General features: G+C 39.2%; 1 protein-coding gene and 3 long non-coding RNA genes across 4 annotated transcripts; 2 read left to right on the top strand and 2 right to left on the bottom strand.

Annotated features, from left to right (window-relative positions):
- Window positions 1-133,027: 133,027 nt before the first annotated feature.
- On the bottom strand, window positions 133,028-134,375 carry LOC147622837 (pentatricopeptide repeat-containing protein At3g24000, mitochondrial-like). Its single transcript, XM_086822618.1, has 3 exons — window positions 134,181-134,375; window positions 133,623-133,950; window positions 133,028-133,515 (listed from the first exon to the last, which is right to left on the bottom strand). Exons 1-3 carry the CDS (start codon window positions 134,373-134,375, stop codon window positions 133,028-133,030), a joined length of 1,011 nt encoding a protein of 336 aa, XP_086678744.1.
- Window positions 134,376-177,742: 43,367 nt separating this feature from the next.
- Window positions 177,743-184,029, top strand: LOC147622836 (uncharacterized). Its single transcript, XR_015269587.1, has 2 exons — window positions 177,743-178,532; window positions 183,053-184,029. It is a non-coding gene; the product is annotated as an uncharacterized LOC147622836 (long non-coding RNA).
- A 338,793-nt stretch (window positions 184,030-522,822) lies between these two features.
- On the top strand, window positions 522,823-528,409 carry LOC147622835 (uncharacterized). Its single transcript, XR_015269586.1, has 2 exons — window positions 522,823-523,624; window positions 528,248-528,409. It is a non-coding gene; the product is annotated as an uncharacterized LOC147622835 (long non-coding RNA).
- Window positions 528,410-585,245: 56,836 nt separating this feature from the next.
- Window positions 585,246-586,270, bottom strand: LOC147622834 (uncharacterized). Its single transcript, XR_015269585.1, has 3 exons — window positions 585,698-586,270; window positions 585,547-585,630; window positions 585,246-585,450 (listed from the first exon to the last, which is right to left on the bottom strand). It is a non-coding gene; the product is annotated as an uncharacterized LOC147622834 (long non-coding RNA).
- Window positions 586,271-1,153,433: the final 567,163 nt, after the last annotated feature.

Genomic DNA, 1,153,433 nt, shown 5'->3' with positions numbered 1-1,153,433 from the left:
AGGTATGCAGAAAATATGTGAAGCATGCCAATTTGGGAAGCAAACAAAGCATGTGTTTCCACGTAACAGATATGTGAGCAGAAATGCACTAGATGTTGTGCATTCAGATGTATGGGGTCCTACGAAGACCGTATCTATGGGAGGCTGCAGGTACTATGTCACTTTCATTGATGACCACACAAGAAAAGTGTGGGTATATTTCATGAAGGAGAAGAGTGAGGTGTTCACTCACTTTCAGAATTTCAGAGTTTTGGTTGAAAAGCAAACAGGGAAATATGTAAAGTGCCTAAGGTCAGATGGAGGGGGAGAGTACTTCTCCAATGAGTTCTCTGAATTTTTGAAGAAGAATGGTATTCGGAGACAATTCACATGCAGATATACTCCGCAGCAAAATGGAGTTGCTGAGCGGAAAAACAGGCACATTGCTGAGATTGCGCGAGCATTGATGGAAGAGAAGAATATGCCGCATTGCTATTGGGCTGAGGCTGTTTCTACAGCAGTATACATCATGAACAGGACTCCAACTGCAGCCATACATGATGTAACTCCAGAGGAGAGGTTTACTGGCAGAAAACCAGATTTATCTCATCTAAAAGTCTTTGGATGCATTGCATATGTGCATGTGCCAGATGAGCTGAGAACTAAGCTGGATCCGAAAGCTGAAAAATGTGTGTTTATTGGATATTCCCTTGAGCAAAAGGGATACAGGTGTTATAACCCTGCTACACGTGAGTTGAGGGTAAGCAGGGATGTTGTATTTGATGAGATGAGCAGCTGGTATGCTGCTGAAAAAGAAGCTGTTGGGGCTGATTTGAGTGGAAGCGTGGTTGCACAGAATGCAGGTCAGCAATCACAGTCTATGAGTGGACCGGGAGAGTCCTCATCTAGTGGGTCTGTTGATAGACCATGGAGTGGCAGGCTGCTTCATAATACCAGCCCTGCAAATGTGATTACTACATCACGTAAAGGAAAAGAGAAAGTAGTTGAGCCCCTTGGTATGCCTGACATTTCTGCAGGGCATTCTCATGTTGATGGAGAGTCTAGTGGCTCAGATATGAGCCTTGATGAGGAGCTTGGGATCCCAGCTATGAGAACACCTGGTGTAAAGAAGGCTATGGAAGCCATGAATGAAAAGCTGCGAAGATCAGGGAGAGTGAAGAACCCTGTGCAGAGATTTACATATGATGGTTATGTGGCACATCACTATGCATATATGGCAAAGGTTGTGCAGGTTGTTGAGCCCACATGCATTGATGAGGCTATTGGAAATGTGTGTTGGGAGAAAGCTATGGATGAGGAGATGGATGCACTATATGGAAATGAAACTTGGGATTTAGTGCAATTGCCAGAAGGCAAGAAAGCCATTGGATGCAAGTGGGTGTACAAAGTTAAACATAACAGTGATGGAAGCATAAACAGGTACAAGGCTAGATTGGTAGCCAAAGGATATGCGCACACATATGGGATTGATTATGAGGAAACTTTCAGCCCAGTTGCCAAGATGGCAATGGTGAGAGTTGTGATAGCAGTGGCTGCATCAAAGCAATGGTCTTTACATCAGATGGATGTAAAGAATGCATTCTTGCATGGGGATTTGCAAGAAGAGGTGTATATGTTGCAGCCACCTGGTTATGAGGATGTGGGTCATCCCGAGCATGTTTGCAGGTTGAAGAAAGCCTTGTATGGCTTAAAGCAAGCACCAAGAGCATGGTCTGACAAGATTTCTGAATATCTTGTCACTATTGGCTTTCATGTAGCCAATGCAGATTTCTCATTGTATGTGAGACATGGTGATAGAGGGGTTGTGCTTGTTGTCATCTATGTAGATGACTTGATCATTACGGGGGACCATGATGCAGAGATCTTTGATGTAAAGATCTTGCTTAGACAGAAGTTCGAGATGAAGGATCTGGGGGAGCTCAGATATTTCTTGGGCATTGAGGTGATTAGGTCACCACATGGCATTGGATTACTGCAGAGACAGTATGGCTTGGACATGTTGTCCAAGTATGGTATGATAGGCTGTAAGTCTATTTCTGTGCCATTGGATCAGAATGGCAAGTTGAGTGCAGATTTAGGAGAGATCTTGGAGGATCCTACTATGTACAGGAGCATAGTAGGAAGTTTGATCTACATGACGATCACCAGACCAGATTTGAGCTATGCTGTTGGGTTGGTGAGTTAGTTTATGCAGGTTCCACGGAAACCGCATTTGGATGCTGTGAGACGCATACTGAGGTATGTGAAGTCTACTTTACATTGTGGACTATTCTATGAGACTGGGACAGAGATATGTGTACATGGGTACACAGATGCTGATTGGGCTGGTAGTATCTCAGACAGAAGATCTACCAGTGGATTCATGTTTTCTTTGGGGAGTGCTGCTGTGACTTGGAGCAGCAAGAAGCAGCCTACGGTTGCTCTATCGAATACGGAGGCCGAGTACAGAGGAGCTGCTATGGCAGCATGTGAGGTAGCTTGGTTGAGAAAGCTACTTGCAGATTTGGGTCTATCAGTGGATAGACAAGTTGTCATTTTCTGTGACAACATTAGCAGTATACAGTTGGCCAGGAACCCAGTCTTTCATGCTCGTACAAAGCACATAGAGGTCCACTACCACTTCGTCAGAGAGAAGGTCTTGGCAGGAGACCTTGACCTTGTCTATGTCAGCACAGAGGATCAGGTAGCTGACATCTTCACCAAAGCATTGGGTACAGAGAAGCTCCGCAGATTCAGGGCTTCGCTTGGTGTACATGAGATGGAGTTGAGCTCGAGGGGGAGTGTTGAGATATCGAGCTCTAGTGAGGTGGTGGACACTGATGACCCGCCTGGGGGATAGGCCCCGCACTTACACCACTGGCATGGTTGGTGAGATCTTGGGTAATATGCGGCCAGTGGGATGACAGGCTGTGTGACAGCCACTCTAGAGACTGGCATAGTTATAGCGCCAGCTCATTTAGTCGGGTTCACACTATAGAGAACCCGTGTATGTATTTGGTTGAGTACCTTTCATATTGTGTGTACTCTTATTCTTGTATATGGTGTGTTGAGTGTTGAGTAGAGAAGAAGAAGATTTTCAGCCTCTCACCTTGTGTGTTCTCTATTAGGGTTTTGTGAGTGTGTGTGTGTGCTTGCAAGAGCTCAAGCTCTCTTCCCCCCTGCATCTTTTCAAGGGCCACGTGTCTGTCATTCATTCAGACAGGGCACATGCCTTACAAGTGGCACGATGCATGTGTCTGCATGTGCTCACGCGTGGGAGGAGAAAAAACTGTTGGCTATCGGTCTAATCCATCGCCAAGCTGCATGGATTCTTTCTACCTCGTTCAGCTTTGCAGCTAGCTCTTCAGCTTCAACCTTGGTCGGAGGCGCCCCGAGAACTGGATGGCATCCATGGTAGCTAGTAGGTGCATCTCCTTTGTAAAACAGTCACCCCGGCCAGCATGATACATTTCTGCATCTTCTACACGGCCTTGCAAGGGAGGATGGTGCGACCTGAGAAGCCTCCGCTGAGCAGGACCGCTTCTCATCTTCCTTCCTATTGTCTATCGGTCTCCTCCACACTTCCTTCTCTCGCGATCATCCGACCTTGCGGAAAGCTCCTTCTTGCTCGTCGCCCTGAGCGATGGAGGGAGGCTTGGTGAGGAGTACCTTCTTGCTGATGGGCGATTATCTTCATCCTGCATCTCTTCCAGTGGCGAACAGCCTTCGTCTCGGTCTTCCTACCGCTTCATGGCGTCGTCCCCAGTCAGGTGGTGGAGGCTATCTCTAAGGTACTTGTAGTTTTCAACTGATCTTGGTTGTGGGTCTTTACCTGGTTATTCGAATTCGTCCCTTCTGCAGACACCCTCAATAGGACGCTGGAGGGCTCTCCATCGGTGTGGAGCCTTCTTCTTTCTTGGTCCACCAATACCGCAGGAGGAGGATCAGCATCACCTCTAATGTACAGGTTGAGCATAATCAGGGCTTCTCTGTTCTGATACTTTCCACCGTCCTTGCAGGAGGAACCGATGTAGACGCGGTGGCGATTATTGGACTCTTCTTGTTGTTGTGTACCTGCATTCGATTTTGGAGAGGGATGTAGACGATGGTATGTCTGTGGGCCATGAGTTTCTTTGGTCAGAACTGAACTGCTCTGTCGACCTTGCAGGGGGCTCCCCCGATTCAGTGGCGGTCTGGCGATAGGAGCCACTCTGGAGCTATGGAGCACGCCAGGGTTGGATCCTGATACCTGTATGCATGTTGTTACTCTTCTACTCCTGTAAGGGGAAGAGATAGGTTTGCTTACTGAAGACTGCATATTGCTTCTATTAATGCTCTGTCCTTAGAAAGGATTAGGATAATCTTATCTCTGGTTTTTTCCAGTTTTTCCTTGGTGTAATCTGAGGCTCTCTTTTGTAATTTAATCAGTAACCTCTTCTCAAGCTTGAATAGGACTTGTGTTTGTTTGTTCCAATACCTGATGCATGTTGTAATTAAACAAACAGAGAGAGGAGGGCCCTTGATTTCGGGGTTGTCAAAAGTGACTGCAATCCTCTGTAGCCAGGCATGCCATAGATACTCGCATCTTATTACATTCCATAAAGTTGTTGAGCATCCTATGTTTTCTCCTAATATTGTATTCTTCCCAATTTACATCTTTTCCCCAACTAAGAATAGCTGCATGTAGCTCTTTGAAAGTATTTGAGATGTGTTTGCAATGTATAAAAATGTGGAGATCGTCCTCAGGTAGGCCGCATCTTGCACATTGATCTGAGGCAATGTTAAACTTGGCAGCCCTACTCTGTGTCCAAATGGCTCTGTAGGCAACCATCCAGGTGAGGCAAGATTTCTTGGGTTCAATGTGTGTGCTCCACAGCTCCTTGAGACTATTGTACCATCTTTTCCTGTCCCAGGTGATATTCCATCTGCGGTTAAGAGTAACATGAATTGGGGGGAATTTTCAAGATTAGGGATGGGGAGGAGGGGTTTATTCTTTGACCAGTGAAAGGCTAGGATATTGAAGGTGGGGGATCTGCTGATTTTCCAGATTTCTTGAGTGTTCCATTGGAATGCTCTGCTTTGGATTAGGTCTAGTTCAGGGGTTCTGCAGTCGAATTTGGCTACCAGCTCTGCTCTTGTGAGCCAGGTACCGTAGTAAGGGTTGAACATATCTGCCCAGGTTGCTAGACCTTTTTTGTGCAGATTAAGGGCTAATTTCTCTTCTTCTGGCTCAAGGAGGGTATGAGGGAGAATAGACCACCAGCAGGAGTCAGTGGCTAATATACCTTCTGATTTGTTGTCATTGAGATTGATGGGGACAGAAAACTTTTAGTTCTGAACTAGGCCTTCCATATGGAAGTAACAAGTTGGCTCCCTTTAGGGGTAATGGGGTGCTTGGAGGCTACTATGGTGCTAGGGATGTCCTTGACCAGTAGCTGTGCCCAGTCTTCGGTGGGGTTCTCCATAGCTCTGATGATCCATTTAGCGGCCATTCTGTCAGCATACAGGCGAATGTCTTTAATCCCCAGCCCTCCCTTGGTTTTGGGCACCGTGCAGGTGTCCCATTTTACTTTAGGTCTGCTTCTGTTCCATGGGTCACCTCCCCAAAGGTAGTTCCTGCAGAGCTTGGTGAGATCATTGAGGTCAGCATCGGGGGGTCTCTAGCAGCTGAGGAAATATATCGTAGAGGGGATGATGAAATGGTTAAGTACCATAATTCTCCCTGCTAGTGATAGTTGCTTCCTTTTCCATCTCAGTAGCTTGCTTTCTATTTTCTCCATTACCCATTGCCATCTTTGTTTCAGAGACACCTTGAAGCCCATGGGTATGCCGAGTAGCCTGAATATCTCACCATCCTGAATGCTATGACAACATGTGTCCATGAGCCAAGAGGGAGGGGGTTCAATGAGGGTTTTGATACCTGTTTTGCTGTGATTGATTTTGGATCCTGAGGCCTCACAGTAAGTTTAGAGATAGCTCCAGAGTACCTTGATGTTCTCTTCTTCGTTTGCTATAAGACTGTTAGTGTCGTCCGCAAACATCTGAGTGCACATTTGATCTCCATTGGGAAGTTTGATACCAACTAGTTCTCCTTTGCTTATCTTGTCCTTTATTAGCCAATTAAGACCATCTGCAGCTATAGCATAGAGCAGGGGAGCTAGAGGGCATCCTTGTCTGATACTTTTTTCAAGGGGGAATGGGTCTGACAGATCTCCATTGAAGATAATTTTAGCTTTGGCATTTCCTTTGCTTATCTTGTCCTTTATTAGCCAATTAAGACCATCTGCAGCTATAGCATAGAGCAGGGGAGCTAGAGGGCATCCTTGTCTGATACTTTTTTCAAGGGGGAATGGGTCTGATAGATCTCCATTGAAGATAATTTTAGCTTTTGGATCCTGAGGCCTCACAGTAAGTTTAGAGACAGCTCCAGAGTACCTTGATGTTCTCTTCTTCGTTTGCTATAAGACTGTTAGTGTCGTCCGCAAACATCTGAGTGCACATTTGATCTCCATTGGGAAGTTTGATACCAACTAGTTCTCCTTTGCTTATCTTGTCCTTTATTAGCCAATTAAGACCATCTGCAGCTATAGCATAGAGCAGGGGAGCTAGAGGGCATCCTTGTCTGATACTTTTTTCAAGGGGGAATGGGTCTGACAGATCTCCATTGAAGATAATTTTAGCTTTGGCATTTCCAAATAGTGTTTTAACCATATGAGAAAACTGGGGTCCCAAGCCCATGTCTCTGAGGGATTGGAGGATGTAGTCCCACTGAATTCTGTCGTATGCTTTCTCAAAGTCAATCTTGATAAAAAGGAAGTCCTGGCTGGTTTTTTCTGCATAATCAAAACCTTCCCATAGGGCGATTATGGAGTCCACCAAGATGTACCTGCCTTTGATGAACCCTTTTTGTTCCTTTGTTATCCATTGTTTCATGTGTTTATTCAGCCTAATGGCTAAAGCTTTGGCAAAGATTTTGTAGACACTGTTGAGAATAGTGAGGGGTCTCCAGTTTCCCATGATCTCCTTGGGGCCTTTTTTATGGATTAGCTTGATAAGGCCTTCATTGATTTGTGATGGCAGTGCTCCATATTTCAGTGATTCTTGCCATACTTTGAGAATGGGACCTGTTAGCACATCACAAAAGGATTGGAAAAACTCAGCAGGCAGTCCATCCTCACCTGGACTCTTATTGGGTTTGAGGGAGAAGATGACCTCTTTGATTTCTTCGTGAGAGAGATCCTGCTCGAGAGTAGCAGCTATGTTGGCTGGGACTGTTCTAGGTCTGACTAGTTTGATTTCATCCATTGCGGCTGCCTTAGTTGAGGAGGGGGGTCCTTCTTCCTAGAAAATGCTGCGGTAGTAATCAGTGATCAGCTTTTTGTTCTCGGCTTGGTTCATAGCCTGGTTTCCCTCCTTGTTTTTAAGCAAGGGGATATGCTCTTGCCTTTGTTTGACCTTGAGCATTTTAAACATTTCCTGGCATGGCCTGTCTGATTTTCCTATCCATCATTCCCTGGTAAAAAGCTTGTTATGTTGTAGAGCTATTTCTTCTTCTCTTTTGATTTTGGCTGTGATCTAGTTGGTATTAGCTGGGTTAGTAGAGGACTCTTGTTCTTGCAGTTGCTCTTGGAGTTTTTTGAGTCTGCTAGATCTGTGGGCTGAAACCTCCTTTCTGACCTGCCTGAGTAGGTTTTGGGTAGACTTGACAGCCAGACTCCAAGCTTTGGCCGGGGAGAGGTTGTTGCTGAAGAAGGAATCCCAGATGTGTTTGACTTCTTCTTGAACTAAGGGCAGTTTAAATAGAGCTGGATCTGTGTGAAACCAGCTTGCTTTGTGTCTGAAGTCTTGATTGTCCATTGTAGTGATGATGGGGTAGTGATCTGAGATGCATGTGGTATTGTCTACAACACATTCGCACCTATTGTATTTGGAGTAGATTTCACCACTTGCGTATGCTCTATCTAGCCTGGCTTTTCTGGAAAGATCTCCTGCAGAGTAGTTTTGCCATGAGAAGCTTCCTTCTTGACCCAGATCTTGCAGATTGAACTTGTGTTTATTAACCTTTTCCCATGCTTGTTTCTCTGAACCAGCAAGGGATTGACCTTTGGATTTGAATCTGCCTTTGAGGGTTTCCACCACTGCGAGGCCCCCAGTTCCATGAGAATGAAGTGAGAACACCCAAAAGTGTTCGGGGGAGATGGTGTAAAGCCTTCTCTTCAGTTCCTCTCCTGAAGTCTTAATCTCCACTAAGGAGATGATATCCAGGTGTCCTTTTGCTTTGAGCCATTGTTTTACTAGCTCTGCTTTCTTAGGATCTGAAAGACCTTTGACGTTGAAGCTTGCAGTTTTCATTATCTTTTACAGTCCTCCTTTAGTGATTGACTGGGGGGTGGAGCCCAGGTGTGCTCTGCCTCTCTTGAGTTCTTTGCTTATCTCCATGTCATTGGGGTTTCCTGTTTGTGGAATGGAGCTCTTTTCAGTAGCTGGTATGACTGTTGTGTCCATATCTGCTGCATCCAGGTTGTAGACTTCCTTATCTAACCTCAGTTTGTTGATAGGGGTATTTTCAACACAGTCATTTTCTTCTTTCGTGTCACCTGGATCTGGGACAGCAGCTAGAACTGAATATCTGTTGGGTTTGGGCTTGGAAAAGGGTTTCCTTCTGCTGACTTGTACGAACTCAGGTTCTTTTAGGCTACCGTTAGACGGGGGGACAAGAGTTCGGGAGGGCTTGACTAAGGTTGGGGGGGTCTTTTTCAGCTATTTGGGGGAGGATGAGCTGTGGGTTTTTGATGGGACAATTTCTGATGAGGTGCACTTGTTTCCCACCACAATGAAAGCATGAGTTTGGAAGGTGTTTGTAGAGGATTGGCTGAGTGTGAGAGAACTCACCACACCCTATTTCTATCTTGTCTGGGAGAGGGAGGGATAGATCAAGTTCGACGAGGACTTGGGGGTGCCACGCTGGGTTGTAATCCGAAAAGGCTTTGGTACCTAGGACTTGACCGAGGGGAGCTAAAATAGATTTGATCCAAGGATTTAAGTGGATGGGTAGATTAGGGAGCTCGACCCACACTGGATACGCTGAGGATTTGGGGCCATCTGGATTGAAGTCCTTTGTCCACCTCATGAAGCAGAAGGGGAGATGTCTAAACATCCATTGGCCAGAGCTGATGACCTTCATTGCCATGCTTGGATCTTTGAATAAAAAGAGGTAGTAGCCTTTGGGCACAGCTTGTGTAAGAGTTACCTCTATTCCAAGAGGGGACCAGCTTTCCCTTATCTAGGCTCTCATTGCTTCCTTAGATGGTCTCGGCCCAAAGAGAAGGCCAACCAGACATCTTTCGGTATAGTCTTCTACTTTGCTTGTGACCTATTCTATTGGCATACTTACGTGTACAGAGAAGGCAGAGTTATTACCTGGGGTGGTGATGTTGGCTGCCTCTTTCTGAGGGGCTGCTTCTGTTGCTGTCTGGTCTTTTGCTGACAAACGGGAGGCCTCTTTGTAATGTTCCTTGTTCTTCATGTTTAGAAGTTGTTCTTTGGCTTCTTTTAATTCCTGTACCAATTTGGTGTTTTCGTCCATTACTTCTTCTATGATGGAATCTCCACTCCACGGTTTTTCAGGGATGGGGTTCCACGGGGTTGGGTGAGGGGCGAGATGAGAGGTTGAGGGAGAAGCTACAGTGAAGTGACTGCTGAGCATTGGGTTTACTTTTGCAGGTGAAGCTGAAGAAGTCTGAGGTCTAATAAGGGACGGGCTCCTCCGCTCAGTGCCCATGCACTTGGGAGGGCATCCGCCCGCAGAAAAGGAAAGCCTACGCTGCAGTTTAAAGAAGGGCGGGAAGCAGGGGAAGACGAAGCGTAGACTTTGAAAAGCGCTTTTCATGGTTGTGATCTTTTTCTCATCCTTTAGGTGAATGCATTGAGTTTCCTCTTGAAGGTGTGGTAGCCCATAACATCCATCAAGGTAGGAATATGATCAACAAGATCACTGTAGACCTCATCATCATTGGAGATGGATAGAGTGTCCACACATGAGAGGTAAGTAGAGTAACAATCCTCGAAATCTCCAAGAGGGAGGTCACCCCTATAGGAATGATCTATACCAATCCATGATGCCTCTATATGATCTAGATCCCAAGATAGATCTATCTCTGATAACAATGGATCTAAGTAGATAACAATGGATTTAAGTAGATATTCTATGGCTTGAATGGACTATTTGTTGAGATATCGAGCTCATCTAGTGAGGCGGTGGACACTGATGACCCGCCTGGGGGATAGGTGATAAAAAACAGAAGCAGGAGGGAGCACACACAAGAGAAGCAAACCCTAATCCATATCCATCAATCATAAAGGAGAGAAGCCATAGTCACCATCTCTCTCACACACACAAAAGAGAACACAACATAGTGTTGTGTCCACACTACAAAGTAAACCTAATGTAATGTCCACACCACACGACCAGCTGGACGCGGTCATAAACACACCACACGATATCTATCTACCATACTGTCACTCTGTCAGCACCCATGTGCTATCCTCCAGCTGTATCCGAGCTTGACATTTCAACACTCCCCCTCAAGCTCGACATGTCCATCTCTAGGACTGCCAATCTAGTACGGAAATACTCGAACTTATCCTTACCAAGTGCTTTGGTAAAGATATCTGCAACCTGCTCATCTGTTTGTACATATGTCAAATCAACATGCCCATCTAGCACTTTCTCTCTGATGAAATGATAGTGGACCTCAATATGTTTGGTCCTGGCATGATAAACTGGGTTGCTAGCAAGCTGAATACTACTCATGTTGTCACAATGAATGACAACTCTCATATCACTCTGTAACCTGACATCGTCTAGCAACTTCTTCAACCACATAGCCTCACATGCAGCTATGGCTGCTCCACGATACTCTACCTCTGTGGTAGATAAAGCAACTGTAGGTTGCTTTTTACAGCTCCAACTCACAGCTCCACTACCAAGGCTGAAAACATAGCCACTGGTAGACCGCCTGTCATATGCACTACCGGCCCAATCTGCATCTGTATATCCATAGACATGCATGTCTTTTCCTGCCTCATAGAAAAGACCATAATGCATGGTAGTTTTGACGTATCTCAGAATACGTCTCACAGCATCCAAGTGAGGTTTACGAGGACTCTGCATAAACTGACTTACCAAACCAACTGCATAGCTGAGATCTGGCCTCGTAATGGTCATGTAGATAAGACTACCAAACCATTTTCCTGTACATGGTGATATCATCAAGCTCATCACCCAAATCAGCCCTAAGCTTCATGTTTTGATCTAATGGTGTCAACATTGGTTTGCATACTGTCATACCATACTTTGCCAGCATGTCAAGTGCATATTGCCTTTGCACCAGCCATATACCCTTGCTTGTTCTTATCACCTCAATGCCAAGAAAGAACCTTAAATCTCCAAGGTCTTTCATATCAAACTCTTTGCATAAAGAGGCCTTAACCTCATCAATGCCTTTCCCACAATCACCTGTGATAATCAAATCATCAACATAAATGACTATCATCACGATACCATCATGTGTCTTCTTCACATAAAGTGAAGAATCTGCATTTCCAACCACAAATCCAATACTGACAAGATATCTGCTGATCTTGTCACTCCAAGCACGAGGTGCTTGCTTCAAACCATAGATTGCTTTCATTAACCTGCAAACAAAAGTAGGATATTTTGGATGTACGTATCCTTCTGGCTGTTCCATGTACACCTCTTCTTGTAGTTCACCAATCAAGAAAGCATTTTTTACATCCATTTGATGTAAAGCCCAACCTTTTTGTGCTGCTAGTGCAATGATAGACCTCACTGTAGCCATCTTAGCCACTGGGCTGAAAGTTTCATCATAATCAAGACCATAAGTTTGTGCATATCCTTTAGCGACCAGCCTTGCCTTATGTCTCTCTAGGCTGCCATCTGCTGACTTGCACTTTACCTTATACACCCATTTGCAACCAATTGCATTCTTTCCTTGAGGTAACAGCCAACTCCCATGTATCATTTTTGTCCAAAGCATCCATCTCTTCATCCATGGCTTTCTCCCATACATGCTCTCCAATAGCCTCTGTATAGCATGTAGGTTCCACATGCTTTACCATAGATGTCATGTATGCATAGTGCATAGCAAAATCTTGATATGTCAATCTTTCAACTGGATATCTGACTCTCTGGGATCTCCGCAATGTATGCGGGTCACTCTGTACACCTGTAACTCTAGCATGTGGTGGCACATATCTGTCCTGCCTAGCACCAGCAGGTGTGCGTAAAACAGGTATGCCGAGCTCCTCATCCAAACTCTCAGAACTAGATGACTCATAACCTGTGATGATTCCAATTCCTTTGACTTTCTTCTTGCCTTTATCCATAGCACTACTCCCAGTGCTCACACTCTCATGCCTCAAACGTCCTGACCATGGACGTACACTGCTACTCTCAGCTTCTGCTACTACTGGCCCAAACATAGTAGTAGAACTAGAACTTGCTTGTGGCAAGTTCACAGGCACATCTGCCTCAAGTGAGTCAATGACTCCCTCATCTTTTGCTTTGTACCAACTAGCAAGCTCATCAAACACCACATCTCGTGAGATGACTACTTGTCTAGTTTGAGGATTATAACATTTGTAGGCCTTTCGATCCTGTGCATATCCAACAAATACACATTTCTCTGCCTTAGGATCCAACTTCCGTCTTCTTTCATCAGGCACATGGACATAAGCTACGCATTTGAGATGTCCAATGTCTGGCCTGTAACCTGTAAGCCGCATCTCTGGCGTGCTTCCATGAATGGCTGCTGTAGGTGTTTTGTTCAGGATATACACTGCAGTAGCACATGCTTCTGCCCAATAGTAATCTGGCATGCTCTTTTCATTGAGCATTACCCTTGCCACTTCACATATGACTCGATTCTTTCTCTCAGCCACACCATTCTGCTGAGGTGTATACCTGCATGTCAACTGTCTTCTTATCCCATGCTTCTTCAAGAAATGCTCAAAAGCTTTTGAGGTGTATTCACCACCTCCATCTGTTCTCAAACATTTAATCCAACAGCCATATTGCTTTTCTACAAGAGCTTTGAAATCCATGAACTTTTCCAACACTTCACTCTTCTCTCTCAGAAAGTATATCCATGTCATCCTGCTGAAATCATCTATAAATGTCACATAGTATAGACTGCCTTTGATAGATGGATTTTGTGCAGGGCCCCATACATCACTGTGTACTATCTCAAGTGGCCTGTTACTCATATTTCCTTCTCTAGGAAACCTCAACCTTGCCTGCTTTCCAAACTGACAGGCTTCACAAACATGCATATGTCCATCATATTTGAATCTAGGTAATCCACCGACAATGCCTCTTGTTTGCATGTTCTTTAATCTTTGTATATTGACATGTCCAATCCTCTTGTGCCACATGTCAATGTCCTGCACAATCCCATTGCTCTTTGAAAACATGGCTGAGCTCAATTCTGGTATGCCTGCATCCAATTTGAACAACCTTCCTTCCTTCTTGCCCTTGGCAATCAATCTACAGCCATGCTTAAAGTCTTCCACAAAACAACCATTCTCATTGAATCTTACTTGTAGTCCTTGCTCAACCATTTGGCCTACTGATGCCAAATTCTTTGTAATGGATGGTACATATAGTACCTCTGACATATTTTTCACATTTCCATCATGCATCCTCAAAGGCACACTGCCAACATGTGTTATAAGATGCTGCGTATCATCTCCTGTGACCACATAACCATTTGTACCCAATGGTTGCATCTTCTCAAACCACTCACCATGACGTGTCATGTGGTTTGAGGCACCTGAATCCATATACCATGACTCATCTCCAGTATTCTGAGAATCCATTGTCCCCATAATGTGCTTCATCGCAAAAAGATGATTTGAACTCCCATCATTGTTACTAGTAGATGCATAATTTCCATGTTGTGGTCTTCCATTCCTCACATCATTCTGCTTTTTGTAACAATCTTTTGCCATATGTCCAAGTTTGCCACAATAGTGACATTCAATCCCATTCAAATTTTGTTGAGGACCTTGCCATCGTCCTCTACCACGAGCACCTATTCCAACTCTCCCCCTATGGGATTGAAATCCACGACCTCCACATGATCCAAATGATGACTGTGAATTCTGAAAATTCTGATTTGATTGTGGTTGAGTAGACCTGTCATTCCAACCACGTCCTCCACGGCCTCGAGAAGTAAATCTCCCCCTGCCTCGAAAGCCTCTAGATGAGTAAAAAACCTGATTCCTTGCATGCTCATCATTACTGGATGAGGATGCACCACCTGTAATATTCATACCAGCAAGTCCAAGCTTCAATTCTTCCACAATGAGCAATGACACAAGCTCATTAAAGTCTGGCATTCCTCCCAACCTTACTGAGATGGAAGTGTCAAAAGATTTGTATTCTTTGCCTAAACCATGCAATGTGAGGGCAACCAAATCATCATCATCCATTGGGGCATGGATTGATGACAAGGAATCTGCATAACCCTTGATTTCCTGAACATACTCATGTATACTCCTATTCCTTCGTGTTACACTGTGAATCTGTTGCTTTAGTTGTATCTTCCTTGCACCAGTGTCTGTCTCATACATTCGGCACAATATACCCCATGCTTCTTTCGGTGTATCTGCATCTTGGATGTGAATAAGCAAGGCATCTGTTACACATATTGAAAAATAATGCAACACTTTCGAAGACCGCTCTACCCATTGCTTGTGAGCCAGCAAACAACTGAGCATTATTTGGTTGAGGAGGTAGGAATGGCTCCGGGTCTTTATCCGACACGAGACTCCATAAACCTTTGCCTTTCAAAAAACTCTTCATTCGAAACTTCCACACTTGAAAGTTAGTTCTGTCAAGCTTCTCTCCAACAATTTGTATCGGACCATCTCCCATGTTGGCAAGGTAGTAGATGTACCCCTTTGATCACAATGTATGAAGTACCTGTAATGCTCCAAATCTCTCCAAATCACATCAAATGATTGCAATATATGTGCTTTTGGATCCCACAATGCTTCATCAACAATGTATACTCAATCAAGGTTGAAAACAAATGATACTTCTTCACAAAAAATTTTCTGGTTTTTTTTCTCGCCAGAGAACCAGTCAAAGATCTTGCTCTAATTCCTTCAAATCTTGTTCAAATTTGATGTTTATGCATTCATTGGCTTCATAACACATTGCTCCAACATATCCTAGAAGGGTTTGATCAAATTCTTCAAGGTTAATGAGAACCACCAATTTTTGTAGCTCCCTGGTTTGCCTTTTTCTGCATATGTCAGGTACCACCTCTCACTAAAAGTGCTCTATCTCCTTCAAATCTTATCCAAATTCAAAACTTTTTGAATCAAAAGTTTAGCAACTCATAGGAATCTACTTGTACCAAAGGAATTAGGCCAATTTGATATAGACAAGGATTAATGCCTTGATTAATAATGCTATATTTCTGGACAGACTTTCTGCAAACCTGCACACCTCTGATAAATGACTTCAATGAGCTCCAAATACATCAAATGAGCTGCAACCAAGATTCACAATGCCTTAGCAATGTCTTTGCTAAACTCCCCAAGCTTTGAATGGCATCAAATGGAGTAGTAATGAGTGAATTAGACCAAAAAGTATTCAACCTGTCCAAGAACCTGCACAGAGATGCGCTGCCTGCTCTAGAGGGTTGTAGAAGAGGGGCAATTCACATTTGAGTGGATAGGTCTCTTAGAAATGACCTAATCTATCATGGGTATAAAGGGCAAGCTCCAGTTTTGAGTAGAATTTCCACATTTGATCCTCCACCACGGGGCATGTATTCTCTGGTTTGCAGGAGTCAAAAAAACCAGAATTTTTCTTTCACAAATCTCCTGAAATACATCAATGTTTCATGCAATGGTTTGCTCCAGTGTTGCTAATACATGTGCCCTTTCACAATACATGAGAACCTCTGTGTTTCCTTTGTATTTGCCCCAATACATTTGACAAAATACATTCCTTCACAAGCTTTCCATGAAAGCTGCAAAACCAGAAATTTCCTGCTTGCTTTATGCACTTCAATCTTTAGTGAACTTGCTCTTTGGCACCTGCAATCCGCTCAAGGGAGTTTTGCTACTCTTACCAGTTAGGCCAAGCTTCAGAGGTGAGCTCCACAGCTTTCTTTTGCTCCACAACTTCAATGGAAATCTTCACAGCTTCTTCTTCTTCTTCCCTCTTCTCTCACTCACTCTCACAACACAACTAATGAGCTCTAGGCTCTGATACCATGATAAAAAACAGAAGCAGGAGGGAGCACACACAAGAGAAGCAAACCCTAATCCATATCCATCAATCATAAAGAAGGAGAGAAGCCATAGTCACCATCTCTCTCACACACACAAAAGAGAACACAACATAGTGTTGTGTCCACACTACAAAGTAAACCTAATGTAATGTCCACACCACACATGACCAGCTGGACGCGGTCATAAACACACCACACGATATCTTTCTACCATATTGTCACTCTGTCAGCACCCATGTGCTATCCTCCAGCTGTATCCGAGCTTGACATTTCAACAATAGGCCCCACACTTACACCACTGGCATGGTTGGTGAGATCTTGGGTGATATGCGGCCAATGGGATGATAGGCTGTGTGACAGCCATTCTAGAGACTTCGGCATAGTTATAGTGCCAGCTCATTTTAGTTGGGTTCACACTATAGAGAACCCGAGTATGTATTGGTTGAGTACCTTTCATATTTAGAGTACTCTTATCTTTGTATATGGCATGTTGAGTGTTGTGAAGAAGAGGAAGAAGATTTTCAGCCTCTCACCTTGTGTGTTCTCTTTCAGGGTTTTGTGAGTGTGTGTGTGCTTATAAGATCTCAAGCTCTCTTCTCCCCTGCATCTTTTCATGGTATCAGAGCCTGGTTCATGCTAAGGCCTGAGCTGCAAGCAAGAGAAGCACAGGAAGCGGTACGAGGGTAAGAGCTTCAACTACTCTTCCCTATTTGTGTTGGTGACTACACCCTTGTCAGGAGCTCTACAGAAGGCACCGGCAAACGATCTCTGATTGAAGAGATTTCTTCGCGGGAGTAAAGCTATAGGGCAACTATATCGTCCTATTGGACAAAATTTTACGGGCCGAAAATGCGTTTCGGGCGCGTTAGGACCTCCATTTTTCAGAAAGCAGACGATTTCAAGCACTTCGGGTAAGTCATCGATTCTCTGCAGAACTCTATTTTAAGAACTGCAAGAAGATAGATTAGTTGTGCATACATTGTGTGTGCTGCAAGGAGGTCAACAGTTGCCATTGGGTGTATGTATGCACATTGAGGTCACTCGTTTTGTGACATTTGAGTGTAGTACAGTACCGCTGCTGTGCAGAAAATACAGCAGTTTGTGTAGGACAAATCAGAGTGCTGTTTCTGGTAAATTTGTGTGTCTGGCAAGATGTCAAATGATGGAATAAACCAGATAGTTGCTGAGAAGCTTGATAAGAACAACTTCTATGCTTGGAGGTTCAGGTTGACAAATTTCTTGATGGGAAAGGGTGGGACTATATAGAAGGTGAGCATGAAGAGGCATTGGAGATACTGGCCGACTACTGTAGATGTGAAAGAGTACAAGGATTGGAACCAAGGAGCTAGAAAAGTTATGTATTGGCTCTCTGTCAGTATACAGGACACCATGATCAGGCACATACAGGAGGCCAAGTCCCCCAAGGAGGCATGGGACACCTTGGTAAAACTCTATGAAACGAATACCAAGGCACGAAAGATACAATTGAAGAATGAACTTCATACTGTTAAGAAAAAGAGTATGTCTGTGAATGACTATGCATTGAAGATCAAGGGTATTGTGGAGTCCCTTGCATCTATTGGCGTTTCAGTAGATGATGATGATAAGGTGGAAGTCTGTCTACGTGGTCTCGGGCCACAATACAAGGCGTTCAAGACGTCTATTCAGACTCAGGAAAACATTCCCAATTTCACAAATTTGGTGTCTATGTTGATTATAGAAGAGAAGAGCTTGGGTGAAGACCAACACCCTTCACAAAACAAAAACAGTTCAGAGAGCAACAAGCCTTCTACACAAGTTCAGGAAGAGGACGAGGTAGAGGAGGCCGTGGACGCGGCCAAGGAGGTGGCCAAACAGGTAATCAGAATTATGGCCAGCACCAGCAACAACAATAGTCCCAGAATTCACAACAACAACAACACGCAGGTGGAAGAGGCCAATTCAGAGGCAGGGGGAGTCAAAGAGGTCGTGGAAATTGGCAAAGGCAGTATAATGATACACGTGGATGCTTTTATTGTGGTAAGCCAGGACATGTGCAGGCAGATTGTTATAAGAAGTAGACTGACATGCAAAATGGGAAATTGCAGCAAAACAACTATGCATCCTCGAGTAGAAACAATAAGGATAATGAAAGGTTGTTTGTTATGCAGCATGTCGTTAATGCCATGTTTGAAAATGTTGAAGCAGCACATAAAGATGATGTATGGTACGTTGATTCAGGTGCTTCGAACCACATGACAAGTCATGGGGAGTGGTTCAAGGAGATGAAAAACCTTGAAAGACCATGTTTTGTGGAAACATGGGATGACACTGCTCATCCAATTGCCCATGTTGGAGATGTGCCGCCATTATCTATGCAGGATGGCAAAGTGAAGTACCTTGCAGATGTACTTCATGTTCTGAACATAACAAAGAATCTGGTTTCAGTTGGCCAAATGATTGAGCAGGGTTTGCAGGTTCGGTTTAACCCTGATGGTTGTTATGTTGAAGACTTTAAAGACAAGTGCAGGTTGGTTGTTGCAAAAGGTAATAGAGTGGGCAGAATGTTTACATTGAATGTAAACATGCCTGAAGTGAGTGCTGCGATGTTTGCAAATAGTTCAAGAATTTTTGCAGACATAGACATTTGGCATGAAAGAATTGGACATGTGAATGTGCAGAGAATGAAGTCTATGCAGACTAAAGGAATTGTGACAGGGCTGCCAAAGTTTAAAGTTGAAGGTATGCAGAAAATATGTGTAGCATGCCAATTTGGAAAGCAAACAAAGCATGTATTCCACGTTACAAAAATGTGAGCAAAAATGCACTAGATGTTGTGCATTTAGATGTATGGGATCCTACGAAGACCATGTCTATGAGAGGCTGCAGGTATTGTGTGACATTTGTTGATGACCACACAAGGAAAGTGTGGGTATACTTCATGAAGGAGAAGAGTGAGGTGTTCACTCATTTTCAGAATTTCAGAGTTATGGTTGAAAAGCAAACAGGGAAATATGTAAAGTGCCTAAGGTCAGATGGAGGGGGAGAGTACTTCTCCAATAAGTTCTCTAAATTTTTGAAGAAGAATGGTATTCAGAGACAGTTTACATGCAGATACACTCCGTAGCAAAATGGAGTTGCTGAGCAAAAAAACAGGCACATTGCTGAGATTGCGCAAGCATTGATGGGAGAGAAGAATATGCCACATAGCTATTGGGCTGAGACTATTTTTACAGCAGTTTACATCATGAACAGGACTCCAATTGCAGCCATACATGATGTAACTCCAGAGGAGAGGTTTACTGGCAGAAAACTTGATTTGTCTCATCTGAAAGTCTTTGGATGCATTGCATATGTGCATGTGCCAGATGAACTGAGAACTAAGTTGGATCCAAAAGCTAAAAAATGTGTGTTGATTGGGTATTCCCTTGAGCAAAAGGGATACAGGTGTACACGTGAGTTGAGGGTAAGCAGGGATGTCGTTTTTGATGAGATGAGCAGCTGGTATGCTACTGAAAAAGAATCTATTGGGACTGATGTGAGTGGAAATGTGGTTGCACAGAATGCAAGTCAGCAATCAGAGTCTTTGAGTGGACCAGGAGAGTCCTCATCTAGTGGTTCATGTTTGGGGTAGACCTTTTGGCGGATTACCTTAAGTTATATGTATGGATTTTTGGTATTTTTGGAAGTTGGTTAGCTTTGGGATCTTGGAAGGTAGAGAGTTGTGGGAAGTCTATATAGTTGGAGCCGTTTTGTTCAGTGGTACACGAATATGGTTCTTGGCGGATTTTATGTGTAGCTATGGCGGATTCTGTAATGACAATACAGTTTGACAGATTTTGTGCTTCATCTCTTCTAGTCATTTCATTCTGTATTCTGTGTTTTTGAGAGTGGTGCAAGTGCAGCAGTGTTGTGTGAGACGTGTGTAGAGTTGTAGTGAAATTCGGAGTAAGATGAAACTGTGTTGGTTTGTCAGAGTGAGTGTCATTGTTGTGAAATGTCAGACCTAGGAATGGAGAAAAAACTGCTCTGCTCAGGCAAAAATAAACACTGGCGATCACGGTGCTTATGATGTGTGTTCATGGTTGAGTTTGCTTTCTTCTGTTAGAAGGACGGGTGCCAAGAAGATGCAAAGCAGCAGTAGAAGTGATGGTTGTAGAGGTGGTTATGTTTTCTTCAAAGTCAAATGCTAGTAGGAGGTAGTTCAGCTGGAGATTTCGTAGCAATTTCTTCATTCATATTTCACACGGTGGGCAGCGAGGTGGCAAGGTTTGCAGCAAGCAGAAGATGATTGGAATCAAGAACGAGGTGACGAAATTGGAGTCAGAGGGTCAACAAATCTGATTTGCACAGATAGAAGTCAGAATTTGTAGTGAGTTCTGCAATCAAAATTCAAAAACAATATCTGAATCACAGATGACATTTGATTTGCAGACTGAATCTGCTTTGCAGCCAGAAGGTAACTTTTTATGGTAAATTTTTCAAGGACAAATCATAATATTATCAATTTAAAATATTTCAATCAATTTTAAGCAGCCAATTAAATGAACTTTGCAGATCCCGATACAGCATCCGTGGCTCTCCGTTTAGCAAATTTAATGGGTCTCGGATTGGTGTGGTGCATCTTTCTTGAGGGCTGAATATGATTGTTGTATTTTAATTATGTGAGTGTGTCATGGGGGGTAAAAGAAGAAGAAAAAATGTGAGGTTTGCATGAGTCGGAAGCATGAGGTAGAGTGTAAGATCCCTGTCTCCACCGCGCAACAAATTCAGGGGTGCTAGCAGCGGAAGTAGCACTTCTTGCATGGGATAGGGTCCCACACTCGGGGCCTCGCCCATGGATATCCGGACAAGATACTAATCCATCGGTTTTTTCCAAAACCGAACCCGAAAAAACTTCCTTTACTCGGAAAGCATGGGTGATTCCACCAGGATAACTTTTCCCTAACATAGTCAAAAGCCTTAGCTAACTGAATTGATCTGACCGAACTCGTAAGTTGCATAGTCAGATCAAGGGACAGATTGCACTTGGATCATAGAGACCAACGCTTTTTTCCTCATCGAGAGGCACAGCCGTTGATTCTTTTCCATAGAACAATTTTTGTCCGAGATTTACTTCATCTATCGAACTAAACAAAAATTGAGTCTCGATTTACGGATCCATCAGTCTAGCCTAACCCCATCCAGTCCCATGGGTTAGCCAACCGCTGTAGTGATGGGATCCAATTAGGAATTTGGTTAGGTTTTGTCCTGGGTACCAGGGAAAAGAGTTCCCAGGCCCCCTGGCCGGATGTTCATGCAAACATAAAACTAGTCACACCACTTACACACCCAATATGAAATTGTCTTTTTCTCAATATCAGCTATCTTTAAAACAATCCTTTAATGAAACCATTGTGTCACTGATCACAATCCTCAAAATCTCTAGTTGAATCCTTATTTCCAATCATTCCTTCATCGGTGTGCTTATGGCGTCATTGGCAACCAGAACGCTCACCACCTATTCACTCACGGGCCTTTTTGATAGTTCCTAGCTCATAGTAACCGGCAATATATTCACATATAAAAATCAAGATGGAATCCTCGTTGAAGATCAGCAAAATCAACCAACAGATCCATAGCCCACCAATCACCAACTCTAGTCACACACGCTCCTTGATGATGGTCGCCAGCCTGAACCCCCAGCGCCAACCTTTCTCTCTCTCCTTGTCTCTGTCTCCTTTGCTTCCAACCAGCTCACACGTCTTGATGCCAGCTGTGCCTCACAGCGCTCCACGTTCACCTGCACACGGGAGGGCCCTATGTATACACGACGGCCACCAGCTACTACACCAACGTCTCTTGCCTTTTCTCTTCGCACCAGTCACCGGCTTTTCGACGCCCGCCAGCTAACCCACAAGCCGTGCTCTCCACGCTCAGACACGGTTGCGCCCACTCAAAGCTCCAGTCGCCAGCCAGTAGCTGCGCACCATGCTCACCTCTTTCCTTGGCTTGCAGAGCTGCGCCTCTGAGCCCCCCACTCAAATCAAGGCGGCGACCATTAGCTTATCTGTAGCCCACGCCGACTCCACAACTCGCCAGCTTCTAGAACGCTGCGTTGGCAGCCCTTCAGCGCTCCACGCTTTCGTTACCAGTTGGCACGTTAATTTTATCTTTATTAAATTCCCAAGGCCTACAAAATGGCCATACTCTCCTTTTCACACCAAACTAAAGGCCAGCTCATCAATTGCTCGCCGATGCTCCACACACCTCTTTCTCAAGGCAACAAGGACCCCCCCAGTCTTTAATGCCCATGCTTTCCACACTTTCAAACAAACCGGCTAGTGCCCATGCATTTCTTTGGGACGCCCACATATCAAGCCATCGACCAGCTTAAATCAACCCAGCAAACCGCTCACCGGACAGGCCTGCAACCAGCCCAAAACCAAATCCGTCCACCCTGTACACCTGGCAACGCTCTCCTGAGCAAAACTCTGCACAACTGCCATGCACCCATATGTACACTGACCAAAAAGACCACTCAGAAAAACGCCTGACACCATACATCCACTTTCTCATCCGCATTCACATTCATACATCCACATTCACATTCACATCCATACATACACATCCATATCCACATCCATACATCCACTTTCTCATCCGCATTCACATTCATACATCCGCATTCACATTCACATACATCCATATCCACACCCACATCCATACATCCACTTTCTCATCCACATTCACATTCATATATCCACATTCAGATTCACATACATCCACATTCATACATCCATATCCACACCCACATCCATACATCTACTTTCTTATCCATATTCACATTCATACATCCACATTCACATTCACATACATCCACATTCTTACATCCATTCTTTCACATACATACATCTCCATCTATTCCTCGTTCATTTTCATCTATCTGATTTGTTTCACATCCTCATATCTATTTATAGAATACAAGAGAATTCTTATTTTTGATATAAGATTACTTTATGCATCTATTTATGAATAAATTCCATTTTAAGGAGAATAACACTTTTGAAATAAAAATCAATCTTTTATGCATCTTCTTATGCATAAATTCATTTTAAATGGATAAAAATAAATTCTTTATGCATCTTTCCATGAATAAATCTAATTTAGTAGGAATTACACTTTTAGAATAAAAGAATTTCTCTTATGCATCTAATTTATGCATAAAATCCATTTATGATGAGAATCACACTTTTAATATAAAAAATCTTTTATGCATATGTTTATGCATACAAATCATTTATGATGAAAAAATCTTTTATGCATATGTTTATGCATACAAATCATTTATGATGAAAATCACTCTTTTAATATAAAAGAATTTCTTTTATGCATCTAATTTATGCATAAAATCATTTATGATGAAAATCACACTTTTGATATAGAAAAATATCTTTTATGCATATGTTTATGCATACAAATCATTTATGATGAAAATCACTCTTTTAATATAAAAGAATTTCTTTTATGCATCTAATTTATGCATAAAATCATTTATGATAAAGATCACACTTTTAAAATAAAAAAAAACTTTTATGCATATAGTTATGCATACAAATCATTTATGATGAAAATCACTCTTTTAATATAAAAGAATTTCTTTTATGCATCTAATTTATGCATAAAATTATTTATGATGAAAATCACACTTTTAATATAAAAAATATATTTTATACATATGTTTATGCATACAAATCATTTATGATGAAAATCACTCTTTTAATATAAAAGAATTTCTTTTATGCATGCATAAAATCATTTATGATGAAAATCACACTTTTATTATAAAAAATATCTTTTATGCATATGTTTATGCATACAAATCATTTATGATGAAAATCACTCTTTTAATATAAAAGAATTTCTTTGATGCAACTAATTTATGCATAAAATCATTTATGATGAAAATCACACTTTTAATTTAAAAAAAAATATCTTTTATGCATACAAATCATTTATGATGAAAATCACTCTTTTAATATAAAAGAATTTCTTTTATGCATAAAATCATTTATGATGAAAATCACTCTTTTGAATTAAAAAAATAAAATTCTTTATGTATCTTTCCATGCATAAAATAAAAATTGATGAAAATAACACTTTTTGGATTAATTTAAATTCTTTATGCATCTATCCATGCATAAATCCAATTTAGTAGGAATTACACTTTTAGAATAAAAAAGTAAAACTTATTTTTACACAATTTTAGAAAATTTTGCCATAACCTCCTTTGTATGGCTGACCAATTTTAAATTTTAAATTTTTCTAAAATCAACTAGAATTTCACCAAGAGTATTTAATTCATTTTAATGTAAGAAATTTCTACTTATTCAAGAGAAACATTATGAAAAACTTGATTTTATCCATTAATCATTTATCTAGGATAAAGAATGGTTGGATTTACTAAAGAAGAGGGGAATGCCTTTTTTCAATGAGGCATAACATCATTTTCAATTTAGAGAAGACAAAAATCATAAAAAACCATAAAATTAAGCATAGATGGAAATTTATGCATTTCCTTACTATCATTCATCAATTAACTTCAATAGCATTAATAGCTATTCCAATTAAGCTTCTAAAGCTTGAGAGGGGTTGAGAAGAAAGAAACATCGAGAAATTGTAGAAAAGATAAAAATTCACCCATACCCTTACAAATTGCTTGATTCTTTGATCACGGTAGAGGCCCCCAACCAATCAATTGGTTTGGTATGTTGATGGAGCCACCAATGGAGATTGAAGAAGGAGGGAAGCTCCAATTTCTTCAATTTGGAGAGAATTTTAGAGAATAGTAAAAATTATCATTATTTCAGCATAATTATGGCATAGTATAATTCTCATATTTTTTTACTAAGGGCTGAGGTTCTATTTATAGGAGAGGGAGGCTAGGAGAGGGAGGCTCTAACCAAGACCAACTGATTTCTAGAATTTTCTAGATTCAGTTTGGTCGAATTTGGACCAGATTTGGACTAGATTTGGACCTAGTTTGGTTCCTTTTTGATTCGGTTTGATCCAAGAGAGAGGAGAGATAAAAATATCACATTATTTTTTAGTTTAAAACTCATTCAAGAATGCGAAGTAGGCGCCTCCTTGAAGGGACTCCCCTTGCTTACACATGTATCAAAATGGAATCATTATACCCAAAATATCTCATTTTTAAAGTAATACTCATAGTTTTTTACTAATAAACCTTATACATAGTCAACTCTTCATCTTATGTGACCATTTACTCATTTTTGGGTATTTTCTTTTACAAATTGGATTTATCTCCTCTCCACACATGGATTGATCTTATTGGCCCATAGGAACCTCAATTTAAAATTTCAAAAAAATCTTGACCCTCAAGATAATGCCCCTTGAACAGATTATACTTGATTTCTAATGCACCTTCTGGAAATCTTTTTGAACTTGTGTTTCAGGGGAACTTATATTAATAAGATGAGAATTTTTTCTATCCAAAAATATTCAAAATCTGAATAACCTCTCTCTAGAATATTTTCTCTCAAGATACTGGATATCCTGAGAAGCTGGGGAGGAATCTTACATTCTACCCCACTTAAAAAACGTGAGATGTCCTCATCTCGCAAAACTAGAGGAGAATTCTTTTTCTTAAGATCTATTTGATTATGGGTTCCTTATATTCTGGTGAACCCAAACAGAATCCTGGGATAAAGATCTCTTATATAAAACTTATCATTAAATAACAATTCACTCAGATCATAACATTCAATTCCTTATCACAATAATGATTCATTAGACCAAAATTTCTATTTGGACAGTCCTTCATGGAAATTTTTCATTTATGCAGATTTTTAATTTGACCTCCTTTAACTTGATCCAGTGGGTCAAGTGTTAACAGTAGTAATCTGCCAGCACAATCCACTAATCTTATAGTGATTTGCTGGAGTCATTAACGTCATTCTAACTACAAACATTATCACAGGGACTCGTCCCATTCATCCTCATTGAGGTTTTGCTTAGTTATTACAATTCAGCCCCCCAACCAAAATTCAGAAATCTTCATTTTTCAATCAGAATCCAATTCAACTTATCATTTCTCAATCAGAATTTAAAATCATATCAACCACATACGAATTCATCATCTGGATAGCATTAATGCTTATAATTCCAAGTCTTAGATCTACTCGTATATATTGCCAGTAAAGAGCTGCAGTTATACCCTCGGTATATACGGGTAGTCATGGTTCTTGGAACTATAAGGTAAATACCATCATGTCTAGGCCTCAAGCAAGTCAAGGATTCCATACAATTGCGGTACTTCCATTTGAAGACTCAATTACTAATTTACGAATTTCAGTTTGAATATCAAATTGTATGAATTTTATCACACAATTACAACCTTTTAGTGCTTCTTGATAAATTTTTGACATTTTTGGCTTCTCGGTTGATCCTCATTAGCCACATAGCTCTGATACCAACTGTAAGATCCCTGTCCCCACTGCGCAACAAAAATTCAGGGGTGCTAGCAGTGGAAGTAGCACTTCTTGCACAGGGTAGGGTCCCACACTTGGGGCCTCGCCCACGAATATCCGGACAAGAGACTAATCCATCGGTTTTTTCCAAAACCGAACCTGAAAAAACTTCCTTTGCTCGGAAAGCACAGGCGATTCCACTAGGATAACTCTTCCCTAACGTAGTCAAAAGCCTTAGCTAACTGAACTGATCTGACCGAACTCGTAGGTTCCATAGTTAGATCAAGGGACAGATTGCACTTGGATCATAGAGACCAACGCTTTTTTCCTCATCGAGAGGCACAGCCGTTGATTCTTTTCCATAGAACAATTTTTGTCCGGGATTTACTTCATCTATTGAACTAAATAGAAATTGATTCGGATCCATCAGTCCCCAGCCTAACCTCATCCAGTCCCGTGGGTTAGCCAACCGCCCAACCACTGTAGTGATGGGATCCAATTAGGAATTTGGTTAGGTTTTGTCCCGGGTACTAGGGAAAAGAGTTCCCAGGCCCCCTAGTCGGATGTTTATGTAAACATAAAACTAGTCACACCACTTACACACCCAGTATGAAATTGCCTTTTTCTCAGCATCAGCTATCTTTAAAACAATCCTTTAATGAAACCATTGTGTCACTGATCACAATCCTCAAAATCTCTGGTTGAATCCTTATTTCCAATCATTCCTTCATCGGTGTGCTTATGGCATCATTGGCAACCAGAACGCTCACCACCTGTTCACTCACGGGCCTTTTCGATAGTTCCTAGCTTATAGTAATCGGCAATATATTCACATATAAAAATCAAGATGGAATCCTCGTCGAAGATCAGCAAGATCAACCAACAGATCCATATAAGAGAGCTATGGACTCATCGAGGACCAGCAAGGTCAATCAACCAGATCCATACTCAGTTTCAGAAAACAACTCTTACTCCTTGTTCCAATATCTGCCCGACGCACGTGTGGGTATCTTCGGCGACCCAGAGCCTGAGCACCGTATGGTTAGCACCCTCTAGGATCCTTCGCAGGTCACCTAGCGCTTCACTCATAGGCCGCTTCCTTGATAATTAACAATACAAGAAGCTCACCATTTAAATCGAACCGAGGCTGGTCAAGACCTCGGCCGACCTTGCTACACGAGACGTCCTCCATTGACTCTCCGTCTCAGCAGTTGCAACTTTATCAGTTAAGTCTCCACGACCACATTCTCAAGACAGTCAAAATGCTTCCCCAACATTCTTGACATAAAACTGGCATTTATAAACAGTTCACAAATACAGTTTCTATAATGAACTCACATCTTTCCAGATTGTTCCACATCAATCCATATAACTTAACCCAAATCCAATTCATATGTGTATCCATTCATACACATCCATATTCGTACATCCACATCCTCATCTATATCCATACATCCATTTTCATATCCACGTTCATACATCCACATCCATATCCACATTCATACATCCACTTTCACATCCACATCCACATTCACATCTACATCCATACATCCATTTTCACATCCACATTCATACATCCACATCCACATCCACATCTACATCCATACATCCATTTTCACATCCACATCCACATTCATACATCCACATTCACATCTACATCCATACATCCATTTTCACATCCACATCCACATTCATACATCCACATTCACATCTACATCCATAGATCCATTTTCACATCCACATCCACATCCACATTCATACATCCACTTTCACATCCACATCCACATTCACATCTACATCCATACATCCATTCTCACATCCACATCGATACATTCCACATCCATATTCATACATCCACATCCACATCCACATTCATACATCCACTTTCACATCCACATCCACATTCACATCTACATCCATACATCCATTTTCACATCCACATCCACATCCACATCCATACATCCACTTTCTCATCCACATTCACATTCATACATCCACATTCACATTCACATACATCCACATTCTTACATCCATATCCACACCCACATCCATACATCCACTTTCTCATTCACATTCACATTCATACATCCACATTCACATCTACATCCATACATACACATCCATATCCACATCCATACATTCATTTCCACATCCACATTCATACATTCACATCTACATTCATACATACACATCCATATCCACATCCACACATCCACTTTCTCATCCGCATTCACATTCATACATCCACATTCACATTCACATACATCCACATTCTTACATCCATATCCACACCCACATCCATACATCCACTTTCTCATCCACATTCACATTCATACATCCACATTCACATTCACATACATCCACATTCATACATCCATATCCACACCCACATCCATACATCTACTTTCTCATCCACATTCACATTCATACATCCACATCCACATTCACATTCACATACATCCACATTCTTACATCCATTCTTTCACATACATACATCTCCATCTATTCCTCGTTCATTTTCATCTATCTGATTCGTTTCACATCCTCATATCTTTTAATAGAATAAAAGAGAATTCTTATTTTTGATATAAGATTACTTTACGCATCTATTTATGCATAAATTCCATTTTAAGGAGAATAACACTTTCGAAATAAAAATCAATCTTTTACGCATCTTCCTATGCATAAATTCATTTTAAATGAGAATGACACTTTTGAATTAGAATCAATCTTTTATGCATCTTTCTATGCATAAAATAAAATTGATGAGAATAACACTTTTTGGATAAAAATAAATTCTTTATGCATCTTTCCATGCATAAATCCAATTTAGTAAGAATTACACTTTTAGAATAAAAGAATTTCTCTTATGCATCTAATTTATGCATAAAATCCATTTATGATGAAAATCACACTTTTAATATAAAAAATCTTTTATGCATATGTTTATGCAGACAAATCATTTATGATGAAAATCACTCTAATCTTTTATGCATATGTTTATGCATACAAATCATTTATGACGAAAATCACTCTTTTAATATAAAAGAATTTCTTTTATGCATCTAATTTATGCATAAAATCATTTATGATAAAAATCACACTTTTAATATAAAAAATAACTTTTATGCATATAGTTATGCATACAAATCATTTATGATGAAAATCACTCTTTTAATATAAAAGAATTTCTTTTATGCATCTAATTTATGCATAAAATCATTTATGATGAAAATCACACTTTTAATAAAAAAATATCTTTTATGCATATGTTTATGCATACAAATCATTTATGATGAAAATCACTCTTTTAATATAAAAGAATTTCTTTTATACATCTAATTTATGCATAAAATCATTTATGATGAAAATCACACTTTTAATAAAAAAAATATCTTTTATGCATATTTTTATGCATACAAATCATTTATGATGAAAATCACTCTTTTAATATAAAAGAATTTCTTTTATGCATCTAATTTATTTATAAAATCATTTATGATAAAAATCACACTTTTAATAAAAATTATCTTTTATGCATATGTTTATGCATACAAATCATTTATGATGAAAATCACTCTTTTAATATAAAAGAATTTCTTTTATGCATCTAATTTATGCATAAAATCATTTATGATGAAAATCACTCTTTTGAATTAAAAAAAATAAAATTCTTTATGCATCTTTCCATGCATAAAATAAAAATTGATGAAAATAATAATTTTTGGATTAATTTAAATTCTTTATGCATCTATCCATGCATAAATCCAATTTAGTAGGAATTACACTTTTAGAATAAAAAAGTAAAACTTATTTTTACACAATTTTAGAAAATTTCGCCATAACCTCCTTTGTATGGCTGACCAATTTTTAATTTTTAATTTTTCTACAATCAACTAGAATTTCACCAAGAGTATTTAATTTATTCTAATGTAAGCAATTTCTACTTATTCAAGAGAAACATTATGAAAAACTTGATTTTATCCATTAATCATTCATCTAGGATAAAGAATGGTTGGATTTACTCAAGAAGAGAGGGGAATGCCTTTTTTCAATGAGGCATATCATCATTTTTAATTAAAAGAAGACAAAAATCATAAAAAACCATAAAATTAAGCATAGATGAAAATTTATGCATTTCCTTACTATCATTCATCAATTAACTTCAATAGCATTAAAAGCTATTCCAATTAAGATTCTAAAGCTTGAGAGGGGTTGAGAAGAAAGAAACATTGAGAAATTGTAGAAAAGATAAAAATTCACCCTTACCCTTACAAATTGCTTGATTCTTTGATCACGGTAGAGGCCCCCAACCAATCAATTGGTTTGGTGTGTTGATGGAGCCACCAATGGAGATTGAAGAAGGAGGGAAGCTCCAATTTCTTCAATTTGGAGAGAATTTTAGAGAATAGTAAAAATTATCATTATTTTAGCATAATTATGGCATAGTATAATTCTCTTATTTTTTTTACAAAGGGCTCAGGTTCTATTTATAGGAGAGGGAGGCTTTAACTAAGACCAACTGATTTCTAGAATTTTCCAGATTCAGTTTTGTTGAATTTGGACGAGAATTGGACCAGATTTGGACCTAGTTTGGTTCCTTTTTGATTCGGTTTGAGAGAGGAGAGATAAAAATATCACATTATTTTTCAGTTTAAAACTCATTCAAGCATGCGAAGTAGGCGCCACCTTGAAGGGACTCCCCTTCCTTACACATGTATCAAAATGGAATCATTATACCCAAAATATCTCATTTTTTAAGTAATACTCATAGTTTTTTACTAATAAACCTTGTACATAGTCAACTCTTCATCTTATGTGAGCATTTACTCATTTTTGGGTATTTTCTTTTACAAATTGGATTTATCTCCTCCCCACACATGGATTGATCTTATTGGCCCATAGGAACCTCAATTTAAAATTTCAAAAAAATCTTGACCCTCAAGATAATGCCTCTTGAACAGATTATACTTGATTTCTAATGCACCTTCTGGAAATCTTTTTGAACTTGTGTTTCAGGGGAACTTATATTAATAAGATGAGAATTTTTTCTATCCAAAAATATTCAAGATCTGAATGACCTCTCTCTAGAACATTTTCTCTCTGTAGGCCAAAACAGGCAGAAACAAGATCTTTTATATTTTTGAAGAGGGGAAATGTTACAAGGGAAGATACTGGACATCCTGAGAGGCTGGGGAGGAATCTTACATAGAGGATTGTCCACGTGCAATTGATGAGTACTCAAAGGGAGATGCATGTAGAAAATGGTGTATGGTTGACCTATGCACAAAGTTTCATAAAATTATCCAGAAAGTGCATACAGCATCAGCTTGGGGGGAAATGAAGAATGCATTGGGAAGGTTAGATGACTTTGAGGATGTCTTGGAGAGTGCATCTGAATGGTTAGCTGATCACAAAGGAGACGTGCGAAAGTCATGTTCCAGTAGGAAAAGCATTGGGAAGTTACAAAAAGCATGTGAGAAGTTGAGAGATGCGGATGAGTTTGAAGGGGAGTCAAGTGATGATGATGACATTTGGATTTGCATGGAGTGTGAAAGTCATCAAAGATGGTGGAGAAGGAGGTGCAAAAGGAGCTTGGCCAAGAAAGTCTCAAAGAGCCCTTAGATACCCCTAATCTACCACTAGAGTATGCTCATGTAGTGACTGTGGAATTTCTGTCAAACATATCTACACAAGAGAATTTACAGTTGGAAGATGTTGCGGGATCGATATACATGAATCCCATAAATAGATTTTGAACTTAGAAACCCAATGTGCTGAACAAACCTTACAGGAGTTTACACATGCTGATTGTGATGGTTTGCGAATTCAAGCAAAAAGTCAGACCATTGTGTCTGATGTTGCCGATGATCATCACGGAAATCAAATTTTTGATTTTGAATGTTTTGAAGGACATATTTTGATGTCACAGGTTGATATTCAACAAGGAGATGTTTCAATTGTAGAGAATTTGAACAAGAGGATTGCTTTTTGTTTTGGATTGAATTGGGCTGAATTAGGTAAAGGTCTTATTGATCAGATTGAGGAGGGGGATTGTCAAGAACAAGTCATTGAAGAGTATAAAGCAGGTTTGACAAGTTTGGAGGATCAGCATATGATGTTTGACATGCAGGATGATGCAATTTCAAGCTTTAGCTAGATGGATGTGCATTCTGAACGAGATGTGGGATAGGTTGTTGTCAACCCAAACATACTTTTGTCAGAGGATGTGTGTTTTAAAGCTGATAAGCCAATAGAAGTAGATTTTTACAGAATGGGTTGTCAGATGTGGATGACGGGTTGTCAGAATTCAGATTTTCATATGTTTCCAATTTTGTGGTTGCAAGTTGGGTTTAAAAGAATGGATTACAAGGTGCAATGTGATCAGAATTCATTGTTTTCAAATCAGATTTCACAGTTTCAGAGTCAAATTTCAAAGGATGTCGAGGAGGAAATTCTGTCAGGTTCATAAAAATTGCACAAAGGTGTGAAATATGTAGATGACACTTTGTATAGTCAGAACTAATGTCAGATCATTTCAGACAGAAAAAACAGATCTTGGAGGATTTTTTGATTGTCAAGGCGGACTTGTACCTAGTTTTGCAGAGGACAAAACAACTGAAATATGCTATTTCAAAGGTGGAGGATAGTCTGAGGATTGCTAATCCAATCTTAGATCATGCAAAAGTGTTAAATCGAATTCAGGAGGATTTTCAGAAAAAGATTTTACTGAATGATTCGATAAAAGTTCTGCCAGGTGTTCAGGTGTTTAGAAAATTCCACCCCATGTTTTGGAAGTATTTAGAAACTTCTTCTTTTCAAGAAGATTTAGATCAGAGACTGAGAAGTGCAGGGAGGAGGATTCAGAATTCAGATTTTCATGTGTTGTAGACTTTAAAGTTACTGATTGGGCAACGAAGAATGCATTATAGGATGCATAGTGATCAGTTTTTATGGTTTGTGGATCATATCACATCTAAACAGGTTCAGAGGATTCCATAGGATTATATGCAGATTATTTGCCTGATTTTTATGGAATTTTTAGATTTCAGAGTAAACTTGGTTTGTATACATCTGAGTAGGTTTCTTGCATATTGGTGTCACATTTTCATAGATGGCAGATGGCCAAATAAACCTACAGGAGTTGATTGAGGATGATTTTGATGGTTGGAGGATTCAAGCGAAATGCCAAATTCATTAATGGGAAGTTGCAAAAGTTGTTGAGGGTCAAAGTTTTGGTTTTGAAGTGTCTTAGTCTCTGATTTTGATATCAAAGGTTCAATCTAATCTTAAATATGTTTTCATTGTGAATAAAGTTGGTGATCAAATTGACTATTTGGCAGATTTGGGTTCATATTTATTTGACAAAGGTAGTTTTGATAGCATTCAACTTGGAGGATGTCAAGTGCAGATATTTGATGGTGGATGTGAAGCAAGTTTTACAAATCTGACTATGTCACAATAGGTGTGGAAGATTAGATCGGATTCAAGGCAGAATTATGTGGTGAAATTTTCAAGTGTTTCAGAAGTGTTGTCTAATTTGCCAATCAAGTTTCTTTCATTCAGCTTGACAAGGGAGTATGGTCCGATTTTCAAAATGCGGAGGAAGCAATATTTCAATGAACAGATAGGAAGTCAGATCAGAAAAAAGTCAATAGTGCAAAATTTCAAAGAGGAGGATGTTCTGATGGCGTTTATGCTGATTTTCTTTTATCTTTGCAAGATTCTTTACGGATCAAGGGATTGTGGGTCCGATGTCAGCCTTTGGCTCAAGCCACCGAGCTGTGCTAGGTGTTTGGGGTAGGTGTTTGGGTCCGATGTCAGCCTTTGGCTCAAGCCACCGAGCTGTGCTAGGTGTTTGGGGTAGACCTTTGCTTGTCTAGTTTACGGATCAAGGGATTGTGGGTCCGATGTCAGCCTTTGGCTCAAGCCACCGAGCTGTGCTAGGTGTTTGGGGTAGACCTTTTGGTAGATTACCTTAAGTTATATGTATGGATTTTTGGTATTTTTGGAAGTTGGTTAGTTTTTGGATCTTGGAAGGTAGAGAGTCATGGGAAGTCTATATAGTTGGAGCCGTTTTGTTCAGTGGTACATGAATATGGTTCTTGGTGGATTTTATGTGTAGCTATGGCAGATTCTGTACAGATTTTGTGCTTCATCTCTTCTAGTCATTTCATTCTGTATTGTGTGTTTTTGAGAGTGGTGCAAGTGCAGCAGTGTTGTGTGAGACATGTGTGTAGAGTTGTAGTGAAATTCGAAGTAAGATGAAACTATGTTGGTTTGTCAGAATGAGTGTCATTGTTGTGAAATGTCAGACCTAGGAACGGAGAAAAAGCTGCTCTGCGTAGGCAACAATAAACAGTTCAGTTGATAGACCATCCATGGAGTGGCAGGTTGCATCATAATACCAGTCCTGCAAATGTGATTAGTACATCACATAAAGGCAAAGAGAAAGTGGTTGAGCCCCTTAGTATGCCTGACATTTCTGCAGGGCATTCTCATGTTGATGGTGGAGAGTCTAGTGGCTCAGAGATGAGCCTTAATGAGGATCTTGGGATACCAGCTATGAGAACACCTGGTGTAAAGAAGGCTATGGAAGCCATGAATGCAAAGTTGTGAAGATCTGGGAGAGTGAAGAACCCTGTGCATAGGTTTACCTATGATGGTTATGTGGCCCATCACTATGCATACATGGCAAAAGTTGTGCAGGTTGTAGAGCCCACATGCATTGATAAGGCTATTGGAAATGTGTGTTGGGAGAAAGCTATGGATGAGGAGATGGATGCACTATATGGAAATGAGACTTGGGATTTAGTGCAATTGCCTGAAGGCAAGAAAGCCATTGGATGCAAGTGGGTGTACAAAGTAAAACATAACAGTGATGGAAGCATAAGCAGGTACAAGGCTAGATTGGTAGCCAAAGGATATGCGCAAACATATGGCATTGATTATGAGGAAACTTTAAGCCTAGTTGCCAAGATGGCAATAGTGAGAGTTGTGATAGCAGTGGCTGTGTCAAAGCAATGGTCTTTACATCAGATGGATGTAAAGAATGCATTCTTGCATGGGAATTTGTAGGAAGAGGTGTATATGTTACAGCCACCTGGTTATGAGGATGTGAGTCACCCCGAGCATGAACTTTCAGGTTGAAGAAAGCCTTGTATGGCTTAAAACAAGCACCAAGAGCTTGACAAGATTTCTGAATATCTTGTCACTATTGGCTTTCATGTAGCCAATGCAGATTTCTCGCTGTATGTATGAGACACAGTGATAGAGGGGTTGTGCTTGTTGTCATCTATGTAGATGACCTGATCATTACGAGGGACCATGATGCAGAGATCCTTGATGTAAAGATCTTGCTGCTTAGAGAGAAGTTTGAGATGAAGGATCTGGGGGAGCTCAGATATTTCTTGAGCATTGAGGTGATTAGGTCACCACATGGTATTGGATTACTCCAGAGACAATATGGCTTGGACATGTTGTCCAAGTATGGTATGACAGGCTATAAGCCTATCTCAGTGCCATTGGATCAGAATGGCAGCAAGTTGAGTGCAGATTCAGGAGAGATTTTGGAGGATCCCACTATGTATAGGTGCATAGTAGGAAGCTTGATCTACATGACGATCACCAGACCAAATTTGAGCTATGCTGTTGGGTTGAGGAGTCAGTTTATGTAGGTTCCTTGGAAGGTGCATTTGGATGCATTGAGACGCATACTGAGGTATCTGAGGTCTACTTTGCATTGTTGACTATTTTATGAAACTGGGACAGAGATATGTGTACATGGGTACACAGATGCTGATTGGGCTGGTAGTATCTCAGATAGAAGATCTACTAGTGGCTTCATGTTTTCTTTGGGGAGTGCTGCTGTGACTTGGAGCAGCAAGAAGCAACCTATAGTTGCTCTATTGAGTACAGAGGCTGAGTACAGAGGTGCTGCTATGGCAGCATGTGAGGTAGCTTGGTTGAGAAAGCTACTTGCAGATTTGGGTCTATCAGTGGATTGACAAGTTGTCATTTTCTATGACAACATTAACAGTAAACAGTTGGCCAGGAACCCACTTTTTCATGCTCGCACGAAGCATATAGAGGTCCACTACCATTTTGTCAGAGAGAAGGTTTTGGCAGGAGACGTTGACCTTGTTTATGTTAGCACATAGGATCAGGTCGCTGACATCTTCACCAAAGCATTGGGTACAGAGAAGCTCCACAGATTCAGATTCAGATTCAGGGCTTCGCTTGGTGTATATGAGATGGAGTTGAGCTCGAGGGGGAGTGTTGAGATATCAAGCTCATCTAGTGAGGCGATGGACACTGATGACCCGCCTGGGGGATAGGCCCCACACTTACACCACTGGCATGGTTGGTGAGATCTTGGGTGATATGCGGCCAGTGGGATGACAGGCTGTGTGATAGCCATTCTAGAGACTGGCATAGTTATAGCGCCAACTTATTTTAGTTTGGTTCACACTATAGAGAACCCGAGTATGTATTGGTTGAGTACTTTCATATTTAGAGTACTCTTATCTTTGTATATGGCGTGTTGAGTGTTGTGAAGAAGAAGAAGAAGATTTTCAGCCTCTCACCTTGTGTGTTCTCTTTTAGGGTTTTGTGAGTGTGTGTGTCTCTTCTCCCCTGCATCTTTTCACTATCTCCTCATCATGTGAAATAGATGATGAAGGATTTGACGGTGGTCGAAGTCAAGATGTCCCAACACAATGGGCTGACCCATTGTACACGCCCCTTAAGAGGAGATGGACTCCACTAGAGTTTGAGGAGGCCATGCGATGCGATCTCCATGTCTGCTACAACTTCCCAATCTTCATGCCAGCAACATTTCTAGACAAACGGGAGCAAAGGAAACAAATGCTTACATGTATACAAGCATGGTGACGTATCCCGGACCCAACAATCATGGCAAGTGTTAGATTTTTGAAATTGCTGGTGGTCCTGATTCATCAACTTGAGGAGCCCTATGATGGCTATGAAGCTTTGAGAAACTGAAGTTGACATGAATCAAGGGCTATTTGACCGAGACATGATGCTGTATAATCATCGTCTAAGGTGTCTTCCAGATTACATGCATGTCACGTTCGAATACATGGTGGACATAAGATTTTGGCACTCCCACTCAGCCTTCAGATGCACCTTCAAGAAGCTTCAGTCACGATAAAATTTCTACTGACATGAGTTTGGTGACCAGGTCCCTCGGTAAAACAGGTTCTGAGGACAAAACCTACATCAAGACAGGGGGGATGTTAATCCCGTTTTGGATTAACAAACATGCTCCTCCAATTGAGGACATAATAAGAAATGGCACTACAAAAGTTGTACATTATGAGATATTGGCCACCCAAGGCCTAGTTAAGTAGGTTTTGGGTGCCCAAGTGTGAATAAGGGCCAAATGTATAAAGGCATTTTCTCATAATGAAAAGACACAATGATCCCCTTTTGTTCTATAGAGAGCTCTTCTTTGTGTCTTGAGAGAGATTGAGAGAGAGAGCATTCTAGCATTGTGCCTCTTCTATGCTTGTATGATTCATGCTTGTGTAGGAGAGTGAGAGAGAGTGATTGCCTTATGCGACGGTGATGACACGGAAGCGGTATAGCTGTATATGCCTTTATAGAGTGTCACACTTCCACACACTGATACAAACGCGCCCAGAACACTAGACCCAAGAGCATAAACAAAACTTTATTTCAGAACAAGTCTTCGTCTCTACAAAGTTAGACATCCATTACATCCTCAGAACCATCTTCATCTAGCACCCATTCACAATCAGCCCACTCCAGCTCCAAGTCACAATAAAAACAGGCCACTTCTCTTCCTGGCTTCTCCTGGCCACAAATACAACATGCACACACTGGCATTTTGCACTCATCAGAGGCAATAATACAAACAAGAACGACCACCTCTCTCCTTTGCAGTAGCAGCAGCAACCCAATGAAGCAGCACCATCACACTTTGTGCTCAAAGGCGGCACCTTCAACAAGAAACTCGCTCTCTGCTGCGGCAATAAGTGCAACATGACACATTCTCCCTCTCTGTGCCAATCCCAAACACAGCTACACACCCATTCTCTGACGTCGTCAGCTTCAGACACCAGCTCCGCTCGCTATCGACTCTAAACTCTGCAGCAGCTGTGGCAGCAATACGACATGCTAGCTGCAAGGCCACAATCATCATTCCCAGCTGTTTTGGTGACAAATAGCAACACCTCCCCACTACCAGAGGTGGCAACCCTACGAAAGACTCCCTCTCTGACGTCGTCACCAGCCGACCTTCTCTATCTCCATGCCTGTGGTGGTCGACGCCACCCCTTCATTCCTCTCTACTCTGCAGTCCATGCTCTCTATCTCTCTTGCACTCTTTCGCTGTAGTCGGCACCACCACCTCCTTCTCTGCAGATGATGTGCTCTCCCTTTCTCTCTTTTTGTTGTGCTCTCCTTCCTGGCCTGCAGTCGCCACCACCCCTTCATGACTTCACTGTAGTCAATGCCAACCTCTCCTTCCTACCAACCGTTCCGGCGACAAAACCCTTCCTCTGTTTCCCTACAGTCCCCCGGCACAGCGAATGCCCCACCTCTGGAAAAAGACCGCCGCCTGGCCTGAATCGGCATCTTCCTTTCGTCGAATGCTCTTGTGCCATCTCCTTCACTACCATGCACACACGTAGCCACCTTCTCGAATCTCCTTAAACCTTGGACATTTTCACCCTTCATACACATATAATATTGGCCCCCTCAACAATTAATTGCCCTCATGCCCATGCACATGCCCCCTCAACAATTAATTGCCCTCATGCCCATGCACACTTTCGAATACAACCTACAAGTGCCCATTTTATTTTTTTGGGACACGCACACATACGGAGCAACCGAATGACTGACACCATTACCAGCAGACCACGCTCCGGACAAGTCTGCGCTTCCAAGATTTCTTCATTTTCCTTGGATATACACTTCCATCAAAGCCTAAGCCTGATTGCCACATACAACCACACATCCATGATGCCCACACTGAGTCAATGGTGGGTGCTCCATGACTTTATTGCAATACGGAACATCACTCATGTACACATGTACAAGTTGAGTTTGGGGTTTTCACACACATATTTAGCAACTCCCTATCTCTGCTGAGACATTCATGTCCAGCAGCAGCTGTACAAACAGAGACTATTTATCCTCCTGGATCAAACAAAAATCTCGGTGCATACACCTTCCAATTCTTCAAGCATTTTCCTCTGTCAAATAACCATTGATGCATCCTGTTATGATCTTCCACTTTCAGCAACCCCCTAGGTTCCTTATATATGGCATCATCATTGGTTTCCAACTCTTCATCTGGGCAAACTGCCAAACTAAGACTATAGCCAAACCACTCCATCCATATGTTGAGCATTAACATGAGGTGTGTCCACCATAAACTCATTTCCCTTCAGCCCATCAACATCAAACATTGCAACTTCATGCACTATAGACTCATCATTGCCACTTCCTTGACTGCAGTTTCTCCAGCTTCAAGACCATTGGTGATCCTTCAAGATTCTCCACATCTTGCACAGGCATCTCTACCAAGTCTAAGCTTCCTAAACTGCCAGGCAAAGCATCTTGGTCCCCTTGAGCAACAACAATAGCCTCACATGCATTCTCACTCTACTGACAACTGACTCATTCTCTTGGGCATGACAAGAAACACACCTTATGATCAGCAACCGCACATGCAAAATCTATCACGTCATCATCCAAAATAGTACCTAACTCATCATTAGTCACACCATCACTCCCTTCCTGCACAACTGGTATGCAAGTATTTGTTATCTTCTCCAAGGAAGCAAATTCTAATAGGTCATCCAATGCATTATCAAGAATACAGTTCAGCTCATCATCCAAATTCTCACAAGCTGCAATATCCAACTCATCACCCGGATCATCAATATGTACATCCATAGTATCTTCATTAGTAACATTTTGATCATCACACTCTACCTTGATTGGCTGAAGTACTGGCACATGCAAGTCATTACTCATTTCTGAATCAAAGAGATCATCCAAGTCATATCCATACTCAAACACATCAGGTTCCTCAGCATTAGCATCACTCTCACAATCCACAACATCATCAATAATTCCATCCTCCTCATCCTCATCTTCTGAAAACTCCTTAGGGCTGATTCCAAAAACCTCACCCTTCTCCATTTTCAACAGATTAATCTGTCCCATATCCTGCTTTACAAATGTGACCTTACGGACTTCATGAACATTGGGCTGAATTGCATCCTTCATCTGCATACTAGAGTCAATCACCCTATCATTCATTCCTATAGATAGTTTATACATACCACCATTAGCTTTGGCTGGTTTCTCACATTGCGGACTGATATGACCCCACTCACCACAATTCTGGCATTGCACATCACTCGAATACCCTCTCCCTCTTCCAATATCTACTGAACTTCCTTCAGAACCAGATGATGCATCAGTCTTCCTTCCCATAACACCTATGCCTCTTCCTCTTCCTTCAATTCAAGCTTAAAAACTTCATGAGCTCCACTGCCTCATGACCCTCTTTCTTCAATGAATCCTCTTGTTTAGGAACAACATCAGCTTCTCTTTCAGGATGCATACTCTCAATCTCTGGCATCTTCACAAACTTCTTCGGCTCTTCGTGTATTCCCAACTGCCTCAAACGCTTCACCTTCCACTCCTTCTCAGGAGCAACTCTGACAGCCTCCTCAAAGCTATCCAGGTTCTTCAGCTCCACCTTCAGACAGAGGGTTGGCTCCAGACTAGCCACAAATAGGTCTCCCTTTATCATCTGCAGGGGTACTTCAAGAATCAAAGCCTCACACCATAGACTCCATAGTCTACCAAACTCTATCAGATACTGATCCACATCCTGACCATCCTTCTGCTGAATTTTACACAACTCCTTCCACACTTCATTCGGACTTCTCACATGGACAAACTGTGTCAAAAATGCAGCTTTGGCTACACGGTACTCAGGATCCTGTTGATGAGCATTCCTGTGTGTGTACATGGCCTCAAAAAGGTTCTGTACAAGGCATTAACAAATAATACTCACTCAACACCATTCAGAGCACATCAGAGCACAGACTCTGATTTATCATGACAGCATAATGATTGCACAAACATCAAGAAAGACATAATAAATACTGAGCAACGACATAGCAGAACTTCTCCTTCATTCATTAGCGAGATCAAAATCAGTGCATTCCCTAGATGCAACTGTCAGGGAAATAACTACTTAATTCAGATCCCAAAAGGTACATCCACACATAACTAACCCCCAAGCCCTTTGACTAAGGTCTAAGAATAACATAAGAAAGCCCTAACACTTGGTGGCTAAATGTTTCCCAAAAATTTGACCTGAACCCCCCAATCCCTGATCAGCAGAATCTGATTTCTGCAGTAGACCTCTGATCATGTAAAGAGAGTGTCTAGAACAAAATGAAATTTCCCTAAAAAGAAAATGCCTAATGTTTGTCTGTTTTTATTTTTATAACTAGTGTTGAAAAACACTGTGGTAAACATTCCGAGCATCACTATGCCTGACCTAGTTGGTCAGTCTGAATCTCTAAGACCTGCTCCTGCTGAGCTTCCACGTCCATTTGGACCTCCTTTGCAATGTTGATCACCACCTCAGGGTCCTCATCATCTGGTAAAGCTTTATCCATACCCATCAGCAAGCTCACGTGCTCATCAGAGCTCTTTTTCTGAACAGCTCCAGATGCTTGTCCTTCAGTAGCACCTACTCCTTCTTCCTGTGTCTGAAAAAGGGCTCTAATCTTCTTCAGCTTCCCTGCAGGACGATTTCAACTTAACAAGCTTAAAAGGATTAGAACTAGGACTTTCTATCCCCATCATATGGGACTCCTCTGGCTTGATTGTGCCTTTCAGAGCAAAACCACCCGGTGTCTTATATTCCAGCATATCCTCTGTTTCATCTACCTTGCTCTGAAATTTGGACTTTTCAGCTACAAGCTATACCACCTCAGCTTCCAATGCGCTTCAAATTCACCTCTTGCTCCATTGTGTTCACAACTCCTTTGAGGTTCTGGTATGGCTTGAAAACAAACTGCCCAATTCTTTCTCTGATCTCTTTCCATATCACTGATCCTTGCTGAATCATTTCTGATTTGACTCTCCCCACATTTGCTTCAGAGACCAGAACACCTCCTACAGACAGTTCTTCATGCTCACTTAATATTTGCTCCTTCATCTGTTCTAAGGGTTCCAATCTATTGAAAAGCATCCTATTCTCTGTTTCAAGCTCCACCTCTCTTTCAAGAAATCTTTGCATCTCTGACTCTACACTATCCTTCAAAGATGTTGTCCATTCTTCAAACAACTTCAGAGACAATCTATTCTTAACCAACTGACTAGTCTGTTCAGAGATCTCCTTGGCTGAAGAAACTTTCAACTCAGCCATGTCAGCCTTCAGGGCTTTGATCTGATTCTGCAACATTTCCACTTCTTGAGCTTTTTCTACAAGCATTAGTCTAAGTTGATCGTTAGCCTTTTGCAACTGCTCTTCCACATAGGCTCTATTTTGATATTCCCTAATCTTTTCAACTTGTTGCAGACAAAACTTCCTCAAAAATACAAGAGTATCTCCCACATTTTCTGTAGTGACAGTCCAAGACTGCTCTGATGAACCGGATTTTGGTGCCAACGGAGTCACCTTCGAAGGCATCCCTTGCATCTTCAATAGGTCATATCCCTTGCTGCCTCCTGCCACATGTTCCTTTTCAATCAACTGTATCTTCTTCCCCAACTTGGTTTGAGAAGGTGTCGGAGATTTCCCTATCCCAGAGACTTTTGCCCCTAGAAATGATTCATCATCTTCATCTATCCCAGACTGCAACACAAAAGTTGTAGCCTCTTCCAAACTATAACCTGCCTCCACGAGACACCCTACTATTTTCTGCTCCTCCTCTGTCAACTGTCTATCCCTAAGTTTCCTCTTCAGAGTCAGAGCCAATGTATGTGAAGAAAGTCTAGGGTCCACAGGCTTTGCAGGTATAGCTGTTGGAAAAGAGTCATAATCAAATAAGGCCTTAAGGAAAGGGCCAAGCCTGCTCTTACTAACTGCTCTCCTTTTATCCTTCTCTCCCACTTCAATCATAATCCTCTGATGTACCACAGTGGCCCAATCCACATCCACTCCTGCCTCTGCTCTGCAGCTAAAGGGGTATAAGAGTCCTTTGACATGTAGTCAACCTTCTGAAGTAAAAGAACACGCTCCATAAACCATCGCAATTGCTGCTTCCTGGCGGCCTCTACTATCTTCAAATGATAATAATGTCTGGAGCCCACAGGATTCCCAAATTCTCTCTCCATATCCTCATCAGAAACTAAATTCAAAGCTTCCAAACTTGGGTTAAAAGGTAAGTCAAATACCTGAGAAATCACAGCTGGGGCTACCCTTGTACCTCCTTTGAGTACTCCCTCTGTCTTTCTCAGCAGAGCTAGCTGTGTGGGAGCATAGATATTGTCTTGCCACTCAGCCCAGGCTAACTTTGCATACCCGATCAACCGAATTGAAGTAAGCCACTGAACATTTGCATTATTCTCCAAATCCATGCTATACTTGAAGGGTGCAAAGTTCTCCATTAGGCTACCCACCATAGCAGTAGAAATATGCTTCGTAGAAGTCTCCTCTTGTTGTCCCGTCTCTTTAGAATCCGAGCTAAAATACTGCTCCACTTCTTTGCTTGGTGCTAAATGCTCTCACAGGGACCGTCGAACTGATGTGGTCTCCACCTTAGGTCACCCTTGCTGCATAGCCTGCTTACCCTTCACCATGGCCAACCTCTGCCTAATAGTATTTAGAGCAAGAAGGTCTGGCCTAGTGGTAGAACTATGGGGCATGTGAACAGGGGGATAAGGAGAACAAAGAGAAAAAGAATGAGGCACACAACACACAGCACAATGAGGCGCACAACACATAGCACAATGAGGCTTCTGGAATGGACGCCTCTGAAAAGCAGATCTCGTTCTTACCTACAAAGGTTGGAGGTGGAATAAAGTCTCCTTTATCCACATCTTCTTTTTCTTTTTGTTGTTGTTGTGTCTTTTCCTTGACTTTCTGTTTGCGAAACTTTCGGTGACTCTTGCAAAACTTACGTTTCGGTTTGTCACTAGGAATACTCAGCAAGACCTCTCTGCACTTTAACAACAGTCTTATCTTCTCTAACTCTGATTTAGGGACTATGGTATCGTCATCAGAATCCTTCCCATCAGAGGATTCTAAGCATCTATCCTCATCTCCTTCATCAGCTGAGCTGTACTCAAGAGGGGATACTTCCTCTACAGATACCATATCTCCTAGCAATAATGATTTGTTTGCTTCATACCTAGGGGCTTCTTGAGGTTCCTCTGCATAGATTGGTCTTAGCATTCTTACGGGAATAATGTCATACCCATCTGGATCACAGAACTGTGTTTGCCTTGGCAATGCACAAGTGTCTATGGTAGCTAAACATGGTTCCATTCTAAGGGATCTATCAAGTTCTTAGGAAAAGGTATAGGGATATACGCCTCATCTGTCACACTTCTGTCTATGGTAACATTTCCAGGTTACAAGACTCGACAAGATGCTCCACAGATCCATAGATCAGCTCTTCCTTTAGACATAGTTGCTCCCGATGCTTCTGAAGAAGCGGAATCAAACTCATCCACAGGAGAGTGCGTCACATCTCGATAAGCATGGTTTTTCAGATTCACCCTCGTGGTTACATTCTCATGTCTGAGGTACAAGTAATTGTAATCCCAGTCTTGAATCATTTTGAATTGGCGCATGAATGGCCTTCCTAGGATCACTTCGTAATTTGTGTTCTTGCCAAAGTCTACGATAGCAAAGGTATGTCCGTACTCAATGCCACATGACTTGACTATAACATTCTCAAGCAATCCTATGGGACTCTCTAGATTTCCGTCTGCCAATTGCAAACTCATCCTTGTACTTCTAACTGCAGGTTTTCCACCTTGAGTGGAAAAGCTGGAGATTGGTATCGAACTTTAAGGGTTGAAGAGCGTACTCACTATCCCACTCTCAAGAGATTGTTCTTAAAGGAATACATACGATGTGAGGGTGTGCTTTGGGGTGTAGCATCCCAACTCCAAAAAGCTGAACGCGAGGAAGGAGAGTCAGTGAGAGACTTTATTAGTTGACTAAAGCATCTAAATTCTCGCTGTATTCCCGATGAGAGCTTCAATAACAACCAACTTCTTGATAGATTCATCCGAGGATTGCACCATGAGGACATATACAATGGCGTAGTCATTAGAGGTCTTACAAAATGTGGGAAAGAAGCAGTCACTGCTAATGCAATCCAATTAGAAACAACTTGATGATTGCAAGTAAAAAGGTGTCTTCGGAGATAAAGTTTGTTAGCTCACAAGTATCTGGGCACGAGCCAATGACTGTAAAACCTATTACCAAGGAGCCCAAGATATCCGAAAATGTCTAGCTGACCTTACTAAGGCTCTCCAAGAATACTTTGGGGGTAATCGAGCTCCTCAAAATAGCCATATGTACACAAGAAGAGAGCAACAATGGTGTTCGGTTTGCTTAGGATCACATAGCACGAGTGAATGTCCCACATTCAGAGTTAAATTCAATGGGACTTGCAATACATGTGGTAAGTATGGCCATCAATCTAAGGATTGCCTAGTATGGATTGCCTAGTATTTAGCAAATTAGGCACCACTAGTAGCCTGGTCAAACACACCTCAAGTACCCGCACTGATGCCTGCACCACCTCTCGAGCAACCGTCTCACAACACATAGTTCCAAGGAACCCAAATTTAGTCCAGTCTCTCTGTGCCGTTACCACCGCTAGTGCTAGGACCACAACCTCCACATCCGAGGATTACCCCTATAAACCAGATGGGTTGTGAGTCACATAGTGCGTGTGGGGATTGTGAAGAGGATATAGACCCCACTGTTCCATATGGGATTGATACGCTTGAAATGACTCCCCTGTATTACATGGAGGATCATTTCACGAAAGTCAAGCCTGTATATCAAGCGGCTGCTCTCGCCAAGAGGAAAAAACGTTAATACCTTTGCCAGGAGACCACCTCTTTAATGCTACGATTATGGTGGACCGCATCGTTCGTATAGCGGAGTGCCCTAATAGGCTACAGAAGATTGCTACTCAAATGCAACCAAATCAAGGGAGCATGTCGGGAATGCCGGTACTTACATGTAATCGTTGTGGCATAGATCATTTGATTGCTCAATGTCCACATAATCCAAGTGTACCCAAGATTATGCCATTGAATTTGGTTGAGGTCACCAATGAGGCACTACGAACCACACCTGTTGTGCCCACAAATGTAGTCACACGGTCGATGCTTCAAAATCAAAACTACATTCTTGAAGAGAGGGATACTACATCAATTGCTTGAGCAAAGAAAAAGAAAATGTGATGGAAGAGATTGCTTAATGCCACAAGCTCCAAACCTAGTTCAAAGACTAATATAGGGACACGAGACGACCCTATGTATATGAATGATCCTGTAAGATTCCTCCCCAGCCTCTTAAGATGTCCAGCATCTTCCCCTGTAATCAAATCCCTCTTCCAAAATATAAAAGATATTTTTATATCAAAAGTGTGATTTTCATCCATAAATGATTTTTATGCATAAACATATGCATAAAAGATATTTTTAAATATCAAAAGTGTGATTTTCATCATAAATGATTTTTATGCATAAACATATGCATAAGAGATATTTTTATATCAAAAGTGTGATTTTTATCATAAATTATTTTTATGCATAAACATATGCATAAAAGATATATTTTTTTATATTAAAACTGTGATTTTCATCATAAATGATTTTTATGCATAAACCTATGCATAAAAGATATTTTTTTATATTAAAAGTGTGATTTCATCATAAATGAATTTTATGCATAAACATATGCATAAAAGATATATATTTTTATATTAAAAGTGTGATTTTCATCATAAATGATTTTTATGCATAAATGGGTGCATAAAAGATATTTTTTTATATATCAAAAGTGTGATTTTCATCATAAATGATTTTTATGCATAAACATATGCATAAAAGATATTTTTTTATATTAAAAGTGTGATTTTTATCATAAATGATTTTTATACATAAATATATGCATAAAAGATATTTTTTATATATTAAAAGAGTTATTTTCATCATAAATGATTTTTATGATGATAAAAGTATGAATTTCATCAGAATTAGATTTTATGCATAAATAGATGCATATAGAATGATTATATTTAAATAAGGGTTCTCATAATCCTCTGTTTAATTTCTGTAAAAATTGGAAAAATGAATAAGTAGATAATCTGTGAGAAGAAATGCTACCGTTTCATATTCACTAAGATGGTAATGAGAAAATTCAATTAAACTATCGAAGTCTGAGATCGAGATAAATGAATATTTTATTCCTCATAAGAAATTCATGTTTTAGAAATTTGTATAAGCAAAGAAATTGAAATAGTACCTTTTGAGAAAGATAGTTTAGGAAGAACCTTTCCAGACCCAAACTCTGGTTCAGACTATTGACCAAGACCTAATTGAGGGGAAGTAATTCAGACCTAATTCAGACTTTCCACCCCTGAAGAGGCAGCAAGGCCCGAATCAGAATCAGGATGTAGGAAGATTCCAAAGTGAAGGAAGACCCTTCCCCCAGAATACTTTCTCAGGAGCCCCCCCTCTTTCAAGAAATGAGAAGGATGAACTCAGAAGTGAAAATCAATGTTTTGGATGCCAAGGTTTTGGTCACCAACTGAAAGACTGCTCGACTCCTGCCATGTCAAGGGGACAGGGAAGTCAAGGAGCCCAAATTCAGAGACCAACCCCTTTATACCAGTCTAATCAGGGTCCGTCTCGCCCAAGCCAGGGAAACCCCAGAAGAACTCCAGCTCAGCCATCTGCCTCTGTGCAGAGTAACCTCAGAACTCCTTCCAAGAACTGGGGGCAACCAAAGAGAAAGAACCTCAGATTGCAGCAGGAGTTTCGAGATCCCCAGACCTTCAGTTAGTAAAAGCTTCCAGGTTGCTGAAAGGACTTAGGAAGAAGCAGCAAATTTATGTTGTCAAAATGAACCCAGTAGACTCAAAGCTTAAGGCTAAAGAACTAGAATGGTTAAGTGAATTTGATGATCTATTCCCAGCAGAGCTAACTGAAATGCCTCCAATTCGGGAAGTAGATCATGTGATAGAATTAACCCCTGGAGCTCAGCCAGTAGCCCTACGCACGTACAAAATGCCAGTTCCTAAAGCCATCAAACTCAAGGAACAGCTTAGACAGCTGTTAGAACAAGGGTTTGTAAGACCTAGTGTTTCACCTTGGGGTGCGCCAGTTCTCTTTCACAAAAAGAAAGATGGAATGCTTAGACTCTGTGTGGACTACAGAGGTCTAAATCAGCTGAATAAGTATCCTATCCCAAGAATTGATGAGCTTCTGGACAGGCTAAATGGAGCCAAGATCTTCACAAAGATAGATCTCAAATTCGGGTATTACCAAATCAGGATCAATGATCAACATATACCAAAAACAGCCATCAATACTCGCTATGGGCATTATGAATTTACTGTCATGCTGTTCGGATTAACTAATGCCTCAGCCACATTCAATCGCCTAATGCAGGACATCCTCAGAGAATACTTGGATGATTTTGTCCTAGTTTTCTTTGATGGCATTCTAATTTACTCAAAGAATGCAGCTGACCATGAGACTCATGTCTGAAAAGTCCTTGAAATTCTAAGGAAGAACCAACTCTTTGCAAAACAGAGCAAATGCACTTTCTCTGCCGACCATGTTGAATACTTGGGCTTTCTAGTATCCAAAGATGGAATTTTTCTAGATTCCGCAAAAGTCCAAGCAGTCATAGATTGGCCTGAACCAAAGACAGTGAAAAAAGTCAAAGGATTCTTGGGATTGACTGGTTGGTATAGGATTTTTATACCAAAGTATGCTCTCATAGCTTCCCCCCTGACTAACCTTCTCAAAAAGAATACCCCATTTCAATGGTCTGCCAGGTGCCAGAGTGCTTTTGATAAGCTGAAGACCACCTTGGTAAATCAGTCCCATTCTGAAGCTGCCAGATTTCTCTCTACCCTTTGAGGTAGTAATTGATGCAAGTGGTTTTACCCTAGGAGGTGCACTCATGCAGGAAGGTCATGCAGTGGTCTATGAATCCCAAAAGCTCAGAATGCATGAGAGAAATTATGCTGTCCACGACCTGGAATTACTTTCAATAGTCTATGCCTTAAGGTTGTGGAGACATTACCTACTGGGAAAAAGATCATCAGAGCTTAAAGTGGATCTTTACTCAGAAGGACATCAACATGCACCAAAGAAGGTGGATGTAGACCTTACAGGAGTTTGATTTTGAAATCAAGTACCGCCCAGGCAAAGAAAATGTGGAAGCAGATGCCCTCAGCAGAAAAGCCTCCTTGCTTGCAATTACTGTAGTATCAAATCCTTTGATTATTGAAGCAAGAGAGAAGATCATGCATGATAGATTCTTTGGCCCTATTGCTATCCTACTTATGTAGGAAAGCAAAACTCCACAGGAGTTGAACAGAGTTCAAGGGTATAGCCTGGATGATGGCATTATGTATTATAATCACAGGCTATGCATCCCCAATGATGAGGGAACCAAGGATCAAATTTTGAATGAAGCCCATGTGACAGCCTTATAGCAGGACATCCGGGTTTCATCAAAACCTACATGTCTGTAAAGAAAAGCTTCTTTTGGCCTAGTCTGAAAAAGGATGTACTGAATCATGTACGTCAATGTCTGACATGCCAGAAAGTCAAAGATGAAAGAGTAAAAATGCCTGGGAAGTTACATCCATTGGACATCCCCCAGATGAAGTGGGAATGTATCAGTATGGACTTTATTACTGGATTACCTTCAATGCAATCAGGTTACAACTCCATTTTTGTGGTAGTTGACAGACTAACCAAAGTTGCCCATCTGATCCTAGTAAAAGAAACCTACACTGCAGTGGATGTGGCCAGAGTGTTCCTCAAAGAAATCTTCAGATTGCATGGCCTACCCAGGAGAATAGTAAGTGATTGAAATCCCAAGTTTACTTCAAGGTTTTGGACTGCATTTTTCGAAGCAGTGGGAACTTTCTTGGATCTCAGCACAGCTTATCACCCTGAGACCGATGGTCAAACTGAAAGGGTAAACCAAGTAATCAAAGATATACTTCGGTCATGCTATGGCAGGGAACCCAAGAAGTGGCTAAGCTATCTGCACCTAGTCGAGTTCGCCTACAATGCTTCTTATCACCAAAGTATTGGGATGAGCCCTTTTAAAGCTCTGTATAGACAAGATTGCTTAACTCCATTAACTTGGTCCGACCAATTGATTAGGGTTGAGATGTTTAGACAGATGCGTGACGATATGGAGCAGCAAATGCAGTCAATTCGTAAAAGATATTAAAGCTGCCCAGGAGATTGGCAGAAGCAGTATGCAAATAAGAAGAGGACAGACAGAAAGTTTGAAGAAGCAGATTTGGTCTTCATTAGAGTACGGCCCAAAAGAAGTTCTCTATCTCTTGGGAAGTACAAGAAGTTATCCCTTTGTTGATATTGTGGGCCATATCTAATTACAAAGAAAGTAGGTGACTTAGCCTACGAGCTTCTTTTGCCTCATCATCTCAAAGTTCATAATGTATTTCATGTAAGACTTCGAAAGAAATATGTGCCAAGCCCAAATCATGTACTTGATGATGAAATCCTAACCTCTTCAACCCAAGGGCAGATGGAACTCCAACCTGAAGAAATTCTTGATGTTCAAGAAAAGATTCTCAGGAACAAAATTCTCAGAGAATTATTGGTAAAATGGAAGTTCTATCCTTTTCAAGATGCCACCTAGGAGAATGAAACCGATCTGTGCGGGATTACCCCCAGTTTGCGAGATGAGGGCATCTCGCATTTTTCAAGTGGGAGAGAATGTAAGATTCCTCCCCAACCTCTTAAGATGTCCAGCATCTTCCCCTGTAATCAAATCCCTCTTTAGAAATATAAAAGATATTTTTATATCAAAAGTGTGATTTTTATCATAAATGATTTTTATGCATAAAAGATATTTTTTTATATCAAAAGTGTGATTTTCATCATAAATGATTTCTATGAATAAACATATGCATAAAAGATATTTTTATATCAAAAGTGTGATTTTCATCATAAATGATTTTTATGCATAAACATATGCATAAAAGATATATATTTTTTATATTAAAAGTGTGATTTTCATCATAAATGATTTTTATGCATAAAAGATATTTTTTTATATTAAAAGTGTGATTTTCATCATAAATGATTTTTATGCATAAAAGATATTTTTTATATTAAAAGTGTGATTTTCATCATAAATGATTTTTATGCATAAACATATGCATAAAAGATATATTTTTTTATATTAAAAGTGTGATTTTTATCATAAATGATTCTTATGCGTAAATGGGTGCATAAAAGATATATTTTTTAATATCAAAAGTGTGATTTTCATCCTAAATGATTTTTATGCATAAACATATGCATAAAAGATATTTTTTTATATTAAAAGTGTGATTTTCATCATAAATGATTTTTATGCATAAAAGATATTTTTTTATATTAAAAGAGTGATTTTCATCATAAATGATTTTTATGATGATAAAAGTATGACTTTCATCAGAATTAGATTTTATGCATAAATAGATGCATATAGAATGATTATATTTAAATAAGGGTTCTCATAACCCTCTGTTTAATTTCTGCAAAAATTGGAAAAATGAATAAGTAGATAATTTGTGAGAAGAAATGCTACCGTTTCATATTCACTAAGATGGTAATGAGAAAATTCAATTAAACTATCGAAGTCTGAGATCGAGATAAATGAATATTTTATTCCTCATAAGAAATTCATGTTTTAGAAATTTGTAAGCAAATATTCGTCGAACGAAATTTAGAAAAAGAGAAATTGAAATAGTACCTTTCGAGAAAGATAGTTTAGGAAGAACCTTTCCAAACCCAAACTCTGATTCAGACTATTGTCCAAGACCTAATTTCTTCGTCAATGACGATGTGCTTAGTTCAGGAAAAAATGCACTCAAAACACCCACCGAATCCGAAACTAAGTTAAGACCTTTGATTTTGATCTGAGGATCAAGTTAACAGAATTTGAGGAATTCTATCTGGAATTCAGACCTGGACCTATAAGTATTGGGATACGGATTTAAGATTTATTCATGGTATTCAATCAAAATCAAAACTGAAAACTTGCATAGAAACCCTGTTTTCTTAAAGGACTGTCTTACACCAGAATGCTGGAGGGAGCATTTGGCATATATGTTTATCTAAGGGAAGTTCGGTTGCAACAGCTCGCGGGGAGTGTTTGAGGGAGAGCTCACACGACAAAAACCTGCCCAGGTCTTGACCAGCCTGGGTATGGTGAAAAATGGTGTGCTTCCGGTACGATGGGCGAGGGACGACGAAGCGGTCCTTGAGTGAAGTACCTGTTGAAAAGAACGGTAGAGGGGGAGGAGACACACACACAGGAGAAAACCCTAATGTATATTGCAAACCCTAACCATAGAGGGAAGCCATCTCCCTTCTCACACAATGCATAAAGCCATAATCCATAACCACTGGACTAAAAGTTTCATCATAGTCCAAACCTTGGGTTTGTGCATAACCCTTAGCTACCAATGTTGCTTTATGTCTTTCAATGGAACCATCAGATTTGCACTTGACTTTGTAAACCCATTTACATCCAATAACATTTTTGTCCTTTGGTAATGCAACCAAATCCCATGTGTCATTATGAACCAATGCGTCCATCTCAACATCCATTGCTTTCTCCCATACATGCTTTCCACCAATAGCCTCTGTATAGCATGTAGGTTCCACATGCTTCACCATAGATGTCATATATGCATAGTGCATAGCAAAATCTCGATATGTCAATCTGTCAACTAGATATCTGACTCTCTGTGATCTCCGCAATGCCTGCGGATCACTTTGAATTTGAACACCTGTCACTCTAGCATGTGGTGGCACATATCTATCCTGCCTAGCACCAGGTGTGCGTAAAACAGGTATGCCAAGCTCCTCATCCAAATTCTCTGAACTAGATGACTCATAACCTGTAATTCCAATGCCTTCAACCTTCTTCTTTCCTTTATCCACAGCACTACTCCTAGTGCTCACACTCTCATGCCTCAAACGTCCTGACCATGGACGTACAGTACTACTCTCAGCTTCTGCTGGCCCAGACATAGAAGTAGAACTAGAACTTGCTTGTGGTAAGTTCACAGGCACATCAGCCTCAAGTGACTCAATGACACCCTCATCTTTTGCTTTGTACCAACTAGCAAGCTCATCAAACACCACATCTCGTGAGATGACCACTTGTCTAGTTTGTGGATTGTAACATTTGTATGCCTTACGATCCTGTGCATATCCAACAAATACACATTTTTCTGCCTTAGGATCCAACTTCCTTCTTCTTTCATCAGGCACATGTACATAAGCTATGCATCTACAAACTTTGAGGTGTCCAATGTCTGGCCTATAACCTGTAAGTCGCATCTGTGGCGTACTTCCATGAATGGCTGCTGTAGGTGTTTTGGGGAATCAGTATACATGTTGCCTTTGAAAGTGTACATCAAATAGTGTTTGTTGATGAACTTCATATGTCCTATGATGGATATATTTCTTTTGATATAATTATTCAATGTAGGGAATGGATCATAAACATGATGGTCATGTATTGGCAAACTATGTAACTTTTAGTAGTGATTGCTTTGCACGTATAATGCAACTGAGCAGGTGTGCAGGTCACCCACGTTGCTACAATCTAGAGTGCCTACATATTGTGGTAGCTTTAGTTGTGAATGAGACTCACTGGATTGGGAGATTGCGGAAGGTGCCTCAAGTTGGGAGATTAGGAGAAGAGAGTGGAACTATTGTGTGTAGTGATTATAGTGTGTAGTGATTGTAGACTTCCACCTGAGTGTGTGAGGCAGTGTCCTCCTGTCATATATTATTGTGTTGCAAATGATCAGGATAATTATACTAGATGTGCAATGCATTTGTGTTACCATGACCATCCATTCATGTGCAGAGGGTATTAGTAGGAAGAAAAAGAGAATAATTGAAGATAAATTATACTCGCATAGCAACACCTACAAAAGTAAAAGTGCGTGTGGACCAAGAGATGGTCTTGGACATTTTGATTAAAGAAAGTGATGGAAAAGAAGGAGATTTTGGTGACAAGGAGCTAAATTACCTACTTCATTATAGGTGCTGAGCCAGAGCTTGAGCTACCCCAACAACCTACACAGCAGCAGGTTATAGCTCACAAGCAATGGTCAGAAAGAGCATTCAAAGTGTTGCATTATCTGTCTATATGTATTTCGGATGCTATGCTCATACACATACAGGATGCTGAGAATCCCAAAGATGCATGGGATACTTTGGTAAAGATGTTTGATACAGACACGAGTGCTCGCAAGTCTCAGTTGCGACAGCAGATTCATAATGTGAAAAGGAACAAAAGGAGCATCCATGATTATGTGCAAGAAATAAAGAAGTTTGCAGATGCATTGGCAACAATAAATGCCCCCATGCCTGATGATGATTTGGTGGATATTACCTTGCGTGGTCTTGGCAAGGAATATAAATCATTTGATACATCTATCTTGGTTTGGAGTACAGGTTTACCAGACTTTGATGAGTTGGTTTCACTCTTGCTTGTTGAAGAAATTAAACTCAGTGATTCTTTTCTGGATGCATCTACTAGCCATGATGATAATGGTAGAAATCAGGCTTTCTATTCGCAGAGAGGTTTTAGAGGCAGGGGGAGATTCACATCACGTGGCCGTGGTGGTAATGATCGTGGATGGCAGGATAGGTCATCACAACAAAATTTTCAGCCCACATATGGTGCTAGAGGTGGTCGTGGATATGCACCTCAGAGAGGCAGAGGTAATCCTTGTGGTAAAGGACGTTGGCAAGGCCAACAAACATCTATGCAAGATATGGAATGCCATTATTGTGGGAAATTTGGTCATATGGCAAGAGATTGTTTCCGCAAACAGAATGATTTGAGAGGGGGTAGAGCATAACGTGGTGGACACTATGGTGGAAATTATGCACAACATGGTGGTGGAAATTATGCATCAAGCAGTAATGATGGCACTGCAAATCACTTGTTTGCCATGAAACATGTTGTGGGATCGATGATGACAAATGCTGAGAATGATGATACTTGGTATATGGACTCTGGAGCATCAAACCATATGACTTGTCATGGTGGTGAATGGTTTGAGCATATGAAGCCTATGGATGTGAAAGGCTATGTGGAGACAGATGATGATACCCAGCATGTCATTACACATGTTGGAAGTGTACCATTGGTTATGCATAATGGTCAAACACAATCTATGTCTGATGTATTGTACGTGCCTTCTATCACAAAATCTATGTCTGATGTATTGTACGTGCCTTCTATCACAAAAAGCTTGGCCTCAGTTGGTCAAATGGTGGAACAGGGATTACAGGTTTGTTTCAACGAGCATGGTTGCTTCGTTGAGGATTTCAGACATGGATGTAGAGTCATTGCTAAAGGCAAGAAAGAAGGCAGGTTGTTTAAGCTGGATGCTGGGATTCCTGAGTTAAAATCAGCCATGTTCTCTAAAAGCAGCCATGTTCTCTAAAAGCAGAAATGTGGTACAGGACATTGATATGTGGCATAAGAGGATTGGACATGTCAATATACAAAGATTGAAGAACATGCAGGCAAGAGGCATTGTTAGTGGGCTGCCTAGATTCAAGTATGATGGGCATATGCATGTTTGTGAAGCCTGTCAGTTTGGAAAGCAGGCAAGGTTGCGGTTTCCTAGAGAAGGAAACATGAGTAGCAGGCCACTTGAGATAGTACATAGTGATGTATGGGGTCCTGCACAAAACCCATCTATCAAAGGCAGTTTATATTATGTGACATTCATAGATGATTTCAGCAGGATGACATGGATATACTTTCTCAGAGAGAAAAGTGAAGTGTTGGAAAAGTTCATGGATTTCAAAGCTTTTGCAGAAAAGCAATATGGCTGTTGGATTAAATGTTTGAGGACAGATGGAGGTGGTGAATACACCTCAAAGGCTTTTGAGCATTTCTTGAGAAAGCATGGTATAAGAAGACAATTGACTTGCAGGTATACACCTCAACAAAATGGTGTGGCTGAGAGAAAGAATAGAGTCATATGTGAAGTGGCCAGGGCAATGCTCAATGAAAAGAGCATGCCAGATTATTATTGGGCAGAAGCATGTGCTACTGCAGTGTATATACTGAATGAGTATCCATTAGTAAACAAGTCTAGTTTATCGACACTGTTGTCCAAGATGTCTGAGTTTTACAACACCCAACACCAACTATGTAGGTTGAGCACAATAGGGTGTAATGGATAGAAGAATACATCTTTGGGATCAGCTAGTACTAGGTCCCCCCGGAAAATACCCATAATAATGGTAGTAAGGAATGTTGCAAAATTCTGGTGGAAACTCAAAGATCATAGAGAATTGACCATAAATGAAAATGTAAGTATTATTTCACGTAATACATGTTAGTCTCTTTGATTGGGAAGTCACATCTTGTCAAAAAAGACTAGGGTCGACATCGCATTCTATATTCTGCCTAATTAGTGTTAAATCTCCTAGGCTTAAGTCTTTAGACATAATTATTTCATATTGAAGTAAAGAGAGTGTTAGTGTAGAAAAAAAGAGAGTAAGAGTTTGAGGAGGGGACCGAGGAGTCACCGGCAACCTATCTCCGAGGCTCGTTCAAGAGAAGCAAGTGCAACTCGTCTGTAGGTTCTCCTGTCTTGCACTTCATTCCCGAATAGCTAGTTGTGGCGCTCTAGTTCTTGTATCCTTGAGTCTTCCGTTGTTAGAAGATATGAAATTATTGTTTCTCTAACCATTTTGGCTACATATCTAATTCCTCAAATCTTCTTGTGCCCTTCTAGTTGATGCTTCCAACTCGTGAAACTCTTCAATCTTCTTAAGCCTTTTAGCTACCAATGCTTGGCTAGCTTGGAGTTGATGAGTAATCTGTAGCATTTCTTGTTTGTGAGTATTGATCAGCTTCTCCATCTCCAAAGATTTGGCATTGATTGTCTCATTCAAGGCCTTGACTTTCTCTACATTTGCTTTGTTTGTTCTTGTTCTGTATGAAGCTGGAGCACTTTGTGGTCAGTGTCTTTGAGGGCTGTAGATATAGATTTCAAGTTCTTTGTGAATTCCTCTTCCTTGGCTTGGAATGTACTTTGTACCTTCTGAAGATTTTGAGCATGGATGCTAGTATATTCCTTAGTGTGCGCAACTTCTTAGTTCTATATTTTCTTTAATTCTTTCTACTATTATTTGGTTGAAGACTAGATTATTTATCTCTAGTACCTGCTATCTTGCTTCTTGCTCTTCGGCAACCTTTAAGCTTTTTAAGATCACATCTCTATGGGTTGCTTCTTCTGATGTTGCCAAGTGTTCCTAGAGCATCTAAATTTGGTTTGTGGCTTCCTGGACCTGTCTCAATAGTGTTTCATTTCTGTCATTAAGCATGTGTGTGGTCAACACATGATTGTGCCACACCCTCTGTTCATGTTCCCAAATAGAGGCACTTGTTGCAGCTGCACCTTCTAATTCATGGTGTGGTAATTATAATAAAAATTGTCCATGCCCTCCATAGTCTCATTGAGGAAGTGCTCGTAATCTAGATTATGTAAGAAGGAAGTTGCCAGGATGCTGTTTGCATCATCCAGCCTTTGGCATTTGCTTGGGATGGTTGCTTCCTCAGTTCTCTTTCTCTTCTCAGCTTCCAAAATTTCTTTATGGACCTCTATAGGTGCTGAGGTTACCTCTTCATGTCTTTGATGCCCTTTCTCTTGCAACACCTCTTTTCATGCTGCTTTCTCTATACCAAACTCAACTGATGCATTTAGATATGATATAATGGAATTTTAAAGTGGGGAGAGGTTTCTGAAAATGATCTGTGCTGGGCTAGGAGGGGGGGTTTGTTGAGGTATTTATGCTGCTATGCTTACTGGAGTTTCTGATAAACTTATGCCCTTGGCTTCCTTTTTCTTCACCACTTCCTAATAAAATAAGAAGCTATTTCTTGGGCCATTTCTACTTCAGGCATTGCAACTCTTCCAGCGACACCAGGTATGATACCCCTCATTTTCCTTTTGGTTTTCTTATTTCTACTCTTCTTGAGCTCCTTCATGATTTCCTTTATGTCTTTTAATAATTTCTTCCCTTCTTGCAACTCTCCAGAGGTGAATGCTACTGGTTCTACCTGTGCTTCTTGTTGTTCCTGTTCTTCGTGCACTGGATCTAGAATAGGAAGCTATGCTACATGGCTTAGCAACTTGGTAAGTAAGTAGGGCTCGCAAACCTGTTATTACTGGTGTGCCTTTAAGTAGTTTTCCATCTCCCTATAAATATAACAAGCTCGAGGGGTGCACTACTAAGAAACCCTATGTATCACGTGCATTCAAGGGGTATTTAAAAACATCCTTACTTGTGATTTTTTCATGAATAAAATGACTCCTTTTTCTTTATGGACTTATGAAGTTTTTTTTAAAAATCAATTAAAAAAGCTCTTCTGTAAATGTATTTTTGTAAATTTACTTTGAAATTTTGAATTAAAAAACCCCTTCATTTGAGCTCACGTGCTGTACTTACATATTTTTAGGTGACCCCCCCAATATAACAGGCCCAATCATCTTCTTTTTCTTCATGCACCTTGGTAATTTTGTCAAGAGGAACCCTGTTATAATGGTCAACGGGTTTTACCTGCATAATGAGAGACATGGCTCTGCCAGCTTTCTCTTTCACCTCATCCTCCCAATATTTTCATATTCAGCCCCGTTGAAATTATATAAGATTTTCTTCATCATTGCATATCCAAAGGCATCTTTTCAAAGTTTTGAGTGTGGATCTTTATTAGTGGTGGTAGCTGTAAGGCTTCCCGGGATCAAGTACTCTGAGAGTAAGACCTGTTCCGTGGTTCCATCTGCTTTCGTTACTTTTCCTCTCTTAGTGGCTTTGTCGTAGGACTTTACTGCACATAATTACTGATAGTGCGGGAGAGACATTCTACCATTCGTTTGGGGCCTACCTTTTCTAGGGTAGTTTGGATGTCCTTGCTAATGATTGAGCCATGAAACATCTGTGCATAATGTCCTTGATAATGATTGAGCCATGAAATATCTCTGCATAATGTCCTAAATAGCTAGATTTTGGACCTCATGATGGTCTCTTCTTCCTATCTATAGGTGATCTTGTAGCACTAGCTTGTGTGACAGCCGAAGTCTTCCGGTTCTGAGGTTGCGGAGGTCGACATCTCAAACCAAAGTTGCAGGATATGAGGGCAGGTAAGCACTTCAAAATTGACAGTGATGAATGGCCATGAGCGATGCAAACGTTGAAGAATTTGCAAAAGCGGAATGCTCAAAAGAGGAAAAATTTATATTTTATTATGCAATCTCATCGACCTTGGCGGCTACCTTAATGAAGTATGCTACGTGGCATTCCATGATTGGCCAAGCGAAGGTGACTCTTTCATGCCGTGAAGTAGTAAGGATTAAGATATAGGCCTTGGAGCCTTAGTAAACAAGGGTGTAGAAGGTGTGTGGGTGTGAATGGTCCTAAGGGCCACCTAACCCTAGGCCACTAGAGCAAGCCTATTTAAAGGCACATGCCAAAGGCATTTGTATGGTGCAAAGGCCAAGTTGTATGCATAAGCAACTTAATAAACAAGTTCATTTCTTGTATTTTTGGGTCTCTCTCCTCCACATCTTTTTGATCTAGCATAAGCACCACGTTTTCTCAACATGGTATCAGAGCAACTTGCAAGGTGTAGACTAGATCAAAAAGTTGTTTCTTGAGTGCATCTCATCTACCCCTAGCCAGTGGAAGCCTTCCAGCAGCTTGAGGAAGCCGAATCTCGTCGAGTTTTCAACTAAGGAAGTGTGAAGGACCTCAGGGCAATCAAATCCGTACAACCAATTTGTTGTTTTTGCCTGTCTCTGAGTAGCGACATTACAACTGGTTCAAGTCGACGCCTATTTTCTGCAACGTTGAAGTCGTACAGTCCATTCGACATCTGTAGGCAATTAGGGGCTATGTGGGCTTAGGGTTTTTGAAGCCCATAGTCTTGAGTATTCTCTACTTGAGTTTTAGCCCACAAGGAGTAGTAACGTGCTGGAACATAAAAGACCACTGGGGCCTGCCTTTTCCATGGTAGCTTTTATAAAAGCTTCAAAAATTAGTCTTTTTAAACACTAATAATGTTATTAAACACTAATGATGCAACAAATCCAGCAAAGGGGAGCCATTACAGAGTGCTTCTAAGCACTAAGAGTGTTCTTAAACACTAATGGTGCATCTAATCACCAATGCAAGTGTCATTTGACACTAAAAAAATATGCTCTTAAGCACTAATAGTGTTGCTAAACACTAATGGTGATCTTAATCACCAAAGAAAATGTTTCTTTAACACTAAGGAGGCTCTTCTTCATCAATATTGGAGGTCGGGAACACACCATAAGTGCCACATTATAAGTCTTCATCACCAACCCGCTTCTATGCTTACCTTGGCAAGCTTCCAAGGAGAAATGGTGCAACCATAAGCCATTGTCTTCATCCCATAAGCCAAAGAGGTTGAAGTTTGCTAGTTTTTCATCATCAAACTCAGTTCCTTGAGTGGTTTAAAGTTGGGCACATGTACACCAAGTGCTCATCTTTAATGTTTTTGTGTATCACCCTTGAGGCTCTTGTTTGTAAGAGGCATAGGCATGTCATAAGCCATATGCTCTCATTTCTCAAGTGGGCACATGTACACAAAGTGCTCATCTTTAATGTTTTTGTGTATCACCCTTGAGGCTCTTGTTTGTGAGAGGCATAGGCATGTCATAAGCCATATGCGCTCATTTCCCAAGCCCAAGGCATGTTATTCCACTGCATACTCAGCATTTTCATCTTCTAAGATAAGTTTTAAGGTTGAGCATAGCATTTCTAAGTGCTCTACCTTGTTGATTGTCATGTTTTTGATAAACATTTCTTGGCATTGTCTTTGTAAGAGGCATAGGCAACATTATGAGCCATGCCCTCACCTTGTTGGGCCAAGAATGATGTACCTTATTGGTTTGAGCATTTACCTCAACCACTTGCTCACTTTCATTAAGCTTGTACTTTCAAACCATAATGGGTATCATGTAACCAACATGCATAAAAGCTCTTGCTATAATTATAGAGTAGACACTACCCTTGACCAATCTATAAGGCAAGTGGTAAGACCCTCCCTTTCTCTTTCCCATATAAATCTACCTTATAACCATTACTCTAAGGAATGCCCTCATTGCCCATGGAGGAGGTATGGTATGCAGAGAAGCATCCAGCATGTTGAAGGAACATCTATGTGCAAACCACTTAAGCAAGTGTGGCAGCCTTGTTTTGACCATTGTGTGAGAATGGTCAAGGTGGAAAGCATGTGGAAACAATGGCATGTATGTCCAAAGCATGTCAACTACAAGAGGTCAAGCAAGCACAAAGAGTGGGGTGCACCATCATTAAGGTGTACATCTTAATCGACATCAAATAAAGACTAAGATGGCATCATTGTATTAGCCTCTAAAGCTCTAGGAACATAGTTGTAAGTCCTAGATACACACCACCATGAACATTCTTGTAAGCCTAATGTTATAAAGGCACATTTTTTTTTTCATATGTCCAATACCACCCATTCCAAGCACATTTGGCTGGTATTGAGAGGGGGTATTAAGATATAGGCCTTGGAGCCTTAGTAAACAAGGGTGTAGAAGGTGTGTGGGTATGAATGGTCCTTAAGGGCCACCTAATCCTAGGCCACTAGCAAGCCTATTTAAAGGCACATGCCAAAGGCATTTGTATGGTGAAAAGGCCAAGTTGTATGCATAAGTAACTTAATAAACAAGTTCATTTCTTATATTTTTGGGTCTCTCTCCTCCACATCTTTTTGATCTAGCATAAGCACCATGTTTTCTCAACAGTATGGAGGTTCATGACGTGAATTGTTTTGGATTGTTTCACACAGTGACCTATTTTTTATTTGATGTGTGCAAGGTTGATACCCTATGTTCCTTTCATGCTCAAACACTCAATCATGTAGTCAAAATTGGTTGAATACACATGAAACGAATGATCATGTTTCATGGCATGAAGATTAAACATTTATACCTTGTATCCATTTTTGAGTAATGCATACCTTTTGTACTTGTTTTGTGCTTATTGCCATGGAAACCAAGGTGGTACTTTGGCACTTGTCGGTATTTTTTGTTGCAATTGTTTTAGCTCCGTGTGTGAGTGCTTGATATTTCCCTCCATCTAGCTATAGAGCGCCTCTGCTAAATTGTGTTGATTGGGATTTGTCTCTTTCACATTTGTGTTGCAACCCTAACCCTTATTCCAACAATTGGTATCAAAGCTAGTTTCCTTGACACTTGATCTAGTAGTCTGCCTCCCTCCTCATGACCCTGTTTTTTTGTCTCTGATTAAGATACCCTCTTAGGAGAAGAAGGTATATACTGTAGTGTGCTGTATACAAAGTTTTAGGCATCGCGACGTGATTCGGGCACATTTTGGGCACCACAAGGTTTTTTGTAGACGTTCTGGAGAGGCATCATTTTAGGTTGGTTCTGCTCAATTTTGGGTGTTTGGGCTATGTAGTGGCAAAGATTTAGTGTGTAGCAGCATCTACAATGTCGTCAAACAACATCTACCATTATACACCACCAGTAACACTCTATTCTCTACTCTGTGTTATTTTTCATACACTTTATAGGTGATTCAGTTAGTTGGCAGCCATCCAGGATTGCATTCATCAATGAATACTGAGTACTTATAATGTGTTGAAAGATTTTGCATTTGGTAGACAGTCATGGCTGGTAGTCATTAGGAAAAAAGGGAGCTCATTTTGGGGCCTTTTACGGTTTCGAAAAATAAGCTCTCAACCAATCAACAGAGGGCCAACGTAACGTTGGAAATTCACAAAAATAAGAGAAAATAGATAAAAGAAACAATACTTTATGTAGGTACAAGCGTGCTACATTAATGTGGAGATTGGTTTTTTATTCTCACAAGATCTTTGGACATGAAGATAGAATCTAGTCTGACATTTTCTCTGACAAGGGCCTTCCCGCTTCCACCTTCCTTTGAACTTTGAAATGTTGTGCTGCCTTTCCTTTGAAAGGTCTACCATTCTACACCACTGCCTCATTGTGCAGCAGACTCTTCTTTTCCAAAACTGCTCCCTTGATCCTGTTTGGCTTAGAGTAAGATGTTTCTTGTCAACTGTCTGTCTGCCCCCACTTTCTCTTTCTTGAAACTTCACTTTGTTATCTTGTTTACATTACTTTGTTGTTGTTACCCTATTGTTTCATATTGCTTTTTTGCAGGTGCTCAAAAGAAGAGAGAGTTCAATAAAATGCAGGTGCTCAAAAGAAGAGAGAGTTCAATAAAATGCAAAGACATTGAAAATTTGAATATTGAGATAACATAGACTCCATAAACAAAGGTATTATATTTAATAAAGTAAAATTTTATACAGAAGTGTTTAATTGTATATGTAGAACATATTCTTGACAACCATTTTCTATTTATCTACAGCCTGATCGAGAGGCTGCTCTACATGGTCCAAGCTCACCGTATCATCTTTTTTTGGAGAATCTATTTTTTGCTACTCCATCCTGTCGTGTACAATCTCTTGGTGCTGCTCCATTGTCTCCTCTACTGCCCCTGGAGCATCTGTTTGCTGCTGCTCCATCTTCTCTCCTCAATAACATCAGCAGCAGGTCCTTGTTCATGTGGCTTCTCCTCATTAGCACTAGGTCCTTGTTCATGTGGCTTCTCCTCATCAGCACTAGGTCCTTGTTCCTGTGGCACCACATCAGCATCATCTGTGTCATCAAGGTCTATGACACCTTCTCGGACTTTAGAGCTCTCACCCAACTCGACAGTAGCTGGTACAATAGGTTTGGGAGAGGCATACTTCAAAAACTTCCAAATTGTATCAGCTCTGAAACTATATACATAGTTCGAGCTGAAGCTATCTTCTCTCATCTACAATGGCATATGATGATTTAGAACACTTTGTACCAATATCAATTATTTTGAAGCTAAATGAAAATTATTTTTTCTTACAAGGTCTGGTTGTCCTATCTCAAAATAGCTTGAAAGTATATATTTGGCACTGATCAGCACTCTCTAGCCACAGTTACTTGAATCATCTTGTTGTGGTGTCTGTACAATTTTGGAAAAATATGTTAGAAACTGTTAATATCTGAACAAAACAAAATTATTCAATAAGTTCAAAGGCATAGCATGAAATAGACATTAGTAGAGGGAACGACTTTCTACCTCTAAATCTATTGGCTCTATTGAATCCAAAAGATTGACATTAGGAGGACAGTGATCCAATGCATCTAGAAGCCTTCTAATATAACTACAATACATATAATTCAGTTAGTGTGCATTAAATCAAAATAATGAAGTTTAAAGTTAAAAATAGCACACACACCACTTACAATTTCAGCTCTCTGTGTGTGTTTTTAAGAGAGTTGAATAAAAAGCATTGCTTCTGCTAGATGTCAATAGAAGCAAAGCTCCAGTGGTCACTGCATAAGGAAAAAAGCATTAAGAAATCAAAGGCTACAAGAGTTCTCAATCTTAAAGAAGAATTGCAAAAGAAGCTCACCCACATACTTGTTATGGTATGGAAGTAGCAAAACATCGACAACATCAAAATCGCAGTGTGTGAACCAATTGGAAATATCCATGGGAGATTCCTTTGCATCTCTTAACTTGAAGAAAATTGTAGGATCAATAATATGAACTGTATGCTGTACAGCATGGTTAAGCCAGCTTCTCATCATGCTGCATTAGACCAAACAATAATTAGGGTAGGGTGTAAAGGAGGTACAAGAAGGATTGTTCTGCAAACAAATGTAAAATAAAAGACACTTACTAGAGCATTGCAAGAATGATAGTATCTGAGCAATACTCATTCTTATGAGCCAATGCTGCCAAGCATGGTTTTGTCAAGTCAAAATTATTCCCTGAAGTTTCATCCTCAATATGGACAACTATGTTAGTGCCCAGCTCCTACAACCTTCTCTATATCTGCAGCTCCATCTGTACAGTCTCCACATCTATAACAGATTTGGATTCTTTTATTTGCTGCTTCAGTGACTCCTCATAAGCAGCTTTCCCTCTGGTGTTCTTTGAGTGGGTTACGTCAACAACCTTAACCTCATCTACCTTCAACTTTCTTGTAAGTAGAATTAATAATATGTCTCTCATTTTGATGTCCTGCCATTCCACGGGATGGACCAGCTTGTCATACCTCCATCTCACTCTGGACAAAGTGTTGAAGTCTTTGGCCATCAAAGTTACCTTGTGAGCATGGGCTGCTACCAGCATTGCATCTTCAAAATATTTCTCCAAGTAATCCTCTGCCATTTCCTGTAGAGAAAGAATGGCAGTCCTGTTTCACCTGAAACCAAGGTGCCAACAATCACATGTCTTTCACTAGTCTCTGAAAGGTGCCTTGGGGATTGCAAAGCCTATAGCTTTCTGTTGCTTCCTGATCTCCTTTAGCACACCTACACCATGTTTCAATCTCTTGGCCTTTTACTGGAGCAGGCTCATTGGCTTCCCCTTCCTGCCATGTGTAACTCTTCTCTTTGGAGGCACACTAAATTCCTTGATACCTGTCCCAGCTGCTGCTGCTGCAAGCCCTGGCCCCTTGCCAGCACTCCTTGCAGTTGACTTGGTTCTTGCCATCGCTCTGACAAGCTGCATACAAATCAATGGAAAGAGATTACAGCCATGGAGAACATGGAATGGTACAAGAAGGCAATGACAGGGGTGGATGAAGCAACATTTATAAATTTGCAACAAAACGTGATTTCGACAGTTTGAAATTCCTAACAGCTCACTCTCGCGTTTTCTTGCAAATACCTGAAGTAACATGCTGGTACATTCCTAGAGTGATTTCTCTGTCTTTACAACTAAATACAATATGGATTGAGTTTATGCAAGGAGTGTATAGCCATGGATAACTTGGAAAGACACAAAACCACAATGATAGGGGTGGATGAAGCAACAGTTTTATATTTGCAACAAAACGCGATTTCGGCTGTTTGAAATTCCTAAAGCCTTCTCCTCGTGTTTTCCTGCAAATTCATGAGGCAGCATACTGGAACATGCCTTCAGTCATTTCACTGTGTTTGCAACTTGGTGCAGGATGGTGGATTGAGTCTATGGAAGGCAAGAAGTGATCAATCTCTCACTCAACCAGCCCAATTCAAAAGTCTTCCTGCTTGTGGTTGCAGTGGAAAAAGCTAAGGAATGCATATAATATTTATCCTAATATCTAAGCTACATCACATCCCAAAAGTATGTGTGTTATACTATTAAACAAGAAGATAAGGATATAGAGAGTTTTAACACACATCCCAAAAGTATGTGTGTTATACTATTAAACAAGAAGATAAGGATATAGAGAGTTTTACTGACCTGGAAGCTATCTGTGGGTGTGCTATGCTGGTGATGAGTACCCTGTGCTGGGGATGAACCTGTGCTGCTGGTCAGGATGCTGATGGTACAGAGTAGGGAGGTAGAGAGGCAAGAGACCTGAGAGGGGAGGGCCAAGACAGGAGAGATTAAATAGGAGGGAAAAGATTAGTGTAAAATACAAACAAAGCAGCTACTAAATACCACACGTGTGGAATGGAATCGTTTTTCACACGTGTGGATGGGACCCAGATCTCTTGGAGTTTGAAACTTGGCACGTGTGAATGGGACACTTTTTACCTTAGAACTTCTGCCAATCATTATTTCATAATCAGATCCATAACCACTCTTCCCTCCCCGTCTTTCATCCCTGCCAGCACCCTCCCATCATCCTTTTCCTTCCCTCTCTGATCCCTTCCTACCCAACACACTCCATCTAGACTGTAACCTGCCTGAAGACTACTACCACTGCCAGATCTCTAGGCTACCTAGGCTGCAGCTCAAGTTTGGAAGAGAGCAGAAGATTCACCAATGCAACTCCAACAGCATGGAAAAGGAAAAGAAAGGTTAGATATCTATATTCTTTTCAATGTTTTTTGAAATATATTTCTTCCATCCATAGAATTCTTGAATCTGACTGTGCCAAGGAATCTGGTACATCACCCTAGGATTTGATTGGAGATGGATATCAATAGAACCTAGAAGTTTGCAACAAAATGCGAGGAAGTGCTTAACATTTTCCAAATGGCCCTATATCGCGTTTTCCTGTAAATTCTTATATTCCTTTTGGTTTTCATTTCTTCCTCATTGTTTTGCTTTCTTTGGCCCTGGGGAATTCTTCCTAGTATCAACTATTGTCCAGGAATCTGTGAGATGATCCTATCATTTGATTGGAGATGGATATTAATAGAAATGGAAAATTTGCAACAAAATGCGAGGAGAGTACTCGACATTTTCCAAATGGCCCTACATCGCGTTTTCTTGCAAATTCCTGTGTCCCTTCTGGTTTTCACTTCTTCTTCATTGTTTTGCTTTCTTTGGCCCTGGGGATTTCTTCCTTGATGTGATGAGAAAATTTTTTGCTTTAGAACAGTTGATTCTCAGGCCCCTCCTTTCAAGAGGAAGCTGGACTTTTCTGCTGCTATACTTAGACCACAGCAATCACCAGGTGAGTCATGTGTGCTCATGAAGGGAGTTGTTTGGTGATATCCTATACATTCCCTGATTGCATATGTGAGCATATAGAATTCATGATATATAAATTTTTGTTCAGGCAAAAGGAAGAGACTGAAGCAGAAAGCTGAGTCTTCCCTCTCAAAACAAAAGGAACTAGAAGAGGACAAATCTCCAGATTTGCTCCTATTTGACTTTCTTCACAAATGCAAGGCTTAGAGGAACTTCCACATATACCACAGTATTTTCAACAGGGAGTTCACTAAGAGCTATCACAGAGATTTTCTTTCAGACCATTGGGATACCTTCAAACAACTGACAGAGGTAGGAAGAATTGTGGAAGGTGAAAAGGTTTTTGTGCATATAAATCATATTGTCTCCATTGACAGGCTGAGGAATATAAATTCAACTATAACTTGCACACCAGAAAGTGTAGAGTGCTTGAGGAAACCATGGCATTCCTTATGTACATTGTCTTCCATCAGCACTCTCTAGAAGAGCAAGAGAGCAGGAGGCTGAAGAAGAAGACACATCTGAAGCAGAGGAAAAAGAGGGTGTTCCTGTGGCAACAGAAATGGCAGAGCAGGAAGAAGATATAAACCTCCAGGATGAGGGGCTACAAGTGGTTGCTCTTGACCTTGTTCAACTGAGGACTGAAACTCTTAGGGCAGCACAGCCAGTTGAAGATTTTGATGTTCAGAGCAACAACTATGCAGTGCCCATGCTTCGAGGTGTCTTGATTGGTGGTAAAGATTATGTTTTCCTCCATGATACAGAGTGTATGTTCAATTTGAGGGAGGACTATGCCATTTCCCTTATTGCCCAGGCTTCAAGGCTTGACAAGGAGGTTGGCATAGAGGATGACCATTCACTACTGGCTTTGGAAACAACTTCTGATCCTGCAGAGGCCCTTACTATTTGTTTCAAAGAGGCTGAAAAGTTCCAAGAGCCAGATGAAGCTGCCTTCCAGCTCACACAGGAAGCTATGAATCTCTCAGCACTATACAAGGGAAAGCTTAAAGAAGAGGCTGGACTGGAGGAGAGAGGAATAAATCTTTGGAAAGATGAACTTCTTGTTGCTAATGAAAATGAGAAGGTATGATCTTGTTACTTCAAATCAAATACTTTATCTTGTGTTTAAATGTTTTGTAGTTGTGTATTGTCTCACTCCAATCTTTTGATATGTGGCAGCTACAAATTTAGGATGACACATTCCTCCAGAGAATAAGTGGAAGCAGGCCGGCTGGGTTTGGCGAAATGTCAAACCTAGCTCATTATATTCATGATCTAGGCAGTGCTAAGATCTTGATTTACCATAGGCAGTTGAGCAACAATGGAGAAGCCATTGTTTACTTCTTTAAATGTTTGTCTAGGGTTTTAGGTGGACATGATCTTTCTTTCATGGCAAAGGAAAAGATCATTTTGATAGAGAGGTTGTCTGCCATAGATATATTTGGGGATTATGTGAATAAGCAGGCCTCTAGGGCCTCTTACTTTTTGTCGTACACTTCTTATGCATTAGCATGTGGTGTTAAGGAGCCCAAATGTCTGGAGGGCTATGGAAAACACAAGCTCATAAGGTTTTGAGAGCCACCCATGATTGCATCGCGACACAATCCAAGAAGAAGAACACGTGGAGATAGCTGAAGACAAGGAAACCCCTCCCAGACAAGCAACAAAGGCAAGCATTGATAAATAGACAGTCGACATCAAGCCACAACAAGGAAGAGAAAGAGTCCAATCAAGATCAAAAAGAGAGTTCGAATTGGCAGGCCCTGGGAGTAATAGGATTTAGTCATCAAATATAGCACAAACATTATGTTGAAGTTGAACTGATTTGTACAAAGTCTTTGATCCTCATCAGTTCCTTGTCCATACAGACGATCAGTACCCTTTTGCATTTGTCCCATCACCGTACGACACTTCAGTACTCTTCCCACACTCAGTAGCTTCTAAAAGCGTCTAACACTCATTGGTAAGGATCAATAGTGTGTCTAGCATAATTAAGTAGTATTGATTGAATTTTTTGTGTGTAGCTCATGGATGTATTGATGCTTGTTAATATAGATCACATGTTTCACAAAAGAAATACTTTTGATGGAGTCTCAAAACATATAGGCATAACACCGAGTCACTTGTTCCACAAAATAAAAATCTATTGATTGAGTTTGAAAATATGTGGACATAACACCAATAAGTTACAAACTGCTATTCATGTTTACTTGTCCATTTATGGTTTCTAAATATCATCGAATCCCTCCATTGTCTATGTCTCTCTGTTGCTGCCATTGAATTGTCCAAAGTTTGTCTTCGTCTTTGCTTTTGGGCTAGAATAAAAGCAAGCTTGACTTTGGAACTAGCAACTTTTCTTTTAGCATGCAGCCTCTGGAGAATGCCTCGGTAAAACCATTGGAAGACTTCCTTCAGACTATTTGCCTTTTGACTCCCTCCGTAGTGTTGTGTGTGTCTAAAAAATGCATTACGTGCCATGTAGTGAGGCTTCTCCATGCCTTGGGTAGACCAAATTGCTGGGCATCCATACTTTTTGACAAAATAGGGAAGGTGGTTGTAGATGATATGCTGTTTTCACAGAGACATAAGAATGCATAGTAAGTTTTAAAAAAAAAGAGGATCACACTTAAGTAAAAGAAGAAGACAGAACTTTACCATGTAGTGAGTTATATTGCAGGTTGTCCACGCGTCTTTCATTGACTTCCCAAAATGTTTAATTGCCTCTTCAAAGTTCTTGTAATCACTCTTTGTCCATGTTACATTGTCACAGAACATGAAGAGTTGATCAAGAGACCTCCACACCTCTGCCTTCACATTTCGTGCTTCCCCATCTGCCTCATGATCTTTCACGGCATTATGGACTTGCTTCCACAATCCATAATTAATCCTTGAAACTGTTCTACCTTGCCTTACTTGCTTACTACTACTGTGTTTGGGTCGAGACAAGAATCTTCTTGCCTTAACACCACCAATAGAGGGCTTGATTGGTACCTCCTTTGCCATTGGTAGACTTTTTAAGATCCTTTGTGATATGAACATCACCTTCATGCAGACCTATATCGGATAACACTTTTTCCAATGCTTGAAGAGTATCCTTTCTATTTTTTTCGGGATGGAGTTTCCAAGCAAATCCAATATACAAAAATACCAATTTCTTAATAATTCGACATAGACCATGCAATGTGCATATGTGAACATTACATAGTGGAATGTCAGGAATGGCCTTGAAGTCAGGGTCAACTTTATCTCTATTAGGTGCTCTCTTCCACCATTTGGAATCCATTACTTGAGCTGATTCTTTGCAGTAAAGACAAGGAGACTTTGAGTTGCCTCCTTTACTAACATTATACATGCACTTAAGTGTTTTAAGATCCCCCGCCATGTGCCACTCTACTTGAAAATCACCTTTTTCTTGCAACATGAAGATTCTCTCCTTGCACTTGTCTTTTAATTATTCTTGGTATTTTCGTGTGGTGAAACACCCAATCTAGTGTTTCATGGTCTTCTGTCTTCACCTGTGATTATAGAAAACAAAAGTCTCACTATAAGAGATTTGAAAACAATGACTAAAATCAAGTACGAAACAAAAAATAATCATACCTGGAACGAGCCTAACCACCATATATCCAAAATGTCTAGTAAAAAACTTTACACCTCCATTTGTCAATCCAACCACACTACCGAGGTTTGCGGTGGGCGATGGACAAAATGGACTTCTTGGTTATATTTTAGCGCAGTTTGCATTTGCAGAAACATATAAAATCATGTACCTACAAGAAAAGGGGGCCAAGATGCAAGAGATAGCCATTCGTGCAAAATTGGAGCAGCAGTTGCAGAATGAAATTGAGGAGCATTCAAAGAGTAAAAAAGAGTTGACAAGAGCAAGAAGGAAGAGAACCGTGCTTGGAGACAGACTACGAAGCAGGAAGATTAAAAACATTGCAAATTTGAAGGCTGGGACTGGTGGATGCAAGCGAAGAATTCAGGAAGCAAGGCTAGTTTGAAATTTTTCATTTTTTATACTCAAAAAGGCTCTCAAATGACTATATCTATTTTGTCCATTAATGAAAAACAAGAATGGAGGTGTTGAATGATATAGGCATATTGTGTTGTTACTATAGGAAACTATTGGAGCCTGCAAAAGAAAATATGGATCCCAACCTTCTTCTTGTTAAACAAATGAAAGGATTGCTTTCTTGTGGTGTAGCAAAAGGTTTGATTGAAGAAAAAAAATACAAAACAATCAAACGCAATGTTGTAGAGGACTTTATATCCAATAATCAAGTTGATGGCACTACAATCCAAGAGGCTCTTGATGTTAGTGGAGTTAGCAGGAAGGGATATAGTTCGATTTTCTATGCGATATCCTCAACTTTGAGAGATCAAAGGATTAAACGATGTTAGTGGAGTTAGCAGGAAGGGATATAGTTCGATTTTCTATGCGATATCCTTAACTTTGAGAGATCAAAGGATTAAACGAGTTTTACTGCCAAATCTAGCAACCGTGTGGAGGATAAGAGGTCATTTGAATGAAAGTATAGATGAGTTTATTGGGCAATATATCCATATTGAAGAAATATTTCATGGTGGTAAAGGAACCACTGTGTATGACCCTTGGAACAATATATTTGTAGATCTACAACAACTTCAAAGAAGAATGGTCGAGTTTTATGGAATAACATTTGAGGAGTGCAAAGGCATTTTGAAATTTGTTATCAAACTGGATGAGTGTGAGGTTGTAAAGGAAAAGAAAATGGAAAGGATTACTATTACATTGATGAATGGAGCACTTGATACATCATTGACTGAAGCGAGTTCGAAGTATTTTAGTGTGCACTGGAGCATATTGTTCTTCTAAGTCGATGGTGTAATCGCTTCTTCTGAGATTGTGACTCACTAGTATCGGCCATTTTTTGTGCTTCTGAGGTTGCAAAGTTTGCTTATCAATCTCATAGTCTTTTTGTAACATGAATCGTGGAAGTGTGGCTGTATCCATGTAAATATTTTGAAAAAGTGCAATCATCAAGTTCAATGATGGATTCTTTATGAGAGGCCTGCACACGTCGTCAAAAGAGATGTAGAATCTTTGGGAAACAAAAAAAAAACTAAGGAGATATTTAATGCAAAATCGTGTTAGTTAGATTATCTTATTCCTTTCTGAACTGACAGTTCTGTAGTCCTTACTGACAGTTCTGAGCCACGTTTTCATACTTTACTATTTTTGAGGTCTTTTAGGAGAGAAATAAATAAAAAAATAGTGAATTTCTTACAGGGCCCCAAAATGAGCTCCCTTTTTCCCTAATGAGTGATGTATCAACATGTCTACTGAGGACAAACTTGATGGGACTAACTACCCATTGTGGTCCTATATAATGAGGCATGTACTGGTTGCTCTAAGACCTGTGGAATGTGATCAGTGGGGTAGTGAAACTTGTCCTATTTCACAACTCATTGTGGTCCTATATAATGAGGCATGTACTGGTTGCTCTAAGACCTTTGGAATGTGGTGAGTGGGGTAGTGAAACTTGTCCTATTTCACAACTACCAATGCAACTAGGTGCTGCAAGTACATCTGAAGTAGAATCTAATACAGATGTGGCTCCTCCACATGCACCACCAGTACTTCCCACTACTGCTCAAAAACGAGATAGGATGGAAAAGATGCATAGGCACATGCATTGCTTCCACTTTCTATGAAGCGAAGCATTATTCCTCATATTCGGTCATGTAAGACTTCAAAATAGGAATGGGATGCACTTGCTGCATTATACCAGGTGCGTAATGAAGCACGCTTTGCATATCTATGCAAACAGTTGGAGTCTGAGCACATGAATGAGGAATACTTAGTGGACAGCTTCTTGACCAAGATCAAAGATTTTAAGGAGCAACTCGCTAGTGTGGATCAAATATATCTTGATAGTACATTGGTGCCCATAGTTCCTAAGGCATTGCCAGATTCTTTATTAGAGTTTTGCCTCTACCCTTAGACTTGATGAAGGGAAATCCAAATGCCCTTACATTTGATGAGCTAGTTTCAGTACTCTTGCAAGAAGAGCACTCTAAGCAAAATGGATCTGTTATACGAATGGTTAACGTTGCCAGTCTCATAAAGGCAAAGGTAAAGCTTCTTCTCAAGGCAGTTATAAGCCAAAATCAAAATCCTCAGGTAAGGATGCAGAGAAATAAGGTGATAAGCCTAAAAAGAAGGTCAAGTGACACAATTGTAGGAAACCAAGGCAGTACATTAATGAGTGCAGGAAAAGTCTAGAGAAGGAAAAAAAGAAAGAATCAGGCATGGCTATGGTGGCTGATGCATCTGCACCAAGTGTAGAGAAGAAGGAATATGCAAGTTTTTCTCAAGATGATTGGGCATGGGCTGTACATTACAGTTATAACCCTTCTGTTCATGATGTATTCTTTTTTTCCTTCTCTAGACTTTTCCTGCACTCATTTATGTACTAGCTTGGTACTTTGACAGTGGTGCTAATAAGCACATTACTTCACAAAAACAAATGTTCTCATCTCTGGAATTTGTCCCAAGTGCAAGAACCATCACATGTGCAAATGGTTCCTCATATCCTGTCAAAGGAGTTGGTAGAGTTTTGCTTACTGCTACAAATAGGAGCACATTTTCTCTTTCTAAAGTTTTATATGTGCTAGGTATTAAGAAGAACTTGCTGTTAGTTTCACAGCCTTAGCCTTGTCAGGCTTGATTGGTGAAATTTTTGGATGACGGATGTATAGTTCAAGATAGAAATGATGGTTATTCTATCATTGCCTTGGGTACCTTGTTTCATGGCCTATACAAGATGGATGTATTTAAGAAGTTGTAGCATGATGCTTGCTTAGTCTCTACAAGTCATGCTATGAGTGATGCGGAATTATCGCATGCACAATTTGGCCATCTGAATTATGGCCGTTTGTTACGCCTTCAAAGGCATGATATGGTGTCTGAGTTGCCAACTCTTGATACCCCTTCTAGACATGTATGTGAGGGGTGTATTCTTTGTAAAGTGCATCAGGCATCATTTCCAAAGGATGGATCTGTGAGAGCTATTAATAAATTACAACTTATACATAGTGATGTATGTGGTGCTATGAGGACACCATCTATTGGGGGATATATGCAATGCTCGTTGCATGCCTTTTGGTCGTAGAGACTTTCACACTGAGCCACGCTAGCTCAATATCCAGGTCATCTTCTTCAAGGAAGGTTAGCGAAGCCATGTTTACATGCAATACTCTTTCCTTGAGTCTCTGTTTGCCCTTGGCCTCTCTTGCCTTAGCTTCTTCCTAGTTTATATTAAAAGTGTGATTTTCATCATAAATGATTTTATGCATAAATTAGATGCATAAAAGAAATTCTTTTATATTCGTATAATTTTTTAAGCTTGCTTCCATTAACGTAACTCTCCATTTGCACACCCTCAATAGTTTCAATTCTGACTGACCCTTGAGGTGTGATTTTGGACACTTGAAAAGGTCTTAACCCTTTGTACTTTAGTTTCTTTTCTTCTTTGGTGCTTCCGGCACCATACATGAGGATGAGGTCCCCCATTTTCAATTCTTTTTGTTTTAGGTTATGGTAAACCAACGCTTCCTTCACAATTTCTTGACCATAAGCCCATGTGATGCAATTGGTTGGGTTTCATCAAGCTTCTCTAAGTCAACTGACCTTTCGGCTAATGCATTTTCAGTTAATCTCTCGTGCACCGCAATTTGCAGGCTTGGGACTAAATACTCCATAGGTAGTACCGCCTCAACACCATAAGCTAGATGGAAGGGAGTATACCTCATCGCTACCTTATATGATGTTTGACATGGCCATAAAGCTGCAATCAGCTTGTTCCCAATCCGTTGATGGCACGGAAGCGGTAAAGCTGTTTACGCCTTCATCTCGACAGAATTGGATATCCCAGACACCAGCCACAACTGATCAACAAAAAAAAACAACACCTCTTGCCTGAAACTTCAGGAGGTAGTAACCCACAAAAAGAACCACACACACACTCTCTCTCTCTCTCGCTTCTCAATTAGATCTACATAGCTATACACAGCAACCCCCTTGTTACCAGACACTGCAGAAGCAATTCTATCATCACTCTCCGCTTCACTGCTACACTGCTCCCATGTTTTTTCACTGCTTGAACTCCTGGCTGCCGTGTGGTTGCTGCCAGCTCAATCTTCCTCTCAGCGTGTTTCCACTTCAAACTGGCGGTCCCAACACCACCGCTTGTTTCCGTCACCACCAGCCTTCGCCAAGACAAAAGCAAGGCAACTTCCTCTTCGGCGTTAACAGCTACACCAACCAATACTTTCTTTGCTCACCTTCTCGCTCCCTTTCCTTTTGGTTGCCAGAGGCAGCTCCTTCATAGTACCACCCTTTGCTTCCTCTGCTTCCAAGAAGTCGACACGATGTGCTCCCTCATGCAATTACGGCGTTCAAGCCTTAACCACCATTGCAACCCCTCTATCCTCTGTTGCCAGCACACACACGCTCCCTCGGCTCTGTTCCTGCTTACTTGTCGCTCCAGCCACCAGTCGCAGCAACACCTCTTAGGTCCCTCTGTATCCCTCGGCCTGCTGTCGACGCCCCACTCTTGTCATCACCATATCCTTCGCTGCGTCAGCCACACTGTAGGTGACCAAAGCCAAAAACAAGGCAACGTCTCCTCCTGCGCACACCCAGAGGCCGCCACCTTTTCGAAAAAAATCTCCTCCTCGCCAGCAACTACACCAGCCCCGTCCGTAGCAAGCCCAACGTGCTCTTTTCTTCCCTTCACTCCCAGCTCTTCTACAGCAAACAGCGTGCTCTCTTTTTAGCAGCTACGCCAACCAGGCGCTCCCACTCCTTGCGCTCTAGAAAGCCACTGCTCTCCTTTCCTCTGCAGCAAAGTCACGGTCCTTCCAGCAGGTGGTCCACCTTTTCTTAAATTTCTCCCGCAGCCAAAAAGCAGCCACCAACCCCACCCCTAAAAGAAAATGGCGACCCCCTCCTCTGTACAGACAGCCCATCTCCCTCTCTCTCACTCTCTCACTCCCTTCTTCAGAAAACCCACTCTCCTGGCCGCCACTCTGGAAACTTCTCCCTTCGTCATTCCTCTCGCGCCGGTGTGTGCTGGCGACAGCGTTGGCTACAGCGCACGCAGCCAAGTGGCTATTCAAAAAGATGGCCACATTAATATTTATTTTTTATTATTTTTATTAAGCTCAAAAGTGGCCACAATGCTTAGAGTGCCCTTTCTACCATTCCCTCATATGCTTCATCAATATACATGGTGTCAACACTTTCCCAATATGAACACAAGAGCTGCATCCGCTATTTTCATCAATACTGATGGTTATGCCTTCACTTCCCTTACTCAGCAAATTTTATCTCAAATAAAACTCAAAGCTGACCCAAACTAGTTACATATTTCGTGACACTCTCAGTACTCTACACAGTATGTACACATTATCAGCCTCTATTTTTGTCCACACATATTTAGCAACCCCCTACTTCTGCTAAGACATTCATGTCCAACAGCTGTACAAATAGGGATGAAATATTTAGATCTTCCTCTGTACTCTCCACAACCTCCTGGCATGCATCACAAGCTTCCTGATGTTCTTCTTTCAAGGCTAACATCAATCGAGCAAAATATTTCTTCAGTCGTAAACCATTCACTCTCCTTTTATGCTTCTTTCCATTCAAATAAGCAAGCTGATAACTCCCATTATCAAATTTTCTCTCAACTTTGTACGGACCTTCCCACTTTGTCTGGAATGCAGTATGAAAAGTACTATCCAGCTTGCTATTATACATGAGAACCAGATCACCCTCTTCAATTTCTTTCTGCTTTACCTTCTCATTCTCTCTCTCTTGTCTTTTCAATTGCATAGCCACATAATGATCAAATGCTAGCTCTCTGTCCAACTGGACTGTTTGCAAGGCCAGTAATCTTTCTCTGTAACAATTAATAGGTTCATGCCCTTCTTCAACCAGAAATTTCAAAGCTGGAATTTCCACATCAATAGGCATGAGTTCTTCTTTCCCATAGACTAAATGAAAGGGTGAGAATTGTGTACCAGATTTTACTGCAACTCTATATGCCCATAATACTCGATTCATCTCTGTATCCTAATTCTTGATATGACCTTCTGTCATTTTGGTTATCATCAGCTTGAATTCATCATTAAATCTTTCATTCAAGCCATTGCATTGAGGGTGATAAGGAGTGGAGTACTTGTGGTTGATATTCAATCTTCTGCATAAATGGTCAACTACCTCTCCTCGAAATTCAGGACCATTATCTGATAATATCTCCAGAGGAATACCAAATCTGCAGCATATATATTTATACACAAAATCAGCCACCTCTTTACTATCTACTCTCTTCACTACCTTTACTTCTGCCCATTTTGATAGGTAATCCACTGCAGTAAGCACATAACACTTTCCTCTGGCCGTCCTGGGAAGTGGTCCAACTGCATCCACTCCCCATCTTTCAAAAATGTCATATACCAGCATGATATTTCTCGGCTCCATTTTTAAGATTCTCTTCCCCATTCTCTGGCACTCATGGCAAGACCTGCACCAGTGCTGAATATCCTTATGGATGGAAGGCCATACATAACCCTCCAGTAATACTTTCTGCAAGGTGATCTTAAATGCATAATGACCCCCACATGCTCCCTCATGATTTGAAGATAGAATATAATAAATTTCTTCCCTCCAGGGAATTCTTCTTAATACCTGATCAGCTCCTTGCATGTATAATTCATCTCCAATCATGACATAATGCTTACTTTTCCTGATAAAATGATACTTTTGGCCTTTTTTGAGCTCTTCAAGCAAGCGACCTAAGAGTAAGTAATCCACTACTCTGGACAGGTATTCCCTCCCTCTGTATAATGGCTCTTCAATTTTTGCAATTACTGGATCCTGATTAATTGCCTCCTGGGCCAACTCATGTGCAATATGATTTTCCTCCCGCCGCACATGTTGAATACTCCATGCTGTAAATTGATGTAGCAGCCTTCTAACATCAGCCAGACATTCTTTTAATCTTGGATTCTTTGCAGCTACCCAAGACTTGCTTTACTACTAATAGAGAATCTCCCTTTATGATTAGCTTTTGAATTTTCTATTTTAAAGCAGCCTGCAGCCCTTGAAACAATGCTGTGTATTCAGCCTCATTGTTACTTTCAGCTTCTAGAAGTATCCCATCCTTTAGAATCAGCCCGCCTTCTGAATCCTGGATTATATAACCCCCGGTGGCTTGATGTATACTCCTCTTATACGAACCGTCAAAGAATAACCCCTGCCGGTGGCTTGATGTATACTCCTCTTATACGAACCGTCAAAGAATAACCCCCGGTGGCTTGATGTATACTCCTCTTATACGAACCGTCAAAGAATAAAACATGAGCTCCGGGAATGATAATTTGTTCCTCTTTTTCTATCTTTGAATCCACTTCCTTCACCAGTATCGGGCCATCCTTGTATGTTAGAAGATCTGCCCCAAAGTTGCCTTGCAACAAGTATCTTCAATCAAAAATGAGAAATCATATTCTTGAAGCTCCACTAACCATCGCATCATACCTTTTGAGAGTGAAGTACCATTCACCAGCTGAGGGAGTAGAGTATAGTTTGTCAGAACCACAAATGGTCTCATCAGGAGATATGACCTGAATTTCCTGCAAGCATACACCAGACTTGACAAAACCAATTCAGCCTCAGTATATTTCCTCTCTGCTTCTGTCTTCACTCTACTTGCATAATACACAGGCTTCATATATCTGGATTCATCTCTTCTCTGCATCAAGATTGCTCCAATTACATCCGGGCCAAAAGAAGGATTCACATAGAAGACGAGAGAAATCTGGGGCTTTTACACTGGAAATACCTCCCAATACCTCTTTCACTTTCTCAAACACTTCCTCGCATTCTTCATTCCATTGCAATGGTTCTTTCTTCTTTATCCTTCTTAGTTTCTGAAACACTAGCCTCACACCCTCTTTCAATACTATAGGCATTGGTTCACATTTGAATCCTCGGATCTCTTCGTATGAAGTAATGAACAAATGAGGGAATTTATGTATTACCTTCATATACTCTTCTTTTTCCACTAGCTGCAATTTAGGATTCAGCATGCCCTATAACAGCTTCTCTTTCTCTGTACTGGGTGATGGAGGCTGCATCAGACTGTCCATATCTTCAAGTCTGCTCTCTTCTTCCTCCCTTAACTCCTCTTCAGCTTGCATTATACGCTCATTTTCTTCTTTCATCAAAAATGATACCTGGCTCTCATCATCAGAAGTAGAACTTTCTTCCTCAGTTTCATTGTCTGTATACTCATCAGCACTTGTTTCTTTAGGCTCACTCTTCATTTCCCGCTTACTACTCATATTGAACTTCCTGGCTCTTCCTCTCTTATTATGCACAGTTATAGTCCCCCTCCTCCAATTTTGGATGGCACCCACCTGTCTGCCCAAAATCAGTGGATAAGCTCCCAAACCAGCTGGCATAATATGACAATTTATGCTGCAGACCACACCAAAAGCACTCACTGGCACTTCTATACATATACCCAGACACTTCACTTTTGCATGATTTGCCAAACGAGTCTAAAATCTGAACTAGCATTCAGCTTTAGCCCCAATCTCTCCATGCAGGACTGAGTCATTACACTGATTTGTGCACCGCCATCTACATATGCTTCTCCAACACTCACACTTCCACACCAAGCATCAACCAATGGACAAATATCAGGAAGGTCTTCCACAGACATCAGCTCCATTTCGCCTTGTGTGGGCTCCTCCTCATTCGTTTTCCTCGGATTTGCAAACTTCTTCCACTCTCTCTTAAGCTTCGGAAACAATCCAAGCAATTGGGCAAAAGTTATATTGGCTACCCTTCCCTTTAAATCTCCCATCAATGTATACTCCTCCTGACCTTGACCAATATGCAAATCTGAAGTTTTATAATGTCTTCTTGGCTTCCTCTTCCTCTTCTCTGGTTGAGGGCTTATATCAAATTGGACATGTTTTCTTTTCTTAGAAGATGGTTCAGGTTCTGCCATTGTACTTCTCGTCCTCTTTGCCACAGGCATAATCTCTGGAATGGCCTCTACTCCTATCAGGCTGAGAGCCGGTCCCTTTCCTTTATCCTCCCATTTAACTCCACTAGTAGAGAGTTGATTTGGATCTTTTACTTCAACACTATGATCCCCCGATCTATCATTAGTCCTCTGCATCACAGGATACATTCCACCACCTGCTCTGGGCGGTTTGTCACATTGAGGACTGATAAGTCCCCGCTCCCCACAGTTCCAGCATTGGACATTGCTTAAATAATAGCCTCGTCCTCTCCCTGTTCCTCCCATATTCCCTTCACCTGTTGACATATTGTCTCTTCTATTACTTGGTGCACCTCGGCTCCTTCCCTTTCCACCTGCTTCCATCCAATTCAAATTTAGAGACTTCATGAGCTCCACAGCATCATGTATGTCCCTCTTCAAAGTGTCCTCCTATTCAGGAATAACAACAACTTCTCTTTCAGGATGTATACTCTCAATCTTTGGCATCTTCACAAACTTCTTCGGCTCTTCCTGTATTCCTATCTGCCTCAGACGCTTCACCTTCCACTCCTTCTCTCGAGCTACTCTGACAGCCTCCTCAAAGCTATCCAGAATCTTCAGCTCCACCTTCAGACGGAGGGTTGGCTCCAGACCAGCCACAAATCGGTCTCTCTTTATCATCTGTGGGGGTACTTCAGGAATCAGAGCCTCACACCATAGACTCCACAGTCTACCAAACTCAATCAAATACTGATCCACATCCTGACTATCCTTCTGCTGAATGTTACACAACTCCTTCCATACTTCATTTGGACTCCTCACTCGAGCAAACTGTGCTAAAAATGCAGCTTTGACTACACAGTACTCAGGGTCCTGTTGAGTGATGAACATTCCTCTGTGTAGTCACAAACATCTGTAGCCATGCTTTTGCATCACCTTGCAAGCAATAAGTCAAAATCTGAGAAAGGATCTCCAGGGTTGCCCTGTCTTTCATCAAAGCTATAAATTCCATCTTTTCTAGAAACCTGATTGCACTCTCATGTGGCAATCCCTAATACTCCGGAAAATCCTTAGCCATCTTCCCAACCTTCTTCACACAAACCTTTGTCCCCTTTCACAAACCAGAGGAAATCTGCTCCTCTGTGGAGGCACCAAAAAGTGATGGCACGGAAGCGGTAAAGCTGTTTACGCCTTTATAGAGTGCCACACTTCCACACACGCACACAAACACACCAGAACACCAAACCCAAGAGCATGAACAAGATTTATATTTCAGAACACACTTTCATCTCTACAGAATTGGATATCCCAGACACCAGTCACAGCTGATCAACAAAAAAAACAACACCTCTTGCCTGAAACTTCAAGAGGTAGTAACCCACAAAAAGAACCACACACACACTCTCTCTCTCTCTCTTGCTTCTCAATTAGCTCTACATAGCTATACACAGCAACCCCCTTGTTACCAGACACTGCAGAAGCAATTCTATCATCACTCTCCGCTTCACTGCTACACTGCTCCCATGTTTTTTCACTGCTTGAACTCCTGGCTGCCCTGTGGTTGCTGCCAGCTCAATCTTCCTCTCAGCGTGTTTCCACTTCAAACTGGCGGTCCCAACACCACCGCTTGTTTCCGTCACCACCAGCCTTCGCCAAGACAAAAGCAAGGCAACTTCCTCTCCGGCGTTAACAGCTGCACCAACAAATACTTTCTCTGCTCACCTTCTCGCTCCCTTTCCTTTTGGTTGCCAGAGGCGGCTCCTTCACAGTACCACCCTTTGCTTCCTCTGCTTCCAAGAAGTCGACACGATGTGCTCCCTCATGCAATTACGACGTTCAAGCCTTAACCACCATTGCAACCCCTCTATCCTCTGTCTCGCCAGCACACACACGCTCCCTCGGCTCTGTTCCTGCTTACTTGTCGCTCCAGCCACCAGTCGCAGCAACACCTCTTAGGTCCCTCTGTATCCCCCGGCCTGCTGCTGTCGACGCCCCACTCTTGTCGTCACCATCTCCTTCGCTGCGTCAGCCACTGCAGGTGACCAAAGCCAAAAACAAGGCAACGTCTCCTCCTGCGCACACCCAGAGGCTGCCACCTTTTCGAAACAAATCTCCTCCTCGCCAGCAACTGCACCAGCCCCGTCCTCCGTAGAAATAGCAAGCCCAACGTGCTCTTTTCTTCCCTTCACTGCCAGCTCTTCTGTAGTAAACAGCGTGCTCTCTTTTTAGCAGCTACGCCAACCAGGCGCTCCCACTCCTTGCGCTCCAGAAAACCACTGCTCTCCTTTCCTCTGCAGCAAAGTCACGGTCCTTCGAGCAGGTGGTCCACCTTTTCTTAAATTTCTCTCGCAGCCAAAAAGCAGCCACCAACCCCACCCCCTGAAAGAAAACGGTGACCCCCTCCTCTGTATAGACAGCCCATCTCCCTCTCTCTCACTCTCTCACTCCCTTCTTCAGAAAACCCACTCTCCTGGCCGCCACTCTGGAAACTTCTCCCTTCGTCATTCCTCTTGCGCCGGTGTGTGCTGGCGACAGCGTTGGCTGCAGTGCACGCAGCTAAGTGGCTATTCAAAAAGATGGCCACATTAATATTTGTTTTTTATTATTTTTATTAAGCTCAAAAGTGGCCACAATGCTTAGAGTGCCCTTTCTACCATTCCCTCATATGCTTCATCAATATACATGGTGTCAACACTTTCCCAATATGAACACAAGAGCTGCATCCGCTATTTTCATCAATACTGATGGTTATGCCTTCACTTCCCTTACTCAGCAAATTTTATCTCAAATAAAACTCAAAGCTGACCCAAACTAGTTGCATATTTCGTGACACTCTCAGTACTCTGCACAGTATGTACACATTATCAGCCTCTATTTTTGTCCACACACCGTGCAACTAGCTTCTAATGTTTTTGTCAAGATAGTACACAAAATCTTATTTGTACTCTCTACTTGACCATTTTCTTGTGGATAATAAGGGAACAACTTCCGATGGACTACAAGGAATCCAGCAACAAGTAAGTGATCAATCACCTCATTAATGAAATGTGAACCGCGATCTCACTGACTAATTCCAATGGGCAACCAAACCGCGAAATGATTTGTTCATACAAGAACTTCGCCATTGTTCTTGCTTTAGCTCGCTTAGAGGCTCTTGCCTTTTCCCATTTCGTGAAATAGTCTTTGGCCCACGATCATATATCGGGCTTGTGATGGATGTGCAGCTAGACTAATGGGTCTAACAAAATCAATTTCCCATTTCTCAAAAGGTTGTCTTCTTACAATCACATGGGTAAGTGGCATCCTATCTCTTTGTTTGCAGAATAGCAAATCATTGCACTCTTCGCAGTTTTTTAGAAACTACATGGCATCCCCGAATAATGTAGTCCACCATAGTCCCACTTGAAGCACTTTGCAAGCTGTAATTTCCCTAGCGAATGTTAAACAATCCTAAAATAGAATTGATCATGGTGAAAGACATAGATTAAGCAACATAATTAGGGTGGATTAAACCACACTAAGAACTCCATAATAAGAGAGAGAGAGAGAGAGAGAGAGAGAGAGAGATTACACACTCAACACTCAATTATATTTCACTATTGCATTCATAATGAACCATACAATGATATAGGCCCTCTAGTCTTATTCCACTTTACACATCATCATCCATGTGGCACTCCCATTTCCACTCTTTTGCTGGTCAACACTCACACACCATTCAATATTACATGTGGCATTCTTATCTTGCACCTCTAGGGTGCTTTCCCACACATGCACACAACACCATGATTACATCTCTCAATACCCCCTCTTAATCGAGGTGCTCCACAACTTCACCCATATCAATGTAGCATTGTACAACCGCAATCGCTACCTCTCAATACTCCCCCTCAATAATACATTATTGGAGTGTTCATCAACCAAACATGTGTGCGTGTATCTACCATCTTAGACACCAAGTCCATTTTGAGCTGACTCGCTTAAGCAGAACCACTGAGTCCAATTTGAACATAGAAGTTTGGGTGTGGGAAGCGCATGCACCTCACATGTGCATCGCTCATGCACATATCATGACAACCATTTCGAGCTTCTCGGTGAGCTCAAGCTAGGCAACCCTCATACCAATGGGTGAGAGATAAAAATACATATCTCGTTTTGAGTACGTAAGCTTGGGCACAATTGCCCTTCTCATACATGGGTGATAATCTAATTATAAATTACATTTTGGTCGAAGTCGGGTAGGAAACCGGAGAGCGAGAAATAAACCACCGCTTTTTTTCCAATGAAGTCGATATTTTCGTGGTATTTCAAGGTGACACGAAGTTTTGTGTGTGTGATATACATTTTCCAAGATTTTCAACTCTCCTTTTGGCCACAACTAGGTAGGGTACCATGTGTGTAAAGCTTTCCTTAAAATATTATTTGAAAAGTTATTTAAAAAATGAAAGTCCCCCCTTGGCACGGCTCCTGCCACCATTCACTTCACATGGCCTGCAGCTTGGGTCCCTCTTCCTCATCTACAATCTTTGTCTTCTTGCGTTGTGTTGCTATTACTGTTGTGCTAATTGCTTGTCTTCTTGCATGTTGCTACTGCTGTTGCGGTTTATCTTCCCTCTTTGCTCTCTACTCTTGGCTGTAGACGACGAGTGTGCATTGTGCAAAATCTCCTTGAGTCCACCTACCATGCCACATACGATAATTGTAGGAGGTCACGTGGGCCTCGTGCAGGAGTACGCGGGTGCTGGTGCCTGTGCTCAGCTTGATCTCCTTTATAGTCATCCCACCAACATCCATGAATTGTAGGCTCTTGGACCCGAACTTGGTGTGCAGTTGCGAGGCATCCATGGGCTTTTGCTGCTTGACTGCAGCTTGGCCCCTCGCCATGCATCTTACTCGCATAAAGGAGGCCGCCATCTTGCATGCGCGATCTAGCTCCTACTTGCCTTGGGCATACAGAAACAAGACCATTTCTGCAGGTCTACCGCAAACTGTTGTGCGTCTACTGCTTGGTGCTCTTCTTGCCATAGCTTCACCAAAGCTTTCATGGCTTGGTGCAACCTCTACTTCCCATCTACGCTTATGATGGAAAACTGTGTTTTCTTTCAAGAGATTATTTGTTACTTCTCTTCCATGCAGTAGCTTCTTTCTGCCTTACAACAATGCCATTCCTAATGTATGAGAACTTTCTCAAGCTCTTGCCATGTAAGAGCTCTCTTCTCTAATGCTTAACCTCGTATTGCTTGCTGTTATTGTGATGCTCTAGTAAGGGTGCTTTTATGCAAGGTTTCTCTTTTGAAAACCAAAGGTGCATATCAAAATGAAAGCCTTAAATGGCCTCCACACCATTTTACTCATCTTCCATGACTCCATGAGAAATGCCGTTCAGGCATGCTCCATTATGAGCTACAAATCAGCTCATCAGAGCTTGCCATCACTTAACAAGCACTCACCTCCTCCACTCTTTGCTTGTGTAAGAAAGGAACCTTGGGATTCTTACCTCCCATCAAGAAACCCTTCATACTTGAGCATTCTTCCATGCTCCAATACCCAAATTACGAGGTAAAACATCACAATTTACCTTCTTCTTGAGACTTCATGGCGGAGGAAAGTTTGGGCTTTTAAATGCGGACATGATAGCTTCACGACTTTGGAGAAGCTAAATATGTTGGCCTTGTGTGATGCTTCAATTGAAACAAAAGTGTTTTGGTTATCTCTCTTAGAAGCTAATAAGGTAACAAAAGTAGCTGATGGGCTTACTCGTGGGGATCATGTATTTAGAAAGTAAGTACCTTAATCATTAAAGTGTGTTTGAAAATCATTGCTTGACTTATACATTGCCAATTTCTCAATGAGTTTCTGCATTTGATGTAGTTAGTTACAAAGAGAGGGCTTGCTTGAAAACGTGTATCAAAGAGCACAACGTGTTCTTGGTGATTATGTTAATGTTCTTGGAGGGATTCTTATTCCACCAGATTGCCCTATGTTTGACTATTTTGAAGAGGTGAAACTTGAGGCTAGGAAGTACATTTTTTCCTATTGAGGGGAGAATTGAGACAAAGGAAAAGAGCCTTGAATTGAGAGCTCTTAAGAAGCTTGACCTCATTCAAATGGCAGCTTAAAGGCTTGTTTATAGGTACTTTTTTTGCTATGGCAACCTAATGAGCCATGTGCATCTTTATGGCAAATTAGTGGATTGTTCTTCTTATTGTGTAGATTCTTTTTGTGGTTGAAAGAAAAGAGCCACATTCCCTCGGTTCCTATTAGAGCAAGAAAATGGCTCTTACTTAACAATAATGAGGAGTCTATGTATCCACCACGCATGCACAACCTCTCTCATTGGGAGTTGGATAACTGCCCATGGTGGATAGATATGGTGCCGGGGCATGTGCTTGAGAGAGAGGGAGCTTCATTACCAAATGAAGCGCAATGACTCTATTGAAGAGCCTTCTCTACAAGGATATAGACTCCTGGAGATATAAGTTTTATAAATTCTTATTTTGTGAGGTTTCTTGTTTCTTGTTTTGGTGTTGATTATATGTCCAAAAGGATGATGTGTGTGCTTTCAAGGTCACCCTTCTTCTTCTTATGTGGAGAAACACAATTGGAGGGGTGCATCATGCACCAACCACACACCCTGTTTGGGATGTGTGTATAGAGGACCATGTCTGTTATGGTGTGGCCCTTTGTGCTTTAGCACTATCAAACTCTGGTTGTTTGCTTATTATGGCATCATTGGGATGTATGTCTATAACTTTTGTTTGGAAATTGAGTGTATTTGATATTATGTCCGCTTGAATCATCATTCTGCTCACTTTGCTATAGGAGATTCGATAGGGTGGGTGGAGAGGTTCTGTCAAGTTTCAGACTTGGTGATAGTAAATCACATTGTTGTGCTTCACCACAATGTATATGGCTACCTTGAGACTGTTGGGCTACATATCGAGGCAAGATTGGTGTGTGCCTGTGGTCTTTTGTTAAAAATGTGTTATTTGGAGTCATGCTAATATTCATTATATCTCTTGACGTTTCAGTGTGACACTTCTATGCTTTTGATGGTGCATCATCCTGGGATGCATCTGCCATCTTACATTGGTGATAGTCTGCACCCTACTTTAATTGCTTATGCATGCAGCCCGTGAGACATGGTGTTACATCACTACATGCCGAATGCCGAATGCATATATGGCATTGTTTGACGAGGGAGTATTGATAGGAGCTAGAGCTTTCTTGGTTATTTTCTGGAGTTGCTATGACAACGAGGAGGTATTTTCCTTGAGTTGGGATGTGGAATAGCTCCCATCCTCAAGGCATGTTTGCTTATAGGGTGTGTTTGTGCATCCATTGACATGGATGAGAAACCTATGTCTTCTTATGTTCATCACCCTTTGCTTCGCACTAGGAAGTGGACTAGGGAGGATGATTCTAATTCTTTTGGAGATGAAGATGTGGAAAAACATGTGGGCGCAAACCCATTCGATGATTATAGTGAGCCCTGCACCTTCACTAGAGCTACACATTTCTTGCTGCTTATGGATATTTATTATAGGGTTTTGATTTCTATGAGTTTTTAATGTGGTGTATATTTTGACATACCATGGACATATATGACACGGTTCAGGTTTTGATGCTATTAGTTTGTCTCTTGGGTGGTGATTTCTAAAAGTTGATGTATCTTTTGGTTTCTTAGAAAAGTGTGTTGCCAACGCTTGCTGTAGCAATGGCATATGATGAACGGTGCCAAAAGGATGTCCAACAACATCGACTAAGGCACAAAATCTTCACTAATGATGAGTGTGAGTCATCTTAGTCATTAAGATTACCTCTTATATTTGTGCTTCGATTTTTGTTGTTGCGAAAGATTTTTTTTCCTGGTATCTTGGTTGATTGTTAGTCTTTTGATATTAAACTCATATAAGCTCTTATATTTGTGCTTCGATTTTGCGAAAGATTTTTTTTCCTGGTATCTTGGTTGATTGTTAGTCTTCTGATATTAAACTCATATAAGCTACAAATATACCGAGGGTCTTTTGTGTTCAATGCATTAAAAAATAAGAAACTAAATTGTCTATTGTAATCTATTGTTGTGGATGCAAAATCTCCATTGGGGATAGGTGCAACTTGTCTTTGTCTTTGTTTTTATGTTTTGTTATATAGCGAGAAAGTACCCTCGTATCTTGGTTGATCGTGTGTTATTTGGAAAACAAGTCACATTAAAGATTTTTTGAACATTGTATTCACTAGACAAAAGCACTAATTGCTATATTGTAATTTTATAAATTCCACCAATGATAAATTTTTGGCTCTTTTCTTTAGTTATGCAATTTGATAAGTTAAGCTGTTTTGATGGGTTCTACTTGGATATTTTGGTTCACTCGAAAAAACTCGCTTGGTGTTTGGTAGAGCTCTCCCCCCACTTGCATGGTGGCTTCTCTCATGCAAGTGCACTCAAGTGATTTTATTGCATGGTGGCTTCTCTCCCCCCACTTGCATGGTGGCTTCTCTCATGCAAGTGCACTCAAATGATTTTATTGCATGGATTCCACTTGGCCAAAGTTTACATCATGTGGGAAGCTTCTTTACATATGGCATCTAGAACTTTATTTTACTTTACACCACTACAACTTTCTAAATATAGCTTACATGACTACTTCTAGCCTAACTCTTCCATTTACTTTACGCCACTACAACTTTCTAAATACAACTTACATGAATACTTCTAGCCTAACTCTTCCATTTATTTTACATAAAATATATGTTACGTTATTGAGAGAACTAGAGGTAGAAGCCTCAAGAATCCCCGCCCAACTATTGAGAAATGCCACCCTACTAGACATGTATAGGGCCTACCCACCCACATCCCATGTCTAGCAACCTAGGGTGCTACAACCCTAGCCCCTCACCCCAGAACCCAGACATGATTTCTAGACACACTATAGTGTCCATACTTGACGTTTGGTTGAGCTCCACACCGCTACTATGGGCTAATGACATTTACCCCCCCCTTTCAAGAGAGTTGTCCTCGAAAACAAATTGGGGAAAACTTTTGGTTAGTGTACTAACACATTCCCGAGTTGAGGCTTTCTCTAGCCAATCATTCCACTTCACTAAAACCTTTCTATACATAGTATGCCTTGTGTGCCGGTTCTAAAACCCTAGAACATGTTAAAGTTAATATTTTATGGAGGGTGGCTCAATGTACTAAACTGATAAATTGAGAGTGATGAGATTATCTTGCTCGCCAGCTATCTTATGTAGTAGACTAACATAAAAAATAGGATGAACTTGAGAGCTCTAGACAAATTGAAGGTTAAGGATGGAAGAGAAGCATCAAGGCATGGGCATGGTCATCTCTACTCTCGTAGAGATGAGCATGCAAGATCTCTACCCTCGTAGAGATCTGGTATGGTGTTCTATGTACAAAACGAATCACACCACCACTGAATGCCCTCAATTAAGAGTAAGGCCATTACTCTATTGTTCTCATTGTGTAAAATTAGGGAACCATTACACTTCCATGTGCAAGTATCCGAGGTTCCAAACCATAGCACAACTGCCAGTACTACCTAGAGCACCATTGGCCCCTTAGGAGCACCACCAGTGCAAATCATTGTGGCTACTATAGGAAAACCAAGCCCATCCTATTTAGTTGGGGGGATGTTTTGAATATAGTACACGTCACCTATGTCCCCACATGTTCTACCGCCACAACCACCACAGGCTAAAATCAACCAAGTACTGATTGAGGAGCCATCAGATGAGGGTGAAATGGTGTGTGAGGTAGAAATTAATAGTGAGTACTACAAGGAAGTTGTAGAGATTGCACCAGAATTTTATGTTTTACAAAATAGCACACCAGTGTTCCAAACCATGGTACAATGGAAAGGTAAGGACATAAACACAAATATGAGAAGGGGTCCACTATAATGTTTTGGTTGTGGTTGACCTCATAAAATAGCAGAATGTCCTAACAAGAATGTGGTTCATGCGTATCAAACTCAGCAAATGGCTACACCACCTAATGACATGCTAGTGCTTACTTGTACTAAATTTTGGGTTGATCATTTAATCAAAGACTGCCATATCATGCAAGTGTTTCTGCTCCGACTTCTAACCAGGACACTATCAGGACCATAAGTGTGCAGCCTGAAAACATCATGCCAATAAATGTTTTGACATGAGCCCAAGACCAACTAGGGGACAAAGGGAAGAACCCAGCAGATGCCACCACTTCTAGAACTGGCAGATGGAGAGTGAAAAAATTGGGTAAAGGTTACACTAGGGTCACAATTTAGGATGGATATGAATGTAAGATTCCTCCCCAGCCTCTCAGGATGTCCAGTATCTTCCCCTGTAGTCAAATCCCCTCTTCAGAAATATAAAAGATCTTGTTTATGCCTGTTTTGGCCTAGAGAGAGAAAATGTTCTAGAGAGAGGTTATTTAGATTTTGAATATTTTTGGATAGAAAAAAAATCTCATCTTATTAAAATAAGTTCCCCTGAAACAGAAGTTCAAAAAGATTTTCAAAAAGGTGCATTAGAAATCAAGTATAATCTGTTCAAGAGGCATTATCGTGAGGGTCAAGATTTTTTTGAAATTTTAAATTAAGGTTCCTATGGGCCAATAAGATCAATCCATGTGTGGGGAGGAGATAAATCTAATTTGTAATAGAAAATACCCAAAAATGAGTAAATGCTCACATAAGATGAAGAGTTGACTATGTACAAGGGTTATTAGTAAAAAACTATGAGTATTACTAAAAAAATGAGATATTTTGGGTATAATGATTCCATTTTGACACATGTGTAAGGAAGGGGAGTCCCTTCAAGGAGGTGCCTACTTCACATGCTTGAATGAGTTTTAAACTAAAAAATAATGTGATATTTTTATATCTCCTCTCTCTTGGATCAAGCCAAATCGAAACCGAATCAAAAAGGAACCAAATCAAAACGGAATCTCTCCTCTCTCTTGGATCAAACCGAATCAAAAAGGAACCAAACTAGATCTAAATCTAGTTCAAATTCAACCAAACTGAATCTAGAAAATTCTAGAAATCAGTTGGTCTTGGTTAGAGCCTCCCTCTCCTATAAATAGAACCTGAGCCCTTTGTAAAAAAATAGGAGAATTATACTATGCCAGAAATAATGATAATTTTTACTATTCTCTAAAATTCTCTCCAAATTGAAGAAATTGGAGCTTCCCTCCTTCTTCAATCTCCATTGGTGGCTCCATCAACACACCAATTGATTGGTTGGGGGCCTCTACCGTGATCAAATAATCAAGCAATTTGTAAGGTAAAGTGTGAATTTTGATCTTTTTCCATAATTTCTCAATGTTTCTCTCTTCTCAACCCCTCTCAAGCTTGAGAAGCTTAATTGGAATGCCTTTTTAATGCTATTGAAGTTAATTGATGAATGGTAATAATAAGGAAATACATAAATTTCTATTTACACTTAATTTTAATGGTTTTTATGATTTTTGTCATCTCTAAAATGATTATGATGTTATGCCTCATTGAAAAAAGGCATTCCCCTCTCTTCTTTAGTAAATCCAACCAATCTTTATCCTAGATGAATGATTAATCGATAAAATCAAGTTTTTCATAATGTTTCTCTTAAATAAGTAGAAAATGTTTACATTAGAATGATTTAAATACTCTTGGTGAATTTTTAATTAATTTTACAGAGTTAAAATTTTAAAAATGGTCAGCCATACAAAGGAGGTTATGGTAAATTTTTGTCAAAAAACTTGAAAATAATTATTATCTTTTATTATTCTAAAAGAGTAATCTTTATGGTTTCTATATTCTAAAAGTGTCATTTTCATGCATAGAAGATGCATTTTGATTATTTGCATAAAACAATAATTTTTATTATGAAAGTGTTACTTTCATCAAAATGGATTTTTATGCATGAAAGAATATTTTTAAAAGTATTATTTTGATCATTATTGATTTTTATGCATAAAAGGATGCATAAAAGAAATTTATTATTCTTAAAGTGTTACTTTTATCATTATTGATTTTTATGCATAAAAGTATACATGAAAGAATATTTTTATTATAAAAGTGTGATTTTCATCATAAATGATTTTTATGCATAAATGGATGCATAAAGGAAATTCTTTTATATTAAAAGAGTGATTTTCATCATAAATGATTTGTATGCATAAACATATGCATAAAAGATATTTTTATATTAAAAGTGTGATTTTCATCATAAATGGATTTCATGCATAAATTAGATGCATAAAAGAAATTCTTTTATATTAAAAGAGTGATTTTCATCATAAATGATTTGTATGTATAAACATATGCATAAAAGATATTTTTTATATTAAAAGTGTGATTTTCATCCATAAATGGATTTTATGCATAAATTAGATGCACAAAAGAAATTTTTTTATATTAAAAGAGTGATTTTCATCATAAATGAATTGTATGCATAAACATATGCATAAAAGATATTTTTTTATATTAAAAGTGTGATTTTCATCATAAATGGATTTTATGTATAAAAGAAATTCTTTTACATTAAAAGAGTGATTTTCATCAAAAATGATTTGTATGCATAAAAGATATTTTTTATATTTAAAGTGTGATTTTCATCATAAATGGATTTTATGCATAAATTAGATGCATAAAAGAAATTCTTTTATATTAAAAGAGTGATTTTCATCATAAATGATTTGTATGCATAAACATATGCATAAAAGATTTTTTTTATATTAAAAATGAGAATCATAAATGGGATTTATGCATAAATTAGATGCATAAGAGAAATTCTTTTATTCTAAAAGTGTAATTCCTACTAAATTGGATTTATGCATGGAAAGATGCATAAAGAATTTATTTTAGTTCAAAAGTGTTATTCTCATGAATTTTGATTTTATGCATAGAAAGATGCATAAAGAAATCTATTTTTATTTCAAAGAGTTATTTCCATCAATTTTGATTTTATGCATAGGAAGATGCATAAAAGATTATTTTTAATTCAAAAGTGTCAACTCATTTAAATTGAATTTATGCATAGTAAAATGCATAAAAGATTTATTTTTATTTTGAAGTGTTATTCTCATTAAAATGAAATTTATGCATAGTAAAATGCATAAAAGGTTTATTTTTAATTCGAAAGTGTTATTTTCCTTAAAATTGAATTTATGCCTAAATAGATGCATAAAAGGATTTTTATAAAAGTGTTATTCCTACTAAAATGGTCTTTATGCCTAATTAGATGAGTAAAGAATCTTTATATCAAAAAAATAAAATTCTCTTACATTCTATAAATAGATGTGATGAGATGTGATAGGAATCAGATAAATGTAAATGGATGGATAGAAGTGATATGAATCAGATAAATGAAAATGGATGAATAGATGTGATGTCCTGTGAATTAGGATGTGAATGAATGGTATAGGATGGGAAGAAATGTGAATCGTGATATGAATGAATGATAAGGGATGTGTATTAATGACGGCATGTGAATTAGATGTGAAGGGATGATGTGGTCTGATGTGTGAATGATGTGGATTGATGTAGATAGATGAATGGATGATGTGGTTTGATGTGTTAATGATGTGGATTGATGTAGATGGATGAATGAATGATGTGGTTTGATGTGTGAATGATGTAGATTAATGTAGATTGATGCATGGATGATGTGGTTCGATGTGTAAATGATGTGGGTTGATGTAGATGGATGAATGTATGGATGCGGATGTGGATGTGGAAATGGATGTATGGATATGGAAATGGATGCATGAATGTATGAATGTAGATGTGGATGTGGATGTATGAATGTGGATGTGGATGTGGATGTGGATGTGGATGTATGAATGTGGATGTGGAAATGGATGCGTGTATGTATGAATGTAGATGTGGATGTGGATGTATGAATGTGAATGTGGATATGGATGTATGAATGTGAATGGGGATGTGGATGTATGAATGTGGATGTGGATATGGATGTATGGATGTGGATGAGGATGTGGAAATGGATGTATGGATGTGGATGTGGATGTGGATGTATGAATGTAGATGTATGGATGTGGGTATGGATGTGTATGTATGAATGCGGATGTGGAAGTGGATGTATGATGTGGATGTATGAATGTGGATGTGTATGTAGAATAATGAATGCGAATGTGTATGTGAAATGATGTGACGTCGATATGAGTGAATGGATGAGATGTGATGACATGTGAATTGGGATGTGAATAAATGATATGTGATGTGAATGAATCTGAGGTGATGAGATGGAAAATGATTTGATTGGATGAGAATGAGTACACATATGAATGGAATGTGGAATAAGTAATGTGGATTGATGTTTTAATGTGGAAAGACGAGAGTTCAATATAGAAACTGTATTTGACCTGTTTGTAAATGACTGTTTTACGTCAAGAATGCTGGGAAAGCATTTTGACCGTCTTGTGATTAAGGTCGTGTGGAGACCTAACTGATAAAGTTGCAACTGCTGTGACGGTGAGTCAATGGAGGACGTCTCGCGTAGCAAGGTCGGCCGAGGTCTTGACCAGCCTCGGTTTAAATGGTGAGCTTCCGGTATGGTGGATGAGGGACCAAGGAAGAGCCTATGAGTGAAGCGCTAGGTGACCTACGAAGGATCCTAGAGGGTGCTGACCATACGGTGCTCGGGCTCTGGGTCACCGAAGATACCCACACGTGCATCGTGGAAGATATTGGAATAAGGAGTAAGAGTTGTTTTTTGAAACCGGGTATGGCACTGGTTGATTGACCTTGCTGGTCCTCAACGGATGAGTCCATGGCTCTTTTATATGGAGCTGTTGATTGATCTTGCTGATCTTCAACGGAGATTCCATCTGGATTTTTATAAACGAATATATTGCCGGGTACTATAAGCTAGGAACTATCGAAAAGGCCCCTGAGTGAATAGGTTGCTGATCTTCAACGGAGATTCCATCTGGATTTTTATAAACAAATATATTGCCGAGTACTATGAGCTAGGAACTATCGAATAGGCCCTTGAGTGAGCATTCTGGTTGCCAATGATGCCATAGATACTCCGATGAAGGAATGATCGGAAATTAAGATTCAACCGGATACTTGGAAGTTTATGATCAGTAACACTATGATTTCATTAAATGACTGAATTAAATACAGTTGAATCTGGGAAAAAGGCAATTTCATATTGGGTGTGTAAGTGGTGTGACTGGAGTTAAATTTACTTGAAAATCCGGCGAGGAGGCCTAGGAACTCTTTTCCCTGGTACCCGGGACAAAACCTAACCAAATTCTAAATTGGATCCCATCACTACAGTGGTTGGGTGGTTGGCTAACCCATGGGACTGGATGGGGTTAGGCTGGACTGATGGATCCGTAAAATGAGACTCAATTTCTATTGTAGTACGCTAGATGAAGTAAATCCCAGATAGTAATTGTTCTATGGAAAAAGGAATCAACGGCTCTACCTCTCGATGGGGAAAAAAGCGTTGATCTCTATGATCCAAGTGCAAGTTTCTTCCTTGATTTGACCAAGTGACTTTAGGTTCGGTTGGATCAGTTTGGTCAGTAAATGACCCTGACTACGTTATAGGTAAAATTTTATCCTGGAGGAATCGCCTGTGCTTTCCGGGCAAGGGAAGTTTTTCTAAGTTCGGTTTTGTGAGATCCCTGTCCCCACCGCGCAACGGATTCGGGGTGCTAGCAGCGGAAGTAGCACTTCTTGCGCGGGGCAGGGTCCCACACTCGGGGCCTCGCCCACGGATATCCGGACAAGAGACTAATCCGTCGATTCTTCCAAACTGAACTCGGAAAAACTTTTCTTGCCCGAACGCACGGGCGATTCCACCACGATAACTTTTTACTCTAACGTAGCCAAGACCATTACTGATCAAACTGATCCAACTGCACCTATAAAGATACTCATCATATCAAGGAAGAAACTTGCACTTGGATCATTGGGATCAACGCTTTTTTCCCCATCAAGAGGCACAGCCGTTGATTCCTATCCATAGAACAATTTCTATCTGGGATTTACTTTATCTATTGTAATAACAGGATTTGAGTCTCAATTTACGGATCCATCAGTCCAGCCTAACCCCATCCAGTCCCATGGGTTAGCCAACTGCCCAACCACTGTAGTGATGGGATCCAATTAGGAATTTGGTTAGGTTTTGTCTGGGGTACCAAGGAAAAGAGTTCCAAGGCCCCCTAGCCGGAAGCTCATGCAAACATAAAACTAGTCACACCACTTACACACCCAATATGAAATCGCCTTTTTCTCAGCATCAACTAACTTTAAAACAATCCTTTATTGAAACCATTATGTCACTGATGACAATCCTCAAAGTCTCTGGTTGAATCCTTATTTCCAGTCATTCATTTATCGGTGTACTTATGGCATCATTGGCAACCAGAACGCTCACCACCTGTTCACTCAAGGGCCTTTTCAATAGTTCCTAGCTCATAGTACCCGGCAATATTTTCACATAAAAAATCAAGATGGAATCCTCGTTAAAGATCAGTAAGATCAATCAACAGATCCATATAAGAGAGCCATGGACTCATCCGTTGAGGACCAGTAAGGTCAATCAACCAGATCCATGCCCGGTTTTCAGAAAACAACTCTTACTCCTTGTTCCAATATCTTCCACGACGCACGTGTGGGTATCTTCGGTGACCCAGAGCCCGAGCACCGTATGGTCAGCACCCTCTAGGATCCTTCTCGCAGGTGACCTAGCGCTTCACTTATAGGCCGCTTCCTTGGTCCCTCATCCACCGTACCAAAAGCTCACCATTTAAATCGAACCGAGGCTGGTCAAGACCTCGGTCGACCTTGCTACGCGAGACGTCCTCCATTGACTCTCCGTCAGCAGTTGCAACTTTATCAGTTAGGTCTCCATGACCTTAATCCACAAAACGGTCATAATGCTTCCCCAGCATTCTTGACATAAAACAGTCATTTACAAACAGTTCACAAAATACAGTTTCTGTACCAAACTCTCATCTTTTCACATTATCCCTCCTCGGTCCTCATTACTCAATCCACATTCCATTCATATGTGTACTCATTCTCATCCATTCCCTCATATCGACGACATTATTTCACATACACCTTCACATTCATTATTCTACATACACATCCATATCCACATCCATACATCCACATCCATACATCCACATCCACATCCACATTCACATCCATACATCCACATCTACATGCATACATCCATTTTCACATCCTCATTCATACATCCACCTTCACATCCGAATCTACATCCATACGTCCACATCCATATCCACATTCACATTCATACATACACATCTACATGTATACATCCATTTTCACATTCATACATCCACACTCCCATTTTCACATTCACACATCCACGTTCACATTCATACATCCACATCCACATACATATATCCACGTCCGTATCTACATCCATACATCCATATCCACATTTATTTTTCATACATTCATTTCCACATCCTCATTCATACATCCACATACGCCTTCACATCTATTCTTTTACATCACATCCATTCTCGCCCTATCACAACCCATATACATCTTATCTTATCCCATCACATACACTTCTTACCTCATCCCATACACATCTTATCACATCTTAACTCATCTTATCACATCCTAACTCATCTCATATGCATCTTATCACATCTCATACACCTCTTATCACATCCTATCACATCTCATATGCATCTTATCATATCCTATCATTTCTCATATCTATTTATAGAATACAAGAGAATTCTTATATTTGATATAAGATTTCTTTACGCATCTATTTATGCTTAAATTCTGTTTAAGGAGACTAACACTTTCGAAATAAAAATCAATCTTTTATGCATCTTCCTATGCATAAATTCATTTTAAGTGAGAATGACACTTTGAATTAAAATTCAATCTTTTATGCATCTTCCTATGCATAAATTCAATTTAGATCAGAATGATACTTTTGAATTAAAAATCAATCTTTTATGCATTTTCTTATGCATAAATTCAATTTAGTAGGAATTACACTTTTAGAATAAAATAATTTCTCTTATGCATCTAATTTATCCATAAAATCCATTTATGATGAAAATCACACTTTTAGTATAAAAATATCTTTTATGCATACCTCTATGCATGAAATCCACTTATGATAAAAGTAACACTTTTATAATAAAATAATCCTTTATGCATACCTCTATGCATGAAATCCAAATATGATAAAAGAAATATTAATAAAATAATCATCTTTTATGCATACCTCTATGCATTAAAATCAATTATGATAAAAGTAACACTTTTATAATAAAAATTTATCTTTTATGCATACTTCTATGCACTAAAATCAATTATGATAAAAGTAACACTTTTGATATAAAAAGTTATCCTTTATGCATACTTCTATGCATTAAAATAAAAATGATAAAAGTAACACTTTTGATATAAAAATTTATCCTTTATGCATATTTCTATGCATTAAAATAAAAATGATAAAAGTAACACTTTTGATATAAAAATTTATCCTTTATGCATACTTCTATGCATTAAAATCAATTATGTGTTAAAAGTAACACTTTTGATATAAAAATTTATCTTTTATGCATAGTTCTATGCATGAAAATAAAAATGATAAAAGTAACACTTTTGATATAAAAATTTATCCTTTATGCATACTTCTATGCATGAAAAATAAAAATGATAAAAGTAACACTTTTGATATAAAAATTTATCCTTTATGCATACTTCTATGCATGAAAATAAAAATGATAAAAGTAACACTGTTGATATAAAAATTTATCCTTTATACACATAATCAAAATGCATCTTCTATGCATGAAAATGATACTTTAGAATATAGAAACCATAAGGATTGCTCTTTTAGAATAAGAAAAGATGAATTTTATTTCACTAATTTCTAAAAATTTCACCATAACCTCCTTTGTATGGCTGACCATTTTTTAATTTTCTAAGTCTTTAAAACTAATTAAAAGTGCACCAAAAGTATTGAAATTATCCTAAAGTAAATATTTTTTCACTTAATTGAAACAAACACAATAACATTAATCAATTAACCATTCACCTAGGATAGAGAATGGTTGGTTTTGTTAGAGAAGAGAGGGGAATGCCTTTTTGTAATAAAGTATAACACTTTTAGAGAAGACATAAAGCAGAAAAATCATTTAAAGCCATAAAAACCATAAAATAAGTGAAAAGAAGGATCACCAACTTACTAATGACTTTGAAAGCTTTTCTTTGGCTTGATGGTTTGAGGGTTCAACTCTTGTTTGAACAAGAGTGGCCAACCAATCTTTGGAAAAGGGAAATGTCAAAAACTAGTGAATTATTAATAAATTCACAGTTCTTGACTTGGGTGGAGTAGAGTAACAGTGCATAAAACACTATTGTTTTTGAACAAGGGGGAGGCTTCTATTTATAGGAAAAATTGAGCTCCTAACAAAACAAACTGATTCTAGAATTTTCCAAATCAGTTTGGTCAATTTTTGACCATTTTTAGGTCAGTTAAGCTAACTTTTTGGAACTAGACTTGAATTAGGAGAGAGGAGAGAATGAAATATCTCAATTTTTGATGATTTAAAACTTAATTTGCACATGTGAAGTAGGCGCCTCATTAAAGGGCCTCCCCTTCCTTACATATGTGTCAAAAATGGAATTATTATACTCAAAATATCTCATATTTTTAATATTGCTCATAGTTTCTTACTAATAAACCTTGTACATATTCAACTCTTCATCTTATGTGAGCATTGAAGGGACTCCCCTTCCTTACATATGTGTCAAAATGGAATCATTATACCCAAAATATCTCATATTTTTAATATTGCTCATAGTTTCTTACTAATAAACCTTGTACATAGTCAACTCTTCATCTTATGTGAGCATTTACTCATTTTTGGGTATCTTCTTTTACAAAATTGGATTTATCTCCTCCCCACACATGGATTGATCTTGTTGGCCCATAGGAACCTTAATTGGACCATAATCTAATTTTTTTTGAAAATCTAGACCCTTAGGCTAAGGTCCAGGGATTTCACTGACGTAAACGAGAACATGTGAACATGTGAATAACATATGTTAATAACACAAAAAATCTTGTGATCACATGTTATATTCATAAAGCTTTCACAAGGGCCTAAAAAAATTATCTTTGTCGGGCATAAAAAATCTTCTTAGGTGGCCACTGACCTGCTATTATGTGAAGATGGTAACATGAGAACATGTGAATAGCTTATTCCCATGTGTAGCCAAGCTTTTAAGGGGTTCCCAAATGGCAAGTGACCTATTATTTTTGTGAACGGTAACATGAGAACATGTGAATAACTTATTCACATGTGTTATTATCACAAAAAATCTTGTGATCACGTGAATATTAAATCCCTGCTAAGGTCCTTTATACCCATTTCCAATTTATTCCAATTGCACATTGGAAAGTTCTTTTTGAATTTCTGTTTCAGGGGAATTCATTTTAATAATATGAGAAATTTTTCTATCTAAAAATATTCAAAATCTGAATATTCTCTCTCTAGAATATTTTCTCTCTCTAGCTTAAAACAGTTAGAAATAAGATCTTTTATATTTCTGAAGAGGGGATTGATTACAGGGGAAGATGCTGGATATCTTGAGAGGCTGGGGAGGAATCTTACATTCTCTCCCACTTGAAAAACGCGAGATGTTCTCATCTCGCAATTTGGGGGTAATTTCGCAAGATGCACAAATATGAGACTAAGAGAAATTTTAATTAAAAGTAACCATAAAAAAAAGTCTCAAAGAGAGCAAGACTCAAGACAAGAACAAAGATTTCAACTTTATTCACTCTTGGAACATATACAGCAAGATAGAAGAACTTTTTACAATTCCATAAGCCCGTCCATCATATGGTCACAAAAGCAACATTCACAAGCTGCACACGTATAAGGTAGCTCATCTATGGGAATAATTCGACCGGTTATTGCAGCACCTATCTTATTGGTATGAGGTGACCTATTAAAAGGACCTCTAAGAGGCAAGCCAAAAATGGGATAAAGATATATCTTCTGGTGTGAGGAAGAAAACACGCTAGTAAGAAGACTCGCTCAGAAAACCCAACATGCCTTGATCTCATCACGCAATAGTATCGGGGACCCAAACCCAAAGCTTCAGTGACCATAGCCAAGCGGACATTGTTACGAAAGTGCTGCTGACCCCACACTGTTACCCTAGTTATGTCTCGATAGGTCCGCCATTTGGTCTGAGCTACAGAAGTTCCCAAGTGAGGAAAAAGTGAGCGCTCATACAGTTCTATAAAATCCTTCTTCACAGACTCGCTTGCGTCTTGAAGGTGAGAAATCATCATGGATAAAACCAAGTCTTACTGCCAAGCCATAAAAGAGATTAAGAAAAAAAGGAGATCGATGGAAGTAAGATTACTACGACTCTAGCGACAAGTAAGAGTTACGACTTATATAAAAGAAGGAGCAGGCGTAACCTACAAGCCGACGGTGTATCTTACCACTGAAGTTTTACCGTCTTTCGATGAATTCGGTTTGGTACATTTTTCTTTAGAAGGTTTACATGAATTACATTATGAACTTTGAGATGATGAGGTAGAAAAAGTTCGTAGGCTAAGTCACCTACTTTCATTGAAATCCGATATGGCCCACAATATCTGGGGGATATTGCCTGCATCTGCTGCTCCATGTCGTCAAGCATTTGTTTGGACATCTCGATCCTAATCAATGGGTCGGACCTAGTTAATGGAGTTAAGCAATCTTGTCCGAGACGGACCCTGATTAGATTGGTATGAAGGAATTGGTCTCTGAATTCGGGGTTCTTGACTTTCTTGTGCTCTTGACATGGCAGGAGTCGGGCAGTCTTTTAACTGATAACCAAAACCTTGGCACCCAAAACACCGATTCTCACTTCTGAACTCATCGTTCTAAATCCCTAAAACAGGTGGGCCTCCTGAGAAATTATTCTGGGGAAAGGGTCTTCCTTTTTTAAATAGAATTTTTAACCTCTTTTCCCTCTCTAGCAAACCATCCATGTAGTCACTATAGCTTGCCACACAAATGATGATGAATTTGCTGAAATGCTTGACACTGCTACCCCACTCTCAAAGAAGTAGAGGATTGAAAGAAGCTTGGAATATGCTAAGAGATCAAAGAGCATAACAAAAAAAAGGTCTGGAGGTTGTTCTTGACATCAAGAGCGAATGCGGATACTCGTACATCCACAATGTTTTAGTCCCTGGTCAATTGGATGAAAAGCACCAACAAATGTCAACAAAGGGTCAAGACAGTGGATTGGATTTGGTCAACCGTATGCAGCCTAGTGGGAATATTCAAGATATGTGGATTCACTTTGATCATGTTCATAGGGTCTCGGGATGGCCAACAATGTCTGCACATGTTTACGACCCATATGTCTGCTGTGAACTTCTAACAATAGCCACCTACAAGTGGAGGGTAGACATGCCCAGATTGAATTTTAGAAGATGCTAAATGAAGTTTTAATGAAACAAGGCTATGATAAACCAAATTTAGAGGCTTCATGGCAGATGAGGCTGCTAATGTAAACTAGATTGTTATGTGTGCATTGTTTACTTTGGGGGGGCAAACAAAATGCCACCTAACAAAGAGAGATCTTGTGTTTTCCATTGGGAACAAAGCATGGTGTATTATATAAACAAGTGTATATGACCATCATACCCAAGAGGATCATAAAGTGTTGCATCGTAAATGGAAAAATGTACCATCAAAGAATGTAGCCGAGATATGCAAAAATGAATCTAGAAAATTTTGGCTATTGGGTCATGCAATACATGGAGAGATTCTGACCTTGGAGACTTGGTTAGCTTGGTGGGATGTAAGGGCATCTCATTGGGGTGCTTGGTTCGTGACTCAAGATGCTTCTGGTGTTTTTGTATCGACCACAAACCTCACTGAAACTAAACATGCAAGCATGTGAGCTTATGTGGGGTATAAGTCTCATATCTCATTGTATGAAGCTACAAGTGCAGATATGGCATTGGCCATGTTGCAAAGTGTTAAGTATAATGCATACCTTAAAGGGTTGTGAATATCAATTGGGCTGAGAATTCATGATTTAGTAGGAGATTAGTGGACACGGCACATTCATCGATGCACGAGATGGGTATAAATAGTCCAAAGATGAGTCATGAAAATATTAATCAGCGTAGTGTTTTCAAGAAAAGACCAATCTTTGTTGATCCTAGTGTGATCTTGGAAGATGATAGTCATAGACCAGAGTACGTGTGAAAGTAATAGTGTCCAAAGGAACGAGGAATCAAGAATGTGCGAGAGGTGGACAAGAGACCTTCTAGCCCGAGACAAAGCTAGAGAAAACAATGTGGGAAATTTGAAGAACTGAGGCAGGGAAAAAATGACTTGTTTTGGCAAATTAGGAGGGCAAAGTGAGAGATGTGGGAGAAACATTAATGAGGGTGCAGGTGGTGGTGGTCAAGGAGTGGTTGCACAATGATTTTGGGGCCATAGAAAGTACCCTGTATATCAGGCTCACACCCTAGCGGGGTGGTGGAAGGTTACATCTGGTTCTGCAACACTTCAAATATGCATGCGTGGGATGTTCATGATGTTGTGGTTGGACCACTGGGACCAACACCAAGAGTGTGGCCAGTTGAAGAGGGGATATGTTTACTGCTTCATGAAGTACAATTGTTTCAAGGTAATGGTTTTGTGCTACAGGGGGGTGGACCCCTAAAGCAGGCCGGTAATGGGAGGTGGAAGCAGAGTTTTGAGTGGTTTTTGCCCAAAGTACAAAGATGGCAAGATTGGCAAGTGGAGATCAAAGTTGACAAAGGAATTTCATGATAGAATTGAGAATGGGAGAACCATGCGTGCACAAGTTGCTCGTGAGGCCATTGTACTAGGCAATGAGTCCCATATCTTCTATGTTAGTATAGAGGGATCCATTTCTAAGGGTGTGAACTATTTTATGACAATATCAGATTTTCCATGATGTAGCTGCGAGCAAAGACTTTTAGATGAGGGATAGCAAAAGCTTGACATATGTGCCTTGTTAACATCTCTACTATGTGTTCTTACAAGTTTTGGGGTTGGATTCTCTCATGAATTCATGCACCAGGAAGCACTCACCAAGGTTGAATTGTACCAAGCCCTGAGTGGGAGAAGATGCATTGTTCAGGCATATCGGAGTTGATATGGGATTCGGTTATTGATGTCGAGTAGATTTTGTTGTGGAAGCATAATCATAAGCAGAAGTTTTTCTCGAAAGGCATGGTGGTACAGGTTACTTCTTCTTTGGTTAGCAACTTTGGTGTTATGCTAGGTGGCGTGTGCCTTTTGTGGCATGTGTCTACTTTCTTTGTGACAATGTAATATTTTGATGAACTATTTTTTGTTGTGGAATCTACGTCATATGCAACACTGTTGGATTGAAATCATTGTACGACTTCATTGTTTTGAACTCTAGTGTTTTGTGAAATGCAATTATAACAAGTCTAATATTGGTAGAAAAATAAATTTCTCCTTTTTTTGTATTTTGGAATGTTCCACTTAGAGTTCGAAAAATCTTGCTCGAGGTTTGGGAATCCTGGTGGGTGAGGGGGTAATTGCACCCAATCTGTGTGTGTCACCTCTTTTGATCTTTTCATTTTTGCTAGTCCCAATTAATCTAAGTTAAGATATGCTTAATTTTTTTAAATTTTTCCATATCTATGTTAGCCGTGTGTGTGTGTGTGTGTGTGTGTGCACGTGCGTGTGCATGTTCATGTAGTGTAATGATTTATTTCCTCTCCCAAAAAGGTCCCTGTTTCAAGTTTTGTTGATTTCATGAAATCTTTTATATGATGCCCTTGCAAAGTTTAATCGTTAAGAATGGGACAATTGATGGTAGTAGTAGCTTGATTATATGAGCAAGCAACATGCTAGATCAAAACTGCTATAAGTTGTTGGCCTCCTTTCTTAACATGATGAAAATCAAGAAAGGATGCTTGTTCTCTCCTACATTGTTTGGCCTACTACATAGATTAGCTTACTAGAAGAGGTTCTCTCTCATATTACAAACAATCAAGGACTCTAAGGATCTTATCTCTTCCACTATATCATGTTACTTTTGTATCTGAATGGCATTTTTCTATATGTATATCACATTTGGACACACTATAAAGTCTCCTAAAGCCTCTGGCAACCGAGCGAAAAGTTATGAGCATTTTACTACAAGACTATAAAATTGTCAAAATTCGCCTAAAAGTTAGCAACTTTGGGAGAAATTCTAATCATTAATGAAGTAAAGGATTAAGAAATTAGTTATATGAGTGGAAAGAGAATATAAAGAGCTTCCTAGCCATATGATCAATTTTATAAACCAACACCCGAGTGATGAGTATTACCGGTTGAAATTTGGGTATTGGACCACAAAAACTACACTTCCCTCTCTTTGCATGAAACCTCAATTTTCACATAGCCTCTTGCCTCTCATCTCCTTCATGATTCAAGCTAGAGGGTAAGGGTTAACATTGCTCAGCGGACAATTGTAAAGATTTACTTATGGTCTCCAAAGTCTTTCCACATGCTCATTACTGGAGCTTGAATCTCAACAGCCCCTCTCAAGCTCATGATGTACTGCCATAGATGAAGATGTAGATGAGCTTGGGATATCAAATCAGAACGGTAGAGGGAGAGGAGACACACACACACAGGAGAAAACCCTAATGTATATTGCAAACCCTAACCATAGAGGGGAGCCATCTCCCTACTCACACAATGCATAAAGCCATAATCCATAATACACACAACACTATGAGTTCTGTCCACACACATCTAACCCTAGCTAATGTCCACACACTATGACCAGCTGGACGTGGTCATTTATGTCTCACACATGTTTCTACCTACATGTCAGCACATAGCATAGCTGGCTCACACTGACATTGAGCTTGAATCTCAACAGCCCCTCTCAAGCTCATGATGTACTGCCATAGATGAAGATGTAGATGAGCTTGGGATATCAAAGCTCTCAACACTCCCCCTCAAGCTCATCCCATGTACTCCCAACATAGTACGGAAGTACTCAAACTTCTCCCTGCTAAGTGGCTTTGTAAAGATATCTGCCACCTGCTCATCAGTCTTCACATACTGTAGATCAACTGTACCATCCAGCACCTTCTCTCTGACAAAATGATAATGGACCTCTATGTGTTTGGTCCTCGCATGAAATACTGGATTCTTGACCAACTGTATACTGCTCATGTTGTCACAATGAATGACAACTTTGCCATCGATAGGCTCACCCAAATCTGCCAAGAGATTCTTTAACCATACTGTCTCACAAGTAGCAATGGCTGCACCCCTGTATTCAGCCTCTGTGTACTAGATAAAGCAACTGTAGGTTGCTTTTTGCTACTCCAACTCACCACGGCACTTCCAAGTGTAAAAGCATATCCACTAGTAGACCTCCTGTCATATGAGCTACCTACCCAATCAGCATCTGTGTAGCCATGTATATCCAAGTTTTTACCACTCTCATAAAGTAAACCACAATCTGCAGTGGTCTTTACATATCGCATAATACGTCTCACTGCATCCAAATGAGGTTTTCTGGGACTCTGCATAAATTGGCTTACTAGCCCAACAGCATAACTCAAATTCGGGCGTGTGATAGTCATGTAAATGAGACTACCAACCATCTTTCTAAACATAGATGGATCATCCAACTCCTCACCATAATCAGCCCGCAACTTCACATTTTGCTCCAAAGGTGTACTCATAGGCTTACATCCTGTCATGCCATATTTTCCCAACATATCCAATGCATATTGGCGTTGCACTAACCATGTACCTGCATGGTCTTTGATCACTTCAATTCCAAGAAAGTATCTCAACTCACCAAGGTCTTTCATGTCAAATTGCCCACTCAAAGCTTTCTTGACATGCATCACATCTGTACCATGATCACCTGCGATAATCAAGTCATCCACATAGATGACAAGTAAAATAATCCCATGATCTGTCTTCTTCACATAGAGTGAAGAATCTGCTGTAGAAATCTGAAAACCAAGTGAGATAAGATATCTGCTCATCTTATCACTCCAAGCACGAGGTGCTTGCTTCAAACCATATAATGACTTTTTCAATCTGCATACATGAGTAGGATATCTTGGGTGTACATAACCTTCTGGCTGTGCCATATACACTTCCTCTTGAAGATCACCATTTAGAAATACATTTTTGACATCCATTTGATGCATTTCCCAACCATTAGCTGCAGCCATAGCAATGACTGCTCTCACTGTTCCCATCTTTGCCACTGGACTGAATGTTTCATCATAGTCCAAACCTTGGGTTATAACCCTTAGCTACCAATCTTGCTTTATGTCTTTCAATGGAACCATCAGATTTGCACTTCACTTTGTAAACCCATTTACATCTAATGACATTCTTGTCCTGTGGTAATGTAACCAAATCCCATGTATCATTATGAACCAATGCGTCCATCTCAACATCCATTGCTTTCTCCCATACATTCTTTCCAATAGCTTCTGTATAGCATGTAGGTTCCACATGCTTCACCATAGATGTCATATATGCATAATGCATAGCAAAATCACGGTATGTCAACCTGTCAACGCGATATTTGACTCTTTGGGATCGCCGCAATGCATGCGGATCACTCTGAACACCTGTCACTCTAGCATGTGGTTGCACATATCTATCTTGCCTTGCACCAGGTGCGCGTAAAACAGGTATGCTAAGCTCCTCATATCCAAACTCTCTGAACTAGATGACTCATAACCTATGATTCCAATTCCTTCAACCTTCTTCTTGCCTTTATCCATAGCACTACTCCCAGTGCTCACACTCTCATGCCTCAAACGTCCTGACCATGGATGTACAGTGCTACTCTCAGCTTCTGCTGGCCCAGACATAGTAGTAGAACTAGAACTTGCTTGTGGCAAATTCACAGGCACATCTGCTTCAAGTGACTCAATGACACCCTCATCCTTTGCTTTGTACCAACTAGCAACAAGCTCATCAAACACCACATCTCGTGAGATGACCACTTGTCTAGTTTGTGGATTGTAACATTTATATGCCTTTCGATCCTGTGCATATCCAACAAGTACACATTTCTCTGCCTTAGGATCCAACTTCCTTCTTCTTTCATTAGGCACATGTACATAAGCTATGCATCCAAAAACTTTGAGGTGTCCAATGTCTGGCCTATAACCTGTAAAGCCGCATCTCTGGCGTGCTTCCATGTATGGCTACTGTAGGTGTTTTGTTCAGTATATACACTGCAGTAGCACATGCTTCTGCCCAATAATAATCTGGCATGCCCTTTTCATTGAGCATTGCCCTGGCCACTTCACATATATTCTTCCTCTCAGCCACACCATTTTGCTGAGGTGTATACCTGCAGGTCAATTATCTTCGTATTCCATGCTTCCTCAAGAAATGCTCAAAAGCCTTTGAGGTGTATTCACCACCTCCATTTGTCCTCAAACATTTAATCCAACAGCCATATTGCTTTTCTGCAAAAGCTTTGAAATCCATAAACTTTTCCAACACTTCACTCTTCTCTCTGAGAAAGTATATCCATGTCATCCTGCTGAAATCATCAATGAATGTCACATAGTATAAACTGCCTTTGATAGATGGGTTTTGTGCAGGACCCCATACATCACTGTGTACTATCTCAAGTGGCCTGCTACTCATGTTTCCTTCTCTAGGAAACCGCAACCTTGCCTGCTTTCCAAACTGACAAGCTTCACGAACATGCATATTCCCATCATATTTGAATCTAGGCAATCCACTGACAATGCCTCTTGTCTGCATGTTCTTTAATCTTTGTATATTGACATGTCCAATCTTCTTATGCCACATATCAATGTCTTGTACCACATTTCTGCTCTTAGAGAACATGGCTGATTTTAACTCAAGAATTCCAGCATCCGGCTTAAACAACCTGCCTTCTTTCTTGCCTTTAGCAATGACTCTACATCCATGTTTAAAATCCTCAACAAAGCAACCATGCTTGTCGAAACAAACCTGTAATCCCTATTCCACCATTTGACCAACTGAGGCCAAGCTTTTTGTGATAGAAGGCACATACAATACATCTGACATAGACTTTGTTTGACCATTGTGCATAACCAATGGTACACTTCCAACATGTGTAATCGCATGCTGAGTATCATCTCCTGTTTCCACATAGCCTTTCACATCCATAGGCTTCATATGCTCAAACCATTCACCATGACAAGTCATATGGTTTGATGCTCCAGAGTCCATATACCAAGTATCATCATTCTTAGCATTTGTCATCATAGATCCCACAACATGTTTCATGGGCAAACAAGTGATTTCCAGTGCCATCATTACTGCTTGATGCATAGTTTCCACCATGTTGTGCATAATTTCCACCATAATGACCACCACGTTGTGCTCTACCCCCTCTCAAATCATTCTGTTTGCGGAAACAATCTCTTGCCATATGACCAAATTTCCCACAATAATGGCATTCCACATCTTGCATAGATGTTTGTTGTTGGCCTTGCCAACGTCCTCTACCACACGAGGGTTACCTCTGCCTCTCTGAGGTGTATATCCACGACCACCTCTAGCACCATATGAAGGCTGAAAATTCTGTGGTGATGACCTGTCCTGCCATCCATGACCATTACCACCACGACCACATGATGCGAATCTCCCCCTGCCTCTAAAACCTCTCTGCGAATAGAAAGCTTGATTTCTGCCATTATCATCATGGCTAGTAGATGCATCCAGAAATGAATCACTGAGTTTGATTTCCTCAACAAGCAAGAGTGAAACCAGCTCATCAAAGTCTGGTAAACCCGAACTCCGAACTAAGATAGATGTATCAAAAGATTTATATTCCTTGCCAAGACCACGCAAGGTAATATCCACCAAATCATCATCAGGCATGGGGGCATTTATTGTTACCAATGCATCTGCAAACTTCTTTATTTCTTGCACATAATCATGTATGCTCCTTCTATTTCTCTTCACATTATGTATCTGTTGTCGCAATTGAGACTTGCGAGCACTCGTGTCTGTATCAAACATCTTTACCAAAGTATCCCATGCATCTTTGGGATTCTCAGCATCCTGTATGTGTATGAGCATAGCATCATAAATACATATAGACAGATAATGCAATACTTTGAATGCTCTTTCTGACCATTGCTTATGAGCAATAACCTGCTGCTATGTAGGTTGTCGGGATAGTTCAGTAGGCTCTGGCTCAGCACCTGTAATGAGATTCCAAAATTCTTTTCCCTTCAGAAAACTTTTGATCTTGTACTTCCATGCCTGGAAGTTCTTCCTATCCAGCTTTTCACCAACAATCTGTACTGGTGGATTATCCGACATATTGCTCAATGTGCACCTTTTGCACTCATCCAAATCTGTAAACGAGCCTTCCTTAGCTCACCACACTCCAATGAATGTTCCAGATACTCCAAAGTAGCCAACAATCTTCAAATTTGATGTAGAAAATCAACCTCTATGCATCCCAAAATGAACTGGCTCACGCAGTCCAAGATACCCTATTTTGATGCACCTTCCAAGGCTCCAAATCACAATGTAGTGGTTCAATCAAGTATGGGTAACTTGCATTGACATCTAAACAACCTCAATGTCGAGTATCAACACCATCTGACATGTGTACATATCAATTTTTGAAAACCCCTTTCTCTGTTTTGGGAAAAACCAGAAAAACCAGTAGTAACTTTGCTCTAATTTCTTCAATCCTTGTCCAAATTGAGCAACCAGGCATTCATTAGCAATGATGTCCACTAACTCCATGTAAGAGGAATTTTTCCAATTGTTTAAGACCAAAGATTCATTGCTCGATTAAACTCACTCTGTTTCTCTGCAACAACCAGTGGACAAGCTTTTTAATCAGCTCATTCCCAGCTCAATTAAGCATAATTGATCAAACCAACTGTCAGGCGTTTTTCTGAGTGGTCTTTTGGGTCAGTGTACATATGAATGCATGGTGTGAATAAAAACTTGGCCGTGGAATGCCTTGCCAGGTGTACAGGGTGGACGGATTTGTTTTGAGGCCGGTCCGGAACATGGTCAGCTTGAGTCGATATTCAGCACTCGGTCGTTTGAATTTGTGTGGGCATCCAAGAAATACAACGGGCACTGGAGAGTTGCAATTGAAGATGTGGAAAGCATCGGCAAGCAATTGATGATGGGCCAATGTAATCTAGAGCATAGGTGTGAATGAAGTGAGGGTGGCCATCTTTAGGCCTTAGGAAAAATAAAAGATAATAATATATATAATAAAGTGCTAGCTCGTAACGTTGAGCGTGGAACGCTGAAGGGCTGCCAGCGCTTCTTCCAGAAGATCGAGAAGCTGGCAGTTCGTGGAGGTGATGCGCAGCTGGCAATAAAAGGTGTGGCCGAGTTGTTTTGAGGGGGGGTTCCCAGGCGCAGTGCGGCAGCTGCAGGAGACAAGAGCTGCATGGAAGAGCTGACGGGCTTGGGTTTGTGGACGGGGGGCCTCTTAGGTGAATCTGCAGAGGAGCTGAAGCACCGTCTGAGTGATGCGCAGCTGCAGTTTCAAGCCAGAGGGGGCGCGGTTGGAAGACAGAGCAAAAGAGACTCTTAGGCGCAACCTTGTGTGAGCGTGGAGAGAAGAAAGCAAGCAGGCGCAGCTGTGGTGTGGCCGTCGTGTAGCAGCTGGAGACGCCGTTGTGGCAAAGGCTGACAGGCTGCTGCAGATGCGAGAGGCATGGAGCGCAGCTGGTCGAAAGTAGATGGGCTGCAGAAGTGTGGGAGCCTCCCTGTGTGAAGAGCCGACAGTTGAAGGCGTGTAAGAAGCCGACTGTGTGCAGGTGAGCGTGGAACGCTGTGAGGCTGGTGGTGGGCCGGCGTGGTAAGAGAACAGTCGTTTGGGCTAAAGAGTGGATGCCGACTGACGGGCTGGTGTACTGAAGATAAGTGGAGCGTGGAGCGCACAAGCCGACGTGTAGATGGCTGGCAACGATTGGGGAGCAGCGTAAGGTAGCTGGCGGCGACCAAGTGAAGAGAAGGCCGCCTGTGGGGCTGGTGTACTGAAGATACAGCAGCTACTGTTATTAGGTGACAAGGGCTGAGTTACGGGCTATGCAGAGTGTGGCCGGTGGGCGACTGGAGACTGTAAAGATGGCCGCCCTGGGGTACGAGAACTGGTGAGTGTGGAGGACACACACAGAGAGACAGGTGGGCAGTGACCTTGAAGGCACAGGGAGCCTGTGAAGTGAGGAGCAGATAAGCTGCATTGAAAAGGTGGTTGGTGTGGGCCTTGGAGACAGGACAGTGGACATAGTGGGTGCCGAGTGAAGCAGAGAGACATGTGTTGCTGCTTGGTGGTGGGCCGGTAGCAAGGCAGATAAGCTGCCTGGGTTTGTTGCGAGCTGACAGAGGATCAGCACAGAGACTGAGAGAGAGATGATGGTGCAGCTACTGCTGACGACACATGCAGAAGTGATGGGCTGTAGAGGACTCGAGGGTTAGCTGGTGTGGGCACCTTTTGGAGTGAGAGTGGCCAGGTTCATTCTGGTGTGATTGGTACAGCAGACAGGCGAGAGGAGTTATCAGGGATGTGGTGTATCCTCGACAGGCCTGAGTGAGTGTGTGTATGGTTGTGTGAGTAAAGCTTCTGTGTGTCGGGAGAAGCTTGTATGAAGTGTTGATTTGGAAATATATTGCTGGGTCTTTGCTTTGTCTATGGTGCCCCTGTTTTTTGCTGTCTGTCTGGCGTGGGTTGGGTGGTGAGCGTGAGAGAGTGTTCCAGCTTGTGGCTGGTGGTGCCCCCGTTCGTGTTGTTATTCCAAGTTTGCGAGGTGGAAGGGCTATAGAGGCAGGCTTTTCTTTCTTTTTTTCACCTCACATCCTTCTGGTGCCCCCACTGAGGATTACTCTGGCATTGTGCTTTGGCGTGTGTTCCACTGAGGAGAGCTCAGGGATTGGTACAGGTTGTCATGATGTGGTCTTATCCAGAGTTTCATGGCGGTAAGGGTGAAGATGTGGTTGACTTTTTGGAGCAGATGGAGTTGGCATGCATTAGCAATCATGTCACAGATGAAGAGCAGGTTCTGAGGCTGATAAAGATTTTCTTGAAGGGAGATGCCCGAAGCTGGCTGAAGGATTTTGAAGCACAGGATGCTGGTGTTTTGACCTTGGACAGGTTGAAAGAAGGCCTTTTGGAGCGTTTTCAGCAAGTGGAGGATTCTAGTGTGCTTTGGCAGGAGTTGAGCATCTTGAAGCAGGGACATGGGCAATCATTGGACAATTTTGTGAAGGTATTTACATGTTTGTGGAGTAAGTGGTGTATGACATTAAAGCAGGAAGTTCCTCCAATGTTTTTGAAGAAGAGCTTGTTTATTGATGGTTTGCTACCTCATTTGAGGGTCAGGGTTGAGTTGAAGAATCCCAGGTCATTTGATGATGCTGTTAGGGTTGCTAGGGAAAAGGAAGGCAAGATTTTGAAGCAGATGGAGATGGGTATTTATCCGTATGAAGATGTTGTGTCTGCGAGGGATAAGCAGGTGAATTTGGTTGAGGTGGATAAGAGTCCTATGAAAAGTGTGATTAGACAGGAGCCTCAAAGGCCGATACAGGTGCAAAGGGGTATGTTTTATATGCCTTCTGATTTTTTTCCAAAGTTTTCAAAGCATGTGCAGGTGGATGAAAAGCAAGTGCAGGTTGAAAGTGAAGATGAGGGGTTGCCAGTGGATTCTTTTTTGGACGTCATAGCTGTACAGGACAGTGATCTGGAAGGTACTATTGAAGATCATTTGCATTCGGATCTGGATGATATGCATGCACAGGGAAGCAAAGAGGATGATGCCTTGGGATTGGCTAATGATGAGAAAGAAGAGGAGCTGGATACAGGGTGCTTTGAGGATGATTCTTTGCTGGATACAGAAAGGGAGGAGGATGGGGTAGAGACTTGTGCTGAACTGAAGATGGTCTGTGATGCAGATGTGGAGAGTGTGGAGGAAGATCCTATTATTATGGATTTTCTTGGACAGCTTGATGGTGATATGGTACCTGCGATGAAAGGTATGGATGTTGTTCCATTTGATGCATTATGTGCTGAGGAGTCTTTGGACGATGATACCAGGGGGGTTGGCAACATTGAAGAAGGTATGCATGTGGATTTGACTGATAAAGAGCGTTGTGTGGTGAGTATTGTGCTTGAGGATGATATCTGGGAAATTGCTAGCCTGGATGAACAGGAGCCAGAGGTGGAGATGGATGCAGATATGATCGAGAATGTGGCAAAGGCTTCTTTGCGGATTGCTGAAATGCTGAAGGCAAAGTCCCTGGATGACAAGGATTCTAAGCTAGTTGAGCTGAATGGTTGTGAAGAGATGCCTGAACCAGTGGAGCTGGAAGTGTTGGTGGACAATGCTGATGGAGAGGATCTGGATTTTGGTATGAAGAAAGGTCAAGATGCTGAAACCTGGCCTTCACTGATGATGAATGGGATGCTAGATATTGTAATGCCACAGGTTTTGAAGACAGGGAGGTTTGTTGTGGATGAAGTGGATGTGAGTAATTTTCTGGTGCATATGGTTGATCTTTGGTGTGCAGTGATGCAGCCATGGTGTTTGAGGGATGCTGGGGACTGGGATGGTCACTTGCAGATGTTCCCTTTTGATCCTGGCGGATAGCTACTGGAATTGTCTTTTGCTGCTGAGCATGAATGCTTTAGCAGATGGGGGGGTGGCAAAGTATGTCAGGCGTTTTTCTGAGTGGTCTTTTGGGTCAGTGTACATATGAATGCATGGTGTGAATAAAAACTTGGCCGTGGAATGCCTTGCCAGGTGTACAGGGTGGACGGATTTGTTTTGAGGCCGGTCCGGAACATGGTCAGCTTGAGTCGATATTCAGCACTCGGTCGTTTGAATTTGTGTGGGCATCCAAGAAATACAACGGGCACTGGAGAGTTGCAATTGAAGATGTGGAAAGCATCGGCAAGCAATTGATGATGGGCCAATGTAATCTAGAGCATAGGTGTGAATGAAGTGAGGGTGGCCATCTTTAGGCCTTAGGAAAAATAAAAGATAATAATATATATAATAAAGTGCCAGCTGGTAAAATTGAGCGTGGAACGCTGAAGGGCTGCCAGCGCTTCTTCCAGAAGATCGAGAAGCTGGCAGATCGTGGAGGTGATGCGCAGCTGGCAATAAAAGGTGTGGCCGAGTTGTTTTGAGGGGGGGTTCCCAGGCACAGTGCGGCAGCTGCAGGAGACAAGAACTGCATGGAAGAGCTGACGGGCTTGGGTTTGTGACGGGGGGCCTCTCAGGTGAATCTGCAGAGGAGCTGAAGCACCGTCTGAGTGATGCGCAGCTGCAGTTTCAAGCCAGAGGGGGCGCGGCTGGAAGACAGAGCAAAAGAGGCTCTTAGGCGCAACCTTGTGTGAGCGTGGAGAGAAGAAAGCAAGCAGGCGGCGCAGCTGTGGTGTGGCTGTCGTGTAGCAGCTGGAGACGCCGTTGTGGCAAAGGCTGACAGGCTGCTGCAGATGCGAGAGGCATGGAGCGCAGCTGGTCGAAAGTAGATGGGCTGCAAAAGTGTGGGAGCCTCCCTGTGTGAAGAGCCGACAGTTGAAGGCGTGTAAGAAGCCGACTGTGTGCAGGTGAGCGTGGAACGCTGTGAGGCTGGTGGTGGGCCGGCGTGGTAAGAGAACAGTCGTTTGGGTTGAAGAGTGGATGCCGACTGACGGGCTGGTGTACTGAAGATAAGTGGAGCGTGGAGCGCACAAGCCGACGTGTAGATGGCTGGCAACGATTGGGGAGCAGCGTAAGGTAGCTGGCGGCGACCAAGTGAAGAGAAGGCCGCCTGTGGGGCTGGTGTACTGAAGATACAATAGCTACTATTATTAGGTGACAAGGGCTGAGTTACGGGCTATGCAGAGTGTGGCCGGTGGGCGACTGGAGACTGTAAAGATGGCCGCCCTGGGGTACGAGAACTGGTGAGTGTGGAGGATACACACAGAGAGACAGGTGGGCAGTGACCTTGAAGGCAGAGGGAGCCTGTGAAGTGAGGAGCAAATAAGCTGCATTGAAAAGGTGGTTGGTGTGGGCCGCCTTGGAGACAGGACAGTGGACAGAGTGGGTGCCGAGTGAAGCAAAGAGACAGGTGTTGCTGCTTGGTGGTGGGACGGTAGCAAGGCAGATTAGCTGCCTGGGTTTGTTGCGAGCTGACAGAGGATCAGCACAGAGACTGAGAGAGAGATGATGGTGCAGCTGCTGCTGACGACACATGCAAAAGTGATGGGCTGTAGAGGACTCGAGGGTTAGCTGGTGTGGGCGCCTTCTGGAGTGAGAGTGGCCGGGTTCATTCTGGTGTGATTGGTACAACAGACAGGCGAGAGGAGTTATCAGGGATGTGGTGTATCCTCGACAGGCCTGAGTGAGTGTGTGTATGGTTGTGTGAGTAAAGCTTCTGTGTGTCGGGAGAAGCTTGTATGAAGTGTTGATTTGGAAATATATTGCTGGGTCTTTGCTTTGTCTATGGTGCCCCTGTTTTTTGCTGTCTATCTGGCGTGGGTTGGGTGGTGAGCGTGAGAGAGTGTTCCAGCTTGTGGCTGGTGGTGCCCCCGTTCGTGTTGTTATTCCAAGTTTGCGAGGTGGAAGGGCTATAGAGGCAGGCTTTTCTTTCTTTTTTTCACCTCACACCAACCATGTAGCATTCTTCTCTAATGTGTATAGCAACCAATTGCTAAACCAATTTTGGAAGTAATCAAGCAACCAAGTGATAATCGATCTCCTCGTGCCAAAAATATCACAAAACTGCCCTGTTTCTCTGTGCAGAATGCGCCGCCTGTTGTAGGGGGCTTTGGGAGTGCTTGAGTTGCTAATTGATGAGTTAAATAAGTACCCAACACACTTAGGTATGTGTGCAACTAATCAATGCCTTGATTTTTGCCAAAAACATGCTCCAAATGCATCAAATTTTGAGTTGCTTTTCTCTGTTTTGTGAGAGCTCAAAAACCAGAATTTTTCACACATTCAAATGCTTCCAACTTGCTCCAAAATCATAGTAGGGCTTGCATATGAGTTGCCAATACATTCCTTCTTGTCAGATACATGTGTCTTTTGCCAGATTTACATGTATTTCCATTATACATCAGTGCTTCCAAGCTTTAATGGAAAGCTTCCAAAAACCAAAATTTTGCTTTGCTTTGAGTTGCTCTAATTTGCTTTGTTTTTGCCTGTATCACCTGCAATCCGCTCAAGGATGTTTAGAAGACCTTACCCTATAGGCCAAGCTCTCAGATCTGATAGTAATCGGTGTGCTCCAAGCTTCACAGCTTCAATGGCAAGCTTCACAACTTTTCTTCACAGCTTCTTCTCCCTCTTCTCTCACTCACTCATAAACCCTAATAGACAGCACAAGGCTCTGATACCATGTTGAAAGAACGGTAGAGGGAGAGGAGACACACACACAGGAGCAAACCCTTATGTATATTGCAAACCCTAACCATAGAGGGGAGCCATCTCCCTACTCACACAATGCATAAAGCCATAATCCATAATACACACAATGTGAGTAGGGAGCCATCTCCCTACTCACACAATGCATAAAGCCATAATCCATAATACACACAACACTATGAGTTGTGTCCACACACATCTAACCCTAGCTAATGTCCACACACTATGACCAGCTAGACGCGGTCATTTATGTCTCACACATGTTCCTACCTAACATGCCAGCACATAGCATAGCTGGTTCACACTGACATCGAGCTTGAATCTCAACAACTCATTGCCTTGGACCAAGTCCAGCGCTGGTTGATGGACCCATGCCCGTAGATTGTGCTTCTTTGTCCATGACTAGTTTGGAGACCAAAAACTCCTCGGGCGATATTAATAATACCACTGGATCTGGTTGGGGAGGGTGGTTTCTCCTCTTCCCCAAACCCAAAGTACCTCAGCCGCTCTTCCATGGATTCTTCAATGGTGGTCAAATTCCTTAAAACACTCAAGTGAGTGCTTACTGACTGGCTTGAACCCACACTTTTTTGATAGGAAGATCTTGGGTGATTTGATGCACTATCGTTAGGTGTAAGATTGTCTCTGATGATCTTTCTAGACCTTAAGTGCATGTATGTATGATTTGATAAGCTATTTTGTTGTCCCAATTAAGTTTTAATCAGATTTAGTCGACCTATTTCTAAGGCCGTGAGATTACAAGAGAACAGCTCACGGCGTGAAGTGTTAGAAAATAGTTCACGTCGTGAACGATTTTTTGCACTTTCACGTGTTTAAATTTTTTGTCCTTGGGATCAGAATTCCATGTTACCTTATTATGGGTGTCAATTTCTAACCTTAATGTGACTATACCTAGCTTGTGAGTTTGTTTTGATTAAGGCATAATATTGTAGAAAATGTTCATGTCGTGAAGAGATAAGGTATCATGTTGTGAAAAATAATGACACCTCCAAGAGGGAACTCACACTACAAGAGAATCACTGTTTTTCGACGCTTCGATATATGCGTCAAAATGAGCATCTAAATATTCATGGAAATACGCGTGGAAAAAAGCATCGAAATAAGAGTGAAAATTTTATTTTTTTTTAAATTTGAATTTATATATAATATTTGCTAGTTCCCACCCTGGGGTGTGTTTTAGCCTTCTCTTTCTACCTCTTTGCAAAGCATATGTGTCTATGAGAGAGAGAGAGAGAGAGAGAGAGAGAGAGAGAGAGAGAGAGAGAGAGAGAGAGATCAGAGAGAAAGAGTGATAGATAGATAGATAGAGAGAGAGAGAGAGAGAGAGAGAGAGAGAGAGAGAGAGAGAGAGAGAGAGAGAGAGAGAGAGAGGGATGAGGGAGAGAGGAGGGTAGAACTTCCATCACGCTCTTTGAAGGAGGACAAATGCTAGCCCCTCCTCCTCATCACTAAGGTGCAATTAAGAAAGTTCTCTGTTTTACAATGAAATTAAAGTTCATCATCAACTTGCTCGTCCAGCGAGATCCATGGCTCCAAATAAATCTATTTCTAAAAATACTTCTTCATTGTTGTCAGTTGGTGGAACCAGTTGTCTTGTGGTAGTAGAAGGTAATTCATCCATCTTGTCATTCTCTTCTAACTCTAGCATGAGAGCTGTTGATGCATCATGATCATACTCAACTTGAATCTCTTCTTCTTCTAGATTATCTCTTGTGTTTATTTCTCATTCAAGATGTACTTGTTCAATGAGTACACCTTCATCCGATCCTAATCCAGTGTGAGCCTCACCTACTTCCTCAACTATTATGTCTTCTTCTTGTTCTTCTTGTTGTTCAATATAGGGGCTAGTGGTGTATGCTCAACCATCACATGATCGAGGTGGAGTTCCTCAGCATCTGGCAATCCATCAACTGCTATTTTCACCTCTTCAGATATGTGTTTACCACGTGGATTTATTTGGATCACAAAAAACCATTTATGATCTATCGGGTCTTCCACAAAGATGACTTGCTCACAGTGATCTAGTAGCACAAATGTGTCCCTTTGGTCAGTCCATATCTGCTATACATGTACCTCTGTGTGTGGACACAAAGATTGTCTTCCCTATGCCATAAACATGACCTTTCCCTTTCAATCATCTCCTTGCCGTCGTTGAAGACACGTTCACTGCATTCCAGTTAGCGCCAGCCTCATCTGCCATAAACCCAAAAAAATTTGCTACCTTCCCTGTGTGCTCCACCATTACCAAATTCATGTTTTCCCAAAACATGACTTGAGCATCCTCATCCTCTTCTCTAAATTCACAAGTTGCTATTGTCAACACCTCACCAATCCGGCATGCCGCAAATGGAAACAGAGTTATATTAAAGACACAAAACAAGCAATGCTCTCTACCACTTGTAACTTACATGTGGTCATAAACATGTGCTCCCATTGTATGCCATCCAGTATCCGATGCACATGATCAAAGCAGACCCATGCTTGATGAAGATCCCCATTACCATCCTTGTCCATTCACCGAACAATGTCAATCCCAGAACCAGGTCTAGTAGTAGACATCTTAAAGATAAAGCAACGCTCAGTAGTAGTGGTGGCTTGCAATGGAAATCAAGAACCATGGAAGAACTCAAAATGGCATGTTCTTTTTAGATTAAGAATGGCTTCATATCCTTCACCCAGAGGCTGTGAGATGTTTTTCGTGTTTGCATTACCATCTGCTTCACCCTGCATTCATAAAGCATACTTAGTGTATTAAAGATGATAATTGCATACTATTCTTTGCTAAATTGCACTTCTTACATACTTTTTGACATTTATCAAACTTTGCAACTCTTGCGACATCTCCTGCAGCTCCCTCTCTATCATGAATTCTCCCTGTGCCTTGTCATCATAAGTGAACGCTCTTAGAACCACCTCCCTGTGCCTTGTCATCATCAGTGAACGCTCTTAGAACCACCTCCCTTGCCACAATCATTTGTACCTTTCTGGGCCCAACGTTGTGGTCGATGCCCACTACACGTGCTACAAAGGCCTTGATATTTTGTATCGATGCTCGGCACATTCCCTTGGAAACCATGTGTGTATGTTTGCCATAATAAACAAATAGTCTACTCTGCATTGATTCTTTTGGCATAAAATAATAGACACAAGCAGGACATTCTTTAAGACACATTGGCACATGCTTGCAGAAAAAACACTCAAGGTTCCGGAAGCTCCCAATTGCTAAATTCCCATCTTTTGGAGATTTTATCAGCTGCCCATTCCAATGGGGTTTGTTTGTTTGATTCATACGTGTCCTAAAGGAGAAGTGCTCATTCATGCTCTGGAAGGTTCCCCCGTAGAAGCTCTTCCTAAGAACAAAAGTTTTATTGGCCCTAGTTTGCGTTTGTGGCTTTGTCCAAATGTTGCCCTCGTATTTTTGCTCCATCCCTTCCATACCTTTTCCACCTTCAATCTCGTATACGTACTGAACTCTGGGTACACCTTGGGAAGCTCTTTTAGATTGCCTTTGTAATCACAATCATGGATTAAAGTGTGCAAGACATCAGTAGGAGGTAACATGCGGATTATTTGAAAGCAAGAGACCGCACTATCAAACTGAACATCTTCCTCTTCCAAATGTTGAAAGCACTTTTCCACAGGAGAGACCTCTACCTCCTCTTGCAATGACCCATGTGCTTGGACATTGATTTCTTCTATCTCTTTAGTGTCCAAGTCACTGCAAAGCACAATGCTCTCTAATTCAATGCACAATGCAAAACAAAAAATGTCAGTCAAAGTTAATGCCACTTACATTGGAGTACTCTTTCAAGAACCGGGAGGAAATATAGTTGAGGGGCCTTGTTCTGGGGTCTCAAAATAATTATCTGATTTGGCAATATATACAGAGGAAAATGAATGCTCCAGGATAAAACATGCTGAGTGGGTTAGAGGTATGCAGAAAATGGAAAAACCAAGTTATGTAAAAACTGGTGCTGATACTGTGCATCCCATTACGCATGTTGGTAAAGTGCCATTGTCTATGCAGGATGGCAAAATGAAGTACTTGGCTGATGTACTTCATGTTTTGAATATTACAAAGAGCCTAGTTTTCGTTGGACGTATGGTTGAGAAGTAGGGTCTACAAATGAGGTTTAATCCTCAAGGATGTTTTGTGGAAGACTTCAAAAATAAGCGTCGCTTGGTTGTAAAGGGTAATAGAAATGGCAGAATGTTTACTTTGGATGTGAACATGCCTGAGGTAAAGGCTTCCATGTTTGTGCATGGAACAGGTGTCATTGTAGATATTGACATATGGCATAAGCGCATTGGTCATGTGAATGTACAGCAACTGAAGTCTATGAAGGCCAAAAATATTGTGGAGGTTTGCCAAAGTTTAAGGTTGACGGTATGCATAAGGTATGTGAAGCATGCCAAACATGCTTTCCCACATGAAAAGCATCTCAGTGTGTGCAAGGCCATTGGATGTCGTACATTTAGATGTATGGGGACCGACCAAGACTGCAACAATTGCAGGTTGCAGATACTATGTTACATTCATTGATGACCACACTAGGAAAGTGTGGGTTTATTTCATGAAGGAGAAAAGTGAGGTGTTTTCTCACTTTTAGAGATTTAAAGCCTTGGTCGAGAAGGAAAAAGGCATGCAAATAAAATACCTAAGATCAGATGGTGGGGAGAATATTTCTCCAATGCGTTCAGCGATTTCTTGAGAAAGCAGGGAATCAAGGGTAATTTATGTGCAGGCACACTCTGCAATAGAATGGTGTTGCAGAAAGAAAAAACAGGCACATTGCAGAAGCGGCACGTGCCTTGATGGCTAAAAAGAATATGCCACATTACTTTTGGACAGAAGCAGTAGTAACTACTGTGTACATTATGAATAGGAAACCCACTACAACTTTTCATGGTATGACTCCTCTGAACAAAAGTTTACAGGCATAACACCAGATGTGTCTCACTTGAAAGTGTTTGGGTGTATTGCATATGTACATGTTCTTGATGAAGTGATAACAAAGTTGGATCCAAAGGCACAGAAATGCATCTTCATTGGTTATGCTATGGAGCAAAAAGGTTATAGATGCTATAACCCTACCACTCGTGAGATGCGAGTAAGCAGAGATGTTGTGTTCGATGGGATGAGTAGCTGGTATGCACAAGTAGTGAAGGCAACGAAAGATACAGATGTAAGAAGTGATGATGTTGCATCACATGTAGAATAGCAATAACACGTGTCAAGTGGACCTGGGAAGTCCTTGGATCCAATGTTAACCCATGGTCAGGTAGGTTGAGGAATGATGCAAGTACACATGTATCACGAAAAGGGAAGGAAAAGGCAGACCAACCTTTTGTGCCTGATCTATCAGCCTTGATGAGATGAGGAGCTTGGCATTCCATCTGTGGTTACCCGTGGTGTAAGGAGAACTAGGGCTGTTTTGAGGACACCTGATAGTGATCCAAGTGTATGCAGGTCTACAAGGGTTAGATACCATGTTCAGGTTGAGATATGATGGATATACAACCCATCACTATGCTTACATGGTAAAAGCAATATAGGAGGTTGAGCCCACTTGCTTTGAGTAAGCAATTCAAAATAAGAAATGGGAAGATGTCATGGATGAGGAGATGGCAGCATTGGATGCAAATGCAACATTGGAGTTAGTGCCTTTGCCTAAGGAAAAGAAGGCAATTGGATGTAAGTGGGTGTATAAAGTCAAGCACAATGTTGATGGTTCAATGAGCAGCTACAAGGCAAGATTGGTTGCCAAGGGCTATGCGCAGACTTATGGCATAGACTATGAGGAGATATTCATCCCTCCCGGTTGCAAGAATGGCAATCGTGAGAGATGTCATTGCTATGGCTGCAGCGAATGGTTAGTCTTTACATCAAACGGATGTAAAGTATGCTTTCTTGCATGGTGATTTGCAAGAAGAAGTGTACATGATGCAGCCACCAGGTTATGAGAGTGATGCACATCCAAATTTTATGTTCAGGTTACACAAAGCCTTGTATGGCTTAAAGCTGGCACCCAGAGCATGGTCAAACAAGATCAAGGAGTATCTTGTTACCATTGGATTTTAGGTATCAAATGTAGATTTTTCACTATATGTGAAAAAGATAGATAAAGGGATCATGCTATTAGTCATCTATCTGGATGACTTCATTATCATTGGTGATAGTGATGCAGACATACATGGTGTCAGGATGCTTTTGAAGCAGAAGTTTGAGATGAAGGATTTGGGTGAGCTGCAGTATTTCTTGGGCATAGAGGTGGTGAGATCACCTCTCATGACATTTTGCTATTGCAGAGGTAGTATGGCCTTGACATGTTGTCCAAGTATGGTATAACAGGCTGTAAGACTATTTTAGTGCCATTGGAGTAGAAGTACACAAAGCTTTCCGCAAATACATATGAGCTTTTGGAGGACCCCACTACATACAGATACTGGGTAGTTTGATCTACATGACCATTACAAGGCCAAACTTGAGCTATGATGTTGGACTTGTGAGTCAGCTTATGCAAGCCCCTAGGAAGCCACACTTGGATGTGGCTAGACGAATACTAAGGTACATAAAGTCCACAGTTGATTATGGACTTTTCTATGAGGATGGTACAGAGATACAGTTGCATGGGTACACAAATGCTGATTGGGCTAGTAGTATTGTAGACAAGAGATCTACCAATGGTTTTATGTTCTCATTTGGGAGTGTTGTTGTGAGTTGGAGCAATAAGAAGCAGCCCCAATAGTTGCCTTGTCGAGTACAAAGGCAGAGTACAAGGGTGCTACTATGGCAGCTTGTGAGGTAGCTTGGTTTCAGAAGCTACTTGGTGATATGGGAGAGCCCGTGGATAGGGAAATTGTCATATATTGTGACAACATGAGCAGCATATAGTCGGCTTCTTGTAACCCAGTATATCATGCTAGAACAGAGCACATTAAGGTGCATTATGACTTTGTGTGAGGGAGAAGGTTCTAACAAGAGATGTAGATTTGGTATATGTCAGCACAGAGGATCAGGTGGCTAAAATCTTCACAAAGGCATTGGGCACAGAGAAGCTCCACATGTTTATGAGCTTACTTGGAGTGCAGTGTGTGAAGTTGAGCTCAAAGGAGAGTGTTGAGATATCGAGCTCAACTAGTGCTACGATAGACATTGATGACCCGCCTGGGTGATAGCTTTCGTATCTACGCCACTGGCATGGTTGATGAGATTATGGGTGATATGTGGCCATTGGGATGATAGGCTATGTGACAGCCATTTTGGATTACTAGAGACTGGCATAGTTATAGCGCTAGCTCATTAGGTTGCATTCACATTATGGACTAAGCCTTCTATGTTGTAGTAGTTGAGTACTAACCCATATAGTGCGTACTCTTATCTTTATGTTATGTTGGTTGAGTAGAGAAGAAGAAGATCAAAGAAAATTCAGCTATCCATCTCTCTTATGTCCCCTCCTGCTAACTACTGGACTTGGCCAATATGTCAATGATGATAAGGTGATGTGGGAGTGTCATCAGGTGATACCACTCTCCTTGTTATAAAGTGTTTGGGTATACTACACACATTAATTAATTTGATTATGAATGTTCTTATTAGTAAAAGAAGCCTCAGTTCATAACCGTTGGAACTAGCAAGATTTGAAGATTTGGTGTGTGATAACTTGATGACCTGTGAAGTACCTTGCAGAGCTTTAAGAAGCATCCAATTGATGAGGATAGCGATGATGATGAGGGAGAAGATCATGTCACTACCTTCATAAGTCTTTGTGCATATTGTGCAAAATAATTTTTGCCTCTTGCTTCTATTCTGGGTTTTAATGTGCTGCACTCTTTCCAAATGTAGACAACAAGTGAGGAGAAGAGGGAGGATGTACCTTTGCCTAATAGAAGAAACACTACAAGAGTAGAAGCCTTTAGCGACCCTTACGGGGGTCGCTACAGAAGTCGTTCCAAAGGTCGCTTTTGAACATCGTTTAAACGACCTCTATAGCGACGTTTTTGCGATGCATAAACGACGCTATTTGGGTGGCATAAACCACGTTTTTAGGGTGGCATATGCATCGCATTTGGGTGGCATAAACGACGTTTCGAGGGTGGCATAAACCACGTTGTTTGGTGGCATAAACGACCCTTTTTTGAGTGGCATAAACACTTAAGTTTGGGTGGCATAAGCGACCTTTTTTGAGTGGCATAAACGACCCTTTGAAGGTGGCATAAACGACCTTATTTTGGGTGGCATAAACGACCCTGTTTGGGTGGCATAAACGACCCTACGAAGGTGGCATAAACGACCCTATTTTGGGTGGCATAAACGACCCTGTTTGGGTGGCATAAACGACGTTACGAAGGTGGCATAAGCGACCCTATTTGTATTATTTTTTTTAGCTGTTGGGGTCGCTTAAAAGACCTTTGTTCTGAACGTTTTTTTTTAGCCGATGCGCATTCTCTCTCGCTCTCTCTCTCATACACATTATCTCCACTTGTATCTCTTGCACACACATTCTCTCTCTCTTTCTCCCTCTCTCTCTCTCTCTCTCACACACACACACTTCACATAAACATTAGTCTCTCTCTCTCTCTCTCTTTCTCCCTCTCTCTCTCTCTCACACACACACACACTTCACATAAACATTGGTCTCTCTCTCTCTCTCTCTCATACACACTTGCCTCTTTATCACACACACATCGTACGTATACAAACATCATAAAAAATCTCTCTTTCTCTCTCTCTCTCTCTCTCTCTCACACACACACACATACGCACGCGCATTCGTGTACGACAAAAGACCCAAGAATCGATATACATCGACTTTTGAAAAAGCAATGGCCGACATCGATTACGGTAAGTATAAATTAATTTTTGTAATCAATTAACATTTAAATCTATAGATTTGGGAGGTAGACACTTCAAGAAACTCTTGATAGATATAACACATGTGCATCATGGCCAAAAACACACATACATAAAGAAAATGGTAATGAAAGAGCGCCATCATTCTGAATGAGCGACTATATGTATCAAAAAATTATGTCTACAAACTCAGCACTAAATGGCTCTATCATTAATCGGAGTCATCGGAGGAAGAGTCCTCCTCTTGTACATTCTTGGGTGGTTGCGATGATAACCCTGCTGCTACCTGTCGAGCAACCTCGTCAATGTCGTTCTCACCATGTTGCTCCTGCAATTAAAAATGTCTATTGGCTATTTGAGTATAAAAAAAACCATATAACATATAACACATGCAGATCTTGATTGGCATAAAATAATATTTGATAGAATTACTTACAAAAGCATTGGGTGTCGGCATCTCCTTTTGTAGCGCTCTGTAGCCGTAAATTGTGGCTCTCCGTATCTCGTCTGCAGATGGTGCTCGACCATAATCCTTTCTCTGTCATTTAAACATTGCATATATATAAGTAAGAAGTGAATTGAATGCATATGAGATCATAGATACATGGATACATATATATATATATGTATGTATATACAAATACCTATAGATAGTCGAACAAAAAATTTGTGCACTTACAAAGAGTGCTCGAAAGCCATTAGAGCCCATCCGGCCAAGCCGAGAGGTGTGCCCTGACTGGACACGAGCCTGTGCTGCCTCCTGCAAATTAAATGCGCTTTTATATGAATATATAATTAATGCTATTCGAGAAGTACCTATTATATGCATTGAGTGAATTAACTTTGTGTACCTTCTGTTGAGGCCATGTCACTCTCAAGCGAATCTCTTTCCTGAAGTGCCGCCAAGAATCTTTGCACATCGCAGGTGGGCGTGTATGCTCAGGGACGACTGCAAATTTCCTAAGCATTTAACAACAGTGTGTTATTACAAGGTTTCACAATTTACGATCAATAAACATATAGATGGATATATAAACACATATACATAGGTAGGTGGATAGATAAATAGATAAATGTAGCGGTCAGTATGTGCTATGGATGCTCAATTGGGTGCATTTGGAGAGCGTACTAGCTCTCCGAATGGACCAATTGCACATCCATAGTGCATACGGACCAGCTGACGGTCCGTATATGCTATGCTGACGCATTTGGGTGCATGTCAATTACACCTTGAAGAACTATTTTGTGCAAGGTTACTGTAAACCTCTAATATGGACATAAGTACAGTAAGAAGGTATGATTACAAATTAACTAGTTTCTGCTGAGGGAAGAACATTATTCCTAACCTGGGGATAAGCAAATATGCATTGTGCGCTACCATAGCATTTACAAACACTTCTAGGATGATTTTGTATGTGTATTATTTTTGTTCAAGTTTTCTTTGATTTTTAATGACATTAATATTTTATGAATGCAGATTCCGGATCATCCTCTGGGACACCGCCTCCTCCCACTCTTCCTGTGCGTCCATCTGTAGTTGCGAGAGGAGATGGTTCCTCTTCTTCCACATCATCTACGACACTAGGCGACTCACAAACATATTACGTTGAAAGAATCCCATGTTGGTGTGCAGCATGCCATGGCACTCATTGACGAATGCGACGCATATGTTTTGCCCATATGGAGCAGTATGGTCCATGTCCTGATATGCCACCACAAGAGGAACGGGAGCATCCCATGGTAAGTGATGTCATTTTAGAACTATGTATAAATTCATATCCAAGTTTACTCCGCACTATTAATCGTGTTTCATGTGTGTCTCACCCTTCATATAATCAACAATGATGCATTATTCAGCACGTACCAGTTCTACATCCTCGATTTCATGAGGATTGTGAAGACCATGGAATTGATCCTTCATTCCTTCCACGCACACGATATGGTCAAGCCATTTTTCAGTTGCAAATGGAGGCATCATCAACTTCTTTGCCCCTCGGTGCCCAATCAGAGACATTGGGTGATCATCCATTGCCTGATCGGCTTCTATCTCTCATTCAAACGTACGATCGTAGACGCTATGGAGGATGGTTGGGAGCAGCCCTTCCAGCAGACGGAGAGGTTTTCAGCTTTTGGGGTGCTCGATATGTGATTGCACCATCTACCATTCCCAATGGTGGACGAGGTCTCTTTATTACACAGGATTTACGCGTGCCCGCAAACTCAGAGGTGACTCTTATGTCATTTTGTGGGCCCATTTATGGTTGGGGCGCATGGCATGCACTTGTTCGCTTTATCAGAAGTATGACAACATATGGGCTTTGTGCTAATGCGGCCTCACTCACCGAAAGAAACATTAGATATAATTGTGGATCACGGCTTTATATTGATGGAAGACCCTATGCTCAAGGAAATATAGCAGGGCTAATCAATAGTAGTAGAGGGAGAAATGAGAGAACAAATTGTAACTTTATGGAGTGTGAGAATAGTCACGAGCCATGTTATATGATTAGAGATGTACCCATATATATAGTAGTGTGTGCTACAAGATCATTACAAGCTGGCGAGGAATTATTTGTAAATTATGGATGGCGTCGGCCATCACTAGCCCCTCTTTGAGAATGAAATTTGAGATAAAGTGTTGGCCTCTTAAATTATGTATGTTTCAAATAATGTATCCAGCTTTGTAGCCCAATCAGCATTTAATTTTGACAAATATTTGATGATATATTTCATTGTCTCGTCAGTAATACAACTAAGGGTATTTTAGTGTCTTGTCTAAGGTTATCTTGAGTATAGATTTTTGCTGCTAATATGCTTGAATTGTGTTGTAAAAAGGGTTTTAATGTTATGATTATATCACTTAATAATTCGATTGTTGTTACTTTAAATCATTTCTTCATGTAGACTATGTTTATACATGCAGTGTCCAGATGTTGAGGGTGTATCTAGCTCTCACCGAGGTCACCATATCTTGCCAGAGGAGTACATGAGGCTTTTACGTACACAAGATCCAAGTACATATCAACGACTTAGAGATGAGTACAATGCAAAATGCACAGAAAAAGCGACCAATGAGGGACATGTTGATGATGACATCAATGAGTTTATCGACGATTGGTTCCAAGCAAGTAGTGAAGAAGAAACTTGTCCGGATGAAAATTTTCTACGAGAACAAGCTTCAGGGCCCATCTACGATGGTGCATCCATATCAAGATTGAGTGTGACCTTACTCATCTTGAATCTCCAAACACGCTACCAATGGAGTAATGCATCAGTTTCTGCATTACTATTGTAAGTTATATTTGTATTTTGTTTGCATAAAAATAATGGCTCTCAATCACTTTTGTGCTCATTAAATATTTACAATTGAGTGGTAGGCTTCTTTCGAACAAGATTCTACCATCAAACAATGTGATGCCAAAGTCGAGGGACGAGGCAAAGAAAATGATCGCATCCCTTGGACTCGAATACAACACAATTCATGCATGTGTCAATGATTGCATTTTGTATCGTGGAGAGTATGAAAATGCAACCACTTGTCCCAAATGCGGTATTGCTCGTTTCAAGGCAGGAACCTTGAATGTCCCTATGAAAGTTCTGCGACACTTTCCCTTGGCACCACGAGTTGAACACATCTTCCGCAGCCCCGAAATAGCCAAGCTTATGGATTGGAGTTCGAGAAATGCAAGTATAGACGGAGTCATGAGGATTCCAAGCGATAGCAAAGCATTTAAGCATATCGATGCTACATGGCCAGAGTTTCATTGGGAGCCTCGCCATATAAAATTTGGAGTTGGCTTGGATGGAATAAATCCCTTTTCCATGCGATCGAGCAAGTGGTCAACTTGGCCCGTAGTTCTTATCAACTACAACATCCCACCATTCATGTCAATTAAGAAAGAGCATTTAATATTGTCTTTGTTGATTCCTGGTATGTGACAAATATTCTCATTTCTAAATAGCACACTCATTTCTATTTGAAAAATGTCAAATTTAAATGATGCATCAATGTAGGGAAGCGGCAAGTTAAAGACATCAACGTATATCTTGCACCGCGGGGGGGCCGGCCGAGAGGGGGCGTGAGGGCACGGCTCCGGGGGGTGTTCGGGCGGGCACGGCACCGCGGGGGCCGGGGAGGGTGGTCGGGCACAGCACCGCGGGGGCCGGGGAGGGTGTTTGGGCTCACCGGGGTGACGGCACGGCACGGCTCCGTGGGGGCCGGGGGAGGGTGTTCAGGGCACGGCACCGCGGGGGCCGAGGGAGGGTGTTCGGTCACGGCACCGCGGGGGCCGGGGGGCGTGAGGGCACGGCTCCGAGGGGCCGACCGGGGGGTGTTCGGGCACGTGGGGGAACGGCCGGGGAGGGTGTTTGGGCACGGCTCCGGGGGGCTGGCCGGGGGGTGTTCGGGCACGTTATCTTCAGCTTTTTCATCCTCTGAACCCACATTCTCATCAAGGCTTTCCTGACTGGTTGAATTTCCTGTATTGATCATCCTGCTCATAAGAAGCCTATTTTCAAGGGTTGTTAAAACTCCATCTCCATTCTCTTTGCCAGCTAATGCAACTTGCACAAGTGTTGGTTTGGCATCCCCCTAGTTGAAATTCTCACAGCTTTTACTTTCATAAGATACAGTTTGATTGTTCTCAGAGCAGTCCACAACTGTGTTTCTAGATTCCCCATGCGTGTCGAGAATATCTGCAAAAGATAGCATTGCATCGTAGTATTGCCCATCTTGCATGGTTAAGCCAACATCATCCTCGTTCAAACCTTCTAGTGATAATGGGGTTGAACCCCCATTGACATTAACCTTCCCTGTTGTCTTAGAGGCTGGTGCCTTACGCTGAGGGTAGTCCATATCTCTTATCTTTGATATGCCAAGTTTTGAACACCCTGGCTGCACTCTCCAGACTCCCACATTTCGTATACATATTGATAAGGGCAATCCCAACCACTACATCTAACTCAAAGCCACTAGCCATCAAGCGAGCATGGACTAGCTTGCCTTGGGAAAGGGCAGCTATACTTGAACATGCATTCAAGGCACTGATAAGAGTAACATTATTGGGCATTTGCCTCTCCTGTTGCATTTTGTTCAAAAAGTCCTGCTTGTCCATGTCCATGTTGAGAATATCCTACAATCATAGTAGTCCATGGCACCACACCTTCTTGTCCTAAACTGTCAAACACTCTTTGAGCTTCCTCAAGAGACCCAAGTTTTGCAAGCATATCAATTAGCATACTACTGACGCATGCATCCAAATCATAACCACTTTCGACAACATATCCATGAATGAAATTACCCCTATGATCAGCTGATGTACTGGCGCAAGCTTTCAAAGCACTAACAAAAATGGTATCCTTTGGCTCCATCCCTTCCCACAGCATTTGCTCAAAAAGGTGGAGAGCCTCCTCACCCCGCCCATGCTGAACATACCCTGTAACCATTGCACTCCATGTCACCTGGTCATGTTTTGGTAGCTTTTCAAACACACTCTGTACATCTCCAGGCCTTCCACATCTGGCATACATGCCAATAAGGATACTCCCTACAAATACATCAGTTTCAAACCCACTCTCAGCTACATAGGCATGAGTAAGCTTGCCCTGCCCTAAACTTGCCATATAGGAACATGCTTTCAAAACACACACGAACGTAATTGCGTTGGCTTCATGCCATGTTGTTGCATTTCCTGAAAGAGAAGGAGAGCCTGGTGACCATGCCCATGCTGAGCGTAACCTCCAATTATTGCATTCCATGTCACCGCACTTGAAATGGGCAATCTCTTAAACACTTTATATGCATCATACAGGCTACGACATATGGCATACATGCTAATAAGGGTATTGAAAACAGTAATGTTTGAGTCATGACCACTCTCAAGTAAGTGTCCATGGACCAGCTTACCCTCATGAAGAGTTTCCATACTTGAACATGCTTTTAAAACAGCAACATACATGTAATTCCCTGGAATTACACTTGTCTGTTGCAATTTGCTGAACAAATGAATCACATTTCCACCATATCCAAGCTTTGCATGTGCTAGAATCACAGCAGTTCATGCTAAGACATTCGGATTCGAAAGCTTAGAGAACACATCATTTGCTTCCGGTAAACTACCACACAACGCATACATTCTAATGAGATTCTAATCAAGTGGCTTCCCAAGAAAGTGTTGAGCTCATATCTTCTTCTCCTTATAAGAGAATGCACTGTTCTGCCAGTATCCAGGTCCCTTTTGTCAATGCACCCTTGTAAGAGATAGTAAAACATAGTGGTAGAAACATGAGAGCTGTGCCCGTCCACTGTCAGGTTGTCCACAGTCCGTATGGCTTCATGAAGGCTACCCTGATTACAAAGCTTTTTCAATCCTTCAACAAATTGCTGTGGGTTATCATGCTTTGCCATCCTGCATCACATATGAAGCCTAGCCTGCCTTCCCCTTCCACCGATGCCCTGTACTGCTTCAAATCACCATGAGCTTCTTTTCAAAGACTCTAACTGGTTGCAGCCTTTAACTGGCACATAGTTTATTCATGTATTACAAATGAGCATTCCATGTGTACATATAATGCCATCATATATGGCTTTCCTGAACAACGAGTAGAGCTTTAATCTCCATGTTCATACACTCAATTCTACAGCATTCTGCATTGGCATTCCTTTTATTCTTTTGATGTTTTGGGCTTTCTCTATGTCGAACCATTCATTCAGATTATCATTGCATACATTTAGCCCTGTTTTTCAAGAGTTTCTTTCAGATATTCCGACAATTAGAGTACAAAGAAGTGTCCACCTTTCCGGCATTCATAAGTTCTTGAGCATTCTAACTGTTTTGCAACTTGTAGGGAAGACCTCAAGTCAATACAAGCTCCTCACCTTCCTCAGCTATCAAAAAGGTCGAGTGTCGTAAGCCCTTGAGACAAAGGTTTAGCTTCAAGTCACTACAAGCTCCTCTCTATCCTTGGTTATTGGAATAGATGAGTGTCATAGGCCCTTGAAGTGGCAGGAATGGATCAAGTCATTGCAAGCTCCTCTCCTTCCTCAGCTGTCGAGAAGGATGAGTGTCACAAGCCCTTGTTGCCCATTCTACAGTCCTAAGAGAGAACTACAAGTCTATACAAGCTCCTTATTACCCCCTTCTCTTGAGGTGAACAAGTGTCATAAGCCCTTGTAATCCTTCTTCTTCCCTAATCCACCTGGGTCAAATGGTACCAACAAATCATACAGGCTCTGCTGCTTGTACCCTTAAGGAATACCCTCTAGATCATAGGCCATCAAGGTTTTCTACCTCATACATATGCTGAAATCATCACATACATAGTTCACGGGGATTTCACCACACTCTCACCCCATCAATTTCACGTCGGGTTCACCAAAGAATGTCGTGACGTGGCGGTGTCGCTGGGAAAGCACGGGACTTCTGGCTGTGAGAGTAGCTTCCAAAATCCCAGGAAGGAAACAGAATAGATAGCTCCTCAAGGAGCATAAGACATTAACATTTTTGTTGACATGTACAAATGCGAATTCACTTCAATTCTCGAAGGTTTGAGATTAGTATCATTCTCCCTTTCTCTTCCTTGGTTACAAGTTCATCATCACACATGCACTCCCAAAATCACACATACAATTACCATCATAATCATAGCACACATACTAGCAGAGAATATCCGAGCTCCGGATCAAGAGGTAGAAATCAGCTCAACAACAAATGCACAGCCTATTGGAGCATACCCCAAAGAAGAGGCTAATCAAAGAGTAGTAGAAAATCTATGAATTGGTTTCACTGCTGAGAAAGATCTTAGATGCTGCATACGATACTGAAGCAGTGCTATGATGATTTAGTTTAAGAAAAAAAAGAAAAGAGGATGGCAACAACTCGAACAGATATCTTGGAAATAACCACTTGACTTGCATGTTCCTTTCATCAGATCACAAGCCTCTAGAAGCATTTTGCCAAACCTTAAGTCCTCATTTGTGAGATTGATACCATTGGCTTAGAGAGCTTGGAGTGTAACCCCCAGCAGCAGCAGTTAAGTGCACAATGCTAATTTCTCAAGTGGTGGCATGATCGTCAAGCTTGTAGCCAAGACAACAGACAACAAAGCTGATTGGGTTTTCTTAGAACATGTCTGAAGACAGCAAAAACTTTGGGGATACTATCTTCTCATGAGTGATGCAGTGTCCAAGAAAAGCAGATTCATACCCACAAAAATCGATTCGTTGTCTTTGTTGACGGCTGACTCCTCTGGCCTTCGCTTCCACGCTTATTTTCCTTCGCTGTCAGCCCGACCTGCCTCAGCTGCAGTTCACCACACGTCAAAAGGCACCCCTTCGTCTTCCGCTCCCGAGGCCCCTTCCCCGAGCCCCCCCCCCCATCCACACACAGCTACTCTCTGTACATTCTACAGAGAGCCCCCGGTTCCCTCCGAAAAGCTCCCTGCTTATTCTTCCATACCCTTTCGAAGCGCCCCCCCCCCCAACTCTGGTTATTTCTGGATCCTGCCGGCAAATCGGGCCTCTCCACACCTTTTTCAGCTGAAAACACGTTTATTCCGTTTTGAAATTCCACACTGCCCTCATTTTTCTCCCATTTTTCTTGGATTGATAAGTATCACATTCTTTATGGCTCCTTTACACCATATCTTTGCTTAGGGGCTGTTCCCATGCATAACATCAAAAAGACTCATTTGGCCTCATTTAACATTTGCTATCCCCGCATTATTTTCACTGCCATCAATACTCATTTAGTCAGGACCATGGCCATGACCTTGACTAATCATACTGCCTTCATGCCCATGCATCTGAGTTCATATGGGATGGTCTATGAGCTTCTTTCACTACATGGATGTGCCACAGCACGACAGCGGTAAGATGATCCAAGTATCTGAGAAGTGGGTGAGTGGCAATGGCATATAAGAGGGCACTGAGTGGACACCCTTGTCTGACCGAACAACCCAAGGACCAAGATTGAGAAAGATGATTACCAAGGATGCATTGGGCTGTAGAGTCAGCATACAAGCAGGAGATGACATTAGCCATTTTTGGCCCGAATCCCATCTGAGCCATTGTCTGTGAGATAAAATCCCAGTTGACCGTGTCAAAAGCTTTAGCAAAGTCCACTTGCATAATAAAAACATCTTGGTCAGAATATTTTGCATATTCAATAGCCATGAGAGCATTGCCAATATTATCATGGATCTGCCGCCTAGGAACAAAGCCATATTGCAAGGGATGCAGACCCTCATGAAGCACTTGCAACAGGCATCAATGTGATGGGCCTCCAATCCATGAGATGCTCACACAAATTCCGCTTGGGGATGAGTTTACCTATGCCATGCTTCCATGATTGGGGGAGTACTCCTATATGCCAAGCCTCATTAATCATTTGCAGGATAACACCTTTAAGGTCTTCCCAAAAGTGTAAGAAAAATTCCACCGTGAGGCCATCATATCCTGGTGCCTTACCAGTGCTGAGATGGGACAAGGCATCATCAAGCTCCACATCAGTGAAAGGCATATCAAGTTTGAGAGCTTCCTGTGGGTTGAGAATGGGAAGAACATGCTGTAAAAGAGTATCCCGAGCTTGTAATTCGTGCAAAGAAGTGGTATAGCAGGGGGTGCAAACAGTTTCTGAAAATAAGAAAAGCATTCATGTTGGAGCTCTGAGAAAGACCGAGTCCATTCACCATCCAGTTTACGAACTCTGAGGCAAGAGGTCTTCCTCCTGGAAGCATGTAACCCTTGAAAGAAAGATTTTGAAGAGCAGCCTTTATCCATGAATTGAGTCATCCTTGCCCGAACCTGCCACTTGACCAATTTCCATCGGTCATTAGCTTGCAAGAGAGCTGTTGTGACTGAGAGAGAGTGTCCATTTGTTGAGAGGAGAGGGACTGCAATTGGGAATGTGCAGTCAAGGACTGAACTACTGCTTTGGCATGCTGAACTTTAGCTCTCCAGTCAGGCATGAAATTACTCCCATATTCATGAATAGCATGCTGAAGCCTGTCCACAAGGCGTTGCCATGCAAAATTACAGTCATAATGGACATGGGCTGTAAGAGGAATTATGGCATATCGGATCAATTGTTGAAATTGTGCATGCTGCAGGTATTCTTTATTGTTATGTTTCATCCGAATGGAATGTAAAGGCATGTCATCCCAGGGCTGCCAAACTGAATATTCAGCCATAAAGGAGCATGGTCAGAGAGACCAAGAGAGTGATCAACCTCAATATGAAGACTGAAATCTGTATATTGTTGAGCCTACAGTAAATACCATCTATCCAAGCGAGCCCAGTAGTTAGTAAAGGCATTATGATGATAGGTGTAGCCCACTATTCCAGTGTGCATGGTTGTCCATAAATCTTGTGCATGTGTCGTGGTAAGTAACTCCTCCCATGATCGCTTTTCAGAAGGGATCATATGAGATCTATGAGTAGTGTTGTCTGATGGCATGGGAGAGTTATTAAAGTCTCCGCCAAGAAGAGCACAAGATCGCCATGGGTAAGAAGCAATGGCATGCCACATGGAAGCTCTGGAAGCAGAAGTTTGCAAGGCATAAATAGAGGCAAATTCCCAAATATCACCATTGACATCACATTGAATCACCATCCATCTGCCATCACAATCAGGCAAGCTGGGGCTGCAGTTCATGTCTGACCAATATGCAAAGACCCGAGAAATGCTTAGTACCTGCATAGTGGATATCATAGCCCCCAAAATAGCCAGCCTGGCCAACCATAGAATGTTGGTTATGTTCTTGCAAACAGAGAATGTCCGGCTGCCTAGTTAAAACATAATTCCACACTAGCCTCCACTTTATAGGATTGCAGAGGCCCTGTACATTAAGAGTGACACAATGGAGTTTGTCAAGCATGAGGATATATACAAAGGAGGAGACCAAGAATATACAACCAAAGAGTGCTTAAGCATCAGCCATCATGGGCTGCAGCCCTTCCTTCCCTGGGTCAAAGGATAGCCCTTCCTCAGACTCACAAACAGGAATGTGTTTTTTGAGAACTCCAACCCAATTGAGAAGAACCGGGGGAGTGGCTGAGGTAGAGGCTTGGCCTGGAGTAGGAGTAGATGCATCCTAGTGGCGAGATTGAAGGGGTCTTTGCCTCAACACCCTCTTGGGCTGTAAAAAACCATCATTATCAGGGGTCTTCTCTTTCTCTTTACCTTTGTCCTTGCCTTTATCTATGGCTAGCATTTGCGAAGCCACTTTCCCAACTTTGGAGGCATTTTTATCCAAATTCTTGGACCCAGTAGTCTCTTGCTTATGAGTGGGCTGAACCAGGGGAGAAGGTATAGCAGTGGCTAGAGGGGGATGCAAGACAGTAGGGCATGCAGAGGCCAGATGCCCGTACTTATGGCATGAAAAACAAGCACCTGCAAAAATTTCCCATTTCAATTCAAAGTACTTTTGGCCCATTGGCAAACCTTCAACCTCGACTGCAATGGAGGGGAGGGTAGGGGTATCTGTGTCCCACAAAACAAAATCTATTACGATTCCCAGCAGGGCGAGGGGGGCAGATAACTTGGCCCGGTGCAGCGGCCAATCCTGGCAATTCTTCTCGCATATAGTCTGGGAAATTAACCACCTCCACCCAGACAGGACAATGATGTCGTATGAGACTTTGATAGTCCTTATTGGGGAACCATGGCATAGCATGTACCATTTTCCTACCATAAAATAAAGGAGAAAATTCAAGCACACGCTGCTTCTGCAAGGCATCGGTGAGGTGAACTTCATAAAACCCACGGGAGGCAAAGTACACCCCCTCCACAAAAGAGCCACCAAGGATAGACTCGTTGTACCAAAGATGGTAGCTGCAATTTATAAGTAACCTGAGGAATAGGCTTGCTCCAATCCTGGCGAGATTGATGGAAGTCCTCTTTCAGAGTATCAAAAACATATTGAGCCTCTTATGGTGCGACATTGTATAACCTATGAGAGAGGGTTGAATCCATCTTGAGACAATGAAATCTCCCTTGAATCAAATAATAGGGTGGGCATCTGAACATATAATGCTTCTCAATCTGCACCTCCCTAACTGTGTACCTTGCATAACTATGCCTCTCAAGTAATGCCCTTTGCTCTACCAAATTCAATCTGATTCAATCTACACATAGTGGGACGATACTCTTTATTGGCCGATGATAATATGGCATGTGATCTTCCGATGAGGGTATCTAGGGCTGACAATGAATCCATCCTCAAAAACTTGCAGGAAGTGCTCTTTATAAAATTAGAGTTTTATAGGGAGATATAGTGGTAAAAGGAATCAAAAGATATTGATATCTAGATTACCTATCATCTTCTTGGAGATTTCAATTGTGTGCCTCAAGGCCACGTGATCTACTTGCAAGGCTGCCAGAATGTGAGGAAGGGAGCTGGTCGGCCAGTCCAGAAGGCTGTTGGCTAGAGAACACCTTGAGATATTTAAAGAAGATGAAGAACTCCTTAAGCTTAGGGTTCCCAATACAATAGAGGATGAAATGATGGGCTCTTAAAGCGAATGTTGAAATATAGTGTTGCATGGATGATGACCTATAGGAAGCCTAATCAATGCATAACCAGCTAGATTCATCTCATTCATAGATGTACAAGCCATTGGAAATCCTAAAGCTTCATTCCATTGTCAATGGTCACCTACTTTATCTAGCTCAGAATCCTAATTCTAATGGTCACTTCATAGAGAGGGACATGTTAGCTACCCACAAATAATAGTGGAAGAGGAACTCATTGGAGGACCTATCTAATTAGAAAGTCACATCATGTGTGGCCTAAAGAATGGGATATGATAGATGCACAAATTGTGTTGACCACACTGACTGTCCCACCATAAACTTTGCATTCATTATTTTACTTGCAAATAAATAAGGATGTTGAGGATCTTCAAAGGTAGTTGCTGCTAGAGAATATAGATTACATTAACATATTTCACAGATGCAAGACAGTGGTGGTACATCATCTTGAAGATAATATCTTTGACAGCCTAGAATCTTGGGAATATGACTTCATCACATGAGGCAAGATCCATCAAAGGCCAGATCTTTTGTATAGGGTTGTAAGCGCATATAAATAAGTGTGACAGGTTCATTCTTGACTAATAGAATGCTTATTATTGAAGCAGTGTTGAGACTGATACAGTGCTTATTAAAGTAATGTTGATAGAAGGAGGGAGAGTTAGGCTCAGTACTGTCTGAATCGGATCATATTGGAGGAAGAAGAGTCCAGATAGGAGTCGACAAATTTAAAGCTGGTCAGGAGCTATCAGATTTGAGTCTACTTGAGTCATATACAGATTTGAGTCTGTTTGAGTCAAATACAGATTTGAGTCTGTTTGAGTCAAATACATATAATTTGGGAGCTAGTTAAGATTTAAGTGTCTTGGTCTGTGCTGCTAATTGAAACGATGCTGACTGAATCAGTGTTGTCTAAACCACAACTGAATGGAGAAAGAAAAGGAACGAAGCTAACAGGTTGAGAGCTGTGTTTGATTGAGAAACTGTCTGAATAAGAGCTGATAGAAATAAGTGCTGACAAACCTGGCCGCCGTGAGCGTGGATTGAGAGACGAACTGCGCGCAGCGTGGAAAAATTTGCAGATGCTACAAATCGCGCGAAACGGGGAAGAAAATGAACACTTTTAGTTTTTTTAAAAAATTGCGATGCATAAACGACTCCAAAAAAAAAGGTGGCTTATGCATCGCAAATCCGATGCATAAACCACTCAATTCGTCATTTAGAAGGAAGCTCCTACTAATGGTTCGAGAGGTATGCGGCCGCAGAGGCCCATGCATTCGCAGCAGTGTCGACCAGCTTCTGGTCCTCATACCCAGTCGATGCGCGCGGAGTACCCAATCGAGTATTCACATTTTATTTTTTAAAAAATTTCGGGTGGCATAAACGACCCAAAAACAAAAGGTGGCTTATGCATCGCAAGTCCGATGCACAAACCACTCAATTCCCGTTTGCAAGGGTCGCTACAATGGTGGCATAAACAACTGCAATTTAAACGTCGCATAAGCATCCACAAAAGCGACCCCCGCTATTTTCTTCATATTTATATGAGGGTCGCTATGTATAGACCATTCTTGTAGTGATCCATGGATGCCACACTTTTGCAGATTTGCTTCTAAAAACAAAACCCTCTCCTATAGGTCTAGGGACATATCTTACCCGCATCCTAGAACACCACAAACTACTAATGGAAACATCTACAGATGACACGAATCACACCCCCGCAAGGGGAGACTATTTGTAGACATGAGGGTCCCATGGGTCATTTTTGGTCCCCCGCGGACGTAAATACCAAATCAAATCAAATCAAATCTCTCTCTCTCTCTCTCTCTCTCTCACACACACACACACACCCCACACACCACACACGCACACACACTCGGCAGCCCCCCCTTCCCTCTCTCTCTCTCTCTCTCTCTCACACACACACACACACACACACGCACACTTGGCAGCCCTTCTCTCTCTCTCTCTCTCTCTCTCTCACACACATGCACACTTGGTAGCCCTTCTCTCTCTCTCTCTCTCACTCACACACTTTTTTTTTTTGATTTGATAGGATGATACAATCAACCCATAAAGAGAGAGAGCCTCTGCAAAGATGAGAATAAGAATCATGCCCACAAACAGCTTTGGCTGCTATGCATTAGCATTTGAACTATTGTAACGTCCAGTGCCATCCCTTCAGGCATAGCACTTCTAAGCCGAGCAAGCGTTCAAACAGCGTTGGGTACAAAGCCACCCTAGAGATCTATGAAACACTACCCTTGCAATGGCTTTTGTATCATCTCAATGTTCATAGTGGCAAGGTGATGCCTCTTCTCTACGACAGAGCAACTGGGTTCAACACGAAAGAACATGCAAGGTTCAGCTGGGCCATGAGAGCTGCGACGAGAAGCACCTCTTGGAACAGATCTCAAATCCTTACCTCGCACTTCTATGGCTTCATCATCGTTCTCAAGGCTTAGCCAACTCATCGCTCAAGGCTCAAGTAATTGGTAGCAGGCGCTTATGTTTTTTTCTAGTCTTTCTCTCAGCCAGAGCTTCATCGCTTTTGGCTCAGCCAACTTGCAAGCGTATCCTTGCTTCATATTCTTTTCAGTTCAGCAAGAGTATCATAACTTTGGCTATAGAGACAGTCATCGCTTCTACTAAGTACCAAGAGAGCCATCGCTTCTAACTGCAGCCGAGTACCAGACAGCCATAGCTTGCAACGCTCTTGCTTTGTTTCATCTCAGCTCAGAGGCTGCATTGCACTATTGCTTCATTTCATCTCAACTTAGTAAAGACTGGAGGGAAAAAAATAAAAATAAAAAAGAGAAAAAAAAGCATGGAACGCATCATTTTTTTGGCTGAGGTCGCTTCATGGCCTCAGCGTTCACTACGCTGAAGGCTCAGCCCTCGTTTCAATCACCTTAACAAGGAAGCAGTAGCTTTATCGCAACCAACCAACAATTGCTTCACCGCCTGGGCAGCGTTCACTACGCTGAAGGCTCAGCCCTCGTCATCACAAGCACCTTAAGAAAGTGCTTTTAGCAAGTGCACCACACAGAGCATCGATACCCCAACACACACACACACGTTACCTGTGCTGGCCGTGAGCTTGGGATTGTGAGACGAATCAAACGTTTGAAGCTGCTACAGTTGCTACAGTGCGTGCGAAACGGGCGAAAAGAAAATGAATACACGTTTTATTTTTTTTAAAGATTTGAGATGCATAAACGACCCTAAAAAAAAGGTGGGTTATGCATCACAATTTCGATGCATAAACCACTCATTTCTAGTTTGCTAGGGTCGCTACTACGGTGGCATATACAACTGCATTTTAAAGGTCGCATAAGCATCCACGAAAGCGACCCCCGCTATTTTCTTCATATTTATATGAGGGTCGCTATGTATAGACCATTCTTGTAGTGAAAGTGTGATGCTTCCTCCCTACTATGGACGAGAGAATCTCTACGTGATTCTCCTATCCTTGTTGTGGAACGATAATATTTTCCATGTAGGATCTTAATTCATTTCACTCTTCCCATTGTAGAGGGTTGATGTGCCTGTAGTTTCATAAAAGACACATATGACAAGAAAGTTTGATGCTTCGTCCCTTGCTACACTGGACTTGGCCAGCATGTTGATAACGAGAGAAGATGATACGAGAAGGGAGGAAGCATCAAACTTTCTTCTCCTATCCTTGTTTGTGGACGATAGTATTTTCCATATAGTATCTTAATGCATTTCACTCTTGCCATTGTAGAGGGTTGATGTTCCTATAGCTCCACAAAAGACACATAGCAGAAGAAATTTTGATGCTTCCTCCCTTGCTACTAGTGGACTTGCTGTTGTAGAGGGTTGATGTTCCTGTAGCTCCACAAAAGACACATAGCAGAAGAAATTTTGATGCTTCCTCCCTTGCTACTAGTGGACTTGGCCAGTATGTTGATGACGAGAAAATGATACGAGAGTGTCGTCAAGTGATTCCCCTCTCCTTGTTAGAAAGTGGTGGGTTTACTATGCACATTGATTAATTCTATTATGATTTTTTTTTGTGAAAGAAGCTTGAGTTTCATGAGGGCAACAAAGGTTCAACTCCCATCAATGTCATGTCTTCAAGTGGGAGAGTCAAGTGGGAGAAGTGAAGAAAACAATGGTGACTTTTTGGTCGGCCCTAGGAAATTTGAATGTCAAAGTCCTCTCTCAAACTATATGGCCTATTATTTAGAGAGGTGCCTTTTGTCATAGCTTGCACCTCAATGTATTCTCTTTTTGTAATTTGAACTCCCTAAGTTAGACTAGAGAATGATATTCTTGCAAATTTAGAATTGGCCTGGTCTTCCACTTTACGATGCCAAGTTGGATGTCCCAGAATGCACTAATATTTTAAACATATTTTCATTGTGAGGATCTATATATGTCCTTGAAAATTGGCCTAATCCTTTTATCACATCATATTCATATGGAATAGCACTACTCAAGAAATTTCATGTAGGTGGATGAAGAACACCTTGCCGAAGAACATCATTGATTGGGTGTGGTTTGCCAATAGTATATGGTATAGTTATTTAACCCAAAAGTCACCTAAGCTACACCACTTCAAGAATGTCTTCGCAACACCAGACTTGGCTACTCGTATGTTAACATTTTTTCCTATCATTGATAGGTATATAGTGTGAAAGAAAAATTGGCTGCTCATAAACTTCTTTTTCATGCATGATTATAACGGTTGTCATTTCTAGATCACATTAGATGCTTGTGGTCTTTTACAATGAACACTTGACATGTGTACATGGATTGCCAAGAAAATGGTATGCTATACTTTACTTTGATTCTTTGTCCATTCACTCTTTGATAGACTATTCACCCCCACTCCATAGGTATGCAACTCACATTGTTGTGCTTTTCTTTGATTGTTTGTTTTCTCTTTGCATTGACATGACCATGTTCCACTAGGGTTTTGCAATACTTCTCTAAGTTTTGTTCTAGTCCAAATGTGAAGAGTGAGCTTGAGAGCCCAAAAGACCAGTGCGACGTCACAACGGTGGAGGTACGCTAATATGTTCATCCTTACGGTGTTTTTGAGCTTGATTGTCGTCTTTATTCTATTAATGTGGTTATTGTCTTATGTATCAGATGCCACGGCAAACTAATGGCATCGATTGTGGGATATTACACAATGGCATGCATTATGTTCCTGATCGAGGGATGATTACAAGGAAAGAGGGTAGAGAATTGGGTGAGATTTGAAGCCTTTAATTTGTTGGAATGAATGCATACAATGTCTAAGTGATAAAATGTCTTGGTGCAGCTTACGAGGGCTTGGTTTACACATGCGGATGTGGAGACCATGAAGGACAATTTCCTTCAATGGATTCATGGCCCTTTTAGTAGCATGGAGCTTTGATGTTTATCTACTTCTTAGCAACAGTCCATGGAATGCCCAAAAATTGATGCACAAGTCGTATGAAGTTGTAAAAAGTTTGCACTCAGAAGCTCTGGTACTTCCTTGGTGAGATAGCTATACATTTTCCGGATACTCCACCTTTGTTGTGTGGCATTTAAATAGATGCTAGCACCTACAACAAAAACAAAGAGTGAATGTCAAATCTAACAAGAAAACTCACACACAAAATTTCCCAAGGAGTATTGAACATCACTATTTCCAATGACAAATACATGTGTCGATTCACCTCAATACATCCTTGAATTCATCCTGATGATTGCACAAAATTGCATGAAATCCTTTGAACCATTCACATGTAGGCATAACAAGGCCTTCCAATTTTTCCAATATACATGTGACCAGTTACATCCTTTACATCCAGTGCCATCAAAACCATTATTTCGAGATGCACTTTATCACCTGAAAACCTGCCTTAATATTCTAACATCTCACAAGCAAAATAGCATAGCATATGTACCACATAATTTTGTAATTTTTGAAAGTTCCCTATCTTGCACTCTAAAGCCCAGCTAAATAGAATTTGAAATTCAAGCTTTAAGGTTCTCCAAAGTATTAAAAAAAAAAACTATACAAGACCTCATTCCAAAGCTTTTTGGAGGGAAACCTTTTTAGAAAAAAAAAAAATTTCGCTTATCTCTTAAAAAGAAAAGAAGCGATTTTCAGTTTTCGTTTCTTCCCTTTTGTTCGCCACCTTGCTGTAGGCGTGAGGACAGAGTATCATGAAGCTTGAAGGTTTTTCTGGGAAACGTATCTCCTTATCACTCTTCAATTCCTCTTTAATTTGAGACCCAAGACATCATGTACAGTCGCCGCCGTCAAGAAAATAGGAGCACTGGTCATCTTCCCCTCTGGTTATATTTTCTGCAGACTGGTTTTCTTTTGCGCCCACGAACTGGTTATATCTCACCGATTCCCGCAAGAGATGCGGCGTCCCCTCGCCTTTTGCAGCTTAGAATTCGGCTTTCCATTTTAAAAAAAGCTGCGCATTAATGCTTGTATTTCTTCGAGAGGTTATTACACGTAAGCTGCCAGCCAGATGTATCATATTTACTCCTTTCATTTCCAATATGGTGAAGCAAGTATGCATGTTCATCCGTCGACACCAATGATGCCATCATGTAAGCGGTTACATCATCCATTAAGGCACCCCATGATTTGGCGCCATATCTTCCCTCTTAGCTGCTACTCCGCATGATATACAGGCATTATTTTCTAGAACACGTTGGAGACTCTCACTTCCAAAAGAATGTCCACATAGAAGTATGGTTGCATCATGGTGCTCACCCTCTTGTAAAGCTCTAGCGAAGGCCTCATCATTTTCATAAAAGGGATCCATCAACCGCCTCTTACTCCTCCTCCTCTTGTTCATCTTTATCCTCCGGGTGGCTTGCAAGCTAGAGACCAAACTCAAGTGGTGGTTGCACTGAAGCCAACTTAGAGACACATCCACTTCCTCATCCTTCTTATTAACATACTCATAGTCAAAGCTGCCACTGCCAGCTCTGGACCAACAAGCTGAGAGAAGCTCTTTTTAATGGCTCGACAGACTTGGATGAGTTCTCACAACACTGGCTCCCACTGAATTTCTTTTAACTCATCTGGCATCAAACCTTTGCGTTTTCATACATGTTAAGAAGGATGTTCCCTACTACAAGGTCCATCATATGCATAAAACTCCATAATTCACACCACACTCATGTACAAAAACTCCTAGATCTTGCTCTGCCTCAACTCATCTTATTAAACCTCATTTACAATATGAACATATGTACATGGCATCATATAATGACTCGTCATGGCACTTAACCCCATGCATCTGGATGTGTATTTGATGGCCTCACATGCACGGTTTCACATCATAGACGTGCCATGGCACGACAACGCATGGAATGCAGCCAGTTTATCGATGATGAGTGCGACTCAATGCAGTCTAATGGATGCTCAACAATATTGCAAAGTTTTATCAATTCTTTTCAGTCTAGATTCTCTCCAAATCTAGCTTTGGCAATAAAAAATATTTTCCATACTTCTAATATACCAAGGCCTCTACATGCTACTGCTATGAATTGCTTGCTCCAAAAGACATTGTTGATGGCATTGTCTTTTCTTTTTTGGGATTGTGTTGATAGGATTTGCTCATTCTTTATTTCTCTCGTTCATTCTTTATTTCTCTCGTTCCCACTCGCTGGTTGTTTGGTATAGGCTCCGGTGGGACTACAACGACCACATGAGAACATCGTACACACCGTATCAACTAAGCGTACACTCCATCTACTGCAACACACACATCCAAGTCGTTGGGGCGGCTCAGTCTTGCATTCTCTACCCATCGCGCAACATACGTTTCCACAACACGCAATAGAGAGGACTGCAAGCGTTCAAGACCACACATTTCTGCGGGCAGTAGCAATCATTAGCAGCTTGAGACTCACCAGAAATATCACCTACCAGACGCAGCAAGCAGCAAAACAGACGGCAACAAGTAGAAAAACAGATGACAACAAAATCGACGGCAATAGCAGTAAGAAAATCTTCGTAGACGGCAACATGGATAGCAACGCGCTACTGTTATATATATAAGCAAGAAATCTGTGACATTTAAGTAGCTCAACAATGTCTCTATGCCGTCTCTTACACTGAGTAGCTTCGTCAGTACCATCACCTTCAAAGGCTCAGGCTATTGTTTCAACTTCGCTTTCTGCAGTTCATCATATCCTTTGTAAGGCTTAGGCTTTAGCCGTTTTGACTTTGCTTTTTGTAGTTATCATAGCCTTTGTAAGGCTCAAGCTTCAGGCGTTGTTTTGCATTTAAAAGAGAGAGAGAGAGAGAGAGACTCATTGCCTTATTCTTTGTTAAGGCTGAGCCAATCAACACTAAGAGAGAGATGTAAAAAAAAAGAGAAGAGAGTCTCATTGCCTTCTTTTTCAAGGCTTAACCAACCCAACAAAGGAAAAAAACACAGCTCCCAGCTCTAGGTGCTAATGTGAGAAGGAAGAAGAGAAATCTCGGGGAAGATTACTTTAATCTCAAGGTGTCTTGACTTTTCACACTTTGTGACCCCTCACATTAGCTCCTTCCACACCCTTACCCATTCGTTGTATTCTCTACCTTTTGGCCCATCCATATTTTTTCTAGCCCTTACCTCTTCACCCATATTTGGACCTTAGGGAGATTTATGTGCCTTTGAAACTATTTGGGTTTGTTCACATGCTTTTGAGCATTGCGAGTTTTATTCACATGCCTTGAGCTTCCTTGATGACTTTTCATGCATGTGAGGTGTGCCACACATGTTGATGCATTATTTGGACTTGTTGACACACGATATGTGTTTTGTGCACTTTTAGCATTGGTTCATGCATACTTTGGCATTGCTAGCACTACTTGTGCTTTTATAGCCTTGATCATACGTGTTAGCACATTGTGGGCTTGTATCACACATTAAGGATATTTTGTGAGTTCATATACACACCTTAGGCCTTATTAATCTTTGTTCACACATGCCTCATACTTTGGGCATTTTGGATGCTCATATGGTGCCACAGTGCAACATTGTGTAGGTATGCCATGTAGGCAAGCTATATGCATATCATGATTTTTAGATGTATGGGACCAAATGAAGAGATATGGTGCCTACTTGGATTTCATTGGTTGATTCGGGACCCTTTGCACATACCAACACTTCTAGGAGGAGTGGTGCATGTGCAAGTATGGGTTTGATCCATGCCATTCCATCGAGGGTGATGATAATGTTCATGATGCGACCATAGATGATTATATGGGTGATGATGATCATGGTGATCATTCGTGGAGAGCATTCATAGAGCCTTATCATAAGACGTTTCCAATTTTTTGACACTTTCACTACTATCACAATGGTGTTCGGATGGGCCTCGATAGCTTCTACGACTTTCCCTTGACATCGACTAGCAATCATCGCATTTATTCTCATATACTTAGAGAAACTCATTCATTGTATTATAATGGGGGTGGTGATGATGATGATGTATTGTACGCACACACACATGACAATATTGATGTACTGCACACACATGCACATGATCATAGTGATATACGTGCACATGATGCTACTAACATAGATGCACATGATGATAATGTATGTGATAATGATGTATGTGAGTGAGATCATGTGGGCATGGTCTTGAGGGTAGATATGGCATCGAGCACATTGAGCATCGATTCCTCTACATCAAGCGGCATTGATTCCTCTTTGCATATCTTACTATGCATTGGTTCCTCTACACCTATCCTTCAATAGTGGGTTCATTCTAGAGAATAGTGTGCATTTGACTAGTGATGCATCCATTAGCACACTTGAGAATAGTGATGCCCTGCATATACGAGTGACATAGACACCTATGAGCATAGACCTAAGTTCCTAGTGCTAGATGCATCAGGATATTCTTCTAGGATCTCTATTTGTGGAGATATCACTGATACAACAACTACTCCTAGTATTTCATAGCATTTCTGGTAGTGTTCGTGTGGATAGAGTTCAAGGATAGTGCATCAAGGTCGTGATGATTTTTCTTAGGTTAGACCTCAGTTCCTAGTGCTAGATGCATCAGGATATTCTTCTAGGATTTCTATTTGTGGAGATATCACTGATACAACAACTACTCCTAGTATTCATAGCATTTCTGGTAGTGTTCATGTGGATAGAGTTTAAGGATAGTGCATCATGGTCGTGATGATTTTTCTTAGGTTAGACCTCGTAGGAGAGGTAAGATTGTGCATATGGATGATTTGGGAATATTCCTAGATCCAATGATTTGAGAGGTTGATCTATATTGGGATATAGGTTATATATATATATTTGATTAAGATAAACCATGATCATGATCATGATGACTTTGGAGATTGTGAAGATGACATGGTAAGTGATTTGATGAATGATGCCACTTTCTTCTTGACATGTGTGGAGACCCTATTAGTATTCAGTGTTGATGATTCTTACGGTGATCCTATTGAATATGCTTTTGGAATTTGGAGGACCACACATATGAGGAGGGTATGTTGCATATTTTGGAGCGTGCCTATATACACATTGATGAAGTGGATCATGCCCTAGATGATTCGAGCTATGCTATAGAGGATGACATCATTGATTCACATGAGCTCCTACACGATGCTCAATTTGAGATGTGTTTCTGTGGCTTGCATGATTGTTTGCATGACCCTAGTGTCTATGGAGTTGGGACATTATTATTTGGGTACATAATATACCACTTGGGATGTATGGTAGATGATTATATGGCATACCAATCAGATGCACTTGGCACATCTCTTGGTCTTTATCTACATGGACCATTTGACATTCCATTTGGCAGATACCCTGGATGTCAGTTCCATATTATGGTCACCTTAGACTTGAGCTTTCCTTTTGACCGCGGAGCTATTGTCACATTGGATTTAAGGGTCCATGATGTATACTACATTTTAAATTATCCATTTGACCCAAGAGGACTCATACCTAGCCTTGTCACATCGACATTGACTTCTTGCACTTTCCATTTACCCTAGGGAATATTTGGCTATCTAAATCATTGGCAGTGGTCTTTCACACTTTCCCTTTGATCCAGGTGGGAGATTTCTTATCTTAAAGAGTGGCTTCTAGAGTCTTCTCCACATTTTCTCTTTGATCCGGGTGGGAGATTGCTTAGCTTCATAATGACGGGAGTCCGCCTTTCTCTTTGGCCATGGAGGTCAGGCTACTCATGTTGTGGTATTTAGGTCTTCCATGACAGTGACTTATGCCATGATGTTTTGCTTTTGTATATAGCCTTTGTATATGTGTACACAACCACCCTTCGATTTCAAGGAAGAAATCATTTTGGGAGGGGATGGTTTGTAATGAAGGGATCTTAGTGAGCACATTCATATGGGGGATGGGCCTAGGTACATGGGGCCTAGGGGCACTTGTACATTAGTTGTGTAGGGCGTATGGGGGAATTGAGAGTATAAAAGGAACTAGTCCTTGGATATTGTACCCTTTTGATACCTTTTAACATATTAAACATTTGGTTATCTTCTTGACTTTGGTGAGCTCTCCCTCTTGAGAAGCTTTGTGTGCAATAGGTGCTACTAGCACCCTATGATGAGTGAGACATGTGTGCACTCCATGCTAATGAGTGTAACCCCTATGTCCCCTTCATTGCATGTGCAACCCCTATGTCCCGTTCATTGCATGGATCTAGCTAAGGATCAGAGAGTCAATAATGAGCTATAACATCATATTTCTTTTCTATTTGACAAGAAATATACATTTCTGTCATAGTTTTCTTGTTTGGGACCAATAATGCAAGATCTGGGAGATAATTATCATGATTTTTTGTAAATATTACTACACATATCCTTGAATTTAGGATAATTAATGCAAGCTTTGGTAGACAATTATCATATTAATTTCTTATAAATATTGCTACATATATCTTTTTATTTTTTTGAAAGTAACTAAAAATTAGGTTGATTAGGACTATGAGAACTAAAAACACTTGAACTTCTTTCAAAAATCACACCAAATAGAAAAAAAATAGGTTTTCAACGCTTTTATCGACCTTTATATAGATGTTGACATCAATGCATATTTTGACGATTTTTTCGATCCAAATATGGAATGATATTTCGACAATTATTTCGATGCCGTTGAAGGCTAAAGATCTTGTAATAGTTAGTGACAGTTGTAAAGGTCATTTCTAGCTTGTTTTTTATGCAATGTAGGTAATTTGTGCGGCATGGTATTAGCTTAAAGTGGCATTGAACTATCTATACACATTGCCTTGTCTCTTTATGTTCTCACACATGGATGCTTTTTGCTAACCATGTTAGACATTTTAGGCCAGTTTAAAGTGGCATTGAGCTATCTATACACATTGCCTTCTCTCTCACACATAGGGATGCTTTTTAATGGTTTTTTTATATGCTTTAGGCCTTTAAAAAAAGTTTTGAAAGGGATAAAAAATTCCCGCCATCACTACAAGGTGAATATTCAGAGCATCGTAAAATCAATGTGCAGTTTTTTAGTCTCTAGTCCTTACCACTTGACTCCAGTCCCATCACTCTCTCATTAAATTTGATGCCTTTTTATCGATTAATACTTTATTAACTATTAATCCACGCTTAACATCCATATTAATGATCACTATTAGCAAATTTTGACTCATAATTTGGAGCCCTTCTATCAATGAATACTTTATTAACTATTAATCCAAGCCTCGGGGGGGGGGGGGGGGGGGTCACTCATAAATACGTAAGCATAGCACGAGGGTTCAACAGAAGGGGTTTTTTTAATACCTTTTTTACACATTTTTTACATACAGAAGGGTACCAATTAAAGGGGGTAATTACAAATTCAATAGAAAAAGGGTGTGTTCTATTCATGAAAAATTTATAGATAAGGGGTTTTTAAATTAGGCCTTGAACGCACGTGATATAGAGAGTTCACATATACTGCACCCCCCGAGATCCAAGCTTAAAATCCATATTAATGTTTACTATTACCAATTTTTATATACTCTCTTCCTAACTTGAGTCCACATAACTCAATCTTTTTACTTTAGTTCACTCCTTCCAAGTTAATAGTAGCCATTTGCTAATACGTTTTATTGCCTTCTTTAATTTAGCCATTTTCTAATACTTTTTTTCTTATTATCCTTTACGGTCATGAATTACTCTAATATTAATTCTCAAGAGTATTGATAGGATGCTTTCATCAAGCTTATTTCACATTCGCATTTGGAGAACTTTCTTGATCAAGTTTCTACCATTTTGAGGACTAGTTCATGTTCTCACTTTGCCTCAATAAGCCTAAAGTTGGACTCATAACATCCACATTCCAAGCATTGAGGTATTTATGAAGCTTTCTTATTTTTAGCCTTTGGATAAATTTCTCTATGATTTCTTATTTGTTTATACAAAAAAAGCTTAGAAGATTTTTAGACTTTATTTTTATGAATCAATAATAAATATATTATTTTATATTTTTTAGTTATGATTTTTTAAGGGTCTTGCATACGGATCAAGCAAACTAACATCCAAGCCTACGTCAACATTGGCAATCTCTTTACCTAAACTTTCTTGACAAGTAAGATTTGATCGAACTCTCTTTATCTCTTTTTGCCTCTTCACTCACAAAGCATTACTTTAAGTTTTTATTATTTTATTAATAGACTAAAACATGTATAATTTTTATATAGATTTATTTTAGTAAATAATATATATTAAACTTATAAATACGTATATTTGGATTAGGTGACGGTTAAAAATCTTACATGGCTCCCAAAAAGAAGAAGATAAATACAATTAGTGCAACGTTTGGATGCAATATTCCCTCTAGAAATATTCATGAAAATGTAGATCCCAAAATTATAAGCAATGAAAGAGACTTCAATTTGAATGAGGAAGTAGATGAGAACTTAGAGTTTAATGGTATTGATTTGGCTAGTCTAGAATCATGTGAAGCAAGTAGTTCTCAAAAAGAAGGTCCAAAAAGAAATTTTCATAAAGAGTGAAGGAACAAATTTCTTTGGCTAAGAGGTACTTTGCAAGAAGACAAAACTTTCATGAAATGTAGTTGGTGTGAATATTATGAAATTCCTAGCCCTTGGAGAGTAGGGAATGGTTGTGTTACTATTTACTATAATGCCATAAAATTCATTCCACTTGTAATGACCACAAAACCAAAATGACCAAATAGTCATGTGAGATAAATAAACAAACTAAACCCATTGCTATGCATGTAGCTCTGTGATGGATGATGATAACAAATCTCGATGAAACTCATGCACTTTATCACACCAAGGGATCTATCCATAGCTACATATGAAGACTTATGTAGTCTTGCTATGTGTTTGAAGTTTCTAACATGCCAAAAAGTATAGATATACAAGTCGATATGCTAGATATCAATTTCTTTATGCCATAGCCATTCTAGTAGAGGTGCAAACAATCTACGAGAGTACCAATTGTGGATTAGTATTGCATTTTATTGTTTATACTAGTTAATATGAAAAACAAAGGTTTACGATCAAAGCATTCACAGTACTAGGGTCTCTTGATAATTTCAGATAGAAAAGATATCACCATTTATAATTGTTTACATGATTTTCTATGCAAATGACATCTATGTGCACAAAAGATGGTAGTGTGGCTATACTGATGGTGCCCCCACCATGGCAGGATGTGAAATTGGGTTTGTAAGTCTGTTGAAGTATAATGTGCCTAACCTGATACCAATGCATTGTAATGCACATTGTGAGGAGGCATTGGATTTTGCATATGTTTCCAAAAGATCTCCTGAGCTCATGTTGGTGGAAAAGATTGCTAATAAAGTATAATCTTCGGTTAATAATTCATCAAAGAGGAATGGTGAGTTAATGAATCTTTTAGACATTATGCAAGTTGATGCATAATGTCATGTTCTCCAAATCCATAGCATAAGGTCGTTGTCCCATGGTCAAGTTATCAAAGGACTTGGTTTGATACCTACTATTTTGACTATATGGAGAAACAAAAAGGTCATTAAATGGTACAAGGCAAGGATTTCCAATGTGCAATTTTGTCTGCATGTGCTAGCATATGTATTGAAAAAATTAAACTTTCTAATTAGTTTGAAATAACATGAAGATAGTGTGGACTTGACTTCTATTAGTAGTGCAATTTGATATTACCCCATTAACAATCTAAAGCGCTCTTTCGTAAGGGGCTCTTTTGCTCAAGGTACAACATGTCTTTTAACATTCTTGAAATGTGCTACATTTGGATATTAAAAAATAGAAGACAAGGATGGTAATGTTCTATGCTTCAAAGAAATTACAAAAATAATGAGAAGAAAGATGAATTATTTGAGAGTGACAAGAGCACAAATACAAGGTCACGAATAGATGGATCCATGGAAAGTTGCATTACATTAATTAAAGAATATATTCAGGCACTTGTGGATGGATTGAATGATCATTTCCTTAACCTCCCTCTATTTAATGTAGCCAAGTTGTCTAGTCCATGTCGTTATGCACAAGATGCCATAAGAGAAGGAAATATAAAGTATTTTGATAAACTCTTGCAGCATCTTCAATATAGTAAGGAGAAGTCATTCTTATTAATTGATGTGAAAAGGCATGTGAATGGGAATTGTATACATTTAGTAATAGTTTGTATTTAAATTGTTAGGGTTTTACTATGAGAGGTGCATGGGGAACATTTTGGAAGATAAAAGATTGGCAAGATAACTTTCCCAACATGTTGAAGCTATGGTAGGCAATTATTGTTATCTTAGTATCCTAGTATGCATGATGGCATGTGAGAGATGATTTTTGTTGGAGCTATATATATAGCTAGACCACTTACTCTAGGTCTTACCTATATATATGTGACTTGTGACTAATATGATTCATTCTTGTGGAGCGTATGTGGTGTCTCTTGTCTCGTCTCTCTCTATCTCTCAACTGTTGGAGCTCTATATATGGCTCACTCTACCTAACTTGGTCTCACCTATATATATGTATCTTGTCCTCAATATGAATCAGTCTTTGGGAGCGTACATGAAGTGTCTCTTGTCTCGTCTCTTTCTCTCTACATTTCAACACTTTCTCTCTACATTTCAACATGGTATCAGAGCGTCTATGAGGGAAGCATCTATGTCTTCTTGTTAAATTCATGATTATAATTTGATGTCTTACAAGATTGTTCTTTGATTATGTGTTGTCTACATGATTTTATAGCTTAACTTGTTGTAATTAGAATTGTTCCTTAATCGTGTCCTTAAATCCTATCAAAAAAGTTTGTTAAACGGAGTTGTGAGTCAAAAGTTATGACAGTTCAGGCAAACTGCATCTGTAACAGCAAAACAGCTTCTTTGAATAAGCAAACAGGTTCTTTGTGTGAGCACACAGGTTTCGTCTTCGTCAAGCGTTTTTAGCAAACCGCCAAATCTAGCTTCTTCGTCAAGTGTTTTTAGCAAACCGCCAAATCTAGCTTCTTCGTCAAGCGTTTTTAGCAAACCGCCAAATCTAGCTTTTTCGTCAAGCGTCTCTTATTATTTTGCTATTTTTAGCAAAACGACCAATCTAGCTTTTTCATCAAGCGCCTATCAATGAATCTTGCATCCCAAGTCTCGCTATTTTGAGGACTCATTTCTTATTGACGTCTCTTATCTCTTGCGGTCGTCCTTGTCTATGGTGTGCAGATTTTGTGATTTTATCTTATACGTCTTCTCGCAAATAGATATGGCTATGACTGTTCTCGTCAATGGTTTTCCTTCTGGCCAACGTTCCATTCCTTCTTTTCAAGGCCAAGGGTTTCCCGGTTGGAAAGCAAAGATGCTGTTAATTCTTGAAGGTGATGAGCTCTCAGATGTTGTTATTGGCAATTCTCTATGTCCGTCTCAGCCTACTATTCCGAATTCTGACAACGTTTTTATCACGGAAGGCCGTGTTTTTGATGCATGGCGTCTTGCTTATATGGATTGACAGAGGCATGATAAAGCAGCTCGTCGGTACATTCTTTCTGCTCTTAGTGATTCTCTCATGCTTGATGTGTATGACTTTCCTACTTCCCATGACGTATGGGAGTATCTTATAGCAAATTTTCAGAAAAAGTCTATCACAGAAACACTTTATTTGAGAGGTTTGCTTTCAAAGTTACAGTATGAAGTTGGTACTGCTATGACGGGGCATATTGATTCTTTCAAATCTATTATTAATCAACTTGCTGCTGCGGGTGATCCTGTTCCACGAAAGCAACTTATTACAATTCTTCTTGATACGATAAAGGATCCGTCTTATGACAACATTGTTACTATTCTTTCTAACAAGGACGGTCTTGATTTTGACCAAACTTGCATATCTTTGATTGAGTATTCTCAACGTCAACAACGACGTAGCATTGGTCATGATGCAGCTATGTTTTCACAACAAGAGGAGCCTGAGTCACAACAGTTGGAACACGCCTTTAATGTGCGAAGGCGTCCTTTTCAACGAGGCAACCGTAGAGGTGGTCGTCATGGTGGTAGTTTCTCTCGTCTCAAATTTCCTAACAAGCATTGTTCTTACTGCAATAGGAATGGTCATACTGAAGATGACTGTTGGGCACGTCAATATGATGAAGAACACAACATTACCACAAAACAACCACGTTTATCTAGAGATTCTTTTTCTTGTGATTATTGTGGAAAATCTGATCATCCCTCTTCCATGTGCTTTAAGCGTCGATTTGATGTAGATCGAAATCGAGCATATGCAGCCGAGCATCATGATAATGTTGTGCCTGAAACAAGTTGTGTTTCATGTTCAGTTCCCCCCGACAGAATACTTCATGTACGTGATGGTTCACTTTTCATTATTGATTCTGGTGCTACAGGAAATATGACATATGAATCTAAGTGGCTACATAACTATCATTCTTTACCTGTTAAGCGTGTTGTTTATCTTGCTGATGATACAACTTGCCAAGTCAAGGGCATTGGAGATTTATATCTTGGCACCTTATCTTCTTCAACTCGAGTTTTACGAGGGGTTTTACATGTCCCAGAACTTCAACGTAATCTTCTTTCAGTTGCAAGACTTGTTGATCTTGGTTTGTTTGTTGGATTCGACCACACTAAATGCCGCATTGAGAAAGATGGACAGATTATTGCAACTGCTTCTCGTAATGGCAATTTGTTTGAGCTCTCTCTTAATGATGCTGTAGCAAATGTTGTCACTGCTCTAGGTGATCATGATTGCAAGATATGGCATCATCGCTTTATTCATGCTGATTTCTCAAAGCTTCTTAATCTTCATCGTCAAGGTCTTGTACGTGGAATGGATCTTAAAGCTCATCCTCATATGGGAATCTGTGAGTTTTGTGCTCTTGGCAAACACAATCGTAAACCCTTTCCTCTCTCAAATTCAGTTCATTCTCATGATTTGTTGGATCTTGTTCATACCGACATTTGTGGACCTTTGCCTCCATCGAGAACACAACATCGTTATTTCATTACGTTTATTGATGATTACTCACGATATACAGTTGTTTTCTTGCTTCGACAAAAATCTGAGGCGTTATCTGTTTTTAAGCAATTTCACAAGGCTGTCGAGCTTCAAACTGGTCGTCGCCTCAAGAAACTTCGCAGCGATAATGGTGGAGAATATGTGTCTCAAGAGTTTGAGAGTTATTGTACGGACCATGGTATTCATCATGAACATATTATTCCATATTCACCTCAACAGAACGGTGTTGCAGAACGTAAGAATCGCACTATTATCAATGCTATACGATGTATGCTGATTCATTCTGGGTTATCTCGTGTTTTCTGGAGTGAAGCTCTCTTGACAGTAGTCTTTGTTCAGAATCATCTTCCTACTACTGCTCCTTCTGGTAAGATACCCATCACAGCATGGACAGCTGAAATTCCTTCTGTATCTCATTTTCGAACCTTTGAAGTCAATATTAGATAAAATGGAAAAAATCCCTCAAAATGGGAATGTATTTTAAAAATTTGTTTTGGCCATAACTTGAACATGCAAACTCCAAATTTGTCGAACAAAGTAGATCTAGATTCTACTTTTCAAGATCTTTCCAATGATATGTCACATGAATATGTTTTGACAAACTTTTGGATGAGTTTACCATACCCCCACTTTTTTCATGGGAATGGGATTTTTCCCACTTTATCTAATATTGACTTTTTGGATGCATTGCTTATATTCATGTTCCTAAAGAAACACGAGCAAAGCTTGATGCTCCCGGGCTTAAAGTTATTTTTATTGGGTATTCTGACACTTCCAAAGGCTACAAATTCTATGACCCGTCCTCCAAGAAAGTGCTTGTGAATCGTGATGCTATTTTCAATGAACAGCTTGTGGGCGGTACATGGTCCATGGATGATTCTGATGATACTAAATCTTTGCTTCAAGCTTTTCCATTCTTGTGTGATGATGAATCTTCTTCTATAGAGCAACTTTCCTCTTCAGAACCATCTAAAGAGCAACTTTCCTCTTCACAACCATTGATTCCGAATGCTGTCATTGATGATGTTGACATTTTTATTGATCTGCCTATTGATTTTGAGCATGGTTCTTGTCATGTTTATGATGAAGATTTTGATGCTGATGTTTTCTCTACTTCTGAAGATCCGGCCACGTACAGTGATGCTATATGTTCTCCACAAAAGGATCAATGGCAAGAGGCTATGGAAGCAGAGTACGATTCTCTTATCTCTAAAGGTACATGGATACTCACTGAGCTACCTCCTGGCCGTACTGCCATTAAGTGTAAATGGGTATATAAGACAAAATTTAAAGCAGATGGATCCTTTGACAAATTCAAGGCACGTTTAGTTGCCAAAGGTTATTCTCAAGTTGCTGGCGTTGATTATCATGAAACCTTTTCACCAGTTGTTCGCATTACTAGTATTCGGGTTTTATTGGCATTTGCTGTTCAATTCGACTTAGAAATTCATCAGATGGACGTGCGCACAGCTTTCTTGAATGGAGATTTGAATGAAGAAATTTACATGGAGCAGCCAGAAGGATTTGTTATTGCAGGTAAGGAAGATCTTGTTGCTCGTCTTCATAGGGCCTTATATGGTCTTAAACAAGCTTCACGGGCCTGGTACATCAAGTTTGATCTTTTTCTTACCTCCCATGGCTTTCTCTCTTGCTCTTCTGATCCCAACTTATTTACCAAACACCAAAATGGTAGTTTTGTAATCCTTGCCCTTTATGTGGATGATACAATCCTTGTTTCCAATGATTTGGGATTTCTACACCAAAATAAGCAGTTGTTATCTTCGGCATTTGATATGGTGGATCTTGGAGAGCTTCACTCGTGTCTTGGCATTCAGATTCAAAGGGATCGCAGCAAAGGTATTTTATTACTTCGACAGTCAAAGTTTATTGAAGATACTATTAAGAAGTTTGGTTTGGAATCTGCACATTCAGCAACTACTCCTTGTCTTGCGAGTTCCATGAAAAACACTTCTGATGGTGGTGGCCAGCTTGTTACAAATCAACCATATGCTAATTTGGTGGGATGTCTTCAAGTTGTTGGTTTGAACACTCGTCCTGACATTTTGTTTATTGCTAACTATCTCGGGCAACATCTTGCATGTCCTTCTCTTAAGCATTGGTCTTCAGCAAAGCGCGTGTTGAAATACTTGAAAGGCACTGCAGATTATGGTTTGGTTTATCAACGACAATTCACATCCGACTCCATTCCATCTCTTTCTCTTTTGGGTTACACAGATGCAGATTGGGCCAACTCACATTTATCTATGCGATCTACTAGTGGCAATTGTTTCTTCATTAATGGTTGTCTTATTTCTTGGACCAGCAAGAAACAACGTTGTGTTGCAGTTTCTACAACCGAATCTGAATATGTTGCGGCATCGCTTGCAGCTCGTGAACTCATTTGGCTTCGACAAGTGTTGACAGATATTGGCCATTCTCCTCTTTCTAGTACACCCTTGCGGTGTGATAATCAGAGTGCTATTAGTCTTGCAAAAGACTATGTCCAACATAACAAGTCAAAACATATTGCTGTGCATTACCATTATGTTCGATACGAAGTACGCAAAGGCACTATCATGATCGAACATTGTCCAAGTGACCAGATGATTGCAGATATTCTTACCAAAGGTCTCAATGAGTCACGCTTCATTCTCTTGCGCTCAGAGCTTGGAGTTGCCTCGGGCTCACTCTTTCTAGATTAGGCTCTTTACTCTTATGGTAGCTTTGTACATATATCGTTGTAATCTTTTGGACACCATGCACTTTGCACATTTCACAATTGCACACTATGACCTCTTGGTCCATTTGTATATTTGTACATAGATGCACAATGCACTTTCACATCATTACTTCTGGTTCATATTTTCACATTTGTATAGGGGCTTGGGTTTTTCCCTTGTACTCCCCAAGGGTTTTTTCATCCATAGCTAGAGACCCTTGTTTGAGTGGGGGTGTTGGAACTCTATATATGGCTCACTCTACCTAACTTGGTCTCACCTATATATATGTATCTTGTCCTCAATATGAATCAGTCTTTGGGAGCGTACATGAAGTGTCTCTTGTCTCATCTCTTTCTCTCTACATTTCAACACTTTCTCTCTACATTTCAACATCAACATGGTATCAGAGCGATTCTAATCATAAGGGAAGCATCTACGTCTTCTTGTTCAATTTATTATTATGATTTCATGTCTTACAAGATTGATCTTTGGTAACAGTTTTATGTAGGGTTGATTGGTTCTTTGATTATATGTTGCCTACATGATTTTATAGCTCCACTTGTTGTAATTAGAATTGTTTCTTAATCGTGCTAGTGCGTAGATGGTACAGTGTTGGTGAATCCTATCAAAACGGTTTGTCAATCAAAGTTCTGAATCAAACGTTAGGACAGTTCATGCACTGCATCTAAAACAGTAAAACAAGTTCTTTATGAGAGCAAACAGGTAGTTCTCTCTGAGTCGTAAGCAGGATTTGATCGTCAAAAGATTTTCGTGAAAGCTTTAGATGGATGCTTGCTATACAAGCTACAATTAGATATAAAACTTGCCATGCAAGTTGCGTCATAACGTGGTGCTTTTTCTTAACGCGATCCCTTTTCTTATTATTATTTTCATCTTTTATGGACCTCTAAGTTTGCTTATGTGCATGAGACATGGGTCTCCACTTTTAGAGTTCTAATTTTGGTTCACGTTCTAATCCTTACACGATCACTTTATGCTCGTCGTCTCGTGCATGCCTAATTTTGGCTATGTTTCTCATATCTCGTACATGGTCTGCAAATTCTGCGATCTTATCTTGTACGTGTTCTCACAAAACCGGACATGGCAAACACCATACTTTTTAACAGATTTCCTTCTGGGCAGTGTTTTGTTCCTCTTTTCCATGGCCAAGGATTTTCTGGTTGGAAATACAAGATGCTATTAATTTTGGAAGGAGGCGAATTGGCAGATATTGTTCTTGGTATTCTTGCATGCCCTCCTCAACCTATTGATCCACTTCAGAATGATATTGTTATTACCGAAGGTCCTATTTTTGAACAGTGGAAAATTGATCATGCACACTGGATTCATCGTGATAAGGCTGCTCGTCGGTATATACTTTCTGTCCTTAACGATTCACTTATGCTAGATGTTTATCCGTTATCCACGTCATATGCTATATGGGACTATCTTATCACTATGTCTGAGAAGAAAACTGTTACAGAGATTCTGTATCTTCGTAATCTTCTGGGCAAGCTTCAATTCAATGCAGGTACATCCATGTCTACTCACATTGAATCATTCAAAGGTATTATGAATCAACTTTTTGATGCAAGGGATCCTATTCCTTGAACTCAATTGGTTACACACCTTCTTGATACGGTGAAGGATCCTTTGTATGATAATACGGTCACTATATTATCTAACAAGGATGGAATTGACTTAAAGATTACATGTATTTCTTTGATTGAATATTCTCAACATCATGATCGTCAGACGTCGGTAACTCATGAAACGGTCATGATTACCCAAGAGTACACAGAATCAGAGACATCCTTTGCTGTCCAGAGACATCTATTTCAGCAACACCCTTCTTCCTCCTCCCAATTTACATCTCGTGGCTTCCAAAGAGGAGGTAATTCTTCTCGTGTGAGATTTCCTCAAAAGCGTTGTTCTTATTGTGACAAAACTGGTCACTTGGTAGTATCTGAATGTTGGGCACGAGAGTACCATGAAGAACACGGTATTACAAATAAGCAATCTCGTTTATCAAGGGGTTCTTCCTCTTATGCAACCTGTGAATATTGTGGGAGCGTAAGGCATTCATCTAGTCTATGCTTCAAGAGGCGTTATGATGAAGCTTGAAATCAAGCTTATGCTACTCAACAAAATCCTCATGAGATGAAGATAATGTTCATCAAGAGGCTAATTTGGTTCATTATAATGTCTCTCTAGAAAAGGTACTACATGTTCGTGATGGTTCTCTCTTTATTGTTGATTCTGGTGCTACTAGTAGTAACATGACATATCAATTGCAATGGTTACACAATTATCATCCAATTTCTATCAAGAAAGTGGTTTATCTTGCTGATAATACAACTTGCCAAGTAATGGGTATTGGCGACTTGAATTTGGGAACTTCTTCCCCAACCAAAATACTGCGAGGAGTTTTATATGTTCCTGATTTACAAAGAAACTTACTTTCTGTTGCGCGGCTTATGGATCTTGGTCTATTTGTTGGATTTGATAATACAAAGTGTCACATCAAAAAGGATGGCACCACTATTGCGGTTGCACCTAGACATGGTAATCTCTTTGAACTTTCATTGAATGAGGATGTTGCAAATGTTGTTGTTGAGGTATATTGAGCTCACCTAGTGAGGTAGTGGACACTGATGACCCGCCTGGGGGATAGGCCCCACACTTACACCACTCGCATGGTTGGTGAGATCATGGGTGATATGCGGCCAGTGGGATGACAGGCTGTGTGACAGCCATTCTGGCATAGTTATAGCGCTAGTTTATTTAGTTGGGTTCACACTATAGAGAACCCTAGTATATATTTGGTTGAGTACCTTTTCATATGTGTGTACTCTTATCTTTGTATATGGGGTGTTGAGTGTTGTGTAAAGAATAAGAAGATTTTCAGCCTCTCACCTTGTGTGTTCTCTTTTAGGGTTTTGTGAGTGTGTGTGTGCTTGCAAGAACTCAAGCTCTCTTCTCCCCTGCATCTTTTCATGGTATCAAAGCCTGGTTTTATGCTAAGGGCTGAGCTGCAAGCAAAAGAAGCACAGGAAGTGGTACGAGGGTAAGAGCTTCAACTACTCTTCCCTATTTGTGTTGGCGACTACACCCTTGTCGGGAGCTCTACGGGAGGCACCAACAAATGATCTCTGATTGAGGAGCTTTCTTTGTGGGAGTAAAGCTATAGGGAAACTATACCATCCTATTGGACAACATTTTTCAGACCGAAAACACGTTTTGAGCGCGTTAGGACCTCCCTTTTTCGGAAAGCAAGCGATTTTAAGCACTGCAAGTAAGTCATCGATTCTCTACGCGCAGAACTCTGTTTTAAGAACTGCAGGAAGACAGATTGGTTGTGCAGACATTGTTTATGCTGCAAGGAGGTCAACAGTTGCCATACATTGAGGGTCACTGGTTGTGTCATTTGAGTGTAGTACAGTACCGCTGCAGAAAATATAGCAGTTTCTGCAGGACAAACCAGAGTGCTGTTTCTGGTAAATTTGTGTGTCTGGCAAGATGTCAAATGATGGCATAAACTAGATTGTTGCTGAGAAGCTTGATAAGAACAACTTGCATGCTTGGAGATTCAGGTTGACAAATTTCCTGATGGGAAAGGGTTACTGGGACTATATAGAAGGTGAGCATGAAGAGGCACCGGAGATACCGGAGATCAATCCAATTGCTCTGCAGATGTGAAAGAGTTCAAGGATTGGAACCAAGGAGCCAGAAAAGTTATGTGTTGGCTCTCTATCAGTATAGAGGACACCATGATTGGGCACATACAGGATGCCAAGTCCCCCAAGGAGGCATGGGACACCCTGGTAAAACTCTATAAAACGAATACCAAGGCGCAAAAGATACAGTTAAAGAATGAACTTCATACTGTGGAGAAAAATAGTATGACTGTGAATGACTATGCATTGAAGATGAAGGGTATTGTGGAATCCCTTGCATCTATTGGCATTTCAGTAGATGATGATGATAAGGTGGAAGTCTGTCTAAGTGGTTTTGGGCCACAATACAAGGCGTTCAAGACATCTATTCAGACTCGGGAAAACATTTCCAATTTCACAGATTTGGTGTCTATGTTGATTATAGAAGAGAAGAGCTTGGGTGAAGATCAACAGTCTTCACAAAACAAAAACACTTCAAAGCAACAGGCCTTCTACACAAGTTCAAGAGGAAGAGGACAAGGTAGAGGAGGCCGTGGACCCAGCCAAGGAGGTGGCCGAACAGGTAATTAGAATTATGGCCAGCGACAACAACAACACCAGTCCGAGAATTCACAACAACAACAGCACGCAGGTGTGGAGGAGGCCAATTCAAGGGCAGGGGGAGTCAAAGAGGTCATGGAAATTGGCAAAGGCAGTATAATGATACACGTGGATGCTTTTATTGTGTTAAGCCTAGACATGTACAGGCAGATTGTTATAAGAAGCAGGCTGATATGCAAAATTTAAAATTGCAGCAAAACAACTATGCATCCTCGAGCAGAAACATTGAGGATAATGAAAGGTTGTTTGTTATGCAGCATGTTGTTAATGCCATGTCTGAAAATGTTGAAGCAGCACATAAAGATGATGTATGGTACATTGATTCAAGTGCTTCGAACCACATGACAAGTCATGGGGAGTGGTTCAAGGAGATGAAAAACCTTGAAAGACCAGGTTTTGTGGAAACAGGGGATGACACTGCTCATCCAATTGGCCCATGTTGGAGATGTGCCATTGTCTATGTAGGATAGCAAAGAAAAGTACCTTGTAGATGTACTTCATGTTGCGAACATAACAAAGAATCTGGTTTCAGTTGGCCAGATGATTGAAGGTATGCAAAAAATATGTGAAGCATGCCAATTTGGAAATCAAACAAATCATGTATTTCCACGTAACAGAAATGTGAGTAAAAATGCACTAGATGTTGTGCATTCAGATGTATGGGGTCCTATAAAGACCATGTCTATGGAGGCTGCAGGTATTACGTGACATTTATTGATGACCACACAAGGAAAGTGTGGGTATAGTTCATGAAGGAGAAGAGTGAGGTGTTCACTCATTTTCAAAATTTCAGAGTTATGGTTTAAAAGCAAACAGGGAAATATGTAAAGTGCCTAAGGTCAGATGGAGGGGGAGAGTACTTCTCCAATGAGTTCTCTGAATTTTTGAAGAAGAATGGTATTCGGAGACAGTTTACATGCAGATACACTCCGTAGCAAAATGGAGTTGCTTGAGCAGAAAAACAGGCACATTGCTGAGATTGCACGAGCATTGATGGGAGAGAAGAATATGCCACATAGCTATTGGACTGAGGCTATTTCTATAGCAATTTACATCATGAAAAACAGGCACATTGCTGAGATTGCGTGAGCATTGATTGGAGAGAAGAATATGCCGCATAGCTATTGGACTGAGGCTGTTTCTACAGCAATTTACATCATGAACAGGACTCCAACTGCAGCCATATATGATGTAACTCCAGAGGAGAGGTTTACTCGTGGCAGAAAACCTGATTTGTCTCATCTGAAAGTCTTTGGATGCATTGCATATGTGCATGTGACAGATGAGCTGAGAACTAAGCTGGATCCAAAAGCTGAAAAATGTGTGTTTATTGGGTATTCCCTTGATGAGCAAAAGGGATACAGGTGTTATAACCCTGCTACACGTGAGTTGAGGATAAGCAGGGATGTTTTTAATGAGATGAGAAGCTTGTATGCTACTGAAAAAGAAGCTGTAGGGGCTGATGTGAGTGGAAATGTGGTTGCACAGAATGCAAGTCAGCAATCACAGTCTTTGAGTGGACCAAGAGAGTCTTCATCTAGTGGTTCAGTTGATAGACCATGGAGTGGCAGGCTGCGTCATAATACCAATCTTGCAAATATTATCAGTACATCACATAAAGGCAAAGAGAAAGTGATTGAGCCCCTTAGTAAGCCTCACATTTCTGCAGGAGGGCATTCTCATGTTGATGATGGTGGAGAGTCTAGTGGCTCAGAGATGAGCCTTGATGAGGATCTTGGGATACCAGCTATAAGAACACCTTGTGTAAAGAAGGATATGGAAGCCATGAATGCAAAGCTACAAAGATCTGGGAGACTGAAGAATCATGTGCAGAGGTTTACCTATACGATGGTTATGTCACACATCACTATGCATACATGGCAAAAGTTGTACAGGTTGTAGAGCCCACATGCATTGATGAGGCTGTTGGAAATGTGTGTTGGGAGAAAGCTATGGATGAGGAGATGGATGCACTATATGGAAATAAGACTTGGGATTTAGTGCAATTACCTGAAGGCAAGAAAGCCATTGGATGCAAGTGGGTGTACAAAGTAAAACATAACAATGATGGAAGCATAAGCAGATACAAGGCTAGATTGGTAGCCAAAGGATATGTGTAGACATATGGTATTGATTATGAGGAAACTTTCAGCCCAGTTGCCAAGATGGCAATAGTGAGAGTTGTGATAGCAGTGGCTGCATCAAAGCAATGGTCTTTACATCAGATGGATGTAAAGAATGCATTCTTGCATGGGGATTTACAGGAAGAGGTGTATATGTTATAGCCACCTTTGTTATGAGGTGTGAGTCACCCCGAGCATGTTTTGTAGGTTGAAGAAAGCCTTGTATGGCTTAAAACAAGCACTAAGAGCATGGTATGACAAGGTTTCTGAATATCTTGTCACTATTGGCTTTCATGTAGCCAATGCAGATTTCTCGCTGTATGTGAGACATAGTAATAGAGGGGTCGTGCTTGTTGTCATCTATGTAGATGACGTGATCATTACGGGGGACCATGATGCAGAGATCTTTGATGTAAAGATCTTTCTTAGACAGAAGTTTGAGATGAAGGATCTGGGGGAGCTCAGATATTTCTTGGGCATTGAGGTGATTAGGTCACCACATGGTATTGGATTACTGCTGCAAAGACAGTATGGCTTGGACATGTTGTCCAAGTATGGTATGACAAGCTGTAAGCCTATCTCAGTGCCATTGGATCAGAATGGCAAGTTGAGTGCCGATTCAGGAGAGATTTTGGAGGATCCTACTATGTATAGGCGCATAGTAGGAACCTTGATCTACATGATGATCACCAGGCCAGATTTGAGCTATGCTGTTGGGTTGGTGAGACAGTTTATGCAGGTTCCTCCTCCGAAGCCGCTTTTGGATGCATTGAGGCGCATACTGAGGTATGTGAGGTCTACTTTGCATTGTGGACTATTTTATAAAACTGGGACAGAGATATGTGTACATGGGTACACAGATGCTGATTGGGCTGGTAGTATCTCAGATAGAAGATCTACTAGTGGCTTCATGTTTTCTTTGGGGAGAGTTCCTGTGACTTGGAGCAGCAAGAAGTAGCCTATGATTTCTCCATCGACGACGAGTAGTATAGAGGCCAAGTACAGAGGTGCTGCTATGGCAACATGTGAGGTAGCTTGGTTGAGAAAGCTACTTGCAGATTTGAGTCTATCAATGGATAGACAAGTTGTCATTTTCTGTGACAACATTAGCAGTATACAGTTAGCGAGGAACCCAATTTATCATACTCGCATAAAGCATATAGAGGTCCACTACCATTTTGTAAGAGAGAAAGTTTTGGTAGGAGATGTTGACCTTGTTTATGTCAGCACATAGGATCACGTCGCTGACATCTTCACCAAAGCATTGGGTACAGAGAAGATTTGCAGATTGAGGGCTTCACTTGGTGTACATGACATGGAGTTGAGCTTGAGGGGGAGTGTTAAGATATCGAGCTCATCTAGTGAGGCGATGGACACTGATAACCCGCTTGGGGGATAGGCACCACACTTACACCACTCACATGGTTGGTGAGATCATGGGTTATATGCAGCTAGTGGGATGATAGGCTGTGTGACAGCCATTCTAGAGACTGGCATAGTTATAGCACCAGCTCATTTAGTTGGGTTCACATTATAGAGAACCCTAGTATGTATTTGGTTGAGTACCTTTTCATATGTTTGTACTCTTATCTTTGTATATGGGGTGTTGAGTTTTGTGTAAAGAATAAGAAGATTTTTGGCCTCTCACCTTGTGTGTTCTCTTTTAGGGTTTTGTGAGTGTGTGTGTGTGTGTGCTTGCAAGAACTCAAGCTCTCTTCTCCCCTGTATCTTTTTATGGTATCAGAGCCTAGTTTTATGCTAAGGACTGAACTACAAGCAAGAGAAGCACAGGAAGCGGTATGATGAGGGTAAGAGCTTCAACTACTCTTCCCTATTTGTGTTGGCGACTACACCCTTGTGTCGGGAGCTCTACGGGAGGCACCGGCAAATGATCTCTGATTGAGGAGCTTTCTTTGCGGGAGTAAATCTATAGGGCAACTATACCATCATATTGGACAACATTTTTAGACCGAAAACGGGTTTCGGACGCGTTAGGACCTCTGTTTTTTGGAAAGCAAGCGATTTCAAGCACTGCGGGTAAGTCATCGATTCTCTGCGCAGAACTCTGTTTTAAGAACTGCAGGAAGAAAGATTGGTTGTGCAGACATTATGTGTGCTGCAAGGAGGTCAACAGTTGCCATTGGGTGTATGTATGCACATTGAGGTCATTGGTTGTGTCATTTGAGTGTAGTACAGTACCGCTGTAGAAAATACAACAGTTTCTGCAAGACAAACCAGAGTGCTGTTTCTGGTAAATTCGTGTGTCTAGCAAGATGTTAAATGATGGCATAAACTAGATTATTGCTGAGAAGCTTGATAACAACAACTTCCATGCTTGGAGGTTTAGGTTGATAAATTTCCTGATGGGAAAGGGTTATTGGGACTATATAGAAGGTGAGCATGAAGAGGCACTGGAGATACCGGAGATCAATCCAACTGCTGTAGATGTGAAAGAGTTCAAGGATTAGAACCAACGAGCTAGAAAAGTTATGTGTTGGCTCTCTATCAGTATATAGGGAACCATGATTGGGCACATACAGGATGCCATGATTGGGCACATACAGGATGCCAAGTCCCCCAAGGAGGCATGGGACACCTTGGTAAAACTCTATGAAACGAATACCAAGGCACGAAAGATACAGTTAAAGAATGAACTTCATACTGTGGAGAAAATTAGTATGTCTGTGAATGACTATGCATTGAAGATCAAGGGTATTGTGGAATCCCTTGCATTTATTGGCGTTTCAGTAGATGATGATGATAAGGTGGAAGTCTGTCTACGTGGTCTTGGGCCACAATACAAGGCGTTCAAGACGTCTGTTCAAACTTAAGAGAAAACATTCCCAATTTCACAAATTTGGTGTCTATGTTGATTATAGAAGAGAAGAGCTTGGGTGAAGATCAACAGTCTTCACAAAACAAAAACAATTCAGAGCAACATGCCTTCTATACAAGTTCAGGAAGAGGACGAGGTAGAGGAGGCCGTGGACGCGGCCAAGGAGGTGTTCGAACAGGTAATCAGAATTATTGCCAGCAACAACAACAACAACAGTGCCAGAATTCACAACAACAACAACAACACGCAGGTGGAAGAGGCCAATTCAGAGGCAGGGGGACTTAAAGAGGTCGTGAAAATTGGCAAAGGCAATATAATGATACACGTGGATGCTTTTACTATGGTAAGCTTGGACATGTGCAGGGAGATTGTTATAAGAAGAAGGCTGACATGCAAAATCGAAAATTGCAGCAAAACAACTATGCATCCTTAAGCAGAAGCAATGAGGATAATAAAAGTTTGTTTGTTATGGAGCATGTTGTTAATGCCATGTCTGAAAATGTTGAAGCAGCACATAAAGAGTACGTTGATTTAGATGCTTCAAACCACATGACAAGTCATGGGGAATGGTTCAAGGAGATGAAAAACCTTGAAAGACCAAGTTTTGTGGAAACAGGAAATGACACTGCTCATTTAATTGCCCATGTTAGAGATGTGCCATTGTCTATTCAGGATAGCAAAGAAAAGTACCTTGCAGATGTACTTCATATTCTGAACATAACAAAGAATCTGGTTTCAGTTGGCTAGATGATTGAGTAGGGTTTGCAGGTTCAGTTTAACCCTGATGTTTGTATTATGTTGAAGACTTTAAAGACAAGTGCAAGTTGGTTGCAAAAGGTAACAGAGTGGGCAGAATGTTTACATTGAATGTAAACATGCCTAAAGTGAGTGCTTCGATGTTTGCAAATGGCTCAGGAATTGTTGCAGCAGACATAGACATTTGGCATAAAAGAATTGGACATGTGAATGTGCAGAGAATGAAGTCTATGCAGACTAAAGGAATTGTGACATGGCTGCCAAAGTTTAAAGTTAAAGGTATGTAGAAAATATGTGAAGCATGCCCATTTGGAAAGCAAACAAAGCATGTATTTCCATGTAACAAAAATGTGAGTAGAAATGCACTAGATGTTGTGCATTCAGATGTATGGGGTAGTACGAAGACCATGTCTATGTGGGAGGCTGTAGGTATTATGTGACATTTATTGATGACCACACAAGGAAAGTCTGGGTATACTTCATGAAGGAGAACAGTGAGGTGTTCAGTCATTTTCAGAGTTTTAGAGTTATGGTTGAAAAGCAAACAGGGAAATATGAGGTCAGATGGAGGGGGAGAGTACTTCTCCAATGAGTTCTCTGAATTTTTGAAGAAGAATGGTATTCGGAGATAGTTTACATGCAGATACACTCCGCAACAAATGGGAGTTGCTGAGAGGAAAAACAGGCACATTGCTAAGATTGCGCGAGCATTGATGGGAGAGAAGAATATGCCGCATAGCTATTGGGGTGAGGCTGTTTCTACAGCAGTTTACATCATGAACAGGACTCCAACTACAGCCAACCATAAAAGTCTTTGGATGCATTGCATATGTGCATGTGCTAGATGAGCTGAGAACTAAATTGGATCCAAAAGCTGAAAAATGTGTGTTTCATTGGGTATTCCCTTGATGAGAAAAAGGGATACAGGTGTTACCCTGCTACATGTGAGTTGAGAGTAAGCAAAGATATTGTTTTTTATGAGATGAGCAGCTGGTATGCTACTGAAAAAGAAGTTGTAGAGGCTGATGTGAGTGGAAATGTGGTTGCACAGAATCAGAGTCTTTGAGTGGACCAGGAGAGTCCTCATCTAGTGGTTTAGTTGACAGACCATGGAGTGGCAGGCTATATCATAATACCAGTCCTGCAAATATGATTAGTACATCACAAAAAGGCAAAGAGAAAGTCATTGAGCCCCTTAGTATGCTTGACATTTCTACAGGGCATTCTCATGTTGATGGTGGAGAGTCTAGTGGCTCAGAGATGAGCCTTGTGATGATGAGGATCTTGGGATACCAGAGAACACCAGGTGTAAAGAAGGCTATGGAAGCCATGAATGCAAAGCTGCAAAGATCTAGCAGAGTGAAGAATCCTGTGCAGAGGTTTACCTGTGATGGTTATGTGGCACATCACTATGTATACATGGCAAAAGTTGTACAAGTTGTAGAGCCCACATGCATTGATGAGGCTGTTGGAAATGTGTGTTGGGAGAAAGCTATGGATGAGGAGATGGATGCACTGTATGGAAATAAGACTTGGGATTTAGTGCAATTACCTGAAGGCAAGAAAGCCATTGGATGCAAGTGGGTGTACAAAGTAAAACATAACAGTGATGGAAGCATAAGCAGGTACAAGGCTAGATTGGTAGCCAAAGGATATGCACAGACATATGGCATTGATTATAAGGAAACTTTCAGCCCAGTTGCCAAGATGGCAAAAGTGAGAGTTGTGATAACCAGGGATTTAATATTCACGTGATCACAAGATTTTTTGTGATAATAACACATGTGAACAAGTTATTCACATGTTCTCATGTTACCGTTCACAAAATAACAGGTCACTTGCCATTTGGGAACCTCTTAAAAGCTTGGCTGCACATGGGAATAAGCTATTCACATGTTCTCATGTTACCATCTTCACATAATAGCAGGTGAGTGGCCACCTAAGAAGATTTTTTATGCCCGACAAAGATAATTTTTTTAGGTCCTTATGAAAGCTTTGTGAATATAACATGTGAGCACAAGATTTTTTGTGTTATTAACATATGTTATTAACATGTTCACATGTTCTCGTTTACGTCAGTGAAATCCCTGGTGATAATAGTGGGGCTTTGTCAAAGCAATGGTCTTTACATCAAATGAATGTAAAGAATGCATTCTTGCATGGGGATTTGCAGGAAGAGGTGTATATGTTACAGCCACCTAGTTTTATGAGGATGTGAGTCACCCCCAGCATGTTTGTAGGTTGAAGAAAGCCTTGTATTCATATGCGTAGACATATGGCATTCATTATGAGAAAACTTTCAGCCCAGTTGCTAAGATGGCAAAAGTGAGAGTTGTGATAACAGTGGGGCTGTGTCAAAGCAACGGTCTTTACATCAGATGGATGTAAAGAATGCATTCTTGCATGGGGATTTGCAAGAAGAGGTGTATATGTTACAGCCGCCTAGTTTTATGAGGATGTGAGTCACCCAGAGCATGTTTGTAGGTTGAAGAAAGCCTTGTATGGCTTAAAACAAGCACCAAGAGCATGGTCTGACAAGATTTTTGAATATCTTATCACTATTGGCTTTCATGTAGCCAATGCAGATTTCTCGCTATATGTGAGACATAATAATAGAGGGGTTGTGCTTGTTATCTATGTAGATGACCTGATCATTACGGGGGACCATGATGCAGAGATCTTTGATGTAAAGATCTTGCTTAGACAGAAGTTTGAGATGAAGGATCTGAGGGAGCTCATATATTTCTTGGGCATTGAGGTGATTAGGTCACCACATGGTATTGGATTACTGCTCCAGAGATAATATGGCTTGGACATGTTGTCCAAGTATGGTATGACAAGGTGTAAGCCTACTATCTGAGTGCCTTTGGATCAGAATGGCAAGTTGAGTGTAGATTCACGAGAGATTTTGGAGGATCCTACTATGTATAGGTGCATAGTAGGAACCTTGATCTACATGACGATCACCAGGCCAGATTTAAGCTATGCTATTGGGTTGGTGAGTCAATTTATGCAAGTTCCTCCTCGAAAGCCATATTTGGATGCATTGAGACGCATACTGAGGTATGTGAGGTCTACTTTGCATTGTGGACTATTTTATGAAACTGGGACAGAGATATGTGTACATGGGTACACACATGCTGATTGGGCTGGTAGTATCTCAGATATAGAAGATCTACTAGTGGCTTCATGTTTTCTTTGGGGAGTACTGCTGTGACTTGGAGCAGCAATACAAAGGCCGAGTACAGAGGTGTTGCTATGGCAGCATGTGAGGTAGCTTGGTTGAGAAAGCTACTTGTTGCAGATTTGAGTCTATCAGTGGATAGACAAGTTGTCATTTTTTGTGACAACATTAGTAGTATACAGTTGGCAAGGAACCTAGTTTTTGATACTCGCATAAAGCATATAGAGGTCCACTACCATTTTGTTAGAGAGAAGGTTTTGGTAGGATATGCTGACCTTGTTTATATCAGTACACAAGATCACGTCGCTGACATCTTCACCAAAGCATTGGGTACAGAGAAGCTCCGCAAATTCAGGGCTTCGCTTGGTGTACATGAGATGGAGTTAAGCTCGAGGGGGAGTGTTGAGATATCGAGCTCATCTAGTGAGGCGGTGGACACTAATGACCCGCTTGGGGGATAGGCCCTACACTTACACCACTGGCATGGTTGGTGAGATCATGGGTGATATGCGGCAAGTGGGATGACAGGCTGTGTGACAGCCATTCTAGAGACTGGCATAGTTATAGCACCAGCTCATTTAGTTGGGTTCACCCTAGTATGTATTTGGTTGAGTATCTTTTCATATGTGTGTACTCTTATCTTTGTATATGGGGTGTTGAGTGTTGTAAAGAATAAGAAGATTTTCAGCCTCTCAGCTTGTGTGTTCTCTTTTAGGATTTTGTGAGTGTGTGTGTGCTTGCAAGAGCTCAAGCTCTCTTCTCCTCTGCATCTTTTCAGCTCTAGGAGATCTGGACTGTAAGCTATGACATCATCGGTTTTCTCACTCAAATTTCTCAAAGCTTCTTGATATTCATCATCATGATCTTGTGAGAGGTATGGACCTCAAATCTCACCCGCATATGGGGATAAGTGAATATTGTGCTCTAGGCAAACATCATCGTAAGCCATTTCCAATGTCTATAAATATTCATTGAAATAATCTTCTAGATCTCATTCATACTGATATTTGTGGACACTTTCCTCCATCCAAGTCTTGCTATCATTACTTCATTACTTTTATTGATGACTATTCACGGTATACAAATGTCTTTTTGCTATACGACATAAATCAGAAGCATTGGACACATTTAAGAGGTACTAAATATTTGTGGAGAATCACACTGGTCGAAGAGTCAAAATTCTTCAAAGTGATAATGGTGGTGAATATATTTCCAACTTATTTCATGATAATTGCATCAACCAGGGCATCCACCATGAGTATACCATTCCATATTCTCCCCAACAGAATGGAGTTGTAGAGCGAAAGAATTGTACAATTTTGAATGCAATCAGATGCATGCTTATTCATTCTGGATTATCTCGCTCTTTTTGGGCAGAAGCAGTATTGACAGCCGTTTTTGTTTAAAATCATCTTTCAACTACTGCACCTTCGGGTAAGATTCCAATCACAGCTTGGACAGGCCAAACTTCTTCTGTTTCACATTTCAAAGTCTTTGGGTGTATTGCTTATATTCATGTCCCAAAAGAGACATGACACAAGCTAGAACCTTCAGGTTTGAAGGTTATTTTTATTGGTTATTCTGACAACTCAAAGGGTTACAAGTTTTACTATCCAAGTTCTCAAAAGGTAATTGTTAGTCGAGATGCTATATTCAATGAGCAATTGATGGGAGGTTCGTGGTCCACAGATGATGCTAATGATACAAAAACATTACTCACTTCTTTTTCTTTTCTACTTTTGGTGGACAATGATTTGCATGATGACAACACTCTTTTGATGGATATTGGAGACAAGTCTATTGATGTTCATCCTACGGTTTCAAAGAAGACTGCTATAGATCTTGATATCTATGTTGATGTTCCTATTGAACTTGAGCACGGTGCAAATCATGTATATGATGATGATCTTGAAACCTTTAATCACGTATTGGCTGTTTGTGAAGATCCTTCAACTTATGCAGAAGCCATTTAAGGACATGATGTGAACTAGGCTAATAATTAAGACTCTCAATGATCTAATGAGAGTATCATTGGCAAGTCCAATGTTGGAGAATGTTGAGTGCGATTGAGTCTTTGAAATTTAGAAGGATGCAAAGGAGCGAAGGAATGCATGATCTATGATGTTTGATTTTGATGGATTGTTATGAAAAAACTATGCTTGGATTTCTTTCAAGGTTATTCCTTTTCCTACTTTTGAGTGAAATTCTATGATAGAATCCACACATTAATGTCTATTTTTATTTCGATGTATATGTATATACTTTCCCTTACTAGGAGGAAAGATTTTCAGTATTTTGAACGTGTTGAAAATACTATCAGCCTCCATTTGCTTTGCGAGGGGCGTGCAACGCGTAGCTGGAAGTCAAAAGCCCATACTACCTATCCAACTCCCACTAAAGGACTGTGCGAATGGAAAGCGCTAAACGATTCAGCGGAAGGGTATGTACGCAATAACAACTCCATGATGCTATCTATTTCTTAGCCCAAATTATTGTAATTTGTAAAGTTTTTTCTATTTCGATTCAAGGATTTAAACTTTGTTTGTATATATATACAAGATGTATAAAAGATTTTGCTTTTGGGGCAAATTTTATTATACCAATTTAGCTTTATTATCTATAAGGTATACTAACATTTTTTGAAGGGTACTTTTATTTTGCGAAAGACAATAATATTATTATGGTATAATAATTCATGTGACTTTTACATGACCGTAGTATGTACACTGTTCTCTCTCACTCTCTCTCTCTCTTTTGTACAGTCATTTCATCTCATGCCACTCCCTCTCACACATGGTGACAGTACACAATACACACACACAGAAGGACACACTTATCCAGCCATCTCACCTCGTGTCCACTCCGGCCGCATTGGTTGAACTTTTCTCTCTCTCTCTCTCTCTCTCTCTCACACATGGTGACAGTACACAATACACACACACACACAGAAGGACACACTTATCCAGCGGTCTCACTTCGTGTCCACTCCGGCCGCATTGGTTGAACTTGTGCTGTATGGCGTGGGTGGGCTGATCATTCTACGGCGACATGAATTTCGAGCTAATTTGGGCTAAACGCAGCTTTCAATGTGCAGAAACAGTGTACCCAATTCGATAGATCTGGTATTCGGGTGTCTCCAAGGGCCATACTTGGAAAACGGGGAAGTGCAGGTATGCGGCCCAGCTGGCGGCAGGAGTCGCCATCATAAGAGACTGGCTTGCAGATCAGTGTGCATTACAGCTATGGCGACCTGCCTGCTTGTCGAAACGTGTGTAAGCTTATCCTCTCGGGTTTGCATACCCTTTCCCTTATTAGAGTTTCAAGAGCTCCCTCGCTCGCTGCTATTGTGCTACTATGAGACTTCATTTTCGAAATGCTCCAGCATGAGCAGCCAGCTACACCTGGCCCGTGTCTCTGCAATTGTCCATGCGCGTCGAAGAGGGCGTCTCCCAGCAAGATGGAACGTGGCCCAGTGGCCGGCCTCCCAAGCTGCTGAAGCTGCAGCTGGCCTGGAGCCTGCTGGAAGAAGGCTGCAGTAGTCGAAGACCTCCAGCACGTTCACGAGGATCGTCATCCGAAGCACTGAGAAAACCACCAGCACGCAGCCCACCTTCCTCATCAAGCTGGCTCTCGGTCTGCTCTGACGTTCGCGAGTCTCGCCACAGGTTTCGGAAGCTCCAGGTTTTTTCACCGTCCTTATCTTTTTGCTTCTTTTCGTCTCCTTTCTTTTATTCTCTTCCTTCTGACTAATGCCCAGCAGGCCTAGAATTTGAAGGCACCCTATTTTTTCTTTTCAAGGGCTTTTCTTTTACTAGCTTTTCTTTATGAAGACATTGGAAGGGTATATAACTAAATTTTTCAAAACCTTTCTCTTCTTTAAAAGGGTAATTGTGTTTTCACCCTTCTTGTGAAGGTTTTAACCCCCTTAGAAGCGTATTGCAACCTTCAAATTCTAGCACCGATGCCCAAGCCCAATGGAGGGTTTCATCCAAAAGTTTTTGAAACCTTTCTTATTTACTTTGGACTTCAATATGGTGTTTTCCTATTTGTTTTAAGCTTCAACACATTACGCTAACCACACTAATCACGAGTTCATTTAAGAAAAGCAACCCAAAATACTATGCTAGGGTCCACAGCAAGCTTGTTTTGGAAAATAATATGATATTTGGTTTCAAAATGACAACCTGAACTTTTTGGCATTAATGGTATCAATTTGTCGACAAGTTATACACTTCGACATTGCTATTCAGAGTGACAATTCAAGGTTACCATTTGGGAAGAACAAGGGTACTTTTGAACAAATGTTGCGAGCAAGAGTACAATGTCACACTTTTGAAATGAGTTGCTCGAGTTTAGATAGAAATGCAATATTTACACATATATGTTTTGTTGTTGTTATTATTGTGTATGTGTGTGTGTGTGTGTGTGTGTGCATGTGTGTATCAAGAGATAATATCTACATATACAAACAGTATTAATCTCTATGTAGACATATTTCACTTATCCTCGTATCCACATACTTTGCGGGCCAACGTAAATAAATATTTTCATCATTTAAAAGGTTAAAGTACAAAGATTAGAAGACAGAGTTCAAGCAAGAAAAGCCAACAAGTACAAGCTTGCATAGCCTTTCAATGTAGACCTTTGGATCTCACATGAAACTTCTCACCCCCGCATCCCAAACAGGCACAACAGGAGGTCGCATGCACAAAACGCCCGTAACTCGAACATGCACAATAAAAAATCGTGGTGACGGAATCCTTGCAAGTGAAAGCACAAGCTAAGCTCCTTGTGTCCATGTTCGCACGAGACCTAGCACTTGAGGGCATTGTGCCATCGATTTGTCTAAGCTAAGGGAGTTAGTCATGATAACAAAGGCTAGCTCTTGCATCTGATGAGATTCTTGACATGGCTCTGGATTCTGTTTTCAAATAGGAGTCATGTTCGGACACGAATGACATTGGACTCAGATTTCGGTTAGAAGACATAGCCATACAGAAAGTACTAACATAATCTAGTAATCAAATAGAATTGCAAAATACAGAGAATGGAGAATTGTACCAACAATCACTGTATCATTCTATCATTCGAGTGAAAGTCTAGTACCAAGTACAACGTAATAGTGAGCACAGATCACACTCTCTATTTTCTTCTCTTTTACATATGCCCGGGTACTAATCGTTTGGCAAGATTCAGTTACAAGATTGTTACAAGAAAGTTGTTGCCCAACGAATATACTAGGCGGTGAATCTAGCCGCAAGGCTGGGTGACGACCAACGGTTGGATGATCCCCAACACCTGGTGATCATGCTGGATGTTGCACCAGCAACGAAGCCCACATGATTCCTTGTCTTCCGGACTGCTTTAGTTTTAAAAAAAATCATCTTTGGAATCTGGGTTTGAACTTGTGGCCTGTTCTAATTCCCTTTATCCGGTCTTTTCTCCGTGGCAAGGCCTCTAGAGACAAACCTTATTAGCTTGTCTTGAGCGTACCTTGGCTCATAATCCCTCTTGGTGTTCCTTACCCGTGTAGGCCAGAGCCAAATCTTAGATGAAACTTCACCTTGTGGTCTTAGCATCTGGAAACTTCTTTCTCACTTTCTCTATTGCATCAATAGCCATTTATGCTACAAAGACATGCGGCTGAGTTTGCTCTGGGACAATGGTTGCATCCTCAAAAATAGTTTGCTCTGGATCTCTTGATCTTCTTCTTTTCCCTTTACTCCATTTTAACCCATAAGGTGGGTTTCTTGTTGGTTCCGGAATGGGTCTTGCCCTTTCTTTTTTTGCCAGGAGACTTCGTTGGTGAGAGGCACTAGAAGTCTTTCTCTATGCATGAGCTATTATCTCTTCACCCTGATCCACAAGTCATGAGATCCCATCACTTCATCGTACAATCTGGGACTCGGATGAGGACTTAATCTATATATTGTCTATCTTATCTGGGAGTTGCTTTGTCCTTATTTCTTCACTACAGTGGTTCATAAAATTTGTGATATCATTCATATCATTTTAATTCGATAGTTTTACTTTTCTCACTTGTTGAGTAGCTTGGATTGAAATCCTCATATGTCTCAGGGTTGTCTCTTTGCAAAAGCTTGTGCCTCTTTGTCCCTTCTCTTCATGGAGCTTTTGCTGCATCTCTTCTTTTTTTGCCTTCTCCCTTTTCGCCCATCCCTAGAAGTCTTCTATAATTTTCTCTTTGTTCCGCATTTCTGTGGCATGTGATTTTCTCATGGCTCTTCCACCTACTCTTGTCTTTTCTTGAGCTCAGCCTTGGATGACTTCAACTCTTCTGTATGTATCTTTCTCAAATCATCCATCTTCTCATGTCTCTTCTTTAGATTAGCATGAGCTATTAATAGATGGTCAGAGCGACATTAGCTCATTGATCATCATTCTGTCTCTTTTTTCTCTTGTCACCTTGGTGTTGTTCTTGATTTCCTCTTTAGATTTTTTATTATTTCTTCATCTTGTCTTTTCTACTCGTTGTATTCTTTCACTAAACCTTTATATTCTTCAATTTGAGCCCTTAGGGTAGCTTCATAATTGGTCGTTTCCTCTGCTTCTTCTTAGTTGTTGCCCAAGCATGCTCTCGCAGCTCATCATCGGGGATTATGTCCATTGATGATCCTTTTTAAATTACCAACTCCTCGCCCTTCCCCTTCAACTACTCAAGACATTTCTTGCAATCACCCTTTAAAAGCATGAAACACTTTTTCTAGGCCTCTACTTCTGTTTTCAATTGCTTAATTTGTGTCTGCAGCTTCGTTTCTTTAGTGGCCTCTTCCTTGCCATGTCCCATCCCCACGCCCCTTTGGCTATGTCTTGCAGTCCCTGTTGCTCCTGTTAGGTGTGTTTTTGTTGGCTTTGAAGTGTCTGCATTTCTAGACCCTCTATTCGGATTCTTGTCTTGATTCTCGAGCGGAGCTATTTGCCTGCAGGTAGGTGTGAGGGGAGCTATTTGCCTGCAGGTAGGTGTGAGGGCTTGCATTGCCACATTGTCAACTTCCTCAAGTATTCTCCCCACACCTCCTTTAGATCCTCTATTGCATGGCTCTTCCATTGCTTCATTTTTTATACCTCCAGCTCGTAGACATATGATGGGAATTCTTCGGTGTCTAAAACTGCTAGCTGGAGTTTTGCCCTGACCAACTCCCCTTTGTCCTTGTCCCTCCCTATCATGTACTTATCTCATGTTCTTTCAGTTCTCTACTTTGATAATGTTAATATGACCTTTCTGCCCTTGCTTGGCTTATAATGGTCCTATCCACCTCGTCTTGTAGCTGCTTTTTTGATTGTTCTATTTGGGCCAGGGCTTCTCTTATCATTCTCATTTCTTTTCTTGTTCTTTCAGTTCTCTACTTTGATAATGTTAATATGACCTTTCTGCCCTTACTTGGCTTATAATGGTCCTATCCACCTCGTCTTGTAGCTGCTTTTTTGATTGTTCTATTTGGGCCAGGGCTTCTCTTATCATTCTCATTTCTTTTCTTGTTTCTTCATTTGTCTTCTAGGGCCTTGTTATTTGACTTTGCATCTCCTTCATATGATCTGGCTCCACTTTTCTTCTTCTTAACTCTTCCTAGAGTGGTTCCTCATGATTTCTCAATTCTTGGATGGTGGTCTCCTTTTCCCTGACCTCTGCATGTAGTGTGGTTATCTCCTTTACTCCATCCATCATACACCAAGGTAGTTGAGACTCCCCCGTATTTTGAAATGTGTAATGTAAAATGAATTGGTTATTTGGTTGAGTATGTAGAAACACACCTTAGAGAGGTACAAGATAATATTGTGTATTGTGAATGTTGAGAGTCACATAAAAGGATGTGAAAAAGGGATTGCCACATGGCATGATGATGTGTAAAGTGGGATAAGGCTAGAAGGCCTATATCATTGTATGGTTTACAATATATGCATTAGAGCTATTGTTGAGTGTGCAATCTCTCTCCCTAGTCATGGAGTTTCTTGTGTGGTGTAATCCACCTTAATTATTATGCTTAATCTTTTATCTATCACCATGATAAATCCCATATTAGGATTGTTAACATAGTATTAGAGCTAGGATGGGCTCTTGGTCATGGTGAATTTTTATGTATAATTTTTTTTTGTTGTGTTGATTTGATTAAGCATATTTTCTATTTTAGTATTTCTATTATGAAAAAATTATGCACACTTCTCATTATGGATTGCATTTGGAGACTTAGAAGCGGCTCAAGGAGATTTTGAGATCATGGTGCTTCCATGGAAGTTGAAAATGAAGATTTCAGCAATATGAAGACTATGAAGTCTTTATCAAAAACAAAGGAGACATCCAAGAGAGTTGCAAATGGGAGTTTTGCAACATGGAGATATTTCTCATCATCAGAGAAGCTGAAATAAGGATTTGTAGCAAGTATGAAGGCTATGGAGTCTTCGGTGTCAACAAAGGAATTGTTGCAACTACATTGTTTCGGTATGGTTGCAAGTTTCATTTCAAATTTTTTATTGCAAATGCTATTTGGTGCTCATCTTGGTTGGGCACATGGAAAGTGCTTCAATGGGAAGCACTGTGCTACTGCAAAATGTTGGTTATTATTTTTTGATGCTCATAAAGGGGTGAGCATATGGTGAATGCTTCATGGAAGGAAGCATAAAGGAGTGCAGAAAATGGGTGCATGTTGGAATCTTGGATAGCAAATTTATGAAAAGAGAGTAGACTCTCTCTAATAAGCAGTTATGTGAAGGCCACAGTGGCCTTAAGAGCCTTGACACAAAGGCTATTGGAGCTTGAATCTCAACCAAGGAGAAGATCAAGAAGTTTACAACAAAATGAAAGGCTTTGAGAAGCCTTGGGATCTCATGGAGCTAAGTCCAAAAGAGGAGAATTTTAGAGAAGGCAATTGGTTGGTTTGTAAAGGTCTGAAAAGACCTTAGAAGCTTATGGGAAAGACCTTTTTTACTATTTCAAGAACACCTAGTAGAAGTTAGAAATAGAGGGACAATAGTTATGGTGGAGAGCTATTGATGAGAAAGAAACAACATAGTAGCAACCTCGCTTGTGCAAAAATCAACAAGAATGGCATAGCCTAGTCTACAATCATCACTCATGGCACTTAAGTGCACAACAACAGGTTGAGAAGCACAAGATAAGTAACTATATTGCTCAGAAATGACAAGGAGAGATGGAAAAAGATTTAACAGCTATACAGGAAAGTGCTTTCAAATGGTAGTCCCTACTAGCAACGAAAGAAAGGCACCAATAACTCGTTTCACAGAGTGAGTGAGTGTTGGCGACTCCATTAGTAAGAGTTTTGGGATCAAAATATACGGACACTAGGCCTCCAAAGTCAGCTCCACCATCATACACAAGCACGGCACTGTAGTGAGCTTGAGAAGCTTAGACTAGACAGAAATAAAGCCAGAGTTAATCCAAGTGGAAGAAGAAAACAATACTAACAATAGAAAAGTGAAAAGGCATGAGTTTGTTCGCCTTATAATGTGCGAAGACCTAGGGGTGTTGGGGCCATTTTGCAGTACAGCATGGGAGAAATAAAGCATTCCCACCCATAAGGAGAAAGATGAGGCAACCAACTTAGTAGAGTAAGGCAACCTTCATAGGTGCACGTTCATGATACAAGATGTCATGCATGTCGTGCTAGAGTCAAAGATACATAGAGAGAGAACCAAGCTCCTATAGCAAAGCTCATTGTGAGCACAATTCATTAAGATAAGAAGATAGCCAAAACGATAAGTTTTTTGTGGCTATTAAGAAAAACCTAAGGATATTAAGGTAATGCTTTAAAAAAACAGCCTATTTGAGCGTGGTTGTATTAGTCGCGTCTCCTTTGGAGCCGACTAGGTTGGAGATGCGACTAGGTGGTTTGGAACCACGTAAGTGCTAAGTCAGAGAGACAGAGAGAGAGAGAGAGAGAGAGAGAGAGAGAGAGAGAGAGAAAAGAGATTTGTTTTAATGTTTTAGTGATATTTAAGGATGGATTAGATTAGGTAATTCTAACAAAGAAACAAATATGTAGAATTTCATGCCAAATCAAAAAAAATTCAAGACAATTGAAAATATAAAGAAAATCATTTACATTCTACCAAACTACCAAAATACAAGAAATTTTCTTTACATTGGAAAAGAGCAAGAGTACATTGATACCCTAATGTATCTAGCAGATATGTAGTTACACATATGCTTCTAGCATATATATATATTGTTTAACCATGTAACATTAATTCAAATATCAAGAGTTAGATATTGGACCATGTAACATTAATTTAAGGCTTGTACTTCTGATTGGACTAGATGATCCTTTTGTTTAGAAGAAGGGCCTTATCTTCATCTTCTAGATTTGATTTTCTTTGTGGAAACATAGGGTAAAATTTTCACTAACATTCAAAGATGGTTAAGACCAAGCAATAATAACAGAGAATTTACTATCAAGAATTTCATGCCAAATCAAGAAAAAATGTAAGACAATAAAATATAAAGAAAATCATTTACATTTTGCCAAACTAATAAGAAAATACAAGAAATTTTCTTTACATTGGAAAATAGCATGAGTACAAGACCTTGATGCTTCTCCCATACATATAAGTTGTTTAACCATGTAACAATAATTTAATATCAGAAGCTAGTACTTCTTATTGGATCATGTAACATTAATTCAAGGCTAGTACTTCTTTTTGGATGGGGTGAACCTTTTGTCTAGAATAAGGGCCTTACCTTTATCTTTTATATTTCATTTTCTTTGTGGAAATAGAGAGTATCCATAAATATCCAAATTGAACAATTTCTATTCCTAAACAAATGCATACAACTGACTATAAATGTTTTAGACAACATGGTGAACAAATTTATACATCGGATTTTAAATTTATTTTTTAAAATTTAGTGACTTGCAAAACATTCGTGAGCTATGAAATACAAACACATTCTAGACTTGCAAGGCTTAATAATCATCAACGGTAGGGCTATTTTTATGTTTCTTCTTGAAGAGGTTCATTCTTCTTAATGCATTGTTGACATTCATTTCTTTTCTTCTTATTCAGAAACCATTTCACTATGATACTATGATAGAACATAGGGGAGACATTTAGTCATCATATTTCTTAGAGTCTTCTTGCTTTACCATCACTATATTTAAGGCCAAAATTGCCTCTATCACTAGAGAGTTCTTCATGCATCACTATAGGCCGCCTAAATTCTGACATTTAAATGAACTACGATGAAAATATACGAACATACATATGCATGTCAGTTCTCTCGCATTGGTATCTTATCGTCGATACAGTCGTCTAAAAAAGCGTGTGAATAAGTGTCTATATATCAGTCTAAACACTAGTTGAGAAGAAGAATTAGTTAATATAGATATTCCAACACTTTTTGAGATGACTATTTAGTTGTCGCATATTCTGACAAGAATTGAGACATTTTTTTTGACGTTTTCTCGATGCTATTAGAGACTGACGTAGTTTTGTTTTTTTGCATAATGGTGCATCAAGGTAGAGATGTGTACCTAGATGCACCATTATGCCAAATGTATATAGACCTTGCTTCAACTAGTATCAAATGAAGAATTTTACACAATTAAACATTTAAGACAAAGATTCATTAATACAAAGATATAAGTAATTTTCGATCGGATATCAAACATTATACAAAAATTGTTGTATACATAAATGTTGCCGTATAGGCAAGCAAATTATACACTGCCAAAAAGGGTGCAAAATGGATCTATACAACCCCAAAATGGATATATACAATCCCATATAAATGTCTAAGAAAAACGAAGCTCGTATAGATGCTAGCTACTAAGTGGTATCTATCTACGAGCTAGCCTTCTCTTGGGGGCTCAGGTATTGCTCTCTGCAAAAACAATGCAATAATAAAACAACAAATCAGTCCTTGCAAAATAAAATGATCTACAAGCTCATAACATATATTAAAAAGGTACAAAAGTACTTACCAAAATCATAGTTTCCCAATTCACATTCTCACCGTCGTGCTCCATTCACTCAAGCAAGGCGGCATAGGTTCCATGCTTGAATGCATAGCATTCACATGAAAGGCTATGAAAAGCATGGATACTTACAAAATACTCATAGAATGAGTTCCATTCACCGCTCCTGAGGTATGAGCTCCCCACGCTCTCCGTCCGCTTCACCCGCTACACGTACTCTCGCTTACAAATACTCATAGAATAAGTTCCAGCCCGAGGTGTGAGCTACCCATGCTCTCCATATTCTCTCTCTTATTCCACGTACCATTAGGGGTTATCAACGTGCTTCCTCACCTCCTCATCTCATTTTTCTTTGTCCACATTCTCCCCCTATTTTGACCTCTTGGGTAATATCAAACTGCTTGTGCTTCATACAATCTCTCATGAGATTGTAGATCCATCTATCTGGTACCTTCTCATTACCTGAGGCTATCTTGAACTCATTCTTGATTTGATTGCATATACGGGTTTTCTTCTCCGATAAGAGGTGGGGGAATCTGGTCATAGTGTCGTGGGCTAACACTATGCCACATAGTTGCCTTATGTAACTCCGTATCTCCTGTCCTACCGCATCAAGAACTACACGCCCTTCCCGCACCGAGCCCAAGATCAACCAAGGAGCTTATGAGTTTTGTTCAAAATATCTGAAATTGGTCTAGGTCTTTTTGTATGCTTGCAGGACATGTTTATCCTTTGAAAAAGGCCAGTCAACAAGATCCATTTATGTGGAGTCAAGTGGAAGAGAATGCCTTTGCAATCAGAAATTCTTTTCGATCTTCCAATAATGATGCTCCGAGATTGGACCCAACAATTCTATTTGAGTCTTAGTGTTAGAAAGCATGTAGTAGGAGCAGTGCTTATGCAGAAAGCTACAAAACAATTATACATGAGGCCTATCTTTTGTATTAGCAAGACAATGGGTGTCATGGAGAAGTCATGGCCTGAGGTTGAGTTACTAGTATGGACACTTGTGTAAGCCACTAAGAGATTAAAATCTTATTTGATTTATATATCTTTTGTGCTACTTACCTCTTGTAATTTGTTACCTCATGTAATGAGATATCCATGAGATAATCCAAAGGTGTAGAAGTGGATTTATGACTTTGCAAAAATTTGACATGAGTTTCATCAGACGATAATGTGAAAGCTCATATAATAGATATGCTCACCTCTATAAGGAGGTCCAAGTTAAACTCAAACTTATTAAAGACATTGAAAAGAAAATTATTCCTAATCCTAGCATGCATAAGGAGTTGCAAGATATAGATAAAACTTTGTTTTTTGATGGAGATTTTGAAAGAAGTGTTCGCAAAGGAGGTGCTAGGTTTGTTTTTATTAACAAACACGGACACGAATTGTGGTTTGGTAGTCAAGAGATACATGTTAAAAGAAATAACGAGGATGAGTATTTTAGCCTATGTTTGGGTCTTAAGGAGTGCAAACAAAGAAAAGTTAAGAGACTAATTATAAAAGGCGATTCTATGCTTATCACAAGACAAGTATAGGGCAGAAAAGTTAAGAGACTAATTATAAAAGGCGATTCTATGCTTATCACAAGACAAGTATAGGGCACTTGGAACGTTGATGAGGATGAAACGACAGGCTAGTTTTTTAAGGTAAGAAAACTTCTCAATTTTTCTCAAGCTTTTTAGGTTTGGCATGTATCTAGGAATGACAACAAAATGGCACATGAATTGGCATAACAAGTTTACCAAAGATGTGCATGCTATGGTACTCTAAAAGCCTTTGTATGAAGGATGAGAGTCTCTTTATGAGGAGGAGAGTGTTGTTCTTATAGGTTTTGTAAGAAAATATTAGGATTTGTCAAAGAGAAAAGTAGTTGTAAAGAAAGCCATGAGGTACACGTTAATTGGTAACATCCTTTATCATAAAGGGACTCATGGTGTTATAAGGAAAGTTTTGTGTCAAGATGAGATCTAGGATTGCTTTGAGAACTTTCCATGAAGAAGGATGTGGAGGTTACTATGCAACTAATATCACAAAAAGGAAAATTTTAACTCAAATCGTATGTGGCTAAGCATGAACAAGGATATCAATCACTGGTGCAAGAGTTGCCATGAGTGCCAAGCCTTCTTTCATAAAATAATACTAGTTCTAGAGTCTATGCATCATATTTTGAGCTATGAAGCCTTTGAAAAATGGGGAGTAGATGTTATTGGACCTCTTCTAGGAACTCAAAGCAAGAAACATTATATTAACACTACATTAGACTACTTCTAGGTGGCCAGAAGCTAGAGCAACAAGCAATGCCACAACACAATAGGTTTGTAAGGTCATTTATGAAATGATTTATTGTCATTTAGGTGTTTCTTTAGATCTTGTTAGTGACCAAGGAAGAGAATTAAGAGTTGATGTGGTAAAAGATCTTTCGAAAAGGTTGGATAGAAAGCATAGGTTTGCCACTCCTTATCACCCCTAGTGCAATGGGCTTATGGAAAGTCTTAATGGTGTTCTACACACCCCTAGTGCAATGGGCTTATGGAAAGTTTTAATGGTTTCCTACATAAATTGTTGTTCAAAATGGTGGAGGATCACCCGAATGACTAGGACTTATATTTGGATAGGGATTTATGGGCATATCAATTTTTTGAGAAGAATTCCATAGGATTTACTCATTATCACTTGGTTTATGGGTGAAGAATGTGTATTGCCACTAAACATTATGCTTCCTTCACTTGACTTTCTTTTGCACCATAATGTGACACAACAAGAATAAGAAAAAAGGAGATGGTTTAATTATCTACACTCTATATTTTAGATCGTGAAGAATCCATCAAATGGTATGAATAAACTAGTCAAAAAATAATCAAGGCCTTCAATTATAAGCTAGGTAATAAAGACTTAAATAAGGGTAAACATTGTGGCAGGCAAAATAGGCAATGGAGGAGGGTTACCTAAAAATATTCCCTCCAAAAATACATGAAAGCTTTAAAATAGCTTAAAAACTCACTTTTTTTAGAGCACATCTAGAATTCCGTGTGTAGATTAAAAAACTACATGAATTTTGACACTTTTTTCAAGAGAGAACACGTGGTGACCTTCATAGATTTATAAACTAATAATGTTTGACATAAAAACAACTTGACTTTCAAATGGGATAGAAGAAGTCCCTGCAACTTAAAGAAATGCCAAATTTTTTTAAATTAAAATTTATTTTATAAATTTCATGAATGTAATAGATCTTTTTAATGAACTTTCTTGGAACAAAGTTTACCACTATACATAAATATACACATTATTTAACAAGTGATTAAAAAAAGATTAGAATAGATAACATCATAAGCTCTATAGTTTATAAAAAACCCTACCATAAGGCCTGAATGTATTTCTAAACCCAAATAGTAAAGAAAATACAAATAATATGAAATAAAAGTTCTTCATACAAAGATGAGATGAAACTTCTTGAAGGTTTCTAGAGCAATAAACTAAAGTATGTAAAGTAGGAGAGTCATGATAAACTAAATTATGTCAAGTAGTAGACTCAAAAATCTAAATATATAAGACTTGATCTGGATATTCGTCTGCTTCTTTATTGGATTGGTGATCATTTTCTTCTCCTTGGGGACCAGCGAGCATCAAAGTAAGATTTTCATTTTCTATTAGAGATGCTAATTCCCCAGGCTCAGCAGAGAGGGGAGGCATAAGTTCTTTTGATCCTGATTGGAACTTCTCATTAGCATCAATGGAGAGTGCTCCCATCTCTTGATCTTTATTTGGTAGTTCCATAGCACCCTTTACATGGATAGGAATAAAGGCTGCTTGGATCTCATCCTTTTCAACTGTAATCTAGTTTCTCTTTCTCTTAACTACACATGTCACAGTTGTACCTGTAATTTTTTTAAAATGAATATAAAAACTAACATACAATCAATAATAAGAAACTATATATTTAAATATAATTTTTTAAAGAAAAAATGAGTGTATACCAGTTCTAGAAAACAAGTCAAGTATCCAATCATCTGGCATAAAAAATAGGTCGATCAAACGATTAATCAAGCATTAAGCTTCTCGTAGGGATTCACCAAAGCTTTGGACTCAGTTACATGCCTTAGTTTTCTAGTTACTGCGGGAAAAGAAAGCACATTGGAGCATCCAGACTCATTGACATGTGCTTTAACACGTCTTTTCTCAATGTCATCCCAACAGCCAACCGTGCTCATTTCGAAGGAACTTTTGAAACAAAAACCAGGAATATGATCTATGTTTGTTTTGACCCTACAATCAAATTTATTGAAACATAAATTTAGAGTGTTTGAATAATAATGAAAAGAAACTCAAAACATAAGTTCTTGAAACCATACCTCACAAGAGACTCAAGACCATGTGTTTCTTCTCTCAGAGCTACAGTTAATTTATTGATGCAGCTTGGCTAGTGCTATGAAAGATCACAAATCTCGACATATTCGATGTAGTTACCACTTTAAAATTTTGTAACATCTTTTGAATTTCTTGATAGGTATATGATCTCTCATCATTTATAGAACCACTCATATTAAAACCATATGGGATATCAGCAATAACAAGACTGTAATCTTTCTTTGGAATGATATTCAGAAGATTATTTACATCCCCACAAATCACTTTATAGGATGCTTCTTTACTAACTATTCTAGTTCATCTACTTCAGTTGGAGCAGCATTTCGTAGTAGGCATCTTGCTTTCTCTTAACGAGCTCTTTCAAGGTGCACAAGAAATTTTTGTGGACACTCTGATTCTTCTTGAAAGAGTGACTTTTTTCCTTTTTTAGTTGGAGGCTTCTGTTGTTAGTAAAAAGTTAATATACAAGAATATAATATTTAGTGGCTGGTTTCTTAAGACATAACAACAATACTAGCATACCATCACATTTGAATCTTTAATACAAAAATAAAAGAATATTTACCCAATCTCTGAAGGACAATAAAAAATCTTTTAAAATTGCCTAAGAGCGAGACTGGGGATACTCTACACGTACGTCGTCCTAAGTGGTGCAGTTTAATTTTTTTATCATGACCTCTTGCATCTTCATATAATCTTTATGGCTGTAAGACACATGTAAAGACAATACATCAAGAAGATAAAAATAATAATAATTAAAAACTTTACTTACTTTTGTAGCTCCAAAGATATTTCATCAAGTGATAGCACCTTTGAAATGCCACGCGATAAGACAAAAACTAGCAGTGTTTGATCCTTCACTCCTTGAAGTGCTCGCCATATGGATTAAGCTTCATATCTTCTACAAGGTCTTCAATTGATGTGTCGAGCTTCTTACCACAACTTTTAGCCAAGCCACTAGATTCATTTAACCCTTTAGAGGTCTTCTTCCCTTTCAAAGCTTTATTCTCCCACATTGAAAAGATTCTATTATGAAGATCCCAAATCTGTCCTATATGAAAAGCAAGCTGAAATACAGGATCGTACTTTCTAAGTCCAAAAGAGAGCTCCTCTTTCTCCACAAGAATCATAACCTCTCCAAAAGATAGTGTATTTGTAATTTGATGCCACACATCGATATGGTTGCCAGATCATTGAGGGAAGAAGAGAAGGAATAAGAATACTTGTCAAAATCAACGATAGAGATAAATCCTCTTAGGAGAAGATTGAGCGTAGATTGTTCTCAACGTTCAATTTTTGTGCAAACTCAATGCACTACATCGAGTTCATGGGAAATTAGATGCTTTATAATGGAATCAAATAAATAAAAAACTGAAAAAGTTTGAATGGAGAAGAAGATCTCACCTTAGATGAAGGTCGCCTTCTCTTCTTTCCACCATATTTGTGTCAACAAATCTCAATAGTTACAGTGTGGTATAGAAAATGTAGAGAAGTGGCATAGCATAAAATTAGGCAAAGATATTGCCCTTTATGTAGAAAAATGGATATCAAGAAGATATGCGCAAGCGATAAAGTGCCCAAGGAGAAAGCGATGGTTTCTTTGGGCTGAAGTACTTTTTGGGCGATTTTACTAGTAAAAAAAAGATACTTTTGAATGATTATATCATGCTCACTATTTTTGGCATGCTTGTGTAAACAAAGTTGATGCACCGCATCAACTTCTCCTCACAAAATCAATGTCATGCATCGAATTTGCATGGAGAAATTGATACAGTGATGAAACTATGCTTTTTTAGGCCCAGAACAATAATTGTCTCTCACATAGCCACTGTGCATGCTTTTTTGGACTCAAGGTCACTATATGAGTACTAATTACACTATCAGATAGGTGGAAGAAACCAATGAGGTTTTACTATAACGGCCCCAGACCCCCTAAGAAGGGGGCGTGCCCCCTCCCTCACCCCCTGGCTATGCACCCTATCGGGTGTCTATAAGTTGTTGGTCTAATTTCGCGAGGTGACAGTGCCTCTAGATATAGCTCTTCTATGGTTAGGTTTAGAAATAACTTACCGCACATACATGTAACCTAACTAACAATGTGCTAGCTTAATGAAAAACCATCTCATATGACTTTCCTAAAAAATAATGAGTCCTTGCATTGTACCAACTTCTCCACCGAAACTTGATGTTGTGCATCAACTCGATGCATAACATCAAGTTTGTGTAAAAAAGTTTATACAACTTTGCATAATGGTTTTTAAAGTTGATGCACTACATCAACTTTTGATGTTGTGCATCAACTCGATGCAAAACATCAAGTTTGTGTGAAAAAGTTGATACAGTGTATCAACTTTGCTGTTGATGCAATGAACCTTTATTGCAACATAAATTTAAAGTGTTTGAATAATAATGAAAAGAAACTAAAAACATAAGTTCTTGAAACCATACCAAACAAGAAACTCCAGACCATGTGTTCCTTTTCTCAAAGCTGCAGTTATTGATGCTGCTTGGCTAGTGTTATGAAAGATCACAAATCACCACATATTGGATGTAGCTACCACTTTTAAATTTTGTAACATCTTTTGAATTTCTTAATAGGTATATGCTCTCTCATCATTTGTAGAACCTCTCATATTAAAACCATATGGGATATCAGCAGCAATAACAAGACTGTAATCTTTCTTTGGAATGATATTTTGAAGATTATTTACATCCCCACAATTTACTTTATAGGATGTCGCTTTACTTTCCTCTCCAGGAAGAAAAAACTCTTCTAATTCATCTCCTTCTCAGTTGGAGCAGCATTTCATAGAAGGCATCTTGCTTTCTATTGACGAGTTCTTTCAAGGTGCACAAGAAAGTTTTGTGGACACTCTGATTCTTCTTGAAAGAGTGACTTTTTCCCTTTTTTAGTTGGAGGCTTCTGTTGTTAGTAAAAAGTTAATATACAAGAATATAATATTTAGTGGCTGGTTTCTTAAGACATAACAACAATACTAGCATACCATCACATTTGAATCTTTAATACAAAAACAAAAGAATACTTACCCAATCTTTGAAGGATAAGTAAAAATCTTTCAAAATTGTCTGAGCGCTAGACTGGGGATACTCTGCACGTACGTCGTCCCAAGTCCTGCAGTTTAATTTTTTTATCATGACCTCTTGCAACTTCATATATAAACTTTATGGTTGTAAGACACATGTAAAGACAATATAAATATTTCATTTACATCAAGAAGATAATAAATAAATAATTTAAAACTTTTACTTACTTTTGTAGCTCCAAAGACATTTCATCAAGTGATAGCTCCTTTGAAATGACACGCGATAAGACAAAAACTAGCAGTGTTTGATCCTTCATTCCTTGAAGTGCTCACCATGGATTAAGCTTCATATCTTTTGTAAGGTCTTCAATTGATGTGTCCAGCTTCTTACCGCGACTTTTAGCCAAGCCACTAGATTCATTTAACCCTTTAGAGGTCTTCTTCCCTTTCAAAGCTTTATTCTCCCACATTGAAAAGATTCTATTATGAAGATCCCAAATCTGTCCTGTACGAAAAGCAAGCTGGAATACAGGATCATACTTTCTAAGTCCATAAGAGAGTTCCTCTTTCTCCACAAGAATCCCAACCTCCAAAAGACACTATCTTCGTAATAGGAAGCCATCAACCTTTTGGTGTCGTGCCATATATTCCTTAAACTCATGGTGAAAAAACCTCATTTTCTCAACCTGGGACATCTTTGCACGGTAGTCATTATCATTATTATGATCCCATGTATGAAGTTTTTAATCTTCAACTATGAGAGCAGCATAGAATTTGCAATCTACTATGCTGCAGTAAGGACTATTTGGATTTTTCTTTAATAGTTCTCTCCCAGCTTCAGTAGAGTGTGCATCCCCAATGGCATAATAGTTATAATTCTAACATTCTCCCTTTTTAAAGCTATTTTTATTGGGACAATCTTAGGGGTCTACCAAAAAAATATAAATGGAACCACTGTAGTATGGGGATTTACCTTCATTTTCTTCTTAAGATTATTGACATGTATTGTGTGAGGTTCTCTAATCTCCATTGATCTTCTACCAGATGGTGTATCAACAGGTGGTCGATGTATCTTTTCGATTAGCAAGTTTAAAATCCTACCATTGAGCATAATTTTTTGCTGTTGAATTATCTCCCTAATTTTATTTTGTTGAGCTGGGAGTGCACTTATGCCAAGCTCACCAATAGGAGTGATGATGTCAAGATCCTTGTTATCATCTGAAGATACAAAATGCTCCTCGCTTGACAAATTGATGTTTTTATATGATGTTCTCTCATCTCGAGAGCTTGTAGATATAGAATTACTTTTAACTTCTCTTTGTTTCCCTCCTTTCCCATGAGAGTCAAGTGCAAAAGACCTTGGAGGCTCTTGAGGGGTGACCTCTAAGCTAGCAACATTAGCGGTTGCAGTAGTCAGAGAGTCAAGAAAGGTCCTAAGCTCACTAACAAATTGTCATTTTTTTCCAATGCACAAGCTAGTTGCACAGGACCACAAAGACCCACTTGAAGATTATTTTGGCTCACTAGAAATTCTCTAATGTTGTTCGTATCATCAACAATAAAAGAAACAACATCATCTCTATCTTCCCCCTGTATAATCCACCTTTAACACTGCCACAAAGGCTTTTGACCTATGAGAAGATTACCCTTGCCAGAGTTCCTAGAAATGATGAGAAAAAGACACCCATCGACCCCAGAAAGACTCCACTCATGTTGAAGATAAGAAAGAGTTTTAATTGATGTACCTGCTGAGAGTTGAGGTCTATCTTAGTGCATTTATAAAACCATGAGGTCTATCTTTTAGTGCATTTATAAAACCATGAGGTCTTAGGGGTACATAATAAGTTGTTGTCTTTGTCTTGGCTCTTACTGGAATAGGCGTAGGTTCATCCTCCTTCTGATTCTCTTCTTCATCTTCATCAACAGAGGATGGGGTGATGAAGCTATAATTTTTTTTTGAGTGAAGGCTTCAGTCGTCGTCACAGTACCCCGGGGAGGAAAAGTGGCAATGGTCCCAAAACCTGGTCGAGTTTGAGTTTGTACTTCTTTCTTTGCAATAGCATCCAACATTGTGTTGGTATGCTTGACACCTGCAACACCATATCTCTTCTCATGTTGTGAAGCCTCCACTTGTTGGAAGAGGCATCTTTTCCGAGGTAAAGTAGCACCTTGGGCTTCCTTTGCAAATTTTTTAGAACGTTCCTTTCTTGCCTTCTGTGTAGATTGTATTTGAGGAGGTGAATCAAATTCTGGAGCTTCAATGGCAGGCCTCTTAAGAGGACTTCTTCATCTCGTCACCCCTACTTTATAGATAAAAAGAAATAGATTTAGCAAAATAATTATAAGTTGGTTCAATCAATCAAATCCAAGAAAAATCAATAAGGTGGAGCTAACCATTAAAGTGAGGAACAACAAGGCTATCATAAGCAAATCAAAACAAAAATATGTAAGAAATAGAGCAAAACAAGCTTCTATATATAAGACAAGAAAAGGAAATCAGAAGACATTAAAAGTATAATAAAATTATTCTACTTCTATATGATTAAAAAAAAAGAATTTAAGAATAAATTAAGAAATAAACTAATTTTTACAAAAAAAGGCAACAAGCATGATAACATTGAAAGAGAGCTTACATTGTTGTAAAGTGGTGTGGAAAACCAAAGGGAGAGATGAGAAGGGATGAGCTTGTGGGCCTAGATTTTGATGCAAGACATCGATATGGTTGCCAGATCATTGAGGGAAGAGGAGAAGGAATAAGAATACTTTTCAAGATGCACGGTAGAGATAAGTTCTTTTATGAGAAGATTGAGTGTAGATTGTTCTCAACATTTAGTTTACGTGCAAACTCGATGCACTACATTCAGTTCATGGGGAATTGGATGCATTATAACACGGAATCAAATAAATAAACAACTGAAAAAGTTTGAATGGAGAAGAAGATATCACCTTAGATGAAGGTCGCCTTCTCTTCCGTCCACCATATTTGTGTCAACAAATGTCAATAGTCACAGTGTGGTATAGAAAATCTAGCTCTAGAAGTGGCGTAGCATAAAATCAAGCAAAGATATTTTTCGTTGTGTAGAAAAAGGGATAGCAAGAAGACATGCGCAAGCGATAAAATGCTTAAGGAGAAAGCGATGGTTTTTTTGGGCTGAAGTGCTTTTTGGATGACTTTACCAGTTAAAAAAAGAGACTTTTCAAGTATTATATCATGCTCACTACTTTTGGCATGCTTGTGTAAGGAAAGTTGATGCACCACATCAACTTCTCCACACAAATGCAATGTCGTGCATCAAGTTGGCATGGAGAAGTTGATACAATGCATCAACTTTATGTAAGAAACTATGCTTTTTTAGTCCTAAAACAATAATTCTCCCTCACACAGCCACTATGCATGATTTTTTGGGCTCGCGGTCACTATGTGAATACTAATTACACTGTCGGATAGTTGGAAGAAACCATTGAGGTTTTACTATTAACGGCCCACCCCCCAAACCCCCTAAGAAGGAGGCATGCCCCCCCCTTCACCCCCTAGCTATGCACCCTATCAGGTGCCTATAAGTTGTTGGTCTAATTCCGGGAGGTGATAGTGCCTCCAGATATAGCTCTTCTATGGTTAGGTTTAGAAATAACTTACGGCACATATATGTAACCTACCTAACATTGTGAAAAATTCATAAAGTTGATACACTACATGAACTTTGCTACGTAAACTTGATGTTCTATATCAACTCAATACAAAACATCATGTTTATGTGGAAACATTGATACAATGCATCAACTTTGCATACATTGTTTTCTTAATAAAGTTGATGAAATGCATTAACTTTACATTAATAAACAAAACTTCTTAAAATAGATACATTGCATCAACTTTGCCACGTCAGCTTAATGCTGTGCATCTTCTTAAAGTTGATACATGGCATCAAGTTTGCGAAGCCACCTTGATGTTGTGCATCTTCTTAAAGTTGATACATTGCATCAACTTTGCCAAGACATCTTGATGTTGTGCATCAACTTGATACAAAACACCAACTGTTTATACAGAAACTTGATACAAAACATCAATTGATGCAATGCATTAACTTGGAATTCACGACCGGATTTCGGATCATGAAGTGTATCTAGATAGAAACCACAATGAGTCATTGTGGGCCTCACTGCTGGTGTACCATTTTTGAGTACTGTGTAAGTTTATTTGATTTCTAGTCTATGTTAGTACTTTCCAATTTGTACATGTCTTATAACTGGAATTTCGGTCCAGAGTGATTCCTATCTGGACGTGACTCCTATCTGGAAATAGGATCACGAGCCATGTCAGGACTCCTATCAGATGTAGGAACTAGCCTTTGCGATGTCATGACTAACTCCCTTAGCTTAGGTAGATTGGTAACGCAATGCACCAATGTTGTCTTATCTCATTGGGCGCGGTTGTATTAGTCGCATCTCCTTTAGAGCCGACTAGGTGGTTTGGAACCACATAATATCATGAGAGAGAGAGATATTGGGGAGGCGTGCATCACGAGAATGGCCAGATACCTCTCCATCAAAGGCCTAATTTGCAAGTCACTTTTGTGCAAAAATTCCTTGCCATGATGTGCTCTCAACTCTTCTTCTACTAAACTCTACTTTCACCCCCACCTTCTGTCCCTCAAACCCAACACACCCGAGACCAAAAAGAAGGTGGAATTCTAGTACCTCTCATCCACCTTATATAAGGAGGCAGATAGGCATGCCCAGTGGCATGCATGGCTAGAAACAATGGGATTATAAGAATTTGTGGAGCTACCCTAGAAGGAGCTCCGAACACAACTTCAAGGCTGCGGAGTAGTTGGAGAAGGCAGAAGTCAATCATGCTCCCATCAGGTGAGAAGAGAATGTTCAACCCTCTATATGTTTGCTGAAGTATTAAAATTGCTAGATGAGGGGGAGGCTAAGATAAAGCCACCCGATGATGAAGATCTGATTAAGGAATTCGGCTTACTCGAACCAAGGCGCGAAGGAGTGTAAGATCACGGGCACTATAGATGAAGACCGAGAAAAGCAAATGTGTTTTGAGGTGGATATGATCAATCTCACCCCAAACCATATTTCATGTCAAGGAAGACCTTCAGGATAGTGAAGGCCACAAAAACTGGAACAACGAAGGTAGCATGGACAGAGATATTGTATCACAACCTGAAGGACTAGTTAGGGAAACTCAACCACCTAAACACAAAGACTAAAATTGGCCCGTATATTACAACCGTGTTTAAAGTATAAGCAGGAGCCAGAAAAGACGAGGAAGTCCAGAAAGAGGATGCAGGACAAAAGAAGAGTGTAGGTCATAGGGAGGTTACAGGGAGGATGCAGGCCGCCCCAAAGAAGATGCGGCTGAAAAGCCCTAGGAATAGGCAAGTTTCGCATAGGAAAAAACTAGGTGACATTGGGGAAGAAAAGAGTCTTTGAATTCGAGGAGAAAAAGACCTACAAGAAGGGGGGGATTGCCAAGGAAGGTACGAGTGGGGTAATAGAAGCAAAGAGCATTCAGCAACATAAGGAGGAGTTGGCGCCAACATTAGCAAGTCTATCCTATCACAAAAACTAGAGCAGCTAGCAGGATGAGGCTGTAACCATTGTAAGCTTGCAACTTGAACAAGTACAATATGGTCTCTATGCAACCAGTTTTGGAAATTTTCTAAATTCCATTGACAAAGACTGGGTGCAAGGAGCTCTCAACTACCTCCAATGCTACATGAAAGATGGGTTCAAATAAATGATCAAGCTACAGGTAGTAATTAAGAAAATGTATGCTGTCATCTCCAGATGGTGAGAAGCCGGAAGCAAGAAGAGCTGCGTAGGAGGAGGATGGAAGCACGATGCCTAGAAGAAATGCAGAGGTAAATCAAGGATCTCCAGAAGGCCAACTGAGGGATAAAAATGGAAATCTAGAAGATGGAGGCAATGGCTTCGAAAGAACAAATGATTGTGCAACTGCAAATCAGCTTGGGTAGGGCCCGGGAAATCCAAGAAATAACAGAGGGCCAAGTTTCCTTTATCAGAGAAGAGAACCTCAAGGTCAGAAAAGAAGTGTAGGCCAGGACCAACAAAGATGAGGTAGAGCTAGTCAAGGCAGAAGCAAGGCTGGTGGTGCTAGATGCAAAAAACATTTTGGAGGTCTATGAGCTTGATGCGGAAAAGATGGAGAAATGGGAGGGGCACACATTTGAGGACCTGAAGGAGGTGTGGGGAGAGTATCTCAACAAATTGACCAGCCGTAATACAAGATCCCACACCTTCCTGGAAATAAATGGTGCCCTACCATTCACAGGATGGGAATCTGGACAGAGGATCTGGAAATTCGAATCCAACCCAGTTAATAGGCCGAGAACCTATAGAACCTACAGAAGTCGTGGAAGCAGCTACACCCAACCTAGTGGACAAGGAGGGCGGAAACAATGGTGCCAGCAAGAGCTGCAACAAAAAATGAGCAGTTGTGGCATGATTTAGAGGTCTAGAAAAGGAGGTTTATCATCCTGAAGGGATACAAAAATAAGCCAGCCATGCAGTGAGAAGGGAAGGGGAAGGAAATTGATTTATGGAAAGGTTCATCAATGGACCTGATCCTCGATGAAGAGATGAAAGAACACGTGTGGGAAGCTACAAAGAAAGTAGAGGAAAAGGAAAACGACAAGGCCATGCTAGACTCCACGTTAAAGAGCTAGAGGTGCTCATCAAAGAATTCAAAGAGCAGTAGAAACAGAATGGATAGACAATAAAGGCCCTCAAAAAGGAGGTAGAGGCAGCTATGCTTGTAAGGGTGACAAGAGGAAAAGGGGGAAAAATGATAAGTGAATGAGCTGAGTGTCGCCTTGACAACACACAGAGGAAGTGCAAGCAAAGGACAAAATGATAGAAGACTTCCAAGGCTGGGAAAAAAGGAAAAAATGGCAAAAGAAGACTTGCAGAAAAGAATCCAAGAAGAAATGGGCCAAAGGAGCATCAATGCCTAGAAGGACAATTCTCTTAAATGTATGCAAATCTAAATCTAGACAGCACAACAGGCAGGTTCCCTGAGACCTTCCAGCTAGGAAAAAATTACAAAATTCATGAACTAGTTGGAAGCACCTATAGAGAGACAACTCTTCGTAAGGAGCATCAAGACATGGAAGAATCCCCTCCCCGGATACAGAGCAGTGCGTGGAAGTAGCAGGCTCTTTATGACTTGTGGATCCGGGTGAGGAGGCAATAGCCCATTCCAAGAGAGACTCTGCTAATGTTCCTTTCCACAATAGAGTCACAACACAGTCACAAGTAGAAAGGGGAAGGCGAGTGCTGAAGACACAACCTACATGCATACCACCCTATGGGTGGAAATGGAGTCGGGGCAGGAAAAGAAGGCCAAAGGAACTTCAATAGCCATCTTCGAAGAAGATATCATCATCAAAGAGAAAAAATAGCCCCATGCCTTCGTTAGAGTAGGCAAGGGTGTGGACATAATAAAGAGGGCAAGGCCAAGGTTTCCAGAGGTGCAGCCCATTGATGTGCAATTCCAATGGGCTAGCGAGAGGATATACATAAGGCATGCTTGGGTAAGCAGCATGAAGAGGGCTTAGGGGCCAAGATATGCCCTGGATCGCCCCATCAAGTTCATCTCAAGGGTCATAGTAATAGAGGAAGTACCAAACTTAGGTGGTTGAAATAGGCCATAAGGCGTCTCGACTAGAGAATCCAGACTCAAAGAAAATTCAGATACACAATTTTTCCATAACAACAATTGTGGGCTTCACCGCCAAGAAGTAAATTATGGGAGAACAAATTTTTGAAACTAAAAATTGCTCTAAATTAAGACGAGACAAACTCTAAATTAGTCCTTAGGGTAAATTCTGAGTGATAGGATTTAATTAGACAATTATTATTTATTTTCAAATTTAGGGTTAGTCCTAGGCATAGAGAGAGAGAAAATAATATTAATTAAGATGAAAAACATATATTAAATTAATTAGTAGTTCTTAGGATAAATATTTAGAAATCTTTTATAAAATTGGTGTAAGTACAACCAAATAATTCTAGAGAGAGAAAGAGAATTGACCTTCTATGCATGTAGGATTAAGATCAAGTATAGGTCAAAGCCCTAGAGTGATTCTCAAAAACCAAGCCATATAAAATATGGTTAGATTAGATAAATATCTCCTAAGAAAAACATATTTCTAGAGAGATAAACTCCTAATTTACCCTTAAATTATGAGATAGGAATAGCTCAATGAACTGCAGGGTTACATCTCAAAAATAAAGTCTTGAGTTTGCTACTAGAGGTCGTATTAAATGAATTTTAATGCTGAATAAGAACCATGATCAAATGATCAAATTCAAGAACATACAAAGTAATGATTTATGGGCTTAATTCAATCAGGACAAATCCTTAAGATTGGTGTAGATGATATCAAGGACTCGTGTGTATATTTTTTCTTCCAAGGAGCTCAATATCTCCCTCTTCACCGCATTCTTCTCATCCACCTCTTAGGAGAGGTATAATACACAAAATACAAAAGATTTGGCGACTTAAGAGAGGATTCAATTAAGTGTAGCTACTATGATAATCAAGGCTACCTAGCTAAAGTGTATTAGAGCGGAAATCAAGGAGAATAGAAAAGTAACAGACTCAAAAATTGTCATCACAAGAGAAAGAGTAAAGGGTGGGGTAGGAAGACGAGGTGGAAAAAGAGTTATCAAAGGATGAATGAGGAGGGATATTTCCTAGAGAAAGTAGGAGCAAGTGAAAAAAAGGGCCAGGAGTGCACTTGGTAACTCAAGACATTTGAGAGCTAGAAGCCAAGGTAATCACTTTTACAATTGCATTATTGAGAACAGCCACGATAACTAGAATCTCATGTAATTTGAGAACTAGAAGCGAAGGTAATCAGTCTGACAATGCCATTGAGAACAACCACGATAGCTAGAAGCTAAGGTAATTTGAGAGCTAGAAGCCAAGGTAATCACTTTGGCAATGGAAAGAACAAGAACTAGAGATGAGTCTTCCTAAAGGAGAAACAAAAAGAAGACATGGAACCAATAATAGAAAAGTTTCAAGAATGGGTACCAAAAAGAAAGTATCAACAAAAATATTTTCGCAAAGAAGTACATGTGTGAATTTTATTTTAAGTGGTGTGTGTGAGTAAAGTGCCAAGTTTTATTATGATTATGTGAGTTTACAATGACTCCATAGGGCCAGCAGGCAAAAGGCTTAACCCATAGGATTCTATGGGGCTAGGCTGAGCCTATGGAGGTAGTCAAAGTAGAATAAGGACTAAATAGTGATCTGGGCATTGAGTGGACTTGAGTTGTAGATACATTCCAATAGAAAACAACTTGGTATGGGTATATTAGATGGTAATCATAAATAAGGATAGAAGAGTTGTCTTCATAATCGAGGAGATAGGAAACCTTGTTGATCCTTGAGGAGCCACTTTATTTTTCCTACTTGTGAGAATGATGAAGGAGAAAACACAGAGAGGAATAATTCTTCTTCCATGTATAAGGATTATTGTAGTTAAAATGAGAGGAACCAACGAAATAGCCACCAAATACTAGGATATTATGATATGAGGCCTAGAGTGAGTTGCTCTACCCTTGTTTTGATTCCTTTCTCGTAGAAAGAGACCTAGCTTAACACTTTCAGAGCCTCCACTTTCCAACCAATGTTGATCGGAGGCATAAGTGGTACTTGGAATTGTGGAGCATGGCAACCTATAGCTAAGATAATAAATTAATGGAGAACATTGCCTTGCAATGATCCTAGTTTTGACTCGATGTTGTGAGAGGCATAGTTCTTTAGGAACCACTTTTGGTGAGACCTTAGAGATTATAGAGACTGATGTATAGGACTCTTAGACATTGTATTCCTCAAAAAAGGATCTTGTGAATACTCGAAGAGCCCTTGATCACATTTAATATGCATGTCGTTTGCATGTATCATTGCTCCATAAGAACTAGGCTTGGTCATTTAATGACCTCTTTTCAAATTATTTTTTAAGAATAAAATAAATATTAATTTTTCTACTGCTTGAATCTTATCTTTTATTTTGAGTAATGTTGTGAAAAATTAAACATGCAGTGCAACATTACTAGGTCTTATTAGAAAACCACTGCCTTCTAGAGAAGAGCTTCTAGAGAAGAGGTACATGTAAGGTGTTATATCCCATACAAAGGTGTAAGTGCACTAAAATGTGATGGTTGGGTAGTAGAAGTTTAAATTGTGCAGTTTCTTATTCCACCAATCTTTGCCAATGACACATTTTTCATTACACTTTAAAATAGTAAACCGCTTAACTTCCACTATAAGGTAGATTCCAACAATCGTGACATCCATGGTAGATTTTAACATTGGAATCTGCAAGGTAGATTCCAAACAATTTTGACATCTATGGTTGTGCCTTACCCACTACAGGAAGGTAGTGGGGAATATACAAAGTAGGTTTCAATTGCTTGATTGTGACATCTATATATGTCACAATCATGGCAATCTACCTTGTAGTGGGAAAGACACTCAAAAGACTTAACTTGAGCTTGAATTTCACAATCATTGAATATATATGTTGTAGTAGGGAATGCATAACTTGATCATATCAATGCAAAATTTGTCAAAGGTGATAGACTTAGAATCTCCTTGAGTTTCGATGTAAGATACATATGATACAGCACGATCCCCCTTTTTTAAAAGAAAAGTGATGACATGGCCTAGAAGACTCTTTTTTAATTCAATCTTTTTCTATTGTGATGATCCAATACACTACTAGAGATTAAGTGCATCCACCCATGGAGATTTGATGAGATATATCATTTTTTATCTTATCAATTTGTTTGAGATTATTAGAGAGTTTTAATAAGCAAGGTTACACATGACTTGGGTATTTAGATTTCATCTTTATTAACTATTACACAATAAATTGATCACTTCTTAAAAAGATTAAGGATTAATTTACCACTTATTATTACACTATTAATTATCACTTAAAAGAAGTCAAGGATCAGTTAATGACATTATTGTAAATAAAATAACACTTTTCTAGCTTTTAGAGAATTTGGGGATTTTTTTCCTCTTTAAGTTTATCATTTCAAAGAAATTTTCCTATAAGGGAATTACCCCAAGGGATTCACTCACTATAAATGGGGACTTCACTTGCATGCATGAATCTCTATAAAACCCCCTATATATAAAGCTCATAAGATGGTAACACCTCTCTATTTAAGCTTATAAGGATACCTTAAAAAATGACAATGTCAGTCCCTTCCTTATATCTATGATTTTTCTCTAGCATTTACACACCCTCTCTCCTTAGATTAAGGTATGTTACTTTGAACCTTATTGATCAAACACTCATCAAACATAAGTACTTCATGCATGTTACAAAGAAATAGATGTTAAGCACTAGTTAATCATCATCACTCTAAATCACCACAACTTGTTGAATCAATATTGTAGAATGTTGTGATTTCTCCCCAATTTAATACAAGTGAATGGTGTTTGGAATATTTATGTTTTCAAATAATTTCATTGCTAAAAGTATTGTTAGAATGCTATCAAAACATTGCAAGATTTTTGTACAACTATGTTCATCAAAAGTACTTATAACATATCCTTAATGTTGTTATACCCCTTCCCATCCCCCCATCCCCAAGCCCCCCTCCCCCTAACTTAAATTTGAGATTAAATGTTCACTTAAATACATGTCCTTACCACTACCTTATAAGCTTATGCCTCATTTCAAAAAAACAAAACCCTCTTATATACTCACATGACATCATAAGTTTTTAAAGAGTGAATCCCTCAAGCGGAATTACTCTTAGCAAGACAAGATAAAAGTTAAAAAGTAATATCAAGTACTAAGGAGTTTTAAGAAAAATATTCTTCCCCATGGTCATCATTTAGGTCTTTTTTAAGAAAAAAGCAAAGAAGCTTTGCTTTAAAAACATCTCACATATTTTTCAAACACACTAAAATGCAATACAAAAAAATTCATATATATATATTTAATCCACTGGCACTACCTTATATCAATAAATTTATACTTTTGTATTCACATCTCCTTAAAAATAAGGCTATTACAACATTTTTTAGCAATCTTAAGATTTATACAGTACTAGGTCCTTTTATTGTAGGTCGCAAATGCATGCTAAATAAACATCTTCAATAAGTTCCATGGAATTTGAAGGTGATTTGGCTCTTGAGTTCTTGAATTTTCATAAAAAAAGTCTAAGTCCACTTTTGTGGCTCAAGATACTTTTAATGGTTCAATTACATGATTAGTATTAACAACTACAATTTTGAACTAACATACATGTGATATCAATAATTCATTAATTAAATAGAATACTCACCAAATAAAATACCAAGTTAGTCACCAGTCAAGTAGAAATATTATTGATGATCTTTCTCTTCATTCAACCTACAAAAAAAACTTAATTAGTGTGAGTGATAAATCATTGCATAGGAAGAGGATTATTGAACACTCTATTTAAGTTCATTAGTAGTATAAGGTGATATTTTAGGATAAAAATGATTTTTGAGGTGTATGAGTACAATGGCTAGATCAGGAATAATACTTTTAAATTAAGAGTAGTTCATCGATGTATCTAGTATATAGAACTAAACTAGTTATAAAGATAAGGTGATTGGGTTTTTTCATTTAAAACCTTGAAAGATTAGTAAATTAAAAGTGATATTTCTTATCACATTTCCACCTTTAGATACACTTACTTTTTACCACATTCAAATACCATGTGTTACTGATTTTCACCAAAATGTGTATCCTCCTTCCACTAAGTAATCTAACCTCATTTTTTCATGTGATTCTCGTGAATGACAGAATCTCTTTCCATTATGTGATGCAGTCCCCTTCATTCTAGTGTCACCTCTCTTCTCATAATAAAATCCAAATATTTCATTTTTCAAGTGGCACACCTTCCTTCTAGCAAAATTGAGATTCTTAAATAGTTTTTATAAGAAAGAATACAAATATATTAGCCTTTTTATATTTTCTAATAATTACATGATTAATTAACAACTTGCTTGAAGCAAATCAAGGTTTTAATTAACATATATAATTAGCCAATTTTAGACCATCAATACATGTGATCTTAATATTTAAATAGACTATCTACTCAATAAAATGTTAAGCACATCAATCAATTAAATAAACCATTGCTAAGTTATTTATTCATAAAAAACACCATTTTTTAGCCTTTTTTTGAAAGAAATTTAACCGTCAAAAATGTCAATTAGTGATGATTAGTCCTTGGATCAAAAGAGTCCTTTGTACACTCTCTTCATCATTTTTTGTAACAAAGTGAAATGGTCTCATATGAATAATGGGCCCAAGGCTAATATAGCATATGTCCATGGACAATACTTATGATAGTGTGAAAGGGGTGGTCATGTATATATATGTCAAACAGGCCATATTTAGGGTATCTTTTGATAACCATCATAATACAAGGCAATTCCTCTCTTTCTCTCTAAAATTAGGTTAATAAACGTAATCTAAGACTAATTATAATAATCCAAGGCTAATCTAGAAGCTCCTTTCTTGCATTGGTAGTAGAGCTCAGTTTTTAATCCACTTTCATCGCAGTTTCAAGAAACTTTGAGAAATTCTTGGGTTGCTTGGTTTTGTTAATCAAGAAAAGGGACATTGTGATCTTGATTGGGTGAATATTCTCTCCTTAATTCATTTTTCTAAGCATTTCGAGCCGTGAGGACCAAATTTTGAGAGAGCTGCTTCTAATTTCAAATCCTAGGACCAAAATTGAAAAAAAATCTTCTAATCAAGATTAGTATTATTCTAGAACGTTTTTCCATTTTCCTCTTTTTTCTTGATTTATTTTGTAGTGATATGGGGCTCAAATCTCTCGTTACAGCTTGCCATATCTTAAGGCTTTGACTTCGGAGGTAACAATGGGCCTAGTTTTGGTGACATTCATGGAGGATTTTTATCCATGAGGGCACTCGATGGCTACATGCATCTTCTCATCTATTGGATCCAAATCCCTACCATTGGAGCTTGTCAAGGCTTGTGTAAGGCATTTAACATTGATTGGGTACTATAATGGTGAAAAACGACAGCTATACACTACTTTATGGCAAATTTGTGTAGTTGGCCACCTACGACTGAGGAAAACAAATCCAAAAACCATAAGTTTTAATCTTCATAATCTCTCAATATTATTCCATAATGTCATTCTTCCATGTTTGAGAGCTTGTATGGGCCACAAAAGACAAAACAAGCTGCATTTCTCGTAACATGGACCTCTATGTAAATGTCAAGAGACAAGGGTTGTGAAGGATTTATGGCAACCATAGCACTTACTGTGAAGCTTCTTCCTTGGCTATGATATAAAGGAGGTGCTAAAAGTATCAAATGCAAGGGGATTCACGTATGGTTATGCTCAAGAATGGAGTGATTCCATGAAATCCTAAGACTAATGAGGCATTTGAGCTTTCTTCTTGCCCATATAAGCACCTAATGGCAATTGATTACATTTATAAGAGATTAATGCATGCTTAAGGGCTTTTATATAGCATTGAGGAAATCTCTCATATGAGCCATTGAACCCTAGAGCAATAATTTAGGGATTTGGATCCATTTTCATCATTTCTTTGTGATTACTACATGTCATTGGGAAGTTCTAGATGCCATTCATAGCCATTTCCATGCTATGATGTCACATGACATGTATGAATCATGTGATGGTTTCTTATGGAATGAAGATGTATGCCATTGATAATGTTTGATGCAAATGATATAAGGCATTGCCATTATATGCTTTTGCGAAGAGGTACATGTTTTGAGCATTATGAAGGGAAAGTGATTGAAGTTGCAAATGGGAAGACATCCTTTTGAAGCTCACTTTTGCAATCATCATCATCACCATTAAAATTTTGTATTGCTTGAGTTGGCATGCATCTATAAGTGCCATTTTTTAAGTGATCTATGCTCTCATCCATTTTTAATCTTTCATTTGATTCTTGCATAATTAGAAAGCTATATATGTGATGAGGGTACCTTGGAAATAAGGAGAAGAGGCCAAGGAGAGTGCGTCTGGAACTCACCATGCCATGAGTGTCATGGTAAAGTGATATGGTGAGGGATTAGGTACAATGGTGGTGAAAACTTGGCCCGATCCCTTGCTCTTGGATTTAAAACTTGAGTAAGAGGGTTGGAAGAGTTTGTAAGGGATATTGGAAAGCTTCAAAGAGATGCATATACCCCCAAGTGTTCTCAATGGATGCATTTTGATGGACAACAATTTGGCAAGAAATCGATATAGTATTGCAAGTGAAACTCAATTGAGTTTATGTTGAGATTTTGTTGCAATACAAAGGAGATGTCATCAAATGTTTTGTAAAAAGAACATATGCAAGGAACTTGGAATTGAATTGGATGCCAAAAGATGCAAATTGATGTGGTGCATGCCTTTTAATGGGTTGGATACATTACGAACGCAAAGGAGAAGTGTGGATAGTAATTGAAGACAATCTTGACAATTTTCTATTGCGTACTAAAACCTAATTCAGTCCAAGAGGGATGGGGATGTTTTCAAGTGGTTTACATAGCTTCATTCTACTCTCAAATGGATACATTTTGATCCCTCAAGTGCTCCATTATGACTCGATTTTCTTTTCCAATCAGCAAGTCTCCACAAGGCAAGACTTTGTTTGTTTTTCTAATTGGGGCAAGTCTCCCCGCCAGGCAAAAGTGGTATCCAGTCAAAAACATTGAATTAAGTTTGAGATTTGAGAATGTGGGGGTATTTTACATGCCATTATATCTCAACGAACCAAAGGGCTCTTTATTTTGGCACCATTGACTTGGTCAATGGTGCCAATAGTTGATTGGTCAAAGGGGTCAAAATGATAATAGTTGATTGGTCAAAGGGGTAAAAACCAGAGGAATGTTGCCGATCAAATTTGTTCAAGGAATTGACATGGATGCATAGGGGTTGTTTAAAGAATTCCATCAAGACAAACACTTCCAAAAGCGGCTCCATTTGATCAAGATTTGGTTCCCTTTATGTTGAATTTGACTTTTCCAAAAAAAAAATAGTAAAGGGTCAAATGCAACTATATAAGTGGATAGAGAATTGAAATACCTTTCTATAGAGCTAAAGAACATTCAATTTAGATTTTGGTAAACCTTTCAAAATTCTTTTGAGTAATTGATATGATACCGAATGCCAAACTCAACAAGGGGAACTACAATGAAGCTCTTGATATGAAGCGGGCACAAGAAGCAAATTAGGATGCTCAAGGAGCTATGTAAGAAGAAATTTGTGGAAATATTAGTGAAGGGGTGAATAAAGAGGCAAATTTTCCACAAATACCTAGAGAAGGTGGGGACATGAACATGAACAACATGATGTATCTCATGCAAACTATGATTGAAAGGATGGACCAAAGATTTTAGTTCATGGTGGACAGGTTTGACTCTATGAGAAAGGAGTTTCATGATGGGATCACAATCTTGAGGCACAATGTGGATAAAGGAAAAGAATCTTATGATGGATCTATGCTGCATCCATATGCACCAAATAAGTTTCCACCAATGGGGCCACAAGCTTATGGATCTTTTGCGGAGTCTTCACATGCAAATGCATTACATACTCCTCAAGTTAGTATGCACCATGTTGATGGGAATCATGGTTCTATTCTTAGAACAGATAAGAATCCTCTGTCTCATTGATACATCAAGATGGAACAAGGATGGCCGGTATGTCTATGCATGGTCTTATGAATGGGGTTTCATCAATGCATGGGAGAAATGTGGACAAAAGAAAAGGCATAGTTTTGGAATAATCAAAGGTGAATGGAAATTAGAATCATCCACACGTGAAGTGTCATCACTTTGATGAGATGTGTCATCATCCTTCACACATGCACGTGGTCATCTTTTTGATGAAATGTGTCATCATTTTAATGGGATGGAACCTAATCATGGTATATCTCATCACTTCAATGAGTTTGAGGGAAATTATGTTGGACCATTTGAGCATAGACCACATGTTCATCATCAAGGTGGTGATGATGAAGATGAGTTTGAGTGAAGGACAAGTTGACTTTTACTAAGTTCAAGGGTGAAGGCTCAACCAATGAGGAGTTTGAAGAATGGATTGATAAAATGGAGCTTTACTTTGGACTTAGCCTTTGTAGTGAAAGTGACAAGGTTTTGTTTGCTATTTTGCATCTGGAAGGTTATGCCCATGCATGGTGGCGGCATTTGAATGCTCATGGCTATTTGATTTACTACTTTGGAATATTTCAAGAATGATATTAGGAGAACCTCTCTTCTAGCCCTTAATAGATCAAGGATGATGGAGAAATGGGATGATCTCACTCAAATGGACAATGTTAAGGAATATGTACACAAGTTCATGAATTTTTCACTTCATGTGGAAGGCTTAAGTGAGGAGTACAAATTGAGGAAAGTTTATCAAAGGGTTACAAACAATATCAAGGTTGATGTGGATGCTCAAAGACATGAAACCGTTAAGTATGCCATGTTTCTTGCGGGCGGATATCTATAAGGTAGAGAATACACCTCCCAATCGCCTATGGAAGAGATGAAAGAGGAAATTTTAGATTTAGTAACTCATTTCCTCGACATACAAATGTTGATGGGAATATCGTATGAATGATTTGAAGGACAAGGGTTTGTGCTTCAAGTTCCATGACAAATAGAATAAGAATCATTGGAAGGTTTGTAAGGCCAGGAAGATGATCCCCTAAGCATGATTCTCACCGAACCTTGCCATGAAGACATTAAGAAAGATATGGATGAATGTGAGGAGTATTTTGAAGAGGCCAACAATGAAGTTGAGGATGTAGAAAAGGATGGTGAATTCCCTTTTAACCCGGGTGGATCAAATAAGGGAGATGTTGACTATGATGATGGGTGTCCATTGCCTAAGTGTGCTTATCATGATAAGGACAATATGATGATGGGTGTCCATTGCCTAAGTGTGCTTATCATGATAAGGACAATATGGCTACCCTATGCAATATCTCAAAGTGATGTCTATTATGGTCACAAAGGGGGAAAATAAATTAAGATTTAAGGTATGCATCAATGGAAAGGTTGGCACATGTATTGACTGATAGTGGAAGCACACAGCTTTATCAACACCAAATCCATCTCTAGTCTCCAATTAGAGCCCATAGCTTTATCTTTGTGATAGGAGGTTCAAGTGGCTAATGGAGCAAAGATGGATTGCACAATAGTATGCAAATATGTGAGGTTGGAGGTTGATTCTCACAAATGATTATACTCACTCGCAAGGCTGATTTACTTGTATTGGTTATGGGTTCCATTGACATTATTGTGGGATATGATTGGTTGGCAACTCTTAGGTTATTTCACATGAATTTACATCAAGGGTATATGAGTTTCATGCATGATGATGGAAACCATTCGGTTCCATTGACTGGAACGCATGTGCCGCATATCAAGATGATCAATGCAACACAGCTCAAGAGGGAGGTAAAGCAAATGGGATGCATATATACTATGCATATATACTTTACAGCTTTGCAAGGAAGGAAGCAATGAGGAAAAGGGTGAGGTTATGCATAAAGGTATGAAGGAATTGTTAAATTAGTATGAAAATGTGTTGTAAATGCCAAAGTGCTTGCCCTGCCAAAATGGGAGGTGGATCATGGAATAGAGCTTGAGTTGAATACCAAGCCTATTAACAAACCACCTTATATATTGTTGAAAGGGGAGAAAGATGAAGTGCAAAGCAAGTACAACAGCTTATGGACATGGGATGGGTTACTTTTAGTTAATCACCATGCTCTTGGTCAAGAAGAAGGATGGTTCTTTTTTGCATATGTGTGGACTATAGAGATTTGAATAAATCTACAATCTACAATAGGCTCCCTATTCCATGAATTGATGACTTACTTGATGAGTTGACAGGTGCATGTTTCTTCTCCAAGATTCATTTAAGATCGAGCTATCACCAATTAAGAATCAAGGAAGGTGATAAGTACAAAACGGCATTTCAGACCAAGAGAGGTCTCTACCATTATTTGGTTATGCCGTTTGGATTGTGCAATGCGCCGGCAACATTTCAAGCCCTAATGAACAAAGTGCTTGGTCATTTTATCTATAAATGGGTGCTTGTATTCTTTGATGATATATTGATATATAGAAAGGGGGAGAAGGAGCACTTAATGCATGTAAGGGCTATTTTGGATGCTTTAAGAGCTAACAACTTGTATGCAAAGGAGAGAAAATGTACATTTATGACACAAAAGATTGATTATCTTTGACACATAGTGAGAAAAGAAGGCATTATGGTGGATCCTAAGAACATTCAGTGTGTTAAGAATTGGCCCACGCCTACAAATACCACTCAATTAAGGGGATTCTTGGACTTGTCATCATTTTATAGGAGGTTCATTAAGAGATATTGTCATATTACCTCTACTCTTATCGACAATCTTATGAAAGAATCTTGCCTTTGGGATGTTATAGCCGATAAGAGCTTCCAAGAGCTCATAGAAATGCTCACCTCAGACCCTATACTTGTATACCCAGACTTCACAAAACCATTTGTGATTCAAGCGAATGCATGTGGAAGAGTCATTAGGGATATTTTGTTCCAAGATCATGTAGTGATTGCATTTGAGAGCTGAAATCTCCATGAGAAAGCAATGGTTATGCATGTTTATGATCAAGAGATGTGGCCAATACTTCATACAATAAAGAACTATGTAACATACCTCTCTGAGATTAACCAAGTTATGATTAAAGATAATATTATGTTTTGGATTCTATAGAGTTTAGTAATGAATTCCTGCAGGTTTTCAGTAGTAAATATTGTAAGTGTTAAAATTAAGTGAGAATTTAAGATTGAGTTTTCAATTAGTTAGTATGCTCAAAGAAATCCTTTAAGTGTGTAGATGGACATGCAAATCAAAATTTGATAAAAAGTAAAATGTGACCTATTTTTTGAGTTGACTTTCACATACACCTGATTTTGGCGATTCCGCCATGTTAGGTTGTAGATTGCACATATTCTGGTAATTTTAAGTGCCCACACAACTAGTTTCTGATAACTATGCACGAAGTTATACCTGTTTGCAGGTTGCAGCCCTGATATCATATCTGAGAGGCTTGCCAAATCTACAAATAGCTCTTCCACAACTTCTGGACAGTACACATGGATTCTTGATTAATCAAGACATCTTCAAATATATCAGGAAAGTAAACAAACTCTCTTTTAATTATTTTGCTTTAAATTATTTTGAGATTAAATAAATAAACTGATAAGTATATACATGAGAGAATCTGAGTTGAGATATGGCATGCTTAACGGTGAGTAATTGTTGAGTTTATTATTTATAAATGATCACCTTAGTCTAAAGACTCATAGAATAAACACTTTTGGAGGTAAAGAATAATTAGAAGATAGAATATTTGACTATTTTATGACTAGATTCTAGGTATAACCTTCATTAGGGGCTATTTTGCAAAGAGTTTATCTATCCGTGTGTTTAAAATCAGATGTTAAGGTAAACATGAAAGTTTTAGAGAACAAGAAACTATACAAGAGTGTATGAGGCTCTAGAAAGCCAAATCCCTTTTGTTTCTGAGTTATTCAAGTGTGCAAATTGGGGCACTTGGCTTTTTTTTTACAATTTTATGTTGAAAACACAACTTTGGTTATTTTGAATGCTCTCAAAGAGACCTTAGAGCTCATGTTTAGAGAACCATCACTAAGACATGCTTATAGAGCATTAGAAGTCCTAAAACTTTGTAGTTTGACTCTTCTCTGATTTTAAATAGATTGAAAGATATCACTCTCCCAAAGAGACTAGTTATTAGGCTTTTCCTTAGAAATTTAAATCAAGATTAACTACCTTGTCTATATAGACTGGATGGACTAATACAGAAGCATAGTTAGGACTTAGCTATAGCAACTAGAGATGATCTTATTGGTTAGAACATGATAATCAATTATATTAAAAATAAAGATTCATGTATGACTTGAAAGAATTAAAAGACTAAGAGAAGTTAAGGACTATTTGAATTAAAAGCTTATTTTATAGTTGAAGTTGATTGATTTGAATATGCATGCCTTGAAAGATTATGGACTAGAGATGAGTGTGAGATGATATGTATGACTTGTGATTGTTTTGTTTTAGAATGAATGATTGATATGCATGTGTATGATGAGACTCGACATGAGATTTTAAGATCTGGGCCAATCGTCCCCTTAGAGAGGAGGGAACACCGGATAGAGAATGAGATTTATACCCTTTGGGAGCCATGTGGTGGAATCTAGAGAGGACAAGATTCAAAAAAAGGCATACTTGGGAAAGCTGCGATATCCACCAGTGTGGAGGTTGGTTGGACGGGCATTGGAGAAAGCCTAGATTGATTGGATTTTAATCTTCATGACTAACCATGTTGTCGAGCATGGTGATGACAACATAATGTTTGAGATAGACACATATATGGTGATTGATTGAGATGTTACATTTTAATTTATAGATATTTCTATTATGTGAATGTTTGTCTAAGATTCTATGATTCTTTGCTTATGTGATAAGAATCTTGGATATGGCATGCATGCTTATTTTGTTATTTGAGAGGATTTACTTAATTTTATTACTATATAGAAATAGCACGATTAAGTGAGTTTCAATGTTTTCTTAGGTGAAGTTATACGATTAAGATATATGGCTAGATTCAAGACCGTCACAAAGTGGCATCATTACTTGTATGGGAGTCATTTCTTTGTGAAGAGTGATCATAGAGTAGTTCAATACTTCTTATCTTAACCTACACTATCTCCCAAGCAAAAATGGTGGGTGGTAACATTGAGAAATTATGATTTCTAAATCTCTTACATGAAAGAGAAAGAGAATGTTGTGGTAGATGCATTATCATGTATATGGACATGTGGATGCATGGAAATTTTGGAGGTACATAAAGATTGGATTTTGGATATCCAAGAGGAGTACCTATTGGATGAGGAAGTGGCACCATTGTGGAAAAAAGTATAGGAAGGGTCTCATAATGATTGGCTACATTTTGAACTTCATAATGAACTCATTTACTACAAAGGCAAAGTCTAACTTATGCCTACATCAAGCTACAAGAAGATGGTGTTAGAAGAGATGCATACTTCTCCATTATTGAGAAACATGGGGCTATTTAAGACCTTTGAGAAGGTGCAAAATAATTTTTATTGGAAAAGAATGTGGAAAGATGTGTATACTTTTGTGACAAGTTGATTACCTCGTTAACAAAACAAGGATCCCACACATAAGCACGGTGGTTTCCTTCAGCCTTTGACTATTCCTGATGGACAATGGACACACATCTCTATGGGTTTAATCATGAGGACTTGTCATACAAGGAGGGGATGTGATAGTGTATATGTGTGGTAAACCGTTTGACAAAAGTGGCACATTTTATTTCTTCTAATATCAAATTTTCAACATCTATGGTTGCAAAAGAGCTTGTGGATCATTTGTTCAAGTTGCATGGAGTGCCACAAAAATTTATATTTAGTGACCAAGATGTTAAGTTTATGAGTTCATTTTGGAGAACATTGTTTGAGATCATGGGAACTGTTTAACACCTATAGTTCCACAAAATACCACTTAATAAATTGAGCACTAAGAAAGTACACAAATTATAGACTCTACTCTCTTCACATAGCTCTTAGTTAATGAGTAGAATACAATATTTATATAGGCTTGAGAGAGGGGGGCTCCTAGAGGCTTAGAACTACTCCACCTCCCCTACGATCCCTCACCTGATTCACCTAAATGGTGGTGATTGTAATCAAGGAGTCACCTACAAGTTGACCTACACATGGTAATCAAGTAAAACAAGGATCTTGTAACCTTAGACCGCTTATTCGAAGGTACCACTAAGAGTTTCCCTCGGGGGGGTCACTCATAAATATGTAAGCATAGCACGTGGGTTCAACAAAAGGAGTTTTTAAATTTCTATTTTTACACATTTTTTACATACAGAAAGGGTACCATTTAAAGAGCGTATTTACGGATTGAATAGACAAAGGGTGTGTTTTATTCATGCAAAATTTTTAGATAAGGGGTTTTTAAATTAGGCCTTAAACGCACGTGATATAGAGGATTTACATATATTAGTAGTGAACCCCCCAAGGAGTTTCCCACTAAGGATGGATGCTAGATCACATACTTTCAAAAACCCTCCCTTGATCAAGCATCCATACCATCCAGGGTGTACTTGGATCAGTGTACCAATAAGATCAAATCACTAAGACATAAATAAGATACAAATGTCGAATGGGCTATAAAATTTCATACATAGAAACTACTAGAATAATGTGTCAAAAACATTAGCCACCTCCTTCTCTGGTTGTTTTTTATTTCCCTTCTCTTTCTCCTCTTCAACCTTTTTTCTTTTGTAACAATCCTTGATTATGTGTCCCTTATTTTTGCAATCATAGCAAGTCCTAGGAGACTTGTTCTTCTCATGTTTATCCTTGACTGTGGCTTCTGACTGTGGCTGAATAGGCATGATTCACTAGAACTTTTGTTGAAGAAGTTGAAGGCTTGGAAACCTCCACGTGGGTTTCATCTAGAATGAGGGCAGAAGTCATTGAGGTAAGAGTATGATTTGTTTTATTTTCTATTTGTGAATCACACTACTCATAAACAAGGACACATGCTAGAGAGCAACACATATATAGCCTCCTCTTCAATCAATGGTAACACATGCACCACTTAGTTGATCAATCATTCATCTAATATCATTGACATCAGAAGAAACATTAGTTTTGTCATTCTTGTCCATCTTGTAGAGTTTCTTCCTTAAGAAGAACTTGTAGCTACATTTGTTTGCCCTAAATACGATTTGAGCCTAATCCACGCTTCATTAGAAGTCTTTGTTGAGCTCGCCTGATGGATTTGGTTATCCCCTAGCCTATAAATGATGAGGTATAAATCTTTGGAGTCTAGATTAATCTATTTGGTAATAAGTTCTTGATCTCTATGTGGCCTCTTTTCAACCCCATTGACCACTCCCCACATGTCTTTCTGTATAAGACACATTTCCATTTTGATGTACCAAGTATGGTACTTGAATCCATCAAATTTACCTATTTTATCAAATATTTTTACCACCATATTTGCCATGGTACTCAACTTTATACACATAGTGTTCCCAAATTACACAAATAGGGAAGTCATTTATAGGTCTAGGACTTTACAAAAGAGCTTGTCTTTCACACAGAGACACTCTACTCAAGCACTTTTTCACCAACAAATAAATGAATGTGTCTCTCACACAAAGACACTCTACTCAAGCACTTATTCACCAACAAATAAATCAATGTGTGTGAATATGAACTCTGACCAGTCCAGGTATATGATCTTTTTATATATTTCTCAATATTTACATGATTAATTAACGACTTACTTGAAAGAAATCAAGGATTAGCTAGCATATATGATTAGCCAATTTTAGACCATCAATACATGTGATCTAAATATTTAAATAGACTATCCACCCAATAAAATACCAAGATAGTCACTACTCAATTTAAAAAAACAATGCTAAGCTATTTATTCATTCAAAACACCATTGCTAACCTATTTCTTCATTTAACCACTGAAAGCTCAATTAGTGAATGATTAATCCTTGGATCAAAAGAGACCTTCGTACACTCTCTTCATCATTTTCATATTTATATTTTCCTTTCCCTTAATTAAGAAAGTTAACATGTACTCAGTACTATAAATAATATCTATTGGCTTAATAGCTACATAATGAGTACTAACTACTAGTTTTACATGAACTTTATATTCAATGGTCAAGAATAAGTTTTAATTATTTATTAATTAAAGTTTTTATTACTCATTTATTAGTCTTTTTTCACAAAGATCAAGAAATCTCTTAGTAAATTAGTATAATTAAGAAATCAATGGAGTTTTATGTGCTATCAATTACATAAATATCAATGTGAGTCAAATTAGGGAGCTTACGTTGTAATTTATGCAACTTTTGGCATAACAAAGTCCATTGGAATTCTCATTTAACTAAATTCAAGAGGTTTTGTGGAATCTAGAGTGATTAAAGGCTAGTTGATGAAAGTAATAACTTTCATTAGTGATTAATTAGCACTCCGTTCTTATATCTAGTTGAAAACAAAGTTCTGTGAAAAATCGAGTTAGTCTTAACTGTGTAATTACAAAGCTAGTAGAAAACATTTGAGTTTTTTTTAACTTTCTTATTTTTAGAAAGAAAAATGTTATTGAAAAATGATGAAGAAAGTGTGCTAAGGTTCCTTTTAATACAACGATTAATTACTCACTAATTGAGCTTTTGGTGGTCTACTAAAGGAATAGTTCATCAACAATTTTGCTACTCTATTGTTAGTTATCTCATCAATTAAATGGTGAATATTCTATTTAGTTTTTGAGATAAAAACAAATTACTAACATAAGGTAATTGGGGTTTTCATTTGAAAACCTTAAAAAGTATTAGTAAATTAAGAAAAATATGTTTTATCACATGTCAACCTTTGGATATACTTAAATTTCAGCATTCAAGTACGATGTGGTGTTATCACTTTTTACTAAGTTGTGCATCCTCACCCACTTTCTTAAAAGTGATGACACTATTCTTAAAAGTGATGACATACTATTCTTCCACTATATGAGTAGCTTGTTGGTGAAAACATTTTCAATAGATTTGCCACTAATACAAAATTTTGTGTCTCTTTGTCTTTATTTTCTTTTAAAAAATCTTTGAAATTTCTTCAGTAGATTTAGGTTGATATTCAGTCTTGCTATCTTTAATCATCTTTAAGTATTACTTTGGAGGCCCACTTTGGAGGCTTATTAACTACCTTTGGAGGCGACTACACTTTCAAGATAATTTTACTCTTCCATTGGGCTATTTTTTGACTAAATTTTGAAGTGATATCACATCGTCTTCATGTATTAAAGCATTCACATTATTACCAATCTAAATAGCTTCATAATTCATATCATTCATCACCATTAAACTAAGAAATAGAGTTTGTCTTGTTTTTTATGTGAAAATTCAGCATTCATATGCTCATTGAAATTGACATCATGACTAACGATAATATTTTTCTCATGAGGATCAAACAACCCTTGAATTCACTGAACTAAGATTAAGAGTTTATGTATTGTTTTTTATGTCGTGTTCATTGAAATTGACATCACAACTAACTATAATCTTCTTTCTAATGAGGATCAAAAAATCCTTGAATCAACTAATATGCACTTTTCATAGATATTTTGTGCCCCTTAAACTCCTATTATATACACATACGCATCACATTCGAAAACATTACATTAGTCTTTCTTCTCCTTGATCTAGTATTTGTAAATATGCATCACATTTAAAAACTCTCAAATGTGAAATGTATTCTTTAATACCTAAGAAGGCTTTGAGAGGATTCATACCTTCTAATAGTTTAGTTTGGGAAGATTTAGTTTACAAATACACAGCTATTTGGATTGATTCATCTCCAAAAAAATTATCACTAACCTTAATTACTTTTAAATTTCTCCTTGCACATTCAAGTAAAGTATGATTCTTTCTTTTAGTTGCACCATTTTGTTGTGGAGTCAAGGTAGTTTTTGTGAGTTGATGGTGAGTTCCATTCTCTTTACAAAAAGCTTTGAAAACCTTTCAATCATACTCAAGGATTGATGATAAATTACATGATGCTCTTTCCACAAATTATTTAAATCCCTTCAGTTATACTCAAGGGTTTAATGTGAGATCCATGCTCTTTTAGAAAGTCATTTAAATGGGTAATTCTATTTTCTTTACAAAAATTATGGAAATTTCATGAGCTACACTCACCTTCTCTATATGTTCTCAAAGCCTTGATCTGCTTCAAATTAATTTCTTAAGATTGCTTTGGTCTCTTAAAAACATTCATAAAAGCTTGTGAAGAAATACACCTATCATGAGTAATCATCGATAAATGTAACTAACATTAATGAACCTACAAAAGATTGTGTTGGTGATGTTCCCTAAATGTAATGAAGCAAAGCTAAGGTCAAAATATATAAACAATGGGCCATGAAAAAGGCTACTATAAATAGGGCCTTGGGTTCATTGTAGGGATATTTGGTCATTCATATCTTGGACTCTTACATGTGACTTTGGCTCCTTTCTTGAAAATGGTCATTCATGGTCTAGGGCTCATAGCAAGCATGATAGCCATCCTCATGGTGGTGAGAGGTTAAATTACTTAGGCCTTATACACATACCTCTTTTGCTACATGTGCATGTGGATTTTTGCTAATTTCATCATAATCTCATGACTTTCTCATGTGTGTTTGTTACCCATCAAATGGATGCTAGATTTGGAATTTATGCATTGATTTCTAGATATTTGTTCTAGATCCATTTCAATTGATATCATAGATTTGATTTTGATGCACTCTCTTTAATTTTCTTGAAAATCTTTTGAGTTTTCTTGATTTTTTTGATCAAGAAAATGGATATGGTGACTTTTGATGGTTGAATCTCTTTGTCTTTGTGTTTTCCTAAGCATTTGGGGCCATGGGTTGGATGGGGACCAAATTCTAGGGGAGGCGGACCAAATTCTAGGCTAAAATTGGAGAAAATTTTACTAATCTTGCTTAGTGTCATTAATCCAAACGTTTTCCTCTTCTTGCTTGACCTTGGAGTGATTAGGTGCTTCAATTATTTGTTGAAACTTGGTCCAAGACTAGGGTTTTGATTAGGTGCATGACCTAAGCTTCACAAAGACTTCTCTAATGGCAGATTTAATGGACGTTCATAGTCGTGAAGGTCGCTCTGCTTGTATCGATTTTTGCTTCCATTCCATGGTTTTGTGACTTACTTTAAGCTTTTATAAGCTAAGGTGTGCAATAGCAAAGATTATAGTTTATGATTAGCATCAAAATTGAGCCTATGATGTCGTTATGGCCATGAAGACATCCAACAGAACTGCAGTAGTTTTCCTCTCTACAATCCATGGCTTGTTGCTTATAATGTGTTAGCATAAGCTTAAGTGTGCTTTGTCTAATCTTATGTTATGTTATTAGCATGGCAATGGAGACTATTGAAGTGATTTTGGTCATGAGGATGTCCAACAAATAGCGCATGTTTTCATGGAGATTGGGAAGCTTAATATCAATCATTGGCCACCATAATGCTTGGTGATGATTCTTCAATGAGTAAGCAAGACCTAAATGTCTTCCATGCTTGTAATTTTTTAATTTCTTGCTTCCTTTGAATATTGGGGATTCCACAAGAAAATTTAGGGTTTCTCATGATTGATTTAGATGTGATTAATGCCTAATTTCACTCCACATTGCATCACACACTACAAGAGGCAGGGCCATTATCCATGCTGTTTTTGACGCTTTAGAACTAAGCTTAAAATCCCTAAACGTCGAAATACTCGTCGTCAAAAAAAGCGTCAAAATGGAAATGTTCAATATATGCGATGAAATAATAGTCAAAATACTTATGTTTTCCATGCTTTTTTCAACATCCTTTTCGACCCCGATTTCGAATGATATTTCGATTGCTATTTTTCGACAGATGCAGGAAAATTTTGATGCTATTTTCAATGGATGCAAGAAACTTTCGATGCTTTTTTCCACTACAAGGGATCGGGCTCATACCCGCGCTCCTAGCTGCTAAAAATGACTTGTGGAAAAAAAGCAACGGGCCCATGTATCAGTGCATGTAGCACTGTGGCCAGAGACATGCATGTAAAAGTGCGTGTATAGAAGCAGTTAACCGCGCTGATACACGGGCGTATACACGTGTTTTGTCAGTTTAACTGCACTTAGACGCGCTGATACGAGGGTGTATACATGCGTTTTGTCAGTTTAGCTGCAATTATACATGCGCATTTCATAGTGTATCCGCGTATATGCACGTGTATTTCATAGAGTATCCGCGTATATACACGCATATTTCTCAAATATCCACGTATATACACGCGACTTTTTGTAGAGTTGACGCGTCTATACACGCGAACAAAGAGCAAAAAAAAAATCCAGAGAGTGCTATTTGGTACCTGAATGCTGTTCCAGCATTCCAGCACCCAATAACACTCTCTACATTTGTTTTTTTCGGTGCATTGCACCATCCACGAGGAAGATTTAAGACAAGAACGACATGAATGCATACATTGTCAATACACGCGATTCAAGACGGACATGAATGCAATACTATCAATTCACGATTCAATATTACTATCAAAATTTTATGTGTACACATATATACAAGGGAGTCCATATGTCAAAGTAGCCCATGGCTTCAGTTACAAAAATATATATACAACCACATCCTCAATATGGAATGTGATACTATAATTCTGAGTACTACTCAGACCCAAATGATGACTCGCTGCTCCCTCCATGATCAAATGAGCTCACATCGGTCGGAATGTCCGATGAGTAGTGCTCACGTCCACCCTCTGTAGTGGCGACGGGTGGATCATCAGCAGGTGCAACAACAGCTTGTGCCTGTTCAAGTAATATATAGTATATAAGTATATATATATGTAATTCAATAGACCAAAATCATTCGTTTAGAGTTTTCAAGTACCTATCGACTGTATGGTCTCATGGCCATCTCAAACTGCGCGTCCGTAATACATCCCTCGGCTCTGAAGAGGGCCCACGTGTCACGTTTGCTATGCTGGCGAGCATACCCAGTATCATGGGCTGTGGGCTTCCTCCCCGTAACCCGTTCGCTGTATCATAATCAACACAATTTGTAAGATCAAAACAATCATAGAATCAATGAATTAAGTAAACAATCAAATCAAGTGGCAAGATACTTACGAACTCTGCCTCCCATGACGACTCGACGCCGCCAGATCCAAAATACAAAGATCCAATGGTCTCCATCTGGATTTGTCGTGCCTCCACATGCTGCCTGCTCTTCACGCCACCCTCTGCTTGTTTCTTTGCCTCCTTCCACTCACGTTTGTGCACAGTGGCAGGTTTCTCGGCAAGATAGCCACCCGCAGCTACATTTAGCCCATCATCATACGCGAGTTTCTTAAGGTGAGATCTTTTATTACTTAAGATCTCCCTTATTCGTGTCCTTCCCCATACATCCGAGAATGTCGCATGTGGGGGATTGGGGTACCGACTATGTACAGTATCTATCACCTCCCCAACTAATCGGCTATTTTGATCTTTAAATCTAATAAAATAATTTTTATACAAGTTTGATACTACCCCACGCATGTACTCCATTACCTCTTTCCCCCTCGCATCCATCACTATCCTGCCCCTATCCGTCACATCATAGCAGATCACTCCCTCCATCTCTCTCATCTCCTCCTCATCCTCACTATCTCCTCTAACTCTTCTCCCTCTATCTCCTCTCTCACCGCGTGCCCTACTACCTCCCTCACCAAAGCACCCGCCGCATCCTCCACCCCCACTCTTCCTACTGCTGCGGGTGGAGTCACGACTGGGGGATTGTCTACGTGATGGTGGCTGTGAGCCCTCACATGACGATGGCTCTGAGGGAGTACGTGATGGTGGCTATGAGCCCTGACGTGATGGTGCCTAGGAGGATGTGCGTGAGTGTGTCTGGGACAAGGTATGTCTCCTCGGTGGGCGTGGAAGAGGAGAAGCTACTGTTTACTGCTTATCACATCTTTCACAAACTTCAAGGAAAATTCAGACTTTCTGACTGACAAACTGACAAACTGTTTAACTATGTATCACTTCCCAAACACACAACAAACTAATCCATAACACAAAACTGCATTACACAGAATACTTCCAAAACATCTTCATCACATCAGTCTTCAAAATAAACTACAGAATGACAATGCCACAGTGATAACCAGATTGACAAAACACACTGCATCTTCATTGTCAAAATAACTGTCAACTATCCGATTACATAAATCTCCATATCTGCGAATGAAAAATCCCTCTTCTTCTATTGCAGATAACCACTACTACTTCGCATGACATTTCTAACTTCCATCCAGATTTCAAAAGACACTTCACACTACATCCGATTATGACAAATTGAAATACAAAAAAGTAGACAAAAGTAGCATCTAATTTTCAGCCTTAAACACTTGGCACAGCTCGGTGGCTTGAGCCATAGGCTGACTTCGGATCCACAATCCCTTGATCCGTAAACTAGACAAGCAAAGAATCTTGCAAAGATAAAACAAAATCAGCATAAACGCCATCAGAACATCCTCCTCTTTGAAATTTTGCATATCCCCCGCTGACTTTCCATTTGAAACATAATCCTCCACTGATTTCTGACTAATATGCTGCACTGCCGACTGTCTATTGATCTGACTTCCTGCCTTGTCATTGAAAACATGCTTCCTCCACATTTTAAAAATTGGACCATGCTCCCTTGTTAAACAGAATGAAAGAAACTTGACTATCAAATCAGATAACACTTCCAGAACACTTAAAAATTCTGCATCATAATTCTGCCTTGAATTTGATCTAATCCTCCACACCTGTTTTGACATAATTAGATTTGTAAAACTTGCTTCACATCCATCAAATATCTGCACTTGACATCCTCCAAGTTAAATGCTATCAAAACAAACTTTGTCAAATAAATCTGAACCCAAATCTACCAAATAGTCAATTTGATCACCAACTTTCTTCACAGTGAAAACATTTTGAAAGTTAGACTGAACATTTCTCATCAACATCAGAGATTCAGATACTTCAAAACCAAAACTTTGACCCTTGACAACTTTCACAACTTTCCTCTTTTGACATTTCGTTTGAATCCTCCAGCGATCAAAATCAGTCTCAATCAACTTGTGTAGGTCTATTTGGCCATTTGCTATGAAAATGTGACACCAATATGCAAGAAACCTGTGTTGATACACACATACCAACTTTGCTCTAAAATCTAAAAATTCCATAAAAATTAGAAAAATAGTCCGCATATAAGCCTCTGGAATCCTCTGAACCTGTTTAGATGCAACTTGATCTACAAACCATAGAAATTGATCATTATGCACCCTGTAATGCAATCCTCTTTGACCAATTTGCAACTCCAAAATCTGCAACACATGAAAATCTGAATTCCACCGACAATATGCCATCATCTGTATTTTAGAATTTGTCATCCACATCTGACAAAATACCTGACAACCACATTGTCTATCCAAAAACTTCTTTCCCACAAACATTACGATTCCGCTTCGGCTTGCCATTAACTTCCCCTGGAAACCTGGTTGCCAAATTACTTTCCTCCTCACTAATTCTGCTCTGCCTTCTAATTCAACTTCCACATGCTTCACAGCAATGTCTTCAGCCTTATTTATCATCCATCTTGGAATTTCAGGAATCTTGCCATAAAACTTCTTCAGTCGGAATCCATTTACTGGCTTAGGGATAGGAGTTCCAAACACATCTATCAATCTAAAAGTTCCTTGCCCCAATTCTTGCACAATCTGATATGGACCAAAATATCTAAGCTTCAACTTTCCCGGGTGTGGCCCTAGTTTTGAATTGTACATCATCATCCAATCGCCTTTCTGAAAAATTTTGAATTTGACCTGCCTTGTCATCCATGCTTGCCTTCTGTTTTGACTTACTTCTTCCACATAAGCACTGTAAATTCTATCTTCTTCCAACTTTAACAATTCCTGTTGCCTATGCATCACTGAGAATCTTCAAGGCTCAATCTATGCTGAACTGCAAGCCTCAAGCTAGATATCACATATTCCATAGGGACAACTGCCTCAATCCCATAAACTAGCTTAAAAGGTGTCATGCCTTGATGCCACTTTGTATGCAGTCCTGAATGACCACAATGCTGAATCCAATTTCTCATCCCAATCTGCTCTGTTTTCAGAAACAATCTTCTTCAAAATCCTCACTAGCACCTTATTTGTGCTTTTCGCCTGCCATTTGCTTGCGGATGATACAGGGTAGATTTCTTATGAAGAATCATGTGCTTGGATGTCAATTCCTTAATGACTAAATTTAGAAAATGGACACCTTGATCCGACACCAATTCTATCGAACACCCAAATTCGGTCATCATTTTGTACAGGAACCTAGCCACACTGGCTGCCTTGTTATCCTTCAAAGCCACTGCTTCCACCCATTTGGTGGCATAATCTGTTGCAACCAGGATGTACCTTGCTCCTGTTCTTCTTGATTTTGGCTTAATCAGCCCAACAAAATCAAGACCTCATTTTTGAAATGGTTCAAGGGGTAATATCGGATGATCCTACATCCGATCCATGGATTTTGGTTAGCCCATCTTCTGGCATTTCTCTTGCAAATGAATAACCGTCCCTCAGCAATAATGGCCACCAAAGTCCAGCTTGCATAATCTTCCTACCAGTAATCTCTCTCGAAAAATGATCTCCAGCTACACCAAAATGTGCTTCTTGTAAAATTGCCTTCTGTTCTTCATCTGGCACACATCGCCGAATGATTTGATCTGCTCCTCTTCTATACAAAGATCTGGCAATTATCAAAAATGGTCTGCTCCTTAGAACAAACTTCTTCCTCTGATCAGCTGTCATGTTGAAAGGTAATTCCCCATCTGTCAAAAACTGAAGCATTTGGTCAAACCAGTTGTCATATGCTTGACCTTGAACCTGAAACAATTCCGCATCTGGCAATTCATCAGACACCCCTGGTGCATCCAAGACATTTTCTAGCCTGCTCAAATAATCCGCCACTGCATGCTGATTTCCAGGTGTATGTACTACAGTGTAATCAAATTCCTGCAAAACAAAAGCATCCATCTTGCAAGCCTTCCTTCCAGCTATGGTTAATTTACCAAAAACAATAGAGCTTGATGATCCACATGAAAAACAGCTTTGTTTCCCAACAAATAATGCTGGAATTTTTCTAATGGGAAAATCATTCCCCTGGCTTCTCTCTCTGTGACAGTGTAGTTCCTCTCACTGGATTTAGCATTCTACTTGCATAGTACACTGGTCTAAACCATCCTCAAACCTTGTCTTGAATCAAAGCTGCTCCGACTGCCGTATCCGATGCATCCACATAAATATGAAAAGGTAACTCCCAATTTGGTGGTTGAAGGATAGGTGAAACTACCAACATTCTTTTACTAATGTGGTTCCTTCTGCCTTTACAGGAGTGTGTTCTTTTTGAGATGAACTTATCTACATTTTTTTTTATAGGGATTGTAATGATGGATATGAGTGTATAAAGTTTGAAGTTTCTAAATTTCATTGTTCTACGCCCAGATACCTCCTGATGGATACTTGGCGAGATACATGTCCACCATGCATTAACCCTTATAGTACTCAACCTGAACATCGCGGGGGTTATAGTGCTCCTCCTTTTCAAACTCATTCTAGGTACTTTTATGCTCCCTTAGGTGAAATTTACTATGGGCATCACTTTGTCACTTTATTCTATCAACAGCATCATCCATTTCCACATTATCAAGAGTGTGCACGACTTGCATTAGGGGAAGCTTCACACATTTGTTGGCTATGCCGCTCTTACTTTCGACGATATGGCACCGGCTTAATGAAACAAATTGTGGGAATTACACCAACGCCATAACCTTCTTGATGTGAGAGTACCAGACCGAGGACCAAATCAACAAAGATTACTTGAGGAGGTTCAAGCACAACAATGGAGGGATACATGCATAAATGACTTGCAACCACCTATCTTGCAAGCCCTTCTTCCCCTAGCCTCAACATGTCAATTTGGATCACTATGAGCACCTATATTGAGCAATTCCAAAATTGGCATTGTCTGCTTAACCTTCCCATAGAACCAATGCCATATTTTAGTGAGGAAGCACTCCTTCCTCTACCACCTTCCCTAGAGGCCGGCTTTTGTATAGGGTTGTCCTTGCATCCTGAAGTGATTGATACAATCTTTCCAGTAGAAGTGGACACGGATCCACCGCCAGTGCAAGATTAAGATCATCAACTCCACAATAAGATCAACAAGCCAGGGCACTTTTCTCCCACTGGGTTTTTTCCCTCGGCTATATTCGGTGATTGTTGGCACCAATAACAAATTTTATTCTTTTCTTTTCTTGTTTGTTAATAAGACATTTTGCAGAGATCTAGAGCATACAAACACGCTCCAATAGTCCACCTACCGTGCACACAAATTAGGAAGGGGGGAGACATGCAATGCCTACAAAGAGCAAAGAGAAGCAATCTGCACATCAGCAATGCATCAAGACAAACGTGCCACATCAACGACCACTACAACAGGTGTATTCAAATCATAATCTTTTGTTCTTTATGTGCTTTTCACTTTTGCATATATTGTTTGCATGCTCACAAACAGTTGGCTAGTTTAAGTTTTAAATTAGTTGTTACTATGTGGTGAGTGATTTCTAGATTCTTAGAGGACTTAGTAGAAGGTATTTCTATTTGAAGACGGTGTAAGACATATACCAACAGAGTATGCTAAGCTCTTATGCTCTAGAAGTATATTAGTTATCCCTAGTGGTAGCTACCTCTTAGGTATGGGCTAGGTGCTACGATAAACAAAAATTTACGAAACACATGCCCTAAAAAATATATAGAAGTGACTTGAGACATGACGTGTCTACGGCCATGCGGAATGGTTGTTTTAGCACCTTGGGACCGATGCCTTGGTTTCCATGGGGTGAACACTGACATCTAAAAGATTAGGAAGAAGACCTACAAGGACTCTATCGCCTTGATAGATGCTTGATAGATGCTGGTAGGACTCTTGGGTACATTATGGGCCCTCGAGACCGATGCCCTTATTTTCATGGGGTACTCCTTATGTCAAAAAGAAAGAAAAGGGTCTGTCGCCCTTGAGATACTTAGCGGCCTTTAGATTCTCTTGGCGGAGGTCTCTTGGCCATTGCTTGGGTCTCATTGGGATGGAACCTTCCTCTTTATCAAGCTAAAAATAATAATTCTCTTTAATCTTCTGCTCTTTACAAAAAAAAAAACCAAAAAGAAAGAAAGAAAGAAAGAAAGAAAGGTCCAATCACCATGGCTTATATTTAGGAGTAGGGTTGCCACTTAGGAATAACTTAAACACTTGTAGGACATTGGGACTGCGGTCATAACCTGCAGTGTATAAGCACACTTGCCTTTGCATAGCACTATCTACCACTTAGTCTCACTTTGACTAGTCTTTACTTGATTCTTTTAGCACTATTTAAAACTCTAATTGGCCTTTCACTTGCATGCTCACGTGTGAGATTGTCATTGCTGGTTTTTTTTCAATAAAAGGCTTTACTTGTCTTCCATTATTTTTTGCAGCTTTTGTTTCTACCACGCTTGAGGACGTGTGCAATTTAGGAAGGGGGAATGTTCCACGGGAACACTTATAGGAACACGGATTATGGAAGGAGGCCGGAAGCAATTAATGCGAGAGAGTGGGATTGTAGCCATGGGAACATAAAGACGCATATAATTTTTCTATATTTTTGTGCTGAAGTGTAATGTAAATCATTTTAGGCCAATATGGGTTCTAAATGAGAGTTTTTAAGCAAGGCTCACTTATGGGGTTGTCCGCTCATGTGTGAAAGAGGCCTAGGGTTAGTGACATCTCTATAAAAGAGATGTTAGCTAAAGAAAGAGGACATTTTTTGGCCATTCTCATAAGCTATTGAGTGAAGCTCTTGAGCTCTCAAGCTATGGCAACTCTCTAACTCTATCTCTATTGTACTCTAATGAGCATCAAGCTCCAATGAGTATAGCTCCACTTCTTTCTCTTAATCTGTTTTAGCATCATTGAAGTAGATTAATCTATGATTAGTTGAATGCTTCTTTCTTTCTCTTGTGTATGCATGCTTGTAGTGTGTGTGTGTGTAGTCTCCATTGATGCAAGCTCTTGCCCACTTCATTGGCAATGAGTTATTCATGGATAGACTCTCTCTATGAGCTTGTGGGTTTGTGAATGTTACATTCTATGCTTGCTTAAGCTTGTAGGTTAGTAGATGCACGCTTATGGGTTTGCTTGCATTAGGGAAAGCTAAGATTTAATCAATGTTTGAATGGGATTAAGAGATTGCCATGCATTGCTTGTTCTCTTGATTATTGTAGTGGGTTTAAGGGATTGAGAGATTGATTGAGATGTTGAATGGTTGAATCGTCAAGTGGTGGTTCGTGTATGTGAGCTCTCCCACAACAAGGGATAAGCCTTCATGCGCTAATCGGGTCGAGTCCTCGGATTGACATTGTGTTTCTCAACACATTTGTTGGCCGGTAGTACTCTATGAGCACTATATTGCACGGTAGAGAGAACCGCTCTTCAGTATCCTCCCGGATCAAATGGGAAATCTATGAGTATCGCCTTGAATATGAGGTAATCCATACAACTGCAACCACATCGACAAATTGTAAATCCAAGCCATGTAGAATCCAAAGCAATAGCTACAAAATCGTTGATCAAATAGAGAATAAATAAATTCCATGTCGATACTGTGACTAGCCAATCCACCTAAGTTGAATGGATAACCACAACGCAGATCCTCCAACCATGAAACAAATGTGTGACCTCCTCGATCAAAAGGAAGAAATAAGGGCACATCCAATGATCCAAGACCACCTGGTCATGAAGAACTCCATCATCAATGGTCATTACACACCAAATCCTCTTATCTCATAGGAATCTTGACTAACAGCCACACCATGTTGTGGTATACCATGGCATGCCACATAATCATATATCGTGAATCTCAAGTGACATAAGTTGCATGTGAAAGTGAATGATCCATTCCCATAGATCATAGGATCATGTTGGCATCCACAACAAAATGAAAAGGCATGTGCCTCATAACTAACATCCCCATAAGCATAGGTGTCATCTTCAATATTGGCATAGAATCATGTTAACATCCACAAAATGAAAAGGCATATGCCTCATTACTAACATCCCCATAAATATAGGTATAATCCTCAAGATCGGCATGTTTGCTACTACCAATGTATACTTCATCATCAACATATAGCAAGCGTAAAATCCATGTGATAGTCATGATCAATAGAAGTAGAATATGTCACCTGAAGAAAATCATCATCTCCATAAAACACATGTGTACTACCCATATATGCATGATGATCAACACATGTATAGACAATCTCTTCATGATAAATTCCTCTCTCATATGCATCAAGATCCACATCCTTCAAGTCCCCATAATCAAATAATAGACCATCATATGTTGTACAGTCCGGACTCAAGAATGGATCATACAATGCATTTGCATAGACCTTACATGAGTCTCTCAATGAATAATCATCTAATACATAATCATCATATATGTCATAAATACATGAGTCATCATCCCTTATGTCAACAACAATTGTATGCACATCTAAAACATCATCAATGATCATATCTTCATCATTTTTTGGCATCATATCATAAGCTAAAAATGTATCAATCATCAAAGAACTTATGAAAGTTATCTAAGAATTTGAATTTTCAACTTGTGTATTCCCATTGGCCACAAACACATTGGCGATGACTTGTCGAGAAAGAACCGGCATCGAGATATCCTTATTTACTTGTTGTCCACAAACTATAGCAAATGTCTCATCCACTTCAACACCCACAATGTGTGCGTAAATACCCACATAGTCATACACTGCATGCAATGACCAAATGTAATAGTTAATGGAAGTCCCCTTTTACATTTTCTTAAGCCAAAATCTTGCAACATTGAGTGCATAGTAGATCTTCTATCTCCACTCAAAGCAAGAGCAAGACCAAGTGTAGGTACCAACAATTCACATATATTACCCTTGGTTTTAACATCAATCATTGCACATTGTCTTCTTCCAATCACTTCTTTTGAAGCAAATACTGTTTGACTATGTGTCTCATCATGTGCACCAACTTGATACATAGGTATATCAAACTCATTTGCCCCACCTTGTTGCATAGGCATCCTCAATGAACTTGTCCGCTTTTGTTGTATAGGCATCCTCAATGCACTTGTACCCTCTTGGTGCATTAATGGTGGAAGTGAATTTTAATTACTAACAATAGAATCAAAACTCTGATCACCTTATTGTAAATTAGCTTGAAGGATATGTATTTCATTTGCACATGAAGTGTTACTAAGAGATCAATAAGCTTGAGGCTTGACTATCATATCTTGAGACCTTTATCTCCTTGTATTAAAGAAGTCTTGACTAGAGGACATCTAAGTGATCATTTATCCTCCACCATTAGGTATTGAAAATGCATCACTCCTTGCTTGCATTGTATCAACATCCTCTTCATCAATATCCTCATCAATTCAGAATTTCATGTAAGAATTGAATTGAGGAAAGTCTTTATACTCCTTAATAAAAGAAAGTGTTTCCACCCATATAATAAACTTTACTATGCCTTCTTTCGGTGAATGACATATGCTCCCAATCATGTTCCACCACATCATCATCAACATACAACTCTTCATCAAAAATAGAAGATTGATTTTCCTTGTAATGTGAAGATACTCTTCTCCAAAGGTTTGGTTCCAAGTGTTTAGACCAAGATGTATGTTGCTTTCCATGTAGTTGAGAGGGACTGGCTTGGAAAGATGTAGGTGTCATTTCCCTCATAAGAAGTCTTCTAGCCTTCGCCATGAATCCACTTATGGCATTCTTTGTATGATTTTCATGGATAACCCTTGTACAAGCCTCTTGGATATGTTACTTGCCTCTGGTCTTCAAAAGAGATCTAATGAGAGGTTTTCTTGTCTCCTTGATGACCACCATGACCATCATCATGCCTAATTTGATAGCCACCATGACCATCATCATGCCTAATTTGATGGCCACCATGACCATCGCTATGACCACCGTGACCATCATCATGCCTAATTTGACCCATTAAATGGGCTAAAGTTTATTCCATCAATCCCATTCTTATAGCCATAGTGTCAAATTTTGCATTCATTTCCATCAATATTTGGATAAGAGTGTCACTTGAAACGGTATGTGAGGATTGGTGGGGGATATGCTTATGGTGGGCACTTGCAATATTCACTTGTTCTTCAACTTCTCTTGAAGGTTTTCCAAAATTATCCTATGTAACCTCCATGTTACCATGTTCCACTATCTCTTCACCCTCCATATCCTCAAGACTCAATGCATTATTCCTTGGCCTTCCTTTAGGCATGGGTGCCAGTAAAATTTACCATTTTTTGAAAAGTTGGCTATAACATGGGGTATGGATCTCGGATTGGAGACATATAATTCTTTATAAGAATCTTATGAGATTCCCTATCCAACCATGCAAAGACCCAATTAATATGAGTTGCCCTCATATCCTCTGTTTTAGGGTTCTCACCTCGTATATAGGTGGAAAATGGAGTTTAGCCTATAGAATACTCAAAAATCACCGGAATTGGTGCAAATTGGTGTGTGAGATTCTAATGATGAGTACTAACTATGCCTAAGATTGTTTGACTAAAGTCAAAGTGTAGGTATGCTCTATTTTGACTTTTTGGTCAAAGTCAACTACCTACATTTGAATACCTAAACGATGTTGAAACGGAGAGGGTAAGTTCTTGTTGTTTAGTTCTAAGGGATTACTATGATCTTATGTAAACACCTAAACTTCAGTCCTAATGGGCTTTGATTGAATTAGGGTTTAGTGCCTATACAAATTGCCATGAATGGTTCCATTGGGCTCATATTGCACTCCAACTTGCAAATGCATTGCCTCTTGCTCTCCCCCAAGTGTAATGAACATAAAAATCAACTCCATTCACTAATTTTGTGCCATCAATTCACTCCATGCATCAAAAATTTTGGAGAAATTTTGCCATACTCTCCTTTTTATTATGGACACAATTTCTATTTCCCAAGCAATCAAAATGGCGTTACCACAATATCCTTTGCATTTTCCAGTGCACTTATCACATCAAGGTATCATTGACCATCATTGCGTAATGTATTTGGCATCAATTCCATTGAAAAACCAATCCATTGTCCCAATTCATATGCATAAGATAGTGTTGGCCATTATGACCTCTTGCATTCCATATGTCATTGAAGCTTGAGTGTCGAGGGAGAGCTTTTGCTTTGCCGATCCATTACCAAAGTTCCAAATCCAATGGTAAGATTTGAGGCCATGTCTTCACTCGGTGTACCTAATCCTGCGATGTATCACTTTCCCAAGGCAATCATGGCACACGGGATTCATGACATTCTCCCCTTTGCCACTCCAGCAATTGCCAAGGTACCCTCACACATACATTCTCACCATGCCACACAATTGAAGTAATTTTTTTTAAAAAAAGACAAGGAATAGTGTAGGAGGGTACTCACAACATGGAACTTATAGTTGCATTCCTCAATCACTTGATACAAGAGGTTAATACCGGTCATGGTTTGGGTCAATGTCAAGTCCAGTTCTTCATGGGGTTATTTTCTCCAACACTTGAAACTAATACCTCCAATGGCTTATACACTCTCAAAACTTACTTGATAGAAGTTTATGTCTTCATTTGTTGATGCAAATAATCTCCCATATGTAACCATAGTGTGGCATATGCATACAAAATGTAAATGCAACCAAATGGAAAGCAAATAACTAAAATAGAAACTATGCAATTGCAATAGGATTAGAAGAGACTTGATCAAATGCAAGTCATCAAGATTTCTCAAGGCTTAGTGATGAATAAATCATTCAAATCTTGATTATGGCTCTCAAAACCCTAATCCTTCAAGTAACCCCCAAAAGTATGAAGAAAATTAAGATTAAACTTTGATGCATAGAGGTTATGTCACTACAAGAGAATCATTGTTTTTTGACGCTTAGTTTCCATGCCTAGTGGCGTTGTCGATATGTGCGCAAAAATGACGTCGAACTATACATGGAAAAAGGCATCGAAATATGCCTCAAAATATACGTGGAAATAGTCGAAATAACAATCAAAAATGTTTTTTTTTAAATTGAATTTATATATAATATTTGCTAGTTCCCATCCTAGGGTGTGTTTTAGCCTTCTCTTTCTACCTCTTTGCAAGCATATGTGTCTATGAGAGAGAGAGAGAGAGAGAGAGGGGGGGGCAAGGGAGAGAGAGAGGGGGGGGCAAGGGAGAGAGGAGGGTATAACTTCCATCACGCTCTTTGGAGGAGGAAAAATGCTAGATTCTCCTCATCATCACTAAGGTGCAATTAAGAAAGAGCTCTATTTTACAATTAAATTAAAGTTCATCATCAACTTGCTCGTCCTCCGCGAGATCCATGGCTCCAAATAAATCTATTTCTACAAATACTCCATGCTTGTTGTCAATTGGTGGAACCGGTTGTCTTGTAGTAGTAGAAGGTAATTCATCCATGTCGTCAATCCTCTTCTAGTTCTAGCATGAGAGATGTCGATGCATCATGATCATACTCATCTTGAATCTCTTCTTCTTCTTAATTATCTCTAGTGTGTGTTTCTCGTTCAAGATGTATTTTCTCAATGAGTACACCTTCATCCGATCCTAATCCCGTGTGAGCCTCACCTACTTCCTCAACTAGTATGTCTTCTCGTTGTTTTTCTTGTTGTTCAGTAGGTGCTAGTGGTGTATGCTCAACCATCACATGATCTGGGGTGAGTTCCTCAGCATCTGGCAAATAGCCAACTCCTATTTTAACCTCTTCAAATATTTATTTTTCACGTGGATTTATTTGGATCACAAACAACCATTTATGATCTGTCGGGTCTTCCACAAAGATGACTTGCTCACAGTGCTCTGGTAGTACAAATGTGTCCCTTTGGTCAGTCCATATCTTTGTGTGATCTTCTTAAAGAAAACCACACTTGTCTTTGCGTACAGTTACTTGCGCCCCTTGAGTTACCAACTTGAACCATTTCACATAAAAAATGAACAAATCAAACTTTCTGAATCCAACCTTGATAATATCTTGCATTGTTCCACAATAATCTAGCATGTCTACTTCAGTATTGCCATCACTTGCACTTGAACGACTTTCTTGCATGAAATTAGCTTTCATACCATAATTAAATGTTGTTCTCTTTTTATCTATTCCTTCTACTCGAAAGTGACATCTGTGTGACCAAATTTTTCCAAACCTACAACACTGTAAGCATAATAAATAAATACTTTTATTATATAAATTCACAAAAGCACAACATAAAAGACAATGCGTAGATACCTTTAGCTCACATACATGGAAATCACAACCATATGCAAGCTCCTCCTCCTCATCACTTATTGATTCACCATTGTGTTTAGCTTGTAGGATGGTTTGCTGGAGCCATTTATTAGAAGGAAAGTCTAGAAGAAGTGCAAGTTCTCTTGGGTGGTACGGTAGTGTGCGGGTTATTTAACTCCTTCTAAAACTCAAACGAGTTTGGTCCCTTTCATCCTTCACCAAGTTATATCTCTCAATCCATTTCTCCATAGCATGTGAGTTTAAGATGCAAAATTTATTGATCTTCAGGTAAGATTGTGCATATGGATGATTTGGGAATTTTCCTAGATCCAATGATTTGAGAGGTTGATCTATATTGGGATATAGGTTATATATATATATTTGATTAAGATAAACCATGATCATGATCAAGATGACTTTAGAGATTCTGAAGATGACATGGTAAGTGATTTGATGAATGATGTCACTTTCTTCTTGACATGTGTGGAGACCCTATTAGTATTCAGTGTTGATGATTCTTTCGGTGATCCTATTGAATATGCTTTTGGAATTTGGAGGACCACACATATGAGGAGGGTATGTTGCATATTTTGGAGCGTGCCTATATACACATTGATGAAGTGGATCATGCCCTAGATGATTCGAGCTATGCTATAGTGGATGACATCATTGATTCACATGAGCTCCTGCACGATGCTCAATTTGAGATGTGTTTCTGTGGCTTCCATGATTGTTTGCATGACCCTAGTGTCTATGGAGTTGGGACATTCTTATTTGGATACATAATATACCACTTGGGATGTATGTTAGATGATTATATGGCATACCAATCAGATGCACTTGGCACATCTCTTGGTCTTTATCTACATGGACCATTTGACATTCCATTTGGCAGATACCCTGGATGTCAGTTCCATATTATGGTCACCTTAGACTTGAGCTTTCCTTTTGACCGCGGAGCTATTGTCACATTGGATTTAAGGGTCCATGATGTATACTACATTTTAAATTATCCATTTGACCCAAGAGGACTCATACCTAGCCTTGTCACATCGACATTGACTTCTTGCACTTTCCATTTACCCTAGGGAATATTTGGCTATCTAAATCATTGACAGTGGTCTTTCACACTTCCCTTTGATCCAGGTGGGAGATTTCTTATCTTGAAGAGTGGCTTCTAGAGTCTTCTCCACATTTTCTCTTTGATCCGGGTGGGAGATTGCTTAGCTTCATAATGACGGGAGTCCCTCAGCCTTTCTCTTTGGCCATGGAGGTCAGGCTACTCATGTTGTCGTATTTAGGTCTTCCATGACAGTGACTTATGCCATGATGTTTTGCTTTTGTATATAGCCTTTGTATATGTGTACACAACCACCCTTCGATTTCAAGGAAGAAATCATTGTAGGAGGGGATGGTTTGTAATGAAGGGATCTTAGTGAGCACATTCATATGGGGGATGGGCCTAGGTACATGGGGCCTAGGGGCATTTGTACATTAGTTGTGTAGGGCATATGGGGGAATTGAGAGTATAAAAGGAACTAGTCCTTGGATATTGTACCCTTTTGATACCTTTTAACATATTAAACATTTGGTTATCTTCTTGACTTTGGTGAGCTCTCCCTCTTGAGAAGCTTTGTGTGCAATAGGTGCTACTAGCACCCTATGATGAGTGAGACGTGTGTACTCCATGCTAATGAGTGTAACCCCTATGTCCCCTTCATTACATGTGCAACCCCTATGTCCCATTCATTGCATGGATCTAGCTAAGGATCAGAGAGTCAATAATGAGCTATAACATCATATTTCTTTTCTATTTGACAAGAAATATACATTTCTGTCATAGTTTTCTTGTTTGGGACCATTAATGCAAGATCTGGGAGATAATTATCATGATTTCTTGTAAATATTACTACACATATCCTTGAATTTAGGATAATTAATGCAAGCTTTGGTGGACAATTATCATATTAATTTCTTATAAATATTGCTACACATATCTTTTTATTTTTTTGAAAGTAACTAAAAATTAGGTTGATTAGGACTATGAGAACTAAAAACACTTGAACTTCTTTCAAAAATCACACCAAATAGAAAAAAAAATAGGTTTTCAACGCTTTTATCAACCTTTATATAGATGTTGACATCAATGCATATTTTGACGATTTTTTCGATCCAAATATGGAATGATATTTCGACAATTATTTCGATGCCGTTGAAGGCTAAAGATCTTGTAATAGTTAGTGACAGTTGTAAAGGTCATTTTTAGCTTGTTTTTTATGCAATGTAGGTAAGTTGTGCGACATGGTATTAGCTTAAAGTGGCATTGAACTATCTATACACATTGCCTTGTCTCTTTATGTTCTCACACATGGATGCTTTTTGCTGACCATGTTAGACATTTTAGGTCAGTTTAAAGTGGCATTGAGCTATCTATACACATTGCCTTCTCTCTCACACATAGGGATGCTTTTTAATGGTTTTTTTATATGCTTTAGGCCTTTAAAAAAAGTTTTGAAAGGGATAAAAAATTCCCACCATCACTACAAGGTGAATATTCAGAGCATCATAAAATCAATGTGCAGTTTTTTAGTCTCTAGTCCTTACCACTTGACTCCAGTCCCATCACTCTCTCATTAAATTTGGTGCCTTTTTATCGATTAATACTTTATTAACTATTAATCCACGCTTAACATCCATATTAATGATCACTATTAGCAAATTTTGACTCATAATTTGGAGCCCTTCTATCAATTAATACTTTATTAACTATTAATCCAAGCCTCGGGGGGGGGGGGGGGGGGTCACTCATAAATACGTAAGCATAGCACGAGGGTTAAACAGAAGGGGTTTTTTTAATACCTTTTTTACACATTTTTTACATACAGAAGGGTACCATTTAAAGGGGGTATTTACAAATTCAATAGAAAAGGGGTGTGTTCTATTCATGAAAAATTTATAGATAAGGGGTTTTTAAATTAGGCCTTGAACGCACGTGATATAGAGAGTTCACATATAGTGCACCCCCCGAGATCCAAGCTTAAAATCCATATTAATGTTTACTATTACCAATTTTTATATACTCTCTTCCTAACTTGAGTCCACATAACTCATAGTCTTTTTACTTTAGTTCACTCCTTCCAAGTTAATAGTAGTCATTTGCTAATACGTTTTATTGCCTTCTTTAATTTAGCCATTTTCTAATACTTTTTTTCTTATTATCCTTTACGGTCATGAATTACTCTAATATTAATTCTCAAGAGTATTGATAGGATGCTTTCATCAAGCTTATTTCACATTCGCATTTGGAGAACTTTCTTGATCAAGTTTCTACCATCTTGAGGACTAGTTCATGTTCTCACTTTGCCTCAATAAGCCTAAATTTGGACTCATAACATCCACATTCCAAGCATTAAGGTATTTATGAAGCTTTCTTATTTTTAGCCTTTGGATAAATTTCTCTATGATTTCTTATTTGTTTATACAAAAGAAGCTTAGAAGATTTTTAAACTTTATTTTTATGAATCAATAATAAATATATTATTTTAAAATTTTTAGTTATGATTTTTGAAGGGTCTTGCAAACGGATCAAGCAAACTAACATCCAAGCCTACGTCAACATTGGCAATCTCTTTACCTAAACTTTCTTGACAAGTAAGATTTGATCGAACTCTCTTTGTCTCTTTTTGCCTCTTCACAAAGCATTACTTTAAGTTTTTATTATTTTATTAATGGACTAAAACATGTATAATTTTTATATAGATTTATTTTAGTAAATAATATATATTAAACTTATAAATACGTATATTTGGATTAGGTGACGGTTAAAAATCTTACATGGCTCCCAAAAAGAAGAAGATAAATACAATTAGTGCAATGTTTGGATGCAATATTCCCTCTAGAAATATTCATGAAAATGTAGATCCCAAAATTATAAGCAATGAAAGAGACTTCAATTTGAATTAGGAAGTAGATGAGAACTTAGAGTTTAATGGTATTGATTTGGCTAGTCTAGAATCATGTGAAGCAAGTAGTTCTCAAAAAGAGGGTCCAAAAAGAAAGTTTCATAAAGAGTGAAGGAACAAATCTCCTTGGCTAAGAGGTACTTTGCAAGAAGACAAAACTTTCATGAAATGTAGTTGGTGTGAATATTATGAAATTCCTAGCCCTTGGAGAGTAGGGAATGGTTGTGTTACTATTTACTATAATGCCATAAAATTCATTCCACTTGTAATGACCACAAAACCAAAATGGCCAAATAGTCATGTGAGATAGATAAACAAACTAAACCCATTGCTATGCAATTATGCACAAAATGATGCCATACGAGAAGGAAATATGAAGTATTTTGATAAACTCTTGCAGCATCTTCAATATAGTAAGGAGAAGTCATTCTTATTAATTGATGTGAAAAGGCGTGTGAATGGGAATTGTATACATTTAGTAATAGTTTGTATTTAAATTGTTAGGGTTTTACTATGAGAGGTGCATGGGGAACATTTTGGAAGATAAAAGATTGGCAAGATAACTTTCCCAACATGTTGACGCTATGGTAGGCAATTATTGTTATCTTAGTATCCTAGTATGCATGATGGCATGTGAGAGATGATTTTTGTTGGAGCTATATATATAGCTAGACCACTTACTCTAGGTCTTACCTATATATATGTGACTTGTGACTAATATGATTCATTCTTGTGGAGCGTATGTGGTGTCTCTTGTCTCGTCTCTCTCTGTCTCTCAACATGGTATCAAAGCGATTCTAATCATAAGGGAAGCATCTACGTCTTCTTGTTCAATTTATGATTATGATTTCATGTCTTACAAGATTGATCTTTGGTAACAATTTTATGTAGGGTTGATTGGTTCTTTGATTATATGTGCCTACATGATTTTATAGCTCCACTTGTTGTAATTAGAATTGTTTCTTAATCACATCCTTAAAATCAAAACCAAGTGCTGGTGCGTAGATGGTACAGTGTTGGTAAATCCTATCAAAACGGTTTGTCAATCGGAGTTCTGAATCAAACGTTAGGACACTTCAGGCACTGCATCTAAAACAGTAAAACAAGTTCTTTGTGAGAGCAAACAGGTAGTTCTCTCTGAGTCGTAAGCAGGATTTGATCGTCAAAAGCTTTTCGTGAAAGCTTCAAATGGATGCTTGCTATACAAGCTACAATTAGATATAAAACTTGCCATGCAAGTTGCGTCATAACGTGGTGCTTTTTCTTAACGTGATGCTTTTTCTTATTATTATTTTCATCTTTTATGGACCTCTAAGTTTGCTTATGTGCATGAGACATGGGTCTCCACTTTTAGAGTTCTAATTTTGGTTCACGTTCTAATCCTTACACGATCACTTTATGCTCGTCGTCTCGTGCATGCCTAATTTTGGCTATGTTTCTCATATCTCGTACATGGTCTACAAATTTTGCGATCTTATCTTGTACGTGTTCTCACAACCGGACATGGCAAACACCATACTTTTTAACGGATTTCCTTCTAGGCAGTGTTTTGTTCCTCTTTTCCATGGCCAAGGATTTCCTGGTTGGAAATACAAGATGCTATTAATTTTGGAAGGAGGCGAATTGGTAGATATTGTTCTTAGTATTCTTGCATGCCCTCCTCAACCTATTGATCCACTTCAGAATGATATTGTTATTACGAAAGGTCCTATTTTTGAACACTGGAAAATTGATCATGCACACTGGATTCATCGCTCGTCGATATATACTTTCTGTCCTTAACGATTCACTTATGCTAGATGTTTATCCGTTATCCACGTCATATGCTATATGGGACTATCTTATCACTATGTTTGAGAAGAAAACTGTTACAGAGATTCTGTATCTCCGTAATCTTCTGGGCAAGCTTCAATTCAATGCAGGTACATCCATGTCTACTCACATTGAATCATTCAAAGGTATTATGAATCAACTTTTTGATGCAGGGGATCCTATTCCTTGAACTCAATTGATTACACACCTTCTTGATACGGTGAAGGATCCTTTGTATGATAATACGGTCACTATATTATCTAACAAGGATGGAATTGACTTTGAGCATACATGTATTTCTTTGATTGAATATTCTCAACATCATGATCGTCAGACGTCGGTAACTCATGAAACGGTCATGATTACCCAAGAGTACACAGAATCAGAGACATCCTTTGCTGTCCAGAGACATCTATTTCAGCAACACCCTTCTTCCTCCTCCCAATTTACATCTCGTGGCTTCCAAAGAGGAGGTAATTCTTCTCGTTTGAGATTTCCTCAAAAGTGTTGTTCTTATTGTGACAAAACTGGTCACTTGGTAGTATCTGAATGTTGGGCACGAGAGTACCATGAAGAACACGGTATTACAAATAAGCAACCTCGTTTATCAAGGGGTTCTTCCTCTTATGCAACCTATGAATATTGTGGGAGCGTAAGGCATTCATCTAGTCTATGCTTCAAGAGGCGTTACGATGAAGCTCGAAATCAAGCTTATGCTACTCAACAAAATCCTCATGAGATGAAGACAATGTTCATCAAGAGGCTAATTTGGTTCATTATAATGTCTCTCTAGAAAAGGTACTACATGTTTGTGATGGTTCTCTCTTTATTGTTGATACTAGTGCTACTAGCAACATGACATATCAATTGCAATGGTTACACAATTATCATCCAATTCCTATCAAGAAAGTGGTTTATCTTGTTGATAATACAACTTGCCAAGTAATGGGTATTGGCGACTTGAATTTGGGAACTTCTTCCCCAACCAAAATACTGCGAGGAGTTTTATTTGTTCCTGATTTACAAAGAAACTTACTTTCTGTTGCACGGCTTATGGATCTTGGTCTATTTGTTGGATTTGATAATACAAAGTGTCACATCAAAAAGGATGGCACCACTATTGGGGTTGCTCCTAGACATGGTAATCTCTTTGAACTTTCATTAAATGAGGATGTTGCAAATGTTGCTGTTGAGGTATATCGAGCTCACCTAGTGAGGTAGTGGACACTGATGACCCGCCTGGGGGATAGGCCCCACACTTACACCACTCGCATGGTTGGTGAGATCATGGGTGATATGCGGCCAGTGGGATGACAGGCTGTGTGACAGCCATTCTGGCATAGTTATAACGCTAGCTTATTTAGTTGGGTTCACACTATAGAGAACCCTAGTATATATTTGATTGAGTACCTTTTCATATGTATGTACTCTTATCTTTGTATATGGGGTGTTGAGTGTTGTGTAAAGAATAAGAAGATTTTCAGCCTCTCACCTTGTGTGTTCTCTTTTAAGGTTTTGTGAGTGTGTGTGTGCTTGCAAGAACTCAAGCTCTCTTCTCCCCTGCATCTTTTCATGGTATCAGAGAATGGTTTTATGCTAAGGGCTGAGCTGCAAGCAAGAGAAGCACAGGAAGTGGTACAAGGGTAAGAGCTTCAACTACTCTTCCCTATTTGTGTTGGCGACTACACCCTTGTCGGGAGCTCTACGGGAGGCACCAGCAAATGATCTCTGATTGAGGAGCTTTCTTTGTGGGAGTAAAGCTATAGGGAAACTATACCATCCTATTGGACAACATTTTTCAGACCGAAAACACGTTTTGAGCGCGTTAGGACCTCCCTTTTTTGGAAAGCAAGCGATTTTAAGCACTGCAGGTAAGTCATCGATTCTCTACGTGCAGAACTCTGTTTTCAGAACTGCAGGAAGACAGATTGGTTGTGCAGACATTGTTTGTGCTGCAAGGAGGTCAACAGTTGCCATACATTGAGGGTCACTGGTTGTGTCATTTGAGTGTAGTACAGTACCACTATAAAAAATACAGCAGTTTTTGCAAGAAAAACCAGAGTGCTGTTTCTGGTAAATTTGTGTGTCTGGCAAGATGTCAAATGATGGCATAAACTAGATTGTTGCTGAGAAGCTTGATAAGAACAACTTGCATGCTTGGAGATTCAGGTTGACAAATTTCCTAATGGGAAAGGGTTATTAGGACTATATAGAAGCTGAGCATGAAGAGGCACCGGAGATACCGGAGATCAATCCAACTGCTCTGCAGATGTGAAAGAGTTCAAAGATTGGAACCAAGGAGCCAGAAAAGTTATGTGTTGGCTCTCTATTAGTATACAGGACACCATGATTGGGCACATACAGGATGCCAAGTCCCCCAAGGAGGCATGGGACACCTTGGTAAAACTCTATAAAACGAATACCAAGGCGCAAAAGATACAGTTAAAGAATGAACTTCATCCTGTGTGGAGAAAAATAGTATGACTGTGAATGACTATGCATTGAAGATCAAGGGTATTGTGGAATCCCTTGCATCTATTGGCATTTCAGTAGATGATGATGATAAGGTGGAAGTCTGTCTAAGTGGTTTCGGGCCACAATACAAGGCGTTCAAGACATCTATTCAGACTCGGGAAAACATTTCCAATTTCACAGATTTTGTGTCTATGTTGATTATAGAAGAGAAGAGCTTGGGTGAAGATCAACAGTCTTCACAAAACAAAAACACTTCAAAGCAACAGGCCTTCTACACAAGTTTAGGAGGAAGAGGACAAGGTAGAGGAGGCCGTGCACCCAGCCAAGGAGGTGGCCGAACAGGTAATTAGAATTATGGCCAGCAACAACAACAACACCAGTCCGAGAATTCACAACAACAACAACACGCAGGTGTGGAGGAGGCCAATTCAAGGGCAGGGGGAGTGAAAGAGGTCATGGAAATTGGCAAAGGCAGTATAATGATACACGTGGATGCTTTTATTGTGTTAAGCCTAGACATGTACAGGCAGATTGTTATAAGAAGCAGGCTGATATGCAAAATGGAAAATTGCAGCAAGACAATTATGCATCCTCGAGCAGAAACAATGAGGATAATGAAAGGTTGTTTGTTATGCAGCATGTTGTTAATGCCATGTCTGAAAATGTTGAAGCAACACATAAAGATGATCTATGGTACATTGATTCAAGTGCTTCGAACCACATGACAAGTCATGGGGAGTGGTTCTCAAGGAGATAAAAAACCTTGAAAGACCAGGTTTTGTGGAAACAGGGGATGACACTGCTCATCCAATTGCCCATGTTGGAGATGTGCCATTGTCTATGTAGGATGGCAAAGAAAAGTACCTTGCAGATGTACTTCATGTTGCGAACATAACAAAGAATCTGGTTTCAGTTGGCCAGATGATTGAAGGTATGCAAAAAATATGTGAAGCATGCCAATTTGGAAATCAAACAAAGCATGTATTTCCACGTAACAGAAATGTGAAGAGAAATGCACTAGATGTTGTACATTCAGATGTATGGGGTCCTATAAAGACCATGTCTATGGGAGGTTGCAGATATTATGTGACATTTATTGATGACCACACAAGGAAAGTGTGGGTATAGTTCATGAAGAAGAAGAGTGAGGTGTTTACTCATTTTCAAAATTTCAGAGTTATGGTTTAAAAGCAAATAGGGAAGAGAAATATGTAAAGTGCCTAAGGTCAGATGGAGGGGGAGAGTACTTCTCCAATGAGTTCTCTGAATTTTTGAAGAAGAATGGTATTCGGAGACAGTTTACATGCAGATACACTCCGTAGCAAAATGGAGTTGCTTGAGCAGAAAAACAGGCACATTGCTGAGATTGCACGAGCATTGATGGGAGAGAAGAATATGCCACATAGCTATTGGACTGAGGCTGTTTCTAACAGGCACATTACTGAGATTGCGTGAGCATTGATTGGAGAGAAGAATATGCCGCATAGCTATTGGACTGAGACTGTTTCTACAGCAATTTACATCATGAACAAGACTCCAACTGCAGTTTACATCATGAACAGGACTCCAACTGCAGCCATATATGATGTAACTCCAGAGGAGAGGTTTACTCGTGGCAGAAAACCTGATTTGTCTCATCTGAAAGTCTTTGGATGCATTGCATATGTGCATGTGACAGATGAGCTGAGAACTAAGCTGGATCCAAAAGCTAAAAAATATATGTTTATTGGGTATTCCCTTGATGAGCAAAAGGGATACAGGTGTTATAACCCTGCTACACGTGAGTTGAGGATAAGCAGGGATGTTTTTAATGAGATGAGAAGCTTGTATGCTACTGAAAAAGAAGCTGTAGGGGCTGATGTGAGTGGAAATGTGGTTGCACAGAATGCAAGTCAGCAATCACAGTCTTTGAGTGGACCAAGAGAGTCTTCATCTAGTGGTTCAGTTGATAGACCATGGAGTGGCAGGCTGCGTCATAATACCAATCCTGCAAATATTATTAGTACATCACATAAAGGCAAAGAGAAAGTGATTAAGCCCCTTAGTAAGCCTCACATTTTTGCAGGAGGGCATTCTCATGTTGATGATGGTGGAGAGTCTAGTGGCTCAGAGATGAGCCTTGATGAGGATCTTGGGATACCAGCTATAAGAACACCTTGTGTAAAGAAGGATATGGAAGCCATGAATGCAAAGCTGCAAAGATCTGAGAGAGTGAAGAATCATGTGCAGAGGTTTACCTATACGATGGTTATGTCGCACATCACTATGCATACATGGCAAAAGTTGTACAGGTTGTAGAGCCCACATGCATTGATGAGGCTGTTGGAAATGTGTGTTGGGAGAAAGCTATGGATGAGGAGATGGATGCACTATATGGAAATAAGACTTGGGATTTAGTGCAATTGCCTGAAGGCAAGAAAGCCATTGGATGCAAGTGGGTGTACAAAGTAAAACATAACAATGATGGAAGCATAAGCAGGTACAAGGCTAGATTGGTAGCCAAAGGATATGTGCAGACATATGGTATTGATTATGAGGAAACTTTTAGCCCAGTTGCCAAGATGGCAATAGTGAGAGTTGTGATAGCAGTGGCTGCATCAAAGCAATGGTCTTTACATCAGATGGATGTAAAGAATGCATTCTTGCATGTGGATTTGTAGGAAGAGGTGTATATGTTATAGCCACCTTTGTTATTATGAGGCTGTGAGTGACCCCGAGCATGTTTTGCAGGTTGAAGAAAGCCTTGTATGGCTTAAAACAAGCACCAAGAGCATGGTATGACAAGGTTTCTGAATATCTTGTCACTATTGGCTTTCATGTAGCCAATGCAGATTTCTCGCTGTATGTGAGACATAGTAATAGAGAGGTTGTGCTTGTTGTCATCTATGTAGATGACGAGATCATTACGGGAAACCATGATGGAGAGATCTTTGATGTAAAGATCTTTCTTAGACAGAAGTTTGAGATGAAGGATCTGGGGGAACTCAGATATTTCTTGGGCATTGAGGTAATTAGGTCACCACATGGTATTGGATTACTGACAGTATGGCTTGGACATGTTGTCCAAGTATGGTATGACAAGCTGTAAGCCTATCTCAGTGCCATTGGATCAGAATGGCAAGTTGAGTGCAGATTCAGGAGAGATTTTGGAGGATCCTACTATGTATAGGCGCATAGTAGGAACCTTGATCTACATGATGATCACCAGGCCAGATTTGAGCTATGCTGTTGGGTTGGTGAGTCAGTTTATGCAGGTTCCTCCTCCGAAGCCGCTTTTGGATGCATTGAGGTGCATACTGAGGTATGTGAGGTCTACTTTGCATTGTGGACTATTTTATGAAACTGGGATAGAGATATGTGTACATGGGTACACAGATGCTGATTGGGCTAGTAGTATCTCAGATAGAAGATCTACTAGTGGCTTCATGTTTTCTTTGGAGAGTGTTGCTGTGACTTGGAGCAGCAAGAAGTAGCCTACGATTGCTCTATCGATGACGAGTAGTATAGAGGCCAAGTACAGAGGTGCTGCTATGGCAACATGTGAGGTAGCTTGGTTGAGAAAGCTACTTGCAGATTTGAGTCTATCAGTGCATAGACAAGTTGTCATTTTCTGTGACAACATTAGCAGTATACAGTTAGCGAGGAATCTAATTTTTCATACTCGCATAAAGCATATAGAGGTCCACTACCATTTTGTAAGAGAGAAGGTTTTGGCAGGAGATGTTGACCTTGTTTATGTCAGCACACAGGATCACGTCGCTGACATCTTCACCAAAGCATTGGGTACAGAGAAGATTTGCAGATTGAGGGCTTCACTTGGTGTACATGAGATGGAGTTGAGCTTGAGGGGGAGTGTTGAGATATCGAGCTCATCTAGTGAGGCGATCGACACTGATAACCCGCTTGGGGGATAGGCCCCACACTTACACCACTCGCTTGGTTGGTGAGATCATGGGTGATATGCGGCTAGTGGGATGATAGGCTATGTAACAGCCATTCTAGAGACTGGCATAGTTATAGCACCAGCTCATTTAGTTGGGTTCACACTATAGAGAACCCTAGTATTTGGTTGAGTAAATTTTCATATGTGTGTACTCTTATCTTTGTATATGGGGTGTTGAGTTTTGTGTAAAGAATAAGAAGATTTTCAGCCTCTCACCTTGTGTGTTCTCTTTTAGGGTTTTGTGAGTGAGTGTGTGTGTGTGTGTGTGTGTGTGTGTGTGCGCTTGCAAGAACTCAAGCTCTCTTCTCCCTTGTATCTTTTTATGGTATCAGAGCCTGGTTTTATGCTAAGGGTTGAGCTACAAGCAAGAGAAGCACAGGAAGCGGTATGAGGGTAAGAGCTTCAACTACTCTTCCCTATTTGTGTTGGCGACTACACCCTTGTGTCGGGAGCTCTACGGGAGGCACCGGCAAATGATCTCTGATTGAGGAGCTTTCTTTGCAGGAGTAAAGCTATGGGGCAACTATACCATCCTATTGGACAACATTTTTCAGACCGAAAATGGATTTCGGACGCGCTAGGACCTCTGTTTTTTGGAAAGCAAGCGATTTCAAGCACTACGGGTAAGTCATCGATTCTCTGTGCAGAATTCTGTTTTAAGAACTGCAGGAAGAAAGATTGGTTGTGCAGACATTATGTGTGCTGCAAGGAGGTCAACAGTTGCCATTGGGTGTATGTATGCACATTGAGGTCACTGGTTGTGTCATTTGAGTGTAGTACAGTACCGCTATAGAAAATACAACAGTTTCTGCAAGACAAACCAGAGTGTTGTTTCTGGTAAATTTGTGTGTCTAGCAAGATATTAAATGATGGCATAAGCCAGATTGTTGCTGAGAAGCTTGATAAACCAGATTGTTGCTGAGAAGCTTGATAACAACAACTTCCATGCTTGGAGGTTTAGGTTGATAAATTTCCTGATGGGAAAGGGTTATTGGGACTATATAGAAGGTGAGCATGAAGAGGCACCGGAGATACCGGAGATCAATCCAACTACTGTAGATGTGAAAGAGTTCAAGGATTAGAACCAAGGAGCCAGAAAAGTTATGTGTTGGCTCTCTATCAGTATACAAGACACCATGATTGGGTACATACAGGATGCCAAGTCCCCCAAGGAGGCGTGGGACACCTTGGTAAAACTCTATGAAACGAATACCAAGGCACGAAAGATACAGTTAAAGAATGAACTTCATACTGTGGAGAAAATTAGTATGTCTGTGAATGACTATGCATTGAAGATTAAGGGTATTGTGGAATCCCTTGTATTTATTGGCGTTTCAGTAGATGATGATGATAAGGTGGAAGTCTGTCTACGTGGTCTTGGGCCACAATACAAGGCATTCAAGACGTCTGTTCAAACTTAAGAGAAAGCATTCCCAATTTCACAAATTTGGTGTCTGTTGATTATAGAAGAGAAGAGCTTGGGTGAAGATCAACAGTCTTCACAAAACAAAAACAGTTCAGAGCAACATGCCTTTTACACAAGTTCAGGAAGAGGACGAGGTAGAGGAGGCCGTGGACGCGGCCAAGGAGGTGTTCGAACAGGTAAAATCTGAATTATTGCCAGCAACAACAACAACAACAGTGCCAGAATTCACAACAACAACAGCAACACGCAGGTGGAAGAGGCCAATTCAGAGGCAGGGGGACTCAAAGAGGTCGTAAAAATTGGCAAAGGCAATATAATGATACACGTGGATGCTTTTACTATGGTAAGCTTGGACATGTGCAGGAAGATTGTTATAAGAAGCAAGCTGACATGCAAAATCAAAAATTGCAGCAAAACAACTATGCATCCTTAAGCAGAAACAATGAGGATAATAAAAGGTTGTTTGTTATGGAGCATGTTGTTAATGCCATGTCTGAAAATGTTGAAGCAGCACATAAAGATGATGTATGGTACGTTGATTTAGATGCTTCAAACCATATGACAAGTCATGGGGAGTGGTTCAAGGAGATGAAAAACCTTGAAAGACCAAGTTTTGTGGAAATAGGGAATGACACTGCTCATTTAATTGCCCATGTTAGAGATGTGCCATTGTGTATTCAGGATAGTAAAGAAAAGTACCTTGCAGATGTACTTCATGTTCCGAACATAACAAAGAATCTGGTTTCAGTTGGCCAGATGATTGAGTAGGGTTTGCAGGTTCAGTTTAACCTTGATGGTTGTATTATGTTGAAGACTTTAAAGACAAGTGCAAGTTGGTTGCAAACGGCAACAGAGTGGGCAGAATGTTTACATTGAATGTAAACATGCCTAAAGTGACAGACATTTGGCATAAAAGAATTGGACATGTGAATGTGCAGAGAACGAAGTCTATGCAAACTAAAGGAATTGTGACATGGCTGCCAAAGTTTAAAGTTTAAGGTATGTAGAAAATATGTGAAGCATGCCCATTTGGAAAGCAAACAAAGCATGTATTTCCATGTAACAAAAATGTGAGTAGAAATGCACTAGATGTGCATTCAGATGTATGGAGTAGTATGAAGACCATGTCTATGGGAGGTTGTAGGTATTATGTGACATTTATTGATGACCACACAAGGAAAGTCTAGGTATACTTCATGAAGGAGAACAGTGAGGTGTTCAGTCATTTTCAGAGTTTTAGAGTTATGGTTTAAAAGCAAACAGGGAAATATGTAAAGTGCCTAAGGTCAAATGGAGGGGGAGAGTACTTCTCCAATGAGTTCTCTGAATTTTTGAAGAAGAATGGTATTCGGAGATAGTTTACATGCAGATACACTCCGCAACAAAATGGAGTTGCTGAGCGGAAAAATAGGCACATTGCTAAGATTGCACGAGCATTGATGGGAGAGAAGAATATGCCGCATAGCTATTGGGCTGAGGCTGTTTCTACAGCAGTTTACATCATGAACAGGACTCCAACTGCAGCCAACCATAACTCCAGAGGAGAGGTTTATTGGTGGCAGAAAACCTAATTTGTCTTATCTGAAAGTCTTTGGATGCATTGCATATGTGCATGTGCTAAATGAGCTGAGAACTAAATTAGATCCAAAAGCTGAAAAATGTGTGTTTAATTGGGTATTCCCTTGATGAGAAAAAGGAATACAGGTGTTACCCTGCTACATGTGAGTTGAGGGTAAGCAAAGATGTTGTTTTTGATGAGATGAGTAGCTGGTATGCTACTGAAAAAGAAGTTGTAGGGGCTGATGTGAGTGGAAATGTGGTTGCACAGAATCAGAGTCTTTGAGTGGACCAGGAGAGTCCTCATCTAGTGGTTCAGTTGATAGACCACGGAGTGGCAGGCTACATCATAATACCAGTCCTGCAAATATGATTAGTACATCACAAAAAGGCAAAGAGAAAGTGATTGAGCCCCTTAGTATGCTTGACATTTCTACAGGGCATTCTCATGTTGATGGTGGAGAGTCTAGTGGCTCAGAGATGAGCCTTGTGATGAGGATCTTGGGATACCAACTATGAGAACACCAGGTGTAAAGAAGGCTATGGAAGCCATGAATGCAAAGCTGCAAAGATCTAGCAGAGTGAAGAATCCTGTGCAGAGGTTTACCTGTGATGGTTATGTGGCACATCACTATGTATACATGGCAAAAGTTGTACAGGTTGTAGAGCCCACATGCATTAATGAGGCTGTTGGAAATGTGTGTTGGGAGAAAGCTATGGATGAGGAGATGGATGCACTGTATGGAAATAAGACTTGGGATTTAGTGCAATTACCTGAAGGCAAGAAAGCCATTGGATGCAAGTGGGTGCACAAAGTAAAACATAACAATGATGGAAGCATAAGCAGGTACAAGGCTAGATTGGTAGCCAAAGGATATGCGCAAACATATGGCATTGATTATAAGGAAACTTTCAGCCCAGTTGCCAAGATGGCAAAAGTGAGAGTTGTGATAACAGTGGGGCTTTGTCAAAGCAATGGTCTTTACATTAGATGGATGTAAAGAATGCATTCTTGCATGGGGATTTGCAGGAAGAGGTGAATATGTTACAGCCACCTAGTTTTATGAGGATGTGAGTCACCCCCAGCATGTTTGTAGGTTGAAGAAAGCCTTGTATTCATATGCGCAGACATATGGCATTCATTATGAGAAAACTTTCAGCCCAGTTGCCAAGATGGCAAAAGTGAGAGTTGTGATAACAGTGGGGCTGCGTCAAAGCAATGGTCTTTACATCAGATGGATGTAAGGAATGCATTCTTGCATGGGGATTTGCAAGAAGAGGTGTATATGTTACAGCCGCCTAGTTTTATGAGGATGTGAGTCACCCGGAGCATGTTTGTAGGTTGAAGAAAGCCTTGTATGGCTTAAAACAAGCACCAAGAGCATGGTCTGACAAGATTTCTGAATATCTTATCACTATTGGCTTTCATGTAGCCAATGCAGATTTCTCGCTATATGTGAGACATAATAATAGAGGGGTTGTGCTTGTTGCCATCTATGTAGATGACTTGATCATTACGGGGGACCATGATACAGAGATCTTTGATGTAAGGATCTTGCTTAGACAGAAGTTTGAGATGAAGGATCTGGGGGAGCTCAGATATTTCTTAGGCATTGAGGTGATTAGGTCACCACATGGTATTAGATTACTGCTGCAGCGATAATATGGCTTGGACATGTTGTCCAAGTATGGTATGACAAGGTGTAAGCCTACTATCTAAGTGCCATTGGATCAGAATGGCAAGTTGAGTGTAGATTCACGAGAGATTTTGGAGGATCCTACTATGTATAGGTGCATAGTAGGAACCTTGATCTACATGACGATCACCAGGTCAGATTTAAGCTATGCTATTGGGTTGGTGAGTCAATTTATGCAAGTTCCTCCTCGAAAGCCACATTTGGATGCATTGAGACGCATACTGAGGTATGTGAGGTCTACTTTGCATTGTGGACTATTTTATGAAACTGGGACAAAGATATGTGTACATGGGTACACACATGCTGATTGGGCTGGTAGTATCTCAGATATAGAAGATCTACTAGTGGCTTCATGTTTTCTTTGGAGAGTGCTGCTGTGACTTGGAGCAGCAATACAAAGGCCGAGTACAGAGGTGTTGCTATGGCAGCATGTGAGGTAGCTTGGTTGAGAAAGCTACTTGCAGATTTGAGTCTACCAGTGGATAGACAAGTTGTCATTTTTTGTGACAACATTAGTAGTATATAGTTGGCGAGGAACCTAGTTTTTGATACTCGCATAAAGCATATAGAGGTCCACTACCATTTTGTCAAAGAGAAGGTTTTGGTAGGAGACGTTGACCTTGTTTATATCAGCACACAAGATCACGTCGCTGACATCTTCACCAAAGCATTGGGTACAGATAAGCTCCCCAAATTCAGGGCTTCGCTTGGTGTACATGAGATGGAGTTAAGCTCAAGGGGGAGTGTTGAGATATCGAGCTCATCTAGTGAGGCGGTGGACACTAATGACCCGCTTGGGGGATAGGCCCTACACTTACACCACTGGCATGGTTGGTGAGATCATGGGTGATATGTGGCCAGTGGGATGACAGGCTGTATGACAGCCATTCTAGAGACTGGCATAGTTATAGCACCAGCTCATTTAGTTGGGTTCACCCTAGTATGTATTTGGTTGAGTATCTTTTCATATGTGTGTACTCTTATCTTTGTATATGGGGTGTTGAGTGTTGTTTAAGAAGATTTTCAGCCTCTCAGCTTGTGTGTTCTCTTTTAGGATTTTGTGAGTGTGTGTGTGCTTGCAAGAGCTCAAGCTCTCTTCTCCTCTGCATCTTTTCAGCTCTAGGAGATCTAGACTGTAAGCTATGACATCATCGGTTTTCTCACTCAAATTTCTCAAAGCTTCTTGATATTCATCATCATGATCTTGTGAGAGGTATGGACCTCAAATCTCACCCGCATATGGGGATAAGTGAATATTGTGCTCTAGGCAAACATCATCGTAAGCCATTTCCAATGTCTATAAATATTCATTGAAATAATCTTCTAGATCTCATTCATACTGATATTTGTGGACCCTTTCCTCCATCCAAGTCTTGCTATCATTACTTCATTACTTTTATTGATGACTATTCACGGTATACAAATGTCTTTTTGCTATACGACATAAATCAGAAGCATTGGACACATTTAAGAGGTACCAAATATCTGTGGAGAATCACACTGGTCGAAGAGTCAAAATTCTTCAAAGTGATAATGGTGGTGAATATATTTCCAACTTATTTCATGATCATTGCATCAACCAGGGCATCCACCATGAGTATACCATTCCATATTCTCCCCAACAGAATGGAGTTGTAGAGCGAAAGAATTGTACAATTTTGAATGCAATCAGATGCATGCTTATTCATTCTGGATTATCTCGCTCTTTTTGGACAGAAGCAGTATTGACAGCCGTTTTTGTTTAAAATCGTCTTCCAACTACTGCACCTTCGGGTAAGATTCTAATCACAGCTTGGATAGGCCAAACTTCTTCTGTTCCACATTTCAAAGTCTTTGGGTGTATTGCTTATATTCATGTCCCAAAAGAGACATGACACAAGCTAGAACCTTCAGATTTGAAGGTTTTTTTTTTGTTATTTTGACAACTCAAAGGGTTACAAGTTTTACTATCCAAGTTCTCAAAAGGCAATTGTTAGTCGAGATGCTATATTCAATGAGCAATTGATGGGAGGTTCGTGGTCCACAGATGATGCTAATGATACAAAAACATTACTCACTTCTTTTTCTTTTCTACTTTTGGTGGACAATGATTTGCATGATGACAACACTCTTTTGATGGATATTGGAGACAAGTCTATTGATGTTCATCCTACGGTTTCAAAGAAGACTGCTACAGATCTTGATATCTATGTTGATCTTCCTATTGAACTTGAGCACGGTGCAAATCATGTATATGATGATGATCTTGAAACCTTTAATCACGTATTGGCTGTTTGTGAAGATCCTTCAACTTATGCAGAAGCCATTTAAGGACATGATGTGAACTAGGCTAATAATTAAGACTCTCAATGATCTAATGAGAGTATCATTGACAGGTCCAATGTTGGAGAATGTTGAGTGCGATTGAGTCTTTGAAATTTGGAAGGATGCAAAGGAGCGAAGGAATGCATGATCTATGATGTTTGATTTTGATGGATTGTTATGAAAAAACTATGCTTGGATTTCTTTCAAGGTTATGCCTTTTCCTACTTTTGAGTGAAATTCTATGATAGAATCCACACATTAATGTCTATTTTTATTTCGATATATATGTATATACTTTCCCTTACTAGGAGGAAAGATTTTCAGTATTTTGAACGTGTTGAAAATACTATCAGCCTCCATTTGCTTTGCGAGAGGTGTGCAACGCGTAGCTGGAAGTCAAAAGCTCATACTACCTATCCAACTCCCACTAAAGGACCGTGCGAATGGAAAGCGCTGAACGATTCAGCGGAAGGGTACGCACGCAATAACAACTCCATGATGCTCTCTATTTCTTAGCCCAAGTTATTGTAATTTGTAAAGTTTTTTCTATTTCGATTCAAGGATTTAAACTTTGTTTGTATATATATACAAGATGTATAAAAGATTTTGCTTTTGGGGCAAATTTTATTATACCAATTTAGCTTTATTATCTATAAGGTATACTAACATTTTTTGAAGGGTACTTTTATTTTGCGAAAGACAATAATATTATTATGGTATAATAATTCATGTGACTTTTACATGACCGTAGTATGTACACTGTTCTCTCTCACTCTCTCTCTCTCTCTCTCTCTTTTGTACAGTCATTTCATCTAATGTCACTCCCTCTCACACATGGTGACAGTACACAATACACACACACACAGAAGGACATACTTATCCAGCCATCTCACCTCGTGTCCACTCCGGCCGCATTGGTTGAACTTTTCTCTCTCTCTCTCTCTCTCTCTCTCTCTCTCACACATGGTGACAGTACACAATACACACACACACACAGAAGGACACACTTATCCAGCGGTCTCACTTCGTGTCCACTCCGGCCGCATTGGTTGAACTTGTGCTGTATGGCGTGGGTGGGCTGATCATTCTACGGCGACATGAATTTCGAGCTAATTTGGGCTAAACGCAGCTTTCAATGTGCAGAAACAGTGTACCCAATTCGATAGATCTGGTATTCGGGTGTCTCCAAGGGCCATACTTGGAAAACGGGGAAGTGCAGGTATGCGGCCCAGCTGGCGGCAGGAGTCGCCTTCATAAGAGACTGGCTTGCAGATCAGTGTGCATTACAGCTATGGCGACCTGCCTGCTTGTCGAAACTTGTGTAAGCTTATCCTCTCGGGTTTGCATACCCTTTCCCTTATTAGACTTTCAAGAGCTCCCTCGCTCGCTGCTATTGTGCTACTATGAGACTTCATTTTCGAAATGCTCCAGCATGAGCAGCCAGCTACACCTGGCCCGTGTCTCTGCAATTGTCCATGCGCGTCGAAGAGGGCGTCTCCCAGCAAGGTGGAACGTGGCCCAGTGGCCGGCCTCCCAAGCTGCTGAAGCTGCAGCTGGCCTGGAGCCTGCTGGAAGAAGGCTGCGGTAGTCGAAGACCTCCAGCACGTTCACGAGGATCGTCATCCGAAGCACTGAGAAAACCACCAGCACGCAGCCCACCTTCCTCATCAAGCTGGCTCTCGGTCTGCTCTGACGTTCGCGAGTCTCGCCACAGGTTTCGGAAGCTCCAGGTTTTTTCACCGTCCTTATCTTTTTGCTTCTTTTCGTCTCCTTTCTTTTATTCTCTTCCTTCTGACTAATGCCCAGCAGGCCTAGAATTTGAAGGCACCCTATTTTTTCTTTTCAAGGGCTTTTCTTTTACTAGCTTTTCTTTATGAAGACATTGGAAGGGTATATAACTAAATTTTTCAAAACCTTTCTCTTCTTTAAAAGGGTAATTGTGTTTTCACCCTTCTTGTGAAGGTTTTAACCCCCTTAGAAGCGTATTGCAACCTTCAAATTCTAGCACCGATGCCCAAGCCCAATGGAGGGTTTCATCCAAAAGTTTTTGAAACCTTTCTTATTTACTTTGGACTTCAATATGGTGTTTTCCTATTTGTTTTAAGCTTCAACACATTACGCTAACCACACTAATCACGAGTTCATTTAAGAAAAGCAACCCAAAATACTATGCTAGGGTCCACAGCAAGCTTGTTTTGGAAAATAATATGATATTTGGTTTCAAAATGACAACCTGAACTTTTTGACATTAATGGTATCAATTTGTCGACAAGTTATACACTTCGACATTGCTATTCAGAGTGACAATTCAAGGTTACCATTTGGGAAGAACAAGGGTACTTTTGAACAAATGTTGCGAGCAAGAGTACAATGTCACACTTTTGAAATGAGTTGCTCGAGTTTAGATAGAAATGCAATATTTACACATATGTTTTGTTGTTGTTATTATTGTGTATGTGTGTGTGTGTGTGCATGTGTGTATCAAGAGATAATATCTACATATACAAACAGTATTAATATCTATGTAGACATATTTCACTTATCCTCGTATCCACATACTTTGCGGGCCAACGTAAATAAATATTTTCATCATTCAAAAGGTTAAAGTACAAAGATTAGAAGACAGAGTTCAAGCAAGAAAAGCCAACAAGTACAAGCTTGCATAGCCTTTCGATGTAGACCTTTGGATCTCACATGAAACTTCTCACCCCCGCATCCCAAACAGGCACAACAGGAGGTCGCATGCACAAAACGCCCGTAACTCGAACATGCACAATAAAAAATCATGGTGACGGAATCCTTGCAAGTGAAAGCACAAGCTAAGCTCCTTGTGTCCATGTTCGGTCAAGACCTAGCACTTGTGTAGTTTCAGACCAACTAGTCGGCATTAGGGGAGACGTAACTAATGTAAGTGTGTCCAGCACGATAAGCCAACACGATTAATGCAAGTGTGTCCACAATACAATAAGGCAGCGTCAGGGCATTGTGCCATCGATTTGTCTAAGCTAAGGGAGTTAGTCACGATAACAAAGGCTAGCTCTTGCATCTGATGAGATTCTTGACATGGCTCTGGATTTTGTTTTCAAATAGGAGTCATGTTCGGACATGAATGACATTGGACTCAGATTTCAGTTAGAAGACATAGCCATACAGAAAGTACTAACATAATCTAGTAATCAAATAGAATTGCAAAATATAGAGAATGGAGAATTGTACCAAACTGTATCATTCTATCATTCAAGTGAAAGTCTAGTACCAAGTACAACGCAATAGTGAGCACAGATCACACTCTCTATTTTCTTCTCTTTTATATATGCCCGGGTACTAATCGTTTGGCAAGATTCAGTTACAAGATTGTTATGAGAAAGTTGTTGCCCAACGAATATACTAGGCGATGAAACTAGCGACAAGGCTGGGTGACGGCCAACGGTTGGATGATCCCCAACACCTGGTGATCATGCTGGATGTTGCACCAGCAACGAAGCCCACATGATTCCTTGTCTTCCGGACCGCTTTAGTTTTAAAAAAATCATCTTTGGAATCCGGGTTTGAACTTGTGGCCTGTTCTAATCCCCTTTATCCGGTCTTTTCTCCGTGGCAAGGCCTCTAGAGACAAACCTTATTAGCTTGTCTTGAGCGTACCTTGGCTCATAATCCCTCTTGGTGTTCCTTACCCGTGTAGGCCAAAGCCAAATCTTAGATAAAACTTCACCTTGTGGTCTTAGCATCTGGAAACTTGTTTCTCACTTTCTCTATTGCATCAATAGCCATTTATGCTACAAAGACATGCGGCTGAGTTTGCTCTGGGACAATGGTTGCATCCTCAAAAATAGTTTGCTCTGGATCTCTTGATCTTCTTCTTTTCCCTTTACTCCATTTTAACCCATAAGGTGGGTTTCCTGTTGGTTCCGGAATGGGTCTTGCCCTTTCTTTTTTTGCCACCAGGAGACTTCGTTGGTGAGAGGCACTAGAAGTCTTTCTCTATGCATGAGCTATTATCTCTTCACCCTGATCCACAAGTCATGAGATCCCATCACTTCATCGTACAATCTGGGACTCGGATGAGGACTTAATCTATATATTGACTATCTTACCTGGGAGTTGCTTTGTCCTTATTTCTTTACTACAGTGGTTCATAAAATTTGTGATATCATTCATATCATTTTAATTCGATAGTTTTACTTTTCTCACTTGTTGAGTAGCTTGGATTGAAATCCTCCTATGTCTCAGGGTTGTCTCTTTGCAAAAGCTTGTGCCTCTTTGTCCCGTCTCTTCATGGAGCTTTTGCTGCATCTCTTCTTTTTTTGCCTTCTCCCTTTTCGCCCATCCCTAGAAGTCTTCTATAATTTTCTCTTTGTTCCGCATTTTTGTGGCATGAGATTTTCTCATGGCTCTTCCACCTACTCTTGTCTTTTCTTGAGCTCAGCCTTGGATGACTTCAACTCTTATGTATGTATCTTTCTCAAATCATCCATCTTCTCCTGTCTCTTCTTTAGATTGGCATGAGCTATTAAGCGACATTAGCTCATTGATCATCATTCTGTCTCTTTTTTCTCTTGTCACCTTGGTGTTGTTCTTGATTTCCTCCTTAGATTTTTTATTATTTCTTCATCTTGTCTTTTCTACTCGTTGTATTCTTTCACTAAACCTTTATATTCTTCAATTTGAGCCCTTAGGGTAGCTTCATAATTGGTCGTTTCCTCTGCTTCTTCTTAGTTGTTGCCCAAGCATACTCTCGTAGCTTATCATCGGGGATTATGTCCATTGATGATCCTTTTTAAATTACCAACTCCTCGCCCTTCCCTTTCAACTACTCAAGACGTTTCTTGCAATCACCCTTTAAAAGCATGAAACACTTTTTCTAGGCCTCTACTTCTGTTTTCAATTGCTCAATTTGTGTCTGCAGCTTCATTTCTTTAGTGGCCTCTTCCTTGCCATGTCCCATCCCCACGCCCCTTTGGCTATGTCTTGCAGTCCCTGTTGCTCCTGTTCGGTGTGTTTTTGTTGGCTTTGAAGTGTCTGCATTTCTAGACCCTCTATTCGGATTCTTGTCTTGATTCTCGAGGGGAGCTATTTGCCTGCAGGTAGGTGTGAGGGCTTGCATTGCCACACTGTCAACTTCCTCAAGTATTCTGCCCACACCTCCTTTAGATCCTCTATTCCATGGCTCTTCCATTGCTTCATTTTTTATACCTCTAGCTCGTAGACGTATGATGGAAATTCTTCGGTGTCTAAAACTGCTAGCTGGAGTTTTGCCCTCACCAACTCCCCTTTGTCCTTGTCCCTCCCTGTCATGTACTTATCTCATAATCTTTCAGTTCTCTACTTTGATAATGTTAATATGACCTTTCTGCCCTTTCTTGGCTTATAATGGTCCTATCCACCTCGTCTTGTAGCTGCTTTTTTGATTGTTCTATTTGGGCCAGGGCTTCTCTTATCATTCTCATTTCTTTTCTTGTTTCTTCATTTGCCTTCTAGGGCCTTGTTATTTGACTTTGCATCTCCTTCATATGATCTGGCTCCACTCTTCTTCTTCTTAACTCTTCCTAGAGTGGTTCCTCTTGATTTCTCAGTTCTTGGATGGTGGTCTCCTTTTTCCTGACCTCTGCATGTAGCGTGGTTATCTCCTTTACTCCATCCATCATACACCAAGGTAGTTGAGACTCCCCCCTATTTTGAAATGTGTAATGTAAAATGAATTGGTTATTTGGTTGAGTATGTAGAAACACACCTTGGAGAGGTACAAGATAATATTGTGTGTTGTGAATGTTGAGAGTCACATAAAAGGATGTGAAAAAGGGATTGCCACATGGCATGATGATGTGTAAAGTGGGATAAGGCTAGAAGGCCTATATCATTGTATGGTTTACAATATATGCATTAGAGCTATTGTTGAGTGTGCAATCTCTCTCCCTAGTCATGGAGTTTCTTGTGTGGTGTAATCCACCTTAATTATTATGCTTAATCTTTTATCTATCACCATGATAAATCCCATATTAGGATTGTTAACATAGTATTAGAGCTAGGATGGGCTCTTGGTCATGGTGAATTTTTATGTATAATTTTTTTGGTTATGTTGATTTGATTAAGCATATTTTCTATTTTCGTATTTCTATTATGAGAAAATTATGCACACTTCTCATTATGGATTGCATTTGGCGACTTAGAAGCGGCTCAAGGAGATTTTGAGATCATGGTGCTTCCATGGAAGCTGAAAATGAAGATTTCAGCAATATGAAGACTATGAAGTCTTTATCAAAAACAAAGGAGACATCCAAGAGAGTTGCAAATGGGAGTTTTGCAACATGGAGATATTTCTCATCATCAGAGAAGCTGAAATAAGGATTTGTAGCAAGTATGAAGGCTATGGAGTCTTCGGTGTCAACAAAGGAATTGTTGCAACTACATTGTTTCGGTATGGTTGCAAGTTTCATTTCAAATTTTTTATTGCAAATGCTATTTGGTTCTCATCTTGGTTGGGCACATGGAAAGTGCTTCAATGGGAAAGTGCAGAAAATGGGTGCATGTTGGAATCTTGGATAGAAAGTTTATGAAAAGAGAGTAGACTCTCTCTAATAAGCAGTTATGTGAAGGCCATAGTGGCCTTAAGAGCCTTGAGACAAAGGCTATTGGAGCTTGAATCTCAACCAAGGAGAAGATCAAGAAGTTTACAACAAAATGAAAGGCTTTGAGAAGCCTTGGGATCTCATGGAGCTAAGTCCAAAAGAGGAGAATTTTAGAGAAGGCAATTGGTTGGTTTGTAAAGGTCTGAAAAGACCTTAGAAGCTTATGGGGAAGACCTTTTTTACTATTTCAAGAACACCGAGTAGAAGTTAGAAATAGAGGGACAATAGTTATGGTGGAGAGCTATTGATGAGAAAGAAACAACATAGTACCAACCTCGCTTGTGCAAAAATCAACAAGAATGGCATAGCCTAGTCTACAATCATCACTCATGGCACGTAAGTGCACAACAACAGGTTGAGAAGCACAAGATAAGTAACTATATTGCTCAGAAATGACAAGGAGAGATGGAAAACGATTTAACAGCTATACAGGAAAGTGCTTTCAAATGGTAGTCCCTAGCAACGAAAGAAAGGCACCAATAACTCGTTTCACAGAGCGAGTGAGTGTCGATGACTCCATTAGTAAGAGTTTTGGGATCAAAATATACGGACACTAGGCCGCCAAAGTCAGCTCCACCATCATACACAAGCACGGCACTGTAGTGAGCTTGAGAAGTTTAGACTAGATAGAAATAAAGCCAGAGTTAATCCAAGTGGAAGAAGAAAACAATACTAACAATAGAAAAGTGAAAAGGCATGAGTTTGTTCACCTTATAATGTGCGAAGACCTGGGGGTGTTGGGGCCATTTTGCAGTACAGCATGGGAGAAATAAAGCATTCCCGCCCATAAGGAGAAAGATGAGGCAACCAACTTAGTAGAGTAAGGCAACCTTCATAGGTGCACGTTCATGATACAGGATGTCATGCATGTCGTGCTAGAGTCAAAGATACATAGAGAGAGAACCAAGCTCCTATAGCAAAGCTCATTGTGAGCACAACTCATTAAGATAAGAAGATAGTCAAAACGATAAGTTTTTTGTGGCTATTAAGAAAAACCTAAGGATATTAAGGTAATGCTTTAAAAAAAACCTATCTAAGGAGTTGTTCTCATGCACATTTTGTATGCAGCTAGTCTACATGATGTATTTTATGGAATCTTACATGCAAAGTCACATCGGTGTGAAGGTTCCCAAGGAGAGGCAGGGAGTGGTCGAGAAAGTGACAACTTAACGAAGAGTCCCAAACCCTATCCATGGAAGACACATGGAATTATACATTTTTATTCTCTCCTTAGCTCTAAAAATCGACAGATATCGGCTTCGTGAAAGTCGTGGATTTTGATCACATTTGACGAGCGCTCTTTCCTTGTTTGCATGCATAAAAAGGATTGTATTTTCTCACCCAAATTTCATGAGGGTTCCTCACATGAGTCCATGGGTACTCGAAAAGGTAATTGTGGTGTGGATCGAGTTGTGTATGCATAGGTGTTGCAATTGATGGGATTTTGATCACATTTGACGAGCGCTCTTTCCTTGTTTGCATGCATAAAAAGGATTGTATTTTCTCACCCAAATTTCATGAGGGTTCCTCACATGAGTCCATGGGTACTCGAAAAGGTAATTCTCGAGATAATTGTGGTGTGGATCGAGTTGTGTATGCATAGGTGTTGCAATTGATGGGTTGGTTTCCACCTGAACATTTATGTTCAAAGTGGACTCAGTGGTTCCATTGTGAGCAAGTGGGCTCAAATGGACTTTGTGTCTAGGACGGTAGACACATGCACACACTTGTTGAACACTCCAATTTGTATTGAGGTGGAGTGTTGAGATTGGTAATGTAAAATTGTTGGGAGTGAGAGTTGAGTTGGTCAAATTGATTGGAGAGATTGTATGCACACACCAAAGTTTACATTGAAGAGGGGTGTTAAAATGTGAAATGTAAAATGAATGGGTTTTTTGGATGAGTATGTGGGAAAGCACCTTAGAGGTGAAAGATAATATTATGTGGTGTGAATGATGAGAGCCACATAAAAGAATGTGGAAGAGGGAGTGCCACACGGCATGATGATATGTAAAGTGGGATAAGGATAGAAGGCCTATATCATTGTATGGTTTACAACATATGCAATAGAGATATTGTTGAGTGTGCAATCTCTCTCTCTCTCTCTCTTTCTCTCTCTAGTCATGGAGTTTCTTGTGTGGTTTAATCCACCTTAATTATTATGCTTAATTCACCTTAATTCTTGTGGTTTAATCCACCTTAATTCTTATGCTTAATCTTGTGACCGTGATGAGTTCCATATTAGGATTGTTAGCACTGTACCCAGCTTGCTTCAATGGTTTTTGGAAAAATTGCAGGGCAAGGTTTCCAAAAGTCTACGAACAGGAAACAGATAAGATGGAACAGTGAGAACGTCACACCATGGAGGACCTAAAGGAGGCGTGGGGTAAATATCTAAAGAAACTAACACTGGTGGCAATGCAATCCCCACACCTACCTATAGGAAAATAGATCCTTTCTAGAAGCAATATGAAAATCCAGATGGAGGACTCGAAAAGACGGACACAAAAAAACTAATAGGATCGGATCCTACAAAAGCACAGGGAACTATAGAACATATCCAAGGGGACAAGGACACAGAACCCAAAGGAGTAGACAACAACAAAGAAAAGGATCTCCAAGCTCAAAATTAGTAGCTTAGACTAAAATTAAAGACATGGAAGAAACGATTCACCCTTCTTAAAGGTGATGGGAAGAAGGTGCAAGAGAAGCTTGTGGGGAAGGGAAAGGAGATGGTGTTGTGAAAAGGATCATCAATGGATATAATCCCCAATGATGAGCTACGAGAGCATGCCTAGAGATGGCCACAAAAAAGCTAGAATAAAGGGCAAGTGATGAGGTAGCTCTTAGAGCCCATATCAAAGAACTAGATGGTCTGGTGGTAGACTGCAAGGAACATCAAAGGCAAGGAAAACACATGCAGAAGAGCTGAAGCCATGAACTCGCGAAAAGACAAGAGCAAGTGGAGACCATGAAAAGAGATTATGCTGCCAAGATACATAGTAAAGACAAGATGGTTGAAGATTTCAAAGGGTGGGCCAAAAGGGAGAAGAGGAAAAAGGAATCCCTACAACAAAGACTCTAGGAAGAGAGGACACATAGAAACACAGTTGTCTACGAGGAGTCGAGCTTGATTTAGGCTACCAAGCAAGCAGGAGCCATGCAATTGTCTAACTAGGACAAGATTGCTAAATTTATGCACTTAGACATGTCACAAATAGAAAAAAAAGGGCAGAGAAGCTCCGAGGCAACATAGTCAGTGCCAAGAAAACCCCCTCATCCAGATCGTGAGTAGTGCAAGGAAGTGGTAAAATCTTATGACGCGAGGATCCAGGTGAGCAAGCAAACAACCCATGCACAGGGGAGGATTGCTAGTGCCCCTTGCCAATGGAGTGACCTATTAAAAGAAGAGAGGGCACATGCTAGATAGGAAGTGGATCCAAGGAGGGAGAAAAAAACTAAGAGAGTCCAAGCAAACCATGTTCAAAGTCATGCCATCATCCCAAAGAAGACATAACCACATGGTTTTGCAGCAGGGATGGCCATTAATGCAATGAAAAGGGCCAAGAAAAAGTACCCAAATGCCAAGCCCATGATGTGCAACAAATGGGCTGATGAGAGGACTGGACTTGAGCATGACTGGGTGAGTAGCACAAAGAGGGCTTACAAGCCCAGGTATGCCCAAGACAAGCCCATAAAGTTTCTCTCAACAAGCCTTGCCATGGAGGGAGAACCGGATGAAGGGGGCTGGAATACCCCTTAGAATTTAGGACCGGATTTCGGATCTAAAATTCTATTTTTTCAAGAATGAAGTGGATCTAGATAGAAACAACAATGAGTCATTGTGGGCCTTGTTGCCATTTTTCAGTACTGTGTAAGTTTATTTGATTTTTAGTGTACATGTCTTATAACTAGAATTTCAGTCCAGAGTCATTCTTATCTAGACGTGACTCCTATCTGGAAATAGGATCACGAGCCATGTCAGGACTCCTATCAGATGTAGGAACTAACCTCTGCAATGTCATGACTAACTCCCTTAGCTTAGTCAGACTGGCAGTGCAATGCACCAACGTTGGCTTATCTCATTGAGCGTGGTTGTATTAGTCACGTCTCCTTTGGAGCCGACTAGGTTGGAGATGCAACTAGGTGGTTTGGAACCACGTAGGTGCCAAGTCAGAGAGAGAGAGAGAGAGAGAGAGAGAGAGAGAGAGAAAAGAGATTTGTTTTAATGTTTTAGTGATATTGAAAGATGGATTAGATTAGGTAATTCTAACAAAGAAATAAATATGAAGAATTTCATGCCAAATCAAAAAAAATTCAAGACAATTGAAAATATAAAGAAAATCATTTACATTCTACCAAACTACCAAAATACAAGAAGTTTTCTTTACACTGGAAAAGAGCAAGAGTACATTGATACCCTAATGTATCTAGCAGATATGTAGCTACACATATGCTTCTAGCATCCATATATATGCTTCTAGCATATATATATATTGTTTAACCATGTAACATTAATTCAAATATCAAGAGCTAGATATTGGACCATGTAACATTAATTTAAGGCTTGTACTTCTGATTGGACTAGATGATCCTTTTGTTTAGAAGAAGGGCCTTATCTTCATCTTCTAGATTTGATTTTCTTTGTGGAAACATAGGGTAAATTTTTCACTAACATTCAAAGATGGCTAAGACCAAGCAATAATAATAGAGAATTTACTATCAAGAATTCCATGCCAAATCAAGAAAAAATGTAAGACAATAAAATATAAAGAAAATCATTTACATTTTGCCAAACTAATAAGAAAATACAAGAAATTTTCTTTACATTGGAAAATAGCATGAGTACAAGACCTTGATGCTTCTCCCATACAAATAAGTTGTTTAACCATGTAACATTAATTTAATATCAGAAGCTAGTACTTCTTATTGGATCATGTAACATTAATTCAAGGCTAGTACTTCTTTTTGGATGGGATGAACCTTTTGTCTAGAATAAGGGCCTTACCTTTATCTTTTATATTTCATTTTCTTTGTGGAAATAGAGAGTATCCATAAATATCCAAATTGAACAATTTCTATTCCTAAACAAATGCATACAACTGACTATAAATGTTTTAGACAACTTGGTGAACAAATTTATACATCGGATTTTAAATTTATTTTTTAAAATTTAGTGACTTGCAAAACATTCATGAGCTATGAAATACAAACACATTCTGGACTTGCAAGGCTTAATAATCATCAATGGTAGGGCTATTTTTATGTTTCTTCTTGAAGAGGTTCATTCTTCTTAATGCATTGTTGACATTCATTTCTTTTCTTCTTATTCAGAAACCATTTCACTATGATACTATGATAGAACATAGGGGAGACATTTAGTCATCATATTTCTTAGAGTCTTCTTTCTTTACCATCACTATATTTAAGGCCAAAATTGCCTCTATCACTAGAGAGTTCTTCATGCATCACTATAGGCCGCCTAAATTCTGACATTTAAATGAACTACGATGAAAATATACGAACATACATATGCATGTCAGTTCTCTTGCATTGGTATCTTATCGTCGATACAGTCGTCTAAAAAAGCGTGTGAATAAGTGTCTATATGTCAATCTAAACACTAGTTGAGAAGAAGAATTAGTTACTATAGATATTCCAACACTTTTTGAGATGACTATTTAGTCGTCGCATATTCTGACAAGAATTGAGACATTTTTTTTGACGTTTTCTCGATGCTATTAGAGACTGACGTAGTTTTGTTTTTTTGCATAATGGTGCATCAAGGTAGAGATGTGTACCTAGATGCACCATTATGCCAAATGTATATAGACCTTGCTTCAACTAGTATCAAATGAAGAATTTTACAGAATTAAACATTTAAGACAAAGATTCATTAATACAAAGATATAAGTAATTTTCGATCGGATATCAAACATTATACAAAAATTGTTGTATACATAAATGTTGCCGTATAGGCAAGCAAATTATACACTGCCAAAAAGGGTGCAAAATGGATCTATACAACCCCAAAATGGATATATACAATCCCATATACATGTCTAAGAAAAACGAAGCCCGTATAGATGCTAGCTACTAAGTGGTATCTATCTACGAGCTAGCCTTCTCTTGGGGGCTCAGGTATTTCTCTCTGCAAAAACAATGCAATAAAACAACAAATCAGTCCTTGCAAAATAAAATGATCTACAAGCTCATAACATATATTAAAAAGGTATAAAAATACTTACCAAAATCATAGTTGCCCAATTCACATTCTCACCGTCGTGCTCCATTCACTCAAGCAAGGCGGCATAGGTTCCATGCTTGAATGCATAGCGCTCCTCCACCCAAGTAGGTTGGCATTCAATCACTCTCTCATACATGCATGCAAACAACACATAAAAGCATACAACTATACACTTTACATACACATGAAAGGCTATGAAAAGCATGGATACTTACAAAATACTCATAGAATGAGTTCCATTCACCGCTCCTGAGGTATGAGCTCCCCACGCTCTCCGTCCGCTTCACCCGCTACACGTACTCTCGCTTATAAATACTCATTGAATGAGTTCCAGCCCGAGGTGTGAGCTACCCATGCTCTCCATATTCTTTCTCTTATTCCACGTACCATTAGGGGTTATCAATGTGCTTCCTCACCTCCTCATCTCATTTTTCTTTGTCCACATTCTCCCCCTATTTTGACCACTTGGGTAATATCAAACCGCTTGTGCTTCATACAATCTCTCATGAGATTGTAGATCCTGTTGAACCAACGTGAGAGAGAGAGAGAGACACGTCATATGCATCCCCAAAGGTGTGTGGAATACACACAATAGATGAGTATATATAGAGGAGATCCTAGGGCTATATATATAGAGACATTCTATATATAGCCAACACCCCCGCTCAAAGAAGGGTCTCTAACTGTGGATGAAAAAACCCTTGGGGGCTCAAGGGAAAAACCCACAACTCTATATACACCTACCGCTATATTAAATTATTTTATAGTTACAAAGTATTATTCAAAGGAGCTACATCACTCCCATATATACAATAGCCATGAAGGTTGCGAAGGAGCTACATCACTCCCATATATACAATATCCATGAAGGAGCTACATCACTCCCATATATACAATAGCCATGAAGGAGCTACATCACTCCCATATATACTTCATCACTCTTATGTGTACAATAGCCAAACGAAGGCTTTGAAGGTCATCCATTTTCATGTTGTCTTGATCCATTCATGTAGGTTGGGTGCGAGTCTATCTTCGTGGGGTGACGATGCCAAATAATATTTTTGTAGTCTCTTCTCTATATTGAAGCTCAGCAATATCCAAATACAATCCTGATCCATAAACCCTGTAATATGGAAGAAGTCTCCATAACAAATGGAAAACCATAATTTTGTTATAGAAATATGAGATGTACACGAAAAGATGTACATAAAGAAATAGACATAAAGGTATCTATTATATGGTTGCTTAGGAATATAGTCCATCTGCAAGGACATGCATGGCAATGTCAACTTGTGGAAGATCATCCAATCAATGGCAAATGAACTAGATTTGGTAAGGGAATCTGGTTACTTGGAGAAGTTGACTTGGAAGATTGACCTGTCACTAAAATAGAAAATGACACTCATTCTAGTTAGTAAGGATATCATGGAAAGCTAGAATCATATCTTTGCCATGGGAAAAATCTATGACATAAGATCAAACCTCCAATATTATGAGTCAAGATAATGAGACAACTATAACTTGGATCAAACCTCCAAGATGACATGATATGAAAGTAAACCTCATAAGATGACAAGACGAGAAATCAAATCTCTTACGTCCATAGGTAGGATAACCAGACATGATGAAAAAGCAAACCTCTGACATGAAACAATAATTAGGATGTAGACACCTCTGACAGGATGAAAAAGCAAACCTCTGACATGACGTACTTGAAAGTAAACCTCATAAGATGATAGGCCGAGAAATCAAACGTGTGACATTCACAATCAGGATAGTAAACCTCATAAGATGATGGAACAAGAAATCAAACCTTTGACATCCACAAGCAGCATGTAGCTAGGATGACATGATGTGAACATAAAGCTCATAAGCTGATAGGACGAGAAATCAAACCTCTGACAGGAAGAGAAATCAAACCTCTGACATGTAGTCAGGGGATGACATGACGTGAACGTAAACCAACCTCGTAAGATGACGGGACAAGAAATCAAACCTCTATCATGTAGTCAGGATGACATGACGTGAACATAAACCTCATAAGCTGACGGGACGAGAAATCAAACCTCTCGGGAAATATGCTCGACGGAATTTCTTGTTAGTTGCCATAGATTGAATTCCAAGACTTGACCACCATTATAGCCATTTAGACCTGCATGGTTGCATTGTCGACCACAAAAGACATTGATAGACTTAAATAAACCTAGTCAATCTGATGAGCCAAAGCTAAGGCACGGTGCATCCAAACACCATGGCGTCATGGATACAATCCATGGAAACGTAGTCAACCATCATTCACGAAACATGTAACCATCATCATGAAACAACACCATGGCATCATGGATAAAATCCATGGAAACACAATCAACCAATATAGATTAGCCAAGTGAACCAACATCAACGAAACATGTAGCTTGGAATGACCAACATCAACGAAACATGTAGCTTGGAATGAGCAACATCAACAAAACATATAGCTTGGAATGCCCAACATCAACGAAACATATAACCATCATCATGGAACAACACCATGGCATCATGGATACAATCCATGGAAACATAATCAATCATCATCTACTACGAAACATGTAACCATCATCATGGAACAATGCCATGGCATTATGGATACAATCCATGGAAACGTAGTCAACCATCATTGACGAAACATGTAACCATCATCATGGAACAACACCATGGCATCATGGATTGTAGTGAGTGAATTACATCAATGCAATGAACACATATACATATATCAATAAAATGTGTAACCATCACCACCATGGCATCATACCAAGGCACCAAAATTACAAACTCACCAAACCTGTCAGAATCACCGAGGCTTGCATGCTTAAAATAATAATTGTCAAGTCCGTGAGGCTGGTTGTAATGTAACAAGCAAAGGTAGAACACATGGCACCTTTAACTATTTCTTGCAAAGGCTCGCGAGAAATAGTTGCATGCTTACAAAGCCTCTCGAGTAGTAACAGCATGCTAAGCATCAATAAAGTCCTCTTTACACATAAGACAAACTTCCTCAAAGCCATAGAAAGAACAAATACACAACTTCCTTGTGAGAACAATCAAACGAGGGATCAACATCACCGCCGAGATAAAAGGATGATGAGATCATCACCAAGATGACCATGACCAAGTAACTGTAACGATTCTGAAGTCATGAGATAATCATCACCAAGATGACCATGACCAAGTAACTGTAACGATTCTGAAGTCATGAGATAAAACAATCAAATCATCACCGAGATGACCACGAGCAAGTAACTATAACGATTCCTAAATCATGAGTTAAAACTATCAAATCATTACCGAGATGACCATAAGCAAGTAATTGTAACGATTTTGAAGTCAGGATCATTGAATTTACCACAAGCATTTCATGGGCACAAATTAGAACCAACCTATTTCAAACAAACTAATGCACACCTTTGGTTTGGTATGCGGGATTTTTGCTCACACGCACAGGGCTACGAATTGATATTTAGAGAAGGAGTAACCATTCAATAAGTAAGATCCAACATCAGATATGTAAGTAATATCAAGCAGACATACACCAAAAGGATAGCAAGCCAAAACCATGACATCATGGATAAAGTCCATGGAAACGTCATCAACGAATATAAAGAAATCATCATAATGAGCATCACAAAATAAAACCATGGCAGGATGAACAAAATCCATATACATAACATCAGTCGATCGAAAAGAAAGGCATAATTACCATCATGTGATAATACCTTGGATTGTCAATAAATACATTATGAACGTCCAAGCTTAATCATGTGATTCCTGTAGCTAGCACTAAAACAAGATCACAACATATTAGCTCATGAAGCAATCAAAAAGATCAAGATTATTGTAGAAGTACATCATGGTAGCATAAGAGATATACCAGACCATGGCATAAGTCATGATCAATGTGAGTTGCATAAGATACAAAAGATCTTCTTCTACTTACATCATGAAAGAAAGAATCAAATATGTTGATTATCATGGACAAACAACTCTAAGGAATATGCATCTCATCAATATCAAATACCATCATGATGATGACTAAACTCTATGCATGATGCGAGAGATCTTTTAACGCTAAATATGAATTTTCTCTTAGTTTTAATAAAACTGCCATGAGCCGTCGTAGGAAGTAAACCACTGTAGAAGCCATCGTAGGAAGTAAACCACTGTAGAAGCCGTCGTATCAACCTATAAACTATCTTCAAAGTTGAAATGATTCAAGGGAATTCACCTGAAACTTCTTGAGGGGATCTTGCAACCATGAAAAACATACAATATATTCTCTTTCACAAGTATGAAGAAATATATACATACAAACATATACTCATGAAAGATCTTCTTTCTCCTAGAAACCTTTATTTTCTATGAGAAACAAACGATATTTTCTTTTTCACAAGTATGATGCAATCTATACATGAAAATCGATGCTCATGAAATATTTTATTAGTTTCACAAATCTCTATCTAATACGAACATCATACATATAAGGGATAACGAGATCTTCTCTAAAAAATTTCTCATGCATAACATACACATAATCAAGCAATAAATCATTGTAAAGATTGAGAAAACTAAATCACTTATCTTCTTTTGTCCAGACAGAAGTTTTGATAGCCAACGGTCAAAAGATTGCTATCAGTCTGCTGCAGATTACAATCGGTGTAGAATTTGATAAATCTGATATGCTAGACAGCTCGGAAACGCACCATATACCCCCAAAACGACTTCAAAAACACTGAATTCCGAGTCCGGAGCAGAAAATTATGACGATTTTACGTTTCGCAGAATTGCAGATTTTTCTGCGCGCGCTGCGCGGAGCCGCGCGAAGCCGAAAACGAATGCTTTTCATAGCGAAAAAGCAACCACGCTCTGATACCATGTTGAACCAACGTGAGAGAGAGAGAGAGACACGTCATATGCATCCCCAAAAGCTGTGTGGAATACACACAATAGATGAGTATATATAGAGGAGATCCTAGGGCTATATATATAGAGACATTCTATATATAGCCAACAGATCCTAGGGCTATATATATAGAGACATTCTATATATAGCCAACAGATCCATCTATTTGGTACCTTCTCATTACCTGAGGCTATCTTGAACTCATTCTTGATTTGATTGCATATACGGGTTTTCTTCTCCGATAAGAGGTGGGGGAATCTGGTCATAGTATTGTGGGCTAACACTATGCCACATAGTTGCCTTATGTAACTCCGTATCTCCTGTCCTACCGCATCAAGAAGTACACGCCCTTCCCGCACCGAGCCCAAGATCAACCAAGGAGCTTATGAGTTTTGTTCAAAATATCTGAAATTGGTCTAGGTCTTTTTGTATGCTTGCAGGACATGTTTATCCTTTGAAAAAGGCTAGTCAACAAGATCCATTTATGTGGAGTCAAGTGGAAGAGAATGCCTTTGCAATTCTCAAAGAAATTCTTTTCGATCTTCCAATAATGATGCTCCGAGATTGGACCCAACAATTCTATTTGAGCCTTAGTGTTAGAAAGCACGTAGTAGGAGCAGTGCTTATGCAGAAAGCTACAAAACAATTATACATGAGGCCTATCTTTTGTATTAGCAAGACAATTGGGTGTCATGGAGAAGTCATGGCCTGAGGTTGAGTTACTAGTATGGACACTTGTGTAAGCCACTAAGAGATTAAAATCTTATTTGATTTATATATCTTTTGTGCTACTTACCTCTTGTAATTTGTTACCTCATGTAATGAGATATCCATGAGATAATCCAAAAGTGTAGAAGTGGATTTATGACTTTGCAAAAATTTGACATGAGTTTCATCAGACGATAATGTGAAAGCTCATATAATAGATATGCTCACCTCTATAAGGAGGTCCAAGTTAAACTCAAACTTATTAAAGACATTGAAAAGAAAATTATTCCTAATCCTAGCATGCATAAGGAGTTGCAAGATATAGATAAAGCTTTGTTTTTTGATGGAGCTTTTGAAAGAAGTGTTCGCAAAGGAGGTGCTAGGTTTGTTTTTATTAACAAACACGGACACGAATTGTGGTTTGGTAGTCAAGAGATACATGTTAAAAGAAATAACGAGGATGAGTATTTTAGCCTATGTTTGGGTCTTAAGGAGTGCAAACAAAGAAAAGTTAAGAGACTAATTATAAAAGGCGATTCTATGCTTATCACAAGACAAGTATAGGGAACTTGGAACGTTGATGAGGATGAAAAGACAGGCTAGTTTTTTAAGGTAAGAAAACTTCTGAAGTTTTTTCAAGCTTTTCAGGTTTGGCATGTGTCTAGGAATGACAACAAAATGGCACATGAATTGGCATAACAAGTTTACCAAAGATGTGCATGCTATGGTACTCCAAAAGCCTTTGTATGAAGGATGAGAGTCTCTTTATGAGGAGGAGAGTGTTGTTCTTATGGGTTTTGTAAGAAAATATTAGGATTTGTCAAAGAGAAAAGTAGTTGTAAAGAAAGCCATGAGGTACACGTTAATTGGTAACATCCTTTATCATAAAGGGACTCATGGTGTTATAAGGAAAGTTTTGTGTCAAGATGAGATCTAGGATTGCTTTGAGAACTTTCCATGAAGAAGGATGTGGAGGTTACTATGCAACTAATATCACAAAAAGGAAAATTTTAACTCAAATCGTATGTGGCTAAGCATGAACAAGGATATCAATCACTGGTGCAAGAGTTGCCATGAGTGCCAAGCCTTCTTTCATAAAAGAATACTAGTTCTAGAGTCTATGCATCATATTTTGAGCTATGAAGCCTTTGAAAAATGGGGAGTAGATGTTATTGGACCTCTTCTAGGAACTCAAAGCAAGAAACATTATATTAACACTACATTAGACTACTTCTAGGTGGCCAGAAGCTAGAGCAACAAGCAATGCCACAACACAACAGGTTTGTAAGGTCATTTATGAAATGATTTATTGTCATTTAGGTGTTCCTTTAGATCTTGTTAGTGACCAAGGAAGAGAATTAAGAGTTGATGTGGTAAAAGATCTTTCCAAAAGGTTGGATAGAAGGCATAGGTTTGCCACTCCTTATCACCCCTAGTGCAATGGGCTTATGGAAAGTTTTAATGGTTTCCTACATAAATTGTTGTTCAAAATGGTGGAGGATCACCCGAATGACTAGGACTTATATTTGGATAGGGATTTATGGGCATATCAATTTTTTGAGAAGAATTCCATAGGATTTACTCATTATCACTTGGTTTATGGGTGAAGAATGTGTATTGCCACTAAACATTATGCTTCCTTCACTTGACTTTCTTTTGCACTATAATGTGACACAGCAAGAATAAGAAAAAAGAAGATGGTCTAATTATCTACACTCTATATTCTAGATCGTGAAGAATCCATCAAATGGTATGAATAAACTAGTCAAAAAAGAATCAAGGCCTTCAATTATAAGCTAGGTAATAAAGACTTAAATAAGGGTAAACATTGTGGCGGGCAAAATAGGCAATGGAGGAGGGTTACCTAAAAATATTCCCTCCAAAAATGCATGAAAGCTTTAAAATAGCTTAAAAACTCACTTTTTTAGAGCACATCTAGAATTCCGTGTGTAGATTAAAAAACTACATGAATTTTGACACTTTTTTCAAGAGAGAACACGTGGTGACCTTCATAGATTTATAAACTAGTAATGCTTGACATAAAAACAACTTGACTTTCAAATGGGATAGAAGAAGTCCCTGCAACTTAAAGAAATGCCAAATTTTTTTAAATTAAAATTTATTTTATAAATTTCATGAATGTAATAGATCTTTTTTAATGAACTTTCTTGGAACCAAGTTTACCACTATACATAAATATACACATTATTTAACAAGTGATTAAAAAAAAGATTAGAATAGAAAACATCATAAGCTCTATAGTTTATAAAAAACCCTACCATTAAGCCTGAATGTATTTCTAAACCCAAATAGTAAAGAAAATACAAATAATATGAAATAAAAGTTCTTCATACAAAGATGAGATGAAACTTCTTGAAGGTTTCTAGAGCAATAAACTAAAGTATGTAAAGTAGGAGAGTCATGATAAACTAAATTATGTCAAGCAGTAGACTCAAAAATCTAAATATATAAGACTTGATCTGGATATTCGTCTGCTTCTTTATTGGATTGGTGATCATTTTCTTCTCCTTGGGGACCAGTGAGCATCAAAGTAAAATTTTCATTTTCTATTAGAGATGCTAATTCCCCAGGCTCAGCAGAGAGGGGAGGCATAAGTTCTTTTGATCCTGATTGGAACTTCTCATTAGCATCAATGGAGACTGCTCCCACCTCTTGATCTTTATTTGGTAGTTCCATAGCACCCTTTACATGCATAGGAATAAAGGTTGCTTGGATCTCATCCTTTTTAACTGTAATCCAGTTTCTCTTTCTCTTAACTACACATGTCACAGTTGTACCTGCAATTTTTTTAAAATGAATATAAAAACTAACATACAATCAATAATAAGAAACTATATATTTAAATATGATTTTTTAAAGAAAAAATGAGTGTATACCAGTTCTAGAAAACAAGTCAAGTATCCAATCATCTGGCATAGAAAATAGGTCGATCAAATGATTAATCAAGCATTAAGCTTCTCGTAGGGATTCACCAAAGCTTTGGACTCAGTTACATGCCTTAGTTTTCTAGTTACTGCGGGAAAAGAAAGCACATTGGAGCATCCAGACTCATTGACATGTGCTTTAACACGTCTTTTCTCAATGTCATCCCAACAGCCAACCGTGCTCATTTCGAAGGAACTTTTGAAACAAAAACCAGGAATATGATCTATATTTGTTTTGACCCTACAATCAAATTTATTGAAACATAAATTTAGAGTGTTTGAATAATAATGAAAAGAAACTCAAAACATAAGTTCTTGAAACCATACCTGACAAGAGACTCAAGACCATGTGTTTCTTCTCTCAGAGCTACAGTTATTGATGCAGCTTGGCTAGTGATATGAAAGATCACAAATATCGACATATTCGATGTAGTTACCACTTTAAAATTTTGTAACATCTTTTGAATTTCTTGATAGGTATATGATCTCTCATCATTTATAGAACCACTCATATTAAAACCATATGGGATATCAGCAATAACAAGACTGTAATCTTTCTTTGGAATGATATTCAGAAGATTATTTACATCCCCACAAATCACTTTATAGGATGCTTCTTTACTAACTATTCTAGTTCATCTACTTCAGTTGGAGCAGCATTTCGTAGTAGGCATCTTGCTTTCTCTTAACGAGCTCTTTCAAGGTGCACAAGAAATTTTTGTGGACACTCTGATTCTTCTTGAAAGAGTGACTTTTTTCCTTTTTTAGTTGGAGGCTTCTGTTGTTAGTAAAAAAATAATATACAAGAATATAATATTTAGTGGCTGGTTTCTTAAGACACAACAACAATACTAGCATACCATCACATTTGAATCTTTAATACAAAAATAAAAGAATATTTACCCAATCTCTGAAGGACAATAAAAAATCTTTTAAAATTGCCTAAGAGCCAGACTGGGGATACTCTGCACGTACGTCGTCCCAAGTGGTGCAGTTCAATTTTTTTTATCATGACCTCTTGCATCTTCATATAATCTTTATGACTGTAAGACACATGTAAAGACAATACATCAAGAAGATAAAAAATAATAATTAAAAACTTTACTTACTTTTGTAGATCCAAAGATATTTCATCAAGTGATAGCTCCTTCGAAATGCCACGCGATAAGACAAAAACTAGCAGTGTTTGATCCTTCACTCCTTGAAGTGCTCGCCATGGATTAAGCTTCATGTCTTCTACAAGGTCTTTAATTGATGTGTCGAGCTTCTTACCACGACTTTTAGCCAAGCCACTAGATTCATTTAACCCTTTAGAGGTCTTCTTCCCTTTCAAAGCTTTATTCTCCCACATTGAAAAGATTCTATTATGAAGATCCCAAATCTGTCCTATATGAAAAGCAAGCTAAAATACAGGATCGTACTTTCTAAGTCCAAAAGAGAGCTCCTCTTTCTCCACAAGAATCCTACCCTCTCCAAAAGATAGTGTATTTGTAATTTGATGCCACACATCGATATGGTTGCCAGATCATTGAGGGAAGAGGAGAAGGAATAAGAATACTTGTCAAAATCAACGATAGAGATAAATCCTTTTAGGAGAAGATTGAGTGTAGATTGTTCTCAACGTTCAATTTATGTGCAAACTCAATGCACTACATCGAGTTCATGGGAAATTAGATGCTTTATAATGGAATCAAATAAATAAAAAACTGAAAAAGTTTGAATGGAGAAGAAGATCTCACCTTAGATGAAGGTCGCCTTCTCTTCTTTCCACCATATTTGTGTCAACAAATCTCAATAGTTACAGTGTGGTATAGAAAATGTAGAGAAGTGGCGTAGCATAAAATTAAGCAAAGATATTGCCCGTTATGTAGAAAAATGGATAGCAAGAAAATATGCGCAAGCGATAAAGTGCCCAAGGAGAAAGCGATGGTTTCTTTGGGCTGAAGTACTTTTTGGGCGATTTTACTAGTAAAAAAAGATACTTTTGAATTATTATATCATGCTCACTATTTTTGGCATGCTTGTGTAAGCAAAGTTGATGCACCGCATCAACTTCTCCTCACAAACTCAATGTCATGCATCGAATTTGCATGGAGAAGTTGATACAGTGACGAAACTATGCTTTTTTAGACCTAAAACCTCACATAGCCACTGTGCATGCTTTTTTGGACTCAAGGTCACTATATGAGTACTAATTACACTATCGGATAGGTGGAAGAAAGCAATGAGGTTTTACTATAACAGCCCCAGACCCCCCTAAGAAGGGGGCGTGCCCCCCCCTTCACCCCCTGGCTATGCACCCTATCGGGTGTCTATAAGTTATTGGTCTAATTTCACGAGCTGACAGTGCCTCTAGATATAGCTCTTCTATGGTTAGGTTTAGAAATAACTTACCGCACATACATGTAACCTAACTAACAATGTGCTAGCTTAATGAAAAACCATCTCATATGACTTTCCTAAAAAATAATGAGTCCTTGCATTGTACCAACTTCTCCACCGAAATTTGATGTTGTGCATCAACTCGATGCATAACATCAAGTTTATGTAAAAAAGTTTATACAACTTTGCATAACGGTTTTTAAAGTTGATGCACTACATCAACTTTTGATGTTGTGCATCAACTCGATGCAAAACATCAAGTTTGTGTGAAAAAGTTGATACAGTGCATCAACTTTGCTGTTGATGCAATGCACCTTTATTGCAACATAAATTTAAAGTGTTTGAATAATAATGAAAAGAAACTAAAAACATAAGTTCTTGAAACCATACCAAACAAGAAACTCCAGACCATGTGTTCCTTTTCTCAAAGCTGCAGTTATTGATGCTGCTTGGCTAGTGTTATGAAAGATCACAAATCACCACATATTGGATGTAGCTACTACTTTTAAATTTTGTAACATCTTTTGAATTTCTTAATAGGTATATGCTCTCTCATCATTTGTAGAACCTCTCATATTAAAACCATATGGGATATCAGCAGCAATAACAAGACTGTAATCTTTCTTTGGAAGGATATTTTGAAGATTATTTACATCCCCACAAATTACTTTATAGGATGTCGCTTTACTTTCCTCTCCAGGAAGAAAAAACTCTTCTAGTTCATCTCGTTCTCAGTTGGAGCAGCATTTCATAGAAGGCATCTTGCTTTCTATTGACAAGTTCTTTCAAGGTGCACAAGAAAGTTTTGTGGACACTCTGATTCTTCTTGAAAGAGTGACTTTTTTCCTTTTTTAGTTGGAGGCTTCTGTTGTTAGTTAAAAGTTGATATACAAGAATATAATATTTAGTGGCTGGTTTCTTAAGACATAACAACAATACTAGCATACCATCACATTTGAATCTTTAATACAAAAACAAAAGAATACTTACCCAATCTCTGAAGGATAAGTAAAAATCTTTCAAAATTGTCTGAGAGCTAGACTGGGGATACTCTGCACGTACGTCGTCCCAAGTCGTGCAGTTTAATTTTTTATCATGACCTCTTGCAACTTCATATATAAACTTTATGGTTGTAAGACGCATGTAAAGACAATATAAATACTTCATTTACATCAAGAAGATAATAAATAAATAATTTAAAACTTTTACTTACTTTTGTAGCTCCAAAGACATTTCATCAAGTGATAGCTCTTTCGAAATGACACGCGATAAGACAGAAACTAGCAGTGTTTGATCCTTCATTCCTTGAAGTGCTCACCATGGATTAAGCTTTATATCTTCTGTAAGGTCTTCAATTGATGTGTCCAGATTCTTACCATGACTTTTAGCCAAGCCACTAGATTCATTTAACCCTTTAGAGGTCTTCTTCCCTTTCAAAGCTTTATTCTCCCACATTGAAAAGATTCTATTATGAAGATCCCAAATCTGTCCTGTATGAAAAGCAAGCTGGAATACAGGATCAAACTTTCTAAGTCCATAAGAGAGTTCCTCTTTCTCCACAAGAATCCCAACCTCCAAAAGACACTGTCTTCGTAATAGGAAGCCATCAACCTTTTGGTGTCATGCCATATATTCCTTAAACTCATGGTGAAAAAACCTCATTTTCTCAACCTGGGACATCTTTGCACGGTAGTCATTATCATTATTATGATCCCATGTATGAAGTTTTTAATCTTCAACTATGAGAGCAGCATAGAATTTGCAATCTACTGTGCTGTAGTAAGGACTATTTGGATTTTCCTTTAATAGTTCTCTTCCAGCTTCAGTAGAGTGTGCATCCCCAATGGCATAATAGTTATAATTCTAACATTCTCCCTTTTTAAAGCTATTTTTATTGGGACAATCTTAGGGGTCTACCAAAAAAATTTAAATGGAACCACTGTAGTATGGGGATTTACCTTCATTTTCTTCTTAAGATTATTGACATGTACTGTGTGAGGTTCTCTAATCGCCATTGATCTTCTACCAGATGGTGTATCAACAAGTGGTCGATGTATCTTTTCGATTAGCAAGTTTAAAATCCTTCCATTGAGCATAATTTTTTGCTGTTTAATTATCTCCCTAATTTTATTTTGTTGAGCTGGGAGTGCACTTATGCCAAGCTCACCAATAGGAGTGATGATGTCAAGATCCTTGTTATCATCTGAAGATACAAAATGCTCCTCACTTGGCAAATTGATGTTTTTATATGATGTTCTCTCATCTCGAGAGCTTGTAGATATAAAATTACTTTTAACTTCTCTTTGTTTCCCTCCTTTCCCATGAGAGTCAAGTGCAAAAGACCTTGGAGGCTCTTGAGGGGTGACCTCTAAGCTAGCAACATCAGAGGTTGCAGTAGTCAGAGAGTCAAGAAAGGTCCTAAGCTCACTAACAAATTGCCATTTTTTCCAATGCACAAGCTAGTTGCACAGGACCACAAAGACCCACTTGAAGATTATTTTGGCTCACTAGAAACTCTCTAATGTTGTTCGTATCATCAACAATAAAAGAAACAACATCATCTCTATCTTCCCCCTGTATAATCCACCTTTAACACTGCCACAAAGGCTTTTGACCTATGAGAAGATTACCCTTACCAGAGTTCCTAGAAATGATGAGAAAAAGACACCCATCGACCCCAGAAAGACTCCACTCATGTTGAAGATAAGAAAGAGTTTTAATTGATGTACCTGCTGAGAGTTGAGGTCTATCTTTTAGTGCATTTATAAAACCATGAGGTCTTAGGGGTACATAATAAGTTGTTGTCTTTGTCTTGGCTCTTACTGAAATAGGCGTAGGTTCATCCTCCTTCTGATTCTCTTCTTCATCTTCATCAACAGAGGATGGGGTGATGAAGCTATAATTTTTTTTTTGAGTGAAGGCTTCAGTCGTCGTCGCAGTACCCCGGGGAGGAAAAGTGGCAATGGTCCCAAAACCTAGTCGAGTTTGAGTTTGTACTTCTTTCTTTGCAATAGCATCCAACATTGTGTTGGTATGCTTGACACCTGCAACACCATATCTCTTCTCATGTTGTGAAGCCTCCACATCTTTTCCCAGGTAAAGTAGCACCTTGGGCTTCCTTTGCAATTTTTTTAGAACGTTCCTTTCTTGCCTTCTATGTAGATTGTATTTGAGAAGGTGAATCAAATTCTAGAGCTTCAATGGCAGGCCTCTTAAGAGAACTTCTTCATCTCGTCACCCCTACTTTATAGATAAAAAGAAATAGATTTAGCAAAATAATTATTAGTTGGTTCAATCAATCAAATCCAAGAAAAATCAATAAGGTGGAGCTAACCATTAAAGTGAGGAACAACAAGGCTATCACAAGCAAATCAAAACAAAAATATGTAAGAAATAGAGCAAAACAAGCTTCTATATATAAGACAAGAAAAGGAAATCAGAAGACATTAAAAGTACAATAAAATTATTCTACTTCTATATGATAAAAAAAGAAGAATTTAAGAATAAATTAAGAAATAAACTAATTTTTACAAAAAAAAGGCAACAAGCATGATAACATTGAAAGAGAGCTTACATTGTTGTAAAGTGGTGTGGAAAACCAAAGGGAGAGATGAGAAGGGATGAGCTTGTGGGCCTAGATTTTGATGCAAGACATCGATATGGTTGCCAGATCATTGAGGGAAGAGGAGAAGGAATAAGAATACTTTTCAAGATGCACGGTAGAGATAAGTTCTTTTATGAGAAGATTGAGTGTAGATTGTTCTCAACCTTTAGTTTACGTGCAAACTCGATGCACTACATTTAGTTCATGGGGAATTGGATGCATTATAACACGGAATCAAATAAATAAACAACTGAAAAAGTTTGAATGGAGAAGAAGATATCACCTTAGATGAAGGTCGCCTTCTCTTTTGTCCACCATATTTGTGTCAACAAATGTCAATAGTCACAGTGTGGTATAGAAAATCTAGCTCTAGAAGTGGCGTAGCATAAAATCAAGCAAAGATATTTTTTGCTGTGTAGAAAAAGGGATAGCAAGAAGATATGCGCAAGCGATAAAATGCTTAAGGAGAAAGCGATGGTTTTTTTTGGGCTGAAGTGCTTTTTGGATGACTTTACCAATTAAAAAAAGAGACTTTTCAAGTATTATATCATGCTCACTATTTTTGGCATGCTTGTGTAAGGAAAGTTGATGCACCACATCAACTTCTCCACACAAATGCAATGTCGTGCATCAAGTTGGCATGGAGAAGTTGATACAATGCATTAACTTTATGTAAGAAACTATGCTTTTTTAGTCCTAAAACAATAATTCTCCCTCACATAGCCACTATGCATGATTTTTGGGGCTCGCGGTCACTATCTGAGTACTAATTACACTGTCGGATAGTTGGAAGAAACCATTGAGGTTTTACTATTAACGGCCCACCCCCCAAACCCCCTAAGAAGGAGGCATGCCCCCCCTTCACCCCCTAGCTATGCACCCTATCGGGTGCCTATAAGTTGTTGGTCTAATTACGGGAGGTGATAGTGCCTCCAGATATAGCTCTTCTATGGTTAGGTTTAGAAATAACTTACGGCACATATATGTAACCTAACTAACATTGTGCTAGCTTAATCAAAAACTATCTCATATGACTTCCCTAAAAAATAAAGAGTTCTTGCATTGCATCAACTTCTCCACACAGAAACTTGATGTTGTGCATCAACTCGATGCATAACATCAAGTTTTTGTGAAAAGGTTTATACAACTTTGCATAATGGTTTTTAAAGTTGATGCACTACATCAACTTTTGATGTTGTGCATCAACTCGATGCATAACATCAAGTTTGTGTGAAAAAGTTGATACAGTGCATTAAGTTTTTTGTTGATGATGCAATGCACCAACTTTGCATACACAAAAAAGTTTTAAAAGTAGATGCATGTCATCAAGTTTTCCACACCAATTACATGTGTATCAACTTGATGCATAGCATTAAGTCTATGTGGAAAAGTTGATGCAATGCATCCACTTTTAAAATCTTTGTTTGTGTATGCAAAGTTGATGCATTAAATTAACTTTGTGTATGCAAAATTGAGCATCACGTTAATGCACAAAATCAAGTTTGTGTGGCAAAGTTGATGGAATGCAACATCTTTGTACACACAAACAAAAATTCATAAAGTTGATACACTACATGAACTTTGCTACGTAAACTTGATGTTCTATATCAACTCAATACAAAACATCATGTTTATTTGGAAACATTGATATAATGCATCAACTTTGCATACATTGTTTTCTTAATAAAGTTGATGAAATGCATTAACTTTACATTAATAAACAAAACTTCTTAAAATAGATACATTGCATCAACTTTGCCACGTCACCTTAATGCTGTGCATCTTCTTAAAGTTGATACATGGCATCAAGTTTGCGAAGCCACCTTGATGTTGTGCATCTTCTTAAAGTTGATACATTGCATCAACTTTGCCAAGACATCTTGATGTTGTGCATCAACTTGATACAAAACATCAACTGTTTATACAGAAACTTGATACAAAACATCAATTGATGCAATGCATTAACTTAGAATTCACGACCGGATTTCGGATCATGAAGTGTATCTAGATAGAAACCACAATGAGTCATTGTGGGCCTCACTGCTGCTGGTGTACCATTTTTCAGTACTGTGTAAGTTTATTTGATTTCTAGTCTATGTTAGTACTTTCCAATTTGTACATAACTTATAACTGGAACTTCAGTCCAGAGTGATTCCTATCTGGACGTGACTCCTATCTGGAAATAGGATCACCAGCCATGTTAGGACTCCTATCAGATGTAGGAACTAGCCTTTGCGATGTCATGACTAACTCCCTTAGCTTAGGTAGATTGGCAACGCAATGCACCAATGTTGTCTTATCTCATTGGGCGCGGTTGTATTAGTCGCGTCTCCTTTAGAGCCGACTAGGTGGTTTGGAACCACATAATATCATGAGAGAGAGAGAGATATTAGGGAGGCGTGCATCACAAGAATGGCCGGATACCTCTCCATCAAAGGCCTAATTTGCAAGTCACTTTTGTGCAAAAATTCCTTGCCATGATGTGCTCTCAACTCTTCTTCTACTAAACTCTACTTTCACCCCCACCTTCTGTCCCTCAAACCCAACACACCCGAAACCAAAAAGAAGGTGGAATTCTAGTACCTCTCATCCACCTTATATAAGGAGGCAGATAGGCATGCCCAGTGGCATGCATGTCTAGAAACAATGGGATTATAAGAATTTGTGGAGCTACCCTAGAAGGAGCTCCGAACACAACTTCAAGGCTGCGGAGTAGTTGGAGAAGGCAGAAGTTCCCATCAGGTGAGAGGAGAATGTTCAAACCTCTATATGTTTGCTGAAGTATTAAAATTGCTAGATGAGGGGGAGGCTAAGATAAAGCCACCCGATGACTCAAGACATTTGAGAGCTAGAAGCCAAGGTAATCACTTTTACAATTGCATTATTGAGAACAGCCACGATAGCTAGAATCTCATGTAATTTGAGAGCTAGAAGCGAAGGTAATCAGTCTGACAATGCCATTGAGAACAACCACGATAGCTAGAAGCTAAGGTAATTCGAGAGCTAGAAGCCAAGGTAATCACTTTGGCAATGGAAAGAACAAGAACTAGAGATGAGTCTTCCTAAAGGAGAAACAAAAAGCAGACATGGAACCAATAATAGAAAAGTTTCAAGAATGGGTACCAAAAAGAAAGTATCAACAAAAATATTTTTGCAAAGGAGTACATGTGTGAATTTTATTTTAAGTGGTGTGTGTGAGTAAAGTGTCAAGTTTTATTATGATTATGTGAGTTTACAATGACTCCATAGGGCCAACAGGCAAAAGGCTTAACCCATAGGATTCTATGGGGCTAGGCTGAGCCTATGGAGGTAGTCAAAGTAGAATAAGGACTAAATAGTGATCTGGGCATTGAGTGGACTTGAGTTGTAGATACATTCCAATAGAAAACAACTTGGTATGGGTATATTAGATGGTAATCATAAATAAGGATAGAAGAGTTGTCTTCATAATCGAGGAGATAGGAAACCTTGTTGATCCTTGAGGAGCCACTTTATTTTTCCTACTTGTGAGAATGATGAAGGAAAAAACACATAGAGGAATAATTCTTCTTCCATGTATAAGGATTATTGTAGTTAAAATGAGAGGAACCATTGAAATAGCCACCAAATACTAGGATATTATGATATGAGGCCTAGAGTGAGTTACTCTACCCTTGTTTTGATTCCTTTCTCGTAGAAAGAGACCTAGCTTAACACTTTCAGAGCCTCCACTTTCCAACCAATGTTGATCGGAGGCATAAGTGGTACTTGGAATTGTGGAGCATGGCAACCTATAGCTAAGATAATAAATTAATGGAGAATATTGCCTTGCAATGATCCTAGTTTTGACTCGATGTTGTGAGAGGCATAGTTCTTTAGGAACCACTTTTGGTCAGACCTTAGAGATTATAGAGACTGATGTATAGGACTCTTAGACATTGTATTCCTTGAAAAAGGATCTTGTGAATACTCGAAGAGCCCTTGATCACATTTAGTATGCATGTCGTTTGCATGTATCATTGCTCCATAAGAACTAGGCTTGGTCATTTAATGACCTCTTTTCAAATTATTTTTTAAGAATAAAATAAATATTAATTTTTCTACTGCTTCAATCTTATCTTTTATTTTGAGTAATGTTGTGAAAAATTAAACATGCAGTGCAACATTACTAGGTCTTATTAGAAAACCACTGCCTTCTAGAGAAGAGCTTCTAGAGAAGAGGTACATGTAAGGCGTTATATCCCATACAAAGGTGTAAGTGCACTAAAATGTGATGGTTGGGTAGTAGAAGTTTAAATTGTGCAGTTTCTTGTTCCACCAATCTCTGCCAGTGACACATTTTTCATTACGCTTTAAAATAGTAAACTGCTTAACTTCCACTATAAGGTAGATTCCAACAATTGTGACATCCATGGTAGATTTTACATTGGAATCTGCAAGGTAGATTCCAAACAATTTTGACATCTATGGTTGTGCCTTACCCACTACAAGAAGGTAGTGGGGAATATACAAAGTAGATTTCAATTGCTTGATTGTGACATCTATATATGTCACAATCATGGCAGACTACCTTGTAGTGGGAAAGACACTCAAAAGACTTAACTTGAGCTTGAATTTCACAATCATTGAATATATGTTGTAGTAGGGAATGCATAACTTGATCATATCAATGCAAAATTTGTCAAAGGTGATAGACTTAGAATCTCCTTGAGTTTCGATGTAAGATACATATGATACAGCACGATCCCCCTTTTTTAAAAGAAAAGTGATGACATGGCCTAGAAGACTCTTTTTTAGTTCAATATTTTTCTATTGTGATGATCCAATACACTACTAGAGATTAAGTGCATCCACCCATGGAGATTTGATGAGATATATCATTTTTTGTCTTATCAATTTGTTTGAGATTATTAGAGAGTTTTAATAAGCAAGGTTACACATGACTTGGGTATTTAGATTTCATCTTTATTAACTATTACACAATAAATTGATCACTTCTTAAAAAGATTAAGGATTAATGTACCACTTATTATTACACAATTAATTATCACTTAAAAGAAGTCAAGGATTAGTTAATGACATTATTGTAAATAAAATAATACTTTTCTAGCTTTTAGAGAATTTGGGGATTTTTTTCCTCTTTAAGTTTATCATTTCAAAGAAATTTTCCTATAAGGGAATTACCCTGAGGGATTCACTCACTATAAATGGGGACTTCACTTGCATGCATGAATCTCTATAAAACCCCCTATATATAAAGCTCATAAGATGGTAACACCTCTCTATTTAAGCTTATAAGGATACCTTAAAAAATGACAATGTCAGTCCCTTCCTTATATCTATGATTTTTCTCTAGCATTTACACACCCTCTCTCCTTAGATTAAGGTATGTTACTTTGAACCTTATTGATCAAACACTCATAAAACATAAGTACTTCATGCATGTTACAAAGAAATAGATGTTAAGCACTAGTTAATCATCATCACTGTAAATCACCACAACCTGTTGAATCAATATTGTAGAATGTTGTGATTTCTCCCCAATTTAATACAAGTGAATGGTGTTTGGAATATTTATGTTTTCAAAGAATTTTATTGCTAAAAGTATTGTTAGAATGCTATCAAAACATTGCAAGATTTTTGTACAACTATGTTCATCAAAAGTACTTATAACATATCCTTAATGTTGTTATACCCCTTCCCATCCCCCCATCCCCAAGCCCCCCTCCCCCTAACTTAAATTTGAGATTAAATGTTCACTTAAATACGTGTCCTTACCACTACCTTATAAGCTTATGCCTCATTTCAAAAAAACAAAACCCTCTTATATACTCACATGATATCATAAGTTTTTAAAGAGTGAATCCCTCAAGCGGAATTACTCTTAGCAAGACAAGATAAAAGTTAAAAAGTAATACCAAGTACTAAGGAGTTTTAAGAAAAATATTCTTCTCCATGGTCATCACTTAGGTCTTTTTTAAGAAAAAAGCAAAGAAGCTTTGCTTTAAAAACATCACATATTTTTCAAACACACTAAAATGCAATACAAAAAAATTCATATATATATATATTTAATCCACTGGCACTATCTTATATCAATAAATTTATATTTTTGTTTTCACATCTCCTTAAAAATAAGGCTATTACAACATTTTTTTAGCAATCTTAAGATTTATACAGTACTAGGTCCTTTTATTGTAGGTCACAAATGCATGCTAAATAAACATCTTCAATAAGTTTCATGGAATTTAAAGGTGATTTGGCTTTTGAGTTCTTGAATTTTCATAAAAAAAAGTCTAAGTCCACTTTTGTGGCTCAAGATACTTTTAATGGTTCAATTACATGATTAGTATTAACAACTACAATTTTGAACCAACATACATGTGATATCAATAATTCATTAATTAAATAGAATACTCACCAAATAAAATACCAAGTTCGTCACAAGTCGAGTAGAAATATTATTGATGATCTTTTTCTTCATTTAACCTACAAAAAAAACTTAATTAGTGTGAGTAATAAATCATTGCATAGGAAGAGGATTATTGAACACTCTATTTAAGTTAATTAGTAGTATAAGGTGATATTTTAGGATAAAAATGATTTTTGAGGTGTATGAGTACAATGGCTAGATCAGGAATAATACTTTTAAATTAAGAGTAGTTCATCGATGTATCTAGTATATAGAACTAAACTAGTTATAAAGATAAGGTGATTGGGTTTTTTCATTTAAAACCTTGAAAGATTAGTAAATTAAAAGTGATATTTCTTATCACATTTCCACCTTTAGATACACTTAGTTTTTACCACATTCAAATACCATGTGTTACCGATTTTCACCAAAATGTGTATCCTCCTTCCACTAAGTAATCTAACCTCATTTTTTCATGTGATTCTCGTGAATGACAGAATCTCTTTCCATTATGTGATGCAGCCCCCTTCATTCTAGTGTCACCTCTCTTCTCATAGTAAAATCCAAATCTTTCATTTTTCAAGTGGCACACCTTCCTTCTAGCAAAATTGAGATTCCTAAATAGTTTTTATAAGAAAGAATACAAATATATTAGCCTTTTTATATTTGCTAATAATTACATGATTAATTAACAACTTGCTTGAAGCAAATCAAGGATTAGTTAACATATATAATTAGTCAATTTTAGACCATCAATACATGTGATCTTAATATTTAAATAGACTATCTACTCAATAAAATGTTAAGCACATCAATCAATTAAATAAACCATTGCTAAGTTATTTATTCATAAAAAACACCATTTTTAAGGCTTTTTTTAAAAGAAATTTAACCGTCAAAAATGTCAATTAGTGATGATTAGTCCTTGGATCAAAAGAGTCCTTTGTACACTCTCTTCATCATTTTTTGTAACAAAGTGAAATGGTCTCATATGAATAATGGGCCCAAGGCTAATATAGCATATGTCCATGGACAATACTTATGATAGTGTGAAAGGGGTGGTCATGTATATATGTCAAACAGGCCATATTTAGGGTATCTTTTGATAACCATCATAATACAAGGCAATTACTCTCTTTCTCTCTAAAATTAGGTTAATAAACGTAATCTAGGACTAATTATAATAATCCAAGGCTAATCTAGAAGCTCCTTTCTTGCATTGGTAGTAGAGCTCAGTTTTTAATCCACTTTCATCGCAATTTCAAGAAACTTTGAGAAATTCTTGGGTTGCTTGATTTTCTTAATCAAGAAAAGGGACATTGTGATCTTGATTGGGTGAATATTCTCTCCTTAATTCATTTTTCTAAGCATTTCGAGCTGTGAGGACCAAATTTTGAGAGAGCTGCTTCTAATTTCAAATCCTAGGACCAAAATTGAAAAAAAATCTTCTAATCAAGATTAGTATTATTCTAGAACGTTTTTCCATTTTCCTCTTTTTTCTTGATTTATTTTGTAGTGATATGGGGCTCAAATCTCTCCTTACAGCTTGCCATATCTTAAGGCTTTGACTTCGGAGGTAACAATGGGCCTAGTTTTGGTGACATTCATGGAGGATTTATATCCATGAGGGCACTCGATGGCTACGTGCATCTTCTCATCTATTGGATCCAAATCCCTACCATGGGAGCTTGTCAAGGCTTGTGTAAGGCATTTAACACTGATTGGGTACTATAATGGTGAAAAACGATAGCTATACACTACTTTATGGCAAATTTGTGTAGTTGGCCACCTACGACTGAGGAAAATAAATCCAAAAACCATAAGTTTTAATCTTCATAATCTCTCAATATTATTCCATAATGTCATTCTTCCATGTTTGAGAGCTTGTATGGGCCACAAAAGACAAAACAAGCTGCATTTCTCGTAACATGGACCTCTATGTAAATGTCAAGAGACAAGGGTTGTGAAGGATTTATGGCAACCATAGCACTTACTGTGAAGCTTCTTCCTTGGCTATGATATAAAGGAGGTGCTAAAGGTATCAAATGCAAGGGGATTCACGTATGGTTATGCTCAAGAATGGAGTGATTCCATGAAATCCTAAGACTAATGAGGCATTTGAGCTTTCTTCTTGCCCATATAAGCGCCTAATGGCAATTGATTACATGTATAAGAGATTAATGCATGCTTAAGGGCTTTTGTATACCATTGAGGAAATCTCTCATATGAGCCATTGAACCCTAGAGCAATAATTTAGGGATTTGGATCCATTTTCATCATTTCTTTGTGATTACTACATGTCATTGGGAAGTTCTAGATGCCATTCATAGCCATTTCCATGCTATGATGTCACATGACATGTATGAATCATGTGATGGTTTCTTATGGAATGAAGATGTATGCCATTGATAATGTTTGATGCAAATGATATAAGGCATGCCATCATATGCTTTTGCAAAGAGGTACATGTTTTGAGCATTATGAAGGGAAAGTGATTGAAGTTGCAAATGGGAAGACATCCTTTTGAAGCTCACTTTTGCAATCATCATCATCACCATTAAAATTTTGTATTGCTTGAGTTGGCATGCATCTATAAGTGCCATTTTTGAAGTGATCTATGCTCTTATCCATTTTTAATCTTTGATTTGATTCTTGCATAATTAGAAAGCTATATATGTGATGAGGGTACCTTGGAAATAAGGAGAAGAGGCCAAGGAGAGTGCGTCTGGAACTCACCATGCCATGAGTGTCATGGTAAAGTGATATGGTGAGGGATTAGGTACAATGGTGGTGAAGACTTGGCCTGATCCCTTGCTCTTGGATTTAAAACTTGAGTAAGAGGGTTGGAAGAGTTTGTAAGGGATATTGGAAAGCTTCAAAGAGATGCATATACCCCCAAGTGTTCTCAATGGATGCATTTTGATGGACAACAATTTGGCAAGAAATCGATATAGTATTGCAAGTGAAACTCAATTGAGTTTATGTTGAGATTTTGCTGCAATACAAAGGACATGTCATCAAATGTTTTGTAAAAAGAACATATGCAAGGAACTTGGGGTTGAATTTGGATGCCAAAAGATGCAAATTGATGTGGTGCATGCCTTTTAATGGGTTGGATACATTACGAACGCAAAGGGGAAGTGTGGATAGTAATTGAAGACAATCTTGACAATTTTCTATTGCGTACTAAAACCTAATTCAGTCCAAGAGGGATGGGGATGTTTTCAAGTGGTTTACATAGCTTCATTCTACTCTCAAATGGATACATTTTGATCCCTCAAGTGCTCCATTATGACTCGATTTTCTTCTCAAATCAGTAAGTCTCCCCACAAGGCAAGACTTTGTTTGTTTCTCTAATTGGGGCAAGTCTCCCCACCAGGCAAAAAGTGGTATCGAGTCAAAAACATTGAATTAAGTTTGAGATTTGAGAATGTGGGGGTATTTTACATGCCATTATATCTCAACGAACCAAAGGGCTCTTTATTTTGGCACCATTGACTTGGGCAATGGTGCCAATAGTTGATTGGTCAAAGGGATCAAAATGATAATAGTTGATTGGTCAAAGGGGTAAAAACCAGAGGAATGTTGCCGATCAAATTTGGTCAAGGAATTGACATGGATGCATAGGGGTTGTTTAAAGAATTCAATCAAGATAAATACTTCCAAAAGCAGCTTCCATTTGATCAAGATTTGGTTCCCTTTATGTTGAATTTGACTTTTCCAAAAAAAAAATAGTAAAGGGTTAACTAAATCAAAGGCAAGTATATAAGTGGATAGAGAATTGAAATACCTTTCTATAGAGCTAAAGAACATTCAATTTAGATTTTGGTAAACCTTTCAAAATTCTTTTGAGTAATTGATATGATACCGAAGGCCAAACTCAACAAGGGGAACTACAATGAAGCTCTTGAGAATGAAGCGGGCACAAGAAGCAAATTAGGATGCTCAAGGAGATATGTAAGAAGAAATTTGTGGAAATATTAGTGAAGGGGTGAATAAAGAGGCAAATTTTCCACAAATATCTAGAGAAGGTGGGGACATGAACATGAACATGAACAACATGATGTATCTCATGCAAACTATGATTGAAAGGATGGACCAAAGATTTTAGTTCATGGTGGACAGGTTTGACTCTATGAGAAAGGAGTTTCATGATGGGATCACAATCTTGAGGCACAATGTGGATAAAGGAAAAAAATCTTACGATGGATCTATGCTGCATCCATATGCACCAAATAAGTTTCCACCAATGGGGCCACAAGCTTATGGATCTTTTGCGGAGCCTTCACATGCAAATGCATTACATACTCCTCAAGCTAGTATGCACCATGTTGATGGGAATCATGGTTCTATTCTTAGAACGGATAAGAATCCTCTGTCTCATTGATACATCAAGATGGAACAAGGATGGCCGGTATGCCTATGCATGGTCTTATGAATGGGAGAAATGTGGAAAAAAGAAAAGGCATAGTTTTGGAATAATCAAAGGTGAATGGAAAATAGAATCATCCACACATGAAGTGTCATCACTTTGATGAGATGTGTCATCATCCTTCACACATGCGTGGTCATCTTTTTGATGAAATGTGTCATCATTTTAATGGGATGGAACCTAATCATGGTATATCTCATCACTTCAATGAGTTTGAGGGAAATTATGTTGGACCATTTGAGCAGAGACCACATGTTCATCATCAAGGTGGTGATGAAGATGAGTTTGAGTGAAGGACAAGTTGACTTTTACTAAGTTGTTCAAGGGTGAAGGCTCAACCAATGAGGAGTTTGAAGAATGGATTGATAAAATGGAGCTTTACTTTGGACTTAGCCTTTGTAGTGAAAGTGACAAGGTTTTGTTTGCTATTTTGCATCTGGAAGGTTATGCCCATGCATGGTGGCGGCATTTGAATGCTCATGGCTATTTGATTTACTACTTTGGAATATTTCAAGAATGATATTAGGAGAACCTCTATTCCAGCCCTTAATAGATCAAGGATGATGGAGAAATGGGATGATCTCACTCAAATGGACAATGTTAAGGAATATGTACACAAGTTCATGAATTTTTCATTTCATGTGGAAGGCTTAAGTGAGGAGTACAAATTGAGGAAAGTTTATCAAAGGGTTACAAACAATATCAAGGTTGATGTGGATGCTCAAAGACATGAAACCGTTAAGTATGCCATGTTTCTTGTGGGCAGATATCTATAAGGTAGAGTATACACCTCCCAATCGCCTATGGAAGAGATGAAAGAGGAAATTTTAGATTTAGTAACTCATTTCCTCGACATACAAATGTTGATGGGAATATCGTATGAATGATTTGAAGGACAAGGGTTTGTGCTTCAAGTTCCATGACAAATAGAATAAGAATCATTGGAAGGTTTGTAAGGCCAAGAAGATGATCCCCTAAGCATGATTCTCACCGAACCTTGCCATGAAGACATTAAGAAAGATGTGGATGAATGTGAGGAGTATTTTGAAGAGGCCAACAATGAAGTTGAGGATGTAGAAAAGGATGGTGAATTCCCTTTTAACCCGGGTGGATCAAATAAGGGAGATGTTGACTATGATGATGGGTGTCCATTGCCTAAGTGTGCTTATCATGATAAGGACAATATGATGATGGGTGTCCATTGCCTAAGTGTGCTTATCATGATAAGGACAATATGGCTACCCTATGCAATATCTCAAAGTGATGTCTATTATGGTCACAAAGGGGGAAAATAAATTAAGATTTAAGGTATGCATCAATGGAAAGGTTGGCACATGTTTTGACTGATAGTGGAAGCACACAGCTTTATCAACAACAAATCCATCTCTAGTCTCCAATTAGAGCCCATAGCTTTATCTTTGTGTGACAGGAGGTTCAAGTGGCTAATGGAGCAAAGATGTATTGCACAATAGTATGCAAATATGTGAGGTTGATTCTCACAAATGATTATACTCACTCGCAAGGATGATTTACTTGTATTGGTTATAGGTTCCATTGACATTATTGTGGGATATGATTGGTTGGCAACTCTTAGGTTATTTCACATGAATTTACATCAAGGGTATATGAGTTTCATGCATGATGATGGAAACCATTCGGTTCCATTGACTGGAACGCATGTGCCACATATCAAGATGATCAATGCAACACAGCTCAAGAGGGAGGTAAAGCAAATGGGATGCATATATACTATGCATATATACTTTACAGCTTTGCAAGGAAGGAAGTAATGAGGGAAAGTGTGAGGTTATGCATAAAGGTATGAAGGAATTGTTAAATTAGTATGAAAATGTGTTGTAAATGCGAAAGTGCTTGCCCCGCCAAAATGGGAGGTGGATCATGGAATAGAGCTTGAGTTGAATACCAAGCCTATTAACAAACCACCTTATATATTGTTGAAAGGGTAGAAAGATGAAGTGCAAAGCAAGTACAAGAGCTTATGGACATGGGATGGGTTACTTTTAGTTAATCACCATACTCTTGGTCAAGAAGAAGGATGGTTCTTTTTTGCATATGTGTGGACTATAGAGATTTAAATAAATCTACAATCTACAACAGGCTCCCTATTCCATGAATTGATGACTTACTTGATGAGTTGACAGGTGCATGTTTCTTCTCCAAGATTGATTTAAGATCGAGCTATCACCAATTAAGAATCAAGGAAGGTGATAAGTACAAAACGGCATTTTAGACCAAGAGAGGTCTCTACCATTATTTGGTTATGCCATTTGGATTGTGCAATGCGCCGGCAATATTTCAAGCCCTAATGAACAAAGTGCTTGGTCATTTTATCTATAAATGGGTGCTTGTATTCTTTGATGATATCTTGATATATAGAAAGGGGGAGAAGGAGCACTTAATGCATGTAAGGGCTATTTTGGATGCTTTAAGAGCTAACAACCTGTATGCAAAGGAGAGAACAACTTGTATGCAAAGGAGAGAAAATGTACATTTATGACACAAAAGATTGATTATCTTTGACACATAGTGAGAAAATAAGGCATTATGGTGGATTCTTGGACTTGTCATCATTTTATAGGAGGTTCATTAAGAGGTATTGTCATATTACCTCTACTCTTATCGACAATCTTATGAAAGAATCTTGCCTTTGGGATGTTATAGCCGATAAGAGCTTCCAAGAGCTCATAGAAATGCTCACCTCAGACCCTATACTTGTATACCCAGACTTCACAAAACCATTTGTGATTCAAGCGAATGCATGTGGAAGAGTCATTAGGGCTATTTTGTTCCAAGATCATGTAGTGATTGCATTTGAGAGCTGAAATCTCCATGAGAAAGCAATGGTTATGCATGGTATGATCAAGAGATGTGGCCAATACTTCATACAATAAAGAACTATGTAACATACCTCTCTGAGATTAACCAAGTTATGATTAAAGATAATATTATGTTTTGGATGCTATAGAGTTTAGTAATGAATTCCTGCAGGTTTTCAGTAGTAAATATTATAAGTGTTAAAATTAAGTGAAAATTCAAGATTGAGTTTTCAATTAGTTAGTATGCTCAAAGAAATCCTTTAAGTGTGTAGATGGACATGCAAATCAAAATTTGATAAAAAGTAAAATGTGACCTATTTTTTGAGTTGACTTTCATATACAACTGATTTTGGCAATTCCGCCACGTTAGGTTGTAGATTGCACATGTTCTGGTAATTTTAAGTGCCCACACAACTAGTTTCTGATAACTATGCACGAAGTTATACCTGTTTGCAGGTTGCAGCCCTGATATCATATCTGAGAGGCTTGCCAAATCTACAAATAGCTCTTCCACAACTTCTGGACAGTACACATGGATTCCCGATTAATCAAGACATCTTCAAATATATCAGGAAAGTAAACAAACTCTCTTTTAATTATTTTGCTTTAAATTATTTTGAGATTAAATAAATAAACTGATAAGTATATACATGAGAGAATCTGAATTGAGATATGGCATGCTTAACGATGAGTAATTGTTGAGTTTATTATTTATAAATGATCACCTTAGTCTAAAGACTCATAGAATAAACACTTTTGGAGGTAAAGAATAATTAGAAGATAGAATATTTGACTATTTTATGACTAGATTCTAGGTATAACCTTCATTAGGGGCTATTTTGCAAAGAGTTTATCTATCCGTGTGTTTAAAATCAGATGTTAAGGTAAACACGAAAGTTTTAGAGAACAAGAAACTATACAAGAGTGTATGAGACTCTAGAAAGCCAAATCCCTTTTGTTTCTGAGTTATTCAAGTGTGCAAATTGGGGCACTTGGTTTTTTTTTTACAATTTTATGTTGAAAACACAACTTTGGTTATTTTGAATGCTCTCAAAGAGACCTTAGAGCTCATGTTTAGAGAACCATCACTAAGACATGCTTTATAGAGCATTAGAAGTCCTAAAACTTTGTAGTTTGACTCTTCTCTGATTTTAAATAGATTGAAAGATATCACTCTCCCAAAGAGACTAGTTATTAGGCTTTTCCTTAGAGATTTAAATCAAGATTAACTACCTTGTCTATATAGACTGGATGGACTAATGCAGAAGCATAGTTAGGACTTAGCTATAGCAACTAGAGATGATCTTATTGGTTAGAACATGATAATCAATTATATTAAAAATAAAGATTCATGTATGACTTGAAAGAATTAAAAGACTAAGAGAAGTTAAGGACTATTTGAATTAAAATCTTATTTTATAGTTGAAGTTGATTGATTTGAATATGCATGCCTTGAAAGATTATGGACTAGAGATGAGTGTGAGATGATATGTATGACTTGTGATTGTTTTGTTTTAGAATGAATGATTGATATGCATGTGTATGATGAGACTCGACATGAGATTTTAAGATCTGGGCCAATCGTCCCCTTAGAGAGGAGGGAACACCGGATAGAGAATGAGATTTATACCCTTTGGGAGCCATGTGGTAGAATCTAGAGAGGACAAGATTCAAAAAAAAAGGCATACCTGGAAAAGCCGCGATATCCAGTGTGGAGGTTGGGTGGACGGGCATTGGAGAAAGCCTAGATTGGTTGGATTTTAGTCTTCATGACTAACCATGTTGTCGAGCATGGTGATGACAACATAATGTTTGAGATAGACACATATATGGTGATTGATTGAGATGTTACATTTTAATTTATAGATATTTCTATTATGTGAATGTTTGTCTAAGATTCTATGATTCTTTGCTTATGTGATAAGAATCTTGGATATGGCATGCATGCTTATTTTGTTATTTGAGAGGATTTACTTAATTTTATTACTATATAGAAATAGCACGATTAAGTGAGTTTCAATGTTTTCTTAGGTGAAGTTATATGATTAAGATATATGGCTAGATTCAAGACCGTCACAAAGTGGCATCATTACTTGTATGGGAGTCATTTCTTTGTGAAGAGTGATCATAGAGTAGTTCAATACTTCTTATCTTAACCTACACTATCTCCCAAGCAAAAATGGTGGGTGGTAACATTGAGAAATTATGATTTCTAAATCTCTTACATGAAAGAGAAAGAGAATGTTGTGGCGGATGCATTATCATGTATATGGGCATGTGGATGCATGGAAATTTTAGAGGTACATAAAGATTGGATTTTGGATATCCAAGAGGAGTACCTATTGGATGAGGAAGTGGCACCATTGTGGAAAAAAGTATAGGAAGGGTCTCATAATGATTTGCTACATTTTGAACTTCGTAATGAACTCATTTACTACAAAGGCAAAGTCTAACTTATGCCTACATCAAGCTACAAGAAGATGGTGTTAGAAGAGATGCATACTTCTCCATTATTGAGAAACATGGGGCTATTTAAGACCTTTGAGAAGGTGCAGAATAATTTTTATTGGAAAAGAATGTGGAAAGATGTGTATACTTTTGTGACAAGTTGATTACCTCGTTAACAAAACAAGTATCCCACACATAAGCACGGTGGTTTCCTTCAGCCTTTGACTATTCCTGATGGACAATGGACACACATCTCTATGGGTTTAATCATGAGGAATTGTCATACAAGGAGGGGATGTGATAGTGTATATGTGTGGTAGATCGTTTGACAAAAGTGGCACATTTTATTTCTTCTAATATCAAATTTTCAACATCTATGGTTGCAAAAGAGCTTGTGGATCGTTTGTTCAAGTTGCATGGAGTGCCACAAAAATTTATAGTTAGTGACCAAGATGTTAAGTTTATGAGTTCATTTTGGAGAACATTGTTTGAGATCATGGGAACCGTTTGACACCTAGCACCGCCTATCACCACGAAATCGATGCTGCCAAAAGAAGACTATAGTTCCACAAAATACCACTTAATAAATTGAGCACTAAGAAAGTACACAAATTATAGACTCTACTCTCTTCACATAGCTCTTAGTTAATGAGTAGAATACAATATTTATATAGGCTTGAGAGAGGGGGGCTCCTAGAGGCTTAGAACTACTCCACCTCCCCTACGATTCACCTAAATGGTGGTGACTGTAATCAAGGAGTCACCTACAAGTTGACCTACACATGGTAATCAAGTAAATCAAGGATCTTGTAACCTTAGACCACTTATTCGAAGGTACCACTAAGAGTTTCCCTCGGGGGGGTCACTCATAAATATGTAAGCATAGCACATGGGTTCAACAAAAGGAGTTTTTAAATTTCTATTTTTACACATTTTTTACATACAGAAGGGTACCATTTAAAGAGCGTATTTACGGATTGAATAGACAAAGGGTGTGTTTTATTCATGCAAAATTTATAGATAAGGGGTTTTTAAATTAGGCCTTGAACGCACGTGATATAGAGGATTTACATATATTAGTGAACCCCCCAAGGAGTTTCCCACTAAGGATGGATGCTAGATCACATACTTTCAAAAACCCTCCCTTAATCAAGCATCCATACCATCCAGGGTGTACTTGGATCAATGTACCAATAAGATCAAATCACTAAGACATAAATAAGATACAAATGTCCAATGGGCTATAAAATTTCATACATAGAAACTACTAGAATAATGTGTCAAAAACATTAGCCACCTCCTTCTCTGGTTGTTTTTTATTTCCCTTCTCTTTCTCCTCTTCAACCTTTTTTCTTTTGTAACAATCCTTGATTATGTGTCCCTTATTTCTGTAATCATAGCAAGTCCTAGGAGACTTGTTCTTCTCATGTTTATCCTTGACTGTGGCTTTTGACTGTGGCTGAATAGGCATGATTCACTAGAACTTTTGTTGAAGAAGTTGAAGGCTTGGAAACCTCCACGTGGGTTTTGTCTAGAATGAGGGCAGAAGTCACTGAGGTAAGAGTATGATTTGTTTTATTTTCTATCTATGAATCACACTACTCATAAACAAGGACACATGCTAGAGAGCAACACATATATAGCCTCCTCTTCAATCAATGGTAACACATGCACCACTTAGTTGATCAATCATTCATCTAATATCATTGACATCAGAAGAAACATTAGTTTTGTCATCCTTGTCCATCTTGTAAAGTTTCTTCCTTAAGAAGAACCTGTAGCTACATTGGTTTGCCCTAAATACGATTTGAGCCTAATCCACGCTTCATTAGAAGTCTTTGTTGAGCTCGCCTGATGGATTTGGTTATCCCCTAGCCTATAAATGATGAGGTATAAATCTTTGGAGTCTAGATTAATCTATTTGGTAATAAATTCTTGATCTCTATGTGGCCTCTTTTCAACCCCATTGACCACTCCCCACATGTCTTTCTGTATAAGACACATTTCCATTTTGATGCACCAAGTATGGTACTTGAATCCATCAAATTTACCTATTTTATCAAATATTTTTACCACCATATTTGCCATGGTACTCAACTTTATACACAGTGTTCCCAAATTACACAAATAGGGAAGTCATTTATAGGTCTAGGACTTTACAAAAGAGCTTGTCTTTCACACAGAGACACTCTACTCAAGCACTTTTTCACCAACAAATAAATGAATGTGTCTCTCACACAGAGACACTCTACTCAAGCACTTATTCACCAACAAATAAATCAATGTGTGTGAATATGAACTCTGACCAGTCCAGGTATATGATCTTTTTATATATTTCTTAATATTTACATGATTAATTAACGACTTACTTGAAAGAAATCAAGGATTAGCTAGCATATATGATTAGCCAATTTTAGACCATCAATACATGTGATCTAAATATTTAAATAGACTATCCACCCAATAAAATACCAAGATAGTCACTACTCAATTTAAAAAAACAATGCTAAGCTATTTATTCATTCAAAACACCATTGCTAACCTATTTCTTCATTTAACCACTGAAAGCTCAATTAGTGAATGATTAATCCTTGGATCAAAAGAGACCTTTGTACACTCTCTTCATCATTTTCATATTTATATTTTCCTTTCCCTTAATTAAGAAAGTTAACATGTACTCACTACTATAAATAATATCTATTGGCTTAATAGCTACATAATAAGTACTAACTACTAGTTTTACATGAACTTTATATTCAATGGTCAAGAATAAGTTTTAATTATTTTTTAATTAAAGTTTTTATTACTCATTTATTAGTCTTTTTTCACAAAGATCAAGAAATCTCTTAGTAAATTAGTATAATTAAGAATTCAATGGAGTTTTATGTGCTATCAATTACATAAACATCAATGTGAGTCAAATTAGGGAGCTTACGTTGTAATTTATGCAACTTTTGGCATAACAAAGTCCATTGGAATTCTCATTTAACTAAATTCAAGAGGTTTTGTGGAATCTAGAGTGATTAAAGGCTAGTTGATGAAAGTAATAACTTTCATTAGTGATTAATTAGCACTCCGTTCTTATATCTAGTTGGAAACAAAGTTCTGTGAAAAATCGAGTTAGTCTTAACTATGTAATTACAAAGCTAGTAGAAAACATTTGAGTTTTTTTTTAACTTTCTTATTTTTAGAAAGAAAAATGTTATTGAAAAATGATGAAGAAAGTGTGCTAAGGTTCCTTTTAATACAACGATTAATTACTCACTAATTGAGCTTTTGGTGGTCTACTAAAGGAATAGTTCATCAACAATTTTGCTACTCTATTGTTAGTTATCTCATCAATTAAATGGTGAATATTCTATTTAGTTTTTGAGATAAAAACAAATTACTAACATAAGGTAATTGGGGTTTTCATTTGAAAACCTTAAAAAGTATTAGTAAATTAAGAAAAATATGTTTTATCACATGTCAACCTTTGGATATACTTAAATTTCAGCATTGAAGTACGATGTGGTGTTATCACTTTTCACTAAGTTGTGCATCCTCACCCACTTTCTTAAAAGTGATGACACTATTCTTAAAAGTGATGACATACTATTCTTCCACTATATGAGTAGCTTGCTGGTGAAAACATTTTCAATAGATTTGCCACTAATACAAAATTTTGTGTCTCTTTGTCTTTATTTTCTTTTAAAAAATCTTTGAAATTTCTTCAGTAGATTCAGGTTGATATTCAGTCTTGCTATCTTTAATCATCTTTAAGTATTACTTTGGAGGCCCACTTTGGAGGCTTATTCACTACCTTTGGAGGCGACTACACTTTCAAGATAATTTTACTCTTCCATTGGGCTATTTTTTGACTAAATTTTGAAGTGATATCACATCGTCTTCATGTATTAAAGCATTCACATTATTACCAATCTAAATAGCTTCATAATTCATATCATTCATCACCATTAAACTAAGAATTAGAGTTTGTCTTGTTTTTTTATGTGAAAATTCAGCATTCATATGCTCATTGAAATTGACATCATGACTAACGATAATATTTTTCTCATGAGGATCAAACAACCCTTGAATTAACTGAACTAAGATTAAGAGTTTATGTATTGTTTTTTATGTCTTGTGTTCATTGAAATTGACATCACAACTAACTATAATCTTCTTTCTAATGAGAATCAAAAAATCCTTGAATCAACTAATATGCACTTTTCATAGATATTTTGTTCCCCTTTAACTCCTATTATGTACACATATGCATCACATTCGAAAACATTACATTAGTCTTTCTTCTCCTTGATCTAGTATTTGTAAATATGCATCACATTTAAAAACTCTCAAATGTGAAATGTATTCTTTAATACCTAAGAAGGCTTTGAGAGGATTCATACCTTCTAATAGTTTAGTTTGGGAAGATTTAGTTTACAAATACACAGCTATTTGGATTGATTCATCTCCAAAAAAATTATCACTAACCTTAATTACTTTTAAATTTCTCCTTGCACATTCAAGTAAAATATGATTCTTTCTTTTATTTGCACCATTTTGTTGTGGAGTCAAGGTAGTTTTTGTGAGTTGATGGTGAGTTCCATTCTCTTTACAAAAAGTTTTGAAAACCTTTCAATCATACTCAAGGATTGATGATAAATTACATGATGCTCTTTCCACAAATTATTTAAATCCCTATACTCAAGGGTTTAATGTGAGATCCATGCTCTTTTAGAAAGTCATTTAAATGGGTAATTATATTTTCTTTACAAAAATTATGGAAATTTCATGAGCTACACTCACCTTCTCTATATGTTCTCAAAGCCTTGATCTGCTTCAAATTTAATTTCTTAACATTGCTTTGGTCTCTTAAAAACATTCATAAAAGCTTGTGAAGAAATATACCTTTCATGAGTAATCATCGATAAATGTAACTAACATTAATGAACCTACAAAAGATTGTGTTGGTGATGTTCCCTAAATGTAATGAAGCAAAGCTAAGGTCAAAATATATAAACAATGGGCCATGAAAAAGGCTACTATAAATAGGGCCTTGGGTTCATTGTAGGGATATTTGGTCATTCATATCTTGGACTCTTACATGTGACTTTGGCTCCTTTCTTGAAAATGGTCATTCATGGTCTAGGGCTCATAGCAAGCATGATAGCCATCCTCATGGTGAGAGGTTAAATTACTTAGGCCTTATACACATACCTCTTTTGCTACATGTGCATGTGGATTTTCGCCAATTTCATCATAATCTCATGACTTTCTCATGTGTGTTTGTTACCCATCAAATGGATGCTAGATTTGGAATTTATGCATTGATTTTTAGATGTTTGTTCTAGATCCATTTCAATTGATATCATAGATTTGATTTTGATCTACTCTCTTTAATTTTCTTGATAATCTTTTGAGTTTTCTTGATTTTTTTGATCAAGAAAATGGATATGGTGACTTTTGATGGTTGAATCTCTTTGTCTTTGTGTTTTCCTAAGCATTTGGGGCCATGGGTTGGATGGGGACCAAATTCTAGGGGAGGCAGACCAAAAACAAATTGAATCACATGACTAAAATTGGAGAAAATTTTACTAATCTTGCTTAGTGTCATTAATCCAAACGTTTTCCTCTTCTTGCTTGACCTTGGAGTGATTAGGTGCTTCAATTATTTGTTGAAACCTGGTCCAAGACTAGGGTTTTGATTAGGCGCATGACCTAAGCTTCACAAAGACTTCTCTAATGGCAGATTTAATGGACGTTCATAGTCGTGAAGGTCGCTTTGCTTGTATCGATTTTTGCTTCCATTCCATGGTTTTGTGACTTACTTTAAGCTTTTATAAGCTAAGGTGTGCAATAGCAAAGATTATAGTTTATGATTAGCATCAAAATTGAGCCTATGATGTCGTTATGGGCCATGAAGACATCCAACAGAACTGCAGTAGTTTTCCTCTCTACAATCCATGGCTTGTTGCTTATAATGTGTTAGCATAAGCTTAAGTGTGCTTTGTCTAATCTTATGTCATGTTATTAGCATGGCAATGGAGACTATTGAAGTGATTTTGGTCATGAGGATGTCCAACAAATAGTGCATGTTTTCATGGAGATTGGGAAGCTTAATATCAATCATTGGCCACCATAATGCTTGGTGATGATTCTTCAATGAGTAAGCAAGACCTAAATGTCTTCCATGCTTGTAATTTTTTAATTTCTTGCTTCCTTTGAATATTGGGGATTCCACAAGAAAATTTAGGGTTTCTCATGATTGATTTAGATGTGATTAATGCCTAATTTCACTCCACATTGCATCACACACTACAAGAGACAGGGCCATTATCCATGCTGTTTTCGACGCTTTAGAACTAAGCTTAAAATCCCTAAACGTCGAAATACTCGTCGTCGAAATGGAAACGTTCGCCGATATATGCGATGAAATAATAGTCAAAATACTTATGTTTTCCATGCTTTTTTTGACATCCTTTTCGACCCCGACTTCGAATGATATTTCGACTGCTATTTTTCGACAGGTGCAAGAAAATTTTGATGCTATTTTCAATGGATGCAAGAAACTTTCGACGCTTTTTCCCACTACAAGGGATCGGGCTCATACCCGCGCTCCTAGCCGCTAAAAATGACTTGTGGAAAAAAAGCAACGGGCCCGTGTATCAGCGCATGTATCACTGTGGCCAGAGACATGCATGTAAAAGCGCGTGTATAGAAGCAGTTAACCGCGCTGATACACAGGCGTATACATGCGTTTTGTCAGTTTAACTGCACTTAGACGCGCTGATACGAGGGTGTATACACGCGTTTTGTCAATTTAGCTGCAATTATACACGCGCATTTCACAGTGTATCCGCGTATATACACGTGTATTTCATAGAGTATCCGCTTATATACACGCGTATTTCCCAGATATCCACGTATATACACGCGACTTTTTGCAGAGTTGACGCGTTTATACACGCGAACAGAGAGCAAAAAAAAAATCCAGAGAGTGCTATTTGGTACCTGAATGCTGTTCCAGCATTCCAGCACCCAATAACACTCTTTGCATTTGTTTTTTTCGGTGCATTGCACCATCCACGAGGAAGATTTAAGACAAGAACGACATGAATGCATACATTGTCAATACACGCAATTCAAGACAGACATGAATGAAATACTATCAATTCACGATTCAATATTACTATCAAAATTTTATGTGTACACATATATACAAGGGAGTCCATATGTCGAAGGAGCCCATGGCTTCAGTTACAAAAATATATATACAACCACATCCTCAATATGGAATGTGATACTATAAGTCTGAGTACTACTCAGACCCAGATGATGACTCGCTGCTCCCTCCATGATCAGATGAGCTCACATTGGTTGGAATGTCCGATGAGTAGTGCTCACGTCCACCCTCTGTAGTGGCGGCGGGTGGATCATCAGCAGGTGCAGCAGCAGCTTGTGCCTGTTCAAGTAATATATAGTATATAAGTATATATATATGTAATTCAATAAACCAAAATCATTCGTTTAGAGTTTTCAAGTACCTATCGACTGTATGGTCTCATGGCCATCTCAAACTGCGCGTCCGTAATACGTCCCTCGGCTTTGAAGAGGGCCCACGTGTCACATCTGCTATGCCGGCAAGCATACCCAGTATCGTGGGCTGTGGGCTTCCTCCCCATAACCCATTCGCTATATCATAATCAACACAATTTGTAAGATCAAAACAATCATAGAATCAATGAATTAAGTAAACAATCAAATCAAGTGGCAAGATACTTACGAACTCTACCTCCCATGACTCGATGCCGCCAGATCCAAAATGCAAAGATCCAATGGTCTCCATCTGGATCTGTCGTGCCTCCACATGCTGCCTGCTCTTCACGCCACCCTCCGCTCGTTTCTTTGCCTCCTTCCACTCACGTTTGTGCACAGTGGCAGGTTTCTCGGCAGGATAGCCACCCGCAGCTACATTTAGCCCATCATCATACGCGAGTTTCTTAAGGTGAGATCTTTTATTACTTAAGATCTCCCTTATTCGCGTCCTTCCCCATACATCCGAGAATGTCGCATGTGGGGGAATGGGGTACCGACTATGTACAGTATCTATCACCTCCCCAACTAATCGGCTATTTTGATCTTTAAATCTAATAAAACAATTTTTATACAAGTTTGATACTACCCCACGCATGTACTCCATTACCTCTTTCCCCCTCGCATCCATCACTATCCCGCCCCTATCCGTCACATCATAGCAGATCACTCCCTCCATCTCTCTCATCTCCTCCTCATCCTCACTATCTCCTCTAACTCTTCTCCCTCTATCTCCTCTCTCACCGCGTGCCCTACTACCTCCCCCACCAAAGCACCCGCCGCATCCTCCACTCCCACTCTTCCTACTGCTAACGGGTGGAGTCACGACTGGGGGATTATCTACGTGATGGTGGCTGTGAGCCCTGACATGACGGTGGCTCTGAGGGAGTACGTGATGTTGGCTGTGAGCCCTGATGTGACGATGCCTAGGAGGGTGTGCGTGAGTGTGTCTGGGACAGGGTATGTCTCCTCGGTGGGCGTGGAAGAGGAGAATCTGCTGTTTACTGCTTATCACATCTTTCACAAACTTCAAGGGAAATTCAGACTTTCTGACAAACAAACTGACAAACTGTTAACTATGTATCACTTCCCAAACACACAACAAACTAATCCATAACACAAAACTGTATTACACAGAATACTTCCAAAACACCTTCATCACATCAGTCTTCAAAATAAACTACAGAATGACAATGCCACAGTGATAACCAGATTGACAAAACACACTGCATCTTCATTGTCAAAATAACTATCAACTATCTGATTACATAAATCTCCATATCTACGAATGAAAAATCCCTCTTCTTCTATTGCGGATAACCACTACTACTTCGCATGACATTTCTAACTTCCCATCCAGATTTCAAAAGACACTTCACACTACATCCGATTATGACAAATTGAAAGACAAAAAAGTAGACAAAAGTAGCATCTAATTTTCAGCCTTAAACACTTGGCACAGCTCGGTGGCTTGAGCCATAGGCTGACTTCGGATGATCCACAATCCCTTGATCCGTAAACTAGACAAGCAAAGAATCTTGCAAAGATAAAACAAAATCAACGTAAACGCCATCAGAACATCCTCCTCTTTGAAATTTTGCATATCCCTGCTGACTTTCCATTTGAAACATAATCCTCCACTGATTTCTGACTAATATGCTGCACTGCCGACTGTCTATTGATCTGACTTCCTGCCTTGTCATTGAAAACATGCTTCCTCCACATTTTGAAAATTGGACCATACTCCCTTGTTAAACAGAATGAAAGAAACTTGACTGTCAAATGAAATAACACTTCGAGAACACGTAAAAATTCTGCATCATAATTCTGCCTTGAATCTGATCTAATCCTCCACACCTGTTTTGACATAATCAGATTTGTAAAACTTGCTTCACATCCATCAAATATCTACACTTGACATCCTCCAAGTTGAATGCTATCAAAACAACCTTTGTCAAATAAATCTGGACCCAAATCTACCAAATAGTCAATTTGATCACCAACTTTCTTCACAATGAAAACATTTTGAAAGTTAGACTGAACATTTCTCATCCACATCAGAGATTCAGATACTTCAAAACCAAAACTTTGACCCTTGACAACTTTTGCAACTTTCCTCTTTTGACATTCCGTTTGAATCCTCCAGCGATCAAAATCAGTCTCAATCAACTTGTGTAGGTCTATTTGGCCATCTGCTATGAAAATGTGACACCAATATGCAAGAAACCTGTGTTGATACACACATACCAACTTTGCTCTGAAATCTAAAAATTCCATAAAAATTAGGAAAATAATCCGCATATAAGCCTCTGGAATCCTCTGAACCTGTTTAGATGCAACCTGATCTACAAACCATAGAAATTGATCATTATGCACCCTGTACTGCAATCCTCTTTGACTAATTTGCAACTCCAAAATCTGCAACACATGAAAATCTGAATTTCGCCGACAATCTGCCATCATCTGTATTTTAGAATTTGTCATCCACATCTGACAAAATACCTGTCTATCCAAAAACTTCTTTCCCACAAACATTCTGATTCTGCTTCGGCTTGCCATTAACTTCCCTTGGAAACCAAGTTGCCAAATTACTTTCCTCCTCACTAATTCTGCTCTGCCTTCTAATTCAACTTCCACATGCCTCACAGCAATGTCTTCAACCTTATTTATCATCCATCTTGGAATTTCAGGAATCTTGCCATAAAACTTCTTCAGTCGGAATCCATTTACTGGCTTAGGGATAGGAGTTCCAAACACATCTATCAATCTAAAAGTTCCTTGCCCCAATTCTTGCACAATCTGATATGGACCAAAATATCTAAGCTTCAACTTTCCTGGGTGTGGCCCTAGTTTTGAATTGTACATCATCACCCAATCACCTTTCTGAAAAATTTTGAATTTGACCTGCCTTGTCATCCATGCTTGTGTTCTGTTTTGACTTACTTCCGCCACATAAGCACTGTAAATTCTATCTTCTTCCAACTTTAATAATTCCAAGAGAAACTTGTACTTCATTAAAGATAACAATTTCAATAATACAACATCACACAATTCATAACTTTGTACAACTTTATGTCATTACTTTAAAAGGAGAAGATACACATTTATTAGTACTAATAAGAAAAAAAGGCTTCTTTAAAATATAACCAAGCTAACCTGGCCACCATTTACTTGAGGATCTTGTAGCGGGAGGGTTGGATCCGCATCGGGAGCATCTTCCCTAATTTCATTGTTGCGTACTCCTCTCAGGGCAATATTCTGACGTTTTCGGGATGGGGTCATTTTGGATGTCGACTTGTAGAGCTCGCTGCTGCGGTCGAAATGCTTCAGTCGGATCTCAATCATGAGATCGTTTGCTCACCGTATGAGCAAAAGACTATAGCGTATGAACTCTATCTAAAGGCAAAAATCCCTTATTAAAGTCTACGCAAATTGGGGGGGGGGATTGTGAGATGTCCTTAAGGCCAAAAACGTGGAGAGGGCTGTGAGGGGCTACTGTAAGTCTATTCACAGGGGAGGGGGGGAGAAGAGTTAAGGACACTGCCTCTAGCAAAGAGGGGGATGGAGGAAAATTGGCTTATCTGAAAAGAGGCAAATGAGGGGGTGTGAGAGGGGTGGCTGCAAGGGCGGCTGTACTGCAGCAAGTACGCTACACAGGGACGGTACGGACGGTATGGACGGCGATACAACAGGGCATATGCTACACAGAAATGTGTGCTGCCTGTGGAGCACCCCGGGGGTTTATATAGCTGAGGGGTGAGGGTACGGGCGCTGCGCAAAGCAAGGACGAAAGGATGGTGTACCGTCAAAGGCTATGGATCAGTGGCCTACATGGGTCTAGGGAAAAGGTACTGTGTCAGTTGTCCGGGAAAGGAGTGGTACGCATGTACCTTATCTGGTCTGGGGCAGCATGGGTGTCCACGTAAGGGTACTTGTGGACCACATAGTGGGCAGCCATCCTTTGGTCCTTGGGCGGCCATCGTATGAGCGTCCTAGTAAGTGTGTACGAACCAAATTTTGGGGCGGGATACCCAAATTTGGGGCGTCCGTCTCGAAACTTTTTCTTTGTCCGGGACGTTCTCTTGGTCGTTGGGGTTCAGACCGTTCGTCAATCGGATGCCCGGTCGTGCATTTATTAAGGTTTGAAGGTCGCCGTTTTTTAACTAAAATGACTGAAATTTGCGTATAGGCTTGATCCGGTGTCCGTTTTGGATGCTGTAAAATCCTATATTAGGGTAAAATCGCACGCAAATTCCAAATTTGGGCTCAAAATTTGAAGATTCTAAGTAGAAATGACTCAAATAATAAAATCATTGATTTTTATACCATAAAAACTCATAATTACATGGACATTTCTTTATTAGTGAAGATGGGTATGTTACATCCTTCCCCCCCCTTAAGGAAATCGAGATGTCCTCATCTCCTCATGAATTGGGGATAATCCCTTAAGAGTGTAGCTTCATCTTCCCACGTTGCATCTTCTTCAGGGTAATCTTTCCACTGTACTAGATGTTCTACAAGAGTTCTATTTCGGAGTTGCCTTTCCCTAGAATCTATGATGCTATTGGGATGTAATTCAAGGACTCCTTGAGTAGGGATTACAACTTGTTCATCATCAACAATATGATCGAGACTGGGTACATATGGTTTTAATAAACTTACATGAAATACATTGTGGACCTTGATATGGGCTAGGAGTTCGAGTTTATAGGCACTTTTACCTAGACACTTGATAACTGTATAGGCACTTTTACCTAGACACTTGATAACTGTATAGGGACCACAATACCTAGGACTAAGTTTCTTATATTTCCCAAGTGATAGAGAACTTTGTTTGGGTCGCACTCGTAGAAGAACTCTATCTCCTTCCTTGAAGATCCTTTCAGACCTCTTGGTGTCAGCATAATGCTTTTGGCGATCTTGGGCAGCTTTAATATCCTTTTGGATTGCCTTGGTTTGTTCCTCCATCTCTTCAAGCATTTTCCTGGATTCCTCAACTCTTATGGTCGGGTCCGAGAAATTTAGAGGAGACAAGCATTCTTGCCCATAGAGTGCTTTGAACGGTGACATTCCTATGCTTTGATGATAAGATGTATTGTAGGCAAATTCTACCAGAGGAAGGTATTGAATCCACCTTCTTGGTTCCCGTCCACAGTATGCTTTGCGAATGTCTTCAATTACTTGGTTGACTCTCTTAGTTTGGCCATCGGTCTCTGAATGATAAGCTGTGCTAAAGCAGAGTTGAGTTCCCAGGGCTTGAAATAAGGACTGCTAGAACTTTGAAGTGAAGTCAGAATCCCGATCACTTACTATCCTTTTTGGTAGACCATGAAGTTTGAGGACTTCCTTGATGAATATTCGAGCAACATCAGAAGCTTTGAAAGTCTTCTTTGCTGGTATAAGGTGAGCTACTTTGGTAAGTAGGTCCACTACTACCAGAATGGAGTCATATCCTCCTTGAATAGTGGGGAGACTTGTGACAAAATCCATACTAATGCACTCCCACTTCATTTGGGGAATATCTAAGGGTTAAAGTTTTCCAGGCATCTTGACCCTTTCAGCTTTGATCCTTTGGCATGAGAGACATTGATTCAAGTACCGAAGCACATCATTTTTCAAGCCTGCCCAATGAAAGCTCCTTCTTATGGCATTTAAAGTTTTTGTATAGCCTGGGTGTCCTGCAGCAGGGCTATCATGAGCTTCATGGAGGATTAGTTTCTTTAAAGCAGGATCCTTAGGGATACATAGCCTGTGATTGAAGTAGAGGCTTCCTTCATGAGTGGAGTATCCCTTGATTAGATTCTTCTCTTTCTCTGAATGTCCTCCTTCTTCTACTAACTTTATCATCCTCTGATAATTTGGATCATGAGAAGAGACTTCTTTCACCTTGACCAGTATGGGATTATTTGGCATTGAAATTGCACTCGAAAGATTTGCGGCTAAGTGCATCTGCTACCACATTATCTTTCTCAGGGCGGAACTTGATGTCGAAGTCATATTCTTGTAAAATTTCAATCCATCTCCTTTGCCACATGTTGAGGTTAGGCTGGGTGCTCCAAATCATGGGTGGCATAATTGGCTTCATATTGCTTCAGCTTGCGGTAAGTATAAGCGACTGGTCTTCCTTCTTGGCCTAAGACACCACCAAGTGCTAGACTACTAGCATCGGTAACCACTTCAAATTCCTTGGAGAAATCAGGAAGATTTAAGACTGGGACAGAAGTAATATTGACCTTCAGCTGATCAAAGCTGTTTTGATGGATTGGCAGCCACACTATTTTGCAATCCTTCTTAAGAAGATCCGTCAAAGGTGCAGCTACCAAGGCATAATCTTTGATAAAAATCCTATACCACCCCGTGATTCCTAAAAACCCACAAACTTTACGAACTGATTTAGGAGGTGGCCATTCTAGAATATCCTTGGCCTTGGTGGGGTCTACTGAAATGCCATCTTTGGAGACGATGAATCCAAGATACTCAATTTGATAAGTAAAGAAGGTACATTTTCTTTTCTTGGCATAGAGTTTGTGTCTGCGCAGCAATTGCAAAACTCTACGCACATGCTCCTCATGCTCGTCCATTGATTTGGAGTAGATTAAGATGTCATCAAAGAAAACAAGCACAAATTCATCCAAGTAAGGACGGAATATATCTTGCATTAGGCGGTTGAAGGTTGCAGGAGCATTAGTTAACCCGAATGACATTACAGTAAACTCATAGTGGCCATAACGGGTATTGAAGGCTGTCTTGGGTATATCTGCTTCCTTGACTTTGATGTGATAGTAACCAGACCTCAAATCTATTTTTGAGAATACTTTGGCCCCATGAAACCTGTCAAGAAGTTCATCGATGCAAGGGATAGGATACTTATTCTTGACAGTGACTTGATTTAGTCCTCGATAATCTATGCATAGAGGCGGAGAGTTCCCTCCTTCTTTTTTTGGAAAAGAACAGGTGCCCCCCAAGGAGAGCTACTGGGGAGTACGAATCCTTGCTCAATGAGTTGGGAAAGTTGCTCTTTAAGTTTGATGGCTTCAGGAAGGGACATTTTATAGGGCGTTTTTGAGACGGGTTGAGCTCCAGGGATCACCTCGATTTCATGATCGACTTCTCGAGGAGGCAGTAGCCCTGTAAGCTCGTCAGGGAAGATGCCAGAGAATTCTTGGAGCCAAGAGGGTTCTGTCTCCATACTAGGTTCAATGGCTTTGTTAAGCTTGACTAAGAAAACTTGCTGACCCTTACGTATTCCCTTGAGAAGATGTTTTGCCTTGACTACCCTAGGTTTAGGTTTTCCTGTTATCCCCTGAAAACACCATATTAGTGAATTTGGGAATTTTCCAATTCTCATTTTTGAATACTTAAAAAAGGGGACATGAATAACATGTTTGTAAGTTTCTCAAAACCCTATCATATGACCTATCGTTGGAAAGCGCTTGAAAAATGGAATCTAAAGAGCTATAAAGTGCTCATTTTGGATTAGTGGTGTTCAAGTTATGGTTAATCCAAACTTTTGACCACGTATCTCAAACTTGTGGGAAATTCCCATATTCCCCAATATGGTGTTTGAACATATGTTACTTGGCCATGCTCATTTTCAAAAGTGATACTCCCTTGGTTACAATGAATGCTAGCTTTGTTTGCATTTAACCAATCCATCCCACGGATTCCATCATAAATTCCTAATGGCAAGACTCTAAAGTGACCATGAGTTTGCTCATTACCCAGCTCAAAATCAAGGTTTCCTATAGAGTGGCGAGATACTACTTCTTTCCCACTGGCTAACTCTACAATCATTCTTCTAGCTGTTTTTTGACCCAAGTTTAATTTTTGCTAACACCTAGGAGAAAGGAATGAATGGGTACTGCCACAATCAATCAAAAGCTGAAATGGCTTACCGTGATGAGTGGCAGGGGTTTGGATTACACCAAATTGTTTATTCAGACCTTGGTGTTCTACTGCCGCATGGACGGTGGCGCGCTCTTCTTCAGCCGTTTCCAAGGTCGTTTCTTCACTTATAACACAGGCAGTCCTAGCAACTGCTCCTCCGCGGCCTCTGCCACGGCCACTGCCTCTTGCACCTTGGTGGATAGGGGTTCTGTTAAAAATATGGCAAACACCTTCACTAAAATGATGTGTAGGGCACATACCTTGTAACTAGCACTATGCACTAAAGTCATAGATTATGGGCAAATGGATACAAAGGTTATTATGAAACCTTACCATGATGTAAAAGAGTCATTTAGGAGCTCAACATCAGCCAAAGGGGTCGTGATCCCTTGATTAGGTAGCATTGGTGTGATTAGCAAGATTCTAGGGTTGGTGGTCACTTTTAGGTGCTTGAATCTAGGAGGGAAGGTGGAGATGATTTAGATGATGATTAACACCTAATCTTGAGCTTAATCCTCATGTACTTCAGCCTATATAAAGAGGCTCTCATCTATTGAAATCAACACATTTTATTGCCCCTCACTTATGTTGTCATTATGCTCATCATTATGCTAATTACTTCTTGATTAGTAGCTTAACTTCATCTTCTTCATTTCTATTCAACTATGCAATGGAGCTAGTGTTTGATCCTCCTTAGGATGGTTTTTAACATGGTATCAGAGCTAGTACTAGCCCATTCATCTAGAATCAAGCCCCATCTTATTTGCTTAGCAAGAGATTAGTGAAAATTAGGGTTTCATTAGCTTTTATGGGTTTCCTAGAAAATAGGATCTAGAATAGCAGCTGAGTGGAGGCCTTGGTGCTCACAAACCACGTAACCATTGCCAAAATCCTTTTTTGGGCACTTCACCAGCAATATTGCTAAGGGGCATGGCACCTCAATTGCACCATTCATAGCTCCACGTCGCCGGCAGCTTCGTTTTCCCCAAAACAGGCACGTTTTTGATAGGCGACCACCAAAAGTATTGCTGCAGCTCACACACATCAAATTGGTCTAATTCCTCTCAGGTGTGGCTTCATTGGAACCTAAACTTACTCCTCCTAAGAGGGTTTTGCAAATGATTGAGTGTGCTTTACACACCAAGCAAAAAACCAGGGTGCTGTCCAGAACTGCCATAGCCAGAAAAGGTACTTTGGTAAATTTGAGATTACTCATTGATTAAGTTGCTTAAGCAAGTGTTTGTGGGCTCTAAAATCATCTAGACATACTGCTATTCAATGCCCTTGAAGCTTTTTAGCTTATTCTTTGTGCAACTCCTTCAAATATTGACTCCAAGTGAGCTCATTTCTCTGCATAGTGAGCAGAATATTCAACTCCACTAATCAATGATTAATCTATCCTAATCCTTATCATTTGGTGCAATAAGTGGTTCATACATGTCATTAGGGACTTGCTACATCCCCTTATTACTTCACACTTAATTTGCCCCTTGATTAGGTGTCTCCCTTGCTTCCCACAAATCAATATATTTTCTGGTTTTATCTTTTGGAAAGCATATGCTAAATAACTTGATTTAGCACTATTCTTTGGTCTTAATCTCTCTTGTAAAAGGGTAGACACTGCCTCAATCATCAGAGGTAAGACCCCCTTCATTCCATATCATAATGGCTACCAAGGATTCTCCATCAATGCGCTTTAAAGGTCATGGTTTTCACACATGGCAAACCCGCATCAAGTTAATGCTCATGAAGAAGGGGCTCTTCAACATAGTAAATGGGAATGAGAAGAAGCCAAGGACTCTTGCTGATGTTCCTTGTTGGGAAGTAAGAGATGACAAAGCTCGTGCCATCATCACATTGGAGCTTGATGACACTTACATTCATCATGTGGATGGATGCGAAACTTCCAAGGAAGTTTGGGACCAACTCACAACTCTATTTGGGGCTCGATCTAAAAGTTCAAAGTTTGGTTTGCTCATTGAATTTTTTAAGCTAGAAATGAAGTCTGGCACATCCCTAGCCTCACATTTGAACTACATGAAAGGCCTATTAACACAACTTGCAGGAATAGGTCTTAAGATGGATGAAGATGTCTCCATTGGTGTATTACTTAAATCTTTACCTGAAGAATATGACCATGTGGTCACAACCTTGACCAATATGCCAATATCAAAGCTTGTGGACATTGAAGCATCTCTTCTTGAGGAGGAGAGAAAACTAAAGACCAAGCAAATGGAGTCTCCATCATCATCAACCTTGTCTACTGAAAATGCTTATTATGCAGGATCTAGTAGGTATGGCAAGAACAAAGGCAACTACAACAAGGGCTACAACAAAGGCAACTACAACAAGGGCTACAACAACAACAATCTCATTTGTGACTTTTGTCACAAACCTGGCCATGTAGAGAAGAATTGTTTTGCCAAGAAGAAGATGCAACGAGTCTACATCATGGAAGAAGTGCAGCAAGAAGAAGACCAAGAAGAAGAAAAAGATGAAGACAAGGGCCACCATCATGAGGCCCTATCTATGATTAGATCAAATCATTTATTCTAAAGTGCTAAAAGCAAGGGCATGCCCTATACACATGGGTGTCCTCTTCACTCATACATGTAGCCACGTCTTGTCACACTCTTCTAAAGTCGTCCCATATCTCTTTTGTACGCATGACTAAAGCCTCTGAGTTCACATTGGCATAACCTATGTATGGCATTGCTAGTCAGACCACGCTCATGCATGCTATCACTGAGCATTGGGTGGTTAATTAGGCTCATGAGAGTCAGCATGACCAACTGCATCATTGAGTGGATTCAGTGTTTGAGGAGGGGTGTTAAAAATATGGCAAACACCTTCACTAAAATGATGTGTAGGGCACATACCTTGTAACTAGCACTATGCACTAAAGTCATAGATTATGGGCAAATGGATACAAAGGTTATTATGCAACCTTACCATGATGTAAAAGAGTCATTTAGGAGCTCAACATCAGCCAAAGGGGTCGTGATCCCTTGATTAGGTAGCATTGGTGTGATTAGCAAGATTCTAGGGTTGGTGGTCACTTTTAGGTGCTTGAATCTAGGAGGGAAGGTGGAGATGATTTAGATGATGATTAACACCTAATCTTGAGCTTAATCCTCATGTACTTCAGCCTATATAAAGAGGCTCTCATCTATTGAAATCAACACATTTTATTGCCCCTCACTTATGTTGTCATTATGCTCATCATTATGCTAATTACTTCTTGATTAGTAGCTTAACTTCATCTTCTTCATTTCTATTCAACTATGCAATGGAGCTAGTGTTTGATCCTCCTTAGGATGGTTTTTAACAGGTTCCACAGCCTTGATTTCCTCTGCTACCTTGGGGAAATGATGTTGCCATCTTGGGACAATTGGCTCTAAAGTGTCCCGGCTCATTGCACTCAAAACACAGAGGGCCTTCTCTGGAAGAAGCAGCATACGAGCGGGGGACAAAAGAGTTGACTTGTCGCCCTCTGTTGTAGTAGGGAAAATTCTGTTGGGGTTTCTTGTAGGGTTGATCTTTAAGATTTGCCTCAGGGTAAGATCTCTTTTGATTCTTCGGTTTGTTAGCCTTCATTTCTTTCACAAGGGGCTTTGCTCATATGAGAGCATCCTGTAATGTGCTTGGCCTCATTGCTTCAAGGCGGGAATCTAAGGGTTCATTTAGCCCTTGGCATAAACGAGCCACTTGGTGGGAAGTAGTCATAGCTGGGGCATACTTCCAAAGAGTGAAAAATTTGGAATAGTAGTCCTCAAGAGTTAAGTTGCATTGCCTAAGACTAAAAAACTCATTCATCTTTATGGATTCATGGGATGGGGGAAGATATCTTTCCTTCACTGCCTGCTTGATGTCTTCCCACGTTTGAGAATGCTCGGTGACCTCCTTGTCACGGCACCACTGTTTCCACCAGAGTTTAGCATCTCCAATGAGGCGAAAATGTGCAAGCATAGATTGATTTGCTACTCCAGTACTGGCGGCAAAGAAATAATCGTCCATCGCCTCAATCCAGACTTCAGCATCCTTCTCAACCTTTGAACCTTCTCCTTTAAAGGAGGTAGGTTGCATTTGCTTGAGCAGGAGCTTCTTCTCCTGGGTATTAGTGTAAAGTGCATTGGGAAGTGGAGGGTGATCATCCTGGCCATATTGTAAAACAATTTTAAGATTACAAGATTCATATTTGCACAACGCTTATTTTTGGAGAGTAAAACATTGAAATTACTTTATTTCTAAATATTTACAAGGACGAGTTTTATTACAAAGATCTAAGACTAATATAATTAGTCTTATTTGCTATCAAGGGAAATTCCTAGGCTTGACTATGACATAAGGGTCGAGCGGTCCACAAAGGTGAAATATGGGGGTTCCGCTGTAGTTTTTAAGACTCTAAAAACTGATGGTAAGGGTGGTAGACTTTGGATTGGGGTAGATCCCAACACAGCTAATCTATCAGCAGGTAAGACTTGCATCACTTTGCCATACACCCAGCGATCCTGAGGTATGCGAGCCCCATCTATAGTCACAGAGGTGTCGGCCTTGGGGGTACCGACGAGCCAAAATAAATAGATCATCTTCAACTTTTCAATCCAACGAATCTGCTTAAGGTCGGTGGTGAGGTTCCCAATTTGATCTGCTCGGATGAAGAAATATCTCGGCCCACGACTCCAGAAATCTCTACCCCATCCTCTTTGAATACGAGAGAAATGAGGAAGGGACATTTTCTCTAGTATCTGCACCATGGTGTCGCGGAACTCAAAATTCGAGGAGTGACTAGCAGTCTCGAAGATGCATTGGAAAACTAGAAACTTGGAGTAGGCATCTTCCTCTTCCTACAATCATTCAAAACTTCAATTCAACTTATTTGTTTTAGTAGGATGTTTTTATTGATTAGCATTATGTTAGGTAAAACATTCATTGCAAAACAATCCCTAAATGACAATTCCTAGGAGCTAAACTCGGGCTCTGATACCAATTGTAAGGTTCCCCCTTCTAAAATAGGGAAAACACTAAAGATAGTCCACTAAGTCTTAGCTTGGAGAAAATTTTCCTATTTATCGACACCTTGACCATGTAGAGATGCAAGGATACGATTCATAGGTAAGACCTAGTCCTATCCCACAGGGGAAGCGTGATCTTCTAAAAGTCAAATCACCCATAGGGTAATTTATCATAAATTGGGCAACTACTAGACTTGATTTCTAGAGGCAACGCTTTTTTCCTCATCCATGCAAGGCACAGCCGCTGACCTAGTCTTCTAGAATAGAGTTGCCCAAGAACCTAATTATCTAGCGTAGGGCTTTCACTTAATCTGTTGGAAAGCTACCCGACTAATCGGGTCCACCCGTCCGTAGGATGGTGCCATCGGGGCATTCCATCCTCCCACTTTCCACCCTACTCACGCGTCAATTTGTTTTCTAATTAATCCTACCACACTGTTTGACATAAATAAACATGTTCCTTAATTACGACCCTTTTCACAAGGTTTGTTAAAACAGCCTTTTTACACAATGCAATCATGCCAAAGACAATATATATTTATATAAAAAGTTTATACATGAGTCAATTCCATACAAGCCAAACTGGCTCTCTTATTCTTTTCCTTTATTCTGCTGATGATCTAGAATTTGGCCTTCTAGCCTCTACATGCAGGGCAAAACCCTACGGGACTATACACCTCATCGTCGGCCGCTAGAGGTAGCGAGGACTCAAGCCGGCCTGTCGCCCTCTCAGGCTCCATCGCTCAATCCTCTTGCCTCTCAGAGGGATGTCTGTGCACTAGGGTGGGCTTATTCACTGCACTAGCCTGGGCCCTTAGAACTAGGCAGCATCATAACCTCTCGCCTCAATCGGCGAACCTTATTCTTCCAATGGTATGAGGGATACCTTGGGCCAATCCCGGGCTTTGCTAACGACGCTGCTCGGCTACACAAGCACGGAACGGAGTTAGCGCTGAAGTCAGGAGAAACTTGTACTTCATTAAAGATAACAATTTCAATACCATTTATTAAATACAACATCACACAATTCATAACTTCGTACAACTTTATGTCATTACTTTAAAAGGAAAAGATACACATTTTTTAGTACTAATAAGAAAAAGAATGCTTCTTTAAAATATAACCAAGCTAACCTGGCCACCATTTACTTGAGGAGCTTGAAGCGGGAGGGTTGGAGCCGCATCGGGAGCATCTTCCCTAATTTCGTTGTTGCGTGCTCCTCTCGGGGAAATATTCTGACGTTTCCAGGATTAGGTCATTTTGGATGTCAACTTGTAGAGCTCGCTGCTGCGGTCGAAACGCTTCAGTCGGATCTCAATTCTGAGATCGTTTGCTCATCGTATGAGCAAAAGACTATAGCATATGAACTCTATCTAAAGGCAAAAATCCCTTATTAAAGTCTACGCAAATGGGGGGGGATTGTGAGATGTGCTTAAGGCCAAAAACGTGGAGAGGGCTGTGAGGGGCTGCTGTAAGTCTATTCACACGGGGGGGAGAAGAGTTAAGGACACTGCCTCTAGCAAGAGGGGGATGGAGGGGCCATCCTTTGGTCCTTGGGCGGCCATCGTACGGGCATCCTAGTAAGTGTGTACGGACCAAATTTCGGAGCGGGATACCCAAATTTAGGACACCTGCCTCGATTTGCGTGCCGGACCGCCCCGGGGGGCTAATTTTTTTTTTTGTCCGGGAGGTTCTCTTGATCGTTGGGGTTCAGACCGTTTGTCAATCGGACGCCCGGTCGTGCATTTATTAAGGTTGGAAGGTCGCAGTTTTTTAACTAAAATGACTGAAATTTACGTATAGGCTTGATCCGGTGTCCGTTTTGGATGCTGTAAAATCCTATATTAGGATAAAATCGCGCGCAGATTCCAAATTTGGGCTCAGAATTTGAAGATTCTAAGTATAAATTACTCAAATAATAAAATCATTGATTTTTATACCATAAAAAACTCATAACTACATGGACATTTCTTTATTAGTGAAGATGGGTATGTTACAACACACACACACACTACATGTCACTAACCCTAGGCCTCTTTCACACATGGACGGACAACCCCATAAGTGAGCCTTGCTTAAAAGCTCTCATTTAGAACCCACATTGGCCTAAAACGATTTACATTGCACTTCAGTACAAAAATATAGAAAAATTATGTGCGCCTTTATGTTCCCATGGCTACAATCCCGCTCGCTCGCATTAATTGCTTCCGGCCTCCTTCCATAATCCGTGTTCCCATGAGTGTTCCTGTGGAACAGATACATACTTAGCCTTGCCTCGTTTTGATAATTTCCAAGATTGGCCATTTGATATGCATTATATGAGCTTTTATGACTCCTACAATGGAAGATATGGATTCTGGAATTTTCTGGGATTGATTTGGTAGAGACACTTTTTGGGGTCTTTTGGTCATCTCAATGAGCCCTAATGGTTATTATAATCGTATTTTATGATATATAGTTGATTTGGCATCATGCACATGTCATTTGGGGCTCGTTTGTAATTGTTCTTATGAGATATTGCAAGTGGTTTTGACATTGACATGGGCTGCCCATAACAGTCCATGCTTTTAAGAGCTCTTCTTTCATGATTTGAGGGTCTAGTTCTACATTGACATGGGCTGCCCATAACAGTCCATGCTTTAAGAGCACTTCTTTCATGATTGGAGGGTCTAGTTCTACATTGCTCATGGATGAGGCTACCGAGGAATATTTTGGAGTATGTGCAACAATATGGCCTAATTGAGGAACATGTTTCTTGACCAAGTGGCATGATGTTTATGGAGAAAATGGGCAATACTTGGGATTATAGGCATGCTGTAATTTTCCATTGTTGGGGTCGATGCTCTACTTCAACAAGATTCAATGTTCATCACAATGGAAGAATACGATATGGGACATGTTTGGCTATGTGTATGCATCATTTGAGGCCTATTTCATGGAGTTTTCATGAAAATTTCTCAAAGGATTTCATCTATAACAAGGACTACCATATCTGTTCTGCACATATGCATTGCCAATGAAATCTCATGGACTTCTTCCATTTGGACTTCCATTTTGAGAGCATTTTTGGCACCCTCACCACTTCCCTTTGAATTTATTTAAGGCTATGTTGAATTGTAGATATCTTGTATGATTTTGAGGACAAAATCTTTGGGAACGGATGGTTTGTAATGAAGCAGAAGCTAAGGTCAAAATATGTAAATAATGGGCCATGAACAAGGCTAATATAAATAGAGCTTTAGGTTCATTGTAGGGATAGTTGGTCATTAATATCTTGGACACTTACATATACTTTTGGCACTTTTCTTGGAAATGTCCTTTCATTGTCTAGGACTCATGGCCACCTTGATAGCCATCCTCATGGTGAGAGATTAAATCACTAAGGTCCTATATGCACATACCTCATTTTCTACATATGCATAGGGATTTCCTCTAATTTCATCTCATAATCTTATGAACTTCTCGTGTGTGTTTGTTACCCGTCAAATGGATGCTAGATTTGGACTTTTTGTGTTGATTTCTTGATCTTTGGTCTAGATCCATTTCACCAAATATCACTATGGACCGTGCCAAGTTGTTATTTATGCATCATGGTTTAGAAATGCATCTCCTGATTAGTTCTATATAGAAATCACATTCAAAAACTCTCAATTTTTTAATGTATGGTTTGATACCTCAGAAGAATTTGAGAAAAGTCATATCTTTTAATAGTTTTGTTCTAGATCTAGTTTATAAATACACTTCTCTTTGATTAATCCCAAAAACCACCATCACTAAGCTTACTTGATCCTTGACCATTCAAGTAAAGTATAATTGTTTCTTTTTGCTACACCATTTTATTGTGTAGTATAGGTATTTTAGAGATTTGAGAATCATGGATCAATCTCTCCTACTGACAGAACATTTACCTTATCATGCATTGATCCTATGCTAATCACACCACTACTCTAAGGTGGATAGAAATGAACGAAACTCATGAGTGTGACCTAATTAAGTTGTACTTAAGTATAATTAGACACTAAGATGAATTGGCTTGGATACATAAAGAGACTTGGGATAAGCGCAAGTGATATGCTCATTTCTTGAAATGGCCCCCTTTTATATGAGGTACACCCTTGGTCTTGTAAATCAATGGCCCCCTTTTATATGAGGAGGTACACCCTTGGGGGCTTGTACATCAATGTGACATAATTCACTTTGTTCATATTTCTTCATGCTAGACTTTATTCTTGCTTGGCTACTCATTATCACTCCCTACCTCTTCCTTGTGCTACATAATAACACCACATTTCTCAACACCCCCCTTGGTTCTACAACATATTTCCAACCCCCCTAATTTCTAACTTGGCTAGGTAACTTAGAGGCTCTTTGACTTGGTTACTCTCCAGCTCATAGATTATTTTAGAGATGTTTGGATTGTTTTCACTCCCCCATGGTGCTACTTTGGCTACTCTCTGGTGGTCAAGTTCTCTCAAAACATATCAATTTGCCTATTTATTTGGTGTCTTTTACAACAAATGATTTAGGTTAGGGTAGTGGTTGGTAGCTACTTAGTGTTGTTATTGGCTCAAGATCTAGTTGCTTTTACTTGATAAAGATCTCTTAGTGGTTGGTAGCTACTTAGTGTTGTTATTGGCTCAAGATCTAGTTGCTTTTACTTGATAAAGATCTCTTTTTTCTTCCTTCATTCTTCATGTCGATGTTATGTTGTTCTTCACATTGTTTAATGCTTCCTGGCTCTTTATCTTTTTTCTTTGGCTTGATACTTGGCTCTTTGACAAGTTCTTTGATGTGCAAATGATTCTTCCTGCTATCACCCACATTGGGCTTGGTATTTTGATTCTTCTTCCTTAAGTGCCAATTGTGCATCATTTCATATGCTTTCATGTGTGAGTGCCATACATTTGGTCACTTCATGCATGTGTGCTTTTAACTACAAGAGAATCATTGTTTTTCGACGCTTAGTTTCCACGCCTAGTCGCGTCATCGATATAGGCGTCAAAATAGGTGTGGAAATATGCATCGAAATAACCGTGGAAAAAGTCGTCAGAATAAGTGTCGAAATAACAGTCGATTTTTTTAAAATTTATATATAATATTTGCTAGTTCCCATCCTGAGGTGTGTTTTAGCCTCCTCTTTCTATCTCTTTGCAAGCATATGTGTCTATGAGAGAGAGAGAGAGAGAGAGAGAGAGAGAGAGTGAGAGAACTAGAGAGAGAGATGATCAGAGAGAAAGAGATAGATAAAGAGAGAGAGAGAAAGAGAGAGATGGGGGGAGCTGAGGGAGAGAGGAGGGTATAACTTCCATCACGCTCTCTAAAGGAGGAAAAATGCTAGCTCCTCCTCCTCATCACAAAGGTGCAATTAAGAAAGTGCTCTATTTTACAATGGAATTAAAGTTCATCATCAACTTGCTTGTCCTCAGTGAGATCCATTGCTCCAAATAAATCTATTTCTAGAAATACTTGTTAAATTTGCAGCAATGTGATGAGCTATGGTGGATCAAATGCTAGAATCAACATCATAAACAAAGAGATTAGATCATAATTAAGACATAATAAGTGAGGAATTAATTGATAGCTGAATGTAGGCATGGATACTAAAAAACTAGAAAATTCTCATTAGCCCAATGCTTCAATTTATAGAGTTTACATCCAAGCATCAATCCCACTGATTTCTCCTTGATTCATTCCACCTCTTTTGCTTGATTCTCTCCACCTCTTTCTAGAATATCTCCACACCTCCTAAATCTCCTCATGTTACCCTTTATTCTCTCCTTGTAGATACTTCTCACATTTTCACAGGTTCTCTCACATTTACAGATTCTCTTTTATAGCCTCTTGCTAAGGGCTTGTTCTTGTTGAAAAATAGGTTAGAGGGAGAGTAGACACACACACAGGAGCAAACCCTAATGTATACTGCAAACCCTAACCATAGAGGGAAGCCATCTCCCTTCTCACACAATACATAAAGCCATAATCCATAATACACAACACACACTGTGTGTTGTGTCCACACACAACTAACCCTAGCTAATGTCCACACACTATGACCAGCTGGACGCGGTCATTTATGTCTCACACATGCTGCTACCTAACATGCCAGCACATAGTGCAACTGGCACAAGCTGACATCGAGCTTGATTCTAGGCATAACCACTAGTAGACCTCCTGTCACATACGAGCTACCTGCCCAATCTGCGTCTGTGTAGCCATGTATATCCAAGCCTTTACCATGCTCATAAAGAAGACCATAATGTGCAGTGGTCTTTACATATCTCATAATGCATCTCACTGCATCCAAATGAGGTTTTCTGGGGCTCTGCATAAATTGGCTTACTAGTCCCACATCATAACTGAGATCCGGGCATGTGATAGTCATGTAAATAAGACTACCAACCATCTTTTTATACATATATGGATCATCCAACTCTTCACCAAAATCAGCCCTTAACTTTACATTCTGCTCCAAAGGTGTACTCATTGGCTTACACCCTGTCATTCCATATTTTGCCAACATATCCAATGCATATTGGCATTGCACTAACCATGTACCTACATGGTCTTTGATCACTTCAATCCCAAGAAAATATCTCAATTCACCCAAGTCTTTCATGTCAAACTGCCCACTCAATGCCTTCTTGACATGCATAACATCTGTAGCATGATCTCCTGTGACAATCACATCCACATAGATGACAAGTAAGACAATCCCATGATCTATTTTCTTCACATAGAGCAAAGAATGTGCTAAAGAAACCTAAAATCCAAGGGAGATAAGATATCGGCTTATCTTATCACTCAAAGCACGAGGTGCTTGCTTCAAAACATATAATGCTTTCTTTAATCTGCGTACATGAGTGGGATACCTCGGGTGTACATATCCTTCTGGCTGTGCCATATAAACTTCCTCTTGTAGATCACCATTTAGAAATGCATTTTTCAGATCCATTTGATAAATTTCCCACAACCATTTGCTGTAGCCATTGCAATGACTGCTCTCACTGTTCCCATCTTTGCAAGTGGACTAAATGTTTCATCATAGTCCAGGCCTTGGGTTTGTGCATAACCCTTAGCTACCAATCTCGCTTTATGGCGTTCAATGCAACCATCTGACTTGCATTTCACCTTGTAAACCCATTTGCAACCAGTGACATTTTTGCCTTGTGGTAAGGCAACCAAATCCCATAAAAGACTTATACTCCTTGCCAAGACCACGCAAGGTAATGTCTACCAAATCATCATCAGGCATGGGGGCATTGATTGTTGCCAATGCATCTGATTACTTCTTTATCTCTTGTACATAATCATGGATGCTCCTTCCTTTCCGTTTCACATTATGAATCTGTTGTCTCAACTAAGACTTGCGATCACTAGTGTCTGTGGGTGGTAGAGCTAGACCTCAAAGCTTTCTACCTCTACGATTCTAGCTCCACCACATGGTAGAGCTAGACCTCAAATGCAATTCTAGCTCCACCACATGGTAAAGCTAGACCTCAAAGCATTCTATCTCAATTACTCCATCTTGGAGCTCTCAATACATTTATTAGTCTTGCTCTACCACATGGTAGAGCTAGATAAATGCATTCTAGCTGGACTTCAAAGTATTCTAGTGCTGGTTTTTCAATGGATTATATCTCTACCAGGTGGCAGAGCAAGATTAATAAATGACCAGAATGCTTTAAAATCTAGCTCTACCATGTGGTGGAGCTAGAATGCATTCTTCTAGCTCTACCATGTGGTAGAGCTAGACTTCAATGAATGTTACCGACTGAGGTTGAATGTGACATTAGTAGAGTTGTATTCTACCTAAACCACATTGTAGAGATAGAATGCTTTGAGATCTAGCTCTACCATGTGGTGGAGCTAGAATTGCAATTGAGGTCTAGCTCGACCATGGGGTGGAGCTAGAATTGTAGAGGTAGAAAGCTTTGAGGTCTAGCTCTACCATGTGGTGGAGCAAGAATGCATGGATCTAGCTGTGTTCCATACACATCAACAAAACCAATTACTCCAAGAAGAGACATACTTCACATGACAAGAACCAAGGAGCTAGAATTGCATTTGATCTAGCTCTACCACGTGGTAGAGCTGTATTCTACCTAGACCACTTCGTAGAACTGAATGCTTTGAGGACCAGCTCTACCATGTGGTGGTTCTAGAATTGTATTTGAGGTCTAGCTCTACCATGTGGTAGAGCTGTATTCTATCTAGACTACATCGTAGAGCTAGAATGCTTTGAGGTCTAGCTCTACCATGTGGTGGAGGTAGAATGCATTCTTCTAGCTCTACCATGTGGTAGAGCTAGACTTCAATGAATGTAACCGGCTGAGGTTGAATGTAACTGTGGTAGAGCTAGACCTCAAAGCTTTCTACCTCTACGATTCTAGCTCCATCACATGGTAGAGCTAGACCTTAAATGCAATTCTAGCTTCACCACATGGTAAAGCTAGACCTCAAAGCATTCTATCTCAATTACTCCATCTTGGAGCTCTCAATACATTTATTAGTCTTGCTCTACCACATGATAGAGCTAGATAAATCCATTCTAGCTGGACTTCAAAGTATTCTAGTGCTGGTTTTTCAATGGATATTATCTCTACGAGGTGGCAGAGCAAGATTAATGAATGTATTGACCAGAATGCTATGAAATCTAGCTCTACCATGTGGTGGAGCTAGAATGCATTCTTCTAGCTCTACCATGTGGTAGAGCTAGACTTCAGTGAATGTAATCGACTGAGGTTGAATGTAACTGTGGTAGAGCTGTATTCTACCTAAACCACATTGTAGAGATAGAATGCTTTGAGGTCTAGCTCTACCATGTGGTAGAGCTAGAATTGCTTGTAACCGGCTGAGGTTGAATGTAACTGTGGTAGAGCTGTATTCTACCTAAACCACATTGTAGAGATAGAATGCTAGAGGTCTAGCTCTACCATGTGGTGGAGCAAGAGTCGTAGAGGTAGAAAGCTTGGAGGTCTAGCTCTACCATGTGGTAGAGCAAGAATGCATCAATCTAGCTATGTTCCATACACATCAACAAAACCAATTACTCAAAGAAGAGACCTACTTCACATGACAATAACCAAGGAGCTAGAATTGCATTTGATCTAGGTCTACCACGTGGTAGAGCTGTATTCTACCTAGACCACATCGTAGAGCTAGAATGCTTTGAGGTCCAGCTCTACCATGTGGTGGAGCTAGAATTGCATTCTTCTAGCTCTACCATGTGGTAGAGCTAGACTTCAACGAATGTAACCGGCTGAGGTTGAATGTAACTATGGTAGAGCTGTATTCTACCTAAACCACATTGTAGAGATAGAATGCTTTGAGGTCTAGTTCTACCATGTGGTGGAGCTAGAATTGCATTTGAGGTCTAGCTCTACCATGTGGCGGAGCTAGAGTCGTAGAGGTAGAAAGCTTTGAGGTCTAGCTCTACCATGTGGTAGAGCAAGAATGCATCGATGTAGCTGTGTTCCATACACATCAACAAAACTAATTACTCCAAGAAGAGACCTACTTCACATGACAAGATCCAAGGAGCTAGAATTGCATTTGATCTAGCTCTACCACGAGGTAGAGCTGTATTCTACCTAGGCCACATCGTAGAGCTAGAATGCTTTGAGGTCTAGCTCTACCATGTGGTGGATCTAGAATTGCATTTGAGGTCTAGCTCTACCATGTGGTAGAGCTAGAATGCATTGATCTAGCTGTGTACCATGCAAACCAACAAAACCAATTACTCCAAGAAGATACCATGACGAGAACCAAGGAGCTAGAATTACATTTGATCTAGCTCTACCACGCGGTAGAGCTGTATTCAGCCTAGACCAAATTTTAGAGCAAGAATGCTTTAAGGTCTAGCTCTACCATGTGGTGGAGCTAGAATAAATTTGAGGTCTAGGTCTATCATGTGGTGAAGCTAGAATGCAGCGATCTAGTTGTGTACCATGCGGATCAACAAAATCAATTACTCCAAGAAGAGATCTACTTCACATGACAAGAACCAAGAAGCTAGAACTGCATTTGATCTAGCTCTACCACGTGGTAGAGCTGTATCCAACCTAGACCACATCGTAAAGCTAGACTACTTTGAGGTCTAGCTCTACCATGTGGTGGAGCTAGAATTGCATTTGAGGTCTAGCTCTACCATCATGTGGTAGAGCTATGTATTGATCTTGCTGTGTACCATGCAAATCAACAAAACCAATTACTCCAAGAAGAGACCATGAGGAGAACCAAGGAGATAAACAAGTGTGTTGAATGGCGCTCGGACCCAACTTTGACGCGCTCGGAGAAGTGATTGCACTGCCAAATCCGTGCACGGAGTGATGTGGACATAGAGCAACTTCCCTAGCACAAGTCCGTGTGGTCCGTTCTCTGATGGGGTCCCGGATCCTCAACTTCTAAACTGTTCGAATTCGGGTTCTTGAAGAAAATGATGCACGAGCGTGCCAAATGGTGAAAATTTCCAACCGTGGGCCCAAACAGCACCGAAGAGGCATGAAATTTGAATCATGCATGGATAAATGTGTGGCAGCCAACCCGGATCTTTCTTGTTGTGTTCAGATGCGATTCGGACTCATTTCGGATCCGAAACTCTGTTATGGCAATTTTGCACTATCTTCGCCGCCGGGACCCACCTTTGACGCGGTGGGAGAAGTGATTGCGATGCCCAAATCCGTGCACGGAGTGATGTGGACATAGAACAACTTCCCTAGCACAAGTCCGTGTGGTCCGTTCTCTCATGGGGTCCCAGATCCATTTTGCATCTTTCTATGCAAAGAAATTAATTTTAATAATTAATATCAGTGGTATCCATGCATATTTATAGGTGAATATGTACATGGAGTAAATTAAAAATTTTCTATAGAATGCACAAACAAGGGGAATTACTCTTTTGGAATAACATAAAAACAAACTTTCTTTTCCACAAAAATATGAAAAATTTTGCCATAACCTTCTTTGTATGGCTGACCATTTCTCATTTTTATCATTCTAATTCTAACTTAAATTAACCCCAATTAGATGTATAGTACTCTAATCTACACAATTTTTAATTTCCAAGAGAATAAACAAAAAGAAAAGTTTAATTAAATTTTTTGTTAATCATTCTAGGATAAAGAAAGGCTGGAATGTAAAGAAGAGAAGGAGGTGGCCTATTCATCAAGGCATAGCATTAGAATTTACTTTAATCAACTATAAAACAAGAAAATCAAGAAAACCATAGATTTAAAATTTAAAAAAAAAGAAAAATTAGCTTACATGGAGTTGTAAGCTTTCCTTTGTCTTGAGGGATTGAGGGTTCTACTCTTGTTTTAAGCAAGAGTGGCCACCAATTACTTTGGACATAGAGCAACTTCCCTAGCACAAGTCCGTATGGTCCGTTCTCTGATGGGGTCCCGGATCCTCAACTTCTAACTGTCCGAATCCGGGTTCTCAAAATAGATGCACGAGCGTGCCAAATGGCGGAGAAGTCCAACCGTGGCCCAAACGGCACCGAAGAGGCATGAAATTCGAATCATGCATGGACAAATGTGTGGCAAGCAACCCGGATCTTTCTTGTTGTGTTCAAATGCGATTCGGACTCATTTCGGATCCGAAACTCTATTATGGCGATTTTGCACTATCTTTGCTGGGACCCAACTTTGATGCGCTGGGAGAAGTGATTGCGATGCCCAAATCCGTGCACGGAGTGATGTGGACATAGAGCAACTTCCCTAGCACAAGTCTGTGTGGTCCGTTCTCTCATGGGGTCCCAGATCCTCAACTTCTAACTGCCGAATCCGGGTTCTCGAAAAAGATGCACGAGCGTGCCTAATGGCAAAAATTTCCAACTGTGGCCCAAACGGCGCCGAAGAGGCATGAAATTCGAATCATGCATGGAAAAATGTGTGGGAAGAAACTCAGATCTTTCTTGTTGTGTTTAGATGCGATTCGAACTCATTTCGGATCCGAAACTCTGTTATGGCAATTTTGCACTATCTTTGCTGAGACCCAACTTTGATGCGCTGGGAGAAGTGATTACGATGCCCAAATCCGTACACGGAGTGATATGAACATAGAGCAACTTCCCTAGCACAAGTCCGTGTGGTCCGTTCTCTCATGGGGTCCCAGATCCTCAACTTCTAACTGTCCGAATCCGGGTTCTCCAAAAAGATGCAAGAGCGTGCCAAATGGCAAAAATTTCCAACCGTGGCCCAAACGGTGCCAAAGAGGCATGAAATTTGAATCATGCATGGAAAAATGTGTGGGAAGAAACCCGGATCTTTCTTGTTCTGTTCAGATGTGATTCGGACTCATTTCGGATCCAAAACTCTGTTATGGCGATTTTGCACTATCTTCGCCGGGCCCAACTTTGACGCACTGGGAGAAGTGATTGCAATGCCCAAATCCGTGCACGGCGAGTGATATGGACATAGAGCAACTTCCCTAGCACAAGTCCGTGTGGTCCATTCTCTGATGGGGTCCCAGATCCTCAACTTCTAACTGTCCGAATCCGAGTTCTCGAAAATGATGCAGGAGCATGGTAAATGGCAGAAATTTCCAACAGTGGCCCAAACGGCGCCGAAGAGGCATGAAATTCGAATCATGCATGGACAAATGTGTGGCAAGCAACCCGGATCTTTCTTGTTGTGTTCAGATATGATTCGGACTCATTTCGGATCCGAAACTCTGTTATGGCGATTTTGCACTATCTTGGCCAGGACCCAACTTTGACGCGCTGCGAGAAGTGTTTGCGATCTCCAAATGCGTGCACGGAGTGATGTGGACATAGAGCAACTTCCCTAGCACAAGTCCGTGTGTGGCCCGTTCTCTGATGGGGTCCCTGATCCTCAACTTCTAACTGTCCGAATCCGGGTTCTCGAAAAAGATGCATGAGCATGCCAAATGGCAAAAATTTCCAACCGTGGCCCAAACGGTGCCGAAGAGGCATGAAAATGGAATCATGCATGGAAAAATGTGTGGCAAGAAACCCAAATCTAGCTCTGTACCATGTAGATCAACAAAACCAATTACTCTGAGAAGAGACCTACTTCACATGACGAGAACCAAGGAGCTACAATTGCATCCGATCTAGCTCTACCATGTGGTGGAGCTAGAATGCATCGATCTAGCTGTGTATCATGCAGATCAACAAAATCAATTACTCCAAGATGAGATCTACTTCACATGACAAGAACCAAGAAGCTAGAATTGCATTTGATCTAGCTCTACCACGTGGTAGAGCTGTACCAACCTAGACCACATCGTAGAGCTAGATTGCTTTGAGGTCTAGCTCTACCATGTGGTGGAGCTAGAATTGCATTTGAGGTCTAGCTCTACCATGTGGTAGAGCTAGAATGCATTGATCTACATGTGTACCATGCAAATCAACAAAACCAATTACTCCAAGAAGAGACCATGACGAGAACCAAGGAGATAAACAAGTGTGTTGAATGGTGCTAGGACCCAACTTTGACGCGCTAGGAGAAGTGATTGCGATCCCCAAATCCGTGCACGGAGTGATGTGGACATAGAGCAACTTCCCTAGCACAAGTCCGTGTGGTCCGTTCTCTGATGGGTTCCCGGATCCTCAACTTCTAACTGTCCGAATCCGGGTCCTCGAAAAAGATGCACGAGCGTGCCAAATCGCGAAAATTTCCAACCGTGGCCCAAACGGTGCCGAAGAGACATGAAAATCGAATCATGAATGGACAAATGTGTGGCAACCAACCCAGATCTTTCTTGTTGTGATCAGATGCGATTCGGACTCATTTCGGATTCGAAACTCTCTTATGGCGATGTTGCACTATCTTCGTCGGGACCCAACTTTGGCGCGCTGGGAGAAGTGATTGCGATGCCCAAATCCGTGCACGGAGTGATGTGGACATAGAGCAACTTCCCTAGCACAAGTCCATGTGGTCTCTTCTGTGATGGAGTCCCGGATCCTCAACTTCTAACTGTGTGAATCCGGGTTCTCGAAAAAGATGCACGAGCGTGCCAAATGGAAGAAATTTCCAACCGTGCCCCAAACGGTGCTGAGAGGCATGTAAATGGAATCATGCATGGACAAATGTGTAGCAAGCAACCCGGATCTTTCTTGTTGTGTTCAGATGTGATCCGGACTCATTTTGGATCCGAAACTCTGTTTTGGCGATTTTGCACTATCTTTGTCGGGACCCAACTTTGACGCGCTGGGAGAATTGATTGCGATGCCCAAACCCGTGCACGGAGTGATGTGGACATAGAGCAACTTCCCTAGCACAAGTCCGTGTGGTCCGTTCTCTCATGGGGTCCCAGATCCATTTTGCATCTTTCTATGCAAAGAAATGAATTTTAATAATTAATATCAGTGGTATCCATGCATATTCATAGGTGAATATGTACATGGAGTAAATTAAAACTTTTCTATAGAATGCACAAACAGGGGGAATTACTCTTTTGGAATAACAAAAAAACAAACTTTCTTTTCCACAAAAATATAAAAAATTTTGCCATAACCTCCTTTGTATGGCTGACCATTTCTCATTTTTATCATTCTAATTCTAACTTAAATTAACCCCAATTAGATGTATAGTACTTTAATCTACACAATTTTTAATTTCCAAGAGGATAAACAAAAAGAAAAAATTAATTAATTTTTTATTAATCATTCTAGGATAAGAAAGGCTGGAATGTAAAGAAGAGAAGGAGGTGGCCTATTCATCAAGGCATAGCATTAGAATTTACTTTAATCAACTATAAAACAAGAAAATCAAGAAAACCATAGATTTAAAATTTAAAAAAAAGAAAAATTTAGCTTACATGGAGTTGTAAGCTTTCCTTTGTCTTGAGGGATTGATGGTTCTACTCTTGTTTTAAGCAAGAGTGGTCACCAATTACTTTGGACATAGAGCAACTTCCCTAGCACAACTTCTAACTGTCCGAATCCGGGTGAAAAAGATGCACGAGCGTTCGTGTAATCCACACAAACCTTGAGCTTCTAGTTCTTCTCAGGAACGATCACAATCGTGGACAACCACATCGCCCAATCAATCCGATATATCAATCTGATATGGAGAAACTTATCAAGTTCCTCCTTGACCCGTCTTGTATAGTTGGGACTCATCCAGTATCTTTGTTTCTAGATGGCAAAGAAAAAAACTAAGGGAAAAATTTAGCCTAAAGGCTAATTTTCAAGGGTCTTCCAAAAGTACTGGGCTATTTTAGACCCAAAAAGATGGTGACTTTTTTAATATATTAACCCAAGGTAGTATTTTTGGGGTAGATTTTATAGAAAAGCTGCCAAATTTACACTAGATTTTTCAAACATTTGCCAAATTTTGCTAGCTCTAGACTATACCTTCTATCAAAAAAAGATTCGCTAAACCATCTCTACTTTGAGCGTAGGATATAGTCCTTATTTTTTACCTTGTTAAATGGGGACTACATCTTCTCTGAGATTAATCCAATGTTGGTAGAATCAGGGGTCAATCCCTTTCATTTTGGTGTAGCTCCATGTAAAAACATTCTTCAAGGACGTGAGCATTGAAAAGATGCAGGGGGGAAGAGAGCTTGAGCTCTTGTAAGCATACATACACACTCACAAAACCCTAATAGAGAACACACAAGGTGAGAGGCTGAAAATCTTTTTCTTCTTCACTCAACACTCAACACACCATATAAAAGAATAAGAGTACACACAATATGAAAGGTACTCAACCAAATACATACATGGGTTCTCTATAGTGTGAACCCGACTAAATGAGCTGGCGCTATAACTATGCCACTCTCTAGAATGGCTATCACACAGCCTGTCATCCCACTGGCCGCATATCACTCAAGATCTCACCAACCATGCCAGTGGTGTAAGTGTGGGGCCTATCCCCCAGGCGGGTCATCAGTGTCCACCGCCTCACTAGACGAGCTCGATATCTCAACACTCCCCCTCGAGCTCAACTCCATCTCATGTACACCAAGCGAAGCCCTGAATCTGCGGAGCTTCTCGGTACCCAATGCTTTGGTGAAGATGTCAACTACCTGATCCTCTATGCTGACATAAACAAGGTCAAGATCTCCTGCCAAGACCTTCTCTCTGACGAAGTGGAGCATGAAAGACTGGGTTCCTGGCCAACTGTATACTGCTAATGTTGTCACAGAAAATGACAACTTGTCTATCCACTGATAGACCCAAATCTGCAAGTAGCTTCCTCAACCAAGCTACCTCACATGCTGCCATAGCAGCTCCTCTTTACTCGGCCTTTGTACTCAATAGAGCAACCGTAGGCTGCTTCTTGCAGCTCCAAGTCATAGCAGCACTCCCCAAAGAAAACATGAATCCACTGGTAGATCTTCTATCTGAGATACTACCAGCCCAATCACCATCTGTGTACCCATGTACATATATCTCTGTCCTAGTCTCATAGAATAGTACACAATGCAAAGTAGACCTCACATACCTCAATATGCGTCTCACTGCATCCAAATGCGGTTTCCGTGGAACCTGCATAAACTGACTCACCAACCCAACAGCATAGCTCAAATCTGGTCTGGTGATCATCATGTAGATCAAACTTCCTACTAAGCACCTATACATAGTAGGATCCTCCAAGATCTCTCCTGAATCTGCACTCAACTTGCCATTCTGATCTAATGGCACGGAAATAGGCTTACAGCCTGTCATACCATACTTGGACAACATGTCCAAGCCATACTGTCTCTGCAGTAATCCAATACCATGTGGTGACCTAATCACCTCAATGCCCAAGAAATATCTGAGCTCCCCCAGATCCTTCATCTCGAACTTCTGTCTAAGCAAGATCTTTACATCAAAGATCTCTGCATCATGGTCCCCCGTAATGATCAAGTCATCTACATAGATGACAACAAGCACAACTCCTCTATCACCATGTCTCACATACAGCGAGAAATTTGCATTGGCTACATGAAAGCCAATAGTGACAAGATATTCAAAAATCTTGTCAGACCATGCTCTTGGTGCTTGCTTTAAGCCATACAAGGCTTTCTTCAACCTGTAAACATGCTCGGGGTGACCCACATCCTCATAACCAGGTGGCTGCAACATATACACCTCTTCTTGCAAATCCCCATGCAAGAATGCATTCTTTACATCCATCTGATGTAAAGACCATTGCTTTGACGCAGCCACTGCTATCACAACTCTCACCGTTGCCATCTTAGCAACTGGGCTGAAAGTTTCCTCATAATCAATCCCATATGTCTGCGCATATCCTTTAGCTACCAATCTAGCCTTATACCTGTTTATGCTTCCATCACTGTTATGTTTAACTTTGTACACCCACTTGCATCCAATGGCTTTCTTGTCTTCAGGCAATTGCACTAAATCCCAAGTCTCATTTCCATATAGTGCATCCATCTCCTCATCCATAGCTTTTTTCCAGCACACATTTCCAACAGCCTCATCAATGCATGTGGGCTCCACAACCTGCACAACCTTTGCCATATATGCATAGTGATGTGCCACATAACCATCATAGGTAAATCTCTGCACAGGATTTTTCACTCTCCCAGATCTTCGCAGCTTTTCATTCATGGCTTCCATAGCCTTCTAGCTGGGATCCCAAGCTCCTCATCAAGGCTCATATCTGAGCCACTAGACTCTCCATCAACATGAGAATGCCCTGCAGAAATGAAAGTCACATAATACCTGCAGCCTCCCATAGATATGGTCTTTGTAGGACCCCATACATCTGAATGCACAAGATCTAGTGCATTTCTACTCACATATCTGTTACGTGGAAACACATGCTTTGTTTGCTTCCCAAATTAGCATGCTTCACATATTTTCTGCATACCTTCCACTTTAAATTTTGGCAGCCCTGTCACAATTCCTTTAGTCTGCATAGACTTCAATCTCTGCACATTTACATGTCCAATCCTTTTATGCCAAATGTCTGTGTCTGCCAACAATTCCTGAACCATTTGCAAACATCGCAACACTCATTTCAGGCATGTCTACATTTAATGTAAACATTCTGCCCACTCTGTTGCCTTTTGCAACCAACCTGCACTTGTCTTTAAAATCTTCAACATAACATCCATCAGGGTTAAACCAAACCTGCACTAAAACCAGATTCTTTGGTATATTCGGAACGTGAAGTACATCTGCAAGGTACTTCACTTTGCCATCCTGCATAGACAATGGCACATCTCCAACATGGGCAATTGGATGAGCAGTGTCATCCCCTGTTTCCACAAAACCTGGTCTTTCTGGGTTTTTCATCTCCTTGAACCACTCTCCACGTGACTTGTCATGTGGTTCGAAGCACCTGAATCCACATACCATACATTATCTTTTTGTGCTGCATCAACAGTTTTAGACATGGCATTCACGACATGCTGCATAACGCATTCACGACATGCTGCATAACAAACAACCTTTCATTATCCTCATTATTTCTGCTTGAGGATGCATAGTTGTTTTGCTGCACTTTCCTATTTTGCATGTCAGCTTGCTTCTTATAACATTCTGCCTGCACATGTCCAGGCTTACCACAATAATAGCATTCACGTGCATCATTATATTGCCTTTGCCAATTTCCACGGCCTCTTTGACTCCCCCTGCCTCTGAATTTGCCTCTTCCACCTGCGTGTTGTTGTTGTTGTTGATTTTGGGACTGTTGTTGTTGTTGCTGCTGCATAATTCAGATTACCTGTTCGGCCACCTCCTTGACCGCGTCCATGGCCTCCTCTACCTCGTCCTCTTCCTGAACTCGTGTAGAAGGCCTGTTGCTCTGAACTGTTTTTGCTTTGTGAAGACTGTTTGTCTTCACCCAAGCTCTTTTCTTCGATAATCAGCATAGACACCAAATCTGTAAAGTTGGGAATGTTTTCCCGAGTCTGAATAGACGTCTTGAACGCCTTGTATTGTGGCCCGAGACCACGTAGACAGACCTCCACCTTATCATCATCATCTACTGACACACCAATAGATGCAAGGGATTCCACAATACCCTTTATCCTCAACGCATAGTCATTCACAGACATGCTCTTTTTCTCCACAGTATGAAGTTCATTCTTCAACTGTATCTTGCGTGCCTTGGTATTTGTTTCATAAAGCTTTACCAAGGTGTCCCACGCCTCCTTGGGGGACTTGGCATCTTGAATGTGCCCAATCATGGTGTCCTGTATACTAATGGAGAGCCAATACATAACCTTCCTGGCTCCTTGGTTCCAGTCTTTAAATTCTTTCACATCTGCAGTAGTCGGATTTATATCTGGTATCTCCGGTGCCTCTTCATGCTCACCTTCTATGTAGTCCCAATAGCCTTTTCCCATCAGGAAATTCGTCAACCTGAACCTCCAAGCATGGAAGTTATTCTTATCAAGCTTCTCAGCCACAATCTGAGTTATCCCATCATTTGACATCTTGCCAAACACACAGTTTTACCAGAAACTGCACTTTGGTTTTTCTACACAAACTGCTGTATTTTCTGCACAGCGGTACTGTAGTACTCTTAAATGTCACAACCAGTGACTTCAATGTGCATACATACACCCAATGGCAATTGTAGACCTCTTTGCAGCACCCACAGTGTCCGCACAGTCAATCTATCTTCCTGCAGTTCTTAAAACAGAGTTCTGCAGAGAATCGATGACTTACCCGTTGTGCTCGAAATCACCTGCTTTCTGAAAAACGAAGGTCCAGACGCGCCCGAAACGCATTTTCGGCCCAAAAAATGTTGTCCGATAAGATAGTATAGTTGCCCTATAGCTTTACTCCCGCGAAGAAAGCTCCTCAATCAGAGATCGTTGCCGGTGCCTCCCGTAGAGCTCCCGACAAGGGTGTAGTCACCAACACAAGTAGGGAAGAGTAGTTGAAGCTCTTACCCTCGTACCGCTTCCTGTGGTTCTCTTGCTTGCAGCTCAGCCTTTAGCACGAATTCACAGCTTTCTTCCTGCCTTTTCTCAAATGACCTACATTTAGTGTAGTCTCAGCAATGCGAAGGCTTTAGCTACAAAGCTTACACTTAAGTGAGTAGAGGTTTTATTACCTGAGTTAAAACCTACACTTCAAAGAATGAATTAAAGGCTAAAGACATCTTCTCACCTAAGTTTGACAGAATTTATTAAAAAACATCAAAACAACAAAGTAGGCAAGACTTGTAGGTGAGTGAGTAAGATGCTTGAAATGATACCCCAACAATTTAGCTTAATGGAATTCGTCAGACATAACACTTCCCTCCTTTTAGTCGAAGTAGTGGCTCTCTTTCAACTACCTTTGTACAAATTTATTTTTTACTTCTTTCGTCAACTTGCAAAAGTCTTAACGTGAGAAATCACCTTTACTATATTGAATCTTGCAAACCACCTTCAGTATGCGCAACACACCTTTACAAGATACACCCCGAGCCTTTCACCCTCACTAATTCCTTGTAGATGCGCAAGCACTCCAAGAGCCCGGGAGCTTGTTCTTTTTCTTGCTCTCACCACCTCTCTCTGCCCTTTTCTCAATCACTTCTCCTCCTTTTATAGATTTTCCAACCAACCTTCTACACAGCTCGATTACGTCTTCTTTGATGTTGCCTTCCCTAGCTCTACATCCTGATGATTATAGCGATGGCCACCTTCTTGCCAGCTTCCTTCCATCTTTAGAAAAAGTCCTTCGTGGTTGACGGGTGTCGTAGAGACTATCGCTATATCAGAGCCAACACTAATAATCTACTCGTGTCGTGAATACATGATCAAAGACTACTTTCACGAGCTTCATCATTACTAGCATTGTCGAGTTTCCTAATACATTAGGGGGCATTTGAACATATTTTGGGCCTTTTGCTAATGAAAGTAATTAGCAACAAACCAATAGAAATAGAGGATTATGCACATTTTGTCTCCTTTGAATATGAGGGAGACTAGGATGTTTGGAGGGGGACTAGGCTTTCAGTACTAATAATTATACTTGTCCCTCTAAAAAAGTAGAGGGTTTAGTGTAGGTATGTTCCCACCATTTTCATGGCTCAAAAAATCCTTAAATATTTGAAATTTTTCAAGATTCCCCCAAAACTCACTTTTTCCCCCAAAAACCCATCTTAAATTTCATTGTAGTCAAAAATTTCATTTTCAAGTCCGCTTTCCCTCTTGAACATCCAAATTAAACTCTTCTTCCCTTCCTCTTCCATCTCTATCTCATTTTCCCAACCCTAATGAAACCTTCAAGCTCGAAACCCTAATCCGTATAGCATCTTCGCGTTCTCTTTCTCTATCTCATTTGCACAACCCTAATCTTACTACTATAGCTTCGTGGAAATTGTAAGTGCAAGCAACCATTGGAGTCTACTAAATATTAGGGAGCACCTCAATATCATGTGAAATGAAGATAATAAGTGGGGCACAGTTCAAGCGGAAGAATAGAAAGATTCGAATGCGAATGGAATCGAAGACCTTGATCGATGTTGATTGGGAATGCGATTATATAAGCATGACTTAATAAGAAAGCTTTGAAGTTTTTTTATGAAGTCTATTTACTCTTTGGATTTTGTAAATTTACATATGTAATTCATCAATGAAAAGTTTTATCTTGTAATTGATGTGTCTTTATAATTTTTTAGGTTGTTCTTCTAGAATTACAATATTCAAACCTCTTTTTATGAATCCCTTTGAGAGTTCTAATATTTTCCTTTTAGAGATGTACTCGAGTCACAAAATAACAATTATGGCATAATATCTCAAAACCATTACAAACTCAAGTACAAATGTGTTTTGAGTAAAAAACATCACAACATGAGAATATAAATTTACATGCAAGATTATAAAATTAGAAGAAAATTTATAACTATTTACAATGATAAATAGGGAGCAGAATGAAGCTTTCTATTTTGTCTCCATCTCCTTTGGTTTTGTCTCCATGTCCCCCTTTGTCTTCTCTGGTTTTGTAGCCTCCTTTGTCTCCATGTCCCCCTTTGTCTTCTTTGGTTTTGTGGCCTCCTTTGTAAACTTGAACTTGAGTTCCTTCTTAGCTTTCTTGCCAGCACCCTTCTTGGCACCTACTTGAGGACCACTTTTCTTTGAGGTATTTCTTGTTCTAGTACCTTTGGTTTCTTTATGTGTGCCTTGTTGAGGAGAATCCTCGGTTTCTTTTTGTATAGTTCCTTGCTTAAACATAAAATGATTTATAAGTGAATGTAAAGGCATTTTCTTTGTCTTCTTAGATGGAGATGCTTTCTTTGGGGGTGGTGGAGAATTTGGATCATTTGGAGTAATTGAATTATTCAAAACTATATTGATAGCTCTTGCATGAACACTCCACATCCAAAACTCATGAGATCCGAGAGTTTGTTAAACTAAAAAAACTTTTCAGGTTTAAGAACTAACTATAGAAAATAAGTTCAGAAATTAAGTAAAAATTTACTGCAAAAATAGTGGGTTTTTAATTTAACCTACACCGCTATTAATCTTTGTATATTTAGATAGAAGATATTTCCACACATTGGCAATAACATGCCATCAACATGAGGTAGAATATTTTTGTAAAGCCACTGGTGGCTGATTCAAAAACTTATACTCTGCCTCCTTTTTGTAATTTGGATATTCATCTTCAATAGCTGTAATAGCTCTCTTACGTGCCCTATTAAAAACCAAATTTGAATATATGTAAAAATAAAGAATAAAGCTCCATATTCAAGTTATCAAGGAGAACTACTTACAATTTGAATATAAGGAAAAATAGAGAATAAAGCTCAATATTCAAGTTATTAAGGAGAACTTACAATTTAATCTGCCCATGCATGCAAGTTAGACTGTTTGTGAACGTAACAGTCTTTCTCAGAAGATTAATGACTCAAGCACTCCAATACCCACTAGAAAAAAGAAAAATATATAAAAAAGCAAATACATGATGTCAAATATTTGCGACACACAAAGGAATCATTAGTTAGAGACGAACCTCTCTACATATGGAAAAACAACAAAACAAATGTTCTTATTTCTCATTGGCCTAAAATAGGATGCCATCTCGGAAGTCTTCTTCTTCATATCAATCAATGCAAGCGACACTAAAAGATCATAAATAAATATTTTGTTGACTTGATTTGGAAGCAATTCCTTTATAAGTGCCCTATAAGAGTTTATGAAGGAATGAGCAAAATATGAGAAAATATTAACATACGAGAAAATAAACATATAAGAAAATATACATATGTGAAATGTAATATCTTATACACAAGAAAACAACACTCTCATTGATCTCCCCCTATCCTTCTCTATAAGAATTTAGAGGTCCCCACGTGCAATATAGAGATAGTATTCCTCCACTGTCCCAACATTGCAGATTAGTTGCCTTGGTACTTGGGCAAGCCTCTAAGTATTGGCCTTCTCCAACTGCACAAGGCTCTCTAAGCTATCCCACACATGTGAGACCTTTTCAATCACCCCCTCCGCCTTTTCCTTCACCTCCTCTTCCTCCTCCTACTCCTCAAAACTCTTATCATCTAGCTTAGATTTCTTAACCAACTTTCTTTTCTTTTTCTTCTTGGGAGGGGAAGTAACTTCTTCAACTTTAATATCATCTGCCTTTGATTTCCTTTTGAATGCTACAATAATTGCAAGGATCTCAAAGGCTCTCCTATCCTTCATTGGTAAGGGATGAAGAACTTTTTCAAACCTGTACGTCACCCTACCAGCAAGTGTCATGTCTTTGTCCATCAAAGTGACTCTATGAAGCTATCATTCATGAAGTCTATAATAAAGTCTTCACAAGATTCTTGAAGACATGGCAGTGCACTGCTCTGCCATCTATAATGTATTTGCCCTTTAATTTTGTCACTACTGTTCTTACAATTCTAAGGAATGGTGCCCTAGGGATGAGCTGATGTGTAGCCTCCTCCTGTGCTTGCCTAATCTCACCAAACAATTTCTTTTTTCTCTAGAACAAAGTTCTTGCTTTTGGATAAATTAGTTCTTCCCTTTACTTGTTTCTTCTCTAATGGTTGCTTTGAAGTGGTTGCCTCTCACTCCTGCTCTGGCTCTTGCTCTGGCACTAAATCTTTAGGAAGAGAGGGATCTAGGTAAACCATCCTCACAATCTCCTTTGTAAGAGCCATACTCCGAGAGGAAGCCATGGTGCGATAGGAGAGAACAAATCGTACCGAATGTGTCTACTCGCACCATGGGAGGAGGGCGAGAAGGCGTTGAGGGCAAGAGGCTAGCCATCCACAGTGCAATAGAAGGTTCTGGAGCCTGCCGGATGTGTCTACTCGTGCCGTGGGAGGAGGTCGCTTTCGAGGGAGGACACGGTCCACAGTGCAAAATGCGTGATTGGAACCTACTAGACGAAGCTATTCGCGTCGTCGAGGGAAGACGCTATCCACGGTGCGAAAAGCGTGCTGACGGATGGTAGTACTCATGCCGTAGATGGAGATTATGCAATGGTACCCGACAAAACTTTCGCGTCGACTAAATTTTTTTAATATTTTACCCATTTTATAGAATACGATGTCATCATTGTAAGTGTGACGTAAGCCCTACAACGTGTCACTCCAATGATGATATCAACCCTACACATGGCGCTCTTTTTTTTTTGAATATTTTACCCATTTTATAGAATACGATGTCATCATTGTAAGTGTGATGTAAGCCCTACAACATGTCACCCGATGATGATGTCAGTCCTACATGTGTCACTCTAATGATGATGTCAACCTTACACATGGCACTCATGTGATGATGTCAGCCCTACACATGGCACAACAACACAATTTGTTGACGTCGACCCTACACTTTTGTCGTACATGTATGACATCAACCCTAAAAGATCTATATATATTCGTGCCTTGTTTAAATTTTTATTTATTTTTTATCCTTTTTCCCCTTCCACATGCGCTTTATAGTTGTGTCACCATGTGATAAGAGGGTTTGTTTTATAGTTGTTTCTTCATCCTCGTGCCATGGATTGGCTTCTCTCGCGTCTGCAGTTCACCCCGTGCGATAGACAGTTCTGCTTCTTACTAGTTATTTGTCATTGCGTCGTGGGGCGAGCATGGAGCAAGTGGTTCACCTTATGATCCTTTGGAAGATGTAGAGGCTCTTGAAGAGGTAAAAGATGAGCCTAGTGCTAATGAGAGCATATTTGATTTATTAAGGAGAGCTCGCCATGATGAGCGTCTTCCAGATGTTAAGCTTATATTTAATGTGCCCTTTAATTTAGAAAAAAATATTTAAGGACATGGCAAGCTCCATGTTAGAGAAAGAGTGGGAGGCATATAGCATACAAAGAGGACTACACAAAGGATGTACTGGAAGTTCAGAAGGATCAAATGGTTGCACAAGCTTCATTTATCACAGAGATTGAATCTAATGATGATGAAGTTATGGACCTAGTTTTTGGTGATGAGGAGAAGCTTATAAGCACAGGTTTTGATGTGGTAGATTTTAAGGCATCCACTGTTATTGATGAGGGATCATATGTGCATGGAGAACACTTGAAATCAAACTTCATCCTCCCTAGGTTGCCCTCCTTTCTTATTAATGGCAAGAATTTTATTCTTCTCTCCCACATACAAAAGATTTATAATTTAAGGGAGGATTATTGCCTTATAGCAGATGGTTGTAAAGTTGCCAGGAGTTTACAGGATGTGGAAAATGAACATAAAGAGGAGTTTCCTGAAATTGGACACTAAAGTGACAGAGACCTTCATTGAAGCCCCTAGAGCCATGTCATTGTACTTTGAAAAAGATAAGGAAACTGAATCTTCTCTTCCCATAGAGCTAGAATTTCAAAATCTTCAAGAGGAGTTAGGATTTACTGAAATAGGAAGAGAGCCCTTGCCCACCCTTGATCAAGGAAATGAAGAAGGGTCCATCAACCTTTGGGATGCATCAAAGTTGGAAGAGGATGAGAACCAAAAGATAATTTATCTATTCTTGCGTGAATTTATATTTTGGTATTGACTGAATTTATGTGAAAGGTTATTATTTATTTATTGTAGATTGAGCTTGATGATGCCGATGGTTTCCTTGGACGTGAAGGTGCTACTCGTGCAAGAGTTGGCCAAGATGTTTCTCTTGCACAATACATCCCATCTATTGACAAAGAAATATTTATTGTCTACCATAATAAATATTCTAGTGATGCTGAGATTCTACTTCTCACACTCAAGGCACTATCTAGATATACAGGCTATTTCTTTATCCCTTACAATACACATAAGGTCATGCTGATAGAGAAGTGTGCTACTATTTATATCTTTGGATACGGTACAAGATTTTGGCCTTCTAGAACTGGATACTTTCTCTGTTATGCTAGCTATGCTCTAGGTGCTGGACTAGAAGATGTAAATGCATTGAAGGGTTATAGTCGCAAGAAGTTTTTGCGTTTTAGAGGGAAAAAGCCCAGCGAAGAGGAAGATCAAGTACAGAAGAGACTCAAGAGCAGTTAATTATTTTGTCATTGTAAATATTTTGTTATATCTTTTATGTAATGAAATTATACAAATAAGTTTTAATTAGAAGTCTGTATTAAGCAAAAATGTTTACAACACTTCAAAATGTTATAAATTTTGCATACAAAATTTCTCTACACTAAATCCAAATTCTTCCTTCTTGTCTTCTTGATAATCTCCATGACGCGTGACGTGTTGGTCCTGTTCTAGCTTTCCACTTTAGTGATCTCCTCATTTTGGCTTGATTTCTTGCTGCCTTTACTAAATCACTCATACGAGCCTTTTCCATTAATAGTTTTTGACCAAAAGTATATCTGTAGAACCAATTGAACATTTCTTTGAGGTAATTTCTACGAGTCTTTCCTCCTCCATGTCAAGTGTTTTTAAAATATACTCCTCTATCTCGGTAGTGAGATTTTTTTATTCCTTAGGTGCTCCACATGTCAAGAGAACCATATTCATTCATGAAGTATGCACCATGTGCATACAAAATGTGCTGCAAAAGAATACACGACCAATTTAGAAGCTATACTTTATACCTTATAATCATTTCAAATTGATGAGTAGAAAGAAACTCGTTTACCATGTAATCATCCCATGTATCGACCATGGCAAAGAGAATCTTAGAGAGAATCCTAGTTCAAGATTTAGAGAGATCCCCTACTTTTAGGCCCAAAGGTAGGCGTCATTATGAGCTTTATCTCCTTAACCCTCAATAAAATAAGTCTTAATTCCTTAAAATTAGGGATCCTTGAGGGCCCTTTTATGCTCAAATGCCCCCTAATGATGTGTGCCACATAGATTGTCGATGCGTCAGTGTTGCCATACCAACCTGCCTATTGTTTATTGCCTTAACTCCCTCAAACTTATAAGATCTCAACCCTTAACATTCTTGTGAACTTAAGATATTGTTCCCACGCTTGGGGTTTGGCCACCATAAAAGTATACCTTATGCCATAGGCTTAGCAAGACAAGAAAACATCTTTTGAAATTAGTGAGAGTACATGTATAAGGGCTTTGCCCACATCCATGATTTCTTAAAAACGTTGTATAAGAGCCATTTCATAAGCGATCAACTTCCTATATTTATCTCCAAGGAATCCACATGCCTCTGTGTTGTCTTGGTTTTTGTGCATCATTAAATACATACATACAAAGAATATTTATCCAATCAAAGAGCTCCCACAACACATTATCAAGATGTTATGAACCTATTACAAGTTTCCATTGAGGAATAGTGCATCAATTTCTACTTTCATATTGCATCTTTGTGGGGTTGTACCTCCTTAACACTAACTGTTGTTGATTCCAAATAGCCAAAGCTAAGCAAGATAAAAGAGATGAACCTTGTGTCATCATTCCCCCACAGCTCACATCAATAGATGCAAACCATGACTAGCATATTGGCAATTATGCTATATTTGTACAATGATATGTGGCAATAACAAATGGAAATATCTATCTCAAGCCAACAAAGCTACACCACACAACTTAATATGCAAGCACAACTCAAACTACATTACATCACCTCTAAACTTTCACACATACATTTCTATCTTTCTGGAGTTGTAGACAGATCATTTGTATGGAGCACAAAAACATATGTCACTATGTGCACCATGCTAAAGAGGCGTACGAGCCACCCTACGTAACTCTTGCTCTTCTCTCAAGTCCTGCTCCACGCATCGATGGAGCCACTTCTCATTTCATGTGTTATTTCTCACTCGAGATTCCCTACATCATGTAGGGTGTCTAACAAATCATCCATGTCTTAATCGAGAGATGCCAAAGAGTCCACCATAGTCTCATCTTCACCATGAGGCTGAGTAGTACTTGCTTGTGTCATTGCTCGTCTACTCCGCTCAGGTCGAAGATCCAAGTAGTTGATCGGTTCAAATTTGTGAGGGTACATATTCACAACACCAAGTAAAGCATTTAGACGCTCAACTGGAAATATACCGTTCAATATTACATGGTCGTTGCAAACAAATTTGTTGTTGAGAGATTTGGTACTTGTATCGGTTGCAAGGTCACAAGCATTTGTCCTCATCATTCGAACGAGATGACTTGTTTGCAATAGTTTTTTCATGGTCCATGATCGATTTGGGAGGGGGAAATAGCCCAATTTGTGTTTTTTTGGGAGAGGGGAATGGTCCCTTATATATTAGGTGTCGGTCTAGTCAGCCAAAAGTTTAAATTCAAGTGGAAAAGGTGTCGAGGCATGAAACACATTTGAATTTCAAAGGTCTTTTAATTTTTTTGAATATAAAATCCTCGTCATCCTTATAATCATTGAGAACAACATCGAAAACAATGTATACAAAAGTGTTGGAATATATCTTTTATGGATCTTTTTCTGATGTTTTTACCAGCACTATTTTTGACATATTTTCCCAGGCTATTTTGACGCTTATTTTGATGGTTTGAAAATTTTACATCGCCAAAAACCTGCTTACTAGTTTGTTTTCTTATAAAAAATTGAAAGCTCTATGGTGGTGAAGGTGAGTTGCACCTACATCTCCCCCCCCAAAACCCTTCCTTCTCCCCACACCTTTCCTTCTCACCCCCCACACCCTTCCTTCTCACCTTCGAGCAGTCAGCTGTTTTTCTTCTTTTATACAATCATGTACAAATTATTGCATGTAAGTCTAACCTAATTTTTTGGGGATTTTTTGTAGGTCTTGGCTCACAACCATCTTCTTTGATACCTGCAAAGGTAAGCCCTTCTTAGCTCACAACCATCTTCTTTGATACTTGCAAAGGTAAGCCCTTCTTAGCTCTCCCTAATATTTGTTTTTTTGTTTAATATTTTCATATCGAGTTCTCTTTACATCTCCCTAATCCTTGTTTATTTGCTTGATTTTGTCATACAGGTACTCTAAAGCTTTCCCCATCCGCTATTAGAGGTAATCCCTCTTATTTTATGTTTTTTTTCCCTTATTTATTTTGCAAATATATGGCCACATGGCCTTGGGTGTTATGTTACAGATACATATGAGAACCCTAAACCATGTTTATACATATCAAGCCCTTTTTTACCTCTCCTCCCTAAGACTTGTTCATTTGCTTAATTTTGTCATGCAAGTACTCTACACCTTTTTACATCCTCTATTAGAGGAAAGCCCTCTTATCTTATGCTTTTTTTCCTTATTTCTTTTTGCAAATATGTAGCCACATGGCCTTGGGTATTATGTTATAGGTACATATGCAAACCCTAATACATGTCCATGCATGTAGATCATGGACGGGGGATATAGCCCACCGGTAATAGTCCCCGACATTACCCCGACCACCTACTCCATGTATTCCGAGCCTTGACCAATTTTTCTCTTTCATTTCACAAGACACTGCCCAGCAACAAGACATGGATTGAGCCTACTTCACCCAAGACATGCCGGCTCACCTACTCGATCGTATAGCAAAGCATACATACAATCACACCCATGCCATCCTCTACTCACACCCCACCCTCCAACCGTATAAGACACTCGCATTGCAGTGGTGGTGGTGGTTGTTGTAACTGTGGTTCCACGGATGCAATTATCCCTTCACGAGAGCAGCCACCCATACATTAGATTAATTGCATTAATCTTATTTTAATCACTATTTAATTACTTGCTAATCATGTTGATTCTTTCATTTGAACCACCATAGCTCATCACATTGTTACAAATTCAACAAGAATCCCATGAAGTTATGGTTCCTGATTTCTTTGTACAAAATGCAATGAAGCTCTACATTAAGAAAAAGCTAAAGCTTGATCTGATCTGATATATAATAAAGATGATGAGGAGCTGAGTGAAGAAGATGAGTGAGGAAAAGAGGGTTATGGAGACCAAAAACAAAATTGGATTATCAATTCTTAAAACTATTAGTTTTGGCTTTTATAATAGAATCCTTTTATACAATTTGGTTATTTGTTTGTGGTGGGGATGTTTTGAGCTCTTTAGTAAACATTAAGAGGCAAGGTTATGCACTTTTCTCTACATCAAATACATTTGATATGCTACAAAGGCGGTTGGAAGAAACACAGATATTAGAAAGAGTGGACTCAAATACAGATTGAAGAGAAAGAAGAGTTTAACCATGAAGAACTCTATAGTGATAGAGGCAATTTATGATGGGGAATTACAAATTAAAGAGAAAGAAGGGTTAACCCATGAATCACTCTCTAGTTGATAGAGAAAATTTGTGATGGGGAATTACTAGCAGATGTAGATATTGTTACCTTAAGCTAATACTTCTTACTGGACCAAGTCATCCTTTTGTCCTGTGAAGAGGTGACTTATCTTTATCATTTATATTTGTTTTTCTTTGTGAAAATAGAGAGTAAAATTTTCTGTGAAATTCAAAGATGGCTAAGACTAAGCAATAATAACAGAGAATTCAGTATCAAGAATTCCATGCCAAATCAAGAAAAATTAAGATAATCAAATATAAAGCAAATCATTTTCATTCTCCCAAACAAATAAGAAAATACAATAAATTTTCTTTACATTGGTAAACAGCAAGAGTACAATATCTTGATGTTTCTAGCATACATATAGGTAATTTAACCATGTAACATTAATGTAATATCAGAAGCTAGTACTTCTTATTGGACCATGTAACATAAATTCAAGGCTAGTACTTCTTATTGGACCAGGTGATTCTTTTGTCTAGTAGAAGGGCCTTACCTTTATCTTCTACATTTGATTTTCTTTGTGGAAATAGAGAGTATCCATATGCATCCAAATTGAACACTTAATCATCATATTGAGGACTAGTCAAGAATATACAAGAAAGGGGACTACTCAAGAATTAAGTAGACCAATGGAAGGAAGTGAGGGAGAGGAGACTCGTTAACATGGAGCCTAGAGACACGTAGACCTTTTTTACATGGAGTCTAAGGCATGGGAGGAGGTCTCCATGAAAGCTTAGGCATAAGATCCAAGAAGGTAAGTGTATATAATATGTCAAAGCATGATAGAAGGGTTCATATAATAGCCTAGACCAAGATCACTTATATAGTGCATGTTGGCCACTACACACTAACTAACAGTATACCCATGCCCCCAAGCCTATGGCAAGGGACCCAAGGTCTATGTGCCTAGGCTCATGCCCATACATATACATGTGCATATATAATTATATACGAACCATAGATTTTAGCAACCCTAATTCCTACACAGATTTCATAGAATCTTAATTTTCTTATAGTTTTAACAAATATCTCTTAAAGAAACATAAATTTTCTTTACGATAAATGATCATGATTATGAAAATTTCAATTAAGAACCACTCACTATTTCTTCAAGATTTGATTTTTCTACTATCTTTGCATTCCTTTATAAATATGCACTAAGAAACTTGTAAACATTACTCTACACAACAACTTTTTCTAGATTTACTACACAATTATGTACTACACCACTCTACACAACATGTTTAGTAATAGAACTGTAATCTCAACTATAATCTGCTCAATATAGAGATCAGAACTCTAAACTACACTGAAATCTATTTAAAATCTTCCATCTGCACAACAACCTTCAATATCCTCTACAATTACTAAGATTTTCCAAAAACAAGGCAAATATAGAAGAAAACTAAGGTTTACAAATAGATTTGATCTCACGAGAAGCACTAATCAAGGAGATTTAACAAGAAAAGTCCATGAAAAACACTCTGAAACTGGTTGAAAACCTTACTTCAAAATCAAGATTCTCCCAAATCTATGTGGAAATTAGGGTTTTTGAAATCTATGATTAATATATATCCAAAAATGATTTTCATTAATCCCATTACTAATCCACTCAAAATACAATAAAAAATCCACTCAAAATACAATCAACAAAAAATAAAAAAAACTATCTAAAAGTACTAATACAAAAATAAATTATTAATCACTCCCTGATAAAAGCATTAAGATCTAAGCCAAGAGCTCTCATACCAATGCAAGAAAGGCAACTACTCAAGAATGGAGTAGTTCATTAGAAGAAAGAGAGGGAGAAGAGACTTGTGAACATGGAGTCTAGAGACACATAGATCTTGTTTACCTGGATTCTAAGACATGGAAGAAGTTCTCCATGAATGTTTGGAAATAAGCTCAAAGAAGGTAAGTGTATATGATATGTCAAAAGATGATAAAAGGATTCATACAATAGCCTAGACTAAGGCCACTTATATATATTAGCTAACAATATGTCCATGCCCGTAAACCTATGCTGATCAAGGGACAAAAGGCCATGTGCCTAGGCTCATGCCCATACACATGCATGTGCATATATAATTACTTTATTACATTGTAGTTAGTCGTGATTTCATTTTTAACAAACACAAGAATGTAAAATTTTCACTTAAAAAGGAGAACATAAACTCTTTAACTTGGTTTAATGGTCAACAGACTGTTAATTATAAAGTTTTTTAGCTTGGTGATAATGTGAATGGTTTATCACATGATCAAGATGTGAAATCACTTCAAAACTCAATCAAAAATACCCCAATGGAAAAGGCAAATGATCGTGAAAAATCTAGTCACCTTTAAAGGTAGTGAAGGAGTCTCTAAGTGGTACTTAAAGATGATTCAAGGTAGCAAGCTTGAATATCAACCCAAATCCAGGGAACAAGATAGAAAGCATGTCTTAATCAAAATAAAGACAAAGATGTACAAAACATTTACATTGATGGAAGATCTCATAAAAATTGTTGCACCTACATCCTATGTAGAGAATATGTCAAAGAAAAAAATGGAAAGAAGCACTAAATAAAGAACACAAATACATCTTCAAGAAGAGGCTCAAGAATAAATTGGATGAAAGTACTATTAAATACATGGTGCAGTTCAAGCATAAGAGATGGACATAAGATTAAGTTTGTTATAGATATTCTTACAGAGCCACTTAGAAATTTAAATTTTTAGTATTTTAAGAGATATTTTAGGTGTAAAGGAAAATGAGTTGATCGTTGAGGAAAATATTGAAGGATAATATAATGTTCGCTTACATTTAGCACCTAGGTCACCTAGCTAAGATACATAAACATTTGTTATATATTATTTCATTATATGATTCTAGACTAAGGCAAGCTCATATATGCTAATTATAATAATGGATAGAGGACATTAATATTTGTGCTTAATCCAAACGATAGTCCAAAGATCAACATATAAAAAATTATTGTTATTTTAAAGGGTGGTTGTTCCTAGTCTCGAGAAATGAACAATTGTAGTTGGTCCAAATTTGAAGACTTTTAAAATTGCATTAAACACCAATAGAAAAATATTTAAGAAAATCCTAAATTAATTTTAATTAAGATTAAATTAGAGGAGATAATATATCTCACTACTATGCCTATAGTAAATTTGAAATCTCTATATCAAAGGAAAGAGCTAAATATGGAGCCTTACTATACAAGAATTATACCGGCACTATGAGTCCTTAGTATGCAATACTCATACTATGGTACCTTACTATGCAAGAATAATACCGGCACTATGAGTCCTTAGTATGCAATACTCATAGTGGTACTATGGTACCTTACTATGCAAGAATCATAGTGGTACTATGGTACCTTACTATGCAAGAATCATAGTGGTATTCAATGACCACTAATCTACTATGGGGCCTTACTATGTAACAATCATAGTGGTACTCAATGAGTACTGATCTACTACCACTCAAGTGGCTTACTATTTTCGAGCATAGTAGTGAGATAATATATCTCACTACTATGCCTATAGTAAATTTGAAATCTCTATATTAAAGGAAAGAACTAAATATGGAACCTTACTATACAAGAATAATACTAGCACTATGAGTCCTTAGTATGCAATACTCATAGTGGTACTATGGTACCTTACTATGCAAGAATCATAGTGGTATTCAATGGCCACTAATCTACTATGGGGCCTTACTATGTAACAATCATAGTGGTACTCAATGAGACTGATCTACTACCACTCAAGTGGCTTACTATTTTCGAGCATAATGGAAAACATGTAACTACGAATTCTCGAAAGAATTTAGGAGCTCACGTGACTCAACCTCCCAATACTAAAACACCACATTACCCTACCAAGATGTCCCACTATTGAGAATCTAATAAATTGATAATGTCTATATTAAAGGAGAGAAAACTACATATGGGGCCTTACTATGTAGGAATCATATCGGTACTTGAATCAAGGTCAGCTACATTACCACTGAAGTAGTTCTCAAGCATTAATGGAAAACATGCAATTATAAATTGTTAATAATTTAGAAAATCTTTAGAATAAACCTCCCATTACTCAAACACCACATTGTTTTACACTTAGAAAATCACTAGAATAAACCTCCCATTACTCAAACACCACATTGTTTTACAGGTTTAGAGGGTATCAAGTACTATGCATCATGTCCTCTAGGGTTACTAATGGAAAGTGGTGATTGTCTAAGTGCACCAATGACCCAAAGATTTGAGAAACTCTTGGTGTACATTAAGCAAATAAATTATTTTATTATTTGATGCACATCAGAGTGGGAATATACATACATGAAAATGTGCCACTAAATTAGTCTTATAGAAGAACAAAACATGTGTTACTCATGTATTACTTTGGTGGTGGTGGTGGATGAAATGATCTTATTAAGGTTTAAATTTTTTTACAACCACACCTTCCTCCAATGTCTTCTTAAAAACATCTTCTTTAAATTTGCATTCCATCATGGTTTTTTAATTAGTGTGTTCAAGTAATATGTGATACATTAAAAAATAAATTTCACAACTTGGGAAACAATGTCATGTCAATTGCTAGATGGACATTACGTCACTTGGCGCAAAAGGAGAAGTAGGACACTAGGAAGAAGAAGACTACATCATATGATGGAAGAATAGTGTGCATCGCTTTGAAGAAAGTGGGGTGAGGGTGCACAACTTAATGGAAATAGATAACAACACATCATATTCGAATGGTGAAAATTAAGTGTATCCAAACGTGGATATGTGATAAAAGATATCCAAATGTGGATACATGATAAAATATATTCGTCTTGATTTATTGATACTTTGAAAGGTTTTCAAAGGAAAACCCCAATTACTTATTTTAGCAATTTATCTTTATCCCAAAAACTAAATAGAGTATTCACCCATGAATTTGATGAGATAACTATCAATCAATTGGAAAAAGTGTTGCTGGACTATTCGTTTGGTAGACCACCAAAAGCTTAAATAGTGTGTACTTAATAGTTGTATTCAAAAGAACGTTAGCACACCTTCTTTGTCGTTTTTCAATAAAATTTTCCTCTCTAAAAACGAGAAAGTTAAATAGAATCTCAAATGTTTTTTACTAGCTTTGTAATTACATAATTGAGACTAAATGAAAGTTTCAAATAATGAGGCCGGTGAAAATTGAATTGTAGTGTGCTCTGTTTATTTTCCTGGGAAGCGTAGCCCAGAAAAAGAACGATCAACTCGCTGCTAATTAATCACTAATAAAAGTTATTTATTACTCTAAAAAACTAGCCCTTAATCACTTATAAGATTCAAGAAATCCTTGCAAAATTAGTTAAATGAGAACTCCAATGGCCTTTGTTATGCTAGAAGTTACATAAATTACAATATATAAGCTTATTTTGACATACATTGCTAGTTTTGATAAAATATAAAATTCATTAAATTCTCAATTCTATTACTTTACTAAGAGCTCTCTTGATCACTGTGAAAAATACTAATAATTAAGTAATAAAAACTTAAATTAATTAAAAATTAGAACTTGATTCTTTGCAATTGGATATAAAGTTTATGTAAAACTAATAGTTAAAAATGAGTTTATAGCTATTAAAGCCAACATATATTATTTGGAGTGAGTACTTGTTAACTTTCTTAATTGAGGAAAAGAAAATTTAAATTAAAAAATAAAGAGAGTTTACAAAGGTATCTTTTGATCTAAATTTAATCATTCACTAATTCACCATTTTTTATGAATAAATGAACAAATAGATTTGCAATGGTGTTTTTGATTGATTGGTGACTAGCTTGGTATTTTATTGGGTGGACATTCTATTTAAATATTGAGATCACATGTATTGATTGTTCAAAATTGACTAATTATATCTATTAAACTAAAACTTTATTTCTTTCAAGTAACTGGTTACTTAATCACGTAATTATTAGAAAATAATTAAGAAAAGTATTTTTTTAAAAGCTAATATATGTGTATTATTTCTTGTAAAACTCTTTAAAATTTTTAATTTCTAAAATTAAGGTGTGACACTTATAAAAATGAAAGATTTGATATTTACTCTAAGAAGAGAGGTGACACTAGAATCAAGGAGGTTGCATCACATGATGAAAAGATAATTTGTAACTTGAGAAAGAGAGGTAGAAGAATGTTGTGCCACATGGAAAAAATAAGTTGGATTGCTTAGTAGAAGGAGGATACACATTTTGGTGGAAAAGAGATTACAATACATGGTATTGTAATATGGTGGAAAAGAGATTACAATACACATTTTGGTGGAAAAGAGATTACAATACATGGTATTTGAATATGATGAAAATTAAGTGTATCCAAAGGCAAAAATATGGTGAAACGAGATGACAACATATAGTGTTTGTTGCTGAAAACAAGTGTATCGAAAGGAAAAAATGTGATAAGAAATATCAATTTTTATTTACTATTTTTTTTTAGTTTTAAAAGAAAATATGCAAATCCCTTAGTTTTTTAATTAGTATCGATTCTCTACTAATTATGTTGCTAAAATACCCTTAATTAAAAGTACTCATACATATCAAAAAATAAATTTCATCCTAAATGATCACCTTTATTAATTAATGTGATTATATTTAATTAATTATATCTCAAAAATTTTAATTTATTCTAAAAACTAAATAAAATATTCATATGTATAGTTGTTCAATTAACTATCAATCGATTGGACTATTTTATAAAAAAAAGAAACTTCTAGATTAGCCTTGGATTATCCTAATTAGCCTTGGATTAGAGTAGATTAGCATGATTACCTTGGGTTTAGAGAGAAAAGAGAGTAATTGACTTATATTATGATGGTTATAAAAAGGTGCCCCAAATATGGCCTGTTTGACATATATACATAACCATCCCTTTCCTGAACACCACCATAAGTGTTGTCCGTGGCCATGTCTATTGGCCTTAGGCCCATTATTCATATGAGACCATTTCACTTTATTACAAACCATCCCCAACCCAAAAGGTTTCGTCCTTCCATTGATCTGTGTACAATCACAATCCACATGGATGGAGTATATGTTAATGGACTCATGTCAAACTTGAAGCTCATTCTCACACCATGTACGAGAAGCCAAAATTGCATGTCTATGGCTGTAAACTACTCAATATACCCTCAAAACAAGCCATAACATCTATCCCATAATGGCATGAAAACCTTGAGTAGCTTCCAAACATTATAAATGCAATTTCCAAGGGTGTAGGGCTATCCACATTAAATTTACGCGAATTTCTAGCAGGTTAATTCACTATTATTGACCTTTGTTGGACTTCCAAAATGCATCCAAAAACCCTTCAAATCATTCCAATGTAGAGGTGGGTTGCCAAGAAGCTTCTTCCTTTGGTAGCCCTTGCCATTTGACCACATACTCCACTAATGTATGGCTACGAACTCTTTCTCTTCTACCCAAAATTACTTCCATCACACACTCAATCATCCCCTCCTCATTCACTAGAGGTAATTAATCTTACACAAATACCTTCAGCCTACGGTAAGCTTTGAGATGTGACACATGGAACATATGATGAATCTTTGAGGTTGATGGAAGTGCCAATTGATAAAAAACTTCACCAATACACCTCGATGGTCCATAGTAGCGATGAGCTAACTTGGTATTTGTGTTGCCCTTGAGAGAATTGTTTCCTGTGTCATCTTGGGAATCCTCAAGAATACCCAATCACTCTCCATGACCTCCAATGGCCTCCAATGAGCATTAGTATAATGTTTCATCCTTTCTTGATCTTGCTTCATATTAGCTTTGCATTGTTGCAAGAGTGCATTGTTGCAAGAGTGCATCTAACTTTTCCATCTCTTTTTCATTAGGATTCAATCCCTCTTCCTTTTGAACCATCATTGGAATATTCACTTTGTACCCATAAAGTGCCTTAAAAGGTGACATGCCAATTTTGTCATCATGCGTACTATTATGAGAAAACTCGACAAGCGGAAACCACTCATCCCAAACACCTTGAGTATCATGGCAATAGTGTCTCAAGTAAGTTTCCACCCACTTTTTTCACCCTCTCGGTTTTTCCATCAATTTTGAGGTGATAGGTGATGTTAGGTGTCAAAACAGTCCCCATGATCTCAAACAATGTCCTCCAAAATGAACTCATAAACTTCACATCTCGGTTACTAGCAATTTGTTGCGACACTCCATGCAACTTGAACACACAATCCATAACTGTTCTACAACCTAGACACTGAAAATTTGACCTTGGAAGGAATAAAATGTGCCACTTTTATTAAGCGGTCTACCACCACATATATACTATCCCATCCCCTCCTTGTATGAGGAAGCCCCGTGATGAAATCCAAAGAGAGATCTGTCCATTTGCCATTAGGGAATAGGCAAAGGCTAAAGCAAACCATCGAAATTAAGTGTGGGATCCTTGTTTTGTTGACAAGGTAAGCAAGTTGTCACAAAAGAGTTTGGCAAAGGTCAGAGGAGGTAGAAAATAATTAAACCCAAAAGAGAATTCCTATAGAGGAATAGCCTTCTAATAAGAAGGCCTTAGCTTGGCTGGCATGGGATAGGTTGTCACTTCCTAAGGAAGAGGGGGGTATTGGTATATTGTATTTGTTTCGTAAATGTCTTCATCACGAGGAGATATAGACAAAGATGCCGAGAGAACTAATTGAAGGTGCTTGTGTATGCTTTGAAGGAAGATGGCATAACCTGGGATGGAAAGATAAGATATTCTCTTTTGTCCCAATGAAGGTTACAGGGTCATCTTTGGGAAGAATGTTGTGTAATAGTTGGAAAGAGGCTTTGGGGTTGATGCTTTGGGAGGGGTGCACTAGAGTCTCAGGGAATTCCTTAATTTTCTTAGGAATCTAGTGGTCAGATAAATTTAATCCTCCCTTGGCCTTGTAGGACCCCATAACTGCTAAAATATGAATAATAAAGATTTTAAGAAACTAGCTAATTGTTGGGATAGGGCTTTACTGGGGTGGAAGGATCCTTAAAAACTTGATGAGGAGTTCAATTTGAATTTTAGGGAGTGCTTAGGGTTGTGTTGGGAAGAGGTTCAAAAAGGTTGGTATTCTAGTGCATATGATGAATCTTGCTAGGTAAAAGATTGGGTTTGGTATAATGGGGCTAAACTGGACAAGGGGTCTACTAAGGAGCTATACATGGAACTAAGAAGGACTGAGGAGAATGTGACCTATTGCAACGGGATTTGGAGGACAAACCGGGGGACCAATACTCAAAAAATGAGATGGAAAAGCATCTGGAAACTGGAAATTCCTACTAAGTCTTAAGTATTTCTCTGGAGAATATGTATGGGTGCTCTTCCCTTAGGGAGAAAATTGTTGCAGAGGAACTTTACTAATGGGTGTTGCCCAAGATGCAAAACAGCTCTAGAAGATGGAAACCAAGCACTGGGTCCATAATTTGCAGATGGGTACATAGGTGTATTGGTTTGGAGGGTTATTGGGAGGATTGGTTGCTAGGGAAATGGACATTCAGTGGGGGGAGAATGTAGATTTTATCTTGAACATGGTTAGATTCTTTTGTCTTTGGGAAATATGGACTACCAGAAATTGTATTCTATTCCAAAAAGCAGTGGATACAGGGCTGGATGCTATAGGACTGATGTATAAATGTGTACATATGTGTTGGTCTATATATCTAGTTAATAAATTGAATAAATATGGGATAATAAAGATGATTCAGGCATTGTAGGCAACCATCTCTTGATTTTCTATTTGGAAGGGGATACTTTCAGGCATACTAGGCTGAGCCTAACTATTTTTCTGATGTATATTCAGGTAGCTTCATAGCTTAAATGAAGGAGCAGACGAGTGAAGTTTAGTCCAAGGACCAAAAGATGGTATAAGAAAGTTAAACCAGTGGACCACACTTTTATGGCATTTATTGAAAACACATTTGACACTAGACCACTGGTTAAAGTGTGGTAAAAAAAAGGGAGATGTCTTGGAGAAGCAATCACCTAAGGCATGCACATATGAGGTCCTGATTGAAGCGTGTATTCAGCTGGGATTTCAGATTTCATGAGAAAATTCCTTTCTTGTATTTGAAGATGAGAGGTAGACTCTGATATGTAACTTGTTGAATGAGGTTTGATGGTATTGAAATATATATATATTGGTTAAAAAAAAGAATTTGGTATACGAGTGAAGGCTACTTTTATTTTGCAAGTCACATGAAAGACAATAATAACATACCTACCCTTCAAAATCGACCCTGCCAGTCTCTCACACACTGACCGTAGTACGTACACAGTGCTGTCTCTATCTCTCGTATAGGCATTTCATCTCAGGTCTCTCTCTCTCTCTCTCTCACACATGGTGATAGTACACAACACACACAGAAGGACACACCTATACAACCGTCTCACCTGGTGTCCACTCTGGCCGCATTGGTTGAACTTGTACTGTATGGCGTGGGTGGCCTGCTCATTCTACGGCGACATGAATTCGAGCCAATTTGGGCCAGACACACAGTTTTCAAGCCGTCCATGTCAGGCCTGCTGCAGGCAGTCTGGGGCCTGGGCAGTGGTATGCAGAGAAAGAGTGTACACAATTCGATAGTCTGGCGTTCGGGGGTCTCCAGGGGCCAAACTTGGAAAACGGGGAAGTGCGGTCATGTCTCGTGTCGCAGGCCAGTTGGGGGCAGGACTCGCTCGCTCGGTTGCTGCTGCTATGCTACTATGAGATTTCATTTTCGAAATGCTCCAGCATGAGCAGCTAGCTACACCTGGCCCGTCTCCCTGCTATTGTACGTGCTCGTCGAAGAGGGTGTCGCCCAGCAAGGTGGAGCGCGGCCGGCCTTCCAAGCTGCTGAAGCTGCAGCTGGAGCCTGCTGGGGAAGAAGGCTGCAGTAGTCGAAGACCTCCAGCACGTTGACAAGGATCGCCATTCGAAGCATTGAGAACCACCAGCACGCAGCCCACGTTCCTGATTAAGCTGGTTCTCCGTTTGCTCTGACGCTTGCGAGTCTCGCCACCGGTTTCGCAAGCTCCAGGTCCTCTCACCTTGTCTTTTGCAGCTTCTTTGTCTTTTTTCCCTTCTTTTTTTCTCTTCCTTTTGACTAATGCGTCTACTCTTTGAAAAACAATTATCTCTCAATTTAGAAAGAGGAAAAACAAAAATAAAACCACAAATGTTTTTATTTATGATGACAGAAATTCTTATAGATTCAAAATTGAAAAAAGAAATATTAGAAGTGTCAACTTTTATTTTGGGTCTATAAACAAGTCCAACTTCATCCACCTTTTTAAAAGGAACACTTATAATTAAGGTTGAAAAGCTTGGTGCTCTCCGCCACACGTCGTCGCTGGCCACTTCACCATCGCCCGCCTCTCTTTTCCAACTACCACTCCTACCTTCCCCCAAACCATATTCTGTACATAACAATAAATAATAATGTGATTTGAAATGCTGTACATAACAATAAATAATAACGTGATTTGAAATGCTGTGAAGTTTTCAAGATACTACTATAAATCTCATATCTTTTTCTATCCTTAGTCTATAGTGTAGGCAGTGTTCTTTGAATAAATACATTATTAAGCTTCATGCTTAGTATGCCAACGATTTCATGTCTTGTGCAAGTAGTCATAGAATTCACAAGTAAGGATAATGCGTGAAAAGAAGACCAACCTTTAGATCTTGGAGATAATGTGGTGGTTGTAATCAATGTCGTCTCAAGACTCGATGACTCTTGAATGCCTTGGATGATGTCTTTGGTCCATATAGATTGTGTTCACTATTTGAAAGACTTAGAACTAGAAGTTAGATGACTCCAGATGATGCCGTGGATGAAGCTTGATTGTGTTCTGCAAAGCATGAAACCCAAGTTTGAGAGAGGGCGACTTTCAAGTTTCTACCATGTAGGCGACTCAAGCGAGAGAGAGAGAATTTAACCTACATAGTACAGGCTACAGCCTACGACTCACGCTACACGCAAGGCTCATACGACTCGTCTAACGGACTACAGTGCACTACACAGTCTACCCCTAGTACCGCCTTGAGAAGAAAGTCAAAAATGGTGGTGGGCAATGGGCATGATACGAGAGCTTGCGACTCAGGCGAGAGAGAGAGAATTTAACCTACATAGTACAGGCTACAGCCTACGACTCACGCAGTCGGTGTTGCATGCTGCAATATTCTTTTTGAACACTTGGTAGGAAAGAGGTCCTCAAAACAGAAACAAGACCGAAATCCCTAATTAATCCCGGTTGTCCCGAGAACCTTACGTAATCTCTATAAACATAATCAGCCTTAGAGCCCTAATCATCGGCAGTCTCAGAAAAACAGAGAAGCGAAAATTGTACGGACCTAGAGACATCGGGATTCGGCAGTGAATGCTGATGGAATACAGAAACCCTAGCCCTAATACAAACCCTATACAAAGGAGCCATTTTTAAAAAACCCACAAACGTAATCGAGACAAAGAGAGTCATGGCAGACCTTTGGTTGGAGCTACGACGGGGCAAAGGCCTTCCGTGATGGCAGTCCAATCGAGGGTAAGAATCACGCTGCACGCAAGGCTCATATGAGAGGGAGAGAGAGAGAGGCAGCTGTTCGGGATTGGGGAATGGGCGTTCGACGTTCGCTTTTCAAATTTCCAAGTTTCAACTTCCAACTACCAATTTACCAAAATTAGCAATGACAATGAGTTATCAATGACATTAATTTAGCATGCAGGGCAGGCTGGCCGCTGCAGTTGGCTTTTTCTTTTAATATTCTTCAAGTTGCTTAAGGCCCAAGGGCCAAGGGCTTATTCTCACGGGAAGGAGTAAACCACCCTTGCGCAATACCAACATATAATTTTAAATTTTGTTTTTGAAGGGCATTTCAAAAAGTTGTCCTTCTTTTGACATGTGTATAAATTTTTTGCACATCCTTATGGAAGGGAAATTTCTTGTCTAGCTCGTCCTTTGACAAGTTTCGTCTCAAGTTGGCCTTCGTACGATGAGTAGACGGCCCTCGAAAGGGAAGATGGGCGTCAAATCCTATTGTTGCGTCTCACCTGGTGTCCACTCTGGCCGCATTGGTTGAACTTGTACTGTATGGCGTGGGTGGCCTGCTCATTCTACGGCGACATGAATTCGAGCCAATTTGGGCCAGACACACAGTTTTCAAGCCGTCCATGTCAGGCGTGCTCTGCTGCAGGCAGTCTGGGGCCTGGGCAGTGGTATGTAGAAAGAGTGTACACAATTCGATAGTCTGGCATTCGGGGGTCTCCAGGGGCCAAACTTGGAAAACGGGGAAGTGCGGTCATGTCTCGTGTCGCAGGCCAGTTGGGGGCAGGACTCGCTCGCTCGGTTGCTGTTGCTATGCTACTATGAGATTTCATTTTCAAAATGCTCTAGCATGAGCAGCTAGCTACACCTGGCCTGTCTCCCTACTATTGTACGTGCTCGTCGAAGAGGGCGTCGCCCAGCAAGGTGGAGCGCGGCCGGCCTTCCAAGCTGCTGAAGCTGCAGCTGGAGCTTGCTGTGGAAGAAGGCTGTAGTAGTCGAAGACCTCTAGCACGTTGACGAGGATCGCCATTCGAAGCATTGAGAACCACCAGCACGCAGGCCATGTTCCTCATTAAGCTGGTTCTCCATTTGCTCTGTCGCTTGCGAGTCTCGCCACCGGTTTCGCAAGCTCCAGGTCCTCTCACCTTGTCTTTTGCAGCTTCTTTGTCTTTTTTCCCTTCTTTTTTTCTCTTCCTTTTGACTAATGCGTCTACTCTTTGAAAAACAATTATCTCTCAATTTAGAAAGAGGAAAAACAAAAATAAAACCACAAATGTTTTTATTTATGATGATAGAAATTCTTATAGATTCAAAATTGAAAAAAGAAATATTAGAAGTGTCACAACTTTTATTTTGGGTCTATAAACAAGCCCAACTTCATCCACCTTTTTAATAGGAACACTTATAATTAAGGTTGAAAAGCTTGGTGCTCTCCGCCACACATCCTCGCTGGCCACTTCACCCTCGTCCACACCATCGCTCGCCTCTCCTTTCCAACTACCACTCCTACCCCCCAACCTTCCTTCCAGGTTGAGGATGCCCGACGTCTGGTATTGTTGTGAAGCTGTTGCAAGGCTCGGACGGTCTGACTCCCACTTTGGCAAGCTCAAAGCTCGTCTACCGCCCCACCCGCTAAGCCATCTCCTCTTATGTTGATCTTGAAGCTAAATGGCTTAGCATAGGATGGTCTAGATAGCTCGACAAGCAACCTAGCTGCATCCAATTTCACAAGGGCTACTCCTCAAACCATCTTACCACCCTTCCTACCAACTTGAGCAGTCTCGTTTCTGATGAGAGAGATCTTGGATGGTTTGGTTGCAAACGAAGGAAACATGAGAGCGGCCAAGAGCTCCTAGGGCCATGTGAACCTGAAGCTTCAACGCAGTTATCATTATTTAGACACTGTTTCTCCACAGAAACACCAAGGCAATTATTATTTAAACCTAGTCATGGACGAATTTGGAATCGAACATTATCCTGGCAGGTGGCATGTGAAGCTGAAGCTTCAATGCGGTTATCATTATTTAGACACCGTTTCTCCACAGAAACACCAAGGAAATTATTATTTAAACCTAGTCATGGACGAATTTGGAATCGAACATTATCCTGGCAGGTGGCAACTCGTTTCTAAAAATAAACACCTGCCAACTCGTTTCTAAAAATAAAGTACTCCTTTCAATCTTTAATAAAATTTCTAATTTCTTAGGGTGCATATTTGGAGAGGGGACTCAAATTTGTAAGGTCAAATGATTTAATTTTTAGGCATTTACCTCTCTAATTAACTAAAGAAGCCTAAAAAAACATTTTGGGTGCTTGTTATTGTACTTTCATGTGATGACAATACCAATATTAAAGTGCTTGCAGTAGATGCTTGAGCAAATCTACAGCTAATGCAATGCTCGTACAGGTAGCCACATTGCTTGTTTTCTACGGTGATTAGTATCCTCTTCAATGAGTCGATTGGGAGCGACGATTTGGAGGTTGGCACAAGTAGATAGGACAATATATGTAGAAATTACTACTCTTCGCGATCTATAAAACGTAGATTACCATCAATGGAGCGAAGAACTTGTTGGACAGAGCCTTTCCAAGGTTGACTATTAGGTTGACCACAACCCCCTCACACAGGCCATTGTGCATGTCTTAGGACCCTCACACCTTCTTCCATGCCTTATGCCTCGCCAAGCTCTCCCTCTTCAATGCCCTCACTGGCTTCCAAGGCTAGATCCTCCATAACTGCTAACAAGATGTCTCTATAATGGGTTGTAATGTTCATTTTTTTAAAAACAATCTAGGAGTAAGTTTTAGATAGAGAAACCTTAGTTTTAGAGAAACCTTACTAAACATATCATTTAACAAATATGTAATGAAAAACTTTCGCATGTTTTTCATTGAAGAAGTATTTATAGTATATTGTTTTCATTAAAGTTATAAAGATTAGATTATTGCTTATAAATTGGACAATGGTGGGATATGAAAAGACTTATTTGAGATACTTACAAGCTCTTACAAAGAGCATTGGCATTTGATAACATTGTTAAAAGTAAAAATCTAATATGATGTGTTTAAGATGGAATCCTGTCAAAACTTCATACGAGACATGAATTTTAAATAGGAAAAAATAATAAATATATAATTTGTAAAAAGAGCTACTTTTATTAGAGTTAAAATTACACATGTTCAATATAAAATAAGATTGATAATGATGCATTATGTGGCAAGTCAAATAAGATTGATAATGATGCGTTATGTGGCAAGTCAAGAGCTAACAAGCAAAGGAGGTCAATGAAAAGTAAGCAATATGTAAAGGAGGTCAATGAAAAATATGCACATGGGAAGAGTTGAGTGAGAGGACTAATGTGATTTATGTTATTGGGAGGTTGGTGAACTGTACATAGAAAGAGATGTCAAAAGAAAGAACAACAATGATGAAAAAATGATCGAATAATATTTCATAGCATGTATGTACAACGGTGGTTGGATAAATCCCTTGTTTATATATATGAAGGTTGTCTTTAACTTCAAGTGAAAATTTCCTACATCTACTTTGGAATAGGATGCAATGAATATACTATAAAATAGTCATTCGATCCTCACTGCTGTGAAGTTCCTCTTTAACTTGAAATGAAAATTCTCTACATTTATAGAATTGGATGCAATGAATATACTATAAAACCGTTTCAAGGATAAGAATGCAAATTTTTCTCACAATGATGTAAATGCTTTATCTTATTTGCATTATGTATTACATCTATTCCAATGTTTTGAAGATGAATAAAGTTCTTCTATTCTCTAACTATGAAGGTTCTCTTTAACTTAAAATGGAAATTTTCTATTCTCTAACTATGAAGGTTATCTTTAACTTTAAATGAAAATTTTCTATCTCTATGGGATGGGATGCAATGAATATTATATTAAAAAAATTTCAAAGGATAAGAACGTGAAAACACTAAACAATATTGAAATTACTTTATATTTTTAGCATCATACATTACATCCATCCTAATGTTTTTAGGATTTTGTAGAAAGTATCATTACCTTTTTAGTATCATGTATTACATCTATCTTCATGTTTTCAAGGTCTTGTAGAAAGTATCATTAGCATCTTTAATTCCATGCATATTACATGTTAGTCAGACAATGTACTTTATCTTTTGTAATTAAAAGAATCATCAATGTAGCCAATACTTTTAACTTTTCTTATCCTCAATAATATATCTCATAGTTCTTGTTACTATTATATCTCTATTGCTTTAAAGTCTAAAACACCATACCATTTGATTATGACAATTTGGATTTTATTTATTGTTGTATATAATCTTAAAATAATTTTAGGATGATCCATTTTTTAGATCCATAATGTTATGTTCACTTTATTGAGCAAATATAAATCCCATAGTTTTTGGCATGGAGTAAGAGTGGCATTCAAAATGATTTATTTGTTTCTAGCAGCAAAGTCTATCTGCTAGATCAAGTTAGGAGAATATAATTTTATTCTTCTTAGAAAAATTTAGTTTTGTGGCTTTCAAATACTGTTGTAAAAATAGTCTTAGCTTAAGTAAATTTAATCTAGGAAATATTCTAAACACAAGATAGTAGTTAAAAGAAAGTTAAAAGAAAATATAGTGTATCAAACGAGACTTTATTTTTTCATTATCCTAATTTATAATAATTTTATAAATGTGTTTAAGTTTATGAGTTTTACTTTAACAACACTCATTGGAGAAGCTCAAGGGGTGTAGGTGCACTACTAATAAATCCTATACATCACATGCACTTAGGGGCATTTAAAATGTCTTCTTCGAGTGGAGAAATCATTGGTATGCATTTTTTTAAATAAAAGATATATAATGTTTTAATTTTTTAATTTTGTTATTATTAATATAATGTTTTAAATATATAAAAGAATTAAATTATAAATTTTTTTACCTCTTATGTTCTAAGATCTTTTTATAACTACAAAACTATATTCAATTATTTTTCACATAGATATTGTTCGCATCTAACACTAGTCTTGTAATTGCGCCAAAAACGTAACTCAACAAAAAATAAACCAACAAGAAGACAAATAAACTAAAAAAGAACATCTAACAGTAGTCTTATAGGTGAGCCAAAAACGTAACTTCAACAAAAAATGAACTAACAAGAAGACAAAAGAAAATGAAATTAGTTAAGCATGTTTAACTAGCATACTATGATAAGATTCACGATTATGTATAAGGGAGGTTAATCAAATTGGCAGAATCTTGACCAAGGGTCTTTCAACCAAGGACTTACTCTCCTAAATATTCAAGATGAGACAAAAGAGGATACAAAATCTCTTCATTGGATAGTAAAATTGAGAAAGAGGAAGGAGAATACTTGGAAACTAGAACTAGCATTACTAGTAAACGGGCTAGCTTTAGTGCTTATAACATTAACATCATATAAGAGTTATATTACGCAAACAAAGTATCAATATATTTCTCGTGAAAATATTGGCTCTTAGCATAGTGTAAAATTGAAAAATTAATTTGGAAGGTTTTTTCTAATTTGCTTTGAATTTGAATTATAATTTATACAAAATTATATAAATATAATAAAAAAACATTAATCAAATGGAAACATAAAATTTGAATAATACTTCTTAAAAGATAGTGTAAAGGCAAAGATATAATGATCTATTGGCGCAAATTTAAAAGTTTATGGTATAGAAATTTTTTATAATCGAATGCTTTTTTTTAATGAATAAAAAGGATAAATATGTTATCAATAAAAGATGAAAAGTATAAGCTCAAGCATCATAAAGAATATTTTTTTTCATCATCTAAAATTAATAGTCCTCAATGAAATCATCATTTGAACTATATATAATTAATTTATTATAGGTACTAGGATGTAGAAGTACTTATACAAATCATCATTTGAACTATATATAATTAATTTATTATAGGTACTAAGATGTAAAAGTACTTATACATCAGGTCATATGTAATGATTTTATATTCACGTAATCATAATTTTTTTTTGTTAATAATATGTGTTAACATGTTATTAACATGTTAACATGTTAACATGTTTCCAAAAAAGCCGGTGGGAGATTCTTTGGTAACCGGCTAAAATCTCGTCGGGATTTTTGCAATACCCGGCGGTTTCGTCGGGAATTTTAAAACCCCGGCGGGCCCGTCGTCGAGGTCGTCATTTAGCCCGACGGGCTATATTTTTGTATATATACGAGCTCGGAGGGCCCTTTGGGAGTTCATTGCTGACAGTATACACAGGTAATGACAGTTGTGGGTGTGTGGGTGTGGGTGTGTGTGTTCGTGCGGACAGCCGTCCATGGTCACAATGCGCGGCAGGATGTGGGTGGTCCGTCACACGAGGGGTGTGTGTGTAAGGCCATTCTTCGGAATGGTGCTTATTGTGGGGCACATAGTCGATAACGCAACTGGTTTGTGTCTTATGGTAAGTATGGCACGCCGTAGCGGTACTAGTCGGTAACGCGACAAGCATAGTATCGTTATGGCGATGTCACCTTCCATTCCCTTTCCTTTGTCAAATGCGGACATATGGTCGGTAACACAGTCAGTGTATGTCCATATCTTATTCGTATTTTCATAGATTCGGGCGGCATTTTGTCGTTAACGCAGCAAGTTGGTGTCGTCCGCTAGTGCATATATTGTTTTTTGCATATTGCGGTATTTGATCGTTAACGCGGTCAAAAAAATGTCGTAAATTTGCTTGATGCGGCTTGTATTGTTTTTATTGTGTGTGATCCATGCGATACTTGGTTGGTAACGCAGCATGAGTATTTCATGGATCAAAGTTTACATCATATTGTCCTTAATTTCATGATGTCGTGACTCGTAAAAATGAATCTCTCTCTCTTCCTCCTCCCCTCTCTCTCTCTCTCATGATACACTTCACAACTCTCTCTCTCTCTCATGATACACTTCACAACTCTCTCTCTCTCTCTCTCTCTCTCTCTCTCTCTCTCTGTCACGATAGGTGTGTAGATGAGTTCTTTTTTTCTCTTAAAATATACATAATCTCTAATAAATTATCTTTTCTCCCTGTATTTTCTTAAAGTATAATACTAAACATTATTTTCCTCTCTTTAGGAACTCAAAAAACTATTGAAAATGTCATCTAATGTTCTCTCTCTCTCTATCTGTCTCACGACTCTCTCTTCCTCCTCTCCTCTCTCTCTCTCATGATACACTTCACAACTCTCTCTCTCTCTCTTCCTCCCCCCCCTCTCTCTCTCTCAATACACTTCACAACTCTCTCTCTCTCTCATGATACACTTCACAACTCTCTCTCTCTCTCTTTGTCACGATAGGTGTGTAGATGAGGAGTGCTTTGTTTTTCTCTTAGAATATACATAATTTTTAATAAATTATTTTTTCTTCCTCTATTTTCTTAAAATATAAAACAATACTAAACATTATTTTTCTCTCTTTAGGAACTCACAACACTATTAAAAATGTCATCTAATGTTTCTTCTCTCTCTATTTGTCATCACGACTCTCTCTCTTCCTCCCCCTCTCTCTCTCTCATGATACACTTCACAACTCTCTCTCTCTCTGTCACGGTAGGTATGTAGATGGGAGTTCAACATGTATAAGACACTCTAAAATCTAACGATAGCTTTTATTATGTAAGTGTAGGTTTTTGGGTATGGTACTTTCTTGTCAAAAATAGACTTTTGAGATACATAGAAGATGTTTACAAAGTAAAATAACTGTAGTAGAAAGAGAGAGGAGCAGGCACACGAAAAGAAGATAGAGAGAGGAAGTTGGGTAAAGTGTGTGCCACTCACTCTAGCAAGATCCTCTTTTAAACACTTTTACAACTTGTCTTAATGTATACTATTAGTTGCATTAACTTTGGCTTTATCATCTCTCTCTAGTCACTCAATGTTGACTCTCATCTGCACACCTATTGATACACACGAGTCCATAACTCTCTCTCTCGATTCTAGTAATGAAGCTCATGTATGATGCTCTCTAGTGATTGTGTATAGAAGCTTATGTCTGATGCACTTGTTCATTGATAAGTAATGATACACTTGTTGCGATTGTCTCACGTTCGATGAACATTGATAAGTAATGATGCACTTGTTGCGGTTGTCTCACGTTCGATAATGTATTGCATGATGTTGATTTCAGTAATATTGTTTGATATTCCGTTTTTGTTGGATCATTGATAAGTAATGATACACTTGTTGCGGTTCTCTCACGTTCGATGATGTATTGCATGATGTTGATTTCAGTAATATTATTTGATATTTCGTTTTTGTTTGATCATTGATGATAAGTAATGATACTCTTGTTGCGGTTCTTTCACGTTCGATGATGTATTTCTTGATGTTGATTTCAGTAATGTTGTCTGATATTCCGTTTTTGTTGTGTTTAGTGATATTTGCTAGATTTGCGAAGACCATCACCATGCTTTCCCCTTAAGAGCGTAAAATCGTTCTACGAGCAATTTGCATTGAAACAGTCATCGCAGTGTCATAATGTTCAAACAACATTACTGAAATCAACATCAAGAAATACATCATCGAACGTGAGAGAATAGCAACAAGAGTATCATTACTTATTGTGAGGCAGCTTAGGAACACAGGAAGGTCGCTATAGCTCGCCGACTCACCACGTTCGGAACACTCACAAGCACAAGGGACACCACCATCTCTCTCTAGCTGGAAAGAAAATCAGCAAACAACAGATCACACCTTTCCTCATATCTCTACTCCTGTACCCTCATCCATCCACCATCATTACACACTACAGGCTCAAATCGAAAAAGCAAGACACCTCTATTGCTTAATCTGCAACTCAATCGGCGGAGTACAGAGGGGAACTTACAATTGTCCAAACACAAACACAAAAAATAATGACAGAAGCTTGTCGAGTTCCAGCCTGATCACATCAGCAGGTGAGCAATCACACAAAGACAAGTTCACGACTGCCACCACTTCCGTTATTAACACATCGCACACTCTCTCTCATAGCTCATACAGCATCACCTGTCAGCCAGCCTCTACCAAACCACAGTTAAGGTGATCCTCTCTCTACTGCAGTAACAACACCCCAGAAGGCGATTCCACTGTCCTCGCTGACCACCAGTGCCAAGGCTCTTGACTTCAGCACCCTTCAGCTTTCCCAGCCGGACGCCCTCCACACCAGCCCATCGTCTCCCACTTCACAAGGCGGCTCCTTAGCTCCACACAACCTGTCGGCTCATCTACGCTCCACTTCTCTGGCTCCCTCTCATACCCGCAAGGCGGTCATCTTTCCAGGCAGCGCTCGACAGCTTCCCTCTTCTGCAGCTCTCCTTCGTCGGTGCTAGCCATCTCTCTTACTCGGCTCTTCACACATGGGCAGCTACCCCGCTCTTTATCCGTCTCTGCAGCTCTTCTTTATGGACCCGTCAGCTCCCCAGGAAGGCGGTCCTTTTCTCTCACCTCTAGCTGCTGCAGCACCTCTGCATGCGGTCTCTCCAACCACCTATGCACGCTTTCCTCTCGCCTGCCACTAACCCAACACACAAGGCAGCAACCTCCTCTTAGGTCTCTGTAGCGCCACAGCAAGCCTTCTCACCTGGACCCCCGGCTCTTGGCTAGCTTCATGTCTGGCTCCGTCTGTAGCAGCAGCACCTACGCAGGGTGATTTTTTCTTTCTCTGCACGGCACCCTTTTTTTGGCGACCAATATCTCCATGCTGTCGTGACTGCAGAGTTCCCCTTATCCTTCACACACACCAGGCGGCTTTCCTTCCTCTATAACCACCTCGCTCCTCGCCAACCGCCTTATCACCAGCGACTACCATCTCTTTCTCTCATCCCTTCTAGACATTGAGGTGGCGGCCCAAAAAAACTTTTATTGGCCACGTGTATTATGTTTTTTATTTTATTTTTTTTAAAGCTTCATAATAACCACACCCCTCTACATCACCTTGTGCCTCAATTTCACGTGCAGTACTCATGACCTTCTAGAACTGATAAGAGCTGCCCACGGCTTTGAATCATCAGTTACATCAACTTACCAATCATGAGTTGCCATTCAGTCTCGGTGCCATGCATTTAGTAACCATCCGCTCACCATATGTTGCAATAAACTTCCAGATCTCCAGCATTTGTTCCCTTAAAAAAAACACGTGCATATACCAGCTCACAACAAAACCACTCAGTCTGTACATTTGCCAGGGCATTTAGGGAAAAGTTTTATTGCACCCATGCGTCCCATATGTACACGGACTTAAAACACCTTTACAGAAAAATGCCTGACATACTTTGCCCAATCCCCAGCCTGCTGAATCATTCATGATCAGCAGTAAAAAGCATTTCAAGACCTAAATTCATATCCATAAACTGCCCTTCATCTGAAATCACATCTTCAGACACTGCATCCTGCACAATCACCATCAAACGTGCATAATACTTCTTCAGCCTGTATCCATGTACCCTGGAAGCATGCAAAGTCCCATCTAAATCTGCCAATTGATAGGTACCATTTGCAAATCCTTGCATCACCAAGAAAGGTCCTTCCCACTTAATTTGGAACTTCTTATGAAAGGAATTATCCAGCCTGATATTATAACGTAATACCAAATCATCCTTCATAATTCCTTTGCTTTTAATTTTCTTGTTAAACTTCTCCAATGTCCTTGCCTGCATATCTTCATAATGCTTCAAAGCATTATCCCTATTCAGCTGTGCTTCTTGTGAATATAATAGCCGCTCTTTAAGGGCATCTTTAGGTTCTTTCAAAAGCTTTTCCAACATTTTAACAGCTGGTATTTCCACCTCAATAGGCAATAAAGCTTCTTTCCCATAAACAAGATGAAATGGAGTGAAACCCGTACCAGTCTTAATTGCTGTCCTGTATGCCCACAAGGCAGCAGGCAACTCCAGATCCCAATTCTTGCCTTGTTGTTCTGTCACCTTAGATAAAATCTTGATCAATTCACCATTGAAACGCTCATTCAGGCCATTACACTGTGGATAGTAAGGTGTGGTAAAACTGCGACTGATCTTCATCTTTGTACACAAATAGTCCATAAGCTCTGCTCTGAAACCTGGACCCTGATCAGAAAGCAATTTCAATGGCACACCAAATTTACAACAAATATCCTAAGATACAAACTTTGTCACCTCCTTAGCAGTAATTTGTTTCACTGCCTTTGCTTCCGCCCATCTAGAAAGGTAATCAACTGCAGTCAAGATGTAGCACTTCCCTCGACTAGTAATAGGCAATGGTCCCACAGCATTAATTCTCCATTTTTCAAAAACATCATAAGCAAGAATTGTCTTTCTCATCTCAGGGCTTAATATCCGTCTACTGTGAGCTTGGCATTGTTTGCATGACCTGCACCAATGATTAACATCCTTATGTACACTTGGCCATACATAACCTTCCTGCAATACCTTATGCAAGGTAATCTTTGAGGCAAAATGTCCACCGCATGCTCCTTCATGGTTTTCCTTAAGAATTTTATAGATTTCTTCCTTCCAAGGTACCCGTCGCATTATCAAATCAATTCCTTTCAAATACAAAGCATCACCAACCATCACATACCTTGCAGCTTTCCTGATGAAACCATATTTTTTTGATTTTTCAATACCATTAGGAATCATCCCTGTTAACAAAAACTCCTCAATATCGTGTAAATTCTCCCTGCCACAATAAAATGATGCATGAGCTTTAAGAACAAAAACTTCACCAATCATTCCATGGGCTGCTTCATGAGCCTCCTCATTATGGTCTCGATCCACATGCTTAAGACTCCAAGCTTCAAATTCCTTCAGCAAACCTTTAATCTTGAAACACATTTCTTTGAGTAACATATTCTTTGACTTCCAAACTCCCAATACCTGTTTTACCACAAGCAATGCATCTCCTCGAATGCGAATCCTGTGTACACCATGCTTCAAACATATTTGCAATCCAACTTCTAAAGTCAGATACTCCGCTTCATTGTTGCGATGTGCATCCACCTTAACACCCTTTTTAAAAACAAGGCAACCCTGTGGATCATAAAGCACCAAACCTCTTGAGGCTACATCATGGCTTTTCATGTAAGAACCATCAAAATATAATAAGTGTGCATTCACCAACTCAGCTGCATCCTCAACTGGCTTCTTGATGGTTTCCTCCTTTATAAGAAGAGGACTCTCCTTATATGTCAGTAGATCAGCTAAGGTAGCCTTGGTACTCTATTCCACCAAGAATGAGAAGGTAAACTCCTGCAACTCAATCACCCACTTCATCATAGCCTTGGATAAATTTGTGCCATTTATCAATTGAGGCAAAAAATTGTAGCTCGTCAAAAACACAAAGGGGCGAGGCAACAAGTAATGGCGGAACCGCCTACATGCATATAGTACACTAACCATAACCAGTTCCACCTCTGATAACAACCTTTCTCTAGCAAGTTTTACTCTGCTAGCATAGTAGACTGGTTGCATATAATGTGATTCTTTCCCCTTCTGTAACAACATAGCTCCAATTGCATCTTCACCTACTGAAGGATTGACATAAAATACCTGTTCCCAGTTAGGCGCCTGCATTGTAGGAATAGCTCCCAACACCTCTTTCACTTTTTAGAAAACTACCTCACACTCCTCCATCCAATGAAAAGGATCATGCTTTGCTGCTTGCTGCAAAGGATATAACAACTGTGAAGATAGAGAGATGAATCGAGCCATATACTTCACCTTTTGCACAAAAGTAGCCAGTTGCCTTGTATTCTTTGGTGTAGGAAGAAGAAGAAGAGACTTGACTTTATCAGGATCCAGATCAATACCATTCTCTGAAATAACATGGCCCAAGAGCTTCACCCTTGGTTGAGTCAAAAAACACTTTTTTGGATTTAATTGACCACCACAATCATCATAACGCTGAAAAACTGTAGCCAGCTTATCACAATGCTCTTGCCTCGAGCTGTATATACAAAAATCATCAATAAAGTCCTTCACAAACTTGTTCAAAAAAGGAGATAATATCCAATTTGCCCTTTTCTGATAGTAGGCTAGTCCATTCATCAATCCAAAAGGAAGAACTTTGTAGATCGTTTTGCGCTGATCTTCTTCTGCAATCTTTAACTGGAAATAACCTGAATACCCATCACAAACACTATACCTTTCATATCCAGCTACAGTATCCAAGATCTCATCCAAAAAAGGTAGGGGTAGGAATCCTTCTTTGTAGCAGCATTCAAAGGCTTGAAATCCACACATATACGCCACCTGCCATCCTTCTTTGGACTCACCACCGTAGGACTTACCCACTCAGCTGTATCCACTGGTGTAATGAAACCTGCACTCAACAGCTTATCAACTTTCTCTCTCAGGGCCTGCATTTGTTCTCGTCCCAACCTGCGAAGCTTCTGTCTAACTGTTTTTACACCTTCTTTTAATTCAATCCTCAAATCTGGCCCTTTAAATCCTCGAATCTCCCTAAAAAGAGGTGATGAACAATTCTGGAAAATGAGACAGCATATTAATATATCTAACCTTTTCTCCACTCGAGAGATCCGGACTCAGCATTCCTTCAATCAGCTCCTGATTCTTCTTCACTTCTATCTTTGGTTGCAGTAATTCCTCGATCACTTCATATGACCCCATAGTATCTTCTCCCTCAGCACCCACTTCTTGCACTTCTTTATCTTCATTGCCTTGTTGCTCTGATATTAGGAAGGCCACATCTGCCTCTTCTCCACTAGAAATAGTGGTCGATGAATCCATCTCCGATTTAGACGTACTGGTAGTAGTTTCCTCTTCACTCGAATCCTGTGGCCTCTCCCACACATCATTCAAAGATCTCCTACTATGCATCTCAAAAGATTTTTTATTACCCTGCTTATTATGCAAAGAAATGGTCCCATACCTCCAATCCTATACTGCACCCACCACTCGCAACTAGGGTCGTCCAAGAATAATTGGAAAAGCACCAAGACCCACAGGCATCACATGAAAATCTACAGTAGCTTTGACATTAAAAGCTTCAATTTCCAATTCCTTTATCATACCAAGACATTTTACCTTTTGATGATTAGCCATCCTGATTCGAAAACTTGAAACCCGAGACACCCTCAAGCCTGACTGCTCCACACATGATCGGGTAATCACACAGATTTGAGCCCCTCCATCTATATAGGCCTGACCAAGGTTCCTACCTTTACTCCACACCTCCACAATAGGGCAAATATCTGGAAGCTCTTCTAAAGATAGTACTTTGACTGACCTCTTCTCTGACTCCTTTTCCATTGGATTCACAAGTCCCTTCCATTGCCTTCTCAATTTTGGCACCATCTCCACCAAGTGCCCAAAGGTGATATTGGCCTTCTTGTTCACCAAATCAGATTTCAAGTTATAGCTGGTTTGCCCATCCCCCAGTGGAAAGTTTGACACCTGGAACCTTCTACGAGGCTTCCGTTTCTTTTTAGCTTTCACATCTTCTCCTTCTTGCTGCTTCCCCTTCTTACGGCTGGGTCCAGCCACCCCTTTTCCTTCTCTTTCATCCGTTGTGCGCTTGCCAACAGGCATCACATCCCCTTCTTCTCTCACCTGAACATTCTCCAGAGTAACAACATTCATGACCTTTGCCTTCCCCTTCTCCTCAGCTGTGATTCCACTGGGGCCTGCTTGATCCCTGATATCAATACCATAATCATTTGACTTGTCAGGTAACTGTGAAGGTAGTGGGTACATATCACCACCCATTCGCTGAGACTTATCACAATCTGTACTCAGAGCTCACCACAGTTCCAACATGTAGGGATGAAATGACGGCCCCTACCACGACCACGTCCATACCCTGCTTGTCCATCTCCCCCTTCATGATTATTGCCTCTGCCTCTACCACGTCCACCACCTGTACTTCCCATTAAATTTAAGCTCAAATTCTTCATAAGATCAACCATCTGTTTCATATCCTGTCGCAATCCCTCATCAGAACCTGCAGGAACCATAGGTACTCCTTGACTAGCTTGTGGCACCATCTGCATAGCTTGGGCTTTAGTGGGCTTCATCCTCTCAATCATTGCATTCATGGGTGTAGCCTCCACTCTACAAATCTCCGATTGTGCTATAACTGGAATCATCCCCAGCTGATTCATGCGTTGCAACTTCCAATCTTCTGATTTAGCAATTTCCACCGCATCCTCAAAAGACCTGGGCTTCTTCAATTCCACTTTCTAGCGAATACTCCTCTTAAGCCCGGCTACAAACTTGTTTTTCTTCATATGTCAGGGGGTACCTGGTCTTCCCCTAAAGCCCTGCATAAAGTCTCCCACAACAACGAAAATTTCTTCAAATAATCATCAATTGATTCCAACTCACCTTGTGTAAGAGCTTGCACCTCATGCCAAACCTTGTCGGGGTCTTCTACCTTCTTGAACCTGTTTCTTAGTGCTGTCTTTAATCCATTCTCAGTCATATCAAGATGTGGAACAGCAACCCTCAATGACTCCTCATAAGTCCTGTACCAGGTCCTTGCATCCCCTTTCAAGCAAATGCTCAGTAGCCGCAACACCTGTACCGACTCATTGATGTGGTTGCTTATGCATGCAACCTCCATCCTTTCCAGGAAATCTGCCACATCCTCATTAGGGCTACCATAAAACTCTAGATAAGACATCATTTTAACCCCCAAACTTCACCTCGAAACCCAAGGAAACACCTTCCCTGAAACTCTCAACTCCTAGGGCACACACCCTGATAAATTGAAGAAATTAGCAGAGCAATCCTCAGTCGACAATGCCAGAGCAACTCCTCAGTGGGGGCACCAGAAAGACGGGAGGCAGCTCAGGAACACAGGAAGGCTGCTATAGCTCACCGACTCACCACCTTTGGAACACTCACAAGCACAAGGGGCACCACCATCTCTCTCTAGCTAGAAAGAAAATCAGCTCAACAGACCACACCTTTCCTCATATCCCTACTCCTGTACCCTCATCCATCCACCACCATCACACACCACAGGCTCAAATTGAAAAAGCAAGACACCTCTATTGCTTAATCTGCAACTCAATCGGCGGAGTACAGAGGGGAACTTACAATTGTCCAAACACAAACACAGAAAATAATGACAGAAGCTTGTCGAGCTCCAGCTTGATCACATCAGCAGGCGAGCAATCACACAAAGACAAGTTCACGACTGCCACCACTTCCGTTATTAACACATCACACACTCCCTCTCATAGCTCATACAGCATCACCTGCCAGCCAGCCTCTACCAAACCACAGTTAAGGCGACCCTCTCTCTGCAGTAACAACACCCCAGAAGGCGATTCCACTGTCCTCGCTGACCACCAGTGCCAAGGCTCTTGACTTCAGCACCCTTCAGGTTTCCCAGCCGGCGCCCTCCACACCAGCCCGTCGTCTCCCACTTCACAAGGCGGCTCCTTAGCTCCACACAACCTGCTGCCGGCTCATCTACGCTCCACTTCTCTAGTTCCCTCTCATACCTGCAAGGCGGTCATCTTTCCAGGCAGCGCTCGACAGCTTCCCTCTTCTGTAGCTCCCCTTCGCCGGTGCTAGCCATCTCTCTCTTACTCGGCACTTCACACCTGGGTAGCTACCACGCTCTTTATCCGTCTCTGCAGCTCTTCTTTATGGACCCGCCAGCTCCCCAGGAAGGCGGTCCTTTTCCCTCGCCTCTGGCTGCTGCAGCACCTCTGCAAGCGGTCTCTCCAACCACCTACGCACGCTTTCCTCTCGCCTGCCAGCTAACCCAACACACAAGGCAGCAACCTCCTCTTGCGTCTCTGCAGCGCCATAGCAAGCCTTCTCACCTGAACCCCCGGCTCTTGGCTAGCTTCATGTCTGGCTCCGTCTGTAGCAGCAGCACCTACGCAGGGTGATTTTTTCTTTCTCTACACGGCACCCTTTTTCTGGCGACCAATATCTCCATGCTGTCGTGGCTGCAGAGTTCCCCCCTATCCTTCACACACACCAGGCGGCTTTCCTTCCTCTGTAACCACCTCGCTCCTCGCCAACCGCCTTATCACCAGCGACTACCATCTCTTTCTCTCCTCCCTTCTAGACATCGAGGTGGCGGCCCAAAAAAACTTCCAAGTGGCCATTGATTTTATTGGCCACGTGTATCATGTTTTTTATTTTATTTTTTTTAAAGCTTCATAATAACCACACCCCTCTACATCACCTTGTGCCTCAATTTCACGTGCAGTACTCATGATCTTCCAGAACTGATAAGAGCTGCCTACGGCTTTCAATCATCAGTTACATCAACTTACCAATCATGAGTTGCCATTCATTCTCGGTGCCATGCATTTAGTAACCACCCGCTCACCATATGTTGCAATAAACTTCCAGATCTCCAGCGTTTGTTCCCTTAAAAAAAACACGTGCATATACCAGCTCACAACAAAACCACTCAGCCTGTACATTTGCCAGGGCATTCAGGGCGAAGTTTTATTGCACCCATGCGTCCCATATGTACACGGACTCAAAACACCTTTACAGAAAAATGCCTGACACTTATCATCAATGATCAAACAAAAACGGAATATCAAATAATATGACTGAAATCAACATCATGCAATACATCATTGAACGTGAGAGAACCGCAACAAGTGTATGATTTGCGAAGACGATCACCATGCTTTCTCCTTAAGAGCGTAAAATCGTTCTACGAGCAATTCGCATTGAAGCAGTCATCGCAGTGTCATAATGTTCAAAAGACATCGTCAAAAAGATCAATGAGTTTAAGATATTCATGCGAGATCTATTAGAGCAGATATGGAAAAATGCACAGTGTCGACTTCGAAGCGGAGACAACGTTGAGTTGCTTGATAGACAAAAGATAGCAGACTTCAACCATCAACATATAACACGAACTATTTTGGGGAGCATGCGTGTAGCATGCAATGATCTTAGAGATGCTGTCCCGCCTGAAGCTAAGATGCATCGTCTACAGTTATGACGCTGTATGGAGCGAGCAAAGAGCCAAGAGCAAGCGCATGAAGGTGCTGGATGCAGAGTCACTCCCCAAAAGAGTGCGCATTGCCCAGGATGTCGCTGCAACGTTCAGCCAGCCAGATGCGAGTGGGATGGGTGCCATTAATCGCACAATCTACAATTCTATGTGCACACACCTCATTGGCGTCCCGCACGAGGCTCTGGTCGAAGGGCAAACAATAGGCTCTGGTGTTTTTGGCACAGTAAAAGAGTATACAGTTAGAGGTATATCATTTTTGTCAGAGCACATTACTTTTTGCGGAAAGCACTACAAAGGAGAAGGCAATGCCAAGTTTGAGAGCTTCCAGGCAGAGCAGGGCATGTAGGTTCTACACCCATCAATTGTCAGGTGTATTGCCTTCACAAAAGAATCTCCTTGGATCACTATTTTTTCATACTATAATGGCGGCTCGCTTGGTGATACTCTTCTGAAGGTCCCCTTCAAATTCAGTGAGTTCACCAGAGCAATTTTTCGTTTGGATCGAGGATGGAGAAAACCCCTGTCCGATAATATTCCTTTAAGTCATCTAGAACTTTCTAAAATAAAAAAAATAGTAATAACCATGCCACATATTATGCATGCCCTGGTGGAAGGCCTAGCGGTAGCACATTTGACAAGAATTGTACATACCGACCTACATCCATTCAATGTAGTGTTGGATTTTACAAAAGAGTTGAAGTCACGCGTAAGTATTATCGATTAGGGGTTACTGTTGAGAGTGTCCAAAAAATGGATGTCTCAATTTTATATTTGAAGCAGACAAGAACCCTGAGAAGGTGGCAGAGGCGGTCTCCTACGCAGACAGAGAGCGAAATTTGGTCTCCTACGTAGACAGAGAGCGAAATTGCATAGGAGACCACCTCTGCCACCTTCTCAGGGTTCTTGTCTACTTCAAATACAAAATTGAGAGACATCTATTTTTTGGGCACTCAGCAGTAACCCCTAATCGATAATACCTACGCGTGGCTTCAACTCTTTTGTAAAATCCAACACTACATTGAATGGATGTAGGTCGGTATGTACAATTCTTGCCAAATGTGCTGTCGCTAGGCCTTTCACCAGGGCATGCATAATATGTGACATGGTTATTACTATTTGTTTTATTTTAGAAAGTTCTAGATGACTTAAAAGAATATTATCGAGCGGGGGTTTTCTCCATCCTCGATCCAAACGGAAAATTGCTCTTGTGAACTCACTAAATCTGAAGGGGACCTTCAGAAGAGTATCACCAACCGAGCCGCCCCATTGTAGTATGGAAAAATAGTGATCTAAGGAGATTCTTTTGTGAAGGCAATACACCTGTTGACAATTGATGGGTGTAGAACCTGCATGCCCTGCTCTGCCTGGAAGCTCTCAAACTTGGCACTGCCTTCTCCTTTGTAGTGTTTTTTGCAAAAAGTAATGTGCTCTGGCAAAAATGATATACCTCTAACTGTATACTCTTTTACTATGCCAAAAACACTAGAGCCTATTGTTCTTCCTTCGATCAGAGCCTCGTGCGGGACGCCAATGAGATGTGTGCACATAGAATTGTAGATTGTGCGATTAATGGCACCCGTCCCACTCGCATCTGGCTGGCTGAACGTTGCAGCGACATCCTGGGTAATGTGCACTCTTTTGGGGAGTGACTCTGCATCCAGCACCTTCATGCGCTTGCTCTTGGCTCGCTCCATAAAGCGTCCCATAATTGTAGACGATGCATATTAGCTTCAGGCGGGACAGCATCTCTAAGATCATTGCATGCTACATGCATGCTCTCCAAAATAGTTCATGTTATATGTTGATGGTTGAAGTCTGATATCTTTTGTCTATCAAGCAACTGAGCGTTGCCTCCGCTTCGAAGTCAACGCTGTGCATTTTTTCATATCTGCTCTAATTAGATCTCGCATGAGTATCTCAGACTCATTGATCTTTTTGACGATGTCTTCTGAACATTGTGACACTGCGATGACTGCTTCAATGTGAATTGCTCGTAGAACAATTTTACGCTCTTCAGGGAAAAGCACGGTGGTCGTCTTCGTAAATCTAGCAAATATCACTAAACACAACAAAAATGGAATATCAAACAACATTACTGAAATCAACATCAAGCAATACATCATCGAACGTGAGAGAATTGCAATGAGTGTATCATTACTTATCAATGATTAAACAAAAACGGAATATCAAATAATATTACTGAAATCAACATCATGTAATACATCATCGAACGTGAGAGAACCGCAACAAGTGTATCATTACTTATCAATGATCAAACAAAAACGGAATATCAAACAATATTACTGAAATCAACATCATGCAATACATTATCGAACGTGAGACAATCGCAATAAGTGTATCATTACTTATCAATGTTCATCGAATGTGAGACAATCGCAACAAGTGTATCATTACTTATCAATGATCGAACAAGTGCATTAGACATAAGCTTCTATACATAATCACTAGAGAGCATCATACATGAGCTTCATTATTAGAATCGAGAGAGAGATGAGAGAGTCAACATTGAGTGACTAGAGAGATGATAAAGCCAAAGTTAATGCAACTAATAGTATACATTAAGACAAGTTGTAAAAGTGTTTAAAAGAGGATCTTGTTAGAGTGAGTGGCACACACTTTACCCAACTCTCTCTCTATCTTCTTTTCGTGTGCGTGCTCCTCTCTCTTTCTACTACAGTCATTTTACTTTGTAAACATCTATGTATCTCAAAAGTCTATTTTTGACAAGAAAGTGCCATACCCAAAAACCTACACTTACATAATAAAAGCTATCGTTAGATTTTGGAGTGTCTTATACATGTTGCACTCCTCATCCACACACCTACCGTGACAGAGAGAGAGAGAGAGTTGTGAAGTGTATCATGAGATAGAGAGAGAGAGGGGGAGGAAGAGAGCCGTGATGACAGATAGAGAGAGGAAACATTAGATGACATTTTTAATAGTTTTGTGAGTTCCTAAAGAGAGGAAAATAATGTTTAGTATTGTTTTATATTTTAAGAAAATAGAGGGAGAAAAGGTAATTTATTAGGGATTATGTATATTTTAAGAGAAAAAAAAAGTACTCCTCAAATATACACCTATCGAGAGAGAGAGAGAGAGAGAGAGAGAGAGAGAGAGAGAGTTGTGAAGTGGATCGAGAGAGAGAGAGAGAGTTGTGAAGTGTATCGAGAGAGAGAGAGAGGGGGGAGGAAGAGAGAGAGAGTCATGATAGATAGAGAGAGAGGAAACATTAGATGACATTTTCAATAGTTTTGTGAGTTCCTAAAGAGAGGAAAATAATGTTTAGTATTGTTTTATATTTTAAGAAAATAGAGGGAGAAAAGGTAATTTATTAGGGATTATGTATATTTTAAGAGAAAAAAAAGAACTCCTCATCTACACACCTATCGTGACAGAGAGAGAGAGAGAGAGAGAGAGAGAGAGAGAGAGAGAGTTGTGAAGTGTATCGAGAGAGAGAGAGAGAGAGAGAGTCGTGAAGTGTATCATGAGAGAGAGAGAGGGGGGAGGAAGAGAGAGATTCATTTTTACGAGTCACGACATCATGAAATTAAACTTAAAGACAATATAATGTAAACTTTGATCCATGAAATACTCATGCCGCGTTACCAACCAAGTATCGCATGGATCACACACAATTAAAACAATACAAGCCGCATCAAGCAAATTTACGATATTTTTTCGATCGCGTTAACGATCAAATGTCGCAATATGCAAAAAACAATATATGCACTAGCAGACGACACCAACTTGCCGTGTTAACGACAAAATGCCGTCCGAATCTATGGGAATACGAATAGGATACAGACATACACTTGTCGCGTTATCGACCATATGCTTGCATTTGGTTGACAAAGGGAAGGTGATATCATAACGATACTATGCTTGTCGCGTTACCGACTAGTACTGCTATGGCGTGCCATACTTACCATAGGACACAAACCAGTCATGTTACTGACTATGTGTCCCACGATAAGCACCATGGGGAAGAATGGCCTTACACACACACCCCTCGGGTGGCGGACCACCCACATCCTACCGTGCATTGCGACCATGGGCGGTTGTCCGCATGAACACACACCCACACACACCCACACGCACATACCCACAACTGTCATTACCTGTGTATACTGTTAGCAATGAACTCCCAAAGGGCCCCCCGGGCCCGTATATATACAAAAATGTAGCCCGCCGGGCTAGATGATGACCTCGACGGGCTCGCCGGGGTTTTAAAATTCCCGGCGGGACCGTCGAGTATTGCAAAAATCCCGGTTAACCAGGGAACCTCCCACCGGCTTTTTTGGGAACATGTTAATGTGACATGTTAACATGTTAATAACATGTTAACACATGTTATTAACAAAAAAAAATGTGATCACGTGAATATAAAATCATTGGTTGTGGCGGTAGAACATGTGGGGATAGAGGTGACGTGTCCTATATTCGAAACATCCTCCCAGCTAAATCGGATGGGCTTGGTTGTCCTACAGTAGCCACAGTGATTTGCACTAGTGGTGCTGCTAAGACCAGTGGTGCTCTAGGTACTGGCAGTTGTGCTATGGTTTGGAACCTCGGATACTTGCACATGGAAGTGTCATGGTTCCCTAATTTTACACAATGAGAACAATAGAGTAATGGCCTAATTGAGGTCATTCAGTGGTGGTGTGATTCGTTTTGTACATAAAACACCATACTAGATCTCTATGAGGGTAGAGATGAGCATGTCCATGTCTTGATGCTTCTCTTTTATCCTTAACCTTCAATTTGTCCAGTATGGTATTACTGAGTTCATCCATAGTCATGTTCCCTACTTACTTACTCCGCGTTTCTTTGTCTTAGTGACTCAAAACTCGTGAAGTCATTGCTATTGAAGCTACCTTGACATCTTCAGGTTGTGTAAATTCAAAGCATATTATCTTCGTATTCGATTGCCAATGTACATCATGCATCCAGAGTAGCTGGTCGGGCTAACACTAGATAATCATGCATTTTGTGATCTCGGACTTCTCTCCAGAAGCAAGGCAATAACTGATCACTCTCTTGTAGTTTACATCTCGAATTTAAGTGTTTTAGCCGGGATACATAGTCTCAAATTCAAGTGCTTTAGCGGAGATACATAGTCTCCCATAGAATCATTTTCTTTCTGTTTGATATTATGCATCTGTGGCATAGGGATCCATCTATCACCACTTCGGGCAAAACTTGGCACGAACACATTCTTGAGCTGAGTGAAAATGATCTTATCTTCGAGCTTAAGGGTTTAAAACCATTGATGAGCATTTTCTTCTAGGGTCAGTGTCAGAAGGCATGAATCATGGTTTCACATGTGGACTCAAAGATTTCAACATGTTGGATTGGGTCCGCATTCCCTCTGAGAACTTTTGTATGAGCTTTGAAATGTTGTGTGGCTTCATTAGGGATGGTTTGGATTCTAGAGCAGTGCCTAGTTCCCTAACCATATCCCGCCCATTTCTGCAGCCATATTCAGCAAATATGTCCTTGTGGACGCATTAATATCTACATTTGGATCCATCATTGTTCTTTGAGGAGCTACTCCCCCCCCTTCGCTAGAACTCGTTCTCTTCTTGCATTGGCTCTTCTAGGCATTTCGGGTCTATGGGTAAGTCCGGCCACCTCATTATGGTCTGGCTCATTATTAGCAACTTCCGCTCATCCTTGTTGAATTAAGAGCTCCATGTTCTACAAAAATGTGGGATGGTTTATCATTTTCTCTATGTATGTGTATAGGTGGTCCTCTACTTCCTGTGTATAGGTGGTCCTCTACTTCCATAGTTTTCCTAGAGGTAGGTTATCCCCTTTGTTATGGGTATCAAATCCTTCCTCCCCTCTTGGATCTTCGTTAATGGGCTCTAAATTTGTGATGTCTCCTTCAATCCTGTCCATGACCATTTCTAGTTCCTTGCCACGTGATTGAAATGGATTCACATTTTCCATTTCCTTTTGTTGAGCCCTTGCTCTTCGAGTATCAATCTCTTGTTTCCTTAAGCTCAATTCACGCAGTTGTCGTTCTACTTCAGTCCTTTTACATCGTACGAAACTTACCAATTCTTTGAGCTTGTTTCCCTTGAGGTCTCCAAGCTCACTTTGAGAAGCTTCAATCCTCCAAGTTTCACCTCCACGTTGTCATCGTAGAGTCGCTCACACCACCACACAAGGAAGTCTCTCTCTCTCTAACTTCTCTACACAAGCATACAAGCATAGAGAAGGCAGATGTACTAGTGTACACTCTCAGACTCTCTCTCAAAACAAGGCAAGAGCTCTCATAGCACAAAGGGGGATTGTGTCCATTCGTTATGAGAAAATACCTTATATACAATTGGCCCTTATTCACACGTGGGCACCAAAAACTTACTAACTAAGGCCTTGGGTGGCCAATATCTGATAATGTTAACTTTTATAGTGCCTTTGCATGACACTTATTAATGTACTCAAATGGAGGAGCATAATTGTTAATCTTAATTGGGATTAACACCTGTCGCATTTTAAAGCAAGAAGCTTGATCGTGCCCAATGAAATTATTTATCTTTTGAGTGTAAATTACCTATGATAGCTCGTTCTCTTATAAGTAGTGATGAAATTACCTATATGGCATTTGTTTTTAAGGTTATAATTGACTAGGAAAGTTTGAAATGGCTTTTTTGTCAGACGAAGTTGAAAGCTAGGAAAGCTTGTTGGGTTGAAATGCTTCCCTTTTTGGTACCAAGTGGAAGCATGCTAACTAGCATCTGTCCACGTTAACATGCTTCCATCTGGTACCAAAAAGGGAAGTACAACAAAGTGGTTGATGCAATGAGTCACAAGAAGGCATGTTTTATCATATTACGAGAATGCAATAGCAAGCAGTTTCCTTTTGGTAGATGACATGGGACTAATCCAAAGATATCATGTGTTGATTTGGAAAGTTTTTTGGGAGTAGACCATGTGATGTTAGCTAATCTACTCGGAGAGAGTAGATAAAGATCTAAATAGGTGTATTGCTGATCTAGAGCAATCAAAGGTAGATCCTTCACATTCTTTAGTCAATGTTGATATGGTTTAAGAGGATGATAAACTTTATTAAGGAGAAAGCATGTCTCACTAGTTTTCCATTGATAAGGGTATGGTTTTTGTACCACAAGATGGTGATTTCAAGGTACAAATTTTCTTAGGTTGGGCACTCTTAGGAGGACCTTCATATAACGTGCTTTCAAAGAATATTAAAAAATACCCATTTATATGAGCTTTGAATTAATAAAGTGACCCCTCTTTTTTTCAAACTTATGAGTTTGTTTTCAATATTTTGTTTAAAACCCCCTTATGTGAATAGCTTTTTGTAAATTTTTCTCAATATCTTGGTTCTAAAAATCACTTCTATTGAAAACACGTCGTAGATGTACATATTTTTAGGTGACCCCACCAAGCATATTGGAGTCACGTCGGCCCAAATGCACATCATCTTGGTGTGAAAAAGACATGCAATTGTGAAATGCCAATTTTATTGGCCAAGTTAGTTGAAGGATGTTCAAGATTTTGTGCTAAAATGCTAAAAGTGCCAGGTCAATAAACATGAGAATTTGAAGGTTGGAGGCCTTCTACGTCCACTAGAAATCCTCAAAGAAAAGTGGGGAAGACTTCTTATGGATTTTATCGCAGACTACCTAGGATGCATCAAGGGAGTGATGTGGTTTGGGTAATTGTAGATTGGTTGACTAAAATGATGAGATTTATACCGAGTACAAAGGATATTAAAGGGCCAAAGCTAGCTAAGACTTTCAATCTCCATCTTTATAGACTTTATGGTCTATCTGCTGCCAATATAATGTCAGATAGAGATCACAAGTTTGGCAGTCATTTTCGGAGGGACAACTTCAAAAAGTTGAACACAAATAAATCATGTAGGGCCTCTTTCCTTCAAAAAAGGAGATTGAGTGTACTTGGTAGTTCCTACAAAGTCAAAAACTCTCAAGATGAGAAAGTGCCAAAGATTTCTCTGCAATATTGTGGTTCATTCGCGATGTTGTGAATGATTGGTGGTGTAGCTTATGAACTTGAATTACCAAAGAGTTCCCAAGTTCATCCTATTTTTTATGTTAGTCTACTACGTAAGATAGCTCGCGAGCAAGATAATCTCATCACTCTCAATTTATGAGTTTATTACATTGAGCCACCCTCCATAAAATATTAACTTTAACATGTTCTAGGGTTTCGGAACCGGCACACAAGGCATACTGTGTATAGAAAGGTTTTAGTGAAGTGGAATGATTGGCTAGAGAAAGCCTCAACTTGGGAATGTGTAAGTACACTAATCAAAAGTTTTCCCTAATTTATTTTCGAGGACAACTCTCTTGAAAGGGGGGGGGGGGGGGCTAGGTTGCTAGACATGGGATGTGGGTGGGTAGGCCCTATACATGTCTAGTAGGGTGGCATTTCTTCAATAGTTGGGCAGGGATTCTTGAGGCTTCTACCTCTAGTTCTGTCAACAACGTAACATATATTTTATGTAAAATAAATGGAAGAGTTAGGCTAGAAGTATTCATGTAAGTTGTATTTAGAAAGTTGTAGTGGCGTAAAGTAAATGGAAGAGTTAGGCTAGAAGTAGGCGTGTAAGCTGTATTTAGAAAGTTATAGTGGTGTAAAGTAAAAGAAAGTTCTAGATGCCTCTCTATATGTCATGTTGTGCCTGACTAATTTATGGGTTTTCTAGCACAAGCCACGCCCGAGCAAAGAGTGATGGCATAACAATTTTTTGGTGGAGAGGCGGGCACTTCGGCCGCACCATCAGGCACCACCATTGTTAACCTTAGTTAACCAATAGAAACTCCACGAAGAGCTATAAGAACCCCTCCCTCAGGTCGCTTGTCCAATGCTTGTAGAGGACAATGCTCGAGTGGTGGAGGTGGAGGCGGTTGTTGTAGTAGTGTAGGCACTGATGGGTCTACGCCCCCACATGAGCGTACTTCCATATCTAGCGCCAAAAGCACTCCACGCTCGCAATCATCGTCGTGATGTTTCGACACACATCCCATACCTCATGGAAAAAATTATTATACAATTTTCAATGGCAATGTGGTTTTGGATGATGTCCGGCAAGAGATGAAGAGGCGCATCCGTAAGCTTTGCCACATTGTCTTTGCTAATGACTTTGACTTTATGGCCAAAGTTGGATAAATCTAAGAAACAAAGAATCAATAATCAAATCAAGGATGAGTACAAGCCGGTCGTTTGGTAGCGATGTCATCCCCATAAATTGTAAAAGGAACCACATGGTGGATGTCATGAAACATTGGCGAGGAGATGTGACCACCACGAGAGTGAAGGCAAGGGATGAGAAGCCTTGGTACATCAGCATCGAGTATTGGAATGAGGAGAAGTAAAATTATGCAAGAAATCCCCAATGCTACAAGCAACAAGAGGATGCGGCGAAAGCCCAAATGGAGAGCGTAGGAAGCTCTCACCTTGGAAGTGGTAGTTGGGACCCATTCTATGTCTACTTTGTAAGTATCACAACACTTATCTTGTATGTTTCATTTGATGCTATGTTATGATTATTGTTTCTATGTTATGGTACTTTTAGAATCAAGTGGTTGGTCAACCGGCAACGGGAGAAGAGGAGGACATTGCTCGCTACCCAGAACACGTACTTTCTTTTGGAGAAGCTTGAGCGAGAAGGCATCAATCTCAATTGGGGGTAATGTTGCAGATATGGTGAGCAAGCCTTAACCTTATGATTTATATACTTGCTTTGCCATTGCATGTTAGATCGTTGTTTTGTATACCAAAAGAAAACATCTTGTTTGGTTTTTACAGGGACCAATACCTGACCCTAGGTCAGGGCTTCAAATAGAGTGGCCTTGCCCATGTCTTTCCTCTTGTACATACGTATTTTAGTCTACTCACATATTTGTTTGAGCTTGTATGCAACTACTTTATGCAATTTTGGTCATCGAGTATAAAAACCATTTTGGCTTTCCATACCATACTGTGGTCTTTTGTCAGCTCATCTCATCAGAGCTTGTAATATGGTGTTTGATATGTAAATTTCACATCTTGCAATTAAATTAGGCCATTTTTTGCACTTGTGTACAATGTACATACTTTGTAATGTCAAAAACGTTCTGGCACTCCAACTTTTTCAACAAATTTGCTCCATTCTTCACATCAGAGTACAGTTGACTTTGGTACTCTATTAGTTTGGCATATTGGTGTATCTAGATACAAGCTTGTAGCTGCATGCACCATTATGCAAAAAAAAAAATATACCTGCACATGTCAAAATAAACGTCGAAAGTTTCTTGCACACGTCAAAATAAGCGTCGAAATAGCAGTTGAAATAATGGTTAAAATAATTGTCGAAATAAGTGTCAAAAACTCCGTGCTCGTTCCCACGATTATTTTGACGCGTATTTTGATGTATACTTTGATGGTTCCATTTTGACACGTATTTCCTTGAATATTTTGACATTTTGGGATTTTTGAGCTTAGTTCTAAAGTGTCAAAAAATGCATCGATAATGGCCCGTCTCTTTTAGTGTCAATGCATTCACCTAAGGGAAGAGAAATAGATCACAACTGTCGTAGGGCACTTACCACTGCTTAGAACTTGAGTCCCTTGAGGCTTCCAAGCTCACTTGTTAAGCTCCAAACCTCAAAGATCCACCTCCACACTATCATTGTAGAGTTGCTCACACCGTCGCATCATAAGGCAATCACTGTAGAGTCGCTCACACCGCCGCATCATAAGCAATCACTCTCTCTCACTCTCCCACACAAGCATGAATCATACAGGCATAGAAGAGGCAAAAATGCTAGAATGCTCTCTCAATCTCTCCCAAGACATAAAAAAGAGCTCTCAATAGCACAAATGAGGACTGTCTTTTCATTCTGAGAAAATGCCTTATATATATTTGGCCTTTTTTCACACTTGGGCACTCAAAACTTACTTAACTAAGGGCTTGGGTGGCCAATATCTCATAATGTACAACTTTTATAGTGCCTTTTCATGACACAAGTTTATTAATGTCCTTAATTGGAGGAGCATACTTTTTAATCCAAATTGGGATTAACAAAGAGAATTCAGAGATATATTCAAGAAGCTAAAGGGAGCAATGTGTGTGGCCCGAAAGGACTTGAAGCCATTATGGATTTGAAAAGAAAGATTGGTTATCTGTTTTCGCATAACATTCTTTTCCCAAGGCAATTGGGTTTGAACATGAAACCACATGTTTTCAAAATGTCAACTCTCAATCCTGGGAGTGGAGTAGACTTGGTAAACAGAATGAGACTGTGGTAACTTCCAAGAGATGCACGTGCATCGTGTTCATGGTCGGTCTTCAATGGGAGATTTTTTTACAATCCTTTCCTCGAGAAACTTCTAACCATTGCTACATGTGAATTTAAGGTTGAGGATAGATATGCTCAAAAATAATTTTGAAAAATGTCAAATGCTATTGTACAAGAATGTGGTTATGTTAAACTTGAGTTCAAGGGTTTTATGGCTGGGATGAGGCCAGTGAAAATTGAATTGTAGTGTGCTCTATTTATTTTTCTAGGAAGCGTAACCCAAAAAAAGAACGATCATGCGCTTTTCATTAGGATCAGAGTATTCGACCACCTTTCTCGATGAGGAGCACAAGGTCTTGTGTGTCGAAAGTGGAAGAATGCAAGCTCGGATGTTGAGGCAAAAAAATGTAAACAAGCTTTATAGTAGTGGTGGAGAAATGGACATGATGTGGAGGGTGAGTTACCACTGATGGAAACATGGCTTGCATGGTGGGAAGTGCATGCAATGCATTGGAGTTCTTAGATTTTGACACAAGACAAAGATGGTCCTTTCTTACCAACCATGAACCTTTCTGAAAATAAGCACTCTAGCATGATAGAAGTTATTGGTTATAAGAAGAAATTATCTTTGTATGAGGCTACTGCAGTTGACCTTTCAATGGTTGTGTTGCAGAGAGTGCACACAGTAATGCATACTTGGTGGGTGGTTATACTAAGACTAGACCCGTACTGCCAAGAAATCAAGGAGCGCGTGCAATGGCAGATGCTAATCTAGATTTCCCAAAAGTGGACCAGGAACATAAATCTGTGCAACGTAAAATACCTATCTTGGCATCTCCATGTGTTATGCTAGAGAATGATAGCCATAGGCCATAGTACATGATTGTGATAATTAACAAAAGAGGACCAGTTGTTCTGACAGCTCCAAAATCCATGTTGCCCAACATTCAAGAGAAGAAACTAGTGAAAACACTATGGGGGATAAGATGGATAGAACCTAAGTCTAAAGTTACATGCTTTGGATTTCTGCAAGACACAAAGCAGCTTTGCAGTGCCCTGATTAATCCACAGGGTGGTGGACCATAGCAAGGTGGTGTGCTTGCACCTTGTTTTTTGGGACAAAGTACGTACCTGGGACATAATGGTACCTAGAGTGGCATAAGGGAGGTATTTTTATGGTTTTGTGATAATGTAAATACACATTGCTAGCACGTGGAAACCAAGTGGGTGGTTGCACCACCTAGATCAGGTGTTTGGCCAGTTGCAGAAGGTAAAAACCTTATGGGGCCGAGGAGGTAGCCAATCTGGAGACATTAGGGATTATAATGGAGACAAGCAACACCATCCCACATAATCTAAAGTCGATAGTAGGGTCAGGCCTACCACCAATACATGTAAATTCATGCAGGCCTAAGTACTAGGCTGGTAAGGTTGTACTTTGGTGCAAGAGGCTCTATAAAGAAATCCAATCGAATGTACATAAAGGTCATTCGATTTTAGCTTGCATGGTTTGAGAAGACATTGTCATCTGTAATGAATTGCGCATGTTTTATGTGAGCATAGAGGGGTCACGTGCTGTTGGAGTGAATTATGTGGTGAATGTGTCTGAGTATCCAAGTTGCTCTTGTCCAGATTTTCAAAAGAGAGAAGAAAAGCATGAGATGTACCTCCCTTGCAACATATGTATTATGTTTTTTTTCAAGTGGTGAATCTTGATGCGGTTGTGCATGAGTTTATGTACCAGCAAGCTTTGAAAAAAGTGGAGTTGTTTCAAGCATTGTCTGGTCATTGCTATTATGCAAATGTTCTAGAGCTATAGAGCATTGTTGGATGTTCGAATATGCAACATTAACAAAGTTTGGGATACTAACTACAAATGCTACTGGTCACCCGTTTTTGGGTCTTGGGAGGAGAATATGCATAGCATTTATTGTGGGTGTTTAGATTTTTTGGGTTTCCTGGTTTAGGTTTTCTTATTGTCGTCATACCTTTTTCTTTAATAAAAGTTAAGATTCATCGTTTGACGTTTCTTGTTATGGTCGAGCTTTTTTTCCTTGTATAAAAATTAAGTTTGTGGTTCGACGATCTAACCGTGATATATTCACAAAAAAAATACGTGTCTTCATGTTCATTACAAATCATTGCCCCATCGCTCGGAACACGTTCTCTCTCATGAAATGGCTATCCTCAAATATGTCCACGAACACTTTTTTGTCGTATTACCAAATTAGTGTTAAAAGAAGAGTAAATTGAATAAATAAAAAATTAAAGTTAAATATTTGGACCCCAGGAGGGACAATAAAATATTATGTTTGTCATGAGAAACAATCGTTGACTTATGAAACACCTACTTTGAGGAGGTACTTGCAAATGGAAAGGCGGTCCATCAATGTCGTGTTTTTCAAGATTGTCTCAAAAGAAACATGAATATGCGAAGAGACCAAATATTCTTATACCAAATAAGTATTTCATATACGTTTCATGAACATTGGGCTCAAGATTAAAAATGCATAGAAGAAGTACCACAAGGGTGTAGTAAGCAAACTAGAATTGGCATGGGATCTTTGTGAGAACAAGGGTGGAATGACAAAGAATGAGTGGGAAGATGCTTAGATAAAGAAGAAGATGGACAAGTGGGAAAGGCAAATTCCAACCCGTGTCACCCACATAGAGAGAAGAATCCAATGCAGCTATATGCAAGCAATAAGAATAACATGTTAAGCATTAGAGCTAGTAGGAGTTGAATATGGCGTGTGCATAACTTAATGAACTGTAAAGAACCTTGGAGAGCCATAAGAAGCATCTACGTGATGAGAATAGCGATGATGATGAGGGAGAGGATGATGTCCCTACCTTTGTAGGTCTTTATGCATATTGTCCTGACTAAATGATTCCTCTTGCTTGTGCTATGCGTCTTAATGTGTTGAACTCTTTTGAAGGTAAACAACAAGTGAGGGGGAGAGGGGAGATGTACTTGTTGATATATCAAGCTCAACTAGTGCTACAACAAACATTGATGACCCACCTCGGTGACAGCTTCCGCATCTACACCACTGGCATGGTTGGTGAGATTATGGGTGATATGCGGCCAGTGGGATGCCATGCTATGTGATAGCCATTTTGGATTACCAGAGGCTGACATAGTTATAGTGCCTGCTCATTTAGTTGGGTTCACATTATGGACCGACCCTTATATATTGTAGCAGTTGAGTTCTAACCCATGTAGTATGTACTCTTATCTTTATATTATGTTGGTTGAGTAGAGAAGAAGAAGATAGAAGAAAATTCAGCTATCCATCTCTTTCTAGTGTCTTGCTCTCTTTTATGTGTGTGTATTTGCTTGTTAGGGCTTGAATCTCTCCCTCTCTCCCACATTCTCTTTATGGTATCAAAGCCTGGTCCATGTGAGAGCTAAGGAGGCAAGCAAGAGGCAAGAACAAGCAAGGAAGGAAGTGATATTACATGGACAAAGAGCACCATCATCTCTTTCCCCTTCTTGGTTTAGATACAACACCCTCAGTAGCACTAGGAGCTACACATCTCCGATTGGACAACATTTGTTTGCTAGATTCGTGTTTTGGACACATTACGGGGCCCATTTCTTCACCGCAGGATATTTTCGACAGTTTTTTGAAAGTTCTGGTAGAGAATTGGTTCTGCTCGAAATCTGGTTATTGCAATGCAGCAGTGCATTTTGGAAGTGCAGACAGGGTTTACACATGTATTGTTGATACTGGGTGTATGTACATGTACTGTGGTCACATTTGGTGACACAGGTTGTGCTGAAGTACCACTGTTGCAGCAGTTTTACAAGAGATAATGTTGTATTACATGTTGCATATAGAAGTTTGTTTGCAGGTTATTTGATTGTTGTAGGAAAACATGTCTAATGAAATTAATCAGATTATTAGTGAGAAGCTGGATAAGAATAAATTCCATGCTTGGAAGTTCATAATGACTAATTTCTTAATGGGTAAAGGGTTTTGGGATTATGTAGAAGGAGACAATGAGGAGCCTCTAGAGTTATCTAAGGAGAATGTCACTCCTGCGAGATAGATATAAAGGCATTCAAGGATTAGAATCAGGGTGCAAGAAAAGTCATATACTGGCTTTCAATTAGTGTCACAAACACTATGATAGGATACATACAGAATGCAAACACTCCAGCAGTTGGCAGAACCTAGTTCACATGTTCCAAACTAACACAAAGGTAAGGAAGTTGGAGTTAAAGCAAGAGTTGCATACTGTGGAAAAGAAAAGAATGTCCACCAATGAATATGCCTTAAAGATCAAGGGCATTGTTGAATCCCTTGGGTCTATCAATGTATCAGTGGAGGATGATGATTTGGTGAGTGTTTGTCTGAATAGGCTTGGCAAAGAGTATAGGCCATTCAAGACCTCCATTGTAATTAGGGAGATTATTCCCAACTTTTGTGACTGGATATATATGTTGATCATAGAATAAAAGGCATTAGGTGAGGATTTTTCTTCACAAAGCAAGAACACATCAGAACAATCCTTCTACTCTAATTCAGGTAGAGGCAAAGGTAGAGGCCGTGGTCGAGGGTGGTTGAACCCACTTACTTTGAGCAAGTAATTCGAAATAAGAAATGGGAAGATGTCATGGATGAGGAGATGGCAGCATTGGATGCAAATACAACATTGGAGTTAGTGCCTTTGCCTAAGGAAAATAAGGCAATTGGATGTAAGTGGGTGTATAAAGTCAAGCACAATGCTGATGGTTCAATGAGCAGGTACAAGGCAAGATTGGTTGCCAAGGGCTATGCGCAGACTTATGGCATAGACTATGAGGAGACATTCATCCCGGTTGCAAGAATGGCAATCGTGAGAGATATCATTGCTATTGGCTATAGCGAATGGTTGGTCTTTACATCAAATGGATGTAAACAATGCTTTCTTGCATGGTGATTTGCAAGAAGTATACATGATGCAGCCACCAGGTTATGAGAGTGATGCACATCCAAATTTTGTGTTCAGGTTACACAAAGCCTTGTATGGCTTAAAGCAGGCACCCAGAGCATGGTCAAACAAGATCAGGGAGTATTTCATTACCATTGGATTTCAGGTATCAAATGTAGATTTCTCACTATATGTGAAAAATACAGATAAAGGGATCATGCTATTAGTCATCTATGTGGATGACCTCATTATTATCACTGGTGATAGTGATGCAGACATACATGATGTTAGGATGCTTTTGAAGCAGAAGTTTGAGATGAAGGATTTGGGTGAGCTGTAATATTTCTTGGGCATAGAGGTGGTGAGATCACCTCATGACATTTTGCTATTGTAGAGACAGTATGGCCTTGACATGTTGTCTAAGTATGGTATGACAGGGTGTAAGCCTATTTTAGTGCCATTGGAGTAGAACACAAAGCTTTCTGCAAATACATATGAGCTTATGGAGGACCCCACTACATAAGGACACATAGTGGGTAGTTTGATCTACATGACCACCATTATAAGGCCAAACTTGAGCTATGATGTTGGACTTGTGAGTCAGTTTATGCAAGCCCCTAGGAAGCCACACTTGGATGTGGCTAGACGGATCCTGAGGTACATAAAGTCTACAGTTGATTATGGAGTTTTCTATGAGGATGGTACAGAGATACAGTTGCATGGGTACACAGATGCTGATTGGGCTAGTAGTATTGCAGACAAGAGATCTACCAATGGTTTTATGTTCTCATTTGTGAGTGTTGTTGTGAGATGGAGCAGTAAGAAGCAGCCAATAGCTTGTTCAGTACAAAGGCAGAGTACAAGGGTGCTGCTATGGCAGCTTGTGAGGTAGCTTGGTTTCAGAAGCTACTTGGTGACATGGGAGAGCCCGTGGATAGGAAAATTGTCATATATTGTGACAACATGAGCAGCATATAGTCGGCTAGTAACCCAGTATATCATGCGAGAATGGAGCACATTAAGGTGCATTATCACTTTGTGAGGGAGAAGGTTCTAACAAGAGATGTAGATTTGTCAGTATATCATGCTAGAACGAAGCACATTAAGGTGCATTATCACTTTGTGAGGGAGAAGGTTCTAACAAGAGATGTAGATTTGGTATATGTCAGCACACAGAGGATCACGTGGCTGACATCTTCACGAAGGCATTGGGCACAGAGAAGCTCCACATGTTTATGAGCTTACTTGGAGTGCAGTGTGTGGAGTTGAGTTCAAAGGAGAGTGTTGAGATATCGAGCTCAACTAGTGCTATGATAGACATTGATGACCCACCTGGGTGATATGTCATTGGCATGGTTGGTGAGATTATGGGTGATATGCGGCCAGTGGGATGACAGGCTATGTGACAGCCACTGGTGACATGGGAGAGCCCATGGATAGGGAAATTATCATATATTGTGACAACATGAGCAGCATATAGTCGGCTAGTAACCCAGTATATCATGCTAGAATGGAGCACATTAAGGTGCATTATCAGTTTGTGAGGGAGAAGGTTCTAACAAGAGATGTAGATTTGTCAGTATATCATGCTAGAATGAAGCACATTAAGGTGCATTATCACTTTGTGAGGGAGAAGGTTCTAACAAGAGATGTAGATTTGATATATGTCTGCACAGAGGATCAGGTGGCTGACATCTTCACGAAGGCATTGGGCACAGAGAAGCTCCACATGTTTATGAGCTTACTTGGAGTGCAGTGTGTGGAGTTGAGCTCAAAGGAGAGTGTTGAGATATCGAGCTCAACTAGTGCTACGATAGACATGGATGACCCACCTGGGTGATATGCCACTGGCATGGTTGGTGAGATTATGGGTGATATGTGGCCAGTGGGATGACAGGCTATGTGACAGCCATTTTGGATTACTAGAGACTGGCATAGTTATAGCGCCAGCTCATTAGGTTGTATTCACATTATGGACTGAGCCTTACATATTGTAGTAGTTGAGTACTAACCCATAGAGTGTGTACTCTTATCTGTATGTTATGTTGGTTGAGTAGAGAAGAAGAAGATCGAAGAAAATTCAGCTATCCATCTCTCTCTTATGTCTTGCTCTCTCTTGTGTGTGTGTGTTTTCTTGATAGGGTTTGAAGCTCTCCCTCTCCCCCACATTCTCTTTAGTACCTTTGCCTAAGAAAAGAAAGTGTGATGCTTCCTCCCCTATTAGTGGATGAAAGCATCGCCACACAGGTGATCCCCCTATCCTTATTGTGGGTGTACTATGCATGATAATCCATTCCATGTAGTATCCTAATTCATTTCACTCTTGTTGTAGAGGGTTGATGTGCCTGTAGCTCCACAAAAGACACATAAGAGAAGAAAGTTTGATGTGTCTCCTCCTCCTACTGGACTTGGCTAATATGTCAATGATGAGAAGGTGCTGTGGGAGTGTCATCAGGTGATACCACTCTCCTTGTTATAAAGTGTTTGGGTATACTACGCACATTAATTAATTTTATGAATGTTCTTAGTAAAAGAAGCCTGAGTTCATAAGCGTTGGAACTAGCAAGATGATTTGAAGATTTGGTGTGTGATAACTTGATCATGACTTGTGAAGTACCTTGCAGAGCTATAAGAAGCATCCAGTTGATGAGGATAGCAATGATGATGAGGGAGAAGATGATGTCACCACCTTCGTAAGTCTTTGTGCATATTGTGCAAAATAATTTTTGCCTCTTGCTTCTATTATGGGTCTTAATGTGCTGCACTCTTTCCAAATGTAGACAACAAGTGAGGAGAAGAGGGAGGATGTACCTTTGCCTAATAGAAGAAAGTGTGAAGCTTCCTCCCTACTAGTGGACGAGAAAATCTCTACATGATTCTCCTATCCTTGTTGTGGAACAATAATATTTTCCATGTAGTATCTTAATTCATTTCACTCTTCCCATTGTAGAGGGTTGATGTGCCTGTAATTCCACAAAAGACACATATGACAAGAAAGTTTGATGCTTCATCCCTTGCTACTGGACTTGGCAAGCATGTTGATAACGAGAGAAGATGATACGAGAAGGGAGGAAGCATCAAACTTTCTTCTCCTATCCTTGTTGTGGACGATAATATTTTCCATATAGTATCTTAATGCATTTCACTCTTGCCATTGTAGAGGGTTGATGTTCCTGTAGCTCCACACAAGACACATAGGAGAAGAAATTTTGATGCTTCCTCCCTTGCTACTAGTGGACTTGGCCAGCATGTCGATGTGACAAGAAAATGATACGAGAGTGTCGTCAAGTGATTCCCCTCTCCTTGTTAGAAAGTGGTGGGTTTACTATGCACATTGATTAATTCTATTATGCATGATTTTTGTGAAAAAAGCTCGAGTTTCATGAGGGCAACAATGGTTCAACTCCCATCAATGTCATGTCTTCAAGTGGGAGAAGTGAAGATGGTGACTTTGTGGTCAACCCTGGGAAATTTGAATGCAAAATCCTCTCTCAAACTATATGGCCTATTATTTAGAGAGGTGCCTTTTGTCATAGCTTGCACCTCAATGTACTCTCTTTTTGTAATTTGAACTCCGTAACTTAGACTAGAGAATGATATTCTTGCAAATTGAGAATTGGCATGGTCTTCCACTTTACGATGCCAAGTTGGATGTCCAAGAATGCACTAATATTTTAAACATCTTTTCATTGTGAGGATCTATATATGTCCTTGCAAATTGGTCTAATCCTTTTATTACATCATATTCATATGGAATAACACTACTCAAGAAATTTCATGTAGGTGGATGGAGAACACCTTGCCGAAGAACATCATTGATTGGGTGCGGTTTGTCGATAGTATATGGTATAGTTATTTAACCAAACATTCACCTGAGCTACACCACTTCAAGAATCTCTTCGCAACACCGGACTTGGCTACTCGTATGTTAGCATTTTTCCTTATCATTGATAGGTATAGTGTGAATTAAAAATGGGGTGCTCATAAACTTCTTTTTCATGCATGGTTATAACGGTTGTCATTTGTAGATCACATTAGATGCTTGTGGTCTTTTACAATGAACACTTGACACGTGTACATGGATTGCCAAGAAAATGGTATGCTATACTTTACTTTGATTCTTTGTCCAGTCACTCTTTGATGGACTATTTACCCCCACTCCATAGGTATGCAACTCACATTGCTGTGCTTTTCTTTGATTGTTTGTTTTCTCTTTGCATTGACATGACCATGTTCTACTAGGCTTTTGCAATACTTCTCTAAGTTTTGTTCTAGTCCGAATGTGAAGAGTGAGCTTGAGAGCCCAAAAGACTAGTGTGATGTCACAACGGTGGAGGTATGCTAATATGTTCATCTTTAGGGTTTTTTTGAGCTTGATTGTTGTCTTTATTCTATTAACGTGGTTATTGTCTTATGTATCAGATCCCATGGCAAACTAATGACATCGATTGTGGATATTACACAATGGCATGCATTATGTTCTTGATCGAGGGATGATTACAAGGCAAGAGGGTAGAGAATTGGGTGAGATTTGAAGCCTTTAATTTGTTGGAATGAATGCATAGAATGTCTAAGTGATAAAATGTCTTGGTGCAGCTTACGAGGGCTTGGTTTACACATGCGGATGTGGAGACCATGAAGGACAATTTCCTTCAATGGATTCATGGCCCTTTTAGTAGCATGGAGCTTTGATGTTTATCTACTTCTTTTAGCAAATAGTCCACCCATGGAATGCGCAAAAATTGATGCACAAGTCGTATGAAGTTGTAAACAACAAAAACAAATTAGTAATCGAGCTTGGTTTGTAAATCCTAAAACATGTACTTAAGTAAAGCATGACGTCCATACTAACTTTTGGGCCATCACCGGTGAGTCCCAGCTGAATCTCAACACACATGAGATGTGCCGCAACACATTGACTAGGAGAAGGCTAGATGTCCCCACCAAGTGAGCCCCTTTTAGGAATTATGTTGTGTGGAATTTAAATAGATGCTAGCACCTACAACAAAAACAAATTAGTAATCGAGCTTGGTTTGTAAATCCTAAAGCATGTACTTAAGTAAAGCAAGACATCTATTACTGACTTTTGGGCCCTCACCAGTGAGCCCGAGCTGAATCTCAACACACACGAGATGTGCTGCCAACAGATTGACCAGGAGAAGGCTATATATCCCCACCAAGTGAGCCCTTTTATGAATTTAGCGAGCAGATTCCAAAAAGATTCTTGGTAACGATTTTTACTCGAGCCATAAGCGCCTGCCAAGAGGCGCTCTACCTCTGTGTCATCAGCTCTAGTGTCTTGCTTCTCGTTGTGACTAGCTGCTCTACACGATCCTCATCAATGGATCCATGTTGTTGTTTCTTTTTCTTCTTTGATGTTTTTTTTCATGACGTCTTATTCCATTCCTAGTCGCACATGAGAATTTAACTCAGCTACACACACACAACTAACTCATACACACCCGCGTACCACAAGGGGATACCACCCTTCGAAGTATTGGCCACTTTATAGGCAGTGCACAAGCTACAAGACAAACTCCACAAGTTAGTCACTTGGTCAATTGGAGTGAACACCCTCCACAGCTTTGGTAGAACTGGGTGTCGCAAGTTGAGTCACGATCTTTGATGTCCATGGCAACCATCGTCCCTAATCCAGAGTGTAAGCTTGAAGGGCAAGCATTGCACACTGTTACTACCACAAGATTGCCAAAGAGGAAGGTGAAAAAAGTGCCATGATGATTGAATGATGACAACAGCCTAAGGTGTGCAGATGGCTGCCTACGTGCCCACTTGCACGTGAACACACGCTTAGTATAAGATGTCCCTAAGAAGATTTGAACCTAAGACTCCCATAGAAAGTCCAAAGTCTTATCCACTAGGCTATTGCCTTGGAGACTTCTTTGATGATTTGGGACTTGCGGGCTCTGGTTCCCCCCTCTTTCCTTTTCTTGGCTTTGCATGTGTGTTGGCCTCATGTACCTCTCCCTCCTCACATCTCAAGGGTCCCATCTGCTATTTTCTCTATCACTTTCGATGGGCCAACCTCCTCATTGGCCTTCACACCTTCTCCTTTTGCGTGACCCATTAAATCTATAAAAAGAAGTTGCATTTCTCATTCTTTTCTCACTCTTGAAAAACATAAAAGATGCTACACAACAAACACTATGGTGCATCTTTCCAAAGTTAGGCCTTGCTTGTTAGGAAGCGTCCTTTTAGATAGTCTATCCACCAAAGGCACTCTCTCCAGACCTTTCCTTTCATATGTCACACCTCAATTTGGTCCTCCCTATTATGTATGGCCGATAGTAGACGGCACTGCATGTGTCAGTGTACATGCGCACTCAATGTAATCATATGTATACTATTGTAATAGTCTTGTAACACAATAAATATTCTTGTATAATAGAAACGCCAACGAAGAGACAAGCAAGAGGGTCCTTTCAAGATAGTAAAGTAGGAAACAACTAGGATTACGGGATAGAGATATAGAGTGATAGAGAGAACATTCGAGGCAGAGTTTTTTTGACATAGTAGCATTGTATGAGTTTGAAAAGTACAGTAATAGAAAGTGTCTGAACGTTATTCATTGTGTACTGTTTGAGTGAGCAAGTGAGAGAGTGAGATTATGTGTTTTCTCTGTGTGTATTCTCTTATCAGTTTGTGAACTTGGGAGTTCTAAACCCATTGGGCTTAGGCATTGAGAGAATTTCTTTCAACCGGTAAGTGTCTGTCTTGTAAGTGTCTGTCTTGTAAGTCTGATTAACCCATGAGATTATGTGTTTTCTCTGTGTGTATTCTCTTATCAGTCTGTGAACTTGGGAGTTCTAAACCCATTGGGCTTAGGCATTGAGAGAATTTCTTTCAACCGGTAAGTGTCTGTCTTGTAAGTTTGATTAACCCATGACATTTCGCGATCCTGCTCTATTCACTTTCACCATTTCTCTCACTAAGACACCATTTTGGCATAGCACTCCAAAAGGGAAGATGAACTTCTTGTAGAAGCAATAGTAAGGCAACTTATTGCCCACTTAGTGTGAAATCAACTATGTAGCAGCATGCCTCGCTAGGATTGGTAAATACTCCCCATCAAATGGCTAACCAAGGAGCAAACAACAAGTACCCCACCTAAAGGGTAAGAAGGCTCAATACCCCACCTAAAGGGTAAGAAGGCTTAATACCCCAACACACACATCATGAAATTTGAGGCTACCTGGAAGGTGAATCACACTTGTGCAAATGTTCTAGATGAAAGAAAGCACGACCAGTTCTAGGCCACATTCGGGGATACACCAACTCAATGGGTATCCCACCATGACCAAGACCACTTCCACCCCTTCCATGTGCTTAAAGAGGCATTCCTCAGAAGATTTATGATTTTTAAAACTAACTCTGAACCATAAGACAAGCTAAGAAGTCGAAAATAGAAGATGTTACGAGTGAAAGACTATGTAGCCAAGTTCCGCACTCTATGTGCAAGGCTGTATCTAGTAGACATACCATCAGAGGGAGTTCTTACGGATTGGTTCCTGCATGGTCTACCAAGAAACTAAAATAAATTATGGCAGCCACCAACATCGACCATGAAGGGTTTGATGAGCTCGTGGAAGCACCTCAACAAGCAAAACGGAATGTGGGCTTAGAAAAGAAGTCCAAGAAAAATAAAAGAAAGAAGTATGACTCTTTAGACAGGGACTCTGGAAGCGAGTAGTAATCACAAGACTCAGAATCTAAGTGAGATAATGCTGAGGAGGAGACCTGAGGGATTCACAAGCCATATCTTATGGTATAATGTGAGTGTAAGGAAGGGGGTTTATAGAAGGGGAGGCCTAATCTTATAAGTTAGGGGATGAGAGGTATTTATGGTGGTTGGGGGGTGACAAGGAAGCAAGGGAAAATGAAACTAGGAGTTCTGTTTCCTCTTGTAGTTTACAATATGTGATCTAGTGGTGTAGTTTGAAAACTTGATTAGTTTACTACTCTTTTGAGCTAACCACACATGGAAAAAATTTTGGAGCGTACATGTAGGTCTTTGTGCTTCTAGCACCTACATCCATGCTACTTTTGTTTTTGAGATGTAACCTTGCAGTTCATTGAGCTATTCCTATTTCATAATTTAAGGGTAATTAGGAGTTTATCTCTCTAGAAATATGTTTTTCTTAGGAGATATTTATCTAATCTAACCATATTTTATATGGCTTGGTTTTTGAGAATCACTTCTAGGGCTTTGACCTATACTTGATCTTAATCCTACATGCATAGAAGGTCAATTCTCTTTCTCTCTCTAGAATTATTTGGTTGTACTTACACCAATTTTAAAAAATATTTCTAAATATTTATCCTAACAACTACTATTTAATCTAATATATGTTTTTCATCTTAATTAATATTATTTTCTCTCTCTATGCCTAGGACTAACCCTAAATTTGTAAATAAATAATAATTGTCTAATTAAATCCTATCACTCAAAATTTACCCTAAGGACTAATTTAGAGTTTGTCTCGTCTTAATTTAGAGCAATTTTTAGTTTCAAAAATTTGTTCTCCCATAATTTACTTAAATGATAAAACTATCCTTGTCAAATTGAGGTGAAGACTTGATGCGTACGTGGTTCTGGACCACTTAGTTGACTTTCGAGGAGTGGTGAATAATTCATCTTTGCCCAATGCAATAAGCCAACGCTAGGACGTTAAGCTATATGTCTGTCTAAGCATAGGAGGATTGATCATGACTGCAAAGTAGGTTAGTTTCTAAGTCTACTGTCCTGAATCCGATCAGTGATCTACACCACTTAAAAGAAAATTCACACATGCACTCCTTTGCAAAAATATTTATACTTTCTTTTTGGTACCCATTCTTGAAACTTTTCTATTATTGGTTCCATGTCTGCTTTTTGTTTCTCCTTTGGGAAGACTCAGCTCTAGTTCTTGTTCTTTCCATTGCGAAAGTGACTACCTTGGCTTCTAGCTCTCAAATTACCTTAGCTTCTAGCTATCATGGTTGTTCTCAATGGCATTGTCAGAGTGATTACCTTGGCTTCTAGCTATCATGGTTGTTCTCAATGGTATTGTCATAGTGATTACCTTGGCTTCTAGCTCTCAAATTACCTTAGCTTCTAGCTATCGTGGTTGTTCTCAATAATACAATTGTCAAGAGTGATTACCTTGGCTTCTAGCTCAAATTTCTTGAGTTACCAGGTGCACTCCTAGCCCTTTTTTTCACTTGCTCCTACTTTCTCTGGGAAATATCTAGAAAAATATCCCTTCTCATTCATCCTTTGATAGCTCTTTTTCCACCTCATCTTCCAACCCCACCCATTACTCTTCTCTTGTGATGATAATTCTTGAGTCTATTACTTTTCTATTCTCCTTGATTTCAGCTCTAATAGACCTTAGCTAGGTAGCCTTGATTGTCATAGTAGCTACACTTAATTGAATCCTCTCTTAAGTGGCCAAATCTTTTGTATTTTGTGTACTATACCTCCTAAGAGGTGGATGAGAAGAATGCGGGGAAGAGGGAGATGTTGAGCTCCTTGGAAGCAAAAATATACACACGAGTCCTTGATATCATCTACAACAATCTTAAGGATTTGGCCTCATTGAATTAAGCCCATAAATCTTTACTTTGCATGTTATTGAATTTGATCATTTGATCATGGTTCTTATTTAGCATTAAAATTCATTTAATATGGCCTCTAATAGGAAACTCAAGACTTTGTTTTTGAGATATAACCCTGCACTTCATTGAGCTATTCTTAATTTCATAATTTAAGGGTAAACTAGGAGTTTATCTCTCTAGAAATATGTTTTTTCTTAGGAGATATTTATCTAATCTAACCATATTTTATATGGCTTGGTTTTCGAGAATCACTTCTAGGGATTTGACCTGTACTTGACCTTAATCCTACATCCATAGAAGGTCAATTCTCTTTCTCTCTAGAATTATTTGGTTGTACTTACACCAATTTTAAAAAATATTTCTAAATATTTATCCTAACAATTACTAATTAAGCTAATATATATTTTCATCTTGATTAATATTATTTTCTCTCTCTATGCCTAGGACTAACCCTAAATTTGTAAATAAATAATAATTATCTAATTAAATCCTATGACTCAACATTTACCCTAAGCACTAATTTAGAGTTTGTCTTGTCTTAATTTCGAACAATTTTTAGTTTCAAAAAACTATTCTACCCTTATCTGACTAGTCCCCCTTTTTTCTTCACCACTACACGGATACTACCCACTCTTCAAGAAGCTATTACAAGTTTGTTACAAAACAATAAGGCTCCGTTTTTTGCACAATGGTCAGTCTGGGCGGCAATCCGGGCGGTGGACAAACAAGCTAATTGGCTACCAACACTTGGCGGTGAATCCGACAATTGTTGTTATGGAAAAATTGTGTATCTGAATTTTCTTTGAGTCTGGATTCTCTAGTCGAGACGCCTTATGGCCTATTTCAACCACCTAAGTTTGGTACTTCCTCTATTTCTATGACCCCTGAGATGAATTGCACATCAATGGGCTGCACCTCTGGAAACCTTGGCCTTGCCCTCTTTATTATGTCCACACCCTTGCCTATGCTAACGAAGGCATAGGGCTATTTTTTCTCTTTGGTGATGATATCTTCTTTGAATATTGAGGTTCCTTTGGCCTTCTTTTCCTGCCCCGACTCCATTTCCACCCATAAGGTGGTATGCATGTAGGTTGTGTCTTCAGCACTCCCCTTCCCCTTTCTACTTGTGACTCTCTTGTGACTCTATTGGAAAGGAACATTAGCAGAGTCTCTCTTGGAATGGGCGATTGCCTCCTCACCCGGATCCACAAGTCATAAAGAGTCCGCTACTTCCACGCACTGTTCTGTATCCGGGGAGGGGATTCTTCCATGTCTTGATGCTCCTTATACGAAGAGTTTTCTCTCTATAGGTGCTTCCAACTAGTTCATGAATTTTGTAATTTTTTCCTAGCTGGAAGGTCTCAGGGAACCTGCCTATTGTGCTGTCTAGATTTAGATTTGCATACATTTAAGAGAATTGTCCTTCTAGGCATCGATTCTCCTTTGGCCCATTTCTTCTTGGATTCTTTTCTGCTGCAAGTCTTCTTTTGCCATTTTTCCCTTTTTCCCCAGCCTTGGAAGTCTTCTATCATTTTGTCCTTTGCTCACACTTCCTCTCTGTGTTGTCAAGGCGACACTCAGCTGATTCACTTATCATTTTTCCCCCTTTTCCTCTTGTCACCCTTGCAAGCATAGCTGCCTCTACCTCCTTTTTGAGGGCCTTTATTGTCTATCCATTATGTTTCTACTGCTCTTTGAATTCTTCGACGAGCACCTCTAGCTCTTTAATCTGGCGTCTAGCACGGCCTTGTCGTTTTCCTTTTCCTCTACTTTCTTTGTAGCTACCCACACGTGTTCTTTCATCTCTTCATCTAGGATTAGGTCCATTGATGAACCTTTCCATAAATCAATTTCCTTCCCCTTCCCTTCTCACTGCATGGCTCGCTTATTTTTGTATCCCTTCAGGATGATAAACCTCATTTTCTAGACCTCTAATTCATGCCACAACTGCTCATTTTTTGTTGTAGCTCTTTTTCGTTGCTGGCACCTCCCCCATTGTTTCTGGCCTCCTTGTCCACTAGGTTGGGTGTAGCTGCTTCCACGACTTTTGTAGGTTCTCGGCCTATTAACTGGGTTGGATTCGGATTTCCAGATCCTCTGTCCAGATTCCCATCCTGTGTATGGTAGGGCACCATTTGTTTCCCAAGAAGGTGTGGGATCTTGTATTACGGCTGGTCAATTTGTTTAGATACTCTCCCCACACCTCCTTTAGGTCCTCAAATGTGTGCCCCTCCCATTTCTCCATCTTTTGCACATCAAGCTCATAGACCTCCAAAATGTTTTTTGCATCTAGCACCGCCAGCCTTGCTTCTGCCTTGACTAGCTCTACCTCATCTTTGTTGGTCTTGGCCTACACTTCTTTTCTGACCTTAAGGTTCTCTTCTCTGATAAAGAAAACTTGGCCCTCCGTTATTTCTTGGCTTTCCCTGGCCCTACCCAAGTTGATTTGCAGTTGCACAATCATTTGTTCTTTCGAAGCCATTGCCTCCTTCATCTTCTAGATTTCCATTTTTATCCCTTAGTTGGCCTTCTGGAGATGCTTGATTTACCTCTGCATTTCTTCTAGGCATCGTGCTTTCATCCTCCTCCTATGCAGCTCTTCTTCCTTCTGGCTTCTCACCATCTGGATATGATAGCATACATTTTCTTAATTACTACCTGTAGCTTTATCATTTATTTGAACCCATCTTTCATGTAGCATTGGAGGTAGTTGAGAGCTCCTTGCACCCAGTCTTTGTCAATGGAATCTAGAAAATTTACAGAATTGGTTGCATAGAGACCATATTGTACTTGTTCAAGTTGCAAGCTTACAATGGTTGCAGCCTCATCCTGCTAGCTGCTCTAGTTTTTGTGATAGGATAGACTTGCTAATGTTGGCGCCAACTCCTCCTTAAGCTACTGAATGCTCTTTGCTTCTATTACCCCACTCGTACCTTCCTTGGTAATCCCCCCTTCTTGCAGGTCTTTTTCTCCTCGAATTCAAAGACTCTTTTCTTCCCCAATGTCGCCTAGTTTTTTCCTATGTGGAACTTGCCTATTCCTGGGGCTTTTCAGCCGCATCTTCTTTGGGGCGGATCCTCCCTGTAACCTCCCTATGACCTACACTCTTCTTTTGTCCTGCATCCTCTTTCTGGACTTCCTCGTCTTTTGTGGCTCCTGCTTATACTTTAAACACGGTTGTAATATACGGGCCAATTTTAGTCTGTGTTTGGGCGATTGAGTTTCCCTAACTAGTCCTTCAAGTTGTGATACAATATCTCTGTCCATGCTACCTTCGTTCGAGTTTTTGTGGCCTTCACTATCCTGAAGGTCTTCCTTGACATGAAATATGGTTTGGGGTGAGATTGATGATATCCACCTCAAAACACATTTGCTTTTCTCGGTCTTCATCTATAGTGCCCGTGATCTTACACTCCTTCGCCTTGGTTTGAGTAAGACGAAATCCTTAATCAGATCTTCATCATCGGGTGGCTTTATCTTAGACTCCCCCTCATCTAGCAATTTTAATACTTCAGCAACATATAGAGGGTTGAACATTCTCTTCTCACCTGATGGGAGCATGATTGACTTCTGCCTTCTCCAACTACTCCGCAACCTTGAAGTTGTGTTTGGAGCTCCTTCTAGGGTAGCTCCACAAATTCTTATAATCCCATTGTTTCTAGCCATGCATGCCACTAGGCATGCCTATCTACCTCCTTATATAAGGTGGACAAGAGGTACTAGAATTCCATCTTCTTTTGGGTTTCGGATGTGTTGGGTTTGAGGGATAGAAGGTGGGGGTGAAAGTAGAGTTTAGTAGAAGAAGAGTTGAGAGCACATCATGGTAAGGAATTTTTGCACAAAAGTGACTTGCAAATTAGGCCTTTGATGGATCCGGCCATTCTCGTGATGCATGCCTCCCCAATATCTCTCTCTCTCTCTCATGATATTATGTGGTTCCAAACCACCTAGTCGGCTCTAAAGGAGACGCGATTAATACAACCGCGCCCAATGAGATAAGACAACATTGGTGCATTGCGTTGCCAATCTGCCTACGCTAAGGGAGTTAGTCATGACATCACAAAGGCTGGTTCCTACATCTGATAGGAGTCCTAACATGGCTCATAATCCTATTTCCAGATAGGAGTCACGTCCAGATAGGAATCACTCTGGACCGAAATTCCAGTTACAAGACATGTACAAATTGGAAAGTACTAACATAGACTAGAAATCAAATAAACTAACACAGTACTGAAAAATGGTACACCAGCAGCGAGGCCCACAATAACTCATTGTTGTTTCTATCTAGATACACTTCATTCTTGAAAAAATAGAATTTTAGATCCAAAATTCGGTCGTGAATTCTAAGTTAATGCATTGCATCAATTGATGTTTTGTATCAAGTTTCTGTATAAACAGTTGATGTTTTGTATCAAGTTGATGTACAACATCAAGGTGTCTTGGCAAAGTTGATGCAATGTATCAACTTTAAGAAGATGCACAACATCAAGGTGGCTTCGCAAACTTGATGCCATGTATCAACTTTCAGAAGATGCACAGCATTAAGGTGATGTGGCAAAGTTGATGCAATGTATCAATTTTAAGAAGTTTTGTTTATTAATGTAAAATTAAGGCATTTCATCAACTTTATTATAAGAAAACAATGTATGCAAAGTTGATGCATTGTATCAATGTTTCCACATAAACATGATGTTTTGTATTGAGTTGATATAGAACATCAAGTTTACGTAGCAAAGTTCATGTAGTGTATCAACTTTATGAATTTTTGTTTGTGTTCACAAAGATGTTGCATTCCATCAACTTTGCCACACAAACTTGATTTTGTGCATTAACGTGATGCTCAATTTTGCATACACAAAGTTAATTTAATGCATCAACTTTGCATACACAAACAAAGTTTTTAAAAGTGGATGCATTGCATCAACTTTTCCACATAGACTTGATGCTATGCATCAAGTTGATACACATGTAGTTGGTGTGGAAAACTTGATGACATGCATCTACTTTTAAAAAAAATTTGTGTATGCAAAGTTGGTGCATTGCGTCAACAAAAAACTTAATGCACTGTATCCACTTTTTCACACAAACTTGATGTTATGCATTGAGTTGATGCACAACATCAAAAGTTGATGTAGTGCATCAACTTTAAAAACCATTATGCAGAGTTGTATAAGCCTTTTCATAAAAACTTGATGTTATGCATCGAGTTGATGCACAACATCAAGTTTCTATGGAGAAGTTGATGCAATGAAAGAACTCTTTATTTTTTAGGGAAGTCATATGAGATAGTTTTTGATTAAGATAGCACAATGTTAGTTAGGTTACATATATGTGTCGTAAGTTATTTCTAAACCTAACCATAGAAGAGCTATATCTGGAGGCACTATCACCTCCCGTAATTAGACCAACAACTTATAGGCACCCGATAGGGTGCATAGCTAGGGGGTGAAGGGGGGGCACGCCTCCTTCTTAGGGGGTTTGGGGGGTGGGCCGTTAATAGTAAAACCTCAATGGTTTCTTCCAACTATCCGACAGTGTAATTAGTACTCATATAGTGACCGTGAGCCCAAAAAATCATGCATAGTGGCTTTGTGAGGGGCAATTATTGTTTTAGGACTAAAAAAAGCATAGTTTCTTACATAAAGTTGATGCATTGTATCAACTTCTCCATGCCAACTTGATGCACGACATTGCATTTGTGTGGAGAAGTTGATGTGGTGCATCAACTTTCCTTACACAAGCATGCCAAAAATAGTGAGCATGATATAATACTTGAAAAGTCTCTTTTTTTTACTAGTAAAATCATCCAAAAAGCACTTCAGTCCAAAAAAACCATCGCTTTCTCCTTGGGCATTTTATCGCTTGCGCATATCTTCTTGCTATCCCTTTTTCTACACAGCGATATATTTGCTTGATTTTATGCTACGCCACTTCTAGAGCTACATTTTCTATACCACACTGTGACTATTGGCATTTGTTGACACAAGTATGGTGGACAGAAGAGAAGGCGACCTTCATCTAAGGTGATATCTTCTTCTCCATTCAAACTTTTTCAGTTGTTTATTTATTTGATTCCGTGTTATAATGCATCCAATTCCCCATGAACTCAATGTAGTGCATCGAGTTTACACGTAAACTAAATGTTGAGAACAATCTACACTCAATCTTCTCATAAAAGGATTTATCTCTACCGTGCATCTTGAAAAGTATTCTTATTCCTTCTCCTCTTCCCTCAATGATCTGGCAACCATATCAATGTCTTGCATCAAAATCTTGGCCCACAAGCTCATCCCTTCTCATCTCTCACTTTGGTTTTCCACACCACTTTACAACAATGTAAGTTCTCTTTCAATGTTATCCTGCCTTTTTTTGTAAAACTTAGTTTATTTCTTAATTCATTCTTAAATTCTTCTTTTTTTTCATATAGAAGTAGAATAATTTTATTGTACTTTTAATGTCTTCTGATTTCCTTTTCTATGAGTATTTTGTAAGTATCCATGCTTTTCATGGCCTTTCATGTGTATGTAAAGTGTATAGTTGTATGCTTTTATGTGTTGTTTGCATGCATGTATGAGAGAGTGATTGGATGCCAACCTACTTGGGTGGAGGAGTGCTATTCATTCAAGCATGGAACCTATGCCGCCTTGCTTGAGCGAATGGAGCACGACGGTGAGAATGTGAATTGGGAAACTATGATTTTGGTAAGTACTTTTGTACCTTTTTAATATATGTTATGAGCTTGTAGATCATTTTATTTTGCAAGGACTGATTTGTTGTTGTATTGCATTGTTTTTGCAGAGAGCAATACCTGAGCCCCCAAGAGAAGGCTAGCTCGTAGATAGATACCACTTAGTAGCTAGCATCTATACGAGCTTCGTTTTTCTTAGACATATGTATATGGGATTATATATATCCATTTTGGGGTTGTATAGATCCATTTTGCACCCTTTTTGGCAGGGTATAATTTTCTCCCCTATACGGCAACATTTATGTATACAACAATTTTTGAATAATGTTTGATATCCGATCGAAAATTACTTATATCTTTGTATTAATGAATCTTTGTCTTAAATGTTTAATTGTGTAAAATTCTTCATTTGATACTAGTTGAAGCAAGGTCTGTATACATTTTAGCATAATGGTGCATCTAGGTACACATCTCTACCTTGATGCACCATTGTGCAAAAAAACAAAACTACGTCAGTCTCTAATAGCATCGAGAAAACCTAAAAAAAAATGTCTCAATTCTTGTCAGAATATGCGACGACTAAATAGTCATCTCAAAAAGCGTCGGAATATCTATACTAATTAGTTCTTCTTCTCAACTAGTGTTTAGGTTGACATATAGACACTTATTCAGACGCTTTTTTAGACGACTGTATCGACGATAAGATACGAATGCGAGAGAACTTACATGCATATGTATGTTCATATATTTTCATCGCAGTTCATTTAAATGTCAGAATTTAGGTGGCCTATAGTGATGCATAAAGAACTCTCTAGTGATAGAGGCAATGGTGGCCTTAAATATAGTGATGGTAAAGCAAGAAAACTCTAAGAAATATGATGACTAAATGTCTCCCCTATGTTCTATCAGAGTATCATAGTGAAATGGTTTCTCAATAAGAAGAAGAGAAATGAATGTCAACAATGCATTAAGAAGAATGAACCTTTTCATCAAGAAGAAACATAAAAATAGCCCTACCATTGATGATTATTAAGCCTTGCAAGTCTAGAATTTGTTTGTATTTCATAGCTCACGAATGTTTTGCAAGTCACTAAATTTTAAAAAATAAATTTAAAATCCGATGTATAAATTTGTTCACCAAGCTGTCTAAAACATTTATAGTCAGTTGTATGCATTTGTTTAGGAATAGAAATTGTTCAATTTGGATATTTATGGATACTCTCTACTTCCACAAAGAAAATGAAATATAAAAGATAAAGGTGAGGCCCTTATTCTAGACAAAAGGTTCACCCCATCCAAAAAGAAGTACTAGCCTTGAATTAATGTTATATGATCCAATAAGAAGTACTGGCTTCTAATATTAAATTAATGTTACATGGTTAAACAGCTTATATGTATGGGAGAAGCATCAAGGTCTTGTAGTCGTGCTATTTTCCAATGTAACGAAAATTTCTTGTATTTTCTTATTAGTTTGGCAAAATGTAAATGATTTTCTTTATATTTTATTGTCTTACATTTTTTCTTGATTTGGCATGAAATTCTTGATTGTAAATTCTCTATTATTATTGCTTGGTCTTAGCCATCTTTGAATGTTAGTGAAAAATTTACCCTATGTTTCCACAAAGAAAATCAAATCTAGAAGATGAAGATAAGGCCCTTCTTCTAAACAAAAGGATCATCTAGTCCAATCAGAAGTACAAGCCTTAAATTAATGTTACATGGTCCAATATCTAGCTCTTGATATTTGAATTAATGTTACATGGTTAAACAATATATATATATATGCTAGAAGCATATATATGGATGCTAGAAGCATATGTGTAGCTACATATCTGCTAGATACATTAGGGTATCAATGTACTCTTGCTCTTTTCCAGTGTAAAGAAAATTTCTTGTATTTTGGTAGTTTGGTAGAATGTAAATGATTTTCTTTATATTTTCAATTGTCTTAAATTTTTTTTGATTTGGCATGAAATTCTTCATATTTATTTCTTTGTTCGTATTACCTAATCTAATCCATCTTTAAATATTACTAAAACATTAAAACAAATCTCTTTTCTCTCTCTCTCTCTCTCTCTCTCTCTCTCTCTCATGATGTCCGTGTCCATTGGCACTTACATGGTTCCAAACCACCTAGTCACATCTCCAACCTAGTCCGCTCCAAAGGAGACGCGGCTAATACAACCACGCTCAATGAGATAAGCCAGCGTTGGTGCATTGCGCTGCCAATCTGACTAAGCTAAGGGAGCTAGTCATGACATCGCAGAGGTTAGTTCCTACATCTAATAGGAGTCCTGACATGGCTCGTGATCCTATTTCCAGATAGGAGTCACGTCTAGATAAGAATGACTCTGGACTAAAATTCTAGTTATAAGACATGTACACTAAAAATCAAATAAACTTACACAGTACTGAAAATTGGCAGCAAGGCCCACAATGACTCATTGTTGTTTCTATCTAGATCCACTTCATTCTTGAAAAAATAGAATTTTAGATCCGAAATCTGGTCCTAAATTCTAAGGGGTATTCCAGTCCCCTTCATCCAGTCCTCCCTCCATGGCAAGGCCTGTTGAGAGAAACTTTATGGGCTTGTCTTGGGCATACCTGGGCTTGTAAGCCCTCTTTCTGCTGCTCACCCAGGCATGCTCAAGTCCAGTCCTTTCATCAGCCCATTTGTTGCACATCATGGGATTGGCATTTGGGTACTTTTTCTTGGCCCTTTCCATTGCATTAATGGCCATCCCTGCAAAATCATGTGGTTATGTCTGCTTTGGGATGATGGCATGACTTTGAACATGGTTTGCTCGGACTCTCTTAGTTTTCTTCTCCCTCCTTGGATCCACTTCCAATCTAGCATGTGCCCTCTCTTCTTTTAATAGGTCACTCCATTGGAACGGCAATCCTCCCCTGTGCATGGGTTGTTTGCTTGCTCACCCGGATCCTCGCGTCATAAGATTTTACCACTTCCTTGCACTACTCACCTTGCACGATCCGGATGAGGGGGTTTTCTTGGCACTGACTATGTTGCCTCGGAGCTTCTCTGCCCTTTTTTTTCTATCTGTGACATGTCTAAGTACTTCATAAATTTAGCAATCTCATCCCAGTTAGACAGTTGCACAGCTCTTGCTTGCTTGGTAGCCTAAATCAAGCTCGACATGTGAGTAAGGGTTGTCTCCTCGTAGACAACTATGTTTCTATGTGTCCTCTCTTCCTGGAGCCTTTGTTGTAGGGATTCCTTTTTCCTCTTCTCCCTTTTGGCCCACCCTTTGAAATCTTCAACCATCTTGTCTTTACTCTATATCTCGGTAGCATAAACTTTTTTCATGGTCTCCACTTGCTCTTGTCTTTTCGCGAGTTCATGGCTTCAGCTCTTCCGCGTGTGTTTTCCTTGTGGCATCCAACTGATCCTACCTTTTCTTTACATCGGCATGGGCTATGATTGTCAAGGCGACATTTAGTCCATTGACCATCATTTTGCCTCCTTGTCCTCTTGTGTTCTCAGCAGGGAGTTGTGGATTCAATCTCCTTTTTTAGTAGAGATTTTATTGTCAACGCATCATGCCTTTGATGTTCCTTGCAGTCTACCACCAGACCATCTAGTTCTTTGATATGGGCTCTAAGAGCTACCTCATCACTTGCCCTTTATTCTAGCTTTTTTGTGGCCATCTCTAGCCATGCTAGGCATGCTCTCGCAGCTCATCATTGGGGATTATATCCATTGATGATCCTTTTCACAACACCATCTCCTTTCCCTTCCCCACAAGCTTCTCGTGCACCTTCTTCCCATCACCTTTAAGAAGGGTGAATCGTTTCTTCCATGTCTTTAATTTTAGTCTAAGCTACTAATTTTGAGCTTGGAGATCCTTTTCTTTGTTTTTGTCTACTCCTTTGGGTCCTGTGTCCTTGTCCCCTTGGCTATGTTCTATAGTTCCCTGTGCTTTTGTAGGATCCGATCCTATTAGTTTTTTTTTGTCCGTATTTTCGGATCCTCCATCTAGATTTTCATATTGCTTCTAGAAAGGATCTATTTTCCTATAGGTAGGTATGGGTATTGCATTGCCGCCACTGTTAGTTTCTTCAGATATTTACCCCACACCTCCTTTAGGTCCTCCATGGTGTGACGTTCTCATTGTTCCATCTTATCTGTTTCCTGTTCGTAGACTTCTCGAAACCCTGTCCTGCAATTTTTCCAAAAACCATTGAAGCAGGCTGGGTACAGTGTTAACAATCCTAATATGGTACTCATCACGGTGATAGACACAAGATTAAGCATAAGAATTAAGGTGGATTAAACCACAAGAATTAAGGTGGATTAAGCATAAGAATTAAGGTGGATTAAACCACACAAGAAACTCCATGACTAGAGAGAGAGAGAGAGAGAGAGAGAGAGAGAGAGAGAGAGAGAGATTGCACACTCAACAATATCTCTATTGCATATGTTGTAAACCATACAATGATATAGGCCTTCTACCCTTATCCCACTTTACATATCATCATGCCGTGTGGCACTCCCTCTTCCACATTCTTTTATGTGGCTCTCATCATTCACACGACATAATATTATCTTTCACCTCTAAGGTGCTTTCCCACATACTCATCCAAAAAACCCATTCATTTTACATTTCACATTTTAACACCCCTCCTCAATGTAAACTTTGGTGTGTGCATACAATCTCTCCAATCAATTTGACCAACTCAACTCTCACTCTCAACAATTTTACATTGCCAATCTCAACACTCCACCTCAATACAAATTGGAGTGTTCGACAAGTGTGTGCATGTGTCACCATCCTAGACACAAAGTCCATTTGAGCCCACTTGCTCACAATGGAACCACTGAGTCCACTTTGAACATAAATGTTCAGGTGGGAACCAACCCACCACAAGTGCAACACCTATGCATACACAACTCGATCCACACCACATTTACCTTTTCGAGTACCCATGGACTCATGTGGGGAACCCTCATGAAATCTGGGTGAGAAAATACAATCCTTTTTATGCATGCAAACAAGGAAAGGGCGCTCGTCAAATGTGATCAAAATCCACGACTTTCACGAAGCCGATATCTGCCGATTTTTAGAGCTAAGGAGAGAATAAAAATGTATAATTCCATGTGTCTTCCATGGATAGGATTTGGGACTCTTGATTAAGTTGTCACTTTCTCGACCACTCCCTGCCTCTCCTTGGGAACCTTCACACCGATGTGACTTTGCATGTAAGATTCCATAAAATACATCATGTAGACTAGCCGCATACAAAATATGCATGAGAACAACTCCTTAGATAGGTTGTTTTTTTAAAGCATTACCTTAATATCCTTAGGTTTTTCTTAATAGCCACAAAAAACTTATCGTTTTGGCTATCTTCTTCTCTTAATGAGTTGTGCTCACACAATGAGCTTTGCTATAGGAGCTTGGTTCTCTCTCTATGTATCTTTGACTCTAGCACGACATGCATGACATCCTGCATCATGAACGTGCACCTATGAAGGTCGCCTTACTCTACTAAGTTGGTTGCCTCGTCTTTCTCCTTATGGGCGGGAATGCTTTATTTCTCCCATGCTGTACTGCAAAATGGCCCCAACACCCCCAGGTCTTCGCACATTATAAGGCGAACAAACTCATGCCTTTTCACTTTTCTATTGTAAGTATTGTCTTCTTCTTCCACTTTTGGATTAACTCTGGCTTTCTTTCTGTCTAGTCTAAACTAGGGCCATTCTTCCTCATGTTGTGCATGAAAACAAATGGCCCTATGGCCATTCTTGGATGCCCCCATGGCCATCGCACTACAGTGCCGTGCTTGTGTATGATGGTGGAGCCGACTTTGGCGGCCTAGTGTCCATATATTTTGATCCCAAGAATCTTACTAATGGAGTCGCCGACACTCACTCGCTCTGTGAAACGAGTTATTGGTGCCTTTCTTTCGTTGCTAGGGACTACCATTTGAAGGCACTTTCCTGTATCCATCTCTCCTTGTCATTTCTGAGCAACATAGCTACTTATCTTGTGCTTCTCAACCTGTTGTTGTGCACTTAAGTGCCATGAGTGATGATTGTAGACTAGGCTATGCCATTCTTGTTGATTTTTGCACAAGCAAGGTCGCTACTATGTTGTTTCTTTCTCATCAATAGCTCTCCACCATAACTATAGTCCCTCTTTCTAACTTCTACCAGGTGTTCTTGAAATAGTAAAAAAGGTCTTCCCCATAAGCTTCTAAAAAGCCTTTCATTTTGTTGTAAACTTCTTGATCTTCTCCTTGGTTGAGATTCAAGCTCCAATAGCCTTTGTGTCAAGGCTCTTAAGGCCACTATGGCCTTCACATAACTGCTTATTAGAGAGAGTCTACTCTCTTTTCATAAATTCGCTATCGAAGATTCCAACATGCACCCATTTTCTGCACTCCTTTATGCTTCCTTCCATGAAGCATTCACCATATGCTCACCCCTTTATGAGCATCAAAAATTTTAACCAACATTTTGCAGTAGCACAGTGCTTCCCATTGAAGCACTTTCCATGTGCCCAACCAAGATGAGCACCAAATAGCATTTGCAATAAAAAATTTGAAATGAAACTTGCAACCATACCAAAACAATGTAGTTGCAACAATTCCTTTGTTGACACTGAAGACTCCATAGCCTTCATACTTGCTACAAATCCTTATTTCAGCTTCTTTGATGATGAGAAATACCTCCATGTTGCAAAACTCCCATTTGCAACTCTCTTGGATGTCTTCTTTGTTTTTGATAAAGACTTCATAGTCTTCATATTGCTAAAATCTTCATTTTCAACTTCCATGGAAGCACCATGATCTCAAAATCTCCTTGAGCCGCTTCTAATTCTCCAAATGCAATCCATAATGAGGTGTGCATAATTTTCTCATAATAGAAATACTAAAATAGAAAATATGCTTAATCAAATGAACACAACCAAAAAAATTATACATAAAAATTCACCATGACCAAGAGCCCATCCTAGCTCTAATACTATGTTAACAATCCTAATATGGGATTTATCATGGTGATAGATAAAAGATTAAGCATAATAATTAAGGTGGATTACACCACACAAGAAACTCCATGACTAGAGAGAGAGATTGCACACTCAACAATAGCTCTAATGTATATATTGTAAACCATACAATGATATAGGCCTTCTAGCCTTATCCCACTTTACACATCATCATGCCATGTGGCAATCCCTTTTTCACATCCTTTTATGTGACTCTCAACATTCACAACACACAATATTATCTTGTACCTCTCTAAGGTGTGTTTCTACATACTCAACCAAATAACCAATTCATTTTACATTACACATTTCAAAATACGGGGGAGTATCAACTACCTTGGTGTATGATGGATGGAGAAAAGAGATAACCACGCTACATGTAGAGGTCAGGGAAAAGGAGACCACCATCCAAGAACTGAGAAATCAAGAGAAACCACTCTAGGAAGAGTTAAGAAGAAGAAGAGTGGAGCCAGATCATATGAAGGAGATGCAAAGTCAAATAACAAGGCCCCAGAAGGCAAATGAAGAAGAAAAGAAATGAGAATGATAAGAGAAGCCCTGGCCCAAATAGAATAATCAAACAAGCAGCTACAAGACGAGGTGGACAGGACCATTATAAGCCAAGTAAGGGCGAAAAGGCCATATTAACATTATCAGAGTAGAGAACTGAAAGATTATGAGATAAGTACATGACAGGGAGGGACAAGGACAAAGGGGAGTTGGTTAGGGCGAAACTCCAGCTGGCAGTTTTAGACACCAAAGAATTCCCATCATACGTCTACAAGTTGGAGGTATAAAAAATGAAGCAATGGAAGAGCCATGCAATAGAGGATCTAAAGGAGGTGTGGGGAGAATACTTGAGGAAGTTGACAGTGTGGCAATGCAAGCCCTCACACCTACCTGCAGGCAAATAGCTCCCCTCGAGAATCAAGACAAGAATCCGAATAGAGGGTCTAGAAATGCAGACACTTCAAAGCCAACAAAAACACACCCAACAGGAGCAAGAGGGACTGCAATACATAGCCAAAGGGGCGTGGGGACGGGACATGGCGAGGAAGAGGCCACTAAAGAAACGGAGCTGCAGACACAAATTGAGCAATTGAAAACAGAAGTAGAGGCCTAGAAAAAGTGTTTCATGCTTTTAAAGGGTGATTGCAAGAAACGTCTTGAGTAGTTGAAGGGGAAGGGCGAGGAGTTGGTAATTTAAAAAGGATCATCAATGGACATAATCCCCGATGTGATGAGCTATGAGAGCATGCTTGGGCAACAACTAAGAAGAAGCAGAGGAAACAACCAATTATAAAGCTACCCTAAGGACTCAAATTGAAGAATATAAAGATTTAGTGAAAGAATACAAGGAGTAGAAAAGGCAAGATGAAGAAATAATAAAAAATCTAAAGAGGAAATCAAGAACAACACCAGGGTGACAAGAGAAAAAAGAGACAGAATGATGATCAATGAGCTGAATGTCGCTCTGACAATCTATTAATAGCTCATGCCAATCTAAAGAAGAGACAAGAGAAGATGGATGATTCGAGAAAGATACATACAGAAGAGTTGAAGTCATCCAAGGCTGAGCTCAAGAAAAGACAAGAGTAGGTGGAAGAGCCATGAGGAAATCTCATGCCACAGAAATGTGGAACAAAGAGAAAATTACAGAAGACTTCTAGGGATGGGCGAAAAGGGAGAAGGCAAAAAAAGAAGAGATGCAGCAAAAGCTCCATGAAGAGAAGGGACAAAGAAGCACAAGCTTTTGCAAAGAGACAACCCTGAGACATATGAGGATTTCAATCCAAGCTACTCAACAAGCGAGAAAAGTAAAACTATCGAATTAGAATGATATCACAAATTTTATGAACCACAGTGAAGAAATAAGGACAAAGCAGCTCACAAGTAAGATAGTCAATATATAGATTAAGTCCTCATCCAAGTCCCAGATTGTACGATGATAAAGTGATGGGATCTCATGACTTCTGGATCAAGGTGAAAAGATAATAGCTCATGCACAGAGAAAGACTTCTAGTGCCTCTCACCAACGAGGTCTCTTGGCAAAAAAAGAAAGGGCAAGACCCATTCCAGAACCAACAGGAAACCCACCTTATGGGTTAAAATGGAGTAAAGGGAAAAGAAGAAGAACAAGAGATCCAGAGCAAACTATTTTTGAGGATGCAACCATTGTCCCAGAGCAAACTCAGCCACATGTCTTTGTAGCATAAATGGCTATTGATGCAATAGAGAAAGTGAGAAAGAAGTTTCCAGATGCTAAGACCACAAGGTGAAGTTTCATCTAAGATTGGGCTCTGGCCTACAGGGGTAAGGAACACCAAGAGGGATTATGAGCCAAGGTACGCTCAAGACAAGCTAATAAGGTTTGTCTCTAGAGGCCTTGCCACAGAGAAAAGACCGGATAAAGGGAATTAGAATAGGCCGCAAGTTCAAACCCGGATTCCAAAGATGATTTTTTTTGAAACTAAAGCAGTCCGAAAGACAACAAGGAATGCAACATCCACCATGATCACTAGGTGTTGGGGATCATCCAACCGTTGGCCGTCACCCAGCCTTCTCGTTAGTTTTGCCGCCTAGTATATTCGTAACAACAACTTTCTTGTAACAACCTTGTAACTGAATCTTGCCAAATGATTAGTACCCGGGCATATGTAAAAGAGAAGAAAAAATATGCAAGATACGGGAGAGAGAAGGGAGTAGAGAGTGTGATCTGTGCTCACTATTGCATTGTACTTAGTACTAGACTTTCACTCGAATGATAGAATGATACAGTAATTGTTGGTACAATTCTCCATTCTTTGTATTTTGCAATTCTATTTGATTACTAGATTATGTTAGTACTTTCTGTATGGCTATGTCTTCTAACCGAAATCTGAGTCCAATGTCATTCGTGTTCGAACATGACTCCTATTTGAAAACAGAATCCAGAGCCACGTCAAGAATCTCATCAGATGCAAGAGCTAACCTCTTTGTTATCGTGACTAACTCCCTTAGCTTAGACAAATCGATGGCACAATGCCTTAACGCTGGCTTATCGTATTGTGGACACATTTGCATTAATCGTGTTGGCTTATCGTGCTGGACACACTTACATTAGTTACGTCTCCCCTAGAGCCGACTAGGTGGTCTGGAACCACACAAGTGTTGGGTCTCAACCGGACATAGACACAAGGAACTTAGCTTGTGCTTTCACTTGCAAGAATTCCGTCACCATGATTTTTTATTGTGCATGTTCGAGTTACGGGCGTTTTGTGCATACAACCTCCTGTTGTGCCTGTTTGGGATGCGGGGGTGAGAAGTTTCATGTGAGATCCAAAGGTCTACATCGATAGGCTATGCAAGCTTGTACTTGTTGGCTTTTCTTGCTTGAACTCTGTCTTCTAATCTTTGTACTTTAACCTTTTGAATGATGAAAATATTTATTTACGTTGGCCCGCAAAGTATGTGGATATGAGGATAAGTGAAATATGTCTACATAGATATTAATACTGTTTGTATATGTAGATATTATCTCTTGATACACACATGCACACACACACACACACACATACACATACACAATAATAACAACAACAAAACATATATGTGTAAATATTGCATTTCTATTTAACTCGAGCAACTCATTTCATAAGTGTGACATTGTACTCTTGCTCGCAACATTTGTTCAAAAGTACCCTTGTTCTTCCCAAATGGTAACCTTGAATTGTCAATCTGAATAGCAATGTTGAAGTGTATAACTTGTCGACAGATTGATACCATTAATGCCAAAAAGTTCAGGTTGTCATTTTGAAACCAAATATCATATTATTTTCCAAAACAAGCTTGCTTTGGACCCTAGCATAGCATTTTGGGTTGCTTTTCTTAAATGAACTCGTGATTAGTGTGGTTAGCGTAATGTGTTAAAGCTTAAAACAAATAGGAAAACACCATATTGAAGTCCAAAGTAAATAGGAAAAGTTTCATGGATGAAACCCTCCATTGCGCTTGGGCATCAGTGCTAGAACTTGAAGATTGCAATACGCTTCTAAGGGGGTCAAAACCTTCACAAGAAGGGTGAAAACACAATTACCCTTTTAAAGAAGAGAAAGGTTTTGAAAAATTTAGTTATATACCCTTCCAATGTCTTCATAAAGAAAAGCTAGTAAAAGAAAAGCCCTTGAAAAGAAAAAATAGGGTGCCCTTCAAATTCCAGGCCTGCTAGGCATTAGGAAGAGGATAAAAGAAAGGAGACGAAAAGAAGCAAAAAGAGCTTCCGAAACCTGGAGCTTCCGAAACCTGTGGCGAGACTCGCGAACGTCAGAGCAGACCGAGAGCCAGCTTGATGAGGAAGGTGGGCTGCGTGCTGGTGGTTTTCTCAGTGCTTCGGATGACGATCCTCGGGAACGTGCTGGAGGTCTTCGACTACTGCAGCCTTCTTCCAGCAGGCTCCAGGCCAGCTACAGCTTCAGCAGCTTGGGAGGCCGGCCACTGGGCCACGTTCCACCTTGCTGGGAGACGCCCTCTTCGACGCGCATGGACAATTGCAGAGACACGGGCCAGGTGTAGCTGGCTGCTCATGCTGGAGCATTTCGAAAATGAAGTCTCATAGTAGCACAATAGCAGCGAGCGAACGAGCTCTTGAAAGTCTAATAAGGGAAAGGGTATGCAAACCCGAGAGGATAAGGTTACACAAATTTCGACAAGCAGGCAGGTCGACATAGCTGTAATGCACACTGATCTGCAAGCCCGTCTCTTATGATGGCGACTCCTGCCGCCAGCTGGGCCGCATACCTGCACTTCCCCGTTTTCCAAGTATGGCCCTTGGAGACACCCGAATACCAGATCTATCGAATTGGGTACACTGTTTCTGCACATTGAAAGCTGCGTTTAGCCCAAATTAGCTCGAAATTCATGTCGCCGTAGAATGATCAGCCCACCCACGCCATACAGCACAAGTTCAACCAGTGCGGCCGGAGTGGACACGAAGTGAGACGGCTGGATAAGTGTGTCCTTCTGTGTGTGTGTGTATTGTGTACTGTCACCATGTGTGTGAGAGAGAGAGAGAGAGAGAGAGAGAGAGAGAAGTTCAACCAATGCGGCCGGAGTGGACACGAGGTGAGATGGCTGGATAAGTGTGTCCTTCTGTGTGTGTGTATTGTGTACTATCACCATGTGTGAGAGAGAGAGTGACATGAGATGAATTGACTGTACAAAAGAGAGAGAGAGAGAACAGTGTACATACTACGGTCATGTAAAAGTCACATGACGACTTATACCATAATAATATTATTGTCTTTCGCAAAATAAAAGTACCCTTCAAAAAATGTTAGTATACCTTATAGATAATAAAGCTAAATTGGTATAATAAAATTTACCCCAAAAGCAAAATCTTTTAGACATCTTGTATATATATACAAACAAAGTTTAAATCCTTGAATCGAAATAGAAAAAACTTTACAAATTACAATAATTTGGGCCAAGAAATAGATAGCATCATGGAGTTGTTATTGCGTACCCTTTTGTGCTGAATCGTTCATAAGCATTTTCCATTCGCACAGTCCTTTAGTGGGAGTTGGATAGGTAATATGGGCTTTTGACTTCCAGCTACGCGTTGCACGCCCCTCGCAAAGCAAATGGAGGCTGACAGTATTTTCAACACGTTCAAAATACTGAAAATCTTACCTTCTAGTAAGGGAAAGTATATACATATATATCGAAATAAAAATAGACATTAATGTGTGGATTCTATCATAGAATTTAACTCAAAAGTAGGAAAAGGCATAACCTTGAAAGAAATCCAAGCATAGTTTTTTCATAACAATCCATCAAAATCAAACATCATAGATCATGCATTCCTTCGCTCCTTTGCATCCTTCCAAATTTCAAAGACTCAATCGCACTCAACATTCTCCAACATTGGACCTGTCAATGATACTCTCGTTAGATCATTGAGAGTCTTAATTATTAGCCTAGTTCACATCATGTCCTTAAATGGCTTCTGCATAAGTTGAAGGATCTTCACAAACAGCCAATACGTGATTAAAGGTTTCAAGATCATCATCATATACATGATTTGCACCGTGCTCAAGTTCAATAGGAAGATCAACATAGATATCAAGATCTGTAGCAGTCTCCTTTGAAACCGTAGGATGAACATCAATAGACTTGTCTCCAATATCCATCAAAAGAGTGTTGTCATCATGCAAATCATTGTCCACCAAAAGTAGAAAAGAAAAAGAAGCGAGTAATGTTTTTGTATCATTAGCATTATCTGTGGACCAGGAACCTCCCATCAATTGCTCATTGAATATAGCATCTCACCTAACAATTGCCTTTTGAGAACTTGGATAGTAAAACTTGTAACCCTTTGAGTTGTCAGAATAACCAATAAAAATAACCTTCAAACCTGAAGGTTCTAGCTTGTGTCATGTCTCTTTTGGGACATGAATATAAGCAATACACCCAAAGACTTTGAAATGTGGAACAAAAGAAGTTTGGCCTGTCCAAGCTGTGATTGGAATCTTACCCGAAGGTGCAGTAGTTGAAGACGATTTTGAACAAAAATGGTTGTCAATACTACTTCTGCCCAAAAAGAGCGAGATAATCCAGAAAGAATAAGCATGCATCTGATTGCATTCAAAATTGTACAATTCTTTCGCTCTACAACTCCATTCTGTTGGGGAGAATATGGAATGGTATACTCATGGTAGATGCCCTGGTTAATGCAATGATCATGAAATAAGTTGGAAATATATTCACCACCATTATCACTTTGAAAAATTTTGACTCTTCGACCAGTGTGATTCTCCACAGATATTTGGTACCTCTTAAATGTGTCTAATGCTTTTGATTTATGTCGTATAGCAAAAAGACATTTGTATACCGTGAATAGTCCGTGAATAGACATCAATAAAAGTAATGAAGTAATGATAGCAAGACTTGGATTATTTCAATGAATATTTATAGACATTGGAAATGGCTTACGATGATGTTTGCCTAGAGCACAATATTCGCTTATCCCCATATGCGGGTGAGATTTGAGGTCCATACCACCTCTCACAAGATCATGATGATGAATATCAAGAAGCTTTGAGAAATTTGAGTGAGCAAACCGATGATGTCATAGCTTACAATCCAGATCTCCTAGAGCTGTAACTGAAAAGATGCAGGGGAGAAGAGAGCTTGAGCTCTTGCAAGCACACACACACTCACAAAATCCTAAAAAGAACACACAAGCTGAGGAGTTGAAAATCTTCTTATTCTTTACACAACACTCAACACCCCATATACAAAGATAAGAGTACACACATATGAAAAGATACTCAACCAAATACATACTAGGGTGAACCCAACTAAATGAGCTGGTGCTATAACTATGCCAGTCTCTAGAATGGCTATCACACAGCCTCTCATCCCACTGGCTCCATATCACCCGTGATCTCACCAACCATGCTAGTGGTGTAAATGTGGGGCCTATCCCCCAAGTGGGTCATTAGTGTCCACCGCCTCACTAGATGAGCTCGATATCTCAACACTCCCTCTTGAGCTTAACTCCATCTCATGTACACCAAGCGAAGCCCTGAATTTGCGGAGCTTCTCTGTACCCAATGCTTTGGTGAAGATGTCAGCGACGTGATCCTGTGTGCTGACATAAACAAGGTCAACGTCTCCTGCCAAAACCTTCTCTCTGACAAAATGATAGTGGACCTCTATATGCTTTATGCGAGTATCAAAAACTAGGTTCCTCACCAACTATATACTGCTAATGTTGTCACAAAAAATGACAACTTGTCTATCCACTGATAGACTCAAATCTGCAAGTAGCTTTCTCAACCAAGCTACCTCTCACATGTTGCCATAGCAACACCTCTGTACTCGGCCTTTGTACTACTCCGATAGAGCTGCTTCTTGCTGTTCCAAGTCACAGCAGCACTCTCGAAAGAAAACATGAAGCCACTAGTAGATCTTCTCTATCTGAGATACTACCAGCCCAATCGTGAACCATCTGTGTACCCATGTACACATATCTCTGTCCTAGTTTCATAAAATAGTCCACAATGCAAAGTAGACCTCACATACCTCAGTATGAGTCTCAATGCATCCAAATGTGGCTTTCAAGGAGGAACTTGCATAAATTGACTCACCAACCCAACAACATAGCTTAAATCTTGCTTGGTGATCGTCATGTAGATCAAGGTTCCTACTATGCACCTATACATAGTAGGATCCTCCAAAATCTCTCGTGAATCTACACTCAACTTGCCATTCTGATCCAATGGCACTGAGATAGTAGGCTTACACCTTGTCATACCATACTTGGACAACATGTCCAAGCCATATTATCTCTGCAGCAGTAATCCAATACCATGTGGTGACCTAATTACCTCAATGCCCAAGAAATATCTGAGCTCCCCCAGATCCTTCATCTCAAACTTCTGTCTAAGCAAGATCTTTACATCAAAGATCTCTACATCATGGTCCCCCATAATGATCAGGTCATCTACATAGATGACAACAAGCACAACCCCTCTATTACTATGTCTCACATATAGCGAGAAATCTGCATTGGCTACATGAAAGCCAATAGTGACAAGATATTCAGAAATCTTGTCAAACCATGCTCTTGGTGCTTGTTTTAAGCCATACAAGGCTTTCTTCAACCTACAAACATGCTCGGGGTGACTCACATCCTCATAAATCTAGGCGACTGTAACATATACACCTCTTCCTGCAAATCCCCATGCAAGAATGCATTCTTTACATCCATCTGATGTAAAGACCATTGCTTTGACGCAGCCCCACTGTTATCACAACTCTCACTTTTGCCATCTTGGCAACTGGGCTGAAAATTTCCTTATAATCAATGCCATATGTCTGTGCATATCCTTTGGCTACCAATCTAGCCTTGTACCTACTTATGCTTTCATCACTGTTATGTTTTACTTTGTACACCCAATTGCATCCAATGGCTTTCTTGCCTTCAGGCAATTGTACTAAATCCCAAGCCCATATAGTGCATCCATCTCCTCATCCATAGCTTTCTCCCAACACACATAACCAACAGCCTCATCAATGCATGTGGGCTCTACAACGTGTACAACTTTTGCCATGTATACATAGTGATGTGCCACATAACCATCACAGGTAAACCTCTGCACAGGATTCTTCACTCTGCTAGATCTTTGCAGCTTTGCATTCATGGCTTCCATAGCCTTCTTTACACCAGGTGTTCTCATAGCTGGTATCCCAAGATCCTCATCAAGGCTCATCTCTGAGCCACTAGACTCTCCACCATCAACATGAGAATGCCCTGCAGAAATGTCAGGCATACTAAGGGGCTCAATCACTTTCTCTTTGCCTTTTTGTGATGTACTAATCATATTTGCAGGACTGGTATTATGATGCACCCTCCCACTCCATGGTCTTTCAAACTGAACCACTAGATGAGGACTCTCCTGGTCCACTCAAAGACTAGGATTTTGTGCAACCACATTTCCACTCACATCAGCCCCTACAGCTTCTTTTTCAGTAGCATACCAGCTGCTCATCTCATCAAAAACAACATCTTTGCTTACCCTCAATTCACATGTAGCAGGGTAACACCTGTATCCCTTTTGCTCATCAAGGGAATACCCAATTAAACACACATTTTTCAGCTTTTGGATCTAGCTTAGTTCTCAGCTCATCTAGCACATGCACATATGCAATGCATCCAAAGACTTTCAGATAAGACAAATCAGGTTTTCTGCACCAGTAAACCTCTCCTCTGGAGTTATGGTTGTAGAAACAGCCTCAACCCAATAGCTATGCGGCATATTCTTCTCTCCTATCAATGCTCGCGCAATCTCAGCAATGTGCCTATTTTTTCGCTCAGCAACTCCATTTTGTTACGGAGTGTATCTGCATGTAAACTGTCTCCGAATACCATTCTTCTTCAAAAATTCAGAGAACTCATTGGAGAAGTACTTTCCCCCCTTCATCTGACCTTAGGCACTTTACATATTTCCCTGTTTGCTTTTTAACCATAGCTCTGAAATTCTGAAAATGACTGAACACCTTGTTGTTCTCCTTCATGAAGTATACCCAGACTTTCCTTGTGTGGTCATCAATAAATGTCACATAATACCTGCAGCCTTCCATAGACATGGTCTTCGTAGGACCCCATACATCTGAATGCACAACATCTAGTGCATTTCTCCTCACATTTCTGTTACGTGGAAATACATGCTTTGTTTGCTTTCCAAATGGGCATTCTTCACATGTTTCCTGCATACCTTCAACTTTAAACTTTGGCAGCCATGTCACAATTCCTTTAGTCTGTATAGACTTCGTTCTCTGCACATTCACATGTCCAATTCTTTTATGCCAAATGTCTGTGTATACAACAATTCCTGAGCTATTTGCAAACATCGCAGCACTCACTTCAGGCATGTTTACATTCAATGTAAACATTCTGCCCACTCTGTTGCCTTTTGCAACCAACCTGCACTTGTCTTTAAAGTCTTCAACATAATACAACCATCAGGGTTAAACCGAACCTGCAAATCCTACTCAATCATCTGGCCAACTGAAACCAGATTCTTTGTTATGTTCGGAACATGAAGTACATCTCCTGCAAGGTACTTTTCTTTGCTATCCTGAATAGACAATGGCACATCTCGCATGGGCAATGGGATGAGCAGTGTCATTCCCTGTTTCCACAAAACTTGGTCTTTCAAGGTTTTTCATCTCCTTGAACCACTCCCCATGACTTGTCATGTGGTTTGAAGCACCTAAATCAACGTACCATACATCATCTTTATGTGCTGCTTCAACATTTTAAGACATGGCATTAACAACATGCTCCATAATAAACAACCTTTCATTATCCTCATTGTTTCTGCTCGAGGATGTATAGTTGTTTTGCTGCAATTTTCCATTTTGCATGTCAGCGTGCTTCTTATAACAATCTCCCTGCACATGTCCACGATTACCACAGTAAAAGCATCCACGTGTATCATTATATTGCCAATTTTCACGACCTCTTTGACTCCCCATGCCTCTGAATTGGCCTCTTCCACCTGCATGTTGTTGTTGTGAATTCTGGCACTGTTGTTGTTGTTATTGCTGGCAATAATTCTGATTACCTATTCGAACACCTCCTTGGCCGCGTCCACGGCCTCCTCTACCTCGTCCTCTTCCTGAACTTGTGTAGAAGGCATGTTGCTCAGAATTGTTTTTGTTTTGTGAAGACTGTTGATCTTCACCCAAGCTCTTCTCTTCTATAATCAACATAGACACCAAATTTGTGAAATTGGGAATGTTTTCCCGATTCTGAATAGACGTCTTGAACGCCTTGTATTGTGGCCCAAGACCACATAGACAGACTTCCACCTTATCATCATCATCTACTGAAACGCTAATAGATGCAAGGGATTCCACAATACCCTTGATCTTCAATGCATAGTCATTCGCAAACATACTATTTTTCTCCACAGTATGAAGTTCATTCTTTAACTGTATCTTTCGCGCCTTGGTATTCGTTTCATAGAGTTTTACCAAGGTGTCCCATGCCTTGGTATTCGTTTCATAGAGTTTTACCAAGGTGTCCCACGCCTCCTTGGGGGACTTGGCATCCTGTATATGCTTAATCATGGTGTCCTGTATACTGATAGAGAGCCAACACATAACTTTTCTAGCTCCTTGGTTCCAATCCTTGAACTCTTTCACATCTGCACAGCAGTTGTATTGATCTCCGGTATCTCCGGTGCCTCTTCATGCTCACCTTCTATATAGTCCCAGTAACCCTTTTCCATCAGGAAATTTGTCAACCTAAACCTCCAAGCATGGAAGTTGTTGTTATCAAGCTTCTCACCACCAATCTGGTTTATGCCATCATTTGACATCTTGCTAGACACACAAATTTACCAGAAACAGCACTCTGGTTTGTCCTATAGAAACTGCTGTATTTTCTACAGCATACTGTACTACACTCAAATGACACAACTAGTGACCTCAATGTGCATACATACACCCAATGGCAACTGTTGACCTCCTTGCAGCACACATAATGTCTGCACAACCAATTTGTCTTCCTGCAGTTCTTAAAACAGAGTTCTGCGGTGCAGAGAATCGATGACTTACCACAGCAGTGCTTGAAATCCCTTGCTTTCCGAAAAACGGAGGTCCTAACGTGCCCGAAACGCATTTTTGGTCTGAAAAATATTGTCTAATAGGATGGTATAGTTGCCCTATAGCTTTACTCCCGCAAACAAAGCTCCTCAATCAGAGATCATTTGCTGGTGCCTCCCGTAGAGCTCCCGACAAGGGTGTAGTCGCCAACACAAATAGGGAAGAGTAGTTGAAGCTCTTACCCTCGTACCGCTTCCTGTGCTTCTCTTGCTTGCAGCTCAGCCCTTAGCATAAAACCAGGCTCTGATACCATGAAAAGATGCCGTGGAGAAGAAGAGAGCTTGAGTTCTTGCAACAAGCACACACACACACACACACTCACAAAACCCTAAAAGAGAACACACAAGGTGAGAGGCTGAAAATCTTCTTATTCTTTACACAAAACTCAACACCCCATATAAAAAGATAAGAGTACACACATATGAAAAGGTACTCAACCAAATACACACTAGGGTTCTCTATAGTGTGAACCCAACTAAATGAGCTGGTGCTATAACTATGCCAATCTCTAGAATGGTTGTCACACAGCCTATCATCCCACTAGCCGCATATCACCCATGATCTCACCAACCATGCGAGTGGTAAGTGTGGGGCCAATCCCCCAAGTGGGTTATCAGTGTCCACCTCCTCACTAGATGAGCTCGATATCTCAACACTCCCCCTCAAGCTCAACTCCATCTCATGTACACCAAGCGAAGCCTTAAATCTGCGAAGCTTCTCTGTACCCAATGCTTTGGTGAAGATGTCAGCGACGTGATCCTGTGTGCTGACATAAACAAGGTCAACATCTCCTGCCAAAACCTTCTCTCTGACAAAATGGTAGTGGTTTATGCGAGTATGAAAAACTGTGTTCCTCGCCACTACAGAAAATGACAACTTGTCTATCCACTAATAGACTCAAATCTGCAAGTAGCTTTCTCAACCAAGCTACCTCACATGCTGCCATAGCAGCACCTCTGTACTTGGCCTCTCTACTACTCGATAGAGCAATCGTAGGCTGCTTCTTGCTGCTCCAAGTCACAGCAACACTCCCCAAAGAAAACATGAAGCCACTAGTAGATCTTCTATCTGAGATACTACCAGCCCAATCAGCATTTGTGTACCCATGTACACATATCTCTGTCCCAGTTTCATAAAATAGTCCACAATGCAAATTAGACCTCACATACCTCAGTATGCGCCTCAATGCATCCAAATGCGGCTTCCGAGGAGGAACCTGCATAAACTGACTCACCAACCCAACAGCATAGCTCAAATCTGGCCTGGTGATCGTCATGTAGATCAAGGTTCCTACTATGCGCCTATACATAGTAGGATCCTCCAAAATCTCTCCTGAAGCTGCACTCAACTTGCCATTCTGATCCAATGGCACTGAGATAGGCTTACAGCTTTTCATACTATGCTTGGACATGTCCAAGCCATACTGTCTTTGCAGCAGTAATCCAATACCATGTGGTGACCTAATCACCTCAATGCCCAAGAAATATCTGAGCTCCCCCAGATCCTTCATCTCAAACTTCTGTCTAAGAAAGATCTTTACATCAAAGATCTCTGCATCATGGTCCCCCGTAATGATCACGTCATCTACATAGATGACAACAAGCACAACCCCTCTATTACTATGTCTCACATACAGCGAGAAATCTGCATTGGCTACATGAAAGCCAATAGTGACAAGATATTTAGAAACCTTGTCATACCATGCTCTTGGTGCTTGTTTATAGCCATACAAGGCTTTCTTCATCCTGTAAACATGCTCGGGGTGACTCACATCCTCATAACAAAGGTGGCTATAACATATACACCTCTTCCTGCAAATCCCCACGCAAGAATGCATTCTTTACATCCATCTGATGTAAAGACCATTGCTTTGATGCAGCCACTCCTATCACAACTGTCACTGTTGCCATCTTGGCAACTGGGCTGAAAGTTTCCTCATAATCAATACCATATGTCTTCACATATCCTTTGGCTACCAATCTATCCTTGTACCTGCTTATGCTTCCATCACTGTTATGTTTTACTTTGTACACCCACTTGCATCCAATGGCTTTCTTGCCTTCAGGCAATTGCACTAAATCCCAAGTCTCATTTCCATATAGTGCATCCATCTCCTCATCCATAGCTTTCTCCCAACACACATTTCCAACAACCTCATCAATGCACGTGGGCTCTACAACCTGTACAACTCTTGCCATGTATGCATAGTGATGTGCCACATAACCATCATAGGTAAACCTCTGCACATGATTCTTCACTCTCCCCAGATCTTTGCAGCTTTGCATTCGTGGCTTCCATAGCCTTCTTTACACAAGGTGTTCTTATAGTTTGTATCCCAAGATCCTCATCAAGGCTCATCTCTGAGCCACTAGACTCTCCACCATTATCAACATGAGAATGCCCTCCTGCAGAAATATCAGGCTTACTAAGGGGCTCAATCACTTTTTCTTTGCCTTTATGTGATGTACTAATAATATTTGCAGGACTGGTATTATGACGCAACCTGCCACTCCATGGTCTATCAACTGAACCACTAGATGAAGACTCTCCTGGTCCATTCAAAGACTGTGATTGCTAACTTGCATTCTATGCAACCACATTTCCACTCACATCAGCCCCTACAGCTTCTTTTTTAGCAGCATACAAGCTGCTCATCTCATTAAAAACAACAACCCTGCTTACCCTCAACTCACGTGTAGCAAGGTTATAACACCTGTATCCATTTTTCTCATCAAGGGAATACCCAATAAACACACATTTTTTAGCTTTTGGATCCAGCTTAGTTCTCAGCTCATCTAGCACCTATGCACATATACAATGCATCTAAAGACTTTCAGATGAGACAAATTAGGTTTTCTGCCAGAGTAAACCTCTCCTCTGGAGTTACATCATGTATGGCTGCATTTGGAGTCTTGTTCATAATGTAAACTATTGTAGAAACAGCCTCAGTCCAATAGCTATGCGGCATATTCTTCTCTCCCATCAATGCTCGCGCAATCTCAGCAATGTGCCTGTTTTTCATGATGTAAACTGCTGTAGAAACAGCCTCAGTCCAATAGCTATGCGGCATATTCTTCTCTCCCATCAATGCTCGGGCAATCTCAGCAATGTGCCTGTTTTTCTGCTCAAGCAACTCCATTTTTCTACGAAGTGTATCTGCCTGTAAACTGTCTCCGAATACCATTCTTCTTCAAAAATTCAAAGAACTCATTGGAGAAGTACTCTCCCCCTCCATCTGACCTTAGGCACTTTACATATTTCCCTGTTTGCTTTTAAACCATAACTCTGAAATTCTAAAAATGAGTGAACACCTCACTCTTCTCCTTCATGAACTATACCCACACTTTCCTTGTGTGGTCATCAATAAATGCCACATAATACCTGTAGCCTCCCATAGACATGGTCTTTGTAGGATCCCATACATCTGAATGCACAACATCTAGTGCATTTCTACTCACATTTGTGTTACGTGGAAATACATGCTTTGTTTGCTTTCCAAATTGGCATGCTTCACATATTTTGTGCATACCTTCAACTTTAATCTTTGGAAGCCCCGTCACAATGCCTGTAGTCTACATAAACTTCATTCTCTGCACATTCACATGTCCAATTCTTTTATGCCAAATGTCTGTGTCTACAATAATTCCTGAGCCATTTGCAAACATCGCAGCACTCACTTTAGGCATGTTTACATTCAATGTAAACATTTTGCCCATTCTGTTGCCACCTGCACTTGTCTTTAAAGTCTTCAACATAACAACCATCAGGGTTAAACCGAACCTGCAAACCTTACTCAATCATCTAGCCAATTGAAACTAGATTCTTTGTTATGTTCGGAATATGAAGTACACCTACAAGGTACTTTTCTTTGCCATCCTGCATAGACAATGGCACATCTCTAACATGGGCAATTGGATGAGCAGTGTCATCCCCTGTTTCCATAAAACCTGGTCTTTCAAGGTTTTTCATCTCCTTGAACCACTCCCCATGACTTGTCATGTGGTTCGAAGCACTTGAATCAACGTACCATACATCATCTTTATGTGCTGCTTCAACATTTTCAGACATGGCATTAACAACATGCTGCATAACAAACAACCTTTCATTATCCTCATTGTTTCTGCTCGAGGATGCATAGTTGTTTTGCTGCAATTTTCCATTTTGCATATCATCCTACTTCTTATAACAATCTGCCTGTACATGTCCAGGCTTAACACAATAAAAGCATCCACGTGTATCATTATACTACCTTTGCCAATTTCCACGACCTCTTTGACTCCCCCTGCCCTTGAATTGGCCTCTTTCACACGTGCATGTTGTTGTTGTTGTGAATTCTCGGACTGATGTTGTTGTTGTTGCTGGCCATAATTCTGATTACCTATTCGGCCACCTCCTTGGCTGGGTCCACGGCCTCCTCTACCTTGTCCTCTTCCTGAACTTGTGTAGAAGGCTTGTTGCTTTGAAGTGTTTTTGTTTTGTGAAGACTGTTGATCTTCACCCAAGCTCTTCTCTTCTATAATCACCATAGACACCAAATCTGTGAAATTGGGAATGTTTTCCCGAGTCTGAATAGACGTCTTGAACGCCTTGTATTGTGGCTCGAGACCACGTAGACAGACTTCCACCTTATCATCATCATCTACTGAAACGCCAATAGATGCAAGGGATTCCACAATACTCTTGATCTTCAATGCATAGTCATTCACATACATACTATTTTTCTCCACACAGTATGAAGTTCATTCTTTAACTGTATCTTTCGCGCCTTGGTATTTGTTTTATAGAGTTTTACCAAGGTGTCCCATGCCTCCTTGACATCCTGTATGTGCCCAATCATGGTGTCGTGTATACTGATAGAGAGCCAACACATAACTTTTCTGGCTCCTTGGTTCTAATTTTTGAACTCTTTCACATCTGCAGCAGTTGGATTGATCTCCGGTATCTCCGGTGCCTCTTCATGCTCACCTTCTATATAGTCCCAGTAACCCTTTTCCATCAGAAAATTTGTCAACTTGAATCTCCAAGCATGCAAGTTGTTCTTATCAAGCTTCTCAACAACAATCTAGTTTATGCCATCATTTGACATCTTGCCAGACACACAAATTTACCAGAAACAGCACTCTGGTTTGTCCTGCAGAAACTGCTGTATTTTATGCAGTGGTACTGTACCACACTCAAATGACACAACCAGTGACCTCAATGTGTATACATACACCCAATGGCAACTGTTGACCTCCTTGCAGCACACACAATGTCTGCACAACCAATCTGTCTTCCTGCAGTTCTTAAAACAGAGTTCTAAGCAGAGAATGGATGATTTACTCGCAGTGCTTAAAATCGCTTGGTTTTCGAAAAACGGAGGTCCTAACGTACCCGAAACGTGTTTTCGGTCTCAAAAATATTATCCAATAGAATGGTATAGTTTTCCTATAGCTTTACTCCCGCAAAGAAAGCTCCTCAATTAGAGATCATTTACCGTTGCCTCCCGTAGTGCTCCCGACAAGGGTGTAGTCGCCAACACAAATAGGGAAGAGTAGTTGAAGCTCTTACCCTCGTACCGCTTCTTGTGCTTCTCTAGCTTGCAGCTCATCCCTTATCATAAAACCAGGCTCTGATACCATGAAAAGATGCAGGGGAGAAGAGAGCTTGAGTTCTTGCAAGCACACACACACTCACAAAACCCTAAAAGAGAACACACAAGGTGAAAGGCTAAAAATCTTCTTATTCTTTACACAACACTTAACACCCCATATACAAAGATAAGAGTACACACATATGAAAAGGTACTCAACCAAATACATACTAGGGTTCTCTATAGTGTGAACCCAACTAAATAAGCTGGCGCTATAACTATGCTAGAATGGCTATCACACAGCCTCTCATCCCACTGGCCGCATATCACCCATGATCTCACCAACCATGCAAGTGGTGTGTGTGGGGCCTATCCCCAGGCGGGTCATCAGTGTCCACTGCCTCACTAGGTGAGCTTGATATATCTCAACAGCAACATTTGCAACATCCTCATTCAATGAAAATTCAAAGAGATTACCATGTCTAGGAGCAACCGCAATAGTGGTGCCATCCTTTTTGATGTGACACTTTGTATTATCAAATCCAAAAAATAGACCAAGATCCATAAGCCGTGCAACAGAAAGTAAGTTTCTTTGTAAATCAGGAACATATAAAACTCCTCGCAGTATTTTGGTTGGGGAAGAAGTTCCCAAATTCAAGTCGCCAATACCCATTACTTGGCAAGTTGTATTATCAGCAAGATAAACCACTTTCTTGATAGGAATTGGATGATAATTGTGTAACCATTGCAATTGATATGTCATGTTGCTAGTAGCACCAGAATCAACAATAAAGAGAGAACCATCACGAACATGTAGTACCTTTTCTGGAGAGACATTATAATGAACCAAATTAGCCTCTTGATGAACATTGTCTTCATCTCATCATGAGGATTTTGTTGAGTAGCATAAGCTTGATTTCAAGCTTCATCATAACGCCTCTTGAAGCATAGACTAGATGAATGCCTTATGCTCCCACAATATTCACAGGTTGCATAAGAGGAAGAACCCCTTGATAAATGAGGTTGCTTATTTGTAATACCGTGTTCTTCATGGTATTCTCGTGCCTAACATTCAGATACTGCCAAGTGACCAGTTTGGTCACAATAAGAACAACGCTTTTGAGGAAATCTCAAACGAGAAGAATTACCTCCTCTTTGGAAGCCACGAGATGTAAATTGGGAGGAGGAAGAAGGGTGTTGCTGAAATGGATGTCTCCGGATAGCAAAGGTTGTCTTTGATTCTGTGTACTCTTGGGTAATCATGATCGTTTCATGAGTTACCGACATCTGACGATCATGACGTTGAGAATATTCAATCAAAGAAATACATGTATGCTCAAAGTCATTTCCATCCTATCCTTGTTAGATAATATAGTGACAGTATTATCATACAAAGGATCCTTCACCGTATCAAGAAGGTGTGTAACCAATTGAGTTCGAGGAATAGGATCCCCTGGATCAAAAAGTTGATTCATAATACCTTTGAATGATTCAATGTGACTAGACATGGATGTACCTGCAGTGAATTGAAGCTTGCCCACAAGATTATGGAGATATAGAATCTCTGTAACATTTTTCTTCTCAAACATAGTGATAAGATAGTCCCATATAGCACATGACGTGGATAACGGATAAACATCTAGCATGAGTGAATCGTTAAGGACAGAAAGTATATACCGACGAGCAGCCTTATTCACGACGAATCCAGTGTGCATGATCAATTTTCTACTATTCAAAAATAGGACCTTCGGTAATAATAACATCATTCTGAAGTGGATCAATAGGTTGAGGAGGGCAATATCTGCCAATTCGCCTCCTTCCAAAATTAATAGCATCTTGTATTTCCAACCAAGAAATCCTTGGCCTTGGAAATGAGGAACAAAACACTGCCCAGAAGGAAATCCGTCAAACAAGTATGGTGTTTGCCATGTCGGGTTGTGAGAACACGTACAAGATAAGATCGCAGAATTTGCAGACCATGTACGAGATATGAGAAACATAGCCAAAATTAGGCATGCACGAGACGACGAGCATAAAGTGATCGTGTAAGGATTAGAATGTGAACCAAAATTAGAACTCTAAAAGTGGAGACCCATGTCTCATGCACATAAGCAAACTTAGAGGTCCATAAAAGATGAAAATAATAATAAGAAAAAGCATCGCGTTAAGAAAAAGCACCACGTTATGACGCAACTTGCACGGTAAATTTTGTATCTAATTGTAGCTTGTATAGCAAGCATCTATCTAAAGCTTTCACGAAAAGCTTTTGACGATCAAATCCTGCTTACGACTCAAAGAGAACTACCTGTTTGCTCTCACAAAGAACCTGTTTTACTATTTTAGATGCAGTGCCTGAAGTGTCCTAACTTTTGACTTAGAACTCCGATTGACAAACCGTTTTGATAGGTTTTGATTGTAATGTCGTGATTAAGAAACAATTCTAATTACAATAAGTGGAGCTATAAAATCATGTAGGCAACATATAATCAAAGAACCACAATCAACCCTACATAAAACTGTTACCAAAGATCAATCTTGTAAGACATGAAATCATAATCATAAATTGAACAAGAAGACGTAGATGCTTCCCTTATGATTAGAATCGCTCTGATACCATGTTGAGAGACAGAGAGAGACGAGAGAAGAGACACCACATACGCTCCACAAGAATGAATCATATTAGTCACAAGTCACATATATATAGGCAAGATCTAGAGTAAGTGGTCTAGCCATATATATAGCTCCAACAAAAATCATCTCTCACATGCCATCATGCATACTAGGATACTAAGATAACAATAATTGCCTACTACCATAGATTCAACATGTTGGGAAAGTTATCTTGCCAATCTTTTATCTTCCAAAATGTTCCCATGCACCTCTCATAGTAAAACCCTAACAATTTAAATACAAACTATTACTAAATGTATACAATTCCCATTCACATGCCTTTTAACATCAATTAATAACATTAGGACCTCAATGGAAGGCTTCTTGGGCCCTTTTATTTGGCAGTTTAAGGAGTCAAACCTTTTCTCTTAAGAAGAAACGTTTTCTAATTAGAAGCTTCAAAACGGCTACTTTATTCGAATTTGAATTTTGGGAGGAAAATGGAATTTAAAATCTAGCGGACAAAACCATATCATGTAACATATCTATGGAAAGCTCTTGATGCGTAGATCACGGATCTATAATCTCCGCTCAAATCGAAGCTTGTATGTAGAAGTTATGGAGGTCCAAAAATTGTAAAATTGCCTCCCCCCCTTTTTGGGAGAAAAAGTGCACCCTTTGACCACTCTTACACCTCTCTTACAAACCCAACATTTCAGTCCACATGGCAACCCCCCATTTGGCTATTCCTTAATCACCTTGATTAGGCTTGGGCAAATTAAAGGGCCCAAGAAGACCCCATTCACTTCCTAATGGAATGACTTCTCCTTACTATATTGAAGATGCTGCAAGAGTTTATCAAAATACTTTATATTTTCTTCTCTTATGGCATCATCTTGTGCATAATGACATGGACTAAACAACTTGGCTACATTAAATAGAGGGAGGTTAAGGAAACGATCATTCAATCCATCCACAAGTGCCTGAATATATTCTTTGATTAATGTAATGCAACTTTCCATGGATCCATCTATTCGTGACCTTGTATTTGTGCTCTTGTCACTCTCAAATAATTCATCTTTCTTCTCATTATTTTGGGAATTTCTTTGAAACATAGAACATTACCATCCTTGTCTTCTATTTTCTAATATCCAAATGTAGCACATTACCATCATTCTCTTCTATTTTTTAATATCCAAATGTAGCACGTTTCAAGAATGTTAAAAGACATGTTGTACCTTCTTGAGCAAAAGAGCCCCTTACGAAAGAGCGCTTTAGATTGTTGATGGGGTAATATCAAATTGCACTACTAATAGAAGTCAAGTCCACATTATCTTCATGTTATTTCAAACTAATTAGAAAGTTTAATTCTTTCAATACATATGCTAGCATATGCAAACAAAATTGCACATTGGAAATCCTTGCCTTGTACCATTTAATTACCTTTTTGTTTCTCCATATAGTCAAAATAGTAGGTATCAAACCAACAAGTCCTTCGATAACTTGACCATGGGACAACGACCTTATGCTATGGATTTGGAGAACATGACATTGTGCATCAACTTGCATAATGTCTAAAAGATTCATTAACTCACCATTCCTCTTTGATGAATTATTAACCTAAGATTGTACTTTATTAGCAATCTTTTCCACCAACATGAGCTCAGAAGATCTTTTGGAAGCATATGCAAAATCCAATGCCTCCTCACAATGTGCATTACAATGCATTGGTATCAGGTTAGGCACATTATACTTCAACAGACTTACAAACCCAATTTCACATCCTGCCATGGTGGGGGCACCATCAGTATAGCCACACTACCATCTTTTGTGCACATAGATGTCATTTGCATAGAAAATCCTGTAAACAACTATAAATGGTGATATCTTTTCTATCTGAAATTATCAAGAGACCCTAGTACTGTGAATGCTTTGATCGTAAACCTTTGTTTTTCATATTAACTAGTATAAACAATAAAATGCCATACTAATCCACAATTGGTACTCTCGTAGATTGTTTGCACCTCTACTAGAATGGCTAATGGCTATGGCATAAAGAAATTGATATCTAGCATATCGACTTGTATATCTATACTTTTTGGCATGTTAGAAACTTCAGACACATAGCAAGACTACATAAGTCTTCATATGTAGCTATGGATAGATCCCTTGGTGTGATAAAGTGCATGAGTTTCATCGAGATTTGTTATCATCATCCATCACAGAGCTACATGCATAGCAATGGGTTTAGTTTGTTTATTTATCTCACATGACTATTTGGCCATTTTGGTTTTGTGGTCACTACAAGTGGAATGAATTTTATGGCATTATAGTAAATAGTAACACAACCATTCCCTACTCTCCAAGGGCTAGGAATTTCATAATATTCACACCAACTACATTTCATGAAAGTTTTGTCTTCTTGCAAAGTACCTCTTAGCCAAGGAAATTTGTTCCTTCTCTCTTTATGAAACTTTCTTTTTGGACCCTCTTTTTGAGAACTACTTGCTTCACATGATTCTAGACTAGCCAAATCAATACCATTAAACTCTAAGTTCTCATCTACTTCCTCATTCAAATTGAAGTCTCTTTCATTGCTTATAATTTTGGGATCTACATTTTCATGAATATTTCTAGAGGGAATATTGCATTCAAACATTGCACTAATTGTATTTATCTTCTTCTTTTTGGGAGCCATGTAAGATTTTTAACCGTCACCTAATCCAAATATACGTATTTATAAGTTTAATATATATTATTTACTAAAATAAATCTATATAAAAATTATACATGTTTTAGTCCATTAATAAAATAATAAAAACTTAAAGTAATGCTTTGTGAAGAGGCAAAAAGAGACAAAGAGAGTTCGATCAAATCTTACTTGTCAAGAAAGTTTAGGTAAAGAGATTGCCAATGTTGACGTACTAGGCTTGGATGTTAATTTGCTTGATCCGTATGCAAGACTCTTCAAAAATCATAACCAAAAATTTTAAAATAATATATTTATTATTGATTCATAAAAATAAAGTTTAAAAATCTTATAAGCTTCTTTTGTATAAACAAATAAGAAATCATAGAGAAATTTATCCAAAGGCTAAAAATAAGAAAGCTTCATAAATACCTCAATGCTTGGAATGTGGATGTTATGAGTCCAACTTTAGGCTTATTGAGGCAAAGTGAGAACATCAACTAGTCCTCAAAATGGTAGAAACTTGATCAAGAAAGTTCTCCAAATGCGAATGTGAAATAAGCTTGATGAAAGCATCCTATCAATACTCTTGAGAATTAATATTAGAGTAATTCATGACCGTAAAGGATAATAAGAAAAAAAGTATTAGAAAATGGCTAAATTAAAGAAGGTAATAAAACGTATTAGCAAATGGCTACTATTAACTTGGAAGGAGTGAACTAAAGTAAAAAGACTATGAGTTATGTGGACTCAAGTTAGGAAGAGAGTATATAAAAATTGGTAATAGTAAACATTAATATGGATTTTAAGCTTGGATCTCGGGGGGTGCACTATATGTGAACTCTCTATATCACGTGCGTTCAAGGCCTAATTTAAAAACCCCTTATCTATAAATTTTTCATGAATAGAACACACCCCTTTTCTATTAAATTTGTAAATACCCCCTTTAAATGGTACCGTTCTGTATGTAAAAAATGTGTAAAAAAGGTATTAAAAAAACCCCTTTTGTTGAACCCTCGTGCTATGCTTACGTATTTATGAGTGACCCCCCCGAGGCTTGGATTAATAGTTAATAAAGTATTAATTGATAGAAGGGCTCCAAATTATGAGTCAAAATTTGCTAATAGTGATCATTAATATGGATGTTAAGCATGGATTAATAGTTAATAAAGTATTAATCGATAAAAAGGCACCAAATTTAATGAGAGAGTGATGGGACTGGAGTCAAGTGCCAAGGACTAGAGACTAAAAAACTGCACATTGATTTTACGATGCTCTAAATATTCACCTTATAGTGATGGCGGGATTTTTTTATCCCTTTCAAAACTTTTTTTAAAGGCCTAAAGCATATAAAAAAACCATTAAAAAGCATCCCTATGTGTGAGAGAGGCAATGTGTATAGATAGCTCAATGCCACTTTAAACTGGCCTAAAATGTCTAAAATGGTCAGCAAAAAGCATCCATGTGTGAGAACAGAGAGACACAAGGCAATGTGTATAGATAGTTCAATGCCAATTTAAGCTAATACCATGCCACACAAGTTACCTACATTGCATAAAAAAACAAGCTAGAAATGACCTTTACAACTGTCACTAACTATTACAAGATCTTTAGCCTTCAACGGCATCGAAATAATTGTCGAAATATCATTCCATATTTGGATCAAAAAATTGTCAAAATGTGCATTGATGTCAACATCTATATAAAGGTCGATAAAAGCGTTGAAAACCTATTTTTTGTTTTCTATTTGGTGTGATTTTTGAAAGAAGTTCAAGTGTTTTTAGTTCTCATAGTCCTAATCAACCTAATTTTTAGTTACTTTCAAAAAAATAAAAAGATATATGTAGCAATATTTATAAGAAATTAATATGATAATTGTCTACCAAAGCTTGCATTAATTATCCTAAATTCAAGGATATGTGTAGTAATATTTACAAGAAATCATGATAATTATCTCCCAGATCTTGCATTAATGGTCCCAAACAAGAAAACTATGACAAAAATGTATATTTCTTGTCAAATAGAAAAGAAATATGATGTTATAACTCATTATTGACTCTCTGATCCTTAGCTAGATCCATTGTAATGAACGGGACCTAGGGGTTGCACATGCAATGAAGGGGACGTAGGGGTTACACTCATTAGCATGGAGTACACACATGTCTCACTCATCATAGGGTGCTAGTAGCACCTATTGCACACAAAGCTTCTCAAGAGGGAGAGCTCACCAAAGTCAAGAAGATAACCAAATGTTTAATATGTTAAAAGGTATCAAAAGGGTACAATATCCAAGGACTAGTTCCTTTTATACTCTCAATTCCCTCATACGCCCTACACAACTAATGTACAAATGCCCCTAGGCCCCATGTACCTAGTCCCATCCCCCATATGAATGTGCTCACTAAGATCCCTTCATTACAAACCATCCCCTCCTACAATGATTTCTTCCTTGAAATCGAAGGCTGGTTGTGCACACATATACAAAGGCTATATACAAAGGCAAAACATCATGGCATAAGTCACTGTCATGGAAGACCTAAATACCACAACATGAGTAGTCTGACCTCCATGGCCAAAGAGAAAGGCTGAGGGACTCGCGTCATTATGAGGCTAAGCAATCTCCCACCCAGATCAAAGAGAAAATGTGGAGACGACTCTAGAAGCCACTCTTCAAGATAAGAAATCTACCACCTGGATCAAAGGGAAAGTGTGAAAGACCACTGTCAATGATTTAGATAGCCAAATATTCCCTAGGGTAAATGGAAAGTGCAAGAAGTCAGTGTCGATGTGAGAAGGCTAGGTATGAGTCCTCTTGGGTCAAATGGATAATTTAAAATGTAGTATACATCATGGACCCTTACATCCAATGTGACAACAATAGCTCCGCGGTCAAAAGGAAAGCTCAAGTCTAAGGTGACCATAATATGGAACTGACATCCAGGGTATCTGCCAAATGGAATGTCAAATGGTCTATGTAGATAAAGACCAAGAGATGTCCCAAGTGCATCTGATTGGTATGCCATATAATCATCTACCATACATCCCAAGTGGTATATTATGCACCCAAATAAGAATGTCCCAACTCCATAGACACTAGGGTAGTGCAAACAATCATGGAAGCCACAAAAACACATCTCAAATTGAGCATCGTGCAGGAGCTCATGTGAATCAATGATGTCATCCACTAGGGCATAGCTCAAATCATCTAGGGCATGATCCACTTCATCAATGTGTATATAGGCACGCTCCAAAATATGCAACATACCCTCCTCATATGTGTGGTCCTCCAAATTCCAAAAGCATATTCAATAGGATCACCGTAAGAATCATCAACACTGAATACTAATAGGGTCTCCACACATGAGAAGAAAGCGGCATCATTCATCAAATCACTTAGCATGTCATCTTCACAATCTCCAAAGTCATCATGATCATGATCATGGTTTATCTTAATCAAATATATATATATAACCTATATCCCAATATAGATCAGCCTCTCAAATCATTGGATCTAGGAAAATTCCCAAATCATCCATATGCACAATCTTACCTCTCCTACGAGGTCTAACCTAAGAAAAATCATCACGACCCTGATGCACTATCCTTAAACTCTATCCACATGAACACTACCAGAAATGCTATGAATACTAGGAGTAGTTGTTGTATCAGTGATATCTCCACAAATACAAATCGTAGAAGAATATCTTGATGCATCTAGCACTAGGAACTCAGGTCTAACCTAAGAAAAATCATCACGACCCTGATGCACTATCCACACGAACACTACCAGAAATGCTATGAATACTAGGAGTAGTTGTTGTATCAGTGATATCTCCACAAATAGAAATCCTAGAAGAATATCCTGATGCATCTAGCACTAGGAACTCAGGTCTATGCTCATAGGTGTCTATGTCACTCGTATGCAGGGTATACTATTTTTAGTGTGCTAATGGATGCATCACTAGTCAAATGCACACTATCCTCTAGAATGAACATACTATTGAAGGATAGGTGTAGACGAATCAATGCCGCTTAATGTAGAGGAATCGATGCTCAATGTGCTCGATGCCATATCTACCCTCAAGATCATGCCCCCATGATCTCACTCACATACATCATTATCACATACATTATCATCATGTGCATCTGTGTTAGTAGCATCATGTGCACATATATCACTATGATCATGTGCATGTGTGTGCAATACATCAATATTGTCATGTGTGTGTGCGTACAATACATCATCATCATCACCACCCCCATTATAATACAATGAATGAGTTGCTCTAAGTATATGAGAATAAATGCGATGATTGCTAGTCGATGTCAAGGGAAAGTCGTAGAAGCTATCGAGGCCCATCCGAACACCAGTGTGATAGTAGTGAAAGTGTCAAAAAATTGGAAACATGTTATGGTAAGGCTCTATGAATGCTCTCCATGAATGATCACCCTCGGGGGGGTCACTCGTATAAATATGTAAGTATCACGTGGGTTCAATAGAAGGACATTTTAAATATTTAAAACTTACAGAAATATATTTACAGAGGGGATTTATTTATTGTATTTTTAAAAAAAATTATAGATTTGAATAGGAAAGGATACATTATATTCACTAAAAAATTCATAGATAAGGGACTTTTTAAATAGGCCTTGAACGCACATGATATAGAGGATTTACATATAGTGACCCCCCCGAGTGATCACCATGATCATCATCACCCATATAATCATCTATGGTCGCATCATGAACATCATCATCACCCTCAATGGAATGACATGGATCAAACCCGTACTTGCACGTGTACCACTCCTCCTAGAAGTGTTGGTATGTGCAAAGGGTCCCAAATCCACCAATGAAATCCAAGTAGGCACCATATCTCTTCATTTGGTCCCATACATCTGAAAATCATGATATGGATATAGCTTGCCTGCATGGCATACCTATACAATGTTGCACTGTGGCACCATATGAGCATCCAAAATGCCCAAAGTATGAGGCATGTGTGAACAAAGATTAATAAGGCCTAAGGTGTGTATATGAACTCACAAAATATACTTAATGTGTGATACAAGCCCACAATGTGCTAACACGTATGATCAAGGCTATAAAAGCACAAGTAGTGCTAGCAATGCCAAAGTATGCATGAACCAATGCTAAAAGTACACAAAGCACATATCGTGTGTCAACAAGTCCAAATAATGCATCAACATGTGTGGCACACCTCACATGCATGAAAAGTCATCAAGGAAGCTCAAGGCATGTGAATAAAACTCGCAATGCTCAAAAGCATGTGAACAAACCCAAATAGTTTCAAAGGCACATAAATCTCCCTAAGGTCCAAATATGTGTGAAGAGGTAAGGGCTAGAAAAAATATGGATGGGCCAAAAGGTAGAGCAGACAAAGAATGGGTAAGGGTGTGAAAGGAGCTAATGTGAGGGGTCACAAAGTGTGAAAGTCAAGACACCTTGAGATTAAAGTAATCTTCCCCCAGATTTCTCTTCTTCCTTCTCACATTAGCACCTAGAGCTGGGAGCTGTGTTTTTTTCCTTTGTTGGGTTGGTTAAGCCTTGAAAAGAAAGGCAATGAGACTCTCTCCTCTTTTTTTTTTACATCTCTCTCTTAGTGTTGATTGGCTCAGCCTTAACAAAGAATAAGGCAATGAGTCTCTCTCTCTCTCTCTCTCTCTTTTAAATGCAAAACAACGCCTGAAGCTTGAGCCTTACAAAGGCTATGATAACTACAAAAAGCAAAGTCAAAACGGCTAAAGCCTAAGCCTTACAAAGGATATGATGAACTGCCGATAGCGAAGTTGAAACACTAGCCTGAGCCTTTGAAGGTGATGGTACTGACGAAGCTACTCAGTGTAAGAGACGGCATAGAGACATTGTTGAGCTACTTAAATGTCACAGATTTCTTGCTTATATATATAACAGTAGCGCGTTGCTATCCATGTTGCCGTCTACGAAGATTTTCTTACTGCTATTGCCGTCGATTTTGTTGTCGTGCCGTCTGTTTTGCTGCTTGCTGCGTCTCGTAGATGATTTTTCTGGTGAGTCTCAAGCTGCTAATGATTGCTACTGCCCGCAGAAATGTGTAGTCTTGAACGCTTGCAGTCCTCTCTATTGCGTGTTGTGGAAACGACAGAGAGAACGTATGTTGCGATGGGTAGAGAATGCAAGACTGAGCCGCCCCAACGACTTGCATGTGTGTGTTGCAGTAGATGGAGTGTACGCTTAGTTGATACGGTGTGTACGATGTTCTCATGTGGTCGTTGTAGTCCCACCGGAGCCTATACCAAACAACCAGCGAGTGGGAACGAGAGAAATAAAGAATGAGCAAATCCTATCAACACAATCCCAAAAAAGAAAAGACAACGCCATCGACAATGTAAGACAATGCCATCAACAATGTCTTTTGGAGCAAGCAATTCATAGAAGTAGCATGTAGAGGCCTTGGTATATTAGAAGTATGGAAAATATTTTTTATTGCCAAAGCTAGATTTGGAGAGAATCTAGACCGAAAAGAATTGATAAAACTTTGCAATATTGTTGAGCATCCATTAGACTACATTGAGTCGCACTCATCATCGATAAACTGGCTGCATTTGTGTTGACAATCTCAGCATCCGTGATCATATCGGAGATCACCTACCATGCGTCCTACAATTGCCTCACCATACTTTGGTAGTATACTTCACATAGACAAAAAATAGCCATAAGAAATTTTAGGCCAAGTCATCATCTATGTAAAAAATAACAAGAAGAAATTTAAGGCCAAGAAAATGAATAATTCCATCTCCCTTCAAAGCATCTTTCAATCAACCACCAACCAAAAAATGTTGATATATGAATCCATGATGGAAAAATAAAAAGCATTAAAAGGTGCCAAATACAATAAAATAGCACCACTGCACCTAATAAAATAGCACCACTGCACCTAATATTCCTATGACATTCACATAGCACCACTGCAAGGACCCAAAACAAGACAAAGAACATATTCATTAGCTAATGTATGCAAAAGTACAAAGAATCATTGAACACCAAAAAAAGAGTAGACATACCTCTATCGTAGATCCTGCAAGCTCTACATGCTTGCTGGATTCTTCCTTGATGGCTTTTAACTCCTGTTGGGTTTCCTAGGAGGTAAACTTGGAGTTTTCTTTATTTAAACTACATAGCTGCTATAACTTCTTTATGTTAATGGATTCCTATTGCATTGTTGTTGTGTTTGAGTTCTGTCGGGACCTTGCCTTTGGGGAGGTTTTCTTCTTCTCTGAAGGCTTACTCTTCTAGTTGAATCAGTTTGGCTTTTTACTTGGCTAGCTTTGCATAAGCCTGCGGGACTACCTTGTCTGTGTTTTTGAACTCTTCCTCGAGCAGCTCGAGCATGGTAATTTGTATGGATGTGTTCTCATCTTGTTATACAATCATTTGTTTCTCTAAGATAATTATTTGCTCTTGATTTGTGGCATGCATAGTCCCAACTATTATTTTCTTTATGGGCTTCAACCGCTGTACTTGTTCTTTTCCCTTAACGAATTCCAAGTTTGTTTTTGGCTATGTCATATAGCGGCTTTGGCTCATAGATATTTCTGTAGTAGTTCAAGCTTGATCTCCAGTTTCTTCTTCTCATTCAGTTGCTCTATCAACGTTTGTACTTTGTTCTCGAGGTCCTTCACCTCCTTTGTTGACCTGTTTGTGCATTTTCTCCAGTGCTAGTGACTGTCGAAGTCGTAGTGGTTGAAATTGTGCTGAGCTTTGTTGTGGCTGTGCAAATGTTGATCCACCAGCTCTTCCTCTAGCTATATCTTTGTTGTAAGCTGGAATTGGTGCTAGCAACATATGGCATGTGGGAGTTGGCAGAACCATGTATTCTTTCCCAACATGCTTTTGGAGAGATTGTAAGTTCCTCTTTCCACTATGCCATCGTTTTAACTACATTTAGACCCAGGGATTTCTTCATAAGCCTCCATGGCCTCCTATATCCACAAGTTGCTTTTTGCAAGGAGTAATTCCCTGTAATCTTTCTCTTGTTTCTAGCTCCACATTGCACATCATCTAGGTTGCAAGGTCCATCATGTGGGCTGTTGACTGAGCCACTTGATCCGCCTAATGTAGCTTACTTTTTGGACCTCATGGTTTGTCACTTTGAGCTAGGAGATCACCATTTTCAATGCATCCCCTCTCCTATGCAATATTGTTGCTTCCTCTTACAGTCTTCCAATGATGTCTTGTTGTTGCTACCTTATCAATTCCTAAGCAGTAGCTTGCTGATTGTGTTACTAGACCCGAGCTGAGAGCTGGTTGTTGAACTTGCTCTTTTACCTGATCTACCATGGCTAGTGTCTCTTCATAGGCTCTATCTTGTCCATAACACAATTTGCTATGGTTTCTCATGTTGTGAGAATATTCTGAGTGGCTAGTTCAGTTCTCTACATCATTCTATTCAGCCTGTCACTCAGGTTTGATGATGGTTTGGTGATTGTTGGATTTCCTTCTATGTCGTCACTTCTATTGGCTTTTCTATGAAAGGGAACAATCCTCTTATCATGAGATTTTTACCTATCTCTTCAAGTTATTGCTTCTTTTATTCCTCATTTTCTTGGGCCTCCTTTTTCTTCTTTTACTTGAGAGTGGTGATGTGCTAATACCAATCAAACTTTCTTTTGTGCTGCGGATCTATTTTACTAGAGGCAGCTTTATGAGTCTTCTTTTTAGCTCCACTCAAGGCCACTTCTGCTTTACCCTTTCTCTGAGGATTCTTTCATCATCCTCTTCAATTCCTTCTAGCATGTTCACTCCTTCTACAAACAATGGTTTGAGCGAGGGATTCACTTTCCTCTTGGGGTTTGTGGAGAACTTAAATTATTTTTCTCTTTTGTGATTGTGATCTAATCCCTGTGCTAGTTATGCTTGATCCTACCTTGCCTTAGCCAAGGTCTTCCCGACAGCATCGGATATGATCCCTCATTCTCCATTCAGAGAAGTAGAAATATGATTGGGAATTCATAGCTGGCAATCTGAATGTGTTCCCCTCAGACTGATCCTAGGGGTTGGACTATACACTTATCCGCCATCTCCATAGTAAATGGAGCATGGTCATATTTTGTGAGGCTGAGTTCTATTGATGTAGATTTTTATACTATATTGACTCTCGAGCCTCTGTCTAGTATTGCTTCTTGGATCTGTTTCCCTTTTAACATTACTTTATCTGAGATACATGATTATCCGTTATTGGTATTTCTATTGTCTTGGCTTTTGAGTCACTGCTGGAGGAATGAGACGAGCTATTGTCTATTTCCTTGGACTTCAGCAAATTGCTCAACAATTTCCTCTTGCAATTGGGCGGCACTAAGGATATGGGTTGATTAAGAGATATGTCTAGTTTTAAACCTTTTGTACCCTCCCATATGTCATATTCTCCTATCTTTTCTTGTGGCTTGATGTTCCATTTAGTAACTTCTTTTGTGGTTTTTGTGTTGTCTCTTTTCTACAGCACCTGAGGATTTTGCCTCATTGTTGCTTCTTGTTGTTGATTTAGCTCTTTTTGTGGACTTTTTTGTCACGCCATTCTAATATTTTTGGGCAAGATGTGCCTACTTTGTGAGCACACTTTCTTCTATTGATTGCCTAGGCTCCTCTTGTCCCTTCAATTCCTCATGATCCTTGTACCTTGTGAGGCTTACCTTCCTGTAGTCCCTTATTCCACCATCACGGCCATCATGTGAGGACTATCCTCCTATGAAACTTCTTCATCTCACCCCTTGCGAGGCTTATATTCTCATAGCTTTTCTTATTTTTCCTCCTCTGGGATTTCCTTAGTTCAACATTGGCTGGAGGTGTGTGGCTAGGCGCAGCAGGAAGGCTTCTCTGGGAAGGACAGAGCAAGTACAGGGAATGTGGCCGTTTTTTCTTGGTGTTGAGCGGGCGAAGGCGTGCAGAGGAGCCGCCTTGGTGTTGTGTTGTGGGCTGGCTGTTGTGCTGGTGACAGAGAATTAGGTTGCTGTGAAGCCGGCAGGGGCTGGTACAACTAGTGGTTTGCAGCGAAGAGGAGCTGGTAGCGAAGGAGACTGTCCTCGCTGTGCAGCTTCAGAGGAAGGAGTTGCCTTGGTTTTGGTAGGCTGCTGTGGTGACTGATTGGTTCCAGCTGGACAGGGAAGCCGCCAAAGAGAGGAGCTGCCACTTTTGAGGTGGTGTGGCAGACTTTACAACTGGATGCTGCTGAAGAGAAGGATACAGAGCAAAGGTGATTACTGGGGTATACATATATATTTTGTTGGAGTGCAGTTTTACTTTCATGTATCTAGTCCTAGAATTAGGTCCAGATGTTGATGAGTTGTACTTTGAAGATCCCACACTCTTCGAAGTTGTATTTTCCAATAGTTCTTCTGGTTATTGGTCAGTGGTAATTTATATAAAAGAGGGGGAGTGGGCAGATTGTGAATGGATATTAAAAGAGGACGGTTCGGAGGACATCTTGGATGTCCAGTTATGTAAAGATGAGGATTTCTACTGAAATATAGGTTTTGTTTTGTGTCGTCTGTCTGGCGTGGGTGGGTGGTAGAGAGAGAGTGATTTCTGTTTCCAGCATCGTGCTGGTGGTGCCCCTTGTGTTTGTTGTGTCTTCCAAGGCTACTGGGTAGATAGCTATAGAGGCATTTCTTCTTTTCCCAGCCTCCCGACACTTTGGTAAGTAAGTCCACTACTACTAGAATGGAGTCATATCCTCCTTGAACAGTGGGGAGACTTGTGACAAAATCCATACTAATGCACTCCCAGTTCATTTGGGGAATATCTAAGGGTTGAAGTTTTCCAGGCATCTTGACCCTTTCAGCTTTGATCCTTTGGCATGAGAGACATTGCTTCAAGTACCGAAGCACATCATTTTTCAAGCTTGCCCAATGAAAGCTCCTTCTTACAGCATTTAATATTTTTGCATAACCTGGGTGTCCTGCAGCAGCAGCAGGGCTATCATGAGCTTCATGGAGGATTAGTTTCTTTAAAGCAGGATACATAGCCTGTGATTGAAGTAGAGGCTTCCTTCATGAGTGGAGTATCCCTTGATTAGATTCTTCTCTTATTCTGAATGTTCCCCTTCTTCTACTAACTTTATCATCCTCTGATAATCTGGATCATGAGATGAGACTTCTTCCACCTTGACCAGTATGGGATTATTTGGCATTGAAATTGCATTCAAGAAAGATTTGCGGCTAAGTGCATCTGCTACCACATTATCTTTCCCAGGGTGGAATTTGATGTCGAAGTCATATTCTTGTAGAATTTCAATCCATCTCCTTTGTCGCATGTTGAGGTTAGGCTGGGTGAAGATCCACTTTAGACTTTTGTGGTCAGTTACAAGCTGGAATTTGCCCCCTAAGAGATAATGTCTCCATAATTTAAGGCAATGAACAACTGCTAAGAGTTCCAAATCATGGGTGGCATAATTTGCTTCAGCTTGCGGGAAGTATAAGCGATTGGTCTTCCTTCTTGGCCTAAGACACCACCAAGTGCTAGACTACTAGCATCAGTAACCACTTCAAATTCCTTGGCGAAATCAAGAAGTTTCAGGACTGGGGCAGAAGTGATAATGACCTTGAGCTGATCAAAACTGTTTTGATGGATTGGCAGCCACACTATTTTGCAATCCTTCTTAAGAAGATCCGTCAAAGGTGTAGCTACCAAGGCATAATCTTTGATAAAAATCCTATACTAACCCATGATTCCCAAAAACCCACGAACTTCATGAACTGATTTAGGGGGTGGCCATTCTAGAATATCCTTAACCTTGGCGCGGTCTACTGAGATGCCATCTTTGGAGATAAGGAATCCAAGATACTCAATTTGATGAGTAAAGAAGGTACATTTGCTTTTCTTGGCATAGAGTTTGTGTCTGCGTAGCAATTGCAGAACTCTATGCACATGCTCCTCATGCTCTTCCATTGATTTGGAGTAGATTAAGATGTCATCAAAGAAAACAAGCACAAATTCATCCAAGTAAGGACGGAATATATCTTGCATTAGGTGGTTGAAGGTTGCAGGAGCATTGGTTAACCCGAATGATATTACAGTAATCTCATAGTGGCCATAACGGGTATTGAAGGCTGTTTTGGGTATATCTGCTTCCTTGACTTTGATGTGATAGTAACCAGACCTCAAATCTATTTTTGAGAAGACTTTGGCCCCATGAAGCCTGTCAAGAAGTTCGTCGATGCGAGGGATAGGATACTTATTCTTAACAGTGACTTGATTTAGCCCTCCACAATCTATGCAGAGGCGGAGAGTCCCGTCCTTTTTTTGGAAAAGAACAGGTGCTCCCCAAGGAGAGCTACTGGGGCGTACAAATCCTGTTCAATGAGTTGGGAAAGTTGCTCCTTAAGTTCAATGGCTTCAGGAAGGGACATTTTATAGGGAGTTTTTGAGACGGGTTGAGCTCCAGGGATCACCTCGATTTCATGATCGACTTCTCGAGGAGGCGGTAACCCTGTAAGCTCGTCAGGGAAGATGTCAGAGAATTCTTGGAGCCAAGAGGGTTCTGTCTCCATACTAGGTTCAATGACTTTGTTGAGTTTGACTAAGAAAACTTGCTGATCCTTACGTGTTCCCTTGAGAAGATGTTTTGCCTTGACTACCCTAGATTTAGGTTTCCCTGTGATCCCCTGAACAGATATTACTTGACCATGCTTATTTTCAAAAGTGATACTCCCCTGGTTACAATGAATGCTAGCTTTGTTTGCAATTAACCAATCCATCCCAAGGACTCCATCATAAATTCCTAATGGCAAGACTCTAAAGTAACCATGAGTTTGCTCATTACCCAGCTCAAAATCAAGGTTTCCTATAGAGTGGCGAGATACTACTTCTTTCCCACTGGCTAACTCTACAATCATTTTTCTAGCTGTTTTTTGACTCAAGTTTAATTTTTGCAAGCACCTAGGAGAAAGGAATGAATGGGTACTGCCACAATCAATCAAAAGCTGAAATGGCTTACCGTGATGAGTGGCGGGGGTTTGGATTACACCAAATTGTTTATTCGGACCTTGGTGTTCTACTGTCGCATGGACGGTGGCGCACTCTTCTTCAGCCGTTTCCAAGGTCAGTTCTTCACTTATAACACAGGCAGTCCTAGCAACTGCTCCTCCGTGGCCTTTGCCACGGCCACTGCCTCTTGCACCTTGGTGGATAGGGGTTCCACTGCCTTGATTTCCTCTGCTACCTTGGGGAAATGATGTTGCCATCTTGGGACAGTTGGCTCTTAAGTGTCCCGGCTCATTGCACTTAAAACACAGAGGGCCTTCTCTGGAAGAAGTAGCATACGAGCGGGGGACAGAAGAGTTGCCTTGTCGCCCTCTGTTGTAGTAGGGGAAATTCTGTTGAGGTTTTTTGTAGGGTTGATCTTTAAGATTTGCCTCAGGGTAAGATCTCTTTTGATTCTTCGGTTTGTTAGCCTTCATTTCTTTCACAAGGGGCTTTGCTCGTATGAGAGCATCCTGTAATGTGCTTGGCCTCATTGCTTCAAGGCAGGAATCTAAGGGTTCATTTAGCCCTTGGCAGAAACGAGCCACTTGCTGGGAAGTAGTCATAGCTGGGGCATACTTCCGAAGGGTGATAAATTTGGAATAGTAGTCCTCAAGAGTTAAGTTGCACTGCCTAAGACTAAAAAACTCATTCATCTTTATGGATTCATGAGATGGGGGAAGATATCTTTCCTTCACTGCCTGCTTGATGTCTTCCCACGTTTGAGAATGCTCGGTGACTTCCTTGTCACGGCACCACTGTTTCCACCAGAGTTTAGCATCTTCGATGAGGCGAAACCGTGCGAGCATAGACTGATTTGCTACTCCAGTACCGACGGCAGAGAAATAATCGTCCATCGCCTCAATCCAGACTTCAGCATCCTTCTCAACCTTTGAACCTTCTCCTTTAAAGGAGGGAGGTTGCATTTGCTTGAGCAGGAGCTTCTTCTCTTGGGTATCGGTGTAAAGCGCATTGGGAAGTGGAGGGTGGTCGTCCTGGCCATCATTGTAAAAACAATTTTTAAGATTACAAGATTCATATTTGCACAACGCTTATTTTTTGGAGAGTAAAACATTGAAATTATTTTATTTCTAAATATTTACAAGGACAAGTTTTATTACAAAGATCTGAGACTAATATAGTTAGTCTTATTTGACATCAAGGGAAATTCCTAGGCTTGACTATGACATAAGGGTAGAGCGGTCCACATAGGTGAAATATGGGGGTTCCGCTGTAGTTTCTAAGACTCTAAAAACTGATGGTAAGGGTGGTAAACTTTGGATTGGGGTAGATTCCAACACCGCTACTCTATCAGCAGGTAAGACCTGCATCACTTTGTCATACACCCAGTGATCCTAAGGTATGCGAACCCCATCTATAGTCACAGAGGTGTCGGCCCTGGGGGTACCGACGAACCAAAATAAACGGATCATCTTCAGCTTCTCAATCCAACGAATCCGCTTAAGATCGGTGGTGAGGTTCCCAATTTGATCTGCTCGGATGAAGAAGTATCTCGGCCCACGACTCCAGAAATCTCTATCCCATCCTCTTTGAATACGAGAGAAATGAGGGAGGGATATCTTCTCTAATATGTGCACCATGGTGTCGCGGAACTCAAAATTCAAGGAGTGACTAGCGGTCTTGAAGATGCATTGGAAAACTAGAAACTTCGAGTAGGCATCTTCCTCTTCCTACAATCATTCAAACATCAATTCAACTTATTTGTTTTAGTAGGATGTCTTTACTAATTAGCATTATGTTAGGTAAAACATTTATTACAAAACAGTCCTTAAATTGCAATTCCTAGGAGCTAAACTCGCTTTTATACTAATTGTAAGGTTCCTCCCTTCTAAAATGGGAGAAACACTTAAGATAGTCCGCTAAGTCTTATCCTGGGAAAAATTTCCTATTCATCGACACCTTGACCCTGTAGAGATTCAAGGATACAATTCATAGGTATGACCTAGCTCTATCCCGCAGGGGGAGCGTGATTTTCTAAACATCAAATCACCCATAGGGCAATTGATCATAAATTGGACAACTACTAGACTTGATTTCTAGAGACAACGCTTTTTTCCTCATCTTATGCAAGGCACAGCCGCTGGCCTAGTCTTCTAGAATAGAGTTGCCCAAGAACCTAACTATCTAGCATAGGGCTTTCACTTAATCTATTGGAAAGCTACCCGACTAATCGGGTCCACCCGTCCGTAGGATGGTGCTGTCAGGGCATTCTATCCTCCCACTTTCCACCCTACTCACGCATCAATTTGTTTTCTAATTAATCCTACCACACTGTTTGACATAAATAAACATATTCCTTAATTAAGGCCCCTTTTCACAAGGTTCGTTAAAACAGCCTTCTTACACAATGCAATCATACCAAAGACAAGATGTAATTATATAAAAAGTCTATACATGAACCAGTTCCATACAAGCCAAACCGGCTCTCTTATTCTTATTCTGTCGATGATCTAGAATTCGGCCTTCCAGCCTCTACATGCTGGGCAAAATCCTACGGGACCATACACCTCATCGTCGGCCGGCTGGCGAGGACTCAAGCCGGCCTGTCGCCCTCTCAGGATCCATCGCTCGATCCTCCCGCCCCTCAGAGGGATGTCTGCACACTAGGGTGGGCTTTTTTACCGCACTAGCCTGGGCCCTCAGAACTAGGCAGCCTCATAATCTCTCGCCTCAATCGACGATCCTTATTCTCCCAAAGGTATGAGGGATACCTTGGGCCATTCCCGGGCTTTGCTAACGACGCCGCCCGGCTGGCCACCGTTTCCTTGAGGAGCTTGAAAAGGGAGGGCTGGAGCCGCGTTGGGGGCATCTTCCCCCATCTCGTTGTTACGTACTCCTCTTGAGGCAATATTTTGTCGTCTTGGAGAAGAGGCCATCTTAGGCGTCACCTTGTAGAGCTCGCTGCTGCAATCGAAACGCTTCAGTCGGATCTGAATTCTGAGCTCGTTTGCTCACCGTATGAGCAAAAGAGTATGACACATGAACCCTTTTTTAAGGCAAAAAACCCTTATTAAAGTCTACGCAAATAGGGGGGGGATTTGTGAGATGTCCTTAAGGCAAAAAACGTGGAGAGGGCTGGGAGGGGCTACTGTAAGCCTCTCTGTAAGTCTCTTCACACGGGAGGGAGAAGAGTTAAGGACACTGGCCCCTATCAAGAGGGGGATGGAGGAAAATTGGCTTATCTGAAAAGAGCCAAATGAGGGGGTGTGAGAGGGGTGGCTGCAAGGGCGGCTGTACTGCAGGCAAGTACGCTACGCAGGGATGGACGGTGGTACAACGGGGCATACGCTACACAGAAATGCGTGCCTGTGGAGCACCCTGGGGGTTTATATAGCTGAGGGGTATGGGTACGGGCGCTGCACAAAGCAAGGACAAAAGGATGGTGTACCTTCAAAGGCTATGGATCAGTGGCCTGCATGGGTCTAGGGGAAAGGTACGGTGTCAGTTGTCCGGGAAAGGAGTGGTACGCATGTACCTTATCTGGTCTGGGGCAGCATGGGTGTCCACGTAAGGGTACGTGTGGACCATACAGTGGGCGGCCGTCCTTTGGTTCTTGGGCGGCCATCGTACAGGCACCCTAGTAAGTGTATACGAACCAAATTTTGGGACAGGGTACCCAAATTCGGGACGCCCACCTCGATTTGTGTGCCGGACCGCCTCGGGGGCGAAATTTTTTTTTGTCCGGGAGGTTCTCCTGGTCGTAGGGGTTCAGACCGTTCGTCAATCGGACGACCGGTCGTGCATTTATTAAGGTTTAAAGGTCGCCGATTTTTAACTAAAATGATTGAAATTTGCGTATAGGCTTGATCCGGTGTCCGTTTTGGATGCTGTAAAATCCTATATTATGATAAAATCACACGCAGATTCTAAATTTGGGCTCAGAATTTGAAGATTATAAGTAGAAATGACTCAAATAATAAAATCATTGATTTTTATACCATAAAAACTCATAATTACATGGACATTTCTTTATAATTTAGTGAAGATGGGTATGTTACAACACTCAATTATATTTCACTATTGCATTCATAAATGAACCATACAATTATATAGGCCCTCTAGCCTTATTCCACTTTACACATCATCATCCATGTGGCACTCCCATTTCCACTCTTTTGGTCAACACTCAAACACCATTCAATATTACATGTGGGCCTGTGGCATTCTTATCTTGCCACAATATCTTATACCTTAGGGTGCTTTCCCACACATGCACACAACACCATGATTACATCTCTCAACACCCCCTCTTAATCGAGGTGTTCCACAACTTTACCCATATCAATGTAGCATTGTACAACCGCAATCGTTACCTCTCAATACTCCCCCCTCAATGATACATTGGAGTGTTCATCAGCCAAACATGTGTGCGTGTGTCTACCATCTTTAGACACCAAGTCCATTTTGAGCTGACTCGCTTACACCAGAACCAGTGACTCCAATTTGAACATAGAAGTTCAGGTGGGAACCAACCCATGCGCATGCACCTCACATGTGTATCGCTCATGCACACATCATGACAACCATTTCGAGCTTCTTGGGTGAGCTTAGGCTAGGCAACCCTCATACCAATGGGTGAGAGCAAAAAATACATATCTCGTTTTGATCACGTAAGCTCGAGCACAGTTGCCCTTCTCATACATGGGTGATAATCTAATTATAAATTACATTTTGGCCGAAGTCACGGGTAGGAAACCGGAGAGCGAGAAATAAACCACCGCTTTTTTTCCAACAATGAAGTCGATATTTTCCTGGTATTTCAAGGTGACACAAAGTTTTGTGTGTGTGATATACATTTTCCAAGATTTTCAACTCTCCTTTTGGCCACAACTAGGTAGGGTATCATGTGTGTGAAGCTTTCCTTAAAATATTATTTAAAGAGTTATTCAAAAAATGAAAGTTCCACCTTGGCACGGCTCCTGCATTGCTGCCCACATTCACTTCACATGGCCTGCAGCTTGGGTGCCTCTTCCTCATCTAGTCTTTGTCTTCTTGCATTGTGTTGCTATTACTGTTGTGCTAATTGCTTGTCTTCTTGCATGTTGCTACTGCTGTTGCGCTTTATCTTCCCTCTTTGCTCTCTGCTCTTGGCTGTAGATGAGGAGTGTGCGGAATCTCCTCGAGTCCACTATGCCACATACGGTAATTGTAGGAGGTCATGTGGGCCTCGTGCAGGAGCATGCACGTGCTGGTGCCTGTGCTCAGCTTGAGCTCCTTTATAGTCATCCCACCAACGTCCATGAATTATAGGCTCTCGGACCTGAACTTGGCCTGCAGCTGCGAGGCATCCATGGGCTTTTGCTGCTTGACTGCAGCTTGGCCCCTCGCCATGCATCTTACTCACATAAAGGAGGCCGCCCTCTTGCATGTGCGATCTAGCTCCTACTTGCCTTGGGCATACAGAAACAAGACCATTTCTGCAAGTCTACTGCAAACTGTTGAGCGTCTACTGCTTGGTGCTCTTCTTGCCATAGCTTCACCAAAGCTTTCATGGCTTGGTGCAACCTCTACTTCCCATCTACGCTTATGATGGAAAACTGTGTTTTCTTTCAAGAGATTATTTGTTACTTCTCTTCCATGCAGTAGCTTCTTTTTGCCTTACAACAATGCCATTTCTGCTGTATGAGAACTTTCTCAAGCTCTTGCCATGTAAGAGCTCTCTTCTCCAATGCTTAACCTCGTATTGCTTTTGCTGTTATTGTGATGCTATTAAGGGTGCTTTTATGTAAGGTTTCTCTTTTGAAAAACCAAAGGTACATATCAAAATGAAAGCCTTAAATGGCCTCCACACCATTTTACTCATCTTCCCTGAGTGAACTCCATGAGAAATGCCCTTCAAGCATGCTTCATTATGAGCTACAAATCAGCCCATCAGAGCTTGCCATCACTTAACAAGCACGCACCTCCTCCACTCTTTGCTTTGCAAGCAAAGAACCTTGGGATTCTTACCTCCCATCAAGAAACCCTTCACACTTGAGCATTCTTCCATGCTCCAATACCCAAATTACGAGGTAAACCATCACAATTTACCTTCTTTGGGACTTCTCAAATCTCCATGGTAGCTTTTCTTTATGACACCGAAGACTTCATAGTCTTCATACTTGTTGAAATCTCCATTTTCGGCTTCTTTGATGATGAGCAGGCTCTCCATGTTGCAAAACTCCCATTTCAACTCTCTTGGTGGGTAGCTTCTATGCAACCTCCTTCTTGCAAATATCCTCTCAAACTTGAGAATGGCATCTCCAAATCTCTCTCAAATCCTCACAAATGCAAATCCAAATGATAATATGAGTGTGCTAATTCTTTTTCATAAATAAATTGAAAATAATGCTTAATCAAAGAACTCATAACCAAGAAAAACTATACATAAATATTCACCATGACCAAGATCCCACCCAAGCTCTAATACCATGTTAAACAATTCTAAAATGGGATCGATCAATGTGATAGAGTAACATAATTAGAGTGGATTAAACCACACTAAGTTCTCTATAACAAGAGAGAGAGATTGCACACTCAACACTCAATTCTATAGCACTATTGCATTCACAACAATGAACCATACAATGATATAGGCCCTCTAGCCTTATCCCACTTTACACATCATCATCCATGTGGCACTCCCTTTTTCACTCTTTTGGTCAACACACACACCATTCAATATTACATGTGGCATTCTTATCTTGCCACAATATCTTACACCTCTAGGGTGCTTTCCCACACATACACACAACACCGTGATTACATCTCTCAACAACAAAGTATCCTCCAGCTATTCCTGAGTGTGATTCATCTAATATTGTGACAAATTTATCTTCCCGTACACATCTCCTTAAGGCATTGTCCTTACCTAGCTTGTATAATTCTCTAGCATTAATTGATAAAGGTGTAGCCAACTTAATAAGCTGACACATTTTACCTTTGTTCAAAGATCTTTCTTGCAGAAAACCATAAACTAGATAGTCTGATAGTACTTCACTCCATTCAGGCACCATGTCTAGTTTGAACAAACAAGCATCTGGGAGGTCATCATCAACACTAGTTGGCTGGTTCTCCATTTGGAATTCTCGACATATGATCAACCAACACATGTTGAATTCCAATAGTAATAACAACCAGCATATGATTCTTCCCTTGGTGCAAGGCTTATTCACCAGGTATAATAAAGCGTGATGGTCCATAAAGAATAAAAATTTGTTGGCCAATAGGTAATGTCGATACTTCTTGATAGTATAAACCATGGCCAAACCCGCTCGTTCTATGGTGGTATAATTTACCTCTGCATCATTCAATTGGCAACTAGTGAAGCAGACTCGGTAGTCTAATCTGAATTCACCAGGCTGTGCCAATATGCATCCTATAGCAAAGTTCGATGCATCGATGTGTACATGGAATATAATATCCCAGTTGGGTGGCCTCAGAATTGGTGTAGTGGCCAGTGCTTGTTTCACTTTATCATATGATTCTTGGCATTCTTCAGTCCATTAAAAGACAATGAATAACCTATATAATGGTCTAGCAATTTCGCATAAACCTCTGTACACCTCTATAATTAGTGGGCGGTGGCAGTTCCAAGATCAATTTTACTTTGCTTTTATCTATGGAGATACCATTCTTAGAGACAATGTGTCCCAAGATCACACCATGTTTGACCCAAAATGTGCATTTCAAAGGGTTTAAGATATGCGGTACAATCTGTATCACTCAAACACCTTTCTAAAGTAAGCCAAATGGTCCGACCATCGTGAGTGTACACACAGATCATCAATGAATACCTCTAACCACTTTTTCAAGTAGTATTTGAAGGATGTGCACATCAATCGTTGGAATGTTGATGGGGCATTAGTGAGACCAAAAGGCATAACTTTGTAAGCAAATGTCCCCCACATTGTATTGAAGGACATTTTATGCTAGTCTTCGAGTGCTATAGACACATGACTGTAACCTGAAAATCTATCTAAGAAGCTGTAAGCTTCTTCACCAGCAGCTGCCCTTTCCAAAATGTGTTCAGTATAAGGCACTGGATAATGGTCCTTCCTAGTACCTGTATTGATCTGAGATCAACACAGACCCTAATTTTCCCATTCTTCTTTGGCAAATATCATGATTGGTGATAGCCATTCAGTGTGCTCAAATTTGTAGATGAAATCCGCAACAATGAGTTTATCATTTTCTCCTTTAAAATTGTTGCATACTTTGAATTCATTTGGTATGGTTTTTTCCTGGTTGGTCTTGATCCTTCCATGATTGGGATCATGTGTTGTACCACTTTAGGTAGTACACCCTTCATCTATTTGTAGTTCTAGGCAAAACAATCCATAAATGCCTTGAGGAGAGCAACAAGTTTTTTTTTCCTCAGCTGGAGTCAAGTCCTTAGCGATATAAATAGGTTTTGTTTCCTTCCCTGGCTCTGTAATATCGATTTCCTTGACCTCAACTGGGCCATCGTATGCTGTGGATAAACCATCTTCTTTAACTCTTTTGGCCGTCAATTGGACCACTTTTCATTTGTCAATTGTGTATGTCTTGAAATGGTCTGGCATTGAGAGTAGATCTGGTTTATCCTCATCCTCTTCTTTTGTTTGAGCCATCAACTTCTTAGCCTCGTGATTGGCTTTTGCCAAAGCCTTGTTTCATTTTCGGTGCCCTACTTGTGTAAGCTTAGGCATTTTCGGTTCTTGAAGGGTAACTTCCTCCCTTGTGTTTTCCTTGAAGGGATATCTTGCTCAACTCCTCACCCCAATTCTTAGAAAACTCATCGTGTACCTTAGAAGCTTCGAGGTATCTCAGCCACACTGTGTTATGGCAAGCACCCTAACCCTCCTTGAAACATATCCAAAAAGAGATTACCTCGTGAACCACAATTGTCGTGAGGATATTTCCAATGGCCCACGATCGTAACCCTTGAGGTCTCCAAGATCTATAACTCCTTGAGAAGCAATTCCACCGCACCTTCCACGAGCGTTTCACACTGTTGCATTGCACTATGGGTACTCGTCCCTCCTCTCACCTAAATTCACTCACACACACTCACTAGCATGTATTAGGGAGAGAGATTAGCAAGAGGATTAGCAAGAGCAAGACTGAATTGTACAATGGGAGAGTATCTTGTATTATGAGAGATATTCACTTATATACATAGCCATAAGTGTTCACATTCACTTAAACTATGGTCGATCAAGCACTTTACACTCATAAGAGGACTAATGAAATTACAATGATTATTCTCATAATACATCCATGAATTACATCACTTAGGACTTCATCCTTGCTTGCTACCACATGCTCTTGAAGCAGGAATCGCCATAAATATTCCCTCACACCATTACGGGCGCCCGTCCAGGTTATAGTTTTGGACACTTTGCTTCATACCTTGAATGTATGACCCTTTGGTGTATCTACCGTGACTCCTTGATGTAAGATAATGGCGGTAGCTCTTGTTAACCCTAGAATTGGTTTAACACATTGGGCATTTATGGTTTTTTTGTAAGCAAGGCATTTCATCGAGCGATATTCCATTTCTGCTTTCACCATCTTCTAAGACGTTGGGAACTGGTGCAGCCTTGTGATCTAGTCCCTTCTATGCTAGAGGCTTCCTCCTCTGATTCCTTTTCAATTGGTTGCACATTGACCATACAGAAAAAGGTAGTGGGAACATTCCCAGACTCAACATATTGGATTCCTCGGGGCTGTATAACATCTATGGTGGCCAGCACATGCATCCAATTTTCACTGAAATTTAGAGGGGATAGCAATGCATACATTTTAGCTTCTTCTTGCTCCTTTGAAAATTCCACCGTGGGCTGGCATACTTGCATGGACGTGGTTTGCTCAGTTATGACCGAGTCATTACCAAACAGTCTCCCTTCCATGGGGTGTGCTTTCCACATTTGTAGATCTATCTTTAGGATTTGTGAGTCCCTTCAAACATACACATGGTCTAATGCCCAATCGTGCACCAATTTGGATTCCCTCATGAAGGGTCTCCCCAAGATTATGTCATATGAGTTTGGTTGGTGTGGAGAAGTCTATTACAACAAATGTATGATGGTAGTGGAACGTAAAGAGTTTAGGTTGTACATTCTTCAAAAGCCCCATGGGTCTTTAAGATGTTCCATCTACCATTTTAATGATAAGATCCACTCTTTCTAGATTGGGTTTTCCTCAATTCTCCCAATATAGTTTTGTGATGATGACTCCCACTCCACCATCCAAGATGGCCATTGCTTGCTATCTGTTATAATGAATTGGGATTGTAGCATTAGTGTCATCACTTTCATAATACCTCCCCAATTAATTGACTGGTATCTTGACGAATCTAGGTGTACTTTCCCCTGTGTGTTTTAGGTTTATTTTTGTTAGAGGTGACTTGATCTCCTTTGCAGTGGTCATCGGCTTAGTCCTCCCTCTACCCATTATTTTATGTCTGCCCACAATGTTGGTGATCTGCATATTAGTTGTCCCAATGACATTTGTACGGGAGTGGACAGTACAGCTATGAGATTACCTATGTCTCTAGGCTCTCTGGCACGTGAGGGTTCCTTTCATGTGTGCATCTCATATCCACTCCTAGGGAATGAATGAATGGACACATCCTGCTCAATCTCATTGGGATTAACACCTGTCGCATTCGAAAGCAAGAAGCTTGATCGTGCCCAATGAAATTATTTATCTTTTGAGTGTAAATTACCTATGATAGCTCGTTCTCTTATAAGTAGTAGTGAAATTACCTATATGGCATTTGTTTTGAAGGTTATAATTGACTAGGAAAGTTTGAAATGGCTTTTTTGTCAGACCAAGTTGAAAGCTAGGAAGGCTTGTTGGGTTGAAATGCTTCCCTTTTTGGTACCAAGTGGAAGCATGCTAACTAGCATCTGTCCAAGTTAACATGCTTCCATCTGGTACCAAAAAGGGAAGTACAACAAAGTGGTTGATGCAATGAGTCACATACCAATGGTGAAAGAGCTTAGCTTCACTCCCTTTAGGAGTGCATTCCTAAAGTCATTACATGGATTGTGTGATCATGATCCTAGTTATTAGAAGGCATGTTTTATCATATTACGAGAATGCAATAGCAAACAGTTTCCTTCTGGTAGATCACATGGGACTAATCCAAAGATATCATGTGTTGATTTGGAAAGTTTTCTGGGGGTAGACCATGTGATGTTAGCTAATCTACTCGGAGAGAGTAGATAAAGATCTAAATAGGTGTATTGCTGATCTAGAGCAATCAAAGGTAGATCCTTCACATTCTTTAGTCAATGTTGATATGGTTTAAGAGGATGATAAACTTTATTAAGGAGAAAGCATGTCTCACCAATTTTCCATTGATAAGGGTATGGTTTTTGTACCACAAGATGGTGACTTCAAGGTACAAATTTTCTTAGGTTGGGCACTCTTAGGAGGACCTTCATATAACGTGTTTTCAAAGAATATTAAAAAATACCCATTTATATGAGCTTTGAATTAATAAAGTGACCCCTCTTTTTTTTCAAACTTATGAGTTTGTTTTCAATATTTTGTTTAAAACCCCCTTATGTGAATAGCTTTTTGTAAAATTTTCTCAATATCTTGGTTCTAAAACTCACTTCTATTGAAAACACGTAGTAGATGTACATATTTTTAGGTGACCCCACCAAGCATATTGGAGTCATGTCGGCCCAAATGCACATCATCTTGGTGTGAAAAAGACATGCGATTGTGAAACGCCAATTCTATTGGCCAAGTTAGTTGAATGATGTTCAAGATTTTGTGCTAAAATGCTAAAAGTGCCAGGTCAATAAACATGAGAATTTGAAGGTTGGAGGCCTTCTACATCCACTAGAAATCCTCAAAGAAAAGTGGGGAAGCCTTCTTATGGATTTTATCCGCAGACTACCTAGGATGCATCAAGGGAGTGATGTGGTTTGGGTAATTGTAGATTGGTTGACCAAAATGATGAGATTTATACCGAGTACAAAGGATATTAAAGGGCCAAAGCTAGCTAAGACTTTCAATCTCCATCTCTATAGACTTTATGGTCTATCTGCTGCCAATATAATGTCAGATAGAGATCGCAAGTTTGGCAGTCATTTTCAGAGGGACAACTTCAAAAAGTTGAACACAAATAAATCATGTGTAGGGCCTCTTTCCTTCAAAAAAGGAGAGTGAGTGTACTTGGTAGTTCCTACAAAGTCAAAAACTCTCAAGATGAGAAAGTGCCAAAAGCTTTCTCCACAATATTGTCGTCCATTCACGATGTTGTGCATGATTGGTGGTGCAGCTTATGAACTTGAATTACCAAAGAGTTATCAAGTTCATCCTATTTTTTATGTTAGTCTACTATGTAAGATAGGTGGCGAGCAAGATAATCTCATCACTCTCAATTTTTCAGTTTAGTACATTGAGCCACCCTCCATAAAATATTAACTTTAACATGTTCTAGGGTTTTGGAACCGGCACACAAGGCATATTGTGTAGTATAGAAAGGTTTTAGTGAAGTGGAATGATTGGCTAGAGAAAGCCTCAACTTGGGAATGTGTAAGTACACTAACCAAAGTTTCCCCAATTTATTTTCGAGGACAACTCTCTTGAAAGGGGGGGGGGAATGTCATTAGCCCATAGCAGCGGTGTGGAGCTCAACCAAACGGCGAGTCTTCTGGACACCATAGTGTGTCTAGAAATCACGTCTAGGTCTTGGGGTGAGGGGCTAGGGTTGTAGCACCCTAGGTTGCTAGACATGGGATGTGGGTGGGTAGGCCCTATACATGTCTAGTAGGGTGGCATTTCTTTAATATTTGGGCGAGGATTCTTGAGGCTTCTACCTCTAGTTCTCTCAACAAACGAAACATATATTTTATGTAAAATAAATGGAAGAGTTAGGTTAGAGGTATTCATGTAAGTTGTATTTAGAAAGTTGTAGTGGCGTAAAGTAAATGGAAGAGTTAGGCTAGAAGTAGGCGTGTAAGCTGTATTTAGAAAGTTATAGTGGTGTAAAGTAAAAGAAAGTTCTAGATGCCATATGTAAAGAAGCTTCCCACATGATGTAAACTTTGGCCAAGTGGAATCCATGCAAAAAGCATTTGAATGCACTTGCATGAGAGAAGCCACCATGCAAGTGGGGGGAGAGTTCTACCAAACACCAAGCAAGTTTTTCTGAGTGAACCAAAATATCCAAGAAGAACCCATCAAAACAGTTTAACTTATCAAATTGCATAACTAAAGAAAAGAGCCAAAAAATTATCATTGGTGGAATTTATAAAATTACAATATATCAATTGGTGCTTTTGTCTAGTGAATACAGTTTTTAAAAAATATTTAATGTGACTTGTTTTTCCAAATAACACACGATCAACCAAGATACGAGGGTACTTTGTCGCTATATAACAAAACCAAAAAACAAAGACAAAGACAAGTTGCACCTATCCCCAATGGAGATTTTGCATCCACAACAATAGACAATTTAGTTTCTTATTTTTGAATGCATTGAACACAAAAGGCCCTCGGTATATTTGTAGCTTATATGAGTTTAATATCAAAAGACTAACAATCAACCAAGATACCACGAAAAAAAATCTTTCGCAACCAACAAAATCGAAGCACAAATATAAGAGGTAATCTTAATGTGACTAAGATGAGTCACACTCATCATTAATGGAGATTTTGTGCCTTAGTCGATGTTGTTGCACATCCTTTTGGCACCGTTCATCATATGCCATTGCTACAGCATACGTTGGCAACACACTTTTCTAAGAAACCAAAAGATACGTCAACTTTTAGAAATCACCACCCAAGAGACAAACTAAAAGCATCAAAACCAAAACCGTGTCATATATGTCCATGGTATGTCAAAACATACACCACATTAAAAACTCATAGAAATCAAAACCCTATAATAAATATCCATAAGCAGCAAGAAATGTGTAGCTAGTGAAGGTGCAGGGCTCACTAATCATTGAATTGGTTTGCACCTGCATGTTTTTCCACATCCTCATCTCCAAAAGAATTAGAAGCATCCACCCTACTCCGCTTCCTAGTGCGAAGCAAAGGGTGAACATAAGAAGACATAAGTCTCTCATCCATGTCAATGGATGCACAAACACACCCTATAAGCAAACATGCCTTGAGGATGGGAGCTATGCCAAATCCCAACTCAAGGCAAATACCTCCGGGAGACAATGCCATATATGCATCCGGCATGTAGTGATGCAACACCATGTCTTAGACTGTATGCATAAGCAATTAAAGTGGGGGAGACTATCACCAATGTAAGATGGCAGATGCATCCCACGATGATGCACCATCAAAAGCATAGATGTGTCACACTGAAATGTCAAGAAATATAATGAATATTAGCATGAATCCAACTAACATATTTTTAACAAAAGATAGCCTGAGGCACACACCAATCTTACCTCGGTATGTAGCCCAACAGTCTCAAGGTAGCCATATACATTGTGGTGAAGCACAACAATGTGATGTACTATCACCAAGTCTGAAACAACTCGACAGAACCTCTCCACCCACCCTATCGAATCTCCTATAGCAAAGTGAGAAGAATGATGATTCATGCGGACATAATATCAAATACACTCAATTTCCGAACAAAAGTTGTAGACATACGTCCCAATGATGCCATAATAAGCAAACAACCAGAGTTTTATAGTGTTAAAGCATAAAGGGCCACACCATAACAGACATGCTCCTCTATACACACATCCCAAATAGGGTGTGTGGTTGGTGTATGATGCACCCCTCCAAACGTGTTTCTCCACATAAGAAGAAGAAGGGTGACCTTGAAAGCACACACATCATCCTTTTGAACATATAACCAACACCAAAACAAGAAACAAGAAACCTCACAAAATAAGAATTTATAAAACTTATATCTCAAGGAGTCTATATCCTTGTAGAGCAGGCTCTTCAATAGAGTCATTGCACTTCATTTGGTAATGAAGCTCCCTCTCTCTCAAGCACATGACCCGGCACCATATCTATCCACCATGGGTAGTTATCCAACTCCCAAAGTGAGAGGTTGTGGCATGGGTGGTGGATACATACACTCCTCATTGTTGTTAAGCAAGAGCCATTTTCTTGCTCTAATAGGAACCCAGGGAATTTGGCTCTTTTCTTTCAACCGCAAAAAGTAAGAAGAACAATCCACTAAGTTGCCATAAAGATGCACATGGCTCATTAGGTTGCCATAGCAAAAAAAGTACCTATAAACAAGCCTTTAAGCTGCCATTTGAATGATTGGGTTACCATATTGATTGGAGAGGATAGCACTCGCTTCATCAATGTTCATTCCTTGAATGCCGCAAGTAAATCCCTCTTTTGGAGCACAGTCTGGCAGGCCCTTCCCCAAGCTAACTTTTGGTACATGGGTGGTGATTTCAACATGATAGAGGCAGCATAGGAAAGACTTGGAGGAGGCACGGCCACAGTATTAGGGGAGTAGAGTACTCTACCTGGGAGGAGATGATATTGGTACTTAGGGCACAAGACCCTTGGCATCTTCTAGAGTTTGGTGGGTGCAATCCTAGGAGCCATTTCTTCTTGCGATCGGATATGAGGAACACTAGCCCAAACCTCTCATACTTGAAAGATTTTACATTGATGATGAGTGGGCTTGCAGCTGTGGGGCATGATTGGTATCTTGGCAGCACTACTTTTTCAGACCACACACCGGTTATTCTTTCCCTAGAGGACCCCTAGAGGCATAACAGGAAAGCGAGCTCTAGGATTTCGGATAGCCTCATTTAGGACCTCAAGATCTATAGGATAGAGAAGATTTGGGCAGAATTGAACTTTTCGGTAGGCTCTGCTGCATGCACATTAGATGCTGGCCTAGGGGAGATGAGTCGTTTCTTGCAAGAGAAAGCCCAGAGCATATTGGAGGGATTTAGGGAGCAGGAGCGGAGTCTGAGGAGCCCGGTGTGGCCTCTTTAGAGTGGCTTTAGGAGTGTTCTCCAAATAGTCGATGAATCGAGAGTCATCTTACTTCTACCTCCCACATCCATTGACGACGAAAGGAGGACGGAGGAGTACATATACCATGCCAAAGCTTCATTCGAGACCTAGGCAGGTGAAAGAGTCATAGGGGATTTCTTTGAGATAATCGGCCCCATAGGAGGAGATATGGTATTCATAGGCTGCGTGGCTAGGATGGAACTATTGTTTCTGATCCCCCCATGTGAGAGCCATTGGCACTATAACTTGTTGAGATATCTTCTCATAGGTGCCCCATTATCCCCACAGGTGATAGAGGCGCGCGAGAGGGTCATGCGGCACACAAGAGATGTGGTTCCCCTCTCTTTTTGTTTCTTCTTATTGACTCCACTCACCATGGAGGAGTTGGTAGAGGTAGTGATGGCACTACCCATGGGAAAATGCTCGAGGGTAGACGGGCTTCCAGCCTCTTTCTTTCTTTGTGACACTAGGACCTCTTAGAAGAAGGTGTCCTTTGAGCTACCTTAAATGAGATTATGATCATAGATGCCACGTAGAGATACTCTTAGAGGATTTTTGATACACTTGATTCCTAAGGAGGGTGGCGTAAGATTGGAGATGCGGCATGGAGACCCATCACTCTTCTAGGGACCACCTATAAGATCCTGGCCAAGGCCATTAGTAGGAGACTTCACCCCTTTCTCACGGACTGTGTCGGTGGCCACTAGGTGGGTTTTGGGCACCCACATTGCCGTATTATCTTGGTAGTATCCTTGTGCTAGTAGTAAATCCTTTTAGACCCATTGCTTATGAATGCCTTGTGGGGTGTTGGTTTGTCTAGAGTACTGCCAACCTGCTTGTAAAGGCCATTTTTTATTTTTGGCCCCTCTTTGAATCCTTCTTATGGGTTTCGTATTTACCTTGTTATCCTCCTTGTGGGGCTGGTTTTTGAGTTGAACCTTAAGCATCCATTGTTATGTACCCTGTGACTTTGGATATTGTTTGTGTGGGGTTTGCGGAACTGATGCTTTTTTTACTTCATGAGTTGATGTCACCGTGCTGCCTGGTGTTGTTTTCTCCCCAATTATGGCACATTTCCGTGTGTTTGTTAGGATCCATAAGGGTATGGACATGACATTATCGCCCTCGTTCAGTAGTGTTGTCCTCTTCTCCCATTGGATATTACAATTTCTGGCGCAAATCCAAGATCGTCCTAGGATCGTTTCCTCCTTCCATGGAACCTGCAGGCATGATAAACACCTTTCTAATCAAGGAGTTATTTCTGATGGAAATGTTAACACTTAAAAATCCCTTAGCTTTTGTAGTTATGAAGTGCACACTCCATACTTATGCATTGGCGGGTTTAAGGTGCGGTCTGTCTAAGGCTGCCCATGTCTCATATGAGATGATGTTATAACTTGATCCCGTATCTATTAGTGAAATGCTTGTTGCATGGCATTTAGCCGTAGAGAGTTCCACCCTGAGGACTCGTGCTGGCTCAATGTTCAATTCCTCTTTGTCCCAGGAGAGTCAAGGAAGCCATGTTCATGTGCAACGTTCTTTTCTGGAGTAATTGTTTTGCTTTGGCCTCCTTTGCCTTAGCCTCTTCTTGATCTTGTTGGATTTGTTCCTTTGCGAGCTGTTCTTGTTGTTTTAAGAGATGTTCTTACAAGAGAATCTCTTGGGTCAGTGGTCTAAAATATTTTTTGAGTTTTCTCCCATTGACGTAACCGTCCATCTGTACGTCTTAAATTGTCTCAATTCTAACTGACCCCTGAGGTGTTATCTCAGACACTTGGAAGGGTCCTAGGCCTCTGTATTTGGGTTTCTTTTTCGTGGTGCTTCCTACACCATACATGAGGACAAGGTCCCCCGTTTCCAGTTCTTTTTATATCAAGTTTTTGTCGAACCAATGCTTCCTACGTAGTTTCTCGACCATGAGTCCATGCAATGCAATTCGTATGGTCTCATCAAGCTTCTCTAAATCGATTAGCCTTTTTCAGCTAATGCATTCTCTGTCAGATGTTCTTGCACTGCAATCCTTAATCTTGAAACTAGGTATTCCATAGGCATTATTACCCTAATGTCATAAGCTAGACGGTAGGGAGTGTATCACGTCACTACCTTATATGATGTTCTCGATATGCCCATAGGGCTGTTGTCAGCTTATGCTCCCAGTCCGTTTGACTTGCTTCCAATGGTTTCATCAAGATAGTACCCCAAAATTTGTTTGTACTCTCTGCTTGACCATTAGCCTCTAGATAATAAGGTGATGATTTTTGATGGACTACTAAGAATCCAACAACTAAATGATCAATGACCTCATTAATGAAATGTGAGCCATGATCACTAACTAATTCTAATGGGCAGCTGAATCTCGAGCTAATTTTCTCATATAAGAATTTTTTTGTTGTTCATGTATCAACTTGCTTCGAGGCCCTGGGTTCTGCCCATTTGGTGAAATAATCCATGGCCACACGATCACATATCGGGCTTGTGATGGATGTGTTGGCACTAGACTAATAGGTCCAACAGAATCTACTCCCCATTTTTCAAAGGGTTGTCTTACAATAATAGGGGTGAGCGGCATTTTGTCCCTTTGTTTGTGGATAGCAAATCGTTGACATTCCTCAAAACTTTTGACAAATTCTATGGCATCCCCGTACAATGTAGGCCACCATAATCCTTCTTGAAGTACCTTGCGAGTTGTAATATCTCCACCAAAATGTCATGCTATTCCTGAATGATCTTCATCCAATATCATGACGACCTCATCTTCTCTTACACATCCTCTTAGGACATTGTCTTTAACTAGCTTATAGAGTTCTCTTGCAATTGATTGATAAGGTGCAGTAAGCTTGATAAGCCGTCGCATTTTATCTTTGTTCAAGGGTGTTTCTTGTGTAAAACCATAAGTTAGATAGTCCGATATCGCCTCGCTCCATTCGGGTACCATTCAATGACAATGAATAGCTTTTACAATGGCCTCGCCATTTCAGCATAGAAAATTATGAAGCCCATAAATCTTTACACACCTTTGTAATTAGTGGGGCGGTGGTAGCTCCAAGATCAACTTGACCTTGGTGTTATCCGTGGATATACCGTTCTTTGAGACAATGTGTCCCAATACCCAAAATTGGCACTTTAAAGGTTTTAGGGATATACGATATAATCAACATCGCTCAAACACCTTCCTTAAGAAAGTTAGATGGTCTGCCGATTGAGAGTATGCATGTATATCGTCAATGAATACATCCAACCAATTTTGCAAGTAGTCCTTGAAGGCTGTGCACATCAATCGTTGGAATGTTACTGGGGCATTGGTGAGACCAAAAGGCATAACTATGTATGCAAACATCCCCCACATTGTATTGAAAGATGTCTTATGCTGGTCTTCTGGTACTATTGACACCCGATTGTAGCCTAAAAATCCGTCCAAGAAGTTATAAGCTTCTTCACTAGCCACTCTCTCCAAAACATGTTCCGTAGTATAGGGTAGTGGTGGATAGTGGTCTTTCCTCGTAGCTACGTTGACCTTTTTAAGGTTGACACATACCCTAAGTTTTCCTCCTTTAAAATTTCTGCATACTTAGGATTCATCTGGCTGTTTTTCTACTTGTTGCCGTCTGTTTTGCTGCTTGCTGCGTCTGGTAGATGATTTTTCTGGTGAGTCTCAAGCTGCTAATGATTGCTACTGCCCGCAGAAATGTGTAGTCTTGAACGCTTGCAGTCCTCTCTATTGCGTGTTGTGGAAACGACAGAGAGAACGTATGTTGCGCGATGGGTAGAGAATGCGCTCATCATCGATAAACTGGCTGCATTCCATGCGTCCTACAATTGCCTCACCATACTTTGGTAGCATACTTCACATAGACAAAAAATAGCCATAAGAAATTTTAGGCCAAGTCATCATCTATGTAAAAAATAACAAGAAGAAATTTAAGGCCAAGAAAATAAAAAATTTCAACTCCCTTCAAAGCATCTTTCAATCAACCACCAACCAAAAAATGTTGATATATGAATCCACGATGGAAAAATAAAAAGCATTAAAAGGTGCCAAATACAATAAAGACACATATCACCACTTCAAGGACCCAAAACAAGACAAAGAACATATTCATTAGCTAATGTATGCAAAAGTACAAAGAACAACATAGCAAAGCATCATTGAACACCAAAAAAAGAGTAGACATACCTCTATCGTAGATCCTGCAAGCTCTACATGCTTGCTGGATTCTTCCTTGATGGCTTTTAACTCCTGTTGGGTTTCCTAGGAGGTAAACTTGGAGTTTTCTTTATTCAAACTACATAGCTGCTATAACTTCTTTATGTTAATGGTTTCCTATTGCATTGTTGTTGTGTTTGAGTTCCATCGGGACCTTGCCTTTGGGGAGGTTTTCTTCTTTGAAGGCTTACTCTTCTAGCTGAATCAGTTTGGCTTTTTGCTTGGCTAGCTTTGCATAAGCCTGCGGGACTACCTTGTCTGTGTTTTTAAACTCTTCCTCGAGCTCGAGCATGGTAATTTGTATGGATGTGTTCTCATCTTGTTATACAATCATTTGTTTCTCTAAGATAATTATTTGCTCTTGATTTGTGGCATGCATAGTCCCAACAACTATTATTTTCTTTATGGGCTCCGACCGTTGTACTTGTTCTTTTCCCTTGGCGAATTCCAACTTTGTTTCTGGCTATGTCATATAGCAGCTTTGGCTCACAGATATTTCTGTAGTAGTTCAAGCTTGATCTCCATTTTCTTTTTCTCATTCAGTTGCTTTATCAACGTTTGTACTTTGTCCTCGAGGTGCTTCACCTCCTTTGTTTACTTGTTTGTGCATTTTCTCCAGTGCTAGTGACTGTCGAAGTGGTAGTGGTTGATATTGTGCTGAGCTTTGTTGTGGCTATACAAATGTTGATCCACCAGCTCTTCCTCTAGCTATATCTTTGTTGTAAGGTGGAATTGGTGCTAGCAATAGATGGCATGTGGGAGTTGGCAGAACCATGTATTCTTTCCCAACATGCTTTTGGAGAGATTGTAAGTTCCTCTTTCCACTTTGCCATCGTTTTGACTGCATTTAGACCCAGGTATTTCTTCATAAGCCTCCATGGCCTCCTACATCCACAACGTGCTTTTTGCAAGGAGTAATTCCCTGTAATCTTTCTCTTGTTGCTAGCTCCACATTGCACATCATCTAGGTTGCAAGGTCCATCATGTGGGCTGTTGTGATTGAGCCACTTGATCTGCCTAATGTAGCTTACTTTTTGGACCTCATGGTTTGTCACTTTGAGCTCAGAGATCACCATTTTCAATGCATCCCCTCTCCTACGCAATATTGTTGCTTCCTCTTGCAGTCTTCCAATGATGTCTTGTTGTTGCTACCTTATCAATTCCTAAGCAATAGCGTGCTGATTGTGTTACTGGTGAGAACTGGTTGTTGAGCTTGCTCTTTTACCTGATCTACCATGGCTAGTCTCTCTTCATAGGCTCTATCCTGTCCATAACACAATTTGCTATGGTTTCTCATGTTGTGAGAATATTCTGAGTGGTGAGTTCATTTCTCTACATCATTCTATTCAGCCTGTCACTCAGGTTTGATGATGGTTTGGTGATTGTTGGATTTCCTTCTATCTCATCACTTCTATTGGCTTTTCTATGAAAGGGAACAATCCTACCTATCTCTTCAAGTTATTGCTTCTTTTATTCCTCATTTTTTTGGGCCTCCTTTTTCTTCTTTTACTTGAGAGTGGTGATGTGCTAATACCAATCAAACTTTCTTTTGTGCTGCGGATCTATTTTACTAGAGGCAGCTTTATGAGTCTTCTTTTTAGCTCCACTCAAGGCCACTTCTGCTTTACCCTTCCTCTGAGGATTCTTTCATCATCCTCTTCAATTCCTTCTAGCATGTTCACTCCTTCTACAAACAATGGTTGAGCGAGGGATTCACTTTCCTCTTGGGGTTTGTGGAGAACTTAAATTATTTTTCCCTTTTGTGATTGTGATCTAATCCCTGTGCTAGTTATGCTCGATCCTACCTTGCCTTAGCCAAGGTCTTCCCAGCAGCATCGGATATGATCCCTCATTCTCCATTCGGAGAAGTAGAAATATGATTGGGAATTCATAGCCGGCAATCTGAATGTGTTCCCCTCAGACTAATCCTAGGGGTTGGACTATACACTTATCCGCCATCTCCATGTAAATGGAGCATGGTCATATTTTGTGAGGCTGAGTTCTATTGATGTAGATTTTTATAGTATATTGACTCTCGAGCCTCTGTCTAGTATTGCTTCTTGGATCTGTTTCCCTTTTAACATTACTGTATCTGAGATACATGATTATCCGTTATTGGTATTTCTATTGTCTTGGCTTTTGAGTCACTGCTGGAGGAATGAGACGAGCTATTGTCTGTTTCCTTGGACTTCAGCAGATTGCTCAATAATTTCCTCTTGCAATTGGGCGGCACTAAGGATATGGGTTGATTAAGAGATATGTCTAGTTTTAAACCTTTTATACCCTCCCATATGTCATATTCTCCTATCTTTTCCTGTGGCTTGATGTTCCATTTAATAACTTCTTTTGTCGTTTTGGTGTTGTCTCTTTTCTACATCACCTGAGGATTTCGCCTAATTGTTGCTTCTTGTTGTTGATTTAGCTCTTTTTTGTGGACTTTTTTGTCACGCCATTCTAATATTTTTGGGCAAGATGTGCCTACTTCGTGAGCACACTTCCTTCTACTGATTGCCTAGGCTCTTCTTGTCCCTTCAATTCCTCATGATCCTTGTACCTTGTGAGGCTTACCTTCCTGTAGTCCCTTGTTCCACCATCACGACCATCATGTGAGGAGTATCCTCCTATGAAACTTCTTCATCTCACCCCTTGCGAGGCTTATATTCTTATAGCTTTTCTTATTTTTCCTCCTCTGGGATTTCCTCAGCTCTCCTCTTAGACCCTGTCCAATTTGAGGGTTTTCTTCCAACTTTCCTTCTTTGCGTCTTACACCTCCTTTGTCCACATAGTCTGTAACTATCTTCATTTCATCTAGTTTCCTTATGACTGGTTCATCTGATATAGCCAGCTTCTCTTTCCCCTTTTGGGATCTGGTAATTGCGATCACAATTGGTTGTATATCTTCGAGCTCTTTGATTTTGATCACATTCATGGATGGCGCTAAAGCATCCACCCCTCCCGATTTTTTGTTCAGCTCTTGTTGGTGCTTCTCAGACATTTGACAGTCATTTCTCTTTTTTGCTAGGCTTTCGATAGTAATAATATTGGCACCCGTCTAACTGCCCAATGCCACCCCTTCTTCTAACTTTCCCTTGGCCATACTAAGGTTTGTAAGGTGTTAGTGCAGCAGCCATGGGTGTTGCACTATTCGTGTGCTGCATTGATAGCTGTGCTTTCCCTATTTGTGACAATATATCTACATTTGGATGTCAAGTGTGTGAAGGTTTGAGAGGTGGCACAGGTTAGTTGCATCTTGCATTACTCTTCAGATGTCTCTCATTCTCGCATATTGGGTAGAAGACACCTGCTTGGTAGTCATATGAGTTGGAGGTCTTTCCAGATCACACAACATGCTTCTCTTCAAACCTTCTTGGCTAGGACATTGTAAGAAGAAAAATGAGCCCCTCCTAAATATAATGTGTAGATGGAAGAAATGGATATAATGTGATGTGTAATGGATCATAGGTGGCGAAAGACGCATGGCGACTAAGGTGATAAGGTGCAAGTGCACAAATTTAAAATAGAGACTGCATGGAAGAGCATGTAGGCCACTGATGTAACAATCTAGAAGAAGGCAAGGTGGCAAGATAGGTTGAAGAGACACAAGGGAGATCATTTGAGAGGACTCTCCATGTGGAGGTGTGGTTGGAGTTCCCACCAAAGATAGGAGAGAAAGAGATTGACTGCAGTCGAGTGGGCTCCTATAAGTCAATTGTTTTTGTTCCAAGATGGAGTATCTGTGGTCATTTTTTCAACTTTGCAGAAGACACAGCACAGCGTGAGCAGAATTGTTCAAATCAGAGCAGAGGCCCATAGTACCTTTGTTAGAGACTTGATCCTATTCAAATCAGAGCGAAGGGAGAGGAACTCCATTAGAGACTTGATCCTGCTCAAATTAGAGCGGAGGGAGAGTATCTCCGTTAGATACTTGATCATGTTCAATTCATCTTTGATTGTAGTTGTTTTTCTATCAGCTCAGAGATGTTTGTTTGTGAGAACCAGGTATGTCATGTGTGGTAGTGTATTCAAAGCTTTGAAGTGTTTCTGTGATCCACATGTGTGGAATCTTTATGTTTCTTGTGTGTTTTCTTTTGATATGTGTATGCCCAGTTCTTTGGCTGCTTCTGGAGACCCTATTATGTTATTGTTTATCTGAAGCAGAAAGAGTGTTTGGGCTTTATTTGTTGTCTTAATGTTTTGTGTTGAGATATGTGCGGTTTTGGATAATTTTATGGAGATGAAGCACCTGAAAGTGTGAGTTTGATGACTTGTGAACTGATTCTGAGTCAGAATCAGATGGGATAGAGTACAAAATCAATTGAGAGTCACCTGAGCTTTAGAATTATCAGTTGAGGGTGTATCGGTCTTATTCTGGCTTGTATGACTGGGTAAGAAGTTTTTGTGTGTCTGGTCTGAAAATTTGAGAAGTCACAGCAGCGAGGAGTCAAAAGGACTAGTGAGCTTGAGGTGTTTCTGTGGCAGTCATAAGTCAGCTCTGCTCTTAGGTTCAAATCTTCTTAGGGACATCTTATACTAAGCATGTGTTCACGTGTAAGTGGGCATGTAGGCAGTCATCTGCACACCTTAGGCTGTCATCATTCAATCATCGTGGCACTTTTTTTCACCTTCCTCTTTGGCAATCTTGTGGTAATAACAGTGTGCAATGCTTGCCCTTCAAACTTACACTCTCGATTAGGGACGATGGTTGCCATGGATATCAAAGATCGTGACTCAACTTGCGACACCCAGTTCTACCAAAGCTGCGGAGGGTGTTCACTCCAATTGACCAAGTGACTAACTTGTGGAGTTTGTCTTGTAGCTTGTGCACTGCCTATAAAGTGGCCAATACTTCGAAGGGTGGTATCCCCTTGTGGTACGCGGGTGTGTGTGAGTTAGTTGTGTGTGTGTGTAGCTGAGTGAAATTCTCATGTGCGACTAGGAATGGAATAAGACCTCATGAAAAAAAAAACATCAAAGAAGAAGAAGAAACAACAACATGGATTTATTGATGAGGATCGCGTAGAGCAGCTAGTCACAACGAGAAGCAAGACACTAGAGCTGATGACACAAAGGTAGAGCGCCTCTTGGCAGGCGCTTATGGCTCGAGAAAAAATCGTTACCAATTAATGCTTTCTTTATATGTTGTTTAATGATGATGTTTTTCAAGCGATAGTTATATTGTTTGTAGAGAGGAGTTTGGAAGTTAGGGCATCTACCATTGTGTCTGAACCTTTGCAAGATTTTCGATGCAATTTGCGAGGGAGTGCGAAATATGTAGACGCACACTCTGATGCTTACACATACAATCTCGTACACGCATACACGTGCTCATGCAAAGGTTTCCAAATTGTCGCACTCACTCTCATGCTTACACATACTCATAATCTCGTGCACACATACACGTGCTTATGCAAAGGTTTCCAAATTGTTTGTGTGACAGACATCTAGATGCGATGAGAAGGCTGTTTGGAGGACTCACAAAGCACGGGGACATCCATCCCGAGGGTGCTTTGGAAGGGGCAACACTCGTATGGGCAGACTTCCATACGGGCATTGTAATATCTTGTAATAGCCTGCTGGAATGCATTTAGCGAACGCAGCATGCCATCTTGCTTTTGAGCTCATGCTGTTGAGTTCATGACTTGCAGAGACACATTCGTGACTACCTGCATGCGAGGGGAGCACCTTTCGTGCATCTTAGATGTGATGGCAGGCGTTGCGTGAGCTTGAGTCGGATGAGGTCTACCATACAAGGTGCCTGAAGTTAATGAGCTCTTGCCTAGAGATCTCGGGGACGTGTGGTACATTGGTCCAATCACAAGACAATTCTTTGATAAGAATACCGCTTAAAGAGAGAGACAGGCGGAAGAAGGCCTTCGTATGGGTAGCAGACCTGGCTTCAACTCTTCACGTCATAGAGAGGCCATAGAGATGCGTCATTAGAAGCGTCCATAGGCCCTCGCTTGGATTGCCAAGAGCAAACCATTGTATGCCATGTTACTCTTAATATTCATGTCATTTTGTGTCATTCTTTGTTCTTGTGTATTGTTGGTCTTTAAAGTCTTTTCTTATACAAATGCTTATATTCTTGTGCTTGGATTTAACATTGAGTAAGTGTCATTGTGACAAGCTATACTTTTCTAAGATTTTAAATTATTTGGTTAAAATGGTAGTCACCATCTTCATGCTTAATGGCACACCCTTTGCAATCATTGTATGTTTGAATTGACCACCATTCAAAGGACTTGTAATCTTAAAGAATTTTTAATTTTTAGTAGTTGTCATCATATTTTGTGGCACACCCATTGCAATCATTTAATTTTAGTAGTTGTCATCATATTTTGTGGCACACCCATTGCAATCATTTAAGGTCTGATTTGACTTTTTTGCAGTTTTTCACCATACTCAAAATATATTTTTGGATGATTTTAAGCCACGCATTAAAGTGGAGTAGTGGTGGTGTCATTTCAATAATTTAAAAAAGTGAGGATACTTGAAAGCATGTATTTGCATTTGTAGTCTATAAATAGAGACAATGTTCATTTGCAACATCAAGCACATCTACTCCCTTTTAAGATTAAGAATGTCTACTTTGTTTATTTCACCTTTATTTCATCTAGAACTAATAGTGATGGCCTCAAACAATCTCTCTAAGAAGTCAAATTTTGAGAATAGCCTAAATAAATCTCTAGTAACTTCCATGCATCTTAAGAAGAAAGAACCAAACTCTAGTCTCCTTCACACACAGGGGAAGTGCATGTCCTCGATAACTAGGCGAAGGCAAACTTTGGGTGGTTGCAAGATGAGGTTATCTAGTTTCATGTAGTGGGCGCCCTTGGCTTTAGCTGGAAAACATGCATTTTTTCAAGAAGAATAGACAATCTCTCCTAGTTAGCCAAGGAGTTTCACTTCAAGGTCTTCTAATGAAACATCATATGCAAAGTTGGGCACCTAAAACTATAATCTGATCGAATATCCAACAATTGCAAATCCCCTTTTCTTTGGGAACCAAGTTTGTATACAGGCCCTGTCGTAGGTTTAGACAGGTACAGTGAATGTGAGTAAATTGCCTATAACTTTTACATTATTACTCATATGATGTTCCCACTTTGCATATCACAAATACAAATAACATAGAGCTTAACTTGATTTATCGAGTAATTTTTGATGTGTTCTACTATTTTCTATATTATTTAAAAAGTATTAGAATTGTTAAAAAACATACTATTTTATCCTCCCACCACCTCTACCATTTAAAATGCTCAAATTATATGGATCTAGTGATGATTAGATTGGGAAAGATTAGTATAATGTGGGTATAAGGTAAAATTACAAATCTAACGGTTGGATTTTTATAGATTTACTTTGGAAAATTTGTTATGACTGTTAGAGGCCCATTAAATCAATTGTAATTTAATTCTAGAAAATTAAATATTGAATCTTTCAATCTAAAAACTCTAGGGATCAATACTCTTGTTGCCATGAATTTATTAAAGAAAATTTGGCTTAATTTGAGGATGGGAAGGTCCATTTTCAATCCTCCCAAGTGAAAATTCCCATATTGTGTCCACTCTCCCCTTTTCAAGTCTAAAACCAATCCTAGTTAGGTTTGGAAATCTAGGCTTGGTAAACTTCAAAGCTTAGGTTTCATTCCATGTGTGAGGCTTGGGTAGGCACAAATCTTGTATATGCATGCCACTTTATGTCCACATGAGCTTCGAGAGGATCCACATAAGCAGCTTGCCACCTTAGCTTGCCACCTCCACCTTCCATGTCAACATGGTCAACCTAGTTAATTCCCCACCTCATCATCCTAGTCATCATTAATGCCACATCTTCTTGCCACCTCGCACTTGGTGACATGGCATGCCACATCATGGAATTGCCACATCAACCATAATAGTGCCACATGTCAAGATAATGCCACGTGTCATGCACGCATGTGACACGTGGCACCTCCTTCGCACCTCCCCTTTTTTTTCAAAAACATATTTTTGAAAAAGTTAATTTAGTAATTTAGAGAAATAGAATATAGAATTTTAAATAATAAAATATATAGAATATATAACTTATTAAATAAAAGAATTTAAAATCACTAATTTTAAAGGATTATATTTTGGGATTAGATCAATAATATTATTAATAAAGTTCATATTATTTAATTTAAAAAAAATTAAATTTAATATTTCTTGAAAATTTTTTATGTAGAATAAACCTTTGAATAAAATTTAAAAAAAAATACTTTATTAAAAAAAAGTAGTTATATAATTATAAAATAAAAGATATATTTAAAGATATATTTATATATCTAGTAATGATAAATATTTAGACTTGCTAATAAATATTATTAATAATATTAATTTTTAAGTGGATAATAGTTTATCTTTAATTATCTTTATGTTTATCTTAATTATCCAATCAATCTTAGATAGGAAATCCAATGAGATTTGAAGTGGATAACCTATTTTTCCTATATAATCACACATCTCTAGTACTATCCCACACTTATCTCTAGTACTATTCCATCATTGAGCCTTTATAATATTTTCTCTCTTAGCTTCCTTGAGAATGGGTTCTCAAAGTCGTAGGAGTCGGAAACGTGATAGGACTAGACTTCCCCCCGTCCACCAAGTTCAAGAGGAGGAGAGGAGAAGGGTAGCTCGTGAGAGAAAGAGAGAGTGGAGAGCACGTCAACGAGCAACACCTTCCGTTGGTGATGATCCAAGCCTTGCTCCTCCTCTTCCACTTCCTCTCCCTCCGCCCTCTTCCCCCCCACTACCCCTTAGTTTAGATAATCCACATGAACCCGCCCTTCCTAAGTCCCCTTCTCTTCTACAAGAACCCACCCCCCCACTACCCCTTAGTTTAGATAATCCACATGAACCCGCCCTTCCTGAGTCCCCTTCTCTTCTACGAGAACCCACCCCCCTACTTTGGGTGCCCTTCGTGTGGATAGGAAAGAACTATCAAAGTCAGGGGCACATCGTCATGCCCATGCAATCTTCCATTCCTATTTCAAAGACCTCACGCCTTCATCATAGGCATGTGTGCTTGATGCTTTGATTGATCTGCCCAACATGGCCAACTGCAGGGCGCTTTCTGACATTGGAGGTCGAAGAGAGAGGAGAGCTGGCATGGCGGTGCTACAAAGTGTTCATCATTCCTATATAGTTAACAAGAAGAGGAACTCTGCGGATGCTTTGGCTGCTCGATGGGCTATTGTGGCAGCCATAAGTAGCTCCTAAATGAAGGGTAAGGTTAGTGCCACATCTCGCATCCTTTCCATAGCACCACACGCACTTAGAGTTGGGTCTATTAGACGACAAAGTTTAGATGCCAATGAGGTTGGTGCTTTGTGGGCGAGTAGTGGTCGTGTAGCTAGGCATGATCGCCTACTAGATGAAACCACTAGAACCTTGATAGAAAGTTTTTGGAAGGAGAATTGTCGTGCCTCGCCAGTTTTCAAGAAAGCTTTGCGTAAGAGAGTGACAAGAGGAGTGTTCATTGAGCACAGTGCTTGCTTTCTTGAAATGACCCAAACTGAGTTGTATTCTCAGTTTGTGGCTTCGTATCCAGAGCTTAAAATTGGGCAAAGGTCATTTGAGGGGTGTAAGCCTTGGTTTGTGAGGTACTCACGTCAGCGTGACACATGTTGTTGTCGCTACCATGCTGAGTTCAAACTTTTTTATTATGTGTTCCGTTCTCTTAGTGGGCATAGAGAGCTGCCTCGTAGTCCTCGTGATTTCATCCACTCTCTTTTGTGTGCATGCACGGAGGATGCCCAGTTCCATAGGATGCCTTGTGTGCACATCATGTGGTTCACTTGCACATCTACAGATGGTAGATCTTGATGCAAGTGACCAAGAGATAGTGGCATGGCAACATTATATGTGACACACCAGCTCCAGAGTGGTGGACAGTCCAAGAAGTTGCAGCTCGTGGACAAACATATACCACGTTGTCACTTCACAGCCACATTTAGGGAGCAGATCTACCCCTATATACGGCACAGTCATTGTGCCAAGTGGTAGGATCGTCAGTTCCGAGCATGCCTGGCAGAGTTTCCTATTGGTGTGGTCATCTCTGTGATTGATTTTGCAGAGAACTACACCTTCACACCTTTTCAGGAGATACAATCTGAGTATTACTTCTCAGAGCAGGTAATGGTTATATTTCATAATATTTGTTATGTGTTTGAGTTACATTACTTATTTGATTTTTTGTATCCTAAACATCTGTATTGCTTACCTCACTAGGTTGCTATTATGGTCCACATTAGCTATCGACATGCAGAGGCTCATGTAGATGGGATAGCGAGTACCGTCGAGACCCGTGTCATTATTCGAGAGTATCATTTCTATATCAGTGATGATCGTTCACATGATGCACATTTTGTGCAACACTGTTTTTGTCTCCATGATGATTTTTTAGGAGATTGTGGGATCATACGTGGCCAGCGATGGGTTTGGTCAGATGGTTGTGGCGCACAGTTCAAGTCATCACGATGATTCTATTGGCTCTACAGGTAGTACTTATGGTTCTCTTACATTTGCAATTAAACTAAATTCACTAGAACATCTTAAAGAAAACAATAACTAAGACTATCTTTTATGGATTTTTAGGTGGCATGTGCAGTCTAGTATCCCAGTGATTTGGTCATTCTTTGAGACTGGTCACGGCGGGAAGGGAGAGCATGATGGTGCGGCGCGTGTGTGAAACGTGCCCTGAGGCATCATCAGCTGCAGCAGGATGCTCAGCGGTTCAGAGATGCGGGCCACGTAGTCGAGTGGTGCTCCCAACATTTGTGTGGGAGTGTAGCATCATTGTATCCCAAACGTGATGCTCGGACTGTCCGGAGATTTTTTTAGCATATGGATGGTGGCATGATTGACCGTAGAGCCTCCCATGATTGTGACACAGTACTACCTGGCACCTTGGGCTTACATTCCATCAGGAGCACGTGCATGGCGGCCCCTGATAAAAAACAGAAGAAGAAGGGAGCACACACAAGAGAGGCAAACCCTAATCCATATCCATCAATCATAAAGAAGGAGAGAAGCCATAGTCATCATCTCTCTCACACACACAAAAGAGAACACAACATAGTGTTATGTCCACACTACAAAGTAAACCTAATGTAATGTCCACACCACACATGACCAACTAGATGCGGTCATAAACACGATATCCATCTACCATACTGTCACTCTGTCAACACCCATGTGCTATCCTCCAGCTGTATACGAGCTTGATATTTCAACACTCCGCCTCAAGCTCGACATGTCCATCTCTAGGACTCCCAATCTAGTACGGAAATACTCGAACTTATCCTTACCAAGTGCTTTGGTAAAGATATCTGCAACCTGCTCATCTGTCTGTACATATGTCAAATCAACATGCCCATCTAGCACTTTCTCTCTGATGAAATGATAGTGGACCTCAATATGTTTGGTCCTGGCATGATAAACTGGGTTGCTAGCAAGCTGGATACTACTCATGTTGTCACAATGAATGACAACTCTCATATCACTTTGTAACCTGAAACCACATAGCCTCACATGCAGCTATAGTTGCTCCACGATACTCGGCCTCTGTGGTAGATAAAGCAACTGTAGGTTACTTTTTACTGCTCCAACTCACAGCTCCACTACCAAGGCTGAAAACATAGCCACTGGTAGACCTCTTGTCATATGCACTACCGGCCCAATCTGCATCTGTATATCCATAGACATGCATGTCTTTTCCTGCCTCATAGAAAAGACCATAATGCACAGTAGTTTTGACGTATCTCAGAATACATCTCACAGCATCCAAGTGAGGTTTACGAGGACTCTGCATAAACTGACTTACCAAACCAACTGCATAGTTGAGATCTGGCCTCGTAATGGTCATGTAGATAAGGCTACCAACCATTTTTCTGTACATGGTGATATCATCAAGCTCATCACCCAAATCAGCCCTAAGCTTCATGTTTTGCTCTAATGGTGTCAACATTGGTTTGCATGCTGTCATACCATACTTTGCCAGCATGTCAAGTGCATATTGCCTTTGCACCAGCCATATACCCTTGCTTGTTCTAATCACCTCAATGCCAAGAAAGAACCTTAAATCACCAAGGTCTTTCATATCAAACTCTTTGCATAAAGAGGCCTTAACCTCATCAATGCCTTTCCCACAATCACCTGTGATAATCAAATCATCAACATAAATGACTATCATCACGATACTATCATGTGTCTTCTTCACATAAAGTGAAGAGTCTGCATTTCCAACCACAAATCCAATACTGACAAGATATCTGCTGATCTTGTCACTCCAAGCACTAGGTGCTTGCTTCAAACCATATATTGCTTTCTTTAACCTGCAAACAAAAGTAGGATATTCTGGATGTACATATCCTTCTGGCTGTTCCATGTACACCTCTTCTTGTAGTTCACCATTCAAGAAAGCATTTTTTACATCCATTTGATGTAAAGCCCAACCTTTTTGTGCTGCTAGTGCAATGATAGACTCACAGTAGCCATCTTAGCCATTGGACTGAAAGTTTCATCATAATCAAGACCATAAGTTTGTGCATATCCTTTAGCGACCAGCCTTGCTTTATGTCTCTCTAGGCTGCCATCTGACTTGCACTTTACCTTATACACCCATTTGCAACCAATTGCATTCTTTCCTTGCGGTAACTCAACCAATTCCCATGTATCATTTTTGTCCAAAGCATCTATCTCTTCATCCATGGCTTTCTCCCATACATGCTCTCCAATAGCCTCTGTATAGCATGTAGGTTCCACATGCTTCACCATAGATGTCATGTATGCATAGTGCATAGCAAAATCTCGATATGTCAATTTGTCAACTGGATATCTGACTCTCTGGTATCTCCGCAATGCATGCGGGTCACTCTGTACACCTGTAACTTTAGCATGTGGGAGCACATATCTGTCCTGCCTAGCACCAGGTGTGCGTAAAACAGGTATGCCGAGCTCCTCATCCAAACTCTCTGAACTAGATGACTCATAACCTGTGATTCCAATTCCTTCGACCTTCTTCTTTCCTTTATCCATAGCACTACTCCCAGTGCTCACACTCTCATTCCTCAAACGTCCTGACCATGGACGTACACTGCTACTCTCAGCTTCTGCTGCTGGCCCAGACATAGTAGTAGAACTAGAACTTGCTTGTGGCAAGTTGGCACATCTGCCTCAAGTGAGTCAATGACTCCCTCATCTTTTGCTTTGTACCAACTAGCAAGCTCATCAAACACCACATCTCGTGAGATGACTACTTGTCTAGTTTGAGGGTTATAACATTTGTATGCCTTTCGATCCTGTGCATATCCAACAAATACACATTTCTCTGCCTTAGGATCCAACTTCCTTCTTCTTTCGTCAGGCACATGTACATAAGCTACGCATCCAAAGACTTTGAGATGTCCAATGTCTGGCCTGTAACCTGTAAGCCGCATCTCTGGCGTGCTTCCATGAATGGCTGCTGTAGGTGTTTTGTTCAGAATATACACTGCAGTAGCACATGCTTCTGCCCAATAGTAATCTGGCATGCTCTTTTCATTGAGCATGGCCCTTGCCACTTCACATATGACTCTATTCTTTCTCTCAGCCACACCATTCTGCTGAGGTGTATACCTACAAGTCAACTGTCTTCTTATTCCATGCTTTCTCAAGAAATGCTCAAACATAGTATATTCACCACCTCCATTTGTTCTCAAACATTTAATCCAACAGCCATATTGCTTTTCTACAAGAGCCTTGAAATCCATGAACTTTTCTAACACTTCACTCTTCTCTCTCAGAAAGTATATCCATGTCATCCTGCTGAAATCATCTATAAATGTCACATAGTATAGACTGCCTTTGATAGATGGGTTTTGTGCAGGACCCCATACATCACTGTGTACTATCTCAAGTGGCCTGTTACTCATATTTCCTTCTCTAGGAAACCTCAACCTTGCCTGCTTTCCAAACTGACAGGCTTCACAAACATGCATGTGTCCATCATATTTGAATCTAGGCAATCCACTGACAATGCCTCTTGTTTGCATGTTCTTTAATCTCTGTATGTTGACATGTCCAATCCTCTTGTGCCACATATCAATGTCCTGCACAATCCCATTGCTCTTTGAAAACATGGCTGAGCTCAATTCTGGTATGCCTGCATCCAATTTGAACAACCTTCCTTCCTTCTTGCCCTTGGCAATCAATCTACAGCCATGCTTAAAGTCTTCCACAAAACAGCCATTCTCATTGAATCTTACTTGTAGTCCCTGCTCAACCATTTGGCCTACTAATGCCAAATTCTTTGTAATGGATGGTACATATAGCACTTCTGACATATTCTTCACATTTCCACCATGCATCCTCAAAGGCACACTGCCGACATGTGTTATAAGATGCTGAGTATCATCTCCTGTGACCACATAACCATTTGTACCCAATGGTTGCATCTTCTCAAACCACTCACCATGACATGTCATGTGGTTTGAGGCACCCGAATCCATATACCATGACTCATCTCCAGCATTCTGAGAATCCATTGTCCCCATAATGTGCTTCATTGCAAAAAGATGATTTGAACTCCCATCATTCTTACTAGTAGATGCATAATTTCCATGTTGTGGTCTTCCATTCCTGACATCATTCTGCTTTTTGTAACAATCTTTTGCCATATGTCCAAGTTTGCCACAATAGTGACATTCAATCCCATTCAAATTTTGTTGAGGACCTTGCCATCATCCTCTACCACGAGCACCTGTTCCAACTCTCCCCCTATGGGATTGAAATCCACGACCTCCACGTGATCCAAATGATGATTGTGAATTATGAAAATTCTGATTTGATTGTGGTTGACTAAACCTGTCATTCCAACCATGTCCTCCACGGCCTCGAGGGGCAAATCTCCCCCTACCTCGAGAGCCTCTAGATGAGTAAAAAGCCTGATTCCTTGCATGCTCATCATTATTGGATGAGGATGCACCACCTGTAATATTCATACCACCAAGTCCAAGCTTTAATTCTTCCACAATGAGCAATGACACAAGCTCATTAAAATCTAGCATTCCTCCCAACCTTACTGAGATGGAAGTGTCAAAAGATTTGTATTCTTTGCCTAAACCACGCAATGTGAGGGCAACCAAATCATCATCATCCATTGGGGCATGGATTGATGATAAGGAATCTGCATAACCCTTGATTTCTTGAACATACTCATGTATACTCCTATTCCTTCGTGTTACACTGTGAATCTGTTGCTTTAGTTGTATCTTCCTTGCACCAGTGTCTGTCTCATACATTCGGCACAATATATCCCATGCTTCTTTTGGTGTATCTGCATCTTGGATGTGAATAAGAAAGGCATCTGTTACACATATTGAAAAGTAATGCAACACTTTTGAAGACCGCTCTACCCATTGCTTGTGAGCCACCAACTGAGCATTATTTGGTTGAGGAGGTAGGAATGGCTCCGGGTCTTCATCCGACACGAGACTCCATAAACCTTTGCCTTTCAAAAAACTCTTCATTCGAAACTTCCACACTTAAAAGTTAGTTCTGTCAAGCTTCTCTCCAACAATTTGTATCGGACCATCTCCCATGTTTGCAAGGTAGTAGATGTACCCCTTTGATCACAATGTATGAAGTACCTGTAATGCTCCAAATCTCTCCAAATCACATCAAATGATTGCAATATATGTGCTTTTAGATCCCACAACATTTGCTTCATCAACAATGTATACTCGATCAAGGTTGAAAACAAATGATACTTCTTCACAAAAAATTTTCTGGTTTTTTTCCTCGCCAGAGAACCAGTCAAAGATCTTGCTCTAATTCCTTCAAATCTTGTTCAAATTTGATGTTTATGCATTCATTGGCTTCATAACACATTTCTCCAACATATCCTAGAAGGGTTTGATCAAATTCTTCAAGTTGAGTGAGAACCACCAAGTTTTGTAGCTCCCTAGTTTGCCTTTTTCTGCATATGTCAGGTACCACCTCTCACTAAAAGTGCTCTATCTCCTTCAAATCTGATCCAAATTCAAAACTTTTTGAATCAAAAGTTTAGCAACTCATAGGACTCTACTTGTACCAAAGGAATTAGTCCAATTTGATATAAACAAGGATTAATGCCTTGATTAGTGATGCTCTGTTTCTGGATAGACTTTCTGCAAACCTGCAAATCTCTGATAAATGACTTCAATGAGCTCCAAATACATCACATGAGCTGCCCCAAATATAATACAACTCTCAATAACATTTTTGCTAAGCACTCCAAGCTTTAAAGCTCCCAAATTGATGTAGAAATGAGTGTGCTAGGCCAAAAACACCATAATCAGTCCAGAATACTGCATGAATTAGCGCCGCCTGCTCCTGGGGCCTGTAGAGAAAGGGCTTTTGCTCATTGACAACATCAGCACCTTAGCAATGACCTAAGATACTTTGTTCTTGAAGGGTTTGGCTCAATTCTTCCTCTAGCTTCTGCAATTGTGAAAAACAAGAAACTTTTGCATAAATTCACTTCCACTTGATTTTGCTCAAATCTGTATGCATCAATCTGCTTCAAGATTCTGTATGTTGCTTGTGCCCACTTTGCTAATACATGTGCAAGCTCAAATACATGTGCCTTTGTGTATACATTTGCCAAGAGTATATTCACTTCAAGCTTTCCATGAAAGCTTAGAGAAAAACTAGAAATTTTCACTTGCTTTATGCACTTTAATCTTCACTGAACCTGCTCTTTGGCACCTGCAATCCACTCAAGGGAGTTTTGCTACTCTTACCACTTAGGCCAAGCTTCAGATCTGTAACCGAGGTGAGCTCCACAGCTTTCTTTTGCTCCACAGCTTCAATGGAAATCTTCACAGCTTCTTCTTCTTCTTCCCTCTTCTCTCACTCACTCTTACAACACAACTAATGAGCTCTAGGCTCTGATACCATGATAAAAAACAGAAGGAGGAGGGAGCACACACAAGAGAGACAAACCCTAATCCATATCCATCAATCATAAAGAAGGAGAGAAGCCATAGTCATCATCTCTCTCACACACACAAAAGAGAACACAACATAGTGTTATGTCCACACTACAAAGTAAACCTAATGTAATGTCCACACCACACATGACCAGTTGGACGCGGTCATAAACACACCACACGATATCCATCTACCATACTGTCACTCTGTCAGCACCCATGTGCTATCCTCCAGCTGTATACGAGCTTGATATTTCAACAGCCCCCATGATTTACACATGACGGTTTGCATGCTTCTGTGGAGCATGTATGGATGGCGATTGGTCACATTGTGCCTCGAGAGGATGGGCAGATGCATGGATACAGACATTCCTCTCCCCCGAGCATCCTTCACATCCCAGTGTTGTCTGATGAGCACACAGGTCCTGCGTTCATGGTCGGTTATGATGACCTGACAGATTTGCTATAGGAGGGTGATGTATTTGCTGTTATTGCTAGTGAGGGAAATAGCGAGGGAGTAGACTACTATGTGATGAGTTGCACTAAGTCAAAGTACATCCTTGACCAGGATACAGTGGATGATCATGGGTTTTCTTATGATGCCCATAGCATGATTGTGGCAGGCTGGTTCTACCAGCAGATTCGACTTCATCGGGGGAGTCTTGAGTTCCAGCACTGGAAGTGGGAGTTAGAGGCATTTCAGTTCTCTCATCTAGTGGTTGCTACCAGGCTCACTCTTGATCGAGTAGAGCTGAAAACACAGTTCTCACCCTCGTTTTTGGCTTCGAGTGGATGACCATGAGAGCATTCTAAAGCAGTTAGCTAGAGGGGGTGCTGTTGACTAGATCTCTATCTTGATAGTGACTAAACTCAGACTAGCTCGGTTAGCTCACTTACATTTACTTAGATTTTTTGGGAGTGACTAATCTCAGAATAGCTGGGATAGCTCATTTTCAAAATACCTTGATCTTTTGAGTTAGTGGCTAAACCCAGAGTGGCAGTGTTAGCTCACATTATGATGTACTTAGTTGATGTTTATATCATTATGAGTTTTCTCATTATTGAGGATCATTGCATTTTAGTTGATGTTCATGGTTCTTTGATTTTTTTACACTTTGGCTATCATATCGTTTGTTGAAATTCACCATCACCATGTCCCCCCCACATGCTTGCAAAGTTTGGTTCCCATTGGAGCATGTTTAAGGTATGATGGTATGGGGAAGACCCGGATTTTCCATGGCCTCCTAAGCACCAAGAGACTTGAAAAATCCACTGGGTGCTAATTACCAATCCAAACATGCCCCGATTGTGACCAAACTTTGCAAGCATGTGGGGGTGGGTCCCCCCCACATGCTTGCGAAGTTTGGTTCCCATCGGAGCATGTTTGGGTACGATGGTATGGGGAAGGCCCGGATTTTCCATGGCCTCTTAAGCACCAAGAGACTTGAAAAATCCGCACTGGGTGCTAATTACCAATCCAAACATGCCCCGATTGTGACCAAACTTTGCAAGCATCTGGGGGTAGGTCCCCCCCACATGCTTGCAAAGTTTGGTCCCCATCGCGGCATGTTTGGGTACGATGGTATGGGAAAGGCCCGGATTTTCCATGGCCTCTTAAGCACCAAGAGACTTGAAAAATCCGAACTGGGCGCTAATTACCAATCCAAACATGCTCCGATTGTGACCAAAATTTGCAAGCATGTGGGGGTGGGTCCCCCCCACATGCTTGTGAAGTTTGGTCCCCCCATCAGAGCTTGTGTGGGTCCCCCCCATATGCTTGCGAAGTTTGGTCCCCATCGGGGCTTGTTTGGGTACGATGGTATGGGGAAGGCCCGGATTTTCCATGGCCTCTTAAGCACCAAGAGACTTGAAAAATTCGCACTGGGTGCTAATTACCAATTCAAACATGCCTTGATTGTGACCAAACTTTGCAAACATGTGGGGGTGGGTCCCCCCCACATGCTTGCAAAGTTTGGTCCCCATCGGGGCATGTTTGGGTACGATGGTATGGGGAAGGCCCGGATTTTCCATGGCTGCTTAAGCACCAAGAGACTTGAAAAATCCACACTAGGTGCTAATTACCAATCCAAACATGCCCCGATTGTGACCAAACTTTGCAAGCATGTGGGGGTGAGTCCCCCCCACATGCTTGCAAAGTTTGGTCCCCATCGGAGTATGTTTGGGTACGATGGTATGGGGAAGGCCCGGATTTTCCATGGCCTCTTAAGCACCAAGAGACTTGAAAAATCCGCACTGGGCGCTAAGTACCAATCCAAACATGCTCCGATTGTGACCAGACTTTGCAAGCATGTGAGGGTGGGTCCCCCCCACATGCTTGCAAAGTTTGGTCCCCATCGGAGCATGTTTGGGTACAATGGTATGGGGAAGGCCCGGATTTTCCATGGCCTCTTAAGCACCAAGAGACTTGAAAAATCCGCACTGGGCGCTAATTACCAATCCAAACATGCCCCGATTGTGGCCAAACTTTGCAAAGCATGTGGGTCCCCCCCACATGCTTGCAAAGTTTGGTCCCCATTGGGGCATGTTTTGGTATGATGGTATGGGGAAGGCCCGGATTTTCCATGGCCTCTTAAGCACCAAGAGACTTGAAAAATCCACACTGGGCGCTAATTACCAATCCAAACATGCTCCGATTGTGACCAAACTTTGCAAGCATGTGGGGGTGGGTCTCCCCCACATGCTTGCGAAGTTTGGTCCCCATCGGGGCATGTTTGGGTACGATGGTATAGGAAGGCCTGGAATTTCCATGGCCTCTTAAGCACCAAGAGACTTGAAAAATCTGCACCCACACTGGGCACTAATTACCAATCCAAACATGCCCCGATTGTGACCAAACTTTGCAAGCATGTGGGGGTGGGTCCCCCCACATGCTTGCAAAGTTTGGTTCTCATCGGAGCAGGTTTGGGTACAATGGTATGGGGAAGGCTCGGATTTTCCATGGCCTCTTAAGCACCAAAAGACTTGAAAAATCCGCACTGGGCGGTAATTACCAATCCAAACATGCTCTGATTGTGACCAGACTTTGCAAGCATGTGGGGGTGGGTCCCCCCCACATGCTTGCAAAGTTTGGTCCCCATCAGAGCATGTTTCGGTACGATGGTATGGGGAAGGCCCGGATTTTCCATGGCCTCTTAAGCACCAAGAGACTTGAAAAATCCGCACTGGGTGCTAATTACCAATCCAAACATGCCCCGATTGTGGCCAAACTTTGCAAGCATGTGGGGGTGGGTCCCCCCCACATGCTTGCAAAGTTTGGTCCCCATCGGGGCATGTTTGGGTACGATGGTATGGGGAAGGCCCGGATTTTCCATGGCCTCTTAAGCACCAAGAGACTTGAAAAATCCACACTGGGCACTAATTACCAATCCAAACATGCTCCGATTGTGACCAAACTTTGCAAGCATGTGGGGGTGGGTCTCCCCCACATGCTTGCAAAGTTTGGTCCCCATCGGGGCATGTTTGGGTACGATGGTATGGGGAAGGCCCGGATTTTCCATGGCCTCTTAAGCACCAAGAGACTTGAAAAATCCGCACTGGGCGCTAATTACCAATCCAAACATGCCCCGATTGTGACCAGACTTTGCAAGCATGTGGGGGTGGGTCCCCCCCACATGCTTGCAAAGTTTGGTTCCCGTCGAAGCAGGTTTGGGTACAATGGTATGGGGAAGGCCCGGATTTTCCATGGCCTCTTAAGCACCAAGAGACTTGAAAAATCCGCAGTGGGTGCTAATTACCAATCCAAACATGCTCCGATTGTGACCAAACTTTGCAAGCATGTGGGGTTGGGTACCCCCCACATGCTTGCAAAGTTTGGTCCCCATCGGAGCATGTTTCGGTACGATGGTATGGGGAAGGCCCGGATTTTCCATGGCCTCTTAAGCACCAAGAGACTTGAGAAATCTGCACAGTGGGCGCTAATTACCAACCCAAACATGCTCCGATTGTGACCAAACTTTGCAAGCATGTGGGGGAGGGTCCCCCCCACATGCTTGCAAAGTTTGGTTCCCATCAGAGCATGTTTAGGTACGATGGTATGGGGAAGGCCCGGATTTTCCATGGCCTCTTTGTTGAAATTTGAGCTAAATGATGAGCTATGGTGGATCAAACACTAGAATCAACATAATTAACAAAGTGATTAGCAAATGATTAAGATATAATTAGTGAATAATTAGCACATAGATTAATGGAGGCATGGATACTCAAGAACCAGCAAATTCTCATTAGGGCTATGCCTCAATTTATAGAGTTTACATTAAGCATCAAATCCCATTGATTTCTCCATGATTCACTCCCGGAATATCTCCACCTCTTGCCTGATTCTCTCCACCTCTTCTCTTTTCCAGAATATCTCCTAGAATATCTCCACACTCCTAAATTCCCTCATGCTACCCATTATTCTCTCCCAGTAGATTCTTCTCACCTTTTCACAGGTTCTTTCACAATTACATCTCCTCTTTTACAACCTCTATCCAAGAGCTTGTTCCCACACACACCCTATTCACTTGTATTTTCAACACCTCCCCTCAAGTGAATAATCCTAGCACACCTGGACCCTGTATCAAGTTTCCCTCTTACTTGATAGCCCGCGACCAGTGCCTCAAGTCCCTAAACTCCATAGTCCTTGACACTCTCTCTCTCAATGTATCCAAGGCTACTATAAGTGCCCGCAATCTTGACTAAAGTGCTCACACATACATCTACCACTTGGCCTACATCATCGGTGGCTAAGAGGTGGTTTTACTTTGTTGGGGCAGGTTACATTGGGTTGTGGGGTCTCTCTCTCTCTCTCTCTCTCAGAAAAGATGATCCGACTCCACTTCCCTTGGAGCCTCCATGAAGTTTGCCGATGTCGTTCCTTCTTCACTGGGTTTGCTGTAGCAGTCTCTCGCCATGTGTCCTGGCTTTCCACATTTGTGGCAAGTGAAGGTCCTCCCTCCTACTCTGCCTCTTCCTCGTCCTCGTCCTCGAGAGAATCCTCCTCGGGTGAAGAATGCTTTTTCCTCTCCTACTGTTGAGTCGAGCCCTTTCTTCTCTTTGCCTCTGCTCTCTTGCTCTAGTAGAGCTGCTTCTATCTCGTGTATCTTCAGTTCAGGTACATTCTTTAGTGTTGCTACAATGTTTTCATAATCTTCTTTGTCCACACTCTTCAAAAGTACAGCTAATGCTTCATCATCTTCTACCTTTTTGCCAATAGCTGCCAGTTGTTGCTTAATGCTTTTATATTTGTTCAAGTGTGTGACTAAGGGTTCACTTTCCTTCATGTCCAATTTGTAGAATTGCATTAATAGATTTATCTTTGAATTTTTTGCTTGTGTACCAAATAACTTATTGAGTTCATCCCATGCATCTTTTGCCCACTGTATCCCTGTGATATGATGAATGATTTCATCATTTAAACTGAGTGCAATAAGTCCCAATGCTTTTTCATTCCTACTCTTCCACTCATTTTCTCCTCTCTATGGGCATTCATCTCTCCCTTCAACTAATTCCCACAGATTTTTCCTCATCAGCAAATACATGGTTTTTGTCTGCCATGTATAAAACTGTTCTCCACTAAATTTGGCTATTTCCTGTGCTGAATTCATGGTGATGTGAAGGGGGTCTTACCTCTTGATCCAAATTCAAGATTCAAGGGCAGTGTCTACCCTTTTACAACTCAATCTGGTGTTTAATAAATGATTACAATAATTTTATCAGCATAAAATCACCAGAAATTACATTAAATTGAGGGTAACCAATTTGTACGGGATGGTTGGAGTATCAAACCAACTCCGATTTGAAATCTGAAGTTATAGGGATCTGTATCAGATACCTAATGGTTAATTTGAACCCTCAATTGCACCAAAGTACAGTGATTAGCACTGATTAGCAAATTAATGCTCTGGTTTGTGTGCAAAAAACAGAGTATGCGGGGAGCTCAAATCTGGTGCCTTCCACTTCAAATGAGCTCAAATGCTTTCAAAGGCATCAATAGCAATGAGTCTAGTAGAGGATTAAGCCAAGAAACACAAGATTTGACCAAATATTGAAAGCTTAATCTCTGTTTTACCAAAGTCACCTGCAGATTTGATGAAGAGCTTGGATCTCACTGTAGACTTGATGAAATTGATTTCTGTCTTCACCAGCTTGTAGAGCATGCTTGATTACCCCTTGGGCTAGGAGAAATTGAAGCAATTTGGCTTGATGAGCACAAGATCTGCAAAACTGTCAGAAAAAACTGCGCTGAAGAAAACGTCGATTTCTCCTCAATGCTTTCGCGTTTTGCTGCACCGTTTGATGAGCTTGTAGCTAGGTATGTAGGCTAGCTTGTATTAAAAGGGCAAGACCTAATGTTGATTGTGCATGGAGAATGGAGTCCTCCACTGTGGCTGGGGGTGAAGGGGAAGATGAAAACTCACTAAAAAACTTGATTTCTTTGCTAATTACCTACTAATCCTGATTAATCAACTAATGGGGTCATAAACCTAGTTGATTCTAGGCATGGCTCTGATACCATGTTGAAATTTGAGCAAAATTATGAGCTATGGTGGATAAAACACTAGAATCAACATAATTAACAAAGTGATTAGCAAATGATTAAGATGTAATTAGTGAATAATTAGCACATAGATTAATGTAGGCATGGATACTCAAGAACCAGCAAATTCTCATTAGGGCTATGCCTAAATTTATAGAGTTTACATCAAGCATCAAATCCCATTGATTTCTCCATGATTCACTCCCAGAATATCTCCACCTCTTGCCTGATTCTCTCCACCTCTTCTCTTTTCCCTGAATATCTCCCAGAATATCTCCACACTCCTAAATTCCCTCATGCTACCCATTATTCTCTCCCAGTAGATTCTTCTCACCTTTTCACAGGTTCTTTCACAATTACATCTCCTCTTTTACAGCCTCTATCCAAGAGCTTGTTCCCACACACACCCTATTCACTTGTATTTTCAACACTCTTAAGCACCAAGAGACTTGAAAAATCCGCACTGGGCACTAATTACCAATCCAAACATGCTCTGATTGTTACCAAACTTTGCAAGCATGTGGGGGTGGGTCCCCCCCACATGCTTGCAAAGTTTGGTCCCCATCGGGGCATGTTTGGGTACGATTGTATGGGGAAGGCCCGGATTTTCCATGGCCTCTTAAGCACCAAGAGACTTGAAAAATCCGCAGTGGGCGCCAATTACCAATCCAAACATGCTCCGATTGTGACCAAACTTTTCAAGCATTTGGGGGTGGGTCCCCCCCACATGCTTGCAAAGTTTGGTTCCCATCGGGCATGTTTGGGTACGATGGTATGGGGAAGGCCCGGATTTTCCATCGCCTCTTAAGCACCAAGAGACTTGAAAAATCTGCACTGGACACTTGCATGCATGTGGGGGTGGAGTCCCCCCCACATGCTTGCAAATTTTGGTTCCCATCGGGGCATGTTTGGGTACGATGGCATGGAGATTTTCAACAAACAATATGATAGCCAAAGTGTTAAAAAATTTAATAAAATCAAGGACATCAACTAAAATGTAATGATACTCAATAATGAAAAAACTCATATTGATATAAACATCAAATAAGTATATCAGAATGAAAATGAGCTACCCCAGCTAGTCTGAAGTTAGTCACTGCCCATAAATCTAAGTACAATGTAAGTGAGCTAACCCAGCTAGTCAGAGTTTAGTCACTATCAACGGCAACCCAATCAAAATCGTCATCTCTAACTGCCGGTCGACGTGCGCGTCGAGGCTGCTGTGCACGTCGAGGACGCTGTGCCAGCTGCGAGGGTCGTCGAATGTCTGCGGGGAGGCCTGCCTCAAAAGGCAGGATCGTGAGCTGGTGTCGGTGTACTCGGGAGCTCACAAGTCCCAAAAGCTGCTATAGCCCTCTCTCTCTCTCTACGTCATGCTAATGCAAGACGTCTCTGCCTGTAAACTCAAAATCTATAATCTGCGATGGTACGTGTCTGCCACTCTGCTCGTGTAAGCTCCCCTGCTGTAAGGACACGCTGCTCATGAGAAGCAGCACTGCTGCTAGCACCATCACCCGAGGTGCCACTAGGACCAGCACCACCCACACGCTCATATGCTGTGATCTAGCTCTCATGTAGGACTCTCTGGTATGCATCAAACTCATGTGAGCTCCACTCAATCTCAGGAGGCACCTCAGGCTCCTGATCTCTATCATCGCTGGCGTCGAGTCCCAAGTCAATAGCTGATGTAAAATCAATAGGCCTGCCAGTCCTAGCATCTACTCGAACAAGGCCTGGGTGAAGATCATCAATGCCCAAAACTCTGTATGTCGCTAGGTCGACGCGTGCACGGCAAGAGGGACATGCTGAGAACCGTACTAGCTCCTGGGTGATGCAAGACAAATGGAAAAATGTCCACATCCCAGGGCATATCCACTAGTAGTGTCAATGTCCTCGATACATAAAGCGCAGCACGCATCACGTAGGAAGGGTGGTGCATCTTGAGGGAGAGGTCATCAAAAAACCTCTGTAAACAGGCCGTGGATATAAAGGTAGGTAAGGCATTGTCACGTCCGAGGATTTGCCAAACTCTCGAACATGCAGCATCAACTGCTCTGCCCTATGCTGGGCAATCCGCTCCATAATCTGGTGATGCTGTGCCTCAGCTCTAGAGCTCTCTTCCTCGGTCCGAGCCTACGCAAAAAAGTAAAGCATAAAAACAATTGATTAGTCTCTATTTTCATGTGAAGAGAAGAAGAGAAGAACGGAAAAGAAAGAGAAGACATTGGCAACAAAGAATCAAAAGCGAATTTTTGGTGGAAAGCAAAATCCTAATTTCACATTCACACATTCATATAGCCACATATTAGAAAACCCTCGTAATTGTTTGTATTTTAAAATTTCAAAGCATTGTAAAATTCAACCCTCGAGGATCGTGAGGGAATTGTTCATCGTGGAGACATCATCGGAAAGCACACAAAGGTTTCATCAAGATCAACATCAAGAAGAAGTAGCCAGATAAGATTTCCTCGCTCTTTCTTTTTCTCATCATAAAGAGCTTCATAAATTTGTCTTGTAAATCAAACACTTGCACACCAAATCCAATAAACAAAGCGTATTTCACACTACATTTTGCTTCCATTGTTATCGTAGTATTCTCCCATTGTTATCGTAGTATTCTCCCATCTTTTGTCATTTGTCAGAAAAGTTCATAGCACACGTTCGTATTTACTAGTGTCTTCTCCATTGAGGTATTGGGAGAGGGTAGCATTATTCCTTGTTGGATATCTGGAGGCCTTTGCTTCACTTGTCCAAATATTTCCTAAACAACATCATATTTCTTTTCTATTTGACAAGAAATATACATTTCTGTCATAGTTTTCTTGTTTAGGACCATTAATGCAAGATCTGGGAGATAATTGTCATGATTTCTTGTAAATATTACTACACATATCCTTGAATTCAGGATAATTAATGCAAGCTTTGGTAGACAATTATCATATTAATTTCTTATAAATATTGCTACATATATCTTTTTATTTTTTTGAAAGTAACTAAAAATTAGGTTGATTAGGACTATGAGAACTAAAAACACTTGAACTTCTTACAAAAATCACACCAAATAGAAAAAAAATAGGTTTTCAATGCTTTTATCAACCTTTATATAGATGTTGACATCAATGCATATTTTGACGATTTTTTTGATCCAAATATGGAATGATATTTCAACGATTATTTCGATGCCGTTGAAGGCTAAAGATCTTGTAATAGTTAGTGACAGTTGTAAAGGTCATTTCTAGCTTGTTTTTTATGCAATGTAGGTAAGTTGTGCGGCATGGTATTAGCTTAAAGTGGCATTGAACTATCTATACACATTGCCTTGTCTCTTTATGTTCTCACACATGGATGCTTTTTGCTGACCATGTTAGACATTTTAGGCCAGTTTAAAGTGGCATTGAGCTATCTATATACATTGCCTTCTCTCTCACACATAGGGATGCTTTTTAATGGTTTTTTTATATGCTTTAGGCCTTTAAAAAAAGTTTTGAAAGGGATAAAAAATTCCCGCCATCACTACAAGGTGAATATTCAGAGCATCGTAAAATCAATGTGCAGTTTTTTAGTCTCTAGTCCTTACCACTTGACTCCAGTCCCATCACTCTCTCATTAAATTTGGTGCCTTTTTATCGATTAACACTTTATTAACTATTAATCCACGCTTAACATCCATATTAATGATCACTATTAGCAAATTTTGACTCATAAATTGGAGCCCTTCTATCAATTAATACTTTATTAACTATTAATCCAAGCCTCACGGGGGGGGGGGGGGGGGGGGGTCACTCATAAATACGTAAGCATAGCACGAGGGTTCAACAGAAGGGGTTTTTTTAATACCTTTTTTACACATTTTTTACATACAGAAGGGTACCATTTAAAGGGGGTATTTACAAATTCAATAGAAAAGGGGTGTGTTCTATTCATGAAAAATTTATAGATAAGGGGTTTTTAAATTAGGCCTTGAACGCACGTGATATAGAGAGTTCACATATAGTGCACCCCCCGAGATCCAAGCTTAAAATCCATATTAATGTTTACTATTACCAATTTTTATATACTCTCTTCCTAACTTGAGTCCACATAACTCATAGTCTTTTTACTTTAGTTCACTCCTTCCAAGTTAATAGTAGCCATTTGCTAATACGTTTTATTGCCTTCTTTAAATTAGCCATTTTCTAATACTTTTTTTCTTATTATCCTTTACGATCATGAATTACTCTAATATTAATTCTCAAGAGTATTGATAGGATGCTTTCATCAAGCTTATTTCACATTCGCATTTGGAGAACTTTCTTGATCAAGTTTCTACCATTTTGAGGACTAGTTCATGTTCTCACTTTGCCTCAATAAGCCTAAAGTTGGACTCATAACATCCACATTCCAAGCATTGAGGTATTTATGAAGCTTTCTTATTTTTAGCCTTTGGATAAATTTCTCTATGATTTCTTATTTGTTTATACAAAAGAAGCTTAGAAGTTTTTTACACTTTATTTTTATGAATCAATAATAAATATATTATTTTAAATTTTTTAGTTATGATTTTTGAAGGGTCTTGCATACGGATCAAGCAAACTAACATCCAAGCCTACGTCAACATTGGCAATCTCTTTACCTAAACTTTCTTGACAAGTAAGATTTGATCGAACTCTCTTTGTCTCTTTTGCCTCTTCACAAAGCATTACTTTAAGTTTTTATTATTTTATTAATGGACTAAAACATGTATAATTTTTATATAGATTTATTTTAGTAAATAATATATATTAAACTTATAAATACGTATATTTGGATTAGGTGACCATTAAAAATCTTACATGGCTCCCAAAAAGAAGAAGATAAATACAATTAGTGCAATGTTTGGATGCAATATTCCCTCTAGAAATATTCATGAAAATGTAGATCCCAAAATTATAAGCAATGAAAGAGACTTCAATTTGAATGAGGAAGTAGATGAGAACTTAGAGTTTAATGGTATTGATTTGGCTAGTCTAGAATCATGTGAAGCAAGTAGTTCTCAAAAAGAGGGTCCAAAAAGAAAGTTTCATAAAGAGTGAAGGAACAAATTTCCTTGGCTAAGAGGTACTTTGCAAGAAGACAAAACTTTCATGAAATGTAGTTGATGTGAATATTATGAAATTCCTAGCCCTTGGAGAGTAGGGAATGGTTGTGTTACTATTTACTATAATGCCATAAAATTCATTCCACTTGTAATGACCACAAAACCAAAATGGCCAAATAGTCATGTGAGATAAATAAACAAACTAAACCCATTGCTATGCATGTAGCTCTGTGATGGATGATGATAACAAATCTCGATGAAACTCATGCACTTTATCACACCAAGGGATCTATCCATAGCTACATATGAAGACTTATGTAGTCTTGCTATGTGTGTGAAGTTTCTAACATGCCAAAAAGTATAGATATACAAGTCGATATGCTAGATATTAATTTCTTTATGCCATAGCCATTCTAGTAGAGGTGCAAACAATCTACGAGAGTACCAATTGTGGATTAGTATTGCATTTTATTGTTTATACTAGTTAATATGAAAAACAAAGGTTTACGATCAAAGCATTCACAGTACTAGGGTCTCTTGATAATTTCAGATAGAAAAGATATCACCATTTATAATTGTTTACAGGATTTTCTATGCAAATGACATCTATGTGCACAAAAGATGGTAGTGTGGCTATACTGATGGTGCCCCCACCATGGCAGGATGTGAAATTGGGTTTGTAAGTCTGTTGAAGTATAATGTGCCTAACCTGATACCAATGCATTGTAATGCACATTGTGAGGAGGCATTGGATTTTGCATATGTTTCCAAAAGATCTGAGCTCATGTTCGTGGAAAAGATTGCTAATAAAGTATAATCTTAGGTTAATAATTAATCAAAGAGGAATGGTGAGTTAACGAATCTTTTAGACATTATGCAAGTTGATGCACAATGTCATGTTCTCCAAATCCATAGCATAAGGTCGTTGTCCCATGGTCAAGTTATCAAAGGACTTGGTTTGATACCTACTATTTTGACTATATGGAGAAATAAAAAGGTCATTAAATGGTACAAGGCAAGGATTTCCAATGTGCAATTTTGTCTGCATATGCTAGCATATGTATTGAAAAAATTAAACTTTCTAATTAGTTTGAAATAACATGAAGATAGTGTGGACTTGACTTCTATTAGTAGTGCAATTTGATATTACCCCATCAACAATCTAAAGCGCTCTTTCGTAAGGGGCTCTTTTGCTCAAGGTACAACATGTCTTTTAACATTCTTGAAATGTGCTACATTTGGATATTAAAAAATAGAAGACAAGAATGGTAATGTTCTATGCTTCAAAGAAATTACAAAAATAATGAGAAGAAAGATGAATTATTTGAGAGTGACAAGAGCACAAATACAAGGTCACGAATAGATGGATCCATGGAAAGTTGCATTACATTAATCAAAGAATATATTCAGGCACTTGTGGATGGATTGAATGATCGTTTCCTTAACCTCCCTCTATTTAATGTAGCCAAGTTGTTTAGTCCATGTCGTTATGCACAAGATGATGCCATAAGAGAAGGAAATATAAAGTATTTTGATAAACTCTTGCAGCATCTTCAATATAGTAAGGAGAAGTCATTCTTATTAATTGATGTGAAAAGGCGTGTGAATGGGAATTGTATACATTTAGTAATAGTTTGTATTTAAATTGTTAGGGTTTTACTATGAGAGGTGCATGGGGAACATTTTGGAAGATAAAAGATTGGCAAGATAACTTTCCCAACATGTTGAAGCTATGGTAGGCAATTATTGTTATCTTAGTATCCTAGTATGCATGATGGCATGCGAGAGATGATTTTTGTTGGAGCTATATATATAGCTACACCACTTACTCTAGGTCTTACCTATATATGTGTGACTTGTGACTAATATGATTCATTCTTGTGGAGCGTATGTGGTGTCTCTTGTCTCGTCTCTCTCTGTCTCTCAACATGGTATCAGAGCGATTCTAATCATAAGGGAAGCATCTACGTCTTCTTGTTCAATTTATGATTATGATTTCATGTCTTACAAGATTGATCTTTGGTAATAGTTTTATGTAGGGTTGATTGGTTCTTTGATTATATGTTGCCTACATGATTTTATAGCTCCACTTGTTGTAATTAGAATTGTTTCTTAATCGCGTCCTTAAAATCAAAACCAAGTGCTGGTGCGTAGATGGTACAGTGTTGGTGAATCCTATCAAAACGGTTTGTCAATCAGAGTTCTGAATCAAACGTTAGGACAGTTCAGGCACTAAAACAGTAAAACAAGTTCTTTGTGAGAGCAAATAGGTAGTTCTCTCTGAGTCGTAAGCAAGATTTGATCGTCAAAAGCTTTTCGTGAAAGCTTCAGATGGATGCTTGCTATACAAGCTACAATTAGATATAAAACTTGCCATGCAAGTTGCGTCATAACGTGGTGCTTTTTCTTAACGCGATGCTTTTTCTTATTATTATTTTCATCTTTTATGGACCTCTAAGTTTGCTTATGTGCATGAGACATGGGTCTCCACTTTTAGAGTTCTAATTTTGGTTCACGTTCTAATCCTTACACGATCACTTTATGCTCGTCGTCTTGTGCATGCCTAATTTTGGCTATGTTTCTCATATCTCGTACATGGTCTACAAATTCTGCGATCTTATCTTGTACATGTTCTCACAACCGGACATGGCAAACACCATACTTTTTAATGGATTTCCTTCTGGGCAGTGTTTTGTTCCTCTTTTCCATGGCCAAGGATTTCCTGGTTGGAAATACAAGATGCTATTAATTTTGGAAGGAGGCGAATTGGCAGATACTGTTCTTGGTATTCTTGCATGCCCTCCTCAACCTATTGATCCACTTCAGAATGATATTGTTATTACCGAAGGTCCTATTTTTGAACAGTGGAAAATTGATCATGCACACTGGATTCATCGTGATAAGGCTGCTCGTCGGTATATACTTTCTGTCCTTAACGATTCACTTATGCTAGATGTTTATCCGTTATCCACGTCATATGCTATATGGGACTATCTTATCACTATGTTTGAGAAGAAAACTGTTACAGAGATTCTGTGTATCTCCGTAATCTTCTGGGCAAGCTTCAATTCAATGCAGGTACATCCATGTCTACTCACATTGAATCATTCAAAGGTATTATGAATCAACTTTTTGATGCAGGGGATCCTATTCCTTGAACTCAATTGGTTACACACCTTCTTGATATGGTGAAGGATCCTTTGTATGATAATACGGTCACTATATTATCTAACAAGGATGGAATTGACTTTGAGCATACATGTATTTCTTTGATTGAATATTCTCAACATCATGATCGTAAGACGTCGGTAACTCATGAAACGGTCATGATTACCCAAGAGTACACAGAATCAGAGACATCCTTTGCTGTCCAGAGACATCTATTTCAGCAACACCCTTCTTCCTCCTCCCAAAGAGGAGGTAATTCTTCTCGTGGCTTCCAAAGAGGAGGTAATTCTTCTCGTTTGAGATTTCCTCAAAAGCGTTGTTCTTATTGTGACAAAATTGGTCACTTGGTAGTATCTGAATGTTGGGCACAGGAGTACCATGAAGAACACGGTATTACAAATAAGCAACCTCGTTTATCAAGGGGTTCTTCCTCTTATGCAACCTGTGAATATTGTGGGAGCGTAAGGCATTCATCTAGTCTATGCTTCAAGAGGCGTTATGATGAAGCTCGAAATCAAGCTTATGCTACTCAACAAAATCCTCATGAGATGAAGACAATGTTCATCAAGAGGCTAATTTGGTTCATTATAATGTCTCTCTAGAAAAGTACTACATGTTCATGATGGTTCTCTCTTTATTGTTGATTCTGGTGCTACTAGCAACGTGACATATCAATTGCAATGGTTACACAATTATCATCCAATTCCTATCAAGAAAGTGGTTTATCTTGCTAATAATACAACTTGCCAAGTAATGGGTATTGGCGACTTGAATTTGGGAACTTCTTCCCCAACCAAAATACTGCGAGGAGTTTTATATGTTCTTGATTTACAAAGAAACTTACTTTCTGTTGCGCGGCTTATGGATCTTGGTCTATTTGTTGGATTTGATAATACAAAGTGTCACATCAAAAAGGATGGCACCACTATTGCGGTTGCTCCTAGACATGGTAATCTCTTTGAACTTTCATCGAATGAGGATGTTGCAAATGTTTCTGTTGAGGTATATCGAGCTCACCTAGTGAGGTAGTGGACAGTGATGACCCGCCTGGGGGATAGGCCCCACACTTACACCACTCGCATGGTTGGTGAGATCATGGGTGATATGCGGCCAGTGGGATGACAGGCTGTGTGACAGCCATTCTGGCATAGTTATAGCGCTAGCTTATTTAGTTGGGTTCACACTATAGAGAACCCTAGTATATATTTGGTTGAGTACCTTTTCATATGTGTGTACTGTTTTTGTGAGTGTGTGTGTGCTTGTAAGAACTCAAGCTCTCTTCTCCCCTGCATCTTTTCATGGTATCAGAGCCTGGTTTTATGCTAAGGGCTGAGCTGCAAGCAAGAGAAGCATAGGAAGTGGTACGAGGGTAAGAGCTTCAACTACTCTTCCCTATTTGTGTTGGCGACTACACCCTTGTCGGGAGCTCTTGTTGCTGAGAAGCTTGATAAGAACAACTTGCATGCTTGGAGATTCAGGTTGACAAATTTACTGATGGGAAAGGATTACTGGGACTCTATAGAAGGTGAGTATGAAGAGGCACCAGAGATACCGGAGATCAATCCAACTGCTCTGCAGATGTGAAAGAGTTCAAGGATTGGAACCAAGGAGCCAGAAAAGTTATGTGTTGGCTCTCTATCAGTATACAGGACACCATGATTGCGCACATACAGGATGCCAAGTCCCCTAAGGAGGCATGGGATACCTTGGTAAAACTCTATAAAAGGAATACCAAGGTGCAAAAGATACAGTTAAAGAATGAACTTCATACTGTGTGGAGAAAAATAGTATGACTGTGAATGACTATGCATTGAAGATCAAGGGTATTGTGGAATCCCTTGCATCTATTGTGGCATTTCAGTAGATGATGATAAGGTGGAAGTCTGTCTAAGTGGTTTCGGGCCACAATACAAGGCATTCAAGACATCTATTCAGACTCGGGAAAACATTTCCAATTTCACAGATTTGGTGTCTATGTTGATTATAGAAGAGAAGAGCTTGGGTGAAGATCAACAGTCTTCACAAAACAAAAACACTTCAAAGCAACAGGCCTTCTACACAAGTTCAGGAGGAAGAGGACAAGGTAGAGGAGGCCGTGGACCCAGCCAAGGAGGTGGCCGAACAGGTAATTAGAATTATGGCCAGCAACAACAACAACACTAGTCCAAGAATTCACAACAACAACAACACGCAGGTGTGGAGGAGGCCAATTCAAGGGCAGGGGGAGTCAAAGAGGTCATGGAAATTGGCAAAGGCAGTATAATGATACACGTGGATGCTTTTATTGTGTTAAGCCTGGACATGACAGGCAGATTGTTATAAGAAGCAGGCTGATATGCAAAATGGAAAATTGCAGCAAAACAACTATGCATCCTCGAGCAGAAACAATGAGGATAATGAAAGGTTGTTTGTTATGCAGCATGTTGTTAATGCCATGTCTGAAAATGTTGAAGCAGCAGATAAAGATGATGTATGGTACATTGATTCAAGTGCTTCGAACCACATGACAAGTCATGGGGAGTGGTTCAAGGAGATGAAAAACCTTGAAATTAAGACCAGGTTTTGTGGAAACAGGGGATGACACTGCTCATCCAATTGCCCATGTTGGAGATGTGTCATTGTCTATGTAGGATGGCAAAGAAAAGTACCTTGCATATGTACTTCATGTTACGAACATAACAAAGAATCTGGTTTCAGTTGGCCAGATATTGAAGGTATGCAAAAAATATGTGAACCATGCCAATTTGGAAATCAAACAAAGCATGTATTTCCACATAACAGAAATGTGAGTAGAAATGCACTAGATGTGCATTCAGATGTATGGGGTCCTATAAAGACCATGTCTATGGGAGGCTGCAGGTATTATGTGACATTTATTGATGGACCACACAACAAGGAAAGTGTGGGTATAGTTCATGAAGGAGAAGAGTGAGGTGTTCACTCATTTTCAAAATTTCAGAGTTATGGTTTAAAAGCAAACAGGGAAATATGTAAAGTGCCTAAGGTCAGATGGAGGGGGAGAGTACTTCTCCAATGAGTTCTCTGAATTTTTGAAGAAGAATGGTATTTGGAGACAGTTTACATGCAGATACACTCTGTAGCAAAATGGAGTTGCTTGAGCAGAAAAATAGGCACATTGCTGAGATTGCACGAGCATTGATGGGAGAGAAGAATATGCCACATAGCTATTAGACTGAGGCTGTTTCTACAGTACTTTACATCATGAAAAACAGGCACATTGCTGAGATTGCGTGAGCATTGATTGGAGAGAAGAATATGCCGCATAGCTATTGGACTGAGGCTATTTCTACAGCAGTTTACATCATGAACAGGACTCCAACTGCAGCCATATATGATGTAACTCCAGAGGAGAGGTTTACTTGTGGCAGAAAACCTGATTTGTCTCATCTGAAAGTCTTTGGATGCATTGCATATGTGCATGTGACAGATGAGCTGAGAACTAAGCTGGATCCAAAAGCTAAAAAATGTGTGTTTATTGGGTATTCCCTTGATGAGCAAAAGGGATACAGGTGTTATAACCCTGCTACACGTGAGTTGAGGGTAAGCAGGGATGTTGTTTTTAATGAGATGAGAAGCTTGTATGCTACTGAAAAAGAAGCTGTAGGGGCTGATGTGAGTGGAAATGTGGTTGCACAGAATGCAAGTCAGCAATCACAGTCTTTGAGTGGACCAGGAGAGTCTTCATCTAGTGGTTCAGTTGATAGACCATGGAGTGGCAGGCTGCGTCATAATACCAATCCTGCAAATATTATTAGTACATCACATAAAGGCAAAGAGAAAGTGATTGAGCCCCTTAGTAAGCCTCACATTTCTGCAGGAGGGCATTCTCATGTTGATGATGGTGGAGAGTCTAGTGGCTCAGAGATGAGCCTTGATGAGGATCTTGGGATACCAGCTATAAGAACACCTTGTGTAAAGAAGGATATGGAAGCCATGAATGCAAAGCTGCAAAGATCTGGGAGAGTGAAGAATCATGTGCAGAGGTTTACCTATACGATGGTTATGTCGCATATCACTATGCATACATGGCAAAAGTTGTACAGGTTGTAGAGCCCACATGCATTGATGAGGCTGTTGGAAATGTGTGTTGGGAGAAAGCTATGGATGAAGAGATGGATGCACTATATGGAAATAAGACTTGGGATTTAGTGCAATTGCCTGAAGGCAAGAAAGCCATTGGATGCAAGTGGGTGTACAAAGTAAAACATAACAATGATGGAAGCATAAGCAGGTACAAGGCTAGATTGGTAGCCAAAGAATATGTGAAGACATATGGTATTGATTATGAGGAAACTTTCAGCCCAGTTACCAAGATGGCAATAGTGAGAGTTGTGATAGCAGTGGCTGCATCAAAGCAATGGTCTTTACATCAGATGGATGTAAAGAATGCATTCTTGCATGGGGATTTGCAAGAAGAGGTGTATATGTTATAGCCACCTTTGTTATGAGGCTGTGAGTCACCTCTTCTTGCATGGGGATTTGCAAGAAGAGGTGTATATGTTATAGCCACCTTTGTTATGAGGCTATGAGTCACCTCGAGCATGTTTTGCAGGTTGAAGAAAGCCTTGTATGGCTTAAAACAAGCACAAAGAGCATGGTATGACAAGGTTTCTGAATATCTTGTCACTATTGGCTTTCATGTAGCCAATGCAGATTTCTCGCTATATGTGAGACATAGTAATAGAGGGGTTGTGCTTGTTGTCATCTATGTAGATGACGTGATCATTACGGGGGACCATGATGCAGAGATCTTTGATGTAAAGATCTTTCTTAGACAGAAGTTTGAGATGAAGGATCTGGGGGAGCTCAGATATTTCTTGAGCATTGAGGTGATTAAGTCACCACATGGTATTGGATTACTGCTGCAAAGACAGTATGGCTTGGACATGTTGTCCAAGTATGGTATGACAAGCTGTAAGCCTATCTCAGTGCCATTGGATCAGAATGGCAAGTTGAGTGCAGATTCAGGAGAGATTTTGGAGGATCCTACTATGTATAGGCGCATAGTAGGAACCTTGATCTACATGATGATCACGAGGCCAGATTTGAGCTATGCTGTTGGGTTGGTGAGTCAGTTTATGCAGGTTCCTCCTCCGAAGCCGCTTTTGGATGCATTGAGGCGCATACTGAGGTATGTGAGGTCTACTTTGCATTGTGGACTATTTTATGAAACTGGGACAGAGATATGTGTACATGGGTACACAGATGCTGATTGGGCTGGTAGTATCTCAGATAGAAGATCTACTAGTGGCTTCATGTTTTCTTTGGGGAGTGTTGCTATGACTTGGAGCAGCAAGAAGTAGCCTACGATTGCTCTATCGTCGACAACGAGTAGTATAGAGGCCAAGTACAGAGGTGCTGCTATGGCAACATGTGAGGTAGCTTTGTTAAGAAAGCTACCTGCAGATTTGAGTCTATTAGTGGATAGACAAGTTGTCATTTTCTGTGACAACATTAGCAGTATACAGTTAGCGAGGAACCCAATTTTTCATACTCGCATAAAGCATATAGAGGTCCACTACCATTTTGTAAGAGAGAAGGTTTTGGCAAGAGATGTTGACCTTGTTTATGTCAGCACACAGGATCACGTCGCTGACATCTTCACCAAAGCATTGGGTACAGAGAAGATTTGCAGATTGAGGGCTTCACTTGGTGTACATGAGATGGAGTTAAGCTTGAGGGGGAGTGTTTAGATATCGAGCTCATCTAGTGAGGCGATGGACACTGATACCCCGCTTGGGAGATAGGCCCCACACTTACACCACTCGCATGGTTGGTGAGATCATGGGTGATATACGGCTAGTGGGATGATAGGCTGTGTGACAGCCATTCTAGAGACTGGCATAGTTATAGCACCAGCTCATTTAGTTGGGTTCACACTATAGAGAACCCTAGTATGTATTTGGTTGAGTACCTTTTCATATGTGTGTACTCTTATCTTTGTATATGGGGTGTTGAGTTTTGTGTAAAGAATAAGAAGATTTTCAGCCTCTCACCTTGTGTGTTCTCTTTTAGGGTTTTGTGAGTGTGTGTGTGTGCTTGCAAGAACTCAAGCTCTCTTCTCCCCTGTATCTTTTTATGGTATCAGAGCCTGGTTTTATGCTAAGGGCTGAGCTACAAGCAAGAGAAGCACAGGAAGCGGTATGAGGGTAAGAGCTTCAACTACTCTTCCCTATTCGTGTTGGCGACTACACCCTTGTGTCGGGAGCTCTACGGGAGGCACCGGCAAATGATCTCTGATTGAGGAGCTTTCTTTACGGGAGTAAAGCTATAGGGAAACTATACCATCCTATTGAACAACATTTTTCAGACCGAAAACGGGTTTCGAACGCGTTAGGACCTCTGTTTTTTGGAAAGCAAGCGATTTCAAGCACTGCGGGTAAGTCATCGATTCTCTACGCAGAACTTTGTTTTAAGAACTGCAGGAAGAAAGATTGGTTGTGCAGACATTATGTGTGCTGCAAGGAGGTTAACAGTTGCCATTGGGTGTATGTATGCACATTGAGGTCACTGGTTGTGTCATTTGAGTGTAGTATCGTACTGCTGTAGAAAATACAGCAGTTTTTGCAAGACAAACCAGAGTGCTGTTTCTGGTAAATTTGTGTGTCTAGCAAGATGTTAAATGATGGCATAAACCAGATTGTTGCTGAGAAGCTTGATAACAACAACTTCCATGCTTGGAGGTTTAGGTTGATAAATTTCCTGATGGGAAAGGGTTATTGGGACTATATAGAAGGTGAGCATGAAGAGGCACCGGAGATACCGGAGATCAATCCAACTGCTGTAGATGTGAAAGAGTTCAAGGATTAGAACCAAGGAGCCAGGAAAGTTATGTGTTGGCTCTCTATCAGTATACAGGACACCATGATTGGGCACATACAGGATGCCAAGTCCCCCAAGGAGGCGTGGGACACCTTGGTAAAACTCTATGAAACAAATACCAAGGCACGAAAGATACAGTTAAAGAATGAACTTCATACTGTGGAGAAAATTAGTATGTGTGTGAATGACTGCATTGAAGATCAAGGGTATTGTGGAATCCCTTGCACTTATTAGCGTTTCAGTAGATGATGATGATAAGGTGGAAGTCTTTCTACGTGGTCTTGGGCCACAATACAAGGCGTTCAAGACGTCTGTTCAAACTTAAGAGAAAACATTCCCAATTTCACAAATTTGGTGTCTATGTTGATTATAGAAGAGAAGAGCTTGGGTGAAGATCAACAGTCTTCACAAAACAAAAACAGTTCAGAGCAACATGCCTTCTACACAAGTTCAGGAAGAGGATGAGGTAGAGGAGGCCGTGGACGCGGCCAAGGAGGTGTTCGAACAGGTAATACGAATTATTGCCAGCACAACAACAACAACAACAGTGCCAGAATTCACAACAACAACAACACGCAGGTGGAAGAGGCCAATTCAGAGACAGGGGGACTCAAAGAGGTCGTGAAAATTGGCAAAGGTAATATAATGATACACGTGGATGCTTTTACTATGGTAAGCTTGGACATGTGCAGGGAGATTGTTATAAGAAGCAGGCTGACATGCAAAATCGAAAATTATAGCAAAACAACTATGCATCCTTAAGCAGAAACAATGAGGATAATAAAATGTTGTTTGTTATGGAGCATGTTGTTAATGCCATGTCTGAAAATGTTGAAGCAGCACATAAAGATGATGTATGGTACGTTGATTTAGATGCTTCAAACCACATGACAAGTCATGGGGAGTTGTTCAAGGAGATGAAAAACCTTGAAAGACCAAGTTTTGTGGAAACAGGGAATGACACTGCTCATTTAATTGCCCATGTTAGAGATGTGCCATTGTCTATTCAGGATAGCAAAGAAAAGTACCTTGCAGATGTACTTCATGTTCCGAACATAACAAAGAATCTGGTTTCAGTTGGCCAGATGATTGAGTAGGGTTTGCAGGTTCGGTTTAACCCTGATGGTTGTATTATGTTGAAGACTTTAAAGACAAGTGCAAGTTGGTTGCAAAAGGCAACAGAGTAGGCAGAATGTTTACATTGAATGTAAACATGCCTAAAGTGAGTGCTGCGATGTTTGCAAATGGCTCAGGAAGTGTTGCAGACACAGACATTTGGCATAAAAGAATTGGACATGTGAATGTGCAGAGAACGAAGTCTATGCAGACTAAAGGAATTGTGACATGGCTGCCAAAGTTTAAAGTTGAAGGTATGTAGAAAATATGTGAACCATGCCCATTTGGAAAGCAAACAAAGCATGTATTTCCATGTAACAAAAATGTGAGTAGAAATGCACTAGATGTTGTGCATTCAGATGTATGGGGTAGTACGAAGACCATGTCTATGGGAGACTGTAGGTATTATGTGACATTTATTGATGACCACACAAGGAAAGTCTGGGTATACTTCATGAAGGAGAACAGTGAGGTGTTCAGTCATTTGCAGAGTTTTAGAGTTATGGTTGAAAAGCAAACAGGGAAATATATAAAGTGCCTAAGGTCAGATGAAGGGGGAGAGTACTTCTCCAATGAGTTCTCTGAATTTTTGAATAAGAATGGTATTCGGAGATAGTTTACATGCAGATACACTCCGCAACAAAATGGAGTTGCTGAGCGGAAAAACAGGTACATTGCTAAGATTGCGCGAGCATTGATGGGAGAGAAGAATATGCCGCATAGCTATTGGACTGAGGCTGTTTCTACAGTAGTTTACATCATGAACAAGACTCCAACTGCAGCCAACCATAACTCAAGAGGAGAGGTTTACTGGTGGCAGAAAACCTGATTTGTCTTATCTGAAAGTCTTTGGATGCATTGCATATGTGCATGTGCTAGACGAGCTGAGAACTAAATTGGATCCAAAAGCTGAAAAATGTGTGTTTAATTGGGTATTCCCTTGATGAGAAAAAGGGATACAGGTGTTACCCTGCTACATGTGAGTTGAGGGTAAGCAAAGATGTTGTTTTTGATGAGATGAGCAGCTGGTATGCTACTGAAAAAGAAGTTGTAGGGGCTGATGTGAGTGGAAATGTGGTTGCACAGAATCAGAGTCTTTGAGTGGACCAGCAGAGTCCTCATCTAGTGGTTCAGTTGATAGACCACGGAGTGGCAAGCTACATCATAATACCAGTCCTGCAAATATGATTAGTACATCACAAAAAGGCAAAGAGAAAGTGATTGAGCCCTTTAGTATGCTTGACATTTCTACAGGGCATTCTCATGTTGATGGTGGAGAGTCTAGTGGCTCAGAGATGAGCCTTGTGATGATGAGGATCTTGGGATACCAACTATGAGAACACCAGGTGTAAAGAAGGCTATGGAAGCCATGAATGCAAAGCTGCAAAGATCTAGCACAGTGAAGAATCCTGTGCAGAGGTTTACCTGTGATGGTTATGTGGCACATCACTATGTATACATGGCAAAAGTTGTACAGGTTGTAGAGCCCACATGCATTGATGAGGCTGTTGGAAATGTGTGTTGGGAGAAAGCTATGGATGAGGAGATGGATGCACTGTATGGAAATAAGACTTGGGATTTAGTGCAATTACCTGAAGGCAAGAAAGCCATTGGATGCAAGTGGGTGTACAAAGTAAAACATAACAATGAAGCATAAGCAGGTACAAGGCTAGATTGGTAGCCAAAGGATATGCGCAGACATATGGCAAAGTGAGAGTTGTGATAACAGTGGGGCTTTGTCAAAGCAATGGTCTTTACATCAGATGGATGTAAAGAATGCATTCTTGCATGGGGATTTGCAGGAAGAGGTGTATATGTTACAGCCACCTAGTTTTATGAGGATGTGAGTCACCCCCAGCATGTTTGTAGGTTGAAGAAAGCCTTGTATTCATATGCGCAGACATATGGCATTCATTATGAGAAAACTTTCAGCCCAGTTGCCAAGATGGCAAAAGTGAGAGTTGTGATAACAGTGGGGCTGCGTCAAAGCAATGGTCTTTACATCAGATGGATGTAAAGAATGCATTCTTGCATGGGGATTTGTAAGAAGAGGTGTATATGTTACAGCCGCCTAGTTTTAGAAGGATGTGAGTCACTCGGAGCATGTTTAAAGGTTGAAGAAAGCCTTGTATGGCTTAAAACAAGCACCAAGAGCATGGTCTGACAAGATTTCTGAATATCTTATCACTATTGGCTTTCATGTAGCCAATGCAGATTTCTCGCTATATGTGAGACATAATAATAGAGAGGTTGTGCTTGTTGTGCTTGTTGTCATCTATGTAGATGACATAATAATAGAGGGGTTGTGCTTGTTGTCATCTATGTAGATGACCTGATCTTTACGGGGGACCATGATGCAGAGATCTTTGATGTAAAGATCTTGCTTAGACAGAAGTTTGAGCTGAAGGATCTGGGGGAGCTCAGATATTTCTTGGGCATTGAGGTGATTAGGTCACCACATGGTATTGGATTACTGCTGCAGAGATAATATGGCTTGGACATGTTGTCCAAGTATGGTATGACAAGGTGTAAGCCTACTATCTGAGTGCCATTGGATCAAAATGGCAAGTTGAGTGTAGATTCACGAGAGATTTTGGAGGATCCTACTATGTATAGGTGCATAGTAGGAACCTTGATCTACATGACGATCACCAGGCCAGATTTAAGCTATGCTATTGGGTTGGTGAGTCAATTTATGCAAGTTCCTCCTCGAAAGCCGCATTTGGATGCATTGAGACGCGTACTGAGGTATGTGAGGTCTACTTTGCATTGTGGACTATTTTATGAAACTGGGACAGAGATATCTGAACATGGGTACACACATGCTGATTGGGCTAGTAGTATCTCAGATATAGAAGATCTACTAGTGGCTTCATGTTTTCTTTGGGGAGTGCTGCTGTGACTTGGAGCAGCAATACAAAGGCCGAGTACAGAGGTGTTGCTATGGTAGCATGTGAGGTAGCTTGGTTGAGAAAGCTACTTATTGCAAATTTGAGTCTATCAGTGGATAGACAAGTTGTCATTTTTTGTGACAACATTAGTAGTATACAGTTGGCGAGGAACCTAGTTTTTGATACTCACATAAAGCATATAGAGGTCCACTACCATTTTGTTAGAGAGAAGGTTTTGGTAGGATATGCTGACCTTGTTTATATCAGCACACAAGATCACGTCGCTGACATCTTCACCAAAGCATTGGGTACAGAGAAGCTCCGCAAATTGAGGGCTTCGCTTGGTGTACATGAGATGGAGTTAAGCTCGAGGGGGAGTGTTGAGATATCGAGCTCATCTAGTGAGGCGGTGGACACTAATGACCCGCTTGGGGGATAGGCCCTACACTTACACCACTGGCATGGTTGGTGAGATCATGGGTGATATGCGGCCAGTGGGATGACAGGCTGTGTGACAGCCATTCTAGAGACTGGCATAGTTATAGCACCAGCTCATTTAGTTGGGTTCACCCTAGTATGTATTTGGTTGAGTATCTTTTCATATGTGTGTACTCTTATCTTTGTATATGGGGTGTTGAGTGTTGTGTAAAGAATAAGAAGATTTTCAGCCTCTCAGCTTGTGTGTTCTCTTTTAGGATTTTGTGAGTGTGTGTGTGCTTGCAAGAGCTCAAGCTCTCTTCTCCTCTGCATCTTTTTAGCTCTAGGAGATCTGGACTGTAAGCTATGACATCATCGGTTTTCTCACTCAAATTTCTCAAAGCTTCTTGATATTCATCATCGTGATCTTGTGAGAGGTATGGACCTCAAATCTCACCCGCACATGGGGATAAGTGAATATTGTGCTCTAGGCAAACATCATCGTAAGCCATTTCCAATGTCTATAAATATTCATTGAAATAATCTTCTAGATCTCATTCATACTGATATTTGTGGACCCTTTCCTCCATCCAAGTCTTGCTATCATTACTTCATTACTTTTATTGATGACTATTCACGGTATACAAATGTCTTTTTGCTATACGACATGAATCAGAAGCATTGGACACATTTAAGAGGAACCAAATATCTGTGGAGAATCACACTGGTCGAAGAGTCAAAATTCTTCAAAGTGATAATGGTGGTGAATATATTTTCAACTTATTTCATGATCATTGCATCAACCAGGGCATCCACCATGAGTATACCATTCCATATTCTCCCCAACAGAATGGAGTTGTAGAGCGAAAGAATTCTACAATTTTGAATGCAATCAGATGCATGCTTATTCATTCTGGATTATCTCGCTCTTTTTGGGCAGAAGCAGTATTGACAGCCGTTTTTGTTTAAAATCGTCTTCCAACTACTGCACCTGCGGGTAAGATTCCAATCACAGCTTGGACAAGCCAAACTTCTTATGTTCCACATTTCAAAGTCTTTGGGTGTATTGCTTATATTCATGTCCCAAAAGAGACATGACACAAGCTAGAACCTTCAGGTTTGAAGGTTATTTTTATTGGTTATTCTGACAACTCAACGGGTTACAAGTTTTACTATCCAAGTTCTCAAAAGGCAATTGTTAGTCGAGATGCTATATTCAATGAGCAATTGATGGGAGATTCGTGGTCCACAGATGATGCTAATGATACAAAAACATTACTCACTTCTTTTTCTTTTCTACTTTTGGTGGACAATGATTTGCATGATGACAACACTCTTTTGATGGATATTGGAGAAAAGTCTATTGATGTTCATCCTACGGTTTCAAAGAAGACTGCTACAGATCTTGATATCTATGTTGATCTTCCTATTGAACTTGAGCACGGTGCAAATCATGTATATGATGATGATCTTGAAACCTTTAATCACATATTGGCTGTTTGTGAAGATCCTTCAACTTATGCAGAAGCCATTTAAGGACATGATGTGAACTAGGCTAATAATTAAGACTCTCAATGATCTAATGAGAGTATCATTGACAGGTCCAATGTTGGAGAATGTTGAGTGCGATTGAGTCTTTGAAATTTGGAAGGATGCAAAGGAGCGAAGGAATGCATGATCTATGATGTTTGATTTTGATGGATTGTTATGAAAAAACTATGCTTGGATTTCTTTCAAGGTTATGCCTTTTCCTACTTTTGAGTGAAATTCTATGATAGAATCCACACATTAATGTCTATTTTTATTTCGATATATATGTATATACTTTCCCTTACTAGGAGGAAAGATTTTCAGTATTTTGAACGTGTTGAAAATACTATCAGCCTCCATTTGCTTTGCGAGGGGCGTGCAACGCGTAGCTGGAAGTCAAAAGCCCATACTACCTATCCAACTCCCACTAAAGGACTGTGCGAATGGAAAGCGCTGAACGATTCAGCGGAAGGGTATGTACGCAATAACAACTCCATGATGCTATCTATTTCTTAGCCCAAATTATTGTAATTTGTAAAGTTTTTTCTATTTCGATTCAAGGATTTAAACTTTGTTTGTATATATATACAAGATGTATAAAAGATTTTGCTTTTGGGGCAAATTTTATTATACCAATTTAGCTTTATTATCTATAAGGTATACTAACATTTTTTGAAGGGTACTTTTATTTTGCGAAAGACAATAATATTATTATGGTATAATAATTCATGTGACTTTTACATGACCGTAGTATGTACACTGTTCTCTCTACTCTCTCTCTCTCTGTCTCTCTTTTGTACAGTCATTTCATCTCATGTCACTCCCTCTCACACATGGTGACAGTACACAATACACACACACAGAAGGACACACTTATCCAGCCATCTCACCTCGTGTCCACTCCGGCCGCATTGGTTGAACTTCTCTCTCTCTCTCTCTCTCTCTCTCTCTCTCTCACACACACATGGTGACAGTACACAATACACACACACACACACAGAAGGACACACTTATCCAGCCGTCTCACTTCGTGTCCACTCCGGCCGCATTGGTTGAACTTGTGCTGTATGGCGTGGGTGGGCTGATCATTCTACGGCGACATGAATTTCGAGCTAATTTGGGCTAAACGCAGCTTTCAATGTGCAGAAACAGTGTACCCAATTCGATAGATCTGGTATTCGGGTGTCTCCAAGGGCCATACTTGGAAAACGGGGAAGTGCAGGTATGCGGCCCAGCTGGCGGCAGGAGTCGCCATCATAAGAGACTGGCTTGCAGATCAGTGTGCATTACAGCTATGGCGACCTGCCTGCTTGTCGAAAGCTGTGTAAGCTTATCCTCTCGGGTTTGCATACCCTTTCCCTTATTAGACTTTCAAGAGCTCCCTCGCTCGCTGCTATTGTGCTACTATGAGACTTCATTTTCGAAATGCTCCAGCATGAGCAGCCAGCTACACCTGGCCCGTGTCTCTGCAATTGTCCATGCGCGTCGAAGAGGGCGTCTCCCAGCAAGGTGGAACGTGGCCCAGTGGCCGGCCTCCCAAGCTGCTGAAGCTGCAGCTGGCCTGGAGCCTGCTGGAAGAAGGCTGCAGTAGTCGAAGACCTCCAGCACGTTCACGAGGATCGTCATCCGAAGCACTGAGAAAACCACCAGCACGCAGCCCACCTTCCTCATCAAGCTGGCTCTCGGTCTGCTCTGACGTTCGCGAGTCTCGCCACAGGTTTCGGAAGCTCCAGGTTTTTTCACCTTCCTTATCTTTTTGCTTCTTTTCGTCTCCTTTCTTTTATTCTCTTCCTTCTGACTAATGCCCAGCAGGCCTAGAATTTGAAGGGCACCCTATTTTTTCTTTTCAAGGGCTTTTCTTTTACTAGCTTTTCTTTATGAAGACATTGGAAGGGTATATAACTAAATTTTTCAAAACCTTTCTCTTCTTTAAAAGGGTAATTGTGTTTTCACCCTTCTTGTGAAGGTTTTGACCCCCTTAGAAGCCTATTGCAACCTTCAAATTCTAGCAACGATGCCCAAGCCCAATGGAGGGTTTCATCCAAAAGTTTTTGAAACTTTTCTTATTTACTTTGGACTTCAATATGGTGTTTTCCTATTTGTTTTAAGCTTCAACACATTACGCTAACCACACTAATCACGAGTTCATTTAAGAAAAGCAACCCAAAATACTATGCTAGGGTCCAAAGCAAGCTTGTTTTGGAAAATAATATGATATTTGGTTTCAAAATGACAACCTGAACTTTTTGGCATTAATGGTATCAATTTGTCGACAAGTTATACACTTCGACATTGCTATTCAGAGTGACAATTCAAGGTTACCATTTGGGAAGAACAAGGGTACTTTTGAACAAATGTTGCGAGCAAGAGTACAATGTCACACTTTTGAAATGAGTTGCTCGAGTTTAGATAGAAATGCAATATTTACACATATATGTTTTGTTGTTGTTATTATTGTGTATGCGTGTGTGTGTGTGTGTGTGCATGTGTGTATCAAGAGATAATATCTACATATACAAACAGTATTAATATCTATGTAGACATATTTCACTTATCCTTGTATCCACATACTTTGCGGGCCAACGTAAATAAATATTTTCATCATTTAAAAGGTTAAAGTACAAAGATTAGAAGACAGAGTTCAAGCAAGAAAAGCCAACAAGTACAAGCTTGCATAGCCTTTCGATGTAGACCTTTGGATCTCACATGAAACTTCTCACCCCCGCATCCCAAACAGGCACAACAGGAGGTCGCATGCACAAAACGCCCGTAACTCAAACATGCACAATAAAAAATCGTGGTGACGGAATCCTTGCAAGTGAAAGCACAAGCTAAGCTCCTTGTGTCCATGTTCGGTCGAGACCTAGCACTTGTGTGGTTTCAGACCAACTAGTCGGCATTAGGGGAGACGTAACTAATGTAAGTGTGTCCAGCATGATAAGCCAACACGATTAATGCAAGTGTGTCCACAATACGATAAGCCAGCGTCAGGGCATTGTGCCATCGATTTGTCTAAGCTAAGGGAGTTAGTCATGATAACAAAGGCTAGCTCTTGCATCTGATGAGATTCTTGACATGGCTCTGGATTCTGTTTTCAAATAGGAGTCATGTTCGGACACGAATGACATTGGACTCAGATTTCGGTTAGAAGACATAGCCATACAGAAAGTACTAACATAATCTAGTAATCAAATAGAATTGCAAAATACAGAGAATGGAGAATTGTACCAACAATCACTGTATCATTCTATCATTCGAGTGAAAGTCTAGTACCAAGTACAACGCAATAGTGAGCACAGATCACACTCTCTATTTTCTTCTCTTTTACATATGCCCGGGTACTAATCGTTTGGCAAGATTCAGTTACAAGATTGTTACAAGAAAGTTGTTGCCCAACGAATATACTAGGCGGTGAAACTAGCTGCAAGGCAACGGTTGGATGATCCCCAACACCTGGTGATCATGCTGGATGTTGCACCAGCAAACGAAGCCCACATGATTCCTTGTCTTCCGGACTGCTTTAGTTTTAAAAAAAATCATCTTTGGAATCCGGGTTTGAACTTGTGGCCTGTTCCAATCCCCTTTATCCGGTCTTTTCTCCGTGGCAAGGCCTCTAGAGACAAGCCTTATTAGCTTGTCTTGAGCGTACCTTGGCTTATAATCCCTCTTGGTGTTCCTTACCCGTGTAGGCCAGAGCCAGATCTCAGATGAAACTTCACCTTGTGGTCTTAGCATCTGGAAACTTCTTTCTCACTTTCTCTATTGCATCAATAGCCATTTATGCTACAAAGACATGCGGCTGAGTTTGCTTTGGGACAATGGTTGCATCCTCAAAAATAGTTTGCTCTGGATCTCTTGATCTTCTTCTTTTCCCTTTACTCCATTTTAACCCATAAGGTGGGTTTCCTGTTGGTTCCGGAATGGATCTTGCCCTTTCTTTTTTTGCCAGGAGACTTCGTTGGTGAGAGGCACTAGAAGTCTTTCTCTATGCATGAGCTATTATCTCTTCACCCTGATCCACAAGTCATGAGATCCCATCACTTCATCGTACAATCTGGGACTCGGATGAGGACTTAATCTATATATTGACTATCTTATCTAGGAGTTGCTTTGTCCTTATTTCTTCACTACAGTGGTTCATAAAATTTGTGATATCATTCATATCATTTTAATTCGATAGTTTTACTTTTCTCACTTGTTGAGTAGCTTGGATTGAAATCCTCATATGTCTCAGGGTTGTCTCTTTGCAAAAGCTTGTGCCTCTTTGTCCCTTCTCTTCATGGAGCTTTTGCTGCATCTCTTCTTTTTTTGCCTTCTCCCTTTTCGCCCATCCCTAGAAGTCTTCTATAATTTTCTCTTTGTTTCGCATTTCTGTGGCATGTGATTTTCTCGTGGCTCTTCCACCTACTCTTGTCTTTTCTTGAGCTCAGCCTTGGATGACTTCAACTCTTCTGTATGTATCTTTCTCAAATCATCCATCTTCTCATGTCTCTTCTTTAGATTAGCATGAGCTATTAATAGATTGTCAGAGCGACATTAGCTCATTGATCATCATTCTGTCTCTTTTTTCTCTTGTCACCTTGGTGTTGTTCTTGATTTCATCTTTAGATTTTTTATTATTTCTTCATCTTGTCTTTTCTACTCGTTGTATTCTTTCACTAAACCTTTATATTCTTCAATTTGAGCCCTTAGGGTAGCTTCATAATTGGTCGTTTCCTTTGCTTCTTCTTAGTTGTTGCCCAAGCATGCTCTCGTAGCTCATCATCGGGGATTATATCCATTGATGATCCTTTTTAAATTACCAACTCCTCGCCCTTCCCCTTCAACTACTCAAGACGTTCTTGCAATCACCCTTTAAAAGCATGAAACACTTTTTCTAGGCCTCTACTTCTGTTTTCAATTGCTTAATTTGTGTCTGCAGCTTCGTTTCTTTAGTGGCCTCTTCCTTGCCATGTCCCATCCCCACGCCCCTTTGGCTATGTCTTGCAGTCCCTGTTGCTCCTGTTAGGTGTGTTTTTGTTGGCTTTGAAGTGTCTGCATTTCTAGACTCTCTATTCGGATTCTTGTCTTGATTCTCGAGCGGAGCTATTTGCCTGCAGGTAGGTGTGAGGGGAGCTATTTGCCTGCAGGTAGGTGTGAGGGCTTGCATTGCCACACTGTCAACTTCCTCAAGTATTCTCCCCACACCTCCTTTAGATCCTCTATTGCATGGCTCTTCCATTGCTTCATTTTTTATACCTCCAGCTCGTAGACGTATGATGGGAATTCTTCGGTGTCTAAAACTGCTAGCTGGAGTTTTGCCCTGACCAACTCCCCTTTGTCCTTGTCCCTCCCTATCATGTACTTATCTCATAATCTTTCAGTTCTCTACTTTGATAATGTTAATATGACCTTTCTGCCCTTACTTGGCTTATAATGGTCCTATCCACCTCGTCTTGTAGCTGCTTTTTTGATTGTTCTATTTGGGCCAGGGCTTCTCTTATCATTCTTATTTCTTTTCTTGTTCTTTCAGTTCTCTACTTTGATAATGTTAATATGACCTTTCTGCCCTTACTTGGCTTATAATGGTCCTATCCACCTCGTCTTGTAGCTGCTTTTTTGATTGTTCTATTTGGGCCAGGGCTTCTCTTATCATTCTCATTTCTTTTCTTGTTTCTTCATTTGCCTTCTAGGGCCTTGTTATTTGACTTTGCATCTCCTTCATATGATCTGGCTCCACTCTTCTTCTTCTTAACTCTTCCTAGAGTGGTTCCTCATGATTTCTCAATTCTTGGATGGTGGTCTCCTTTTCCCTGACCTCTGCATGTAGTGTGGTTATCTCCTTTACTCCATCCATCATACACCAAGGTAGTTGAGACTCCCCCGTATTTTGAAATGTGTAATGTAAAATGAATTGGTTATTTGGTTGAGTATGTAGAAACACACCTTAGAGAGGTACAAGATAATATTGTGTGTTGTGAATGTTGAGAGTCACATAAAAGGATGTGAAAAAGGGATTGCCACATGGCATGATGATGTGTAAAGTGGGATAAGGCTAGAAGGCCTATATCATTGTATGGTTTACAATATATGCATTAGAGCTATTGTGGAGTGTGCAATCTCTCTCCCTAGTCATGGAGTTTCTTGTGTGGTGTAATCCACCTTAATTATTATGCTTAATCTTTTATCAATCACCATGATAAATCCCATATTAGGATTGTTAACATAGTATTAGAGCTAGGATGGGCTCTTGGTCATGGTGAATTTTTATGTATAATTTTTTTTTGTTGTGTTGATTTGATTAAGCATATTTTCTATTTTAGTATTTCTATTATGAGAAAATTATGCACACTTCTCATTATGGATTGCATTTGGAGACTTAGAAGCGGCTCAAGGAGATTTTGAGATCATGGTGCTTCCATGGAAGCTGAAAATGAAGATTTCAGCAATATGAAGACTATGAAGTCTTTATCAAAAACAAAGGAGACATCCAAGAGAGTTGCAAATGGGAGTTTTGCAACATGGAGATATTTCTCATCATCAGAGAAGCTGAAATAAGGATTTGTTGCAAGTATGAAGGCTATGGAGTCTTCGGTGTCAACAAAGGAATTGTTGCAACTACATTGTTTCGGTATGGTTGCAAGTTTCATTTCAAATTTTTTATTGCAAATGCTATTTGGTGCTCATCTTGGTTGGGCACATGGAAAGTGCTTCAATGGGAAGCACTGTGCTACTGCAAAATGTTGGTTATTATTTTTTGATGCTCATAAAGGGGTGAGCATATGGTGAATGCTTCATGGAAGGAAGCATAAAGGAGTGCAGAAAATGGGTGCATGTTGGAATCTTGGATAGCAAATTTATGAAAAGAGAGTAGACTCTCTCTAATAAGCAGTTATGTGAAGGCCATACTGGCCTTAAGAGCCTTGACACAAAGGCTATTGGAGCTTGAATCTCAACCAAGGAGAAGATCAAGAAGTTTACAACAAAATGAAAGGCTTTGAGAAGCCTTGGGATCTCATGGAGCTAAGTCCAAAAGAGGAGAATTTTAGAGAAGGCAATTGGTTGGTTTGTAAAGGTCTGAAAAGACCTTAGAAGCTTATGGGAAAGACCTTTTTTACTATTTCAAGAACACCTAGTAGAAGTTAGAAATAGAGGGATAATAGTTATGGTGGAGAGCTATTGATGAGAAAGAAACAACATAGTAGCAACCTCGCTTGTGCAAAAATCAACAAGAATGGCATAGCCTAGTCTACAATCATCACTCATGGCACTTAATTGCACAACAACAGGTTGAGAAGCACAAGATAAGTAACTATATTGCTCAGAAATGACAAGGAGAGATGGAAAAAGATTTAACAGCTATACAGGAAAGTGCTTTCAAATGGTAGTCCCTACTAGCAACGAAAGAAAGGCACCAATAACTCGTTTCACAGAGTGAGTGAGTGTTGGCGACTCCATTAGTAAGAGTTTTGGGATCAAAATATACGGACACTAGGCCGCCAAAGTCAGCTCCACCATCATACACAAGCACGGCACTGTAGTGAGCTTGAGAAGCTTAGACTAGACAGAAATAAAGCCAGAGTTAATCCAAGTGGAAGAAGAAAACAATACTAACAATAGAAAAGTGAAAAGGCATGAGTTTGTTCGCCTTATAATGTGCGAAGACCTGGGGGTGTTGGGGCCATTTTGCAGTACATCATGGGAGAAATAAAGCATTCCCGCCCATAGGGAGAAAGATGAGGCAACCAACTTAGTAGAGTAAGGCAACCTTCATAGGTGCACGTTCATGATACAGGATGTCATGCATGTCGTGCTAGAGTCAAAGATACATAGAGAGAGAACCAAGCTCCTATAGCAAAGCTCATTGTGAGCACAACTCATTAAGATAAGAAGATAGCCAAAATGATAAGTTTTTTGTGGCTATTAAGAAAAACCTAAGGATATTAAGGTAATGCTTTAAAAAAACAGCCTATCTAAGGAGTTGTTCTCATGCATATTTTGTATGCGGCTAGTCTACATGATGTATTTTATGGAATCTTACATGCAAAGTCACATCGGTGTGAAGGTTCCCAAGGAGAGGCAGGGAGTGGTCGAGAAAGTGACAACTTAACGAAGAGTCCCAAACCCTATCCATGGAAGACACATGGAATATACATTTTTATTCTCTCCTTAGCTCTAAAAATCGACAGATATCGGCTTCGTGAAAGTTGTGGATTTTGATCACATTTAACAAGCGCTCTTTCCTTGTTTGCATGCATAAAAAGGATTGTATTTTCTCACCCAAATTTCATGAGGGTTCCTCACATGAGTCCATGGGTACTCGAAAAGGTAATTGTGGTGTGGATCGAGTTGTGTATGCGTAGGTGTTGCAATTGATGGGTTGGTTTCCACCTGAACATTTATGTTCAAAGTGGACTCAGTGGTTCCATTGTGAGCAAGTGGGCTCAAATGGACTTTGTGTCTAGGATGGTAGACACATGCACACACTTGTTGAACACTCCAATTTGTATTGAGGTGGAGTGTTGAGATTGGTAATGTAAAATTGTTGGGAGTGAGAGTTGAGTTGGTCAAATTGATTGGAGAGATTGTATGCACACACCAAAGTTTACATTGAGGAGGGGTGTTAAAATGTGAAATGTAAAATGAATGGGTTTTTTGGATGAGTATGTGGGAAAGCACCTTAGAGGTGAAAGATAATATTATGTGGTGTGAATGATGAGAGCCACATAAAAGAATGTGGAAGAGGGAGTGCCACACGGCATGATGATATGTAAAGTGGGATAAGGATGGAAGGCCTATATCATTGTATGGTTTACAACATATGCAATAGAGATATTGTTGAGTGTGCAATCTCTCTCTCTCTCTTTCTCTCTCTAGTCATGGAGTTTCTTGTGTGGTTTAATCCACCTTAATTCTTGTGGTTTAATCCACCTTAATACTTGTGTTTTAATCCACCTTAATTCTTATGCTTAATCTTGTGACCGTGATGAGTTCCATATTAGGATTGTTAACATTGTACCCAGCTTGCTTCAATGGTTTTTGGAAAAATTGTAGGGCAAGGTTTCCAAAAGTCTACGAACAGGAAACAGATAAGATGGAACAATGAGAACGTCACACCATGGAGGACCTAAAGGAGGTGTGGGGTAAATATCTGAAGAAACTAACACTGGTGGCAATGCAATCCCAACACCTACCTATAGGAAAATAGATCCTTTCTAGAAGCAATATGAAAATCCAGATGGAGGATCCGAAAATACGAACACATAAAAACTAATAGGATCGGATCCTACAAAAGCACAGGGAACTATAGAACATAGCCAAGGGGACAAGGACATAGGACCCAAAGGAGTAGACAACAACAAAGAAAAGGATCTCCAAGCTCAAAATTAGTAGCTTAGACTAAAATTAAAGACATGGAAGAAACGATTCACCCCTCTTAAAGGTGATGGGAAGAAGGTGCAGGAGAAGCTTGTGGGGAAGGGAAAGGAGATGGTGTTGTGAAAAGGATCATCAATGGATATAATCCCCAATGATGAGCTACGAGAGCATGCCTAGAGATGGCCACAAAAAATCTAGAATAAAGGGCAAGTGATGAGGTAGCTCTTAGAGCCCATATCAAAGAACTAGATGGTCTGGTGGTAGACTGCAAGGAACATCAAAGGCATGATGCGTTGATAATAAAATCTTAAAAAAGGAGATTGAATCCACAACCCCCCTGCTAAGAACACAAGAGGACAAGGAGGCAAAATGATGGTCAATGGACTGAACGTCGCCTTGACGATAGCCCATGCCGATCTAAAGAAAAGATCTAAAGAAAAGGTAGGATCAGTTGGATGCCACAAGGAAAACACATGCGGAAGAGTTGAAGCCATGAACTCGTGAAAAGACAAGAGCAAGTGGAGACCATGAAAAAAGATTATGCTGCCGAGATACATAGTAAAGACAAGATGGTTGAAGATTTCAAAGGGTGGGCCAAAAGGGAGAAGAGGAAAAAGGAATCCCTACAACAAAGACTCCAAGAAGAGAGGACACATAGAAACATAGTTGTCTACGAGGAGACAACCCTTACTCACATGTCGAGCTTGATTTAGGCTACCAAGCAAGCAGGAGCCATGCAATTGTCTAACTGGGATGAGATTGCTAAATTTATGCACTTAGACATGTCACAAATAGAAAAAAAAGGGCAGAGAAGCTCTGAGGCAACATAGTCAGTGCCAAGAAAACCCCCTCATCCGGATCGTGAGTAGTTCAAGGAAGTGGTAAAATCTTATGATGCGAGGATCCAGGTGAGAAAGCAAACAACCCATGCACAGGGGAGGATTGCTAGTGCCCCTTGCCAATGGAGTGACCTATTAAAAGACGAGAGGGCACATGCTAGATTGGAAGTGGATCCAAGGAGGGAGAAAAAAACTAAGAGAGTCCGAGCAAACCATGTTCAAAGTCATGCCATCATCCCAAAGAAGACATAACCACATGGTTTTGCAGCAGGGATGGCCATTAATGCAATGGAAAGGGCCAAGAAAAAGTACCCAAATGCCAAGCCCATGATGTGCAACAAATGGGCTGATGAGAGGACTAGACTTGAGCATGCCTGGGTGAGTAGCACAAAGAGGGCTTACAAGCCCAGGTATGCCCAAGACAAGCCCATAAAGTTTCTCTCAACAAGCCTTGCCATGGAGGGAGAACCGGATGAAGGGGGCTGGAATACCCCTTAGAATTTAGGACCGGATTTCAGATCTAAAATTTTATTTTTTCAAGAATGAAGTGGATCTAGATAGAAACAACAATGAGTCATTGTGGGCCTTGTTGCCATTTTTCAGTACTGTGTAAGTTTATTTCATTTTTAGTGTACATGTCTTATAACTAGAATTTCAGTCCAGAGTCATTCTTATCTAGACGTGACTCCTATCTGGAAATAGGATCACGAGCCATGTCAGGACTCCTATCAGATGTAGGAACTAACCTCTGCGATGTCATGACTAACTCCCTTAGCTTAGTCAGATTGGCAGCGCAATGCACCAACGTTGGCTTATCTCATTGAGCGTGGTTGTATTAGTCGCGTCTCCTTTGGAGCCGACTAGGTTGGAGATGCGACTAGGTGGTTTGGAACCACGTAAGTGCTAAGTCAGAGAGAGAGAGAGAGAGAAAGAGAGAGAGAGAGAGAGAGAGAGAGAGAGAGAGAGAAAAGAGATTTGTTTTAATGTTTTAGTGATATTTAAAGATGGATTAGATTAGGTAATTCTAACAAAGAAACAAATATGAAGAATTTTATGCCAAATCAAAAAAAATTCAAGACAATTGAAAATATAAAGAAAATCATTTACATTCTACCAAACTACCAAAATACAAGAAATTTTCTTTACACTGGAAAAGAGCAAGAGTACATTGATACCCTAATGTATCTAGCAGATATGTAGTTACACATATGCTTCTAGCATATATATATATTGTTTAACCATGTAACATTAATTCAAATATCAAGAGCTAGATATTGGACCATGTAACATTAATTTAAGGCTTGTACTTCTGATTGGACTAGATGATCCTTTTGTTTAGAAGAAGGGCCTTATCTTCATCTTCTAGATTTGATTTTCTTTGTGGAAACATAGGGTAAATTTTTCACTAACATTCAAAGATGGTTAAGACTAAGCAATAATAACAGAGAATTTACTATCAAGAATTTCATGCCAAATCAAGAAAAAATGTAAGACAATAAAATATAAAGAAAATCATTTACATTTTGCCAAACTAATAAGAAAATACAAGAAATTTTCTTTACATTGGAAAATAGCATGAGTACAAGACCTTGATGCTTCTCCCATACATATAAGTTGTTTAACCATGTAACGTTAATTTAATATTAGAAGCTAGTACTTCTTATTGGATCATGTAACATTAATTCAAGGCTAGTACTTCTTTTTGGATGGGGTGAACCTTTTGTCTAGAATAAGGGCCTTACCTTTATCTTTTATATTTCATTTTCTTTGTGGAAATAGAGAGTATCCATAAATATCCAAATTGAACAATTTCTATTCCTAAACAAATGCATACAACTGACTATAAATGTTTTAGACAACTTGGTGAACAAATTTATACATCGGATTTTAAATTTATTTTTTAAAATTTAGTGACTTGCAAAACATTTGTGAGCTATGAAATACAAACACATTCTAGACTTGCAAGGCTTAATAATCATCAACGGTAGGGCTATTTTTATGTTTCTTCTTGAAGAGGTTCATTCTTCTTAATGCATTGTTGACATTCATTTCTTTTCTTCTTATTCAGAAACCATTTCACTATGATACTATGATAGAACATAGGGGAGACATTTAGTCATCATATTTCTTAGAGTCTTCTTGCTTTACCATCACTATATTTAAGGCCAAAATTGCCTCTATCACTAGAGAGTTCTTCATGCATCACTATAGGCCGCCTAAATTCTGACATTTAAATGAACTACGATGAAAATATACGAACATACATATGCATGTCAATTCTCTCGCATTGGTATCTTATCGTCTAAAAAAGCGTGTGAATAAGTGTCTATATATCAGTCTAAACACTAGTTGAGAAGAAGAATTAGTTACTATAGATATTCCAACACTTTTTGAGATGACTATTTAGTTGTCGCATATTCTGACAAGAATTGAGACATTTTTTTTGACGTTTTCTCGATGCTATTAGAGACTGACGTAGTTTTGTTTTTTTGCATAATGGTGCATCAAGGTAGAGATGTGTACCTAGATGCACCATTATGCCAAATGTATATAGACCTTGCTTCAACTAGTATCAAATGAAGAATTTTACACAATTAAACATTTAAGAAAAAGATTCATTAATACAAAGATATAAGTAATTTTCGATCGGATATCAAACATTATACAAAAATTGTTGTATACATAAATGTTGCCGTATAGGCAAGCAAATTATACACTGCCAAAAAGGGTGCAAAATGGATCTATACAACCCCAAAATGGATATATGCAATCCCATATAAATGTCTAAGAAAAACGAAGCTCGTATAGATGCTAGCTACTAAGTGGTATCTATCTACGAGCTAGCCTTCTCTTGGGGGCTCAGGTATTGCTCTCTGCAAAAACAATGCAATAAAACAACAAATCAGTCCTTGCAAAATAAAATGATCTACAAGCTCATAACATATATTAAAAAGGTACAAAAGTACTTACCAAAATCATAGTTGCCCAATTCACATTCTCACCGTCGTGCTCCATTCACTCAAGCAAGGCGGCATAGGTTCCATGCTTGAATGCATAGCACTCCTACACCCAAGTAGGTTGGCATTCAATCACTCTCTCATACATGCATGCAAACAACACATAAAAGCATACAACTATACACTTTACATACACATGAAAGGCTATGAAAAGCATGGATACTTACAAAATACTCATAGAATAAGTTCCATTCACCGCTCCTGAGGTATGAGCTCCCCACGCTCTCCGTCCACTTCACCCGCTACACGTACTCTCGCTTACAAATACTCAAAGAATAAGTTCCAGCCCGAGGTGTGAGCTACCCATGCTCTCCATATTCTTTCTCTTATTCCACGTACCATTAGGGGTTATCAACGTGCTTCCTCACCTCCTCATCTCATTTTTCTTTGTCCACATTCTCCCCCTATTTTGACCACTTGGGTAATATCAAACCGCTTGTGCTTCATACAATCTCTCATGAGATTGTAGATCCATCTATCTGGTACCTTCTCATTACCTGAGGCTATCTTGAACTCATTCTTGATTTGATTTCATATACGGGTTTTCTTCTCCGATAAGAGGTGGGGGAATCTGGTCATAGTATCGTGGGCTAACACTATGCCACATAGTTGCCTTATGTAACTCCGTATCTCCTGTCCTACCGCATCAAGAACTACACGCCCTTCCTGCACCGAGCCCAAGATCAACCAAGGAGCTTATGAGTTTTGTTCAAAATATCTGAAATTGGTCTAGGTCTTTTTGTATGCTTGCAGGACATGTTTACCCTTTGAAAAAGGCCAGTCAACAAGATCCATTTATGTGGAGTCAAGTGGAAGAGAATGCCTTTGCAATCAGAAATTCTTTTCGATCTTCCAATAATGATGCTCCGAGATTGGACCCAACAATTCTATTTGAGTCTTAGTGTTAGAAAGCATGTAGTAGGAGCAGTGCTTATGCAGAAAGCTACAAAACAATTATACATGAGGCCTATCTTTTGTATTAGCAAGACAATGGGTGTCATGGAGAAGTCATGACCTGAGGTTGAGTTACTAGTATGGACACTTGTGTAAGCCACTAAGAGATTAAAATCTTATTTGATTTATATATCTTTTGTGCTACTTACCTCTTGTAATTTGTTACCTCATGTAATGAGATATCCATGAGATAATCCAAAGGTGTAGAAGTGGATTTATGACTTTGCAAAAATTTGACATGAGTTTCATCAGACGATAATGTGAAAGCTCATATAATAGATATGCTCACCTCTATAAGGAGGTCCAAGTTAAACTCAAACTTATTAAAGACATTGAAAAGAAAATTATTCCTAATCCTAGCATGCATAAGGAGTTGCAAGATATAGATAAAACTTTGTTTTTTGATGGAGATTTTGAAAGAAGTGTTCGCAAAGGAGGTGCTAGGTTTGTTTTTATTAACAAACACGGACACGAATTGTGGTTTGGTAGTCAAGAGATACATGTTAAAAGAAATAACGAGGATGAGTATTTTAGCCTATGTTTGGGTCTTAAGGAGTGCAAACAAAGAAAAGTTAAGAGACTAATTATAAAAGGCGATTCTATGCTTATCACAAGACAAGTATAGGGCACTTGGAACGTTGATGAGGATGAAACGACAGGCTAGTTTTTTAAGGTAAGAAAACTTCTCAATTTTTCTCAAGCTTTTCAGGTTTGGCATGTATCTAGGAATGACAACAAAATGGCACATGAATTGGCATAACAAGTTTACCAAAGATGTGCATGCTATGGTACTCCAAAAGCCTTTGTATGAAGGATGACAGTCTCTTTATGAGGAGGAGAGTGTTGTTCTTATAGGTTTTGTAAGAAAATATTAGGATTTGTCAAAGAGAAAAGTAGTTGTAAAGAAAGCCATGAGGTACACGTTAATTGGTAACATCCTTTATCATAAAGAGACTCATGGTGTTATAAGGAAAGTTTTGTGTCAAGATGAGATCTAGGATTGCTTTGAGAACTTTCCATGAAGAAGGATGTGGAGGTTACTATGCAACTAATATCACAAAAAGGAAAATTTTAACTCAAATCGTATGTGGCTAAGCATGAACAAGGATATCAATCACTGGTGCAAGAGTTGCCATGAGTGCCAAGCCTTCTTTCATAAAAGAATACTAGTTCTAGAGTCTATGCATCATATTTTGAGCTATGAAGCCTTTGAAAAATGGGGAGTAGATGTTATTGGACCTCTTCTAGGAACTCAAAGCAAGAAACATTATATTAACACTACATTAGACTACTTCTAGGTGGCCAGAAGCTAGAGCAACAAGCAATGCCACAACACAATAGGTTTGTAAGGTCATTTATGAAATGATTTATTGTCATTTAGGTGTTTCGTTAGATCTTGTTAGTGACCAAGGAAGAGAATTAAGAGTTGATGTGGTAAAAGATCTTTCCAAAAGGTTGGATAGAAAGCATAGGTTTGCCACTCCTTATCACCCCTAGTGCAATGGGCTTATGGAAAGTCTTAATGGTGTCCTACACACCCCTAGTGCAATGGGCTTATGGAAAGTTTTAATGGTTTCCTACATAAATTGTTGTTCAAAATGGTGGAGGATCACCCGAATGACTAGGACTTATATTTGGATAGGGATTTATGGGCATATCAATTTTTTGAGAAGAATTCCATAGGATTTACTCATTATCACTTGGTTTATGGGTGAAGAATGTGTATTGCCACTAAACATTATGCTTCCTTCACTTGACTTTCTTTTGCACCATAATGTGACACAACAAGAATAAGAAAAAAGGAGATGGTCTAATTATCTACACTCTATATTTTAGATCGTGAAGAATCCATCAAATGGTATGAATAAACTAGTCAAAAAATAATCAAGGCCTTCAATTATAAGCTAGGTAATAAAGACTTAAATAAGGGTAAACATTGTGGCAGGCAAAATAGGCAATGGAGGAGGGTTACCTAAAAATATTCCCTCCAAAAATGCATGAAAGCTTTAAAATAGCTTAAAAACTCACTTTTTTTAGAGCACATCTAGAATTCCGTGTGTAGATTAAAAAACTACATGAATTTTGACACTTTTTTCAAGAGAGAACACGTGGTGACCTTCATAGATTTATAAACTAATAATGCTTGACATAAAAACAATTTGACTTTCAAATGGGATAGAAGAAGTCCCTGCAACTTAAAGAAATGCCAAATTTTTTTAAATTAAATTTTATTTTATGAATTTCATGAATGTAATAGATCTTTTTAATGAACTTTCTTGGAACAAAGTTTACCACTATACATAAATATACACATTATTTAACAAGTGATTAAAAAAAAGATTAGAATAGATAACATCATAAGCTCTATAGTTTATAAAAAACCCTACCATCAGGCTTGAATGTATTTCTAAACCCAAACAGTAAAGAAAATACAAATAATATGAAATAAAAGTTCTTCATACAAAGATGAGATGAAACTTCTTGAAGGTTTCTAGAGCAATAAACTAAAGTATGTAAAGTAGGAGAGTCATGATAAACTAAATTATGTCAAGTAGTAGACTCAAAAATCTAAATATATAAGACTTGATCTGGATATTCATCTGCTTCTTTATTGGATTGGTGATAATTTTCTTCTCCTTGGGGACCAGCGAGCATCAAAGTAAGATTTTCATTTTCTATTAGAGATGCTAATTCCCCAGGCTCAGCAGAGAGGGGAGGCATAAGTTCTTTTGATCCTAATTGGAACTTCTCATTAGCATCAGTGGAGACTGCTCCCACCTCTTGATCTTTATTTGGTAGTTCCATAGCACCCTTTACATGCATAGGAATAAAGGCTGCTTGGATCTCATCCTTTTCAACTGTAATCTAGTTTCTCTTTCTCTTAACTACACATGTCACAGTTGTACTTGCAATTTTTTTTAAAATGAATATAAAAACTAACATACAATCAATAATAAGAAACTATATATTTAAATATGATTTTTTAAAGAAAAAATGAGTGTATACCAGTTCTAGAAAACAAGTCAAGTATCCAATCATCTGGCATAGAAAATAGGTCGATCAAACGATTAATCAAGCATTAAGCTTCTCGTAGGGATTCACCAAAGCTTTGGACTCAGTTACATGCCTTAGTTTTCTAGTTACTGCGGGAAAAGAAAGCACATTGGAGCATCCAGACTCATTGACATGTGCTTTAACACGTCTTTTCTCAATGTCATCCCAACAGCCAACCGTGCTCATTTCGAAGGAACTTTTGAAACAAAAACCAGGAATATGATCTATATTTGTTGTGACCCTACAATCAAATTTATTGAAACATAAATTTAGAGTGTTTGAATAATAATGAAAAGAAACTCAAAACATAAGTTCTTGAAACCATACCTAACAAGAGATTCAAGACCATGTGTTTCTTCTCTCAGAGCTACAGTTATTGATGCAGCTTGGCTAGTGCTATGAAAGATCACAAATCTCGACATATTCGATGTAGTTACCACTTTAAAATTTTGTAACATCTTTTGAATTTCTTGATAGGTATATGATCTCTCATCATTTATAGAACCACTCATATTAAAACCATATGGGATATCAGCAATAACAAGACTGTAATCTTTCTTTGGAATGATATTCAGAAGATTATTTATATCCCCACAAATCACTTTATAGGATGCTTCTTTACTAACTATTCTAGTTCATCTACTTCAGTTGGAGCAGCATTTTGTAGTAGGCATCTTGCTTTCTCTTAACGAGCTCTTTCAAGGTGCACAAGAAATTTTTGTGGACACTCTGATTCTTCTTGAAAGAGTGACTTTTTTCCTTTTTTAGTTGGAGGCTTCTGTTGTTAGTAAAAAGTTAATATACAAGAATATAATATTTAGTGGCTGGTTTCTTAAGACATAACAACAATACTAGCATACCATCACATTTGAATCTTTAATACAAAAATAAAAGAATATTTACCCAATCTCTGAAGGACAATAAAAAATCTTTTAAAATTGCCTAAGAGCGAGACTGGGGATACTCTACACGTACGTCGTCCCAAGTGGTGCAGTTTAATTTTTTTATCATGACCTCTTGCATCTTCATATAATCTTTATGGCTGTAAGACACATGTAAAGATAATACATCAAGAAGATTTAAAAAATAATAATTAAAAACTTTACTTACTTTTGTAGCTCCAAAGATATTTCATCAAGTGATAGCTCCTTTGAAATGCCACGCGATAAGACAAAAACTAGTAGTGTTTGATCCTTCACTCCTTGAAGTGCTCGCCATATGGATTAAGCTTCATATCTTCTACAAGGTCTTCAATTGATGTGTCGAGCTTCTTACCACAACTTTTAGCCAAGCCACTAGATTCATTTAACCCTTTAGAGGTCTTCTTCCCTTTCAAAGCTTTATTCTCCCGCATTGAAAAGATTCTATTATGAAGATCCCAAATCTGTCCTATATGAAAAGCAAGCTGAAATACAGGATCGTACTTTCTAAGTCCAAAAGAGAGCTCCTCTTTCTCCACAAGAATCCCAACCTCTCCAAAAGATAGTGTATTTGTAATTTGATGCCACACATCGATATGGTTGCCAGATCATTGAGGGAAGAAGAGAAGGAATAAGAATACTTGTCAAAATCAACGATAGAGATAAATCCTCTTAGGAGAAGATTGAGTGTAGATTGTTCTCAACGTTCAATTTATGTGCAAACTCAATGCACTACATCGAGTTCATGGGAAATTAGATGCTTTATAATGGAATCAAATAAATAAAAAACTGAAAAAGTTTGAATGGAGAAGAAGATCTCACCTTAGATGAAGGTCGCCTTCTCTTCTTTCCACCATATTTGTGTCAACAAATCTCAATAGTTACAGTGTGGTATAGAAAATGTAGAGAAGTGGCATAGCATAAAATTAAGCAACGATATTGCCCGTTATGTAGAAAAATGGATAGCAAGAAGATATGCGCAAGCGATAAAGTGCCCAAGGAGAAAGCGATGGTTTCTTTGGGCTGAAGTACTTTTTGGGTGATTTTACTAGTAAAAAAAAGATACTTTTGAATTATTATATCACGCTCACTATTTTTGGCATGCTTGTGTAAGCAAAGTTGATGCACCGCATCAACTTCTCCTCACAAACTCAATGTCATGCATCGAATTTGCATGGAGAAATTGATACAGTGATGAAACTATGCTTTTTTAGGCCTAAAACAATAATTGTCTCTCACATAGCCACTGTGCATGCTTTTTTGGACTCAAGGTCACTATATGAGTACTAATTACACTATCGGATAGGTGGAAGAAACCAATGAGGTTTTACTATAAGGGCCCCAGACCCCCTAAGAAGGGGGCGTGCCCCCCCCTTCACCCCCTGGCTATGCACCCTATCGGGTGTCTATAAGTTGTTGGTCTAATTTCGCGAGGTGACAGTGCCTCTAGATATAGCTCTTCTATGGTTAGGTTTAGAAATAACTTACCGCACATACATGTAACCTAACTAACAATGTGCTAGCTTAATGAAAAACCATCTCATATGACTTTCCTAAAAAATAATGAGTCCTTGCATTGTACCAACTTCTCCACTGAAACTTGATGTTGTGCATCAACTCGATGCATAACATCAAGTTTGTGTAAAAAAGTTTATACAACTTTGCATAACGGTTTTTAAAGTTGATGCACTACATCAACTTTTGATGTTGTGCATCAACTCGATGCAAAACATCAAGTTTGTGTGAAAAAGTTGATACAGTGTATCAACTTTGCTGTTGATGCAATGAACCTTTATTGCAACATAAATTTAAAGTGTTTGAATAATAATGAAAAGAAACTAAAAACATAAGTTCTTGAAACCATACCAAACAAGAAACTGCAGACCATGTGTTCCTTTTCTCAAAGCTGCAGTTATTGATGCTGCTTGGCTAGTGTTATGAAAGATCACAAATCACCACATATTGGATGTAGCTACCACTTTTAAATTTTGTAACATCTTTTGAATTTCTTAATAGGTATATGCTCTCTCATCATTTGTAGAACCTCTCATATTAAAACCACATGGGATATCAGCAGTAATAACAAGACTATAATCTTTCTTTGGAATGATATTTTGAAGATTATTTACATCCCCACAAATTACTTTATAGGATGTCGCTTTACTTTCCTCTCCAGGAAGAAAAAACTCTTCTAATTCATCTCCTTCTCAGTTGGAGCAGCATTTCATAGAAGGCATCTTGCTTTCTATTGACGAGTTCTTTCAAGGTGCAAAAGAAAGTTTTGTGGACACTCTGATTCTTCTTGAAAGAGTGACTTTTTTCCTTTTTTAGTTGGAGGCTTCTGTTGTTAGTAAAAAGTTAATATACAAGAATATAATATTTAGTGGCTGGTTTCTTAAGACATAACAACAATACTAGCATACCATCACATTTGAATCTTTAATACAAAAACAAAAGAATACTTACCCAGTCTAGCTCCTTCAAAGATTGGGTAAGTATTCTTTTGTTTTTGTATTAAAGATTCAAATGTGATGGTATGCTAGTATTGTTGTTATGTCTTAAGAAACCAGCCACTAAATATTATATTCTTGTATATTAACTTTTTACTAACAACAGAAGCCTCCAACTAAAAAAGGAAAAAAGTCACTCTTTCAAGAAGAATCAGAGTGTCCACAAAACTTTCTTGTGTACCTTGAAAGAACTCGTCAATAGAAAGCAAGATGCCTTCTATGAAATGCTGCTCCAACTGAGAAGGAGATGAATTAGAAGAGTTTTTTCTTCCTGGAGAGGAAAGTAAAGCGACATCCTATAAAGTAATTTGTGGGGATGTAAATAATCTTCAAAATATCATTCCAAAGAAAGATTATAGTCTTGTTATTACTGCTGATATCCCATGTGGTTTTAATATGAGAGGTTCTACAAATGATGAGAGAGCATATACCTATTAAGAAATTCAAAAGATGTTACAAAATTTAAAAGTGGTAGCTACATCCAATATGTGGTGATTTGTGATCTTTCATAACACTAGCCAAGCAGCATCAATAACTGCAGCTTTGAGAAAAGGAACACATGGTCTGCAGTTTCTTGTTTGGTATGGTTTCAAGAACTTATGTTTTTAGTTTCTTTTCATTATTATTCAAACACTTTAAATTTATGTTGCAATAAAGGTTCATTGCATCAACAGCAAAGTTGATACACTGTATCAGCTTTTTCACACAAACTTGATGTTTTGCATCGAGTTGATGCACAACATCAAAAGTTGATGTAGTGCATCAACTTTAAAAACCGTTATGCAAAGTTGTATAAACTTTTTTACACAAACTTGATGTTATGCATCGAGTTGATGCACAACATCAAGTTTCAGTGGAGAAGTTGGTACAATGCAAGGACTCATTATTTTTTAGGAAAGTCATATGAGATGGTTTTTCATTAAGCTAGCACATTGTTAGTTAGGTTACATGTATGTGCGGTAAGTTATTTCTAAACCTAACCATAGAAGAGCTATATCTAGAGGCACTGTCACCTCGCGAAATTAGACCAACAACTTATAGACACCCGATAGGGTGCATAGCCAGGGGGTGAAGGGGGGGGCACGCCCCCTTCTTAGGGGGTCTGGGGCCGTTATAGTAAAACCTCATTGGTTTCTTCCACCTATCCGATAGTGTAATTAGTACTCATATAGTGACCTTGAGTCCAAAAAAGCATGCACAGTGGCTATGTGAGAGACAATTATTGTTTTAGGCCTAAAAAAGCATAGTTTCATCACTGTATCAATTTCTCCATGCAAATTCGATGCATGACATTGAGTTTGTGAGGAGAAGTTGATGCGGTGCATCAACTTTGCTTACACAAGCATGCCAAAAATAGTGAGCATGATATAATAATTCAAAAGTATCTTTTTTTTACTAGTAAAATCACCCAAAAAGTACTTCAGCCCAAAGAAACCATCGCTTTCTCCTTGGGCACTTTATCGCTTGCACATATCTTCTTGCTATCCATTTTTCTACATAACGGGCAATATCGTTGCTTAATTTTATGCTATGCCACTTCTCTACATTTTCTATACCACACTGTAACTATTGAGATTTGTTGACACAAATATGGTGGAAAGAAGAGAAGGCGACCTTCATCTAAGGTGAGATCTTCTTCTCCATTCAAACTTTTTCAGTTTTTTATTTATTTGATTCCATTATAAAGCATCTAATTTCCCATGAACTCGATGTAGTGCATTGAGTTTGCACATAAATTGAACGTTGAGAACAATCTACACTCAATCTTCTCCTAAGAGGATTTATCTCTATCGTTGATTTTGACAAGTATTCTTATTCCTTCTCTTCTTCCCTCAATGATCTGGCAACCATATCGATGTGTGGCATCAAATTACAAATACACTATCTTTTGGAGAGGTTGGGATTCTTGTGGAGAAAGAGGAGCTCTCTTTTGGACTTAGAAAGTACGATCCTGTATTTCAGCTTGCTTTTCATATAGGACAGATTTGGGATCTTCATAATAGAATCTTTTCAATGCGGGAGAATAAAGCTTTGAAAGGGAAGAAGACCTCTAAAGGGTTAAATGAATCTAGTGGCTTGGCTAAAAGTTGTGGTAAGAAGCTCGACACATCAATTGAAGACCTTGTAGAAGATATGAAGCTTAATCCATATGGCGAGCACTTCAAGGAGTGAAGGATCAAACACTACTAGTTTTTGTCTTATCGCGTGGCATTTCAAAGGAGCTATCACTTGATGAAATATCTTTGGAGCTACAAAAGTAAGTAAAGTTTTTAATTATTTTTTTTTAATCTTCTTGATGTATTGTCTTTACATGTGTCTTACAGCCATAAAGATTATATGAAGATGCAAGAGGTCATGATAAAAAAATTAAACTGCACCACTTGGGACGACGTACGTGTAGAGTATCCCCAGTCTCGCTCTTAGGCAATTTTAAAAGATTTTTTATTGTCCTTCAGAGATTGGGTAAATATTCTTTTATTTTTGTATTAAAGATTCAAATGTGATGGTATGCTAGTATTGTTGTTATGTCTTAAGAAACCAGCCACTAAATATTATATTCTTGTATATTAACTTTTTACTAACAACAGAAGCCTCCAACTAAAAAAGGAAAAAAGTCACTCTTTCAAGAAGAATCAGAGTGTCCACAAAAATTTCTTGTGCACCTTGAAAGAGCTCGTTAAGAGAAAGCAAGATGCCTACTACAAAATGCTGCTCCAACTGAAGTAGATGAACTAGAATAGTTAGTAAAGAAGCATCCTATAAAGTGATTTGTGGGGATATAAATAATCTTCTGAATATCATTCCAAAGAAAGATTACAGTCTTGTTATTGCTGATATCCCATATGGTTTTAATATGAGTGGTTCTATAAATGATGAGAGATCATATACCTATCAAGAAATTCAAAAGATGTTACAAAATTTTAAAGTGGTAACTACATCGAATATGTCGAGATTTGTGATCTTTCATAGCACTAGCCAAGCTGCATCAATAACTGTAGCTCTGAGAGAAGAAACACATGGTCTTGAATCTCTTGTTAGGTATGGTTTCAAGAACTTATGTTTTGAGTTTCTTTTCATTATTATTCAAACACTCTAAATTTATGTTTCAATAAATTTGATTGTAGGGTCACAACAAATATAGATCATATTCCTGGTTTTTGTTTCAAAAGTTCCTTCGAAATGAGCACGGTTGGCTGTTGGGATGACATTGAGAAAAGACGTGTTAAAGCACATGTCAATGAGTCTGGATGCTCCAATGTGCTTTCTTTTCCCGCAGTAACTAGAAAACTAAGGCATGTAACTGAGTCCAAAGCTTTGGTGAATCCCTACGAGAAGCTTAATGCTTGATTAATCGTTTGATCGACCTATTTTCTATGCCAGATGATTGGATACTTGACTTGTTTTCTAGAACTGGTATACACTCATTTTTTCTTTAAAAAATCATATTTAAATATATAGTTTCTTATTATTGATTGTATGTTAGTTTTTATATTCATTTTAAAAAAAATTGCAGGTACAACTGTGACATGTGTAGTTAAGAGAAAGAGAAACTAGATTACAGTTGAAAAGGATGAGATCCAAGCAGCCTTTATTCCTATGCATGTAAAGGGTGCTATGGAACTACCAAATAAAGATCAAGAGGTGGGAGCAGTCTCCACTGATGCTAATGAGAAGTTCCAATTAGGATCAAAAGAACTTATGCCTCCCCTCTCTGCTGAGCCTGGGGAATTAGCATCTCTAATAGAAAATGAAAATCTTACTTTGATGCTCGCTGGTCCCCAAGGAGAAGAAAATTATCACCAATCCAATAAAGAAGCAGATGAATATCCAGATCAAGTCTTATATATTTAGATTTTTGAGTCTACTACTTGACATAATTTAGTTTATCATGACTCTCCTACTTTACATACTTTAGTTTATTGCTCTAGAAACCTTCAAGAAGTTTCATCTCATCTTTGTATGAAGAACTTTTATTTCATATTATTTGTATTTTCTTTACTGTTTGGGTTTAGAAATACATTCAAGCCTGATGGTAGGGTTTTTTATAAACTATAGAGCTTATGATGTTATCTATTCTAATCTTTTTTTTAATCACTTGTTAAATAATGTGTATATTTATGTATAGTGGTAAACTTTGTTCCAAGAAAGTTCATTAAAAAGATCTATTACATTCATGAAATTTATAAAATAAATTTTAATTTAAAAAAATTTGGCATTTCTTTAAGTTGCAGGGACTTCTTCTATCCCATTTGAAAGTCAAATTGTTTTTATGTCAAGCATTATTAGTTTATAAATCTATGAAGGTCACCACGTGTTCTCTCTTGAAAAAAGTGTCAAAATTCATGTAGTTTTTTAATCTACACACGGAATTCTAGATGTGCTCTAAAAAAAGTGAGTTTTTAAGCTATTTTAAAGCTTTCATGCATTTTTGGAGGGAATATTTTTAGGTAACCCTCCTCCATTGCCTATTTTGCCTGCCACAATGTTTACCCTTATTTAAGTCTTTATTACCTAGCTTATAATTGAAGGCCTTGATTATTTTTTGACTAGTTTATTCATACCATTTGATGGATTCTTCACGATCTAAAATATAGAGTGTAGATAATTAGACCATCTCCTTTTTTCTTATTCTTGTTGTGTCACATTATGGTGCAAAAGAAAGTCAAGTGAAGGAAGCATAATGTTTAGTGGCAATACACATTCTTCACCCATAAACCAAGTGATAATGAGTAAATCCTATGGAATTCTTCTCAAAAAATTGATATGCCCATAAATCCCTATCCAAATATAAGTCCTAGTCATTCGGGTGATCCTCCACCATTTTGAACAACAATTTATGTAGGAAACCATTAAAACTTTCCATAAGCCCATTGCACTAGGGGTGTGTAGGACACCATTAAGACTTTCCATAAGCCCATTGCACTAGGGGTGATAAGGAGTGGCAAACCTATGCTTTCTATCCAACCTTTTGGAAAGATCTTTTACCACATCAACTCTTAATTCTCTTCCTTGGTCACTAACAAGATCTAACGAAACACCTAAATGACAATAAATCATTTCATAAATGACCTTACAAACCTATTGTGTTGTGGCATTGCTTGTTGCTCTAGCTTCTGGCCACCTAGAAGTAGTCTAATGTAGTGTTAATATAATGTTTCTTGCTTTGAGTTCCTAGAAGAGGTCCAATAACATCTACTCCCCATTTTTCAAAGGCTTCATAGCTCAAAATATGATGCATAGACTCTAGAACTAGTATTCTTTTATGAAAGAAAACAAAAGAATACTTACCCAATCTTTGAAGGATAAGTAAAAATCTTTCAAAATTGTCTGAGAGCTAGACTGGGGATACTCTGCACGTACGTCGTCCCAAGTCCTGCAGTTTAATTTTTTTATCATGACCTCTTGCAACTTCATATATAAACTTTATGGTTGTAAGACACATGTAAAGACAATATAAATATTTCATTTACATCAAGAAGATAATAAATAAATAATTTAAAACTTTTACTTACTTTTGTAGCTCCAAAGACATTTCATCAAGTGATAGCTCCTTTGAAATGACACGCGATAAGACAGAAACTAGCAGTGTTTGATCCTTCATTCCTTGAAGTGCTCACCATGGATTAAGCTTCATATCTTTTGTAAGGTCTTCAATTGATGTGTCCAGCTTCTTACCACGACTTTTAGCCAAGCCACTAGATTCATTTAACCCTTTAGAGGTCTTCTTCCCTTTCAAAGCTTTATTCTCCCACATTGAAAAGATTCTATTATGAAGATCCCAAATCTGTCCTGTACGAAAAGCAAGCTGGAATACATGATCATACTTTCTAAGTCCATAAGAGAGTTCCTCTTTCTCCACAAGAATCCCAACCTCCAAAAGACACTATCTTCGTAATAGGAAGCCATCAACCTTTTGGTGTCGTGCCATATATTCCTTAAACTCATGGTGAAAAAACCTCATTTTCTCAACCTGGGATATCTTTGCACGGTAGTCATTATCATTATTATGATCCCATGTATGAAGTTTTTAATCTTCAACTATGAGAGCAGCATAGAATTTGCAATCTACTGTGCTGTAGTAAGGACTATTTGGATTTTCCTTTAATAGTTCTCTCCCAGCTTCAGTAGAGTGTGCGTCCCCAATGGCATAATAGTTATAATTCTAACATTCTCCCTTTTTAAAGCTATTTTTATTGGGACAATCTTAGGGGTCTACCAAAAAAATATAAATGGAACCACTGTAGTATGGGGATTTACCTTCATTTTCTTCTTAAGATTATTGACATGTATTGTGTGAGGTTCTCTAATCTCCATTGATCTTCTACTAGATGGTGTATCAACAGGTGGTCGATGTATCTTTTCGATTAGCAAGTTTAAAATCCTACCATTGAGCATAATTTTTTGCTGTTTAATTATCTCCCTAATTTTATTTTGTTGAGCTGGGAGTGCACTTATGCCAAGCTCACCAATAGGAGTGATGATGTCAAGATCCTTGTTATCATCTGAAGATACAAAATGCTCCTCGCTTGACAAATTGATGTTTTTATATGATGTTCTCTCATCTCGAGAGCTTGTAGATATAGAATTACTTTTAACTTCTCTTTGTTTCCCTCCTTTCCCATGAGAGTCAAGTGCAAAAGACCTTGGAGGCTCTTGAGGGGTGACCTCTAAGCTAGCAACATTAGAGGTTGCAGTAGTCAGAGAGTCAAGAAAGGTCCTAAGCTCACTAACAAATTGTCGTTTTTTTCCAATGCACAAGCTAGTTGCACAGGACCACAAAGACCCACTTGAAGATTATTTTGGCTCACTAGAAATTCTCTAATGTTGTTCGTATCATCAACAATAAAAGAAACAACATCATCTCTATCTTCCCCCTGTATAATCCACCTTTAACACTGCCACAAAGGCTTTTGACCTATGAGAAGATTACCCTTGCCAGAGTTCCTAGAAATGATGAGAAAAAGACACCCATCGACCCCAGAAAGACTCCACTCATGTTGAAGATAAGAAAGAGTTTTAATTGATGTACCTGCTGAGAGTTGAGGTCTATCTTAGTGCATTTATAAAACCATGAGGTCTATCTTTTAGTGCATTTAAAAAACCATGAGGTCTTAGGGGTACATAATAAGTTGTTGTCTTTGTCTTGGCTCTTACTGGAATAGGCGTAGGTTCATCCTCCTTCTGATTCTCTTCTTCATCTTCATCAACAGAGGATGGGGTGATGAAGCTATAATTTTTTTTTGAGTGAAGGATTCAGTCGTCGTCGCAGTACCCCGGGGAGGAAAAGTGGCAATGGTCCCAAAACCTGGTCGAGTTTGAGTTTGTACTTCTTTCTTTGCAATAGCATCCAACATTGTGTTGGTATGCTTGACACCTGCAACACCATATCTCTTCTCATGTTGTGAAGCCTCCACTTGTTGGAAGAGGCATCTTTTCCCAGGTAAAGTAGCACCTTGGGCTTCCTTTGCAATTTTTTTAGAACGTTCCTTTCTTGCCTTCTGTGTAGATTGTATTTGAGGAGGTGAATCAAATTCTGGAGCTTTAATGGCAGGCCTCTTAAGAGGACTTCTTCATCTCGTCACCCCTACTTTATAGATAAAAAGAAATAGATTTAGCAAAATAATTATAAGTTGGTTCAATCAATCAAATCCAAGAAAAATCAATAAGGTGGAGCTAATCATTAAAGTGAGGAACAACAAGGCTATCACAAGCAAATCAAAACAAAAATATGTAAGAAATAGAGCAAAACAAGCTTCTATATATAAGACAAGAAAAGGAAATCAGAAGACATTAAAAGTACAATAAAATTATTCTACTTCTACATGATAAAAAAAGAAGAATTTAAGAATAAATTAAGAAATAAACTAATTTTTACAAAAAATGGCAACAAGCATGATAACATTGAAAGAGAGCTTACATTGTTGTAAAGTGGTGTGGAAAACCAAAGGGAGAGATGAGAAGGGATGAGCTCGTGGGCCTAGATTTTGATGCAAGACATCGATATGGTTGCCAGATCATTGAGGGAAGAGGAGAAGGAATAAGAATACTTTTCAAGATGCACGGTAGAGATAAGTTCTTTTATGAGAAGATTGAGTGTAGATTGTTCTCAACATTTAGTTTACGTGCAAACTCGATGCACTACATTCAGTTCATGGGGAATTGGATGCATTACAACACGGAATCAAATAAATAAACAACTGAAAAAGTTTGAATGGAGAAGAAGATATCACCTTAGATGAAGGTCGCCTTCTCTTCCGTCCACCATATTTGTGTCAACAAATGTCAATAGTCACAGTGTGGTATAGAAAATCTAGCTCTAGAAGTGGCGTAGCATAAAATCAAGCAAAGATATTTTTCGCTGTGTAGAAAAAGGGATAGCAAGAAGACATGCGCAAGCGATAAAATGCTTAAGGAGAAAGCGATGTTTTTTTGGGCTGAAGTGCTTTTTGGATGACTTTACCAGTTAAAAAAAGAGACTTTTCAAGTATTATATCATGCTCACTATTTTTGGCATGCTTGTGTAAGGAAAGTTGATGCACCACATCAACTTCTCCACACAAATGCAATGTCGTGCATCAAGTTGGCATGGAGAAGTTGATACAATGCATCAACTTTATGTAAGAAACTATGTTTTTTTAGTCCTAAAACAATAATTCTCCCTCACACAGCCACTATGCATGATTTTTTGGGCTCGCGGTCACTATGTGAATACTAATTACACTGTCGGATAGTTGGAAGAAACCATTGAGGTTTTACTATTAACGGCCCACCCCCCAAACCCCCTAAGAAGGAGGCATGCCCCCCCCTTCACCCCCTAGCTATGCACCCTATCAGGTGCCTATAAGTTGTTGGTCTAATTACGGGAGGTGATAGTGCCTCCAGATATAGCTCTTCTATGGTTAGGTTTAGAAATAACTTACGGCACATGTATGTAACCTACCTAACATTGTGAAAAATTCATAAAGTTGATACACTACATGAACTTTGCTACGTAAACTTGATGTTCTATATCAACTCAATACAAAACATCATGTTTATGTGGAAACATTCATACAATGCATCAACTTTGCATACATTGTTTTCTTAATAAAGTTGATGAAATGCATTAACTTTACATTAATAAACAAAACTTCTTAAAATAGATACATTGCATCAACTTTGCCACGTCAGCTTAATGCTGTGCATCTTCTTAAAGTTGATACATGGCATCAAGTTTGCGAAGCCACCTTGATGTTGTGCATCTTCTTAAAGTTGATACATTGCATCAACTTTGCCAAGACATCTTGATGTTGCGCATCAACTTGATACAAAACACCAACTGTTTATACAGAAACTTGATACAAAACATCAATTGATGCAATGCATTAACTTAGAATTCACGACCGAATTTCGGATCATGAAGTGTATCTAGAAACCACAATGAGTCATTGTGGGCCTCACTGCTAGTGTACCATTTTTCAGTACTGTGTAAGTTTATTTAATTTCTAGTCTATGTTAGTACTTTCCAATTTGTACATGTCTTATAACTGGAATTTCGGTCCAGAGTGATTCCTATCTGGACGTGACTCCTATCTGGAAATAGGATCACGAGCCATGTCAGGACTCCTATCAGATGTAGGAACTAGCCTTTGCGATGTCATGATTAACTCCCTTAGCTTAGGTAGATTGGTAACGCAATGCACCAATGTTGTCTTATCTCATTGGGCGCGGTTGTATTAGTCGCATCTCCTTTAGAGCTGACTAGGTGGTTTGGAACCACATAATATCATGAGAGAGAGAGATATTGGGGAGGCGTGCATCACGAGAATGGCCGGATACCTCTCCATCAAAGGCCTAATTTGCAAGTCACTTTTGTGCAAAAATTCCTTGCCATGATGTGCTCTCAACTCTTCTTCTACTAAACTCTACTTTCACCCCCACCTTCTGTCCCTCAAACCCAACACACCCGAGACCAAAAAGAAGGTGGAATTCTAGTACCTCTCATCCACCTTATATAAGGAGGCAGATAGGCATGCCCAGTGGCATGCATGGCTAGAAACAATGGGATTATAAGAATTTGTGGAGCTACCCTAGAAGGAGCTCCGAACACAACTTCAAGGCTGCGGAGTAGTTGGAGAAGGCAGAAGTCAATCATGCTCCCATCAGGTGAGAAGAGAATGTTCAACCCTCTATATGTTTGCTGAAGTATTAAAATTGCTAGATGAGGGGGAGGCTAAGATAAAGCCACCCGATGATGAAGATCTGATTAAGGAATTCGGCTTACTCGAACCAAGGCGAAGGAGTGTAAGATCACGGGCACTATAGATGAAGACCGAGAAAAGCAAATGTGTTTTGAGGTGGATATGATCAATCTCACCCCAAACCATATTTCATGTCAAGGAAGACCTTCAGGATAGTGAAGGCCACAAAAACTGGAACAACGAAGGTAGCATGGACAGAGATATTGTATCACAACCTGAAGGACTAGTTAGGGAAACTCAACCACCTAAACACAAAGACTAAAATTGGCCCGTATATTACAACCGTGTTTAAAGTATAAGCAGGAGCCAGAAAAGACGAGGAAGTCCAGAAAGAGGATGCAGGACAAAAGAAGAGTGTAGGTCATAGGGAGGTTACAGGGAGGATGCAGGCCGCCCCAAAGAAGATGCGACTGAAAAGCCCTACGAATAGGCAAGTTTCGCATAGGAAAAAACTAGGCGACATTGGGGAAGAAAAGAGTCTTTGAATTCGAGGAGAAAAAGACCTGCAAGAAGGGGGGGATTGCCAAGGAAGGTACGAGTGGGGTAATAGAAGCAAAGAGCATTCAGCAACATAAGGAGGAGTTGGCGCCAACATTAGCAAGTCTATCCTATCACAAAAACTAGAGCAGCTAGCAGGATGAGGCTGTAACCATTGTAAGCTTGCAACTTGAACAAGTACAATATGGTCTCTATGCAACCAGTTTTGTAAATTTTCTAGATTCCATTGACAAAGACTGGGTGCAAGGAGCTCTCAACTACCTCCAATGCTACATGAAAGATGGGTTCAAATAAATGATCAAGCTACAGGTAGTAATTAAGAAAATGTATGCTGTCATCTCCAGATGGTGAGAAGCCGGAAGCAAGAAGAGCTGCATAGGAGGAGGATGGAAGCACGATGCCTAGAAGAAATGCAGAGGTAAATCAAGGATCTCCAGAAGGCCAACTGAGGGATAAAAATGGAAATCTAGAAGATGGAGGCAATGGCTTCGAAAGAACAAATGATTGTGCAACTGCAAATCAGCTTGGGTAGGGCCCGGGAAATCCAAGAAATAACAGAGGGCCAAGTTTCCTTTATCAGAGAAGAGAACCTCAAGGTCAGAAAAGAAGTGTAGGCCAGGACCAACAAAGATGAGGTAGAGCTAGTCAAGGCAGAAGCAAGGCTGGTGGTGCTAGATGCAAAAAACATTTTGGAGGTCTATGAGCTTGATGCGGAAAAGATGGAGAAATGGGAGGGGCACACATTTGAGGACCTGAAGGAGGTGTGGGGAGAGTATCTCAACAAATTGACCAGCCGTAATACAAGATCCCACACCTTCCTGGAAACAAATGGTGCCCTACCATTCACAGGATGGGAATCTGGACAGAGGATTTGGAAATTCGAATCCAACCCAGTTAATAGGCCAAGAACCTATAGAACCTACAGAAGTCGTGGAAGCAGCTACACCCAACCTAGTGAACAAGGAGGCCAGAAACAATGGGGGAGGTGCCAGCAAGAGCTGCAACAAAAAATGAGCAGTTGTGGCATGATTTAGAGGTCTAGAAAAGGAGGTTTATCATCCTGAAGGGATACAAAAATAAGCCAGCCATGCAATGAGAAGGGAAGGGGAAGGAAATTGATTTATGGAAAGGTTCATCAATGGACCTGATCCTCGATGAAGAGATGAAAGAACACGTGTGGGTAGCTACAAAGAAAGTAGAGGAAAAGGAAAACGACAAGGCCATGCTAGACTCCACATTAAAGAGCTAGAGGTGCTCATCGAAGAATTCAGAGAGCAGTAGAAACAGAATGGATAGACAATAAAGGCCCTCAAAAAGGAGGTAGAGGCAGCTATGCTTGTAAGGGTGACGAGAGGAAAAGGGGGAAAAATGATAAGTGAATGAGCTGAGTGTCGCCTTGACAACACACAGAGGAAGTGCAAGCAAAGGACAAAATGATAGAAGACTTCCAAGGCTGGGAAAAAAGAAAAAAATGGCAAAAGAAGACTTGCAGAAAAGAATCCAAGAAGAAATGGGCCAAAGGAGCATCAATGCCTAGAAGGACAATTCTCTTAAATGTATGCAAATCTAAATCTAGACAGCACAATAGGCAGGTTCCCTGAGACCTTCCAGCTAGGAAAAAATTGCAAAATTCATGAACTAGTTGGAAGCACCTATAGAGAGACAACTCTTCGTAAGGAGCATCAAGACATGGAAGAATCCCCTCCCCCGATACAGAGCAGTGCGTGGAAGTAGCAGGCTCTTTATGACTTGTGGATCCAAGTGAGGAGGCAATAGCCCATTCCAAGAGAGACTCTGCTAATGTTCCTTTCCACAATAGAGTCACAACACAGTCACAAGTAGAAAGGGGAAGGCGAGTGCTGAAGACACAACCTACATGCATACCACCCTATGGGTGGAAATGGAGTCGGGGCAGGAAAAGAAGGCCAAAGGAACTTCAATAGCCATCTTCGAAGAAGATATCATCACCAAAGAGAAAAAATAGCCCCACGCCTTCGTTAGAGTAGGCAAGGGTGTGGACATAATAAAGAGGGCAAGGCCAAGGTTTCCAGAGGTGCAGCCCATTGATGTGCAATTCCAATGGGCTAGCGAGAGGATATACATAAGGCATGCTTGGGTAAGCAGCATGAAGAGGGCTTAGGGGCCAAGATATGCCCTGGATCGCCCCATCAAGTTCATCTCAAGGTTCATAGCAATAGAGGAAGTACCAAACTTAGGTGGTTGAAATAGGCCATAAGGCGTCTCGACTAGAGAATCCAGACTCAAAGAAAATTCAGATACACAATTTTTCCATAACAACAATTGTGGGCTTCACCGCCAAGAAGTAAATTATGGGAGAACAAATTTTTGAAACTAAAAATTGCTCTAAATTAAGACGAGACAAACTCTAAATTAGTCCTTAGGGTAAATTCTGAGTGATAGGATTTAATTAGACAATTATTATTTATTTTCAAATTTAGGGTTAGTCCTAGGCATAGAGAGAGAAAATAATATTAATTAAGATGAAAAACATATATTAAATTAATTAGTAGTTCTTAGGATAAATATTTAGAAATCTTTTATAAAATTGGTGTAAGTACAACCAAATAATTCTAGAGAGAGAAAGAGAATTGACCTTCTATGCATGTAGGATTAAGATCAAGTATAGGTCAAAGCCCTAGAGTGATTCTCAAAAACCAAGCCATATAAAATATGGTTAGATTAGATAAATATCTCCTAAGAAAAACATATTTCTAGAGAGATAAACTCCTAATTTACCCTTAAATTATGAGATAGGAATAGCTCAATGAACTGCAGGGTTACATCTCAAAAATAAAGTCTTGAGTTTGCTACTAGAGGTCGTATTAAATGAATTTTAATGCTGAATAAGAACCATGATCAAATGATCAAATTCAAGAACATGCAAAGTAATGATTTATGGGCTTAATTCAATCAGGACAAATCCTTAAGATTGGTGTAGATGATATCAAGGACTCGTGTGTATATTTTTTCTCCCAAGGAGCTCAATATCTCCCTCTTCACTGCATTCTTCTCATCCACCTCTTAGGAGAGGTATAATACACAAAATACAAAAGATTTAGCGACTTAAGAGAGGATTCAATTAAGTGTAGCTACTATGATAATCAAGGCTACCTAGCTAAAGTGTATTAGAGCGGAAATCAAGGAGAATAGAAAAGTAACAGACTCAAAAATTGTCATCACAAGAGAAAGAGTAAAGGGTGGGGTAGGAAGACGAGGTGGAAAAAGAGTTATCAAAGGATGAATGAGGAGGGATATTTCCTAGAGAAAGTAGGAGCAAGTGAAAAAAAGGGCCAGGAGTGCACTTGGTAACTCAAGACATTTGAGAGCTAGAAGCCAAGGTAATCACTTTTACAATTGCATTATTGAGAACAGCCACGATAACTAGAATCTCATGTAATTTGAGATCTAGAAGCGAAGGTAATCAGTCTGACAATGCCATTGAGAACAACCACGATAGCTAGAAGCTAAGGTAATTTGAGATCTAGAAGCCAAGGTAATCACTTTGGCAATGGAAAGAACAAGAACTAGAGATGAGTCTTCCTAAAGGAGAAACAAAAAGCAGACATGGAACCAATAATAGAAAAGTTTCAAGAATGGGTACCAAAAAGAAAGTATCAACAAAAATATTTTTGCAAAGAAGTACATGTGTGAATTTTTTTTTAAGTGGTGTGTGTGAGTAAAGTGCCAAGTTTTATTATGATTATGTGAGTTTACAATGACTCCATAGGGCCAGCAGGCAAAAGGCTTAACCCATAGGATTCTATGGGGCTAGGCTGAGCCTATGGAGGTAGTCAAAGTAGAATAAGGACTAAATAGTGATCTGGGCATTGAGTGGACTTGAGTTGTAGATACATTCCAATAGAAAACAACTTGGTATGGGTATATTAGATGGTAATCATAAATAAGGATAGAAGAGTTGTCTTCATAATCGAGGAGATAGGAAACCTTGTTGATCCTTGAGGAGCTACTTTATTTTTCCTACTTGTGAGAATGATGAAGGAGAAAACACAGAGAGGAATAATTCTTCTTCCATGTATAAGGATTATTGTAGTTAAAATGAGAGGAACCAACGAAATAGCCACCAAATACTAGGATATTATGATATGAGGCCTAGAGTGAGTTGCTCTTGCAATGATCCTAGTTTTGACTCGATGTTGTGAGAGGCATAGTTCTTTAGGAACCACTTTTGGTGAGACCTTAGAGATTATAGAGACTGATGTATAGGACTCTTAGACATTGTATTCCTCGAAAAAGGATCTTGTGAATACTCGAAGAGCCCTTGATCACATTTAATATGCATGTCGTTTGCATGTATCATTGCTCCATAAGAACTAGGCTTGGTCATTTAATGACCTCTTTTCAAATTATTTTTTAAGAATAAAATAAATATTAATTTTTCTACTGCTTGAATCTTATCTTTTATTTTGAGTAATGTTGTGAAAAATTAAACATGCAGTGCAACATTACTAGGTCTTATTAGAAAACCACTGCCTTCTAGAGAAGAGCTTCTAGAGAAGAGGTACATGTAAGGTGTTATATCCCATACAAAGGTGTAAGTGCACTAAAATGTGATGGTTGGGTAGTAGAAGTTTAAATTGTGCAGTTTCTTATTCCACCAATCTCTGCCAGTGACACATTTTTCATTACACTTTAAAATAGTAAACCGCTTAACTTCCACTATAAGGTAGATTCCAACAATTGTGACATCCATGGTAGATTTTAACATTGGAATCTGCAAGGTAGATTCCAAACAATTTTGACATCTATGGTTGTGCCTTACCCACTACAGGAAGGTAGTGGGGAATATACAAAGTAGTTTTCAATTGCTTGATTGTGACATCTATATATGTCACAATCATGGCAATCTACCTTGTAGTGGGAAAGACACTCAAAAGACTTAACTTGAGCTTGAATTTCACAATCATTGAATATATATGTTGTAGTAGGGAATGCATAACTTGATCATATCAATGCAAAATTTGTCAAAGGTGATAGACTTAGAATCTCCTTGAGTTTCCATGTAAGATACATATGATACAGCACGATCCCCCTTTTTTAAAAGAAAAGTGATGACATGGCCTAGAAGACTCTTTTTTAGTTCAATCTTTTTCTATTGTGATGATCCAATACACTACTAGAGATTAAGTGCATCCACCCATGGAGATTTGATGAGATATATCATTTTTTATCTTATCAATTTGTTTGAGATTATTAGAGAGTTTTAATAAGCAAGGTTACACATGACTTGGGTATTTAGATTTCATCTTTATTAACTATTACACAATAAATTGATCACTTCTTAAAAAGATTAAGGATTAATTTACCACTTATTATTACACTATTAATTATTACTTAAAAGAAGTCAAGGATTAGTTAATGACATTATTGTAAATAAAATAACACTTTTCTAGCTTTTAGAGAATTTGGGGATTTTTTTCCTCTTTAAGTTTATCATTTCAAAGAAATTTTCCTATAAGGGAATTACCCCGAGGGATTCACTCACTATAAATGGGGACTTAACTTGCATGCATGAATCTCTATAAAACCCCCTATATATAAAGCTCATAAGATGGTAACACCTCTCTATTTAAGCTTATAAGGATACCTTAAAAAATGACAATGTCAGTCCCTTCCTTATATCTATGATTTTTCTCTAGCATTTACACACCCTCTCTCCTTAGATTAAGGTATGTTAATTTGAACCTTATTGATCAAACACTCATCAAACATAAGTACTTCATGCATGTTACAAAGAAATAGATGTTAAGCACTAGTTAATCATCATCACTGTAAATCACCACAACCTGTTGAATCAATATTGTAGAATGTTGTGATTTCTCCCCAATTTAATACAAGTGAATGGTGTTTGGAATATTTATGTTTTCAAATAATTTCATTGCTAAAAGTATTGTTAGAATGCTATCAAAACATTGCAAGATTTTTGTACAACTATGTTCATCAAAAGTACTTATAACATATCCTTAATGTTGTTATACCCCTTCCCATCCCCCCATCCCCAAGCCCCCCTCCCCCTAACTTAAATTTGAGATTAAATGTTCACTTAAATACATGTCCTTACCACTACCTTATAAGCTTATGCCTCATTTCAAAAAAACAAAACCCTCTTATATACTCACATGATATCATAAGTTTTTAAAGAGTGAATCCCTCAAGCGGAATTACTCTTAGCAAGACAAGATAAAAGTTAAAAAGTAATATCAAGTACTAAGGAGTTTTAAGAAAAATATTCTTCCCCATGGTCATCATTTAGGTCTTTTTTAAGAAAAAAGCAAAGAAGCTTTGCTTTAAAAACATCTCACATATTTTTCAAACACACTAAAATGCAATACAAAAAAATTCATATATATATATTTAATCCACTGGCACTACCTTATATCAATAAATTTATACTTTTGTATTCACATCTCCTTAAAAATAAGGCTATTACAACATTTTTTAGCAATCTTAAGATTTATACAGTACTAGGTCCTTTTATTGTAGGTCGCAAATGCATGCTAAATAAACATCTTCAATAAGTTCCATGGAATTTGAAGGTGATTTGGCTCTTGAGTTCTTGAATTTTCATAAAAAAAGTCTAAGTCCACTTTTGTGGCTCAAGATACTTTTAATGGTTCAATTACATGATTAGTATTAACAACTACAATTTTGAACTAACATACATGTGATATCAATAATTCATTAATTAAATAGAATACTCACCAAATAAAATACCAAGTTAGTCACCAGTCAAGTAGAAATATTATTGATGATCTTTCTCTTCATTCAACCTACAAAAAAAACTTAATTAGTGTGAGTGATAAATCATTGCATAGGAAGAGGATTATTGAACACTCTATTTAAGTTCATTAGTAGTATAAGGTGATATTTTAGGATAAAAATGATTTTTGAGGTGTATGAGTACAATGGCTAGATCAGGAATAATACTTTTAAATTAAGAGTAGTTCATCGATGTATCTAGTATATAGAACTAAACTAGTTATAAAGATAAGGTGATTGGGTTTTTTCATTTAAAACCTCGAAAGATTAGTAAATTAAAAGTGATATTTCTTATCACATTTCCACCTTTAGATACACTTAGTTTTTACCACATTCAAATACCATGTGTTACTGATTTTCACCAAAATGTGTATCCTCCTTCCACTAAGTAATCTAACCTCATTTTTTCATGTGATTCTCGTGAATGACAGAATCTCTTTCCATTATGTGATGCAGCCCCCTTCATTCTAGTGTCACCTCTCTTCTCATAATAAAATCCAAATATTTCATTTTTCAAGTGGCACACCTTCCTTCTAGCAAAATTGAGATTCTTAAATAGTTTTTATAAGAAAGAATACAAATATATTAGCCTTTTTATATTTTCTAATAATTACATGATTAATTAACAACTTGCTTGAAGCAAATCAAGGTTTTAGTTAACATATATAATTAGCCAATTTTAGACCATCAATACATGTGATCTTAATATTTAAATAGACTATCTACTCAATAAAATGTTAAGCACATCAATCAATTAAATAAACCATTGCTAAGTTATTTATTCATAAAAAACACCATTTTTTAGCCTTTTTTTGAAAGAAATTTAACCGTCAAAAATGTCAATTAGTGATGATTAGTCCTTGGATCAAAAGAGTCCTTTGTACACTCTCTTCATCATTTTTTGTAACAAAGTGAAATGGTCTCATATGAATAATGGGCCCAAGGCTAATATAGCATATGTCCATGGAAAATACTTATGATAGTGTGAAAGGGGTGGTCATGTATATATATGTCAAACAGGCCATATTTAGGGTATCTTTTGATAACCATCATAATACAAGGCAATTCCTCTCTTTCTCTCTAAAATTAGGTTAATAAACGTAATCTAGGACTAATTATAATAATCCAAGGCTAATCTAGAAGCTCCTTTCTTGCATTGGTAGTAGAGCTCAGTTTTTAATCCACTTTCATCGCAGTTTCAAGAAACTTTGAGAAATTCTTGGGTTGCTTGGTTTTGTTAATCAAGAAAAGGGACATTGTGATCTTGATTGGGTGAATATTCTCTCCTTAATTCATTTTTCTAAGCATTTCGAGCCGTGAGGACCAAATTTTGAGAGAGCTGCTTCTAATTTCAAATCCTAGGACCAAAATTGAAAAAAAATCTTCTAATCAAGATTAGTATTATTCTAGAACGTTTTTCCATTTTCCTCTTTTTTCTTGATTTATTTTGTAGTGATATGGGGCTCAAATCTCTCGTTACAGCTTGCCATATCTTAAGGCTTTGACTTCGGAGGTAACAATGGAGTTTTGGTGACATTCATGGAGGATTTATATCCATGAGGGCACTCGATGGCTACATGCATCTTCTCATCTATTGGATCCAAATCCCTACCATTGGAGCTTGTCAAGGCTTGTGTAAGGCATTTAACATTGATTGGGTACTATAATGGTGAAAAACGATAGCTATACACTACTTTATGGCAAATTTGTGTAGTTGGCCACCTACGACTGAGGAAAACAAATCCAAAAACCATAAGTTTTAATCTTCATAATCTCTCAATATTATTCCATAATGTCATTCTTCCATGTTTGAGAGCTTGTATGGGCCACAAAAGACAAAACAAGCTGCATTTCTCGTAACATGGACCTCTATGTAAATGTCAAGAGACAAGGGTTGTGAAGGATTTATGGCAACCATAGCACTTACAGTGAAGCTTCTTCCTTGGCTATGATATAAAGGAGGTGCTAAAAGTATCAAATGCAAGGGGATTCACGTATGGTTATGCTCAAGAATGGAGTGATTCCATGAAATCCTAAGACTAATCAGGCATTTGAGCTTTTTTCTTGCCCATATAAGCACCTAATGGCAATTGATTACATTTATAAGAGATTAATGCATGCTTAAGGGCTTTTATATAGCATTGAGGAAATCTCTCATATGAGCCATTGAACCCTAGAGCAATAATTTAGGGATTTGGATCCATTTTCATCATTTCTTTGTGATTACTACATGTCATTGGGAAGTTCTAGATGCCATTCATAGCCATTTCCATGCTATGATGTCACATGACATGTATGAATCATGTGATGGTTTCTTATGGAATGAAGATGTATGCCATTGATAATGTTTGATGCAAATGATATAAGGCATTGCCATTATATGCTTTTGCGAAGAGGTACATGTTTTGAGCATTATGAAGGGAAAGTGATTGAAGTTGCAAATGGGAAGACATCCTTTTGAAGCTCACTTTTGCAATCATCATCATCACCATTAAAATTTTGTATTGCTTGAGTTGGCATGCATCTATAAGTGCCATTTTTTAAGTGATCTATGCTCTCATCCATTTTTAATCTTTCATTTGATTCTTGCATAATTAGAAAGCTATATATGTGATGAGGGTACCTTGGAAATAAGGAGAAGAGGCCAAGGAGAGTGCGTCTGGAACTCACCATGCCATGAGTGTCATGGTAAAGTGATATGGTGAGGGATTAGGTACAATGGTGGTGAAGACTTGGCCCGATCCCTTGCTCTTGGATTTAAAACTTGAGTAAGAGGGTTGGAAGAGTTTGTAAGGGATATTGGAAAGCTTCAAAGAGATGCATATACCCCCAAGTGTTCTCAATGGATGCATTTTGATGGACAACAATTTCCTGCAGGTTTTCAGTAGTAAATATTGTAAGTGTTAAAATTAAGTGAAAATTCAAGATTGAGTTTTCAATTAGTTAGTATGCTCAAAGAAATCCTTTAAGTGTGTAGATGGACATGCAAATCAAAATTTGATAAAAAGTAAAATGTGACCTATTTTTTGAGTTGACTTTCACATACACTTGATTTTGGCGATTCCGCCACGTTAGGTTGTAGATTGCACATATTCTGGTAATTTTAAGTGCCCACACAACTAGTTTCTGATAACTATGCACGAAGTTATACCTGTTTGCAGGTTGCAGCCCTGATATCATATCTGAGAGGCTTGCCAAATCTACAAATAGCTCTTCCACAACTTCTGGACAGTACACATGGATTCTTGATTAATCAAGACATCTTCAAATATATCAGGAAAGTAAACAAACTCTCTTTTAATTATTTTGCTTTAAATTATTTTGAGATTAAATAAATAAACTGATAAGTATATACATGAGAGAATCTGAGTTGAGATATGGCATGCTTAACGCTGAGTAATTGTTGAGTTTATTATTTATAAATGATCACCTTAGTCTAAAGACTCATAGAATAAACACTTTTGGAGGTAAAGAATAATTAGAAGATAGAATATTTGACTATTTTATGACTAGATTCTAAGTATAACCTTCATTAGGGGCTATTTTGCAAAGAGTTTATCTATCCGTGTATTTAAAATCAGATGTTAAGGTAAACATGAAAGTTTTAGAGAACAAGAAACTATACAAGAGTGTATGAGGCTCTAGAAAGCCAAATCCCTTTTGTTTCTGGGTTATTCAAGTGTGCAAATTGGGGCACTTGGCTTTTTTTAAACAATTTTATGTTGAAAACACAACTTTGGTTATTTTGAATGCTCTCAAAGAGACCTTAGAGCTCATGTTTAGAGAACCATCACTAAGACATGCTTATAGAGCATTAGAAGTCCTAAAACTTTGTAGTTTGACTCTTCTCTGATTTTAAATATATTGAAAGATATCACTCTCCCAAAGAGACTAGTTATTAGGCTTTTCCTTAGAAATTTAAATCAAGATTAACTACCTTGTCTATATAGACTGGATGGACTAATACAGAAGCATAGTTAGGACTTAGCTATAGCAACTAGAGATGATCTTATTGGTTAGAACATGATAATCAATTATATTAAAAATAAAGATTCATGTATGACTTGAAAGAATTAAAAGACTAAGAGAAGTTAAGGACTATTTGAATTAAAAGCTTATTTTATAGTTGAAGTTGATTGATTTGAATATGCATGCCTTGAAAGATTATGGACTAGAGATGAGTGTGAGATGATATGTATGACTTGTGATTGTTTTGTTTTAGAATGAATGATTGATATGCATGTGTATGATGAGACTCGACATGAGATTTTAAGATCTGGGCCAATCGTCCCCTTAGAGAGGAGGGAACACCGGATAGAGAATGAGATTTATACCCTTTGGGAGCCATGTGGTAGAATCTAGAGAGGACAAGATTCAAAAAAAGGCATACCTGGGAAAGCCGCGATATCCAGTGTGGAGGTTGGGTGGACGGGCATTGGAGAAAGCCTAGATTGGTTGGATTTTAGTCTTCATGACTAACCATGTTGTCGAGCATGGTGATGACAACATAATGTTTGAGATAGACACATATATGGTGATTGATTGAGATGTTACATTTTAATTTATAGATATTTCTATTATGTGAATGTTTGTATAAGATTCTATGATTCTTTGCTTATGTGATAAGAATCTTGGATATGGCATGCATGCTTATTTTGTTATTTGAGAGGATTTACTTAATTTTATTACTATATAGAAATAGCACGATTAAGTGAGTTTCAATGTTTTCTTAGGTGAAGCTATACGATTAAGATATATGGCTAGATTCAAGACCGTCACAAAGTGGCATCATTACTTGTATGGGAGTCATTTCTTTGTGAAGAGTGATCATAGAGTAGTTCAATACTTCTTATCTTAACCTACACTATCTCCCAAGCAAAAATGGTGGGTGGTAACATTGAGAAATTATGATTTCTAAATCTCTTACATGAAAGAGAAAGAGAATGTTGTGGCGGATGCATTATCATGTATATGGGCATGTGGATGCATGGAAATTTTGGAGGTACATAAAGATTGGATTTTGGATATCCAAGAGGAGTACCTATTGGATGAGGAAGTGGCACCATTGTGGAAAAAAGTATGGGAAGGGTCTCATAATGATTTGCTACATTTTGAACTTCGTAATGAACTCATTTACTACAAAGGCAAAGTCTAACTTATGCCTACATCAAGCTACAAGAAGATGGTGTTAGAAGAGATGCATACTTCTCCATTATTGAGAAACATGGGTCTATTTAAGACCTTTGAGAAGGTGCAGAATAATTTTTATTGGAAAAGAATGTGGAAAGATGTGTATACTTTTGTGACAAGTTGATTACCTCGTTAACAAAACAAGGATCCCACACATAAGCACGGTGGTTTCCTTCAGCCTTTGACTATTCCTGATGGACAATGGACACACATCTCTATGGGTTTAATCATGAGGACTTGTCATACAAGGAGGGGATGTGATAGTGTATATGTGTGGTAGACCGTTTGACAAAAGTGGCACATTTTATTTCTTCTAATATCAAATTTTCAACATCTATGGTTGCAAAAGAGCTTGTGGATCATTTGTTCAAGCTGCATGGAGTGCCACAAAAATTTATATTTAGTGACCAAGATGTTAAGTTTATGAGTTCATTTTGGAGAACATTGTTTGAGATCATGGGAACTGTTTAACACCTATAGTTCCACAAAATACCACTTAATAAATTGAGCACTAAGAAAGTACACAAATTATAGACTCTACTCTCTTCACATAGCTCTTAGTTAATGAGTAGAATACAATATTTATATAGGCTTGAGAGAGGGGGGCTCCTAGAGGCTTAGAACTACTCCACCTCCTCTACGATCCCTCACCTGATTCACCTAAATGGTGGTGATTGTAATCAAGGAGTCACCTACAAGTTGACCTACACATGGTAATCAAGTAAAACAAGGATCTTGTAACCTTAGACCGCTTATTCGAAGGTACCACTAAGAGTTTCCCTCGGGGGGGTCACTCATAAATATGTAAGCATAGCACGTGGGTTCAACAAAAGGAGTTTTTAAATTTCTATTTTTACACATTTTTTACATACAGAAGGGTACCATTTAAAGAGCGTATTTACGGATTGAATAGACAAAGGGTGTGTTTTATTCATGCAAAATTTATAAATAAGGGGTTTTTAAATTAGGCCTTGAACGCACGTGATATAGAGGATTTACATATATTAGTAGTGAACCCCCCAAGGAGTTTCCCACTAAGGATGGATGCTAGATCACATACTTTCAAAAACCCTCCCTTGATCAAGCGTCCATACCATCCAGGGTGTACTTGGATCAGTGTACCAATAAGATCAAATCACTAAGACATAAATAAGATACAAATGTCCAATGGGCTATAAAATTTCATACATAGAAACTACTAGAATAATGTGTCAAAAACATTAGCCACCTCCTTCTCTGGTTGTTTTTTATTTCCCTTCTCTTTATCCTCTTCAACCTTTTTTCTTTTGTAACAATCCTTGATTATGTGTCCCTTATTTTTGCAATCATAGCAAGTCCTAGGAGACTTGTTCTTCTCATGTTTATCCTTGACTGTGGCTTCTGACCGTGGCTAAATAGGCATGATTCACTAGAACTTTTGTTGAAGAAGTTGAAGGCTTGGAAACCTCCACGTGGGTTTCATCTAGAATGAGGGCAAAAGTCACTGAGGTAAGAGTATGATTTGTTTTATTTTCTATCTGTGAATCACACTACTCATAAACAAGGACACATGCTAGAGAGCAACACATATATAGCCTCCTCTTCAATCAATGGTAACACATGCACCACTTAGTTGATCAATCATTCATCTAATATCATTGACATCAGAAGAAACATTAGTTTTGTCATCCTTGTCCATCTTGTAAAGTTTCTTCCTTAAGAAGAACCTGTAGCTACATTCGTTTGCCCTAAATACGATTTGAGCCTAATCCACGCTTCATTAGAAGTCTTTGTTGAGCTCGCCTAATGGATTTGGTTATCCCCTAGCCTATAAATGATGAGGTATAAATCTTTGGAGTCTAGATTAATCTATTTGGTAATAAGTTCTTGATCTCTATGTGGCCTCTTTTCAACCCCATTGACCACTCCCCACATGTCTTTCTGTATAAGACACATTTCCATTTTGATGTACCAAGTATGGTACTTGAATCCATCAAATTTACCTATTTTATCAAGTATTTTTACCACCATATTTGCCATGGTACTCAACTTTATACACATAGTGTTCCCAAATTACACAAATAGGGAAGTCATTTATAGGTCTAGGACTTTACAAAAGAGCTTGTCTTTCACACAGAGACACTCTACTCAAGCACTTTTTCACCAACAAATAAATGAATGTGTCTCTCACACAGAGACACTCTACTCAAGCACTTATTCACCAACAAATAAATCAATGTGTGTGAATATGAACTCTGACCAGTCCAGGTATATGATCTTTTTATATATTTCTCAATATTTACATGATTAATTAACGACTTACTTGAAAGAAATCAAGGATTAGCTAGCATATATGATTAGCCAATTTTAGACCATCAATACATGTGATCTAAATATTTAAATAGACTATCCACCCAATAAAATACCAAGATAGTCACTACTCAATTTAAAAAAACAATGCTAAGCTATTTATTCATTCAAAACACCATTGCTAACTTATTTCTTCATTTAACCACTGAAAGCTCAATTAGTGAATGATTAATCCTTGGATCAAAAGAGACCTTCGTACACTCTCTTCATCATTTTCATATTTATATTTTCCTTTCCCTTAATTAAGAAAGTTAACATGTACTCACTATTATAAATAATATCTATTGGCTTAATAGCTACATAATGAGTACTAACTACTAGTTTTACATGAACTTTATATTCAATGGTCAAGAATAAGTTTTAATTATTTGTTAATTAAAGTTTTTATTACTCATTTATTAGTCTTTTTTCACAAAGATCAAGAAATCTCTTAGTAAATTAGTATAATTAAGAATTCAATGGAGTTTTATGTGCTATCAATTACATAAATATCAATGTGAGTCAAATTAGGGAGCTTACGTTGTAATTTATGCAACTTTTGGCATAACAAAGTCCATTGGAATTCTCATTTAACTAAATTCAAGAGGTTTTGTGGAATCTAGAGTGATTAAAGGCTAGTTGATGAAAGTAATAACTTTCATTAGTGATTAATTAGCACTCCGTTCTTATATCTAGTTGAAAACAAAGTTCTGTGAAAAATCAAGTTAGTCTTAACTGTGTAATTACAAAGCTAGTAGAAAACATTTGAGTTTTTTTTTAACTTTCTTATTTTTAGAAAGAAAAATGTTATTGAAAAATGATGAAGAAAGTGTGCTAAGGTTCCTTTTAATACAACGATTAATTACTCACTAATTGAGCTTTTGGTGGTCTACTAAAGGAATAGTTCATCAACAATTTTGCTACTCTATTGTTAGTTATCTCATCAATTAAATGGTGAATATTCTATTTAGTTTTTGAGATAAAAACAAATTACTAACATAAGGTAATTGGGGTTTTCATTTGAAAACCTTAAAAAGTATTAGTAAATTAAGAAAAATATGTTTTATCACATGTCAACCTTTGGATATACTTAAATTTCAGCATTGAAGTACGATGTGGTGTTATCACTTTTTACTAAGTTGTGCATCCTCACCCACTTTCTTAAAAGTGATGACACTATTCTTAAAAGTGATGACATACTATTCTTCCACTATATGAGTAGCTTGTTGGTGAAAACATTTTCAATAGATTTGCCACTAATACAAAATTTTGTGTCTCTTTGTCTTTATTTTCTTTTTAAAAATCTTTGAAATTTCTTCAGTAGATTTAGGTTGATATTCAGTCTTGCTATCTTTAATCATCTTTAAGTATTACTTTGGAGGCCCACTTTGGAGGCTCATTCACTACCTTTGGAGGCGACTACACTTTCAAGATAATTTTACTCTTCCATTGGGCTATTTTTTGACTAAATTTTGAAGTGATATCACATCGTCTTCATGTATTAAAGCATTCACATTATTACCAATCTAAATAGCTTCATAATTCATATCATTCATCACCATTAAACTAAGAATTAGAGTTTGTCTTGTTTTTTATGTGAAAATTCAGCATTCATATGCTCATTGAAATTGACATCATGACTAACGATAATATTTTTCTCATGAGGATCAAACAACCCTTGAATTCACTGCACTAAGATTAAGAGTTTATGTATTGTTTTTTATGTCTTGTGTTCATTGAAATTGACATCACAACTAACTATAATCTTCTTTCTAATGAGGATCAAAAAATCCTTGAATCAACTAATATGCACTTTTCATAGATATTTTGTTCCCCTTTAACTCCTATTATATACACATACGCATCACATTCGAAAACATTACATTAGTCTTTCTTCTCCTTGATCTAGTATTTGTAAATATGCATCACATTTAAAAACTCTCAAATGTGAAATGTATTCTTTAATACCTAAGAAGGCTTTGAGAGGATTCATACCTTCTAATAGTTTAGTTTGGGAAGATTTAGTTTACAAATACACAGCTATTTGGATTGATTCATCTCCAAAAAAATTATCACTAACCTTAATTACTTTTAAATTTCTCCTTGCACATTCAAGTAAAGTATGATTCTTTCTTTTAGTTGCACCATTTTGTTGTGGAGTCAAGGTAGTTTTTGTGAGTTGATGGTGAGTTCCATTCTCTTTACAAAAAGCTTTGAAAACCTTTCAATCATACTCAAGGATTGATGATAAATTACATGATGCTCTTTCCACAAATTATTTAAATCCCTTCAGTTATACTCAAGGGTTTAATGTGAGATCCATGCTCTTTTAGAAAGTCATTTAAATGGGTAATTCTATTTTCTTTACAAAAATTATGGAAATTTCATGAGCTACACTCACCTTCTCTATATGTTCTCGAAGCCTTGATCTGCTTCAAATTAATTTCTTAAGATTGCTTTGGTCTCTTAAAAACATTCATAAAAGCTTGTGAAGAAATATACCTTTCATGAGTAATCATCGATAAATGTAACTAACATTAATGAACCTACAAAAGATTGTGTTGGTGATGTTCCCTAAATGTAATGAAGCAAAGCTAAGGTCAAAATATATAAACAATGGGCCATGAAAAAGGCTACTATAAATAGGACCTTGGGTTCATTGTAGGGATATTTGGTCATTCATATCTTGGACTCTTACATGTGACTTTGGCTCCTTTCTTGAAAATGGTCATTCCTGGTCTAGGGCTCATAGCAAGCATGATAGCCATCCTCATGGTGGTGAGAGGTTAAATTACTTAGGCCTTTTACACATACCTCTTTTGCTACATGTGCATGTGGATTTTCGCTAATTTCATCATAATCTCATGACTTTCTCATGTGTGTTTGTTACCCATCAAATGGATGCTAGATTTGGAATTTATGCATTGATTTCTAGATGTTTGTTCTAGATCCATTTCAATTGATATCATAGATTTGATTTTGATGCACTCTCTTTAATTTTCTTGAAAATCTTTTGAGTTTTCTTGATTTTTTTGATCAAGAAAATGGATATGGTGACTTTTGATGGTTGAATCTCTTTGTCTTTGTGTTTTCCTAAGCATTTGGGGCCATGGGTTGGATGGGGACCAAATTCTAGGGGAGGCGGACCAAATTCTAGGCTAAAATTGGAGAAAATTTTACTAATCTTGCTTAGTGTCATTAATCCAAACGTTTTCCTCTTCTTGCTTGACCTTGGAGTGATTAGGTGCTTCAATTATTTGTTGAAACTTGGTCCAAGACTAGGGTTTTGATTAGGCGCATGACCTAAGCTTCACAAAGACTTCTCTAATGGCAGATTTAATGGACGTTCATAGTCGTGAAGGTCGCTCTGCTTGTATCGATTTTTGCTTCCATTCCATGGTTTTGTGACTTACTTTAAGCTTTTATAAGCTAAGGTGTGCAATAGCAAAGATTATAGTTTATGATTAGCATCAAAATTGAGCCTATGATGTCGTTATGGCCATGAAGACATCCAACAGAACTGAAGTAGTTTTCCTCTCTACAATCCATGGCTTGTTGCTTATAATGTGTTAGCATAAGCTTAAGTGTGCTTTGTCTAATCTTATGTCATGTTATTAGCATGGCAATGGAGACTATTGAAGTGATTTTGGTCATGAGGATGTCCAACAAATAGCGCATGTTTTCATGGAGATTGGGAAGCTTAATATCAATCATTGGCCACCATAATGCTTGGTGATGATTCTTCAATGAGTAAGCAAGACCTAAATGTCTTCCATGCTTGTAATTTTTTAATTTCTTGCTTCCTTTGAATATTGGGGATTCCACAAGAAAATTTAGGGTTTCTCATGATTGATTTAGATGTGATTAATGCCTAATTTCACTCCACATTGCATCACACACTACAAGAGGTAGGGCCATTATCCATGCTGTTTTTGACGCTTTAGAACTAAGCTTAAAATCCCTAAACGTCGAAATACTCGTCGTCAAAAAAAGCGTCGAAATGGAAATGTTCAAATAAGCACCGATATATGCGATGAAATAATAGTCAAAATACTTATGTTTTCCATGCTTTTTTCAACATCCTTTTCGACCCCGATTTCGAATGATATTTCGATTGCTATTTTTCGACAGATGCAGGAAAATTTTGATGCTATTTTCAATGGATGCAAGAAACTTTCGATGCTTTTTTCCACTACAAGGGATCGGGCTCATACCCGCGCTCCTAGCTGCTAAAAATGACTTGTGGAAAAAAAGCAACGGGCCCATGTATCAGCGCATGTATCACTGTGGCCAAAGACATGCATGTAAAAGCGCGTGTATAGAAGCAGTTAACCGCGCTGATACACGGGCGTATACACGTGTTTTGTCAGTTTAACTGCACTTAGACGCGCTGATACGAGGGTGTATACATGCATTTTGTCAGTTTAGCTGCAATTATACACGCGCATTTCATAGTGTATCCGTGTATATACACGTGTATTTCGTAGAGTATCCGTGTATATACACGGGTATTTTTCAAATATCCACGTATATACACGCGACTTTTTGCAGAGTTGACGCGTCTATTATTTTTTGCACCTTTTGTTTCTACCACGCCTGAGGACGTGCGCAATTTAGGAAGGGGGAATGTTCCACGGGAACACTCATAGGAACACGGATTATGGAAGGAGGCCGGAAGCAATTAATGCGAGAGAGTGGGATTGTAGCCATGGGAACATAAAGACGCATATAATTTTTCTATATTTTTGTGCTGAAGTGTAATGTAAATCATTTTAGGCCAATATGGGTTCTAAATGAGAGTTTTTAAGCAAGGCTCACTTATGGGGTTGTCCGCCCATGTGTGAAAGAGGCCTAGGGTTAGTGACATCTCTATAAAAGAGATGTTAGCTAAAGAAAGAGGACATTTTTTGGCCATTCTCATAAGCTATTGAGTGAAGCTCTTGAGCTCTCAAGCTATGGCAACTCTCTAACTCTGTCTCTATTGTACTCTAATGAGCATCAAGCTCCAATGAGTATAGCTCCACTTCTTTCTCTTAATCTGTTTTAGCATCATTGAAGTAGATTAATCTATGATTAGTTGAATGCTTCTTTCTTTCTCTTGTGTATGCATGCTTGTAGTGTGTGTGTGTGTAGTCTCCATTGATGCAAGCTCTTGCCCACTTCATTGGCAATGAGTTATTCATGGATAGACTCTCTCTATGAGCTTGTGGGTTTGTGAATGTTACATTCTATGCTTGCTTAAGCTTGTGGGTTAGTAGATGCACGCTTATGGGTTTGCTTGCATTAGGGAAAGCTAAGATTTAATCAATGTTTGAATGGGATTAAGAGATTGCCATGCATTGCTTGTTCTCTGGATTATTGTAGTGGGTTTAAGGGATTGAGAGATTGATTGAGATGTTGAATGGTTGAATCGTCAAGTGGTGGTTCGTGTATGTGAGCTCTCCCGCAACAAGGGATAAGTCTTCATGCACTAATCGGGTCGAGTCCTCGGATTGACATTGTGTTTCTCAACACATTTGTTGGCCGGTAGTACTCTATGAGCACTATATTGCACGGTAGAGAGAACCGCTCTTCAGTATCCTCCCGGATCAAATGGGAAATCTATGAGTATCGCCTTGAATATGAGGTAATCCATACAACTGCAACCACATCGACAAATTGTAAATCCAAGCCATGTAGAATCCAAAGCAATAGCTACAAAATCGTTGATCAAATAGAGAATAAATAAATTCCATGTCGATACTGTGACTAGCCAATCCACCTAAGTTGAATGGATAACCACAACGCAGATCCTCCAACCATGAAACAAATGTGTGACCTCCTCGATCAAAAGGAAGAAATAAGGGCACATCCAATGATCCAAGACCACCTGGTCATGAAGAACTCCATCATCAATGGTCATTACACACCAAATCCTCTTATCTCATAGGAATCTTGAATAATAGCCACACCATGTTGTGGTATACCATGGCATGCCACATAATCATATATCGTGAATCTCAAGTGACATAAGTTGCATGTGAAAGTGAATGATCCCATTCCCATAGATCATAGGATCATGTTGGCATCCACAACAAAATGAAAAGGCATGTGCCTCATAACTAACATCCCCATAAGCATAGGTGTCATCTTCAATATTGGCATAGAATCATGTTAACATCCACAAAATGAAAAGGCATATGCCTCATTACTAACATCCCCATAAATATAGGTATAATCCTCAAGATCGGCATGTTTGCTACTACCAATGTATACTTCATCATCAACATATAGCAAGCGTAAAAACCATGTGATAGTCATGATCAATAGAAGTAGAATATGTCACCTCAAGAAAATCATCATCTCCATAAAACACATGTGTACTACCCATATATGCATGATGATCAACACATGTATAGACAATCTCTTCATGATAAATTCCTCTCTCATATGCATCAAGATCCACATCCTTCAAGTCCCCATAATTAAATAATAGACCATCATATGTTGTATAGTCCGGACTCAAGAATGGATCATACAATGCATTTGCATAGACCTTACATGAGTCTCTCAATGAATAATCATCTAATACATAATCATCATATTTGTCATAAATACATGAGTCATCATCCCTTATGTCAACAACAATTGTATGCACATCTAAAACATCATCAATGATCATATCTTCATCATTTTTTGGCATCATATCATAAGCTAAAAATGTATCAATCATCAAAGAACTTATGAAAGTTATCTAAGAATTTGAATTTTCAACTTGTGTATTCCCATTGGCCACAAACACATTGGCGATGACTTGTCAAGAAAGAACCGGCATCGAGATATCCTCATTTACTTGTTGTCCACAAACTATAGCAAATGTCTCATCCACTTCAACACCCACAATGTGTGCGTAAATACCCACATAGTCATACATTGCATGCAATGACCAAATGTAATAGTTAATGGAAGTCCCCTTTTACATTTTCTTAAGCCAAAATCTTGCAACATTGAGTGCATAGTAGATCTTCTATCTCCACTCAAAGCAAGAGCAAGACCAAGTGTAGGTACCAACAATTCACATATATTACCCTTGGTTTTAACATCAATCATTGCACATTGTCTTCTTCCAATCACTTCTTTTGAAGCAAATACTGTTTGACTATGTGTCTCATCATGTGCACCAACTTGATACATAGGTATATCAAACTCATTTGCCCCACCTTGTTGCATAGGCATCCTCAATGAACTTGTCCCCTTTTGTTGTATAGGCATCCTCAATGCACTTGTACCCTCTTGGTGCATTAATGGTGGAAGTGAATTTTAATTACTAACAATAGAATCAAAACTCTGATCACCTTATTGTAAATTAGCTTGAAGGATATGTATTTCATTTGCACATGAAGTGTTACTAAGAGATCAATAAGCTTGAGGCTTGACTATCATATCTTGAGACCTTTATCTCCTTGTATTAAAGAAGTCTTGACTAGAGGACATCTAAGTGATCATTTATCCTCCACCATTAGGTATTGAAAATGCATCACTCCTTGCTTGCATTGTATCAACATCCTCTTCATCAATATCCTCATCAATTCAGAATTTCATGTAAGAATTGAATTGAGGAAAGTCTTTATACTCCTTAATAAAAGAAAGTGTTTCCACCCATATAATAAACTTTACTATGCCTTCTTTCGGTGAATGACATATGCTCCCAATCATGTTCCACCACATCATCATCAACATACAACTCTTCTTCAAAAATAGAAGATTGATTTTCCTTGTAATGTGAAGATACTCTTCTCCAAAGGTTTGGTTCCAAGTGTTTAGACCAAGATGTATGTTGCTTTCCATGTAGTTGAGAGGGACTGGCTTGGAAAGATGTAGGTGTCATTTCCCTCATAAGAAGTCTTCTAGCCTTCGCCATGAATCCACTTATGGCATTCTTTGTATGATTTTCATGGATAACCCTTGTACAAGCCTCTTGGATATGTTACTTGCCTCTGGTCTTCAAAAGAGATCTAATGAGAGGTTTTCTTGTCTCCTTGATGACCACCATGACCATCATCATGCCTAATTTGATGGCCACCATGACCATCATCATGCCTAATTTGATGGCCAACATGACCATCGCTATGACCACCGTGACCATCATCATGCCTAATTTGACCCATTAAATGGTCTAAAGTTTATTCCATCAATCCCATTCTTATAGCCATAGTGTCAAATTTTGCATTCATTTCCATCAATATTTGGATAAGAGTGTCACTTGAAATGGTATGTGAGGATTGGGGGATATGCTTGTGGTGGGCACTTGCAATATTCACTTGTTCTTCAACTTCTCTTGAAGGTTTTCCAAAATTATCCTATGTAACCTCCATGTTACCATGTTCCACTATCTCTTCACCCTCCATATCCTCAAGACTCAATGCATTATTCCTTGGCCTTCCTTTAGGCATGGGTGCCAGTAAAATTTACCATTTTTTGGAAAGTTGGCTATAACATGGGGTATGGATCTCGGATTGGAGACATATAATTCTTTATAAGAATCTTATGAGATTCCCTATCCAACCATGCAAAGACCCAATTAATATGAGTTGCCCTCATATCCTCTGTTTTAGGGTTCTCACCTCGTATATAGGTGGAAAATGGAATTTAGCCTATAGAATACTCAAAAATCACCGTAATTGGTGCAAATTGGTGTGTGAGATTCTAATGATGACTACTAACTATGCCTAAGATTGTTTGACTAAAGTCAAAGTGTAGGTATGCTCTATTTTGACTTTTTGGTCAAAGTCAACTACCTAAATTTGAATGCCTAAACGATGTTGAAACGGAGAGGGTAAGTTCTTGTTGTTTAGTTCTAAGGGATTACTATGATCTTATGTAAACACCTACACTTCAGTCCTAATGGGCTTTGATTGAATTAGGGTTTAGTGCCTATACAAATTGCCATGAATGGTTCCATTGGGCTCATATTGCACTCCAACTTGCAAATGCATTGCCTCTTGCTCTCCCCCAAGTGTAATGAACATAAAAATCAACTCCATTCACTAATTTTGTGCCATCAATTCACTCCATGCATCAAAAATTTTGGAGAAATTTTGCCATACTCTCCTTTTTATTATGGACACAATTTCTATTTCCCAAGCAATCAAAATGGCGTTACCACAATATCCTTTGCATTTTCCAGTGCACTTATCACATCAAGGTATCATTGACCATCATTGCGTAATGTATTTGGCATCAATTCCATTGAAAAACCAATCCATTGTCCCAATTCATATGCATAAGATAGTGTTGGCCATTATGACCTCTTGCATTCCATATGTCATTGAAGCTTGAGTGTCGAGGGAGAGCTTTTGCTTTGCCAATCCATTACCAAAGTTCCAAATCCAATGGTAAGATTTGAGGCCATGTCTTGACTCGGTGCACCTAATCCTGCGATGTATCACTTTCCCAAGGCAATCATGGCACACGGGATTCATGACATTCTCCCCTTTGCCACTCCAGCAATTGCCAAGGTACCCTCACACATACATTCTCACCATGCCACACAATTGAAGTAATTTTTTTTAAAAAAAGACAAGGAATAGTGTAGGAGGGTACTCACAACATGGAACTTATAGTTGCATTCCTCAATCACTTGATACAAGAGGTTAATACCGGTCATGAAGTTTGGGTCAATGTCAAGTCCAGTTCTTCATGGGGTTATTTTCTCCAACACTTGAAACTAATACCTCCAATGGCTTATACACTCTCAAAACTTACTTGATAGAAGCTTATGTCTTCATTTGATGCAAATAATCTCCCATATGTAACCATAGTGTGGCATATGCATACAAAATGTAAATGCAACCAAATGGAAAGCAAATAACTAAAATAGAAACTATGCAATTGCAATAGGATTAGAAGAGACTTGATCAAATGCAAGTCATCAAGATTTCTCAAGGCTTAGTGATGAATAAATCATTCAAATCTTGATTATGGCTCTCAAAACCCTAATCCTTCAAGAAACCCCCAAAAGTATGAAGAAAATTAAGATTAAACTTTGATGCATAGAGGTTATGTCACTACAAGAGAACCATTGTTTTTTGACGCTTAGTTTCCATGCCTAGTGGCGTTGTCGATATGTGCGCAAAAATGACGTCGAACTATACATGGAAAAAGGCATCGAAATATGCCTCAAAATATACGTGGAAATAGTCGAAATAACAATCAAAAATGTTTTTTTTTAATTGAATTTATATATAATATTTGCTAGTTCCCATCCTAGGGTATGTTTTAGCCTTCTCTTTCTACCTCTTTGCAAGCATATGTGTCTATGAGAGAGAGAGAGAGAGAGAGAGAGGGGGGGGGGCAAGGGAGAGAGAGAGGGGGGGGGCAAGGGAGAGAGGAGGGTATAACTTCCATCACGCTCTTTGGAGGAGGAAAAATGCTAGCTTCTCCTCATCATCACTAAGGTGCAATTAAGAAAGAGCTCTATTTTACAATTAAATTAAAGTTCATCATCAACTTGCTCGTCCTCCGCGAGATCCATGGCTCCAAATAAATCTATTTCTACAAATACTCCATGCTTGTTGTCAATTGGTGGAACCGGTTGTCTTGTAGTAGTAGAAGGTAATTCATCCATGTCGTCAATCCTCTTCTAGCTCTAGCATGAGAGATGTCGATGCATCATGATCATACTCATCTTGAATCTCTTCTTCTTCTTAATTATCTCTAGTGTGTGTTTCTCGTTCAAGATGTATTTGCTCAATGAGTACACCTTCATCCGATCCTAATCCTGTGTGAGCCTCACCTACTTCCTCAACTAGTATGTCTTCTCCTTGTTTTTCTTGTTGTTCAATAGGTGCTAGTGGTGTATGCTCAACCATCACATGATCGGGGGTGAGTTCCTCAGCATCTGGCAAACAGTCAACTCCTATTTTAACCTCTTCAAATATTTATTTTCCACGTGGATCATTAGGAAAAAAGGGAGCTCATTTTGGGGCCCTGTAAGAAATTCGCTATTTTCTCATTTATTTGTCTCCCAAAAGACATGAAAAATAGTAAAATACGGAAACGTGGTTCAATACTGTCAGTAAGGACTACACATCTGTCACTTTAAAAAAGAATAAGATAATATTTTACATAACTAACAAAATATTGCATTAAATACATTCTTAGATTTCTTTGTTTCCCGTAGATTTCGCATCTCTTTTGACGACGTGTTTAAGCCTCTCATAAAGAGTCCATCACTCAACTTGGTGATTGCTTGTTTTTTTGAATATTTGGATAGATACCGCCACACTTCAACAATTCAAGTTACAAAAAGCATATGAGATTAACTGGCAAAGATGCAACCTCAGAAGCTCAAGGAATGGCCGACACGCTAGTGAAGAACAATCTCAGAAGAAGCGACTCCACCATCTTCATATTGACTTAGAGGAACAATATGCTCCAGCACAGAAACGAAAGGGTGCACTGTTGAATGCTCAGCACAACGGGAAAACATGAGAAGAGAAGGCTTGCAACACATTGACTTATGGTGCGATGGTGGCATATATCCAAAATGTCCAGTGAAAGACTCTACACCTCCGTTTGTCAATCCAACTACACTACTAAGGTTCGTGGTGGGCGATGGACAAAATGGACTTCATGGTTATATTTTGGCACAGTCTGCCTTGGCAGAAACGTATAAAACATTGTATGTACAAGAAAGGGTGGCCAAAATACAGGAGATAGCCATTCGTGTAAACTTGGAAATGCAGTTGCAGAATGAAATAGAAGAGCATTCGAAGACTAAGAAAGAGTTGGCAAGAGCAAGAAGAAAGAGGACAGTACTAGGAGACAGAAATCGAAGTAGGAAAATAAAAAAACATTGCAAATTTGAAGGCTGGCACTGGTGGATGCAAGCGAAGAAACCAGCAAAGCAAGGTTAATTTGAATATTTTTCTTTTGTATTATCAAAAGCGCTTTCAAATGAATATGTCTATTTCTTCCATTCATACAACACACAAGAACTGAGGTATTCAATCATATAGCCATCATTGTGTTGTTACTGTAGGAAACTATTGGAGCTTGCAAAAGAAAACATGGATCCCAATCTTCTTCCTGTAAAGCAAATGAAAGGATTACTTTCTACTGGTGTTGCAAAAGGTTTGATTGAGGGAAAAAAGTTCAAAACAATCAAACGCAATGTTGTAGAGAACTTTATATCCAATAATAAAGTTGATGCCAATACAATTCAAGAGGCTCTTGATGTTAGTGGAGTTAGCCGGAAAGGATATAGTTCTATTTTCAATGCAATATCCTCAAATTTAAAAGATCAAAGGATTAAACGTGTTTTACTACCAAACCCAGCAACTGTGTGGAAGTTAAGAGGCCTTTTGAATGAAAATATAGATGATTATATTGGACAATATATCCATATAGAAGACATCTATCATGGTGGCAAGGGAAGCACTGTGTATTCGATAAAGTTTCTGATGTCTGGTATTATTTGTATAAATATGCTATTGCTTTTCAAATTATTGCTCTCCCTTGTGAATTACTTGTTTCCATTTCAGTAAGTATTTATTTATCTTTAATGATGTCTTCTAGCAAAAGACTAAATGGACATTGGAAATCATCAATACAGGTGAGTCTCTAAATTAAGTAGTATTGATTGAATCTATTGATGCTTGCTAATAGGGCCCTTGCCCCTAAAGGGGACCCCTCAATTGCCATATTAGCAAACATCAATAGAACCATGAGCTTGCTGACCCATTGATAGATCACATGTAAACATAACACCAAAGCATTGATCGGGTCTCAAAACACACCAAGGTTTATAAACTGCTATAATTGTATACTTGTCCATTTATGATTTACAAATATCTTTGAATTCCTCCATTGCATATGTCTGCCTGCTGCGCTAGAATTATCTAAAATTTGTCTTCTTCTTTGCTTCTAGGCTAGAATGAAAGCAAGCTTGACTTTGGAGCTGGCAACTTTTCTTTTAACATGAAGCCTCTGTAGTATGCCGCCTCGGTAAAACCATTGGAAGACTTCTTTCATACTGTTTGCCTTATGACTCCCTCCGTAGTGTTGTGTATGTCTGAAAAACGCATTACGTGCCATATAGTGTAATTTTTCCATGCCTTGGGTGCACCAAATTGCAGGGCATCCATACTTTTTGACAAAATAGGGAAGGTGGTTGTGGATAATATGCTGTTTTCACAAAGACAGAACAACGCATAGTTAGTGAACAAAGAAAAGAGGAACAAGCATTTAAAAAAAAGAAAGAGAGAACCCTACCATGTAGTGAGTTATGCTGCAGGCTGTCCACGCGTCTTTCATGGACTTTCTGAAATGTTTAACTGCCTCTTCAAAGTTTTGGCAATCACTCTTCTTCCATGCCACATTGTCACAGAACATGAATAGTTGATCAAGAGACCTCCACACCTCTGCTTTCACGTTTCGTGCTTCCCCATCTGCCTCATGATCTTTGATCGCATTATGGACTTGCTTCCATAATCCATAATTAATCCTTGAAACTCTTCTTGACATAATCCATAAAGACATATGGCAGGTGATCTGAAAACCTGAGCTGATTTTTTACAGTAAAGACAAGGAGACTTTGAGTTGCCTCCTTTACTTATGTTATACATGCACTTAAGGGTTTTCAGATCACTTGCCATATGCCACTCCACTTGAAAGTCACCTTTGCCTGCAACATGGAGATGCTCTCCTTGCACTTGTCTTTTGAATATTGTTGGTATTTCTGTGTGGATAAACACCCAGTTTAGTGTTTCATGGTCTTATGTCTTTACCTGTGATTACAAAACCAAAATGTTAGCATACCTCAACGGAGCCTAACCACCATATGTGTTTTTCAGATTGCACACACTGAAATACTTTGAACTCACTTCAGTCAATGATGTATCAAGTGCTCGATTCATTAATGTAATAGTAACCCTTTTCATTTTTTTCTCCTTTACCAGCTCGCACTCGTCCAATTTGATAACAAATATCAAAATGCCTTTCCACTCTTCAAATGTTAAACCATAAAACTCGAGTATCTTCGACTGCAAGACAACTTAGTATTCAGCATCATGAAAGGTGTGCAAAGGGTCACATGACCACCTCACACCCAAATCCAGGTCAGGAAGGTGTCAATTTTGAGAAACTACTAATTAGGAAAAAAGGAAGCTCATTTTGGGGCCTTTTAGAAGAGAGAGAAAATAGGCTCTCAACCAATCAGGAGTGGGCCAACGTTATGTTGAAAATTCAACAAAAGAAGATGAAAATAAGAAAAAGAAATAGTACTGTATGTTCGTAGAAGCGTGTCACATTAATAAGGTGATCCAATTTGAATCTTTAAAAAATTTATTTTCTGTGCAGAATTTGGTGATTCTGACACCGCAGACGCGTCCGGAACGGCCCAAAACCCCAAAAACGGCACTGGAAACGCTGGAATCGGACATCCGGAGGCCCGGAAACGGCCAAAAAAGGCCCCAAAAGTGGATTTGCAGAAAAACGCGATTTGGTACCTTCTTCCCGGAACGGCCAAAAAAGGCCCCAAAAGTGGATTTGCAGAAAAACGCGATTTGGTACCTTCTTCCCGGGAAGAAGGTACCAAATCGCGTTTTTCTGCAAATCCACTTTTGGGGCCTTTTTTGGCCGTTTCCGGGCCTCCGGATGTCCGATTCCAGCGTTTCCAGTGCCGTTTTTGGGGTTTTGGGCCGTTCCGGACGCGTCTGCGGTGTCAGAATCACCAAATTCTGCACAGAAAAGTATTGCTCTTATATGAATATTGAATGTAAAGCATGTGAAAGAGCGGCATAAAAACTAAAATTAGCAAGAAAATGCGATACGGATTCTTAGGGAAAAGCAAAACAGTCTCTACGCGTTTTCATGCTAATTCCTCTATTAACATAAATGCAGCTTGATATATTATTTCTCAACAAAATTCATGACATTAAGGTGACAATTTTGTCAAACTGCACTAAGACAAAAAATTAGCAACAAAACGCGATTTGGGATCTTTAGGAAAACTAAAACTCTCTCTACGCATTTTCATGCAAATTTTCCAAAAGAAGAAATAGGGACATTTGAATAACCCTCCAGACATTCTCTTGTGTCCTAGCAAACACCAGGTCATTGGATCATGCATCATGCAGGGAATTCATGTGTAGATGAGTGAGTCGATCTTTGCAGGAAGGGACTGTCAAGAAATTTAACTTGGTTAAGAGAACATAGATCTAGAACAGCATGCATAGATATAGAATAACATTGAAAAACCTACAACTCTGACCTGTTTTCTTCTTCTCCATGCTTTCGGAGCTGTCTTGCTGACCCTCGTGCATAGTGGGAAGGATGAGGATGGATGATGAGGAGGAGAAAGAAAGTATGCAGGGAAGTGTGGGCTGAGCAGGGAAGAGTGAGGCGTAGGAGGGAATCCAAGAAGCATTTATAAATGGCACAAATTCCAAGGCAGTAAGGGTCACATCCAGACATGTCAGAATTCAATTTCCTAGGGTGCGTGGGTCCCACCCACAGAGTGAGATACGACTTTTACCCCCCACCACGTGTGGTATTTATTAGAGTGTCTCCCTTCCTACTCTCCGTCATCAGCATCCTCTTCATCACAGAGTACACTCAGATTACAGAGGCATCACTGAGACTACAGAGGCACCACTAAGACCACAGAGAAGCATTACTCAGACTACAGAGGCAGCACCTTCATCGTCTAGCACATCCAAAGATAGCCTGCAGGTTAGTACAACTCAAACTTTCTTGTCCTGCATACTTTTAACTATTCAAACAAGTTTCTGTCTGAATGGGGAATAGCCAAAATCTGCGTCATTGAAATGGCCTCGTTTTTCCATACACTTACAAACACAAACCATTAGGAAAGCCCAAAGTTCCTTTTTGTAGGCATGCAAGACACCCTTTACATATTTTTTACAACATGATCAAGTAGAAGATCTCAAGAATAGGGCTGAGGGGTTGCCCTTTTGGTTATTTCCTGCTCATCATACAAATTTGCATGAAAACGCGAGGACTGGTGTTTGCTCTTCCTTGAGTGTCATAATCGCGTTTTCATGCAAATCTGCATTTTGGCCTTTTCCTTGATGTAGGCATGAAATAAACCCTCTTCATAATTTGCAACACCATCCTCAGGTATAAAATCTCAAGATTTGCATGTAAATGCGAGGGAGAGTGTTTGATGTTTTTGAAGTAGCATAATTGCGTTTTCAATCAAATGTCTAAATGAAATTTTTTTGTGTCACTTTGGGGACTTTTTTGATGCATTCCAAAGGGTGCAATTGGCCTGTGATGCCATGCCAATAGATCCAGATTGCTGCAAAGGTCCTAAATTTAGGGAAGTTTTAAATTTGCATGAAAACGCGAGGAGAGGCCGTTTAGATTTCCATACTGCCCATATCGCGTTTTCATGCAAATAACTGCTAGATTGCTAGATTCTCTTGACCATTGCCCCCCAAATGTGAATCTTTTAGATTCAATTGAACCAGCAGTTTTAGAGGTAGAAATCTTTTCCTTATAAGGATCCTTATTTCAGTTTTATTTTTGATTTGTTTCAATCTTTAATTTCTAACCTATCTTTTCAAATTTTCAGGCTCCACAACAAGTTGATCCAAATAGTTGTGGCTAGAGACTATTGATCCATGCTAAGTACGTGCTTGCAAGCTACTTTGAGCTTCATCAGCCAGATATTGTAAGAAGCTTATTCCTCTGAGCTTAAATATAATTTATAGTGGCACAAAGTAGTTAGAAGTATATGTAAATGCTCATGTCTTTTATTGCAGATGAGGAAAGACAGCTTTGGCTTTGACTATGTGTATAGTTTTAGAGGAGACACAATTTTGAAGCTCTTGAACCATCCCTCCTCCAAACCAGCTGTGCAAGATACATTTGAGGTTGGTGAGAGTTCTAAAGACCATGGTGGTGTCATTCATCTAGATGTAGATTGTTTGGAGGAGAAGACACAAGGACATGGAGATGTAGGTATCCCACCAAATTTTGTAAAGGAAAAGGTGGAGGAGCAGCAAACAAAAGTTGAAGAGGCAGCTCTGCTGGTCAGGAACAAGATGAGGAGGACAAACAACCAAGTGGACTTGGAGTGGAGAGCTTCCAGATCCCAGGCCTTGAGACCTCGGGGCTCCAAAATCTTAGTGGGGATATTGACCAAGGACAACCTGATGATCATTTGGGATGATTTGGAATGATTATTTGTATAACATTCTTTTAATCTAGTGATGCTTATATGATTTGGGATGACTATGTATAAAATTAAAATGGAAGATGCTTTGCAAATGAATCCCTCTATCTCCATAGACTTGTCATGATATTTATAAATAGATTTAAATGTATGAAAAGAGAGAGAGAGAGAGAGAGAGAGAGAGAGAGAGAAAGCATGTAGTAATTTGGTTTAAAATTGATCAATATATTAACAATGTCATTGTAAATCTTAACAAGTGGAGATCCTAACCAAGAGCAGCTACAAGATCATTTGAGATGATTATATGTATGGACTTCTTTGAATCTAGTAATCTATTAATCAAATGAAAGATGTTTTGCAACTGATACCCTCTATCTCCATAGACTTGACATGATATTTATAAATGTACGAAGAGAGAGAGACACTTTGAAAGCATGTAGACATTTGGAATAAAATTGATCACTTTATTAACAATGTCATTGTACAGATCCCAGCCGAGGACCAAAAGGTCATTGACTCTTTCCTGTACTCGCTCTTCATTCGAGCTTACAAAGAATGTTGAGCAGTCCAATGTGTCTGACTGTCACAAAAAAAAAAGCATTTGTAGACTCAATGCAAGAGCTTTCCCTCGCAGGATCGTCCACATCATCAATTGTTGTCTCCATAGCAACCTAGAGAGAAAGGGTTGATAAGGTTTGAGAATCAATATATTATTTGACTTTCATAGCAGTGTAGAAAAACTGAACAAAATATATGTTCTTTAGTACCTCCAATGATCAATTTAGCTGGATGTCAATAATCCCATCGGGGATATCTCCGCATTGAATTATACTTTCCCTCCTTTGAAGAACCTGTTAAGATGGTTGTTAAAAAATCACTAGAGTTGATTAATGAATTAAATAAACACAGTAAGTTTACCTTCTTGTTGTTGAGCACGAATGCAAATCCTGCTGAAATTGTTCTGTTTGCCTCCATATGAATGTCGTGCCGCAATTGAGCAAGTGTACATTTCTGTCTGACTGATATAAAACTCACCAAGTTTCCATTCTCATTCACAGTAATGTCAATTGATACATTGTCAGGGAGCAAACCCCGTTTAGGTCTTGATCTAACAGAACAAGTTTATTTTCAATCATGGCAACAGGGCTAAGGTAAAAGTTAAGAAAACACCTAGATATTTGTGGCTTTTTGGGTTGTCCTCACCACTACCTCCTTCCAAGCCTGTCGAGAACACAATCCAATCTAAATTCCGAGCATTAAAAAAATCAAAAGCAGGCTTCTTCCAAACCTGTCGAATACAATCCAATCTAAAACCTGAGCATCAGAAAAATCAAAAGCAGGTACCTTTTACAAAACAATACAATTTAAAATGGAAGCGCTTATAAAATGAAAGTGCTCATCTTGGCGAAGCAAAGTGCTCATTTCGTATAAGGATATGCAGCAGTTGCACTATCGTGTCGGCACTCAAAGTATACAGGCGAGTGGATCTGATTCAAAGATTGAACATTGAAAATAATTAAAAATCGTATAGATAAAAATAAAGAAATACAAGCATGAGAATCATTTTGACAAAGAACGCAAACTTTTGTCCTTGAATGTTTCAAATTGGAGGGCTAGCCATGCCTCTAGGTGCAAGATGAAGGTTGGAAGAGAGCAGGTGAGAGAGAGAAGGAAGGGCGCCGGAAGACTAGTTTGGGAGGGGAGACTAGTTTGGGAGGGAAACCTAGTTTCAGTAAGTAGTTTTTTTTGAAAAAGACATCAATGTCAGACTCAAAATCGTGATAGTATCTTTAGTTTTTTTTTAAAAAGACCTTGTCAGACTCAAAATCGTTATAGTATCTTGAACATTAACTATGGCACGCTTCTACGAACATAAAGTACTATTTATTTTTCTTATTTTCACTTGTTTTTGGTGAAATTTCAACGTTACGTTGGCCCTCTCTTCATTGGTTGAGAGACTATTTTTCCAAATCCTAAAAGGCCCCAAAATGAGCTCCCTTTTTCCCTAATGTTATTTGGATCACAAACAACCATTTATGATCTGTCGGGTCTTCCACAAAGATGACTTGCTCACAGTGCTCTGGTAGTACAAATGTGTCCCTTTGGTCAGTCCATATCTTTGTGTGGTCTTCTTAAAGAAAACCACACTTGTCTTTGCGTACAGTTACTTGCGCCCCTTGAGTTACCAACTTGAACCATTTCACATAAAAAATGAACAAATCAAACTTTCTGAATCCAACCTTGATAATATCTTGCATTGTTCCACAATAATCTAGCATGTCTACTTCAGTATTGCCATCACTTGCACTTGAACGACTTTCTTGCATGAAATTAGCTTTCATACCATAATTTAATGTTGTTCTCTTTTTATCTATTCCTTCTACTCGAAAGTGACATCTGTGTGACCAAATTTTTCCAAACCTACAACACTGTAAGCATAATAAATAAATACTTTTATTATATAAATTCACAAAAGCACAACATAAAAGACAATGCGTAGATACCTTTAGCTCACATACATGGAAATCACAACCATATGCAAGCTCCTCCTCCTCATCACTTATTGATTCACCATTGTGTTTAGCTTGTAGGATGGTTTGCTGGAGCCATTTATTAGAAGGAAAGTCTAGAAGAAGTGCAAGTTCTCTTGGGTGGTACGATAGTGTGCGGGTTATTTAACTCCTTCTAAAACTCAAACGAGTTTGGTCCCTTTCATCCTTCACCAAGTTATATCTCTCAATCCATTTCTCCATAGCATGTGAGTTTAAGATGCAAAATTTATTGATCTTCTCAGGCAATGCTACATCCATTGTTCTCACAAGGCCTTTCCCTTGTGGCTCTTCCCCAACTAGTCGATCATCTTCTTCTTGTGTCCATAATCTTGGCATATCGAGATCAGACGTACTCAGAAATTCAAGTATATATACAAATGATTCTTGAACAAGCCATCCTGCTGCCATACTATCTTCAGGATGAGCTCTTTGACGTGTCTTCATAAATCTCTCCAAGAAAAATATCTATCGGCTATGGACAATCCCAGCCATAGCAACTTCATCAACCACATGAACTAGGAAGTGCAATTGAATGGTTAAAATACTTGTTGGAAAGTTTTCTCAGCCATTGTAACAGCCCCAATGTAGTTTAACCGTGTTGCTTCCAATGTGTCTCTACTAATCTCTTTCCTTGATATCCAATGCACCACTGCACCAACTTTGTAAATTGTTACTCTATTGTCATCATTGAGGCAATCCTTGATGACTATAGGAAGCATGAATTGCAAGAATTTGGGCCAATCATGACTCTTCAAGCCACTAAGCTCATCATCCTTTGTAAATGCTCCCTTCAACCAATGTATGCATCCTGTGGAGGTACGAAACTCACAAATGCACTTTTTAACATGCCGTTTTGTCATGACCCAAGGTGCTTTTGGTAGCTTCACCTTTCCATCTGCTCTATTTTGGACCCATAAGTGGTGCATGCTTTGAACTTCTTGTAAATCATCTCGTTGTGCCTTGCTCTCCTTTTCTCCTATGATGATGGTTTTCCAAAGCACCCCGGCTATATTCTTGAAAATGTACATTGGGTCAAGAAGATGGTTCACTAGAAGGTCATTCTAGTATGGAAGTTGATGGAAAATGGATTGTAAGATTCCTCCCCAACCCTCAAAATGTCCAGTATCTTCCCCTGTAATCAATCCCCTCTTCAGAATAATAAAAGATCTTGTTTCTACCTATTTTGGCTTAGAGAGAAAATATTCTAGAGAGAGGTTATTCAGTTTTTAGATATTTTTGGATGAAAAAATATCTCTTCTTATTAAAATAAATTCTCCCAAAATAGAAGTTCAAAAAGAATTTCAGAAGGTACAATAGAAATAAATTATAATCTATTTAAAAGGTCTTAGCCTAAGGGTCCAAATTTTAAAAAAAAATTTAGATTAAGGTTCCTATGGACCAATAAGATTAATCCAAATGTAGGGAGGAGATAAATTAAAAAATAAAAGAAACTCCTCCAAAAAATGAGGTAATGTTCACATAAGATGAAGAGTGGACTAAGGACCAAGGAAAATAGTTAAAAAACTGATTTTTGACACCACAGGATAGGGATTCCCCCTCATGAAGTAGGCACCTTTTCCTCATCATTGCTTTTCAATTTTAAATCATTAAAATTAGATATTTCATCTCTCCTCTCTCCTCATTCAAAACTGGATCCAAAAAGTGAACTAAACTGACCCAAAAATGGTCAAAAACTGACCAAACTGATCTCAAAAATTCTAGAATCAATTTGCTTGGTTAGAGGCTCAGTTTTTCCTATAAATAGAAGCCTCCCCCTTTGTAGAAACTTAATAGTGTTTTATGCACTATTACTCTACTCCTCCCCAGAGCCAAAAACATTGAATTCATTGATAATTCACTTGTTTTTTACTAATTCCTCTACAAAGAATTGGTGGTCACTCTTGATCCAAGCAAGAGTAGAACCCTCAATCCCTCAAGCTAAAGGAAAGCTCACAAAACTCCATGTAAGCTAGAAATTTCACTTTTTTTAAAATTCTATTCTATGGTTTTCTAAATTCTTGTTTTCTTTAAATGTGAAATTGAATATTATGCCTTGATGGTGGAAAGGCTTCCCCCTTCTCTTCATTGAATTCAGCCCTTCTTTATCCAAGATGTGTAATCAAATAAATAGAGTTAAACTTTTTGTATTGTTTACTCTTAAAAAAATGAGAATTCATTAGATTAGAGTGTTAAATTCATCTTGGGGTAAACTCTAAGTAGATTTAGAATGTAAAAATTGAAAAATGGTCAGCCATACAAAGGAGATTATGGCAATTTTTTTTTAGAATTTTGTGGAAATACGTTTTATCTTTATGTTATTCAAAAACAGTAATCCCCTCCGTTTGTGTATTCTAAAAGTGTTATTTTCATTCTATGCATAGAAAGATGCATATTGGAAATATTTTTATTATAAAAGTGTTACTTTCATCAATATTGATTTTTATGCATAAAAGAATTTTTTTTATAAAAGTGTTACTTTCATCAATATTAATTTAATCCATAAAGTGATGCATAAAAGTTTTTTTAAATTATAAAAAGTATTACTTTCATTAACATTGATTTTTTTGCATAAAGTGATGCATAGAAGAATTTAATTATTATAAAAGTGTTACTTTCATCAATATTCAGAATTTAATTATTATAAAAGTGTTACTTTCATCAATATTCATATTTATGCATAAAGTGATGCATAAAAGAATTTTTTTATTATAAAAGTGTTACTTTCAATATTGATTTTTATGCATAAAGTGATGCATAAAAAAATTTATTACAAATGTGTTACTTTCATCAATATTAAATTTTATGCATAAAAGAATTTTTTTATTATAAAAGTGTTACTTTCATCAATATTAATTTTTATGCATAAAAGAAATTTTTTAAATTTAAAAGTGTTACTTTCATCAAAATTAATTTTTATGCATAAAATCATGCATAAAAGAATTTTTTTCTATATAAAAGTGTTACTTTCACCAATATTGATTTCTATGCATAAAGTGATGCATAAAAGAATTTTTATTATTATAAAAATATTACTTTCATCAAAATTAATTTTATGCATAAATTGATGCATAAATGATTTTTATATCAAAATTAGAGTTTGCTTTAATTCTATGTTTAATTTCCATGAATAATTGATAAATGAATAAGTAATTACTCTGTGAGAGAAAAATTCTATCGTTTCATATTCACTTGGATGGTAATGAGAAAACTCAGAAAAAAAAAACTATAGAAGTCAGAGTTTTAGATAAATGATTAATTTATTCTTCATAGGAATTCGTGGATTAGTTTAGAAATCAGTAAAGCAAATATTCAATGAATGAAATTCAGAAAAAAATAGAAATTAAAATATCACTCCTTTTTTAGAAACATGGTTCAGGAAGAACCTTACCAAACTCAAATACTGAATCAGGCTATGACGAAGACCAAACTCGTTTGTCAGTTTCAAGGAAAGACGATGTGACCAGTTAAGGAAAAATACACCCACCGAATTTGAAACTAAGTTAAGAAAGGCATTCAATTGTGGGTGGGTGTGTTATTGTTTGGTTCTACCAATTCCAGTGGTAGGGTGGTGGCTAACCCATGGGCCGGATGGGGTGGAATCAATAGAGTTTTAATAATGAAGTTGAACAATAGGAATACACTTAGAATTCGAATAGTTAAATAATAACCTAAAGACTTCTGAAATGAATAGATCAACGGCTCTGCCTGATCTTGAATTAGGAAAAAAGCGTTGATTTCTTCAAGTCAAGTCAGTGATAGTTTTCCTTCTATCAAGTTTACTCAGGTGAAGGATATTTTAGTATCTTGAACTCGTTAGAAAAATTCATTAAGAAAATAAAAATGGTGGAATCGTCCCCGTTTTCCATGCATGGAAAATTTTCCCAGTTTCAGTTTTCAGAATGGCCACCAGCTTAGTCTCGTGCCCGGACATTCGAGGGCGAGGCCCCGAGTGGGAAACCCTGCCCCGTGCAAGAGGGAGATGCTTCCGTTGTGCCAGCAATCGAGAACTCGGTGTGCGAAGGGGACAATGGGATCTCACATGGATAGACACTTCATTCCTGGAGGTGTACAGGTTGGATCCAGCTCCCATAAGGTCCTCCAATCACTGCTCTTTCATATGTGAGCAGACCTCCCTAGAAATCCCTCACGCAAAGGATGGTCCACTAGGAGATACTTCTTGTGGCCCTCGTATACTATTTTCTTCATAGACTTTGAGTATCAAGCCTCAAGTTGCAGCCCACATAATGGACATCCATTATACCCTGACACTGAAAGCCCTATAGAACACCAAAAAAGTTTGTAGCAGGTAAGTTTGGATGACAATTATGGCTTAACATAATATGTTAACAAGCTACAGTATTACCTGAGCACTCTCCATAGCTAGGCCAATCATGCATAGTCCACATAAGTATTCCTCTCAATGTTAGCGCACGTTGTCCAAACCTCTTGGAAATATCATGAACTTCAATGACCTCCCATAGAACACAAAGCTCCTCAACTAAAGGGGCTAAATACACATCCATGTTCTTCACCTTGTACTTTCCAGGAACTATCAAAGACAATACAAGATGCCCTTTTTTTATCGCTAGCCATGGTGGAAGATTATAGTTAACTAGACAAACAGGCCATGTAGTACATGATGAACTTCGTAGACCAAATGGATTCACTTCGAAGATTATAGTTAACTAGATGAACATGCCATGTAGTACATGATGAACTTCGTAGACCAAATGGATTCACTCCATCCATCGCTAGTCCAAGTTGAATATGACGAGCCTCCTCCTGAAAGGCTACCCACTTCTCTTCAATGTGGTTCCATGTAGGGGAATCTATGGGCACACGCATAACACCATATGTGGACCTAGTGTTATGGTGCCAAGTCATCAATCCTGCAATGGATTTGCACTTGAACATTGTTTTAATCCGAGGGATGATGGGAAAGTGTCGTAAAACTTTTGTTGGTACTCTTTCTCCTTGCACATCTTGTCTATATCTCAATGTACCACAATGCGGAAATTATACTACGTTGTTATATTCTTGTCAATAAAGAATACAATCATTTGGATGGTGTGTGTTGTAGTCCATGCAAATCGAGTGCAACATTGCTTTTGCTCACTCGCATCTCATTATCTTCTAGAAATATTTGATGTTTCAATAAGCTGTTACACAAAATAGTCAGGCTAAGAAAATACATATAAAGGTACATAACTCACTAATTGCATATGATATCATCACTTACGTAAAAAGTTTTGATACGCTCATATCAGACCATTGAAAAATCGATTACATGTTCAATATGGATAGGCAAGCGCATAAAACAGACACATGTACTCCACGATATAGTGAAAGACGAGCAAGCCTACATAGCTATTTCTCTTCTTGGGAAGCGTATTCCACATGTCGTGTGCTTTCTTCTACCCCTTCGTGTTCCAAACCTTAATCTTATGTTCCATCCTGTAAGGCATTTATCATGTCATCCGTCATGTTCTAGTATTTGATCCGAATCCGCCTCAAGTTCCTCCGTTTGTTGGATCAGCTCGTTTGTGGCTACTGTTGTTGGTCTCCATTGTTCAGACCGGATATCCACTAGTTCGTCATTGTTGAAGCGTGCATTGCCACTAATTAGATGTTCCAATCGCTCCACCGAGAAATATTCTCCATTTTTTTGTATGATCATTGCAAATTTGTCGACGTCCAGTACATGGGCAAAGTGTCTTCTCCTCTAAATCAACAAAATTTGAGGGTGTGGCGTCGTCCATGGTTTCCATATTGATTTACAATGGGAAGGAATGCTTATTTTTGGAGGGGAATCCTCCCTTAAGTATTTGTGGAGGGTAGTAGTAGGTGATAGGTAATTTGAAATGTCGAGGGTGCACAAGATCTGGAAAGGTTTTGAATTTGAATGAAAAGTAGCAATCATCGAAATAAGCACCGAAAAGGTCGTTGAAAGAACGTCGAAATAAGCATCGAAAAGAGCGTGGAAAATTTATTTTTTTAATGTTTACTTCCACACTCTTTTTGACGCTTTTTTCCACCCTGATTTCGACGCTTATTTCGACACATATATCGACGACGCAGGTTTTTACGGTAAAACAGAACCTCTCTTTTTTCTGTGTTTTTGTTCGTGCTCATGTGTTTTGCTTCCTCATCAAGTATGCCTTCTTTGCCTCACTCTCCCCTCTCCTCTTGGTTACATGTACATGTGTAGTAGAATGTATGTGTGTCCTCTTTTTTATGATTGAATACATTAGAGTGCTCAAAGCAAGCCTATGCTCTGAATACATTAGCATGGAATAACGCGATAGGACTCTGGTCCTATTGTGTTGGTCTTCGGGACCGGAGTAATGATTAATAGGGACAGTTGGGGGCATTCGTATTTCATTGTCAGATGTGAAATTCTTGGATTTATGAAAGACGAACTACTGCGAAAGCATTTGCCAAGGATGTTTTCATTAATCAAGAACGAAAGTTGGGGGCTCGAAGACGATCAGATACCATCCTAGTCTCAACCATAAACGATGCCGACTAGGGATTGGCGGATGTTACTTCGATGACTCCCCTCTTTGTGTCCTCTTGGCTTACATGTACATGTGTAGTAGAATGTATGTGTGTCCTCTTAGTGGGCAGCTCTCTATGCCCACTAAGAGAACGGAACACATCATAAAAAAGTTTGAACTCAACATGTGTCACGCTGATGTGAGTACCTCACAAACCAAGGCTTACACCCCTCAAATGACCTTTGCCCAATTTTAAGCTCTGGATACAAAGCCACAAATTGAGAATACAACTCAGTTTGGGTCATTTCAAGAAAGCAAGCACTGTGCTCAATGAACACTCCTCTTGTCACTCTCTTACGCAAAGCTTTCTTGAAAACTGGCGAGGCATGACAATTCTCCTTCCAAAAACTTTCTATCAAGGTTCTAGTGGTTTCATCTAGTAGGCGATCATGCCTAGCTACACGACCACTACTCGCCCACAAAGCACCAACCTCATTGGCATCTAAACTTTGTCGTCTAATAGACCCAACTCTAAGTGCGTGTGGTGCTATGGAAAGGATGCGAGATGTGGCACTAACCTTACCCTTCATTTGGGAGCTACTTATGGCTGCCACAATAGCCCGTCGAGCAGCCAAAGCGTCCGCAGAGTTCCTCTTCTTGTTAAGTATATAGGAATGATGAACACTTTGTAGCACCGCCATGCCAGCTCTCCTCTCTCTTCGACCTCCAATGTCAGAAAGCGCCCTGCAGTTGGCCATGTTGGGCAGATCAATCAAAGCATCAAGCACACATGCCTATGATGAAGGCGTGAGGTCTTTGAAATAGGAATGGAAGATTGCATGGGCACGACGATGTGCCCCTGACTTTGATAGTTCTTTCCTATCCACACGAAGGGTGCCCAAAGTAGGGGGTGGGTTCTCGTAGAAGAGAAGGGGACTCAAGAAGGGCGGGTTCATGTGGATTATCCAAACTAAGGGGTAGTGGGGGGGAAGAGGGCGGAGGGAGAGGAAGTGGAAGAGGAGGAGCAAGGCTTGGATCATTCGCCAACGGAAGGTGTTGCTCGTTGACGTACTCTCCACTCTCTCTTTCTCCACTACAAGGACTAAACAACTCAGGTATCAAGTACTTTGGCATACTACATGACCCGGGAGACGTGGATGTGCACAGGCACTACAAACAAGCACAAATCCACCAAATTTGGGCGACTTTGAGCTATTTCTTTCCCTTGGGACATTGATTCTCATCAAGGGTTTCAAGGCTATCAACAAAGCTCCATCAAAAGCTTTTGCATTTGCTCAATTTTGACCTCCAAAGTTTGATGTTGTTTATCACTATTTTTTGCTCTAATCACTGTAATTAAGAGGATAATGAAAAAAATTTGGCCTAATTAAATGTTAAAATTGAATTCCTCAGGTTTTATTATCCTTGTTTGAGTGTCAAATCTCTCATTTACCCTTCTCCTCTCCTCCTCTTGAACTTGGTGGACGGGGGGAAGTCTAGTCCTATCACGTTTCCGACTCCTACGACTTTGAGAACCCATTCTCAAGGAAGCTAAGAGAGAAAATATTATAAAGGCTCAATGATGGGATAGTACTAGAGATAAGTGTGGGATAGTACTAGAGATGTGTGATTATATAAGAAAAATAGGTTATCCACTTCAAATCTCATTGGATTTCCTATCTAAGATTGATTGGATAATTAAGATAAACATAAAGATAATTAAAGATAAACTATTATCCACTTAAAAATTAATATTATTAATAATATTTATTAACAAGTCTAAATATTTATCATTACTAGATATATAAATATATCTTTAAATTTATCTTTTATTTTATAATTATATAACTATTTTTTTAATAAAGTATTTTTTTTAAATTTTATTCAAAGGTTTATTCTACATAAATTTTTTTTAAGAAATATTAAATTAAAAAATTTATTTTTTTTAAATTAAATAATATGAAATTTATTAATAATATTATTGATCTAATCCCAAAATATAATCCTTTAAAATTAGTAATTTTAAATTCTTTTATTTAATAAGTTATATATTCTATATTCTATATATATGTTATTATTTAAAATTCTATATTCTATTTCTCTAAATTATTAAATTAACTTTTTCAAAAATATGTTTTTGAAAAAAAAGGGGAGGTGGGAAGGAGGTGCCACGTGTCACATGCGTGCATGACACGTGGCATTCTCTTGACATGTGGCACTATTATGGTTGATGTGGTAATTCCATGATGTGGCATGCCATGTCACCAAGTGCGAGGTGGCATGCAAAGGTGGCAAGAAGATGTGGCATTAATCATAACTAGGATGATGAGGTGGGGAATCAACTAGGTTGACCATGTTGACATGGAAGGTGGAGGTGGCAAGCTGCTTATGTGGATCCTCTCGAAGCTCATGTGGACATAAAGTGGCATGCATATATAAGATTTGTGCCTACCCAAGCCTCACACATGGAATGAAACCTAAGCTTTGAAGTTTACCAAGCCTAGATCTCCAAACCTAACTAGGATTGGTTTTAGACTTGAAAAGGGGAGAGTGGACACAATATGGAAATTTTCACTTTGGAGGATTGAAAATGGACCTTCCCATACTCAAATTAAGCCAAATTTTCTTTAATAAATTCATGGCAACAAGAGTATTGATCCCTAGAGTTTTTAGATTGAAAGATTTAATATTTAATTTTCTAGAATTAAATTACAATTGATTTAATGGGCCTCTAACAGTCATAACAAATTTTCCAAAGTAAATCTACAAAAATCCAACCGTTAGATTTGTAATTTTACCTTATACCCACATTATACTAATCTTTCCCAATCTAATCATCACTAGATCCATACAATTTGAGCATTTTAAATGGTAGATGTGGTGGGAGGATAAAATAGTATATTTTTTAACAATTCTAATACCTTTTAAATAATATAGAAAATAGTAGAACACATCAAAAATTACTCGATAAATCAAGTTAAGCTCTATGTTATTTGTATTTGTGATATGCAAAGTGGGAACATCATATGAGTAATAATGTAAAAGTTATAGGCAATTTACTCACATTCACTGTAGCTGTCTAAACCTACGACAGGGCCTGTATACAAACTTGGTTCCCAAAGAAAAGGGGATTTGCAATTATTGGATATTCGATCAGATTATAGTTTTAGGTGCCCAACTTTGCATATGATGTTTCATTAGAAGACCTTGAAGTGAAACTCCTTGGCTAACTAGGAGAGATTGTCTATTCTTCTTGAAAAAATGCATGTTTTCCAGCTAAAGCCAAGGGCTGCCATGTTACTCTTAATATTCATGTCATTTTGTGTCATTCTTTGTTCTTGTGTATTGTTGGTCTTTAAAGTCTTTTCTTATACAAATGCTTATATTCTTGTGCTTGGATTTAACATTGAGTAAGTGTCATTGTGACAATCTATACTTTTCTAAGATTTTAAATTATTTGGTTAAAATGGTAGTCACCATCTTCATGCTTAATGGCACACCCTTTGCAATCATTGTATGTTTGAATTGACCACCATTCAAAGGACTTGTAATCTTAAAGAATTTTTAATTTTTAGTAGTTGTCATCATATTTTGTGGCACACCCATTGCAATCATTTAATTTTAGTAGTTGTCTCATCATATTTTGTGGCACACCCATTGCAATCATTTAAGGTCTGATTTGACTTTTTAAGCCACACATTAACGTGGAGTAGTGGTGGTGTTATTTCAATAATTTAAAAAAGTGGGGATACTTGAAAGCATGTATTTGCATTTGTAGTCTATAAATAGAGACAATGTTCATTTGCAACATCAAGCACATCTACTCCCTTTCTAGATTAAGAATGTCTACTTTGTTTATTTCAGCTTTACTTCATCCAGAACTAATAGTGATGGCCTCAAACAATCTCTCTAAGAAGTCAAATTTTGAGAATAGCCTACATAAATCTCTAGTAACTTCCATGCATCTTAAGAAGAAAGAACCAAACTCTAGTCTCCTTCACACACAGGGGAAGTGCATGTCCTCGATAACTAGGCGAAGGCAAACTTTGGGTGGTTGCAAGATGAGGTTATCTTGCTCTTGGCAATCCAAGCGAGGGCCTATGGACGCTTCTAATGATGCATCTCTATGGCCTCTCTATGACTTGTGAAGAGTTGAAGCCAGGTCTGCTACCCATACGAAGGCCTTCTTCCGCCTGTCTCTCTCTTTAAGCGGTATTCTTATCAAAGAATTGTCTTGTGATTGGACCAATGTACCACACGTCCCCGAGATCTCTAGGCAAGAGCTCATTAACTTCAGGCACCTTGTATGGTAGACCTCATCCGACTCAAGCTCACGCAACGCCTGCCATCACATCTAAGATGCACGAAAGGTCCTCCCCTCGCATGCAGGTAGTCACGAATGTGTCTCTGCAAGTCATGAACTCAACAGCATGAGCTCAAAAGCAAGATGGCATGCTGCGTTCGCTAAATGCATTCCAGCAGGCTATTACAAGATATTACAATGCCCGTATGGAAGTCTGCCCATACGAGTGTTGCCCCTTCCAAAGCACCCTCGGGATGGATGTCCCCGTGCTTTGTGAGTCCTCCAAACAGCCTTCTCATCGCATCTAGATGTCTGTCACACAAACAATTTGGAAACCTTTGCATAAGCACGTGTATGTGTGCACGAGATTATGAGTATGTGTAAGCATGAGAGTGAGTGCGACAATTTGGAAACCTTTGCATGAGCACGTGTATGCGTGTACGAGATTGTATGTGTAAGCATCAGAGTGTGCGTCTACATATTTCGCACTCCCTCGCAAATTGCATCGAAAATCTTGTAAAGGTTCAGACACAATGGTAGATGCCCTAACTTCCAAACTCCTCTCTACAAACAATATAACTATCGCTTGAAAAACAACATCATTAAACAACATATAAAGAAAGCATTAATTGGTAACGATTTTTTCTCGAGCCATAAGCGCCTGCCAAGAGGCGCTCTACCTCTGTGTCATCAGCTCTAGTGTCTTGCTTCTCGTTGTGACTAGCTGCTCTACGCGATCCTCATCAATAAATCCATGTTGTTGTTTCTTCTTCTTCTTTGATGTTTTTTTTTTCATGAGGTCTTATTCCATTCCTAGTCGCACATGAGAATTTCACTCAGCTACACACACACACAACTAACTCACACACACCCGCGTACCACAAGGGGATACCACCCTTCGAAGTATTGGCCACTTTATAGGCAGTGCACAAGCTACAAGACAAACTCCACAAGCTAGTCACTTGGTTAATTGGAGTGAACACCCTCCGCAGCTTTGGTAGAACTGGGTGTCGCAAGTTGAGTCACGATCTTTGATATCCATGGCAACCATCGTCCCTAATCGAGAGTGTAAGTTTGAAGGGCAAGCATTGCACACTGTTATTACCACAAGATTGCCAAAGAGGAAGGTGAAAAAAAGTGCCACGATGATTGAATGATGACAGCCTAAGGTGTGCAGATGACTGCCTACATGCCCACTTGCACGTGAACACATGCTTAGTATAAGATGTCCCTAAGAAGATTTGAACCTAAGAGCAGAGCTGACTTATGACTGCCACAGAAACACCTCAAGCTCACTAGTCCTTTTGACTCCTCGCTGCTGTGACTTCTCAAATTTTCAGACCAGACACACAAAAACTTCTTACCCAGTCATACAAGCCAGAATAAGACCAATACACCCTCAACTGATAATTCTAAAGCTCAGCTGACTCTCAATGGATTTTGTACTCTATCCCATCTGATTCTGACTCAGAATCAATTCACAAGTCATCAAACTCACACTTTCAGGTGCTTCATCTCCATAAAATTATCCAAAACCGCACATATCTCAACACAAAACATTAAGACAACAAATAAAGCCCAAACACTCTTTCTGCTTCAGATAAACAATAACATAATAGGGTCTCCAGAAGCAGCCAAAGAACTGGGCATACACATATCAAAAGAAAACACACAAGAAACATAAAGATTCCACACATGTGGATCACAGAAACACTTCAAAGCTTTGAATACACTACCACACATGACATACCTGGTTCTCACAAACAAACATCTGTGAGCTGATAGAAAAACAACTACAATCAAAGATGAATTGAACATGATCAAGTATCTAACGGAGATACTCTCCCTCCGCTCTAATTTGAGCAGGATCAAGTCTCTAATGGAGTTCCTCTCCCTTCGCTCTGATTTGAATAGGATCAAGTCTCTAACAAAGGTACTATGGGCCTCTGCTCTGATTTGAACAATTCTGCTCACGCTGTGCTGTGTCTTCTGCAAAGTTGAAAAAATGACCACAGATACTCCATCTTGGAACAAAAACAATTGACTTATAGGAGCCCACTCGACTGCAGTCAATCTCTTTCTCTCCTATCTTTGGTGGGAACTCCAACCACACCTCCACATGGAGAGTCCTCTCAAATGATCTCCCTTGTGTCTCTTCAACCTATCTTGCCACCTTGCCTTCTTCTAGATTGTTACATCAGTGGCCTACATGCTCTTCCATGCAGTCTCTATTTTAAATTTATGCACTTGCACCTTATCACCTTAGTCGCCATGCGTCTTTCACCACCTATGATCCATTACACATCACATTATATCCATTTCTTCCATTTACACATTATATTTAGGAGGGACTAATTTTTCTTCTTACAATGTCCTAGCCAAGAAGGTTTGAAGAGAAGCATGTTGTGTGATCTGGAAAGACCTCCAACTCATATGACTACCAAGCAGGTGTCTTCTACCCAATATGCGAGAATGAGAGACATCTGAAGAGTAATGCAAGATGCAACTAACCTGTGCCACCTCTCAAACCTTCACACACTTGACATCCAAATGTAGATATATTGTCACAAATAGGGAAAGCACAGCTATCAATGCAGCACAACAATAGTGCAACACCCATGGCTGCTGCACTAACACCTTACAAACCTTAGTATGGCCAAGGGAAAGTTAGAAGAAGGGGTGGCATTGGGCAGTTAGACGGGTGCCAATATTATTACTATCGAAAGCCTAGCCAAAAAGAGAAATGACTGTCAGATGTCTGAGAAGCACCAACAAGAGCTGAACAAAAAATCGGGAGGGGTGGATGCTTTAGCGCCATCCATGAATGTGATCAAAATCAAAGAGCTCGAAGATATACAACCAATTTGATAAAAAACAGAAGCAGGAGGCAGCACACACAAGGGAAGCAAACCCTAATCCATATCCATCAACCATAAAGAAAGAGAGAAGCCATAATCTCCCTCTCTCTCTAGTTATGGAGTTCTTAGTGTGGTTTAATCCACCTTGATTCTTATGCTTAATCTATGTCCTTAACCATGACCAATCCCATTTCTAGAATCTTAACATGGTATCAGAGCCAAATGGGCTCTTGGTCATGGTGTTTATTATGTATATTAGTTTGATTGTGTGTTTGTTTGATTAAGCATTATTTTCAGCTTATTATAAAAAAAAATTATGCACACTCATATTATCATTTGGATTTGCATTTGTTTGATTTGCACACTCTTTTTGTGGACTTTTTTGTCACGCCATTCTAGAATCTTAACACAATTGTGATCGCAATTACCAGATCCCAAAAGGGGAAAGAGAAGCTGGCTATATCAGATGAACCAGTCATAAGGAAACTAGATGAAATGAAGATAGTTACAGACTATGTGGACAAAGGAGGTGTAAGACGCAAAGAAGGAAAGTTGGAAGAAAACCCTCAGATTGGACAGGGTCTAAGAGGAGAACTGAGGAAATCCCAGAGGAGGAAAAATAAGAAAAGCTATGAGAATATAAGCCTCGCAAGGGGTGAGATGAAGAAGTTTCATAGGAGGATACTCCTCACATGATGGTCGTGATGGTGGAACAAGGGACTACAGGAAGGTAAGCCTCACAAGGTACAAGGATCATGAGGAATTGAAGGGACAAGAAGAGCCTAGGCAATCAGTAGAAGGAAGTGTGCTCACGAAGTAGGCACATCTTGCCCAAAAATATTAGAATGGCGTGACAAAAAAAGTCCACAAAAAGAGCTAAATCAACAACAAGAAGCAACAATTAGGCGAAATCCTCAGGTGATGTAGAAAAGAGACAACACCAAAACGACAAAAGAAGTTATTAAATGGAACATCAAGCCACAGGAAAAGATAGGAGAATATGACATATGGGAGGGTATAAAAGGTTTAAAACTAGACATATCTCTTAATCAACCCATATCCTTAGTGCCGCCCAATTGCAAGAGGAAATTATTGAGCAATCTGCTGAAGTCCAAGGAAACAGACAATAGCTCGTCTCATTCCTCCAACAGTGACTCAAAAGCCAAGACAATAGAAATACCAATAACGGATAATCATGTATCTCAGATACAGTAATGTTAAAAGGGAAACAGATCCAAGAAGCAATACTAGACAGAGGCTCGAGAGTCAATATACTATAAAAATCTACATCAATAGAACTGAGCCTCACAAAATATGACCAACCCCTAGGATTAGTCTGAGGGGAACACATTCAGATTGCCGGCTATGAATTCCCAATCATATTTCTACTTCTCCGAATGGAGAATGAGGGATCATATCCGATGCTGCTGGGAAGACCTTGGCTAAGGCAAGGTAGGATCGAGCATAACTAGCAGAGGGATTAGATCACAATCACAAAAGGGAAAAATAATTTAAGTTCTCCACAAACCCCAAGAGGAAAGTGAATCCCTCGCTCAAACCATTGTTTGTAGAAGGAGTGAACATGCTAGAAGGAATTGAAGAGGATGATGAAAGAATCCTCAGAGGAAGGGTAAAGCAGAAGTGGCCTTGAGTGGAGCTAAAAAGAAGACTCATAAAGCTGCCTCTAGTAAAATAGATCCGCAGCACAAAAGAAAGTTTGATTGGTATTAGCACATCACCACTCTCAAGTAAAAGAAGAAAAAGGAGGCCCAAAAAAATGAGGAATAAAAGAAGCAATAACTTGAAGAGATAGGTAGGATTGTTCCCTTTCATAGAAAAGCCAATAGAAGTGATGAGATAGAAGGAAATCCAACAATCACCAAACCATCATCAAACCTGAGTGACAGGCTGAATAGAATGATGTAGAGAAATGAACTCGCCACTCAGAATATTCTCACAACATGAGAAACCATAGCAAATTGTGTTATGGACAGGATAGAGCCTATGAAGAGAGAATAGCCATGGTAGATCAGGTAAAAGAGCAAGCTCAACAAGCAGCTCTCAGCTCGGGTCCAGTAACACAATCACGCTACTGCTTAGGAATTGATAAGGTAGCAACAACAAGACATCATTGGAAGACTGCAAGAGGAAGCAACAATATTGCGTAGGAGAGGGGATGCATTGAAAATGGTGATCTCCGAGCTCAAAGTATTGAAAATGGTGATCTCCGCGCTCAAAGTGACAAACCATGAGGTCCAAAAAGTAAGCTACATTAGGCAGATCAAGTGGCTCAATCACAACAGCCCACATGATGGACCTTGCAACCTAGATGATGTGCAATGTGGAGCTAGCAACAAGAGAAAGATTACAGGGAATTACTCCTTGCAAAAAGCACGTTGTGGATGTAGGAGGCCATGGAGGCTTATGAAGAAATACCTGGGTCTAAATGCAGTCAAAACGATGGCAAAGTGGAAAGAGGAACTTACAATCTCTCCAAAAGCATGTTGTGAAAGAATACATGGTTCTGCCAACTCCCACATGCCATCTATTGCTAGCACCAATTCCACCTTACAACAAAGATATAGCTAGAGGAAGAGCTGGTGGATCAACATTTGTATAGCCACAACAAAGCTCAGCACAATATCAACCACTACCACTTCGACAGTCACTAGCACTGGAGAAAATGCACAAACAAGTCAACAAAGGAGGTGAAGGACCTCGAGGACAAAGTACAAACGTTGATAAAGCAACTGAATGAGAAAAAGAAACTGGAGATCAAGCTTGAACTACTACAGAAATATCTGTGAGCCAAAGCCGCTATATGACATAGCCAAAAAGAAAGTTGGAATTCGCCAAGGGAAAATAACAAGTACAACGGTCGGAGCCCATAAAGAAAATAATAGTTGTTGGGACTATGCATGCCACAAATCAAGAGCAAATAATTATCTTAGAGAAACAAATGATTGTATAACAAGATGAGAAGACATCCATACAAATTACCATGCTCGAGCTCGAGGAAGAGTTTAAAAACACAGACAAGGTAGTCCCGCAGGCTTATGCAAAGCTAGCCAAGCAAAAAGCCAAACTGATTCAACTAGAAGAGTAAGCCTTCAAAGAAGAAAACCTCCCCAAAGGCAAGGTCCGGATGGAACTCAAACACAACAACAATGCAATAGGAAACCATTAACATAAAGAAGTTATAGCAGCTATGTAGTTTGAATAAAGAAAACTCCAATTTTACCTCCTAGGAAACCCAACAGGAGTTAAAAGCCATCAAGGAAGAATCCAGCAAGCATGTAGAGCTTGCAGGATCTACGATAGAGGTATGTCTACTCTTTTTTTGGTGTTCAATGATGCTTTGCTATGTTGTTCTTTGTACTTTTGCATACATTAGCTAATGAATATGTTCTTTGTCTTGTTTTGGGTCCTTGCAGTGGTGATATGTGAATGTCATAGGAATATTGGCTATGTATTAGGTGCAATGGTGCTATTTTATTGTATTTGGCACCTTTCAATGCTTTTTATTTTTCCATCGTGGATTCATATATCAACATTTTTTGGTTGGTGGTTGATTGAAAGATGCTTTGAAGGGAGCTGGAATTTTTTATTTTCTTGGCCTTAAATTTCTTCTTGTTATTTTTTACATAGATGATGACTTGGCCTAAAATTTCTTATGGCTATTTTTTGTCTATGTGAAGTATGCTACCAAAGTATGGTGAGGCAATTGTAGGACGCATGGAATGCAGCCAGTTTATCGATGATGAGTGCGACTCAATGTAGTCTAATGGATGCTCAACAATATTGCAAAGTTTTATCAATTCTTTTCAGTCTAGATTCTCTCCAAATCTAGCTTTGGCAATAAAAAATATTTTCCATACTTCTAATATACCAAGGCCTCTACATGCTACTTCTATGAATTGCTTGCTCCAAAAGACATTGTTGATGGCATTGTCTTTTCTTTTTTGGGATTGTGTTGATAGGATTTGCTCATTCTTTATTTCTCTCGTTCATTCTTTATTTCTCTCGTTCCCACTCGCTGGTTGTTTGGTATAGGCTCCGGTGGGACTACAACGACCACATGAGAACATCGTACACACCGTATCAACTAAGCGTACACTCCATCTACTGCAACACACACATGCAAGTCGTTGGGGCGGCTCAGTCTTGCATTCTCTACCCATCGCGCAACATACGTTCTCTCTGTCGTTTCCACAACACGCAATAGAGAGGACTGCAAGCGTTCAAGACTACACATTTCTGCGGGCAGTAGCAATCATTAGCAGCTTGAGACTCACCAGAAAAATCATCTACCAGACGCAGCAAGCAGCAAAACAGACGGCAACAAGTAGAAAAACAGATGACAACAAAATCGACGGCAATAGCAGTAAGAAAATCTTCGTAGACGGCAACATGGATAGCAACGCGCTACTGTTATATATATAAGCAAGAAATCTGTGACATTTAAGTAGCTCAACAATGTCTCTATGCCGTCTCTTACACTGAGTAGCTTCGTCAGTACCATCACCTTCAAAGGCTCAGGCTATTGTTTCAACTTCGCTTTCTGCAGTTCATCATATCCTTTGTAAGGCTTAGGCTTTAGCCGTTTTGACTTTGCTTTTTGTAGTTATCATAGCCTTTGTAAGGCTCAAGCTTCAGGCGTTGTTTTGCATTTAAAAGAGAGAGAGAGAGAGAGAGAGAGACTCATTGCCTTATTCTTTGTTAAGGCTGAGCCAATCAACACTAAGAGAGAGATGTAAAAAAAAAGAGAAGAGAGTCTCATTGCCTTCTTTTTCAAGGCTTAACCAACCCAACAAAGGAAAAAAACACAGCTCCCAGCTCTAGGTGCTAATGTGAGAAGGAAGAAGAGAAATCTGGGGGAAGATTACTTTAATCTCAAGGTGTCTTGACTTTTCACACTTTGTGACCCCTCACATTAGCTCCTTCCACACCCTTACCCATTCGTTGTATTCTCTACCTTTTGGCCCATCCATATTTTTTCTAGCCCTTACCTCTTCACACATATTTGGACCTTAGGGAGATTTATGTGCCTTTGAAACTATTTGGGTTTGTTCACATGCTTTTGAGCATTGCGAGTTTTATTCACATGCCTTGAGCTTCCTTGATGACTTTTCATGCATGTGAGGTGTGCCACACATGTTGATGCATTATTTGGACTTGTTGACACACGATATGTGTTTTGTGCACTTTTAGCATTGGTTCATGCATACTTTGGCATTGCTAGCACTACTTGTGCTTTTATAGCCTTGATCATACGTGTTAGCACATTGTGGGCTTGTATCACACATTAAGGATATTTTGTGAGTTCATATACACACCTTAGGCCTTATTAATCTTTGTTCACACATGCCTCATACTTTGGGCATTTTGGATGCTCATATGGTGCCACAGTGCAACATTGTGTAGGTATGCCATGCAGGCAAGCTATATGCATATCATAATTTTCAGATGTATGGGACCAAATGAAGAGATATGGTGCCTACTTGGATTTCATTGGTTGATTCGGGACCCTTTGCACATACCAACACTTCTAGGAGGAGTGGTGCACGTGCAAGTATGGGTTTGATCCATGCCATTCCATCGAGGATGATGATGATGTTCATGATGCGACCATAGATGATTATATGGGTGATGATGATCATGTGATCATTCATGGAGAGCATTCATAGAGCCTTATCATAACACGTTTCCAATTTTTTGACACTTTCACTACTATCACAATGGTGTTCGGATGGGCCTCGATAGCTTCTACGACTTTCCCTTGACATCGACTAGCAATCATCGCATTTATTCTCATATACTTAGAGAAACTCATTCATTGTATTATAATGGGGGTTGTGATGATGATGATGTATTGTACGCACACACACATGACAATATTGATGTACTGCACACACATGCACATGATCATAGTGATATACGTGCACATGATGCTACTAACATAGATGCACATGATGATAATGTATGTGATAATGATGTATGTGAGTGAGATCATGTGGGCATGGTCTTGAGGGTAGATATGGCATCGAGCACATTGAGCATCGACTCCTCTACATCAAGCGGCATTGATTCCTCTTTGCATATCTTACTATGCATTGGTTCCTCTACACCTATCCTTCAATAGTCGGTTCATTCTAGAGGATAGTGTGCATTTGACTAGTGATGCATCCATTAGCACACTTGAGAATAGTGATGCCCTGCATATACGAGTGACATAGACACCTATGAGCATAGACCTGAGTTCCTAGTGCTAGATGCATCAGGATATTCTTCTAGGATTTCTATTTGTGGAGATATCACTGATACAACAACTACTCCTAGTATTTCAGAGCATTTCTGGTAGTGTTCGTGTGGATAGAGTTCAAGGATAGTGCATCAAGGTCGTGATGATTTTTCTTAGGTTAGACCTGAGTTCCTAGTGCTAGATGCATCAGGATATTCTTCTAGGATTTCTATTTGTGGAGATATCACTGATACAACAACTACTCCTAGTATTCATAGCATTTCTGGTAGTGTTCATGTGGATAGAGTGTAAGGATAGTGCATCATGGTCGTGATGATTTTTCTTAGGTTAGACCTCGTAGGAGAGGTAAGATTGTGCATATGGATGATTTGGGAATTTTCCTAGATCCAATGATTTGAGAGGTTGATCTATATTGGGATATAGGTTATATATATATATTTGATTAAGATAAACCATGATCATGATCATGATGACTTTGGAGATTGTGAAGATGACATGGTAAGTGATTTGATGAATGATGCCACTTTCTTCTTGACATGTGTGGAGACCCTATTAGTATTCAGTGTTGATGATTCTTACGGTGATCCTATTGAATATGCTTTTGGAATTTGGAGGACCACACATATGAGGAGGGTATGTTGCATGTTTTGGAGCGTGCCTATATACACATTGATGAAGTGGATCATGCCCTAGATGATTCGAGCTATGCTATAGTGGATGACATCATTGATTCACATGAGCTCCTGCACGATGCTCAATTTGAGATGTGTTTCTGTGGAGTCCATGATTGTTTGAATGACCCTAGTGTCTATGGAGTTGGGACATTCTTATTTGGGTCCATAATATACCACTTGGGATGTATGGTAGATGATTATATGGCATACCAATCAGATGCACTTGGCACATCTCTTGGTCTTTATCTACATGGACCATTTGACATTCCATTTGGCAGATACCCTGGATGTCAGTTCCATATTATGGTCACCTTAGACTTGAGATTTCCTTTTGACCGTGGAGCTATTTGTCACATTGGATTTAAGGGTCCATGATGTATACTACATTTTAAATTATCCATTTGACCCAAGAGGACTCATACCTAGCCTTGTCACATCGACATTGACTTCTTGCACTTTCCATTTACCCTAGGGAATATTTGGCTATCTAAATCATTGACAGTGGTCTTTCACACTTTCCCTTTGATCCAAGTGGGAGATTTCTTATCTTGAAGAGTGGCTTCTAGAGTCTTCTCCACATTTTCTCTTTGATCCGGGTGGGAGATTGCTTAGCTTCATAATGATGGGAGTCCCTCAGCCTTTCTCTTTGGCCATGGAGGTCAGGCTACTCATGTTGTGGTATTTAGGTCTTCCATGACAGTGACTTATGCCATGATGTTTTGCTTTTGTATATAGCCTTTGTATATGTGTACACAACCACCCTTCGATTTCAAGGAAGAAATCATTGTAGGAGGGGATGGTTTGTAATGAAGGGATCTTAGTGATGAGCACATTCATATGGGGGATGGGCCTAGGTACATGGGGCCTAGGGGCATTTGTACATTAGTTGTGTAGGGCATATGGGGAAATTGAGAGTATAAAAGGAACTAGCCCTTGGATATTGTACCCTTTTGATACCTTTTAACATATTAAACATTTGGTTATCTTCTTGACTTTGGTGAGCTCTCCCTCTTGAGAAGCTTTGTGTGCAATAGGTGCTACTAGCACCCTATGATGAGTGAGACATGTGTGTACTCCATGCTAATGAGTGTAACCCCTATGTCCCCTTCATTGCATGTGCAACCCCTATGTCCCGTTCATTGCATGGATCTAGCTAAGGATCAGAGAGTCAATAATGAGCTATAACATCTGTTGCATTTTTTTTCGCCCTATCCTTCACGTCGTACCCTCACTTGTGTTTCACGCGCACAACATTTTTTTTTGCAAGAAGAAACCTTCGTCGAGGCACCGTAATCAAGGATGTGTGGGTTGAAGGGGCTTGGCCCACTTTAAAATATTATAAACTTTGCTTGGCCCATTTTCATTTTTAAAGAGGCAATAAACCTTAATGGTTTAACCCACTTTAATCTCTAAAGGCTTTAAACCTTAATGCCAATACTAAAGGTTTTAAACCTTAATCCCAATTTTAAAGGACGCTTGAAGTGAAGCGCCGCCATGCACGAAAGAATCGAAACGAAGAGTCGCCAGCCCGCGTGCGTCTGTTGAAAGGAGAGGAGATGCCATCATTACCTTTTCCGGCCCTTAGTGCTGTGAGCTTAAGAAATAAAACAAAGACAACCCTTGCTTACTTTTGCGGTCGCCGACCTCTGTGCTGTCGAGCAGAAGAGAAATAAATTTAACGTTGTCAGTCGTTGTAGTTGCCAGCCTACCTGCGCTGTGAGCAGAGAGGCTGTGGAAAAGAACTAGGCCCTTGGCGCTGTGCGCACAAAAAAAAAGAAGCAACCCTTGCCAATCATCGTTTTATTCCAGTGCAGAGGAGGCGACATAGTCCCACGCGCTCCCTGACACAAAAAGGAAGGAAGAAAGCGATCCATAACGCCTAGATCGCTGAAAAACGGCACGATCGCAGGAAAAAAAATCCCCATATCATTCGTTTTTTTAAATTAAAAGGTTTCCTTTAAAAGAGAAAAAAGTATCATTGAAAAAAAAAAGAATGTTTCCATTCTCATTTGATTAGGGAAAAGGAGTTTAAAAAAAGGGGTAAAAAAGAAAAATATTTAAAACATAACCACATTCATTTCTTTTCATGTGAAGAGAAGAAGAGAAGAACGGAAAAGAAACAGAAGACATTGGCAACAAAGAATCAAAAGCGAGTTTTCGGTGGAAAGCAAAATCCTAATTTCACATTCACACATTCATATAGCCACATATTAGAAAACCCTCATAATTGTTTGTATTTTAAAATTTCAAAGCATTGTAAAATTCAACCCTCGAGGATCGTGAGGGAATTGTTCATCGTGGAGACATCATCGGAAAGCACACAAAGGTTTCATCAAGATCAACATCAAGAAGAAGTAGCCAGATAAGATTTCCTCGCTCTTTCTTTTTCTCATCATAAAGAGCTTCATAAATTTGTCTTGTAAATCAAACACTTGCACACCAAATCCAATAAACAAAGCGTATTTCACACTACATTTTGCTTCCATTGTTATCGTAGTATTCTCCCATCTTTTGTCATTTGTCAAAAAAGTTCATACCACACGTTCGTATTTACTAGTGTCTTCTCCATTGAGGTATTGGGAGAGGGTAGCATTATTCCTTGTTGGATATCTGGAGGGGTTGTCAGTTTTGTCCCCTTTGCTTCACTTGTCCAGATATTTCCCAAACAACATCATATTTCCTTTCTATTTGACAAGAAATATACATTTCTGTCATAGTTTTCTTGTTTGGGACCATTAATGCAAGATCTGGGAGATAATTATCATGATTTCTTGTAAATATTACTACACATATCCTTGAATTTAGGATAATTAATGCAAGAATTGGTAGATAATTATCATATTAATTTCTTATAAATATTGCTACATATATCTTTTTATTTTTTTGAAAGTAACTAAAAATTAGGTTGATTAGGACTATGAGAACTAAAAACACTTGAACTTCTTTCAAAAATCACACCAAATAGAAAAAAAAATAGGTTTTCAATGCTTTTATCGACCTTTATATAGATGTTGACATCAATGCATATTTTGACGATTTTTTGATCCAAATATGGAATGATATTTCGACGATTATTTCGATGCCGTTGAAGGCTAAAGATCTTCTAATAGTTAGTGACAGTTGTAAAGGTCATTTCTAGCTTGTTTTTTATGCAATGTAGGTAAGTTGTGCGGCATGGTATTAGCTTAAAGTGGCATTGAACTATCTATACACATTGCCTTGTCTCTTTATGTTCTCACACATGGATGCTTTTTGCTGACCATGTTAGACATTTTAGGCCAGTTTAAAGTGGCATTGAGCTATCTATATACATTGCCTTCTCTCTCACACATAGGGATGCTTTTTAATGGTTTTTTTATATGCTTTAGGCCTTTAAAAAAAGTTTTGAAAGGGATAAAAAATTCTCGCCATCACTACAAGGTGAATATTCAGAGCATCGTAAAATCAATGTGCAGTTTTTTAGTCTCTAGTCCTTACCACTTGACTCCAGTCCCATCACTCTCTCATTAAATTTGGTGCCTTTTTATCGATTAACACTTTATTAACTATTAATCCACGCTTAACATCCATATTAATGATCACTATTAGCAAATTTTGACTCATAAATTGGAGCCCTTCTATCAATTAATACTTTATTAACTATTAATCCAAGCCTCACGGGGGGGGGGGGGGGGGGTCACTCATAAATACGTAAGCATAGCACGAGGGTTCAACAGAAGGGGTTTTTTTAATACCTTTTTTACACATTTTTTACATACAGAAGGGTACCATTTAAAGGGGGTATTTACAAATTCAATAGAAAAGGGGTGTGTTCTATTCATGAAAAATTTATAGATAAGGGGTTTTTAAATTAGGCCTTGAACGCACGTGATATAGAGAGTTCACTTATAGTGCACCCCCCGAGATCCAAGCTTAAAATCCATATTAATGTTTACTATTACCGATTTTTATATACTCTCTTCCTAACTTGAGTCCACATAACTCATAGTCTTTTTACTTTAGTTCACTCCTTCCAAGTTAATAGTAGCCATTTGCTAATACGTTTTATTGCCTTCTTTAAATTAGCCATTTTCTAATACTTTTTTTCTTATTATCCTTTACGATCATGAATTACTCTAATATTAATTCTCAAGAGTATTGATAGGATGCTTTCATCAAGCTTATTTCACATTCGCATTTGGAGAACTTTCTTGATCAAGTTTCTACCATTTTGAGGACTAGTTCATGTTCTCACTTTGCCTCAATAAGCCTAAAGTTGGACTCATAACATCCACATTCCAAGCATTGAGGTATTTATGAAGCTTTCTTATTTTTAGCCTTTGGATAAATTTCTCTATGATTTCTTATTTGTTTATACAAAAGAAGCTTAGAAGTTTTTTACACTTTATTTTTATGAATCAATAATAAATATATTATTTTAAATTTTTTAGTCATGATTTTTGAAGGGTCTTGCATACGGATCAAGCAAACTAACATCCAAGCCTACGTCAACATTGGCAATCTCTTTACCTAAACTTTCTTGACAAGTAAGATTTGATCGAACTCTCTTTGTCTCTTTTTGCCTCTTCACAAAGCATTACTTTAAGTTTTTATTATTTTATTAATGGACTAAAACATGTATAATTTTTATATAGATTTATTTTAGTAAATAATATATATTAAACTTATAAATACGTATATTTGGATTAGGTGACGGTTAAAAATCTTACATGGCTCTCAAAAAGAAGAAGATAAATACAATTAGTGCAATGTTTGGATGCAATATTCCCTCTAGAAATATTCATGAAAATGTAGATCCCAAAATTATAAGCAATGAAAGAGACTTCAATTTGAATGAGGAAGTAGATGAGAACTTAGAGTTTAATGGTATTGATTTGGCTAGTCTAGAATCATGTGAAGCAAGTAGTTCTCAAAAAAAGGGTCCAAAAAGAAAGTTTCATAAAGAGTGAAGGAACAAATTTCCTTGGCTAAGAGGTACTTTGCAAGAAGACAAAACTTTCATGAAATGTAGTTGGTGTGAATATTATGAAATTCCTAGCCCTTGGAGAGTAGGGAATGGTTGTGTTACTATTTACTATAATGCCATAAAATTCATTCCACTTGTAATGACCACAAAACCAAAATGGCCAAATAGTCATGTGAGATAAATAAACAAACTAAACCCATTGCTATGCATGTAGCTCTGTGATGGATGATGATAACAAATCTCGATGAAACTCATGCACTTTATCACACCAAGGGATCTATCCATAGCTACATATGAAGACTTATGTAGTCTTGCTATGTGTCTGAAGTTTCTAACATGCCAAAAAGTATAGATATACAAGTCGATATGCTAGATATCAATTTCTTTATGCCATAGCCATTCTAGTAGAGGTGCAAACAATCTACGAGAGTACCAATTGTGGATTAGTATTGCATTTTATTGTTTATACTAGTTAATATGAAAAACAAAGGTTTACGATCAAAGCATTCACAGTACTAGGGTCTCTTGATAATTTCAGATAGAAAAGATATCAGCATTTATAATTGTTTACAGGATTTTCTATGCAAATGACATCTATGTGCACAAAAGATGGTAGTGTGGCTATACTGATGGTGCCCCCACCATGGCAGGATGTGAAATTGGGTTTGTAAGTCTGTTGAAGTATAATGTGCCTGACCTGATACCAATGCATTGTAATGCACATTGTGAGGAGGCATTGGATTTTGCATATGTTTCCAAAAGATCTGAGCTCATGTTCGTGGAAAAGATTGCTAATAAAGTATAATCTTAGGTTAATAATTAATCAAAGAGGAATGGTGAGTTAATGAATCTTTTAGACATTATGCAAGTTGATGCACAATGTCATGTTCTCCAAATCCATAGCATAAGGTCGTTATCCCATGGTCAAGTTATCAAAGGACTTGGTTTGATACCTACTATTTTGACTATATGGAGAAATAAAAAGGTCATTAAATGGTACAAGGCAAGGATTTCCAATGTGCAATTTTGTCTGCATATGCTAGCATATGTATTGAAAAAATTAAACTTTCTAATTAGTTTGAAATAACATGAAGATAGTGTGGACTTGACTTCTATTAGTAGTGCAATTTGATATTACCCCGTCAACAATCTAAAGCGCTCTTTCGTAAGGGGCTCTTTTGCTCAAGGTACAACATGTCTTTTAACATTCTTGAAATGTGATACATTTGGATATTAAAAAATAGAAGACAAGAATGGTAATGTTCTATGCTTCAAAGAAATTACAAAAATAATGAGAAGAAAGATGAATTATTTGAGAGTGACAAGAGCACAAATACAAGGTCACGAATAGATGGATCCATGGAAAGTTGCATTACATTAATCAAAGAATATATTCAGGCACTTGTGGATGGATTGAATGATCGTTTCCTTAACCTCCCTCTATTTAATGTATCCAAGTTGTTTAGTCCATGTCGTTATGCACAAGATGATGCCATAAGAGAAGGAAATATAAAGTATTTTGATAAACTCTTGCAGCATCTTCAATATAGTAAGGAGAAGTCATTCTTATTAATTGATGTGAAAAGGCGTGTGAATGGGAATTGTATACATTTAGTAATAGTTTGCATTTAAATTGTTAGGGTTTTACTATGAGAGGTGCATGGGGAACATTTTGGAAGATAAAAGATTGGCAAGATAACTTTCCCAACATGTTGAAGCTATGGTAGGCAATTATTGTTATCTTAGTATCCTAGTATGCATGATGGCATGCGAGAGATGATTTTTGTTGGAGCCATATATATAGCTAGACCACTTACTCTAGGTCTTACCTATATATGTGTGACTTGTGACTAATATGATTCATTCTTGTGGAGCGTATGTGGTGTCTCTTGTCTCGTCTCTCTCTGTCTCTCAACATGGTATCAGAGCGATTCTAATCATAAGGGAAGCATCTACGTCTTCTTGTTCAATTTATGATTATGATTTCATGTCTTACAAGATTGATCTTTGGTAACAGTTTTATGTAGGGTTGATTGGTTCTTTGATTATATGTTGCCTACATGATTTTATAGCTCCACTTGTTGTAATTAGAATTGTTTCTTAATCGCGTCCTTAAAATCAAAACCAAGTGCTGGTGCGTAGATGGTACAGTGTTGGTGAATTCTATCAAAACGGTTTGTCAATCAGAGTTCTGAATCAAACGTTAGGACAGTTCAGGCACTAAAACAGTAAAACAAGTTCTTTGTGAGAGCAAACAGGTAGTTCTCTCTGAGTCATAAGCAGGATTTGATCGTCAAAAGCTTTTCGTGAAAGCTTCAGATGGATGCTTGCTATACAAGCTACAATTAGATATAAAACTTGCCATGCAAGTTGCGTCATAACGTGGTGCTTTTTCTTAACGCGATGCTTTTTCTTATTATTATTTTCATCTTTTATGGACCTCTAAGTTTGCTTATGTGCATGAGACATGGGTCTCCACTTTTAGAGTTCTAATTTTGGTTCACGTTCTAATCCTTACACGATCACTTTATGCTCGTCGTCTTGTGCATGCCTAATTTTGGCTATGTTTCTCATATCTCGTACATGGTCTGCAAATTTTGCGATCTTATCTTGTACGTGTTCTCACAACCGGACATGGCAAACACCATACTTTTTAATGGATTTCCTTCTGGGCAGTGTTTTGTTCCTCTTTTCCATGGCCAAGGATTTCCTGGTTGGAAATACAAGATGCTATTAATTTTGGAAGGAGGCGAATTGGCAGATATTGTTCTTGGTATTCTTGCATGCCCTCCTCAACCTATTGATCCACTTCAGAATGATATTGTTATTACCGAAGGTCCTATTTTTGAACAGTGGAAAATTGATCATGCACACTGGATTCATCGTGATAAGGCTGCTCGTCGGTATATACTTTCTGTCCTTAACGATTCACTTATGCTAGATGTTTATCCGTTATCCACGTCATATGCTATATGGGACTATCTTATCACTATGTTTGAGAAGAAAACTGTTACAAAGATTCTGTGTATCTCCGTAATCTTCTGGGCAAGCTTCAATTCAATGCAGGTACATCCATGTCTACTCACATTGAATCATTCAAAGGTATTATGAATTAACTTTTTGATGCAGGGGATCCTATTCCTTGAACTCAATTGGTTACACACCTTCTTGATATGGTGAAGGATCCTTTGTATGATAATACGGTCACTATATTATCTAACAAGGATGGAATTGACTTTGAGCATACATGTATTTCTTTGATTGAATATTCTCAACATCATGATCGTAAGACGTCGGTAACTCATGAAACGGTCATGATTACCCAAGAGTACACAGAATCAGAGACATCCTTTGCTGTCCAGAGACATCTATTTCAGCAACACCCTTCTTCCTCCTCCCAATTTACATCTCGTGGCTTCCAAAGAGGAGGTAATTCTTCTCGTTTGAGATTTCCTCAAAAGCGTTGTTCTTATTGTGACAAAACTGGTCACTTGGTAGTATCTGAATGTTGGGCACGAGAGTACCATGAAGAACACGGTATTACAAATAAGCAACCTCGTTTATCAAGGGGTTCTTCCTCTTATGCAACCTATGAATATTGTGGGAGCGTAAGGCATTCATCTAGTCTATGCTTCAAGAGGTGTTATGATGAAGCTCGAAATCAAGCTTATGCTACTCAACAAAATCCTCATGAGATGAAGACAATGTTCATCAAGAGGCTAATTTGGTTCATTATAATGTCCCTCTAGAAAAGGTACTACATGTTCATGATGGTTCTCTCTTTATTGTTGATTCTGGTGCTACTAGCAACGTGACATATCAATTGCAATGGTTACACAATTATCATCCACCAATTCCTATCAAGAAAGTGGTTTATCTTGCTAATAATACAACTTGCCAAGTAATGGGTATTGGCGACTTGAATTTGGGAACTTCTTCCCCAACCAAAATACTGCGAGGAGTTTTATATGTTCCTGATTTACAAAGAAACTTACTTTCTATTGTGCGGCTTATGGATCTTGGTCTATTTGTTGGATTTGATAATACAAAGTGTCACATCAAAAAGGATGGCACCACTATTGCGGTTGCTCCTAGACATGGTAATCTCTTTGAACTTTCATTGAACTTTCATCGAATGAGGATGTTGCAAATGTTGCTGTTGAGGTATATCGAGCTCACCTAGTGAGGTAGTGGACAGTGATGACCCGCCTGGGGGATAGGCCCCACACTTACACCACTCGCATGGTTGGTGAGATCATGGGTGATATGCGGCCAGTGGGATGACAGGCTGTGTGACAGCCATTCTGGCATAGTTATAGCGCTAGCTTATTTAGTTGGGTTCACACTATAGAGAACCCTAGTATATATTTGGTTGAGTACCTTTTCATATGTGTGTACTGTTTTTGTGAGTGTGTGTGTGCTTGCAAGAACTCAAGCTCTCTTCTCCCCTGCATCTTTTCATGGTATCAGAGCCTGGTTTTATGCTAAGGGCTGAGCTGCAAGCAAGAGAAGCATAGGAAGTGGTACGAGGGTAAGAGCTTCAACTACTCTTCCCTATTTGTGTTGGCGACTACACCCTTGTCGGGAGCTCTTGTTGCTGAGAAGCTTGATAAGAACAACTTGCATGCTTGGAGATTCAGGTTGACAAATTTACTGATGGGAAAGGATTACTGGGACTATATAGAAGGTGAGCATGAAGAGGCACCAGAGATACCGGAGATCAATCCAACTACTCTGCAGATGTGAAAGAGTTCAAGGATTGGAACCAAGGAGCCAGAAAAGTTATGTGTTGGCTCTCTATCAGTATACAGGACACCATGATTGCGCACATACAGGATGCCAAGTCCCCTAAGGAGGCATGGGACACCTTGGTAAAACTCTATAAAAGGAATACCAAGGTGCAAAAGATACAGTTAAAGAATGAACTTCATACTATGTGGAGAAAAATAGTATGACTGTGAATGACTATGCATTGAAGATCAAGGGTATTGTGGAATCCCTTGCATCTATTGTGGCATTTCAGTAGATGATGATGATAAGGTGGAAGTCTATCTAAGTGGTTTCGGGCCACAATACAAGGCATTCAAGACATCTATTCAGACTCGGGAAAACATTTCCAATTTCACAGATTTGGTGTCTATGTTGATTATAGAAGAGAAGAGCTTGGGTGAAGATCAACAGTCTTCACAAAACAAAAACACTTCAAAGCAACAGGCCTTCTACACAAGTTCAGGAGGAAGAGGACAAGGTAGAGGAGGCCGTGGACCCAGCCAAGGAGGTGGCCGAATAGGTAATTAGAATTATGGCCAGCAACAACAACAACACCAGTCCGAGAATTCACAACAACAACAACACGCAGGTGTGGAGGAGGCCAATTCAAGGGCAGGGGGAGTCAAAGAGGTCATGGAAATTGGCAAAGGCAGTATAATGATACACGTGGATGCTTTTATTGTGTTAAGCCTGGACATGTACAGGCAGATTGTTATAAGAAGCAGGCTGATATGCAAAATGGAAAATTGCAGCAAAACAACTATGCATCCTCGAGCAGAAACAATGAAGATAATGAAAGGTTGTTTGTTATGCAGCATGTTGTTAATGCCATGTCTGAAAATGTTGAAGCAGCAGATAAAGATGATGTATGGTACATTGATTCAAGTGCTTCGAACCACATGACAAGTCATGGGGAGTGGTTCAAGGAGATGAAAAACCTTGAAAGACCAGGTTTTGTGGAAACAGGGGATGACACTGCTCATCCAATTGCCCATGTTAGAGATGTGTCATTGTCTATGTAGGATGGCAAAGAAAAGTACCTTGCAGATGTACTTCATGTTGCGAACATAACAAAGAATTTGGTTTCAGTTGGCCAGATATTGAAGGTATGCAAAAAATATGTGAACCATGCCAATTTGGAAATCAAACAAAGCATGTATTTCCACGTAACAGAAATGTGAGTAGAAATGCACTAGATGTGCATTCAGATGTATGGGGTCCTATAAAGACCATGTCTATGGGAGGCTGCAGGTATTATGTGACATTTATTGATGGACCACACAACAAGGAAAGTGTGGGTATAGTTCATGAAGGAGAAGAGTGAGGTATTCACTCATTTTCAAAATTTCAGAGTTATGGTTTAAAAGCAATCAGGGAAATATGTAAAGTGCCTAAGGTCAGATGGAGGGGGAGAGTACTTCTCCAATGAGTTCTCTGAATTTTTGAAGAAGAATGGTATTTGGAGACAGTTTACATGCAGATACACTCCGTAGCAAAATGGAGTTACTTGAGCAGAAAAACAGGCACATTGCTGAGATTGCATGAGCATTGATGGGAGAGAAGAATATGCCACATAGCTATTAGACTGAGGCTGTTTCTACAGTACTTTACATCATGAAAAGCAGGCACATTGCTGAGATTGCGTGAGCATTGATTGGAGAGAAGAATATGCCGCATAGCTATTGGACTGAGGCTATTTCTACAGCAGTTTACATCATGAACAGGACTCCAACTGCAGCCATATATGATGTAACTCCAGAGGAGAGGTCTACTCGTGGTAGAAAACCTGATTTGTCTCATCTGAAAGTCTTTGGATGCATTGCATATGTGCATGTGACAGATGAGCTGAGAACTAAGCTGGATCCAAAAGCTAAAAAATGTGTGTTTATTGGGTATTCCCTTGATGAGCAAAAGGGATACAGGTGTTATAACCCTGCTACACGTGAGTTGAGGGTAAGCAGGGATGTTGTTTTTAATGAGATGAGAAGCTTGTATGCTACTGAAAAAGAAGCTGTAGGGGCTGATGTGAGGGGCTGATGTGAGTGGAAATGTGGTTGCACAGAATGCAAGTCAGCAATCACAGTCTTTGAGTGGACCAGGAGAGTCTTCATCTAGTGGTTCAGTTGATAGACCATGGAGTGGCAGGCTGCGTCATAATACCAATCCTGCAAATATTATTAGTACATCACATAAAGGCAAAGAGAAAGTGATTGAGCCCCTTAGTAAGCCTCACATTTCTGCAGGAGGGCATTCTCATGTTGATGATGGTGGAGAGTCTAGTGGCTCAGAGATGAGCCTTGATGAGGATCTTGGGATACCAGCTATAAGAACACCTTGTGTAAAGAAGGATATGGAAGCCATGAATGCAAAGCTGCAAAGATCTGGGAGAGTGAAGAATCATGTGCAGAGGTTTACCTATACGATGGTTATGTCGCACATCACTATGCATACATGGCAAAAGTTGTACAGGTTGTAGAGCCCACATGCATTGATGAGGCTGTTGGAAATGTGTGTTGGGAGAAAGCTATGGATGAAGAGATGGATGCACTATATGGAAATAAGACTTGGGATTTAGTGCAATTGCCTGAAGGCAAGAAAGCCATTGGATGCAAGTGGGTGTACAAAGTAAAACATAACAATGATGGAAGCATAAGCAGGTACAAGGCTAGATTGGTAGCCAAAGAATATGTGAAGACATATGGTATTGATTATGAGGAAACTTTCAGCCCAGTTGCCAAGATGGCAATAGTAAGAGTTGTGATAGCAGTGGCTGCATCAAAGCAATGGTCTTTACATCAGATGGATGTAAAGAATGCATTCTTGCATGGGGATTTGCAAGAAGAGGTGTATATGTTATAGCCACCTTTGTTATGAGGCTGTGAGTCACCTCTTCTTGCATGGGGATTTGCAAGAAGAGGTGTATATGTTATAGCCACCTTTGTTATGAGGCTCTGAGTCACCTCGAGCATGTTTTGCAGGTTGAAGAAAGCCTTGTATGGCTTAAAACAAGCACCAAGAGCATGGTATGACAAGGTTTCTGAATATCTTGTCACTATTGGCTTTCATGTAGCCAATGCAGATTTCTCGCTGTATGTGAGACATAGTAATAGAGGGGTTGTGCTTGTTGTCATCTATGTAGATGACGTGATCATTACGGGGGACCATGATGCAGAGATCTTTGATGTAAAGATCTTTCTTAGACAGAAGTTTGAGATGAAGGATCTGGGGGAGCTCAGATATTTCTTGAGCATTGAGGTGATTAAGTCACCACATGGTATTGGATTACTGCTGCAAAGACAGTATGGCTTGGACATGTTGTCCAAGTATGGTATGACAAGCTGTAAGCCTATCTCAGTGCCATTGGATCAGAATGGCAAGTTGAGTGCAGATTCAGGAGAGATTTTGGAGGATCCTACTATGTATAGGTGCATAGTAGGAACCTTGATCTACATGATGATCACCAGGCCAGATTTGAGCTATGCTGTTGGGTTGGTGAGTCAGTTTATGTAGGTTCCTCCTCCGAAGCCGCTTTTGGATGCATTGAGGCGCATACTGAGGTATGTGAGGTCTACTTTGCATTGTGGACTATTTTATGAAACTGGGACAGAGATATGTGTACATGGGTACACAGATGCTGATTGGGCTGGTAGTATCTCAGATAGAAGATCTACTAGTGGCTTCATGTTTTCTTTGGGGAGTGTTACTATGACTTGGAGCAGCAAGAAGTAGCCTACGATTGCTCTATCGTCGACAACGATAGAGCAAGAGTAGTATAGAGGCCAAGTACAGAGGTGCTTCTATGGCAACATGTGAGGTAGCTTGGTTAAGAAAGCTACTTGCAGATTTGAGTCTATCAGTGGATAGACAAGTTGTCATTTTCTGTGACAACATTAGCAGTATACAGTTAGCGAGGAACCCAATTTTTCATACTCGCATAAAGCATATAGAGGTCCACTACCATTTTGTAAGAGAGAAGGTTTTGGCAAGAGATGTTGACCTTGTTTATGTCAGCACACAGGATCACGTCACTGACATCTTCACCAAAGCATTGGGTACAGAGAAGATTTGCAGATTGAGGGCTTCACTTGGTGTACATGAGATGGAGTTGAGCTTGAGGGGGAGTGTTGAGATATCGAGCTCATCTAGTGAGGCGATGGACACTGATAACCCGCTTGGGAGATAGGCCCCACACTTACACCACTCGCATGGTTGGTGAGATCATGGGTGATATACGGCTAGTGGGATGATAGGCTGTGTGACAGCCATTCTAGAGACTAGCATAGTTATAGCACCAGCTCATTTAGTTGGGTTCACACTATAGAGAACCCTAGTATGTATTTGGTTAAGTACCTTTTCATATGTGTGTACTCTTATCTTTGTATATGGGGTGTTGAGTTTTGTGTAAAGAATAAGAAGATTTTCAGCCTCTCACCTTGTGTGTTCTCTTTTAGGGTTTTGTGAGTGTGTGTGTGTGTGTGTGTGTGTGCTTGCAAGAACTCAAGCTCTCTTCTCCCCTGTATCTTTTTATGGTATCAGAGCCTGGTTTTATGCTAAGGGCTGAGCTACAAGCAAGAGAAGCACAAGAAGCGGTATGAGGGTAAGAGCTTCAACTACTCTTCCCTATTCGTGTTGGCGACTACACCCTTGTGTCGGGAGCTCTACGGGAGGCACCGGAAAATGATCTCTGATTGAGGAGCTTTCTTTGCGGGAGTAAAGCTATAGGGCAACTATACCATCCTATTGGACAACATTTTTCAGACCGAAAACGGGTTTCGAACGCGTTAGGACCTCTGTTTTTTGGAAAGCAAGCGATTTCAAGCACTGCGGGTAAGTCATCGATTCTCTACGCAGAACTTTGTTTTAAGAACTGCAAGAAGAAAGATTGGTTGTGCAGACATTATGTGTGCTGCAAGGAGGTTACCAGTTGCCATTGGGTGTATGTATGCACATTGAGGTCACTGGTTGTGTCATTTGAGTGTAGTACCGTACTGCTATAGAAAATACAGCAGTTTTTGCAAGACAAACCAGAGTGCTGTTTCTGGTAAATTTGTGTGTCTAGCAAGATGTTAAATGATGGCATAAACCAGATTGTTGCTGAGAAGCTTGATAACAACAACTTCCATGCTTGGAGGTTTAGGTTGATAAATTTCCTGATGGGAAAGGGTTATTGGGACTATATAGAAGGTGAGCATGAAGAGGCACCGGAGATACCGGAGATCAATCCAACTGCTGTAGATGTGAAAGAGTTCAAGGATTAGAACCAAGGAGCCAGGAAAGTTATGTGTTGGCTCTCTATCAGTACACAGGACACCATGATTGGGCACATACAGGATGCCAAGTCCCCCAAGGAGGCGTGGGACACCTTGGTAAAACTCTATGAAACAAATACCAAGGCACGAAAGATACAGTTAAAGAATGAACTTCATACTGTGGAGAAAAATAGTATGTGTGTGAATGACTATGCATTGAAGATCAAGGGTATTGTGGAATCCCTTGCATTTATTGGCGTTTCAGTAGATGATGATGATAAGGTGGAAGTCTGTCTACGTGGTCTTGGGCCACAATACAAGGCGTTCAAGACGTCTGTTCAAACTTAAGAGAAAACATTCCCAATTTCACAAATTTGGTGTCTATGTTGATTATAGAAGAGAAGAGCTTGGGTGAAGATCAACAGTCTTCACAAAACAAAAACAGTTCAGAGCAACATGCCTTCTACACAAGTTCAGGAAGAGGACGAGGTAGAGGAGGCCGTGGACATGGCCAAGGAGGTGTTCGAACAGGTAATCAGAATTATTGCCAGCACAACAACAACAACAACAGTGCTAGAATTCACAGCAACAACGACATGCAGGTGGAAGAGGCCAATTCAGAGGCAGGGGGACTCAAAGAGGTCGTGAAAATTGGCAAAGGCAATATAATGATACACGTGGATGCTTTTACTATGGTAAGCTTGGACATGTGCAGGGAGATTGTTATAAGAAGCAAGCTGACATGCAAAATCGAAAATTATAGCAAAACAACTATGCATCCTTAAGCAGAAACAATGAGGATAATAAAAGGTTGTTTGTTATGGAGCATGTTGTTAATGCCATGTCTGAAAATGTTGAAGCAGCACATAAAGATGATGTATGGTACGTTGATTTAGATGCTTCAAACCACATGACAAGTCATGGGGAGTGGTTCAAGGAGATGAAAAACCTTGAAAGACCAAGTTTTGTGGAAACAGGGAATGACACTGCTCATTTAATTGCCCATGTTAGAGATGTGCCATTGTCTATTCAGGATAGCAAAGAAAAGTACCTTGCAGATGTACTTCATGTTTCGAACATAACAAAGAATCTGGTTTCAGTTGGCCAGATGATTGAGTAGGGTTTGCAGGTTCGGTTTAACCCTGATGGTTGTATTATGTTGAAGACTTTAAAGACAAGTGCAAGTTGGTTGCAAAAGGCAACAGAGTAGGCAGAATGTTTACATTGAATGTAAACATGCCTAAAGTGAGTGCTGCAATGTTTGCAAATGGCTCAGGAAGTGTTGCAGACACAGACATTTGGCATAAAAGAATTGGACATGTGAATGTGCAGAGAACAAAGTCTATGCAGATTAAAGGAATTGTGACATGGCTGCCAAAGTTTAAAGTTGAAGGTATGTAGAAAATATGTGAAGCATGTCCATTTGGAAAGCAAACAAAGCATGTATTTCCATGTAACAAAAATGTGAGTAGAAATGCACTAGATGTTGTGCATTCAGATATATGGGGTAGTACGAAGACCATGTCTATGGGAGACTGTAGGTATTATGTGACATTTATTGATGACCACACAAGGAAAGTCTGGGTATACTTCATGAAGGAGAACAGTGAGGTGTTCAGTCATTTTCAGAGTTTTAGAGTTATGGTTGAAAAGCAAACAGGGAAATATATAAAGTGCCTAAGGTCAGATGGAGGGGGAGAGTACTTCTCCAATGAGTTCTCTGAATTTTTGAATAAGAATGGTATTCGGAGATAGTTTACATGCAGATACACTCCGCAACAAAATGGAGTTGCTGAGCGGAAAAACAGGTACATTGCTAAGATTGCGCGAGCATTGATGGGAGAGAAGAATATGCCGCATAGCTATTGGACTGAGGCTGTTTCTACAGTAGTTTACATCATGAACAAGACTCCAACTGCAGCCAACCATAACTCAAGAGGAGAGGTTTACTGGTGGCAGAAAACCTGATTTGTCTTATCTGAAATTCTTTGGATGCATTGCATATGTGCATGTGCTAGATGAGCTGAGAACTAAATTGGATCCAAAAGCTGAAAAATGTGTGTTTAATTGGGTATTCCCTTGATGAGAAAAAGGGATACAGGTGTTACCCTGCTACATGTGAGTTGAGGGTAAGCAAAGATGTTGTTTTTTATGAGATGAGCAGCTGGTATGCTACTGAAAAAGAAGTTGTAGGGGCTGATGTGAGTGGAAATGTGGTTGCACAGAATCAGAGTCTTTGAGTGGACCAGGAGAGTCCTCATCTAGTGGTTCAGTTGATAGACCACGGAGTGGCAGGCTACATCATAATACCAGTCCTGCAAATATGATTAGTACATCACAAAAAGGCAAAGAGAAAGTGATTGAGCCCTTTAGTATGCTTGACATTTCTACAGGGCATTCTCATGTTGATGGTGGAGAGTCTAGTGGCTCAGAGATGAGCCTTGTGATGATGAGGATCTTGGGATACCAACTATGAGAACACCAGGTGTAAAGAAGGCTATGGAAGCCATGAATGCAAAGCTGCAAAGATCTAGCACAGTGAAGAATCCTGTGCAGAGGTTTACCTGTGATGGTTATGTGGCACATCACTATGTATACATGGCAAAAGTTGTACAGGTTGTAGAGCCCACATGCATTGATGAGGCTGTTGGAAATGTGTGTTGGGAGAAAGCTATGGATGAGGAGATGGATGCACTGTATGGAAATAAGACTTGGGATTTAGTGAAATTTCCTGAAGGCAAGAAAGCCATTGGATGCAAGTGGGTGTACAAAGTAAAACATAACAATGATGGAAGCATAAGCAGGTACAAGGCTAGATTGGTAGCCAAAGGATATGCGCAGACATATGGCAAAGTGAGAGTTGTGATAACAGTGAGGCTTTGTCAAAGCAATGGTCTTTACATCAGATGGATGTAAAGAATGCATTCTTGCATGGGGATTTGCAGGAAGAGGTGTATATGTTACAGCCACCTAGTTTTATGAGGATGTGAGTCACCCCCAGCATGTTTGTAGGTTGAAGAAAGCCTTGTATTCATATGCGCAGACATATGGCATTCATTATGAGAAAACTTTCAGCCCAGTTGCCAAGATGGCAAAAGTGAGAGTTGTGATAACAGTGGGGCTGCGTCAAAGCAATGGTCTTTACATCAGATGGATGTAAAGAATGCATTCTTGCATGGGGATTTGTAAGAAGAGGTGTATATGTTACAGCCGCCTAGTTTTAGAAGGATGTGAGTCACTCGGAGCATGTTTAAAGGTTGAAGAAAGCCTTGTATGGCTTAAAACAAGCACCAAGAGCATGGTCTGACAAGATTTCTGAATATCTTATCACTATTGGCTTTCATGTAGCCAATGCAAATTTCTCGCTATATGTGAGACATAATAATAGAGAGGCTGTGCTTGTTGTGCTTGTTGTCATCTATGTAGATGACATAATAATAGAGGGGTTGTGCTTGTTGTCATCTATGTAGATGACCTGATCTTTACGGGGGACCATGATGTAGAGATCTTTGATGTAAAGATCTTGCTTAGACAGAAGTTTGAGATGAAGGATCTGGGGGAGCTCAGATATTTCTTGGGCATTGAGGTGATTAGGTCACCACATGGTATTGGATTACTGCTGCAGAGATAATATGGCTTGGACATGTTGTCCAAGTATGGTATGACAAGGTGTAAGCCTACTATCTGAGTGCCATTGGATTAAAATGGTAAGTTGAGTGTAGATTCACGAGAGATTTTGGAGGATCCTACTATGTATAGGTGCATAGTAGGAACCTTGATCTACATGACGATCACCAGGCCAGATTTAAGCTATGCTATTGGGTTGGTGAGTCAATTTATGCAAGTTCCTCCTCGAAAGTTGCATTTGGATGCATTGAGACGCATACTGAGGTATGTGAGGTCTACTTTGCATTGTGGACTATTTTATGAAACTGGGACAGAGATATCTGAACATGGGTACACACATGCTGATTGGGCTAGTAGTATCTCAGATATAGAAGATCTACTAGTGGCTTCATGTTTTCTTTGGGGAGTGCTGCTGTGACTTGGAGCAGCAATACAAAGGCCGAGTACAGAGGTGTTGCTATGGCAGCATGTGAGGTAGCTTGGTTGAGAAAGCTACTTGTTGCAAGTTTGAGTCTATCAGTGGATAGACAAGTTGTCATTTTTTGTGACAACATTAGTAGTATACAGTTGGCGAGGAACCTAGTTTTTGATACTCACATAAAGCATATAGAGGTCCACTACCATTTTGTTAGAGAGAAGGTTTTGGTAGGATATGCTGACCTTGTTTATATCAGCACACAAGATCACGTCGCTGACATCTTCACCAAAGCATTGGGTACAGAGAAGCTCCGCAAATTCAGGGCTTCGCTTGGTGTACATGAGATGGAGTTAAGCTCGAGGGGGAGTGTTGAGATATCGAGCTCATCTAGTGAGGCGGTGGACACTAATGACCCGCTTGGGGGATAGGCCCTACACTTACACCACTGGCATGGTTGGTGAGATCATGGGTGATATGCGGCCAGTGGGATGACAGGCTGTGTGACAGCCATTCTAGAGACTGGCATAGTTATAGCACCAGCTCATTTAGTTGGGTTCACCCTAGTATGTATTTGGTTGAGTATCTTTTCATATGTGTGTACTCTTATCTTTGTATATGGGGTGTTGAGTGTTGTGTAAAGAATAAGAAGATTCTCAGCCTCTCAGCTTGTGTGTTCTCTTTTAGGATTTTGTGAGTGTGTGTGTGCTTGCAAGAGCTCAAGCTCTCTTCTCCTCTGCATCTTTTCAGCTCTAGGAGATCTGGACTGTAAGCTATGACATCATCGGTTTTCTCACTCAAATTTCTCAAAGCTTCTTGATATTCATCATCATGATCTTGTGAGAGGTATGGACCTCAAATCTCACCCGCATATGGGGATAAGTGAATATTGTGCTCTAGGCAAACATCATCGTAAGCCATTTCCAATGTCTATAAATATTCATTGAAATAATCTTCTAGATCTCATTCATACTGATATTTGTGGACCCTTTCCTCCATCCAAGTCTTGCTATCATTACTTCATTACTTTTATTGATGACTATTCATGGTATACAAATGTCTTTTTGCTATACGACATGAATCAGAAGCATTGGACACATTTAAGAGGTACCAAATATCTGTGGAGAATCACACTGGTCGAAGAGTCAAAATTCTTCAAAGTGATAATGGTGGTGAATATATTTTCAACTTATTTCATGATCATTGCATCAACCAGGGCATCCACCATGAGTATACCATTCCATATTCTCCCCAACAGAATGGAGTTGTAGAGCGAAAGAATTGTACAATTTTGAATGCAATCAGATGCATGCTTATTCATTCTGGATTATCTCGCTCTTTTTGGGCAGAAGCAGTATTGACAGCCGTTTTTGTTTAAAATCGTCTTCCAACTACTGCACCTTCGGGTAAGATTCCAATCACAGCTTGGACAAGCCAAACTTCTTATGTTCCACATTTCAAAGTCTTTGGGTGTATTGCTTATATTCATGTCCCAAAAGAGACATGACACAAGCTAGAACCTTCAGGTTTGAAGGTTATTTTTATTGGTTATTCTGACAACTCAACGGGTTACAAGTTTTACTATCCAAGTTCTCAAAAGGCAATTGTTAGTCGAGATGCTATATTCAATGAGCAATTGATGGGAGGTTCGTGGTCCACAGATGATGCTAATGATACAAAAACATTACTCACTTCTTTTTCTTTTCTACTTTTGGTGGACAATGATTTGCATGATGACAACACTCTTTTGATGGATATTGGAGACAAGTCTATTGATGTTCATCCTACGATTTCAAAGAAGACTGCTACAGATCTTGATATCTATGTTGATCTTCCTATTGAACTTGAGCACGGTGCAAATCATGTATATGATGATGATCTTGAAACCTTTAATCACGTATTGGCTGTTTGTGAAGATCCTTCAACTTATGCAGAAGCCATTTAAGGACATGATGTGAACTAGGCTAATAATTAAGACTCTCAATGATCTAATGAGAGTATCATTGACAGGTCCAATGTTGGAGAATGTTGAGTGCGATTGAGTCTTTGAAATTTGGAAGGATGCAAAGGAGCAAAGGAATGCATGATCTATGATGTTTGATTTTGATGGATTGTTATGAAAAAACTATGCTTGGATTTCTTTCAAGGTTATGCCTTTTCCTACTTTTGAGTGAAATTCTATGATAGAATCCACACATTAATGTCTATTTTTATTTCGATATATATGTATATACTTTCCCTTACTAGGAGGAAAGATTTTCAGTATTTTGAACGTGTTGAAAATACTATCAGCCTCCATTTGCTTTGCGAGGGGCGTGCAACGCGTAGCTGGAAGTCAAAAGCCCATACTACCTATCCAACTCCCACTAAAGGACTGTGCGAATGGAAAGCGCTGAACGATTCAGCGGAAGGGTATGTACGCAATAACAACTCCATGATGCTATCTATTTCTTAGCCCAAATTATTGTAATTTGTAAAGTTTTTTCTATTTCGATTCAAGGATTTAAACTTTGTTTGTATATATATACAAGATGTATAAAAGATTTTGCTTTTGGGGCAAATTTTATTATACCAATTTAGCTTTATTATCTATAAGGTATACTAACATTTTTTGAAGGGTACTTTTATTTTGCGAAAGACAATAATATTATTATGGTATAATAATTCATGTGACTTTTACATGACCGTAGTATGTACACTGTTCTCTCTCACTCTCTCTCTCTGTCTCTCTTTTGTACGGTCATTTCATCTCATGTCACTCCCTCTCACACATGGTGACAGTACACAATACACACACACAGAAGGACACACTTATCCAGCCATCTCACCTCGTGTCCACTCCGGCCGCATTGGTTGAACTTCTCTCTCTCTCTCTCTCTCTCTCTCTCTCTCACACGCACATGGTGACAGTACACAATACACACACACACACACACACACCGAAGGACACACTTATCCAGCCGTCTCACTTCGTGTCCACTCCGGCCGCATTGGTTGAACTTGTGCTGTATGGCGTGGGTGGGCTGATCATTCTACGGCGACATGAATTTCGAGCTGATTTGGGCTAAACGCAGCTTTCAATGTGCAGAAACAGTGTACCCAATTCGATAGATCTGGTATTCGGGTGTCTCCAAGGGCCATACTTGGAAAACGGGGAAGTGCAGGTATGCGGCCCAGCTGGCGGCAGGAGTCGCCATCATAAGAGACTGGCTTGCAGATCAGTGTGCATTACAGCTATGGCGACCTGCCTGCTTGTCGAAACTTGTGTAAGCTTATCCTCTCGGGTTTGCATACCCTTTCCCTTATTAGACTTTCAAGAGCTCCCTCGCTCGCTGCTATTGTGCTACTATGAGACTTCATTTTCGAAATGCTCCAGCATGAGCAGCCAGCTACACCTGGCCCGTGTCTCTGCAATTGTCCATGCGCGTCGAAGAGGGCGTCTCCCAGCAAGGTGGAACGTGGCCCAGTGGCCGGCCTCCCAAGCTGCTGAAGCTGCAGCTGGCCTGGAGCCTGCTGGAAGAAGGCTGCAGTAGTCGAAGACCTCCAGCACGTTCACGAGGATCGTCATCCGAAGCACTGAGAAAACCACCAGCACGCAGCCCACCTTCCTCATCAAGCTGGCTCTCGGTCTGCTCTGACGTTCGCGAGTCTCGCCACAGGTTTCGGAAGCTCCAGGTTTTTTCACCTTCCTTATCTTTTTGCTTCTTTTCGTCTCCTTCCTTTTATTCTCTTCCTTCTGACTAATGCCCAGCAGGCCTAGAATTTGAAGGGCACCCTATTTTTTCTTTTCAAGGGCTTTTCTTTTACTAGCTTTTCTTTATGAAGACATTGGAAGGGTATATAACTAAATTTTTCAAAACCTTTCTCTTCTTTAAAAGGGTAATTGTGTTTTCACCCTTCTTGTGAAGGTTTTGACTCCCTTAGAAGCGTATTGCAACCTTCAAATTCTAGCAAAGATGCCCAAGCCCAATGGAGGGTTTCATCCAAAAGTTTTTGAAACTTTTCTTATTTACTTTGGACTTCAATATGGTGTTTTCCTATTTGTTTTAAGCTTCAACACATTACGCTAACCACACTAATCACGAGTTCATTTAAGAAAAGCAACCCAAAATACTATGCTAGGGTCCAAAGCAAGCTTGTTTTGGAAAATAATATGATATTTGGTTTCAAAATGACAACCTGAACTTTTTGGCATTAATGGTATCAATTTGTCGACAAGTTATACACTTCGACATTGCTATTCAGAGTGACAATTCAAGGTTACCATTTGGGAAGAACAAGGGTACTTTTGAACAAATGTTGCGAGCAAGAGTACAATGTCACACTTTTGAAATGAGTTGCTCGAGTTTAGATAGAAATGCAATATTTACACATATATGTTTTGTTGTTGTTATTATTGTGTATGTGTGTGTGTGTGTGTGTGTGTGCATGTGTGTATCAAGAGATAATATCTACATATACAAACAGTATTAATATCTATGTAGACATATTTCACTTATCCTCGTATCCACATACTTTGCGGGCCAACGTAAATAAATATTTTAATCATTCAAAAGGTTAAAGTACAAAGATTAGAAGACAAAGTTCAAGCAAGAAAAGCCAACAAGTACAAGCTTGCATAGCCTTTCGATGTAGACCTTTGGATCTCACATGAAACTTCTCACCCCCGCATCCCAAACAGGCACAACAGGAGGTCGCATGCACAAAACGCCCGTAACTCGAACATGCACAATAAAAAATTGTGGCGACGAAATCCTTGCAAGTGAAAGCACAAGCTAAGCTCCTTGTGTCCATGTTCGGTCGAGACCTAGCACTTGTGTGGTTTCAGACCAACTAGTCGGCATTAGGGGAGACATAACTAATGTAAGTGTGTCCAGCACGATAAGCCAACACGATTAATGCAAGTGTGTCCACAATACGATAAGCCAGCGTCAGGGCATTGTACCATCGATTTGTCTAAGCTAAGGGAGTTAGTCATGATAACAAAGGCTAGCTCTTGCATCTGATGAGATTCTTGACATGGCTCTGGATTCTGTTTTCAAATAGGAGTCATGTTCGGACACGAATGACATTGGACTCAGATTTCGGTTAGAAGACATAGCCATACAGAAAGTACAAACATAATCTAGTAATCAAATAGAATTGCAAAATACAGAGAATGGAGAATTGTACCAACAATCACTATATCATTCTATCATTCGAGTGAAAGTCTAGTACCAAGTACAACGCAATAGTGAGCACAGATCACACTCTCTATTTTCTTCTCTTTTACATATGCCCGGGTACTAATCGTTTGGCAAGATTCAGTTACAAGATTGTTACAAGAAAGTTGTTGCCCAACGAATATACTAGGCGGTGAAACTAGCCGCAAGGCTGGGTGACGGCCAACGGTTGGATGATCCCCAACACCTGGTGATCATGCTGGATGTTGCACCAGCAACGAAGCCCACATGATTCCTTGTCTTCCGGACTGCTTTAGTTTTAAAAAAAATCATCTTTGGAATCTGGGTTTGAACTTGTGGCCTGTTCTAATCCCCTTTATCTGGTCTTTTCTCCGTGGCAAGGCCTCTAGAGACAAACCTTATTAGCTTGTCTTGAGCGTACCTTGGCTCATAATCCCTCTTGGTGTTCCTTACCCGTGTAGGCCAGAGCCAAATCTTAGATGAAACTTCACCTTGTGGTCTTAGCATCTGGAAACTTCTTTCTCACTTTCTCTATTGCATTAATAGCCATTTATGCTACAAAGACATGCGGCTGAGTTTGCTCTGGGACAATGGTTGCATCCTCAAAAATAGTTTGCTTTGGATCTCTTGATCTTCTTCTTTTCCCTTTACTCCATTTTAACCCATAAGGTGGGTTTCCTGTTGGTTCCGGAATGGGTCTTGCCCTTTCTTTTTTTGCCAGGAGACTTCGTTGGTGAGAGGCACTAGAAGTCTTTCTCTATGCATGAGCTATTATCTCTTCACCCTGATCCACAAGTCATGAGATCCCATCACTTCATCGTACAATCTGGGACTCAGATGAGGACTTAATCTATATATTGACTATCTTATCTGGGAGTTGCTTTGTCCTTATTTCTTCACTACAGTGGTTCATAAAATTTGTGATATCATTCATATCATTTTAATTCGATAGTTTTACTTTTCTCACTTGTTGAGTAGCTTGGATTGAAATCCTCATATGTCTCAGGGTTGTCTCTTTGCAAAAGCTTGTGCCTCTTTGTCCCTTCTCTTCATGGAGCTTTTGCTGCATCTCTTCTTTTTTTGCCTTCTCCCTTTTCGCCCATCCCTAGAAGTCTTCTATAATTTTCTCTTTTTTTCGCATTTCTGTGGCATGTGATTTTCTCATGGCTCTTCCACCTACTCTTGTCTTTTCTTGAGCTCAGCCTTGGATGACTTCAACTCTTCTGTATGTATCTTTCTCAAATCATCCATCTTCTCATGTCTCTTCTTTAGATTAGCATGAGCTATTAATAGATTGTCAGAGCGACATTAGCTCATTGATCATCATTCTGTCTCTTTTTTCTCTTGTCACCTTCGTGTTGTTCTTGATTTCCTCTTTAGATTTTTTATTATTTCTTCATCTTGTCTTTTCTACTCATTGTATTCTTTCACTAAACCTTTATATTCTTCAATTTGAGCCCTTAGGGTAGCTTCATAATTGGTCGTTTCCTCTGCTTCTTCTTAGTTGCCCAATCATGCTCTCGTAGCTCATCATCGGGGATTATGTCCATTGATGATCCTTTTTAAATTACCAACTCCTCGCCCTTCCCCTTCAACTACTCAAGACGTTTCTTGCAATCACCCTTTAAAAGCATGAAACACTTTTTCTAGGCCTCTACTTCTGTTTTCAATTGCTTAATTTGTGTCTGCAGCTTCGTTTCTTTAGTGGCCTCTTCCTTGCCATGTCCCATCCCCACATCCCTTTGGCTATGTCTTGCAGTCCCTGTTGCTCCTGTTAGGTGTGTTTTTGTTGGCTTTGAAGTGTCTGCATTTCTAGACCCTCTATTCGGATTCTTGTCTTGATTCTCGAGGGGAGCTATTTGCCTGCAGGTAGGTGTGAGGGGAGCTATTTGCCTGCAGGTAGGTGTGAGGGCTTGCATTGCCACACTGTCAACTTCCTCAAGTATTCTCCCCACACCTCCTTTAGATCCTCTATTGCATGGCTCTTCCATTGCTTCATTTTTTATACCTCCAGCTCGTAGACGTATGATGGGAATTCTTCGGTGTCTAAAACTGCTAGCTGGAGTTTTGCCCTGACCAACTCCCCTTTGTCCTTGTCCCTCCCTGTCATGTACTTATCTCATAATCTTTCAGTTCTCTACTTTGATAATGTTAATATGACCTTTCTGCCCTTACTTGGCTTATAATGGTCCTATCCACCTCGTCCTGTAGCTGCTTTTTTGATTGTTCTATTTGGGCCAGGGCTTCTCTTATCATTCTCATTTCTTTTCTTGTTTCTTCATTTGCCTTCTAGGGCCTTGTTATTTGACTTTGCATCTCCTTCATATGATCTGGCTCCACTCTTCTTCTTCTTAACTCTTCCTAGAGTGGTTCCTCTTGATTTCTCAATTCTTGGATGGTGGTCTCCTTTTCCCTGACCTCTGCATGTAGCGTGGTTATCTCCTTTACTCCATCCATCATACACCAAGGTAGTTGAGACTCCCCCATATTTTGAAATGTGTAATGTAAAATGAATTGGTTATTTGGTTGAGTATGTAGAAACACACCTTAGAGAGGTACAAGATAATATTGTGTGTTGTGAATGTTGAGAGTCACATAAAAGGATGTGAAAAAGGGATTGCCACATGGCATGATGATGTGTAAAGTGGGATAAGGCTAGAAGGCCTATATCATTGTATGGTTTACAATATATGCATTAGAGCTATTGTTGAGTGTGCAATCTCTCTCCCTAGTCATGGAGTTTCTTGTGTGGTGTAATCCACCTTAATTATTATGCTTAATCTTTTATCTATCACCATGATAAATCCCATATTAGGATTATTAACATAGTATTAGAGCTAGGATGGGCTCTTGGTCATGGTGAATTTTTATGTATAATTTTTTTTGTTGTGTTGATTTGATTAAGCATATTTTCTATTTTAGTATTTCTATTATGAGAAAATTATGTACACTTCTCATTATGGATTGCATTTGGAGACTTCGAAGCGGCTCAAGGAGATTTTGAGATCATGGTGCTTCCATGGAAGCTGAAAATGAAGATTTCAGCAATATGAAGACTATGAAGTCTTTATCAAAAACAAAGGAGACATCCAAGAGAGTTGCAAATGGGAGTTTTGCAACATGGAGATATTTCTCATCATCAGAGAAGCTGAAATAAGGATTTGTAGCAAGTATGAAGGCTATGGAGTCTTCGGTGTCAACAAAGGAATTGTTGCAACTATATTGTTTCGGTATGGTTGCAAGTTTTATTTCAAATTTTTTATTGCAAATGCTATTTGGTGCTCATCTTGGTTGGGAACATGGAAAGTGCTTCAATGGGAAGCACTGTGCTACTGCAAAATGTTGGTTATTATTTTTTGATGCTCATAAAGGGGTGAGCATATGGTGAATGCTTCATGGAAGGAAGCATAAAGGAGTGCAGAAAATGGGTGCATGTTGGAATCTTGGATAGCAAATTTATGAAAAGAGAGTAGACTCTCTCTAATAAGCAGTTATGTGAAGGCCGTAGTGGCCTTAAGAGCCTTGACACAAAGGCTATTGGAGCTTGAATCTCAACCAAGGAGAAGATCAAGAAGTTTACAACAAAATGAAAGGATTTGAGAAGCCTTGGGATCTCATGGAGCTAAGTCCAAAAGAGGAGAATTTTAGAGAAGGCAATTGGTTGGTTTGTAAAGGTCTGAAAAGACCTTAGAAGCTTATGGGAAAGACCTTTTTTACTATTTCAAGAACACCTAGTAGAAGTTAGAAATAGAGGGACAATAGTTATGGTGGAGAGCTATTGATGAGAAAGAAACAACATAGTAGCAACCTCGCTTGTGCAAAAATCAACAAGAATGGCATAGCCTAGTCTACAATCATCACTCATGGCACTTAAGTGCACAACAACAGGTTGAGAAGCACAAGATAAGTAACTATATTGCTCAGAAATGACAAGGAGAGATGGAAAAAGATTTAACAGCTATACAGGAAAGTGCTTTCAAATGGTAGTCCCTACTAGCAACGAAAGAAAGGCACCAATAACTCGTTTCACAGAGTGAGTGAGTGTCGGCGACTCCATTAGTAAGAGTTTTGGGATCAAAATATACGGACACTAGGCCGCCAAAGTCAGCTCCACCATCATACACAAGCACGGCACTGTAGTGAGCTTGAGAAGCTTAGACTAGACAGAAATAAAGCCAGAGTTAATCCAAGTGGAAGAAGAAAACAATACTAACAATAGAAAAGTGAAAAGGCATGAGTTTGTTCGCCTTATAATGTGCAAAGACCTGGGGGTGTTGGGACCATTTTGCAGGACAGCATGGGAGAAATAAAGCATTCCCGCCCATAAGGAGAAAGATGAGGCAACCAACTTAGTAGAGTAAGGCAACCTTCATAGGTGCACGTTCATGATACAGGATGTCATGCATGTCGTGCTAGAGTCAAAGATAGATAGAGAGAGAACCAAGCTCCTATAGCAAAGCTCATTGTGAGCACAACTCATTAAGATAAGAAGATAGCCAAAACGATAAGTTTTTTGTGGCTATTAAGAAAAACCTAAGGATATTAAGGTAATGCTTTAAAAAAACAACCTATCTAAGGAGTTGTTCTCATGCATATTTTGTATGCGGCTAGTCTACATGATGTATTTTATGGAATCTTACATGCAAAGTCACATCGGTGTGAAGGTTCCCAAGGAGAGGCAGGGAGTGGTCGAGAAAGTGACAACTTAACGAAGAGTCCTAAACCCTATCCATGGAAGACACATGGAATTATACATTTTTATTCTCTCCTTAGCTCTAAAAATCGACAGATATCAGCTTCGTGAAAGTCGTGGATTTTGATCACATTTGACGAGCGCTCTTTCCTTGTTTGCATGTATAAAAAGGATTGTATTTTCTCACCCAAATTTCATGAGGGTTCCTCACATGAGTCCATGGGTACTCGAAAAGGTAATTGTGGTGTGGATCGAGTTGTGTATGCGTAGGTGTTGCAATTGATGGGTTAGTTTCCACCTGAACATTTATGTTCAAAGTGGACTCAGTGGTTCCATTGTGAGCAAGTGGGCTCAAATGGACTTTGTGTCTAGGATGGTAGACACATGCACACACTTGTTGAACACTCCAATTTGTATTGAGGTGGAGTGTTGAGATTGGTAATGTAAAATTGTTGGGAGTGAGAGTTGAGTTGGTCAAATTGATTGGAGAGACTGTATGCACACACCAAAGTTTACATTGAGGAGGGGTGTTAAAATGTGAAATGTAAAATGAATGGGTTTTTTGGATGAGTATGTGGGAAAGCACCTTAGAGGTGAAAGATAATATTATGTGGTGTGAATGATGAGAGCCACATAAAAGAATGTGGAAGAGGGAGTGCCACACGGCATGATGATATGTAAAGTGGGATAAGGATAGAAGGCCTATATCATTGTATGGTTTACAACATATGCAATAGAGATATTGTTGAGTGTGCAATCTCTCTCTCTCTCTCTTTCTCTCTCTAGTCATGGAGTTTCTTGTGTGGTTTAATCCACCTTAATTCTTATGCTTAATCCACCTTAATTCTTGTGGTTTAATCCACCTTAATTCTTATGCTTAATCTTGTGACTGTGATGAGTTCCATATTAGGATTGTTAACACTGTACCCAGCTTGCTTCAATGGTTTTTGGAAAAATTGCAGGGCAAGGTTACCAAAAGTCTATGAACAGGAAACAGATAAGATGGAACAATGAGAACGTCACACCATGGAGGACCTAAAGGAGGTGTGGGGTAAATATCTGAGAAACTAACACTGGTGGCAATGCAATCCCCACACCTACCTATAGGAAAATAGATCCTTTCTAGAAGCAATATGAAAATCCAGATGGAGGATCCGAAAATACGAACACAAAAAAACTAATAGGATCGGATCCTACAAAAGCACAGGGAACTATAGAACATAGCCAAGGGGACAAGGACACAGGACCCAAAGGAGTAGACAACAACAAAGAAAAGGATCTCCAAGCTCAAAATTAGTAGCTTAGACTAAAATTAAAGACATGGAAGAAACGATTCACCCTTCTTAAAGGTGATGGGAAGAAGGTGCAGGAGAAGCTTGTGGGGAAGGGAAAGGAGATGGTGTTGTGAAAAGGATCATCAATGGATATAATCCCCAATGATGAGCTACGAGAGCATGCCTAGAGATGGCCACAAAAAAGCTAGAATAAATGGCAAGTGATGAGGTAGCTCTTAGAGCCCATATCAAAGAACTAGATGGTCTGGTGGTAGACTGCAAGGAACATCAAAGGCATGATGCGTTGACAATAAAATCTCTAAAAAAGGAGATTGAATCCACAACCCCCCTGCTGAGAACACAAGAGGACAAGGAGGCAAAATGATGGTCAATGGACTGAACGTCGCCTTGACGATAGCCCATGCCGATCTAAAGAAAAGATCTAAAGAAAAGGTAGGATCAGTTGGATGCCACAAGGAAAACACACGCGGAAGAGTTGAAGCCATGAACTCCCGAAAAGACAAGAGCAAGTGGAGACCATGAAAAAAGATTATGCTGCCGAGATACATAGTAAAGACAAGATGGTTGAAGACTAACTCCTTTAGCTTAGTCAGATTGGAAGCGCAATGCACCAACGTTGGCTTATCTCATTGAGCGTGGTTGTATTAGTCGCGTCTCCTTTGGAGCCGACTAGGTTGGAGATGCGACTAGGTGGTTTGGAACCACATAAGTGCCAAGTCACAGAGAGAGAGAGAGAGAGAGAGAGAGAGAGAGAGAGAGAGAGAAAAGAGATTTGTTTTAATGTTTTAGTGATATTTAAAGATGGATTAGATTAGGTAATTCTAACAAAGAAATAAATATGAAGAATTTCATGCCAAATCAAAAAAAATTCAAGACAATTGAAAATATAAAGAAAATCATTTACATTCTACCAAACTACCAAAATACAAGAAATTTTCTTTACACTGGAAAAGAGCAAGAGTACATTGATACCCTAATGTATCTAGCAGATATGTAGCTACACATATGCTTCTAGCATCCATATATATGCTTCTAGCATATATATATATTGTTTAACCATGTAACATTAATTCAAATATCAAGAGCTAGATATTGGACCATGTAACATTAATTTAAGGCTTGTACTTCTGATTGGACTAGATGATCCTTTTGTTTAGAAGAAGGGCCTTATCTTCATCTTCTAGATTTGGTTTTCTTTGTGGAAACATAGGGTAAATTTTTCACTAACATTCAAAGATGGTTAAGACCAAGCAATGATAATAGAGAATCTACTATCAAGAATTTCATGCCAAATCAAGAAAAAATATAAGACAATAAAATATAAAGAAAATCATTTACATTTTGGCAACATAATAAGAAAATACAAGAAATTTTCTTTACATTGGAAAATAGCATGAGTACAAGACCTTGATGCTTCTCCCATACATATAAGTTGTTTAACCATGTAACATTAATTTAATATCAGAAGCTAGTACTTCTTATTGGATCATGTAACATTAATTCAAGGCTAGTACTTCTTTTTGGATGGGGTGAACCTTTTGTCTAGAATAAGGGCCTTACCTTTATCTTTTATATTTCATTTTCTTTGTGGAAATAGAGAGTATCCATAAATATCCAAATTGAACAATTTCTATTCCTAAACAAATGCATACAACTGACTATAAATGTTTTAGACAACTTGGTGAACAAATTTATACATCGGATTTTAAATTTATTTTTTAAGATTTAGTGACTTGCAAAACATTCGTGAGCTATGAAATACAAACACATTCTAGACTTGCAAGGCTTAATAATCATCAATGGTAGGGCTATTTTTATGTTTCTTCTTGAAGAGGTTCATTCTTCTTAATGCATTGTTGACATTCATTTCTTTTCTTCTTATTCAGAAACCATTTCACTATGATACTATGATAGAACATAGGGGAGACATTTAGTCATCATATTTCTTAGAGTCTTCTTGCTTTACCATCACTATATTTAAGGCCAAAATTGCTTCTATCACTAGAGAGTTCTTCATGCATCACTATAGGCTGCCTAAATTCTGACATTTAAATGAACTACGATGAAAATATACGAACATACATATGCATGTCAGTTCTCTCGCATTGGTATCTTATCGTCGATACAGTCATCTAAAAAAGTGTGTGAATAAGTGTCTATATATCAGTCTAAACCCTAGTTGAGAAGAAGAATTAGTTACTATAGATATTCCAACACTTTTTGAGATGACTATTTAATTGTCGCATATTCTGACAAGAATTGAGACATTTTTTTTGACGTTTTCTCGATGCTATTAGAGACTGACGTAGTTTTGTTTTTTTGCATAATGGTGCATCAAGGTAGAGATGTGTACCTAGATGCACCATTATGCCAAATGTATATAGACCTTGCTTCAACTAGTATCAAATGAAGAATTTTACACAATTAAACATTTAAGACAAAGATTCATTAATACAAAGATATAAGTAATTTTCGATCGGATATCAAACATTATACAAAAATTGTTGTATACATAAATGTTGCCATATAGGCAAGCAAATTATACACTGCCAAAAAGGGTGCAAAATGGATCTATACAACCCCAAAATGGATATATACAATCCCATATACATGTCTAAGAAAAACGAAGCTCGTATAGATGCTAGCTACTAAGTGGTATCTATCTATGAGCTAGCCTTCTCTTGGGGGCTCAGGTAGTTCTCTCTGCAAAAACAATGCAATAAAACAACAAATCAGTCCTTGCAAAATAAAATGATCTACAAGCTCATAACATATATTAAAAAGGTACAAAAGTACTTACCAAAATCATAGTTGCCCAATTCACATTCTCACCGTCATGCTCCATTCACTCAAGCAAGGCGGCATAGGTTCCATGCTTGAATGCATAGTGCTCCTACATCCAAGTAGGTTGGCATTCAATCACTCTCTCATACATGCATGCAAACAACACATAAAAGCATACAACTATACACTTTACATACACATGAAAGGCTATGAAAAGCATGGATACTTACAAAATACTCATAGAATAAGTTCCATTCACCGCTCCTGAGGTATGAGCTCCCCACGCTCTCCGTCCGCTTCACCCGCTACACGTACTTTCGCTTACAAATACTCATAGAATGAGTTCCAGCCCGAGGTGTGAGCTACCCATGCTCTCCATATTCTTTCTCTTATTCCACGTACCATTAGGGGTTATCAACGTGCTTCCTCACCTCCTCATCTCATTTTTCTTTGTCCACATTCTCCCCCTATTTTGACCACTTGGGTAATATCAAACCGCTTGTGCTTCATACAATCTCTCATGAGATTGTAGATCCATCTATCTGGTACCTTCTCATTACCTGAGGCTATCTTGAACTCATTCTTGATTTGATTGCATATACGGGTTTTCTTCTCGGATAAGAGGTGGGGGAATCTGGTCATAGTATCGTGGACTAACACTATGCCACATAGTTGCCTTATGTAACTCTGTATCTCATGTCCTACCGCATCAAGAACTACACGCCCTTCCCGCACGATCAACCAAGGAGCTTATGAGTTTTGTTCAAAATATCTGAAATTGGTCTAGGTCTTTTTGTATGCTTGCAGGACATGTTTATCCTTTGAAAAAGGCCAGTCAACAAGATCCATTTATGTGGAGTCAAGTGGAAGAGAATGCCTTTGCAATCAGAAATTCTTTTCGATCTTCCAATAATGATGCTCCGAGATTGGACCCAACAATTCTATTTGAGTCTTAGTGTTAGAAAGCATGTAGTAGGAGCAGTGCTTATGCAGAAAGCTACAAAACAATTATACATGAGGCCTATCTTTTGTATTAGCAAGACAATGGGTGTCATGGAGAAGTCATGGCCTGAGGTTGAGTTACTAGTATGGACACTTGTGTAAGCCACTAAGAGATTAAAATCTTATTTGATTTATATATCTTTTGTGCTACTTACCTCTTGTAATTTGTTACCTCATGTAATGAGATATCCATGAGATAATCCAAAGGTGTAGAAGTGGATTTATGACTTTGCAAAAATTTGACATGAGTTTCATGAGACGATAATGTGAAAGCTCATATAAATGCTCACCTCTATAAGGAGGTCCAAGTTAAACTCAAACTTATTAAAGACATTGAAAAGAAAATTATTCCCAATCCTAGCATGCATAAGGAGTTGCAAGATATAGATAAAACTTTGTTTTTTGATGGAGATTTTGAAAGAAGTGTTCACAAAGGAGGTGCTAGGTTTGTTTTTATTAACAAACACGGACACGAATTGTGGTTTGGTAGTCAAGAGATACATGTTAAAAGAAATAACAAGGATGAGTATTTTAGCTTATGTTTGGGTCTTAAGGAGTGCAAACAAAGAAAAGTTAAGAGACTGATTATAAAAGGCGATTCTATGCTTATCACAAGACAAGTATAGGGCACTTGGAACATTGATGAGGATGAAATGACAGGCTAGTTTTTTAAGGTAAGAAAACTTCTCAAGTTTTTTCAAGCTTTTCAGGTTTGGCATGTATCTAGGAATGACAACAAAATGGCACATGAATTGGCATAACAAGTTTACCAAAGATGTGCATGCTATGGTACTCCAAAAGCCTTTGTATGAAGGATGAGAGTCTCTTTATGAGGAGGAGAGTGTTGTTCTTATAGGTTTTGTAAGAAAATATTAGGATTTGTCAAAGAGAAAAGTAGTTGTAAAGAAAGCCACGAGGTACACATTAATTGGTAACATCCTTTATCATAAAGGGACTCATGGTGTTATAAGGAAAGTTTTGTGTCAAGATGAGATCTAGGATTGCTTTGAGAACTTTCCATGAAGAAGGATGTGGAGGTTACTATGCAACTAATATCACAAAAAGGAAAATTTTAACTCAAATCGTATGTGGCTAAGCATGAACAAGGATATCAATCACTGGTGCAAGAGTTGCCATGAGTGCCAAGCCTTCTTTCATAAAAGAATACTAGTTCTAGAGTTTATGCATCATATTTTGAGCTATGAAGCCTTTGAAAAATGGGGAGTAGATGTTATTGGACCTCTTCTAGGAACTCAAAGCAAGAAACATTATATTAACACTACATTAGACTACTTCTAGGTGGCCAGAAGCTAGAGCAACAAGCAATGCCACAACACAACAGGTTTGTAAGGTCATTTATAAAATGATTTATTGTCATTTGGGTGTTCCTTTAGATCTTGTTAGTGACCAAGGAAGAGAATTAAGAGTTGATGTGGTAAAAGATCTTTCCAAAAGGTTGGATAGAAAGCATAGGTTTGCCGCTCCTTATCACCCCTAGTGCAATGGGCTTATGGAAAGTCTTAATGGTGTCCTACACACCCCTAGTGCAATGGGCTTATGGAAAGTTTTAATGGTTTCCTACATAAATTGTTGTTCAAAATGGTGGAGGATCACCCGAATGACTAGGACTTATATTTGGATAGGGATTTATGGGCATATCAATTTTTTGAGAAGAATTCCATAGGATTCATTATCACTTGGTTTATGGGTGAAGAATGTGTATTGCCACTAAACATTATGCTTCCTTCACTTGACTTTCTTTTGCACCATAATGTGACACAACAAGAATAAGAAAAAAGGAGATGGTCTAATTATCTACACTCTATATTTTAGATCGTGAAGAATCCATCAAATGGTATGAATAAACTAGTCAAAAAAGAATCAAGGCCTTCAATTATAAGCTAGGTAATAAAGACTTAAATAAGGGTAAACATTGTGGCGGGCAAAATAGGCAATGGAGGAGGGTTACCTAAAAATATTCCCTCCAAAAATGTATGAAAGCTTTAAAATAGCTTAAAAACTCACTTTTTTTAGAGCACATCTAGAATTCCGTGTGTAGATTAAAAAACTACATGAATTTTGACACTTTTTTCAAGAGAGAACACGTGGTGACCTTCATAGATTTATAAACTAATAATGCTTGACATAAAAACAACTTGACTTTCAAATGGGATAGAAGAAGTCCTTGCAACTTAAAGAAATGCCAAATTTTTTTAAATTAAAATTTATTTTATAAATTTCATGAATGTAATAGATCTTTTTAATGAACTTTCTTGGAACAAAGTTTACCACTATACATAAATATACACATTATTTAACAAGTGATTAAAAAAAAGATTAGAATAGATAACATCATAAGCTCTATAGTTTATAAAAAACCCTACCATCAGGCCTGAATGTATTTCTAAACCCAAATAGTAAAGAAAATACAAATAATATGAAATAAAAGTTCTTCATACAAAGATGAGATGAAACTTCTTGAAGGTTTCTAGAGCAATAAACTAAAGTATGTAAAGTAGGAGAGTCATGATAAACTAAATTATGTCAAGTAGTAGACTCAAAAATCTAAATATATAAGACTTGATCTGGATATTCGTCTGCTTCTTTATTGGATTGGTGATCATTTTCTTCTCCTTGGGGACCAGCGAGCATCAAAGTAAGATTTTCATTTTCTATTAGAGATGCTAATTCCCTAGGCTCAACAGAGAGGGGAGGCATAAGTTCTTTTGATCCTGATTGGAACTTCTTATTAGCATCAATGGAGACTGCTCCCACCTCTTGATCTTTATTTGGTAGTTCCATAGCACCCTTTACATGCATAGGAATAAAGGCTGCTTGGATCTCATCCTTTTCAATTGTAATCTAGTTTCTCTTTCTCTTAACTACACATGTCACAGTTGTACCTGTAATTTTTTTAAAATGAATATAAAAACTAATACAATCAATAATAAGAAACTATATATTTAAATATGATTTTTTAAAGAAAAAATGAGTGTATACCAGTTCTAGAAAACAAGTCAAGTATCCAATCATCTGGCATAGAAAATAGGTCGATCAAACGATTAATCAAGCATTAAGCTTCTCGTAGGGATTCACCAAAGCTTTGGACTCAGTTACATGCCTTAGTTTTCTAGTTACTGCGGGAAAAGAAAGCACATTGGAGCATCCAGACTCATTGACATGTGCTTTAACACGTCTTTTCTCAATGTCATCCCAACAACCAACCGTGCTCATTTCGAAGGAACTTTTGAAACAAAAACCAGGAATATGATCTATATTTGTTTTGATCCTACAATCAAATTTATTGAAACATAAATTTAGAGTGTTTGAATAATAATGAAAAGAAACTCAAAACATAAGTTCTTGAAACCATACCTGACAAGAGACTCAAGACCATGTGTTTCTTCTCTCAGAGCTACAGTTATTGATGCAGCTTGGCTAGTGCTATGAAAGATCACAAATCTCGACATATTCGATGTAGTTACCACTTTAAAATTTTGTAACATCTTTTGAATTTCTTGATAGGTATATGATCTCTCATCATTTATAGAACCACTCATATTAAAACCATATGGGATATCAGCAATAACAAGACTGTAATCTTTCTTTGGAATGATATTCAGAAGATTATTTACATCCCCACAAATCACTTTATAGGATGCTTCTTTACTAACTATTCTAGTTCATCTACTTCAGTTGGAGCAGCATTTCGTAGTAGGCATCTTGCTTTCTCTTAACGAGCTCTTTCAAGGTGCACAAGAAATTTTTGTGGACACTCTGATTCTTCTTGAAAGAGTGACTTTTTTCCTTTTTTAGTTGGAGGCTTCTGTTGTTAGTAAAAAGTTAATATACAAGAATATAATATTTAGTGGCTGGTTTCTTAAGACATAACAACAATACTAGCATACCATCACATTTGAATCTTTAATACAAAAATAAAAGAATATTTACCCAATCTCTGAAGGACAATAAAAAATCTTTTAAAATTGCCTAAGAGCCAGACTGGGGATACTCTACACGTACGTCGTCCCAAGTGGTGTAGTTTAATTTTTTTATCATGACCTCTTGCATCTTCATATAATCTTTATGGCTATAAGACACATGTAAAGACAATACATCAAGAAGATAAAAATAATAATAATTAAAAACTTTACTTACTTTTGTAGCTCCAAAGATATTTCATCAAGTGATAGCTCCTTCGAAATGCCACGCGATAAGACAAAAACTAGCAGTGTTTGATCCTTCACTCCTTGAAATGATTCATTTAACCCTTTAGAGGTCTTCTTCCCTTTCAAAGCTTTATTCTCCCACATTGAAAAGATTCTATTATGAAGATCCCAAATTTGTCCTATATGAAAAGCAAGCTGAAATACAAGATCGTACTTTCTAAGTCCAAAAGAGAGCTCCTCTTTCTCCACAAGAATCCCAACCTCTCCAAAAGATAGTGTAATTGTAATTTGATGCCACACATCGATATGGTTGCCAGATCATTGAGGGAAGAGGAGAAGGAATAAGAATACTTGTCAAAATCAACGATAGAGATAAATCCTTTTAGGAGAAGATTGAGTGTAGATTGTTCTCAACGTTCAATTTATGTGCAAACTCAATGCACTACATCGAGTTCATGGGAAATTAGATGCTTTATAATGGAATCAAATAAATAAAAAATTGAAAAAGTTTGAATGGAGAAGAAGATCTCACCTTAGATGGTCGCCTTCTCTTCTTTCCACCATATTTGTGTCAACAAATCCATATTAATGATCACTATTAGCAAATTTTGACTCATAAATTGGAGCCCTTCTATCAATTAATACTTTATTAACTATTAATCCAAGCCTCACGGGGGGGGGGGGTCACTCATAAATACGTAAGCATAGCACGAGGGTTCAACAGAAGGGGTTTTTTTAATACCTTTTTTACACATTTTTTACATACAGAAGGGTACCATTTAAAGGGGGTATTTACAAATTCAATAGAAAAGGGGTGTGTTCTATTCATGAAAAATTTATAGATAAGGGGTTTTTAAATTAGGCCTTGAACGCACGTGATATAGAGAGTTCACTTATAGTGCACCCCCCGAGATCCAAGCTTAAAATCCATATTAATGTTTACTATTACCGATTTTTATATACTCTCTTCCTAACTTGAGTCCACATAACTCATAGTCTTTTTACTTTAGTTCACTCCTTCCAAGTTAATAGTAGCCATTTGCTAATACGTTTTATTGCCTTCTTTAAATTAGCCATTTTCTAATACTTTTTTTCTTATTATCCTTTACGATCATGAATTACTCTAATATTAATTCTCAAGAGTATTGATAGGATGCTTTCATCAAGCTTATTTCACATTCGCATTTGGAGAACTTTCTTGATCAAGTTTCTACCATTTTGAGGACTAGTTCATGTTCTCACTTTGCCTCAATAAGCCTAAAGTTGGACTCATAACATCCACATTCCAAGCATTGAGGTATTTATGAAGCTTTCTTATTTTTAGCCTTTGGATAAATTTCTCTATGATTTCTTATTTGTTTATACAAAAGAAGCTTAGAAGTTTTTTACACTTTATTTTTATGAATCAATAATAAATATATTATTTTAAATTTTTTAGTCATGATTTTTGAAGGGTCTTGCATACGGATCAAGCAAACTAACATCCAAGCCTACGTCAACATTGGCAATCTCTTTACCTAAACTTTCTTGACAAGTAAGATTTGATCGAACTCTCTTTGTCTCTTTTTGCCTCTTCACAAAGCATTACTTTAAGTTTTTATTATTTTATTAATGGACTAAAACATGTATAATTTTTATATAGATTTATTTTAGTAAATAATATATATTAAACTTATAAATACGTATATTTGGATTAGGTGACGGTTAAAAATCTTACATGGCTCTCAAAAAGAAGAAGATAAATACAATTAGTGCAATGTTTGGATGCAATATTCCCTCTAGAAATATTCATGAAAATGTAGATCCCAAAATTATAAGCAATGAAAGAGACTTCAATTTGAATGAGGAAGTAGATGAGAACTTAGAGTTTAATGGTATTGATTTGGCTAGTCTAGAATCATGTGAAGCAAGTAGTTCTCAAAAAAAGGGTCCAAAAAGAAAGTTTCATAAAGAGTGAAGGAACAAATTTCCTTGGCTAAGAGGTACTTTGCAAGAAGACAAAACTTTCATGAAATGTAGTTGGTGTGAATATTATGAAATTCCTAGCCCTTGGAGAGTAGGGAATGGTTGTGTTACTATTTACTATAATGCCATAAAATTCATTCCACTTGTAATGACCACAAAACCAAAATGGCCAAATAGTCATGTGAGATAAATAAACAAACTAAACCCATTGCTATGCATGTAGCTCTGTGATGGATGATGATAACAAATCTCGATGAAACTCATGCACTTTATCACACCAAGGGATCTATCCATAGCTACATATGAAGACTTATGTAGTCTTGCTATGTGTCTGAAGTTTCTAACATGCCAAAAAGTATAGATATACAAGTCGATATGCTAGATATCAATTTCTTTATGCCATAGCCATTCTAGTAGAGGTGCAAACAATCTACGAGAGTACCAATTGTGGATTAGTATTGCATTTTATTGTTTATACTAGTTAATATGAAAAACAAAGGTTTACGATCAAAGCATTCACAATACTAGGGTCTCTTGATAATTTCAGATAGAAAAGATATCAGCATTTATAATTGTTTACAGGATTTTCTATGCAAATGACATCTATGTGCACAAAAGATGGTAGTGTGGCTATACTGATGGTGCCCCCACCATGGCAGGATGTGAAATTGGGTTTGTAAGTCTGTTGAAGTATAATGTGCCTGACCTGATACCAATGCATTGTAATGCACATTGTGAGGAGGCATTGGATTTTGCATATGTTTCCAAAAGATCTGAGCTCATGTTCGTGGAAAAGATTGCTAATAAAGTATAATCTTAGGTTAATAATTAATCAAAGAGGAATGGTGAGTTAATGAATCTTTTAGACATTATGCAAGTTGATGCACAATGTCATGTTCTCCAAATCCATAGCATAAGGTCGTTATCCCATGGTCAAGTTATCAAAGGACTTGGTTTGATACCTACTATTTTGACTATATGGAGAAATAAAAAGGTCATTAAATGGTACAAGGCAAGGATTTCCAATGTGCAATTTTGTCTGCATATGCTAGCATATGTATTGAAAAAATTAAACTTTCTAATTAGTTTGAAATAACATGAAGATAGTGTGGACTTGACTTCTATTAGTAGTGCAATTTGATATTACCCCGTCAACAATCTAAAGCGCTCTTTCGTAAGGGGCTCTTTTGCTCAAGGTACAACATGTCTTTTAACATTCTTGAAATGTGATACATTTGGATATTAAAAAATAGAAGACAAGAATGGTAATGTTCTATGCTTCAAAGAAATTACAAAAATAATGAGAAGAAAGATGAATTATTTGAGAGTGACAAGAGCACAAATACAAGGTCACGAATAGATGGATCCATGGAAAGTTGCATTACATTAATCAAAGAATATATTCAGGCACTTGTGGATGGATTGAATGATCGTTTCCTTAACCTCCCTCTATTTAATGTATCCAAGTTGTTTAGTCCATGTCGTTATGCACAAGATGATGCCATAAGAGAAGGAAATATAAAGTATTTTGATAAACTCTTGCAGCATCTTCAATATAGTAAGGAGAAGTCATTCTTATTAATTGATGTGAAAAGGCGTGTGAATGGGAATTGTATACATTTAGTAATAGTTTGCATTTAAATTGTTAGGGTTTTACTATGAGAGGTGCATGGGGAACATTTTGGAAGATAAAAGATTGGCAAGATAACTTTCCCAACATGTTGAAGCTATGGTAGGCAATTATTGTTATCTTAGTATCCTAGTATGCATGATGGCATGCGAGAGATGATTTTTGTTGGAGCCATATATATAGCTAGACCACTTACTCTAGGTCTTACCTATATATGTGTGACTTGTGACTAATATGATTCATTCTTGTGGAGCGTATGTGGTGTCTCTTGTCTCGTCTCTCTCTGTCTCTCAACATGGTATCAGAGCGATTCTAATCATAAGGGAAGCATCTACGTCTTCTTGTTCAATTTATGATTATGATTTCATGTCTTACAAGATTGATCTTTGGTAACAGTTTTATGTAGGGTTGATTGGTTCTTTGATTATATGTTGCCTACATGATTTTATAGCTCCACTTGTTGTAATTAGAATTGTTTCTTAATCGCGTCCTTAAAATCAAAACCAAGTGCTGGTGCGTAGATGGTACAGTGTTGGTGAATTCTATCAAAACGGTTTGTCAATCAGAGTTCTGAATCAAACGTTAGGACAGTTCAGGCACTAAAACAGTAAAACAAGTTCTTTGTGAGAGCAAACAGGTAGTTCTCTCTGAGTCATAAGCAGGATTTGATCGTCAAAAGCTTTTCGTGAAAGCTTCAGATGGATGCTTGCTATACAAGCTACAATTAGATATAAAACTTGCCATGCAAGTTGCGTCATAACGTGGTGCTTTTTCTTAACGCGATGCTTTTTCTTATTATTATTTTCATCTTTTATGGACCTCTAAGTTTGCTTATGTGCATGAGACATGGGTCTCCACTTTTAGAGTTCTAATTTTGGTTCACGTTCTAATCCTTACACGATCACTTTATGCTCGTCGTCTTGTGCATGCCTAATTTTGGCTATGTTTCTCATATCTCGTACATGGTCTGCAAATTTTGCGATCTTATCTTGTACGTGTTCTCACAACCGGACATGGCAAACACCATACTTTTTAATGGATTTCCTTCTGGGCAGTGTTTTGTTCCTCTTTTCCATGGCCAAGGATTTCCTGGTTGGAAATACAAGATGCTATTAATTTTGGAAGGAGGCGAATTGGCAGATATTGTTCTTGGTATTCTTGCATGCCCTCCTCAACCTATTGATCCACTTCAGAATGATATTGTTATTACCGAAGGTCCTATTTTTGAACAGTGGAAAATTGATCATGCACACTGGATTCATCGTGATAAGGCTGCTCGTCGGTATATACTTTCTGTCCTTAACGATTCACTTATGCTAGATGTTTATCCGTTATCCACGTCATATGCTATATGGGACTATCTTATCACTATGTTTGAGAAGAAAACTGTTACAGAGATTCTGTGTATCTCCGTAATCTTCTGGGCAAGCTTCAATTCAATGCAGGTACATCCATGTCTACTCACATTGAATCATTCAAAGGTATTATGAATTAACTTTTTGATGCAGGGGATCCTATTCCTTGAACTCAATTGGTTACACACCTTCTTGATATGGTGAAGGATCCTTTGTATGATAATACGGTCACTATATTATCTAACAAGGATGGAATTGACTTTGAGCATACATGTATTTCTTTGATTGAATATTCTCAACATCATGATCGTAAGACGTCGGTAACTCATGAAACGGTCATGATTACCCAAGAGTACACAGAATCAGAGACATCCTTTGCTGTCCAGAGACATCTATTTCAGCAACACCCTTCTTCCTCCTCCCAATTTACATCTCGTGGCTTCCAAAGAGGAGGTAATTCTTCTCGTTTGAGATTTCCTCAAAAGCGTTGTTCTTATTGTGACAAAACTGGTCACTTGGTAGTATCTGAATGTTGGGCACGAGAGTACCATGAAGAACACGGTATTACAAATAAGCAACCTCGTTTATCAAGGGGTTCTTCCTCTTATGCAACCTATGAATATTGTGGGAGCGTAAGGCATTCATCTAGTCTATGCTTCAAGAGGTGTTATGATGAAGCTCGAAATCAAGCTTATGCTACTCAACAAAATCCTCATGAGATGAAGACAATGTTCATCAAGAGGCTAATTTGGTTCATTATAATGTCCCTCTAGAAAAGGTACTACATGTTCATGATGGTTCTCTCTTTATTGTTGATTCTGGTGCTACTAGCAACGTGACATATCAATTGCAATGGTTACACAATTATCATCCACCAATTCCTATCAAGAAAGTGGTTTATCTTGCTAATAATACAACTTGCCAAGTAATGGGTATTGGCGACTTGAATTTGGGAACTTCTTCCCCAACCAAAATACTGCGAGGAGTTTTATATGTTCCTGATTTACAAAGAAACTTACTTTCTATTGTGCGGCTTATGGATCTTGGTCTATTTGTTGGATTTGATAATACAAAGTGTCACATCAAAAAGGATGGCACCACTATTGCGGTTGCTCCTAGACATGGTAATCTCTTTGAACTTTCATTGAACTTTCATCGAATGAGGATGTTGCAAATGTTGCTGTTGAGGTATATCGAGCTCACCTAGTGAGGTAGTGGACAGTGATGACCCGCCTGGGGGATAGGCCCCACACTTACACCACTCGCATGGTTGGTGAGATCATGGGTGATATGCGGCCAGTGGGATGACAGGCTGTGTGACAGCCATTCTGGCATAGTTATAGCGCTAGCTTATTTAGTTGGGTTCACACTATAGAGAACCCTAGTATATATTTGGTTGAGTACCTTTTCATATGTGTGTACTGTTTTTGTGAGTGTGTGTGTGCTTGCAAGAACTCAAGCTCTCTTCTCCCCTGCATCTTTTCATGGTATCAGAGCCTGGTTTTATGCTAAGGGCTGAGCTGCAAGCAAGAGAAGCATAGGAAGTGGTACGAGGGTAAGAGCTTCAACTACTCTTCCCTATTTGTGTTGGCGACTACACCCTTGTCGGGAGCTCTTGTTGCTGAGAAGCTTGATAAGAACAACTTGCATGCTTGGAGATTCAGGTTGACAAATTTACTGATGGGAAAGGATTACTGGGACTATATAGAAGGTGAGCATGAAGAGGCACCAGAGATACCGGAGATCAATCCAACTACTCTGCAGATGTGAAAGAGTTCAAGGATTGGAACCAAGGAGCCAGAAAAGTTATGTGTTGGCTCTCTATCAGTATACAGGACACCATGATTGCGCACATACAGGATGCCAAGTCCCCTAAGGAGGCATGGGACACCTTGGTAAAACTCTATAAAAGGAATACCAAGGTGCAAAAGATACAGTTAAAGAATGAACTTCATACTATGTGGAGAAAAATAGTATGACTGTGAATGACTATGCATTGAAGATCAAGGGTATTGTGGAATCCCTTGCATCTATTGTGGCATTTCAGTAGATGATGATGATAAGGTGGAAGTCTATCTAAGTGGTTTCGGGCCACAATACAAGGCATTCAAGACATCTATTCAGACTCGGGAAAACATTTCCAATTTCACAGATTTGGTGTCTATGTTGATTATAGAAGAGAAGAGCTTGGGTGAAGATCAACAGTCTTCACAAAACAAAAACACTTCAAAGCAACAGGCCTTCTACACAAGTTCAGGAGGAAGAGGATAAGGTAGAGGAGGCCGTGGACCCAGCCAAGGAGGTGGCCGAATAGGTAATTAGAATTATGGCCAGCAACAACAACAACACCAGTCCGAGAATTCACAACAACAACAACACGCAGGTGTGGAGGAGGCCAATTCAAGGGCAGGGGGAGTCAAAGAGGTCATGGAAATTGGCAAAGGCAGTATAATGATACACGTGGATGCTTTTATTGTGTTAAGCCTGGACATGTACAGGCAGATTGTTATAAGAAGCAGGCTGATATGCAAAATGGAAAATTGCAGCAAAACAACTATGCATCCTCGAGCAGAAACAATGAAGATAATGAAAGGTTGTTTGTTATGCAGCATGTTGTTAATGCCATGTCTGAAAATGTTGAAGCAGCAGATAAAGATGATGTATGGTACATTGATTCAAGTGCTTCGAACCACATGACAAGTCATGGGGAGTGGTTCAAGGAGATGAAAAACCTTGAAAGACCAGGTTTTGTGGAAACAGGGGATGACACTGCTCATCCAATTGCCCATGTTAGAGATGTGTCATTGTCTATGTAGGATGGCAAAGAAAAGTACCTTGCAGATGTACTTCATGTTGCGAACATAACAAAGAATTTGGTTTCAGTTGGCCAGATATTGAAGGTATGCAAAAAATATGTGAACCATGCCAATTTGGAAATCAAACAAAGCATGTATTTCCACGTAACAGAAATGTGAGTAGAAATGCACTAGATGTGCATTCAGATGTATGGGGTCCTATAAAGACCATGTCTATGGGAGGCTGCAGGTATTATGTGACATTTATTGATGGACCACACAACAAGGAAAGTGTGGGTATAGTTCATGAAGGAGAAGAGTGAGGTATTCACTCATTTTCAAAATTTCAGAGTTATGGTTTAAAAGCAATCAGGGAAATATGTAAAGTGCCTAAGGTCAGATGGAGGGGGAGAGTACTTCTCCAATGAGTTCTCTGAATTTTTGAAGAAGAATGGTATTTGGAGACAGTTTACATGCAGATACACTCCGTAGCAAAATGGAGTTGCTTGAGCAGAAAAACAGGCACATTGCTGAGATTGCATGAGCATTGATGGGAGAGAAGAATATGCCACATAGCTATTAGACTGAGGCTGTTTCTACAGTACTTTACATCATGAAAAGCAGGCACATTGCTGAGATTGCGTGAGCATTGATTGGAGAGAAGAATATGCCGCATAGCTATTGGACTGAGGCTATTTCTACAGCAGTTTACATCATGAACAGGACTCCAACTGCAGCCATATATGATGTAACTCCAGAGGAGAGGTTTACTCGTGGTAGAAAACCTGATTTGTCTCATCTGAAAGTCTTTGGATGCATTGCATATGTGCATGTGACAGATGAGCTGAGAACTAAGCTGGATCCAAAAGCTAAAAAATGTGTGTTTATTGGGTATTCCCTTGATGAGCAAAAGGGATACAGGTGTTATAACCCTGCTACACGTGAGTTGAGGGTAAGCAGGGATGTTGTTTTTAATGAGATGAGAAGCTTGTATGCTACTGAAAAAGAAGCTGTAGGGGCTGATGTGAGGGGCTAATGTGAGGGGCTGATGTGAGTGGAAATGTGGTTGCACAGAATGCAAGTCAGCAATCACAGTCTTTGAGTGGACCAGGAGAGTCTTCATCTAGTGGTTCAGTTGATAGACCATGGAGTGGCAGGCTGCGTCATAATACCAATCCTGCAAATATTATTAGTACATCACATAAAGGCAAAGAGAAAGTGATTGAGCCCCTTAGTAAGCCTCACATTTCTGCAGGAGGGCATTCTCATGTTGATGATGGTGGAGAGTCTAGTGGCTCAGAGATGAGCCTTGATGAGGATCTTGGGATACCAGCTATAAGAACACCTTGTGTAAAGAAGGATATGGAAGCCATGAATGCAAAGCTGCAAAGATCTGGGAGAGTGAAGAATCATGTGCAGAGGTTTACCTATACGATGGTTATGTCGCACATCACTATGCATACATGGCAAAAGTTGTACAGGTTGTAGAGCCCACATGCATTGATGAGGCTGTTGGAAATGTGTGTTGGGAGAAAGCTATGGATGAAGAGATGGATGCACTATATGGAAATAAGACTTGGGATTTAGTGCAATTGCCTGAAGGCAAGAAAGCCATTGGATGCAAGTGGGTGTACAAAGTAAAACATAACAATGATGGAAGCATAAGCAGGTACAAGGCTAGATTGGTAGCCAAAGAATATGTGAAGACATATGGTATTGATTATGAGGAAACTTTCAGCCCAGTTGCCAAGATGGCAATAGTAAGAGTTGTGATAGCAGTGGCTGCATCAAAGCAATGGTCTTTACATCAGATGGATGTAAAGAATGCATTCTTGCATGGGGATTTGCAAGAAGAGGTGTATATGTTATAGCCACCTTTGTTATGAGGCTGTGAGTCACCTCTTCTTGCATGGGGATTTGCAAGAAGAGGTGTATATGTTATAGCCACCTTTGTTATGAGGCTCTGAGTCACCTCGAGCATGTTTTGCAGGTTGAAGAAAGCCTTGTATGGCTTAAAACAAGCACCAAGAGCATGGTATGACAAGGTTTCTGAATATCTTGTCACTATTGGCTTTCATGTAGCCAATGCAGATTTCTCGCTGTATGTGAGACATAGTAATAGAGGGGTTGTGCTTGTTGTCATCTATGTAGATGGCGTGATCATTACGGGGGACCATGATGCAGAGATCTTTGATGTAAAGATCTTTCTTAGACAGAAGTTTGAGATGAAGGATCTGGGGGAGCTCAGATATTTCTTGAGCATTGAGGTGATTAAGTCACCACATGGTATTGGATTACTGCTGCAAAGACAGTATGGCTTGGACATGTTGTCCAAGTATGGTATGACAAGCTGTAAGCCTATCTCAGTGCCATTGGATCAGAATGGCAAGTTGAGTGCAGATTCAGGAGAGATTTTGGAGGATCCTACTATGTATAGGTGCATAGTAGGAACCTTGATCTACATGATGATCACCAGGCCAGATTTGAGCTATGCTGTTGGGTTGGTGAGTCAGTTTATGTAGGTTCCTCCTCCGAAGCCGCTTTTGGATGCATTGAGGCGCATACTGAGGTATGTGAGGTCTACTTTGCATTGTGGACTATTTTATGAAACTGGGACAGAGATATGTGTACATGGGTACACAGATGCTGATTGGGCTGGTAGTATCTCAGATAGAAGATCTACTAGTGGCTTCATGTTTTCTTTGGGGAGTGTTACTATGACTTGGAGCAGCAAGAAGTAGCCTACGATTGCTCTATCGTCGACAACGATAGAGCAAGAGTAGTATAGAGGCCAAGTACAGAGGTGCTTCTATGGCAACATGTGAGGTAGCTTGGTTAAGAAAGCTACTTGCAGATTTGAGTCTATCAGTGGATAGACAAGTTGTCATTTTCTGTGACAACATTAGCAGTATACAGTTAGCGAGGAACCCAATTTTTCATACTCGCATAAAGCATATAGAGGTCCACTACCATTTTGTAAGAGAGAAGGTTTTGGCAAGAGATGTTGACCTTGTTTATGTCAGCACACAGGATCACGTCACTGACATCTTCACCAAAGCATTGGGTACAGAGAAGATTTGCAGATTGAGGGCTTCACTTGGTGTACATGAGATGGAGTTGAGCTTGAGGGGGAGTGTTGAGATATCGAGCTCATCTAGTGAGGCGATGGACACTGATAACCCGCTTGGGAGATAGGCCCCACACTTACACCACTCGCATGGTTGGTGAGATCATGGGTGATATACGGCTAGTGGGATGATAGGCTGTGTGACAGCCATTCTAGAGACTAGCATAGTTATAGCACCAGCTCATTTAGTTGGGTTCACACTATAGAGAACCCTAGTATGTATTTGGTTAAGTACCTTTTCATATGTGTGTACTCTTATCTTTGTATATGGGGTGTTGAGTTTTGTGTAAAGAATAAGAAGATTTTCAGCCTCTCACCTTGTGTGTTCTCTTTTAGGGTTTTGTGAGTGTGTGTGTGTGTGTGTGTGTGTGCTTGCAAGAACTCAAGCTCTCTTCTCCCCTGTATCTTTTTATGGTATCAGAGCCTGGTTTTATGCTAAGGGCTGAGCTACAAGCAAGAGAAGCACAAGAAGCGGTATGAGGGTAAGAGCTTCAACTACTCTTCCCTATTCGTGTTGGCGACTACACCCTTGTGTCGGGAGCTCTACGGGAGGCACCGGAAAATGATCTCTGATTGAGGAGCTTTCTTTGCGGGAGTAAAGCTATAGGGCAACTATACCATCCTATTGGACAACATTTTTCAGACCGAAAACGGGTTTCGAACGCGTTAGGACCTCTGTTTTTTGGAAAGCAAGCGATTTCAAGCACTGCGGGTAAGTCATCGATTCTCTACGCAGAACTTTGTTTTAAGAACTGCAAGAAGAAAGATTGGTTGTGCAGACATTATGTGTGCTGCAAGGAGGTTACCAGTTGCCATTGGGTGTATGTATGCACATTGAGGTCACTGGTTGTGTCATTTGAGTGTAGTACCGTACTGCTATAGAAAATACAGCAGTTTTTGCAAGACAAACCAGAGTGCTGTTTCTGGTAAATTTGTGTGTCTAGCAAGATGTTAAATGATGGCATAAACCAGATTGTTGCTGAGAAGCTTGATAACAACAACTTCCATGCTTGGAGGTTTAGGTTGATAAATTTCCTGATGGGAAAGGGTTATTGGGACTATATAGAAGGTGAGCATGAAGAGGCACCGGAGATACCGGAGATCAATCCAACTGCTGTAGATGTGAAAGAGTTCAAGGATTAGAACCAAGGAGCCAGGAAAGTTATGTGTTGGCTCTCTATCAGTACACAGGACACCATGATTGGGCACATACAGGATGCCAAGTCCCCCAAGGAGGCGTGGGACACCTTGGTAAAACTCTATGAAACAAATACCAAGGCACGAAAGATACAGTTAAAGAATGAACTTCATACTGTGGAGAAAAATAGTATGTGTGTGAATGACTATGCATTGAAGATCAAGGGTATTGTGGAATCCCTTGCATTTATTGGCGTTTCAGTAGATGATGATGATAAGGTGGAAGTCTGTCTACGTGGTCTTGGGCCACAATACAAGGCGTTCAAGACGTCTGTTCAAACTTAAGAGAAAACATTCCCAATTTCACAAATTTGGTGTCTATGTTGATTATAGAAGAGAAGAGCTTGGGTGAAGATCAACAGTCTTCACAAAACAAAAACAGTTCAGAGCAACATGCCTTCTACACAAGTTCAGGAAGAGGACGAGGTAGAGGAGGCCGTGGACATGGCCAAGGAGGTGTTCGAACAGGTAATCAGAATTATTGCCAGCACAACAACAACAACAACAGTGCTAGAATTCACAGCAACAACGACATGCAGGTGGAAGAGGCCAATTCAGAGGCAGGGGGACTCAAAGAGGTCGTGAAAATTGGCAAAGGCAATATAATGATACACGTGGATGCTTTTACTATGGTAAGCTTGGACATGTGCAGGGAGATTGTTATAAGAAGCAAGCTGACATGCAAAATCGAAAATTATAGCAAAACAACTATGCATCCTTAAGCAGAAACAATGAGGATAATAAAAGGTTGTTTGTTATGGAGCATGTTGTTAATGCCATGTCTGAAAATGTTGAAGCAGCACATAAAGATGATGTATGGTACGTTGATTTAGATGCTTCAAACCACATGACAAGTCATGGGGAGTGGTTCAAGGAGATGAAAAACCTTGAAAGACCAAGTTTTGTGGAAACAGGGAATGACACTGCTCATTTAATTGCCCATGTTAGAGATGTGCCATTGTCTATTCAGGATAGCAAAGAAAAGTACCTTGCAGATGTACTTCATGTTTCGAACATAACAAAGAATCTGGTTTCAGTTGGCCAGATGATTGAGTAGGGTTTGCAGGTTCGGTTTAACCCTGATGGTTGTATTATGTTGAAGACTTTAAAGACAAGTGCAAGTTGGTTGCAAAAGGCAACAGAGTAGGCAGAATGTTTACATTGAATGTAAACATGCCTAAAGTGAGTGCTGCAATGTTTGCAAATGGCTCAGGAAGTGTTGCAGACACAGACATTTGGCATAAAAGAATTGGACATGTGAATGTGCAGAGAACAAAGTCTATGCAGATTAAAGGAATTGTGACATGGCTGCCAAAGTTTAAAGTTGAAGGTATGTAGAAAATATGTGAAGCATGTCCATTTGGAAAGCAAACAAAGCATGTATTTCCATGTAACAAAAATGTGAGTAGAAATGCACTAGATGTTGTGCATTCAGATATATGGGGTAGTACGAAGACCATGTCTATGGGAGACTGTAGGTATTATGTGACATTTATTGATGACCACACAAGGAAAGTCTGGGTATACTTCATGAAGGAGAACAGTGAGGTGTTCAGTCATTTTCAGAGTTTTAGAGTTATGGTTGAAAAGCAAACAGGGAAATATATAAAGTGCCTAAGGTCAGATGGAGGGGGAGAGTACTTCTCCAATGAGTTCTCTGAATTTTTGAATAAGAATGGTATTCGGAGATAGTTTACATGCAGATACACTCCGCAACAAAATGGAGTTGCTGAGCGGAAAAACAGGTACATTGCTAAGATTGCGCGAGCATTGATGGGAGAGAAGAATATGCCGCATAGCTATTGGACTGAGGCTGTTTCTACAGTAGTTTACATCATGAACAAGACTCCAACTGCAGCCAACCATAACTCAAGAGGAGAGGTTTACTGGTGGCAGAAAACCTGATTTGTCTTATCTGAAATTCTTTGGATGCATTGCATGGATGCATTGCATATGTGCATGTGCTAGATGAGCTGAGAACTAAATTGGATCCAAAAGCTGAAAAATGTGTGTTTAATTGGGTATTCCCTTGATGAGAAAAAGGGATACAGGTGTTACCCTGCTACATGTGAGTTGAGGGTAAGCAAAGATGTTGTTTTTTATGAGATGAGCAGCTGGTATGCTACTGAAAAAGAAGTTGTAGGGGCTGATGTGAGTGGAAATGTGGTTGCACAGAATCAGAGTCTTTGAGTGGACCAGGAGAGTCCTCATCTAGTGGTTCAGTTGATAGACCACGGAGTGGCAGGCTACATCATAATACCAGTCCTGCAAATATGATTAGTACATCACAAAAAGGCAAAGAGAAAGTGATTGAGCCCTTTAGTATGCTTGACATTTCTACAGGGCATTCTCATGTTGATGGTGGAGAGTCTAGTGGCTCAGAGATGAGCCTTGTGATGATGAGGATCTTGGGATACCAACTATGAGAACACCAGGTGTAAAGAAGGCTATGGAAGCCATGAATGCAAAGCTGCAAAGATCTAGCACAGTGAAGAATCCTGTGCAGAGGTTTACCTGTGATGGTTATGTGGCACATCACTATGTATACATGGCAAAAGTTGTACAGGTTGTAGAGCCCACATGCATTGATGAGGCTGTTGGAAATGTGTGTTGGGAGAAAGCTATGGATGAGGAGATGGATGCACTGTATGGAAATAAGACTTGGGATTTAGTGAAATTTCCTGAAGGCAAGAAAGCCATTGGATGCAAGTGGGTGTACAAAGTAAAACATAACAATGATGGAAGCATAAGCAGGTACAAGGCTAGATTGGTAGCCAAAGGATATGCGCAGACATATGGCAAAGTGAGAGTTGTGATAACAGTGAGGCTTTGTCAAAGCAATGGTCTTTACATCAGATGGATGTAAAGAATGCATTCTTGCATGGGGATTTGCAGGAAGAGGTGTATATGTTACAGCCACCTAGTTTTATGAGGATGTGAGTCACCCCCAGCATGTTTGTAGGTTGAAGAAAGCCTTGTATTCATATGCGCAGACATATGGCATTCATTATGAGAAAACTTTCAGCCCAGTTGCCAAGATGGCAAAAGTGAGAGTTGTGATAACAGTGGGGCTGCGTCAAAGCAATGGTCTTTACATCAGATGGATGTAAAGAATGCATTCTTGCATGGGGATTTGTAAGAAGAGGTGTATATGTTACAGCCGCCTAGTTTTAGAAGGATGTGAGTCACTCGGAGCATGTTTAAAGGTTGAAGAAAGCCTTGTATGGCTTAAAACAAGCACCAAGAGCATGGTCTGACAAGATTTCTGAATATCTTATCACTATTGGCTTTCATGTAGCCAATGCAAATTTCTCGCTATATGTGAGACATAATAATAGAGAGGCTGTGCTTGTTGTGCTTGTTGTCATCTATGTAGATGACATAATAATAGAGGGGTTGTGCTTGTTGTCATCTATGTAGATGACCTGATCTTTACGGGGGACCATGATGTAGAGATCTTTGATGTAAAGATCTTGCTTAGACAGAAGTTTGAGATGAAGGATCTGGGGGAGCTCAGATATTTCTTGGGCATTGAGGTGATTAGGTCACCACATGGTATTGGATTACTGCTGCAGAGATAATATGGCTTGGACATGTTGTCCAAGTATGGTATGACAAGGTGTAAGCCTACTATCTGAGTGCCATTGGATTAAAATGGCAAGTTGAGTGTAGATTCACGAGAGATTTTGGAGGATCCTACTATGTATAGGTGCATAGTAGGAACCTTGATCTACATGACGATCACCAGGCCAGATTTAAGCTATGCTATTGGGTTGGTGAGTCAATTTATGCAAGTTCCTCCTCGAAAGTTGCATTTGGATGCATTGAGACGCATACTGAGGTATGTGAGGTCTACTTTGCATTGTGGACTATTTTATGAAACTGGGACAGAGATATCTGAACATGGGTACACACATGCTGATTGGGCTAGTAGTATCTCAGATATAGAAGATCTACTAGTGGCTTCATGTTTTCTTTGGGGAGTGCTGCTGTGACTTGGAGCAGCAATACAAAGGCCGAGTACAGAGGTGTTGCTATGGCAGCATGTGAGGTAGCTTGGTTGAGAAAGCTACTTGTTGCAAGTTTGAGTCTATCAGTGGATAGACAAGTTGTCATTTTTTGTGACAACATTAGTAGTATACAGTTGGCGAGGAACCTAGTTTTTGATACTCACATAAAGCATATAGAGGTCCACTACCATTTTGTTAGAGAGAAGGTTTTGGTAGGATATGCTGACCTTGTTTATATCAGCACACAAGATCACGTCGCTGACATCTTCACCAAAGCATTGGGTACAGAGAAGCTCCGCAAATTCAGGGCTTCGCTTGGTGTACATGAGATGGAGTTAAGCTCGAGGGGGAGTGTTGAGATATCGAGCTCATCTAGTGAGGCGGTGGACACTAATGACCCGCTTGGGGGATAGGCCCTACACTTACACCACTGGCATGGTTGGTGAGATCATGGGTGATATGCGGCCAGTGGGATGATAGGCTGTGTGACAGCCATTCTAGAGACTGGCATAGTTATAGCACCAGCTCATTTAGTTGGGTTCACCCTAGTATGTATTTGGTTGAGTATCTTTTCATATGTGTGTACTCTTATCTTTGTATATGGGGTGTTGAGTGTTGTGTAAAGAATAAGAAGATTCTCAGCCTCTCAGCTTGTGTGTTCTCTTTTAGGATTTTGTGAGTGTGTGTGTGCTTGCAAGAGCTCAAGCTCTCTTCTCCTCTGCATCTTTTCAGCTCTAGGAGATCTGGACTGTAAGCTATGACATCATCGGTTTTCTCACTCAAATTTCTCAAAGCTTCTTGATATTCATCATCATGATCTTGTGAGAGGTATGGACCTCAAATCTCACCCGCATATGGGGATAAGTGAATATTGTGCTCTAGGCAAACATCATCGTAAGCCATTTCCAATGTCTATAAATATTCATTGAAATAATCTTCTAGATCTCATTCATACTGATATTTGTGGACCCTTTCCTCCATCCAAGTCTTGCTATCATTACTTCATTACTTTTATTGATGACTATTCATGGTATACAAATGTCTTTTTGCTATACGACATGAATCAGAAGCATTGGACACATTTAAGAGGTACCAAATATCTGTGGAGAATCACACTGGTCGAAGAGTCAAAATTCTTCAAAGTGATAATGGTGGTGAATATATTTTCAACTTATTTCATGATCATTGCATCAACCAGGGCATCCACCATGAGTATACCATTCCATATTCTCCCCAACAGAATGGAGTTGTAGAGCGAAAGAATTGTACAATTTTGAATGCAATCAGATGCATGCTTATTCATTCTGGATTATCTCGCTCTTTTTGGGCAGAAGCAGTATTGACAGCCGTTTTTGTTTAAAATCGTCTTCCAACTACTGCACCTTCGGGTAAGATTCCAATCACAGCTTGGACAAGCCAAACTTCTTATGTTCCACATTTCAAAGTCTTTGGGTGTATTGCTTATATTCATGTCCCAAAAGAGACATGACACAAGCTAGAACCTTCAGGTTTGAAGGTTATTTTTATTGGTTATTCTGACAACTCAACGGGTTACAAGTTTTACTATCCAAGTTCTCAAAAGGCAATTGTTAGTCGAGATGCTATATTCAATGAGCAATTGATGGGAGGTTCGTGGTCCACAGATGATGCTAATGATACAAAAACATTACTCACTTCTTTTTCTTTTCTACTTTTGGTGGACAATGATTTGCATGATGACAACACTCTTTTGATGGATATTGGAGACAAGTCTATTGATGTTCATCCTACGATTTCAAAGAAGACTGCTACAGATCTTGATATCTATGTTGATCTTCCTATTGAACTTGAGCACGGTGCAAATCATGTATATGATGATGATCTTGAAACCTTTAATCACGTATTGGCTGTTTGTGAAGATCCTTCAACTTATGCAGAAGCCATTTAAGGACATGATGTGAACTAGGCTAATAATTAAGACTCTCAATGATCTAATGAGAGTATCATTGACAGGTCCAATGTTGGAGAATGTTGAGTGCGATTGAGTCTTTGAAATTTGGAAGGATGCAAAGGAGCGAAGGAATGCATGATCTATGATGTTTGATTTTGATGGATTGTTATGAAAAAACTATGCTTGGATTTCTTTCAAGGTTATGCCTTTTCCTACTTTTGAGTGAAATTCTATGATAGAATCCACACATTAATGTCTATTTTTATTTCGATATATATGTATATACTTTCCCTTACTAGGAGGAAAGATTTTCAGTATTTTGAACGTGTTGAAAATACTATCAGCCTCCATTTGCTTTGCGAGGGGCGTGCAACGCGTAGCTGGAAGTCAAAAGCCCATACTACCTATCCAACTCCCACTAAAGGACTGTGCGAATGGAAAGCGCTGAACGATTCAGCGGAAGGGTATGTACGCAATAACAACTCCATGATGCTATCTATTTCTTAGCCCAAATTATTGTAATTTGTAAAGTTTTTTCTATTTCGATTCAAGGATTTAAACTTTGTTTGTATATATATACAAGATGTATAAAAGATTTTGCTTTTGGGGCAAATTTTATTATACCAATTTAGCTTTATTATCTATAAGGTATACTAACATTTTTTGAAGGGTACTTTTATTTTGCGAAAGACAATAATATTATTATGGTATAATAATTCATGTGACTTTTACATGACCGTAGTATGTACACTGTTCTCTCTCACTCTCTCTCTGTCTCTCTTTTGTACGGTCATTTCATCTCATGTCACTCCCTCTCACACATGGTGACAGTACACAATACACACACACAGAAGGACACACTTATCCAGCCATCTCACCTCGTGTCCACTCCGGCCGCATTGGTTGAACTTCTCTCTCTCTCTCTCTCTCTCTCTCTCTCACACGCACATGGTGACAGTACACAATACACACACACACACACACACACCGAAGGACACACTTATCCAGCCGTCTCACTTCGTGTCCACTCCGGCCGCATTGGTTGAACTTGTGCTGTATGGCGTGGGTGGGCTGATCATTCTACGGCGACATGAATTTCGAGCTGATTTGGGCTAAACGCAGCTTTCAATGTGCAGAAACAGTGTACCCAATTCGATAGATCTGGTATTCGGGTGTCTCCAAGGGCCATACTTGGAAAACGGGGAAGTGCAGGTATGCGGCCCAGCTGGCGGCAGGAGTCGCCATCATAAGAGACTGGCTTGCAGATCAGTGTGCATTACAGCTATGGCGACCTGCCTGCTTGTCGAAACTTGTGTAAGCTTATCCTCTCGGGTTTGCATACCCTTTCCCTTATTAGACTTTCAAGAGCTCCCTCGCTCGCTGCTATTGTGCTACTATGAGACTTCATTTTCGAAATGCTCCAGCATGAGCAGCCAGCTACACCTGGCCCGTGTCTCTGCAATTGTCCATGCGCGTCGAAGAGGGCGTCTCCCAGCAAGGTGGAACGTGGCCCAGTGGCCGGCCTCCCAAGCTGCTGAAGCTGCAGCTGGCCTGGAGCCTGCTGGAAGAAGGCTGCAGTAGTCGAAGACCTCCAGCACGTTCACGAGGATCGTCATCCGAAGCACTGAGAAAACCACCAGCACGCAGCCCACCTTCCTCATCAAGCTGGCTCTCGGTCTGCTCTGACGTTCGCGAGTCTCGCCACAGGTTTCGGAAGCTCCAGGTTTTTTCACCTTCCTTATCTTTTTGCTTCTTTTCGTCTCCTTCCTTTTATTCTCTTCCTTCTGACTAATGCCCAGCAGGCCTAGAATTTGAAGGGCACCCTATTTTTTCTTTTCAAGGGCTTTTCTTTTACTAGCTTTTCTTTATGAAGACATTGGAAGGGTATATAACTAAATTTTTCAAAACCTTTCTCTTCTTTAAAAGGGTAATTGTGTTTTCACCCTTCTTGTGAAGGTTTTGACTCCCTTAGAAGCGTATTGCAACCTTCAAATTCTAGCAAAGATGCCCAAGCCCAATGGAGGGTTTCATCCAAAAGTTTTTGAAACTTTTCTTATTTACTTTGGACTTCAATATGGTGTTTTCCTATTTGTTTTAAGCTTCAACACATTACGCTAACCACACTAATCACGAGTTCATTTAAGAAAAGCAACCCAAAATACTATGCTAGGGTCCAAAGCAAGCTTGTTTTGGAAAATAATATGATATTTGGTTTCAAAATGACAACCTGAACTTTTTGGCATTAATGGTATCAATTTGTCGACAAGTTATACACTTCGACATTGCTATTCAGAGTGACAATTCAAGGTTACCATTTGGGAAGAACAAGGGTACTTTTGAACAAATGTTGCGAGCAAGAGTACAATGTCACACTTTTGAAATGAGTTGCTCGAGTTTAGATAGAAATGCAATATTTACACATATATGTTTTGTTGTTGTTATTATTGTGTATGTGTGTGTGTGTGTGTGTGTGTGCATGTGTGTATCAAGAGATAATATCTACATATACAAACAGTATTAATATCTATGTAGACATATTTCACTTATCCTCGTATCCACATACTTTGCGGGCCAACGTAAATAAATATTTTAATCATTCAAAAGGTTAAAGTACAAAGATTAGAAGACAAAGTTCAAGCAAGAAAAGCCAACAAGTACAAGCTTGCATAGCCTTTCGATGTAGACCTTTGGATCTCACATGAAACTTCTCACCCCCGCATCCCAAACAGGCACAACAGGAGGTCGCATGCACAAAACGCCCGTAACTCGAACATGCACAATAAAAAATTGTGGCGACGAAATCCTTGCAAGTGAAAGCACAAGCTAAGCTCCTTGTGTCCATGTTCGGTCGAGACCTAGCACTTGTGTGGTTTCAGACCAACTAGTCGGCATTAGGGGAGACATAACTAATGTAAGTGTGTCCAGCACGATAAGCCAACACGATTAATGCAAGTGTGTCCACAATACGATAAGCCAGCGTCAGGGCATTGTACCATCGATTTGTCTAAGCTAAGGGAGTTAGTCATGATAACAAAGGCTAGCTCTTGCATCTGATGAGATTCTTGACATGGCTCTGGATTCTGTTTTCAAATAGGAGTCATGTTCGGACACGAATGACATTGGACTCAGATTTCGGTTAGAAGACATAGCCATACAGAAAGTACAAACATAATCTAGTAATCAAATAGAATTGCAAAATACAGAGAATGGAGAATTGTACCAACAATCACTATATCATTCTATCATTCGAGTGAAAGTCTAGTACCAAGTACAACGCAATAGTGAGCACAGATCACACTCTCTATTTTCTTCTCTTTTACATATGCCCGGGTACTAATCGTTTGGCAAGATTCAGTTACAAGATTGTTACAAGAAAGTTGTTGCCCAACGAATATACTAGGCGGTGAAACTAGCCGCAAGGCTGGGTGACGGCCAACGGTTGGATGATCCCCAACACTTGGTGATCATGCTGGATGTTGCACCAGCAACGAAGCCCACATGATTCCTTGTCTTCCGGACTGCTTTAGTTTTAAAAAAAATCATCTTTGGAATCTGGGTTTGAACTTGTGGCCTGTTCTAATCCCCTTTATCTGGTCTTTTCTCCGTGGCAAGGCCTCTAGAGACAAACCTTATTAGCTTGTCTTGAGCGTACCTTGGCTCATAATCCCTCTTGGTGTTCCTTACCCGTGTAGGCCAGAGCCAAATCTTAGATGAAACTTCACCTTGTGGTCTTAGCATCTGGAAACTTCTTTCTCACTTTCTCTATTGCATTAATAGCCATTTATGCTACAAAGACATGCGGCTGAGTTTGCTCTGGGACAATGGTTGCATCCTCAAAAATAGTTTGCTTTGGATCTCTTGATCTTCTTCTTTTCCCTTTACTCCATTTTAACCCATAAGGTGGGTTTCCTGTTGGTTCCGGAATGGGTCTTGCCCTTTCTTTTTTTGCCAGGAGACTTCGTTGGTGAGAGGCACTAGAAGTCTTTCTCTATGCATGAGCTATTATCTCTTCACCCTGATCCACAAGTCATGAGATCCCATCACTTCATCGTACAATCTGGGACTCAGATGAGGACTTAATCTATATATTGACTATCTTATCTGGGAGTTGCTTTGTCCTTATTTCTTCACTACAGTGGTTCATAAAATTTGTGATATCATTCATATCATTTTAATTCGATAGTTTTACTTTTCTCACTTGTTGAGTAGCTTGGATTGAAATCCTCATATGTCTCAGGGTTGTCTCTTTGCAAAAGCTTGTGCCTCTTTGTCCCTTCTCTTCATGGAGCTTTTGCTGCATCTCTTCTTTTTTTGCCTTCTCCCTTTTCGCCCATCCCTAGAAGTCTTCTATAATTTTCTCTTTTTTTCGCATTTCTGTGGCATGTGATTTTCTCATGGCTCTTCCACCTACTCTTGTCTTTTCTTGAGCTCAGCCTTGGATGACTTCAACTCTTCTGTATGTATCTTTCTCAAATCATCCATCTTCTCATGTCTCTTCTTTAGATTAGCATGAGCTATTAATAGATTGTCAGAGCGACATTAGCTCATTGATCATCATTCTGTCTCTTTTTTCTCTTGTCACCTTCGTGTTGTTCTTGATTTCCTCTTTAGATTTTTTATTATTTCTTCATCTTGTCTTTTCTACTCATTGTATTCTTTCACTAAACCTTTATATTCTTCAATTTGAGCCCTTAGGGTAGCTTCATAATTGGTCGTTTCCTCTGCTTCTTCTTAGTTGCCCAAGCATGCTCTCGTAGCTCATCATCGGGGATTATGTCCATTGATGATCCTTTTTAAATTACCAACTCCTCGCCCTTCCCCTTCAACTACTCAAGACGTTTCTTGCAATCACCCTTTAAAAGCATGAAACACTTTTTCTAGGCCTCTACTTCTGTTTTCAATTGCTTAATTTGTGTCTGCAGCTTCGTTTCTTTAGTGGCCTCTTCCTTGCCATGTCCCATCCCCACGTCCCTTTGGCTATGTCTTGCAGTCCCTGTTGCTCCTGTTAGGTGTGTTTTTGTTGGCTTTGAAGTGTCTGCATTTCTAGACCCTCTATTCGGATTCTTGTCTTGATTCTCGAGGGGAGCTATTTGCCTGCAGGTAGGTGTGAGGGGAGCTATTTGCCTGCAGGTAGGTGTGAGGGCTTGCATTGCCACACTGTCAACTTCCTCAAGTATTCTCCCCACACCTCCTTTAGATCCTCTATTGCATGGCTCTTCCATTGCTTCATTTTTTATACCTCCAGCTCGTAGACGTATGATGGGAATTCTTCGGTGTCTAAAACTGCTAGCTGGAGTTTTGCCCTGACCAACTCCCCTTTGTCCTTGTCCCTCCCTGTCATGTACTTATCTCATAATCTTTCAGTTCTCTACTTTGATAATGTTAATATGACCTTTCTGCCCTTACTTGGCTTATAATGGTCCTATCCACCTCGTCCTGTAGCTGCTTTTTTGATTGTTCTATTTGGGCCAGGGCTTCTCTTATCATTCTCATTTCTTTTCTTGTTTCTTCATTTGCCTTCTAGGGCCTTGTTATTTGACTTTGCATCTCCTTCATATGATCTGGCTCCACTCTTCTTCTTCTTAACTCTTCCTAGAGTGGTTCCTCTTGATTTCTCAATTCTTGGATGGTGGTCTCCTTTTCCCTGACCTCTGCATGTAGCGTGGTTATCTCCTTTACTCCATCCATCATACACCAAGGTAGTTGAGACTCCCCCATATTTTGAAATGTGTAATGTAAAATGAATTGGTTATTTGGTTGAGTATGTAGAAACACACCTTAGAGAGGTACAAGATAATATTGTGTGTTGTGAATGTTGAGAGTCACATAAAAGGATGTGAAAAAGGGATTGCCACATGGCATGATGATGTGTAAAGTGGGATAAGGCTAGAAGGCCTATATCATTGTATGGTTTACAATATATGCATTAGAGCTATTGTTGAGTGTGCAATCTCTCTCCCTAGTCATGGAGTTTCTTGTGTGGTGTAATCCACCTTAATTATTATGCTTAATCTTTTATCTATCACCATGATAAATCCCATATTAGGATTGTTAACATAGTATTAGAGCTAGGATGGGCTCTTGGTCATGGTGAATTTTTATGTATAATTTTTTTTGTTGTGTTGATTTGATTAAGCATATTTTCTATTTTAGTATTTCTATTATGAGAAAATTATGTACACTTCTCATTATGGATTGCATTTGGAGACTTCGAAGCGGCTCAAGGAGATTTTGAGATCATGGTGCTTCCATGGAAGCTGAAAATGAAGATTTCAGCAATATGAAGACTATGAAGTCTTTATCAAAAACAAAGGAGACATCCAAGAGAGTTGCAAATGGGAGTTTTGCAACATGGAGATATTTCTCATCATCAGAGAAGCTGAAATAAGGATTTGTAGCAAGTATGAAGGCTATGGAGTCTTCGGTGTCAACAAAGGAATTGTTGCAACTATATTGTTTCGGTATGGTTGCAAGTTTTATTTCAAATTTTTTATTGCAAATGCTATTTGGTGCTCATCTTGGTTGGGAACATGGAAAGTGCTTCAATGGGAAGCACTGTGCTACTGCAAAATGTTGGTTATTATTTTTTGATGCTCATAAAGGGGTGAGCATATGGTGAATGCTTCATGGAAGGAAGCATAAAGGAGTGCAGAAAATGGGTGCATGTTGGAATCTTGGATAGCAAATTTATGAAAAGAGAGTAGACTCTCTCTAATAAGCAGTTATGTGAAGGCCGTAGTGGCCTTAAGAGCCTTGACACAAAGGCTATTGGAGCTTGAATCTCAACCAAGGAGAAGATCAAGAAGTTTACAACAAAATGAAAGGATTTGAGAAGCCTTGGGATCTCATGGAGCTAAGTCCAAAAGAGGAGAATTTTAGAGAAGGCAATTGGTTGGTTTGTAAAGGTCTGAAAAGACCTTAGAAGCTTATGGGAAAGACCTTTTTTACTATTTCAAGAACACCTAGTAGAAGTTAGAAATAGAGGGACAATAGTTATGGTGGAGAGCTATTGATGAGAAAGAAACAACATAGTAGCAACCTCGCTTGTGCAAAAATCAACAAGAATGGCATAGCCTAGTCTACAATCATCACTCATGGCACTTAAGTGCACAACAACAGGTTGAGAAGCACAAGATAAGTAACTATATTGCTCAGAAATGACAAGGAGAGATGGAAAAAGATTTAACAGCTATACAGGAAAGTGCTTTCAAATGGTAGTCCCTACTAGCAACGAAAGAAAGGCACCAATAACTCGTTTCACAGAGTGAGTGAGTGTCGGCGACTCCATTAGTAAGAGTTTTGGGATCAAAATATACGGACACTAGGCCGCCAAAGTCAGCTCCACCATCATACACAAGCACGGCACTGTAGTGAGCTTGAGAAGCTTAGACTAGACAGAAATAAAGCCAGAGTTAATCCAAGTGGAAGAAGAAAACAATACTAACAATAGAAAAGTGAAAAGGCATGAGTTTGTTCGCCTTATAATGTGCAAAGACCTGGGGGTGTTGGGACCATTTTGCAGGACAGCATGGGAGAAATAAAGCATTCCCGCCCATAAGGAGAAAGATGAGGCAACCAACTTAGTAGAGTAAGGCAACCTTCATAGGTGCACGTTCATGATACAGGATGTCATGCATGTCGTGCTAGAGTCAAAGATAGATAGAGAGAGAACCAAGCTCCTATAGCAAAGCTCATTGTGAGCACAACTCATTAAGATAAGAAGATAGCCAAAACGATAAGTTTTTTGTGGCTATTAAGAAAAACCTAAGGATATTAAGGTAATGCTTTAAAAAAACAACCTATCTAAGGAGTTGTTCTCATGCATATTTTGTATGCGGCTAGTCTACATGATGTATTTTATGGAATCTTACATGCAAAGTCACATCGGTGTGAAGGTTCCCAAGGAGAGGCAGGGAGTGGTCGAGAAAGTGACAACTTAACGAAGAGTCCTAAACCCTATCCATGGAAGACACATGGAATTATACATTTTTATTCTCTCCTTAGCTCTAAAAATCGACAGATATCAGCTTCGTGAAAGTCGTGGATTTTGATCACATTTGACGAGCGCTCTTTCCTTGTTTGCATGTATAAAAAGGATTGTATTTTCTCACCCAAATTTCATGAGGGTTCCTCACATGAGTCCATGGGTACTCGAAAAGGTAATTGTGGTGTGGATCGAGTTGTGTATGCGTAGGTGTTGCAATTGATGGGTTAGTTTCCACCTGAACATTTATGTTCAAAGTGGACTCAGTGGTTCCATTGTGAGCAAGTGGGCTCAAATGGACTTTGTGTCTAGGATGGTAGACACATGCACACACTTGTTGAACACTCCAATTTGTATTGAGGTGGAGTGTTGAGATTGGTAATGTAAAATTGTTGGGAGTGAGAGTTGAGTTGGTCAAATTGATTGGAGAGACTGTATGCACACACCAAAGTTTACATTGAGGAGGGGTGTTAAAATGTGAAATGTAAAATGAATGGGTTTTTTGGATGAGTATGTGGGAAAGCACCTTAGAGGTGAAAGATAATATTATGTGGTGTGAATGATGAGAGCCACATAAAAGAATGTGGAAGAGGGAGTGCCACACGGCATGATGATATGTAAAGTGGGATAAGGATAGAAGGCCTATATCATTGTATGGTTTACAACATATGCAATAGAGATATCGTTGAGTGTGCAATCTCTCTCTCTCTCTCTTTCTCTCTCTAGTCATGGAGTTTCTTGTGTGGTTTAATCCACCTTAATTCTTATGCTTAATCCACCTTAATTCTTGTGGTTTAATCCACCTTAATTCTTATGCTTAATCTTGTGACTGTGATGAGTTCCATATTAGGATTGTTAACACTGTACCCAGCTTGCTTCAATGGTTTTTGGAAAAATTGCAGGGCAAGGTTACCAAAAGTCTATGAACAGGAAACAGATAAGATGGAACAATGAGAACGTCACACCATGGAGGACCTAAAGGAGGTGTGGGGTAAATATCTGAGAAACTAACACTGGTGGCAATGCAATCCCCACACCTACCTATAGGAAAATAGATCCTTTCTAGAAGCAATATGAAAATCCAGATGGAGGATCCGAAAATACGAACACAAAAAAACTAATAGGATCGGATCCTACAAAAGCACAGGGAACTATAGAACATAGCCAAGGGGACAAGGACACAGGACCCAAAGGAGTAGACAACAACAAAGAAAAGGATCTCCAAGCTCAAAATTAGTAGCTTAGACTAAAATTAAAGACATGGAAGAAACGATTCACCCTTCTTAAAGGTGATGGGAAGAAGGTGCAGGAGAAGCTTGTGGGGAAGGGAAAGGAGATGGTGTTGTGAAAAGGATCATCAATGGATATAATCCCCAATGATGAGCTACGAGAGCATGCCTAGAGATGGCCACAAAAAAGCTAGAATAAATGGCAAGTGATGAGGTAGCTCTTAGAGCCCATATCAAAGAACTAGATGGTCTGGTGGTAGACTGCAAGGAACATCAAAGGCATGATGCGTTGACAATAAAATCTCTAAAAAAGGAGATTGAATCCACAACCCCCCTGCTGAGAACACAAGAGGACAAGGAGGCAAAATGATGGTCAATGGACTGAACGTCGCCTTGACGATAGCCCATGCCGATCTAAAGAAAAGATCTAAAGAAAAGGTAGGATCAGTTGGATGCCACAAGGAAAACACACGCGGAAGAGTTGAAGCCATGAACTCCCGAAAAGACAAGAGCAAGTGGAGACCATGAAAAAAGATTATGCTGCCGAGATACATAGTAAAGACAAGATGGTTGAAGACTAACTCCTTTAGCTTAGTCAGATTGGAAGCGCAATGCACCAACGTTGGCTTATCTCATTGAGCGTGGTTGTATTAGTCGCGTCTCCTTTGGAGCCGACTAGGTTGGAGATGCGACTAGGTGGTTTGGAACCACATAAGTGCCAAGTCAGAGAGAGAGAGAGAGAGAGAGAGAGAGAGAGAGAGAGAGAGAGAAAAGAGATTTGTTTTAATGTTTTAGTGATATTTAAAGATGGATTAGATTAGGTAATTCTAACAAAGAAATAAATATGAAGAATTTCATGCCAAATCAAAAAAAATTCAAGACAATTGAAAATATAAAGAAAATCATTTACATTCTACCAAACTACCAAAATACAAGAAATTTTCTTTACACTGGAAAAGAGCAAGAGTACATTGATACCCTAATGTATCTAGCAGATATGTAGCTACACATATGCTTCTAGCATCCATATATATGCTTCTAGCATATATATATATTGTTTAACCATGTAACATTAATTCAAATATCAAGAGCTAGATATTGGACCATGTAACATTAATTTAAGGCTTGTACTTCTGATTGGACTAGATGATCCTTTTGTTTAGAAGAAGGGCCTTATCTTCATCTTCTAGATTTGGTTTTCTTTGTGGAAACATAGGGTAAATTTTTCACTAACATTCAAAGATGGTTAAGACCAAGCAATGATAATAGAGAATCTACTATCAAGAATTTCATGCCAAATCAAGAAAAAATATAAGACAATAAAATATAAAGAAAATCATTTACATTTTGGCAACATAATAAGAAAATACAAGAAATTTTCTTTACATTGGAAAATAGCATGAGTACAAGACCTTGATGCTTCTCCCATACATATAAGTTGTTTAACCATGTAACATTAATTTAATATCAGAAGCTAGTACTTCTTATTGGATCATGTAACATTAATTCAAGGCTAGTACTTCTTTTTGGATGGGGTGAACCTTTTGTCTAGAATAAGGGCCTTACCTTTATCTTTTATATTTCATTTTCTTTGTGGAAATAGAGAGTATCCATAAATATCCAAATTGAACAATTTCTATTCCTAAACAAATGCATACAACTGACTATAAATGTTTTAGACAACTTGGTGAACAAATTTATACATCGGATTTTAAATTTATTTTTTAAGATTGTGACTTGCAAAACATTCGTGAGCTATGAAATACAAACACATTCTAGACTTGCAAGGCTTAATAATCATCAATGGTAGGGCTATTTTTATGTTTCTTCTTGAAGAGGTTCATTCTTCTTAATGCATTGTTGACATTCATTTCTTTTCTTCTTATTCAGAAACCATTTCACTATGATACTATGATAGAACATAGGGGAGACATTTAGTCATCATATTTCTTAGAGTCTTCTTGCTTTACCATCACTATATTTAAGGCCAAAATTGCTTCTATCACTAGAGAGTTCTTCATGCATCACTATAGGCTGCCTAAATTCTGACATTTAAATGAACTACGATGAAAATATACGAACATACATATGCATGTCAGTTCTCTCGCATTGGTATCTTATCGTCGATACAGTCATCTAAAAAAGTGTGTGAATAAGTGTCTATATATCAGTCTAAACCCTAGTTGAGAAGAAGAATTAGTTACTATAGATATTCCAACACTTTTTGAGATGACTATTTAATTGTCGCATATTCTGACAAGAATTGAGACATTTTTTTTGACGTTTTCTCGATGCTATTAGAGACTGACGTAGTTTTGTTTTTTTGCATAATGGTGCATCAAGGTAGAGATGTGTACCTAGATGCACCATTATGCCAAATGTATATAGACCTTGCTTCAACTAGTATCAAATGAAGAATTTTACACAATTAAACATTTAAGACAAAGATTCATTAATACAAAGATATAAGTAATTTTCGATCGGATATCAAACATTATACAAAAATTGTTGTATACATAAATGTTGCCATATAGGCAAGCAAATTATACACTGCCAAAAAGGGTGCAAAATGGATCTATACAACCCCAAAATGGATATATACAATCCCATATACATGTCTAAGAAAAACGAAGCTCGTATAGATGCTAGCTACTAAGTGGTATCTATCTATGAGCTAGCCTTCTCTTGGGGGCTCAGGTAGTTCTCTCTGCAAAAACAATGCAATAAAACAACAAATCAGTCCTTGCAAAATAAAATGATCTACAAGCTCATAACATATATTAAAAAGGTACAAAAGTACTTACCAAAATCATAGTTGCCCAATTCACATTCTCACCGTCATGCTCCATTCACTCAAGCAAGGCGGCATAGGTTCCATGCTTGAATGCATAGTGCTCCTACATCCAAGTAGGTTGGCATTCAATCACTCTCTCATACATGCATGCAAACAACACATAAAAGCATACAACTATACACTTTACATACACATGAAAGGCTATGAAAAGCATGGATACTTACAAAATACTCATAGAATAAGTTCCATTCACCGCTCCTGAGGTATGAGCTCCCCACGCTCTCCGTCCGCTTCACCCGCTACACGTACTTTCGCTTACAAATACTCATAGAATGAGTTCCAGCCCGAGGTGTGAGCTACCCATGCTCTCCATATTCTTTCTCTTATTCCACGTACCATTAGGGGTTATCAACGTGCTTCCTCACCTCCTCATCTCATTTTTCTTTGTCCACATTCTCCCCCTATTTTGACCACTTGGGTAATATCAAACCGCTTGTGCTTCATACAATCTCTCATGAGATTGTAGATCCATCTATCTGGTACCTTCTCATTACCTGAGGCTATCTTGAACTCATTCTTGATTTGATTGCATATACGGGTTTTCTTCTCGGATAAGAGGTGGGGGAATCTGGTCATAGTATCGTGGACTAACACTATGCCACATAGTTGCCTTATGTAACTCTGTATCTCATGTCCTACCGCATCAAGAACTACACGCCCTTCCCGCACGATCAACCAAGGAGCTTATGAGTTTTGTTCAAAATATCTGAAATTGGTCTAGGTCTTTTTGTATGCTTGCAGGACATGTTTATCCTTTGAAAAAGGCCAGTCAACAAGATCCATTTATGTGGAGTCAAGTGGAAGAGAATGCCTTTGCAATCAGAAATTCTTTTCGATCTTCCAATAATGATGCTCCGAGATTGGACCCAACAATTCTATTTGAGTCTTAGTGTTAGAAAGCATGTAGTAGGAGCAGTGCTTATGCAGAAAGCTACAAAACAATTATACATGAGGCCTATCTTTTGTATTAGCAAGACAATGGGTGTCATGGAGAAGTCATGGCCTGAGGTTGAGTTACTAGTATGGACACTTGTGTAAGCCACTAAGAGATTAAAATCTTATTTGATTTATATATCTTTTGTGCTACTTACCTCTTGTAATTTGTTACCTCATGTAATGAGATATCCATGAGATAATCCAAAGGTGTAGAAGTGGATTTATGACTTTGCAAAAATTTGACATGAGTTTCATCAGACGATAATGTGAAAGCTCATATAAATGCTCACCTCTATAAGGAGGTCCAAGTTAAACTCAAACTTATTAAAGACATTGAAAAGAAAATTATTCCCAATCCTAGCATGCATAAGGAGTTGCAAGATATAGATAAAACTTTGTTTTTTGATGGAGATTTTGAAAGAAGTGTTCACAAAGGAGGTGCTAGGTTTGTTTTTATTAACAAACACGGACACGAATTGTGGTTTGGTAGTCAAGAGATACATGTTAAAAGAAATAACAAGGATGAGTATTTTAGCTTATGTTTGGGTCTTAAGGAGTGCAAACAAAGAAAAGTTAAGAGACTGATTATAAAAGGCGATTCTATGCTTATCACAAGACAAGTATAGGGCACTTGGAACATTGATGAGGATGAAATGACAGGCTAGTTTTTTAAGGTAAGAAAACTTCTCAAGTTTTTTCAAGCTTTTCAGGTTTGGCATGTATCTAGGAATGACAACAAAATGGCACATGAATTGGCATAACAAGTTTACCAAAGATGTGCATGCTATGGTACTCCAAAAGCATTTGTATGAAGGATGAGAGTCTCTTTATGAGGAGGAGAGTGTTGTTCTTATAGGTTTTGTAAGAAAATATTAGGATTTGTCAAAGAGAAAAGTAGTTGTAAAGAAAGCCACGAGGTACACATTAATTGGTAACATCCTTTATCATAAAGGGACTCATGGTGTTATAAGGAAAGTTTTGTGTCAAGATGAGATCTAGGATTGCTTTGAGAACTTTCCATGAAGAAGGATGTGGAGGTTACTATGCAACTAATATCACAAAAAGGAAAATTTTAACTCAAATCGTATGTGGCTAAGCATGAACAAGGATATCAATCACTGGTGCAAGAGTTGCCATGAGTGCCAAGCCTTCTTTCATAAAAGAATACTAGTTCTAGAGTTTATGCATCATATTTTGAGCTATGAAGCCTTTGAAAAATGGGGAGTAGATGTTATTGGACCTCTTCTAGGAACTCAAAGCAAGAAACATTATATTAACACTACATTAGACTACTTCTAGGTGGCCAGAAGCTAGAGCAACAAGCAATGCCACAACACAACAGGTTTGTAAGGTCATTTATAAAATGATTTATTGTCATTTGGGTGTTCCTTTAGATCTTGTTAGTGACCAAGGAAGAGAATTAAGAGTTGATGTGGTAAAAGATCTTTCCAAAAGGTTGGATAGAAAGCATAGGTTTGCCGCTCCTTATCACCCCTAGTGCAATGGGCTTATGGAAAGTCTTAATGGTGTCCTACACACCCCTAGTGCAATGGGCTTATGGAAAGTTTTAATGGTTTCCTACATAAATTGTTGTTCAAAATGGTGGAGGATCACCCGAATGACTAGGACTTATATTTGGATAGGGATTTATGGGCATATCAATTTTTTGAGAAGAATTCCATAGGATTCATTATCACTTGGTTTATGGGTGAAGAATGTGTATTGCCACTAAACATTATGCTTCCTTCACTTGACTTTCTTTTGCACCATAATGTGACACAACAAGAATAAGAAAAAAGGAGATGGTCTAATTATCTACACTCTATATTTTAGATCGTGAAGAATCCATCAAATGGTATGAATAAACTAGTCAAAAAAGAATCAAGGCCTTCAATTATAAGCTAGGTAATAAAGACTTAAATAAGGGTAAACATTGTGGCGGGCAAAATAGGCAATGGAGGAGGGTTACCTAAAAATATTCCCTCCAAAAATGTATGAAAGCTTTAAAATAGCTTAAAAACTCACTTTTTTTAGAGCACATCTAGAATTCCGTGTGTAGATTAAAAAACTACATGAATTTTGACACTTTTTTCAAGAGAGAACACGTGGTGACCTTCATAGATTTATAAACTAATAATGCTTGACATAAAAACAACTTGACTTTCAAATGGGATAGAAGAAGTCCTTGCAACTTAAAGAAATGCCAAATTTTTTTAAATTAAAATTTATTTTATAAATTTCATGAATGTAATAGATCTTTTTAATGAACTTTCTTGGAACAAAGTTTACCACTATACATAAATATACACATTATTTAACAAGTGATTAAAAAAAAGATTAGAATAGATAACATCATAAGCTCTATAGTTTATAAAAAACCCTACCATCAGGCCTGAATGTATTTCTAAACCCAAATAGTAAAGAAAATACAAATAATATGAAATAAAAGTTCTTCATACAAAGATGAGATGAAACTTCTTGAAGGTTTCTAGAGCAATAAACTAAAGTATGTAAAGTAGGAGAGTCATGATAAACTAAATTATGTCAAGTAGTAGACTCAAAAATCTAAATATATAAGACTTGATCTGGATATTCGTCTGCTTCTTTATTGGATTGGTGATCATTTTCTTCTCCTTGGGGACCAGCGAGCATCAAAGTAAGATTTTCATTTTCTATTAGAGATGCTAATTCCCTAGGCTCAACAGAGAGGGGAGGCATAAGTTCTTTTGATCCTGATTGGAACTTCTTATTAGCATCAATGGAGACTGCTCCCACCTCTTGATCTTTATTTGGTAGTTCCATAGCACCCTTTACATGCATAGGAATAAAGGCTGCTTGGATCTCATCCTTTTCAATTGTAATCTAGTTTCTCTTTCTCTTAACTACACATGTCACAGTTGTACCTGTAATTTTTTTAAAATGAATATAAAAACTAATACAATCAATAATAAGAAACTATATATTTAAATATGATTTTTTAAAGAAAAAATGAGTGTATACCAGTTCTAGAAAACAAGTCAAGTATCCAATCATCTGGCATAGAAAATAGGTCGATCAAACGATTAATCAAGCATTAAGCTTCTCGTAGGGATTCACCAAAGCTTTGGACTCAGTTACATGCCTTAGTTTTCTAGTTACTGCGGGAAAAGAAAGCACATTGGAGCATCCAGACTCATTGACATGTGCTTTAACACGTCTTTTCTCAATGTCATCCCAACAACCAACCGTGCTCATTTCGAAGGAACTTTTGAAACAAAAACCAGGAATATGATCTATATTTGTTTTGATCCTACAATCAAATTTATTGAAACATAAATTTAGAGTGTTTGAATAATAATGAAAAGAAACTCAAAACATAAGTTCTTGAAACCATACCTGACAAGAGACTCAAGACCATGTGTTTCTTCTCTCAGAGCTACAGTTATTGATGCAGCTTGGCTAGTGCTATGAAAGATCACAAATCTCGACATATTCGATGTAGTTACCACTTTAAAATTTTGTAACATCTTTTGAATTTCTTGATAGGTATATGATCTCTCATCATTTATAGAACCACTCATATTAAAACCATATGGGATATCAGCAATAACAAGACTGTAATCTTTCTTTGGAATGATATTCAGAAGATTATTTACATCCCCACAAATCACTTTATAGGATGCTTCTTTACTAACTATTCTAGTTCATCTACTTCAGTTGGAGCAGCATTTCGTAGTAGGCATCTTGCTTTCTCTTAACGAGCTCTTTCAAGGTGCACAAGAAATTTTTGTGGACACTCTGATTCTTCTTGAAAGAGTGACTTTTTTCCTTTTTTAGTTGGAGGCTTCTGTTGTTAGTAAAAAGTTAATATACAAGAATATAATATTTAGTGGCTGGTTTCTTAAGACATAACAACAATACTAGCATACCATCACATTTGAATCTTTAATACAAAAATAAAAGAATATTTACCCAATCTCTGAAGGACAATAAAAAATCTTTTAAAATTGCCTAAGAGCCAGACTGGGGATACTCTACACGTACGTCGTCCCAAGTGGTGTAGTTTAATTTTTTTATCATGACCTCTTGCATCTTCATATAATCTTTATGGCTATAAGACACATGTAAAGACAATACATCAAGAAGATAAAAATAATAATAATTAAAAACTTTACTTACTTTTGTAGCTCCAAAGATATTTCATCAAGTGATAGCTCCTTCGAAATGCCACGCGATAAGACAAAAACTAGCAGTGTTTGATCCTTCACTCCTTGAAATGATTCATTTAACCCTTTAGAGGTCTTCTTCCCTTTCAAAGCTTTATTCTCCCACATTGAAAAGATTCTATTATGAAGATCCCAAATTTGTCCTATATGAAAAGCAAGCTGAAATACAAGATCGTACTTTCTAAGTCCAAAAGAGAGCTCCTCTTTCTCCACAAGAATCCCAACCTCTCCAAAAGATAGTGTAATTGTAATTTGATGCCACACATCGATATGGTTGCCAGATCATTGAGGGAAGAGGAGAAGGAATAAGAATACTTGTCAAAATCAACGATAGAGATAAATCCTTTTAGGAGAAGATTGAGTGTAGATTGTTCTCAACGTTCAATTTATGTGCAAACTCAATGCACTACATCGAGTTCATGGGAAATTAGATGCTTTATAATGGAATCAAATAAATAAAAAATTGAAAAAGTTTGAATGGAGAAGAAGATCTCACCTTAGATGGTCGCCTTCTCTTCTTTCCACCATATTTGTGTCAACAAATCTCAATAGTTACAGTGTGGTATAGAAAATGTAGAGAAGTGGCGTAGCATAAAATTAAGCAAAGATATTGCCCGTTATGTAGAAAAATGGATAGCAAGAAGATATGCGCAAGCGATAAAGTGCCCAAGGAGAAAGCGATGGTTTCTTTGGACTGAAGTACTTTTTGGGCAATTTTACTAGTAAAAAAAAGATACTTTTGAATTATTATATCATGCTCACTATTTTTGGCATGCTTGTGTAAGCAAAGTTGATGCACCGCATCAACTTCTCCTCACAAACTCAATGTCATGCATCGAATTTGCATGGAGAAGTTGATACAGTGACGAAACTATGCTTTTTTAGGCCTAAAACAATAATTGTCTCTCACATAGCCACTGTGCATGCTTTTTTGGACTCAAGGTCACTATATGAGTACTAATTACACTATCGGATAGGTGGAAGAAACCAATGAGGTTTTACTATAACGGCCCCAGACCCCCTAAGAAGGGGGCATGCCCCCCCTTCACCCCATGTGGCTATGCACCCTATCGGGTGTTGTTGGTCTAATTTCGCGAGGTGACAGTGCCTCTAGATATAGCTCTTCTATGGTTAGGTTTAGAAATAACTTACCGCACATACATGTAACCTAACTAACAATGTGCTAGCTTAATGAAAAACCATCTCATATGACTTTCCTAAAAAATAATGAGTCCTTGCATTGTACCAACTTCTCCACCGAAACTTGATGTTGTGCATCAACTCAATGCATAACATCAAGTTTGTGTAAAAAATTTTATACAACTTTGCATAACGGTTTTTAAAGTTGATGCACTACATCAACTTTTGATGTTGTGCATCAACTCGATGCAAAACATCAAGTTTGTGTGAAAAAGTTGATACAGTGCATCAACTTTGCTGTTGATGCAATGCACCTTTATTGCAACATAAATTTAAAGTGTTTGAATAATAATAAAAAGAAACTAAAAACATAAGTTCTTGAAACCATACCAAACAAGAAACTCCAGACCATGTGTTCCTTTTCTCAAAGTTGCAGTTATTGATGTTGCTTGGCTAGTGTTATGAAAGATCACAAATCACCACATATTGGATGTAGCTACCACTTTTAAATTTTGTAACATCTTTTGAATTTCTTAATAGGTATATGCTCTCTCATCATTTGTAGAACCTCTCATATTAAAACCATATGGGATATCAACAGCAATAACAAGACTGTAATCTTTCTTTGGAATGATATTTTGAAGATTATTTACATCCCCACAACTTACTTTATAGGATGTCGCTTTACTTTCCTCTTCTCCAGGAAGAAAAAACTCTTCTAGTTCATCTCCTTCTCAGTTGGAGCAGCATTTCATAGAAGGCATCTTGCTTTCTATTGACGAGTTCTTTCAAGGTGCACAAGAAAGTTTTGTGGACACTCTGATTCTTCTTGAAAGAGTGACTTTTTTCCTTTTTTAGTTGGAGGCTTCTGTTGTTAGTAAAAAGTTAATATACAAGAATATAATATTTAGTGGCTGGTTTCTTAAGACATAACAACAATACTATCATACCATCACATTTGAATCTTTAATACAAAAACAAAAGAATACTTACCCAATCTTTGAAGGATAAGTAAAAATCTTTCAAAATTGTCTGAGAGCTAGACTGGAGATACTCTGCACGTACGTCGTCCCAAGTCGTGCAGTTTAATTTTTTTATCATGACCTCTTGCAACTTCATATATAAACTTTGTGGTTGTAAGACACATGTAAAGACAATATAAATATTTCATTTACATCAAGAAGATAATAAATAAATAATTTAAAACTTTTACTTACTTTTGTAGCTCCAAAGACATTTCATCAAGTGATAGCTCCTTTGAAATGACACGCGATAAGACAGAAACTAGCAGTGTTTGATCCTTCATTCCTTGAAGTGCTCACCATGGATTAAGCTTCATATCTTTTGTAAGGTCTTTAATTGATGTGTCCAGCTTCTTACCACGACTTTTACCCAAGCAAAAGCAAGCTGGAATACAGGATCATACTTTCTAAGTCCATAAGAGAGTTCCTTTTTCTCCACAAGAATCCCAACCTCCTAAAGACACTATCTTCGTAATAGGAAGCCATCAACCTTTTGGTGTCGTGCCATATATTCCTTAAACTCATGGTGAAAAAACCTCATTTTCTCAACCTGGGACATCTTTGCACGGTAGTCATTATCATTATTATGATCCCATGTATGAAGTTTTTAATCTTCAACTATGAGAGCAGCATAGAATTTGCAATCTACTATGCTGTAGTAAGGACTATTTGGATTTTCCTTTAATAGTTCTCTCCCAGCTTCAGTAGAGTGTGCGTCCCCAATGGCATAATAGTTATAATTCTAACATTCTCCCTTTTTAAAGCTATTTTTATTGGGACAATCTTAGGGGTCTACCAAAAAAATATAAATGGAACCACTGTAGTATGGGGATTTACCTTCATTTTCTTCTTAAGATTATTGACATGTACTGTGTGAGGTTCTCTAATCTCCATTGATCTTCTACCAGATGGTGTATCCATAGGTGGTCGATGTATCTTTTCGATTAGCAAGTTTAAAATCCTACCATTGAGCATAATTTTTTGCTGTTTAATTATCTCCCTAATTTTATTTTGTTGAGCTGGGAGTGCACTTATGCCAAGCTCACCAATAGGAGTGATGATGTCAAGATCCTTGTTATCATCTGAAGATACAAAATGCTCCTCGCTTGACAAATTGATGTTTTTATATGATGTTCTCTCATCTCGAGAGCTTGTAGATATAGAATTACTTTTAACTTCTCTTTGTTTCCCTCCTTTCCCATGAGAGTCAAGTGCAAAAGACCTTGGAGGCTCTTGAGGGGTGACCTCTAAGCTAGCAACATTAGAGGTTGCAGTAGTCAGAGAGTCAAGAAAGGTCCTAAGCTCACTAACAAATTGTCATTTTTCCCAATGCACAAGCTAGTTGCACAGGACCACAAAGACCCACTTGAAGATTATTTTGGCTCACTAGAAACTCTCTAATGTTGTTCGTATCATCAACAATAAAAGAAACAACATCATCTCTATCTTCCCCCTGTATAATCCACCTTTAACACTGCCACAAAGGCTTTTGACCTATGAGAAGATTACCCTTGCCAGAGTTCCTAGAAATGATGAGAAAAAGACACCCATCGATCCCAGAAAGACTCCACTCATGTTGAAGATAAGAAAGAGCTTTAATTGATGTACTTGCTGAGAGTTGAGGTCTATCTTAGTGCATTTATAAAACCATGAGGTCTATCTTTTAGTGCATTTATAAAACCATGAGGTCTTAGGGGTACATAATAAGTTGTTGTCTTTGTCTTGGCTCTTATTGGAACAGGCGTAGGTTCATCCTCCTTCTGATTCTCTTCTTCATCTTCATCAACAGAGGATGGGGTGATGAAGCTATAATTTTTTTTTGAGTTAAGGCTTCAGTCGTCGTCGCAGTACCCCGGGGAGGAAAAGTGGCAATGGTCCCAAAACCTGGTCGAGTTTGAGTTTGTACTTCTTTCTTTGCAATAGCATCCAACATTGTGTTGGTATGCTTGACACCTATAACACCATATCTCTTCTCATGTTGTGAAGCCTCCACTTGTTGGAAGAGGCATCTTTTCCCAGGTAAAGTAGCACCTTGGGCTTCCTTTGTAATTTTTTTAGAACGTTCCTTTCTTGCCTTCTGTGTAGATTGTATTTGAGAAGGTGAATCAAATTCTGGAGCTTCAATGGCAGGCCTCTTAAGAGGACTTCTTCATCTCGTCACCCCTACTTTATAGATAAAAAGAAATAGATTTAGCAAAATAATTATAAGTTGATTCAATCAATCAAATCCAAGAAAAATCAATAAGGTGGAGCTAACCATTAAAGTGAGGAACAACAAGGCTATCACAAGCAAATCAAAACAAAAATATGTAAGAAATAGAGCAAAACAAGCTTCTATATATAAGACAAGAAAAGGAAATCAGAAGACATTAAAAGTACAATAAAATTATTCTACTTCTATATGATAAAAAAAGAAGAATTTAAGAATAAATTAAGAAATAAACTAATTTTTACAAAAAAAGGCAACAAGCATGATAACATTGAAAGAGAGCTTACATTGTTGTAAAGTGGTGTGGAAAACCAAAGGGAGAGATGAGAAGGGATGAGCTTGTGGGCCTAGATTTTGATGCAAGACATCGATATGGTTGCCAGATCATTGAGGGAAGAGGAGAAGGAATAAGAATACTTTTCAAGATGCACGGTAGAGATAAGTTCTTTTATCAGAAGATTGAGTGTAGATTGTTCTCAACATTTAGTTTACGTGCAAACTCGATGCACTACATTCAGTTCATGGGGAATTGGATGCATTATAACACGGAATCAAATAAATAAACAACTGAAAAAGTTTGAATGGAGAAGAAGATATCACCTTAGATGAAGGTCGCCTTCTCTTCTGTCCACCATATTTGTGTCAACAAATGTCAATAGTCATAGTGTGGTATAGAAAATCTAGCTCTAGAAGTGGCGTAGCATAAAATCAAGCAAAGATATTTTTTGCTATGTAGAAAAAGGGATAGCAAGAAGACATGCGCAAGCGATAAAATGCTTAAGGAGAAAGCGATGGTTTTTTTGGGCTGAAGTGCTTTTTGGATGACTTTACCAGTTAAAAAAGAGACTTTTCAAGTATTATATCATGCTCACTGTTTTTGGCATGCTTGTGTAAGGAAAGTTGATGCACCACATCAACTTCTCCACACAAATGCAATGTCGTGCATCAAGTTGGCATGGAGAAGTTGATACAATGCATCAACTTTATGTAAGAAACTATGCTTTTTTAGTCCTAAAATAATAATTCTCCCTCACACAGCCACTATGCATGATTTTTTGGGCTCGCGGTCACTATATGAGTACTAATTACACTGTCGGATAGTTGGAAGAAACCATTGAGGTTTTACTATTAACGGCCCACCCCCCAAACCCCCTAAGAAGGAGGCATGCCCCCCCTTCACCCCCTAGCTATGCACCCTATCGGGTGCCTATAAGTTGGTCTAATTACGGGAGGTGATAGTGCCTCCAGATATAGCTCTTCTATGGTTAGGTTTAGAAATAACTTACGGCACATATATGTAACCTAACTAACATTGTGAAAAATTCATAAAGTTGATACACTACATGAACTTTGCTATGTAAACTTGATGTTCTATATCAACTCAATACAAAACATCATGTTTATGTGGAAACATTGATACAATGCATCAACTTTGCATACATTATTTTCTTAATAAAGTTGATGAAATGCATTAACTTTACATTAATAAACAAAACTTCTTAAAATAGATACATTGCATCAACTTTGCCACGTCAGCTTAATGCTGTGCATCTTCTTAAAGTTGATACATGGCATCAAGTTTGCGAAGCCACCTTGATGTTGTGCATCTTCTTAAAGTTGATACATTGCATCAACTTTGCCAAGACATCTTGATGTTGTGCATCAACTTGATACAAAACATCAATTGTTTATACAGAAACTTGATACAAAACATCAATTGATGCAATGCATTAACTTAGAATTCACGACCGGATTTCGGATCATGAAGTGTATCTAGATAGAAACCACAATGAGTCATTGTGGGCCTCACTGTTGGTGTACCATTTTTCAGTACTGTGTAAGTTTATTTGATTTCTAGTCTATGTTAGTACTTTCCAATTTGTACATGTCTTATAACTGGAATTTCGGTCCAGAGTGATTCCTATCTGGACGTGACTCCTATCTGGAAATAGGATCACAAGCCATGTCAGGACTCTTATCTGGAAATAGGATCACGAGCCATGTCAGGACTCCTATCAGATGTAGGAACTAGCCTTTGCGATGTCATGACTAACTCCCTTAGCTTAGGTAGATTGGTAACGCAATGCACCAATGTTGTCTGATCTCATTGGGCGCGGTTGTATTAGTCGCGTCTCCTTTAGAGCCGACTAGGTGGTTTGGAACCACATAATATCATGAGAGAGAGAGAGATATTGGGGAGGCGTGCATCACGAGAATGGCCGGATACCTCTCCATCAAAGGCCTAATTTGCAAGTCACTTTTGTTCAAAAATTCCTTGCCATGATGTGCTCTCAACTCTTCTTCTACTAAACTCTACTTTCACCCCCACCTTCTGTCCCTCAAACCCAACACACCTGAAACCAAAAAGAAGGTGGAATTCTAGTACCTCTCATCCACCTTATATAAGGAGGCAGATAGGCATGCCCAGTGGCATGCATGGCTAGAAACAATGGGATTATAAGAATTTGTGGAGCTACCCTAGAAGGAGCTCCTCAAGGCTGCGGAGTAGTTGGAGAAGGCAGAAGTCAATCATGCTCCCATCAGGTGAGAAGAGAATGTTCAACCCTCTATATGTTTGCTGAAGTATTAAAATTGCTAGATGAGGGGGAGGCTAAGATAAAGCCACCCGATGATGAAGATCTGATTAAGGAATTTGGCTTACTCAAACCAAGGCGAAGGAGTGTAAGATCACGGGCACTATAGATGAAGACCGAGAAAAGCAAATGTGTTTTGATGTGGATATGATCAATCTCACCCCAAACCATATTTCATGTCAAGGAAGACCTTCAGGATAGTGAAGGCCACAAAAACTGGAACAACGAAGGTAGCATGGACAGAGATATTGTATCACAACCTGAAGGACTAGTTAGGGAAACTCAACCGCCTAAACACAAAGACTAAAATTGGCCCGTATATTACAACCGTGTTTAAAGTATAAGCAGGAGCCAGAAAAGACGAGGAAGTCCAGAAAGAGGATGCAGGACAAAAGAAGAGTGTAGGTCATAGGGAGGTTACAGGGAGGATGCAGGCCACCCCAAAGAAGATGCGGCTGAAAAGCCCTAGGAATAGGCAAGTTTCGCATAGGAAAAAACTAGGCGACATTGGGGAAGAAAAGAGTCTTTGAATTCGAGGAGAAAAAGACCTGCAAGAAGGGGGGGATTGCCAAGGAATGTACGAGTGGGGTAATAGAAGCAAAGAGCATTCAGCAGCATAAGGAGGAGTTGGCGCCAACATTAGCAAGTCTATCCTATCACAAAAACTAGAGCAGCTAGCAGGATGAGGCTGTAACCATTGTAAGCTTGCAACTTGAACAAGTACAATATGGTCTCCATGCAACCAGTTTTGTAAATTTTCTAGATTCCATTGACAAAGACTGGGTACAAGGAGCTCTCAACTACCTCCAATGCTACATGAAAGATGGGTTCAAATAAATGATCAAGCTACAGGCAGTAATTAAGAAAATGTATGCTGTCATCTCCAGATGGTGAGAAGCCGGAAGCAAGAAGAGTTGCATAGGAGGAGGATGGAAGCACGATGCCTAGAAGAAATGCAGAGGTAAATCAAGGATCTCCAGAAGGCCAACTGAGGGATAAAAATGGAAATCTAGAAGATGAAGGAGGCAATGGCTTCGAAAGAACAAATGATTGTGCAACTACAAATCAGCTTGGGTAGGGCCCGGGAAAGCCAAGAAATAACAGAGGGCCAAGTTTCCTTTATCAGAGAAGAGAACCTCAAGGTCAGAAAAGAAGTGTAGGCCAGGACCAACAAAGATGAGGTAGAGCTAGTCAAGGCAGAAGCAAGGCTGGTGGTGCTAGATGCAAAAAACATTTTGGAGGTCTATGAGCTTGATGCGGAAAAGATGGAGAAATGGGAGGAGCACACATTTGAGGACCTAAAGGAGGTGTGGGGAGAGTATCTCAACAAATTGACCAGCCGTAATACAAGATCCCACACCTTCCTGGAAACAAATGGTGCCCTACCATTCACAGGATGGGAATCTAGACAGAGGATCTGGAAATTCGAATCCAACCCAGTTAATAGGCCGAGAACCTATAGAACCTACAGAAGTCGTGGAAGCAGCTACACCCAACCTAGTGGACAAGGAGGCCGGAAACAATGGGGGGAGGTGCCAGCAAGAGCTGCAACAAAAAATGAGCAGTTGTGGCATGATTTAGAGGTCTAGAAAAGGAGGTTTATCATCCTGAAGGGATACAAAAATAAGCCAGCCATGCAGTGAGAAGGGAAGGGGAAGGAAATTGATTTATGGAAAGGTTCATCAATGGACCTGATCCTCGATGAAGAGATGAAAGAACACGTGTGGGCAGCTACAAAGAAAGTAGAGGAAAAGGAAAACGACAAGGCCATGCTAGACTCCACATTAAAGAGCTAGAGGTGCTCATCGAAGAATTCAAAGAGCAGTAGAAACAGAATGGATAGACAATAAAGGCCCTCAAAAAGGAGGTAGAGGCAGCTATGCTTGCAAGGGTGACAAGAGGAAAAGGGGGAAAAATGATAAGTGAATGAGCTGAGTGTCGCCTTGACAACACACAGAGGAAGTGCAAGCAAAGGACAAAATGATAGAAGACTTCCAAGGCTGGGAAAAAAGGAAAAAATGGCAAAAGAAGACTTGCAGAAAAGAATCCAAGAAGAAATGGGCCAAAGGAGCATCGATGCCTAGAAGGACAATTCTCTTAAATGTATGCAAATCTAAATCTAGACAGCACAACAGTCAGGTTCCCTGAGACCTTCCAGCTAGGAAAAAATTACAAAATTCATGAACTAGTTGGAAGCACCTATAGAGAGACAACTCTTTGTAAGGAACATCAAGACATGGAAGAATCCCCTCCTCGGATACAGAGCAGTGCGTGGAAGTAGCAGGCTCTTTATGACTTGTGGATCCGGGTGAGGAGGCAATAGCCCATTCCAAGAGAGACTCTGCTAATGTTCCTTTCCACAATAGAGTCACAACACAGTCACAAGTAGAAAGGGGAAGGCGAGTGCTGAAGACACAACCTACATGCATACCACCCTATGGGTGGAAATGGAGTCGGGGCAGGAAAAGAAGGCCAAAGGAACTTCAATAGCCATCTTCGAAGAAGATATCATCACCAAAGAGAAAAAATAGCCCCATGCCTTCATTAGAGTAGGCAAGGGTGTGGACATAATAAAGAGGGCAAGGCCAAGGTTTCCAGAGGTGCAGCCCATTGATGTGCAATTCCAATGGGCTAGCGAGAGGATATACATAAGGCATGCTTGGGTAAGCAGCATGAAGAGGGCTTAGGGGCCAAGATATGCCCTGGATTGCCCCATCAAGTTCAAGGCTCAAGGGTCATAGCAATAGAGGAAGTACCAAACTTAGGTGGTTGAAATAGGCCATAAGGCGTCTCGAGTAGAGAATCCAGACTCAAAGAAAATTCAGATACACAATTTTTCCATAACAACAATTGTGGGCTTCACCGCCAAGAAGTAAATTATGGGAGAACAAATTTTTGAAACTAAAAATTGCTCTAAATTAAGACGAGACAAACTCTAAATTAGTCCTTAGGGTAAATTCTGAGTGATAGGATTTAATTAGACAATTATTATTTATTTTCAAATTTAGGGTTAGTCCTAGGCATAGAGAGAGAAAATAATATTAATTAAGATGAAAAACATATATTAGATTAATTAGTAGTTCTTAGGATAAATATTTAGAAATCTTTTATAAAATTGGTGTAAGTACAACCAAATAATTCTAGAGAGAGAAAGAGAATTGACCTTCTATGCATGTAGGATTAAGATCAAGTATAGGTCAAAGCCCTAGAGTGATTCTCAAAAACCAAGCCATATAAAATATGGTTAGATTAGATAAATATCTCCTAAGAAAAACATATTTCTAGAGAGATAAACTCCTAATTTACCCTTAAATTATGAGATAGGAATAGCTCAATGAACTGCAGGGTTACATCTCAAAAATAAAGTCTTGAGTTTGCTACTAGAGGCCGTATTAAATGAATTTTAATGCTGAATAAGAACCATGATCAAATGATCAAATTCAAGAACATGCAAAGTAATGATTTATGGGCTTAATTCAATCAGGACAAATCCTTAAGATTGGTGTAGATGATATCAAGGACTCGTGTGTATATTTTTTCTTCCAAGGAGCTCAATATCTCCCTCTTCACCGCATTCTTCTCATCCACCTCTTAGGAGAGGTATAGTACACAAAATACAAAAGATTTCGCGACTTAAGAGAGGATTCAATTAAGTGTAGCTACTATGATAATCAAGGCTACCTAGCTAAAGTGTATTAGAGCGGAAATCAAGGAGAATAGAAAAGTAACAGACTCAAAAATTGTCATCACAAGAGAAAGAGTAAAGGGTGGGGTAGGAAGACGAGGTGGAAAAAGAGTTATCAAAGGATGAATGAGGAGGGATATTTCCTAGAGAAAGTAGGAGCAAGTGAAAAAAGGACCAGGAGTGCACTTGGTAACTCAAGACATTTGAGAGCTAGAAGCCAAGGTAATCACTTTTACAATTGCATTATTGAGAACAGCCACGATAGCTAGAATCTCATGTAATTTGAGAGCTAGAAGCGAAGGTAATCAGTCTGACAATGCCATTGAGAACAACCACGATAGCTAGAAGCTAAGGTAATTTGAGAGCTAGAAGCCAAGGTAATCACACTTTGGCAATGGAAAGAACAAGAACTAGAGATGAGTTTTCCTAAAGGAGAAACAAAAAGCAGACATGGAACCAATAATAGAAAAGTTTCAAGAATGGGTACCAAAAAGAAAGTATCAACAAAAATATTTTTGCAAAGGAGTACATGTGTGAATTTTATTTTAAGTGGTGTGTGTGAGTAAAGTTCCAAGTTTTATTATGATTATGTGAGTTTACAATGACTCCATAGGGCCAGCAGGCAAAAGGCTTAACCCATAGGATTCTATAGGGCTAGGCTGAGCCTATGGAGGTAGTCAAAGTAGAATAAGGACTAAATAGTGATCTGCGCATTGAGTGGACTTGAGTTGTAGATACATTCCAATAGAAAACAACTTGGTATGGGTATATTAGATGGTAATCATAAATAAGGATAGAAGAGTTGTCTTCCTAATCGAGGAGATAGGAAACCTTGTTGATCCTTGAGGAGCCACTTTATTTTTCCTACTTGTGAGAATGATGAAGGAAAAAACACATAGAGGAATAATTCTTCTTCCATGTATAAGGATTATTGTAGTTAAAATGAGAGGAACCAACGAAATAGCCACCAAATACTAGGATATTATGATATGAGGCCTAGAGTGAGTTGCTCTACCCTTGTTTTGATTCCTTTCTCGTAGAAAGAGACCTAGCTTAACACTTTCAGAGCCTCCACTTTCTAACCAATGTTGATCGGAGGCATAAGTGGTACTTGGAATTGTGGAGCATGGCAACCTATAGCTAAGATAATAAATTAATGGAGAACATTGCCTTGCAATGATCCTAGTTTTGACTCGATGTTGTGAGAGGCATAGTTCTTTAGGAACCACTTTTGGTGAGACCTTAGAGATTATAGATACTAATGTATAGGACTCTTAGACATTGTATTCCTCGAAAAAGGATTATGTGAATACTCGAAGAGCCCTTGATCACATTTAGTATGCATGTCGTTTGCATGTATCATTGCTCCATAAGAACTAGGCTTGGTCATTTAATGACCTCTTTTCAAATTATTTTTTAAGAATAAAATAAATATTAATTTTTCTACTGCTTGAATCTTATCTTTTATTTTGAGTAATGTTGTGAAAAATTAAACATGCCGTGCAACATTACTAGGTCTTATTAGAAAACCACTGCCTTCTAGAGAAGAGCTTCTAGAGAAGAGGTACATGTAAGGCGTTATATCCCATACAAAGGTGTAAGTGCACTAAAATGTGTTGGTTGGGTAGTAGAAGTTTAAATTGTGCAGTTTCTTATTCCACCAATCTCTGCCAGTGACACATTTTTCATTACGCTTTAAAATAGTAAACCGCTTAACTTCCACTATAAGGTAGATTCCAACAATTGTGACATCCATGGTAGATTTTAACATTGGAATCTACAAGGTAGATTCCAAACAATTTTGACATCTATGGTTGTGCCTTACCCACTACAAGAAGGTAGTGGGGAATATACAAAGTAGGTTTCAATTGCTTGATTGTGACATCTATATATGTCACAATCATGGCAATCTACCTTGTAGTGGGAAAGACACTCAAAAGACTTAACTTGAGCTTGAATTTCACAATCATTGAATATATGTTGTAGTAGGGAATGCATAACTTGATCATATCAATGCAAAATTTGTCAAAGGTGATAGACTTAGAATCTCCTTGAGTTTCGATGTAAGATACATATGATACAGCACGATCCCCCTTTTTTAAAAGAAAAGTGATGACATGGCCTAGAAGACTCTTTTTTAGTTCAATCTTTTTCTATTGTGATGATCCAATACACTACTAGAGATTAAGTGCATCCACCCATGGAGATTTGATGAGATATATCATTTTTTATCTTATCAATTTGTTTGAGATTATTAGAGAGTTTTAATAAGCAAGGTTACACATGACTTGGGTATTTAGATTTCATCTTTATAAACTATTACACAATAAATTGATCACTTCTTAAAAAGATTAAGGATTAATTTACCACTTATTATTACACAATTAATTATCACTTAAAAGAAGTCAAGGATTAGTTAATGACATTATTGTATATAAAATAACACTTTTCTAGCTTTTAGAGAAAAGTGTTATTTTAATCCAAAAAAATGCAATACAAAAAAACTCATATATATATATTTAATCCACTGGCACTACCTTATATCAATAAATTTATACTTTTGTTTTCACATCTCCTTAAAAATAAGGCTATTACAAAAATTTTTAGCAATCTTAAGATTTATACAGTACTAGGTCCTTTTATTGTAGGTCGCAAATGCATGCTAAATAAACATCTTCAATAAGTTTCATGGAATTTGAAGGTGATTTGGCTCTTGAGTTCTTGAATTTTCATAAAAAAGTCTAAGTCCACTTTTGTGGCTCAAGATACTTTTAATGGTTCAATTACATGATTAGTATTAACAACTACAATTTTGAACCAACATACATGTGATATCAATAATTCATTAATTAAATAGAATACTCACTAAATAAAATACCAAGTTAGTCACAAGTCAAGTAGAAATATTATTGATGATCTTTTTCTTCATTTAACCTACAAAAAAAACTTAATTAGTGTGAGTGATAAATCATTGCATAGGAAGAGGATTATTGAACACTCTATTTAAGTTCATTAGTAGTATAAGGTGATATTTTAGGATAAAAATGATTTTTGAGGTGTATGAGTACAATGGCTAGATCAAGAATAATACTTTTAAATTAAGAGTAGTTCATCGATGTATCTAGTATATAGAACTAAACTAGTTATAAAGATAAGGTGATTGGGTTTTTTCATTTAAAACCTTGAAAGATTAGTAAATTAAAAGTGATATTTCTTATCACATTTCCACCTTTAGATACACTTAGTTTTTACCACATTCAAATACCATGTGTTACCGATTTTCACCAAAATGTGTATCCTCCTTCCACTAAGTAATCTAACCTGATTTTTTCATGTGATTCTCGTGAATGACAGAATCTCTTTCCATTATGTGATGCAGCCCCCTTCATTCTAGTGTCACCTCTCTTCTCATAGTAAAATCCAAATCTTTCATTTTTCAAGTGGCACACCTTCCTTCTAGCAAAATTGAGATTCTTAAATAGTTTTTATAAGAAAGAATACAAATATATTAGCCTTTTTATATTTGCTAATAATTACATGATTAATTAACAACTTGCTTGAAGCAAAGCAAGGATTAGTTAACATATATAATTAGCCAATTTTAGACCATCAATACATGTCATCTTAATATTTAAATAGACTATCTACTCAATAAAATGTTAAGCACATCAATCAATTAAATAAACCATTGCTAAGTTATTTATTCATAAAAAACACCATTTTTTAGCCTTTTTTTCAAAGAAATTTAACCGTCAAAAATGTCAATTAGTGATGATTAGTCCTTGGATCAAAAGAGTCCTTTGTACACTCTCTTCATCATTTTTTGTAACAAAGTGAAATGGTCTCATATGAATAATGGGCCCAAGGCTAATATAGCATATGTCCATGGACAATACTTATGATAGTGTGAAAGGGGGTGGTCATGTATAGATGTCAAATAGGCCATATTTAGGGTATCTTTTGATAACCATCATAATACAAGGCAATTACTCTCTTTCTCTCTAAAATTAGGTTAATAAACGTAATCTAGGACTAAATATAATAATCCAAGGCTAATCTAGAAGCTCCTTTCTTGCATTGGTAGTAGAGCTCAGTTTTTAATCCACTTTCATTGTAGTTTCAAGAAACTTTGAGAAATTCTTGGGTTGCTTGATTTTGTTAATCAAGAAAAGGGACATTGTGATCTTGATTGGGTGAATATTCTCTCCTTAATTCATTTTTCTAAGCATTTCGAGCCGTGAGGACCAAATTTTGAGAGAGCTGCTTCTAATTTCAAATCCTAGGACCAAAATTGAAAAAAAATCTTCTAATCAAGATTAGTATTATTCTAGAACATTTTTCCATTTTCCTCTTTTTTCTTGATTTATTTTGTAGTGATATGGGCCTCAAATCTCTCGTTACAGCTTGCCATATCTTAAGGCTTTGACTTCGGAGGTAACAATGGGCCTAGTTTTGGTGACATTCATGGAGGATTTATATCCATGAGGGCACTGGCTATGTGCATCTTCTCATCTATTGGATCCAAATCCCTACCATTGGAGCTTGTCAAGGCTTGTGTAAGGCATTTAACATTGATTGGGTACTATAATGGTGAAAAACGACAGCTATACACTACTTTATGGCAAATTTGTGTAGTTGGCCACCTACGACTGAGGAAAACAAATCCAAAAACCATAAGTTTTAATCTTCATAATCTCTCAATATTATTCCATAATGTAATTCTTCCATGTTTGAGAGCTTGTATGGGCCACAAAAGACAAAACAAGCTGCATTTCTCGTAACATGGACCTCTATGTAAATGTCAAGAGACAAGGGTTGTGAAGGATTTATGGCAACCATAGCACTTACTGTGAAGCTTCTTCCTTGGCTATGATATAAAGGAGGTGCTAAAAGTATCAAATGCAAGGGGATTCACGTATGGTTATGCTCAAGAATGGAGTGATTCCATGAAATCCTAAGACTAATGAGGCATTTGAGCTTTCTTCTTGCCCATATAAGCACCTAATGGCAATTGATTACATTTATAAGAGATTAATGCATGCTTAAGGGCTTTTATATAGCATTGAGGAAATCTCTCATATGAGCCATTGAACCCTAGAGCAATAATTTAGGGATTTGGATCCATTTTCATCATTTCTTTGTGATTACTACATGTCATTGGGAAGTTCTAGATGCCATTCATAGCCATTTCCATGCTATGATGTCACATGACATGTATGAATCATGTGATGGTTTCTTATGGAATGAAGATGTATGCCATTGATAATGTTTGATGCAAATGATATAAGGCATGCCATCATATGCTTTTGTGAAGAGGTACATGTTTTGAGCATTATGAAGGGAAAGTGATTGAAGTTGCAAATGGGAAGACATCCTTTTGAAGCTCACTTTTGCAATCATCATCATCACCATTAAAATTTTGTATTGCTTGAGTTGGCATGCATCTATAAGTGCCATTTTTTAAGTGATCTATGCTCTCATCCATTTTTAATCTTTCATTTGATTCTTGCATAATTAGAAAGCTATATATGTGATGAGGGTACCTTGGAAATAAGGAGAAGAGGCCAAGGAGAGTGCGTCTGGAACTCACCATGCCATGAGCGTCATGGTAAAGTGATATGGTGAGGGATTAGGTACAATGGTGGTGAAGACTTGGCCCGATCCCTTGCTCTTGGATTTAAAACTTGAGTAAGAGGGTTGGAAGAGTTTGTAAGGGATATTGGAAAGCTTCAAAGAGATGCATATACCCCCAAGTGTTCTCAATGGATGCATTTTGATGGACAACAATTTGGCAAGAAATCGATATAGTATTGCAAGTGAAACTCAATTGAGTTTATGTTGAGATTTTGTTGCAATACAAAGGAGATGTAATCAAATGTTTTGTAAAAAGAACATATGCAAGGAACTTGGAATTGAATTTGGATGCCAAAAGATGCAAATTGATGTGGTGCATGCCTTTTAATGGGTTGGATACATTACCAACGCAAAGGGGAAGTGTGGATAGTAATTGAAGACAATCTTGACAATTTTCTATTGCGTACTAAAACCTAATTCAGTCCAAGAGGGATGGGGATGTTTTCAAGTGGTTTACATAGCTTCATTCTACTCTCAAATGGATACATTTTTATCCCTCAAGTGCTCCATTATGACTCGATTTTCTTCTCGAATCAGCAAGTCTCCACAAGGCAAGACTTTGTTTGTTTCTCTAATTGGGGCAAGTCTCCCCACCAGGCAAAAGTGGTATCCAGTCAAAAACATTGAATTAAGTTTGAGATTTGAGAATGTGGGGGTATTTTACATGCCATTATATCTCAACGAACCAAAGGGCTCTTTATTTTGGCACCATTGACTTGGTCAATGGTGCCAATAGTTGATTGGTCAAAGGGGTCAAAACGATAATAGTTGATTGGTCAAAGGGTTAAAAACCAGAGGAATGTTGCCAATCAAATTTGGTCAAGGAATTGACATGGATGCATAGGGGTTGTTTAAAGAATTCCATCAAGACAAATACTTCCAAAAGCGGCTTCCATTTGATCAAGATTTGGTTCCCTTTATGTTGAATTTGACTTTTTCAAAAAAAAAATTAGTAAAGGGTTAACTAAATCAAAGGCAACTATATAAGTGGATAGAGAATTGAAATACCTTTCTATAGAGCTAAAGAACATTCAATTTAGATTTTGGTAAACCTTTCAAAATTCTTTTGAGTAATTGATATGATACCGAAGGCCAAACTCAACAAGGGAAACTACAATGAAGCTCTTGAGTATGAAGCGGGCACAAGAAGCAAATTAGGATGCTCAAGGAGCTATGTAAGAAGAAATTTGTGGAAATATTAGTGAAGGGGTGAATAAAGAGGCAAATTTTCCACAAATATCTAGAGAAGGTGGGGACATGAACATGAACAACATGATGTATCTCATGCAAACTATGATTGAAAGGATGGACCAAAGATTTTAGTTCATGGTGGACAGGTTTGACTCTATGAGAAAGGAGTTTCATGATGGGATCACAATCTTGAGGCACAATGTGGATAAAGGAAAAGAATCTTATGATGGATCTATGCTGCATCCATATGCACCAAATAAGTTTCCACCAATGGGGCCACAAGCTTATGGATCTTTTGCGGAGCCTTCACATGCAAATGCATTACATACTCCTCAAGTTAGTATGCACCATGTTGATGGGAATCATGGTTCTATTCTTAGAACGGATAAGAATCCTCTGTCTCATTGATACATCAAGATGGAACAAGGATGGCCGGTATGCCTATGTACGGTCTTATGAATGGGGTTTCATCAATGCATGGGAGAAATGTGGACAAAAGAAAAGGCATAGTTTTGGAATAATCAAAGGTGAATGGAAATTAGAATCATCCACACGTGAAGTGTCATCACTTTGATGAGATGTGTCATCATCCTTCACACATGCGTGGTCATCTTTTTGATGAAATGTGTCATCATTTTAATGGGATGGAACGTAATCATGGTATATCTCATCACTTCAATGAGTTTGAGGGAAATTATGTTGGACCATTTGAGCATAGACCACATGTTCATCATCAAGGTGGTGATGATGAAGATGAGTTTGAGTGAAGGACAAGTTGACTTTTACTAAGTTCAAGGGTGAAGGCTCAACCAATGAGGAGTTTGAAGAATGGATTGATAAAATGGAGCTTTACTTTGGACTTAGCCTTTGTAGTGAAAGTGACAAGGTTTTGTTTGCTATTTTTTATCTGGAAGGTTATGCCCATGCATGGTGGCGGCATTTGAATGCTCATGGCTATTTGATTTACTACTTTGGAATATTTCAAGAATGATATTAGGAGAACCTCTATTCCAGCCCTTAATAGATCAAGGATGATGGAGAAATGGGATGATCTCACTCAAATGGACAATGTTAAGGAATATGTACACAAGTTCATGAATTTTTCACTTCATGTGGAAGGCTTAAGTGAGGAGTACAAATTGAGGAAAGTTTATCAAAGGGTTACAAACAATATCAAGGTTGATGTGGATGCTCAAAGACATGAAACCATTAAGTATGCCATGTTTCTTGCGGGCGGATATCTATAAGGTAGAGTATACACCTCCCAATCGCCTATGGAAGAGATGAAAGAGGAAATTTTAGATTTAGTAACTCATTTCCTCGACATACAAATGTTGATGGGAATATCGTATGAATGATTTGAAGGACAAGGGTTTGTGCTTCAAGTTCCATGACAAATAGAATAAGAATCATTGGAAGGTTTGTAAGGCCAAGAAGATGATCCCCTAAGCATGATTCTCATCAAACCTTGCCATGAAGACGTTAAGAAAGATATGGATGAATGTGAGGAGTATTTTGAAGAGGCCAACAATGAAGTTGAGGATGTAGAAAAGGATGGTGAATTCCCTTTTAACCCGGGTGGATCAAATAAGGGAGATGTTGACTATGATGATGGGTGTCCATTGCCTAAGTGTGCTTATCATGATAAGGACAATATGGCTACCCTATGCAATATGATGATGGGTGTCCATTGCCTAAGTGTGCTTATCATGATAAGGACAATATGGCTACCCTATGCAATATCTCAAAGTGATGTCTATTATGGTCACAAAGGGGAAAAATAAATTAAGATTTAAGGTATGCATCAATGGAAAGGTTGGCACATGTTTTGACTGATAGTGGAAGCACACAGCTTTATCAACACCAAATCCATCTCTAGTCTCCAATTAGAGCCCATAGCTTTATCTTTGTGACACGAGGTTCAAGTGGCTAATGGAGCAAAGATGGATTGCACAATAGTATGCAAATATGTGAGGTTGATTCTCACAAATGATTATACTCACTCGCAAGGCTGATTTACTTGTATTGGTTATGGGTTCCATTGACATTATTGTGGGATATGATTGGTTTGCAACTCTTAGGTTATTTCACATGAATTTACATCAAGGGTATATGAGTTTCATGCATGATGATGGAAACCATTCGGTTCCATTGACTGGAACGCATGTGCCGCATATCAAGATGATCAATGCAACACAACTCAAGAGGGAGGTAAAGCAAATGGGATGCATATATACTATGCATATATACTTTACAGCTTTGCAAGGAAGGAAGCAATGAGGAAAAGGGTGAGGTTATGCATAAATGTATGAAGGAATTGTTAAATTAGTATGAAAATGTGTTGTGAATGCCAAAGTGCTTACCCCGCCAAAATGGGAGGTGGATCATGGAATAGAGCTTGAGTTGAATACCAAGCCTATTAACAAACCACCTTATATATTGTTGAAAGGGGAGAAAGATGAAGTGCAAAGCAAGTACAAGAGCTTATGGACATGGGATGGGTTACTTTTAGTTAATCACCATACTCTTGGTCATGAAGAAGGATGGTTCTTTTTTGCATATGTGTGGACTATAGAGATTTGAATAAATCTACAATCTACAATAGGCTCCCTATTCCATGAATTGATGACTTACTTGATGAGTTGACAGGTGCATGTTTCTTCTGCAAGATTGATTTAAGATCGAGCTATCACCAATTAAGAATCAAGGAAGGTGATAAGTACAAAACGGCATTTCAGACCAAGAGAGGTCTCTACCATTATTTGGTTATGCCATTTGGATTCTGCAATGCGCCGGCAACATTTCAAGCCCTAATGAACAAAGTGCTTGGTCATTTTATCTATAAATGGGTGCTTGTATTCTTTGATGATATCTTGATATATAGAAAGAGGGAGAAGGAGCACTTAATGCATGTAAGGGCTATTTTGGATGCTTTAAGAGCTAACAACTTGTATGCAAAGGAGAGAACAACTTGTATGCAAAGGAGAGAAAATGTACATTTATGACACAAAAGATTGATTATCTTTGACACATAGTGAGAAAAGAAGGCATTATGGTGGATCCTAAGAACGTTCAGTGTGTTAAGAATTGGCCCACGCCTACAAATACCACTCAATTAAGGGGATTCTTGGACTTGTCATCATTTTATAGGAGGTTCATTAAGAGGTATTGTCATATTACCTCTACTCTTATCGACAATCTTATGAAAGAATCTTGCCTTTGGGATGTTATAGCCGATAAGAGCTTCCAAGAGCTCATAGAAATGCTCACCTCACACCCTATACTTGTATACCCAGACTTCACAAAACCATTTGTGATTCAAGCGAATGCATGTGGAAGAGTCATTAGGGCTATTTTGTTCCAAGATCATGTAGTGATTGCATTTGAGAGCTGAAATCTCCATGAGAAAGCAATGGTTATGCATGTTTATGATCAAGAGATGTGGCCAATACTTCATACAATAAAGAACTATGTAACATACCTCTCTGAGATTAACCAAGTTATGATTAAAGATAATATTATGTTTTGGATGCTATAGAGTTTAGTAATGAATTCCTGCAGGTTTTCAGTAGTAAATATTATAAGTGTTAAAATTAAGTGAAAATTCAAGATTGAGTTTTCAATTAGTTAGTATGCTCAAAGAAATCCTTTAAGTGTGTAGATGGACATGCAAATCAAAATTTGATAAAAAGTAAAATGTGACCTATTTTTTGAGTTGACTTTCACATACAACTGATTTTGGCGATTCCGCCATGTTAGGTTGTAGATTGCACATGTTCTGGTAATTTTAACTGCCCACACAACTAGCTTCTGATAACTATGCACAAAGTTATACCTGTTTGCAGGTTGCAGCCCTGATATCATATCTGAGAGGCTTGCCAAATCTACAAATAGCTCTTCCACAACTTCTGGACAGTACACATGGATTCCTGATTAATCAAGACATCTTCAAATATATCAGGAAAGTAAACAAACTCTCTTTTAATTATTTTGCTTTAAATTATTTTGAGATTAAATAAATAAAGTGATAAGTATATACATGAGAGAATCTGAGTTGAGATATGGCATGCTTAACGGTGAGTAATTGTTGAGTTTATTATTTATAAATGATCACCTTAGTCTAAAGACTCATAGAATAAACACTTTTGGAGGTAAAGAATAATTAGAAGATAGAATATTTGACTATTTTATGACTAGATTCTAGGTATAACCTTCATTAGGGGCTATTTTGCAAAGAGTTTATCTATCCGTGTGTTTAAAATCAGATGTTAAGGTAAACACAAAAGTTTTAGAGAACAAGAAACTATACAAGAGTGTATGAGGCTCTAGAAAGCCAAATCCCTTTTGTTTCTGAGTTATTCAAGTGTGCAAATTGGGGCACTTGGCTTTTTTTTTACAATTTTATGTTGAAAACACAACTTTGGTTATTTTGAATGCTCTCAAAGAGACCTTAGAGCTCATGTTTAGAGAACCATCACTAAGACATGCTTATAGAGCATTAGAAGTCCTAAAACTTTGTAGTTTGACTCTTCTCTGATTTTAAATAGATTGAAAGATATCACTCTCCCAAAGGGACTAGTTATTAGGCTTTTCCTTAGAAATTTAAATCAAGATTAACTACCTTGTCTATATAGACTGGATGGACTAATACAGAAGCATAGTTAGGACTTAGCTATAGCAACTAGAGATGATCTTATTGGTTAGAACATGATAATCAATTATATTAAAAATAAAGATTCATGTATGACTTGAAAGAATTAAAAGACTAAGAGAAGTTAAGGACTATTTGAATTAAAAGCTTATTTTATAGTTGAAGTTGATTGATTTGAATATGCATGCCTTGAAAGATTATGGACTAGAGATGAGTGTGAGATGATATGTATGACTTGTGATTGTTTTGTTTTAGAATGAATGATTGATATGCATGTGTATGATGAGACTCGACATGAGATTTTAAGATCTGGGCCAATCGTCCCCTTAGAGAGGAGGGAACATCGGATAGAGAATGAGATTTATACTCTTTGGGAGCCAAGATTCAAAAAAAGGCATACCTGGGAAAGCCGCGATATCCAGTGTGGAGGTTGGGTGGACGGGCATTGGAGAAATTGGCACATTTTATTTCTTCTAATATCAAATTTTCAACATCTATGGTTGCAAAAGAGCTTGTGGATCATTTGTTCAAGTTGCATGGAGTGCCACAAAAATTTATAGTTAGTGACCAAGATGTTAAGTTTATGAGTTCATTTTGGAGAACATTGTTTGAGATCATGGGAACCGTTTGACACCTATAGTTCCACAAAATACCACTTAATAAATTGAGCACTAAGAAAGTACACAAATTATAGACTCTACTCTCTTCACATAGCTCTTAGTTAATGAGTATAATACAATATTTATATAGGCTTGAGAGAGGGGGGCTCCTAGAGGCTTAGAACTACTCCACCTCCCCTACGATCCCTCACCTGACTCACCTAAATGGTGGTGATTGTAATCAAGGAGTCACCTACAAGTTGACCTACACATGGTAATCAAGTAAAACAAGGATCTTGTAACCTTAGACCACTTATTCGAGGTACCACTAAGAGTTTCCCTCGGGGGGGTCACTCATAAATATGTAAGCATAGCACGTGGGTTCAACAAAAGGAGTTTTTAAATTTCTATTTTTACACATTTTTTACATACAGAAGGGTACCATTTAAAGAGCGTATTTACGGATTGAATAGACAAAGGGTGTGTTTTATTCATGCAAAATTTATAGATAAGGGGTTTTTAAATTAGGCCTTGAACGCACGTGATATAGAGGATTTACATATATTAGTAGTGAACCCCCCAAGGAGTTTCCCACTAAGGATGGATGCTAGATCACATACTTTCAAAAACCCTCCCTTGATCAAGCATCCATACCATCCAGGGTGTACTTGGATCAGTGTACCAATAAGATCAAATATTTAAGACATAAATAAGATACAAATGTCCAATGGGCTATAAAATTTCATACATAGAAACTACTAGAATAATGTGTCAAAAACATTAGCCACCTCCTTCTCTGGTTGTTTTTTATTTTCCTTCTCTTTCTCCTCTTCAACCTTTTTTCTTTTGTAACAATCCTTGATTATGTGTCCCTTATTTTTGCAATCATAGCAAGTCCTAGGAGACTTGTTCTTCTCATGTTTATCCTTGACTGTGGCTGAATAGGCATGATTCACTAGAACTTTTGTTGAAGAAGTTGAAAACTTGGAAACCTCCACGTGGGTTTCATCTAGAATGAGGGCAGAAGTCACCGAGGTAAGAGTATGATTTGATTTATTTTCTATCTGTGAATCACACTACTCATAAACAAGGACACATGCTAGAGAGCAACACATATATAGCCTCCTCTTCAATCAATGGTAACACATGCACCACTTAGTTGATCAATCATTCATCTAATATCATTGACATCAGAAGAAACATTAGTTTTGTCATCCTTGTCCATCTTGTAAAGTTTTTTCCTTAAGAAGAACCTGTAGCTACATTCGTTTGCCCTAAATACGATTTGAGCCTAATCCACGCTTCATTAGAAGTCTTTGTTGAGCTCGCCTGATGGATTTGGTTATCCCCTAGCCTATAAATGATGAGGTATAAATCTTTGGAGTCTAGATTAATCTATTTGGTAATAAGTTCTTGATCTCTATGTGGCCTCTTTTCAACCCCATTGACCACTCCTCACATGTCTTTCTGTATATAAGACACATTTCCATTTTGATGCACCAAGTATGGTACTTGAATCCATCAAATTTACCTATTTTATCAAATATTTTTACCACCATATTTGCCATGGTACTCAACTTTATACACATAGTGTTCCCAAATTACACAAATAGGGAAGTCATTTATAGGTCTAGGACTTTACAAAAGAGCTTGTCTTTCACACAGAGACACTCTACTCAAGCACTTTTTCACCAACAAATAAATGAATGTGTCTCTCACACAGAGACACTCTACTCAAGCACTTATTCAAATAAATCAATGTGTGTGAATATGAACTCTGACCAATCCAGGTATATGATCTTTTTATATATTTCTTAATATTTACATGATTAATTAACGACTTACTTGAAAGAAATCAAAGATTAGCTAGCATATATGATTAGCCAATTTTAGACCATCAATACATGTGATCTAAATATTTAAATAGACTATCCACCCAATAAAATACCAAGATAGTCACTACTCAATTTAAAAAAACAATGCTAAGCTATTTATTCATTCAAAACACCATTGCTAACCTATTTCTTCATTTAACCACTGAAAGCTCAATTAGTGAATGATTAATCCTTGGATCAAAAGAGACCTTCGTACACTCTCTTCATCATTTTCATATTTATATTTTCCTTTCCCTTAATTAAGAAAGTTAACATGTACTCACTACTATAAATAATATCTATTGGCTTAATAGCTACATAATGAGTACTAACTACTAGTTTTACATGAACTTTATATTCAATGGTCAAGAATAAGTTTTAATTATTTGTTAATTAAAGTTTTTATTACTCATTTATTAGTCTTTTTTCACAAAGATCAAGAAATCTCTTAGTAAATTAGTATAATTAAGAATTCAATGGAGTTTTATGTGCTATCAATTACATAAATATCAATGTGAGTCAAATTAGGGAGCTTACGTTGTAATTTATGCAACTTTTGGCATAACAAAGTCCATTGGAATTCTCATTTAACTAAATTCAAGAGGTTTTGTGGAATCTAGAGTGATTAAAGGCTAGTTGATGAAAGTAATAACTTTCATTAGTGATTAATTAGCACTCCGTTCTTATATCTAGTTGAAAACAAAGTTCTGTGAAAAATCGAGTTAGTCTTAACTGTGTAATTACAAAGCTAGTAGAAAACATTTGAGTTTTTTTTAACTTTCTTATTTTTAGAAAGAAAAATGTTATTGAAAAATGATGAAGAAAGTGTGCTAAGATTCCTTTTAATACAACGATTAATTACTCACTAATTGAGCTTTTGGTGGTCTACTAAAGGAATAGTTCATCAACAATTTTGCTACTCTATTGTTAGTTATCTCATCAATTAAATGGTGAATATTCTATTTAGTTTTTGAGATAAAAACAAATTACTAACATAAGGTAATTGGGGTTTTCATTTGAAAACCTTAAAAAGTATTAGTAAATTAAGAAAAATATGTTTTATCACATGTCAACCTTTGGATATACTTAAATTTCAGCATTGAAGTACGATGTGGTGTTATCACTTTTCACTAAGTTGTGCATCCTCACCCACTTTCTTAAAATTGATGACACTATTCTTAAAAGTGATGACACTATTCTTAAAAGTGATGACATACTATTCTTCCACTATATGAGTAGCTTGTTGGTGAAAACATTTTCAAAAGATTTGCCACTAATACAAAATTTTGTGTCTCTTTGTCTTTATTTTCTTTTAAAAAATCTTTGAAATTTCTTCAGTAGATTCAGGGTGATATTCAGTCTTGCTATCTTTAATCATCTTTAAGTATTACTTTGGAGGCCCACTTTGGAGGCTTATTCACTACCTTTGGAGGCGACTACACTTTCAAGATAATTTTACTCTTCCATTGGGCTATTTTTTGACCAAATTTTGAAGTGATATCACATCGTCTTCATGTATTAAAGCATTCACATTATTACCAATCTAAATAGCTTCATAGTTCATATCATTCATCACCATTAAACTAAGAATTAGAGTTTGTCTTGTTTTTCATGTGAAAATTCAGCATTCATATGCTCATTGAAATTGACATCATGACTAACGATAATATTTTTCTCATGAGGATCAAACAACCCTTGAATTCACTGAACTAAGATTAAGAGTTTATGTATTGTTTTTTATGTCTTGTGTTCATTGAAATTGACATCACAACTAACTATAATCTTCTTTCTAATGAGGATCAAAAAATCCTTGAATCAACTAATATGCACTTTTCATAGATATTTTGTTTCCCTTTAACTCCTATTATATACACATACGCATCACATTCGAAAACATTACATTAGTCTTTCTTCTCCTTGATCTAGTATTTGTAAATATGCATCACATTTAAAAACTCTCAAAATGTGAAATGTATTCTTTAATACCTAAGAAGGCTTTGAGAGGATTCATACCTTCTAATAGTTTAGTTTGGGAAGATTTAGTTTACAAATACACAGCTATTTGGATTGATTCATCTCCAAAAAAATTATCACTAACCTTAATTACTTTTAAATTTCTCCTTGCACATTCAAGTAAAGTATGATTCTTTCTTTTAGTTGCACCATTTTGTTGTGGAGTCAAGGTAGTTTTTGTGAGTTGATGGTGAGTTCCATTCTCTTTACAAAAAGCTTTGAAAACCTTTCAATCATACTCAAGGATTGATGATAAATTACATGATGCTCTTTCCACAAATTATTTAAATCCCTCAAGGGTTTAATGTGAGATCCATGCTCTTTTAGAAAGTCATTTAAATGGGTAATTCTATTTTCTTTACAAAAATTATGGAAATTTCATGAGCTACACTCACCTTCTCTATATGTTCTCAAAGCCTTGATCTGCTTCAAATTTAATTTCTTAAAATTGCTTTGGTCTCTTAAAAACATTCATAAAAGCTTGTGAAGAAATATACCTTTCATTTGAGTAATCATCGATAAATGTAACTAACATTAATGAACCTACAAAAGATTGTGTTGGTGATGTTCCCTAAATGTAATGAAGCAAAGCTAAGGTCAAAATATATAAACAATGGGCCATGAAAAAGGCTACTATAAATAGGGCCTTGGGTTCATTGTAGGGATATTTGGTCATTCATATCTTGGACTCTTACATGTGACTTTGGCTCCTTTCTTGAAAATGGTCATTCATGGTCTAGGGCTCATAGCAAGCATGATAGCCATCCTCATGGTGGTGAGAGGTTAAATTACTTAGGCCTTATACACATACCTCTTTTGCTACATGTGCATGTGGATTTTCGCTAATTTCATCATAATCTCATGACTTTCTCATGTGTGTTTGTTACCCATCAAATGGATGCATTGATTTGGAATTTATGCATTGATTTCTAGATGTTTGTTCTAGATCCATTTCAATTGATATCATAGATTTGATTTTGATCCACTCTCTTTAATTTTCTTGAAAATCTTTTGAGTTTTCTTGATTTTTTTGATCAAGAAAATGGATATGGTGACTTTTGATGGTTGAATCTCTTTGTCTTTGTGTTTTCCTAAGCATTTGGGGCCATGGGTTGGATGGGGACCAAATTCTAGGGGAGGCAGACCAAAAACAAATTGAATCACATGACTAAAATTGGAGAAAATTTTACTAATCTTGCTTAGTGTCATTAATCCAAACGTTTTCCTCTTCTTGCTTGACCTTGGAGTGATTAGGTGCTTCAATTATTTGTTGAAACCTGGTCCAAGACTAGGGTTTTGATTAGGCGCATGACCTAAGCTTCACAAAGACTTCTCTAATGGCAGATTTAATGGACGTTCATAGTCATGAAGGTCGCTCTGCTTGTATCGATTTTTGCTTCCATTCCATGGTTTTGTGACTTACTTTAAGCTTTTATAAGCTAAGGTGTGCAATAGCAAAGATTATAGTTTATGATTAGCATCAAAATTGAGCCTATGATGTCGTTATGGCCATGAAGACATCCAACAGAACTGCAGTAGTTTTCCTCTCTACAATCCATGGCTTGTTGCTTATAATGTGTTAGCATAAGCTTAAGTGTGCTTTGTCTAATCTTATGTCATGTTATTAGCATGGCAATGGAGACTATTGAAGTGATTTTGGTCATGAGGATGTCCAACAAATAGCGCATGTTTTCATGGAGATTGGGAAGCTTAATATCAATCATTGGCCACCATAATGCTTGGTGATGATTCTTCAATGAGTAAGCAAGACCTAAATGTCTTCCATGCTTGTAATTTTTTAATTTCTTGCTTCCTTTGAATATTGGGGATTCCACAAGAAAATTTAGGGTTTCTCATGATTGATTTAGATGTGATTAATGCCTAATTTCACTCCACATTGCATCACACACTACAAGAGGCACGGCCATTATCCATGCTGTTTTCGACGCTTTAGAACTAAGCTTAAAATCCCTAAACGTCGAAATACTCGTCGTCGAAATGGAAATGTTCAAATAAGCGCCGATATATGCGATGAAATAAAAGTCAAAATACTTATGTTTTCCATGCTTTTTTCAACATCCTTTTCGACCCCGATTTCGAATGATATTTCGACTGCTATTTTTCGACAGATGCAGGAAAATTTTGATGCTATTTTCAATGGATGCAAGAAACTTTCAACGCTTTTTTCCACTACAAGGGATCGGGCTCATACCCGCGCTCCTAGCCGCTAAAAATGACTTGTGGAAAAAAAGCAATGGGCCCATGTATCAGCGCATGTATCACTATGGCCAGAGACATGCATGTAAAAGCGCGTGTATAGAAGCAGTTAACCGCGCTGATACACGGGCGTATACACGTGTTTTGTCAGTTTAACTGCACTTAGACGCACTGATACGAGGGTGTATACATGCGTTTTGTCAGTTTAGCTGCAATTATACACGCGCATTTCACAGTGTATCCGCGTATATACACGTGTATTTCGTAGAGTATCCGTGTATATACACGCGTATTTTCCAAATATCCACGTATATACACGTGACTTTTTGCAGAGTTGACGCGTCTATACACGTGAACAAAGAGCAAAACAAAAATCCAGAGAGTGCTATTTGGTACCTGAATGCTGTTCCAGCATTCCAGCACCCAATAACACTCTCTACATTTGTTTTTTTCGGTGCATTGCACCATCCATGAGGAAGATTTAAGATAAGAACGACATGAATGCATACATTGTCAATACACGTGATTCAAGACAGACATGAATGCTATACTATCAATTCACGATTCAATATTACTATCAAAATTTTATGTGTACACATATATACAAGGGAGTCCATATGTCGAAGTAGCCCATGGCTTCAGTTACAAAAATATATATACAACCACATCCTCAATATGGAATGTGATACTATAAGTCTGAGTATTACTCAGACCCAGATGATGACTCGCTGCTCTCGCCATGATCAGATGAGCTCACATCGGTCAGAATGTCCAATGAGTAGTGCTCACGTCCACCCTCTTTAGTGGCGACGGGTGGATCATCAGCAAGTGCAGCAACAGCTTGTGCCTGTTCAAGTAATATATAGTATATAAGTATATATATATGTAATTCAATAAACCAAAATCATTCGTTTAGAGTTTTCAAGTACCCGACTGTATGGTCTCATGGCCATCTCAAACTGCGCATCCATAATACGTCCCTCGGCTCTGAAGAGGGCCCACGTGTCACGTCTGCTATGCCGGCGAGCATACCCAGTATCGTGGGCTGTGGGCTTCCTCCCCGTAACCCGTTCGCTGTATCATAATCAACACAATTTGTAAGATCAAAACAATCATAGAATCAATGAATTAAGTAAACAATCAAATCAAGTGGCAAGATACTTACGAACTCTGCCTCCCATGACTCGACGCCGCCAGATCCAAAATGCAAAGATCCAATGGTCTCCATTTGGATGTGTCGTGCCTCCACATGATGCCTGCTCTTCACACCACCCTCTGCTCGTTTCTTTGCCTCCTTCCACTCACGTTTGTGCACAGTGGCAGGTTTCTCGGCAGGATAGCCACCCGCAGCTACATTTAGCCCATCATCATACGCTAGTTTCTTAAGGTGAGATCTTTTATTACTTAAGATCTCCCTTATTCGCGTCCTTCCCTATACATCTGAGAATGTCGCATGTGGGGGATTGGGGTACTGACTATGTACAGTATCTATCACCTCCCCAACTAATCGGCTATTTTGATCTTTAAATCTAATAAAACAATTTTTATACAAGTTTGATACTACCCCATGCATGTACTCCTTTACTTCTTTCCCCCTCGCATCCATCACTATCCTGCCCCTATCCGTCACATCATAGCAGATCACTCCCTCCATCTCTCTCATCTCCTCCTCATCGTCACTATCTCCTCTAACTCTTCTCCCTCTATCTCCTCTCTCACCGCGTGCCCTACTACCTCCCCCACCAAAGCACCCGCCGCATCCTCCACTCCCACTCTTCCTACTGCTGCGGGTGGAGTCACGACTGGGGGATTGTCTACGTGATGGTGGCTGTGAGCCCTGACATGACGGTGGCTCTGAGGGAGTACGTGATGGCGGCTGTGAGCCCTGACATGACGGTGCCTAGGAGGGTGTGCGTGAGTGTGTCTGGGACAGGGTATGTCTCCTCGGTGGGCGTGGAAGAGGAGAAGCTACTGTTTACTGCTTATCACATCTTTCACAAACTTCAAGGAAAATTCAGACTTTCTGACAAACAAACTGACAAACTGTTTAACTATGTATCACTTCCCAAACACACAACAAACTAATCCATAACACAAAACTGCATTACACAGAATACTTCCAAAACATCTTCATCACATCAGTCTTCAAAATAAACTACAGAATGATAATGCCACAGTGATAACCAGATTGACAAAACACACTGCATCTTCATTGTCAAAATAACTGTCAACTATATGATTACATAAATCTCCATATCTGCGAATGAAAAATCTCTTGTCTTCTATTGCGGATAACCACTTACTACTTCGCATGACATTTCTAACTTCCATCCAGATTTCAAAAGACACTTCACACTACATCCGATTATGACAAATTGAAAGACAAAAAAGTAGACAAAAGTAGCATCTAATTTTCAGCCTTAAACACTTGGCACAACTCGGTGGCTTGAGCCATAGGCTGACTTCGGATCCACAATCCCTTGATCCGTAAACTAGACAAGCAAAGAATCTTGCAAAGATAAAACAAAATCAGCATAAATGCCATCAGAACATCCTCCTCTTTGAAATTTTGCATATCCCCCGCTGACTTTCCATTTGAAACATAATCCTCCACTGATTTCTGACTAATATGCTGCACTGCCGACTATCTATTGATCTGACTTCCTGCCTTGTCATTGAAAACATGCTTCCTCCACATTTTGAAAATTGGACCATGCTCCCTTGTTAAACAGAATAAAAGAAACTTGACTGTCAAATCAGATAACACTTCCAGAACACTTAAAAATTCTGCATCATAATTCTGCCTTGAATCTGATCTAATCCTCCACACCTGTTTTGACATAATCAGATTTGTAAAACTTGCCTCACATCCATCAAATATCTGCACTTGGCATCCTCCAAGTTGAATGCTATCAAAACAACCTTTGTCAAATAAATATGAACCCAAATCTACCAAATAGTCAATTTGATCACCAACTTTCTTCACAATGAAAACATTTTGAAAGTTAGACTGAACATTTCTCATCAACATCAGAGATTCAGATACTTCAAAACCAAAACTTTGACCCTTGACAACTTTTACAACTTTCCTCTTTTGACATTTCGTTTGAATCCTCCAGCGATCAAAATCAGTCTCAATCAACTTGTGTAGGTCTATTTGGCCATTTGCTATGAAAATGTGACACCAATATGCAAGAAACAAGGGAGCACACAATGAGATGATAGATAGATAATGAATGTGTGTTGTACAAAGATTATGTTTGCTGTTGTTGATCCTGCTCATTGCAGGCAGCTAGGCAACAGCCAGGCAGCACTATTCTGCCCAAAATGGGATTATTTGGCATTAAAATTGCACTCGAAATATTTGCGGCTAAGTGCATCTGCTACCACATTATCTTTCCCAGGGCGGAACTTGATGTCGAAGTCATATTCTTGTAAAATTTCAATCCATCTCCTTTGCCGCATGTTGAGGTTAGGCTGGGTGAAGATCCACTTTAGACTTTTGTGGCAATTACAAGCTGGAATTTACCCCCCAAGAGATAATGTCTCCATAATTTGAGGCAATGAATAACTGCTAAAAGCTCCAAATCATGGGTGGCATAATTGGCTTCATATTGCTTCAGCTTGCGGGAAGTATAAGCGACTGGTCTTCCTTCTTGGCCTAAGACACCACCAAGTGCTAGACTACTAGCATCGGTAACCACTTCAAATTCCTTGGAGAAATCAGGAAGCTTTAAGACTGGGGCAGAAGTAATAATGACCTTCAGCTGATCAAAGCTGTTTTGATGGATTGGCAGCCACACTATTTTGCAATCCTTCTTAAGAAGATCCGTCAAAGGTGCAGCTACCAAGGCATAATCTTTGATAAAAATCCTATACCACCCCGTGATTCCCAAAAACCCACAAACTTCACGAACCGATTTAGGAGGTGGCCATTCTAGAATATCCTTGACCTTGGCGGGGTCTACTGAAATGCCATCTTTGGAGACGATGAATCCAAGATACTCAATTTGATAAGTAAAGAAGGTACATTTGCTTTTCTTGGCATAGAGTTTGTGTCTGCACAGCAATTACAGAACTCTACGCACATGCTCCTCATGCTCTTCCATTGATTTGGAGTAGATTAAGATGTCATCAAAGAAAACAAGCACAAATTCATCCAAATAAGGATGGAATATATCTTGCATTAGGCGGTTGAAGGTTGCAGGAGCATTGGTTAACCTGAATGACATCACAGTAAACTCATAGTGGCCATAACGGGTATTGAAGGCTGTCTTGGGTATATCTAGTTCCTTGACTTTGATCTGATAGTAACCAGACCTCAAATCTATTTTTGAGAAGACTTTGGCCCCATGAAGCCTATCAAGAAGTTCATCGATGCAAGGGATAGGGTACTTATTCTTGACAGTGACTTGATTTAGTCCTCGATAATCTATGCACAGAGGCGGAGAGTTCCGTCCTTCTTTTTTTGGAAAAGAACAGGTGCCCCCCAAGGAGAGCTACTGGGGCGTACGAATCCTTGCTCAATGAGTTGGGAAAGTTGCTCTTTAAGTTTGATGGCTTCAGGAAGGGACATTTTATAGGGCGTTTTTGAGACGGGTTGAGCTCCAGGGATTACCTCGATTTCATGATCGACTTCTCGAGGAGCCCTGTAAGTTCGTCAGGGAAGATGTCAGAGAATTCTTGGAGCCAAGAGGGTTATGTCTCCATACTAGGTTCAATGGCTTTGTTAAGCTTGACTAAGAAAACTTGCTGACCCTTACGTATTCCCTTGAGAAGATATTTTGCCTTGACTACCCTAGGTTTAGGTTTTCCTGTTATCCCCTGAAAACATCATATTAGTGAATTTGGGAATTTCCCAATTCTCATTTTTGAATACTTAAAAAAGGGAACATGGATAACATGTTTGTAAGTTTCTCAAAACCCTATCATATGACCTATCATTGGAAAGCACTTGAAAAATGAAATCTAAAGAGCTATAAAGCGCTCATTTTGGATTAGTGGTGTTCAAGTTATGGTTAATCCAAACTTTTGACCACGTGTCTCAAACTTATGGGAAATTCCCATATTCCCCAATATGGTGTTTGAACATATGTTACTTGGCCATGCTCATTTTCAAAAGTGATACTCCCTTGGTTACAATGAATGCTAGCTTTGTTTGTATTTAACTAATCCATCCCACGGATTCCATCATAAATTCCTAATGGCAAGACTCTAAAGTGACCATGAGTTTACTCATTACCCAGCTCAAAATCAAGGTTTCCTATAGAGTGGCGAGATACTACTTCTTTCCCACTGGCTAACTCTACAATCATTCTTCTAGCTGTTTTTTGACCCAAGTTTAATTTTTGCTAACACCTAGGAGAAAGAAATGAATGGGTACTGCCACAATCAATCAAAAGCTGAAATGGCTTACCGTGATGAGTGGCAGGGGTTTGGATTACACCAAATTGTTTATTCAGACCTTGGTGTTCTACTGCCGCATGGACGGTGGCGCGCTCTTCTTCAGCCGTTTCCAAGGTCGTTTCTTCACTTATAACACAGGCAGTCCTAGCAACTGCTCCTCCGCGGCCTCTGCCACGGCCACTACCTCTTGCACCTTGGTGGATAGGGGTTCCATGGCCTTGATTTCCTTTGCTACCTTGGGGAAACGATGTTGCCATCTTGGGATAGTTGGCTCTAAAGTGTCCCGGCTCATTGCACTCAAAACACAGAGGGCCTTCTCTGGAAGAAGCAGCATATGAGCGGGGGACAAAAGAGTTGACTTGTCGCCCTCTGTTGTAGTAGGGGAAATTCTGTTGGGGTTTCTTGTAGGATTGATCTTTAAGATTTGCCTCAGGGTAAGATCTCTTTTGATTCTTCGGTTTGTTAGCCTTCATTTCTTTCACAAGGGGCTTTGCTCGTATGAGAGCATCCTGTAATGTGCTTGGCCTCATTGCTTCAAGGCGGGAATCTAAGGGTTCATTTAGCCCTTGGCATAAACAAGCCACTTGCTGGGAAGTAGTCATAGCTGGGGCATACTTCCGAAGAGTGATAAATTTGGAATAGTAGTCCTCAAGAGTTAAGTTGCATTGCCTAAGACTAAAAAACTCATTCATCTTTATGGATTCATGGGATGGGGGAAGATATCTTTCCTTCACTGCCTGCTTGATGTCTTCCCACGTTTGAGAATGCTCGGTGACCTCCTTGTCATGGCACCACTGTTTCCACTAGAGTTTAGCATCTCCGATGAGGCGAAAATGTGCAAGCATAGATTGCTTTGCTACTCTAGTAGTACCGGCGGGCCGAGAAATAATCGTCCATCGCCTCAATCCAGACTTCAGCATCCTTCTCAACCTTTGAACCTTCTCCTTTAAAGGAGGGAGGTTGCATTTGCTTGAGCAGGAGCTTCTTCTCCTGGGTATCAGTGTAAAGTGCATTGGGAAGTGGAGGGTGATCGTCCTGGCCACATCGTAAAACAATTTTAAGATTACAAGATTCATATTTGCACAACGCTTTTTTTTGGAGAGTAAAACACTGAAATTACTTTATTTCTAAATATTTACAAGGACGAGTTTTATTACAAAGATCTGAGACTAATATAATTAGTCTTATTTTCTATCAAGGGAAATTCCTAAGCTTGACTATGATATAAGGGTAGAGCGGTCCACAAAGGTGAAATATGGGGGTTCCCCTGTAGTTTCTAAGACTCTAAAAACTGATGGTAAGGGTGGTAGACTCTGGATTGGGGTAGATCCCAACATAGCTAATCTATCAGCAGGTAAGACTTGCATCACTTTGTCATACACCCAGCTAAGGGTGGTAGACTCTGGATTGGGGTAGATCCCAACACAGCTAATCTATCAGCAGGTAAGACTTGCATCACTTTGTCATACACCCAGCGATCCTGAGGTATGCAAACCCCATCTATAGTCACAGAGGTGTCGGCCTTGGGGATACTGACAAACCAAAATAAATAGATCATCTTCAACTTTTCAATCCAACGAATCCGCTTAAGGTCGGTGGTGAGGTTCCCAATTTGATCTGCTCGGATGAAGAAATATCTCGGCCCACGACTCCAGAAATCTCTACCCCATCCTCTTTGAATACGAGAGAAATGAGGGAGGGACATTTTCTCTAGTATCTACACCATGGTGTCGCGGAACTCAAAATTCGAGGAGTGACTAGCAGTCTCGAAGATGCATTGGAAAACTAGAAACTTGGAGTAGGCATCTTCCTCTTCCTACAATCATTCAAACTTCAATTCAACTTATTTGTTTTAGTAGGATGTTTTTACTGATTAGCATTATGTTAGGTAAAACATTCATTGCAAAACAATCCTTAAATGACAATCCCTAGGAGCTAAACTCGGCTCTGATACCAATTGTAAGGTTCCCCCTTCTAAAATAGGGGAAACACTTAAGATAGTCTACTAAGTCTTAGCTTGGAGGAAATTTTCCTATTTATCGACACCTTGACCATGTAGAGATACAAGGATACGATTCATAGGTAAGACCTAGTCCTATCCCACAGGGGAAGCGTGATCTTCTAAAAGTCAAATCACCCATAGGGTAATTTATCATAAATTGGGCAACTACTAGACTTGATTTCTAGAGGCAACGCCTTTTTCCTCATCCATGCAAGGCACAGCCGCTGACCTAGTCCTCTAGAATAGAGTTGCCCAAGAACCTAATTATCTAGCGTAGGGCTTTCACTTAATCTGTTGGAAAGCTACCCGACTAATCAGGTCCACCCGTCCGTAGGATGGTGCCATCGGGGCATTCCATCCTCCCACTTTCCACCCTACTCACGCGTCAACTTGTTTTCTAATTAATCCTACCACACTGTTTGACATAAATAAACATGTTCCTTGATTACGGCCCTTTTCACAAGGTTTGTTAAAACAGCCTTTTTACACAATGCAATCATGCCAAAGACAATATATATTTATATAAAAAGTTTATACATGAGTCAATTCCATACAAGCCAAACTGGCTCTCTTATTCTTTTCCTTTATTCTACTGATGATCTAGAATTCGGCCTTCCAGCCTCTACATGCTAGGCAAAACCCTACGGGACCATACACCTCATCGTCGGCCGCTAGTGAGGACTCAAGCCGGCCTGTCGCCCTCTCAGGCTCCATCGCTCGATCCTCCCGCCCCTCAGAGGGATGTCTGCGCACTAGGGTGGGCTTATTCACCGCACTAGCCTGGGCCCCAGAACTAGGCAGCATCATAACCTCTCGCCTCAATCGGCGAACCTTATTCTCCCAATGGTATGAGGGATACCTTGGGCCAATCCCGGGCTTTGCTAACGACGCCGCTCGGCTACACAAGCACGAAACGGAGTTAGCGCTAAAGCCAGGAGAAACTTGTACTTCATTAAAGATAACAATTTCAATACCATTTATTAAATACAACATCACACAATTTATAACTTCGTACAACTTTATGTCATTACTTTAAAAGGAAAAGATACACATTTATTAGTACTAATAAGAAAAAGAATGCTTCTTTAAAATATAACCAAGCTAACCTGGCCACCATTTACTTGAGGAGCTTGAAGCGAGAGGGTTGGAGCCGCATCGGGGGAGCATCTTCCCTAATTTCATTGTTGTGTGCTCCTCTCGGGGTAATATTCTGACGTTTTTGGGATGGGGTCATTTTGGATGTCGACTTGTAGAGCTCGCTGCTACGGTCGAAACGCTTCAGTCGGATCTCAATTCTGAGATCGTTTGCTCATCGTATGAGCAAAAGACTATAGCGTATGAACTCTATCTAAAGGCAAAAATCCCTTATTAAAGTCTACGCAAATGGGGGGGGGGATTGTGAGATGTGCTTAAGGCCAAAAACGTGGAGAGGGCTGTGAGGGGCTGCTGTAAGTCTATTCACATGGGGGGGGAGAAGAGTTAAGGACACTGCCTCTAGCAAGAGGGGGATGGAGGAAAATTGGCTTATCTGAAAAGAGGCAAATGAGGGGGTGTGAGAGGGGTGGCTACAAGGGCGGCTTCACTGTAGCAAGTACGCTACATAGGGACAGTATGGACGGTATGGACGGTGGTACAACAGGGCATACGCTACACAGAAATGCGTGCTGCCTGTGGAGCACCCCGGGGGTTTATATAGCTGAGGGGTGAGGGTACGGGCGCTGCGCAAAGCAAGGACGAAAGGACAGTGTACCATCAAAGGCTATGGATCAGTGGCCTGCATGGGTCTACGGGAAAGGTACGGTGTCAGTTGTCCGGGAAAGGAGTGGTATGCATGTACCTTATCTGGTCTGGGGCAACATGGGTGTCCACGTAAGGGTACGTGTGGACCACATAGTGGGCGGCCATCCTTTGGTCCTTGGGCGGCCATCATACGGGCGTCCTAGTAAGTGTGTACGGATAAAATTTCGGGGCGGGGTACCCAAATTTGGGGCACCCGCCTCGATTTGCGTGCCGAAACGCCCCGGGGGGAGGGGTAATTTTTTTTTTTTGTCCAGGAGGTTCTCTTGATCATTGGGGTTCAGACCGTTTGTCAATCGGACGCCCCGTCGTGCATTTATTAAGGTTGGAAGGTCGCCATTTTTTAACTAAAATGACTGAAATTTACGTATAGGCTTGATCTGGTGTCCGTTTTGGATGCTGTAAAATCCTATATTAGGGTAAAATCGCACGCAGATTCCAAATTTGGGCTCAGAATTGGAAGATTCTAAGTAGAAATTACTCAAATAATAAAATCATTGATTTTTATACCATAAAAACTCATAATTACATGGACATTTCTTTATTAGTGAAGATGGGTATGTTACAACACACACACACACTACAAGCATGCATACACAAGAGAAAGAAAGAAGCATTCAACTAATCATAGATTAATCTACTTCAATGATGCTAAAACAAATTAAGAGAAAGAAGTGGAGCTATACTCATTGGAGCTTGATGCTCATTAGAGTACAATAGGGAGAGAGTTAGAGAGTTGCCATAGCTTGAGAGCTCAAGAGCTTCACTCAATAGCTTATGAGAATGGCCAAAAAATGTCCTCTTTCTTTAGCTAACATCCCTTTTATAGAGATGTCACTAACCCTAGGCCTCTTTCACACATGGGCGGACAACCCCATAAGTGAGCCTTGCTTAAAAACTCTCATTTAGAACCCACATTGGCCTAAAACGATTTACATTGCACTTCAGCACAAAAATATAGAAAAATTATGTGCGCCTTTATGTTCCCATGGCTACAATCCCGCTCTCTCGCATTAATTGCTTCCGGCATCCTTCCATAATCCGTGTTCCCATGAGTGTTCCTGTGGAACAGATACATACTTAGCCTTGCCTCGTTTTGATAATTTCCAAGATTGGCCATTTGATATGCATTATATGAGCTTTTATGACTCCTACAATGGAAGATATGGATTCTGGAATTTTCTGGGATTGATTTGGTAGAGGCACTTTTTGGGGTCTTTTGGTCATCTCAATGAGCCCTAATGGTTATTATAATCGTATTGTATGATATATAGTTGATTTGGCATCATGCACATGTCATTTGGGGCTCATTTGTAATTATTCTTATGAGATATTGCAAGTGGTTTTGACATTGACATGGGCTGCCCATAACAGTCCATGCTTTTAAGAGCACTTCTTTCATGATTGGAGGGTCTAGTTCTACATTGACATGGGCTGCCCATAACAATCCATGCTTTAAGAGCACTTCTTTCATGATTGGAGGGTCTAGTTCTACATTGCTCATGGATGAGGCTACCTAGGAATATTTTGGAGTATGTGCAACAATATGGCCTAATTGAGGAACATGTTTCTTGACCAAGTGGCGTGATGTTTATGGAGAAAATGGGCAATACTTGGGATTATAGGCATGCTGTAATTTTCCATTGTTGGGGTCGATGCTCTACTTCAACAAGATTCAATGTTCATCACAATGGAAGAATACGATATGGGACATGTTTGGCTATGTGTATCAGGGATTTCATTAACGTCTTCACAATTTCGTGATCACGTTAACAAAACCTGTTGTTAACATAAAAATTCTTGTGATCACAATGTATATTCACGGGCATTTTTTATGACCTGCAAAAACCTTCTCTGCCAATAATCCCACCGGGAAAATGTCATTTCCCGGCGGGCCCGCCGGGAAAACCCATTTTCCCTGTGGACAAATTAAAAAAATAAAAAAATCATGTTCACAGTCATTCTTACCATTTTTGGGCCTTCTGGACTCATTTATGATGTCAAAAGTTCAAAATTCTTGGCACAAAAAAATTTTTGTATAATTTGCTGGCCTTAAGTTCAATTGACACACCAATTAAATCTAACTATACTTACATCAATTGACTCAATTGTCCATGACATCATTGCACTCAATTGAGCCCAATTGGACTCAATTACACTTGATTTACACTCAATTGATATTAATTGGGTGTCAATTGTGCCTAATTCGACGCAATTGAGCCCAATTTACACCCAATTTGCATAAATTGGGTGTAAACTAAGTATCAATTGAGTCGAATTGGACACAATTGATAATAATTGGATGTTAATTGATATTAATTAAGCCCAATTGACTTCAATTGGGTGTTAATTTATTACAATTAATGTCAACTAAGCTCAACTGAGCTCAGTTGACATCAATTGGGTGTCAATTGATATCAATTGAGCTCAATTGGGCTCAATTGCACTCAATTGACACTCAATTGGGTGTTAATTGCATCCTATTGTGCTAAATTGAGCCCAATAGGATGCAATTAACATCAATCGGGTGTCAATTGATCACAATTGATATCAATTGGGCTCAATTGGGCTCAATTGCACTCAATTGTGTGATCGATTGTGTGTCAATTGATGTCAATTGAGCCTAATATGATACAATTGAGCTCAATTCACACCCAATTGGATGTAAATTGAGTGTCAATTGAGCCAAATTAGACTCAATTGATAGCAATTGATATCAATTAATATCCAATGAACACAATTAAAGTCAATTAAGTCTAATTGACTTCAATTGGATAATTTGGGTGTCAATTGAGCTCAATTGGACGTAAATGACATCAATTGGGTGTCAATTAACATTAATTGAACCTTATTGACATCAATTGGATGCCAATTAACATCAATTGGACTCAATTGACATCAGTTGGGTTTCAATTGAGCCAAATTGAATGCAACTGACATCAATTGGGTGTCAATTGATTACAACTGAGCTGAATTGGGCTCAACTGCACTCAATTGATAATAATTGGGTGTCAATTAAACCTAATTCCATGCAATTGAGCGCAATTGACATCAATTAATATCAATTGCTCTCAATTGATATTAATTGGGTGTCAATTGATGTCAATTGAGCCTAATTCGATGCAATTGAGCTCAATTCACATCAGTTCACATCAATTGGGTGTCAATTGATGTCAATTGAGTAAAATTGAGTCTAATTGGGTGTCAATTGAGTCAAATTGAGTCTAATTGGGTGTCAATTGATATCAATTGAGCCAAATTGAGTCTAATTGAGCCTAATTAGACTTAATTAAGCCAAATTGAGTCTAATTGGGTGTCAATTGATGTCAATTGAGCCAAATTGAGTCTAATTGGGTGTCAATGGAGCCTAATTGACATCAATTGGGTGTCAATTGATGTCAATTGAGCCCAATTGAAGCTAGTTGTGTATCAATTGACACACAATTGATGTCAATTGGGCTCAATTGACATCAATTAGATTCAATTGACACACAATTGATGTCACATGGGCTCAATTGACATCAATTAACACCTAATTGATGTCAATTAATATCAATTGGGTGTCAATTGATTATAATTGATGCTAAATTGAATGAATTGAGTCCAATTGACATCAATTAAGTCTAATTGGATATTAATTGATCAATTGGGCTCAATTGATATCAATTGACACCCAATTGGACTCAATTGACATCAATTGGACTCAATAGGGTGTTAATTGATGTTAATTGAGCCCAATTGACATCAATTGGGTGTTAATTCAGCTCAATTGGACACAATTAACAATAATTGGGTATGAATTGAACTCAATTGACATCAATTAGGTATCAATTTGCATCCAATTGAACTCAATTGACATCAATTGGGCAAATTACATCCAATTTAATTCAATTGACATCAATTAAGCCTAATTGCATCCAATTTAACCCAATTGGACTCAATTGAATCCAATTGGACTCAATTGACATCAGTTAGGTGTCAATTGAGCCTAATTGTATCTATTTGAACTTAATTGACATCAATTGGGTGTCAATTAAACCCAATTGGAGTCAATTGATATCAATTGGATGTTTATTGATGTTAATTGAGTTTAATTGATATCAATTGGGTGTTTATTGATGTCAATCGAGTCCAATTAGATGCAATTGGACTCAATTGGGTGTGAATTAGACTCAATTAATATTAATTGGGCTCAATTGATATCAATTAGGTGTGAATTGATGTCAATTAAGCCCAATTCGATGCAATTGATATCACTTGGGTGTCAATTAGACTCAATTGGCACCCAATTGATGTCAATTGAGTCCAAGTGGATGTCAATTGATATCAATTGAGCCCAATTGATCAATTGACACCCAATTAGACTTAATTAATATCAATTTGACTTAATTAAGTGTTAATTGATATCAATTAGACTCAGTTGGGTGCTAATTGATGTTAATTGAGCTCAATTAGACTTAATTGACATTAATTAGGTACTAATTGAGTGTAATTGATGTCCATTAAGCCCAATTTGGCTTAATTGACATCAATTGGGTATCTACAATTGATGTCAATTGAGCTCAATTGACATCAATTGGGTGTTAATTAATGTCAATCGAGTCCAATTAATATCAAATAGGTATCAATTAAGCCAAATTGATATCAATTGCGTATCAATTGAGCCCAATTCACATCAATTGGGTGTAAATTGAACCTAATTGGACTCAATTAACATCAATTAGGTGTGAATTGATGTCAATTGACCCCACTTGGATGCAATTGATATCAATTTGGTGTCAATTGAACTCAATTGGCACCCAATTGATGTCAATTGAGTCCACTTGGATGTCAATTAGACTCAATTGGCACCCAATTGATGTCAATTGAGTCCAGTTGGATGTCAATTGATATCAATTGAGCCGAATTGATCAATTGACACCCAATTAGACTTAATTGATATCAATTTGACTCAATTGGGTATTAAATGATGTCAATTGAACTCAATTGAATGTTAATTGATGTTAATTGAGTCTCAATTGACATCAATTGGGTGCCAATTGAGTGCAATTGATGTCAATTAAGCCCAATTTGGCTCAATTAACATCAATTGGGTGTCAATTAACTACGATTGATGTCAATTGAGCTAAATTGACATCAATTGGGTGTTAATTGATGTTAATTGAGTTTAATTGACATCAATTGGGTGTTAATTGATGTCACTTGAGTCCAATTAGATGTAATTAGACTCAATTGGATTTGAATTAGACTCAATTGATATCAATTGGGCTGAGTTAATTGGGTGTCAATTGAGCCCAATTGACATCAATTGGGTGTGAATTGAACGTGATTGGACTCAATTGACATTAATTAGGTGTGAATTGATGTCAATTGAGTCCAATTGGATGCAATGGATATCAATTGGGTGTCACTTGGACTCAATTGGCACCCAATTATGTCAACTGAGTCCAATTGGATGTCAATTGGTATCAATTGAGCCCAATTGATCAATTGACACCCAATTAGACTTAATTGATATCAATTTGACTCAATTAGGTATTAATTGATATCAATTAGACTTAATTGAATATTAATTGATGTTAATTGAGTCTAATCGGACTCAATTGATATCAATTGGATGCAATTAATATCAATGAAGCTCAATTCGGCTCAATTGGCATCAATTGGGTGTCAATTGACTACGATTGATGTCAATTGAGCTCAATTGACATCAATTGGGTGTTAATTGATGTCAATTGAGTCCAATTAACATCAATTGGATGTTAATTGAGCCCAATTGACATCAATTGGGTGTGAATTGAATCGGATTGGACTCAATTGACATCAATTAGGTGTGAATTGATGTCAATTAAGCCCAATTGGATGCAATTGATACCAATTGGGTGTCACTTGGACTCAATTGACACCCAATTGATGTCAATTGAGTCCAATTGGATGTCAATTGATATCAGTTGAGTCGAATTGATTAATTGACACCCAATTATACTTAATTGATATCAATTTGACTCAATTGGATATTAGTTGATGTCAATTGGACTCAATTGGGTGTTAATTGATGTTAATTGAGGACTCAATTGACATCAATTGGGTACCAATTGAGTGCAATTGGTGTCAATTCGGCTCAATTTGCATCAATTGGATATCAATTGACTAGGATTGATGTCAATTGAGCTCAATTGACATCAATTGGGTGTTAATCGATGTCAATTGAGTCCAATTAAGCCCAGTTGTGTCCAATTGGGTGTCAATTGATTGAATCCAATTAAGTCCAATTAAGCCCAATTGAGTCCAATGGGGTATCAATTGATGTCAATTGAGCCCAATCGATCAATTGACACCCAATTAGACTTAATTGATACCAATTGGACTCAATTGGATATTAATTGATGTCAATTAGACTCAATTGATGTCAATTAGACTCAATTGGAAGTATAATAAGATCTAATTGATGGTAATCGAGCTTAAGGTGATAAATTTAGAGATAACTTTTTTTGTACAAAGAATTTTGAACTTTTGACATCATAAATGAGTCCAGAAGGCCCAAAAATGGTAGGAATGACTGTGAACATGAAAATATTTTGACCATTTTTTTAACTTTTTCTCCCGTCGGGAAAATGGATTTTCTCAGCGGGCCCGCCGGGAAAACAAAAAGCCCGGCGGGCTTCGGCAGGTTACCAGGTCACTAGTAACCTGCTATTTTGAGAACATGAAAACATGTGAACATGTGAATAACATGTTCACAAGTGTTATTAACAAAAAAAATCTTGTGATCACGTGAATATAAAATCATTGATGTGTATGCATCATTTGAGGCCTATTTCATGGAGTTTTCATGACAATTTCTCAAAGGATTTCATCTATAACAAGGACTACCATATCTGTTCCGCACATATGCATTGCCAATGAAGTCTCATGGACTTCCATTTTGAGAGCATTTTTGGCACCCTCACCACTTCCCTTTGAATTTATTTAAGCCTATGTTGAATTGTAGATATCTTGTATGATTTTGAGGACAAAATCTTTGGGAACGGACGGTTTATAATGAAGCAGAAGCTAAGGTCAAAATATGTAAATAATGGGCCATGAACAAGGCTAATATAAATAGAGCTTTAGGTTCATTGTAGGGATAGTTGGTCATTAATATCTTGGACACTTACATATACTTTTGGCACTTTTCTTGGAAATGTCCTTTCATTGTCTAGGACTCATGGCCACCTTGATAGCCATCCTCATGGTGAGAGATTAAATCACTAAGGTCCTATGCACATACCTCATTTTCTACATATGCATAGGGATTTCCTCTAATTTCATCTCATAATCTCATGAACTTGTCGTGTGTGTTTGTTACCCGTCAAATGGATGCTAGATTTGGACTTTTTGTGTTGATTTCTTGATCTTTGGTCTAGATTCATTTCACCAAATATCACTATGGATCGTGCCAAGTTGTTATTTATGCATCATGGTTTAGAAATGCATCTCCTGATTAGTTCTATATAGAAATCACATTCAAAAACTCTCAATTTTTTAATGTATGGTTTGATACCTCAGAAGAATTTGAGAAAAGTCATATCTTTTAATAGTTTTGTTCTAGATCTAGTTTATAAATACACTTCTCTTTGATTAATCCCAAAAACCACCATCACTAAGCTTACTTGATCCTTGACCATTCAAGTAAAGTATAATTGTTTCTTTTTGCTACACCATTTTATTGTGTAGTATAGGTATTTTAGAGATTTGAGAATCATGGATCAATCTCTCCTACTGACAGAACATTTACCTTATCATGCATTGATCCTATGCTAACACACCACTACTCTAAGGTGGATAGAAATGAACGAAACTCATGAGTGTGACCTAATTAAGTTGTACTTAAGTATAATGAGACACTAAGATGAATTGGCTTGGATATATAAAGAGACTTGGGATAAGCGCAAGTGATATGCTCATTTCTTGAAATGGCCCCCTTTTATATGAGGTACACCCTTGGTCTTGTAAATCAATGGCCCCCTTTTATATGAGGAGGTACACCCTTGGGGGCTGTACATCAATGTGACATAATTCACTTTGTTCATATTTCTTCATGCTAGACTTTATTCTTGCTTGGCTACTCATTATCACTCCCTACCTCTTCCTTGTGCTACATAATAACACCACATTTCTCAACACCCCCCTTGGTTCTACAACATATTTCCAACCCCCCTAATTTCTAACTTGGCTGGGTAACTTAGAGGCTCTTTGACTTGGTTACTCTCCAGCTCATAGATTATTTTAGAGATGTTTGGATTGTTTTCACTCCCCCATGGTGCTACTTTGGTTACTCTCTGGTGGTCAAGTTCTCTCAAAACATATCAATTTGCCTATTTATTTGGTGTCTTTTACAACAAATGATTTAGGTTAGGGTAGTGGTTGGTAGCAACTTTAGTGTTGTTATTGGCTCAAGATCTAGTTGCTTTTACTTGATAAAGATCTCTTTTTTCTTCCTTCATTCTTCATGTCGATGTTATGTTGTTCTTCACATTGTTTAATGCTTCCTGGCTCTTTATCTTTTCTCTTTGGCTTGATACTTGGCTCTTTGACAAGTTCTTTGATGTGCAAATGGTTCTTCCTGCTATCACCCACATTGGGCTTGGTACTTTGATTCTTCTTCCTTAAGTGCCATTTGTGCATCATTTCATATGCTTTCATGTGTGAGTGCCATACATTTGGTCACTTCATGCATATGTGCTTTTAACTACAAGAGAATCATTGTTTTTCGACGCTTAGTTTCCACGCCTAGTCGCGTCATCGATATAGGCGTCAAAATAGGCGTGGAAATATACATCGAAATAACCGTAAAAAGTCGTCAGAATAAATGTCGAAATAACAGTCGATTTTTTTTAAATTTATATATAATATTTGCTAGTTCCCATCCTGAGGTGTGTTTTAGCCTCCTCTTTCTATCTCTTTGCAAGCATATGTGTCTATGAGAGAGAGAGAGAGAGAGAGAGAGAGAGAGAGAGAGAGAGAGAGAACTAGAGAGAGAGATGATCAGAGAGAAAGAGATAGATAAAGAGAGAGAGAGAGAGAGATGGGGGGAGCTGAGGGAGAGAGGAGGGTATAACTTCCATCACGCTCTCTAAAGGAGGAAAAATGCTAGCTCCTCCTCCTCCATCACAAAGGTGCAATTAAGAAAGTGCTCTATTTTACAATGGAATTAAAGTTCATCATCAACTTGCTTGTCCTCAGTGAGATCCATTGCTCCAAATAAATCTATTTCTAGAAATACTTGTTAAATTTGCAGCAATGTGATGAGCTATGGTGGATCAAATGCTAGAATCAACATCATAAACAAAGAGATTAGATCATAATTAAGATATAATTAGTGAGCAATTAATTGATAGCTTAATGTAGGCATGGATACTAAAAAACTAAAAAATTATCATTAGCCCAATGCTTCAATTTATAGAGTTTACATCCAAGCATCAATCCCACTGATTTCTCCTTGATTCATTCCACCTCTTTTGCTTGATTCTCTCCACCTCTTCCTAGAATATCTCCACACCTCCTAAATCTCCTCATGCTACCCTTTATTCTCTCCTTGTAGATACTTCTCACCTTTTCACAGGTTCTCTCACATTTACAGATTCTCTTTTATAGCCTCTTGCTAAGGGCTTGTTCATGTTGAAAAACAGGTTAGAGGGAGAGTAGACACACACACAGGAGCAAACCCTAATGTATACTGCAAACCCTAACCATAGAGGGAAGCCATCTCCCTTCTCACACAATACATAAAGCCATAATCCATAATACACAACACACACTATGTGTTATGTCCACACACAGCTAACCCTAGTTAATGTCCACACACTATGACCAGCTGGACGCGGTCATTTATGTCTCACACATGCTGCTACCTAACATGCCAGCACATAGTGCAGCTGGCACAAGCTGACATCGAGCTTGATTCTAGGCATAACCACTAGTAGACCTCCTATCACATACGAGCTACCTGCCCAATCTGCGTCTGTGTAGCCATGTATATCCAAGCCTTTACCATGCTCATAAAGAAGACCATAATGTGCAGTGGTCTTTACATATCTCATAATGCGTCTCACTGCATCCAAATGAGGTTTTCTGGGGCTCTGCATAAATTGGCTTACTAGCCCCACATCATAACTGAGATCCGGGCATGTGATAGTCATGTAAATAAGACTACCAACCATCTTTCTATACATAGATGGATCATCCAACTCTTCACCAAAATCAGCCCTCAACTTTACATTCTGCTCCAAAGGTGTACTCATTGGCTTACACCCTGTCATTCCATATTTTGCCAACATATCCAATGCATATTGGCATTGCACTAACCATGTACCTACATGGTCTTTGATCACTTCAATCCCAAGAAAATATCTCAATTCACCCAAGTCTTTCATGTCAAACTGCCCACTCAATGCCTTCTTGACATGCATAACATCTGTAGCATGATCTCCTGTGACAATCACATCCACATAGATGACAAGTAAGACAATCCCATGATCTATTTTCTTCACATAGAGTGAAGAATCTGCTGAAGAAACCTGAAATCCAAGGGAGATAAGATATCGGCTTATCTTATCACTCTAAGCACGAGGTGCTTGCTTTAAACCATATAATGCTTTCTTTAATCTGCGTACATGAGTGGGATACCTCGGGTGTACATATCCTTTTGGCTGTGCCATATAAACTTCCTCTTGTAGATCACCATTTAGAAATGCATTTTTCAGATCCATTTGATAAATTTCCCACAACCATTTGCTGTAGCCATAGCAATGACTGCTCTCACTGTTCCCATCTTTGCAAGTGGACTAAATGTTTCATCATAGTCCAAGCCTTGGGTTTGTGCATAACCCTTAGCTACCAATCTCGCTTTATGGCGTTCAATGGAACCATCTGACTTGCATTTCACCTTGTAAACCCATTTGCAACCACTGACATTTTTGCCTTGTGGTAAGGCAACCAAATCCCATAAAAGACTTATACTCCTTGCCAAGACCACGCAAGGTAATGTCTACAAATCATCATCAGGCATGGGGGCATTGATTGTTGCCAATGCATCTGATTACTTCTTTATCTCTTGTACATAATCATGGATTCTCCTTCCTTTCCGTTTCACATTATGAATCTGTTGTCTCAACTAAGACTTGCGAGCACTAGTGTCTGTGTGGTAGAGCTAGACCTCAAAGCTTTCTACCTCTACGATTCTAGCTCCACCACATGGTAGAGCTAGACCTCAAATGCAATTCTAGCTCCACCACATGGTAAAGCTAGACCTCAAAGCATTCTATCTCAATTACTCCATCTTGGAGCTCTCAGTACATTTATTATTCTTGCTCTACCACATGGTAGAGCTAGATAAATGCATTCTAGCTGGACTTCAAAGTATTCTAGTGCTAGTTTTTTAATGGATTATATCTCTACCAAGTGGCAGAGCAAGATTAATAAATGTATTGACCAGAATGCTTTAAAATCTAGCTCTACCATGTGGTGGAGCTAAATGCATTCTTCTAGCTCTACCATGTGGTAGAGCTAGACTTCAATGAATGTAACCGGCTGAGGTTGAATGTGACATTGGTAGAGCTGTATTCTACCTAAACCACATTGTAGAGATAGAATGCTTTGAGGTCTAGCTCTACCATGTGGTGGAGCTAGAATTGCAAATGATGTCTAGCTCTACCATGGGGTGGAGCTAGAATTGTAGAGGTAAAAAGCTTTGAGGTCTAGCTCTACCATGTGCTAGAGCAAGAATGCATCGATCTAGCTGTGTTCCATACACATCAACAAAACCAATTACTCCAAGAAGAGACATACTTCACATGACAAGAACCAAGGAGCTAGAATTGCATTTGATCTAGCTCTACCACGTGGTAGAGCTGTATTCTACCTAGACCACTTCGTAGAACTGAATGCTTTGAGGACCAGCTCTACCATGTGGTGGTTCTAGAATTGTATTTGAGGTCTAGCTCTACCATGTGGTAGAACTGTATTCTATCTAGACTACATCGTAGAGCTAGAATGCTTTGAGGTCTAGCTCTACCATGTGGTGGAGGTAGAATGCATTCTTCTAGCTCTACCATGTGGTAGAGCTAGACTTCAATGAATGTAACCGGCTGAGGTTGAATGTAACTGTGGTAGAGCTAGACCTCAAAGCTTTCTACCTCTACGATTCTAGCTCCACCACATGGTAGAGCTAGACCTTAAATGCAATTCTAGCTTCACCACATGGTAAAGCTAGACCTCAAAGCAGTCTATCTCAATTACTCCATCTTGGAGCTCTCAATACATTTATTAGTCTTGCTCAGCTACCACATGGTAGAGCTAGATAAATGCATTCTAGCTGGACTTCAAAGTATTCTAGTGCTGGTTTTTCAATGGATATTATCTCTACGAGGTGGCAGAGCAAGATTAATGAATGTATTGACCAGAATGCTATGAAATCTAGCTCTACCATGTGGTGGAGCTAGAATGCATTCTTCTAGCTCTACCATATGGTAGAGCTAGACTTCAGTGAATGTAACCGGCTGAGGTTGAATGTAACTGTGGTAGAGCTATATTCTACCTAAACCACATTGTAGAGATAGAATGCTTTGAGGTCTAGCTCTACCATGTGGTGGAGCTAGAATTGCTTGTAACCGGCTGAGGTTGAATGTAACTGTGGTAGAGCTGTATTCTACCTAAACCACATTGTAGAGATAGAATGCTGGAGGTCTAGCTCTACCATGTGGTGGAGCAAGAGTCGTAGAGGTAGAAAGCTTGGAGGTCTAGCTCTACCATGTGGTAGAGCAAGAATGCATCGATCTAGCTATGTTCCATACACATCAACAAAACCAATTACTCAAAGAAGAGACCTACTTCACATGATAATAACCAAGGAGCTAGAATTGCATTTGATCTAGGTCTACCACGTGGTAGAGCTGTATTCTACCTAGACCACATTGTAGAGCTAGAATGCTTTGAGGTCCAGCTCTACCATGTGGTGGAGCTAGAATTGCATTCTTCTAGCTCTACCATGTGGTAGAGCTAGACTTCAACGAATGTAATCGGCTGAGGTTGAATGTAACTGTGGTAGAGCTGTATTCTACTTAAACCACATTGTAGAGATAGAATACTTTGAGGTCTAGTTCTACCATGTGGTGGAGCTAGAATTGCATTTGAGGTCTAGCTCTACCATGTGGTGGAGCTAGAGTCGTAGAGGTAGAAAGCTTTGAGGTCTAGCTCTACCATGTGGTAGAGCAAGAATGCATCGATGTAGCTGTGTTCCATACACATCAACAAAACTAATTACTCCAAGAAGAGACCTTCTTCACATGACAAGATCCAAGGAGCTAGAATTGCATTTGATCTAGCTCTACCACGAGATAGAGCTGTATTCTACCTAGGCCACATCGTAGAGCTAGAATGCTTTGAGGTCTAGCTCTACCATGTGGTGGATCTAGAATTACATTTGAGGTCTAGCTCTACCATGTGGTAGAGCTAGAATGCATTGATCTAGCTGTGTACCATGCAAACCAACAAAACTAATTACTCCAAGAAGAGACCATGACAAGAACCAAGGAGCTAGAATTACATTTGATCTAGCTCTACCACGCGGTAGAGCTGTATTCAACCCAGACCAAATTTTAGAGCAAGAATGCTTTAAGGTCTAGCTCTACCATGTGGTGGAGCTAGAATAAATTTGAGGTCTAACTCTATCATGTGGTGAAGCTAGAATGCATCGATCTAGTTGTGTACCATGCGGATCAACAAAATCAATTACTCCAAGAAGAGATCTACTTCACATGACAAGAACCAAGAAGCTAGAATTGCATTTGATCTAGCTCTACCACGTGGTAGAGCTGTATCCAACCTAGACCACATCGTAAAGCTAGACTACTTTGAGGTCTAGCTCTACCATGTGGTGGAGCTAGAATTGCATTTGAGGTCTAGCTCTACCATTATGTGGTAGAGCTATGCATTGATCTAGCTGTGTACCATGCAAATCAACAAAACCAATTACTCCAAGAAGAGACCATGAGGAGAACCAAGGAGATAAACAAGTGTGTTGAATGGCGCTCCGGACCCAACTTTGACGCACTAGGAGAAGTGATTGCGCTGCCCAAATCCATGCACGGAGTGATGTGGACATAGAGCAACTTCCCTAGCACAAGTCCATGTGGTCCGTTCTCTAATGGGGTCCGGGATCCTCAACTTCTAAACTGTCCGAATCCGGGTTCTTGATGAAAATGATGCACGAGCATGCCAAATGGCGAAAATTTTCAACCGTGGGCCCAAAGAGCGTCGAAGAGGCATGAAATTCGAATCATGCATGGACAAATGTGTGGCAACCAACTCGGATCTTTCTTGTTGTGTTCAGATGCGATTCGGACTCATTTCGGATCCGAAACTCTGTTATGGCGATTTTGCACTATCTTCTCCGGGACCCAACTTTGACGCGGTGGGAGAAGTGATTGCGATGCCCAAATCCGTGCACGGAGTGATGTGGACATAGAACAACTTCCCTAGCACAAGTCCGTGTGGTCCGTTCTCTCATGGGGTCCCAGATCCATGTTACATCTTTCTATGCAAAGAAATTAATTTTAATAATTAATATCAATGGTATCCATGCATATTTATAGGTGAATATGTACATGGAGTAAATTAAAATTTTTCTATAGAATGCACAAACAAGGGGAATTACTCTTTTGGAATAACATAAAAACAAACTTTCTTTTCCACAAAAATATGAAAAATTTTACCATAACCTTCTTTGTATGGCTGACCATTTCTCATTTTTATCATTCTAATTCTAACTTAAATTAACCCCAATTAGATGTATAGTACTCTAATCTACATAATTTTTAATTTCCAAGAGAATAAACAAAAAGAAAAGTTTAATTAAATTTTTTGTTAATCATTCTAGGATAAAGAAAGGCTGGAATGTAAAGAAGAGAAGGAGGTGGCCTATTCATCAAGGCATAGCATTAGAATTTACTTTAATCAACTATAAAACAAGAAAATCAAGAAAACCATAGATTTAAAATAAAAAAAGAAAAGAAAAATTTAGCTTACATGGAGTTGTAAGCTTTCCTTTGTCTTGAGGGATTGAGGGTTCTACTCTTGTTTTAAGCAAGAGTGGCCACCAATTACTTTGGACATAGAGCAACTTCCCTAGCACAAGTCCGTATGGTCCGTTCTCTGATGGGGTCCTGGATGGTCCGTTCTCTGATGGGGTCCCGGATCCTCAACTTCTAACTGTCCGAATTCGGGTTTTCAAAATAGATGCACGAGCGTGCCAAATGGCAGAGAAGTCCAACCGTGGCCCAAACGGCACCGAAGAGGCATGAAATTCGAATCATACATGGACAAATGTGTGGCAAGCAACGCGGATCTTTCTTATTGTGTTTAAATGCGATTCGGACTCATTTTGGATCCGAAACTCTGTTATGGCGATTTTGCACTATCTTTGCTGGGACCCAACTTTGACGCGCTAGGAGAAGTGATTGCGATGCCCAAATCCGTGCACGGAGTGATGTGGACATAGAGAAACTTCCCTAGCACAAGTCCATGTGGTCCGTTTTCTCATGGGGTCCCAGATCCTCAACTTCTAACTGTCCGAATCCGGGTTCTCCAAAAAGATGCACGAGCGTGCCAAATGGCGAAAATTTCCAACCCTGGCCCAAACGGCGCCGAAGAGGCATGAAATTTGAATCATGCATGGAAAAATGTGTGGGAAGAATCTCGGATCTTTCTTGTTGTGTTTAGATGCGATTCGAACTCATTTCGGATCTGAAACTCTATTATGGCGATTTTGCACTATCTTTGCCCCGGGACCCAACTTTGATGCGCTGGGAGAAGTGATTACGATGCCCAAATCCGTGCACGGAGTGATATGGACATAGAGCAACTTCCCTAGCATAAGTCCGTGTGGTCCGTTCTCTCATGGGGTCCTAGATCCTCAACTTATAACTGTCCGAATCTGGGTTCTCCAAAAAGATGCACGAGCGTGCCAAATGGCGAAAATTTTCAACCGTGGCCCAAACGGTGCCGAAGAGGCATGAAATTTGAATCATGCATGGAAAAATGTGTGGGAAGAAACCCGGATCTTTCTTGTTCTGTTCAGATGCGATTCGGACTCATTTCGGATCCGAAACTCTGTTATGGCGATTTTGCACTATCTTCGCCGAGACCCAACTTTGACGCACTGGGAGAAGTGATTGCGATGCCCAAATCTGTGCACGGTGAGTGATGTGGACATAGAGCAACTTCCCTAGCACAAGTCCGTGTGGTCCGTTCTCTGATGGGGTCCCGGATCCTCAACTTCTAACTGTCCGAATCCGGGTTCTCGAAAAAGATGCAGGAGCATGGTGAATGGCAGAAATTTCCAACAGTGGCCCAAACGGCGCCGAAGAGGCATGAAATTCGAATCATGCATGGACAAATGTGTGGCAAGCAACCCGGATCTTTCTTATTGTGTTCAGATACGATTTAGACTCATTTCGGATCCGAAACTTTGTTATGGCAATTTTGCACTATCTTGGCCAAGACCCAACTTTGACGCGCTCGGAGAAGTGTTTGCGATCTCCAAATGCGTGCACGAAGTGATGTGGACATAGAGCAACTTCCCTAGCACAAGTCCGTGTGTGGTCCGTTCTCTGATGGGGTCCCTGATCCTCAACTTCTAACTGTTCGAATCCGGGTTCTCGAAAAAGATGCACGAGCGTGCCAAATGGCAAAAATTTTCAACCGTGGCCCAAACGGCGCCGAAGAGGCATGAAAATGGAATCATGCATGGAAAAATGTGTGGCAAGAAACTCGGATCTAGCTCTGTACCATGTAGATCAACAAAACCAATTACTCTGAGAAGAGACCTACTTCACATGACGAGAACCAAGGAGCTACAATTGCATCCGAATTTGCTCTACCATGTGGTGGAGCTAGAATGCATCGATCTAGCTGTGTACCATGCAGATCAACAAAATCAATTACTCCAAGATGAGATCTACTTCACATGACAAGAACCGAGAAGCTAGAATTGCATTTGATCTAACTCTACCATGTGGTAGAGCTGTATGTAACCTGGTCTGGCTCTACCATGTGGTAGAGCTAGAATGCATTGATCTAGCTGTGTACCATGCAAATCAACAAAACCAATTACTCCAAGAAGAGACCATGACGAGAACCAAGGAGCTAGAATTGCATTTGATCTAGCTCTACCACGTGGTAGAGCTGTATGCAACCTAGACCACATCGTAGAGCTAGATCGTAGAGCTAGACTTCTTTGAGGTCTAGCTCTACCATGTGGTGGAGATAGAATTGCATTTGAGGTCTGGCTCTACCATGTGGTAGAGCTAGAATGCATTGATCTAGCTGTGTACCATGCAAATCAACAAAACCAATTACTCCAAGAAGAGACCATGACGAGAACCAAGGAGATAAACAAGTGTGTTGAATGGCGCTGGGACCCAACTTTGATGCGCTAGGAGAAGTGATTGCGATGCCCAAATCCGTGCACGGAGTGATGTGGACATAGAGCAACTTCCCTAGCACAAGTCCGTGTGGTTCGTTTTCTGATGGGGTCCCGGATCCTCAACTTCTAACTGTCCGAATCCGGGTTCTCGAAAAAGATGCACGAGCGTGCCAAATGGCAGAAATTTCCAACCGTGGCCCAAACGGCGAGAGGCATGTAAATGGAATCATGCATGGACAAATGTGTGGCAACCAACCCGGATCTTTCTTGTTGTGTTCAGATGCGATTCGGACTCATTTCGGATCCGAAACTCTGTTTTGGCGATTTTGCACTGTCTTTGCCGGGACCCAACTTTGACGCGCTGGGAGAAGTGATTGCGATGCCCAAATCCATGCACGGAGTGATGTGGACATAGAGAAACTTCCCTAGCACAAGTCCGTGTGGTCCGTTCTCTCATGGGATCCCGGATCCTCAACTTCTAACTGTCCGAATCCGGGTTCTCGAAAAAGATGCAGGAGCGTACCAAATGGCGGAAATTTCCAACAGGGGCCCAAACGGCGACGACGAAGAGGCATGAAAATCGAATTATGCATGGACAAATGTGTGGCAAGGAACCCAAACCTTTCTTGTTGTATTTAGATGCGATTCGGACTCATTTCGGATCCGAAACTCTGTTATGGCGATTTTGCACTATCTTGGCCGGGACCCAGCTTTGACACGCTAGGAGAACCGATTGCGATGCCCAAATCCATGCACGAAGTGATGTGGACATAGAGCAACTTCCCTAGCACAAGTCCCTGTGGTCCGTTCTCTGATGGGGTCCCGGATCCTCAACTTCCAGCTGTCCGAATCCGGGTTCTCGAAAAAGATGCACGAGCGTGCCAAATGGCGAAAATTTTCAACAGGGGCCCAAACGGCGCCAAAGAGGCATGAAAATTGAATCATGCATGGACAAATGTGTGGCAAGCAACCCAGATCTTCCTTGTTGTGTTCAGATGTTCGGACTCATTTCGGATCCGAAACTCTGTTATGGCGATTTTGCACTATCTTGGCCAGGACCCAACTTTGATGCGCTAGGAGAACTGATTGCGATGCCCAAATCCATGTATGGAGTGATGTGGACATAGAGCAACTTCCCTAGCACAAGTCCGTGTGGTCCGTTTTCTGATGGGGTCCCGGATCCTCAACTTCTAACTCTCCGAATCCGGGTTCTCAAAAAAGATACACGAGGGTGCCAAATGGTGGAAATTTCCAATCGTGGCCCAAACGGCACCGAGAGGCATGAAAATCGAATCATGCATGGACAAATGTGTGACAAGCAACCCGGATCTTTCTTGTTGTGTTCAGATGCGATTCCGACTCATTTCGGACCCGAAACTCTGTTATGGCGATTTTGCACTATCTTTGCCGGGACCCAACTTTGACGCGCTGGGAGAACTGATTGCGATGCCCAAATCCATGCACCAGGTGATGTGGACATAGAGCTACTTCCCTAGCACAAGTCCGTGTGGTCCGTTCTCTCATGGGGTCCCAGATCCTCAACTTCCATCTGTCCGAATCCGGGTTCTCGAAAAAGATGCACGAGCATGCCAAATGGCAGAAATTTCCAACCGTAGCCCAAACGGCGCCGAAGAGGCATGAAAATCGAATCATGCATGGACAAATGTGTGGCAAGCAACCCGGATCTTTGTTGTTGTGTTCAGATGCGATTCGGACTCATTTCAGATCGAAAACTCTGTTATGGCGATTTTGCACTATCTTCGCTCCGGGACCTAACTTTGACGCGCTGGGAGAACTGATTACGATGCCCAAATCCATGCACGGAGTGATGTGGACATAGAGCAACTTCCCTAGCACAAGTCCGTGTGGTCTGTTCTCTGATGGGGTCCCGGATCCTCAACTTCTAACTGTCCGAATCCGAGTTCTCGAAAAAGATACACGAGGGTGCCAAATGGTGGAAATTTCCAACCGTGGCCCAAACGGCGCCGAGAGGCATGAAATTGGAATCATGCATGGACAAATGTGTGAGAAGCAACCCGGATCTTTCTTGTTGTGTTCAGATGCAATTCGGACTCATTTCGGACCCGAAACTTTGTTATGGCGATTTTGCACTATCTTCACCGGGACCCAACTTTGACGCGCTGGGAGAACTGATTGCGATGCCCAAATCCATGCACGGAGTGATGTGTACATAGAGCTACTTCCCTAGCATAAGTCCATGTGGTCGTTCTCTGATGGGGCCCCAGATCCTCAACTTCCAACTGTCCGAATCCAGGTTCTCGAAAAAGCTGCACGAGCGTGCCAAATGGCAAAAATTTCTAACCGTAGCCCAAACGGCGCCGAAGAGGCATGAAAATCAAATCATGCATGGAAAAATGTGTGGCAAGCAACCCGGATCTTTGTTGTTGTGTTCAAATGCGATTCGGACTCATTTCGGATCCGAAACTCTGTTATGGCGATTTTGCACTATCTTCGGGACCCAACTTTGACGCACTGGGAGAAGTGATTGCGATGCCCAAACCCATGCACGTAGTGATGTGGACATAGAGCAACTTCCCTAGCATAAGTCCGTGTGGTCCGTTCTCTGATGGGGTCCCGGATCCTCAACTTCTAATTGTTCGAATTTGGGTTCTCGAAAAAGATGAACGAGCATGTCAAATGGCAGAAATTTCCAACCGTGGCACAAACAGCGCTGAAGAGGCATGAAATTCGAATCATGCATGGAAAAATGTGTGGCAAGCTACCCGAACCTAGCTGTGTACCATGCAGATCAACAAAACCAATTACTCTAAGAAGAGACCTACTTCACATGACGAGAACCAAGGAGCTACAACTGCATCCGATCTAGCTCTACCATGTGATGGAGCTAGAATGTATCGATCTAGCTGTGTACCATGCAGATCAACAAAATCGATTACTCCAAGATGAGTTCTACTTCACATGACAAGAACCAAGAAGCTAGAATTGCATTTGATCTAGCTCTACCACGTGGTAGAGCTGTATCCAACCTAGACCACATCGTAGAGCTAGACTGCTTTGAGGTCTAGCTCTACCATGTGGTGGAGCTAGAACTGCATTTGAGGTCTAGCTCTACCATGTGGTAGAGCTAGAATAGCTGTGTACCATGCAAATCAACAAAACCAATTACTCCAAGAAGAGACCATGATGAGAACCAAGGAGATAAACAAGTGTGTTGAATGGCGCTAGGACCCAACTTTGACGCGTTGGGAGAAGTGATTGCGATGCCCAAATTCGTGCACGGAGTGATGTGGACATAGAGCAACTTCCCTAGCACAAGTCCGTGTTGTCCGTTCTCTGATGGGGTCCCGGATCCTCAACTTCTAACTGTTCGAATCCAAGTTCTCGAAAAAGATGCAAATGAGAGCTCTCATGCAAAAAGAGCTCTTAATAAATGCGAGCTCTCATGGATAGGGAACTCACATGCATATAGAGATATCATGCAGCGCGCACGAGAGCTCGTACACTCAATGCAAATAAATGAAAATAAGAGATCTTATGCATAGAGATCTCTTGCAGCCATGAGATATCTAATGCTCTTATAAAAAACTCCCATAGCACCCTTATGGGTTGCAACATTAAAAAAAGATCATTGGGTTTAGAGCTTACCACAACTCGGTAGGTGGTGAGGACCTAACACCAAAGCATGGTCAGGACGTGAGGTCAAGAGAATAACACAATAGAGAATTATTTACATAGTACTTTTATTTACTATGATGCATGTGTTATCGATTATGCATAGAGGGCTCTTTGAGATTATCTCAAATCTAGAACCACCAACAAATTTATGCTTATGTGTGTATTAATTGATGATCAAGAGCCTCATGTTACAGGTATTGAGGCTGAACATTGCCCTAGTTTTGATCATTATTTGGTATAGATATTTATAACTTCTTCAACTTACCTTTTTCAAGCCTCGTTAGGTCTTTTTTTAATTGTAATGTGAAAAGACCCTAGTGTTTGTGGAAGTGGCACGTGGGAATGGCCCCTTGACTGGAGGGAGGGAAATTCAAATTTGAAATTTGAATGAAGGAGCCTAGCTATGGCGGTGGACGATGGAGCAGAGAGAGAGAGAGATTGCCATGTGTGCGCACGGGGGCAGAATCGCGAGGGAGAGAGAGGCGAGCGGTGGGCATGGCTGGCCCAGCCCGCGCAGCAGCCCGGATGGGAGAGAGAGGCGAGCGATGGGCTGTGAAGCGATGGGACGTGAAGTGATTATTTAAATAGGATTAAAGCTATATTTAAATATGTAGGTTAACTATAGTAACTTAAAGCATGTTTATAGTTTACAATTATACTTTACTTATTTATAGACTTTATATAGCTATATAAATCAAACCTATTTATATATAAATCCATATAATTTAAGTTTATAAATCACCTATTTTTAGGACTAATGGAGTCTGACCTTTTTTCTAGATCCTTGGTTCTCATCATGTGAAGTAGGTCTCTTCTTGGAGTAATTAGTTGTATTGATCTGCAGTAGCTCCACCACATGGTAGAGCTAGACCTCAAAAAATTCCAACTCTACGATGTGGTCTAGGTAGAATACAGCTCTACCACGTGGTAGAGCAAGATCAAATGCAATTCTAGCTCCTTGGTTCTTGTCATGTGAAGTAGGTCTCTTCTTGGAGTAATTGGTTTTGTTAATCTGCATGGTACACAGTTAGATCGATGCATTCTAGCTCCACCACATGGTAGAGCTAGACCTTAAATGCAATTCTAGATCCACCACATGGTAGAGCTAGACCTCAAAGTATTTGATCTAGCTCTACCACGTGGTAGAGCTGTATTCTACCTAGACCACATCGTAGAACTTTAAGGTCTAGCTCTACCATGTGGTAGAGTTAGAATGCATAAATCTAGCTGTACCATAAACCACGTTGTAGACCTAGAATGCCTAGAGGTCTAGCTCTACCATGTGGTGGAGCTAGAATACATTGAACTAGCTATACTATCTGGTAACTACATGGTAGAGCTAGACCTCAAAGCATTCTATCTCAATTACTCCATCTTGGAGCTCTCAATACATTTATTAGTCTTGCTCTACCACATGGTAGAGCTAGATAAATGCATCCTAGCTGGACTTCAAAGTATTCTAGTGCTGGTTTTTCAATGGATATTATCTCTACCAGGTGGCAGAGCAAGATTAATAAATGTATTGACCAGAATGCTTTGAAATCTAGCTCTACCATGTGGTGGATCTAGAATGCATTCTTCTAGCTCTACCATGTGGTAGAGCAAGACTTCAATGAATGTAACCGGCTGAGGTTGAATGTAACTGTGGTAGAGCTATATTCTACCTAAACCACATTGTAGAGATGGAATGCTTTCAGGTCTAGCTCTACCATGCGGTGGAGCTAGAATTGCATTTGAGGTCTAGCTCTACCATGTGGTGGAGCTAGAATTGCATTTGTTGAGGTCTAAAGCTTTGAGGTCTAGCTCTACCATGTGGTAGAGCAAGAATGCATCGATCTAGCTGTGTTCCATACACATCAACAAAACCAATTACTCTAAGAAGAGACCTACTTCACATGACAAGGAGCTAGAATTGCATTTGATCTAGCTCTACCACGTGGTAGAGCTGTATTCTACCTAGACCACATCGTAGAGCTAGAATGCTTTGAGGTCCAGCTCCACCATGTGGTGGAGCTAGAATGCATTCTTCTAGCTCTACCATGTGATAGAGTTAGACTTCAATGAATGTAACCGGCTGAGGCTGATTGTGACTGTGGTAGAGCTGTATTTTACCTAAACCACATTGTAGAGATAGAATGCTTTGAGGTCTAGCTCTACCATGTGGTGGAGCTAGAATTGCATTTGAGGTCTAGCTCTACCATGTGGTGGAGCTAGAATCGTAGAGGTAGAAGGCTTTGAGGTCTAGCTCTACCATGTGGTAGAGCAAGAATGCATACATCTAGCTGTGTTCCATACACATCAACAAAACCAATTACTCCAAGAAGAGACCTACTTCACATGACAAGAACCAAAGAGCTAGAATTGCATTTGATCTAGCCCTACCACATGGTAGAGCTAGAATGCTTTGAGGTCCAGCTCTACCATGTGATGGAGCTAGAATTGCATTTGAGGTCTAGCTCTACCATGTGGTAGAGCTGTATTCTATCTAGACTACATCGTAGAGCTAGAATGCTTTGAGGTCCAGCTCTACCATGTGGTGGAGATAGAATGCATTCTTCTTGCTCTACCATGTGGTAGAACTAGACTTCAATGAATGTAACCGGCTGAGGTTGAATGTAACTGTGGTAGAGCTAGACCTCAAAGCTTTCTACCTCTACGATTCTAGCTCCACCACATGGTATAGCTCGACCTCAAATGCAATTCTAGCTCCACCACATGGTAGAGCTAGACCTCAAAGCACTCTATCTCAATTACTTCATCTTGGAGCTCTCAATACATTTATTAGTCTTGCTCTACCACATGGTAGAGCTAGATAAATGCATTCTAGCTGGACTTCAAAGTATTCTAGTGCTGGTTTTTCAATGGATATTATCTCTTCAAGTCAAGGTAGAGGTACGATACTAGATGGATGGTTTGTCATTTCAAGTCATCTTGCACTAGTTTAAGTCATTTCAACTCCAGCTCTTCCATGTGGTAGAGCTAGAAATTTTCTCGAGCTCAGCATTCAAATTATCCCGCCCAAATTTAAATTCAAATCTTCCCGCCCTTTTAAAATTTAAAATGGTCTTGGTCTTTTTCAAATTTTCCTTGAACATCCATGTCGCTTGTGTAATACAAAGTTCCTCTTTCCCATCTTGTCATTGACAATTAGCACTTGGACAACACCGCATCCATGTCGCTTGTGTAATAGAAAGTTCCTCTTTCCCATCTTGTCATTGACAACTAGCACTTGGACAACACCGCATCCATTATCAAATTCAACGATACAACAAGGTACACATATTTTTGTCTCATATTAAATCATTATCTATGATTAGATTTAAAGTTTTGAATATGTCAATTAAAATTCAGATGTAGAAAATAAAAGCATGCAAGAATTCAAAAAATTAGGAATGGTTGAAGAGAAAAAACCTAATACAGATTTGGGTTGCACTTCTTAGCAAATTGAATGGTGATGTTGAAATTGATACGACCCCGAGGGAGATTCTGAAGGTATTGAAACTAATACGGGCAGTAGTGAAAAGCTGGTAGACGACCCCTACAGCCAAGGCAGGAAAATCCGTCAAAGAATTTCTGATATGAAAGCTTCGGAGAGCATCGTGGAAGGCATCAAGGCGTCGATGAGAACAGCCCCCTCCACCATACATGAAAACCGGGTCCTGCTATCATACTATGGGGAGGCGTATGGCTGTTACAGTATTGTTGCCCACGTCTGCTAATGTGGTACTGTGGGGAAGAGGAGGCTGCTAAAAAGGGAATCGCCACAGACAAGGTACATCAGGCTTATTGATGAGCTTTGAGAGTAATCAGACACGCCAGCCAGCTGTTGAGAAGCAAGTGGAGGAAGATGATGTGGAGCGGCGTTGGGATCTTCTGTATTTGTCGGGCTAGGAGGAGACCACGCTTTCGTCCTGGTGCTGCTTTGCCTTCCCCACACCCACCTTCTGCCGATTGCCTTGCTTGCAACACCGCGCTGCCTTGCTGTGTGCGCCACCACACTGCACGCTTGCTCTCAATACTGTTGCTGCCTATAAGCTAAGCTTGGCTAAGCTTAGCTTTTGCCTTGACTGCCAGTGCTCCTGAAATCAACAAAAGAAGAGAGCGGGGAGCGGCAATCAGCCGTGTGCACGCCGAAGCGCCCAACGAAGCTGATTCAGAGAGCGCCCAACAAAGCTGATTCAATTCTGTTCGCTCACTTCTCCCCAGGAATCAGCCGCGCAACGAACCTACGCCATAGACTGTCTGACGCGGATAGGGTCAGCTTTCAATTTGCGCCACCACAGAGAGACGCGGCCGCCGTGCATGCTTTAATTTAGTAGGGCCTGGCTTATAGGATTGTTTAATAATTATATATAAATAGGCTTAAAGATATATAATAGGCCTAAAGATATATAGGCTTAAAGATATATAATAGGTTAACTTTAATAGGTTAACCTATTATAAATAGGCTTAAAGATATATAATAGGTTAAAGATATATAATAGGTTAACTTTAATAGGTTAACCTATTATAAATAGGCTTAAAGATATATAATAGGTTAAAGATATATAATAGGCTAATTATATATAAATAGGCTTAAAGATATATAATAGGTTAACTTTATTAGTAACTTAAAGATATATAAATAGGCTTATAGGTTTAATAGATTAACTATAGTAACTATAGGTTTGATTATATAAATAGACTTAAAGATATATATAAATTGGATTAATATTAATTATAGTTTTAATAGGCTCACTATAGTAACTTAATTTAGCCTATTTATAGTTTATAATTATACTATATATATCTTATTTATAAACAGTTACTTTCTATAGCTATATAAATCAAACCTATTTATATATAAACCTATATAATTTAAAGTTTATAAATTATAACCTATAGTGACTTAAATTATGTACATTAACCTATATATTAACCTACAACTATAACTATATAACTTATAGTAACTTAAATTATATTAATATCTATAACTATATAGCTTATTATAGTAACTTGTAGTTAATAAAATCTTATTTTAATGCTACTATATTATAGCTTATTTAATAAATATAATTGTAAGCTTATAAGTTTGATTATAGTTTTTATTATAGGTTAAAGTATATGTATAAATTTAAGGGGATTTTGGTACAAAGATAGGGCAAGGAAATGTATCAGATTCCATACTACTGGAGGAATGTTTGAAAGATGTGGTCCTACCTTTTCCTACTGTAATGGATACTTCATCTCTCCAAGACTCATTATGGAGTGCCGTTCGATGGCCAAAGATTATTTTGCAAACTACTATCATGAATGGCAACTTAATTTGATCAAACGAAAGCTATAGCAGTGACAAAGAAGGGGACATTCTGATCCTCCAATTATAGATGCAATTCCTATAACAAGCCCTGAATTTGAAACATTGATTCCTACCATAGATTGTTAGGTATCAAGGACTAGGGAAGATCAATTCACACACAAACCATGATTAATTTACATAAACACTTCTATTGCATTGAATGAGAGACTACAAGTTTATATAGATTTTTAGGACTAATGAAGTCTAACCTTTTTTCTAGGTCCTTGGTTCTCATCATGTAAAGTAGGTCTATTCTTGGAGTAATTAGTTTTATTGATTTCCATTAGCTCCACCACATGATAGAGCTAGACCTCAAATAATTCTAGCTCTACGATGTGGTCTAGGTAGAATATAGCTCTACCACGTGGTAGAGCAAGATCAAATGCAATTCTAGCTCCTTGGTTCTTGTCATGTGATTCAGTAGGTCTCTTCTTGGAGTAATTCAATTTGGTTTTTTTGATCTTCATAGTACACAGTTAGATCGATGCATTCTAGCTCCACCACATGGTAGAGCTAGACCTTAAATGTAATTCTAGCTCCACCACATGGTAGAGCTAGACCTTAAAGTATTTGGTCTAGCTCCACCACATGGTAGAGCTAGACCTCAAAGTATTTAAGGTCTAGCTCCACCACATGGTAGAGCTAGACCTTAAAGTATTTGGTCTAGCTCCACCACATGGTAGAGCTAGACCTTACATGCAATTCTAGCTCCACCACATGGTAGAGCTAGACCAAATACTTTAAGGTCTAGCTCTACCATGTGGTGGAGCTAGAGTCGTAGAGGTAGAAAGCTTTGAGGTCTAGCTCTACCATGTGGTAGAGCAAGAATGCATCGATCTAGCTGTGTTCCATACACATCAACAAATTTAATTACTCCAAGAAGAGACCTACTTCACATGACAAGAACCAAGGAGCAATAATTGCATTTGATCTAGCTCTACCACGTGGCAGAGCTGTATTCTACCTAGATCACATCGTAGAACTTTAAGGTCTAGCTCTACCATGTGGTGGAGTTAGAATGCATAAATCTAGCTGTACCATAAACCACGTTGTAGACCTAGAATGCCTAGAGGTCTAGCTCTACCATGTGGTGGAGCTAGAATACATTGATGCATTCTAGATCCACCACATGATATAGTTACCAGATAATAGAGCAAGTTCTACGATGTGGTCTAGGTAGAATACAGCTCTAGCACGTGGTAGAGCTAGATCAAATACTTTGAGGTCTAGCTCTACTATGTGGTGGAGCTAGAATTGCATGTAAGGTCTAGCTCTACCATGTGGTGGAGCTAGACCAAATACTTTAAGGTCTAGCTCTACCATGTGGTGGAGCTAGAATTGCTTTTAAGGTCTAGCTCTACCATGTGGGTGGAGCTGGATCAAATACTTTAAGGTCTAGCTCTAGATCTACCATGTGGTGGAGCTGGAATTGCATGTAAGGTCTAGCTCTACCATGTGGTGGAGCTAGACCAAATACTTTAAAGTCTAGCTCTACCATGTGGTGGAGCTAGAATTGCATTTAAGGTCTAGCTCTACCACGTGGTAGTGTTGTATTCTACCTAGACCACATCGTAGAACTTTAAGGTCTAGCTCTACCATGTGGTGGAGTTAGAATGCATCAATCTAGCTGTACCATAAACCACGTTGTAGACCTAGAATGCCTAGAGGTCTAGCTCTACCATGTGGTGGAGCTAGAATACATTGAACTAGCTCTACTATCTGGTAACTATATCATGTGGTGGAGCTAGAATGCATCAATGTAACTATATCATGTAACGGAGCTAGAGTTCATTGATCTAGCTCTACCATGTGGTAGAGCTATATCAAAATAATCTTTCTAGACACCATGGTATCGCTAGAATGCTTTGAAGTCTAACTCCACCACATAGTAGAGATAGTCTTCAATGGGTTCTATCTCTACCATTAATGATAGAGCTAGTTCTAGCTCTAGTTCTACCTCGGCCACATGGTAGAGCTATACTTCATGGTAGAGTCTGATGTAGGTTCCAATCTTAAAAAAAATGCTTGCTGATTTGATTACTAGTTTAAAAAGTCCAACATGATTATGTGCAGGATGGATTTCCAATCTGGAGGGAGGGTCTACATGATGAACAATGATTCTGTTTGTTGGTATTGGCTGCGTGTGTAGAATTGATCCAAATTCCACTTGTAGTGGAACAAAGATTGGTCAAGGAAATGTGTCATTACTTGTGGAGGAATGCTTGAAGGATGTGGAACTACCATTCCCTACAATGGATACCATTTATCTAAAAAATGCATTATCGAGTAATGTTCGTTGGCCAAAAATGCTTTTAAGGCCTTTCACAAGGGAGCTGGAATTTGGAGAGTGGAGTGAAAGATGCAGTGATGCAGATCAAGAAGAGTCTGTGGAACCTCCAATTATAGATGCAATACCGATAACATCTCGAGAACTTGACATGCAAATCCGACAATCTTGGAAGAATGAGATGGTTCTTCTAAAGGATGAGAGCATGATGCAAACTATCAATCAAGGGACTATCTTATATGTGTTTCCATTTGAATGTGTCAACTTTCAACAACTTGGTGATGATTGTGTGGGTGTGGCTATTGAAAGTGCAAATGAATTTCAAACTATGCCGCAAGTGGATAGTATCACCCTAGTTAAATGGCCTATTAAACAGCTGACAATGCTGGATGGGAGCCCATTGCAACGCTATGTTACGCTTAATGGCATGCATGTTGAACATGCTGATGTATGTAATGAGGATAATGATGGAGATGTAACTAATGAGGTTATTGTTGCCCAAACCTCTGCAAAAAGACGCTACACTTTCATAAACAGGATTCCAAAGTAGAGACCACAACCAGCATCTGCATTATATATGTCACGTGAATCGGTTCAAAGGATTTTATCCATTGATTATTGTGCAAAAAAATGTTGTCAGCTAATCGATCGTGATGTACTAATGAGGATACGACAAGACTTTTGGGGACAATCTCAGGAGTCTCGTACAAATTATGTATATGATGTGCTTTCTATAGCTTGGCATCGTGATTCAGCTCAAAAAATTAAATATGAATTTAGGTTAAATGGGGTGATTGTTTGTTGTAGAGCATGGTATGAGATGCATGGTATACCAAAGACATCCTTTTATCGTTAACAGGGAAAAGTTTGAGTCCGGTGTGTGTCAATATCTGCATGGAAACACAGGGGTATTGAGGAGAGGCCTACAACATGCTAGTGAGGCAAGAGCACTACTTGATGAATTTGTGAACATGAACTCCGAGCCTGTGCCACACAAAAGTAGAACAATGCTAGATGGCTCAAGGGAAACCAAGTTGTCGATTGCATCAATATTCAAGCAAGTTGACATTTTAAATGAAATCAATGCAACACTTGAGCAGTTGGGACATGAGAAGAGGCTATCAAAGTCATCGTTTAGTAGAATTTGGAATAAAGAGTACCCACAAGTGTCCCTAACAAAGGCAAGTGAGTTCTCCAAGTGCACCTTGTGTAGTGGTCTCAAGGCAAAACTAGAAGCCAAACCTAGTCTAGAAGAAAGAGCAAGGCTCCTCAGTGAAAGAGATATTCAGATTCGACAACAACAAAGTTGCAGGAGCTTATACTATGCATGGCGCATATTTTCAAAAACCCAACCACAAAAGTATGTATGCATCATCCATGACAAGATGGATCAAAAGAAAACAGCCATTCCCAGACTATGGGTCCTTCCCAAGGGTGTGGATTCGGGATATAATTTACCAATTGCATTGATTGGTATGATCACTCATGGCCATGCAGAAGGTCATTATGGACACTTTATTTTAAATGGTTTATGGCCATCTGATCCCAATCTAACAATTGGCTCAATTGCAAGTTGTTTACATAACTTAGAGAGGATGGATAAGCATCCTCTTGGTGATCTAGTAACAAATGGGCTTCCAAGGAGCAATGTTTCACTTCTACATGCTTTAAATTCAAGGACAGCTTTAGACAACCACAATATAAGTGATGGTAAAGATCCCTTGTTGAACCATGTATAAATCAGGGAGACACAATGAATTGGGTTTCCTCGTTTTGCAAGTTGCCAGAAAACTTGTTGCTACAACTAGATAATTGTGCTGGAGAAAATAAAAATCGGTACTTATTTGCCTATTTGTCATTGCTTGTTGTTGCACGGGGTGCTTTCAAAACTATACAGTTGGGATTTCTAATGGTCGGACATACACATGAGGATATAGATGCCATGTTTAGCAGGTTTTCAGAGAAATTAAGAGTGGGGCAAACCTTTACTTTACCACATTTGATGGATACTTTAAGAACCAGCTCAACTTCTTCTCTAGCTCCCTTCTTGCTTACAGAGGTCCCTGACTTCAAGGCATATTGTGATGGCTACATTTGTGATGGGCAAGAAGCACTTATAGGTCACTCCAAACCACTTCTATTCAGGTTCTTCATGGAAGGAGACACACCGGTAATGCAATTTAAGGCACATGTAGCTATTCGTAATTGGAGTGGAAGTATCCGTCTTTGGAAGACAGATAGTGAAGGTAAACCAAGGTTACCAAAAGGAGATCCACCTCTACTACCAATGGCCGAGCATATAAAGATGCATGCAGAAGTAATATCAGGATTGAAGGGTTACATAAAATTTTGGCAAAATCTAAGTAATGGTTCATTTGTGCCAAGATATTATAGGCCCGTCATAGATTATTGGAGTAATGTAATCGAAGAGCTTGGAAAACCAATACAATCAGAGGCAAGAAAGTACACAGATTTTTGGCCAAAATCTGAAGGGTCCCATCAATTAGATGATATGAATGTTGAACAATTGCAGGCACAAAGATTCTTAGGTATTGAAGAACATAATGATCATTATTGTGGGCCTGCACGGGATAAACCAAGGGAGGCATTTAACCCTATGCTACATGTTTAGCAAGGACACTTTGTTATGCTGCACCCAGATGACACAAACATCTATCCAGTTTGGCTTGCTATGGCTGAATCGGATATTGATGATGAGCCTATATCACCAAATTACAAGAAACTCTTGATTCAATATTGGGGACCTTGTGCAAGGAAGAAAGGTTTGACAGATACTCAAGCTTATGCTGATTGTTGGAAGGGATATTGGCAAATTAATGAGGCAGAACAACAAGTATGGAAAAATGCTGATGCAATTCTTTGGTCGTGGAGACCAAGGAATCCACCACCATACAAAAGAATCAAGATACCTCTGGAAAAGGAAGCCCATAAAGCAAAAGCATGCTTAGGCTTGGCTTGTGAGGATGAAGCTCATATTGATGGTTCCTTCAATGAGGAGTAGCATTTGTAGATGCAATATTGACAATGTGGATTTTTAGGTTATAACTCTAATATCCAAAAGAGATGTACATTTGTACTATCTTCTTTATTTTTTATTTTCACTTATTGAATGAAATTTTTCTTTGTGCCTCCTACATTTTTTTGATATAATAATGTTTCTATCTTATTTGTTCAATTGTTTCATAATTTTTGTGCAGTGTACAACTCAATTGGTGCAGGTCCTTGTTGCAAAGAAACAAATACCACTTTCTTATTAATGGTGTTTATCACTACCACCTTCCTACATGATTATCAAACTCCTTTCAAAATATGTTTATGCACAAATACTAATTATATCACTTTTTTGGTTCGAACAGTGATTATCTCAACACTACCTTCCTCCGTTCTATATTAAGAAATTCCACAATAACTTTTCCCACATTAAGTGGGAAATTCCCATAATACATGAAACCTCTCAATTTCAAAATTCCCATAATGCGGGATTTTTCCCATAATACCTAATACGGTCTTAATTCAGAGGCTAGCAGTGCCAAGAAGATCCAAACCAAGAACCCCCAAGGAGGAGCTGTGTCTAAGAGTTCTTCAAGTGCATTCTTTGTCAAGAGAAGAATGCATGAGAGTTGGAAAAACTCACATTAGAGCTTCTGTTTGCCATGTCAATGGCTGCAAAAGAGAATCAGTCCATGGAGAAGCTGAAAAATCTTTTTGAAGGCTAGAGAGGCAGCCCCATAGTAGTTCATGCAGAGTCGATGGAGAAGATAGAGAAGCTTGTCATGGGAAAGTACAGAAAGCACGAAGAGCTTCTCATGATGAAGATGCCATTAAATCTTGGGAAGAAATGGTGAAGCAACGGTGCTAAGGTCAGCCAAGCAAGGTATAGTAGATGAGAGGTGGTAGCATCTAAGCCAAGGTAAGAACACTGCTACAATGCAAAGTCGACGGGTAAAAAAAAACTGCTGTGAAGAAAGGAACAAGAGCGCCAGTGTGATGCAGAAGCAAACATCATCTTACGTTAAAGGAGAGCACAAGATCCTCAAACAAGGAGAGCTCATCACACAGGGGTGCTAGAGGCACATACCCATGAGCGCAGCAACACGAGCTGAAGGAGGCGTAGGCGGATCCGAAGCAGCATCAAACATCAAGCTGGAGGAGACCGCCATAGCTGGCCGTTGTGAGTTGAAAGGAAGGAGAAGAAGACGACCCTGTGTGTGTCAGGGTCATCGACGTTCACAGTAGGCGCATTCAATGCGCGCTCAAGAGTTTTTTTTAAATATATATATATATAATAATGTAACCCTTATTGGCAGTAAGGGTTCATTCACACAAATTTTCAAAGCATTTGAAAAATGTTCACACACACTTTCTTCACAAACCGTCAAAACCATGATGCTTTGTTCACATGCTTTCTCAAAAAAATCTATGAGAAAAAGCATAAAAGTATTCACATACACATGAAGGTCCACTGCCCCCGGCTTCCGGCTTCAGGCAAAAGGTTTTTTGTATTTTTCACCCATGAATGAGAAGGGTAACCGTACCTGAGCTTGAAGGATGGGCGAGATTGCCCAATAATGGCTCATGGGCAGAAGAGATTTTTGTCTTTTTTGCTCTGCATAAAGGTCTTCATAGCCTTGAAGAAACATTGAGATGTGCCAATCCCCATCATGTTGATCAAAAAGTCATAGAATCTTGCTTGAATCAAGATCTTCCAGTCTATGGACACCCAAAGTTTGTGGTGGATTATTTTTGTATAGGCGAGACAGCCTCCTAGTTGTGGGTCTCAGTTCTTTTGGTTTCTTCCACAGTCCACATATTTCTTGCACCAGTGGTATGTGGACCAAAATCAATTTCCATGCCAAAAACCATCCTACAAGTATGCATGCGGCTACGAGCAGGAAAGCCACCAAGAAACGCAAGGGTAACAGCAGCATAGACCCCATCATGGCCTCCCAAAGTAAAGATTTTGTTGTTCATTAGGTCTTTTTTTAATTGTAATGTGAAGAGACCCTACTTTAGTGTTTGTGGAAGTGGCACGTGGGAATGGCCCCTTGACTGGAGGGAGGGAAATTCAAATTTGAAATTTGAATGAAGGAGCCTAGCTGTGGTGGTGGAAGATGGAGCAGAGAGAGAGAGATTGCCATGTGTGCGCACAGGGGTGGAATCACGAGGGAGAGAGAGGTGAGGGGTGGGCATGGCTGGCCCAAACAGCCCACAGCAACCCGGATGGGAGACAGAGGCGAGCGATGGGCCGTGAAGCAATTATTTAAATAGGATTAAAGCTATATTTAAATATTCTTATAGGTTTAATAGGTTAACTATAGTAACTTAAAGCATGTTTATAGTTTACAATTATACTTTACTTATTTATAGACTTTATATAGCTATATAAATCAAACCTATTTATATATAAACTCATATTATTTAAGTTTTAAATTATAAATAACCTATATTTTATAAATAAACCTTTATAAATAGGTAATATAAAGTTATAATCGACAGGCTTAAAGATTTGATTATAAAAATATAGCTTTTATAGTTATATATATAGGCTTAAAGTTTATAATTAATAGGCTTATAGGTTTGTTTATATAAATAGGCTTAAAGATATATATAAATAGGCTTATAGGTTTAATAGGTTAACTATAGTAACTTAAAGATATATAAATAGGCTTATAGGTTTAATAGATTAACTATAGTAACTATAGGTTTGATTATATAAATAGACGTAAAGATATATATAAATAGGTTTATAGGTTTAATAGGTTCACTATAGTAACTCAAAGTCTATTTACAGTTTATAATTATAGTTTATATATCTTATTTATAAACTTTCTATAGCTATATAAATCAAACCTATTTATATATAAACCTATATAATTTAAAGTTTATAAATAACCTATAGTGACTTAAATTATATACATTAACCTATATATTAACCTACAACTATAACTATATAACTTATAGTAACTTAAATTATATATTTATAACTATATAGCTTATAGTAACTTATAGTTAATAAAAGCTTATTTTAATGCTACTATATTATAGCTTATTTAATAAATATAACTATAAGCTTATAAGTTTGATTATAGCTTTTATTATAGGTTAATGTATATGTATAAATTCAAGGGGATTTTGGTACAAAGATAGGGCAAGGAAATGTATCCATACTAGTGGAGGAATGTTTGAAAGATGTGGTCCTACCTTTTCCTAGAATGGATACTTCATCTCTCCAAGACTCATTATGGAGTGCCGTTCGATGGCCAAAGATTATTTTGCAATCTACTATCATGAATGGCAACTTAATTTGATCAAACGAAAGCTATATCGGTGATGAAGAAGGGGATCATTCTGATCCTCCAATTACAGATGCAATTCCTATAACAAGCTCAGAATTTGAAACATTGATTCCTACCATAGATTGTTAGGTATCAAGGACTAGGGAAGATCAATTCACACACAAACCATGATTACATAAACACTTCTATTGCATTGAATGAGAGACTACAAGTTTATATAGATTTTTAGGACTAAGAGTCTGACCTTTTTTCTAGATACTTGGTTCTCATCATGTGAAGTAGGTCTCTTCTTGGAGTAATTGGTTTTATTGATCTGCATTAGCTCCACCACATGATAGAGCTAGACCTCAAATAATTCTAGCTCTACGATGTGGTCTAGGTAGAATACAGCTCTACCATGTGGTAGAGCAAGATCAAATGCAATTCTAGCTCCTTGGTTCTTGTCATGTGAAGTAGGTCTCTTCTTGGAGTAATTGGTTTTATTGATCTGCATGGTACACAGTTAGATCGATGCATTCTAGCTCCACCACATGGTAGAGCTAGACCTTAAATGCAATTCTAGCTCCACCACATGGTAGAGCTAGACGTCAAAGTATTTGATGTAGCTCTACCACGTGGTAGAGCTATATTCTATCTAGACCACATCGAAGAACTTTAAGGTCTAGCTCTACCATATGGTGGAGTTAGAATGCATAAATCTAGCTGTACCATAAACCACGTTGTAGATTTAGAATGCCTAGAGGTCTAGCTCTACCATGTGGTGGAGCTAGAATATATTGAACTAGCTCTACTATCTGGTAACTATATCATGTGGTGGAGCTAGAATGCATCAATGTAACTATATCATGTAACGGAGCTAGAATTCATTGATCTAGCTCTACCATGTGGTAGAGCTATATCAAAATAATCTATCTAGACACCATGGTATCGCTAGAATGCTTTAAAGTCTAACTCCACCACATAGTAGAGATAGTCTTCAATGGGTTCTATCTCTATTATATGATAGAGCTAGTTCTAGCTCGGCCACATGGTAGAGCTATACTTCATGGTAGAGTCTGATGTAGGTTCCAATCTAAAAAAAATTGCTTGCTAGATTTGATTACTAGTTTAACAAGTCCAACATGATTATGTGTAGGATGGATTTCCAATCTGGAGGAGGGAGGGTCTACATGATGTTGAACAGTGATTCTATTGGTATTGGCTGCGTGTGTAGAATTGATCCAAATTCCACTTGTAGTGGAACAAAGATTGGTCAAGGAAATGTGTCATTACTTGTGGAGGAATGCTTGAAGGATGTGGAACTACCATTCCCTACAATGGATACCATTTATCTAAAAAATGCATTATGGAGTAATGTTCGTTGGCCAAAAATGCTTTTAAGGCCTTTCACAAGGGAACTGGAATTTGGAGAGTGGAGTGAAAGATGCAGTGATGCAGATCAAGAAGAGCCTGTGAAACCTCCAATTGTAGATGCAATACTGATAACATCTCGAGAACTTGACATGCAAATCTGACAATCTTGGAAGAATGAGATGGTTCTTCTAAAGGATGAGAGCATGATGCAAACTATCAATCAAGGGACTATCTTATATGTGTTTCCATTTGAATGTGTCAACTTTCAACAACTTGGTGATGATTGTGTGGGTGTGGCTATTGAAAGTGTAAATGAATTTCAAACTATGCCACAAGTGGATAGTATCACCCTAGTTAAATGGCCTATTAAACAGCTGGCAATGTTGGATGGGAGCCCATTGCAACACTATGTTCCGCTTAATGGCATGCATGCTGAACATGCTGATGTATGTAATGAGGATAATGATGGAGATGTAACTAATGAGGTTAATGTTGCCCAAACCTCTGCAAAAAGACACTACACTTTCATAAACAGGATTCCAAAGTAGAGACCACAACCAGCTTCTGCCTTTTATATGTCACGTGAATCAGTTCAAAGGATTTCATCCATTGATTGTTGTGCAAAAAAATGTTGTCAGCTAATCGATCGTGATATACTAATGAGGATACGACAAGACTTTTGGGGACAATCTTAGGAGTCTCGTACAAATTATGTATATGATGTGCTTTCTACAGCTTGGCATCGTGATTCAGCTCAAAAATTAAATATGAATTTAGGTTAAATGGGGTGATTGTTTGTTGCAGAGCATGGTATGAGATGCATGGTATACCAAAGACATCCTTTTACCGTTATAGGAAAAAGTTTGAGTCCGGTGTGTGTCAATATCTGCATGGAAACATAGGGGTATTGAGGAGAGGCCTACAACATACTAGTGAGGCAAGAGCACTACTTGATGAATTTGTGAACATGAACTCCGAGCCTGCGCCACACAAAAGTAGAACAATGCTAGATGGCTCAAGGGAAACCAGGTTGTCGATTCCATCAATATTCAAGCAAGTTGACATTTTAATTGAAATCAACGCAACACTTGAGCAGTTGGGACATGAGAAGAGGCTATCAAAGTCATCGTTTAGTAGAATTTGGAATAAAGAGTACCCACAAGTGTCCCTAACAAATGTAAGTGAGTTCTCCAAGTGCACCTTGTGTAGTGGTCTCAAGGCAAAACTAGAAGCCAAACCTAGTCTAGAAGAAAGAGCAAGGCTCCTCAGTGAAAGAGATATTCACATGCAACAACAACAAAGTTGCAGGAGCTTATACTATGCATGGTGCATATTTTCAGAAACCCAACAACAAAAGTATGTATGCATCATCCATGACAAGATGGATCAAAAGAAAGTAGCCATTCCCAGACTACGGGTCCTTCCCAAGGGTGTGGATTCGGGATATAATTTACCAATTGCATTAATTGGTATGATCACTCATGGCCATGCAGAAGGTCATTATGGACACTTTATTTTGAATGGTTTATGGCCATCTGATCCTAATCTAACAATTGGCTCAATCGCAAGTTGTTTACATAACTTAGAGAGGATGGATAAGCATCCTCTTAGTGATCTAGTAACAAATGGGCTTCCAAGGAGCAATGTTTCACTTCTACATGCTTTAAATTCAAGGACAGCTTTAGACAACCACAATATGAGTGATGGTAAAGATCCCATTGTTGAACCATGTATAAATCAGGGAGACACAATGAATTGGGTTTCCTCGTTTCGCAAGTTGCCAGAAAACTTGTTGCTACAACTAGATAATTGTGCTGGAGAAAATAAAAATCGATACTTATTTGCCTATTTGTCATTGCTTGTTGCACGGGGTGCTTTCAAAACTTAAGTAATGGTTCATTTGTGCCAAGTTATTATACGCCCGTATGGACGAATTTGGAATCGAACATTATCCTGGCAGGTGGCATGTGAAGCTGAAGCTTCAACGCAGTTATCATTATTTAGACACCGTTTCTCCACAGAAACACCAAGGAAATTATTATTTAAACCTAGTCATGGACGAATTTGGAATCGACATTATCCTGGCAGGTGGCAACTCGTTTCTAAAAATAAACACTTGCCCTCGTTTCTAAAAATAAAGTACTCCTTTCAATCTTTAATAAAATTTCTAATTTCTTAGGGTGCATATTTGGAGAGGGGACTCAAATTTGTAAGGTCAAATGATTTAATTTTTAGGCATTTACCTCTCTAATTAACTAAAGAAGTCTAAAAAAATATTTTGGGTGCTTGTTATTGTACTTTCATGTGATGACAATACCAATATTAAAGTGCTTGCAGTAGATGCTTGAGCAAATCTACAGCTAATGCAATGCTCGTACAGGTAGCAACATTGCTTGTTTTCTACGGCGATTAGTATCCTCTTCAATGAGTCGATTGGGAGCGATGATTTGGAGGTTGGCACAGGTAGATAGGAGAATATATGTAGAAATTACTACTCTTCGCGATCTATAAAAGGTAGATTACCATCAATGGAGCGAAGAACTTGTTGGACCGAGCCTTTCCAAGGTTGACTATTAGGTTGACCACAACCCCCTCACACATGCCATTGTGCATGTCTTAGGACCCTCACACCTTCTTCCATGCCTTATGCCTCGCCAAGCTCTCCCTCTTCAATGCCCTCACTGGCTTCCAAGGCTAGATCCTCCATAACTGCTAACAAGATGTCTCTATAATGGGTGCTAAAAGTGCCAGGTCAATAAACATGAGAATTTGAAGGTTGGAGGCCTTCTATGTCCACTAGAAATCCTCAAAGAAAAGTGGGGAAAACTTCTTATGGATTTTATCGCAGACTACCTAGGATGCATCAAGGGAGTGATGTGGTTTGGGTAATTGTAGATTGGTTGACCAAAATGATGAGATTTATACCGAGTACAAAGGATATTAAAGGGCCAAAGCTAGCTAAGACTTTCAATCTCCATCTTTATAGACTTTATGGTCTATTATAATGTCAGATAGAGATCGCAAGTTTGGCAGTCATTTTCGGAGGGACAACTTCAAAAAGTTGAACACAAATAAATCATGTAGGGCCTCTTTCCTTCAAAAAAGGAGATTGAGTGTACTTGGTAGTTTCTACAAAGTCAAAAACTCTCAAGATGAGAAAGTGCCAAAAGCTTTCTCCGCAATATTGTGGTCCATTCACGATGTTGTGAATGATTGGTGGTGCAGCTTAAGAACTTGAATTACCAAAGAGTTCCCAAGTTCATCCTATTTTTTATGTTAGTCTACTACGTAAGATAGCTCGCGAGCAAGATAATCTCATCACTCTCAATTTATGAGTTTAGTACATTGAGCCACCCTTCATAAAATATCAACTTTAACATGTTCTAGGGTTTTGAAACTGGCACACAAGGCATACTGTGTATAGAAAGGTTTTAGTGAAGTGGAATGATTGGCTAGAGAAAGCCTCAACTTGGGAATGTGTAAGTACTCTAACCAAAAGTTTTCCCCAATTTATTTTCGAGGACAACTCTCTTGAAAGGGGGGGGGGGGGCTAGGTTGCTAGACATGGGATGTGGGTGGGTAGGCCCTATACATGTCTAGTAGGGTGGCATTTCTTCAATAGTTGGGCGGGGATTCTTGAGGCTTCTACCTCTAGTTCTGTCAACAACGTAACATATATTTTATGTAAAATAAATGGAAGAGTTAGGCTAGAAGTATTCATGTAAGTTGTATTTAGAAAGTTGTAGTGGCGTAAAGTAAATGGAAGAGTTAGGCTAGAAGTAGGCGTGTAAGCTGTATTTAGAAAGTTATAGTGGTGTAAAGTAAAAGAAAGTTCTAGATGCCTCTCTATACGTCATGTTACCCTGACTAATTTGTGGGTTTTCTAGCACAAGCCACGCCCGAGCAAAGAGCGATGGCATAACAATTTTTTGGTGGAGGGGCGGGCACTTCGGCCGCACCATCAGGCACCACCACTGTTAACCCTAGTTAACCAATAGAAACTCCATGAAGAGCTATAAGAATCCCTCCCTCAGGTCGCTTGTCCAATGCTTGTAGGTAGAGGACAACGCTCGAGTGGTGGAGGTGGAGGCGGTTGTTGTAGTAGTGTAGGCACTGATGGGTCTACGCCCCCACATGAGCGTACTTCCATATCTAGCGCCAAAAGCACTCCACGCTCGCGATCATCGTCGCTCGTGACGTTTCGACACACATCCCATACCTCATGGAAAAAATTATTATACAATTTTCAATGGCAATGTGGTTTTGGATGATGTCGGGCAAGAGATGAAGAGGCGCATCCGCAAGCTTTGTCACATTGTCTTTGCTAATGACTTTGACTTTATGGCCAAAGTTGGATAAATCTAAGAAACAAAGAATCAATAATCAAATCAAGGATGAGTACAAGCCAGTCGTTTGGTAGCGATGTCATCCCCATAAAGTGTAAAAGGAACCACATGGTGGACGTCATGAAACATTGGCGGGGAGATGTGACCACTACAAGAGTGAAGGCAAGGGATGAGAAGCCTTGGTACATCAGCATCGAGTATTGGAATGAGGAGAAGTAAAATTATGCAAGAAATCCCCAATGCTACAAGCAACAAGAGGATGCCGCGAAAGCCCAAATGGTGAGCGTAGGAAGCTCTCACCTTGGAAGCGGCAGTTGGGATCCATTCTATGTCTACTTTGTAAGTATCACAACACTTATCTTGTATGTTTCATTTGATGCTAGGTTATGATTATTGTTTCTATGTTATGGTACTTTTAGAATCAAGTGGTTGGTCAACCGACAACGGGAGAAGAGGAGGACATTGCTCGCTACCCAGAACACGTACTTTCTTTTTGAGAAGCTTGAGCGAGAAGGCGTCAATCTCAATTGGGGGGAATGTTGCAGATATGGTGAGCAAGCCTTAACCTTATGATTTATATACTTGCTTTGCCATTGCATGTTAGATCGTTGTTTTTTATACCAAAAGAAAACATCTTGTTTGGTTTTTACAGGGACCAATACCTGACCCTAGGTTAGGGCTCCAAATAGAGTGGCCTTGCCCATGTCTTTCCTCTTGTACATACATATTTTAGTCTACTCACATATTTGTTTGAGCTTGTATGCAACTACTTTATGCAATTTTGGTCATCGAGTATAAAAACCATTTTGGCTTTCCATACCATACTGTGGTCTTTTGTCAGCTCATCTCATCAGAGCTGGTAATATGGTCTTTGATATGTAAATTTCACATCTTGCAATTAAATTAGGCTATTTTTTGCACTTGTGTACAATGTACATACTTTTTAATGTCAAAAACGTTCTGGCACTCCAACTTTTTCAATAAATTTGCTCCATTCTTCACATCAGAGTACAGTTCACTTTGGTACTCTATTAGTTTGGCATATTGGTGTATCTAGATACAAGCTTGTAGCTGCATGCACCATTATGCCAAAAAAAAAAATTATACCTGCACATGTCAAAATAAACGTCGAAAGTTTCTTGCACACGTTAAAATAAGCGTCGAAATAGCAGTTGAAATAATGGTTAAATTAATCGTCGAAATAAGTGTCGAAAACTCCGTGCTTGTTCCCACGCTTATTTTGACGCGTATTTTGATATATACTTCGATGGTTCCATTTTGACACGTATTTCCTTGAATATTTTGACATTTTGGGATTTTTGAGCTTAGTTCTAAAGTGTCAAAAATGCATCGATAATGGCCCGTCTCTTTTAGTGTCAATGCATTCACCTAAGGGAAGAGAAATAAATCACAACTGTCGTAGGGCACTTACCACTGCTTCGAACTTGAGTCCCTTGAGGTTGTCAAGCTCACTTGTTAAGCTCCAAACCTCAAAGATCCACCTCCACACTATCATTGTAGAGTTTCTCACACCATCGCATCATAAGGCAATCACTGTAGAGTCGCTCACACCGCCGCATCATAAGCAATCACTCTCTCTCACTCTCCCACACAAGCATGAATCATACAAGCATAGAAGAGGCAAAAATGTTAGAATGCTCTCTCAATCTCTCCCAAGACATAAAAAAGAGCTCTCAATAGCACAAACGAGGATTGTCTTTTCATTATGAGAAAATGCCTTATATACATTTGGCCTTTTTTCACACTTGGGCGCCCAAAACTTACTTAACTAAGGGCTTGGGTGGCCAATATCTCATAATGTACAACTTTTATAGTGCCTTTTCATGACACTTATTAATGTCCTCAATTGGAGGAGCATACTTTTTAATCCAAATTGGGATTAACAAAGAGAATTCAGAGATATATTCAAGAAGCTAAAGGGAGCAATGTGTGTGGCCCGAAAGGACTTGAAGCCATTATGGATTTGAAAAGAAAGATTGGTTATCTGTTTTCACATAACATTCTTTTCCCAAGGCAATTGGGTTTGAACATGAAACCACATGTTTTCAAAATGTCAACTCTCAATCTTGGGAGTGGAGTAGACTTGGTAAACAGAATGAGACTGAGTGGTAACTTGCAAGAGATGTGAGTGCATTTTCATCACGTGCATCGTGTTCATGGTCGCTCTTCAATGGGAGATTTTTTTACAATCCTTTCCTCGAGAAACTTCTAACCATTGCTACATGTGAATTTAAGGTTGAGGATAGATATGCTCAGAAATAATTTTGAAAAATGTCAAATGCTGTTGTACAAGAATGTGGTTATGTTAAACTTGAGTTCAAGGGTTTTATGGCTGGGATGAGGCCGGTGAAAATTGAATTGTAGTGTGCTCTATTTATTTTTCTAGGAAGCGTAACCCAAAAAAAGAACGATCATGTGCTTTTCATTGGGATCAGAGTATTGGACACCTTTCTCGATGAGGAGCACAAGGTCTTGTGTGTCGAAAGTGGAAGAATGCAAGCTCGGATGTTGAGGCAAAAAAATGTAAACAAGCTTTATAGCAGTGGTGGAGAAATGGACATGATGTGGAGGGTGAGTTACCACTGATGGAAACATGGCTTGCATGGTGGGAAGTGCATGCAATGCATTGGAGTTCTTAGATTTTGACACAAGACAAAGATGGTCCTTTCTTGCCAACCACAAACCTTTCTGAAAATAAGCACTCTAGCATGATAGAAGTTATTGGTTATAAGAAGAAATTATCTTTGTATGAGGCTACTGCAGTTGACCTTTCAATGGTTGTGTTACAGAGAGTGCACACAGTAATGCATACTTGGTGGGTGGTTATACTAAGACTAGACCCATACTGCCAAGAAATCAAGGAGTGCGTGCAATGGCAGATGCTAATCTAGATTTCCCAAAAGTGGACCAGGAACATAAATCTGTGCAACGTAAAATACCTATCTTGGCATCTCCATGTGTTATGCTAGAGAATGATAGCCATAGGCCATAGTACGTGACTGTGATAATTAACAAAAGAGGACCAATTGTTCTGACAGCTCCAAAATCCATGTTGCCCAACATTCAAGAGAAGAAACTAGTGAAAACACTATGGGGGATAAGATGGATAGAACCTAAGTCTAAAGTTACATGCTTTGGATTTTTGCAAGACACAAAGCAGCTTTGCAGTGCCCTGATTAATCCACAGGGTGGTGGACCATAGCAAGGTGGTGTGCTTGCACCTTGTTTTTTGGGACAAAGTACTTACCTGGGACATAATGGTACCTAGCGTGGCATAAGGGAGGTATTTTTATGGTTTTGTGATAATGTAAATACACATTGCTAGCACGTGGAAACCAAGTGGGTGGTTGCACCACCTAGATCAGGTGTTTGGCCAGTTACAGAAGGTAAAAACCTTATGGGGCGGAGGAGGTAGCCAATCTGGAGACATTAGGGATTATAATGGAGACAAGCAACACCATCCCACATAATCTAAAGGCGATAGTAGGGTCAGGCCTACCACCAATACATGTAAAGTCATGCAAGCCTAAGTACTAGGCTGGTAAGGTTGTACTTTGGTGCAAGAGGCTCGCTAAAGAAATCCAATCGAATGTACATAAAGGTCATTCGATTTTAGCTTGCATGGTTTGAGAAGACATTGTCATCTGTAATGAATTGCGCATGTTTTATGTGAGCATAGAGGGGTCACGTGCTGTTGGAGTGAATTATGTGGTGAATGTGTTTGAGTATCCAAGTTGCTCTTGTCTAGATTTTCAAAAGAGAGAAGAAAAGCATGAGATGTACCTCCCTTGCAACATATGTATTATGTTTTTTTTCAAGTGGTGAATCTTGATGCGGTTGTGCATGAGTTTATGTACTAGCAAGCTTTGAAAAAAGTGGAGTTGTTTCAAGCATTGTCTGGTCATTGCTATTATGCAAATGTTGTAGAGCTATAGAGCATTGTTGGATGTTCGAATATGAAACATTAACAAAGTTTGGGATACTAACTACAAATGCTACTGGTCACCCGTTTTTGGGTCTTGGGAGGAGAATATGCATAGCATTTATTGTGGGTGTTTAGTTTCTTTGGGTTTCCTGGTTTAGGTTTTCTTATTGTCGTCATACGTTTTTCTTTAATAAAAGTTAAGATTCATCGTTTGACGTTTCTTGTTATGGTCGAGCTTTTTTTTCCTTGTATAAAAATTAAGTTTGTGGTTCGACGATCTAACCGTGATATATTCACAAAAAAAATACATGTGTCTTCATGTTCATTACAAATCATTGCCCCATCGCTCGGAACACGTTCTCTCTCATGAAATGGCTATCCTCAAATATGTCCATGAACACTTTTTTGTCGTATTACCAAATTAGTGTTAAAAGAAGAGTAAATTGAATAAATAAAAAATTAAAGTTAAATATTTGGACCCCAGGAGGGACAATAAAATATTATGTTTGTCATGAGAAACAATCGTTGACTTACGAAACAACTACTTTGAGGAGGTACTTGCAAATGGAAAGGCGGTCCATCAATGTCGTTTTTTTCAAGATTGTCTGAAAAGAAACATGAATATGCGAAGAGACCAAATATTCTTGTACCAAATAGGTAGTTTCATATACGTTTCATGAACATTGGGCTCAAGATTAAAAATGCATAGAAGAAGTACCACAAGGGTGTAGTAAGCAAACTAGAATTGGCATGGGATCTTTGTGAGAACAAGGGTGGAATGACAAAGAATGAGTGGGAAGATGCTTAGATAAAGAAGAAGATGGACAAGTGGGAAAGGCAAATTCCAACCCGTGTCACCCACATAGAGAGAAGAATCCAATGCAGCTATATGCAAGCAATAAGAATAACATGTTAAGCATTAGAGCTAGTAGGAGTTGAATATGGCGTGTGCATAACTTAATGAACTGTAAAGAACCTTGGAGAGCCATAAGAAGCATCTACTTGATGAGAATAGCGATGATGACGAGGGAGAGGATGATGTCCCTACCTTTGTAGGTCTTTATGCATATTGTCCTGACTAAATGATTCCTCTTGCTTGTGCTATGCGTCTTAATGTGTTGAACTCTTTTGAAGGTAAACAACAAGTGAGGGGGAGAGGGGAGATGTACCTGTTGATATATCAAGCTCAACTAGTGCTACAACGAACATTGATGATCCACATCGGTGACAGCTTCCGCATCTACACCACTGGCATGGTTGGTGAGATTATGGGTGATATGCGGCCAGTGGGATGCCATGCTATGTGATAGCCATTTTGGATTACCAGAGGCTGACATAGTTATAGTGCCTGCTCATTTAGTCGGGTTCACATTATGGACCGACTCTTATATATTGTAGCAGTTGAGTTCTAACCCATATAGTATGTACTCTTATCTTTATATTATGTTGGTTCAGTAGAAAAGAAGAAGATAGAAGAAAATTCAGCTATCCATCTCTTTCTAGTGTCTTGCTCTCTTTTATGTGTGTGTGTTTGCTTACTAGGGCTTGAATCTCTCCCTCTCTCCCACATTCTCTTTATGGTATCAAAGCCTGGTCCATGTGAGAGCTAAGGAGGCAAGCAAGAGGCAAGAACAAGCAAGGAAGGAATATTACACGAGCAAAGAGCACCATCATCTCTTTCCCCTTCTTGGTTTAGATACAACACCCTCAGTAGCTCTAGGAGCTACACATCTCCGATTGGACAACATTTTTTTGCCAGATTCGTGTTTTGGACACATTACGGGGCCCATTTCTTCATCGCAGGATATTTTCGACAGTTTTTTGAAAGTTCTGGTAGAGAATTGGTTCTGCTCGAAATCTGGTTATTGCAATGCAGCAGTGCATTTTGGAAGTGCAGACAGGGTTTACACATGTATTGTTGATACTGGGTGTATGTACATGTACTGTGGTCACATTTGGTGACACAGGTTGTGCTAAAGTACCACTGTTGCAGCAGTTTTACAAGAGATACTGTTGTATTACATGTTGCATATAGAAGTCTGTTTGCAGGTTATTTGATTGCTGTAGGAAAACATGTCTAATGAAATTAATCACATTATTAGTGAGAAGCTAGATAAGAATAAATTCCATGCTTGGAAGTTCAGAATGACCAATTTCCTAATGGGTAAAGGATTTTGGGATTATGTAGAAGGAGACAATGAGGAGCTTGTAGAGTTATCTAAGGAGAATGTCACTCCTGCGAGATAGATATAAAGGCATTCAAGGATTAGAATCAGGGTGCAAGAAAAGTCATATACTAGCTTTCAATTAGTGTCACAGACACTATGATAGGACACATACAGGATGCAAACACTCCAGCAGTTGCATGGCAAAATCTAGTTCACATGTTCCAAACTAACACAAAGGTAAGGAAGTTGGAGTTAAAGCAAGAGTTGCATACTGTGAAAAAGAAAAGAATGTCCACCAATGAATATGCCTTAAAGATCAAGGGCATTGTTGAATCCCTTGGGTCTATCAATGTATCAGTGGAGGATGATGATTTGGTGAGTGTTTGTCTGAATGGGCTTGGCAAAGAGTACAGGCCATTCAGGACCTCCATTGCAATTAGGGAGATTATTCCCAACTTTTGCGACTGGATATATATGTTGATCATAGAATAAAAGGCATTAGGTGAGGATTTTTCTTCACAAAGCAAGAACACATCAGAACAATCCTTCTACTCTAGTTCAGGTAGAGGCAAAGGTAGAGGCCGTGGTCGAGGGTGGTTGAACCCACTTACTTTGAGCAAGTAATTCGAAATAAGAAATGGGAAGACGTCATGGATGAGGAGATGGCAGCATTGGATGCAAATACAACATTGGAGTTAGTGCCTTTGCCTAAGGAAAATAAGGCAATTGGATGTAAGTGGATGTATAAAGTCAAGCACAATGCTGATGGTTCAATGAGCAGGTACAAGGCAAGATTGGTTGCCAAGGGCTATGCGCAGACTTATGGCATAGACTATGAGGAGACATTCATCCCGGTTGCAAGAATGGCAATCGTGAGAGATGTCATTGCTATTGGCTATAGCGAATGGTTGGTCTTTACATCAAATGGATGTAAAGAATGCTTTCTTGCATGGTGATTTGCAAGAAGTGTACATGATGCAGCCACCAGGTTATGAGAGTGATGCACATCCAAATTTTGTGTTCAGGTTACACGCCTTGTATGGCTTAAAGCAGGCACCCAGAGCATGGTCAAACAAGATCGGGGAGTATTTTGTTACCATTGGATTTCAGGTATCAAATGTAGATTTTTCACTATATGTGAAAAATACAGATAAAGGGATCATGCTATTAGTCATCCATGTGGATGACCTCATTATTATCACTGGTGATAGTGATGCAGACATACATGATGTTAGGATGCTTTTGAAGCAGAAGTTTGAGATGAAGGATTTGGGTGAGCTGTAATATTTCTTGGGCATAGAGGTGGTGAGATCACCTCATGACATTTTGCTATTGTAGAGACAGTATGGCCTTGACATGTTGTCCAAGTATGGTATGACAGGGTGTAAGCCTATTTTAGTGCCATTGGAGTAGAACACAAAGCTTTCTGCAAATACATATGAGCTTATGGAGGACCCCACTACATAAAGACACATAGTGGGTAGTTTGATCTACATGACCATTATAAGGCCAAACTTGAGCTATGATGTTGGACTTGTGAGTCAGTTTATGCAAGCCCCTAGGAAGCCACACTTGGATGCGGCTAGACGGATCGTGAGGTACATAAAGTCCACAGTTGATTATGGAGTTTTCTATGAGGATGGTACACAGAGATACAGTTGCATGGGTACACAGATGCTGATTGGGCTGGTAGTATTGCAGACAAGAGATCTACCAGTGGTTTTATGTTCTCATTTGTGAGTGTTGTTGTGAGATGGAGCAGTAAGAAGCAGCCAATAGTTGCCTTGTTCAGTACAAAGGCAGAGTACAAGGGTGCTGCTATGGCAGCTTGTGAGGTAGCTTGGTTTCAGAAGCTACTTGGTGACATGGGAGAGCCCGTGGATAGGAAAATTGTCATATATTGTGACAACATGAGCAGCATATAGTCGGCTAGTAACCCAGTATATCATGCAAGAATGGAGCACATTAAGGTGCATTATCACTTTGTGAGGGAGAAGGTTCCAACAAGAGATGTAGATTTGTCAGTATATCATGCTAGAACGAAGCACATTAAGGTGCATTATCACTTTGTGAGGGAGAAGGTTCTAACCAGCGATGTAGATTTGGTATATGTCAGCACACAGAGGATCAGGTGGCTGACATCTTCATGAAGGCATTGGGCACAGAGAAGCTCCACATGTTTATCAGCTTACTTGGAGTGCAGTGTGTGGAGTTGAGTGCAAAGGAGAGTGTTGAGATATCGAGCTCAACTAGTGCTATGATAGACATTGATGACCCACCTGGGTGATATGCCACTGGCATGGTTGGTGAGATAATGGGTGATATGCGGCCAGTGGGATGACAGGCTATGTGACAGCCACTGGTGACATGGGAGAGCCCATGGATAGGGAAATTATCATATATTGTGACAACATGAGCAGCATATAGTCGGCTAGTAACCCAGTATATCATGCTAGAATGGAGCACATTAAGGTGCATTATCACTTTGTGAGGGAGAAGGTTCTAACAAGAGATGTAGATTTGTCAGTATATCATGCTAGAACGAAGAACATTAAGGTGCATTATCACTTTGTGAGGGAGAAGGTTCTAACAAGAGATGTAGATTTGATATATGTCAACACACAGAGGATTAGGTGGCTGACATCTTCACGAAGGCATTGGGCACAGAGAAGCTCCACATGTTTATGAGCTTACTTGGAGTGCAGTGTGTGGAGTTGAGCTCAAAGGAGAGTGTTGAGATATCGAGCTCAACTAGTGCTACGATAGACATTGATGACCCACCTGGGTGATATGCCACTGGCATGGTTGGTGAGATTATGGGTGATATGTGGCCAGTGGGATGACAGGCTTTGTGACAGCCATTTTGGATTACTAGAGACTGGCATATTTATAGCGCCAGCTCATTAGGTTGTATTCACATTATGGACTGAGCCTTATATATTGTAGTAGTTGAGTACTAACCCATATAGTGTGTACTCTTATCTGTATGTTATGTTGGTTGAGTAGAGAAGAAGAAGATCGAAGAAAATTCAGCTATCCATCTCTCTCTTATGTCTTGCTCTCTCTTGTGTGTATGTGTTTTCTTGATAGGGTTTGAAGCTCTCCCTCTCTCCCGCATTCTCTTTAGTACCTTTGCCTAAGAAAAGAAAGTGTGATGCTTCCTCCCCTATTAGTGGATGAGAGCATTGCCACACAGGTGATCCCCCTATCCTTATTGTGGGTGTACTATGCATGATAATCCATTCCATGTAGTATCCTAATTCATTTCACTCTTGTTGTAGAGGGTTGATGTGCCTGTAGCTCCACAAAAGACACATAAGAGAAGAAAGTTTGATGTGTCTCCTCCTCCTACTGGACTTGGCCAATATGTCAATGATGAGAAGGTGATGTGGGAGTGTCATCAGGTGATACCACTCTCCTTGTTATAAAGTGTTTGGGTATACTACGCACATTAATTAATTTTATGAATGTTCTTAGTAAAAGAAGCCTGAGTTCATAAGCGTTGGAACTAGCAAGATGATTTGAAGATTTGGTGTATGATAACTTGAATCATGACTTGTGAAGTACCTTGCAGAGCTATAAGAAGTATCCAGTTGATGAGGATAGCAATGATGATGAGGGAGAAGATGATGTCACCACCTTCGTAAGTCTTTGTGCATATTGTGCAAAATAATTTTTGCCTCTTGCTTCTATTGTGGGTCTTAATGTGCTGCACTCTTTCCAAACGTAGACAACAAGTGAGGAGAAGAGGGAGGATGTACCTTTGCCTAATAGAAGAAAGTGTGAAGCTTCCTCCCTACTAGTGGACGAGAAAATCTCTACATGATTCTCCTATCCTTGTTGTGGAACAATAATATTTTCCATGTAGTATCTTAATTCATTTCACTCTTCCCATTGTAGAGGGGTGAGGTGATGTGCCTGTAATTCCACAAAAGACACATATGACAAGAAAGTTTGATGCTTCATCCCTTGCTACTGGACTTGGCAAGCATGTTGATAACGAGAGAAGATGATACGAGAAGGGAGGAAGCATCAAACTTTCTTCTCCTATCCTTGTTGTGGACGATAGTATTTTCCATATAGTATCTTAATGCATTTCACTCTTGCCATTGTAGAGGGTTGATGTTCCTGTAGCTCCACATAAGACACATAGGAGAAGAAATTTTGATGCTTCCTCCCTTGCTACTAGTGGACTTGGCCAGCATGTCGATGTGACAAGAAAATGATACGAGAGTGTCGTCAAGTGATTCCCCTCTCCTTGTTAGAAAGTGGTGGGTTTACTATGCACATTGATTAATTCTATTATGAATGATTTTTGTGAAAAAAGCTCGAGTTTCATGAGGGCAACAATGGTTCAACTCCCATCAATGTCATGTCTTCAAGTGGGAGAAGTGAAGATGGTGACTTTGTGGTCAGCCCTGGGAAATTTGAATGCAAAATCCTCTCTCAAACTATATGGCCTATTATTTAGAGAGGTGCCTTTTGTCATAGCTTGCACCTCAATGTTCTCTCTTTTTGTAATTTGAACTCCGTAACTTAGACTAGAGAATGATATTCTTGCAAATTGAGAATCGGCATGGTCTTCCACTTTACGATGCCAAGTTGGATGTCCAAGAATGCACTAATATTTTAAACATCTTTTCATTGTGAGGATCTATATATGTCCTTACAAATTGGTCTAATCCTTTTATTACATCATATTCATATGGAATAACACTACTCAAGAAATTTCATGTAGGTGGATGGAGAACACCTTGCCGAAGAACATCATTGATTGGGTGCGGTTTGTCGATAGTATATGGTATAGTTATTTAACCAAACATTCACCTGAGCTACACCACTTCAAGAATCTCTTCGCAACACCGGACTTGGCTACTCGTATGTTAGCATTTTTCCTTATCATTGATAGGTATAGTGTGAATTAAAAATGGGGTGCTCATAAACTTCTTTTTCATGCATGGTTATAATGGTTGTCATTTGTAAATCACATTAGATGCTTGTGGTCTTTTACAATGAACACTTGACACGTGTACATGGATTGCCAAGAAAATGGTATGCTATACTTTACTTTGATTCTTTGTCCAGTCACTCTTTGATGGACTATTTACCCCCACTCCATAGGTATGCAACTCACATTACTGTGCTTTTCTTTGATTGTTTGTTTTCTCTTTGCATTGACATGACCATGTTCTACTAGGCTTTTGCAATACTTCTCTAAGTTTTGTTCTAGTCCGAATGTGAAGAGTGAGCTTGAGAGGCCAAAAGACCAGTGCGATGTCACAACGGTGGAGGTATGCTAATATGTTCATCTTTAGGGTTTTTTTGAGCTTGATTGTTGTCTTTATTCTATTAACGTGGTTATTGTCTTATGTATCAGATGCCATGGGAAACTAATGACATCGATTGTGGATATTACACAATGGCATGCATTATGTTCTTGATCGAGGGATGATTACAAGGCAAGAGGGTAGAGAATTGGGTGAGATTTGAAGCCTTTAATTTGTTGGAATGAATGCATAGAATGTCTAAGTGATAAAATGTCTTGGTGCAGCTTACGAGGGCTTGGTTTACACATGCGGATGTGGAGACCATGAAGGACAATTTCCTTCAATGGATTCATGGCCCTTTTAGTAGCATGGAGCTTTGATGTTTATCTACTTCTTTTAGCAAATAGTCCACCCATGGAATGCCCAAAAATTGATGCACAAGTCGTATGAAGTTGTAAACAACAAAAACAAATTAGTAATCGAGCTTGGTTTGTAAATCCTAAAACATGTACTTAAGTAAAGCATGACATCCATACTAACTTTTGGGCCCTCACCGGTGAGTCCCAGCTGAATCTCAACACACATGAGATGTGCCACAACACATTGACTAGGAGAAGGCTAGATGTCCCCACCAAGTGAGCCCCTTTTAGGAATTATGTTGTGTGGAATTTAAATAGATGCTAGCACCTACAACAAAAACAAATTAGTAATCGAGCTTGGTTTGTAAATCCTAAAGCATGTACTTAAGTAAAGCAAGACATCTATTACTGACTTTTGGGCCCTCACCAGTGAGCCCCAGCTGAATCTCAACACACACGAGATGTGCTACCAACAGATTGACCAGGAGAAGGCTATATATCCCCACCAAGTGAGCCCTTTTATGAATTTAGCGAGCAGATTCCAAAAAGATTCTTGTGTGTGTGTGTGCCCCTCTCTGTATATCTCAATTTGTGCCTCCAACTAAGCTCTCTCTCTCTCTCTCTCTCTCTCTCTCTCTCTCTTTAAAATAGTTACAAGAGGTTGAGATACCTAAAATGATACAAACATGATCACATTTAGATAATACTTCAATCATCATGATACAAAGATGAAACTTTCATTTTATTACAGTCAGTTATAAGTCTCTTTCTTCTTTCACACCCTACACATACACATAGGTACTCCCATGTATAAAAGTTGGAAAATCCTTAAGACCCCTATATTACAATTGGGCCTAAACTTGCACCTTTGGCTAAACTCTCAATGAAGGTTGCAACTTCTGCTCGAAGGGGAGCCTCTTGAATGATGCCATGCACTCTTTATAACCCTGTGTGACCGTTGATGCCTCTTCCTCAAGCATGTTCTTATCTACAAGGTTCGCCTTCGCCTAGTTATAGAGGACATGCACTTCCTCTGTGTGAAGGCGACAAGAGTTTGGTTCTTTCTTCTTAAGATGCATGGAAGTTACTAGAGATTTATTTAGGCTATTCTCAAAATTTGACTTCTTAGAGGGATTGTTTGATGAGGCCATCACTATTAGTTCTGGATGAAGTAAAGTTGAAATAAACAAAGTAGACATTCGTAATCTTAAAAGGGAGTAGATGTGCTTGATGTTGCAAATGAACATTGTCTCTATTTATAGACTATAAATGCAAATACATGCTTTCAAGTATTCTCACTTTTTTAAATTATTGAAATGACACCACCACTACTCCACTTTAATGTGTGGCTTAAAATCATCCAAAAATATATTTTGACTATGGTGAAAAACTGCTAAAAAGTCAAATCAAACCTTAAATGATTGCAATGGGTGTGCCACAAAATATGATGACAACTACTAAAATTTAATGATTGCAATGGGTGTGCCACAAAATATGATGACAACTACTAAAAATTAAAAATTCTTCAAGATTACAAGTCCTTTGAATGGTGGTCAATTCAAACATACAATGATTGCAAAGGGGGTGCCATTAAGCATGAAGATGGTGACTATCAAGAAAGTTTAGGTAAAGAGATTGCTAATGTTGACGTAGGCTTGGATGTTAATTTGCTTGATCCGTATGCAAGACCCTTCAAAAATCATAACTAAAAATTTTAAAATAATATATTTATTATTGATTCATAAAAATAAAGTTTAAAAATCTTCTAAGCTTCTTTTGTATAAACAAATAAGATATCATAGAGAAATTTATCCAAAGGCTAAAAATAAGAAAGCTTCATAAATACCTCAATGCTTGGAATGTGGATGTTATGAGTCCAACTTTAGGCTTATTGAGGCAAAGTGAGAACATCAACTAGTCCTCAAAATGGTAGAAACTTGATCAAGAAAGTTCTCCAAATGCGAATGTGAAATAAGCCTGATGAAAGCATCCTATCAATACTCTTGAGAATTAATATTAGAGCAATTCATGACCGTAAAGGATAATAAGAAAAAAAGTATTAGAAAATGGCTAAATTAAAGAAGAAAATAAAACGTATTGGCAAATGGCTACTATTAACTTGGAAGGAGTGAACTAAAGTAAAAAGACTATGAGTTATGTGGACTCAAGTTAGGAAGAGAGTATATAAAAATTGGTAATAGTAAACATTAATATGGATTTTAAACTTGGATCTCAGGGGGTGCACTATATGTGAACTCTCTATATCACGTGCGTTCAAGGCCTAATTTAAAAACCCCTTATCTATAAATTTTTCATGAATAGAACACACCCCTTTTCTATTAAATTTGTAAATACCCCCTTTAAATGGTACCGTTCTGTATGTAAAAAATGTGTAAAAAAGGTATTAAAAAAACCCCTTTTGTTGAACCCTCGTGCTATGCTTACGTATTTATGAGTGACCCCCCCGAGGCTTGGATTAATAGCTAATAAATTATTAATTGATAGAAGGGCTCCAAATTATGAGTCAAAATTTGCTAATAGTGATCATTAATATGGATGTTAAGCATGGATTAATAGTTAATAATGTATTAATCGATAAAAAGGCACCAAATTTAATGAGAGAGTGATGGGACTGGAGTCAAGTGCTAAGGACTAGAGACTAAAAAACTGCACATTGATTTTACGATGCTCTGAATATTCACCTTATAGTGATGGCGGGATTTTTTTATCCCTTTCAAAACTTTTTTTAAAGGCCTAAAGCATATAAAAAAACCATTAAAAAGTATCCCTATGTGTGAGAGAGAAGGCAATGTGTATAGATAGCTCAATGTTTAAATTGGCCTAAAATGTCTAAAATGGTCAGCAAAAAGCATCCATGTGTGAGAACAGAGAGACAAGGCAGTGTGTATAGATAGTTCAATGCCACTTTAAGCTAATACCATGCCACACAAGTTACCTACATTGCATAAAAAAACAAGCTAGAAATGACCTTTACAACTGTCACTAACTATTACAAGATCTTTAGCCTTCAACGGCATCGAAATAATTGGCGAAATATCATTCCATATTTGGATCAAAAAATTGTCAAAATATGCATTGATGTCAACATCTATATAAAGGTCGATAAAAGCATTGAAAACCTATTTTTTGTTTTCTATTTGGTGTGATTTTTGAAAGAAGTTCAAGTGTTTTTAGTTCTCATAGTCCTAATCAACCTAATTTTTAGTTACTTTCAAAAAAATAAAAAGATATATGTAGCAATATTTATAAGAAATTAATATGATAATTGTCTACCAAAGCTTGCATTAAATATCCTAAATTCAAGGATATGTGTAGTAATATTTACAAGAAATCATGATAATTATCTCCTAGATCTTGCATTAATGGTCCCAAACAAGAAAACTATGACAAAAATGTATATTTCTTGTCAAATAGAAAAGAAATATGATTTTATAACTCATTATTGACTCTCTGATCCTTAGCTAGATCCATTGTAATGAACGGGACCTAGGGGTTGCACATGCAATGAAGGGGACGTAGGGGTTACACTCATTAGCATGGAGTACACACATGTCTCACTCATCATAGGGTGCTAGTAGCACCTATTGCACACAAAGCTTCTCAAGAGGGAGAGCTCACCAAAGTCAAGAAGATAACCAAATGTTTAATATGTTAAAAGGTATCAAAAGGGTACAATATCCAAGGACTAGTTCCTTTTATACTCTCAATTCCCTCATAAACCCTACACAACTAATGTACAAATGCCCCTAGGCCCCATGTACCTAGTCCCATCCCCCATATGAATGTGCTCACTAAGATCCCTTCATTACAAACCATCCCCTCCTACAATGATTTCTTCCTTGAAATCGAAGGCTAGTTGTGCGCACATATACAAAGGCTATATACAAAAGCAAAACATCATGGCATAAGTCACTGTCATGGAAGATCTAAATACCACAACATGAGTAGTCTGACCTCCATGGCCAAAGAGAAAGGCTGAGGGACTCCCGTCATTATGAGGCTAAGCAATCTCCCACCCGGATCAAAGAGAAAATGTGGAGACGACTCTAGAAGCCACTCTTCAAGATAAGAAATCTACCACCTGGATCAAAGGGAAAGTGTGAAAGACCACTTTCAATGATTTAGATAGCCAAATATTCCCTAGGGTAAATGGAAAGTGCAAGAAGTCAATGTCGATGTGACAAGGCTAGGTATGAGTCCTCTTGGGTCAAATGGATAATTTAAAATGTAGTATACATCATGGACCCTTAAATCCAATGTGACAACAATAGCTCCGCAGTCAAAAGGAAAGCTCAAGTCTAAGGTGACCATAATATGGAACTGAGATCCAGGGTATCTACCAAATGGAATGTCAAATGGTCCATGTAGATAAAGACCAAGAGATGTCCCAAGTGCATCTGATTGGTATGCCATATAATCATCTACCATACATCCCAAGTGGTATATTATGCACCCAAATAAGAATGTCCCAACTCCATAGACACTAGGGTCGTGCAAACAATCATGGAAGCCACAGAAACACATCTCAAATTGAGCATCGTGCAGGAGCTCATGTGAATCAATGATGTCATCCACTAGGGCATAGCTCGAATCATCTAGGGCATGATCCACTTCATCAATGTGTATATAGGCACGCTCCAAAATATGCAACATACCCTCCTCATATGTGTGGTCCTCCAAATTCCAAAAGCATATTCAATAGGATCACCGTAAGAATCATCAACACTGAATACTAATAGGGTCTCCACACATGAGAAGAAAGCGGCATCATTCATCAAATCACTTACCATGTCATCTTCACAATCTCCAAAGTCATCATGATCATGATCATGGTTTATCTTAATCAAATATATATATATAACCTATATCCCAATATAGATCAACCTCTCAAATCATTGGATCTAGGAAAATTCCCAAATCATCCATATGCACAACCTTACCTCTCCTACGAGGTCTAACCTAAGAAAAATCATCACGACCCTGATGCACTATCCTTAAACTCTATCCACATGAACACTACCAGAAATGCTATGAATACTAGGAGTAGTTGTTGTATCAGTGATATCTCCACAAATAGAAATCCTAGAAGAATATCCTGATGCATCTAGCACTAGGAACTCAGTCTAACCCCTAAGAAAAATCATCACGACCCTGATGCACTATCCTTGAACTCTATCCACACAAACACTACCAGAAATGCTATGAATACTAGGAGTAGTTGTTGTATCAGTGATATCTCCACAAATAGAAATCCTAGAAGAATATCCTGATGCATCTAGCACTAGGAACTCAGGTCTATGCTCATAGGTGTCTATGTCACTCGTATGCAGGGTATCACTATTCTCAAGTGTGCTAATGGATGCATCACTAGTCAAATGCACACTATCCTCTAGAATGAACCCACTATTGAAGGATAGGTGTAGACGAATCAATGCCGCTTAATGTAGAGGAATCGATGCTCAATGTGCTCGATGCCATATCTACCCTCAAGATCATGCCCCCATGATCTCACTCACATACATCATTATCACATACATTATCATCATGTGCATCTGTGTTAGTAGCATCATGTGCACATATATCACTATGATCATGTGCATGTGTGTGCAATACATCAATATTGTCATGTGTGTGTGCGTACAATACATCATCATCATCACCACCCCCATTATAATACAATGAATGAGTTGCTCTAAGTATATGAGAATAAATGCGATGATTGCTAGTCGATGTCAAGGGAAAGTCGTAGAAGCTATCGAGGCCCATCCGAACACCATATTGATAGTAGTGAAAGTGTCAAAAAATTGGAAACATGTTATGATAAGGCTCTATGAATGCTCTCCATGAATGATCACCATGATCATCATCACCCATATAATCATCTATGGTTGCATCATGAACATCATCATCACCCTCAATGGAATGACATGGATCAAACCCATACTTGCACGTTGTCGTGCCATGGCACGTCTATGATGTGAAACCGTGCATGTGAGTTCATTAAATACACATCCAGATGCATGGGGTTAAGTGCCATGACGAATCATTATATGATGCTTGAGTATATATGTTCATATTGTAAATAAGGTTCAATAAGATGAGCTGAGGCTGAGCCAGGTCTTGAAGCCTTTGACAGTGTGGTGTGAATTGTGGAGGATTTTTTTTTATGCTTATGGAGAATTTTGGAGCTAGCAGATATCTTGTGCCTTGATAGGACTGGATTTTGCTTGTGACATTAGCACTGAGACAGAGAACTTAATGGTGCATATTGGTCGGGATCTTGATCGTATGCTTTAAATGGCAAAATCATATGCACAATAAGGATGCTAAATGGAGCTAAGGCGTGAGAAAAACCTTTAGAAAGGTTATGGTGTAAAGGTGAAAAGGAGTTTGATTATATATATATATATATATATATATATGGTCAACACTCCATAACAAAAGAAAAAAGGGAAATAATAGGTGCATTGAGGACTTTAACCTTAATGCTAAGGTTATGCTTTGTAACCTTAGTGCTAAGGTTAACAAAGCACATTTGGGGATTTTCTAGAAAACGCGCAGCTTTTTTTTAATGGCATGTATAGCTGGCAGAAGGTGGTGGGGGGGGGCGCCGAGTTTGCCGCGGAAAAGAGAGAAAACGACCGGAGACTCACGGCGAAAACCAGAGTGAAGGGGATTTTCTGCAGAGTTAAGAGAACAGCGTCGTTGGCGACCAGAGAATTTCATGGGAAGAGCATATCTTCTGTGTATTGCTTTTAGGTGCTAGAAATGAAGGGAAAGTTGAGTGCTATTCAATGATGTGCTTTTTGGAAAATTCAAGCTCACAGTCAACGCAGAGGACTCTGTTCCGCCATTTCTTCCTCCACCGTGTATCGGCGCTGAAGCGGCTATTATGGATTAATAAAAACAAAGAAAAAATCGACGTGTTCACTCTTCGCTTCATTCAGATAAGCTTAATTTAAAAACCACTTTGTTACTTTAGAAAAAGGGCATGGCAAATAAGCCCTTAAAAAATTTGGAATACATAGGAAAAAGTTGGTGAACAAGATATAATTTTGGGAGAACTGGAGTTTTGTAAAATCACGGAAGATGGCCTTGTTTCTGCTTGACTGAATTTTGGAAATTATGTACATGAATTAGCTATGCCGTATTCTATCTTTTGCTTATGAAATGTTAGAATATTAAGGCAGGTTTTCAGGTGAAAAAGAGCATCATGATATCATGGTTTTGATGGCACTGGATGTAAAGGATGAAACTGATCACATGTATATTGGAAAATTTGGAAAGCTTTGTTATGCACACATGTGAATGGTTCAAAGGATTTCATGCAATTCCGTGCAATCATCTAGATGAATTCAAGGATGTATTGAGGCAAGTTGACACATGTATTTATCATTGGATATAATGATGTTCAATACTCCTTGGGAAATCTTGTGCGTGAAATTCCTTGTTGGATTTGACATTCACTCTCACAGCTAGAAGTTTCGTACTTTCCTGGCTGTACCGCACACGTCACGACAGCTTTTTGGTGAACCCGACGTGAAACTGCTGGGGTGAGAGTGTGGTAAAATATACAGGGAAGCTATGGCTGAGAATTCTGAGGGCCAGGGGGTTCATTTTGACCCCGGAGTTATGCAGATGTTCCAAATGTTTACCATGTACATGCAACAGCAACAAGCTGCTGAGAGGGGACAGATTTCCACGACCAAAGCCTTACAATCAATTGTGAAAAAGGTGGATCAATTTGATGGGAAGGACATTACAAAGTATCTGCGCAATTATATAAAGGAGATGGAGCTAAATAGGGTGACTGAGGAGGATATGGTTCGAAGTTTCGAGCTGGTATGCGTTCCTGAAATAAGAGAGCGCATAAAGGGATTGCAGACAGCACAGGGTGGCAGAAATTGGGAAGAGTTCAAGCTTGCTTTAAAGGATGAATACTTCATGGAGGATTCTGAGCGAGTGACCAAACGAACTTTTTTGGAATGGGTCACAAAACCTAAAATGGGAATTTCTGCCACAGAATTGCTAAGGGAGTTTGAGAAGCGTTATGCCCAGTTGTCAAGAATAGAGCGTGCAACTTTGGATAGAGAAAAGACAGAGCTCTTCTTGCAAGCAGCTGGAAAAGATCTCCAGGAGAAATTGGAAATCCTCCTTGAGGATAAGAATACAGAACAGGGATTAAAGAGTGATTGGAATGATGTTGAGGATGCAGTCACTATGTTAGCAAAGCGGCAGCGGAGGAGGGATAAAATGGTGATGGGCTCTGCAACCCCCATAGCTGCTGTTACCCCTGAGAATTTATCCAAGCCAGCTGCTACAATTCCTAAGATAGATGGGCCGATGGATGAGCTTATCAAGGGTATGCGTGACTTAAAATTGAAGATGTCCAGGATTGAAGAAAAAGGTCTACCATTGGGGCAGGCTTCTATGCAAAGGCCTCAAAGCAAAGAAGGGTTTACATATAGATGCATATGGTGTGATGACCCAGAGCATGCAAAGAAGGATTGTACCAGCTATAAAGAAGCTCTTAAAAATCAACTTGTGTTCTTCAAAGATGGGAAAATCCATCTTACAGAGACTGGTCTTCCATTGAGTACAAACTTTGGGAAAGGAGGGATGAAAAAGCTAGTAGAGGATATGGCTGCTAGTCATGCCATTTCTATGGTTGAGGCAGCAACCTATGGATTAAAGGTTGGTCAACAAAAGCAGGGATTTGAGAATGATGAGGATTATGAGAATGAGAATTTTTGGCCATCAACAATGGAATTAATTGCGTCAAGGAAAGTGTCAAAGCAAGCTTTGCATGAGGCAGGTGATTGTATACGTCTTGAGACTGGCTGGGAGGAGCCTGTGGATTCTTTATCCATTCATGCCTATATTGCCAAATGCCAAAATAATGAGGCACAGGTAGAGGAGAAGAGAAAAAGGGAAAATGAGGAAGGAGGGCCATCAAAAAGAGTTACACGTGGAAGTGAAAAGAAGGATCCTGGGCCATCACATATGCCTCCACAGCATAGCAGACCTCCACATGATGTTTCAATGGAAGAAGTGCCAGCAAAAATGAAGGAGAAGGGTAAAGGGAAAAGTCCACTCTACAAGCTTCAATCTGATATTGAGGTTGCAACAGATCTCAAAAAGGTGCTTGAAGAGAGAATTCTAAACAGCAGGGTGGAATTCACACTAGGGGAAGTCTTGGGGATTGCAAAGAAAGAATTTCATGATGAGATAATTGATATTATACGAAGAAAAAGGCAGTCCATAATTGAATCTATTCCATCACAAGGGGAGGCAAGCACTTCCAAGACTCATGGTGTACAGGTACAGAAAAAGGAAGAGAGAGAAAATGTGGTGGAATGTAATCACTCTGCTGATGGGGCACGACAAGTGCGTTTTGTGGAAGAGGATGATGAAAAAGAAGTTCTTACAAAGAGTCATTACTCCAGGAGCCATTGGGCAAGAGCAACCACTGAAACCCTTGTCAAGATAGGTGATTTGGAAGAGCCATATGTCGCTCTAATTGATCATGGGTCTGAAATAAATCTTATGGCTAAAAATCTCTACAACAAATGTAAGTGGCCAATGGATGTGGATCATGGGTGGATGATTAAAGCAGCTAATAATTCATCTGGAGAGCTTTATGCAGCATGTCCAAATGTAAGGGTAACTATAGGGGATGTGAAGGATGATCAGAATTTCTTTGTTCAGGAGATGTCATCGTATCCCCTCATTCTTGGGCAACCCTACATTACAGCTGTAAGGATGGAAACAAAGGTTTTGGATGATGGCTCAGCATATGCAAGAATAAGGAGTAAAGATGGCAAAAAGGCTGTTCAGTTTTTGACAGTTTGCATTAATCATGAAAGGAATCGTGAATCTCTTCGAGCACAGTCACTCCCAAAGATAAACAGAGAGTTTATGAATTACAGGGAGATGAGGGATTTTGGCCAGGTGCCATTGTAAAGCGGGATTCCAATGGTACAAGGGGAAATGAGTTCTCGCAGGACTCAATCAATGTAAATAGTTTTTCAGCAAATTTTCAGGGATTCTCCAGCTATGGGTCACTGGTTTTTGTAAAAAGCAAGGATTTAAAGCGTGGCATGCAAAAACATATACAAAATGAACAAAAAAGTTTTGAGCAGTGTGGTCTTTTGGAGAAGAATGAGTTTATTTCAGGGGTGCTTGATGAGGTGTCATTTATAGATACTATGGATGTGCTTTTTGATATGAGAAGAGCATGCTTATAGGGTGGAAATGAAATGATAAAGGTGTCATCTGTGGAGATGTATGATATAATCCAGGAATTTGAGGGGGTGGAATGTAAAAACATGAATTGTGAGATGGATGCTCATGTTGATACAAAGTACAAAACGGTTGCAAAGAAGGTGAAGCCAGTTGCCTTGCCCTTGCCACCAAGAAGCAAGGAGAAGATAGATGAAGCTTCTATGCAGCCAAATCTTAGAGATCCGAAGAAAATTGGGCATAAATTTACTCAAGAAACTCTAAAAGAGCTGAAGATTGGTGAGAGGGATTTTCTGTTGCCAGTTGAAAGGGAATGCTTTGAGGAGATGCTTGTAAAACATGGGAAAGCTTTTGCCTTTCAGTCGCATGAGATAGGATGTGTTGATCCAAGTGTAACAGCACCAATGGTGATCTTTACTGTTCCACATGTACCCTGGAACCTGCGGCCAATTCCAGTACCAAAGGCTCTCTTGCCAAAGTTGATGGAATTACTAAAGGAAAAGATCGGGATGGGAATCTTGGAGCCTTCATGTGCCCCATATTCCAACAGATGGTTTACTGTACCAAAGAAAAATGGGACATTGCACTTTATTCAAGACATGCAACCTGTAAACAAAGTCACAATCAGGAATGTGGGAGCAGGTCCAATTGTGGATGAGTTTACAGAAGCATTTGCAGGGAAAGCTATATACTCTATGGGTGATCTGTATTCGGGATATGATCAGTTCCAGCTGGATATACAAAGCAGGGACTTGACCACAATGAGAACTCCTTTGGGATTAGTAAGGATGTGTACCTTACCACAGGGAGCCACTAACTCAGTGGCACATATGATGAATGGAATGAATAAAGTCTTACGGGACTTCATACCACAAAAAACTATGCCATTTTTGGATGATGTGCCAATAAAGGGCTGTGATGAGAAAGACAAAGATGGGAATTTGGATTCAAAAGGGTGCCGCAAGTTTGTGGCAGATCATATAAAGGATTGTGACATGATTCTATCCAGGCTTGAAGAAGTGAATCTTACTTTATCTGGGCAGAAATCAGTGTTTGTTGGGGTTGGTGAAGTGCTAATAGTGGGACATCTTTGTAGTACTAGTGGACGCCGTCCTTGTCCAGCCAAGATAGATGCAATACAAAGAATGAAGGAAATATGCATTAATGTTACAGAGCTGAGGAGATTTCTTGGAGCATGCGTCTTTTATGTTATTTGGATCCCACATTATGCACATGTAGCAGATCCTCTTTATCAGCTTTTGAGGAAAAATCAAAAATTTTTGTGGAGTGCAGTACATATTAAAGCTATGCGGAAGCTGAAATATTTGCTCCAATCATCACCCATTTTGAGAAAGGCAGATTATGAGTGTGGCAGGCCTGTGATTGTTACAGTTGATACTAGTCCTACTGGGATAGGATGGGCAGTAGGGCAAGATGATGAGGGTGATCATAGGTATGTAATTAGATTTGGAGCAAAGGTACTAAGCTTTCGGCAGCGAAAGTATCCACAGATCAAGAGAGAATTATGGGGGATAGTCACTGCTCTAAAATGTGAAAAAGAATATCTTATTGGGGCATCTGTACTTGTGGAGACTGATTGCTTGCCACTTCTTGGGATGATAGCAAGTTGTACCACTCCAGATATTGCTATGCTTAGGTGGATTGCTTATATCAAGTCACTAAATCCTGAGTTTGAGCATATTGCGGGAAAAGATAATCCAGTTGCAGATATGCTATCACGAGCCAGGTATGAAGATGAGGAAGAGATGATTAGTGACATTGATGATGTGGGTACAAAGTTCTATACTACAGCATATGCAAAGGGGGATCATATTTGCCTATCAAATGCACTTGAGTCTTTTATTGAGGAAATATATGAAGGAGATTGGTTGCTTATTGGTCAATATTTGAGCACTCTAACAAGGCAAGAAAATTGGTCTGACTCAGAATTTAAGAGGATCCGCAGAAAAGCATATGGTTACTTTCTAAAGGACGGATATCTCTGGAAGCATCCTAAACAGAGAAATGCTATGCCACAGAGAGTCATATGTGATAAAGAGACTCAAGGAAAGCTTGTGAAAGAATTCCATGAGAGTCTCTGGGCTAGGCATAGAAGTGTGTGGGCCACCTTTACCAAAATAAAGGAAAAATATTGGTGGAGAGGAATGTACAAGGATATTTCCCAATATGTGGAAACATGCATAGTATGCCAAATGTACTCAAATGTGAGGCATCGTGATGGCTTGCAACCAACCTACCCACCTGCCATGCACTACAAATGGGTAGTGGATCTAGTTACAATGCCTTTGGGAATTTGGCAGATGCGGTATATAGCACTTGCAAGAGAAGATTTGACAAATCAGGTAGAAGGGCGTGCTCTTAGAACAAAGAGTACGGAAACAGTATGCAAATTTCTCTTGGAAGATGTGATCTGTCGATATGGTTGTGTTGGGAAAATAACAGCTGATAGAGGTGAGCTAGATGTTGGAGAAGCAAAGGAATTCTTCTCTAGAATTGGTATCAAACTGTCTCTAACATGTGCTTACAATCCTGAGGGCAATGGGAAAAGTGAACGAGGACATCCTCCAATCATTAAAGCTTTGGCTAAGGCATGCAGAGAAAGGATGAGAGAGTGGCCAAAGCTGCTACCATATGCCTTGTGGGCTGACCGTACAACTCATAGCTCAGTGACAGGATACATGCTTGCAGAATTAATGTATGGTCAGAAGCCAGTGATGCCGGTTGAAGAAGTAATTCTAACTTGGAATGTATTGCCCTGGGTGGAAGGATTGAGCAGAGATGACCTCCTTGCATTGCGAATAAGACAGTTGGAGAGGAGGCCTGAAGATGTAGAGCTTGCTAAAGCTCGCCTGAAAGATGCAAGGTTGAAAAATAAAGAAAGATTTGATAGTAGACACAGACTCCGGCCAAAACCTATTGAAGAAGGTGATTGGGTTCTAATGTATGATAGTAGCCTTGACAACCAATTCACTGTTCAAAGAAAATTTGCAAAAAGATGGTTTGGCCCTTACATTGTCAGGCATGTGCATGGAAATGCCACGTATACTCTGTGTGAGCTTGATGGAACAGAAGTAAAGAATCTTGTGGCTGGCAAAAGAATCAAGATATTTAAAAGAAGGCATGATGGTGATCCTTTTGATTCACAAGAGATTCAGGATGAGAGGCTTGGACAGTGGTAGTATGGATATGGTTGAAGAGGAAGAGGATGATTTTCCTGACAATGCAGAAGATGAAAACGACATCCAGCTATATGTAGATCTTGATGATGATTTGGCACATACCAGAGGATGTGCAGGTTTAGAGGGGGTGGATGTCGTGCCATGGCACGTCTATGATGTGAAACCGTGCATGTGAGTTCATTAAATACACATCCAGATGCATGGGGTTAAGTGCCATGACGAATCATTATATGATGCCTGAGTATATATGTTCATATTGTAAATAAGGTTCAATAAGATGAGCTGAGGCTGAGCCAGGTCTTGAAGCCTTTGACAGTGTGGTGTGAATTGTGGAGGATTTTTTTTTATGCTTATGGAGAATTTTGGAGCTAGCAGATATCTTGTGCCTTGATAGGACTGGATTTTGCTTGTGACATTAGCACTGAGACAGAGAACTTAATGGTGCATATTGGTCGGGATCTTGATCGTATGCTTTAAATGGCAAAATCATATGCACAATAAGGATGCTAAATGGAGCTAAGGCGTGAGAAAAACCTTTAGAAAGGTTATGGTGTAAAGGTGAAAAGGAGTTTGATTATATATATATATATATATATATGGTCAACACTCCATAACAAAAGAAAAAAGGGAAATAATAGGTGCATTGAGGACTTTAACCTTAATGCTAAGGTTATGCTTTGTAACCTTAGTGCTAAGGTTAACAAAGCACATTTGGGGATTTTCTAGAAAACGCGCAGCTTTTTTTTAATGGCATGTATAGCTGGCAGAAGGTGGTGGGGGGGGCGCCGAGTTCGCCGCGGAAAAGAGAGAAAACGACCGGAGACTCACGGCGAAAACCAGAGTGAAGGGGATTTTCTGCAGAGTTAAGAGAACAGCGTCGTTGGCGACCAGAGAATTTCATGGGAAGAGCATATCTTCTGTGTATTGCTTTTAGGTGCTAGAAATGAAGGGAAAGTTGAGTGCTATTCAATGATGTGCTTTCTGGAAAATTCAAGCTCACAGTCAGCGCAGAGGACTCTGTTCTGCCATTTCTTCCTCCACCGTGTATCGGCGCTGAAGCGGCTATTATGGATTAATAAAAACAAAGAAAAAATCGACGTGTTCACTCTTCGCTTCATTCAGATAAGCTTAATTTAAAAATCACTTTGTTACTTTAGAAAAAGGGCATGGCAAATAAGCCCTTAAAAAATTTGGAATACATAGGAAAAAGTTGGTGAACAAGATATAATTTTGGGAGAACTGGAGTTTTGTAAAATCACGGAAGATGGCCTTGTTTCTGCTTGACTGAATTTTGGAAATTATGTACATGAATTAGCTATGCCATATTCTGTCTTTTGCTTATGAAATGTTAGAATATTAAGGCAGGTTTTCAGGTGAAAAAGAGCATCATGATATCATGGTTTTGATGGCACTGGATGTAAAGGATGAAACTGATCACATGTATATTGGAAAATTTGGAAAGCTTTGTTATGCACACATGTGAATGGTTCAAAGGATTTCATGCAATTCCGTGCAATCATCTGGATGAATTCAAGGATGTATTGAGGCAAATTGACACATGTATTTATCATTGGATATAATGATGTTCAATACTCCTTGGGAAATCTTGTGCGTGAAATTCCTTGTTGGATTTGACATTCACTCTCACAGCTAGAAGTTTCGTACTTTCCTGGCTGTACCGCACACGTCACGACAACGTGTACCACTCCTCCTAGAAGTGTTGGTATGTGCAAAGGGTCCCAAATCAACCAATGAAATCCAAGTAGGCACCATATCTCTTCATTTGGTCCCATACATTTGAAAATCATGATATGGATATAGCTTGCCTGCATGGCATACCTATACAATGTTGCACTGTGGCACCATATGAGCATCCAAAATGCCCAAAGTATGCGGCATGTGTGAACAAAGATTAATAAGGCCTAAGGTGTGTATATGAACTCACAAAATATACTTAATGTGTTATACAAGCCCACAATGTGCTAACACGTATGATCAAGGCTATAAAAGCACAAGTAGTGCTAGCAATGCCAAAGTATGCATGAACCAATGCTAAAAGTACACAAAACACATATCGTGTGTCAACAAGTCCAAATAATGCATCAACATGTGTGGCACACCTCACATGCATGAAAAGTCATCAAGGAAGCTCAAGGCATGTGAATAAAACTCGCAATGCTCAAAAGCATGTGAACAAACCCAAATAGTTTCAAAGGCACATAAATCTCCCTAAGGTCCAAATATGTGTGAAGAGGTAAGGGCTAGAAAAAATATGGATGGGCCAAAAGGTAGAGCAGACAAAGAATGGGTAAGGGTGTGGAAGGAGCTAATGTGAGGGATCACAAAGTGTGAAAGTCAAGACACCTTGAGATTAGCGTTTCAGTAGATGATGATGATAAGGTGGAAGTCTGTCTACGTGGTCTCGAGCCACAATACAAGGCGTTCAAGACGTCTATTCAGACTCGGGAAAACATTCCCAATTTCACAGATTTGGTGTCTATGTTGATTATAGAAGAGAAGAGCTTGGGTGAAGATCAACAGTCTTCACAAAACAAAAACACTTCAAAGCAACAAGCCTTCTACACAAGTTCAGAAAGAGGACAAGGTAGAGGAGGCCGTGGACCTAGCCAAGGAGGTGCCCGAACAGGTAATCAGAAGATACTATAAAAGAAGAAAGGGCATTTACAAAAGGGATGTTGGAAAAAGGCCTTTAACCAACAAGGGCATTTACAAAAGGGATGTTGGAAAAAGGCCAGCAACAACAACAACACCAGTGCGAGAATTCACAACAACAACAACATGCAGGTGTGAAAGAGGCCAATTCAAGGGCAAGGGGAGTCAAAGAGGTCGTGGAAATTGGCAAAGGTAGTATAATGATACACATGGATGCTTTTATTGTGTTAAGCTTGGACATGTACAGGTAGATTGTTATAAGAAGTAGGATGATATGCAAAATGGAAAATTGCAGCAAAACAACAATGCATCCTCGAGCAGAAACAATAAGGATAATGAAAGGTGTTATGCAGCATGTTGTTAATGCCATGTCTGAAAATGTTGAAGCAGCACATAAAGATGATGTATGGTACGTTGATTCAAGTGCTTCGAACCACATGACAAGTCATGGGAGATTGGTTCAAGGAGATGAAAAACCTTGAAAGACCAGGTTTTGTGGAAACAGGGGATGACACTGCTCATCCAATTGCCCATGTTGGAGATGTGCCATTGTCTATGCAGGATGGAAAAGAAAAGTACCTTGCAGATGTACTTCATGTTCCGAACATAACAAAGAATCTTGTTTCAGTTGGCTAGATGATTGAGCAGGGTTTGCAGGTTCGGTTTAACCCTGATGGTTGTTATGTTGAAGACTTTAAAGACAAGTGCAGGTGGCAACAGAATGGGCAAAATGTTTACATTGAATGTAAACATGCCTAAAGTGAGTGCTGCGATGTTTGCAAATGGCTCAGGAATTATTGCAGACACAGACATTTGGCATAAAAGAATTGGACATGTGAATGTGCAGAGAATGAAGTTTATGTAGACTACAGGCATTGTGACAGGGCTTCCAAAGATTAAAGTTGAAGGTATGCACAAAATATATGAAGCATGCCAATTTGGAAAGCAAACAAAGCATGTATTTCCACGTAACACAAATGTGAGTAAAAATGCACTAGATGTTGTGCATTCAGATGTATGGGGTCCTACGAAGACCATGTCTATGGGAGGCTGCAGGTATTATGTGACATTTATTGATGACCACACAAGGAAAGTGTGGGTATAGTTCATGAAGGAGAAGAGTGAGGTGTTCACTCATTTTCAGAATTTCAGAGTTATGGTTTAAAAGCAAACAGGGAAATATGTAAAGTGCCTAAGGTCAGATGGAGAGGGAGAGTACTTCTCCAATGAGTTCTCTGAATTTTTGAAGAAGAATGGTATTCGGAGACAGTTTACAGGCAGATACACTCCGTAGAAAAATGGAGTTGCTTGAGCAGAAAAACAGGCACATTGCTGAGAATGCCCGAGCATTGATGGGAGAGAAGAATATGCCGCATAGCTATTGGATTGAGGCTGTTTCTACAGCAGTTTACATCATGAAAAACAGACACATTGCTGAGATTGCATGAGCATTGATGGGAGAGAAGAATATGCCACATAGCTATTGGACTGAGGCTGTTTCTACAACAGTTTACATTATGAACAGGACTCCAACTGCAGCCATACATGATGTAACTCCAGAGGAGAGGTTTACTCTGGCAGAAAACCTAATTTGTCTCATCTGAAAGTCTTTAGATGTTTTATATATGTGCATAGGTGCTAGATGAGCTGAGAACTAAGCTGGATCCAAAAGCTGAAAAATGTGTGTTTATTGGGTATTCCCTTGATGAGAAAAAGGGATACAGGTGTTATAACCTTGCTACACATGAGTTGAGGGTAAGCAGGGATGTTGTTTTTAATGAGATGAGCAGCTTGCATGCTGCTAAAAAAGAAGCTGTAGGGGCTGATGTGAGTGGAAATGTGGTTGCACAGAATGCAAGTCAGCAATCACAGTCTTTGAATGGACCACGAGAGTCTTCATCTAGTGGTTCAGTTGATAGACCATGGAGTGGCAGGTTGCGTCATAATACCAGTCCTGCAAATATTATTAGTACATCACATAAAGGCAAAGAAAAAGTGATTGAGCCCCTTAGTAAGCGTGACATTTCTGTAGGAGGGCATTCTCATGTTGATGATGGTGGAGAGTCTAGTGGCTCAGAGATGAGCCTTGATGAGGATCTTGGGATACCAGCTATAAGAACACCTTGTGTAAAGAAGGCTATGGAAGCCACGAATGCAAAACTGCAAAGATCTGGGAGAGTGAAGAATCATGTGCAGAGGTTTACCTATGATGGTTATGTGGCACATCACTATGCATACATGGCAAGAGTTGTACAGGTTGTAGAGCCCACATGCATTGATGAGGTTGTTGGAAATGTGTGTTGGGAGAAAGCTATGGATGAGGAGATGGATGCACTATATGGAAATGAGACTTGGGATTTAGTGCAATTGCCTGAAGGCAAGAAAGCCATTGGATGCAAGTGGGTGTACAAAGTAAAACATAACAGTGATGGAAGCATAAACAAGTACAAGGATAGATTGGTAGCCAAAGGATATGTACAGACATATGGTATTGATTATGAGGAAACTTTCAGTCCAGTTGCCAAGATGGCAACAGTGAGAGTTGTGATAGTAGTGGCTGCATCAAAGCAATGGTCTTTACATCACATGGATGTAAAGAATGCATTCTTGCGTGGGGATTTGCAGGAAGAGGTGTATATGTTATAGCCACCTTTGTTATGAGGATGTGAGTCACCCCGAGCATGTTTGCAGGTTGAAGAAAGCCTTGTATGGCTATAAACAAGCACCAAGAGCATGGTATGACAAGGTTTCTAAATATCTTGTCACTATTGGCTTTCATGTAGCCAATGCAGATTTCTCGCTGTATGTGAGACATAGTAATAGAGGGGTTGTGCTTGTTGTCATCTATGTAGATGACGTGATCATTACGGGGGACCATCATGCAGAGATCTTTGATGTAAAGATCTTTCTTAGACAGAAGTTTGAGATGAAGGATCTGGGGGAGCTCAGATATTTCTTGGGCATTGAGGTGATTAGGTCACCACATGGTATTGGATTACTGCTGCAAAGACAGTATGGCTTGGACATGTTGTCCAAGTATGGTATGAAAAGCTGTAAGCCTATCTCAGTGCCATTGGATCAGAATGGCAAGTTGAGTGCAGATTCAGGAGAGATTTTGGAGGATCCTACTATGTATAGGCGCATAGTAGGAACCTTGATCTACATGACGATCACCAGGCCAGATTTGAGCTATGCTGTTGGGTTGGTGAGTCAGTTTATGCAGGTTCCTCCTCGGAAGCCGCATTTGGATGCATTGAGGCGCATACTGAGGTATGTGAGGTCTACTTTGCATTGTGGACTATTTTATGAAACTGGGACAGAGATATGTGTACATGGGTACACAGATGCTGATTGGGCTGGTAGTATCTCAGATAGAAGATCTACTAGTGGCTTCATGTTTTCTTTGCGGAGTGTTGCTGTGACTTGGAGCAGCAAGAAGCAGCTTACGATTGCTCTATCGAGTAGTAGAGAGGCCGAGTACAGAGGTGCTGCTATGGCAGCATGTGAGGTAGCTTGGTTGAGAAAGCTACTTGCAGATTTGAGTTTGTTAGTGGATAGACAAGTTGTCATTTTTTGTGATAACATTAGCAGTATACAAGTGGCGAGGATTCCAATTTTTCATACTCGCATAAAGCATATAGAGGTCCACTACCATTTTGTCTCCACTACCATTTTGTCAGAGAGAAGGTTTTGGCAGGAGATGTTGACCTTGTTTATGTCAGCACACAGGATCACGTCGCTGACATCTTCACCAAAGCATTGGGTACAGAGAAGCTTTGCAGATTCAGGGCTTCGCTTGGTGTACATGAGATGGAGTTGAGCTTGAGGGGGAGTGTTGGGATATCGAGCTCATCTAGTGAGGCGGTGGACACTGATAACCCGCTTGGGGGATAGGCCCCACACTTACCACTCACATGGTTGGTGAGATCATGGGTGATATGCGGCTAGTGGGATAATAGGCTGTGTGACAGCCATTCTAGAGATTGGCATAGTTATAGCACTAGCTCATTTAGTTGGGTTCACACTATAGAGAACCCTAGTGTGTATTTGGTTGAGTACCTTTTCATATGTGTGTACTCTTATCTTTTTATATGGGGTGTTGAGTTTTGTGTAAAGAATAAGAAGATTTTCAGCCTCTTACCTTGTGTGTTCTCTTTTAGGGTTTTGTGATTGTGTGTGTGTGTGTGTGCTTGTTGCAAGAACTTAAGCTCTCTTCTTCTCCACTGCATCTTTTCATGGTATCAGAGCCTGGTTTTATGCTAAGGGCTGAGCTACAAGCAAGAGAAGCACAGGAAGCGGTACGAGGGTAAGAGCTTCAACTACTCTTTCCTATTTGTGTTGGCGACTACACCCTTGTCGAGAGCTCTACGGGAGGCACCGGCAAATGATCTCTGATTGAGGAGCTTTCTTTGCGAGAGTAAAGCTATAGGGCAACTATACCATCCTATTGGACAATATTTTTCAGACCGAAAACGCGTTTCGGGCACGTTAGGACCTTTGTTTTTCGGAAAGCAAGGGATTTCAAGCACTGCTGTGGTAAGTCATCGATTCTCTACACCGCAGAACTATGTTTTAAGAACTGCAGGAAGACAAATTGGTTGTGTAGACATTATGTGTGCTGCAAGGAGGTCAACAGTTGCCATTGGGTGTATGTATGCACATTGAGGTCATTGGTTGTGTCATTTAAGTGTAGTACAGTATGTTGTAGAAAATACAGCAGTTTCTACAGGACAAACCAGAGTGCTGTTTCTGGTAAATTTGTGTGTCTAGCAAGATGTCAAATGATGGCATAAACCAGATTGTTGGTGAGAAGCTTGATAACAACAACTTCCATGCTTGGAGGTTCAGATTGACAAATTTCCTGATGGAAAAGGGTTACTCGGACTATATAGAAGGTGAGCATGAAGAGGCACCGGAGATACCGGAGATCAATCCAACTGCTATGCAGATGTGAAAGAGTTCAAGGATTGGAACCAAGGAGCTAGAAAAGTTATGTGTTGGCTTTCTATCAGTATACAGGACACTATGATTAAGCACATACAGGATGCCAAGTCCCCCTAGGAGGCATGGGACACCTTGGTAAAACTCTATGAAGCGCATACCAAGGCATGGGACACCTTGGTAAAACTCTATGAAACGAATACCAAGGCGTGAAAGATACAGTTAAAGAATGAACTTCATACTGTGGAGAAAAATAGTATGTCTGTGAATGACTATGCATTGAAGATCAAGGGTATTGTGGAATCCCTTGCATCTATTGGCGTTTCAGTAGATGATGATGATAAGGTGGAAGTCTGTCTATGTGGTCTTGGGCCACAATACAAGGCGTTCAAGACGTCTATTCAGACTCGGGAAAACATTTCCAATTTCACAAATTTGGTGTCTATGTTGATTATAGAAGAGAAGAGCTTGGGTGAAGATCAACAGCCTTCACAAAACAAAAACAGTTCTGAGCAACATGTCTCTACATAAGTTTAGGAAGAGGACGAGGTAGAGGAGGCCGTGGACGCGGCCAAGGAGGTGTTCGAATAGGTAATCAGAATTATTGCCAGCAACAACAACAACAACAGTGCCAAAATTCACAACAACAACACGCAGGTGGAAGAGGCCAATTCAGAGGCATGGGGAGTCAAAGAGGTCGTGAAAATTGACAATATAATGATACACGTGCATGCTTTTACTGTGGTAATCTTGGACATGTGCAGGGAGATTGTTATAAGAAGCAGGCTGACATGGGAAATTGCAGCAAAACAACTATACATCCTCGAGCAGAAATAATGAGGATAATGAAAGGTTATTTATTATGGAGCATGTTGTTAATGCCATGTCTAAAAATGTTGAAGCAGCACATAAAGATGATGTATGGTACGTTGATTTAGGTGCTTCAAACCACATGACAAGTCATGGGGAGTGGTTCAAGGAGATGAAAAACCTTGAAAGACCAAGTTTTGTGGAAACAGGGAATGACACTGCTCATCCAATTGCCCATGCTAGAGATGTGCCATTGTCTATTCAGGATAGCAAAGAAAAGTACCTTGCACAGCAGATGTACTTCATGTTCCGAACATAACAAAGAATCTGGCTTCAGTTGGCCAGATGATTAGGTAGGATTTGCAGGTTCGGTTTAACCCTGATGGTTGTATTATGTTGAAGACTTTAAAGACAAGTGCAGGTTGGTTGCAAAAGGCAACAGAGTGGGCAGAATGTTTACATTGAATGTAAACATGCTTGAAGTGAGTGCTGCGATGTTTGCAAATAGCTCAGGAATTGTTGCATACATAGACATTTGGCATAAAAGAATTGAACATGTGAATGTGCAGAGAACGAAGTCTATACAGACTAAAGAAATTGTGACATGGCTGCCAAAGTTTAAAGTTGAAGGTATGCAGAAAACATGTGAAGAATGCTCATTTGGAAAGCAAACAAAGCATGTATTTCCACGTAACAGGAATGTGAGGAGAAATGCACTAGATGTTGTGCATTCAGATGTATGGGGTCCTACGAAGACCATGTCTATGGGAGGCTGCAGTTATTATGTGACATTTATTGATGACCACACAAGGAAAGTCTGGGTATACTTCATGAAGGAGAACAACGAGGTGTTCAGTCATTTTCAGAATTTCAGAGCTATGGTTAAAAAGTGTTGAACCAACGTGAGAAAGAGAGAGAGACACGTCATATGCATCCCCAAAGGTGTGTGGAATACACACAATAGATGAGTATATATAGAGGAGATCGTAGGGCTATATATATAGAGACATTCTATATATAGCCAACACCCCCGCTCAAAGAAGGGTCTCTAACTGTGGATGAAAAAACCCTTGGGGGCTCAAGGGAAAAACCCCACAGCTCTATATACACCTACCGCTACATTAAATTATTTTATAGTTACAAAGTATTATTCAAAGGAGCTACATCACTCCCATATATACAATAGCCATGAAGGCTGCGAAGGAGCTACATCACTCCCATAGATACAATATCCATGAAGGAGCTACATCACTCCCATATATACAATAGCCATGAAGGAGCTACATCACTCCCATATATACTTCATCACTCTTATGTGTACAATAGCCAAACGAAGGCTTTGAAGGTCATCCATTTTCATGTTGTCTTGATCCATTCATGTAGGTTGGGGTGCGAGTCTATCTTCGTGGGGTGACGATGCCAAATAATATTTTTATAGTCTCTTCTCTATATTGAAGCTCAGCAATATCCAAATACAATCCTGATCCATAAACCCTGTAATATGGAAGAAGTCTCCATAACAAATGGAAAACCATAATTTTGTTATAGAAATATGAGATGTACACGAAAAGATGTACATAAAGAAATAGACATAAAGGTATCTATTATATGGTTGCTTAGGAATATAGTCCATCCGCAAGGACATGCATGGCAATGTCAACTTGTGGAAGATCATCCACCAATCAATGGCAAATGAACTAGATTTGGTAAGGGAATCTGGTTACTTGGAGAAGTTGACTTGGAAGATTGACCTGTCACTAAAATAGAAAATGACACTCATTCTAGTTAGTAAGGATATCATGGAAAGCTAGAATCATATCTTTGCCATGGGAAAAATCTATGACATAAGATCAAACCTCCAATATTATGAGTCAAGATAATGAGACAACTATAACTTGGATCAAACCTCCAAGATGACATGATATGAAAGTAAACCTCATAAGATGACAAGACGAGAAATCAAACCTCTTACGTCCATAGGTAGGATAACCACACATGATGAAAAAGCGAACCTCTGACATGAAACAATAATTAGGATGTAGACACCTCTGACAGGATGAAAAAGCAAACCTCTGACATGACGTACTTGAAAGTAAACCTCATAAGATGATAGGCTGAGAAATCAAACGTGTGACATTCACAATCAGGATAGTAAACCTCATAAGATGACGGAACAAGAAATCAAACCTTTGACATCCACAAGCAGCATGTAGCCAAGATGACATGATGTGAACATAAAGCTCATAAGCTGATAGGACGAGAAATCAAACCTCTGAGGACAGGAAGAGAAATCAAACCTCTGCTGACATGTAGTCAGGGGATGACATGACGTGAACGTAAACCAACCTCGTAAGATGACGGGACAAGAAATCAAACCTCTATCATGTAGTCAGGATGACATGACGTGAACATAAACCTCATAAGCTGACGGGACGAGAAATCAAACCTCTCTGGAAATATGCTCGACGGAATTTCTTGTTAGTTGCCATAGATTGAATTCCAAGACTTGACCACCATTATAGCCATTTAGACCTGCATGGTTGCATTGTTGACCACAAAAGACATTGATAGACTTAAATAAACCTAGTCAATCTGATGAGCCAAAGCCAAGGCACGGTGCATCCAAACACCATGGCATCATGGATACAATCCATGGAAACGTAGTCAACCATCATTCACGAAACATGTAACCATCATCATGGAACAACACCATGGCATCATGGATAAAATCCATGGAAACACAATCAACCAATATAGATTAGCCAAGTGAACCAACATCAACAAAACATGTAGCTTGGAATGACCAACATCAACGAAACATGTAGCTTGGAATGACCAACATCAACAAAACATATAGCTTGGAATGACCAACATCAACGAAACATATGACCATCATCATGGAACAACACCATGGCATCATGGATACAATCCATGGAAACGTAATCAATCATCATCTACGAAACATGTAACCATCATCATGGAACAACACCATGGCATCATGGATACAATCCATGGAAACGTAGTCAACCATCATTGATGAAACATGTAACCATCATCATGGAACAACACCATGGCATCATGGATACAATCCATGGAAACGTAGTCAACCATCATTGATGAAACATGTAACCATCATCATGGAACAACACCATGGCATCATGGATTGTAGTGAGTGAATTACATCAATGCAATGAATACATATACATATATCAATAAAATGTGTAACCATCACCACCATGGCATCATACCAAGGCACCAAAATTACAAACTCACCAAACCTATCAGAATCACTGAGGCTTGCATGCTTAAAATAATAATTATCAAGTCCGTGAGGCTGGTTGTAATGTAACAAGCAAAGGTAGAACACATGGCACCTTTAACTATTTCTTGCAAAGGCTCCCAAGAAATAGTTTCATGCTTACAAAGCCTCTCGAGTAGTAACAGCATGCTAAGCATCAATAAAGTCCTCTTTACACACAAGACAAACTTCCTCGAACCATAGAAAGAACAAATACACAACTTCCTTGTGAGAACAATCAAACGAGAGCTCAACATCACCGCCGAGATAAAAGGATAATGAGATCATCACCAAGATGACCATGACCAAGTAACTGTAACGATTCTGAAGTCATGAGATAATCATCATCAAGATGACCATGACCAAGTAACTGTAACGATTCTGAAGTCATGAGATAAAACAATCAGATCATCACCGAGATGACCACGAGCAAGTAACTATAACGATTCCTAAATCATGAGTTAAAACTATCAGATCATCACCGAGATGACCATGAGCAAGTAACTGTAACGATTCTAAAGTCAGGATCATTGAATTTACCACAAGCATTTCATGGGCACAAATTAGAACCAACCTATTTCAACCAAACTAATGCACACCTTTGGTTTGGTATGCGGGATTTTTGCTCACACGCACAGGGCTACGAATTGATATTTAGAGAAGGAGTAACCATTCAAAAAGTAAGATCCAACATCAGATATGTAAGTAATATCAAGCAGACGTACACCAAAAGGATAGCAAGCCAAAACCATGACATCATGGATAAAGTCCATGGAAACGTCATCAACGAATATAAAGAAATCATCATAATGAGCATCACAAAATAAAACCATGGCAGGATGAACAAAATCCATATACATAACATCAGTCAATCGAAAAGAAAGGCATAATTACCATCATGTGATAATACCTTGGATTGTCAATAAATACATTATGAACGTCCAAGCTTAATCATGTGATTCCTGTAGCTAGCACTAAAACAAGATCACAACATATTAGCTCATGAAGCAATCAAAAAGATCAAGATTATTGTAGAAGTACATCATGGTAGCATAAGAGTTATACCAGACCATGGCATAAGTCATGATCAATGTGAGTTGCATAAGATACGAAAGATCTTCTTCTACTTAGTAACTTACATCATGAAAGTAAGAATCAAATATGTTGATTATCATGGACAAACAACTCTAAGGAATATGCATCTCATCAATATCAAATACCATCATGATATTGATGAACAAAATCCATATACATAACATCAGTCAATCGAAAAGAAAGGCATAATTACCATCATGTGATAATACCTTGGATTGTCAATAAATACATTATGAACATCCAAGCTTAATCATGTGATTCCTGTAGCTAGCACTAAAACAACATCACAACATATTAGCTCATGAAGCAATCAAAAAGATCAAGATTATTGTAGAAGTACATCATGGTAGCATAAGAGATATACCAGACCATGGCATAAGTCATGATCAATGTGAGTTGCATAAGATACGAAAGATCTTCTTCTACTTACATCATGAAAGAAAGAATCAAATATGTTGATTATCATGGACAAACAACTCTAAGGAATATGCATCTCATCAATATCAAATACCATCATGATGATGACTAAACTCTATGCATGATGCGAGAGATCTTTTAACGCTAAATATGAATTTTCTCTTAGTTTTGATAAAACTGCCATGAGCCGTCGTAGGAAGTAAACCACTGTAGAAGCCGTCGTATCAACCTATAAACTATCTTCAAAGTTGAAATGATTCAAGGGAATTCACCTAAAACTTCTTGAGGGCAACCATGAAAAACATACAATATATTCTCTTTCACAAGTATGAAGAAATATATACATGCAAACATATACTCATGAAAGATCTTCTTTCTCCTAGAAACCTTTATTTTCTATGAGAAACAAACGATATTTTCTTTTTCACAAGTATGATGCAATCTATACATGAAAATCGATGCTCATGAAATATTTTATTAGTTTCACATTGTGAGCAAGTGGGCTCAAATGGACTTTATGTCTAGGATGGTAGACACATGCACACACTTGTCGAACACTCCAATTTGTATTGAGGTGGAGTGTTGAGATTGGCAATGTAAAATTGTTGAGAGTGAGAGTTGAGTTGGTCAAATTGATTGGAGAGATTGTATGCACACACCAAAGTTTACATTGAGGAGGGGTGTTAAAATGTGAAATGTAAAATGAATGGGTTTTTTGGATGAGTATGTGGGAAAGCACCTTAGAGGTGAAAGATAATATTATGTCGTGTGAATGATGAGAGCCACATAAAAGAATGTGGAAGAGGGAGTGCCACACGGCATGATGATATGTAAAGTGGGATAAGGGTAGAAGGCCTATATCATTGTATGGTTTACAACATATGCAATAGAGATATTGTTGAGTGTGCAATCTCTCTCTCTCTCTCTCTCTCTCTCTCTCTCTCTCTCTCTCTCTCTAGTCATGGAGTTTCTTGTGTGGTTTAATCCACCTTAATTCTTATGCTTAATCCACCTTAATTCTTGTGGTTTAATCCACCTTAATTCTTATGCTTAATCTTGTGTCTATCACCGTGATGAGTACCATATTAGGATTGTTAACACTGTACCCAGCCTGCTTCAATGGTTTTTGGAAAAATTGCAGGACAGGGTTTCGAGAAGTCTACGAACAGGAAACAGATAAGATGGAACAATGAGAACGTCACACCATGGAGAACCTAAAGGAGGTGTGGGGTAAATATCTGAAGAAACTAACAGTGGTGGCAATGCAATCCCCACACCTACCTATAGGAAAATAGATCCTTTCTAGAAGCAATATGAAAATCCAGATGGAGGATCCGAAAATACGGACAAAAAAAAAACTAATAGGATCGGATCCTACAAAAGCACAGGGAACTATAGAACATAGCCAAGGGGACAAGGACAGAGGACCCAAAGGAGTAGACAACAACAAAGAAAAGGATCTCCAAGCTCAAAATTAGTAGCTTAGACTAAAATTAAAGACATGGAAGAAACGATTCACCCTTCTTAAAGGTGATGGGAAGAAGGTGCAGGAGAAGCTTGTGGGGAAGGGAAAGGAGATGGTGTTGTGAAAAGGATCATCAATGGATATAATCCCCAATGATGAGCTGCGAGAGCATGCCTAGCATGCCTAGAGATGGCCACAAAAAAGCTAGAATAAAGGGCAAGTGATGAGGTAGCTCTTAGAGCCCATATCAAAGAACTAGATGGTCTGGTGGTAGACTGCAAGGAACATCAAAGGCATGATGCGTTGACAATAAAATCTCTACTAAAAAAGGAGATTGAATCCACAACCCCTTGCTGAGAACACAAGAGGACAAGGAGGCAAAATGATGGTCAATGGACTAAATGTTTCCTTGACAATAGCCCATGCCGATGTAAAGAAAAGGTAGGATCAGTTGGATGCCACAAGGAAAACACACGCGGAAGAGCTGAAGCCATGAACTCGTGAAAAGACAAGAGCAAGTGGAGACCATGAAAAAAGTTTATGCTACCGAGATATAGAGTAAAGACAAGATGGTTGAAGATTTCAAAGGGTGGGCCAAAAGGGAGAAGAGGAAAAAGGAATCCCTACAACAAAGGCTCCAGGAAGAGAGGACACATAGAAACATAGTTGTCTACGAGGAGACAACCCTTACTCACATGTCGAGCTTGATTTAGGCTACCAAGCAAGCAGGAGCCGTGCAACTGTCTAACTGGGATGAGATTGCTAAATTTATGAAGTACTTAGACATGTCACAGATAGAAAAAAAAGGGCAGAGAAGCTTCGAGGCAACATAGTCAGTGCCAAGAAAACCCCCTCATCCGGATCGTGCAAGGTGAGTAGTGCAAGGAAGTGGTAAAATCTTATGACGCGAGGATCCGGGTGAGCAAGCAAACAACCCATGCACAGGGGAGGATTGCCAGTGCCCCTTGCCAATGGAGTGACCTATTAAAAGAAGAGAGGGCACATGCTAGATTGGAAGTGGATCCAAGGAGGGAGAAAAAAACTAAGAGAGTCCGAGCAAACCATGTTCAAAGTCATGCCATCATCCCAAAGCAGACATAACCACATGATTTTGCAGGGATGGCCATTAATGCAATGGAAAGGGCCAAGAAAAAGTACCCAAATGCCAAGCCCATGATGTGCAACAAATGGGCTGATGAGAGGACTGGACTTGAGCATGCTTGGGTGAGCAGCAAAAAGAGGGCTTACAAGCCTAGGTATGCCCAAGACAAGCCCATAAAGTTTCTCTCAACAGGCCTTGCCATGGAGGGAGGACCGGATGAAGGGGGCTGGAATACCCCTTAGAATTTAGAACCAGATTTCGGATCTAAAATTCTATTTTTTCAAGAATGAAGTGGATCTAGATAGAAACAACAATGAGTCATTGTGGGCCTTGCTACCAGTTTTCAGTACTGTGTAAGTTTATTTGATTTTTAGTGTACATGTCTTATAACTAGAATTTCAGTCCAGAGTCATTCTTATCTAGACGTGACTCCTATCTGGAAATAGGATCACGAGCCATGTCAGGACTCCTATCAGATGTAGGAACTAGCCTCTGCGATGTCATGACTAGCTCCCTTAGCTTAGTCAGATTGGCAGCAATATGCACCAACGTTGGCTTATCTCATTGAGCGTGGTTGTATTAGCCGCGTCTCCTTTGGAGCGGACTAGGTTGGAGATGTGACTAGGTGGTTTGGAACCACGTAAGATCCGACACGGACATCATGAGAGAAAGAGAGAGAGAGAGAGAGAGAGAGAGAGAGAGAGAGAGAGATTTGTTTTAATCTTTTAGTGATATTTAAAGATGTATTAGATTATGTAATACTAACAGAGAAATAAATATGAAGAATTTCATGCTAAATCAAAAAAATTTAAGACAATTGAAAATATAAAGAAAATCATTTACATTCTACCAAACTACCAAAATACAAGAAAATTTCTTTACACTGGAAAAGAGCAAGAGTACATTGATACCCTAATTTATCTAGCAGATATGTAGCTACACATATGCTTCTAGCATCCATATATATGCTTCTAGCATATATATATATTGTTTAACCATGTAACATTAATTCAAATATCAAGAGCTAGATATTGGACCATGTAACATTAATTTAAGGCTTGTACTTCTGATTGGACTAGATGATCCTTTTGTTTAGAAGAAGGGCCTTATCTTCATCTTCTAGATTTGATTTTCTTTGTGGAAACATAGGGTAAATTTTTCACTAACATTCAAAGATGGCTAAGACCAAGCAATAATAATAGAGAATTTACAATCAAGAATTTCATGCCAAATCAAGAAAAAATGTAAGACAATAAAATATAAAGAAAATCATTTACATTTTGCCAAACTAATAAGAAAATACAAGAAATTTTCTTTACATTGAAAAATAGCATGACTACAAGACCTTGATGCTTCTCCCATACATATAAGTTGTTTAACCATGTAACATTAATTTAATATTAGAAGCTAGTACTTCTTATTGGATCATGTAACATTAATTCAAGGCTAGTACTTCTTTTTGGATGGAGTGAACCTTTTGTCTAGAATAAGGGCCTTACCTTTATCTTTTATATTTCATTTTCTTTGTGGAAGTAGAGAGTATCCATAAATATCCAAATTGAACAATTTCTATTCCTAAACAAATGCATACAACTGACTATAAATGTTTTAGATAGCTTGGTGAACAAATTTATACATCAGATTTTAAATTTATTTTTTAAAATTTAGTGACTTGCAAAACATTCGTGAGCTATGAAATACAAACACATTCTAGACTTGCAAGGCTTAATAATCATCAATGGTAGGGCTATTTTTATGTTTCTTCTTGATGAAGAGGTTCATTCTTCTTAATGCATTGTTGACATTCATTTCTCTTCTTCTTATTGAGAAACCATTTCACTATGATACTATGATAGAACATAGGGGAGACATTTAGTCATCATATTTCTTAGAGTTTTCTTGCTTTACCATCACTATATTTAAGGCCACCATTGCCTCTATCACTAGAGAGTTCTTCATGCATCACTATAGGCCGCCTAAATTCTAACATTTAAATGAACTGCGATGAAAATATACGAACATACATATGCATGTAAGTTCTCTCGCATTGGTATCTTATCGTCGATACAGTCGTCTAAAAAAGCGTCTGAATAAGTGTCTATATATCAGCCTAAACACTAGTTGAGAAGAAGAACTAATTAGTATAGATATTCCGACGCTTTTTGAGATGACTATTTAGTCGTCGCATATTCTGACAAGAATTGAGACATTTTTTTTTGAGGTTTTCTCGATGCTATTAGAGACTGACGTAGTTTTGTTTTATTGCATAATGCTGCATCAAGGTAGAGATGTGTACCTAGATGCACCATTATGCTAAATGTATACAAACCTTGCTTCAACTAGTATCAAATGAAGAATTTTACACAATTAAACATTTAAGACAAAGATTCGTTAATACAAAGATATAAGTAATTTTTGATCGGATATCAAACATTATTCAAAAATTGTTGTATACATAAATGTTGCCGTATAGGCGAGCAAATTATACCCTGCCAAAAAGGGTGCAAATGGATCTATACAACCCCAAAATGGATATATACAATCCCATATACATGTCTTAGAAAAACGAAGCTCGTATAGATGCTAGCTACTAAGTGGTATCTATCTATGAGCTAGCCTTCTCTTGGGGGCTCAGGTATTGCTCTCTGCAAAAACAATGCAATACAACAACAAATCAGTCCTTGCAAAATAAAATGATCTACAAGCTCATAACATATATTAAAAAGGTACAAAAGTACTTACCAAAATCATAGTTTCCCAATTCACATTCTCACCGTCGTGCTCCATTCGCTCAAGCAAGGCGGAATAGGTTCCATGCTTGAATGCATAGCACTCCTCCACCCAAGTAGGTTGGCATCCAATCACTCTCTCATACATGCTTGCAAACAACACATAAAAGCATACAACTATACACTTTACATACACATGAAAGGCCATGAAAAGCATGGATACTAACAAAATACTCATAGAAAAGGAAATCAGAAGACATTAAAAGTACAATAAAATTATTCTACTTCTATATGAAAAAAAAGAAGAATTTAATAATGAATTAAGAAATAAACTAATTTTTACAAAAAAAGGCAACAAGCAGGATAACATTGAAAGAGAACTTACATTGAAAGAGAACTTACATTGTTGTAAAGTGGTGTGGAAAACCAAAGGGAGAGATGAGAAGGGATGAGCGTGGGCCAAGATTTTGATGCAAGACATTGATATGGTTGCCAGATCATTGAGGGAAGAGGAGAAGGAATAAGAATACTTTTCAAGATGCACGGTAGAGATAAATCCTTTTATGAGAAGATTGAGTGTAGATTGTTCTCAACATTTAGTTTACGTGCAAACTCGATGCACTACATTGAGTTCATGGGGAATTGGATGCATTATAACACGGAATCAAATAAATAAACAACTGAAAAAGTTTGAATGGAGAAGAAGATATCACCTTAGATGAATGTCGCCTTCTCTTCTGTCCACCATACTTGTGTCAACAAATGCCAATAGTCACAATGTGGTATAGAAAATGTAGCTCTAGAAGTGGCGTAGCATAAAATCAAGCAAATATATCGCTGTGTAGAAAAAGGGATAGCAAGAAGATATGCGCAAGCGATAAAATGCCCAAGGAGAAAGCGATGGTTTTTTTGGACTGAAGTGCTTTTTGGATGATTTTACTAGTAAAAAAAAGAGACTTTTCAAGTATTATATCATGCTCACTATTTTTGGCATGCTTGTGTAAGGAAAGTTGATGCACCACATCAACTTCTCCACACAAATGCAATGTCGTGCATCAAGTTGGCATGGAGAAGTTGATACAATGCATCAACTTTATGTAAGAAACTATGCTTTTTTAGTCCTAAAACAATAATTTTCCCTCACAAAGCCACTATGCATGATTTTTTGGGCTCGCAGTCACTATATGAGTACTAATTACACTGTCAGATAGTTGAAAGAAACCATTGAGGTTTTACTATTAACGGCCCACCCCCCAAACCCCCTAAGAAGGAGGCGTGCCCCCCCCTTCACCCCCTAGCTATGCACCCTATCGGGTGCCTATAAGTTGTTGGTCTAATTACGGGAGGTGATAGTGCCTCCAGATATAGCTCTTCTATGGTTAGGTTTAGAAATAACTTACGACACATATATGTAACCTAACTAACATTGTGCTAGCTTAATCAAAAACTATCTCATATGACTTCCCTAAAAAATAAAGAGTTCTTTCATTGCATCAACTTCTCCATAGAAACTTGATGTTGTGCATCAACTCGATGCATAACATCAAGTTTTTGTGAAAAGGTTTATACAACTCTGCATAATGGTTTTTAAAGTTGATGCACTACATCAACTTTTGATGTTGTGCATCAACTCAATGCATAACATCAAGTTTGTGTGAAAAAATGGATACAGTGCATCAAGTTTTTTGTTGATGCAATGCACCAACTTTGCATACACAAATTTTTTTTAAAAGTAGATGCATGTCATCAAGTTTTCCACACCAACTACATGTGTATCAACTTGATGCATAGCATCAAGTCTATGTGGAAAAGTTGATGCAATGCATCCACTTTTAAAAACTTTGTTTGTGTATGCAAAGTTGATGCATTAAATTAACTTTGTGTATGCAAAATTGAGCATCACGTTAATGCACAAAATCAAGTTTGTGTGGCAAAGTTGATGGAATGCAACATCTTTGTGAACACAAACAAAAATTCATAAAGTTGATACACTACATGAACTTTGCTATGTAAACTTGATGTTCTATATCAACTAAATACAAAACATCATGTTTATGTGGAAACATTGATACAATGCATCAACTTTGCATACATTGTTTTCTTATAATAAAGTTGATGAAATGCCTTAACTTTACATTAATAAACAAAACTTCTTAAAATTGATACATTGCATCAACTTTGCCACGTCACCTTAATGTTGTGCATCTTCTTAAAGTTGATACATGGCATCAAGTTTGCGAAGCCACCTTGATGTTGTGCATCTTCTTAAAGTTGATACATTGCATCAACTTTGCCAAGACACCTTGATGTTGTGCATCAACTTGATACAAAACATCAACTGTTTATACAGAAACTTGATACAAAACATCAATTGATGCAATGCATTAACTTAGAATTCACGACCGAATTTCAGATCTAAAATTATATTTTTTCAAGAATGAAGTGTATCTAGATAGAAACAACAATGAGTCATTGTGGGCCTCGCTGCTGGTGTACCATTTTTCAGTACTGTGTTAGTTTATTTGATTTCTAGTCTATGTTAGTACTTTCCAATTTGTACATGTCTTATAACTGGAATTTCGGTCCAGAGTGATTCCTATCTGGATGTGACTCCTATCTGGAAATAGGATTACGAGCCATGTCAGGACTCCTATCAGATGTAGGAACTAGCCTTTGCGATGTCATGACTAACTCCCTTAGCTTAGGCAGATTGGCAACGCAATGCACCAATGTTGTCTTATCTCATTGGGCGCGGTTGTATTAGTCGCGTCTCCTTTAGAGCCGACTAGGTGGTTTGGAACCACATAATATCATGAGAGAGAGAGAGAGATATATTAGGGAGGCATGCATCACGAGAATGGCCGGATACCTCTCCATCAAAGGCCTAATTTGCAAGTCACTTTTGTGCAAAAATTCCTTGCCATGATGTGCTCTCAACTCTTCTTCTACTAAACTCTACTTTCACCCCCACCTTCTGTCCCTCAAACCCAACACACCCGAAACCAAAAAGAAGGTGGAATTCTAGTACCTCTCGTCCACCTTATATAAGGAGGCAGATAGGCATGCCTAGTGGCATGCATGGCTAGAAACATTATAAGAATTTGTGGAGCTACCCTAGAAGGAGCTCCAAACACAACTTCAAGGCTGCAGAGTAGTTGGAGAAGGCAGAAGTCAATCATGCTCCCATCAGGTGGTGAGAAGAGAATGTTCAACCCTCTATATGTTGCTGAAGTATTAAAATTGCTAGATGAGGGGGAGTCTAAGATAAAGCCACCCGATGATGAAGATCTGATTAAGGAATTCGTCTTACTCAAACCAAGGCGAAGGAGTGTAAGATCACGCGCACTATAGATGAAGACCGAGAAAAGCAAATGTGTTTTGAGGTGGATATGATCAATCTCACCCCAAACCATATTTCATGTCAAGGAAGACCTTCAGGATAGTGAAGGCCACAAAAACTCGAACGAAGGTAGCATGGACAGAGATATTGTATCACAACTTGAAGGACTAGTTAGGAAAACTCAACCGCCCAAACACAGACTAAAATTGGCCCGTATATTACAACCGTGTTTAAAGTATAAGCAGGAGCCACAAAAGACGAGGAAGTCCAGAAAGAGGATGCAGGACAAAAGAAGAGTGTAGGTCATAGGGAGGTTACAGAGAGGATCCGCCCCAAAGAAGATGCGGCTGAAAAGCCCCAGGAATAGGCAAGTTCCACATAGGAAAAAACTAGGCGACATTGGGGAAGAAAAGAGTCTTTGAATTCGAGGAGAAAAAGACCTGCAAGAAGGGGGGGATCGCCAAGGAAGGTACGAGTGGGGTAATAGAAGCAAAGAGCATTCAGTAGCTTAAGGAGGAGTTGGCGCCAACATTAGCAAGTCTATCCTATCACAAAAACTAGAGCAACTAGCAGGATGAGGCTGCAACCATTGTAAGCTTGCAACTTGAACAAGTACAATATGGTCTCTATGCAACCAGTTCTGTAAATTTTCTAGATTCCATTGACAAAGACTGGGTGCAAGGGGGTGAGAAGCCAGAAGCAAGAAGAGATGAATAGGAGTAGGATGGAAGCAAGATGCCTAGAAGAAATGCAGAGGTAAATCAAGCATCTCCAGAAGGCCAACTAAGGGATAAAAATGGAAATCTAGAAGATGAAGGAGGCAATGGCTTCGAAAGAACAAATGATTGTGCAACTGCAAATCAGCTTGGGTAGGGCCAGGGAAAGCCAAGAAATAATGGAGGGCCAAGTTTCCTTTATCAGAGAAGAGAACCTCAAGGTCAGAAAAGAAGTGTAGGCCAGGACCAACAAAGATGAGGTAGAGCTAGTCAAGGCAGAAGCAAGGCTGGTGGTGCTAGATGCAAAAAACATTTTGGAGGTCTATGAGCTTGATGTGGAAAAGATGGAGAAATGGGAGGGGCACACATTTGAGGACCTAAAGGAGGTGTGGGGAGAGTATCTAAACAAATTGACCAGCCGTAATACAAGATCCCACACCTTCCTGGGAAACAACTGGTGCCCTACCATACACAGGATGGGAATCTGGACAGGGGATTTAGAAATCCAAATCCAACCCAGTTAATAGGCCGAGAACCTATAGAAGTCGTCAAAGCAGCTACACCCAACCTAGTGGACAAGGAGGCCAGAAACAATGGGGGAGGTGCCAGCAAACGAAAAAGAGCAGCAACAAAAAATGAGCAGTTGTGGCATGAATTAGAGGTCTAGAAAATGAGGTTTATCATCCTGAAGGGATACAAAAATAAGCGAGCCATGCAATGAGAGGGAAGGGGAAGGAAATTGATTTATGGAAAGGTTCATCAATGGACCTAATCCTGGATGAAGAGATGAAAGAACACGTGTGGGTAGCTACAAAGAAAGTAGAGGAAAAGGAAAATGACAAGGCCGTGCTAGACGCCAGATTAAAGAGCTAGAGGTGCTCGTCGAAGAATTCAAAGAGCAGTAGAAACATAATGGATAGACAATAAAGGCCCTCAAAAAGGAGGTGGAGGCAGCTATGTTTGCAAGGGTGACAAGAGGAAAAGGGGGAAAAATGATAAGTGAATGAGCTGAGTGTCGCCTTGACAACACAGAGAGGAAGTGCGAGCAAAGGACAAAATGATAGAAGACTTCCAAGGCTGGGGAAAAAGGGAAAAATGGCAAAAGAAGACTTACAGCAGAAAAGAATCCAAGAAGAAATGGGCCAAAGGAGCATCGATGGATAGAAGGACAATTCTCTTAAATGTATGCAAATCTAAATCTAGACAGCACAATAGGCAGCTTCCCTGAGACCTTCCAGCTAGGAAAAAATTACAAAATTCATGAACTAGTTGGAAGCACCTATAGAGAGAAAACTCTTCGTATAAGGAGCATCAAGACATGGAAGAATCCCCTCCTCGGATACAGAACAGTGCGTGGAAGTAGCGGGCTCTTTATGACTTGTGGATCCGAGTGAGGAGGCAATAGCCCATTCCAAGAGAGACTCTGTGAATGTTCCTTTCCAATAGAGTCACAACAGAGTCACAAGTAGAAAGGGGAAGGGGAGTGCTGAAGACACAACCTACATGCATACCACCTTATGGGTGGAAATGGAGTCGGGGCAGGAAAAGAAGGCCAAAGGAACCTCAATATTCGAAGAAGATATCATCACCAAAGAGAAAAAATAGACCTATGCCTTCGTTAGCGTAGGCAAGGGTGTGGACATAATAAAGAGGGCAAGGCCAAGGTTTCCAGAGGTGCAGCCCATTGATGTGTAATTCATCTCAGGGGTCATAGAAATAGAGGAAGTACCAAACTTAGGTGGTTGAAATAGGCCATAAGGCGTCTCGACTAGAGAATCCAGACTCAAAGAAAATTCACATACACAATTTTTCCATAACAACAATTGTGGGCTTCACCGCCAAGTGTTGGTAGCCAATTAGCTTGTTTGTCCACCGCCCGGATTGCTGCCCAGACTGACCATTGTGCAAAAAATGGAGCCTTATTGTTTTGTAACAAACTTGTAATAGCTTCTTGAAGAGTGGGTAGTATCCGTGTAGTGGTGAAGAAAAAAGGGGGACTAGTCAGATAAGGGGATAGGCATTAGAGAAGAATGGATCTACCCACAACTGAGATTGTAGGGGAGGAGTGCATTTTTGTCTGGATAGTTCAAAAATCATGTCAGGTCTACTTGGGTCCAAAGGAAAACAATACTGAATAGGAAGACAAGACAGTTGAGTGAGCAGTTCATGAGAAGAGCTCTTGTTAAGGCATTGTACTATATTGATATTACTTAAGAATGACACATGGGTTGGTCTTAGTCTTATTGGTCCTTGTTTGACTTTTGTTTCATTCTACATACCTTTTTCTATTTAATAATAAATATTGTGTTACGTGTAGTCCTATTTGGGTGTAAATCACTAACCGGATTCAGGATAGACTTAGAAACTAACCTACTTTGCAGTCATGATTGATGATCAATCTTCCTGTGCTTAAACAGACATGTAGCTCAACGTCATAGCGTTGGCTTATTGAATTGGGAAAAGATGCATTATTCACCACTCCTCGAGAGTCAACTAAGTGGTCTTGAGAACCACGTATGGGTTAGGTCTTGACCTGAATCTGACAAGGATGGTTTTATCATTTAAGTAAATTATGGGAGAACAATTTTTTGAAACTAAAAATTGTTCGAAATTAAGACGAGACAAACTCTAAATTAGTCCTTAGGGTAAATGTTGAGTGATAGGATTTAATTAGATAATTATTATTTATTTACAAATTTAGGGTTAGTCCTAGGCATAGAGAGAGAAAATAATATTAATCAAGATGAAAATATATATTATCTTAATTAGTAATTGTTAGGATAAATATTTAGAAATATTTTTTAAAATTGGTGTAAGTGCACTTGGTAACTCAAGACATTTGAGAGCTAGAAGCTAAGGTAATCACTTTTACAATTGCATTATTGAGAACAACCACACGATAGCTAGAATCTCATGTAATTTGAGAGCTAGAAGCGAAGGTAATCAGTCTGACAATGCCATTGAGAACAACCACGATAGCTAGAAGCTAAGGTAATTTTAGAGCTAGAAGCCAAGGTAATGACTTTGGCAATGGAAAGAACAAGAACTAGAGATGAGTCTTCCTAAAGGAGAAACAAAAAGCAGACATGGAACCAATAATAGAAAAGTTTCAAGAATGGGTACCAAAAAGAAAGTATCAACAAAAATATTTTTGCAAAGGAGTACATGTGTGAATTTTATTTTAAGTGGTGTGTGTGAGTAAAGTACCAAGTTTTATTATGATTATGTGAGTTTACAATGACTCCATAGGGCCAGCAGGCAAAAGGCTTAACCCATAGGATTCTATGGGGCTAGGCTTAGCCTATGGAGGTAGTCAAAGTAGAATAAGGACTAAATAGTGATCTAGGCATTGAGTGGACTTGAGTTGTAGATACATTCCAATAGAAAACAACTTGGGAGGGGTATATTAGATGGTAATCATAAATAAGGATAGAAGAGTTGTCTTCATAATTGAGGAGATAGGAAACCTTGTTGATCCTTGAGGAGTCACTTTATTTTTCCTACTTGTCAGAATGATGAAGGAAAAAACACATAGAGGAATAATTCTTCTTCCATGTATAAGGATTATTGTAGTTAAAATGAGAGGAACCAACGAAATAGCCACCAAATACTAGGATATTATGATATGAGGCCTAGAGTGAGTTGCTCTACCCTTGTTTTGATTCCTTTCTTGTAGAAAGAGACCTAGCTTAACACTTTCAGAGCCTCCACTTTCCAACCACTGTTGATCGGAGGCATAAGTGGTACTTGGAATTGTGGAGCATGGCAACCTATAGCTAAGATAATAAATTAATGAAGAACATTGCCTTGCAATGATCCTTGTTTTGACTCGATGTTGTGAGAGGCAAGGAACCACTTTTGGTGAGACCTTAGAGATTATAGAGATTGATGTATAGGACTCTTAGACATTGTATTCCTCGAAAAAGGATCTTGTGAATACTCGAAGAGCCCTTGATCACATTTAGTATGCATGTCGTTTGCATGTATCATTGCTCCATAAGAACTAGGCTTGGTCATTTAATGACCTCTTTTCAAATTATTTTTTAAGAATAAAATAAATATTAATTTTTCTACTGCTTGAATCTTATCTTTTATTTTGAGTAATGTTGTGAAAAATTAAACATGCAGTGCAACATTACTAGGTCTTATTAGAAAACCAATGCCTTCTATAGAAGAGGTACATGTAAGGCATTATATCCCATACAAATGTGTAAGTGCACTAAAATGTGATGGTTAGGTAGTAGAAGTTTAAATTGTGCAGTTTCTTGCTCCACCAATCTCTACCAGTGACACATTTTTCATTATGCTTTAAAATAGTAAACCGCTTAACTTCCACTATAAGGTAGATTCCAACAATTGTGACATCCATGGTAGATTTTAACATTGGAATCTGCAAGGTAGATTCCAAATGATTTTGACATCTATGGTTGTGCCTTACCCCACTACAAGAAGGTAGTGGGGAATATACAAAGTAGATTTCAATTGCTTGTGACATCTATATATGTCACAATCATGGCAATCTACCTTGTAGTGGGAAAGACACTCAAAAGACTTAACTTGAGCTTGAATTTCACAATCATTGAATATATGTTGTAGTAGGGAATGCATAACTTGATCATATCAATGCAAAATTTGTCAAAGGTGATAGACTTAGAATCTCCTTGAGTTTCGATGTAAGATACATATAACACTGCACGAGCCCCCTTTTTTAAAAGAAAAGTGATGACATGGCCTAGAAGACTCTTTTTTAGTTCAATCTTTTTCTATTGTGATGATCCAATACACTACTAGAGATTAAGTGCATCCACCCATGGAGATTTGATGAGATATATCATTTTTGATCTTATCAATTTGTTTGAGATTATTAGAGAGTTTTAATAAGCAAGGCTACACATGACTTGGGTATTTAGATTTCATCTTTATTAACTATTACACAATAAATTGATCACTTCTTAAAAAGATTAAGGATTAATTTACCACTTATTATTACACAATTAATTATCACTTAAAAGAAGTCAAGGATTAGTTAATGACATTCTTGTAAATAAAATAACACTTTTCTAGCTTTTAGAGAATTTGGGGATTTTTTCCCTTTTTAAGTTTATCATTTCAAAGAAATTTTCCTAGTAGGGAATTACCCCGAGGGATTCACTCACTTATAAATAGGGACTTCACTTGCATGCATGAACCTCTATAAAACCCCCTATATATAAAGCTCATAAGATGGTAACACCTCTCTATTTAAGCTTATAAGGATACCTTTAAAAATGGCAATGTCAGTCCCATCCTTATATCTATGATTTTTCTCTAGCATATACACACCCTCTCTCCTTAGATTAAGGTATGTTACTTTGAACCTTATTGAGCAAACACTCATCAAACATAAGTACTTCATGCATGTTACAAAGAAATAGATGTTAAGCACTAGTTAATCATCATCACTGTAAATCATCACAACCTGTTGAATCAATATTGTAGAATGTTGTGATTTCTCCCCAATGTAATACAAGTGAATGGTGTTTGGAATGTTTATGTTCTCAAAGAATTTCGTTACTAAAAGTATTGTTAGAATTCTATCAAAACATTGCAAGATTTTTGTACAACTATGTTCATCAAAAGTACTTATAACATATCCTTAATGTTCTTATACCCCTTCCCATTCCCCCATCCCCAAGCCCCCCTCCCCCTAACTTAAATTTGAGATTTAATGCTCACTTAAATACATGTCGTTACCACTACCTTATAAGCTTATGCCTCATTTCAAAAAAACAAAACCCTCTTATATACTCACATGATATCATAAGTTTTTAAAGAGTGTATCCCTCAAGCGGAATTACTCTTAGCAAGACAAGATAAAAGTTAAAAAGTAATACCAAGTACTAAGGAGTTTTAAGAAAAATATTCTTCCCCATGGTCATCATTTAGGTCTTTTTTAAGGAAAAAGCAAAGAAGCTTTGCTTTAAAAACATCTCACATATTTTTCAGCCACACTAAAATGCAATACAAAAAAAATCATATATATATATTTAATCCACTGGCACTAACTTATATCAATAAATATATACTTTTGTTTTCACATCTCCTTAAAAATAAGGCTATTACAACATTTTTTAGCAATCTTAAGATTTATACAGTACTAGGTCCTTTTATTGTAGGTCGCAAATGCATGCTAAATAAACATCTTCAATAAGTTTCATGGAATTTGAAGGTGATTTGGCTCTTGAGTTCTTGAATTTTCATAAAAAAGTCTGTCCACTTTTGTGGCTCAAGATACTTTTAATGATTCAATTACATGATTAGTATTAACAACTACAATTTTGAACCAACATACATGTGATATCAATAATTCATTAATTGAATAGAATACTCACCAAATAAAATACCAAGTTAGTCACAAGTCAAGTAGAAATATTATTGATGATCTTTTTCTTCATTTAACCTATTAAAAAAACCTAATTAGTGTGAGTGATAAATCATTGCATAGTAAGAGGATTATTGAACACTCTATTTAAGTTCATTAGTAGTATAATGATTTTTGAGGTGTATAAGTACAATGACTAGATCATGAATAATACTTTTAAATTAAGAGTAGTTCATCGATGTATCTAGTATTATATAGAACTAAACTAGTTATAAAGATAAGGTGATTGGGTTTTTTCATTCAAAACCTTGAAAGATTAGTAAATTAAAAGTGATATTTCTTATCACATTTCCACCTTTAGATACACTTAGTTTTTACCACATTCAAATACCATGTGTTACCGATTTCCACCAAAATGTGTATCCTCCTTCCACTAAGTAATCTAACCTCATTTTTTCGTGTGATTCTCGTGAATGACAATCTCTTTCCATTATGTGATGCAGCCCCCTTCTTTCTAGTGTCACCTCTCTTCTCATAGTAAGATCCAAATCTTTCATTTCTCAAGTGGCACACCTTCCTTCTAGCAAAATTGATATTCTTAAATAGTTTTTATAAGAAAGAATAATACAAATATATTAGCCTTTTTATATTTGCTAATAGTTACATGATTAATTAACAACTTGCTTGAAGCAAATCAAGGATTAGTTAACATATATAATTAGCCAATTTTAGACCATCAATACATGTGATCTTAATATTTAAATAGACTATCTACTCAATAAAATGTTAAGCACATCAATCAATTAAATAAACCATTGCTAAGCTATTTATTCATAAAAAACACCATTTCTAGGCTTTTTTTAAAAGAAATTTAACCGTCAAAAATGTCAATTAGTGATGATTAGTCCTTGGATCAAAAGAGTCCTTTGTACACTCTCTTCATCATTTTTTGTAACAAAGTGAAATGGTCTCATATGAATAATGGGCCCAAGGCTAATATAGCATGTCCATGGATAATACTTATGATAGTGTGAAAGGGGTGGTCATGTATATATGTCAAACATGCCATATTTAGGGTATCTTTTGATAACCATCATAATACAAGGCAATTACTCTCTTTCTCTCTAAAACTAGGTTAATAAACGTAATCTAGTATAATCTAGGACTAATTATATTAATCCAAGGCTAATCTAGAAGCTCCTTTCTTGCATTGGTAGTAGAGCTCAGTTTTTAATCCACTTTCATCTTAGTTTCAAGAAACTTTGAGAAATTCTTGGGTTGCTTGATTTTCTTAATCAAGAAAAGGGACATTGTGATCTTGATTGGGTGAATACTCTCCTTAATTCAATTTTCTAAGCTTTTCAAGCCGTGAGGACCAAATTTTGAGAGAGCTGCTTCTAATTTCAAATCCTACGACCAAAATTGGAAAAAATCTTCTAATCAAGATTAGTATTATTCCAGATCGTTTTTTCATTTTTCTCCTTTTTCTTGATTTATTTTGTAGTGATGTGGGGCTCAAATCTCTCGTTACAGCTTGCCATATCTTAAGGCTTTGACTTTGAAGGTAACAATGGGCCTAGTTTTGGTGACATTCATGGAGGATTTATATCCATGAGGGCACTCAATGGCTACGTGCATCTTCCCATCTATTGGATCCAAATCCCTACCACCATTGGAGCTTGTCAAGGCTTCTGTAAGGCATTTAACATTGATTGGGTACTATAATTGGTGAAAAACAACAGCTATACACTACTTTATGGCAAATTCGTGTAGTTGGCCACCTACGACTGAGGAAAACAAATCCAAAAACCATAAGTTTTAAGCTTCATAATCTCTCAATATTATTCCATAATGTCATTCTTCCATGTTTGAGAGCTTGTATGGGCCACAAAAGACAAAACAAGCTACTTTTCTCGTAACATGGACCTCTATGTAAACGTCAAGAGACAAGGGTTGTGAAGGATTTATGGCAACCATAGCACTGAATGTGAAGCTTCTTCCTTGCCTATGATATAAAGGAGGTGCTAAAAGTATCAAATGCAAGGGGATTCACGTATGGTTATGCTCAAGAATGGAGTGATTCCATGAAATCCTAAGACTCATGAGGCATTTGAGCTTTCTTCTTGCCCATATAAGCACCTAATGGCAATTGATTACATTTATAAGAGATTAATGCATGCTTAAGGTCTTTATATGGCATTGAGGAAATCTCTCATATGAGCCATTAAACCCTAGAGCAATAACTTAGGGACTTAAATCCATTTTCATCATTTCTTTGTGATTACTACATGTCATTGGGAAGTTCTAGATGCCATTCATAGCCATTTCCATGCTATGATGTCACATGACATGTATGAATCATGTGATGGTTTCTTATGGAATGAAGATGTATGCCATTGATAATGTTTGATGCAAATGATGTAAGGCATGCCATCATATGCTTTTGCAAAGAGGTACATGTTTTGAGCATTATGAAGGGAAAGTGATTGAAGTTGCAAATGGGAAGACATCCTTTTGAAGGTCACTTTTACAATCATCATCATCACCATTAAAATCTTGTATTGATTGAGTTGGCATGCATCTATAAGTGCCATTTTTGAAGTGATCTATGCTCTCATCCATTTTTAATCTTTCATTTGATTCTTGCATAATTAGAAAGCTATATATGTGGTGAGGGTACCTTGGAAATAAGGAGAAGAGGCCAAGGAGAGTGTGTCTTGAACTCACCATGCCATGAGTGTCATGGTAAAGTGATATGGTGAGGGATTAGGTACAATGGTGGTGAAGACTTGGCCCGATCCCTTGCTCTTGGATTTAAAACTTGAGTAAGAGGGTTGGAAGAGTTTGTACGGGATATTGGAAAGCTTCAAAGAGATGCATATACCCCCAAGTTTTCTCAATGGATGCATTTTGATGGACAACAATTTGGCAAGAAATCGATATAGTATTGTAAGTGAAACTCAATTGAGTTTATGTTGAGATTTTGTTGCAATACAAAGGAGATGTCATCAAATGTTTTGTAAAAAGAACATATGCAAGGAACTTGGGGTTGAATTTGGATGCCAAAAGATGCAACTTGATGTGGTGCATGCCTTTTAATGGGTCGGATACATTACGAACGCAAAGGGGAAGTGTGGATAGTAATTGGAGACAATCTTGACAATTTTCTATTGCGTACTAAAACCTAATTCAGTCCAAGAGAGATGCGGATGTTTTCAAGTGGTTTACATAGCTTCATTCTACTCTCAAATGGATACATTTTGATCCCTCAAGTGCTCCATTATGACTTGATTTTCTTCTCGAATCGGCAAGTGTCCACAAGGCAAGACTTTGTTTGCTTCTCTAATTGGGGCAAGTCTCCCCACCAGGCAAAAGTGGTATCCAGTCAAAAACATTGAATTAAGTTTGAGATTTGAGAATGTGGGGGTATTTTACATGCCATTATATCTCAACGAACCAAAGGGCTCTTTATTTTGGCACCATTGACTTGGTCAATGGTGCCAATAGTTGATTGGTCAAAAGAGTCAAAATGACAATAGTTGATTGGTCAAAGGGGTCAAAACCAAAGGAATGTTGCCGATCAAATTTGGTCAAGGAATTGACATGGATGCATAGGGATGGTTTAAAGAATTCCATCAAGACAAATACTTCCAAAAGCGGCTTCCATTTGATCAAGATTTGGCTCCCTTTATGTTGAATTTGACTTTTCCAAAAAAAAAAACAAAAAATAGTAAAGGGTTGACTAAATCAAAGGCAACTATATAAGAGGGTAGAGCATTGAAATACCTTTCTATAGAGATAAAGAACATTCAATTTAGATTTTGGTAAACCTTTCAAAATTCTTTTGAGTACTTGATATGATACCGAAGGCCAAACTCAGCAAGGGGAACTACAATGAAGCTCTTGAGTATGAAGCGGGCACAAGAAGCAAATCAGGATGCTCAAGGAGCTATGTAAGAAGAAATTTGTGGAAATATTAGTGAAGGGGTGAATAAAGAGGCAAATTTTCCACAAATATCTAGAGAAGGTGGGGACATGAACATGAACAACATGATGTATCTCATGCAAACTATGATTGAAAGGATGGACCAAAGATTTTAGTTCATGGTGGACAGGATTGACTCTATGAGAAAGGAGTTTCATGATGGGATCACAATCTTGAGGCACAATGTGGATAAAGGAAAAGAATCTTACGATGGATCTATGCTGCATCCATATGTACCAAATAAGTTTCCACCAATGGGGCCACAAGCTTATGGATCTTTTGCGGAGTCTTCACATGCAAATGCATTACATACTCCTCAAGCTAGTATGCACCATGTTGATGGGAATCATGGTTCTATTCTTAGAACGGATAAGACTCCTCCATCTCATTGATACATCAAGATGGAACAAGGATGCCCGTTATGCCTATGCATGGTCTTATGAATGGGGTTTCATCAATGTATGGGAGAAATGTGGACAAAAGAAAAGGCATAGTTTTGGAATAATCAAGGGTGAATGGAAATTAGAATCATCCACACGTGAAGTGTCATCACTTTGATGAGATGTGTTATCATCCTTCACACATGCGTGGTCATCTTTTTGATGAAATGTGTCATCCCTTTAATGGGATGGAACCTAATCATGGTATATCTCATCACTTCAATGAGTTTGAGGGAAATTATGTTGGACCATTTGAGCATAGACCACATGTTCATCATCAAGGTGGTGATGAAGATGAGTTTGAGTGAAGGACAAGTTGACTTTTACTAAGCTCAAGGGTGAAGGCTCAACCAATGAGGAGTTTGAAGAATGGATTGATAAAATGGAGCTTTACTTTGGACTTAGCCTTTGTAGTGAAAGTGACAAGGTTTTGTTTGCTATTTTGCATCTGGAAGGTTATGCCCATGCATGGTGGTGGCATTTGAATGCTCATGGCTATTTGATTTACTACTTTGGAATATTTCAAGAATGATATTAGGAGAACCTGTATTCCAGCCCTTAATAGATCAAGGATGATGGAGAAATGGGATGATCTCACTCAAATGGACAATGTTAAGGAATATGTACACAAGTTCATGAAGTTTTCACTTCATGTGGAAGGCTTAAGTGAGGAGTACAAATTGAGAAAAGTTTATCAAAGGGTTACAAACAATATCAAGGTTGATGTGGATGCTCAAAGACATGAAACCATCAAGTATGCCATGCTTATAAGGCAGAGTGTACACCTCGTAGTGGATTAAGGCATGGATTTAGGGTTGATATTGGCACTTCAACTTTGGGAAAATCTTCAAGTGAAGTTGCTTATCACAAGGGTCCTCCTATATTCCCAACCGCCTATGGAAGAGATGAAAGAGAAAATTTTAGATTTAGTAACTCATTTCCTCGACATACAAATGTTGATAGGAATACTGTATGAATGATTTGAAGGACAAGGGTTTGTGCTTCAAGTTCCATGACCAATAGAATAAGAATCATTGGAAGGTTTGTAAGGCCAAGAAGATGATCCTAAGCATGATTCTCACCGAACCTTGCCATGAAGACATTAAGAAAGATGTGGATTAATGTGAGGAGTATTTTAAAGAGGCCAACAATGAAGTTGAGGATGTAGAAAAGGATGCACTACAAGGGATTGGGCTCATACCCGCGCTCTTAGCCGCTAAAAATGACTTGTGAAAAAAAGTAGCGGGCCCGTGTATCAGCGCGTGTATAATCGCGGCCAGAGACATGCGTGTAAAACCGCGTGTAAAGTACCTCTCAGACGCCCGTATACACGGGTGTATAGTCGTATTTTTTTACACAGACGCGTTAATACACGCCCCTATACACGCTTCTTATTATATTAGACGCGCTTATACACGGGTGTATAGCCGCGTCCTGCTCAGTTCCCATGTCCCAGACGCGTTTTTACTTGCCTCTATACACGCGTTTCTTTAATTTAGATGCGCTTATACACGCGTTATTGCCAGTTTATATGCGTTAATACACGCGTAATTTCCAGGGTATCCGCGTAGATACACGCGAGTTTTAGCAGTTTTGACGCGTTTATACACGCGAACAGAGAGCAAAAAAAAAAATCCAGAGAGTGCTATTTGGTGCCTGAATACTGTTCCAGCATTCCAGCACCCAATAGCACTCTCTGGTTTAGGGTTTTTGGTGCATTAGACCATCCCATTAGACCATCCACGAAGAACATATGCACGAGGGAGATTAAGACAAGAACGACATGAATGCATACATTGTCATTACACGATTCAAGACAGACATGAATGTAATACTATCGATCAATCAATTCAATATTACTATCAAAATTTCATACATGTATACAAGGGAGTCCATATCTCGAAGTAGCCCATGGCTTGAGTTTACAAAAAAATATATACAATCACATCCTAAATATGGAATGTGATACTACAAGTCTGAGTACTACTCAGACCCAGATGATGACTCGGTGCTCCCCCCATGCTCAGATGAGCTCGCATCGGTCGGAATGTCCGAGGAGTAGTGCTCACGTCCACCCTCTGCAGCGGCGGCCAGTGGATCATCAGCAGCTTGTGCCTGTTCAAGTAATATATAGTATATAAGTATATATATATACAATTCAATAAACCAAAACCATTCGTTACGAATTTTCAAGTACCTGTTGACCGTATGGTCTCATGGCCAACTCAAACTGCGCGTCCGTAATACGTCCCTCGGCTCTGAAGATGGCCCACGTGTCACGTCTGCTATGCCGACGAGCATACGCAGTATCGTGGGTTGTGGGCTTCCTCCCCGTAACCCGTCGCTGTATCATAATCAACACAATTTGTAAGATTAAAACAATTCATAGAATCAATGAATTAAGTAAACAATCAAATAAAGTGGCAGGATACTTACGAACTCTGCCTCCCATGACTCGACGCTGCCAGATCCGAAATGCGAAGATCCAACGGTCTCCATCTGGATCCGTCGTGCCTCCACATGCTTCCTGCTCTTCACGCCACCCTCTGCTCGTTTCTTTGCCTCCTTCCACTCGCATTTGTGCGCAGTTTGGCAGGTTTCTCGGCAGGATAGCCACCCGCAGCTACATTTAGCCGGTCATCGTACGCGAGTTTTTTAAGGTGAGATCTTTTATTACTTAAGATCTCCCTTATTCGCGTCCTTCCCCATACATCCGAGAATGTAGCATGTGGGGGATTGGGGTACCGACTATGTACAGCCTCTATCACCTCCCCAACTAATCGGCTATTTTGATCTTTAAATTTAATAAAACAATTTCTATATGAGTTTGATACTACCCCACGCATGTACTCCATTACCTCCCTCCCCCTCGCATCCATCACTATCCCGCCCCTATCCGTCACATCATAGCAAACCACTCTCTCCATCTCTCTCATCTCCTCCTCTTCCGAACTGTCTCCTCTTACTCTTCTCCCTCTATCTCCTCTCTCACCGCGTGCCCTACTACCTCCCCCACCTCCCCCACCTCCTCCACCAAAGCACCCGCCGCATCCTCCACTCCCACTCTTCCTACTGCTGCGGGTGGAGTCAGGACTGGGGGATTGTCTACGTGACGGTGGCTGTGAGCCCTGACGTGACGGTGGCTCTAAGGGAGCACGTGATGGTGGCTGTGAGGGTGTACGTGAGTGTGTCTGGGACGAGGTATGTCTCCTCGGTGGACGTGGAAGAGGAGAAGCTGCATGCCGTCTCGTCGGACTCGGAGGAATAGACGGCACTGGAGTGCCCTGGATACTCGCGGTAGGGGTATAGACACCAGGCAGGGAAGGAGGGGGATGGGCATACATATACTCTGTAAGCTCAACCGGACCAGGTTGGCGCCCAAAGTGATTCATCATCTCCATCAACCAATTGCTGTACGCAAATGGATCGGATGAAGAACCTGGAATATCCATAAAGAACCTGCAACAAACATCTTCATGTACATCATGGGCTGTCTCTAGACTCACACAAATATCATCATTCAAGTCAGTTGCCTGCAAATCATGAAATCTGAAACGCCGCAGTTTTCTGTCTGCAGAAACGCGTGTATACACCCGTCAAAAAACGCGTGTATACACCCGTCCAGAAACGCGTGTATACTCGCGTGAAAAAACTGTGCAGACAGGTTACACGTGCTGCTACACGCGTTCCTACACGCGACCTGCGGAAAAAAATTCTTGAAAAGACCGACCCCCCGACAAAGACAGAATGTCCTTATAAAAGGACCAGCCATTGTCGCCTCTGTCAGGATGCAGTAACCCAATCGTGTGCAAAAAGACAAACCCAAAGAGCAAAGAGCAAAGTAAACAAATCTGACAAAAGAGACAAGGCACAGGACAAAGTGACTCACCTCTGAAAAAGTGAGTCCTCTCTGCTCCTTCTCTGCTCCCTCCTTCTCCCGTGTGTGTGCTCCTTTCTCTGCTCCCTCCTTGCTGTTGGAAGAGGCGAAAACAGGCGAAAACGCATGCACTGTTGATTTCTTAGTTCAAAATCTTTATTTGGGGAAGGCGGGCTGTTTTTAGTTTAAACATACCGCCGCATTTATATTCGCGTTTATGAACGCGGGTATATTCGCGTGTATTTTATTTTAGCTGCGTTTATACACGCGTTTTGTAGAAAGTAGCCGCGTGAATACACGCGATTTTTAGGAAGTAGCCGCGTTAATACACGCGTTTTTTAGGAGATAGCCGCGTCAATACACGCGATTTTGTGCTTTCATTAAGAACATATAATGATTTTGTGTTTTCTGATTTGTACACAGGATGTCATCAACCTCTTCAAGCAGTTCTGGGGAAGATGAGACAATGCGTCATCGTAATCGCGATGTGTGGTTGGGACAACGGATCAAATGTATGTGTAATCGATGTCAAGGATGCATTGTACGAGCACGTCGAATTACCTTGAATCACATCTCCATGTATGGAGAATGGAATCAAACAGGTTTAGAGGTGAGTAGATGTAAATTGATGGTATTCAAATGACTCATGGTATCCAAATTAAATTAATAGAGTTGTAACATATAATTTGATAAATTGAAGCAGGATGCAGTACCACACCCTAACATGGTACCCTACGCGCGACGAGAGCACGTAAAGCGTCGACGAGATGATGCTGGAGCTTCGGGATCTATTGTCAGAGATGAGTGGGAAAGGGACGACAATAGCCCTGCACCCCACGAAGTTGTGGAAGAGGAGGTGCTTGATGATATGGTGCGGAATCTTTTTAAGGATGATCCCAAAGGTATGGACGACGATGATATGGAACAAGAGCATCTTTATAAGGCTTCATCGACACCGGTGTTTGAAGGGTGCACATTCTCAGTTTTACGTGCTTCACTTGAACTACTTAATATACAAACAGTTTATGGATGGAGCAATGCAAGTTTTGACGCATTGTTGAAGTAAGCATTCTAACTTACAAATTTGAATTAGTGGTTTAAGGTTTAAGATTTAAGACTAATTATAATTGATAATATTGGATGCAGGCTATTATCAAACATGCTTCCAAAGGAAAATAGACTACCCACCTCAAGAGACATAGCGAGGCGCTATGTGACATCTCTTGGAGGACTGGATTATGATAAAATACATGCATGCATCAATGATTGCATTCTCTTTCGTGGGACGCATAAGGAGGCTCTACATTGTCCCACTTGTGGTTGTGTGTGTGTGTGTGTGGTGAAGCAAGGTACAGAACAAATATGAAGAGTTTTGATGTACCTCGTAAAGTCTTGCGACACTTTCCTATAATTCCTCGCATCAAACACATGTTCAAGTGCAAATCCATAGCAGAGCTCATGTCATGGCATTCCTCACATCGATCGGATGATGGCATGTGGAGAATTCCCGCAGACACTCCTGCTTGGAAGTGAAGATGAGTGGCGCAGCTTTAAAACAGAGCCCAGAAACTTGAGACTTGGCCTGGGTATGGATGGAGTGAATCCATTTGGTTTCAAAAGCACCGCATACAGCGTGTGGCCAGTTGTGTTGGTGAATTACAACCTTCCACCATCAATGGCGATCAAGAAGGGACATCTTATGTTATCCCTTCTAATTCCAGGGAAACATAAAGTCAAGCATATGGATGTTTATCTTGAACCACTGATTGATGAGTTGGAGGAACTATGGAGAGGTGTTGCGGTGGTGGACATTAGTAGGCCTCCCTCCTCTCGACACTTCGACTTAAAAGCAGTGTTGATGTGGACAATGCATGACTTTCCAGGATACAGCGATTGTTCTGGTAAGAATTCTAATTACCTCCCTACTCTATTACTATTGGCTATATATATTAATTAGACGGTTTGACTTTATTATTCTAACTTTTATTTATATTTTAACAGGTTTGAAAACATCGGGTAAACATGCATGTCCTGTTTGTGGCCCTTCGTTAATACATGAGTATGCTGATGGTTTGTGTAAGACTATATTCGATAATCATCATCGATTTCTCCCCTCAGATCATCCTAAATATGTTGCTAGTAAGAGTAACATTCCTCCACAAACACTTCGTGCAAAAGATTGGAAGCATATTTGGGAGTCTACAACTATTCTTCCTCCAGATGGCATGAATAGGTATAGTGATGTTTTTTCAATCTTGTTTTGTGTAGTCTCTAATTGGATTAAAGGTCACATAGAGCAATCCCTTGTGCAGGTACTCCATTTTTTTTCGGCTGCCATATTGGACCCATCTTAAGATCAACCATCTTCTTGATCCCATGCACATCTTCAAGAATGTGGGATCTGGTATTTGGGAACATATTACTGGTAAACGAGACAATGTTAGCGTACGTGAGGACTTGCGGGTCGCAGGACGTATGCGTCAAGCTTGGCCACGAGAGGTGGGTGGGCACGTTCGTCTTCCGCCTGCACCATGGATTATATCAAAGAAAGAGGAGAAGCAGGTAAAGCAGGCCATCACCACTTTGCGTACTCCCACTGGATGCATGAGATCATTGAAGGGAGCCTTTACAACCACCAAGAAAAGAGGCGTTGAGCAACTATATGGGTTGAAGTCCCACGATTGGCACAAGATTCTTCAAGTAAGTGTTTTCCAAGTCTTGTACGTACGTTGAAATTAAATTTTGTAATGCCATAAACCATAAATGTGCTCTTATGTGCGCAGTTCATACTACCTACTAGCATCGACCATTGTGCGAATAAGAGTTTAAAAAAATGTATTTATAAGATGGGCGAGCTTGTGAGGTATGTAAAACCCATGCTCAGATCACCCTTCCTTATACCTTGCAAAATGAACGTGCATGAGGTATAACGTACTATTTATTTATTTTTCAGATATGTTAGTTCCAAAGCAATTGATCCAGCCACGTTGGATGATGCGCGTGTTATGGCAGTGGAGGTGGTTTGTTTGGTAGAGGAAACTTTTCCGCGAACCATTCTCACAAGTCAACTACATCTCATTGTGCATTTAGTGGACGAAATTGCTTTATGTGGTACTGTGCATGCACGTTGGATGTTCTTCCTAGAGCGCTTCATGAAGACCTTAAAAGACTTTGTGAGGCAAAGTGCAAGGCCTGAAGGAAGCATGGCCGAGGGTTGGTTGATACAAGAGTCTCTTGTATATATTTCAGAATTTCTTGGTCAGGTGGACAGCTCTTTGCCACGACTATGGAGCAATGAAGAGGACTTGAGGATGACCTCTATTGTGCCTCAAGGAAAAGGACAGAGTAAAGTAATTGACAGAACATTGATTGATGATCTCAATTTCACTTGTATCCTTAATAGTGATGTGATGAGCAGATGGGTTACAAGATATGAGGATGCAAAGACAAAAAGGCAAGCAGAAAGAGCTCTCTTTCCGAGGCAACATGGCTCTCGGAAGGCGTACCCTAAGCATCTAGCAACACTTCCGAATGATATCCATGTTGATTGGTTGCATGAGGAAATGGAGAGAGCAGAGAGCGACGAGGGGCTGCATATCACGGCGGAAGAATGGGAGTATGCACGAGGATGCATGTCAAAGGTACATAGAACTAATGTTTTGCATTAGTTGTAAGTGATTTGCTTTTAATATTTATTCACATTGCTTACACAAATATTGCTTCTATTTTGGTCCAGTGCACTATGTTCAATGCTATATGGTGTGAAGGCAAGCATTTTCGAACACAAAGAATTGATGAAAAGAGAAATACACAAGATTGCGGTGTCATTAGTAGCTTTGAGGGAGCTAATGGAAAAATGGATGATTATTGTGGCATAATCCAAGACATATTTAGGCTTGACTTTCCTCGCTTCTTTGTGTATGTTTTGGATGTCAAATGGCAAATGAACGTGGTAGAAAAAGGGCCTGATGCAATGATAAAACGCCATGCAAGTGGATATGTAACTATTGACTCTACAAAGTTCTGGCAAACAAAGAAAGATAGGCTCGTATTGCCACAACAATGTGAGCAGGTATGCATTTTTTTACTAATGTGTTTCATGTACATATATATCTAAGCTCGCGTACCCCTTGACTTTTGATATGCTAATTAATTACTGTACTGTGTGTATTTGAGTAGGTTATCTATCTACCAATGGTGCATGACATCAAATGGTGGTACGTCATCCCTATTGCACCACGTTCCAAAGTGATGTATAATACATTCACTGATATGGAGCATATGGAGGATGTAACAAGCCGCAATGAAGATGACGTCGAACATGCCATTGAAGATGTTATGATCGATGATCAAGAAATAAGAGATGATCGTGATAATGAGGATGAGCATGCCATTTCTCATGATCATGAGAATGACCCTACCATTGAGGATGATGGTGATGTTGATGAGGATGATCAAGACATCGATACCATTATCAATAGAGTACAGAATATCGATAGTGGAATAAATTTAATCGTAGCCTTACCAATTGATCAAATGGATATTGATGTTGATCGTTTGGCAAGGATGGATCTTATTGAAGATGAGATCGAACCCTAACCAATCCGTCACTGTATGTTCTAAATTGATGACATTTCTATCATCTCATATGCATGATTTATTTTTGAATATATTTCATTGTTGTAAATGCATGTAGTGGGATTGTGTAATGATGTATACTGTAATGTACTATGAGATGGTTTAAGGAAAATAGTTTTTAATTTTGTAAAGGAATTCAGTTTTTCTTCAGTTTTTCTCTGCCATGCGTGTATTAATCCGTGTATAATAGCGTGTATTTATCCGTGTATAATAGCGAGTATTAATCCGTGAATAGTAGTGTGTATTTATCCGTGTATAATGGCGAGTATTATCCCATAAATATTATCGTGTATTTATGCGTGTATTACTGCGTGTATATAAACGCGTTTATACACGCGTTGATAAATGCAAATATACACGCGAACTTAAATGCTAGAATACACGCGCCCGATTTTATTCAAATACAAGCGCGACAATACACGCGTTCGTAATTTATCGCGTGTATGAAACGCGTGTATGGCAGCATTGTCTTGTAGTGATGGTGAATTCCCTTTTAACCCGGGTGGATCAAATAAGGGAGATGTTGACTATGATGATGGGTGTCCATTGCCTAAGTGTGCTTATCATGATAAAGACAATATGAAGATGGGTGTCCATTGCCTAAGGGTGCTTATCATGATAAGGACAATATGGCTACCCTATGCAATATCTCAAAGTGATGTCTATTATGGTCACAAAGGGGGAAAATAAATTAAGATTTAAGGTATGCATCAATGGAAAGGTTGGCACATGTTTTGACTGATAGTGGAAGCACACAAAGCTTTATCAACACCAAATCCATCTCTAGTCTCCAATTAGAGCCCATAGCTTTATCTTTGTGACATGAGGTTCAAGTGGCTAATGGAGCAAAGATGGATTGCACAATAGTATGCAAATATGTGAGGTTGATTCTCACAAATGATTATACTCGCAAGGCTGATTTACTTGTATTGGTTATAGGTTCCATTGACATTATTGTGGGATACAATTGGTTGGCAACTCTTAGGTTATTTCACATGAATTTACATCAAGGGTATATGAGTTTCATGCATGATGATGGAAACCATTCGGTTACATTGACTGGAACGCATGTGCCACATATCAAGATGATCAATGCAACACAGCTCAAGAGGGAGGTAAAGAAAATGGGATGCATATATACTTTACAGCTTTGCAAAAGGAAGGAAGCAATGAGGAAAAGGGTGAGGTTATGCATAAAGGTATAAAGGAATTGTTAAATTAGTATGAAAATGTGTTGTAAATGCCAAAGTGCTTGCCCTGCCAAAATGGGAGGTGGATCATGGAATAGAGCTTGAGTTTCATACTACCAAGCCTATTAACAAACCACCTTATATATTGTTGAAAGGGGAGAAAGATGAAGTGCAAAGAAAGTACAAGAGCTTATGGACATGGGATGGGTTACTTTTAGTTAATCACCATACTCTTGGTCAAGAAGAAGGATGGTTCTTTTTTGCATATGTGTGGACTATAGAGATTTGAATAAATCTACAATCTACAATAGGCTCCCTATTCCACGAATTGATGACTTACTTGATGAGTTGATAGGTGCATGTTTCTTCTCCAAGATTGATTTAAGATCGAGCTATCACCAATTAAGAATCAAGGAAGGTGATAAGTACAAAATGGCATTTCAGACCAAGAGAGGTCTCTACCATTATTTGGTTATGCGGTTTGGATTGTGCAATGCGCCGGCAACATTTCAAGCCCTAATGAACAAAGTGCTTGGTCATTTTATCTATAAATGGATGCTTGTATTCTTTGATGATATCTTGATATATAGAAAGGGGGAGAAGGAGAACTTAATGCATGTAAGGGCTATTTTGGATGCTTTAAGGGCTATTTTGGATGCTTTAAGAGCTAACAACTTGTATGCAAAGGAGAGAAAATGTACATTTATGACACAAAAGATTGATTATCTTTGATACATAGTGAGAAAAGAAGGCATTATGGTGGATCCTAAGAAAGTTTAGTGTGTTAAGAATTGGCCCACGCCTACAAATACCACTCAATTAAGGGGATTCTTGGACTTGTCATCATTTTATAGGAGGTTCATTAAGAGGTATTCTCATATTACCTCTACTCTTATCGACAATCTTATGAAAGAATCTTGCCTTTGGGATGTTATAGCCGATAAGAGCTTCCAAGAGCTCATAGAAATGCTCACCTCAGACCCTATACTTGTATACCCAGACGTCACAAAACCATTTGTGATTCAAGCGAATGCATGTGGAAGAGTCATTAGGGCTATTTTGTTCCAAGATCATGTAGTGATTGCATTTGAGAGCTGAAATCTCCACATGAGAAAGCAATGGTTATGCATGTTTATGATCAAGAGATGTGGCCAATACTTCATACAATAAAGAACTATGTAACATACCTCTCTGAGATTAACCAAGTTATGATTAAAGATAATATTATGTTTTGGATACTATAGAGTTTAGTAAATGAATTCGTGCAGATTTTCAGTAGTAAATATTATAAGTGTTAAAATTAAGTGAAAATTCAAGATTGAGTTTTCAATTAGTTAGTATGCTCAAAGAAATCCTTTAAGTGTGTAGATGGACATGCAAATCAAAATTTGATAAAAGTAAAATGTGACCTATTTTTTGAGTTGACTTTCACATACAATTGATTTTGGCAATTCTGCCACGTTAGGCTAGTTTCTGATAACTATGCGCGAAGTTATACCTGTTTGCAGGTTGCAGCCCTGATATCATATCTGAGAGGCTTGCCAAATCTACAAATAGCTCTTCCACAACTTCTGGACAGTAGACAAGGATTCCCGATTAATCAAGACATCTTCAAATATATCGAGAAAGTAAACAAACTCTCTTTTAATTATTTTGCTTTAAATTATTTTGAGATTAAATAAATAAACTGATAAGTATATACATGAGAGAATCTGAGTTGAGATATGGCATGCTTAACGGTGAGTAATTGTTGAGTTTATTATTTATAAACGATCATCTTAGTCTAAAGACTCATAGAATAAACACTTTTGGAGGTAAAGAATAATTAGAAGATAGAATATTTGACTATTTTATGACTAGATTCTAGGTATAACCTTCATTAGGGGCTATTTTGCAAAGAGTTTATCTATCCATGTGTTTAAAATCAGATGTTAAGGTAAACACAAAAGTTTTGGAGAACAAGAAACTATACAAGAGTGTATGAGACTCTAGAAAGCCAAATCTCTTTTGTTTCTGAGTTATTCAAGTGTGCAAATCGGGGCACTTGGCTATTTTTGGACAATTTTATGTTGAAAACACAACTTTGGTTATTTTGAATACTCTCAAAGAGACCTTAGAGCTCATGTTTAGATAACCATCACTAAGACATGCTTTATAGAGCATTAGAAGTCCTAAAACTTTGTAGTTTGACTCTTCTCTAATTTTAAATAGATTGAAAGATATCACTCTCCCAAAGAGACTAGTTATTAGGCTTTTCCTTAGAAATTTAAATCAAGATTAACTACCTTGTCTATATAGACTGGATGGACTAATACAGAAGCATAGTTAGGACTTAGCTATAGCAACTAGAGATGATCTTATTGGTTAGAACATGATAATCAATTATATTAAAAATAAAGTTTTATGTATGACTTGAAAGAATTAAAAGACTAAGAGAAGTTAAGGATTGTTTGAATTAAAAGCTTATTTTATAGTTGAAGTTGATTGATTTGAATATGCATGCCTTGAAAGATTATGGACTAGAGATGAGTGTGAGATGATATATATGACTTGTGATTGTTTTGTTTTAGAATGAATGATTGATACGCATGTGTATAATGAGACTCGACATGAGATTTTAAGATTTGGGCCAATCGTCCCCTTAGAGAGGAGGGAACACCGGATAGAGAATGAGATTTATACCCTTTGGGAGCCATGTGGTAGAATCTAGAGAAGACAAGATTCAAAAAAGACATACCTGGGAAAGCTGCGATATCCAGTGTGGAGGTTGGGTGGACGGGCATTGGAAGCCTAGATTGGTTGGATTTTAGTCATTATCACTAACCATGTTGTCGAGCATGGTGATGACAACATAATGTTTGAGATAGACACATATATGGTGATTGATTGAGATGTTACATTTTAATTTTTAGATATTTCTATTATGTGAATGTTTGTCTAAGATTCTATGATTCTTTGCTTGTGTGATAAGAATCTTGGATATGGCATGCATGCTTATTATGTTATTTGAGAGGATTTACTTAATTTTATTACTATGTAGAAATAGCACGATTAAGTGAGTTTCAATGTTTTCTTAGGTGAAGTTATACGATTAAGATATGGCTAGATTCAAGACCGTCACAAAGTGGCATCACTACTTGTATGGGAGTCATTTCATTGTGAAGAGTGATCATAGAGTAGTTCAATACTTCTTATCTTACCCTACACTATCTCCCAAGCAAAAATGGTGGGTGGTAACATTGAGAAATTATGATTTCTAAATCTCTTACATGAAAGAGAAAGAGAATGTTGTGGCGGATGCATTATCATGTATATGGGCATGTGGATGCATGGAAATTTTGGAGGTACATAAAGATTGGATTTTGGATATCCAAGAGGAGTACCTATTGGATGAGGAAGTGGCACCATTGTGGAAAAAAGTATAGGAAGGGTCTCATGATGATTTGCTACATTTTGAACTTCGTAATAATGAACTCATTTACTACAAAGGCAAAGTCTAACTTATGCCTACATCAAGCTACAAGAAGATGGTGTTAGAAGAGATGCATACTTCTCCATTATTGAGAAACATGGGGCTATTTAAGACCTTTGAGAAGGTGCAGAACAATTTTTATTGGAAAAGAATGTGGAAAGATGTGTATACTTTTGTGACAAGTTGATTACCTCGTTAACAAAACAAGTATCCCACACATAAGCACGGTGGTTTCCTTCAGCCTTGACTATTCCTGATGGACAATGGACACACATCTCTATGGGTTTAATCATGAGGACTTGTCATGCAAGGAGGGGATGTGATAGTGTATATGTGTGGTAGACCGTTTGACAAAAGTGGCACATTTTATTTCTTCTAATATTAAATTTTCAACATCTATGGTTGCAAAAGAGTTTGTGGATCATTTGTTCAAGTTTAAGTTTATGAGTTCATTTTGGAGAACATTGTTTGAGATCATGGGAACCGTTTGACACCTAGCACCGCCTATCACCACGAAACCGATGCTACCCCAAAAGAAGATTATAGTTCCACAAAATACCACTTAAGTAAATTGAGCACTAAGAAAGTACACAAATTGAGCACTAAGAAAGTACACAAATTATAGACTCCAATCTCTTCACATAGCTCTTAGTTAATGAGTAGAAAATACAATATTTATATAGGCTTGAGAGAGGGGGGCTCCTAGAGGCTTAGAATTACTCCACCTCCCCTACGATCCCTCACCTGATTCACCTAAATGGTGGTGACTGTAATCAAGGAGTCACCTACTTGACCTACACATGGTAATCAAGTAAAAGAAGGATCTTGTAACCTTAGACCACTTATTCAAAGGTACCACTAAGAGTTTCCCTCGGGGGGCTCAGTCATAAATATGTAAGCATAGCACGTGGGTTCAACAAAAGGAGTTTTTAAATTTCCATTTTTACACATTTTTTACATACAGAAGGGTACCATTTAAAGAGGGTATTTACGGATTTTTTTACATACAGAAGGGTACCATTTAAAAGAGGGTATTTACGGATTGAATAGACAAAGGGTGTGTTTTATTCATGCAAAATTTATAGATAAGGGGTTTTTAAATTAGGCCTTGAACGCACGTGATATAGAGGATTTACATATATTAGTGAACCCCCCAAGGAGTTTCCCACTAAGGATGGATGCAAGATCACATACTTTCAAAAACCCTCCCTTGATCAAGCATCCATACCATCCAGGGTGTACTTGGATCAGTGTACCAATAAGATCAAATCACTAAGACATATATAAGATACAAATGTCCAATGGGCTATAAAATTTCATACATAGAAACTACTAGAATAATGTGTCAGAAACATTAGCCACCTCCTTCTCTGGTTGTTTTTTATTTCCCTTCTCTTTCTCCTCTTCAACCTTTTTTCTTTTGTAGCAATCCTTGATGATGTGTCCCTTATTTTTGCAATCATAGCAAGTCCTAGGAGACTTGTTCTTCTCATGTTTATCCTTGACTATGGCTTCTACTCAACTTTATACACATAGTGTTCCCAAATTACACAAATAGGGAAGTCATTTATAGGTCTAGGACTTTACAAAAGAGCTTGTCTTTCACACAAAGACACTCTACTCAAGCACTTATTCACCAACAAATAAATGAATGTGTCTCTCACACAGAGACACTCTACTCGAGCACTTATTCACCAACAAATAAATGAATGTGTGTGAATATGAACTCTGACCAGTCCAGGTATATCATCTTTTTATATATTTCTTAATATTTACATGATTAATTAACGACTTACTTGAAAGAAATCAAGGATTAGCTAGCATATATGATTAGTCAATTTTAGACCATCAATACATGTGATCTAAATATTTAAATAGACTATCCACCCAATAAAATGCCAAGCTAGTCACTACTCAATTTAAAAAAACAATGCTAAGCTATTTATTCATTTAAAACACCATTGCTAACCTATTTCTTCATTAACTCCTAAAAGTTCAATTAGTGAATGATTAATCCTTGGATCAAAAGAGACCTTCCTACACTCTCTTCATCATTTTCATATTTATATTTTCCTTTCCCTTAATTAAGAAAGTTAACATGTACTCACTACTATAAATAATATCTATTCGCTTAACAGCTACATAATGATTGCTACCTACTAGTTTTACATGAATTTTATATTCAATGGTCAAGAATAAGTTTTAATTATTTGTTAATTAAAGTTTTTATTACTCATTTATTAGTCTTTTTTCACAAAGATCAAGAAATCTCTTAGTAAATTAGTATAATTAAGAATTCAATGGAGTTTTATGTGCTATCAATTACATAAATATCAATGTGAGTCAAATTAGGGAGCTTACGTTGTAATTTATGCAACTTTTCGCATAACAAAGTCCATTGGAATTCTCATTTAACTGAATTCAAGAGGTTTTGTGGAATCTAGAGTGATTAAAGGCTAGTTGATGAAAGTAATAACTTTCATTAGTGATTAATTAGCACTCCGTTCTTATATCTAGTTGGAAACAAAGTTATGTGAAAAATCAAGTTAGTCTTAATTGTGTAATTACAAAGCTAGTAGAAAAGATTTGAGTTTTTTTTTTACTTTCTTATTTTTAGAAAGAAAAATGTTATTGAAAAATGATGAAGAAAGTGTGCTAAGGTTCCTTTTAATACAACGATTAATTACTCACTAATTGAGCTTTTGGTGGTCTACCAAAGGAATAGTTCATCAACAATTTTACTACTCTACTGCTAGTTATCTCATCAATTAAATGGTGAATATTCTATTTAGTTTTTGAGATAAAAAGAAATTACTAACATAAGGTAATTGGGGTTTTCATTTGAAAACCTTAAAAAGTATAAGTAAATTAAGAAAAATATGTTTTATCACATGTCAATCTTTGGATATACTTAAATTTCAGCATTGAAGTACGATGTGGTGTTATCTCTTTTCACTAAGTTGTGCATCCTCACCCACTTTCTTAAAAGTGATGACACTATTCTTAAAAGTGATGACATACTATTCTTCCACTATATGAGTAGCTTGTTGGTGAAAACATTTTCAATAGATTTGCCACTAATACAAAATTTTGTGTCTCTTTGTCTTTATTTTCCTTTAACAAATAATTGAAATTTCTTCAGTAGATTCAGGTTGATATTCAGTCTTGCTATCTTTAATCATCTTTAAGTATTACTTTGGAGGCCCACTTTGGAGGCTTATTCACTACCTTTGGAGGCCACTACACTTTCAAGATAATTTTACTCTTCCATTGGTCTATTTTTTGACTAAATTTTGAAGTGATATCACATCGTCTTCATGTATTAAAGCATTCACATTATTACCAAGCTAAATAGCTTCATAATTCATATCATTCATCAAAGTGGTTTTGACATTGACATGGGCTGCCCATAACAGTCCATGCTTTAAGAGCACTTCTTTCATGATTAGAGGGTCTAGTTCTACATTGACATGGGCTGCCCATAACAGTCCACGCTTTAAGAGCACTTCTTTCATGATTGGAGGGTCTAGTTCTACATTGTTCATGGATGAGGCTACCTAGGAATATTTTGGAGTATGTGCAACAATATGGCCTAATTGAGGAACATGTTTCTTGACCAAGTGGCATGATGTTTATGGAGAAAATGGGCAATACTTGGGATTATAGGCATGCTATAATTTTCCATTGTTGGGGTCGATGCTCTACTTTAACAAGATTCAATGTTCATCACAATGGAAGAATACGATATGGGACATGTTTGGCTAAGTGTATGCATCATTTGAGGCCTATTTCATGGAGTTTTCTCATGAAAATTTCTCAAAGGATTTCATCTATAACAAGGGCTACCATATCTGTTCCGCACATATGCATTGCCAATGAAGTCTCATGGACTTCCTTCCATTTATACTTCCATTTTGAGAGCATTTTTGGCACCCTCACCACTTCCCTTTGAATTTATTTAAGGCTATGTTGAATTGTAGATATCTTGTATGATTTTGAGGACAAAATATTTGGGAACGGATGGTTTGTAATGAAGCAGAAGCTAAGGTCAAAATATGTAAATAATGGGCCATGAACAAGGCTAATATAAATAGAGCTTTAGGTTCATTATAGGGATAGTTGGTCATTAATATCTTGGACACTTACATATACTTTTGGCACTTCTCTTGGAAATGTCCTTTCATTGTCTAGGACTCATGGCCACCTTGATAGCCATCCTCATGGTGAGAGATTAAATCACTTAGGTCCTATGCACATACCTCCTTTTCTACATATGCATAGGGATTTCCTCTAACTTCATCTCATAATCTCATGAACTTCTCGTGTGTGTTTGTTACCCGCCGTCAAATGGATACTAGATTTGGACTTTCTGTGTTGATTTCTTGATCTTTGGTCTAGATCCATTTCACCAAATATCACTATGGACCGTGCCAAGTTGTTATTTATGCATCATGGTTTAGAAATGCATCACCCGATTAGTTCTATATAGAAATCACATTCAAAAACTCTCAATTTTTTAATGTATGGTTTAATGATACCTCAAAAGAATTTGAGAAAAGTCATATCTTTTAATAGTTTCATTCTAGATCTAGTTTATAAATACACTTCTCTTTGATTAATCCCAAAAACCACCATCACTAAGCTTACTTGATCCTTGACCATTCAAGTAAAGTATAATTATTTCTTTTTGCTACACCATTTTATTGTGTAGTACAGGTAGTTTTGAGTGTTGAGAATCATGGATCAATCTCTCCTACTGACAGAACATTTACCTTATCATGCATTGATCCTATGCTAATCACACCACTACTCTAAGGTGGATAGAAATGAACGAAACTCATGAGTGTGACCTAATTAAGTTGTACTTAAGTATAATTCAACACTAAGATGAATTAGCTTGGATACATAAAGAGACTTGGGATAAGCGCAAGTGATATGCTCATTTCTTGAAATGGCCCCCTTTGATATGAGGTACACCTTTGGTCTTGTAAATCAATGGCCCCCTTTTATATGAGGAGGTACACCCTTGGGGGCTTGTACATCAATGTGACATAATTGACTTTGCTCATATTTCTTCATGCTAGACGTTATTCTTGCTTGGCTACTCATTATCACTCCCTACCTCTTCCTTGTGCTACATAATAACACCACATTTCTCAACACCCCCCTTGGTTCTACAACATATTTCCACCCTCCCTAATTTCTAACTTGGCTAGGTAACTTAGAGGCTTTTTTGACTTGGTTACTCTCCAGCTCATAGATTATTTTAGAGATGTTTGGATTGTTTTCACTCCCCCAGGGTGCTACTTTGGCTACTCTCTGGTGGTCAAGTTCTCTCAAAACATATCAATTTGCCTATTTATTTGGTGTCTTTTATAACAAATGATTTAGGTTAGGGTAGTGGTTGGTACTACTTTAGTGTTGTTATTGGCTCAAGATCTAGTTGCTTTTGCTTGATAAAGATCTCTTTTTTCTTCATTCTTCATGTCGATGTTATGTTGTTCTTCACATTGTTTAATGATTCCTGGCTCTTTACCTTTTCTCTTTGGCTTGATACTTGGCTCCTTGACAAGTTCTTTGATGTGCAAATGGTTCTTTCTTCTATCACCCACATTGTGCTTGGTACTTTGATTCTTCTTCCTTAAGTGCCATTTGTGTATCATTTCATATGCTTTCATGTGTGAGTGCCATACATTTGGTCACTTCATGCATGTGTGCTTTTAACTACAAGAGAATCATTGTTTTTCGATGCTTAGTTTCCACGCCTAGTCGCATCATCTATATAGGCGTGGAAATATGCATCGAAATAACCGTGGAAAAAGTCATCAGAATAAATGTCGAAATAACAGTCGAAATTTTTCTTTTTTTAAAAATTAAATTTATATATAATATTTGCTAGTTCCCATCCTGAGGTGTGTTTAAGCCTTCTCTTTCTATCTCTTTGCAAGCATATGTGTCTATGAGAGATAGAGAGAGAGAGAGAGAGAGAGAGAGAGAGAGAGAGAGTGAGAGAACTAGAGAGAGAGATGATCAGAGAGAAAGAGATAGATAGAGAGAGAGAGAGAGAGAGAGATGGGGGGAGCTGAGGGAGAGAGGAGGGTATAACTTCCATCACGCTCTCTGAAGGAGGAAAAATGCTAGCTCCTCCTCCTCATCACAAAGGTGTAATTAAGAAAGTGCTCTATTTTACAATGGAATTAAAGTTCATCATCAACTTGCTCGTCCTCAGTGAGATCCATTGCTCCAAATAAATCTATTTCTAGAAATACTTGTTAAATTTGCAGCAATGTCATGAGCTATGGTGGATCAAATGCTAGAATCAACATCATAAACAAAGAGATTAGATGATAATTAAGATATAATTAGTGAGCAATTAATTGATAGCTTAATGTAGGCATGGATACTAAAAAACTAGCAAATTCTCATTAGCCCAATGCTTCAATTTATAGAGTTTACATCCAAGCATCAATCCCACTAATTTCTCCTTGATTCATTCCACCTCTTTTGCTTGATTCTCTCCACCTCTTCTTAGAATATCTCCACACCTCCTAAATCTCCTCATGCTACCCTTTATTCTCTCCTTGTAGATACTTCTCACCTTTTCACAGGTTCTCTCACATTTACAGATTCTCTTTTACAGCCTCTTGCTAAGGGCTTGTTCCTATTAAAAAATAGGTAGAGGGAGAATAGACACACACACAGGAGCAAACCCTAATGTATACTGCAAACCCTAACCATAGAGGGAAGCCATCTCCCTTCTCCCTTCTCAATTCACCCAAGTCTTTCATGTCAAATTGCCCACTCAATGCCTTCTTGACATGTATAACATCTGTAGCATGATCTCTTGTGACAATCACATCCACATAGATGACAAGTAAGACAATCCCATGATTTGTTTTCTTCACATAGAGTGAAGAATCTGCTGAAGAAACCTGAAATCCAAGGGAGATAAGATATCGGCTTATCTTATCACTCCAAGCACGAGGTGCTTGCTTCAAACCATATAATGCTTTCTTTAATCTGCATACATGAGTGGGATACCTCGAGTGTACATATCCTTCTAACTGTGCCATATAAACTTCCTCCTGTAGATCACCATTTAGAAATGCATTTTTCACATCCATTTGATGCATTTCCCAACCATTTGCTGTAGCCATAGCAATGACTGCTCTCACTGTTCCCATCTTTGCAACTGGACTAAATGTTTCATCATAGTCCAAGCCTTGGGTTTGTGCATAACCCTTAGCTACCAATCTCGCTTTATGGCGTTCAATGGAACCATCTGACTTGCATTTCACCTTGTAAACCCATTTGCACAACCAATGACATTTTTGCCTTGTGGTAAGGCAACCAAATCCCATAAAAGACTTATACTCCTTGTTGCCAAGACCACGCAAGGTAATGTCTACCAAATCATCATCAGGCATGGGGGCATTGATTGTTGCCAATGCATCTGCATACTTCTTTATCTCTTGTGCATAATCATGGATGCTCCTTCCTTTTCGTTTCACATTATGAATCTGTTGTCTCAACTAAGACTTGCGAGCACTAGTGTCTGTATCAAACAGCTTTACCAATGTATCCCATGCATCCTTGGAATTCTCAGAATCATGTATATGTATGAGTATAGCATCCGAGATACATATAGTCAGTAATGCAAAACTTTGTATGCTCTTTCTGACCATTGCTTATGAGCTACAACCTCTTGCTGTGTAGGTTGTCAGGGTAGTTCTGGCTCTAGCTCTGCACCTATAACAAGGTTCCAAAAACCTTTTCCCTTTAGAAAGCTTTTGATCTTGTACTTCCATGCCTGGAAGTTCTTCCTATCCAACTTTTCACCCATAATTTGTACTGGATTGTCTGACATATTTGCTCAACTATAAACGAGCCTTCCTCAGCTCTTAACCACACTCTAATAAGTTTTCCAGATACTCCACAGTACTCAACAAACTTCACTTTTGATGTAGAAAATCAAACTGATTGCATCCAAAATGAACTGGCATACGCAGTCCAAGGTACCCTGTTTTGGTGCGCTTTCCAAGGTACCCTGTTTTGGCACGCTTTCCAAGGTTTCAAATTGCAATGTAAGGGTTTAATCAAGTGTTGATAACTTGCATTAACACCTAAAAAAGCTCAATGTTGCATATCAACACCAACCAAGGTGCGTACATACCAAATTTGTCAGATCCCCTTCTCTGTTTTGAGAAAAACCAATAAACCAGTAGTAAAAGTGCTCTAATTCCTTTGATTCTTGTCCAAATTGAGAGACTAGGAATTCATTAGCTTAGCATTGATGTCTACTAACTCCATGTAAAAGGAATTAGACCAACTATTTAAGATGAGAGAGTAATTAGCCGATTAATCACCCTCTATTTCACTAATCATAGTAGACAGCCTGTTTAATCAGCTCATTTCAAGCTCCATAATGCATAATTGCTTCAACCAATCATATAGAACCTTCTCAAGTGTATGTACCACACAATTGCTAAGAGAAGTTTGGAATTTGTCAACCACAAGACTTGATTTTTGGCCTCCACTTAGCAAAAAATTAGAAAACTGCTCTGTTTTCTCATGATATGCTGCGCCGCCTACTCCTGAGGTGATTTGAGATGTTTAGAGTTGCTATTGAGAGCATAGATGAGTTCTCAACACTCTTAGGCATGTACACCATCCATCAATTGAGTGATTTTTGTAAAAAACTGGCGTTAATTTCATCCACAATGAGCATCACTTCTCTGTTTGTGAAGGGTTCAAACCAGTGATTTTCCTCACATAAATACACCAACTTGGCTCCAAATTCAATTTAGGGCTTGCACATGAGTTTCCAATACATTAATCCTTGTCACATACATGTTTCTTTGCCAGATTTCATTTATTTTCACAATGCATCACCGCTTTCAAGCTCCAATGGTGGAAAGCTTGCAAAAACCAAAATTTTCTTTTGCTTTGGGAAACCCTGATTTGCCTTGTTTGTGCTTGAATCACCTGCAATCCACTCAAGGGTGTTTAGTAGTCCTTACCCGATAGGCCAAGCTCTCAGATCTGATAGAAATCGGTGTGCTCCAAGCTTCACAGCATCAATGGCAAGCTTCACAGCTTCTTCTCCCTCTTCTCTCACTCACTCATAAACCCTAATAGAGAGCACTAGGCTCTGATACCATGTTGAAAAATAGGTAGAGGGAGAGTAGACACACACACACAGGAGCAAACCCTAATGTATATTGCAAACCCTAACCATAGAGGGAAGTCATCTCCCTTCTCACACAATACATAAAGCCATAATCCATAATACACAACACACACTATGTGTTGTGTCCACACATAGCTAACCCTAGCTAATGTCCACACACTATGACCAGCTGGACGCGGTCATTTATGTCTCACACATGCTGCTACCTAACATGCCAGCACATAGTGCAGCTGGCACAAGCTTACATCGAGCTTGAATATCAACAGTTCTCGCACACACCCTATCCACTTGTATATTTCAACACCTCCCCTCAAGTGAATATTCCTAGCACACCTGGACCCTATACCAAGTTTCCCTCTTACTTGATAGTCCACGACCAGTGCCTAGCACACCTCCCCTCAAGTGAATAATCCTAGCACACTTGGACCCTATACCAAGTTTCCTTCTTACTTGATAGTCCACGACCAGTGCCTCAAGTCCCTAAACTCATAGTCCTTGACACTCTCTCTCTATATGTGTCTAAGGCTACTACAAGTGCCCGTGACCTTGACTAAAGTGCTCACACATACATCTACCACATGGCCTACATCATCGATGGCTCAGAGGTGATTTTACTCTGTTGGGGCAGGTTACATTGGGTTGTGGGTTTTCTCTCTCTCTCCCTCTCTCAGAGATTTTCACATGGCTCCTCACTTCTTGGAGCCTCACATCTTCTCTTGTCTTCAGTCTTCTTATTGTGGCAGCTTCTCTTCATGCGTCCATGTCTTCCTTCAATGCTTCCTCTAGCTCTTCTCCTTGGTGTTGATCCTCCTCTTGGAAAGAGATGTTCTTCTTCTTTCATGGTTGGGGCCACGAGCTTGTCCATCAGTTCTTGCTCCATGTAAGAAACATGTTTTAATATATTGTTTATAGTTCTTTTGGACTTTTGATGTTTATCTTGTGTGATTATGCAATGCAAACCCAAATCTATACAGGAGGTCTTACCTCTTGCCTTATTCTTGGACAAGGGCAGTGTCTGATCCCATTTTTACAATGATGTAATCACCCATGTCATAATGCATATAGCATTCATTCTTATGCATATAGCATTCATTCTTATGCACATTCCTAAATGCAACTCTGGCTATGAATAATCTTGAATTTGAGTGTGATTTGTATGCACTAACCAAGGGGTAAATGTAAGATGATGATTACCACAAATTTATAAGCATAATTTTACCAAAAAATACATTAAATCAAGGGTAACAAATCTATAGGGAACGGTTGGAGTATCAAACCATCTCCGAATTGTAATCTAAAGTTATAGAGATCTATATTAGATACCTAATGGTTCATTTGGACCCTCAATTACACCAAAATATAGTGATTAGTACTGATTAATCATTGATTAGTAAATTAATCCTCTGTTTTGTGTGCAAAAAATAGAGTATGCGGGGAGTCCAGATCTGAGGCCTTAGAGCTCAAATACTTTCAAGGCCATAAATAATAATTAGTCTAGTAGAGGATTAAGCTAAGAAACACAAGATTTGACCAAACATTGAATGCTTAATCTCTGTCTTCACCAACTTGTAGAGCACCCTTGAAAACCCCTAGGGCCAAGAGGAACTAGAGCAATTTGATCTGGAGAAGAAGACATTTCATTTTTTCCTCAGAAAAACAGTGCCTGCTAAATCATGATTTTCGTGAGCTTCGCTTGGCGGTTTGATGTGCCGATTTAATGGGCTGAGGCTGGCTATGCTTGCCTAGAAGCACTTGCCCCCTAATGTTGCTCCTCGAGGGAGAATCAAGCCCCTCCACTAGCTGGGGGTGCAAAGAGCTGGTTGAAAATAACTTAAAATGATTATTTCTTAATCATCTACTAATCCTAATTATCAAGATAAAGGGCTCATAAATTTGATGGATTCTAGGCTATGCTCTAATACCATGTTAAATTTGTAGCAATGTGATGAGCTATGGTGGATCAAATGCTAGAATAAACATCATTAACAAAGAGATTAGATAATAATTAAGATGTGATTAGTGAGCAATTAACTGATAGCTTAATGTAATCAAGAATTTGTGCCAATCATGACTTTTCAAGCCACTAAGCTCATCGTCCTTTGTAAATGCTCCCAACAAGAAGCAATGCATGCATCTGGTAGGGGTACGAAACTCACTAATGCACTTCTTTACACACCGTTGCTCATCCTTTGTCATCATGACCCAAGGTACTTTTGGTAGCTTCACCTTTCCATCTATTCTATTTTGGGCCCATAAGTGGTGCATGCATTGAACCTCTTGTAAATCATCTCGTTGTGCCTTGCTCTCCTTTGCTCCTATGATGGTTTTCCAAAGCACCTCAGCTATTTTCTTGAAAATGTGCATTGGGTCAAGAAGATGGTTCACTAGAAGGTCATTCCAGTATGGAAGTTGATGGAAAATGGATAGATGCTTCATTCCTGGAGGTGTACAGGTTGGATCCACTTCCCATAAGGTCCTCCAATCACTTCTCTTCCATATGCAAGGAGATCTCTGTAGAAATCCCTCACGCAAAGGATGGTCCACTGGGAGATACTTCTTGTGGCCCCCTCGTGTACTATCTTCGTCATAGACTTTGAGTATCGAGCCTCAAGTTGCAGCCCACATAATGGACATCCATTATACCCTGACACTGAAAGCCCTGTTGTAGAACATCAAAAAAATTTATAGCAGGTAAGTTTGGATAACAATCATGACTTAACATAATTTGTTAGCTAGCTATAGTACTACCTGAGCACTCTCCATAGCCAGGCCAATCATGCATAGTCCACATAAGTATTCCTCTCAATGTTAGCGGCAAGCGCATGTTGTCCAAACCTCTTAGAAATATCATGAACTTCAATGCCCTCCCATAGAACAGAAAGCTGCTTAACTAAAGGGGCTAAATACACATCCATGTTCTTCACCTTATACTTTCCAAAGACGATAAAAGATGTCTTTGTTTTGTAGATTTGTGCATAAGCATTATGCATAATGCTTTATGCGCATAAGCCTCATGCAAAGCTTTATGCATAAGGTCTCATGCATAAGCTTTATGTATAATGCTTTATGCATAAGGCCTTATGCATAGTGCTTCATGCATAATGTTTTATGCATAATGCTCATTCATGCTTTATGTGTAATGCTCATTCATGCTTTATGCATAAGCCTCATGCATAGCTTTATGCATATTAAGGCCTTACGCATAAGCTTTATGCATAAGCCTCATGCACAGCTTTATGCATAATGAATGTTGAGGGATAATTAATGTGTATGCTCCTATTAAAGTGTCCATGTGGGCTTTCTTATGTGTGTGTAGAAACATGTAAGACACTGGCTTACTCTCCATCCTTCTCTCCATATGCCATGTCGCCTAACCAGTTCATGGGTTTTTTAGCACAAGCCACGCCCGAAGAAAGAGCAATATTTTGGGAGAGGGGCGGGCACTTCGGCCGCACCATCGGCGGGCACCACTACTGCTAACCCTAGTTCACCTGTAGAAACCCGAAAAAGAGCCGCTAGAACCCCTCCTTCGGGTCTCTCGTCCACTCGCAGAGCACAACGCGCGAGTAGTGGAGGTGGAGGCGATTGTTGTCCAAGTGGGGGCACGGATGGGTCTATGCCCCCACATGAGCGTCATTCCCCATCTAGTGAGAGCTTCGCATAGAGTGGCCTTGCCCATGTCTTTCCCCTTGTACATACAAATTTTGGTCAGCTCACATATTTGTTTGAGCTTGTATAGATTGTATGCAAATTTTGGCTTATCTCGTCTCAGAGCTTGATGTATAAATTTTAATTTTGGCTTATCTCGTCAAAGCTTGATATGTAAATTTCACATCTTGCAATATAATTTGGCCATTGTTTGCACTTGTGTGAGTTGTGTACCTACTTTGTAATGTCGAAAACTTTATGGCACTCTCTCTAACTTTTTCAACAAATTCGCTTCATTCTTCACATCAGAGTACAGTTACCTTTGGTACTCTATAAATTTGGCATAATGGTGTATCCAGCTACAAGACTGCAGCTAGATGCACCATTATGCCGAAAAAAAATTAATATCTGCACACGTCGAAACAAGCGTTGAAAGTTTTCTGCATCCGAAGAAAAGAGCATCGAAAGTTTCCTGCATCCGCTGAAAAAAGCGTCAAAAGTTACCTGTATTCATCGAAAAAAGCATCAAAATGACAGTCAAAATAAGTGACGAAATACCAATTGAAATTGCACTCAAAATAACATTCAAAATAGTAGTCGAAATATCATTTGAGATAGTCATCAAAAACGTCATCGAAAATGCGTGGTAAAAGTATTTTTTTCCACCCTTGTTTCGACGCTTATTTCGGTGCGCTTATTTCGACGTTTCTATTTTGACACTTTTTTCGAGGGGTATTTCGACATTTAGGGGATTTTAAGCTTAGTTCTAAAGCATGGAAAAAAGCGTGGATAATGGCCCCACCTCTTGTAGTGTTTGGCATGCTTAGGAGAATGTTCTATACAATTATATTATGCTTTGTGAGATGCTTGATATCCTCAGGATATGCTCCTTCCCCGATGAACTTCCCAATGTTTACTTCCATGCAAGAGGGTCTTACCATGAGCTTGTGACAAGTCTCTATGGCAGTTTTTGTACTCTCTTGCAAGTTTGAGATCTCATTTTTCATGCATTGTTAACTGATTTCAAGCTAATACAGATGATCTAGATGTAAACTATGTACTAATACTAAACTCAATGCAATGAAAATTGCTCAAATTGAGCAATGCAATGGATCAGATGGATGCAAGAGAGTGCTTCCCAATGTAGATTTACACCCTAATTTTCTAATTTAGAATCTTAAGTAGCCCAATTTTTGTTATTAATACACTAATGATAGTGATTAGTGCTTAATCTACATGATTAAGAGTAGCAAATTTGGTGGTTGAAATTGAGCTTGACGAAGGCAAATTTAATGAGGTGTTTTGCATAGCCTTGTTACCTCTAGATTAGTTAATGCCATTCTTGTAGATAAAAGAACACTTTTGTGGCTTTTAGATAATTTGGTGATTTTTCTCTCTTAAAGTTTATCATTTCAAAGAAATTTTCCTACTAGGGAATTACTCTTATCAAGACACGATAGTAGTTGTGAAAAGTAATACCAAGTACTAAGGAATTTTAAAAACATAGTCTTCCCCATGGTCATCATTTAGGAGCTTTTTGAGAAACAAAACAAAAAAAACTTTTCTTTAAAAACATCTCACATATTTTTCAACCACACTACAAATGCTATATTCAACTTTTTCTATATGTATTTAATCCATTGACATGTACCTTATATCAATAAATATTCACTTTTGTTTTCACATCTCCTTGAAAATAAGGGTATTACAATGTTTTCACATTATTTTAGTAATCTTACAATTTATAAAGTACTAGGTAATTTTTGTAGGTGATAAATGCATAATAAATGAACGTCCGCAATAAGCTTCATGGAATTTTAAGGTGATTTGCCTTCTTTGCTCTTCAATTTTCATAAAACAAGTCTACATCCTTTTTTGTTGTGCTCAAAACACATTTAATGGCTTAATCACATGACTAGTGTTAACAATTACAATTTTGAACCAACATACATGTGATATTTATAATTCATTAATTGAATAGAATACTCACACAATAAAATACCAAGTTAGTCACAAGTAAATTAGAAAAATCGTTGACGATCTTTTTTTCATTTAACCTCTAAAATACGCAATTACTGAGTGATAAATCATTGTGCAGGAAGATGATCATTGTACACTCTCTTCATCATTTTCATGTTAATATATTCTATATTTTTTCTAAAATTAAGAAAGTTTACAAGTTCTCACTCTTGGGTTATTTCTTGAATCACATTTATTAAGGGTTACTTATTCAGTATTGAAAAACTTTAATTATATTATTAGCACTACCCCTTGCCTAGTTGAGAACAAAGATATGCGAAACTATTAGTTAATCTCCATTGTATAGTAAACAAGCTACTAGAAAAACTTAGAGTGAAATTTGTTTAAGTTTCTTAATTTAAAAAAAACACCTTTATTTAAAAATAATGAGTAAATTGTGCTAATAAGGTTTCTTTTAATACAATGATTAATCACTCACTAAATTTAAGCTTTTCATGATTTACTAAAGGAATAGACTAATTGATTGTTCGTAGTTAATTGAACCATTAAACATAATATGAAAATTCGATTAGTTTGTAGAATAAAATATAAATTTTGAGATGTATGTTAACTAAATACAATCCCTAGTTCATCCAATAATATAAGGTGCTAGTTTAAGATAAAAAGGATTTTTTAGGTTTATACGTAAAATCACTAGATCATTTATAGTACTTTTAATTTAAGAGTAGTTCATCGATGTAATTAGTTTAGAGATAAACTAATTACAAAGATTTGGTGAACTACTACAATACATTTAAATACGGACGTTTTTAAAGACGTAAAGCAATTGCTTGTACAATCAACGATTGTCTATATTCGTGTAGAATGTGTCAAAAAATCATCAAAACAAACGTTGGTTACCATGCCGTTATTAATCTCTTTTGCGACATAGTTTTCGACGCCTATATCCACAACTATGCCGACCCAGAATGCAAGTTATTGCCGACGGATGTAGGAAATTATCGACATAGATACCGACGGATGCAGGTATTTACCGTCACAGATACTGTTGATCGTAGAGGTATAATTTTGTTTGGCATAATGGTTCTATACATGGATGCACCATTATGCCAAATATTTAAAGATTTTATTTCATTCAAGTGAAATTTTACACACTTAAAGAATTAACACAAAAAAAAAAACATTGATGTACAAAATCAAGTTTCATTACTTGATGTCAAACCACAGTGATACATTGATCCAAATTGCATGATATCAATACTTATATGATAAATGTTTATACAAAAAGTTATCACAATCTCACAAGTGAACTATACATGTCCAAAAGCGATGCAAAAAAGATCTGTACAATGCCAAAAAGATCTATACAATTCCAAAACTATTCCAACTAAAGTGGGTGTCCCACCTGTGAGCTACCCTTAACAGGGAGAATCAGGTACTACTCTCTCCAAAAACAATGCAATGCCCACGAATTAGCATATACAAACTTACCAGAACCTCAAATTGGAGTATGGTACAACATACTTACCAAAACCACAGCTATCCAATCTACATTTTCGCCATCGTTCCTCAATGCGCTCAAGCAAGGCATAAGTGCCATGCTTGAATGTATGACGCTCCTCCAGCTCGGTAGAACCTCCCTCTCCTACATACATGAAAACAAAATATAAATAAAAACATACAACTATACACTAGTTGACATACAAACGAGATGCTACAAAAAGCATGAATACTTACAAAATACTCATAAAATGAGTCGCATCCACTGCTCCCGAGGTGCGAGCTCCCCATGCTCTCTAGTCTCTTTGTCATTATGACCTCTTGTTGCAAGTATCGTTGAGGGTTTTCAGCGTCCTTCCTCAACTCCTCATCCCATCTCTCTTGGTCAATGAACCAAGCATTTTCTTCCCCCGTTTTCACTGCTTGTTGTTGGCTGACGTCGGACCTCCTATGGTTCATACAATCTCTCATAAGATCGTAGTTTGTTAGGTACTTCCTTGCTACCTGGTGTAGGCTTGAACTCCTTCTTATGTTCAATGGCACCACATTTCTCAACACCCCCCTTGGGTTTACAACATATTTTCACCCCCCCTCATTTCTAACTTAGTTGGGTAACTCAAAGGCTCTTTGACTTGGTTACTTCCTAGCTCAGAGATTATTTTATAGATGTTTGGGTTGTTTTCACTCCCCGAGGGTGCTATTTTAGCTATTCTCTGGTGGTCAAGTACTCTCAAAACATATAAATTTGCATACTCATTTGGTGGCTTTTACAACATATGATTTAGACTAGGGTAGTGGTTGGTAGCTGCTTTAGTGCTGTTGTTGGCTTTAGATCTCCTTACTTTTACTTGATGAAGATCCACTGTTTCTTATTTCATTCTTCATGTTGATGTCGTGTTCTTCACAATATTAATGCTTCCTGGCTCTTTGTAATTTCTCTTTGGCTTGACTCTTGTCTCTTTGACAGGTTCTTTGATGTGCAAATGGTTCTTCTTGCTACCATTGATGTTGTGCTTGGTGCTTTGATTCTTCTTTCTTAAGTGACATTTGTGATTCATTTCATATACTTTCATGTGTGAGTGTCATACATTTGTTCACTTCATGCATGTGTGCTTTTGGCATGCTTAAGAGAATGTTTTGTGCAATTAGATTATGCTTTGTGAGATACTTGATATCTTGAGGATATGTTCCTTCCTCGATGAAGTTCCCAATGTTTAATGCCTTGCAAGAGGGTCTTGCCATGAGCTTGTGATAGGTCTCTATGGTAGTTTCTGTACTCTCTTACAAGATTGAGCTCTCATTTTTTATGCAAGGATTGATTTCAAGCTAATATAGATGATTTAGATGCAAACTATCTACTCAAGCTGAAGTGAATGCAATGAAAAATGCTCAAATTGAACAATGAAAATGGATCAAATAGACTTGGATGCAAGAGAGGGCTTCCCACTATAGAATTACAACTTAATTTTATAATTTTAAACCCTAAGTAGCCTAATTTTTGCTATTAATACACTAATGATAATGATTAGTGCTTAATCTACATGATTAAGAGTGATCGAATTTGGAGACTGAAATTCGGCTTGAGGAAGGCAAATTTGATGAGAATTGTCTCATAACATTGCTACCTCTGGTTTAGTTAATTCGGCTTGAGGAAGGCAAATTTGATGAGAATTGTCTCATAACATTGCTACCTCTGGTTTAGTTTTTTCCATTCATATAAATAAAAGAACACTTTTTGTGGATTTTAGATAATTTGGTGATTTTTTCTCTCTTAAAGGTAATCATTTCAAAGAAATTTTCCTACTAGGGAATTACTCTTATCAAGACACGATAGTAGTTAAAAAGTAATACCAAGTACTAAGGAATTTTAAAAACATAGTCTTCTCCATGGTCATCATTTAGGCCCTTTTGTTGAGAAACAAAATAAAAAACTTTGCTTTAAAAACATCTCACATATTTTTCAACCACACTACAAATGTAATAGAAACTTTTTCTATATGTATTTATTCGATTAACATGTACCTTATATCAATAAATACTCACTTTTGTTTTCACATCTCCTTGAAAATAAGGGTATTACTATAGCATGTTCTTGTTAGTAATCTTATGATTTATTAAGTACTATGTACTTTTTGTAGTTGATGAATGCATGATAAATGAACATCCTCAATAAGTTTCATGGAGTTTAAATGTGATTTGCCTTCTTTGTTCTTCACTTAAACAAGTCTAAATCCACTTTTGTTGCTCAAAACACTTTTAATGGCTTAATTACATGACTAGTGTTACCAACTACAATTTTGAACCAACATACATGTGATATCAATAATTTATTAATTAAATAGAATACTCACACAATAAAATACCAAGTTAGTCACAAGTAAAATAGAAAAATCGTTGATGATTTTTTTTTCCTTTAACCATTAAAAACTCAATTAGTGGTGATAAATCATTGCACAAGAAGAGGATCACTGTACACTCTCTTCATCATTTTCATGTTTATATATTCTATATGTGTTTCTAAAATTAAGAAAGTTTAGAAGTTCTCACTCTTGGTTTATTTCTTGAATCACATTTATTAAGGGTTACATATTCAATATTGAAAAACTTTAATTATATTATTAGCACTACTCCTTGCCTAGTTGAGAACAAAGATATGCGAAACTATTAGTTAGTCTTCAGTGTGTAATAACAAAGCTACTAGAAAAAATTAGAGTGAAAATCATTTAATTTTCTTAATTTTAAAAAAACACCTTTATTTGAAATAAATGAATAAACTGTGCCAATAAAGTCTCTTTAAATACAATGATTAATCACTCACAATATTTAAGATTTTTCGTTATTTACCAAAGGAATAGACTAATTGATTGGTAGTTAACTGAAACATTAAACATAATATGAAAATTCTATTAGTTTGTAGAATAAAATATAAATTTTGAGGTGATTGGGTTTTCTCATGAAAAACCTTGAGAAATTAGTAAATTAAAAAGGATATTTCTTATCACATTTCCACCTTTGGATACACTTAGTTTTCACCGCATTGAAATACCATATGTTGTCACCTATTTCCACCAAAATGTGTATCCTCCTTCCACTAAGTAGTCCAACCTCATTTTTTCGTGTTTTTCTTTCAATCATGTGATGTAGCCTCCTTAATCCTAGTATCACCTATGTTCTCATAGTAATTTCCAAATCTTTCATTTTTCAAGTTGTACACCTTCTTTATAGAAATTGAGATTCTTAAATAAATTTTAAAAGAAAGAATAAAAATATATTAGCTTTTTTATATTTCTTAATAATTACATCATTTTAATAAACAACTTACTTGAAAGAAATCAAGGATTAGTTAACATGTATAAGTAGCCAATTTTAGACAATCAATACATGTAATCTTAATATTTAATTAGACTATCCACCTAATAAAATGCCAAGCTAGTCATCAATCAATTAGAAAAACCATTGCTAATCTATTTCTTCATTAAAAACACCATTGCCAAGCTATTTCTTCATTTAACCACCAACAATCTCAATTAGGGAATCTTTAGTCCTTCAATCAAGAGAGACCTTTGTACACTCTCTTCATCATTTTCACATTTATATTTTCATTTCTCTTAATTAAGAAAGGTAACACGTACTCACTCTGCAAATAATATCTTTTGACTTTAATAGCTACATAATGATTACTAGCTATTGGTTTTACATGAACTTTATACTCAATGGTCAAGAATAAGTTTTAATTATTTATTAAAACTTATTTATTTATTTATTTATTAAAGTTTTTATTACTCATTTTAATCTTTTTTCATAACGATGAAAAAATCTCTTAGTAAATTAGTAAAAGTATGAATTCAATGGAGTTTTATGTGCTATTAGTTACATAACTATCAATGTAAGTCAAATTAGAGAGATTATGTTGTAATGTATGCAACGTGTAGAATAACATTTAAGGCCACTCGAGTCCTCATTTAACTAAACTATAAAGGATTTCTTGAATTTTAGAGTGATTAAGGGCAAGTTATTAAAATCAATGTGAATAACTTCCATTAGTGATTAAGTAGCACTTAGCTCTTATATCCAGTTGGAAACAAAGTTGTGTGAAAATTTCAGCTAATCTCATTTGTGTAATTACAGAGCTAGTAGAAAACATTTGAGTGAATGTTTTCTAACTTTCTTGTTTTTAGAAAGAAAAATGTTGTTGAGAAACAATGAAGAAATTGTGCTAAGGTTCCTTTTAATATGACTAATTACTCACTAATTGAGATTTTGGTGGTCTACTAAAGGAATAGTCCAGCAATTTGCTAGCTCATTGTGGTAGTTATCTCATCAATAAGATGGTGAATACTCTATTTAGCTTTTGGGATAAATACAAATTACTAAGATAAGGTAATTGGGGTTTTCTATTAAAAACCTTAAAAAGTATCCATAAATCAAGAAGAATATATTTTATCACATGTACACCTTTATATGTACTTAAATTTTTCCATTCAAATACAATGTGGTGTTATCTCTTTTCACTAAGTTGTGCATCCTCATCATCCCACTTTCTTAAAAGTGGTGACACGCTATTCTTCCACCATGTGAGTAGCTACCTTTCTTAAAAGTGATGACACTATTGTTAAACGTTGTGTGGTGGCTGGATGATGGCCTCAATAACAACACCAATAGAAACACAAGAAGAAAACATAAAGGGATAAAAACTAGGGGACAATGAAAGCCAAGCTCCAAGGGCACCAATCGACTTATTGTTGTCCTCAACCCTCTAGGTAACACTTTAGGACGCCAAAACACACCTCAACACTCCCAATCTGACTTAGCTAACTCCTCAATCTTTCTTCTTAGGTCAACACTCACCTCCAAAAGCTCTATCTTCCAACTACAAGCCTCAATTGACCTTAGCTAACATCCATTGACCAAAATAGCTCCCAGTGACACATAATTGATCAGATTCTGATTGTAACTTGATTCCAAAGTCGATTGCTAATTCTAGTTAGAAAAACATCTGTCTGATTTCCAGAATGTCCTCCAACATCTGCCAACTTCAAATACTTGCTTTAGAGCCACACTCAACCCAAAAATACTCCTTGGTTGAGTCCCTGTTGACACTCTAACTTAGTTGGAAACCTTATCTACCACAAATTGACTCAATTCATTCCTCTTACTATCCTCCCAAGTCAGTCGAGGCTTCCTACAACCCTTATCTTTACTTCACACAACACAACCAACCTCCTCTGATCATCAGCTAACCTAATTACTCGAGGGGTTCAGTATATGTAAACTCTCGATATCATGTGCGTTCAAGCACTAATTTAAAAACCCCTGATCTGTAAAATTTTCATGAATAAAACACACCCTTTTTCTATTCAATCTGTAAATACCCCCTTTTAATGGTACCCTTGTGTATGTAAATACCCCCTTTTAATGGTACCCTTCTGTATGTAAAAAAATGTGTAAAAAGGGGATTTAAAAAACCCCTTCTGTTGAACCCACGTGCTACACTTACATATTTATGAGTGACCCCCCCAAGCCTAATTAGCTCTAGTTGTTGACACATAGATAATAGAAATCAGAATCCTAAATCCTCTCATCTTGAGTCAAATAATCACCGTCCAAGCACTCTATCTTCCTCAAACATCATCTAACCTTAAGTTCTAACCCTGAGAACCTCTCTAAACTAGTCTACTGCTCTCTTCTTTTCTGAGACTTTGTTGACTCAGATGTGACCTAATTGACAGTTGACACAAAACTAACTCATATATCTTAACTCTGGTGTTCTTTGACACCACTATACTCTCAGACACCTGAAGTCTCACCCTCGTCTCACCAAGAACTAACAAAATAAACCCAAAGCTATCTGCTTGGCTCTAACTACGTGTTGACTCTAAGACGCCTTCAGCTCTCACAACTCAAAACTGAGTGTTGAGACTGACATTTTATATTGTTAGATGAAACTCCAAATAGGTTCCACTCAACCTAGATAGACTAGTTCTCACCCTCTACACACACAATTGACAAGATTTGACATTTAGTTGATGCAATCTGACACAACACTCTATAGATTGAAACTCCCAAGTGTTCCTCTCCCATAATCTCAATCCAAACCACTCAAGTAAAGCATCATGGCATAAAAGCTGATCAAATCACACAGAACTCAAACTCTACATCCTCTATTCTTCTTTGAAACAATAGTCTCAACATCTCTGAGACTTGGGATCCAAAGAAAAAAGAAGAAAACACAGAAGACTCTCAGGGTTCTCCATTGATAGACCTCGACGATAGCTCTTCATAGTAGCAAATACATGCAGCACACACCACCTAATACAATGGAAGGAGAGAGCCTCAACAACCTATAATCCAAGCCCCAGTGGTGGTGATAGTTCAATCCGCCCCGTCGATGGCTCCGAAAAGGATCCATACAAAAGGCCACCATCCGCCCATGTGGAAATTGTCCTCCCAAGGATGTGTTCGATCCCAATGACACGCTTTCACATGCTTCTATTACCATGCCCCTCATCATTATAAATTTGACTGTGAGATCTAGAGGAAGTATATGGTAGAGGTAGAAGGAGCTGAGGCCTCAATATCAGGCCCGTCAGTAAATAATAAATGTAGTGGAGATCCATAGAGGCGATGAAATCAACAGCCATGGTGGTGACAAGATCCATGCAACTTGAGACTCTAGAGGTGGGGAAAGAATTAACCTCAGATAAGAGGGGGAAGCAAAACGTTGTCACCTGGTAGGAGATGAACAATGTACAAATGTTGTCACATGGCAGGAGATGAACAATGTACAAACGGAGGTGTCCGACTGGGCGAAAAAAGAAGGAGGCCCTAGAGGCGCTGCAGAAAGGTGTGGAGACACCGTGGTCAAAGAAAGGTGCGAAGGCACCAAAGTAGAAGGAAAGCTGAAGTAGGCTCACAAAAGGAGGAACGCAGTCACATGATCTTTTGTGATATCTATAGCAGTAGCCAAACCATACCTCGGTGTGGAAGAGCTCCTCACATAGTGCTAAACTTCAGAGAGAAGCTCTGTTGTGGCACCGGATGCCCCAGGAGAAGAAACTAGCACCCTTGCAACGTATCAAAGCCATGCACATTGAGAGGACATAAAATCCACCAAGCGAAGCCCCGATCTATGATGATGTCATCCCAATTATCTAGGTCAAGTTGGCCGGAGTGGACATAGAAGAAGTACTGTTGAACGCTGGATTAGGAGTCAAAATTTTGTCGGATATGACATGCAGAATGGTCAGGTTGAGCAGATGGGATCCAACCCCATTCATTGTAAAATTGGTGGATCATCAGGTGATTTTAGCCACTCAGAATAATCTTTGAGCTGACACTAGAAGTGTCTGATTCATGCTTTAGATTGTAGTAGTGGTGCTTCGCATATGGAGGACATAAAAGGTGCCTGTAAAACCTATGGTTTTATAGGATAGTATTAAGTATTATTAGGTTGTACCAGAGATGTCAGGAGTCATGAGTTGAAGAGTCGCATCATGTTATGTCTCTTAGGATCTTCATGGGTGAAGGCGGTTAAGCTTCGAATGCCATGCGTAGATATAGAAACGTGTGTAGCTATTGGAAAAACATCTGTTATCTTGGAAGGAGTTTTTTACTATTTTTACTATTGTGTTATGTCTGACATGTTTGCTTTCAATTGAAAAGATATCAATGTATGCTTAGGAATTACCAATGAATGAAGTGTTGTAAATGTTCAATTTGTGCAAAAGACAAAATACTTGAAATGACAGGAAGAATTAATGTAAAGATTATCTGGTGCTGAGTTTTAACCTTCAACACTTTTGGCGATTCTGCGGTATCAAACCTAGGGTCCTTGTTCATGGGAAAGGGAGAGGACAATAGGAATTTGCAGAAGAACTGTTAAGATGGATGAATGGAGACAAGAGGTCAGTAAAACTGGGTGATAGAAGAAGAAGAATATGCCGCGTATGCAGAGAAATTGTTGTAGGAACAATTTCCTTTCTTACCTGCAGATGTGGTGAGGTGCATACGAACCCGGGTGTGGAAAAAACAAAAGCAGGAGTTTTTGCCTTTTGGGGTGGTTAACGGTCCACGAAGGGTTAGAAGAATTCTCCAGGAGTCCTATTATCAGCAATTTCATGCATGTGGGGTTTGTGGTGGTGGTCACAAGCATTGCATTAGGAAAACTAGTGAGTGGGGAAGATTATAATCTCAAAAGACCTACTCATGGGTATGATACGAGATTAAGGTGTAGATTAGGAGAAAGTTTTGCATTAGATGTAGAAAATATCCACCCAAAAAATAACCCACCAAATACCCCCAAAAATGACAATTCAATGAAGAAGCACCTGCACCTGACTTTGCAGAAGGACAGGCAGAGTCAGGTGCAGAGTCATCTGCACCTGACTTTGTAGAAGGACAAGCACAATCACTAACACCTGCCTGACTTTGTAGAAGGACAGGCAGAGTCAGGTAGAGAGTCATCTGCACCTGACTTTGTAGAAGGACAAGCACAATCACTAACACCTGCCTGACTTTGCTGAAGGGACAACAGAGACATCAACAACTAATGCTAAAGATTATAAAAGAATTTCAAATCTCTTTGGCTTAAGAGCACTGGGAGCTCATTTGCTGAGAGTAAGGAGACCTTTAACTTTTAACCCATTGCCCAGAGTACCTATCACAAGAAGACCCCAACCAGTAATGGCTTTGAATCCTGCACTTCTCGGTCCCCCAATAAACCCAAAGGTTTGCCCAACCAAGTTCAGCGGCTCAAAGAAAGCAAATGCTGACAGCCATGTTGGTCAGTTTGAAACCAGATGGCAAGCTAGTGGTTATGGGGTGTTCCCGGATGCTGTGAAGAAGGAGCATTTTGCAACTACATTGGAAGGTCGAGCTGTGAGTTGGTTCTCTCAATATGGATTAGCACATTTTGCAGATTATGCAGCTCTCAAGAGCAACATTCTTGGCCAAGTTCAAAAAAGAGAAAACACCTGAGGATGTGCTCAAGAAGCTCAGAGAGTTTTAAAAAAAGAAACTTGGAGTAGAGGATCATGCACAGAGATTCAAAACCCTCTATAACAGGTTGTTGGTAAATCAAAGACCAACACCTGAGCAATCGGGAGATTGTTTCTGTAAAGGCCTCGGGAAAAACCTGCAGAGCTCTGTTGTTGCTGGTAGGGACATTCAGAACGATGCTGATTTCACTCACATGGTGAGTACAACACTAAGAGCTGAAAGGAAAATGAGCTCCAAAGGCAAAAAGAAATTATAAGATTCTGATGATGAGTTATGATGATGAAGAGGATGACAGTGACTCAGAAGAAGAGGACATTGAATCTGATAATTCAGATGAAGAAGAGTGGGTAGAGAAAAAGAAGAAAAAGAAAAGAAAGAAGACTAAGAAAAAAGAGGAAAGCAAAAGCAAAGAAAAGAAATTAAAAGATTCTGATGATGAGTTATGATGATGAAGAGGATGACAGTGACTCAGAAGAAGAGGACATTGAATCTGATAATTCAGATGAAGAAGAGTGGGTAGAGAAAAAGAAGAAAAAGAAAACAAAGAAGACTAAGAAAAAAGAGGAAAGCAAAAGCAAAGAAAAGAAAAAGATTAAAGCATTAGGAATTTTTTGGACCCAAAGAGGGCCTCTTGGATTAACTTTTGATTAGGAATGGACCAATAGAAGAGGGCTGGGTGCACATTTTTGACTTCTTTGACCCTAGGGGGCCTAGGCTTTGGTTTGCTAATGGGGCCTAATTACTACTCTTGTCCCCCTACCTCTTGGGCCCAAACTTAGAGGTCCCCCCACCTAGAATCGCGCAGATTAAAAACCCTAAAAATTGAAAATTTTTAATTTTTTTCCAAAAGTGTGTTTTCCCTCTCAAACTTCCCCCCAACATACTCTAGGTTTGGAAAGCTCATTTTGAACCTCTTTCTTCCTCTTCTAAGCTCTCCATTGTTTGCTGGAGAAACTCCATACCCATCTCAAGCTCTCCCTCCTTGTCAAGCTCCCTCTCCCTCTTTCTTCCTTTTCTAAGCTCTCCATTGCTGTAGAAACTCCATCCCTCTCAAGCTCTACCTCCTTCTCAAGCTCCCTCCCTCTCAATCTCCCTCTCTCTCTCTCTCTCTCAAGCTCCCTCCCTCTCTCTCTCTTAAGCTCCCTCCCTCTCCATTGTTGCAGAAACTCTATCCCTCTTTAGTCTACTCTAGGTTCAAGAAGCCTATTCTCAAACTCTAACCCTCTTTTAAGCTTTCCATTACTGCACTGAAAACCCTGAACTTTCTCTCGTCTCAAGCTTTTCTTTTCCCTTCTTCTCTTTTCTTACCACCATGGCCTCTTCCTGTAATGTGAGAAGACCTAGGGAGAAGGTGGAAGAGCTTGTGTTGCATAACACGAGATGAGAATGGAGTTTGGGCTCCAACAAGATCCAGGGTTGGGGCTTGGGTCTACATGCGACTTGTACATTCAAGGCCAGCGACCAAGGTTTCCTTCAAATTGTCAGTGTAACATAAACACATCTTTAACAACATGCTAATATTGGATGTTTTATTTCAAATTTTCTTATGATTGGGTTGTTGCAAGATCAGGGTGTCCAGTTTTATCCAGTTTATGCTGGACTGGGACAATGCTTGGAGAGCGAATTCTCGGGGGCAAGGTACTTAAAATGAGATCAAACAAGTAATAGAAAATACCCTTGCTCTTAAATAAACCCAATATAACTTAAATTAATATAAATTAGTTTAATTAATCAAAAATATGATGAAATGATAAACAATTGATCTTTCCATACTTAGAGTGATCCAATTTATTTTTCCATAGATGCACCATTACAAGTACACTAGTCCCTATAGGTTTTAGATGATTCACATCAAAAATGTAATTTCACTAATTAGATTATTAATATTTGCAGGCCTTCTGATAGTCTGGAAGAATGGCTGATACAGAGATTGTGGAGGCTGTTTATGCTAAATTGGGACTACAAAAAGCCATTAGTGAGCAACAAGGCCTTCACAGCGCCAAAAGCGATGCTTTGCTACAGCCTCATAAAGATGCAATGGGTGAACTGTGCAAGTATAATCTGTCTTCCTTGTTTGAGGGTGCAGACATACAGGGTCCTATAATCATACCACATGATGTGTGTATGCCTATGCTTGAGGAGACACTTGCTTCAGAGAGCTTCAGGACAGGTGCTCAAGACCCAGTACACGAGGAAGAGGACATCGCTAATAGTTTCCTCTTGGGCTGTGAAGCATGTAAGCTGTGTAAACTTGAGGATTCTCATGACGAAAGTGCTCCTTCGAAGGGTATTCCTCAGGTGTCGTATCATATGTGTGAAGAACAGCGGGAACCAATGCTTCTTGCTGAAAGCATGATTGCAGAGTTTGAAGATCTAAGACAAGAAGAAGATGCTATCATTACTGCATTCTTATCTGGTTATGATGCTTATAAGCAGGATGATGTACATGAATATGCATGCGAGGAAAATAAAATATTACAAGATGGGCCACAAGTATGTGTGATTGATTTAGAGGGGGTGAGTGATATGGGTGATTCCAACAGTGATGTTGCTTCTGAAGCTGGTTGCCAAGGTTCTTTGGATTTGGGTTATCTTGGAATGCTAACTGGGTGTTCCAACAATAAACAGGGTGATGCTATGTCATCAGTGTCAGGGTTACCTTGCAACCACATTTGTGAGCAACAATCTCGAGCTTGGAAGCCTGTTTATGACGATGATTTGGAGAGGGAAATTGAATCTGTCTTTTTGGATCATACAGGGTTCAATGACATACAGATTCAAGGGTACTTGGGTGAGGAACCCATAATTCTAAGCCCATCTGCAGACAGGTATCAAGAAATATTGGGAGATAACATGCAGGATATGCAAAGTGTGGTCACAGAGCCTCATGAGGCTGCATATGAGCAACCAAATGGATATAGCTATGGGGGTATGAATGTTCATGATAATCAACATGTGGGATTGCAAGATGATAATGGCTTCAATGCGATTGATCCTGAATTGGATGCTATCCTAGATGATGCATTGGATGATTTCATGATATATAATAGATCCCCATCAGCTTTGGGCTCTTCTATGCTTGATGCTAGTCAACTGTCGGTTGCAAGTGAGGATGTGCAGGTGTTATGTAGGCCAAATGATTGTGATGAGATTGATTCAGATCTGAAGGCTATTCTCGATGATGCCTTGTTGGACTTTGTATGTGTTGATGGTGTGGATGCTTTGCATACTTTGCAACGGCCTAAAGAAGGGGTATATAATAGCATAGAGGAAGCCGATGAAGACCATGCCTTTCCGTCTTTGGATGAGAAGAATGAATGTTTGTCAGTGGGTGAGCTGGATCCGGGCAAGGTTTTTTTGGAGGGGATGTTACCAAGTGTGTGTTCCATGCTGTTAATGCAGTTGTTACTTGGTGTGGACGTACAATATGTGGTGCAAAGGCTTCAAACATGGACTGAGGAAAATTTTGAAGGAAATTATTTTGAAGAGCATCCCACTTTGAATGATGAGGATAATTATGCATATGCAGAGAATCTAAGTGAGAATAGGGCTTCATATGAGCAAAGGATATGGCACATATGCCAAAAGCGATTGGTATTTGATCCAGGTGGGAAAGCAGAACCATTCAGATGTGATTGCTAAGATATAAATATCTTGCAGGCTAGGGGGGGTAGGCTAAGATGTCATGCTATGTTTCAACAAAGGATAACCCCTTGTGAGTGGCACTATGTATATTCTTCTACTGTTTCATGTTTACTAGGGTGATACCAACTGGGTCAGGTTCGACAGAGTTTAAGACGCCTAGTTGGATGCTTGTACATATACCAATGTTGGTGAGCAAATAATGCATGGACACTGATTTCCTGGACCTGTGTGGCACATACTGGAGGATGTGCAGGTTTAGAGGGGGTGGATGTCGTGCTGTGTCACGTCTATGCAGTGAAAGCATGCTCATGGAACAACTTATGTGGAATCTGGGCCCTGAGCAGCAAGGACAGATATGGAAGGTACCCACTCAGATACAATGGCATCGTGGGTTGCATTTGAAGGTGCGTGGAATGCATGAGAAGACTGTGAAGCAAAGACTATGAAGAAGCATGGAAGGCAACAGAGATGTGCATAAGGTGATGAATGAGGGAAGGTTATGGATGATTATTGTTTGAACCCTTACTACCTTTGATCCTTGGACGAGGTGTGAGTGGAGAGGTACTCGCTATGGGAAACTCCGTGAAGCAGATACAAGTGGGACAATAAGTTTTAGGGGCTGTACATCCAATAGCAGTGTGGGGCACTTATTCTGATTATGCTATCCTTGCAGAAGATCAACTGGTGGTTAAGCCTCCATCTTTAGCTCATATGGAATCTGCTACAATTCCCTTCGTTGCTCTCACAGCATGGCAAGCTTTAAAGGGCACGGCTCAAATAAAAGAAGGATATTTTTTTGTATGAAAAGGTGGATTATAGCATGCTACGTGGAACCTAATATGGCTGCCAGCGTGATGTTCTAGAGGGCTGGCGAGCTGGCGCGCAGAGGACGGTGGGAACGGGCTCTGAAGGCAGTCGTGGGGACTTGGTATTAGGGGGCGGGTCATTAAAAAGGAGGCGGCCAGACGGAGAGCAGGAGGACGTGTGTAACCACAGGACCAGGAAAGAGAAGTGGTCGTGGTGTGTGCTAGGCGCAGCTGGAAGCCCTGGAGCGGAAAAAGCCGACGCAGTGGGGATGCAAGGGTTTAGCAGGCTGGCAGCTGGCACGTAAAAAGGCAGCGCAACTGCTGCAGGTGAGAGAAAAAGAGAGTCCGCCTCGTGGACAGAAGGCTGGTGAGCTAAAGCCGGTGATACAGAGGGATACAGAGGGAGCATCTGGAGCTGCTAGTTGACGGGCTGCCAGCGCAAGAGAAAAGAAGCGCAGTGTGTGTGCAGGAGCAAGCGCAGCTGCTGGGTCAAGGGCAACAAGTGGAGGCCATGGTCATTCTGAAGGGAGCGGCCGTGTGGAGCTATTGGTGCTCTCGGACACTCACAAACTGTGACCAGCAGCAGCAGGTATACAAAGGGAGAAGCTTCTCAAGCAGCGGCCACAAGAGCTGTGGGAAGTCGATGCGTGGCCGCCTTGTATAGCAAGGAACTAACTGGTGAATAGCGGGGTTGACAACCAGAGCCTGGAAGAGGAAATTAGTTGACGGGCTAGTGGTCTGCAGGCACAGAGAAAAAGAGAAAAAGGGAGCAGCAGCCACAAGGGCTGGGAGTTTGTTACAGTGTAGAGGCGAGCACAGAGGGCCGCGTGTCTTGTGAGTTTGTTGTTTTTTTTCTCATGGGTGTTGTTGCATCGTCAATCATGTTCTACACACTTATAGCATATGTTATGTGAATATCTTGTATGATGATGATTCTTTGATGATGATCTATGGAGATGATGATGAGATCTCCTACGATAAGTCTTGTATCGTCAAAGTTGATGATGAGTGTTTCTTGTATGAGTTGTTGAAAACATCCCATTGAATGTATGCCTAAGTCAAGAGATTGTGATAATACTATGCTATACTTTGTTCCATGAGAAGCTGAGAAGACATTTAATGCTTGGGATTTGAAAGCTACTCTCACAACCAGAAGTCTTGCACTTTCCCAGCGACACTGCCCACATCACGACAACGGGCACACATGTTTGGTTGATGGACACTCCAATGTATCATTGAGGGGGAGTGTTGAGAGGTAGTGATTGCGGTTGTGCAATGCTACATTGAGATGGGTGATGGGTGAGTTGTGGAACACCTCGATTAAGAGGGGGTGTTGAGAGATGTAATCGCGGTGTTGTGTATGTGGGAAAGCACCCTAGAGGTGTAAGATATTGTGGAGAGATAGGAATGCCACATGTAATATTGTATGGGGTGTGAGTGTTGACCAAAAAAGTGGAAAAGGGAGTGCCACACATGGATGATGATGTGTAAAGTGAGATAAGGCTAGAGAGCCTATATCATTGTATGGTTCATTGAGATATGCAAGTGAATAGAGTCTTGTTGAGTGTGCAATCTCCCTCTCTCTCTCATGGGATTTTTAGTGTGGTTTAATCCACCTTAATCTTATGCTTAATCTATGTCCTTCACCATGATCAATCCCATTTTAGGATTGTTAACAATGATGCGCCACTCCAAGGTGCAGTTGGCAGGACCATCCCATGGATCGGAGATACCTAGAAGAGCCAACATAGGAAGGAGACGAGGTCTAGGTAGGGCGGGGAGAAATTCCTCAAAGACCAAGGGTAGATCCAACCATTGATCTTAATGAAGCCACAAGGATGGATCTGTTGAATACCTCAAAGACCAAGGGTAGATCCAACCATTGATCTTAATGAAGCCACAAGGATGGATCTATTGAATATGGCCACAGAAATGGGCCGAGGAATGATCAGGGAACTAGGTACTAGAATCTTGGCCCTCCAAGATGAAGTCACACATCATTTCTAAGCTCGTCCAAAAATTCTATGGGAATGAGGATCCTATTCAACATGTAGAGAGTTTTGAATCTCCATGCAAAACCTATGGGTCGGTCAGTGATGTGACAATGATTCATGCTCTCTCACTGACCCTAGAAGGGACAGCGCATCAGTGGTTCCAAACCCTCAAACCCGAGGATAAGATTAACTTCACACGACTCAAGAATGTGTTTGTGCCTAGCTTTGCCAAAAGTGGTGATAGATGGAGCCTTGTGACACTATAAGATTCCTCTCTCTAGCTTTTGAGGTGTAAAGGTGTAAGAACCTCCCCTTCTGTTCTTGAAATTATTCCCCTCTCTGAAATAGAAGAAAGATCTTGTTTTATCCTGTTTTGGCCTAGAGAGAGATAATCCAAAATTGAGATATCTTTGGATATAAAAATCCTCCTAGTGTATAAAATGGATTCCCCTGAAACAGAAGTTCAAAATGAACTTTCCAAGGTGCATTAGGAATTAATTGAAAATGTGTATAAGGGACCTTAGCCTAAGGGTCTACATTTTCAAAAAAATTTGGATTATGGTCCAATTAAGGTTCCAATGGGTCAATTGAATTAATTCAAGTCTTGGGATGAGATAAATCCAAAAGAATTAAAAAAAACCCAAAAATGAGTAAATGCTCACATAAGATGAAGAGTTGATTGAGTACAAGGTTTATTAGTTAAAAATTATGAGATATTACTAGAAAAAATGAGATTTTTTTGAATAATGATGCATTTTTTACACCTCGGTAAGGAAAGGGGGACTCTTGAGATAGGCACCTATTTCAAATGTGTGGAAGGGTTTTTAAATCAAAATAATTATGATATTTTTTTCTCTCCTCTCCTGGATCAAACCAAATAAAAAAGAGAGCCAAACTGGTCCAAATCTTGTCCAAATTGAGTCAAACTAAACCTAGAAAATTCTAAAACTCAGTTGGATTTGGTTAGTAGCCTCCCTTAGCTATAAATAGACCCTCAATCATTTGTAAAAAAATATTGGAGCTATACCATGCTAGTATTTGGTTAGTAGCCTCCCTTAGCTATAAATAGACCCTCAATTTGTAAAAAAATATTGGAGCTATACCATGCTAGTATTATATTATAATAAAATAATCATATTTTCTAATATCCCTTAAATTTTTCTATACCATGCTAGTATTATATTAAAATAATCATATTTTTTATTATCCCTCAAATTTTTCTCTTGGGAGCTTGGAGCTCTCTCTCTCTACAACAACTCTTGGCGTTTCTCTTCTCATCTTGGTGGACCAATTGATTGGTCAGGGACTTCATTTCTAATAAAGAATCAAGCCAAAATTGAAAGTAAAATCAAATTTTATAATTTTTTCAATTTATCTCAATGACTTTCTTCTTCTCAATCCCTCTCAAGCTTGAGAAGCCTTCTAAAAGAATGTTTTAATTCAAATCAACTTTTTCCTTAAAGTCTTAATGCTTAATTAAGAGAAAGTTAATCTTTATGCTTATTTGTAATGCTTTCTTAAAGTAAATCTCTCTCTCTAAAAGAATAGCCATCTTTATGGCTAAATCCTTTGAAAAAGGATGCTTCTCAATGATAGTCTCGTAATTCAAAGCTAAACTCTAGGCTTGATAAGCTAGAGATTAAAAAAATAATATTTTTATAATTTTCTGTTAACAAAATAATGGTTAACTCTTTTAGATTATTTTTAAGTAGTTAAAAACTACTTTGATTGATTCTAAATGAGAAATAGATTATCGTATCAATTTAGAACAAGAGAAATAGTGGAATTAGCTTAATCTAGTGAGATAATCATAATTAAGTTTATGATTATGGTTAAAATTATGATTTAAATTCATAGTTTGATTTTAAGCATAAAAGAGGAACTACTATCATATTTTCATTACAAGATTTTTGTTCTTTAGAAAAAAAATAAGAATTATCAATAATAGCAGAGAAGCTATGGAAAAAAATTTAGAAAATAATACATATCTTATTTTATGCAGAATGCTAAAAGAGGACTTCCTACCATATTCTAGGATTGGACATCCTATGCAAAAAGAATAATTTTCATCATATTCATGAGAAATAACTTTTTTGTAATTATGCATAATTGATTGATTATGAGAAAAGAATAAATTTTGATAAATTTATTTTTATACAAAAAGAGAAATTTCCATGATATTTGAGATCCATGTAATTAAATGTTAAAAGATGAATTTTTGGCATAATTCAAATTATTAGTATTTAAAAGTAAAATTTTGAGCATTATTAATTTTATTGAGAAATATGGATAGAATTGAACGGTACTAAATGTGAATGCAAAAAGGTAAGATGTGAATGTAGATGTGATATGATGTAAATGGATAAGGATGTGAATCTCATGAGATGTGATGTGATGTAAAGGGATGTGGATGTGGATATGAATGTAATAAGATGTGTATGTGATGTGATAAGATGTGAATGTGATGTGAGGAGATGTAAGTGGATGTGATGAGATGTGATGCGATGTAAATGGATGAGGATGTGAATGTGATGAGATGTTGATATATGAATGGTGTGATGTGATGTAAACAGATGAGAATGAGATGAGAATGAGATGTGATGATATGTGAATGGTGTGATGGGATGTAAACGGATGAGAATGAGATGTGAAGTGATAGATATGCATGTGAATGAATGGATGGATGTGGATAGATGTGCATGTGAATGAATGGATGAAAGTGGATAGATGTGAATGTGAATGAATGGATGGATGTGGATGAATGAGATAAGATGTGAATGGATGTGATGCGATATGGATAGATGTGGATGTGATGTAATGTGGATGGAATGAATATGATGAGATATGGATAGATGTGGATGTGATGTAATGTAATGTGGATGGAATGAATGAGATGTAATGTGGATAGATGTGGACGTGATATAATGTGGATGGAATGAATGTGATGAGATATGGATAGATGTGGACGTGATATAATGTGGATGGATTGAATGTGACGTGATATGGATTGAATGAATGTGACGTGATAAGGATAGATGTGGATGGAATGTATGTGATGTGATGTGGATGCAATGAATGTGATGGATGTAAATGGGTGTGAGGAGATATGAATTAATGTGATGAGATGTGAGTGGATGTGATGAGATTTGAATGGGTGTGATGAGATGTGAGTGGATGTGATGAGATTTGAATGGGTGTGATGAGATGTGATGAGATTTGAATGGGTGTGATGAGATATGAATGGATGTGAGTGGATGTGATGAGATGTGAATGGATGCGATGAGATGTGAATGGATGTGAATGTGATGTGATAATATATGAATGGATGAGATGATGAGATGTAAATGGATGTGAATGTGATGTGATGATATCTAAATGGATGTGATGTGATGTGAATATGATATGATAAGATGTAAATGGAAGTGAATATTAAGATGAGATGTGATGTGAATGCATGTGATGTGTATCGAGGTAGATGTGAATGGATGAGATAAGAATGCTGGGGAAGCAGTTTGACCATCTTGTGAATGAGATCGTGGAGACCTAAGTGATAATGTTGCAACAGCTGACAAAGAGTCAATGGAGGATGTCTCGCATAGCAAGGTCGGCTGAGGTCTTGACTAGCCTTGGTTGGATTTAAATGGTGGAAGCACTAGTTGACCTGCAAAGGAGCCTAGAAGGTGCTTACCATACGATGCTCAATCTCTAGGTCACCGAAGATACCCATGCGTGCATCGGGGAAGAAAATGGAACAAGGTGTTAGAGTTGTTTTTCTGAACTTAGGCATGGATCTGGTTGATTGTCCTTGCTGGTCCTCAAAACGGATGAGTCCATGGCTCTTTTATATGGATTTGTTGGTTTATCTTGCTAATCTTCAAGGGAGAGTCCATCTAGATTTTCTTATGTGATTATATTTCCAGGTACTATGAGCTACGAACTATTGAAAAGGCCCGTGAGTGAGCAGGCGGTGAGCGTTCTGGTTGCCAATGATGCCATAGGTACACCGATTTGGAAATTCGAATTCAAGCTAGATATTTTTGAGGATTATGATTAGTGATTCTATGGTTTCATTAAAAGATTGTTTCAAAGACAACTGAATCTGTGAAATAGGCAATTTCATATTAGGTGTGTAATTGGTGTGACTATCTTGAAGTTTGCTTGAAGCGCCGGCTAGGGGGCCTGGGAACTCTTTTCCGTGTGGTGGTACCCGGGACAAAACATAACCAAATTTCTAAATGGATCGTATCACTACAATGGTTGGGCGGTTGGCTAACCCATGGGATTGGATGGGGTTAGGTTGGACTGATGGATCCCTAAAATGAGACTCAATTTTGTTATGTTATGATAGATGAAGTAAATCCGGGATAGTCTTGGTTCTATGGAAAAGAATCAACGGTTGTGCCTCTTGATGAGGAAAACAGTGTTGGTCTCTATGATCCAAGTGCAAGTCTCTTCCTTGATTTAACCATGTGACTTATGGGTTCCGTCGGATCAGTTTGGTTAGTTAAGGCTCTTGACTACGTTAGGAAAAAAATATCCTGGAGGAATCGCCTATGTTTGCTGGGCAAGGGAAGTTCTTTTGTGTTCGGTTTTGGAAGAACCAAGGGATTAGTCTCTTGTCCAGATATCTGTGGGCGAGGCCCTGAGAGAGTGAGGTTTTGCCCTATGCAAGAAGTGCTACTTTCACTGCTAGCACCCCAAAATTCGTTACGTGGAGGGGGCAAGAATCTTTCAGGTGCTGGTATTAGAGCGAATTGGCTAAAGTGGAACAACCGAGAAGCCAGAAATATCAAAAATTTATGTACCAGTAAAAGATTGTAATTGTGTGATGAAATTCATACAAATTGATATTCTGAATGAAGATTCATAAATTAGAAATTGGGTCTTGAGATGGAAGTACCGCAATGGTATGGAATCCCTGACTTGCTTGAGGCCTAGATATGATGGTATTTACCTTATAGCTCCAAGGACCGTGACTACCCGTATATACCACCGTGCGTATATCTGCAGCTCTTTACTGACAATATAAACAAGTGAATCTAAAACCTTGAAATTAAAAGAGAAAATGCTATCCAGATGATGAATTTGAATGATGGTTGATATGATTTTAGAATTTTGGTTGAGAATTGATGAGTTGATTTGGATTCTAATTGAAAGATGATAACTCCTGAATTTTGGTTGAAAGAAAATAAGTTGAACAAAGCCACAGTGAGGATGAATGGGACGAATCCCAGTGATGATGTCAATAACTCGAATGAGGATTATGACTTCTGCAAATCACTATGAGATTAGTGGATTATGCTGAGAGATTGTTGTTATTAACCTTTAACCGAGTGGATCTAATTAGAGATGACAAATCGAGAACTTGCATAACTGAAATTCTCGTGTGGAGGAATGTTTAGATGAAATTTTCGCTATGATGGACCATTATTGTGTTAAGGATATGAAAGATTGTTTTGAATGAATTGTTCTCTGATAATGAGTTCTGTGTGTTCTTCTTGTAGAAGGAATCTTTATCCCAGGATTCTACGTGGGCTGACCACACTATAAGGAACCCCATAATTAGTTGGATCTTAAGATGAAAGAGTTTATTCTCCAACTGCGAGCTCTCCAACTGCGAGATAAGGACATCTCACGTTTTTTAAGTGGGGTAAGATGTAAGATTCCTCCCTCCAGCTTTTGAGGTGTAAATGTGTAAGAACCTCCCCTTCTGTTCTTGAAATTATTCCCCTCTTTGAAATAGAAGAAAGATCTTGTTTTACCCTGTTTTGGCCTAGAGAGAGATAATCCAAAATTGAGATATCTTTGGATATAAAAATCCTCCTAGTATCTAAATTGGATTCCCTTGAAATAGAAGTTCAAAATGAACTTTCCAAGGTGCATTAGGAATTAATTGAAAATGTGTATAAGGGACCTTAGCCTAAGGGTCTACATTTTCAAAAAAAATTAGATTATGGTCCAATTAAGGTTCCAATGGACTAATTGGATAAATCCAAGTGTTGGAATGAGATAAATCTAGAATAATAAAAGAAAATACCCAAAAATGAGTAATGCTCACATAAGATGAAGAGTTGACTGAGTACAAGGTTTATTAGTTAAAAATTATGAGATATTACAAAAAAAAAGATATTTTGAAATAATGATGCATTTTTGACACCTTGGTAAAGGAAAGGGGGACTCTTGAGCTAGGCACCTATTTCAAATGTGTGGAAGGATTTTTAATTTTAAAAAAAAGTGATATTTGTATCTCTCATGTCTCCTCGATCAAACCAAATAAAAAAGGAAGCCAAACTGGTCCAAATCTTATCCAAATTGAGTCAAACTGAACCTGAAAAAATCTAGAATTGAGTTGGACTTGGTTAGTGGCCTTCCTCACCTATAAATAGACTCTCAATCATTTGCAAAAAAAATATTGGAGCTATACCATGCTAGTATTATATTAAAATAATCATATTTTCTATTATCCTTTAAATTTTTCTCTCTTGAGAGCTTGGACCTCTCTCTCTCTACAATAACTCTTGGAGTTTCTCTTCTCCTCTTGGTGGACCAATTGATTGGTCGGGGCTTCACTCCTAATAGAAATTCAAGCCAATCTTGAAGGTAAAATCAAATTTTATGATTTTTTTCAGTTTATCTCAATGACTTTCCTCTTCTCAACCCCTCTCAAGCTTGAGAAGCTTTCTAAATGAATAGTTTAATTCAAATCAAGCTTTTCCTTAGTCTTAATGCTTAATCAAGAGAAAGTTAATCTTTATGCTTATTTTTAATGCTTTCTTTAAGTAAATCTCTCTCTCTAAAAGAATAGCCATCTTTATGACTAAATCCTTTGAAAAAGGATGCTTCTCAATGATAGTCTCTTAATTCAAAGCTAAAATCTAGGCTTGATAAGCTAGAGAATTAAAAAAATGATATTTTTATGATTGTGTGTTAACAAAATAATGGTAAACTCTTTTAGATTATTTATAAGTAGTTAAAAACTACTTTGACTGATTCTAAATGAGAAATAGATTATCGTATCAATTTGAAAAAAGAGAAATAATGAAAATAGATTAATCTAGTGAGATAATCATAATTAAGTTTTTGATTATGATTAAAATTATGATTTAAATTCATAGTTTGATTTTAAGAATAAAAGAGGAACTATTGTCATATTTTCATTACAAGCTTTTTGTTCTTTAGGAAAAAATTGAGAATTATTAGTAATAGCAGCAATAAAGCTATGGTAAAAATTTTAGAAAATAATACATATCTTATTTTATGCATAATGCTAAAATATGACTTCCTACCATATTCTAGGATTGGACATCCTATGCAAAAAGAATAGTTTTCATCATATTTATGAGAAATACTTTTTTGGTAGTTATGCATAATTAATTGATTATGAGAAAAGAGTCAATTTTGGTAAATTTATTTTTATACAAAAAAAGAAATTCCCATGATATTTGAGATCCACGTAATTAAATGGTAAAAGAGAAATTTTTGGCATAGTTTACATTATGAGTATTTATCAAAAGTGAGATTTTAAGCATTATTAACTTTATTAAAAAATATGGGTAGAATTGATTTTTGTAAATCCCATGAGTCTTTTACTCAAAAAGATGAATATTGAATATATTTCATTTGAGGAATTTGAGGAAGAATATGAAAACATCCATCGAAAAAAAGTACCTTTAACTAGGCAATGCAATTGGCAAAAAAGTACCTTTAACTAGGCCATGCAATTAGAAAAGTCACATTGGTATATCGAAAATAGAAAACGGTACTAAATGTGAATGCGATGTGATCAGATGTGAGTGGATGTAATGAGATGTGGATGAGATATGATGTGATGTAAATGTGATGAGGTGTGGATGAGATATGATGTGATGTAAATGGATGTGGATGTGGATGTGAATGTGATAAGATGTGTATGTGATGTGATAAGATGTGAATGTGATGTTTGGAGATGTGATGAGTGTGATGCAATGTAAATGGATGTGGATTTGAATGTGATGAGACGTGATGATATGTGAATGGTATGATGTGATGTAAATGGATGAGAATGAGATGTGAAGTGATAGATGTACATGTGAATGAATGGATGGATGTGGATAGATGTGAATGTGAATGAATTGATGGATGTGGATGAATGAGATAAGATGTGAATGGATGTGATAAGATATGGATAGATGTTGATGTTATGTAATGTGGATGGAATGAATGTGATGAGATATGGATAGATGTGGGTGTGATGTAATGTGGATGGAATGAATGAGATGTGATGTGAATAGATGTGGACATAATGTAGCATGGATGGAATGAATGAGATGTGATGTGGAGAGATGTGGACCTGATTTAATGTGGATGGAATGAATGTGGCATGATATGGATTGAATAAATGTAATGTGATAAGGATAGATGTGGATGGATTGTATGTGATGTGATGTGGATGCCAAGAATGTGATAGATGTGAATGGGTGTGATGAGATATGAATGAATGTGATGAGATGTGAGTGGATGTGATGAGATTTGAATGGGTGTGATGAGATGTGAGTGGATCTGACGAGATGTGAATGGATGTGATGAGATGTGAATAGATGTGAATATGATGTGATGATATGTGAATGGATGTGAATGTTATGTGATGATATGTGAATGGATGCGATAAGATGTGAATGGATGTGAATCTGATGTGATGATATGTGAATGGATGTGAATGTGATGTAAATGTGATGTGATGATATGTGAATGGATGCGATAAGATGTGAATGGATGTGAATGTGATGTGATGATATTTTAATGGATGTGATGTGATGTGAATATGATATGATGAGATGTAAATGGATGTGAATATGATGTGATGAGACGTGAATGGATGAGATCTGATGTGAACGGATGTGATAAGATATGATTTGAATCGGGGTAGAAGTGAATGGATGAGATGTGATGTGAATGAATGTGATGTGATGTGTATTGGGGTAGATGTGAATGGATGAGATAAGAATGCTGGGGAAGCATTTTGGCCATCTTGTGAATGAGATCGTGGAGACCTAAGTGATAATGTTGCAACAGCTGTGATGAAGAGTCAATGGAGGATGTCTCGCATAGCAAGGTCGGCCGAGGTCTTGACTAGCATCGGTTCGCGATTTAAATGGTGAACTTCCGGTATGATGGATGAGGAACTAAGGAAGCTGAGACCTATGAGTGAAGCACTAGGTGATCTACAAAGGAGCCTAGAGGGTGCTGACAATAGGGTGCTCGGGCTCTGGGTCACCAAAAATACCCACGCGTGTGTCGAGGAAGAAAATGGAACAAAGTGTTAGAGTTGTTTTCTTAACTCAGCCATGGATCTGGTTGATTTTCCTTTGCTGGTCCTCAAAACGGATGAGTCCATGGCTCTTTTATATGGATTTGTTGGTTTATCTTGCTGATCTTCTGAGAGTCTATCTGGATTTTCTTCTATAATTATATTGGCGGATACTATGAGCTAGGAACTATTGGAAGGTGGACTAAGGCACTACATAGGAGGTTCTGCCACCTCTGGATTTTCTTATGTAATTATATTGGGAGATACTATGAGCCGACACTACATAGGAGGTTCTGCCACCTCTAGCAAAAAGAACCCTAAAACACACAAGTGAAACCGAGTCATCAAGATACCAGCTAATCAATTGGGATGTTATTATGAAAGTGATGACACAAGTGCTATAATCTCGATTCATCTCACGACGAGTACCAGGGGCACTCGCTATCCTAGATGGCGGGCCGGGGGCTAGCATCATCACAAAATGTTGCTGGAAAAATTGAAAAAAAAAACGATCTAAAAAGAGCAGATCTAAATGGCAGACGGAACATCTTCAAGACCCATTGGACTATTGGAGAACGTGAAACTCAGGCTCTTTACGTTTTGCTACTATCATACATTTGTGGTAATGGACTTCCTGCACCAACCCGACTCATATGACATAGTATTAGGAAGACCCTTCATGAAGGAGTCCAAATTGGTGCACGATTGGGCATTAGATCACGTGTATGTGCGTAGGGATTCGCAAATTTTAAAGATAGATTTGAGAACGTGGAGAGCACACCCCATGGAAGGGCAGCTGTTTGGTAATGATTGGGTCACAGCGGAGTGGACCACATCCGTACAAATATGCCAACCCACGGTGGGAAATTCCAAAGAAGAAGAGGAAACATAAATGTATGCATCACTTCGTCCTCCGGATTTCAGTGAAAACTGAATGCATTTGCTAGCTACCATAGATGTGATGCACCCCAGAGAGACCCAATATGTGGAATCTGGAATTGTTCCAATGACCTCTGTATGTATGGTTAATTGGCAAACCATTGATGAAGAATTTGAAGACGAGGCCTCTAGCATAGAAGGGATTGTAACACAAGGCCGTACTAACGCTCAATGCCTCATAAGATGGCAAAAGCAGAAACAATATATTTCCCGATGAAATGCCCTATTACAAAGAAAACCCACGGATGCCCAGTGGCTAAGATACCTCGAAGCCACTAAGGTACACGATGAGTTTTCTAAGGATTGGGGTGAGGAATTGAGTAAGATATCACTGGAGGGGAAATATAAGAAGAAAGTCATCCTTCAAGAGCCAAAAACACTTAAGCTTACAAAAGCTGGGCGTTGAAAACGGAACAAAGCTCTGGCAAACAACAAAAGCCGAGTGTGAGGCTCGAAAAGTCATGACTGAAACAAAAAGTGAGAATGAGGATAAACCAAACTTGCTCTTAGTACTAGACCACTTCAAAACCTACACTATTGACAAATGGAAAGTGGTTCGACTAATGGCAAAAAGGGTTAAGGAGGATGGGCTTTCCACATCATACGATGGCTTGGCTGAAGTCAAGGAAGTTGATATTGCAAGACCAAGAGAGGAAGCTAGATCCGTATATATTGCTAAAGACTTGGCTTTAGCTGAAGAAGATGAGCTCGTTACCCTCCTTCTTAAGTAATTTAAGGACTCTTTCGCACCTAGAATTACAAGGAGATGAAGGGTGTACCACCTGAGGTAGTGCAGCATACGATTCCAATCATGGGAGGATCAAGACCAACCAGACAAAAACCACACCAGATGAATCCTAAGTATGCAAAAATTATAAAGGAGGAAATAGATAAACTCATTCATGCGGATTTCATCTATGAGATAGAACACACAGATTAGTTGTCACCAATCGTAATAGTTGCAAAAAAGAATGGAAAAATTAGGGTATGTGTCAACCTTTAAAAGGTCAACGCAGCTATGAGGAAAGACCACTATCACCACTGCCCTATACTACGGAACATGTTTTGGAGAGAGTGGCCGGTGAAGAAGCTTATAACTTCTTGGACGGATTTTTAGGCTACAATTAGGTGTCAATAGTACCAGAAGACCACCATAAGACATCTTTCATGGGGGACGTTTGCATACATAGTTATGCCTTTTGGTCTCACCAATGCCCCAGTAACAATGTGGGGGACATTTGCATACATAGTTATGCCTTTTGGTCTCACCAATGCCCCAGTAACATTCCAACGATTGATGTGCACAGCCTTCAAGGACTACTTGCAGAAGTGGTTGGATGTATTCATTGACGATATACATGCATACTCTCGATGGTGGGCAGACCATCTAACTTTCTTAAGGAAGGTGTTTAAGCGATGTCGATTATATTGTATATCCCTAAAACCTTTAAAGTGTCAATTTTGGGTATTGGGACACATTGTCTCAAAGAACGCTATATCCACGGATGAGAGCAAGGTCAAGTTGATCTTGGAGCTGCCCCCGCCCACTAATTACAAAGGTGTGTAAAGATTTATGGACCACGTTGTTGGGTGTTACCGTCGCTTCATAATTTTCTATGATGAAATGGCAAGGCCATTGTAAAAGCTATTCATTGTCATTGAATGGACTGAGGAATACCAAGAAGCATATAATCAATTGAAGCAAGCATTGGCTAGCGTGCCAATTCCAAAACCCCCCAATTGGGACCTCATATTTCATGTGCATATTGATGCATCAAAATTTGCTATTGGATGGGTAGTAGCCTAGCCCGATGAGTTCAAACTGTACTATCCACTTTGCTTTGCTAGTCGTCAATTGAATGATGCAGAGGTGAATTACACCACCACATAGCGAGAAGGGTTAGACATGGTTGACACTATCAAGAAGTATCGACATTACCTATTGGCCAACAAATTTGTATTCTTCGTGGACCATCAAGCCTTATTATACTTGGTGAATAATCCTTGCACCACAGGAAGAATCACACGCTGTTTGCTATTACTATTGGAATTCAACTTTACAATTGACATAGCATGTGTTAGCTGATCATATGTCAAGAATTCCAAATGGGGAACCAACAACTGGTGTTGATGATGACCTCCCTGATGCTTGTTTGTTCAAACTGGACATGGTACCCGAATGGAGCGAGACGATATCGGACTATCTAATTTATGGTTTTCCACAAGAAACACCCTTGAACAAAGATAAAATTCGACGACTTATCAAGCTTACTGCACCTTATCAATCAATTGCAAGAGAACTCTATAAGCTAGGTAAAGACAATGTCCTAAGAGGATGTGTTAGAGAAGATGAGGTCGTCATGATATTGGATGAAGCTCATTCAAGAATAGCATGACATTTTGGTGGAGATATTACAACTCGCAAGGTACTTCAAGAAGGATTATGGTGGCCTACATTGTACGGGGATGCCATAGAATTTGTCAAAAGGTTTGAGGAATGTCAATGATTTGCTATCCACAACAAAGGGACAAAATGCCGCTCACCCCTATTATTGTAATTGAAAAATGGGGAGTAGATTTTGTTGGACCTATTAGTCCAATGCCAACACATCCATCACAAGCCCGATATGTGATCGTGTGGCCATGGATTATTTCACCAAATGGGCAGAAGCCAGGGCCTCGAAGCGAGCTAATACATGAACAACAACAAAATTCTTATATAAGAATTATCTCGAGATTCAGCTGCCCATTAGAATTAGTTAGTGATCGTGGCTCACATTTCATTAATGAGGTCATTGATCATTTAGTTGTTGGATTCTTAGTAGTCCATCGAAAATCATCACCTTATTATCCAGAGGCTAATGGTCAAGCAGAGAGTACAAATAAATTTTTGGGTACTATCTTGATGAAACCCTTGAAAGCAAGTCGAACGGACTGGGAGCATAAGCTGACAACAGCCCTATGGGCATAACGACGAACATCATATAAGGTAGTGACACGATACACTCCCTAGCGTCTAGCTTATGACATTGGGGCAGTAATGCCTATGGAATACCTAGTTCCAAGCTTAAGGATTGCAATGCAAGAACATCTGACACAGAATGCATTAGCTAAAAGTCTAATCGATTTAGAGAAGCTTGATGAGACCATACTAATTGCATTGCATGGACTCATGGTCGAGCAACTACGTAGAAAGCATTGGTTTGACAAAAACTTGAAATAAAAAGAACTGGAAACGGGGGACCTTGTCCTCATGTATGGTGTAAGAAGCACCACAAAAAAGAAACCCAAATACAGAGGCCTAGGACCCTTCCAAGTGTCTGAGATAACACCTCAGGGGTCGGTTAGAATTGAGACAATTTACGGCGTACAGATGGACGATTATGTCAATGGGAGAAAACTCAAAAAATATTTTAGACTAGTGACCCAAGATATTCTCTTGCAAGAACAGCTCTTAAAACAACAAAAACAGATCGCAAAGGAAATCCAACAAGATCAAGAAGAGGCTAAGGCAAGGGAGGCCAAAGCCAAACAATTACTCCGGAAAAGAACGTTGCACATGAACATGGCTTCCTTGACTCTCTTGGGACAAAGAGTAATTGAACATTGAGCCAACACGACTCCTCAGGGTGGAACTCTCTATGGCTAAATGCCATGCAACAAGCATTTCACTAATAGATACGGGATCAAGTCATAACATCATCTCATATGAGACATGGGCAGCCTTAGACAGACCGCACCTTAAACCCACTAATGCGTAAGTATGGAGTGTGCACCTTATAACTACGAAAGCTAAGGGACTTTTAAGTGTTAACATTTCCATCAGAAATAACTCCTTGATTAGAAAGGTGTTTGTCATGCCTGCAAGTTCCGTGGAAGGAGGAAATGATCCTAGGACGATCTTGGATTTGCACCAGAAATTGTAATATTCAATGGGGGAAGAGGACAACACTACTGAACGAGGGCAATAATGTCATGTCTGTACCCTTATGGATCCTAACAAACATAGGGAAACATGCCATAATTGGAGAGAAAACAACACCAGGCAGCACGGTGACATCAACTCATGAAACAAAAAAAGCATCAGTTCCGCAAACCCCACACAAACAATATCCAAAGTCACAGGGTACATAACAATGGATGCCTAAGGTTCAACTCAAAAACCATCCCCACAAGGAGGAGAACAAGGTAAATACGAAACCCATAAGAAGGATTCAAAAAGGGGCCAAAAATAAAAAATGGCCTTTACAAGCAGGTTGGCAGTACTTTAGACAAACCAACACCCCACAAGGCATTCATAAGCAATGGGTCCAAAAGGATTTACTACTAACACAAGGATACTACCAAGGCAATATGGCAATGTGGGTGCCCAAAACCCACCTAGTGGCCGCTGACACAGTCCGTGAGAAAGGGGTGAAGTCTCCTACTAATGGCCTTGGCCAGGATCTTATAGGTGGTCCCTAGAAGAGTGATGGGTCTCCATGCCGCATCTCCAATCTTTCACCACCCTCCTTAGGAATCAAGTGTATCAAAAATCCTCTAAGAGTCTGTCTGGCGTGGCATCTATGATCATAATCTCATTGAAGGCAGCTCAAAGGACACCTTCTAAGAGGTCCTAGTGTCACAAAGAAAGAAAGAGGCTGGAAGCCCATCTACCCTCGACCATTTTCCCATGGGTAGTGCCATCACTACCTCTGCCAACTCCTCCACCATGGTGAATGGAGTCAATAAGAAGCAACAAAAAGAGAGGGGAACCACATCTCTTGTGTGTCGCATGACCCTCTCGCATGCCTCTATCACCTGTGGGGATAATGGGGCACCTATGAGAAGATATCTCAAGAAGCTATAGTGGTAATGGCTCTCACATGGGGGGATCAAAAACAATAGTTCCATCCTAGCCACGCAGCCTATGGATACCATATCTCCTCCTATGGGTCCGATTATCTCAAAGAAATCCCCTATGACGTTTTCACCTGCCTGGGTCCAGAATGAAGCTCTGGCATGGTATATGTACTCCGTCCTCCTTTCGTCAATGGATCTAATCTCCATGTGGGAGGTAGCAAGATGACTCTCGATCCATCAACTATCTAGGGAACACTCCTAAAGCCACTCTAAAAGGGCCACACCGGGCTCCTCAGACTCTGCTCCTACTCCCTAAATCCCTCCAATATGCTCTGGGCTTCCTCTTGCAAGAAATGGCTCATCTCCCCTAGGCCAGCATCTAATATGCATGCAGCAGAGCCTACCGAAAAGTTCAATCCCGCCCAAATCTTCTCTATCCTGTAGATCTTGAGGTCCTAAATGAGGCTATCCGAAATCCTAGAGCTCACTTTCCTGTTATGCCTATAGGGGTCCTCTAGGGAAAGAATAACCGGTGCGTGGTCTGAAAAAGTAGTGCTTGCCAAGATATCGATCATGCCCCACAACTGCAAGCCCACTCATCAATGTAAAACTTTTCAAGTATGAGAGGTTTGGGCTAGTGTTCCTCATATCTGATCGCAAGAATAAATGGCTCCTAGGATTGCACCCAAACTCTAGAAGATGCCAAGGGTCCTGTGCCCTAAGTACCAATATCATCTCCTCCCAGGTAGAGTACTCTACTCCAAAGACTGTGGCCGTGCCTCCTCCAAGTCTTTCGTATGCAACCTCTATCATGTTGAAATCACCACCCATGCACCATAAGTTAGCTTGGGGAAGGGCCTGCCAAACTGTGCTCCAAAAAAGGGATTTACTTGCGACGTTCAAGGAATAAACATTGATGAAGCCAGTGCTATCCTCTCCAATCAATATGGTAACCCATTGTGTTTGCCCGGGACTATAACTCCTGAGCCTGTAACTATCAACAAAAGCTAGTAAAATATTTATGTGTAGCGGTTTGATACTTAATTATTGTAAGGTACTGTTACTTAAGCAGAACAATTATAACACATATATTGTGGAGCAATTAAAACTTTAAAAAACTCTTATTAGATAGAAACCTTTATTATATTTGTGAGACTAACACACTTGTTAAGTTGCCATAATTTGTAGAATCATTAAAAGTAAGGTTTGCTAATTTTTAATAGAAAAACTTGTGAGCTTTCTATTTTTGTATATTGTCCTAGCCCCCACTTTCAGAGACATGTTAATGTATGATGTGGAGGCCTTGACTCCCAAGTTTCTACATAATAACATCTTTTGTATTTTCTCAAGCTCCTCAATGGGGACTATAATATGCTCTTGCCCCATGACTCAACAATATGTAATGAGACCTTTGTCATCAAGGCATCAAACAAAGTAGCCTGCATATAGCATCCACATGGGTCACTTTGGTTGCACTAATTTTTAAACACATGGTAGCTATCCCATCTAGCTTCTAGTTTGCACTTAATTCCTGATCCCCACTTATGGGTTGCTCAAATGCCATTACTTAGGTATAAGAAACTTTGCACAACCTTGATGGGTTATCCCATCATGTCCATAAAAGTGAGAAATTCTTTGGGTGGATGGCCTTGACAAGCATCACCTTGGTCTTGGCCACATAGAAAGTCCACTCTTATTAAAAAGGTTTTCAAGAGGCTTTAGGAGACTTTATAGTGTTTCCAAATGTGATATACATAAAGGAAAATTCCATTCACATACAAAAGTAACAATATGATATAGTGGAAGAGATAAGATCCTTAGAGTCCTTCATTGTTTGTAATATGAGAGATAACCTCTTCTAGTAGCTAATCTATGTAGTAGTAGGCCAAACAATATAGGAGATAACAAGCATCCTTGCTTGATTTACATCATGTTAAGAAAGGAGGCCAACAACTTATAGCAATTTTGACCTAGCATGTTGCTTGCTCATATAATCAAGCTACTACTACCATCAATTGTCCCATTCTCATAAACTTTGCAAGGCATCATATAAAAGATTTCATGAAATCCACAAAAGTTGAAACAGGGACCTTTTTAGGAGAGAAAATAAATCATTACACTACATGAACATGCACACGCACGTGCACACACACACACACACACACATGGCTAACATATATATGGAAAAATTAAACAAAATTAAGCATAGCTTAACTTAGATTGATTGGGACTAGCAAAAATGAAAAGATCAAAAGAGGTGACACACATAGGTTGGGTGCAATTATCCCCTCACCCACGAGGATTCCCAAACCTCGAGCAAGATTTTCCGAATGAACCCAAAATTCTAAGTGGAACATTCCAAAATACAACAAAAAGGAGAAATTTAGTTTTCTACCAATATTAAACTTGTTATAATTGCATTTCACAAAACACTAGAGTTCAAAACAATGAAGTCGTACAATGACTTTAATCCAACAGTGTTGCATATGATGTAGATTCCACAACAAAAAATAGTTCATCAAAATATTACATTGTCTCAAAGAAAGTAGACACACGCCACCTAGCATAACACCAAAGTTGCTAACCAAAAAAGAAGTAACCGTACCACCATGCCTTTCGAGAAAAACTACTGCATATGATTATGCTTCCACAAGAAAATCTACTCGACGTCAATAACTGAATCCCATATCAACTCCGTCATGCCTGCACATTGCATCTTCTCCCACTCAGGGCTTGGTACAATTCAACCTTGGTGAGGTGTTCTTTGTGCATGAATTCATGAGCAAGAGAATCCAACCGAATCCCATATCAACTCCGTCATGCCTGCACATTGCATCTTCTCCCACTCAGGGCTTGGTACAATTCAACCTTGGTGAGGTGTTCTTGGTGCATGAATTCATGAGCAAGAGAATCCAACCCCAAAACTTGTAAGAACACATAGTAGAGATGTTTACAAGAGGCACATATGTCAAGCTTTTGCTATCCCTCGTCTAAAAGTCTTCGCCCACAGGTACATCATGGAAAATATGATATTATCTTAAAATAGTTCACACCCTTAGAAATGGATCCCTCTATACTAACATAGAAGATATGGGACTCATTGCCTAGTACAACGGCCTCACAAACAACTTGTGCATGCATGGTTCTCCCATTCTCAATTCTGTCATGAAATTCCTTTGTCAACTTTGATCTCCACTTGCCAATCTTGCAATCTTTGTACTTTGGACAAAAACCACTCAAAACTCTGCTTCCACCTCCCATTACCCGGCCTGCTTTAGGGGTCCCACCCCCTGTAGCACAAAACCGTTACCTTGCAACAATTGTACTTCATGAAGCACATATCCCCTCTTCAACTGGCCACACTCTTGGTGTTGGTCCCGGTGGTCCAACCACAATATCATGAACATCCCACGCATGCATATTTGAAGTGTTGCAGAACCAGAAGTAACCTTCCACCACCCCACTAGGGTGTGAGCCTAATATACAAGGTACTTTCTATGGCCCCAAAATCATGGTGCAACCACTCCTTGGCCACCACCACCTGCACCCTCAGTAATGTATCTGCCACATCTCACTTTGCCCTCCCAATTCGCCAAAACAGGTCATTTTTTCCCTGCCTCAGTTCTTCGAATTTCCCACATTGTTTTCTCTAGCTTTGTCTCGGGCTAGAAGGTCTCTTGTCCATCCCTCACACATTCTTGATTCCTCGTTCCTTTGGACACTGTTACTATCACGTACTCTAGTCTATGACTATCATCTTCCAAGATCACACTAGGATCAACGAAGATTGGTCTTTTCTTGAAAACATTACACTGATTAATATTTGCATGACTCATCTTTGGACTATTTATGCCCATCTCTTGCATCGATGAATGTGCCGTGTTACTAAATCATGAATTCTTGACCCAGTTGATATTCACAACCCTTTAATGTATGCATTATACTCAACACTTTGCAACATGGCCTATGCCATGTCTGCACTTGTAGCTTCATACAATGAGATATGAGACTTATACCCCACAGAAGCTCACATGCTTGCATGTTTAGTTTCAGTGAGGTTTGTGGTCGGTACAAAAACACTAGAAGCATCTTGAGTCACAAACCAAGCACCCCAACGAGATGCCCTTACATCCCACCAAGCTAACCGAGTCTCCAAGGTCGGAATCTCTCCATGTACTGCATGACCCAATAGCCAAAATTTTCTAGTTTCATTTTTGCATATCTCGGCTGCATTCTTTGATGGTACATTTTTCCATTTATGATGCAGCACTTTATGATCCTCTTGGTATGATGGTTGTATACACTTTTTTGTATAATACACCATGCTTTGTTCCCAATGGAAAACACAAGATCTCTCCTTGTTAGGTGGCATTTTGTTTGCCCCCTGTTAGGGCTCTACTTACAATACCATAAATTACTTTACTTTATTTTAGTTTTCAAGTTTAGCAATTCCTTTTTGTAAGTCTTTTTGCAAAATACCTTAGTCGGACTTTCATTATATCTTGGGGAATTCCGATGAAGGAATGCGATTATAACTACTTGTAAATAACTGATGCGGGCTTTTAATCAGCCGCACTATTGTGTTTTGGATATGATGAATTAAGGAGTTTCGTCTGTGCTCTGCAATGGCATTCCGACTCATTTTTGTCATCCACATGTGTATTGTGATTTCAGTCTTACTTCTATGAATCTGAATTAGGTTTTGTAAAAGTCTGATTTGAGTCACGAATATACACTGGCGATCCTGCGGGTTTCTACTTTGAAAAGGGTAGATTAGGAACAAACCTAGAGTTTTTCAGGGATAAGAGGATTTTCTCTATATGGATGGGTTACTATATGATTTCCGAAACTGGGTCACAGATGAGGAGGAAGTAAATGCTTATGCAGAAATATTCTTCAATCAGAATTTCTCTGACCTTCCTAGAGATATTATCTCCATCATCAAGAAAAAGGTCTGGATTCATGAGGTTCGGGATTTGATAGGCAGAAGGAGAATTATATCTAGGGATCTGATAGGTAGAAGGAGAATCATGTCTAGGGGTTTGCAGTATGTCCTGAATGCTCATTATATGAGTATTTGTTTTTATCAAGGCATTCTTGAAGCCTGGGGTGATGCACAAAATGCATGAGTGAAGAAAGCAGAAGGGCTTCTAGGGTTTATTTCACAAGATCACGGTCCAGAGGTGGACAGCAAGAAAATGATTCAGAGGATAATGATTCAAGTCAGTTAGGAGGACAGTCCGCAAGAACACCGGAGGACTGGGCAAGGGGTGTTGCTCAATTGATGGGTGTTGTTGCGGTACGACCATTGATTTCAAGAAAGCGGTTAAAGTTTGATCCTCTTCTGCTAAAAAGAAAACCTAAACCTAGGGTAGTTCCAACAGCACTCGGAATGGCACATCGAGGGGCAATCGCTGATCTCAAAGTCAAGTTCGAAAAGTTCAAGGGGCCGAAAAAGAAGGACCCCGATTGTCATGTTGCTGAATTTGAAGCAGCTTGGCAGGCTAGCGGATTGGCTGGAGTTTATGGTGATGCTGACAAGATGCATCAGTTCGAGGCTACTTTTGGAGGAAAAGCTATTGAATTGTTTAGCCATTTTGCCCCAAAACACTTTGCAACATACAATGATTTGAAGGGAGCATTTTTGGCTAGGTTCAAAAAGGAAAAGACACCGAATGATGTGTTGCCCAAGATAAAGAGAATTGAACAGAAGAAGATGTTGGTGCAGGATTATGCTCAAAAATTTACCCAGTTAGTTAATAGATTGGAGGTGGCAGAAAGACCAACCCCAGAAATGTTAGCTGGATACTTTTTGAAGGGTTTGAGGAAAACCATAAGGTCTGCAGTAGCCAGTGTGGATGTGGCTGCAGGAATGGATGATCTAGTAGAAACAACTGCTAGAGTGGAGAAGAGATATGGTACATTGAAGGATGACTCCGACAGTGATTCGGATAGTGATTCAGAGTTCGAGTCGGATTCTGATTCGGATGATTCTAAGGATTTTGATTCAGATTCAAATAGCTCTGATGAAAAGAGCAAATCAAAGAAAAAGAAATCTAAAAAGAAGCATAAAAAGACAAAGAGGAAGAAAGACAAGAAGAGGAAAAAAGAGGAGGAAAAGAGCAAGACAAAGAGGAAGAAGCAAGACAAAGGGACTCAGGAATTGGATAAGTTAGTATCCCAAAAGATAAAAGAAATGGGGATTTTATCATCTGATAAACCTCACTGTCATATTTGTGAGAGGGATGGTCATCTAACATCAAACTGTTGGTATAATCCACGGTATAGAGGTCCAGTTCCAAATCGGATTCAGAAGCAAAGACAGGAGACTCAGGCAGCAGTGGTGCAAGTTGCCCCAGAAGTTCAACAGAGAGGAAATCAAAATTGGTATCCTCCAACTCAAGATTACAGAAATCAATGGAGACCTCCAAACAGACAATGGAATAGAGGAAGAGGAAGAGGAAGAGTTCCTTGGCGGAATGAATGGAGGAATAATTGGAATGAGTATGATAATCACAATCAGGCTCCACATCAACAGCCTAGACAGGAAGAGAATCCTGCTCCACAGGTTGACCTTGTGTTAACGGAAATTCAGTGGTGAGTCTGCCATCGGATATCCTAGAGAGTGAAGGAAGGAAGTGTTTACAAGAGAAATCAGTGTCAGCAATGCAAATGGCATGTGACTGTTCCAATTGTGTAGGGAAAGAAGATAATGTTGACGTGATGGCAGTAATAACCAGATCTCAGAAGTTGAAGTCTCCATTGGATTGGGGAACAAAAGGATGTCCGAGAGCAGTCATCGGAACAGTTGAAGAAGATACAGAAGAAGAAACAAGTAGCTTGGGAAGATGAAAAGAAGAAGGATGAGGTTGGTTCAGTTTCACTCTTTGAAGAATTATTGCATACTCCTTTAAATATCACTTTGGATCAATTGCTCAACATAGTCCATATATTTAAAGACAAAGTGATAACTGCAAGGAAGAGGTCAGAAGTGTTAGAGGTAGAAGTATGCAATATGTTACCTGGAGATGTGGATTGGAGAGTTCCTACCATAAATCTGAAGTTTCAGGGGAAGGAATTTAGTAAGGTTTTATTAGATGGAGGCTCTAGAGTGAACATCTTACCTGAAGGGGAGTTTCTAAAACTGAAGCAGATGGAGTTGCAACCAGCTCCTTTCCAAGTGCGGATGGCAGATCAGAGGAAGGTCCAACCTATTGGGATGTTACGACACCAAGAGGTACTGATTTTTGGTTTGTCATTCCAAGTAAATTTTGTGGTCTTAAAATTGGAAGAGACACAAGGAGCTTACCCAATGCTATTGGGGAGACCTTGGTTCCGCACAACAAAACTTAAGCAAGATTGGGAGAAGGATGAAATTGCTCTTAAGAAAGGCTCCAAAACAGTGAAGGTTAGCATGACTGATAAAGCAGTTTTAGCAAAGGAAATTAAGCCTTTATATGCTAAAGCAATCAACTTGGCATCGGAAGTCACAGACGATGAGGAAGAGGATTATCTTAAAGCAAATCCGACAGTAGTGCCTGTTTTTGAAGTGAATGTCATTGACATTATGGATAGGTACTAGTTCAGAGGGAAATCTGATCTTCAGTGTGCTCAAGTGGAGTTGGAGGGCCCAAAAGGGTCCGATTTGAAGGAAATCTCAAGGGAGGAAACAACTTCTCAGATTTTTGATGTTCAGAGCAAGGACTCCGAAAAGGATGCTGGAGAAGCTATCAAGCAGGCAGAGGCATTGTATGAACATACTCTGGGAAAGAGTTCTAGAGTAAAAGAAGATGAATTGCAAGATTTCGATCTGGGTACAGTGGACAATCCAAGGATTGTCAAGGTTAGTGTGCACCTGGATTCCGATTTTAAGGAGCAGTTTAAGAAGTTGCTGCAGGAATTTATTGATGTGTTTACTTGGGACTACACTGATATGAAAGGGATGGATCCACAGATTTATCAGCATCAGATTAATCTTAAAGAGGATGCTGTACCAATGGTGCAATAGCGTTACCGCATGAATCTGAATTATGCCCGACAAGTGAAGGAGGAATTGGATAAGCTCCTAAAAGCAGGGTTTATTAAGCCAGTGGATAAGGAAGCATGGCTTTCCCCCATTGTAGTAGTTTCGAAAAAATCAGGAAAGCTAAGGGTTTGTGTGGATTATAGAAAGCTGAATGCAGCTACAATAACTGATCCATTTTCCCTGCCATTTGTAGACACATTGCTTGATGATGTTGCTGGCCATGAAATGTACAGTTTTCTGGACGGATTCTCAGGGTATAATCAGATTAGCATGGCAGAACAAGACATGGAGAAAACTGCATTCGTAACAGAGTGGGGAGCATTTGTGTATACAGTGATGAGTTTTGGGTTAAAGAATGGCCCCCCGTCTTTCTCAAAAGCAGCATTCAAAACTTTTGAGCCATATCTTACAGATTTCATGAGGATTTTCATGGATGATTTCTCAATGTTTGGGAAAGAGTCATTACATTTGGAGCATTTGAGGAAATGTTTGCAAAGATGTAGGCTATTTAGAATGTCCCTGAATCCATTCAAATGCACAATAGCAGTCCGCAGAGGAAAGCTATTAGGACATATTATCTCAGCAGAAGGAATGCTGGTTGATTCTGACAAGATCCGAGCAGTTCAAGAAGCTCAACCTCCACAGAATCTAAAAGAGTTAATGAGGATTTTGGGTCAGATTAAATGGCATTGTAGATACTTGCGCTATCTGGCGGATATTTGTGCCCCATTGTCTCATCTCACCAAAAAAGACATTCCATATGTCTGGGGAGAGGCAGAGAAGAATGCATTTGAAATTCTAAAGAAAATATTGGTGGTAGCACCAATATTGCAGCAGCCACCAGATTGGTTTTTACCTTTTCATGTCTTTGTAGATGCATCGGATGTTACAGTCGGAGCTGTTTTAATGCAAGAAAAGCAGAAAGGGTGGTATTGGCCTATCTATTATGCAAGTAAAATGTTGTCACCAGCCGAGAAGAATTACACAGTAAACTGAGAGAGAAGCTTTGGGCATGGTCTATGCATTAAGGAAGTTCAGACACTATTTATTGAGCAACAAAGTGGTTTTTCATGTGACCACCAAGCTTTGCTGTATTTGGTGAAGAAGCCCCAGTTGACAGGAAGGCTGGCACGATGGATGCTCTTGTTGTAGGAATTTGATTTTACTATTATTCATACTCCAGGCAAGTTACATGCAATTGCAGACTATTTGAGTCGGATTGAGCATGGTGAAGCAGCAGTTGGAGTTTCAGATCAGTTACCAGATGCCAGTCTCTATGCTGTTAGGACTTTTCAAGCTGAAAACTGGTATGATGAGATGCTGAATTTGTTGTTAGATGGGATGCTGCCAACACAAATGACAGCGGATCAGAAAAAGAAGTTTGCTTTGAAGAGCATACCTTTTCTAGACATTGTAGGGTGTTTGTACAAAAGAGGTATTGATCAGATTATACGCAAGTGTGTACCTGATGAAGAGCAGGAAGTTGTATTCAAGGAGGCTCACACTGGCAATGCTGGCGGACATTTCTCAAGAGAGATTACAGGTCAAAAAATCTTGCAGGCTTGTTTATGGTGGCCTCTTGTACTTAAAGATGCTCATAAGTTCTCCAGAGAGTGTCTACAGTGTCAGAAAATGGGACAGCCAGGATCATCGGACAGAATGCAAGATCATCCAATAATGCCTTTGGAACCATTTCAGAAATGGGAGCTTGATTTTGTAGGACAAATTAAGCCAAGAGCTAGCAGAATAGGTGCCAGGTATATACTAGTGGCTACTGATTATGCCACAAAATGGGTAGAGGCTTTGAGAGAGAACAAGGTAGCTAGTGTAGCAAGGTTCCTATACAAGAACATAATGACTAGGTTTGGATGTCCTGTGGAGTTGGTCTCTGATCAGGGGACACATTTTTTAAATTCCGTAATTCAGGAGCTGAAAAGGACTCACATGATGGTACACAAGAAATCATCCCCGTATCATCCGCAGGCAAATGGACAGGCGGAGAGTTCAAACAAGATTTTGCTCAAGATTTTGAAGAAAATAGTGGCATATCACTTTAAGGATTGGGATGATAAATTAGATTCAGCTCTGTGGTCCTTTCGGACTGCCTTCAAAGTGTCGACAGGCATGACGCCATTCCGATTGGTGTATGGGATAGAAACGGTTGTTCGCATGGAGTTTGTGGTTCCGACACTGAGGATTTCTTCAGAATATAGATTGTCATCAAAGGAGTCATTAAAGCACAGGCAGCAGGAGCAGCTCTTACAGTTGGATGAAGATAGACTACTTAGTGCTCTTACAGTGGAGGTGATACAAAAGAGGAGACAAGCATGGATAGCAAGGCAGATCAAGTTTCAAATTTTTCATCAGAAGGGTGATTGGGTTATGATGTATAACTCAAAGCTGGGACCACATCCTGGTAAGCTCAAACTTAGGTATTTGGGTCCTTATAAAATTACAGAGGATTTAGGGCAAGGCACGTTCCGATTGACAGACTATTTTGGAACAGAGGTGTTGAAACCAGTTAATGGATTCAGGCTCAAGAAATTTTATGGAACTATCCCAGGCCAGAAGGGCATTCATGAAACAGGTCCGGATAGAAGGTCCGACGTTGATTCAATAGATACACAGCGGAATGTACTGGAGATCATGTCCGCAATATGTGAAGGGGTGATTTTGAAGGGAGGATCCGAGGCGTCGGAGTGTTTTGTGCTAACGTGGCATTCGAAATTTTTAAATTTCAAAATGATGATTTTGATTTGTGTGAAACGTCTAAATCACATCAAAATGAGGATGGGGAGTTTTCGAGTTGTGGGAATGGAATATCCACTTAAAACTCTTGAGGTGGTTGACAGGACTGAGTGTCAAATTAGTAAATGTCCTATTTCTGAGCGGGCCATGCAGAATGCAGTCGTAGAACAGCTGGAGCGCTTGAACGAGCTTAGGAGAAGCTTAGCGCTGCTAGACATGCCCAAAACCCGCAGTAATTCTGTCCCAAGGACAATGAAGAGAGGAAAAGGACATTTTAAGAAAACGGGGGATGAGATAGTTCAGATAGGGCTAGTTAAGGGTCAGAACAGTCCGGTGGAGATTGAAGATGATGATGATGAGCAGGAGGCTTGTCTGGACTTGACTAATGCTGAGACAGAAGCTTGGCTGAGGCGGATAAAGCTGTGGGAATTTGCAAATCTTCCATGGTCGGAGTGGGAGAAGAATCCACATGCAAAGGAGCAGTTCGACTACCTCAAATCGACCGGCGGGTTTGTTACACAACAGGTGCAGGTAACACCAGATTATGTAGCAGCAGAATTTCATTTACCTTATACAAAGGATTCTAGTGTCTTAAAAGTGACCGATCACATGATGAGGGTGGAGTTTGGTTCTCCCGAAGGTACAAAGGGGTATTTCATGGTTAGGAATGCATCTCCACAGAGGCAAGTGGAGTGTACCTGGTTTTTATCCAAGGTGTGCCTGTTGGTGAAAAGTTTGTATATGAGTAAGGAATCTTATGCAGTGCTACACAGTGCAGAGCACAGTGTAGAAAAAGGATTGAGTATTGATTGGGGTTCTTTTTTCATGAGAAATTGCAGTTTTATGCAGGGCTTCGATAAAAGAAGGCAAGTTTTAGTGGACCGTTTAGCCCCATACATGGCCGGGTTATTTACATATAGGGATTGGCTTCGTTCCGATTGTACTCATACAGAGCCGAAGGTGGCGATAAAGGAGCCTGTGGATGGTGGAAACCTCAAGAGAAAGCTGCAATTCATGACAGGGTCAAGCATGAAGGCTACTGCTGAAGGGGATCTGCTTGCTGCCGGATATACAGAGCAGGAGGTGTTAGAGGCAGTGGCTAAAAAGAAGCCTTCTTTAGTGGTGTTTGAGGGAGATAAAGCAGGGGGTAGCAAGCCTGAATCGGCTATCGTCGGCGGACATAAGTTAAAGATACCAAAACAAAAGGGTTTAGGGTTTAGGGTTTAGGGTTTAGAGACCCTATGAACATGATCAAAGCGAATACACATATCTTGAAGATTCCCACTAGGCTGCATACGGTTGACCAAATCCAAGCCACTGCCTTGACCCTTTGTTGACATTTTGAACACATGGGGTTGGTGCTTTTCGCCCAATTGACCAAGGACTAAAACATTGTAGTAGATGTACGGGTATCTGCATTCGCTCTTGATGTCAAGAACAACCTCCAAACTTTTTTTTTGTTATGCTCTTTGATCTCTTAGCATATTCCAAGCTTCTTTCAATCCTCTACTTATTTGAGAGTGGGGTAACAATGTCAAGCATTTCAAAAAATTCATCATCATTTGTGCGGCAAACTATAGTGACTACATGGATGGTTTGCCAGAGAGGGACAAGAGGTAGCTCTGATTAGAAAGAATTATACAAAAGGGTTGGAGCCATGGTATCCTCTTACAAGGAGGTATTTGGGTAAACTAGTTTATAGTGTAAGTTTATGTGGTATGAACGTTGATGCACAATAATGTTTTCTCTTGTTTCCATAAAAGTAGTTGATTGTTGTCAATTTTTGACTTGGTCTTTTTAAGCCAGGTTCAAATGACTCAAGCTAAGCTTGAGCAAGCAAGGCATGGTATGTTAGAGGAGGAGTTGAAAATGTTGGAGGAGAAGGAGCTCGGCGCACTTGCATCTAGGTTTCGTGACAGTATTGGAAAGGTATGTAAGCGTTTTCTCTTATAACATTGAAGCATGATTATGTGATATGAGAATGTGTCATAATTATGAAGACATGGTTTGTAGATACTCAACATTATTGATCATAAGATTGGTGATGAATGTTGGGCTTTTAACTGGGGACATGATAGCTTCATGACTTTGGAGAAGCTAAATATGTTGGCCGTATATGTGATGCTTCAATTGAAAAAAAAGTGTTTTGGTTATCTCTCTTAGAGGCTAATAAGGTAACAAAAGTAGCTTATGGGCTTACTCATGGGAATCATGTATTTAGAAAGTAAGTACCTTAATCATTAAAGTGTGTTTGAAAATCATTGCTTGACTTATACATTGCCAATTTCTCAATGAGTTTCTTCATTTGTAGTTAGTTACAAAGAGAGGGCTTGGTTGAAAAGTGTATCAAAGAGCACAACATGTTCTTGGTGATTATGTTAATGTTCTTGGAAGAATTATTATTCCACAAGATTGCCCTATGTTTGACTATTTTGAAGAGGTGAAACTTGAGGCTAGGAAGTACATTTTTTCCTATTAAGGGGAGAATTGAGACAAAGGAAAAGAGCCTTGAATTGAGAGCTCTTAAGAAGCTTGACCTCATTCAAATGGCGGCTTAAAGGCTTGTTTACAGGTACTTTTTTTGCTATGGCAACCTAATGAGCCATGTGCATCTTTATGGCAACTTAGTGGATTGTTCTTCTTATTGTGTATATTATTTTTGTGGTTGAAAGAAAAGAGCCACAATCCCTCGGTTCCTATTAGAGCAAGAAAATGGCTCTTGCTTAAACAACAATGAGGAGTGTATGTATCCACCACCCATGCCACAACCTCTCTCTTTGGGAGTTGGATAACTGCCCATGGTGGATAGATATGGTGCCGGCTCATGTGCTTGAGAGAGAGGGAGCTTCATTACCAAATGAAGCGCAATGACTCTATTGAAGAGCTTGCTCTACAAGGATATAGACTCCTTGTTGAGATATAAGTTTTATAAATTCTTATTTTGTGAGGTTTCTTGTTCCTTGTTTTGCTGTTAATTATATGTTCAAAAGGATGATGTGTGTGCTTTCAAGGTCACCCTTCTTCTTCTTATGTGGAGGAACAGGTTTGGAGGGGTGCATCATGCACCAACCACACACCCTGTTTGGGATGTGTGTATAGAGGACCATGTCTATTATGGTGTGGCCCTTTGTGCTTTAACACTATCAGACTCTGGTTGTTTGCTTATTATGGCATCATTGGGACATATGTCTACAACTTTTGTTTGGAAATTGAGTGTATTTGATATTATGTCCGCATGAATCATCATTCTTCTCACTTTGCTATAGGAGATTCGATAGGGTGGGTGGAGAGGTTCTGTCGAGTTTCAGACTTGTTGATAGTACATCACATTGTTGTGCTTCACCACAATGTATATGGCTACTTGAGACTGTTGGGCTACATACCGAGGTAAGATTGGGGTGTGCCTGAGGCTATCTTTTGTTAAAAATGTGTTAGTTGGAGTCATACTAATATTCATTATATTTCTTGACATTTCAGTGTGACACTTCTATGCTTTTGATGGTGCATCATCGTGGGATGCATCTGCCATCTTACATTGGTGATAGTCTGCCTACTTTAATTGCTTATACATGCACTCTAAGACGTGGTGTTGCATCACTACATGCCGGATGCATATATGGAATTGTCTCCCAGAGGTATTTGCCTTGAGTTGGGATGTGGAATAGCTCCCATCCTCAAGGCATGTTTGCTTATAGGGTGTGTTTGTGCATCCATTGACATGGATGAGAGACTTATGTCTTCTTATGTTCACCCTTTGCTTTGCACTAGGAAGCGGAGTAGGGAGGATGCTTCTAATTCTTTTGGAGATGAGGATGTGGAAAAACATGCAGGTGCAAACCCATTCGATGATTAGTGAGCCCTGCACCTTCACTAGCTACACATTTCTTACTGCTTATGGATATTTATTATAGGGTTTTGATTTCTATGAGTTTTTAATGTGGTGTACGTTTTGACATACCATGGACATATATGACACGGTTCTGGTTTTGATGCTTTTAGTTTCTCTTGGGTGGTGATTTCTAAAAGTTGACGTATCTTTTGGTTTCTTAGAAAAGTGTGTTGCCAACGTATGCTGTAGCAATGGCATATGATGATGAATGGTGCCAAAAGGATGTCCAACAAGATCGACTAAGGCATAAAATCTTCATTAATGATGTGTAACTCATCTTAGTCATTAAGATTACCTCTTATACTTGTGCTTCGATTTTGTTGCGAAAGATTTTTTTTCGTGGTATCTTGGTTGATTGTTAGTCTTTTGATATTAAACTCATATAAGCTACAAATATACCGAGGGCCTTTTGTGTTCAATGCATTCAAAAATAAGAAACTAAATTGTCTATTGTTGTGGATGCAAAATCTCCATTGGGGATAGGTGCAACTTGTCTATGTCTTTGTTTTTTGGTTTTGTTATATAGCGACAAAGTACCCTCGTATCTTGGTTGATTGTGTGTTATTTGGAAAACAAGTCACATTAAATATTTTTTAAACATTGTAATCACTAGACAAAAGCACTAATTGATATATTGTAATTTTATAAATTCCACCAATGACAATTTTTTGGCTCTTTTCTTTAGTTATGCAATTTGATAAGTTAAGCTGTTTTGATGGGTTCTGCTTGGATATTTTGGTTCACTCAGAAAAACTTGCTTGGTGCTTGGTAGAGCTCTCCCCCCACTTGCATGGTGGCTTCTCTCATGCAAGTGCACTCAAATGCTTTTTGCATGGATTCCGCCAAAGTTTACATCATGTGGGAAGCTTCTTTACATATGGCATCTAGAACTTTCTTTTACTTTACACCACTATTTAACTTTCTAAATACAGCTTACACGCCTACTTCTAGCCTAACTCTTCCATTTACTTTATGCCACTACAACTTTCTAAATACAACTTACATGAATACTTCTAGCCTAACTCTTCCATTTATTTTTCATAAAATATATGTTACATTGTTGAGAGAACTAGAGGTAGAAGCCTCAAGAATCCCCGCCCAACTATTGAAGAAATGCCACCCTACTAGACATGTATAGGGCCTACCCACCCACATCCCATGTCTAGCAACCTAGGGTGCTACAACCCTAGCTCCTCACCCCATAACCCAAACGTGATTTCTAGACACACTATGGTGTCCAGACTTGACGTTTGGTTGAGCTCCACACCGCTGCTATGGGATAATGACATCCCCCCCCCCTTTCAAGAGAGTTGTCCTCAAAAATAAATTGGGAAAAACTTTTGGTTAGTGTACTTACACATTCCCAAGTTGAGACTTTCTCTAGCCAATCATTCCACTTCACTAAAACCTTTCTATACACAGTATGCCTTGTGTGCCGGTTTCGAAACCCTAGAACATGTTAAAGTACATAGTAGAATAACATAAAAAATAGGATGAACTTGGGAACTCTTTGGTAATTCAAGTTCATAAGCTGCACCACCAATCATTCACAACATCGTGAATGGACCACAATGTCGTGGAGAAAGCTTTTGGAACTTTCTCATCTTGAGAGTTTTTGACTTTGTAGGAACTACCAAGTACACTCAATCTCCTTTTTCGAAGGAAAGAGGCCCTACATGATTTATTTGTGTTCAACTTTTTGAAGTTGTCCCTCCGAAAATGACTGCCAAACTTACGATCTCTATCTGACATTATATTGGCAACAGATAGACCATAAAGTCTATAGAGATGGAGATTGAAAGTCTTAGCTAGCTTTGGACCTTAATATCCTTTGTACTCGGCATAAATCTCATCATTTTGGTCAACCAATCTACAATTACCCAAACCACATCACTCCCTTGATGCATCCTAGGTAGTCTGCGATAAAATCCATAAGAAGTTTTCCCCACTTTTCTTTGAGAATTTCTAGTGGATGTAGAAGGCCTCCAACCTTCAAATTATCATGTTTATTGACCTGGCACTTTTAGAATTTTAGCACAAAATCTTGAACATCCTTCAACTAACTTGGCCAATAAAATTGGCGTTTCACAATTGCATGTCTTTTTCACACCAAGATGATGTGCATTTGGGCCGACGTGACTCCAATATGCTTGGTGGGGTCACCTAAAAATATGTACATCTACTACGTGTTTTCAATAGAAGTGATTTTTAGAACCAAGATATTGAGAAAAATTTACAAAAAGCTATTCACATAAGGGGGTTTTAAACAAAATATTGAAAACAAACTCATAAGTTTGAAAAAAAGAGGGGTCACTTTATTAGTTCAAAGCTCATATAAATGGGTATTTTTTAATATTCTTTGAAAGCACATTATATGAAGGTCCTCCTAAGAGTGCCCAACCTAAGAAAATTTGTACCTTGAAATCACCATCTTGTGGTACAAAAACCATACCCTTATCAATGGAAAACTGGTGAGACATGCTTTCTCCTTATAATAAAGTTTATCATCCTCTTGAACCATATTAACATTGACTAAAGAATGTGAAGGATCTACCTTTGATTGCTCTAGATCAGCAATACACCTATTTAGATCTTTATCTACTCTCTCTGAGAGTAGATTGGCTAACATCACATGGTCTTCCCTCAGAAAACTTTCAAAATCAACACATGATATCTTTGGATTAGTCCCATGTCATCTACCAGAAGGAAACTGCTTGCTATTAATGAGCCAGACCATAATGAGGTGGTCGGACTTACCCATAGACCCGAAATGCCTAGAAGAGCGAATGCAGGAAGAGGACGAGTTCTAGCTAAGGGGGGGGAGTAGCTCCTCAAAGAACAATGATGGATCCAAATGTAGATATTAATGCGTTCACAAGGACATATTTGCTGAATATGGTTGCAAAAATGAACGGGATATGGTTAGGGAACTAGGCACTGCTCTAGAATCCAAACCATCCCTAATGAAGCCACACAACATTTCAAAGCTCATACAAAAGTTCTCCGAGGGAATGCGGACCCGATCCATTATGTTGAAATCTTTGAGTAAACATGTGAAACCATGATTCATGCCTTCTCACATTGACCCTAGAAGGAAAGGCTCATCAATGGTTTTAAACCCTTAATCTAGAAGATAAGATCATTTTCAGCTCAAGAATGTGTTCGTGCCAAGCTTTGGCCGAAGTGGTGATAGATGGATCCCTATGCCACAGATGCATAATATCAAACAGAAAGAAAATGATTCTATGGAAGACTATGTATCTCGGCTAAAGCACTTGAATTTGAGACTATGTATCCCGGCTAAAACACTTAAATTCAAGATGTAAACTATAAGAGAGGCTATCTGATGATCAATTATTGCCTTGCTTCTGGAGAGAAGTCCGAGATCACAAAATGCATGATTATCTAGTGTTAGCCCGACCAGCTACTCTGGATGCATGATGTACATTGGCAATCGAATACGAAGACAATATGCTTGAATTTACACAACTTGAAGATGTCAAGGTAGCTTCAATAGCAATGACTTCACGAGTTCTGAGTCACCATTCATTCTTTATATCCATTTAATGTACGTATCATCCCTTAGATTTCACCATAGTAATAACTTCTCTCGTTGATCACATCTTAGCAAATGTGTTGAAAGCCTCCACATAATTAATAATATAAAATTGTGCATATTCCTTGGATACCAATCATGTCTCGTACTTTATCAATTAAGAACTATTTGAACATTGGTCAAGATGATATACCATGAAGAACAAATCGTAAAGACATGAAACAGATGAAGCTAATCATGACCTTTAAAATCATGAACTATGTTTCACTTTTAAATAAAAAGCAAGATAATTGTGATCTTATAACCTTCAAGATTTCTAATTGTTTATGACATTAGAACATTATAGAGTTTGTCATCAAGGATAAGAGATAGAGAATCTTGCAATCCATGACACATCATCGCTTATGATACTAAGTGTGAGTGTGTAACTTTCTGTATACACAATTGAATGTACTTAGAAGTTCTTTAGGCACTTACAAATGCCCTAACTATATTGATTATCGATTCACTCCTTTGATAAAGTCCTTTGGTATTTATTACTCAACTAATTTTACTAAATGATTCAGTTTGATTACCTCACTTTCTCTCTCCTACTTTAATTAGATTAAGATTTTCTCTCTAGATTTAGACTGAGATCTAATTCATGATCTTTGATCCTTGTTTTACACTTAAAGATTCCTCTAAAACTAATTTCAAAAGAAATTAATAACTTAAAAATTAAACATTTTAATTAAAATCCCATTCTAGAGTGATATAAGGCTTCTAGAGAAACTCTCTCAAGAATTATTTCAAGATTCAACCATTATTTAACACTTCGAGAAAGTAACTACTACTATCTAGTTTGTCCTCTTAGGATAAACCTCAAATATATCGGTAGTATTCCCAACCATAATGTTAAAATCTCTATGCTAGGAGATATGTAAACACTTGCAACCAAGTATGTTGTAAAAAAAACTTACAAGAAAAAAACCCAATGCATTGAAGTGCTATACTAAGTAATTACAAGTTCTTGAGTAAACTTTTTATCCCAAATACAAGGAAGCAAAAAATGTTTGATGGCCCATATCTTTATAAAATACTCTGATATTTTTATGCATGTTTATATGGATAACTTTATAATTTATAGTTCTCGAAAAAAAACTTAAAAAAAGTGAAGGCTACCTTGTAAGGGAATGCCTTAATCCAAGCAAATGTAATAATGCTAAAGCAAGACAGATTGATTAGTCATATTATCTCAAAATTTTGTATAAATGCTAATGCAATAAAGATTATAAAAATCAAAGAATGGAGTCCACCACATAATGTGCGACTTGTAAGAGCATTTCTTGAATTAACAGGTTAATATCACAAATTGTATAACTTTGAACAAATCTCTAGATCTCTTCACTCCTTTATAAAAACTCTGAATTTTCTTTAAAAAAGAAGTGAGTGTATCTTTTAAGCTTTAAAGAAAGCATTAACTAGTATACCAATCTTGAGAAATCTAAAATGTAGGTTGTACACTCAATGCACTTGCAACATCTCTTTTCTAAAAAGAAAATGATACTATAACTTTTATAATTTCATTTATCTCACAATTAATGTTAATTACAAAAGCTAAGTATGAGGAAGAAAAAAAGTTCAATCTTCTCATAAGGTAAATCATTTGCACCATACTTTTCCTCATGGATTTTCAAAGATGGAATATATTTTGTAAGCTTAATATTTATAATTGCAAGAAAGAAAATCTAAATCTTTGTGACAATGGATTACTTTACCAAATGGACCAAAGCCTTAGAGAGATTACGAATTGTAATACTATTATAGTAGCAAAGATCATCATGAACATATATGTCTAATTTAGATGTCCCTTAGAGATAGTACCTAATTAGAGATCATTGTACACATTTCACAAGAGAGGTGGCCACAAAACTCTTGAAGAAACTTTTGGTAAAACATAAAAAGGATACTACCCACAACCAATGGCAAGCATATTGAGAAAACTAATGATATCCTCTCACATTTTTAAAAAAATATCCATTTGAAAATTATGATAAGCTCTTAGTACCAACCATATGGACTTACAACACAAGTCATAAAGTAACCACCTTTTACGTTAATGTATGAAACTGAAGCAATTATGTCTTTGCATATGAAGTCCCTGCTTGGAAGGTGTTGATATAACACAAGATTCAAGATACAAAGAAGATGGAGCTTAGAATCCTCTAGTTAGAAAAGCTGAAAGGGACTCGCTAAAAGCACGAGAAGACATGGAAGAAATAAAAGCTAGGAGAAATAATGCACTTGATAGAGACAATACATTTGAAACTATTAAGTTTATCTATTATTTAATTATTTCTTTCTTTCTATAAGTTACTTCTTAGTCCACAATTCACCACAGTTGTGTAGTCCATTAGATGAATATTCTTATTATGGAGACAAGTGCTCAGTTTCAAATCTTGCTGAACGCAGAAGTGCAATCTACTAAACAACCTATTAACATATGCACAAATTAATATTTATATCAAAAAAATATAAGTTACCTTCTTTTTCTTAACCCACCATCGGTTGACCATTTCATTAGATCAATCATTACCTATATTTATGTGTTTTATTTATTTCTACTATGAAAATGGACATACAAGGTGACATGGATGATCTAGGCATATATAAAGAAGTAAAGAAACTTCTTTAAATCAGACTAGTAGAGAATGTCCACATTCCATCTATAAAATGAAATTTTTGCTTCCTTCATTGACTTCCAAATGAATAAGCTTCTAGTATAAAACCTAATATATAAGACTTGTGAAAAGGCTTAAGACCTATAATACTTAAGAGACTTTTCATAAGACCAAATAAATAAAGAATTTTACATTGAAATTATACATAAACTCTCATAGACGTAATGCATAAGGGATTATAAATAAGTGAAATGAATAACAAATTTTACTTTGGACTTATATATAGACCCTTATACATTACGGCTAATGCATAAAGAGTTGTACATAATTCTTTTGCATATGACCTGATCTATAAGTAATTTTACATCCTAGTACCTATAATAAATTAATTATATATAGTTCAAATGATGATTTCATTGAGGACGACTATTAATTTTAGATGATGAAAAAAATATTCTTTATGGTGCTTGAGCTTATACTTTTCATCTTTTTTTGATAACATATTTATCCTTTTTATTCATTAAAAAAAAGCATTCGATTATAAAAAAATTCTATACCATAAACTTTTAAAATTGAGCCAATAGATCATTATGTCTTTGCCTTTGCACTATCTTTTAAGAAGTATTATTCAAATTTTATGTTCTCATTTGATTAATGTTTTTTTATTATATTTATATAATTTTATATAAATTATAATTCAAATTCAAAGCAAATTAGAAAAAACCTTCCAAATTAATTTTTCAATTTTACACTATGCTAAGTGCCAATATTTTCACGAGAAATATATTGATACTTTGTTTGCATAATATAACTCTTATATGATGTTAATGTTGTAAGCACTAAAGCTAGCTCATCACTAGTAATGCTAGTCCTAGTTTCCAAGTATTCTCCTTCCTCTTTCTCAATTTTACTATCCAATGAAGAGATTTTGTATCCTCTTTTGTCTCATCTTGAATATTTAGGAGAGTAAGTCCTTGGTTGAAAGACCCTTGGTCAAGATTCTGCCAATTTGATTAACCTCCCTTATGCATAATCGTGAAAAGTGTTTTTACTTTACGGAGACCTTCAATGAGCCTTTAATTTAGTATCTCACATTTATTAGGTACATAAATTTATTTTTGTATATCTTATCATAGTATGCTAGTTAAACACGCTTAACTAATTTCATTTTCTTTTGTCTTCTTGTTAGTTCATTTTTTGTTGAAGTAGTTTTTGGCTAAGCTACTATAAGACTACTGTTAGATGTTCTTTTTTAGTTTATTTGTCTTCTTCTTAGTTTATTTTTTGTTGAGTTACGTTTTTGGCGCAATTACAAGACTAGTGCTAGATGCGAACAATATCTATGTGAAAAAAAATTGAATATAGTTTTGTAGTTATAAAAAGATCTTAGAACATAAGAGGTAAAAAATTTATAATTTAATTTTTTATATCTTTAAAACATTATAATAATAATAACAAAATTAAAAAATTAAAACATTATATATCTTTTATTTTAAAAAATGCATACCAATGATTTCTCCACTCGAAGAAGACATTTTAAATGCCCCTAAGCGCATGTGATGTATAGGATTTATTAATAGTGCACCTACACCCCTTGAGCTTCTCCAATGAGTGTTGTTAAAGTAAAACTCATAAACTTAAACACATCTATAAAATTATTATAAATTAGGATAATAAAAAAATAAAGTCTCATTTGATACACTATATTTTCTTTTAACTTTCTTTTAACTACTATCTTATGTTTAGAATATTTCCTAGATTAAATTTACTTAAGCTAAGACTATTTTTACAACAGTATTTAAAAGCCACAAAACTAAATTTTTCTAAGAAGAATAAAATTATATTCTCCTAACTTGATCTGGCAGATACACTTTGCTGCTAGAAACAAATAAATCATTTTGAATGCCACTCTTACTCCATGCCAAAAACTATGGGATTTATATTTGCTCAATAAAGTGAACATAACATTATGGATCTAAAAAATGCATCATCCTAAAATTATTTTAAGATTATATACAACAATAAATAAAATCCAGATTTTCATAATCAAATGGTATGGTGTTTTAGACTTTAAAGCAATATAGATAGAATAGTAACAAGAACTATGAGATATATTATTGAGGATAAGAAAAGTTGAAAGTATTGGCTACATTGATGATTCTTTTAATTACAAAAGATAAAGTACATTGTCTTACTAACATGTAACATGCATGGAATTAAAGATGCTAATGATACTTTCTACAAGACCTTGAAAACATGAAGATAGATATAATACATGATACTAAAAAGGTAATGATACTTTCTACAAAATCTTAAAAACATTAAGATGGATGTAATGTATGATGCTAAAAATATAAAGTAATTTCAATATTGTTTAGTGTTTTCACGTTCTTATCCTTTGAAATTTTTTTAATATAATATTCATTGCATCCCATCCCATAGAGATAGAAAATTTTCATTTAAAGTTAAAGATAACCTTCATAGTTAGAGAATAGAAAATTCTCATTTTAAGTTAAAGAGAACCTTCATAGTTAGAGAATAGAATAACTTTATTCATCTTCAAAACATTGGAATAGATGTAATACATAATGCTAATAAGATAAAGCATTTACATCATTGTGAGAAAAATTTGCATTCTTATCCTTGAAACGTTTTTATAGTATATTCATTGCATCCAATTCTATAAATGTAGAGAATTTTCATTTCAAGTTAAAGAGGAACTTCACAACAGTGAGGATCGAATGACTATTTTATAGTATATTCATTGCATCCTATTCCAAAGTAGATGTAGGAAATTTTCACTTGAAGTTAAAGACAACCTTCATATATATAAACAAGGGATTTAGCCAACCACCGTTGTACATACATGCTATGAAATATTATTCGATCATTTTTCCATCATTGTTGTTCTTTCTTTTGACATCTCTTTCTATGTAGAGTTCACCAACCTCCCAAATAACATAAATCACATTAGTCCTCTCACTCAACTCTTCCCATGTACATATTTTTCATTGACCTCCTTTACATATTGCATACTTTTCATTGACCTCCTTTGCTTGTTAGCTCTTGACTTGCCACATAACGCATCATTATCAATCTTATTTGACTTGCCACATAATGCATCATTATCAATCTTATTTTACATTGAGCATGTAAATGAGACTACTCAAGTTGGTAGAAAGGGTGGTAAGATTGTTTGAGGAGTAGCCCTTGTGAAATTGGATGCAGCTAGGTTGCTTGTCGAGCTATCTAGACCATCATATGCTAAGCAATTTAGCTTCAAGATCAACATAAGAGGAGATGGCTTGGCGGGTGGGGCGGTAGACGAGCTTTGAGCTTGCCAAAGTGGGAGTTTGACCGTCCGTCCAGCCTTGCGACAGCTTCGCAACAATACCAGACATCGGGCATCCTCAACCTGGAAGGAAGGTTGGGGGGGTAGGAGTGGTAGTTGGAAAAGAGAGGCGGGCGATGGTGAAGTGGCCAGCGACGACGTGTGGCGGAGAGCACTAAGCTTTTCAACCTTAATTATAAGTGTTCATATTAAAAAGGTGGATGAAGTTGGGCTTGTTTATAGACCCAAAATAAAAGTTGACACTTCTAATATTTCTTTTTTCAATTTTGAATCTATAAGAATTTCTGTCATCATAAATAAAAACATTTGTGGTTTTATTTTTGTTTTTCCTCTTTCTAAATTGAGAGATAATTGTTTTTCAAAGAGTAGACGCATTAGTCAAAAGGAAGAGAAAAAAAGAAGGGAAAAAAGACAAAGAAGCTGCAAAAGACAAGGTGAGAGGACCTGGAGCTTGCGAAACCGGTGGCGAGACTCGCAAGCGTCAGAGCAAACGGAGAACCAGCTTAATGAGGAACGTGGGCTGCGTGCTGGTGGTTCTCAATGCTTCGAATGGCGATCCTCGTCAACGTGCTGGAGGTCGTCGACTACTGCAGCCTTCTTCCCCAGCAGGCTCCAGCTGCAGCTTCAGCAGCTTGGAAGGCCGGCCGCGCTCCACCTTGCTGGGCGACGCCCTCTTCGACGAGCACGTACAATAGCAGGGAGACGGGCCAGGTGTAGCTAGCTGCTCATGCTGGAGCATTTCGAAAATGAAATCTCATAGTAGCATAGCAGCAGCAACCGAGCGAGCGAGTCCTGCCCGCGACACGAGACATGATCGCACTTCCCCGTTTTCCAAGTTTGGCCCCTGGAGACCCCCGAACGCCAGACTGTCGAATTGTGTACACTCTTTCTGCATACCACTGCCCAGGCCCCAGACTGCCTGCAGCAGGCCTGACATGGACGGCTTGAAAACTGTGTGTCTGGCCCAAATTGGCTCGAATTCATGTCGCCGTAGAATGAGCAGGCCACCCACGCCATACAGTACAAGTTCAACCAATGCGGCCAGAGTGGACACCAGGTGAGACGGTTGTATAGGTGTGTCCTTCTGTGTGTGTTGTGTACTATCACCATGTGTGAGAGAGAGAGAGAGAGAGACATGAGATGAAATGACTATACGAGAGACAGAGACAGCACTGTGTACGTACTTGTGTGTGACTGGCGGTTCTACCATAATAATATTATTGTCTTTCATGTGACACTTGCAAAATAAAAGTAGCCTTCAAAAAATGTTCGTATACCAAATTCTTTTTTTTAACCAATATATATATATATTTAAATACCATCAAACCTCATTCAACAAGTTACATATCAGAGTCTACCTCTCATCTTCAAATACAAGAGAGGAATTTTCTCATGAAATTTGAAATCCCAGCTGAATACACGCTTCAATCAGGACCTCATATGTGCATGCCTTAGGTGATTGCTTCTCCAAGACATCCCCCTTTTTTTTTACCACACTTTAACCACTAGTCTGTGTCAAATGTGTTTGCAATAAATGCCACAAAAGTGTGGTCCACTGGTTTAACTTTCTTATACCATCTTTTGGTCCTTGGACTAAACTTCACTCGTCTACTCCTTCATTTAAACTCTGAAACTACCTGAATATACATCAGAAAAATAGTTAGGCTCAGTCTAGTATGCCTGAAAGTATCCCCTTCCAAATAGAAAATCAAGAGATGGTTGCCTGCAATGCCTAAATCATCTGTATTATCCCATATTTATTCAATTTATTAACTAGATATATAGACCAACACATATGTACACATTTATACATTAGTCCTATAGCATTCAGCCCTGTATCCACTGCTTTTTGGAATAGAATACAATTTCTGGTAGTCCATATTTCCCAAAGACAAAAGAATCTAACCATGTTCGAGATAAAATCTACATTCTCCCACTGAATGTCCATTTCCCTAGCAACCAATCCTCCCAATAACCCTCCAAACCAATACACCTATGTACCCATCTGCAAATTATGGACCCAGTGCTTATGATAGCAAGGGAGTCCCAAAAAAGCATGGTTTCCATCTTCTAGAGCTGTTTTGCATCTCGGGCAACACCCATTAGTAAAGTTCCTCTAAAACAATTTTCTCCCTAAGGGAAGAGCACCCATACATATTCTCCAGAGAAATACTTAAGACTTAGTAGGAATTTCCAGTTTCCAGATGCTCTTCCATCTCATTTTTTGAGTATTGGGCCCCCGGTTTGTCCTCCCAAATCCTGTTGCAATAGGTCACATTCTCCTCAGTCCTTCTTAGTTCCATTTATAGCTCCTTAGTAGACCCCTTGTCCAGTTTAGCCCCATTATACCAAACCCAATCTTTTACCTAGCAAGATTCATCATATGCACTAGAATACCAACCTTTTTGAACCTCTTCCCAACACAACCCTAAGCACTTGTCTCTCCCTAAAATTCAAATTGAACTCCTCATCAAGTGTTTGAGGATCCTTCCACCCCAGTAAAGCCCTATCCCAACAATTAGCTAGTTTCTTAAAATCTTTATTATTCATATTTTAGAGCAGTTATGGGGTCCTACAAGGCCAAGGGAGGATTAAATTTATTTGACCACTAGATTCCTAAGAAAAGTAAGGAATTCCCTGAGACTCTAGTGCACCCCTCCAAAAGCATCAACCCCAAAGCCTCTTTCCAACTACTACACAACATTCTCCCCAAAGATGACCCTGTAACCTTCATTGGGGCAAAAGAGAATATCTTATCTTTCCATCCCAGGTTATGCCATCTTCCTTCAAAGCATACACAAGCACCTTCAATTAGTTCTCTCTGCATCTTTGTCTATATCTCCTCGTGAAATGAAGACATTTACGAAACAACAGTGCCATCCTGACCTTAGTGTGAGAGGGAAGATACAATATACCAATACCCCCCTCTTCCTTAGGAAGTGACAACCTATCCCATGCCAGCCAAGCTAAGGCCTTCTTATTAGAAGTGCTATTCCTCCATAGGAATTCTCTTATGGGTTTAATTATTTTCTGCCTCCTCTGACCTTTGCCAAACTCTTTTGTGACAACTTGCTTACCTTGTCAACAAAACAAGGATCCCACACATAATTTCAGGGGTTTGCTTCAGCCTTTGCCTATTCCCTAATGGTGGCAAATGGACAGATCTCTCTTTGGATTTCATCACGGGGATTCCTCATACAAGGAGGGGATGGGATAGTATATATGTGGTGGTAGACCGCTTAATAAAAGTGGCACATTTTATTCCTTCCAAGGTCAAATTTTCAGTGTCTATGTTGCAGAACAGTTGTGGATCATGTGTTCAAGTTGCATGGAGTGTCGCAACAAATTGCTAGTAACCAAGATGTGAAGTTTATGAGTCCATTTTGGAGGACATTGTTTGAGATCATGGGGACTGTTTTGACACCTAGCCTCGCCTATCACCTCAAAATTGATGGAAAAACTGAGAGGGTGAAAAAAGTGGGTGGAAACTTACTTGAGGCACTATTGCCATGATACTCAAGGTGTTTGGGATGAGTGGTTTCCGCTTATCGAGTCTTCTCATAATAGTACGCATGATGACAAAATTGGCATGTCACCTTTTAAGGCACTATGGGTACAAAGTGAATATTCCAATGATGGTTCAAAAGGAAGAGGGAGTGAATCCTAATGAAAAAGAGATGGAAAAGCTAGATGCACTCTTGCAACAATGCACTCTTGCAACAATGCAAAGCTAATATGAAGCAAGATCAAGAAAGGATGAAACATTATACTAATGCTCATTGGAGGCCATTGGAGGTCATGGAGAGTGATTGGGTATCCCAACACACAGGACACGGTTCTCTCAAGGGCAACACAAATACCAAGTTAGCTCATCGCTACTATGGGCCATCGAGGTGTATTGGTGAAGTTTCTTATCAATTGGCACTTCCATCAACCTCAAAGATTCATCATGTGTTCCATGTGTCACATCTCAAAGCTTACCTTAGGCTGAAGGTATTTGTGTAAGATGAATTACCTCTAGTGAACGAGGAGGGGATGATTGAGTATGTGATGGAAGTAATTTTGGGTAGAAGAGAAAGAGTTCTTCGTAGCCATACATTAGTGGAGTATGTGGTCAAATGGCAAGGGCTGCCAAAGGAAGAAGCTTCTTGGCAACCCACCTCTACATTGGAATGATTTGAAGGGTTTTTGGATGCATTTTGGAAGTTCAACAAAGGTCAATAATAGTGAATTAACCTGCTAGAAATTCACGTAAATTTAATGTGGACAGCCCTACACCCTTGAAAATTGCATTTATAATGTTTGGAAGCTACTCAAGGTTTTCATGCCATTATGGGGTACATGTTATGGCTTGTTTTGAGGGTATATTGAGTAGTTTACAGCCATAGACATGCAATTTTGGCTTCTCGTACATGGTGTGAGAATGAGCTTCAAGTTTGACATGAGTCCATTAGCATATACTCCATCCATGTGGATTGTGATTGTACACAGATCAATGGAAGGACGAAACCTTTTGGGTGGGGATGGTTTGCAATAAAGTGAAATGGTCTCATATGAATATTGGGCCTAAGGCCAATGGACATGGCCACGGACAACACTTATGGTGGTGTGAAAGGGATGGTTATGTATATATGTCAAATAGGCCATATTTGGGGTACCTTTTTATAACCATCATAATATAAGTCAATTACTCTCTTTTCTCTCTAAACCCAAGGTAATCGCACTAATCTACTCTAATCAAAGGCTAATTAGGATAATCCAAGGCTAATCTAGAAGTTTCTTTTTTTTATAAAATAGTCTAATCTATTGATACTTAATTGAACAACTATACATATGAATATTTTATTTAGTTTTTAGAATAAATTAAAATTTTTGAGACGTAATTAATTAAATATAATCACATTAATTAATAAAACTATTAATAAAGGTGATCATTTAGGATGAAAAATATTTTTTGATATGTATGAGTACTTTTAATTAAGGGTATTTTAGCAACATAATTAGTAGAGAATCGATACTAATTAAAAAACTAAGGTATTTGCATATTTTTTTTTAAAACCTAAAAAAATTAGTAAATAAAAATTGATATTTCTTATCACATTTTTTCCTTTCGATACACTTGTTTTCAGCAAACACTATATGTTGTCATCTCGTTTCACCATATTTTTGCCTTTGGATACACTTAATTTTCACCATATTCAAATACCATGTATTGTAATCTCTTTCCACCAAAATGTGTATCCTCCTTCTACTAAGCAATCCAACTTATTTTTTCCATGTGGCACAACATTCTTGTACCTCTCTTTCACACTCTCTTTCACAAGTTACAAATTATCTTTTCATCATGTGATGCAACCTCCTTGATTCTAGTGTCACCTCTCTTCTTAGAGTAAATATCAAATCTTTCATTTTTATAAGTGTCACACCTTAATTTTAGAAATTAAGAATTTTAAAGAGTTTTACAAGAAATAATACACATATATTAGCTTTAAAAAATACTTTTCTTAATTATTTTCTAATAATTACATGATTAAGTAACCACTTACTTGAAAGAAATAAAGGATTAGTTTAATAGATATAATTAGTCAATTTTGAACAATCAATACATGTGATCTCAATATTTAAATAGAATGTCCACCCAATAAAATACCAAGCTAGTCACCAATCAATTAAAAAAACCATTGCAAATCTATTTGTTCATTTATTCACCAAAAATGGTGAATTAGTGAATGATTAAATTTAGATCAAAAGATACCTTTGTAAACTCTCTTCATTTTTTAATTTAAATTTTCTTTTCCTTAATTAAGAAAGATAACAAGTACTCACTCCAAATAATATATGTTGGCTTTAATAGCTATAAACTCATTTTTAACTATTAGTTTTACATAAACTTTATATCCAATTGCAAAGAATCAAGTTCTAATTTTTAATTAATTTAAGTTTTTATTACTTAATTATTAGTATTTTTCACAATGATCAAGAGAGCTCTTAGTAAAGTAATAGAATTGAGAATTTAATGAATTTTATATGTTATCAGTTACATAACTATCAATGTATGTCAAAGTAAGCTTATATATTGTAATTTATGTAGCTTCTAACATAACAAAGGCCATTGGAGTTCTCATTTAACTAAATTTGAAAGGATTTCTTGAATCTTATAAGTGATTAAGGGCTAGTTTTTTAGAGTAATAAATAACTTTCATTAGTGATTAATTAGCAGCGAACTCTTATCTAGTTAAAAACAAAGTTATGTGAAACTTTCATTTAGTCTCAATTATGTAATTACAAAGCTAGTAAAAAACATTTGAGATTCTATTTAACTTTTTTGTTTTTAGAGAGGAAAATTTTATTGAAAAACGACAAAGAAGGTGTGCTAACGTTCTTTTGAATACAACTATTAAGTACACACTATTTAAGCTTTTGGTGGTCTACCAAACGAATAGTCCAGCAACACTTTTTCCAATTGATTGATAGTTATCTCATCAAATTCATGGGTGAATACTCTATTTAGTTTTTGGGATAAAGATAAATTGCTAAAATAAGTAATTGGGGTTTTCCTTTGAAAACCTTACAAAGTATCAATAAATCAAGAAGAATATATTTTATCATTGCAATGCATTAAGAAGGTGTCGCCTACCAAAATAATGTTATTCAAAAAATAAGAAGACGGCAGATGATCCATTGAGTTTAACTCATTTAAAGTTTTTAGAAAAGTTATGAAAATTTGGACATCCCACGAGAAGTTCTTGTCTTCTTCCTAATAGTGTCTAAGAGCACAACATCTAATTTATCTCTTTTGTGTGTAAGTAGTTAAAAGTTCTCACCCACCTTGCATACCTACGACCATGGGATGATTCTTGCATGGACATGTATATTATTGAACTCCTTGCATTTCTTTATCAACTAAAAAATTACTATTTAAGGTATATACATTGACTTCTTTATCTTATGAAGCTTAGTTTCGCACTCAACACACATTATACATTTTATTCAAGGTTACTTCTCCTTGGTATGTGCATAATCTGCACTTGAGTCAAATTTTCCAAATGGTCTTTAAAATCCCTCTTCTCTTATTCTAGTGGTGTAGCTGAGAAATTGATTTTTGTTGTACATGTCAAGCGAGAGTATATGGTATTTTTTGATAAGACGATCATTTTTAATGGAAATGTGGAAGATTAAAAAATCAAGAAATTAAAGAATGGGTAAAATTTATGTGGGGAAATATTTCTATGTGCATATGTGCATTCCCTACACATTGAGATTGAAAATAGAGGAAGAAATGATAAAAGTATATTTTTTTCAAAGAAATAAAAAGTAACCTTTAGAGAAATTAATTAATGACAAAATATGAAAGAGAATATGTGTGCATTAGCCTTGGCAAAGAATGTGAATAATGTGCACATTTAATTAAATGCAAGGGTGAATGTGTAAATGTTTGATGTCTAAGGTTGAAAGGAGAATATCAATTAATGTGGAGATAAAGTGGAGTTACATAAAGATATAATTGGATACCAAATTGAGATATGACTAATGGTGCATGCATGAGTTTTTTCATCAAGCTAGAAGAGTACATTTGCCTAGTTTCAGTTCAATACTTGCCAAATTACTCATAGGTCACATTACCAAGGGTCAAAATAGTCATTTCAGGTGTAAGAGGTGGAATTTTGAAGTTTTTACCACCTTGGAAATTGCAAAAGAAAAATCGTGGAGCCGCTTGAAGGAGGGAGGCCAAATCTTTTGTCCATTGGTCAATATAGGGTACCCCATGATCAAGTGTACAACTTACAATATCTAATGTTCATAAATTTATAGTTTTCTTATCCTTGTACATAAAAAATAGCAAATTTTAATCTTAAATAAAATTAAAAAATTCAATGAAATTAAATTAAATTTGCACATTACTTAAGACTACAGACCTCTAAGTTCCAGCCTTTACGCTTTTTTCCTTTAAATTAATTTCTAGACCTTAGTAATTATGAAATCCTTTTAATTAAATGCCTAGACCTTGGTAGAACCTTAGTAAATTATGAAATCTTTTTATTCTCTTGAATCATAGAAAATTAGATATTGGGATAGCCTATTTATAAGCATAGGATAGTTTTATCATTTAAGTAAATTAAGGGGAACAAATTTTAAAAAGAAACAAATGATCTAAATGCTCTAAATTAAGATTATCTTAACTCTACATTAGTTCTTAGTGTAAATTGTGAGTGATGTGATTTAATTAGAATAATCAAAATTTTAAATAAATTTAGGGTTAGTCCTAGGCCTAGAGAGAGAAAATAAGATTAGGGTTATAGAGAAAAAAGTATTAAATTAAGATGTAAAAACATACTAGCTTCATTAGAAATTGTTAGGATTAATAGTTAGAATTCTTTGGTATAAGTACAACCAAAGAATTGTAGAGAGAAATAGAAAGAATTCTAGAGCAAGAAAGAGAAGTGACCTTCAATGCATGTAGGATTAAGGTGAAGAATAGGTCAAAGCCCTAGAAGTGATTCTAGAACACCAATTTGTATAAAATATGGTTAGATTAGATCAATCTCTCTTAAAAAAACATAATTAATGTCTTAATTAGCTCTTAAATCATGGAAAATCATAATAGTTCAATCAAGTGTAGGGATATCTCAAAACAAAAGTCTTGAGTTCCCTAGAGGTCAAATTAAATGAATTTCAATGGTGAATAAGAAATAGGATAAAATGATCAAATTTAAGAACATCTAAAGTAAGGATTTATGGGCTTAATTCAAAGAAGCCAAACCGTTACGATTGCTGAAGATGATATCAAGGACTCATGGATATATGTTTTCTTCCAAAGGAGCTGAAGATCTTCCTCCTCCCCACATTCTTCTCATCCACACTAACGGTTTGGCCACTTGACAGAGGAATGTATTAAGTTTATCTACTTTGACAAGACAGGCCACCTACCTAAGGTTTTTTAGAGATGAAATCAAGTAGAATAGAAAAGCAACAGACTCAAGAATTATCACAAGAGAAAGAGTAATGGGTGGGGTATAAAGAAGAGGTGGCGAAAGAGTATGGATGAGCTGTTACGTCTATGGAAAGGAGGGATATTTTGCTAAATATTGCCTAGAAAAGACAGAAGTAAGTGACAAAAAGGGCCAGAAGTGCACCTGATAATTCAAGAAATTTGAGAGCTAGAAGTCAGGGTTATCACTCCGGCAACAGTAAGAACAACCATGAGAGTTGAGTCATCCCAAAGGAGGCACAAAAAGTGGACATGGAACCAATAATAGAAAAGTTTCTGGAATGGGTACCAAAAAGAAAGGATCATCATATATAGTTTTGCAAGGAGTGTATGTGTGAACTTGTTTTTAAGTGGCGTGTGTGACTAAAGTGCCAATTTTTTATTATGATTACCTAAGTTCACTTCATAGGACCAGTGGGAAAAAGGCCTAACCCATGAGATTTGATAAGGCTAGGATGAGACTATGGATCTGGTCAAAGTAGAAAAAGGATTACTGACTAGGGCAGTCGAGTGGACCTGAGTTATAGATACTAACATGAGCATCCCCCATAGAAACTAAAACATATTATTCAAATAACATTTAGTTTAACAGAAAGTGATGTATTAGAGAATAATGTATGTGTGTGTGCACGTGCATGCATGAGAGAGAGAGAGAGAGAGAGAGAGAGAGAGAGAGAGAGAAGAGAACTTTTTAAATGTTTTAGTGATATTTAAAGAAGGCTTATATTAGGTAATATCAACATAGAAATCAATATCAAGAATTTCATGCCAAATCAAGAAAAATTTAAGACAATCAAATGTAAAGAAAATCATTTAAATTCTACAAAACCACCAAAATACAAGAAATTTTCTTTACATTGGAAAAGAGCAAGAGTATATTGATACCCTAATGGTTCTAGCATACATGTAGCTATATATATGCTTCTAGCATTTATATAGATTGTTTAACCATGTGACAAAAATTCAATATCAGAAGCTAGATATTGTACCATGTAACATTAATTTAAGGCTAGTACTTTACAAAAATACCCCTGAAGCCTTGTCTCTTGAGTAGCAAGAAAATTGCTTATGGCCTCAACAATAAAAAAGTAGATAAGGTGTTAGTGGAGCAAGCTTATTAGACCAGACGATCCTTTTATTTAGAATAAGGGCCTTATCTTCAGCTTCTATATTTGATTTTCTTTGTGGAAACAAAGAGTAAAAAATTTCACTAATATTCAAAGATGGCTAAGACCATGCAATAATAACAGAGAGCTTAGTAGCAAGGATTTCATGCTTAATCAAAAACAAATTAAGACAATCAAATATAAAGAATATCATTTACATTTTGCCAAACTAATAAGAAAATATAATATTTTTTCTTTACATTGAAAAATAGCAAGAGTACAATACCTTGATGCTTCTAGCATACATATAAGTTGTTTAACCATGTAACATTAATTTAATATCACAAGCTAGTACTTCTTATTGGATCATGTAACATTATTTCAAGTCTAGTACTTCTTAGGTGAACCTTTTGTACAGAAGAAGGGCCTTACCTTTATCATTTATATTTGATTTTCTTTGTGGAAATAGAGAGTATCCATATACATCCAAAATGAAAAATTTGTATTTCTAAACAAATGCATACAACTGACTATAATTGTTTTAGAAAACTGGGTGAACACCTTTATACATCGAATTATAAATTTATTTTTTGAAATTTAGGGACTTGCAAAACATTTGTGAGCTATAAAATACAAACACATTGTAGACATACAAGACTTGATAATCAGCAATGGTAGGGCTATTTGAATGTTTCTTCTTGAAGAGGTTCATTCTCCTTAGTGCATTGCTGCTGACATTCATTTCTCTTATTCTTGTTGAGAAACCATTCCACTATGATATTATGATAGAACATACGGGGGGGTCATTTAGTTGTCATATTGCTCACAGTCATCTTGCTTTGGCATCACTATCTTTAAGGCTAGAATATCTACATCTAATAGTAGTTTTTCATCACAAATTGTCTATCATTACTAGAGAGTGTTTCATGCACCACTATAGGCTGCCTAAATGTTGGAGCTCTATATATGGCTCACTCTACCTAACTTGGTCTCACCTATATATATGTATCTTGTCCTCAATATGAATCAGTCTTTGGGAGCGTACATAATGTGTCTCTTGTCTCGTCTCTTTCTGTCTACATTTCAACATGGTATCAGAGCATCTATAAGGGAAGCATCTATGTCTTCTTGTTAAATTCATGATTATAATTTCATGTCTTACAAGATTGTTATTTGATTATGTGTTGTCTACATGATTTTATAGCTTACCTTGTTGTAATTAGAGTTGTTTCTTAATCGTGTCCTTAAAACCAAAACCTATCAAAAAAGTGCGTAGATTGTATTGTGCTGGTCAATCCTATCAAAAAAGTTTGTCAAACAGAATTGTGAGTCAAAAGTTATGACAGTTCAGGAAAACTGCATCTGTTAACAGCAAAACAGGTTCCTTGAATAAGCAAACAGGTTCTTTGTGTGAGCACACAGGTTTCGTCTTCATCAAGCGTCTTTGTGAGCACACAAGTTTCGTCTTCGTCAAGCGTCTTTAGCAAACCACCAAATCTAGCTTTTTCGTCAAGCGTCTCTTATTATTTTGCTATTTTTAGCAAAACGACCAATCTATCTTTTTCATCAAGCGTCTATCAATGAATCTTACATCCCACGTCTCTCTATTTTGAGGACTCTTTTCTTATTGACGTCTGTTATCTCTTGCGGTCGTCCTTGTCTATGGTGTGTAGATTTTGTGATTTTATCTTATACGTCTTCTCGCAGATATGGCTATGACTGTTCTCGTCAATGGTTTTCCTTCAGGCCAACGTTCTATTCCTTCTTTTCAAGGCCAAGGGTTTCCCGGTTGGAGCAATTGGCAAGGTTCATAGGATAGGTGAAATGGCATAACAGGTTTTTGAGATATTTATCTCATGTGTGCCATCCTTTGACAAAACTGACAAAGAAGAAGATAGCTTTTATTTGGGGTGAAGAACAGGATAGAGATTTCAAATTATTAAAGAATATGTTGGTGGTGGCATAGACTCGAATTTGGAGTTTCATGTTTTTGTTGATGCATCCCATATTGCAGTAGGAGCTGTACTATTGCAAGAGAAGACAAAGGGCTGGTTTAGACCAGTATATTATGCAAGCAGAGTTCTTGCTATTGCAAAAAGGAATTATTCTGTTATAGAAAGAGAAGCATTAGGCATGATATATGCTCTCAAGAAGTTCAGACATTATCTTTTGGCCAACAGGGTGGTTTTTCATGTAGATCACTAGGCTCTTCTTTATATGGTGAATAAACCTGACTTGTCAGCAGAGAGGATGGCTAGATGGGTATTGTTATTACAGGAGTTTGATTATACAATTATCCATACACCAGGAAGAAGTCATGTGGTAGCAAACTATCGTAGGAGAATAGAAACAGGAGAGAAGCCATAGGGAATTTCAGATGATTTCCTTGACACTAAGATTTTTCAGACTCAGACAGTTGAACCAAAAAATTGGTATAACCAGATGTTGATGTTCCTTACAGATGGATTATTTCCCAAATTAATGAGCAAGGATAGGAGGAAGAAGTTAGCTTTGAAGAGCAACTCCTTCTTGAATTTGAACAATCAGCTGTGATTAAGGAGGCACATCAGGGAATAGCCGGAGTACACTTCTCTGGTGAGATACTAGGGAGAAAGATATTTCAGGCAGGGCTATGGTAGCCCACTATGATTAAAGATGCCCATGAATTCTCAAAACAATGTATCCAGATGATAGCCCAACTCAAACAGAGAGAATGCCTCATCAACCTATATTAGCCTTGGAACCATTTCAAAAATGGGGGATGGATTTTGTAGGACCATTCAAACCAGCTGCAAGGTTTACAGGAAATAGGTATGTCCTTGTTGCAATTGATTATTGTACAAAATTTGTAGAGGCAGTAGCTTTGAGAGATAATAAAGCCTCTAGTGTGACCAAGTTTTTGTATAAGAACATCATGACCAGGTATGGGTGCCCAATAGAACTAGTTTAAGATTAGGGGGACCATTTCCTGAATAAGGTCATCAAGAAGCTGACATATAAAGTTTAAGCTATTCAGGGAAGGCGATTTAGTGATGTTCTATAATTCAAAGCTGGGACCACATCTAGGAAAGCTAAAACTTTGATATGTGGGCCCCTTCTTGATAAAACAAGTTATGGGACAAGGGACATTCTTGTTATTTGATTTATCATGGAATCAGCTTGGTAAACCTGTCAATGGGTTTCGACTGAAAAAGTATTTTGGGCCACACCCAACTGATAAAGTTATAGCTGTCTGACTCATCATGGCAGTCGGTCAAGATCAACATACATCTATCAAAAGGGACGGATAGGTGCAAATGGAGTCACTTGACGTGAGTTGTTACACAAGCCAAGCTTATAATTGCCAACGTCTTGTTCGAAAAGACGCCATCACACGTGGTTGGCTAGGAGAGATATCCGGCATGCATAGAAGATTTGTGAGCCTGGACGACGAAATCGTTGAGGCATTCATGGACCTCTCCAAGCAAAAGGGCCCTGTAAGGCACAACCCTCATAGCAAAGGCACACCGGCAAGAGAAGACAGTTCTTATGAAGTTTTTGAAGATGATGACGTTGTCCTCGAAGAGAGCTCCAACAAGCTTGATACATCAGCAACTTTCATCGACTCAAAGGTAACATTAGATCTGACTCAATCCAAACACAGAGCATGGTTAGAGGTTGTTGGCTTGTTGGGTTTTGCATTATTGCCCTGGGAAGGATCAGTGGATGGAAAATGGGCAGGCTAAGCAGCAGTTTAAATTTTTACAAAACAGTGATGGTTTTGTCTCACCCAATGTATTTCTGTCAGTAGAATTAGTTTCCTATGTATTTAAGTTATCCGTGGAGGGGAAGCTGAGTGGCATGCCTAAAAGCTTTGGAAAAAGAATTTGGTATGCCTGAAACATCAAGGAAATACTATGTTGTCAAGAAGGCAAGAGACCAAGAAAGAAGGATGCAAATGGAATGGTTTTTAAAAAATGTGTTGTTGATAAAGTAAAAATAGTCCATCAAAAGATTATGTCTGAAATCAAGGAAAGGGATAAAAGGAAGGTGGACAAGGCATCTAGGCTAGGTCCCATGCTAGCATCTATTTTCCAGACCATGAAGAATTTGGAGTATGGGGGAAACTTCATCTCAAAAATCAGGCCATATGTTAGGAGCATTAAAAGAACTTCAGAAATGTTAGATGATGAACCCCCACAAATCAGAAGCAAAACACTGAATCTGTATGTAGTGGTGAATACATAAGAATTGTCAAGGGATTTGCAAAGGGTAGGGTATTCAATTGAGGAGTCAAACAGGGCTTCCAGAAGTCACAAGGCCCTTACTGATTCTCTATTTGTGACTCCCTTAGTTCAGAGTACTACAGAGAAAGATATCGGTGGATTTCTAAGCTTTAATCAAAAGAAGGGTTTTAAGTTGAAGATGAGCAAAGGGAAAGATATTAAGGAGGTACTTCTTGAGATTTTAGGGAAACTTGAAAAGCAAGAAACACAGCATGCAAGTGTGGCACAAGAGATCCCTCTAGTAGAAGCTAAGAAGGCTTGGAAATTGATGGATGAGTTTCTGATTCAACAACATATGTACTTAAGAGTAGATAAAAAGAAAAATAGGGAGCTAGAAGGAAAAGTGCTCAGGTTAGAAAGATAGTTCGTAGAGAGAAGGATGTCAAGAATGACATGGTTATAGAGTTAGAAGCTCAACTGCATGTTCAAAAAGCAGTCTCATCATTTGCAGGATCAGAAAAAGCTAGAAGAGGACCTGAGAAAATGGCAAGAAAAACCTACAACCAAAGTACAAACAGAGATGATCCTTAGAGATTGGCTGACAGAAATCAAGGTGTCATATAGCAATGAATTAGAGAAACTGGCAAAACAGAATATATAGTTGCAGACCAGTAATAAAGTTCTGATTAATCAGCTCATAAGACTGAAGACTCTACAAGATCAGCTGAAATCTATGGTTGAATATGAGGAAGTGGATATTAATGGTGTGTTCATGAGCAATGCAGATTTGGCAGTTATGAAATCAGAGCTGATGAATATAGACAATTTCATTTGGACAGACGTAAAAGACAAAATTCACAAGGTGCTGACCAACAAGCCATGGCAGAGAGCATACTACAGAAATTGAAATGCTCAAGGCCCAAATAGCAACCTTACAGAAGCAAAACCTCAAATTTCAGTCAATTCATTCTCCTGTTGATATAGAACCTCTTCAGGTGGAGTTGACCACTTGGTAGAATCCCTTGGATTCCATCAAAGAGAACAAGGAGCTTGATGAAGGGTTATCAATAGAAAGCCAAAGATCCTTTAAATTTGTTTCTGGTTTTGCAGGTTTGAACAAAGTTATTGAAGAACAAGATGATCTGGAAGTGGAAAGCATGAAGATTACTGATGGTGACACAGTACTAGTCCAAGCCAAAGGCCTTGTTTCTTATCCACATGTAGAAATATTGGCTGAGGTGGTTTAGGAGATTGCTGATATGCAAGATCAGTTATTACTGGAAAAGGAATCACACAAAGATACTAGGAAGGATCTTGATATATAGATACAGAGGGAGGATTTGAGTTTGTTAAGAGTAGTACCTGAAAGATCAGGTGGACCTGTTAAAGTGGGTTGAGACTAGTAAAATTTTGGGAAAATTTTGTGTCCACCGTGATCACCAGGTGTAAAACCTATGGTTTTACAGGATAGTATTAAGTATTATTAGCTTCAAACCTTTACCAGAGATGTCAAGAGCCATGAGTTGAAGAGTCGTGTCATGTTATGTCTCTTGGGACTTCATGGTGGTGAAGGCGGTTAAGCTTCGAATGCTGTGCATAGATATAGAAATGTGTGTAGCTATTGGAAAAACATATGTTTTTTACTATTTTTACTATTGTGTTATGTCCGACATGTTTGCTTTCAATTGAAACGATATCAATGTATGCTTAGGAATTACCAATGAATGAAGTGCTATAAATGTTTAGATTGTGCAAAAGATAGAATACTTGAAATGACAGGAAGAATTAATGTAAAGATTATTTGGTGCTGAGTTAACCTGCAATAGTGCCTACTTGATGTTACTGGGGGTAGACCATGGCTCATGCAGGCAAAGATTAAGCAAGATTGAGATGGAGATATGATAACTATCTAGAGAGGAAAGAAGAAAGTCAGAATTTCAGTAGCCAATCAAAGAAAAGTGGAAAATTCTTCTTGGTCAAAAGTAGCTAAAGGAGTAAACATGCTCGAAGAATTAGACCTCAATGAGGAGGAGGAATATCTCCAATAGAATGCACATCTGATAAGCTTGTTTGAGGTTGATGGGGTCTAGATCATGGAGAGATATCGACCAACCCATTATCATAAGAATGAAGCTGCCAAGGATCATCCCCATATGCTGAGTGAATGGAAATTTTCTGATGAGGCCAAAGATTTTTATGAAGCCTTAGCCAGTTATGGAAGTGCACCAAGTCTACAACAAATAATTGCGGCAAAGAAAGCCTTTGAAAGAGACCTAAACCAATCCAAATGGGTCAAAGAAGATGAATTGATGGAGATGAATAAGGCTACAAATGTTGACCCCAAAGATAATCAAAGTCATTGTGCGAAGCTAGACGCTTCATTATAGGAAGAGATTCAAGTGATGCACGTCCTTGAAGAATGTTTTTACATGGAGCTACACCAAAATGAAAGGGATTGACCCCTGATTCTACCAACATTGGATTAATCTCAAAGAAGATGTAGTCCCCATTTAACAGGGTAAAAAATAAGGAGTAGATCCTATGGTCAAAGTAGAGATGGTTTGGCGAATCTTTTTTTGATAGAAGGTATAGTCTAGAGCTAGCAAAATTTGGCAAATGTTTGAAAAATCTAGTGTAAATTTGGTAGCTTTTCTATAAAATTTACCCAAAAATACTACCTTGGGTTAATATATTAAAAAAGTCACCATCTTTTTGGGTCTAAAATAGCCCAGTACTTTTGGAAGACCCTTGAAAATTAGCCTTTAGGCTAAATTTTTCCCTTAGTTTTTTTCTTTGCCATCTAGAAACAAAGATACTGGATGAGTCCCAACTATACAAGATGGGTCAAGGAGGAACTTGATAAATTTCTCCATATCAGATTGATATATCAGATTGATTGGGCGATGTGGTTGTCCACAATTGTGATCGTTCCTGAGAAGAACTAGAAGCTCAAGGTTTGTGTGGATTACACGAAGTTGAATGCCACTATAATATCAGGCCCCTTTCCCCTACCATTCACCCATTCCTTGCTAGATGCAGTAGTAGCTGGCCCTGAGATGTATTCCTTCTTGGATGGATTCAATAGCTACAACCAAGTCCAATTGGCACTAGAAGATCAGGAGAAGATGGCCTTCACCGAATGGGGAGCCTTTGCATCCAATGTAATGACCTTCGGGCTCAAGAATGCTCTGACAACATTCCAGCAGATATAATCAGAATTTTAAATTCTCTCCATTGTGTATCGATTGCATTGTCTATTGTGCTTTGTCTTGTTATCTCTTTCCATTGTGCCATATTCTTATATGTGATATATCTTGAAATGATACCCCAACAATTTAGCTAAATGGAATTCGTCAGACATAACACTTCCCTCCTTTTAGTCGAAGTAGTGGCTCTCTTTCAACTACCTTTGTACAAATTTATTTTTTACTTCTTTTGTCAACTTGCAGAAGTCTTAACCCCAGAAACCACCTTTACTATACTGAATCTTGCGAACCACCTTCAGTATGCGCAACACACCTTTACAAGATACTCCCTCAAGCCTCTCACCCTCACTAATTTCTTGTAGATGCATAAGCACGCCAAGAGCGTGGGAGCTTCTTCTTTTTCTTGCTCTCACCACCTCTCTCTGCTCTTTTCTCAATCACTTCTCCTCCTTTTATAGATTTTCCAACCAACCTTCTACACAGCTCGATTACGTCTTCTTTGATGTTGCCTTCCCTAGCTCTACATCCTGATGATTATAGCGATGGCCACCTTCTTGCCAGCTTCCTTCCATCTTTAGAAAAAGTCCTTCGTGGTTGACGGGTGTCGTAGAGACTATCGCTATATCAAAGCCACACTAACAATCTACTTGTGTCGTGAATACATGATCAAAGACTACTTTCACGAGCTTCATCATTACTTGCATTATCCAGTTTCCTAATACATTAGGGGGCATGTGAACATATTTTGGGCCTTTTGCTAATGAAAGTAATTAGCAACAAACCAATAGAAATAGAGGATTATGCACATTTGGTCTCCTTTGAATATAGGGAGGGAGACTAGGATGTTTGGAGGGGGACTAGGCTTTCAGTACTAGTAATTATACTTGTCCCTCTAAAAAAGTAGGTGGTTTAGTGTAGGTATGTTCCCACCATTTTCATGGCTCAAAAAATCCTTAAAATTTTAAATTTTTTTGAGATTCCCCCAAAACTCACTTTTTCTCCCAAAAACCCATCTTAAATTTCATTGTAGTCAAAAATTTCATTTTCAAGTCCGCTTTCCCTCTTGAACATCCAAATTAAACTCTTCCTCCCTTCCTCTTCCATCTCTATCTCATTTTCCCAACCCTAATAAAACCTTCAAGCTGGAAACCCTAATCTGTATAGCATCTTCACGTTCTCTTTCTCTATCTCATTTGCTCAACCCTAATCTTACTACTATAGCTTTACAATTGATATGGCTGCACCACAAAGAAGACAAAAAGATGATATTGAGGAGATCTCATTGTACAATAAGAGGGACAATGATGGTGCTTGGGTGAGAGAGGCATTTTGCAAGGGTGCTTGGGTTTTTCTCTAGCCTACTGCTATTGGTCCGCACCAAGTTCGATGACGAGATGTGATGGAGCTTCATTGGAAGGGTCATTTAGAGGGATTCAAGAGATTGAGCAATGGAGACTTGGTGACCATTGTACAACATGTGTACATGGTATGAGACATACATCTTTGTAAACAAACTCAATTCCCATGCAACTGTAAGTATCATAGGGAAGGAAGGAGGCTTGTGATATTACGATAGCTACACCTTTCATGTTTAATGATCTTATTTTTGGGTTGTAGATATTTTTCCTTCTAACTTGATAATAAAGGATCAACCATTACGAAGCCTTACCGGAACATTTAAACCACTCCATATAGACATTGGTGAGGTTTTGTTTTCTTGTAAAACCAATGCAAACCTTCTTATGGAAAAGATCTTCTTTTACTGACACTCCTATGTGGTGCCAATGCATGACGGTGCGTTTGGTAATGTAGAGATCATCACATCTCCAGTCCTCTCTTGTGTTGAATGGCCAACTTCTCATGCTTGGATGGTTATGGCTGTGAAATGAAAGATGCTTTGTGACATACAAGGATCTTTGAAGTTTACAAAGCCATCTCGATCTGTGGGTCTCAGTTGGGTATGTCCAATTCATTTTTTTGTTAAGATGTTCAATCAATTTACTTTCTCACAAACACTTAACATGTTTGTGTGCAAGAAAGTACTAGGTGATATGGTTGCGTTGCTTGGAGAGCAGTGGGACATTGTAGAGGGGCATCATAAGGATGATACATTCAAGTGCAAAATAGTAGAGTCCATTGTTACATTATTTGGTATCTTAAAGCCCGTGCTACCTTATACATTCACTTTTATTAACGAACAGTGGATGAAGCAACAAGCATATGAACAAGTTGTTTTTCCTCTTGACACACACTACAAGAGCTTGAGGACATACCGACGCTAAAATACCGACGCAAATGTCGAACGTCGGTATGTCCGTCGTAATGTTGGAGGAGACAAGCATGGCGGGGTTTTTTAAATTTTCGTGTCCCGTCGCGTATACCGACGCCTATACCGACGCTTATTTCGACGCCTATATCGACGCATATTCCGTAGCATATACCGACGTATATTTCGACGCATATTCCGTAGCATATACCGGCGCTCGTAAGTTTTTCACAGCCGAGAGCCTATTTTCTGGTTTTTTCGCAGAAGAAGCGCAAGTACAAGCGAAGAAGGTGCTTTCTCTCCCTCTTCTCTTTCTCTCTCTCTCCTCTTTTTTCCTCTCTCCTCTTTTCTCCTTCTTTCTTCTTTTCTCCTCTTCTCCTTCTCCTAACATGTTATTTCAATTGCTTTTAGTTTTTAATTTAAGAATTAGGACATTTAGGGTTTTGTGTTTTTTTGGCTCTCTATGCATGTTGAGAGCTCTCTATGTATGCATAGATCTCCTAATGCATGCATAGAGATTTTAGGGTTTTGTATTAGTTCTTTTTCTTGTGTTTAATTTACTAATTAGTTTGTTTAATATTTTGTTTTGCAGCTCTTTCACCTCACCAATCTTTCACCAATCCTCTCCTTCAGCTTTGCAAAAAAGAGGTAGATCCTCTTTCGATTTTTCTTGTTTATGCTATTTTCTATGAATGTTTGCATCCCTGTTTTATGGTTTAGGGTTAGTTTTGGGTTCTTGTAAGCTTACACATAGGATTAATTTAATATCTATGCATAAAACCTATAATAAGCTTGCAATCTCTATGCATAGCCTTCTTGCAAGCGTTATGCATAAGCTCTATTCATAGAGCTTGTGAGCTTGTGAAATCTCTATGCATAAGCTCTATGCATAGGCTTTATGCATAGAGTTTGCAAGCTTATAAAATCTCTATGCATGGGTTTCTTACAAGCTTATAAAATCTCTATGCATAGGTTTCTTGAAAGCTTGCATGGACATTGTACATAGAGCTTGCGTAGCCTTCTTGTTGAAAGCTTTTTGAATGTTTTTACTCTCTTATACATATAACATATAAGTCTTATGCTCTGTTTTTCTATGCATAAGGTATTCTCTTTATTCATAGAGTTTATATATGTTATCAAGGTAAGATCTATTATCCATGTAAAACAAGATCATGTTTATTACACCATTGGGTGATGGGATTAAGGGTTAGCATAGTGCATAAGGCATATAGCATAGAGCTTATGCATAGAGCTTATGCATAAGTCTTGCATAGAGCGTATGCATAAGACTTATGCATATGACTTATGCATAGAGTTTATGCATATGGCTTATGCATAGAGCGTACGCATAAGACTTATGCATATGGCTTATGCATAGAGCTTATGCATAAGGCTTATGCATAGAGCGTAATTGCATAGAGCGTAATTGCATAGAGCTTATGCATAAGGCTTATGCATAGAGCGTGTGCATAAGGCTTATGCATAGAGCGTATTTGCATAGAGCGTAATTGCATAGAGCGTGTGCATAAGGCTTATGTGAAAGGGATTAAGGGTTAGCATAATAGTGCATAAGGCATATAGCATAGAGCTTATGCATAAGTCTTGCATAGAGCGTATGCATAAGACTTATGCATAGAGCGTATGCATAAGACTTATGCATATGACTTATGCATATGGCTTATGCATAGAGCGTACGCAGGTAGACTTATGCATATGGCTTATGCATATGGCTTATGCATAGAGCTTATGCATAAGGCTTATGCATAGAGCGTGTGCATAAGGCTTATGCATAGAGCGTAATTGCATAGAGCGTGTGCATAAGGCTTATGTGAAAGGGATTAAGGGTTAGCATAGTGCATAAGGCATATAGCATAGAGCTTATGCATAGAGCTTATGCATAAGTCTTGCATAGAGCGTATGCATAAGACTTATGCATAGAGCGTATGCATAAGACTTATGCATATGGCTTATGCATATGGCTTATGCATAGAGCGTACGCATAAGACTTATGCATATGGCTTATGCATAGAGCTTATGCATAAGGCTTATGCATAGAGCGTGTGCATAAGGCTTATGCATAGAGCGTAATTGCATAGAGCGTAATTGCATAGAGCATGTGCATAAGGCTTATGTGAAAGGGATTGTTGAAATGCAATTGCAAATGCCTTGATTGTGGTTAACAAATGCTTATGCAAATGCCATGGTGAGGGCATTGTGAATTGTTGGTTTGTGTTGGAGCTTTTGGATGATGGATTGAGGCATGAGTCCATGCTTTATTGATGAGTTCTAAATTGTAAAAGGGCATGAGTCATGCTCAATACTTGTAAGCCAACAAATTTGTTTTATCATTTGATATTATCCACATCATTTTGTACCTACACTCACCATTGCAACCACTTCAAGTTTCTATAGAATCTAGCAATGTGTGAGGGTACCTTGGCATTGGTTGGAGAGGCCAAGGGGAGAATGGCTTGAACTCTTTGTGCCATGATTGCTTGGTAAAGCGGTACGAAGGGGGATTAGGTACACCGGTGTGAAGAAATGGCCTCAACCTTCACCTTGGAGGAAAACTCGGTGAAGGGGTGAGAAGAGCTTGGCCGGGAGATCGGCAAGCTTCAACGCGCGTCCTCAACAATCCTCACCATCGACTTTGTGGATGCATTTGGGCAATGGGGCCCCTTTTCCGTCATATTGTGTGGATATTGCAAATGCTTTGATGGACAAAGAGTGCATATGATCTTTCATGACATTAAGGCCTTTATAAACAGCTATTTATGAATAGAGATAGCTTCTCTCTCCATCCTTGTTTAAATTCTATTTAATTTTGTATGGAGAGGAGATAAGCTGATTTGTGTTTAATGAGCTGCATATACATGTTATCCTGCTAGATGGAGCCTCTCAATCTTGAAGAGAGAATAGCGTGTCCATGCATGCGATGTAAGTACCAAATCTTTCGAAAACGAAGGATTTGCAACGAGCATGTTCATGACGCTGGCATATTTCCAATGGAGCGCTTGCAAAATTTACGGTTTCAATCGTACAACCAAGCAAGTGTGCAGCCGCATCTTGATAACATTGCGCCTGTGAATTCTCGTCCCCAACAAAGGATGAGGATATCGCAGGAGGGAGTGACAGATGGAGCTCAATTAACAGCACCCGAGGGAATGGAAGAAGGTCAGGAAATGGAAGAAGGTCCAATGGAAGAAATGTTGGATGCCTTCATCGAGCAACAAGAAGCTCTCTTCGAGGAGCATGAACATGAAGATCATCAACCACGACATTCTCAACGGTCAAATTATGAACCAGAGGAAGAGGCCATGCGTAAACTTGCACGCCTTCCATTATACAATGGTGCCAACATATCTGTATTGCGTGCATCTCTTACGATGCTAAATTTGCAGTCAATTTTTGGATGGTCTAATACAAGTGTCACTGAACTATTCAAGTAAGGTCTTTTTTTGGAGATTACACCTACTGTTGAAATGTTAAATTATCAACTTGTATTTGAGAAAATCTTAATAGTAACGATCAGATATTGCCATACTTGTAGGCTTTTGAAAGATCAAATATTGCCCCCTGGCAACGAGATGCCTCCATCTCGTGCAGATGCGAAGAAGTTATTGAAATCCATAGGCATGGATTACAATAATATTCATGCTTGTCGCAATGATTGTTGCCTCTTCCGCCATGAATATGAGCATTTGCAAGAATGTCCCCATTGTGGCTCTAACAGATATAGAGAAGATGTTCAGGGGGAAGCTGTCCCAGTAAAGGTTCTCAGGCACTTTCCAATCATCCCAAGGATAAAAAGCATGTTCAGGTGCAAATCAATAGCAAGCTTGATGACATGGCATGCCATAACTCGATCCACAGATGAAGTGATGTGTGTGCCTGCTGACTCACCCGCATGGAGACACATTGAAGAGAAATGGCCGGCTTTTAAGGAAGAACCTAGAAACCTCCGTCTTGGCCTAGCAATGGATGGTGTAAACCCTTTTGGTTTAAGGAGCTCTTCATGGAGCACATGGCCTGTTTGCCTTGTGAATTATAATCTTCCGCCATGGTTAGCAATAAAGAAAGGTCATCTGTTGCTCTCATTAATAGTTCCAGGAAAGTACAATGTGAAGAACATGGATGTATATTTGGCACCACTTATTGATGAGTTACGCACCTTGTGGAACGGAATTGAAGTGAAGGACATGTAAAAGCAGCAGAGTGGCCAAAGACTTACAACTGTGCAAGGTATTCTCATGTGGACAATGCATGATTGGCCTGGCTATGGAGAATGCTCAGGTTTGTCTATATCGGGTTACAATGCATGTCCTGTATGTGGTCCTCGACTTGATTCAAGATACTCAAAAGCATTACGAAAGAATGTCTACCAAGGACATGTTAGGTATCTTCCAGAAAATCATGAATTGCGGGATGGTAATCTAGGAAGACCTCCTCCAAGTGCATTGAAGGCAAGCGATTGGAAGATCAAATGGGAGGAATGTGGCAACTTGGCATGTCCTGGGATGAAGAGGCTCTCTATCTTTCACCAACTCCCCTATTGGGGTGATCTCCTTATAAACCATTTGCTTGACCCGATGCATATTTTCAAGAATGTAGCTGACATTCTGTGGAAGACCATGACAGGAAAAAAGGATACTAAAGGCCAAAGGGATGACTTGGAAGAGATTGGTTGCATGCAAGAGTTGTGGGCTCGCACTAGACCCAATGGAAAGGTGCTACTTCCAAGAGCCCCATGGGTTTTTAGCAAGATGGAGGAACAACAAGTCAAGAGGACAATTTCAGAGTTTCGGACTCCTACAGGTTGTATGCATTGCTTGAAAAGTGCATTTACAAAGGATGATGATCTTAGTGGTCTCAAGAGTCATGATTGGCACAAGTTTCTACAATTTGTGCTACCCATAGCAATAAAAGATTGCCTCACTGAAGACATTAGAGCTACTATCTATAAGATTGGCACATTGGTGCGCTGGATTTCTTCAAAAGAGATAAAGAGAGACACTTTGGAGACAGCGCGTTTAAACTCCATAGAGGCAGTCTGCATGGTAGAGAAGTTTTTCCCTACAAGTTTATTAACAATCGAGATGCATCTGCTAGTTCATGTTGTAGATGAGGTTGCAGTTGCTGGAACAGTCCATTCAAGATGGATGTTCTTTTTGGAGAGGTTTATGAAGACATTAAAGGGATTTGTTCGCCAAATGGCTCGCCCAGAGGGTAGTATGTCAGAAGGGTGGCTGATACAAGAGTCCCTTGTTTACATCACTGAATATTTAAGTTCCTCAGATCCAGAGATACCTCGACTATGGTCTCAAGAGTCCAACAGGCGAGTCATTGGTGAGGAACCTCAAGGCCAAGGCATTAAGAGAAAGATGGATAACACTTTGAGAGAAAAAATCAACAAATTTTGCATCTTGAACTCTCATGTAATGGAGAAGTGGATTGAGACATATGAAGCTCTCAAGCGACAGCGAGTACAAGATCGTTTAAGTTTCAGAAGGAATCGCACTACAAGAAATCTCCCATATCCAGAAGGTATGCAAGCTCTTTCGGACTTTCCCACAGGTAGATGGCTAGAAGCTACAATTTTAGAAGCCAAACGTGCTGGTTTACCTATAACAGAGGAGGAGGAGGAGCTTACAAAAGGATGCGATTGGCATGTAAGTGTTTAAGTTCTACATGTCTCTCATTTTTTTCTCTACATGTCTCTGTGTTTGATTCTCCATCAACAAACTTTTTGTGCTATTTGTAGTATCACAAATATGGGGCGTTTTGGTCACATGGACGTCATTTTCGAGTAGAACGAATAGACCAAAGAAGAGCAACCTTTGATTGTGGTGTCACAGCACAGTTTGTTCAAGAAAGTCGTGCAAGTGCAAGTGATGATAACACAATTACTGGAATGCTTGATTACTTTGGAACCATTCAAGATATATTAAAGGTTGGCTTCAGAAGTTTTGAGTTGTTTATCTTTGATGTGAAGTGGTTCAAGGTAATCATGAATGGACCACATGCAACTGTACGTAGAGACAAGAGTGGCCTCATCCAAGTGGACTCCACAAAGGTATGGACTGATCAGCAAGATACTTTTGTGCGCCCAGAGCATTGTGAGCAGGTTGTCTTTAAAGCGGATCCAAAAGATCCACGCTGGCTGTTTGTGGTTCAAGTCGCCCCCCGCAGCAAGCAAATTTTTGAAGAATTTGAGCTACAACAAGGTGATGTGGATGCACAGGGTAATGGAGAGCAGCAAGAACAAGCCGATATCAACAATGAAGAGGAGCAAGCAAATGAAGAGGAGCAACTAGAGCAAGATCCAAATGAAGAGGTGCAAACCAAGGAAGCTGAAAAACAAGTTGAGGAAGAAGACATAGATGATGAAGACATCCTTCATCAAGGGACTTTTAATGATGAGGATGCTGAAATGTACATAGAATTTCTGCTACAGCGTCGGTATATGCCCCGGTACCAGAGTCAGTATATACATTGGTATAGACGTCGGTTTACGCCTCGGTATATAATCCGGTATAGAGGCCGGTTTATCTGTCGGTATATGAACCGGTATAGATGCCGGTTTAAGCGTCGGTATTACCCCCGGTGAGCGTCGGTATAGGCGCCGTTATATGCGCCGGTATTAATACCCGACACTTATACCGACGCTACGGTTCCGGCGCTTATACCGGCGCTTATACCGATGACGAGGCTTTTTTAGACCCCGTTAAATAGCGCCGGTACAAGCCCCGGTATTAGGCTAATATGTAGTAGTGACATGCGTTAGGTTACCCAATGGTGTGGTGGAAATTGTAAGTGCAAGTAGGCATTGGAGCCTACTAAATATTAGGGAGCACCTCAATATCATGCGAAATGAAGATATAAGTGGGGCATAGTTCAAGCGGAAGAATAGAAAGATTCGAATGCAAATGGAATCGAAGACCTTGATAGATGTTTATTGGGAATGCGATTATATAAGCATGACTTAATAAGAAAGCTTTGAAGTTTTTTTTATGAAGTCTATTTACTCTTTGGATTTTGTAAATTTACATATGTAATTCATCAATGAAAAGTTTTGTCTTGTAATTGATGTGTCTTTGTAATTTTTTAGGTTGTTCTTTTAGAATTACAATATTCAAACCTCTTTTTATGAATCCCTTTGAGAGTTCTAATATTTTCCTTTTAGAGATGTACTCGAGTCACAAAATGACAATTATGGCATAATATCTCAAAACCATTACAAACTCAAGTACAAATGTGTTTTGAGTAAAAAACATCACAACATGAGAATATAAATTTACATGCAAGATTATAAAATTAGAAGAAAATTTATAACTATTTACAATGATAAATCGGGAGCAGAATGAAGCTTTCTATTTTGTCTCCATCTCCTTTGGTTTTGTCTCCATGTCCCCCTTTATCTTCTCGGTTTTGTAGCCTCCTTTGTCTCCATGTCCCCCTTTGTCTTCTTTGGTTTTGTGGCCTCCTTTGTAAACTTGAACTTGAGTTCCTTCTTAGCTTTCTTGTTAGCACCCTTCTTGGCACCTACTTGAGGACCACTTTTCTTTGAGGTATTTCTTGTTCTAGTACCTTTGGTTTCTTTATGTGTGCCTTGTTGAGGAGAACCCTCGGTTTCTTTTTTGTACAGTTCCTTGCTTAAACATAAAATGATTTATAAGTGAATGTAAAGGCATTTTCTTTGTCTTCTTAGATGGAGAGGCTTGCTTTGGGGTGGTGGAGAATTTGGATCATTTGGAGTAATTGAATTATTCAAAACTATATTGATAGCTCTTGCATGAACACTCCACATCCAAAACTCATGAGATCCAAGAGTTTGTCAAACTAAAAAAACTTTTTAGGTTTAAGAACTAAGAACTATAGAAAATAAGTTTAAAAATTAAGTAAAAATTTACTGCAAAAATAGTGGGTTTTTAATTTAACCTACACCGCTATTAATCTCTGTATATTTAGATATAAAAAATATTTCCACACATTGGCAATAACATGCCATCAACATGAGGTAGAATATTTTTGTAAAGCCACTGGCTGATTCAAAAACTTATACTCTGCCTCCTTTTTGTAATTTGGATATTCATCTTCAATAGCTGTAATAGCTCTCTTACATGCCCTATTAAAAACCAAATTTGAATATAAGGAAAAATAAAGAATAAAGCTCCATATTCAAGTTATCAAGGAGAACTACTTACAATTTGAATATAAGGAAAAATAGAGAATAAAGCTCAATCTTCAAGTTATTAAGGAGAACTTACAATTTAATCTGCCCATGCATGCTAGTTAGACTGTTTGTGAACGTAACAGTCTTTCTCAGAAGATTAATGACTCAAGCACTCCAATACCCACTGGAAAAAAGAAAAATATATAAAAAAGCAAATACATGATGTCAAATATTTGCAACACACAAAGGAATCATTAGTTAGAGACGAACCTCTCTACATATGGAAAAACAACAAAACAAATGTTCTTATTTCTCATTGGCCTAAAATAGGATGCCAGCTCGGAAGTCTTCTTCTTCATATCAATCAATGCAAGCGACACTAAGAGATCATAAATAAATATTTCGTTGACTTGATTTGGAAGCAATTCCTTTATAAGTTCCCTATAAGAGTTTATGAAGGAATGAACAAAATATGAGAAAATATTAACATACGAGAAAATAAACATATAAGAAAATATACATATGTGAAATGTAATATCTTATACACAAGAAAACAACACTGTCATTGATCTCCCCCTATCCTTCTCTATAAGAATTTAGAGGTCCCCACGTTGTCGTGACGTGGGCGGTGTAGCTGGGAAAGTACGAGACTTCTGGCTGTGAGAGTTGCTTCAAATCCCAGCAAGGAAACAAAATATATAACTCTTCAAGGGACATAAGACATCTCCATTTTTTATGACATGTACATGTGGCAATTCACTTCAATCATGCCCAATTACAGCTTGATGATTGCACACAAGTCACGAACCAAGAGCTTGATTAACTCTAATCATAGATCACCTGTCCCTTTATCCAAGTGCCTCATACATAACACATGTAGGCATAGCACAATCTTCAAAAGATTTCCGTATACACGTGACCATTCACGTCACATGTTTCATATATTGCCGACTCCACCATTTCAAGATGACTCTTGATCTCATAAAAAACCTGCTTTCAGAATCCAAGAACTCACAAAGCAAAAGATGGCATATGGCATATGTACAACATATTCATGTGATTTTAGGAGAATCCATGTCTAGAAATAAAAAAAAAATCCATCCAAGAAGCTTTTTTACAAAACAAAATCCAAGTCTCCCCAAACTCTTTATACCTTTCTATTTTCATATACCAAGACTCTTCCTTGTGTTGCCGTGCTTTTAGTGAGAAGGAGTAGGATTATACTTTACATGAACATATCATAGGGCGATTGCTTTCATGTTTTGATCATCAATACAGCAGCTTTGCTTCTATGAAGTCCTTCACTCAGTTCACAAGAGGTTGTAGCACCGGAGTCGCCAGCCAGTCATCCTTTGCATGAATTCAGTAGCGCATCACTTCTTCTTTGAATTTTTCAGAAAGCGTATCATTAGATGCAGCTTGAATTCTTCTCTAATTCAAATCCCTACATGGCTTGAATAGAAGATATCCTCCATTTTTTTGAATCTCTGGTCGATTTGCTCTCTGGTTCTGATTTTTTTTTTTACACACCCCCCCTCTAGTATGTGCCGCTGTCTGGTTTTTCTCTCTTTCCCCGCAGAGAATTCGGTCCCATCCTCTTTTGCAGCCAAAAAGCCGGATTTCCCAATTTAAAAAATACGCTGCGCCTCCCTTATTATTCGGGTATTCCCTTTAAAAAAAAAAATCCTTTATACCTTTGCCACGCAAGCCGCCACCTTGCGTGTTCGTGTCCAGCTGCTGGAGGGGTGCTACTGCTGGTTGCCGTTTCTGTTTGGACACATACTCCTTCAACGCAATCTACCACAACCAGTGCCCCATCTGTAATCCTTAATGCTACAGTCACTTCCCAGAGGAAAAGTCGACATGTCTAGGAGAATCTATGAGATTGATGAGGTACTCATTGCCATCTTTATCACCCTTGAAATCTTTCAGAGAGGCTTCTGTCATCTCATAAAATAGGGAGATGCCAGTGGACTTGATGGTGATATCACGCTCTGCCTCATCCTGACGGGTATCGGTGAGGCGAACATCTTCTGCAACTTCTTGTGCTATGATGCCAGCAGCAGCCACCAGAGAGTCTGTTAATGTAGATTTACCGTCATCCACATGAGCAATCACAGACATATTTCTAATGTTATGCTTCTTGTCCATAATGCGCCTCAGCTTATAGATGGTAAACTTCACCATTTTTGCTAGCTTGATACGAACTCAAAAGGTTGATTAACAAAGCTTCACTTCCTCTGGATAGACATGGGGGAGAGGGGAGCCGCACCAGCAATGCAGCTTTAGAAAGAGGTACTAAGTTTGAACTCCCCCTGACTTGAAATCTTCTGGCATCAAACCTTCCAGTAGCATTAGTTTAAAAAAATCCAAAGCATTTTGATTATATCGATTCTGAGCAAGCATAGAAATCATGGCATTCCAAGACACGATATCTCAAAAGGGCATTCTTTCAAAGCCAATCCTTACATCATACATACTCTCACATTTCCATACATGTTGAGAAGGGTGTTCCCTACTATAAGGTCTACCATAAGCATAAAACTGCATAATTCACACCACACTTATGTACACAGGCTTTGAGACCTGGCTCAGTCTCAGCTCGTCTTATTGAACCTCATTTACAATATGAACATATGTACTTAGGCATCATATAATGACTCAAGTCATGGCACTTAATCCCATGCATCTGGATTTGCATTTAATGGCCTCATATGCATGGTTTCACACCATGGCATGACATCCACCCCCTCTAAACCTGCACATCCTCTGGTATGTGCCAAATCATCATCAAGATCCACATATATCTGCATGTCATCTTCAACTTCTACATTACCAGGAAGATCATCTTCTTCCTCTTCAACCATATCCATGCTATCACTGTCAAGCCTCTCATCCTGAGTCTCCTGTGAATCAAAAGGATCACTGTCATGCCTTCTTTTAAACATCTTGATCCTTTTTCCTGCTACAAGATTCTTTATCTCTGTTCCATCAAGCTCACACAGGGTATACGTGGCATTTCCATGCACATGCTTGACAATGTAAGGGCCAAACCATCTTTCTGCAAACTTTCTTTGAACAGTAAACTGGTTGTCAAGACTACTATCATACATTAGGACCCAATCACCTTCTTCAATAGGTTTTGGCCGGAGTCTGTGTCTTCTATCAAATCTTTCTTTATTTTTCAACCTTGCGTCTTTCAAACGAGCTTTAGCAAGCTCTACATCTTTAGGCCTCCTCTCCAGCTGCCTTATTCGCAATGCAAGGAGGTCTATCCTGTTCAATCCTTCCACCCAGGGTAATACATTCCAAGTTGAAACTACTTCTTCAACTGGCATTACTGGCTTCTGACCATACATTAATTCTGCAGCCATGTATCCTATCACTGAGCTATGAGTTGTACGGTCAGCCCACAAAGCATATGGTAGCAACCTTGGCCATTCTCGCATTTTTCCTCTGCATGCCTTAGCCAAAGCTTTAATGATTAGAGGATGTCCTCGCTCACTTTTACCATTGCCCTCAGGGTTGTAAGCACATGTTAGGGCCAATTTGATGCCAATTCTAGAGAAGAATTCCCTTGCTTCTTCAACATCTAGCTCACCCCTGTCAGCTGTTATTTTCCCAACACAACCATACTGGCAAATCACATCTTCCAAGAGAAATTTGCATACTGTTTCCGTACTCTTTGTTCCTAAGAGCACGCCCTTCCACTTGATTTGTCAAATCTTCTCTTGCAAGTGCTATGTACCGCATCTGCCAAATTCCCAAAGGCATTGTAACTAGATCCACTACCCATTTGTAGTGCATGGCAGGTGGGTAGGTTGGTGGCAAGCCATCACGATGTCGCACATTTGAGTACATTTGACATATCATGCATGTTTCCACATATTGGGAAATATCCTTGTACATTCCTTTCCACCAATATCTTTCCTTTATTTTGGTAAAGGTGGCCCACACACTTCGATGTCTAGCCCAGAGACTCTCATGGAATTGCTTCCCTTGAGTCTCTTTATCACATATGACTCTCTGTGGCATAGCATTCCTCTGCTTAGGATGCTTCCACAGGTACCCATCCTTTAGAAAATATCCATATGCTTTTCTGCGGATCCTCTTAAATTCTGAGTCAAACCAATTTTTCTGTCTTGTCAAAGTACTCAAGTATTGACCAATAAGCAACCAATCTCCTTCATATATTTCCTTAGTAAAAGACTCAAGTGCATTTGATAAGCAAATATGGTCCCCTTTTGCATATGCAATAGTATAGAACTTTGTACCTACATCATCAATGTCACTAATCATCTCTTCTTCATCTTCATACCTGGCTCTTGATAGCATATCTGCAACTGGGTTATCTTTTCCTACAATATGCTCAAACTCAGGATTTAGTGACTTGATATAGGCAATCCACCTAAGCATAGCAATATCTGGAGTGGTGCAACTTGTAATCATCCCAAGGAGTGGCAAGCAATCAGTTTCCACAAGTATAGATGCCCCAATAAGATATTCTTTTTCACATTTTAGAGCAGTGACTATTCCCCATAACTCCCTCTTGATCTGTGGATATTTTCACTGACGAATGCTTAATACCTTTGCTCCAAATCTGATTACATACCTGTGATCATCCTCATCATCTTGCCCCACTGCCCATCCTTTCCCAGTAGGACTAGTATCAACTATAACAATCACAGGCCTGCCACACTCATAATCTGCCTTCCTTAGAGTAGGTGATGATTGGAGCAAATATTTCAGCTTCCGCATAGCTTTAATACGTGCTGCACTCCACAAAAATTTTTGATTTTTCCTCAAAAGTTGATAAAGAGGATCTGCTACATGTGCATAATGTGGGATTCATATAACATAAAAGACACATGCACTAAGAAATCTCCTCAGCTCTGTAACATTAATGCATATCTCTTTCATTCTTTGTATTGCATCTATCTTGGCTGGACAAGGTCGGCGTCCATTAGTACTACAAAGATGCCCCACGATTAGCACTTCACCAACCCCAAACACTGATTTCAATCCAGACAAAGTAAGATTCACCAACCCCAAACACTGATTTCAATCCAGACAAAGGAAGATTCACCTCTTCAAGCCTGGATAGAATCATATCACAATCTTTTATATGATTTGCCACAAACTTGCGGCACCCCCTCGAATCCAAATCCTTATCTTTATCTTTCTCATCACAGCCTTTTATTGGCACATCATCCAGAAAAGGCATAGTTATTTGTGGTATGAAGTCTCGCAAGACTTTATTCATTCCATTCATCATATGCGCCACTGAGTTGGTGGCTCCCTGTGGTAAGGTACACATCCTTACCAATCCCAAAGGAGTTTTCATTGTGGTCAAGTCCCTGCTTTGTATATCCAACTGGAACTGATCATATCCCGAATACAGATCACCCATAGAGTATATAGCTTTCCCAGCAAATGCTTCTGCAAACTCGTCCACAATCGGACCTGCTCCCATATTCCTGATTGTGACCTTGTTTACAGGTTGCATGTCTTGAATGAAGCGCAATGTTCCATTTTTCTTTGGCACGGTAAACCACCTGTTAGAGTATGGAGCGCATGATGGCTCCAAAATTCCCATCCTGATCTTTTCTTTTAGTAATTCCATCAGCTTTGGCAAGAGAGCCTTTGGTACTAGAATCGACCAGAGGTTCCAGGGCACATGTGGAACAGTGAAGATCACCATTGGCGCTATTATGCTTGGACCAACACAGCCTATCTCATGCGGCTGAAAAGCAAAGGCTTTCCCATGTTTTACAAGCATCTCCTCAAAGCATTCCTTTTCAACTGGCAATAGAAAATCCTTTTCACCAATCTTCAGCTCTTTTAGGGTTTCCTGTGTAAACTTATGCCCAATTTTCTTCGGATCTCTGAGATTCGGTTGCATAGAGGCTTCATCTATTTTCTCCTTGCTTCCTGGTGGCAAGGGCAAGGCAACTGGTTTCACCTTTTTTGCAACCGTTTTATACTTTGTATCAACATGAGCATCCATCTCACAATTCATGTTTTTGCATTCCATCCCCTCAAATTCCCGGATTATATCATACATCCCCACAGATGTCACCTCTATCATCCCATTTCCACCCTGTAAGCATGCTCTTTCCATAGCAAAAAGCACACCCATAGTGTCCACAAATGACACCTCATCAAGCACCCCTGAAATAAACTCATTCTTCTCTGCTCAAGACTTTTTTTTTCATTTTGTACATGTCGATGCATGCCACGCTTCAAATCCTTGCTTTTTACAAAGACCAGTGACCCATAACTAGAAAATCCCTGAAAATTTGCTGAAAAGTTATTTACATTGATTGAGTCCTGCGAGAACTCATTTTCCCTTGTACCATTGGAATCCCGCTTCACAATGGCACCTGGCCAAAGTCCCTCATCTCCCTGTAGTTCATGAATTCTCTGTTTATCTTTGGGAGTGACTGTGCTCGAAGAGACTCACGGTTCCTTTCATGGTTAATGCAAACTGTCAAAAACTGAATAGCTTTCTTGCCATCTTTAGTCCTTATTCTTGCATATGCCGAGCCATCATCCAAAACTTTTGTTTCCATCCTCACAGCTGTAATGTAGGGTTGCCCAAGGATGAGGGGATACGATGACATCTCCTGAACAAAGAAGTTCTGATCATCTTTTACATCCCCTATAGTTACCCTTACATTTGGACATGATGCATAGAGCTCTCCAGATGAGTTATTAGCTGCTTTAATCATCCATCCATGATCTACATCCATTGGCCACTTACATTTGTTGTAGAGATTTTTAGCCATAAGATTTATTTCAGACCCATGGTCGATTACAGCGACATACGGCTCTTCCAAGTCACCTATCTTGACAAGGGTTTCAGTAGTGGCCCTTGCCCAATAGCTCCTGGAGTAATGACTTTTTGTAAGAACTTCTTTTTCATCACCCTCATCCACAAAGCGCACTTGTCGTGCCCCTTCAGCAGAGTGATTACATTCCACCACATTCTCTCTCTCTTTCTTTTGCTGTACCTGTACTCCATGAATCTTGGAAGTGCTTGTCTCCCCTTGTGATGGAATAGATTCAATTATGGACTGCCTTTTCCTTCGTATAATATCAATTATCTCATCATGGAATTCTTTCTTTGCAATCCCCAAGACTTCCCCTAGTGTAAATTCCACCCTACTATTTAGAATCCTCTCTTCAAGCACCCTACTATTTAGAATCCTCTCTTCAAGCACCTTTTTGAGGTCTGTTGCTGCTTCAATATCAGATTGAAGCTTGTAGAGTGGACTTTTCCCTTTACCCTTTTCCTTCTCATGCTTCATTTTTGCTGGCACTTCTTCCATTGATACTTCCTGTGGAGGTCTGCTATGCAGTGGAGGCATATGTGATGGCCCAGGATCCTTCTTTTCACTTCCACGAGTAACTCTTTTTGATGGCCCTCCTTCCTCATTTTCCCTTTTACGCTTCTCCTCTACCTGTGCCTCATTATTCTGGCATTTTGCAATGTAGGCATGAACAGATAAAGAATCCATAGGCTCTTCCCAGCCAGTCTCAAGACGTATACAGTCACCTGCCTCATGCAAAGCCTGCTTAGACACCTTCTTTGATGCAATTAGCTCCATTGTTGATGGCCAAAAATCTTCATTCTCATAATCTTCATCATTCTCAGATTCCTGCTTTGATTGACCAACCTTTAACCCATAGGTTGCTGCCTCAACCATGGAGATGGCATGTCCAGCGACCATGTCTTCAACCAGCTTTTTCATCCCTCCTTTTCCAAAGTTTGTGCTTAATGGAAGACCAGTCTCTGTAAGGTGGATTTTCCCATCTTTGAAAAACACAAGTTGATTTCTGAGGGCTTCTTTATAGCTAGCACAGTCTTTCTTTGCATGTTCTTGGTCATCACACCATATGCATGTGAATGTAAACCCTTCTTTACTTTGAGGCCTTTGCATAGAAGCCTACCCTAATGGTAGCCCTTTTTCTTCAATCCTGGACATCTTCAATTTTAGGTCTCGCATGCCTTTAATAAGCTCATCCATCGGCCCTTCTACCTTTGGGATTGCAGCAGTTGGTTTTGGTAGATTCTCAGGGGTAATAGCAGTTATAAGGGTTGCCGAGCTCATCACCATTTTATCCCTCCTTCGCTGTCGCTTTGCTAGCATGGTGACTGCATCCTCGACATCATTCCAATCACTCTTTAGTCCTTGCTCTGTATCCTTATCCTCAAGGAGGATTTCCAGTTTCTCTTGAAGATCTTTCCCAGCTGCTTGTAAGAAGAGCTCTGTTTTTTCCCTGTCCAAAGTTGTGCGCTCTATCCTTGACAGCTGGGCATAGCACTTTGTGGCAGAAATGCACTCTGGTTTTTCTGCACAACTCCTGTATTTTTTGCACAGCGGTACTGTAGTACTCTCAAATGTCACCAACAGTGACTTCAATGTGCATACATACACCCAATGGCAACTGTAGACCTCATTGCAGCACCCAGAGTGTCTGCACAGTCAATTTGTCTTCCTGCAGTTCGTAAAACAGAGTTTTGCAGAGAATCGATGACTTACCCGCAGTGCTCAAAATCGCCTGCTTTCTGAAAAACGGAGGTCCAGACGCGCCCGAAACGCGTTTTCGGCCCGAAAATTTCAGTCCGAAGGACTATATAGTTGCCCTATAGCTTTACTCCCGCGAAGAAAGCTCCTCAATCAGAGACCGTTTGCCGGTGCCTCCCGTAGAGCTCCCGACAAGGGTGTAGTCACCAACACAATAGGGAAGAGTAGTTGAAGCTCTTACCCTCGTACCGCTTCCTGTGGTTCTCTTGCTTGCAGCTCAGCCCTTAGCACGAACCAGGCTCTGATACCATGAAAAGATGCAGGGGAGAGGAGAGCTTGAGCTCTTGCAAGCACACACACACACTCACAAAACCCTAATAGAGAACACACAAGGTGAGAGGCTGAAAATCTTCTTCTTCTCTACTGAACACTCAACACACCATATACAAGAATAAGAGTACACACAATATGAAAGGTACTCAAACAATACATACACGGGTTCTCTATAGTGTGAACCCGACTAAATGAGCTGGTGCTATAACTATGCCAGTCTCTAGAGTGGCTGTCACACAGCCTGTCATCCCACTGGCCGCATATCACCCAAGATCTCACCAACCATGCCAGTGGTGTAAGTGTGGGGCCTATCCCCCAGGCGGGTCATCAGTGGCCACCGCCTCACTAGACGAGCTCGATATCTCAACATAGGAGACTCCATGACTAGAAATAAAAAAAAAATCCATCCAAGAAGCTTTTTTACAAAACAAAATCCAGGTCCCCCCAAACTCTTTATACCTTTCTATTTTCATATACCAAGACTCTTCCTTGTGTTGCCGTGCTTTTAGTGAGAAGGAGTAGGATTATACTTTACATGAACATATCATAGGGCAATTGCTTTCATGTTTTGATTATCAATACAGCAGCTTTGCTTCTATGAAGTCCTTCACTCAGTTTACAAGAGGTTGTAGCACCGGAGTCGCCAGCCAGTCATCCTTTGCATGAATTCAGTAGCGCATCACTTCTTCTTTTGAATTTTTCAGAAAGTGTATCATTAGATGCAGCTTGAATTCTTCTCTAATTCAAATCCCTACATGGCTTGAACAGAAGATATCCTCCATTTTTTTGAATCTCTGGTCAATTTGCTCTCTGGTTCTGATTTTTTTTTACACACCCCCCCTCTAGTATGCGCCGCTGTCTGGTTTTTCTCTCTTTCCCCGCAGGGAATTCGGTCCCATCCTATTTTGCAGCCAAAAATCCAGATTTCCCAATTTAAAAAATACGCTGCGCCTCCCTTATTATTCGGGTATTCCCTTTATAAAAAAAAAAATCCTTTATACCTTTGCCACGCAAGCCGCCACCTTGCGTGTTCGTGTCCAGCTTTTGCTGGAGGGGTGCTACTGCTGGTCGCCGTTTCTGTTTGGACACATACTCCTTCAACGCAATCTACCACAACTAGTGCCCCATCTATAATCCTTAATGCTGCAGTCACTTCCCAGAGGAAAAATCGACATGTCCAGGAGAATCTATGAGATTGATGAGGTACTCATTGCCATCTTTATCACCCTTGAAATCTTTCAGAGAGGCTTCTATCATCTCATAAAATAGGGAGATGCCAGTGGACTTGATGGTGATATCACGCTCTGGCTCATCCTGACGGGTATGGCGAACATCTCCTGCAACTTCTTGTGCTATGATGCCAGCAGCAGCCATCAGAGAGTCTGTTAATGTAGATTTACCGTGATCCACATGAGCAATCACAGACATATTTCTAATGTTATGCTTCTTGTCCATAATGCGCCTCAGCTCATAGATGGTAAACTTCACCATTTTTGCTAGCTTGATACGAACTCAAAAGGCTGATTAACAGAGCTTCACTTCCCCTGGATAGACACTGGAGAGGGGAGCCGCACCAGCAATGCAGCTTTAGAAAGAGGTACTAAGTTTGAACTCCCCCTGACTTGAAATCTTCTGGCATCAAACCTTCCAGTAGCATCAGTTAAAAAAAATCCAAAGCATTCTGATTATATCGATTCTGAGCAAGCACAGAAATCATGGCATTCCAAGACACGATATCTCAAAAGGGCATTCTTTCAAAGCCAATCCTTACATCATACATACTCTCACATTTCCATACATGTTGAGAAGGGTGTTCCCTACTACAAGGTCTACCATAAGCATAAAACTCCATAATTCACACCACACTTATGTACAGAGGCTTTGAGACCTGGCTCAGTCTCAGCTCGTCTTATTGAACCTCATTTACAATATTAACATATGTACTTAGGCATCATATAATGACTCAAGTCATGGCACTTAATCCCATGCATCTGGATTTGCATTTAATGGCCTCATATGCATGGTTTCACACCATAGACGTGCCATGGCACGACAACGTGCAATATAGAGATAGTATTCCTCCACTATCCCAACATTGCAGATTAGTTGCCCTGGTACTTGGGCAAGCCTCTAAGTATTGGCCTTCTCCAACTGCACAAGGCTCTCTAAGCTATCCCACACATGTGAGACCTTTTCAATCACCCCCTCCTCCTTTTCCTTCACCTCCTCTTCCTCCTCCTACTCCTCAGAACTCTTATCATCTAGCTTAGATTTCTTAACCAACTTTCTTTTCTTTTTCTTCTTGGGAGGGGAAGTAACTTATTCAACTTTAATATCATCTGCCTTTGATTTCCTTTTGAATGCTGCAATAATTGCAAGGATCTCAAAGGCTCTCCTATCCTTCATTGGTAAGGGATGAAGAACTTTATCAAACCTATATGTCACCGTGCTAACAAGTGTCATGTCTTTGTCCATCAAAGTGACTCTATGAAGCTATCATTCATGAAGTCTATAATAAAGTCTTCACAAGATTCTTGAAGACATGGCAGTGCACTGCTCTGCCATCTCTAATGTCTTTGCCCTTTAATTTTGTCACTACTGTTCTTACAATTCTAAGGAATGGTGCCCTAGGGATGAGCTGATGTGTAGCCTCTTGTGCTTGCCTAATCTCAGCAAACAATTTCTTTTTTCTCTAGAACAAAGTTCTTGCTTTTGGATAAATTGGTTCTGCGCTTTACTTCTTTCTTCTCTAATGGTTGCTTTGAAGTGGTTGCCTCTCGCTCCTACTCTGGCTCTTGCTCTGGTACTAAATCTTTATAAAGAGAGGGATCTAGGTAAACCATCCTCACAATTTGCTTTGTAAGAGCCATACTCCGAGAGGAAGCCATGGTGCGATACGAGAGAACAGATCGTACCAAATGTGTTTACTCGCACCATGGGAGGAGGGCGAGAAGGCATTGAGGGAAAGAGGCTAGCCATCCATAGTGCAATAGAAGGTTCTAGAGCCTTCCAGATGTGTCTACTCGTGCCGTGGGAGGAGGTCGCTTTCGAGGGAGGACTTTCGAGGGAGGACACGGTCCACAGTGCAAAATGCGTGATTGGAACCTACTAGATGAAGCTATTCGCGCCGTCGAGGGAGGAGGCTATCCACGGTGCGAAAAGCATGCTAACGGATGGTAGTACTCGTGCCGTAGATGGAGATTACGGAATGGTACCCGACAAAACTTTCGCGTCCACTAATTTTTTTTTAATATTTTACCCATTTTATAGAATACGATGTCATCATTGTAAGTGTGACGTAAGCCCTACAACGTGTCACTCCGATGATGATGTCAGCCCTACACATGGCGCTCTATTTTTTTGATTATTTTACCCATTTTATAGAATATGATGTCATCATTGTAAGTGTGATGTAAGCCCTACAACGTGTCACCCGATGGTGATGTCAGCCCTACATGTGTCACTCTAATGATGATGTTAGCCCTACACATGGCACAACAACACAATTTGTCGACCCTACACTTTTGTCGTACATGTATGACATCAGCCCTAAAAGATCTATATATATTCGTGCCTTGTTTAAATTTTTATTTATTTTTTGTCTTTTTTCCCCTTCCACACGCGCTTTATAGTTATGTCACCGTGCGATAAGAGGGTTTGTTTTATAGTTGTTTCTTCATCCTCGTGCCATGGATTGGCTTCCCTCGCATCTGCAGTTCACCGACAGTTCTGCTTCTTACTAGTTATTTGTCATTGCATCGTGGCCATTGCGTCGTGGAGCAAGTGGTTCAAGTGGTTCACTCTTATGATCCTTTGGAAGATGTAGAGGCTCTTGAAGAGGTAAAAGATGAGCCTAGTGCTAATGAGAACATATTTGATTTATTAAGGAGAGCTCGACATGATGAGCATCTTCCAGATGTTGAGCTTATATTTAATGTGCCCTTTAGTTTAGAAAAAATATTTAAGGACATGGCAAGCTCCATGTTAGAGAAAGAGTGGGAGGCATATAGCATACAAAGAGGACTACACAAAGGATGAATTGGAAGTTTAGAAGGGTCAAATGGTTGCACAAGCTTCATTTTTCACAGAGATTGAATCTAATGATGAAGTTATGGACCTAGTTTTTGGTGATGAGGAGAAGCTTCTAAGCACAGGTTTTGATGTGGTAGATTTTAAGGCATCCACTGTTATTGATGAGGGATCATATGTGCATGAAGAACACTTGAAATCAAACTTCATCCTCCCTAGGATGCCCTCCTTTCTTATTAATGGCAAGAATTTTATTCTTCTCTCCCACATACAAAAGATTTATAATTTAAGGGAGGATTATTGCCTTATAGCAGATGGTTGTGAAGCTGCCATGAGTTTACAGGATGTGGAAAATGAACATAAAGAGGAGTTTCCTGAAACTGGACACTAAAGGGACAGAGACCTTCATTGAAGCCCCTAGAGTCATGTCATTGTACTTTGAAAAAGATAAGGAAACTGAATCTTCTCTCCCCATAGAGCTAGAATTTCAAAATCTTCAAGAGGAGTTAGGAATTATTGAAACAGGAAGAGAGCCCTTGCCCACCCTTGATCAAGGAAATGAAGAAGGCTCCATCAACCTTTCGGATGCATCAAAGTTGGAAGAGGATGAGAACCAAAAGATAATTTATCTATTCTTGCGTGAATTTATATTTTGGTATTGATCGAATTTATGTGAAAGGTTATTATTTATTTATTGTAGATTGAGCTTGATGATGCCGATGGTTTCCTTGGACGTGAAGGTGCTACCCATGCAAGAGTTGGCCAAGATGTTGCTCTTACACAATACATCCCATCTATTGATAAAGAAATATTTATTGTCTACCACAATAAATATTCTAGTGATGGTGAGATTCCACTTCTCACACTCAAGGCACTATCTAGATATACGGGCTTTTTCTTTATCCCTTACAATACACATAAGATCATGCTGATAGAGAAGTGTGCTACTATTTATATCTTTGGATACGGTACAGGATTTTGGCCTTCTAGAACTGGATACTTTCTCTGTTATGCTAGCTATGCTCTAGGTGCTGGACTAGAAGATGTAAATGCATTGAAGGGTTCTAGTCGCAAGAAGTTTTTTCGTTAAAGAGGGAAAATGCCCAGTGAAGAGGAAGATCAAGTACAGAAGAGACTCAAGAGTAGTTAATTATCTTGTCATTGTAAATATTTTGTTATATCTTTTATGTAATGAAATTATACAAATAAGTTTTAATTAGAAGTCTGTATTAAGCAAAAATGTTTACAAGACTTCAAAATGTTATAAATTTTGCATACAAAATTTCGTTACACTAAATCCAAATTCTTCCTTCTCGTCTTCTTGATAATCTCGTCTTCTTGATAATCTCCATGACGCGTGATGTGTTGGTCCTGTTCTAGCTTTCCACTTTAGTGATCTCCTCATTTTGGCTTGATTTCTTGCTGCCTTTACTAAATCACTCGTACGAGCCTTTTCCATTAATAGTTTTTGACCAAAAGTATATCTGTAAAACCAATTGAACATTTCTTTGAGGTAATTTCTACGAGTCTTTCCTCGTCCATGTCAAATGTTTTTAAAATATACTCCTCTATCTCGGTAGTGAGATTTTTTCATTCCTTGGGTGCTCCACATGTCAAGAGAACCATATTCATTCATGAAGTATGCACCATGTGCATACAAAATGTGCTGCAAAAGAATACACGACCAATTTAGAAGTTATACTTTATACCTTATAATCATTTCAAATTGATGAGTAGAAAGAAACTCGTTTACCATGTAATGCATAATGTTGGTATCATCCCATGTATCGACCATGGCAAAAAGAATCTTAGAGAGAATCCTAGTTCAAGATTTAGAGAGATCCCCTACTTTTAGGCCCAAAGGTAGGCATCATTATGAGCTTTATCTCCTTAACCCTCAATAAAATTAGTCTTAATTCCTTAAAATTAGGGATCCTTGAGGGCCCTTTTTATGCTCAAATGCCCCCTAATGATGTGTGCCACATAGATTGTTGATGCGTCAGTGTTGCTATACCAACCTGCCTATTGTGTATTGCCTTAACTCCCTCAAACTTATAAGATCTCAACCTTTAACATTCCTGTGAACTTAAGATATTGTTCCCACGCTTGGGGTTTGGCCACCATAAAAGTATACCTTATGCCATAGGCCTAGCAAGACAAGAAAACATCTTTTGAAATTAGTGAGAGTACATGTATAAGGGCTTTGTCCACATCCATGATTTCTTAAAAACGTTGTATAAGAGCCATTTCATAATCAACTTCCTATATTTATCTCCAAGGCATCCACGTGCCTCTATGTTGTCTTGGTTTTCGTGCATCATTTAAATACATACATACAAACAATATTTATCCAATCAAAGAGATCCCACAACACATTATCAAGATGTTATGAACCTATCACAAGTTTCCATTAAGGAATAGTGCATCAATTTCTACTTTCATATTGCATCTTTGTGGGGTTGTACCTCCTTAACACTAACTGTTGTTGATTCCAAATAGCCAAAGCCAAGCAAGATAAAAGAGATGAACCTTGTGTCATCATTCCCCCAGCAATAGATTTAAACCATGACTAGCATATTGGCAATTATGCTATACTTGTACAATGATATGTGGCAATAACAAATGGAAATATCTATCTCAAGCCAACAAAGCTACACCACACAACACAATATGCAAGCACAACTCAAACTACATTACATCACCTCTAAACTTTCACACATACATTTCTATCTTTCTGGAGTTGTAGACAGATCATTTGTATGGAGCACAAAAACATATGTCACTATGTGCACCATGCTAAACAGGCGTACGAGCCACCCTACGTTACTCTTGCTCTTCACGCATCGATGGAGCCACTTCTCATTTCATGTGTTATTTCTCACTCGAGATTCCCTACATCATGTAGGGTGTCTAACAAATAATCCGTGTCTTAATTAAGAGATGCCAAAGAGTCCACCATGGTCTCATCTTCACCATGAGGCTGAGTAGTACTTGCTTGTGTCATTGTTGTCTACTCCGCAGGTCGAAGATCCAAGCAGTTGATTGGTTCAAATTTGTGGGGGTACATATTCACAACACCAAGTAAAGCATTTAGACGCTCAACTGGAAATATACCGTTCAATATTACATGGTCGTGCAAACAAATTTGTTGTTGAGAGATTTGGTTGACATTCTTAGGTTGTACAGCTTCTTGGATTGCAGAGACTTTCCTGCTGCTATCAATATGCATTCCCTCTTCAGAAATAACATATCCAAGTAGAATGCCTCTATTTACAACAAAAGCACACTTTGAGGGGTTAAGTGCTAGAACCACCATCCTGTATCTCTCAAAGCAAAGCCCGAGGTGTTTTAAATGATCAACCATTTTCCCAAATTCACTAAAATCATCTAGAAAGACTTTCATAAATGATGTTAAAAATGGTTCAAACACTTTCTGTACCCACTTCTGAAATGTTGGGGGAGCATTTTTCAGTCTAAAATTCATCACATTACTTGCAAATACTCCCCATTCTGTTATAAATGTTTTTTTGTCCCTATCTTCTAGTGCAATCAGTATTTGATTTTAGCCACTAAATCCATGAAGAAAGCTATATACTTCATGACCTGCTACTGAATCAATGAGGGTATCATAGAAGGGTAAAGGGAATGGATCTATAAGTAGCTACATTAAGTTTCCTGTAATCAACACATACCCTAATTTTCCCATTCTTCTTAGGTACAATTACAATGGGAGATAACCAAGTTACCTCATGTACAGGATAGATTATCCCCACCGTCAGGAGTTTATCAATTTCTTCTTTCACCTGCTTTGCAAAGTTTGGGTTCATTCTATATCTCTGCTGCACTACAGGTCTGGCATCCTTCTTTAGGTTGATCTTATGCTGGCGGAACCTTGGATCAACTCCTTTCATATCAGTGTAATGCCAAGCAAAAATATCTTTGAATTCCCATAACAGACCTGTCAAGTCCTCTTTGAACTGTCCTTTCAGATTGATACTGATTCTGACATTCCTTGGCTCCTCCTGTGTCCCTAAGTTCAAATCTTGAAGTTCATCTTATTTAACCCTAGATATCTTGGACATTTTTTCCTTAAAAGATCTTTCTTCCTGGAAAACTACATGTATCCCTTCTTTTGTGTTTTCCATTATTTCTTCATCCTCTCCTTCCGTAATTTCCTTCTGCATTTTCAGGTCTAATTTGTGATCTGGTTTTATGGCATGCTACTTCATCTTAAAATCGTTTTGAAATGGAAAAGGTATATAGAAGGTTGGTTCTGTTGGGTAGGATGCCTCGAAAGGTCCCAAGAAAGGGAAGAAGCAACAAGAAGATGCAGTAGATCCAATCGAGTCAACTGATGTGATGAAGATGAGGAACAACCAAATGCAAGATGGGTGGAAGGTGTCATGTCTCGTGATATGCTAGGAGAACCAAACAGGAATTCAAATTGGAGCCCCATCATTAATTTTCCACTAAAGAATATTCACTTTTGCACACTTCATGCATTCATGAGAATCTTTGATCGATTGCTTAAGTGCCATATCGATTATGCATTCACAATGCCTACACAAGAGAGGAAAGTTTCAGCCCTTGGTAAATTAGAGCATCTTTTGAATTCTCTGGGCTACCATGGCGGAAATGTGAAAATTAAAGTGAATAAGCAGACCTCTGGTATGTCATATGAGGTTGCTCAAAAGGTCTCCATGAATGGATCATCAAATGCAAGGAGATTTTTTAGGAAGCCAGCAAAACATAGAGAATTCAAAGAAAACTCGGGGACTCTAGAGAGACTTGTGTGCAATCACCACAAATGTAGATTGTCCAATGCCAGCTCTTGTAAATATGCACAAACAGCCTTGGATAAATTACAATATTATGGTTCACATTATGAATCAAAGTAGCACAACTTCCCAAGAACGAGCATCATTCTAACAACATATCATAGAATTCACCAAAAGTGTGCTAGGTGCTTGGGGAGAGAGTAAAGTAACACACTATATGGTAAGTTGTACAGTAAAAAAAAACTAGTGTTTTAACCTTGACTTTTTCTAATTAAATTCTATTGTCATGTGTACATCACATAGTTTATGCGCATGGTGCATATTTCATGAACAAGTATGGATCACTCGACATGTGGAGTACCCAAGGGATGGAGAAATCACATAAACTATGTGTACAGCACATAGTTTATGTGCATCGTGCATATTTCATGAACAAGTATGGATCGCTCGACATGTGGAGTACCCAAGGGATGGAGAAATCACATTATAAAGCAAGAGGGGTTTATTTCAAAAATACAAGACATGGAGGTGGAGCTTCTGCACTAGGAGGAACACGTACAAACTATCTACAAGAGATGTTCAATTGGTTTTATTGCACAACCTTTGGAAGGGTATTAGTTAGGGAGCGGGCCCAACAATCTAAGCTTGCGCAAGAGGCATGCAAGGCTCCAAAAAGTCATGCTCAGCTTGAATGGTTCTGCAGACCAATGCTCCCCATAGGCATGGTGCTTGGCGTGCACGAATGAGGAGACAAGGGAGGCGTTGGATTGTACAGGCACCAGCATAAATCTAGATGTAATAAGGCTAATAAAATAAGTTTAGTTAGGTTTTTTTACCCCCTCTTTAAAAAAACTATTAATAGTTCCTTCTCTCACTTCATTTTCATTTCACTTTTTTAGAGAGCTTGAGCTCAAGATCTACGTAGACACCCATGTAAGGACACTAGCACATCACCACGTTAGCATGGTCGTACATGGATATGGCACGCACCAAGAACACGGCACGTGTTACCATGCATTCACAAATCACAGTGCAAGGCACCAAACGACCACATACTGGCGACACCACGGAAGAGAGTGATCCCTTGGATTCTAGGACATGCCCAATGGGATCACCAGAGTCCAACCCTCCTCCCACTGCAACACCAGTGCACACACATGCAGGCCCTTCTAGTGGGAGCAAGTGTGTGAAGAAGACCCCACAATGCAGCCACCCCAGAGATCAAGATAGAGAGGCCGATGATGAGCAGTTCGACTGGGTTGGTGAAAACATTCCTACATTGCACAGCACCATAAGTGGCAAGACCCTACTACCAAGACAGGGTTCCCTACCTACCCGGGAGGAACTTGAACATAGGTACCACAGCAACAGGAGGAGGAGGATTCGGACTATGAGAGAGACCAAGAGGAGGTTCCTACAGGTGCGCGCAAGCATAGAAAGGTCAAACTCTTCAAGCCAAGGAAGTCCCAACCTCGCCAACGCACTAACACAACACAAAGACCTCCAAGGAGAAGGATGCGCTAAGGGCATAGGGCTCTACAAGAAGTCAAGTTTTATCAGAGGAACACTGAGTTGCTGATAAGAAGAGCCCCTTTCGCTTGCACAGTGAAGGAGATTCTCCAACGATATAGAACAGAGTTGCGTGTGTAGGGGATTGCCCTTGAAGCATTGCAAGAAGCCTCTGAGGCTTACCTTGTTGGGCTTTTTGAAGACACCAACCTCCTTGCAATACATGCAAAGAGGATTACCATATCTGCCAAGGACATGCAACTAGCTCGGCGTATTCGAGGCGAGCGAGACATGATCTAGAGATCTTAGATATTAACCTTTTTTTTGAAGCAACTCTTTTGTTTCAAACCCCTCTTTGTAACAAGCCTATTTGGCTTTCATTTGTAACCTTCTGATAATTAAAATTTTAAGTTTCTCTTACAATGTCTCAGTGTCATCATGTTTGTTTAACATGGAGTGTCTATCATGTGCCAGTTTGTCACCCAAGGCATCTAGCTTTCATTTGTAACCTTCTGATAATTAAAATTTTAAGTTTCTCTTACAATGTCTCAGTGTCATCATGTTTGTTTAACATGGAGTGTCCTCACCCAAGGCATCAGAAGTGCTCCTGGAGGACTAAGGAAGCTATGCTAGAACAGTGCGAATTTGGGCTCTGCAACAACGGCGATGTAGGCTCAAAATTCGCACTGTTCTGGCACTTCTCCCCTAGCCACTCAGGATCATTTCTGATGTATTTATAATGAAGTTGAGCACACTAATTGTGAGAGAAATAGTAGTTTATAAGATAAAAACACCTTTAATCATGTGTAAAAATATATTGTTTATCATCCAATGCATCAAAATTACTCCTGGAGGACTGAGGAAGCTATGCCAGAACAGTGCGAATTCGGCCTCTGCAACGGCGATGTAGGCTTAAAATTTGCACTATTCTGGGACTTCTCCCCTAGCCACTTAGGATCAGTTCTGATGCATTTATAATGAAGTTGAGCACACTAATTGTGAGAAACACTGCAAATTATGCACCCTCTAAGGAAAGTGCTCTGATACAAGCTTCTCTTCTACACCAGCACTTGTTCTTATTGCCTTCACTTCCTTGTCATCCCTCAAATACCCTGCAACTGCAATGCAGGCATATCTACATCCTTATCTGAATCCTCATCGCGCTGATGAGGAATGCAAAAGTGGTGAGCCATGAGAGGAGCCTAGTTCCTAAATTGCCCTTCCCCAACCTCTTCACCTCCTTCTTATTGAAGGTACACTAAGCTCCTGCGGGGATGTAGATGTCGATGAAGCGTTCAAGGCACTAAATGTAGGGGCGGGCATATTGTTGAATGTACTTCAAGGCACCCATCGATCATTGGGGTAATGGGGAAAGGAGATGGAGTGGGGAGCCAAGTATTGCTCCATGTATGCAATCCGTGTCTCATAATGTTGGGACGCAAGGGCGAGCAACTTTTCAAAGTCAACTTCACGAGAGAACATGACAAAGAGCTCGCTCTTGCCCGCCCACGGGGTAGTGGAGAGGAACTCACAGAAGTTGTCAAAGTGGGTAGCCATGTGAATGCAAAGAGATAGTGTGAGCTCGTGCTTGGTTTCTATCGCGTGAAAATGAGAAAGAAGGCACCTTTGGCTATTTATAGTTAAAATTTAAAATTTGGCCTTTTCACACTAGACCGCTAGACAAAAAAATTACAGTTTGTAAAAATATTAAGATTTCAATTAAATAAAGATTAGTTAAAAAAGAGCATGCTACAAAATTACAAGCATGTCATCTAATCTAAAACTGTTATAATGTCTTTATTTTTTGCCCCTCTTGTGACATTTACTTCATGTTGATCTCCATCTCCTTCTTGACATGAAAGCTTGTCATTGCCTTCACCTCGATCCTAAAACTCTTGCCCCTCACCACGTGCATCAAAACAGAGGCTATTTTTCCATATACTCAGTTCATCTTCAAGCTCTTCCACATGCCTACTATGTGTTGGTAGGGCTATGCAGCTTGTTGTTGCTGAAAATTCAAGGTCTCCCATTTGCCATGATTTTGAGACCATGGTTGTCCCCTCCTTACGCTTCCCAATCTGTAAGAATATAGAAAGTGGCACAATAACCAGAAAGTGTAAGGGTTAATTCTAGACATGTAGTGGAATCAGAGATACCTTTCTTCTCATCAACTTGAAACTTGACTCTTCCACATTGTCAGAGCCCATGATGCTAAAGTGTTGATGCAGGTCTGCTAGGCTCCAATGCTGGCTTGCTGCCATTCGCTCAATCCATTCATTTTGCATCATCACAGCTACCTCAATAGGCATAAATTCTTCTTTTGAGGCTTGAAGTGGGATCCATGTCCCGTGCTTTTGCATCCATCTTTGGTAGTGCAGACGCATGTACAAAATAGAGCGTGCCTTCAAGAACCTGAAAGACACTGTATTTGACTATTTTCTTTAAATATTTCAAGGTCTTTAAAGTGTTATAATATACGCCACTTTTTGTACCCACAATAGCTACCACTTAAAAGCCTCAATCTTGTAGATCAAAAGAGTGGGTAGATACTGAGACATTAGTAGAATGTGGTGGTTAGTAAAAATTGTAAATCCAATGGTTGGATTTTTAATGATCTCTTTTTCAAACAATTGATTATCCTCCATAAGACATGCATCGACAACCGCTTCTAAATTGGCTCGGATCGTTGCTGGAACACTATCACAGCTCACATTATACCTCATTCCATCACCCTTTTGCTTTTCTTTTCCCAAGTAAGTTGCTCCTGCTTTAGGTTCATGGAACTCGCATAAATAAGTGCATCTGCAAAATCACTCCATCGTTTGGAGTGATACTCTGCTAGTTCCAGCACTTCATCTTTTAAATCAGGACTTATAAGGTATGCAAAAGATGCAATCATCATGTTTTCTAGAACCCCTTGATTCTCCATCTCTGTCTCGTAACACCTTAGATAGCTTTCTGGATCGAAACCATCAAATATATTGACCCTGTCATATACCAATTGCACCGCAATTTCCACCGCTTCCTGAATTTGCTTTTCTTCTTCAATCTTCTTGAACCGCTCTTCAAGCTCTTTCATCTCGGCATATAAATGCTCCATTTTGCTAGCCATCTCTACGTACTCTCACCCCAGCGGTTTCACGTCGGGTTCACCAAAGTTGTCGTGACGTGGGCAGTGTCGCTGGGAAAGTGCAAGACTTCTGGCTATGAGAGTAGCTTTCAAATCCCAAGCATTAAATGTCTTCTCAGCTTCTCATGGAACAAAGTATAGCATAGTATTATCACAATCTCTTGACTCAGGCATACATTCAATGGGATGTTTTCAACAACTCATACAAGAAACACTCATCATCAACTTTGACGATACAAGACTTATCGCAGGAGATCTCATCATCATCTCCATAGATCATCATCAAAGATTCATCATCATACAAGATATTCACATAACATATGCTATAAGTGTGTAGAACATGATTGACGATGCAACAACACCCATGAGAAAAAAAACAACAAACTCACAAGACACGCGGCCCTTTGTGCTCGCCTCTACACTGTAACAAACTCCCAGCCCTTGTGGCTGCTGCTCCCTTTTTCTCTTTTTCTCTGTGCCTGCAGACCACTAGCCCGTCAGCTAATTTCCTCTTCCAGGCTCTGGTTGTCAACCCCGCTATTCACCAGTTAGTTCCTTGCTATACAAGGCGGCCACGCATCGACTTCCCACAGCTCTTGTGGCCGCTGCTTGAGAAGCTTCTCCCTTTGTATACCTGCTCTGCTGGTCACAGTTTATGAGTGTCCGAGAGCACCAGTAGCTCCACATGGCCGCTCCCTTCACAATGACCACGGCCTCCACTTGTTGCCCTTGACCCAGCAGCTGTGCCTGCTCCTGCACACACACTGCGCTTCTCTTCTCTTGCGCTGGCAGCCCGTCAACCAGCAGCTCCAGCTGCTCCCTCTGTATCCCTCTGTATCATCGGCTTTAGCTCACCAGCCTTCTGTCCACGAGGCGGACTCTCTTTTTCTCTCACCTGCAGCAGTTGCGCTGCCTTTTTACGTGCCAGCTGCCAGCCTGCTAAACCCTTGCATCCCCACTGCGTCGGCTTTTTCCGCTCCAGGGCTTCCAGCTGCGCCTAGCACACACCACGACCACTTCTCTTTCCTGGTCCTGTGGTTACACACATCCTCCTGCTCTCCGTCTGGCCGCCTCCTTTTCAATGACCCGCCCCCTAATACCCAGTCCCCACGACTGCCTTCAGAGCCCGTTCCCACCGTCCTCTGCGCCAGCTCGCCAGCCCTCTAGAACATCACGCTGGCAGCCATATTAGGTTCCACGTAGCATGCTATAATCCACCTTTTCATACAAAAAAAATATCCTTCTTTTATTTTAGCCGTGTCCTTTAAAGCTTGCCATGCTGTGAGAGCAACGAAGGGAATTGTAGCAGATTCCATATGAGTTAAAGATGGAGGCTTAACCACCAGTTGATCTTCTGCAAGGATAGCATAATCAGAATAAGTGCCCCACACTGCTATTGGATGTACAGCCCCTAAAACTTATTGTCCCACTTGTATCTGCTTCACAGAGTTTCCCATAGCGAGTACCTCTCCACTCACACCTCGTCCAAGGATCAAAGGTAGTAAGGGTTCAAACAATAATCATCCATAACCTTCCCTCATTCATCACCTTATGCACATCTCTGTTGCCTTCCATGCTTCTTCACAGTCTTTGCTTCACAGTCTTCTCATGCATTCCACGCACCTTCAAATGCAACCCACGATGCCATTGTATCTGAGTGGGTACCTTCCATATCTGTCCTTGCTGCTCAGGGCCCAGATTCCACATAAGTTGTTCCATGAACATCCTTTCACTGCATAGACGTGCCACAGCACGACACCGTGTCTACCATCTTAGACACCTAGTCCATTTTGAGCCGACTCGCTCAAAGCGGAACCACTGAGTCCGATTTGAACATGGAAGTTCGGGTGGGAACCAACCCATGCGCATGCACCTCACACATGCATCGCTCTTGCACACATCACAACAACAACCATTTCGAGCTTCTTGGTGAGCTCGGGTATGGTTACCCTCATACCATGGGTGAATACATATCTCGTTTTGAGCATGCAAGCTCGTGGACGATTTTCCATCATTATATTTGGGTGAAAAATAAAATAACAAAGCCTTTTTTTGGCCAAAGCCGGGCAGCGGACCCTTACGTGTGTGTATGAAATAATTTCTTGTCAAAGGTTTTAACTATGCTTTATAAGCATATGAAAAAAATGCTTTGTATTTTGTGCGTGAATGCACTTAAACAACTCTGTCATGTCTGCCGATCTCTGCACGTTGACAGACTGCCGATTAGCATTATCGACTTGCACTTTTATCTCTGCCATAACCTCTACACTCTACATGCTAGCACCCACCAGCACACTCGGGTGGGACCCGCTCTGCCTCATCTTCGTCAACCTCTTTCTAATGTTTACTGTGTGCAATGGCCACCATAGCCAAATGCTTAAAGCTTTTCTCTGACTGTGCGTTTGACTTCTTGTACTGTTTTCGCCTTCTTCTTTACTGGCTACGATGCCTATGCTTGTGTTGCCTCCTTCATGCTGCTGTGGGTTTGCTCGCCTTTCAGCTCTGCTGCTTCTTCTACATGCCACCTTCCTCTCTACCGGTTATACAGCTACCTCTGCTTGTTGATGACGAGCACATTGCTGCCCTTTGCTATTACTACCCCTGAACCAGTCCTTCAAGCTTCATGCACAAGTTGCCACAACCAAGGTTCTCTTTTTAGCTATTGTCGCCTGGTCCTTATCTTCAAAAAAATGTCTCCGTTTACCTCGCAAGTCTTTCTTCCTTTAAGCTTTTCTTGTGCACTTCTTCTCTCACCCCACTGTTGGCTGTTGTCTCCTTCCCCAACAGCTCCCACAAACTTTTCCGTGTGCTCTTGAACTGTCTCCTGGGAGTGACTTTGATGTGCCACTGGTCTACTGCAGTAGAGACCATCGTGCTCAACCTCTTCATTATGCAGCACTCGTGTTTGCTGCTTTCCCTTTTCATGCAATGGCACCATCTCTTAAAAAGCATCTACTTAGTTGCATCCTCATTTGTCCTTGCATGGACAAGGCTTTACAAGCCTTCAAAGCCATCTTATGGCTTCTTCATTTTGCTATTCAAATTAAGAGCATTCTCTCTTTGCCTCTTTGAAACCTCTCTCATTGAGGTTTCTCCCATAGCCATCAACATGGCCTTTCATGAGCTCCAATATGAACTCCATATATATAGCATGCTCTTCCATATGCAAGCCAACATCTTCAAGGTTTCCTCTTCATAAGTTTCTCAAATTAAACCATAGGTGCATAACCAGAGAATGAATGCTCCAATAGCATCCACAACCATCTCATCTTTCATGAGCAAACTCCATGAGCAATGCCCTTCAAGCATGCTCCATTATGAGCTACAAATCAGCCCATCACAGCTTGCCATCACTTGACAAGCATGCACCTCCTCCAATCTTTGGAATTGTGTGGAAGGTGTATTGCATTGAGCAAATATGTCGGATAATCCAGTACAGATTGTTGGTGAAAAGCTGGATAGGAAGAACTTCCAGGCATGGAAGTACAGGATCAAAAGTTTTCTGAAGGGAAAAGGTTTTTGGAATCTCATTATTACAGGTGCTGAGCTAGAGCCGGAACTACCCCGACAACCTACACATCAGCAGGTTATAGCTCATAAGCAATGGTCAGAAAGAGCATTCAAAGTGTTGCATTATCTGTCTATATGTATTTCGGATGCTATGCTCTGATACCATGTTAACAATCCTAAAATGGGATTAATCATGGTGAAGGACATAGATTAAGCATAAGATTAAGGTGGATTAAACCACACTAAAAACTCCATGAGAGAGAGGGAGATTGCACACTCAACAAGACTCTATTCACTTGCATATCTCAATGAACCATACAATGATATAGGCTCTCTAGCCTTATCCCACTTTACACATCATCATCCATGTGTGGCACTCCCTTTTCCACTCTTTTGGTCAACACTCACACACCATACAATATTACATGTGGCATTCCTATCTCTCCACAATATCTTGCACCTCTAGGGTGCTTTCGCACATACACAACACCGCGATTACATCTCTCAACAATCATTAGTTGCCTCTATATGCCTTGGCAGAATTAAAAGTTCCATGTCTTGTAGGAATGTAGGATGATTGATCATCTCCTCGATGTCCTTTTTGGTGTACAGACGCTCCTCCACTTCACCCGCTGCTCTTGCTAGATTATCCTCTTCTTCTATTGTTACAAACCCTTCCTCAGCTCTGGGATCTTTATTTATGGGTTCTAAGTTTGAAATTTCTCCCTCGCTTCTTCCAATGACTATTTTTGGCTCCTTACCCCGTGATTGGAGTAAGTTTAAACTTCCCATCTCCTTTTGTTCAGGTCTCGCTCTTGTTTTCTTAAGCTCAACTCTAGCTGTCGTTCTACCTCGATCCTTTTTAGATCTAACTCTACTTCTTCTGAGGTTGGGAAGAATACTTGATCCGTCCTAGCCACACTTTCTATGTCCTGTCTCATTCGGGGGGTGCTAGTGTTTGATAGACTCAAATTTGACGTTTGGATGGGCACTCATTGCCTTGGACCAATTCCAGCGCTGGTTGATGGACCCATGCCCGTAGATTGTGCTTTTTCGTCACATGACTGGTTTGGAGACCAAAAACTCCTCGGGCAATATCAATAATACCACTGGATCTGGTTGGGGAGGGTGGTTTCTCCTCTTCCCTAAAGCCAAAGTACCTCAGCTGCTCTTCCATGGACTCTTCACTACTAGTCTCAATGGTGGTCAGATTCCTTAAAACACTCAAGTAAGTGCTTACTGGCTGGCCTGAACCCACACTTTTTTGATAAGAAGATCCTGGGTGATTTGATGCACTATGGTCAGGTGTAAGATTGTCTTCGATGATATTTCTAGACCTTAAGTGCATGTATGTATGGTTTGATAAGCTATTTTGCTGTCCCAATTAAGTTTTAATCAAATTTAGTTGATTTGTTTCTGAGGTCGTGAGATTAGAGAGAACACTTCACGGTGTGAAGTGTTAGAAAATAGTTCACGTCGTGAACGATTTTTTGCACTTTCACGTGCTTAAATTTTTTATCCTTGGGATGAGAATTCCATGTTACCTTGTTATGGGTGTCAATTTCCAACCTTAATTTGACTATACCAAGCTCATGAGTTTGATTTGATTAAGGCATGATATTGTAGAAAATGTTCACGCCATGAAGAGATAAGGTATCATGTTGTGAAAAATAATGGGTTCACGTCATGAAGGTTCTGAAGGTTTCTAAAATGGTTCACATTGTGAACAAAAAATGGTTCACGCGAAAATAGTTCACATCGTGAACATTTTTCTACACGTTCATGATTCTTAATTTTGTGAGAGCTCATGGTGTTAGAGGTGTCACGATAAGGCTACCTAGTTTTGGCAAGGTAATCCTATGAGTTGCAACGTTAATTGCGGTGTTAGAGGTGTCACGATAAGGCTACCTAGTTTTGGCAAGGTAATCCTGTGAGTTGCAACGTTAATTGCGGAGTTAATGTCGGGAGTGATTCATGGCATGAAGTTTCAGAAAACACTTCACGACGTGAACGATTTTCTTGTAGTTTCACGTAGGAACTTCCCACGTTGACTAATGTGATTCTAGGTGCAAAAAACTACTTATCCAACTGTTTCCAAAATGATTGTGGAGTGTAATATAAGTTCAAGGCACAGTCAATGGCTCCTTTTTTTGTGAATTTTTTAAAAGAAGGAAAAACAAAACACTAACTTACTCATTCACATTCATGATTCCAATGATCCAAATATCAGAATTAAATAGAAAAAATAGTGAAGCTCTCTTCCAAGAGCACTCCCCCACACACATTCACAACAAACAAAACCAATTTCTCACGATTTTTTACTTCCACACAAATATTATCCATTCATTTCCTACTACACAATGCACTACCAAAATACAAAGGCAATCATGAATCTTATGCAATGGGAGCTGAAACTCCAAGAGGAAGAAAGAAACAAAGGTGTTTCCCTGGCAAACGATGCCAAAAATGTTATGGGCTACCACACCTCCAAGAGGGAATGCACACTACAAGAGAATCACTGTTTTTTGACGCTTAATTTCCACACCTGGTCTCATCGTAGATATATGCGTCAAAATGAGCATCTAAATATTCATGGAAATAAGCGTCGAAATAACACTGAAAAATTTATTTTTTTAAAATTTAAATTTATATATAATATTTGCTAGTTCCCACCCTGGGGTGTGTTTTAGCCTTCTCTTTCTACCTCTTTGCAAGCATATGTGTCTATGAGAGAGAGAGAGAGAGAGAGAGAGAGAGAGAGAGAGGGTCGAGGGAGAGAGGAGGATAGAACTTCCATCACGCTCTTTGAAGGAGAACAAATGCTAGCTCCTCCTCCTCATCACTAAGGTGCAATTTAAGAAAGTTCTCTGTTTTACAATGAAATTAAAGTTCATCATCAACTTGCTCGTCCAGCAAGATCCATGGCTCCAAATAAACCTATTTCTAGAAATACTTCTTCATTGTTGTCAGTGGAACCGGTTGTCTTTTAGTAGTAGAAAGTAATTCATCCATGTCGTCATTCTCTTCTTACTCTAGCATGAGAGATGTTGATGCATCATGATCATACTCAGCTTGAATCTCTTCTTCTTCTAGATTATCTCTAGTGTTTGTTTCTCATTCAAGATGTATTTGTTCAATGAGTACACCTTCATCCGATCTCGAGGATGCTCTTCTTCTTGTTCTTCTTGTTGTTCAATAGGGGCTAGTGGTGTATGCTCAACCATCACATGATCTCGAGGGAGTTCCTCAGCATCTGGCAATTCATCAACTGCTATTTTCACCTCTTCAAATATTTGTTTACCACGTGGATTTATTTGGATTACAAAAAACCATTTATGATCTATCAGGTCTTCCACAAAGATGACTTGCTCACAATGATCTAGTAGCACAACTGTGTCCCTTTGGTCAGTCCATATCTTTGTGCGGTCTACTTGAAGAAATCTACACTTCTCTTTGCATACAGTTACTTGTGCCCCTTGAGTTACCAACTTGAACAATTTCACATCAAAAATGAACATATCAAACTTTCTGAATCCAACCTTGATAATATCTTGGATTGTTTCACAATAATGCAGCATGCCTACTTCACTATTGCCATCACTTGCACTTGAACGACTTTCATGAAATTAGCCTTCACACCACAATCAAATGTTGTTCTCTTTTTATCTATTTCTTCTACTCGAAAGTGACGTCCGCAGCATGACCAAATTGCCCCAAACTTACGATACTGCAAGCACAATAAATAAGTACTTTTATTGTATAAATTCATGAAAGCACAACATAAAAGGCAAAACGTAGATATCTCAAAGTCACATACATGGAAATCACAACCATTGCATTTAGCTTGCCGTATGGTTTTCTCGAGCCATTTATTAGAAGGAAAGTTTGAAAGAAGTGCAAGTTCTGCTGGGTACGGTAGTGTGCGGGTTGTTCGACTCCTTCTAAAACTCAAACGAGCTTGGTCCCTTTCAGCCTTCACCAAGTTATATCTCTCGATCCATTTACACAGTAGTGAAAAATGGCAGCAAGGCCCACAATGACTCATTGTTGTTTCTATATCTAGATCCACTTCATTCTTGAAAAAATAGAATTTTAGATCCAAAATCGGGTCCTAAATTCTAAGGGATATTCCAGCCCCCTTCATCCGGTTCTCCCTCCATGGCAAGGCCTGTTGAGAGAAACTTTATGGGCTTGTCTTGGGCATACCTGAGCTTGTAAGCCCTCTTTCTGCTGCTCACCCAGGCATGCCCAACCAGTCCTCTCATAAGCCCATTTGAATTGCACATCATGGGCTTGGCATATGGGTACTTTTTTGTGGCCCTTTCCTTTGCATTAATGGCCATTCCTGCTGCAAAACCATGTGGTTATGTCTGCTTTGGGATGATGGCATGACTTTGAACATGGTTTGCTCGGACTCTCTTAGTTTTTTTCTCCCTCCTTGGATCCACTTCCAATCTAGCATGTGCCCTCTCTTCTTTTAATAGGTCACTCCATTGGCAAGGGGCATTGGCAGTCCTCCCCTGTGCATGGGTTGTTTGCTTGCTCACCCGGATCCTCACGTCATAAGATTTTACCACTTCCTTGCACTGCTCACGATCCGGATGAGGGGGTTTTCTTGGCACTGTTTGTGTTGCCTCTCGGAGCTTCTTTGCCCTTTTTTTTCTATCTGTGACATGTCTAAGTGCTTCATAAATTTAGCAATCTTATCCCAGCTAGACAGTTGCACGGCTCCTGCTTGCTTGGTAGCCTAAATCAAGCTCGACATGTGAGTAAGGGTTATCTCCTCATAGACAACTGTGTTTCTATGTGTCCTCTTTTCCTGGAGCCTTTGTTGTAGGGATTCCTTTTTCCTCTTCTCCCTTTTGGCCCACCCTTTGAAATCTTCAACCATCTTGTCTTTACTCTGTATCTCGGTAGCATAAACTTTTTTCATGGTCTCCACTTGCTCTTGTCTTTTCACGAGTTCATGGCTTAAGCTCTTCTGCGTGTGTTTTCCTTGTGGCATCCAACTGATCCTGCCTTTTCTTTAGATCGGCATGGGCTATCATCAAGGTGATGTTCAGTCCATTGACCATCATTTTGCCTCCTTGTCCTCTTGTGTTCTCAGCAAGAGAGTTCTGGATTCAATCTCCTTTTTTAGAGATTTTATTGTCAATGCATCATGCCTTTGTGCAGTCTACCACCAGACCAAGTCTACCGCCAGACCATCTAGTTCTTTGATATGGGCTCTAAAGCTACCTCATCACTTGCCCTTTATTCTAGCTTTTTTGTGGCCATCTCTAGGCATGCTCTCGCAGCTCATCATTGGGGATTATATCCATTGATGATCCTTTTGACAACACCATCTCCTTTCCCTTCCCCACAAGCTTCTCCTGCACCTTGTTCCCATCACCTTTAAGAAGGGTGAATCGTTTCTTCCATGTCTTTAATTTTAGTCTAAGCTACTAATAAGAACCCCTTGATAAATGAGGTTGCTTATTTGTAATACCGTGTTCTTCATGGTATTCTCATGCCCAACATTCAGATACTACCAAGTGACCAGTTTGGTCACAATAAGAACAACGCTTTTGAGGAAATCTCAAACGAGAAGAATTACCTCCTCTTTGGAAGCCACGAGATGTAAATTGGGAGGAGGAAGAAGGGTGTTGCTGAAATGGATGTCTCTGGATAGCAAAGGTTGTCTCTGATTCTATGTACTCTTGGGTAATCATGATCATTTCATGAGTTACCTTGACGATCATGACGTTGAGAATATTCAATCAAAGAAATACATGTATGCTCAAAGTCAATTTCGTCCTTGTTAGATAATATAGTGACAGTATTATCATACAAAGGATCCTTCACCGTATCAAGAAGGTGTGTAACCACTTGAGTTCAAGGAATAGGATCCCCTGCATCAAAAAGTTGATTCATAATACCTTTGAATGATTCAATTCAATGTGACTAGACATGGATGTACCTGCATTGAATTGAAGCTTGTCCACAAGATTATGAAGATACAGAATCTCTGTAACATTTTTCTTCTCAAACATAGTGATAAGATAGTCCCATATAGCATATGACGTGGATAACGGATAAACATCTAGCATGAGTGAATCATTAAGGACAGAAAGTATATACCGACGAGCAGCCTTATCACGCGACGAATCCAGTGTACATAATCAATTTTCCACTATTCAAAAATAGGACCTTCGGTAATAATAACATCATTCTGAAGTGGATCAATAGGTTGAGGAGGGCATGCAAGAATACCAAGAACAATATCTGCCAATTCGCCTCCTTCCAAAATTAATAGCATCTTGTATTTCCAACCACGAAATCCTTGGCCTTGGAAAAGAGGAACAAAACACTGCCCAAAAGGAAATCCGTTAACAAGTATAGCGTTTGCCATGTTGGGTTGTGAGAACACGTACAAGATAAGATCGCAGAATTTGCAGACCATGTACGAGATATGAGAAACATAGCCAAAATTAGGCATGCACGAGATGACGAGCATAAAGTGATCGTGTAAGGATTAGAACGTGAACCAAATTTAGAACTCTAAAAGTGGAGACCCGTGTCTCATGCACATAAGCAAACTTAGAGGTCCATAAAAGATGAAAATAATAATAAGAAAAAGCATCGCGTTAAGAAAAAGCACCACATTATGACGCAACTTGCACGACAAATTTTGTATCTAATTGTAGCTTGTATAGCAAGCATCCATCTGAAGCTTTCACGAAAAGCTTTTGACGATCAAATCCTGCTTACGACTCACAGAGAACTACCTGTTTGCTCTCACAAAGAACCTGTTTTACTGTTTTAGATGCAGTGCCTGAACTATCCTAGCCACCAGCACCTGGTTTTGATTGTAAGAACGCGATTAAGAAACAATTCTAATTACAACAAGTGGAGCTATAAAATCATGTAGGCAACATATAATCAAAGAACCAATCAACCCTACATAAAACTGTTACCAAAGATCAATCTTGTAAGACATGAAATCATAATCATAAATTGAACAAGAAGACGTAGATGCTTCCCTTATGATTAGAATCGCTCTGATACCATGTTGAGAGACAGAGAGAGACGAGACAAGAGACACCACATACGCTCCACAAGAATGAATTATATTAGTCACAAGTCACATATATATAGGCAAGACCTAGAGTAAGTGGTCTAGCTATATATATAGCTCCAACAAAAATCATCTCTCATATGCCATCATCCATACTAGGATACTAAGATAATAATAATTGCCTACCATAGCTTCAACATGTTGGGAAAGTTATCTTGCCAATCTTTTATCTTCCAAAATGTTTCCCATGCACCTCTCATAGTAAAACCCTAACAATTTAAATACAAACTATTACTAAATGTATACAATTCCCATTCACATGCCTTTTCACATCAATTAATAAGACTGACTTCTCCTTACTATATTGAAGATGCTGCAAGAGTTTATCAAAATACTTTATATTTCCTTCTCTTATGGCATCACCTTGTGCATAAGGACATGGACTAAATAACTTGGCTACATTAAATAGAGGGAGGTTAAGGAAACGATCATTCAATCCATCCACAAGTGCCTGAATATATTCTTTGATTAATGTAATGCAACTTTCCATGGATCCATCTATTCATGACCTTGTATTTGTGCTCTTGTCACTCTCAAATAATTCATCTTTCTTCTCATTATTTTTGGAATTTCTTTGAAGCATAGAACATTACCATCCTTGTCTTCTATTTTTTAATATCCAAATGTAGCACATTTCAAGAATGTTAAAAGACATGTTGTACCTTGAGCAAAAGAGCCCCTTACGAAAGAGTGCTTTAGATTGTTGATGGGGTAATATCAAATTGCACTACTAATAGAAGTTAGTCCACATTATCTTCATGTTATTTCAAACTAATTAGAAAGTTTAATTCTTTCAATACAAATGCTAGCATATGCAGACAAAATTGCACATTGGAAATCCTTGCCTTGTACCATTTAATTACCTTTTTGTTTCTCCATATAGTCAAAATAGTAGGTATCAAACCAACAAGTCCTTTGATAACTTGACCATGGTTCAACTACCTTATGCTATGGATTTGGAGAACATGACATTGTGCATCAACTTGCATAATAATAATGTCTAAAAGATTCAATAACTCACCATTCCTCTTTGATGAATTATTAACCTAAGATTATACTTTATTAGCAATCTTTTCCACCAACATGAGCTCAGAAGATCTTTTGGAAGCATATGCAAAATCCAATGCCTCCTCACAATGCGCATTACAATGCATTGGTATCAGGTTAGGCACATTATACTTCAACAGACTTACAAACCCAATTTCACATCCTGCCATGGTGGGGGCACCATCAGTATAGCCACACTACCATCTTTTGTGCACATAGATGTCATTTGCATAGAAAATCCTGTAAACAATTATAAATGGTGATATCTTTTCTATCTGAAATTATCAAGAGACCCTAGTACTGTGAATGCTTTGATCGTAAACCTTTGTTTTTCATATTAACTAGTATAAACAATAAAATGCAATACTAATCCACAATTGGTACTCTCGTAGATTGTTTGCACCTCTACTAGAATGGCTAATGGCTATGGCATAAAGAAATTGATATCTAGCATATCGACTTGTATATCTATACTTTTTGGCATGTTAGAAACTTCAGACACATAGCAAGACTACATAAGTCTTCATATGTAGCTATGGATAGATCCCTTGGTGTGATAAAGTGCATGAGTTTCATCGATATTTGTTATCATCATCCATCACAGAGCTACATGCATAGCAATGGGTTTAGTTTGTTTATTTATCTCACATGACTATTTGGCCATTTTGGTTTTGTGGTCACTCTACAAGTGGAATGAATTTTATGGCATTATAGTAAATAGTAACACAACCATTCCCTACTCTCCAAGGGCTAGGAATTTCATAATATTCATGCCAACTACATTTCATGAAAGTTTTGTCTTCTTGCAAAGTACCTCTTAGCCAAGGAAATTTGTTCCTTCACTCTTTATGAAACTTTCTTTTTGGACCCTCTTTTTGAGAACTACTTGCTTCACATGATTCTAGACTAGCCAAATCAATACCATTAAACTCTAAGTTCTCATCTACTTCCTCATTCAAATTGAAGTCTCTTTCATTGCTTATAATTTTGGGATCTACATTTTCATGAATATTTCTAGAGGGAATATTGCATCCAAACATTGCACTAATTGTATTTATCTTCTTCTTTTTGGGAGCCATGTAAGATTTTTAACCATCATCTAATCCAAATATACGTATTTATAAGTTTAATATATATTATTTACTAAAATAAATCTATATAAAAATTATACATGTTTTAGTCCATTAATAAAATAATAAAAACTTAAAGTAATGCTTTGTGAAGAGGCAAAAAGAGACAAAGAGAGTTCGATCACATCTTACTTGTCAAGAAAGTTTAGGTAAAGAGATTGCCAATGTTGACGTAGGCTTGGATGTTAATTTGCTTGATCCGTATGCAAGACCCTTCAAAAAGCATAACTAAAAAATTTAAAATAATATATTTATTATTGATTCATAAAAATAAAGTTTAAAAATCTTCTAAGCTTCTTTTGTATAAACAAACAAGAAATCATAGAGAAATTTATCCAAAGGCTAAAAATAAGAAAGCTTCATAAATACCTCAATGCTTGGAATGTGGATGTTATGAGTCCAACTTTAGGCTTATTGAGGCAAAGTGAGAACATCAACTAGTCCTCAAAATGGTAGAAACTTGATCAAGAAAGTTCTCCAAATGCGAATGTGAAATAAGCTTGTTGATGAAAGCATCCTATCAATACTCTTGAGAATTAATATTAGAGTAATTCATGATCGTAAAGGATAATAAGAAAAAAAGTATTAGAAAATGGCTAAATTAAAGAAGGCAATAAAACGTATTAGCAAATATATCACGTGCGTTCAAGGCCTAATTTAAAAACCCCTTATCTATAAATTTTTCATGAATAGAACACACCCCTTTTCTATTAAATTTGTAAATACCCCCTTTAAATGGTACCCTTCTGTATGTAAAAAATGTGTAAAAAAGGTACTAAAAAAAACCCTTCTGTTGAACCCTCGTGCTATGCTTACGTATTTATGAGTGACCCCCCCCCCCCCCCCCCCCCGAGGCTTGGTAAAGTATTAATTGATAAGAGGGCTCCAAATTATGCGTCAAAATTTGCTAATAGTGATCATTAATATGGATGTTAAGCATGGATTAATAGTTAATAATGTATTAATCGATAAAAAGGCACCAAATTTAATGAGAGTGATGGAACCAGAGTCAAGTGCTAAGGACTAGAGACTAAAAAACTGCACATTGATTTTACGATGCTCTGAATATTCACCTTGTAGTGATGGCGGGAATTTTTTATCCCTTTCAAAACTTTTTTTAAAGCCCTAAAGCATATAAAAAAACCATTAAAAAGCATCCCTATGTGTGAGAGAGAGGGCAATGTGTATAGATAGCTCAATGCCACTTTAAACTGGCCTAAAATGTCTAAAATGGTCAGCAAAAAGCATCCATGTGTGAGAACAGAGAGAGACAAGGCAATGTGTATAGATAGTTCAATGCCACTTTAAGCTAATACCATGCCACACAAGTTACCTACATTGCATAAAAAACAAGCTACAAACGACCTTTACAACTGCCACTAACTATTACAAGATCTTTAGGCTTCAACGGCATCGAAATAATTGTCGAAATATCATTCCATATTTGGATCAAAAAATCGTCAAAATATGCATTGATGTCAACATCTTTATAAAGGTCGATAAAAGCGTTGAAAACCTTTTTTTTTCTATTTGGTGTGATTTTTGAAAGAAGCTCAAGTGTTTTTAGTTCTCATAGTCCTAATCAACCTAATTTTTAGTTACTTTCAAAAAAATAAAAAGATATATGTAGCAATATTTATAAGAAATTAATATGATAATTGTCTACCAAAGCTTGCATTAATTATCCTAAATTCAAGGATATGTGTAGTAATATTTACAAGAAATCATGATAATTATCTCCCAGATCTTGCATTAATGGTCCCAAACAAGAAAACTATGACAAAAATGTATATTTCTTGTCAAATAGAAAAGAAATATGATGCTATAACTCATTATTGACTCTCTGATCCTTAGCTAGATCCATTGTAATGAACGGGACCTAGGGGTTGCACATGCAATGAAGGGGACGTAGGGGTTACACTCATTAGCATAGAGTACACACATGTCTCACTCATCATAGGGTGCTAGTAGCACCTATTCCACACAAAGCTTCTCAAGAGGGAGAGCTCACCAAAGTCAAGAAGATAACCAAATGTTTAATATGTTAAAAGGTATCAAAAGGGTACAATATCCAAGGACTAGTTCCTTTTATACTCTCAATTCCCCCATACGCCCTACACAACTAATGTACAAAAGCCCCTAGGCCCCATGTACCTAGGCCCATCCCCCATATGAATGTGCTCACTAAGATCCCTTCATTACAAACCATCCCCTCCTACAATGATTTCTTCCTTGAAATCGAAGGGTGGTTGTGCACACATATACAAAGGCTATATACAAAAGCAAAACATCATGGCATAAGTCACTATCATGGAAGACCTAAATACCACAACATGAGTAGTCTGACCTCCATGGCCAAAGAGAAAGGCTGAGGGACTCCCGTCATTATGAGGCTAAGCAATCTCCCACCCGGATCAAAGAGAAAATGTGGAGACGACTCTAGAAGCCACTCTTCAAGATAAGAAATCTCCCACCTGGATCAAAGGGAAAGTGTGAAAGACCACTGTCAATGATTTAGATAGCCAAATATTCCCTAGGGTAAATGGAAAGTGCAAGAAGTCAATGTCGATGTGACAAGGCTAGGTATGAGTCCTCTTGGGTCAAATGGATAATTTAAAATGTAGTATACATCATGGACCCTTAAATCCAATGTGACAACAATAGCTCCGCGGTCAAAAGGAAAGCTCAAGTCTAAGGTAACCATAATATGGAACTGACATCCAGGGTATCTGCCAAATGGAATGTTAAATGGTCCATGTAGATAAAGACCAAGAGATGTCCCAAGTGTATCTGATTGGTATGCCATATAATCATCTACCATACATCCCAAGTGGTATATTATGCACCCAAATAAGAATGTCCCAACTCCATAGACACTAGGGTCGTGCAAACAATCATGGAAGCCATAGAAACACATCTCAAATTGAGCATCGTGCAGGAGCTCATGTGAATCAATGATGTCATCCACTATAGCATAGCTCGAATCATCTAGGGCATGATCCACTTCATCAATGTGTATATAGGCACGCTTCAAAATATGCAACATACCCTCCTCATATGTGTGGTCCTCCAAATTCCAAAAGCATATTCAATAGGATCACCGTAAGAATCATCAACACTGAATACTAATACGGTCTCCACACATGAGAAGAAAGTGGCATCATTCATCAAATCACTTACCAGTCATCATGATCATGATCATGGTTTATCTTAATCAAATATATATATATAACCTATATCCCAATATAGATCAACCTCTCAAATCATTGGATCTAGGAAAATTCCCAAATCATCCATATGCACAATCTTACCTCTCCTACGGGGTCTAACCTAAGAAAAATCATCACGACCCTGATGCACTATCCTTAAACTCTATCCACATGAACACTACCAGAAATGCTATGAATACTAGGAGTAGTTGTTGTATGAGTGATATCTCCACAAATAGAAATCCTAGAAGAATATCCTGATGCATCTAGCACTAGGAACTCAGATCTAACCTAAGAAAAATCATCACAACCCTGATGCACTATCCTTGAACTCTATCCATACGAACACTACCAGAAATGCTATGAATACTAGGAGTACTTGTTGTATCAGTGATATCTCCACAAATAGAAATCCTAGAAGAATATCCTGATGCATCTAGCACTAGGAACTCAGATCTATGCTCATAGGTGTCTATGTCACTCGTATGCAGGGTATCACTATTCTCAAGTGTGCTAATGGATGCATCACTAGTCAAATGCACACTATCCTCTAGAATGAACCCACTATTGAAGGATAGGTGTAGAGGAATCAATGCCGCTTAATGTAGAGGAATCGATGCTCAATGTGCTCGATGCCATATCTACCCTCAAGATCATGCCCACATGATCTCACTCACATACATCATTATCACATACATTATCATCATGTGCATCTATGTTAGTAGCATCACGTGCACGTATATCACTATGATCATGTGCATGTGTGTGCAGTACATCAATATTGTCATGTGTGTGTGCGTACAATACATCATCATCATCACCACCCCGATTATAATACAATGAATGAGTTGCTCTAAGTATATGAGAATAAATGCGATGATTGCTAGTCGATGTCAAGGGAAAGTCGTAGAAGCTATCGAGGCCCATCCGAACACCATTGTGATAGTAGTGAAAGTGTCAAAAAATTGGAAACATGTTATGATAAGGCTCTATGAATGCTCTCCATGAATGATCACCATGATCATCATCACCCATATAATCATCTATGGTCACATCATGAACATCATCATCACCCTCGATGGAATGACATGGATCAAACCCATACTTGCACGTGTACCACTCCTCCTAGAAGTGTTGGTATGTGCAAAGGGTCCCAAATCAACCAATGAAATCCAAGTAGGCACCATATCTCTTCATTTGGTCCCATACATCTGAAAATCATGATATGCATATAGCTTGCCTGCATGGCATACCTATACAATGTTGCACTGTGGCACCATATGAGCATCCAAAATGCCCAAAGTATGAGGCATGTGTGAACAAAGATTAATAAGGCCTAAGGTGTGTATATGAACTCACAAAATATCCTTAATGTGTGATACAAGCCCACAATGTGCTAACACGTATGATCAAGGCTATAAAAGCACAAGTAGTGCTAGCAATGCCAAAGTATGCATGAACCAATGCTAAAAGTACACAAAACACATATCGTGTGTCAACAAGTCCAAATAATGCATCAACATGTGTGGCACACCTCACATGCATGAAAAGTCATCAAGGAAGCTCAAGGCATGTGAATAAAACTCGCAATGTTCAAAAGCATGTGAACAAACCCAAATAGTTTCAAAGGCACATAAATCTCCCTAAGGTCCAAATATGTGTGAAGAGGTGAGGGCTAGAAAAAATATGGATGGGCCAAAAGGTAGAGAAGACAAAGAATGGGTAAGGGTGTGGAAAGAGGTAATGTGAGGGGTCACAAAGTGTGAAAAGTCAAGACACCTTGAGATTAAAGTAATCTTCCCCCAGATTTCTCTTCTTCCTTCTCACATTAGCACCTAGAGCTGGGAGCTGTGTTTTTTTCCTTTGTTGGGTTGGTTAAGCCTTGAAAAAGAAGGCAATGAGACTCTCTTCTCTCTCTTAGTGTTGATTGGCTCAGCCTTAACAAAGAATAAGGCAATGAGTCTCTCTCTCTCTCTCTCTTTTAAATGCAAAACAACGCCTGAAGCTTGAGCCTTACAAAGGCTATGATAACTACAAAAAGCAAAGTCAAAACGGCTAAAGCCTAAGACTTACAAAGGATATGATGAACTGCCGAAAGCGAAGTGGAAACACTAGCCTGAGCCTTTGCAAGCGATGGTACTGACGAAGCTACTCAGTGTAAGAGACGGCATAGAGACATTGTTGAGCTACTTAAATGTCACAGATTTCTTGCTTATATATATAACAGTAGCGCGTTGCTGTCCATGTTGCCGTCTACGAAGATTTTCTTACTGTTATTGCCGTCGATTTTGTTGTCGTGCGAGAGGACTCTCCATGTGGAGGTGTGGTTGGAGTTCCCACCAAAGATAGGAGAGAAAGAGATTGACTGCAGTCGAGTGGGCTCCTATAAGTCAATTGTTTTTGTTCCAAGATGGAGTATCTGTGGTCATTTTTTCAACTTTGCAGAAGACACAGCACAGCGTGAGCAGAATTGTTCAAATCAGAGCAGAGGCCCACAGTACCTTTGTTAGAGACTTGATCCTATTCAAATCAGAGCGAAGGGAGAGGAACTCCGTTAGAGACTTGATCCTGTTCAAATTAGAGCGGAGGGAGAGTATCTCCGTTAGATACTTGATCATGTTCAATTCATCTTTGATTGTAGTTGTTTTTCTATCAGCTCAGAGATGTTTGTTTGTGAGAACCAGGTATGTCATGTGGTGGTGTATTCAAAGCTTTGAAGTGTTTCTGTGATCCACATGTGTGGAATCTTTATGTTTCTTGTGTGTTTTCTTTTGATATGTGTATGCCCAGTTCTTTGGCTGCTTCTGGAGACCCTATTATGTTATTGTTTATTTGAAGCAGAAAGAGTGTTTGGGCTTTATTTGTTGTCTTGATGTTTTGTGTTGAGATATGTGCGGTTATGGATAATTTTATGGAGATGAAGCACCTGAAAGTGTGAGTTTGATGACTTGTGAACTGATTCTGAGTCAGAATCAGATGGGATAGAGTACAGAATCAATTGAGAGTCAGCTGAGCTTTAGAACTATCAGTTGAGGGTGTATCTGTCTTATTCTGGCTTGTATGACTGGGTAAGAAGTTTTTGTGTGTCTAGTCTGAAAATTTGAGAAGTCACAGCAAGCAGCGAGGAGTCAGAAGGACTAGTGAGCTTGAGGTGTTTCTGTGGCAGTCATAAGTCAGCTCTGCTCTTAGCTTAGTGTTTATAAGGTTGGATTCTTGTGTGGTGTGAGTGGTATGAGCATCTAGAGGTGTCAATTGACACAGTAGAGAAAAGAACTGCTTCAGTTGGGTCAGTATACTAGGTTGGTAGGGATCACTCAGTTCGGAGACAGCTGTGTGCTAGCAAGCAGTCAGTAGGGTGCGTGTAATGTGATATCCTTTTAAGTGTAGGGGTGCTTGAGGGCATGTGGAATTTTGAGGACATTTGGAGAAGGCGTTTGTTTCAGTTAAGGCTTCTAAGTTAGCATATTCTGTGTCACAATTTTGAGGTAGAATCCAATCTATTTCAATCAGCAAGAAAGGGTCTAGAGGAGGGTTAGCAAAAAAACTAGAGAGCTTTGGAGTTGTGACTATAAGTTTTTCTCACCTTGGAGGACATCAGAGGATCCTAAAGAATAGGTTTTTGACTGGGGATTAGTTGAGGAATTTGGAAGCGCAATCAGATAGTTCTACGTGAGAGCTGAAGAGGCTTTTCATCAACTTGAGGTTAGTTGTGGTTAGGAGAGGCATATAGGTGTATGTTTAGAGATGTTCGAGAGGTGAGGGTTGACTTGAGAGGACAGCTGGGCCAGATAGAGAGGTTGGGAGGGTTTTGAGGATTGTTGAGGTGTCCCATTTAGTTAGTCGGAGGGCTGGGGATAGTTGTAGGTCTCGTAGGCGCCCTTGGAGCTCGGTTTCTGGTGTCCCCCAATTTTGATTCCATTGTGTCTTCTTATTGTCTGTGTGCACGTTCTATAGTAGAGGCCATAACCCAACCACCACACAATGTCCACCTCATACTTCTTGCCCTTTTATTTTCCCTTCTTGTTATTGAGCCTGGTCTCCTCGCCCAAGGAATTCACTTTTCATAGAAAGGGGAGGTCACCTGCGTATATGAAACTTATAAAAACCCTCTATTTAAGTTTCTCTAAAAATAAACTATATCCCTTTCTAAGAATATGAGTCCCAATTATGAAATTCAAATACTCTTATTTAAGGTTTAAAAATAAAATAATAGATATTGATGATATACATGTGACAAGTTGCATCCCATGTAAGTAGCATGGATGTAGGTGCTAGAAGCACAAAGACCTACATGTATGCTCCAAAATTTTTTCCATGTGTGGTTAGCTCAAAAGAGTAGTAAACTAATCAAGTTTTCAAACTACACCACGAGATCACATATTGTAAACTACAAGAGGAAACAGAACTCCTAATTTCATTTTCCCTTGCTTCCTTGTCACCCCCCCCCCAACCACCATAAATACCCCTCACCCTCTAACTTATAAGATTAGGCCTCCCCTTCTAAAAACCCCCTCCCTTACACTCACGTGATACCATAAGATATGGCTTGTGAATCCCTCAGGTCTCCTTCTCAGCATTATCTGACTTAGATTCTGAGTCTTGTGATTACTACTCGCTTCCAGAGTCCCTGTCTAAAGAGTCATACTTCTTTCTTTTATTTTTCTTGGACTTCTTTTCTAAGCCCACATTCCGTTTTGCCTGTTTAGGTGCTTCCACGAGCTCATCAAACCCTTCATGGTTGATGTTGGTGGCTGCCATAATTTATTTTAGTTTCTTGTTAAGACCATGCAGGAACCAATCCGTAAGAACTCCCTCTGATGGTATGTCTACTAGATACAGCCTTGCACATAGAGTGCGGAACTTGGCTACATAGTCTTTCACTCGCAACATCTTCTATTTTCGACTTCTTAGCTTGTCCTATGGTTCAGAGTTAGTTTTAAAAATCATAAATCTTCTGAGGAATGCCTCTTTAAGCACATGGAAGGGGTGGAAGTGGTCTTGGTCATGGTGGGATACCCATTGAGTTGGTGTATCCCCGAATGTGGCCTAGAACTAGTCCTGCTTTCTTTCATCTAGAACATTTGCACAAGTGTGATTCACCTTCCAGATAGCCTCAAATTTCATGATGTGTGTGTTGGGGTATTGAGCCTTCTTACCCTTTAGGTGGGGTACTTGTTGTTTGCTCCTTGGTTAGCCATTTGGTGCCCAAAACTAGTCCTGCTTTCTTTCATCTAGAACATTTGCATAAGTGTGATTCACCTTCCAGACAGCCTCAAATTTCATGATGTGTGTGTTGGGGTATTGAGCCTTCTTACCCTTTAGGTGGGGTACTTGTTGTTTGCTCCTTGGTTAGCCATTTGGTGATGATTAATGTTAGGGAGATGGGGAGTATTTACCAATCCTAGCGAGGCATGCTATTGCATAGTTGATTTCACACTAAGTGGGCGATAAGTTGCCTTACTATTGCTTCTACAAGAAGTTCATCTTCCCTTTTGGAGTGCTACGCCAAAATGGTGTCTTAGTGAGAGAAATGGTGAAAGTGAATAGAGCAGGATCGCGAAAATATCATGGGTTAATCCAACTTACAAGACAGACACTTACCGGTTGAAAGAAATTCTCTCAATGCCTAAGCCCAATGGGTTTAGAACTCCCAAGTTCACAGACTAATCAGAGAATACACATAGAGAAAACACATAATCTCACTCTCTCACTTTCTCACTCAAACAGTACACAATGAATAACTTCAGACACTTTCTATTACTGTACTTTTCAAACTCGTACAATGCTACTATGTCAAAAAAACTCTGCCTCGAATGTTCTCTCCATCACTCTATATCTCTATCCCGTAATCCTAGTTGTTTCCTACTTTACTATCTTGAAAGGACCCTCTTTCTTGTCTCGTCGTTGGCGTTTCTATTATACAAGAATATTTATTATGTTACAAGACTATTACAATAGTATACATATGATTACATTGAGTGCACATGTACATTGACACATGCAGTGCCGTCTACTGTCGGCCATACATAATAGGGAGGACCAAATTGAGGTGTGACATATGAAAGGAAAGGTCTAGAGAGAGTGCCTTTGGTGGATAGACTATCTAAAAGGACGCCCCCTAGCAAGCAAGGCCTAACTTTGGAAAGATGCACCACCGTGTTTGTTGTGTAGCATCTTTTATGTTTTTCAAGAGTGAGAAAAGAATGAGAAATGCAACCTTTTTTTTGTGGATCTAATGGGTCACGCAAAAGGAGAAGGTGTGAAGGCCAATGAGGAGGTTGGCCCATCGAAAGTGATAGAGGAAATAGCAGATGGGACCCTTGAGATGTGAGGAGGAGGAGGTAGATGAGGCCAACACACATGCAAAGCCAAGAAAAGGAAAGAGGGGGGAACCAGAGCCCGCAAGTCCAAAATCATCAAAGAAGTCTCCAAGGCAATAGCCTAGTGGATAAGACTTTGGACTTTCTATGGGAGTCTTAGGTTCAAATCTTCTTAGGGACATCTTATACTAAGCATGTGTTCACGTGCAAGTGGGCACGTAGGCAGTCATCTGCACACCTTAGGCTGTCATCATTCAATCATCATGGCACTTTTTTCACCTTCCTCTTTGGCAATCTTGTGGTAATAACAGTGTGCAATGCTTGCCCTTCAAGCTTACACTCTGGATTAGGGATGATGGTTGCCATGGACATCAAAGATCGTGACTGAACTTGCGACACCCAATTCTACCAAAGCTGCGGAGGGTATTCACTCCAATTGACCAAGTGAGTAACTTGTGAAGTTTGTCTTGTAGCTTGTGCACTGCCTATTAAGTGGCCAATACTTCGAAGGGTGGTATCCCCTTATGGTACGCGGGTGTGTGTGAGTTAGTTGTGTGTGTGTAGCTGAGTGAAATTCTCATGTGAGACTAGGAATGGAATAAGACCTCATGAAAAAAAAACATCAAAGAAGAAGAAGAAACAACAACATGGATCCATTGTAGAGCAGCTAGTCACCCAACGAGAAGCAAGACACTAGAGCTGATGACACAGAGGTAGAGCGCCTCTTGGCAGGCGCTTATGGCTCGAGTAAAAATCGTTACCAAACAATGCTTTCTTTATATGTTGTTTAATGATGTTGTTTTTCAAGTGATAGTTATATTGTTTGTAGAGAGGAGTTTGGAAGTTAGGGAATCTACCATTGTGTCTGAACCTTTGCAAGATTTTTGACGCAGTTTGGCGAAATATGTAGACGCACACTCTGATGCTCACACATACTCACAATCTCGTACACGCATACACGTGCTCATGCAAAGGTTTCCAAATTGTCGCACTCACTCTCATGCTTACAGATACTCATAATCTCGTGCACATATACACGTGCTTAAAGTGGAAGAGAATGCCTTTGCAATTCTCAAAGATATTGTTTTTGATCTTCCAATTATGATGCTCCGAGATTGGACCCAACAATTCTTTTTGAGTCTTAGTGTTAGAAAGCATGTAATAGAAGCAATGCTTATGCAGAAAGCTACAAAACAATTATACATGAGGCCTATCTTTTATATTAGCAAGACAATGGGTGACATGGAGAAGTCATGGCCTGAGGTTGAGTTACTAGTATGGACACTTGTGTAAGCCACTAAGAGATTAAAATCTTATTTGATTTATATATCTTTTGTGCTACTTACCTCTTGTAATTTTTTACCTCATGTGGATTTATGAAATTGCAAGAATTCGACATGAGTTTCATCAGAGGATAATGTGAAAGCTCATATAATAGATATGCTCACCTCTATAAGGAGGTCCAAGTTAAACTCAAACTTATTAAAAACATTGAAAAGAAAAATATTCCTAATCCTAGCATGCATAAGGAGTTGCAAGATATAGATAAAACTTTGTTTTTTGATGGAGCTTTTGAAAGAAGTGTTCGCAAAGGAGGTGCTAGGTTTGTTTTTATTAACAAAAACACAAACACGAATTGTGGTTTGGTAGTCAAGAGATACATGTTAAAAGAAATAATGAGGATTAGTATTTTAGCCTATGTTTGGGTCTTAAGGAGTGCAAACAAAGAAAAGTTAAGAGACTGATTAAAAAAGGCGATTCTATGCTTATCACAAGACAGGCACAGGGCACTTGGAACGTTGATGAGGATGAAACGATAGGCTAGTTTTTTAAGGTAAGAAAACTTCTCAAGTTTTTTCAAGCTTTTCAGGTTTGGCATGTATCTAGGAATGACAACAAAATGGCACATGAATTGGCATAACAAGTTTACCAAAGATGTGCATGCTATGGTACTCCAAAAGCCTTTGTAAGTAGGAGAGTGTTGTTCTTATAGGTTTTGTAAGAAAATATTAGGATTTGTCAAAGAGAAAAGTAGTTGTCAGGAAAGCCATGAGGTACACGTTATTTGGTAATATCCTTTATCATAAAGGAACTGATGGTGTTATAAGGAAAGTTTTGTGTCAAGATGAGATCTAGGATTGCTTGAGAACTTGCCATGAAGAAGGATGTGGAGGCTACTATGAAACTAATATCACAAAAAGGAGAATTTTAACTCAAATCTTATGTGGCTAAGCATGAACAGGGATATCAATCACTGGTGCAAGAGTTGCCATGAGTGCCAAGCCTTTCAAAAAAGAATACTAGTTCTAGAGTCTATGCATCATATTTTGAGCTATGAAGCCTTTGAAAAATGGGGAGTAGATGTTATTGGACCTCTTCTAGGAACTCAAAGCAAGAAAAATTATATTAACACTACATTAGACTACCCTTCTAGGTGGCCAGAAGCTAGAGCAACAAGCAATGCCACAACACAATAGGTTTGTAAGGTCATTTATGAAATGATTTATTGTCATTTAGGTGTTCCTTTAGATCTTGTTAGTGACCAAGGAAGAGAATTTAGAGTTGATGTGGTAAAAGATCTTTCCAAAAGGTTGGATAGAAAGCATAGGCTTGCCACTCCTTATTACCCCTAGTGCAATGGGCTTATGGAAAGTTTTAATGGTGTCCTACATAAATTGTTGTTCAAAATGGTGGAGGATCACCCGAATGACTAGGACTTATATTTGGATAGGGATTTATGGGCATATCATTTTTTTGAGAAGAATTCCATAGGATTTACTTATTATCACTTGGTTTATGGGTGAAGAATGTGTATTGCCACTAAACATTATGCTTCCTTCACTTGACTTTCTTTTGCACCATAATGTGACACAGCAAAAATAAGAAAAAAGGAGATGGTCTAATCATCTACGCACTCTATATTTTAGATCGTGAAGAATCCATCAAATGGTATGAATAAACTAGTCAAAAAAGAATCAAGGCATTCAATTATAAGCTAGGTAATAAAGACTTAAATAAGGGTAAACATTGTGGTGGGCAAAATAGGCAATGGACGAGAGTCACCTAAAAATATTCCCTCCAAAAATGCATGAAAGCTTTAAAATAGCTTAAAAACACACTTTTTTTAGAGCACATCTAGAATTTCGTGTGTAGATTAAAAAACTACATGAATTTTGACACTTTTTTCAAGAGAGAACACGTGGTGATCTTCATAGATTTATAAACTAATAATTCTATAAAAACAACTTGACTTTTAAATGGGATAGGAGAAGTCCCTGCAACTTAAAGAAATGCCAAAAAAAATTAATTAAAATTTATTTTATAAATTTCATGAATGTAATAGATCTTTTTTAATGAACTTTCTTGGAACAAAAAAGTTTACCACTATACATAAATATACACATTTTTGACAAGTGATTAAAAAAAAGATTAGAATGGATAACATCATAAGCTCTATAGTTTATAAAAAACCCTACAATCAGGCCTGAATGTATTTCTAAACCCAAATAGTAAAGAAAATACAAATAATATGAAATAAAAGTTCTTCATACAAAGATGATATGAAACTTCTTGAAGGTTCCTATAGCAATAAACTAAAGTATGTAAAGTAGGAGAGTCATGATAAACTAAATTATGTAAAGTAGTAGACTCAAAAATCTAAATATATAAGACTTGATCTGGATATTTGTCTGCTTATTTATTGGATTGGTGATCATTTTCTTCTCCTTGGGGACCAGCGAGCATCAAAGTAAGATTTTCATTTTCTATTAAAGATGCTAATTCCCCAGGCGGCCCAGCACAGAGGGGAGGCATAAGTTCTTTTGATCCTGATTGGAACTTCTCATTAGCATCAATGGAGATTGTTCCCACCTCTTGATCTTTATTTGGTAGTTCCATAGCACCCTTTACATGCATAGGAATAAAGGGTGCTTGGATCTCATCCTTTTCAACTGTAATCCAGTTTCTCTTTCTCTTAACTACACATGTCACAGTTGTACCTGCAATTTTTTTTAAATGAATATAAAAACTAACATACAATCAATAATAAGAAACTATATATTTAAATATGATTTTTTAAAGCAAAAATGAGTGTATACCAGTTCTAGAAACAAGTCAAGCATCCAATCATCTGGCGTAGAAAATAAGTCGATTAAATGATTAATCAAGCGTTAAGGCTTCTCGTAGGGATTCACCAAGGCTTTGGACTCAGTTACATGCCTTAGTTTTCTAGTTACTACGGGAAAAGAAAGCACATTGGAGCATCCAGACTCATTGACATGTGCTTTAACACGTTTTTTCTCAATGTCATCCCCCACAACAGCCAACCATGCTCATTTCGAAGGAACTTTTGAAACAAAAACCAGGAATATGATCTATATTTGTTTTGACCCTACAATCAAATTTATTGAAACATAAATTTAGAGTGTTTGAATAATAATGAAAAGAAACTAAAAACATAAGTTCTTGAAACCATACCTGACAAGAGACTCAAGACCATGTGTTTCTTCTCTCAGAGCTGCAGTTATTGATGCAGCTTGGCTAGTGCTATGAAAGATCACAAATCTCCACATATTCGATGTAGTTACCACTTTAAAATTTTGTAACATCTTTTGAATTTCTAATAGGTATATGATCTCTCATCATTTATAGAACCACTCATAGTAAAACCATATGGATATCAGCAATAACAAGACTGTAATCTTTCTTTGGAATGATATTCAGAAGATTATTTACATCCCCACAAATCACTTTATAAAATGCTTCTTTACTTTCATGTCCAGGAAGAAAAAACTATTCTAGTTCATCTACGTCAGTTGGAGCAGCATTTCATAGTAGGCATCTTACTTTCTCTTAACGAGCTCTTTCAAGGTGCACAAGAAAGTTTTGTGGACACTCTGATTCTTCTTGAAAGAGTGACTTTTTTCCTTTTTTAGTTGGAGGCTTCTGTTATTAGTAAAAAGTTAATATACAAGAATATAATATTTAGTATGTTTACCCAATCTCTGAAAGGACAATAAAAAATCTTTTAAAATTGCCTAAGAGCTAGACTGGGGATACTCTGCACATACGTCGTCCCAAGTGATGCAGTTTAATTTTTTTATCTCATGACCTCTTGCATCTTCATACAATCTTTATGCTGTAAGACACATGTAAAGACAATATAAATACTTCATTTACATCAAGAAGATAAAAAATAATAATTAAAAACTTTATTTACTTTTGTAGCTTCAAAGACATTTCATCAAGTGATAGCTTGTTCGAAATGCCACGCGATAAGACAAAAACTAGCAGTGTTTGATCCTTCACTCCTTGAAGTGCTTGCCATGGATTAAGCTTCATATCTTCTATAAGGTCTTCAATTGATGTGTCGAGCTTCTTACCACGACTTTTAGCCAAGCCACTAGATTCATTTAACCCTTTAGAGGTCTTCTTCCCTGTCAAAGCTTTATTCTCCCACATTGAAAAGATTCTATTATGAAGATCCCAAATCTATCCTATATGAAAAGCAAGCTGAAATACAGGATCGTACTTTCTAAGTCCAAAAGAGAGCTCATCTTTCTCCACAAGAATCCCAACCTCCAAAAGACAGTGTATTTGTAATTTGATGCAACACATCGATATGGTTGCCAGATCATTGAGGGAAGAGGAGAAGGAATAAGAATACTTGTCAAAATAAACGATAGAGATAAATCCTTTTAGGAGAAGATTAAGTGTAGATTGTTCTCAACGTTCAATTTATGTGCAAACTCAATGCACTACATCGAGTTCATGAGGAATTAGATGCTTTATAACGGAATCAAATAAATAAAAAACTGAAAAAGTTTGAATGGAGAAGAAGATCTCACCTTAGATGAGGGTCGCCTTCTCTTCTTTCCACCATATTTGTGTCAACAAATCTCAATAGTTACAGTGTGGTATAGAAAATGTAGAGAAGTGGCGTAGCATAAAATTAAGCAAAGATATTGCCCGTTATGTAGAAAAATGAATAGCAAGAAGATATGTGCAAGCGATAAAGTGCCCAAGGAGAAAGCGATGGTTTCTTTGGGCTGAAGTACTTTTTGGGCGATTTTACTAGTAAAAAAAAGATACTTTTGAATTATTATATCATGCTCACTATTTTTGGCATGCTTGTGTAAGCAAAGTTGATGCACCGCATCAACTTCTCCACACAAACTCAATGTTGTGCATCGAATTTGCATGGAGAAGTTGATACAGTGCATCAATTTTATCTAAGAAACTATGCTTTTTTAGGCCTAAAACAATAATTGTCTCTCACATAGCCATTGTGCATGCTTTATGAGTACTAATTACACTGTCGGATAGGTGGAAGAAACCAATGAGGTTTTACTATAACCTCCCAGCCCTCGGACCCCCTAAGAAGGGGGCGTGCCCCACCCTTCACCCCTGGCTATGCACCCTATCGGGTGTCTAAAAGTTGCTGGTCTAATTTCGCGAGGTGACAGTGCCTCTAGATATAGCTCTTCTATGGTTAGGTTTAGAAATAACTTACCGCACATACATGTAACCTAACTAAGAATGTGCTAGCTTAATCAAAAACCATCTCATATGACTTTCCTAAAAAATAATGAGTTCTTGCATTGCACCAACTTCTCCACATAAACTTGATGTTGTGCATCAACTCGATGCATAACATCAAGTTTGTGTAAAAAAGTTTATACAACTTTGCATAATGGTTTTTAAAGTTGATGCACTACATCAACTTTTGATATTGTGCACATCAACTCGATGTGAAACATCAAGTTTGTGTGAAAAAGTTGATACAATGCATCAACTTTGTTGTTGATGCAATGCACCTTTATTGCAACATAAATTTAAAGTGTTTGAATAATAATGAAAAGAAACTAAAAACATAAGTTCTTGAAACCATACCCAACAAGAAACTCCAGACCATGTGTTTCTTTTCTCAAAGCTGTAGTTATTGATGCTGCTTGGCTAGTGCTATGGAAGATCACAAATCTCCACATATTCGATGTAGTTACCACTTTTAAATTTTGTAACATCTTTTGAATTTCTTAATAGGTATATGCTCTCTCATCATTTGTAGAACCTCTCATATTAAAACCATGTGGGATATCAGCAATAACAAGACTGTAATCTTTCTTTGGAATGATATTTTGAAGATTATTTACATCCCCACAAATCACTTTATAGGATGCTGCTTTACTTTCCTCTCTAGGAAGAAAAAACTCTTCTAGTTCATCTCCTTCTCAGTTGGAGCAGCATTTCGTAGAAGGCATCTTGCTTTCTATTGACGAGTTCTGTCAAGGTGCACAAGAAAGTTTTGTGGACACTCTGATTCTTCCTGAAAGAGTGACTTTTTTCCTTTTTTAGTTGGAGGCTTCTGTTGTTATAGTAAAAAGTTAATATACAAGAATATAATATTTGTGGCTGGTTTCTTAAGACATAACAACAATACTAGCATACCATCACATTTGAATCTTTAATACAAAAACAAAAGAATACTTACCCAATCTCTGAAGGATAAGTAAAAATCTTTCAAAATTGTCTGAGAGCTACATTGGGAATACTCTGCACGTACGTCATCCCAAGTCGTGCAGTTTAATTTTTTTATCATGACCTCTTGCAACTTCATATAAACTTTATGGTTGTAAGACACATGTAAAGACAATATAAATACTTCATTTACATCAAGAAGATAATAAATAAATAATTTAAAACTTTTACTTACTTTTGTAGTTCCAAAGGCATTTCATCAAGTGATAGCTCCTTCGAAATGACACGCGATAAGACAGAAACTAGCAGTGTTTGATCCTTCATTCCTTGAAGTGCTCACCATGAATTAAGCTTCATATCTTTTGCGAGGTCTTCAATTGATGTGTCCAGCTTCTTACCCATGACTTTTAGCCAGGCCACTAGATTCATTTAACCCTTTAGAGGTCTTCTTCCCTTTCAAAGCTTTATTCTCCCACATTGAAAAGATTCTATTATGAAGATCCCAAATCTCTCCTGTACGAAAAGCAAGCTGGAATATAGGATCATACTTTCTAAGTCCATAAGAGAGATCCTCTTTCTCCACAAGAATCCCAACCTCCAAAAGATAGTGTCTTCGTAATAGGCAGCCATCAACCTTTTGGTGTCGTGCCACATATTCCTTAAACTCATGGTGAAAAAACCTGATTTTCTCAACCTCGTACATCTTTGCATGATAGTCATTATCATTATTATGATCCCATGTATGAAGTTTTTAATCTTCAAGTATGAGAGCAGCATAGAATTTGCAATCTACTATGCTGTAGTAAGGACTATTTGGATTTTTCTTTAATAGTTCCCTTCCAGCTTCAGTAGAGTGTGCGTCCCCAATGACATAATAGTTATAATTCTAATATTCTACCATTTTAGAGCTATTTTTATTGGGACAATCTTAGGGGTCTACTAGAAAAATATAAATGGAACCACTATAGTATGGGGATTTACCTTCATTTATCTTTTCGATTAGCAAGTTTAAAATCCTACCATTGAGCATAATTTTTTGCTGTTTAATTATCTCCCTAATTTTATTTTGTTGAGTTGGGAGTGCACTTATGCCAAGCTCACCAATAGGAGTGATAATGTCAAGATCCTTGTTATCATCTGAAGATACAAAATGATCCTCGCTTAACAAATTGATGTTTTTATATGATGTCCTCTCATCTCGAGAGCTTGTAGATATAGAAGTACTTTTAACTTCTCTTTGTTTCCCTCCTTTCCCATGAGAGTCAAGTGCAAAAGACCTTGGAGGCTCTTGAGGGGTGACGTCTAAGCTAGCAACATTAGAGGTTGCCGTAGTCAGAGAGTCAAGAAAGGTCCTAAGCTCACTAACAAATTGTCATTTTTTTCCAATGCACAAGCTAGTTGCACAGGACCACAAAGACCCACTTGAAGATTATTTTGGCTCACTAGAAACTCTCTAGTGTTATTCGTATCATCAACAATAAAAGAAACATCATCTCTATCTTCCCCTGTATAATCCACCTTTAACACTGCCACAAGGCTTTTGACCTATGAGAAGATTACCCTTGCGAGAGTTCCTAGAAATGATGAAAAAAAGACACCCATCAACCCCAGAAAGACTCAACTCATGTTGAAGATAAGAAAGAGTTTTAATTGATGTACCTGCTGAGAGTTGAGGTCTATCTTTTGGTGCATTTATAAAACCATGAGGTCTTAGGGGTACATAATAAGTTGTTGTCTTTGTCCTAGCTCTTACTGGAACAGGCATAGGTTCATCCTCCTTTTGATTCTCTTCTTCATCTTCATCAACAGAGGATGGGGTGATGAAGCTATAATTTTTTTTTGGGTGAAGGCTTCAGTCATCGCAGTACCCCGGGGAGGAAAAGTGTAAGGTTCCTCCCTTCTAAAATGGGAGAACACTTAAGATAGTCCGCTAAGTCTTATCTTGGGAAAAATTTCCTATTCATCGACACCTTGACCCTGTAGAGATTCAAGGATACAATTTATAGGTATGACCTAGCTCTATCCCGCAGGGGGAGCGTGATTTTCTAAACATCAAATCACCCATAGGGCAATTGATCATAAATTGGGCAACTATTAGACTTGATTTCTAGGGACAATGCTTTTTTCCTCATCTTATGCAAGGCACAGCCGCTGGCCTAGTCTTCTAGAATAGAGTTGCCCAGGAACCTAACTATCTAGCGTAGGGCTTTCACTTAATCTGTTGGAAAGCTACCCGACTAATCGGGTCCACCCGTCCGTAGGATGGTGCCGTCAGGGCATTCCATCCTCCCACTTTCCACCCTACTCACGCATCAATTTGTTTTCTAATTAATCCTACCACACTGTTTGGCATAAATAAGCATATTCCTTAATTAAGGCCCTTTTTCACAAGGTTCGTTAAAACAGCCTTCTTACACAATACAATCATACCAAAGACAAGATGTAATTATATAAAAAGTTTATACATGAACCAATTCCATACAAGCCAAACTGGCTCTCTTATTCTTATTCTGCGGATGATCTAGAATTCGGCCTTCCAGCCTCTACATGCTGGGCAAAACCCTACGGGACCATACACCTCATCGTCGGCCACTGGCGAGGACTCAAGCCGGCCTGTCGCCCTCTCAGGCTCCATCGCTCGATCCTCCCGCCCTTCACAGGGATGTCTGTACACTAGGGTGGGCTTATTTACCGCACTAGCCTGGGCCCTCAGAACTAGGCAGCCTCATAATCTCTCGCCTCAATCGGCGATCCTTATTCTCCCAAAGGTATGAGGGATACCTTGGGCCATTCCCGGGCTTTGCTAAATGGCTACACAAGCACGGAACGGAGTTAGCGTTGAATAATCTTGAATTCTAAAGATAACAACTTCAATGCAATTTACTAAATATAGCATTAACAATTCATGAAGATAACAATTTCAACGCAATTTATCGAATACAACATCACATAATTCGTAACTTCATATAATTTTTATGTCGTCATTTTAAAAGGAAAAGACACCATTCATTAACACTAATTTAAGGAAAATCTCTTCTTTTTAAAAATTAACCAAGCTAACCTGGCCACTGTTTCCTTGAGGGGCTTGAAAAGGGAGGACTGGAGCCGCATTGGGCGCATCTCCCCCCCATCTCGTTGTTACGTGCTCCTCTTGAGGCAATATTTTGCTGTCTCCAAGATGAGGCCACCTTAGGCGTTGCCTTGTAGAGCTCGTTGCTGCGATCGAAACGCTTCAGTCGGATCTGAATTCCGAGCTCGTTTGCTCACCGTTTGAGCAAAAGAATATGGCGCACGAACCCTTTCTTGAGTCAAAAAACCCTTATTAAAGTCTACGCAAATGGGGGGGGGAATTGTGAGATGTCCTTAAGGGCAAAAACGTGGAGAGGGCTGGGAGGGGCTACTGCAAGCCTCTCTGTAAGTCTCTTCACACGGGGGGGGGAGAAGAGTTAAGGACACTGCCTGTAAGGAAGAGGGGGATGGAGGAAAATTGGCTTATCTGAAAAGATCCAAATAAGGGGGTGTGAGAAGGGTGGCTGCAAGGGCATATGGTTTTAACAAACTTACATGAAATACATTATGGACTTTGATATGGGCTGGGAGTTGGAGTTTATAGGCACTTTTTCCTAGACACTTGATAACTGTATAAGGACCACAATACCTAGGGCTGAGCTTCTTATATTTCCCAAGTGATAGAGAACTTCGTTTGGGTCGGACTCGTAGAAGAACTCCGTCTCCTTCCTTGAAGATCCTTTCAGATCTCTTGTTGTCAGCATAAAGCTTTTGTCGATCTTGGGCAGCTTTAATATCCTTTTGGATTGCCTTGGTTTGTTCCTCCATTTCTTCGAGCATTTTCCCGGATGCCTCAACTCTTATGGTTGGATCAGAGAAATTTAGAGGAGACAGGCATTCTTGCCCATAGAGTGCCTTGAATGGTGACATTCCTATGCTTTGATGATAAGATGTATTGTAGGCAAATTCTACCAGAGGAAGGTATTGAATCCACCTTCTTGGTTCCCATCCACAATATGCTCTGAGAATGTCTTCAATTACTTGATTGACTCTCTCAGTCTGGCCATCGGTCTCTGGATGGTAAGCTGTGCTAAAGCAAAGTTGAGTTCCCAGGGCTTGAAATAAAGACTGCCAGAATTTTGAAGTGAAGTCAGAATCCCGATCACTTACTATCCTTTTTGGGAGACCATGAAGTTTGAGGACTTCGTTGATGAATATTCGAGCAACATCAGAAGCTTTGAAGGTCTTCTTTGCTAGTATAAGGTGAGCTACTTTGGTAAGTAAGTCCACTACTACTAGAATGGAGTCATATCCTCCTTGAACAGTGGGGAGACTTGTGACAAAATCCATACTAATGCACTCCCACTTCATTTGCGGAATATCTAAGGGTTGAAGTTTTCCAGGCATTTTGACCCTTTCAACTTTGATCCTTTGGCATGAGAGACATTGCTTCAAGTACCGAAGCACATCATTTTTCAAGCCTGCCCAATGAAAGCTCCTTCTTATAGCATTTAATGTTTTTGCATAACCTGGGTGTCCTGCAGAGCAGGGCTATCATGAGCTTCATGGAGGATTAGTTTCTTTAAAGCAGGATCCTTAGGGATACATAGCCTGTGATTGAAGTAGAGGCTTCCTTCATGAGTGGAGTATCCCTTGATTAGATTCTTCTCTTTCTCTGAATGTCCCCCTTCTTCTACTAACTTTATCATCCTCTGATAATTTGGATCATGAGATGAGACTTCTTCCATCTTGACCAGAATGGGATTATTTGGCATTGAAATAGCACTCAAGAAAGATTTGCGGCTAAGTACATCTGCTACCACATTATCTTTCCCAGGGCGGAATTTGATGTCGAAGTCATATTCTTGTAGAATTTCAATCCATCTCCTTTGCCGCATGTTGAGGTTAGGCTGGGTGAAGATCCATTTTAGACTTTTGTGGTCAGTTACAAGCTGGAATTTGCCCCCTAAGAGATAATGTCTCCATAATTTGAGGCAATGAACAACTGCTAAGAGCTCCAAATCATGGGTGGCATAGTTTGCTTCATATTGCTTCAGCTTGCGGGAAGTATAAGCGACGACTGGTCTTCCTTCTTGGCCTAAGACACCACCAAGTGCTAGACTACTAGCATCGGTAACCACTTCAAATTCCTTGGAGAAATCAGGAAGCTTTAAGACTGGGACAGAAGTAATAATGACTTTCAGCTGATCAAAGCTGTTTTGATGGATTGGCAGCCACACTATTTTGCAATCCTTCTTAAGAAGATCCGTCAAAGGTGCAGCTACCAAGGCATAATCTTTGATAAAAATCCTATACCAACCCGTGATTCCCAAAAATCCACGAACTTCACGAACTGATTTAGGGGGTGGCCATTCTAGAATATCCTTGACCTTGGCAGGGTCTACTGAGATGCCATCTTTGGAGACGATGAATCCAAGATACTCAATTTGATGAGTAAAGAAGGTACATTTGCTCTTCTTGGCATAGAGTTTGTGTCTGCGCAGCAATTGCAGAACTCTACGCACATGCTCCTCATGCTCTTCCATTGATTTGGAGTAGATTAAGATGTCATCAAAGAAAACAAGCACAAATTCATCCAAGTAAGGACGAAATATATCTTGCATTAGGCGGTTGAAGGTTGCAGGAGCATTGGTTAACCCGAATGACATTACAGTAAACTCATAGTGGCCATAACGGGTATTGAAGGCTGTTTTGGGTATATTTGCTTCCTTGACTTTGATCTGATAGTAACCAGACCTCAAATCTATTTTTGAGAAGACTTTGGCCCCATGAAGCCTGTCAAGAAGTTCATCGATGCGAGGGATAGGATACTTATTCTTGATAGTGACTTGATTTAGCCCTCGATAATCTATGCAGAGGCGGAGAGTCCCGTCCTTCTTTTTTTGGAAAAGAACAGGTGCTCCCCATGGAGAGCTACTGGGGCGTACAAATCCTTGTTCAATGAGTTGGGAAAGTTGCTCCTTAAGTTCAATGGCTTGAGGAAGGGACATTTTATAGGGAGTTTTTGAGACGGGTTGAGCTCCAGGGATCACCTCGATTTCATGGTCGACTTCTCGAGGCGGTGGTAACCCTGTAAGCTTGTCAGGGAAGATGTCAGAGAATTCTTGGAGCCAAGAGGGTTCTGTCTCCATACTAGGTTCAATGACTTTCTTGAGTTTGACTAAGAAGACTTGCTGACCCTTACCTGTTCCCTTGAGAAGATGTTTTGCCTTGACTACCCTAGATTTAGGTTTTCCTGTGATTCCCTGAACAGATATTACTTGGCCATGCTCATTTTCAAAAGTGATACTCCCCTGGTTACAATGAATGCTAGCGTTGTTTGCAATTAACCAATCCATCCCAAGGATTCCATCATAAATTCCTAATGGCAAGACTCTAAAGTGACCGTGAGTTTGCTCATTACCCAGCTCAAAATCAAGGTTTCCTATAGAGTGGCGAGATACTACTTCTTTCCCATTGGCTAACTCTACAATCATTTTTCTAGCTGTTTTTTGACTCAAGTTTAATTTTTGCAAGCACCTAGGAGAAAGGAATGATTGGGTACTGCCATAATCAATCAAAAGCTGAAATGGCTTACCGTGATGAGTGGTGGGGGTTTGGATTCCACCAAATTGTTTATTCGGACCTTGGTGTTCTACTGCTGCATGGACGGTGGCGTGCTCTTCTTCAGCCGTTTCCAAGGTCGGTTCTTCACTTATAACACAGGCAGTTCTAGCAACTGCTCCTCCGCGGCCTCTGCCACGGCCACTGCCTCTTGCACCTTGGTGGGTAGGGGTTCCACGGCCTTGATTTCCTCTGTTACCTTGGGGAAATGTTGTTTCCATCTTGGGACAGTTGGCTCTAAAGTGTCCCGGTTCATTGCACTCAAAACACAGAGGGCCTTCCCTGGAAGAAGCAGCATACAAGCGGGGGGCAAAAGAGTTGCCTTGTCGCCCTCTGTTGTAGTAGGGGAAATTCTGTTGAGGTTTCTTGTAGGGTTGATCTTTAAGATTTGCCTCAGGGTAAGATCTCTTTTGATTCTTCGGTTTGTTAGCCTTCATTTCTTTCACAAGGGGCTTTGCTCGTATGAGAGCATCCTATAATGTGCTTGCCCTCGTATGAGGGTAAGATCTCTTTTGATTCTTCGGTTTGTTAGCCTTCATTTCTTTCACAAGGGGCTTTGCTCGTATGAGAGCATCCTATAATGTGCTTGCCCTCATTGCTTCAAGGCGGGAATCTAGGGGTTCATTTAGCCCTTGGCAGAAACGAGCCACTTGCTAGGAAGTAGTCATAGCTGGGGCATACTTCCGAAGGGTAATAAATTTGGAATAGTAGTCCTCCAGAGTTAAGCTGCACTGTCTAGGACTAAAAAACTCATTCATCTTTATGGATTCATGGGATGGAGGAAGATATCTTTCCTTCACTGCCTGCTTGATGTCTTCCCACATTTGAGAATTCTCGGTGACTTCCTTGTCACGGCACCACTGTTTCCACCAGAGTTTAGCATCTCCAATGAGGCAAAACCGTGCGAGCATAGACTGATTTGCTACTCCAGTACCAGCAGCAGAGAAATAATCGTCCATCGCCTCAATCCAGACTTCAGCATCCTTCTCAACATTTGAACCTTCTCCTTTAAAGGAGGGAGGTTGCATTTGCTTGAGCAAGAGCTTCTTCTCCTGGGTATCGGTGTAAAGCGCATTGGGAAGTGGAGGGTGGTCGTCCTGGCCATCATTGTAAAAACAATTTTAAGATTACAAGATTCATATTTGCACAACGCTTATTTTTGGGAGAGTAAAACATTAAAATTATTTTATTTCCAAATATTTACAAGGACAAGTTTTATTACAAAGATCTGAGACTAATATAATTAGTCTTATTTGACATAAACGGAAATTCCTAGGCTTGACTATGACATAAGGGTAGAGCGGTCCACATAGGTGAAATATGGGGGTTCCGCTGTAGTTTCTAAGACTCTAAAAACTGATGGTAAGGGTGGTAAACTCTGGATTGGGGTAGATCCCAACACCTCTACTCTATCAGCAGGTAAGACCTGCATCACTTTGTCATACACCCAGTGATCCTGAGGTATGCAAACCCCATCTATAGTCACCGAGGTGTCAGCCCTGGGGGTACCGACGAACCAAAATAAGCAAATCATCTTTAGCTTCTCAATCCAACAAATCCGCTTAAGGTCGGTGGTGAGGTTCCCAATCTGATCTGCTCGGATGAAGAAGTATCTCGGCCCACGACTCCAGAAATCTCTACCCCATCCTCTTTGAATACGAGAGAAATGAGGGAGGGATATCTTCTCTAATATCTGCACCATGGTGTCGCAGAACTCGAAATTCGAGGAGTGACTAGCAGTCTCGACGAAGATGCATTGGAAAACTAGAAACTTGGAGTAGGCATCTTCCTCTTCCTACAATCATTCAAACATTAATTCAACTTATTTGTTTTAGTAGGATGTCTTTACTATTAGCATTATGTTAGGTAAAACATTTATTACAAAACAGTCCTTAAACTGCGATTCCTAGGAGCTAAACTTGCTCTGATACCAATTGTAAGGTTCCTCCCTTCTAAAATGGGAGAACACTTAAGATAGTCCGCTAAGTCTTATCTTGGGAAAAATTTCCTATTCATCGACACCTTGACCCTGTAGAGATTCAAGGATACAATTTATAGGTATGACCTAGCTCTATTCCCCCGCAGGGGGAGCGTGATTTTCTAAACATCAAATCACCCATAGGGCAATTGATCATAAATTGGGCAACTATTAGACTTGATTTCTAGGGACAACGCTTTTTTCCTCATCTTATGCAAGGCACAGCCGCTGGCCTAGTCTTCTAGAATAGAGTTGCCCAGGAACCTAACTATCTAGCGTAGGGCTTTCACTTAATCTGTTGGAAAGCTACCCGACTAATCGGGTCCACCCGTCCGTAGGATGGTGCCGTCAGGGCATTCCATCCTCCCACTTTCCACCCTACTCACGCATCAATTTGTTTTCTAATTAATCCTACCACACTGTTTGGCATAAATAAGCATATTCCTTAATTAAGGCCCTTTTTCACAAGGTTCGTTAAAACAGCCTTCTTACACAATACAATCATACCAAAGACAAGATGTAATTATATAAAAAGTTTACACATGAACCAATTCCATACAAGCCAAACTGGCTCTCTTATTCTTATTCTGCGGATGATCTAGAATTCGGCCTTCCAGCCTCTACATGCTGGGCAAAACCCTACGGGACCATACACCTCATCGTCGGCCACTGGCGAGGACTCAAGCCGGCCTGTCGCCCTCTCAGGCTCCATCGCTCGATCCTCCCGCCCTTCACAGGGATGTCTGCACACTAGGGTGGGCTTATTTACCGCACTAGCCTGGGCCCTCAGAACTAGGCAGCCTCATAATCTCTCGCCTCAATCGGCGATCCTTATTCTCCCAAAGGTATGAGGGATACCTTGGGCCATTCCCGGGCTTTGCTAAATGGCTACACAAGCACGGAACGGAGTTAGCGTTGAATAATCTTGAATTCTAAAGATAACAACTTCAATGCAATTTACTAAATATAGCATTCACAATTCATGAAGATAACAATTTCAACGCAATTTATCGAATACAACATCACATAATTCGTAACTTCATATAATTTTTATGTCGTCATTTTAAAAGGAAAAGACACCATTCATTAACACTAATTTAAGGAAAATCTCTTCTTTTTAAAAATTAACCAAGCTAACCTGGCCACTGTTTCCTTGAGGGGCTTGAAAAGGGAGGACTGGAGCCGCATTGGGCGCATCTCCCCCCCATCTCGTTGTTACGTGCTCCTCTTGAGGCAATATTTTGCTATCTCCAAGATGAGGCCACCTTAGGCGTTGCCTTGTAGAGCTCGCTGCTGCGATCGAAACGCTTCAGTCGGATCTGAATTCCGAGCTCGTTTGCTCACCGTTTGAGCAAAAGAATATGGCGCACGAACCCTTTCTTGAGTCAAAAAACCCTTATTAAAGTCTACGCAAATGGGGGGGGGAATTGTGAGATGTCCTTAAGGGCAAAAACGTGGAGAGGGCTGGGAGGGGCTGCTGCAAGCCTCTCTGTAAGTCTCTTCACACGGGGGGGGGAGAAGAGTTAAGTACACTGCCTCTAAGGAAGAGGGGGATGGAGGAAAATTGGCTTATCTCAAAAGAGCCAAATAAGGGGGTGTGAGAAGGGTGGCTGCAAGGGCGGCTGTACTTGCAGCAAGTACGCTACACAGAGACAGACGGCGGTACAACAGGGCATACGCTACACAGAAATGCGTGCCATCTGTGGAGCACCCCGGGGGTTTATATAGCTGAGGGGTATGCATACGGGCACTGCACAAAGCAAGGACAAAAGGACGGTGTACCTTCAAAGGCTATGGATCAGTGGCCTGCATGGGTCTAGGGGAAAGGTACGGTGTCGGTTGTCCGGGAAAGGAGTGGTACGCATGTACTTATTTGGACTGGGGCAGCATGGGTGTCCACGTAAGGGTACGCGTGGACCATACAGTGGGCGGCCGTCCTTTGGTTCTTGGGTGGTCATTGTACGGGCACCCTAGTAAGTGTGTACGGACCAAATTTTGGGGCGGGGTACCCAAATTTGGGACGCCAGCCTCAATTTGCGTGCCGGATCGCCCCGAGGGGCGAATTTTTTTTTGTCCAGGAGGTTCTCCTGGTCGTAGGGGTTCAGACCGTTCGTCAATCGGACGCCCGGTCGTGGATTTATTAAGGTTTAAAGGTCGCCGATTTTTAACTAAAATGATTGAAATTAGCGTATAGGCTTGATCCAATGTCCGTTTTCGATGCTGTAAAATCCTATATTAGGGTAAAATCGCGCGCAGATTCCAAATTTGGGCTCAAAATTTGAAGATTCTAAGTAGAAATGACTCAAATCATAAAATCATTGATTTTTATACCATAAAAACTCATAATTACATGGACATTTCTTTATTAGTGAAGATGGGTACGTTATAAAAAGTGACAAGACATTAAAAGTACAATAAAATTTTTATACTTCTATATGATAAAAAAAGAAAAATTTAAGAATGAATTAAGAAATAAACTATTTTTTACAAAAAAAGGCAACAAGCAGAATAACATTGAAAGAGAACTTACATTGTTGTAAAGTGGTGTGGAAAACCAAAGGGAGAGATGAGAAGGGATGAACTTGTGGGCCTAGATTTTGATGCAAGACATCGATATGGTTGCCAGATCATTGAGGGAAGAGGAGAAGGAATAAGAATACTTTTCAAGATGCACGGTAGAGATAAATCCTTTTATGAGAAGATTGAGTGTAGATTGTTCTCAACGTTTAGTTTACGTGCAAACTCGATGCACTACATTGAGTTCATGGGGAATTGGATGCATTATAACGGAATCAAATAAATAAACAACTAAAAAAGTTTGGATAGAGAAGAAGATATCACCTTAGATGAAGGTCGCCTTCTCTTCTGTCCACCATATTTGTGTCAACAAATGTCAATAGTCACAGTGTGGTATAGAAAATCTAGCTCTAGAAGTGGCGTAGCATAAAATCAAGCAAAGATATTTTTCGCTGTGTAGAAAAAGGGATAGCAAGAAGATATGCGCAAAAATGCCCAAGGAGAAAGCGATGGTTTTTTTGGGCTGAAGTGTTTTTTGGATGATATTACCAGTAAAAAAAAAAGAGACTTTTCAAGTATTATGTCATGCTCACTATTTTTGGCATGCTTGTGTAAGGAAAGTTGATGCACCACATCAACTTCTCCACACAAATGCAATGTCGTGCATCAAGTTGGCATGGAGAAGTTGATACAATGCATCAACTTTATGTAAGAAACTATGGTTTTTCAGTCCTAAAACAATAATTGTCCCTCACACAGCCACTATGCATGATTTTTTGGGCTCGCGGTCACTATATGAGTTACACTGTCGGATAGCTGGAAGAAACCATTGAGGTTTTACTATTAACGGCCCAACCCCCAAACCCCCTAAGAAGGGGGCGTGCCCCCCCTTCACCCCCTAGCTATGCACCCTATTGGGTGCCTATAAGTTGTTGGTCTAATTACGAGAGATGATAGTGCCTCCAGATATAGCTCTTCTATGGTTAGGTTTAGAAATAACTTACGGCACATATATGCAACCTAACTAAGATTGTGCTAGCTTAATAAAAAACTATCTCATATGACTTCCCTAAAAAAAAAAGAGTTCTTGCTTTGCATCAACTTCTCAACAGAAACTTGATGTTGTGCATCAACTCGATACATAACATCAAGTTTTTGTGAAAAGGTTTATACAACTCTGCATAATGGTTTTTAAAGTTGATGCACTACATCAACTTTTGATGTTGTGCATCAACTTGATGCATAACATCAAGTTTGTGTGAAAAAGTTGATAGAGTGCATCAAGTTTTTTGTTGATGCAACGTACCAACTTTGCATACACAAAAAAGTTTTAAAAGTAGATGCAGGTCATCAAGTTTTCCACACCAACTACATGTGTATCAACTTGATGCATAGCATCAAGTCTATGTGGAAAAGTTGATGCAATGCATCCACTTTTAAAAAATTTGTTTGTGTATGCAAAGTTGATGTATTAAATTAAATTTGTGTATGCAAAATTGAGCATCACGTTAATGCACAAAATCAAGTTTATGTGGCAAAGTTGATGGAATGCAACATATTTGTACACACAAACAAAAATTCATAAAGTTGATACACGACATGAACTTTGCTACGTAAACTTGATGTTCTATATCAACTCAATACAAAACATCATGTTTATGTGGAAACATTGATACAATACATCAACTTTGCATACATTGTTTTCTTAATAAAGTTGATGAAATGCATTAACTTTACATTAATAAACAAAACTTCTTAAAATTGATACATTGCATCAACTTTGCCACGTCACCTTAATTTTGTGCATCTTCTTAAAGTTGATACATGGCATCAAGTTTGCGAAGCCACCTTGATGTTGTGCATCTTCTTAAAGTTGAAACATTGCATCAACTTTGCCAAGACACCTTGATGTTGTGCATCAACTTGATACAAAACATCAACTATTTATACAGAAACTTGATACAAAACATCAATTGATGCAATGCATTAACTTAGAATTCATGACCCGATTTCGGATCTAAAATTCTATTTTTTCAAGAATGAAGTGTATCTAGATAGAAACAACAATGAGTCATTGTGGGCCTCGCTGCCCTGCTGGTGTACCATTTTTCAGTACTGTGTAAGTGTATTTGATTTCTAGTCTATATGTTAGTACTTTCCAATTTGTACATAGCTGGAATTTCGGTCCAGAGTGATTCCTATCTGGACGTGACTCCTATCTGGAAACAGGATCACGAGCCACGTCAGGACTCCTATCAGATGTAGGAACTAACCTCTGCGATGTCATGACTAACTCCCTTAGCTTAGGTAGATTGGCAATGCAATGCACCAATGTTGTCTTATCTCATTGGGCGTGGTTGTATTAGTCGCATCTCCTTTAGAGCCGACTAGGTGGTTTGGAACCACATAATATCATGAGAGAGAGAGAGAGAGATATTGGGGAGGCATGCATCACGAGAATGGCCGGATACCTCTCCATCAAAGGCCTAATTTGCAAGTCACTTTTGTGCAAAAATTCCTTGCCATGATGTGCTCTCAACTCTTCTTCTACTAAACTCTACTTTCACCCCCACCTTTTGTCCCCCCTCAAACCCAACACACCTGAAACCCAAAAGGTGGAATTCTAGTACCTCTCGTCCACCTTATATAAGGAGGTAGATAGGCATGCCCAGTGGCATGCATGGCTAGAAACAATGGGATTATAAGAATTTGTGGAGCTACCCTAGAAGGAGCTCCGAACACAACTTCAAGGCTACGGAGTAGTTGGAGAAGGCAGAAGTCAATCATGCTCCCAACAGGTGAGAAGAGAATGTTAAACCCTCTATATGTTGCTGAAGTATTAAAATTGCTAGATGAGGGGGAGGCTAAGATAAAGCTAGCCGATGATGAAGATCTGATTAAGGAATTCGGCTTACTCGAACCAAGGCGAAGGAGTGTAAGATCACGGGAACTATAGATGAAGATCGAGAAAAGCAAATGTGTTTTGAGGTGGATATGATCAATCTCACCCCAAACCACATTTCATGTCAAGGAAGACCTTCAAGATAGTGAAGGTCACAAAAACTGGAACGAAGGTATCATGGACAAAGATATTGTATCACAACCTGAAGGACTAGTTAGGGAAACTCAATCGCCCAAACACAAAGACTAAAATTGGCCCGTATATTACAACCCTGTTTAAAGTATAAGGAGGAGCCACAAAAGATGAGGAAGTCCAGAAAGAGGATGCAGGACAAAAGAAGAGTGTAGGTCATAGGGAGGTTATAGGGAAGATGCAGGCCGCCCCAAAGAAGATGCGACTGAAAAGCCCCAGGAATAGGCAAGTTCTGCAAAGGAAAAAACTAGGCAACATTGGGGAAGAAAAGAGTCTTTGAATTCGAGGAGAAAAACACCTGCAAGAAGGGGGGGATTGCCAAGGAAGGTATGAGTGGGGCAATAGAAGCAAAGAGCATTCAGCAGCTTAAGGAGGAGTTGGCGCCAACATTAGCAAGTCTATCCTATCACAAAAACTAGAGTAGCTAGCAGGATGAGGCTGCAACCATTGCAAGCTTGCAACTTGAACAAGTACAATATGGTCTCTATGCAACCAGTTCTGTAAATTTTCTAGATTCCATTGACAAAGACTGGGTGCAAGGAGCTCTCAACTACCTCCAACGCTACATGAAAGATGGGTTCAAATAAATGATCAAGCTACAGGCAGTAATTAAGAAAATGTATGCTGTCATCTCCAGATGGTGAGAAGCCAGAAGCAAGAAGAGCTGCATAGGAGGAGGATGGAAGCATGATGTCTAGAAGAAATGCAGAGGTAAATCAAGGATCTCCAAAAGGCCAACTGAGGGATAAAAATGGAAATCTAGAAGATGAAGGAGGCAATGGCTTCGAAAGAACAAATGATTGTGCAACTGCAAATCAGCTTGGGTAGGGCCATGGAAAGCCAAGAAATAACGGAGGGCCAAGTTTCCTTTATCAGAGAAGAGAACCTCAAGGTCAGAAAAGAAGTGTAGGCCAGGACCAACAAAGATGAGGTAGAGCTAGTCAAGGCAAAAGCAAGGCTGGTGGTGCTAGATGCAAAAAACATTTTGGAGGTCTATGAGCTTGATGCGGAAAAGATGGAGAAATGGGAGGGGCACACATTTGAGGACCTAAAGGAGGTGTGGGGAGAGTATCTAAACAAATTGACCAGCCATAATACAAGATCCCACACCTTCCTGGAAACAAATGGTGCCTTACCATTCACAGGATGGGAATCTGGACAGAGGATCTCGAAATCCGAATCCAACCCACTTAATAGGCCGAGAACCTACAGAAGTCGTGGAAGCAGCTACACCCAACCTAGTGGACAAGGAGGCCGGAAACAATGGGGGAGGTGCCAGCACGAAAAAGAGCTGCAACAAAAAATGAGCAGTTGTGGCATGAATTAGAGGTCTAGAAAAGGAGGTTTATCATCCTGAAGGGATACAAAAATAAGCGAGCCATGCAGTGAGAAGGGAAGGGGAAGGAAATTGATTTATGGAAAGGTTCATCAATGGACCTGATCCTCGATGAAGAAATGAAAGAACACGTGTGGGTAGCTACAAAGAAAGTAGAGGAAAAGGAAAACGACAAGGCCATGCTAGACTCCAGATTAAAGAGCTAGAGGTGCTCGTCGTCGAAGAATTTAGAGCAGTAGAAACAGAATGGATAGACAATAAAGGCCCTCAAAAAGGAGGTAGAGGCAGCTATGCTTGCAAGGGTGACAAGAGGAAAAGGGGGAAAATGATAAATGAATGAGTTGAGTGCCGCCTTGACAACACACAGAGGAAGTGCGAGCAAAGGACAAAATGATAGAAGACTTCCAAGGCTGGGAAAAAAGGAAAAAATGGCAAGAGAAGACTTGCAAAAAAGAATCCAAGAAGAAATGGGCCAACGGAGCATCGATGCCTAGAAGGACAATTCTCTTAAATGTATGCAAATCTAAATCTAGATAGCACAACAGGCACGTTCCCTGAGACCTTCCAGCTAGGAAAAATTTACAAAATTCATGAACTAGTTGGAAGCACCTATAGAGAGACAACTCTTCGTAAGGAGCATCAAGACATGGAAGAATCCCCTCCCCGGATACAGTGCAGTGCGTGGAAGAAGCGGGCTCTTTATGACTTGTGGATCCGGGTGAGGAGGCAATAGCCCATTCCAAGAGAGACTTTGCTAATGTCCCTTTTCAATAGAGTCACAAACAGAGTCACAAGTAGAAAGGGGAAGGGGAGTACTGAAGACACAACCTACATGCATACCACCCTATGGGTGGAAATGGAGTCGGGGTAGGAGGGTCCCCTACCCTCCGATTGTCATAGTGAGAGAAACGTTGTTGTGGTGTGATCTGTGGTCGCACTTTTGGTGTAGGATAATATCTTGGTGCTAGAGTTGGGCTACTTGCAGTGGTCCACTTTGATGTTGAAGGTCCCTCTCTAGTGAACTCTCGTAGGGGAGGAGCAACAGTTTCTCCAAGAAAGGTTGTGTCTCCTGGTTTAGCTGTATTAGTTGAGAACACTTCCATGAATAATGGTTGTCCTCTCCACGTGAGCTCACGAATCTCCTTCCAATCTAAGGTTCGGTATTCATTGGCCCATTTATCAACGATTCGGTTCTTGTATACTGCAAGCTTCATGACTACCACCACAAGTGCTAGAGGAAGATCTAGCTCTGGCAATCGAGTTGTGGCATAATATCCTTCCAAAGAGTCCTTATAGAACTCTTGAAGTGGATCATCCTGAAAGACCTTTGTCACTGGAATTTGTCGTACAAACTTCCATTGGTTCTCAGCCCCCTGATCCATTTTGCTCTTGCCTTTCCTGTCCCTTTTCAAATTTAGATCTACAAAAAGTAAATCATATATGGATGGCTTTGAGGACTGGGCATTGGATGGTTCAGGCATGTCCGGCTCAATGAGCCAATCATCTCTAGACTCCCTTGCTTTGGAAGGCTTTGATAAATCTAGGAACTCACTCTTAAAGAGCTCTCCTAATTCGTCTACATTCTCTGGATGATAGGTGACTTCGTATAGCGAACACCATCTCCACCCATGTACATGTTACCCTGGTCATTGACTCTAGGTGCTCTATCAAGCTCTGAGAAAAAGTCTACAATCTTAGCGAGATACCGTTGTTGTGGATCCCTAAAGATCTCAGCTCCTTGACCATTCGTGTAGACATATTCAAGTCTCACATTGAGTGGTAACCCCATGGTGTCGGCTTCAAATGGATTAAAAGATCTTGTGGGTGTCCTATTTGGGGCTAACGGATGACTATTTGATGGCCCTAGATTGTCCACAGACAATGAGCTAGTTGTCCTGGAAAGGGTATCAATATCAGATTGGGATTCGGAAAAGGTTTCAGCAATATCTTCCAAAGTTCCTACCGATTGGGTCCCACTTTCCAGCGTAGGTACTCTAGAAGGTGCCCTAGACCCTATGGCAGTGTCTATATGACATCCCGACTGCAAGTGCATAAGGTCAAATTTTAGTATTAGTTTTTTTTAATTTATTTTTTTATTTTTTTATTTTTTATTTTTTTTTTCAAAAAATCCAAAAAATTTTAAGTTGGCTCAAACTTTGCCAGAACCCATTTTGAACCCCCTCGAACACATTAGGTCGAAAAATAGCGTATTTTTCAAGATCATAAATCGCCTAAAATTTACCAGTTTCCCATAATGAACTCACTATGGGAAAATGGTTCCGGGACCAAAATTTCGACGATGGGTGTTTTCTAACTCCTCTCGAAAAGTTAGAAAACCTCCCAATTTTTTGTGACAGAAAATGATTTTTTTTTCACCCTTTATCCGGTGCGGTGGCGGTCTTTATGGTGCGATGGCAGTCTTTATGGTGCGGTGTGTGGGTCTCTCCGCGCGGTGCGGTGTTCACGCATAGCCTCCTTCTTTTATTATTATTTTTTTCTTTTTTTGAAGTGCATGTCAATACGTGTGCGGAGAATTCAATGCGTGTGCAGCTGTGAGATTTGCAGCGAATTCAATGCGTGTGGCAGGGAATTCAATGAGTGTGGCAGGGAACTCAATGAGTGTGCAGCTGTGAGATTTGCAAAAAATTGAAATGCACAAATTTTAGTTTCTCTACAGGTGTGTACAGATTTCAGTTTCTCTACAGGTGCAGGTTTAACAGAGAACTAAAATGCACAAAATTAAAGATGCAAAAAACTAAGCTAAGAATAGAAAATAAAACGAACATGCAAAAAATTGAAACTGTAAAAATTAACCTCAGACAGTAAAAATTATCCTCAAACAGAATAACAGAAATGCAAATCAGGCACAAAAATTGAAATTGGCAGGTTTAACGCCTACCTCCAATCCTTCCCGTGTGTTGAATCCTTGTCCTGACCTCAAGGAAGAGGCATAGCTAGCCAATTGCAATCAAATTGCAAGACAATAAAGAGAATTTAACAAAAAATTAGTCTTAAATAAGTACCAAAATTACTCCCAAAGACTGCTCTCCTATCCAACGGTTTTGCAACCGATTGGAGCTTAACAAGGAGTGGTAGTGTGTGTATGGTGCTCAACTAATGTAGGCACTCGTTCCTCGGTAGCGGCGCCATTGAAGAGCGGTTCTCTCTACCGTGGAATATAGTGCTCATAAAGTACTACGAATCATGTAGAGATTCTCTCATCCACTAGTAGGGAGGAAGCATCACACTTTCTTCTATTAGGCAAAGGTACATCCTCCCTCTTCTCCTCACTTGTTGTCTACATTTGGAAAGAGTGCAGCACATTAAGACCCACAATAGAAGCAAGAGGCAAAAATTATTTTGCACAATATGCACAAAGACTTACGAAGGTGGTGACATCATCTTCTCCCTCATCATCATTGCTATCCTCATCAACTGGATGCTTCTTATAGCTCTGCAAGGTACTTCACAAGTCATCAAGTTATCACACACCAAATCTTCAAATCATCTTGCTAGTTCCAATGCTTATGAACTCAGGCTTCTTTTACTAAGAACATTCATAAATCAAATTAATTAATGTGCATAGTATACCCAAACACTTTATAACAAGGAGAGTGGTATCACCTGATGATGACACTCCCACATCACCTTCTCATCATTGACATATTGGCCAAGTCCAGTAGGAGGAGGAGACACATCAAACTTTCTTCTCTTATGTGTTTTTTGTGGAGCTACAGGCACATCAACCCTCTACAAAAAGAGTGAAATGAATTAGGATACTACATGGAATGGATTATCATGCATAGTACACCCACAATAATGATAGGGGGATCACCTGTGTGGCGATGCTCTCATCCACTAATAGGGGAGGAAGCATCACACTTTCTTTTCTTAGGAAAAGGTACTAAAGAGAATGTGGGGGAGAGGGAGAGCTTTAAACCCTATCAAGAAAACACACAGACACACAAGAGAGAGCAAGACATAAGAGAGAGATGGATAGCTGAATTTTCTTCGATCTTCTTCTTCTCTACTCAACCAACATAACATACAGATAAGAGTACACACTATATGGGTTAGTACTCAACTACTACAACATATAAGGCTCAGTCCATAATGTGAATACAACCTAATGAGCTGGCGCTATAACTATGCCAGTCTCTAGTAATCCAAAATGGCTGTCACATAGCCTGTCATCCCACTGGCCGCATATCACTCATAATCTCACCAACCATGCCAGTGGCATATCACCCAGGTAGGTCATCAATGTTTGTCGTAGCACTAGTTGAGCTCGATATCTCAACACTCTCCTTTGAGCTCAACTCCACACACTGCACTCCAAGTAAGCTCATAAACATGTGGAGCTTCTCTGTGCCCAATGGCTTCGTGAAGATATCAGCCACCTGATCCTCTGTGCTGACATATATCAAATCTACATCTCTTGTTAGAACCTTCTCCCTCACAAAGTGATAATGCACCTTAATGTGCTTCGTTCTAGCATGATATACTGACAAATCTACATCTCTTGTTAGAACCTTCTCCCTCACAAAGTGATATTGCACCTTAATGTGCTCCATTCTAGCATGATATACTGGGTTACTAGCCGACTATATGCTGCTCATGTTGTCACAATATATGATAATTTTCCTATCCATGGGCTCTCCCATGTCACCAGTGGGCTATCACATAGCCTATCATCCCACTGGCCGCATATCACCCATAATCTCACCAACCATGCCAGTGGCATATCACCCAGGTGGGTCATCAATGTCTATCATAGCACTAGTTGAGCTCCATATCTCAACACTCTCCTTTGAACTCAACTCCACACACTGCACTCCAAGCAAGCTCATAAACATGTGGAGCTTCTCTGTGCCCAATGCCTTCGTGAAGATGTCAGCCACCTGATCCTCTATGTGCTGACATATACCAAATCTACATCTCTTGTTAGAACCTTCTCCCTCACAAAGTGATAATGCACCTTAATGTGCTTCGTTCTAGCATGATATACTGACAAATCTACATCTCTTGTTAGAACCTTCTCCCTCACAAAGTGATAACGCACCTTAATGTGCTCCGTTCTAGCATGCCGTTCTAGCATGATATACTGGGTTACTAGCCGACTATATGCTGCTCATGTTGTCACAATATATGACAATTTCCCTATCCACGGGCTCTCCCATGTCACCAAGTAGCTTCTGAAGCCAAGCTACCCCACAAGCTGCCATAGCAGCACCCTTGTACTCTGCCTTTGTACTGAACAAGGCAACTATTGGCTGCTTCTTACTGCTCCAACTCACAACAACACTCACAAATGAGAACATAAAACCACTTGTAGATCTCTTGTCTGCAATACTACTAGCCCAATCAGCATATGTGTACCCATGCAACTGTACCTCTGTACCATCCTCATAGAAAAGTCCATATTCAACTGTGGACTTTTTACACCTCTCAGGATCCGTCTAGCCACATCCAAGTGTGGCTTCCTAGGGGCTTGCATAAACTGACTCACAAGTCCAACATCATAGCTCAAGTTTGGCCTTATAATGGTCATGTAGATCAAACTATCCACTATGTGTCTTTATGTAGTGGGATCCTCCATAAGCTCATATGTATTTGCAGAAAGCTTTCTGTTCTACTCCAATGGCACTAAAATAGGCTTACACCCTGTCATACCATACTTGGACAACATGTCAAGGCCATACTGCCTCTACAATAGCAAAATGTCATGAGGTGATCTCACCACCTCTATGCCCAAGAAATATTACAGCTCACCCAAATCCTTCATCTCAAACTTCTGCTTCAAAAGAATCCTAACATCATGTATGTCTGCATCACTATCACCAGTGATAATAATGAGGTCATCCACATAGATGACTAATAGCATGATCCCTTTATCTGTATTTTTCACATATAGTGAAAAATCTACATTTGATACCTGAAATCCAATGGTAACAAAATACTCCCCGATCTTGTTTGACCATGCTCTGGGTGCGTGCTTTAAGCCATACAAGGCTTTGTGCAACCTGAACACAAAATTTGGATGTGCATCACTCTCATAACCTGGTGGCTGCATCATGTACGCTTCTTGCAAATCACCATGCAAGAAAGCATTCTTTACATCCATTTGATGTAAAGACCAACCATTCGCTACAGCCAATAGCAATGACATCTCTCACGACTGCCATTCTTGCAACCGGGATGAATGACTTCTCATAGTCTATGCCATAAGTCTGTGCATAGCCCTTGGCAACCAATCTTGCCTTGTACTGCTCATTGAACCATCAGCATTGTGCTTGACTTTATACACCCACTTACATCCAATTGCCTTATTTTCCTTAGGCAAAGGCACTAACTCCAATGTTGTATTTGCATCCAATGCTGCCATCTCCTCATCCATGACATCTTCCCATTTCTTATTTCGAATTGCTTGCTCAAAGTAAGTGGGCTCAACCACCCTCGACCACGGCCTCTACCTTTGCCTCTACCTGAATTAGAGTAGAAGGATTGTTCTGATGTGTTCTTGCTTTGTGAAGAAGAATCCTCACCTAATGCCTTTTATTCTATGATCAACATATATATCAAGTCCCAAAAGTTGGGAATAATCTCCCTAATTGTAATGGAGGTCTTGAATGGCCTGTACTCTTTGCCAAGCCCATTCAGACAAAGACTCACCAAATCATCATCCTCCACATTGATACATTAATAGACCCAAGGGATTCAACAATGCCCTTGATCTTCAAGGCATATTCATTGGTGGACATTCTTTTCTTTTCCACAGTATGCAACTCTTGCTTTAATAGCAACTTCCTTACCTTTGTGTTAGTTTGGAACATGTGAACTAGATTGTGCCATGCAACTACTGGAGTGTTTGCATCCTGTATGTGTCCTATCATAGTGTCTGTGACACTAATTGAAAGCCAGTATATGACTTTTCTTGCACCCTAATTCTAATCCTTGAATGCCTTTATATCTATCTCGTAGGAGTGGCATTCTCCTTAGATAACTCTAGAGGCTCCTCATTGTCTCCTTCTACATAATCCCAAAATCCTTCACCCATTAGGAAATTGGTCATTCTGAACTTCCAAGCATGGAATTTATTCTTATCCCCCCAGCTTCTCACTAATAATCTGATTAATTCCATTAGACATGTTTTCCTACAGCAATCAAATAACCTGCAAACAGACTTCTATATGCAACATGTAATACAACAGTATCTCTTGTAAAATTGCTGCAACAGTGGTACTTCAGCACAACCTGTGTCACCAAATGTGACCAGAGTACATGTACATACACCCAATATCAACAATACAAGTGTAAATCCTGTCTGCACTTCCAAAATGCACTCCTGCATTGTAATAACCAGATTTCGAGAATAACCAGTTCTCTATCAGAACTTTCAAAAAACTGTCAAAAATATCCTGCGGTGAAGAAATGGACCCCGTAACGTGCCGAAAACACGAATCTGGCAAAAAAATGTTGTCCAATCGGAGATGTGTAGCTCCTAGAGCTACTGAGGGTGTTGTATCTAAACCAAGAAGGGGAAAGAGATGATGGTGCTCTTTGCCCGTGTAATATCACTTCCTTTCTTGCTTGTTCTTGCCTCTTGCTTGCCTCCTTAGCTCTCACATGAACCAGGCTTTGATACCATAAAGAAAATGTGGGAGAGAGGGAGAGATTCAAGCCCTAGCAAGCAAACACACACACATAAAAGAGAGCAACACACTAGAGAGAGATGGATAGCTGAATTTTCTTCTATCTTCTTCTTCTCTACTCAACCAACATAATGTAAAGATAAGAGTCCATACTATATGGGTTAGATATATAAGGGTCAGTCTAGAATGTGAACCCGACCAAATGAGCAGGCACTATAACTATGTCAGCCTCTGGTAATCCAAAATGGCTATCACATAGCATGGCATCCCACTGGCTGCATATCACCCATAATCTCACCAACCATGCCAGTGGTGTAGATGCGGAAGCTGTCACCGAGGTGGGTCATCAATGTTCGTTGTAGCACTAGTTGAGCTTGATATATCAACAGGTACATCTCCCCTCTCCCCCTCACTTGTTGTTTACCTTCAAAAGAGTTCAACACATTAAGACGCATAGCACAAGCAAGAGAAATCATTTAGTCAGGACAATATGCATAAAGACCTACAAAGGTAGGGACATCATCCTCTCCCTCGTCATCATCGCTATTCTCATCAAGTAGATGCTTCTTATGGCTCTCCAAGGCTCTTTACAGTTCATTAAGTTATGCACACGCCATATTCAACGCCTACTAGCTCTAATGCTTAACATGTTATTCTTATTGCTTGCATATAGCTGCATTGGATTCTTCTCTCTATGTGGGTGACACGGGTTGGAATTTGCCTTTCCCACTTGTCCATCTTCTTCTTTATCTAAGCATCTTCCCACTCATTCTTTGTCATTCCACCCTTGTTCTCACAAAGATCCCATGCCAATTCTAGTTTGCTTACTACACCCTTGTGGTACTTCTTCTATGCATTTTTAATCTTGAGCCCAATGTTCATGAAACGTATATGAAACTACCTATTTGGTACAAGAATATTTGGTCTCTTCGCATATTCATGTTTCTTTTCAGACAATCTTGAAAAACACGATATTGATGGACCGCCTTTCCATTTGCAAGTACCTCCTCAAAGTAGGTGTTTCGTAAGTCAACGATTGTTTCTCATGACAAACATAATATTTTGTTGTCCCTGCTGGGGTCCAAATATTTAAACTTTATTTTTTTTAATTTATTCAATTTACTCTTCTTTTAACACTAATTTGGTAATACGACAGAAAAGTGTTCGCGGACATATTTGAGGATAGCCATTTCATGAGAGAGAACGTGTTCCGAGCGGTGGGGCAATGATTTGTAATGAACATGAAGACACATGTATTTTTTGTGTGAATATATCACGGTTAGATCGTCGAACCACAAACTTAATTTTTATACAAGGAAAAAAAGCTCGACCATAACAAGAAACGTCAAACGATGAATCTTAACTTTTATTAAAGAAAAAAAGCTCGACCATAACAAGAAACGTCAAACGATGAATCTTAACTTTTATGACAACAATAAGAAAACCTAAACCAGGAAGCCCAAAAAAACTAAACACCCACAGTAAATGCTATGCATATTCTCCTCCCAAGACCCAAAAACGAGTGACCAGTAGCATTTGTAGTTAGTATCCCAAACTTTGTTAATGTTGCATATTTGGACATCCAACAATGCTCTATAGCTCTACAACATTTGCATAATAGCAATGACCAAACAATGCTTGAAACAACTCCACTTTTTTCAAAGCTTGCTGGTACATAAACTCATGCACAACCGCATCAAGATTCACCACTTGAAAAAAAACATAATACATATGTTGCAAGGGAGGTACATCTCATGCTTTTCTTCTCTCTTTTGAAAATCTAGACAAGAGCAACTTGGATACTCAGACACATTCACCACATAATTCACTCCAACAGCACGTGACCCCTCTATGCTCACATAAAACATGCGCAATTCATTACAGATGACAATGTCTTCTCAAACCATGCAAGCTAAAATCGAATGACCTTTATGTACATTCGATTGGATTTCTTTAGCGAGCCTCTTGCACCAAAGTACAACCTTACCAGCCTAGTACTTAGGCTTGCATGACTTTACATGTATTGGTGGTAGGCCTGACCCTACTATCGACTTTAGACTATGTGGGATGGTGTTGCTTGTCTCCATTATAATCCCTATTGTCTCCAGATTGGCTACCTCCTCTGCCCCATAAGGTTTTTACCTTCTGCAACTGGCCAAACACCTGATCTAGGTGGTGCAGTCACCCACTTGGTTTTCACGTGCTAGAAATGTGTATTTACATTATCACAAAACCATAAAAATACCTCCCTTATGCCAGGCTAGGTACCATTATGTCCCAGGTAAGTACTTCGTCCCAAAAAACAAGGTGCAAGCACACCACCTTGCTATGGTCCACCACCCTGTGGATTAATCAGGGCACTGCAAAGCTGCTTTGTGTCTTGCAGAAATCCAAAGCATGTAACTTTAGACTTAGGTTCTATCCATCTTATCCCCCATAGTGTTTTCACTAGTTTCTTCTCTTGAATGTTGGGCAACATGGATTTTGGAGCTGTCAGAACAACTGGTCCTCTTTTGTTAATTATCACAGTCACGTACTATGGCCTATGGCTATCATTCTCTAGCATAACACATGGAGATGCCAAGGTAGGTATTTTACGTTGCACAGATTTATGTTCCTGGTCCACTTTTGGGAAATCTAGATTAGCATCTGCCATTGCACGCGCTCCTTGATTTCTTGGCAGTACGGGTTTAGTCTTAGTATAACCACCCACCAAGTATGCATTACTGTGTGCACTCTCTGCAACACAACCATTGAAAGGTCAACTGCAGTAGCCTCATACAAAGATAATTTCTTCTTATAACCAACAGCTTCTATCATGCTAGAGTGCTTATTTTCAGAAAGGTTCGTGGTTGGCAAGAAAGGACCATCTTTGTCTTGTGTCAAAATCTAAGAACTCCAATGCATTGCATGCACTTCCCACTATGCAAGCCATGTTTGCATCAATGGCAACTCACCCTCCACATCATGTCCATTTCTCCACCATTGCTATAAAGCTTGTTTACAATTTTTTGCCTCAACATCCGAGCTTGCATTCTTCCACTTTCGACACACAAGACCTTGTGCTCATCGAGAAAGGTTGTCGAATACTCTGATCCCAATGAAAAGCACATGATCGTTCTTTTTTTGGGTTACGCTTCCTAGAAAAATAAATAGAGCACACTACAATTCAATTTTCATCGGCCTCATCCCAGCCATAAAACCCTTGAACTCAAGTTTAGCATAACCACATTCTTATACAACAGCATTTGACATTTTTCAAAATTATTTCTCAGCATATCTATCCTCAACCTTAAATTCACATGTAGCAATGGTTAGAAGTTTCTCGAGGAAAGGATTGTAAAAAAATCTCCCATTGAAGACCGACCATGAACACGATGCACGTGATCAAAATGCACTCACATCTGCTGCAAGTTACCACTCGGTCTCATTCTGTTTACAAAGTCTACTCCACTCCCAGGACTGAGAGTTGACATTTTGAAAACTTGTGGTTTCATGTTCAAACCCAATTGCCTCGGGAAAAGAATGTTATGCGAAAACAGATAACCAATCTTTCTTTTCAAATCCATAATGGCTTCAAGTCCTTTCGGGCCACACACATTGCTCCCTTTAGCTTCTTGAATATATCTCTGAATTCTCTTTATTAATCCCAATTTGGATTAAAAAGTATGCTCCTCCAATTGAGGACATTAATAAGTGTCATGAAAAGGCACTATAAAAGTTGTACATTATGAGATATTGGCCACCCAAGACCTTAGTTAAGTAAGTTTTGGACGCCCAAGTGTGAAAAAGGGCCAAATGTATATAAGGCATTTTCTCAGAATGAAAAGACAATCCTCCTTTGTGCTTTTGAGAGCTCTTTTTTATGTCTTGGGAGAGATTGAGAGAGCATTCTAGCATTTTTGCCTCTTCTATGCTTGTATGATTCATGCTTGTGTGGGAGAGTGAGAGAGAGTGATTGCTTATGATGCGACGGTGAGCGACTCTACAGTGATTGCCTTATGATGCGATGGTGTGAGCAACTCTACAATGATAGTGTGGAGGTGGATCTTTGAGGTTTGGAGCTTAACAAGTGAGCTTGGAAGCCTCAAGGGACTCAAGTTCAAAGCAATGGTAAGTGCCCTACGACAGTTGTGATCTATTTCTCTTCCCTTAGGTGAATGTATTGACACTAAAAGAGACGGGCCATTATCGATGCATTTTTTGACACTTTAGAACTAAGCTCAAAAATCCCAAAATGTCAAAATATTCAAGGAAATACGTGTCAAAATGGAACCATCGAAGTACACATCAAAATACACGTCAAAATAAGCGTGGAAACAAGCACGCAGTTTTCGACACTTATTTCGACGATTATTTTAACCATTATTTCAACTGCTATTTCGATGCTTATTTTGACATGTGCAAGAAACTTTCGACATTTATTTTGACATGTGCGGGTTGGCATAATGGTGCATGCAGCTACAAGCTTGTATCTAGATACATCAATATGCCAAACTAATAGAGTACCAAAGTCAACTGTACTCTGATGCAAATTTGTTGAAAAAGTTGGAGTGCCAGAACGTTTTTGACATTACAAAGTATGTACATTGTACACAAGTGCAAAAAATGTCCTAATTAAATTGCAAGATGTGAAATTTACATATCAAAGACCATATTACAAGCTCTGATGAGATGAGCTGACAAAAGACCACAGTATGGTATAGAAAGCCAAAATGGTTTTTATACTCGATGACCAAAATTGCATAAAGTAGTTGCATACAAGCTCAAACAAATATGTGAGTAGACCAAAATATGTATGTACAAGAGGAAAGACATGGGCAAGGCCACTCTATTCGGAGCCCTCACCTAGGGTCAGGTATTGGTCCCTGCAAAAACCATACAAGATGTTTTCTTTTGGTATACAAAACAACGATCTAACATGCAATGACAAAGCAAGTATATAAATCATAAGGTTAAGGCTTGCTCACCATATCTACAACATTCTCCCCAATTGAGATTGATGCCTTCTCGCTCAAGCTTCTCCAAAAGAAAGTATGTGTTCTGGGTAGCGACTCGTGAGCAACGTCCTCCTCTTCTCCCGTTGCCGGCGACCAACCACTTGATTCTAAAAGTACCATAACATAAAAACAATAATCATAACATAGCATCAAATGAAACATACAAGATAAGTGTTGATACTTACAAAGTAGACATAGAATGGATCCCAACTTCCACTTCCAAGGTGAGAGCTTCCTACGCTCTCCATTTGGGCTTTCGCCGCATCCTCTTGTTGCTTGTAGCATTGGGGATTTCTTGCATACTTTTACTTCTCCTCATTCCAATACTCGATGCTGATGTACCAAGGCTTCTCATCCCTTGCCTTCACTCTCATGGTCACATCTCCCCGCCAATGTTTCATGACGTCCACCATGTGGTCCTTTTTACACTTTATGGAGATGACATCACTACCAAACGACGGCTTGTACTCATCCTTGATTTGATTACTGATTCTTTGTTTCTTAGATTTATCCAACTTTGGCCATAAAGTCATAAAGTCATTAGCAAAGACAATGTGGCAAAGCTTGCGGATGCGCCTCTTCATCTCTTGCCCGACATCATCCAAAACCACATTGCCATTGAAAATTGTATAATAATTTTTTCCATGAGGTATGTGGTGTGTGTCGAAATGTCACGACGATGATCGCGAGCGTGGAGTGCTTCTGGCGCTAGATATGGAAGTACGCTCATGTGGGGGCGTAGACCCATCAATGCCTACACTACTACAACAACCGCCTCCACCTCCACCACTCGAGCGTTGTCCTCTACAAGCGTTGGACAAGCGACCTGAGGGAGGGGTTCTTATAGCTCTTCGTGGAGTTTCTATTGGTTAACTAGGGTTAACAGTGGTGGTGCCTGGCTGATGGTGCGGCCGAAGTGCCCGCCCCTCCACCAAAAAATTGTTATGCCATCGCTCTTTGCTCGGGTGTGGCTTGTGCTAGAAAACCCATAAATTGGTCAGGCGCAACATGGCGTATAGAGAGGCATCTAGAACTTTCTTTTACTTTACACCACTATAACTTTCTAAATACAGCTTACACGCCTCCTTCTAGCCTAACTCTTCCATTTACTTTACGCCACTACAACTTTCTAAATACAACTTACATGAATACTTCTAGCCTAACTCTTCCATTTATTTTACATAAAATATATGTTACGTTGTTGAGAGAACTAGAGGTAGAAGCCTCAAGAATCACCGCCCAACTATTGAAGAAATGCCACCCTACTAGACATGTATAGGGCCTACCCACCCACATCCCATGTCTAGAAACCTAGGGTGCTACAACCCTAGATCCTCACCCCATAACCCAGACGTGATTTCTAGACACACTATGGTGTCGAGACTCGACGTTTGGTTGAGCTCCACACCGCTGCTATGGGCTAATGACATTCCCCCCCCCCCTTTCAGGAGAGTTGTCCTCGATAATAAATTGGGGAAAACTTTTGGTTAGTGTACTTACACATTCCCAAGTTGAGGCTTTCTCTAGTCAATCATTCCACTTCACTAAAACCTTTCTATACATAGTATGCCTTGTGTGCCGGTTCTGAAACCCTAGAACATGTTAAAGTTAATATTTTATGGAGGGTGGCTCAATGTACTAAACTCATAAATTGAGAGTGATGAGATTATCTTGCTCGCGAGCTATCAATACGTAGTAGACTAACATAAAAAATAGGATGAACTTGGGAACTCTTTGGTAATTCAAGTTCATAAGCTGCACCACCAATCATTCACAACATCGTGAATGGACCACAATATTGCAGAGAAAGCTTTTGGCACTTTCTCATCTTGAGAGTTTTTGACTTTGTAGGAACTACCAAGTACACTCAATCTCCTTTTTTGAAGGAAAGAGGCCCTACATGATTTATTTGTGTTCAACTTTTTGAAGTTGTCCCTCCGAAAATGACTGCCAAACTTGCGATCTCTATCTGACATTATATTGGCAGCAGCACATAGACCATAAAGTCTATAAAGATGGAGATTGAAAGTCTTAGCTAGCTTTGGCCCTTTAATATCCTTTGTATTCGGTATAAATCTCATCATTTTGGTCAACCAATCTACAATTACCCAAACCACATCACTCCCTTGATGCATCCTAGGTAGTCTGCAATAAAATCCATAAGAAGTCTTCCCCAATTTTCTTTGAGGATTTCTAGTGGATGTAGAAGGCCTCCAACCTTCAAGTTCTCATGTTTATTGACCTGGCACTTTTAGCATTTTAGCACAAAATCTTGAACTTCAACTAACTTGGCCAATAAAATTGGCGTTTCACAATTGCATGTCTTTTTCACACCAAGATGATGTGCATTTGGGCCGATGTGACTCCAATATGCTTGGTGGGGTCACCTAAAAATATGTACATCTACTACGTGTTTTCAATAGAAGTGATTTTTAGAACCAAGATATTGAGAAAAATTTACAAAAAGCTATTCACATAAGGGGGTTTTAAACAAAATATTGAAAACAAACTCATAAGTTTGAAAAAAAAGAGGGGTCACTTTATTAATTCAAAGCTCATATAAATGGGTATTTTTTAATATTCTTTGAAAGCACGTTATATGAAGGTCCTCCTAAGAGTGCCCAACCTAACAAAATTTGTACCTTGAAATCACCATCTTGTGGTACAAAAATCATACCCTTATCAATGGAAAACTGGTGAGACATGCTTTCTCCTTAATAAAGTTTATCATCCTCTTAAACCATATCAACATTGACTAAAGAATGTGAAGGATCTACCTTTGATTGCTCTAGATCAGCAATACACCTATTTAGATCTTTATCTACTCTCTTCGAGTAGATTAGCTAACATCACATGGTCTACCCCCAGAAAAATTTCCAAATCAACACATGATATGTTTGGATTAGTCCCATGTCATCTACCAGAAGGAAACTGCTTGCTATTGCATTCTCGTAATATGATAAAACATGCCTTCTAATAACTAGGATCATGATCACACAATCCATGTAATGACTTTAGGAATGCACTCCTAAAGGGAGTGAAGCTAAGCTCTTTCACCATTGATATGTGACTCATTGCATCAACCACTTTGTGGTACTTCCCTTTTTGGTACCAGATGGAAGCATATTAACGTGGACAGATGCTAGTTAGCATGCTTCCACTTGGTACCAAAAAGGGAAGCATTTCAATCCAACAAGCTTTCCTAGCTTTCAACTTCGTCTGACAAAAAAGCCATTTCAAACTTTCCTAGTCAATTATAACCTTAAAAACAAATGCCATATAGGTAATTTCACCACTACTTATAAGAGAACGAGCTATCATAGGTAATTTACGCTCAAAAGATAAATAATTTCATTGGGCACGATCAAGCTTCTTGCTTTAAAATGCGACAGGTGTAAATCCCAATTAAGATTAACAATTATGCTCCTCCATTTGAGTATATTAATAAGTGTCATGCAAAGGCACTATAAAAGTTAACATTATGAGATATTGGCCACCCAAGGCCTTAGTTAGTAAGTTTTTGGTGCCCACGTGTGAATAAGGGCCAATTGTATATAAGGTATTTTCTCATAACGAATGGACACAATCCCCCTTTGTGCTATGAGAGCTCTTGCCTTGTTTTGAGAGAGAGTCTGAGAGTGTACACTAGTACATGTGCCTTCTTTATGCTTGTATGCTTGTGCAGAGAAGTGAGAGAGAGAGACTTCCTTGTGTGGTGGTGTGAGCGACTCTACGATGACAACGTGGAGGTGAAACTTGGAGGATTGAAGCTTCTCAAAGTGAGCTTGGAGACCTCAAGGGAAACGAGCTCAAAGAATTGGTAAGTTTCGTACGATGTAAAAGGACTGAAGTAGAACGACAACTGCGTGAATTTAAGGAAACAAGAGATTGATACTCTAAGAGCAAGGGCTCAACAAAAGGAAATGGAAAATGTGAATCCATTTCAATCACGTGGCAAGGAACTAGAAATGGTCATGGGCAGGACTGAAGGAGACATCACAAATTTAGAGCCCATTAATGAAGATCCAAGAGGGGAGGAAGGATTTGATACCCATAACAAAGGGGATAACCTACCTCTAGGAAAACTATGGAAGTAGAGAACCATCTATACACAGGAAGTAGAGGACCACCTATACACATACATAGAGAAAATGATAAACCATCCCACATTTTTGTAGGACATGGAGCTCTTAATTCAACAAAGATGAGCGAAAGTTGCTAATAATTAGCCAGACCATAATGAGGTGGCCAGACTTACCCATAGACCCGAAATGCCTAGAAGAGCCAATGCAAGAAGAGGACAAGTTCTAGCTAAGGGGGGGGAGTAGCTCCTCAAAAAACAATGATGGATCCAAATGTAGATATTAATGCGTCCACAAGGACATATTTGCTGAATATGGCTGCAAAAATGGGCGGGATATGGTTAGGGAACTAGGCACTGCTCTAGAATCCAAACCATCCCTAATGAAGCCACACAACATTTCGAAGCTCATACAAAAGTTCTCAGAGGGAATGCAGACCCGATCCAACATGTTGAAATCTTTGAGTCCACATGTGAAACCATGATTCATGCCTTCTCACACTGACCCTAGAAGAAAAGGCTCATCAATGGTTTTAAACCCTTAAGCTAGAAGATAAGATCATTTTCACTCAGCTCAAGAATGTGTTCGTGCCAAGCTTTGCCCGATGTGGTGATAGATGGATCCCTATGCCACAGATGCATAATATCAAACAGAAAGAAAATGATTCTATGGGAGACTATGTATCTCGGCTAAAGCACTTGAATTTGAGACTATGTATCCTGGCTAAAACACTTAAATTCGAGATGTAAACTACAAGAGAGGCTAACTGATGAGATCAGCTATTGCCCTGCTTCTGGAGAGAAGTCCGAGATCACAAAATGCATGATTATCTAGTGTTAGCCCGCTAGTGTTAGCCCGACCAGCTACTCTGGATGCATGATGTACATTGGCAATCGAATACGAAGACAATATGCTTGAATTTAAACAGCCTGAAGATGTCAAGGTAGCTTCAATAGCAATGACTTCTTGAGTTTTGAGTCACTAAGACAAAGAAACGCAGAGTAAGTAAGTAGGGAACATGACTATGGATGAACTCAGTAATACCATACTAGACAAATTGAAGGTTAAGGATGAAAGAGAAGCATCAAGACATGGACATGCTCATCTCTACCCTCATAGAGATCTAGTATGGTGTTTTATGTACAAAACGAATCACACCACCACTGAATGACCTCAATTAAGAGTAAGGCCATTACTCTATTGTTCTCATTGTGTAAAATTAGGGAACCATGACACTTCCATGTGCAAGTATCCGAGGTTCCAAACCATAGCACAACTGCCAGTACCTAGAGCACCATTGGTCTTAGCAGCACCACTAGTGCAAATCACTGTGGCTACTGTAGGACAACCAAGCCCATCCGATTTAGCTGGGAGGATGTTTCGAATATAGGACACATCACCTCTGTCCCCACATGTTCTACCGCCACAACCAATGATTTTATATTCACGTGATCATAATTTTTTTTTGTTAATAACATGTGTTAACATGTTATTAACATGTTAACATGTTCCCAAAAAAGCCGGTGGGAGGTTCCCTAGTAACCGGCAAAAATCCTGCCGGGATTTTTGCAATACCCGACGGTCCCGCTGGGAGTTTTGCAATACCCGACGGTCCCGCCGGGAATTTTAAAACCCCAATGGGCCCGTCTCGAGGTCATCATTTAGCCCGACGGGCTACATTTTTGTATATATACGCGCCCGAGGGACCCTTTGGGAGTTCATTGCTGACAGTATACAAAGGTAATGACAGTTGTGGGTGTGTGTGTGTGGGTGTGTGTTCGTGCGGATAGCCGCCCATGGTCGCAATGCGCGGCAGGATGTGGGTGGTCCGCCACCCAAGGAGTGAGTGTGTAAGGCCATTCTTCGGAATGGTGCTTATCATGGGGCACATAGTCGGTAACGCGGCTGGTTTGTGTCCTATGGTAAGTATGGCACGCCGTAGCGGTACTAGTTGGTAACGCGGCAAGCATAGTATCGTTATGATATCACCTTCCCTTCCCTTCCCTTTGTCAAATGCAAGCATATGGTCGGTAATGTTGAAATATACAAGTGAATAGGGTGTGTGCGGGAACAAGCTCTTGGATAGAGGCTGTAAAAGAGGAGATGTAATTATGAAAGAACCTGTGAAAAGGTGAGAAGAATCTACTGGGAGAGAATAATGGGTAGCATGAGGGAATTTAGGAGTGTGGAGATATTCTAGGAGATATTCAGGGGAAAGAGAAGAGGTGGAGAGAATCAGGCAAAAGGTGGAGATATTCTGGGAGTGAATCATGGAGAAATCAATGGGATTAGATGCTTGATGTAAACTCTATAAATTGAGGCATAGCCCTAATGAGAATTTGCTGGTTTTTGAGTATCCATGTCTACATTAATCTATTTGCTAATTATTCACTAATTACATCTTAATCACTTGCTAATCACTTTGTTAATTATGTTGATTCTAGTGTTTGATCCACCATAGCTCATAATTATGCTCAAATTTCAACATGGTATCAGATCCATGCCTAGAATCAATCAGATTTATGAGCCCATTAGTTAATTAATGAGGATTAGTAAGATAATTAGCAAAAATTCAATTTTTTAGTGAGTTTTCTACTTCCCCCTTCACCCCCAGTCAGTGGAGGACTCCATTCTCCTTTCACACATAACATTAGGCTAAGCCCTTTTAGGTACTTATAGTAGACTCATAGGGCTACACTCAACTCAATTCTTGTGGGCCAATTCAGCGTAGAACTGCAGATTTTTCCAGAATGAAGGGCGCCGTTTTTCTAAAGCATTTTGAAGATTTCTCCTTGTGCAAGTCAAATTGATTCAATTCCTCCTAGCCCAAGGTGTAATCAAGCATGCTCTACAAGCTGGTGAAGACAGAATTGAGTTTGATCAAGTCTACAGTGAGATCCAAGCTCTTCATCAAATCTGCAGGTGACTTTGGTAAAATAGAGATTAAGCTTTCATTATTTGGTCAAATCTTATGTTTCTTGGCTTAATCCTCTACTAGACTCATTGCTATTGATTCCTTTGAAAGCATTTGAGCTCATTTGAAGTGGAAGGCACCAGATCTGGACTCCCCGCATACTCTGTTTTTTGCACACAAAACAGAGCATTAATTTGCTAATCAGTGATTAATCAATGCTAATCACTGTATTTTGGTACAATTGAGGGTTCAAATTAACCATTAGGTATCTGATATAGATCCCTAAAGCTTCAGATTGCAAATCGGAGTTGGTTTGATACTCCAACCATCCCGTACAAATTGGTTACCCTTAATTTAATGTAATTTCTAGAAAAATTGTGCTGATAAATTTGTGAAAATCATCATTTTGCATTTAACCCTTGGTTAATGCCTGTAAATCTCACTCAAATTCAAGATTATTCATAGCCAGAGTTGCATTTGGAATGTGCATGAGAATGAATGCTATACGCATTATGTATTGGGCACATTGCATCAGTGTAAAAATGGGAACAGACACTGCCCTTGTCCAGAATAAGGCAAGAGGTAAGACCTCCCGCATAAATTTGGGTTTGCATTGCATAATGACAAAAGATAAACATAAAAAGCCCAAAGGAACTGTCAGCAAAACATTGAAACATGTTGCTCACATGGAGCAAAATGACCTGGATAAGCTCATGGCCCCAGCCATGAAAGAAGAAGAATATCTCTTCCCAAGAAGAGGATCGACACCAAGAAGAAAAGCTGAAGGAAGACATGGACATGAGAAGAGAAGCTGCCACAAGAAGAGAAGCTGCCCCGAGAAGACTGGAAGAAGAGACGGACGCATGGAGAGATGCTGCCACGACAAGAAGACTGAAGAAAAGAGAAGATGTGAGGCTCCAAAGAGTGAGGAGCCATGTGAAAATCTCTAAGAGAGAGAGAGAGAGACCCCACAACCCAATGTAACCTGCCCCAACAAAGTAAAACCACCTCTGAGCCACCGATGATGTAGGCCACGTGGTAGATGTATGTGTGAGCACTTTAGTCAAGGTCGCGGGCACTTATAGTAGCCTTGGACACATAGAGAGAGAGTGTGTCAAGGACTATAGAGTTTAGGAACTTGAGGCACTGGTCGTCGCGGACTGTCAAGTAAGAAAGAAACTTGATACAGGGTCCAGGTGTGCTGAGATAACTTGAGGGGAGGAGTAGACACTGGTCGCGGACTATCAAGTACGGGGAGGCAAACTTGGTATAGGGTCTAGGTGTACTAGGAGTATTCACTTGAGGGGAGGTGTTGAAATATACAAGTGAATAGGGTGTGTGCGGGAACAAGCTCTTGGATAGAGGCTGTAAAAGAGGAGATGTAATTGTGAAAGAACCTGTGAAAAGGTGAGAAGAATCTACTGGAAGAGAATAATGGGTAGCATGAGGGAATTTAGGAGTGTGGAGATATTCTGGGAGATATTCAGGGAAAAGAGAAGAGGTGGAGAGAATCAGGCAAAAGGTGGAGATATTCTGGAAGTGAATCATGGAGAAATCAATGGGATTAGATGCTTGATGTAAACTCTATAAATTCAGGCATAGCCCTAATGAGAATTTGCTGGTTTTTGAGTATTCATGCCTACATTAATCTATTTGCTAATTATTCACTAATTACGTCTTAATCACTTGCTAATCACTTTGTTAATTGTGTGGAGATATTCTGGGAGATATTCAGGGAAAAGAGAAGAGGTGGAGAGAATCAGGCAAAAGGTGGAGATATTCTGGGAGTGAATCATGGAGAAATCAATGGGATTAGATGCTTGATGTAAACTCTATAAATTGAGGCATAGCCCTAATGAGAATTTGCTAGTTTTTGAGTATCCATGCCTACATTAATCTATTTGCTAATTATTCACTAATTACGTCTTAATCACTTGCTAATCACTTTGTTAATTATGTTGATTCTAGTGTTTGATCCACCATAGCTCATCATTATGCTCAAATTTCAACAGGTAACGCGGCCAGTGTATGTCCGTATCCTATTCGTATTCCCATAGATTCGGGTGGCATTTTGTCGTTAACGCGACAAGTTAGTATCGTCCGCTAGTACATATATTGTTTTTTGCATATTGCGGCATTTGATCATTAACGCGGTCAAAAAAATGTCATAAATTTGCTTGATGCGGCTTGTATTGTTTTTATTGTGTGTGATCCATGCGATATTTGGTTGGTAACACGGTATGAGTATTTCATGGATCATAGTTTACATCATATTGTCTTTAAGTTTAATTTCATGATGTCGTGACTCATAAAAATGAATATCTCTCTCTCTTCCTCCCCCCCTCTCTCTCTCTCATGATACACTTCACAACTCTCTGTCTCTCTCTCTGTCACGATAGGTGTGTAGATGAGGAGTTCTTTTTTTTCTCTTAAAATATACATAATCCCTAATAAATTACCTTTTCTCTCTCTATTTTCTTAAAATATAAAACAATACTAAACATTATTTTCCTCTCTTTAGGAACTCACAAAACTATTAAAAATGTCATCTAATGTTCCCTCTCTCTCTATCTATCACGGCTCTCTCTCTCTTCCTCCCCCCCTCTCTCTCTCATGATATACTTCACAACTCTCTCTCTCTCTCTCTCTCTCTCTCTCCCCGATACCCTTCGCAACTCTCTCTCTCTCATGATACACTTCACAACTCTCTCTCTCTCTCTCTCTGTCACGATAGGTGTATAGATGAGGAGTGCTTTTTTTTCTCTTAAAATATACATAATCCCTAATAAATTACCTTTTCTCCCTCTATTTTCTTAAAATATAAAACAATACTAAACATTATTTTTCTCAATTTAGGAACTCACAAAACTATTAAAAATATCATCTAATGTTTCCTCTCTCTATCTGTCATCACGACTCTCTCTCTTCCTCCCCCTCTCTCTCTCTCATGATACACTTCACAACTCTCTCTCTCTCTCTCTCTCTCTCTATCACGGTAGGTGTGTAGATGAGGAGTGCAACATGTATAAGACACTCCAAAATCTAACGATAGCTTTTAAGTGTAGGTTTTTGGGTATGGCACTTTCTTGTCAAAAATAGACTTTTGAGATACATAGAAGATGTTTACAAAGTAAAATGACTGTATTAGAAAGAGAGAGGAGCAGGCACACGAAAAGAAGATACAGAGAGAGAGTTGGGTAATGTGTGTGCCACTCACTCTAGCAAGATCCTCTTTTAAATACTTTTACAACTTGTCTTAATGTATACTATTAGTTGCATTAACTTTAGCTTTATCATCTCTCTCTCTCTAGTCACTCAATGTTGACTTTGTCATCTGCACACCTATCGATACACATGACTCAACTCTCTCTCTCAATTTTAGTAATGAAGCTCATGTATGATGCTCTCTAGTGATTATGTATAGAAGCTTATGTCTGATGCACTTGTTCGATCATTGATAAGTAATGATACACTTGTTACGATTGTCTCACGTTCGATGAACATTGATAAGTAATGATACACTTGTTGCGGTTGTCTCACGTTCGATAATGTATTGCATGATGTTGATTTCAGTAATATTGTTTGATATTCCGTTTTTGTATGATCATTGATAAGTAATGATACACTTGTGGTTCTCTCACGTTCGATGATGTATTGCATGATGTTGATTTCAGTAATATTATTTGATATTCCGTTTTTATTTGATCGTTGATAAGTAATGATACACTTATTGCGGTTCTCTCACGTTCGATGATGTATTGCTTGATGTTGATTTCAGTAATGTTGTTTGATATTCCGTTTTTGTTGTGTTTAGTGATATTTTCTAGATTTACGAAGACGACCATTATGCTTTCCCTTGAAGAGCGTAAAATCGTTCTACGAGCAATTTGCATTGAAGCAGTCATCGCAGTGTCACAATGTTTAGAAGACATCGTCAAAAAGATCAATGAGTCTGAGATACTCACGCGAGATCTAATTAGAGCAGATATGAAAAAATGCACAGCGTCGAAGCGGAGGCAACGCTGAGTTGCTTGATAGACAAAAGATAGCAGACTTCAACCATCAACATATAACACGAACTATTTTGGGGAGCATGCGTGTAGCATGCAATAATCTTAGAGATGATGCCCCGCCTGAAGCTAATATGCATCGTCTACAGTTATGGGACGCTATATGAAGCAAGCAATAAGCCAAGAGCAAGCGCATGAAGGCGCTGGATGCAGAGTTACTCCCCAAAAGAATGCGCATTACCCAGGACGTCGCTGCAACGTTCAGCCAGCGAAATGCAAGTGGGATGGGTGCCATTAATTGCACAATCTACAATTCTATGTGCACACACCTCATTGGCATCCCGCACGAGGCTCTGGTCGAAGGGCGAACAATAAGCTCTAGTGTTTTTGCCACAGTAAAAGAGTATACAGTTAGAGGTATATCATTTTTGCCAGAGCACATTACTTTTTGCAGAAAGCACTACAAAGGAGAAGGCAGCGCCAAGTTTGAGAGCTTCCAGGCAGAGTAGTGCATGTAGGTTCTACACCCATCAATTGTCAGGTGTATTGCCTTCACAAAAGAATCTCCTTGGAGCACTATTTTCCCATACTATAATGGCAGCTCGCTTGGTGATACTCTCTGAAGGTCCCCTTCAGATTCATCAGTGAGTTCACCAGAGCAATTTTTCGTTTGGATCAAGGATGGAGAAAACCTCTGCCGGATAATATTCCTTTAAGTCATCTAGAACTTTCTAAAATAAAACAAATAGTAATAACCATGCCACATATTATGCATGCCTTGGTGGAAGGCCTAGCAGCAGCACATTTGGCAGGAATTGTACATACCGACCTACATCCATTCAATGTAGTGTTGGATTTTACAAAAGAGTTGAAGCCACGCGTAGGTATTATCGATTGGGGGTTACTGATGAGTGCCCAAAAAACAGATGTCTCAATTTTGTATTTGAAGCAGATACAAGAACCCTGAGAAGGTGGCAGAGGCGGTCTCCTACGCAGATAGAGAGCGAAATTGGTGGCAAAGGCGGTCTCCTACGCAGACAGAGAGCGAAATTTCTGTCAGTGTAGGAGACCGCCTCTGCCACCAATTTCGCTCTCTGTCTGCGTAGGAGACCGCCTCTGCCACCAATTTCGCTCTCTGTCTGCGTAGGAGGCCGCCTCTGCCACCTTCTCAGGATTCTTGTCTGCTTCAAATACAAAATTGAAATCCGTTTTTTGGGCACTCTAAAAAGTAACCTCCAATCGATAATACCTACGCGTGGCTTCAACTCTTTTGTAAAATCCAACACTACATTGAATGGATGTAGGTCGGTATGTACAATTCCTGTCAAATGTGCTGCCGCTAGGCCTTCCACCAGGGCATACATAATATGTGCCATGGTTATTACTATTTGTTTTATTTTAGAAAGTTCTAGATGACTTAAAAGAATATTATCGGATGGGGATTTTTGCCATCCTCGATCCAAACGAAAAATTGCTCTGGTGAACTCACTGAATCTGAAGGGGACCTTCAGAAGAGTATCACCAAGCGAGCTGCCATTATAGTATGAAAAAATAGTGATCCAAGGAGATTCTTTTGTGAAGGCAATACACCTGACAATTGATGGGTGTAGAACCTACATGTCCTACTCTGCCTGGAAGCTCTCAAACTTGGTGCTGCCTTCTCCTTTGTAGTGCTTTCCACAAACAAGTAATGTGCTCTGACAAAAATGATATACCTCTAACTGTATACTCTTTTACTCTACAAAAACACCAAAGCCTATTGTTCGCCCTTCGACCAAAGCCTCGTGCGGAACGCCAATGAGGTGTGTGCACATAGAATTGTAGATTGTGCGATTAATGGCACTCGTCCCACTCGCATCTGGCTGGCTGAATGTTGCAGCGACGTCCTGGACAATGCACACTCTTTTGGGGAGTGACTCTGCATCCAGCGCCTTCATGCGCTTGCTCTTGGCTCTTTGCTCGCTCCATACAGCGTCCCATCACTATAGACGATGCATCTTAGCTTCAGACGGGACAGCATCTCTAAGATCATTGCATGCTACACGCATGCTGCCCAAAATAGTTCATGTTATATATTGATGGTTGAAGTCTGCTATCTTTTATCTATCAAGGAACTCAGCGTTGCCTACGCTTTGAAGTCGACGCTGTGCATTTTTCCATATGTGCTCTAATAGATCTCGCATGAGTATCTCAGACTCATTGATCTTTTTGACGATGTCTTCTGAACATTTTGACACTGCGATGACTGCTTCAATGCAAATTGTTCATAGAATGATTTTACGCTCTTCAAAAAAAAACATGGTGGTCGTCTTCGCAAATCTAGCAAATATCACTAAATACAACAAAAACGGAATATCAAACAACATTACTGAAATCAACATCAAGCAATACATCATCAAACGTGAGAGAACCGCAACAAGTGTATCATTACTTACAAAAACGAAATATCAAATAATATTACTGAAATCAACATCATGCAATACATCATCAAACGTGAGAGAACCGCAATAAGTGTATCATTACTTATCAATGATCAAACAAAAACGGAATATCAAACAATATTACTGAAATCAACATCATGCAATACATTATCGAACGTGAGATAACCGCAACAAGTGCATCATTACTTATCAATGTTCATCGAACGTGAGACAATCGCAACAAGTGTATCATTACTTATCAATGATCGAACAAGTGCATCAGACATAAGCTTCTATACATAATCACTAGAGAGCATCATACATGAGCTTCAATACTAGAATCGAGAGAGAGAGAGAGTTGTGGAGTCGTGTGTATCGATAGGTGTGCAGATAAGAGAGTCAACATTGAGTGACGAGAGAGAGATGATAAAGCCAAAGTTAATGCAACTAATAGTATACATTAACACAATTGTAAAAGTATTTAAAAGAGGATCTTGCTAGAGTGAGTGACACACTTTACCCAACTCCCTCTCTCTATCTTCTTTTCGTGTGCCTGCTCCTCTCTCTTTCTACTAAAGTCATTTTACTTTGTAAACATCTTCTATGTATCTCAAAAGTCTATTTTTGACAAGAAAATGCCATACCCAAAAACCTACACTTACATAATAAAAGCTATCGTTAGATTTTGGAGTGTCTTATATATGTTGAACTCCTCATCTACACACCTCTACCGCAATATGCAAAAAAACAATATATGCACTAGCAGACGACACCAACTTACCGCGTTAACGACAAAATGCCGCCCGAATCTATGAGAATACGAATAGGATACGAACATACACTGGCCGTGTTACCGACCATATGTCCGCATTTGACCAAGGGAAGGGAAGGGAAGGTGACATCGCCATAACGATACTATGCTTGCCGCGTTACCGACTAGTACCGCTACGGCGTGCCATACTTACCATAAGACACAAACTAGCCGCGTTACCGACTATGTGCCCCACGATAAGCACCATTCCGAAGAATGGCCTTACACACACACACCTCTCGTGTGGCGGACCACCCACATCCTGCCGCGCATTGTGACCATGGACGGCTGCCCGCACGAACACACACCCACACACCCACACCCACAACTGTCATTACCTGTGTATACTCTCAATAATGAACTCCCAAAGGACCCTCCGAGCTCGTATATATATAAAAATGTAGCCCGTCGGACTAAATGACGATCTCGACGGGCTCGCCGGGGTTTTAAAATTTTCAACGGGACCGTCGAGTATTGCAAAAATCTCAACGAAATTTTAGCCGATTACCAGGGAACCTCCCCCATCGGCTTTTTTGGGAACATGTTAACATGTTAACATGTTAGTAACATGTTATTAACAAAAAAAAAATTATGATCACGTGAATATAAAATCATTGCATATGACCTGATATATAAATACTTTTACATCCCAGTACCTATAATAAATTAATTATATCTAGTTCAAATGATGATTTCATTGAGGACGACTATTAATTTTAGATGATGAAAAAAAATATTCTTTATGATGCTTGAGCTTATACTTTTCATCTTTTATTGATAACATATTTATCCTTTTTATTCATTAAAAAAAAGCATTTGATTATAAAAAATTTCTATACCATAAACTTTTAAATTTGACCCAATAGATCATTATGTCTTTGCCTTTACACTATCTTTTAAGAAGTATTATTCAAATTTTATGTTCCCATTTGATTAATGTTTTTTTTATTATATCTATATAATTTTATATAAATTATAATTCAAATTCAAAGCAAATTAGAAAAAACCTTCCAAATTAATTTTTCAATTTTACACTATGCTAAGTGCCAATATTTTCACAAATTGATACTTTGTTTGCATAATATAACTCTTATATGATGTTAATGTTATAAGCACTAAAGCTAGCCCGTTCACTAGTAATGCTAGTCCTAGTTTCCAAGTATTCTCCTTCCTCTTTCTCAATTTTACTATCCAATGAAGAGATTTTGTATCCTCTTTTGTTCATCTTGAATATTTAGGAGAGTAAGTCCTTGGTTGAAAGACCCTTGGTCAAGATTCTGCCAATTTGATTAACCTCCCTTATACATAATCGTGAAAGGTGTTTTTACTTTACGGAGACCAATGAGCCTTTAATTTAGTATCTCGCATTTATCAGGTACATAAATTTGTTTTTGTATATCTTATCATAGTATGGTAGTTAAACACGCTTAACTAATTTCATTTCTTTTTTAGTTTATTTGTCTTCTTGTTAGTTTATTTTTTGTTGAGTTACGTTTTTGGCGCAATTACAAGACTGGTGTTAGATGCGAACAATATCTATGTGAAAAATAATTGAATATAGTTTTGTAAGTTATAAAAAGATCTTAGAACATAAGAGGTAAAAAAATTTATAATTTAATTTTTTTTATATCTTTAAAACATTATAATAATAATAACAAAATTAAAAAATTAAAACATTATATATCTTTTATTTAAAAAAATGCATACCAATGATTTCTCCACTCGAAGAAGACATTTTAAATGCCCCTAAGAGCATGTGATGTATAGGATTTATTAGTAGTGCACCTACACCCCTTGAGCTTCTCCAATGAGTGTCGTTAAAGTAAAACTCATAAACTTAAACACATCTATAAAATTATTATAAATTAGGATAATGAAAAAATAAAGTCTCGTTTGATACACTATATTTTCTTTTAACTTTCTTTTAACTACTATCTTATGTTTAGAATATTTCCTAGATTAAATTTACTTCAGCTAAGACTATTTTTACAACACTATTTAAAAGCCACAAAACTAAATTTTTCTAAGAAGAATAAAATTATATTCTCCTAACTTGATCTAGCAGATATACTTTGCTGCTAGAAACAAATAAATCATTTTGAATGCCACTCTTACTCCATGCCAAAAAATATGGGATTTATATTTGCTCAATAAAGTGAACATAACATTATGGATCTAAAAAATGGATCATCCTAAAATTATTTTAAGATTATATACAACAATAAATAACATCCAAATTGTCATAATCAAATGGTATGGTGTTTTAGACTTGAAAGCAATAGAGATAGAATAGTAACAAGAACTATGAGATATATTATTGAGGATAAGAAAAGTTAAAAGTATTGGCTACATTGATGATTCTTTTAATTACAAAAGATAAAGTACATTGTCTTACTAACATGTAATATGCATGGAATTAAAGATGCTAATGATAATTTCTACAAGACCTTGAAAACATGAAGATAGATGTAATACATGATACTAAAAAGGTAATGATACTTTCTACAAAATCTTAAAAACATTAGGATGGATGTAATGTATGATGCTAAAAATATAAAGTAATTTCAATATTGTTTAGTGTTTTCACGTTCTTATCCTTTGAAATTTTTTTAATATAATATTCATTGCATCCCATCCCATCCCATAGAGAGAGAAAATTTTCATTTAAAGTTAAAGATAACCTTCATAGTTAGAGAATAGAAAATTTTCATTTTAAGTTAAAGAGAACCTTCACAGTTAGAGAATAGAAGAACTTTATTCATTTTCAAAACATTGGAATAGATGTAATACATAATGCTAATAAGAAAAGCATTTACATCATTGTGAGAAAAATTTGCATTCTCATCCTTGAAGCGGTTTTATAGTATATTCATTGCATCCAATTCTATTAATGTAGAGAATTTTCATTTCAAGTTAAAGAGGAACTTCACAGCAGTGAGGATCGAATGACTATTTCATTGCATCCTATTCCAAAGTAGATGTAGGAAATTTTCACTTGAAGTTAAAGACAACCTTCATAATATAAACAATGGATTTAGCCAACCACCGTTGTACATACATGCTATGAAATATTATTCGATCATTTTTCCATCATTGTTGTTCTTTCTTTTGACATCTCTTTCTATGTACAGTTCACTAACCTCCCAATAACATAAATCACATCAGTCCTCTCACTCAACTCTTCCCATGTGCATATTTTTCATTGACCTCCTTTACATATTGCATACTTTTCATTGACCTCCTTTGCTTGTTAGCTCTTGACTTGCCACATAACGCATCATTATCAATCTTATTTGACTTGCCACATAATGCATCATTATCAATCTTATTTTATATTGAACATGTGTAATTTTAACTCTAATAAAAGTAGCTCTTTTTACAAATTATATATTTATTATTTTTTCCTATTTAAAATTCATGTCTCGTATGAAGTTTTGACAGGATTCCATCTTAAACACATCATATTAGTTTACTTTTAACAATGTTATCAAATGCCAATGCTCTTTGTAAAAGCTTGTAAGTATCTCAAATAAGTCTTTTCATATCCCACCATTGTCCAATTTATAAGCAATAATCTAATCTTTATAACTTTAATGAAAACAATATACTATAAATACTTCTTCAATGAAAAACATGCGAAAGTTTTTCAGTACATATTTGTTAAATGATATGTTTAGTAAGGTTTCTCTAAAACTAAGGTTTCTCTAAAACTTACTCCTAGATTGTTTTTAAAAAAATAAACATTGTAACCCATTATAGAGACATCTTGTTAGCAGTTATGGAGGATCTAGCCTTGGAAGCCGGTGAGGGCATTGAAGGGGGAGAGCTTGGCGAGGCATAAGGCATGGAAGAAGGTGTGAGGGTCCTAAGACATGCACAATGGCCTGTGTGAGGGGGTTGTGGTCAACCTAATAGTCAACCTTGGAAAGGCTCTGTCCAACAAGTTCTTCGCTCCATTGATGGTAATCTACCTTTTATAGATCACGAAGAGTAGTAATTTCTACATATATTCTCCTATCTACCTGTGCCAACCTCCAAATCGTCGCTCCCAATCGATTCATTGAAGAGGATACTAATCGCCGTAGAAAACAAGCAATGTTGCTACCTGTACAAGCATTGCATTAGCTGTAGATTTGCTCAAGCATCTACTGCAAGCACTTTAATATTGGTATTGTCATCACATGAAAGTAAAATAACAAGCACCCAAAATGTTTTTTTAGGCTTCTTTAGTTAATTAGAGAGGTAAATGTCTAAAAATTAAATCATTTGACCTTACAAATTTGAGTCCCCTCTCCAAATATGCACCCTAGGAAATTAGAAATTTTATTAAAGATTGAAAGGAGTACTTTATTTTTAGAAACGAGTTGGCAGGTGTTTATTTTCAGAAACGAGTTGCCACCTGCCAGGATAATGTTCGATTCCAAATTCGTCCATGACTAGGTTTAAATAATAATTGCCTTGGTGTTTCTGTGGAGAAACGGTGTCTAAATAATGATAACTGCGTTGAAGCTTCAGCTTCACATGGCCCTAGGAGCTCTTGGCCGCTCTCATGTTTCCTTCGTTTACAACCAAACCATCCAAGATCTCTCTCATCAAAAACGAGACTGCTCAAGTTGGTAAGAAGGGTGGTAAGATGGTTTGAGGAGTAGCCCTTGTGAAATTGGATGCAACTAGGTTGCTTGTCGAGCTATCTAGACCATCCTATGCTAAGCAATTTAGCTTCAAGATCAACATAAGAGGAGATGGCTTAGCGGGTGGGGCGGTAGATGAGCTTTGAGCTTGCCAAAGTGGGAGCCCGACTGTCCGTCCAGCCTTGCAACAGCTTCGCAACAACAATACCAAACGTCGGGCATCCTCAACTTGGAAGGAAGGTTTGGGGGGGTAGGAGTGGTAGTTGGAAAGGAGAGGCGGGCGATGGTGTGGACGAGGGTGAAGTGGCCAACGACGACGTGTGGCGGAGAGCACCAAGCTTTTCAACCTTAATTATAAGTGTTCCTATTAAAAAGGTGGATGAAGTTGGGCTTGTTTATAGACCCAAAATAAAAGTTGACACTTCTAATATTTCTTTTTTAAATTTTGAAACTATAAGAATTTCTGTCATCATAAATAAAAACATTTGTGGTTTTATTTTTGTTTTTCTTCTTTCTAAATTGAGAGATAATTGTTTTTCAAAGAGTAGACGCATTAGTCAAAAGGAAGAGAAAAAAAGAAGGGAAAAAAGACAAAGAAGCTGCAAAAGACAAGGTGAGAGGACCTGGAGCTTGCGAAACCGGTGGCGAGACTCGCAAGAGTCACAGCAAACGGAGAACCAGCTTAATGAGGAACGTGGGCTGCGTGCTGGTGGTTCTGAATGCTTCGAATGGCGATCCTCGTCAACGTGCTGGAGGTCTTCGACTACTGCAGCCTTCTTCCCCAGCAGGCTCCAGCTGCAGCTTCAGCAGCTTGGAAGGCCGGCCGCGCTCCACCGAGCGAGCGAGTCCTGCCCCCAGCTGCAGCTTCAGCAGCTTGGAAGGCCAGACATGACCGCACTTCCCCGTTTTCCAAGTTTGGCCCCTGGAGACCCCCGAACGCCAGACTATCGAATTGTGTACAGTCTTTCTGCATACCACTGCCCAGGCCCCAGACTGCCTGCAGCAGGCCTGACATGGACGGCTTGAAAACTGTGTCTGGCCCAAATTGGCTCGAATTCATGTCGCCGTAGAATGAGCAGGCCACCCCCACGCCATACAGTACAAGTTCCAACCAATGCGGCCAGAGTGGACACCAGGTGTGTCCTTCTGTGTGTGAGAGAGAGAGACATGAGATGAAATGACCATAAGAGAGACAGAGAGAGCACTGTGTACGTACTACGGTCGCCAGTGTGTGTGTGACTGGCAGGGTCGATTTTGAAGGGTTGGTATGTAAAATTCACATTACCGGTTTCTACCATAATAATATTATTGTCTTTCATGTGACACTTGCAAAATAAAAGTAGCCTTCAAAAAATGTTCGTATACCAAATTCTTTTTTTTAACCAATATATATATATTTAAATACCATCAAACCTCATTCAACAAGTTACAGCGTCTACCTCTCATCTTCAAATACAAGAGAGGAATTTTCTCATGAAATCTGAAATCCCAGCTGAATACACGCTTCAATCAGGACCTCATATGTGCATGCCTTAGATGATTGCTTCTTCAAGACATCTCCCTTTTTTTTACCACACTTTAACCACTGGTCTAGTGTCAAATGTGTTTTCAATAAATGCCACAAAAGTGTGGTCCACTGGTTTAACTTTCTTATACCATCTTTTGGTCCTTGGACTAAACTTCACTCATCTACTCCTTCATTTAAGCTCTGGAATAGAATACAATTTCTGGTAGTCCATATTTCAGAGACAAAAGAATCTAACCATGTTCAAGATAAAATCTACATTCTCCCCACAGAATGTCCATTTCCCTAGCAACAACCAATCCTCCCAATAACCCTCCAAACCAATACACCTATGTACCCATCTGGAAATTATGGACCCAGTGCTTATGATAGCAAGGGAGTCCCAAAAAAGCATCGTTTCCATCTTCTAGAGCTGCTTTGCATCTGGGGCAACACCCATTAGTAAAGTTCCTCTGCAACAATTTTCTCCCTAAGGGAAGAGCACCCATACATATTCTCCAGAGAAATACTTAAGACTTAGTAGGAATTTCCAGTTTCCATATGCTCTTCCATCTCATTTTTTGAGTATTGGGCCCCCGGTTTGTCCTCCAAATCCTGTTGCAATAGGTCACATTGTCCTCAGTCCTTCATAGTTCCATGTATAGCTCCTTAGTAGACCCCTTGTCCAGTTTAGCCCCATTATACCAAACCCAATCTTTTACCTAGCAAGATTCATCATATGCACTAGAATACCAACCTTTTGGAACCTCTTCCCAACACAACCCTAAGCACTTGTCTCTCCTTAAAATTCAAATTGAACTCCTCATCAAGTTTTTGAGGATCCTTCCACCCCAGTAAAGCCCTATCCCAACAATTAGCTAGTTTCTTAAAATCTTTATTATTCATATTTTAGCAGTTATGGGGTCCTACAAGGCCAAGGGAGGATTAAATTTATCTGACCACTAGATTCCTAAGAAAAGTAAGGAATTCCCTGAGACTCTAGTGCACCCCTCCCAAAGCATCAACCCCAAAGCCTCTTTCCAACTACTACACAACATTCTTCCCAAAGATGACCCTGTAACCTTCATTGGGGCAAAAGAGAATATCTTATCTTTCCATCCCAGGTTATGCCATCTTCCTTCAAAGCATACACAAGCACCGTCAATTAGTTCTCTTGGCATCTTTGTCTATATCTCCTCGTGATGAAGACATTTACGAAACAACAGTGCCATCCTGACCTTAGTGTGAGAGGGAAGATACAATATACCAATACCCCCCTCTTTCTTAGGAGGGGATGATTGAGTATGTGATGGAAGTAATTTTGGGTAGAAGAGAAAGAGTTCTTCGTAGCCATACATTAGTGGAGTATGTGGTCAAATGGCAAGGGCTACCAAAGGAAGAAGCTTCTTGGCAACCCACCTCTACATTGGAATGATTTGAAGGGTTTTTGGATGCATTTTGGAAGTCCAACAAAGGTCAATAGTAGTGAATTAACTTGCTAGAAATTCACGTAAATTTAATGTGGACAGCCCTACACCCTTGGAAATTGCATTTATAATGTTTGGAAGCTACTCAAGGTTTTCATGCCATTATGGGGTAGATGTTATGGCTTGTTTTGAGGGTATATTGAGTAGTTTACAGCCATAGACATGCAGTTTTGGCTTCCCGTACATGGTGTGAGAATGAGCTTTAAGTTTGACATGAGTCCATTAACATATACTCCATCCATGTGGATTGTGATTGTACACAGATCAATGGAAGGACGAAACCTTTTGGGTGGGGATGTTTGTAATAAAGTGAAATGGTCTCATATGAATAATAGGCCTAAGCCCAATGGACATGGCCATGGATAACACTTATGGTGGTGTGAAAGGGATGGTTATGTATATATGTCAAATAGGCCATATTTGGGGTACCTTTTTATAACCATCATAATATAAGTCAATTACTCTCTTTTCTCTCTAAACCCAAGGTAATCGCCCTAATCTACTCTAATCTAAGGCTAATTAGGATAATCCAAGTCTAATCTAGAAGTTTCTTCTTTTTTAAATAGTCTAATCGATTGATAGTTAATTGAACAACTATACATATGAATATTTTATTTAGTTTTTAGAATAAATTAAAATTTTTGAGATGTAATTAATTAAATATAATCACATTAATTAATAAAACTATTAATAAAGATGATCATTTAAGATCAAAATTATTTTTTGATATGTACGAGTACTTTTAATTAAGGGTATTTTAGCAACATAATTAGTAGAGAATCGATACTAATTAAAAAACTAAGGTATTTGTATATTTTCTTTTAAAACTTAAAAATTTTAGTAAATAAAAATTGATATTTCTTATCACATTTTTTCCTTTCGATACACATGTTTTCAGCAAACACTATATGTTGTCATCTCGTTTCACCATATTTTTGCCTTTGGATACACTTAATTTTCACCATATTCAAATACCATGTATTGTAATCTCTTTCCACCAAAATGTGTATCCTCCTTCCACTAAGCAATCCAACTTATTTTTTCCATGTGTGGCACAACATTCTTGTACCTCTCTTTCTCAAGTTACAAATTATCTTTTCATCATGTGATGCAACCTCCTTGATTCTAGTGTCACCTCTCTTCTTAGAGTAAATATCAAATCTTTTATTTTTATAAGTGTCACACCTTAATTTTAGAAATTAAAATTTTTAAAGAGATTTACAAGAAATAATACACATATATTCGCTTTTAAAAAAATTCTTTTCTTAATTATTTTCTAATAATTACATGATTAAGTAACCACTTACTTGAAAGAAATAAAGGATTAGTTTAATAGATATAATTAGTCAATTTTGAACAATCAATACATGTGATCTCAATATTTAAATAGAATGTCAACCCAATAAAATACCAAGCTAGTCACCAATCAATTAAAAACACCATTGCAAATCTATTTGTTCATTTATTCACCAAAAATGGTGAATTAGTGAATGATTAAATTTAGATCAAAAGATACCTTTGTACACTCTCTTCATTTTTTAATTTATATTTTCTTTTCCTTAATTAAGAAAGATAACAAGTACTCACTCCAAATAATATATGTTGGCTTTAATAGCTATAAACTCATTTTTAACTTTAGTTTTACATAAACTTTATATCCAATTGCAGAGAATCAAGTTATAATTTTTAATTAATTTAAGCCTTTTTTAACTTAATTATTAGTATTTTTCACAGTGATCAAGAGAGCTCTTAGTAAAGTAATAGAATTGAGAATTTAATGAATTTTATATGTTATCAATTATAGAACTATCAATGTATGTCAAAGTAAGCTTATATATTGTAATTTATGTAACTTCTAGCATAACAAAGGCCACTGGAGTTCTCATTTAACTAAATTTTAAAGGATTTCTTGAATCTTTTAGAGTAATAAATAACTTTCATCAGTGATTAATTAGCAACGAGTTCTTATCTAGTTAAAAACAAAGTTATGTGAAACTTTCATTTAGTCTCAATTATGTAATTACAAAGCTAGTAAAAAACATTTGAGATTCTATTTAACTTTCTTGTTTTTAGAGAGGAAAATTTTATTGATAAACGACAAACAACCGTTCTTTTGAATACAACTATTAAGTACACACTATTTAAGCTTTTGGTGGTCTACCAAACGAATAGTCCAGCAACACTTTTTCCAATTGATTGTTGATAGTTATCTCATCAAATTCATGGGTGAATACTCTATTTAGTTTTTGGGATAAAGATAAATTGCTAAAATAAGTAATTGGGGTTTTCCTTTGAAAACCTTACAAAGTATCAATAAATCAAGACGAATATATTTTATCATGTATCCACATTTGGATATCTTTTATCACATATCCACGTTTGGATACACTTAATTTTCACTATTCGAATATGATGTGTTGTTATCTATTTCCACTAAGTTGTGCACCCTCACCCCACTTTCTTCAAAGCGATGCACACTATTCTTCCACCGTATGATGTAGTCTTCTTCTTCCTAGTGTCCTACTTCTCCTTTTGCTCCAAGTGACGTAACGTCCATTGACATGACATTGTTTCCCAAGTTGTGAAATTTATTTTTTAATGTATCACATATTACTTGAACACACTAATTAAAAAACCATGATGGAATGCACTTTTAAAGAAGATGTTTTTAAGAAGACATTGGAGGAAGGTGTGGTTGTATAAACATTCAGACCTTAATAAGATCATTTCATCCACCACCACCACCAAAGTAATATATGAGTAACACATGTTTTGTTCTTCTATAAGTCTAATTTAGTGGCACATTTTCATGTATGTATATTCCCACTCTGATGTGCATCAAATAATAAAATTATTTATTTGCTTAATGTACACCAAGAGTTTCTCAAATCTTTGGGTCATTGGTGCACTTAGACAATCACCACTTTCTATTAGTAGCCCTAGAGGAGGTTATGCATAGTACTTGATACCCTCTAATAAACCTGTATTAAGTGCCAAACAATGTGGTGTTTGAGTAACGGGAGGTTTATTCTTGTGAGTTTCTAAATTATTAACAATTTATAATTGCATGTTTTCCATTAATGCTTGAGAACTACATCAGTGGTAATGTAGCTGACCTTGATTCAAGTACCTATATGATTCCTACATAGTAAGGCCCCATATATAGTTTTCTCTCCTTTAATATAGACATTAGCAATTTATTAGATTCTCAATAGTGGGACATCTTGGTAGGGTAATGTGGTGTTTTGGTATTGGGAGGTTGAGCCACGTGAGCTCCTAAATTGTTTCGAGAATTCGTAGTTACATGTTTTCCATTATGCTCGAAAATAGTAAGCCACTTGAGTGGTACTAGATCAGTACTCATTGAATACCACTATGATTAATTGTTACATAGTAAGGCCCCATAGTAGATTAGTGGCCATTGAATACCACTATGATTCTTGCATAGTAAGGTACCATAGCACCACTATGAGTATTGCATACTAAGGACTCATAGTGCCGGTATTATTCTTGTATAGTAAGGTTCCATATTTAGTTATTTCCTTTAATATAGAGATTTCAAATTTACTATAGGCATAGTAGTGAGATATATTATCTCCTCTAATTTAATCTTAATTCAAAATTAATTTGGAATTTTCTTAAATATTTTTCTATTGGTGTTTAATGCAATTTTAAAAGTCTTCAAATTCGGACTAACTACAATTGTTCATTTCTCGAGACTAGGAACAACCACCCTTTAAAATAACAATAATTTTTTTATATGTTGATCTTTGGACTATCGTTTGGATTAAGCACAAATATTAATGTCTTCTATCCATTATTATAATCAGCATATATGAGCTTGCCTTGGTCTAGAATCATATAATGAAATAATATATAACAAATGTTTATGTATCTTAGCTGGGTGACCTAGGTGCTAAATGTAAGCGAACATTATATTATCCTTCAATATTTTCCTTAATGATCAACTCATTTTCCTTTACACCTAAAATATCTCTTAAAATACTAAAAATTTAAATTTCTAAGTGGCTCTGTAAGAATATTTATAACAAACTTAATCTTATGTCCATCTCTTATGCTTGAACTGCACAATGTATTTAATAGTACTTTCCATCCAATTTATTCTTGAGCCTATTCTTGAAGGTGTATTTGTGTTCTTTATTTAGTGCTTCTTTCCATTTTTTACTTTGACATATTCTCTACATAGGATGTAGGTGCAACAATTTTTTTGAGATCTTCCATCAATGTAAACGTTTTATACATCTTTGTCTTTATTTTGATTAACACTAGTTCTGTAATTGGACACTAAAGTGTCCTGAGGATACTAAAGTGTCCTGAAAGTTAGCATTTTTCTTGAATTTTTGTGGGCAATCTATTAAGAGTTTTGAAATGCTTAACATCCACAGATGTTCCTCAAGACCCAAAAAAAAAATTGAGATTTTTTAAATTGCACTTTTCTTAGCTTTTGCAAGGCAATATTTTAATTTTCTTAGACACATGCTGATAAAACGCATGATTTTTGCTGTTTTCAAAATAGTAGTAATTTGTACATAACTTTTAGAAGGGACATAGTTTGATCATGAAACATGGCTTGATGGAAAGCCCATGATGTAAACTAAATCTTGGAATCATCAAACGATAATTATTGGATAAATTTTTGACTCGCTAATATTGAAATGATGTTTTTTATACAGGTGGAGCATGAATTTTTCTCCTTCCATATGCAAGCTAATAATGTAAAACTTGAGGTGCACCCATGTTATATAGGGTAAATACTACTTTGTTTTGAATTTTCCAAAACTTTAGAGCCACTTTTTGGGCCTCTTCTCATACATGGCCTTTTGCGCAACCTGTTTTTAATACGTAAAATGTCTAATTATGAGCCTAATTTTGATTTTCATCAAAGGGAAAAGCTGTGTAAGTGCATTATTTGTTGTAACTATAGGTGTAGACTACTTGTGCAAGCATAGTTATGATTAGTTTTTGAAAAAAGATGATCAAATTTTGTATTTTTATTTTTTACAATTTTTTTAAAACTAGGCGATAAGAACCTACTTAAGTGGAGGCTAAGTTAGTGTCATACACATCAAATTATGGCTTATTTATCTCATCTCAAGCATGAAAACCAATAATCAACATTCTCATTGATAGGGCTACATTTTTTTTTAGTGGCGTGATTGAGTTTTGATAATACGCGTTGCTTTTGCTGATTTTATACAACTTTTTTGGAAAAAATTCTAGGAAAGGAAAATGATTTTTTTGGTGAACTTCTACCTCCTTGGACTGATGTATGCTATCAAAATATCTTGGGAAAAATGCTATTGATATCATTGGTTTTTTTTTTGAGAGAATGATGCTTTGCATATTTGGAAAAATCCTGAAAAATCCTGAAAAGTGTTCATTTTCAAGACATATGCTACTTTGTTGCTTATGTACTTCCAAATAAAAAGGCATTTTATATGTTTAGCATTTTTTACATAAGCATAGGGTTATGTTCTACATGCCCAATGAAGCATTTTGGTTTTTAAAGCCTACATTAGGAGTTTGATTTTTTTTTGCAACCCCCAAAAAAGGACACTCAAGTGTCCTGTTTTGGTACCAAACTAGTGTTAAGACATGCTTTCTATCTTGTTCCCTAGATTTGGGTTGATATTCAAGCTTGCTACCTTGAATCATCTTTAAGTACCACTTTAGAGGCACTTTTAGAGACTTCTTCACTACCTTTAAAGGTGACTAGATTTTTCACAATCATTTGCCTTTTCCGTTGGGGTATTTTTTATTGAGTTTTGAAGTGATTTCACATCTTGAACATGTGATAAACCATTCACATTATCACCAAGCTAAAAAACTTTATAATTAACATTGGCGTTAACCATTAAACCAAGTTAAAGAGTTTATATTCTCCTTTTTAAGTGAAAATTTTACATTCTTGTGTTTGTAAAAAATGAAATCACGACTAACTACAATGTAATAAAGTAATTATATATGCACATGCATGTGTATGGGCATGAGCCTAGGCACATGGCCTTTTGTCCCCCCTTGATCAACATAGGTTTACGGGCATGGACATATTGTTAGCTTATATATATAAGTGGCCTTGGTCTAGGCTATTGTATGAATCCTTTTATCATCTTTTGACATATCATATACACTTACCTTCTTTGAGATTATTTCCAAACATTCATGGAGAACTTCTTCCATGTCTTAGAATCCAGGTAAACAAGGTCTATGTGTCTCTGGACTCCATGTTCACAAGTCTCTTCTCCCTCTCTTTCTTCTAATGAACTACTCCATTCTTGAGTAGCTGCCTTTCTTGCATTGGTATGAGAGCTCTTGGCTTAGATCTTAATGCTTTTATCAACGAGCGATTAATAATTTATTTTTGTATTAGTACTTTTACATAGTTTTTTGATTTTTTGTTGATTGTATTTTGAGTGAATTTTTTATTGTATTTTGAGTGGATTAGTAATGGGATTAATGACAATCATTTTTTGATATATATTAATCATAGATTTCAAAAACCCTAATTTCCACATAGATTAAATTGGGAGAATCTTGCTTTTGAAGTAAGGTTTTCAACCAGTTTCAGAGTGTTTTTCATGGACTTTTCTTGTTAAATCTCCTTGATTAGTGCTTCTCGTGATCAAATCTATTCGTAAACCTTAGTTTTCTTCTATATTTGCCTTGTTTTTGGAAAATCTTAGTAATTGTAGAGGATATTGAAGGTGTTATTTCTTGTATATTTTTTACTAGTCCTCAATATGATGATTAAATGTTCAATTTGGATGCATTGGATACTCTCTATTTCCACAAAGAAAATCAAATATAGAAGATAAAGGTAAGGCCCTTCTACTAGACAAAAGAATCACCTAGTCCAATAAGAAGTACTGGCCTTGAATTTATGTTACATGGTCCAATAAGAAGTACTAGCTTCTGATATTACATTAATGTTACATGGTTAAATTACCTATATGTATGCTAGAAACATCAAGATAAGAAGAGCCCCTTTCGCTGTTTATCATCCAATGCATCAGAATTGCTCTGGAGGACTGAGGAAGCTGTGCCAGAACAGTGCAAATTTGGCCTCTGCAACGACGATGTAGGCTCAAAATTCGCACTGCTCTGGGACTTCTCCCCTAACCACTTAGGATCATTTCTGATGCATTTATAATGAAGTTGAGCACACTAATTGTGAGAAACACTAGTTTATAAGATAAAAACACCTTTAATCATGTGTAAAACTATATTGTTTATCATCCAATGCATCGAAATTGCTCCTGGAGGACTGGGGAAGCTATGCCAAAATAGTGCGGATTTAGGCTGTGCAGCGGCGCGGTGACGCTCAAAATTTGCACTGTTTTGGCACTACTCCCCCAGCCACTTAGGATTATTCAGATGCATTTATAATGAAGTTGAGTACACTAATTGTGAGAAATAATAGTTTATAAGATAAAAACAGCTTTAATCATGTGTAAAATTACATTGTTTGTCATCCAATGCATCAGAATTTCTCCTGGAGGCCTGGGAAGCTATGCCAGAAAGTGCGAATTTAAGCTCTGCAGGCTCAAAATTCGCACTGTTCTGGCACTGCTCCCCCAACCACTCAGGATAATTTTTGATGCATTTATAATGAAGTTGAGTACATTAATTAAAAAAATAATAATTTATAAAATAAAAATACCTCTAATCATGTATAAAAATACATTATTTGTCATCCAATGCATCAGAATTGCTCTTGGAGGAGGGCTGGAGAAGCTATGCCAGAACAATGCAAATTTGGGCTCTACAGCAGCGGTGCAGGCTCAAAATTTGCACTGTTCTGGCACTGCTCTCCGAGCCACTCAGAATCATTTTTGATGCATTTATAATCAAGTTTAGTACATTGATTATGAGAAACAATAATTTACAAGATAGAAATACCTTTAATCATGTGTAAAAATACATTATTTGTCATCCAATGCATCAGAATTGCCCCTGAAGGGCTGGGGAAGCTGTGCCAAAACAATGTGAATTTGGACTCTACAGCAGCGGTGCAGGCTCAAAATTCGCACTGTTTTGGCATTGCTTCCCCAGGCTCCCAGGGTCATTTTTGATGCATTCACAAAAATATTGATGGTACAAACTAGAAAAAACAATGATATACTTGATGAAAATAAGTTTGTAAAAATTGTATTGTATTCATAATAAGAAGTGATACATCATCTTTACAAAAGCTTTCTTAAAATATTGAGCTTCCTTCTCTTGTTATTGGTGGACAGAGTGTGCTCAAGGAGTGATTGGGCTATTTCTTGAGGATCCTCTATGCCTATGCTTTTGGCTATAACTATACAAGCAAGAAGCTTACCCCTAAATCCAGAACCAAAAACATTGAAGGCAAGGGATTTTTTAATCAAAACTTTACATTTGGTGCTCTGTGCCATAGAGGCTACATAGAGCACCTTAGAGAGGGCTTTCAAAAAGAATAGAGTGAAGGCATATTGAGGGGTGTAGTCCCTGTGGATAATGGCGATGCCATCCACAGGAAGTCGACCAAGATAAGGTGCCAACGCAGCATTATGTCCATGGACCTTGGCCTGGTCTCTGCTGTCGCCGCCTCTCCCAGCAAATGCATCAATTTCAACAACCCTCTGCAATCAAAGGAAAAATCAAAATATTTTCCTATACATAATTACAAATGTTTGTAGGTTGTAAAAGGTCGATTATTACCTCTTGCTCAATGTCTTCTTTTGCCAAAGTGGTGGTGGGGGCGAAGAGGTCAATCGAGGACTTAGCCTCATACTTTTTTGGTGCTTTGGTCTCCTCCATCACTCCAGCAGAGCAAGGGTATTCTTTTCAGCCTCTAGCTTGTCTTGTAAGGTTGTGAATTCCTCCTCTGGAACTAGGGCTTGCTCCCGCGGTGGTCTACCACAGTTTCCTTGACCAAAGCAACTGTCTCTGCGAGATAGATTCTCCAAGGGGTAATATAGCACTATCTAGGTGAGGACCGAGGTTGGTGGACGTATCAAGGTCCACCTCACATCGCATGCATATAATGCCCAAGCACTCATCCATTCTCAAGCCAACTGCCTTTTCAAGGTCATGAAGAAATAAGCGTTCTTCACCTTCCACCACAATGGTGCTCAAGAGATTGATCTCAAGCTCTGGCAGCACCTTGCTCTCCTCATGTGGGGAAGATGGCCCCACATCTTCTACTACCATGGGCTGTTCAAATTATGCACCCTCTGAGGAAAGTGCTCTGATGCAAGCTACTCTTCTACACCAACACTTGTTCCTATTGCCTTCACTTCCTTGTCATCCCTCAAATACCCTGCCAACTACAATGCAGGCATATCTACCTCCTTATCTGAGTCCTCATTTAGAGTTTCATCTAACAATATAAAATGTCACTCAACATTGAGTTTTGAGTTGTGAGAGCTGAAGGCGTCTTAGAGTCAACATGTAGTTAGAGCCAGGCAGATATCTTTGGGTTTGTTTTGTTGGTTCTTGGTGAGACTTCAAGTGTCTAAGAGTATAGTGGTGTCAAAGAACACTAGAGTGAAGATATATGAGTTAGTTTGAGTCAACTGTCAATTAGGTCACATCTGAGTCAACAAAGTCTCAGAAAAGAAGAGAGCAGTAGACTAGTTTAGAGAGGTTCTCAGGGTTAGAACTTAAGGTTAGATGATGTTTGAGGAAGATTAGAGTGCTTGGACGGTGATTATTTGACTCAAGATGAGAGGATTTTGGATTCTGATTTCTATTATCTATGTGTTAGCTAGAGCTAATTAGGCTTGGGGGGGTCACTCATAAATATGTAAGCGTAGCACGTGGGTTCAACAGAAGGGGTTCCCCTTTTTACACATTTTTTACATACAGAAGGGTACCATTTAAAGGGGGTATTTACAGATTGAAAAGAAAAAGGGTGTGTTTCATTCATGAAAATTTTACAAATCAGGGCTTTTTAAATTAGGGGTTGAGCGCACATGATATCGAGAGTTTACATATACTGAACCCCCCGAGTAATTAGGTTAGCTAATGATCAGAGGAGGTTGGTTGTGTTGTGTGAAGTAAAGATAAGGGTTGTAGGAAGCCTTGACTGACTTGGGAGGACAGTAAGAGGAATGAATTGAGTTGTTCCACGAGAACACGGATTATGGAAGGAGGCCGGAAGCAATTAATGCAAGAGAGCGGGATTGTGGCCATGGAAACTTAAAGACGCACATAATTTTTTCATATTTTTGTGCTGAAGTGCAATGTAAATCGTTTTAGGCCAATGTGGGTTCTAAATGAGAGTTCTAAGTGTATTAAGTAAGGCTCACTTATGGGGTTGTCCGCCCATGTGTGAAAGAGGCCTAGGGTTAGTGATATCTCTATAAAAGAGATGTTAGCTAAAGAAAGAGCACGTTTTTGGCCATTCTCATAAGCTATTGATCTCTCAAGCTATGGCAACTCTCTAACTCTCTCTATTGTACTCTAATGAGCATCAAGCTCCATTAATCAATGAGTAAAGCTCCACTTCTTTCTCTTAATATCTTTTAGCATCATTGAAGTAGATTAATCTATGATTAGTTGAATGCTTCTTTCTTTCTCTTGTGTATGCATGCTTGTAGTGTGTGTGTGTAGTCTCCATTGATGCAAGCTCTTGCCCACTTCATTGGCAATGAGTTATTCATGGATAGACTCTCTCTATGAGCTTGTGGGTTTGTGAATGTTACATTCTATGCTTGCTTAAGCTTGTGGGTTAGTAGATGCATGCTTATGGGTTTGCTTGCATTAGGGAAAGCTAAGATTTAATCAACGTTTGAATGGGATTATGAGATTGCCATGCATTGCTTGTTCTCTTGATTAGTGTAGTGGGGTTAAGGGATTGAGAGATTGATTGAGGTGTTTGAATGGTTGAATCGTCAAGTGGTGGTTCATGTATGTGAGCTCTCCCTCAAGGGATAAGCCTTCATGCACTAATCGGGTCGAGTCCTTGGATTGACATTGTGTTTCCTAACACATTTGTTGATCGGTAGTACTCTATGAGCACTATATTGCACGGTAGAGAGAACCGCTCTTCAAGAGTGAATTTGTGGTAGATAAGGTTTCCAACTAAGTTAGAAGGTCAATAGGGACTCAACCAAGGAGTGTTTTTGGGTTGAGTGTGGCTCTAAAGTAAGTATTTGAAGTTGGCAGATGTTGGGGGACATTCTGGGAATCAGATAGATGTTTTTCTAACTAGAATTAGCAGTCGACTTCGAAATCAAGTTACAATCAGAATTTGATCAATTATGTGTCACTGGGAGCTATTTTGGTCAGTGGATGTCAGCTAAGGTCAATTGAGGCTTGTAGTTGGAAGATAGAGCTTTTGGAGGTGAGTGTTAACCTAAGAGGAAAGATTGAGGAGTTAGCTGAGTCATATTGGGAGTGTTGAGGTGTGTTTTGGCATCCTAAAGTGTTACCTCGAGGGCTGAGGACAATAATAAGTCGATTGGTGCCCTTGGAGCTTGGCTTTCATTGTCCCCTAGTTTTGATCCCTTTATGTTTTCTTCTTGTGTTTCTGTTGGTGTTGTTATTGAGGCCATCAAAAGATATTATTTGCAGAGTGAGTACGTGTTACCTTTCTTAATTAAGAGAAATGAAAATATAAATGTGAAAATGATAAAGAAAGTGTACAAAGGTCTCTTTTGATTGAAGGACTAAAGATTCCCTAATTGAGATTGTTGGTGGTTAAATGAAGAAATAGCTTGGCAATGGTGTTTTTAATGAAGAAGTAGATTAGCAATGGTTTTTCTAATTGATTGATGACTAGCTTGGCATTTTATTAGGTGGATAGTCTAATTAAATATTAAGATTACATGTATTGATTAACTAAAATTGGCTACTTATACATGTTAACGAATCCTTGATTTCTTTCAAGTAAGTTATTTATTAAAATGATGTAATTATTAAGAAATATAAAAAAGCTAATATATTTTTATTCTTTCTTGTAAAATTTATTTAAGAATCTTAATTTCTGTAAAGAAGGTGTACAACTTGAAAAATGAAAGATTTGGAATTTACTATGGGAACATAGGTGATACTAGGATTAAGGAGGCTACATCACATGATTGAAAGAAAAACATGAAAAAATGAGGTTGGACTTCTTAGTGGAAGGAGGATACACATTTTGGTGGAAATAGGTGACAACACATGGTATTTCAATGTGGTGAAAACTAAGTGTATCCAAAGGTGGAAATGTGATAAGAAATATCCTTTTTAATTTACTAATTTCTCAAGGTTTTTCATGAGAAAACCCAATCACCTTATCTTTGTAATTAGTTTATCTCTATACTAATTACATCGATGAACTACTCTTAATTTAAAAGTATTATTAATGATCTAGTGATTTTACTTATACACCTCAAAAATGATTTTTATCTTAAACTAGCACCTTATATTATTGATGAACTAGTGATTGTATTTAGTTAATATAAATCTCAAAAATTATATTCTATTCTACAAACTAATAGAATTTTCATATTATGTTTAATGTTTCAGTTAACTACCAATCAATTAGTCTATTCCTTTGGTAAATAACGAAAAATCTCAAATATTTTGAGTGATTAATCATTGTATTCAAAGAGACTTTATTAGCACAGTTTATTCATTTATTTCAAGTAAAGGTGTTTTTTTTAAATTAGGAAAATTAAATGATTTTCACTCTAAGTTTTTCTAGTAGCTTTGTTATTACACACTGAAGACTAACTAATAGTTTCGCATATCTTTGTTCTCAACTAGGCAAGGAGTAGTGCTAATAATATAATTAAAGTTTTTCAATATTGAATATGTAACCCTTAATAAATGTGATTCAAGAAATAAACCAAGAGTGAGAACTTGTAAACTTTCTTAATTTTAGAAACACATATAGAATATATAAACATGAAAATGATGAAGAGAGTGTACAATGATCCTCTTCTTGTGCAATGATTTATCACCACTAATTGAGTTTAAAGGTTAAATGAAAAAAATTCATCAACAATTTTTCTAATTGACTTGTGACTAACTTGGTATTTTATTGTGTGAGTATTCTATTTAATTAATGAATTATTGATATCACATGTATGTTGGTTCAAAATTGTAGTTGGTAACACTAGTCATGTAATTAAGCCATCAAAAGTGTTTTGAGCAACAAAAGTGGATTTAGACTTGTTTTATGAAAAGTGAAGAACAAAAAAGACAAATCACATTCAAACTCCATGAAACTTATTGAGGATGTTCATTTATCATGCATTCATCAACTACAAAAAGTACATAGTACTTAATAAATCATAAGATTACTAACAAGAACATGCTATTGTAATACCCTTATTTTCAAGGAGATGTGAAAACAAAAGCGAGTATTTATTGATATAAGGTACATGTTAATCGAATAAATACATATAGAAAAATTTTATATTACATTTGTAGTGTGGTCGAAAAATATGTGAGATGTTTTTAAAGCAAAGTTTTTTATTTTGTTTCTCAAAAAGGGCCTAAATGATGACCATGGAGAAGACTATGTTTTTAAAATTCCTTAGTACATGGTATTACTTTTTAACTACTATCGTGTCTTGATAAGAGTAATTCCCTAACTGTAGGAAAATTTCTTTGAAATGATTACCTTTAAGAGAGAAAAAATCACCAAATTATCTAAAATCCACAAAAAGTGTTCTTTTATTTATATGAATGGAATTAACTAAACCAGAGGTAGCAATGTTATGAGACAATTCTCATCAAATTTGCCTTCCTCAAGCCGAATTTCAATCTCCAAATTTGATCACTCTTAATCATATAGATTAAGCACTAATCACTATCATTAGTGTATTAATAGCAAAAATTAGGCTACTTAGGGTTCAAAATTATAAAATTAAGTTGTAATTCTATATTGGGAAGCTCTCTCTTGCATCCAAGTCTATTTGATCCATTTTCATTGCTCAATTTGAGCATTTTTCATTGCATTCACTTCAATTTGAGTAGATAGTTTGCATCTAAATCATCTATATTAGCTTGAAATCAATCCTTGCATAAAAAATGAGAGCTCAATCTTGTAAGAGAGTACAGAAACTACCATAGAGACCTATCACAAGCTCATGGCAAGACCCTCTTGCAAGGTGTTAAACATTGGGAACTTCATCGAGGAAGGAACATATCCTCAAGATATCAAGTATCTCACAAAGCATAATCTAATTGCACAAAACATTCTCTTAAGCATGCCAAAAGCACACATGCATGAAGTGAACAAATGTATGACACACACATGAAAGTATATGAAATGAATCACAAATGTCACTTAAGAAAGAAGAATCAAAGCACCAAGCACAACATCAATGGTAGCAAGAAGAACCATTTGCACATCAAAGAACTTGTCAAAGAGACAAGAGTCAAGCCAAAGAGAAAAGACAAAGAGCCAGGAAGCATTAATAATGTGAAGGACACGACATCGACGTGAAGAATGAAATAAGAAACAATGGATCTTCATCAAGTAAAAGTAAGGAGATCTCAAGCCAACAACAGCACTAAAGCAGCTACCAACCACTACCCTAGTCTAAATCATATGTTGTAAAAGCCACCAAATGAGTATGCAAATTGATATGTTTTGAGAGTACTTGACCACCAGAGAATAGCTAAAGTAGCACCCTCGGGGAGTGAAAACAACCCAAACATCTATAAAATAATCTCTGAGCTAGGAAGTAACCAAGTCAAAGAGCCTTTGAGTTACCCAACTAAGTTAAAAATGAGGGGGGGTGAAAATATGTTGTAAACCCAAGGGGGGTGTTGAGAAATGTGGTTCCATTGAACATAAGAACGAGTTCAAGCCTGCACCAGGTAGCAAGGAAGTACCTAACAAGTGGATCTATGATCTTATGAGAGATTGTATGAAACACAGGAGGTCTGGCATCACCCAACAAGCAGTGAAAACGGGGGAAGAAAATACTTGGTTCATTGACAAAGAGAGATGGGATGAGGAGTTGAGGAAGGACGCTGAAAACCCTCAACGATACTTGCAACAAGAGGACATAATGACAAAGAGACTAGAGAGCATGGGGAGCTCGCACCTCGGGAGCGGTGGATGCGACTCATTTTATGAGTATTTTGTAAGTATTCATGCTTTTTGTAGCATCTCGTTTGTATGTCAACTAGTGTATAGTTGTATGTTTTTATTTATATTTTGTTTTCATGTATGTAGGAGAGGGAGGTTCTACCGAGTTAGAGGATCGTCATACATTCAAGCATGGCACTTATGCCTTGCTTGAGCGCATTGAGGAACGATGGCAAAAATGTAGATTGGATAGCTGTGGTTTTGGTAAGTATGTTGTACCATATTCCAATTTGAGGTTCTGGTAAGTTTGTATATGCTAATTCGTGGGCATTGCATTGTTTTTGGAGAGAGTAGTACTTGATTATCCCTGTTAAGGGTAGCTCACAGGTTGGAAACCCACTTTAGCTAGAATAGTTTTGGAACTGTATAGAGCTTTTTGGCATTGTACAGATCTTTTTTGCATCGCTTTTCGGCATGTATTGTTCACTTGTGAGACTGTGATAACTTTTTTGTATAAACATTTATCATATAAGTATTGATATCATGCAATTTGGATCAATGTATCACTGTGGTTTGACATCAAGTAATGAAACTTGATTTTGTACATCAATGTATTTTTTTTTGTGTTAATTCTTTAAGTGTGTGTAAAATTTCACTTGAATGAAATAAAATCTTTAGATATTTGGCATAATGGTGCATCCACGTATAGATCCATTATGCCAAAAAAATTATACCTCTACGATCGTTAGTATCTGTGATGGTAAATACCTACATCCGTCGGTATCTATGTCGATAATTTCCTACATCCGTCGGTAATAGCTTGCATTTGTCGATATTTGGGTCGGCATAGTTGTGGATATAGGCATCAAAAACTATGTTGCAGAAGAGATTAATAACAGCATGGTAACCAACATTTGTTTCGATGATTTTTTGACACGTTTTTTGATGTAAGTTTAGACATTCATATCTACACGAATATAGATGATCGTTGATTGTACAAGCAATTGCTTTACGTCTTTAAAAATATCCGTATTTAAATGTGTTGTAGTAGTTTACCAAAGCTTTGTAATTAGTTTATCTCTAAACTAATTACATCGATGAACTACTCTTAAATTAAAAGTACTATTAATGATCTAGTGATTTTACGTACAAACCTTAAAAATCCTTTTTATCTTAAACTAGCACCTTATATTATTGGATGAACTAGGGATTGTATTTAGTTAACATACATCTCAAAATTTATATTTTATTCTACAAACTAATCGAATTTCCATATTATGTTTAATGGTTCAATTAACTACGAACAATCAATTAGTCTATTCCTTTAGTAAATCATGAAAAGCTTAAATATAGTGAGTGATTAATCATTGTATTAAAAGAAAACTTATTAGCACAATTTATTCATTATTTTTAAATAAAGGTGTTTGTTTTTAAAATTAAGAAACTTAAACAAATTTCACTCTAAATGTCGAAAACTTTATGGCACTCTCTCTAACTTTTTCAACAAATTTGCTTCATTCTTCACATCAGAGTACAGTTACCTTTGGTGCTCTATAAATTTGGCATAATGGTGTATCCAACTACAAGACTGCAGCTAGATGCACCATTATGTCGAAAAAAAATTAATATCTGCACGCGTCAAAACAAGCGTTGAAGGTTTCCTGCATCCGAAGAAAAGCGCCTCGAAAGTTTCCTTTACATCCGAAGAAAAGAGCGTCGAAACAAGCGTTGAAGGTTTCCTGCATCCGAAGAAAAGAGCGTCGAAAGTTTCCTGCATCCGTTGAAAAAAGCATCAAAAGTTCCCTGCATTCGTGGAAAAAAGCATCAAAATGATAGTTGAAATAAGTGACAAAATACCAGTTGAAATTGCAGTTGAAAAAACATTTGAAATAGTAGTCAAAATATCATTCGAGATAGTCATCAAAAATGTCGTCGAAAATGCGCGATAAAAGTAAATTTTTCCACCCTTGTTTCGACGCTTATTTCGGTGCTTATTTCGACATTTCTATTTCGACACTTTTTTCGATGGGTATTTCGACGCTTAGGGGATTTTAAGCTTAGTTCTAAGGCATGGAAGAAAGCGTGGATAATGACCCCACCTCTTGTAGTGTTTGGCATGCTTAGGAGAATGTTCTATACAATTATATTATGCTTTGTGAGATGCTTGATATCCTCAAGATATGCTCCTTCGCCGATGAACTTCCCAATGTTTACTTCCATGCAAAGAGGGTCTTACCATGAGCTTGTGAGACAAGTCTCTATGGCACTTTTTGTACTCTCTTGCAAGATTGATCTCTCATTTTTCATGCATTGTTAATAACTGATTTCAAGCTAATACAGATGATCTAGATGTAAACTATGTACTAATACTAAATTGAATGCAATGAAAATTGCTCAAATTGAGCAATGCAATGGATCACATGGATGCAAGAGAGTGCTTAGATGCAAGAGAGTGCTTCCCAATGTAGATTTACACCCTATTTTTCTAATTTAGAACCTTAAGTAACCCAATTTTTGTTATTAATGCACTAATGATAGTGATTAGTGCTTAATCTACATAATTAAGAGTTAGCAAATTTGGAGGTTGAAATTGAGCTTGACGAAGGCAAATTTTATGAGGCATTTTGCATAGCCTTGTTACCTCTAGATTAGTTAATGCCATTCTTGTAGATAAAAGAACACTTTTGTGGCTTTTAGATAATTTGGTGATTTTTCTCTCTTAAAGTTTATTGTTTCAAAGAAATTTTCCTACTAGGGAATTACTCTTATCAAGACACGATAGTAGTTGAAAAGTAATACCAAGTACTAAGGAATTTTAAAAACATAGTCTTCCCCATGGTCATCATTTAAGAGCTTTTTGAGAAACAAAACAAAAAAAACTTTGCTTTAAAAACATTACATATTTTTCAACCACACTACAAATGCAATATTAAACTTTTTCTATATGTATTTAGACATGTACCTTATATCAATAAATAATCAATTTTGTTTTCACATCTCCTTGAAAATAAGGGTATTACAATGTTTTCACATTATTGTTAGTAATCTTACAATTTATAAAGTACTAGGTAATTTTTGTAGGTGATAAATGCATAATAAATGAACGTCCGCAATAAGCTTCATGGAATTTTAAGGTGATTTGCCTTCTTTGCTCTTCAATTTTCATAAAACCATTCTACATCCTTTTTTGTTGCTCAAAACACATTTAATGGCTTAATCACATGACTAGTGTTAACAACTACAATTTTGAACCAACATACATGTGATATCAATAATTCATTAATTGAATAGAATACTCACACAATAAAATACCAAGTTAGTCACAAGTCAATTAGAAAAATCATTGACGATCTTTTTTTCATTTAACCTCTAAAATACGTAATTACTAAGTGATAAATCATTGCACAGGAAGATGATCATTGTACACTCTCTTCATCATTTTCATGTTAATATATTCTATATTTTTTCTAAAATTAAGAAAGTTTATAAGTTCTCACTCTTGGGTTATTTCTTGAATCACATTTATTAAGGGTTACTTATTCAGTATTGAAAAACTTTAATTATATTATTAGCACTACCCCTTGCCTAGTTGAGAACAAAGATATGCGAAACTATTAGTTAATCTCCATTGTGTAGTAAACGAAAGTAGGTACACAATTCACACAAGTGCAAACAATGGCCAAATTATATTGCAAGATGTGAAATTTACATATCAAGCTCTGACGAGATAAGCCAAAATTGAAATTTATACATCAAGCTCTGAGACGATATAAGCCAAAATTTGCATACAATCTATACAAGCTCAAACAAATATGTGAGCTGACCAAAATTTGTATGTACAAGGGGAAAGACATGGGCAAGGCCACTCTATGCGAAGCTCTCACTAGATGGGGAAGGACGCTCACGTGGGGGCATAGACCCATCCGTGCCCCCACTTGGACAACAACCGCCTCAACCTCCACTACTCGAGCGGTGTGCTCTTTGCTGCGAGTGGACGAGCGGTATCTTAATTCATTTCACTCTTCCCATTGTAGAGGGTTGATGTGCCTATAATTCCACAAAAGACACATGCGACAAGAAAGTTTGATGCTTCATCCCTTGCTATTGGACTTGGCCAGCATGTTGACGAGAGAAGATGATACGAGAAGGGAGGAAGCATCAAACTTTCTTCTCCTATCCTTGTTGTGGACGATAGTATTTTCCATATAGTATCTTAATGCATTTCACTCTTGCCATTGTAGAGGGTTGATGTTCCTGTAGCTCCACACAAGACACATAGGAGAAGAAATTTTGATGCTTCCTCCCTTGCTACTAGTGGACTTGGCCAGCATGTCGATGACAAGAAAATGATACGAGAGTGTCGTCAAGTGATTCCCCTCTCCTTGTTAGAAAGTGGTGGGTTTACTATGCACATTGATTAACTCTATTATGAATGATTTTTGTGTAAAAAGCTCGAGTTTCATGAGGGCAACAATGGTTCAACTCCCATCAATGTCATGTCTTCAAGTGGGAGAAGTGAAGATGGTGACTTTGTGGTCGGCCCTGGGAAATTTGAATGCAAAATCCTCTCTCAAACTATATGGCCTATTATTTAGAGAGGTGCCTTTTGTCATAGCTTGCACCTCAATGTACTCTCTTTTTGTAATTTGAACTCCGTAACTTAGACTAGAGAATGATATTCTTGCAAATTGAGAATTGGCTTGGTCTTCCACTTTACGATGCCAAGTTGGATGTCCAAGAATGCACTAATATTTTAAACATCTTTTCATTGTGAGGATCTATATATGTCCTTGCAAATTGGTCTAATCCTTTTATTACATCATATTCATATGGAATAACACTACTCAAGAAATTTCATGTAGGTGGATGGAGAACACCTTGCCGAAGAACATCATTGATTGGGTGCGGTTTGTCGATAGTATATGGTATAGTTATTTAACCAAACATTCACCTGAGCTACGCCACTTCAAGAATCTCTTCGCAACACCGGACTTGGCTACTCGTATGTTAGCGTTTTTCCTTATCATTGATAGGTATAGTGTGAATTAAAAATGGGGTGCTCATAAACTTCTTTTTCATGCATGGTTATAGCGGTTGTCATTTGTAGATCGCATTAGATGCTTGTGGTCTTTTACAATGAACACTTGACACATGTACATGGATTGCCAATAAAATGGTATGCTATACTTTACTTTGATTCTTTGTCCATTCACTCTTTGATGGACTATTTACCCCCACTCCATAGGTATGCAACTCACATTGCTGTGCTTTTCTTTGATTGTTTGTTTTCTCTTTGCATTGACATGACCATGTTCTACTAGGCTTTTGCAATACTTCTCTAAGTTTTGTTCTAGTCCGAATGTGAAGAGTGAGCTTGAGAGCCCAAAAGACCAGTGCGATGTCACAACGGTGGAGGTATGCTAATATGTTCATCTTTAGGGTTTTTTTGAGCTTGATTGTTGTCTTTATTCTATTAACGTGGTTATTGTCTTATGTATCAGATGCCATGGCAAACTAATGACATCGATTGTGGATATATTACACAATGGCATGCATTATGTTCTTGATCGAGGGATGATTACAAGGCAAGAGGGTAGAGAATTGGGTGAGATTTGAAGCCTTTAATTTATTGGAATGAATGCATAGAATGTCTAAGTGATAAAATGTCTTGGTGCAGCTTACGAGGGCTTGGTTTACACATGCAGATGTGGAGACCATGAAGGGCAATTTCCTTCAATGGATTCATGGCCCTTTTAGTAGCATGGAGCTTTGATGTTTATCTACTTCTTTTAGCAATAGTCCACCCATGGAATGCCCAAAAATTGATGCACAAGTCGTATGAAGTTGTAAACAACAAAAACAAATTAGTAATCGAGCTTGGTTTGTAAATCCTAAAACATGTACTTAAGTAAACCATGACGTCCATACTAACTTTTGGGCCCTCACCGGTGAGTCCCAGCTGAATCTCAACACACATGAGATGTGCCGCAACACATTGACTAGGAGAAGGCTAGATGTCCCCACCAAGTGAGCCCCTTTTAGGAATTATGTTGTGTGGAATTTAAATAGATGCTAGCACCTACAACAAAAACAAATTAGTAATCGAGCTTGGTTTGTAAATCCTAAAGCATGTACTTAAGTAAAGCAAGATGTCTATTACTGACTTTTGGGCCCTCACCAGTGAGCCCCAGCTAAATCTCAACACACACGAGATGTGCCGCCAACAGATTGACCAGGAGAAGGTACCAAGTGAGCCCTTTTATGAATTTAGCGAGCAGATTCCAAAAAAATTCTTGTGTGTGTGTGCTCCTCTCTATATATCAATCTTCCTGCTTGTAAGCATTATAACCAGATAAGAATGCAGTAATGATAGCATCTTCTTCTTGTCCTAGATCTTCAAAATTTGCAATCATGCTTTCAGTAAGAAGCATTGGTTCCTGCTGTTCTTCACACATATGGTACGACACCTGAGGAATACCCTTCAAATGAGCACTTTTGTCATGAGAATCCTCAAGTTTACACAGCTTACATGCTTCATAGCCCAAGAGGAAACTATTAGCGATGTCCTCTTCCTCGTGTACTGGGTCTTGAGCACCTGTCTTGAAGCTCTCTGAATCAAGTGTCTCCTCAAGCATAGGCATACACATATCATGTGGTATGATTATAGGACCCTGTATGTCTGCACCCTCAAATAAGGAAGACAGATTAAACTTGCACAGTTCACCCATTGCATCTTGATGAGGCTGTAGGAAAGCATCGCTTTTGGCACTGTGAAGGCCTTGTTGCTCACTAATGGCTTTTTGTAGTCCCAATTTAGCATAAACAGCCTCCACAATCTCTGTATCAGCCTTGAATAGCAATTGATTATCCTCCATAAGACATGCATCGACAACCGCTTCTAAATTGGCCCGGATTGTTGCTGGAACACTATCACAGCTCACATTATACCTCATTTCATCACCCTTTTGCTTTTTCTTTTCCCAAGTAAGTTGCTCCTGCTTTAGGTTCATGGAACTCGCATAAATAAGTGCATCTGCAAAATCACTCCATCGTTTGGAGTGATACTCTGCTAGTTCCAGCACTTCATCTTTTAAATCAGGACTTATAAGGTATGCAAAAGATGCAATCATCATGTTTTATGGAACCCCTTGATTCTTCATCTCTGTCTCGTAACACCTTAGATAGCTTTCTGGATCGAAACCATCAAATATATCGACCCTGTCATAGACCAATTGCACCGCAATTTCCATCGCTTCTTGAATTCGCTTTTCTTCTTCAATCTTCCTGAACCGCTCTTCAAGTTCTTTCATCTCTGCATATAAATGCTCCATTTTGCTAGCCATATCTACGTACTCTCACCCCAGCGATTTCACGTCGGGTTCACCAAAGATGTCGTGACATGGACGGTGTCACTGGGAAAGTGTGGGACTTCTTGCTGCGAGAGTAGCTTTCAAATCCCAAGCATTAAATGTCTTCTCAGCTTCTCATGGAACAAAGTATAGCATGGTATTATCTCAATCTCTTGTCTCAGGCATACATTCAATGGGATTGTCTCCACAACTCATACAAGACACACTCATCTTCGACTCTGAAGATACAAGGCTTATGGCAAGAGAACTCATCATCATCTTCATATATCATCATCAAAGCTTCATCATCATGGAAGGTCTTCACATAACATATGCTATATGTTTGTACAAAATGATTGACATGCATCAACACTCACGAGACAAAACAAATAAAACTCACAAGACATCATCAAATCCAAAGGTATACATATCTTCAGCATATGCATGCCAACAGCCCAGAGCATAGCTTGTCTCCAGCCGTCAGCCAGCCCTTTGACGTCATCCACTCTAGCTCGTCTTTCAGTTGCGCCAGAGAGCCCCAGTAGCAGTCTCTTAGCCTCTGATGTCTGTACACTCCCAGCAGCATCACCTAGCGGCTTCTCCACGGTCAGCTAGTGTTCACAGAGGCCTTCGCCACCACCTTCGAAAGCCACCAGCAGCCTTAGCTCCCCTTGGCTCTCTCTTCTCCAGCTAGATACTCTAGGACAGCAGCGAGGTAAACAGTGGCGCCCCTATATCCAGTTGCAGCCCATCACCTTGTTTTGACAATCTTATGTGGCCAAGCCTATGCACACGACCTGTTACGTAGATGCAGACTGGGAGGCGACACTAGCTGCCAACACTCCAAAACTGGCGTCGTCATCACACTCAACGGCACTTCCATACGCTGAAGAGTAAGCGGCAGCAGATACAATCAAAGAAACTCCCCACTGTGCTACCAGCGAACAGCTAAACGAACAAGCAACACATATATCTACCTCTGCTCTGCTCACACCTGCGGCTGCCTTGATGCTGGCTCTCTTCGCCCATACCAGCTGCGCCTCAGAGCCCCACTGAATCCCACCCGTTCTTCTCAAGGCGATCCTCTTAGCATCCTCTCCCCACAGTATTATCAGTCTGCTCTTCGTATCTCCAGGCGGCCACGCATCGACTTCTCCCCCCACAGCTCTTCTCTCCCCTGCCCTCTTTTACCAGGCGGCTCGCTTGTCTTTCCCGCCTACTTGCTCCACCCCGTACTCTCCAAAAACCAGATAGCCCCCAGCTGCTCTTCCCAAGGCTCTATCATGCAGCTGCGCGCCAGCTTGACAGTGTTCCAGAAGTCCCCTTTTCCACACACAAGGCTACACCTCTTTTCTTCTGCAGCAGCTGCCGCACCCTGTCCCTCCAATTCCCCCTGGAAAAGCCTCTTTTTCCATGAGGCGGTCTCCCTTTCTCCCTGCAGCCCATGCTTCACCCCGCCACCTCTCCTTCACGTATCTTCTCTTCACATGCTGGCCAGCTACGCTTGCAGTAGCTCTAGCTTCCACGTGTCTGCTTTTTGGGCCACGTTATTATCATTTATTTCTTACATTTGTTTAAAACCTAATGGATGGCCACCATCACTCTTATCCTTTTCACACCAAATGTTCAAAGGAACCTTGGCCCCTGTTTCCTAATTGCCCATGCCTTCATACCTTCAACACAATCTACGAGTGCCCAATTATCTTAGGACCCGCACATATATCAAACGACTGAGCAACTGATATCTTCCCAGCCGACCTCCAGTAAACCTCGTTCCGGACGGCCCTGCAACAAGCTCAACACAAACCATTCCACCCTGTACATCTGGCAACGCATTCCAAAGCAAAACTCTCCACACGCCATACATCCCATATGTACACAAGCACAGGGACTTCTGCTAGTCTTCGGAATATCATGTACACCGTGGCACTTAATCCCATGCATCTGGATTTGCATTTAATGGCCTCACATGCATGGTTTCACACCATAGATGCGCCATAGCACGACAGCGTGGTTATCTCCTTCACTCCATCCATCATACACCAAGGTAGTTGAGACCCCCGTATTTTGAAATGTGTAATGTAAAATGAATTGGTTATTTGGTTGAGTATGTGGAAACACACCTTAGAGAGGTACAAGATAATATTGTGTGTTGTGAATGTTGAGAGTCACATAAAAGGATGTGAAAAAGGGATTTCCACATGGCATGATGATGTGTAAAGCGGGATAAGGCTAGAAGGCCTATATCATTGTATGGTTTACAATATATGCATTAGAGCTATTGTTGAGTGTGCAATCTCTCTCTCTAGTCATGGAGTTTCTTGTGGTGTGTAATCCACCTTAATTATTATGCTTAATCTTTTATCTATCACCATGATAAATCCCATATTAGGATTGTTAACATAGTATTAGAGCTAGGTTGGGTTCTTGGTCATGGTGAATTTTTATGTATAATTTTTTTGGTTGTGTTCATTTAATTAAGCATATTTTCTATTTTAGTATTTCTATTATGAGAAAATTATGCACACTTCTCATTATGGATTGCATTTGGAGACTTAGAAGCGGCTCAAGGAGATTTTGAGATCATGGTGCTTCCATGGAAGATGAAAATGAAGATTTCAGCAATATGAAGACTATGAAGTCTTTATCAAAAACAAAGAAGACATCCAAGAGAGTTGCAAATGCGAGTTTTGCAACATGGAAATATTTGTCATCATCAAAGAAGCTAAAATAAGGATTTGTAGCAAGTATGAAGGCTATGGAGTCTTTGGTGTCAACAAAGGAATTGTTGCAACTACATTGTTTCGGTATGGTTGCAAGTTTCATTTCAAATTTTTTACTGCAAATGCTATTTGCAACATGGAAAGTGCTTCAATGGGAAGCACTATGCTGTTGCAAAATGTTGGTTATTATTTTTTGATGCTCATAAAGGGTGAGCATATGGTGAATGCTTCATGGAAGGAAGCATAAAGGAGTGCAGAAAATGGGTGCATGTTGGAATCTTGGATAGCAAATTTATGAAAAGAGAGTAGACTGTCTCTAATAAGTTGTTATGTGAAGGCCATAGTGGCCTTGAGAGCCTTGACACAAAGGCTATTGGAGCTTGAATCTCAACCAAGGAGAAGATCAAGAAGTTTACAACAAAATGAAAGGCTTTGAGAAAGCTTGAATCTCAACCAAGGAGAAGATCAAGAAGTTTACAACAAAATGAAAGGCTTTGAGAAGCCTTTGGATCTCATGGAGCTAATTCCTAAAGAGAGGATTTTAGAGAAGGCAATTGGTTGGTTTGTAAAGGTCTCAAAAGACCTTAGAAGCATATGGGGAAGACCTTTTTTACTATTTCAAGAACACCTAGTAGAAGTTAGAAATAGAGGGACAATAGTTATGGTGGAGAGCTATTGATGAGAAAGAAATAACATAGTAGCAACCTCGCTTGTGCAAAAATGAACAAGAATGGCATAGCCTAGTCTACAATCATCTCATGGCACTTAAGTGCACAACAACAGGTTGAGAAGCACAAGATCAGTAACTATGTTGCTCAGAAATGACAAGGAGAGATGGAAAAAGATTTAACGGCTATACAGGAAAGTGTCTTCAAATGGTAGTCCCTAGCAACGAAAGAAATGCACCTATAACTCGTTTCACAGAGCGAGTGAGTGTCGGGGACTCCATTAGTAAGAGTCTTGGGATCAAAATATATGGACACTAGGCCGCCAAAGTTGGCTCCACCATCATACACAAGCACGACACTGTAGTGAGCTTGAGAAGTTTAGACTAGATGGAAAGAAAGCCAGAGTTAATCCAAAAGTGGAAGAAAAAGACAATACTAACAACAGAAAAGTGAAAAGGCATGAGTTTGTTCACCTTATAATGTGCGAAGACCTGGGGGTGTTGGGGCCATTTTGCAGTACAGCATGGGCTGACATGTCGAGCTTGATTTAGGCTACCAAGCAAGTAGGAGCCGTGCAACTGTCTAACTGGGATGAGATTGCTAAATTTATGAAGCACTTAGACATGTCACAGATAGAAAAAAAAGGGTAGAGAAGCTTTGAGAGGCAACATAGTTAGTGCCAAGAAAACCCCCTCATCCGGATCGTGAGCAGTGCAAGGAAGTGGTAAAATCTTATGACGTGAGGATCCAGGTGAGCAAGCAAACAACCCATGCACAGGGGAGGACTGCCAGTGCCCCTTGCCAATGGAGTGACCTATTAAAAGAAGAGAGGGCACATGCTAGATTGGAAGTGGATCCAAGGAGGGAGAAAAAAACCAAGAGAGTCCGAGCAAACCATGTTCAAATTCATGCCATCATCCCAAAGCAGACATAACCACATGGTTTTGCAGCAGGAATGGCCATTAATGCAAAGAAAAGGGCCAGGAAAAAGTACCCATATGCCAAGACCATGATGTGCAATTCAAATGGGCTGATGAGAGGACTGGACTTGGGCATTCCTGGGTGAGTAGCAGAAAGAGGGCTTACAAGCCCAGGTATGCCCAAGACAAGCCCATAAAGTTTCTCTCAACAGGCCTTGCCATGGAGGGAGAACCGGATGAAGGGGGCTGGAATATCCCTTAGAATTTAGGACCGGATTTCGGATCTAAAATTCTATTTTTTCAAGAATGAAGTGGATCTAGATAGAAACAACAATGAGTCATTGTGGGCCTTGCTGCCATTTTTCAGTACTGTGTAAGTTTATTTGATTTTTAGTCTATGTTAGTACTTTCCAATTTGTACATGTCTTATAACTAGAATTTCACTCCAGAGTCATTCTTATCTAGACGTGACTCCTATCTGGAAATAGGATCACGAGCCATGTCAGGACTCCTATCAGATGTAGGAACTAACCTCTGCGATGTCATGACTAACTCCCTTAGCTTAGTCAGATTGGCATCGCAATGCACCAACGTTGGCTTATCTCATTGAGCATGGTTGTATTAGCCGAGTCTCCTTTGGAGCCGACTAGGTTGGAGATGCGACTAGGTGGTTTGGAACCACGTAAGTGCCAAGTCTTGATTGGACACGGACATCATGAGAGAGAGAGAGAGAGAGAGAGAGAGAGAGAGAGAAAAGAGATTTGTTTCAATGTTTTAGTGATATTTAAAGATGGATTAGATTAGGTAATACTAACAAAGAAATAAATATGAAGAATTTCATGCCAAATCAAAAAAAATTAAGACAATTGAAAATATAAAGAAAATCATTTACATTCTACCAAACTACCAAAATACAAGAAATATACTGGAAAAGAGCAAGAGTACATTGATACCCTAATGTATCTAGTAGATATGTAGCTACACATATGCTTCTAGCATCCATATATATGCTTCTAGCATATATATATATTGTTTAACCATGTAACATTAATTCAAATATTAAGAGCTATATATTGGACCATGTAACATTAATTTAAGGCTTGTACTTCTGATTGGACTAGATGATCCTTTTGTTTAGAAGAAGGGCCTTATCTTCATCTTCTAGATTTGATTTTCTTTGTGGAAACATAGGGTAAATTTTTCACTAACATTCAAAGATGGCTAAGACCAAGCAATAATAGTAGAGAATTTACTATCAAGAATTTCATACCAAATCAAGAAAAAATGTAAGACAATAAAATATAAAGAAAATCATTTACATTTTGCCAAACTAATAAGAAAATACAAGAAATTTTCTTTACATTGGAAAATAGCATGAGTACAAGACCTTGATGCTTCTCCCATACATATAAGTTGTTTAACCATGTAACATTAATTTAATATCAGAAGCTAGTACTTCTTATTGGATCATGTAACATTAATTCAAGGCTAGTACTTCTTTTTGGATGGGGTGAACCTTTTGTCTAGAATAAGGGCTTTACCTTTATCTTTTATATTTCATTTTCTTTGTGGAAATAGAGAGTATCCATAAATATCCAAATTGAACAATTTCTATTCCTAAACAAATGCATACAACTGGCTATAAATGTTTTAGACAACTTGGTGAACAAATTTATACATCGGATTTTAAATTTATTTTTTAAAATTTAGTGACTTGCAAAATATTCGTGAGCTATGAAATACAAACACTTTCTAGACTTGCAAGGCTTAATAATCATCAATGGTAGGGCTATTTTTATGTTTCTTCTTGAAGAGGTTCATTCTTCTTAATGCATTGTTGACATTCATTTCTCTTGTTTTTATTGAGAAACCATTTCACTATGATACTATGATAGAACATAGGGGAGACATTTAGTCATCATATTTCTTAGAGTCTTCTTGCTTTACCATCACTATATTTAAGGCCACAATTGCCTCTATCACTAGAGAGTTCTTCATGCATCACTAAAGGCCGGCTAAATTTTGACATTTAAATGAACTGCGATGAAAATATACGAACATACATATGCATGTCAGTTCTCTCGCATTGGTATCTTATCGTCGATACAGTCGACTAAAAAAGCATCTGAATAAGTGTTTATATATCAGTCTAAACACTAGTTGAGAAGAAGAATTAGTTACTATAGATATTCCGATGCTTTTTGAGATGACTATTTAGTCGTCGCATATTCTGACAAGAATTGAGACATTTTTTTCGACGTTTTCTCGATGCTATTAGAGACAGACGTAGTTTTTTTTTTGGCATAATGGTGCATCAAGGTAGAGATGTGTACCTAGATACACCATTATGCCAAATGTATATAGACCTTCCTTCAACTAGTATCAAATGAAGAGTTTTACACAATTAAACATTTAAGACAAAGATTCATTAACACAAAGATATAAGTAATTTTTGATCTGATATCAAACATTATACAAAAATTGTTGTATGCATAAATGTTACCGTATAGGCGAGCAAATTATACACTGTCAAAAAGGGTGCAAAATGGATATATACAACCCCAAAATGGATATATACAATCCCATCTACATGTCTAAGAAAAACGAAGCTCCTATAGATGCCAGCTACTAAGTGGTATCTATCTATGAGCTAGCCTTCTCTTGGGGGCTCAGGTATTTCTCTCTGCAAAAACAATGCAATAAAACAACAAATCAGTCCTTGCAAAATAAAATGATCTACAAGCTCATAACATATATTAAAAGGGTACAAAAGTACTTACCAAAATCATAGTTGCCCAATTCACATTCTCATCGTCGTGCTCCATTCGCTCAAGCAAGGCAGCATAGGTTCCATGCTTGAATGCATAGCGCTCCTCCACCCAAGTGGGTTGGCATCCAATCACTCTCTCATACATGCATGCAAACAACACATAAAAGCATACAACTATACACTTTACATACACATGAGAGGCCATGAAAAGCATGGATACTTACAAAATACTCATAGAATGAGTTCCATTCACCGCTCCTGAGGTATGAGCTCCCCACGCTCTCCGTCCGCTTCACCCGCTACACGTACTCTCGCTTACAAATACTCATAGAATGAGTTCCAGCCACAACTCCCGAGGTGTGAGCTACCCACGCTCTCCATATTCTTTCTCTTATTACACGTACCATTAGGGGTTATCAACGTGCTTCCTCACCTCCTCATCTCATTTTTCTTTGTCCACATTCTCCCCCTATTTTGACCACTTGGGTAATATCAGACCGCTTGTGCTTCATACAATCTCTCATGAGATTGTAGATCCATCTATTTGGTACCTTCTCATTACCTAAGGCTATCTTGAACTCATTCTTGATTTGATTGCATATACGGGTTTTCTTCTCTGATAAGAGGTGGGGGAATGTGGTCATAGTATCGTGGGCTAACACTATGCCACATAGTTGCCTTATGTAACTCCACATCTCCTGTCCTATCGCATCAAGAACTACACGCCCTTCCCGCACCGTGTAAAGATATTGAATTGCATTGGGGAGAGGGTTACTACTACCAAAACACCGAGAAGAGTGACGTGATGAGATGGGGGAGTTGGCCATTGGCCACTCTCATGGAGGGATAATTGCATCCGTGGAACCATGGTTATAACCACCACCACCACCACCAACTGCGATGGGAGCATCTACTATGGTTGGAGGAAGGGTCCAAGGGTGGGGTGTGAGCAAGGGATGGCACGGGTGTGACCGTACACATGCTTTGCTGCGATTGATGGGCTAGCCGGCTCATCTTGGGTTAATTAGGCTCAAGCCATGTCTTGTTTCTCAGAAGTGGCTTGTGCAATGAAAGACAAAAATCTGTTGGGTTTCATAATATGTGGAGTAGGTGGCACGATTGGTTGGGGGGTAATGTTGGGGGTCATTACCGGGCTATATCCCTCGTTCATGATCTACATACATGCATTCATGGACATGGATTAGGGTTTGTATATGTACCTATAAAATAGTACCCAAGGCTATGTGGCCATATAATTGCAAAAAGAAATAAGGAAAACAAATCATAAGATAAGAGGGCTTACCTCTAATAACGGATGGGGAAAGTTGTAGATTACTTGCATGATAAAATTAAGCAAATAAACAAGTATTAGTAGGGAGAGGTAAAAAAGGGCTTGATATGCATGGACATGGTTTAGGGTTTGCATATGTACCTATAACATAACACTCAAGGCCATGTGGCCATATATTTGAAAACATAAATAAGGGAAAAAAATAATAAGAGAGCTTACCTCTAATAGCGTGGATGAGGAAAGTTGTGGAGTACTTGCATGACAAAAAATAATAAGAGAGCTTACCTCTAATAGCGTGGATGAGGAAAGTTGTGGAGTACTTGCATGACAAAATCAAGAAAATAAACAAGGATTAGGGAGACGTAATGAGGGATATTTGTGTGGATTACAAGCCCCTCAATGCAAAAGGCATCATTATACCCTTCCTTTTCAAGAAGAAATATTGGACCAGGTGGCAGGGCATGAGAGATACTCAGCCTATGATGGCTTAAAGTGCTATTTTCAAATTAGGATAGCCCTAGAAGATAAGAAAAAGACCAGATTTATCTCTCAATGGGGAGTATTTTGTTATAGAGTTATGCTTTTTGGGCTTCTCAATGCATATGCTAGTTTTCAAAGCTGGGTAGATAAAATCCTTGCTGCTTAACTTGGATCCTTTGTTAGAATTTTTATGGATGACTTCTATGTTTACAGCAACATATGGATACATGTGGAGAAGCTTGACTTAGTGTTTAAACTACCTAATGAAGATGGAGCCGAGCTCAATCCAACTAAATGTAAGATAGCATGACATCAAGTAGCACTCCTGGGTCATGAAGTAAGTTAAAATGGCATAGCCCCATATCCTAAAAAAGTGGAAATCTTACTACAAATGGAGAGCCCAAGATCAACCAAGGAGCTTTTGAGTTTTGTTCAAAATATCCGAAATTGTTCTAGGTCTTTTTGTATACTTGCAGGACATGTTTATCCTTTGAAAAAAGCTAGTCAACAAGATCCATTTATGTGGAGTCAAGTGGAAGAGAACGCCTTTGAAATTCTCAAAGATATTCTTTTCGATCTTCCAATTATGATGCTCCGAGATTGGACCCAACAATTCTATTTGATTCTTAGTGTTAGAAAGCATGTAGTGAGAGCAATGCTTATGCAGAAAGCTACAAAACAATTATACATGAGGCCTATCTTTTATATTAGCAAGACAATGCGTGACATGGAGAAGTCATGGCCTAAGGTTGAGTTACTAGTATGGACACTTGTGTAAGCCATTAAGAGATTAAAATCTTATTTGATTTATATATCTTTTGTGCTACTTACCTCTTGTAATTTGTTACCTCATGTAATGAGATATACATGAGATAATCCAAAGGTGTAGAAGTGGATTTATGCTTTTGCAAGAATTTGACATGAGTTTCATCAGAGGATAATGTGAAATCTCATATAATAGATATGCTCATCTCTATAAGGAGGTCCAAGTTAAACTCAAACTTATTAAAAACATTGAAAAGAAAATTATTCCTAATCCTAGCACGCATAAGGAGTTGCAAGATATAGATAAAACTTTGTTTTTTGATGGAGCTTTTGAAAGAAGTGTTCGCAAAGGAGGTGCTAGGTTTGTTTTTATTAACAAAAACACATACACGAATTGTGGTTTGGTAGTCAAGAGATACATGTTAAAAGAAATAATGAGGGTGAGTATTTTAGCCTATGTTTGGGTCTTAAGGAGTGCAAATAAAGAAAAGTTAAGAGACTAATTTAAAAAGGCGAATTTATGCTAATCACAAGACAGGTACAGGGCACTTGGAACATTGATGAGGATGAAACGACAGGCTAGTTTTTTAAGGTAAGAAAACTTCTCAAGTTTTTTCAAGCTTTTCAGGTAGGAATGACAACAAAATGGCACATGAATTGGCATAACAAGTTTACCAAAGATGTGCATGCTATGGTACTCCAAAAGCCTTTGTATGAAGGACGAGAGTCTCTTTATGAGGAGGAGAGTGTTGTTCTTATAGGTTTTGTAAGAAAATATTAGGATTTGTCAAAGAGAAAAGTAGTTGTCAGGAAAGCCATGAGGTATAGGTTAATTGGTAATATCCTTTATCATAAAGGGACTGATGGTGTTATAAGGAAAGTTTTGTGTCAAGATGAGATCTAGGATTGCTTGAGAACTTGCCATGAAGAAGGATGTGGAGGTTACTATGAAACTAATATCACAAAAAGGAAAATTTTAACTCAAATCTTATGTGGCTAAGCATGACAGGGATATCAATCACTGGTGCAAGAGTTGCCATGAGTGCCAAGCCTTTCAAAAAAGAATACTAGTTCTAGAGTCTATGCATCATATTTTGAGCTATGAAGCCTTTGAAAAATGGGGATTAGATGTTATTGGACCTCTTCTAGGAACTCAAAGCAAGAAAAATTATATTAACACTACATAAGACTACCTTCTAGGTGGGCAGAAGCTAGAGCAACAAGCAATGCCATAACACAACAGGTTTGTAAGGTCATTTATAATGAAATGATTTATTGTCATTTAGGTGTTCCTTTAGATCTTGTTAGTGACCAAGGAAGAGAATATAGAGTTGATGTGGTAAAAGATCTTTCCAAAAGGTTGGATAGAAAGCATAGGTTTGCCACTCCTTATCACCCTTAGTGCAATGGGCTTATGGAAAGTTTTAATGGTGTCCTACATAAATTGTTGTTCAAAATGGTGGAGGATCACCCGAATGACTAGGACTTATATTTGGATAGGGATTTATGGGCATATCAATTTTTTGAGAAGAATTCCATAGGATTTACTCATTATCACTTGGTTTATGGGTGAAGAATGTGTATTGCCACTAAACATTATGCTTCCTTCACTTGACTTTCTTTTGCACCATAATGTGACACAGCAAGAATAAGAAAAAAGGAGATGGTCTAATTATCTACACACTCTATATTTTAGATCGTGAATAATCCATCAAATGGTATGAATAAACTAGTCAAAAAAGAATCAAGGCATTCAATTATAAGCTAGGTAATAAAGACTTAAATAAGGGTAAACATTGTGGTGGGAAAAATAGGCAATGGATGAGGGTTACCTAAAAATATTCCCTCCAAAAATGCATGAAAGCTTTAAAATAGCTTAAAAACACACTTTTTTTTAGAGCACATCTAGAATTCCGTGTGTAGATTAAAAAACTACATGAATTTTGACACTTTTTTCAAGAGAGAACACGTGGTGACCTTCATAGATTTATAAACTAATAATGCTTGACATAAAAACAACTTGACTTTTAAATGGGATAGAAGAAGTCCCTGCAACTTAAAGAAATGCCAAATTTTTTTAGATTAAAATTTATTTTATAAATTTCATGAATGTAATAGATCTTTTTTAATGAACTTTCTTGGAACAAAGTTTACCACTATACATAAATATACACATTTTTGACAAGTGATTAAAAAAAAGATTAGAATAGATAACATCATAAGCTCTATAGTTTATAAAAAACCCTACAATCAGGCTTGAATGTATTTCTAAACACAAATAGTAAAGAAAATACAAATAATATGAAATAAAAGTTCTTTATACAAAGATGAGATGAAACTTCTTGAAGGTTCCTAGAGCAATAAACTAAAGTATGTAAAGTAGGAGAGTCATGATAAACTAAATTATGTAAAGTAGTAGACTCAAAAATCTAAATATATAATACTTGATCTGGATATTCGTCTGCTTCTTTATTGGATTGGTGATCATTTTCTTCTCCTTGGGGACCAGCGAGCATCAAAGTAACATTTTCATTTTCTATTAGAGATGCTAATTCCCCAGGCAGCTCAGCAGAGAGGGGAGGCATAAGTTCTTTTGATGCTGATTGGAACTTCTCATTAGCATCAATGGAGACTGCTCCCACCTCTTGATCTTTATTTGGTAGTTCCATAGCACCCTTTACATGCATAGGAATAAAGGCTGCTTGGATCTCATCCTTTTCAACTGTAATCCAGTTTCTCTTTCTCTTAACTACATGTCACAGTTGTATCTGGAATTTTTTTTTAATGAATATAAAAACTAACATACAATCAATAATAAGAAACTATATATTTAAATATGATTTTTTAAATAAAAAATGAGTGTATACCAGTTCTAGAAACAAGTCAAGTATCCAATCATTTGGTGTAGAAAATAGGTCGATCAAACGATTAATCAAGCGTTAAGGCTTCTCGTAGGGATTCACCAAGGCTTTGGACTCAGTTACATGCCTTAGTTTTCTAGTTACTACGGGAAAAGAAAGCACATTGGAGCATCCAGACTCATTGACATGTGCTTTAACATGTCTTTTCTCAATGTCATCCCCCAACAGCCAACCGTGCTCATTTCGAAGAAACTTTTGAAACAAAAACCAGGAATATGATCTATATTTGTTTTGACCCTACAATCAAATATATTGAAACATAAATTTAGAGTGTTTGAATAATAATGAAAAGAAACTAAAAACATAAGTTCTTGAAACCATACCTGAAAAGAGACTCAAGACCATGTGTTTTTTCTCTCAGAGCTGCAGTTATTGATGCAGCTTGGCTAGTGCTGTGAAAGATCACAAGTCTCCACATATTCGATGTAGTTACCACTTTAAAATTTTGTAACATCTTTTGAATTTCTTAATAGGTATATGATCTCTCATCATTTATAGAACCACTCATATTAAAACCATATGGGATATCAGCAATAACAAGACTGTAATCTTTCTTTGGAATGATATTCAGAAGATTATTTACATCCCACAAATCATTTATAGAATGCTTCTTTAATTTCATGTCTAGGAAGAAAAAACTATTCTAGTTCATCTACTTTAGTTGGAGCAGTATTTCGTAGTAGGCATCTTGCTTTCTCTTAACGAGCTCTTTCAAGGTGCACAAGAAAGTTTTCTGTACACTCTGATTCTTCTTGAAAGAGTGACTTTTTTTCTTTTTTAGTTGGAGGCTTTTGTTATTAGTAAAAAGTTAATATACAAGAATATAATATTTAGTGGCTGGTTTCTTAAGACATAACAACAATACTAGCATACCATCATATTTGAATCTTTAATACAAAAACAAAAGAATATTTACCCAATCTCTAAAGGACAATAAAAAATCTTTTAAAATTGCCTAAGAGCTAGACTGGGGAGACTCTGCACGTACGTCGTCCCAAGTGGTGCAGTTTAATTTTTTTTATCATCATGACCTCATGACCTCTTGCATCTTCATACAATCTTTATGCTATAAGACACATGTAAAGACAATATAAATACTTCATTTACATCAAGAAGATTTAAAAAAAAAATAAAACTTTACTTACTTTTGTAGCTCCAAAGACATTTCATCAAGTGATAGCTTCTTCGAAATGCCATGCGATAAGACAAAAACTAGCAGCAGTGTTTGATCCTTCACTCCTTGAAGTGCTTGCCATGGATTAAGCTTCATATCTTCTACAAGGTCTTCAGTTGATGTGTTGAGCTTCTTACCATGATGACTTTTAGCCAAGCCACTAGATTCATTTAACCCTTTAGAGGTCTTCTTCCCTTTCAAAGCTTTATTCTCCCACATTGAAAAGATTCTATTATGAAGATCCCAAATCTGTCCTATATGAAAAGCAAGCTGAAATACAGGATCATACTTGCTAAGTTCAAAAGAGAGCTCGTCTTTCTCCACAAGAATCCCAACCTCCAAAAGGTAGTGTATTTGTAATTTGATGCAACACATCGATATGGTTGCCAGATCATTGAGGGAAGAGGAGAAGGAATAAGAATACTTGTCAAAATAAACGATAGAGATAAATCCTTTTAGGAGAAGATTGAGTGTAGATTGTTCTCAACGTTCAATTTATGTGCAAACTCAATGCACTACATTGAGTTCATGGTGGGGAATTAGATGCTTTACAACGGAATCAAATAAATAAAAAACTGAAAAAGTTTGAATGGAGAAGGAGATCTCACCTTAGATGAAGGTTGCCTTCTTTTCTTTCCACCATATTTGTGTCAACAAATCTCAATAGTTACAGTGTGGTATAGAAAATGTAGAGGAGTGGCGTAGCATAAAATTAAGCAAAGATATTGCCCGTTATGTAGAAAAATAGATAGCAAGAAGAAATGCGCAAGCAGCGATAAAGTGCCCAAGGAGAAAGCGATGGTTTCTTTGGGCTGAAGCACTTTTTGGGTGATTTTACTAGTAAAAAAAAGATACTTTTGAATTATTATATCATGCTCACTATTTTTGGCATGCTTGTGTAAGCAAAGTTGATGCACCGCATCAACTTCTCCACACAAACTCAATGTTGTGCATCGAATTTGCATGGAGAAGTTGATACAGTGCATCAATTTTATCTAAGAAACTATGCTTTTTTAGGCCTAAAACAATAATTGTCTCTCACATAGCCATTGTGCATGCTTTTTTGGGCTCGTGGTCAGTACTAATTACATTGTCGGATAGGTGGAAGAAACCAATGAGGTTTTACTATAACGGCCCAGCCCTCGGACCCCCTAAGAAGGGGGCGTGCCCCCCCTTCACCCCCTGGCTATGCACCCTATCGGGTGTCTAAAAGTTGTTAGTCTAATTTCGCGAGGTGACAGTTCCTCTAGATATAGCTCTTCTATGGTTAGGTTTAGAAATAACTTACCGCACATACATGTAACCTAACTAACAATGTGCTAGCTTAATCAAAAACCATCTCATATGACTTTCCTAAAAAATAAAGAGTTCTTGCATTGCACCAACTTCTCCACAGAAACTTGATGTTGTGCATCAACTAGATGCATAACATCAAGTTTGTGTAAAAAAGTTTATACAACTTTGCATAATGGTTTTTAAAGTTGATGCACTACATCAACTTTTGATGTTGTGCATCAACTCGATATAAAACATCAAGTTTGTGTGAAAAAGTTGATACAGTGCATCAACTTTATTGTTGATGCAATGCACCTCTATTGCAACATAAATTTAAAGTGTTTGAATAATAATGAAAAGAAACTAAAAACATAAGTTCTTAAAACCATACCCAACAAGAAACTCCAGACCATGTGTTTCTTTTCTCAAAGCTGCAGTTATTGATGCTGCTTGGCTAGTGCTATGGAAGATCACAAATCTCCACATATTCGATGTAGATACCACTTTTAAATTTCGTAACATCTTTTGAATTTCTTAATAGGTATATATATGATCTCTCATCATTTGTAGAACCTCTCAGATTAAAACCATATGGGATATCAGCAATAACAAGACTTTAATCTTTCTTTGGAATGATATTTTGAAAATTATTTACATTCCCACAAATCACTTTATAGGATGCTGCTTTACTTTCCTCTCCAGGAAGAACTTCTAGTTCATCTCCTTCTCAGTTGGAGCAGCATTTCGTAGAAGGTGTCTTGATTTCTATTGACGAGTTCTTTCAAGGTGCACAAGAAAGTTTTGTGGACACTCTAATTCTTCTTGAAAGAGTGACTTTTTTCTTTTTTTAGTTGGAGGCTTCTATTGTTAGTAAAAAGTTAATATACAAGAATATAATATTTAGTGGCTGGTTTCTTAAGACATAACAACAATACTAGCATACCATCACATTTGAATCTTTAATACAAAAACAAAAGAATACTTACCCAATCTCTGAAGGATAAGTAAAAATCTTTCAAAATTGTCTGTGAGAGCTACACTGGGGATACTCTGCACGTACGTCGTCCCAAGTCGTGCAGTTTAATTTTTTTATCATGACCTCTTGCAACTTCATATAAACTTTATGGTTGTAAGACACATATAAAGACAATATAAATACTTCATTCTACCAAAAAAATATAAATGGAACCACTATAGTATGGGGATTTACCTTCATTTATCTTTTCGATTAGCAAGTTTAAAATCCTACCATTGAGCATAATTTTTTGCTGTTTAATTATCTCCCTAATTTTATTTTGTTGAGTTGGGAGTGCACTTATGCCAAGCTCACCAATAGGAGTGATGATGTCAAGATCCTTGTTATCATCTAAAGATACAAAATGATCCTCGCTTGACAAATTGATGTTTTTATATGATGTCCTCTCATCTCGAGGGCTTGTAGATATAGATTCTCTTTGTTTCCCTCCTTTCCCAGAAGAGTCAAGTGCAGGCTTTTGACCTATGAGAAGATTACCCTTGCTACAGTTCCTAGAAATGATGAAAAAAAGACACCCATCAACCCCAGAAAGGCTCCACTCATGTTGATGATAAGAAAGAGTTTTAATTAACGTACCTGCTGAGAGTTGAGGTCTATCTTTTGGTGCATTTATAAAACCATGAGGTCTTAGGGGTACATAATAAGTTGTTGTCTTTGTCCTAGCTCTTACTGGAACAGGCATAGGTTCATCCTCCTTTTGATTCTCTTCTTCATTCTTCATCAACAGAGGATGGGGTGATGAAGCTATAAAATTTTTTTGGGTGAAGGCTTCAGTCGTCGCAGTACCCCGGGGAGGAAAAGTGGCAATTGTCCCAAAACCTGGTCGAGTTTGAGTTTGTACTTCTTTCTTTGCAATAGCATCCAACATTGTGTTGGTATGCTTGACATCTGCAACACCATATCTCTTCTCATGTTGTGAAGCCTCCACTTGTTGGAAGAGGCATCTTTTCCCAGGTAAAGTAGCACCTTGGGCTTCCTTTGGAATTTTTTTAGAATGTTCCTTTCTTGCCTTCTGTGTAGATTGTATTTGAGGAGGTGAATCAAATTCTGGAGCCTTAATGGCAGGCCTCTTAGGAGGACTTCTTCATCTCGTCACCCCTACTTTATAGATAAAAAGAAATAGATTTAGCAAAATAATTATTAGTTGGTTCAATCAATCAAATCCAAGAAAAATCAATAAGGTGGAGCTAACCATTAAAGTGAGGAACAACAAGGCTATCACAAGCAAATCAAAACAAAAATATGTAGGAAATAGAGCAAAACAAGCTTCTATACTTCTATATGATAAAAAAAAGAAGAATTTAAGAATGAATTAAGAAATAAACTAATTTTTACAAAAAAAAAGGCAACAAGTAGGATAACATTGAAAGAGAACTTACATTGTTGTAAAGTGGTGTGGAAAACCAAAGGGAGAGATGAGAAGGGATAAACTTGTGGGCCTAGATTTTGATGCAAGACATCGATATGGTTGCCAGATCATTGAGGGAAGAGGAGAAGGAATAAGAATACTTTTCAAGATGCACGGTAGAGATAAATCCTTTTATGACAGAGAAGATTGAGTGTAGATTGTTCTCAACATTCAGTTTACGTGTAAACTGGATGCACTACATTGAGTTCATGGGGAATTGGATGCATTATAACGGAATCAAATAAATAAACAACTGAAAAAGTTTGAATGGAGAAGAAGATATCACCTTAGATGAAGGTTGCCTTCTCTTCTGTCCACCATATTCATGTCAACAAATGTTAATAGTCACAGTGTGGTATAGAAAATGTAGCTCTAGAAGTGGCGTAGCATAAAATCAAGCAAGATATTTTGCGTTGTGTAGAAAAAGGGATAGCAAGAAGATATGCGCAAGTGATGAAATGCCCAAGGAGAAAGCGATGGTTTTTTTTGGGCTGAAGTGCTTTTTGGATGATTTTACCAGTGAAAAAAAAGAGACTTTTCAAGTATTATATCATGCTCACTATTTTTGGCATGCTTGTGTAAGGAAAGTTGATGCACACATCAACTTCTCCACACAAATGCAATGTCGTGCATCAAGTTGGCATGGAGAAGTTGATACAATGCATCAACTTTATGAAGAACTATGGTTTTTTAGTCTACAATAATTGTCCCTCACACAGCCACTATGCATGATTTTTTGGGCTCGCGGTCACTATATGAGTTACATTGTGGTGGATAGCTGGAAGAAACCATTGAGGTTTTACTATTAACGGCCCACCCCCCAAACCCCCTAAGAAGGGGGCGTGCCCCCCCCTTCACCCCCTAGCTATGCACCCTATCGGGTGCCTATAATTTGTTAGTCTAATTATGGGAGGTGATAGTGCGTCCAGATATAGCTCTTCTATGGTTAGGTTTAGAAATAACTTACGGCACATATATATAACCTAACTAACATTGTGCTAGCTTAATCAAAAACTATCTCATACGACTTCCCTAAAAAATAAAGAGTTCTTGCATTGCATCAACTTCTCCACAAAAACTTGATGTTGTGCATCAACTCGATGCATAACATTAAGTTTTTGTGAAAAGGTTTATACAACTCTGCATAATGGTTTTTAAAGTTGATGCACTACATCAACTTTTGATGTTGTGCATCAACTCGATGCATAACATCAAGTTTGTGTGAAAAAGTTGATATAGTGCATCAAGTTTTTTGTTTATGCAATGCACCAACTTTGCATACACAAAAAAGTTTTAAAAGTAGATGCATGTCATCAAGTTTTCCACACCAACTACATGTGTATCAACTTGATGCATAGCATCAAGTCTATGTGGAAAAGTTGATGCAATGCATCCACTTTTAAAAAATTTGTTTGTGTATGCAAAGTTGATGCATTAAATTTGTTTGTGTATGCAAAGTTGATGCATAGCATCAAGTCTATGTGGAAAAATTGATGCAATGCATCCACTTTTAAAAAATTTGTTTGTGTATGCAAAGTTGATGCATTAAATTAACTTTGTGTATGTAAAATTGAGCATCACGTTAATGCACAAAATCAAGTTTGTGTGGCAAAGTTGATGGAATGCAACATCTTTGTACACACAAACAAAAATTCATAAAGTTGATACACTACATGAACTTTGCTACGTAAACTTGATGTTCTATATCAACTCAATACAAAACATCATGTTTATGTGGAAACATTGATACAATGCATCAACTTTGCATACATTGTTTTCTTAATAAAGTTGATGAAATGCATTAACTTTACATTAATAAACAAAAATTCTTAAAATTGATAATTGCATCAACTTTGCCACATCACCTTAATGTTGTGCATCTTCTTAAAGTTGATACATGGCATCAAGTTTGCGAAGCCACCTTGATGTTGTGCATCTTCTTAAAGTTGATACATTGCATCAACTTTGCCAAGACACCTTGATGTTGTGCATCAACTTGATACAAAACATCAATTGTACAGAAACTTGATACAAAACATCAATTGATGCAATGCATTAACTTAGAATTCACGACCCGGGGAGGTTTATCATCCTGAAGGGATACAAAAATAAGCGAACCATGCAGTGAGAAAGGAAGGGGAAGGAAATTGATTTATGGAAAGGTTCATCAATGGACCTGATCCTCGATGAAGAGATGAAAGAACACGTGTGGGTAGCTACAAAGAAAGTAGAGGAAAAGGAAAACGACAAGGCCATGCTAGACTCCAAATTAAAGAGCTAAAGGTGCTCATCGAAGAATTCAAAGAGCAGTAGAAACAGAATGGATAGACAATAAAGGCCCTCAAAAAGGAGGTAGAGGCAGCTATGCTTTCATCAAGGGTGACAAGAGGAAAAGGGGAAAAAATGATAAATGAATGAGTTGAGTGCAATGATTTTATATTCACGTGATCACAATTTTTTTTTTGTTAATAACATGTGTTAACATGTTATTAACATGTTAACATGTTAACATGTTCTCAAAAAAGCCGGTGGCAAGCGACCTGGTAACCGGATAAAATCCCGCCGGGCTTTTGCTATACCCGGCGGTCCCGTCGGGGAAAAGAAAACCCCGGCGGGTCCCGGCGGGGTCGTCATCCAGCCCGGCGGGGTACAATTTCCTATATATATGGGCCCGGGGGGCCCTTTGGGAGTTCATTGCTGACAGCATACACAGGTAATGAAACTTGTGTGTGTGTGTGCATGTGTGTGTGTGTGTGTATGTGGGTGTGTGTTCGTGCGGGCAGCCGCTCACCGTCGCAATGTGCGGCAGGATGTGGGTGGTTCGCCACACGAGGGATGTGTGTGTGGGTGTGTGTTCGTGCGTGCAGCCGCCCATTGTCGCAATGCGATGTGGGTGGTCCGCCACACGACAGGTGTGTGTGTAAGGCCATTCTTCGGAATGGTGCTTACCCTGGGGCACTTAGTCGGTAACGCGGCTAGTCTGTGTCCTATGGTAAGTATGGCACGCCGTAGCGGTACTAGTCGGTAACGCGGCAAGCATAGTATCGTTATGGTGATGTCACCTTCCCTTCCCTTCCCTTTGTCAAATGCGGACATATGGTCGGTAACGCGGCTAGTGTATGTTCGTATCCTATTCGTATTCCCATAGAATCGGGCGGCATTTTGTCGTTAACGCGGCAAGTTGGTGTCGTCCGCTAGTGCATAAATTATTTTTTGCATATTGCGGCATTTGATCGTTAACGCGGTCGAAAAAATGTCGTAAATTTGCTTGCATATTGCGGCATATGATCGTTAACGCGATCGAAAAAATGTCGTAAATTTGTTTGATTTGACTTGTATTGTTTTTATTGTGTTTGATCCATGTGATTCTTGGTTGCTAACGCGGCATGAGTATTTCATGGATCAAAGTTTACATCATATTGTCTAAACGTTTTATTTTATAATATCGTGATTCGTAACTCAAAAAATATGAATATCTCTCTCTTCCTACCCCCCTCTCTCTCTCTCATGATACACTTCACAACTCTTTCTCTCTCTCTCTCATGATACACTTCACAACACGATAGATGTGTAGATAAGGATTTCTTTTTTTTTCTTAAAATATACATATTTCTTAATAATTTCTTTTTTCTCCCTCTATTTACTTAAAAATTAAAACAGTACATTATTTTCCTCTTTAGGAACTCACAAAAACATTAAAAATGTCATCTAATGTTTCTTCTCTCTATCTGTCACAACTCTCTCTTCCTCTCCTCTCTCTCTCTCTCTCTCTCTCTCTCTCTCTCTCTCTCTCTCTCTCTCATGATACACTTCACAATTCTCTCTCTCTCTCTCTCTCTCTCTCTCTCTCTCTCTCTCTCATGATACACTTCACAACTCTCTCTCTCTCTCTCATGATATACTTCACATCTCTCTCTCTCTATCACGATAGGTGTGTAGATGAGGAGTGCTTTAGGATTACAAAACATTATTTTCCTCTCTTTAAGAACTCACAAAACTATTAAAAATGTCATCTAATGTTCCCTCTCTCTCTATCTGTCACACCTCTCTCTCTTCCTCCCCCTCTCTCTCTCTCTCTCGTTCGATAATGTATACACTTCATAAGTAATAATGCACTTGTTGCGGTTGTCTCACGTTCGATAATGTATTGCATGATGTTGAGTTCAGTAATATTGTTTGATATTCTGTTTTTGTTTGATCATTGATAAGTAATGATACACTTGTTGCTGTTCTCTCACGTTTGATGATGTATTGGATGATGTTGAGTTCATTAAAATTATTTGATATTCCGTTTTTGTTTGAACATTGATAAGTAATGATACACTTGTTGCTGTTCTCTCACGTTTGCTTGATGTTGATTTCAGTAATGTTTGATATTCTATTTCTTTGTGTTTAGTGATATTTGCTAGATTTACGAAGATGACCAACATGCTTTCCCTCGAAGAGCGTAAAATCGTTCTACGAGCAATTCGCATTGAAGCAGTCATCACAGTGTAACAATGTGCCGATGATGTCGTCAAAAAGATCAATGAGTCTGAGATACTCATGTGAGATCTAATAGACCAGATATGGGAAAATGCACAGCGTCGGCTTCGAAGCGGAAGCAACGCTGAGTTGCTTGATAGACAGAAGATAGCAGATTTCAACCATCAATATATAACACGAACCATTTTGGGGAGCATGCGTGTAGCATGCAGTGATCTTAGAGATGCTGCCCCGCCTGAAGCTAATATGCAATGTCTACAGTTATGGGACGTTGTATGGAGCGAGCAAAGAGCCAACAGCAAGCGCATGAAGGCGTTGGATGCAGAGTCCCTCCCCAAAAGAGTGCGCATTGCCCAGGACGTCGCTGCAACGTCCAGCCAGGCAGATGCAAGTGGTACAGGTGTCATTAATCGTACCATCTACAATTCTATGTGCACACATCTCATTGGCACAGTAAAAGAGTATACAGTTAAAGGTATATCATTTTTACCGAAGCACGTTACTTTTTGCGGAAAGCACTACAAAGGAGAAGGCAGCGCCAAGTTCGAGAGCTTCCAGGCAGAGCAGGGCATGCAAGTTCTACACCCATCGATTGTCAGGTGTATTGCCTTTACAAAAGAAGCTCCTTGTATCACTATTTTCCCGTACTATAATGGCGGCTCTCTTGGTGATACTCTTTTGAAGGTTCCCTTCAGATTCAGTGAGTTCACCAGAGCAATTTTTCGTTTGGATCGAGGATGGAGACAACCCCCGCCTGATAATATTCCTTTAAGTCATCTAGAAATTTCTAAAATAAAACAAATAGTAATAACCATGCCACATATTATGCATGCCCTGGTGGAAGGCCTAGCGGCAGCACATCTGGTAGGAATTGTACATACCGACCTACATCCATTCAATGTAGTGTTGGATTTTACAAAAGAGTTGAAGCCACGCATAGGTATTATCGATTGGGGGTTACTGCTGAGAGCGCCCAAAAAATAGGTGTCTCTCAATTTTGTATTTGAAGTAGACAAGAACCCTGAGAAGGTGGCACAGGCGGTCTCCTACGCAGACAGAGAGCGAAATAAACGGTCGTGGATAGCCCCAGAGCTTTATGATCCGTTTTTGGCAGATGCATACACTCCTGCATCTGATGTTTTTGCCTTGGGATATTTATTACAAACTTTATATGACTTTTGGCAGAAAGTACAAGAGTTGTGGATGGATAATAGTTCCTATGACAAAGTTACCATGGATACTATTATTCATAGAGTCAAAAATTAGATGTTTCTGCCTAATCGCGATGAGCGAAAATCAATTTTGCAAGTAGTTGAATTTTTTAGATCACTAAATACTGACCCAACGAGGGCACAACGTCCTCTTGTAGAGCTATCGGTGTCATTCACCCCAATTTTGTAATGATACAGTATCAAGAGATTAAGTTTCAGGAATGGAATTTTGTTTCTCTCTTCAAAATTTGATGTGTCCATTGTTTGAAATATTATCTCATTGAGTCTTTGCAATATCTCTCTCCTCTTGTGGTGTTTAAGTTTATGTTTTCTCTTCAAAATTTGATGTGCGCGCTGTCGTGCCATGGCACGTCTATGGTGTGAAACCGTGCATGTGAAGCCATCAAATACACATCCAGATGCATGGGGTTAAGTGCCATGACGAGTCATTATATGATGCCATGTACATATGTTCATATTGTATATGAGGTTCAATAAGATGAGCTGAGGCTCAGCCAGGTTTCGAAGCTTTTGACAGTGTGGTGTGAATTGTGGAGGATTTTTTTTATATTTATGGAGAATTTTGGAGCTAGTAGAGTCCTTGTGCCTTGATAGGACTGGATTATGCTTGTGGTTCGACTGCTTTATTGATTCCATGAGATGGTGAATTGCTCATAAGCTGTGCCTAACATGGTTGAGTTGATACTAGCACTGAGACAGAGGACTTTATGGTACATAATGGTTGTGGTCTTGATCGTATGCTTTAGATGGCAAGGTCGTATATGCAATAAGGTTACCGAATGAAGCCTACTTTGATGTGGTGTGGGAAACCTTAGCAAGGCTATGGTGTGAGAAAGTTAATTTTTAATGAATATTACTTGAAAGAAATACGCGTGGAATGGTAGGCGCAGTGAGGAAAATTAAAATGGGAAATGAGCGATTTTAGCTGCAAAAGGGTGTGGGTGCCGACTTCCTCGCGGGAATGACCAGAAAAAACCAGAGATTTGGGTTCGGTGCTTATCGGAGGGGGTCGGCAGAAAAAAAACGAGGGACAGAGGCGACACGACTAGAGAGATTCATTTCATGCATTTAGCGACTGTTTATGGCGTGTTGGGGCTTGAATTAGAGAGCAGAGCTGCTACTATCTAATGATATGCCTACTTCAAATTCACAAAAACCAGCTATGCGCCGGCTGTTCGCTGCCTGCAGTGAAGTGTGGGAAGAATATTTTTCAAAGAAATTCGAATGAAATCGCTTTTCCCCGCCTTCAGATAAGTAAAACTTGATAAAATTTCTTTATTTTTCCTACCTACCACTTGTAAATACATGATGCCAACAAACCTTCAAAGGTTTTGTAAAAAAAATAAAGGGTGGTTTTTGATATGAAGAGATGTGAGGATATTTCATCAAGGGACATGGAATCAAAGAGTCAGAAATACAGCAACGACTCTAGTGAGAATTGACTTTGATTCTATCTTAGTGGATCTAAATGCAAATGGATTTCTTTTAAAATCATGTGAATATGTTAAAGTTATGCCATATATCATTTTGTGTTTGTGAGTTGTTGGAATTTTAAGCCAGATTTTCAGGTGATAAAGAACATTATGAGATGTTGGGAATGGTGACAGTGGATGTATGGAATGAAAGGGGTCACATGTATGTTGGAAATACTTAAAGGTTATGTTATGCCTACATGTGATTAGCTGGAAAGTTTTGGAAAAAGAAGCCAGTGAATCTATGCTTGGAAAGGGATAAGCAATTGGAACACGAATTCAAGGATGGATTTGTCCTATGCTTTTTGGGAAATTTTGAATGTGAGTTTCCTTGTTAGGTTTGGCACCAACTCTCACAGCTAGAAGTCTCGTACTTTCCTGGCTACTCTGCACACGTCACGACAGCTTTTTTGGTGAACCCGACGTGAAACTGCTGGGGTGAGAGTGTGGTGAAATATACAGGGAAGCTATGGCTGAGCATCTTGAGGGACAGGGGGTTCATTTTGAACCCGGGGTTATGCAAATGTTTCAGATGTTTACTATGTATATGAAACAGCAGCAGCAAGCGGCTGAGAGGGAGCAAATTTCCACGACTAAAGCACTAAAGTCAATTGTGAAAAAGGTGGATCAATTTGATGGTAAAGACATCACAAAGTACCTGCACAATTACACAAAGGAAATGGAGCTAAACAGGGTGACTAAGGAGGATATGGTTCGAAGCTTTGAGCTGGTATGTGTTCCCGAAATAAGAGAGCGCATAAGAAGATTACAAGCAGCACATGGTGGCAGAAACTGGGAGGAGTTCAAGCTTGCTTTGAAGGATAATTATTTCATGGAGGATTCCGAGGCAGGAGACTGTATACATCTTGAGACTGGCTGGGAAGAACATGTGGATTCTCAATCTATTCATGCCTACATTGCAAAATGCCAAAATAATGAGGCACAGGTAGAGGAAAAGCATAAGAGGGAAAATGACGAAGGAGATGCCATGGATGATGGTTTTGATGCTTCTATGAATGCTTTGCCATGTTTGGTTGATAGTGTTCAAGGTGTTGATGATATGCATGTTGCTAATGATGTTATGGAGGGTGGTGCATATGTGACTGGAAGTCATACAAATGTTGTTTCAGAGGATGTTTGCTTTGCAGATGGTGGTTTTTGTTTGAAGTTTCTCTTTCAAGACAAGCAGGTTTTGTTAGAGGATCAGATTAGTGAAGTTAATGCTTATGTGGATGAGTCTATTGCTCAAGACAATGAGGATCTTGGGATGGCTCAGCTGTTTGACGATGATGAGTTTCTATTTGCAAACATCGGTAACCAACAATCTATGAATGAGGCTTCTTGCACTCTTGATGATGCTAGAGATGTGTTTTGTTTACATGACAAAGATGATGCTTTTGATGTTCATGCTATTGATGGATCGGGACATTTTGATGTAGCATCACACTTTGATTTTCTTGCACCAGTTTGCATAGATGCAGGCGAAGCATGTAAAGGCTTTGACAGCATATTGGTGGTGAAGATAGATGAGGAGGTAATATGCAAAAGAGCACAATGTGATGAATGACTTGCTATGATGCCATTATGTGTATTTGAACCAAGGATATGTTATAAGTCAATGGAGCAGGCTCATGTGGAATGCAAATGGGTATTTGATCGTGGTATATGGATTGTTGGCAACCATGACAAATGTATTTGCGGATTGAATGCAGAACAATGGTGGATAATCTGGAAGGCTTTGTTTTTTTTACTTGTTTGATATTTATGGATACTAAAGTTTGGTTTGAAACACTTTAAAGTGTTCCAAACATGGGGGTTGGCCAGATGACAGGTTCTTTCTACTGATTAATGTATGAAGATGACATTCAGATATATGTGGATCTTGATGATGACTTGGCACATACCAGAGGATGTGCAGATTTAGAGGGGGTGGATGTCGTGCCATGGCACATCTATGGTGTGAAACCATGCATGTGAGGCCATTAAATGTAAATCCAGATGCATGGGATTAAGTGCCACAGTGTACATGATGTGTATATGCCTTTACGCATTCCGAGGGTTAGCAGAAGTCCCTGTGCCTGTGTACATATGGTGTGCGTGTTCGGGCACTAGCAGGTTGCATTTGAAAGAAGTATGAAAGCATGTGGGCAATTGATGGTCGGGATGCCAAATAAAATGTGTGTATAAGCTAATCTTAAAGGAGCATAAAATGGAAGGTGACGAGGGACGTGTGCATGGCATGGCAGAAAAAGGTGGGGCATGAGCATCAATGGAGAAAATACCAAATTGGGTCAGAAAAAGGTGGGGCATGAGCATCAATGGAGAAAATACCAAATTGGGTCAGAATGGCGGATTCTTCCAGAAGAGTAAACGTGGATTGCAGTTGGCGTGGGGGATGTAGAGAGTTGCGAGCAGGGAGCCCTTTAAGTATTGCAGCCATCCTTGAGGCTTTAAAGGAAAAAGAAATAAAATGAGTAACCAGGTGGCCAGCTAGTGGAAATCCACGTGGAGATACGCTTTGCAGCCATCTCCCTCGCCAGCGCAACACCTAGGTGGTGGGGGTTCTTCGAGAAGGGACGGCGCCAAGAAGGATTGAGAGGTCGGCTGGAGAAGGGAGGGGGCCACAGAGAAAAAGGCAGAGCTCGTATGCTGCGGGGAATAGCCGTGGAGGGAGCGCAACTTTGTGGGGGAGACACTGCAGTTGGCTACACAAGCTGACGAGAGCATGAAGGCAAGATTGCCGCCGTGTTAAGTGCAGCTGGGCGCAGCTGGAGAAGAGAGGTGAAGAGGTCGTGTGTTGAAAGAGAGGCTGGTCATTCTGAAGCGGGCAGCCGTGTGGAGCTGCTGGGGGTTTCTCAAACGACAAAGGGGAGCGAGCAGCAGCAGATATATAAGGGGAGGATCGTCTGGTTTTGCCAGGGGGCGCTCTTGGGCGTGTGCAGAGGTGAGCATGTTAGGGCAGTAGGGGCTGGGCTTCAACTGGGCATACTTAGTGGTGGAGAGGGTGGTGTTATGCAGCAAGCACAACGACGACGAGCAGTAAGTGGGGGCTGGCGCAGACAAAAGGTGCTGAAGGGAGCCAACGACCAAGATTGGTCGTCTGGTAGAGGAGAGAACGCCTACAAAGCTGGTAGCAAAAGAACTGTAGGAGCCTGCTGGTAGCTAGAAGACAGAGTAAAGGAATCGTTTGGGCACAGCTGCAGATAAAAAGGAAAGGCCGGGGTGGTGATCTGAATCTCGTGTAAAGTTGCACCTCGCCCCCTATTATGCTATGAAGGTGATTATTGAGTAGAACCGGACCCTCTCCAATATCAACATGGTTTCCAAGCTTCTATATGAAGGCAACTGTTGGTGCTGAAGCTATGCTATGGGCTGCTGTTGGCATGCATATGCTGAAGATATGTATACCTTTGGATTTGATGATGTCTTGTGAGTTTTATTTGCTTTGTCTCGTGAGTGTTGATGCATGTCAATCATTTTGTACAAACATATAGCATATGTTATGTGAAGACCTTCCATTATGATGAAGCTTTGATAATGATATATGAAGATGATCATGAGTTCTCTTGCCATAAGCCTTGTATCAACAGAATTGAAGATGAGTATGTCTTGTATGAGTTGTGGAGACAATTCCATTGAATGTATGCCTGAGACAAGAGATTGTGATAATACCATGCTATACTTTGTTTCATGAGAAGCTGAGAAGACATTTAATGCTTGGGATTTGAAAGCTACTCTCACAACCAGAAGTCTCGCACTTTCCCAGCGACACTGCCCACGTCACGACAGCGCATTGTTTGAAGTATTTTTGGAGTCAAGTGGATATTTCTCATTGAGTCTTTGCAATACATATCTCCTCTCATGGTGTTTAACTTTAAGTTTTTGAGAGTAATGGTCAATTTATCTTATGTTGATCTTTACAGTTTATTAAAATCTTAAAGTCATTTATGTTCATGCAGATATGGCAGAGGCGCAAGCAAACGAGCATCAAGAGTTAGCCAAGAAGGCATATGAGCGAATGAAGGCCCTTGCACATGGCCTGACAGCCCGCGAAGCTACAAGAATAGCATGCAGGTTGTCGAAATGGACAAATCCAACTTATGCCCAATGGAAATACATAAACAAACGCGTAACCACAGAGATGATAAAGGAAATATGGCCATGTCCAGATGGCGAGATTAAGAAGGGAAGATGGAAGATTTCACGTTGCACTCACAATGATATCAAAACTAATGGCGAGCGCATTTTCTTGGAGATGTACGGTCGTCCTCTCCATAACGCCGACGCTCCACTCTATTTTGCTAAGATGCTATATGCTCAATTTATCCTAGAAACTCGAGTGGACTTCGCCTCCAAAGAGGCCACTGTCAACACCCACGACATACGTGAAGAGACAGTGACATTCACAAGGGAAGAACTTGCTCTCATGGTGGAGGGCGCTGGATTGGAGTTAAACAAGGTCAAAGAAAGCTTAGGGGCACAGCTAGCAGAGAAGGAGAAAGAAGCTGAGCAATTAACTCAAGCGTCAACTCCTCCCCCGGCCAATAGAGGGATTCAAGAGCAGCTCACAAAGATCAGCCAAGATGTGCAGAGCATCTCTTCACGTATTGCTCCTGTGCGCCAAGGAAACCACATCTCTCATTTTTTGATACATCCTGATCTTGTGGGAGTTTCTATTGAGGCTACTAGTTCCTCCACCCCCCAATGTCTTGTATGTTACAAAGTATTCGATGGGTGGAGCGGCCAGTATATACTACCCTGTGGACACTACTACCACTTAATATGTTTAGTGAGGCAAATGCAAAATACTTCCACATGTGCATTGTGCAGTGTCCCAATAAATCAAGGTATTTATACAGTGTTCGGCATGGCTAGCGAATATAAACCACCAGGACCTTTAGATGCAACTCCTAGTGCAATTCGTAATTTATTTCAAGATGAAAGCTAAGAAAGACAAATCCTACTTTTGTATTGATAATTTCTCCAAATATGATCATTTGTACAAGTACTTTTTATGAAATTAATGAAATGACTTCTTCCTCTATGTCAGTATCTTGCTCCAAAAATCTTTCACTGTTTACTCTCTCGTCTGCTAGATTAAGCTCATCTAAGTCAATGTCTAAATTGTCTTCTATCTCAAGGGTGGTGCACAATGTGCGTCCAACATCAAAGTTCTTGTCTACTACATCATCATGTCTCGCAAGATCTTTTCATTGCAATACATGTAAACAAGTTTATCTGCTCGATCTGCAAGAAGTCGATTGCGAATAGTACTGTGAATATATTTGTACATGCTCCAGTTTCTTTCTGAGCCTGAGTTTGAAGAGCACTGATTAGAACCTTCATCGCAAGGTTGCGCAATAAAGCATAATGCTCACCACCATTCATCATCCACCACTTCCATGCAGGTTGCTCTTTAGCCATTTGTTGAACAAGGGAGTTGGAAAATAAACCCTCTTTCAATCGAAATGAGGTCATCTCCTTTATGCACTTTACACGATCATCATCATTATTATAGAAAGTGTTTACCACTTTATAAAAATCTTGCACCACCTCAACGTTGGACATCAAATCCATATTCCAATATTCAGGATCTAACATGTAAGGAGCACTGTGTAGTGGTGAATGCGCTCCAATCCATCTAGCATGAAAGTACTTTAATAGAACTTCTCTTTGTCTACTGGAGAATGGTACACGCCACTGCTTTTCCACCACTGAATGATCTAATTTCTCAGGACACTCCAAACTCCGCTGGACAGTCCACCATTGCATCCATGCTTTTCCGAGATTAGGCACTCTTTGATCAAGACTTCGTACGGCATACATAACAGGCATCATTACATGGTATGCATCACACTGTTCCACCAACTTCTTCTAGTAAGCACTGCCTTCAAGACTTTGATTTTCTCTTTCACTTTTTCAAGTTGAGTGTTCTCCTAGTCATGAAATGCCATGCATGTAAATGTTTCGCAAACTGCATCTTTATTTCTAAGAAGAGACTCAAAAGTGTAAAAGTGAGTGCAAAACCTAGTCTCCGTTGGAAGCTTTAACATAACTAACATGCGAGGTCGAAAAATATCTAACACTCTGTCTCTTGAGCATGAATCTCACAAGCTGGCGAGCAGTGTCGAAGATTGAGGCAAACCATTTGGTATCATCAGATTTATACCAATCTTTTAATACAAGATTCAAACTATGAGTATTACAGCCTACCGGAAAAATATGTGGATATTGTCGCTGTAGGATTTTGGATACATTTTTGCAAATTTTTGCATTGTCCATGACGACTTGGACTACATTTTTGGCACCCACTTCCTCTATCACAGAGCTAATGACTTGAGCAATGTAAGCCCCAGTTTTGATTGAACCAGCTGAATCCACGGCACGGATGAAAGTCTCACCTCTAGGTGAAATAACCATTATATTAATTAATGGTTTTCTTTGCACATTAGACCATCCACCATCACTTACTATACTACATCCAGAAAGCTCTATATTGCTAAGAATTATTCTTTGTACACGTTCTTTTACTTGCGCATAACATTTCTCTAATAGATCATTTCGCATAGCATGGTACGTAGGCGGTGAAAACCCTGGTCCAAACTCACCAATTTTCTTCCATGCTCTCTTCCAATGCTCACTGTCCACCATCATCATACCACTCCCAGAAAAGTAAATCGCTTCAGCAAGGGCGAGTTGTGCATCATCGAGTCGACCTTGACGTAGGCTTTCTTGCAATGAAGTTTGACGCATGGGTATATTTCCTACGTCAAAGTTTCACTTGCAGGAAGATGCACTGGGTAGATTACTTTCTGGTTGCACATTGCCGTTCGGGGTACAAGTAGGCGATGTAGCGGGAGTTTGATGATTAGAACAACAGTGTTCTTGCTGCCTTGATACATTAACGGTAGGAGTGTCATGTTTTCTTGAATCTTTCTTTTGAATTTCTTCTCTTATGCGTTTGGCCACTATAGGTGCAGAGGGGTGGGTACATGACTTTTTCTTCGGTCCGCCTAAAAAGTGTTCTCTTAGTCGAGGCGCCCCACCTGATTTTACTGCATGGCATAGCTTACACTCCCAATCTATGAATCGATCACCAACGTTAATTGCATATTGCCACTCTATCCCAGGTGCCTTTTTTTTCCTGCTACTTGAAATTTGGACTCTATTGGAGGTATCACTGGATCCAACATTGTCCTCCATCTCAACAAATAACCTATTCAACCAAGCATATAATAATGAATACACAAATGAAAAAACAACAAATCACTCACGTATTACAAAACATACATTAGCAGACAAAGTACTTCGAAACTATCTTGACAAATACAAAAGATCATCACATAACACAAAACTACTTCAAACTATCTTGCAAGGTCTTACTACAAAACTACTTCGAAACTATCATGCACATTGCACCCCCAATGAAGGATGCCTTTTGTACCCAATTAAGGATACTTTACACAATCAAAGATCTATGCTTGCCCAATACTCTAGTAGAGGATAATAGACCTTCTCTAACATTCACAAAGAAAATCAAAGATCTATGCTTGCCCAATACTCTAGTATAGGACAATAGACCCTTGTCTACTCTAAACTATATCAAGTATCAAGAACAAATACAAGCCCCTAAGCAGGACTCTTGGCTCCATCAAACCATTCATAAAGCAGAATGAGGTAGATTACGTACGTGGCTCAAATGCAAAGCTGAATGACTCCAAATTTGTCCCTAAATCTCCGCAAGTATTAGCTACGAACCACACCCTGCCCCCAGTTCAAAGAACTAAGAACGAGTGGCTCAATAGCCTTAGGAGTGCCTACAAGGAAAGACGACAGCCCCTAAGATAAGTACGTTCTTCCCAAGAGGACACTTCTAGCAACTCGAGAGCTCTACAAGTACTTTGAGGAGAGATATCACGCCCCCAAAACAAGGACTATCTCCCCAAAAGTTGTACGATGGGTGTCGGGCAGTGTTTATATACAGAATAGTACCCCGTCGGTGTTCTTTCTTTTTCTCGGCGGGCCCGCCGGGATAAGCAGTTTTCCTGCCGGGCCCGCCGGGAAAACCAAAAGCCCGGAGGTGTTACGCGACTAGTGGGTTCTGGCAGGTCATTGCTCAGGTCATGTGAATATACAATGTGATCACAAGTTTTAATATGTTAACAATAGGTTTTGTTAACGTGATCACGAAATTGTGAAGACGTTAATGAAATCCCTGGTTGAGTGTCGCCTTGACAACACATAGAGAAAGTGCGAGCAAAGGACAAAATGATAGAAGACTTCCAAGGCTGGGAAAAAAGGGAAAAATGGCAAAAGAAGACTTGCAAAAAAGAATCCAAGAAGAAATGGGCCAAAGGAGCATCGATGCCTAGAAGGAGAATTCTCTTAAATGTATGCAAATCTAAATCTAGACAGCACAACAGGCAAGTTCCCTGAGACCTTCGAGCTAGGAAAAAATTACAAAATTCATGAACTAGTTGAAAGCACCTATAGAGAGATAACTCTTCGTAAGGAGCATCAAGACATGGAAGAATCCCCTCCCCCGGATATAGAGCAGTGCGTGGAAGTAGCGGGCTCTTTATGACTTGTGGATCCGGGTGAGGAGGCAATAGCCCATTACAAGAGAGACTCTGCTAATGTCCCTTTCCAATAGAGTCACAAACAGAGTCACAAGTAGAAAGGGGAAGGGGAGTGCTGAAGACACAACCTACATGCATACCACCCTATGGGTGGAAATGGAGTCGGGGCAGGAAAAGAAGGCCAAAGGAACCTCAGTAGACCATCTTCGAAAAGAAGATATCATCACCAAAGAGAAAAAATAGCCCCACGTCTTCGTTAGAGTAGGCAAGGGTGTGGACATAATGAAGAGGGCAAGGCCAAGGTATCCAGAGGTGCAGCCCATTGATGTGCAATTCCAATGGGCCAGTGAGAGGATATACATAAGGCATGCTTGGGTAAGCAGCATGAAGAGGGCTTACGAGCCAAGATATGCCCTGGATCGCCCCATCAAGTTCATCTCAGGGGTCATAGCAATAGAGGAAGTACCAAACTTAGGTGGTTAAAATAGGCCATAAGGCATCTCGACTAGAGAATCCAGACTCAAAGAAAATTCAGATACACAATTTTTCCATAACAACAATTGTGGGCTTCACCGCCAAGTGTTGGTAGCCAATTAGCTTATTTGTCCACCGCCCGGATTGCCGCCCAGACTGACCATTGTGCAAAAAAGGGAGCCTTATTGTTTTGTAACAAACTTGTAATAGCTTCTTAAAGAGTGGGTAGTATCCATGTAGTGGTGAAGAAAAAAGGGGGACTAGTCAGATAAGGGGATAGGCGTTAGAGAAGAATGGATCTACCCAGCTGAGATTGTAGGGGAGGAGTGCATTTTTGTCTGGATAGTCCAAGAATCATGTCAGGTCTACTTGGGCCCAAAGGAAAACAATACCGAATAGGAAGACAAGATAGTTGAGTGAGCAGTTCATGAGAAGAGCTCTTGTTAAGACATTGTACTATATTGATTTTACTCAAGAATGACACATGGGTTGGTCTTAGTCTTATTGGTCCTTGTTTGACTTTTGTTTCATTCTACATACCTTTGTCTATTTAATAATAAATATTGTGTTAAGTGTAGTCCTATTTGGGTGTAAATCACTGACCGGATTCAGGACAGACTTAGAAACTAACCTACTTTGCAGTCATGATCAATCTTCTTGCACTTAAACAGACATGTAGCTCAACGTCCTAGCATTGGCTTATTGCATTAGGCAAAGATGCATTATTCACCACTCCTCGAGAGTCAACTAAGTGGTCTCCAGAACCACCTACGCGTTAGGTCTTGACCTGAATCTGACAAGGATAGTTTTATCATTTAAGTAAATTATGAGATAACAATTTTTTGAAACTAAAAATTATTCAAAATTAAGACGTGACAAACTCTTAATTAGTCCTTAGGGTAAATGTTGAGTGATAGGATTTAATTAGATAATTATTATTTATTTACAAATTTAGGGTTAGTCCTAGGCATAGAGAGAAAAAATAATATTAATTAATGAAAATATATATTAGCTTAATTAGTAATTATTAGGATAAATATTTAGAAATATTTTTTAAAATTTGTGTAAGTACAACCAAATAATTCTAGAGAGAAAGAGAATTGACCTTCTATGGATGTAGGATTAAGGTCAAGTATAGGTCAAAGCCCTAGAAGTGATTCTCGAAAACCAAGCCATATAAAATATGGTTAGAGCAGTCCTCACAAGCTGCACAAGTATAGGGTAACTCATCTATGGGAATGATTCTGCTGGTTATTGCCGCACCTATCTCAGTGGTATGAGGTGATCTAACAAAAGGACCTCTGAGAGGCAAGCCAAAAACGGGGTAAAAGCATATCTTCTCATGAGGAAGAAAACACGCCAGTAAGAAGACCCGCTCAGAAAACCCAAGATGCCTCGATCTCATGACGCAGTAGTATCGGGGACCCAAACCCAAGGCTTCGATAACCATGGCCAAGCGGACATTGTTACGAAAGTGCTGCTGACCCCAGGGTGTTACCCTAGTTATGTTTTGATAGGTCCGCCATTTGGTCTGCGCTACAGAAGTTCCTAGGTGAGGAAAAAGTGAGCGCTCATACTGTTCTATAAAGTCTTTCTTCACAGACTCTCTTGCGTCTTGAAGGTGAGAAATCATCATGGATAAAACTAGTTCTTGTTGCCAAGCCATGAAGGAGATTAAGAAAGAAAGGAGATTGATGGGAGTAAGATTACTGTGAGCGACAAGTAAAAGTTACGACTTATATAGAGGAAGGAGCTAGCGTAACCTAGAAGCCATCGGTAACTTGCCACTGAAGTTTTACCGTCTTTCCATGAATTTGAGTTTGACACATTTTTCTATAGAAGGCATTAAGAATTTTGAGATGAGGAGATAAAAGAAACTTGTAGGCTAAGTCACCTACTTTCATTGAATTCAGATATAAGGATCACAATATCTGGGGGATAACTTCTTATACTCCCCAAGAGATAAAGAACTTCTTTTGGGCCGTACTCGAATGAAAACCAAAATCTTGGTATCCAAAACACCGATTTTCACTTCTGAACTCATTGTTTTGAATCCTTAAAATAGGCGTGACTCCTAAGAAGTATTCTAGGAAAAGGGTCTTCCTTTTTTTTAAACAGAAACTTTCTTTTATTTTAGAGAGGGAATAATTATAAGATCAGAAAGGGAGATTCTTACTCCTGTATACCTCGAAGGCTGGGGAGGAATCTTACATCCTACCCCACTTAAAAAGTGCGAGATGTCCTCATCTCGCAAGGTAGAGGACAACTCTTTTTCTTAAGATCCAATTTTATTCTGGGGTTCCTTATATTCTGGTCAACCCAACAGAATACTGGGATAAATATCCCTTATATAGAACTCATAATTAAATAACAATTCATTCAAATCTTATCATTCATATCTTTAACATGATAATGGTCCATTAGATCGAAAAATTTCCTTCTGAACATTCCTTCACGAGAATTTCAGTTAAGCTAGTCCTCAATTTGACATCCCTTAACTTGATCTACCGGTCAAGTATTAATAGTAGCAATCTAACAGCACAACCCACTAACCTCATAGTGATTGGCTGAATTCATTATCATCATTCTAGTTATGAATATCATCACAGGGACTCGTCCCATTCCCCCTCATTGTGGTTTCATTATATTTCAACTAATTTTTAAAAATCAACATTTTTCAATCAGCATTTTCAATCAGAATCCAAATCAATTCATCAATTCTCAAACAAAATTAAAAATCATATCAATCACATTCAAAATCATCATCTAGATAGCATTAATGCTTATAATTTCAAGTCTTAGATTTACTCGTATATACTGTCAGTAAAGAGCTGCAGTATACTCTCGATATATACGGGTAGTCACGGCCCTTGGAATTATAAGGTAAATACTATCATGTCTAGGCCTCAACCAAGTCAGGGATTCTATATAATTGCGGTACTTCCATCTGAAGAACCAATTACCAAATTATGAATTTCAGTTTGAATATCAAATTGTATGAATTATATCACACAATTATAACCCTTTTGTGTTTCTTGATAAATTTTTGACATATTTGTCTCCTCAGTTAATCTTTATTAACCAAATGGCTCTGATACCAACTGTAAGATCCCTGTTCCCACCGAGCAACGGATTCAGGGTACTGGCAGTGGAAGTAGCGCTTCTCGCGCGGGATAGGGGTCCCACACTCGGGACCTCGCCCACGGATATCCGGATAAGAGACTAATCTGTCGGTTGTTCCAAAACCGAACCCGGAAAGACTTCCTTTACCGGAAAGCACGGGCGATTCCACCAGGTTAACTTTTTACTCTACGTAGTCCAGATCATTTCTGATCGAGATGATCCGATTACATCTATAAGATACTTAGTCAGTTCAAGGAAGAAACTTGCACTTGGATCATTGGGATCAACGCTTTTTTCCCCATTCAAGAGGCACAGCCGTTGATTCCTATCCATAGAACAGTTTCTGTCCGGGATTTTTTAATTTTTTTTTTCGTAAAAACAAAAGTTTGAGTCTCGATTTACGGATCCATCAGTCCAGCCTAACCCCATCCAATCCCATGGGTTAGCCAACCGCCCAACCACTGTAGTGATGGGATCCAATTAAAATTTTGGTTAGGTTTTGTCCCGGGTACCAAGGAAAAGAGTTCCAAGGCCCCCTAGCCGGATGTTCAAGCAAAATAAAACTAGTCACACCACTCACACACCCAATATGAAATTGCCTTTTTCAACCAGATTCAACCAGTTTAAAACAATCCTTTAATAAAATCATAGTATCATTGATCACCATCTTCCAATTTATCCAATTGATTCTTAATTTCCCATCATTCCTTCATCAGAGTATCTATGGCATCATTGACAACTAGAACGCTCAGGAGCCGTTTCGATAGTTCCTAGCCCATAATACTTGGCAATATAATCACTTAACATGATGGACTCTCGTTGAAGATCAGCAAGATCAACCAACAGATCCATATAAGGAGCCATGGACTCATCCATTGAAGACCAGCAAGGTCAATCAACCAGATCCATGCTCGATTTCAGAAAACAACTCCAACTCTGTTCCAATATCTTCCTCGACGCACGTGTGGGTATCCTAGGCGACCCAGAGCCCGAGCACCGTATGGTCAGCACCCTCTAGGATCCTTCGCAGGTAACCTAGCGCTTCACGCATAGGCCGCTTCCTTGGCCCCTCATCCACCGTACCGGAAGCTCACCATTTTAATCGCACCGAGGCTGGTCAAGACCTCGGCCGACCTTGCTACGCGAGACGTCCTTCATTGACTCCCCATCAGCAGTTGCAACTTCCTCATCACGACCTTAATCACAAGACGGTCAAAATGCTCCCCCCAACATTCTTGACATAAAACAATCATTTACAGACAGCATTTACAAACAGCATTTACAAACAGTTTACAATACAATTTCTATTTTAACTTTCATTTTTCCACATTATCCCTCCTCAATCTACATTACTTATTCCATATTCCATTTATATGTATACTCATCCCATCACATCATTTCCATCTCATCACTTCAGATTCCCTCACATCACAATCGTATATTCACATCCATACATCCACAACTATATGCGTACATTCACATCTACATGCATACATCTACATCCCTATGCATACATCCACATCCACATTCACATTCACCTCCATACATCTACATCTACATGCATACATCCACTCCACATTCACATCCACATCTATACATCTACATCTACATGCATACATCCACCTCTACATCCACATCTACATCTATACACCTACATCTACATGCATACATCCCCCATCCACATCCACATCTACATCTATACATCTACATCTACATGTATACATATACATCTCCATTCACAACTACATCTACATGCATACATCCATATCTCCATTCCCATCTACATCTATACATCTACATCTACATGCATCCATCCACCTCCACATCCACATCTACATCTATACATCTACATCTACATGTATACATCCACATCTCCATTCACATCTACATCTATACCTCTACATCTACATGCATCCATTCACATCTCCATTTACATCCTCATCTACACATCTATTTCTACATGCATACATCCACGTCCCATGCATACATCCACCTCCACATTCACACTCACATCCATACATCTACATCTACATGCAACATCCACATCTATTTCTACATGCATACATCCACATCTACATCTACATGCAACATCCACATCTCCATGCATAATAAAATTCTTTTAATTAATCTAGGATGATAGTTCCTAGAATATGGTAGGAATTCCTCTTTTTATACTTTGAATGAATTTATTTTATGCGTAATTTCTATAAAAATTTTGCCATAGCTCCGCTACTATGACTGATAAATCTCAATTTTTTTCTAAGGGATAAAGCTCATTATTAAAGAAATAATTAGAATGGTCTCTAATTGGATCATCAATCCATAATGGTCTCTAATTGGATCATTAAGAAAACAATTAGAATGGTCTCTAATTGGGTCATCAATCCATAATGGATTGAATCATCAATGTGCATAAACTAAAAGCATAGCAAAAAGCCATTAATTTGGCCTCAAGCATAGCTTAATCTTGGGTTAAGGAAAGGCTTTATGAAAAGCTTCATTTGGATTGAGAATGGTTCATGAGTATGACCATTTCTTGAGTGAGAGAGAGAAATTACATAAAAACCATTAGAAATTAAACATAAATGGAAATTAACTTCTATAGCATTTATTAAATTATGTAACTCTTCACTACTATTCACCAATTAACTTCAATAGCATTTAAAAAACCATACCAATTAAACTTCTCAAGCTTGAGAGGGGTTGAGAAGAGAGAATCATTAAGAAATTATAGAAAGATCAAAATTCAATATACTTACCTTATAATTTGCTTGATTCTTTATTCACGGTAGAGGCCCCCAACCAATCAATTGGTTTAGTATGTTGATGGAGCCACCAATGGGGATTGAAGAAAGAGAGAAGTATCAAAAACTAGTGAATTATTAAAGAATTCACAACTCTTGGCTTAGGTAGCGTAAAGTAACAATGCATAAGACACTCTAAATCAGTAGTAAATTTTTTAATTAACAAATAGTTAAAACTTATTCTTAACCATTAAATATAAAGTTCGTGTAACTCATTATGTAGCTAGTAAACCCAAAACTATTATTTGAGTACATGTTAACTTTCTTAGTTAATCGAAAAGAAAAATATAAATGTGAAAATGATGAAGAGAGTGTACATAGGTCTCTTTTGGATCCAAGGATTAATTATTCACTAATTGAGCTTGTTAGTAGTTAAATGAAGAAATAGCTTAGCAATGGTGTTTTTAATGAAAAAAATATCTTAGCAATTGTGACAGTCCTAAAATCTTAATCATATAACTTAATCTAAGAAAATATTAAAATTCAATTAATTGTGCTATTTCTACATAACAATACAATCAAATCAACCTTCTCAGATAGCAAACAAGCATGCATACCATATCCAAGATTCTCATCACATGAGCAAAGAATCATGTAACCTTAAACAAACATTCACATAATATAAATTTCTATCAATTAAATCATAACATCTCAATCAATCACAATGTATGTGTCTATATCAGATTCTGTCACATCATCACCATACTCGATAACATGGTTAGTGTCATAATGACCAAAATCCAGCCATCTAGAGCTTTCTCTGATGCCTATTCACTCAACCTCCACACTAGACATCGCGGCTATCCCGAGTATGCCTCTCTTTTGAAATCTCGTCCTCTCTGGGTTCTACCACACGTCTCCCAGAGGACATACACCTCATTCTTTGTCCGGCATTTCCTATATAAGAATGATCGGCCTAAATCTCCAAATCTCATATCGAGGCTCATCATACACATGCATATCAATCATTCTTTCAAAAACAAAACAATCACAAGTCATACATATCATCTTACACTCATCTCTAGTCCATAATATTTCAAGGCATGCATATTCAAATCAATCAAAATCAACTTCAAGTATAAAAACTAGCTTTTAATTCAAATAGTCTTTAACTTCTCTCAGTCTTTTAATTATTTCAAGTCATACATGAATATTTATTTTTAACATAATTAATTATCACATTCTAATCAGTAAGATCATCTCTAGTTGCTATAGCTAAGTCATAACTATACTTACGTATTATTCCATTCGGTCTATATATTGATAAGATAGTCAATCTTGATAGCAATTTCAAAGGTAAAACCCAACCATTAGTCTCTTTGGAAGAGTAATATCTTCTAATCTATTTAGAATTAAAGAAAAGTTAAAACTACAAAGTTTTAGTAATGCTAATGCTCTATAAAATATATCTCAGTGATAGTTCTCTAAAAATTAGCTCTAAGGTCTTTTTGAGAGCATTCAAAATGGCCAAAATTGTATTTTCATCATAAAACTGTGAAAACAACAAAGTTCCCCACTTTGCACTCAAATAACTTAAAAACGAAAGAGATTTGGCATTTTAAAGTCTCATACACTCTTATAGAGTTTCCTGCCTCTCTAAAACGTTTGTGTTTACCTTAACATTTGATTCATATCACACAAAAAGTTAATCTCTTCGCAAAATAGCCCATAATGAATGTTATACCTAAAATCTAGTCATAAACTAGTCAAATATTCTATGTTCTAATTCTTTACCCCACCAAAAGTGTTCATTCTATGAGTCGTATAGACTAAGATGATCACGTATGATTAATAAAGTTGAGAATAACTCATCATTAAGCACGCCCTATATCGACTCGGATTTTCTCATATACGCACATATTGATTTACTTATGTAATATCAAAAGAATTTAAAGAGAAATAATAAAAAGAGAGGTTGTATACTTTTTGATTATATTTTAAGATGTTTTAATTTATTGAAAATTCATGTCTACTCTCTAGAAGTTGTGGAAGAGCTATTTGTAGATTTGTGCTGTTCAAGGCCAATAGGTATAACTTCACATAGGGTTATCAAAAACTAGTCGTGTGGATACTTAAAATTACCAAAACGTATGCGATCTACAATCCAACATGAGCTAAATCGCTAAAATCACTTGTATGTGAAAGTCAACTCCAAAAATAGGTCATGTTTTACCTTTTTTATCAAATTTCAATTTGCATGTCTATATACACACTCAAAGGCTACCTTCGGGCATATTAACTAATAGAAAACTTAAACTTAAATTTTCACTTAATTTTAACACTTGAAATTTTTGCTACTAGAAACTTGCTGAAATTCATTACTGAAATTTGTGGATCCCAAACTTAAGATTATATTTAATAATAACTTGGTTAATCTCGAAGGTATATTACATCAATGGTTTATTTAATTGATTGATGCCTAGCTTGATATTTTATTTGGTGGATAGTCTATTTAAATATTGAGATCACATTTATTGATGGCCTAATATTGGCTAATTATATATGTAAAATAATATTTAATTTATTTCAAGAGAGTTGTTAATTAATCATGTTATTATTAAGAAGCTAATATATTTGTATTCGTTAATGTAAAAATTGTTTAAGAATCTCAATTTCTAGCAAGAAGGTGTGCCACTTGAAAAATGAAAGATTTGAAATTTACTATGAGAAGAGAGGTGACACTAGGATGAAGAAGGCTACATCACATTATGGAAAGTGATTTCATCATTCACGAGAGTCGTATGGGAAAACATGGTTAAACTACTTAAGTGAAAGGAGGACACACATTTTGGTAGAAATATGTGACGATACATGGTATTTTGAATGTGATGAAAGCTAACTATATCCAGAGATGAAAATTTGATAAGAAATATCATTTTTAATTTATTAATTTATTAATTTATTAATTTATTAATTTTTAAAGTTTTGAATGAAAAACCGAATCAAATAAAATTTGCAGTTAGCAGGGATTTTATATTCACGTGATCACAAGATTTTTTTTGTTAATAACACTTGTGAACATGTTATTCACATGTTCACATGTTTTCATGTTCTCAAAATAGCAGGTTACCAGTGACCTGGTAACCTGCCGAAGCCCGCCGGGCTTTTTGTTTTCCCGGCGAGAAAAAAAGTTAAAAAAATGGTCAAAATATATTCATGTTCACAGTTATTCCTACCATTTTTGGGCCTTCTGGACTCATTTATAATGTCAAAAGTTTAAAATTCTTTGTACAAAAAAAGTTATCTCTAAATTTATCACCTTAAGCTCGATTACCATCAATTAGATCTTATTATACTTCCAATTGAGTCTAATTGACATCAATTAATATCCAATTGATTCCAATTGGTATCAATTAAGTCTAATTGGGTGTCAATTGATCGATTGGGCTCAATTGAAATCAATTGACACCCCATTGGACTCAATTGGGCTTAATTGGACTTAATTGGATTCAATCAATTGACACCCAATTGATGTCAATTGAGCTCAATTGACATCAATCCTAGTCAATTGATATCCAATTGATGCCAATTGAGCCGAATTGACACCAATTGCACTCAATTGGTGTCAATTGACATCAATTGGTACCCAATTGATGTCAATTGAGTCCTTAATTAATATCAATTAACACCCAATTGAGTCTAATTGACATCAACTAATATCCAATTGAGTCAAATTGATATCAATTAAGTATAATTGGGTATCAATTAATCAATTCGACTCAACTGATATCAATTGACATCCAATTCGACTCAATTGACATCAATTGGGTGCCAATTGAGTCCAAGTGACACCCAATTGATATCAATTGCATCCAATTGGGCTTAATTGACATCAATTCACACCTAATTGATGTCAATTGAGTCCAATCCGATTTAATTCACACCCAATTGATGTCAATTGGGCTCAATTGACATCCAATTGATGTTAATTGGACTCAATTGACATCAATTAACACCCAATTGATATCAATTGAGCTCAATTGACATCAATCGTAGTCAATTGACACCCAATTGATGCCAATTGAGTCGAATTGAGCTTAATTGATATTAATTACACTCAATTGGCACCCAATTGATATCAATTGAGTCTGATTAGACTCAATTAACATCAATTAACATCCAATTAAGTCTAATTGATATCAATTAATACCTAATTGAGTCAAATTGATATCAATTAAGTCTAATTGGATGTCAATTGATAAATTGGGCTCAATTGGTACCAATTGACATCCAATTGGACTCAATTGACATCAATTGGGTGCCAATTGAGTCCAAGTGACACCCAATTGATATCCATTGCATCCAATTAGGCTCAATTGACATCAATTCACACCTAATTAATGTCAATTGAGTCCAATCACGTTCAATTCACACCCAATTGATGTCAATTGGTTGATGTCAATTGGGCTCAATTGACACCCAATTAACTCAGCCCAATTGATATCAATTGAGTCTAATTCAAACCCAATTGAGTCTAATTACATCTAATTGGACTCAAGTGACATCAATTAACACCCAATTGATGTCAATTAAACTCAATTAACATCAATTAACACCCAATTGATGTCAATTCAGCTCAGTTGACATCAATCGTAGTTAATTGACACCCAATTGATGTTAATTGAGCCAAATTGGGCTTAATTGACATCAATTGCACTCAATTGGCACCCAATTGATGTCAATTGAGACTCAGTTAACATCAATTAACATCCAATTGAGTTCAATTGACATCAATTAATACCCAATTGAGTCAAATTGATATCAATTAAGTCTAATTGGATGTCAATTGATCAATTGGGCTCAATTGATATCAATTGACATCCAAGTGGACTCAATTGACATCAATTGGGTGCCAATTGAGTCCAATTGACACCAAATTGATATCAATTGCATCCAAGTGGGGTCAATTGACATCAATTCACACCTAATTGATGTTAATTGAGTCCAATTAGGTTCAATTTACACCCAATTGATGTGAATTGGGCTCAATTGATACCCAATTGATATCAATTTGGCTTAATTGATACCTAATTGATATTAATTGGACTCGATTGACATTAATTAACACCCAATTGATGTCAATTGAGCTTAATTGATATCAATTGTAGTCAATTGATACCCAATTGATGTCAATTAAGCCAAATTAGGCTTAATGGACATCAATTACACTCAATTAGCACCTAATTGATATCAATTGAGTCTAATTGAGCTCAATTAACATCAATTAGCATCCAATTGAGTCTAATTGATATCAATTAATACCTAATTGAGTCAAATTGATATCAATTAAGTCTAATTGGTTGTCAATTGATCAATTAGGCTCAATTGATATCAATTGACATCCACTTGGACTCAATTGACATCAATTGGGTGCCAATTGAGTCTAATTGACACCCAAGTGATATCAATTGCATCGAATTGGGCTCAATTGACATCAATTCACACCTAGATATCAATTGAGCCCAATTGATATTAATTGAGTCTAATTCACACCCAATTGAGTCCAATTGCATCTAATTGGACTCGATTGACATCAATAAACACCCAATTGATGTCAATTAAACTCAATTAATATCAATAAACACCCAATTGATATCAATTGACTCCAATTGGGTTTAATTGACACCCAATTGATGTCAATTAAGTCCAAATAGATACAATTAGGCTCAATTGACACCTAACTGATGTCAATTGAGTCCAATTGGATTCAATTGAGTCCAATTGGGTTAAATTGGATGCAATTAGGCTTAATTGATGTCAATTGAATTAAATTGGATGCAATTTGTCCAATTGATGTCAATTGAGTTCAATTGGATGCAATTAGGCTCAATTGACACCTAATTGATGTCAATTGAGTTCAATTCATACCCAATTATTATTAATTGTGTCCAATTGAGCTCAATTAACACCCAATTGATGTCAATTGGGCTCAATTAACATCAGTTAACACCCTTTTGAGTCCAATTGATGTCAATTGAGTCCAATTGGGTGTCAATTGATATCAATTGAGCCCAATTGATCAATTAACATCAGTTAACACCCTTTTGAGTCCAATTGATGTCAATTGAGTCCAATTGGGTGTCAATTGATATCAATTGAGCCCAATTGATCAATTAATACCCAATTAGACTTAATTGATGTCAATTGGACTCAATTCATTCAATTTAGCATCAATTATAATCAATTGACACCCAATTGATATTAATTGACATTAATTAGGTGTTAATTGATGTCAATTGAGCCCATGTGACATCAATTATGTGTCAATTGATACACAATTAGCTTCAATTGGGCTCAATTGACATCAATTGACACCCAATTGATGTCAATTAGGTTTCATTGACACCCAATTAGACTCAATTTAACTCAATTGACATCAATTGAAATCCAATTAGACTCAATTTGGCTTAATTAAGTCTAATTAGACTCAATTAGACTTAATTTGGCTCAATTGATATCAATTGACACCCAATTATACTCAATTTGACTCAATTGACACCCAATTAGACTCAATTTTACTCAATTGACATCAGTTGACACCCAATTGATGTGAACTGATGTGAATTGAGCTCAATTGCATCGAATTAGGCTCAATTGACACCCAATTAATATCAATTGATGTGAATTGATGTCAATTGAGCTCAATTGCATGGAATTAGGTTTAACTGACACCCAATTAATATCAATTGAGTGCAATTGAGCCCAATTCAGCTCAGTTGTAATCAATTGACACCCAATTGATGTCAGTTGCATCCAATTTGGCTCAATTGAAACCTAACTGATGTCAATTGAGTCCAATTGATGTTAATTGGCACCCAATTGATGTCAATAAGGTTCAATTGATGTTAATTGACCCCCAATTGATGTCATTTATGTCCAATTGAGCTCAATTGACACCCAAATTATCCAATTAAAGTCAATTAGACTTAATTGACTTCAATTGTGTTAATTGGATATTAATTGATATCAATTAACACCCAATTGCTATCAATTGAGTCTAATTCGGCTCAATTGACACTCAATTTACATCCAATTGGGCGTGAATTGAGCTCAATTGTATCATATTAGGCTCAATTGACATCAATTGACACACAATCGATCACACAATTGAGTGCAATTGAGCTCAATTGATATCAAATGTGATCAATTGACACCCGATTGATGTTAATTGCATCCTATTGGGCTCAATTGAGCACAATAGGATGCAATTAACACCCAATTGAGTGTCAATTGAGTGCAATTGAGCCCAATTGAGCTCAATTGATATCAATTGACACCCAATTGATGTCAATTGAGCTCAATTGAGCTCAATTGATATCAATTGACACCCAATTGATGTCAACTGAGCTCAATTGAGCTTAATTGACATTAATTGTAATAAATTAACACCCAATTGAAGTCAATTGGGCTTAATTAATATCAATTAACATCCAATTATTATCAATTGAGTCTAATTCGACTCAATTGATACTTAGTTTACACCCAATTTATGCAAATTGGGTGTAAATTGGGCTCAATTGCGTCGAATTAGGCACAATTGACATCAATTGACACCCAATTAATATCAATTGAGTGTAAATCAAGTGTAATTGAGTCCAATTGGGCTCAATTGAGTGCAATGATGTCATGGACAATTGAGTCAATTGATGTAAGTATAGTTAGATTTAATTGGTGTGTCAATTGAACTTAAGGCCAGCAAATTATACAAAACTTTTTTTGTGCCAAGAATTTTGAACTTTTGACATCATAAATGAGTCCAGAAGGCCCAAAAATGGTAAGAATGACTGTGAACATGATTTTTTTATTTTTTTATTTTTTTTATTTGTCCGCCGGGAAAATGGGTTTTCCCGGCGGGCCCGCCGGGAAATGTGCATTTCCCCGGCGGGATTACTGGCAGAGAAGGTTTTTGCAGGTCATAAAAAATGCCCGTAAATATACATTGTGATCACAAGAATTTTTATGTTAACAACAGGTTTTGTTAACGTGATCAGGAAATTGTGAAGACGTTAATGAAATCCCTGGCAGTTAGAACTTAGGTTAGATCTATACTAAATACATTAATGAACTACTATTAATTTAAAAATATTATTGATGATCTAGTGATTGTACTAATACACCTCAAAAATCATTTTTATCCTAAACTATAACCTTATATTATTGATGAACTAGTGATTGTATTTAGTCAACTTAAATCTGAAAATTGATATTTTGTTCTATAAACAAATAGAATATTCACATGTTTAAGGGACTAGTTAACAGCCAATCAATTAGACTATTCTCTTACTAAACCATGAAAAGCTAAAATATAGTGAGTGATTAATCATTGTATTGAAAACCTTATTATCACACTTTATTCAATCTTCTAAATAAAGATTTTTGTTTTGAAATTTAATAAATTAAAATGAATTTCACTCTAAGTTTTCTAGGAGCTTTGTTACTACATAATGGAGACTAACTAATAGTTTTCCATAGATTTGTTCTCAAGTGGATATGCTCTGAATTAAAAAAAAAATATAGAGTATATAACCATGAAAATGCTGAAGAGAGTGTACAATAATCCTTTTCCTGTGTAATGATTTATCACTTCACTTATTAAGTTTTTTAGAGGTTAAATTAAAAAAAAGATCATCAATGATGTTTCTAATTGACTTATAACTAACGTGGCGGGTGAGTTTCCTATTTAATTAATGAATTAATAATATCACATATATGTTGGTTCAAAATTATAATTGTTAACACTAGTCATGTAATTGAGCCATTAAAAGTGTCTTGAGCCAGAAATGTGGATTTAGAATTTTCTATGAAAATCAAAGAATTGAGAAGGCAAATCACCTTCAAATTCTATAAAACTTATTGAGGATGTTGATTTAGCATGCATTCATCACCTACAATAAAAGTACGTAGTACTTTATAAATCTTAAGATTACAAAAAATAACATGAAAATGTTCTAATAGCCTTATTTTCAAGGATATGTTCTAATAGCCTTATTTTCAAGGATATGTTCTAATAGCCTTATTTTCAAGATATGTGAAAACAAAAGTGAGAATTTATTGATATAAGGTACATGTCAATGGATTAACTATATATATATATATATTATATATATTTTTGCATTTTTAGTGTGGTTAAAAAATATGTGAGATGGTTTTAAAGCAAAGTTTTTTTTTTGTTTCTCAAAAAGGGCATAAATAATGACCATGTGAAAGACTATTTTTTAAAATTTCTTAGCACTACTTTTTAACAAATATCTTGTCTTGCTGCTAAGAGTAATTCCCTCTAGTAGAAAATTTTCTTTGAAACCATAAACTTAAAGAGAGAAAAAATCACCAAATTCTCTAAAAGCCACAAAAGTGTTCATTTATTTACAAGAATGGCATTAACTAATCCTTGACTTCTTTTTAGTGATAATTAATTGTGTGATAACCAGTGGTGTAAACTAATCCTAAATTTTTTCAAGTGGTCAATTAACTATGTAATAGATAATAAAGATGACATCTATATAACCAAGTCATGTGTAACCTTGCTTATTAAAACTCTTTAAAAATCTCAAAAAATGATAAGAAAAATGATATATTTTATTGAATCTCCATGGGTGGAAACATGTAATCTCTAGTCAAGTATTGGATTATCACAATAAAAAACCATTGGACTAAAAAAGAGTCCTCTAATCCATGTCATGGATTTTCCTAAAAAATGGGATCATGGTGAATCTTATGTATCTTACATCAAAACCTCCACATGTGACATATATTTGGAAAGCCCAAGTAAAAAGGAGATTCTAAGTCTACCACCTCCAATAAATTTTGAGTTGATATGCTTCCCTATTACAACATAGATTCCAATGATTATGACATTGATGCTCAAGTTATGTCTTTCCCACTACAAGGTAGATTCCAATGATTATGACATCCATAAATGTCACAATCATTGAAATCTAACTTGTAGATTCCCCACTGCCTTGTAGTGGAAAAGTCACAACCATGGATATCATAATCATTGGAATAGATTTTAATGTTAGAATCTACTGTGGATGTCACAATCGTTGGAATCTACCTTATAGTGGAAGTCAAGCGGTTTACTATTTTAAAGCATAATGAAAAATGTGCCAGTGGTGGTAGAGATTGGTGAAATGAGAAACTGCACAATTCAAAATTTTGCTACCCAAACATCACATTTTAGTGCACTTACACCTTTGTCTAGGATATAAATCCTTCATGTACTGGTTTTCCTATAAAATCTAGTAATGTTGCACTGCATATTTAATTTTGCACAACATTACTTAAAATAAAAGATAACATTTAAGCAGTAGACAATGTAATATTTATTTTATTCTAAAAATATATATATTTTAGAAGAGTTCATCAAACGAACAAGCCTAGCTATTATGCAGTGATGATTCATGCATAGTAAATGTGATCAAAGGCTCTCTAAGTATTCAAGATCCTTTTTTGAGGAATACAATGTCTAAGAGTTCTATACATTAGTGTATAAACTATAAGGTCTCACCAAAAGAGGTCCGCAAAGAAATCTAAGATCTCAACGAAAGTGGTTCTTAAAGAACTATGCCTATCACAACATCCAGTCATCAAAACAAGGATCATTGCAAGGTAATGTTCTCCGTTATTTGTTTATCTTAGCTATAGGTTTCCATGATCCACAATTCCAAGTACCACGTTGTCGTGCTGTGGCACGTCCATGTAGGGAAAATCTTCTCTGTGATCAATTCACATGAATTCAGAGACAAGGACATGCAAACAGTGATGTATAAACTGTACATGGGCTTGATATGCTAGTACTCTATAAATAGGAGTTCAAATATAGTGTGATTTCAAGTATAAAGTGATACACTGGCATGGTTGATTTCTTTTGGGGTATACATGGCATTTAGAGATGGGCACTTGGAAGGTCGCTGTGTGATGTTTTGTGGGAACCTCAGAATCAACTTGTACATGTGTACATGAGTGTCGTCAGTGTTGTGGTGAAGTCGTGGGAACACCCATTGACTTGGTGTGGGCGTCGTGGATGCGGCAAGCAGGCATAGGGTCTTGATGGAAGTGTGTGCAGGGACAGCGAAGGGATTCTGGAAGCACAAGCTCGTCTGGAACGAAGCTGCTGAAGATGGAGTTTTGTGTGTGGGTGCGTCAAAGAATGAATGGGCATCGAAGCTGTGTTTGAAGGTGTATGGAAGCTTGGGCCATAAATATTGGTGTGGATAGTATGCTTGAGCTTCAATGTGAAAGCAATATGGGTGGTCAATTTTCAAAAATTAAATAAAATAGGAAATGGACGTGGCCTTATTTTTAGAAGGTGGCGTGGAGGATTAAGTGGTCGCCAGCTTGCTTCTAGAACCAGGGCCAGCGCAGCAGTGAGGGAGCGTGGGTTTTGGAGGGGGCCTCTCTTTAGAGAGTGCAGGTAACTGGAGCAGCAGGCGCAGCTTGGGCTCTGAGGCGGGAAGAGCTGACGGGCAGAGGAGGAGCCCGTGTGATGAGGGTGGCTTGCTGCAGCCAAGGAAGGGCTGGGGGACTCTATGGGAGCGAGAGGAGCGTGCAGGCGTGAGTGCTGAAGAGCCGACGTGTGGGCTCGCGTGTGGGGGTCTGCCAGAGGAGGGCTGGTAAGGGACGTCGACTGTGTAGAGGGTTCTGGAGTGACGTGCAGCTAGGCGGACAGAGCCGCGTTGGTTGCAGCAGAGAAGAAGCAAAGGGTCCGCCTGGGTTTCATGGTACCTGCCTTGATCAAGGCTGACGGGCTCGTGATAGAGGAGAGGCTGGTAAAGGAGCGAAGAGTGGCGATGCTGGAGGTTGCTGCCGGGTGACAGGAGCAACCTTTGGGCTGGTTGGCGATGGATGAAGTGGGCGCAACAACAGAATTGTGAGGGCCGCCGTGTGGAGGAGAGACCTCTCGGGTGAGAGGGAAGAGCCGAACACAGAGGAAGTAGCCGTCTCAGTGAAGGGGCGATGCTTCTGGGGTAAAGAAGGGGAGCGTGGACTACGCAAGGAAGCCTGAGGGCTACAAGCAGGGCGAGGCCGACTGTGAGATTGGCTGCAGGTGGGCGACGTGCAGGAAGAACCACCACAGGGGGGCTGGATGAGCTGGTGTAGTTGGCGCAGCTGCAGGAGTTGATGAAGGACTTGCTGTTGCTGCTGGCAATGACAAGTATGTGGCTGTAGTTGGTTTTTTTTGTGGGTGTGGCTAGTAGCAAACCAAAGGGCAGAACCGTCTAGGAGGCTCCGGTGATGGTTGCCGTCTCAGTGGAGGGGGGATGCTTCTCTTATGAACTGGGAGAGCTAATGAAGGAGAGGAAGCGAAGAGTGGGTCACTGTTTGGGTTTCGGCAATAGCTGGATGCTGACAAGAGAGAGTACCTTGGGTGTTGGGTGCTAGCTGTGGCTGTTGGCAATAGGTGGGCAACAACGACAGGCTCAGACTGTTTTGGACCGCCGGTAGTAGCAGAAGCAAAGAGAGAGGGAATAAGCCTAATAGTGCAAAGGGATCGCCCAAGTGTGCTGGTGGGTGTAGCAGAGGAACCTTCAGCTGAAGTGCAAAGCAGAGAGCGAGAAGGGCTGCTGCAGAGAAGCGAGGAGGGAACGGATTGGGAGCGACCAGGAGCTGGAGAGGACCGATTGCGAGCGGGTGCTTGGTGTAGCTGGTGTCTGGGATATCTTGGGATATCCGACTCTGTAAAGGTCAAGGTCTTTCCTGAAATATGAGTCTTGTTCATGCTCTTTGGTCTGGTGTTCTGGTGTGTTTGCATGCGTGTGTGAAAGTGTGGCATGCTATAAGGGCGTAGACAGCTCTACCGCTTCCGTGCCATCACTTTTTGGTGCCTCCACAGAGGAGCAGATTTCCTCTGGTTTGTGAAAGAGAAAAAGGGCTGTGTGAAGAGAGATTTGGAAAGATGGCTCAGGATTTTCCGGAGTATTGGGGATTGCCACAGGAGAATGCAACCAGGTTTTTAGAGAAGATGGAGTTTACAGCTTTGATGAAAAACAGGGCAATCCCGGAGATCCTTTCTCGGATTTTGGCTTATTGCTTGCAGGGTGATGCAAAAGTATGGCTACAGATGTTTGTGGCTACACACAGGAATGTTCATCGACAGGATCCTGAGTACCGTGTAGTCAGAGCTGCATTTTTGGCACAGTATGTTCGTGTGAAGAGTCCGAATGAAGTGTGGAAGGAGTTGTGTAACATTCAGCAGAAGGATGGTCAGGATGTGGATCAGTATCTGTTTGAGTTTGGTAGATTGTGGAGTCTATGGTGTGAGGCTCTGATTCCTGAAGTACCCCCGCAGATGATAAAGAGAGACCGGTTTGTGGCAGGTCTGAAGCCAACAATCCGTCTGAAGGTGGAACTGAAGAACCTGGATAGCTTTGAGGAGGCTGTCAGAGTAGCTCGAGAGAAGGAGTGGAAGGTGAAGCGTTTGAGGCAGATGGGAATGCAGGAAGAGCCGAAGAGATTTGTGAAGGTGCCACAGATTGAGAGTATGCATCCTGGAAGGAAAGCTGCTGTTGTTCCTAAACAGGTGGATTCTTTGAAGAGGGAGGTTCATGAAGCAATGGAGCTCATGAAGTCTTTAAGTGTGAATTGGATAGAGTCCACAGGGAAAGAACGAGGCATAGGTGATATGGGAAGGAAGACTGATGCATCATCTGGTTTTGGAGGAAATTCAGTAGATATTGGAAGAGGGAAAGGGTATCTGAGTGATGTGCAATGCCGGAATTGTGGTGAGTGGGGTCATATGAGTTCGCAATGTGAGAGATCAGCCAAAGCTAATGGTGGAATATATCAATTGTCCTTGGGAATGAGTGATAGGGTGAGTGACCCTAGTGTGCAAGTGAAGGAGGCAATTCAGCCCAGTGTTTGTGAGGTCCGTGAGATCACATTTGGAGAGCAGGGTATGGGACAGGTTAGCCTGTTGGAAAAGGAGAAGGATGAGGTTTCTGGAATCAGCCCTGAAGAGCTTTCAGAAGGTGAGGAGGAGAAGGATGGGAGTATTGATGATGTTGTGGATTGTGAGCAGGTGCCAGTACTTCAGCCAGTCGAGGTGGAGTGTAATGATCAAGGTGTTACCAATGAAGATACTATGGGTGGAGCCCATGTGGATGATCCGGGTGATGAGTTGGATATTGCAGCCTGTTGTGAGAGTGTGGATGGTGAGTTGGACAGTGTACTTGATAGTGCACTGGATGATCTGTTGGAGATGGCTTCCATTGGGAAGATTACTTGCATGCCAGTTGTGCAGCAAGAAGAGAGTAGTGGTGTGACTGATGGTGAGCTGGATGCTCCTTTGGTTGATGGTGTGAGAGATTTCGCAGGTGTGGATGCTGAACATAAGGTGTGTGTTCCTTGTCATGCCCAAGAGAATGAGTTGGTGGTTGTGAGTGGTGAGGATGCATGTGAGACTATTGTTGTTGGTCAGGGGGATCAGGATGCTTTGCCTGGGAGTTTGGGGAGCTTAGACTTGGTAGGGATGCCTGTGCAAGATGTGGAGAATCTTGCAGGATCGCCAATGGTCTTGAAGCTGGAGAAACTGCAGGAAGGCGACAATGATGAGTCTACAGTGCACGAGGTTGCTGTGTGTGATGTTGATGGGCTGAAGGGAAGTGAGTATATGGTGAACACACCGCATGTGGATGCTCAGCATATGGATGAGTGGTTTGGTTGTCTGGCAGATTGCCCAGAGGAAGGGTTGGAAGCCAGTGATGTGGGTGGCAAATTGGGTGACCATGAGATGGGGGTTGATGATAAGATGAGTGTTATCTCGGTACAAGACTATGAGTGGGAGTCAGATGTGTTCGAGGGAAGTAGAGGTGAGGGATGGATGTTCCCGTCACAAAACTGTGTGAGTTGGTCTGGAGGAGGAAGTGTGACAGTGGATGGTGATAAGGCCATGTACAAAGAGCAAAGGGGGTTGCTGAAAACGGAAGGCGATGACAGGGTGTGTCAATGGCTGTTTGATGGAGGGGAATGCATGAAGGATTGGAGGGAAGATGCACCGAGGTTTCTGTTTGATCCAGGGGGATAAGTGGTTTCTGATTGTGTAGCTGCTGGACATAAATGTCTCAGCAGAAAAAAGGGGGTTGCTAAATATGTGTGATGTTTTGTGGGAACCTCAGAATCAACTTGTACATGTGTACATGAGTGTCGTCAGTGTTGTGGTGAAGTCGTGGGAACACCCATTGACTTGGTGTGGGCGTCGTGGATGCGGCAAGCAGGCATAGGGTCTTGATGGAAGTGTGTGCAGGGACAGCGAAGGGATTCTGGAAGCACAAGCTCGTCTGGAACGAAGCTGCTGAAGATGGAGTTTTGTGTGTGGGTGCGTCAAAGAATGAATGGGCATCGAAGCTGTGTTTGAAGGTGTATGGAAGCTTGGGCCATAAATATTGGTGTGGATAGTATGCTTGAGCTTCAATGTGAAAGCAATATGGGTGGTCAATTTTCAAAAATTAAATAAAATAGGAAATGGACGTGGCCTTATTTTTAGAAGGTGGCGTGGAGGATTAAGTGGTCGCCAGCTTGCTTCTAGAACCAGGGCCAGCGCAGCAGTGAGGGAGCGTGGGTTTTGGAGGGGGCCTCTCTTTAGAGAGTGCAGGTAACTGGAGCAGCAGGCGCAGCTTGGGCTCTGAGGCGGGAAGAGCTGACGGGCAGAGGAGGAGCCCGTGTGATGAGGGTGGCTTGCTGCAGCCAAGGAAGGGCTGGGGGACTCTATGGGAGCGAGAGGAGCGTGCAGGCGTGAGTGCTGAAGAGCCGACGTGTGGGCTCGCGTGTGGGGGTCTGCCAGAGGAGGGCTGGTAAGGGACGTCGACTGTGTAGAGGGTTCTGGAGTGACGTGCAGCTAGGCGGACAGAGCCGCGTTGGTTGCAGCAGAGAAGAAGCAAAGGGTCCGCCTGGGTTTCATGGTACCTGCCTTGATCAAGGCTGACGGGCTCGTGATAGAGGAGAGGCTGGTAAAGGAGCGAAGAGTGGCGATGCTGGAGGTTGCTGCCGGGTGACAGGAGCAACCTTTGGGCTGGTTGGCGATGGATGAAGTGGGCGCAACAACAGAATTGTGAGGGCCGCCGTGTGGAGGAGAGACCTCTCGGGTGAGAGGGAAGAGCCGAACACAGAGGAAGTAGCCGTCTCAGTGAAGGGGCGATGCTTCTGGGGTAAAGAAGGGGAGCGTGGACTACGCAAGGAAGCCTGAGGGCTACAAGCAGGGCGAGGCCGACTGTGAGATTGGCTGCAGGTGGGCGACGTGCAGGAAGAACCACCACAGGGGGGCTGGATGAGCTGGTGTAGTTGGCGCAGCTGCAGGAGTTGATGAAGGACTTGCTGTTGCTGCTGGCAATGACAAGTATGTGGCTGTAGCTGGTTTTTTTTGTGGGTGTGGCTAGTAGCAAACCAAAGGGCAGAACCGTCTAGGAGGCTCCGGTGATGGTTGCCGTCTCAGTGGAGGGGGGATGCTTCTCTTATGAACTGGGAGAGCTAATGAAGGAGAGGAAGCGAAGAGTGGGTCACTGTTTGGGTTTCGGCAATAGCTGGATGCTGACAAGAGAGAGTACCTTGGGTGTTGGGTGCTAGCTGTGGCTGTTGGCAATAGGTGGGCAACAACGACAGGCTCAGACTGTTTTGGACCGCCGGTAGTAGCAGAAGCAAAGAGAGAGGGAATAAGCCTAATAGTGCAAAGGGATCGCCCAAGTGTGCTGGTGGGTGTAGCAGAGGAACCTTCAGCTGAAGTGCAAAGCAGAGAGCGAGAAGGGCTGCTGCAGAGAAGCGAGGAGGGAACGGATTGGGAGCGACCAGGAGCTGGAGAGGACCGATTGCGAGCGGGTGCTTGGTGTAGCTGGTGTCTGGGATATCTTGGGATATTCGACTCTGTAAAGGTCAAGGTCTTTCCTGAAATATGAGTCTTGTTCATGCTCTTTGGTCTGGTGTTCTGGTGTGTTTGCATGCGTGTGTGAAAGTGTGGCATGCTATAAGGGCGTAGACAGCTCTACCGCTTCCGTGCCATCATCGCATTTGAGTGTGTGAAAGCATGGGGGATAATTGATGATAAAGGGGCCAAGGTGACAATGGGCATTGGTGTGAAAAGGCATATGGTGACCATCTTGTAGGCCTTACAAGAAATAATAAAATGATAATAACCTGGCCAGCTGGAAAAGGGATGCGTGGAGGCCTGAGCAGCTGCCAGCGCATACTCCAGAAGGTTGGCGAAGCACAGAAGCGTGGGAGTCGGCGCAGCTCCGGAGATAGAAAAAGCTGTCGCCTTGTTTAAAGACGAAGGGGGGGGGCTCTCGGGTGTATGTGCAGGAAAAAGGACGCCAGGTTGGTGATTCAAGAGGGACGCTGCAGCAGACAGAGGCACCGCCTTGCAGAGGTGCCGGGGTGATCGTGAGAAAGCAGTGCTGCTGGGTGCGAGGTCGAAGACAGTGAAAGAGAGGTGGCTGCTTCGTGAGAAGAAGGGGGGGAAGATACGTTGGAGGTGGGGTCGCCTTGTTTGTGTGGGGGAGGGCCTGGGTCAGAGTGAAGAGCCGGGTGATCGTGAGTCGCCAGAGAAGGGCTGGGGAAGGGGTGTGACCGCCTTGGAGCTGGAACTGCTGGGAGCCGGAGGCTTTAGAGAAGTAGCCTTTGTAGCCACAAAGACCTGGAGCGGACAGACGTGCGGGTGATGCGTGGCGGCCGGGGGATACGAGAAGCGGGAGACCGGGCTGGTAAAAAAAACGGGGGGTTGATGAGCAGAGGGAAAAGGGGTCGTCTACAAGCGCAAGAGGAGAGCCGGCAGCAAGCTGAAAGGTGGCGGAGGCTTTCAAGATTGAGGTAGGCCACTGCATCAACTCAAGGCAACTTCCAGTCGGCTGCTTTCACACACACTGTCATACCCATCTTCATCACCCAACAACTGATTCCTCTACACTAATCAAGCTTATGTCTTGAGCCCACAACACTAATACCTATTCGTGCCTGCTCGTGCTGCCCATCCAAAAATGAAGGATTGATCTGTAAACGACCTTAATCAGTGTGTTGTTTGAGGCTTAATCCAAGCCATATTCTAGCTCAATTGGCTGTTGAAAGGAAAGGCGTTGCATGGTTACATAGAGTACTACAAAGGACTAAGGTGTATTTGCTATGAGGCCTTTTTGATCGTAGCTTTCAATTGGGCTTACCCACCTTGGCTAATAAACCATTGAGTGATCCCATTTCGTTTAAAAAAGAGAGAGACAAAATAATAGTCGATGTAGTTCTTCAATGGTGTGCAGATGCTTATACAGATACACTTTTGGGCTAAGCAAATAGTATTCGCACAAGTGATGGTGGAACTCATTTGGATGGAGTGAAAGCTGCCATTACTCGCACTCTTAACCTACTAGGAAGGAGGACAAAAGCAATTAAGCTTCTGCTGGTGGTGCCCCTTGAAGAGATATATATTCTATTTCCTTGCTGGGATTTGGAAATGACTCTCACAGCCAGAAGTCTCGCACTTCCCCAGCTACACCGCCCACGTCACGACAACGTATGCCTCTAATCAACAATGGCTAGACAGTGGACACTCTCAAAGTGTTAAGCTAGGTATCTATCTACACAACAATGGAATCAAAATAAGGGTAGAGTGAATCAATCTAGGCAGCATATCATAATAATTGAATGTTTGGTGGCTATTGGGTTGGTTTCTCTCATTTGGACTAGAATAATTCTTATATATGGAAGGAGAATGATTCCTGTAGGTGTTTTTTCTTCATCATTCTCCCAATTAGGGAAAATCAAGCGGCTCCTTGAGACACAAAAAGATGTCGTAACTCCTCAATTATGAAGAAAACTCTTCTGTCCTTCTTTATGATTACCATCTAATCTAGTCTTCCAATGCTGGTTTCTGTTGGAAAGTATCTGCAACTCCGTACCACTCAATGCCTAGATGAGCGTTTAATCCTTTTTCTACTTTGACTAGATCCATAGGCTCACTCTAGCCCCATTGAATCCCATGGGTTAGTTCTTTTAACCCCTAGATCTATGGAGTCGATCAACTCACGTAATCATAGTAACAAATTGACCATTTACTTACAAGGACCACTTTAAAAACAATTCAAACATGCACTCATTTGCAAAAAAAATTCAAGATGCTTTCTTTTTAGTACCCATTCTAGAAACTTTTTTATCATCGGTTCCATGTTTGCTTTTTATGTCTCGTTTAGGACAACACAACTCTCGTGGTTTGTCTTGTGATTTCTAAAAAGATCACCTTGGCTTCTAGCTCTCAAATTACCTTAGCTTCTAGCTCTTGTGGTTTTTCTTGCCATTGTCAGAGTGATTACATTGGCTTATAGCTCTTGAATTTCTTGAATTACCAGGTGTAGGCTGGCTCTTTTTCTCACTTGCCTTTACCTTCCCTAGGAAAATATGCCTCCTCACTCATGCTTTTATAACTCTTTTGCCATCTCTTCTTTCTACCCCACCCATTACTCTTTGTCTTTTGTTTTTAGCACCACATAAATGACATAAGTATGAGATAGATGTCTATATGAGTCCTTGGTGATGTATTCCATCCATATGTGGATTGTATTTGTACAAATCTATAGTTTCAAGAATGAAATCTCTTGGGTGGAGATGCTTTCTAACAAAGTTTAAAAGGTCTCATGTGAATTTTTTCAAAGTGCATGGAAAACGACACTTAAGTGATTTTTTAAAAGAGCATTGATTTCACAATAGACCCTTGAATATAAGTCAAGGGTTTTAAATGACTTGTGCATAGAGCATAATGTAATTCACCCACATCAATCCTCGGGTATTATTGAGAGGTTTTCAAAGATTTTTGCAGAGAGCATGGAACTTACCATCAGCTCATAACAACTACCTATACTCCACAACAAAGTGTTGTAGCTAAAAGAAAGAAACATACTTTACTTGAATGGGCAAGGAGCATTTTAAAATCAATTAAGGTTAGGGATCTCGGTTTTTGGGATGAACCAATCCAAAAAGCAAAGTATTTGTAAACTAGATCATCCCAAACAAAACTACTAGAAGATATGAATTCTCTTAAAGCCTTCTTAGGTATCAAACCATGCATTTCACATTTGAGAGTTTCTAAATGTAATACATATTTACATATACTAGATCAAAGAAGAAGAGAGAAACATGTTAATTTTTTGAATGTGATGCACATGCGTATATAGTAGGGGATAAAATGAAAAGAAATATTGATGAAAAGTGCAAGAATAAGTGCATATTACTTGGTTCAAGGGTTTTTTGATCCTCATGAGAGAAAGATTATAGTTAGTCTCATGATGTTAATTTCAATAAACACAAGAATGTTTAATTTTCACATAAAAAACAAGACAAACTCTTTATCTTAGTTTAATGGTGATGTTGATGAGTTATTTAGCTTGGTGATAATGTGAATGGTTTAGCACATGATTACGGCATGTTATCACTTAAAAATTCAATCCAAAAATAGCCCAATGTAAGAGGAAAATTATCTTGAAAAGTATAATCACCTCCAAAGGTAGTGAGAAGAAACCTCCAAAGTGGTACTTAAAGATGATTAAAGATAGCAAGACTGAATATCAATTGAAATCTACTCAACTAGTTTCAAAGTAATTTTAAAGGGAAAGAAAGATGAAGAGGTGGAAGAATTTTGCATTGATGGAAAATTTGTTAAAAAAAATTGCACCATCTTATATTGAAGCACGTCAAAGCAAAAAATAGAAAAAAGAACTAGATAAAGAATAAAAATCCATCTTCAAGAGAAACATTCTTATCTTACCCCAATATCTTGCACCTCTAGGGTGCGTTCACACATATACACAACACCACAATTACATTTCTCAACACCCCCTCTTAATTGAGGTGTTCCACAACTCACCCATCACCCATATCAATATAGCGCTGCACAACCGCAATCGCTACCTCTCAACACTCCCCCTCAATGATACATTAGAGTGTCCATCAAACAACATGTGTTCGCGTGTCTACCATCTTAGACACCAAGTCCTTTTTGAGCCGACTTGCTCACAGCGGAACCACTGAATCCAATTTGAATGTAAAAGTTCAAGTGGGAACCAACCCATGCACATGCACCTCACACGTGCATCGCTCATGCTGCACACATCACGCAACAACCATTTCGAGCTTCTAGGTGAGCTCGGACAGGGCGACCCTCATACCATGGGTGATTACAAAATTTTTGGTTTTGAGTACAGAGACTCGATTTTGATTGCCCATTATCAATTGTGGGTGAAAAATAAAAATTATACAAACCATTTTGGTCACAAGGGACCCTCCATGTGTGTGTGAACATCTTCTTAATAACTTGAAAATTGGTTGTGTGTGAATGTGTTCTCATATAATGCCTTTTAAAGGCATGTGAACAAGGCATATACCTTGGTGGTGTGAATGCACCCTTAATGCCATTAAGGGTCAGCTTTAAAAAAAATGAATTCTGCATTGCTGGGGCGAATATTTGCTACTGCATGACCTTTTGCAGAGTCAAGACTTTGTCTTCCTCGCGCTGCTCTGTAGCTTCATCTCAGTCTTTCTGCTCTTCATCTTCATCAGGATATGTAGGCCCATCGAAACCTTTGCAAAGGTGTATGTGTAGCAAGAGGGAAGTAGACGCTCAGAAAATGGAGAGATCCGGTGCCAATGTAGAGGCCGCCATGGACCAGTGGGTGTTCGCAATCCATGAGAGCAGGTCCTGGTTCATAGAGGGTGGGGGGTCCACCCTTTGCTAAACTTCACATCTATGTATGCGAGGATGGGGCACTTTGTGATCGTAGAACTTGGTGACCTTAAGGGGCACAACCATGGCTGCATGCACAAAGGGAGGCCTCAAATCCAGGTGATCCCCTTCTCCATCATCAAATGCTTCGATCTCTTTCTTTTTGAGCTTCTTTACAGGGGTAGCTTCGACAGCTTCCTCATCCTGCTTTCTCTTCTTGGGCATTCCATTAGATTCAACCACCCTCATCCTCATCACAGTCTTCGTCTTATCAGTGCCAACATGGGCTTGTTGAGCTCTCTTGCTTCTTGTTCTTTTGTAATAGCACAGTAATATCTCATGAACTGCTGCTCTTAACCTTCTTCTTTGAGCTTCCAAAGACATTCATAATGGCTAACACAGCTCTATCATAACCTGGTTGCACTTATTTCTCTTCCTTCCACCAAGGGCACAAGCTCTTCCATCGAGCTTATCCATGCTTTACCTACCTTCACACAAAAACTTGGTTGCATTCTCATCAATGCTTTCATGGACAAGGCTTCAGCCTTTCTCTTTGCTGCATTGTCTCCCTTTGAGGTATCCAAACACATGATTTTCTAGCCAAATCCATGGCCACCAAGACATCTATGGATTTGTTCTTACTGGTAAAAGAGGAACAATCCTCTTCTTAAGCTTGCTTTGCCAAGCTCAAATTGTGCATCCTTTTGTGCACTACCATTATCTTACCTTCTTAAAGCACTCAGCCATACTTTCCTCCAAGTGAAATCATTCACATGCTCAACTTTCTTTGAGCAATTAACACCAGCATCATAAATTTGCAGCAACATATATATGACTCTTTTGAAGTATCTCTCCATATGTGCCCAACCAATATGAGCACCAAAACAACACTTGCAACCAATAAATTGAAATGGAACTTGCAACCATACCATATCTTGAGACACCATCGTCTCCTTGGCAGCTTCGTTGTTGACACCGAAGACTCCATAACCTTCATACTTACTGAAATCTCCATTTTTAGCTTCTTTGCAGCACTATAATCTCGAAATCTCTATGAGCATAATCTCTCTCCAAATGCAATACTAATTAATGACAATGAGTACTAATTTTTTTCAAATCTATACATAAATATTCACTATGACCAAGATCCCACCCAAGCTTTGATACCATGTTGACAATCCTAAAATGGGATTGATCATGGTGATAGACATAGATGAAGCAACATAATTAAGGTGGATTATACCACACTAAGAATTCCATGAGAGAGAGAGAGATTGCACACTTAACACAAGTTCTATTGCTATCTTACATTCAGAATGAATCATACAATGATATAGGCTTTCTAGCCTTAATCCACTTTACATGTGGCAACTCCATTTCCACTCTTTTGGTCAACACTCATACACCATTTAATATTACATATGGCATTCTTATCTTGCCACAATATCTTGTACCTCTAGGGTGCATTCACACATACACACAACACCACAATTACATCTCTCAACAAGTAAGTGGACTCAAAATGGACTTCGTATGAGGTTGGCTAGCCACATACACACACACTTGAACACTCATATTTTCATTGAGGGGGAGTATTGAGTTTGGCAATGCCAAATTGTTGGGAGAGTGAGAGATGAGTTAATCAAATTGATTGCAGAGATTGTATGCACACACCCAAGTTTACATTGAGGAAGGGTGTTAAAATGTATAATGTAAAATGAAATGGATTATTGGATTGAGTATGTGAACACACCTTAGGGATGGAAGATATTGTGGTAAGATAAGAATGCCACATGTGATATTATATGGTGTGTGAGTGTTGACCAAAAAAGTGAAAAAAAGAGTGTGCCACATAGATGCACACATGTAATGTGAGAGAAGAGCTATCGGTCAAACAAAAGGCAATGTCTGACAAATCACTATGATGCGAAGAATGAATCATGATTTTTTCTGATGTAGTCATATCGCGTTATAGTGTTTTGGACATACTTTCTTGCCCTATACATTGTTCTGTGTCGTTTTATGTTATCTATGACTTATTTTCATGACTTACCTTGTGAAATGAAATGCTCTATGCAAGAAATCACTATAGTGCGAGGAGGATATGACGATTAGGTCTGATGTGCCTATATCGCTTTTTTTGTAGTGATTTGAACCTATTTTATCGTCATAGGTATTGTTAGGTGTATTGTTCATGTGTTATTTTGTCAAATGAAAGGGTCTGTCTGTTGAGAAATCACTATAATGCGAGGAGTTGATTCAGTAGTTTTTGTAATATTTTGCGTTCTGAAGCACTAAGCGTGATAAATCACTACAGCGTGAGGATTGTGTTGTGATTATATCTGATATGCCCAAATCGCGTTGTAGTGATTTGTTGCTATTTTATTGTCCTATGTATTTATTGAGAAACTTATCACGTAACATTATGACTATTTTTAGATGGTGCATATGAAGACGACCGTAAGGCTCTCATCTACAAATGATCCTAAAGTACGTAAAGAAGCTAGTTCGGGAAAGAAAATGTCTACACTGCGCTCAATGAGGAGACGCAGATACGACCAACATAGATTCCTCTTTCTTGAACTAAGGAAGGTGGAGAAACATATGCATTGCGTGGTTCTAAAGTTGCCATTCTAGCATGTAGTCCAGTCGATATGCGAAGATTTTTTCTTTAATATGCGTTGGTAGGCCTCTTCCCTAGGTTGTTTACAAGAGGCTACGGAAGAATGGCTTGTCGAGTTTTTTCAGGATAGCTACGTCCTTGCCGTGCATGCACACATAATCATTGTGATGCCAAAAGACATGAACTCACTTTGTTTGCTTAGGTTCAGATATGACCGTACGCTGGAGCCCGTCCTACTTAGTGATAAGAGAATGAAAGAAATTTTGGAAATCCCTCCTTTGACAAAGAAAGTTAAGATCACAGAAGTGACAAAGCCTAGTCATGCTCATGACACAAGGCTCAATGCACAAAGGATTGGAGACCAAGCCAGGATGCAAGAGCTCCAAGAATTGCGGTTGAAGAAAGCGGCTATTTGAGAAATGCATAAGTTGAATGTTGAAGCTAGTTATTTTGTCCCCTCATTTCACGTTAGACTTCCGGTGCGAGGCACCGCACAATATTTTCCTTTCGATGCGGAGGAGATTGATGTTTTCTCTAATGTTTCAAGGGAGATCAATGATAGAATTATGATAGCAGTCCTAAGGTTTGCTACGTCCTTGTCATCATCTTGATTGTAAAGTGGTTTTCTTTTCCAAAGTAACTTATAATTTAACTTTCTTGTGCAGCTTGATTATATCAAATCTCCCATTCGATGTTCAAAATCGTGTATATATTGTAGATTCCCTCCTTTCCTCAAATCTTAATGTACAACATACTTCATTGGTTGATGTATGTCCATGGTTTAGTCTGATAAATTTCGATGTAGCTCAAATAATTCTAATGGCATACAATGAAGAGTAAGTGACATGCAATCTCATTTATAATCTTAGTATTGTGACCTAAATTTATTATATATTTTTTATGTTACTTTTGATACTCCTGATTGCATGTTGTAGTTAACACTGGAGTTTAATCCTTTACGATATGGAATCCAAGACTTGTTACTTGGCCAATTTAGGTGAAGAATTCCATATATCATAAACGAGTTGGAGATAGAGAGAGAGAGAGACAGAGACAGAGAGAGAGAGAGAGAAGGAGAAGAGAGACAGAGAGAGAAGGAGAAGTAGTTAGATAACTTTCAGTATTGACAATAGTATTGTTTCGTGCAGATTAGCTAGAAAGCTAATAACTGGTCTTGAGGCCATAATCTAGGACACACTGCTAGAACACACAAGGATTGTGAGATGCAGAGTCTCATTGCAATGGGATGGCCATAGTTGCGGTTGGAGGGTGTGCTACAATGCAAAGTTTTTGCAACACTTCGTTCTCTCATTACCCATAGAAAATGTAGGCATGCCCCTTTTTTTTTAATGATATCTTACTTACCTTCCTCATTCTTTGATGCACATGTCTATTTTTTGACCTTTTTGTAGAATCCACGATTAACAGAATACTCCGATGTGGATTTAGGGATGTTGAGGGAAGAGACCATTGAGCATATTATTATCAACATTCATAGAAGGCTGCCTAATATCCATGTTGCATTTGTGCTCCCTCCACCCCACAGCCGCCGCGACCAGGACCACTGCCCCACGGCAGTACCCTCGAACACAAGTCGATAGGTTGGTTGTCGAGCTTACAGAATCTGATGGATCTGAAGACGTCCATTTAGAAGCTTTGAGTTCCCAACAATAGCAAACTAGGCAAAGTCAAGCTTCAACCCTGCAACGACAGCAAGCTTCTATTCTAAAAGAGCAAGCTTCCCATCCCCAAGAGCAACCACCCCAAGAGCGTCTGGAAGAGCAACCACCCCAAGAGCATCCTGAAGCAAAAACACCCCAAGCTTCACTGCCCCAACAACAAGAATCTTCCCACACCCAATAGCAGGCTTTGTAGGGAAAAAATAAGAACATGTTATCAATGTTTTAAACATCCATTAAGAAAATGTAGAATATTTGTCTTAGTTTCTATTGCTCTGAGAAATACAAAATGTTGTCATGATTGATGTAACTATATGCTGTCAAAAATACATTTATCTCCATTTATCTCTATGTGATGGTCGTTTACACCATGAAAACTTGCTTCCTTGTAATGTCTTTACATCGAATGGTCCTTTCTTTTCTCCTTGGTACCTATTTCCAAAAATCAAAGTAATGTATATAAGTAATAATGATTATGGCATAGTTTTGAAATGAATACTTTTTCAAGGTTAGATTGAATAACATACCTTATGGTCATTGCACTTGATCACATAATCATGAGGTACTTGTAGGTAATTGCACTTGATCACATAATCATGAGGTACTTGTAGGTCATCCTCATTTGCCAAGTCTGTTCTCACTTGACGCAGTGAGATGTTTGAGATAATGAATGTTTTTGTTTTTGTTTTTTTCTTTGTTTTGCAGGTTCTTTCTCTCGCCCAAGCTCTTCTCCACCTCCTTACCACTCAAGTAGGTTTGCCTCCTTATTTGCCCTCCCTCCCCTCTTCTCTTGGTTGGTTGTGAGATGTGTGTACATGTGTGTGTGTTGAGGGATAATGAATGTTTTTTTTATAAAATTCTTAGTTTTGTAGGTTCTCTCTATCTCCCAAGCTCCACCTCCTTACCACTCAAGCAGGTTCGCCTCCTTCTTTGCCCTCCCTCCCCTCTTGTCTTGGTTGCATGTGTGTGTGTTGTGTGTTGTGAGATGTGTGCTCTTATTCATGTGTATGCTCTTATTCAAGTGCCCATGTGGGCTTTGTTATGTGTGTGTAGAAACATGTCTCGCACTCCAGATGAGACACCGATTTAGTAATTAGCAAAGATAATGTGGCAAAGCTCGCGGCTGCAGCTCTTCATCTCTTGCTTGACATTATCCAAAACCACATTGCCATTGAGAATTGTGTAATAGTTTTCCCCATCAGCACATGGGTGTGGGCTGCGTGTCAAAACGTCGTGGTGATGATCGTGATTGTGGAGTGCTTCTGGCGCTAGATGGGGAGGAAGGACGCTCACGTGGGGGCCTAGATCCATGAGCATGGGAGAATGGGAACAAGCTCTAGTGGAGCATAGGTTAGGGCTAACCTTAAGGGTTGAGGTTAGGGTCAGGCATCCAAGGGTCACACATGGGAAATGGAGAGTCAAGAGTCACTTGAGGACCCTCCTATATAATAGGGGCATGGGGCACACTCAAGGGATGTCCTCTTGTGTCGAGCATGGTATCTACTCTCTTGCCATTTAGATCTATGTTCTACTAGAATGATGTCATATCTCTTGGTGGTATGGGACACCAATGTAAGGTATGTGCTACTTCATTGTAGTTATGTGTGCACCCTTGGGCTCAGAGATGGTTGGGTGGATGAGTTTATGCCTGGTTTATGCATGTTTATGAATGGTTATTAACTAGAGAGATATTAGGGTTTTAACAGGTCCTGAAGTTAGTCAACCAGTGAATTCTAACCTATTGACCACAGCCCTTAACAAGCCTTTTGATCCTCAATGGGGGCACCAAACGATGTGTGGTGGCTGGGTGATGGCCTCTACTACAACACCAGCAGGCACACAAGAAGAAGACACTATGGGATCAAAACTGAGGGATACCCAAATCCCAACTCCAAGGGCACCAATTAGACTTGCACCTATCCCTAGCCCTCTATCTATGACATGATGGAACACTTCAACACCCTTCCAACCTCTTTATCTGGACCCTCTACCTCGTGGATAAACCTGAGTGTGAAGTGAAATGAAAGGAGGGGAATGTGGAGGAGAGTAAGACTAAAGGAGAGGAGATAGTCAAGGAGGGGAATGGGGATAATAAAGGTAAAGGACAAAGCTGCACCATCAGAGGAAGGGGGTGGAAGAAAGTTAAGGGTATAACTAGTGTGAGACACGCTAAATAGGAAGCAAGAAATTCTGCCATTAATGAGGCATTCAAGGAAAATTCTAGAAGCAAATCAGTCGGACCTTGAGTCTGATTATGTATTTTAATCCATTTAGTCCTTTGGGGGGAGGAGAGTGAAACCTCTTCAATTCAAAAGTTTAACTGTAAGGTGGATGAGGCTTGGAAAATGACTTAAAAATAAGGGGAGAATAATGGGGATGAGGAGGAAGTAGATATGATTCCTGAAACTACTTTAACATGAATAAGTTTGTAAGGATCACAGGATGCACTTGGAATGTTAAGGGGACGAAGGACTAAAAAAAAAGTTTGGCTTTTTGGGGTCTAATCAAAAGAATAATCTTTTTGTTCCTCAATTGGTTAGAAAAGATAAGTTTAAGGATTGGAATATATTATATGGTGGGGTGAATGGGGGTTTCAGTGGGGTAATGTTTATTGTTAAGAGTACTTTAAAGCCCAGTATTATTGCTAATCATGCTAATGGGAGAGTTTTGGGAGAAGAAGTCTTTATTGAGGAGGTGAGGATTTGGTTAAGTAAACCTATATGGTTATCATAACCACAAAGTCAGAAATGAAATGTGGGATTGGATTTTTAAATTGAATATTAAAAAACAGTGTGTTGTCATGGGGGATTTTAATATGGTAGAGAAAAAAAGAGATAGATATGGGGGGAGCACTGTGTTACTATGCAAAGAGAAGAGAAAGTGGAAGGACCTAAGAGGAAGCTTGGGTTTGAGAGATGGATGGGAAATGGGGGACTTGGGTATGGATCCTGGACATACTTAATTTAGTCTTCAATATTTTGTCTCATCCTCCAAAAATTGGATGGGGTCTTTTTTAGTCAGCAAGCAGCCTGGGCTTCTCATACCCTTCAGGTCTCAATTGATTCTACTACAACTCTTTCTGATTATACGCCTCTAAGATGGGGTGGGCATGTCATGGACTGGGAAGAGACAGCATTGAATAGATTTCCTACCAGGAAATTGAGAGTAAATAATTTGCTGCTTAAGCATGAGACCCTCAGGATACAAACTGAAGAGGCCATAGAAAGATTGAAAAGGAGAGATGTCTAGGGGTCATGGAGGTTATTTGCCCAATGAGATACAAGGAATACTTAGGGGGTTTGTAAATTGAGGGCTAATTAAAAGAGACAGGAGAGAGGGAGGTGAAGTGGACTTCTTAACCATATTTTTTTTAAAAGACGTACCCGAAAGTTGTCTGAAGATGAGATCTTTTGGTATATTAAATGTCAAGAAGGGCTAAAGAGTGAAGATGAGAATTTCTCAAAGACAGGGGACAATAAATATAAATGGAAAATGTTCAACAACAAGAGGAAGCCTGATAGGTACTTATGTAAGTCAACTGAGAGTAAGGGCTCTAAGGAGGTGATGGGGAGAATATTGGATGAGAATGGGCAAGTGATTAAGGGCATAGATGTGATTATTGAGAAGTGGGTAAAATTCTTGGGAGCTACTCTTAGTTTAAAAGAGGATTGGTCACCCAAAAGGTATCAAGTTGAGAATGAAAAGATGCAGGGGAGAAGAGAGCTTGAGCTCTTGCAAGGACACACACGCTCACAAAACCCTAAAAGAGAACACACAAGGTGAGAGGCTGAAAATCTTCTTCTTCACACAACATTCAACACACCATATATAAAGATAAGAGTACACACAATATGAAAAGGTACTCAACCAAATACATACTAGGGTTCTCTATAGTGTGAACCCAACTAAAATAGCTGGCACTATAACTATGCCAGTCTCAAGAATGGCTGTCACACACAGCCTGTCATCCCACTGGCCGCATATCACCCATGATCTCACCAACCATGCCAATGGTGTAAGTGTGGGGCCTATCCCCCAGGCGGGTCATCAGTGTGTCCACCGCCTTAATAGATGAGCTCAATTTCTCAATAGAGAATAAGCTGCTTGATTTAGTCAGTATTAGAATAGATCTTGACAAGCCCAAATGGCTAGAACGGGACATAGAGGAGGATGAATGCTAGGATTTCCTTCATAAATTGGGAAAGGAAAAATCATGAGGGTGGGATGGGTTATCAGTTAAATTTTGTTATAACCTTTTGGCCTTCTTTAAAGGATGTGGTTGGTAAAAACCGCAAAGAAGCTTTTAGGATAGGAAACCTGGACAAAGACCTAAGAGAGGGGCTGATAAAGCTTATCCCTAAGCAAGCTTCTTGTGAAAGGTTCAATTATTAGAGACCCATTACTTTGTTGACTCTCATCTACAAGGTCCTGGCCAAAGTCATTGCTATTAGGATTACCCCTATTTGTTGGCAAGAGATCATCTCTAAAGAGACAATATGGCTTTATTAAGGGAAGATCTATATATGATAATATCTATGTTGCAATGTTGGGCTAAGATCTGGATCTCAGGATTAACCAGAAATGTATCCTTATGAAATTGGATTTGGGGAAAGTCTTTGACAAAATACACTAGTCCTTTGTGGCTAGGGTAATGGAAAAACTAGGTTTTAGCATTAGGATGGCTACTTGCATTTATACTTTTACATTTTGAGGTCACACTAAATTGCGAATGGCAGAGTATTTGGGGGATTCGATGTGAACAAGTCGGTTAGACAAAGGTTCCCTCTTGCTCCCCTAGTCATTGCTATAGCTTCCCATCCCCTGATTACAACATTGGAAACTGGATTGAAGTTGGGTAATGGGGAGCGGTTGGTAATTCAATGTTTTGGTAATGACTCTCTCCTGTTCTTTCAAGTTGATAATGATAGTGTGAGATTGGCTTTAGTTATTTTTCCAGATTTTATTGATGCATATGGGTTTAAATGGAATATACATATGTTGCATGAATGACGAATGAAGATCAATACAAGGATGCAACAAAAAAGACACTTAGGGCTCTTGAAAAGAGTTCCAAGTTGTAGATGAATGTGGGAGAGGGCTTGACAATAATCCCACATGGGAACTTTTGGGAGTTTTAGAGTTTTTGTATAAAAGGTGGCCCATTTGAGAGCTAGAGAGGACTCTTTGGTCATTTGGTAGAGAGGCTCATAGAGAGAGCTTGCTCCATAGCTCCTTCTCATGTGCTCTCCCAAGGCTCTCCATCTCCATTCTTGCTTCAATCTTGTACTCTCTATTCTCTACATTTTCAATGATATGAGGTTATGGTCTACACACTTGCTAATCTAGATTTCTTAATGATGTTTTGATGCTAAAATCTGATTTGTAGAGTGCATGTGATGAAGCTTGTGCATGAAATGATGTGTAGTTGAGGCTTGTGTGATAGCTCTTTGCATGTTAGGTTCTTTGCATAAGTTGCATTTTTGTGCTTAAGTGTAGCCTAATCTTGATGCTTTGATTATGTTAGATTGATTGCTTGAGTGTTGAAGAAGGATTGAGTAGGACTAGAAGTCATTAGTGTGTGGTTAACTAATCTTCTCCCATTCGGGATAGCATCTATGCGCTAACCGGGTTGCATTCACGGATTGACAAAGTGTGTGGGTTGGAGTGTAGCCTCCGCTATGCTATGATGTCCCAAACAATGGCGCCGCTGTCGGGGAACGCACACCTAAGTTAGTGAAGGGTGTTAACCATTACTTCTTATTAAGTGCTCCATTGATTGCAAAATCGTGGATTAGGGTAGATTAGAGTAGAGTTTGCAAGGGCATTGAGTGTGTGATCTCAAGGGCGCCTTGTGTGTTTTCTGTTTTTTGATTAGAAGCAAAAAAAATTAAAACCCCATTGCGGTAGAGAAATCCCGCCATTAATCAGGTTTAAGTACTTTCTGTTTTTGTATTTTTGACGGGGTTGGCGAGAGGTAGGTAGGAAGTGTTGGAGGTGGCCTTTTAATTTAAAAAAAAAAGAGAAGAAAAAAAAAATATAAACTGAAAGGGGCAGCAGAGCGTTGTGTGGGGAGTCGTTTTCATCGGGCGCAGTGAAGAAAAAGAAATATATATATATATATATATTTCTATATATATTTATTCTGCTGTAGACAGGCGAAGGACTCAGAGGAAGGCCGGCTGAAAGGAGAGCGGAGGCGGCTTTAAAAATATATATATATATATATATACTAATCCGAATAATCAGCTTGACGATGAGAGAATCTCGGACTCTGCTGATACGGATACGCTGCAGCCTGTAGAGGCGCTGAGGGGGACGTCTGCAGGTGACGTGGCAGTAGAAGCGGTGTGGCGCTTGAGGGAGCTGGAGGCGACTGGCAGTGCAGCTCGCGAAGGAAGTGGAGGCTGCGTGAAGAAGAGCTTGGTGCTGCTGTGGCCAACGCAGGCAGCTGACAGAAGCAAGCAAAGGCGGCTGACTCGTTGAAGGGCCGTGAAGCGCAAGCAAAGGCGGCTGACTCGTTGAAGGGCCGTGAAGCGGACGAAGGCGAGGGAGCAAAAAAACGTTAAAATAATAATAATTAAAAAAAAAGGACCGGCTGCTGCAGGCAGTGTAGGCGGGCTGCAGCAGTAGTGGATGTAGGCGGCTGGAGAGAAGGCAGCGCAGAGTAGCCGGCGTGGAAGGCTGCGTGGCGGCTGGAGAGAACGAATACGCTGAAGGCCGCGTGGAGAGCAAGGCCGTGGAGAGCAGGGCAGCGCGGACTGCAGCAGAGCATGGAAGATAGGCGGCAGAGGAGGTGGTGAACGAAGAAGACCTGCGTGGTGGCGCCTGAGGGTTGCTCTAGGCGGGCTGTAGCTACGTGAAGTTGAAGGCGGCTGGAGAGAAGACCTGCGTGGAGGGGAGGCAGTGGTCGAAGGCCAGCTGTGAAGATCATCAAAGCTAAGCACGTGAAGGCGCGTGGGTGCAGCGATGAATCCGGCGCAGAGCGAAGGATAAGGTTGATTCATTTTTATTTTTTTTATTTTTTTAATTAATTTTTCATGTTTTTTGTATTTTTAAATAAAAAATAATAATAATAAATAAAAAAACAACAAAAAATATTTTTTCTTTTTTTAAAAAAAATAAAGAAAAGAAAAAGAAAGAAAAAAGGAAGAAGAAGAAAAAAATAACCATAAAATAATTAAAAAAAGAAAAAAGAAAAAAAGAAAAAATAATTTTTATTTTTGTATTTTGAATCCATTGTTTATTATTTAAATTTTTGTAAAATTTTGCATAATTAAAGTAGCTTGCATTTTTTATTTTTATTTTTTTTAGAATTTTTGTAATTGCGTGCATAATTAGTAGATTCATATTTTTTTGTTATTGATACGAAATTTATTAGTTTTAAAAAAAAACAAACAAACAAACAAAAGAAAAAAAACAACAAAAGGAGAAGAAAACAAAAGAAAAGAAATAGAAATTAAAAAAAACATAAAAAAAATAAAAAAAATCTGTAAATTAAGTGTTTTTTAGGAGTCTACTTTTTTGCATATTTTGTAATTCTTCATTTTTTTTAATTTTTTGCATAATTAGTGTGACTTGCATTTTTTTTAGTTTTTGTAACTTTGTGCATAATTAGTATTTTTTTAGTGTGATTCATAATTTTTGTAATTTATTTAAAAAAAAAGTAAAAACATAAAATTATATAAAAAAAATAATAATAATAAAAAAGGATAGATAGTTACGCCACACATACTCATTTTAGTTGCATTTAGTGATTAGGTAGGTTAAAATATATATATATATATATATATACATACATATATATATATATATATTTAATAAAAAAAATAAAAAAACAAAAACACATAAAAAACCAAAAAAAAATTTGACCTTATGCACTTGCGGTCGGGACGTCTTATAGATTCTGCCATAGGGCCTAGGGCACCTTCTAGAGTACCTACGCAGGAAAGTGGGACCCAATCGGTAAGAAATTTGGCAGATATTGCTGAAACCCTTTCTGAATCCCAATTCGATACCCTTTCCTCCAGAACAACTAGTTCATTGTCCATGGACAATCATGGGCCGACAAATAGTCATCCCGTAGCCCCAAATAGAACACCCACAAGATCCTTTAATCCATTTGAAGCCGACACCATGGGGTTAACACTTAATGTGAGACTCCAATATGTCTACACAAATGCTCAAGGAGCTGAGATCTTTAGGGACCCACAACAACGGTATCTTGTTAAGATTGCAGACATTTTCTCAGAACTTGATAGAGCACCTCTAGTCAATGACCAGGGTAACATGTACATGGGTGGAGATGGTGCTCGCTACGAAGTCACCTACCATCCAGAAAATGTAGACAAATTAGGGGAGCTCTCTAAAACCGAGTTCTTTGACTTATCAAAACTTTCCAGAGCAAGGGAGTCTAGAGATGATTGGCTCATTGAGCCGGACATGCCTGGACCCTCCAATGCCCAGTCCTCAAAACCATCCATAGATGATTTACTTCTTGTAGATCTAAATTTTGAAAGGGATAGGAAAGGCAAGAGTAAAATGGATCAGGGGGCTGAGAACCAATGGAAGTTTGTACGACAAATTCCAGTGACAAAGGTCTTACAGGATGACCCACTTCAAGAGGTCTATAAGGACTCGTTAGAGGGATATTATGCCACAACTAGATTGCCACAGCTAGATCTTCCTCTAGCTCTTGTGGTGGTAGTTGAGAAGCTTGCAGGACACATGAACAGAATAATTGATAAATGGGCCAATGAATACCAAACCTTAGATTGGAAAGAGATTCGGGAACTCACGTGGAAAGGACAACCATTATTCATGGAAGTATTCTCAACAAATACAGCCAAACCAGGAGAGACAACCTTTCTTGGAGAAATTGTAGCTCCTCCCCTACGAGAGTTCACTAGAGAGGGACCTTCAACATCCAAGTGGACCACTGCTAGTAGCCCAACTCTAGCACCAAGATATCGTCCTACACCAAATGTGCGACCACAGGTCACACCACAACAACATCTTTCTCACTATGACAATCGGAGGAGAGGGGAGCCAACTCGGCCTCCCATTAATGCATCTCCTGAAATGCGGGTGACAAGATCTTTGGAGGGGTTTGGTGAGGCTGGTAATAGGGTACCCACATCAATTTTTGATGCATGTGGAACATCTTTCCAAAGAGAGGAACAATTCCCATTGAGAGTGAGAGGCCGTAGGCCCTATGATGAGTATTCAAGACAAGTAAGGCCATCAACTCTTCAGAAACTGGTAAAAAAGTATGAAGGGTCGGGAGATCCATACGACCATGTAGCAGCATTTAGGCAAGCAGTTCGAGCTGAGCAAGTGGCTGATAAGCATACTCAAATTGAAGGATTTGGACTCACTCTTGAGGGAAAGGCCCTTGCTTGGTTTCAGGCATTAGAGCCTTCAGACAAATCTTCTTTACGAGTTTTGGAAGAGAGATTCATTGCTGCTTTTTCCTTGATGGGAATTCAACATGACACGGTAGCACACATCTACTCTTTCAAGCAAGGCGAGAATGAGAGTGTTAGAGACTGTGTAAATAGAATGAAGCAGTACATTAATCGTTGCCCAGAAGATGAGAAGCCCGCCCAAAGTCAATTAATTTCTCTCTTCTTAAAAGGACTCAAAAATTCAACATTGCATACACATCTCTATGCGAAGAAGCATACAAATTTCAATGAGTGTTGCCATGATGCTATGGACACTACAAGACAATGCTGCCATACACGCGTTTCATACACGCGATAAATTACGAACGCGTGTATGGTCGCGCTTGTATTTGAATAAAATCGGGCGCGTGTATTTTAGCATTTAACTTCGCGTGTATATTTGCATTTATCAACGCGTGTATAAACGCGTTTATATACACGCAGTAATACACGCATAAATACACGATAATATTCACGGGGTAATACTCGCTATTATACACGGAAAAATACACGATAATATTCACGGGGTAATACTCGCTATCATACACGGAAATATACACGCCACTGTACACGGATTAATACACGCATGGCAGAGAAAAACTGAAAAAAAACTGAATTCCTTAACAAAATTAAAAACTATTTTCCTTAAACCATCTCATAGTACATTACAGTATACATCATTACACAATCCCACTACATGCATTTACAACAATGAAATATATTCAAAAATAAATCATGCATATGAGATGATAGAAATGTCATCAATTTAGAACATACAGTGACGGATTGGTTAGGGTTCGATCTCATCTTCAATAAGATCCATCCTTGTCAAACGATCAACATCAATATCCATTTGATCAATTGGTAAGGCTACGATTAAATTTATTCCACTATCGATATTCTGTACTCCATTGATAATGGTATCGATGTCCTGATCATCCTCATCATCATCACCATCATCCTCAATGGTAGGGTCATTCTCATGATCATGAGAAATGGCATGCTCATCCTCATTATCACGATCATCTCTTATTTCTTGATCATCGATCACAACATCTTCAATGGCATGTTCGACGTCATCTTCATTGCGGCTTGTTACATCCTCCATATGCTCCATATCAGTGAATGTATTATACATCACTTTGGAACGTGGTGCAATAGGGATGACGTACCACCATTTGATGTCATGCACCATTGGTAGATAGATAACCTACTCAAATACCCACAGTACAGTAATTAATTAGCATATCAAAAGTCAAGGGGTACGCGAGCTTAGATATATATGTACATGAAACACATTAGTAAAAAAATGCATACCTGCTCACATTGTTGTGGCAATACGAGCCTATCTTTCTTTGTTTGCCAGAACTTTGTAGAGTCAATAGTTACATATCCACTTGCATGGCGTTTTATCGTTGCATCAGGCCCTTTTTCCACCACGTTCATTTGCCATTTGACATCCAAAACATACACAAAGAAGCGACGAAAGTCAAGCCTAAATATGTCTTGGATTATGCCACAATAATCATCCATTTTTCCATTAGCTCCCTCAAAGCTACTAATGACACCGCAATCTTGTGTATTTCTCTTTTCATCAATTCTTTGTGTTCGAAAATGCTTGCCTTCACACCATATAGCATTGAACATAGTGCACTGGACCAAAATAGAAGCAATATTTGTGTAAGCAATGTGAATAAATATTAAAAGAAAATCACTTACAACTAATGCAAAACATTAGTTCTATGTACCTTTGACATGCATCCTCGTGCATACTCCCATTCTTCCGCCGTGATATGCAGCCCCTCGTCACTCTCTGCTCTCTCCATTTCCTCATGCAACCAATCAACATGGATATCATTCGGAAGTGTTGCTAGATGCTTAGGGTCCGCCTTCCGAGAGCCATGTTGCCTCCGAAAGAGAGCTCTTTCTGCTTGCCTTTTTGTCTTTGCATCCTCATATCTTGTAACCCATCTGCTCATCACATCACTATTAAGGATACAAGTGAAATTGAGATCATCAATCAATGTTCTGTCAATTACTTTACTCTGTCCTTTTCCTTGAGGCACAATAGAGGTCATCCTCAAGTCCTCTTCATTGCTCCATAGTCGTGGCAAAGAGCTGTCCACCTGACCAAGAAATTCTGAAATATATACAAGAGACTCTTGTATCAACCAACCCTCGGCCATGCTTCCTTCAGGCCTTGCACTTTGCCTCACAAAGTCTTTTAAGGTCTTCATGAAGCGCTCTAGGAAGAACATCCAACGTGCATGCACAGTACCACATAAAGCAATTTCGTCCACTAAATGCACAATGAGATGTAGTTGACTTGTGAGAATGGTTCGCGGAAAAGTCTCCTCTACCAAACAAACCACCTCCACTGCCATAACACGCGCATCATCCAACGTGGCTGGATCAATTGCTTTGGAACTAACATATCTGAAAAATAAATAAATAGTACGTTATACCTCATGCACGTTCATTTTGCAAGGTATAATGAAGGGTGATCTGAGCATGGGTTTTACATACCTCACAAGCTCGCCCATCTTATAAATACATTTTTTCAAACTCTTATTCGCACAATGGTCGATGCTAGTAGGTAGTATGAACTGCGCACATAAGAGCACATTTATGGTTTATGGCATTACAAAATTTAATTTCAACGTACGTACAAGACTTGGAAAACACTTACTTGAAGCATCTTGTGCCAATCGTGGGACTTCAACCCATATAGTTGCTCAACGCCTCTTTTCTTAGTGGTTGTAAAGGCTCCCTTCAATGATCTCATGCATCCAGTGGGAGTACGCAAAGTGATGATGGCCTGCTTTACCTGCTTCTCCTCTTTCTTTGATATAATCCATGGTGCAGGCGGAAGACGAACGTGCCCACCCACCTCTCGTGGCCAAGCTTGACGCATACGTCCTGCGACCCGCAAGTCCTCACGTACGCTAACATTGTCTCGTTTACCAGTAATATGTTCCCAAATACCAGATCCCACATTCTTGAAGATGTGCATGGGATCAAGAAGATGGTTGATCTTAAGATGGGTCCAATATGGCAGCCGGAAGAAAATGGAGTACCTGCACAAGGGATTGCTCTATGTGACCTTTAATCCAATTAGAGACTACACAAAACAAGATTGAAAAAACATCACTATACCTGTTCATGCCATCTGGAGGAAGAATAGTTGTAGACTCCCAAATACGCTTCCAATCTTTTGCACGAAGTGTTTGTGGAGGAATGTTACTCTTACTAGCAACATATTTAGGATGATCTGAGGGGAGAAATCGATGATGATTATCGAATATAGTCTTACACAAACCATCAGCATACTCATGTACTAACGAAGGGCCACAAACAGGACATGCATGTTTACCCGATGTTTTCAAACCTGTTAAAATATAAATAAAAGTTAGAATAATAAAGTCAAACCGTCTAATTAATATATATAGCCAATAGTAATAGAGTAGGGAGGTAATTAGAATTCTTACCAGAACAATCGCTGTATCCTGGAAAGTCATGCATTGTCCACATCAACACTGCTTTTAAGTCGAAGTGTCGAGAGGAGGGAGGCCTACTAATGTCCACCACCGCAACACCTCTCCATAGTTCCTCCAACTCATCAATCAGTGGTTCAAGATAAACATCCATATGCTTGACTTTATGTTTCCCTGGAATTAGAAGGGATAACATAAGATGTCCCTTCTTGATCGCCATTGATGGTGGAAGGTTATAATTCACCAGCACAACTGGCCACACGCTGTACGCGGTGCTTTTGAAACCAAATGGATTCACTCCATCCATACCCAGGCCAAGTCTCAAGTTTCTGGGCTCTGTTTTAAAGCTGGGCCACTCATCTTCAATATGCTTCCAAGCAGGAGTGTCTGCGGGAATTCTCCACATGCCATCATCCGATCGATGTGAGGAATGCCATGACATGAGCTCTGCTATGGATTTGCACTTGAACATGTGTTTGATGCGAGGAATTATAGGAAAGTGTCGCAAGACTTTATGAGGTACATCAAAACTCTTCATATCTGTTCTGTACCTTGCTTCACCACAAGTGGGACATGTCAGAGCCTCCTTATGCGTCCCACGAAAGAGAATGCAATCATTGACGCATGCATGTATTTTATCATAATCCAGTCCTCCAAGAGATGTCACATAGCGCCTCGCTATGTCTCTTGAGGTGGGCAGTCTATTTTCCTTTGGAAGCATGTTTGACAATAGCCTGCATCCAATATCATCAATTATAATTAGTCTTAAATCCTAAACCTTAAACCACTAATTCAAATTTATAAGTTAGAATGCTTACTTCAACAATGCGTCAAGACTTGCATTGCTCCATCCATAAACTGTTTGTATATTAAGTAGTTCAAGGGAAGCACGTAAAACTGAGAATGTGCACCCGTCAAACACCGGTGTCGATGAAGCTTTATAAAGATGCTCTTGTTCCATATCATCGTCGTCCATACCTTTGGGATCATCCTTAAAAAGATTCCGCACCATATCATCAAGCACCTCCTCTTCCACAACTTCGTGGGGTGCAGGGCTATTGTCGTCCCTTTCCCACTCATCTCTGACATTAGATCCCGAAGCTCCAGCATCATCTCGTCGACGCTTTACGTGCTCTCGTCGCGCGTAGGGTACCATGTTAGGGTGTGGTACTGCATCCTGCTTCAATTTATCAAATTATATGTTACAACTCTATTAATTTAATTTGGATACCATGAGTCATTTGAATACCATCAATTTACATCTACTCACCTCTAAACCTGTTTGATTCCATTCTCCATACATGGAGATGTGATTCAAGGTAATTCGACGTGCTCGTACAATGCATCCTTGACATCGATTACACATACATTTGATCCGTTGTCCCAACCACACATCGCGATTACGATGATGCAGTGTCTCATCTTCCTCAGAACTGCTTGAAGAGGTTGATGACATCCTGTGTACAAACCAGAAAACACAAACTCATTATATATTTTTAATGAAAGCACAAAAACGCGTGTATTCACGCGGCTATCTCCTAAAACTTGCGTGTATAAACGCGGCTACTTCCTAAAAAACGCGTGTATTCACGCGGCTACTTCCTGCAAAACGCGTGTATAAATGCAGCTGAAATCCTGTACACGCGAAAATACCTGCGTTGATAAACGCGAACATAAACGCACCCATAAACGCGGCGGCATATTTAAACTAAAAATAGCCCGCCTTCCCCAAATATAGATTTTGAACTTAGAAATCAACAGTGCCTGCGTTTTCGCCTATTTTCGCCTCTTCCAACAGCAAGGAAGGAGCAAAGAAAGGAGCACACACACGGGAGAAGGAGGGAGCAGAGAAGGAGCAGAGAGGACTCACTTTTTCAGAGGTGAGTCACTTTGTCCTGTGCCTTGTCTCTTTTGTCAGATTTGTTTACTTTGCTCTTTGCTCTTTGGGTTTGTCTTTTTGCACACGATTGGGTTGCTGCATCCTGACAGGGGCGACAATGGCTGGTCCTTTTATAAGGACATTCTGTTTTTTGTCGGGGGTCGGTCTTTTCGAGAAATTTTTTTCGCAGGTCGCGTGTACGAACGCGTGTAGGAGCGCGTGTAACCTGTCTGCAGAGTTTTTCCACGCGCATATACACGCGTTTTTTGCCGGGTATATACACGCGTTTTTTAACGGGTGTATACACGCGTTTCTGCAGACAGAAAACTGCGGCGTTTCAGATTTCATGGTTTGCAGGCATTTGACTTGTGTAATGACAATGTGTGAGTCAATGATGTACATGATGATGTTTGCTGCAGGTTCTTTATGGATATTCCAGGTTCTTCATCCGATCCATTTGCGTATAGCAATTGGTTGATGGAGATGATGAATCACTTTGGGCGCCAACCTGGTCCGGTTGAGCTTACAGAGTATATGTATGCTCATCCCCCTCCTTCCCTGCCTGGTGTCTATACCCCTACCGCGAGTATCCAGGGCACTCCAGTGCCGTCTATTCCTCCGAGTCCGACGAGACGGCATGCAGCTTCTCCTCTTCCACGTCCACCGCGAGGAGACATACCTCGTCCCAGACACACTCACGTACACCCTCACAGCCACCATCACGTGCTCCCTCAGAGCCACCGTCACGTCAGGGCTCACAGCCACCGTCACGTAGACAATCCCCCAGTCGTGACTCCACCCGCAGCAGTAGGAAGAGTGGGAGTGGAGGATGCGGCGGGTGCTTTGGTGGGGGAGGTGGGGGAGGTGGGGGAGGTAGTAGGGCACGGGATGAGAGAGGAGATAGAGGGAGAAGAGTTAGAGGAGACAGTTCGGAAGAGGAGGAGATGAGAGAGATGGAGAGAGTGGTTTGCTATGATGTGACGGATAGGGGCGGGATAGTGATGGATGCGAGGGGGAGGGAGGTAATGGAGTACATGCGTGGGGTAGTATCAAACTCATATAGAAATTGTTTTATTAAATTTAAAGATCAAAATAGCCGATTAGTTGGGGAGGTGATAGAGGCTGTACACAGTCGGTACCCCAATCCCCCACATGCTACATTCTCGGATGTATGGGGAAGGACGCGAATAAGGGAGATCTTAAGTAATAAAAGATCTCACCTTAAAAAACTCGCGTACGATGACCGGCTAAATGTAGCTGCGGGTGGCTATCCTGCCGAGAAACCTGCCACTGCGCACAAACGCGAGTGGAAGGAGGCAAAGAAACGAGCAGAGGGTGGCGTGAAGAGCAGGCAGCATGTGGAGGCACGACGGATCCAGATGGAGACCGTTGGATCTTCGCATTTCGGATCTGGCGGCGTCGAGTCATGGGAGGCAGAGTTCGTAAGTATCCTGTCACTTTATTTGATTGTTTACTTAATTCATTGATTCTATGAATTGTTTTAATCTTACAAATTGTGTTGATTATGATACAGCGACGGGTTACGGGGAGGAAGCCCACAACCCACGATACTGCGTATGCTCGCCGGCATAGCAGACGTGACACGTGGGCCATCTTCAGAGCCGAGGGACGTATTACGGACGCGCAGTTTGAGTTGGCCATGAGACCATACGGTCGACAGGTACTTGAAAATTCGTAACGAATGGTTTTGGTTTATTGAATTGCATATATATATATATATATACTTATATACTATATATTACTTGAACAGGCACAAGCTGCTGATGATCCACCGGCCGCCGCTGCAGAGGGTGGACGTGAGCACTACTCCTCGGACATTCCGACCGATGCGAGCTCATCTGAGCATGAGGGGAGCACCGAGTCATCATCTGGGTCTGAGTAGTACTCAGATTTGTAGTATCACATTCCATATTTAGGATGTGATTGTATATATTTTTTTGTAAACTCAAGCCATGGGCTACTTCGAGATATGGACTCCCTTGTATACATGTATGAAATTTTGATAGTAATATTGAATTGATTGATCGATAGTATTACATTCATGGCTGTCTTGAATCGTGTAATGACAATGTATGCATTCATGTCGTTCTTGTCTTAATCTCCCTCGTGCATATGTTCTTCGTGGATGGTCTAATGGGATGGTCTAATGCACCAAAAACCCTAAACCAGAGAGTGCTATTGGGTGCTGGAATGCTGGAACAGTATTCAGGCACCAAATAGCACTCTCTGGATTTTTTTTTTTGCTCTCTGTTCGCGTGTATAAACGCGTCAATACTGCTAAACATTGCGTGTATCTGCGCGGATACACTGGAAATTACGCGTGTATAAACGCGTATAAACTGGCAATAACGCGTGTATAAGCGCATCTAAATAAAAGAAACGCGTGTATAGACGCAAGTACAAACGCGTCTGGCACATTGGAACTGAACAGGATGCGGCTATATACCCGTGTATAACCGCGTCTAATAGAATAAGAAGCGTGTATACTGGCGTGTATTAACGCGTCTGCAAAAAAAAACGCGGCTACACACCCGTGTATACGCGCGTCTGAGAGGTATTGTACACGCGTTTTTACACGCATGTCTCTGGCCGCGGTTATACACGCGCTGATACACGGGCCCGCTACTTTTTTTCACAAGTCATTTTTAGCGGCTAAGAGCGCGGGTATGAGCCCAATCCCTTGTAGTGGGATTTCACCGATAACTTCAAATTCCAAGATGGTTCTGGCCCAGAGATGAAACCTAGACATCAATGGGGTGATGACCAAAGTTCAGGGTCTAGCGCGCGCTAGTAAATCCAGACCAGATAGCTAACCTAGTACTAAGGAAATTGGGACAGACCTATCGTCCACCCATGCAGCCACAACAACAGAAACAGAGAATGAGGAGTGTACTTCCTACAGGTCCTCATCTTTGTGGAGCATATGGCGGTAACCATAAAACAGAGGAATGTAATACCTTTTCTCTAGTGACAAACCAACCCACAAAGAAGTGGTGCCAAGCCTGTGTGTTCGCTTGGAACTTTACCCATACCACACAGGAATGTACTCGCATTGCAAGAATGAGACAGGAGCGTGAGCAGCCAAGGGGTGGAGTGGCTCCACAAATGTATCAACAGTATACTAATTTTGAACGTAAGCCACCGATGGCACAAGAGCAAGCACGACCTGTTCTTGGTGCTCAACCTCCTGCTCCTAGGACTGCTCCTGTGAGGGTTGTTGACTACGCCAATTCAAATATGTGTAGAGACTTGGTAAACCCAGGCTATGTGGAGCAGGAATATGCATCATATTCATCCAAAGAAAATATCTTTGTGAAAGCCCCGCATACCCAAGCCAAGCACTGGAGACTCGACTAGGGGAACAAAACTCTTTAATGTTGCTAGGCGGCTACCAACCTAGGACTCCAGGCCCCTCAGGTCAATGGCAGCCAAGGAAAGTAGAGGCCAAACCAATGGGCCCCTGTTATGAGTGCGGAGAACCCCATTGGGCTCGTGATTGTCCACATCGCTCAAGGCAAGCATCTTGATCCAATACAACAGTACAACAGTTTCCACCAATTGAAAGATATTGTCTAGGGTGTTGTGTAGTCTCACTCAACCTTGTAGGGGCAGTTCCATCACCACCTTCATCAAAGAATGAGGATGTCGTGCCACTTAGAGTCATGACTAGATCACAGACACGAAATGCCGAAATACAGACTGATGAGACACCTCGAACTAGGGATGCAAAGACAAATCTAGTGGACAAGACCCTACAGTCCAATAGAAAAAAAACCACTAGGAGGAAGAGGAACCGAAACAAGCAAACTAAAAGTGCATCCACTAGTTCTCAAGATGCCTCTAAACAAAACATGAGGGATAAAACTTTTACATCCCAAGAAGTGCATGAGGAACATCAACCTCAACCTGGGCCTAGTGCTAAACAAGATGAGACTAGTACGACCGAGGATAGTTCTGGGGGTTCTGTTTTTGTGGATAAAGTGAATGAGACTCTAGATGCCATCATTGATGCTCATAGAAGTCGCATTGCAGCTTTATCTGAGCTACCCAAGAAGCTTCAAGAATACCCAAACCCTCGTGAGGAGAAGATCAATCTAGTTGTACATCAGCAACTCATTAGGGAAGCTCAGTCAATACTTGAGGGACCACCACCACCTATTCCTCGGGGCCGGACCTCTCTTAAGCCAACATTAGAAACCATACCAGAAGTGTCATCAAGTCGGGAAATGAAAAGTGAGCTCATTTCACAAGCTCATAGCGAAAGGTCTGCATCAATTGACACCCAATTGAAAGGAGGTATTCTGTCACCACCTAGCCTTGTCTTCCCAAGCAATGATGAAGTTATTGATGCTAATGAGGACATGGCAAATGAGATGTGGACCGCAGTTCATGAGAAAGTTAATGAGAACATGTCTTCTATTAGTTCGCCTCCATTCTCTGAGGTGGATTTTACCAGGGGCACGGAAAACAACTTTAGACGCCCAAGCATCCAGGAGGAAGTTCAAACAATTATTTCTCCTAGTAGTAAGCAGACAATGAAAACCTTACCATCATATCTGGGAGAATATGAGAACTGTTCTCAAACCTTGAGGATACCCTCCATGCATAAAAGGTTGACAAAGGAGAAGGATATGAGTATGGTGCAAGCTATTTTGTCAGCACCAGTGGCTTGTACCTTACCTTTTCTTGATTTGATAAAAATTCGACCTGAGTTGTGGAATGATATTGCCACGTTTGTCAGAACAGGTATTGCTACAAAAGGGTCACCATGAGTGTACTATACACCCTGAGACAAAGCATGTTATGCCAGTTCCTATCAACAAAGCAGGAAAATTTTGTGAGGACGATCAGGGAAATGCTACCCTCCCATTAGAAGTGCGAAAAGTAGCTTCAACTGCAATACTTGATAGTGGTGCAGGAGTGGGCATTGTGACAAGGTCCATTTGGGAAAAGTGGGGCAAACCAGCTATTAGGAGTACCAGGATGTGCTTGCAGCTAGCAGATGGAAGCTTAGAACATCCCCTTGGGCTGCTTGAGAACATATTGGTCACCACATGTGGGATTGAATATGAGCACACCTTTGCAGTAGTGGATTTTGGAAAACATCCAAACTACGAAGTGATATTGGGTAGACCATTCATGCGACAATTTCAAATGATTCAAGATTGGGGATACAATTATTTGTACCTCCGACATGATTCTGTCATCACAAGAGTCAACCTAAGGAATCACTCATATCGTGATGTAACAAGGTCTCCAATAGATTAGTTTGATTTTGCTTCATCTGAGGGCTCAAGAGTTACATTGTCAGATGGGCGGGAAGATCTGTGGATGTGTGGAGCCTCATGTAGGGATTTCAACACTGAGAGACTTAAGGGTAATCGAAGTGTATCAGACGAGGCATACATTCCACAACCCTTCCCCGAGCATTTAATTGATCCACTAGAATGGAGTCATGTCCTTGCAACATTATCGACATGTGCTTTACCTAAGCCAATTCAATTTTGTGACTCAGATGGATATGACATTATACCTATACGAATGGTACAACCACGTGCCCTTCTAGATGATTTGTACTATAAGAATGCATCAACAACAGCTCTGCATGTAGAGGAAGTCTCTGCTACTACACGAGCTTTATCATTTCAAAAGGGTGGTGTTTCTACCTTACACAAAGCACTTTCAAAATCTGTTCTTGAAACTCCAACACAAATGATGTGGATAATTGATGAGTACTCAAGTGAGGGCCATGGCTGGCATGTTCCAACTACTCTAGTTGCTGCTCAAAGAAGGCGAGGCAAGAAGGAATTATCAATGTGGCTACCCAAAGATGCGTACAAACTTATACCATCTAGTCCAGTTGCTAAGCCTCTTCAGAAGCACATCATTTCCAAGCCTAAACCTCGGATTGTTACTCGATGGGTCCCAAAACATGTTCTTAAAGCACAAGGCTATTATGAGGGTGCAACAGCAATTTGGCTTCCAAAATGCCATGCTTTGCTAGGGGTAAAAAAGTGTTTCAGAAAGATTCCAAAAGCCACCCTTGATTTTCCATATCAGTGGGTGCAAAAGAAATCAACACAAACTCTTCAAGAAAGGAAAGGTGGCTGTGATAGCACCTACAAATCTACTTGTGTTGATCTTCCTAAAACATGTATTGAAACACCGGTTGTCCCAATTTCTCCTTATTACCCAATTCCACCATCAACTTGTGTACCTAAGACAAGTCCAAATGAGTCTCATTTGAGCATAGATTCTAGCATTTCAATGCCTAAATCCTCTTATCTTGCTCAAATTCCAAGACAATTGCTAAAATTCCCACCTCTTAAAAAGGATATACCTAAAACCAAAGATAAGGCATTAACACTACAATTGAAGCTCTTTGGTAGATCAATGTTTGAATAATGTAGTTCCTTATGCCTTTAAAAGATATGTTCTTTTTGAGAAAATCTTGTTTTTGATTGGAATTGTAATGATGGATATGAGTGTTCTAAATTTCATTGTTCTACGTCCAGATAACTCCTGATGGATATTTGGCGAGATACATGTCCACCATGCATTGACCCTGATAGTACTCGACCTGATCATCGCGGGGGTTATAGTGCTCCTCCGTTTCAAACACATTCAAGGTACTTCTATGCTCCCTTAGGTGAAAATTGCTGTGGGCATCACTTTGTCACGTTATTCTATCAACAGCATCACCCATTTCCACATTGTCAAGAGTGTGCACGGCTCGTATTAGGAGAAGCTTCACATATTTGTTGGATATGCCACTCTTACTTTAGACGATATGGCACGGGCTTAATGAAACAAATTGTGGAAATTACACCCCAACGCCATAATCTTCTTAATGTGAGAATACCAGAGAGAGGACCAAATCAACGTAGATTACCTGAGGAGGTTCAAGCACAACAATGGAGGGATACAAGCTTAAATGCCTTGCAACCATCGATCTTGCAAGCCCTCCTTCCCCAAGCCTCAACATGTCAATATTGGATCAATATGAGTACCTATATTGCGCAGTTCCAAAATCAAAATTGTCTCCTTAACCTTCCCATAGAACCAATGCCATATTTTAGTGAGGAAGCACTCCTTCCTCTACCACCTTCTCCAGAGGCCGGTTTTTGTGAAGGGTTGTCTCTGCATCCTGAGGAAATTGATACCATCTTTCCAGCAGACGAGGACACGGATCCACCACCAGCGTAAGGGTAAGCTCAACGACTCCACAATAAGATCAACAAGCCAGGGCACTTTTCTCCCACTGGGTTTTTTCCCCTCGGCTATATTCGGTGATTGGCACCAATAGCAAATTTTATTCTTTTCTTTTCTTTTCTTGTTTGTTAATAAAAATTTTGCAGAGATCTCCGCTAAAAAAAAGAGCATCAAACATGCCCCAGTAGTCCACCTACCGTTGTCGTGAAGTGTGCGGTACAGCCAGGAAAGTACGAGACTTCTAGCTGTGAGAGTGAATGTCAAATCTAACAAGGAAACTCACGCACAAAATTTCCCAAGGAGTATTGAATATCACTATTTCCAATGACAATTACATGTGTCGATTTACCTCAATACATCCTTGAATTCATCCTGATGATTGCACAAAATTGCATACCAAGTGTTTGTCCCTTTACTCACTAACTTCTTTCTCGAAATCCTTTGAACCATTCACATGTAGGCATAACAAAGCCTTCAAATTTTTCCAATATACATGTGACCAGTTACATCCTTTACATCCAGTGCCATCAAAACCATTATATCAAGATGCTCTTTTTCACCTGAAAACCTGCCTTAATATTCTAACATCTCACAAGCAAAAGATAGCACTCGGCATAGCTTTAACATACTCGTAATTTCCAAAATTCATTTGAGTAGAAAGTAAGGCCAATTACCCTCGACTTCAATGTATTTTTCACAAATCTCCGAGCTCCAAATCCTTTAGCTTTTTCCCAAAGTCTTTCTATTCATTTCCAAATTCTTTTTGATATATGGGATATACGATTCTCTCAAATCGTATAGAGTGAGAGTAATTTTAAAGGAAAAAAAAAATCACTTAACTGAAGGTTTACATGCGTGGAATCTCTTGATTTATTTCACTAATCGCAGGCTGCACGCCGCCGACTGTTCGATGAAGGTCGTGAAGAAAAAGAACGAAGAGTATCTCCCTTTATAGTACTCAAGATTTCCTCCAAATCTAACACCTACAAGGCACAAACAGTATATGTATTCTTGAAATAAAAAACACTGGTCGATTGGGCACTGGTTCCCTTTTTCTGCAGAAATTTTTCCTCACTGGTCCTTGCCGTCGTCTGCCTCTGGTTTTTCTCACTTTTTCCCGCGGGGAAATCGTGCTTACACCACCTTTTGCAGCTATTAATCCGGAAATTTCCATTTCCAAAAGCTGCGCTCGCATTTCTCCTCCATATTATCTAGAAAATTCCAATTAAAAAAAAATACATTTCTTTTCCACGTACGCTGCCACCCTTAGTGTATTACTTCTAACCTTAGCATTAAGGTAAGGTTCTCAATGCAAGGCAGTTCATTTAATTTTATTCCCCGGCATTCAATAAATTCTTCGGCACTGTAATGTCCATTGAATCTCTATTACTCTTGATGCCTCCGTAGTGTATAAATCATCATATTGGCCATGTGATTTATAGACTCCCCAATTGTTCATTCAAGTATTTTCCCATGTCTTCATAAATACATTCCTTTGTGCATTGGGATGCCCTCATGTTTGCATTCCATAAGAGGTATTCACTGATTTGACCCAATCGATACCATTTAAAAGCTACTACACATTATGCACATGGGAAGCCATTAACATCATTAACTTATCCCTTTGGCGTGCCACTCATACCATCATATATAACTGGATGTTTCTAACTTACCCATGGGCTCTGAGTAACAGCAGAACCATCACCCTCCACACTCATATACAGAAACTCCTAGATCTGGCTCAGCCTCAGCTTGTCTTATTGAACCTCATTTACAATATGAACATATGTACATGGCATCATATAATGACTCGTCATGGCACATAACCTCATGCATCTGGATGTGTATTTGATGGCCTCACATGCACGGTTTCACACCATAGACGTGCCATGGCACGACATCCACCCCCTCTAAACCTGCACATCCTCTGGTATGTGCCAAATCATCATCAAGATCTACATATAGCTGGATGTCGTCTTCATCTTCTGCATTGTCGGGAAGATCATCCTCTTCCTCTTCAACCATATCCATACTACCACTGTCAAGCCTCTCATCCTGAGGCTCCTGTGAATCAAAAGGATCACTATCATGCCTTCTTTTAAATATCTTGATCCTTTTGCCTGCCACAAGATTCTTTATTTCTGTTCCATCAAGCTCACACAGAGTATACGTGGCATTTCCATGCACATGCTTGACAATGTAAGGGCCAAACCATCTTTTTGCAAATTTTCTTTGAACGGTGAATTGGTTGTCAAGGCTACTATCATACATTAGAACCCAATCACCTTCTTCAATAGGTTTTGGTTGGAGTCTGTGTCTACTATCAAATCTTTCTTTATTTTTCAACCTTGCATCTTTCAAGCGAGCTTTAGCAAGCTCTATATCTCCAGGCCTCCTCTCTAACTGTCTTATTCGCAATGCAAGGAGGTCATCTCTGCTCAATCCTTCCACCCAGGGCAATACATTCCAAGTTAAAATTACTTCTTCAACTGGCATCACTGGCTTCTGACCATACATTAATTCGGCAGGCATGTATCCTGTCACTGAGCTATGAGTTGTACGGTCAGCCCACAAGGCATATGGTAGCAGCTTTGGCCACTCTCTCATTCTTTCTCTACATGCCTTAGCCAAAGCTTTAATGATTGGAGGATGTCCTCGCTCACTTTTTCCATTGCCCTCAGGATTGTAAGCACATGTTAGGGACAGTTTGATACCAATTCTAGAGAAGAATTCCCTTGCTTCTTCAACATCGAGCTCACCCCTATCAGCTGTTATTTTCCCAACACAACCATATCGGCAGATCACATCTTCCAAGAGAAATTTGCATACTGTTTTCGTACTCTTTGTTCTAAGAGCACGCCCTTCTACCTGATTTGTCAAATCTTCTCTTGCAAGTGCTATATACCGCATCTGCCAGATTCCCAAAGGCATTGTAACTAGATCCACTACCCATTTGTAGTGCATGGCAGGTGGGTAGATTGGTTGCAAACCATCACGATGCCGCACATTTGAGTACATTTGGCATACTATGCATGTTTCCACATATTGGGAAATATCCTTGTGCATTCCTCTCCACCAATATTTTTCCTTTATTTTGGTAAAGGTGGCCCACACACTTCTATGTCCAGCCCAGAGGCTCTCATGGAATTCTTTCACAAGCTTTTCTTGAGTCTCTTTATCACATATGACTCTCGGTGGCATAGCATTCCTCTGCTTAGGATGCTTCCAGAGATACCCATCCTTTAGGAAATAACCATATGCTTTTCTGCGGATCCTCTTAAATTCTGAGTCAGACCAATTTTCTTGCCTTGTCAGAGTACTCAAATATTGACCAATAAGCAACCAATCTCCTTCATATATTTCCTCAATAAAAGACTCAAGTGCATTTGATAGGCAAATATGATCCCCCTTTGCATATGCTGTAGTATAGAACTTTGTACCCACATCATCAATGTCACTAATCATCTCTTTCTCATCTTCATACCTAGCTCTTGATAGCATATCTGCAACTGGATTATCTTTTCCCGCAATATGCTCAAACTCAGGATTTAGTGACTTGATATAAGCAATCCACCTAAGCATAGCAATATCTGGAGTGGTACAACTTGCTATCATCCCAAGAAGTGGCAAGCAATCAGTTTCCACAAGTACAGATGCCCCAATAAGATATTCTTTTTCACATTTTAGAGCAGTGACTATCCCCCATAATTCTCTCTTGATCTGTGGATACTTTCATTGCCGAAAGCTTAATACCTTTGCTCCAAATCTAATTACATACCTATGATCATCCTCATCATCTTGCCCTACTGCCCATCCTATCCCAGTAGGACTAGTATCAACTGTAACAATCACAGGCCTGCCACACTCATAATCTGCCTTTCTCAAAGTGGGTGATGATTGGAGCAAATATTTCAGCTTCTGCATAGCTTTAATATGTACTGCACTCCACAGAAATTTTTGATTTTTCCTCAAAAGTTGATAAAGAGGATCTGCTACATGTGCATAATGTGGGATCCAAACAACATAAAAGACACATGCTCCAAGAAATCTCCTCAGCTCTGTAACATTAATGCATGTTTCCTTCATTCTTTGTATTGCATCTATCTTGGCTGGACAAGGTCGGCGTCCACTAGTACTACAAAGATGTCCCACTATTAGCACTTCACCAACTCCAAACACTGATTTCAGCCCAGATAAAGTAAGATTCACTTCTTCAAGCCTGGATAGAATCATGTCACAATCCTTTATATGATTTGCCACAAACTTGCGGCACCCCTTTGAATCCAAATCCCCATCTTTGTCTTTCTCATCACAGCCCTTTATTGGCACATCATCCAAAAATGGCATAGTTTTTTGTGGTATGAAGTCTCGTAAGACTTTATTCATTCCATTCATCATATGTGCCACTGAGTTAGTGGCTCCCTGTGGTAAGGTACACATCCTTACTAATCCCAAAGGAGTTCTCATTGTGGTCAAGTCCTTGCTTTGTATATCCAGCTGGAACTGATCATATCCCGAATACAGATCACCCATAGAGTATATAGCTTTCCCTGCAAATGCTTCTGCAAACTCATCCACAATTGGACCTGCTCCCACATTCCTGATTGTGACTTTGTTTACAGGTTGCATGTCTTGAATAAAGCGCAATGTCCCATTTTTCTTTGGTACAGTAAACCATCTGTTGGAATATGGGGCACATGAAGGCTCCAAGATTCCCATCCTGATCTTTTCCTTTAGTAATTCCATCAACTTTGGCAAGAGAGCCTTTGGTACTGGAATTGGCCGCAGGTTCCAGGGCACATGTGGAACAGTAAAGATCACCATTGGTGCTGTTACACTTGGATCAACACAGCCTATCTCATGCGGCTGAAAAGCAAAGGCTTTCCCATGTTTTACAAGCATCTCCTCAAAGCATTTCCTTTCAACTGGCAACAGAAAATCCTTCTCACCAATCTTCAGCTCTTTTAGAGTTTCTTGAGTAAATTTATGCCTAATTTTCTTCGGATCTCTAAGATTTGGTTGCATAGAAGCTTCATCTATCTTCTCCTTGCTTCCTGGTGGCAAGGGCAAGGCAACTGGTTTCACCTTCTTTGCAACCGTTTTGTACTTTGTATCAACATGAGCATCCATCTCACAATTCATGTTTTTACATTCCACCCCCTCAAATTCCTGGATTATATCATACATCTCCACAGATGACACCTCTATCATTTCATTTCCATCCTGTAAGCATGCTCTTCCCATATCAAAAAGCACATCCATAGTATCTACAAATGACACCTCATCAAGCACCCCTGAAATAAACTCATTCTTCTCCAAAAGACCACACTGCTCAAAACTTTTTTGTTCATTTTGTATATGTTTTCGCATGCCACGTTTCAAATCCTTGCTTTTTACAAAAACCAATGACCCATAGCTGGAGAATCCCTGAAAATTTGCTGAAAAGCTATTTACATTGATTGAGTCCTGCGAGAACTCATTTCCCCTTGTACCATTGGAATCCCGCTTTACAATGGCACCTGGCCAAAATCCCTCATCTCCCTGTAATTCATGAACTCTCTGTTTATCTTTGGGAGTGACTGTGCCCGAAGAGACTCACGATTCCTTTCATGATTAATGCAAATTGTCAAAAACTGAACAGCTTTTTTGCCATCTTTACTCCTTATTCTTGCATATGCTGAACCATCATCCAAAACCTTTGTTTCCATCCTTACAGCTGTAATGTAGGGTTGCCCAAGGATAAGGGGATACGATGACATCTCCTGAACGAAGAAATTCTGATCATCCTTCACATCCCCTATAGTTACCCTTACATTTGGACATGCTGCATAAAGCTCTCCAGATGAGTTATTAGCTGCTTTAATCATCCACCCATGATCCACATCCATTGGCCACTTACATTTGTTGTAGAGATTTTTAGCCAGAAGATTTATTTCAGACCCATGATCAATTAGAGCGACATATGGCTCTTCCAAATCACCTATCTTGACAAGGGTTTCAGTGGTTGCTCTTGCCCAATGGCTCCTGGAGTAATGACTCTTTGTAAGAACTTCTTTTTCATCATCCTCTTCCACAAAGCGCACTTGTCGTGCCCCATCAGCAGAGTGATTACATTCCACCACATTTTCTCTCTCTTCCTTTTTCTGTACCTGTACTCCATGAGTCTTGGAAGTGCTTGCCTCCCCTTGTGATGGAATAGATTCAATTATGGACTGCCTTTTTCTTCCTATAATATCAATTATCTCATCATGAAATTCTTTCTTTGCAATCCCCAAGACTTAGTGTGAATTCCACCCTGCTGTTTAGAATCCTCTCTTCAAGTACCTTTTTGAGATCTGTTGCAACTTCAATATCAGATTGAAGCTTGTAGAGTGGACTTTTCCCTTTACCCTTCTCCTTCATTTTTGCTGGCACTTCTTCCATTGAAACATCCTGTGGAGGCTATGCTGTGGAGGCATATGTGATGGCCCAGGATCCTTCTTTTCACTTCCACATGTAACTCTTTTTGATGGCCCTCCTTCCTCATTTTCCCTTTTACGCTTCTCCTCTACCTGTGCCTCATTATTTTGGCATTTGGCAATATAGGCATGAATGGATAAAGAATCCACAGGCTCCTCCCAGCCAGTCTCAAGACGTATACAATCACCTGCTTCATGCAAAGCTTGCTTTGACACTTTCTTTGACGCAATTAATTCCATTGTTGATGGCCAAAAATCCTCATTCTCATAATCCTCATCATTCTCAAATCCTTGCTTTAATTGACCAACCTTTAATCCATAGGTTGCTGCCTCAACCATAGAAATGGCATGGCTAGCAGCCATATCCTCTACCAGCTTTTTCATCCCTCCTTTCCCAAAGTTTGTGCTCAATGGAAGACCAGTCTCTGTAAGATGGATTTTCCCATCTTTGAAAAACACAAGTTGATTTTTAAGCGCTTCTTTATAGCTAGCACAATCCTTCTTTGCATGTTCTGGGTCATCACACCATATGCATCTATATGTAAACCCTTCTTTGCTTTGAGGCCTTTGCATAGAAGCCTGCCCCAATGGTAGACCTTGTTGGAATTAGGGTTGCAGGAATGCACACACAACTTCAAGAAGATGAGGAAGCTTGAGCACAACACAGTAGTGTATTATGAGTGCCAAAAATGAAAGATAACAAGCCCTAGAAGATAATGGGCGTATATACAATGCACGGGGGAAAAAACCTCCTAGTGAGGGAAAAAGTGCCCCGGCGGTCCTAAGTGTGTTCACACACATCACTACTATAATATGGTAACAAATCCCCCCTGGAGTGATGCGGTGAACAAGAGCTAGCACTCATGTATAGGGAAGTGTCTAGCTATGTGGACGAATCCACAAAAGGAAGTAAGCCCAAAGCTTTGCGAAAAGCTTCGAACTTCTCACGAGGCAGAGCCTTTGTGAAAAGGTCTGCAAGGTTATCCTGTGTTGGCACATAAGCCAAACTGATCTCTCCTGCAGAGAGTCTCTCCCTGACATAATGGTAGTGCACCTCAATGTGCTTCGTACGAGCATGGAACACTGGGTTCCGCGCAACTGCCAATGCGCTCTGACTGTCAGTGAAGATGGTGGTGGCAGATGGCTGCCCAACACCCAAATCAGCCATAAGGCGTCTGAGCCACACACACTCAACCGTAGCTGTGAAAGCTGCCCTGTACTCAGCTTCACAACTAGAAGTGGCCACAGTAGGCTGCTTCTTGCTCAACCATGATATGCATGAGCTTCCAAGCATGAAGCAAAAACCACTCGTGGACACGCGTGTGTCATAACAACCAGCCCAGTCAGAATCTGAAAAAACATGTAAATCTGGCGGCAATGATCCCCCCTTGGGATAAAACAACCCAAGATGCCGAGTACCACTCAAATAGCGAAAGATACGCTTTACTGCCTGCCAATGCTTAATGCCTGGGCTATGCATAAATCTGCTCACCTGTGAGACTGCAAACTGAATGTCTGGCCTCGTAATGCATACATAAATGAGGCAACCAACAGCTGTCTGATAGAGTGTGACATCAAAGTGATCTCCAGCATCATGAAGACTCAACTTCAAACCTGTCTCCATTGGAGTAGCAATAGGCTTGCAGTCTTCAAGGCCAAATCTCCGCAACAATGTTTCAATATACTTTGTCTGACACAAAGCAATACCTCCATCACACTGCTTAAATTGTATCCCCAAATAATGATGCAAATGCCCCAAATCTGACATCTCAAAAGAGGCATTCAAATCAGCCTTAAAATCAGCAATATGACTCTCATTTGGTCCTGTGAGCAGCATGTCATCGACATAGAGAGCAATGATTAGATGTACACCATCCACACGTTTAACATACAAAGTGCTTTCTGTTGGACTATTCTGAAACCCATGTGCAGTCAAATATGCATGTATTTTTTCATACCAAGCTCGTGGAGCTTGCTTTAAACCATATAAAGCCTTTTTTAACCTGCACACTTTGTTTTCCTGCCCTCTTTGAACAAAACCACGAGGCTGCGATACATACACCTCCTCATGCAAATCTCCATTTAAGAACGCAGTCTTTATGTCCAGCTGATGTACATTCCAACCATTATGAGCTGCTAATGCACAGATGCTACGAACAGTGGTCATACGACATGTGGGAGCAAAAGTCTCATCAAAATCAATGCCCTTCTCTTGAGCATAACCTTTTGCAACAAGCCTAGCCTTATGGCGATCCACTGTGCCATCAGGCTTACGCTTCAATTTGTATACCCACTTAGTGCCAATGGCCTTCTTGCCAGGGGGCAAGTCACATAAAGACCATGTACCATTCTTCATAATAGCATCGTATTCTGCTTGCATAGCAGCCATCCAATTTTCTGAACTTTGTGCCTCATCAAATGAAACAGGCTCACTTTCATCGCACATACTAGAAACAGCCAATGCATAACAATCTGACGCATAAGAGGCACCATGAGAGCCAGAACGAGTGCGACTAGACAAAGGGGCATCCAACTTGCTGTCACGCAAAGTCTGCACCAGCCATCTAGGCATATTCCTAGAGCCCTCAATCTCATGTCTCTCATCCTCAAGTGCATCATGCACATCTGCATCAGATATAGGCTGATCTGTGCCATCATTTAAAACCTGCATAGGCTGAAAAACTGCCTCATGAGGTATTGCACTTGACTGTGCACCACTGAAAAGAGGCAACAATGTATCATAGACATCATGTGAGCTGATATCTGTCTCCTTAGTACATGAAACCAAGGGCTGAACTGCATCTTCCACAAATACAACATCACGGCTAACCAAAATGCGCTTTGTCTGTGGATGATACAAACGATAGCCTTTGCTCTCAGCACTATATCCAACAAAAATACATTTGACAGCTTTGTCATCCAATTTTCTGCGATGTTGCACAGGCACTAATGCATATGCCAGGCAACCAAAAACACGTAAATGGCCAACAGATGGCTTGCGGCTATGCCAAGCCTCATATGGAGTGACAACCTGTAATGCTTTGGTGGGACACCTGTTTAGTACATAAGTGGCACACATGACAGCCTCAAGCCAAAAACCATGTGGTAGACTTTGACTCTTAACCATACATCTTGCCATTTCCATGAGAGACCTGTTTTTTCTCTCAGCCACACCATTTTGCTGTGGTGTATACGGCACTGTACATTGGTGTTTTATCCCACGCTCAGCCAGAAATGCATTAAATTCTGAAGACATATACTCCCCCCCTCGATCTGAACGGAGGGTGCCCATCTTACTTTCTGACACATTTTCAGCCATAACCAAAAACTGTTTGAAGCACAAAAACACTTCGGACTTTGCCTTCAAAGGATATACCCATGCATGCCTGGTAAAATCATCAATGAAAGTCACGAAGTAAAGGTAGTTTCCAAATGATGGAGTTTGCATGGGACCACAAACATCACTGTGAACAAGCTGCAATCTGCGTTCAGCTCTCACTGATCCATCTTTGGGAAAGGAAGCACGCTGCATTTTACCCAATATGCAGCCCTCACAAACATGCTTGACAGGTGCCTCAAGCTTAGGCAAAGAAGACACCATTTCAGATTTCTGCAAGCGCAGCAAACTTGCAAAATTCAGATGACCAAAACGTGCATGCCACAGTTTTGCATCTGAAATAGCCTGCGTATCCATAATAGCACATGCTGAATCCTCTACACATTTGCCATCCATATTGAGCTTATACAGCCCTCGACATAGTGAACCAGATGCTACAATGATGTCACCACAAGAGAGATCATGAACAGTACATCTGTCATCCACAAATTTTACAACCAAACCTGTTTTGGCAAATGCGGAGACTGACAGCAGATTCTTTTTGATCCCTGGCACATACAATGCATCAAAAAGTGTAAAGGTGTTGCCATTTGTAAC

Source organism: Cibotium barometz, chromosome 28 (genome assembly GCF_041138505.1).
Source record: "Cibotium barometz isolate CiBa-2024 chromosome 28, ASM4113850v1, whole genome shotgun sequence".
In the NCBI taxonomy this organism is placed as follows: Eukaryota; Viridiplantae; Streptophyta; class Polypodiopsida; order Cyatheales; family Cibotiaceae; genus Cibotium; species Cibotium barometz.
Note: the sequence above shows the minus strand (reverse complement) of the source record. Positions and strands in the feature narration are given on the sequence as shown.

Excerpts from the sequence above, each read along its gene's own strand:
- LOC147622837 (XM_086822618.1), bottom strand. The coding sequence starts at position 134,375 with ATGGCAAAGCATGATAACCCACAGCAATTTGTTGAAGGATTGAAAAAG. Across the intron at positions 133,951-134,180 it reads ACCTGGATACTGGCAGAACA|ACAAGTGTAATTCCAGGGAA; the intron begins GTGCATTCTCTT and ends AAATTGCAACAG. Across the intron at positions 133,516-133,622 it reads CATGAAGCCAACGCAATTAC|GGAGTATCCTTATTGGCATG; the intron begins GTTCGTGTGTGT and ends ATGTATTTGTAG.